Below are 937,237 nucleotides of genomic sequence, written 5' to 3' on the forward strand. Positions count from 1 at the left end.
AAATTTGCCAAAAATTTAAAAATCCTAGAATTCCCAAACTTGAATGCAAATCGATTGGGACTTAAATAACGAACTCAACGAGGTATGACATTCCGTATTTGGGTCATTATTTTGAATGTTTTGATCAAAATACTGAATATTTTCTTCACAAAAAATCTGTAAAACTATTTTTGGCAAAAAACTCAAATTTCAAGTTGCCCTTTTTGGCTATAACTTGACTAAAAATGGTCAGACAGCAAAAAGAATTAGCATTTTATGCTCCTAATAACCAATACTAACCACACATTTCGCTTTTAAACGGATTTGGTAAAGTTAATTTTTGGCCAAATTTTCGCATTTTTTGTAAGGGGTACCATCATCAAAATTTGCCAAAAATTTAAAAATCCTAGAATTCCCAAACTTGAATGCAAATCGATTGGGACTTAAATAACGAACTCAATGAGGTATGACATTCCGTATTTGGGTCATTATTTTCAATGTTTTGATCAAAATACTGATTATTTTATTGACAAAAAATCTGGAAAACTATTTTTGGCAAAAAACTCAATTTTCAAGTTGCCCTTTTTGGCTATAACTTGACTAAAAATGGTCAGACAGCAAAAAGAATTACCATTTTATGCTCCTAATAACCAATACTAACCACACATTTCGCTTTTAAACGGATTTGGTAAAGTTAATTTTTGGCCAAATTTTCGCATTTTTTGTAAGGGGTACCATCATCAAAATTTGCCAAAAATTGAAAAATCCTAGAATTCCCAAACTTGAATGCAAATCGATTGGGACTTAAATAACGAACTCAACGAGGTATGACATTCCGTATTTGGGTCATTATTTTCAATGTTTTGATCAAAATACTGATTATTTTATTGACAAAAAATCTGGAAAACTATTTTTGGCAAAAAACTCAATTTTCAAGTTGCCCTTTTTGGCTATAACTTGACTAAAAATGGTCAGACAACAAAAAGAATTACCATTTTATGCTCCTAATAACCAATACTAACCACACATTTCGCTTTTAAACGGATTTGGTAAAGTTAATTTTTGGCCAAATTTTCGCATTTTTTGTAAGGGGTACCATCATCAAAATTTGCCAAAAATTGAAAAATCCTAGAATTCCCAAACTTGAATGCAAATCGATTGGGACTTAAATAACGAACTCAACGAGGTATGACATTCCGTATTTGGGTCATTATTTTCAATGTTTTGATCAAAATACTGATTATTTTATTGACAAAAAATCTGGAAAACTATTTTTGGCAAAAAACTCAATTTTCAAGTTGCCCTTTTTGGCTATAACTTGACTAAAAATGGTCAGACAACAAAAAGAATTACCATTTTATGCTCCTAATAACCAATACTAACCACACATTTCGCTTTTAAACGGATTTGGTAAAGTTAATTTTTGGCCAAATTTTCGCATTTTTTGTAAGGGGTACCATCATCAAAATTTGCCAAAAATTGAAAAATCCTAGAATTCCCAAACTTGAATGCAAATCGATTGGGACTTAAATAACGAACTCAACGAGGTATGACATTCCGTATTTGGGTCATTATTTTCAATGTTTTGATCAAAATACTGATTATTTTATTGACAAAAAATCTGGAAAACTATTTTTGGCAAAAAACTCAATTTTCAAGTTGCCCTTTTTGGCTATAACTTGACTAAAAATGGTCAGACAACAAAAAGAATTACCATTTTATGCTCCTAATAACCAATACTAACCACACATTTCGCTTTTAAACGGATTTGGTAAAGTTAATTTTTGGCCAAATTTTCGCATTTTTTGTAAGGGGTACCATCATCAAAATTTGCCAAAAATTTAAAAATCCTAGAATTCCCAAACTTGAATGCAAATCGATTGGGACTTAAATAACGAACTCAATGAGGTATGACATTCCGTATTTGGGTCATTATTTTCAATGTTTTGATCAAAATACTGATTATTTTATTGACAAAAAATCTGGAAAACTATTTTTGGCAAAAAACTCAATTTTCAAGTTGCCCTTTTTGGCTATAACTTGACTAAAAATGGTCAGACAGCAATAAGAATTAGCATTTTATGCTCCTAATAACCAATACTAACCACACATTTCGCTTTTAAACGGATTTGGTAAAGTTAATTTTTGGCCAAATTTTCGCATTTTTTGTAAGGGGTACCATCATCAAAATTTGCCAAAAATTGAAAAATCCTAGAATTCCCAAACTTGAATGCAAATCGATTGGGACTTAAATAACGAACTCAACGAGGTATGACATTCCGTATTTGGGTCATTATTTTCAATGTTTTGATCAAAATACTGATTATTTTATTGACAAAAAATCTGGAAAACTATTTTTGGCAAAAAACTCAATTTTCAAGTTGCCCTTTTTGGCTATAACTTGACTAAAAATGGTCAGACAACAAAAAGAATTACCATTTTATGCTCCTAATAACCAATACTAACCACACATTTCGCTTTTAAACGGATTTGGTAAAGTTAATTTTTGGCCAAATTTTCGCATTTTTTGTAAGGGGTACCATCATCAAAATTTGCCAAAAATTGAAAAATCCTAGAATTCCCAAACTTGAATGCAAATCGATTGGGACTTAAATAACGAACTCAACGAGGTATGACATTCCGTATTTGGGTCATTATTTTCAATGTTTTGATCAAAATACTGATTATTTTATTGACAAAAAATCTGGAAAACTATTTTTGGCAAAAAACTCAATTTTCAAGTTGCCCTTTTTGGCTATAACTTGACTAAAAATGGTCAGACAACAAAAAGAATTACCATTTTATGCTCCTAATAACCAATACTAACCACACATTTCGCTTTTAAACGGATTTGGTAAAGTTAATTTTTGGCCAAATTTTCGCATTTTTTGTAAGGGGTACCATCATCAAAATTTGCCAAAAATTGAAAAATCCTAGAATTCCCAAACTTGAATGCAAATCGATTGGGACTTAAATAACGAACTCAACGAGGTATGACATTCCGTATTTGGGTCATTATTTTCAATGTTTTGATCAAAATACTGATTATTTTATTGATAAAAAATCTGGAAAACTATTTTTGGCAAAAAACTCAATTTTCAAGTTGCCCTTTTTGGCTATAACTTGACTAAAAATGGTCAGACAACAAAAAGAATTACCATTTTATGCTCCTAATAACCAATACTAACCACACATTTCGCTTTTAAACGGATTTGGTAAAGTTAATTTTTGGCCAAATTTTCGCATTTTTTGTAAGGGGTACCATCATCAAAATTTGCCAAAAATTGAAAAATCCTAGAATTCCCAAACTTGAATGCAAATCGATTGGGACTTAAATAACGAACTCAACGAGGTATGACATTCCGTATTTGGGTCATTATTTTCAATGTTTTGATCAAAATACTGATTATTTTATTGACAAAAAATCTGGAAAACTATTTTTGGCAAAAAACTCAATTTTCAAGTTGCCCTTTTTGGCTATAACTTGACTAAAAATGGTCAGACAGCAAAAAGAATTACCATTTTATGCTCCTAATAACCAATACTAACCACACATTTCGCTTTTAAACGGATTTGGTAAAGTTAATTTTTGGCCAAATTTTCGCATTTTTTGTAAGGGGTACCATCATCAAAATTTGCCAAAAATTGAAAAATCCTAGAATTCCCAAACTTGAATGCAAATCGATTGGGACTTAAATAACGAACTTAACGAGGTATGACATTCCGTATTTGGGTCATTATTTTCAATGTTTTGATCAAAATACTGATTATTTTATTGACAAAAAATCTGGAAAACTATTTTTGGCAAAAAACTCAATTTTCAAGTTGCCCTTTTTGGCTATAACTTGACTAAAAATGGTCAGACAGCAAAAAGAATTAGCATTTTATGCTCCTAATAACCAATACTAACCACACATTTCGCTTTTAAACGGATTTGGTAAAGTTAATTTTTGGCCAAATTTTCGCATTTTTTGTAAGGGGTACCATCATCAAAATTTGCCAAAAATTGAAAAATCCTAGAATTCCCAAACTTGAATGCAAATCGATTGGGACTTAAATAACGAACTCAACGAGGTATGACATTCCGTATTTGGGTCATTATTTTCAATGTTTTGATCAAAATACTGATTATTTTATTGACAAAAAATCTGGAAAACTATTTTTGGCAAAAAACTCAATTTTCAAGTTGCCCTTTTTGGCTATAACTTGACTAAAAATGGTCAGACAGCAAAAAGAATTACCATTTTATGCTCCTAATAACCAATACTAACCACACATTTCGCTTTTAAACGGATTTGGTAAAGTTAATTTTTGGCCAAATTTTCGCATTTTTTGTAAGGGGTACCATCATCAAAATTTGCCAAAAATTGAAAAATCCTAGAATTCCCAAACTTGAATGCAAATCGATTGGGACTTAAATAACGAACTCAACGAGGTATGACATTCCGTATTTGGGTCATTATTTTCAATGTTTTGATCAAAATACTGATTATTTTATTGACAAAAAATCTGGAAAACTATTTTTGGCAAAAAACTCAATTTTCAAGTTGCCCTTTTTGGCTATAACTTGACTAAAAATGGTCAGACAGCAAAAAGAATTAGCATTTTATGCTCCTAATAACCAATACTAACCACACATTTCGCTTTTAAACGGATTTGGTAAAGTTAATTTTTGGCCAAATTTTCGCATTTTTTGTAAGGGGTACCATCATCAAAATTTGCCAAAAATTGAAAAATCCTAGAATTCCCAAACTTGAATGCAAATCGATTGGGACTTAAATAACGAACTCAACGAGGTATGACATTCCGTATTTGGGTCATTATTTTCAATGTTTTGATCAAAATACTGATTATTTTATTGACAAAAAATCTGGAAAACTATTTTTGGCAAAAAACTCAATTTTCAAGTTGCCCTCTTTGGCTATAACTTGACTAAAAATGGTCAGACAGCAAAAAGAATTAGCATTTTATGCTCCTAATAACCAATACTAACCACACATTTCGCTTTTAAACGGATTTGGTAAAGTTAATTTTTGGCCAAATTTTCGCATTTTTTGTAAGGGGTACCATCATCAAAATTTGCCAAAAATTGAAAAATCCTAGAATTCCCAAACTTGAATGCAAATCGATTGGGACTTAAATAACGAAGTCAACGAGGTATGACATTCCGTATTTGGGTCATTATTTTCAATGTTTTGATCAAAATACTGATTATTTTATTGACAAAAAATCTGGAAAACTATTTTTGGCAAAAAACTCAATTTTCAAGTTGCCCTTTTTGGCTATAACTTGACTAAAAATGGTCAGACAACAAAAAGAATTACCATTTTATGCTCCTAATAACCAATACTAACCACACATTTCGCTTTTAAACGGATTTGGTAAAGTTAATTTTTGGCCAAATTTTCGCATTTTTTGTAAGGGGTACCATCATCAAAATTTGCCAAAAATTGAAAAATCCTAGAATTCCCAAACTTGAATGCAAATCGATTGGGACTTAAATAACGAACTCAACGAGGTATGACATTCCGTATTTGGGTCATTATTTTCAATGTTTTGATCAAAATACTGATTATTTTATTGACAAAAAATCTGGAAAACTATTTTTGGCAAAAAACTCAATTTTCAAGTTGCCCTTTTTGGCTATAACTTGACTAAAAATAGTCAGACAACAAAAAGAATTACCATTTTATGCTCCTAATAACCAATACTAACCACACATTTCGCTTTTAAACGGATTTGGTAAAGTTAATTTTTGGCCAAATTTTCGCATTTTTTGTAAGGGGTACCATCATCAAAATTTGCCAAAAATTGAAAAATCCTAGAATTCCCAAACTTGAATGCAAATCGATTGGGACTTAAATAACGAACTTAACGAGGTATGACATTCCGTATTTGGGTCATTATTTTCAATGTTTTGATCAAAATACTGATTATTTTATTGACAAAAAATCTGGAAAACTATTTTTGGCAAAAAACTCAATTTTCAAGTTGCCCTTTTTGGCTATAACTTGACTAAAAATGGTCAGACAGCAAAAAGAATTAGCATTTTATGCTCCTAATAACCAATACTAACCACACATTTCGCTTTTAAACGGATTTGGTAAAGTTAATTTTTGGCCAAATTTTCGCATTTTTTGTAAGGGGTACCATCATCAAAATTTGCCAAAAATTGAAAAATCCTAGAATTCCCAAACTTGAATGCAAATCGATTGGGACTTAAATAACGAACTCAACGAGGTATGACATTCCGTATTTGGGTCATTATTTTCAATGTTTTGATCAAAATACTGATTATTTTATTGACAAAAAATCTGGAAAACTATTTTTGGCAAAAAACTCAATTTTCAAGTTGCCCTTTTTGGCTATAACTTGACTAAAAATGGTCAGACAGCAAAAAGAATTACCATTTTATGCTCCTAATAACCAATACTAACCACACATTTCGCTTTTAAACGGATTTGGTAAAGTTAATTTTTGGCCAAATTTTCGCATTTTTTGTAAGGGGTACCATCATCAAAATTTGCCAAAAATTGAAAAATCCTAGAATTCCCAAACTTGAATGCAAATCGATTGGGACTTAAATAACGAACTCAACGAGGTATGACATTCCGTATTTGGGTCATTATTTTCAATGTTTTGATCAAAATACTGATTATTTTATTGACAAAAAATCTGGAAAACTATTTTTGGCAAAAAACTCAATTTTCAAGTTGCCCTTTTTGGCTATAACTTGACTAAAAATGGTCAGACAGCAAAAAGAATTAGCATTTTATGCTCCTAATAACCAATACTAACCACACATTTCGCTTTTAAACGGATTTGGTAAAGTTAATTTTTGGCCAAATTTTCGCATTTTTTGTAAGGGGTACCATCATCAAAATTTGCCAAAAATTGAAAAATCCTAGAATTCCCAAACTTGAATGCAAATCGATTGGGACTTAAATAACGAACTCAACGAGGTATGACATTCCGTATTTGGGTCATTATTTTCAATGTTTTGATCAAAATACTGATTATTTTATTGACAAAAAATCTGGAAAACTATTTTTGGCAAAAAACTCAATTTTCAAGTTGCCCTCTTTGGCTATAACTTGACTAAAAATGGTCAGACAGCAAAAAGAATTAGCATTTTATGCTCCTAATAACCAATACTAACCACACATTTCGCTTTTAAACGGATTTGGTAAAGTTAATTTTTGGCCAAATTTTCGCATTTTTTGTAAGGGGTACCATCATCAAAATTTGCCAAAAATTGAAAAATCCTAGAATTCCCAAACTTGAATGCAAATCGATTGGGACTTAAATAACGAAGTCAACGAGGTATGACATTCCGTATTTGGGTCATTATTTTCAATGTTTTGATCAAAATACTGATTATTTTATTGACAAAAAATCTGGAAAACTATTTTTGGCAAAAAACTCAATTTTCAAGTTGCCCTTTTTGGCTATAACTTGACTAAAAATGGTCAGACAACAAAAAGAATTACCATTTTATGCTCCTAATAACCAATACTAACCACACATTTCGCTTTTAAACGGATTTGGTAAAGTTAATTTTTGGCCAAATTTTCGCATTTTTTGTAAGGGGTACCATCATCAAAATTTGCCAAAAATTGAAAAATCCTAGAATTCCCAAACTTGAATGCAAATCGATTGGGACTTAAATAACGAACTCAACGAGGTATGACATTCCGTATTTGGGTCATTATTTTCAATGTTTTGATCAAAATACTGATTATTTTATTGACAAAAAATCTGGAAAACTATTTTTGGCAAAAAACTCAATTTTCAAGTTGCCCTTTTTGGCTATAACTTGACTAAAAATGGTCAGACAACAAAAAGAATTACCATTTTATGCTCCTAATAACCAATACTAACCACACATTTCGCTTTTAAACGGATTTGGTAAAGTTAATTTTTGGCCAAATTTTCGCATTTTTTGTAAGGGGTACCATCATCAAAATTTGCCAAAAATTGAAAAATCCTAGAATTCCCAAACTTGAATGCAAATCGATTGGGACTTAAATAACGAACTCAACGAGGTATGACATTCCGTATTTGGGTCATTATTTTCAATGTTTTGATCAAAATACTGATTATTTTATTGACAAAAAATCTGGAAAACTATTTTTGGCAAAAAACTCAATTTTCAAGTTGCCCTTTTTGGCTATAACTTGACTAAAAATGGTCAGACAACAAAAAGAATTACCATTTTATGCTCCTAATAACCAATACTAACCACACATTTCGCTTTTAAACGGATTTGGTAAAGTTAATTTTTGGCCAAATTTTCGCATTTTTTGTAAGGGGTACCATCATCAAAATTTGCCAAAAATTGAAAAATCCTAGAATTCCCAAACTTGAATGCAAATCGATTGGGACTTAAATAACGAACTCAACGAGGTATGACATTCCGTATTTGGGTCATTATTTTCAATGTTTTGATCAAAATACTGATTATTTTATTGACAAAAAATCTGGAAAACTATTTTTGGCAAAAAACTCAATTTTCAAGTTGCCCTTTTGGCTATAACTTGACTAAAAATGGTCAGACAGCAAAAAGAATTAGCATTTTATGCTCCTAATAACCAATACTAACCACACATTTCGCTTTTAAACGGATTTGGTAAAGTTAATTTTTGGCCAAATTTTCGCATTTTTTGTAAGGGGTACCATCATCAAAATTTGCCAAAAATTGAAAAATCCTAGAATTCCCAAACTTGAATGCAAATCGATTGGGACTTAAATAACGAACTCAACGAGGTATGACATTCCGTATTTGGGTCATTATTTTCAATGTTTTGATCAAAATACTGATTATTTTATTGACAAAAAATCTGGAAAACTATTTTTGGCAAAAAACTCAATTTTCAAGTTGCCCTTTTTGGCTATAACTTGACTAAAAATGGTCAGACAGCAAAAAGAATTAGCATTTTATGCTCCTAATAACCAATACTAACCACACATTTCGCTTTTAAACGGATTTGGTAAAGTTAATTTTTGGCCAAATTTTCGCATTTTTTGTAAGGGGTACCATCATCAAAATTTGCCAAAAATTGAAAAATCCTAGAATTCCCAAACTTGAATGCAAATCGATTGGGACTTAAATAACGAACTCAACGAGGTATGACATTCCGTATTTGGGTCATTATTTTCAATGTTTTGATCAAAATACTGATTATTTTATTGACAAAAAATCTGGAAAACTATTTTTGGCAAAAAACTCAATTTTCAAGTTGCCCTTTTGGCTATAACTTGACTAAAAATGGTCAGACAGCAAAAAGAATTAGCATTTTATGCTCCTAATAACCAATACTAACCACACATTTCGCTTTTAAACGGATTTGGTAAAGTTAATTTTTGGCCAAATTTTCGCATTTTTTGTAAGGGGTACCATCATCAAAATTTGCCAAAAATTGAAAAATCCTAGAATTCCCAAACTTGAATGCAAATCGATTGGGACTTAAATAACGAAGTCAACGAGGTATGACATTCCGTATTTGGGTCATTATTTTCAATGTTTTGATCAAAATACTGATTATTTTATTGACAAAAAATCTGGAAAACTATTTTTGGCAAAAAACTCAATTTTCAAGTTGCCCTTTTGGCTATAACTTGACTAAAAATGGTCAGACAACAAAAAGAATTACCATTTTATGCTCCTAATAACCAATACTAACCACACATTTCGCTTTTAAACGGATTTGGTAAAGTTAATTTTTGGCCAAATTTTCGCATTTTTTGTAAGGGGTACCATCATCAAAATTTGCCAAAAATTGAAAAATCCTAGAATTCCCAAACTTGAATGCAAATCGATTGGGACTTAAATAACGAACTCAACGAGGTATGACATTCCGTATTTGGGTCATTATTTTCAATGTTTTGATCAAAATACTGATTATTTTATTGACAAAAAATCTGGAAAACTATTTTTGGCAAAAAACTCAATTTTCAAGTTGCCCTTTTTGGCTATAACTTGACTAAAAATGGTCAGACAACAAAAAGAATTACCATTTTATGCTCCTAATAACCAATACTAACCACACATTTCGCTTTTAAACGGATTTGGTAAAGTTAATTTTTGGCCAAATTTTCGCATTTTTTGTAAGGGGTACCATCATCAAAATTTGCCAAAAATTGAAAAATCCTAGAATTCCCAAACTTGAATGCAAATCGATTGGGACTTAAATAACGAACTCAACGAGGTATGACATTCCGTATTTGGGTCATTATTTTCAATGTTTTGATCAAAATACTGATTATTTTATTGACAAAAAATCTGGAAAACTATTTTTGGCAAAAAACTCAATTTTCAAGTTGCCCTTTTTGGCTATAACTTGACTAAAAATGGTCAGACAACAAAAAGAATTACCATTTTATGCTCCTAATAACCAATACTAACCACACATTTCGCTTTTAAACGGATTTGGTAAAGTTAATTTTTGGCCAAATTTTCGCATTTTTTGTAAGGGGTACCATCATCAAAATTTGCCAAAAATTGAAAAATCCTAGAATTCCCAAACTTGAATGCAAATCGATTGGGACTTAAATAACGAACTCAACGAGGTATGACATTCCGTATTTGGGTCATTATTTTCAATGTTTTGATCAAAATACTGATTATTTTATTGACAAAAAATCTGGAAAACTATTTTTGGCAAAAAACTCAATTTTCAAGTTGCCCTCTTTGGCTATAACTTGACTAAAAATGGTCAGACAGCAAAAAGAATTAGCATTTTATGCTCCTAATAACCAATACTAACCACACATTTCGCTTTTAAACGGATTTGGTAAAGTTAATTTTTGGCCAAATTTTCGCATTTTTTGTAAGGGGTACCATCATCAAAATTTGCCAAAAATTGAAAAATCCTAGAATTCCCAAACTTGAATGCAAATCGATTGGGACTTAAATAACGAAGTCAACGAGGTATGACATTCCGTATTTGGGTCATTATTTTCAATGTTTTGATCAAAATACTGATTATTTTATTGACAAAAAATCTGGAAAACTATTTTTGGCAAAAAACTCAATTTTCAAGTTGCCCTTTTTGGCTATAACTTGACTAAAAATGGTCAGACAACAAAAAGAATTACCATTTTATGCTCCTAATAACCAATACTAACCACACATTTCGCTTTTAAACGGATTTGGTAAAGTTAATTTTTGGCCAAATTTTCGCATTTTTTGTAAGGGGTACCATCATCAAAATTTGCCAAAAATTGAAAAATCCTAGAATTCCCAAACTTGAATGCAAATCGATTGGGACTTAAATAACGAACTCAACGAGGTATGACATTCCGTATTTGGGTCATTATTTTCAATGTTTTGATCAAAATACTGATTATTTTATTGACAAAAAATCTGGAAAACTATTTTTGGCAAAAAACTCAATTTTCAAGTTGCCCTCTTTGGCTATAACTTGACTAAAAATGGTCAGACAGCAAAAAGAATTAGCATTTTATGCTCCTAATAACCAATACTAACCACACATTTCGCTTTTAAACGGATTTGGTAAAGTTAATTTTTGGCCAAATTTTCGCATTTTTTGTAAGGGGTACCATCATCAAAATTTGCCAAAAATTGAAAAATCCTAGAATTCCCAAACTTGAATGCAAATCGATTGGGACTTAAATAACGAAGTCAACGAGGTATGACATTCCGTATTTGGGTCATTATTTTCAATGTTTTGATCAAAATACTGATTATTTTATTGACAAAAAATCTGGAAAACTATTTTTGGCAAAAAACTCAATTTTCAAGTTGCCCTTTTTGGCTATAACTTGACTAAAAATGGTCAGACAACAAAAAGAATTACCATTTTATGCTCCTAATAACCAATACTAACCACACATTTCGCTTTTAAACGGATTTGGTAAAGTTAATTTTTGGCCAAATTTTCGCATTTTTTGTAAGGGGTACCATCATCAAAATTTGCCAAAAATTGAAAAATCCTAGAATTCCCAAACTTGAATGCAAATCGATTGGGACTTAAATAACGAACTCAACGAGGTATGACATTCCGTATTTGGGTCATTATTTTCAATGTTTTGATCAAAATACTGATTATTTTATTGACAAAAAATCTGGAAAACTATTTTTGGCAAAAAACTCAATTTTCAAGTTGCCCTTTTTGGCTATAACTTGACTAAAAATGGTCAGACAACAAAAAGAATTACCATTTTATGCTCCTAATAACCAATACTAACCACACATTTCGCTTTTAAACGGATTTGGTAAAGTTAATTTTTGGCCAAATTTTCGCATTTTTTGTAAGGGGTACCATCATCAAAATTTGCCAAAAATTGAAAAATCCTAGAATTCCCAAACTTGAATGCAAATCGATTGGGACTTAAATAACGAACTCAACGAGGTATGACATTCCGTATTTGGGTCATTATTTTCAATGTTTTGATCAAAATACTGATTATTTTATTGACAAAAAATCTGGAAAACTATTTTTGGCAAAAAACTCAATTTTCAAGTTGCCCTTTTTGGCTATAACTTGACTAAAAATGGTCAGACAACAAAAAGAATTACCATTTTATGCTCCTAATAACCAATACTAACCACACATTTCGCTTTTAAACGGATTTGGTAAAGTTAATTTTTGGCCAAATTTTCGCATTTTTTGTAAGGGGTACCATCATCAAAATTTGCCAAAAATTGAAAAATCCTAGAATTTCCAAACTTGAATGCAAATCGATTGGGACTTAAATAACGAACTCAACGAGGTATGACATTCCGTATTTGGGTTATTATTTTCAATGTTTTGATCAAAATACTGATTATTTTATTGACAAAAAATCTGGAAAACTATTTTTGGCAAAAAACTCAATTTTCAAGTTGCCCTTTTTGGCTATAACTTGACTAAAAATGGTCAGACAACAAAAAGAATTAGCATTTTATGCTCCTAATAACCAATACTAACCACACATTTCGCTTTTAAACGGATTTGGTAAAGTTAATTTTTGGCCAAATTTTCGCATTTTTTGTAAGGGGTACCATCATCAAAATTTGCCAAAAATTGAAAAATCCTAGAATTCCCAAACTTGAATGCAAATCGATTGGGACTTAAATAACGAACTCAACGAGGTATGACATTCCGTATTTGGGTCATTATTTTCAATGTTTTGATCAAAATACTGATTATTTTATTGACAAAAAATCTGGAAAACTATTTTTGGCAAAAAACTCAATTTTCAAGTTGCCCTCTTTGGCTATAACTTGACTAAAAATGGTCAGACAGCAAAAAGAATTAGCTTTTTATGCTCCTAATAACCAATACTAACCACACATTTCGCTTTTAAACGGATTTGGTAAAGTTAATTTTTGGCCAAATTTTCGCATTTTTTGTAAGGGGTACCATCATCAAAATTTGCCAAAAATTGAAAAATCCTAGAATTCCCAAACTTGAATGCAAATCGATTGGGACTTAAATAACGAAGTCAACGAGGTATGACATTCCGTATTTGGGTCATTATTTTCAATGTTTTGATCAAAATACTGATTATTTTATTGACAAAAAATCTGGAAAACTATTTTTGGCAAAAAACTCAATTTTCAAGTTGCCCTTTTTGGCTATAACTTGACTAAAAATGGTCAGACAACAAAAAGAATTACCATTTTATGCTCCTAATAACCAATACTAACCACACATTTCGCTTTTAAACGGATTTGGTAAAGTTAATTTTTGGCCAAATTTTCGCATTTTTTGTAAGGGGTACCATCATCAAAATTTGCCAAAAATTGAAAAATCCTAGAATTCCCAAACTTGAATGCAAATCGATTGGGACTTAAATAACGAACTCAACGAGGTATGACATTCCGTATTTGGGTCATTATTTTCAATGTTTTGATCAAAATACTGATTATTTTATTGACAAAAAATCTGGAAAACTATTTTTGGCAAAAAACTCAATTTTCAAGTTGCCCTTTTTGGCTATAACTTGACTAAAAATGGTCAGACAACAAAAAGAATTACCATTTTATGCTCCTAATAACCAATACTAACCACACATTTCGCTTTTAAACGGATTTGGTAAAGTTAATTTTTGGCCAAATTTTCGCATTTTTTGTAAGGGGTACCATCATCAAAATTTGCCAAAAATTGAAAAATCCTAGAATTCCCAAACTTGAATGCAAATCGATTGGGACTTAAATAACGAACTCAACGAGGTATGACATTCCGTATTTGGGTCATTATTTTCAATGTTTTGATCAAAATACTGATTATTTTATTGACAAAAAATCTGGAAAACTATTTTTGGCAAAAAACTCAATTTTCAAGTTGCCCTTTTTGGCTATAACTTGACTAAAAATGGTCAGACAACAAAAAGAATTACCATTTTATGCTCCTAATAACCAATACTAACCACACATTTCGCTTTTAAACGGATTTGGTAAAGTTAATTTTTGGCCAAATTTTCGCATTTTTTGTAAGGGGTACCATCATCAAAATTTGCCAAAAATTGAAAAATCCTAGAATTCCCAAACTTGAATGCAAATCGATTGGGACTTAAATAACGAACTCAACGAGGTATGACATTCCGTATTTGGGTCATTATTTTCAATGTTTTGATCAAAATACTGATTATTTTATTGACAAAAAATCTGGAAAACTATTTTTGGCAAAAAACTCAATTTTCAAGTTGCCCTTTTTGGCTATAACTTGACTAAAAATGGTCAGACAGCAAAAAGAATTAGCATTTTATGCTCCTAATAACCAATACTAAGCACACATTTCGCTTTTAAACGGATTTGGTAAAGTTAATTTTTGGCCAAATTTTCGCATTTTTTGTAAGGGGTACCATCATCAAAATTTGCCAAAAATTGAAAAATCCTAGAATTCCCAAACTTGAATGCAAATCGATTGGGACTTAAATAACGAACTCAACGAGGTATGACATTCCGTATTTGGGTCATTATTTTCAATGTTTTGATCAAAATACTGATTATTTTATTGACAAAAAATCTGGAAAACTATTTTTGACAAAAAACTCAATACTAATAATTTTTGCCCCTTTTTGATGATTTGATTTTTTTTCAAAATTTGCCAAAAATTGAAAAATCCTAGAATTTCCAAACTTGAATGCAAATCGATTGGGACTTAAATAACGAACTCAACGAGGTATGACATTCCGTATTTGGGTTATTATTTTCAATGTTTTGATCAAAATACTGATTATTTTATTGACAAAAAATCTGGAAAACTATTTTTGGCAAAAAACTCAATTTTCAAGTTGCCCTTTTTGGCTATAACTTGACTAAAAATGGTCAGACAACAAAAAGAATTAGCATTTTATGCTCCTAATAACCAATACTAACCACACATTTCGCTTTTAAACGGATTTGGTAAAGTTAATTTTTGGCCAAATTTTCGCATTTTTTGTAAGGGGTACCATCATCAAAATTTGCCAAAAATTGAAAAATCCTAGAATTCCCAAACTTGAATGCAAATCGATTGGGACTTAAATAACGAACTCAACGAGGTATGACATTCCGTATTTGGGTCATTATTTTCAATGTTTTGATCAAAATACTGATTATTTTATTGACAAAAAATCTGGAAAACTATTTTTGGCAAAAAACTCAATTTTCAAGTTGCCCTCTTTGGCTATAACTTGACTAAAAATGGTCAGACAGCAAAAAGAATTAGCTTTTTATGCTCCTAATAACCAATACTAACCACACATTTCGCTTTTAAACGGATTTGGTAAAGTTAATTTTTGGCCAAATTTTCGCATTTTTTGTAAGGGGTACCATCATCAAAATTTGCCAAAAATTGAAAAATCCTAGAATTCCCAAACTTGAATGCAAATCGATTGGGACTTAAATAACGAAGTCAACGAGGTATGACATTCCGTATTTGGGTCATTATTTTCAATGTTTTGATCAAAATACTGATTATTTTATTGACAAAAAATCTGGAAAACTATTTTTGGCAAAAAACTCAATTTTCAAGTTGCCCTTTTTGGCTATAACTTGACTAAAAATGGTCAGACAACAAAAAGAATTACCATTTTATGCTCCTAATAACCAATACTAACCACACATTTCGCTTTTAAACGGATTTGGTAAAGTTAATTTTTGGCCAAATTTTCGCATTTTTTGTAAGGGGTACCATCATCAAAATTTGCCAAAAATTGAAAAATCCTAGAATTCCCAAACTTGAATGCAAATCGATTGGGACTTAAATAACGAACTCAACGAGGTATGACATTCCGTATTTGGGTCATTATTTTCAATGTTTTGATCAAAATACTGATTATTTTATTGACAAAAAATCTGGAAAACTATTTTTGGCAAAAAACTCAATTTTCAAGTTGCCCTTTTTGGCTATAACTTGACTAAAAATGGTCAGACAACAAAAAGAATTACCATTTTATGCTCCTAATAACCAATACTAACCACACATTTCGCTTTTAAACGGATTTGGTAAAGTTAATTTTTGGCCAAATTTTCGCATTTTTTGTAAGGGGTACCATCATCAAAATTTGCCAAAAATTGAAAAATCCTAGAATTCCCAAACTTGAATGCAAATCGATTGGGACTTAAATAACGAACTCAACGAGGTATGACATTCCGTATTTGGGTCATTATTTTCAATGTTTTGATCAAAATACTGATTATTTTATTGACAAAAAATCTGGAAAACTATTTTTGGCAAAAAACTCAATTTTCAAGTTGCCCTTTTTGGCTATAACTTGACTAAAAATGGTCAGACAACAAAAAGAATTACCATTTTATGCTCCTAATAACCAATACTAACCACACATTTCGCTTTTAAACGGATTTGGTAAAGTTAATTTTTGGCCAAATTTTCGCATTTTTTGTAAGGGGTACCATCATCAAAATTTGCCAAAAATTGAAAAATCCTAGAATTCCCAAACTTGAATGCAAATCGATTGGGACTTAAATAACGAACTCAACGAGGTATGACATTCCGTATTTGGGTCATTATTTTCAATGTTTTGATCAAAATACTGATTATTTTATTGACAAAAAATCTGGAAAACTATTTTTGGCAAAAAACTCAATTTTCAAGTTGCCCTTTTTGGCTATAACTTGACTAAAAATGGTCAGACAGCAAAAAGAATTAGCATTTTATGCTCCTAATAACCAATACTAAGCACACATTTCGCTTTTAAACGGATTTGGTAAAGTTAATTTTTGGCCAAATTTTCGCATTTTTTGTAAGGGGTACCATCATCAAAATTTGCCAAAAATTGAAAAATCCTAGAATTCCCAAACTTGAATGCAAATCGATTGGGACTTAAATAACGAACTCAACGAGGTATGACATTCCGTATTTGGGTCATTATTTTCAATGTTTTGATCAAAATACTGATTATTTTATTGACAAAAAATCTGGAAAACTATTTTTGACAAAAAACTCAATACTAATAATTTTTGCCCCTTTTTGATGACTTTTTTAAATTAATGTTTGCAATTTTTTTAACGGCATAGTATGCATTAAGTTTGTAATTTTGTATTTTTTCTATGAGAAAACTTGTTGATGCTTTCGGTGCGTTTTTGCACACGTTGCGAAATTAAAAGTTCAGTCCGTGTCCGTCCGCGGATCGTCTTTCGTGCGAGCGTGTAGACCTTATCGCACCGAATTCGAATTTCCATCAAAACAAAGGAGCAGAGTGGCGTTGATAGTTCTACTATACAACAGATTCCAGATTGATTTGCGCCATTTGATTCGGCTATTTTCGCTGGGAGAGTCCATGAAGAGAGCATCGATTCTTGGCAACAATAAGCCCGCATATATTGACAATTTAATTTCGAGACCTCAGACGACAATCGCATTTGCAAATCTATCACCGGACATAACGTTATCTGTCCAGACGACACTGCTTCGATTCGAGATTTGAATAGCCTGTGGGGCCAATTAAGTCCCCAGATGGCTCTCGACTTTTTCTTTGGCTAGTCAATAAAGCATGAACCCGGGCGATAGCCCCCACCTCTCTAATTCCTAAAAAACCAAAAACAATCCGGGAGTCGTGGGGATCAGTGTCTGTATGTGTGTTTTCCGGACATCTGTTTTTTTTTTTGCAAATACAATCCAAATGAAGCTTTATTTTGAAGTCATAGCCCCAAAGTATGTTGCATGATACAATGGGAGTGTAGAGGCCTATTTTGAGGAACCAGTGTCCACACTGCCACTCCAATCACTAATAATACATTAAAAGACCGTTATTTTATTTTGGTTATTTATTTGCTTGCTATTTGGATTACGTGTCACATATTTTACAAAGTATACAAAAAATATTTATGTATTTATGTATATCTCAAGGGTTGATAGCAGTGTTTAGTTGAACATAAATATTAAAATTTAATGGTTTATACTTCAATATAATATGGTTTTGCTTCTTAATAAAAAAAACACGAAACCCATTCACACCTAAATGCCTTTTTGATGATGATGATGCACGCATAATCGTTTAAATGTTTGATTGAATGAATGATTGATTGTTGCTGTGATTGTTGAACTGTGCTTTTGGTCTCCAGGGTGGCACACACGATCCACACCAAATGGAATATGCACCCAGATGGCATGCTCGTGTTTGCATATATGTTTAGAGTGTAGATTCGTTTAGATGACTCCATCGCTTTCTTTGTGCAGTAATTGCAACTCTACTTGCTAAAAGTTTATATATCGTATATATGTGTATATGTATTCGCATAGTACATTTATTAGCAAAAAAAAGGGGGCTTGACCCGTGGGTCAGGAAAAAAAACACACTTAACTCAATACTGATGTTTAGTACACATTAGATGTTTTCTAATTAGCATTAATTAGCTTTACTTACAGGCTACTAAGTATATTTTAATGTAATAATAATAAATTATTAATCAAATATGCTTGGTTAGTGAGCAAGAAGGGCAGAGCGGGCGGGGCGGTATGTCGTATGTGTGCATCGGGCGCATCCCCGAGCTGATGATTCAGTGTCCTGCCAGCTGGGCAGTCGGCCAGGCGATTTTGGCATCGATCCGCTTGTAGGCCAGCATGCAATGCTTTCCCTTGGCCGCCAATCGGGCATCCTGCGGACACTCTGCGTCCGTCAGCAGCGTCTCCTCGCCATCGACCAGCTTAAAGAGCGCGTAGTCCTGCGGATTTGTGATGCGCGCCTTGTGCGCAATGATGCGGCACACCTCACGGGTGGTGGTGTGTGGTCGCACCGGAAGTGTCCTCGTCTGTAGGGATCCGTTGCACTCGTCCGGTATGATCACGCGCAGCACGCTGGAGCAGGCGGGTAGGCAGCTGGAGCGCCACTAAAAGCAGAAGTATATGGTTAGTCAATGCACAACTATTGGGGTTTTAGAGCGTGAGCTAAGTTTTCCATATTTTCATACCACAAGCTAATCAAATCTAACTTTTCCTTTTTGAGTATAATATTGTTGATGTACTGATGTACGATAATTATATTTATTGTTTTAATATGTACTATTAATTAAATACAAAATCTAATAGTCAATGTGTATTTTACGTGGCTTATTAGCATCCAATGGTTATCTATTATCCTATGTATGAAGTCTAGATTCAAGCGTCAACTTTGATAGTTTGTCTTTCCTTGTTGCTTTCCTCAAGTAAGGTACTTAGTAAGGAAACTCAGCTCATTTGCGATTGCTACTTACGTCCAGGGATCCGCTGCCGCTTTCCCCCTCGGACGCCATGAAGGTCTTGAGCACCTGGACAGCGCTGCAGAGGGCGGTCAGGTAGTAGCCCGGCTCCCCGTTAAGCAGCGTCGGCTGGAGGAGGCCCCACATGAACTCCGCCTCGATCTCGGCGCCCACAAATCCGCACTTGGCCACCACATAGACCAGTACGGGCAGGAAGTCGTCGGCGCCCAGCTGCTGGCCACGCGGACAGCCGGTGGCGTCAAATACCGTCGAGATGACGCACAGGAAGAGCTCCAACTTGTCGAGCGGCAACTCGGCCTCCTGGAGACGCCACAGCAGATTAGCGATGAGCCGCAGGGCAGCCTGTGATGGCGGCGTTACCGTGGGCCTGATGCCAAAGTCGGCAGCCTCCCGTTCGCAGGCGTAGCGCACATTCTGCGCCAGCAATTGGATATCCTCGCTGCGCTGATAGTGATCGACGAAAATGCCATAGAGGTGCTCCCGCAACGGCAGCACCACCAACTGGTGCATTACCGTCTCCAGCATGGCGTCCAGGTTGAGAAACTCATCCGACTTGAGTCGCGCCCTCGCCGTCTCCAGTTCCGCATGGAACTTGCCCTCGCCATGCTTCACCAGATAGTTCTTCATGCCGCTCATAAACTGGCGCATATTTCGCATCACGACCTGGGGCGCCGCCTCCCGGGACTCCTTGGTGCAGCAAATGAAGTTCTCAATGTTGCGGGCAAACGTCGAGCTGGGATCCTGGGCCAATTGAAGGGTGTATGCCCTCAAAGAATCGCCGGGTCCGCAGCTCTGAATGCTCATCTTGTTGCGGGGGTGACCTGCAAGAATGAAAGAGATAGAGATTTGTTAGTTAACAGATATATAGTAAGGGTAAATATTTGTAGAAACTATCTAGATAACATGGGTTCACGTAGAGAAGATTATCAGTGAGACTCCCTAGTATCAAAGATCCTAAAGTTTCTTTAGCAACTGAAGAACCCTCCCCTTACCAGCTATTATTTTACACAGCAGTCGGAGCAAACGACGCAGGATGCGACAGCAACCACGACTCTGGCAAAAGTCCTCGTCGGCACATTCACAGCCACGTCGATAGCGTCGATAGAGACGACGACTCTGGGATTGAAGGCACAGGCCCAGTGCTTGGCATTCGACAATGTGCGCCATGTTCAGCAGGATGTTGCCCTGTTCGTCCAGGTGAAAGAACTGTTTGATGTCGTAGTGGTCACAGGTGTTCTGCTCACCAGGATGGCACTGATCCGGCTCGTTGATAGCTGGCCCCGGCATGGAATCCTCCCCGGCGGGACATTTCCCGATGGCACCCATAATCGAGCTGGCCAGGGCTTCAGTCTTAAGTTGTTTCCGATTGATGCGGCAGTCTTTGAGCACCTGTTGCGGACATGTAGGCACAACGGTGGATGGGACGGCAATACTGTTGGTACTACTGGACTTTCTGGACTTTTTGCACAGCACCGCTGTTGGCGAAGATGGAGCCCGCTGTGGGCTTTCATTCTCGTCCTGGGGCAGGGCAATTCCAGTCTGAATGTTGTCCACGAATAGCAGTTCCAGGAATTTTCGTTTGCGTTTAGGTTTCGATTTGGCTTCAGCCTTTGACTCTTTATCCTTAACCAGATCCGTATCCCTGTGATTGATATCCTCTAGTGAACTGATTGGCAGCTGTGTTCGTTGCTGCAGTAGCTCCTCTTCAAAGTCCGCCGAAAAGTAATTGGACTGCGGCGGATGCTCGATGATCTCCCATTCGGACATGATGCTCAGGAACTGTGCTTCCTCCTTGTAGTGTCGCACATGGTCGGGATCGTGAAAGAACTCCTCCGGCTCCTGCCGTTCAATGCATCGCTCATCCAGCCAGCTTAGCGACTTGGACATATCGCGCTGATGCTGCTGATCGGACGGATTCTGCTGCGGCTGGTTGAGTGATGCGGGTGAATGCGGGCGGCTCACGGACGGTGCACGCGACGATCTTCTGAACCAACTCATGGTATATCCGGTAGCGATTCTTGCCAGCTAAAACGAATTGGCGGAAACGCAGGTTTCTCATCGGCACACGCTGCGGCTAATTGATAAGCGATGGCGGTCGCGTCCAACTCTCACTCTCCTCCGACGATCGCTGGATCTTCGTCTCGAGAATTTTTGCTCAACGAAATATGTTTCGATTCGATGCTCGCTCTCGCAGGCTGCTGCTCTAAACGCGGCCAATGCAAAACTAATTCTGAACTTCATACGCATTAGTTTATAAGACGGCGACGGCATCTCCGCCGTCGACGTCGCAGTCCGCAAAAACAAAGATAGCGACGGCGGCGCCGCTAAATGTGTCAACTCGCCCAGTGGCGGCCTCATTTGCATGACCTTTTCCGCCCAAAGCAGGTCAGCTTCGGGCGCAGGTAGTGCGCATCCTTTTTGGGTGGTGTACACCCACAGGAGTCCCGGGAATTTCCGGCTTCTTCCTCGCCTACCAGGTACAGTTGCGCAAGCCAATGACTCAATCGCTGGCTTGGATTGGTATTCCACCCACTCCCAGGTAGCCCAATCCCAGCGTAATGTTTTGGACATTGGTCCATCCAAGCCACTACCTGTAGGAATCGCTCGCAAGCTATCGCCTTCGCGAGCTGATTCATTGTGGGCCCTTTGTGTATCGCTGAACGAGTCGGAAACCCCATTGCAAAACAAAACCCAGATGTTCGCATTTGAGTGCCATGCGAAAAGCATTTTTAGAGCCCCCCTCACATTACTCATATAAACAATCAGGTCTGTAAACCCTGTGGCTTCGATATATCACAGTAATTTACCCATAATATTATGCGTTCTATTTGAGTAGTATATGTTTTTCGAACATTTCGATTAAGAACTTCTTGTTTAGCTATATCCATTCGAAATGTATGTTCTTTTTTGTTCATTCCTTATTGCCTGGGGCCTCGATTGACTAAAAGCATCACATTGACAATATAACGTCAACAGCAATTTGACCTTTTAGTTTTCTAGCTGAAACCTGAACATGTCCTTGAAGGAATTGCTTGATGTGCTCTTCTATTCTAGTCCTCTATCTCCCAACGGTCTTATCAATAGACACGCTGGCTAGCTCGAAACTGGAACCGCGACTCCGTCCGGGTTCTAACGCAATGGATTGCCTGGATTGCATCAGCATTAGCCTGCGACTTGGGTCTGATGCGCAATTCGGAAAAACCTCCGGGCGGTAAATGGAGGTTTTCAGGTTGCGGTTGAGGGTTTTTCGCCATTCGATCTTCCTCGTCCAAAGTTCAGATCGCTAGAACTCAACCTTGGCAGAAAGGGAGCACTGAACCCAACTCTACCTGTTTAGCTACCACGCGAATCTCTCGTCTCCAAGCGCATTGAGTTTGGGATAAAGATTTCCCTCGAGAGATTTGGCTAGCTTATCAATCCGTGCAGTCTAGAATACACCCAGCCACCCCCCATTAACTTTTACAATGCCCGCGGGGACAAACAAATCCGTTGGCAGGCGGCAAGGCGGCGAAAAATGAGCACGTGTGAATTGGGCTGGACCAAATTCGAGTTCAAATCGAAATGTAAATTCGAATCCAAAAACATATCTCATCGACTGCGTTTTAGCATCGATTGCATTCGGGTGCGTTTTTAAAATAGCAACGCGTTTGTTTGCCTTTCATCAGCATCAGATGGTCTTTGTTGTCTGGCTGACTGGACTGGTCGTTGGTGTCATGTTTGTCTTTGCTTACACTGACCCAAAAATAGACTGTCTAGGTCGAGATATAGAATCCGATTCCAATCTGCAAACATACACCATAGTGTTTGTGCTCGGCGTTCATCATGTTTGCTCATCATCTATTAATTACGCATCCCATTCAGAGTCTCCTTAACTCTGCGCGGTGAAATTTGCGCTCGCTGATAAAAACGCTGCCGGCGTCGCTACGTCGGTTTACATTCCAAAGTCTTTCTCTGGAACACCAACACCCACCCGCCCCCGGCAATCAAGTCGGAAAAAACGATGATCAGTGCTATACACTTGCGATGTGGGCATTTTGGTTATAACCTCAGCTTTGTAACGCTGTTCAGGGTTTATATTCAGCACAAGTAGTATATCTCTTGTATTATTAATATTTTTGAATATTATAATTTCTTCAAAGAATTAGTAACTATTTCCCAAGTAAATCACTCTCACTCTCGGCTGCCTTGCGAACATACATATCTAAAATGGTATTTAGTTGTCAACTGCGACGCAGAAATCACTGGACAGCGGATAAGGAAAGGGGCGGGATTAGCTGGGATCGGAATTGGGTTCGACTGGAAGGCTGTTGTGCAGCAGATAAGTTTCGGCAAGGCTTTGTAGTCATCAGGCGGAGGCAGCGGAGCTGTGTTCCTTTTTTCCAGATAGGCTATAGGCTATACGCCGCTTGCAGTCGATGTCGCTGCAATCCAGTTTGAACCGCCCGCAGACGACATCGTATGTCAGACCTAAGCCATTTGAAGCACAGATCTGCACAGTTAGAAGCGATTATGCTCTGGTTCCTATATTACATACAGTTTTATCAGCACTATTAAAGTCAACCTCAAAAGCTTACACATTCTCACTGATAAAAATACAAATATAGTTCCCAATAGGATTAATATAATACTATTATTTTTTGATGATTTCTGCAAACAAACTAAAGACGCTTTCATTTGGAATTGACTTTTACAAATCGTGCGTTTATAGTAAGAACGTAGTTGTTATTACTCATAATATTCAAAGTAATCTTATTTGTAAACTACTTTTTAAGCAAAACAAATCAAAATCATTTTCAGTAATAACAAAGTCATTCGAGTTCGATTCTGATTGATTCATTGCCTTTGGTTCCAGATCTTTAAGTTCCGTGCACTCAATCGCTCCGTCAATCGATGACGATGTGCTGCCGCTGATAACCATATGACCATGGGGCACATGAACGCGTATGATGCAACAATAATAATAACAGATTGCAATTGAGCGTGATCCCCATCATCATCATCATCATCACCATTACTCCACTTCCCAAGCACACGAGACGACTTCTGAAGGCGATGTGCTGGCAGGTGCTGGCGACCAATTGACACGATTTCGATGCTCTATAAGTTGTATTCGTTCTTAGAGAATTTCGATTTATGACTGATAACCAGATTACACTTATAGTTGCTTATATACTTATTATTTTCCTGCTTGATTATAACCCAAAAGAATGCCTTAACTACTCACATAAGACTTCACGATCCCGCATGCTGGGGTTCCGCAGAATTGTGGCCACTTTGGGTCGACTATTGGCCTTGCCATTGCCGGTGTTGTTGGGCTTGTGGTGTCCAGCACCATTCCTGTTCGCCTTGAGTGTGTCCTGGTTGCAGCTGCCATTGCTGCCGTCTTTGGTGCTTTGTAGTTCCTCGATAATAGTGTCGTCCTCTGAGAGAGCGGGTCGGCACTTGGATAGATGGATGGTGTCCGAATTGATGGTGGCGTCTAGAGGAGAATCAATATAAATAATTGCGAATATAACTGGTATGTATATGGCTTACCATCGTGGGGCAGGAAGGTGTCCCATTGGGAAGAGTCCCAGGGCTCCGAGAAAATGGTGCCATCGTCGGACTGCGCCGAATCGATGCCTCCGAACGAGTTCTGGCTGAAGACGTTGTCGTAGGAGGAGAGCCGGCAACCGATCTGGCTCTGGAATGACTTATGGCTGCCATCGCATCCGAGTCCGACCTTATCCTGTCCCAGGACATGCGGCTGCAGGGCGGCCGTTTGCGGGGGCGTTGAGCAACGTACCAGCTCTGGCAGATTGAGGTCGGGCAATCGATTGGCAATGATCTGATGAATGGTCAGCGTCCGCTTCTTTCCCTGCCCATCTGCACGGCTATCCCGGCCCAGCGAATTCTCCTTCTCCTGCCAATCGATGGCTGCCGTATCGTAATCCCCGCCAGCATGACTGCCCGTATCCTGCTTGGCCATAAACTCCCAACTGCTGTCCAATTGCCAGTGATCGATGCGATTGCGTGCCCGCTTGGTGGGCTGCTGTTGCTGTTGCGACTGCTGTTGCTGCTGGGAAACCTTCGGTTTGGGCTTCAGTTCGTCCAGGCTGCCAGCTAGCTTCTCCAGATCGCTGGGCTGCAGCATTGCACCATTGCCGGATCCTCCGAAGCCCGCTTTAAGTGGTTCCGAGTGTCTTTGGCTGGCGTGTAACATTTGACTGCGATGCTGGCGACGCAAGATGGCCGTGGCTGCGCTGGTCAGGCCCGCCTGACGCAGTGCATCCGCTGGTTCCGCATAAAACGGACTGCCCTGCTTGCTGCGACTGGCTCCGTTGGCTTGTCCTTCGGCCGTGGGCGTCGTATCGCCACCATCGTCCTCAGCCGCCGTCATGGATTGGGTCATGGCCACAGGGGGCACCTGTCCCGAAAGATTTGGCAAGAGCAGGCCTGCTCGAGAGCGAGCTGGCACATCGCCGGAGAACTGAAGCAGAGATTGGCTGGAGGATTCGTTGGCTGTGGCAGTGGTTTCCTCCTCGCAGGGCGTTAGGTGAGATTGCTGCGTCGGTGTGGGAGTGCTCGCTGAATAGGGGACAGAACAAATTAATATTTGGACAAGATATCACTCGAGGCGAATAAAAACTTACGAGTCTCGGCCAGCAGATCTGGTCGTCGGTTCATCACGCCGCCCGCCGTGTCCAATGCCGGGCGGAAACTGGTCAGCAGACTGGCGCGATCGCTGGGATCGTGCGACCAGACGTCCTCGTAGTCGCTGATCTTGTCGCTTAGCGCACTGGCGCAGTACTGCATCGGCGGGCTCTCGAGGATGTCCGACTCCTTGTAGTGCTGCGACTCCTTGCCCGCTCGCGACTTTCGGGATTTGCCGCCGCTGCTGCTGCTGCCGCCACTGGGCGTCAGCGGGGTCATGGGTGAGGTGAGCAACTTGCGGGCCGGCGGCGGCCAGCGACCATCGTTGGAGGAGGATCCCTGCGAGGACAGCGTGTCCTTGCACTCGCCCTCCGGCGACAATCGCTTGGCGAATGTCTGAAAAGTGCTAGCCTGGCCGTTGAGTAGGGCATTAAAGGGATTACTGGCCGCCGGCGTAGTAACCTCCACGAATTTACCATTACCATTACCAACCGTCGGTCCATTGCCGCCGCCACCTCCGTTCTCCATCGAGAAGGTAACCGTGGTTGTTACCGTAAAATTGCCATTGGCACTTCCATTCTGGTCAGGAGAATGGGGCTTTGACCAACGCAGTGGTGGTGCCGGCGGCTTGAGATTCAGCGTATTTGGTGGCTTCGGTCGCTGTGGACGCACTTGATCCACTTCCGGCGCAGTTTGGGCCACTTTAAAGGTGCTCAGCTGTTGGTCCACAACCGATGGGCATAAAGGTGCCATGGGAGCACCCGTCGAACCGGGCAAATAATGCCCCGGATTGTCCACTGGCGACATGGTGAGTATTACCGAATCTACAGAATTCGGACTCAGCAGCTGCATGTGCTGACCTCCGCTGGTGGTGAAGGAGCTAAGGCTCGAGTTCGTCGTATCGGATGGAGTGCCCGCCTGGCTAAAGAAGCCCAGCAATTGACCACTTCCGGTGGGACTGAAGAGACCACCACCCGGCAGTGGCGGTGCCCCTGTGGGCGGTGGCTTGGACAGGGCATCGCTAAAGAAGGTGGCAGTGCCAAGACCACTGGTTTCCGTTAGTGAGAGCGGCGATTTGGCATCCAGCAAGTGCTGATCCTTTGACGGAGCCACCGATGGCGTTGTTGGACCCAAGAGAGCCGGACTACTCACATAGCTCCAGAACTCCTGACCCAACAGGGCCAGCGAACTCAGCTTCTTTCGATTGTTCGCCTCACGGAGGACACGTGGCAACATCAACTGCACCGGCAGCTCATCGCAACATTGGGCATAGTGGGCAATTAGCGAGGGTATCGATCCAAACGTGAATCTCGAGCTCTCCAAGCTCAGGACATTATCGTGCGACTGGATGAGATAATGCTCGATGTACGGCCCCGTATCCTGGGGCAATCTCACTGAAACGGCCATTGTATTCGGCTGGCTGGAACCGCGCACTATGAAGGTCTGCAATTAAAAATAAAATTCACAGATTAGTAATCAGTCTAAGAGGTTTAACTGTTTTATAAATCATTTATTAATTTAAAACAACGGCAATGTTTCTTTGCATTCGAGGATTACAGTTTCCATTTTAAGGCAAAGTTTTGAACAAAACTTTGGTTGCACATTGCTTGAAAGCACATATATCAACCTTAAGATTTCACTGCCATCCCACAGGCTATAGATCAAAAATATTCAGTGTTATCTTTCCATATCTTTCGAGGTGGTTTAAGTCCTTAAGTGAGTCTTTTTCCTGTGACTGCGCGTTAAATGTTGCGTTCACAATTCGCCCATGAATTCCCACTTATGGATGATAAATCGTACCCTACTCCGCCCTCCCGCCATTCTTTCCATTCTTGCAACAATGCTTTTCCTCCTCTGGTTCTGGTTATTTTTCCCATGCCTTGCCACTTCTTGTTGTCGGGAAAAACTTTGCAGACGCTGCGACAAATCGCGTTGAATGGGAAATGGGTAATGCCTCTTTAGTCGCCAAAACCTGGTCAAGTATGGCCAAGACCTGGGCCAAAATTCTGCTCTGCTAATCGCCATTGAAAACTTTCATAATGAGCGTTTAACTTCCACGCATACATTCCATAGAATCGAAGTATTAAAGAACTCGTCCTTTCAGAACTAACAAATGCCTACATCATGTATTTCTTCAAAAAGTCTATCAGAATCCTAAAATAAAAATCTGCCATCTTAAACAAAAATATTATATTACTCAACTGCTCATGCTCATGCTGCTTGCGTGGCACTGCAATTTAAAATTGCTCCCTTTTTTATAATTCCTTCAAAACGCAATTTTATTATAATTTCCATTCATAATCTTTCTCCAATCAATTCTGTAAAGTTCTGAGCTCCATCTCCACCTGACTACCAGAAATTCAAGAGGAATTAAAAAGCGACAACAAATTCGAGAAGGGAGAGGGGTGGGTGTATGTTCTTAAGTGTTTTCACTCAGTCTACAAAGATTCACTTTCTGCGATTTACAGATTCTCCCCGTCTGTCTTCTTCGCTGGCATTGTTGTATTTGCTTTTCAATTTCATCGCAGCAACCCTAAAAGCATGCAATTATATATGTACACACAACGACGCATACTATATATGTACATATGTATGTACATATATAGTTATATAATTTTTCTTCTTCAGATTTCAATAAATGCCAACTGCGTGGGGGATGGGGGGAGGTTAAATTCGGAGGGGATTTGTGCACCCTGTGGCGTTGTTTATGATTTCTGTGCGAGTTGCGCACAATTTTTCAATAAGCAGTTGAAAGAAGATGATAAAAACCCATGAATCGGGTGGTTTTCATTCGTTTGGGGGTGAGGTTGCATCATTTTAAAGCATACTTTTCAGCTACTACATCAGCTTTTGATGCTATCACCCAAGGAGAGAAGAAACGAGAAAGGTATACGGAGCGAGGGTCAAAGATATTATACTGATTTAATAAGGCGGTCGCACAATGGGGGCGTGGCCATCGCGCTTGACCATCAAGGAAATGCAATTTATAGGAAACACAGACGACACAAACGAGCGTAAAAAAAGTTCCCTAACAGGCTGAAAGCCAACCAAAAGTGGACAAAAGGAAAACTTAATAAAAATCCAAGACGGCAAAGAAAAAAAAAAAGGAAAGCCAATGCAAGGAGAGTTGGGAGATAATGCACAAAGGTTGCCAAGGATGCGGGCTGTAAAAGATGAATACGTTGCGTTTCAGAGTTTTAAGAACTTTGAAATAATAACACAATAGGCATTTTAATTAAAAGTCATAAGAAATGAGTTTAGCTTTTCAGTTTCAAGCTTTGAAAACTGCAAAACAAGGACATTTTTTTAATAAAAAAATGTACATTCCAAAAAGGCACACACTTTCGTACCGCACTGTACCCCATCGTGTGTGTCTCGGCAGTGCCTGCATTTTATTGGCTTGAATTGACAAATTTCATTTGGCTGGCGAACAATAAAAGGGCGTAACGGCATTTGCAATTGACGACAGATCAGTTATATATGAGCGTATGTAAAATGTTAAATTATACGCTGAATATATATATAGACATATAGTGGACTTTAAAGTGATGCATTAGTTGAAGGTGCTAACCAGACAGGTGGATGTGCTCGTAAGTAGTCGTACATATACGCATTCACCTGTGTGCTGTACACCTGTCACAATGGCTCTTCGTCGGCCATTTCCAGTTCCATTTCCTCGCTGCACTTGCATTTCCCCATTTCCCCATTTCCAACAACATTTACATTTCGCTAGCTGGCCATGGCTCTTTGCAGGCTTTTAGCCATCGTCTGGCGACAACAAGGAAGGCCTACAAATGCACACTCCAGTTCATTGACTCACAAAAAAATGTGGCAGCAAAGTGTTGGCGAAATGGGCAACTGCAAGTGTATGGTATCAAAAGTAAAAAAAAAAAAAAAAAAAACAATGCAATGTCCTTAAAAGGATGCTGATACTCCTAGATAAACTTGCATATTGCTAGCAGAACTACCATATTTTTAAAAATCAAATTCACCACTTTATTCACCAGCCTCTATTTTGTCCAAGTGTAATTCCCCAAAGGATCTTAGGAAAGGGTGTGATTATTTTTGGTCTGGATACGGTGGATGCTTCAACTCTTCCCTCGCAAATTGCATTTCACTTGCACTTTTCCACTCGCCAACAGACTGATGGATGCGGTTTTGGTTTGCTTTTCGATTTGTTCTGCTCGCCAACCGCAAAAGACAGTTAACAGTTTCATTTCCGTGTTTGCAGCCACTGCATTTTCAATTACACAAGGATGTATGTGGGTGTCCTTGTGGTTTGGGCCAGAAATGTCGTAAATTTAAACGTTTTTATTGACCATTAAGTACGTGATATCAAATTGTGTGTTTAAGGAAGAGAATTCAATAGCCCACAAAGTCGATGTGCATTGTTTCCGCCCTTATATAACGTTTGGTAATTTCTATTGCAATTAATTGACAGTTCAATAGTTGCATAACCGATTCAAGTTACATCTGCTATTTTATGTTGTTTATGTCATCAATTAAATCAAATCCATTTATAATTCCCTCGATTCCCTAACCAATTTCACTTTCCATTTGCAGTACGTGGTGTCCTCTCACCAAATCCCAGCTGTTATCCCATTCTGTCCGTAATCATTTATCTCTTTGCATTTATTTTGCATTTAATTGCATGTAAATTATTGTGCATTGGGCAGCACATGGCCCCGAATGTTCGCACCTCCTGCCACGGATTTGAGGCAACTCTGGCCTCCCCACCCACGCTTTAAAAAACTCCAAAGCCCATTCCAATAGCGTTTCCCTGGATTCCCTGCGGCGTTGCAAATCAGACACAACACAGTACGCACACACACACACACACACTCTCGCTCTCTCTCTCGAAAATAACGATTCGTCGCATTTGCACCCATTTCCGGTATACGATGCCCAATGCCCCTTCCTCCTGGGAGGTAACAACATTTCCGGTTTCCATTTCTCGCCGCGTGCCTTCGGGGCTGCATTTCTCCTCTCGAAATGTCCGCAGTGCCCTGGCCACTCCGCCTCCAATTTCGTTGGGCTCAATCACCATCTTCATCCTTGGCCAAGTCACCCCTTTTTTGGCCAGATCACAATGCGCAACGTGTCGCAGCTGCTGCCTGTCTGCCCTCCATCCCAATCTTTCGATTTCGCCCCGCCTGTTTGTGGTTTTGGCCATCGGAATCGAAAGTGCAGCCGTTGCCAAGTGCCAAAACACGGAGAAATATACTCAGCACGTTGCCAAATAACATGCTTTATATTAACTCTGAATAAAGCGATGAAATCAACTCGTAGTTGGTCCCAAATATGTTCATTATGCTTAGCAAAATAAAACTGATCAAAAAATTTGCCTTTTTACTACATTTAGTTAGTATTTTTGAAAAAATATAAATATTTTTTATAAACTAATGGGCTTTTTTAGTAAAGATTTGCTCAGTGCCATCGCAGGATGTCTGCTTTCTGGTCGGCGTAATCAAGTTTTGGCCCGCAAATAGACTCGTCGTCGAGTCGTTGGACTCGTTCAAGCGCCAAGTCTAGTCTATAATCATGAAATCATGCCACAAATGTTATGCCCAGCAGCAACTACATTGCACTGCCCACATCCCCTGTCCCTTCCAGTTTCCCCTCCTGCCCAGCTGTCTATCAATCATGACGCCATCAAAATGCTTGACAACAAATCTTGACTGCTTAATGGTCATGGACAACGACGAAATGGATTGGAAAGGCTGCCAAGCCAACTGCAGCCGAGTGGAATGGAGTGCAGCTACGGGGGAATTGGGATCTGAATCCGTATCTGGACCCGAGATCCCTGGCATGACTTGGTGCCAGATGGCCAATGAGCTCATCTAAAAGGGGCAGCACTTAAAGGACGAAGGAATGGTAATGGAAGTGCAATTTCCCCCTGAATGCAATGTGCATTGGCCGGATTAGATGTGCTACTTGAGCGGCGGATTAGGCTGCTTCAAAGGTACCGGATGACCGGAGCAATTTATTCAATTAAAGTAGAAAGCATCGGCGGAAGGCAGACAGTGACTTAAGTTGCTAGGGTAGTTAACTGTTTCGAACTCGAGGATTTCAGCCTACTCAAATCCACATGTGCTGCAATTCATAATTAATAATAGAAAATGAATAAAAAAAAGTTTCGACCCTACTCACTCCATGCAGTACAATTTTAATTCATAAATTGTTAACGCGGCGTATACTTAATATGCCCCGAATGTAAAAAAAATGTTGCCTACTTTGCGGGGTCCTATGCAAATTACCAGCCAAAAAAAAAAGCGAGGCCAGTGAAACTGTATACGCATTGGCATAATGATACCCATACCCATACCCATCCATACCCATGGCCACTCCCCCTGCTTCCACGCCCCCTACCATAACATTCGACCCCCGTTTTGAAGCCCCAGGGGCGCCGTCTAATGAGTGTCGGCGGTTTCTGTGGTTCGAGCAAACAGTTCAGCCGGCGGGGACAAGGAAAAAACTTGCATAAAATAACCAAATTATGCCAAGGCGGACAGCAGAACTGGACCTGCCATTATCCTGCCATTCGCTGCTCATTAGACGGAATTCCCCAGCAATAGAATGGTGGCTTAGAAGGCGGCAGAGTGAGCAGCAGCAGCACATAATAAAAATCTCATATTTTATTGAAATTGGTAATGCGAGAGCAGGGCATGGAAATGCAAAGTGAAACCATCGCAACGCAGCGCGATGTGTGCGAAAGAGAGGGCCACAGGAGTGGAGAAAGAGAGAGAGCTTTCATTTTGGTCCTTTCAACACATTTTACATTTGCATATCTCGTTGATATTCATTTTGCTGCTGCGACTGTCATTTCGGGAAATGTATTTTAAGATTTTCTGAGCAGCCATAAGTACATTTGAATTGATTTAGAATTTATGATGCCAAAGAGTAGATTTCAAATCAGTTACAAGTATTAACAAAAGAAAGATCTTAAGTTTAGTTGGCGTGCGGTACGTTATTAAATATTGTACTTAACTTAGTTTCACGGCACAACTAGTTGGACTTTCTTTCTACTAGTAAAAACTTCACCAGTCTAATTTGCATAGAAAATTGAATTTGCTTGTAAGAGAGACCAAGTCGTGTCGACTTGGAGCCCAGTGTTTTGCTCTTTCTGCTGGTGGAGCCACCCTAGACCACCGACATAAGCCCACCCTAATCTGCTGGCATTTTGTGCCGCCTTATTTATGCGTTTTCGCCCCACCCCACCATCACTTTCACCTGCCAATGGCCTCAGTAAGCGGATTCCCTTTTTGCAGTTCAAGAGTCGAGGCTTTTCCCTTCGAAATCCACTGTACTCCTGCCCTTTGTGCCGCCTTAAGCTGATTTCCCTTTACTTCCGTTCGAGTCATGAGAACCCCAGTCTCTTCATCACTGGCCGGACAAGAAACCTCCGCTGGCTTCCAACCATCCATCCAACAGGACAAAGTGCATTAAACTCATTTGCCAGCCAAACGGCTTTCAATTATAATTTTTGTTAATAATTCATTAGCCCAATGTGTTGCCCAAAATGCAGTCAGACACACCAGGATGCTAATGTTGCACTCGATCCTGTGGCTTTTCCGCCGACTGATGGATGCTGGTTATCCATTTTGTACTCCCCAAGGGGAGGGGAATGCACCATGTGCGTTAGAAAAAGCCACGCAAAAGTGGAGGAGTAATTTGGCAGCTGCGAAAAAGTTTTCACTTTTCACAAGTTTTATGCGCTAGAAATAATTTACCATAAGTACTAAAGTTTCACACGAAATATTAATATTAATATTAATATAAATTTAAAGCTAAAAACCATTATGTTTTTTAATGAGCCCAAGAATGTCAAACTAAATTTATATGGTTTGGACCAAATGGCTAGTTTTAAAGTGACTCCCGTGTATAAACACGTCAATAAATGCGACATAGTGAGGCTCCAACTTCCTGTTCCATCTTCTCAACTGGTTGGTGACTCCCACTTGGCTTGCCATGTGGTTGCTAATATAATTTTGGACACACTCGCATCGATGGAAGGAGAACGAATCGAACTGGACAGACTGGACTGGACACATGTCTCGTCGTCCTGGCTGGGCATCTTCCCATCCCACGACTGTCTGCTTTCCCTTATCGCCTCATCAGCTGGCTAACTGACTGACTCTCGCTGTGCCTGCTGTTGATGGCCATTTGCCACCCAATCCAATCCTGGATCCTGGACCACCTGCCCATTCCATGCGGCGATGTGCGCCTGGGTGATAAATAAAAACTGTCTGCGCCTATGTGGCTACTGTCTGAATGTATGTATGTTTTTTAACATTTTTCTTCTCTTTTTTTCTTTTGGGACATTGTCTGACTTTTTGCCATGTAAGCTGAGACCAAAAAATAAACAGCACCCCAACCATTTTGATGGCATTGTCATTGAAACACATGCCAAACAAAGGATGCAGCCGAAAAAATTCAATTTCACTGTGTTCCGCATTTGCACCCATCCAATTCATCCATCCCTGGTGCCGAGAAACATTTGGCCATTTAAGGATGTCAAAGTGGATTGGCCAAAAGCGAGTGGGCGTGGCACTGCAACATCGGCAGTAGCAGCAGCAGCTTAACATGTTCATTTTGGCCCGCTCAGCCATGAATTCATAAATCAAAAGCAAGGCGTCAATAAAGCAGCCAAAAAATAGTTCAAGAGCATGGCAAAACAAATAAATGCAGGATTCGTTGCGGGGATCAAAGGATGTTTGCTTTGCCCAAATCAAACTCATATTGGCGGAATGCAAAGTCCAACAAACAGATAGCAAAAAACCAAAATGAATGAATGAATCGATTGCCATGAATGCAGAGGGAATTTCACTTTTTTTTTTTGGAATTAAGATTCCAGCTGTCAGCAGGGAAAGCTTAGTTTTGTGCGAAATGGATTTTCCATTAAAAACACGCTTCATTTCGGCGGAAAAACAATAACATGGGGAATTAACAATATATTGGAAAAAAACAAACATGGCTGATACAAATTTAAATAAATAAATAGTAATAAAAACCCCAATGATAGGATATTTTAATATTTCTCTTTTAGAAGCCCATAAAATATGCTCTGAAAAATTGCTAGGCTTTTTTAAGTATAATTTTATTTGATCTACCGGCTTTTGAGCATTTTTAGCTAATGAAGTAATTCAATCTGCTGGAGGGTCATCAAATATCCATTGCTCACTGTACAGGTGACGAGCGCTAATGATGTCGCAACTGACCTCCCAATCCCCCAAGCGAACTCCCTCTTCGGCCGATTACCCAGACATTAAATGGTTGCCCCAGCTGTTGGCCAATCGTCCAACGCCCACACCCAACCCCATGGTCCATGGTTTGGTCCATAAAGCATCGACATTTGCTGCTAATTACATTCTGTGGTCGGCATAACAAATCCCGTGGCCAAAGGCAGCGAAAAAAATATATATGTATGTATGTATATTTGAACTGGGGCGGAAATGGAAATGCGAGGCATACGCACATGTGACCACGCCTCCTGCTCCACGCATATTTATGATTGATGACGAAGGGCAGTCGGATGTGAAAGGTATCCGGAACAGGAAAAAAATATCAGCAGAGATGTGCCAACAAAGCAGGGGGAAAATCTGTTAAACTCTGGTCCTTCGAGCCGGATTCGATTCGATTCGATTGGGAGGCCAGCCTGGCCAAACAACAAGTAATTAAAATACCAGGCAGGCAAATGGATCGCACTTCTTTCACTGACCATATGACGCCACAATGCACTGTGTCCAGTTCGAACATATTGATTGATTTTTAATTACAAACTACACGTATGTACAGATATAGCGAACCCGGAGCTGCTGCTAACGGGGTAGGATGGCACTCCGATTGCAAGTCAGGTGGCCGGGGATGGGGGACTACTTCAATTTCAATTAAATGGCTTTTTATTAAACGCATAAACAATGGCAAAGGAGGAGCACTGCGTAGTCGTCCTGCATCCTAATGGGGATTTAAGGACTTTTCCAAAGCGTTCACCGTATAATTGAGGCAGCATCGCTCGCTACCGTTGACGCATGCAATTAGCAATCGATGGAAAAAAAAGGGAGCATCCAATCGAGGATAAAAAGGGGCAACAGTGGCGAAAGGGGGCGTGGCCGGTGGCAGTTTGAAAGTGCAGACAATTTCCGAGGCACGACGCACTGAAACAGCAGCAAAAAGCAAGAAGGAAGAAGCAAAATGCAAAAGTTGGGGCAAAAAAACTTCTGCACAACTTCCCACGAAATCGAAATGTACTGCGAAAAACAAAAAATAATTAACTAGATTATTATACAAGTCTAAATGTTTCAACAATATTCCGATAAGTTAAAAATATTAAACAAATGAAGGGTTTAATGTTTTATCTCAATACTGCATAAGCATGAGGGTTTTTGAATCATTTTAGTAAAACCAGGAGATCTAAGAATCTAAAGAAGTTTAAGTGGAGTTGTCTACGTTTTCTTGCAGTGTAGAGAGGGAAGAAATAAAAACTGGAGTGGGCTTTTGCAAGAGGCAAACGGACGTTGCAATCAATGAGCCATTGTTACGGCGCGTTCAACGATTGAAAATTGCTAAGCTGGCAGGAAAATGGAGGCAACCAGAGAAAAGATATTCATTCAAATAAGGAGGATGCGCGCCCTTCTCGATTTTGCAGTGCATCTCAAAAACATATATATTGCTTTCCAAAATATTTCATTATTAAGATTACAACAATGTAAGATCAAATGTTGGCCCATTGCTTTAATTATCTACATTAAAATTTAATGTAAGCACTTTAACAAAAATCAAGTGCAAGCTCACAAAGTTGGTACTTAAAAAAAACATTTTTTTGTTTACATACGCTGATTAAAAATTGTGATTGAAAAAAAGGGGTGAACACTTTGCGACTTTAATGAGTTTCCTGAGCAATCGGCGAACACGTGATAATTGCTGGCTGAGAACACAAGTTGAAGTTGGTAAGAGACTTTGCCTTATTGAATCTGTACAATTTGTTGGACATTCCACTATATAGCCCTTGTATTCCTTATCCTGGCTTTCAGCCATTACCTGTTCTTTTCTATTCTATCTGCCAGTTCCACCCAGGTTCCCGTAATTTCAATTGTCTATGCAAAAGGCTTTGAATCACAAAATGGTCAGTACCATTCCTTGCGCACTGGGAAAAATTATGACTTGGCTTGCGAATAATATAATAAAAATATGATTTAATTTATAATATTGGTCTTGCTATATGCACTCAGACTTCCTTGTAAGTTGTGAAATGAATGAAAAACTATTTAACGATGCCAAGTTGTTCCAATTTTTTTGTCAGTGCAGATTCCAGGACGTGCACCATCTATAGTCCGGCTCCAGCTCCTTTTTATCAAACCCTGCCTGCTGACCATTGCTGGCTTGGCCTTTGTTTTTCCCGCCTTTTGTGAACTGGTGCCCGTTGCTCATCCTACATGGTTCTTCTCCTGTCCAAATCCCATTCTTTGCACCCATTGTCTACCATTTGCTGCTCGAGTCAGATAAATTTCAATGAATTTGCGAACGCAGCAGAGAGTCCCGATTCTAGTCCTGATTTTCGTCCTGGTCCTGGTCCTGTTCCTGGTTACATTTCTTTGTTTATCTTTATACATTTACAATTAAAAGGGCTTGGCATTGTTGTCCTGTCGTAATATTAATGAATCTTCCCCTGCCACCTATGTGTGTTTGTGTTTCTGCTGGATACGCAGGACATCAGAGGACATTTCACAGGACCCGCTGCTCGTTAATTGATTGCAATTTGTATATGCAAATTTTGCAGCGTATGAATGAGCCCCCATTCATTTATTTTCTTTTTCGTATTTTTGTTTTTCTGCCCTCATTGTTGTGCAAATTTGTGTGGTCACATGTGTTTGTTAATTTACCGCACACACCCGCCGCCATCGTTTTGCGATTCACCAAATTGCGTTATTAAGCTAAATCAATAAATTAATAATTATCGCCAGCAGGACGCACTCACCCCTTCCTCCTTGCCCTGGAGCAGATGAACGGCCCCGGAACGCTGGATGCCCGGCAGGAACCACATCGGATGGGTGACCAGGAGGCGCTCCATGAGTCCCAGATCGCATGGCGGCGAATTGTCGCTGGAATCGCGGCTGCTCTCCTCGCCCTCGTCCTCCGCCTCCACGGGCTCCTCCTCGTCGTCCTCGCTGGATGTCTCGCCCTCCGCCAGGATGCCGCCCTCCGAACTGGACACCAGAGATGTGCGTGACTGCAAAGGGCAACAGAATGGGTAAAAATTACAAAATATACTAATGGATTGCAATTGACAGCTACGTTTTTAGTATTTTCTATAAATAAAAATAGTGCTTTCAGCATTGGAAGAATAACTATACAAAGGATGACCATTTTTGGTCAAGTTACACCCAAAAATCGCATCCCAGTTATAGAAACCGTTAGTACTGGTCATTGGGAGTATAAAAGTGAAATTTTTCAGATTTAAGCCAAGCTATGAAGACAAGGACCTTGGAAAATACCGAGTTTTTGCCATTTTGATGGATTCCAATTTGACAAACCCCTTTTTAGGCTAATGTACCACATTATGGCCATCGAAAGAGAACCGAGTGGGGTAAAAACTTCCTGAGCAGCTGCTGGAACGCACACTTGACCAAGTTTGGGCACACCAGTTCGTCGCGAATGGAAAACCAGGCCTGGCAGACGAATCTGCGACACTTGACACATTGCCTCTGGCCACATTACTCGGTAATCTCCATCCAGTTGCGAGTGCAATTCCATGTCGTGATATTTTCTAGAATGGCTCCAAGCAGCTCAGCATTAAAGCTGCGTGCGAAGAGCGGCCCATCTAGAAATTTCCAGCAAAGTTTTCCGGTGGAAAATTTTGCCGCAGGCAGGGTTTGCAGGGCAAACAAAGCGAAACAAAAACACAACAATTCTATGGCAGCAGCAGCAGCAGCAGTCGCGTCGTTCGTTGTAGGCGTTTTTAATTGAAAATTGCCAAGGGCTGGCTTTGAAGTTTCCCATCTCTTTATTTTTGCGATGTAGCATACTTTTCAGCAGTGGGCGGAGGTTATTTGGGGGTTTATACGTTAAGTGGGAGTGTGTGTAGGTGTGTGTGTGTCATCCCTCTCTCTGTCAAAGATGATGATGTTTGCCAACAGCCAGCGATGTCGAAATTGAAGCCACAGCTAATGCTTATGCATTAGAAAATTTATTAGAGAGTGGAAAAGATGGCTGCATGTGAAAATAACTTGCAACAAGTAAAATATTTCAACAATTTGTTGCATTCTACCTCTAAAATTCCAATTTTGAAAATAGTTACTGACTGTATTTAAGATTTTAAATATTAGCAGCTATTTTATTGATTCAAACGAACTGATTTTTGTTTAGTTAAATGCATATTTACATAATTAGAAATTCCTTTAAAATACCCTGATTTCGCACGGCTGTACCCGTTTAATTTAAAATGCTTAATAATCCCTTCATTAGAGGACGGAACCATCGGAGCGTTTTGTTTTGGCTTTTGAAAAAAAGAAGTCTAGTGGTTGTCACCCCTTTAAACTTGACTCGTTGCCACTAACAACTCCACGGATCCATGTTGCCTCTTCGTGTTTCCCTCCGTTGGTAAACCTTTTATTTATTTATTTATTATTTTTTTTCGGTCCTTATAGATGCTAAAGTGGTGGCAAGTGTCAAATTAGGTTGGTTGGCTCACCTTTTTTGAAATACATCAGCCAAAGATTCATATCTCTCTCTATTGCTTTAGTAAATTTGAATTTGAATAACGCTCCGGCGTTGAATTTTAATTTTTGATGTCATTTATTAAACGGGTTGGCCGTGGGCGTGATGGGTTGGGATTGGGTTTGGGTGGTGGTGGTTGGGGCCAAAGTGGAGAGATCAAGTTTCAGGGTGTCATTTCAGGTTGCTCAGTGCAGTCCCTTCTCGTTGACGCATTAATCATACGCCGCGTTGACAATGGCAGCAGGAAATAAGAGCGAAAGAAGCTGCCACAGACATTCAGAGACGAGGTCTTAAGACAAACGCAATGAAATGGAAATGCAAAATGTTCGTCTGTTTATTTGCCAACCATTTAAATGCGAGTAATATAGAGGGGGAGCACAGAAAAAAAAAGGAAAGCCCCAGCAGACAGATGATGGCTGGGCCAAAAGTGGAAGCAAAGGCAAAAAAAAAAATGGAAAATTGCGCAAATCCCTTGAAGAAATGTTTGAAATTTTTCAGAGCTCACAGCGGGCAGTCCCCCACAAAGAACCCGGCAAAATTGTTGCAAAATTATGCTTAAATCAAAAATCACAGCAGCGGCAACAGAAAAACGCGCACTGCAGGCGACCGTTTTCAGCGGATGGCAAAAAGGAGTTCGCCGCAAAAAAGGACGACTTCGGCCGGGCAACCCTTGTGTCCCGGGTGTCCTGGCTGTCCTGGGTATCCCTGAATATCCTGGCTACTCGAATGCGAAGGCGGAGCGAGGTGACTGCGAATGCTGCGCATATTTTATACCCTGCATTAGGTCTTAAGTATTGCTTATTACGCCAGCAATGGGGTCCTTTTTTCGTTTCGCCTTTTGATTCGCTCGCCCGGGTGGCCAAACTATTTCCAAAGTGGTCAAATTAAGGAGGGGTTTAATGTTTGGGCCAAATGCTACCCAAATTCAGATACCTAATGATGTTCATTTAGAAGCGAGACTAAAAATAAGCACTGAAAGTCAAGGTAGAAACCCTTCTCTACTTGCAATTTACCTTATATTTAATACAAAGGATCTTGCCACTTAACTATAAACTATGGATGTTTTCTAATAATACATTATCGAACTTAAATGAATGCCCAATAATGGAAATGAAGCCATAAAAACATTTCTTCTCCAACGCTAGGACAACGTAAATGGAACGCATCAAGGATAAACACAAGGATCTACTCTATCAAACAAGCAAGTTCCCATTTCCTCGCTCTAATGCGATACTTATTAAGTTAGCCTAGAGCTTCCCCCAGTTCGAATATTATAGCTATCTGCCCAGATCCCACTCATTTGTTTACAGAATTACCAAAACACATAAAAAACACACACACACGCACACACACAGGCATGGACTTGCAAGGATATCTAATAGCTTTATGTTGAATGAAGCTGGAGGGGATTCCTTGCAGCAACCCCGAATAAAAAACCATAACCGTGCCCAGAATCGACTTCTGAGTAGCCTGGCTGCATTTTTGAGTGGCGAAAAGTGGATGTGGCTGTGTTGGAAATCTAAGTAGAGGGTTGATGCCGCCAATCCTCCCAGTCCCCAGACTCTCGACTTTCCTTTTTCAAGGAAATACACTCTGACTTACGCATCGCATGCTAAAATAATAGGAAAGCCATTGAAATCGTTCATAAATAAAAAATAAAACGTAAAGCTATGGCTATCAGCTACTTTCTAATCAGCTAAATTGTTGTATCTTATTTTATTTCATTTGACAATAGATGTTATGCATATTTTGTGTTTCTCCCAGTGCAACTTTAGATTTGTTCCAGTGGCACTGAGCTTCTGTATGGGCTTGTTTGATTTTGGCTTCCTAAAGGGATCTCGTTATGCTGGGCAAACAGTCGCGACTTTAAGCCCATTCTTTATGTGTATATGTATGTATATGTGGCTTCTTGGGAATATGTGCGAGTGTATCTGACAATGCAACAATGGCCAGCCAGCCAAGCCAACCAAAGTGAGCGAACCAAGTTGGGCCAAAAGCCGACTTTTGTGCCATGGCCAACACTTTCACGGTCATGAGAAAGAAGCGGAAGTTGAGAGTTGGAAGTTGGGTGTTGGGTGTTGGAAGTTCGAGAGCCAGACTGCGACGACAGACGAAGAAAGTATTCTGGGTTCCGTTCTGGCAGATGTCGAAAACGAACATCATTCTCAGGTCTTGGAAAACCCCGCTCCTCTCACCACATATTTGGGCTAAAATATTGGCAAACAATTGTCTGCGTCTGAGGCTTGGTCTGGATTTTGGTCCTGTATCTCTATCCTGCCAATATTGGTGAAATACTTTTGGCCAAAACTCGATGGCAATATAAAAATTCCCAGCCATTGGCACAATGCGCTGTGTAACTTTACAAGGGCGTTTGCCATTTAATAAATTACACAACAACAAGCAGCAGTGGGTAAAGTGAAATAAAAATAAAAAGCAAAAATGAAAACGGGCAAGGGGGGAAACTATTTATTTAACGCCTCCCGAAAACGGGCAATGAAAATTGTTCAAATGCGACAAATGAAGGGGATCTTCCAAACGAAAAGGAAAAAAAAAGGAAAAAACTGCATGAACGGAAGTTGCATTGCAGACTGGCGGAAATGAAATCAGGCAATGGAGTTGAAAGAAGTTAAAGGACTCGCCATGGAAAATAATAAATTAAGGTTTTAAACGTGCAAAGAAAAATTAGAAAATGCCTTGGAGTAACATAATTGAAATATTTTTAATGCAAAATCTTAATGCAAGATGTTGTTTTAATTGATTAAAGTGATTTGTTTTTGAAAGTAGTTATTGAAGAATACGATTTGTATGCCTATTTTATGTTCTACAAATTGTGGGGTTTATAAAAGCCTGCACTATATATAAATTCCCACAAAGGGTTATCTCGTTTTGAGGTTGGAGAATTGGCCTGGGGTTAATTCGAAACGATTTCACACCCCCCCATTCACTTTCCCTTCCGTTGGCTGCTCCACCGTCCGATCAAGATAATGGACTCACATGTGAGGATTTTGGGAAGTGTGAGTGCGAAATCCCCGCATAAAGCTTCTCTTATCGGAATTGCAGGTCCCAGCGTGAAATTAATTTCATAAAAATCATACACATAGAACGACTGAGTGATTTTACCGCCATTGTTCGCACAAAGCTGATTAACAGTCCCACTGTGCACGGTGGCGTTTTGAACCCAATCCCTGGCCAAAATGGGCAAAAAAAAAAAAAAAGAGGAGAAAAATCCCCTTTCAACTAATAGTTTGACAAAAGGTGAGAGCGATAAGCTGCCGTGCACGTGTCTCAATGGTGCTGTCTCTCTCACACCCGCTGTTGCTGTTTCTGTCTCGTGCAGCAAATTGCACTCGAGACTGAATTATTGCCTGACGCAGCGCAGGAACCAATGCACAGCGAGAAAAACTGTCCACCAAAGTGGAGAGCACACAGTTTATACCATACATTATTCAAATACTAACGCAATAGTGTTTCTATTTCGCTGCAAATTATATTGTTTTGATTGGTAGAATAACTTTAAATATTTGTATACAACTATTCTCTCAGTGTATCAACTGAAAACTAGCAACAACACGGCAACATAAAACGTGCACAGCACATGATAGCATAGTTCGCGCAGCGGGAGAAAGAGACAAAGCGAGTTGGGGTGAGTGAGAGGGCAAGAGTGCAGCAGCAGCCGTGGAAATAAAAGATAAATAGCAGCCACGTAAAATGTTGTTGAATGTTTTAAAAAACCATAAAAACCACAGAGAATTACATTTAATGGCAGCAACAGCAGCAGGATGCCGGTGTCCCGAAAAAATGGGTAGGGATAACCGCAATGGGAACAACAGCAGCTAGACATCACACAGACTGACTGATGTACATATGTATGTACATATGTATGTACATATGTGTCTGGTGTGCATCCTCACAGGTCACATATCTGGTCGTCCTTTGAGCATACAGACCACTCGGAAAATATACATGCACATATATCCATAAAGAGTTTCAGAGATACGCTAACATGCCATTGGACTTAGAATTAGCTTTAAAGTACTTACTAAGTACTAAGAACTAATTACTAAGTAGTACTTAGTATGCAATTCTTTGCCAAAAATGCAATAAGTTTTATATTAATTAAGGCTGCAAAAATAATCTCCCTAATGAACTTAAAAAAAAGACGCTTCGTGTTTAAATCTATTTGTAGACTGTCGCACCATGAATGCATAATTAACAAAGCGGAAATTCGGCAACACTGCAAAATTTCGCAAAATGCAAACCAGTAAGAGTCTGCATAATTAACAAACAAGCCGGCTGGGAAAATGTGGAAATTGCCGGCGGCGTTGAGGAGTAAGCTTACGTATTCTAAATACCAAATGGACGAAATGGTCTAAAATGTTTGAAATGGGAAATGCAATAAACATTCAGCTCAAGTAATAAGCCAACACATAAAATACGCCATTAAATGGCCGATGGCCAAAACGAAGACGAGACGTTCAAATGGCCAGTCTGCGGAGTGAAAGCAAGCCAAGTCTTTTGAGGGGCAGGGCAAAAAGTCTGGGCAGGATTGGATGCTGTCAAGAAGTCAAAGCCATTAGGCACACACCAAAGAAGATGCGTCCAGCAGCGACAAAATTGAAACGAGATATGGCAATGGGGAGGAAGAAGTGGAGGAGTGGAGGAGTCCCAAGTCCTTACCACTTTCGACACCAAAAACTAACGCAAATGAACAACGAAATTTAAGCACCAAGCACTTCATTAGATGGACTTTAAAAGGGCCACAAGCTGGCGAGTTTGGGGATCAAAGTGGAGCTCGGGTGACCGCAGGACATGCTACGTACAGACGCCTCATTGGCTTTGACAGGACACAACAGAACTGGCAGGGCACATCCCTTCGAGCCTCGTCCTTTTCGTCCTGCCCACCTGACAATATCAGCAAACATCTCTCGCCCGACAAGCGCCGCAAGAGGCGAACAAAAAATGCCACCGTGCTTTGGCATACCCTATGCATCAAAGGGTATTAACCTTTTAGATGTCCTTACAAAGTTAACACTCTGTATTTTACAGCACTACATATTTAGCTGTGATGTCAAAACATGAAATACGGATTGAGTTTTTCAACCTATAACGTTTTTCAACTCAATATCCCACTAATGTCAAAATACCCCTTCTCAGGGCATCGCGCAACAAGAAAAGCCCCGGCAGAACATCCTTTTCAAGGAAAAACAGGCCTCAGTGGTGGGAGTCGGATGCTTTAAGCCGCTGACAAAGCTCCTCTAATACCGCTGCAATTAGCAAACCTGTGCACCTGAGCAAACAGATGGCCCCAAAAAGGTTGGGGATTCACAGGCGCGGAGGAGGAGGACAAAAACGAGGACGATGTCCACTCGACATGGCCGGCAGCCAGCAGATTAGAGCCAAAGTTGTTTATGGCCAAGGGAGGAATCGGTGGTGGTCACCACCGCCGGCAGGGATAAAGCATAATGAAAGTAATAAAGTTCCACACAGTTTCAGACTCAAACTCAGCCCGTTTGGCCCCAAAACTCGAACTCAAACTTACATTTGATCGGCGCCTGGCGATAAAAACTTGTGTATGCCAGACAAGCGTAGCATGTCCTGGCGAATATCCTTCGACCAGCCTTCCATCCATGTGTTGCATGTGTTTTTTGCATCGCTCTGCGGTCGTGGCAACAATCCTGCACCGGAAAATATTGGCCAGCGGACAGAAGGACCCGTGGTCACAAGGACACAAGGACAACCACTTTGCAACCGGGGCAGACACTTTTATCGCCATCGTTGATGTGTGTTCGGCTTGCTGTTGTTTTTATTGAATATTCATAAATGGCCAAAAAAGACCAGAAGAATCGAATCGGCAACTAAAATGGTCGCTTGTCGGCGGCCTCAGCTGTTTGGGAGGCCCGGCTGTCTGGCAAAGGAATCAATATTTTATGCCCAGCTGCTGGTCGAAGTGGAAGATTCTAGCAGCCAGAGGAGCAAGGCAGGATAAACCGGGAGAAAAAGCAACTGTTCTAAGGATTTCAAATTGCTTATGGATTTATGCTTAAAACACAATGTTATTTATGTTGGGTTTTGAAACGAGGAGACTCTGTTTTAACAAGCATCTATTTTTGTCATAAAATATACGTAATTTTGTTCAGTGCAACACGGGCAGCCTGCAAGTGCAACAGGATGTGCAGGCCACAAATTAAAATGTGAGTACACACATACATGTCTGCTGATAGTGCCACGCCCCAGACGAGTTTGTGGTTGCCACGCCCCATTTGCAACATTTTGAATTCCGTTGCCAACGATTTTATTGCCTAATTCTGGGAGCTAAAATCGAATTTTTGGCAACGAGATGTACTTGAAATGGCCCTTTTGTATGCTGTTCGTAAATTATTATGCAATTAGAAGGCATGACTGACTTTCTGGCATTTTCGAATGCTTCCCCGAATTGATGTGGCATAGCAACGCATATCAAATTAACTAACAAATTGACTTGTCAAACTCTTTTCTGCCCCACGGCAACGCCCACTGCCTTGGAAAAGGAAATTACAAGCCATTTGGCAGACAGGACGAGACTGCGGGCATACAACACACACACACAAAGCGTTCTCAGTTATTAATGAAGAAATCGCAGGGAAAAGCACGCACGACCAGCTCACAATAATGAGGAAAATGCAATGGGGGGAAATTGGAAATGACGGAAAATGGAGCGCGGAGTGCGAAAAGCGACGTGTATTGTAATTTTTATATTTGTATATATGGGGGTTGATTTCATCATTTAATGGACTCCCGACACAAAATTATCATTGCCATTGTAAGGACCTAAGACCCATTTCCGTTTTAGCCCATCAACGAGGCAACACGTAGCAAATTATGAATGAAAGCCCGGCACAGTGGTAATTGCCACTTGGCTGCCGCACATGTGGCAAGTCCTCCGAATGGAGGCGACAAATTTCAGTTGGTTCTCCAAGGGATTGCAAACTGAGTAAACTGCGCAATGAACGGTGGCAAATTACATATGAGCAGCCCGAGATGGAAGCCCCAGGAGTCTGCATTAAATATGGCTGATATAAAATGAGATGACTTGTTGGTTTCGAGTTTGCCTTGTATCTTTATAATAACAACTATATGTATCACATTCATTCATGAATGTGCTCTAATTTAAAATAAACAGTTAACTCACCTGACTAAGCTCATCCCGGGAGCGACGCGAGCACTTGGGCAGCAGGGCCTGCATGTCGTCCTCGAAGGCGCCACCATGCGCCGCGTCCACGACATCATCCACATCCGCATCCGGATCGACGCTGCTGCTCCGCCGGCTATCTGCATTCAGATTTTGCTTCTGATTTTGATTCGAGTCCAGGCCCGTTCGATTTGTGGCTGGTGTCATGGATCCTGGCTGACTGGTCGTGTTATTGTTGTTGAGATTGGACTGCGCCAGGACATTCAGCTTGGCGGCGAGACCCGCCTGTTGCTGAGATTTTTGTGACTGTTGGCCATTGTGATTGTTGTTTATATTGTTATTGTTGCCCGTGTGGGATTTACCGCCATCCACAGAGGCGGCATCCAGGGAAGAGGGCGTGGCTACGCCAGAGGGAATGGGTTCACTTGTTCTGCAAATAAAAAATAAAAATGAAAATCAGTCTGGAGTATTGATATTGCAAACAGTAAAGAAAAATGGCTAAGTACATATATTTGTATATTTGTCTTATAAACATAAAAGATCATGAACAAAAGTTTCTTAAATTATTCATGTTGCTTTTATTAAAAAGGCAAGGCTTTCTGAAAAGTGAAAGCTTTAGTTAAATGGACTTCCATCCTTCGATTTTGGGGTGTCTTAAAGTCCTGTGAAGTAAAAAAAACCCCATCCCACTACGCTCAAACCCATTTGTCAGTGGTCTACCCTCAGTCAGCTGTCAAAAGGTTAATTTGCGACACATTTTTTTTCGTTGCCTTCAATGCCGTCGCCAAAGTGGCTGAATTCACGACAAGGACGAAGGACGCAGGACTCGCATCGTCATGACGCCTCAAAGCGGGCAATTTTACGCCATTTTAACAATATTTCTACGATAGGGCACAACAAATGTTATTAATGAATGGCTAGAGAAATGGCTAAAGAAAGCGAAACAGAAAGGAAAGAAAAAAAAACAAATTGAGAGCCAGCATGTGCTTCCGCCTTCAACTTCAAGGACTTCCCAACCACAGGACAGCCTGGCTGTTGATGGATCAGCGCCCTTCCACACACAAAAGGACCTCTTGTCATAAACAAGAAGGAGATGGCGAAAAATGCCCTACTTCGCCGTCGACTACATATGAAAAGTTGTCAAACACTCTGACATAATCATGTCAAATTAACGCGGAACAAACAGGATGTCAACCTTTCTACCGACTTCGTTGGTTCCTCGTTTGGCTGGTTGCTTGGTTGGTTGGTTGGGTGGATAATAAAACACTCGCAAAGAATTAGGCGGCTTTGGGAAAACTTGGGGCAGGCTCAAAGACACGCCAAGCCGCAAAGGAAAAACACGCTAAAATTTATGGGGATTTACAAAACAAACAAACGGCGAGCGATAAACAAAACAGGAAAATGACAGCCGGGTAGGAGAATCGAAAGTAGGCATCGGTTCCATAGCGCCCACTCATGGCAATTAAGATTAAGTGGCGACTATGTGTATAAACGGTCGAGGTTGAGGTGTCCTGTGGCCAAAAACCTTGAGACTCCGAACAGAAGGTCAACACAGGCCATAAAACAAATGCAAACAACTTGATTGGCGAATGGCCAATAGTGGAAAAGCTTAACAACTACTAGATTACAAAACCAACTTTAAGTGAATAACTTTAAGACATTTTGTACATATATCGTAGTGATTTAAAAATACAAGAAAATACACATATTTTTCCTTTGCAACTCAGCTAGACAGTTTATAAAACTGCACTGTATTTGAAAATGTTATTCACAATCAGGAGTTGCAAGTGCCAGAGCTAACTCAATTATTGGTCTGTAGAAATTTGAAAAGTTTAGCTCGCAAATAGCCAACCGTGGTGTTCCTTGAATCGGAAGTTTCGTTCGTACTGAAATCCGTAGTGCTGCCCTTTTTTTTTCAGTTCCATCACCCAGTGCAATCACAGTTGGCCTGAAAATTGTCAAAAGTTTGCCCTCCATCCAATGCTCGTATGAATATTTACTCTTTGTGCTCCAGAGCCCAGATGAAATCAAAGTGTGGAAAATAAAACAAAAAGTAAGCATATGTACGGCAGCAGAGGTGCAGGATATATGGTGTCTCGAATCGCAGGATGCGGGTCTAGCTTCAGCTGGATGCGGTTGGATTGGATTGGATTGGATTCGAGTTGGTCAGGAGCGAAGGCTTGCGCAGATGAGAGGGCGCGGGGAAATGCAAATTAGTTGTGACAGCTTTCAAAAAGTTCAACATAGTTGTCGATGGTTGCCCCGAGTACTGGGTTTCGTCCTCCTCACCTGGCAGCTGACACATCGAGCTGGAGGAGATGGGTGGAAATGCACAGGAGTTCACAACGTTCAAAGTTCATATGTGCACTCCAAACTTTGCATTTAAGTTGTAAGTTGTGCCATATCAGTATCAGTTTATTTCTTTAAAAATCAACATTCAGTTGATAAAATGACCATAAAATATGGTTTACATTAATGAAGTGTTATTAGCTATTGGTTCTATTTTATGGATTATGGCTTAGCATATTCCAACCGATTTAAACATATTTTCCTCTCAGTGTAGCTGCACTGCATTTGCGATCCAGCCGAAACAGACACAGAAAAGAAGTCGTAGGCAAGGAGGCAAGGAGTTTAACCCCCTGTCTGTGCCCCAAAGGCAACTCGGAAAACTCAACCGTTTTTGATATGGTAATGTGGCAATGGCAGTGCGTGTGTGGAATGCTCCATTATTAGATTTTTACCCAGTCTAAGCTCCAAGTTGAAAGAAGGAGTTGCGGGGCAAGCAGCGTCGAGAGTGCCATAAAGTAGTAATACTAATTAAGTTGTGTATTATGCATGTGCAGCTAGATGAGAAATGGGATTCGCAGTGGGGCTTGGATTTGGGTTTGGGAGTTCAACTCCCTGACAGCTCGATGGGACGCCAGTGGGATGTGGTGGATGGGCACTCGACTCTCGAGCAGCCAGTTGACATCGTTTAGTTGAGCACTCGCCGAACAATGCAGTGTTTCCAGATGCACTACTCGAGGAGCGACTGGCAAGTGTGTGTGGTTAGATAACCTGGAGGATGTCATCGAAGTGAGTGCCGGTGGCGGCCGGAGACTAGGTCACTTTTTGTTGCACCCCCAGCGATATTGAATGAATAAATATGGGTTTGGGTTACAGGCATTAAACAGGAAGTGAAAATGAAAATCATTTAAGGTGAAACAGGTAAATTGGTTCAAAATTTTACATTTTGCATTGCTTTTCAAGAAATAAGAGCTGAATATAAGATAAAAAATAGTTAATACATTTATTTTCGTTCTTTACCCTAAAGAAGACTTCGGGGGAATCACTCAAATGGAATCACTTGACTCACCTTGCTTTTGAATGACCTTTGAACTGCGCCACCTCGGCGTAGCGCCGTCCCAATGGAACCTCCTGTGGACTGAGTAGCGAATCGCAGAGGGCGGGAGCCACCGACTGGACCGACTGATCGCCCACCGGAAGACTCATGGCCTTGATCAGGCGGGCAGTGGAATCAACGGTGCCACCGCCCTCGGAGTTCCTATTGGCGAAATTCTTGAGCTGCTCTCTTAATGAGTAATCCGCTGAGCTGGAGCATGAAGTGGACTCCGAGACGGAGGATGTCGAGCTGGATGAATGGCATCTGGGCACCGGCGATGGCGAGTGCAAATCCTGGCCAGCATTGCCATTCTGCAAGTCCTGATAGGCGGCATGGGCGTCCTCGGAGCCACTGCTACTGCCACTGCTGCTGGTCGTCGAGGAGGAGGAGCCACTCGACTGATTGCTCTGACTGGTCGTATTGGAGACGCAGCTATCCATGCTGGCCGTCGAGTTACGATTCGGATTCTCCCTGGCCTTTGTCTGGTCCACCTTCTTGGTGTCCTCATCCTCCACTGCGATGTCGTGCACCTGCTGCGGCACTATGATCAAGGAAGTACGCTTCCTAAGCGTATCATCCTTGGCATTCATATTCTGTTTGAGCGTCTTATCCGACTTGGTGGTGTACACGATGACCTCCACCTTCGAGGCATTCTCCGCACAGGACACTATCGAGCCCGCCGATGCTCCTGCTCCTCCTGGCACTGCTGCTGCTGTTTCGTGCGACATCCTGCTGCAAAGTCGCTTCATTTTAGATACTGTGCTGCCAAATCGAACTGACAGGACATGGGGGTAAAATGGAAAATTGATGCTACCAACAACATGCAACTCATAAATGAAGACTACACCCCCACATGTGTCAATCTTTTTTATTGATTCCGACATTAAATACCCAAGGCGAGGCACCGCCTCCATAAATGCCATATCGAATATCGTGCATATATATACATATATCCCACACATCCGATGAACCACTCAGAACATGAATTTTAATACCACCCGGCCACGTTGTGGCTTTCAAAATGTTATTACTAATAAAAAGTGCCAAGACAAACACATTCGCAGTCTGCGGTGGTATTATGTAACTGCAGTAAAAAAAAGGGCAACACCTGCCAACCGAATTGAAGTCGGGGACAATTTTGGACTGCCCAGCTTGATGGAATTATAGGTTTAGTCAAACGACTTGACGTCGCAAAAATAAGGATCTTTAATACCCTATACAGTCAAATAAATTGCAAGTTCTCTGAAGACTTTAATATAGTTTTAACCCTATTTGTTTCATTAATGCACATTTTATCTTCTTAGATGGAAATTACATTTGCTGTAACTTTTTATTTATAAATTTCTAGAATTTTTTGTCATTTTTAGCTACTCCAAATGAACTCAAAACACCCATGTCCATTAAGAGCATTTAACATTCGACCGATTGACATGCAGACTTTTATGGTTTTCATGAACTTTTAACAATAATTCCTCTGTCAGAACGCAAGTGTCTGTCGCTTTTTTTTAGACCTGCATTGCCGACTTCCGTGTGCGCGTATCCATTACATTTTGTTGAAAGAAATTATTAAACATTGCTTGGCATAAGTGGCGTTTTCTTCTTGGGGGAAGAACCAAAGGTGACCGCTGCCTGAATGGAATGGCCCATATTTGTGGCCATGGACTCCCATTTGAATGCTGGCTTGTGTAAACAACATTTTGTGGCGATAAGCAATTACAAACATTTGCTGGCTTTGTTTTGACATCAAAAGAAATCGAAACAAGCCCCCGCAAAAGTAATATTAATAAGAAAAACAAAAACAAAAATAAATATAAAAATAAAGGAAACGAGACGATCCAGATCAGAGCGACCAAAAACCAAAGTGGGTTTCGTTTTTCGTCGTTGTGGTCGAGCAAATTCTTAATTTATTTATTTGTGGTTCGGCCTCAGTTCACATCACCAACATCCCCATCATCATCACCACAATCATCATGTATGGAGTATGTTTGTGGAATCGTATGCTATACATATATGTACATATGCCCTCATGTCTCTGAATCTGTCGTCATTCGGTTAACTAAATATTGTCAAAGTCTTGAAGATTTGTCGCAATTTCCGTTTTATCGCGAAAGACCCACTCCAAAAGGCAAACATATACGGATTTTGCGTGTCTCAAAATATTTCTGCCGAGATTCATCTTCAAACGAATCATTTATCAAGGATATATATACACTCGTCTAGGTATAATATTTTGTGGTTTCTTGGGAAAATATTTAGTCATATACAGTTTCTAAGTTAAGTGGCTTGAGCTTAAAAAAGTATCTTCCATTTGCGGATAGTTTATGTTTATGATATCTTTATATTTCTGTATTATTATTCTATTGCTTGCGTATTTTATCTTTAAGTAACCTCTTTGGCTACCTACTATGGTACTTTAATAGCAAATATTAATAATAGCTATTTGCCGACACACACCCACTTTTCCCACGTAGTTTGCTTTATAAACATCGCTCTTTGAATGCTAAGTGTTTCGGAATATTGCCATCAATGTTTTTCACTTTATGTCTGGCACCGTTTCCCTTGGCTGCACCTCTCCGAATTCCAATTCCAATTTCAATTCCAATTCAGTAGTAGTACTCTGTTATTTTTCCCTGCACTTTTCCGCATATATATGTATGTACTATTCCCGTGATTGTTGGAACTTTCACGATTTCGCCGATTCAGTCGTGCTCTGGTTGGATTTCGAATGCAGAATGCATTGGACAACGAATACACATGAAATAAATAAACATTTCGCAATTAACTGAATCACTTGACGAACAACAATGACAACAATTATTGAAGTAGATACATTATTATATGTACACAAAGACAATCGTGTTCGACATACTCGTAGCTCTAGCTATTCGATTACATTTGATCGTTTGTGTACTGTAGCATTTAATTCGCTTGCCGTACATTATTCCTGTGATTGCGATGAATCCAATGATTCTGATTCTGATTCTGATTCATTTCGCTGGTTGCGAATTTCCTTGTAAATATATTACCATAAATTGTCTCGCCTTCAAATGGTTTCGTGTTCGAGTTCGAGTTTTTGGGAGTGGGAATGTGGCTACTTCATTCGCAAACATTGCTTTTTATTATGAACTATGCAAACTTTATTTCTCTCGGTTGCCATTTCTGATTATTATGCAAAGTGTGAAACGCAATTGTCAACAAATTGTCAGCCAAACTTGGGCTAGTTGAGCAGTTTTTCTTCGTATTTTCATTCTAATAAGGAGGAGGGCACGACGGTACCCAACTTGGAATCATTCGGATCATTTTGGATTGGCTGCCAGGCGAAGCTCGACACGATTGAATGAATGTCGCGTGCAATGGAGCTCGCCGTTTGTTTTTGCAATTTGCCAAGTTATTTTTATTGCCATTGTATGAATAGTGGGGATAGTGATTGATTTCAAGGCCAAAAGGCGACATATTTGGAACGACCAAGCCACCGTCCCAAAACTATTGAATATTTACCATTCTTTTATGTGGTGAGATTATTTTAAATAAATTCTAATACATCCATGTACCCATAATCCTCATACTTGTTTTTACATTGTACATACAACATTCTAAGTAAATGCGTATACATAGACAATTATTAAGCAATACTCTAAGTGCATCTATCAACCAGAATGCAATTAAAACCAACCCATGAATGTGATTCATATGCGAGTGTACGAGTGAGTGAGTGAATAATGAATGAGTGCTTATCGCTTATTGCTCCCGAACTCTAGGGGTTCCGTAAGTGGAATGCAATAAACTTGGAGCTTTACCCACTCCACTCATTTTTCGATTGGGGCTTCCCAAACTTAAAAGTCGAAATTATTATTTTTTATATTTATTTCCCATATGTGGGTGTTTTCTTTTTTTTTCTTCTGCTTTTGGGTGGCCACGTTCCGCGCTTTTGTGTTTAGTAATTTTTCAATTCTTTCCCGCCGTGGGTTGGGGTTATATGTATGTGGTTCTTTTGGGGGTGGTGAGATCTTTGCCCCGGTGGTTGCTTTTTGTCTGCCTTGTTACTACAAATTATCGGCAGTACGCTGGGCACGTGCGCGACGTGTTTCCACAGCGGGGGTTGGGAAATGGGCAAAGGGTGTGGGGGGGTTGGGAAATGGGAAATGGGGGTTTCCTTCACACAGCCCTATTTCCCCATCCATGGTTTTAGTGTAATTGATTTCGCATTGCAATGAATGCGTTTGCTGCGTGCCAGGCTCAACGATTTTGAGGTCTTTGATGGCTTGACTTTTGTTATCGGTGCTTTGTGCGTTCCGGGATTTCAATTTTTTAGGATTTGCTCAAGAGCGCATTATTAATTCGGAAATTTATGGCAACTTCACCTTTCTGATTGCCTATCATTGCAATTAATTTCATAATTTCAGGTGTAGTGCAAACCAAAAGAAAATTCCCATAATATGTAACTGATATTTAAGACAGCCAACATAAAAACAACCACGTTGATCAATTCGATAACTATAATCATTTGTGCAGGGAAATCATTATATTAATCACTGATTTCGTATCGAACTGAAATCGACGAAAAGTGAATGAAAATGGGAACGGGGTCGTAGGTATATGTTTTCCCGTCACTCCATGGCGACAACATTAGCCAAATTGATTTCGACAGCATTCGCTGGTCATTGAGGTTTCCTTCTTGGCATCCCGCTCTACAAGCCCCACTCCACTCCTCTATATATATATATCCCCCCCCCCCCCCCCCCCCTATAGAGCTCAAGGCCTTAGCAATCCACCTACAAGAAATCCACGCCCACGTTGTGTCCCCCAAAATGCGATGTGGAATGCCAGACGTTGTGGCATTTAGAGCTCAAGAATCAACAACAAAAAAAGCGATACATACGAGCGACAAAAACAAAAACAAACAGAATAACACAAACAACTTTGAAATGTTATCTAAATAAATATATATAACCTGCGACACGAGTCTATAAATTATGTAAATGTAAGTTCCGTTTATTTCAATGTTTCCCCATGTCCCCTACTTCATTTCTTTATAATTTGTTTGGTGTTTGGAAATTTTCGTAAATTTTATTTTCGTTTTTCATTCGAGGCTTTTATGAATTTTTAATTTGTTCGCTGGGATTTGGTTGAATGAAAATTTCACACTTTTGCCCAAGAGCAATTTGTGTGATTTGTGAACTACAAACACAGCCAGTATCTTTCAGATGAATGAATTTTCATTCGGGATGTCGTTGAAAATATCTGATAAATGCATTCGATTTGGGATGCATTCGATATGGTGGGCGGATCGATCTTTAAGTGTGTAGGTCGGTGTAACGTTATAATGCAAATGAGAAGCGTATCTCTGAGATACTTTCGTGGGTGATCGTGGTAACGCAGTTAATGTCTCCACATGAACAGAATATTTATACTGTGAATGAATTAGGAGCGTTTTAAAGCGGTCATTCGTTTTCAATTAAAAGCCCATATGTGGGCCATTAAAAACCTTTATTATGTGAACTTTAAACTAAAGTAGAAACTAGATATGTGGGCGGCCCTGCCTTAAAATGGACTTGCTTCTAAGTTGAACAATCAACAATAACCTAACAAATTGTAAGAAGCATATCTAAAACTATAACAACACAGTTTAATTTATCTATCAGTACGAATAGTAAACATATTTTCGATGGTGCCGTTGTTTGGTAACCCACTACAGCCATCGCACACTCATAACACATTGAACTCTCATTTATCTCTGGGATACTTTTTTGTTTTATGTTATTTATTTTTGTGTGAAAAAAACGCTGGCCCAGTAGTGACTAATGGGTTGCCTCACGCAGTCGAAAGGAAACGAAATTCGCCGCTTACACAATTTGTATCTATCAGATACCCCGGCAAACTCAATTCGCTTGGTAGCCAAAGATGCTGTCGGTTTGCTCGGTGAAAGGCGCCGCTAAAAAATATCGCCAGAGAAGCAAAACGAAAAAAAAAAACCAAAAACTAGAGGCGTTGAAATATTTATGATATGGGGCAGCTAAGATATGCACACAGAAATGCAGTTCGATATCAATTGAAAATGCACTGATAAAAATAAAACATAAAATTAAAGGGAAAAGTAATCAATTTAACATGCATATATGTTTTTGTTGTTCTGTAAAAAATCAAAATGTAATGCTCGATGTATGTTCCAATTATTCATTATTCCAATCAAGCTATCTTTAACTAATGTGTAACCATTAATGCAATTTGTAGTAATATTTGGAGCATAGCTGATATGATTTATTAATCTAATTTAATCTAATTTTCCACGGTGCAACTAAACTACTTTTGGGGATGCCATTTCCCGCCACCGTTGGATGTTAACCGATGTTGCTCCATTTGTATCTTACGGTTCGTAGTTGCAAAACTTGACCATACAATAGACACAACAACAGCAACACGAACTGCACACCAAAATATGAAAGTGCAACGCTGCAGCAACAAAAAAACAAAATAAAAAACAGAAGCATGAAAAAGAAGCCGTTTTGTATAGCAAAAAAAAACACGAATAAAAAACCTGCTCAGCAACTTTTACGTTGCGCCCTCGTGGAACGCAAGTGTATGCCATTGGCAGTCTGAAAGATAAAAATAAAAATAAAAGATACACACAACCAGCAGCAGCGAAAAATACGACGATAAAACAACGGTAACTTCACAGTGGGCTCAGCAAAAATGCTAATACCTAAAATTAAAAGAAAAATCTATAGATATACACTAGTATCTACATTGAACTATAAAAACTATAAAAAATCAGACACAAACACACAATAAAAACAGCGAAGTTTGTTGGGGAAATTAACATGTGGCCAAGTAAAAGGGGTCGAACTATTTTCTTTTTTTTTTTTTGCCCCATCGAAGATCGCCGCGCATGACGTCACTAGTTGTATAGTTCTAATTGAAGAGACGAGAGGCTTAACTGCCCTACGATTTTGTAGAATGCAAGGGGAGGCACCAAGGGACCTCGACGCGTTGAGAAAGGCAAAACGAATTTCAACTGGGCGTGTGGGGCTCTAATTAAAGAGAAATATGCGCACAACCGTCCATCGGTCATAATCCATCCATAAAGATCACTTAACGAAACGAAATGTCGAATGGTTAACGATTCGTTTCCATGGAGTTGTAAACATCTTGGAAATCAATTGGGTGCGCTTAATTCTTATTACGAAAGTCCATAGCCCCAAATGGGGCTTTCATTTGAGGTTTTTTATCTTACTTACAACTTAAAAGCTACAGCTAATATTAAGAATGAACTATTATGTCGAAACGATTTTTGTAAACATTTAAAACTTAATTATTATAGTAGTAATTCGCCAATTAAATTGTTAAAACTTCACCAGAGATCCATAGATACATATAATCAATCTCAACTCGTTAGCCAATAATCATGCCAAATATGTATGCTTAGCACGCACATCTTTCAAATTAGTTCTCCAAAAGTTCTCCAAATCATGCTCAAAAACGATAGATCGATCGATCGATCGATCGTTCTTTCAGCCCACGTATGTATGTATCTTATGTATGTTTCTTTGGAACTGAAATGCGGAAATTTCAAATGAAACCGCATGGCAAAATGTGTCACATTTTGAAGTCGTGTGTGCTTCCCAAAGATCGATGAATGGCCCAACCGAGCATTTGGCAATCGACGTTGTCACTGAATTCACAATTCACATGGAAACGAAATGACGATGATTTATGACGAGACGAGATACGCAAATTGACACTTTCGCATTTCCATTCGAATAGGAACGCGATCTATTTGCATAAAGAAGCACTAGAGAGTAAAGTCAAATGAAATGGAAGTTGGAAATTAGCATAAACGATCGATCGAGCGATCTCGAATTCATTGATCTCATATTATGGCGTTCTTGTCTTCTATATACACATGTATCTATCTCTATAATATCGTTTTGTTGTCTCTGGGTCAAGAAAGCGGTACCGTTACAATCTGCTCTAAAAAGATATTCAATTTATCTGTACATATCCCCACATTTTCTCCATTTCGTATTCTCTTTTCTGTCGACTTTTTTCCTCTTCTTGGTTTTAGCTCCCGCTCTCTATCTTGGGGTTTATAAAAATATTTTTTATTACAATATTTTGATATCCGTTCGCGTGGTGTTTTGTGTTTCCTAAGTGTTTTACATCAAATTAAGTTGATTTTCGTTTTGTTTTTACGAGATGTTATTTTTACACCGTCGACTTGACTTGTTGAATCCATTTGACAGGTGAGCATAAAACCTCAATCCGAATGAAATACGATCAGCACACAGAAAAAAGCGTATATAACCTAAGAATTTAAACACCAATTCTTTCAGTGCAAAACGAGCAGCATGTGAGAAGACAGAAAGATAGATTCTTTGTGAAAAAGAGCGAAAGAGTGGCACGATCGCTGCTCATTGCCACGAGCTGTAGAATGCAGAAGTGCAAAAAGGGTGTCGTTGGGTCAATCTCAATTGCTTTCGGGGGCGGGGCAGTTTGAGGAATCAACAGATGATTTCGCTGTTGCAGTTCCGGATTACAATTGAAATCGTTTACATATTTACATATGTATCTGTGGCAGTCAGTAGACGATGTTGGCCTGAGGGCAAGTTCAACGTATTTCCAACGATAGTCTCTATTGAAGAAATATCTCTTTTTCTTAACTTCTATTAACAGCTCAAAGAATAAATAGAAATTAAGCTTAAAATCAATTTAAAGTTTGTTGATCGAAGTAGTTTCTTTCTATTTTTTTTCACTTAGCAGTCGCTTGATTTTGAACTAGTTTTCCAATGGACTGCAATCGCCCGCATGTCTGAGATACCTTTTATTTATGCAGCTATCCTCTATCGATCGCCAGTTAATCCCTCACCCACACTCAACTGAAAAGCCAAACTAAACTATAAGAAAAAAAAGAAAAAAGCAGACCTGTGCAACCTGCTCTGCTGGAATGCACCCGTCCCACTCAAGAAAAAAAAAATACTACAAAAATCGAGGGAAAAGGGGTTGGTGGCAGGGCTAGTATCTGATTACAGTTTGAATGGTTGCAATGAACCAGAAAATTTGCTTTTGTATGCTCTGGATACTGCGCCCTGGTGTTCGTGAGCGTTCTTCTCCCAGATACTGGCACTTTTTTCAGCCGCAGGTGATGGCGAAAAGAAGGAAACCATCTAACAAAGAAACAGGTGCAGTTGATGCACAGTACAAAAAACTATGATGCAAAGAACTAATTAAATCACAAAATGATTCGTTTAATGTAGTAATAACTTAAGATATTCAAGCTCGTATATTTGAATGAACGTGATACTAAGTTGTTGTTTAAGAACCCCTGGCTGACTTTCGCATATTTTTTGCACTGGGTGTTACTGGGCAGTGAGCGTTGAGCTTCGGCTGACTGCATCACACCCCTTTGGCCCCAGCTCCTTGGACATTATTTTTTGTCCGAGGTGAAACGGACACAAAACGTGACTGGCAACAAGTTGAGGCCGAAACTGAGGCGAAAACTCTGGCTCTCGAGTGGCCGAGTGAAGTGCGGCAACGTCGTTTGTTACCGAGATGCTACGACAATTACAGTTATTTTATGAGTTTGCAGAGCATAACCAACAGCATCAGCCAGGAACTTGGGCATCCAGCAACATTCAACATCCAACATCCAACATCCACATCGTTGGCCACTTCATTTTGCAAAGAGAGCGGAAATTTAATGAGCAACACGCCCTCGCAGTTGCAATTGCAAAATCTGCTGCCACCATTTGTGCATCCACATCCACAGCTACAACCACAGCCGCATGCACATCCATCGGATACTTTATATTTCTCCCGGGGCACAGCTTCCACAGTAATGATGCGTTTAGCAGATTATGAGCTCGCCTTCTGGGGTCCAAATTGGAGCAGCCGAAGAAGAGGAGCACAAACCGAGTTGGAAAATTGCAAAAATTGCAAACTCTGTTCAGCATTTTGTGGTCATTTAGAAAATGCGAGAAACTGCATCTATCCCGTGGCGATATTCATTTTAGTGAATGCGATTTGGTGGTACGTGCTGCGGGATATGGTAAGTTGAAAACAACAGATCTGGGCTGTGACAATCTGTTGACTTGGTGCCCCAGACGTCTGGCAATTAGATACTTTTCCAGTGTTTTAAAGGAACGCAAAAAAAAAACACTAAATAGAATTGTTACAAATACTTAGGCACACTAGTTAACTTATTTGAACCCCTAAATATACCACACTTCTTATGCCTAGTTTCCATGCTATACCTGAGCACTCGATACTGGTTAAGTGGGGCAGCTACGAATCGCTTCATTAGCGGTGCACAACAACATGCCACTTTCACATAAAGTGGCCAAAACAAAGCAACGAAGTGTTGGCCAAAAAACCCCAACTGTTGTCAGGCAACTAACTTGCAGGTAAATCAATCGTTGAGTTAGGCTAAGCTTTGTTAACCTGGCCTAGTGTGTTTTGGGGGTATAGTTTATGGCCGCATAATACACTCCCCCAAAAAATATAACTAAAGAGAAGTGGAAAATATCGGGGTGCCAGAGAAGGCGAAGTGCGGCAACGCCGCACTCCCAAACTTCAACTTGGCCATGTGGCATGTCAATTTTTCCACCATTTGCGGCAATTTCTTTTCGTTTTTCGTGGCTCTTTTATTTGTGTTTATTGTGAGAAGATGAAAAAAAAAGCAAAAGGTTATGCTCCGCTCCTTTAATTCCGCCGGTTTCGTTGCCGTTCGTTTAATTTTATTGCCTAATTTTCAACTTTGATTGCTGCCACACCCCTCAAGCGAATGATAAAAAAAAACGAGCCAACACTCCACCCTCTTTCTCCTGTCACTTTCACGCCCGTTGACATTTCTAAGGCAGAGATTTTGGGTTTTCCCGCCACTTTCTTCCTCCAGTTTATCTTTCAATTTTCTTCTGTCGAAGAGTGCCAGCGATAATCCATTTTTATATTTTATTTAGCATTTACGCTTGCATATTAAACGCTTCATTTAGCTCGCGCGAAAATATCATAAAGAAATTAACATTTTCCGCCTCCTTTGGCGGGCGGGAAAATTCGCAGCGGCGATGAGGAAAGCTCATTATCCCATTACCTGAGGGAAATCCGCAAAAGGATCATTAACTACAATTTACTGCCGCTTTTGTGGCATAGAAAGTTGCTCTGGGCGCAGCGACAACCACATCTGTCTTGGGAAACTCCTAAATCTCAACCGGTATAAATAAATTGAGATATACTGCTATATATATTTGGACAACGATAGATAATTCAAGTCGAATGCGCCTGGTTAAGTAAATTGTAAAATGTAGCTAGCAGCTGTTTCAATATTATTAAACGATAGCTGGAAAGCTAGTGGATTGTCAAACGCAGCTTCACAATTTGATTGCAATCACCATAAAAGTAAATAAAACAGCTTTTTTATATCGTTCACATCGTGCTGTCCTCTGTGCATTTGAGCCACTGCGGTTTTGATAATCCATAAAAAAAGGCCACTAAAAGCTTAACGATTCACGACTTTATCATTTGAGTGACATCTACTTTATTGAAAATGCTTCAAAAAGAAACAAAAAAGCAAAAGGCAATATTAATAACACTTAACAGTTAAGAAACATACTTTGAAAAACTGTAATAATATTTTGATAAATAAGTATTAAAATGGATTACAAACACTTCGATGTTTGGTTTTCAATGAGTAATACTTTACGGATTATAAAAGTATCTTAAAGAACCACCTCTGCAACATATCTAGATATTAATTTAACCACAACTCATGTGGTCACCTGTTTTGTACGTGGGGTGCCAAGCTGTCGCAATGGATATACATGTATATTTCGAGGGTTTGGGTTTGGGTTTGAGTTCGGGTTTGGTCCGACAGCCACCCACGCGCACAGATTGCAAGTTTATCTGCGTATCTTACAGACAGACGAGCTCACTCTTGGCGAACTATCAATAGCAGCATCATCGGCAACAAGAAGTTGGCTTTGTCTTTCGCTGATTTTCATTCTGGTTTTTGTTTTCGATTTTGATTTTGAGTTGGTTGTTGCTTCATTGTTGGTGTTTCACCCTGTAGGCGGTGCTTCCAGTTGGCTTCTTGGCTTGATTAAATATTGCCAACGACAACGCGGGGCCCAGTCTCGAGTTCAAGATGGGAAATGAACGTCGCGACTTCGTCATCGTCTGATGCCGCCTTTCAGCTCCAATCTCGCATCTCTGGATCGCCCATTCCACTGGGTTTTTAGGTTTTAGCCCCCTTAGCCCCGCAAAACACCCGAAAACCCCCTGACAACCCACAATTTGCAGTGCGTCGTCAACGTCTGAAGTATCTTGAACAAAACGCAAAGAAGATGCCAAGGCAGAAGAAGTACAAAGAGCACGCGGAAGTGAGTCGAAAAAAAAACAGAAGAAGACCAAAAAACTACAGCAAAACATAAAAAACTGAATTGAGCCCCGCCTCTTTGCCTCTTGCAACAAGTTTCAATTGAGAGATACTAAAAGATCGCAATTATTTGAGTTGGAGACCCTGAAAATAAAGTTTAACGCGGCTTACAAGGGGTTCATGGATTTTCGGTGGCCACAGCGATTTTAATTTGCCCAAATGCGTTTTTAAATGATTTAATCTCTTTAATGAATTTTTAATGTTTTATTTACAACTCAAGTTCTTCGAGTCATAAGGTAAGTATGCATCAAATTCATTCAACTGAACTCTTAGGAAATCTGTCAATCAAAATTGTGAGCCACTATTTAAAAACAATTTAAGCTGAACAAATCCTCTTATGCTTCCCCATCAAATTCTTAAACAATTAAATGAACGCCGATTGCTACAATTGCGATACGCATTGAAATCCCATTATTTCTCTGGGGAATTACGCAATGTACTATGTATGTACAACTTATTGAGATACCAGCGAGAAGTTTCGTAATCGCTTATTGGATGTAAGACTCATAATGGGCACTACTGTTTCCTACAAAATGGGTTATGAATTGGAATTGAAGGGGAGACACGGTTGATAAGACAGGTGGCTGCCCCCTTGCTCTTGGGAAAGCAAATGAAAGAACGAGAACGAAAGTTCAAATTGGCCCGCAGCTGATAACAAAATCGGGGGAAAAAATCAAAAAGGAAATGGGGAAACGTACTACGTATTCACTTCCAAAGACTGCAATTTGTTGCTGTTGACTTTTCAGTTGGCCTGCGGTTAAATTCATTATTTATCATCAGTTTGCTTTTCAAAATCTATTTGAATGTTTGTCCAGCAAATGCACAGTGGAAAAAAATATACAAATCTGATGATATAAATAAGGGAACTTGGGAAGCCTGAAACTATTCTTTTTATACTCTGTAGAACATAGTCAACTCTAAAGTTATTAACAGATTCAATTGATAATTGATTCTTCTTTTCTATGTGCCTTCTGATTCGATATCTGCCTTTTTGTCAGTGTAGATAAAGTTGTGATAGTGAAAAGGGGGAAAACCACAACTTTGGGAAGCAGACAAACAAATTACAAAGAAATTGTCATTGTCGCTTTTTTTTTTTTTTTGGAGACATCATCGATTGACCGTTGATATCGACGGCGCCTTCCTCCCCGCCTCATCGCAGAACTTTTCCAACAAATGCTTTCCCCTTATCGCTTTCAGGTGGCAACTTTGATTGGGTGGATGATGTCGGAAAATGTGGGAGGGGGGGTCATTTGTTCTAAGTGCCTTAAATGTTCCGTCATGTTTTGTCCAACTATCTGACCAAGACTGCGACCCCATCCCATCGGTTTGTTTGTGTTTTGCGCAGTGCAAGACAGTTGATAAGGAAAAGCCGGCGTATTTGTTGCACATGTGGAGTTTTACTTGTTTCGACTTTGAAACGGGGGTGGGGGGGTTCAAATAGTCAATAAGTCAACAGCCCAGGCACTTTGAACTCTCTTCATCTATTAGATACGAATTGCCATGGGAGGGGGTCATTGTATCTTTGATATTTTACATTCCAGTTAACAGAATAAATACAGCCCAAAAATATTTAACATAACATACAACCCCGCGTTCTTTAAGCAATTCTTTTCAAGTGATTCTTCTTCAGTAACTTTCGTACCATAAAAACCATAAAAGAATCCTGTTATCTTCATTATTGAGTGCAGTTTTTGTGTTGGTAGCGAAACAATTTTTCATTTTGTATTTTTTTCTGTTCTTTTTTTTTGCATTTTTGCATTACTTACATGCTGGTGCTTGCTGTGTCGTGTTTCTCTATGCAAATTTTCAGAGGCGGAGAAGAGACGCTGTCCCTCTCTTTCTCTCTGTGGTTTTCCGTCTCTTTCTGCGATGACAAGTTCGTTGACTGTTGAAAGAGTTTCGTATTAAAATTGTTTAAAATGCAACTTCTTGCACTATTTTCCAATGCTTCGATGACATTTTCACGGTTTGCACTTTTTGTTATTCGTTCGTTGAATTGAAACAGATAAAATCGAGAATATTAAAGAATTAATTATGGTTTTTTCTGCCGCAGAATCGTTTACCCCACAGTCATTCTCTCAATTCATTCGAGTGGTTGTCATGACAATAAAACTCAACCAAAAAAAAAAAGAAAAAATGATGAAAAAATATTCCCCATTGCTGACCATCCGCTTGATATGTAAATAAAATGGAAAATTCACTCAGGCGTACAATGCACGTTAATGAAACTCCACACTCAAAAACGAAAAAAAAGCGATGGAAAACCTGGACAATTTTCATGCTGGAAAACTAAAAGAGCGAAAATGGCAATCCTGATAAAGCGTGGAAAACAGTTTATGTTTAAAGCTATGTACATTGAACAATAAAAATGGTTATGGCTAATAAAATATATTAATTTGAAGGCTTCTTTGGCTTTTATCAGGCTTTAATTGATTGAACGGGAGTAATAATGTTCGGGAATAAAAAAAAAAATATATAAAAAGAGAGTTTATATCAATGAAAAACGATGTACTGCAAAATAGAATATCAGTATAATATCCAGATATTTTAAGCGGTTCATTAGAAAACTCTACGTCGATTTTCCCTGCGGCTTTTCTCGCCCAACTGCAATCTGCATTTCGTTTTTAGGTTTCGGTGAGTGCTTTTCTTCATTTACAGTTAATAAACGTTAACCGCAAGTGGCCTAGTCTTAGCCCATTAAGCATTAAACACATACGTATGTATGTATTGGAATGCGGCTGCGAAGAATCGCTGCAGCACATGCTAGCAATTCTTCTGCCCATTCTTTTGCGCAGCCCTTCTTTCTTTCATGTTCCTTTGGGGAAAACTCAAGTGTCATCACATTTGTTGTTAAATTGATTGTCGATCGTCTCGAATGACATTAATGACGAAGAAGAGCTAAAAAGGATTGGGGAAAAGCGAGTGGGGAAAACTAAAGTGCAGCCAGAGGAAATTATGATTTCCACAAGCTATTTTCGGACCCCACACTCCGCATATGAATATGAAGATAGGGTATTTTTAGTTCGAACAAAATAACTCAGAAAACTTGGGAGTTATCGAGGAATATGGATGAAAGCACTCTTCCTTAAACAATAAATGTAAACAGGTGTTAAGCTACTTACAAGTCAAAGGGTTTACAATAATCATATACCATATTTCTTGAAAGATAAGCAAATACAATCTATGCACATGAATTACTATATCTACAATTTACATTGATAAATGGTAGAACTTGGTTTTTATGGATTTTTTTTAATAGATTTAAGAGCTTGGGGCTATAACCAATCCCCAAAGTCATAAACTATAATCGTAATATACCGGACTTTTTTTTGGTTAATGCAAAATACCATATTAGGCAATACCAAAAACATAAATTGCGAATACTTGGGTTCATTTTTTTTTTTTGCTTATTTTTGTTAGCTCTGCAGGTGATAAACACGATTATTCCGAAGAATCTGGGACTGACTCAGAAAGAGACGGCAAAAAATGTGGCGAGAACGAGAGGGCAACATGAGTCACCCACGAAGATCAATGTGCGACATAGATTTAAATTTAACTGCAGGCCTTGCAAAATCAAAACCGAACTCAAAATGCGATGAAAACTCGTTCCAAACTGTAAAAATTTTTAGCTTTATTTGCATTTATAGCGAATAGCGAACCCATGTGCAAAAGCTAAAAGTAAGGAAAAACAATAATCGAGACCGAGACAAAAACAAACAAAAGTGCCTGTAAAAATACAAAGAAGAAGAAGCAGAAAAAAAGCGGCAGCAATATTTTTTGTTTTCGGTTTTCCTCTTTGTTTTCTTGTTCTCTGTTATTCTTTGATTATTTGGGTTTGCATTGCGAAGAATTAAAATAAATAAATGAGACACACGCACACAAGCACACGCACGCACACGAACAAAAAAAACGGTAAGGCATACAAAATAATCGCAAATGTTTTAATGCTTTTTTTATATCAATTTATTTGGCACTCGAATGTTGGTTAATTACACGCACACACACAATTAGCATTGAGAAAAAAAATGCCGCGCACTTACAAAACAAAATTCGCAATTCGAAATTATTCGCGTGTGAAAATGGCAAACAACATTGTCGGCGTTTCTTATTCGATTTTCGAGCAGCCGCGACTACGAACCATGCTCATCGGGCATTCCAACCAGAATGAGTAGACAACAGTAGTTTGCCACCGGGCGCACGAAGAGCGCCGAAAGAGCCGACGAGAGCGAACGAAGAGCGCCAGTGAGAGAGATTGTTTTTGCTGCCCACTCACACACACACATACGCGGGTTTATGCTCCGCTCACGCACACGCACACGAATACAAAGGCCGCTGGTAAGTTGCGCAAATCGCAAATGTTTTGTTTTTCTTTTCGCTCTCTCCCCCTCTTTTACGTCTTCCTCTTCTGTTGTTGCCGCTGCGATCGAAATCACGAAAAACCGCCATAAAAGCGTTTGCATTGTTTTTGGTCAACTGCATTGCAGACCGCGGCATCCACACAGCCACAAAAATTAACAACATCCACTATGCACTGCACAGAGAAAAAAACGGAGCCAGTCGTCTGCACTTCCGAAGAACATGAAATATTTTACAACAAATTAATGCATTCCAAACTCGTACTACAACAAAAGCACGATTCATGCTCATAAATAAACGATAGTTTAATATGGCTCAAACTAGCGTTATGTATATGTTCTAAAATAAGTACACATAATTTCTTCCAGTGCAACACATCAAATACCGAAAATGAACGCAGGCGACCGACTATTTAAAGACGCCTTATAAACGCATCTAGCAAATCGAGAAGGCCAAGAAACGGAGGCGTTTGCGTGCGGAGGCGTGGCAGTGGGCGGTGGAGGAAATCTGGGCGAGGTCTCGAATGCGGTAACTTTACCATTTCCCTCCGCATTTTATTAAAATCGCAATTGCAAACTCGACTTTCATTCGAATATAAGCATATAAGTGAAGAGTAATAACATGAAACATTTATGCAAAGGTTTATCTACCAATTGAATGGTCATGAATTAAATAGTTAAAAAATAACTTCATAATGATAAGCACTTTTTACCCACTGTAATATAAGAGATTGTGAGAGGGGAGAGAGCGGCGATCGTGTACATGAACACACACACACACACACACACACACACTTATCTTGAACGTGGGAGAGCCCTTCGCTCAAATCGTCAAAACTGCGCCAAAGTTTTGTATTATTTTTATTGCTTTTGTTGCCCTCTTATTTTCAGTTGTGTTATGCGCCTTGTTTTCTTTGTTGTTTGGGCTGTTCTTTTACATTTCTTACATTCATACTCGTGGCAAGAAGCAGAGCGGATGATGATCGACCAGCTGTTGCGGCCAAAGCTTTTCGTTTTGTTTTTCTTTTCCCAACTGAAGCAGAAACCGGCTCCAATAAGACAAAACTGGGAGGGGCATTCCAGAAGGAATGCTGCTTTTACTTCCCATTTCCATTTCCATTTGACCAAGCTGACAAATTGGCTACGACATTCCAGAGTGACAGAGACAGGGAGCGGGTGACAGAGACAGACAAAGCGACAAATAAATCAAAATTAATGCCATACAATTATTAATTAATGTAATGAATGTGCTATTTGCTTAGACAGATGTTGCGAACAGCCGAAAAAGTGGGGGAATGGTCAGAGAGGGGGGAGAGTGGGGGAATGGGCAGAGGGTCGCACAATGGGTCCTACTTAAATTATGATTTCTTGACCATTTCGCCTTAATTACACATGCAAAGCCAGTCTCCATCGAAATTGCAGCAGTGCGAATGAGACAGCATATGGCGCTCAAATTGCAGTTACCGTTACAGTTAACAGGGCTTAAGAGAGAAGCACAGTCGACACTCGAAAATCGAAGGAAATCCATAAGAGATGTACTTAGGGCCAACAGTTAAGTAAAAAAAAATAAATAAAATATTTTTTTGACTCTTGTAAATGATGACGATGATACCTAACAACATGTGAAAATATGTATTCACTTAAAAAATAAACTCCGCTTTCGAAAGAAAACTGCACACTTGTTGTACACCTTATAAGCCAAAATAATATTATTTTCTAAAGTTGTCTTTAACCAATTAAGAACACATAAAGCATAACTACTGTGCCCTTTATTGGGCGACTCCTGTAGATGATTTCGCCCATTCCAAGAACACCGACCATTTACAACATAAATTGAAAAACTATTGTCAGCCCCACGCGGTTCACGCGACCCAAGGCCGGCATTATCACATGCGATAAATATTTATATGGAAATGTAATGACTGTCGACCCCCCCAAATTCACCCCCCCCACCCGCTTTCCCCCTTCGGAAAAACCCCTCCTCCACCCACAAAATGGCTCGGCCTTCGTCGCGCAATTAATGTCACCACATCCTTTGGGCCTTATTAATGTCCTTGGACGGCCGCTCAGACTGTGTGCGTGGTTTTAGGGGTTGGCCATTAATGCCCCCCCCCTCCCCCCCTTCAGTCCCCTCCACCCCACACATCCCCGCCCCTGCGGCCGGTGAAAACAATTAATTTGCCTATAATGCAATTTATATCGGTTCGCTCTCCGTTTTCAGATTGCGATACACAGGAAAAAATGTCAACCTTGTTAAGAAAACTAAAACTTTCAAAGCCTCAATAATAAAACAATAATTATAACACGAGAAACGAAAATGTTTAATGGGAAAATTTTTGCATAATTATAATTATGCTTACCAAATGAACTGCCATATTTTTTTCACTGAACTTTCACTACTATTTTGCACTGTGTAGGCCACTATCCATCGCCTTTTATCCCTTATGGCCATCCAGAACTCCAGCAAACACCATTCTTTGGACTTTAGCCACATAATGTGCATATTTTTGGGTTGTCTGCGTTTTTGGTATTCCTGGCAAAATGATTAATTATTTAAAACAACAACGAGCAGCGTTGTTTAAGAACAATTCGCGCGGCACAAAGATATTCTAATGGCCCACAAAATAGTTACAATGGATGAAGGATTAGTGGAAGGGGATGATTGTGGTTTTAGAATTTTTGAGATTCCAAAGCACAAGATTCACAATTTCCATCTGATTTACTAGTTTTAAATTTTAAAAAAGGTATCCAAAAGTATGCTATATTGTACATCAATTACAATAAGTCCATAGAAGCATAGATGTCTTATTTTCAATTGCATTTTTGAACCTTTTAGACTTTAGGTTTAGACTTTAGATTTCCAAAGCACCACAATACATAGGAATAAATCATCTTTCCAAGAACCAATTATAGCTCGCTGTAACCAGATAAGATATTAATGATTTGAAATCAAATTAAATGCGGATGCAGCTGGCTGGGCAAAGTTCACATCTGCACTTGCCTCTGCACTGCTTTTTCTGACATAATTGGGCAGTTCACCGATGATGACATGAGCCACCAAGCTGGAAAAGCGGGAAAAGCCCGCATGGAGCTGCCAGACACAGAGGAGACCACCTCGCCCCGAGGAAACATATTGTAAACAAACTGTCAAATCGGAGACACGAAACGAGAAATGTTTGGAAAGCGACGAAGGGAGCACAATGAAACAGATATATATATGTATATATGTACATATATATAGATATATATCGCGGGGTCGGAGAAAATCTTGTGGAAAATCTCGAAGCAAATCCAAAAATCCGACTGCAGTTGTCGTGCAAGTTGATGTGTGCAACATGGTGTGTTTCGAAACTGCAAGACATTTGCCAAGCGGATTTTGATGCAACAAGGGAAGGGGCATGGAAGTACATATCTCGCCTTGTTGCACACCGATGAAGTATTATGGGCCACACAATCCACTTATAATTTAAGTTCTCAACTAATAAGATATTTAGATAGATGCCTGAATAACTTGCTTTAAATTTAAATAAGTATTTTATTTGTTAATTTGTTACCTTTGTTTAAACTTAGATTCACATACTAGATGTACTCATTTAAACGCCAAATGGACAACTTACCTGTAAAAAAAAGAAGAAAGAGGGCATAAATAAAATAATCATGAATAAATGTTATTTAATATGAATACTTAAGCTACTTTTGAGTCGTAGGAGAAATTCAATATAAAATGGCAAAGAAGTGGGGTAATTATATTACAAATTTGCTGTTTCAATTGAAAACATCTATTGAAACAAAAGTATCTAAAGAGTGAACGAGCAACAAGAATTTGCAAATTAATTAAAAACTGCTTGCTGTTTCCTATTTTTTTTTTTTGGCTGGAAAATGTCCAAAAATTGTTTTGAGGAGATCCCGGAGACCATTGATGGGGTCAAGTTATTGGCCAGCTTGCTGCTGCCACGCCCCCAATGCCATCTGACCCCGATGACCGCCCACTTTACGGCATGAAAAACACAAACAGAAAGTATCTTAACAGCATTTGAAGTTGAAGGAGCCGAGGTCCTGCGGTGGACAGAAGTTATATCCGTGTTTACTGTCTGCTGACCCCCAGGAGAAAATTCGTGGAGTTGGCAGTAACGGGGGTCAGGGGTCAGGGGTCGGAGGTTAGCAGAGCACACTGGCACACGCATCGAACTATTGCTCCCCTAGGATAAATTAATAAATTTCGCAGTGAAAGTTGCCACAAAAACAAGGGGAGCAAATGAAATACCGCACAAAAGTACTTCATTCATTTGTGACGATTTTTTTTATATTCAACCGTTTTTTTTTTTCCAAAATATTAAATATATTGGTAAAATTACGCAAGCTATATAAATCCGTTTAAGTGCTGATCGAAACAGTCGTCGTTTTGGCTATATAACTATTTTTATGTAGGATATGGCTAAAAGAAACCATTGGTATATATCGACTTTTGGCCAAAAAGTAGTTTTGCGGATTTTCCTTTCAAATAAAATCCGTTTTTTGGCCATAACATTGGAAATAATGATCGAAATCTTGAATGCCATATCTCGTTGAGTTTGTAAGAAAATTTCGGAACGATTGGCATTTACACCAAAAAATCGAAATTTTTCTAATTTTTTTGCCATTTTTAATGATGTTACCCCTTATAAAAAATACGAAAATGTGACCCAAAAAAATTTTTTTTAATTCCATCAAAAAGGGACATGAATCGTTAGATGTGATAAAAAGCTGTTTAAAACAACTATACTTTTTGTTATAGGTTGATTTTTAGCCAAGTTATGATGAGCGAACTCATAAAATATATCATATTTTTGGTCCCATACCGAAACAATTTAAAATATTATTTCCACTAGAATTTAAGATGACGATGAAGTGGCCTTTGCCGATGATGAAGACAAGATTATATGGCATCTGGCCATATGCAACATTGTAAAATTTATGTGAACTGGTATGTACGCGCGGTCCATAAATGGCAAATGTATCTTACAGATTGCAAATGGAAAATAAAATCGCACACATCGTAAAAAAAACTGAAAACTTTCTCTTTATTCGGAAGAATTTGCAGATGTCAGCGATGAATGGAGTTCAAGAGGATATATGTACATAACTTCAAATTACTTCAAATCTATAAGTTTAAAAAAAAGTGTGGGTTCTATTTAGATTTTTAAGCATCTTTTCCTTTGCCGCTCATTTTTTGTAGTCATCAGTAGTTAACCCTTTCATTAGCAAGTTCATATCCTTTTATGGCCAAGTTCATCATCCCCTTTTCATCGCAATAAACACGCATGGCAAAAACATTTGAATGATGCCACTTTCAGACTCCTTAAAACCGCCAACCATCCCCACGTTTTGGCCTTTTTTTAGGAACTTGAGACGCACCCTTTCCCCACAACAAAAAATTCCCACAACATGAAAACGAAAGCAATAAAATTAGGGCCAATACCATTTTTGGCTCTTCACACCATGCAAAATGCAAAAGAAAAAAATAATAAAAAAAATAAACGCTTGGCGAAAACTTTTAGAGAGAGTGAGAAAATGGAAAAGTGAGCAAAAGTTTTCCCCCTTTTTTTTTGATGGCTTGATATTTCAGATATGGCAAATTAGCAGGGCACTCCCCTCCGCTCCCCTCACCACCACTTCACGCGACTTCACTTCACTTCACTCTTCTTCTGCGCCATTTAATCAACAAAAACACTTTTTATTGTGAAAAATTATGACATTGTTGTTGCCTTAATGTTGGCCATTCCATTTTCCGCTGGTTGTTGCTAATGTCAAAAGTGTTATTGTTATGCAGACAATTATAGCATGCGATAAAAATGCTTAGGAAAAGCGGTCTGGCTAAAGGATGAAAATGAAAGGGGGTGGTGGAAATAATGAGAGTTTTGCAAATGAGAAAATATGTTTATTAGGGTTGCCACCACTCGGTCAGGATAAAAGCGCGGCACTTTTGGGGTCGCAGTGGATGGGGGAAAACTGCGAAAAATTGTGGAAAACTTAACAGCCAGCAGCTGGGATCGTTCTGGTCATCAGCATTGTTTATTTATTACGGCCCCTTCAAAAAAAAAAAAAAAAAAAAAAACAGCTGCCAACCTCGAGTAAACAAACTTCGGGCGGAGAAAGTGAGATCACTTGAGACAAATCATGGATGTCCGATGCATGGCATCCATCTCTGACATTGATTGCCCATGACAAATGTGAAAACTTGGGGGCAACTCTTTGATGATCGTTTTGGGTAAACAATTGCTATTTTACTCGCAAGTTAAAGCTATTAATGCTTAAAATTATAAGCAGTTATAATTAAATAATTATTGCAATTAACGGGTATCTTTTCATGCGTATAAAGATGACCATTTTCCATTGAATTATTGCATTAAATCATTAATATTAGATACTTATAGTTTTAAGAAACGAAAGCTCTATTTAACAGCAATTTACTAGTTAACTAGTACTAACTAGTTACTATAACCTTAAGAAGTTTATATATATATCCTTAGAGTTACGTTTTAGGGGCTTGTATTGTATGGGGTCATATCTCTGTTGTTAAGGAACAGCAATTTGCCAAAAGTTGGAGGGGAATGTGCTTATGAGGATGGGGCGTGAGTGGGGGTGCATCATTGTCAGACTTATGAGCATGGCGGTTCCCCCATCGCCGTCGTCGCCTGACCCATATTTATTTTTGGCACTTTGGTATTTCACATTTGATATGGGCGGCTGCCCGCCAAAATAGAAGTGCATATGAGTGCATGCTACACTTACCGAAATGGAAAGAACTTTTCCAGTATTTGTCTGCCCAGGCTGGTCGTTGTCATGTTTTCCCGACTTTTCCGCTTTAGTTTGCTTTTCTTTTTGATTTTTTTGGTTTTTTTTTGTTTTTTGGTGCAGCAGGAAATGTGGTGCAACAAAGACGGCTACGGCAACGGCGACGACGGCATTAACAACAACTGCGCACTGGGCAATTGAAATACGCTTTAATTAAACTAATCAGAAGATATATACACCATATATAGACGCGCGATACTGAGCAGACGCCCACACACACAGGGAGTAGTCGTTCGTTTAAAAGATCTTGCGGTTGGGCTGCCTCGAAAAAAAAGAAAACAAACCGAATATACAAGTCGGCAAACTGATCGCTATATGTATATTTTTATATATATTATATTTTCATGGGATCGTTTCACTTTAGGGCCGCGGCAACAGCGCACATTCACAAATTATTATTGCAAAACTGAACAGAAACAAAAAGATGCAACTTAGTTTAGCACTTTTCGATACGCGACGCGGTCTTTGTCACGCTTTTATTCATTTTGATTCATCGGAGATTGATGCTTACTATATCATTTATTTTACTTGTCTTAATGAAATGCATAAACTGTGACTAAGTTTGCTCTTATCAGGAACTGGAATTCAGCCGGCAAACCTCAAGAAAGTCTTAGACTTTAGTAAACCTTAAAGCATATGATGAAACTCTCGTATCGCTTTGTTATAAAAATGAAATATATGATCTAGGGTTATAATCCTTGTTCGAAACTATCGGCTACTATCGGCTACTCTACTATCGACTACTCTACTACTTATTCTATATATATTCTATATTCTATACTTATGCCCTAAAATCAAACTCAGCTTTAAACGTGAATCATTTCCACTGCACTGATTTGAAGTAAGGTTTTCCAGTCACTTTGTTTGATGATGAACTTTTTTAAAGATATATCCATTTGGAGCAATCCAGAAGCCAAGATCTGTCATTTGTCAGTGGCTGGTTAAAGTCTGCCGATCGTTTGGCGTGTGATTAATGAAGAATCCGAACCGATTCTGCAGAATTGCCCCGTCTAAAGAGCCACAATTTAGTCTTCATATCTGCATGGCGATCAGAAATTTCTCTTTTCTTTTTTTTTCTTCTCTCAATTTGATCTTGTACTTAGGGGGCTAAGATGCCAATGACCCAGCCACAATGGCAATAAAGAAATTGTACAAAAAAGGCGGAGAAGAAAATTACATAAATTGCAATTTAATTTGCCTCGTTTGTTACCATTGCTGTTTTTGTTTTCATTTGTTTTGTTTCTTTTACGCTTCGCTGTGTCGCTTGTCAAAAAATAAAAGTGTTTTTTGTTTTGCTTTTTGTTATTACAGTCATTATGGTTTTTTTCTTTACTTTGTTTTTCCTTTTTTTTTGTTTGTTAGTCAGCTCAGTTTACCGTTAACCGTTAGCCAGATTACAGCACACAGTCACAATCGCAATATCGCACTCATAAGAGCGTAAAACAATCACACGCGGAGAAAAGGTGACCCCGAATGGGGTGACTTCAAGATCCATTTGGCTAACACGTCCTTGCCGCACTGTTACTCGATCCAACTGGATATAACTTATAATTTTTGCACCTTTTGGGTAACTAACTTTCGCAAACTATCACCCCTAGCAACAATAAACAAAAATGAGTTCTGAGAGGGGTTGTAAGTATTGATTTTAACATACATATATAGATAATGCAGAACAAAGTTTATAATGAGTATTTTAAACAAAGTTAGGCTATTATATACACTCATCATATTGATATGAACATTGTGAGCTACTTGAATGTGAAATTCCAGTCCCTCATTGATATTGGCTTGCATCCAAATGATCCTAGTATGAATTTTATTTATGAATATTTTAAAGGATTGAGAGCGCACTTCAATGAAACATGAATTAGTTAAATCAAACACTCGTATCTTTCTATTAAAAAAAGTCAAAGAAGATGACATTTTTCCTTCAGTGTATTCTTATTATTTTTGCATTTCAAAAAATCAGCAAGCGATTTGGAGAATTTCAAGCGAATCGCGTCGTGAGTCACATGGGATCTGCGCTTGTTTGTGGATTAGGCTTCCCAGGGGCAATGGTCACACCTCTGCGGATTGATCGCGATCGGAGATTTTGGGGCACTCCAACAACTCCGACGACTCTCTTCTGCCCCCTCCGAGGAGCAGGAGAAACTGAGAAGAAAGAGCGCAGACGACGCTAACGTAGACCGTGCAGATGCGGCGCGCGTTCGCATCGAAAGTTTTCTTGTGACTGACTGACTGTTTCGGTTTGGGGCTACTGCGGTGCGGCTACAGCGACTTGGGGCATCGGCTGCGGGCCGCATGAGGCACTGTGGTGTCAAATCGCCCCGCAGCGCGCACAACTGGCGACTGATATAAATAGAAGTGCCGTCGGGAGATCCACAGGCAATACGATCGAGATGAGGCTTCACGGACAGAGGAACACTCCAAAGACTCCAAAAAATACATTGTTTCGATATTTATGTATTCATAAAAAATTGGAAATTTCATGAAAACTTTAAACACATTTACCGAACCGAACCCACTGTGCATATTTAAAAGTTTTAAAGAAATGATCAACATTTTGGCCTGCTATCTTGCAATTGCTTGCAACCACTGTGCGATTTTTCCAGAAAAAAGAGAGCGCAGTTGGCCAGGAAATGGAAATGGGAAAGAAGAATTGAGAAATGAGAGAGCGCTAAGGACCACGCTTTCTTCGGTCTCAAATTACAGCGGCTCTCCCGCCGATCGAGACGCTCTCTTGCTTTCTGGCTTTCTTTCTCTTCTGCTCTCCTGGAACTCTCAGTTCAATCAACTTCAATTAAATCGATGAGCGACAATCATCGGCGAATGCAAATTAATTAGACAACTTGGTTGCCGCCTGCCACTTTCTTCCTCTTCTCGGCTGACTGATTTGCGGCTGGAAAAAATCCAATCCAATTGAGCTAAACTATTTCAGAGCTTTCAGCCAGCTTGACCGGCTTTTCTTGATGTCGCTGGCGATTTTCCCTGGATTCGCGTTTTTTTTCCTCTTCTACTCCGGTGCGTCTGGTTTTTCCACTGTCCATTGGCCTTTTCTCAGTGGTTTCTTTTCCTTATTTTTTTTTCCTGTGGCATATGCGGAAGTGTGTGAAAGAGAAAGCGCATAATCCAATAAAAGAGTGGAAAATAGATGAGCGGCGGGTGGGGAAAAGTGGGTGGTGGTGGGCCACAAGTAACAAGTGCAACCGCAAATGTTTCAATGTAAAATTGTGGCAAGTGTAAAACATAGTTGCGGTGTGTAAAAGGTGTAAAAAGAAAGGATTGAATATAATTGTAAATATTTAAAACCAGATTGAATTCATTTCATGCGGTTGTATTATGTAGTCTTCAATTCTGCGAAGAATTCATCACTTCACTTTCGTGTTTCTCCCTTTTCCGGCGACTTGCACAATCCACCGTTTATGGAAAAACCTTTGCGAGTTTTCGCTAGTTTTTTCCATTTCAAGTGATGTGTTGTTAGTAGCGTCAACTGGCCATATAAAAGTGATAGACATATTAACCCACTAGTCCACATTGCTGCCAAATTCAGACAGCGTCAGACAAAGTAGCAATTTTCAGCTCAGTTGCGTGCCGCTTGTTGTTGTTGTCTGTGTGGGTGGAAAAGTGGGTGGAAAATTGGGTGGAAGTGGGCGGAAATGGGCGGGGTGCTGGGCGGTGGGCGGGTCGGTAGTGAAGCATGCATGCCAGACACGCGAATGCGATAAAAATTAACGGCGACGCCGCAAATTTAGTGGATCCATTTCAATCTATCCCATGGACCTTTCTTAAAATTTGCTATCTGCATTTTACTATGTACACTTCGCTAATGGAATGAAAATTATGTCTAGTGTTTTTTTTTTCATGAATTCAAGTTTATAAAGTTAAAAAACAACTCATACTAGCTTAACTATGTTAGATTGATTAGAAATAAAATGTTTAGTCCTACATTAAAATAATCTAGTAGCTTAGTTACCCAAACAAATTTCCCTGAATTAAAGTGAAAGTTATAGGAAGTGCGACTCCAACGACACCTTCGAATTTTCCTTTTTTCCACTCCTGTTTATTTACGATTTTCCGCACTCGACAGTGTAAACCGCAAACGAAGGAAAAAAATGATAACAAATTGAGTTGGCGGCGGCAAAAACGAGATGAAGGAAAAGAGCGCTTTATGACTTTGGCTAACTTTGGCTACGTGCATTGGAAAACCAAACTGAAAAGTCGAGAAAGGCGGAAAAACTGTTGCATGCTTTTAGGCCGGAAATTATATGCACGATGTGACCATTAGTCAAGATGTCGGTGTGGAATGGGATATATCCCACTATATACATATATGTACGTGTTCGAAGATCTGAACTTTATAGTTTGCGTTTTTTTCTGGGTTTTTGGTGTTTGAATTTTGCGTTCGAATTGCAAAGAAAATTTAAGAATAAAGTAAGTTGCCAATGATTATAAAATTATAATAAAATTGATAAAATAATAACAATATTTGTCTGATTGTAATCAACTGATACTGTGGTGCGCTTATATAATAGCCAAACGTTTCCCATCTCTATTTTATGTTTTCTATCCTAATATTTTTATGTGTTTCAAATTCGTGCACCTGTATTTCCAGGGCATTCATTTGCCTTGCCTTCTTAATTTTTGATGGGCGTATAGTGTGCATGCGTGATAAATGGCTTTTCCAGCGACAAAAATGGCAATGATGAAAATGGGAAAAATTGTGCGTGCCAAAGGAATAAAATATATCCAATGTTGGTGTTTTTTTGCGCTCTTGTTGTTTTCAGCGGGGCAGCATCTGGCGTCTGCTTGCCTCGCATCCTTTTCCTCGACCTTGCCATCCGACCCCCTCCCCCCAAAGTCCCCCCTTCTTCCGCCCAATCACACCCCATTTTGGCCGCGACGAGATGACGTCCTTTGTTGCCGCGTTATGAGCAAGTTAATTATGGTGTCTGATATTTTACCCGACGCTCTTTTCTTTGCGATTTTCCTTGCTGTTAGCCATCAGTTTCAGGATTTCAGTTTCTATAAACTTATTTAGTCCTTATATGTCGGAAATTCTGTTTAAGCAATAGAATATCTAGAAAAATAACAGAAGCACAAATATTCAAATATATAAATAAATTCTAATTATTCTATTCCTAGAGTAACAGCATTCTACATATTGTATCACAAGAAAATCCAGCAAGAATTTGCTTATTTATTCGCTTTCATACTGATTTAGACGTTTTTCATGAAGAGTTTGGGTAAGTGAGTTTAAAAATTAGGCTGCTGGTGCAGGACATTTATATATTAAAAAAAGTTTAGCAGGTTTTGCTGCGGAAATCGTGGCAGGACTAAATTTATTAGTATAGGTTGTGAATATGTGAACTGCTACAAAATCGATATCTTAGTTTGGTTTGCCATCTACAGCAGGTGTAGCCAATATATGTGGCTAGCAAACTGAAACTATTCGCCCCCCGATTTCCCATTTTCCCAGACGCCAAAAGCCATGAGTCACACACACAAGTTGAATGAAGCTGTGGAAAACTTTTGCCAGCCCGTTCGCTTATGAAAGGACTTACAGTCGGTCGAATTTCCTGTAGTTTTTCGGTGGTGCCACCGTTCGCTTGCTTTCGTCATTAATATTTAAGTATCGTCGATTCAATCGATCCACATAAAATGAGCTAAATAGCAAAAGTTGGGGCAAAATGTGTGAGCTTGACGGACAGAGAGTCACGGCCGAAGAGACGGCATCAAGTCAAATTGAAGTTGAATTTCCCCACCGCTCTTTCGTTTAATTAGCGAAAAGTAATTACTTAATTAGCTTGTGTGTGTCTCCATTTAAGCAGCTTAACTTTGATGGTCCAAAAAGCGCATTTAAGGTTGATTAGTTTAACGGCAAAAGATTCGTTGCCCCGCATCGCATCTAATCTCTGATAGAATTGGTGTGGGAAAAATCGTGCCAACCGCAGGCAAATCAAAACTTCCATCAGCAATTTAATTGACCAGTAGCCCCACCCCTTCCACCGCTTTCAGTTCGATTTTTCCCCACCTATTCATTTTCCACCCCACTCGCTCACACACACATACATATGTAGATGGATGTATAAAACATTATGGGCGAATAAAAATATTGTGTTGCCTACTTTCAGGCCATGTTTTTTATGCCCCTTGTGGTGCGATTCAAATACATGCAGATACATTTGCAGATACATGTACTACCTTTCAGAAAAATACACTTGCCATGAAATATGAACTTCGAAAAGCTAGATACCCTAAAAAAATACCATATGTAACAATTCAATAATAAATGGATCACAAATGGATCTTGAAACTTTTTTAAAATAAGTTATAAGTGAAAGTCTATTGATCGTGCTAAACAGTATCTTTTATTAGATAATTTCGAATTCGGTATAAAGTATTTGAACTTCCAGATGCTATTGCAAATACCCTCTAGCTAGAGTATCGAAATTTATGCAGGGGTATAAATATATTTTTGCATACTTTCGGTTGCTGGCATAAAACTCAACTTTGTGTCATAAACACCACTGAAATGGAGCGCCGCAACACCTGCGACTGCTAAAACGCCGGCGGGCCACAACAAATCAAAAACACGACTACCCAAAGTGGGCAAAAGTGGGTGAAGGTGGGTGTTTGGAGTTATGTCTAGTGAATAAATAAAAGCAATAAGCAGACAGCAGGCGACTGAAAACAGGAGACAGCAGTCAGACGACAGCAGACGGCATCGTAAGTAGGTAAGCAGCGCTACTAAAAAACAGTTACCCCCTCAGATTTATCTGGTTTAGTGTTAAAATTTGACGCATAGATGGGGAAAAAGTCCAAGCGGAAAGAAGCAACCAAATGCTCTTTAGAAATATATGATATTAGCATAAGAACTTGGTAAAATGGATATGGAGCATAGTTTAGAAAACAATCATTTTGTTAAATCTAGTTGTGAAAATATTAATATCTTTTGAATTTATTTTATTTTTATATAGTTTTAAATCGCAAGAAAAGAATGTTAAAAAGAAAGAACATTAATACCTAACATCGAATTTAATCATTAGCTTAAGGCTGTATTTATTTATATTTAATATTAACTATTTCTATTTAACAGCATAATTAAGTTTGTTCCTTCAAGCACCACACATTTAAAACATGTAGCGGGGGGGTAAAAAGAAAATGGGCTGAGTGGATTACAAGTTTGCAACAAGCTAAAGAAGCTTTTCCCCGTGAAAAGTACGGACGTAGATCTATGTACTTTTTATGTCCTGGGTCTCCGTGGGTGGAAAATTTGAGCATTGGGGAGCCGGTCAGGTGGGAAATGCTAAAAAACAACAGTTGAAATTCCCATGGTGCAAACTTTATTCTATTACGACTGGCAAAGAACAAGAGTTTGGGAAAACTGCTGGCGTGGGGCTTTCGCCCCCCTCCACGCGAAAAACCGAAACAAGAACAGCGAAAGCGAATAATTGAAAGTGAGGACCGGAGATCCAAAAGCCTCGGGTTTGCAGCCAGAAGACTGCGGCTTTCATTGTCTGTCGTGGAAGTCTGTCTTCTTTCTCCGGCGACTTTTTCCAGCCAGCTGAGACTATTGGTTTTCCGCCGTCCCAACCTATTTCCCTCGCATTTTCCCGACCACGCTAATCCAGCGCCACATTTATGGCACTGGGATTTGGACGGACTTAGGAGTTGTACAAGAATTAGCTGCGTTGCCTTCACTTCTGGGCCATTAAAATGATTTAAATTGGAAATCGGGAATGGGAGGCTTGTATGTAAATAAAGTCTTAACTGTGGCTAAGACCCAATGCCACCGAAGTAAGTTAAACAGCAGCTGGCGAATTCCCCAGGGGTTTCGGGGGGAAATGCTCGATTTACTTTTGGATGTGGCAAAGTTAACTTATTTCTAATTAAATCTTTATTATTGTCTAAATTATCAAATTAAATTTGCAAAAAGTAGTCAGAGTTTGTCATATGCTAACAGTGATAATAAGTAAATTTGTTACAATTTTGATGTATCTCTTTGCTAGCATATCTTTATCAATGTTGTATGAAAATTATACCTTTAAGCATTTACGCATACCTTACTTTTAATGGTGTTATTAAGTTAAATAGGAGTATCATCATAATTGCCATTAGACTTGAACATCAACTTGTCTGAGCCCCCATTGCACATTGTTTTCAGTTAATTCTGGCCATTAACTGGATTAGATCCCTTTGAGTCTGTAACTCTACCAAAATTCCCCCACTTTGCAGCCAGGTCACTGCGAAGTGGCAAGCCGGAAAATAATAATTGCCAGAACAATGAACAGCGGAAACTTTGGCTAATAGAAAATGCAAACAACATATTAAACAATTAAACGGAAATTAGCACAAAATATTCACGTCGGCCAAGGGGGATGGAGGATGAAACTGAAGTGTAGCAGATCCGGGAAAAAGGATCCGGCATCAAGTCGGTTCATTAATAAACGACTTCAGACGGACGCAATTGAAGGTGAACGGAAATGAATGCAGTGGCCAAATGAATATATGGAAAATGTGGCAAGAGGAGGCGGACTCCTCCAGCGCGACTGCTAATGAACCTGGTTTTACGATGCCATTCAGGTGAAGCGGGGAAGACAGCCAAACGGAAACATCGGACTAACCGGACGTGGGTGGGGATGCCCCCCCCCCCCCCCCCCCCCCCCTCCTCAAAAGACAAAGGGGCTGGTCGGCCAACTTAAATATGCAAGACAGCGCTCGGCTGGGCGCCAAATGTGCCACCCCAGCTCCGCCCACGTCGGCTTTTGCGCCCCCCATGACCCCAGAAGCCCCCAAACACCAAACACCAAGCCCCAACCCCTAAAATCCCCAGGAACTTCAACGCCAGCTGTGCCGACAACAGCGCCAAGTACCGACTAACATTCACACTCTGCAGAAACACTGAGAGAAAATATCTTTTAATATATATACTGAGTGTTTGCAATCCAAGAAATAAACATTTTCCCACTGTAAAACTAGCACTTAGCTCATAATTATTTATAAGTAGCTCTGAGGTATCCCCACATATGATTCATATTAATAACTCGTAATATTTTTTTTTTTTGCTCAGTGCACCGCTGCACAGCCCACGCTTTCGAGCAGCATAAACTTACAACACTTTTACCTCATCATCAAGGACTTGAACTTAAGGAAATTGATTTTATGCAACGTTTAGAGAAGAGCAGCAGGGAAATAGAATGTGGCAGCATAAAAGGGATACGACCAGAAAACGAGGACCAGACGTTTTGTATGCTAAACCGCAAAGAAAAATGGTGCCAGCGGCGAGGATGAGTGTAAAGTGACATAAATAAAATCCGTGACTATAAATCTAAGGCATAAGCGGTTAAAGAGTCAGCCAAAAGACGCGGCACGTAGCCCTCATCCCATCCTTACTCATCCCTACTCATCCGCCCTATCCGCGGTATCCTTTCTTACCAGCTCCACAACCTTTTTGGCATCCTCCGTCAGGAGTCGCAGCAATGAATCCAGCAAAACGCAGATAAATATGTAAATAGATACAACGCGGTTTATGCTTTGGACAACAATGCAATGGATATACCTTAAATACTGGTTGCTGGGGCGAGAATTCAGCGATTTTGAATTTAAGACTTTAGGTGGGAGCTAAAAATGGCTAATATCTGGGAAATTTGAAGTGCGTACCCAGATAAGAACTTAGCGAACTTCTAATTAAATGCATTTAAATAGGCTAGAACTAATTAAAATGTAAGCTAGTTTCTCAATCAACCGCTCGTTTCTAGACATTTTCAAAGTGCCAAATTTCCTAGGACTGTGCATAAAGTTTAAGAAGGGATTTACTACCCCTCCAACACCTGTGATCCCCGTTTTTATGACCCACCCACCTGTTTACAATTCAACAATAAAGAGGGAAAATCAATCGAAGTTAGAAAAAGGCGATAGTTTTTTATTTCAAAATAATTTCAAAATTATTCCAAAAAAATGCCGAATTATTGAAATATGTATGCAAAAAAATACTTTACATCTAAGATTTTGTCTCTTAATTTAATTGTAGATGTAACAAGAAAAAACAATTTAATGCGACAAGTAACAGGTATCCAAACAATAAAGAAAATTCCAGAGAAAATGGATTTTCATAGGTAAAAAAAAAACTCGATTTTTATGGACCCGCAAGGGTCACATTAAAACGCATGTTAAGCAACACGCAAAACAACTGGATAAAGGAAATGGGAAAAAGGGTTGGATTGATTCGGTTTGGTTCGCTTGGCTTCAGCTTTTCCTTTTCCCGGGAAAGGGGTTGGAAAATCCTTTTTCGCACGACTTGACTTCGGTTGGCAATGCGGCTCGACTGGCATTTTAATAGACTGTTGACAATTCTCACTGTTTACCGAGTGTCTGGGCGAAGAAACAGTGGAGGAAAAAATCAAGAAAATTGCGATAAGTACGATTATTGCTGCTCTACACCTACCTAATCCCAATTGGATTAGTAATTATTATAGTTTAATATTTTCCAACAAATTGTTTGGTTAGAGTAAGGATTCGAAACGCGAATTCTTTGGCAATCCTTTTATTGGACTTTTGCAGGGCATTGGGGATTCTAGCATGATACATGGACCTTACTCAAGGATTTAACAATAAGATTTTGGAGAGAGTAAGGTTAATTTTTCTTGTTTATAGAGCAATGCTTAAACCCTCTGTTCAAGAGCCCCATTTCCTCCTTCCCCCGCAAAGTTGTCAACGGATTTTGGTTTCTCAAAAGGGACTAAGTCCTCGGAAGATCCATCGCCAGCTCCAGAATCTGGTGAATCAAAATTCAGTTGCTCCTTATTGGCGGAAGTATTCCACCATGTTGAATACTCTTTGTGGCGCAATTCCTTGGCCTTTTCCACCAAATCCAGACATGTGACCTTGGCTCCGTCGGCCAGATCCTCAGAATAGTTGGGTATGTTTCGAATGATACGGAAGGTGCTCTTCACTCCTTCATTGTAGTATTTCCGGGATAGCTCACCCACGCTCAGATCACTCTCCTCAAGCTTCAGCGTTCGTCGCAGAAGTCCAAATACTGGTTGTAGGCCATTAGTGATCTGTTGGAGTAGGTGGTCCGTCTCCTCCGTCTTGCCCCACACTCCAACTCGATTGGTTATGTAGACGGTCATCGAGACCGCTGCAGTGCGATACATCAGTGTGGTAAACATTATCGCAGAACTATTCCAAATTACGCTTGTTAACTATTAAACTACCAAGATATCGATTTGGATTTTGTTACTCACAAGAAACACGATTTAAAATGATGGGCCTACTAGGAGGACAAGAGAATTTTACATCAAAAAATAAAGGCAAGTCTTCCATTCTTGCTAAAGCATTTGGAAATCACTATTGCACACTTTAAGAATCTTTCGTATTTTTTTCTCCTTTTTTCAAAGCCATCAACTAAAGTTCTTAGGTGAGACAAGAGTTGTAAGTTCTTTTAAGTTTCCCACTAGCATCCCTTCATCAACGACGGTGTTATCCTTTTTTTGGGGGGCGTTGTGCTATAAAAAAAGAATACACTATCCAACCAATAGCGGTAGCACGGAAACCCAAAACAAGTGAGTAAAAATCTAATCCATTACTCAAACCAGCAAACTGAAAAAGTAATGGTATTGCCCACAAGCAGAAAGAAGGAGGCGTCGATTGCGGATGCGGAGATGGCGTTGAGGTTTTGGATGGTGTAAATCTTTTGTAACATTTTGGTGTCCCCTTTTTTTACGAATCCTTTGCAGCCCTTCTTTTGTGGAGCATATTGGTATATGTTATACGTGTAGTTATGCCACACAATCAAAATTATATTACTGCTCATTCGCTAATTACACAATTGTGTTTGTTATTTGTTTGTAAAAGCCCTACACACAAAGAAAGCGCCCTAGTTTTGTAGTGCGTTAATGGGTAGTAGTTAGTCGACATCTATTCTTAACTTTTTTGTTATTTTGGGAAAGGACCACATTCCGTGTGTGGAGCTACGTGAATGGAAATAAAACTGCAATTCGGTTCAGCACTTGAAACCAGTTGAATGTCGCTCAGGCGAGTCAAAGGCGAGACGAATCTTTCGGTCCTGTTTGAAGGAACTTTGACATCCGCCAAAGGACCAAGCTTCTCTCTTCGGTTTTTTTTTTTGTTTTTTTTTTTAATTTGCACAACTTCTGACCCAAATTCATTTGTCACAGAATGGAGGCGGCCAAGCAGCAAGGGACCAAATTCTTATCCCCTTTGGCGTGAGTCTGCCAACATTCTATAAATAAATAATAGAGTGGCCGTCAAAGGTGGGGTCAAAAGGGTCCTTGGCCAGGACACATCCTGTGCCCGTGTGTCCATTCATTGGCAGAGTCATAAAGCCGGGAATAAATGGGTCCTGCGTGGCCGAGGTGCAAGGCGTGGAATTAAAGCCTCTGAAAACATGAATTTCCTTGTGCCATTATTGCACTGAAGACACTACATAGTGAAAAGCCTGCTAGATAAGGATTATCTTATTTCAAATAGATGTGGTCTTAACTAAAATATATAAAATAACACAATTCATTAAAATTACCATTAAATTTCTTTAGCATCCTAGAAAAAAGAGGAACAAACCAGACCGAATACGTGACTCTTTTGTGATCCTAATGAGCTGGCTCCACTACTTTCCCGTTTCTGCCCGCAACTATGCGCCTGCCCAGAATTTTCCATTCCAGCTTAATAGCCGGAAATTAAATCAAGATTTGCGGGCTCAACTTTTGGGTATGCCAGCAAAAGATAAAACACAAAAATAAGAAGCGTAAAGGAAACGAATACGGGAGACAGCAGCTTTCATTTGCATATTTTGCACGGGTCCTAACTCGCATTTACAATTTTTCATTCATTTGTCCATTCCCTTGGTCTGGTTTAGCCAACCAAAAAAAAAAAAAACCCATTCAACTGACATTTTGACCATGAAAATGAAAATATGTTGGAGTTTTTTGCGGGCCGGCTAAGAAAAATGTGGTAGTCATGTGAGCAGAGTTTATGTGTGTGGATCTGTGAAAAGCGCAAGTGTAATTAGTGAGAGGCTTAACGGGGCTAAGCCAACAAACATTTTGTGGGCTGGGTTTTTCTTTTTTTTTTAAACAGACTGCACCAAAAAAATAATCCTAAGCCCTTTCTGGAGTCTGTTTTTATCATTTTATCTGTGGAGATTTTCTAAAAACTCCAGAAACAATTGAAGTTTAAGCAGAAAATAGGCATTCATATATACTAATTACCAAAGAAATATAGTTTTAAAGTTCTTTCAGCCCACGTATACTTTTGGTTCGTTCTTTCGCTTGTTTTTTTCTTGATTTTTTTGTTGTGCAACTCTGACTTTAGCACCATTACGAAATGGCATTTGGCTTGGGTTTTTTTTTCCCACCAACTCGAGAGTCCGATGAATGCAACTGAAACTGAAACTGGAACTGGAACTGAAACTGAAACTGTCTCTTCTGGCTGATAAATCGCCGGTGCATTATTTACGGTCCGCTCTGCTTTTTCAGCTCCATGCATGGTTACTTTTTATGGTCGGCACCTATGACGTATACGCGATATTAGGTATGCGGCATGCGGTATGCGGTATGCGGCATGCGGCATGGGACACCGACACTTTGTTTATTCTCTAATTTACTGGGTAGGCCAACAGAAACCGCACATAACAAACAGCAATCAGAGAAGCCAAGTGCAAATGGCCTTGCCAAGTGCCAAGAGTCTCGGGAATTATGATCCGGATAAAAATTTTTCTAGCTTATAGGAGCGACGAATGAACGGTTTTAATGGTCACTAAAAACAAAATTCAAAAACGTCAAATATATGAAAGTGGCTTTCCCCATAAATTGGACAAAGAATTCGACACAGCGAAAATAAAGATTTTTTTGTACTGCCAATAAGCGTACCTAAATAATCCTATCACTGAGTTTCGAAAAACAAATTTTAAACTAATTTTTTTATTTTCGACAAAATTGCGAAAAATGGCAAAAAAAATGAATTTCCAATTTTGAACACAGGTCGATAGGGAATTTTGCTACGAATTTAAAAAGGTATGGCATTCCTCTTTTGGACAATTATTATTCTTTCTATCGAAGAAATAGTGATTATTTTTTACCAAAAAACCACAAAATACAAATATGGCCAAAAATTGGATATTTGCAAACGGGGTTTTCTCCATAACTTGGCTAAAAACGTCATCACCGCTATCATGAAGACTGTTTTGTGCTGCTAATAAGCATAGCTAACTATCCCTATCACTACTTTTATGATTTCAAAAAATAAAAATTTTACCAAATTTTTGCATTTTCGATAAGGGGTACCATCATCAAAATTTGCGAAAATTGGCAAAAAAAATGAATTTCCAATTTTGAACACAGGTCGATAGGGAATTTTGCTACGAATTTAAAAAGGTATGGCATTCCTCTTTTGGACAATTATTATTCTTTCTATCGAAGAAATAGTGATTATTTTTTACCAAAAAACCACAAAATACAAATATGGCCAAAAATTGGATATTTGCAAACGGGGTTTTCTCCATAACTTGGCTAAAAACGTCATCACCGCTATCATGAAGACTGTTTTGTGCTGCTAATAAGCATAGCTAACTATCCCTATCACTACTTTTATGATTTCAAAAAATAAAAATTTTCCAAATTTTTGCATTTTCGATAAGGGGTACCATCATCAAAATTTGCGAAAATTGGCAAAAAAAATTGAATTTCCAATTTCGAACACAGGTCGATAGGGAATTTTGCTACGAATTCAACGAGGTATGACATTCTACTTTTGGACAACTATTTTTATTGCTATTGAGAAAATACTAATTATTTTTTAGCAAAAAAAAACCAAATAATAATATTGCAAAAATTCGAATATTTACAAACGGGGTTTTCTCCATAACTTGGCTAAAAACGTTATCACCGCTATCATGAAGACTGTTTTGTGCTGCTAATAAGCATAGCTAACTATCCCTATCACTACTTTTATGATTTCAAAATATACAAATTTTACCAAATTTTTGCATTTTGGATAAGGGGTACCATCATCAAAATTTGCGAAAATTGGCAAAAAAAATGAATTTCCAATTTTGAACACAGGTCGATAGGGAATTTTACTACGAATTCAACGAGGTATGACATTCCACTTTTGGACAACTATTTTTATTGCTATTGAGAAAATACTACTCTCCCAGAAAAAAAAGATCAGAACAAGCCAAGCTAAAATTGCCACTTCCTTCAGTCGAAACTTATACATATTAAACCGAACCGTAAGCCAAGCTAAAATTGCCACTTCCTTCAGTCGAAATTTATACATATTAAACCGAATCGAATTGACGATGAGCCAGTACCTGTTTAAGGTTATCATCGTGGGTGACACCGGCGTGGGCAAATCCTCCCTGATGATGCGTTTCACGGAGAACAAATTCCTCGAGAACTACGTGTGCACGGTGAGCATGGATATCAGGGCGAGCTACGTGGAGCTGCTCGAGGGCAAGATGATGCTGGAGGTCTGGGACACCACCGGCGACGAGCGCTTGAAGTCGGCGATGCCGTCCTTTTATCATGGTGCCCATGGCGTACTGCTCGTTTACGACATAACGTCGTCCAAAAGTTTCGAAAACATCGGTGGCTGGCTGAAGGAGATCATGCGCATGTGTCCGGATAAGCTGAACGTCGTGCTGGTGGGGAACAAGTGTGATGATCCGGACCATCGCCAGGTGGACCCTGAGCAGGCCTTCCAATATGCCCGTCGTCGGGGATTCCACTCTGATGTGGTTTCCGCCAAGAGTGGCGAGAATGTATATAACTTATTCCGTTCGTTGACATTTGACATGCACGATCGTATTGTGCGTCACGGGAGGTTCGAGGACATTAGAGAGCTACCGGATGAACCAATTAATCCAGCTGACACAGATCGCCAGGGGGGCAATGACCCCAATACCTGCTGTTAAGCAGCGCGACTTCATTTGACATTTTTATCGTTAATACATTTTTTAATTTCTATAACACAATAGCACAACAAGCTCCGTAAACTTCTTGCCTGATGAAAAAATCAAATATTTGTAATGTGAAACGGGAAGTTTGCGAACAATTAACATAAATAAAAGTTTCCCAGTTTGAATGCAGGTGGATAGCGCATTTTGTTACAAATTCAACGATTTGCACAAGTATTTTTTCTAGTTAAATTCTAGTTATATTTTGTCAAATCGGGGTAATGACTTTTCTGGAAATGCATATATCATTCCTTGGCATCGAACTATTGGCTATTGGTTTCTAAAAATCATCCATCTTGTTATAACAACATGCTTAAGCATTAATTGATGAGTTATTAGCGGTCAATGTATGATGTGAACTTTATCAGTGCTGTTTGTGGAATTGCGGCACGAATGCATTGAAATGTGCGATATATTGATATATTGTCGCAATTCGCATCAGTCAATCGGTAAATGAAGACTCGAGAAGCTTGACAGTCATAAAAAACACATCAATCAGGCGTTTTTAAACGATTGCCATTAACAACGCTGATGATGTTGCCGGCAAATCGAGGGGGTGGATCTTTGGGACTATAACTTATTTTTTTATGCTTCTGTCATGGTCTCTAGCGCGATTTTATGGCAAAACTTCCGGTAATCAAGGCGATGAGAGCAGCTGTTGTTGTCTTTTGCATTTCGTTGTTTTCCGTTGCGTTTCCATTGAAACACCTTCGCCTTCGAAGGAGGGGCGTGGCTGGGTGGATGGATGGATGGGTGGCGATGGTGCATTGGACCCCATCCAAAAGTGGCCTTGATGCCATCACCGAACCAGCAGATCCTCAAAACAATGAGCCTTTAAATTGCATCTTCTGATATAGGTACACACATATCGCATCTTGCCATAATAAGAGTGCTGATGGAAATCAGAAATAGTAACAAGTGACCATGGAGCGCCAATGCCAGACCGAAAGAAGGAGGTGGGGGGAGAGGAGGCGTAAAAGTGGGAGGGTTGTGGAGGTAGAAAAATACGGGAGCAAAGTCTTTTGATTTATGCGCAGCAATTAATTTTTTGCACATTTTTACTGCTGCTGCTGCTGCTCGTGGCATGGATGTTACCATGGGGAAGCTGGTGTTGCTGCTGTGCGGATGATTTCGGTGCTGCTGTTGCTGCTGTTGCTGCTGCTGACGACACGGACACTGAACTATGTAACAGGCGACAAAGCATGAGAGGCACACTGACCCAAAGACCATTAAATCTGTGAGAATCATAGATACATTTGAAGTGAAACTCCAAGCCATTCAAAGCTATATCACGTTTTGTTATCTCATTTGCTGCCACTACCATTCCTTCCTACCCAATGTAAAATCTTTTATTGGTTTCTTGTGCACTTATCCACGATGCTGGCACCACTGTGCGACTGAGCACGCAGACACACACTGTGGCACATTGGAGCACAGTGCTTGCAAAAGGTGCGTTCACGCGTAGCAATGCATGGGCTCCCCATTGGTTCCCTCCCCAAAAAAAATATATATGGGAGCCCCCCCTCCGTCCGTTTTTGTCATTCTCCAAACGGGAGGAACACTGTAGTCTCTACCACGGTGCGGAATTCTCCGCTCCATTCTGTTCCGTCCGCATTGCCTGGAAGTTTTTGCGGCCGAAAATGGGCAACGTTTTGGAATTTTAGTTTCGCTTTGTTGGCCTGCCCTCCTGCGCAAGGCCTCATGCCTCATGCCTCATGCCTCATGCCTCATGCCACATGCCCCATGCCACACGTCTCCGTTCTTGTGGTTGTTGTCAGGCTAAGTGTTTGTTATGATTTATATTGGTTTTATTAAATGTTTCAACAACCTTTCTGCCAAAAATTATTTACTGCAGCCCCATGGTAACTCGCACCAACCCAGCCAACGCACATACGCATCCAAATCGAGGGGGTGTGTTGGGTGGGGGGCAAAAGTGACCAGACACACAACCACCGAGGCTCCTGGATGAAGTGGCATTAAAGTTCGTGGGCGAGCAGCAACAATGTGACAAATTTTTGCACAGCTAATGAGCTTTAAAGGTGCATCTTTATGGCGGCAAGTAAAGATGGAGCAGCTGTCCCGGAACGGATGCTAATGGAAAAAGGAGGAACTTAAGTTTTAACATCAAGATGACGTAAAATGACAGGGCGTGTAACACAGAAAGGGGTGTGGGAAAAAGGTATTTAAAATAATGCTATCAAGCCACTTTTATGCTCTACCCACATTTAAGTACTTTAAGTTAGCACACTTGTTAAACAAAGTAGTGCGCTAACTTAAAAAAAATGTACTTGTTTGTGACCAACTGAAATTTCTTAGCTTTATTTTTAACTATGGATTATTCAGCAGTAATTCTTATGCCGCACGCTTGAGCAAATCGGTTGAGAGTGCCCCGGATTGTCGTCGATACTGCGTGCCACTTGAAGCAACTTGTCATTGCAGTTCAGATGACAACGTTGACGTTGTGGCACAAATTGCAGAACGCAAGGAGCAGGTGGACCAAGGCAGCCAAGGAGCCACGAGCTCGAAAGGAGATCCGAGGACCAGAAAGTCTCCTTGTAGACGATGCACGTTTTTGACGGCTTTATTGTTTAGCCAGAGCTCCGCAGCCCCGGCCAAAAGTCCACGACATTTCCGTGGGGGGAAAATGAGCGGAAAGTGCTCGAAAGTCGCCAAGTCGTTGATTCGTCTGGGGAAAATGGGTAGCTGGGCTGAACTTGAATGACTTTTCATAACTTTATAAAACTTTGCACAACGACAATGAAGAAGAAGCCGCCTGACAATGGCCAAATGAGTGGCTGTGGGTGGTTCCATTTTGGGGGTGCTGGAGCACCAGGTTCGGGGTCACCTTTCCTTGCTCTAGCACGTTTCCGCTTCCGTTTAGTCTGCGTCGCTTACACTCGAGCATAATGAATATTTTCCCAAATTGAAATGTTGTTTGTCCTTGCCCGAGGGCGGTGGCTCCTCCCCCAACTCCACCTCCGCCACCACCTCTACTTCCACTGACCCCACTGTACTTAGGTGCCCAACCCAGCGTACCCACCCTTCGAGTCACTTTCACTTTACGACTGCCTCGGCAAAGCTGCATAAATATGAAAAATGTAAAATTTAATATGCAATTTACGTCACTCGAAAGTTGTTTCCCTCATGGTCCTGACTGCCTTTTTGTTTGTAGGTCCTTTCAATTTGCATATTTCTCACTCTCCGCCATTTCTTTGTTGTTCTTCTTAATGTTTTACACTTTTGTTTAGTGAACTCTAATTTTTTTTTTTTTGTAGGGGGGTTTCATTTTCGTTTTTGTTTTTTATGTCTTTGGTCATTGTATTGTCTGGGGAAATTTAGTGAGAGAGTCGTCTGTGGCAAATGTGCGATAAATATGTGTGCTGAATACTTGGGGCTTTAGAATGCGGAGCCATATAATTTCATAATTGCGAAATCGCAGATTTCAATTGACGTCCATCTAAATGGCATTGAAGTGCGAACCTCGAAATCGAATTTCATGGCTCAACCAGTCGCTCAATATTCATTCGCTCAATGATGGACAGGCAGTTGTATGCTAAATATGATTGATATCCACACAAAGAGAGATCTCTCGAAAGCAGGTCGTGATTTCTATGCCCAGAGATCATACAAAAATGTTTATGGAATTATCTGCAAAAAAATGATCGATCATTCCAATCCCATCACATCGATTCGTTCGCTCGACTTCCAAGATGACAAAACATACATTGATCTAGATACTATCCGTGAGATACTTTTCTCCGCGGTATCCACAGTGATATCTCACACATTTCATCGCTTTGTGCTTGGCTTAAACTAATTTCAACAGCTTAAATAAGTTAATTTTGCTCTCTACGACAAAAACCTCAATTAGTTTGATCAATTGCGGTGGAAAAATGTGATACATTCACATTAAAACCTAAAATACCCTTAAATTAAATGCCAGCTTAACACAAATATAAAATATATCATAATAATATATCAAAATTAAAAACCAAATAGGATTGTACATAAGAACTAAAATGTGCTCCATATTTTAGAGTGCTGCAAGACCCCTTGGAAAGTGTATAATATTTTGTGGATTAGACGATGACAGCGGTGAGCAAGAAGCAAATAAATTAATTATGTTAATCTGTTTACATGTCAGCCGCATTAGAGCCTTTTCCTAACGACGCTTTTGCCGGGATGCGACAGACATCCTAGGAGTATCCGAGTTGTTTTTAGTTAATAAAGCAAACACCTGTCGCATTTGAAGCCGTTCTGTCTCCTGCGGACACGCATACGCACCGTTGACAGCGACAAACTTAAAACGCTCAAATTGCACAAACTTTTGACAATCATCAAGCCCATCATGACGATGCTGATGATGGTGATGGCGATGATGGCGATGGCCATGGTGGAGGGCAAGACATATAAGAGAATATATAGACGGTCCTAGACATCATCAATTCTCGGTGCCAAAATGCTGGGGGTTGGGCATAAAGACCACAAAACACTTGGGGAGCACAACAGAAAGTTTCTGCGGTTCAGCGAGGTACAGTGGTACGAGCTGTTTGAAATCTATAAAATTATGTACACAATTTTGTTTCTTGATTTCTAAATTCTTGTATTACTTAATGTGCTTTTCAACTCTATTGCTCCCGATCTTCCTATATTAATAGTACAATACATTTTTGATCACAAACAGTACGAGTTAGTGCCACGGTCCATTGAAACTGATGTTGATGGGGCATCGTGCACTTTAAGCAAATTAGTTACGCAGCTCATGTTCGTGTGGGTCCTTATGGGCTCACCCTTGGATAAAAACACTCACACCACCACATTGTGTGTTGGCAAACAAATTTAATAAATAGCTAAACACACAAAAGTCACAACCCTTTGTAACCAGCAGGATAAAAGGGGAACGGCGAAGGGCTGGAATGAAATGATTCTTCCGCCTTGGTTCGCAACCCTCTCCCCCCAAAAAATAAGGTCCTTTCGCCCACTCAACAACCACGCAACCCGCCAACCAACCCACCAACCACCCAGTTAGACATATTCATATTTACTCAAGTTTATGGAGCCTTGTATTTGTCTTTGGTTTTTGTCATCGCCGACATTGCGGATTGCCACATAAGATATAACACTTCATTTACAGACCCTCGGTTTGTCGTTTGCCCTCGGTTTTTCTTTTTTCTCAGGCGGAATTTCTTCAACTACTGCCAGCCTACCACATCTCGACCATTCGAGAATGGGGCTCTTTTTGGTTGGACAGGCCTCATAATTTATATGCTAAGCATATTGCGCTTACAAGGATTACCAAAATATCGATATACATGGCTCGCATATTCACATGTTACACATATTAGTTGGCTTTTGGGCCCGTTACAACCGCAACTGTCAGCAGCAGCAGTAGACGACATCTCGTTGGGCTGGAGGAGTGGCTAATGAAAAGGTTAAGGCTGAGGTTTCCATGGCTTACCATGTGGCTGGTGTCAAGCGGAGTGGTGACCCCGATGTGCACCCTCGTCAAGTTGTCACCAAGCACGGAAAAGCGAAAAGTCTGATGCACTATCCTTAATTCGCTTGCGATTAAGCACAAGATATACTAGCTACTTGATCAGTTGACATTTGTGCAGTCAATAAATTATACTAGAGAATCCATATTTTAGTTAACTTGCAAGTTTGTTTCACCTAGTACTTTGACTATTTGAATAGTAAAACAATGTTATTAAAGCGCATGCACCATCACGATTTTAAAATGCAACCCCTTTTGACGAAGACTTTCTTGAAGAAAAGACCTCGAAGTGATCCTTACTTCTTCGCCTGCCCCCGTTCAACTGGTGACCGTGACGTTGATGATTCAGCCGTCAAACCCACCCGCCGGTTAAACTGACCTGGCTTAACCCATTACGGAGCTCTTTTCGATGCCACCGAAGCATGCCACCGATTCCCATGAAGCGCTCAGCGGAGCATAAACATTTCACAGCCCATTGCCAACATGGCTAACCCCTTCAGGGGCCCAAGGTCCAAGGCCTTCGACTTCGTCTTCAACTTCCTCTGGTCAGCAGTTGGCTTCATTCCCCGAACACAAAACTCCCTTTATTATGGCCAAGAACAACAGCGAGACAGATACGGTTGAAACTTGAATTATTGTTTTGACCAACCACTTTCGCTTAAATGGGGCAGCAGATCTCTGAGATCTCTTTGTCCATTTCCCTGATTCCAATGTTGAGTAGATTCCTGCTTATAAAGCAGCGCACTTCTTAATACATAACTTTATCAATATCTTAAGGATATTCGAGAATGAAGGCAGATTTTCATTTAGACTTACCCATGATGAAGTCGCTGGTGATGAAATCGCTGGTTTAGAATTCGCTGCTGATGACTTTGGATGGGCAGACGGCGTTGCACAGAGACGCCGGTTGGGTGGCAATGGGTGTTGGTACTTCCGTTTCCGTTTCGCGCATTCCACAGCGGCAACCGCTGGACTTTCTTCACTTCCGGCGAGAGGCCATTGATTCGAGTGGCCGCTGCACTGGCGCTCAGCGGTGACGTCATATTGGCCAGGTCACTGGCATCGGTGTCCCCATCCTCTTCAGACGGCCCCACCTCCTTTTGTCCCGTTGGGCGGGTACGTCGCGGTGGGCGTGGCAGCGGCTTGGGTGCCACACGGCGCCGTTGTTGTTGCTGCAGCTGATTGGAGGTTGTTGTATGGGTTATTGTGGTTGCTGCCGATCGGCTTGACTTCAGCTTAATATCGATCAGGCAAGGTGGGTGTGCCAAGTGATTATTATTATTATTATTGTTATTAATGTTATTATTGTTATTATTAATACTATTATTGTTGTTGTTACTAATGTTGTTATTCTTATTGTTGTTAATGCTCTGCCATTGATGTGCCTGCAATTGCCTTGATTGCATTTGCTGTTGTTGTTGCTGCTGCCGGTTGGCCGTTGTTGTTGCTGCTGCAGTCGCAGTTGCAACTGTTGCCGTTGTTGTTGCTGTTGCAGCATGACTCGGCGCCGATCGAAGATCGTTTAGCATTATGTCCAAATCGCTGGCCAGCGAGCTGAGCAGCTGCAATGATATGGCAAACAATTTCGGGTTAACGGAAAGTTCGACAAGCCTCGAAAATTAAAAAATGACTTCATGGATTCCCCAATAACACAATCATTGAAGTTGACCAACAGCTTAAGATCATTACGAAGCCCATTCATTAGAAAACATCATCGAAGCACTTGAAAAACGTTATAATCTTCAAAACTTGGTTAACATGTTTATAACAAGAATTTACAGTGAAATTTGAAAATTAACTTGTTAGATTGCCTAGAAAAAGAGTTTTTAGTTTCCATTTTAGCCTAGTACGTACTGCTTTTGGAAAAATAATCATTTTGAAAGCACTTCCTCTTTAGCTTTTTATGCACAATCAATCGATCATAATTGTAATGCCATTAAAGTGCACAAAAAAACGACCGACCAGTTTTTACTGTCTTAATTAATGAATTTACCATGCAAATATGACCATTTATAATTCGTTACTATATCTCGAGCTATAAAATCGATTGGCCAAGCAGTCAATTGAGATCAGGCTGCAATAACTTATCGTATAGCTCATTCAGCTCGTATAGTTTCTGTCTTTTTAGTTGACAGAGGTTGTACCATAATATTTCTTTGAGTGCGAGAATCGGTGGCACTTGGACTTAGCCTTCGGAACTGGGTTCGTGAGGAATTCTCATAACACAAACAGTGGGTTGGGCTGGGCTTGGGAACTGAAGTCGCAGTTGGAGGTGAAGTTGGGCCGCCGGAGTTGGAGGTTTCTGTCGGATCGAAGGCGAAGTTGGGTGCCCCTTGGAGTTGGTGTGGCATGGCTACCTGTCCAACTGGTCCTAACTTCCGGCGGTCTGCGGCGAGGCCGTACTTCTGTGTTCGATCTCCAATAATTACGCGCCACTGTCTCGGCTAATGCAATCATAACGGGTTTTTCGCCGGTTCACCCCAGAGAAACCAACCGCCTCCTACCCGTGGAAACCCCCTGTGTTTGCCTGCCACCCATGTCTGCGGTGCCCCATGTGCAACATCATGGTTAACGTTAACCATGTCCCGAGTGCCAAAAAAGCAGCAAGGCAACGTCAACCGAAAAGCAAACCGGCTCCCACGCTCTGTGCTAATTTGATCTCCACTTCTGTTTCTTTTGCAGTTTTTGTTTTTTAATTTTTTCTTCTGCCCGGTATTTATAAATATTTTTATGGTTTTTCTGAATTTTTTGTTATTTTTCTGAGGCTTTTTGTTATGGCCCGAAAGGCAGCAGAAGTTGTATGCAAATGTTGGCCAAAGAGTGAAATGGAAAAAATCGAGGAATGAATTGTTGATGTGAACCGAGCGAAGATCGCTGCAAAATAATTGCAAACCTGGGTGTCAGCGCAGATATTGCCACATAAGGTAATAACAATATTTTGAAACATATATATAAAATCTGAATTTACAATTCTACGTTGGTTTAAATGGTTTATTCAACCATTAAAGCATTCAGAATTGCTTAGCTGATAAGATATAATTTCTAAAAATGAATTTTATAGTTTCAAAGAGCCGCTTTTGCCGATCTGTAAGTGCTGATAGATTTAACACCCATTTTTTCCATCCAAGGATTTGTTTTCCTTGTTATTGCGTATACGCCCCGTAACACTTCTCATTATTTTGCAGGCGGCAAGAGAGCGAAACGCGAAATCAACTTAAACATATGGATTAGCATGTAATATGCCACATTCGCACACAGGCACACTGCCAGACACACACACACACACACACAGAAACACATACACACACACGCACAACACAGGGATTGAGACAAAGACATAGACAAGCCAGCCAATTGAGCAATTGCCACAGCCAACAAATTCAAATTGAAAATGTGAGCAAAGCAAGCAAAAAACCAAAAAAGAAAAAAAGAAAAAAAAATGCAGAAAAAAAGGAAATAAAACGAAACTCAACCGCAGAGTGTCTTGTTTGAAGTACAAACAAAACTTCAATTGGCTGGCGGGGATTGCAAAAGGGGAATGGAAAAGGGGGCTCCATTCAGTCAGTCGGCAATTTCAATTTAGGCATCATAAAAAACGAAACGGAGAATCGCAAATTATTCAGTATAATATTGCAAATTAAATTAAGCAGGCTCCCAGTGATCAATCTGTATTTAAAGCCCCTTTCACTTCACTCACCGCTATGGCATCCATCACCGCATTAACCATTTTCCTTGATTTGTATCTTTTGGTTCTGAGATTTGTTTCTCTTTTAACTTCCAGATGTCTCCTCCTGCTCCTCCTGCTCCTCCTCCTCCTGAACTTTTATTGTTTCTTATGTTCCTTATGATTTATTTGACAGACGGTCAAACATTTTGCACAATTTCGTTGGGCTGCTCGTTTGGTCCCAGTTCCGATTCCGATTCCAATTCATTTGGCTCCTCGGACTCGTCTGAATCTTCCTTCTCCCCGCCTTTCAAATCTGTTGACATTTAATTAACGACAGGTGGTGGTCACCGATCCGCGGGGAGGTGGGTTCCTCGACTTGTACGTGCTCCTTTGCCTGTGGGCAGAGAATATATGGAAAATGAGTTATGGATTTTAGTGGGTACACTATAAGTGGGATCTGGCGGTGGGATGGATCGCATCGATTTCAGATTTAATAACATGGCGAATCGAAATGCAAAAAATAATGAGATCGAAATGAAAGAGTAATAATTTGGTGGGAGTACGATCTATGGTAAGTAGTTGATTGGCAAAGCCGAGTTGTGACTTTAACCTTTTTTCTGCAAACGAGAAAAGATACGTCGGCAGATGTGTATTTGCTAGATACTTTAGGGAACTATGACTCAGATAGCTGCCAACTTTGCCGACCCTCAGACTGAATAATGGAGTATTATTTACTATAAACAAAAAAAAAAAAAACCTTTACTACGCGACTGTCTGAAAGTGAATGTACATATCTGCAAGATACATTCATACGTTTTTTAATTAAAACCCGTGGACGACGACTGGCTGTCCAAACATTGGCTCCAAGTTTGTTTGACAATGTCCGTGCCCCAAAACCCCAATGCCCTAACCCCGCTACGCATTTCATGGCGATAATTCCGATGTACATGTTGGAAAAAAAGAAACAGAAACAGAAACTCAAGCTGAAGCCGAAGTCGAAATGAAAGTGAAAACCGAAATAAAATGAAAAACTCGTTTCACGTATTTTTCCACAATTTTCCGCATTTTATGCTCATTAATTACATTTTCATTTCAATTTCTGCATTTACATAACCATTTCATTTCAGTTCATTCCATCTGTCCGCTTAACTTGTCCCTCGTGCTTATTTATTTATTTTTTTTTGTCCACATTTTATAGCTTAAATGCTGAACTGGCTCAAAAAGCCACGAAATTCCTCGGCCAGTTGACGGAAGTTGAATTGCAAATGAAATTTCAGATACAAGATACGCGTGTATATATACCATATATATAAGAGCATATCTGACGAATAGCAACCAGAAGTCAGTTGACTCCATCTGAAATGCATTCGAACTCAAACTCGAAATCGCTGGCAATCAAACGAGAAGCGTGAAAAAAATACAAGTCAACGATCCACTCCACCTGCCCAACCCCCCACATTTCCATTGCTTTTTTTTTATGGGGTATACCCCATCTCCAAATCACAATAGCTTTAAGTGCATACAAAATGAGCGTGTCGTCTTCAAGCTGTTTATTTGTATTTATTTGCTGCATAAATTGCCGATCAGAAATATACCGATGAGACGATGGATAATGCCGTACTTCAAATGGAATGGTACGCAAAATAAGCGAAGTTCAAGGTGGCATATAGAATTTCTTCTCGCGAAAAATGATATACAACTCCGAGGATTATGCACTTTATATTATATGCGCTTTAATTTAAACAAATAACTTTTAGCACTTGACCAACAAGGATTGGGGTAATTAATTCACTTTTAAAGGTGTTAAATTATTGTCTTTGCATACGTGTTGTTGCTTCTTAATTGTTTAAACAATTTTGTAATTAATAGACCACTTCTTTTGAGATTACACTCGACCATCTACTGCCCATCTAAACTGGTCTTTGCCTTTGTTGACCACTTATTTTTGTGAGCTCATTAGCCAAATGTGTTGGAAGAGTCGACGGAGATATTTGAAGCATGAAATATCAATAACGAAATCAATATGATACCTAACGAGTCTGTCGATCGGATCGATCTCATGGGTTAACATGATGTTCGATTCGGTGTTATGAATATTTCGATTTCGTCTCGGTTATTTATTGAATTTGTGTTAAGGTTAAATATCAGCATGAAATTGAAATGAATTGTGTTGTGTGATATTAAAGCGTTGGGCCCATTCTCAGATACGATTAAGCGAGAATCACGCAACGCTCGAAGATTTCGGCGGGCATATACGTCTAATCTTCTCGGAAGAGTAGAATCTTTATCGCTCCGTTCTTCTGGCCTTTGTCCCCGTTTCTTCGATAAACCAGCGTTCAAGTGTAAATTGAATGATAAGCCCGTTTACTGGGTTTCCAGACTCAGAAGAGAGAGAGAGAGTGAGAGAGACACTTAGCTCCCTCTCCTTCTATGATGATGATTATTTTAATGATGTTGATGATGGGCTGGATGGATTGGATGGATGGGGATGGATGGCCTTTCAATCTCAATTGGTCCGAAGGTGATTTTGTCGCCAAGGCGAAATCGATCGCATTTTGTGGCCTCTCAATTGATTTCTGAAGTAAATATATGGTTGCACTGGGAAAACTAAGTCAACAACTTCCCTTTTCCTCGACTATTTTATGCAATCAATTCAGAAAGAAGCGCTTGCTGCTTTCAATTAACAAGTTTATTTACAATTCCAATAGAATTATTAGTTTCCGACGATTCACCTTCAGTTTCTAGCAGTGTGTTTTTCAGAGTGCCACTTGCCAATTGAAATGCATGTGGGTCAGCCATCAGCCAATGGTTCCAATCAGCGAACAACAAGTGTCCCTTTAATCAATCTGCACAATTGCATTGGCGTCACTGCAATCGACATGCGATATGCAGCAAAGTATCGTTTATCTGTACATTCATACAATACGCTGCGGCGTATCTATATCTGTAGATACGGGCAATGCAGATCGCGTTGACCAAGGTCAGTTAGCGAGTGGTTAGACCAGCTCGTCGCATAAGTTCGGGTTTTTTGTAGTACCTAACTGAAAGGTGCCATAGCTTTTCGATCGGAGGAAAGAGGCGGCTTTTACTTTCCTCTAGACACAGTGAAAACCCACCGAGCAGTCAAGAAACCAGCAAACCAACAAACCAAACTGACGGAGAGACAATAAAACGACGACAGTTTGCACGGACAACAGACGCAACCAGGACAGCCAACCCAGCCAACAACCAGCCATACATATCATATCATATCAGCAGCCGTGGGCAAACAGAACGCACCAAAAAAAAACAAGCCAGAATGGTTGGGGTAGAGGGCACCGACCAGTTGATACCCCTTACCATTTAGTCACTGCATGTCCACACATGCTCTAAGCAATATAAATCCAGAAATAGTGAGAAAACTGAGTTCCTAAAACTGCAATCTCTACATCCAATAATTTGTATTTCATTCGGCCAGATCTTTGCCCAAAAGCCTTCTCTACACACAATGGCATGTTGCCCCAAGAGCCGGCTATCACATTTACGCATGGATCACTGGGTATGAAGGAAACATTTTGTTTGAAGCAGCGCATGGCAACCGAGAAGTGGCACCAACTTGCTGAAATCTTGAGGCGTCCAACGAAGAAGGAGGCGAACTAGATGAGGGACAGTAGGCGGACGAATTGGAATACGACTACGAATGCGAAGGCCTTGTTTATGAATACGCGGGCATTGTCTGAATGCGAGATGTGAGGCATGGCACAACCAGGAAGAGGTGGATATGGATGTGGATGTGGATGTGGATGCGAAGGAGAATTGGCTGGCCAAAAAGATACACAGCAAATATAGATACTTCTGCGGTCACAAACACACATACAGATACAGATACAGATACATTTACAGAAACAGAAACAGAAACCGATGCAGATACGGATCCAACACGGCCGTGTGTGTCTGTCTGTGTTTGGAAACTAAACAAGAAAATATGGACATATAGATTAAGACTTATTAAGGGAGCTCGAGCTTGGTAGTCGACATCAGATCGTTGGGAATGCCGACGGGAAAAATGAAAAGAAGCGAAGAACTCCGATGGAGAACTGTGGCATGTTGCATGTAGCATGTGTAGTATGTAGTATGTAGTATTTAGTATGTGGCATGTCGCGTGGGGTGACATGTTGCCCGATCTGCCGTCTGCCACAAAAACACGTGCACTCACTCGCAAATACTCATATATATATATATGTATCTGTAAGTATAAAGATACGGGAGCCCAGCTACAGATACTGTGCCACTTGAATTGAGGCAGGTTCAGCCCGCCGCACACTCATGGCCAATATTTGCCAGCAAATATGGTCGAAATCTATATTTAGACACCTACGATCCGCGAATCAACTGATCGATTCCCATCCACCGATCTCAATCTCCCTTCCCCCAAAAAAAAAAACAGAGAGAAGACAGAAAACCGGAGCGGATCGCTGTTAACTGGCTTTCTATTGGAACAGTTGGGCACAGCGGTTAGCGTTGATAGCCGAAAGCAAAACAAAGTCGAAACAAAAACAAGAGTGCGACTTTCAGACCTCGAGACTCTTGGCCAACTATTTTGGCTGCTGCTGCGCCCACATGGTAGTTCAACTGGTGCTAAAAAGTGATCGCCAAAAACTGATCGCACCGCCAATGCAGCGCATTAGTCAAAGCTGACTTTTTTGGCAATTTTTTTCGTATTTTGTATTTTGTATTTTGTTATTTGATTTCTTTTTTTTCATGCCATCGAATAATTTTAACTCGACATTGCGGCATTTCGTGTGTGGGTGAGAAAAGTTCGGTGGGGAATTTGACTGAGATCATTCAGCAGGGCTAAGGACTTATATAAGCACAGTCAATAACCATCGGAAATTATACCGATTTTATTAGAGTGTGCTCATCTAGCAGTCAATGAATTTGGTATTCACAGAGATCACTTGAGAATCATGAGTTGTATCCATTAAATGGACAAATTAGTTAGTTAGCTCGATCGCACATTTCAGCTCTATTAATTTATTCTTGGAACTAGTAAAAATATATTAACTGAAAAGAAAATATCCCAAAAATATCTGGGATCGCAACGATTCCTACGTGTATTTAAATGACCATCGCGATAAGCCAAAAAGCCAAAATATACGACTGGATTAGTGGGCATATACAGATGCGATGTTCCCATGCCGAGCGACGAGGATCATTAGCGAGGTGAGGTAAGCCACTGACGATCGCTATCATAATGCTGGCATGGCAAACATACATAAATACATACGTAGATATGCCTGCCAGACTGACTGACCAGCGAAAGCAACCCATTGATAAGACCGCAGACTATCTAAAGCTAATAGCTGTGACAACCGCAAATTGCATGAGGAATACCATAACGAACGGTGGGATGGTAGGGGAAGGTACAGGTAGTGGGACACAGGTAATGACAGTAAACATTCTCCAGTTATCAGCAATCCGCTGATGCACGCACACAGAGAGAAAATTAGGGCATGTTTCACGCACACCACGGTTATGGATATTATGTTAGATAATATAGATTATAATTGTTGTACCATTTTGCTCCATTTATATTTGTGTATCTTAAGAATGCCCAACAGCACAGTACAAATCTGATTAATTAATCAATAGTAATAGTTGGCCTTGTTTTCTCTGTGTACTTGTGGTTGAGCTAATATTGAGCTGATGTTGCGGTTTTGGTTTAGACTTGGAGCTCAGACTTAAGTTTTGGGTTTTTTCTTATTTTTTTTGTATTTTTGGCATGCGATAAGACTCGAGACAAAGCCAATTTCCGCCGACGATTTCATTGGGAAGATATGGAGCATAGGGGGTTATACATACATATGTGCTAACAACAGCTGATTAGCCATTTGAGCAATTTGCAGCACAATCAACACATTATCAAAATTTGAGCCGTTTCTCATCAGGTGCGTGATAGCAAGAGGGCGGTGCCCGATGAGGTGAGGAAATGACAACGGCGGCAGGAATGCGAATGCGAATCCGAATGCGAATGGGGTATATGTACATATGTATGTAGATGTACGATGGTACATACATATGGTAGGTGCTATAAGGTGGCCTGCGAATACCTGGCCGATTAGCAATCCACTGTCAAAATGCATTGAAAGCGAAAGACGACACTAAAGGAAACAGGGACCAAAGGTGCAATGTACCGGAGTGTGTAAGCCGAAGAGAACCAGGCACAATGTAAAGAAATCCAACGCACTTTTGGCGAGAGAGTCAAAAGAGCTTTTCACTCGGAAAAAAAAATAGTTACTATTTAGTTAAAGTGAAGTTTTACTCTTGTTCCAAAGACGTTTTACACAGATTTAGCATAATGACTCCAACTGGGAGCAATTGATGGCCAAACCAAATTCACCATCTTGAGTATGCACTGTATTTTCTTCGAGTGAAAGAAGGGCAAGCGATCAAGAGAGGGAGGGTGAGAGAGAGAGAGTGAGAGAGCGGGGGGAAGAGCGAAGAAAGGAGTCCGCGTGGTCGGTGAACTTGAACTTGTGAGAGGATGGGAACTACCGGTAAGTGGCTTCATGGATGGGCTCATCCTTTTCAATTATCACTTTCAATTAAATTACCAGGGCAACGCCAACGCCGCCAAAGTCGCAACCCGGGAGCCTACGAACTGCGAATCTCTAGTTCTCAAGATCTCTGGAACCTGCTCCAATTTTTGTGCGCACTCGCACTCATTCACTCGCCGACAAACTCCACTTCACTTTTCGCACTTAACTCGGCTGCTGTTGTTGTTGTTGTTACAAAACAATTAAATATAAATAACAACGTTGTGGCGCAAAAAAAAAAAATTAAAAAATAAATAAAAAAAGATGTGTATTTAATTGAGCGCGACACGCAGTGATCTTGTGCGACACAATATTTTTGTACTTCAGCTGCAGCACACAAGTTTAATTCTCGCGATCGCCTTACGAGTACGGGACTACACGGCTTTACGGATTCCGAAGATTACGGGTTCTATTTCCACAATTCTCCTTCGACGAACCCAATCGACCGACCAACCGACCGACCGACCGTTTGTGGCCGAGTGCGAACTCGAACTGAACTGAACTGAAGCCGCCGACAAAACGAAGATCGTCGCCGGCAGCAACAACTCGCTGCGATAATAGTAGCAGCAACAACAACAGCAGCAACAACAACAACAGCAACAACAACAACAGCAACAACAACAACAGCAACAACAACAGCAGAAGCAAAATTACGAGATGCGAAACGATGGCGCACAGTGGTCACAGGGCTACCGAAAACTCTCCATTAAGTTTATGGAAAATGTCAAAAGTACTTCACCCACAAGGTAAATGGAGCAAAACTATTCATCAATAATAAAACTATATTAAGAGGAATATTTAACTCAACAGGGTTAACACAGGGTTAAGGAAAGCTGTATCATATGTTTACAGAACATGTTAATAGGAATTTACTCCACAAGAACTGAAGTATTCATCAATAATAGTTTAGTAGTTAAACTATATTAAGAAAGAACTTAAACTTAATTGCATTGTGGTCACATGTCGGTCATAAGATCGTACATTTTGCAACATATTAATCACAACCATTTACCGAAAACATAACAATATACTAATACTTATGAAAGTATAATATCAATATAATATCTTAACATTTTTATCGTAGATCATCTTGGTCACTGTGGTTAACATCGGTTGTATGAAAGACAGCAAAGTTTTTAGCTTTGTTAAAGAAATATTTGATATTAAAGTTTATTCTTTGTTTTATTCATCTGGTTAAGATATTGGTTTTACCAGTCAACTTAATGTATAAAAAGTTCTATAAAATGTTCATTCCGTAAATTAACAATGTTTTAAAATGGAAATTACTATGGATGGATCGTTATATTGGTGTTTTAAGTTTACGAGATTTTCTTTTAAGAACCGCGGAGTTGGTAAAAATTAAATATTGCTCACCAAAGTAAATTATTAAGTGGCAGGTGCTGATTTACTTTCGATTTTGGAAAAGGTGCTTGTAATTATCAAAAATGTATGCTGTCCCACTTAAATTTATCGTGTAATGCAAAATAAGCTTATATTATTTTATGAGTTATAGCTGGAAACCGAAGCTAAGGCACATGGAAATCAAGAACGGTTATTTTGTAATATCAGTAATATTTTTTCACATGGTTCTGCTGACCAAATCAATATTTCTCGCTGTAAAATGAGACTTTTAATTGTCGGAAAATTATGACACCCATAAATTTTAATTAGCAATCTGTTCTTTTTACAGACTTTGGTTCACAATCTAAGAAATCTTAACAGATTCTCTTGATTCTTTTATCAATTTTACTATGGGATATGAATACATATTCATATCTAAAGATATATTATTGTGCTCAACAAGGTTATATCAAAGACACTAGAAGATTCTTCTAGTGTCTTTGGTTATATCTTGTTAAGAGTGCGACGTGTTTGTTTCGCTTGATTAGCGGCTTTGTTTGCTATGTGATCGCATTTTCTGATCGTACTTTTTTATTTTTTTTTTTACAATTTACCTTATATTGTCAGCCACAAACAATTTGAAAACGCTAAAACTGTCGATGACCGATAAGCACTTGTCGATTACCGATTAGCGAACGTACACTGCGTTTTGACTTCTCGAATTGGAAAGAAGCTTCTGATTTTGCACCTTCTTTTTAGCCCTTCCATTTCGAAATTCAGGTTTTCTTGACATACCCCCATACCCGCCCCATTTGTCATGTTGTTCTTGTTGTTGTTGTAAAGTGCCATTGTGTCGTGTCGTCGATCTCATTCGCAAATTATCTTTGTTTGCGAAATTGTAATTGTTTTTGCCGTGCACAATTCAGCAAGAAACCGAAGAAAAGGGCTGCTCTCGAAGTGGTATTACCCTCTGATAGTTATTATTTCTTCAACTGCGATCTTGACCATCCCAAAAATATGAAAGAAACAAAATCACTCGAAAGAACTGTAAATAAATAGATGAAAATACACAGCTAATTAAATAATAACATTTTCAGGTCGGGAAATAGATTATCATAGTCGACCTCAAAAGATCGATGCGTACCATCGATGATTATTTTATAAATGCCCTCAAGAGATCGATGATTTTTTTCTCAGTGCATGTGGAGTGCTCAACAGCGGCAGCTTCACTATTGTTGTACTCGATAATGGCTTTTCTGTTCATTTTTTTACTCGTCCCCAAAAGCGGGGCGTGTTCGTTGCTTTGTGCTTTTGTTTTGCTCTGTTGGTGCTGCCTTAGCTATTATTTTTGTTTTATTATTTTATAATACCTTCACATAGGGTATTTAAATATTAGGCAGAACTTCAAATGACCTATCCGCAAGGTAGAAGGTACATGCACTATTTCTGTTCTTGATAACTTTTCAACACCTTTCCGGTGATTACTGAGATTTTCAGTGCTTGTAAGGTAAGTTTAAAAAATGCAATTTTTTTGGGTAAAGAACCTACGGATCTCGACAACCTATGGACCTACAAATACACTACCTGTAAACTTATTTCTGGACCGTGTCCCAGTAGCAACACATTGAAGTATGCTCTGAGTCTGAGTTTCAGATTGCGATTCCTATTCCGATTCTGGGTTTTGTGTGGGTTGCGGATTGCCGCCGCGGCGACTGTCATTAAATAGTTTGTTTTTATGTTTTCTTTTATGCATTTGTTTTGCATATAAACAATAAACGATGGGTGAACAACAAATGAAACACATGAAAGCGAAAATAGCAACTAAAACAGCAGTTCAATTAACTGTTTTTGTGAGAAATGAAAGCAATCAGATTTCGATTATAGACCAAAGTGTAGGGCATAACTTGATAGCTAACTCTCGACTGGCATTACATACATTTTTTTTTTAGTTCTGTGACAGAACAGAAGTCTCCTACTTACGCTATGAATCTTTTGAATTCGCTTGACAATAGCTTTCAAATGGTGAGTGCTATTTTCCTATTCACTTTCGACGGAGAATGAATGACCGACCGCACAATCGTCCGATTAAGTGGCTCATTAGGCGCCGAGGAGGTCATGTGAGCCATTTAGGCAAATTGCATAAGCGATCCGATCCACTCAAGTGCCTTGCTGTCCCAGCACAATTACACGCCGTACAATGGGCGTTCGTAAACGAAGATATTGTGGCAGAGCACACCTGTGATGGAAACACCACCATCCGCCCCGGTAGACTAATGGAATTTTAACGTTACGAAAAAGGTGGTTACCAAAACCACCCACTGGAATCCAGCATCCAAGGACCAGGATTAATGCGAACGTGGGGCGCATGTTGCTAATGTATCTCTTATTAGCGGACATACGCATTCCCATCCCTCATTCTCGTTCCCGTTCCCCGGCTCATCCTGCCCATCCTGCTCATCCCCCTGTGTCCTGCATCCTGTGTCCTCGGCTAATCCAGTGGAAACATCATTTTGAGCACCTGTTTAATTGCGTTAATCACCAGGAGCAAACATTATTGCCCGCGCCATCAGATGGCGGAATGATTATGACTGGGGTCCTCGGACCCTGATTTCCACGCTTTTTTTCGCCCTCAGCACTTTGACCTTTATCCTGGATCCTTGGGGTCGGGGTAATGCTAATTTTTATGTACTTTTTCTGGCACGCAGCTGGATGGAAGTGTCGTTGTTTTGCCTTGGGACCTTAATATTCCTATCTTTAGTCACATAAAAACATTATCACAAAAAGGCGACTAAGTCCAATATATGGGACATAGAAGTTCTTTGTTGCGTACCGATTTCAAAATAAGTTCAAATCCCAATTGATGGGATTTTAGATTTTGTTAAACATTTAACATTTTGTTAAAACATCCTCTCCCAGAAAAAAAAGACCAGAACAAGCCAAGCTAAAATTGCCACTCCCTTCAGTCGAAATTTATACATATTAAATCGAATCGAATTGACGATGAGCCAGTACCTGTTTAAGGTTCTCATCGTGGGTGACACCGGCGTGGGCAAATCCTCCCTGATGATGCGTTTCACGGAGAACAAATTCCTCGAGAACTACGTGTGCACGGTGAGCATGGATATCAGGGCGAGCTACGTGGAGCTGCTCGAGGGCAAGATGATGCTGGAGGTCTGGGACACCACCGGCGACGAGCGCTTGAAGTCGGCGATGCCGTCCTTTTATAATGGTGCCCATGGAGTACTGCTCGTTTACGACATAACGTCGTCCAAAAGTTTCGAAAACATCGGTGGCTGGCTGAAGGAGATCATGCGCATGTGTCCGGATAAGCTGAACGTCGTGCTGGTGGGGAACAAGTGTGATGATCTGGACCATCGCCAGGTGGACCCTGAGCAGGCCCTCCAATATGCCCGTCGTCGGGGATTCTACTCTGATGAGGTTTCCGCCAAGAGTGGCGAGAATGTATATAACTTATTCCGTTCGTTGACATTTGACATGCACGATCGTATTGTGCGTCACGGGAGGTTCGAGGACATTAGAGAGCTACCGGATGAACCAATTAATCCAGCTGACACAGATCGCCAGAGGGGCAATGACCCCAATACCTGCTGTTAAGCAGCGCGACTTCATTTGACATTTTTATCGTTAATACATTTTATAATTTCTATAACACAATAGCACAACAAGCTCCGTAAACTTCTTGCCTAATGAAAAAATCAAATATTTGTAATGTGAAACGGGAAGTTTGCGAACAATTAACATAAATAAAAGTTTCCCAGTTTGAATGCAGGTGGATAGCGCATTTTGTTACAAATTCAACGATATATGATGATGTTCCACTTTTGCACAAGTATTTTTATTCCCATCGAAGAAATACTGATTATTTATTACCAAACGAACAAAATAAATATGTTGTCTAAATCTGATATTATCCAACGGGAATTTACCCTATAACTTGACCAAAAAAGGTGGCACAGCTAAACTAAAGATAAACATAGCTAACTATCCCTATCACTATTTTTATGATTCCCAAAAATAAAAATTCTAACAAATTTTCGCATTTTCGATAAGGGGTACTAGGGAATTCCACTTTTGGACAACTATTTTTATTGCTATTGAGAAAATACTAATTATTTTTTAGCAAAAAAAAACCAAATAATAATATTGCAAAAATTCGAATATTTACAAACGGGGTTTTCTCCATAACTTGGCTAAAAACGTTATCACCGCTATCATGAAGACTGTTTTGTGCTGCTAATAAGCATAGCTAACTATGCCTATCACTACTTTTATGATTTCAAAAAGAAAAAATTTTACCAAATTTTTGCATTTTTGATAAGGGGTACCATCATCAAAATTTGCGAAAATTGGCAAACAAAATGAATTTCCAATTTTGAACACAGGTCGATAGGCAATTTTGCTACGAATTCAACGAAGTATGACATTCCACTTTTGGACAACTATTTTTATTGCTATTGAGAAAATACTAATTATTTTTTAGCAAAAAAAAACCAAATAATAATATTGCAAAAATTCGAATATTTACAAACGGGGTTTTCTCCATAACTTGGCTAAAAACGTTATCACCGCTATCATGAAGACTGTTTTGCGCTGCTAATAAGCATAGCTAACTATGCCTATCACTACTTTTATGATTTCAAAAAGAAAAAATTTTACCAAATTTTTGCATTTTTGATAAGGGGTACCATCATCAAAATTTGCGAAAATTGGCAAACAAAATGAATTTCCAATTTTGAACACAGGTCGATAGGCAATTTTGCTACGAATTCAACGAAGTATGACATTCCACTTTTGGACAACTATTTTTATTGCTATTGAGAATTATACTAATTATTTTTTAGCAAAAAAAAACCAAATAATAATATTGCAAAAATTCGAATATTTACAAACGGGGTTTTCTCCATAACTTGGCTAAAAACGTTATCACCGCTATCATGAAGACTGTTTTGTGCTGCTAATAAGCATAGCTAACTATGCCTATCACTACTTTTATGATTTCAAAAAGAAAAAATTTTACCAAATTTTTGCATTTTTGATAAGGGGTACCATCATCAAAATTTGCGAAAATTGGCAAACAAAATGAATTTTCAATTTTGAACACAGGTCGATAGGCAATTTTGCTACGAATTCAACGAAGTATGACATTCCACTTTTGGACAACTATTTTTATTGCTATTGAGAAAATACTAATTATTTTTTAGCAAAAAAAAACCAAATAATAATATTGCAAAAATTCGAATATTTACAAACGGGGTTTTCTCCATAACTTGGCTAAAAACGTTATCACCGCTATCATGAAGACTGTTTTGTGCTGCTAATAAGCATAGCTAACTATGCCTATCACTACTTTTATGATTTCAAAAAGAAAAAATTTTACCAAATTTTTGCATTTTTGATAAGGGGTACCATCATCAAAATTTGCGAAAATTGGCAAACAAAATTATTTTCCAATTTTGAACACAGGTCGATAGGGAATTTTGCTACGAATTCAACGAGGTATGACATTCCACTTTTGGACAACTATTTTTATTGCTATTGAGAAAATACTAATTATTTTTTAGCAAAAAAAAACCAAATAATAATATTGCAAAAATTCGAATATTTACAAACGGGGTTTTCTCCATAACTTGGCTAAAAACGTTATCACCGCTATCATGAAGACTGTTTTGTGCTGCTAATAAGCATAGCTAACTATCCCTATCACTACTTTTATGATTTCAAAAAATAAAAATTTTACCAAATTTTAGCATTTTTGATAAGGGGTAACATCATCAAAATTTGCAAAAAAAATGAATTTCCAATTTTGAACACAGGTCGATAGGGAATTTTACTACGAATTTAACGAGGTATGACATTCCACTTTTGGACAACTATTTTTATTGCTATTGAGAAAATACCAATTATTTTTTAGCAAAAAAAAAACAAATAATAATATTGCAAAAATTCGAATATTTACAAACGGGGTTTTCTCCATAACTTGGCTAAAAACGTCATCACCGCTATCATGAAGACTGTTTTGTGCTGCTAATAAGCATAGCTAACTATCCCTATCACTACTTTTATGATTTCAAAAAAAAAATTTTTACCAAATTTTTGCATTTTTGATAAGGGGTACCATCATCAAAATTTGCAAAAATTTGCAAAAAAAATTAATTTCCAATTTTGAACACAGGTCGATAGGGAATTTTGCTACGAATTCAACGAGGTATGACATTCCACTTTTGGACAACTATTTTTATTGCTATTGAGAAAATACTAATTATTTTTTAGCAAAAAAAAACCAAATAATAATATTGCAAAAATTCGAATATTTACAAACGGGGTTTTCTCCATAACTTGGCTAAAAACGTTATCACCGCTATCATGAAGACTGTTTTGTGCTGTTAATAAGCATAGCTAACTATGCCTATCACTACTTTTATGATTTCAAAAAGAAAAAATTTTACCAAATTTTTGCATTTTTGATAAGGGGTACCATCATCAAAATTTGCGAAAATTGGCAAACAAAATTAATTTCCAATTTTGAACACAGGTCGATAGGGAATTTTGCTACGAATTCAACGAGGTATGGCATTCCAATTTTGGACCTGTTTTTTTGTTGCTATCGAAAAAATAGTCATTATTTTTATCAAAAAATTGCAAAAAGAAAAAATCTGATATTTTCCTTAAAACTTGGCCAAGAAAAGTGGTATATTTAAAAATGTAACCTTTGTGTGTTTGTCATTTCGAAAGAAATGTTGGAGGATGTGTAACTGCGTTTTACGAAAATCCTTCAATTATTATATCGTCAAATAGTTTGCCCATTCCTTTGTCCTGGACAATCAACCCCCGTGTTTTACGTGCGCCTTATTATCTAGCCCCTCCTCCAGGAACTTGGCAATCAAATCTTTTCGCAATTGCACGCCCCAATTTACTCGGGCTTACTTTCATGTCTTGGGAGAGGCCATATAAGTGGGCGGGGCCTGCTGGCCGACAAATGGGTCCAAAAAATCGAAGGACCTTGCCCTCATCGTTATCGTCCTACGACTTTAAGTGGGATAGAGCGTCTAACATTATATACTGCTTATGATTGCGTATTCCTCTTTTCTTATGCTCTCTGCTCTGTGTATGCGTTTGTGAGTGAGCTTATAAGTAAGAGCGAGATAATAATATTCTTATTCCTAACGGGGATATGATCGTATGCTTCTCTCTGCCACTATGGGCTTCATACCTAAGACTATGCTCTACATGGTACAGTGGGCCTTATGAGTGTTCATCCTACCCACAAACATCATATGTAAGTTGACTCTTGCCATTTATTCAAGTTATTCTAAAGGGCTCTTAACAAAAAAAAAAAAAAAACGTCATTTCAATGTTATGCACATAATAATAAATAAGATGTTTTCTGTGGCAATGAAGTGTGTCAATGGAACGGCGACAGTTCTTACAGAGAATATGTATGCTTAAGCTACGTGTGCCAATGATTCGAGAGCTAAGGCGGTGGCGGATTGACCTTCTTGGCGTATTTAGAGAACAGCTGCGTCATCTTGCCAAGCAGTGCATCCTGACTGGCCGTCGACAAGTTACCGACGGCGTAGGCCCAGTTCTTCACCACGAGATCCGGACTGCAGGTGGACAAATTGATCTCAGGCAGGAACTCCTGCGGCTTAACTTCCTGAGTGTTCTTCGCAAGCGATTTGTTTAACTGGTTGAGCTGCTGTGGCGTGCGGACTGTTAACTGGGCGTTCGGCTTCACCTGCTTATAGATCTCCGACATGTGGTGCAAGTACTTGTGGCCCATTGTACATTGATTGTTTGGATCGGCGATCTTCAGATTGCGCATCTCGCGCAGAGCGTACTGCAGACCAAGGCGGCAGTCGGTCACTGCAAAATATTTAGTTTTAATCAAATGTCTAAAGTGACTTATTTGAAAACGATTACCTGTGGCATTCAACTCCTTTGATACGCGAACCCAGGCGGTTCGCTTGTCCAGAGTGCTCGCCCGCTCGTAGGTGTTTGGTTGGCTACGTAGTTGCTTACACAACTCAAACGCCTCAATGGGGGATAGATTGTGACAGGTGACATTTCTCGCTGGGGTCGAACGCTTTCGGGCGGTCGAGATATTCTTGTCTTTATGAGACTTGACGGTGGCGTTTGACGCTGGCTTGCTTTCGCTTGTCTCTTTGGGCACGGAAACGCCATCAGGTACAGGAATAGGTTGGGCATCGGGTGCCGAAGCCGGAGCCGGAGCTGGAGTAATTTGAGTGAGCGTAGCAACACTTCTCACGCTATTCAACTTGCCGGTAAGCAAGCGCTTGGCCTCCTCCGTCTCCCATGGCATGGGTTCTTTGGTAAGGCCCGTTAAAAGGCTGGTCGGTGCGGATTTGGTCTTATCGGTAGGATCGGAGGACGTTAGAGCCTCGTACATGCTGCAGCGCTTCACCTCCTCTGACATCTTGTTGTGCACTATATAGTAGTAGGGCTCGAGCGGATGGTAGCGCACATTGACCAGAAACCTGAGTTGCTCCAGTGCCTGCCACCAGTTATGTGGCCAGGGATTTTCGATGCCGCGCTCTAGATCATCCAGGTATGTGCGGAAGGCGAACTTAAACATTGACCAAATATCCCGATGATTGACTGCAAAAGAACAGACAATTACTAATAAATTATTGGCTTATAACATTGATTAAACATACGATTTGGGAATTTAAGGCGGGCCTCCCGCCACACCTCCTGCTTCTCCAGATTCGTTAACTGGGGCGGAGCTTGAGCATCTTCGCCAGGTCGCGGCTTGCGCAAATCGCAGTAGAGATGCTCGTGCTTCGCGAAGAAGCGTATTACTGCCGGCAACACGTCCTTGTGCTTCAACCACTGGTACTTTAGCGCTATCTCGTCAAATTTGCCAAACAAGCGATTTGATTTTTCCCACACTTTTACGCTGGCCTTAAACGGGCGCATCAGTTCCGACATCGGCGCAATCATGGGGAACACACTCATGTTGCTCGCCAAAAATTTCCAGCATGCGCGCACAGCTTCCTCTGCAGGAGAAAAGAAGATTAGTAACGTACGAGCCAAAGCTTCCAATATTTATAGTTACTCCTACCTGGCATGTGAAACTTCTTGGCGATAGCCTGCCAGAACTCAACGCACTTGGCCGCCAACTGTGGATTATCGTTGTGCAGCTGCGGCACAGCCATCACCTCGCGGATCAACGTCGCCGTCCTAACCATATTAAGATTATACCGAGTATCCTGGTTGCAGCACCAAATTTGCAATACATTCCCAGTGGTGGGATTCTCGTGCAGACACACGGTTATGTCGCCGAGCGGCAATTTCTCCGGCTGACTGCCGAGAGATGCGGATCCGGCTGCAGTTGCTTCCTTAGCTGACTGCGATGCTGTTGTTGCCTTGGCTACAGTCGGCAATTTGGCTGGTGTCGCCACTGGTGCTGATATGTTATCCATGTCCAATGTTTCTAGTGCTGCTCCCACAGATTTAGCCTGGCTTGCTAATGTGCCCCGTATTGTGGCATATTTGTCAGATGCAGCTTGTGTTGCAGATTTAGGAAATAATGGTGTTTTACGTATGACTCGAGTTGTTTGTCCAGTGGCGATTGGTGGCGTAGGTACAGGTAGCTCAGTTGCTGGTTCTGCTGCAGGTTTAGCCATCCTGGTTGCTGTAGGTACTGCTGCCGGTACGATTGGTTGATATTTTTTGGGGTTTCCTAGTGTTGTTGCTGGCAATTTGGACTTTGTTGGTATTGTCTTTGCTCTCGCTGGTTCCCCAGTTGGTGCAATAGGAGCAGCTGCAGGCGAAGATGTGCTTGGCAGTGATCCCATTGACTTGCTGAACGGAACGCTATTGCTCTTGCCATCCCAAGCGCATTTCAGTCCCGGCTGGTGTATTTGTACCATAGGAGCTGCAGTGGGTGTTGGCAGATTGCTTTTAGCAGTAATATTCGATGGTGCTGTTATTGGTACAACATTGGGCAGTGTATGTTGCGGAGCTGGTGAACGTATTGACGATGGATTTTGTGGCCTAAGCGTTCCGCTGAGCAGTTCTCCCAGTGTCGATACTGGCCCTCCGTATACCCTGTCTTGAGTTTGAGCTGGATTGGTTGGATTCGTCGTTCGAATTACAGTGCGGGGGACTACTGGTGCCATTTGAGGGATACTGGGCATTTGAGTCTTCGTATGGAGCTTAACCTGTAAGCCAGGAATCTGCGGGATCTGTGGACGCACTTCAGGCGGCTTTGCGTTTAAGCCCGCCATCTGATTGGTGGTGACAATGGGGGACACGCCCGTTCCCATAGCTCCCGCCGCCTTGGACGAAATTCGTACGTTGGGCGAAAGCTTTAGGGGTATCTTATATGCCGAGCTCACACTGATGGCGGACGTGATCTTGGGAATCACAAACGTGGGATGAACTTGATCGGTCGATACACTCGAACTTACGCTGTTGGTTGCGGCGGCGGATGTGTTGTTAATGGCTGGCCCAGAGGACCTCCTGACATTGGGGAAGGTGGGGCCAATGCTTGTGGCAGTGCTTGCACTGTTAGAAATGCTTGTGCTGCTGCCTTTTGTGGTGGGCGGATAGACAATAGCCAATGGCATACGTGCCAGCGCCTGTGTTTTGGCCGGAGGCTCCCCCGCCAATGTTATGGCGCCGTTGGCAGTGCGCTTTAGTGCGGGACGGGCCGTGGAATGAGAGGCAACGTGCGTGAGGGCTTGACTTATGGAGCCCTCAAAGAACCACTTGTCTTGCAGCTGATAGCCGGATAAGCGCATGGCCTGCAATTCGTGGTAAAAGGCGCGCAGCACCAGCCAGGTGACCTCGCAGCGCTCGTGACCGCTCATCACTTCCATGCCGACCTTCTGCCAGAACTCGTCGTAGCGCGGGGGTTTCACCTTTTTGTACAGTGAGTCCTCCGTCAGCTGAACTAGTTCTGGCATGTTGCGCATCGTGTTGATCAGCGCCACCACGCTGTGGAAGTGCTCGATGGGCTCGTGCCAACCGTTTTGCAGGTACTTGGAAGCCTTGCATACGGTGCCGCGCATGCGCTGTATGTGCGGTTCCATAAAGTCCATCAACCGGCACAGCTCCGAAGTGCCCATATGACGTGGGCGATGGATTAACTCCCATTCGTAGCGAGTCTGCAGCTTTAGCCAGTACTTCATCAGCTTGGTGGCTTTGTCATGGACTTCGTTGGAAATGGCACTCCAGATTAGGCCGCGATGTCGTGTGTTCTGATAGCCCGTATATGTGGTATCGTACAGAAGGGGATAGGCATTGACTGCCTCTATGAGGCGACGCTGTAACTTGCTGCAACGGTAGTTATAGGTGGGGTCCTCCTCGAGATCGACATCTATGATGTCAACTGGCGGATCCTCCACCAACTCCACATCGGGCAGGGTTTCACTCTCAACCACCTGCTCTGTTTCAATAATCTCTGTCGGCTGGACCTTGTCGACAATCAGTGGGTATCTGGACACATGGGGATACAGGAAGCGCATCTCCTCCTCGTATTGCATGCAAGGACGCCAAGGACGCAGGGCCCCCCGATCGCTTTGGATGGCACTGCGATGAAAGGCCCTTAGACGACGAACATGGCGCTGATATTTATAGCGCAGCTCTGACCAGGCTGTCATGCAGTTGTCCATATTAGTTGCCAGGTGGTGGGCGATTTTTTTCCATTTTTTCTCCCTTTGAGCGACGTTGTGGAATTTCGGATGCCGGGCGTCATACAATAGCGGCTGGTAGCTTACCAAAGCGATGAGCCGCCTCTCAGCCATATAGCTTTGCAGGATGCCGCCATCCCTAGATTCCGGATAAGTGCTTCTGCTGAACGGATTTGGGGCCTTATCGTCATCCACGCCATTCGTCTTTTGACCAATTGTGTCAGCTTTGAGGAAACAAAAACGGAAGTTAGTTGAACGGAAGACCACGTGACCAACTGTCGGACTTACAGACAATGATCTGGAAACCATTTTCGTTGGCAACAGGCTCCTCCTCCATGTCCTGGACACCTGATAGCGCTCCAATCTTGGGTTAAGCGCGCTCTTTCCCCACACAAACCGTCGAGAATTCTCGAAACGGAGAAACCGGTGGCCAATCCGCTGGAACCACTGCTATATCTTCACTCTTTTGTAGCAAAAAACCACTTGGAGATGGTTTGGGAACAACTTGCAACTACTGGATTATTAATTGCAAGCGTAGATTTCTACGCAAATAAGGTTTCTTGCGACGCCAGAAAGTCGGCGGTTGCAAACGCGAATTGCTCGAGAGTGTTATCGACCATCGATGCCGTTATCGAAACATTCGATAAGTATTTGGATTTGAATTTGTATTGCTAACCATTTTTGTTTTGTGTTTTCCATTACATTTAGGTGTAATAACCTGCATAACCTTATTAAGTTCAAAATTTGTAAAGCCACAGTTTAATTGCGACCCATATGGATATCAGTGGACTTATCGATAGCAGTCAAGCGCTGAGAGCAGAGTTCTTCGTTAAGTTCTCCCACTTGCGAGCACTACAATCTTTTCGTTCTGGCAACGCCGCTACCAGTCAGCTGTTTAGCCGGCCCGTTTCTCAACGAATGTTTTCATAACGCGTTTTTCATTCAAATTCAATTGAATTGAATTAATTTACAACCAAAAATCGCTTCGAAACATGTGGGCAAGAACAAACTGCCTCTGGCGCAGTGTGGGCCGCCTGGGTCGTCTGGGCCGCCAAGTATGCACGACGAGCGTTTCACAAGCGCGAATTTTCGCGGACCGAGAGAATCAGTTCGCCCATGGAATCCTTATGGATTCTCTCAAACCGTATGCAATACTGCGTCCTCGGGACTCCGCCTGGCAGGAGTTGCCCGCCTCTGAAGGCTTCATGCGACCACAGCCAGACGCCAGTGCTGCCGAGCTCTATGCGGACTTTTTGGGCCTGGTGAGGCACTGTAACCGCATGAAACTACAGATCAGCGATAGCCTATACGAAGCATTCACCCGTTGCTTCTGTGAGCAACTGCATCGCCTTACGGATGAACAGCTTCTTGGTTCGCTTAGTGCCTTGGCCGAGCTGCCCGTACCGGAATCGCCCAAAGCCAAGAACTACATGGAGATATGGAATACCCTGGACATCGAGTGCTGTCGCCGCATCGAGCGTTGGTCCAGTGAACAATTGCTACTCGTGAGCGATGCCTGGTATCGTCTTGGTCTGGTCAGGATCGGCGAGTACGTGTGGCTGGCGCTGAAGAAGCTGGGCCGCAAGCTGAGAAAGCTGCCGCCTGAGCAGCTCGTTCACTCCATGTTCCTGTGCAATCTGCTGCGCCGACCCGTCTTCGAGATGTTCGATTTCGAGTTGAATCTGGCCCGCTGCGTGGATCAAATGACGCTGCCCGAACTGGGCGTAATGGCAATGGGCTTCTTTAAGACACAGACGCCTATCAGAAATCCGGAGCTGCTGACGCAACTCTATCAGCGATTAGACAGCGAGCTGGACACCGTGGAAGACATTGTCCTGGTAGCGCTGCTCAAGGTGCTGCGGTACAGCAGCAAGCTGCCACAAGTGGAGCCGCTAAAGCAGATGCTAAGCGCTCTGGAGTCGCAAGTGGATCGCGTTTCCCTGCTCACGTGCCTCCACATGGCTCTTCTGGGCTGCGAACTGCAAACGTGCAATGATGCACTGGTGGAGCGCATACTGCTGAGATTCGAGCGTGAGTTAGAGACTGCCCGCCTAAAGGATATGGAGCGCATTTGTCTGGTAATGGCCCTTTTCAATATTACTACTAAGTCGGGTGTGGAACGCCGGTTGGCAGAAAGACTGCCCGATTTACTGCGCCAGCGAATGGAGGAGATACTGCGCCATCCTCGCTGTTTCTCCAACTGCCTTCAGTTTCTCACAATGCGTGGTGTTTACGATCTTGAGCTTTTGGGCGTGGCGCTGGAGCCGCGTTTCCTGAAGCACGCGTACCCAAGCGGATTGCCCGGGCGTGAGTACTTCCATTTGGACGGGTTCGCACGCCTCCTGGGGCAGGAATACCAGGGAGCACTGGTTACCGAGAAGCAACGCCTGCAGATGGGCCGCATGTACACGCAGTACATCCCCGATCGGGACGGGCGCTTCAAGCTGAACAGTACCGATCGCATTCTAGTGGAAATACGGGATGCGATCGCCATGATCCACCGTCCCGTGACCTTCAAGCACATCCTGCCGCAATACGATCGATGCGATGTAGTGTTCTGCTACGACCGCCGGCAACGGAAGGCGGTGTCCATAAGCGGTGAGGCCTGTCAGGATTACAGCGGTGAGATTCTCACCCGGAGGCACTTACTGGGTGAGAGGAGGGCTGCGGATGACCAGCTGGTCACCGTGATTATCGTTGTTGCCGGCTGGAACAACGTAATCCGCGATAAGGAGCGGTTCACCGGCCAAATGGATATGAAGCTAAGGCAACTGCGGCAATTGGGACATCAGCCACTGGTGGTAAGCTTTTCATTATTCTATCTTACTTATATTAAAATGAAAACATCCTCATACTTCGAACAGTACGGTCAAGCAAGTGAATGTCTCTGTCTCTTTCATTTTGAATTCAATTTATATCCTTTTTATTCACAAGCTCTCTCTTTATCTTTTTATACGAAACGAACCTATTTAAATGTACCAAATTTATATATCTCCTTAGACTGCGTGTTGTATTATTATAATTATTTAATTGTCTAATATTTTCCTGCCTTTTCCGCAGATCTATTGGCACGAGTGGCGGGAACTGGAGAACTCAGCTGACCGCCAGGACTTTCTGAGACGCCGCCTTAGCCAAATGGCAAAAATTTAGCAGGAAATAAAAACGGCAATAGAATTGATATTAGTCAGTCATTAGCATTATCTGAACATTGTACAGGCACAACACTACGATCTAGTAATTATCTAGAAAAAAAAAGGAATAATTATCGAATATTTAATAATGACCGCCCGCGGCCGACAACTACTAGCACAGCGTCTTGCTCCCGGATCCCCGCAATCGGATCGAATCGGACCGCAGCGGACCGTTCGTCGCGATCCATTGGATGGCGGTTGATGGCGTCGTCAGAGGGTGGCGCTCAACGCTCGCTTGGTGTACTCATAGACCACGAACAGGGTGGCCGTGGCTGGAATGGTGCGCAGGACAGATGGCAGCAGGCCGCGGTAGAGGGCCAGGACACCTTCGCGACGGACTATGTCCGCTCCCACGGCGAACATGCTCTCGTTGAGGTTCTTCACCTGTATGCGGCTCTTAATTACGTCTGCAGGAAACGTCGACGTCCAGAGGCAGACGCCTCCAATGGCGCCTGCGATCATCGTACGTAGCGGTCCAATATCATCTTTGGATTGATCATCCCTGCAAAGGAAAATAATAATTATGCCAAAGTACATAACAATTTAACTTCCATTTGAATAGACTAACGAAGATCAAGTTATGTATGTTCCTAAACCAATGCCATTGTGATTAAGTTTGCTGTCTAGCTAGGGATTTTGTAAATGACTAAATTTAACTATACTGCCAATTTGTATGATAACTGAAGAAGAACGTTTGTTGTTCACTCGTAAACATTAATCTCATTAATCACTATCTACGGAATTTATTTGTACTCACCTGCGGAGTATTTCACGAGTTCCCTCGTAGCTGCCGAAGAAAAAGAAGTATCCGGGCATCTCGCGCAGGAAAGTCGAGCTCAATCCTCGATAGAAGCCCTTGATGCCTGCGGAGAAGAGATTAATCAACGGGTTAGGCCATTGGTGGTGAAGAAAATAACGGAAATTGACACGTGAGGATGGGGCTATCTATTGAATTGGCTTGAACATCAATCAAAGGCGAAACGGAAACGTGCTCATGATCTGCCGACTTGAGGCCGTCAATCAATTGTGGGGCACACATAGGAAAATTTCCACGACTGATAGTGGCCCAACCATGTGCATTGGCTGCAACTGCACGTTCCGCTTCCCGTTTTCCGATGCTTTCCAGCTATACTCGTAGTAGTAGAACCCCAGTATACCCTAGATGTGTACAGATCTATCTCGCACTACGTCACTGCTGTGCGTGGCATGTTTCGAGCTGCTGTTCGATGTGGCTAAGAATAGTCTTATCAGCTTCCATAGAAATCCCTATTTCGCTTTTCGCAATCTGCGTAGTAAATACTCAATATTTATGTTTTGGAATATAACGCGAGGAATGCCAGCCTTCCTCGTGCTCGATTAGATTGGATTGACTGGCTTTTTATAGCCTTAGCTGCTTTTCATTGGCTTATGCTTCCTGTTTATTGCTAAAGCAATTTGGAAAATATTCCAAAAATGCCTTAAAAAGCACTATTTTCAAAATAATTAATGACCCGCAGATTAAGTTTGAGACAAATTAGATCATAAAAAGTTTATAGTTTCGTATGTCAGACGAACAGTAGACCTATTAAACATTTTTGTTACAATTTCCAGGGTATTTAATGAAAGGTGATCTGCAGAGATTATGGTTCTTAAAAATAGCCAACATTGCAACGTTTTCAAGATCGCATTACCCTGGCATTCACTGGCGTAATTTAAGTCCCTGTGTATTGCATGCAAAATGAGTGCTGAAGTTTTGTAATTGAATGAGCGATAAGAAGTTTTTGCCAAGCGATAAGGTCGGCCAAATCGAGTCACTTCTAATCGCCATTGAAGTTATGTTCGTAAGATCATAAGTACAATTATGTATCTGAATTGAAAGTTAAATTAAACCGCCATCGGAACGTCGGTGGATCCGGCCACACCAAGTGGATCCGATCCCCAACCATGTGGAGTGCTTCATTTGTGTGGGTGCGATGCGTATCTGTGTTTATATCGCGCACTGCGATGCGATAATTGTGAATTATTAGGAGGAACAGATCGCCGAAAGCCACGCGGAGATAATCTAATCGGACCGCTCGAGGCACGAGAACAACAACAGTGGGTTTCCCGGTTGCCCAAGGCTACGCCCCCCACAAAAGATTCCGGGATACGTGCGATCGTTGTGAATCATTGTGTGTCAATATATCCATCCATTTAATTTGGGCATTTAATAGTGCCCTAGTACAGTGAAGACACGTAACAGTGAACTGCAAATAGCTTCTGAGTGGACAAGAAACTAATTTTAGATTTATGGGTTTTCTGGTTCCTATGTTCCTTATTAACTTTTTAGACTCAATTTTGGTTCAGTTAAGTTTATATATGATGTGCACTGTACTTTCAATTCACTCAGATATGCTGACCATTATTAAACTCAAACGATGATCAGAATCATGATAAATTCAATATGTTTGAAAGGTTATATACGAATGCTTACTCGGACGTTATATGCTCTTTAATTTAAGGAATATAAGTTTCATATAGTTTTTAGTGGTGTAGTGATCAAGAAAATGGGCAATCACTTGCTTGTTTCAGTTCGAAGATACAAAAGTATCTAGATACAAACGTAATTTAATAGATACAAAGCCAGGACACTCACCCTCGGTCCGCCAAATGTAGCGCGTCAGTGTCCAGGGTGTTCGTATGTCCTGCGGATGAGCCGGTTCAACGAAGTGCTTCATCTCGCGCAGCGCCTGCAGCTTGCACTTGATCAGCTCCGTGGGGCAGAGGGTCAGTGTGGAGAAGCAAGCGGCCAGGGAACCGGCGCAGGCGTTCTGCACGGTGGTTAAATCGCCAGCCGTCTCCTTGCCCACGCAGAAGGCAACGAATTTCTGGCATCCACCGTAGGCGGCGAACAGCACCGAGTTCTCGGCCACATTGGCGAATACGGCCGGAACGGAACCGGCGTACAAGCCGCGCAGGACGCCATCCTTGCGGTATGTGCTCAAAAAGCAATCCAACATGCCGCGATATGCCTCCGGAAAGGTCTGCAGCTTGACCTTGACCGTGTCGAGGGGCTGGGACACATACACCTGGGCTGCTCCGCCCAGGGATCCCGCCAGAAAGTCGATCAGACCCTCGACGAAGTTGATGTTGTTGCCCGTACCGCCACCGTGCATGTCTAGACGTCGTACGAATCGCAGGAAACCGCCGACCACGAACAACAGGCCGTCGCGTACCGCTCTCAGCGTCGATTTCACACTGATCGGCCTGTTCAGCCAGCCGCTTTTCTTTTTCTCTCCATCGGTTTCTCCATCTTCCTCTTGTCCCTCCTGTGGGTGGGGATGAGTGGTGGGGTATATGAGCGAGCGGTCCAATAGGGTTGTCAGCTTTCGTTTACACATCGCATGAGGGGAGTGTTCCCAATTCCACGCCAAAAGTGTGGTGGAATTGAAATCACTCATAGATTGTCGCAATATAATTTATTCTATTGTGGGTATTGTGTGTAATTCGATCAACCAAGGCAGCAGAATAATATTATTTTAATGATCAAATTAATATTCTAAACGAATATCACAATTATATATATGTATACAGATTCCGATGGTCTAATAGATTAACACATAATATTATAAAAACTAACGTCATTTTATATAAGATTTCCATCTGTTAGTCGATATAAATATTTCCATGATCGATAATTTCGATAGGGTCGATTAGCATAGGCTGTCATAATCATTATATAAAGTGAATATTTCTTTTGTGTGCGTGATAGTGTTATACTACAGGTGATCAGTTGATCGATCAGCTAACTATGCTGCCAAATTGATTGCGATAACTTGATCGAAGTGAATGTATCGATAGCTTGTTCGATCGCTTTCGACAACTCTACCTGCAGGGCGCGTTCGTAGGCCTCGATGATTTCGTCGGGCGTCATTATCAGCACGCTGCTACCCGCCTGACTGCTCCCAATTCGGGGGGGCGGCGGGGTCATCTCTTCATCGTTGGGTGGCGGTTCGGGTGGCGCCTCGTCGGTCGGCTCGCTCTTCGGGTGGCGCTGTTTGATCGGTTCCGGTTCGAGGGGGGCCGGCAGCGGTACGAATTCTGTCGCTTCGCTGCCGGCCTCTTCGTTATCTCCATCTTCATTATGGTTGCTGCTTGGCGCTGCGGCGCTGGCGGTGTCCCGCTCGCACTCGCTCATGGGCACGGGCGCGAGAAAGGGATGGGGCGCTGGGTCCGATGGTCGTGCTGTCCCTTTCTGTCCCTGCTCGAGCGATTTCCGGGAGAAAACGGCAAATTTTTGGTGTATGTTAAAATTTGTTATATTATTTTCTGGGTTTCTGAGATTGTTAATGAAAAGCCGGTGGGTTTGTGGTTTCCTTTCAAATAATTGTTCGATTTACGGTTTATTAATAATCGATAATTTGATTACGCCATATGCATATATAGGTGTATATATATCATGTGGATCAGATCAGCGATCTCTCTCCCCTTCTCTCTTTGTGTCTGAGTGTGTTTGTTTATAGTTATTATCATGGTTTTTGGTTTTTTGTTTTTTATTTATTATTTTTTTATTTTCATTTGTTGTATGTGGTGTATATCTCGTTTCATTATGCTGTATTTCCTCTCCTTTATCGCCATCTACGCTCTTATATAAATTTAATAATTTACATTAAATCATAACTTAGTTGTACAAATACCATTTAGTACAGTTATGGGTAGTTTATATCGATATATAGCCCCTATGCCATACTGGATACGTATTATTTATAATTAAAAAGTACAAAAAAAAGACTTCGAATACTCGAATACTCATTCCGTTAAGTGTTAAGATGCTTGAGCTAAGTTCCTGATCGGTCGCGTATTGTATCTATGCATATTCTGCTTTACTTATATAGTGTGCATCTTCTTGTGCCGCTTTTTTTTATACTCGTATTCTTTGGATCGCTGAGTTTGCAGTTTTGGGATGGGAAAAGCTGAAGATGGGGATTGGAAAGCCGAATTTTGGGGATCTTGGAGTTTCCGCCCACTTGTAACACTTTGTACTCGTTTATATGCATTTACTTTCACTTGGTGTAAAAATATTATTATCAACATCGTTTCTTATATCATTTATACCTTTTTTTTTCTATCCAAACTCAGCGGCGAATTTGCGTTTAAAAAAATGTTCTCATCAGGCTTATGTTTTTTATCGTTATTTATGTTTTCTGTCGCATTCATATCTGGGTTATATTTATATATATATATATATATATTTATAGTAATTATGCTTCCTATACAACTATACATATTTCTTTTCTTATTATTGTGTACAAATACAAAATCGACTTGCCAGCCGTCGAATGCCAGAGAAGCAAAACATAAAACACACTTAGACGTATTGGCACACATTTCGAAATGAACATTCGAAACTTTATAATTTCGTTTCAGATGATTCAGTAAATCGCTTAAAATGCACATACTTTTTGACTAGACAGAAATTGTAAAATAAATAATCGCAGTTGCAGCTTGAAGGTACATTAAAATGAATTCTTAAACTATTTTTAAAAAATCAGTAAAAAGAATATGGGGTCTCGTAACATCGTCTTATCTTTTCATTTATTTAAATTTGTGTTTGCGAACCCTTTATTGAGAACTATTATGCATTATAATACATATTATCAAGTATAGGTTCTTTGAAATCTGCAAAAAACAAAAGGACTATTCGGAAAAAAAAAACAAACTATGAATTAAACTACTGCATTTCGCTGGCGCGGTTCAGGATGTCCTCCACTTGGAGCCCACAAAGTGCACTTTAATCCGAACGTCCCTGTTCCCGATACGCAATTTCCGTTTTCCGATTAGTAGTAGGCGGGGAAGGGATGGTAGTTCGACGGATTGGAGGCGTGATGGTTGGCGGATGGCAGAACGGGCGGTGGCCTAACGCCCGGATGGTAATTACTAGACGCCACCTGATGGTAGGCTCCAAAGCTCCTGGCCATGTGGCGATTTTGGGCCGCTGCCGCCGCCGATTCGCCCAGGAGGCGTGACTGATCCGCCGTGCCCAGCAATCGATTGTTTTGCTCCATCAGCAGATGGGCCGTGGGATCCACCAGCAGGCGGTGCTGATCGGCCGCATTCGAGGCGGCCAGTATGCGATGCTGCTCCACCGTCGACAGCAGTCGATGGTGCTCCAAGCTCTCGCGACTCTGGTGCTGCATCTGCGAGGAGAGGAATGAGCGATTGTTGCCCACCGCCATGTTGGCCGTATTCGGTGTCAGATCCAGCGAGGCCATGCGCAGCATATCGTGATGCGTGGGATGGTTGTAGGGTAGTTGCGGTGGCGACGACACGACATAGTTGGCCGTGCGGCTCAGATCCACCGATGTGGTCTGGTCGTGCTCCTGCTCGCCCAGCTGCTCGCTGAGCATGTTGTGCATGGCGGCCGCCGACTGCTGGTGCTGCTGCATCGCATGGTGCTGGCCATGACCGTGCTCCTGTTGGTGCACAACCGAAGCGGCACCGGCACCACCACCGCCACCGCCGCCCACCACCGCACCGCCCGCCTGCTGAGCCTGCTGGCTCTGCTGCTCGCGATCGGAGAGTATGTCGTAGATGTGGTGATGGTAACGACTGCTCGGCAACTGGAAGTTGTGATGGTAATTGCTGCTCGCCGCATTCGATCTGGAGCTCATGTCCAGTCCCTGGAGATCGGATAGATCGTTGGCGGCACTGGCCGCCGCTGCCGCAGCAGCTGCTGCGCTGGCCGCCGCATTGCCACCGTTGCCGGCGCCACCCTGGCGGTACTCCGCCGGCGAGTCCAAGTCCTGGCTGTTGTACTTTAGGTTGCTGGCCATGCTCTCGTACTTCGAGTACATCAGGTCGATCTGCGATTGCGGGAACTTCATGCGCATATCCTGGCCAGCGCTGCTGTTAATAAACATTATAAAATAAAATATGAATTTAATTTAATAATAGAGCATGAAAAATAGGACGAGCATCTGCACCTGTTCTGTGGCATTATGCTGTTCTCTTCGTCGCTGGACATCTGGTTGTGCCGCGAGATGTTCTGCCGCTGGCGCTCCTGGTGCTCCTGCTCTTGGACCGCCCGCTTGTGGCGCATCATGTCGCCGTTGAAGTTGTAGCGCGGTATGCTCGGCGATGAGGCGGGCGAGATGAGCTCGTGTTCCGGATAGGTGCTGCCCACGCTGGAGGCGTTCCTCCTCTGCGGTTGGAGGGCGGGTAGTGGCGATGAGGCGGACATGCTGTTGGCCCCGCCTCCACCGGCACCACCGCCTCCTCCTCCGCCGCCGCCGCTTGAGCTGCCCGCCGGAGTGCTGTTCGATCCGGGACCACCGCCGCCATTGCCAGCGCCAAACATACCGCCGTAATCTCGACCCGGTGATATCGGCGGTGGCGATGGCGGTGTGCGGTGGTGCGACGAGGAGAAGCCATCTGAGTCCGGGTGCTGCGGACGGGGCGTGCTGCCCGCATCCACGTCCACATCGTTCTGATTCTGGTTACTCTGCGGATTCGTCGGCGTCGAGGCGCTGGGCGATATATTGCAGGCACCCTGGAACATTGGCAGCGGTGGTATCTGCATCGGAAAGCTGCCCAGATTCTTCATCATCTTTAGCTCGTTCTCCAGGTTGTCCATGCCGCCACCGATGCCACTTCCATTCGCCCCGCCCGAAGATCCCCCGCTGCTTCCTCCTCCGCCGCCACCACCGCCTCCTCCACCCGTTCCACCGGCACTGCCCGCTCCAAAGCGCTGCGACTCGGGATCCACGTGGGCACTCATGGGACTGTCGCTGTTTATGTGGTTGTCGGTGGGAACCTGTGGGATATGTACAAGTGTTATATATCAAAAGTCCTTCTATGATAATTAAAATCATCATCAAAATTTGCGAAAAATGGCAAAAAAATTATTTTTTTAGCAAAAAAAAAAACAAATAATAATATTTCAAAAATTCGAATATGTACAAACGGGGTTTTCTCCATAACTTGGCTAAAAACGTCATCACCGCTAAAATGACGACTGTTTTATGCTGCTAATAAGCATAGCTAACTATCCCTATCACTACTTTTATGATTTCAAAAAATACAAATTTTACCAAATTTTTGCATTTTTGATAAGGGGTACCATCATCAAAATTTGCGAAAAATGGCAAAAAAAATGAATTTCCAATTTTGAACACAGTTCGATAGGGAATATTCCTACGAATTCAACGAGGTATGACATTCCACTTTTGGACAACTATTTTTATTGCTATTGAGAAAATACTAATTATTTTTTAGCAAAAAAAACCAAATAATAATATTGCAAAAGTTCGAATATTTACAAACGGGGTTTTCTCCATAACTTGACTAAAAACGTCATCACCGCTATCATGAAGACATTTTTGTGCTGCTAATAAGCATAACTAACTATCCCTATCACTACTTTTATGATTTCAAAAAATAAAAATTTTACCAAATTTTTGCATTTTTGATAAGGGGTACCATCATCAAAATTTGCGAAAAATGGCAAAAAAAATATTTTTTCAAGTTTAACCACAGGTATGTAGGGAATTTAAATACGAGTCCAACGAGGTATGCCATTCCAATCTTGGACAAATATTTGTTTAGTTATGTCAAAAAAACCTATTTTGGTTTAAAAAAAATCAGGTAATTATGGTAAATAAGGCCGATCATTAAATTACTAAGTTTTTGTATAGACTTCTTCAGGTGACACATGGCATATGGGCACTCACCTTGAGGTCGCTGCTCTCGCTGTCAATCATATTGCCAACGGAGTTGAGGGCTGCCTCCACGAGCATGCTGGCCGACGAGGAGCCACCGCCGACGCCCACGCCCACGCCGCCGCCAACTCCGCCCACGCGGGCATTGGCGTTGTTGTAGAAGGAGCTCATGAAGGACTGCGAGTGGGCCAGGGAGTTCATCTGCATCTGGGGCTCATCGCCGCCGGCAACGGAACCGCCGCCGGTCGCAGGACCCGTTGGCGTTTGTCCGCCGCTGCCACCGCCCGCGCTCCCGCTGCCTGCTCCGCCGCCGTAGTGCGACATGGCCGCTGCTGCGGCGGCGGCGGCTGCAGCATTGTTGTTCGACTCGACGACGTCCAGGAAGGAGCTGTTCTCGTCCTCCTCGCGGCTGTGGGCGCTGTGCTGGTGCTGCTGGTGCGGCTGATGCGGCTGGTGGGCGTGGGCATGGGCATGGGCGTGAGCATGGGCGTGGCTGGCGCTGGCACTGCTCATCAGGCGGGCGAGGAAGTCACGGTTCTGGCCTAGCAGTTTGCTATGCTCATCGACGGCGCTCGGCGGCACAGCGAATCCCAGATCCGGACCTGGACCGGAACCACCGGCCAACTGGCCACAGGCACCACCACCACCAGGGCCACCGCTGTCGCCCGGGCCACCGCCTCCACCGCCCGCTCCCTCGCCACCGACATCGCTGGAGTCCTGCACCTCCTGGATCCACTTCTTGCTGCCCTTGCTGACGACCAGATTTTGGCCGAGAGCGGCGTTCATGGCGGCCGCATGGCGGTAGTCCTGCTGGCCCGCGCTCTGGCCGGCGGGATGCTGGTGCGGGTGTGCGTGCGAGTGCGAGTGGGCGTGGTGCGGGTGGGCGTGCGCATGAACGTGCGAGTGGTGCGCTTGGTGGGCGTGAACGTGCGGATGGTGTTGCACAGCCGAGCCGCCGCCACCGCCACCACCGCCGCCACCATCGTCGTCGTCCTCGTCGTCGTCCTCCTCCTCGTCCATGCCCACGCCCACACCGACGCCCATGTGGCCCATCATGTGGCCCAGTTTGGCGGGATCCTCGCCGGCTCCGGCCATCGCTGAGACCGCTGCCGCAGCCGCCACCACCTGTTGCACCTGCTGCTGGGCACTCAATCGCTGGGCGGTGGTGGTGAGGAAGGACTCGACCAGGCTCAGCTGGGCGTTCTGCTTGCGACGCACCTGCTCCAGCCGTGCGTTCTCCACCTCCTCGTCGTCGGGATCGCCGTGCAGCTGCTGCTGCTGTTGTTGCTGCTGTTGCTGCTGCTGCTGGTGCGGCAGGGCATGGGCGTGCAGCTGGTGCGGATGGTACTGCGGATGCTGCTGCTGCGGATCGTGATGCAGCTGCTGGTGCTGCTGGTGGAGATGGTGCTGCTGCTGCTGATGCTGCTGGGCGTGTTGCTGTTGCAGCTGTTGGTGCTGCAGTTGCTGGGCGTGCTGCTGTTGGTGCTGTTGCTGGTGCTGCGACTGCTGCTGCTGCTGTTGCTGTTGCTGCTGCTGCTGGTGGAGATGAAGTTGCTGCTGGGCCGGCACGACCGGCTCCTTCTTGCGCTTCCGCTTGCGAGCGCCCGAGGAGGCGACGGCCGAAACGGAAGCGGAAAGGGAGGCCGTGGCCGATGGCACCTTGTCGCCGAATATGCTGGAGATCTTCGAGCTGAGCAGCGAGAGATTGGGCTCGTTGCGACACAGGTCCTTGATCGACTTGCCGCTCTTCTTGATCGCCTCGAATAGGTTGTCATCGCTGAACTCCGCGTCGCTCTGCAGCGATCCGCTTAGCATGGAGCTCTGGTCCTCGAGGCTCTTGCGCCGCCGGCGCGGTGCTTGCTCTGTGAACGAGGAGGGGGAGACGACGGCCGCATTAGGGCGTGGCTGCGCCTGCGCCGATGCCGCTGAAGCCGGCGTAGCCGTCGCCGTCTGCTTACCCAGAAAATCGACCTTCATGCCGCCGGAATAGGCATCGAAGGTGTAGGCCACGCTCCGCTCGATCTTGGGCATCTGCTCCTGGGTGTAGTTGTGCACCTTCTTATAGTGGAACTGCAGGCACTGCTTGGTGGTGAACGCCGCATTGCACTCCGGCTCGGCGCATCTAAAACGGATATATCAGTTGATTAGTATAGCCACAAGATCGGGATGAGAATGCAGTAAAAGTGCACCCACTTGAACGGCCTGACGCCCGAGTGGGTCAGCATATGGATCTTGAGATTGCTGCGGTTCTGGAAGAGTTTCTGGCACCGCGGACAGCTCACCACCGTCGAGTTGCGGCTGTGCACCTCCTTCGAGTGGCGCTGCAGTGCCGCTCGCGATCCTAGAAGTTTTGAACATAATTTACACTGAAAATCTCGTAAAACTTCAGCCATATCTAAAATGAAATTGTATGAAGAAAATGAAATTTCGGATTGTGGTGATTTTGAAAGAACAACTTAGTGATAATCCATAACCAGAAACCAACCCAACAACGAACGAACCAACGAACGTACAACGAACATAAAACAAAAGCCGAATCACATAAGGCACGAATCACAAGACTATAGTTACTTTTGGAGGATCTGGTTGGGTTGGGCTATAGCAATCATAAGTTCGGATTGGGACCATACTCTATTAAAAAACAAATGGCAAAAGAAACGAAACTCCAACCAAGGCAAATCATTCACTAAAAGCGTTTACACAATGCAGGCTACGATCTGGATTGGTACTCAGTATGCACTATGACTGAAGGACTGATATTTTGGAATATTATAATATATAAATATATTTTTTTATTTTCTACTAAAAACTTTTATCTCGAACTGATGAATTCAAATTTTAGAGAGAGTTGGATTTAACAGAAGTTCTTTGATTTTTTGTATTGAATTCTTATAAACTTTAGTATTAGTGTTAGCAACTCATTTTTAGTAAATAAAACAATTCCTCTCTTCATTAACTATCCATTATAACTTCCTTATAATTTTTGAAACGCTAATATCGAATCAAATAAGTTCAGTCGCTTCAGTGCGGATCTAGGATGTGAATGCAATATACGATATTTCAATTATGATTTATAGCATATACATAACTTAAAACAAACCAACCGATAAAGGTTAAGTAAATAGATATAATAAACCAATTTAGCGGATGTACAACCAAAAAATTAGCAACCAAAGAGATGAGCGATCGCAGATGCTTTTAGTGTTACACATATCGCGGTGTTGCGGTGGTGGTGACTTTGAGGTGTTGTATCTTTGTTAGTACAGCTAGTTTTACAGCTAAGCGACTTTATACGATATTAGTTCATTTGACATTATTGTGTGGTTCTATAGTTTTTGTGGGTGTGTTCATATGAGCAAATCAAGGTCACGGTTACCACTTAAAATTTATACAAATTTCCATTAAAATAGATCAAATTCTAAGCCCCATATTGTTCAAGGACTTAAAATAATATTAAATCAAATACGACTTTTAAAGGTTATAGTAAACCTTACATTACATTTTTAAAAAGAAAATAAATGGGGTATTACTTTTTAATAATTATATACTAAAAATCATTGTGGAAACTGTGAACTCGATTCGCTGTTGTTGGTACAATCAAATACAAGTAGGTTGATTTATGCAAAAGCAGTTGGACGGCATTCGCCGGTATACATACGACATACGCTATTTATGCTATTTATGATATATATGCTATACAATCGATACGACATACTATACACTAGACACGAGCTTACGACATACGATATGGCAGTCAGTTGGCCTACGATGCGGCTACGTTATATGGGGTTACGTTACGCATACGCAATGGTGTACGATCACAGTTACGGTCTAGATAATTTGGGATCCTGCGAGCGTTCCGCTGGCAACTTACCGCTGTGCATGCGCTTAATGTGCGCCTTCAGTTTCTGCGGCTGGCAGAACTTGCGACCGCAAAAATCGCACACCGGTCGCGAACGATTCGGATTCGAGGCGCATCCGTAGGTGCGATGCATCTCCAGGTAGTTGAGCCGCAGGAAGAACTTGCTGCAGAATTGGCACTGGTACGCCCCCTTGCCGTCGTGCTTCTCCGCCGCATGCTTCATGATGTTATCCTTGCCCAGCACCGGTTCGCCGCACACCTTGCAATGGTACTTGCGGATGGTCAGGCTCATCGAGGGATCGTGGAAGACGGAGCAGTGGGTGCGATAGTACAGGGGGTGCTCGAACTTCAGATTGCAGCCGCCGCAATCTGTGTGGGTGGAAGCAAAACTTTGGTTAGTCCATGTCTCTAGTAGACGGAGAAACCTATTTGCTAGCATTGGTAGCATTCTCTAAACAGATGCAACATTTAAACGGGCATTTCATGGGATACATACTCGTCTTTTCCGTGTGCTTTTTGCGCCACATGGTGTTGCAGTCGTCGCTCCAGTAGAGCAGCTCCATTCCATTTCGCAGATCGCGACAGCTGACGAAATACGCCTGCCGATCGATGGACACCAGGTTGACGTTGCGCTCCTCGTAGCTGGGAGCCGGTCGCACGAATCGCAGCCAATTGGAGGCGTTGGGATTGTCGCAGCACAGCAGATACGACTTGTCCGCGCCGGCCTCGCACATCTCGAAGATCCACTTCATGTCGCTGCCCTCGCGCACCTCGCCGGTCTGCACTGGCTGTCCGATCAGTGGGCCCAGTTTGGTGAATGCCCTCACCTCGGTGCGCGCGAACACGCCGGTCACATTGGGCTCCACGTTGTGCAGCTCGAATTCCGCCGGCACGGAGGCCTCGGCGAAGGTGATCAGCGGCTTGGTCTCCAGCTCCGACAGCTGCGACGACTCGTCCATGTCCATGTCCATGTCCTCCATATCCTCCATGTCGTCGTCCTCGTGCCGCTGTCGCCCGCTGGCCCGCTTCGCCTGCCGCTGCGCATCGGCCTTCAGCTTGGCCAGTGCCTCCAGATTCCGACGCTCTATCCACTCGCCCAGATCCACTGCATCGGTCACATTGCCGCAGGCATTCCGCAGCGGGCACAGCTTGTGATCGTGGGCAATGGAGCACTCGCGGCAGGATTGATGCGACCGGAAGGCAATGTCGTGCTCGTCCTCCTCTTCGACGAAATTCTGCTCCATTTTCATTTCGCGGGCCAGCGCCTCCTCGTCCAGCTCCTCGTCATCGTCGTCGTCCTCGTCGTTTCCGCCCAATCCGGCGCCCGGTTCGTCGTCGTGCTCATCGTACGAATTGGGTGGCATCATGGCCGCCGCTTTGGCCGCCTGAGATTTCTTCGAGCCCTGCGACTTGGAGCGCACATGGAAGTTGCCCGCCTGACCATTGCTGGCGGTGATGCCATCAACGGCATCGGCGGGCGGCAAAACTGGCAGTAGGTGGGGGTGCGGCGGCTGGTCTTCGTCCTCGTCCTCCTCTTCGCTTCCATTGGCCGCTGCAGCGACTGCTGCTGCTGCGGCCGCTGCTGCCGCCGCTGCAGCGGCTGCTTTTTTGAGGCACAGGGCATTCGGCAGGGACTCCTTGCTGTTCGCCTCCAGTTCGCTCTTGATCTTCTCGGCGATGCGACAGTCGAGGACCTCGGGCAGGGCGGAGGATGCGGCTGCCGCCGCAGCCGCTGCGGCGCTGGCCTTAAGTGCCGCCGTCGCCGCCTTGGCCTCCTGCTTCTTGGACTTGGCGTAGCTGAATCCGGCTCCTGCTCCGCCGGATCCCGATCCTTTGTTCTTGCCCGCAAATCCGTTCAGCGCCTCCGAGGTGAATTGCACGCGCTTCTTGTAGCGCTTGCGTTGTGGCGGGGTGGGCGTGGCCATGGGAATGGAGGCCGCCGAGGCGGAGTCACCATTTCCGTTTCCGCTCGTGTTCCCATTTCCGCTGCCGTTGCCATTGATCGAGGATTCGGCTGGGGCGGCAAAGTCCTTGGCGCTGAGATTCGGCTCCAGCTTGAAGTTGCCATCGAAGCCTTTTGTGGGCGTGTTCGCGGGGGAGGGCGGGGGCAGGCTGAAATAGAAAGGGATGCAAAGAAAGTGTATAAGTGAGTTGTCTCTACATATTAGTTTATTCGATACCTAAAACCCCATTTGAAATGTATGAGCTCTATGCTTAAGCTCTTTAAAAACTAATTTCGAAAGCCAAACGCTACGATAATTGAGCAACTAAACATTTTAACATATTATATGTTATCTAAAAAATAACTATAAAGTGGATTAGTTTTGAAAAACGTGCGGTGGCAGGATTAAAGGTTTAGCTCAATAGTTGGCGGGGTATCTGAAAGTGGGTCGTTGGGACTTATTTATTTCTGGTCTAGGAGCCAGGAGCAGAACTTATCCTCCTCCTCTCCTCCTCTTTGCCCTTCTCTACATTTCGCACTGTTCTTACACGTTGTTGTCGCCTTTGCGTTTAATTAATTTTGCTTACGCTTTGCCGGCTGTTTCGCGTCCCTTTGGGGGGTCAAAAGTTGGGTGGAAGACGGAATCGGCGGAATCGCCATAAGGGAAGTCTGGACCACTGTCAGGACAAAAGAATATGGTGGCAGAGTCCAGACAGCCCAGGAATGTCATTATAGTTGGGACTTATTTGTGTAAATTAATGGTGCAATAGTGCTCTAACAAAAAAGTTATATGCAGATGCGACCTATATCTATAACATTTACGTAGAGTCGGTGGTATACATATAGATAGATGTATGTATGTTGGATTTATATATTTTTCAAGCACACTTTTTTATGCACTTGTCAGCAACTAGTAGTTGCAGGGTAATTGCAGCGTACAAATCACCCAATCTACGGAAATCTTTTTCCTTTTCTGGTCACCTGCATGGGGCAACTTTCGAGTTTCGCTCGTTTTGAATTCATGCGGAGGAAATTCATCAGCGGCCGCATTGAACTCTAGTTAATGCTGCACATGCCACATGGTTTCCTTGCCATACGATTTCAGTCACCACACCGCCCCCACCCCCCCTGCTGCTCCTAATCACCTCCCCTGGCGTTTGGACGCCCCCGCCTTTCAGTTCCTCTCTCTCTGTCGTTGTACGTCCCTGTGTTATCGTTCATTAAATCCTCCACCTTAGAACCATAACAACAATATCGAAAACAGCGGCAACAGCAAACGATACCGTTCTATCCAGCCATCCCCTGCCATCAACATCTCTGCCATCGTAGCCTTCCCCTCGGTATCCACTTACCCTGCTCCACTTTGTCTCAACCTTCCACTGCCAGTGCCACCCCGCCACCCCGGCACCCCCATCGCGCTACTTTGACCGCAGAGAGAGCGAGCATGCTCCTGGTTCCAGTTCCATCATCTGACGATGGGGGTTCGGCACTTGGATCCCTGGGCTGGGGTTCCTATTCTGGTGAATGCGAGTGTCTCTACCATTAATGTGCTGCTCGAAGGCCTAGCGGGGGGAGGTGATTCGTTGGCCGGTGGGTGGTTGCTGTGTGGGTGGTGCTGGGCGGTGGTGGGGTGTGTGTGTGTGTGTGGCGGCTTGGCTCAATGGGGTTTTGGGGAGTTTTGGGATTCTGTTTCGTGTGCGATGCTCGTTGGCGCATTAAGCACACAGCCAACGACACAAACGAGACCCACACAGATACACACACACACAAGCACACGGCACACACCATTACTAATACACGCGCACTGCTACAAAGACAATCGCACAGCAATTTTGTGCTTTTTGGCGAAAATTCGCAGAAATTGGCGACATGGCGTATACGAAATGCGAATTGGCAAAAGGCAACGAAGGAAATAGCGGCACGATGAGTTGGGCGGACTCCTGGGGGGTGGTGGGCGCAAGGTTGATGGGCGGTCTGTTATCTATTGTGTGTATGTGTGTGCTGTGGGAATCGCACTCGCACAAGGAGATGCGAAAAAGAGCCTGCTGATTAGTGGGCAAAAGTCTACGCGTGTGCGGATGCCGAAAGAAGAAGAATCATCGAGCAGTCGAATTCCACAGATTTCCTGGCAAAGTGCGGTAAAATGATCTGTAGGGCTCTCAATTCGGAATCAGAGATGATATAAAGTGGCAGGAGACATTTAAAAGTGTCCCTGATGAATATTAATTCCCGATTTATAGCAGTTTAAGGATATCCAGGATATATCATAAATAAGATACAACACATTGAATCATTTATTGCAAAACAAAGTCTGAACTATTGTAGATTTTAGTTTTGGGGCATTCAAGGACCTCTTTCAGGACTTTCTGTGTTCGATTTTGGAGATACATAGACAGACACCTTATGTTGCCGCATGTGGTGCATCGTGTTCTGCAGTGATGATCGAATCGAGAGAGGCTCCATTGTGCCAAAAAGGACTCGCTTGTGTGTGTTATCCTGCCAACGGCCTCCTTCGTGTGGCATTCGCTTCGTATGCCAGCCAATGCCAAAGGAAAAGGCCGATAAAGAGCCGGAGAAGCAGAAGCAGAAGGAGGAGGCGGACTTGGAGGGAGAAGCACACAACTGAGATTCAGACATTTCTGCATTGGCATTTTGCATTCGGTTGATGAGGTCGATGGGCAGGGAGAAGCGGGGAGAAGCGGTGCCCATATTCAAAGCGCCAAATGGCGCGCTCGACTGCAATGCAACAGCAGCAACAAAAAGTGTGTGGCATGGCCAGCGGGCGGAGTGGGGTAGGGGCGGCAATGTGGGGCAAGGGAGGAAAATTCGCGACGCATTCACGTTGCAAGGATACGAAGGAAACTCCCAAGCACTTGTGTGTGCGTGCAACCCACTCTCCGCCTGCTTTATACACTGATCGAAATTGGATTATAGATTGGTTCTCCACCAGACATGGATTGGATTACACACGTTCACGATAAATCAATAATGAAAATAGTCTTAAGTATAAGTTAGACAACAAATAGCTTCAAGGATTATGGATGCCTTCTCCAATATGAAACATTATTTCATTTCACTACCAGTTAACATATTATTGTTGGCGAAGGATTTCCTTTATTTTTTGTTTGCTACCAATATGAAAGTCAGAAAAGGCGATTTGCCTGTCCAAACAATGTAGCATTGTTCTTAAATTCTTGCCATTGTTTAAGCTCAATATTTTTGTATCCGTGTATTTGCATGTGTGTGTGTTTGTGTAACTGGGCGATTGGCAACATGGCATGCAAATGCTGGCAGCAACAAAAACAACACTGCCGCCCATGTTGCTTGAGTTTGCGCCTGTGTGCGCCTGTGAGTGTGTTGCTTTTTCCGCTTCCGCTGACATGGCGGCAGCGACTGCGAGTCGAGTTGAGCACAGCGGGCTACGGTTCCGACTACGGTTCCGACAACGTACGGATAGCACGGAGTACGGAAAGTACGGAATATGAGGAATATGAGGAATATGGTCGGATATATACGGAATACGGCAGCGGCGCCCACGGAGGCGGCAGCAACATGAAAGCTCCGTTGCATGCAACCGCATGAGTACCGCATTTGTGCCTTTGTATCACGCGGCCAAAAAGGGGTTGATGATGGAGCCTGATGTTGGGTGGTAAGTGGGTGGTGCTGCTGGCGCTGGCTAGGATGCATTCGGGCATGAATCGCTTTTACATGGATCGCTTTTGTACCGCTCCCCACCGAGCTTCTTCTTCATCTTCGCCTCCGTCGCCGCCTCCTGTGCCACTTGAGCCACCACCGCCAAAAAAAAGGGGGGACTTCCCGCCCCCTTCATGTGCAACTTGTGTGTGTGTGTGTGTGTGTGTGAGGTGCCCAAAAAGCTTTCCTACAACATGTGTGCGAGTGTGTGGGCTCATATCTGCGAACAACTATCAACAATGATGGCCAGCGAAGCGTTGCCATACCTCTCACTTCCAGCCGATTCCACTCTTTTGTCTCCTCCTTTCGAGAGCAGGTTAATTAACAGAACAAGATGGAAACACGAAAAAAGGCTCTAGAAGCATCCTTGACTCCTAGATACTCGCTGGCTATCAAAAATTCTCTTTGATGCATGAGTTTTGATACCATAGTACCACATTGCCACTAAAACTTTTACAAATTGGCATATGTTCATTGTTGGTATCATCTAATGGAGTCCTAATGTGAATCGAATGTTTATCAATATCTTTATGCATTTACACTAGAATTTTCTATTTAAAAGTGAGAGAAAAGATATAAGATTGATTTTAAGCTCCCACTTTCCGAGCCCCTATGATCATGATTATAATATGTTAACTAAATGCAATCACTAAAAGAACTTTTCAATTCTAAGTTGTTAGTTACTAAACAAACTTCTAAATACCTGTTGCATATGCCAATCATTATTTACAAACTTATTTCAAGAATTTTAAAGGGGGCGCATTAACCTGACTAAAACTTGTACAGATCGCACATCTCAATTAATTGAAATGGATATACATATTTAAAGCAAATCAATACTCACTTGTTCAGTCGATCCGTATCGTTATCCGCCAGGTTCAAAAGGTAGGCAACGAACTCCACATCGTTCTTGAACTGCAGCCGCGTGCGCATGTGCTCCCACTTCTCCGCGTTCTTGGTGCCTATGTAGATGTTTTTACTGTAGTTCTGATGGCGGTACTTTCTCCTTTCGCTGGCCGCACTGCTGCCCCCGCTGCCGCCACCATGTTGCTGCTGTTGCTGTTGCTGCTGCTGCTGTTGGTGCTGGTGCTGCAACGCCGCCGCACTGGAGGAGTTGATGCCCAGGCTGAGGGAGGAACCGCCGCGGGAGTTGCCGCCACCGGTGGCCATCAGATCGTTGCTGCAATTGGTGCCCTGACCGCCCGGGCCCAAGCTGCCGTGCGTCGAGCTGAGCGCGTGGTTGCTGTTGTTGTTCGTGGAGAAGCTCGTGTTGCTGTTACCGCCCAGCAAACTACTGGGCGGTGGCGGCGCAATGGTCGTGGCACTGCTCCCGCTGGCCATGTCCAAGGCATTGGCACTCTGCTGCTGCTCCAGCTGGGCGTTCAGCTTGGCTGCGGAGACGGCTGCTGCCGCCGCTGCTGCTGCAGCTGCCGCTGCTGCAACGCTCATGTGCAGGCCGCTGCTTTCGGCGGCGGCCGCACTGCTCAGATGGGCGGAGGAGAGGGTGGCGCGGCTGTCCAGATGACTGCTGGCCACCTCGTCCTCGTCGTCATCATCTTCGTCCTCCTCCTCACCCTCATCGTCGTAGGCAGCCGGCTCCTGTTGCTGCTGCGTATGCTGTTGCTGCATATTGTTGCTCGCCGGCATCAGATGTCGCAGGTCCGTGGGCGTGAGATCATGCCCATTGCCCTGATGCTGCTGCTGCTGCTGCTCCTGGTGCTGCTCCTCGTCATCCTCATCCTCTTCCTCCTCGCCATCCTCCTCGTCGTCATCCTCATCATCGTCGTGCTCCTGCTGCTGCGACTGCAGATGGTGATCGGCGCGATCACGTGACTTGGTGTTACCGTTATTGTTGTTGTTATTATTGTTGTTGTAGTGCTGCTGCTTGTTGCCGTTGTGCAGCGCACTAACTGCTGCTGCAACTACAGCTGCCGCTGCTGCAGCCCGTTGCTGCTGCTCCGCCGCCAATTGTTGTTGCTGCTGCTGTTGCTGCTGTTGCTGCGACACATCCTGCTCCTCCTCTTCGTCCTCCTCCTCGTCGTCCTCCTCCTCTTCGTCCATGCTGCTCTGCGAGCTGCTGCTACTGTGGCCATAGTTGTTGTTGTTGGCGTTGCTGTTAACGGAGTTAGCCCCATTGTTGTTGTTGTTATTGTTGTTGCTGCTGCTGCTCGTGCTGTGCGGCAGCTGACCCGCTGATCCCGCCGAATTGTTGCTGTTGTTGCTGATGCTGAGCGCTGCTGCTGCAGCTGCTGCTGCGGCGGCCGTTGCAGCGGCGCGACTCAGGAACGGTGGGCGTGGCACGAGGGGCGTGTCGGAGTTATCGGAACTATCGTTAAAATCGAAAGCACTGAAATCAGCGGCATTCGCGGCATTTGTTGCACCTGCTGCTGCTGGATTACCGCTGCTTGTTTTGGACATGCTGCTGCCGACGCTAGCGTTGCTGCTGCTGCTGCTGCTGCTGCTACTGCAGCTGCTGCTGCTGCTGCTGCGACTGCTGCTGCTGCGACTGCAGCGTTTGCTGTTGTTTTTGTGATTGCTGGTGTTCTTGTTGCTGCTGCTGACTTGCCGCCGCTTGGCTGTTGTTGTTGTTGATGCTGCTGCTGCTGCTGCTGCTGCTGGTGCTGCAGTTGCAATTGGTGTAGCTGCTGTTAGTTTTAGTGTTGCCTTTGTTGCTGTTGCTGCGCTTTGCCGAACGCTGCTTAGTTTTTGCTATTTGTTGTTGTTGCTGCCGGCGCTGCTGCGACGCGAATGCTTGTTGTTGCTGGTGCTGCTGCTGTTGCTGCCGGGGCGGTCTGCCTCCGATTCCGCTTCAGATGGCGCCTTGCTCTGCCTCTGCTGCTGCTGTTGTTGTTGCTTCTGCTTCTGCTTCTTCTTCATTATTCACACACACAAGTCGCGCGTGCGACCCACTACACTTTTTGTTGTTGTTGCTGCTGCTGTTGTTGTTGTCGTTGTTGTTGCATCGCTTTTACAGAGCTTCTTGCTTTTCAGTTGTATACTGCAGTTTTCTGTATTTTGTTATTTTTCGAGAAAAACGAGAAATAAAAAGCATACGTGTGAAGCAAAAAGGAAAAACTGAAAACTGGCGGAGCTGTCACTGTCCACGTCGACGCAGACGCCGACTGCGACTGCGACAGCGACAGCGAGGAGCAAGGCGAGATATGTAGCAGTAAAAAAAAAAATACCGTTAACCGAAAGCCACTCGCTGAAGCTCCTGTCCTTTCGCCGGGTGGCAACTCTACCACTGGGATTTTCTTGTTTTTAATATTTTTATTTTTTTTAGTATGCTATCACCAATTTTTTTTATATGTATTCATTCTATTGGGAATGTTTACTTTAGCGGCATTTTTTCGCCAGCCCGGTGGAATTTCTTTATTGGTAGTTATTGAACATTTTTAACATTAGTCAAACAACGTGGGATCTATCACTCGAAAAGGTCGTTTAGAATTTGCTTACTTTCGTGGCATATTCTTGGCTTGCGGTTGGGTTTTTGTGGCCAAGAGTGCTACTTGTTATGAAAACTCATGCTCCAAACGCACACACACAGACACGCACACACAACGTTAGTTTGCGAATTTTTGAGAATTGTATTTCCACTATAGTCACTTGCGAAAAAAAAAACAAAAACAGAATATAATTCGTTGAACAGTTGTTCTTAGATTTTGACAAGTGACTTGCAAGCTGCTGGGATTTTTTGTTGTTATTGTTGTGTTCGCTGTTTCAATAATTTCGTTACTATTTCTTTTTTTGGAGGACGAGGGTGTGCGTGCAAGTGTATTGGTTTGACACCCAACGAAAGGACTAAAAAGAGAGTGGGAGAAAAGAGGGCGATAGAGAGAGAGAGCGCACGCGAGGCGGTGGCGGTTTTCGCCTTGTGCCAATACACGGTGAGTGGCGAGGGGGAACGGGGAGCTGTTGGTGGGTGGTTTGGGTGGTGGGGGTTCGGCTGTGCTAGACGCCTCGCCTTATTCTGCTCCTTGAGCCTTCTTGCTGGTAGCCTTTCTTACACACAGATTTCCACAGCTTTTCACTCGAAAATAACTTGTCAAAAAAAAGGGTTGCACACTGTTGTTTTGCGATCTGGCACTTCTTTAATTATTTAACTGCTGCTACTGTTGGCAATTCTTTTTCATTTTTTGCTTTCTTTTTTTCCCCTATGCCTGTTCTTCTTGGGCTTGTGTCGTCCGCCGTTCGTGATTAGCGATTTCTCTGCGAGCGCTCATATGCCGTTACTCGCTGGTCGCGACGGAATGAAGGACTTTTTATTTATGTGTATGTCCTCGCCGCAGTCGCAACGGATGGCAGCGACGCCGACAGCGACGGCGGCGCCGGCAGCGCCACTTCCTCCTCGGCTCTCCGTTGCGAAAAAGTCCTGCGAAGCCGCTAAAGCCCCCCCAAACCCCAAAAATCACTCACACACACACAATCAAGCGCCTGGCTTACGGAGAGCCTTTCTCCCTCTTTCTCACATACGTGCTTACTCGCTCTCTCTCTCGCTCAGTCTCTCTCGGTCGCTCTCTCTTCCCTTCTCTCTCGCGCTCGCACTGTCGAAAAAGCTCCTCGCTGAAGTCGCGACTTCGGCGTCGTGTCCTGTCGCTGTTTTTGATGTCGCGATTCCTTATCGGTGTGCGTGTATGCGTGTGTGGGGGTGTTCCTGCCAGCCCGCGTTTGCAAGTGTGCGTGCACTCGCGAATTGAGATGACGACGACAGCAACAACAACGATAACCAGAACTCTGCTGGTTGGATATTAGTCGCGATTGCACTGTTAGAAAATATTTGAAAAAAAAGAGTGAGAGAGAGGTGAAGCGGCAACATAGTTATCACTTTAATCTCTTTAATTTTCATTAAAAAAAAAACTAGCACTTTCGGATTCAGGGTCCAAATTCTTCTATGGTCTAGTTTTATAGTTGGTTACGTATAAGGATTATACACTTAAATCTTACATAACCACGTAGTTTTTTGCAGTGTGACAGGATTCAGAAGCGAGTGGCAGGAGCAAAGCGAATTGGCGCCACCCCCAAAAATCCATGCGAAGCCAGCCCGTGCGCGCCCGTGCCACTCCCACAGTGGTCATAAATCGAATTTTTGTTTATGTGGTGGTAAGGCTGCTGCGAAGCAGTCGTTCGGCCGCCACCCTCCCCATACACCCCCTCCCTCATCAGCCATGGGCCACCCATCCGCCCACAATCGCACCCCGCTGAGTCTGCAGCCAACATCCTGTCATTCCAGCAGTCGCGAACGCCGACGCAGCGTCGCTGCCAGCGCCAATGGTTTACGGTTTGTTGTGTTTCGGTGCCACCAGCAGCAGTAGCAGCAGCAGCGGCAGCAAGGGGTGGTGGGTGGTGATGGGTGGCGATGGGCGGACGGATGGATGCAGCTCCTTGTTTCCGTGCGGGTGGTGGTGGTTCTGCCAACTGCGACGTCGATGCCACGGCCGGCGTCGCTGCTTTGGCGGCCAGGCGCCTGCGTCGCTCTCGAATCTCCATCGAGAGCGCTCCCCGGCTCTCTCGAGCGCTCTCCTTGCGCCTGCTCCGCTCTCATCTCGCTGCTCCCCCGCCGTCGCGCCCACGCTCCCCCGCACTCTATTATCACCACTACTAGTCCCCCCCAAAGAGGACACGCTCCGCCTAAACGTATGCAACGATTTTTTCCGTGCTGGGTTGTTGTTATTCTTCTCGCTGGGGGTTGAAATTCCTTGTGTGCCTGTCCTCCTTCTTTGTCGTGGTGTATGTGTGCTTGTGTGTGCCAACAACGCGTGTGTGTGTGCGAGTGGACAAACAAAGTGTGCGACTGTGACGTCACTTGCGTCGTGAGCAGGGCTGCAGTGCAAAGATAACAGAGCCAGGGCTACACTTTGGCCAACCTATGAAGAGAGACCACTGTTATCAACAATCGAATTTTATACAAAAGTTCTTATTAGGATTTTTTAGTACAAAATAATCACTATTTCTTTGATAGCAATAAAAATAATTGCCCAAAAGTGGAATGTCATACCTCTGTGAATTCGTAGCAAAATTCTCTATCGACCCGTATTCAATTGGAACATCAAAATTTTTGCCATTATTCGCAAAATTTTATCGAAAATGCGAAAAATGGTCAAAAAATTGCTTTTAAAAAATTTTTTTTTTCATAAAAGTAGTGATAGGGATAGTTAGCTATGCTTATTAGCAGCACAAAACAGTCTTCATGATAGCGGTGATGACGTTTTTAGCCAAGTTATGGAGAAAACCCCGTTTGTAAAAATTCGAATTTTTGCAATATTATTATTTTTTTTTTTTTTTTTGCTAAAAAATAATTAGTATTTTCTCAATAGCAATAAAAATAGTTGTCCAAAAGTGGAATGTCATACCTCGTTGAATTCGTAGCAAAATTCCCTATCGACCTGTGTTCAAAATTGGAAATTTATTTTTTTTGCCAATTTTCGCAAATTTTGATGATGGTACCCCTTATCAAAAATGCAAAAATATGGTAACATTTTTTTTTCTTGAAATCATAAAAGTAGTGATAGGGATAGTTAGCTATGCTTATTAGCAGCACAAAACAGTCTTCATGGTAGCGGTGATGACGTTTTTTGCCAAGTTATGGAGAAAACCCCGTTTGTAAAAATTCGAATTTTTGCAATATTATTATTTGTTTTTTTTTTTTGCTAAAAAATAATTAGTATTTTCTCAATAGCAATAAAAATAGTTGTCCAAAAGTGGAATGTCATACCTCGTCGAATTCGTAGCAAAATTCCCTATCGACCTGTATTCAAAATTGTAAATTAATTTTTTTTGCCAATTTTCGCAAATTTTGATGATGGTACCCCTTATCAAAAATGCAAAAATTTGGTAAAATTTTTATTTTTTGAAATCATAAAAGTAGTGATAGGGATAGTTAGCTATGCTTATTAGCAGCACAAAACCGTCTTCATGATAGCGGTGATGACGTTTTTAGCCAAGTTATGGAGAAAACCCCGTTTGTAAATATTCGAATTTTTGCAATATTATTATTTGTTTTTTTTTTTTTTGTGAAAAATAATCCGTATTTTCGCAATACCAAGAAAAATAGTTGTCCAAAAGAGGAATGTCATACCTCGTTTAATTCGTAACAAAATTCCCTATCAAATTTGTAGTCTTCCTAGTAGATGCACTGCGGCTCTATGGACCCAGTTATATTGCAAACGGCGGCCAGCAGATTATGGTATTGTCGGGTATGCCAGGCTATGTTGTCTTCGCCCAGTTCCAGGATTCGACGAAAGGCTGTTTCGAAGCCCGGAAGATTCTGGAGATCGGTTCTCATGAACATTCGTAAAGCGTTTAGCTCTTCTTCCGTGGTGACCTCTTTCATGAGAACGGTAACTAGCTGTGCTAGTTCATTGGTATTACTTCCATATCTAAAAGTGCAGAGGTGATATTATTGAACGGTTTAAGCTTGTACAACCTCGTACAATTTAATGATTGCCTTGATGTTGTCCACCAGGTATTTCTTGGCTAGGTTATAGCCCAAAGGATTCTGCGCCACGGCACTGAAAATCAGCAGGACATCGTTCTTGGGCATGTATCGACCGGCAAAGGCCAGGTTGAGCAGCTTTTCCAGCGCCCAGTTTTCTCGACTGCAAGCCATGGCACTCAGAAGGATCCTTCGCTCTTCGCTCACATTTGACCGCGTGTATAGCCTCCTCAGCAGCGTCCAATCAGCTTCCGTTCCAAACTGAATGGCAGTGCAATAGATGGTTTCGCTTAGATCAACAGGAATGCGATTGGTCTCCAAGGTAAGGCTAGCGAATTCCTTGAGGGCGAATTCCGCACAGGATTCCAGATCAGTTCGGCAGGACAACTGCAGGACGATCACCATCAGTTCGGTAATGTTTCCATTTTTAGCCGCAGGGTCATCTCTCTTAAAAAGCTCATCAAACTTGGTCTGCATTAGGTCTTTCATGAAGCCCTGAAAAAAGGGATAAGTTCTACACTAGCAGTTTTTCCAGAGCTTAGTCAATCGTTCGGAGCTTTCTAAAAACCAATTCTTTTAAAAGCTAAGCATAAAGAAGCTGAGCAAATCGTAATACCCTTGCTATCGATAGGCTCCACCTACATCACAAATTTGAGTCACCCTGTATTCGCAAAAGCTTTTTGGTGTCAAAAAGGGCTTGCAATAAAGCTTTCATATCCTTTCACAGACTATGAAGAACTTACCTTGAATGTAGAGATTATGGTGGTTTGCCGCAGGGTGCGATGGAGCCACTCCAGATACTTGTCCGCCGCCTGCCACACGATGAACTCGTCCTCGTTTCGCAGATGTCTCAGAAAGTTCAGGGCCAGATCGTAGGTGACAACCCCGGCGCCGGCCAGGTTGAGGACATCGCTGATCAGCTGCGCCCGGGTGAAGCGGTCGATGCTGTTGGCATTTGTTCCGGAAAGAGCATTTCCAATCAGCTGCCAGTTGCGCTCGTCATAGGTAACGCGACAGGGCGTGGCCAGCCGGAGATTGAAGACCACCCACTTGTCTGGTTGGGCCACCTCGTTAAGGATAAGCGGACTGGCGGACTGTCTGCCCTGGCAGGTCAGCCATTCGCTGGGCAGCGTCGATACAAAGCTATCGATGCCGGCTGTTGCGAAGGTCAGTGGCACCCACCAGCATTGTTGGCGTTTCTGCATAAGCTTGCCGGGATTGCGCAGAAAGCGCTCTTGCGATACGGTCACCTCGTTGGTATCATAATTGCGCACCACTCGGATAAGCGGATAACCCGGTTGCATTGTCCACGAGTCCATCAGCTGGCTCACTTTGATATCCTGACGCAAGCTCATCTGGTTGTCCGACTCCTCCTGCAATGTGTGCCACAGGAATGCCTGGTGGAAGGAGGATCCCTTGTGGGAGCGCTGCAGGTACAGGCGCAACGCGTCTACAAAGGCCTGGGTGCATGAAGATTAAATAATAATATAATAATTATCGAAATAAATGTACCTGGGTGCCAATGAGTGAGTGCAGCATGCGGAATAGAAGGGCTGACTTCTGATTCGCCTGGGTATCTGAGGACATCGAGGCGTAAGCAAGACTCATGGGATGAGCACTGCCTTTGGAGTCCTCAACTAGTACACCCAATGCTTGTCGGACCATGGATAGCTCATGGAACCGCCAGGCGGGCTCCACATTGTCCACGGCAAATCCGGACACATAGTCGGAGAGGCCATTGTGCAGCCAGTAGAGGGCGGCATTCTCCAGATCGGAGAGCCAGTGGTGGGCAAACTCGTGGGCCACGTGACTGGCCACCTGCTGCTTGGCCCTAGTCGACGAGCGCTGCGCGCTGTAGAGGAATGCTGCCTCCGGGTAGCTCACCAATCCCAAATGCTCGTGACTCTTGAAACGAAAATAGGTTATCTATGTTGCAGTTGTCTTCAATACTCCACCCTTACCTGATAGGCCGTGTCGGGCAGAACCAGTTGGTCAATCTTCATCGCAGGGTACGGCTTTCCAAAGAGGCTAATAAAGAAGACAATAATCTGCGATGTAATGCTGATGGCGTAGTCTCCCTGATCGGCGATCTTCGGTCGCAGCCAGGTGGTCAGCGCGGGGCCTTTAGGGATCTCCGCGGACGTTCGATTGGTGAACCGATTGATGGAGAAGGCCAATTTCTGTACTGACATCGCTGGTGTCTGCTGAAAGGTAGTCCATATGTAGTCATCCTTTTCATGGCTGCCAAAGGAAATGAAGTAATGCGAATATAGTACAAGAATGTATATACGAACTCGGAGGTTTTGAGTACTCGCATGTTGCTCACGGCATTGGTGCCCCTGGGATGCGCTAAATTAAGGATGAAGGGAGCGAGGAAGGTGCGATTCTCGAAACAGGGAAAGACGGTGTTGGCCAGATTGGGAGCCAACTGCGTGACCGCTATCCACTGCGGATGATGTCTGGAATCCATGTAGCCGCCCACAAAGTAGCCACTGGCGCGGGACAACTGGCCACTAAACTGGACCACCAGCGTGTACTCCTCGCCCAACCAGAGCATACTATTGAACACGATGCCAAGTTGGTGGACGCTGCTAGCTTGCCACATTTTGCGCACCGTCACCCGACCACCGGTGTTCCTCCGGACTAGAAACACGTTTTCCCCCACTTGCAGGCCATTATTACTGAGGATAATCGTGCGAGTTTCGCGCCACACGCGCAGCCGGATGATAACCTCGCCGCTGAAGTTTCCACTCAGTTTCAACGGTTCCACCTCGGTCAGCAGGCTGAGATTGTAGTGCAGAGGGCGAAGGTTAGACGCAGCTGCTCCAGTTCCACCTATAGGCAGGCATAGGTGCAAAACAATCAAGTACCAGGGCAGCATTATCATTTCTGACGGGCAGATTTAGAATGATCAGAATTTGATGGTCAGAATTCGACACACTTAATCGCTTTGAACGGCATGACGACTGCCCTCCCGAAATACACTCGGAAACGAATATTATTTTAAATTAAATATAAATGACTTGTAATGGCTCGGCAGCAATGATTCAATGCGGGGATTCCAGTGAAGTAGAAAAAGAAACTAAAGCGAATGATAAAGGATTTGCGCGATTACAACATTCTCTCGATCACAGAGAAATTTACGCGCTACAGGAACAGGTCTTTATAGAAAGCCAGAACTATTCTATTATAACCACTAAGTAGGAATTATCTAGCACTTCCAAGGAAAATAATCGTCTATAACAAAACTCGTAACAAATTCCCTAATTTCGCAAATTTTGATGTATGTACATACACATATTAAAAATGCTGAAATATATTTTTAAAATGTACCGTATGATAAATAGTTAACTGTGCTTAAGGATGCACAATCTTAGCTTAATTTAAAGCTTTACCATAAAGATTTTGAAAGCTGTCGTAGCGCCACCTGTCTGCCACAAATGAAGACCCACTGCACCCTTGCAACCAGCTGAGCGGTAAGTTAGTTGCAGGGTGGATTTCGATTACGATGACAGCGCCTGCGCAAGGGTGCCTTTCTTTTGTCTTGCTCTCCGGCTCTCTCGTGTACTGTTATTCTCCCGCCTGCGAGGTTAACACGTTTGCAAATGTCAAAGCCATGACTTCAGAGTGAGTTGCTCGGCCGTTTTAGTTTCAGTGTGTTCTCAGCATTTGGAGTACTTCGTTAAACCAATACGGTGCGCACATAAACACGCCAAAAACGACAATTAAACAGATATACGATAATAAACAATATTATTTAATACCTGCACGAATTTGTGTAAAAATCGTGGATATTAAGCGCGTTTGCGGTAAATCTAAACGATTTAATTTCAATATGTTCTTCTGAATTTTTCTTCGATAATTAAAGACTTAAATTAAATTTCCCCCGAAAATTCTGCGGCCCATAAACGCGCGCGTGTTCGCCTGATTTGCCAATGTGTTCGTGCGTGTTCCTTTTATGTGTGTGTGTCTCTGTATGTTGTCTATGTGGGTTGTTGTGCGAGTGTGTGACTGGGAGAGTACTTATTATGTAAAGTGCTCATCTTATTGACAGTTGACAGTGGCTAGTTGCGCTGATTTCCGTGCCGATTGCCTTTGACCAACTGCCAAAGTCGGATGGCTTCAATTTGCTAATTAATCGAGTGCGAACCCACTTAAGTATGCTCCAGCGTTTAGCGCACGCATACACATGTACAAGCATATTGTGTGTGTCTATTTTAGTAGCAACATGTCTTTGGCAATCGTACCATTTCCAAGCAAGAGAGGAAAGAGAGAATGAGAAAGTTTGGGAAGAGCCCTCACAATTTACAAATTTTTATTATTTTGACTTTCCCCTTCACCCTTGTCATCTAGCAAGCGTTCTTTTGCCCTTCGTAATGTCAAAATATTGCAGACAAAAGACTGTGCTCCACACAACATTGCCAGTCTGAAATACTTCTTCCGTTAGTCACATGTTTCCAACAAGCTGTAAAGAAAATTTGATTGTATTGCTTGGTTTCCTTGTCAACATATCTTAATGTATTAAATAAAAATAGCAGGCGAGATTTTAAATCTTAATTATTTAATTAATTGTGTACATTTTTATTTGCTTCTTGCTTTGAATTGACATTGCCAGGCTAAAATTGAATGTCAATTCAAATTGACCGCCACTTGTCGCGTTCCCCACATGCGCCACTCTCGCTCTCTTTAATTTTTTCCCTCCCTATCTTGTTCTCTCTGTTGACTATGGGAAGCAGGTTAACATACATAAATTCTGTTAACTTTGGTAGCTTAACACTTTGCGTATTATTAACCCATAAGTAATTCAAACATATAATGTATATGTTTTCAAACCAGGCTTTAGATTTGAGGAAAGACGTTTCATTTGTATTCTTAAAGTTTTGCTAATTTTTTTTTACGTAATTAATGATTGTAACTATTTCATGGAAATTTATCTTTGTCTTAAGGAAAACGAAGAACTATTTTTTTTAAATGAAGTTGTTTCTTCGTTTTGGACTAAAATATAAACAGCTGAATCAGAGATGTGAGTGTAGCAGATGTCACGCATGTAGTGCAGTTAAGGGTTAACCTTAACATCATCCCGCTGTTGTGTTAACAGCGCTAACGGGACTGCCGCTCTCTTTGTCAATCCCCCCTCACCAATCAACACACTCATTGACAGCACTCGGTTGCTGGTCTTGTTTGGCTTGGTTTAGTTTTAGTCCTTCTTTGAACGTGCTGCCGACGAGTCACGAATTCGCAAGGCGTACGCATGGGATACCGACTCCCCACTCTCCCAGTCACATACTTTTTTTTCCAGTGTTTGTGCGCCCAGTGTGCGTGTGCGAGTGTGCGTGCGCGTAGATGTGTGTATTTTGATGAGCGTGCAAACAGCAGGAGGAAGCGAAATAAGAAATAACACAAACCCACGCTTAATATGTATTATTGTACTCAGCTAGCTACTGGCCATTTGCATGTGATGCGAAGCTACGTGCTTACAGCTGTTCAATTGTTTGATTCCCCGATTGCAACTCTTCGCGATCTCCGCTTTCGGTTTTGAGTTGTCCCGTTGAACCGCTAACTGTTTACCGTTAACCGATTTGCCGTCCTGTGTGCTTGTCGCTCTGTCAGCGTGTGTGTGTGTGCGTTTATTTTGTCTTCTTTTGGTTAATTTCTCGTGTAGTTTCTCGTTTTTTTTTTTGCTGTTTCGCCTGACAAGTGATATTGCTCTCTCGCTCTGAGTCAGCAGCGCCTGTCAAGCGGAGGGTTGTTTTTTTTTTCCTGCCCTGCCGCTCCCCCACAATCACCACACCCTCCCCCTTCGCCCAACTTCTGCGCCACGTTGCCTTCAAAACTTGATTTCCAACCACTTGCCGTCGCCGTCGACGTCATCGCAGCCATACAACGAACCACCGAGACACCACCCCCACCAGCACCCCCCCTCATCTGTTCCCACTCCAACCTTCAGTGTCATTGGCACTCGCTTACAGTTTGTTCAGTTTGCCTTTAAGTTGTGCGTTGTCTGCGAAATGAAAAGAATATATATAAATAAGAATAAAATAATAAAGACCAAGGGGCATGGCAAATCAGTTTACGATAATTTTGTTTTCGTACTGCCCAAATAGAAAGCAAACTAATGCAAATACAAGACAATAAGTGAACTGAGAACCGTTAAACGCTAAAGAAAAAAAAAAACAAAAATCCAAAGAAAAAAGATAAACGTTGCACCCACCACCGCCTCACGCTCACCGCCTCACCGCTCGCCCGCTAGTTTAAAGCTAATGCCACCGCCCACCACCACTAGAACTACTACTTCCACCACAACCACTAGTACCACCACCACCAAGAACCAAGAACCACAACCACCAAGTACCAGCCTCGATTTGAATCACTTCGCAATCAAATAACAAGAAAAGAGTTAAATGTAAAAGAAAGAAAGAAAGAAAGGCAGAGTCCAGATTCCGAGTCCACTTGTCCAAAATGTCGTCAAATGTTGAAAAATGTGAGCTCCACCAAAAAAATGCATTACTAGATGTGTTCGTTCCCGTAATATGTGCATTTAGCATCCCCATAGAACCTCTAGCGTAGCTCTATCTATTTCCTTGATAAAAAATCAAAAGACGTAGCGCCCATTCTCTTTTCAAAAATAAATAACTTACTAAGCAACCATAGAATCATTACCCGATTTGTCTTGCCATGTTTACCACTTTAGATCTAGACTCTTGACAACAACTAAAAATAAGCCACACTCATTTTTGTTTTATATTAGCAAATAAGAACTATAACTATACTTTATATCAGTCTGCCTCTCTCTTTCTCGCTCTATCTCTGTCTCTGTCTGTCGCTCCATTTCTGTCTGTCTTTCTTGTTCTGTCTAGTTAACATGCCTTGAATCGAACTTTTACCCACTCTGTTAACTTCTCCTGCCTAAGAAAACAAACTTTCCCACTCGAGTCCTTGAAAATTTGGAAGACTGACTGAGAATAGCATCTGAAAATGTGAAGTTCTCAAGATGGTTCCTGTGCGTTGGCACTCGTTAAAACTTCCACTGATTGGCTGGAGTCCCGATTGTAAATAGAAGCCCCATTTCTACAAAATCCCTGAGTTTCTATTAGATGTTCAACCATTGCCTGCTTCTTAACCAACCTGCATGCTCGAGAAATCATCAAAGAACTACAGATTATCGATTTATAATTTGAGAATGCTAAGCACACACAGACACACACACACATAATGATTGGGTCGATCGGTGGATCAAAATTACACACTCTATTGTACGTAAAGTTACATAATATCCGTTTCATTCCGTTTCGTTTCGTTTCTCGTTCCTCGTTCGTTTCTCGTAGTTCCCAAGTTCGTTTGATGCGTTCGTTCCATCGTTCCTTCGTTGTGTTTGCCAAGTTAAATTTTGTTGTACTCGAATTCCCAACTGGCCAACTAAACCATAGTTGGAATTCGCAATTGGCAAGCCAGAAGCCAAAACTGAACATAAAACAAAACAGCAGCTGCCAGACAAAGAAACAAACAACAAAATAAATTAAACCTTAACCCAATCTAAATATATATATATATGCATATATATGTATATTCATCCAAACCTAAAGTGTGTCTAATCACCAATTCTTAACGTCAAATTCTCTTTAAACTAAATAATCCACACACGAATCACACAAACCAAAAACCGAAATCAAAACCAAATAATCGAATCGAAATCGAAATCGCAGACCCAGGCAAAATTCGCATTGACCACCAAGCATATGAGCTTGTGGCTAAAGGTAAGCTATGAATAGTCAATATTTCAATGTTTATTTGTGAAAGGAAATCCGTTAAATGGAGAGATTATTACTATCAGTTCGGCTGCAGTACAGTGTACATATTCAATTACGTTTTGAAACATTCAAATTAAATTATTAGCTTTAATGATTTCCACGCCTAAAGCTTAAGGTCTACGAGCTTATAATATTTTACTGTTGTATAAATCGAATATTTTTCAAAGATCTTTTCATAGAACATCAGCTATTGAACTCGCTAAACTCATTTACTCTGCGGTTTAAAGAATATCCACGGCATCTATAGTTTTTATTGACTTTCCATAATGAACTGAACTCGTCTGAATAAGCCATGAATAATTTCCATTGCTGAACTTATTAAGAAACCCTTTAAAGCCTCGTGCAGCAGTCGCTAGTCTGGGAAATCCCCCGATTGGCTCAAGGGAAATTCCCTCTAAATTATTATCTACGGTCCCTTCCTGGTTCCGCATTGATTTGTCGCATGTCCGGATGTTGTACGTTCCTGCCCCTCACACATCTTGCCGCATGCAACTATTCATTTTCAATTATCCTGTTAAATTAATGCCTTGTACTACTACTACTCGTCTGGCCCATCCTCGACTTCCTTTCCCAGCTGCCAGCGCATCATACCCAAATATCCTTTGTCTGCGGCATGATTCAGCTCAGCTCAGCTCAGCTATCTGTGAAAAGTTTGTTTTTTTTTTTTGCCCGTTGCTTTTGTTGCTGCTGGCCTGGCGACAATTTCAACGGCAGACGGCGGCTTGGCTCTAAAATATTGGTTATTAGCATAGCCCGGGGGTGTTTGAGGTATAAACAGGGGGGCTTGGGTTTATAAGGGAAGCTGACAAAGCAGCCAACGCTTTTTGTTGCCTACTTTTTGGGGTCAGGGACTTGTTTTGTCAGCTTTCAGTTGGGCGAGCGCAGAGCAGAGGGGCGAGCGCCTAGCAAATTGCCAGACACACAGAATCATGTGGGGTATGATGGAGGGGCACTCTGTATAGATAGAACCCGCTTATACATCTATTTATCCGCTACCCACAAGTTTTATTCAGCCCCCTGCTGCCGCCGCTGCATCTTTTGTATTGTGAATCATAGCCAAATGCATTCGACGCCATGCCAGCCCATGGCCAATGGGGCTGACAATGCACAAAGAGCCACAAGAAAGATGAGTGGGTGGGTGGCTGATTGTCGTGGCTCCACTCGCTTAAGCCACCCATTAGCCACCAGCCTGGTTGCTGTCGTCATCGCTCTCCCTCCCATCATCATCATCGGCGTCATCATCCTGCCATCCCAGCTATCCTTTTCATCCTTGTCCAGCTCTCCTGGCCTGCCCAGCCATCCCGTCATTGGCCACTGACAATTCCGGCTTTTGTTCAATCGGTTCAGTTCAGCGCGAGCTAATTTAGCGTTAATCGAAGTGTATTTACACTGGCCACCCACCCCCACCATCATCACCATGAACACAAAACAGCCCAGTCTCTCTCAACCCTTCCTCTACTCTGATTGCATTAGCTTGATGGCTGCATTGGCTCGTCACTAATTAGTTTTGAATCCTTCAACTTCTTTGCCAATTCTCCGATACCCAGTCAAAAAACCAATGATATTAAATGACTTATTGGGGTTACAACCAGCAAGGAGCTAATGCCCCATAAAATAGAAATTAAAACTCGTGCTTAAAATCTTTGTAAGTAACAAAATCAGCATCAACTAAAGGATGTACTTTAAGTACTGTAATATTTAAATGTGTCACCTGACAACTGCATCTGTGATTGCAACTGTTCACGTAATCCTTTGAAATGCAAAAAAGTTTGGCCAAGGAAATGCTTTCCTAGAAACATGCACAGACTTACATGAGTAATCGCATTGTTTTAATAAAATAATATTCCACTTTGTCAGCACTTTGAACATTGTGAATGTAACAAAAGTTGTGGTCACTTGAAAAGTCCCTAAAAAATTGTCATAAACTTCCAATCCGATTGTGTTCTCAATGCGCAAATCGTTTTGTGACTTTGAGTTGTTTAACAAAACAGCACTGCAACTGAGGAGGAATACTAATGCTGCGGAATATATTCCAGGCTCTTTGAGTCAGTCAGTCAGTCAGACAGTCAATCAAGAACTGCAATTCCCTCAATTATCTAAGGCTATTGCAACTTTCAAGTGTCGCAATTGGCTTATACACTGTCCGAAAATGACGATTGTTTAGCAACAAACCGATGGCCCCAAGCAATCCAAAGTGACTGAGCCAGTTTTGGGGAACTCTGATGCGCTCAAAGCGTCTCCATTTCAACGGTCGCAATCCTCATTAATTGGCCACAATAGCTGGCGAGTTGAACTTGAGTTTCCTTGGTAATTGGACCACTACTTCGGCTGCAGTTTCCATTTCCCACTGCTTACCCAACTTGGGAAAGCCTGCGTTGAAACATCACAATCATGGCTGGCAGGGAAAAACGCTCCATTTTCTGGGGCCTTTGTTTTTAAGTCGGTGCACTAAGAAAAATACTTTCAACATTACTTTATATATATTTTTTACTTCACATATTACTTTATTTTAGTTTATTTTTGCAATATATTTTAAATATATCCGTCAAGTTGGTATCATAAAAGAATCCTTTCCCTTTGATGATAAATTCTTGTGCCCTTTTTGTTGCCGTGCTCTTTTTTTGCCATTCTGTATAAGTGTGCGTGCGAAATCCGGATGTTGGCATATGGCTCGACGCATCTGTGAGTGGAAAAACGTTGCGCATACGGCCCGTGTGCCCAGGATGCCGATATGCATTCGTGTGTGTGCTTAACTAATATGCTATGAACGTCGCTTCGACACGTTGCAATTGCCGCCCGTTGCCGTTGTCATTGTTGTTTCTGTTGTTGTTTCTGTTCTTTGGGTCCTGTTCCTGCCATTGTTGTCCTTATTGTTCGCCACATTTGTATGGCGATTTCCACAGCTTGCACTCCAGAACGCTAAAGCTGGAGCAATAAATGTTTGCTGTGGCCAAATATTGGGCTAGATGCTGGGCCGATGGCCTTGGTGCTCGGCGCAATGGCGCAAAAACAACAGTGGACGAAATGGGACATCCTGTGCTCCGGAAGCTCCGAAGTGCTACATACACTCAAGGAGCCATCAACTGAAGGATGCGAGGAGAGCTGGGAATTGCACTTGAATGGGGGGCTCTATTTTGAGCTGGGCTAAGCTGCTGCTACAGAAAATATTCGAAGATAAAGTATAGTTCAACATCTGGAAATGTGTTGATTTTAAATGGATCATACAATTCCAAAAGCCCCATTAATATATTTTTTGTTGCTATATATCCTGATGGTTCGTAAACTTCAATATGTAATCCGCACTCAAAACATTTTTTTCGAATATGTTACAAAAAAGTGACGCAGCTATATTGCTGCATTTGTGATCGCCGTGGCATTCAACCCGTTTGCGAGGATATAAAACCTGCTTAATTTCCATAAACCAGGCAACGGTTACGAGGCTGCCACACGAGTCCTGTGCCTTTTAGCTGTGTGTGTGCGACAGGTAAGTGAATTTATGTTGCACACGCTATGCGAAACATGCCACTGCAACTGCCCATAAAAACGTGACAGAAACAACAACAAAGCAAATAAGGAGCCGTGGCCCAGGGCTACGAACATTCTCGCACATCCTGGAACATCCTGGCAGCAATGTCGCCTCATGCTCTGGTCATACAAAACTTTCAACGTTCTTGCAACCGAACCGAGCCAGAAATATTATTTATTGAGGCGATCCCTCTGCCTACCCGTTTGTGTGTGTGATTGTGTGTTCACCTGGCTGCATTATCCCCATTTCCACTGCACTTTGGTCATTTGGCTTGCCATTTTGCTTGCCCGGTTTCACACTTGGAGAAAAACGTAGTTCATTTACAAAAAAACGGCATTATTCCCGGTTTCACTGTTTTTGATTCAGTATTCATAAGCACACAACAAACTTTATTAGAGTATAAAACTACTAACAGTCAGTTTGTAGTCATATTTAAGAGCTGTGTGTTTTGCTCAGTGTATTAGCTCACTCCAAGTGTGTCTGTTTCGCTTGCAACGCGCCACGCATATAAATCGTTCAAATTGAGCGGGGGGTGCTCCGTGCACCGAGCACCGTGCCCCATAACAATGGCCACATGCAACCGAAGAGGGAATAAAAGTTTATGCGACTTTGCAAGTTGTGGAATTAGATAGAAATTGCGAGTTATCCCCGCCACCCCTTAAATCAATTTGAGAACAATTTCGGTGGGGAAGGCGCTGGTCTGGAACGAATCCCAAGAACCTTTGGCCAGAGTCTTTAAATCAAGTTCTGCAGTCCGGCCTTTCATTTATGATTTCCAATCAGTTCTGGGTGAGAGCTCTCTCTGTCCAAGTTTGGAGCTGAAATTATATTACATAGTCGAGAGTAAAGTTTTTGCCCCAACCCACCGGCATACATGTATAGAAGATAGTGTGTCTGTACATATGTATATCTTTCCCTGACCCACACAAGTCATTGATTTTTTGGGCGGCTCTCAATTGACTTGCTTGTCGTCCTTCAAGTTCTTTGGCATTACGCTCAAATTACATTTTATTTTAGATTCCCTACGCTGTGTGCCGCCCGAAAACCATTGGTAGTATTGGGTATTGTTTTTCCTTAGCCGTTCAAGGATATCAAATTTTTAACCACGCGTCACACATGACAGCGCCGGCAAACAGGACAAAGGATCCTGGCGAGGGGTTAAAAATGCTGAAAGTTAGTGGATACAGTGGACGGGGATTTTGGGAATGGTAATGAAACACGCAGGATCTGAAACCAAAACCAAAACCAATACGAAATGCTGCTATTGCACCACCAGCTGAACCACCAAATATAGCGACCACCTGCCAGGATGTGCCACGATTTTAGTTTGCAGGATATGCATTGAATTGCTGTCTGCCGAAAGTTTCCTTCACCAATTACTACTTTAAAAAAAGGCTTAGGTTTCATAGTTTTTATAAGCCTTAAACATCATTTATTTATTAAATTGCTTTTAAAAACGGTTGACAGCAACTTCAACAAGATATAAGTTTGAAAAGTTCTAAGTATTTATTTGTTTTCAATTTTCGAAGAGTACATCTGATTCTCGCACCTGCCTTTTTAACTTTGAGACTTCGATCTTGGTATCGCAAATTGGCCCTTACTTTTCATATTTACCATATTTTCCTCCTTACTGCCTGTAAACCAAATCGGCTTATCGAATGGAATGGAAAAACTACCCAACCAACTTAAAAGTTGCGTTTATCCTTCCAGGAATTCAGTGACTTCGCTTCACTTGCCATTCGGCCGGGTCCCAACACTTTGCACCTTTTTTTCCAGCTGGTCTTCACCTCACATTGTTTTGCATATGACAAACACGTGGATGGGTTTTTGTTTTTGTTTGCGCCCCCCAAAAAGAGATGACCCTTTTTGCCTTTATTTCTTTTTGTTTATTGTGCATCTCCCTGGTTTTGAATGGCTCTGTGTGTGGAGAGAGTTGTTGGCTTATTGTTTGCCTAATGTTTAGTTTTTACTTTCACGCAATGTTTTCATTAGAATGCCTCTGAACAAGAAAAAAAAGAAGCAGAAAAACCCCAAGAACAGGCTGACAGAGTTGGGTACAAAAAAGTAAACAGAAAGGCCTGGAAACCTGGGGTGGATTTTCGGGGGAGCTAAGGTATCGGGTTGACTTTGGGGACCGCTGATGTTTTCATTTCGCCCTTGGACCAACAAGGTTGTAGGCCAACTTTTTATGGTGAACACATGCCGAATCCAGCAGACGCCCAGGATGAATCCGACTCAATCCCCCAGTACCACCCACTCGGCGGCAGCCAGCGCCCACTTTTTTGTAGGAATCCCCGTGCTCGGAATCGCTTCCTTTGAGCATCTGTCTTTGGCGGCTCTTTTGTTTATTTTGCTTTAGCACATTTTAGAAACAATAAAGCAAAACTTTGAGCTCTTTGTGTCCTGCCAATGCTGCTCGTCCCAGGCTGTATCCTGTATCCAGTATCCTGAATCCTGTAACCCTGCTCCCCTCCCCGTGATCCTTTCGCCCGCCAATTCTCTTATTATCTCCATGCTCGGCAAGGTGGCCATAAAAAGCGAAAAAGCGGCGTCAAAAACAAAAGGCAAAGTTGCCTCACAAGTCCTTCGTCCTTTGCCGCTTTCCTCCGCCAAAGTGCTCGAATTATGAAATGAAAGAGACGACTACATATATATATACTGACTCAAGGGTAAGGCGAGCGGAAGGAGGAGGAGGAGGAGGAGCCCTTTTATGATATTTATGCGTCTCCTTTTTATTTTCAGCAATTTTCGTTTATTGATTTTTCCCCCACCAAAAATGTTGGCCGAACTTTAGTTACCGAAACCGAACAAGTAGGGTATGGGATAGGCCAGATTCCGGGAAAATAAGTTTTCTTCGGTTATCAAATTTACTCGGTATTGAATTTCGCACCAATGATCGTTTCGGTCGTTAAAGAGGTTTAAATACATTGCTTCTCTAACCAAGAGCGAAATTTATTTGTTTATTTATTTAATATTTATTGCATATACTCGAAGAAATATAATTCTTATGTCAACGAGAAGCCTGCTTATCTACATTGCGCTATTTATGTTAAATAGTATATATTTAATGAGCACTGCAATTTAAGTAAGCTCCTGTAATATTGTCTGCATATAACGATGATCTGAAGTACGGGGATACCTTATTTGTTGTGGCAGTAAAATATGTAGGTTAAAAGTGGAATGTTTCGCCTACATTTTATTATATCCATTCATTGTCATGGTCGTCCCTCTTTTCTGGCATTTAGCTGCATTCGGTAACGGTTCCTTTGGAGGCACTTCCTCATCGCGCCATTCCATCATCAGGCCAAGTTGCCACTTGGCCACAGACTCGGCTTTGCCTCTGACATTGTGGCTTTTAAATTGCTTATTTGGCTTAGTCCTCGTCGTCGTCGTCGTTGTTGTCAGCGCTGTTCTGTTGGCTAACCGCAACGTGCCGAGCAGTTTAATAACCAAGGCAACGTCGTCGACCGGTGAAAATCCGCATACCCTACCTACCGCCCCACTTTCATCCTCATCGACATCCTTTGAGGAGCCACAATTCAGGGGAGCTGGTTTTCTGGGAAAACCAATGCAAGACTCCAAGCTGATCAAAGCTGATGAACGCCTGAACTTGCGTTGAAAGGGCGTCGGCTTAAGGACCAACTTTATTTCTCAGTGCATCCCTTCTGGTTACTTGGCTAATTATCTTTCTTAACGCAAAAGAACAACGAGGAAATGGTTCAGTACGAATAGAGGCTATGCCTAAACTGGGGCTTAGTTTAATTCATAAATAAGTATTATTCTTTGCTAAATCGAACCAGAAAAAGCAAATGGACTGGAAATGTATGCCAATTATAGAAGCCTATCCATAAATAGCACTCAAAGGTAGTCAAAGAAAGTGAAATGAAAATCGTTTCATCTGAACATTAGGTATTCCATGCCATAATATTCGATGTCCGGCAATCAAACGGCAACCGAAATCAAAAATTGCCAAATCAAAACTGAATTGCTTTCGTGCCAGCAAAAGTGTGTGTCCATGTGGTCCAATAAATCATTCACTGGATTGTATTCCCAGCAGAAATGCCATTACATGATTGGTCCGGATTCAGATGCAGATGGTGATGCAGATGGCAAATGCAGATACAGCCTCTGAATCCAAATCGGTATCTGCATCTGCATCTGCATCCGTATCTGTATCCGTATCTCTATCTGTTCCTATCTGTATCTCTGTCATTTAACAGGACGTGGTCGAGGCCGAAACTTAATTGCATTGTCCTGGCAAAATTTTTGGCATAGTTTCGGAGATTTTGCGACAGCTGCAAGTGGCCAAATATTGAAAGGTGGCAAATGTGATTGAGTTTCCACCTCGGCACAGTGGGCAAAGCCAGTAGCTTTCGATTTAAATTTAACGCTTGAAAACAAACCGTAAGTGCCCGGATTTCGTGCAAATTAACCAGTATGCCAGTCCGAGAAGAAATAAGGAAAAAATGCGATATAGTTTTGGAAATTTGAGCGGTGGCGGTATACTGGCTCATCAAATGCGCAAAGTGCAAACAGTTGCTACTCGCACCACCCACCCCGCAAAAAAAAAGTGAATCGGGCTTTTGGGTCAGCGAAAAGGAAGAGTTATCAAGGCGAATACGCTGGGGGGAAGGTAGGTCATCATTCGGGGCATTTCATTTTCGTTATGGAAATTGCAGAGGAAATTCAGGCATTTTTGCAATGGCAGTTGGTATGGGTATGGGTATGGGTGTGGGTGTGGGTGTGGGTATTGGATTGGGATCGGCTGGAGGGTATTGAGGGTGTTCGTGGATATGGGAAATATATGACGGTTTAATCGATTTATTCCGCAAACGCGGGTAAAATTCGCATTCGAGAGCAGAGATGCGGTTTGGCGTTCGCTTTTCACATCGATCATCTCATATGTGGGCACTTTTGTGCTTAGAGGGATTAGTGCTATCGCCTCCCTTTCCCGGATTATTGAGTAAAGCTCGAGTGATTGCAGCACTATTCGGCCATTGCACTGAGCGAAAAGCAGAGCTCTATCCTAAATCAATAGAATTTGATCCTTAAAGCAATCGTATTCGAAATAGTTATAGCATCTGGACTTACATATTTGACAGCAGAGTTTTTTATATATTTTTAATGAAATCGTTTCCTTAATTAGCTAATTTTTCTCGGTGCATCATTGTGTTTGAGTTGTGAGCAAAAAGGGATAAAAGGAACTTGGGTAACTTTCTCTATCTCTATTTCCCTCTGTTTATTCTCCCGCCCATTTTTACTCGTTTTCTGTGTGAGTGTTTTGTGTTTAATTTTGTGAAATGTTTGCCTGGTTTTCGAACTCTCGACGTTTGCCTAATTTTACCGCCCATTTCAACCTACAGTCAACCGTCGTACCATTTCACTGACATACCCCGAAATTCTGGTCCCCTCTCCAATTTCAAACTCGCATTTCCTTTTATTTCTGCCCTCGCTTAGAAGTTGATGAGATGTTTATTATGTATATATATATATGTAGTTGTGGGCCAAGAGGGGTAAATCCCCGGGACCTTTCCAGCCTGTTTTATATGTAAATTTTCCGATATCAAACAGGTGAGAGATGTGTTCGCGTGGGGGGAGGGGGTGTATGGTAAACGCCCGAGGCCGTGCGGGGTCACCATAAATTAGAATAAGTTATTCTCGGCTTGCGTATATCAATTGCAAGGAATTGGAGAGGAAAGGCAATAATAAACTAATTTAAAAGTCTTTTTCAGAGCTTCGAAAGGGATAGTTATGATAAACTTTGTGATTTAAACTTTTCTCGAAAGAGATAAATGACATTTAAATTGTGAAATTAATAAATTCATTGAAAAAGTAATGGAGATTTTGCGTGGTGAGCGCGTTTGCATTTATGTAGGGCCAAATGAAATTTGTTGTGTTTTAAATAATTCTTCGTTGCACTGGATTCCCAGGAAGTGATTAACTTACCTGGGGAAACTTTGTTCTTTGGTTCAAATAGGTGGATCCTGGCTAATCATGGCAGGGACCTACAAACGTTGCCATTTGTCCCGCTGGCAGTTAATTCATTCGCAGGTCGCTTCGTGGACCGTGTCCAGTTTATTTCGGCGATCCTGCGAAGGTCCTTTCGTTCCGCAACACGCGCTGCCAGTTTAAATAGCTTAGTTTGCGTCAAAGGGAATGGGAGCAGGAGCTGGAGCGGGAACGGGAGCGGGAGCAGTGTAAATTTAATTCTATTCCACATAAATTTCAGTGCGGGATTGGGCACACACAAAGCAAAGCAAGAAGAGAGATGCCTCGCGAGAGGCGCGAACCTGAACCAGAGCGAAACCTGAACTGGGACGCTCAGCGGATGGAGCACTCCTCCAGCGGATGGATGATGATGATGATGATGAGGCGGCCAAGGACGGGAATGCAGATTGGGGATGGAGATGGGAATGAGGATGGGGGGAATAGAGAATGGAGAATGGGGTTGCTAGCCAGCGAGAAAGGACGACGCAAATTTATTTAACCTGCGGGCGCAGAGCGCATATTTGAATTTATTTGCATGGGGGATGCGCGAAGGCAGCGGGGGCGTGTCCTGAGTGTGTCCTGGCCGCTGTGGCACTGAAGTAATGCCAAAAAGTGCGCAAGCAACACACACATACAAAAAAATGAAGGAAAATCCAAATTGTGCGGACGACGAGAGAAGAGACGGGAAAACTTTTGCACAAAGTTGTTGCAAGTTGTTTGTATGCGCCTCGCACCGCGCCGCACCGCAGCGCACCACCCCTGACCCATGACCCCCCAGACCGTACCCAATCCCTGGACACGCCCACACAATTTCCCCCGAAATGAGCCGCGCGTCGTTTGACACATGCAGCGCCACCTGGCGGCCGTCGCCATGAATTTGAATGTTTCAAACAGCCGAAAGAAACACAGTTGCAGAGCATAAAAGAGTGGCGCAAGAGGCGCAGGGGGAGTAAAGGAGGTGCGGAGAAGGAAAGAGAGGGGCCTGCGAGAAATGGTAACTGTAAACTTTGCCCTCGGCCAACAGGGCGGATGGGTAATGCCTGTGGAACGGGGCGAATACGTAATGTCATTTCGGTGTAGCATACTTTCGTGCGACATTTAAATTCATTATACCCTGCAGGAACTTCGAGCCAATGCCAATGGCTGGAAGTGGATGACCACTTTTGGAGATCAAAGTCTGACTTGAAAACAATTTGTATCCAAATATTCACAGAATATGATATTCTGCTTACGTAAATTATTTATACTCAAAATTGGCATTTAAAAAAGATATATCAATTAAAAAGTTACTTAAAAGGGAATTCCTATCAAAATTAAAAGAAAGCTTATTTTTTGACATATATCCTAATATATACTTAACAACTTCTTAGGTCACAGCTGGATATATCATATTAATGATATTTTAGTCAAATATTTCTTCCCATTTCAATTCCGATTGTCACCGGCCTTCAAAAGGTGCAACTGGCCATTCACCTTGAAGTGGCTTCCACTTTGGAGCTTAACTTGAAGTTCACTTGAAACTTTTCCCCCGGCATAATTTTTTCCGTGCATTTAAATTCATTTTAGCTAGCAGTGAGACAAAAAATATGCCAAATTAGCTGAAATCTCTTTGGTGGAGTGCAGGAAATTGGAGGAGGGAAATGGGCGGAGGGCGTGGTCCAGGCCTAATTAGCCCTACTGATTCGCCTGTGTCTGCGTGCTAGTGTGCTGTGTGCTAGCATTCATTAGAATGCAACTGTTTGCCAGGCTCTTCACGGCAATCTACAGTAAGCTACTGCAGTAGGCTCTCATCCTAGGAAATATCCTGAGCGTCATCACCCTGCGCTTGTGTCTGTGACCCATTTCTCTGCCAGCTGTCGGCTTATTAATGAGTTTTTGTTGGCCAACTTTGCCGGCTTTGCCTTTGATTTCTTCTCTCCATCTCCGAGCTGCTGTCTTCACAATTAGCTAAGCTCTGTCTTAGCAAAGTCGACAACATGACAACAACTGCCTCCTTTCTTGTAATTTGGCTTGTGCTCTCGTACTAGGCACTGTGCCCTGGGTTCTCCATCGACGTGTTCGCGCATAAATCAGAGCTGCAAAAGTCGGCAGTGGCACTATTCACTATTCAGTGAGCCACTACAAACTGCAGTTACCCACTGCGCGGCTGCATAATGAATGCCATACGGCCCAGAAGCCCCTTTGTATCCCAGCTCATCTCATCCAGGCTCACTCTCTTGCTGAATGGCTAAAATTCCATCCCAACGGGGTGGATTATGTTGGTATTGAGGTGCATTTTGATTGATTGAAGTAAAGCGCCGGCCCGGACACACACTTATCTCTCGCAAGACGGGATCGAAGCCTGACGCACAGATTACTTATTAAGAGCTCATGAGGTTGGGCTCAATAATTGATGGATTCCTTGTTGGTAGAGACGCATCGGGAAGTTGATGTTTACCAAGGCCATTCTTAACCTGCTAACTATAATACTCATTGATTTGATTAATTACGAATTATAATGCCTTAAGTGCTAAGGAAACTTAGGAACTGTAGTCCGATTTCTAAAACTGACTTTCGTAAACTTTAACACAAACACATATGTTCACACTATGTTAGCTTCAAATGCAGTTGGATTTCAAGGGTTATTTCTGAAGCGTTTAGACCACAATGACCTCAAATGGTAGGGAAATTGTAATCAAGTCGGAGCTAACCAAGAAGTTATGAAATTTTGTAAATACCACAAAAATATCCAGAGCAACAAATGTGAACTTTGGTCTTTTCCTATTTTCATGTTTGCTGCTTACTTATATGTGCATCCACTTGTTTGTCTGACCATTTTCTATGGCCATGATCTTTTTGAATTTGCCGTGTGTGTGTGTGTTTGTGTGCAGATTTAGATGAATTTTTGCGAAAAGTTTTCTACTCTGCAAGTGACCCTCCATCTTCCTATATATCCCTTTCGCTTGCGGTTGGGCCCGGGGCATAAATCCCTTGCCTACATTTCAGCGCATACAGAGTTGTCAACAAGCATTGACATTAATTAAAGCCCAGCGTTGCATGCGAAGGCAACTTGCAACTCTGCTCATTTGAGATTGTGTGTGTTTGTGGGGCGCGTGTGTGAGTGCCTGCGGCGGCTTCAGTTAACCATTAGACTTTAATTCCTATGCTAAAATTCACGCTCGTCTGCCGCACCACAAAGCACCAACAACGACGGCAACACAAACTAGAAAAAATAGAAAGAAAAAAATGGAAAAAACTAGTAGTAGTTACACAAGTGTATGCGAGTATTCTCTTCTGCTCGTTGCCCCCAAAGTATGCTTTAAAATTGCATTTCACATGTACTAGGAACCCCCCATCCGACAGCTTAACCCTCGTCTTCCTGCAACTGTCGGGCATTCTTAACCCTCTGCAATGTCCCTGTGCCATTTTCGCATCACATTTACATTCAGTGCTATATCTTAATTGAGCGTTTCTTTTCACGGCTTATAATTGTATTATTTTCATTTATTTAAGCACAACTGAGCAATTGCGGACACTCATACCACTTTGAATTAATTCCAATGCGAAATTTAATTTTGTTATTTATCTGATTGATTGACGGAAACGGGGTCGGACACGGATTTATGAAAATAATTGTTAACTATTCGGATCGATAAATCATAATGAAGGGATGAATTTCAACTCGAGCTTTTAGCCGACTTTAATCGAAAATACGATATTTTTAAATTGTTTTTTTTTTTTTTTTTGCATAGTTTGGACAAAAATAATGGAAGAGCTAAAATTAAAACTGTTTTGTACTGCCAATAAGCATAGCTAATTATCCCTATCACTATTTTTATGATTCATAAAAAAAAAATTTTTACCAAATTTTTGCATTTTTGATAAGGGGTACCATCATCAAAATTTGCGAAAATTGGCAAAAAAAATTAATTTCCAATTTTGAACACAGATCGATAGGGAATTTTGCTACGAATTTAACGAGGTATGACATTCCACTTTTGGACAATTATGTATGTTGCTATCGAAGAAATAGTGATTATTTTTTACCGAAAAATAACATAATAAAAATATTGCCAAAAATCGGATATTTACAAACGGGGTTTTCTCCATAACTTGGCTAAAAACGTTATCACCGCTATCATGAAGACTGTTTTGTGCTGCTAATAAGCATAGCTAACTATCCCTATTACTACTTTTATGATTTCAAAAAATAAAAATTTTACCAAATTTTTGCATTTTTGATAAGGGGTACCATCATCAAAATTTGCGAAAATTGGCAAAAAAAATGAATTTCCAATTTTGAACACAGGTCGATAGGGAATTTTGCTACGAATTCAACGAGGTATGACATTCCACTTTTGGACAACTATTTTTATTGCTATCGAAAAAAAAGGAACAATTCAGGATAAAAACATTAGTCAAAAATCAGATTTTTCTAGTGGGGGTGTTGTCAACGTAAGTTGACATATAATTGTCGCGCGACCGAATGAATGGTTGTTTTACACGCCTAAGGACCAATGCAACTTTCGAATATACGTGAACATATTTGATGAAAAAACAATTGATTATTTGTATAAATCGATGTCTGATGCTCCGCCATATGGCTGCGATCGATGTATCCCGGTTCTCAACTTTTCCTAGGCTGCCAGATTCTGCTACGTCTAATTCGCTCTTGATTATCATAATTAAACAATTTAGTTTCAAGTGTTGGACTCCCATTTGTTGCACTTTGCTCTGTTTCCCCAGTGGCGGCAACAGCAGCAGCAACAACATCAAATGCATTGTTCGTGTTAGTTGGCAGTTGTTGTTGCTTCCTGTTCTTTTTGCAGCAGTTCTTAAATGTAAATTACGCGCTTTGTTGACTTTGCCCCTGCAGCAGCAACAGCAGCAGGCAGTAAAAAAGGGTGGCACACATACATATGCATGTATGGGGTATAGGTTAGATGTTGTATAGGGTATGGGTTAGGGCGCTGAATGAGGTAAGCAGTGCACACATTATAGTTGCCATTACCTCGCCGCTACCCCTCCACCACCCCCTCCGCCCAAGCACTGCACACGCTGTAATTGTGGCCAGCTTTGAGCTGAGAATTTTCCCTGAGCTTGTGTGCGTGCTTGCGAGATTGCTGTCAAAATGTTGTAGGCACCCCCAAAAGCCCCCGTTTTTCGCCGCCCCTTTCCTGCCGCCACCTTTGATTGTCAGTTTTGGACAACGTCTCTGTTTGTCTGGCAAGTGAAATTTTGTTTGACGTTGCTCGATTATGCATGGGAAGTGGATGTGGATTTGGATGTAGATGTAGATGTGAGTGTGGATGTGGAATTGGAAGTGGACTCTGTGTTTTGGGTGTGACCCTGTCGGGGCCTTTGCCTATGGTTAGTTTATGCGATTGATTTTTGGTTTTACTTGTACTTGTTCTTTGTGTTGGTGCCACGTGCAAGACAACGCCAAACGTGGCGTGTGTGCTACAAAATTGTGTATTTGTATGCGTGTGATTGGGCCCCTACGTATACGTAATATCCGTTAGGGAATAGCAGTTATGTAAATTTCGTGTTTAGATTTCCTTCTGGGCAACAATTAAGTAGTTCTTAACTAATTGGAAAAATACTTGCCCCGAGTTGTTGCTTCTTCGCTTGGTTGATTTTTGCGTTCGTTTTCTTCGTTTCTAATTAAATAACTTCCTTTTACTTCGCTGCAGTTGTTAAAAAATGAAATGCATTTAAAACCAATTAGAGGAGTCTTATTTAAAGACATTTCATTTCTGTTGCACGGTTTCTTATTCCCACTTAGACATTTTTCTGCCCCTCTTTGTTTATCTTTGTTTTTCTTTTCGCCATGATGAATTATTTCCGCTTTTCCTCTTATAAAATCATTACGAATTTAAAATACTGTTCATTTCAAAGTAATTGAACATTTCTCTCCCGCTGCTGTTGTAGTTTGTGCATATTTCACTGCTCAGTTCGCATTGCACATCTTCGAGTGCAGTTTTACCTAATTGAGAAAGTGTTGCTGCAAGGAATTTTATGCGCCTTCATTACATTTCACACTTTCCCAGCTTCCATTGCCCCTTCGTTTCACTTTGACGCTATCTTTTTCGCATTTCCGTCTTCAGTTTTATTAGAAACTCACCTTAAAGTTTGCCCATTTCGGCTCCTGTTTCTGATACTTAATGTCGAGTCACACCATTCCGGGTAACCTCCTGACACATTGGCCTTCAAGGCTGACTTTTCTACTTACCCGTCTTGTGGTGACCCCCTGTTCCTTCGTTTTTAGTGCCCCTCTGACCGCAGCATCAGCCATTTCTTCGCCATTATCATTTGACACGCTACCAAGTTGCCTCTGGTGACCCCGCGCCCCTTGCGTGGTGACCCCACTATTGCCTAGTTTCCGGCACGTTTGCCCCGAGAATTTTCCCATTTTTGCCTTTTGCTCTCTTGCTTTTTAATTTGTTTTAATGAACTTTCAAGCCAACGTATTCCATTCGAGTAGGAAAAGGGGGGATTCAGTTGCAATATGCTAGCTCACTTGTATAATTACAGGCGCCATTGCATGTGCATCTCCAGCAGCCTCCGCCCGTGAAAAGCCCCCTGAAATCACCCCTGGAATATCCCCCCCTTCACATTTCATATGCCCCCCTTTTGCGCCGCCTCTTGTTTCTGGGCCTGGGCCTGGGCCTGAAGTGCGTGGCTTTCATTAATTTTAATGAGTTTTAAAAGTTGTTGCCATTTTTTTGCCACACTGCACGCGCAATGCTTTTTGCCCTCCTTGAAACGTCGCTGGTTTTTGCCCTTTTTTACCGCAGACTTTTTGTTGATTTTATTTTATTTCATTTATGTTGATTCTTCCTTACTGTAAGTTTTCTGTGTGGGCTTGTTTCCCCCACATCCCCGTCATTTTTTCTCTTTTTTTTTTTTTTTGCCACTCAACGTGTAGTTTCTGTGCACTTGTTGTCATTTGTTCGGCGGCAACAGCAAGAACAAAACTGACAATACCAGACTTTTATCCATTGAATGCATACACACGCACTCTGAAACAGATCTAAAGATATATAGATACAGATTGTATATGTATTTATGTATTTATACATACGTATGGACAATGACATTTATTTCTATTTGCAGCTGCATTTGCGGAAAGGCAATGGAAATGGGAAGGAAGTCAGGAAACCACAGGGGGAAACTAGGGAAAGTGGTGAAAGGCTGGGGGTGGTGTCATCGCCACCTGCTGTGTGTATAGTTTACGCTTAAATAACTCACAGCTGTGCATAATTCAGACTGAAGACTTAGCACAAGCCCCCTTTTTCTGGACATGGACATGGAAATCCGAAATCGGAAATCGTAGGGTGGGAAGCGTCGCAGGGACTAGGATGCAGGAGTGGGAGTAGAGGAGCTCCATTAGACGAGACTGCTGCAAAACTGAAAAGCCATCATCATACGTTCTTGGGTGAAAGGGGATTGCTAGAGTGGAAGTGCTGGATTTAACCGGGTTAAGTGGAAGTTCCTGCAAATGGAGACAGCCAAGATTTGGGAAATTATGGTATATGCGAAGTCTCGAGAGCTTCGCTGCCATTGAATAATCCCATGAACTCCACAAAGATCGTTGAGATCGCTTTCATTCGCAGAGCAAACTAAACTGACAGCTTTATTAAAGGCAAGACTCTGTGCTATTCCTTTAGTCAGTCAGATTGTTGTGTATTCCGTTTTTTGTGCCTTGGGGTTGGGGCTTGGAGTTTTCGGGGCAAAAGATGAGTGACCATAATGGAAATCAAACCAGAAAGCCAAACATTTGCCAAGCTGTCGTGTTACTAAGTGCGTTAAAGCAGCTCAAAGAGAAGTGAAAATAGAGCTGGCAGAAAGATGGGATCCTTTTATGATTTTGCATTCCCCAACGCGGCCATTAGTACCAAGTATTTTCCCTGGCTTGCCTCGTTTTCGTAGGCTCCTCTGAGAGAAAGAGAGAGTGAGATATAGAGTGTCTTTTGTCCTTTTGTCCAACTGCTTGTGGCGCTTTCGCAATTTGATTTATGTGTTGCCCCCAAAACATTCATTAAGATATAATCATAACGCATAGAAAGCGCACACAAACAGGATGAGTATGGCTATGGGTGTATAAATATAGATATACGTTCGTCGGATATGTACGTATGTATATGTGTACGTTCATCTATCTCATATATCAAAATGTCCTTGTTTTATATGCGTCTGTGTGTATGTGTGTGTTTTCACTTCTTTTCAGTCGCTTACTGTTTTTGTGGCATCATCAGTGGCGCAAACAGCGTTGCAAATTTGTAGGCACATTTTTTGGCCATAAGATTTCATTAGATTCACATGACCAGAAGATATAATGAGGTTTGGGCCCCATCTGTTTTGCCTGCAGTGCAAAACTGGCTGCAATGAGTGCCAAATCAGGCTAATGGCCCACATCGTTCGGACATTTGTTCCTATTGTCGCTTTGATTAAAGAACGGAGGTTCTTTAGAAGTTCTCGAGAATTTCAATTTAATTTCTTTGACAACAAGAAATATGTCAACCTAAACGGTTATTAAACTATAAATGCAAAAATATTTAATTTAATAAACATTTTGCAGCTTACTTTAGTGGTAAAAAAAGTATTCAATATAATTTTCCATTGGGTCGCTGAAAATCCTATAAATGCAGCAGAAAACTTAATAAATTTATAAACTTCAGGCGAACATAAACTTTTACTCTATTAAATCGTGCCCGTTGTTGATTATTTCTGTTGCTCATTCTAATTTTAATTTCCTGTCTGCAGTTTTCCCCTACCTCCGCCTTTTTCCCCCGACACCATCAGGCTGCAAAAATGCAAAATAATTAGAAATGTCCCCACCCACATGAAAGTTGAGTCAAAAGTTCAGTTTGTTGTGCGTGCCTCAGACGGAGACTCATTTGCATGGCTACCAAATAAATAAACAAATCATACACAAACACAATTTAATTCTACATATATTTATACATATACATATACGCTGTTTACGCTCCGAGTTTCCTGTATTTTGAAATAGGTATCACCAAATGATTTACTAAAGTCGGGAAAGGTGAAAAATTACTTGTTTATAGTAGATTAATAATAGTAATTGTGAAAGTAGTAAATACATATTTAATTTTTTAATTGCATGACATGTATATTGCATAAATGCAGTAAACATATGTAGTAAATTCTGAATTTGTCACTATTTTCCAGTTGTGACTAATTTTCTTTTATTTTTACCATTTCTGTGTATTTCAATCAAATTACTCTATAACTCAAAGCCTGATTTCGCTTCAATCGCAATGACATTTCCTATCTTTTCTCCCTTTGACTTTCTTTTGTATTATTTCGAATAAATAAACTTTTACCAATGTTGACTAATCGAAATCCATTTCCATTTGTTTATTTTCAGGTAAGTTCAGCCCTTTTGTGCAATTTATGCGAGTGAATTATATTGCAAATACGGTTTAGGCTAAGATATGGTAAGGAATCTGTTATCTATGACTTCTTTCGGGAATTTCCCTGTTGTTTTTCAAGGGGTTGTGTTTGAGAAGAAAAAAGGGTTGAAGATATTCCGCATTTCGTTGTAGTTTTTTCCGTCCTCTTGAGAATTGATGTACTCCACCGTCTTGGGGAAAACCCCTTCTGGCAGCTTTTCCCACCACGTTGTAACTGCAGAAGCTAAACCAATATTATTTCTGCCTTCTATCTATCCTTCTTCGTCACCCCTTTCCCCGAAATTTTCTCGGCTGCACTTTGTCTTTGGCTTCTCTTTACTTGATTTTTCGGTCAGTGGCAATTGGCCGTCCGACGGAAGTAGTTCCCCACCGCCCCTTTCTCTGCCCCTCTGCCGACGTCCTTTTTCGTATAATTTTCCGGCTGTTTTCACGTTGCAGGAAACCCGTGAATTTCGCGTTGAATTGGCCGGTCGAGTGGGAGAGCGGGTGCTGAAAATTTGGGGGAGGTCGTGAAAATGAATGTCGTATTTGTTAAGCCCCACCCACTCATTTCCAAGCTTCGCTTTTCTGTGCTAATTTCTGCTCCAGTTACGCGGCGGGCAAATTGGTGAGCATTTTGCGGATGGGATGGAGTGAATGGCTGGGCCCCAACTCTCCAGCTTATTAAATATAATTCACATGGCATGGCCAGAAAGTCGTCAAACAACAATGAATGCTGAAAGAGAAACCGCAACGAGTTAATTAGGTGGCTTAAACAATCGAAACTTAAATTGTGCGAGAAGGGCAGGGTCAAAGGTTAATGGGAAAACGAAGGCATAAGCAGTGCAACTGTTGAGTGGTCCAAAGTTTTCCATCTCATTCTCAATTTGCAATGAAGCAAAACCACCAGCAAGAAGCTGTCACGGCCAAAAACTGCATTTGCACAAAGTGCGAACCGAGAAAATCGCATGCGTGCTCTCCCTTCTTACACTAACAAAAATAAAAGACAACTTTCCATAGCATTTCAAGTTTTGTTATTAATTCGAAGATAAGTTTTAACTATAAATCCAATTATAAATGTTTAAAATGTACAATTAAGTATGTTTATATGCCATGAAATAATAACAAGTTTTTAGAACTATCGATTTTCTGAAAAAAACTTGAAACTAACTTTGGTTGCGTGTGGTTCATTCGATGCTCCAAATATCTAGTATATCATGGCTTCCTCTTCTAAAGAGTTTTAAATCGTGCAAAAATATGTAAAATATTTTCCACCAGCCTTAACCAGGTCTTAATCAATAAACGAAGTTTAATGTGACTTTTTCAGAAATCATGCTATAAATCATCGTTTAAACAATCAATTAAATGAACGGCAAGTAGACATGCAATTTTTTGTATCACGTCGAATCAAATAAATTATGTGGAATGGAAATGCCGATGATTGTGATTGCATAAATATTTGCACTTGAATTAAGATGGAACGATAGATTATGTTAAATTGTTCATATAAATGGGCGAATAAAAAACCATATTTCGAACTTTAAATTCCCGCAGTCCGCTTTTACGTCCGACATGATTTATTCTCAAATTGTTTTTTCTTTTTTATTTCGAGTGGCCAATCGTTCTTTTTTTTTTCCTCTCAGTGAGCTGCCGCCATATCTGTATTTTTTTTAATGCATGTTGAAAAGGGCTTGCAGGCGTATTGCGGGCCAAGGGGGCGTGGCAATGCAGGGTACATGGCAAGCGCAGTCATTGCGGCTAAAGCGGTTTCTGCGGTTTCCGGCAGCCGCAAGGCAGCTTCCTCTGCCCCTCTCGCTCTGGCGCTGATGCTCCATCTCCGTCCCACTTGGCCGCAAACTGCTTTTGGTCGTCGCCTTTGGCGTCGCCTGGCGCTGCATTGATAAAACTGACCTGGGGGGATAGGGGTGTACTATGGTTGAAGGGGAAACGGGACAGAAATGGGTTAAAAGTTAAGGGGCGTTGCATGCCCCAGCCGCAGTAAAACAGTTGCAGCTACTGATACAGAAAACCAAAAAGGGGGGTGAGGGGCCCACTCACCGATGCGAAATTTTAACAAGATTTCCACAGTTTTGTTAAGGGACAACAAATTTGATTAAATTTGTCTTGGGGCCAAGGGGAAAATTTGGTGTGCTGCCATTTCCCTGGACACTTAAGCTCTCTCTAAATTGTAACACTTTTTATTGGGAAAACAAAAACCCTGGCAAAACATTGTATTTTGTTATAGTTATCCATATAGTCTGGATCAATATGCTTTAAACGTACTTCCTGCAAGACTTCAACAAAACATCAATCTGTAAATCAAATGTAAAATGCACCGAAGTAGTGAATTGAGTACCTTGTGTTGTTTTCTACTTGAATTGTATTCTGCAATTGCAATTCCCCCTTCCGTTGATTTTTCATCCTATTTTCCTATTGTAGTTGTGCTTTTCCTTTCCTCTCCTCCTTTAGTGGATTCCCCACTTCTTTTGCTCGTTCTCAACCCATTTCATATCCCTTACTTTTCTGTTCACTCCACACACACACAAAGATATGAAAAGAGTTTTCCTTGGGTTTTCCTGCCACTCAGCCACGCCCACCATTTACCCGGTCCCTCGCCCACTTTCGTGTGGTGTTTTTATGTGTCTTTGTTGTTGCTCATTCCGTTGTTGTTTCATTAGATCATTTGAAATTGTATGCCAAGGCGTTGTTGTTGCTTATTTGCATAAATATACATACATGTCAGCATATTAAAGCAGTTGGTTGCTGAGTGTATATAGCCATTAGCCACGTGTGTGTGTGTGTGTGTGGTTGTGTGTGTAAAAGGAAGCCCGAGTTTTGCATGGGGAAATTGAAACAAATCTTGAACAATTCAGCTAACTTTTTTGTTGTTACCTTTTACCACTGAGGCGTAAGTTATTAGGACCCCGAAAATGACTGCCCCGAAAAGTAGGCAATCCAAAATGCAGAAACTCCGAATGTGGCTAATGTGGCACACATACCAACACAAAAATCCCACCCATACATACACACTTTGCCTGCACTTTGCAACCCCCATCCCCATCAACCGGGAATGCCCGACATTTAGAGAATGCAATTCGAATTTAAAGGCTTTAAAGCCCCCACTAAACTAAAAGTGGGTGGGCGTGTTTTGTTGCCTCCTGGTTTATGATGCGGCCCGAACGGCACGTTTAAGCAATTGCAAAACTTTTTATGGAGTTTTTTTCCTCCATGTCGTAGCCTCAACATGGCCACATAGTCGTAGTGCGACTGCTGTTCGTGTTTGGGTCAGTTTTTCGGCTCTTGGCAGTGGATCAAAAATAAATATATATAGAGCAACTCTGAGCTAACAAAATGAACCAGTGCAACGAGGAAATATGTTATTAATACAGACTAACAATCGATTTACATGCATATACAGAAAGTTACATTTGAAAATTGGTAACTAATAAGCAAGATTTTATACATCTATGCTTATAATGCTTATTATCCATGGCAATAAGGTTTAATTTTGCATAAAATGATGGTGTATCCAATAACGGTTTATCTCAACTTTTTCATTCATTTTGCTAAATTTAAGTAGCTCTTTTGTCTCCAAATTGTTAATCCCATTAGTAATTAATTGACCGCTTAGATTGGCAATGCAATCGAAATTTGCCATTTAATTGTTATAATTTTTCGTTCAATTCCATAAATTATAAATCATTAGGCGCCCAACAACACCCCGCCCCGCCGAAACCGACCCCCCGCACCGTTGGCAATTATTTCAGTTTCACTCCGCCATTAATTATTTCATTTTTGTGGCTTCCATCTAATGAAATTGCAATAATAACGATTGCCGCAGTTTGCGAGCCACTGCAATGGCCTCACAACTGTTATCGCTCCGGATGGAGCGGTGGGTCTACGGTATTAATCTTTATGGTTACCGGAGGTTTGGGTTCGGGGGGGGTCGAAGGTCCGTGCTCCGGGGTGTCCGGGTGTCGTTGGTCAGCAGCGTTACGAGTCGTAAAAACCAACTAACGATGGTCCACGGCAGAGCTGTAAACTTTGACCTCAAGTTACATTCTCTGGTGTTTTGTACACCCTATAACTATGGAAATATTGCTACACAATAGAAATTGGATATTGAGCATATTGTTTTTGATTTGAATGGAAATAGCTCATTGAACCTTAAGTCAATAAAGGATTTGATGTTTTACCTTCATCTTTAAAAGAATATTTCGTATTTATAGGGTATCCATGGTTTGCACCAATTTGATACGCGTTTCGGCCATTTGCCTTCTAGCCAAGCTAAACAACAAAAAGACAAATAAAAATTGTTGGGCTTTGCTGCTCGCTTTGCGTTTGGCATCTGTCAAAATGGCAGCCAACTTGGTGGGTGGGTTGGTTGGTTGGTGAAATTATGGCCGGTTAGTGGGTGGTTCGAGGCATTTGTAGTGGGTGGTGCTGTCACGCAAACGTTTGAGCAGAAAATGACGGTGTCGTTTGCCCTTCCCGCTGAATATGGACCTTCCTCCTTCTCCATCTCCATTTTTTCTCTCTCTCTTTCGCTTCGTTTTGCCGGTTTTGTGTTTATAAACGAGTTTTGCATTAAATTTTACAACAGCAGCAACAATGGCATCGCACGCACACAAAATGGAGACATCAACGTGGCTATATCTCGGTGTGTGTTTGAGACAGGTGAACGAACGTACCCATTGCCATCTTGGCCATGACAGCTCCCAGTTGCCTTCTCTGCGTTTCAACTTTTCCTTCCCTCGTTGCGCTGATTTGTCAGGGTATAAAACGGGGATATACATATAAATGTTATGACTTAATAGCGGCTGCAGAACGAAATCATCATTTTCTCGGCTCCCAGTTTCCTTGAGCTTCCCTTCTGGATTTGGCTAAGTGTGCCATGTCAAGTGGCCAAATCAACAGATTGCCATCCCTCACATATGCATACGGTACGTATACGTAACATGTGAGTTGACGGGTATGGAAAACTGAATGGCACCTTGGCAACAATCTTCCATCAGTTCTATCAATCGATAGCAAATTAGACATCTAGTGCAGGAGTAAAGTTTCCCCCATCAAAAGTAACAAAATCTGTGAGCAATACTGTAATGGGTATAAATATAGACGAAAGGCAAGCAGCGGATAACTTACAAGTTGCTATATCTAAAACCATACACTCATGATCCAAATTGACTTGACTGGAAAATAAGGGCACTATCAGCATCGAAAGTAGAGTGGAGCCTATTGAGCGGCGAAAGGAAATCGAGGGAAATTCTACTTGGCTGACAATTGAACTGACTTAATTCACTGACTGCAGTTTCGAACAATTGGCCAGTGGAAATCGACTTTATGAACCCTCGGCCATGCATCAAAAAAGCAGCCCCACCATCTCAGTCAGCACCTTCGACCTTCTGCTGGGCATTTGGCTCTCAGTTTTTCTGGCTTTCAAGCCTCGTCCTGTGTTTCCTTTCCCTTTCTTTTTGTCCCTCCCTGGGTTTCTTTTTGTTTTTTTTGTTTTGTATGGTTTATGGGCAGCAACTGAGGGACTACGGCAGTTTTGCATTTGCCAGCAGTCCACACGCACACACACACGCACACACACACGCACACACACACACGCAGACGACAGCTGTGTGTGTCATGTCCAGAGCCATAAATCATTTATTTGAAAATTGCTATTGTATTGCGGTTTAATAGCATGTGATCATCATCATCAGCAGCAGCCACACGAGCGCCACCTTGTGGACAGTGGCACACACTACGTGTCGTATTCATAGCCAACTTGCATCGTTACATTTAATATCCCAGAAATCGGAGAAGGGTCTGTGAGGTACACGAAAGGTCGGTAGTATGAAAATGCGGGCTCGCATGGCCCATCATGCCCATTAATTATAATGCCGCAGCGGCGACTGTCGGAGGGGTCTCAGCCGACTTCCGTTAGGCCCAGGAACACGCCCCCTACGCCCAGTGCCCCAAAAAGCAATGCCACTACCACCCACTCACTCAGAGAAACATATGCCGCACGTTCGGTGCCTTTGTCGCCTTTTTGTGTCGTGTTGTGGCAGTGATTTTCCTGCCTCGATTTTCCCGCCGGGGTAACGAGGTCATTTGGCAATATACCAACACAAACAAAAATTATGTTATTGGTCAATGTATTTATGAGTACGCCAGGCTCTGGCCCCTAAAAACACAACTCTCCGTTATACGGACAACAGACAACAGACAACGGACACCGAACACCGGACTCCAAAGGTACATATACATATGTACGTATGTATGCATGCCGCTCTGCGAAAATTGCACGAAAATTGGAAATTTATTGCCAAGCCCACACAAACACACACACAAATACAGACAAACACACACACGCAAGATAACGAGTGAAAGAGGAGAGCAACCAACATGCGCTAATGACATTGTGCTGTGGTTTGTCGCCCCTTTCTTCTGAGCCCCGCCCCCAATCCGCCCCTCATTTTGCTCCATGAGTGCGATTTCGATTGGATTTCCTTTGCGTTCCATCTACAACACTGATGAAAACCACAAATTCTGATCCAGATTCCATCAGTGGAACGAGCCGTCCACATCCCGAATTATTGCGTCTTGCCTCAAAACGAACGAAAGTTTCGTTATAATTTGCATTCATATTTCTGTTACTGTATACGAGAAATAGGTTATTGCTCCTCAATTAAATCTACTTCCTTTGAGAATTGCTTTTGTAATCGAATAACTTCAGCTCCAGGAATTTCCTAACATGTTTAATTTGACTTTGCTTGCCGACGAAATATGAAAACCGGATAATAGAATATTGTCATAGGAAATATACGTATTCATTGAGCATATGCTAGGTATCAGAATGGTCGAGTACTTTGTGTTCCTGTTGCGTGGCCTGACGAATTTCCGATTAGACACACACCTGACTTGATTGAAAAACATGAACAAAGTAAATCAGTCATTGAAATCATGCACTTAAGCTACCTGACAATACTCACCGCCCTGTTTTTCCACCTAGAGGCTAACAAAACCGCTGTCGGTCGCCTTCCAAAGTGGTTGGTACCGCTTAGCTATCGCGTGGACATCGTGACGCGGATCAACCAACCCTATCAGCCCTTCGGCGGTACGGTGGTTATTGATCTGAGATCGGAGAGATCTACAAAGAAAATAGTGCTTAATTCCCACGATTTGGCGATCGGCAAGCGAAGGGCGGTGACATTGTCTGCCAAGAATGGCAACTCAGTGCCGGTTAGCAGTATAGAGATGGACATTAAACTAAGTCGACTGACTGTGTCCTTAAAGAGACCACTCAAGGTCAACGTCACATACTCCATGCGGGTGGCATTTACTAGTGTTTTGAGAAGTGACCACACTGGATTCTATAGCAGCAATTATGTGGATCATAATACTACTTTAACCCAATGGCTGGCGGCCACCCAATTTGAACCGAACCACGCCCGCGAGGCTTTTCCCTGCTTCGACGATCCCATTTTTAGGACACCCTTCAAGATCAATCTGGCACATCCGTATCTGTACCGCGCTCTTTCCAACATGCCCGTCCAGCGGACCATTCGCCAGTGAGTAGAGGTGTTCCGCAATGAAACTCAAATGTACTGTATTCCTATCGTCTTAATACCTGAAGTGCCAGCCTGAAGGACTACGTGTGGACGCAGTTCGTCGAGAGCCATCCGATGCAAACGTACCTGGTGGCCTTCGTGATCAGCAAGTTCGATAGGCCTGGTTTCACGTCCAGCGAGCGATCGGATTGTCCAATTAGGACGTGGGCACGTCCGGATGCACTGTCGCAGACTGAGTTCGCCAACATGGTGGTGGCACCGCTGCTATCCTTCTACGAAGATCTCTTTAACAGTACCTACCGGCAGAAGAAGATCGATTTGGTGGCTCTTCCAGATTTCACCTTTAAGTCGAAAGAGAACTGGGGCTTGCCAGCCTTCGCGGAGGAATCCCTTTTGTACGATAGCCAACGGAGTTCCATTGACGATCAACAGGGCGTGGCGCGTGCGGTGGCTATGATGGTGGTGAACCAGTGGTTCGGCAATCTGGTCTCCGTCGCCTGGTGGCATGAGATCTGGCTGAAGAACGTCTTTGCCCTGTATCTCTCGCGTTTTGGTGTGCACTCACTGCGTCCGGAGTGGGATTACCAGGAGCGCCACGCCCTCCAGCTCTACCTCTCGGTCCTCGACTACGATGCCCATGTTAATACTGATCTGGTGACAGCATCGGTGCCCGATGAGAGCCACATTTGGGCGGCGTACAATGAGATTGGGGAGCGCAAGGCAGCCGTGCTCTTCGAGATGCTACACCGCGTCATGGGCGAAGAGGCATGGCTGACGGCACTGCGTCGCTATCTGGTTGTCTATGCCAATCGCACTGCCACATCCTCTGACTTTTGGGATCTCTTGCAACTGCAGGTAGACCGCAATGGACGTTTGGGCAAGGGTCTGAACATCACTGGGATCATGAAATGCTGGCTAGGGCAACCGGGATATCCCTTGGTCACCGTTACCCGGAACTACGAGGATCGTACGGCTATCGTAAGTCAACAGCGCTTCTTCATCACTCCCCAGTTCCGAAACCGCTGGGCCAGGAGTCCTTGCTGGTGGGTTCCGCTCAGCTATACCTGCCCCAGTTGCCAACATTCGGAAATCATCTCCTTCAGCCGCTGGCTTACATGTCCGATTTCTAAGCCTTCGAGTAAATCTAATACCGTTATATTGGGGAAACTGGAGGCGGAGCCTGAGGACTGGATACTGTTCAATGTCCAACATACGGCTCCATTCCGCGTGAACTATGACCTCCGCAACTGGCAGCTGCTCAACAAAACGCTCGCTGATCCCAATAAGTTTCGTCTCATACATCGTGTAAACCGCGCCCAGTTGGTCGACGATCTCTTCAGCCTCGCCTGGAGTGGCGATATCGAATATGACATGGCCCTGGGCATTCTCGGCTATCTGGAGCACGAGGACGAATTCGTGGTCTGGGCAGCAACCGAGATAAACTTCGAGCGTATCAATAACGTAGCGAAGAGGAACTCAAACTACCTGATCTTTAAGGTGGGTTTATGGGGCTTATAAGGTGGATCTTTAAAAGGCATAAATCAGTGTGCTTGCATTGTCTCAGACCTTTATGCGCCTCCTGCTGGAGCGGCAGTTCAAGCGGGTGCTATCCTCGGACTTGACCAGTTCCTCGGGCAACATGACCCACCGCCCCGTCATCATCAGACTGGCCTGTGAGTACGAGCTGCCCGCCTGTGTGAGTCTCGCCCGTCGGGAATTCAAAAAGGGAACGCCGGAGAAGGGCGGATGGATGACCATCCAAGAGCGAGAAACGGTCGTCTGCACGGCGGTCAAGTTCGGCACTGAAGGGGACCGGGATACGGTGGAGTCGATGTACAAACGCTCGAACTTTGCCGCCGAAAAGGAATCACTGCTGACCGCCTTGGCCTGTTCGCGGAATGTCTTCGCCCTGCAGAGAGTCCTTATATGGACTTTTGAGAGCTCGGGAGTGCGAAAGCAAAACGCCAGGCGAACCTTCAAGGCTGTTGTCTCTAACTCCATGGGCTATCGATTGGCCAAGAAGTACGTGTCCGTCAATATGCAGAACATTCGCAATTAGTAAGTGCCGGACAAGTCGATGAAATATTATTCTTCTGATCGCCCAAAGTTGCAGCAACTCAACCGACAAGGTTGTAAATCTAATGACACCCCTAATTGAATGTCTATCCACTCCGAAAGAACTGCTCTACTTTAGCAAATTCTTTAAGGAGATCCTGCGCGACATGAACGGCAGTGAGCGGCTCATCAAGATCCTGCTGGAACGGGGCAACGATAACATCCACTGGCAGCGCACCAAGTTTCGCCCCATGTTGCAGGCCATTCGGGACATAATTCTGTGGCGGAGTCGGACGAAGCGGATACTCAAATAAAAGATTGTTATCCCAATCCAAATCTTAAATGTTAAAGTCAATGGTCACACAATCAAAGCTACTTTTGGATTCTTCAGATCGGTTAATAAGCCGTACAAAACAGTCTTTATTTTATCTGTGCCACATTTTTGGCCAAGATATTGGGTTAAATCCTGTGGATAATATCAGATTTAGACTTCAAGCGCTCGTCGCCGGTGGTGTCCCAGACCTCCAGCATCATCTTGCCCTCGAGCAGCTCCACGTAGCTCGCCCTGATATTCATGCCCACCGTGCACATGTAGTTCTCGAGGAATTTGTTCTCCGTGAAACGCATCATCAGGGAGGATTTGCCCACGCCGGTGTCACCCACGATGAGAACCTTAAATTCATCGTCAATTCGGTTCGGTTTAATATGTATAAGTTTCGACTGAAGGAAGTGGCAATTTTAGCTTGGTTTGTTCTGGTCTTTTTTTTCTGGGAGAGTAGTATTTTCACAATAGCAATAAAAATAGTTGTACAAAAGTGGAATGTCATACCTCGTTGAATTCGTAGCAAAATTCCCTATCGACCTGTGTTCAAAATTGGAAATTCATTTTTTTTGCCAATTTTCGCAAATTTTGATGATGGTACCCCTTATCAAAAATGCAAAAATTTGGTAAAATTTTTATTTTTTGAAATCATAAAAGTAGTGATAGGGATAGTTAGCTATGCTTATTAGCAGCACAAAAATGTCTTCATGATAGCGGTGATAACGTTTTTAGCCAAGTTATGGAGAAAACCCCGTTTGTAAATATTCGAATTTTTGCAATATTATTATTTGGTTTTTTTTGCTAAAAAATAATTAGTATTTTCTCAATAGCAATAAAAATAGTTGTCCAAAAGTGGAATGTCATACCTCGTTGAATTCGTAGCAAAATTCCCTATCGACCTGTGTTCAAAATTGGAAATTCATTTTTTTTGCCAATTTTCGCAAATTTTGATGATGGTACCCCTTATCAAAAATGCAAAAATTTGGTAAAATTTTTATTTTTTGAAATCATAAAAGTAGTGATAGGGATAGTTAGCTATGCTTATTAGCAGCACAAAAATGTCTTCATGATAGCGGTGATAACGTTTTTAGCCAAGTTATGGAGAAAACCCCGTTTGTAAATATTCGAATTTTTGCAATATTCTTATTTGTTCTTTTTTTGCTAAAAAATAATTAGTATTTTCTCAATAGCAATAAAAATAGTTGTCCAAAAGTGGAATGTCATACCTCGTTGAATTCGTAGCAAAATTCCCTATCGACCTGTGTTCAAAATTGGAAATTCATTTTTTTTTTGCCAATTTTCGCAAATTTTGATGATGGTACCCCTATCAAAAATGCAAAAATTTGGTAAAATTTTTTCTTTTTGAAATCATAAAAGTAGTGATAGGGATAGTTAGCTATGCTTATTAGCAGCACAAAACAGTCTTCATGATAGCGGTGATGACGTTTTTAGCCAAGTTATGGAGAAAACCCCGTTTGTAAGTATCCGATTTTAGTGATAGTGTTTGTTAGCTGTGTCTATTAGATTTTTAAAGCAGTTTTCTCTAGGCTGTTTGCTATTTTTAAGCTAAGCTATTAAAAATACCCTTAAAAATGTTTCTCTTCTGATCCGTCAACTGAAATGTATTTAACTAAATAAGGCCAATGCACATTTATTTGCTTATATTCATTCATTCCGTTCCATGAGCACCTTTCGTGGTATGCAAAATTCCATTTGTGCGTTTTCAGCATTTCGATTAAAGACTCTCGGTAAGCATAGATTTTCCCAAAGGTTCCAAACTCTTAGTTCCTCGCTACGCATCTACATACCCAGATACCCGGCGAAAGTCGAGCCAGCCTAACAACATAACTAACGCGATCTCATGGGTGGCGTCGCCCGCTCTCTTCTGCCTCCTTCCGTTTGGTGGCAATTAGTGAGCTGCCTATCTGGTCCTGCCAGTTTGCCAGCTATCCGGCATGCCAGTTGATGCTACACACAAAGTTGCCATTTGCAGCCAGCGATTTTCAGTTGCTGCATCATTCAGATGCGCGTCGCATTGCAACGCATCGCATTAGCAGGCCACACGAGGCAGCCAAGTGACAACTGACAATTGACAACTGGCAGCTGATGAATGGAGGAGATGCCACATCAGTAGCGGGAGGATTTGCTGTGGGAGGAGGAAGAGGAAGAGGCAGCTGCCTTAAGGCGCTTAGCTGCCCCCTGTGATGGTTTGCTGCCCCCTCGAAGGCATCTGGTTATGGTTATGCAATTCGCCTTTGACAGCGCTTGGCTATCTTTTTGGGACATTTCAGTTTCGGGTTTTGTATATCCATTAGCCAAGAGGCCAACATTCATTCATTACCATATTGTGTGGCTGTTGGCCATGAAGAGGCATCAATCAGCGCCTCATTAGCTTCTTATTTGCATCGCTATTGGTGTTTCGTGGTGTGATGCCGCTTATTACGCAAACGCCGCGTGGCCGACGCAAACAAGGTGCTAATGAGGTGAGTCTCAAGTTTCAGCCAGTTCATACAATCCATATATGTATACATATACATGTATACATATCTGCACATACAGATATACGAATATGCGGCACATCTGATGACAGAGTGGGAGCTGAGTTGAGCTATCATTTATTCAGGAATCCATCCCTAAGAAGAATGTTTCGCAATAAATGAATTGCAACTGAAATTTACAATTCTCTTATTTGAAGCGGATTTCGGTCAGGGATCTGAGGTATGTTTGTAGGTGGTGGTCAGAGGTCAGGGGTCAGCAGTTGTGGACAGTGGCTAGCCAAGCGTCAAACATCGGCCTGTTTGTATTTACATGTTCTTGATTTGAGCCAAGCTACTTCCTTCCTTCTTCCTTCCATTCAACCTTCGTTTGTTTCCTTCCTCTTCAGCTTTTGTTGGACATTTGGCTGCAGTTTGCCTTTGTTTGACCGGCCTTTTGTTTCAGGCTTTTTCATTATTTAAATGCAATTTTATATGCCAGATGCCAACCACCCGCTCAGTCTTAGTTTTTCCTTCTTTTATTGCCATTTTCCCTGGCCTTGTATTTGTCACGTGAGCAACTAATTGTCTGCTCCTCGGACATTCAATACTCGTATGCCTGGCTCGGCCTCATCCTGTCCACTGCATAATCCCTTCGCCATAGATCCATGAAGCCATCCAATCTCTGGAATGCCAGGCCACACCCCACCCATCGCCGTGTATTAATTACACCGAGCGGGGGGATAGTTAGCATATTATGCTGTCTATGTGCCTCAAATCCGCACCCGTGTCCAGTCCAGTCGTTCTCCTGGTTGGTTGCCACTGGCCAGACTAATTGAAAATATTGCATACTGAAAATTGCATAAAATTAATTGCCATGCATAATCAATGAGCTTGCAGAAATAAATTGAAATTTAATTGAAATGTTGCATGTAAATAAATAAATAAATAGTGAAGTGGTAAGCGAGAAGTTGGTAAATAATACAGGTCAAGGAAATAAATGCGCGGCATCAGCCAATTTGATTCGCATTTTTTTTTATTCTACAACCAGTAATTATAAGTAGAAACGGATCGTTTATATTTACAGGTAATTGCCGTGAGTCACTAATTCAGCAATTTAGCTGTTTCAAGGACCCACTTGACCTGTTGCCCATTGCAGTAGCTCATTGTAAGCCAAAAAGCCAGCCAGACCATTAGCACAATTGTCATTGGCCTTTAAAATGCAGCTAAATAATGCGGTTGAGCTTGGCCTGGCCAATTAATCCATCACAATTAGCGCTACCCACACACATGGTGGTGCAGTTGCTCGCTGGTTCACTGGTGGTTCGGTGGTTCAGTGGTTCAGTGGTTGGGTGGGCGCATTGATTGACCGGCAAACAGGAGCGGCAGCTGCGGAATCAGAAACATCAGCAACCAATGGAAAAACCAATAGCATTTCTCCCCCTGATGTTGACGTTGATGGGATGTGGATGGTGATGTGGATGGTGATGTGGATGTGGATGTGGATGTGGATGTGGATGTGGATGTGGATGTGGATGTGGATGTGGATGTGGATGTGGATGTGGATGTGGGGACGGTGATGCGGATGCAAATGCTGATCCTGATGGCCCTCATGAACTGAGGAGTGAGTCGCCACTTTCTGTTTGCATTTCTGATTATCATTGCATATTTCTGGGCACACCATCCACCGACCACCGACCACCACCCCCATTGGTGATTCCCCGTGGTGCTCCCGCTGTCCGTCTGTGGTTGGACTTGATTTTTTTGCACTTTTTCCATCGCCATCGTTAGAGAGTTTTCACTTCCGTCTGCTCGCTGGATAAACCTTTTGGCAACATGAAATGTAAAAATATTATTGCAATGTGAGTGTTTGAGTGTGTTTTCTGTATTTGAATTGTTGTTTATATATTGTTTCGCCTGGTTTCCTCACACACACACACACACACGCACATCATGCACAGAAAGTTGGGTATTTCAGCACCACCCAAAGCGGAAATGTCCAAGGAAGTGCGAAACTCTCAAAGGGTATAACTAGTGCCGTACGATCACGATTTGCACCATTTTTGCTGCGCTGTTAACGCCATTTTGTTGTGTAATGGCTCAGAAGTTTGTTTGCTCTATCTCCCATCCCATTTTCGGACTGAGTGTTTTGTGCTTTTTATCGCTTTGTTCATTTTCAAGTGCCAGATGAGTAAGTCAGCACACAGGGAGAGGAAACAGGACGAGCTTGGAGAGTTCCAGGACATGGCTGGACATTTTAATATTTATTAATTTACGCCGTGTTTGCCCAGCCCTCCACTGAAGCGCACCAATTTCGGTCAATGATTTACTGGCCATCAGGACAAAGCAGCGAGGATACAATGTATAAAATACATAGTAGTATATAGCCACATGCCTCCTACATACATACATATGTATATGGCGTATACATTGCAGATTTCTCGCGTATGTAGCGTCAAAATTGCATTGTAAATGAGTAATTTTGTCATCGGAAATCGGTTTGTTTGCCTTTTCGGTCTTGTAAACACGTTTGTCCGACATTCATTATGCACGATTCCAATTAATTGATTTTTTGTTTTTTTCAATTACCGGAGATTTTCCGGGTAAATGGTCGTACTAAGTGCTAAGCTGATGGGGCTTAAATTTTTACGCTTTTTTGCACATTTAAATTGCATACAAAGCTCGATTTATTTTGGCCAACACAATATGCTCTCATTTTCGGCCATTTTAAAGTTCGGCCAGGCTCATTAAGCTGTTTATCTTTGGCATACAGCATTTCCCACCTCCCAGCTATCAATGAATATCCGTGTCTGTTTGACCCATCTTGCAACACAAGTGTATTAATTTACACAGTTTCTCGGCAGATTGTGGTTTCTGCCATTTCATTGGCTGTGGGCCATCAAAAGCCATCTTTATAATTGGACAAACATATTTTCAAATTTTCTGCTTTCATTTGTCATTGACCAATTAGTCAATCAACATAACATTCCCGTCATTTTCAGTTAACTGATACCCTTATGCGTGCAAAGCGAAATTGCACTTGTTTATGGCAAAGCCAACATTTGAATTCTCCATTGACAAGTAAATTAATCATCGTTACATTTTGTCCAATTAAAATCAAATTTCGATGGCGTTGTATCTCTGAAGTCAATGTTGGGAAACGCTTTGAAAGAAACAACTTCTGCACAACTTCCCATAATCGTAAGCAAGCAAGTCAACAGTGCGTATGAGTAATAGATGGAAGCTTGATTAGACAACATGTCGTATGAGTAATATAATTTTCATTGAAGTTTTTTGCCTAAGACATGTGTTTCATTTAATTACTATACATTTTGCCTGCTCAAATCGTTTTTACTTTACTTATTTTGCAAACCATGAGTGACTTGCTTTCATGCATTTTTCCACCTGCAAACACCAAACATTTTCCACCCTCCACAATTTTTTAAAGAGGATGGTACTTTGCATTTTGTTGCCATTGCCAGTTAACGGTTTGTCGCATTTATGAATGTTTTGTGTGTGTGTGTGTGTGTGTCTGCATATATGTATGTGCTATAGATATAAGCTGCTGTGGGCGGGAAAACTGCAAATGGCAAAGAGGGTGTGGCAAGCGCAGTGTAATGAGCATCGGAATCGCCTGGTTAAGCACTTGTAATTATTTATCATTCGATATTAATGCGCCCGAAAGCATGCTGCACTTTTCCAACCCACCGGCGTTTAGCCCACCAAGCATATTTTTTGTTCGCATTTTCCGCACATCCCCCACCTCCTCGCTCCGATTTTCCCGCTCCGGTTTTCCCGCTCTCCGATTCGCTTTTGTTCCGAGCGAGCATTTAATTGAGGTTTATGCGCGCGCTAAGTGCGGCCTCCAAAACTTTTCAAGAGTGGGCAGGCGGAGGCGGGTGGGCGAAAAAAGGCAAAAAAACAAAAAAAAAACGTCCTGGCAAGTGGAAAGTGGCTTAAAGTAATTTAATTATGACAAATTGGATTAGCAAAGGGGGTTGGGAGTGGTAAAGTCGACCTCCCAGCTCTTTGTGCTTATTTTTTTAAATTTATTTTTTTAATGCATGCATTCGAGCCCGTGTATGTGTGTGACCTTTATCCGGTGTGGCTTACATATATGTGTGTGTGTGCTTGTGCGTCTATGCAGCTGACATTAAAAACAATTTTAATGCATTTTAATAGTGGAAACTGCAATGGCCTTAACCCCTCTCTCTCTATCTCGGCATCGGCGCCATCGTCAGTTGTTGTCTCTTAATTTATGGCATTTTAAATGCAATTTACTGCCTCTGCAGGCAGTACTCAGTACTCAGAACGGAAAACTGGAGTGCTCAAGGCTGCTGGTTTGGAGATCCAAAAGTGTTCGGCGTGTTGTGCCGGAATCCCAGTAACTATTATGGCCTTCCCGCCGCAGCAACAAACACGAGACACCGAAAACTTCAGCAATCAGTGCTACGAAAGTTCTACTGCTATATAGTCCATAGCATTTCCATTCCCATTCCCGAAACCCCGAACATGTATATTGTATCTTGGTCCTTTTGTTTGTTTTGGCCTGCCACTCACGCCGGTTTATCTACTCCCAGTTCCGAGTTACCATTTCCCTTTTCGCAGCTACAAGCTCCCAGCTCCCAGCTTGTTTGTCCTGTCTCTTTGGACTCACTGGTCTCTGGTCCATGGTCGCACTGGCCTGGCTTACTTTAATTGTTAATTTGGCTTATGGCTTCTTCGTTTTCGTCGCCCGCCTTGACCACAAATCATATTTTGCCCCAGGGGATCGGACTCGCCGACAGGGGAGAACTCACTTAAGGTGTCTTCGCCTTCAGCTGCGCAGTTGTTTTGCGGCATTGTGACGATGGCAAATGGGAATGGGAACGGGATGTGGGGAATGGGCCAAGTGTAATCAAAACCAAATTGCTGAAATTATTATTTAATTAATATAGGGGCCAGCTGTGATTTGCCATCCAATGATAGACTGCGGCGCCATATGGTTGGTTCTCGTCCTGGTCCGGGGAATTTGGTTTTTGGCCCGGAGATTAAAGCATTATGCACACGTACAACAGTTTTCAGCACTAATTGCACCGGGTTTAAATGGGCAAAAGTGTGTTTAGTCAAATAAATTTACAAAGTGCTTGAATTAATATGCTTAATTAATAGGTTCCTTCAACGATTGGACAATGTGCAATTTACTGCACAGCGCAATTATTACATGACGCAAATTAAGAGGGTTCTCATTAAATAGTTCATAAAAAATATGAAATTATAATAGGGTTGTTATTTTCTTTTCCTGCTTATCGCAAATAAAGTAAAACAAATTTTCAGTGGCTTTCAAGAATAACAAAATAACTTGATCCAAAAATTATGAAACCATTTCAGGCAGGCCTTTTCTCACTGCTTGACATTATTTGTTTAGGATATCGCAGGATTTGCCAGGGTCTTCGCAGCTACCTCAGTCGCCCTTGAAGTGGGCGTGGTTTCAGGCGTGGGCGGAAGCGGAAGTGGATGTGGAATAGCAATGGCCGCCCCAAGGCGAGGGCTGCCAACTCGGCAATAACTCAATGGCTAAATCAATTGACGCTCGTCGAGAGTGCAGCTTATACACCGTCATGGCCAAGACCCCTCCTCCTCCTCGATTTCTTATTTAACCGCTCCTCGAAAAGTTTCTCGGCCAGCTGGCGTTGTTCTTGCCAATCCTCGAGAGCTGCAGCATCCCAAACCCAGTCCTCCACTTCATCCTCCATTCCCTTGTGTCCCATGCCACTCGACAGCTTCAAAACAAAAAGTCAAATTGAATTACTTTTGCAACATGGCAGCGACGCCGAGGCAGCCACTCATTGTTGTTCGGATGCAGTTGTTGTTGCCGCTGCCATTATCCTTGTAGTGTTTCCGTACAACAGTGGCAACAGCCACCTGGCCGGTGGCATGGGAAAGTTCCCATCTTCCATTTCCCTTCGCCCACCTGCCTACCCACCGATTCTCCATCCTGCGAAAGTCCATCCAAGTGAAAGGCTATTGAAAGAAGAGTCCTTGGAAGGAGAGGGTGGGGTCCTCCATGCTGGATTGGCCAACACTCGGCCAGATATCTCCCGCAGGCTGCACTGCATCGGAGCTTCATTCTCCAAAATTTATATTAGCATTTGACTTAAAGAAATTGTAGGTGTTAGCTCTCCGTAAAACAACAAAATGTAGGTTTTTTCGAATTTACAACTTCCATTTTCAACAAAAAATGAAATGGGCAACAATAACTCGAAATTCTTTGCGGTGCAGGCCATGTAGAAGCGAATTTTGTGTGCTTTGTAAGCAGAAGTGTGCGAACTTCCGAGATGCACTGCAATATGTGGGTGGCCGGAAAGAAGGGGCGTGGCCGGGTCGTCGGAAAGTTGGAAAGGTGTCGGCGGAAGGCGCTGGGTGGAAAGAGGAGAGAGGGAAGTGGGCAGTGGTAGGACTTTTAAACGCCGTCGCACAATGGCAAACATTTCGCTGCATAAGTTACTCCCATTCACTATGTATATTCCAGTGTCGCTCCTTCAAGTTTTGCGCCATCGTCCAGGGGCTTTTGTCTGTCCTTATACAATGCAAGTTAATTCAGCACCAACTCGGGCAACAGCTGCTCCTCCTGCCACGCCCCCATCCGCCGAGCGCCGCCCCTCTTTATGTGGCAGTGCCGTCAACAACTTGTTGGCGTTGTTTCCTGTCAATCAGCACCATGGCCCCGCGCCTGCACCGACCCCGCTCCATTTAAGCTGCATTGTTTGTGGCAAGAACAGAACAGAACAGAACGGAACAGGACAGGCCAACAAAGGCGGCGGGAGGGGATATAAAAAACGAAAACGAAAACATAATCTAAATTTTGTAATTGTCCCAGGAAGGACCTCGTTGCCCCGGGCGGCGGATCACAAAGAGCGGGAAGGATGGATGAATTCTGTTGGATTTGTTGCCAGTCACTCATTCTCATTCCGCTCACTTCTGACTTCTTCAGCTGTCCTCAACTATCCCTGACTTCCTGAAGCACTCCAGTCCTCCTCCTCATCCTCATCCTCTTGCTCCCTTTGTAATCAGCCGAAGACTTATCTTCTGACATGTCCCGTTGATCTATCTGTTATCCTGCCTAATACAATATCTTCCACTCAATTTGACGCTGTTCTGTAGCTCCAATCCAATTTTCATTCCTTTCTTCTCACTTTATTATCGCTGAATATCTTTTTACAGCACTTGGTTTAGAGCACTAGCTGTTAAACTCCTTTATCAGGATTACCATTCCCACAACATTACTCTGACTCATTTATTCGGCTAAAAGAATAACTGCTACGTACTTCTTATTAACAGTGCTTACTATCCACATCCATTTCCATATCATCTAAACTTGCGATAAATGGCAAAAAATTTGAATTTCCAATTTTGAATACATGTCGATAGGGAATTTTGCTACGAATTTAACAAGGTATGACATTCCACTTTTGGACAACTATTTTTGTTGCTATCGAAGAAATAGTGATTATTTTTTACCGAAAAATAACATAATAAAAATATTGCCAAAAATCGGATATTTACAAACGGGGTTTTCTCCATAACTTGGCTAAAAACGTCATCACCGCTATCATGAAGACATTTTTGTGCTGCTAATAAGCATAGCTAACTATCCCTATCACTACTTTTATGATTTCAAAAAATAAAAATTTTACCAAATTTTTGCATTTTTGATAAGGGGTACCATCATCAAAATTTGCGAAAATTGGCAAAAAAAATGAATTTCCAATTTTGAACACAGGTCGATAGGGAATTTTGCTACGAATTCAACGAGGTATGACTTTCCACTTTTGGACAACTATTTTTATTGCTATTGAGAAAATACTAATTATTTTTTAGCAAAAAAAGACAAATAATAATATTGCAAAAATTCGAATATTTACAAACGGGGTTTTTTCCATAACTTGGCTAAAAACGTCATCACCGCTATCATGAAGACATTTTTGTGCTGCTAATAAGCATAGCTAACTATCCCTATCACTACTTTTATGATTTCAAAAAATAAAAATTTTACCAAATTTTTGCCTTTTTGATAAGGGGTACCATCATCAAAATTTGCGAAAATTGGCAAAAAAAATGAATTTCCAATTTTGAACACAGGTCGATAGGGAATTTTGCTACGAATTCAACGAGGTATGACTTTCCAGTTTTGGACAACTATTTTTATTGCTATTGAGAAAATACTAATTATTTTTTAGCAAAAAAAAACAAATAATAATATTGCAAAAATTCGAATATTTACAAACGGGGTTTTCTCCATAACTTGGCTAAAAACGTCATCACCGCTATCATGAAGACATTTTTGTGCTGCTAATAAGCATAGCTAACTATCCCTATCACTACTTTTATGATTTCAAAAAATTAAAATTTTACCAAATTTTTGCATATTTGATATTATCAAATTTTGCGAAAAATTTAACATAGATGGATAGGGAATTTGGTAAAAAACTTATTGTGGTATGACATTTAACTTTTGATCACTTAATTTTTAAAAGATATAACATTTTCGAGTTGCATAGAATTGATCCCAATGATGATAAGTGGGACTCTCTGTTTGATAGTATGAACCATCCGCCCCTTTTCCATTGACAATTTGGCCAGCTGGAACTCAAACTGGAACTGGGAAATTGGGTCAGGACATGGACCAGCCGCGGCACTGGGTTAACTGGGTCAGTGAAATAAATAATGAATATCGTTGCCAGCAGCAGGGCGAACAATAACAATAGCAACAACAATAACAATAACAATGGGCAGCAACAATTCAACTCTCGAGTTGCAACTTGCAACACGCTCGCTAAGCGGCTGCATTAAAAGGCCACTCAAACACACAGTGAGGCGTCTAAAAAAGGGTGGTGAAAATATAAAAACAATGGGCCAGGACTGCACCGCCACCTTGCCCCTGCTACGCAAAACCACTCGCTTTTCTCTCGGTGTAGGCTCACAAAATCGAAATGTTGAAAAAAAAAATATAAATGCAAAGAGCGAGAAAAGGGGAGCAAATTTTGTAGTTGGTAGGCAAAAAGCTGGCAACAAATGATGAAATGCTAGAATGCATATAGCGGCAAGGGAGTGGTGGTGGGTGGCTGGAAAAGGACTGGGAAGGACTCCTGAAGTGAGCGCTTGATTACACTGAAATGCACTCAAAAGTGGCGAACGAAGCGATGCCGCCGGCGAAAGCAATCGAATGGGCAACAACAGCCGTGCATATAAGAACATGCATACATATTTACAAACATACATGCATACGTTAACCCAACGCCCCCGCGAATATGCCACGCCCACACACACACATAGCAAGCCGAAAGGCTGAGCCAAAAAGTTCCACAAATTACATTTAAGTGACGCAAAAGTTAAGTGAAACTCATTGCGAAAATCGCGGATAGATGCAATGTGGCCTGTGTGAATGAGGTGGCGGATAGTGGGTGGCAAAAGGGAGGCGGTGGGTGTGGCATGTGGGCGGTGGTGCAACACGACTAAGTGCTTTGGCTTGCCGAATGTAGGCACTTGAACTATTTTTGTTCCCTCGCCCACTTACATACGCGTCGCCAGTTGTTTATGGCTTTGGGATGTTTCTGAAGGAACCAATGGCGGATTTACGTGTGCCTCATAAAGTGCATGGAACGGATACGGATATGATTTATATACTCGTACTGCTTTTAGGCAGTAATATGCAGCAGCTATGAGATATAAATAATCAGCATGCTTCGAAAATCCCAATTGCGTGAACAAAATATTGCGATACTTGTATAAAATTGAAAGCATCAAGGATCTGATATGAAAATTAAAAAAACCTTTAAAAATTTATTCTTATGCCAAGAGTAAAATTGTATGTTATGTAACCTATTTGCGCACTGTGCTAATTTAATTTCAATATGAGCGTGTGGTAACAATCGACATTGGAATTTGGCGAGGATTTCTCATCTCGTTTTTTGACATCTTTCACACGCCGCTGCTCTTCCTTTGCGGACTTTTTATCCGATCCCGCCGATGCCCGGACTGGTGGCTCGCCGAGTATTATAGCCGGATACACGATAGCCCGATGCTTGCCGCCATGGAGAATCACCTCGAAATGATGGTACTGGGCCAGCACCACGTGCGGCTTTCCGGCGTCGAGAAAGCTCTTGATGGGAGTCAGTGATATTCCGTGGCAGTTGATATACACTACTGAGATATCCAATTGCAAAGCCGCCTCATAAACGGTGGCCATATGGCTTCCCCAAACGGCGACACTTACAAATGGCACACGTTCGGTGGCCAAAAGACGGGGTAATTCGGTGGCATTGCGAAATGTGTGCAAAGTCACCACCGAACTGGGTCGCGATCCTCCAAAGAAACTATGATCGAATTCGCATACAATAACCGGCGAAGCATCAGACATTCTGAACTGGAAGCGAATGTCGTCTGGCGTCAGCATGCTGACCACTTCCGCCTGGAGACAATTAATCATTTCCACTGCCTTCACATAGGTGGAGTGAGAGGCCGCCTGGTGGTGCATTCGTTCCATGGAGTTGCGCACTTGATCACAAAACGAATCCCTCATCGTCTCGTGGACAAAGACACTGACCACCAGGCCAGGAGCAAAAGGCTGCTTCAGGGCGTGTATGAGCGGCTGCATCGCCTTGGCCACATCGGCATTCTGGCAGATGACCAGCAGGGTGGGATCCTTCCAGGCCACGTCGCTTTCATCACCGGGAAAGTCCGGTTGGCGCCATGTGTATGGAGTGTGTTTCGGCATATTTATATACAACAAATTTAAGCAAGGAAAATACGTATAATTTTGGGCTTCGTTTAGATCCTTTCGGAATGAAGCTAAACTGTTATGTTTTCAGCTAAAGCACAAAGTCATAATTCCTAAGGCTACTATTGAATTCGTCTATAAAATCAGTGTGGTGACTAATTGTCGATAAACATGCTAAAAATACATGCTACTAAATTTCAAATAGCTAACCTGTTTATTTTACCACTTGATTAAAACAACATCTACTTTTTAGCCTAACTAAATGGTTAGGCAATTGTGGATTACAACATGCAACAAGCTCAAGTAAGCGTTAGTTTCAGAGCCCTGTGTATAATGCCCTGTGCTATGTCCTGTCCTAAAAAATCCAATTGATAACTCAATACGCTTGGACGAACGAATTCTGTCAACTGTAGAGAATCCGGAATGTATATCTTTTTCGTCATCCTGCTTGGATATTAGTTTCCCGGCCAGGAAATGAACGTTGACTGCTGTCCTATACCATCTACATCCATCCATCAGCGTCACTTGGCAACGGAGACAGAAACTGAAATACAGGCAGAGAAGAATCGGAGAGGAGGATGTCTTCTCTGGTCTTGCCTGGATTCACTTGTGTTTTAGCCTCATTTGCCACATGGTTTCGTTTCGCCTCCCTCGAGAGTGGTATACTCCGTACTTCCCAGTGGGTTATTGCAGTTTTCCGCCAGCAACACGTGGCTTTTCCTGCACTAATGACGCATTCTCACTTGCAACATTGCCACATTGCAGCAGCAGCAACACATTCACATGCAGCATCCTCTTGTCTGTTATCCTGCGCCCCAGTTTACTTGAGTAAAATGCAATCTCCCAGCTCAGAGCACTGAGCTCTTAGCTTTCTGGATCCCAACTCCCTGCTCCCAACATTCCGCACTCATGGGAGCAGACAACCAACCACGTCACCAAGTCATCCAGGCATTCAACCATATGCCATGTGCCATATGCCATCTGCTATCTGCCAACTGCCTCAATGTGTGCAGCATCCATTCCCCAATTCAATTCAAATCCCCATCTACCACTGACAAAATCCTGCCCAACTTAACCGGATTTTTGGTGCATTTTGGGATAACCAAAATATTGTTAAGCACTGTGTATGAAGCTTAGTTAATACACTTCCAACACTTTCCCAAAGAAACATCCCACTATTTTTACGATTGGAAAAAAGCTAGGTAAATGCTCACAAAACGATAGTAAGCGATAGTAGTAAGTAAATGTGTTTAACCTGTTCAAAATCCATATTAATGGGCTACAAAATGTAGTCTGCAGGCAGGAATGTTGACTTTTCACCGAAAGAGGCTCAGTGAGATGGAATTTCAGCTGTCGAAAATCCTCTTTTGGCTCCACCTAATGGATCCGCCCTGTATGTAGGGACATTGTCCTGCGTCGTCCTGCATTTTACCTTCTCTCATTTGTCTTCTCAGCCTTTTTTTATTTTTTTGGACCTTACCTCCTCGAAAGGACCAACCAACTGGCACTTTGTGTGGCAATGTTGTGAAAGACGCTCGATAAACACGTTGCGCAAAGAAATCGTTGCATAAATTAAGGCTTAATATCCTGACCTCATCGATGTGACTGTGCCTGTGCCAACGGCGATATCGGGTCAATACACAAAGGATCCGAGGCGTTGCCACGCCCACTCAGCGAGTACTTTTATCCGTCAGCAGATTGCAATTTTAAGCTCACACCGAAAATGAAGGAACCGACAAGAACAACAAGTTCTCGAATCCAAATCGAGAATCGTTCAATTTTTCAACTTCGACAAATGAATGTTTAAGGCCACAAAAGTGTGAGGAAGCCAGTGCTGGTCAGTGCCAAGTGAAAAGTGCCAAGATTTACGAGCTGTTCTCTGTTAACGATTCGTTCGCCTTTCTTTTGCCAAAGTCAGACAACCTTGGGAAATTGACTTTTGCCTTTGGAATGGATTTTACTGCGTAAATTTCTAACGAAAATATTCCCCTAAGCCAGAATTACGGAAAATGCAATGGGCTTTGCCGGAAAAAATAAAACCATTAAAATAATGACCCAAAAAAAGGTTAAATATATATAGATTCCTATTTTTTACGCGTTCTTTTGTTCTTTGTTTTAACGCAAAATAATGACTCATAAACTATTAAACATAGTTAATTCTATTGTTAGGCAACAAAATAAACGCTTTTAAATTGGACAGTAAACTTTTGAGATCTTTAAATTTGTATGCGATTCTGGCAGTTCACTGCATTTGAACACGTATTTCTGCCATTCAATTCCAAGTTTCAATTGCAATTGTTGCTGCTGGTTTCTTTACTCATTTTTTTTTTTAGCTCTGTGAAATCAATGTGTAGGTTTATTTTTACTGCACAACTGGCAAGTAGGAGGGCCAAATCAATAACCAATACAACACATTGCTGGCAAGGCCAAGTTAACTTAACCGTTGCCCTGCGAACAGTTGCCAAGCTGAAAATGGACAGGTGGCGCGGGCAGGGGATTCCCCGGGGGCAATAAATTAACAGCCCGATGGCGAGAGCAAAGAAAATGCCAGGGAAAATGTCGGCAAAATCTCAATTCTCCCCGACACTGCTGGCCGCAGCAAAGAAAAGCCGAGAAAAAAGCCAAACCAAACTGAATTAAAATTTTTTGCAAGGGCCCGCAGGAAAGTGAACTGTTGTTCGCTTTTTATAAGTGCTCACAAAAAAAAGCAACAACAAAAAAAAAATGAAACACAAGATGACACAAAAAATTTATCAAATATCAGCTTCCGGTGAAATGGCGATGACAACAAGCGTCGCAGCCAATTTGCAGCCAGGAAAATAAGGGGGCGAAAAAAAAAAAGAGAAACCAGAGGACACCAAGGGCAGGACTGGAAAAGATGACAGGGAAGCGCCAGGCAAATTGTTTATTGTTTCATAATTGAGAGCCAAGAGAAGCCAGGACCTCACCTAATACGCCCACTATTCGCTTACTTACCTCACGCTTTCCACTTTCCACCCACTATCCGCCCCATTTTCCATGTCGGAGACATCGTGTCCGATTGCCGGGAGGGGGGCTGTATTGTCCACCAGTTTTTCCATCAGCACTCCTTTTTACTTAGCCCATAATGCCATAGATGTCACTAAGCTTAAGTGTCTAACGGATATTTCACTGAACGCTTGTGCAAGTAGATAAAATTAAGTTTCGGTTTAAGTTGATTTTCCAAACAGAATTCTGATGTTACCATAGAATTCTTTATATCCCTACTTCCTACATCCCTACTTTGGCAACATTGTTAATTGCCTTAAATCGCATAAATTCCAAACGAAAATTGGAGCTGCATGAAGCGTTTTATCATGACCATTTTAAATGGTTTTCAAGAGCTCAGGTGGCTCATGAAATCCTGACTGCCCATCAATTGCTGTCTAAGCAGCTGTTCTGATCCTGGGAGCAGGTACATAAAAGGCAAAAACAAAAAAAAAACTTCATTAAGCATTGTACAACAATAAACATACACACACTCGCACGCAGTCCGTAGATTTATAAGCATTTTACACCTGTGGCGTCTTTTTAGGCCTGCCACCTCCAAGCTCCTCCACCCACTGCTACACACTACCACCCACTTACACCCACTACCGCCCACCATGCATCAAATGGTTGAATGAAACTGCTGAGCTACCCATTTCGGCATGTGTATGTGTGTGTGTGTGCGTGCAAACAAGCTGAAAATTCATTAAACTGAAGCAATAAATTCTTTTAATTGTTTTCTTTGCCAAGCGCCCTTTCTCCCGCTCTGCTATTTATTTAATTCATTCCCCTCTCCCCCTTTTCCATACTTATTTTTCTCCTCTTTATTTTCTTTAGCAACATTTCCATTTGGCAACAGCAAACATTGTTTGGCCATCTCATTTTGGCAAGCTCTCCAGCATTTTAATGTTTTACGTGATATGTTTGGCATGTCTTTGACGTGGTCTCCTCCATTTCGCCCCACCTGAGTCCTGTCATTAATTCCTTTCAATTTACCAAAAAGAGAAAAGCACAAAAAAAAGAAAGAAAAAAATAAAGAGAAGAGATAAGGGGCGCCCCGCAAGTGAAGAATCTGGCGAGCGGGGGAGTGCTGCCTCATTAGCAGGTACAGTCGCGGCCCGAAAACTTTGACAGTTGCATCATTAATACAATACTTTTTTTGAAGCAGGAGGAGGGGTAGGTCGGGTGGGTGTTCCAGGGGTGTAATGAACTGGCAGACTTGTCGGGAACTTAACTAATGGATTTCTTCTTTGCTCTGCTCTTATTTCACTTACAGGTGTCTCCGGCATCGACTTCTTTCATGTTGTAACTCGAGGACTTTCGGTAAGTAACTACCCTTGCCGCACCGAAAACATGGACAACAAATGACAAACAGTTCGAAATGGTAGAGGTGGGGCTGGGGGAATACTGTGATCTGAAAAGTATTTGGTTTTCTATTCGAATTGTTGCATTCGAGCCGCACAAACTTCGACCAGAGGAAGAGGAACAACGGCGGAAGGATAACGCCGAGATTGTCCTGCCACTGCAAGTTTCGATTTAGTTTTGAGGTCAGAGATGGACTGTGGGGGAATGGCTGCATAGGTCGGGATAGAATGCACTGGCACTAAGGCTACAGTTCGAGCTGAGCCACACAAATCCTCCTTCCGCTTCGTCCTGCGAAAAAGATAAGCGGACAATGTTTTCCGATAAAGCGGACCAAGTTGCGCAAGTCCCACTGAAGGGGAATTAAAGCTAGCATTTGGAAAAGTCAGGTGGGAACTTAAGACCACTTGGTTTGCAGAACGAACAACGTTTTGCGATGGCTAATGGGCAGAAACCGAGGGACTTTAAATGCAATTTGAAAGTTGCGGCAAGCGTTGAAATGTAAAAGTACAGCAGTACATGTCAAAAATGCGAAGAATCTATCAGCTATCATTATATAATCATTAATGCCTTGATGAAGTAGATGACAATCGAGTTTGCTCTTACATTTTAGCCCTATTTTGTGTAATAAAGATCGTCACAAATAATGTTTGACTTAAATTAACATAACACATCACACCGCAGTCCACTTTCCCTTTGACCTTTCGACATTTCGGTCCCTGTCCAGACAAATTAAAGTGCACTCAGTGTCGTGTACCAGGTGCAAAAGAATTAGCCAGAATGTCTTAATCAGTCTGAATCAGTTGCCATGGCCTGACAGGCATCAGAGTCCCCACCGCTCGTCCTGAATGCTCACTCCTGTGTCCTGTAACTGGAGTCCAGGACACTGGACATATGCTGGCCGTCTTATGCTGCTGCAGCTGTACAAAAAAAAAAAAAAAAGGAAAATACGGATCGGAATGGTCCTTCAGCTGCAGTGGAGAGCAGCACCTGGACGGGCTTAAGTCCATGCCAATATATTAAACTTATTGTGCCTGGCAGGTGACCTCCTGGTAAACCTGCCACCTGCCCCCTGCACCGTGGCCCTACCCGCCTTGCCCCTTGAGTGTTGCCCGGTGGCCGTTGTGCACTTCCGGTCGCCGTCCTTGCGGCAACGTTTGACATTGCGCAAAGCCAGTGGAGTCCTTCTGTGCCGGGCACATCCTGCATGGTCCAACATCCAGCCTGCAATTTCCAATCCCCTGTACTCCGCGTCTCCATCTCCGGCTTGCTCGCTGTTCATTTCAGGAAATGCATTTCGTCAGCGTTAAATGAAAACGAAATTGCCAATTTCGATGGGGATAAGGAGGAGGGCGGGCGAATGAAGATTGGCGGATCCAGGACCAGGGCGAGAAGGGAGGAAGGGCTAAGGAAAATGGAGTAACGTGGTCCCAACACACATCTGCGATATTCAGGCTCAATCAGCCTTGCACTGGTCTCTGATTTTTTGCGAGGATTCACGCCGACTAATGTGATTTGCACGAATGTGAAACTAAGACTGCGACGCTGACGTAAGAAGGGAAATATTCGGAAAATTTTGGGGAAAGTTGGGGCGAAAGATAACAAGATAGGATTGGGAGATAGACAGAGAGAAAGCGCACGGTTGAAAAGACAGCATAAATCAATGGGTGAAGGATAAACCTACTGGTGACCCATTTCTTCACTAGTCAAGCCATAGAAATCATTACTAAGATTTAGGATTGCACAGCAAAGGCAACCAAAATAATATAACAATAAAGACACACCTAATCACATATATATATACATTTTCAAATAACTAATTATTGCAATAAATCCAACTTCTGCGTGCAACTACTCATGATTCAAAGAAAACTGAGAAACCATTCGTTAACCCAAGAAATTCGGAAATAAGCCAAAGCACTTGAAAGGTATAATGGTGCCACGCCCCTTTCGCAGGAGAAGGGCGGAACTGCAGTTGAAAGTCAATTGCAGTGAAACCTTAGCCCAGTTATGAGAGCAACTGCGTAAATCAACTCGAGCTCAAGCGAATGAAAGCCAAACAAAGAAAGAAAGCGCCGTTTGCCTTTACTTAACCACCCGAGGCACTTGGTTAGTTGCCCCACCATCAGTTTTTCCACTTCGCCACACCACCGGGTAGACCCACCGTTTCAATTGGCTCCTTTTTTCTATTGGCAGTACAAACAAAAACGGTGCAAAATTATGTCAATGGCATCGTTGTCATGGTCGCTGTTCTGTAAGTTGCTCCACCTCCAGCTCCGCCACTTCCTGGCCCCACTTTCCATTTTCATCTTCTGCCGGAAAACTTCTCAGCTGATATTCCTTGGTCGAATAAAATCCAGACCCCACCCTTTTAAGGCAACTGAAAGTTGCGCTAAAGCCCCCCCAGCTGAATCAACCTGAAGCACCCTAGAGCCCCCTGAAACTCCCTAGGACCGCCCACCCCCTCTCCATCCTATGGAAAACTACCTGAAAGCACACCCTTCGCGCGATGCGTTCCTCGTTACCTATCAAAACCAAAATTGAATACAAAAATCTCATCAAAAATCGATTAGAGCTGGCAACGAGCACGGGGGGTTGATTGCAAGTGTGGGTGGGTTGGAGCATAACCATGGATCAGTACCTGGAGTATTCAAGTGCCACCCAGACAAGTATATATATTTATTTTTTTGTGGTTACAAGCCGCGCGCACCAAGAATCGTGTTAATAATCGAGTTCCACTGCCACAGGATGTGACAATCCGGGTGGCGAAGGCACTTGTTGTGCACCTGTTCCTGGTTTCTGGTTCCTCATTCCTCGTTCCTTGTTTTTTGTTTTCTGCTCCTTAAAAAGCAACAGCAGCAAGTGGATTGAATAAATAACATTGGCAAATGCAATTTGCGAAATTAAAACCGAAAGTAGTAGTGAAAACTTTTCACCGACCACCAACGCCAAACCAAACTCCTTTCGACCATTGTCAGTCGTCTTATCGGTGACAGCAATCATTTCTGCGGCTTGGGCAAAACTTTCTCCTAACGACGCCAAACGATGAAGAAGATGATGATGATGATGATGTTGGTTATGGACATAGTAGTAGGGAGCAGATGAGGACGAAGGACCTTAGGAGCTGGATTCTAGGCTTATTGCGGTCCATCCCAGGGCCACATCGAATTGGAAAGCAAAGCGTTCATTTGTAAAATTAATAAAAATAGTTTTTCATTCGCCTTCGAGCTGGCCGAAAAGCCCCCCAGGAGTAACTGTTGCCAGTCGTGGGCAACTTTCTCCCCTTTTTTTGGGGGCTTAATGAATATGGATGAAAGTCGACACAAGTTCGGCCGGCATTTAATGATACCACCACGGCTGAGAAAGCCGCCAGGCCGGAATGAGTTTTCATCGATCAAAGGACATCCGACTTTTCTATGGGCCGTAGCCAAGTTTAACTTAACTTTCCTTAACTTTTGTTTAATTTTGCGGTGTGCTGCTACACTTTGTTGTTTCCATATAATGCATTATAGTCTGGCATTGTTCTAACGCTTCATATATGTATATTGGTATATGTATCTATGTTATGTATCTATGTCGTATGACCTTAAATCCCTTTTGCTTTTGTTCACGTGTGCCTGCGCAAATCCCATAAGCAATTGTTTTAAAATTGAATCAAATTATTAACATTGAAAGCAAATAATTGCATTGAAGGAATAAAGTAAATGGATTTTGATACTTTGGAAAACGGGGATATATTCGATTTGTTTTTATTTCCCTGCTTACATACAACAGTATTAATATCTTTGTAAATTAAAAGCACTTTGCTTGCGGATCATTTTAATGTGAGGATTATAGTGTTTTTGCTTTACTTTGTTTTCTTAATTTACTTAATTGACACTGCTCTTCCCCTCTATTTTGTAATCAGAAATAAAGCTATAAGAACAGCAGAGGAGGGCGACTTTTTCATTTATATAAACTCATTCAATGATTAGAGTACTGAAAAACCGATTCCTTAAGAATGCCTCGAGGATAATAGAATGCTTTCACCCCCAGAATGCACCCCCGTTGGTAGGGTTTTCATATTTCATATTAATATAGCCGTTCAGTTCCAAGAACATCCCCTGGATTTCTCCAGATTAGATGTCATCTTGGTCCTCTTATTTGCCGGCCAGTCGGGCTTTGCAAACAGTCCACCTTTAATCCTTTTTAACGAAACCCCCAACGATGTTGTTCCATGTCTCGCATGTCCTGTGTGCATGCTGTATGGTGTATGGTGTATCCTTTATCCTGCATGCAGTATGCAGTGGCCCATCCAGAATTTAGCTATGTACACAAAAGGCGATGGCAAATTGTGTTTTGTCAGTGACATGGAAATCAACTGAAGCGATATGCGCGATTTACGGGCCGAGGACATTTTGCAGGGCTAAATCAACAGAGATGGGTGGGTTGCTTTCGTACGGGTGGATTTTGGGGAGATTTGGGTAGTAGGGTTTCCTTTATTTTTTTTTTCGGTGCAGTTTTCCACGATAAACTGTTTGAAGCACACATGTGACCACGCCTCCATCATCGAAGGCGCCAGAACAGGATACGCAAAAAAAAAAAATATATATATATGGAAGAAAAAAAAAGAAAAAATATATGGAAGAAAAGAAAAAAAAAAGAAAAAATATATGGAAGAAAAGAAAAAAAAAGAAAGAAAAGCCCAGCGGACGGGGACAACTCAATTAAGCATGCACAATGCACACGATTTTAAACCGGCTATCTTTTTCTCTTCTGGGAATATTTCCAATGCATTCGCGTAGTACGTACATATATACTCGTATATGGACATACCCCTAGAAGAGCTGAGATCCAAAATAAATGTACAAAAAGTGCAAAATATCGCAATGTATACTGCGGCAGACGGTTGGACATGGGAAATAAAATTGTTTGATATTTGAGTCACATAAATTTCCATTGATTTTCCTCGTTTTCCCGCTCCAGCATTTCGTACGTGTCTTTGGGCGACTCTTTAAATCGCTGGCTCACTAAAAATAAAAAAAAAAAAACAAAACAAAATAAAAGGAAAAGGAAAACCGCCATCGGCATTCTGAAAGCCACTGGGAACGTTGAAGTGATGTACCCGTTAAATTGATGTCTAGCGAAAAATATGACATTTGAAATATATGTATACACTGAGAGTTCTTCCTGGACAGTGATTCCCTTATTTTACATTTTTAATAATTTGATACGCTGTTTATCTCTGAAATATGTATATATGGTATATATGGTGCTATCTATGACATTATTACAACATTCCACGTACTCAGGTCCATCCCCACTTAACCCCACCATTTTGGATACCTTTATTGTCACACTGGGATTTGTTTTGAAAACCTTTGGGACGCAAGCATCTCAAGATAATGTAAACTCTTTGCAACCATTCACTTTGCTTCACACTTTGCACCCGTTGCCCGATTTAATTGGGAGTGGTGGTGGTGGATACATTTGCCCGACAAATGACACAGCATTGGAATTGGAAATAAATAAGGGGCCCGACCTTTGACGCCTGTCGCTAGCCGAAACCCGGCCACACGCCTACCACCCACCACCCACCACCCACTTGCCGGGCGACCTTCTGCCCGCCTTTTTCCTTTTTCCACCCCGCTGTCTGCTTGGGTGAAAGACCACCGCCCGCCACTCCCCCCCGTTTGTTTGCTTAATAAATGAATGTGGAAAGTGCTCTGAATATTTGTACAATGTTTTTCTTTGGCTCCCACTTCTCGAATTCTCCATTTCCCCCCCTGGATTTACCAGAGTGTTGCGTATCTTTTATCAGAATTCCAATTGCGGACTACGCGTGGCATTTTATTTGTCATTTTGTTTATAATATTGATTTATCAGTATTGCGCATTGTTCGCCGAGTTGAACGCAGTTTTTGACCTTATCCCTAGGTATTTAATGAGTCCCAGTTACATTTATTCGAATCGTGGGCTATTTATCGAAGATAAAGCATCGCATATGTTACGTAAGTCCCAAAACAGGCAAAGCAAATGGATTTGAATTTCAACTTTAGGTAAAAAAAAGCGAGCAATTTCGGGTGACTTCGAAACCACTGAAAATAAGTCTAATGGTATGCAATGTCATTGGGAAAATCCTTTACACATTAAATGCTTTTCTTTCATTCGGAGCATACCGTTTTTCTTCTTATTCAGCTGCCTTGGTAGCTTTATCAATCAATGGAAATCGATTTGTTGGGCTCAATCAGCGATGGCGACGGAACCAGGCACCCCTCAGGAAAATGGGAAAGTTCTGGGCGGCAGACAGGCAGATAGAGGGAGAACGCGAAAGAGAGACAAAGATGGGGACAGAGACAGAGAGAAAGGGAAAGAGAAAGAGAAAGAGAAAGCCAAGCAGAGACACTCACTTGGGCATGCCAGCCCAACCCTCTTAACACTTAAATAGGCAGCCATCTCCTCGTTGTCGTGTCATTGAACTCGCCCTCAGCCCCTTTGGGGGGGTGTCTTTGTCAGATAATTTTTGGGGTGGCCATGTCACTTTGTTGTGGGTGGCACATGGCATCGGAAATGAGAATCGGAGAGTGGGTGGTGGGTCTAAAAATAAAACTTTCCCCCGAAACTAATTTGGCAAACGAGCGACGTGAAAAACAAGAACAAGCCAAAACTAAAACTACAACTACAACTACAACTGAAACTGAACCCGAAACAGAACCCTTAACTGGAAGTCAACCTTCAACCCGGCTCCAAACAAGCTGTGACTCATCGATGACGTTTCCCAGATTTTTGCCCCTTGAGAGGAGCAAGGATAAGCCCACTTGACTCTCAGTTCGGGGCTCCAAAAGCATAATTGAGCCCCAACCCAACGTTTTTGCCGGCTTAACGCTAAACGTTTTGTGGCCCGAAACACCAAAAAAAAACCCGCAACCAAAAGTGCAACTCCCATCCAACCCGAAATTCGGGCGAAACTCACACGAAATGAGCGCCAACTGTTGCTGGCCATATGTGAGTTGGCCGGCTGCTGGCACCTTAATGACCATAATCCCTGCTCATAAAGTATGCAATGGGTATGCCCAACGCAGTAGGAGTTTCCAGAAGGGGCGAAAGTCCAAAACACGGACTGGGTCTTAAGTTATTAAGCGCATTTAGTGGTAGATTGGAAAATACTTGGCCAGATTGAGTCGAGTTGAGTTGAGTCGAGTCAAATGGACTTATTTGACTGCCAAACCCTCAATAGGGAAATCGTAAAAGTCAAGCTGTGGGTGGACTAATGGAGCTACCCCGGATTTCACATTCTTTAGCCATCGCTCTTTCCGTTTATCCCTGCTGTTGGCACTATTTGTGCAATTTGTCTTCGGTTGCATAAATCTCAGCTATTGCAAGAAATTATCTGGAAATCTTTAGCTGTGACCAAAAATTGAGTCTGCTGCTGCACTGAGAAGAAGATTTCATATAAAATGCCAAATTAAAATGATTAATGAGCTCAAATATATAACTTAGCAACTTAGTTTAGTCAAATATGTCATTTTGAAGAGGATCCATTCGCTATCTGCAGTTGCCACACGATTTTGAATTTATACTCCATATCCTTCCGCTTGCTAATCCCAATGGCAAACGACTGAGATCCGCAAAGTGAATCATTCCTCCTCCACGCCAGACACATTTTTCCAAGTGTGTCAACTTGGGGATTTCGCAAGAACTTTGGCTGCTGCCTCATGCAACACTCATATATCTTGCCGCCGCCTCCGTCAACGTCTTCATTCCCGATGTAATATAAAAATGCGTGCCACGGGATTGGCTTGCAACTACTGGTATATAGAAACATACCACATACATGTACATACATACATTTATGTAGGGTGTGTGGGCGAATTCAGACTTCTGGCGAGATGGAGCGCAGCCATCATTATTGTGCATATACAATGTCCTGGCCCCGTTTGTCCCGTTTCCTTTCTGCTCCTCAGTTGGCGGTGACGTTGACATTTTGAGTGTCATTTTGTTGGCTTGGCGTGGCTGCCCCAGCCACAGCCACAGCCACTTGCAACATCCAAACTCCTGACTTACATCGCCTTTCTGGCGCTTTTTATACCCTAGTCTCGTACGGATCAGAAGTAGTTAAGTTATATATCGCTTTAGTACGGATAAACGTGCTGGCCCCGACAACTTTTATGATCGGATGCAAATTGCGGAGCATGGCACTTTTATTGACTGAACGTCTGTAGTTTCAGTACTAAAACTTAAGACTTTAGAAACCTTATGGTATTTTCAGCTATTGTGTTTATGAAGATAAACCTTTCGTGGAGTTCCGATCTGGATAAATTTAATGAAATGTTACTTATGCTCAAACATATGATTGCATATTATTGAAGATGATTTTATGCCCTTTAAAACGGAAATTCATAGCTGGTAATCCAAACCATCCAGCATTCTTAGACTGTCTGTGATATTTTCACAGTTTCTGGAGCCTGACTCCGCTCCAGAATTCTGGAATTGAAATTGGAATTGTGCTGGAGCTGGAGCTGCTTGGCACGCACTTGCTGCCACAGTTTGTGGCTAGCGGAAACGCATTACATACTCGGCAGCTTGGCTAGAACAACATTGGAGCAGCACGGAGTGGGTGGTCGGATGGATGGGTTGGGGTTTGGGTTCGGATAGTCTTGAGCCTGGCGACAACAGTCGGAAACGGAAATAGAATAAAGTGGCTTTCTGGCTGATGAGTCGCTGGCTCTCATGCCACACGCCACATGCTCCCGCTCCCGCTCCACCACCCACTCGTAAGTCGCCTGTGGCTTTTCCTTGATTCCCGAGCCTTTCCAAGGCAAACCAGCAATTTATTCCAATTGTCGTCGACGTCGCCAGCATTTCATTAGCTCGGACTGGACGTCCATCGCCGGTCTGTCAGCACTTTCTCCGCTTTCACTCGTGTTAATTGTCCTGCCAACTGGGTATTATTTTATTTTTATTTTTTTCTATTTTTTTTTTTTTTTGTGGCGAAAGGAGCATTAGAGCGCCATCCATCAGCGACTTGGGATGAAGTGGGTAGCTGCTAATGAAGACGAGAAGAGTTAATGATAAGATGATTCATCGGTATTCGACATAAAGTCAATTTATTGCAGCACAAGTTTCCTTCTTAGATATGGGTTTTTATTAAAAATAACTTAAATAGATGGGCTGTGTATATTTTTCTACAGAAAATACATATTTCACTTGTAAAGGTACACAATACATGTCTTTTGTACACACGCTGTGCATGGAGTGCATATATATAATATACAAATATAGATTCCTTTAACAAAGTGTTGGCAATGTGAAGAAGGAACGGAGTCCTTTGAAGCAGGATTGTAATTCGCTGACCAAACTCACACTTTAATAAAGTTTATCCGGCTAATAAAGAATTCTCAAGGCTCCCATTGTGCCAAACCCGCACGTCGATCCCTTTGTGTCCCAATTGTCTAGCAACAAAACGTTAATTCGAAACGTTTTATTACCCTCGAAAAACAACCAGAAATGTTGTTGCAAAACTGAAACTGGAACTACAGTTCAAATGGGGGCGTATTACGGTGTGGGGTGGTAACTCTGAAAATTTCCCACAAATTGCAATGGGGCCATGAGAGAGTAAAAGGGGTGTGTTCGTTGGGGGCGTGCGATTGTTGTAAATTTTGCCAGCTATTTTTGGTATTTTTTTTTTTTTTTGTTTTATATTTGGCCTGGGCTGTGCAGAAAAATCGTTACGAAAAGTTATAGAAGGAACGAGGCCATATAGCCATATAGCAACAATCGGAGAGCAAAAGGAAAACAGGGCAGACACGAACGCAGCGACGTGACTGGAATAGTATTCCAATAATTGAAGGCAGCGACGACAGCCGTAGACGTCGAATTAAAGCCCAACATGAAGTATGGCAGCAATATAGTGAATAGTATATAGTATATAGTATAGTACCCCCCTCATAGCCAACCAACTGTATCTATGTACATACGTATGTGTGTCAGGGGGGGGTTGGGTGTTGCTTCGATGATGGGCACCTTAAAAACACATTAGTCGAAGCCCCGCAATCCTCCGCCCGAAACTGAAGAACTTTATGGATTGCATGTGCTTCAGCTGAAGCTGAGTTCTCGTTTCTGCAGCTGCAGCACCACTGATAATGGACTGACAGCGAAAGCAAAACCAACCACCCACTCAACCAAACCAAAGCAGCCACCCACCACCCACCCACACAGCCCTCAATGCAACCAGGCAGAAAAAAACCCAATACCCCCACTCCACCATAACAGAGAGAAAAAATGTAGTTATGGCTTAAAGCAATACAAGCCATATTTACATTTTATTGACCACGTTTTTTGCCAGTCTGCCTTGTATGTCAATACACAATGCGGTTGGAAATAAGTAATCAAACTGATGTGATAAATTAAAAATAAACAAACGAGCACAAATGTACGAAACTATATAAAAACTTAATACACACATAAAGGGAACGAAAATCATTTGAAAAGGTGTCTAAAAGCAGGCGTTTGATGTATTTCAAGCTGTCAGCTTGTAACGCATTAACACGTGTTTAATATATTATTTAAAAATAATAATAAAAAAATGTGTGGAAATCAGTTAGCAGTTTTTTTTTTTTTTTGCCAGTGCAGTTCCACTCTCGCACATTGTGCTAAAACTTTCATCGCTATCAGTTTAAATACTGCAAGCTCAAAGCGGCATTATGCTGGCTTGAAATGGAGGGAATTTTCGGGATATATGTACGTACGTAGGAATATGTTGGAGAAACGATTCGGCCAGGTTTGAATGTATCCAATTTTAAATATGCATTAGGCCAATGAAAACTTGTGCCATAAAACCCGCTCAGCACGCACCGAGATATGTCAAAGAGTCACTCCGGAATTGGCAGGAAAATGGGTAGCCAGGTGACTCTGTGCAGTTCAGGTGATAGCCAAAACACTTTATCGTCAGGCAAACAGACCGACACACACACACACACACACATACACAGTCGAACAGAGACGAAAAATTGGCTAAATAATATTAGCATTAAGATGAGAGCTAAATTTTACGATCCATTTAGAAGGACGTGGCGTATAAATCGGATGATGGGTCTTCGTAAGCCGCTTAAAGGTGTGTTTGGCTTGTAGCAAGGAGATTCACCATGGAGGAGTATTCACTTTTCAATCGATTAGGAGCCCCTCGAAATGTCCGCCCAGGATGCCAGTTGAAATTTATGCCCAACTCATTTTATTAATGGATCCTTTAGGCTCGTAAGCAACACATTTGCCAACGGCGACAATGACACCCATTCAACACGCTGCACCACCCCCACCCGAAATGTCCCACTTCTCACCCACACACATGTATACATACTCACCTTTTCGAGGCATGAGTCAGTCAGTCATTTAGTCAGTTAGTCGAAAACATATCAGGCAGTCAGTCAACCCTCGAGTGTTGCGAGCCTTACAACAAATTTGATTTGTGTGTGTTTTTTTTTCCAGGGTGGGTGGTATGAGAAGTTCTGGCTTTTTGAGAACAGGTCCTTGACCCGTTTGTGCGCGGATTTAGGCAATTTCCTCTTAAGTATTTTCTCAGTAAATAAAAGCAGTTGGGAATAAATACCTTTGGCACATTGAAGCTACCATAAGAGGCAGTGAAACGATTAAGTAGAATTTTTTAAACTACTCTTTTTTCTTTGCCTAAATAATAAATTCATTGTTTGAAAGATAATCCCATTTATTGCTTGCGCCTGTCTCTCTCTCTTTCTCTATATCTCTCTCTCTCTCTCTCTATATCTCTCTCTCTCTCTATTTTATACTTGTAATTATTTTTCTCGTGGTTTTCCGATATTTTCTGCAAAAGTCTTTGAGGATTTGGGATCCGCTTTTCCATTTCATTTCCCTGGAGACTACTTTGGTGGCAACCCGCCTGGTTTTTTATTGTTTGCCACCGCCTGTTGTTCTGTTCGTCATGTTTGTTTTCGCCTTGTTCGCCGTCTTCGTCATCGTTTTCCTCTGCGCTTCCCCTTTATTTTTTTGGCATTTTCCAACTTTCCTCGGCTGTTCCGCCTCGCGTCCTAAATGTCAGTTCCTCGCCATTTTCGCGTGCTGCCATTTTCATTTGGGGGGAAAACGTTACAAATCCGCCATTATTGCTGTTGTTGGCTTTGTGAACATTACTACTGCTCGCCCACGTCATCAAGAGCTCGGGAAAAACATCTTAGTCACTTTCACTTTTCATTACACTTCTCTCCTTTCGCTTTCGCGTTTCCCGTGCCTTTGTCATGCGGCATTTGATCACCAACCCCTCGGTTTTCCATCCCCCTCTTTGTTTTTTTTTTTTTTTGTTTTTTTCGTTTCTTGGCCCAAATGGTTTTTAACCCAAATTGCAGCAGTTTTCATGCAGTGCACTCCAATCCGCTTAGCGACAATTTAACCAACACGAAAGCTAGCCATAATTGAATTAATCCTTGAGCACCGCTTACGAAAGTCGGGCTTAATTGCACATCTAGGCGAAAATCTGCAAAATATTAACTAAACTACGCGGACGCCCAAAACAGTGTGCTACAGAAAATTTGCCCATGTTTTAAGCACAGAAAAGAACGATTTTCTCTTTTAGAAGGGGTTTGGGTATGCGTGAGCTGAGCATTCAATCGCCAGACAAAGCCGTACTTATCGCCCCAAAGGGAATATGCCAAGCAGTAATTGCATAACGGGCTACAGAAAAACAGGCAACGATTTGGGTTAAAATAAATTGCATGTTTCATTTACGGCCAGCCCTGCTCTACTGCACATGCAATCGCCAGGAAGTCGGCGAAAGTCTTTCCTTTGCAATCCACACACACACTCACTCACACTGGGATTTCCGTGCTCGGGGAACACCCACTGGCACCCAGTGCCACCCACTAGCCCGTGGCTCCGGCAGCGTTAGTTGTTTTGCATAATTAATGCCATCATAGGCAGAGGTAATTGCATCTAACCCGTTGCCCACGTCGTTGCCTGCCTGGTGTCCTGCCGCAATGTGGCCGTAATGACGGTATCAGGCCCCAGGACCGCATTAGACCAGCAACCTGGAGCAGCAGGAAACACCCTTACCTGTCTGCAGCACGACGTCAACATCAGTGGCAAACTGTGGGCACCGGCAATTGATTTTGATTTTGATTCATTGCGCCACCGGTCGAGGGAATGGGCTTGAATTAATTTTAAATATTTAAAGAGCGGCAAGCGACGCATCGTTTAAGCAGACATTAAGTTAATAAAACTCCAAGGACGCACCGCCCAACTTCCCACCACCACCACCACCAACTCCTCCACCTTCACACCTCGTTCTCGCCCACGTCCACGTTCACGTCCTCGTATTCGTATTCGTCCTGGCAACTTAATTATGCAGCTGTGCCAGGTCTAGGACAAGGATGAGGGATAAAGTCACGCCGTGGGTGCGAGGATGAGGACGAGGATGCGCATGAGGATGTGCATGCCTGTGTATGCTGAGCCAGCTGAAGAATTTATGAAATTTTTAGGGCTCGCACTTAACATCACCTGAAGGCAGGGACGAGGGCACACGAAAGCAGGGAAACCATAGAATATCGAGTATACACCAATTTGTAGCATAATTATGCATTCAGAATTACCATATAATAGGCAGTAGTTGCTTAAGAGTTAATTATATATGCTTTAAAACAAATAGCACAGTGGTATGTTCTTGAATTTTGGGATGCAAATTTGTGTGTCATTTTTGTTGCGTTCTTGTGCAGAAGATCCTGAAACGTTGGGTCAGCTCCTCTGATCCTGCTGACAGCCAAAGGACAAAGGGCGCAGTAAATCAAAGGAGTGCCAGTCGCAATCGCTTCACAGGCTGTCATAGTTTGCCTAAGCACATCCAATGCATCAAATTTCAGGGCCTGAACCGAAAAAGTACCAAGCATGACATGGACATGAGAAAGGTGCTCAGGATGAGGCTCCAGGACATCTGGTGCAAGGATTTCAATAGAATAGGAAAACAGGGCACATGGATTGGAGGCAACTTACAGTGGAACTTTCAGTTGTTTAGCCTAGATTTAGTTTATATCTGCACAATTTCAATATTTTTTCTAACGTAACTACCCTTGTACCTTAAACATTGAAAAATTTTATAAATTTTAAATGCCATAAAAATAATCTTTGAAACTTTGACCCACTGTGCGACTTATTAGTGTTGATGTTAAAAGCAACAAAGATAGTAAAAGGTAAAGATAGATGACTGTTACCATCACTTTGCATGATCTAAAATAGTTTTATCAATTTATTTAGTGGAAAAATTCTTTTAAATACATATTCCCAAACAACGATCTGGTATAAAATGTATATTTCTATGGCTAGCTGGATCTGCAAATAAATCCTTCAAGAGCGAACAATTCATCTGATTGTTCAAAGGCAACTCACGTGGTGTGTCCATGTTTTATTGTCGCCAATTCCTCTGACAACAGACTATCTCGAATCCACTGCTTGCCACTGGGAGGCAATGAAAATGTTTACCCATCTAGCCGTGTGCGTGTCATGTGAAGCCCCAAAGAAAATGTTGCTCTGGCCCGCATCCTGTGAATTTCGGGATGGGAAATGGAGAATATGGTTATGGTTCTCGTCATCCGGATGCGACTCTTGCTGTCGCTGCTGCTGTTAGACCATGTTAGCTGTTGTGTAGATTTCGGTTATGAAGGACCCCCGTTTCGTCTTGGGCGGCATGCTAACTCAGAGTCCTGCTGCCGCAGTGGTCCTTTCTTCCCCGACTCCTTGCCTCCTTGCCCTCCCCTCCTACACACCATTTTGCCAGCTCTCCGGTTGTGTGTGTGTGGGATTCCAGAAAACGAAAGCATATTTTCCATGCGAGTGCACAAAGCGATGCGAGGCGACGCACAGAAGCAGCAGCAGCAGCAGCAGCAGCAACAGCAGAAGAAACAGCAGCAGCAAGAGCAACGGCAGCAGGACCAACAGGATCCGGCTCACATATCTCGCTGCTCGCTTCGGTTATCCCCACTTGTACGTGAGATTGCTACACAGAGAGAAAAAAAATAGAAAAAAAATCTAGTTCTGAAAATATACCTGTGAAATCGAAGCAGGAAGGCATTCGATTTTATTATCACAAGTAAAACTTTGAGATCTTCAACTGCATCCCCTTTTTTTCTGTGCATATTTCTACGCTTCTCTGACTTTTTTCCCCGTTTCGCTTGTGGCTCCTGCTGCTTCTGCTGTTGTTGTTAATCCTTTTCAAAAATTTTTAGTTTGATTGTTGGGAAAATATTTTAGGCCCCGGGCACAAACACACACACACACACACACACACACACACACACACACACACACACACACACACACATCCCACACACACACACACACACATCCCACACACCGCACGCATTAGCATAACTTGTGGGTGGAGATTTGTGTGGCCATGGAATGCGAAAATGGAGTGGTTGGGATCCCAAAAAGGGATATATGTGCTCTGCAGCTTAAAGCGATTTAAGAGGCAACTCTTTGGGGCAGGCAACCCAAGGTTATACACAATCGGTAGAAACAGTAGGACAAATATATGTTATTAATTAATCAAAAGTAATTTATAATACTTTCAATTTCAATTGAAAACCCGATTTTCAGCTACTTTTGAGAGCTTCCAAAAAAAAAAAAAAAAGCCAAATAAATCAGATTAAAAACTCCTATTCAATTGATTTTTCCACTCGTCGCCGGACTTTTAGTTATTTGCATATAACCTATGTGAAAAAAATGGCAAAGTTAAACATATTACTGACGCTTTTCTTTTTTTTTTTTTTGCCCAAGTTGCACATGCTGTCCAGTACCGAAAAAGGCAGCAGTGCGGCTCATTTGCATGCCACATGACAAAAAGCTCGTAGCAAATGCAAATTGAATCCAACTTAAATGCCCGGCCGTCGCGGGCGGGTATTTTAAATTTTAAATTTTAATTTCAACAAACCGACGGCAATCGTTCAATGACATTGATTGGCTGCTGTACGAGTGCTTCGCATTTTGCATTTCGAATTTCGCTTTCGGGTGAGTCGGTGGACAATTAAATATTTGCCCGTCTTATGGCGGCCATTTGTTTTTTGTGCCTTCCCCACAACCAGTCCAGTTGCCATGCCGCCATGCCATGAAACGTGACCCGGACGGATCGAGGAGCAACTGCGACGGCGACAGAACTCGTTACTGTCACGCCCTGTTGCCACTTGGACATGACAAAGGTTGACATTGTGCCTGCATTTATTAAAACAACTGCCAGCAGGACGTGAACCATGGTGGACATAGTACGACTATACTTGTGGACTATGTGCTTCTATGTGTTTAAGTGGCCTATTCCATGTTTATTCGCAGCGCTTTTATTACACTAATGTTACTCTTACTGCTTACTTGCAGTTTATTGGCAACAATAATGGTCAGCACAACATTGACAACACTGGCTGCTGGACAAACAACTAGTAGCAGTAATCACCATCACCACCACCATCACAGCCACCAGCAGCAGCAGCAGCAGCAGCAGGACCAGTCGCAGCAGCAGCCGCATCAGCAGTTGCCCTACCAGCAACGCGGCTACTACGCACTGAACGGCAGCTTGGAGCTAGATTGCGACACCAGCAACACGAACAGCAGCAGCAGCGGCAACAACATTGGCTACCAACAACACCAGCAGCAGCAGCAACAGCAACCGCCGTTGATCCTGTCGCAGGCTCTGCTGTCGCCATCTCCGCCGCTCAACGATCAGATCAGCTTGCTATTCCCCAAGTGCCGACCCAAACAGCAGCAACAGCAGCAACAGCAGCAGCAGCAGCAGCAGCAGCAGCAACAGCAGCAGCAGCAACAACTGCAACAGCAACAACTGCAACAGCAGCAACTTCAACCAGCACAACAGCAGCAGCAGCAGCATGTCCTTCCCACAGACGTGAATTCCAGCTGCAACAGCAACCGGAGCAGCAGCCCCACGTCAGCGGGAGTGGTTGGGGAGCCGTTGGCCAGCATCAGTGTTAGTCCGCCGCCGCCCAAGGCCACGCCCACCAGCAGCACGCCCAGCTATTACAAGAGCGTTAACATTATAACGCAATCGCCGCCGCCGCACTCAGCATCCTCGCACTCCTCCGAATCGCTGTCCTCGGTGACGCCACGCATTTCCACGAATCCCTTTCTGTGTGCACCACTCACGCCGCCCACACCACCGCACCACCACCAACAGCAGCAGAAGCAGCAGCAGCAGAAGCAGGAGCAACAGGAGGAGGACACCACGAGCGAGTCAATTGTGGAGCACAGCAGAAGCAGGAGCGGAGCGGCTGGCGAGGTGCTAGAGTATCCCGCCTCGTTCTACTACCACACGGTGGGCGATAGTAGGCGTGGGCCCGGCAGCTACACGGAGATGCCGCGAAAGCGCAACAGTGCGTTGCCCGCCAGCAACAGGCAGCAGCAACAGTTGCACAACGGCAACGGGAGCCAGAATCCTTTCATTAAGGAGAACTACTGGGAGGCACCGCCGACAAGAGCCAGTTTGCTGCTCCACTCGCCCACGGAGTATTCCGAGGAACCACAACAACAGCAGCTTCAACAACAACAGCAGCAGCAGCAGCAGCAGCAACAACAGCAGCAACATATGCACGCCTCAGCCAGACGAGCTTACCACCAGCAGCGGGAGCAGGTTTACGGAATCAATCAGCGTCCCCAACAACAGCAGCAACAAAACATACTGCGGGTTGGTCGGAGTCCAGTCAATCGCAGCTTTCCACCGCAGCAGCAACATCAGCAGCAGCAGCAGCAGCAGCAACAACAGCAGCAACAACAACCACATCAACAGATACCAACTGCCAGGAGCAATCCCTGTGCCGACGGGTTGACTCCGCTGGCCAGCCACTATCTATATGGCAGCAAGTCATCCTTGGATCAGCATCCCAGCGATTGGGAGCCGCGGGAGCAGCGCAAATTGAGGCTGCGCGAGGAGCGGGAAAGAGAGCGTGAAAGGGAGCGAGAAAGGGAACGAGAGCGGGAAAGAGAACACCTGTTGCTGGAGCAACAGCAGCAGTTGCAACTGCAGGAAGTGCAGGCAGCCAGGGACAACCACCTCAGCCATTTGGCGGGTCAGCAGCAGCAACAACAGCAGCGGAAGCGACACGTTTACGGCGAGGAGCGGGACGTGGAGCGGGATCATCGCCTGGTCAATGGAAGTGCAGATCCCAACGAAAGCTGGCAGCGTAAGTAGAAACCATATCTTAAGTACCTATGCATATAAGTTCAAATTGAATTGAGTGCTTGAGAAAAACTGGTAGCAGGTTATTTTTATAGGCAGACACTAACAAACCTATTTTGTATTATTGAATTTCATTTTGGGGGCACAGTAATCTCTAACAACACGATCTCGAAACACGATTTGAAGCGTTGCTTCTTTCGTAGAAGCAGCAACCTGTGCGGTTGCACGTGCCTGCAGCAATTTGCGGCTCGAAGGACCACCGCCTGGCTCTTCGCTCGGTAGAGCCTTTTGGGGCAGAGCCTGCGAAACCAATTTCCGACTGGCTGAATGCCGGACTGATGGACATGGGCCGGGTAATTGAATTGCAAATCATGCGTAATGAAGTGTACTGCAAATATGTATGAAACGGACCAAAACACCAGAGTGGGTGAATTCCGGAAGGGGAATACCCATTGCTAGGAACATGGGGTAAAGGGTGAAACGTGGAGGTTGGTTTGGGGCGGCGAACAAAGCGTAGGAAGCGCGCCAAAGTGGAATTTAATTGATTGCAATTAATTGGCATGCCAAGCAGTTGTTCAGTGAGCAATCCCCCGAAACCCTGATACGCCAACCCCTGTCATTGCCACTGCCCCTCATCCGTGCTCTGTTTCTCCCCATCTCTCATCATTCAGATCTGCGCGTTACGACCGAAACTTTGGCGGAGGAGGGCGGCAAACCCGGCAAGCCGGCGGAGAAGGCCCAGCACCAGATGCACAATGCGAACCAAAGTCAGAATTCGGAGGTCAATGTCTACAGGGAGCACAAGCTGGACGCCTGGAAGCTGGAGCGCAGCTACACGCTGGCCGTGGAGTCGCGTCACGGCATCATTGGTACATTGCCTTACATTATTACTATATTTACTAAAAACAAAATCCCCAAAATTATTAGCAATGCATAGGGTCTCGCCATAAATATTTTATTCACTTTTGATAGCAATATCCGCTACTTGAATTATTTGAAAATGGTTTGAAGTCTGTCTGTCAGTTAACAAAGGTAGCTGAATCAAAACTGAAGCCACTTCATCGCTACGGAAAAAGTGTTTCAAATTTTTTTGCTGACCTCTCCTACCTGAAAAAAAAGGATTAAAATTGAAAAATTCTGTGCCATCATCCACTTGTTTGAGAGTAAATCCTTTTTTTTAAATCTACCCGTGTAGATATTGAAAGCTGTGCAAGTACCTGTGGGTGGGAAATATATATTTGACCGGGCATTTGTATAGTCCATCGTTTTTTGTTAGTCTGATTCCGAATAACTGGATCCACTTGAACTCGTATTTTAATCGCTTTTATCCGCAGAGTACGAGGGCTCGCCCAGACGCATTGGAGTAACCAGCACCAGCAATTTGGGAGCAACTGGAGCGGCGGCGGCATCAGCAGCAGCGGACGAAAGCGAACCACCAGCAGCGGCAGAAGCTGCAGTTGTAGCAACAACAACACCGCAACCACAACAGCAGGTGCCCATGGCCACCGTACCACCGCTGAGCTCCACGGCCACCTCGCTCCAAAAGACGGCCGCCCGCGCAGCACTGGCTGCTCTGGCCCAGAGCCATCCGCACAGCTCCCACAACATACTCAGCTCCCTGCTCCCGCACTCTCCCAATCCAGTGAATCCCGGCCAGATGCATGCGGCGCAGCAGTCCATCCAGAACTATCCAGTGCGTCCTGGATTTCCGCAGGTGCGTGTCATCAATCATTTTTCATTTTTCTTTTATCTATAAATAAATGATTAATTGCAGCGCATCATCTCGCCGCCCAGTCGTGACCCAAGGAGCAGCTCCCCTCCCCTGCAGCAGCAGCAATATCAGCAGCAGCAGCAACAACAGCAGCAGCTGCAACATCAGCAGCAGCACTTTGCCAGTCTGATGAGCAGTCACAGTAACAACAACTCCAACACCAACAAACAGCCGCTGAGCAGCGACAACAATGCGGAGGACACCAGCAACGATGTGTCCGAGATTGGCACCATATCCGACCTGACCACTCCGGAGGCAGTGGGTCTGTCTATTGGAATCGCCGGAGGCGAGATGGCCAGCCGGGCGGGCACTCCACAGCAAACGGCGCAAGCACCACCGACAGCAGTGGCGGGCAGCACTGTCAACGGAACCGGAAGCGGAAACGGAACAGCAACCGGAAATGCAACAGCAGCCGGCAGCGGATTGGGTCCCTTGAGCCTACACACGAAATCCTCGACCTTCGATTATCTCTACGAGTTCTCGGAGACGCGCAAGGTGCTGGAGGAGTTCTTCAAGTGCCCCTCCACCGACGAGCAGCCCATCATGGAAAATGGTAGCGATGTGGACAGCATTGTGAGTAGGATAGAGATGATAGTTATTTTTTATGACACACAATTTTTATGAAACTTCACAAAATTATTTTTCTGAATTTTTTATAATCTATATATATTTTTTTAAAGGATATCCAGTACGAGTTCCACAGCAACTTTGAGCGCGACGAGGAGGATTTGGCCGAGGAGGAAGAAGCCGAAGACGACGAGGAGGTCGACGACGATGCCGACGAAGAGAACGATGAGGCCGAGGATGAGGACGAGCCGTTGGAACAGGATCGTGACCAGAACTACCGCGCACAGGGGGCGCCCCAATCCGGCCACATCGATTCCGAGCGCCTCGTTTTCAGTGGTTATGGACAGCAGCCGCAATTGCAGGCGCAGCTCACCGCTCAGCCGATGGGCGGGGCGAGACGACACTATAGCGGCAGTCCGCTAATGCGGGACTTTGACTTCTTCCTGGACTCCACCAGTCGGAGCAGCGGCGAGCGGGATGCCGACCAGGATGGGCTTAATCACAACCAGCTGCTGAGCACGAGCAGCGGACATGGCGGAGGCGTGGGAGTGGGCGGTGGAATAGGCGTGGGCCCGGGTGGAGGCCACAATTACCGCTATTCTCCGGAAACCACCGACTACGATTCCAACTGCGGCGATCTGGACAGTAAGTGCGGCCATTTCAAATACCCGAAAGTTTACCAAATCCCTCTCGATTCTCCAGGTCTCTCGGGAGAGATGAATGGCGGGGTGTCGACCTCCTGCTCAAACTACGCAAAGTTCTATGCCTCGGCCATGCCCGTCCTGGAGGATGGCCTCTCCTCCGGTCACACCAGTGACACCGAGAACAACAACAACAACCAGAAGAACCTGCAGCAGTCGACGGCCAACCAGGGTGGCCAGTGCCCCACCAGCTTGAGCGGTAGCACTAGCATTGGTGGCAGTGGAGGGATCTCCATGCTGATGGACATGAAGCGCATCTCGACGAACCACAGCCTGAACAGCATGAATAACCAGACCACCACCGCCTCCACGACAACGGATAGCAATGGCGGCGTCGGCGTGGTGGGTCACCACCTGGTGGCCACACTGGTGGCCAGTCCCAACAATGAGCAGGCGAAGTCACAGGGTCAAACGCAGCTGCAATCCCATCCGCCAAAGACATTGTCACTAGATCAGAGTCCCAGCAACCACAGTAAAGTGTTCAAGAACATTGATCCGGAGTTGGATTCGCTCTACTCGATCGGTAAGTGATTTGTTCACATCAGTGTCACATTTGTAGTCCCTCTCACATATAATATATTTATTCCCTTATTTACTTCTAGGAGTCTTCCACCGTCCAGACACGGTGCAGATGACGCCACCTCCTCCCGCTCCGGCGCCACATCGAAAGCCCAATAACAATGGCTGCTCCAGTGGCGTTGTGAACACTAATGGCAGCCTAGCCGGTGGCAGCAACGACGTGGACCTGCTGCAGCCGAGCAGCAAGCACACTCCATTGGCGGCGGCCATCAGTTCCACGCTGCAGCGCAGTTCGCCCACTTCGACATTAACCGGCAATGGAATTGGAACCGGAAGTGGAAAGACCAGAAGCGCCGGCAGCAATTGCAGCAGCAGCGCCAACGGCGGCATGCCACCGCCCATTCCGGAGCGCACCAACCTGGTATCCGCAGTGCAAAGATCTCCATCGCCTGGCGCCAACTCACCCGTATGGCTATCGCGCCACTTGGACGGCGGTGCTGGAAAGGATCTGCTGGAATCCGGCTCGGATAACCACTCAAAGAACCACAGTGCCGACGAGGAAGACGTGGACACCGATCTGGAGACGGACCGCCTGCTGGGCCACCAGAGGCTGGACGACCAGGGCTATTACGATGAGAACAAGAGCTGGGATCGCAAGCCGCGCTCGCTGCTCTCGAAGATCTCGCCCAAGCAGCAGATACCGAGCACCAAGACGCGCAACGGCTACAATGCCCTGCTCAGCTCCACGCCGGAGCTACCGCCACCGATTCCGCCAAAGGGTCAGTCTGGATTGGGATTGGGTCTCACTCTGAGTGCCGGTAATGGCGGCAAGCTGCTTGACTTGGTTGGCGGCATGGTGCAGCGCAGTTTATCGCGGAGCTCGTCGGAGCACAGTGAGAAATCGCTCAGTAAAATGCCAATTTCTGGCGGGGATCTGTGTGCCGGCGGCGTGGATGTGGTAGCCTCAACTGTGGCGGCCACCTCGACAACGGTGGTGGCCAGTACGCCGGCGTTGGGAAGTCCCGGCAACGGGGGTGGCTCGGAGAGATCAGCTGCAGAAATGGGCAATCCGGGAGGAGCCGTTAAGCTGAGCGAGCAGGAGATTGGAACCATTAATGGTGGCAGCGTCATGCCATTGGGAGCAGGATCGGGCACTGGATCTGGAGCAGGATCGGGAGCGGGATCTGGAACGGGAGCCAATGCAGCTGTGGTGGCCAATAGCAACGCCAACAACAACAACGTCGGCGGCGGCGGCGGAAACAACAGCAGCGGCAGTGGCGCCGGCAGCAACAGCAACAGCGGCGAGAAAAAAGTGAAAAAGAGTAAGAGCAAAGAAGGTAAATGCGTTGGGTTTATCCTTCGTTTGATTGTTCCTATATATAACCAAATAACCGTATATCCGTATATCCATATGCATATATATACTATATATCTATATATCTATATATCTATATATATATACTCTTGTGGCCTGCCATGTTGTCGGTGTGCATTTGATGTTGTCGTTGTCGTTGTCAATTGTCGCAAACAACGAAACGCTAATTTTCGAAAGCGTAGCAGAGCAAATTCAAAATTCAATCGTGGCTGCGTAAATACGAAATTGTATTGTATAATGTGTAATTTAATAATCCTATTATCTGCAATCCAATTTTTGATCAAGATAATCCGTATTAATCGTATATATATTTTTTACCTATCATTTCTCTGTATTCTTTCGCATATTTATTTGCGTATTTTTGCATGCGTCGTTCGTTCGTTCAACCAAATCAATAAACCAAACTCTACTCTTCATTTTACTGTGTCTGTGTGTGTGTACAATACTTTGTAAGATAAAGTTCCATTATGTAATAGTATCTAAGATACAACACTAACAATATCACACGAAACAAGGAATAAATCCGTTTCTTGGGTACTTTTTTTCTATGAGCCATTTAGGTGATATAACTAAACTATTTAAATACCTTATCCGAGAGTCCTGCATATTGTGGTTGTTTTTAAAGGTATTGATATTAAAAAGGGACTGAAAATACAAAAAACTTTTGTTAAACTATTTCATTTACAGTACTGAGTATGGATTAATCGATATCTATTATAAACGCAATAAATTAGGCTTAGAAAAAGTATTCCAAATCATAAAGGCAAACTTGTATTATACAAAGATCAGTTTTTATACAAAGTTGCTAGCCCACACATGCACGTACACTAATCAACTAACACTGGACATGTACTCTATGACTATCGACTCCTGTCCAACTGAGTTTCTAACTATGCCATTCATCTTCTCATCCGTCTCACCAACTGCAGGCGGTGCAGTGCTCATCGAGGGCGTTCTCTTCAGGGCCAAGTACTTGGGCTCCACGCAGCTGGTCTGCGAAGGTCAGCCCACGAAATCAACGCGAATGATGCAGGCGGAGGAAGCCGTCTCCAGGATAAAGGTAGAGTATCCTCCGACATTTCCTACCAATAGATAATGCTCGCCCGACTCGATCGATTGCTTCGATCAGCTAGCGTTTCATTTGTGCCGTGATCTGTGATTCTGTGTTTGTAGTGGGTAGAAATCCTGTGTTCCCAAAAGAAAATCCAGATCAGAGGTTGCCACAGATCTTAAAAGTATTGCTCTCCTTATTTTTTATAACATATTTCTTTAACTCCTTAATATGGAAAATCTCTGGCATGGCAATTTCAAAATATTATTTAATATTCAACATTCTTAACATTAGTAATTGATATTTTTGTGATTTTTTGTTGTTGTTAATTTTCAAGAATATTAGATTGTGACAATCGCCTGAATTGCTCCTCTAGTTGGCCCCTGCACTAATAAAGCAAAATTATCAGCTATTTTTGATCCCTTTGATCTCAGATTTTTGATTTGTCCGAAACACCACCACCTCCCGCCACCCACTAGCCCACCCAGCAAGCGACCTTGTCTAAGCTGATTGAAGGACCGAACTTGAGACCAATAATAAGAGAAAAAAAAAAGAAACTCATTAACTGTTTACTGTTATATTTTCATGCATCACCTCCTCCACATCAAATGCTCCGCATCCGCGATGACCAACCACGCTAACGAAACCACGTATCGCCATATCAAATAAAAACAAAACCGAATCTATATAAAATAAAAATCCGAACAATTCGCATTTTAGGCGCTGGTAAGTAATGGAAACACTAGAGCAAATACCTTCCTAGAACCCCCCACCCAAAACAACCAACCACCCCACCCACCTCTGGTTTGCCTGATTTGCCTTGAATTAAATTGGATTCAACACATTTGGCCCGCTGCAATTCTTGTGTTATCCAAAATCAAAGCTTGTCTCCCGGAGATCCCGCCAATTCTCTAGTTCCACAACCCATAAAGTATTGTAATTAGTTAATATAAACAAAATAAATAATTTTCCAGGCACCCGATGGCGATGTGCAGCCCAGCACAGAGGTGGATCTGTTTATATCGACGGAGAAGATCATGGTTCTTAACACGGACCTCAAGGAGATCATGATGGATCACGCCCTGCGCACCATCTCCTATATCGCGGACATCGGGGATCTGGTGGTTCTGATGGCCCGTCGCCGCTTCGTTCCCCAGGACATCGATGATGCTCCCAAACCGAATCGCACGCCCAAGATGATCTGTCACGTGTTTGAGAGCGATGAGGCGCAATTTATTGCCCAATCGATTGGCCAGGCCTTTCAGGTGGCCTACATGGAGTTCCTCAAGGCGAATGGCATTGAGGATCATCGGTTTGTCAAGGAGATGGACTACCAGGAGGTGCTCAACAGCCAGGAGATCTTCGGCGACGAACTGGAGATCTTTGCCAAGAAAGAGCTACAAAAGGAGGTGGTCGTTCCAAAGGCCAAGGGCGAGATTCTGGGCGTGGTGATCGTGGAAAGCGGCTGGGGCTCCATGCTGCCCACCGTGGTAATTGCAAATCTGATGAGCTCGGGAGCTGCTGCCCGATGCGGGCAGCTCAACATCGGCGACCAGTTGATCGCCATCAATGGACTGAGCCTCGTGGGTCTGCCGCTCTCCACCTGCCAGACGTACATCAAGAACACCAAGAACCAGACGGTGGTCAAGTTCACGGTGGTGCCATGTGCCCCAGTCGTCGAGGTGAAGATCAAGCGGCCGGAGACCAAGTACCAGCTGGGATTCAGCGTCCAAAACGGAGTGGTGAGTTAAAACGAGAGATACACGCTGTATCTGCTAGTGCTCCCAAACTTATTCATATATCTATCTCGATATCTATTAATTTTCTTGTAGATCTGCAGTCTGCTGCGAGGTGGCATTGCGGAAAGGGGTGGGGTTCGTGTGGGTCATCGCATCATCGAGATAAACAACCAGAGCGTGGTGGCTGTGCCCCACGAGAAGATCGTAAACTTGCTGGCCACTTCAGTGGGAGAGGTATAAGGAATCGAATTTCTCTATTTGTATGTATAAATGGTTATTAATTCATACATTTCAGATACTCATGAAAACGATGCCCACGTCCATGTTCCGCCTGCTCACTGGCCAGGAAAATCCCATATATATTTAAGCCTGCGGGAGAGTAATAAACGGCGATTATTGTTAACTATAAAAAAAAACACAACCTTACAAGGGTATTACGATATTTAGTATATATACCTATACATATAGAGAAGGAAAGTGAAAGAAAGAGTAAATATATGTATGTATATGCGTGTGTACCTATATATATATGCTAAACATATACTACACACAGGTGTATCGATTTTTTTTGTGAGGTAATACTAGACAAAGTTCGATCGGAGGCAAGTTAAGATCAGCTACTACGACAAATAAGAGGAAGCGATAACTAACATACACATGGCACGCCTTTTTGCAAAGCTTAGTAATAATAGTTAATAATGTGTGTGAGTTGGGCCATCGGCCAGGACATGCATATATACATACATAAATATATATGAACAGAATGACCTTTTTGCGAAAACGTCCTTAGCTTAGTGGAACGGCGACATCAGTCAGAGAGTACAGCAGCTATAGTAACAGAATCCCCATATATGCTTACCCCATACTTATTGTAAAAAACCAAAAAAAAAAAAAGAAATCCACAAAAACCATGGCAACTCAAACCAACCCAAATAAGATTTGAATTCAGATAGGAGGCAGGCAGCTCTTTTGATATAGCATATATAATCCACACACTATATAGCACCATCCCGAATATATTTATATAAACAAACAAAAAAACAGAGGGGGGGAGAATGTGGAAAAGCCTAGGACAGATGGGATTTGGATAGAGAAATGGAAATGAAAATGGATATTGTAACTGCAGCGTTTCGTTTTCTACTCGCACCCATAGCCGAGAATTTTGATAGTTATTTAACGGATATAGCCAGATCGTAATGTATGCCATGTGTAAATTAAGGAGCGCTTTACACACCCACAAATACGAACATATACCCCCCATAGAGGATTTAGTTTAGCAAACACTTACACTCACACTCACTTAGACGCTTCGATTTCAACCATCTTCGTCCAAAAATTGTGCTACTACTCGTTAAACAAGTTGATAGATATAAAAGGGAATAAAAAAGGATAACAGCAGGAGTAGGGAGATTGACATAGAGACCCCCGTTATAAGCCATAAGAAATAGAAAGAGACGGACTAGCTTGAAATAACGTATATCTGGGCCCGCATTTTAGAGCTACTCGAACAGAAAGAGACGGCAACAGGAACAGAGATAGAGACAGCTATAGAGACAAGCAGACAGCCAGACAGAAAGGGAGAATTGCATTTCTTTGTGTGTATATGTATGTGTAAAATACTCGCTATTTGGCCCCTAATCGCAATCCACAAGCAACCGGCAGCAGAAGTCACTAAGAGAACTATTATTAACTATGATTTAATTATAATAACGGCACCGGGGCATTTGCTTGATGTTTGTGAATTGAATGACTATTTGGCCTCATTTCCGCTGCTTGGCAAGGGCCACGCCCACGCCCACGCCCACCAAAAACGAAAAAAAAAAAGATAAACAAAATTATTATACATAAAAAGTATAAAACACATAAAAAATGCTTCAGCAAACCAAAGAGATGAAGGGAAACCAAAATGCATTCAACAACTAATATTTAATAAATTGTTTTTTTTTTTTTGGTGTACATTATTTATATGGAATGTGAAACCGCATTACAAACTTAATGAATATATTAAATATTTATTAAAAACGGGCTAATTGCATAGAAATTATATAAGATCGATCATAGCGATGATTATTTGTAAAGGCGAACTAAACCCAAAAAAACAACCGAAAACAAAATGGATAAATAAAAAAATATATAATCACATGCGTAACAAAAATATAAAACCAAAAATTGAGCATAATAAACAGAAAATGAAAAAAAAAACCAGAGTTTTTATTTTTTTGTTTGAATTTCGAGAAAGGTTTGGACATTATACGCACCCCTCTTGTGCGCTTCGTCACTACGTGGAATACCATCCACGCAGATCCACTTACTCACGGCGGCATTTACTTTACCAAGTTGTAAACTTACTCTCCACATGTAATCCAAAACTATATGAGTCCCATTAATAGGCTTATTACCACCTTTCGGTTACTGTGTTTGGAAATAATGTTTATTGACGAATACTTTTACTTGCATTGTTTCATTTGCTTTGTATCATTTTATACATGCAATTTTTAGAAATTGATTCCCAACTTCTTCAAGTTCGTTCTTCCGGCTTTTGGCTATGGCAAAGTGTGTATGTCTATATGTATATGCATCTATATATATATATATATATATATATTCGTGTATATAAGTATTATTTTCACGATCAGTTAATCATTACACACAACAATAAAAATTAGATTTTATATGGCAAACAAGTTTCCCATTAAATTTGCATCTTATTCGTACGTTCTTTTTCAATTGCGTGTGTGTTAATGTGCACATTCCAAAAAAAATGTCGACGGCATTTCCGCTGCATTCATTTCCGCCATCGAAATTTATTCCATACAACTCTGCTTGATTTCAAACTTTTGATGACGCTTATGTATCGGTTTTTAAAGTTCCAATTTCTGGAGTTAGAGACATTTATCTTTTGGTTGCCTTAAAGTTCTGAAGAAGCTTGCATTAAAATTGATCTAAGTTCGTTCGATCCGAACCCACTTAAGTCCTATTGGTTATTATATGAAATTTTCCCCAATACTCAGGATCGTCTGCATCGTTTTTATACATTTTTCACTTAGTTTTTTTGTTAATTTTGTGGGGAACGTGACTGGAGAAACATTTTATTTTTTTCAGCTAGATGTTTTCAACTGTTACTTAGCTCAAGGGCCTGTAATAATTTAGCTAATTTCATTAATTTTGCTTTGATAATAATCTCTTTAAAGATTAAGAAGATGTCAACAAAAAAGATGCAAAATGTCGATTCCAAAATATATGTGTATATATGTCTTTATATTATTGTGAGTATATCTACGATTTTTTTTTTTTGGGCTTGGGGCTTTTTTTGGATAAATTTGAACTATTCAAAATAAATGCGACAAAAATTTAATTTAGTTTACAATTTAAAATTTGTTTTTCACATAGATCTTATAATTGTTTGTGTGTTTTTCGTTTTCAGCAAATGTTGCGCATATGTTTTCGGTTCAATTTCTTATCGAGTGAATTGGGGGCGTGTAAATATTTGAACTATATTATATATGTAAAAAATCTCATCGTTTGTGTTTTTGTACTTGTTAGAAAATCACGCAGATATGCTGAAATTATCCAACCGAGTCCGAATCAATCTAACCGAAATCCCATCTGAACCAAATTAATGCCCATACAAAGCCACCCAATACCATCATCCGTGTCCTTTCTCAGAGTTCCTCCGTCATTTCACTTCCACATTCCAATGATCCTTCATTTCTCCATCCTTATCCATATATATCCTGCCTCTGGTGCCCTTCGCCTAAGCCTAAACCTATATTTGTTATCGTACATCGAGCTTATGTGTCTCCTAATGCTATTATAACTACTGAATTCATTATGTAGATATAGATGGAAAGCTTTATGAATAGATATATACGGTGTTAGAGGGAAAACTATAGAAACATAAACGAAACTTTGTATAAATTGCACATAATTCGACTTATCACTAAATAGCTACGACTTGCAAACACATGCTAAATGTGTGCCAAGTTCGGATTTTCTTAGATAAAATGTTTTATTAGTTGGATACTCCTCGCGTGTCGAGTGTGTGTGTGTGAGACAGAGGAGGATATATTTATATATAGATATATATATATCTATTTATATAATTTACAATTCTTACTAGGGTTCCACATATATACGCACATGTATTTGTATTTGCAATTGGCACATCATTTCTAAAAAGAGTCGATCAAATCAAAATTCTTGATGTTCACTTGCTCATTCGTTTACGAGTGTTTTTTGTCTTTATATGTATGTTGTTGTATTGCACAAGACGCAGCCCGACAAAAAGCTAACCAAAAAGGTAACCAAAAATCCGACAAAATAATAAGCAAACAAAATTAGTTAACTAAACCATTTACTAAACATTTATTGAAATCAAGTAGTTGTGGTGCACACGAGGCAAAGACAAATGAAACCAACTCAGAAGTTGAAAAGTTAAACTCGCCTAGATCTAATTGCATTTGTTGAATTGGATAATAATAGTAAGTGTAGGACAAAAAAAGTAATTGCGTGGGCTTAAATTAAAACTATACAACTAAGTTAGCGTTACTTTCTGCTTCTCAGACGCTTCAATTGCGCAACTTAACTAATCCAATTGGTAATTATAAGTGTAATGATAATTGCAAAATGAATAGAAAACATAGTCTTACTAACTAATTCAATAGTATAGGTGTAGGTGAACAAAATACAATTCGTCGCTCGTCTTTACCGGCGCGTTTCGAAACACATTCTTGGTGATAAAGTATATATAAAAAAAATAGGTGAAAAACGATTTTCTATTAAGGCAAATTAGGTTAAAGCGCCACATCGCAGTCGCAGGTGCAGATTTTCATTCAGCCCGCCGTCGGTTGTTAAAGTTAAACATAACGTAAAGCTGCCAAAGCCAGGTGTGTGTGTGTGTGATCGTGATCGTGTGTGTTGTATCAGATTTGATTTGGTGTGTCTAAAACTAAATCTAAATTCCATTTTAGTTTACCAAAATTTGCCACCGCTTTGGCTTACAAATCATTCAGCATAGTCTGTGTGTGTTTTACATTGAGTTCTATATTAATCATTTCCATTATAAGAATTTCTTTCCTTTTTTCATACAATTCTATTTCCGTTCTGCTCACGCTGTAGGTGAACGATTCAAATTGTGAATTGCACGACATAGCGCGCGCCTGGGATGTACACAAAAAATTTCACTAAATTTAATTTACAAAACATTAAAGGATTTCGCCTCCAGAAGCTGGTTCTCATTCACTTCATTTGCTCCCAACGAAATATTGGCTTGCACCGAAGTGTGTGTGTTTTAGGGACTTAAAATTAATTTAACAGCTTATCGAATTTCCGGGCGCTCCCATTTTCATTTTACCCCATCGTGGAGGTGGGAAACCCAAACGAGCGGGTGTTCGAACAGAAGAATTGGTGTTGTTATGCACTAACTCTAGATTAATTTAAGCTTTAGTTGTGGTTCTAGTTTCTTTTGTTTGCCCATCATCTGCTTCTACTGATCCTGCGCATCATCATCATCTTCATCTTTTGTTTGCTCTTCGTTCTTTGTTGCTGCTGCGTAAACTAGTAAATGCTACAAAATAGGATAAGGTCAGCGGGGCTGGTGGTGGCTCTAGCTGATGGTTGTGCTGCCTTTAGGCCGCCGTATCCACCTCCTCCACAATGTGGTTCGGGGACACTTCGCTGGGTGGCGCTGCTGTTGGTGCTGCTGCTGCTGCCGTTGCTGCTGTTGCAGGTGCCGTTGAAGTATTGCCGTTGGCATTGGCGTTGCTGCTGTTCGCGGGTGCAGCTTTCCCCGTCTGGACGGGCACAGCGGCTGCTTGCAGGGGCGTAGCCACCAGGGCGCTCACGGCGCTGTACTGTGCGGCCGCGCCCATCGGAACAGCGGCTGTTCCACCCGCGGCGATGGAGGAGAGACTATCGGCCGCTGATGCGGAAGCGGCTGTGGCATAGGGACCACTTTTCAGTTTACGCGCCTCCCGCTTTTGTTTGTGCTGCTGCATCACCAAGCGCAGTTGGTCCATTTTTGAGCGGGTCTTCATGTTGGCCAGCTCCACGGTGCACTTCTGGCACGTGTGCTCCCGCTCCCGTTCGCCCTGTCCATCATCGCGGCGGTAGCGACATGTGCATCCATTGGATTGACTGGTCATAGAGCTGGGTGCCTCGGCAACCTGGCAGCAACTATGCGACGATGACTTGGAGCTGGTGGAAGCCTTGGTGGCAGCGGAGGAGGACTGGTAGCTCGGGCAGTCGCGGAAAGAGCAGCTACCTCCGCTGCCAGAGGCCAGAGTCGCCGACTGCTGCTGTTGCTGCTGGGCGCGGCTGTTGCACTTGGCGCAGTTGTGGTGCTTGGAGGAGTACTGCAAGCAAAACAAGTGGATAATGAGCATCACCAAATAGTTCATACTAGATTCGCTTACCATTTTGCTACGCGATCCGTGATGCAGCCCGCTGCCAGAGGAAGTAGTCGAGGAAGATCCGCTGCTGCCGGATCCCGAACCAGATCCAGAAACCGATCCAGTGGTCGGGGCCTCGAAGCTAATGCGGGCACCGCGTCCGTACTGCGGTGTGGCACTCAACAGATCGTTGAGAATATGGATCACCGTTGAGATGTCGCGTTTGGGTCGTCCAAAGCGATCCTGTAGTGCCGGATTGAGTGTGCCCGAGAAGGTGCCAGAGTAGATGCCCTTCCCATGGTTCTTCATAGACTCGATCACGGCTCCCGATCCGCTCTTGCGCGGTGCTTCCTCACCACTGGCTGCTCCGCTCGAGGTGGCACCGCTGCTTGAGCTACGACCGCTGCTCACCACGCCGGCGCCCGATAAATCGATCTTGTTGGTAAACACCTCCTTGGAGAGTTTGCGCAATGTCTGGGTGAGATTTCGCGATGCCTCAGCGAGAGTCCTAGTATCAGACACACCCAGCAGCGAGTCCTCGGGCTCTGCCGTTGTGGTGCTGGTACTGGCTGGCAGTGCCACTGTTGCCGCTGCTGTTGCGGTTGTGGCCGTTGCTCCTACCGCTCCTGCTCCCATTCCCTGCTCCAGCTTGCGACGCTTCGAGGGGGAAGAAGAGGAAGATGACGGTGACGAGGAAGACGATGATGAGCTTGTAGCAAAGGCGGCTGCGTTAACCGATGGTTGGTTGCCGGCGCAGGCGTGATTAAAAAAGTGACTGCTGCTGCTGCTACTGCTGTGACCATTTCCATGTCCATGACCGTGACCCTGCCCGTGGTAGTGACGATGCTTGGTCCTAGTGATGCGATTGTTGCCCGTCTTGTGCAGCATCGAATTGCCAGAGAAGGTGACTCTTGTGCCCGCAAGAGTCGAACGAGCGGCAAATCCGGCATTCGCTCCACTGCAACTCGATTCGGGACACTTGCTAGGTGAGCTGGTAGATCCGGATCTGGCCACTGGAGCAGGCGCCACCAAAGAGGCCACCGGAGGAGCCACTGACGGTGTGGGTAGTCGCGTGCACAAGCACGAGGTCAGCTTGGCAGCTATCGGATCCTGCTGGCAGCCACCGGTTGCGCAGGCTCCACTGGAAGAGGACGAGGATGAGCTGGAGGCGGCAGAGCTGCAGATGCAGCTTGAACTGGAACTTGTGGCAGCCGTCGTGGGCAGGGGAATGTTTTTGATAGTTGTCATCTTGATGGGACTGGACACGAGATTCGACAGCGACTTGATGGGCGACTGCTCTAGCACAGGCTTCCCTGGATTCGAGCTAGGTCCACCATTGGCCACAGGACGAGCATTGGCGCCCGCATCCTTCAGCGCGAAGCTGTTCACGATATTCTGAATGCCGCCCTTAATTAGCAGTTTGGTGAGATCGGGTCCGTTTAGCGTTGACGAGCTCTGGGACTGACCAGTGCCAGTTGCTGGAGCAGAGCCAGATGCTCCAGAGGAGCTGGGCAAATCGCCGTACATCTTGCGCAGCGAGGACATCCCACCACCGCTGCCCGCAGCCACTGCCGAAGCGTTGTGATGATGATGGTGATGGTGGTGGTGGTGGTGGTGATGATGATGATGACCATGCCCGTTTCCGTGGCTGTGACCATGTCCATGTCCGTGACTAATGCCATGCCAGTTCGCAGCATGCAGACTCGGATGCTGGTGGCTGTGCACGTGGCCATGTCCGATTCTTCCACTCGATCGCTGGCCAGAAGAGCGGGTTCTCGACGAAGACGAAGAGGATGACGATGACGTTGAGGATGAGGATGAGGAAGTGGCAGAGCCACTGGTTCCAGTGCTGCCGCTAACTCCGGCCGCCGCCGCCAGCACCGCCGACGAAGACAAGGATGTGGAGTTGGCGCCGGAACAGCCAGTGCCAGCTGGCATTACAGGCACCGTTGATGTTGTGCTTGCCGCTGCGCTTGAACCACTCGCACCGCCGGCGAGTGGGGCCACTGTGGCGGCACCGCCGCCCGCCGGATTAACCGTGCTCAGCTGCAGCTGGATGAGCATCATGTGGTCGCCGAGGCGCATGCTCAAGTTGAGCGGTGTCTTGCCGCTGAGAAAATCATTAACCTGTGCGTCGTTAAGCGATTCCAGCGCTTGCATAACCGTGTTCTCCGGACGTTGAGCCTGCATAGATGGATAGATTGTAGATAGATCAGTGGATGAGTAAAGGTTCTATTCAGAATCTAATGTAGATCGTAAAAGAGAAAATTGAAAAACTCGAAGCTAATAGCCTGCTGCTTAATTCTCGATAAGAGATTTCTAATTTATTTATTATATGTGTAACTATATTTAAGTGGCACAAAGAAATACCACATTCCAATCAGATGAGAGTCAGTTCCCTTTCCTTTATCGACCTAGACCAACAGCTATTCACAAACCCCCTTTTTTTCAGAACGTAGCATTTCTAGCTTCGATTGCAATTCTACGTGATTCAATGCGACGCCTTTGTGCTCCGCTCAAATATTTGCAAAAAGTACAAATAACCAGGCGGTTGAAGTCAACGCCTTAAGTTGCGTTACGAAATGAAAATGTAGGGTTTGAAAAAAGGTTTTTCCAAGAATAAGCTACTAAAGCGTTTTGAAAAACGGGAACGCGAAACGAAAGGTAATTGTGGAAAATTAAGAGCAGCTAACAGAAGGCAGTATGTATGTGTGGGCATATGTATACTATAAGACTCGGTTCCAAGTTTGATTTTTATTTTTAGAGGTCTGGGTCTGGGTTAATTAATCATTTCCATTGCATATGTACGTACAACTGCGGTCAAGCTACTAGTTCGTGGAAATATTTTTCACGGTATAAAGCACACGCTTTTTCAACTTAATTACCAATTAGTAGTGTTTGAAAGGAACAAGAAATGCAGTTTTCCATTGTCACTGTGCATTTGGGATAAGTGTAAAATCGTTTTCTCTATTTTGCTGGCCACAGCTGTCTTTTGTTTGTGGCCAGCAAGTGAGTAACCACATGTGCGAATGGGACGGGTGATGGGGCGGTGCAGGGGGTCATGCTTTAATTTTTATTGACTCTGCGCTGCTCTGACACAGTGACCCAATAATATTCAAATGAAGTCAGCGACAAAAGCTCGCTTCAGTTTCAGTTTTTAGTCGTAAGTTAAATGAACTGAACTGTGAATGGATGGACACCATCGAGCTGATCATGATGATGGTGATGATGATGATGGCGCTGCCTACTTTCCCTTTGCCATTTGACGCAGCATGAACCTTATGCAACCTCACCAAGTTTCCCTCCAAAAAAAAAAATAAATAAATAAAAAAAAATATTAAAAAAAAAAAGAAAAAACCCCAGCCTAGCAACCAAGCCAAAAAATGTGTAAAAGAAATGGAGGCAAACGAATGCTTGGAGTCGAGCCTATTTGTTGACGTGGTTGGTTTGTTACTCATGGCTCATGATGTTGCTGCTTTTGAGTCGAGTTAAGTGTACCAAGGTCAACTGACGTCGCAGCACGCAGCTTACGTCACCAGTCGCAGCGAAATCGAAATTTTCAAAAAATTTAACCCAAGAGCAACACCAAAAAGCGCAACAAAGGCAGTCAATGCTGTAATTTATTAACTTTGTGCAAATTGACTCTTTTTTTTTTTTGTTGTTGTTGAATTTTTTTCTTTTGCTGTCGGGGAAAACGTTTTTTGGTCAACCGGTTTTCGGTGGCTTGCAGCCCAAAGTAACTAATACATCATAATCGAAGCTCTAGATTTGGATCGCACACCAAATGCAAATGGCTAGGGTTTTCAAAACACAACTGATTTATTGTAGAAACCATGCGACTTTTTATGCATTCCTAATGAAATCGTGTATCATGTAATCTCATATGAACTTGATTGGTTTCTTTGGTTCTTGTCATCTTTTATTATATAAAGTGTTATAACTAACTATTAGAAGAGGTTTCCTTCAACTTGACAAATTAATTTAAACGTTTATGTAGCTAAGAATCCCATCGTGAAATTTTTCACAGCGACCTTTTCATCTTTTTTTTTTTTTTACAAGCGGGAGCAATGCGCACTTGAAAAAAACCAAGTACTTACTATACAAAGAAAACAACAAAATATTTGTACATTTTTGGGACAAAGCAATTTTTTGCGTTAGTTTTGCGCTGGCTATCTTTGCATGAGTGTGTGTGTGTGTGTGTGAGTGTGCTTGTTTGCTGACCATGAAATTATTTTTATTGCGTAGCGTTTTCAATGGAAGTTTCGCATGTGAGTGGACCGCTCCCCGCCGCTCCCACCGCCCCCACCACTCCCCCGCACCAGCCGCCACCCGCACTCATCGTGGCGGGAAAACACTTGACAATGTGTAACAAATTAAATTGGCCAAACTGCGCGCCGCTTGGCGCTTTGATAAGAGCAAACCCCTTGCAGGCAGATAGCCACATATGTACATATGTATGTATGAACCGACGCAAGGGTACTAGTTTTTATTGCAGTGTAGTGCCGGGCCGGGAACAAAGACAAAGAAAGAGACCGGCGCCAGGCTATGACGCCCTATTTGCCTCCATTATCTGGCGGCGACAGTATTCCAAGCACTGGACCTGACCACGTAACCCGTTTTATGACTCTTACCAATTGGTTTGGCTTCAAAATTGAGCTATCGAACGGCAGATACACAATGGCCAATTGTCGCGCTTTTGTTTCAGCGCTGCAAAATGTGTATGCAAAAAACACGAATCCCACATAGTTCCTCCTTTGTTTGGCGAAAGGGCTTCCCCTCAATCAGCTCATTATTGATAAATATTTCAGAGTGAACTGCATTTTGCTCCACTGTACAATAGTTGTAATCATCAAAGTTTCACTGTAAACAACTTAAGGGGCGCCAAGTGCAAATATGCCTTCAGTTCGATTAGAGCTGATTGCAATAAAGAAATCCGCTGAACGAACACAACGGCAGGTGATTTCCTTAGCCAATTATTACTCATGCCCAATGGCAATTAAAGCGAAACTAATAATACCCATTTGTAAATGGCAAAAAAAAAAAGCAGCTGTGGAATTGCCAATCGATTCACAGAAATGATAAATATAAATGAGTATGCACATAGAAATAAATATTATATATGGCTGTGCAATGTGGGGAAAAGTTAAATCACTTTCGGAATGTTATCAATGGAATTTTTCACTTTTATTCGCGTTCGGAATCCGATCTCAATGCACAGATTTCTTTTTTTTTTTTTTTTCAAGATACATATATATCAGTTACTTCCGTTTCACTTTTAACAGCTCTGTTAACCGTTCTGTTATCCGCAAAAGAAGATAAACCGGATTCACGGAAATCAAGTGACTAAACTGAAGTTCTTGTATTTCCGTTCACTCCGTTGAGTTATGAACAAGAATGCCATGCACCACTTGTTGACACATCAGCGCGATCTTCAAGTAGACGGTAACTGGGATCGGGAAGGGCGGTGAGTAAGGTAAGGTAATGCAATCTTAATGCTGGACGGGATGAAGATGTTGCGGATTGAAGATGTCGGGCCCGATGATAAAGATGTTTGGCACCGGTATTGATGATATCGCACGAAGCACACAGGTTGCTTGCTGCGATGACAACGGCAATTAATGAAGATATTTTTTAAAATTCAGATAAAGAACATTGTGCTCTCGGTACTTAATAATAAACGTATATGTTGGCAGTATCCTTTCGTTGAATGCTGTGATTTATTTACTTTGCACTAAGACCTTTTGCCAAAAGAGGTTCTGATCTTGCCGCTCTATAACGAGTTGTGCGCCATGACGCCACTCTTAATGATGATCATCGGTATGAGAACACCGATAAATGGTAACGTCTCCGACAATGAGGCGTCATCCAACATTCCCGATAGCACTGCACATTCCACAGAGTCAAGTGAAGTGTGTTCCGAGATAAGTTCTCCGAATTCATTGAAGAAAGGCACATAGACTGAGATAGGATTGGGCTGGTTGGGCCAAGTTCCGCAGACAAAGACGAATAGAACTGGTTAATAACCTGCGCACACACCATGGCTTCTTCGGCATCTGTTGCTCATTCTTGAGCACTTCCATTGCCGTTTTCCGTTTCTTTCTCTTCTGGCCATATTCTGCTCCTTTCTTTTTTGGCATATTGGTTTTGTTTTTCTTTTTTTTTTTCTTATTTTTTTTTCTTTTTTTTTTTTTTTTTGGTGTCCAAACATACAAAGGACGCATAAATTCGAGTGGTCACACCCAATGCACTGGGCAACCAAAAAGCACCAGCAGTTCACATTGTTGTCATCATTTTCGCTGGCCGTTCTTCTTCTCATATATAACCATATCATTTTTTGGCTTTTTATGAGCTTTCGCATCTTTGTTACTTTGTCTGCTGCATCTGCTTCTTCTACTTGTCATACCCCATTACCATCATCACCATCACCATCATCATCGGCATTGGCATCATCATTACCATCCTCGATCCACCACATACCATCCCCCAGCCTCCACAACCCGTCGTCGTGTTATCATCGCTCGCCCTTTGTTTGCCGCTCGCTTTTGTCTTTTGGCTCGTTGTTATGCGACGACTTGCAATTAAAATCATTTTCATAAATCTATGCAGCCTTCACTACCACCACCCCCCTCCATTTTCCCCACTGGAGCTGACCATCACGGCTGAGAATTGCCAAAAAGAAGTCTCGAGTCCGAAAAAAAGCAAATGCAATTAATTTGACAGGAAAACGCCAGCGCATCATTTAAGCGACATAAATAATAATAAAACGTATCGAATCGAAACGAAACCACTCGGGATGAGTCTGGTGGTGGGTGTTTCTGTTTTTCTGGGGGATGGGGGAATCCCCTCTGATTTCTCCTTCCCTGTCACAGTCGGTCATGGTGCACGGTGGAACTGACAACGCCCACCCACTTGATTGTCACTGCTGCCAGCTGTGCATTCCATACAGTATACACTCAATACGACGGACAGCAAGTGACATGTTTTTAATCAAATCTAGTATGTTCTAGTCATAAGGCTAGCAAATATGTTTTATTTATAATTAGCATTAGCATTAAATAAACTATAGATCAGAGTAGAACATATTTTAATAGATGTTTATTTCTTTTTTTTTTTTAACACCAATACTTGCTCGTGATTTTTCCACTGTGCATTTTCTGCAGATGACTTTTGTTTGTTGTTGATTTCAACGATTTCTCTTGGCAACGAAATCGAAAATAATGACAAAAACCACAAAAGGTGGCCCCCAGGGTGCAGAAAACATACGAAGAATAAAGGAATGACACAAATCTGCGGGGATTATGATTGAGCTGTCGAAAAAACAGTTCGCAAGGTGCTCCATTCCATTCCATTCCATTCCACTGGGACACCATTAAAGAATGACTGAAAATCGATGTGATGTTTTCCAAACTATTACTGCGTATTTTTAGACACTAATAAAGTTTATGTGCAAATTGTGAAAACATTTGAGTATCATTCGGAGCCAACTATGAAAATCGAAAGTGTCGCCGATGCCACTCATCTCTCCATATAAATATATCTTATATATTCCCGAGTATATAATATGCCTTCTTTTTGCCCATTTGCTATAATAAACTTTACAGAATATTATTACTGCTAAAAGCAGCTGAATTTTTTGGCTGTCTACGATGTGTCAAGATAAAATTGGAGCAATATGCAAATGTCGCGCAGACAAATGGCTATAAAAATATATATATATATATGTATATAGGCTGTGTGCAGTGTTGATCCCAGATAATTGGCAAATAACTTTGCATTATTCTTGCTTAGATGGGGATCGAGGGGAATTGAGATCTAGAGAGTTATATACATATATACTCGGATGACTTTGGTGACCCACAAGAGCGGTCACCTTGCCGGCTTACTCACTCGGCCATTCAGTCAGTGGTGTCAGTAAATCGAGAGATGTCTCCATCAAATCAACCTGTCACTTGTTAACACACATTTAACCCAGCGAGCGGGCGAACGGGGGCAGGAGGAGGGAGCGGGCGGTAGGATCCAAGGGGGCCAGGAGGTACAACAACACCTGTCCCAGGTTGACAAGCAATCGCCACCGAATTGCAATGTTTCGGTTCACTTTGCCTCTTGCTTTCGGCTACTCTGCGCTGCTAATTAGGAGGCAATGGCATGAGGTGGCAAAAATAAAAAATAAGTGAAATAAAATACAATACTCAAGCATCGTGAGTCAGGGGACAGTGAGATATAGATTCTGGACAGCGAACGGCGGCAGAGGGGCATAGAATGGGAATACAATGCTCCTTCAGGCACTCCTTTCACATAAAAAAAAAACACAACATTCTTTGGCAGAGAAAAGAAAAAATCCTTGAAGTTTGGGGAAACCAAAAAAGGATTTACTAAGTGAAAAACTGTTTTCAGAGAGTATAATATAGAACTTAGAGCTTAATAGTTAAGTGAGGAAGAATTAAGAAGAACTATTTGTGTCCAAAGATTGGCTCTAGGTCTTTTCTCTCAGTGTTGGCGTATCACACCTTTCTGGAGTTTTGGCAATTGGCAGACCGACCCCCTCTAATTGCAGTTCCTTCATCCCTCGCCGTGTTATTTATTTCGTAAATTTGCACGACAAACAACAAAAGCCATTGCCAAAAACAAAAATAAAATTAACAAAACAGCAGAAAAAAAGTTGAAATGCAAAAGAGACGCAAATTGTTAAGTGGCTATTTAAACATTTATTTTTTTTTACTTCGTACATTGCAATTTCATTTTGTTTTGTAAATAAATTTTAATCAGCACTTTTTATTGACTTTTTTCACCAACTGAGAGACAAAGAAAGACTCGAGTTTTAATTTCGGCTTTCTTCGAAGAATTCTCGTCTAGTTGATTTTACTGTTTCCAGAAAATGTGCAGCATTATTAGGGCCATAAAATGTATTTACTTGCATAATTTTATGGCAAGAGAACAGCCCAACTCAGCTCAAGTTTTTCAATATTAAAGTGTTTTGGCTATAAATCTTTTAAACCATTAATAATGTTATGTACGCATTGCTGTAGCCGGATGATGTAAATGTGTTATGTATCACCATCCAATTGTACAAATGCGTATATGTATATACATACATATATAAGAATGTTCGAATATAAGCATATGTAAATTTAGGCTTTGCAATCGTCTCTTTGGAATTTTTATGGATTTCTCGAGCACGCCAAAATATTTCTTTGTTCACATCACAAAAAATTGCATGAACTTTTATATAGCGCGTGTGTTTTGAATGCAATACGAAATGCAATAAATATATGGCTAACAAATGTCCGTCAAAGTTACGTATAATAAAAAGAAAAAAAAATGAACAATGTTATTCCAAAAAATAAAGGGAAGAAGCCATTTTGTAATCCACATCTGTTTTTTTTAAATCTATATTTTGCGGCAACATGTCAGTTTTCAAACTCTTGTAAATTCAAGTAACTTTTTCTCGCAACCAAGTGACAAAATTTGAGTCTAGATTTTAACTAGTTTACAAGCTATCTCTGTCGTCATCTGCCTTTTGCCTTTTTCCTCATGCGCAACTTGAACCAATTCCATGTGAAAAGCCATTGAGACAATGGAAAAGGTGGGGAAAATCAGCAATATGACACAAAATGCACAAATGTTATTAAATAGGCAAAAATAATAGAGAGAGAGAGAGAAAGAGAGAGAGAGAGAGAGAGAGAGAGAGAGAGAGACAGAGAGAGAGAGAAGGAATGAAATGGAGCAGCTACGCTAATATTGATATAAACGTTATGTGGCACTGTTGGCCAGTTTCAGGTGAGACAGCTGATTGCCTCACCAGGCGAATTGGTGTCGCCCCAAAGCGGCAAGGGAGACTAACTAAATAAAAATGGAAATAATTTAAGAGAAACAGCAACGTTTTGTGTGTTTCAAATATCATTCTAATCAATGAATATACATTGCACACAGTGAGATCTTAAAATAATTTCCTATTATGTAATTTGGTCAATTTAAAAATCTTTCGACTGAAACAAAAACCCGATGCATCGTGTCCATGTGAAGCATTCAATTTAATAGCGCATTTGCCGAATGAGCGCATTGACAATGTTGCAAATGTTGGACCAGCAACCTGTTGCTGCGCCAGCATGTTGCAATGCCCACAGCGGTGTCACGCGCGGGATTTGCAAACAAAGAGATTGGTAATACGGTGTGCAGAGCGCGAGTTACCCGAACCAGGTTAAAAGAAAAAAAGTAATCCCGGCTCATAACTCAAACGGTAAACAGTAAATCAAACGGAGGAAACGCCGCAAAAAGAGCACGACAGAAAAAGTAAAAAAAAAAAAAAAAAAAAAAAATTGCATAAAAAGCTAAGAGACAAGTACTAATGCTCAGCATAAAACTGAATGAGACAACAAACTCTTTATGCAACGAATTACTTATATTAAAAAACTTCTAATATGATACAAAAAGTGCGAGTGTCAAATTAAATTGCGTTAGCAACTATTTTTCTACCCCGCGGTGTAGACGATTATTCCAATCCCTTTGTTCATACCAACTCAGCCGCGCATACAAATGCAAACTTGACCTTTAGATTGTGCTGGCGTTTAAATTAAAATTGGCTAAAACTTTCTCATTGAAAACACGCACTGTACATTGACCGACGAAAAAAAAAATAAAACAAAAAACGAAAAAATTGAAACCAAAACCTTCAAAACTCGAACACAATGACCAAAAACCAGGATGAGGAGGAGGAGGAGGAGGAGAAGGGAGAGAGCTGAAAAGCTGAGCAAATTTGGTGAAAGATACAAAATGATTGTCATGCCGATCGTCAAGCGATCGTCAACTTCAACTTCAATCGACTGAAAAGGTTTCGCCGGCATTCGAGGCATAAATTGAAGGTAAAATGAAGCAAAAAATCAGGGGCGATACGCTTTTCAATAATACGAGTTGAAAATTCAAATGTGTATCCTTTTAGGAATATGTCTTTTATGGCTAAAATAAAAGTACAGTGAACACTCCCGTGAAAGGCCATCGAATTAGGCTAAACCAGTTGGACGGCGAGCCAAACGAAAAGTGTGTGCGTGTGTGTGTAATAAAAACGAATATGTAAATAAATTTAAATTCATTAATGTCAAACAACTTTGGCAACGACAAATGACGATCGGTGGAAGCAACAAGAAAACGATGAACAATAATCAACAGAATGCGAATGAGAAACGGAATTAGTCGAATTAGTCACAGTCACTTTGGCTGGGGGCGAAAATGATTAAAATTCCTCAGGTAAATAATATCTAATCTTCCCATATTGATTACTCATTTCGAATTGAATAAGATTGCGGTTAGAAAAGAGAGTGTATCGCAAAGCGGACTTGATTCGGGCTTTAAATTGGGGTCAGGGTTACGCGCTTGACACTTAAATGACACTTCGATTAACTTGATTCCGAATCGCGTTTAAGCTGTACTTTCTCCATAACTCAGGGAATTTCAAAAAATATTTATTGAAATATGCCTTTACATATTTGAAATATATAGACAGTCATTGGAGGAGTGTTCATAAAATTGCATTTATATCCAGCAAAATTTAATTCAATCGCCTCGTTGTTCGATTTTCACTTATTTAGTAGTTGCTTTATTGGATGCGGTCGACTTACCAATAAACCAGTTTCCACATTTGGTATCAAAATTATCTTGGACCCGTCCATTAAGTTGTGATCTCTGAGCGTGCCATCCTGCAGTTCTCTGCAAAAAATAAAAGAAAAACAATCATGTTCATTAGAAGGGTTCTGTCAAATATTATCATTAAATCAAGAAACGGTTTTTGGGGATATACGAAGATAATCTAAACAGTCGAAAACGATAACAATCAAAACAACCGATTTAAAAAGCCAAACAATTTGAAAATAAAGAAGTTGAGCAGAAGATAAACGATTGACGATTCAAGTTTATTCAAATAACAAGAGGCGTGCGCCTTCCTTTTTTTTCATTATTAATTTTGGTTTTAACTTTTCTCGATTCATCGCTTTACACTGCAGTCACACATACAATAACACACTCACAATTGGGATAATGTTGCCGTATTAATGGATAATATAATTCATTTGGCATTTGGTTTGTTTGCTTTTTATCAGCTCAGTTCTCAGTTCTCCCTTTCTTTTCGCACAACGAAAGCGCTTTTTCGATAAAAAAAAAAATGAAAAAAAAATAAATAAATAAAAGTGCATTTTTTAAGGCGTTGATTTGCTGCTGTCAGCACTTTTGCGTGCGTAATTACGCTTTTTTGCGACATTCAAGTCAATTTTTTCGGAGAATCAACAAACGATTTCAAATAAGCACAGACAATTCAATATGATCTCCGCCAATTCAACACGATACCATCTTTATTTTGATTATATTATGATAAGCTACCGATATAGCTGCTATACCCCTCATTACTATATCAGAATCAGAATGCCATAGTCGTTTTTCTTCCTTCGTTTTACCCCAGTTTCTTATACAATGTACACTTTTGCAAATGCGAATTTAAAGTTAAAGGCGCACAGGTAAGAAATTAAAAGTTCAAGCACTTTACAGGTTTGCTGCCTTTTCTCCGCTGCTTTTGGATCAAAAAGCATTGGGGCCAGCCAGTTGATTTCCATTCCATTTTTCGTTCTGTTTTCTGCTCGCTTTTGTTTTATTTCATTTTTGTTTCACTTTTGCACTGTAATGGCTGATTTTTTGTCGTTGTTGTCTGTCTGTCTGTCTGTCTGTCTGTCTGTCTGTTTGTCTGTCCGTCTGTCGCTGGAGTGAAACAAAGTCAAAAGTTAAATGCTGTTGACACTTTTCAGTTGCTGAATTTCAATTGTTTTCTTTTCTTTCCTTTTTTTTAAATTTTTTTTTTTTTTTTTTTTTTTTGATTTTTGGGCAGGTGTTAAGAGAGACAAAAACATCGGTAGCAATTGCAGCAGCAGCGGCTATAACAAAACGCCAACAGGCAGACAACAAATAAACAATAAACCAACATTCAGCCGCATCTTTGTTTAATTCCGTTTATTTGGATTTTAATGCAAATATGAGAAACCGAAATCGAGAGGGTCTTGAGAATTAACTGCAATAAGAATTGTATTTCCATTATTTGCATTCTCATATGTATGAATGTGCAATGCACGCTGAATTTCTAAAGGGCAAAGGCGGGATCGTAGATTACGGATTGCGTCTTTAAGAATTGCACAATACATACATTCTTTTCCCGTTGAATAACTATTTTCTGTCCTACTACTTATAATTTCCACATACGTATATTGTGTTGAAGATTTAATTGAATTAAATAGAAATTTGATCTGTATCTCTGTGATTTCTATTACAATTTTGGTCTTGCCTTCACCGCAAAGTACAGTTGCCACCGTAGTTTTTTCGGCACCGAAGCAAGTCTGTCGGCATATGGCAACCCAATATATACGTACATTTTACACGTGTGTCTACACAACACATTCAGTTACAATCAATGTCGGGCCTATATATAGATGGCGATGCATTTGTTTTGGCTAGCAACGCAAAGTGGTAAAGCCACAACAGAAACGAATAAAACGCTGATCCGAAAACATAAATCGAGCAGTGGGCGGTGGGTGGGCAGTGGGTGGCGGGGCGATGGGAGGTACATACATACAAACATATGTAAAAAAGTAAAGTGTACACTCATTGGGTGGGGGAAAAACCTTGCCGACCGCCAGGGGCCACACAAAGGCTGGAGAAGAAGAAAGGGGATCGGTTGTTTAAAATTACTTAATTGTATGCTTCATCACAGGCAAACGAAGAGATATCTTTCGTCATGAGAGAGTTGGTCAAAACACACAAAGAGATGCCAAGCAGACAGATCTACGAAGTAGCTAACAACAATGACTATATTTTATCTGCTGAACTACAGTTGCTTTCAACACAGTTATTGTTAAGCGCTTGAACTAAAAACGGATTATGATAATATCATTAGCATAGGCAAGAAGAGGAAAGTGCTATATCTAATGTTGCTACAATATTCATCACTTTCAATTGATATTATTGATTCGCTGCTAAAAAGGGCTCCAAACTAAAGAGCAATTTATGTTTTTTTAAGGTATTTATATGTAAGCATTATTATATACGTTCATGAAAATAAATATTGAATATAAACAAATAAATCGAATTTATTTTATTGATACAATTTTCACCACAGCTGCATGTTGTGCGGCAAAGAGAGAGAGAGCGAAAGGCGATCAAGCGAGTTGCGGCGAATTTGGTGGCGATGCGGTAACCCGGCAACAACGACAACAACGACCATTAAACGAGGCGAGCGTTTAATGACTGCATGCATGATTGATGAATTGATAAGATTTGGTTAGTTGGCTGGCACGAAAAGCGAATTTGGGTCAGCGAAAGGGGCGTGGCACGTCGGCAACGGCAACAGCAGCAACAACAGCAAACGCTCCGGTTGCACGCAACGCTCAACTTTCAACACTCACGCACACACGTTCGCATGGATACCGAATAAGAAAAAGAAACTAAAAACAAGCATAACCGAGAGACAAACCCCCCTCACCAAAAAACAACCACTGAATTTATTGCATATTTAACAAAAATTAATGTTTCTCCATTTTGGGGCTTCTTCTAACGCATAAAATAATAATACATTTAAAAGAAAAAGCATCGACAAAAGTATTTGTTTTTTAATGAATTTAAAGAAACATTTGGAAGTTAAAATTATCTTAGAGATAGTATTTGAAATTGTTTAACCAACATTGCCTATAGCGTTACGTAACGTAAGGAGCATAGCGTAACGTGTCTGTGATTTCTCACCTCCGACAGCAGCAACATGTTGCAGCGGCTGCAGGTGCCAGAGCAAGAGAAACTCACCACAGCGGCAAGTAACGTAACGTATTAAGAGAGAGAGAGAGAGAGAGAGCGCGCACCGAAAGGCAAAATGGGAGATATCCCATTAAAGAGGCTTTTTACTTATTTATATATTTAACAAGGAAAAAATATTGAAATTGAATGGCTTGCGAATACTAGTTGAAAATACAAAACAATGTATTGGGCATTGTCGGGTTTTTATTTAATATTATTTGTTTATGCAAATTATAGACAAAATAAGAGCAAATATTATTAAATTGAACTTTTTCTTTTCGATTTATAAAAGCCACGAAAAGGGTGTGTGTGTGTGTGTGTGTGTGTGCTGAGGTGTGGCTGTGTTTGGCGGAGTGTGTGCGTGTGTGTTTCTGTTTAGGCTTTTCGTCTGCGGGGGTGTCTGTGCTTCGGTGTTGCTGTGTGTGTTTAGTCTGCATGTGTGTGTGTGTGTATGTGACTTTACGCAATAGGCAGCAGATGACGCCGACGACAAAAGCGACGCAATATGACGCGACGATGGCCAACAGCAACAACAACAGAAACGGCAATAGCAACAGCAACGGCGAAGGCCAAACGAGTTGGCTCGGTTGTTGGGTGGTTGGGCGACTTGGAAAAGGGGGTAGTGGGGGTCGGACGGGGGGCCTGACCCAGACAGACAGGCTGGAAAACTGAGGCGAGGAAAACGCAGACATCAAACTGTACAACCAGTGTTCAAAGTTGAACGCTCTACACCATAAAGCAATTAGAATAAACAAGTATTTATTAGGGAAATTCAGATATTTCTATTATAATTCCCATTTCACCAGACAGTTTTTCAGTCAGAAATTTTGTAATTAAAAGTGAATCTTACCCAATCTTAAGTTTTCAAAAATAATTGCATACATATTGGCGATTAGAGAAGATTTCTTACAGAAAACTATGTGTTATTTTATGTGTTAAGAACTCTTAATATATATTTAAAGATTTACTCTTCTTCGTTTTTCCTAATTGTTCAAAAAATGCATTGCGCCTCGTTCCATTTGAAAGAGCAGATCTCTACCATGAGCCAGCTTCCTTTCTCTCTTGAAAAACCTGAAATACCCCTATAGTAACTGAAGCGTGGCCGATAAGAAGGTGGAAGCGTGACACCCGCAGAGATCAGGGGTAATATGGTAGGCTATGGCATGCTACCTCCACGCTCTTCACACGATCTCTTCCCTCGTTCTTCCCCTTTAATTCTGAAACCTTCCTTCCCCCTCCCCCACCAACCATCGACGGAATATAGGGATATATACTTTAATAGGCCTTTGGTGGGGGCATCGGCGTTCGGCATTTTCCAGCTATGTAATTTCAAACCGGGAACCAAGTGAATTGCCCTTTGTTGTCATAAAATTCCACCACCTTGCTGTATTGCAAACGCTGTGTGCTGGTGTGTGTGTGTGTGTGTCTATGTGTGTATTGGGCATGCTGCGTAAATTATCATGTTTACTGCCTTCAAAGGAGGACGGGAAAAGGAAGAAAAAGAAGGTACAGGGATTGAAGAGAGAGCATCACACACACACACACACACACACGCAAACAGGCGACGCAAGGACTCTCTGGCCATCTCTCTCACTCCTTGGCATCCTCTCACTTGCTCCTTTACACATGATGGTTTCGTAGTCAGTGCACAAGGGTAAAAGCCTAAGCAAGAAATCAACGAAATAAACTGAAAGCAAGCTTACTCCCGAAGCATTTATACCCATTTCTAACTTTTTACCCCTATATATCGATTAAATCTAAAGTAACTATAGAATTAACTGACTATATAGAAAAACCGCTAAGTGAAATGCTTAGAGGTTATGGTTGTTCAATATTTTATCCTTCAAAAATAATCTCTATGAGCCACAAAACTGGATACCTTATTGAAATACCCTTCGCAAGGGTATAAAAAAGTAGTAGAGGGGGTGTGGAAAAAGAAGAAGAAAACCTCACATGGCAAAGAGGAAAGAAGCAAGAGAAAACGAGAGAGCGTCGCATTGAAAACTGCACCGAGCATTGAAAATGAGCACGAGATTTTCCGCCAAGCTGAGAAAAACCCAAGGGAAAACGAGTGGCCAAAAAAAAAAAAGGAATTAGAGTCTGTCTTGGTGTGTGTGTATCTAAAAAAAAAAAATTCCACCTAAATGTCTGGTCAACATTTTTGGGGCTAACAAAGGGAAGTAAACGGGGGCTGGCGTTGACTGACTAACTGACTGATGGGCAGACTCCCCATCGCCGAGTCAAGGGCAACTGTACACGAGCCCAACAGCCAAGCGACCAACCCACCCACCCACCGCCACTTTAACCGAAAAGGAACGGAGAATAGAGAAATTCAAGAAAAAGCCTCTTGCACGAAAGGTTCAAGATGAATTGCCAAAAGAAACTATAGGGTTTTAACGAAATGTACCTAACTCACATTTATATGGATACCTATGTATGTACGCACCAAACTTCATATAGAAATCCAAGAAAGCAACGCTCTAAAGATATCAAAAAGATAACCACCAAGACGAATATATAGCATATCATCGTATCAGAGGGTTGGTATCTATGCGGTCAAAGTGCTGCTGCTCCCCCATAAATTCCGGCATTATTCCCACCCTTTTTACGGAAAAGAAGTCCAGCGGAAACCGAAACTCTCTCAACCATTAAACGATTGCATAACCTATTCAGTATTCCTTATTCCTGCTTGGTCACTTGTTTCCAGTTCCATTTCCATTTCCATTTCAAGTTCAATTTCAACTTCGATTTCACACGGAAATGTCAGCCCAGGCTGAATAGATATAAATTTGATTCGTTCTCTAATCTAGTTTCAAATAGAGACAAAATTTGATATATTTTACTTTATTTCTTCTCGTTCGCTGGCTATGCTGATAGAGTTTTTTATGTTATCAGCTTCTCATTCGAATTTTTATTGAATTTCATTTCATTTACTCGACTCGCTATCGGAAAAGTAGAAACGCGTTTAACGAGAATCGGTTGAACAACAGCGGAATCTGAGAGCCCGAATAATTTTCGAAGCTGACGAATTATTTGCCAAAGATATGAGGAAGTATTTCGTATTTCTCATATTTGCTCGACTACGTCTAGTGTGTACTCATGTGGCAACAGATACAGATACAGACTGCACAGCTGCAGATAGAAACGTGTTAATTAATAGAATTTTAGAGGCTTCTTTGCCGCTCCAGCTGTAGATATACACTTTTCGGTGGTTTTTCGGCAACAACATGTGATTGAAAGTGGGCCGTCAACTTTTTCACAGATACAAATGACATGTGTGCCGGGGAATGAAGATACAATATACATATGTACTGCAAAGTGACACTTGGATGATCCATTGGATACAGTAGTGTTACGAAAAAGGTAACAAATAAAGGGGAAACACAAATCCAATCTCTTAATTGCATTTTACATTACACATTTCTTTTTAAAGCGACTATTGTATGAATAGTATTTTACCCTTAGCAAAACATTTAAAGGCTTCCCTTCTGGTTATTCAAATTTTCGGTATGGATACCATAGAGAAACGAAAACATTTAGATCCCTATCCTCTTTTTCGACCTGCACCACCGACTGACTGGGGCTCTTTTTGTGGGGTTGAATGCAACGATTGCTACCCCTAAAGGCCACTTTAAAGTCAACTAATCCTAACTTTGATTACTGTTGGGCGGCACAAGCACATATTCATTCATCTATCTATGTATGTATGTAGTAGGCAAAATTGGGCACACCCACATGGCCATAAAAAAGCGACCGCCACAGCCTGGTGCACCATCATCAACACCAGCAACCACAGCAGCCACCACTTTGGCCAAATAGAGGCAAGACCAAAAGAGGGCGGTGGGCGGTGGGCCATGGGCGATGGGCGATGGGAGGGGCAACGGGAAACGGGAAACAAAAAAACACAAATTTCCAGACCAGCTTTCACTTGAGCGAAGCTTTTCCTCCTTCAGCCGAACCGAACCACCCACAAAGAAACTTGGGGTTGCAACCACCGACCGACCGACCGAACGTCGCTGTTGCTGATGAGTTTCATTAATTTCCGGACGAAAAGCTGCACCACCATCACACCACAAGGGAGCAAGGGCCAACGGCAGAAGGGCCAGGATGTGGGCCTGGAACGCCCCTGCGACCGAAGCTGGTGCTGACCATATGCTCTAGACCCGAATACGTAAGACCCTTGCCCCAAATTAGGGTATACTATTTAGGGTATATTTAGTAAATGTTTAGCCAAACGGGGATTCCTAGTTAGGTGTGATTATCTAACAATCAATCGTGATATGAATATAGGTTTATAGATTTGGATGTTAATCAAGATAGACAAATATATAAGTCTCGATTCTCGACTTATCCACAGTTTTTGTTGATTAAAATGCCCGCATAATCATCAGCGGTATCTATGTGATCTGATCCACCCAACGGTGGGAGGTGAGCATCATCAAGGCTGTCAGCTGCAGTTTCACCAGCATTAAACCAACCCTCCTCCCAAAACGCCCCTTTTAGCGATTTGGTTGTGGAGCCCAGCCAAAGACTGTGAGGGAAAAGTCCGTGGCAAAGGGTTGAGCCAGGAGTGTGGGCTATTTATTATGAGAGAGAGGCCTGAAAAATCGATGGCAACAGCTGAATCGCAGCTTTGTAGAGTCAACACTTCGCATTTGCATGCGCCAAAAGGGGGGCGTGGCAGTGCTGGAAGAGCGGGGGCGGAGGGGTGGAGGGGACTACAGGCAGCATCCATAACAAAGACAAATTAAACAAAGGAATCGACGAGAAAGGGGGGGTGGCAGCAATATGGGGGGATAGACGGAGGATCGACGGCGGCAACAAACAACAATGAGAAATCACAGCAAGCGACTAAAAATAGCAAAAAAGCAGCAAAGCAGCAAAGCAGCTAAAGCAAAAATAACATCACGCCCCCGCACATTGAAAATTCAACGCGCCCCCTTTTCCGCCCACTCTCCGCAATCGTGAATCGTCTTCTAGCAGCACAGAAATCAGCAAATGCTTTTCTAATTTCGAACTATTGATTCAGAAGTTTCTATCTACACTACATCTGAACTAACTATACTATGTTGAATGCGGCGCAATTCAGCGGAAGGCATTTGCGAAAGGGCAAATAATGAAAGTGCTTCAAAATCACAGAGATAGCTCGAAGAAAAAGAATTCGAATGTTCATTAGATTCTTTATTTATAATGATCTAAGCTCGAGGAACGGAAAGATCTCTGTATTTAGGCAGCTAAATCAATCTAAAGAATGGGAGACTGTTAGTCATAGAGAAATCGTATCATCTAATATTATATTTTATTTATAGATACATCTTATCCTATAAAAAAAAACCCATAGCTCATAATTTTACATACAAAAATACACCATTTTAAGATACTTTTGCAGTGATCACTGTAGCCGTGTGATAGATAAATGTTAGTATCTGAAAGGGGAGACGCATTCATTGGATCTCTGCAACAACAATAACGATGGCAACAACTGCAATAACAGAACATCAACGAAAACAGCTTTTTTTTTGCTTTTGCGTGTGTGTGTGTTTGTGGGGGGCTGCGCGCGCACACAAGCAAACAAAACCCACACACACACACACACACACAGAGAAGCTTAGCAACAAAGAGCAAAGAGAACAATTGCCGGCCGGCCGAGCAAAACTGTTGATGGGAAAAAAACGGAGCGAAGGGGAGGGGGGGGGGAGCGGTAGCGGCGGAGGCAGCAAGTGGGTGGTGGGAGATGGCGGGCGGTCGCGTGAGAGGGAAACACTTCTCTCCGATGACGTTATTGATGCCATAAGTTGTTGTTGTTTTTTCACTCAGCGTTTTTTAATGATCATTTTGCACTGAAACCAAATGCAATTGGATGACGCCGACTGCGAAGTGCAGCTGAGCTTAGGGTGCTCTAACTTTCCTTTGTTTTGTTTTCATCATATGTATATAATTATATGTATATTTTCTTTCAGATCGATGTGGCTACCAAATTTGTCTTTCCGATTGTGGTTGCTACTCTAATGTAAAGAAACTATTTTCGAGAATTTTATTTCAAATTGCAAATTTCATTAACATCGGATCATTTGTTTTCTGTGCATCGAATTCACAGTTTGAACGAAAATTAGAATGAGTGTGTTGTTGCGGTGTGTGTGGGAAGCTGCTGATGATGATGTTATTTAGATTCCCCCTCAATTTGAAATCAAATGCATATGTGAATGAAAAAACCAGAATCAAAGAATCAAGCGAATGCTGAATGAAATCGTTTTGAAGGGGAGAAAACAAACGGGTAGATAATAAAGAGGAAGTCGTCAAAGAAAATCAATCTGCAAGTAATTAGCGAAAAAATCGAGCAATTCTAATGGATGGAAGAATCGGAGTTTTATCTCCCCAAAAAGCATAACTGCGTAGATATATCCGCTTTGAATATCAATTCCCTTGACTCATATAAAGAAACACTACATATTTCCAACTATACAGTTTCAGAACTTCCTGTTTTCCCATTTCAACCGCTTTCTTGCCCTTTCTGCATTTTTGTTCCTAAAATATTCTATTCACTTTGCAGGCAAACACCGTTTCTTTGTCTTTTTGCACTTTGTGCACTCTTTTTAATGGCTGAAAATTTCGTTGAAACTGCAGCTAAAGGTGTTGAAAACAACCGAAAGAGTGAAAGAATCGAAAATGGAGAAGAAGAAGAAAAAGGGATATTTTAAAGCCTCTCGGTTAATCACCGGCAATCTCGATTTGCATTTTTTATGGGCATAAACAATGATTTTTTGATGCGTTCGTTACTACCTCGGCACTTTGGTGGTTGGTGGCTTTCTGGCTTCTTGTGGCTCGACGGTGGTGCATTGACACATCACCCAGCCAACCAGTGAAGAAACAGCAGGAAGAAAGAGTCATTGGTCTGGGCCATAAATAGACGGCGAATATGTTTCGGGTATTTCGTGGATCTTCTACCTTCTCTTGCATGCAATTTGGCACAATTAAGGCGAGTATCTGCCAGATACAAGATATAAAACGCAAACACCCCGCACAACAACCAGCAAACATGCAAACGTGCCGTTAGCTCAGATTTGGCCACTATTTAATTTTGTTTCTTGCAGATACACACAGACACACACCAGTACACGCACACTTGCTCACCCAACTAGGCATAGGCATTAGATACACACAACCGCAGCACCTTAAATAAACTTAAAAGACGGCGACCAACCACCCAAAACAGCGGAGCAAAGCCAACCACCCACCCGCCCACTAAAATCGAGACCAACCCATCAAATGCACCACAAGAAAGCACAGCAGCATTAATGCTGCAAATATTAAGGATTCTTAAATGGGTTTGCATATTCTTGCGAGCAAAAAAAAAATCGAATTCTGAAGGATTCATGTCTTCATGCCTTTCAGTGTGCTCAAGTCTAGTAATAACCTTTGAGAGTGCAATTTTCTCGCAGTGTATGGCACCAGACCATCCCATTCATTCACCATTTAAACCGAAGCGAACTGAACCGAAGCAGAGCAAAATGCGAACGAACTAGCAAGCGAACGAACAAGCGCACACATCCTCCCGATTCTGCGATGCTTTCTATTTTTAATGGCCGGCAACTTTGTTGCACCGAGAGTTTTCAGTTTATTCTAATAATTCAGTGGGTGGCAAAACGCCAGGCTGCAGTGATGGGAAAATTTATTGAATGCGCCAGCAGCAACGCTGAAAAACGCTGATGAACAAGCAGCAGAAGAGCAAGAGCAAGAGCACGAGGCATGCGGCATGCGGCAAGGGGCAGGAGCGGCGAAGAAAAAGAAGCATTGAGGCGTGGCGCCATCTAGCGCCGAACAAAGCCAAGGCTAAGGCCTGAGGCCATAAACAAATGGGGAGTAAAATGGGGGGTGAGGGGTTGGGCACTGGGATTGAGCAAATAACGAAGGGTACAAAATGGCAGCCAAGGGCCATTTGGAAAAAGGGGGCGGCACTTGTGGGGCTTGGAAATTGGCCAAAGGTGAAGGCGGGGGGAGTGGTGCGGGCGGGTTGAGGTCAGCAGGGTAAGGGAAATGAAAGGGTGGAGCAGAGATGAAGCAAGAGGAAATGCGAAAGCAGGTGATGTGAGCCGGTGGTGCTGATGGTGGTGGACTGACTCTGACTCTCTGCATATGTATATGTATCCATATCTGTATCTGTAACTGTGTGACGTTACTTTCCCAGCAACGAAACGAGTTTTCACACGCACACCACCGATGTAGAAAGGATGTTGCGTTTAGGCCGGGCCGGGCCCAAAAAACGTTGCCAAAAGACATCATACCAACATGATTTTAAATTCCAAAGAATGAGTGCACATTATGACAATCTCGAAGAAAGAATCCATATTCATCGAATGTATTGAATTAATATTAATTTTAAGAAAGTAATTTCGCTTATGTTGGTTGTTTAAGCGTATTACTTTTTAAATCCTGTGCATTTACATTAATTAAAGTTTCAACCAGGAATGCTACTTGATGTTGTTTTCTTCTTTCCAAAGTTTCGACTAGCTTTGATCCATTTCGGTTCTAAATTTGGCAATCTGCTGATCAATTTTGGATAGTTTTGCGTCGGAAAAGGCCTTAAAAGTGCGGAAGACTCGATTGAAGTGGGGAACCGAAGCGACCAAGTTGGCGGCGCGGGAAAGAGCAAGGAAGTGGGGGGTGGGGAGCAGAGCAAGTCTTGTGTAACCTAATCTCCGTGGAGAGAAGGAGAGGGAGAGAGAGCGCGAGCGGCGAACAAACACAGGCAAACAGAGAGCAGACAAATAGACAGGGGAGACAGAGAGACAAGCAGACAGACAGAAAGAGACGGCAAGAGGCAAACAATGAGCGAAACAGCAAAGCAGCAGAGCGAACAAAGCACGCTTGTCCATATTCCAAACAAGATCTCCTCTTCTCGCCGCCTAATCAACAACGTAAAAAAAAATAAATAAAAATGGAAATAAAAATAAAAATAAGCAACGAAGAACTGCGCAGCACAGGCCAACAAAGAAAACTGCCTCGTTTTTTTTTTCACCCTTAACCCATGACGACAAAACAAACCCAACCCAGTGAAGTTTGATCAAACATGTCAGATAACAAAGATCATTTCGGCTTGCCGTGAATTTAAGAACCTTTCGTAACTGAAACCATAAAAGCAGTACCACCAAAGCGAGACGGATGTAGGCAGAGAGACAGAGGCAGATAGATAGAGAGAGCCACTAAGGCAAGCCCCAAAAAACGCGGCCAAAATCCACCACTTGGCCCAAGAAACTCAACTCAACACGCGTCAAGAGGCCAAAACTCAACATGTGACAAATAAAAACATTACCAAATTTCTTTTAAAATATTATATTATAATAATATTTCATTTAATAAAGCGAACCGTAGCCATAGGCTAGCAGCTATTTGGCTTAATGAGTGCCAGCTTGATTCCGAGCTGTGGGCCAACTGTTGATAACGGATTTTCTGGGTATCTGGGTATCTGGGTATCTGCATGCCCGGCCAATTCCACGGATTTCGCTGTTAAACGAACTTCGAGCCCCTTTTCCCAGCACTTATTGTGGATTATCTTCACTTTTTGGGCCTTACTCCCACTTAAGTTAATTGATATTATCTTGGATTTTATCGCTGCTTGCTCAGCAGCACGTTTCTATTCAGCTGGAAAAAAGTAACACTTGGGTGACTATGGATGATTCTCCATATAAACTTTAGTGTCTTTAAGTTGTTTTTATATACCATACTTTATAGCTATACCAACTATGTTCCAGTTAGACAAGTTGGAATGTAACAAAAAAAAAAAAGCACACGCGCCGCTAGTTGATGACGTCGCCACGGTCAAAGAGGCCCCGATTTTTTGCGTACTCCCCGATGCCCCCACCTATTCGCTCTTGCCTTAAAGTTAAAATCGTAAATAGAGACAAGGAAAAGGCGCATACTAAAATTAAAACTGTTGATAATACACAAGCCCCAGGGCCATCGAAATCATAGGTGGTGCTTGCGTGTGCGTTGCGGTTCATATTCAATTACGTAGCTCTATCTGAAGAACCCTAAGGTGACATATGTATGTATGTATGTATGTATGTATGTACATATGTAGTATATAGAGGCCGGGAGGTTGCGTGGGGAGCGCAACTTGGGCTTATGTCATGCCACATACATAGAGCACACACCTTGATAGTGCGCTACTACTAATCGGGAATGAAATGATGGGTTCGAGGGGGGAACGTTGGGTACGGGAGTACAGCCTGATAGGAATGGGGACATCTAATCTGTTTGCATTATTCTGATACGACATCATGTCTCCTCTATGCGCAACCGGCGGCACTCGGTACAAATTTCATATTATATCGTACTCCACTAACAGGTATTACCTATTTGAAAACTTTGCTTCTGATAAATAGAAATCTCATTGTTTAATCTGAGAGCATCTATATAATTAGCTTTCCGTTTGTGTTACTAGCAGCACATCAGTGTTATGTTACATTTGTGTTGGTTGGACTTGAAATCCGGTTTCTTGTTTATATAGAAACAGTTCAGTTCGGTTGCGTTCAGTTCAATTCAGGTTTCTTTCACCACCACGTGTTAAAAAGGGTTGATATTGCCAAAGACAAAGGAACATAACTTTGGTTTAAAATGTCATATGTTATCTCTTCCAATTTAATATTAACTATTATTTAAACTATTCAAAACAGAGAAATGCTTTAAGAATATGTTTGAAATCAGATATTTTACGTTTTCATCACAAACCACGTGGTTTCGTAGGGTTGAGAGTTGGCCCTTCCAATGGATACTCTCCTGCTTTTCCATCGTTTTTAGCATTTGGTCAGTTTCTCTGTGGTCGGCGACCACCTTTTTTCCATGCCAGTGCTATTGGATAGTGGATTTGGTGACCCGGAGATTCGCGTTTGGGTTTGGTGGTGTTTGGACGGACGCCTCTCGTCATTCATTTAACATCCAGCTCGGATGGTGGTGACTTTGCATGCAGCACGATATTCTCATTCCCATTCACTGATGTGTGCAACATTTTTGCCCTTTCGCTGCCCAGACACGGCAAGAAAAACCGATGCGACAGAGTCAAGCGTTTTAATTCAATTTTAAAATATTGAATGGCAAAAAAGATAGAAAACAATTTTAGTAAAGAGAGGAAGTCAAACCTAAATGTATCTATAGCCATTTACGGAAAATTGCTAAATTACATTTGGCTTGAAGAATATAAATGGATTTTACAGGTGGATGTTGCTTTCTTTTTGCGATTCAATATAAAGCCACATTTTTTTTTCTGTGTACGCTTCATCTTTTGCCTTGGCTGATGCTGCTTCTTCTTACTCTTCTAGCTGGTGGTGGCTTCTTCTTTCTCCACTTCTGTTTCGGCTTTTTCTGCGGGTGTTTTTTTCCTTCTTTCTTTTGGGATTGGAATTGGTGGTGTGAATAAGCTTTTACCGAAAGGCTTTTTTGCTTAGGCTTAGGTGGTAGGTTTTTCCGCATCACTCCGTATATACATATATGTATATATATACATATTTATATTATTTGGCGGGGGTGGCATCTATGGCTTCTTCTTCTTCTTCCTGTGCTTTTTGTCATTCTTCTGCTTTTTGCTGTTGTAGTAGTTGCATTTAGGGTTATAAGCCAACATATGACATTCAGACGAATAAGCGCATGTAGAAGGGGCGAGGAGGAGAGTCCATTTTCGAAATGTCCGATAAGCGCAGCCTGCCAACATCATCATCGAAGAAGAAGAACAAGGGAGATGGAGAGGTGGAAGAGGAAGAAGAAGCAGCAATTTGATTGCAGAACAAAGAGAAGCAGGCACAAAAATCTCTGCCACACACACACACATGCGCGTGTAAAACACAGAGGAAGATGAAAAAGAACTTCAAGTGGAGGCAACAGCACCAGCAACAACAAAAAACGAGCGGCAAGAGATGAGCGTTGAAAAAAAAACCGTGACGCCATTGCCCATTTGCTTTTGTTGCCCTGCTGCAAAGTGGCATAAAACAGATGCAACAACACGGCGAAAGAGGAGGCAGAGGGAAGAACAAGAAGCGAGTGAAATTCTTATCAGTCAAGTATTTTTTTTTCGATTTTTTGTTGTTGTTAGTAAAGCCCAGACAAAGGCGAAGCAGGCAGAAAATGAAAAGAAGAAAAAGAAAAAGGGGAAGGGCAGTCACTCCTCTCAATTAGAAATCTATTTGCAGAAATAAACGCAGCCGAGCAGAGAGCGGGATGCAAGAGAGAAAAAGCGAAGGAGACAAGAAGGAGAGAGAAGCCCGCATGGTTGCGAAGCCTCTGTAATGCACCAACACACAGCTGCACTCAGTGCATGTACAAAAACCAAGCCAAAGGAATGCAGGCCCTTCAAAAAATCACTTTTGACTTTTCAAAATCCTATTTTGCCGGATTTACCAGTCTGAAGTTAAAGAAGTTTTCGAAACTAATTTCTGACACTAATATGCAATAGATTAATCCACACGATAATGATAGTATTTTTATAACGCATATAAAAAGTCAACATAAAAGATTAAAACCAGACTGGTAACAACAATCGTTGCAGTAACAGTAACACTGCACTAACATTAACAGTTGCAGCTAACATTTGACTTTTAACAGCACAATGCAACTAGTTGGAACAATGACGTAGACGCTGGCTGCGCTGCCTCCCTCTCTTTTTCTTTTCTTCTTTTGACTTTTCGATTTCTGACTCGCCTCGCCACTTTTTCTGTTTTTGTTTGTATTTTTTGTTGTACCGTTTTTTTTTTTTTTTTGCCGGTTTTGTGTTATGCGCACATTTGCTACTTTTATTTTGCCTTTTTTGCGTTGTTTTGTATAAATAACAAATAGATTATGAAATCGCATTCAGACTATGTGTACATGTGTGTATGTGTGCGATTAGATCAATTGGCACACCCCGCCCCCCTTCACCAATCAAACTCCACCACACTCGAGCTCTTTGTGCTTAACCCTTCAAACATGCCATTATTTTGGAGGTTATATCAATAATAATCATAATAATAACGAGAACAGCAAGCAAATCAACTAAACAATGGCAACTTAGCGACTAAAAAACAAGCTCACACACAGTCACGCACACCTCTCTCGCTCTCTCTTTCTATATCTCTCCCTCTAACAAAGCTCAACAAAGGGGTTAGAGAAGGGGCTCTGCGGAGGGGAGGTGGAGCGGAGAAAGAAGATAATCAAAAGCATATTAACCAAACAAAGCTCGAAAAAGAGTCCAATAAATATAAAAAAAAAAAAGAAAACTCTTAATATACTTGGCTTTTCACCTGGACCATACGATTTCTTAACGCAAGGGTTAATTGGATCTGGGCTTATTCATTCCTCAAGAATTTTGCCATAAAAGTTATCACACTGAACTTTTCACCTGACTCTCAAGATAATACTGTTTTCGAAACATTATCAGTTATTTCTGGTGTATTGATATTACCTCATTGGCACAATCATAAGATATTCTGGGTTATATACAAATGACACACTTGTCCAAACACAGGCTTATTCAACATTAACAATCCTTTTCATGTAGCAAATATAATGCATAGATTAATAAAGTAATATTTCAACATTCAACATTCAACATACGTCCCATCAATTTCAATTTGAAAAAACCATTAAGTTCCTTTAAGTATTAAACAAAAATGAAATGTTCAGATAGTTAACATAAAAAATGGCGATCAAAGCCCCATAAACTGTTATTAATTTTTGAATTAATAATAAACAACAACTTGACTGCCAAAAAATCACAGTTCAGACCAAGTTTCTTATAAATGTAACTTAAATTTTAAAATCATACTAAAGGGGTACTCACTTTTCTCGGTGCAGCAGACAGATGCGATCCTTGGCCACCTTCAGCTTCTTGGCGATGATCTTCTTCAGACTCTCGACGCTGATGTGCGGCTCGACGCTGACGCCAAAGTTGCCGCCGGTGGTGGTGCTGATGTTCAGGTTGATCGTCATCGGGGATGGCACAACGGCACTTGTAGTTGTTGCCAAACGCTGCAGTGCATTGTTGCTGTTTGCAGTGTTGTTGCTGCTGCTGCTGCTGTTGTTGCTGCCACACCCAGCTGCTGCTGCTGCGGCGGCGGCTGCTGCTGCCTCGTTTTGGCCATCGGCAGTGGCCGAGTTCGTGGCCGCTGATTTATCCATGTCCGGTGTTTTCTTTTCCTTTTTATTTTCTGCAGAGGTTTTAGAGAGCTCACTCTCGCTCTCTCTCTTTCGCACTCACTTAGGAGGACTCACAGGCAAAAAAAATAAAAGCAATATTACTGCGCGGCTGCTGTTGAAAATCGCGTAACGGCACACACGCGGCGACTGCGGCGACGATAGCGCTCTTCGGTTCAAATTGCCAATCGATTTTCTATACACACCACACCTTGCTCACACAGCAACACACACACGCGGGCGACGTAACGGTAACCGTAACGTAACGCAAGGCAACGCACACACGAATGCCGAAGATGTTGAAGAGGAAGAGAGGCCGCTAATCGATTTTCGGTCTATCAGTCAGTTTGTGGGCCGGTTGACCGACGGGCGAGGTGGTGCGGGGGCGGATTACGTGAGAGCGAAGGCGGAACGACAGCAACAACAACAGCACTGTAGATGGCGATGATGAAGTAGTGGGTGGAGGAGGCGATAAATCTAAATCTCTGCCCAGGTACGGAAGAGTAGACGAAATAAAAAAAACCCGTATTGCGGAGTCCCGGTGTGTTGTATGCTTGCCTTTCCGAAGTTGTATCTCTATTATTTTGTGTAAATATTTTTTGTTCACTTTAGTTCAATTTAGCTGCTGCTCGCCGCACACGCGTCTATCTTGTGTTTTCCCAGTTAGTTTCTGCAACAGCTCTGCTAGCACAACCACTACACACACACACACTCGGCCTGGAGAGTCTGGCAAGTCAAGCGGTGCCAACCGCCAAAGAGCATCTAAAGGCCAGTCGATTTCAATCTTGCTGCGCCGATGGGAAAGTTCCTAAATAATGCCATAGCGTACGGTACCGGTATTAGGTGTATTACGACTTCGGTGTGCAGCCACACTGCTGCGATATTTATCGATAGTTTTGATGAGCTGTGCACGAAGCCAGCCATGAAACAGTTAACTGTGACACTACTATCGTTCCTATCGATAGCTAAAATAGTAAGCGATAGTATCGAAGTGCAGCAATAGCTTTAAGAGGAAAGAAGTTACTTGGCTATTTTAAAGACTAAATAGAGAAGAAATGAATATTGCTGGAGATTCAGGTTATTCAGGCAAATACCAAATGATTATTGTTCAAAATGCTTAATTAATTGCATAGTCGATATTGAAAGCGCCTTAGTGTGGCTGCCTTGGAAAGCGCGATTAAGGCCATAGCGTATCGTGGTAATATTTAGTGGGTTTCCCAGTGGTCCAGCGAGTATATTTAAGCGGCCGCACGGCGGCCACACCACTTCACGAATTCGATTCGCGCAGCACACTCGGCACTTGGACTCCAGCGGACTGGTAAGATGGCCCAACCATGTGCTCGCTGGCATGCCAGCCAATCGGGCCGATTCCCATTGCGAATCACCCATCGATCGAAGCAATTAACCTATTCCTTTTGATCCCAATTGTCTGGCTGCGCCGTGTGCCGTGCATCTGCTTCACTGCCGCATTTGTGTATGTGCCCCCTGCTAATTGCGTCTCAAAAGCTCGAGAGGAATCTGTATCCACATAAAGAAATCTGCAACAGGAGAAGATCCCAAAACAGGCGGTGTTTATCTCTATACGGCTTGTTATTGTCAGCTCCCCGTTGTTTGTTGACTGTTTGTTTGGGTTGAACGCACGCGGAAAATGGAGAGCAAGACAAAGGTGAACGGCTTTGTGGAATCGACGTCGTCCTCAGCGGCGCCGGCAATCCAGACAAAGAGTACCGCCGGATTCGATGCCGAGCTGCAGGATGGGCTGAGTTGTAAGGAACTGTTCCAGAACGGTGAGGGACTCACCTACAAGTGAGTAGTGATCAAGCCTCTGAAAAAGTCGTTATCCAAATCTCATGTCATTGCCCCCATCCGAAATTCCCGACAATCCCGAAAAACAGCGACTTTCTCATACTGCCCGGCTACATAGACTTCACCGCCGAGGAGGTCGATCTCAGTTCGCCACTGACCAAGTCACTGACACTGCGAGCACCGCTGGTTAGTTCGCCCATGGACACGGTAACCGAATCGGAGATGGCCATCGCCATGGCGGTAAGTATCGGATTTTAATGAATCCCTAGACATAAAATATATACGGCCCAGAACCGCTGGCGGGTTCGCCTGAGCTGTGCTAGCCTGTGGTTGTAACTCAACACTCTTATGCGCCTCTCTAACCGCCAATATTTCTACCCACTGCTCACACACCATCCAAATCCATTCGAATCCCGCGCGCAGCTGTGTGGTGGCATTGGCATCATCCATCACAACTGCACGCCGGAATACCAGGCGTTGGAGGTGCACAAGGTTAAGAAGTACAAGCACGGCTTCATGCGCGACCCCTCGGTGATGTCGCCCACGAATACGGTGGGGGATGTGTTGGAGGCGCGGCGGAAGAACGGATTCACCGGCTATCCGGTCACCGAGAACGGCAAACTGGGCGGCAAGCTGCTGGGCATGGTCACGTCGCGAGACATCGACTTCCGCGAGAACCAGCCGGAGGTCCTGCTGGCCGACATCATGACAACGGAACTGGTCACCGCTCCCAATGGCATCAATCTGCCCACGGCGAACGCTATTCTCGAGAAGAGCAAGAAGGGAAAACTGCCGATTGTTAATCAGGCCGGCGAACTGGTGGCCATGATTGCCCGCACGGATTTAAAGAAGGCCCGCTCCTACCCGAATGCCTCCAAGGACTCCAATAAGCAGCTTCTTGTCGGCGCAGCCATCGGAACGCGGTCGGAGGATAAGGCGCGCCTGGCTCTGCTGGTGGCCAACGGCGTGGACGTCATCATTCTCGATTCATCGCAGGGCAACTCCGTTTACCAGGTGGAGATGATCAAGTTCATTAAGGAGACCTATCCCGAACTACAGGTGATTGGTGGCAATGGTAAGTACCAGAACACTACATAAAATAAAACTTGCTAAGAGTCAATAGTCTAGATAGTTCATTCGCTTTCTCCGTATGAATTTGAAATGATTTTTACTATTACTATACTATTTTTACTCTTCGATGAAGAGCTCTAATTTAGTTTTTAGACAATTATCAACCATTATCTATAGTTAATTATGTCGCGATGAAGTACTTATTATTATAGCAGTCATGATTTGGAGACAACATATTGTAATTTTTAGTATCGCGAAATGGCAATGGGTTGACATAAAGATAGGGTGAAAGTTAATTAACAGTTAATTGACAAGCTTAATATCAAGGATTTTAATTTATTGTTACTTGTGAGTTTTCCACTAATTTAAATTATTTATTTGATTCATTAAACAGTGGTAACACGTGCCCAGGCCAAAAATCTCATTGATGCCGGCGTCGATGGACTGCGTGTGGGCATGGGCTCCGGTTCCATCTGCATCACACAGGAGGTGATGGCCTGCGGATGTCCTCAGGCCACTGCTGTCTACCAGGTGTCGACATACGCTCGCCAATTTGGAGTGCCAGTGATTGCGGACGGAGGCATCCAGTCCATTGGACACATTGTGAAGGCTATTGCATTGGGAGCCAGCGCTGTAATGATGGGCTCCCTGCTGGCCGGAACATCGGAGGCACCGGGCGAGTACTTCTTCTCCGACGGAGTGCGCCTCAAGAAGTACCGCGGCATGGGCTCCCTGGAGGCCATGGAGCGCGGTGATGCCAAGGGCGCTGCCATGTCGCGCTACTACCACAACGAGATGGACAAAATGAAGGTGGCACAGGGCGTCAGTGGCAGCATCGTGGACAAGGGCAGTGTGCTGCGCTATCTGCCCTATTTGGAGTGCGGACTGCAGCACAGTTGTCAGGACATCGGTGCCAACTCCATTAATAAACTGAGGTAGGCTAGCATGGTCCTAATTCCAAGGAAGCATGGAACTAATCATAATCTCCGCATGTTAACTTTCCCCAGGGATATGATCTATAACGGCCAACTGCGCTTCATGAAGCGCACTCATTCCGCTCAGCTGGAAGGCAATGTCCATGGCCTCTTCAGCTACGAGAAGCGTCTCTTCTAACATACGACGATGGCTGCGACGGAAACGGGCAGTGGAGGAGTGCCTGCCCCTGTCCAGCAGCAGCAGCAGCAGCAACACCATCAGCAGCAACAGCATCGCCACCGATCTGCAGCAGGCCCTCTGCTCGACTACACCCGCCTATTCGATCGCAAGTGAGAGAAGAAAAGTGAATCGAGCGCTCGAATAGCGCATCCTTTTTCCCTGGAATTTTACCAGTGTTAGGTTAAGTTTCATGGGAATCGCTGACGTTAAAGATTACGATTCCAACGTAGATTCCCCTTTTTGATGGCGGTGGAGGTTACCTCGAATCGCCCGAATACATGTGTATACCCAATCCATCTGTCTGGTAGACAGAATCCTAATTATAAGTGTTTGCAGGTTACTTAATCTGCATAGAAAGTATGTAATCTTCAACTATTTGCTATATATATATATCCCAAGCGCAACGCGTTGGTTGGCCGCTTACTTATTTTGCACGCTATATGTATATAGATGTTAATCTCTATTTGTATAGTGTTGGATGTTTACTATTATACTGAAGCTAGCTTCAAGTTTTAAAACTCTGCCAAACTTATTAAATGTGAACTGAAACTAATTGAAAAGTATCTCCAAGCGGCTTTTAATTTAATACCTAGGAGGTCAGCCTTATCTGCACTAAATGAAAGGGGTATGGACCTTATCAGCTTGCCTAATAATGTAATATGTTTCCGGTCGTTGTTATCAGATGTGGACACTGGGATTCTGGCTATTGGCCGATTTAGTGTGCGCAAGTTAGGGGTGGCCAAAAGCTTTGCTAAAGGAGCAAAAAGCTCTGGTCAATAGGATAGTATGCAGTTAAGGGAGCATTTAATAAAATTAAATCAGATGTTAGTTATCTTTTGAGAATATAGATGTATATATTTCGATATATTGAAGTACATAAGTATACGTTGGATTAAAGATTGAATTTAGCAATGAATCGAAAAGATTTTGATGTTGGTTAACCCTTGGTAAGGACACTTAAACAAGCTATATACAGTGTACAAAAATGCCGATAAGAGCCAAAGTATAGACATAGAAAATTGGGGTTACGTACGAGATTTTTGGAAAGCAGTCACTCAACACACACAATATTTGTCGCTCTCTTTAGCTTCTTCTTGCTTGCTCACACCCATTCAGGCTTATCAAAAATATATGTATATAATATATATGTATATGTTAGTATATGTATATATGTGTATATTTGGAACTAAAGCCTCATTTTCACGACCTCATTTCTCAGCGTAGTCATATGCAAATCGTCCTTTGAGCTACCTATTAATATTGATTCGATCTAGCAAAGCATGCAGTTTATATCTTTAAAAATTACAAAGTATTCAATTATTAACTGTTTAAAGTTAAAAAAGCTGTAGAAATGAAAGAAAAGCTAGCATTAATATGTTCCTGAACTACTTAACGTAAAAGATATGGTTCGTATTTCCATGACTGGGCTGAGAAATCAGTTCGTTCAAATGTGTTCTACAGGAAAAAGATCCACATCGGTACAGATAAGATCGAATCGATTGGACTGGGGATCGGTTGGCGTTGGGATCGGATAGGGCTACTCAGTGGGCGGGATTGTCGGGGGCGAGGCAATGCCATTTTTCGTGGAAGTGATCGGGCAATCGGATGCAGTCGAGCCACTGCTGCAGGCGTTCGCCCTTGCTTTGGGCGCCCAATTGCAGGCTGCCCAGGAAGTCGTTGCTCTTGCCGAGATCCTTGTCCCACACGGTCAGGATGAGCATCTCCTTGTTGAGGTCGTGCGGACTCGCCTCAAAGTAGAACTCCTCGTTGTAGATGGGATTGAGCGTGCGCCACTTGACGCTGGTCTTGTGCTTCTTGTTCTTGTGCGCATCCGGCTTGAGTTGGCTAACGGAAAGAGATATTCTCTGTAATCATGAGGGAATTGCCTGGATAACCCAGAACTCACATCTTGACGAAGGGATCGGAGCTGCCGTTGTTGTCCATGGCCATCAGGTTGATGCACTGCTTCACATTCACCACCAGCGCCCTTCGTTTGGTGTTGTAGCAGAGCGAGAGAAGCATCTTGCCGTTGGGCCAGTTCTGGGCCATCTCCGCCGCGTTGCTATACTGGTCCTCCACGCCGAGTGGCACCGAAATCCGGTACTGCGACGTACTGTGCACCTGGAAAGGAATCGCATTTAATAATAGGATTGTGTCTGGATATTTACCAAATGGTTAAACCCTTTAAAAACAGTCATTTTCATAACCCCATTTTCAGCATTAAAGACTTTCGTCCTTAGTTGTTAGTTCAAATATTTTGAAATCCAATTAGTAGTTGCTTTAGCCAAAAAGTTAAAAGCCAACGAAAAGCAGCCAACTGTAGAATCTACTTAGCTTTACTAAATTAACCGACTTCCTTTGTGCCAAAACGTTTGTGCATAAATTCATTGGTTAGCAGAATTCGCAGGAAGGCCTTATAAGCAATTGCGCTTCCAAACGGATGTCGAGTTGTACACGGAAAAAAACTAGTATGTGCTAGACGTGCGCGTTCAATTTATATGCAGATTGGGCTCATGGGATTATGCTTAATATAGAAATTGTTTTAATAGCTCTTCAGGGCTCTTAAAGTAGGTAAGTTTAGAATTGTAGTTCTTTTTGTGGAGACAGAAATATATTTTATCTGCAGTGCAGGTAAACTCACCGTGGAAAGGCAGACCTTGGCCGCGCCGAGGAAGTCGTGGCCGTACTTGTCGTCGTCGAAAAGAGCCACGTAAATCAGCGAGTTACCCAGCTCCTCGGGCTCCACGCCGACGAACTGCAGCGTTTCGTTGAACTCCGGATTGCGGGTCTTGTGCACCGTCTTTGTGCGCTGCCATCGCGTGTACTTGGTGTGCGCCTCCGGCGTAATGATGTTGAGCTTGCAGTACGGGTCCGCCAAGCCGGCCGCATCCATGGCGGGCAGATCTCGGGCACGCACCATGGTGCAGTCGAGGCTGTGGAAGGCCTCACGATAGCTAATGGCTATCTCCAGCCAGCCGAGCAGGGGATCCCGACAGTGCTGCTGGAGCTGTTGCTGGTGCTGCTGGTACTGCGACTGCGTTTGTGAGTTGCCGGAGTTGTTCGATCCAGAGCCGGAACTGTCGCTAATCGACCAGGAGGAGCTGACGGAGCCGCGCCGCAGGAAGCTGCTCTCCCGCCTCAGTTTCGACATGCTGACGCTGTCGTATTCCGGGCACTCCGATGGCCGTTGACTTTGCTGGCGGCTGAAGAAGAAGGAGTTAGACAACTTCCGTTCGCCGCCGTCGATAAAGCTGCGTATGGAGCCGTAGGCCCTCAGCCGGAAGCTATCCTCCCGCTGCAAACGAGTGGAGGCAATGCCCTTGGCCATGCCACTACCGACTACGCCGACGCCTACTCCTACTCCAGTGTCCACCTCGTCCTCCGGCTCCGAGTGCCCGCTGCTGCTGGAGCTGCTGTCGTTCACCCGTATCGTTAGCTTCTTCACCCGCGCCGGTCGTGTTGGCGTCGCATGACAACTTTGAACAGCCCGCGTGTCGCCTGCGATAACAGATACAAAATGAGCGATTAGCGATAGACGTCAATCGATGGCTTGTCGATTTTCTCGATAACACAAGTGCTCTAACTCGTTTTGAATTTGGATTTGAATGAGGCAATACCTTTACAATAGGCCGATGTGCAATCCCGATAATCTGTTTTGTGCAATAATAGCGATAGTCGTACGGTGATTTGATTGCCGATTATGACTGCGCTGTATCGGTATCGATAGCAATCGAAATGCACCTAAAACTGATCATCAAACATTAGGGAAACCACCTGACAGACTGTGGCTATCAGATTCCGATTGACAGACTGCGATCTTTTCGATAAGCGATAGACTAGATAGAAGACCGATTATTGCGATGGGCGGACGATGATAATAGCGATAGTCGTTGATAACTCGAAGGTAATTAGTGGTGTTGCTCTAAATAAAAGATTATATCTAGCGACGACTGATGAATTTGAGCTGGAATTGGAGAAACATCAGTGGAACTCGAGAAGAATTCTTGTGTCTTGATTAATTTCATTGTCATTTATGGCGCACCGATTTGGAGTAGAATTTAAATTGGTTAATGACTCTGAACGAACTACACTTATTGGCTTTTTATATTAACCCATCCGGCTGAAGCTCTGATTATGGTTACCATAAAGAAGCGTCTATAACGATTTATTGGGAATTGGACTATGGAAATGGAAACGTTTCATGATGTTCCTGAAACGAAATTCGAAAACAATTGTTTAGCTGTTTTTTAAAGCCATTTATGGGTTCCGTGGGTGTTCAAAATTCAATATTTCACTTGTTTGGTATTCAAGAACATTTGTGTTTTTCTTTCATGTGTGTTAAGAGAAATTTAAATAATCTATGCTGCACCTCCTTTGTTCATTTTCGGCTTAAAATTTCATTCGGAAATATTGTTCTTAATCAAATTCCCTTTGGACTTTAATGCCATTCGAGGGATTAAAATATAAAATGGGTAATAAAAACTGTTGCATATATGTATGTTGTATGTACATATATACTTCAACTGGCCTTGAAAGCTGCTCTCTGAATGTATCCAATTAAATATTTCACCTTGACTGCGGGCAACATAAAAAGTAGGTAGTTAAAAAAACATTGCCTTCAATTTACTAAAAAAGCAGTGGTGTTAAAATGAGACCAAGCTGTCCAAGTGACTTTAAATGTAGTATTCATGCGGCATTTAATATCTGAGTCATTTGCATGATTCTATTTGGCAAACTAATGTTATTATCCCTACATAGCTGAAGGTTTCGGTGAGATTCCAGCTGAAGTTTGAGGAATGGTTACAAATTGTTTAAATTCCTAGCACGTCCCCAACTGGCGGTGCCCGATATCTTTCGTTCCCATTCGCAGGGAAAACCCCCTTCCAGAACTGGAGCCACCCACCTGCCATGGATCCGGGTCCTGGGTTGGGAATGGGCGTGGCACTGGCGCTGCGCGGCATATCGTACTTGGGCAGACCCTTGAAGAACCACGCTCCGGACTTCTTCCACATCTCGCGCGTCTCGGAGCAGATGCGACACAGCCAGATCTCGCGGGACCGCTCGCTGGTGTGGTAGCGGATGTTAATGTCCACGCTGCACTTGGCGCACACCGACTGGCGGCAGTCCTCGCACAGGATGCGCTGCGGCCGCAGGATACCGAAGGTGTCGCCGCACAGGCGACAGCAATTGGGTCCCCGCTCCACGGCATGCTGTTTGATCTTCTCGACGCGCTCCACCAGGCGGCCAACCCGTTGCCGCTCGGCCACCTCGATCTCCTCGTTGCGCCGGATCACCGATATGATGGCCTCCTGCTCCTCGGGACGCAGCGGCTCACTGGTCTTGGAACTGCTCCAGCCAGCTTTTAATCTGCACGCAAAACAAGTGGATACATTAAATAATAATTGCAAAAGTATGCCTGAACGATCAAGGATAATTTAAGCTCCCGCTTATACGAGAACATACTATGCACTATGTTTATGAAGCACTAAACATAATCACCTAGTTTTAATTAATTCTAATTTCAAAGGACAATACATTTTCAGTTTAACTGTGATGCATGTGATTTTTTGGTTTTCAAGAGCCAAGGTGTGGAATTATTTAAGCCAATGCTTCCATGAAAATTCGTAAAAGGCGTCGAAAGTGGTTGGTCTGGGGACGAGTGGGCACCTAATCCTAATGAGCATCGTTAGTTGCGGTTCGCCTAATGCGGTTTCCATGTTGCCCAACCACTCGGCCAAAAATTTCAGGTTCAAAGTTAATTAACTCGTTCGTGCTGTTAAGTCCCGAGTGCTCGGTTCATTTCACCCATTACTCATAGAGCGCCGGAGTCTGTGGAGTCCGAAATTGGGTTTGCCAGAGCCACAACTGATAAATGTCCTTTTTTTAACAAGCAAATTGAATACGGAAATAATAAAATGTTCAACAAGCTCTAATTTAGTTTGAAGTCCAAACCAATTAAACAAAATCTTCCTACAACTGTGATGTAGCTTACCTTTCGACACCTTTCCAGGTGACTTAAGGAGTATAGTGTACACTTTCGGACTTAATTGAAATCATAATTGCTATAGTAACTGGCAAAAACGAAAGCTCTAAGCTGGCTCATTTGCATAGTTCCTGATTGTTTCCATCGGCATGTTATGATTCGGCTTCGTTTTCGAGAAACTGTGGGTGCGAGTTGCCTTCACGCCGGGTTTATTGACTTCCCGTGTACGTGGAGCATATATGAGAACATACATACATTCATCTGATTGTGTGGCCATGTGCGTTTACTCGCCCAGTTCGTGTGTGGGTTGAGTTCGTTTTTCCTTTTCTTTTTTTTTGGGGCGTTGGCTTAAATGCCCTTGCCGGTTCCTTAACATAATAATTAAATTACAAATTCGGTTAGTGCTCTATCAACATTTGCCTCTGCGGCACAAGGTTTTCTCCGAGTAAGCAAATAAACAGGGAGCCGCACTCCAGGCACTCAAAGTTTCGCCCGATCGAGCCACTTGAGTGACATTAACCCATGTCCTGCGGACAGCAACAGGGATGATGTGCCGTCCTGTCCTGTCCTGCGACTTGAGTTAAGGCGCCCAGATGGATGGATGGATGGTCAGGCCGGAGTTTATTGTTTCAGCAATCAGATTGCTTCATACTCAGCTCCAACTCGCTTTCATCCGAGATTCGACCATGAACTCGGCTGCAGAGGAACGACAAGGATGGAAAAGAACTTTACTCACACATGACTGCATGACAAAGTCAATTGTTCGGCTAACGTGAAATGTAATCGCTCAAAGGATAAACAGGGATTCACCGTGAAATACGTTAAGTCGGGCATTTGAACACGAAGTATATTACATTGCAATACCAATAAGCGGGAATGATAAGCAGTGTTTGTACTTTCACGTTTCCAGCGAATTTCCGAACACCTCAAAACGCCATGCAATATGTTTAATTGAAAAGTTTTCTTGCTGAAGAACAAATATGAAAGAAGCCTCAATTTACCTTCAATTCACAAATGTGTTCAAAAGTGAAATTGAAGTAGAGAGGAGAACGAGGAAAGCAAAAGGAAAACATAATGTGAAGCTCAATTTCCCTTTGAAATGGAAAAAGAGCGCTTTCCATGCGCTCCGTTTCTGTAGCATTATTATGTTTCTGGGTAAAAGGAAAACTTTTCTTCGAACTCGCCTTGCCACTCCAGTCGTCCTGACCTTGTGCATGCAGTATGTATTTCGAGATGCGAGTCTCTTAGTCTCCCAGTTGTTCTAAGCACCGCCTCTGCTTAAGGATGATTTCCAAATAAGTGCCGCCTGTGTGACTTTGCGGCTTCGAATGAATTTAATAAGAGTCAAAGTGCTTGTCGTCAGATTTGGTGGCCTGGCAAAGATCGTCTCATTTGCATAGTTAAGCATGGAGTGGAGCAGCGTCTGGCATTTGGACGCGCTTTCAGTTTGCCGTTAATCCGACTTCTCGACTTGCCTCTTAGCTTCTTCGCACTCACTTCATCTGCTAGCTTCGTGGTTGGGTGCGTGTGGCAGCTCCCTTGAGCTGTAATTTGAATTTCAAGTACGGAGCCAATGCCACGAGCAGCAGCAGCCGCCCAGTGCCTCGCTGTGCGCCCTTCGCCCGCAATTCAGGTCCACCCTGAACTCGCTGTAACCCCACTAACTGGCTGGCAAAGTCGAAAGCTCTTTGTTTCTATGCTGCTGTGCGTTAGGGTGGTCCCTCGTTCCACGTTGAGTTGTAATCTGCTTAAACGTGACTCTTTTAGGGCCTTGAAAACAAAACAAAAATATGGTCTCAAATATGCATATCACTTATACGCAGTGTTGTACTTGCACATTTGTTATTTATAAAGCTGTTGTGAAACTGCAAACTATTTTATCTTAATCCTTGCCAGTTCAGATTGATTAAAACTAAAACCATGAAGCTCTTTGCTTTTTTAATGCACCGCTTCAAATCATTTGTTCATCATAAATAACTCATACGCAGTGTGGCTCCTGTTAGTAGCTTGCATAAATTATTTTGTTACCAGTGTTATGTCATTATTGAAATGCACTTAAAATATATAATTTGCAACATTATCCTTTGAATGATTTAAATTACATTGAACGTTAGTTAACAAGGAAGCGATTAACTAAGGTCCACCCTAATGTGTCTGTCTGTGTGCGAGAGCGTGAGTACTTACAATGTAGCGGGCGAGCGGAAGTGTAAATTGCACACTTGAAACCTGCCAACCTTCAACTCCGCACCGCACCCCACCGCACTTAAGAGCCACCCACTCACTAAATAAAAAAAAGCGCCCGCTATGCGTGTCTGTGTGCGGCTTTTTGTATTTTTAATGCGCCCAAGTCGCATTTACAGTCAGCTGGGATTGATTTGAGTCGAGTTGGTTGGCCCCAAACAGTATGCTACACGGAGCATATGTTGGGGATATAGTCGTTGGTTCTGGAACTGGACGATTTTTGGGTGTTTCACCGAATCATGTAAATGCTCCGCGCCTTTTTTGTTGCTGCTTTTTATTTCGTTTTTGTGTGTGCTTGTGTTTCTTTTTTTCGCAAGTGCAATAAATAAATGAGAGGCTCAGCGTGGGGTCATAAAACTGGCTGCGAAAGTCGTAAAAAATTGAGCGCTATTAAAATTTAATTAGTCTCTCAGCGTGCAACAATTATGATTAGAGTTGGCGCAAAAACAACACATGGTGGTCACATGCGGCTTTCCTTGAATCTACTTGACAGCTCAGGGACACTCTATGTACACACACACACACACACACATCTACATCTCGGTGGCTTTCGCTGTGTGAGTGCGCACATGTATTTGATTTGATTAGGCTTTCGGCTAATCAGCCGCAACCACACGCACACACGCAGTCAGAGTTAATTAAATTATGACTAAAGCTTTTGTCATGTTTGTCACTGCTTTTATTTTTTGTTGCAATAACACACACGGGCACACACACAGGCACACACAAAAAAAATGGAAAGAATAAAAACTCTTATCGCTGCAGCTGTTGTGACGCACTCAGCCAATTGTTGCATTTCAATGCCACCTTCGAGGATAACGCACCGTTCCCACTGCACGCGCGAAAATGCACCGTACTTACTTGGCACGCAGGGCCAGTTGCCTGTCGCTGGGGCAGACAAACTTGTTGGCCGTATTGTTGCGATTCTGGAAGTCCATCTTGTCGTCCTGTCACATTATATTTGGATATGGAGACTCCGGCCCGCCGAAACTCCAGTCCGCTGGCCACTTGTTTGTGTTATTCGCTTTGGGGCCCAACTGTTGTTGGCGGCACCGAGCTGCGGAGCGTTTGCGAATCGGTTGCGAAAACGGATGCGAAAACACGTCCGAATGCGTGAGCAGCTGGTGTGCGACTGACGCAACGCGTTTCGAAGGCGAACGGCCAAACAGGCTGGCGTTTACCGTTATCGCAGCCGGTAGGGATGGCACTTTCGCGTAACGGGAAGTGCTAGTGACTGCCATTATTAATCGCCAGCTTTTTTTGCCTACTTATTGGGTGTACAACGATTACACTAGAACTATCTTCATTTGCTACTTGTTTAAGTGCTTATTAGCATTAAAAAAGCAATCAAATTTAAAATAATGTCAATATGACTGTAGAACATAAACTTTTTTTTGGGCGTATATGGAAGTATATTTGCAATTTAGTCGTTGGGTTGACCATCTCTGGAAACTATCGCCCTGCCCTGGCCGCCCCCACAGCCCCCTTCGCCTGTTGCACTGTGTGGTTGGCCATATGGCCACGCGCAGGAAGATAGCAAAGTGCCGAGGAGCGAGGCGCAGGAGGAGGAAGCGCTGTGCGTGATCTGGAGCTTTGTCATATTTGCACGCGCACAGGCCGAAAGCAAAGCTCGCGGCCCCACGCCTTTTCCAACGCACAAATGGTGCAGACTTTTTTTTTGCATTTTAATATACATATGTACATATATATAGCTAGAAAAAATAAAAGTTCTTTTTCTTGTTCTAAATTACAGAAAAAATTAACATTTACATATAAGTTTTGTTTTTAATATATATATAGTATTTGAAGGGAGCAGTTAACAATATAGCTACCATTAAATAGCCATGTGTTCAGCACTGTAGAAAGGCTCGGTCTATCCCCCTCTCGCTCGCTCTCTCAGGATTTGGCATAGCCCTCTCTTGCTCTCAAGAAAGCCTCTCGCAACATAACTGTATTGCATACTTTCCCGGTGGAGCGTTTTGTTGAAGGAGCAACCAAAAGAAAAAATAAACATGGCACCTCTTCAATGCGAATTCGGCGACAAAGAGTGCAAAATTGCATGCAGCCAAGGATTCAGAAAAACGCTGAGTTTTAGCTTACAAAAATGCCATTCCCGCTGGAGCCTAGAATTCTTCATAGATTCTGTTTACCTCGGGGCTCAGGGTCCGGTACGAGTGGAAATGCCTGCTCGTGAATGTGATGCTGAAGCGGTGCGATGGCGGGAGAAAGGTGAGAGTTTTACGACCCAAAAACGGAGGCATTGCCTCGCGCCTTGCCTCGGAGAGGTGTATCAACTAATGTCAAAGGCGACAGGCCATTGCCGTGCCACTCACGTACATGTCCTGCGGCCCCCGTGCGTGTGGGGGGGGGGGGGTCTGTCTGCCTGTCTGTGTATGTGTGTGTGTGTGTGTGTGGTCGAGTGGTGCCACGCCCACCCATGCAGCCAACTGGAATTCATGCAGCATTAGTTGCCATACTATCCCCAATGATGGTTCTCTGGTTGTCCACTGTTCGTGCAGGAGGAGCATCACCCCTTTTCTCCCACTGTGTGTCCATTTTAAATAAATGCTGACAGCTAAATGAAAATATTTAACGTACGTGCAAAGTCCTGGACGACTGCTGACATTTCGCACGTCTCGTCCTTTTCGTCCAGTCCCACTGCCAGTTTGTCCATCCAAACAAGAGTGTTGTGTTGTGTAGTGTAGTGTTGACACTGTGTGACGCGGGCTTTCGCCGTTTTCTTTTTTTTTTCTTTGCCTCTGGCAAGTTGTCATCGCTGTTTGCCTTCCTGCCAGTTGTTGTTGTTGTTGGTTTTGTTAGCTGTAACTGTTGACAGGATTAGGCATTCGAAGCGCGTCCGCATCATCACCCCGCAGCACACACCTCATCCCACCGAACTCATCATCCGTGCCAGCAGCGGCAATTGTCCTTCGAGCCGGATACTGAGAGTGAGGAGTGCGAGGGGATGAGAGGATGGGGCAAACAATAGAACCGTAGCCATAGGCTAGCAGCTATTTGGCTTAATGAGTGCCAGCTTGATTCCGAGCTGTGGGCCAACTGTTGATAACGGATTTTCTGGGTATCTGGGTATCTGGGTATCTGCATGCCCGGCCAATTCCACGGATTTCGCTGTTAAACGAACTTCGAGCCCCTTTTCCCAGCACTTTTTGTGGATTATCTTCACTTTTTGGGCCTTACCCCCACATAAGTTAATTGATATTATCTTGGATTTTATCACTGCTTGCTCAGCAGCACGTTTCTATTCAGCTGGAAAAAAGTAACACTTGGGTGACTATGGATGATTCTCCATATAAACTTTAGTGTCTGTAAGTTGTTTTTATATATAATTCATTTATGATCAGTGTATTTGATTTTTAATTTTGAGTTTTCCCGCCAAAAGCATTGAATTTACATCAAGTCTTAATTTTTATATCCATATTCATTTATATTTCAGCACTTGTCTACATGTTTCCTTTTATAATTATTAAAATAATTATTTATTCTTGTTTTTCAGCGCTCTCTGCTTGCTCTGGCTGGTTTGTCTTTTGCACAATTTGCTTTTCATTAGTCGCGACTAGCTGCGTCTCCCTCACTTTCGTTACTTTAGTTAAACGCGATACTCACACGGAAAATTGCTAAGGTATTGTTTGTTGTACATTCTAAAATAGGATGCTGCTACTCGCGTTAAATATTCATTTATGTTTTTTTTTCCTAGTCTAGTCTACATGGTAAATTCTTCATCTTCTTTTCTCTCGCATACATCATTTGACTAAGAGCGAAAGCCGCAATATACAAAATAATTTAAACCGAGGGGTGGGAGAAAAGATCAACAGAAGACTGATCCACTGATTTTCTAGTCCCGTAAAGCTTTCTGCTTGCCCGCCTTCTTGCTCGCCCCCGTCGACTGGCGAGTGGGCGTGGTCGCAGCCACTGGGCTCGCCGGCTTTTTGTGAAGCCTCTTGTGGTAGCTCTGGGCCAAGGAGTTAACGATGGACACCACAAAGTAGCACACCATGCCGATCACGAATGTCTCGAAGCAGCGCGACAACAAATTGCCCGAATCTCCAGCTCCGGCTGTCGCACCGGCAGCTCCTCGCTGCTGGCGATGCAGACGCTGCTTCTGGTTGTTCAGGAAGGACTTGAACGGCTCCTGCAGCTTGTGGCCAAGCACTGGCAGCGTGGCCAACAGATCGACAGCCCGCTCGATTAGCGTTTCGTTGAACGCGATGATCACGAAGATCTTCTGGATGTGCATCTTGATCACCGCCTTGCCGATCAGCGTGGCGCCGAAGAAAGTCCAGAATGGCACCAGAAAGTGACCGCAGGTGATACCTGCCAGGTCGAACAGGGGATTGGGAATCTGTGGGGGAATGAAACCAAATGTTATTAAGACCGTCGCATCAACAAACTAAACTAAAAACGAATTACTTTAAAGCAAAGCGCATTTGAAGCTTACTAAAAATAATATCTAGATGTACATTCGTTACTTTACAAGCGAAATCGAAAGTGAAATTCGTTTCTGTGACTTATAATCTAGTAAGCCCGCTGGTCAGCGATTTTCACCACTCACGCTTGCACAGGCCAGGATGCCAAAGAATCCGACGCGCTCCACCACGCGCTCCATGAACAGCTTGCCCTTGTCCATCATACTGAGGTTCTTTTGGTGACGCTTCGCGTTTAGGGCTTCGAACTCGGCCAGCTCTTCGGCGTCCTCTGGATCGTAGCCGGATAGCCTAGCCGCCTTGGCCATAAAGTACGGCGGCAGTTCGCCCAGCGCTGTGCCCGCTCCCCAGAGGAAGGCCTCCAGGCGCACCTTGGACATGATGGACCAGATATTCGGCACATGCTTGTCGTACGGCTCCTCGGGACAGATAATACTGTAGGAGTAAGCAAGAACAGGGAGTTAGTTATTAAGCAATGAGTACGAGAATCTGGGTGTACTCACTCATCGGGATACGGTGGCTGTGGGAATCGCAGGGAATTGCACTCGTAGGCGGCCAGCGTGACACTGGCTATGTGCGGCCCCAGATAGAGCAGGAACGTGTGCAGTCCGGTGCCCAAGCCCACCGAGGAGAGCACGCCCAGCCCCAACCAGTAGACAAAGAACCAGGTGTTCCGGCGCACAAACTCGATGGCGAACTGATGGGGACCGTCTATCTTGTAAATTACGCTAAATACGATGCTTAATACTATCAGAGTGGCCAGCAGGAACCGCTGTTGCACCAATCTGCAAGGAAAGCGTTGGATAAATGGGTTGAACATGGGGCTTCTTTCCAGCCTACCTGGTGCTCCACGTGCGCAGCAAGGTGAACAGCTCGAGGCCGCAGTACTTGGTGGTCTGCAGGGGACGACGCCAGAGGACTAGCTGGCCGCGCTCCAAGCGCTCCCGCTCGCGCTGCTTGTCTTTTTGGTTCTTCTTCGCCTTGCCCCCAGCGGCCAGCAAGGATGTGGCGGAGGAGCCGGTCTCCTGCATGCTGCTCCCGCTTATGCTGCTGCTGGTCTGCTTGACTTTGCTGCCGGGCGATTTTTGGCTGTGGGGGTGGATGTTGGTGAGTGTCTGGGGTGGCGCCTTCAGATTGCCGTTGGCCGCCTGCCGCTTGTGGCTCTTGTTGTTGCTGCTACCGTTGATGCTGTTGCTATTGCCGTTTCCGCCGCTGACGCTGTTGTTGTGACGATTGCTCTGGGCCGCATGGCTACCGCTGCTGCTGGTGGCTTCCTTTTTCGAATGCTGAGACATTTAAGCGGCTGGCTTGTAAGCGGCTGTGTTTCGCACGGTGTTTGCAATGAAATTACAAAATTTAAGTGATGTAAATGAAGGCGATTCGACAGCGGTGTAGGTGGAAATGAAACAGAAATTTCAAATTAACTGACAAGCTTCAACTGACTGATGGTGCAAAGTGTAGAAGCTCTCTCTCTACTTTTCACCCTCAGGTTGCTTCGTCGGGCGTGCCACAACGGGTAATGACAATTTGGAGATCGCTTGGGTAGCCGGTTTTCACTGGCACTGATAAGGGGATAAGTCCCCAACTGATACCACTTTCGCAGGGCAACGATCTTCTAAGAGAAGTGTGTCACAATTTGGAAAAATATGAAAACTATAGTTGTGACAAGAACTAGCAGATATTGCTGATAAGCATATACACCGAATTATTCAAGAAATGTAGGAACTCATCATGATAATCTGAAATAATATAACATGAGAACTGTATTTTTTACTGATTTACTTTCTTTAACAGGAAGTGTATAAAATCGTCGGCTGTTTCTATGATGTTTTTGTTCTCACTTTTATGCGGGTTAGTTGATAGTTTCCCTCAATTGAATTTGATTTGCGGCGAGAATGGCTTCAATTTTTCGGCAAGTGTGCCTGTGTGTGCGTGTGTTAGTGTGTGTGTGAGGCGGAAAAGTACAACAACAATAACAACAAAGGCACTCTGCTGACAGAACGACAGCGATTACAACAACAATTACGAGGGACGTAGCGTGAGATTATCATGCGATACTTGAGCACCAATAAAATGAATCCACATGCGCGTAAAAAAGAGAGACGGCGGACAGAAAGAGCGGGAGGGAGGTATGGTGGGAGGAAGGGAGGCGGCACAAGAAGCAGGCGACTTCAGAATCAGAAGCGCAAAACAGGGCCACAAAACGAACAACAAAAACAAGCTGAGTGGACAATAACACGACTGCTGTCGTTGCTGTTGTTGTTATTGTTTCACTTTCTGGCACATTTGTTATTATGGCACTTTTTTTTGTTCTTTCGATTTGGTCTAGTCAGCGTGTTTAGCCATAATTCAATAAGCGCTAAGTTCACTTCTTTCGCTTTTCTCACTTTAACATTTGAATTCGTGTGTGGCAATCGTTGCAGCTGTTTTTCATAAGCTGGAGTTCAAAAACCCGGTGGGTGGTGGGTTGCTTTTCCGTTGCAACCACCCCCTGACAGCATCGACAACAAGAACAACAAACCAGACGACAAAGCGCAAAAATCAATCGCACCCACACAACAGTTATTTCGAGGTTCTCTTTTTTATTTAACTCTCAATTTTCACTTTGTTACTAATTTCCGTCGTCACGAGTTACAACAGCAACACCACCACCAACAACAACAAGAACAATCATATGCACAACAACAAAAACACGAATGGCACAGCAAAAACAAACAATTCGCAACAGCTATTAGATTTTCCTTTCTGCACCTTTCCGAGCTGTTTGGTAACGTGTCCGTTGTTTGTTTAATCCGGCTTTTCATCGGCCAATCCGCCCAGGTGGACTTTAGTTTACCTGCTTCTCTGACAGTTTGGCACGGTGTTTTTTACAAAACCTTTTCGGTGAAAAACTGCGAGGCCAACGAGCAGTGTTGCCAGATGGTGAAATGGGCTAAAAAATCCACGAAATTCAAACGTGCACCGCCGTGCGCCAAATGCGTCAAAAATACTAAATACCTAAAATATATCGCAATTTAATCGTATTGCCTGCACTTAATGTGTGGAGATGTCCCTTTCTAGCACATGCTTTCCTTATGGCTGACTTACGATATTGCTTTGCAGAACTTGAAAGTGTGACCAGCAATGTTTCGATGGCAGTGCTGCCCATAAAAACGTTTGTGGGCGGCAATTTTGAATTGGCTAGCAAAGTGTCTTTGTTGCGATAAGATAAACAAACAATAAACAAAGTGAATTCTTTTCAATTTAATTTGCACCCTTAAACTTTTGCGTTGCGAAAGGTATCATAAGTAGCACCTTTTACGTCTTCAATTTAAAATAAATAAATGTTTTTGTTACGAATAGCAAATAATAAAAAGCACCTACTCATTGCTAGAGCTATTTCATTTTTAAAAGATAAGGACTTATTGTTCGTTGAACAAAAGAAAACGCAGTATAAAATAACTTCTTCCTGTCACTTATCGCTGAATCATCTAATCGTGATATACGTGATTGCAAACTGAAAACGAAGAAGAATCCAAATAAACAAACACACTTTGCATGTGTATTTTTGTGTTTTTTTGTTTATTTAATAATAGATTAATTACCGTACACTTAACCGAGAGAGTCCTATTCGTAACCATACACACTAAATATGCACAGAATTTTGTTGTATCGTGAATAAAAAAAAAAATAGTGAAATCATTGAAATATTAGCGAACAAAGGTAAAGTACAAAGCATTCGCACGGATCAAGTACAGCAATGGAAATTAAATGGCCCAGAAAGGGTGTGAATAGATCTGTTTTTTGGGGGTAAAGTCGGTTGGTTGGTTGTTTGGTTAATGGGTAGGACACAAAGCAGAGTTTAATTGAAATACTAACGCGTTTAGAAAATGTATATATATAAAATAATTTTCACATAACAATTCTTTTTGTAGTTTTCGGTTTTTGTGGATTTTTTTTTGTTGCCCTGCGTATCAGATCAATTTCAAGTTCTTTTCATGTGGCATTTCCTGCGGTTTTCCTCAATTCGTTTAGCTAACTCGCCGTCCATATTGTAAGCTTGCATGCTAAACACAAAATATATTTTATTTATATATAGATTTCTGTATAGGGGTGGCTCCTTTCCGATGCATTCCGACCGGAGCAAAGTTAGTTGACCCTGGCCATGCCGTAAACATTCTCATCGGAGTAGGCAATGTACAGGAAATAGTCCTCCTCGTGGTGTTCCTATAAAAATACATCGGGCGTATGGGATTCGATTGCAAGACAAATAATGGGCATCGTAATAATTACCTGGTACAGGGAGCCCATGGTAGCCGATGTTGGTGGAATGACGTTGTTCACAAAGAAGAAGAGGGCATCCTCGGGACGCAGGTGGATGCGCTTGCGAATGAGGAAGTAGAACTGACCGACGGTCAGGTCGGAAGGCACCAGGTACTTCTTCTTGTCCAAATCACCGATGCGCGCCTTGGGAGCCTTCTCGACGATGACCTTTGGGTTTGAATATATAAGAAGAAGAAATACAGGAGGTGAGTTGATGTAGTGCATGTTAATGTGCGCACATTTCGCACCTGATTACGTGCCGAAGAAGGCTCACATATTTGGCTACAAATGGCATTTGCATTGCTGGAAGCAAGTGTGCTCGAATACGTGCTACCTTGGATTATGATAATGCCGAAAACACAAGCTATAGTCTTATGAATTCTGGTGTTTGCTATCTAGTGTACAAAATACCTTAATTTTAATTGAAATCTAATTTGTTTACGGACAACTATACCTGATCTTGGCCTGACTCACATTATATTAAGGCACGAAAATGAGTAATTTCGTAATTGCATTCGGTAATTTCGTAATGCATTTTGGAATTTCGTAAGTCGGAATGTGTAATTACACACACGTGTGTTCACGTATTATTTTTAAACCAAATTCAGTGCATTTTTCGAGGGTATATGTTTTGTAATATAATTAAGATTTCTAGCACCTATTTCGTGTTCCCCTGTATCATCGGTTTTTTCTTTTTTTGTTTATTATACACAACACATGACAGTATTTTAGCCAAATTGATCACCAAGTACGACTAATCTACTGCATTTCCTTGGCTCTGGAATAATTGCTAGCTAGCCTAGACTAGACTAGGCGATCCGTTCTAGCCAGGGGCTCATTAGTTAGCCTTAGCCAAATTATTGACAAACTGGTTTGTTCGATTTTTTTTTTTTTTTGGAACAGGAAGCGGGTGCCAACATAGTGAATACGAAATAGGCAAAAACTGCTTATCGCGAATGCCACCCCTCTATACACTAGCGTTCTATCGAAATTCGTTGGCGTCATTGGCCGAACTCAAGGCACAAGTATGAGATGTGCTTAGTACGTACTAAGTATATTCTATAGAATTCGGATATATATGGGATATGCTGGTGGTCCGAACGACCAGCTGGCCTTGCCCCTCGCTCAGCTGTTATGTGATTTGGGATTGCTGCACTTGCCAAAAACACACGAAAATAACACTGGCAATAATATTTCGGGGGTGCATATATAGCGTATATGCATATACATACATATATGTATATTTACATGCATATGTAGTCCAAATTAAAATCGAAAACAAGAACTGCACTTTTCGCTGCGATTGGGGCACCTTCAGCAGTTTTGTTTTGGTTTTTGTGAAAGGAGTTTTCGCTGATAACGTGGTGAAATGCATACACACATAGCAGAAAAACAACAAAGAAGAAGCAGAAGATGTTTTTGTTTTTTCAACCTTTCTGTTTTTCTTTTTTTTTTTTTGATTATTGTTATTTTTGTTTTGTGTTCAGCAGCACATCTATGACTAATTCCAGTCGCACTTTGTGTATTTGCGAAAAACAAAACAAGCAGCGCTAGTATTGGTGTGTATAAGTGAGTATTAGCGACTTTTTTTATGCGCAGTACTCGCTCGTTTTGCCAACAAACAAACGAAATTAAAATCGAAAACAACTGGTTGGTGCCCACACAGAAAAAAAAACAAGGTGGTCAAAACTTGCTTGTAACCAAATGATGATGGCAGATAGATATATGTTCTTTTCTTGCTGTGTAGCCAGAGGGTGGGAGAGGGGCAGTGAAGAGGGGAAGAGGTGGCACAGATGAAATCTAGCACTGAAAACAACAACATCTCAACAGCTGAGCAAGTGAAACGGCTGCTTTGTTCTCTCCTTTTTTTCCTTTTGTTTTTTCCTCTCTACATCTGTGTGCGCGTGTATGCGTGCGTATGTGTGTATGCAGGGGGCAGAATTTTCGTTTGAATTTCATTTGAGAGCTTGTCGCCAATGTTTTTTTTTCCCCACCACCAGTAATGCAAAATGCACTTTATGCAATACCCATCGCACGAATTTCCCCAGCCACCTGATGTGCAATAATATTGTAATAACAATCGAAATACCCAATATGCGCAGTATTGATTTTCTTCGGTGCAAACGCAAAAAAAAGAGAGCGAGAAAAAAAACGACGCAAAACAAACGCATACACAGAAGCTCGCCATACACACACACAAACACATAGCTTTATACATATATGAATTTATATATATTTTTTTTGAGTACTTACGGGCACACGGTCTGGATATTTGCGACGGATCTTGTCGCCCTCGGCGCGACGCTTCTCGAAGGCGTGCTCCTCCTTGTATTGGAACTTCATGATTGCAATGAACAGGTAATTGGCTAAGAAACGCAGCTTCTGTCACTTCGTTTTGCTCTTGCGACTGTGCCGAATATCGATGCGTTGCTGAGCTTGTGTTTTTCTCTTCTCTATGTTTTCTCGTCCAAACGGTACGAAATACTTATGCAGAGTGACCGTGCGCAGCAGTTGGCAGAGCGCTTCGGTCTAAAATCGATGACTTGCTGGTTTTATCGATAAGCACTAGCACTGTGGTGACTGCACTCGCTAACTTCTGTGGCTAGACTGACCGTGTGTGACCAGTGAGCGCGCAGTGCTGCCAACCCTAGACGCGTTAATAGTGGTGGGCATATTACATAGACCCAATGTGGTTGGTGTATTCGCTAAATGTTATCGGGGGCAACCATGTGGTTCGTGTACTCGCTATCTGACGGCAGCCGTTATGGTTGTTGTACGCGTTAACTGGTAGGCACATCTACGGTTACACTGCACATATAACAGTTTTTCGCCGCCGTAGAAGAATCTCGGTTGTGCCATCGATATTATCGATATCACGAACTTTCATCGATGGATTGACGCTGCTCACACACATAAATATATATTGCACGGAAGGAAAACAAACAAAAAAGAGAAAAGAAGGATGAGCAGCCAGGGACATCACAAGATGTCCGGCGGCGGCAAGAACGGCACCATGAAGCAGGAGTACACCGACGTGGTCGATCTGGGCGATCGCTTCTCGGCGGACATGGCGCGCCTCTGCATGAACGAACAGTACGCGGACATGGAGTTCATCGTCGAGGAGGAGCGCCTACCCGCCCACCGCGTCATACTCGCGGCACGCAGCGAATACTTCCGAGCGTTGCTGTACGGCGGCCTGGCGGAGAGCACACAGCACCAAATACCGCTTGAGGTGCCGTTAGATGCGTTCAAGGTGCTGCTGCGCTACATTTACTCGGGCACACTGCTGCTGTCCACACTGGACGAGGATTCCATCATCGATGTGCTGGGCATGGCCAATCAGTATGGATTCCAGGATCTGAAGATGGCCATCTCGAATTATTTGCGCCAGTATCTGGCCTTGGACAATGTCTGCATGATTCTTGATGCGGCGCGTCTCTACAATCTGGAGAAGCTCACCGAAGTGTGCCTAATGTTCATGGATCGCAATGCCGAAGAGGTGCTGCTGCACGACACCTTCGATACGCTATCTAAGGTAGGTTTAAAACCAATTGGTAAAGTTGGCACTAAGAGTATGTAATGCTTGCAGGAATCGCTGGAGGAGGTACTACGACGTGACTGCTTCTTCGCCCCCGAGGTGCAGATCTTCTCGGCCGTGTGGAAGTGGATCCGCTTCAATAGCAACGTGGACTTCAAGTCCGTGGTCAGTTATGTCCGCCTGCCGCTGATGACCCTCGAGCATCTTCTGCAGGTGGTGCGTCCCTCGGGCATCCTGGATCCCGACAAGATTCTCGATGCAATCAACGAGCGCAGCACTTCGACGGCGCTACCCTACAGGGCGGCGCTCTGGCCGGAGGAGAACGTGGCCGCAGAGACGTTTCTGTCGCGCTGCATCCAGGGAGAGTGTCGCGACGCGCTGCTGGATGGAGATGTAACCTCCTATGACATGGAGAATGGGTATACGCGTCACTGCATCACGGACTGCAAAGATGTGGGCATTGTGGTCGAATTGGGCACGTTCTGCATGATCAATCACATCCGCATGCTGCTCTGGGACAGAGACAGCCGGGCGTACTCCTACTACGTTGAGGTGTCCGGCGACCAGCAGCATTGGGAGCGCGTAGTCGACTACAGCGACTACCACTGCCGCTCCTGGCAGTACTTGTACTTCGCACCACGACCCGTCAAATTCATTCGACTGGTGGGCACCCACAACACCGTGAACCGGGTAAGTCAGCAGTGATCTCTTCGAACTTTCCCCATTCTTTACCTTTTTCCCTTTCCATTAATATATAGGTGTTCCATGTGGTGTGTCTGGAAGCCAAGCACACGGCCAAGGTGCAGCGTTTAGTTGGACATTTTGTGGCGCCCAAGACGAACGTGGCCACCGTCGAGATGAGCGCCATTGTGACGGAAGGCGTGAGTCGCACCCGCCACGCGCTAATCAACGGCGATTACCTGCAATACGACTGGGACTCGGGGTATACTTGCCACCAATTGCGCAGCGGCGAGATCGTCGTCCGTTTGGGCCAACCCTACTATTTGGGTTCAATGAGGCTGTTGCTTTGGGACCTCGATGATCGCACCTACAGCTTCTACATCGAAATTTCGACGAACCGCAAGGATTGGGAGATGATCGTGGACCGCCGCAACGACAGCATCCGCTCCTGGCAGAACTTCCTCTTCACTCCGCGTCCAGTGGTCTATATCCGCATTGTGGGCACACGCAACACAGCGAATGAGGTACGTAGCAGTGCAGCAGCAACAAAACATGTGCGTTAAGCTAATGCTCTCCTTGCTCTCAGATCTTCCACTGCGTCCACCTCGAATGTCCCACCCAGGACAAAAACTACTTAAAGAAGATAGCCGTCATGGAGGAGGAGCGCGAGAAGAAGGAGAAGGAGAAGAAGACGGCAAGGACTGACGATGACAATATTGCCTCTACCTCGGGATCCTCGTTGCCGTCAGGCCACGCTGAAAGTCCCTCCACTTCCACCAGCAGCAGCCAAAGCGTTCTAAGGTCCATCCACTGGCCGCAACAGACAGCGGCCGTTGTCCCACTCACTCCGCCAGCACTCTCCCCGTCCGACACGCCGGCACTTCCGGCTCCTCTGATCCCGGCACACTCGTCGTCCCATAACTATGAACAAAATCAGCCATGGAATTTAAGTGCAGACGCAAGCCCCCACACAAGTCCAAGTTCAAGAAACAACCCCAGTCCCAACCTAAGTCGAAGCAGAAGCCAGAGTGCGGAGTGGGAGCCAGTGCCGCCATTGGTGGAGCTGGACACCAGGGAGACGCTCTGAGCTGAGCGCCGCTTCGGCCCATGATGATGTTTTGTACTTGAAATACTCCTGCGGTCTGTTAGCTGTTAATCCCCGCCCTTAGTTATATCTTGCAGACCGTGCTGCTCTTGTTATCTAGTCCTTCCCAGTGCCCCAATGCTTGCTGGTTCCAAAACCTGTGCATCGTCTATTGGTTTTGCGTTATTACCTTGATTCGTTATATACTTATATACTATATATATATATGTATATACACACATATATATATATATTTTATTTTATTGTGATCCAGAAAGAATTCCTTATGTTTGCAAGGCAGCAGAATTATTTATATAAGCAATATAACTTAATTCTATGCACACACATACACACCAGACAAACACACACACCACCCACACCACATCTGTAGTTTCCAAAGTTATGTCCTTATCCAAATCAATCCATTTGAACCGCAACTCGTAGTCTTTAGGCTCATCGAGCGGCCCAAAAATTAGGCTCTATTTATTAGGCAAATTTTGTCATAGTTTGTATTGCACGCAAATAAAAGCTAACCAAAAAAATGAACACACCGCTTATTGTTTCATTTCTTTTAAGTCACTCACACATTTCATCCACGAATTGCGCCGTCTGTGACCACTGTGCACCGCACATGCCACCCACTGCTGCCCCAACATCCACAACACGCTCCACTGTTTTGAAATTCCAATCAGAACGTTAAACCAGTTGCGCCGCACAGTGGGCGTTGGTAAGACAGAGAGGGGCGCCGATCCAGTGAGCGAATCAAAAAGAGATGGCGAAATGCAGTGTGCTAGCCAAACGGGAATTTGTGGGTTCTTGAAGAAAACAAAAGAAGTAAACAAATTTATCAATAAATTTATAAGTTAACGCATAAATCGTTTTTAATCGCAAGATAAATCGCATAATAATAATGGATTGAAAATATTACTCATACGCCGCGTTGTCTACATGATTTAATAATATATATTGCATATCTTGTACGGATGGTTTTAATAAAATGTACACGTTTTAATGAGAAATCTAGACAACTTTATTTATTCATAAGTTTTACATTTATTTTAGAGTGAATACAAACACTTTGCCCCACTGTGCCGTGTATAATAGTCAGCGGCGCAGGCGCAACAAACTAGTTTGTTTGCACCACGAGCAGCGGGAAGTGACACCGAAAAGGGGGGTGGGGGGGGGTTTTTGGGGCGTTGCAGGGGCGTCGTCGAAGGGCGCGCGCAACTAACTAGCCAACTGACTAACTAACTAACTGCGAGAGCGAGTGTGAGTGCAAGTCCGAGTGGGAGTGGGAGAGCGAGCGTGAGTGCGCGAGTGTGGAGCGGAGCGGTTAACCGTTAGCCTGCAGCGGCGGCAAGTTCAGCTCGCAGTTGAGTTCAGTCGACCAGCGGCCGCCGTGGACAAAGCAACGTAACGCCAGCAGTCGCAGCGCAGCGCACGGATATATAGCTACAGCTAACTAGCAGATACTAAACTACACACACCTCACCACATAGCCACCACACGCGGCATATAGCTCTATACATATTTGAGAATCGGAGAATCGCGCTCATATACATCAGATATAGATATATAGATCGACCAGCGAACATATAGAAAGCGGTGCTTATTTTTCTCATCTTATTTTATTGTGACAAAAACCGCGACAAGTGTTTAAAAATAGTTGTTGTGCGCCCAGCTAATAAAGTAAACTTGCCCGCCAAACTGAAACTGAAACTGAAACTGAAACTAAGCCAAGCTAAACTATAAACAGCAACAATATGGTCGAGACCGTTGTCAATATCGAGCGCACAACAACAACAACGACGAACGGACCGCCAGGTGGGGCGAACCCGGCCGTTGGCAGCGATGGCGGCTTCTGGAGCGCCATTCGGCTCAACATCGACTATTTCCGCACCATACCGGGCATCATAAAAATTGTGGAGTTTGTGAGTACTAGCTAAGATGTATCAATATATATATCCATTATCCATTATCAAACAAATTAAGCTTCAAAATCTAATAGTTAATATTCCAACATATAGTTCGAAACAATTAAATACAATCCAGTCTTTTAAAAGCTGGAACTTGGCCAAATTTCCAAACATATCAAAATGATGTGCATCACATGTTTCTAAACTTTTAGATTTCAAATCATAATTGTCATAAATGTCGATTTAAATAGAACTTAGGAATGGGATTATGTTGAAAATGTACCATAATGTACATAAATTACCTCGCATTTAATGTTCAAAAGTGGAAGTTTCGGAATTTGGCTGTTATCGTATTTCCTCGAAACTAATAGAGCCTTCAAAACATAAAGCTTTCGAGGGAAGTATTGAAATATATGTTGGGTAATGGTTGGATTGCTAGTTGTTGTATAGCAAAGTTTGAATTCCCCATAGAACTCTTATCGTCATAAATTGAACGGTTTTATCTAGAGTTTGCCTTGCGCGCCACCATTCTTTATCGAGATATCTTGAGACTTAGGAAACCCTAGAGCCTCGATGTGTACTCAATTACACAAACATGTATACAATATGCCCGCGAACAAGAGTGTGCACTTGCCCCTTGTACATACATATGTTCATATGTCAGGATCTCATTAGACTTAGGGCGGATAAGATAGGGGTAGACAAGTTGTAGGAACTGCAAGCATGTGAGCTCCATGGCCATGTGGTCAACGCATAGCCCGCTATGCCCCAGCAGAAATCCACTTTGCTTTTGGCCTGGCATTCAAAGCTGTGATCTATCTTTTCCCACAGCCGAAGCAAAATGAAGTTAAAGTGTGGGCGATGCAATCGGTATGCGACGCCGCCAACACAAGATACTCGCAATTACATGAGTGGGCAACTGGGGTAACCCAACTACCGCTCGAACGGATCTCACCTGGAAAGTTTTCAGGCAAAACTTCTCAACGCTTGGTGCTCACCAGGTCACAAGGTCACAAGGGATAACGACAGGTGCTCGGGACCCACATGAAAAATGCATTATTAAGCGCTCGTCAGTTGTCGCGGGAAAATCAATAGCGGATAAATAGCGGGGAGTGCGGGGTGCCACGATGGATATGATTACCGTCGGTCGCCATAAGCTGTCGTTTATTAACTTATATATATTGATTTTCTGCTCGGACAACCGGCGATTATCAAGGAGACTAAGCTAGTTTAGCTGACGGAGTACTTCGCGGATAGTCTGTTAGGATTTTCTTCAAACTCACACTGATCTGGCGAAAAGGAAAGCAGAAATGCTTCGATATCGCCAATGGCCAGTTACTTTGCTTTCTTACTTTACTTTTTTGGGATATTTTTGTGGCAACTAATCTTATCGGTGGTCCCCTCAAGCGATAGTCTGCTGATAGTCTCGGCGCAGTGTGAAATATGTAAAAGTGCTCCACTTGAGCGTTGGCACAAAAAAACAGGGCCATAATTGCAGCTGCTCGGTTCCCGAATGCCAATTGATGGGTATTAAGCACGTTGAATAAATAATTCCAATTGGTCTAAATGGCGGAAACTTGACCACTTTCATGGCTATCTATTTTAAGACATTATAATTGTTTCTTGAGCTTAACTATATTGTATTCGATAACTGGAACGAATGGTTCGAATTTGACCGTTAACCGATTGTGACTCATTTCGATCGATTCTGCGAATATATTTAGTGCTATAGCTAATCGCTCGTTACTCATACGCCCCGTTATCCGAAAAAAACTGGGCGATAATGTGGCGACCACCTGTTTGCCAGCGAAGAGGAGCAGAGCAGCGCCATTTTCGGTAGCCATGCTCCTGCTGATAAGCCAATCGATTCCTGACACCTGACCGCCGATCGCCATTACTCATACTCATCATACTCATCCGCCCTGTGGTCCCAAATCAAACCAGCAACGACAACAAATAAATCCCCCGAAATATAACGCCTCTAGGACTTTCGTATCTTATCGTTGGCAATTAGCATTTTGGACCCAGTATTGCCTCAATTTACTTACCATACATATGGACGCGATGCCCCCCGAGCATATATGCATTCCATGGCCAAGTGTGCTCTATATATATACGTACACATCGGAATATGTTCGAGTATATGCAAATTCGGAAAGAGAACGATTTATTATTAAGTTTTGTTGGTCGCGGTCCCTGCCGTTCGAGAATTTTGTTTTTTTATTTTTTTTATAATAGCCTAATTACGTAAGACATGTATTTTGGAAGCTGCCGACGGCATTCTTATTGTTTGGCAATGTTTAGCATTGTCGTGGATTTAAAATTTTAATAGGAATGTTCTCGCCAAAAGCGGAAATTATGACACAAATTCAAGACATTTTTTAACCACAACAAATGCGGGGGAGGCGAAGAGATCTGGGGAATTCGAGCCGAGAGTCACTTTAGACAGATGCTGGCGTTTGTTGGCGGTTTGCTGGGAATGCGATCGATCGTTGTGGCATCATGTACAGTGCGTGCCATAGGCGTAGGCTGTTTGGCTTGCAGTTTATGAATTAATATAAATTTTATATTGCTACCATTTACGGGCTACTATCTTATGCCTTTAATCAGATAAGTTTCAGTTAGCGTCTTGCCTTACAGCTGTGAAACGCACTGTACTAAGTGCACATGGCTATGCAAATACGTGTGTTTGCAAATTGTTGTGTGCTTGGATACATTTTAGGTAATTGACGCTGACTTAGTGTGCGGCGCCCTGGAAAGTGAGCTCATCTTTGAAGCTCCGTCTTGGCCCTGTTAACAGATTGTTAGCCAACAAAGGGAAGGGGCATACATAAGTACATATACCTATATTATTGGATCTATAGATATGATTTTAATAACCCCATCGCACGTACGTTTATCTGCCAGTTGGCCACTGAACTGCGCTTATCTATCTTCAAAACAATCATAGCTATCTTTATTGTTCATCCTATGCATATAATACTCGATGAGATAATATTTAAGGTCAACATCCAAGTTATACAATTCAAGGGCATTGACCCTTCTATTGGATAATCAAGTTAAGGTTGTCCCTTAACTTCGAACTATATTTATTGGAAATTTTCCACTACAGTTTGAATATTTGTTAAACATTGAGAAGCTATTGCCTTTCTTCTGCGAAGAAAGAACTTTATTTATAAAGAGGTGGAAGAGTTTGTAATTCCACGTCCACATGGATCTTGTTGTTTATGCGCAACCACTAGAATTTCTGTGGCTTCCATTGAACTTCAGACGAGGCAGACGCGGCCAGGAACCGTAGACCGTATAATCGGAGGCCAAGAACTAGATCCATTTCAGTGGCGTTTCGCGTCATTGAATTTCGCTGGATAAGTAAATAATTATGTTCGATATGGTCGATATACCTAGATGCACCCAACTCTCTACGCAGTTTTTCATGCTCCACAAGGCAATTTGTTGCCAATCGTTGCCATGGAACTATAGACTATGTTTATATATATGAACATAAGAACTGTCAACACATACAAATGTGTATATATATGATCTTGTCGTTATATATACATATGTATACGCAGAAGTAAAAATAAAAATAAAAAGCCAGCCATAAATAATGTTTAGAAAAGATAAAATTCGTATAATTCCCAGACGATTTTCTCTCTCTGGCTCTTTTATTTTTGAAAAGTGACGCACAACATTTGTGGATCACAAGAGCGAGGCTAAAAAAAAGAAAATAAGGCAAATTAAGAATACGAACACCATTTGGAAAATGCATGAATCCAAGATCCAAGATCAACAAATCTCAACAAATCGCTGATGGTTCAATCAACCTATGACATGCTGCTGCTGACAGTTAATGGTTTACCAGATAGCAAATAAGAAAAAAAAAACAAGATGTTGCTATCAACAGGTCGCTTTTGGCCTGGGCTACAACTTTCAGCTTTCACTTTTCGTGTACCTTTTGTTTTAGCCAAAAACACAATGACGCTCAAGTCGACGGACTGCGCACACCTGTTTGATTTCGTATTTTGTCGCTGTGTCGCCAAAAGCTTATTGCCATTTAATTGCCTAAAACAACCACGTCGCCGGAGAATGTGTGTCATCATCGGCACCTGTCATCCAGCTTTATGATCTTAGGGTTCCCAACTAGCGAATTAGCTTGAAACGCGATAAGGTTCTCGAAAGTGACTTACAGATAGTTCAGTATACATATATTAGCAAGTTATTACCAATATACATTGAGTCATTCATAGATACGGGATACTGCTGTTAGCTCAGTTTGTTTGAAATATGACATAAACTTAAGTTAAGTTGAGTAAAATGGAGTACCTAATTGTTTGTGAGCTATGTTACTACAAGCACATTTCCAAATAATCCGAGGTACATATGTATCTTTGTAGATATGTAATATGTATCTATGTATCTATGCATTGGCATTCTTTGAATTCACCGCTTAATTAGCTGGAGAACAAGCCGCGATTCTGAGCACTGCCTTTCATTTTCTTGGCGTGCATTCAATTGAAGGTGACATCATGACATGCTCACTCCAGATTCGAAATCACGACCTTGAAGAGGCGCCTCTCAATTGGGTGACTATACATATATCACAACGAATAATATAAGTTGCATAGACATCTGAAATATGCATTCAACTTTACCCTAAAAAGACATTGAATTAAACTTACGATTTAATGCGACAGATGGCGCTTGAATCTTTAAACTATTCGCATGATTGCCTCCATTGCGACCTTGTACTTACACATTTACCCATCATTTTATACTCACCAGGTGCTGGGCATCATCTGCATGGCCCTGGCAGCTCCTCCACTGGCCTCGGCCACCTCGTTCTTCATGTTCGTGATCGTCATCTCGTTCATCATCAACATTCTGCTGATCGCCGCCTATTTCCTGGGCATTCGTGAGGCTCTCAACGTGGCCGTCAACTGGATATTCTCGGTGAGTGGCAAAAATGGCAATTAACTGCTCTGGATCATCATCGCTTTGTTTCGCCCAACAGGAGCTGATCACCACCGCTGTGCTGACGCTGCTGTACTTCATCGGATTCATTGTCCAGCTGGCCAGATGGTCGGATGCCACGGGCATGGGTTCCGGTTCGAATACCGCCGCCGGTGTCTTTGGACTCTTCAATTTCCTGGCCTATGCGGCGGGCACGTACTTCCTGTTCCTGGCCCACAGGTCCGGGGCCACCCACTAAGTGCAGCCAACTCAGTGACTGGATCTTAGTCTAGAGTTATTTCTAATTGTTAACAGAATAAGTGCAGATCGAGTACTTGTAATTTTGCCTCTTTTTTTTGTGTATTGCCAACGTATTTTTGTTTTTTGTTGTTAATTTATGCGAGAACGACGTATACAGCAAATCGACAATGGAAAGCGACATGGCTTTCTGTTCTTAATGTTATTTTATTTAAATGGCTAACTAACGTTTAAGTCTTAAATCCACCCGCACAAGACCATATCTACGACAAAAGAGTAGGGTGGGCAGCCCATATAATACATTAACTTTTATCATTTCATGACTTATATATAATGATTTTGTATTTTTTTCGAGACGAAATAATATACGTAAATGAAATAATTTTTTGTGTCTTTCACATACAGTTACATGTAACGACTAGCTTGTTGAGAGGATAATTAGATCCTAGTTAGATGTGGCCCACCCTAATCCATACACACACACATATACGCACCAAAAAGCAAAACACGCGATGATGAAAACAAACAAAGATTTGAGTTCAATATATTATTTGTATTTTCTCAACCACTGCGAAAGTGAACACTATCTGAAATGAGGGACCCCCATGTGGGGCCACCTATCAAATCAAATTATTAATTTACCACTGGGCTCGTGGGAGCAAGTCCTCCTCGACGAAGTGGTGGACAGTGGGTTCGGTTGGTGCTACGCCATCGTGGTGTGACATTTGCTGGGGCTGGGGCTGCTGCTGCTGCTGCTGCTGGCGATCGAATGGGCCCACCACAAACGGCGGCACATTGGGGCTAAAAGTACTTCTTCATCTCGTCGTAAAGGGCGAGAACCAGAGCTCCGCCCGTGCCGCGAATTATGTTCGATAGGGCGCCCTTGAAAAAGGCTCCAATGCCCTCCTGCTTGGCAATCACCAGCCAGCAATGGGCTGTGTTCTTGTACACCATCTCGGACTTCTTCAGGCCAGACTGCATCATCATGCGGCGACGCACAGTATCGAAAGGATAGGATGCAATGCCGGCAACGGTGGTGACCACCTGGGCAATCGCCCAGCTCACGTAGAACGGTGTGCTCTTCGGGTTCGGCAAAAAGTCGCGGCAAGTGTCATAGAATCCGAAATATGCTGCTCGATAGATGACGATGCCCTGCACCGACACGATGAATCCACGGTACAGACCGATGGGTCCGTCACTCTTGATCACCTTCATCAGACAATCGATGAGGCCGTTGAACTCCCGATTGCCGCCCTTGCCCACATCGGCGGCCAAACTGTCGGCGGAAGATAGGAATAGGAATAGTAATGAATGGTTAATAACATATCGAATCCAATGCAAGTAAATCAAATTCAAATCAAATGGGAAAAGAGTTCATGTGGGTGAATAATGCAGTTGCAGAAGAAGCATATTAATCTATAAACTTGTTTGGACTAGTAAGTATGTAAGGTTCGAATTGTATTCCTCAATTGCTCAAATCATCCAATTCTAATGATTTATGCATTTGAAAAAGTATATGTGCATATGTGTATAAATGACGAGAGCTATTAAAAACCATTTAAATCGAATATAGTTGTCTAACCCAAAATCAATTGAATGAGTATATAATGGGAGGTAATTTGGAATCCTATTAGTATTATCAAAGCAAATGATAACAGGGAAGCTCAACTTACCGGGTTCTGGCAAAGTCCAGTGGATAAACGAAGCACAGAGATGTGGCACCTGCCGCACCGCCAGAGGCCAAGTTTCCTGCAAAGTGGCGCCAGAACTGCTTGTGCTTGTCGACGCCACCGAGGAATACCTGTAGTATGATATGTTGTTTATATGAAATGATTATTATAAGGACTCTCCATATAACTAACCGATTTGTACACATCCTTGAAGGCAAAGTTAAGAGCTTGGGTTGGAAAGTATCGGATGACGTTGGCCAAGTTGCCGCGCCAGAACGACGAGAATCCCTGCTCCTTGGGAATGCGAACGAAGCAATCGACTATGCCCTTGTAGCGCTGATCAGCCGCTATCTGCTTGGAAACCTCCTGCACCTGCAGGATGAGCTTCACGCGCTCGATGGGAGCCACTGCCGTCTTGGCTATGGCAGCGGAAACGCCGCCCATCATGAAGTCCATGAGGAAGGACTTAAGGTCCCCCTTGCCATGACCACCGCCACCGCCTTCATCGCCCATGTTGGTTTACTGTTTGTTGATTTTAAAACGATTTAGTTTAGCTTCAAAGTTGGTTGGTAAAAAAGGATAAAAACGGAGCTTCACTCTTTAGAATTTTTAATTTTGATGTTACAACGTTGAGATCTGGACTGAGATTGGCTAACGAGATTGTGAGCCAGTCGGTCGAAATGACATTCGATGTATTTGTCGTGGCCAACTTTGATCGACAGTTTAAGAAGCGATGAACGTACGTTTTTTTCCTCTTTTAAGAACATAAATCAAAATGATAATTTAGCTTCGAACTGCCGAAGATGAAATTGAGTCGACCAATTGGTTGACTGCACACAAATGGTCTGGGTAAGTATGCTAATATATTTTCTGAATTCCAAATACATATGCATTGGGGTTCAAGTCGAACTATGAAAGATATACACAAATACGTGCGCAGAAAGAAAAACACAACATTGTACTCTTTTTATCAATTTTTATATATTTTTAAACCAACCGAAGTTGAGTTTGTTAGTTTGTCGTTTCGGAGGCGAAAGAATCTACAGGTCTTCGGTTCGATTCTCTGCATCCGATCGATAACACTGATTTGGCTGGGGAGATGTGGGGCGACCCAGAAACATGACGGGATCTATAGTATATAGCCTAACCCAAACTTAACAAATACTAATCAATATTGGCGCTATGTTCGTTCGTATTTCAGTGTAGTGGGTCTAGTCTCATGAGCTGAGTCGCATCCCCTCTCTGCCCCGAGCATTGTTGTTTGCTGTAGTATTGTTGTTCTATTGACGCTGGCCATCGTTCCGTAAATTAGTTCCCAGTTTTTATAAATAATATAATTTCACAATTATATCAGGGGGAGGGAGGAAGGGTTCTTGCTGTTATTGCTTGCCGTTGTTCGTGGTAAGAGGTGTTGGTTGCAGATCAAACTTAGCTTTTGCTGTTGCTGTTGCTATTGCTGTTGTTTTAGCCGTTCTCATTCAGTTATCTAATATAATTAGCTGGTAGTGTTTAGATTTACTTCTTTTGTTTTGTTTTGTTGTTGTATGTTGTTGTATTTTGCTTGTTTTGAATAATTTAATAATTTAATTTACAAGACCTTCTTGATCTCATCGTACAACACAAGCACGAAAGCGCCACCAGTTCCTCTGAGAATGTTGGAGAAGGCGCCCTTGAAGAAGGCACCGGTGCCCTCCTGCTTGGCGATGGTGGCCCAGCAGTGCAGTGTGTTCTTGTAGATGACCTCGGTGGCCTTGCGACCAGACTGCATCATCATGCGACGACGCACGGTATCGAAGGGATAGGACACGATGCCAGCGACGGTTGTCACAACCTGGGCGATGGCCCAGCTGATGTAGATGGGTGTGTTCTTGGGGTCGGGCAGCATGCCGCGAGCGGTATCGTAGAAGCCGAAGTAGGCGGCACGGTAGATGATGATGCCCTGCACGGACACTCCGAAACCACGGTACAATCCAACGATGCCGTCGCTCTTGAAGATCTTGGTCAAGCAGTTGCCCAGACCGGTGAATTCACGCTGACCACCCTTGCCAGTATCAGCAGCCAAGCTGTAAATGCGTTGCGAAAGTATTACGTTAGTTCATTGGACATTTCTTATATGTTATATACCAACATACCGAGTACGGGCAAAGTCCAAGGGGTAGACAAAGCACAGAGAGGTAGCACCAGCGGCACCACCGGAGGCCAAGTTGCCGGCGAAGTAGCGCCAGAACTGGGTGTTCTTGTCTACACCACCCAGGAAGACCTAAGTTACACACATAATAGCAACCGGGGCGTTAGTGATTTCCGCTCGCATTGCAGACATGCAGCCTGCGAAGTCTCACCTGCTTGTACTTGTCCTTGAAGGCGAAGTTCAGAGCCTGGGTTGGGAAGTATCTGATGACGTTGGCCAAGTTGCCGCGCCAGAAGGACGAGAATCCCTGCTCCTTTGGAATGCGGATAAAGCAATCAACCATGCCCTTGTACTGCTTGTCGGGGCTGATTTGTTTCGAGATGTGCTGAACCTGCAGGAGCAGTTTCACACGCTCAATGGGGGCGACGGCAGTCTTGGAGACGGCTGCGGAGATGCCTCCGGCAGCGAAATCCTTGACGAATCCAACAGCATCGAAATCCTTGCCCATTTTGCTGTAAACACATCGTGCAATTGGCCAAAACTCTGATTAATCTCGACAGTTCCGTCATCGCTGATGGTGATACTTGATGCTACCGATGATGATATACCTTTTGTGATGTTATGGATGCTGATATATTCCCCATGGCATGCGGGTGATGGTGCGTTGCATAATAGTTACGATATACGTTTACGGTATTTTTGTATGGTGGATGTACGATTCACTTTGTTTACACAGGTGCAGAAGGCACAATAGAAGAATAGCCCAAAGCCAAATGAAAATGTGAAAATTGTCAATGTTCCAAATTATAAACCGAAACCGAAAAACATGCACTTTTTTTTTTTCTTTTTTGAACAGCACTACAAATGGTTACAAAACAGTTTTGCGGGTGAAGTAAAAAGGTTTTAGCGACAAATGAAACTTAAAGTTAAACGCGAAAATGATAAAACATGCAGAGTTAGTATAAATGGCAACATAAACTTAAGATTAAGGGGGGTTAATATTGAATGGTGTATGGAAACATCAGCGTTTTTGTTACAAGTATTGGTTGTTTGTGTTAGTATGCGTGTTGGCAGTTGCCGGTAAAACTGGTTTTGTGCAAAAAAGGTGAAAAGTTTTATTGGCCGGCTGGTTTGCCACGTGGTTTGAATCGAGCTACACGAAATAACTACTGTTGGAAAATTGAAACCAGTTAGCAGTTGAAAACTAAGTAAAATACATGGCATTACGTGGCATACATAAGTACTTATCCAATTTATTTTATCTAGAGAATATGACATAAATCAAATGCAGTTCTAGTTGGATAGAGCGGCAGTCTACTGGTTTTAATTCAGTAAAGTTTGGATTTGGGATTACATAATTGCCACACCACACAAAAAAAAAAAAGAGAATAGAATTGAATTGAAAAAGTTCAATGGAAAAAGCCAATATACAGAGGTGGTCAAAAGTATTTACACAACGAGCTTTTTTTTCAATTGTCAACTAATTGAAAAAAAAGCTCGTTGTGTAAATACTTTTGACCACCTCTGTATATGGGCATTTGAGTGGGTGTGAGCAAGATGGCTATAGAGGCCACGGTTCTTTTTTTTTTTTTTTTTGGCAGCTGGCATTCGCCATTGAAGCGCGTTTTGTTAATTTTAGACTTTCAAGAGCAGCTGCCGCTCTGCGTTAACCGTGTGGTTTAAATTATATTTTAGCGAAATTAAATCAGCATTTCATTGACAAGGGTTTTATGTAACACACTTGGCAAAGAGAACTGTGCTTTGGCATTGTTTCTCTTCTGTTCTCTTTCCTTGAAATAACAACCGTTATCTAATCGTGTTAGACTTTTGATTGGCTGGAAAGAGAGTGAAGCTTTTTCTTCGGCCATAGCCACAGAGAGCCGAGAGCTAAAAGGCTCGTGATGTAATAGCCTCAGCTGGAAAAATTCTACAGTTGCACGTGGAAAGCTTCCACCGAAGGCTGAGCAGTTGTAGTAGTATCCACAATCCAGGGTTAAGTTTATTCTTAATTCATTGTTATTGATTGCATAAGACCACCACCACACACCAGAAAAAAATTGTTCAATGAATGATTCAAGTTCAACTCTTTTGTTGTTTTACATAACCAGGCAGATTTTCTTTCAATGCTCAGGTTGGATTTGATTTAAAAAAAATAAAATAAAAGCATTAGGAATCACACGCGTATTTTGTAAATGGGCTATGGCTCAATTCGATTCGATAATTGATTTCCAATTTGTATGCCATACGTACAATTTGTATTTGTGTTTCTATATCACAGCACAAAACCGAAAAAAATTTATCCCTATTCCTTGGAAGTCAGAAGTCTGAACCGGACGGCAACTGAATTGCTTGTGAAAGTTCCGTTCGCCGAAATCTGCCAGCTAGCCTGCTCTGCCTGCGTCGGCGTCGCAGTCGCCGTCATCGTCAAGTTCAGCAACAGATGAGCGCGAGCGAGAGGGGGAGAGCGTTCTCTCTCTCTATATGCATATGCAGAGTATGCGAAATTCGAAGAGAGCCGAAAGAAAACTAGCGGTTGGCAACAGCACGTGTGCGAGCGAGAGAGGGCGAGAGATCGCCGCTTATCAGTGCTGAGAATTCAAGAATTCAATGCCGTCGTTCGTTGCATAAGAGGAAGTCTTGTACCACACACTTGTACTCATTAGAAAACACTTTTTATTTCGTTTTGGCCATGGCCAAAAATGCATATATGGCCAATTGTTTTTCATTTACCCCTTTCGAGGTTTTCGACGGCGCTTTCTAAACGATTGCCAAAAAGAATGTACGCACAACATTCACATTTGGCAAAAAGCCGACAAGTCAGCTGCGAAGCAGACTGGGCTACCAGTTCAGCTAGTTGTTAGCTAGATTTCTAAATACACATAGCAACTACAAGACTGAATAAAGTGTATAATTCTGTTACATCCAAATATATGTCTTCCTAATTTAACATAATATAGTTATCTTTGATATTCAGCTTTAATAACTAACTACTGAACTACTAACTACTAACCACTGACTTTGAAAACTTTAATATACACCATAAAACAATTTATTCAAATACAAAAACAAAAACTTATCAATTTTTATAAAAATAAAAGTAGAAAAGATTTGAAAGGTTTTATTAATTGTTTGTAGCTATTTAATTGCTAAGCTATTAATAACATTTGGCTTTATTTCTAAAGATAGGGTTGGCAGCACTGCTAGCATGTGACTTTGCTTTCTGACGTCCACCTGCCGCTCTCTCCCTCTCTCTCACGCTTCGTCTCTTTCGCGCAGGCGGAAGAAGGGCGGCGTTCGAAAAAATGCGTGAAGCGATTAGATAAACACTTCTGCTAATACAGTTATTTATATAACTGTCTACGACACTTTTTCAAGGTCGTAAAAAGTGCAGTTGCGAAGTTACTGCAAAAATGATTAAATGCCAAAATTAAACGGAAGCCACGTTATAATTGTTTATGGCTCAGTGTGCGATGAATCGGGTTTCCAAGACAGGGCGTGGATCGGCTTGAAAATCACACTGAAAATTTCCGCCGACTGGGCGAGAAATGGAAATGTGATTCGCCAGGGATATGTAATAATAAACACTAATCTCGAGCCAGTGCTAAATCGCACTAAAAGGCCACACAAAGGGCTACAATAAGCATTAAATCACATGAATACTAGACGCACATTAACGATTGACGTCACAAGGGGTTAAAACGGGTATGGGAATGGAATAATAATAATAGAAGAAATGAGAACACTGGGGAAACCCGTTTTTCGCAAAAATGTTTGATTTTTATAAAAGAAAGCAGGTCAGAAGAGAAAGGGAGGGCAACCAAAGAGAAATGGTTACATTACTCTTAAGAAATAGAAGCAACTGTCTCTCTCTCTTCCTCACACACACACACCCGCTAAGTACTTGCACGCGCAGCTGGTGTCTGGCATGGGAGTGAGCGAGAGGGCGCTAGTGGCACATGGAATTTATTCGCAACTGTGTGTATGAGTGTGACTGGGCGGTAGAACAATCAATTGCCACGCTTTTTACTATAGAATAGCCCGCATTTAGTGTATATAATAGTATATCTGTGCAAATGCAGGCCAATTTGATTCTAGAGCAGTGCAATTCTCTTTCAAATATAATCGCAATTCATGTGCAACATTTTTCGTACAGATGAGCCGGCCTGCCAACTCGTTGCTAATTGCATAAGTTGGCAGTTCCAGCGTGGTTGCAAAAAAAAAATTGGAAGGAAAAAGATGGGGAAAAGATCCAGCGTGGCTTCTTCCATTTTCTTTTCGGGTATTCTAAATGAACTTTGGATTGGAGGGACACAATACCAAAAAGTTAGCTGATACGCCCAATTTATTACGTGTTTAATTGAAGGCGAACACAATTTCGGCACAACTATTTTTTGCAAGGGTTATGTAAGCACGTTTCGGCTATTTTCATGTCCCATTCGGGAGTTCTTTTCGCTGCAGTTAAAGAAGAGCTTTTTGCCGAACATACAAAAAAAAAAACGTTAGTTTTAACCAACACCGACACAATAAAAAAATTAGCACATTACATAACTATAGAATCTAGCGCAAGGTGACGTGAATTAATGGGTAAAAAAATCAATGGCAGGTACGGGGCACACCGTCTCTTTTCTTGTCAAGCAAAAGAGCCTCGCAAATGTGATATATATAGAAAATAGCACAATACCTTCAGTTGATAACTTCTCACAAAAGTCACAGAATAAAAACTTCTTTTGCAGAATCAGACGAAGCCGCGTGCTCACTTGGCGAATGAAATTCGTAAAGTGGTGGGGCCCAGTGACTTGGGGATGAAAGCTGCAAAAATACCGCATATCGATAGTTGCTTAGAAAAATAAATATATTTTTCAAGCTGGTATTTATTCGGCGATCTATCGATATTCAGCTAGATTTCGGTTTTCATTCGTGGTATTTTTGGTGTTAACTTTTACTATTATAAATAGATATGGCTATTTTTGATGTATTAATTCTGATGTTTTATTATAAAATTAAGGCGAACGGAGATTTAACCACTTCTGGTATTGTAAAGCGTACAATATATGCTCCCGATATTTTTTGACAAAAACAATATTTTTACCGCGACTTTCCCATTATGTATTGCGAGTTCCGGGTCACACCAAAGTTAAAGCCTATTTTATGTTTTAATAACGGATCCAATACTATCTGCATATTTCTTTGGGTAATTAACAACGACCTGTACGACCTTTTTTGGCCAAGTTTTGGCCAAAAAACTGTATTCAAGCCTGGCAACCTTAATGGGTGGCTATTTGTTGAAAACTTGGTTATCAAAAATAAGAAAATTGGTAAAAAAAAATGTAGTTCTGAAAATCGACAGAAAAGTGACTAGGATAGCTTACAATGTTAATAAGAAAAACAAAATAGTAATAATTTTAGCTGTGCGACCGGAAAATATCATATTTTTGGCGACATTTTTAGTTTTGTGTTTCTTTTTGTAAAAAATAATCTTTTTTTCTCGATAGAACTAACAATAATAGTCCGAAAGTGGAATATCATACCTTGTTGAAATCGTGACAAAATTCCCAATCGAACTATGTGCAACCATGGCAACTTTATTTTTTGGCCAAATTTGGCGAATTTTGATGATGGTACCCCTTATGAAAAATGCGAAAATTGGTCAAAAATTTTATTCCTGAAACTCCGTATGAAAGTGTTAGGGATTGTTAGCAATGTTAATGAGCAACACAAAACAGTCATGGCTTAGCTGTGTCACCTTTTTTGACCAAGTTATTCTGAAAAATCTTGTTCGAAAATATCATATTTTTAATTATTAAACCTGAAAAAGATAATCGCAAAACTTGATTCAAAATGCACTTCTTATATACGAAAAATCATTTATTGAGTAAATTTCTTTTCGATTCGTTTTTCACATGTTCACAAAATTGTATTTGAGTTAGTTGTATATCTGGTTTTCTAATATTTTCCTTGGCCTTGGGATACAATTTAGTAAGCTTTTGTGTCTTTTTATTTGCTGTATGTGGGTCTTGTATACGGTAATTTCGTATTGAGCGCTAGCAATATTAACATTTAGTTACACCGAAATGGGGAAAACATCTTACGCAGATTAGTATGTTATGTATACACCTATGTATATCTAGTTTTTGAATCAGCACCCTGGGACAGGCCAGAATACTAGGAGTTTTGGGCGTGCTGAGGGGTATGGTAATCAAATAAAGAACGCTTTCTTTTGAATTTGGTAGGTTGGATAGGGGTAAAGATAAAGGTAAAGGCAAACAAATGCAAAGTACTGGCTAGTAAATACTGGGGCCTCTAAACTATGATGACACATCTAGACATCGAGTCCTATGTCCTTTACGTGGTTATCTAGCTTACTTTCGGGTACATATTCCATGGCAGATACAAAACATACACAGAGTGGATATTTGATATATGTGTAGTATATTGGTTATCGTGTACCGATTGTGATAGCGTTTTGCTTGTGGTTAAAAGACAGTTATACATTGTAATTGGGAATATAGTTTCGTTTTCATCCTATTTGTGTGATTTATTTGTTCGATTTTTTTTTTTGGTTTGTTTTTGTTTTTATTTAATTTTTTCTTGTATAGGAAACAACAAAAATGGACGCAAAATTATTGTTATAGTAGTATTCATGTTTACCCATCTTGCTTTTACGTTTAGTTAACTATATAGGAATATGCAAAACGTACACTTAATATATTTTTTTTGGTTTTGTTTTTCGATTTTGTTACTATGTTCCTTATCGATCTGATACTATATAAATGCAGCTCTAAAACTTGTATTCTTTGACATTGATCTGTTCCATCTGTCTTTCTTTTTATTAACTATCTTTCGATCTGGCGGCATCTTGCATTTGTATATCTCTTACGCTTTTCAAATACATTTAATAACATTTCTATAGAAATATTCAAAGCTGAGGTAGTTAATTCATTCATTTATTCTTTATTTTAGTTTACGTTAGGTTATGTTAGTTTAGTGTACTCCATATATATGATCGGTGTTGTTAGTTAGGTATACATCTATTTGAATTTATCTGACGACTTTAGCTCTTCTCAAATTCACATTAAATTAATAATTTAGACGACTGTTTGAATAGGGGGTTACGGATCGTTAATATATGTATGTCTGGTACAGGGACAACATCGAAAGCCTCTCGAAACGATCGGGATATAGGATTTCGGAATCGAAGACGATTTGGAAAAGAGAGAGGAAAACCAGTTACTGAAAATCAAAAATACTGAACTACAACGAAAATAAAAACAACCAAAGAACGAATTATTTTTGTTTTTTTTTTTGTGTTTTTAATAATATTTTACTCTTTTTTTGTTATATTTATAATATTTATAGATATTTTAGCTCTGTAATGTAGATACAATGTACAGTGTAGATACATCTGGTGTCGTTACATCATCCTCATGTAGATTATGTGTAGATTAAATGAACTTAACAGTAAAATGTAGACGACGCAAAAAAAAGCTCTAAACTAATTTAGGTAAAGATAAGGATAAATTTAAAAATAATTAATGTAAGAATAGTGGTATTTTTTTGTAAGTTTTCATCATTAATTTTATGTTTTTTTTTTGTTTTAAGCTTTAGTTTATTATGTGTAAAGTGGTTTCTATATAGTTTGCTCGCCGTTCAAAAATTGAAAAAATGATGTGTGCGGGTTTGGGGTCAGGTGAAAGGGTGGAGGGGGAGGGGCTGCTTAAGGTCCCATGAGGAGGGTTGGGTGCCCAGCGGATGGTTTTAATTATAAACTACTATCACACAGGCAAACCAGGCGCTGGATGTACGAGAAGAAGGGGGAAGGGGGCTGATTAAATGGAATTGATTTGGTGGCTGGATGTGGGTTTTGGATTTGAAGGGGCTATGGGGACATAGGAATATGGAAGTGGAGTGTTTGGTTGGTTGGTTGGCGAGGGCGGCAAAATGATATACACAACAACAAAATTATAAAATAATCAAAGTAAATAAGCGGGAATCGTGAATTGATTCCCATATGGGTAGTAAGATATCAATCGGAAATCATTTTTCAATATGCCAAATAAAATGCAATAAACTGACTACGCAACGCCAGGTTTATCGATTTATAATTTATATAGCGTTATGCATGCTTATTTTTTATAGATTAAGGTTTTTAGTTAGATTTTGGTTATAGAATATAGTTTGATGTTGCATGTGGGTGGTGGTGAATGGGTTGTTTTTTTTTGCATGTAGGGTGTTGGGGGGTGGTGTTAGTGTATGTATGTGTGTGTCTTTGCAATAAATATAACGGTAACTAAATATATGTTGTAGCTCAGTCTCCAGTTGATTACCGTATATAATCTATTACAAATTGAAACAATAAAAAAATATATATGTATAGTATATATATAGGTATATATACGAGTAATATTAAATAAGGTCTATTAAATATATATGCATATATATATTCAAAATGCTTGAAATGTACAAAAACAAACAAACAAAGCTCAGTGGTTCGGGGGTAAAGAGACTCTTTGAACTAGTTTTACTTTCGCTTTTCTCTCATTCTTTTTCGTTTCGTTTGCTCTCCTTATCCTCTCCGTTCTATCCTCTTTTCTTGTTTCGTTTCGTTTCGTTCCAATGCGTTGTCTACATCGTACAACATTTTAATGCATTTTGATGTTGCGTTGTTGCTATTGTACATTTACAATACGAATAGGGATTTCCATATCGAATTTTACATAAAGAATTTAGTGTTTCTTGGGGTGTGTGTTTTTTTCAAAACTTTGGGGTCATTTTCCCTTCGGTTGTTGGGTGTTTTTAGTTAATGCTTATCGCTTTTTTTGGGTTTCATTTTGTTAGATTTTTGTGTTTTTTTTTAAATGTGTGTTTTGTATGTGTAAACTTTTTAGTACATTTTCTTACTGCTGACACAATAGGTTTTTTTTATTATTTTCCACTTCTGGATCTTAAATGCTAAAAATATATAGTAAATGTTGAAAGTTTTATTTCATGTTTTCTCTTCTCAAAAATGTTTTATTTTCAGTTTCGGTTTAGTTTAGTTTTCAGTTTACGATTTTTGTTTTACTCGCTTTCTGCTGATTTCTTGTACATTTAGTTGTTGCAAATCGCATGCGTTTTCCACGCGTTCCGCTGTTTCATTCCATGCGTTCTGCGTTTGATTTCAAATTTTAGTTGGTGGTTTTTAGTGTCGTATTTCAGGGTGAGTTGGTTTCTAGTTTCCTTTTAGATCTTTTCTGTCTGCTTTTCTGACTAACTTTTCCGTCTGCTCTGGATTTTAGCTGATTTTGCGTCCAATTTTCTTTTCGAAACTAAAAAAAAATAAGGAACCCCCAATTTGAATTGATTAAACTTGTGCTGTTTTATCATCCCGAGGATTGCTTAATCCTCTTCGTTTAGTTTAAGTTCATATTACTTGCGACTTTCAATTATTTGTTATATTCTTTTTTTTTTACTGTGTGAGTGGCGGCTTGGCTTTTTGGGCTATTTGCTCTGCTTTCTTCTTGCTTTCTCTGCGCGGCTTACGGTTCTCTGCCTGTTCTTCTGATTCCTTCTGATCTATGTTTGCTGTTCCTGCTCCTGGTTTTTCGGTTGTCCAGCTTGACTTATGGTTAAACTCGCTTTATATCGTTATCCCTATCGATACTCCTTATCTTCGCTTTAATAGAATGTCTCATTGATCAACTGTTCCTCTCTCTGTCTGGCTACCTAACTTGGTTGCTGTTGTCTCGTTCTTTAATTTTTACGCGCCTAACAATTGAAGAAAAAACAACTTCGCTTCATTTTATGTATATGCCTAAAGAAATCTCCTTCCGATAGGTAAAAACTCCCCTTTCATAATAGACAAAAAAAATAATGTATTCGAAAATAATAAAACTTGATTTGTACTCATGTTTGTACCGCTAAAAACGTTTTTCCTTTTCATTCTTTCATTTAGTTTTCATTTGTAAATATTTATATATATGTACATATATAAAAAAATATTCCTTTTTAAAAAAGTATTCTTCCCTTAATCCGTGTTTCATAACATTTTTTATGTTTGTAAAAAGAGTTTATCATTTTTTTTTTTCATCGTCATCGATTACCTCTTCTTTCATTCATATCATATCATTTCACTGCATTTTTAAAGAGTACAAACTTGCTTGTTTTTTTTATGTTAAATTATAGTTACAAATCAAAACTAAATTATACCATCTGAATTCCTGTAGCAAAGCAAATTGTTGTTCATATTATCATCGGTGATTATTCAAATTCTGGTGTTTTTCCTAGGGTTTTTATTCCTGTTTTCCTAATCCAAAGAAATCGGCTGTCAAAGTACTTTTGTGGGTTGGTGTGTGTTTTTGTAATGTTGGTTCTTGCGCGTGTGTGTTTGTGTATAAAATGTACATCAAAAGCATTTTTTAAAATAAGTTTTTTTTTTTAATTTAAATTTTTTGTTTTGTTTTAGTAAGTAGTTTTTATAGTTTAAATAGTTGTTAAATTTAAAAACGAGTTTATCACACCTTAAACGTTATCAGTACTTGGCACAACTTACAACACAAAAAAGTACTTTTCTCATTATTCTTTTTCATTTTTCCAATTTTTTTTTGCTCAACGGGGCAATGCTCTTCAAAGTTCTCGGAGAAGAAAAACTGCACAAAATTGGCATTAGGGTGGGAAAATGGTTGGAAAACTGAAACTGTATTATACGAAAATGCAATATTTGGAAATGGTGGCAACCTTGTAAGCAGATTGTACTAAAAAACTTTGTACACTTGGTATCAACTGTACTCCGGGATTTATAAAATGCTACCCTAATGCCAGTTATGTAGTTTCTTAAAGTTTTGCACAGTTTTTGCGTTTTCCGATTTCGATTTCCCGTTGTGTTAAAATTTAACTTGCTCTTGCTCAACTGCCTTTCATTTTTCCGCATTCACTGCTGGTATTTTAACCTCCTCCTAACCGTTGCCTCACTTTCCTACCTGCTTTAATAACGATATAAAATAGCCTCTAAATACTAAAAAATAATTTCGTTTCTGCTTTTCACACAACTCACAATAGCCTTTCTTTCTTCGTTCTTCAACTGAGTTCTCTTTCTACATCATTATCTTATTATTCTTATCTTCGTTTTTAACGCGCACGCGAACTCACAAGTTTTTTATAGTTGTTTCCTCGATCTTTATCCTCATTTATTTTATGTTTATCGTGTTAAACCCCCTGTCAAAATAAACCAGAGCTATAGCTAAATTATTAACTCGTCCCTTTCATCGATCTGACTTTTCTTTGATTCAGCATTTGGAATAATAATTTTCAATTCTTTGTTCTTTCCTTTTTGGAATCTTTTAGAAAAATTCCGTTTGTTCTTTATAAATATCGTATTTAAGCATATTTCCACATATCTATATATAGATATATATGTATATGTATAGGTATTTATATTGACAACTTTGGACATTTTTTCCTTTGAAAAAATTTAAAAAAGGTATTATTAATTTGAATTATTATTCGTTAAAAACAAGTGGCGAAATTGATTACATTTATATACATATATATAAATATACATATATAGATTCTCAAGTATAACAAAACATAATGTCACGCATTTTCAACATACACATATATATCGCATATATACACATATATAGCGGCTTGATACTCGTATATAAAGATCAATGGTAAATGCCCAGCAACATTCTTATATACACCTCCCATCCCATCCTAATCACTTCCTGCTCCTGTATCTCCTATATCCCTCTGTTCTAGGTTGGTCTGCTTCAGTTGGTATGGTACATATGGTCTGGGTGGGGAGTTCGAGTTCGACCCAAAACTATTTCGCGTAGGGCTTTGGTGGGTGAGTGATTGTTTGATTGGTTGCTGTTCGGGTTCGGATTCGGATTCGTTTTGGTTTTGATTTTGGCTCTGGGTAACTTTTGAAAAAAGTTCCTTTCGCCTGTTTTTGTCTTTTTGAAGATGTGTTTATTTCCGGTGCTTCGCCAAAGCTTGTTTATTCTGTTTCCGGTTCTGGTTAGATTCTTATGGTTTGTTTCTCTCAACATTATGCTTTGTTATTTGGTTGCTTATAATATACATTTAATTTTTAGGAGTGGTTCTTCTTGATTTGTTTTTACCCATTAGGATGTTTTAGCATTTGTATCCATTTTTACGCTCCGTAAGTTTGTTTTCATTTTTTTTTATTTATTTATCGTTTTTTTGTTTTTTTTTTTTTTTTTGTAGAAGATAATGCACTTACATTGAGGTATTTTAATTACTTTTTCAATCTTCTTCAAATTTCTTCATCTTTTCTGCTTCTGTTTGTTTTCTTTTGTTTCTTCTTAAAAAAGAACAAAGAAAATGTGATATTTCATAAAATTGGGCTGTCCTAAAGCTTGTATACGCTTCTTGTTGGCTTTGAGTTTTTGTCCATAAATTTTGTCAATGTCATTTGTTCCAAAATAATGTGCCGCTCAAAAGGTTTTCGTTTTGTTGTTACTTGTTTGACCGAAATGTTGTGTGTTTTAGATTTTCTTTTTGCCGAAATGTTGAATTTGCCTTAATTTTCTTCATTTGGTGTGTGTGTTTTCTTTTTTTTAGAACTGTCTGCCTCCGAAGCAAGTGTTATACAAACAAAAGGGTTGGATCGTTAGGAATTTTAGGGCTTTGATTTGATTTGATTTGGTTGACTGTCCGTCTAACTATTTCGTAATGCTAACTCTATGGAATATCAATTAGTTTAATATTTACGTTACAAAAAAACCTGTATAGTTAAAAATTAGATAATAGCTATCTCAAAACAACACAAAATTGGGCTATTGCTATTGTTGCTTGTTTTGGCTGGTGTAAATTGTAGTTTGATTGTTGTTGCTCCGATTCAGTTACTTGGGTTGCGGTCTCTAACTATGGGGTTTGGTCAATACGGTTACGGGAATGGTTATATATTGTCTGTTTACGCTACGATTACGATCTCTACGAAATGCATCCTTCGGTTTTGATTGCTTGGTTGTGGCTATGAGTTAAGACTTTGATTTGGATTCGGATTGGCTGGTTTATGTTCTTGCATGTAGTATGTAGTGCAGTGTCCCATCCATGTATAACAGCTTGTCTCTCATACACGCTCAAACGTTATAACGTAACACTTAACGTTAACGATCGATTAAAAAAAATTAACATTTCAGCACCGTCATTTCATTTCTAGTTAGTTTTGTTTTCATTTCAAGGCAAACACATTACAATAGTTCCTTTAACACTATCTCTCGCTCTTTGCATTTGCTGTAGCGTTCCTATCCTCTCCGTCATTTGCTTTCTTCTCCGTCGGCTTCTTCTGCACTAAGTATAATTCAACAATTCTTCATGTAACTCCTTCCATCGCATAATAAGGGACTGGTTTTCGTATCCATTCATTTATACAAACAACGTTTCAGGCATCGCAAAAAACTATTTTACAACTGTACAGTACAGTAAACATTGCTCTCTCGCTGGCGTCTCTTGTTCCATCCACATCCCTTCCTATCAATATATAGTCCCAATATACACACTGATCCATCAGTATAGCTCTTAACGATATTGTATACATAGATAGTTGTTTCTTTTTGGTGGTTTGGGTTTTCGGTTGAGGTCTGTTATACTATGTATAACGCTAGCGGGGCGCCAACAGTTGCATCAACTGTTGCACATTGTACACATAACTTTATCAACTGTTATACACATTCTCATGGCCCAAAGATGAGAGCTTCTTTCTTCACCTTTGATGTTGTGTGTGGATGTGGGCTCAAAATAGGTGTTTTTGTGTTTTTTGACGCTTTTGTTGTTTTCCATGTTTGTATTGTTCTTGTTTTTCATTTTTTTTTTGATATTTCTTGGTTATAATTTTTGCTTGTGTACATTTCTCGGTAGTTTTGGGATCAACGAAATGGTTGTCCTTACTTATTTTTTTTAATTGATTCTCAATCTCATTCTCTTGCGCTTTGCTCACTACTCTTCTATTCATTCCACTTAAATGTAAGCTTACTAAATCTTTGTTAAAAAAAAATAATTAAAAATAAACGTTTTATAGTTAAATATATTTAAAAAAAATATAACGCATACACTACTAAACTGTCCTTCATTATCCATTATTTCCCCTTCTTGCAATCAAATTTAGTGTTAGTTTTAGGGGTTTTCTCTTTAGTTACTTTGACTCTTTGTGTTGTTGTTGAATATATGGTTTACTTGTACAAATTATGAATATTTAAGGTTTTACTGATACTGCCTTGAAAACGTTCGCAACAGTTTGGGCGGTACCGAATTCTCAGCTGACGCAAAAGTTAACAACTAGCAGAACAACAACACAAAGTTTTGATTTTAGGGCGGGGTTTTGTTTTTAGTGGTTTCTGTGAACGATAGCGCTGCTTTCTATTAACGTTTTCTCTTTATTTCTTAGTATGCAAATGAAAAATGTTGTTATGGTTATTCTTTCTGTGTGACTGCTGTTTTTCTGTTGATCTTGTTAAAGTCGAAATACACTGCTATGAACTAGTAGAGCTTCTTCACGCAGCTCACTTTATGATGTGGTGGTTCCCCTACAGTTCTATATGCGTACAATTTTGCTTATGTTACTGCTCCAGGTTGCTTGCTTACTTTTGCCGTCGCCTGTGCCAGCACAAAGGTGGCGCCTACGGTTAGCTTGTTGTTATAGGGTTGTAAATTGTTAAATTGTGGTGGGTGCTTTTGGGTCTTGGGGTATTGAAACTTATGGGTGTGCTGTGGAGGTAGTATCAACAGTAGAAAACCCTGCCTTGGCTATTGTTGGCGCTTTCGTTGCTGCTGCTGCTGATGATGTTGCTGCTGCTTTTGCTGCTGCTGCTGCTACTGCGGCGCCGGCTCTCCTTTAACGGTGATTCCTCCTTACTGTTGTGAGCTCGCCAGCTGCTGCTGCTGAGCTGCGGCCGCAGTTGCATTGCCAGGTGGCGGCGGCGATGGCTGCTGCTGCAGCTGGTGTGAGGTCGCTGCCGTCGACGCCTGCTGCTGATGGTGTGCAGGCGGCGTCGACGATGACGACGCCGACGACACAGGCTGATGATGCAATTGCGGCGGCAGTGCCTGTTGTTGAGATGGCGACTGTGGCTGTTGCTGCTGGGAACCGCTGGACGCGGCTCCGGCTAGGCTCTGTTGCTGTTGTTGCAATTGTTCTTTGGCAGCTTTCTGTTTTTTGGTTATTGGCGGCGGATTTGTCGAAAGCATCATGGCTCGGATGCGTCGCTGGGCAGACTGTAATGAGCGTGTAATCGTGGCGTTAGCTTGCTTGTGGGAACATGCAAGTCGTACACATTTGGACACTTACCTGTACACTATAAAATAGTCCGATGATGTGCACTGGAGTCTCCTCATCTCCGCCGGACGGCGGAGCAAGGGCATGTTCGGGCAACTTGATCACACTGCCCGTCACGCGCTGCAATTCCCGCACATTTTGGCCACCCTTGCCAATGATACGGCCCACCTAGATTGACAATTATAAAAGTTAGCATTAATCAAGACATTCTGATGGTTCAAAGATCTCTTTAACCATCCGTTGTAAACTAAATAACCATGTAAGTGAAACTATTTTGAAATAATATTAAACGCAAGAAGGAGCTATCTCATTGAAAGTGCAAAAATTTACCTGAGAGCTGGCCACAAGCAACTCAACCGTCAGGCGCACATCGTCCGTGCCACACATGAAGCCTTCTTCGCGCATCTTCTCGAAGATCATGTACTGCGCCTTCCACTGACCCTCCGGTGTGCCAACAATCGTCACCTTGCGCTCCGTTTGTTGGTCCAGCGGCTTGTCGGCGTCGAGAGGGGCTATTTTAAGGGATGCGTTCGAGAAGCGCATTATGCTTCGGATATGAGAGCCCTTGGTGCCGATAATGGCGCCGACAGCGTTGTTGGGTATGTAGAGATAGGTCGTCTCCTGCAGGTCATTGGGGAAGACCGGTGGCACCACACTAGCCGGGGTCTTGGACATGGCAAAGCTTTGACACGAGGGGAACGGCATGCTCGTATTGAAGACCATGCCGTTGCCCGGTGTCGACATCATTGCCATCGGATGGAGACCGGGGAACATGAGGCTCTGCGGCGCCATTGCCTGCAGATCGTTCTCGTAGCTCTGGCGCAGCTTGGTGCTAATTTGGTTCTCAGCACGCGACATGTTCTCAATCAATCCCTTGACCGTGATGATTCGCTCCAAGTTGAAGCTGTTGATGTCGTTGATAGAGCTGACAGTGATCTTCGTATCGGTGTCCTGCATGATCCGTTTAATGGTATTGCCCGACTTGCCAATGATTCGTCCAATCAGATTGTTGTGGGCGAGTATTTTGAGGCAAATTTCACTGCATTCCGGTGAGAGTTCACTATTAGTTATTTTAATATTTGATGATATCGTTTACTACAGCTACAGCAACTTACCCCTTGTTCGTGGAGATGGCCTCCTGCTGCATCACTTCCAGAATGCGCTTGCAGGCGTTGGTGCAGTTCTCCGGATTGCCATAGATCGTAATCGATTTCTCCAGCGATCCAACATTCTCCTTGCGATGGACGTCGACGCGAGCACGGCTCTGTTGTGTGATCGTCCTGATGGTGCTGCCCTGTCGACCAATAATGGCACCCACCATTTCGCTCTGCACAAGAATGCGCAGCGGAAAGTCCGCCTGGCGTCCGGGACCGGGCATACCCGGATACGGATTGCGCTGGTTACGCTGGCTACGCCGCTGGTTCTTGTCCAGCTGCTCGGCATGCAGCTTGCTGCCCTCGAACTCGACACCGTTCAGACCAACAGCAGCTCTGTGTGGGCGAAGGAATGGTTGGGAGAATTATTGATTAGTCATGTGTTTTTGCCACCAATTCAGCTGCAATGACAGTTCTATGGAAAATTTCAGCTAATATCCTATCTAGATTTGCCATGTCTCACACTCCAATCAAGTACACATATTGGTGAAGGCATGCAGCAATTCGGTTAAAATTCAGTTTACAGAAATATGCATATCTGCACCTTTAAACACTTGGCTGCTAGCGATCCAATTCAAAAGACATTCATGGAAATGGAATTAAATTGTATTTACATGAATTTATCCGAGTGTATCATGTTGCTTCACATTTAATTTAATTTGAGAACCGACTGCAAACATCATTTCACATAATAATGGTTTTTGGCAAAATCTTGATCAAAATTTGGAATAACCATGGCCAATTTAGATGATGAAAGAAACACTAAATATGGGAATATAGGTAGGTAGGTACATAGGTAGGTAAGCCACACACAACGCATCCATCCTGCACAGATCCAAATAAATAAATAAAGCCCCCAAATCTTCGCATCCCCGCCCAATGCAACAATATGCAACTACCTATGTATATCTAAGCCCAACAACACAAGACTCCCATGGAAAACCTCATAGAAATCAATGGTTTTTCATGAGAGATCTGCAAATCCCCTTAAAAGAGATTGAATTTAGATGAATAGTAGTAGTTTTAGATGAGTAGTTTTGAGTATATACCTTTGCGCCTGCTCAGGATTTTCGAATGTTATATGTACTGTTTGAGTATTTTGATCCTTACTAGAAATAGCCTCACACTGTTTGACGATGCCATAGGGCTTCAGTAGCGGTTCGATGTCTTCGAAACGTGTTTGCATCGGTATGCCGCTTATTAAGATTTTTGATGTCGTAACACTGTGAAGAAAATAGCGTAAAAACACACAAGAACAAGAAAAACAAACAAACACAAAAGAAACAAAAATAGTAGTAGTTGTAGTAAGTAGAAGTAAGTGGCAGTGGCAGTGGTAGTGATGATAGTAGAAGTCCAAAAACAAGAGAGGGGACGCAAGTGGGTGAGAGTTGGAAGGAAAATGGGAAAATGAATTTGATAAGAAAATATATGCGCGAATAAAGAAAAGTTGTAAGTAGTTGTTGTGGTGGCAGTAGTAGTAGTAGCAGTAGTTAGGAGAAAGCAGTCGGTTAAAGAGAGTGATGTCGAGTAGCTAAACAAGTGGTGCCAGAATTGAAGCGAAAATGGTTCGAAAATTCTCTAATATCAGTTCAAAACTCTCGCAGAACAAAACCCCGTCTAGAACTATGAAGACAGTTTGTATAGCTTGAATAATATTTCTTTATAATTTTTAGATTCTTCACCCGTATTCTGGCAGCACTGAGAGAATACAGATAAAGATGAACGCAAAGACAGAGCGAGATCAAGCAGCGAACTAGCATTTAAGGAGTTTTTTTTTAGCGAGCGAGATTACAAATTATTTGGGTTCGGATTTACATATGTATGAATATCATTGGGATGGCAGTGGGTATTTGGGATTGGAAGTTAGGCCAACAGATGCAAAACCAAAGTAGAGAATGCGTTTTTGCGAGTGTATGTGAGCTGTGCAATAATGTTACATTCAAATCCGAAACAGGGCACAAGGCTCATAATTGTGATGGAGTGCATAAAATTAAGAGAAATACCATTCATTTCATCTGTCAATATGATACTCCTACCCCCAGAGAATTCAATAGTTTCCCTTAAAAAAATTGCATCGATATGCGGTGTTGTAATTGTAATAATAATGGGAAAGAGCAAAAGCAAAGACACTAGAATAACAAGATGCGTAACGGCCATACAAATTTTTGGCACACGATTTTTTGGCCGTGGCTCTAGAGGTGGCTCCAGGCTCTCTTGAGTTTTTGTTCGAGAGAGAAAGAGCGGAGAGCGCTACAGCAAACAGCTCTTTTCTACGCATACAGTGATAACAAACAACTGTATGTGTGCACACGTATGCTCATGTATTGTAAATTTGACAAAATATGCCCTTCACCTTAGAAGTTCGTTGACTTTAAATCTATATTATTTTTTATCAATTGGCACCATGCGAAAAATTCTTGTTTTGCATTGCCTCAACGTTATTATTATTTAAATGAAGCTTAGAAATAGTAATAGACGAATCTATGTACATCACAAAATAAATTTCGAAAATGACTTTATATTAGAATACTTGTCATTAGGGTATTCAGCTTGCGGCGTGAGAAAAATTAATAAGGCAATGATTGTTGAGTGCTTGTGTCCGCACTTCGTGCCTGACGATATGACTTTTGCAACGAACTGTTTTCATATTTTTATTTATTTTATTAATTTTTATTTTCTACTACGTATTATTATTTTTTATGAAATATTATTATGAAATAATTTTATTTTTATTATTTATTAATAAAATTATTATTTTTATTATTTATTAATAAAATTATTATTTTTTTATGAAATTAAAAAATAATTATTATTTTTATGAAATATTTATTTCTCAATGTTATGTCTTCTTTTTGGAAAATTTATGTTTCAAATTACAGTAGTTATAATAATTTCCTTTGTATTTGCTTTAATTATTATTATAATAATTATTATAATAGTCAGGGAATTTTTATTTTATTTCATCATATTGCTACGAAATTGGCCACAACTACAAATATGTAAATTCGTTTCTTCGATCAGAATTGATTTCGGCCCAAAAATCGTCTTCTAGAACAAGTACGCACACATATACGTGTTCTCGTCTATTGTTTTTACTCACACAAGCAAGCAAATTCTATTTTTACATTTCTTACGCTCTCAGCGTGAGCGAGCGAAAAGAGAGCAAATTTGGCCTTCAACAAAAAAGTGGCTGCATAGTGCCAAACGAATGTATGGCCGTTACGCATCTTGTTATTCTAGTGTCTTTGGCAAAAGCAAAGAAAGAAGAGGGTTTCAGATATTATTACAATTATCAATTTAACTTTGTTGTTGTTTAAAGACTAGACTGTACGTAACATAAATAACTTAAAGATTATTGAAAATTTTCGACTTCGATTTTAGATTATAACATTGTCTCCCGTTGTTGTTCTTGATCTCCAAAGAGTACAAAAAAAGAAGAGCAAAATGAAAATAAGAACGAAAGAGGCAGACGACGGCGAGGGCAAACGCCAACGACGCCTGGAATGTTGCACATTTAATATCGTGTTTATTTTTCTTGGAAGTGATTTCTCTCCCGTCGCCAACAAGATAACAAAAAAAAAACACACACACAGAAACAACAACAACGGGGCAAGAAAGTCCACAAATGGGAAAAGGAGAATAAGACGGGATAGACGCGAGGAGAGGCACAACAAGACGAGACGAGAACAAATGAAAAAAAGAAGAGAAAACGCGTGGAGCTGGCTCATTTCGTTTCTCGTTCTTCGCCCTGCGTAAAATCGTTTGCTTTAGTGAGTCTGGCACTTTTCTTAATTAACAGTTTACATTTTTTCGATTCTCACTCACTTTGCTCGTGGTTTTAACTCCCTTTTCATGAATGATCCCTAATTAGCTGTCAAACCGCATGCAAGAATGTCAAACTATGTACAGCTGTGTTCAAAAAAATAGTGTGACAAACAAAATGACGCCCAAAAATCAATAAAAAATGTAAGTTTGTTGCCTATAAGTTGCTTGTTCTTTAGTTTGGCGGTATATAAATTAACATAGCGATCATCTGCTCCCAGTAACTGTAAATTACGACTTGAGCAGAGTGAAGAGAGAGCACGCGAGAGAGCGTAGGTGAAAGATGCATTCGCATTCCGACATTCCAGCATTCCAATCCCGTTTGCCATTCACAACAGGCCGCCCTCCGGTTTTTGTTGTTGCTGCGGCTTTTATTTGCTATTTTCTCCACACTGCACTCCCGCTTAGCTTTGACCGGTTTTTTCATTTTTGTTTTTATTCGTTTTTGCCAGCACATTTCTCAGGCGATTTCTCGACTCGGGGCTGTTGCGCTTTTCCAGGAAGCGCATGCGAAACGTGTACAACATTTTGCCACCGTTTGCTATTTCTTCTCGTCGTCTTCTTCTTCGTTTTCATATTACTGAACTGAAAATATTGCACTTCGATATTTCTATTCCTTCCATCCAGTGGCTGACAAACTGTGTCGGCTAACTGTAATTGCTGAGCATGCGTCACAACATCTGCCTGTGTGGTTTGTTGTTATTTTTGTTGCTCTTTTCAATGCAAATGACAAGTTGCAGTTCGTTGACGTTGCGTTATGTTGTTGTTGTTTTTCTGCGTCTAGTACACCGGCTGCATCCAATAAGAGAGGAGAGCGCATCGTTTTCTCCCGCTCCCTCTCCCGCTTATCACTCTTCACCACGGCGCCCTACCTCTGTCCCACTCACACTCATTAGCCACAAGTCTGTGCAACAATTTTACATTTTTGTTTTTGTTTTGTGCCGTGGTTGTTTTCATATAACCAGGTGTGCACACATGTGCATGTGTGAATGTTGTTTCTTTTACCTGACATGTGACCGATTCTAAGCAAATGACCTCTGGCGCAATCACACAAACACACGCGCACACCTGGTAAGGCTTTCTTGCCGTTTTTTTGTAGTTTTGTTATCAATGAGCGACCTTAATGCGAAACAGTTGCGTGCGGAAATATAGTTATTTTGCAAATATCGCTAGCACTTTAATGGAAAATTAATTAATACTAATAATTAATTTAATAAATTTATATCTATATACTTTTTTTTGTTCGATAAAAAGTTCAAAGGTTTATCTAAAAAAGTTATATGAACCTATTGTTTAATGCAATCATAAGCAACCGATAAGGCTTTAGTTGTCACTATTTTTTTGAGCACGACTGTGGCACATACACACAACAGATGTATACACCGCCAAATCCAATCAATATACTTTGTATGTATGGTTGTGTACGCCATGCGGCGCCCTCTCGTATTTATTTTTGGTGTGTTTTCTTTTCTTCTTTTAGCTTTTATCTCTCTCGTATAAAAAGGCGGTGCACTGTGCACTCCCACTAACACACACACAGATGCTGCTTTATCAATACACACATTGCATTGCGTGGACATGTGTGTGTGTGTGTAATGCGTTGTGTGGTTGCCTTCATCCCATTCTCTTTGTTTTTCTTTCATTCTTTTTTTGTATAATTTTTATGAATGAAAAAATCGGAAATCTGCTGGCTGATTTTGTTCCGTTCTTTTTGATTGCAACTTTATTTTTGTCTCATGAATAAATGAATGCTTGGTATTTACATTGCACTGAATGACGCATATGCCACACACAAATGTATGTATGTATGTATACATGAGTGTGATGTACGTTTTGTAGCATATGCATTTATGTGAGTAGTTGTTCTATTTTCATGACACATTCCACAAGTTGCTGCAGCGGGAAAAACAAACACACACATTTGCAATCGCATAGACTAAGGTTAGTTTTCTTGCATTTTCATTTGCCAAGCTTATCTATGCATTTCCCCCTCCATCATTTCTTTGCAACGCCCATGGTGAAAATAGGAAAAAATAAAGTGCCAAAGGAGTTCGTTTTGTCAACATGTGGAAAAGAAAAACTTGTTTTCAGCTTACAGCTGCACAGAAAGAAAAACATACATATATTAATATGATGAATTGGGGAATATTACACACATCGCTTCAAAACGGATATTAGTCATTTCAATAGCATATAAATATATAAACAATTTATTTGATATGCTTGAAATGTAGTCGGACTTAAGCTACCAAATAAACATGCTCCAAATATCATATAGTTTTTAGTGTGAGTGGTATTTCCGTCAAAGGAGGGAACAAATAGGAAATGCAGTGAAAGAGGGGAGGCAAACCCAAGTGGTGCAACGAATATGGCAGCGAAAAGCACAACGATTGCATTGTTGCTGCCTGGTTTGACCTAAATTGGTGAACAGTGGTGTGGGGACCACCCCCCAACATCTACCCCTTGTCCAACGCTTCTCCACCAAGTGGCAAATGCAACACCCACAGTGAAGCCCATCACTTGACAAACAGAACGCGAATCTGTCACCATCAGTTTGGCATGGCGATTTAACACAATGCAACACATGGGAATACAGATTCGGTCACAAAATTAGCATCCCCTATTAAAAACTGCACCACAGTATGAACGACATTTACACTCAAAATGTTTTAGTTCAGATTGAAGATTATTTAAATCAAACTCATAGCATATGTATTTTTTTTATGACTTTCAGAGCGCTTTCGTGACTCATTAACAATAAAAACTTTAGAAATCACGTATTTCGACATTTTTGTGCTATTACTTTAGCCGTAATTGTATAATAAAACATTCGTATCCATGACAAATTTGCTCCACTTCCTACTGCATGGGTACAAGTGCCATTTATTTCGTTGTTTGTTGGTTTATTTGTGCTTTGACGATTACCATCATCATATGCAAACATAAACAAAACGACAAAGGGTGGTCAACAAATAAACAAGATGAAGGGGCGCGGAGGCTGGTTGGTCGAGCGCCGAATGAGAAGGTGGGCGTGGCACAGCCATATACATTGTAGCCAGCCAATAAGAGGAAATAAACAAACAAAGCGAAAATGAAGTCGTATTATGTTACATACCCATTTGAAATTGAAGAAAAAGAAAACCACCGTATCAGCATATTTTTTCAAAAGAAAAAATTCGACATGAAAATAAAGTTAACAAAGTTAAGTTGCACTTCCCACTTTGTCATTTAAACACCTAAATAAATAAATTAGGCCATATCTTATCAATCGCGAGAGACTTACAGTTGAGCTTTCATAGCTGAAACCATCTGCCACAAAAAAAAAAAAAAAATAAAAAACCTCTTGCAAATATACAAATTTACTACATACGCGATTGAACTAACTGTATACCACCCCAATAATCAAAATGTTTGCGTAAATTAAGGTTGAACGACGAAATGCAGACAACTTTCTTCCAGTTTAACTTAATGAAGAAAGAGTGATGATCAATAAATCTTATGTGTGTGCCAGATAAATCCAGATCTGCAGATTGTGTGTGGCGAAAGGGGGGGTTGGGGGAGAGGGGGGGTTCGTGTTTGGGAGTCTTATAAATGTGATCTAGATACGCAACATATGACTTTGATGGATTCGCACCTTTTGCTGGGCATGATTGAAATTGAAGTACACATGTGCGCACAGTGGTTCAAAAGTGTGGTATTTGAACCGCTTAAAGTATTTAGTGTTTACCATGGAAATGTGGGGATTTTATTTTTTTTTTTGGTATGAAATGGTTTGCACGCTGTTAAACTCACCGATCCAAATAGCGTATAAGCGATTGTTTTTGTTGATAATAATTGTTGTTTATGTTGTTGTTGAGTCTGCTGCTATTATTGTTGCTCTGCATTTTGTGTTTGATTGTTTGCGCTGACCGACTGTTGAGTTTCTTTCTTACTGTCGTTGTTTTTTGTGTTTGCAGTGCAAAAGCAAAACTTATCTCTAAAAAGGCGAACTATTCTCTCTATTTTATTATTTTTGCGATTTTCCCACCTCCCGCTGTTTTTTTAACCGTTCACACAATTTGGCATTGGCTTTTTCTGGTTGTTTTTTTTCTTTTGCCTTCCTATGTATGAACTTTTTCGATTTTGTCTATTCGCACAATTCGCAAAATAAAACTAAGCCAAAAAAAAAGAGGAAGAGATGGAGGAGCACGTTTATGACAAATATAACACGCACACACACGCACCGAATGCGGCGGAGGGGAGATTGTCGCCCCCTCTCACTCTCACTCTCTTCCTACTCCTCATGCTACGCCTCCCACCATCTTCCGTCTCACTTTCCCGATCCACGCGCTCACTTGTTAATCACACACAAAAAACTGTGTGGAAGTAGGGGCAAAAAAAAAAGCTGCTGCTGCTGCTGTTGCTGATATGATTTTGGTTTATTCTTTCCGTTCTTCTTTTTTTCCTTCTCCTCGTTTCTTTTTTTTTAATGTTTTCTGGATGCGCGGCGTGTTCTCTTTTTTTTTTTGGTGTTTTATATTTTTCCCTTTTCCGCCTCCTTTTCAAATGACTCACTCACATAGATAGAATGCAGCGCAATCGATCTCGCGGACAGACTATCGATACATATCGGTGAACCGTTATGTTTCTTTTTTTTTTTACTGGAAAAAACGTGTTTGACTAATTAGCGGCAAGCATAGCAGGGTTGCCAACTGTTGCGTTTAGCGAGTTTAGTGGGAAGTAGGTCAGTTTATCTAAATTGATTTTTATTGTTGACTCTCGCGCACACTCACACTCAAGCACATGCACGTTTTCCAGGGCGAAGGAGAAGGAATGATAGGAGAAGAAAAGCCGGCCCAAGATTTTCGTTTTTCTCTTTTCGCGAAATTCAACAGTGTGTGCGTATAATAAACCGTTTTATGACAAAAAAAAAAGAACTGCACGAAAAAAGTACGAAACAGAAAAAACGGCAAGGCGAGGAAAAAAATTGAGACACCTATTTTCGTTTCTTCTTCACACTCACTGTAGTTGTTGCTGTTGGTCTTTAAATGCCAAATGCGTATGAGCAACAAAAAAAGCGCAGCGAAACGCAAGGCGCTATTTTTTTTTGCAATTTTTCAATACTTTTTGAATTTTATTAGCACAGAAGAACAAGGTGTACAGCAGAAAATAAAAAAAATTATAACTGAAACAACGCACACTCACAAACACTCACGCGCACTTATAATATTTTATAATTTTTGCCGTTTCAGTTTTTGATTTGTGAAATTAGCCGTGTGTTGTTGTAGTTATTGCTTTAGTTGTTGCTCTTTTCCGTCACTGTTGTTCCTGTTGTTTTTGTGCAACTACGCCGCGCGTATTTCCGAATAAGATGACCGCCAAATGCAAAGAGTATTTAAATACTGAGCTCACCCAGCGAACGGCAGTGCGAAAATGTGAATGTGGACAAATAAGAATTTAAACGAGAGTGAGAGAGCCGAGAGTCAGTAGCCGAGTTCCAACTTCGGGTTTTCGCCCATGTGTGCGGTGTTGTTGTTCGCGAAAAGAAGACGGCAGCAGTAGGAGAAGGAGAAATGACCACGTTAGGTGGTTACGTTAAATGGCGTTGCCAGATAGAAGCGATTCGGAGGGAGTATGTTTGAATATGGTGTCTAACAGTTTTTTAAAGTCAAGTGATCTTGTTAGAAAAAAACTAGAGGAAATGTTCACATTTTTTCTTAAAGAAAATATGAGACAACATAGTGCTTATCTTGTAATTAGCTATAATTGAATCTAAATTAAGTGAAGAAGGCAAGTTCATTGACATATGCAAAAAATATTTATTTTTGGCTAGATATGGTTTTATATGAGAATGCTCCAAGCGGTTAGACTACAATTTAATAACTTTTATATTAAAGATCGGGTCAATACCAAATACTAGTTCTAATTTTTAGTTCGAGTGTAGCGTTTCCTCTCTGCCGCAATCTCTCTCTGCAGTAAAAATCTTTTTTGAAAAATGTATTTTGACATGTGTTGACCGCAAAAATGCCGGAATCAAGCGAAAGCAACGGTAAAAACAGTTGTAAACAGGCGGGCAACAACCAGCTTAAAGTTAATACAGAATTAAGAGGAGAGAAAAGTGAAGCGAATCGCTGATAGTGCGCAAACCCCTAGGTCAATTGCACGGTGCCCCATTTGGGGCACAATAAAAAATTAACTTCTGCAATGTTATTCATGGGTGTAAGAGGCTACTAAACTAAAAAATGTTGCACTAAAAACATTGTTTGGAAATTATACATATGTACAATGTATATACCAGTGCAGAAAAATGTTGGTAAAACGGGGTAGCACTTAAAAGTAAGAATACTTTTTAGGCAAAAAACTTTGAACCAATTTTATATTACTATTATTTTATACATAATTAATAATATCGCACGCATATGAAGATCGCGAAAGCTTTCGCCAAGCTTTGCATCTTGCCAAAGAAACCGAGCAAAGCTTTTTAAGCAGCTGTCGACTTGAACGCGAATCGAATTGAAACGAATCGAATCAAATGGAAATAAAGGGAAAGAAAAGGTAATGGGGGTATCCGCAACCCTTAAGCCATCGGTGAAATGCTTTCTTCACGAACGGTGGCGCACAAATAAAACAAACAATGGGCTAGACAGGAAGAGGACAGGATCGGATCGGGATCGAGATCGGGAACAGGACCCTATCAGCTAATTTCGAGGTCCTACCTGCGTGTCGAAGAACACGCCACGATCACGGGGATCTCGAAGATCAGCGGGAAGACTCGAAGACACGAAAAGGGTTGGTTTCTTATTCTTGCTGCCCTGCCGGCCGATCGCAACTGGCAGCTGGTGCCAAAACGAAAAGAAAGTCCTGGTCCTGGTCCTAACGGAGGAAGAAAGTCCTGGAAATGTGTCCTCGTCCGTCTCCACCCCCGCCGCCTGCCACGTGTACCGGAACAACAGTTGCTATCCCCTAGTGCGGTACCCGCAGGTCGATGGCAATATCCCAGGACAATAGGATAGCAAAGCACATAAAGTCGGCAAACCTACTTGGTATGTATAAATATACATATAGTTCTAAGTTATTATTGGTGCGTTCAAAGTATGTAGTTTTCGTTGATTTGTCTATTGATTATGTATTTTGAAAAAAGAGGATATTTATGATTACTATTTGCTTCCTCTCTAATATATTATATAAATATAAAAACTATTGTTACCTATCGGGGCTCTACCAATACCATTTTTCAAGTTCAATACGGGTGCAATAAAACGTAAGAGTGAGAAGTTTTCGCGCCATTTCTGTCGCTCCAATGTTGCCACTCTCTCTCTCGCCATGTACCAAACGTAAGAGGAACGCGTGTTTGTGGCTCCTTCTTATTTTTCGTTTTCGTTTTTTCTTGATTTTGGTTGGAAAACTAAGCCAGCAGTAACACGACTCTTCAGATTTGCCATACCTCGCTATTCTCTTTTTTAGTCTCAACGCTGCGCATGTGTGCGTTGTCGTTCGAATTCTTGGAAATTTCTAATGAACACGAACACAAAAAGGAGCACACAAAAATGTGGTAGAAAATAAGAAGAACAAGAAGACGAAAAGAACAGCAAGAATTTGCCGCAAGAGAGTAAGAAGGAGACGGACTGAGGAAGATGGGGGAAGGAGGATAATTCGATATTAGATGAAACATAATCGATTTTCGATTAACAATAGCGTGCAATGCAAAGGAGGAAGAACTATTTTATTTGTAATAAAAAAGTGTCAAGTGTCAAGTTTAGCACATCCTACTATTTTCTTAAAGGATGCTTCGAATGCAGGGTCTTTTTAATGTTTTAATGTTTATACAAATCACAATATCGATTTGAAGTGAAGCCCTTCCAAATGGAATCAAGAAGTTGTCATTGAAGGTCTCTTAAATACTTAACCCGGTTACAGCATCACCTTGAAATTAGGGCAGGCCAAGACTGTTCTTGTTTTGTACCTGAACTCCCACGTACACACAGAACCACAAATTCTGGACTACCTGTCCTCCTACCTGGCGTAGGAGTTCAGCAAAAAATATGTGCATCCTGTTTGCTGTCCGAAGCGATTTGCCAAAGTCGGTGTCCTTCTGCTCTTCCGCTGTGCAAGAACTTCAACTTCCAGCAATCGCAGTTCGCAGTTCGCAATTCGCAATTCGTAATTCGCAGCAGCGGAAATTTGGCGGGCCACGCCTTACCCATCCTCCCCCCCCTCGCACAACTTTTCAACTAACCCAACAAACCCAATATGGGCCACAGCAGATTTTGTTGTTTTTGGACAAATGTAGGTAAAGTGTACCCGCCTCCCCCGCAAATGCCATAGTACTTGATTTCATTCATTTGATTCTATACAACGTAGGTACACTGAGGACAACAATGCGTGACTTTAATTCAGACATACAGCATTTTAATGGGAACATCCTTTTTGAAATACATATACATGAGTATTATGCAAAACTGGAAAAAGGAAAGCTGGATATCTGTCAATTTTGGAAAAATTTATGTAACTAGACTAGTTTTCCACGAAATATTGAAAGATCTAACCATGGTTCTTTTAACTTCAATAGGATTGGTGGCTATCTTGGTTTGGTTCAGTGCATGATCATCTCTATATATGAGCACACGAGCGTGGTCTCATGTGAATCGGGTTTTTGGCTCGATTTTGGCTGGCTTTGTGGACTGGCGACAAAGGCGGGGGCGATCGGAATGAATGGAGAGCGATAAACCAAGGTCAGGCCTCGATTCTTTGAGAAGGAGCAGCTGTTGCTCTAAGCTTGGCTAGAACGCATCCAATGCTACCCCCAAACTGAATGGAATGGCACAAACACACGGGCGGCCTCCTGTGCCCACGGAGCTCTACTAATTTGACTGTCAATCAAAAAAGGCGAGCAGCAGCAGGATCAGCAGGATCGCAGAGCACGAAGGACTCCCAGCGAGTTGATAATCGATGGGAATCAAATTTGCTGCTAGCTTCCAGAGAAGCTCCCTACACTACGGCTAAGTGGCAGAGGCGCAGATACAGATACGCAGCTACAGATACAGATGGCGATGTTGAACAGCAAAGGGTTGCGATTAGAAGCTGAGACAGCCAAAAAAAAAGACAGCAAAGTGGCAAAGGACAAATTGGCAAGCAGCCTCCCCATCCCGGCCCTCCTCATCCGCAAGTGAACAAACATTAGAAGCAGGGAAGCCTCTTGTATAGTTATAAATGTTTGAGCCCGCACTCGCAGCAAAAAGAGAGCGAGTTGGAAATATGAGAAACGTGTTTTGCGTTTCGCTACTAGAAAATGAACAAACACGAGGGGCAAAATCATATAAATATATATATATAGATATACACATATATAGATATATAAGAAGAAAGAAAAAAAACAATGAAGCGGGCAGGAAAGCCCCTAAACTCAGCCAAAATCATATTTCCAACCGCCAACTCTCCTGAGAAACCTGATCATGAGATCACCAACACACAAGCAACGAACCAACCAACAGATTCCAGAGATGAGATCTCATCTCTCGATCGCTGGCGTTCTGGGTCAACCCTTCGTTTCTAAGCAAAATCCCAAGCCAAAGACCACGACCACGACCACGACCAAGTCCGCGTCCAAATTAGAGCCAAAGGCAGTGCCAAAGCAAAGCAAAAGCAACGAAAAAGCAAATCAAAGCTGGCGAAAGATATACCTCCTGTGGCAGCGGCATGTTTCCTTTGGCGGATTAAACCAATTGCTACAGAAAAAGATTTCGTTGTCTTTCGTTGCCTTTGATGCTGCTGCTGTTCTGTGAGATTCTTTTTGGCCCCGGAGATTCATATTATTTCGTATATTTGCCACCACTCTACTGCTGCTGCTGTTTTGTTTACTTTGCATTCCTGCAGGAAATTAGTTGGGATTTCTTCCTTTCCTTTCCCTTCCTTTCATTTCATTTCATTTATTTCGCTTTTTTTGCCTACCGGCTTAGCAGTTGTTGCAACAAGCGGCTTAACACGCAACAAGCTGTGCCGCTGAAGCATCGCAATCCGCATATTAAGAGCCATCTTAGGTTTGTGGGCGAACCGGTAGCGTAAATCAGAAAAATGCATCATCCTAAGGTGATTTCTTCTCACAACGTTTACTACAGGTACGTCAGATAGTCATCATATAATCTAAAATGCTATTATTCATTATAATCTCATATTGATTATACCATTACATTAGTCACTGAAGAAAGTCAATCCTAGTACGTTTGAAGATCAATTGTAAAGAAATCATATATGCAACTGTATATCTAAATTCTAAACATTTAAACATAGGACTTATCATGGATTCAAGCAGCCATTTCTATGGAAAAAGTTATAACTTTGAAATACTGTAGCTTTCCAAGTTCCTAGTCCCGTGTACCCCATTTTAATCCTTTTTGGGCTTCCCTTTTATTATCAGCACAACGAAGATAAGGGGAAGAAAATATAATCTGTTTAGGAGGTGCAACACAAACATTATCTTTTGGCCCCCTAAGCTAGGTCGAACTTCGATCTGTCCTTCATTGATCTTGCTGCACCTCCTCCTCCTCCTTCTCCTGGAAGGAGCGATCCTGCCCAGAAGGATGCTAAGTGAGTTCCTCCTAACCCTTCCTTTTGCTGTTTTTTTCTGCTTCTGTTCGAGCAGCGTGCGGCAAGTATATCAATTCTGTCAGATCGGGGGTTGGCCGGCAATCCTAAGGATCAGAGGATCGAAGGTTGGGAGGATCGTAGGATCGTAGGATCGGGGGAACATAGAGGCTGGCTTGAACAGTGAGGGGCGAGACAGGTAGTGGCTACTGCGCTTTCCGGGGCTTTTTTATGTGACAATGATGATGGTTTTGCCTACCCCAGCTTGTTCCATGCCGCTCAGTGTTTACTTACACCACTTGAGCTTGGCTCGAGGGGGGAACTTGACGAGGGTCGGAGGATCCTCAGCATCCTAAGGTCCTCCCTGAGAGCCATTTTTTTTTGCTTCTGCATAGTTTCATAGTTTTTTATTCCCTTCTTTTTTTTTTTTGCATCCTGTCTCCCGGTGATATGCCCAATTTATCACAGGAAATTAGCTGCTATTTAGCAGCGTTGTATGTCCAAAAGGGGGGTGTTAGGGTGGCGAAAAAGTAGGAGGGCCATCGCATGAGGGGCAAACTTCATGTTATTTGGCGTGATAATTTGTGCAATTGTGGATTGCCTGTGTGCAGGGCAGATTGCAGATCACAGATCGCAGTATCTCAGATTCAGATTCAGATTCAAATTCAGATTTAGATTCAGTTTCCCCGCCCGAGGATCGTAGCTCATTTATTTGCCTTCCGGGTTTCCCATTACTCCTGAGAGCCTCAAATATTCTTAAGTTCTTCCACTTTTTTTTTATTTTTTATTTTTTTTGATGCCCAAAGCCTTGGAGGGGCGCATCGAATCGCGGCCAAGGCGTATATAAAGAGCATTGGGCGCCATTTTCGACCAACTTGGATAAATAGTAGCTACCCAACTAACTGATCTAAACTGGTCTGGATTTATTTGATTCGATTTGATGCGGGGGTAAGAGTATCGGATTTCTAAGTGGTTGCTAGGGTAGGTGGTACATCATGTATGAATGGTGGGTGGGTTGTGGTTCGAAACCCGCACTAAAAAGCTAAAAAAGCATCATACAACAAACTACAAAAAGCTACAACAAGATCAATGAAAGATGGAGGAATATATGTATTTTGGGGTGATGGGGGAGAATGTTTTCAAAAGGTTTTCTGGGGTGGGAGGGGTGTTGGGGTTTTGGATAGAGAAAGGCCTTGTGTGATCTGTTATTCGATCTGTTCTAAACAGGAATGATAGTATAATGGCATTGGGGTACATACCTTGAGGTGCCAGCACCTTCCAACTGCTGTCGATCCAGTGGCGGATCGAAGATCTGTTCACGATCCTCCTTTGAGAGTTCCAGGTCGGCGAATTGATCCAGTTCGGATGCCATTTTCAGTAGCTCTTTTTTGCTTTTTGGTTTTTGGTGTGCGTGCGTTGTTTCTTGTTGGTTTACCTTAGACGTTGGTGAGTCGATCGATCGGATATATATGCACTTTAGATATATGTAACTATATATCCCTGTATGCCTGACTGAAACCGAAGTTGTGCAAAAATCGCTGGTCGAACACTTTAGAATTTGATTGGGTCGCGGCGAATCGGAGCTTTTGAAATATTTCAATATTTTTGTATTTTTAAGCTTGTCTTCGTTTAACTCCTGCCTTTAACTCTTGTTCGTTTCGGATGTAACGTGTGGAATGATAACTTTTTAAATTTAGCGCGCTCAATTACTTGATTTACTCATATCCTTGACGGATTTTACGATTTGTAATTCGGTGTTTTGTATCTTTTTTAATATTTTTGGTAATTTTATTTTATTTTTGCCGAGTCGAAACTTTCGCTGACCTTTGCTGAACCGGTGTGAAAGAAGCGTTTGTCAGTGGTTTTGGGTTTAAAGTCGCGTTTGCATTTCTTTTTTTAAACTTTTTCACGGGTCTTCGCAACTGTCTTTTACGATTTGAATTTAAACTTTTTGTTTTTTTTGCTCGAAACTTGGTTGTGCGTTGCGATTTAATTTTTTTTGCTTTACTCGTCCTTTTTGGTGGGCTTCAAAAAAATTGTTACATTAGTGGTATGTGGTTTTTGTTTGTTTTTGGTGTCAATTGGGCCAAAAAAAAGAGTTATCTGTGAAAGAGACGGGGAAAATGCAATTAGTTCTGTGGGGTCATTTTCGAGTAAGAGAGTCGCTAAGGGTTTAAGCACGCCCACATAAGGGCTAACATTAACAGCTGTTGCGATCGCCGGCCGGCATAACGCGACAGCTTTCTTTTTCGGCTATTTGCTTTCGTCATCAGCGAGAGAGAGTGTGTTATTAAATGTGAAAGAGAAAGAGTGCGCGGGCGCGGGTGCGGGGCATTAGAAGTAAGTAGAAGAGATTTATGCGGGAGAGAGCGGCCAACCAAAAAAAAAAAAGAAAAAAGAGCGAGCTTTTTTCGTCATGTTGACTTTGATCTTGGCTCTCGTGTCTGTGTGTGTGCGCGAGTGTTGCTGTTGGCATTTTTTTGGTTTTGGATTTGTTTTATTTTATTTCGTTTTTTTTTTTGGTGGTGAATAAGTACATAGGCGAAAGAAAATTAACTATTTCGCATACGGCCCCAAAATTGCGGAAATTTTCTGACTGTCGTTTGCTTTCTTTCTTGCTGTCTGTTGGCTTACTTTTCATTGTTTGCTGTCGACTGTGTTGTTCTTTTCTGCTGTTGAAGTTTAACAATTGTTGTTGGCTTTATTTTTAATTTAATAAGTTATTTTTTGGTGTATCTTTTTTCGCGCAGTGGAAAGTGGAGCTTTGCAGATGATGTCAGAGTGCCTTAAAAAAAACAAAAATTTCTCTTGTTGTTGGTGTAATTTTGCGTTTGTTTGGTTTGAAATGTGGGAAAACACTTTGTTTTGTTCGTTCGGAAAATTGAAAATGTTATCAAGAAAAATAGGAAAAAAAAGAGACAATCTTGCTTGTTGTTGTTGCCAACACACGCACAGACACGCACTCACACACAAACACACACTCAGACAGAACGAAGAGCGCGGAGGGGCAGAGGGAAAAAGCAAAGGCAAACGAATTAAAGTCAAAGTCAAAAAATATGCCACGAAAAAAGTAGCAGCAGCAGCAACAAAAAATACACATAGAACCCCCCCCACAAGCCCCCGTTATTCACCATCCCATTCCTTTTTCTTCATTCTTCTTCTTTCTCTTCTAGTTTTCTTTTCTATTTTCCTTTTTTGGGTTGTATGGGGAGGGAGGGGGTTTTTTTTTCTCAGTGGAGATGATGATAGTTTATACGGCGGACTCGTTTGTTGCTTCGTTTCGTTTCCGTTTTCCGACGGATAATACCCGTGTATCCAAGTATCCGTGGCGCGCAAAACGTGAAATGGCAAAAAAAAAAAATGGTACGGCGGTCACAAAATATTAAAGTAAAGTGTAGCACAGAGAAAAAATTGATTCAAGGCTGCTGGTTTTGGTTTTGCTTTAGCTGCTGCTGCTGCTTCTTCTCTTCTGGTTTAATTTTTTTGGGCTTTTCGTTTGGCTATTTTTTTCTCTTGTTTTTCATTATTTGTTGGCTTTGTACAATTTCTTTCTGGCTGCTTTTTATTTGATTTTAATTCTTTTTCTCTTTTGATTATTTGGGGCAGCCCGCGAGTCGCGACGCTACGTTGCTTACAGTTAGGAGCGTTTTCAGACACTAAACTACCGACCGAGCGCACGGACGCTGTTTTACTCGAAAATTACATTTTTTCTCCGCTGCCGAAATTCCTAAACACAGATACAAAACACACGCACACACCAATGCGAAACTCACACACACAAGCACACACGCACACACAATGGCATGGCAATGGAGAGGAGAAGCAAAAGCAAAAGGCAAAGGCAAAACACCAAGAAACCGCGTGCACTGTATGTGTGTGTGCGTTACGGATTGCCGAAAATTTTCGGCGAGTGTTTTCTGAGTCGAGTGACTGTGGGTAAGTGAGTAGGTGAGCGAGTGAGTGCGAGTGCGAGCGAGGTGGCGTGTTGAGTGGCTCCAATGTCTTCTTCTTGCTGCCATCGCTCTTCGGAAATTGATAAAAGCGGTAATTAAAGCTAACAATGAGCCAGATGAAATCTAAAATGGTGGTTTAGTTCACTTGGGTTATCAGAAAAGCTCCGCCATTCGCAGATCCTAAGATATTATAGCTCAGTTATAGTATCTATGCATTAACCCTTGATAGCATTTTTTCACGGTTACGATAATAAAGCAGTTAATTCTTTAGTTACGTACTTGTAAGGACCCTACATGCCTATTTTACATTATTATTTAAAATACTAGTTACTAGTTCGATTTATCATACAAATAGTTGGCACTTGTGAAATTGTATGTAAGTACAATAAAATATTATTCAATTCTAGAAAAGTTAGGATCTACTGAAACATTAATTAAGCAAGATGCAAGTCTGTGTTGAATGCCAAATGTACATAGGGATTGTTTCCACAAAGGTACTTTAGCTCAGATACTTTTAATAGTAACTTCTTCATTTGAAACTTCGTTGAATTGGAATTATTATATTTTAGAGACAGAACTCTAATAACGGTTAATAGCCTTGTGGTAATATTAGATCACAGTATTTTGACATTTAAATTTAGAAAAACAGGACCAAACAGGAATTCGCGGAGTCTATACCTTAAAGGCTCTTTAAGTGATTTCGAAAACAAGCTTTTGATTTTGTTTGTTCTAAGGATTTCTTTGTCGTGAGAACATTAAAACAGGTTTTAGTATTTGCTTAAATATTAATAATATCAAATAATCTGCATAAATGTAGGATTTCGCTGAAGTTTCTTTTAAGAAAAGAAGATAATACTTGCGAAAGTAGTCTAGATTTTCTATAGGAATATCCGAGTGAAAGATGCTTTGCCTGGATCCTGGATTCTGGATTCTGGATGTTCCAGCTATGGAAGTTGGACTGTATGAGGAATTCCTGTCGGCACACTCTGCTCTCGAAGAAAAACTCACTCGAAAAAGCGGCTCAGAAAAGACGCGCGTGTGTTGCCCTCGCTCCATTCCCCCCTGCCCGCCCTTCCTTCCACGCTCCGCCGCCCAAAAGTAACTGAACTTAAAGGAGCGCGTGCGAGAGAGATGCACAACGTACTGCTCTCGCTCGCTCTTTTTTAAACCGCTGCCGGCGTCGACGTCAACGCGGACTGCGCCGCTGGCGTTGCCAAAAAACGAGGCACACATGAATACACACACACACACACACGTATAAACTTGCGAGGTGTCCAAGTGTGCGTGTGTGTGCGCGCGTGTGTGTGTGAGTGTGGCGATGACGACGGCGCTTAAGCTCTGGAAACTGAAAACCGAAAAGGAAGAAGGAAGCGGCAAAAGGAAGTGAACTGCGAGCACACAATAGCTGCTCTGTATACCGGCGTTCTTGTTGCTGCTGCTGCTTTTTTCCTTTTTTTCTTTTCTTTTCTAAGTAAAAAAAAAGCAACGCAAAAAGCAGCCGAAAAATTGAAAAACGAAATGCGAGCGTTAACCAAAGGGGACGGGGGGCGGGGGGAAAGAGGTGGTTAGGATAGGGGAATGGGGGGATTGTGTTAGATGTGGAAGGACACCAAAAGCGAGTTTCACATTGAATCCTAGTTGAGGGGAGAGGGAGTTGGCCTAGGGGCAAGGCTAGTACAATGTCCTTGATCCACAAGTTCAAGTCCAAAGCTGCGATTAGCGGTGAAAAGTTTAGACCAAGCGGCAAAACTTTGTAGCCAAGAACCTTCTAAACAGTCACGTTCTCTACTTTCAGCCCTAACAACATTTAAGCTAAAAAGGTGTTCCATTTATCACTGTTTCAATCTGTAAAACAATTGGCTTACAATTCGTTTCAAATCCATTCAGTAACCTTACACATTACATATTCTGAACTAAGTAAAACTTAATCTGTTTACTGAGCTGAAAAGAAATATAGCAATAATATCTACTACTTAAGTCTGATTCATCACATACATTTCATATATCCAATACATTATATAATATAGTATATTATCTTCATATATTTCAATGAGAAAACCCTTTGACTTATCATATTAATTACATATAACCATCTTTACATATACATATATAAAATCTTCCATCTATAAGGCTATTAAGGCACTTAATATACCACCCAACATAGTGGCTGACTCCACCTAACATCCTTGTTATATAATCATCACACGTAAAGTGTTGAAATGCCTTTAAAATGCTGCATGCAGCCAGCTTAAATCTCGTTCCGCACCGCCTTTATAGATGCAGTTCAAATGGGCGGGTTGGTCGACGTCGTCTGGTTCTGTCGGCTCACTTGTTGCATGCAACACTGCACTCTGACCTTCTTTAGTTGAACGCCAGCCAGCAAACCCCTTCCCCACCAGCCACCGCTGCCATCTTAAAGGTTCCTGCACGCGTCGCAATCAAAACAGAAAAGCAGAATCGCAATCAGAATCGGGAGGGTAGAGGCCGGGTAGGTGGAAAGGGTCCAGGGTTAAAGGAGCAAAAGGATGCAGGATGCAGCGGCGGCAATTGCAGTTGTTGAAGGTGACATTAATTGACGTTTAATAGGCCTCATCTCGCGCCAGAGGGATGCAAGGGTGGTCAAGGATGCAAGGATGCAAGGGTGCGCTGGGTAGGCTGCTTGGGTTGGTACATGGTTTAAATTAGTTCTACCCCTCGCCAGCCACTTGAATCCGATTGAATCCTTACCGAGCACTGAACAACACTTCCTGGCGGCATCCTCCTCCTTTTCCCTTTCCTTTCCATTCCTTTTTTTCCTTCAGCCGCGACAAGCCAATTAGAGGTGGCGAGGCTTGTAAAGCTTTTGTGTCCTTTGCCAGCAATTTGCAACAAAAGTGCAACGGCGTCAAGGGTATCGACACAACTCACAACACAACCACCACCGCCGCCAGCAGCAAGCTCTCTCGAGGGGTGGCGACTCCTGCGGTTGCAACATCATCCCGCCAAAGGTTATAACCCCCGTGGTGGGCGGGCTTGACCTCCACCTCTGGACCCTCCTACCCCCCGCATAACCCTTCTTTGCAACCGGCGGCAAATGGCGAACGCCTGTTGCAGTTGCACTTTTTGCTGCTCCATTTTACGCTGAACGAATGGAAAATGGCGCGCGCGCAGCAAAGTGCAGCACAGCAACCCCTCGAAAGTATGCAACGCCAGAAGGCCTAACCACCCACTTTCCCACAACCCATCGCCGCCCCCCTTCTTCCCACACATGCATGCTAAATGAGTGCAAGAGAGAGAGAGAGTGAGAGAGAGAAAGAGGGGGGGAGAAACTTTAGTCCTGCGAATAAAATCGTCGAGAGCTATGTGAATGCGTCCGTTTGAGTCCGTCCTCTTGGCCTCTGGGTGGGTGTTTGGGGTTTTGGGTGGTGCTCGGTGGTTCAGTGGCTCAGTGGTTGATTACACTTCTACCGACTGCAATGGCGAACGCAGTCAAATGTGATTGAGATGCACACGAACCGGAAGGATGCATGCAAAAAAGGGTTCGTGTGCAGGATTCTTGGGAAAGTGATTTCATTTCCTTGCGGCTTCCGTTCCATGGGATAGCACTAGTAGTGACTCTTAGATAAGAACTTATATGAAAAGTTAACCTAAGTTAATGGTAACCATCATTCTTAATCATAGTGGATAGCTTCGATATTGAAAATTACTAGTGAAAATGAAAAGAAAACTTTAATCAATGGCAAACCATATGAGTATGTACCATAATAGATTTAAATCTTTTCACATTAAACCACTATTTATGCGGCAATATCCTGACTCTGCCGCACACAGTCGACTGCCACCGACGAACAGGACATAAAACAATCGAATGAGGAATGCCGGCGAAGGGGGATGGGGTTCGAGGAGCTCGTTTGGCTACAGGACACCTTTAAGGACTAGATAAGGAGTGCCCAAGGAAGGAGCAGACGGATGAGCGGCAGCCAGGCAGCGAGGAGCAGGCAACAGCTGCGAAAGCTGCCTGTCTGCCTACCTAAGCTTTCTTAGAGAGCTGCCTCAAGGACAACCCGCGTCACAGGAGCGCGCTAACGAGGTACAGTTGCCTCAAATAGAACGAGATAGACGATCGACGGATACTGAGCGCGAGTGCAGATTGATGGCTATCTGAGAATACTCCAACTTTCCAACTTACGCTGCTAGTGAAGGACTAACATCCCCAAAAGTAAGATGCATGTAGCCCTTACATAAGACTGAAGTGAGCAAGCACCCTTTTTTTTCAATAATGGGGGTGGTTGGTATCTTAAGATAAAGGGCAGCTTTCTAAGGAATGAAATCTATTCAATCCGAAGCACTAGAATTTATAAAAGCATTAAGGGTTAACTCGCGATTAAAATGAGCATTTAACTATCTAATGAACGTATAATTAAGCGGTGTAAAAGAAACGAGCTTTGGATATCCTTCAGCTACGAACCATTCCGCCTTTTACAACTTGGCATCCGAAAGATACGAACCACCCTCTCAATTGCGAAACGCTGAGGAATTTGACCAAACTGGCCCCTATTTCTTTGTCAGTCTGCTTCTAATTCTGGCCCCACCGACCTATTGCTATCTCTCTCGCTGCAATCCCCATTTCTTTGGATACATGTATATCCCACTCTGTTGCACTCTCTCTTTTTCAGCGGCTGTTGAACTTTAAAATTGATCGGATTTTATTCGCATCTTCCATGAATTTCGCCTCACTTGAGAATGTATTAAATTTAGAAGCAGACGAGCCAGATTAGAATGAGGAAGAGAAGAAGAAGACGAAGAGCAGGGGGCCAACAAAAAGGGGGGTTATGGTTGTGTGTGTGGTGTTAGTCTGAAAGGCGGGACAGACGCTTCATTCATGCCACGCGCATCTTGCGCTGTCGACATTTAAAATAGACGCCAAACACGCAACCTCGGCGTTCAACTACAGAGGAGCCTCTTCAATCGATGCCGCTTACATTCTGAACAACTTATAATCGCACTTGGGGAGCATTCGCTGTACTTTGTACAATGTTGCAATGGAGTTGGGCATAAAGAATTTATCATCGGATATATGAATGAAAGGCAGACACAGGAACTGTGGCCAAGTGCTAGCTAAGTTATTGGTTTTTAATTGATCTTAGAAGAATATGGATTATTTAAAGGAAGATATCTTAAACAGGAATAGTATAGGAATAATATGCTATATACGCATATTAAGTTCTTTTTAGCCGATTTTGTGGGGCATTTAATGTCATTACACGGAATAATAGCAAGGACACATTTCGAGGACGTGTTTAAATATCCTGGCAGAAAAGGATACTTACACTTTCAATGGGACGCAAGTGCACTGCTTGCTCTCGAAAACTGTTGAAACTGCTTGAGATTAAGCTGCTTGCTAGTTGCTCCAGAGATCTCTGTTCTTTGCAGGCTCTTCGATTCAATTAAGTTGGCCTTAGAATTGGAAATTGAGGTCGCCGAATTCTTCTCGAGAGGATCGATATTCTCTGGGCTACAATATTCCAATGGTTTGGAATTCTCCAGATTATAAATATATCTACCTAGTACGTAGGCTGGTCTTTCTCGCCTTTCCTTTGGCCTATCTTAGATTCCTTTTTTGGCTTTTATATGGGTGTGTTGCTTGTTGTTCTCCGGTATCTTGTCTTGTTGTGGACTGTGTGAGTGTATATTTTTGATTTTGGGTAAATTTTTGATTTTTTTATATTGAGCGAGAAAAAATTTGAAACTGAATAGTGGGAAAAGTGAAATTTGTATGGGCCTTTTAGACAGTTGCAATTGACAGCAATGCCAATGGTGTGTGTGATTACGAATATCTAATAATGGGATATATTTGCAATGCTACTTTCCACATAACCTACCAATACAAACTAAAGCATTAAAAGAAATTATAGTTAATCCCTAAAATATCTAGCTTCTAAGCAATCTATACTCAGGGATACTTCGAATGAAAATCTAGCATCCTTAATGAGTTCGCAATTGATTTTTCCATTGATTGATTTAGGCAGGAAGTAACATTTTTTTGGGCTTGTTTTCGCTGTCGTTGGGGATTTTATTTTATTGGGTTTCGTTATTGATTTTTGCGTAGGTGACAACTCTGTGTGTGGGTTGCCTTGGGTGGGCGTTGGATTGTGTGGGTGCGAGCGAGACGGCAGCAGATGCGTGAGTGCGTACAAAGCAAGGCTGGAAAAACACTCCCTCCTGTTCCCACTCCCTCACTCTTTCTCTCTCCCTCTCCCTCTACGGTTGGGTATCTCCTTTCCCTTTCTTACACTTACACTTTGGTGTATTTATTAAACCTCAAGAATTCTCGTCGAATTTTTGTTTGTTATTTTATGATTTTTCACTTTTCTTATGGCTTTTCACTGGTTTTTATCTTTTCTTTTTTGTGCCTTGTCACTTTTTGCTCATACAAGAAAAAACAACAAAAATCGCAAATGGCGGCGCCGTTTGCATCCGTATCCGTATCTGAATCTGAATCCAAAACACTTATATCTCGATAGCTGTTCGGCGTGAGCTATTGACTATTAACTATTTAACTGCGAACTGTGAGCTGAGAGTCGAGAGTCGAACGAACTGACGCAACGGCGACGAGTGAACTGCCTGCCTGCCGGATATACGGATCCCAATTTCCAAGGTGTCTGCTCAGTGCCCGATGAAAATGCGAGGAAAACTCTGTTCAGCTCTGCTCTGCTCTCAGGACCTCTGCCGCGGCGCTGTAGCAGCGGCGTTGGCGTTGGCGTCGCATTTTCCCACCCATCCAAAACAGTGAAAGTTGTAAACCAAAATGGCTGACCCTGGCTCCTTGGCATATTTGTATCTGTATCTGTGCCTGTACTTGTATCTGTATGCGTGTGTGTGTGCAAGCGTCTATCCACATTATCCGCTTTAAAGGGCAGCAGCCGGCTTACACCACACTCACTCTTAAAAGTCGGCGACCATTATAAATGATCTAAGGTTAAGAAATCTAATAAGCTAACTATTGATTTATGCCATAGGTATTATTAAGTTACTACAGGCAATCAAAATATAGTTAACATACATTTTAGGCCTTGTTTAGATACATTGCATATTCATAGAACTAACTGCGTCCGCATCTTATATAATGTTAATTTATATTCCGATTTAACGATCGACTTTCAGTTGATCTGTTCTTCTTTTTTATTTGGTGATCACTGTGCCAGCTGTTGGACCTGTACTTTGCACTGCTGTCGCCTCTGCAAAAGGTTTTCCCGACCGAAAAGGAAAAACATCGAAAAACGCAACGGATAAACGAATATTTTCCATCTGATTGGCTTGGACCGGCTAGCTGTTGGCAGCGCAGTCGACGCTGGCGCTGCCGTTGACGTCGACGCAGCTGCGACGGGGGTGAGTGTGAAATGTGAAAAGCGAAAACTCATAGTACCAAGCGGAAAACTCGGGGAAAAACTCTGAAAACAAGGGTGGCCCGAGCAGAGACGCCAGCGTTTTTCCCGCTCTCTCTTCGCTCATCGCTCTTCTCTCCGCATTTCTCTCTTCTCCGCTCCTCTTCGCTCTCGCCTTTGCGCCCTTTTATCGCCCTGTCTGTTTTGTCTACTGGCTCGTGAAAATGTCAGGAAAATTCAAACTGCCACAGCTGCTTGACAAAAGGCAAGACAACAATTTTAAGACATGGGAAAAACAAGAGAACGGAAAATGTCTTTCGGGAAATTGTGAATTCGACTCCACTCACGATTGCCACTTGTGAGGCAAGTTATTGGCATTTGTAAAATGCGATTATGCATAGACAGTAATAAAGCTTTAATTTTGGTTTATAATGAAATTAGATAAATTATTTTGTTTTCCCAATCCCATTGTTCAGATTGCAAGTTTCAATATGTTAGCCTATAAAATGTGACACATTTAGACTCCAGAAAGTATGCAATGATTTTACGACTTGCGTTGCGGCTTCTTTATAATCATAACTTTGTAGCAAACACAGTTTTATATATAGGGATATGGTATAATAAAGATACAAAGATACAAAGTTTCGCAACGATGAGTTATGGGTAATGATCTGAATCCATACTCATCAAAATGGTTGATTGAGTCTAGTATCTTTTTTTCGAATGATTATGATAGAGATATAAAAGATACATTTTTATAAACAGTACTTGATACATCAACGGGATTTTCCAACTAGATTTTCCAACTATCAATGAAGTTAACACGAGGGAAGTGAGCTGATAGCGATTCCGGCGACTTGGAAAAGTCTGCATCTCAAAAATCGTGTTTCGATCTAAGACTGTGCCTTCTCCATCTCTTTTCCTTCACTCCTGCCATCTCCCTCTCTCGCTGACCTTGCTGCCATCGAAATTACTACTTCCTGCTCTCCTACATTTTCCCGTTCCTCTTTGTCGCTGCTTCCTTCCTCGTTCGGCTAAATCTGATGCGCACCCCAGAGCAGCAACAAACATAAAATATATATAAGTATGTATGTACATACATATATATACGACTGTTACCAACCCAACTCAGCCCACACACACACACACACACAGGGAGTCTACACCCATACCCTATCGCACACACACACACACACACACACTAACTGATTGCGTCCCGTTTTCGAATTTCGAGCGAAACTTGCGTAGTTTTTCAACCCCAAAATACGGGACAAGGACAAGGTCGAGGATGTGGCCCTACGCCCCTGGACATGGGTGCACAATGGAAGTGGTCCTAAGCCCATGCCCGTGCACTTTCCATCCAGGATCTCACTGCTTCGCTGCAACTTTAAGCTTAAACTAGGGAACACTGAGTGCAGAAGTAAGGCGAACTGTGAAGTTCTTTAATATTTGTTAGGATACAACAATCTTATAGATAGGTCTTTCAGGAATATATATATGTATGTACATCCTTCTACCTCTGACTATCTATATTAGCATATCCTTAAGTTCTATTTTGAAGTACCATTGTATAGATATATCTCTGATGGCAGACTTGAAGAATTCTTTCAATGCGTTGATGGAATACTTTAGTAGTCCCGTACATTTCTAGGAGGCTGTTGAACCCCTGAAAATCCCGTAATTTGCTTGCCACCACCACCGCTATTGCCGAATGTGCTGTGTGGTTGAGATGCGTTGCTGCGTTCCTGCGTTCCTGCGTCTGCCAGGAATGTTTACAGCCGGCTGGCTGTGAGTTCTGAACTCTCAGTCTGGGCTCTAGCCCTAGCCTAGTCCAAAAAGGGACGAGGGTACGAGCTGGGAGGGGTTAACGCTAATGGTAAAGGGAAAGGCAAAGGGAATGGGAATGGGAATGGAAATGGGAAAGGGAAAGCCACCACCCACCCCTGCGGCAACTGCGACGCATTTTTGTGCGTTGCCATGCTGCGATTTTCCATTTCGATTTGGGATGGTTGGGATCGCATTTGGCTTGGATTCTATGGTATTTAGTGCACAGTAAAGGAACAAGGAAGTGCGCCATGGTTGCGACTATTAGATACCTTCTAATCAGGGAATGTAGCGTGCGAGATAAACAAGCAGATCATCATCTATCTTAATACTTTCGCATGTTTCTACGAAACGCCATTTTCATTTGTATACAATCATACATATAAATCATTTGAAATTACATTCAATTATTTTCGCGAGTGCGTTGGCACGGGAATGGTTCGCAATGGAAGGGGTTGCGGGGAGAACGTTCCAGTCGGCTGTCTTCCAGCTTTTGGGTGGTGGTGTCCCGTTACGCGCTTGCCACTCTTGCCGTCTCTGTTGCACCCACGCCATCCGTCGAGGATCGAATTTGGCTGCGTTCCGTTGACTTCGCCCCTTGCTTTATTTACTTTTTTATTATTATTATTTCATTAGATTGCAACCCTCGTGTGTCTCTCTATTCTGGCATCTCCCCCCCCCCACCCCCTCTGCCATCAGCCAGTTGTTGCTGTAATCGTCCCGTCGTGGAACAAGGACGAACGCTGGGTGCTGGGTGGTGGGTGGGGGGTTGGAAGTTGGAAGTCACTGCGTACTTTGAAATCTTAACGGAACTTTCTAGTTTATTGCGTCCATCGCAGATTTTGGTTGGCGCTGACGTCATCCCAATTGAAGTGAATAAACTTATGGATGCAACTTATTCTTCAACTAGTCTTCAGAGTTTTTGGCAATCTGAGAACTTAAGTTTCTCGCTAGTTTTGCGAATCTAGTTAGCAAAGCACGCAAATGCTATTTGTATACTTATAGTGTCATAAACTGTAAGTTCTCACTGTACCTGGGTACAGTTCATAAACTGTAAGTTCTCACTGTACCTGGGTACAGTTGCGGTATGTGCCGGAATCACTCTTTTTTTGGGACCCCTTCGTATCGACGGGCTTTCTTCGGGCATTCTTCTGCAGTTTCTCCCTCTGCTGTTACTGTTACTCGCGATTCTTCGTATGCTTCTTCTGCTGGTGCGATGACCTCAATGCGTTTTTAATAAGTTCTGCCTGACGCGAAGACACGGAGACACGGAGCATTCGGGACGCGGCTGATTTGATGATGGCAATCTCACGGCAGGAGCCCGTACCACCGCCGCCGCACTCCTTGCACCGATGCGGCAAAGAAAGCGCGTGCGGCATGCAACGTGCATCCTGCGAGCGAAAGTGCTTGTCTGCCCGCGTTGGCACACTCTCCCTTGGGGATTTTTCGGGACCAAGGATCGCGGACTGAGGACACAGGACTCGGGACCCAGGACATTTCGTACATATGTGTATATATCTATATATATCTATGTGTATATATAGTATCTACGTATGAGCTTATTCGGGGGTCAGGCAACGCGAGATCGGCAAACAGAAGACCCTATCATCGGCAATCGGCGATCCTTGATCTCGTCGCCAGCTGCACCTGCAGCAGATCGCTGCTTGTGCTTGTTGGTTTTTCGGCTCACTCCACAGTTGCGAGACTGGCCATTTCTCACTCGCTTGTTGGCCAACTCGACTAACGGTTCCCGGTTCCCGGTTCCCCGTTTAACGGTATTGCACCTGGGAGAGGTACCAAAAAATAAACAAACAAGCAAAAAAAAAGAAGAATTAAAAACCAAGTGTTGCCACACATAGATGCTGTCCTGCGTCCCCCCTTCCCGTTGCAACACGATCCGCGTAATCTTGACTCGACTCTCGCTCATAATTATCATATCAAGGAGAAAACACAGCGATAAAGGAAGCACGCGGGCAACGGGCACAAAGGATTGCATTTCAAGGGGCAGCGAGAAGTTCGGTCGCGTGGCAAAGGCAACCCCTGCAGCCATGCAACTTCCACGTTGCATCGCTGCAGCTCTGCCCTGTTGCAGCCTCCTCTTGTCTTGCCCCATCCGTGTGCCTCTGCATCTTGATCGCGATGAGGAATTAGCATAGTCATAACTGGAACAAAAAGGGGTTTCTTTAATTATTATGCTAAGCAGCAAGACAAAATATTTTATATGTATTTGATTTTACTGGCAAATAATAACAATAGTAGTCTTAACATATTATAAAAGCGGATACAATCATATGTATAAATATCATATATAAATCATAGATCTGTGTTTTAAGAAGTTTAGCTGTTAGTTAGTATGGACTGAAGAATTCGCGCTTTCTTTCTTGCGTTGTCTTCTCTCTTAAGACTTTAATTAGCCATTAGCCATTTAGGTTAATTGATAGTTATTTCTCTGAGTGTGCATCTCTGCACACTTGCTGCAGGATCTGCTGTGCAATCCGATCTGTGTCGGTGTCTCCCAGCTCGCCAGCTTGCCATTTAACCAGTCTTTTGGTCTTTCTTTGGCATCCTCGCTCCTTTTTGCATACGAGTGAGTGGCACCCAAGTGTCTTAATCAGCGCTTAATGTGTTGTGATTGCGTAATCGAGAGGAGAGGGCAGCTGGCCCGGCAGCTTCGTTTTACCTGTGGCAAGGGCACGCGTCATTGGCTCGCTGGCTCACCTGCCACCTGAGAAGCAAACAAAACCGGGACTCGCCCCAAAAAATGAAGCAATTATGCACGCGTTTTTTTCCTTTTTTTTGGGTGGGGAAGAAAGGGGGGGCAAGACTGAGACTGAGACTGCACTTTATTGAAATTGTGGCAAGGGGGGGATAAAAGGCGTAGTTCGATAATGTTGTCAGCTCAATTACAAGCCATTGATGGAACCGCTGTGCACAGAGAGCAGCGGAAAGCGGCACGAAGAAATTAATACATAAAATTTCAATATGCAGCAGTGCACCCAAAGAATGAGTGAATACTGACCAAGTTGGGGTATTAAATTGCCAATGATGGTGGTGAATCCATGGGCAGAAGAAACGAAAATGGGGCATGGCCCGGAGGCGATACCTTTGCTACCTTGGGGCATCCCGTTGGGCGATAATGCTCCGCACTGAAGTGGCAAGCTGGAACTAAGCCAACAGAGCATTAAGGAGCGACTTGATAATGTTCCAATTAATGTGGATACACCGGACGTGAGCCGGGAGCCAGAAACCAGAAACTTGGCCAACTGCACCTTGGATGTTCCAAATTAAGAGCGAATGCGTTAATTATTTCCCCCATTTCCCCATAATCCATTAGCTTGGGAATTGTCGAATTTGTGGCTACTTTGCAACATTGTAAACTAAAAATGCTAGTTCACTTATTGTTCAACTTATTTGGTAAAAAAAGAAAGCTTACCTTTTAAAGATTATTACTAACGATTAATCTGTTCATTATATCTTGAAGCTCATTGTCCTAAAGCATATGCAAAGTCATTAAGCAATGCTCGCATGTCCCTATCCCTTCACTCTCCCCACTATCTTGCACCGTCAATCTTGGGCAGGACGATCGGGATCGCCCGATCCTGGAGATGGAAGGTGTCAGCGGCGGATTGCATACGCTGGCTGGTTATTATCGTTTATAAAATAAATAGGGCCCCGCAATAACCATAATAAGCAGTCGAAAATGAAATAGCTAAGGGAGACTAGGGGACATCTGCATTCGGGATCCAGGAGCCAGGAGCCAGGATCCAGGCCACCCAGGACATGGAACCAGGACTCGTTGGCGACGCTTGGCCTCATTAACGCCGCGAATTAACGGGCATTTAGTCGGCGAACAAAATGCTACGAAACGCGAACACCCAGGAAGCCTGGCTGGTTGAAAAGGGGGAGGCAGGATCACGAGGAATTAATAAGGATAAGGGGCGCTGGGCTCCTGGTTGCATGTCTGGCGGCCATAAAAATTCATATTTAAAATGCATAACAATGAGTGCCGCACGCGAAGCTTTAACGGCGCACAGGATCGTTAGGATCGGATCGGATGGGATATACATTTGCAGGGGAAGATCAGGGGATCCGGGATCAAGGATCGCGTGCCGGGACTGGCACCCACATATGTATATGGCGAAACGGGGTTGCTGGCTGCACTGCACCACCACCTTTAGTTAACATTTATTTTCTCCGCTTTTTACTTCTTTTATTACTTTATTTTTTATGTGTTCTTTGTATTTTTGGCCACACAACAAAAGACGAAGGATGGCGGCGAAATTAAGCTGGAATTTTGAGTGGCACGAGCCACGTCGATCCGCGCGATCCTTGCGATCCTTGCGATCCTGCACTGCACTGCTTATCCTTAATTTCGCTGGCCCGGCTGTCGTCCTGCGGCTCCTCCTGCCCCTCTTTCTCCTCCCCCCGCTCGTCCTTCCTTTTGGGACAGGTGCAAACACCGCGTTTTTTTTCGGCTGTGTTGGTTTTTCGGCTTGGCTCTGTACCCCAAAAAAAAAAGTCGCTGCCGAGTGTCCTGAGAGTGTCCTTACCCCTTGATCCTTGAGCACACAAAGCACACGCACACACACACACACACACACGGGCGCTGCATTAATTCGCTTCTTTATTTTTCGGTAATTGCCGAAAATGTTCCGAGTGAACGAGCGAATCCTCGTGCCCACACACCCTATCCTGCGAATGTCCTGTCGTGTCCTGATCCAGCGTCAGCCGGATTAGGCGGCCCCCTCCTCCTGCCAGCCAGATCCCTTTGCGCTCGATTGCGATTTCACGTTCCTCTCATTTTTCAACTGTTTCAGCAGCCGTGCGATCATTGACTTTTGTCAGGCAATGAAAATATGTATGTATGTGCATGCACATGCACCGCGTGTCCTGCGGCAGAATCCTTAATACCCATTTTGCTGGCTAAAGAGGTAACCAGTCTCGGAATTGATTTTACCAACGATTTGTATTATATTCCTATGCAAAGCACCTAATTGATCATCATCATCAAAATTTGCAAAAAATTAAAAATCCCAGAATTCCCAAACTTGAATGCAAATCGATTGGAATTTAAAAAACAAACTCAACGAGGTATGACATTCCATATTTCGGCTATTATTTTCAATGTTTTGATCAAAATACCAAATATTTTATTTACAAAAAATCTGGAAAACTATTTTTGGCAAAAAACTGAAATTTTAAATTGGCTTTTTTGGCTATAACTTGACTAAAAATGGTCACAGAGTAAAAAGGAGTACCATTTTGTATTCCTTACAACCAATACTAACAACCCCTTTCACTTTTAAACTGATTTTGTAAAATTATTTTTTTGCCAAATTTTCGAATTTTTTGTAAGGGGTACCATCATCAAAATTTGCGAAAAATTTCAAAATCCTAGAATTCCCAAACTTGAATGCAAATCGATTGGGATTTAAAAAACAAACTCAACGAGGTATGACATTCCATATTTGGGTTATTATTTCCAAAGTTTTGATCAAAATACCAAATATTTTATTTACAAAAAATCTGGGAAATTATTTTTGGCAAAAAACTGAAATTTTAAATTGGCTTTTTTGGCTATAACTTGACTAAAAATGGTCACAGAGTAAAAAGGAGTACCATTTTGTATTCCTTACAACCAATACTAACAACCCCTTTCACTTTTAAACTGATTTTGTAAAATTATTTTTTTGCCAAATTTTCGAATTTTTTGTAAGGGGTACCATCATCAAAATTTGCGAAAAATTTAAAAATCCTAGAATTCACAAACTTGAACGCAAATCGATTGGGATTTAAAAAACAAACTCAACGAGGTATGACATTCCATATTTGGGTTATTATTTCAAATGTTTTGATCAAAATACCAAATATTTTATTTACAAAAAATCTGGGAAACTATTTTTGGCGAAAAACTGAAATTTTAAATTGGCTTTTTTGGCTATAACTTGACTAAAAATGGTCACAGAGCAAAAAGGAGTACCATTTTGTATTCCTTACAACCAATACTAACAACGCCTTTCACTTTTAAAATAATTTTGTCAAATTAATTTTTGGCCCAATTTTCGCATTTTTTGTAATGCATTTTTTGTCATCAAAATTTGCGAAAAATTTAAAAATCTTAGAATTACCAAACTTGAATGCAAATCGATTGGGATTTAAAAAACAAACTCAACGAGGTATGACATTCCATATTTGGGTTATTATTCCCAATGTTTTGATTAAAATACCGAATATTTTTTTCTCAAAAAATTAGGGAAATGATTTTAGGCAAAAAAATGAATATTTAAGTTGGGTTTTTTGAGTATAACTTGGCCAAAAATGGTCACACACCTAAAAGAAGTACCGTTTTTTACTCCTAATTACCAATTCTAACAATCCCAATCACTTTTAGACGGACACCGTTAAAATAATTTTTAGTCAAATTTTCGCATTTTTTGTAATCATAAAAATTTGCCAAAAATGTGAAAAAATTAAAATCTCCAATTTTGAATGCCCTCTCTTGTATTATTATTTACAAAGATTTGCCCAAAAAGTGATTGGTTTTTGAAAGAAAATCAGGAAATCGTGTTATTGCAAGGAATGGTTTTTTAAGAGAGGGCTTTTTTTTAATAGAAAACAGTAACAAAGGTATGCTAAACCCCATTACCATTTTTATCTATTATTGAAATTGTGCAAAAGGCAGCTGAAGATTAGAACTAGCTGAACTTGATTGACCATTTTGGGCGCCATTCGAGATCTCCGACAGATGCTGGGCATCCTGGACAGCTCCTGGTTTCCTGGTCCATTTACCACCTCATGTTTTGGGCTAATCTTGAATAACAAAAGGGGTCCGGTTGTGGCTCGATTCCCGTGTCCATTGTGTGGACCACAAGAGTGGGCCAGCTGGCCATGGGTTTTCACTTGGGATGCTGGACGCCCGCCGCTTCTCACGCTGCCCACTGACCAGTGGTCGCCGCCAATGGCAACCAGTTGCTGACCAATTGTTCAGTCCCACCCAATTGCCGGACAGCTGTGGCCCAAAGACCGAGGAGCCGACACCGCAGACAAAGCAAATCCGGCTCCGTGTGTGGAAAGCTGTGAAACTAGAAAAGCTTTTTGTTATTCGACTCCTTTATTGTCCCTGCCCCGGCAGTCGCTCTTAAAGGCATTCGCACAATGGGCCTAGGTCCTGGTCCTCGTCCTTGTCCGGGTCCTGGTACCTATGGGCCCTATTTCCAGACACTTTCGACATTTGGGCGCTGTCTCGTCTGAGCGGGAAGGATGACAATGAGCCCAAGGAGTTGCTCCCAGGCGCCCCGAACTGGTTACCATTAATGAAGTAGGCTAGATAAAAGAATCTCGACTTCCCAGATTATGGCCATTGAAATATACTTTGACCCTCAAAGTCTATTTATTATTTAAATATTATCAAAGCGCAAGAAAAAGTCATTTAAACACGAATTTCAAGCCATTAATTGTATATCAACTTTAGGTTAATTGAAGTTAAATAATAAGAATATTAAACTTTATTTATAATAGTTACTCTATATTATTTCTTACTCACTATTTGCGAGAAAGTTTTAAAGTATCAGCTTTTAGTATTTGAAAATACTTTGACTAGTTAAAAAAAATAAAAAATATTCTTAAATGGCTAATTTTATATTAAACCATAATACTGTAATCTTAATATATAATATCTTAATCTATATATATATATCTTAATATATATATATAATATGTATATTTGTGTAAAAACGTAATACCAGAGCGCCATCTAGCGCCTGTATATATTTGACACGTTACTTACATAGATTATTAGCGCCACCTAGCTGCGATTTCAGGTTCAGTTTTCTGTTGGCGACACCTAGCGTTAAAAACTTCATTGTCGGTCATTCTTACGTTACGTTTAAACTCTCTTTATTCTTTAGAAAAAATTCAAATATGTGATTCACATTTGTGAACTCCAATTGACTTCATTATTTGTAGAACAACAAATGGTAAAATAAAACACAGGTATCACATTCTATTCTGAAAAATGTATTTATGATTCTACACTTTTGCTTTAATGTATATAATTTTTATATATCGCACACTTAAATTCAATCCAACTTACGGCTAAATCGAATCATTTTTTCTATTAAGAAATAAAGGTAATGTTTGTTTCCGAGTCGTTACAAAATTTATACAGTGGTCAAAATGTTTATTTTTATTCTATGGTCCTTGTATACAAAATGTAAGGCGAGTCGAGGACCTGGGAAAGCGGGAAATATAGGATTAATGGCGCGATCCGCGCTTTTCGACTATCGCCTTGATTTGGGTATCGTCGTATATATTTAAATAATAATTGGGTTTCTTTCGTTTCGACAACATTGTTGCATTACGTTTAATGGTGTTGTCGTGTTGTGTGTGTTTGAACGTGCTTAGGAATCTAAAACAACTTTAAACTCTAAAGGGACTACCGTTCGCAGACTCGTCCTGGCTTCAATGTAAACCAGCGGATCTGCGGGCGGAACTTAAAGAGAGTTAAACTAATCTACCGAAGAACTGTGACCGTTGGGGCACATTGCCCGCAGTGCTGGGATAACCATTGCTACTGCCCGCATGTGCACACAACTTCGCAGCTTAATATTATTATATAGAGGTTTCTCTAATAATTAAATAAACAAAAAATTTAATTACAAGACCAAAAAAAAAACAACATTCGATTATGTGGATGTGGCACGCGGCTCTGTCCTACGGGAACTCCTTTGCGTTTTACTTGATAAAAGCCTCAGGCGGTATTTGGTTCTCCTTGAATAGTTGCTCGAACACAAAGGCGGCATGGTTATAGTCCCAATTCGTCTCCTCCAGGCATCTGTTAAATGAAGAAATGGGTTAACTACTTCATCTAGCTATTGATAGATTGTCATTTGGATCTTACTTCCGACTCCAGATCACATTCATTTGGCTTTGGGCGCTCATGGCCTGAATCATTTGCATTTTAGTGTTCTCATCCTGGGCGCCAGGTGCCACTGCTGTTGCCGATATGGCGGCACTGCCGCTGTTCACCGGTGCGGTGGCCGCCAGCGGATCTCCTGGTAGTATAGCCACCGGCCCAGTGGCCACGTTCAACGCATTCAGACGACCCTGCAGACCCGCCACTGCCCCGGCTTGAGGACTGGTCACCGCACTGGAAGTGGAGGGCATAGCTCCGGGAGCAGGCTGGTGCTGCGATCGCTTGAACTCTCGCACCTGCTCGTGCGAGGCGTTTGTGATGAAGATCGTCTCGTTGCGGATACAAAAACCATTATTCTGTGGCACCACCACGTAGGTGCGGGCAAAGTGGCGAACGTCATACAATTCCATGGAGGCGGGATTGCTGGGCTCAGCGTTCAGCTCCTTGAATAATCCCGTCACGGTGAAAACCATCATTGAAGTCTGGATGGGAAGAGATAAGATATTTAGTTTAAGCTAATAGAATTTGAAATCTTTACTTACATTGTAGATGGTCAGGTCGACGGTGAAGGTGCGTCGGTCGTGCTGCGTTTTTGGCCATTCATCCAATGTGGAAACACAGGCCAGGCGTCCGTACTTCAAGTTCCGTATGCAATTCTCTTCGCCGTTTAACAAGCGCCGGAGATTGCGATTGAATTTCCAGAAACTGTTCAATCTGAAGGACATGAATGCGATTAATGAATGGGTGGTATTCGCTTATTATCGAGCACTATATGCTCACCTGCCCGCCTGACTGGCCGAAGGCATCGATATGGACAGCATCGCTTTCTCATGGTAGGCATCTAGCAGAGCTTGCCGATTGTCCGAGTCAAATATGCGGAAGTACTGGTCCAGGAACTGGCGCACCACCTCGGCGCCAGCGACGTCGCACAGATAGGATGCCTTCGTTTCGAGAAGACGTTCCTGCTCGGATAGATCAAATGTGATCTGCGGCTCCAGGGTCTCTCCGTCCTATATGGGATTTAATTTGGTTATGGTCGTGTGATTGCCTAGCTGTGATGGGAATTGATGAGCCAAATGATCGGTAAGGATATTCCAAACCTTAGATCCATCCATATGTGTGCATAACAACAATGGAAGCTGTGTACGATTTTTAGGGAATTCCCACCGATTTGGTAAAGGACGGGGCACTTACAAATAGAACTTACCAATTTAACCAGTTTGGGAAACTTGCGACGTACTTCGCTGTAAATAGTGGACATTCGGCCGTATTTTTGTTGGCATTAGCACAGGTAGGCAATGAAGGATATGCGAGTTAAATAGCGAGAAATAATAATTGAATGGGTGTTTATTTTTTACATGTGGGGGGTTGGGATGTATGCGCTGCAGGAGTTGCAGATTAGTCAGTGGCCAGATGTGACTCCTTCTCCTCCTCACGCGGAGTATATATCTTTGATATAGCTTCACCGTTACTCGACCGGCTCACACACAAATTGGCGGAGCTTTGATCAGCTGAAGAGGCAGAGGCACTAGGAGCTTGGCCATTGTTGTGCCTTCAATGGTTTGATGTGAAAAGTACAGCGGAAAAGTACAATTGAGCAGTGCATTGTGCCGGGGCATCTTTTTTGTGTTTTTTTCTCTTTTGTATTTTTAGTTTTTTTTTTTAACACTTTTTTCTTTTCCTTTTTTTCGTTTTTTTTTTTTTACATTTCTATTTTTTCAGTGGCCACAAGCAAAAAGTGGCTTTCAAAGCTGACTGCTGTGTAACTTCTGTTCGTCGCGTCATGTTCAAGCACGTCGCATCCGCAGGCGGCTCATGCGCCCAACAAAGCCGAAAAAACTAATTGTAAATTGTAATCGACTGGCAAAAGAACGCGGCGGCCGCTGGCGCCAGCAGAATGTCCGTGATCACGTGAGTCAGTCAGTGTTGTGTTGTGTCCTCCGTCTTGGTAGTCGTTTTTGCTCCTGCTGGACGCTGCGCACCCGAATGGTGAGCCTATGCCCTCCACTCTGCCTCCACTTCTTGGCAACCACCGCAAAATCAACAAGCGGCGACACGACAATGCAAGGCGCAACGGCGCGCACAGAGCACGCAGCTTTGGATGTGGCACGAACACAACTGCATATGCGCATGCGCATGCGTGCGTGCGCTGGCGTGGAGTGGCTACATGCGTGCGCCCGTGTGTGTTGTAGCGGGGTGCGTGGTGGGTGGGTTCGGTGGATTACTTGTTATACGTAAAATAATTGATCTTTGTCGATGTTAATGCGTTAATGTGATTCGCTTTGGGACTGCTGCACGTCCGCCTGCTCAAGTGGAAGTACGAACGGTGCCGGTGTATGTCAAAAGTACAGTTGCGTCCTTAGTTCAGCGTTGCCATATCATCGAAAGCTTAGTGCAATTGGCTTGGGCTTCACTGTACATTTTTTTCATCTTGTTTTTCTTGTTTTTTTTTTTGTTAACTTGAAATCTTTTTTATCTTTCCTTTTTTTCTTGCTCTGCCCAAAATCCATTCCGCTGCACACGATCTGTCCTGGCTTTAAGACAACTGGTACGGAAAATATTTCCAAAATGCATTTGCCTTCTCAGCTGCTTTAAACTTTGGACGCAGGCAACACCTGACATTGGTCCCCAATTCTGCAGCGCATTTGCATCAAAGAAACGGAATGGAGACAACAGAACAATGGAAATGTGGTAATCCTAATTCCTCTGTAACTCCTGACGCGACAGATCCCACGTCGAATATGCGGCAGCATCCACTAGAAAAGTTAGAAGATCAACGAATCACACCATAGTATACCTGATAAACTGCTGGGAATCCTTGTAGCGGGAACGGCAGGGATTGTTCTTTAAAACGAGTTCCACGATGGCCAGATTGCGAAGCACGACAAGGTGGGCCAAAGATGGTATCTGGAAAAGGCAATGGTCGTCGGTCAGTTATTGAAAAAGTGACTATCTATAATCAACACTAACCTTGTTATCCCCCAAATAGAGAATCTTGAGGTTCGGTATGCGTTTCTCCACACCCTTGAACGCCTCCATGCTGGTAATGGAGTTGTCATTCAGATTAAGGGCCTCCAAGTCGGGTATATTGTCGCAGATAATGTCAAGGGCAGCGCCCATCACATTCTGACGGAAAAGTGGGCAGAAAATATGCTTGAGATCCGGATCGGCATGGAACCGGGAAAGATCCAGCGCCTTGGTTTGTATATTGTAACGCTTTGCCATTGTGACCTTCATCTTCTCCTTGAAGGCATCGTCGATGGCCACCAGTGGTATACCGCTTCGCACGCGTGGCATTAGACGATAGCCATCTGGAAGATGGCCGTGCCTGCCCAGATGTTGAATCCGTTCGGCCGCCTCATAGTCGTCCGTAAAGAAGACCACGCAGTTTCGCTCTACCCGCCAATATTGAGGAATGAAGACATGTGGCGACATCGCTGCCAATAGGGCACGCAAGAGTGTTTCCTTCTCGTATATCTGGGCGTTTTGTAACTGCAAAAACAAATATGCGGAAAAGGGGAAACCATTAGACGTCGTCTGTTGATTATTATATAAACTCATATGGTGCACAGATAGCAGCGACCGGAATTATCTCATCGGCCAACTCATGCCAGCAGTGCTCCATATTTCGTGTTGGTTCTGCGATAGATCGCCCAAAACGGAGAGATAGCTTCAAAAGTCTAAAAATCACGTACACGTCTGTGAAAGCAAGCCGTAATATTTGACATTATTCAGTTGGCTTACTGGGATATTCTCAACCTAAGCCACTTTCTACTATATATTATATAATATGTATAATATTGTTATTCTACCTATGTGTACACTGATTGGCATGCCATTCATTACCATTGAGCAGAGCTAATTACATCGTTTTTTTGTGGGCGGAGCAGTCTTATATTCGGATATAGTGAGTGTGGTGGATGCAATACGAAGAGGGAGTGGAACCGAGTTACCACTTCCTCTGACACCGATGACCGAAGGTCAGCGATACGCAATATCGGTCACTTGGCTATTATTGTTATTATTATTATTATTGGTCGATGGCTATCTAATCGCACTGACTGCATCGCATCCAGGCGTACATATGTACGTACACATGTGCGCCATATATGGCAATGGTGCTATGTGCTCCAGAGATTCACTGGAATCAGTGGTAGGTAATTCAATTTATAGGATCACTTCGGTTACACTCGGACACAGCAATGGGGGGGTCGTATGCGCATAATGATCGTGTGAATGATCGCCATGCTGACCAGCTGCCAGCTGCCTGCTCCCAGCTACCAGCTACCAGCTCATAGGTCCCAGCACCCACTCCCTCCCATCCATCCCGATGCCTCCAAAACAAGCCAATCCACTCGACCCTATTCATATCAACAGTATCAAGCAGATAAGTCCGCGAACAGTCACAGCACATCTAGCCCACTCATTCATTGCGCATTAATGCGATAAATTTATTTATTACGGGCATTAGCTGTATACGATTATATGTATATTTTGGCTCTCTGGCGTCCATTGGTTGCCCCGATATGGTTAACCCTAACTTTCCATTGACTAAAGCAAACGAACAACATAAACCCCCTCGCGATATCGCATTCAAAACTGACAAATTGTTGTGCTTTATTAATTTACAACCATTGTCTTTTTGAATTTTCCCGCAAAATTGGTGTGTCATAGGATCTTTAAATATAGTTTGGTCTGAACTACAAAGCTATCCATTCTTTTTGGAACAAACTCTGCTAATTAGTTGAAAGTTAATCTTAATGTTGGTTTATGGCCAATTTGGTTTATTTTTTATTTATGACGCTGATTTATCAATGTGCAGCAGGAAGAAGGAAGGACTTCAACATTAGTTGCAAGGTTGCAACTTCGAATAGTGCCACAAAATAGGACACAGACAACAATGGCAGCCTTGAGTTGACACGCTGCACCTGCTCGATGGGCAAATGGAACCGTTAAGGCGACAAGGCCAGTGGTTCCCATTTGAAAATAAAGATGATGACTGTGTTTTTCAAAGACGGAATCAGATCGGATTTGACATTCTCGGGAACATAGAGTTGCGCCCGAGGGCGCTGAGGTGGGTGGGTGGTTGTGTGCTTGGTTGTTTGGAATGTGAATGGTTTGTTTGTACAGCTCACAGGCGTACATGGAGCTATACATATACTTATTGTATTCAACACAATACAATATACACCGAATGCGAGTACTGGCTGGCTGGCTGGCTGGCTGAGACATATTTCTAGAATTGATATGGAGCTATATAGCTATGACAACCCAACTCCGGCGTCGCAGTCGCAGTCACAGCTGGCGGCGCAGCTTGGGTTGGGTTGGGTTGGGCTTTCGGTTCGTTCGTTTGGCTAACAAGTGAACACCACATCGAACACCGGCATTCGTTGACAGACGTGCGCCGATGAAGCAGCAACAAGTTACTGGCCCCCAATATACACCAGTTTAGACCGCTAAAGGCATCCCAAACCAACCCAATTATACCATATATATATATAACCAAAGAATGGGAGGCTGTTGCTCGAAGGATTTGGATGACAAACGCTCCTGGAGTCCCGAGGAGACCAAGAATGGCGTACGACATCCGAACACCCCTCAACAATATATATATAGCATCTAATGTCTAACACCTCGTTTCCAGAGCACCACATCGACCATCATTGCCCAGCCGCTGGATGAGGTGGGCTCCACCGGTGTCTTCACATTGACACGCACCACCACTAGCACCACGCGGCAGGAGAAGACGGTGACCACCACCAGCGAGGAGCAGGAGCAGGATTAGCTGCCATGAAAACAACCAAAACCTTTTTTTTTTAACACCTTTTTGCGTGAGTGTGTGCGTGAGTCTGTTGTGAGTGTGTGAATACTACTAAAGTAATAAATAATAAAAAGGAAAATGTACATACGAACAATGTGAATATGAATATGAATCAAGTTAAGCTGTTAACGAGTAATTATTAATTGTTATGCGCCTGAATTTCAATATCGTAATAAATTGTTGAATCGCTAAATATTGCACGTTGCTTTAAATTATAAAAAGGCAAACAAACTTGCGTTCTCACTCAAATCAAATGCAGTCAATAAAGTGGCTTCGATTCAGGAAATCATCAATCACTTTTTCTTTCTTTTGCATTCAATGGGATAATTTCATATAGAACTAGCTGAAAGCTGTGCATCTATAACTTTTTAACTATCTACAGATAGCATTAAACAAGTGCTGCTCTTGATTTGATTATATTAACGCTGTTCAGTGCAATTTCTATGAATAATGTTTAACGATTGATGCATCAAACATGCATTTGTTTCAAAATATGTACTGACAATCGCAATCATAGTTAGAAATAGAAGTTCCTAACGTTTCTGTGATCAGTGATAGTTCTCAGTAGAAACTGGTACACATTTTTTTGCTTTAGCAGCACTCAACAAGATCCACTCAACCGATATCTACTGTACAAATGTGGGATAACAGATTGGCAAGGTGGGAACCCGCAGGAGAGCGCAGGTTGGAATCGGCGGTATATGCCAGTTCAACTGGCCAGCGATAAGCAGGGGAAACGATCCAACGCATTATTGGTCGATGACATCAGGAGGAGATGCACACAGAAGAGCGTCAAGTGGACTGGTTGCTGCTTTTGGTTGCCCTTCGATAGTGTACCCCCCATAGCTGGCGGAGCTATCCTAGCCAGTGAGTCAGTTCGGTTTGGCCCACAACACGGTTATCAACGCTGCTCACAGTTCTGTTTCTTTCTTTTCATTCTCGGCCAAAAATGACTAACTAACCAAAAGGGGGTTGGCACGTGTTTGCAGTCTAATAAAAGCTAACAACGATCAGTCAGTGGAATGTTTTGGCCATTCCATATATATATATATATATACGTTTTGTATACCTATGTACATATGTAGATATAGCATAGCATATGTCGGTTGCTCGCATGCCAGATGTGAATCCATTAGGAAAATGCAAATAAGGCTGGCTATTGCCATTTTCCATTTAGAATTCACATTTATCAATACACTTCGTCGTCGGTCGTCTGTCGTCGCACGTTACATGCAACTTGACAATCTCGACTTGTTTTCAGTTTCCATTGTCGCTCAAGAACGTCGTTACGTGTATTTGTCAAATCGTTATAATTCAACGCATAATAGCGCAATATATTTAACAATAATTCCTTTGTTGACACCGATTCGTCGCGCACTACAAGTTAGACTATGCTATGCAATTTGTTTATGAAAAAGCTTTTTAGCAACGCCTGAAGGCAGGCAAAGTAATTGTAGCAGTGAGTAATTAAATAAGCCCAATTACCATTAAGCATTTAGAACTCTAGACGGCGGTATTTAGTTGCTTTTCAACTTGGTGTTATGTTCTAAGAATTGTATGCTTTGCAAATAGAGCAATAATTGCATATTTTGACTAAGTTAGTATAAGCAGACATTGCGACTGATTAACGCGTTGCGACGTCCATTAACCCATATCTATCAGAATTATTAAAAACTCTCGACCATTACAACTCGTTCAATTGGCTATGAATAAGAGCTGATAAGATTAGGCCAAACCAGCATGCAGAAAATAGAAGACGGCGAGCGAGTGAGCACCAACTGCGCAGATAAATTGAATTGGAGGCGGACAGAAAAATACACAATAAAAAACGACAAAATGCGAGGACTACTACATACAGAATACAAGAGGCACAGACAATTAAAGAACATATGTACCACACCGAACGAGGGGTCGATGTTGTATAGTGTATAGTATAGTGTATGTGCTGCATATGCAGATAAAATAATTTAATCGACCCTACACACTGACTTTTCAATCAAAAGCAGCCCCCCAAACGACAGTGCTGCGCTTCGTTTCTAGCGAATTGAATTAAATGGAACATTTTTTGAATAGTTTACAAATAACATTACAAATTTATATAGTTTCAGACGTAAGGGAATACATATACCCGCCTTATTTGCAGTTTAAAGGCACATTGTATGCCAAAATCCATGGCATTCGAATGTATCAAAACAAACAAAAAAAGTAGCCAACTGCTGGAAGAAGAAAGCCAATGTCTTCGCCGGTCAGCACTGCCACACGGGGCGTTCGAGTGAGCGATAGGGAGCCGAGCGAGCGAACGAGCGAACGAGCGGGCTGGAAGGCAGATAGAAATTGGAGCGCACCCCGAGAGTCGAGTCCAGGCCACGATCGATCGACATGCGAGGCGGGCAGCAGTGCCACAGCAAAGCTACTAGCAGTCGGACGTAAACATGAAACCCATTGGGTGCAAGAGCATTCCGGTCATCTTCCTGGTGATCCTCGGCCTGGTCAGCCTGGCCAGCCTGGCCAGTTCGCTGCCCATGACTCCCGAACAGGAGCTGAAAGATGTCGACGAGCCGTTGGGTCAGCAACGTCAGCATAAGCAGCAGCAGGTGCATCAGCGCATGGTGAAGAGCGAAGCGGTGCCAGAGTCGGAGTTCGTCGGTAGAATTGCGCCACGCGATGAGCAGAATCCGGAGGATGAATACGATGCCGTCACATTGGTGGAGGAGCTGGAGGCCGCCGGAGTGAAGCTGGCCGATCGACGTGATCTGCGCAAGCTAACCTACACGGAGCTGGCCCGCCTACTGGCCCTCTGGCATCTGTCCCAGAATCGCAACGTTTACAATGCCAAAGGACCGGAGGAGCAGCCCAATCAGGCCATCGATGAGCGTTAATTTAGTTGCTTAATGAGTAAGCTCGTTTATTTAAAGCCAAAGTTCGCTTAATATATATGTATTTTGTGTGACAAGAGAAAAAGGCTAGTAGTACGCTCCTCGGAGAAGCAAGTGGGATGACCCATGCAGATATACATACTATGGCAACTATATGATATTCTCCGACCTGACTTTCGTTAGAACATTATCAGGAACATTGTAGCTCCAGCAGCAATTCTTTCAAATGATAGTGTGCCTCATTTTTAGACTCGTATAGAAATGCAAATAAACTAAACCGTATTATTGTACAGCAAAGTAGTTGTTTTTTGCAGTGATATGGTCTTATAAGCAACATTTCATTCAGCTAATGGTAGTAACTAAGGTCAAAACGGCGCTACAAAAGAAAAAAAGAAGAAACTACAAAAGTGATGTTCAGCTACGCCACTGCCTTGTGTTTCTCCCACTCGATCTCGTCCAGCCGCGGCGGCGCCATAGCACTCTCTGTCGTGATGCCGCCAATCTCAGAACTGGTGCCGGTTACCACCAGGAGCGGCATTTGTCGCCGTTGCAAGCGTTTGGCTATCGGCGGCACGAAGAGATCGTGCTTGATTAGCGTGCAGTCTGCATCCTGGTAGATGCGTCGATTGTTGTCCCATTTGAGCAGGGCAAACAGCCAGGACAGCAGCCATCCGCCAAAGAAGGTTATCAGGAAGCCCAGGGCAGCGTACCACATGTAGCTGATCCTGTACAGGTAAAAGAAATGCTCTTCCTCGGCCACCGCTGTCGCAGTCTTGAGGAAAATGTCGCGGGCAAAGCTCCTGTCCACCGGACATCCAGCCGTGGACATATCCAAGCTGACCAGCGGTGGCTTCGGTTGCCCGAAGCCGATCCAAAAGCAGAACGCCAGCGATATGAGCAGCCCACCAATGGCTCCCTTTTCATTCGCCTTGGTCACATACATGCCCAGCGTGAAGAGGCCCAGCAGAGGGCCTCCAATGATGCCGAAGATTGACAGTGCCGCCTGCAGTAGTCCGCCAATTGATCCCGCCATGAAGGCCATGCCAATGCAGAGGGCTCCGAAGAACAGGGACAACAGCTTGGAGTACCACAAGGTCTGGCGGTCGGTGAGCGTGCGTTTGGCGCAGCAGCTGACCAAGGGCTTGAGGTAATCCTCCAGGGTGACGGCCGCCAGCGAGCTGATTATCGAACTAATCGTGGAGAGGCTGGCGCAAAAGATTCCCGAAACGAAGAGGCCGGCCAAGCCGGTGTACTCGCCCATCGTGTCCACGACAAAGAGCGGCATCACTTGATCGCGCGAGTTGACTCTGCCCTCCAGCAGCGGATCACAGTCGCGGTAGTACCAGTAGATGCACAGACCGGAGAAGCAGGTGCTCAGGCTAAGCAGGCACAGAATGGGCAGGCACCACCACAGGGCCGCTCGAGCAGCACTCAAACTCTTCACCGCCATCAGGCGCTGGACCTGCGTTTGATTCACACCATAGATGGCCAGATAGGTGGCACTTCCGCCCAGAATCTGGGTGAACCAAGTGTGACGTTCCGTGGGATCTACACTAAAGTTGGTCAGATTGATGCGTCCATTTTCCTGCGCTACGCGCCATATCACTTCCAAGCTGCCTGCTTTCACCCAGGCACAGATGATTACGCTGAAGACAGCGGCGAACATGAGGAGCGACTGATAGATGTCCGTGATGAGTACGGCCTTCATTCCGCCGAGCGTCGCATAGAAGGTGCACACGACTCCAACAATTACGATGGAGAAGACCTGGTTCAGTCCAGTGACAGCTTCCAGGGCCAGAGCCGGCGCATAGACCACAATGCCCATGTATAGGACCATCTGGAGCGAGAAACTCAGCGAGGCGGCCAATCGGGTGGCATAGCCAAACCGCAGTTCCAGATACTCGTACACACTGGCCGTCTTTAGGCGATAGAAGACCGGAATGATGAGGTAGGCGGCCACCGGTGTGGACAACACATACGACAGGTTGATCAGAACGAACATGGTGCCGTACTGGTAGTTCTCCATGGATACGCCCAATATTGTGACGGCCGACATGAAACTGGCCATCAGGCTAAAGGCCACGGGCGCCACGTTCATGGAGCGATCCGCCAGAAGGTATTCGGTGGTGGTGCTCTGCTTGCCGCCCACGAAACGGTAGTAGATGCCAATCGCCACGGAGATGACCAGCACCACCGCCAGGATCGTGTAATCCCAGGCGCCCAAAGTAGCCATTGCAGATGACGGGTTAAAGGGGGCACGTGTTAGACTGGTTTCCCCGACGGAACCCTAATCGCACATCTAATCACTCCAAACTGATAAGTTGCCACTAATCGGGACTCTTGAGATTCAAGCGATATATTCTATGGGGCGTCGGACGTTGGAACACGTCTTCACCGTCTGCCGGCCGTCGATGAAATAAAGGCCCAAACGGAATGAAACCGCAAGCTTTTGTTGGTGGAGAGCCAGCATTGGGCATTTTACTATGGCATTTACGACCCCGTCGAGAGATAGCGACCTGTTGTGTTGCACCACGTGCGGCTGGATAAGGTGGCAAGCAGGCGAAGGATAACCCAACCGCAGGCCCGCAAACCCTTAAAATGGGAACCCATTTAGGTGAGGGTCATGGCAACTGTCAAACCACCAAAGGCTCGACTCCATTGCACTTTCAGCTCGTGGGGACAAACACTTGTGGCTGGCACTGTGGGCGACTGTGTTTAGCCATCCATAAATATTTATTTGCCCGCTCGTCGGATTGCAATTGTAATTGTAGTGCCCGATTGTCGTTAGCCGTGTAGAGCAGGTACCCCCCGGCACAACTTTGGCTTGTTTGGTTTACGATTTTTACGAGTGAAATTAATTAATAAACACAAAGAGCCCAGCCGGGAAGTCGGCATTGGAGCTCTGAAGCAGTGTACAAATAAACAAATAAGTCTCAACATTTCGCTGTAACTTATGCGATTCTTGCCGGATATTTTGCTCCCTCAACGCGATCTTTGGTCAATAACAAAACAAAAAACCAACAGACGAATCACATGATGTTCTTGGAGACCAAAAATAGTTCTATGGCTGCTGTCGTAAATCTGGTATCTATATGGACCAGTCTGGGGTTTGTAGTTCTATGTAGGGGCGGGAAATTAGTGAAGCACTGGATCAGTGTACAAATATACCAAAACATTATATGTTTGGACGCCTACTACGTCTGGAATCTAATCTAAATACTTAAAACTACATTTAACATATATGTACTTCGCATAAAAAGAGCCATCAAGTAGAACAGTCGATTAATTTGTATAATGACGGGCATTATAAATCTGGCATTTCTATGGATCTTTAGTGTTTTCTAACAGGTGCTGGAGGACTGAACGCTTTCGCTCCTTTAGCTTAGTAACAAAACTACTATCAAATCACATGATTTTGGTCTAGGCCATTGCTGCTATGATATCTATATGACATGGTAGTCCAAACTCACCGTGACTTGGTACCAGCCAAAGCTGTTGGGCATCAGTTTGCCGAACTTGCCGCGCGGAATGGGCGATCCCCGACGTCGGGAGGTGGGTCTATCCTGTTGAAATTAATTACGCATTAGATTAGAAAATTGCATAGGAATAAATTGTGGGGGTGGTGGGTACCTTAGTGGACGTGGTCATTTCGCTCATGTCATCATCCTCGTCCCATCGACGCAAATCTTCGGGTCGCAGCTTGATGTCCTTCTTGTTATGTAGGGCTTGGGAGGGCTTAAAGCTGACGCGCCGCTTGTTGCGATCCTTGCGTCGCTGGCGATCCTCCACATCTATAGGAATACGAATATATTAGTTACTGGAGGGGTATTTCATTTTCTTGCACACCCGTGTACTGACCAAAATCATCGAAATCCTCTGGAGCGGTATAACGTCCGCCGCCATTGCCGACGTTGTTGTTGTACCGCTGGCTGCTGCCACCGCCGCGTTTTGGCATCATACTAATATTCACTTAAAAATTTATGCAACAAAAAGGAATGCGAACTTTAACACGTTTTTAGCTGAGTGTGCTGTGTGTTTGTGTGAGTGGTGTTGTTGTTACTGCGAAAACTGTCTTGCGGGCAAAAAACTATGTGCGATATTTAATTCACTAGCGATCTTTTTTCGATAGCCAATGGCCGATGGTTGGCAGAAACTGGACGGATGTTAGCAACCTTTGTGCGAGCTGTTGCTCGAGGAAAAGTAATTTAATTGCCTCTAAAGGGGAAACGCAAAGGAAACTAACTAGAAATATGCAGCGAACTAAGTAGCTTGGTGTTGATATTGTTTTCTTAATTTCTGACAGGTCTATCGATGATGGCGGGCCAACTATCGCACAGGTCGTAATCAGTGATGACAATCTAGCGCAGAACAATCGGGATATATCGATAGATTATTGGCTATTTTTTGTTTGGCTTAAGTTAAACATTAAAATTCAATATTATTTTATTGGACTGTTTTGAAAAGAGTTACCTCATTCCTACTTAAAATATTATATTTTTGTAGCACACAAGTACGCACTCATTTTTTGCTCAATATCAAGTTAGTTTTTATTTTATAAATAGGTAGTGATATGTTTCCATATAAGATTTACTTTACTTTAATTTTGTCGGAAACGGTCCAATGTATTTGGTAAATTGGTAAATTGGTAATCGATAGTTGAGAGAGGGAATGGTGATTACTGACAAATCGAAGTCGAGTCGGGTTTTATTATCAGATCAAGCAATATGTCGGAGAGAAAGAGTCCGCTAAAAGTAATCCCGTCCGCTTCGGAGGAGCAACTAGTTCAGGCCCTGGGTGATCTTCTCCAGCGCTGCTCCCAGGAGGCGTTGGCCAAACATGATAAGTTCAGCGTGGGACTTTCAGGTGAGGATAAACGCACAGGTCATGCAGGTCAATTGGGTTGGCTTGTGATAAGCCCAACTTGAGGGGTGACCTTGCCAGGTGCGATCTAAAAACTTGTGCTCCCAAAGTCAAGTGTCTTGTATCGCTGACAGGTGGTTCCCTCGTCCAGTTGCTAACGAAAGCCCTGAAATCGTGCAACTTGAAAACGACCAACTGGGTGTTCTTCTTCTGCGACGAGCGGTACGTTCGCCTGGATGACAGCGATTCCACCTACGGTGCCTACAGGGCCGAGTGGCTGACCCAATTGCCCTGCATTCAGGAATCCCAGTTCGTCCGCGCCGATACCAGCCAACCGCTGGACGCCTGCGCCGCCGATTACGAGGCGAAGGTCAAGAGTCAAGTCGATCGCTTCGATCTGCTGCTGCTGGGCATGGGCCCTGATGGCCATACCTGCTCCCTTTTCCCCGAGCAGCCAACCACGCTGCAGGAGACAAAGCGCCTGGTTATCCCCATCCGGAACTCGCCCAAGCCGCCGCCCGAGCGGATCACTTTCACCCTGCCGCTGATCAATAAGGCCCGGAATGTCGCCTTCGTGGTTACGGGCGCCGCAAAAGCTAGTGTCGTCAAGGTGAGGTCTTTAGCTTAATATGATGAAATAGAATATAAGCGAGAAATCTGATAATTTTCACCTCAGTTCAAAAATTTCATTTGTAAGGTTTATTTTGGTTCTTATATTTTTAGAGTGTGTTTGTCGATCTGGACAAGAAGTTTCCCGCTGCGTGGGTTAATCCGACTAAAGGGCAGTTGACGTTGATTGTGGACGCGGGCGCTGGAAAAGAAATTGAAACGTTAAAATGACATTCCTTAGTTAACTATCGAATCTTGTAAATAATAATATTTTTGATACTCTTTTCGAGAGCGTTTAATTTTTGGAGGCATTACGGCTGGAGACAATAAACGATCTTTCCAAATATTGTGATTTTACAATTATTTTTAAATTTCTGTATATATTTATTTAATTTTTTGAAAATGTTTTTAAAATGCAAATCTGGTTTGAAAAAGCTATCGGCAACATGAAAATATCGATATTTGCGCAGTGTGCCCGCAGTCGGTAACACAACAAATGGCGCACCCAGTATGACGGCACTTGCGAGCACAACAAACGCATCGTATTGCTAAAATAAAAGAAAATTAAGAAAATGCAGCAGCAATTGTGCTAATTGTCGATGCAATAGCAAGGATCGAAGGACGCGCAACAGCCATGGCAACGCCACAGCCGCACCCGCAGCCGCAGCTGGAGCCGGGTTCGTGTCAGGAGGCGCAAACTGAGCCGGCGGTCAGCAAGTTGGTGTCCCAGTTGGAGCCCATGACCACAATGGACACCGTGGACCCGGAGCGCGTCTGCCGAGTTTGCCTGAAGGATGCAACGCTGGAGGGGGAGCTACACTTCATCTTCAACGAAGCGGCCGTCGAGCAGGACGCCAATCTGGCCCGGATCCTGGACGAGTGCACCCTGCACCAGTGCGAGCGGTTCGACGGGATGCCCCCACATATGTGCAGCTCCTGCGTGGAGGCGGCCCGCAACGCCTACCGCTTCAAGCGGCAAGCGGAGCGCTCCTACTGCTCGCTGGTCGCATTGCTGGGCCGGTCACCTCAGTTGAAGGCGCGAGGAGCCGAGGCGGCCAGTCAGACGGATCAGGTGTCCTTGCTGCCATGCGAAATGTGCCACGATCAGTTCCTCAACAGCCTGGAGCTCCGGCTGCACCGCAACCAGGTGCACAGAACGACCAAGGAGGGCACGTCGGCTGGCACAGATGGCCTGCCATCCGAGGAATTTAAGTGCAAATTTTGTCCGCAGCATTTCCCGCATCTCCGACAGCTGCGCAGCCATTTGGCGCGCAGCCACGAGCAGACCGCACGTCTACAGTGCGCCCATTGCCAACGCACCTTTAGCCGGCGGGATCATTTGCTGCGCCACATACGCAATCAGCACCGGGATGTGGAGGAGGATCTTCTGCGCACCTGGCCGCCGGCGGACGAGAATACCATGAACAGCGATGACGGAGATGAGCTGGTCTCTGCGGAGGTGCTGTTAAACGAGGAGGATAACGAAGATGTAGGAGTTGGGGAAGCCTTTCAGTGCAGTACGAATCCCATTTCCAGTAACGAAGATGATGGCGAAGAAGTCAGTGGGGCCAACCAAACGCTGTGGCTGCACATCAAGCCGGAGCCCTGCCTGGAGGCGGAGGAAGTCGACCTGGCCATGCAGCTAAAGCTCGAGAAGAAACGTCGACGGCGGGAAAAGGAGGAAGCTCAAGCGGAAACTTCCATTGATCGGACTGTGAAGAGTAAGTGTCCTATGCTTAGATAAACAGAGAAATCTTGAATCCATTCATCATTCTTTAGACGAACACATCGGCGACTCTCAGTTCAGCATCAAGGAAGAGAGTCAACATGTGGGCAGCGATGACGAGGCGCCAATGGGAGTGGAAGACTTTATGAAGCTCCATGTTAGCGGAGAGCTGCCGCTCAGCGATGAGGAGCGGTTCGATGGTTTTGCAGACGATGACAGTGACCTTGACGATGATGACGACGACGACGACGAGGAGGATGCTGGGGAGGATGATGACGGAGAATTCCGGTTGAAACAGGAGCCGCTGGATGGCGAAAAGCCGCTGAAGAAGGCCAAGTCCGGTAGGCGGCGGCGGCGGCGCAACAAGGACGAGCCCAATCCCGATAACCGCTGCGAGGTGTGCCAGCGCACCTTCTCGCGCCACTGCCACCTGCTGCGCCACAAGCTGTCGCACCTGGAGAAGAAGCCCCACAACTGCCCGCACTGCCCCAAGGCGTTCGCGCGCAGCGACCACCTCAAGGCGCATGTGCAGAGCCTGCACAGCAACAAGGAGCACAAGTGTTCGCTCTGTGAGGCCGCCTTCTCGCGCCTGGACGCCTTGGAGCGTCACAAGGTCAGCAAGCACAACGGTGAGGGCCTGGAGCCCGGCAGCGAACTAAAGCTGCAGCTGGCGGAGCACACTTGCGAGTACTGCTCCAAGCGCTTCTCCAGTAAGACCTATCTGCGCAAGCACACTCTGCTGCACACCGACTTCCTTTACGCCTGCAAGACCTGCGAGGAGACATTCCGCGAGCGAGCGCAGCTGAGGGAGCACGAAAAGACCCACACCGGACAGCGCAACTTCCTCTGCTGCATCTGCGGCGACAGCTTTGCCCGCAACGACTACCTCCGCGTGCATATGCGACGCCACAACGGCGAGAAGCCCTACAAGTGCCGCTTCTGTGTCAAAGCCTTTCCCCGTGCCACCGATCTCAAGGTCCACGAGCGGTAAGTGATGAATCAATTCACTATCCACTGACTTATTTTTTTTTTTGTTGTTTCCTAAACGATTTTTGCCTGGACTTGCAGTTACCACACGGGCACCAAACCTAATCTGTGCAATACCTGCGGCAAGAGCTTCCACCGCGCGTACAATCTAACGATCCACATGCGCACGCACACCGGCGAGCGGCCGTACAAATGCGACCAGTGTCCCAAGAGCTTCACGCAAAGCAACGACCTGAAGGCGCACATCCGGCGGCATACGGGCGAGCGGTACAAGTGTCCGCACTGCGATGCCTACTTCCTGCAGCTGTACAATATGCGCAATCACTGCTTGAGCGCCCACAACAAGCACATCGAGACGAAGACGGGTCGACTGCAGCGCACGGGTCTGCTGGACGATGGCGGTCAGTCGCATTTGACCACCGTTGTTATGCCGCCGGCACGGTATCCAAATGAACTGGATCCCCAGCTGGCGGCGACGGCGGCGGCGACTGCAGCTGGCGGTGCTGAGAGCACATCGTCGACCACCGTCATTCACTCGCCGGGTACATACAATGCGACAGCTGCAGCTCCAGCTAATACGTTCGATGGAGCCAACTTTACACCCACCGCAGTGAATACGCCTGCTCCGTTTGGCGCCTTCAACTTTCCGCCGGCCGTTATGGGTATGTAGGGAATAGCACCATCCTTGTCGTAACCATACTCCATCTCTGTCGTTTTCGCTACAGCGCATCTCATGTACAACCAAGGAGGAAGCAGCCAGCACAGCCAGAGCGGAAGCGATGCGGGCAAATAGCTATCGATGGTGAAGTGCGTGATCCTGCTACTGCTACTGCTGCTGTTCCTGCTCCGGCTGGGCTTCACACGGCTCCAACTCATCCCGAACATCAAACTATTCCAGTGTAGACTTAAGATTCCCTCTGTACATAACCGGTATCCGAATTGGGAGGAGCTGTTGCTCCGCACCGGGCTCTGGCCAATTGAAGGGTTCACCACTGGCGCAGGCGTGGTGCCTGCTGGCCATTTTAATGTGTTAATATGTATTTAATAGTCAAATAAGAACTGCTCCACTACTTAGTGTGCAGTGTTAGCGGTTGGAATCTTTTTATAAAGCTTGCATCAGTGCATCAGATTGTATATTGGTATATTAAAATTAAAGTCCTAATAGTTCCCTCTCCCTAAAACAATTAATAAATTTAATTGTATATTAGTATATTAAAATTAAAGTCCAAATAGCTCCCCATCCCTCTAACAATTAACAAATTTAGTTGATGATCAAATAAATGAAAACATAGTAAAACATCGAAATCTACAGCGATTTCTTTTCGGTGGAAAACTGGCAAACATTATTAACAAATTCACAACCAATTCCTGAGCTCCAGACTGCAAATAGAAATGTGAAATGCACTCGAGTCTTGTGGTCAAGCGAAAAAACACACATTAATTTTATTCTGAAAACGTAAAACAGAAAATAAAAAATGAAAATACATCAAGAAACTCCAACTGTTATGAAATAGTGTAGTAGGTACGCGTTAAGCTGGTCAATCTCCAGTGGAACTAGAACTGTCTGCGCGGCTGCACGATCATCAGGCTCTCCCGCGGCACCGGCAGATTGGCATTCATCTCCGCACGACGAGTTCGCGGCACGGCCAATTGGTGACGCTGGCGCGGCAGCATCGAGGAGCGACTGGTCGGCTGGAATTCGTCATAGCTGACACCCTGCTCGGGATTCTCGTCCGTTGTGTAGTCACTGCTGTCGGGTGGGGCGTTCTGATCGTTGGACTTGGTGCGCGCCTTCTTGCTGGACCGCGTTCCAATGCTGCGCCTGCCCATACCGCCGCTGCGTCGCAGTGTGTTGTCCAGTACGCGCACGCGCTTCAGCGGCGACTTGGTGCTCTTCAGTTGGTTATGCTGCTGGCTGGGCGCGAGCAGGTGCCTGGCTGGCGACGCCTTCATCGAGTTGAGCGTGTTCATAAGGCTGCGCTTGGCGTTGGGCGTCTTGGGGCCCGTCTGCAGGCCGGACGGATTCAGGCGCTTGTGCAGATTGCCCGTGCTCTTGGTGATGTTCAGTGGACGGAGGTGCTGCTGCGACGGCGTCTTGCGCAGCGACATGGTGGAGCTCGAAAGGGTCGACATGTTGCGCAGTGTGCGCGGCGTGCGTGGAGCCGTCGAACCCGCTGCCGGCGGTGGCATTATCTTGCTGGCCGATGGTGGGGCCTTCTTGCGCGCCGAGCTCTGCTGTTTGGCCTGGCGATGACGCTCCCAGTCGGCGGCCATCAGCTCCAGGATGTTCTCGCCGTGCACCAGGAAGGGTGTGTTCTCCTTCGCCTCGTATGCCTGCACCAGTTCCGTGATCTGCTGCTCAATCTTGGGCAGCTTGGAGGTGATGGCCTTGCGCTCCTTCTCCTCCTTGAGCAACTGGCCGCCGCGATTGTTGAAGCGATTCGGCTCGCTCGCCTTGGCCTCCAGTGCCTCCATGCGCGCCCAGAGTTCGGCACGGCTTTCGTACAGATCGAAGATCTCCTTGTTCTTGTTGTAGAAGGTCTTGAGGTCGTCCAACTCAAGTTCGTGCAGCTCCAGCAGATCTTCGTTGTACCAGTCGTTGTAGTAGTTCGAGAAGCGCTTGCGCTCCTGCTGGCTCTTAAGTGTGAGATCCCACATCTCCTTGATCTCGATGCGCAGCTGCTCGATGAAGGTCTTCAGATTCTGGCGTCGCAGGGCCTGGCAGCGCTGCAGTTCCTCCCGCAGGATATCGTAGGTGCGTTGGGTGTAGGTCGTGGCCTCGCGCACGCGTCGCATGGCATACTCGTCCGTCTCCTGGAGTCTGTCCCACAGCACATGGATCTTTTCGCGCATATCATCGATGCGCTCCCTCAGCTCCTTCACCTGGTCGGCGAAGTTGTTTTGCATGTTGCGCAGGAGCTCGAAGGTCTCCGGCGTTAGGCAGTGATCCACCTGGTTGAGCAGACGCTCCTCGGTGTCCGTCTGTGGCAGGCACTCCAGCAGCTTCATGTCGTGCTTGATGGCCTGGCGCAGCTGGTCCATCTCCTTGAGGCGCAGCACTCGCTGATCGCGTAGCTGGCCCAGGCGATTCCGGAAGGCGTCCATCTCCTCGGGCAGCGGCAGTGGATCGGCCAACAGTGGCTGAGGCAGCTCGCCCAGTTCCTCGCACAGCTGCTCCTGCTGCAGCAGCAGCTCACAGATCTCCGCTCGCCGCCTGGCCAGCTCCTCGCGCAAATGCTCGATGCTCTTGTCCAGCTTCAGCTCCCAAACGACCAGCGGCATGGACTCCGGCCGCTCGCCAAAGTCCAGCGGCTCGTGGAGTAGGCGCGTCAAGTCGGTGGCCTCCGCCCGCAAGGCGGCTATATCGTTGAGGATCGCCTGCTGCTTCTCCCGCGACTCATTGAGCAGATCCGTGAAGAAGCTGTTCGCATGGTCCTTCAGCCGGTGGAGGAACTCGCCGCAGGTCTTGGCCTCGAACAACTGCGACCACATCGCGTGCAGTTGGTCCACGTGCTCGCCCGTCATCTCCAGGATCTGGGCCTTCACCGCAATGGCGCTCGGTGAGTTCATTTTCCCTGTTTTCGTTGAGCAATTTGTGTTTTTTTTTTTGTTCAATTTTCTTTTTTGCTCACTGGCTTTGTTTTTTCGTTGTGTTCACTTGGAGACTATTTAACCAGCATGTCTGAGTTAACTTGACAGTTGTGTCGCAGACCCACGACGCTGGACAGGATTGGGTCGGGAATGTGCGGACTGTGGTTTATTTAGAGTGCATAACTGCACGAAATTTCGAACTGAATGAATCGCGATGACGCTAGACTGAAATTTCGGTAAATTCAAATTGAAATGGCGGCCAAGCGTGTTGCCACGGCGTTGTGGGCGAGCGTTGCCACGCGGCGGTAACTTCTGGCAAGACCAGGGCTGGAGCATACGAAACATTTTTGAATATTTAAAATTCGTTATTTAGTTTATTAGCGAATTAAATGATCTATTTATTGTCTTGCTCCTTAAAAACTTGTTATATTCTCTTATACGCGCTTAATAAACATCCCACAGACCTTAGAAAACCCATTGCACACATGTAAAGTGGTAAAATTGAAGTCAAGTCAGTGTAATGTAAACAAGCGTTTTTATTTGACTAAAATTTAAAATGTGGACAATTGCTCTTTACTTTACTTTTTACTTTTATTTACTTCTTGCAGTCACAGCTAGTGCAAAATAGTTAAAATCATTTTAAAATTGTAAATTTAGATAGTCTTTGCGCTAGGAAAAGCCCTAACACTATACATATATGCATGCATATATACTTAAGTACAGGTAGATATAGAACACAGATCAGTTGCACAAACGATTGCCATTGGTTGTGATTAGAGTCTAGCTCCATTATATGGCCACGACCGCCTCCAAGTCGCCGACCTCCTCGTCGGGACTCTCGTTCTCCTCGCCGGACGGCGGACGCACATGGATTTGTGGTATGGGACGCATCTTCTGGGGATTCCTGCTCCCTGTGCTCGGCCTGCCGGATCCCTTGCCCCGGCGCACCGAGTATTCCAGCACGCGCACCTTCCTCTGCGGCGACTTGAGCAGCTTCTGCCCATTCACACCGATCTTGCGACCTGCATTGTTGCACTCCAGCGATGTGATTAGATTTCGCTTGGCCGCAGCCGCCGGTTGTGGACTATTGGTGTTGTGGTGCTGTGGATGCCGTCTCTTGTGCAGATTCCCTGTGCTCTTCGCCGTGGTGCTGGCATTCACCTTGGTCGGCGTCTTCTTCAACGAGGATGTGGATCCATGGATGCCCCGGTTGCTCTTCTGCGCATTGGGCGTAAGAGGCACCATTGGCGGCTTCATTTGGCCGCTCGTATTGCTGACATCCTTCTTCTGGGCGGATGGCTGCTTTTTGGACTGGTGATGGCGCTCCCAGTCCGCCGACATGCGCTCCAGTATATCGTCGCCGTGCACCAGAAACGGCGTGTTCGTTTGACTCATGTAGACCTGAACCAGCTCGGTGATTTGTTGATCGATCTTGGGCAGACGGGACATGATAGTCTTGCGCTCCTTCTCCTCCTTGAGCAGCTGTCCACCGCGATTGTTGAACCGATTTGGATCATTGGCCTTGGCCTCCAGGGCCTCCATGCGCGCCCATAGCTCGCCCCGATTCGCGTATAGCTCAAATATCTTCCTGTTACTGTTGTAGAACTCCTTAAGGTTGTCCAGCTCCTTCTCGAACTGCTCGAGGACATCTTCGGTCTGCGTATCACAGTAGTAGGTGGTGAAGCGCCTGCGCTCCTTGGTGCTTTTCAGTGAAAGATCCCACCACTCGTTGATCTCGATGCGCAGCTGCTCGACGAAGGCAATCAGATTCTGCTGCCGCAGCGCCTGGCAGCGCTCCAGCTCCTCGCGCAATATGTCGTAGGTGCACTGGTTATAGGACGTGGATTCGCGCACACGACGCATGGCGTATTCGTCGGTCATTCTGAGCCGCTGCCAGAGGCTTTCAATCTTGCCGCGCATCTCGTCGATGCAGTCGATTAGATCCTGCAACTGGTCGGCGAACTCTCTGTCCATTTCCTGCAGCCGCACGTAGGAGTTGGGAGTAAGCTTCTGGTTATCCGCATTGAGTAATTGCTTCTCCGAGTCCGTTCGCAATTGAAGTTCGAGTAGTTTTATGTTTTTATTGATATTCTGGCGCAGCTCGTCCATATCCCTGAGGCGCTGCACTCGCAGACCGCGCAGCTGGGCGAGGTGCTCCCGAAAGGTGTCCATCTCCTCGGGCAGTGGCAATGGATCAGCTGGAAGTGAAAGCGGCCGTTCGCCCAGCTCATCGCAGAGCTGCTGCTGTTGCTGGAGTAGCTCCCTGATCTCTGCCCGTCGGCTGTTCAGCTCCTCGCGCAGTTGTTCGATGTATTTCTCCAGCTTACTGTACCAGATGTCCAGCGGCACATCGTCCGGCCGCTCGCCAATGTCCACCGCTTTGTGGAGCAGCCGCATTAGCCCGCTGGCCTCGTTGCGCAGACCGGCTGTGTCGCTGAGGATGCCCTGCTCCTTGTCGCTCGTCTCCTTGCGGAGATCCGTGTAGAATGTGTGTACGTGATCCTCAAGACGGGCGAGGCAATCCTCGCAGGCTTGCGGCTCGAACATTCGCGACCACATTGCGTGCAGCTCGTCGAAGTGCTCGCCCGTCAGCGCAAGGATCCTTGCTTTGTGTTTGCTAGTTAGCATTGTGTTCATTTTGTTTGTTTTTATGTTGTGTTCTCGTGTGTGGGTGGATGTAAGTGAACATTAAATTCGATTCGAATCAGAAAGTATGGACGCAAAGTTGCTGTTTAAATCGGTAAATTTCAAACTGTACATCAAACTCGTGCGCTCTACAACACTGGCCAATTGATGCTGTTAAGCGACAGCGTTGCCACATCGTTAGGCACTGGAACTCAAATATAAGGGATATTCCTGCTACTCACTTTCTATTGCGCAAAACGCGTTATAAGAAAATAATTGGTAATTTGGTATGGCAACTAGTATACATCGATATCGATATATACCGATAGCAACGCATACCTATCGCCGTACTTGCCAGCACTAATACCAATTGCATCCCTCAAAAAAATACTGCGTGTGAAAAAGACCCGAACTTTTCGCATACCTTTCGGTTGCCTACTTATCGAGTGGAAAAGCGCGCGTTACTGATCAGATCGATTCGATCGCAAGACGGCTGTTCAAAATGTTATAAAACACCGCGCCGCGTCCGTAGACAGTCGCTGTTCTACTTTAAAACACACACCCACACACGCGCGCGCCGCCGAGTGTCAACAGCTGCCCTGGCGAAAAAATGTCGGACATTAAGTAAGTGGTGGATGCGAAAAAGTGGGTGACCCGGCGATGGAGGATGGCCACCAAAGATTGGGCAACGATCCTGGCCAGCGTTCGGTTGGTGGGACTGAGAAAATCGCATGCAAAAAGCATTGTCGTGGGCGGGGGGGTTGGCGATGCATGTGTATAACATTTTCAAGCTGCGTAGGTGTGTGCGTATGTGTGCGAATGTATGTGAATGCCCCCCGGCTGTGCTTGTGTATGTGTGTGAGTGCGTGTGGTTATTTTTTATTTTTTTCAATGGAACCTCGAAGGAGAGAAAAGTCTCACCTTGGTTTTCTCCTTTGCCATTAATGATTTCTCAACTCGCATTTCTCAACTGCATCTCATCCGCAGCGATGACCTGCTCAACTACGAGCTGGGCGATGACATCGATGACCAGGCTCTTCTCGGCGCCGACGAGGATGAGTTGCTACTCTCGGACGAAGGTGAGTGCTAGCAATGGAATAGTTAAATCGATCTCCGATGGCTACAGTTCATACCCTTGTTCCTTGCACAGAGCTCGAAAAGGATGTCACCAGCGAGGTGAAGTTGCAGATGCGCGCCGAGGCCGAGGAGTGGGCCCAGGAGCAGATCAGACAGCACGAGCGCAAGCACAAGGAGCAATTGCAGGCGGATGCGACTGCAGCGACTGAAGCGACTGTTGCAGCCACGGCCACGGCAGAGGTGGCGCAACCAGAGCTCGCTTCAACTCCTGCTCCGGCTCCAGTTCCTGCTAAACCTCTAGTCGCTCAGGTGGAGAAACAAATTGACGCAGCCCACGCGGCTGTGGAATCTGAGCCAGCGAATGAACTGGTGGCAGCCAGTCGCTCGGAATCCCCACAACAGCAAGCTAAGGAGGAAGCGCCCCCAGCTGATTGCGCCGAAAAGGAGGCGACTCAGAATAATGGCAACAGCGAGGAGCCAGCTGAGAACGCTGGCAGTCAGAGTGAGGGAGAACGAGGACTGGGCTTGTGCTCGCTGCTGGCCTCATCGCAGGAGAGCCTGCCCAGCGCCAGCTCAGCCTCTGTGATTTCAGAGCTACCCGATCCGCGCGAGGACGACGAAGAGCGCGAGGAGCGCACCAACTACAAGACGGCCAGCGAGCGATCCGACAACAGTCTGCGGCAGCATCAAGAACACGCACACATGTCGCCCTACCAGCACCAGCAGCGGCGACACCATGGCCATGGAGGTGCGTTCGGCGGGAGGGGTAGTCATCTTTGCCAAATCCTTACCTAATGAGTGTATTCATTGTTAATTGCAGATAAACCCCGCGTTGGCGGAGGTGGACGCTTCATGCATGGCCAGCAGCAGCAGCAACAGAGCCAGATGGGCAAGCCGCCGCGTGGAATCGGAACGCGCCACCATCTGCTACGCAATCCGTCGCCAATTTCGGCAATTTTCGGCATACAGCAGCAGCGCATGGGCATGGCCGGGATGCAGCCGCCGCCACAGCGATATGGCATGCCGGGTAATGCTCCACCACCGCAGCACCTGGCTCTGATGAGCACGCCAGTGGGTGCTGCTCCCACCACCGCCTGCCTTCTCCCACTAACCGTTCCCGTATCCCCGCTCACCCTGTCCATACCGCAAGCCCATCCCAGCCATCAAGTTCATCAACAACAACAGCAAACACTGAGCAATCCGACATTCATTCCAATTCCAGGCCAGTACCCGGCAACTCAGCCACCCAACCAGTCACCACAACAAGCACCGACCAACACACAACAGCCACACAGCGCTCCTGCCTCTCCCCTCCACACTCCCACGCATTCGCACATGATGCACCACAGTCACAATCCGAACGGAGGCGTGCTGCCCCACCTGCTGCCGCATCCGCACGAGCAGGTGCGTGTGGGTCTGCTGCAACCACCGCCGCTGGCATATGCGCCCAATCCGGGTGGCTATCGCAATGGAGCACTTCTGGGTCCGGGACCGGGACCTGGGCTACATCAGCAACACCAGTCGCCGCACCAGCAGCAGTCGGGCATGCGTCCGCCGCTGTATCGGAACGCCCCGCCATCGTACGGCTACGACCAGGGACATCCACCCCAGCATCCGCCGCAGTTCATGCGGCCGCACAACGGCTGGCGACCGCAGGGCGACAATGCGCGCATGCAGCGACCCCCACTGCAAACGCTGCCACCGCACATGATGCCCGGCGCACCGCCGAACTATGCCAATGGCATGGGGATGCGAGGACCGCCGCCCCAGCAGCAGCAGTCGCAGCAGCCGCCACAGCAGCAGCCAGCACCGCAACAGGCGGGCAATCCCCTACAGCAGGCCGTCAATCCTGGCCAGCCGCCGCAACAGCCGAATGGACCGCCGCAGCAGCAGGGCTCGTCATCGGTGCCCCGGGTCAGCAAGGTGCTCATCAATCCGAATTTCAAGGGCGGCGTTGAAGCGGCTACCAACAAGTTCATCAAGGAGACGCACTTTATGCCCGCCATTAACAGCGAGGCCGAGTTGCTGCGCCAGCAGGAGGAGTTCATCAACAAGAATCGGCAGTACTTTGAGAAGCGACGCATGGAACGCTCTCCGCCGTCGTCGGGCTCCTCCACCGGAGCCGCCACCTCCGGCCAGGCAGGCGAACGGAGGCGAACACGTAGCCGCAGTCGCTCTCGTGGTCGCAGTTACTCACCCGTTAAGCGCGTGGAGAGGGAACGCGAGCGGGAGCGGGAGCGCGAGAGGGATCGTGAAAGGGAGCGGGATCGGGAGCGAGATCGTGAGCGATATGGCGCCAATCGGGCGGCAGGAAACCGAGGTTTCCGACGGGCATCCAGTCGGGATAGAGACGAGAATCGAGGTGCAGCAAGCACCGCCAGTGTCCAAGGAGCGGGCGGAGCAGCATCCTGCGGAGCTGCGCCCCCCAAGCGGCGAAGGAGTGGCTCGGCCGGAGGAGGCACTGCCCGCAATCCATTCTCTGGCGAGCCGCGCGGCCGACCCTCCGAAACAGGCAACCGCAGTATGGTAAGTGGAATTAATGAAGCATTCCAGTTATGACTCTGGATTAATTTCACATTTTGAATGCAGCCCAGCGACGAGGACGAGGAGACCCGCAACTATCGCCTGGAGATCGAGAAGCAGAAGCAGCTGCGCGAGAAGATCATGCGAGACAAGGAGCTGAAGCGTCGGCGCGCAGCCGAGGAGAAGCTACACGAGGTAAGTCCTTGTTCTCTTACTTACTTAGTTTATAGTTGTGCGGGTTATACCACAATATTTTGATGCCCTTGCAGGAGATGGGTTGGCTTAGAATATGACCAGAATATACATACGTAGTTTTGGCAAAAAATCAATGTGTTTGAAGGAATTTTTAATCAGAACTTGGCCAAACAAGATCGCAATGCTAAAAAAATTACTGATTTTTACAGCTAATAAACAAAGCTTAGTGTTTAAGTAACTTTCCTCCAAATTTTCGGAAATACATTTTTTGACATATTTTTTCATTTTCAACTATAATCATAATTTTTTGCGAAAATTGGTCAAAAATTAAAGTTTCTAAGTTGGAATGCAGATCGATTGGAATTTTGATTGCAAATTCAACGCGGTATGACATTCCACTTTTGAACCATTATTTCCAATGTTACAGCGAAAATATTGATTATTTTTGATCAAAAATTGAGGTAAAATTACTTAAAATTCATCGGTTTTTACCATATTTTAGCCCAACAAGGTCGCAAGGCTAAATAAATATTATGAACAGCTAATAAAAAAGACTTAACAACAATTTGTAATAAATGTTTAAAGATTTTTATAAAGCATTTGTGGGTAATCTTGTAAAATATATAGTGTATGCAAGGGCATTTCATCCTTCGGCCGCCGAAGCTAGCCTTACAATAATGTAGCTTACTGTAGCCATCCGAAAGCAAGAGAAATCCACAAACGAACTAAACTTTCTAGGAGAAACGCGCCGAGCAGCACAACACTTCGCCAGCCCGCGACGACCAGGAGGTGGCTGCCGGACAAGGATCTGCAGCGCCCACAGCAGCAGCGTCAAAGCATCGGCCAGCCGCGTCAGTTGGCGAGCGCAAGGTGATCTCGCTGAAGCGTCGCGACGACCTGGATGCGGGCAGCGTACGCAGCAGGCAGGCACAGGGATCGCAGTCCAATGCTCAGGCAGGCCAAGGCCAGCAGCAGCAGCAGCAGCCGGCGCGCAAGCAACTAACGGCGGCGAAGATAGCGCCAGAGGCAAAGCGCAGTATAACCGATCACCTGGCGCCATCCTCCAAGCAGCATCATCATCATCATCAGCAGCATCAGACTGCAGCGGCGCCGTCGAGAACGGTGGTACTGGGATCGGGAGCTGTGGCCGGCGGCACACCGCCGAAGCCGCGCGATATGCTGCGCCTGGGCACGCCCAGCGACGATGAAGTGGAGCTGGACTATGATGACGATGACCTGCTGCTGGACGAGGAGGATCGTTTGTTGGCCACGCCATCGCCGCCGCCGCAGAAGGCGAGCAGCAAGAGATCGGCCACGCCGGAGCGGAACCACAAGGCGATGCGCGGCGGCAGCTCGACATCAGCGCCCAGCTTTAGCTCCAACCAGCGGCGAGTGGTGCTCAAGCCGACCAGCAATGGCAGCAGCAGCGGCGGTGGAGATCAGCAGCAGTTGTCGCACGGCGGCAGGCAGCGGGATCGGAGGCGAGGTGGAGAGGATAGCGCACTGCAGCGGAAAGGTGGAGCAGGCAGCGTTGGCGGAGGCGGCAGCAGCAGCTCGGGATCTGGCGGAGGGATCTTCGATCGGCTGAAGAAGCGTGTGGCCGTCTCAGGAGGAGGGAGCAGCGGTGGAGGCGGCGGGAGCAGCCACAAACAGCGATCCAAGGCGCCCGCCCGCATCGTACTCAAGCACGATTGATAAGAAGATTTAGTTTAAGAATATATAGTTTTCTATATCTATTATCGATTATCTCTGTAGTAGATAGGAGATGTACGACGATGGCATGTAGTGCAGTAAGCGAAACTTTAGCCTTAAGTTAAAAAATTATAAATAGTTGAGCTGTCTATATAAATAGCGGATAATACATATATGTAGCTGTCATGCAATTGGTGGGTATGCGCGAGGGTCTCTACCCCGTGCTACATGCGGTATGCGAATTCATTTAGCTTTAAGTGTACAAATCTTATCAATGACTAAAACGTGCTTCGTTTTCTTAATCGCTATTTGTATTTAAACGTAGGATTAATTGGAATGCTTAAAGCTTGACCTGGACAACAAAACAATTACCGTAGATAACGTTAGCAACACAAACTAGGACCCAAATGTGCATACTATATGCATGCTCATAGTTCTTAGCCTATGTAATCAAGTGAACAATATTTACACCTCTACATACATTTATATAAACATATACATATGTTGTATATATTTATTTATAAATACTTCAATTTAGTTTTAAGCACTGAGCGCCTATTTTTTATGATGACAATTCTACAAGATTTTATTGAAAGAAAGAGAAGTTGAGAAGTGCAAATGCTTCTTAGGAATTTACTTTAAATTTACCTTTAGTTATTTGAATTATTTTATACATTGTGCCCCGTTGATTGTAAATGAAATTTATTGTCTGTTCGTTTGTGTTCTCTGTAACTACTATAAACCACATACGAAACTATGTTTGTTTGTGAACTAGTTTAACTAATAAACTTGAAATATTGCAGCATATAACGTAATTGTACACACAAAGCAATACCTTAATGGCCTGGAAAAACGCAGACACATAGAGTGCTACCGATTAATTGGTAGTGCAGAATGATCAAACCATAAAATACAATAGCATAGCACATAGAATACCACATACCACTCACTTAACAAACTGGCCAGTTAAAGAGTAATCAGCGGAATAAAGTCTTCGTTGGTTAACCGCAGAATTGATGATGAGCAATGATGGATACCCTAGTAATACTAAGTAATTGTACATAAAACAATCGCACTATTCGGCTAGCCACATTTATGTAAACACACCACACACACTTTCCTACGAAAGCTGAGAACATATTGTCCGATCTTGAAGAACAGCCATAAACTTCACTTAGATTACTTGCGTCTAAGATAATGCGAAATGCCTAGACTAAAGAGATTGTTAAATTATTGCCACTCCCGCTCCCCAGAATTATAAATATATATATGTATACTTAAATCCTAGAGAGATCTGCAACGACCATTGTAATTGGACAGCAAGCATTGTACTTTGCAACTATTGCAACTCTAGAAACCCCAATCGATAAGCTAATGAATGAATACGTTAATATGAGTCATTTTTATTGTAACTAAGCTAACTAGATAATGAAAAGGTAGAGGTATATCGCAAATGCAGATGACATGAAATGTACTAAAATCAATCTATTAAAAACGCATCCGAATCCCAATGCGGTACAAGCTTGACTTTTGCATTGATGTAATTGGCACATTTGTTCATGTGACAACAACGCAAAGAGACACAAATGTAACTATCTAACTATCTATATGTGTGGCGAAGGTAATTGTTGATGCGGAGAAGGGGTCGCAACGCTAGAAAATGATAAGATTTAATGGGAAGCGCATAAAGAAGTCGTATATGCCTAGGCATATACATACGTATAACTCTAGTAATCGTAATGCTACACACAATATGATATAATATATGGACTAATAAAAACCAATTATACCACGTGCACACATAAAAGCGTGCGGCAGCATAACTGTATAAACATCTAAAAATTATTCCAAGTGATTTTAGCTTTTTAAGAACCAAGTCGAAACAAACTGAACACTCGTACTCGTAGTGGAAAACACGAAATAGCGCAAGCAAATGACAAAACAAAAATTGAAATGATTCCAATTTGCAAATCCGAGTCTGTGATTATTTTTATATTATTCTTATTATTATGCATATACATATATTACGATATATAACAACTATCCATTACGGCCCCACCCCCACAGATCCCCAACATACTCGTAATAATTTTGTTTATCCACCCCAGCGTTTTCCCAAAACTTTTCTTATTTTGTACACCTCAAACAACTACAAGCCTATAACTCTAAAATCAAATACTAGAATTAAGTGCTAGTTAAATCGGTTTGCGATCAGGCTCCAACGCTCCATTCTCAGTCAGATAGATTAGATTACTAGGGATTCGTCATTTATGTGTGATATACTATATATAAATTTGTATAGTGCTATAATGCTTTTTTGCGGGATGGGGAGAGTGGAGTGGAGTGGAGTGTTTGGAGCGATGTGATCAACGCCTATTTAGTGTATAAGTGCATTATATTTTCGGGGCACTAGTTTCGATACTGGGCCCCACACACAAGACAACACCACCTTCCTAATATTCCTCGCATTTTCCCAGCTTTAGATTTTCAGTTCGAATCGCCAATACATTTTACCTGTGTATAGTGTATAGTTAAGAACCGACTAGCAGAAATGCAAACACTATTCGATGTTAGTTATCTATATATGTACCTAGAAAGTTACTCTCTATGTGTGCACGAAACCTATCCGTAAATTTATTTATTATAATTTTAAGCATTTTGAACGATGATATCTCTGTTTCTACACGCCCAAAGTTTTTTGATTTGTTAGCCCTAGACAAATAGTTTGATTTTGTTATAGTTTGTAACTTAACGTTTCTACTCCCCTTATTGTTTATGCCGTTGTTATCACCCCAAACTGTTCCTAACCCAATCCCATGCCACACCAAATCAATTACGTGTAATATCCACCATTTAAAACTAACCTAAAAATGTCAATTCGAACTTTTTTCGATGGCAAACGCAACTGTACCCCCAATGCTCCTTATTCCATCACATTCCTTATCCCCCTCTCTCTCTCGCTCTCTGACAACTATCTCTCTCTCTCTCTCTGACACCTATATCTATCTCTTACCATCGCAATAGCTGTGTCTCTGTCTCGCGCGTGCACATGCATTAGAGCAGAGCAGAGATACCCAGATATTAACCTAATTGTAATCATATATAAAACCTATACCTAATTTTCTTTCAGCACTATTCTTTGTACAAATCGAAAGAAAAAATTGACAAAAAAGAACGTACAAAAAATCAAATCAAATGAAACGAAAAGAATGACAACAACTTAAAAACCAAAAAAAAAAAACAAAAAAAATGAGAAAAAAGGAATGAATAAATTACAGAAAGTAGTTAGATTGTGGGCGAGGTGCCACTTGACGAGGGAAGCTCCGCGGGCAGCTCGCCAAAGAACTTTTGAAGAAGACTAAATAAACTGATATATACATGAGAATACATGATATATATAGAGACCCAGTCCTGTATATATTTGTATATGTATATTTTTTACAGCATTCAAACCGAAAGTGTCTTTTGAATGGGTTTTTTCTGGGTGGAATAGGTTGATAATACAGCTTTGCCCCTGGCATTGTCTCTCCAGCTGCGATTTATGTGTGCCTCGTCTGGAGATTTATGGATATGTCATGCATCTTCAAACTATTCATTGTATTTTCGCATTCAATCGAAGTGAATGAGAACTGGAACTCATCGCTGGCGACATCGAATCTAGTTATTCACGAGACGCGTCTAATCAATTGCAGATGATTCATTTCGAGTGCCGAACCCCATTCATCTCACCAACCTTGATATACACATGTAACTCAATTGGTGCTAATTTCATGGACTGCGCTGTAGAGTAGGCAATAGTAATTTAATGGCGGAATCCACTCTTAAAACAAACTCAAAGTATCCTGATAAAGAGTTGCATTATCTTGAGTAGAACAATAATAGACAAGGTGTTATATACCATTATTCAGTAGTGAGTGGCTCATAGATAATGGAAGATAAATGTTTATAAATATAAAAACTATATTTTATGGGAACTTAGCTACTTATGCATATACAGCTCATGTGGTATAATGATCTTATTACAATCTAATCTTAATACAATATATCTAAGCTAATGATATGTGGTGTAGATCCCCAAAGTTCCGAGGTCCATCCTCCATCCATCCATATATGTTTGTAGCTACATATGTAACAGCCAAGTTCCTTGTGGGCAAGTACTTGGGTCAAGGTCGCTTGGAGCTTGGGGATACGACCCATTATGGGGGTGGTGGTCACCGCTTGAGCGAGGGATTTGGCTGTGTCGTTGGCCAGTCGCACAATGCACATGGATAATCGTGTGAAGTATTCTTGGTCTTGGCTGATGGTAATATGCAATTATGCAAAGTGCAAGTTCAGCGGAAAGGCCATGGTTTTGTTTTGTTGTGGATTTGTTGTCGCCACACCATTGTCTCCAGGTCTGTGATTAGCCTACCTGCAGCCCACTTCGATCCACTGCCACCCCAAAGTTCCCATCGTCATCATAGTCAGCATCATCATAATTTTCAGCTTCATTTGCTCGGTGTACCTTGCTTGCGGTTTTTTTTAGCTGCATTTGGATCGCTTTAGTTTTTAGTTTGTTTTTTTTTTTTTTTGCTTTCAGCTAACCAAAGCGCTCTGTTCAATTATAATTAAATCTGTTTGTAAATATAATTGGTGGGCGTGCGACTGGCATGAATGATGCAAGATTGCTGCCGCCGTCGAGCGTGATTTGCTTTTGCAAATTAGAACAGCGAATCATGGCAACGCCCCGGGAAAATGTTACCTGTCGAATCTGGGATTTGGTTCTTCCCTTCGAATGCACTGCGAAAAACAGGCGTATATTTCAATGGAAAAGATACAACATGAACTAAGTGATATAAGATAGAAAAACGCTTGAATATAATAATGCATTAGAATGCTCTTGGAATTGTGAAAGGAAATATGCAACCAAAATGATTGAAAATATTTGGAGAAAACACCATACAAGTTATGCTCTAAATTTTTAGAATGTTTCTAACTGAACTGACCAAGTTGTGCATCAGATTTTTGCGCCGTGCTTGCTTTTCCTTGATTACTCATACGCCCCGTGTGCGCGGGTTGGCCAAGAAATGGAGGCTACCACTTACCGCGCGATTCACGGACTGCCCGTGTAATGGGCTTTTAGGCCTCGGCATTAAAGAACCATTGTCTCAGTGGGGTGAGAGCACGAGAAAAGAAAAAAGCGAGAAACTCCCAGGCCATCGCCGAAGTGCACCCATGGCCAAGTCAACTCATAGCAGTCGGCAGTAGTTTCGGTCGCCTCAGAGCCTCCCTCCATCCATCTACCCATCCATGCCATCCAGTCAGTAAGTCAGTCAGTCGAAGTCAGTTAACACTTTTCACATGCCCGCCGGGTCGAACAATGTGAACCCACTCATATGGGTGGGCGGTATGACAAGCGTATATACTATGTGGCTATCCACGGGCATCGACAACTATTTTGACATATTTCGTAGATATCCGTGGATACTGCACAGATACAAGCCACAGTTGGCAGTTTTGGAAAATGGCAAACGCATATAGATCGTTTTTTTTAGGTTATTTTTTAAATTTTTTAAGTTATTTGAGATATTTGAGTACTTTTTAGTTTCTTTTACTAAGTTCTATAGATTAAATACAACATATATGTACTTAACGTAGCAAAAGCCGAATTTATGCTTAAAGTATCTTTAAGATTCGTAGAACCTCATTCAGTCCATTCAACCCAATCAAAGTTACGACTTCAATCCGTTAGGTTTTCTAGAAAATGTGTCAGCAATCGTGGTTGGAATGGGGATACTTGGCTTAGGCACTTGGCCAAAAAGCCTCCAAGAAATTAACAATTGCCACCTTTGTTGGCGAAATTCAAGCATTCAGATCCGCCTGGCTCTTCTTCGCTCCGATGTTTTGTTAACAATTTTTAGTTGGCTTAAATAAACGCTGGAAAGTGAAAACCCAATACGATACTGAGTTCATGAAATGAGTCACGTACTAGCCGCAATATTTATCTATCTAACTAAATCGTTTCAACTGGACTCGCATGATTGCTGTTACGTTTTTTGTTTTTTTGTAACTTTGTTTTCAAAGTTGCAATCCGCGTTTTATGTTGACCAATTAGCTGTTTCAGGGTCAAGTTAATGATTCAATTAGCATTTGTCATCATTGTTATTGCTTCTCCTGTGCGGCGGCGGTATAATTGATCCCCCAGATCGTGGGAATATTCATAATGATGTGTGGATCACACATGATCACGCCCAACCAGCATCATAAGTAGATCATGAATATGAATAAATACTGTACATTTACGAAAAGAGTTAAGATCATAAATATATATTCACAAAATTTAGCAATCTAAGTTGATCCAGAGTTGCTCCACAAATGGGTTAAATAATCCAGATTATATACCATCTAACTAGCATCTAGCATCTATATGTTAGATGTTCAAGTCGAGACCCTTCACCATACAAGTTGACCAGTGGCATGCGTCATACATAGGTGGCAAGCAAGGCGACATGAATGGATGCAGCAGTGGCGTCCAACTTCGCGGTTCGAGCTCGCTGGGATTGGAAGTGGTCTCGGCGGGTATAAAAGCGACTGCCGCGCCGGTGTGGAATCATTAGACAAGTGTCGAACGGCGCGTGCGCATCATAGTCTTGGAGGAGCAGTTAGCCACCAGAGAGCAGTGAACACCACAAACAGGCAGCCACAACATGAAGTGCTTTGTAAGGATTCGCCAGAGGATCTCTCGTGGATTACAATTTCGCAAAAACTAGAAAATTAGTTAAAAAAGTGAATCTCAGTTTTCAAAGCAATATATTCCAAATGCTTGTTGTTCATTGTTAAATTATAAAGTGTATTCACATTTTAGTTTAAAGTTGAAACATAAAATCTTTGGTAAATGTTGTTAAATATTTGATTTTAACATATAAATATTGTTTTTCTTCTTTTTTTGAAATTGTTGAATATATTTTAGGTTGCTTTTGAGAATTTGTTAAACAAAATACTGCTGTTAAAAACTACTTTTCACTTTATTGAATTATGTGATTTAAATATTTTTGAAGTGGTAACCTTTTGATTATGATGCATTTTGGTGACCCTTTATTCTCGCGCAGTTTATCCTGATAGCGACCAGTCTGGTGCTGAGTGCATGTGCCCAGGACGCGGCGGATTCTGACCTGGAGCAGGTGGCATCCGCATCGGCACCGGATGCGGTGGCCGTGGAGGATCAGGTGAGCGCCGCCAGCAGCTATGCGCCGCTGCAGGATAAGAAGCAGGAGAAGCGCTATGTTGGTGGATACGGTGGCTACGGAGCGGGCTACGGCGCTGGATACGGCGGCTATGGCGCCGGATATGGCGCAGGATACGGCGGCTATGGCTCTGGCCTGGGAGCCGGCTACGGAGGAGCGTACGGCAGTGGCGTCGGTGTTGGCGTGGACAGCTACTACAATCCGTACAGCTCGCGAGCTCTGGGTGGATTAGGTGAGGGTGAGCTTGAGAGGAGACTGCCAGTTTCTTGCCAAAGACTCGTAGTATACCAACGCTGTTTCTCAATCCCCAGATGGTGCTGCAGTGGCCGGATACGGAGGCTATGGATCCACTCTGGGCGGCTATGGATCCGCTCTGGGCGGCTATGGATCGGGACTGAGCGGCTATGGTGGCTCCTACAACTCGAATCCCTACGCCCTGTCCTACTACAACAGCAGGCTGGGCGCTGGAGCCGGCACTGGGTATCCGTACTACAACACCCGGTTCGGAGCCGGTGGCTATCCATCCAGTTACTATACGAGCAACTACGGCAACAGCGTGGTGGGCGGCGGCTTGGGCGCATTGGGCGGAGTGCCGCCCATCGGATCGGGCTATAACTACGGTTCCGGAATCTCGGGAACCGTCTACTAGACGCCGCACGGCCCAACGTTCAAGATCTAAGCTAGTGGAATTTATTTTTTTTCATCGATATATTTTTTTCTAACTTTATTTTTATTAAAAGATGCTATAAAAGAAAAACAATATTATAATCGTCATTTAGCTAGTTAGTTTATAAGTATATATGTAATGTAATCTCATTGGGGAGATGGATATGCGCCATGCTTGTCCTTGATCACCCAGAAGGAGTCGACAATGGCGCCGTTCTGGTCATCGGACACCTGCTCGAAGTGAAGATGCGTGCCATTGTGTGCCTTCAAGCGCGTGTATCCGTAATCCTAATGAGATTATAGAATTATAAATTTAAGTATTCCGTTTCGTCATTAAGCAGGTGATTCACTTACATTGCTATGGTAGGCGTTCCAGATGGGCAAATCGTTGGAGAAGGGCTCGCGCTCCTCCTTGCAGCCGGCGGAACCCGTGATGATCTGGATGGGCGCCTTGGGATTGGTGTATGGCGCCTCGGCACTGCCATTGTACACCTTGTAGTCGTAGATTGGCCACAGGCGCGTGTAGAAGTGCTCGTGCGCAAAGATCTCCACGTCGACGCCGTGCTTGTAGAACAGATCCTCCAGGCCGAACCACTTGAGCATGGGCAGACCCTGGCGAATGTACGTCTCCAGCTGGCTATTGCAATCGTACTCCTTGTCGTCGCTGCAGTACATCGGTCGGTGGCCGTAGGTGATGATCCACGGACGTTTGGCCCGATTCTCGGGCAAATTGGCCTCGGCCAGGTCGCGTTCCAGCCACTCGAATTGCTTGGTCAGCAACTTGAAGCCATAGCTGAGGAAGTAGTAGACCTCCGTGGAGAAGGAGACAAAGTGCACGGGTCCCAAGTTGAAGCTATACCACAAGCTGTCCGTTTCGCCGGGCATATTGAAGCGGGCGCGATAGTTGGAGAAGTTGCTGTGGTGGGCCAAAGTTAGTTAGGTTGGAAAAGTGAACACACCGGCATCACCTAATACTTACTACTTCTCCTCATGATTGCCCGGACAAACCATGTAGGGCACATAGGCAGCCACTGACTCGATCTGGCGCATGAATGCATCACCCACGGCGGCGTTCGAGGTGTCCATGTCGTAGGCAAAGTCACCCACATGGATGATGGCATCGTACATGCCTCGCTCCGTGTCCTGCTGCAGTCGGCCCATCGACTGGGCATTCTCGTTGCCCATGTCCCCGAAAATGGCCAACGAGGGCGACCACTTCTCACCCGCCGGTGGCGTCTTGAAGTTGAACACCGCCGACCAACCGAGCGGACTGCCGCAGCTGTACTCGTACCGTGTGTCCGGCTCCAGATCCTTCAGCTCCACATTGTGTATGTACTGAGTGCGAGCCTTCTTGCCGCCATCCACGAATCGCTGCCAGGTGCCGTTTACCACTATTGGCTCGTCTTTTAGATAGTTTCGCGAGAATTTAACCACCGAGGCGTTGGGGGAACTCCGAGTCGACCATGTCACCACAATATCACGCAGATTGTCTACAACAAAGATCATTAGCTGGGATTATTTTCACTTTTAAAGATCACCTATCCTTAAACCAATTTAAAACTCCCTTGAATTTGAAAAGACTTCCTCCTTGCATTTCAGACTTAAGACTAAAGAATCAGTAGGCCATAATCATTGCCACTCATACATAGGTGTTTTTATTTAAGCGTATACTGCAATTACATTTCATTAAAAATATATAGTTAGTCAAAAGATATATAGGTTTCCCGAAGGAGGATAGTTTCTTGGTCCGATTGCTGCGAATATAAATCATTCGAATTTGTGCCCGAATTTAAAATACTTCAGTAAAATATCACAAAGTTTTTCAGTTGAGATCAGACTGGTACGGTCCATGCTTGTCCTTGACCACCCAGAAGCTATCGATGACCTCGCCCTTCTTGTCATCGGACACCTGCTCGAAATGCAGATGGGTGCGGTTGTGGGCCTTCAGTCGAAGATACCCAAAGTCCTGGCTGTGGAAGGCACTCCACGGAGGCATGCGCTTGAAGAATGGCTCCCTGCCCTCGTGGTTGCCGGCAGCTCCCGAAATGATGTGTATTGGTGCACCGGGATTCACATACGGCTCGGCCAGCGATCCATTGAAGACGGTGTAGTTGTACATGGGCCACATGCGCTCGTAGCAGTGCTCGTGTGCCCACAATTCCACATCAACGCCATATAGATAGAATAGCGGTTCCAACCCAAAGAAATCCAGCATGGGCAGACCCTTTCGCACGAGGGTCTCATGATTGGCGCAGTCATCTCCGTTGTCATTGCTGCAGTACATGGGTCGATGGCCGTAGGTGATAATCCAGGGACGCTTCTTTCGGTTTTCCGGCTTATTGGCCTCAATCAAATCCCGCTCCAGCCAGTCGTACTGCATAACGATCTGCTTGATCCCGAACTTGGTGAAGTAGTAGACTTCTGTGCTGAAACCGATGAAGTGCACCGGTCCAAGGTCAAAGCTGTAGAACATGTTATCCGATCCACCCGGCATGCTGAAGCGATTGATGTAGTGCGAAAAGTTGCTGTGGGTTGAAAGGGAAAAATCCTCATATCAGTCATCATCATCATCATCGGAATTGGCTTGTGGTGTAGCACTTACTACTTCTCCTCATGGTTGCCCACGCACACCATATACGGCAAGTAGGCGGCAATGGTCTCCACCTGGCGCATAAACTCGTCGCCGACCTCTCCGTTTTCCCAGTCCATGTCATAGGCGAAGTCTCCCACATGGATGATGGCGTCGTACTGGCCGCTCTGCGTTTCACGCTGCAGCGCTGGAAGGGAAGCCGCATTCACCACGCCCATATCGCCGTAGATCGCCAACGAGGGCGACCAGTCGGCGTGATCGAATCGCGTCCGGAACCAATAGGTGGCGGACCAGCCCAACTCACTGCCGCAGTGGTAGAGATAGGTGCTATTCGGTTTCAGGTGGGACAGCGTCACCTGCGTTCGGATGGGTTTCATGGATTAGATGCCTTCGATTGTCGCTCTTGCTGCGTCGTCGTTACTCACACGATGTATGTACTGGGTGGCCTTTTTGGCGCCGCCGTCCACGAATTTTGTGGGCATCTGCGCCGCCTTCACTCGCTGATGCATTCCATCGATGCCGAACTCACAAATGGATTCGTTGGTGTTGTCGCGCGTGTTCCAGGTGACGACAATGTCGAGCACGGTTTCTGCAGGAGCACACTGATTAACTAGGAGCTTAACACTGAGCATGTCACATATTTACAAAAGTTGTCTATAAGATGAAGTCAACTTTCAACGGATTCAAAAAACCATTTGATTGATCGTTGAATTCTCAATTGAGTTCTTCACATTCTTATGATACTGAATCATTTTATCCCAAAACAATAAGTACAATGAAAAGTTCCAGATATTTATTGTAAAGATACTAGGCATTTAAACAACAATCAGTGTACAGTCGGATTGCCGTGACTATAATACACCCGGTACTCGGATTTCATGTACTTATTGATAGTAAAAACCGATCGGGTACATAGAGCCCTTAGTCCCTAAACATTGATCCTAATAAGTATATCAAGTACATCCCATACACATTATAAACAATTACTTAAAACAGCAGAGCCCGAGTACCAGTTATTGAACATCAAGTAGCATGCGACAGAGATAAGAAACTAAGTTCATTTACGTTCTTATCAGCTTATGTTAAATGCACACTTAAAAGCGCTTGCATATGTGTAAATGCTGCGTTTGTAAAATTGGCTAAGTATAAAACTGTAGTTTGTTTCGGGCTGGGTTGAGATATTTGGATAAGGAATGCTATATATATAATGCTATAGTTTGTGATCGAATCAGGTCGAGGCGAATGTGCGCTACTAATACTGCCTGTTGCTATTGATGCGTGTTATGCCTCGAGAGACTCCTTTAGCTTGAATTGATTCGGTTCTGGTTCAGTTTCGGTAGCTTCCGTGCTTGGATTTCACCAACCAAAAGTCATCGATGATGGCGCCGTCCTTGTCGTCGGACACCTGCTCGAAGTGGATATGTGTGCGATTGTGGGCCTTGAGCCGTGTGTAGCCATAGTCCTGGCTGTGAAAAGCGCTCCACTCGGGTATTTTGCCCTTGAACGGTTCTCTTCCCTCCTTGCAGCCGGCGGATCCTGTGACGATGTGCACAGGAGCACCAGGATCCTCGTACGGCGAATCCTTCAGCGTTCCATTGCGCACAACGTAATCGTAAATGGGCCAGAGTCTCTCGTAGGAGTGCTCGTGCGCCCAGATGGCCACGTCCACGCCGAACTCGTACAGCAGCGGCTCCAATCCGAACGTGTGTACGAAGGGCCAGCCCACCCGCGTGAGAGTCTCTGAGTGGGTGCAGTCGTTGTCGTTCTCATTGCTGCAGTACATGGGTCGATGACCGTACAAGATGATCCACGGGCGCTTGCTCCGATTCTCTGGCAGATTGGCCTTGGCCAGATCCTCACGCAACCATTCGAACTGGAATACCAGCGACTTTAAACCGTAGTTGAGAAAGTAGTAGACCTCCGTGCTAATGCCCACAAAGTGCACGGGTCCCAGATCAAAGCTGTAGAACAGGTTCTCCGTACCTCCCGGCATGCTGAAGCGGGCACGATAGTTGGAGAAGTTGCTGCAACACCAACAATTAGATCCTGCTCCTACCAAAAAAACATTCTACTCTCTGCTCTACTAGCTACTCACAACTTCTCCTCGTGATTGCCGGGAACCACCATGTATGGCAGGTAGGCAGCCACCGTTTCGATCTGCCGCATGAACTCATCCCCCACGCGCGCATTCTTCGTGTTCATGTCGTAGGCGAAGTCACCCACATGGATGATGGCATCGTACATGCCGCGCTGCGTCTCCTGCTGCAATCGGGCCAGGGATTGGGCATTCTCATTGCCCATATCCCCGTAGATAGCTAGCGATGGCGACCAGTCAACGGATGCCGAGGGCACTGTGCGAAACTGGAAGATGGCCGACCAGCCGAAATCGCTACCGCAATGGTAAGAGTATGTGGCATTTGGCTCCAGGTCCCTAAGCGTCACCTAAGCAAAGTAAGCAATAAGTTTCTCTCTCTCTCTGGTGCATCAACAGCGATGTCAAGGTGGATCGATTGTTTGTTAAGAGATGGAGTGCAAGCAATCCTGGCTCATTGGTTCTTAAATTGGTCCTTAGAGCCGGATCATAGATTGCATTCCTCTTACATTCTCACAAATCGATCTACTTGAATCGTTTGATCGGTTGCTTTCTCTGTGCATACCCTGTGGATGAACTGCGTGGCCTGCTTGTGACCGCCGTCCACGAATTTAGTGGCCGTTCCCCGGGCCTGTTGGGTGAGCCTGACCTGTCCGTCTACCAGTTGACCGTACTCCACCACGCTGACCGCACCCACTTCCTGATCCGGCGGCAGGCTGCGCGTGGACCAAGTGACGACTATCTCGCTATCGGTGCGTTCTGCTCCAGACGACAAGCGGATATCGAGAAACGGGGAAGAGTAAAAGAAAAACAAACTTGAGCAATTTCGTTGGTCCAAAGTTGGTGCGTTTCAAATGAAAGAAAAACAAACAATTAGCCCCCATCCGGCATCTAATATCATTTAGATTTGGCATTAATACTGATTACTCAACATGAAAATGTATGGATTTGTGGTATATAAACAATCAACTCGAATTCCAGATTTGCCACGATAATGATTCGCTTAATTAAAGTTGATTGAAACAACTGCTACTTGGTTACTTTAATGAATAACTTCAATCCCATTAGCATCGCTTGTGCCAAATTGAATTGGAATCTGTAATGGGTGCAGGGTCGTCCAGTCATTCATGACCAAATGTTACTGTCCAATAAAACCCTGATATTTTTGCTTTGCAGCGACGTTCCATTGTTTGCTCCATCCTTATCGCCAACCCAATAGTAACTAGAAACTAGAACACAAAGCCAAATGGCCGGTGGGATGACGATCGACCTTATCGGCAAATAAGAGGCCCCACAGGGAGCCAAAGTCTATCACTCTTTGGGTTGCATTTGAGGGTTTTGAAGTTTGCAATGCCCGCGTTATCGTAGACAACAGTGGGGCCCCAATAAAGCGGATTAATGATATTTTTTTGGGGGGGGAATCACCTCATTACAAAAAAGGCTGGCCGAGCGGCTCACGTTCTAATCTTGTTCAGTTTTTCGCCAATCGCACTGCACAGCGATTAAGTTTATCATTGTGCACGAGCACATTCACAGTGGCATACTTTAATTGTTTATTAATTTTTTTGTTTGACCTGCCACCCCATCAGGCCCTAAATAATAAGTGCTTGAATTTATTGCTGCTTCCAAACATTCGGAATTAGATGTTATTACTTTTGGAGCAAAAAACAGATTGTAGTAAGCCTCAAGCAGATAAGCCGGTTTTCTGGCACTTTCGATTATAAATAGAAAGCTATATTTATACAATATTTGAGAAAACCTTATTGTTGTAACTAACGATCGTATAGATATTAACTACAATTAAAAATTACTACGATCTGATGGGCGATTTGCAATTGTTCATCCCATTTATAGCCGCGACGACACTGAGAATCATTTTATGTAGCAAACGATTCTGGGCGGGATTGGAAAACAAATATTGATATCACTCGATAAGTGCCGCGGGAATTGCGTACTATACGATCAATGTGTTTTTCAAAACCATATGTGATAATACACATAAAGGAAAATGTAAGTATAATTTAATTATTTATAAGTCTAATTAACATGTTGCAGCTGGTAATGTGAATAAAATTGAATACGTAGCAAGTTTGCTTTCCTACGCGATAGATTTGTAATATTAGAAACATATATGCCAAGCTATCAATTTTCTCCCAGTGTATTCTAACACTAATGCAACGCTGCAGGTGAGCAATTTACATAATGCGAAAAGTAAAGAAGCTCGCACTCACCTCCAAAGGCCAGATGCACTTGCTCCGGCTGATAGTGGACGATGTCGACCTCCTGGTCGGTGGGAGTGCTCCTAATCCCCGGAAGAAGCAGCACCAGCAGGAGCAGCGACGCCAGCAGAGCGAATTGCAGTCGCTGCATTTTTACCGTTTCGTAGTTACTTGTTGTTGTTATTGCACTGTAACACAGTCAGCAAAAACATTGCCAAATCACAATTGCGTCGTTGTCAAAGTGGGGACACTCGGCTCGGGGAGTCGCTGGAGTTAAACGGGGGAATCGACAAATTCGCTTGCGGGAACAACAAAAAATGAGCACTAATATGGAAATATCCAGCAATTTATAAGCGCAGCCACAACAAAAACAATCCGGGTGCAGTGTGACCTTGGCCACCGAACGGCAAATACCAGTGGTCACGATTGCTCGCTGGCTACAACTATCGATAGAAAGCGATAAGTGAGCGCGTGATTTGAACTTGATACGTAAATAAATTACGTGAAAATGACAAAGCTGTTTGAGTAAAAATGAAATGGCGTTTCAAATTCAAAACAGCTCACTTGGTTATTCTATTATAATTACCTTCTGACCAATTAATCAACGATGAGTAATATGCTATTTCAATTAAATCAACCAATTAGAAATGTACGCATTATTGCAGAATATCTTTATTATATAACAGCATATGGAATGTTTTGGGGAATGAAATCACTCTAAAAGGTAAATGAAACTACATACAATTCGAGATCCTTTGTCGGACCCAATTGAATGATTGAAAACATGCGGATCGTTTTGTTCATATAAGCGCCTTCTTAGCAATAAACGTAGAAGAATATATATATTTATATAGATATATAGATTAGGGAATAGATAATATGGGTATAAATACAGGATAACAGTAGAGAGAGATAGTTTTAACAATACATACAACTAGGATAACTGGATATACGTATGTAAATAGGTTTAAGGATAACATTAGCATAACAACTAAGGACTTTTGGCAGCCTTATCGACTATGTGGCATACATGCTGTGAAATTGGCAAAGCAATTCCGCTGGACGTGGACATATACGAGTTGGTAATACATCTTACGGACAAGGAAAACTAACTACTTCTCGCCGGGGGCACCACTCGATCCCGTGCCCGCTGCACTGGGCATGCTGCTCTTGCGTTGCGCCTGCGAAATCTGCACGATCCTCGAGAGCGGCGAGTGAGTGCTGCTGGTGCTGGGTCTGGTTCCGGCGGGCAAGGGTAGCAGCCGTTGGGCGGACGTTCCGCCGGACTCGTCGATGGCCCCCGCTGGCAAGGCGCTTCCACTTCCGCCGGGCGGCGACGTGGGCGACAGTTCGCGGGCCAATGGCGAGGGTCGCAGCGAGAGGCGTCGCTGGAGCGCCGTCTGCGAGGACTGCTCCATCAAACTGGCACCTGGTGGCGGCGCCTGTCCCGGTGGAATCTGCAGAGCAGTCGGTCGCACGCTGAAGCGACGACGGAACTTGCTTTGAACAGTTGGCGCATTCGATGGACCGGCTGTTATTTGGCTTTGATTTGCGGCTCTCTCTGTGTAACTGGGTGGCGGTTCCAGCAGGGATCTGGCTGCCGGTGCGGTGGCTGCTCCTCCAGTAGGCGATATGCCCACAATAGTGGAGCGACGCGCATACAGCCGATTGGCAGCCGCCGCCTGCAGTGTCCTCGTTTGATCGCCAGCAAAGAGCGACAGGATCGGCGGCAGCTGCGGTGGCTCCAGTCCAGCATTGCCCATCTTGCGCTGCTTGCGGCTACCCCTCGATACTCCGCCTCCGCCGGCAGCTCCTCCAGCCGCTGCCGCCTGTTGCTGTTCATCAAGCACGGCATGGGTGTGCACCACCTCGAGCGCACGAATCAGATCCGCAATGGTCGTCTGTTCCAGCACATTCATATCCTTCTCGGAGGTAACCGAGAATATGCTGCTACGACGCGGAGCAGAGGCCAGCGACGATGCCGACGCTGTGGCTGGGAAGAGGCTGCCGCGACGCGCGGCCACTGCCGCCATGGCCGCCGATCCAGAGCCACTGGTGGCCAAGCTGCCGCGTCGCATCTGCATCTGGGCCAAGGCGTGCGCGGTGGGCGGATACATGCTGCCCCGGCGAGCGGATGGGGCTTGATTCTGGGTATAGATGCTCTCGCGTCGGCGCTTGCCAGCAGCCGCCTTGCGTTGATAGGCTCCACCGCTCAATGCCGATGGCGGGGTTGCTCCATCCTCCATCTGGAAGCCCATGTTCGTTAGCCCGCCGCCGCCGCTGGCCAAGCTGCCATTCGATTCGAAGGGCGGTGGAGGACCGCGTCCGTTGCGCAAATAGAATTGACTGGAGGCTGCCGTGACGGTGTTGCTGTAGTATTCCAGCGGGGATCTGGCTTGCTGCGAGATGACACCCTCGGGTACCGAGACCACGGACAACTTGCGTTCCAAATCCTGCGAGGGGCGCTTCTTCTGGAAGGGAAACAAGCGACGCAAGCCATCCGGCATGGAGAACTTCTTGACGCGACCGGCACCCGGTGATTGTTTCTTCAGCTGCTCCTCCAAAGCATCCGGCTCCAGATGGACCATGTTCGAGTTGGCTGCTCCGTTGGCACGCTGTTGTCCCTTGTAGCGCTGGTTGAATGCCTCCTGGATCTGCTGGTTGTCGCCGCTCCAAGTCCATTCGTTGTGGCTCGAACGCAGTGGCCTCTCGCTCTGCCAGCGAGGTGCCTCCAGATTGAAATCGGAGCAGGCACGTGCTCTTGGACGTCGCGGAGATGTGAACTCGTTGACCGTCGAGAACGACCATTCGCTGGCCAGGATCTGGGAGTCGGAGAATCCATGATAGCCACCATAGAGCGCCGCATCCTCCTGCTCCGCCGGCGGTGGCTTCACCGTGGCCAGTGCGCTGACCACCTTGGCCAGCAAATCGGTGGTCTGGCGGTAAGCCTCCGCCGTCTCGAACGTCTTCTCGCGATCCAGTTTGCTCAGCTCTGTATCGGAATTGGCGTGCACCATGCCCACCTCCCTTTGGGCGGCCACCATGTCGGCGCACACGGAGAATGCCCTCTTCCGGCTGGGAATGGGAGCCGGCTCTACGCGGTACATGCTCAGATCCGGACACGAATTGGAACGTGGCAGTGTGTAGGCAATATCTACATCGGTGTACACAGGCTGATAGGATTAATACGATATAACAAATTCGGGTTCATATAAGTATAGTCAATAGTAAGAGTTTAGATTTCCAGTCCAAGTGTGTTGAAGTTTGGGAGTCATATTTGGAGTTCCAAAGAGTGTCGAATGTGGAGTTGGTGTTGTACATGTAAAGAGAATAGTTTGGATTAGTGTTCGACCTTTGTATCGTGGGCAGTAGTTAATCATCCAATTGTCGGACTGATTTGGGCTAGCACTGTCTATATAAACTCGCTGTGGGTCCATTGGAAATCTCTGGCTATATTACTTACATCGGCTGCTCTTCTTTTTCTGCTCAGTCTTAGCCTTATTCTTCGGCTTCTTTCTATTTCCCTTTCGACAAAACTAGAACGGAGAACAGCGGCTATTTAAGATTTTGGATTACGTCTAAGAATACTGGCTAATTGCAACGTGGATACGAGGATACCGCTTAGTCGGACACGAAACATTGAAGGTACTCCCAGCGAAAATCTCTCTGCAAGATCAATGGTTAGTTAGCCCCTTTTGGAGGTGCACAATTGGACACGAGTGCATAATCATATCAAGGAATATTTTATATAGTTAATAATAGTATAGTTAATGTCGTTGCCCAGTTATATTGTAATCATCCTTAATCTTTATATTAAATTTCCCGTTTATATATTTAGCTTGTTAGCAATGTTTTTTAGCTAATGGTTATTAATTCGTTAGTTGCGAAAACTTGTCAAATTTTTAGGTATAAGAATTTGGTTATATTACCCTGGATAACTAATATAAAGTATGAAATGAATTAATACTTAATTAAACTACTAATATTATTTTAAAATTCCCAAGTTAAAGTGCAATCCCATTTTGGAACTGAGTGCTAGCCCATTTGTGAGATGTCCATGGATGACGGGAATCGTTTACCTTCACTTTGAGGATGTACAGCTCGTTGAGCATTCGCCGGAGGTAGCCCACATCCTTGGTGACACCAGACCAGATGCGATTCTGGGTGGCCTTCAGGTTGGAGGACAACTGCTGCTCCAGGTACGCCAGCTTCTTGCTCTGGAGGCCCCTGTTTTCATGCCGAATGCGCGAATGTTAAATGATGTTGATTATTGTTCGATGGTTAGATCATGCAAAAGACACGAAACGTAGGACATGCAATGGATATTGATGCAGCCCAACACTTACCGAGTGATAAATGTCATGATCATCACCAGGTATCCCAGGGAGAAGATGAACCAAACGATCACAAAGATCTGATAGACCACGAACCAGCCGCCGAACTCCTTGGGCTATTGGTAAATTTAAGACTATAGTTATATGGAGTCTCGAAGTTATGCTTTAGGGCAACTCACCTGGTTGGATCCAAATGTGGGCACATAGTCACCAAATCCTATCGTTGTGGTGGTCACATAGCTGTAGTACAGCGAAATGGAATAGGGCCAGTTCTCGAAGTAGGTGAACACCCACGAGGGCAGCAGCAGGAAGAGAGCTATTCCCGGAATCAGGGCAATCACCACCGTGGTGATCAATCCCAGCTGCGGCGGAACATAGTGCATGTCCGTGGACATCTTGTACTTTTTGTAGCGTCTGTAGATCGCTTCAAACTGGTGAGGAAACCAATATATATATATATGATTTATGGTGACATCTTGAATTTTATTTCCCCACTCACCGTACGTCCAAAGTATTCGCCCAGGCCGGCAAAGAGGATTCCATTGACGGGGATGCCAATCACCGAGTACGCAATCATGATCATCCGTCCGGCAAAGGTGGTGGGCGATATGTTGCCATATCCCACCGTGGAGCACACGGTGAAGGCAAAGAAGAAGGCATGGTAGAAGGTCCACGTGAAGGGCGTATCATCATATGTCGGCGGCAATGTAACCGGTTTGTCACAGTAATCCGAGATCCGTTGAAGAATCTCATCCTGGGTGGTTGTATTCTTGTCGCCCAGCTCCTCCAGCAGATACTCTGCAGCGAAAATGAATAGGGGGATAGCATGGAATTAGTGCACTTTCATGCCCGATTGAGCGTGAAATCAAATCAATTTTAATTGCCCTCCGCCATTGTGGTTCACGTGTCTAGCCGAATCCGATCCGGAAGTGAATGTGCCACCGAGCGCTGACCTTCCGCTTCCCGATGCCAAAAACAATGGGCACAAAAGAAACCCGTTACGAATCCGGCGATCGCCGATTGTTACTGAGTGGCTAACCCTAAAAAAGATTCCCCCATCGTGATATTTATTACACTTGAAAAAATTGCCGCTCGGATTTGATTGAATGGTGATTGAATTGAATAAATCTGCTGAAAACTATGCTATAGACATCGCTTATTATATGAATATTGTATCTATGCAGCGTTTTAAAACATTCCAAATTGGAAAACCTTGCTTCGCATTGTTTTTCTCGCAGTGTTCGGATCGCCATAGGCGATCACCACGTTCATGACCTGACCCGGACGATGTGGCTCCGGGTAATTGAAATGCGCTGGATGAACGACACCAGTCGGTTTCATTGAAAGATATTCATCGGGCACATAAATTGAGATCGTTTAGCGAATCTTGCTGTAGGTCAGTTGTAAGAAGTGGAGCTTTTTCGATCGGATTTGACTTCTGGGAATTAATTAAGCGACGAGACATTGAACGATATCAGATTACGCAATGATTCCGAAGTGATTGTATTAACTATGGGAAGTAATCAATTGAAATTGAGTCAATAAACCCCCTAGTTTGCGTTCAAGACCCACCAATATACAATCTTCAAGTATTCGCGATTATCAAACAGCTCTGATATAACTGAATCAAAAACGATTACACAATCTATGAATAGATAGAGATTATCAAGTTTGGCTTGCAATCTATCACTTGTTTTCGCTCTTTGAATGATTCAACTATTGAATGAGACCGGTCATTGAATGGCCATTATGCTAATTGATTAATTCCCAGATTGATTGATGTCTAGAACCGTTCCAACCGGAACGGATGCTCCCTAATCACTGCTGATCCTTCATCGTTTTTCCTTATCAGCGTGTCAGTTGAGATTTTCATGATCGGCTGTCTAACCTTTATGGCCAAGTTTATCGGACTCGAGTCTAGAGGGAGCATTCTACTATTCGGCAGATTGCCCGAATGCAAGTGCAATCATTCAATAAAACCCTGAGCCTCGTGCAAATGCAAGCAATTTTTGAGTTACCCCTCGTAATCTTTTAACGAATTGCATAATTCAATAAATGCGTCCGCGGACTCTGAAGGCAAGTGGGCACCAACAAAGGGACTTGCAGTCATCTGGGTGTCATTCCATCTCATCTCGCATCTGGCATCTCTCATCGCTGATCTCTGATCACAGCGGGACACAATTGGGGGCAATTCAGAGATTAACAGCTACAACAACCAACTATATATCCGCCATATAGTGGGTATATGCCACAGACGAACGGTCACAATTTAATCGCCTTTGTGGATCTTGATTGCGGGCAATTTGTTCATAGAAGTCGATCATTATCTCGAATTCTTGCAGGTCCTCTCGACTCGCCTCTCTGGCTTACGCTGATTATCTTGATGATTGAGTGCGGCCCGGAAAAGTTTGTGGCAAACAAATTGATAAATTAATTCAATTAAAGCTCTCCCAAGCGACGCAGTGCATCAAACCGTCTGAGGTCGAGGTCAGTGGATGCAGATGCAGCTAGGTCCCCCCTCTTTTCGAGATCGAAACATTCTCCAATACAAAAATCATCTGAAGAGGTACTGCTACCTATTTTTTAATACTTTTTTTATAATACCTAATGAAAGCCCCACTAATTAATATGCCACTCTAAATATTTAATGTCCATAATTCGCACTTCCTGTCTTTAAGTTAACTCATCGCTTTAAAATAGACCTTGCATTATATATTTGCGACAAGTCTTTGCGAATATAAAGCCTAAGCTATTTAAATCAATTATTCATTTTAATACCCCTCATATTAAGCTGTGGTATAACGGGTTTCAATGCAGGGTGCATCAAGTTATTAATTTAGTTAATGCTAACTAAAAAGCAGTGATCAATGCCTAGAGATTCTAGCCTTTTTTCAAAATGAAGAAAATCATTTATATCTTCTAAGCGAATTATTGAAGTAATATACCCCACATTCCGAATCACTAATGATCACTCACATTCCTGGGAATTCTGTTCGTGGAAGATCCCTTGACCGTGTCACTTGGCCCGGTCACCTTATCAGGTGTCAACAGCTCAAAACCTAATCTCACCGTGTTTGTGGACACTTGAAAGTCATCGGCACACGGTTGTGGTCATCGCCCATAGCCCATAGCCAATTGAAGTGCTAGGGAGTGATTATGGTGACTTTGTCCACTGGCTTTGCCTGCATAGCAAACGGAGGGAATCTAGGGAATTAACCGGGCCTAACTAACTAACATAACCCATCGATTGACCATCGAGCGACATGACTCATTCAACCGGAGTGACCTAGGTTGACCAGAGTTGAGCGTTGAGCACGACGATCGGATTCAATCCGTTACGATCCACACACGTCTTGGGTCGATGGTTACTAATTAGAGCGTTTATGGGTTATTTATTTGCATAATTAGCACATTTTATGTGCTATTTAAATCCGGATTTATTGCAATTGAAGAGGCATTAAAATAAATACATCCGAGAATGCCGATTTAGCTTGATTTAGCGTAGATATAATCGCTCTCACACCTCGATACATACTCTATATATCCACACAGATCGAATATAGAGGACGCGTTGTCTAGAGGGCAAACAGACCCTGTGATTGCCCCAGACTTGTCGAGTCGTAAACCTCACACTTTGCTCCCACATTTACGCACGTTTTGCCAAAAATAAAATACGTATCCAGATATATATATTTGTATATATATAAGATATGTATATCTTTAATAGGGGGATTTTTTTGCGCTACATACTCCAGATTAGTTTCGAGTTTATGCCTAAAGAACCCATTTGGAACTTTCTCTATTCCAATATCCTAGAACTCCTACCTAGAATTCTGGCTACAACCCATCGGAATATTCCTGTTTAGGCTCTGTAAGATAATACCTCTTAGCTATGCTGAAAGTGAACCACGCGTCGAGTAAACCTCAACATGTGGGTGTCAAAGCTTGAAAAGATTCGGACATGGCTCTAGACTTTCTATCAAAGTCGTGGGCGACTATTTAGTTGGGTTCGACGGCGTCGGGATCACATGCTCATGGATCGTCTGGTGCGGATCACGCGGCTAATTATGACTTTATGGACTAGTGGATGTGGGAGTAGTGTTATGCTGTTTGGTTTCTTTGGTAGCTCACCCACCGTTGATTGCAATTTGCGCCTTGCGCTGCTCGCCGCGCGATATCTTCTCCTCGCCGTGCTCAATATGGTAATAGATTGCCGCCCCGAACATCAGGTAGGATATGTAGAAGATGAGCAGCAGGATCCATCGATTCGGCGACATGCTCGACGGATTGTCGCACTACCTGAAAGGACAGCGAATGCAGCTAAAGATTCCAGTTTGGCACCGAAGGAATCGCAGTCGGATCGGATCGGAATGGTAAGTGGTTTTAAAATCGGTATATCAGTGGATCAGTGTTTTTTTTTAAATTTTATTTTATTCTTGTGTTGTCTGTCGTTATTTATGGTTGTATCGCCGCTAATCGAAGCTTGATTGCGATTGTCCAAGTGCTGGCCAGTCGCTCTAGTTGTTGTCTATATGTGCACGATAGGAGAGAGCAGAGATACCGGGACTATGCGGTTCCATGCCCTCCGCCCAAGCTTGTGGGTCTTATGCCTTATCCCCAAGACAATCCATCTAACACACAAATGTATCTATGTGTGTTAGCCATCTCCAGAAAGTGCCATCATAAAACCCCATCTAAGCTATTATTCTAGGACAGCTTAACCCTATGGTGGAGTACAGTACCGCCGTGTTCGTTGCAGTTGATCGATTCCCCCTGGCCGCATTCCTTGGCCAAAACCACGCGCAGCTCGTATCAAGAGTGGCCTCCTTAGCCGAATGATCGTCATCGCTGGATCGTTTCGGGAGTTGCCATCGCCAGGTTGGCGACGTCATCGAGCCTCCGAGGCTTACACCTATTGACACTTCTAATCATATCGCTCGGGGCAGAACAGGGCATTACCGCTAATTTTCCACGATTTCTAGCGGTGCAAAGTAGTCCGCCAACGATTAGCGACCGTCGCAGACGTTGCCCTCCCAGCAGTTCAGGTCCCCATCTTGGTGTGGCTCTTATCTACGAAAATATAGTGTGTGCGAATGTCTGGGGATCACAAAGGGGGCCAGGGCTATTGGGGAGGAGGGGGGGCTGCTGCTGTGGGTGTTTGGGTGTTGTGTCAACCTAAAAACTCGCCATGTGAATCGACCGACCGCACTTGGCGGCCAATTAGCGATCGCGAATGCAAAACACAGAGCGAAGTTGACAAGCCCGAATACCCAAATGCAAACTCAAAATCATCAGGTGTCAAAAGTTTTACTCATTAGAGTTGCAATGATTCGAATTTCTTGGAGAAACGGACGGACGGACAGGCCATAAAGATAAATGCTGCGGAGTTTTAGTCACCCAAAGAGCCCGTCATACTCGTTGTGAAAGTACCTGTTGTATCACCTGATAAATACTATTTATGTCCATGGATTGCAAGTCTTAAGCCATCATAAAGATATGGTGATGGTGATTGCTGGCTAATTGGCAATTGATGGTGAAAGTTCTTAGTTAATATCATAAAGATAAACGCCTTGGCGGCCGCTCAAGTCATCATCATCAATGGGGCGGGTGCAGATTTGTGGCTCCTTACAATATCATAAAGATAAAGATGGTATTGCCAGCGTGTTCGCCCTAATGAGTTCATGTTGGGGTAGTTCCTGTGGACTTTACGCGCGTGGAATCCCCCGCCAATCCACGTGAATCAACTAATCGAGCTACTTGCTCTTCTGCAGTTGCTTTGCTTTTTCGATACCTTAGTGGGTTGGTTCTATGGGTTCTATGGGTTCTATGAGTACTATGGGTTCTATTTTGAACGCTGATCTACTATCGCCGCGTATCGGTAAAGTCTTCTCATTACACGCTTGATTACATTGGGACAATTCGAATTGTTTATTCCCGTTGTTCAAGTCAAGTGATCGCTGATAACGATTCTACGATTCTACGCTACGCTCGCTGCCTTTTGTTCTGCAACGGTTTTAATTATTATTATCGCTTCTTACTGTATAATTTCTATTAAATTATCTATGGAGTAGTCTTGTTTTTTCTTTTTTTTTTAATTTTTTTTTGTTTTGTTTCGCGGCATGATGGCTATTTGGCTATTTGTCCCGCTGGCAACTAAAAAGCAACTACGGCGACTACAATAATTTGTTAACAATAAAATAAAAAATCGTCTTTTGGCTGGCGATGACGCCGTTCAATGGAAGTCTTTTCATTTATTGTGTTTCCTTTTTTTTATGTATTTATTTATTCCGAACAAACATTTCGATGACGCTGTGTGTTCCCAAACGCGATCTTTTTAACGCTTTTTTTTTCTTCCCTTTTTTTTTTCGTTTTTTTGGGCTTGTCCCCTTGGAATTCTTTTGGAGTGGAAAATTCTGCCAAAAAGTTGGCGGAAATTACTGACAATCGAATCGGTTTAATTGTAAATTAGGATCGTTATTTCAAAAAATACCAAATATGGAGGGAAGTTAATATTAATATTAATATTAACTTTCACGAGACCTGTGGAAATTTCGCAGACAAACACCCACCCACCCACAGACAACCGTCGTAAAGCCATAAAATGGAGCCACTCTTTATCGAACCGAACCCAAGTCGAACCCAAATAAAACCCTGATAAACATTCGATGATCATGTAAATGAATTAAGTCAATGTTTGACGTCAAGTGGTGTAGACAACAGAACATTTAATATGACAATAAAAGCATTTACTAATTGATAGCCCACATACTCCAGTTCATGGTGATCGTTGGGTATTTTTTGGAGAGATCGTCGAAGGATCGCTAAATCACCAAACGATCCAGGGGCACGATCCGTTGATCAGTTGATCCTCACGTGCATCCCCAAAGAATTGAAAATTCAGAATCGAGAACGGAGAATTGAGAACCGAGAAGCCCGTGTTACGTGCAGAATTGGCGGGGAAGTCGTACGGACTACGGTCGTATATTATGTGAAACAAAATTAATAAATAACAAAATATTTACATATACCGACGCTAAATAGTCGTATAATCAATAATAAATAGCAGCAACTGCAAAATGAACACGTTTAGTAAATAATCGCAAAAGTCGTCAAGCGTCAAAAGCCGTGCTGTGCTTTTCTTTCGTTTTTATTTTTTCTTTTCCAATTTTCCATTCTCAATACTCAATACTCAATTCTCCCCGGAGAAAGATGAGAGAAAATCTGGGGCGAGGGGTGGCGAAAAAGTCGCAAGAATCGCAAGCATTGTGTCCGGAGTCTGAAAAATCTGGGTGGAAATACCAGGCGGGCCTGATGAGCCTATTGGGTGCTAATGATGACATTGTTTTACAAGCCGGCGCGGCAAGATGATTAATTGAATTGCGATCTATCAATGTCTCGTTTCCTCTGTCAGTCTCGTCATCGTCTTGGTTGGTGCTTCTGGTTTTCCTTCCTGTGATAAGACTACGTCAGAGCCCCGGGCTAAACACGGCAATTAAAGACGACAGTCATGTGTCCATAGCTGGATAAAAGATTGGATAGAATTCTCAATTTTCAGCTTGCAAATCTTGAAACTATAATAATGACTTTCTTTGATTCTAAACATTTGATTTTAAACATTACATTTAAGCTTGGTAATATTTGACTAAGAAAAGCCTAATATGGATTCAGTATTTAATACCATTCCTAATCGTTTTTCCATTATGGAAGATCGACTGTAAGTCTGTACGTCACACGTATTGCCGATTGGCCTTTATCCAGCAAACGCGTTAACTGAGTTACCAACTAAACTGAACTGTTTGACGAACCGAGCGGATCTATAGTTTGGGCCATATTTGCTTATAACCAAATGCCCCATGATGGATGATGTTGGCCTAAGTGCAATCGCAAGACTTATTCGACTTCTTGAGCCCTCTGCCAATCGACTGATCGATAACAGACACATAACTGGTTGCCGTTATTTGCGCTGACTACTGCTAACGGTACATTCGTAGCGGGCGTACGTAAACGTTTTTGCATATGGTAACAACAGTTAAGCAAACACTTTTGCACTGTGAAACAATTTCGTTAATTAAATGCATTCATACTACAGATACCGTTTCGGAGGTGCGGCACTGATTGATTTACCGGATTTTGACAAAGCACTCTAAAAAACAAAACCTATCCGAGTTAAACAGAATGTTTAAGATTAATGTCATTAAAGGTTCTTGTGTGATAGTATCATGGAGTTTTGCTAAGTTATATTATATGTGAGAAAAGACTATTTGTATAAATGTGAAAACGAACTTAATTTTTTAAGAGATGCACATGGACTATTTCCGCGAGTGTAGACAGCGCGTCTGAAGTGGAGCGCACATGCGAATCCGATCGTTTAGATTGGGCCCAGAAGAACTCTAACCTGTGCACTATATGTAATCGTTTCGATTCCGGGCGTGCAATGGATCGCGCTCTTGCTCCTCTCTTCGTGGCCCACTCAGATAACGCCGTGCAAGGTGACCACGGGAACAACACCAAAAAATAATGACAGTCACACGGATGGGAGAGATTTTTAGGTTGGCGGGGTTCGGCGATAATGTGTGTTGTTTACAAGTGCACTGATTTCAAATTGAATTCCTTCTGGTATTCCTTGTTTTTCATTTATTTGCAATTTTTCCGTTTTCCGTTCCGATCCTCTTATGTTGTATGCTTCACTTTCACGATACCCACGTTTAAAAATTGTTGAACAAAAAATAAACACTCGCAGGAACCGTTGGCTTTCGCCTTTCGCTGTGTTGTGTGTAGGTTTAACTTATTACTTTTTTTTTCTTTTGGAACAAAATAGGTTGAAGAGAATCGCGAAACACTGGAAGACTGAGCGAAAAAAAAAAATAAACACTCTCGTCGATCGCGTCGCAGGACCGTTACCGTTACCGGTGCACGCTGAATTTGATGTGAAAAATGGAAGGTTGACACTTTTTGTTAACGGTGACGATCGCTCCGTCGCTTCTCGATTCCCGTAACCGTTCTGATTTAAATGGAACGCTCTGCTCCAAGCTCACGTCGGTTTCCAGTCTCTGCCGGCGTAGGCGTAGGCGTCGACGTCGCTGCCCGCTAACCGCTATTTCGGTTTCTTTTTCGCTTTTCCGTTTCGTTTTCGACAATTTCCAGCCGAGCTTTAAATTTAAAGTCGCCTTCTCTCTCCGCCCGTTTCCCGTAAGGAGCTTCACCGTTACGTTGCTACCAATTGGTTTTCAAAACGAGCTCTCCGAGTGCGGTACGTAAAATATGAAAAGAAATCAGAGCGAAGAGCTCAAAACCGCACTGCGAGCGTACAAACGGTATTAATACAATTCAACCAGCTCCTTTAACTGCCGATCGGTGAGTTAGTTCACTTATAGATGTGTAAGTATGCGGTTGTGTGCACTGTACGTGTGATCTCTAATCCAGTGCTCACTCACTTTGAGCTCTTCGCTCATGAAAACAAGAACAAGAAGACAGTTCGGAATCACTCAAAGAGGTGTGTGAGTGGCTTTTTTTTCGAGTGTGCGGGTGGGGGAGCCCCACCCCCAGCCCTGAACTAACTAAACGGAACTGAACTAAACTAAATCAAGTTGAAATGCCGATCGACGAACGGCAACTACGAATTTTGCCAGCAGTGCTCAGCCCACTAACTGCCTGCCCCCAACCTCCCCCTCCCCCTCCACCCAACACCCCCACCCCCCGCCAACCAACCAAAATCGATCGTCGCAAAAAAGAGATACTGTGTAGTAACCAACGGAATATGGGGTTAGTACAGTGGATCAAATTGTCGCCAGGATTGAACCACACATCTCAAGATCTTAATGAAAATGATATCATATTAAACTTGATATAATAATAAAAAATAATAAAATTATTATATATTTCTATAAAACTTTCTGAGCTCCCTATTCCACCCTATGAATCATTGAATATTACAATAAAAATATCCAATCCAAGTGATAACATTTCAACAACATTTCCTATAAGCCATAAAATTCGGCCCTGACATGCCCATTTAATTAACGTCAAAAACTCGATTTTATACAACCCAATTTAGTAAAAGATATCTACGCTTAAGAAAATGTGCACTCATTGGGTATTTCTTGTTACAGTAATCTTTATTGCAAATAAGTTATGGTTTGATTTTAAGGAAAACGTTTATTGTTTATATATGGTTAGAGCTAAGGTTAAATAGGACAGATACTTAGATAGGAAGGATATTTATATATTGAAAACTAACTAAATCGCTTCCATGAAAGCTAGATGTCTAGTTCAAAGACACTCTATTTCTTGTCGCTATTGTGCGGTTCGGATGCGAGCATCACTTATCACGACCCACTGTGTGCTCTGTTTTTGCGGATCAGCTTGGCCAGCGACCTTTTTTAGAATCTACGGAGCATGGGCCAGATTCCCCACCCAAGGTGGGCGCATAAAAACCTTACCCACGGCGCCACCGCCACGCCCACCGACGAACCGTCAAGCCCAAAAAAAACACACCTAAACGTGCGTTGTCAAAAAAAAAAAAAAAAAAAGAAAACCGAAGCGACCACAATCACAATCGCAACCAACGTAAATAATTTGTCTACGGATTTTAGTGCTTTACGACGGGCACTAGCCGAGCGCAAACTTAAATCGTCAAACGGCAGACGAGCCACCCCAATAGACCGATCCACACCCACCCGCTGAACCAGCGAGCCACCAAAACAATCACCTGGTAGCACGTTACTACCCACCATCATCCCACCTTGATCTTGGGGGCTCAAACCACCTGATTCTGACATCGTGGAAAGTATTCACTGTCAATGCCATTGTCAATAAAGAAGAACCCCCGTCGATCGGCATTGATGGTTAAAGGGAATTTGATTTCTAGGTACCCATAGATATGTTCCGTAATACCATGTTCAAGATCACTTGAGTGGTAAACATAGGGTTTTGGGGTGTTCTTTGAGTTCAAGGTGCTTACGAAAGAGATCGAAGATCTTATAAGCAATATGATTATCCTTCTATGAACTCATAGTTAACAGACAATTAGTTTTAATAATGGCTTAATTATATATATAAGCTGTTCCGTATATAAAAAAAAGAGTGCAGAAAGGATCTTGTGGCCCACTGTGCACGTGGAATACCTGGGGAGTCGAATCGAAGGGAACTCAAGATGTGAGAGCCATCCATGTAAGTGCAACTCAAACCGCTTGACACTTGACGATCAGAATTGAGTTATCGCCTCGTTTTTTTCGCCCCCTTTTTTTTTGCTCACGCTCCACATTTTTTTTTTTGCAGTCTCCCCCAGATCGATTCGGATTTGGCGACTGCGAAAGAGCGGAGAAAGCTCAAGAGAGCGCGGAGATGGAGATGGCCGGTGCCCGGGGGGCTACGGATAGTCGGGGACAATGATAGTGTTGATAACAAGTGCTTTGCACTGGATATGAGAATGGGAATCTTCCCAAAAACCCGAAAGCCCTGCACTGCAAGAAATTCTATTTGCAAGTTTTCAAATCTCAAAAAATCCACGTTTTTAATACCTTTTCGTTTGGAGAACTCAGTGTTATACAATCAAGAGTGTTAAAAAATATCTGCTTCAAATATTATTTCTCTTCCAGTTATGTTTTTAGGCCCACTGCGAGCCGGCGCAGCCCACTGTGCTCGTAAAAATCACAACTCACGATCATCGGTGATCTACGGTTTTCAGATTAAAATGTAGAACAATGCGGGGACCATGACTCCTAGGATTTTGTCTTGTGAAATGACGAGTAAATGAATTAATAAATAAGCTCAAAAGGTTTAATGAACCAATAAAAAATCGTTGTTATTTGTGATATAAAATAAGATATCTATATGATTACAAATATAATTCATATAAAGATTGTTATCATTTAATAGGAAACGATAAGCAGCGTGATGATACCATTCCACGAAATAATTAGTCAATAATACGTATTTGTGCATTTCTTCGAGTGTTCTTCTTCATCACACGCAATCCCCGGAAGACATGCGTATATATTTTCTATATTGGGCTATTTCTCGTCTTTCCCACGTCATCGATCGTATTTGACCAGCTCCACATCCACTCCCTGCGATGGGAGATACCCCCACCCCAAAAAAGCAGCCCGGTTTGCTCCTCAAATCAGATCGGGCAAATATAACTCAACGAGGTGCTAAAAGATCCCATTTGTGCTCGATCGCTGGAGCCTTTAATTGAAAAGACAAGCTGCCTCAGCGCGAAAAGTGCGAGTTTTCGCTACAGAAGCCCAGAGATTCCACACAGTGGGCCAAAGTCGAAAGAGAGAAATAACTCAAGGTTGAGTCGGAATCGGAATCGGAATCGTAAGCCCTATTTAAATTGGCAACTGATTCATACGTACGAGCTGCATTAGCCAATGTTGATAAGCATAATTAATTAATTACGCTGCAGCCACGAAATGCTAACCAGCTTTGATGTATCGACGGAACCGCCCCGGTATTTCACCTGTCGTCTTCCCAAAGTGGCCGCCACAAATCCGAGTGTATTTAAATAAATTCAAACGAATTGTAATTGATGGGGCACCAGGCAGGCCCCCGGTTCTCCAAAAATTATCGTCTTGGATGCCGCCGTTTTATGGCGTGGACAACCCAAAAGTAATGATCGATTTGCGTTTGACACCTGGTGATGATTTGGGCGCCCTTCCGGTTGAATCAATCAATCATGTGCATGATTGATGGATGGTATTGAGAAACTCCTTCGAGAGCTGCGGTGTATCTATCAACTTGCTTCTTCGGAATCCTTTTACTTGAGTCATTATTGGAATATATAGTATACTTATCAATCAATTAATGATAAGACTGCCAAATTGATTGAGAGCAAATAATATGAAGGCTTTATATGTTACATGTTATAAATAATGATCGTTTATTGAGGCGTGAGGGAATACATACAAGTAATTTCGATGCATTGCAGAGCATTTGCGTTTTCTAACTACACAAAACAACAATATCTATACTCAATGAATATCTTTATAGATGGGAAACCTATTGTAAAATCCATTCCTCCATGTTTAAAGCCATCGTTGCGGTGATTCGTTATTTGTCTCGTTTGGCGTTTATATATTACAGGATTTTTGTTTTTGAAATATTTGCTATAACAGCTATAACACAAAAGTTACAAAAGATTTGGATGCTTGTGAAATAAGTGGCTTCTCAGCTGTTTTTACTAATCAAGTGAACGATGTTGGCGATCATACGGCAGCCGTTTTTATGGTGCAGCAGATTAAGGCACGGATCGCGAATCTTCTCCTCGAGCAGCTTGATCATCTCCGCCCGCAGGCACTGCACCATCTCAGCAGTCTCCAGATCGTGGGCCTTCAATATAATCCAACCGCTCTCCAGCAGAAAGAGGAAGTCCCCATCGTGTAGCTCCACCTTAAAATCGCTGCCGGCAAACAGGACCATGGCGATGAGCGGCAGCATCGAACAGTCGCGGATGTAGATGGCGCTGGTGCGCACCTTCTCCTGGAAGACGAGGAACGGCGCCTGAAAGACGGACACCTGCGAGTTAACCGACGACGGATGAATCTTCACGTAGCCATCGCCGCGCGTCTTGAAACGCAAATCGTGGTGGCTCGGCTCGCGCGGCACAGCACCGCCAGCTGTTTGGATGTAGACGCGATCCGGCGTCATAATCTTCACGATGTTTGGGTAGAGCGCGGCGCAGAGGAGCGAGGTCAGCAGCCTGTTGTTATCACCGTTGTGGTTCTGCTCCACACCTGCAAAGGATGCCAATGCATTGATCTTAAACCATTCCATTTCGTTTTATTTGCCACCACATGCATACCAGTTAGTGTCAGTATATTGTCGCAGGCATTCTTGCGCCTACGCGGCACATTGATCGGCACAAAGCCAATGGAAACGAGTAGCTCCAGGTATTGGTACTTGAGGTCAGCTATCGTCTCAAGTGTGTTCAGCGACAGAAAGTGCTCACTGGCGTAGTTTCTGCTGGCTGCATAGTTTCCCCTGCGCGCAACATCCAGCCATTTCTGTTCAATGTTAAGTATACATAATTGCATGTCCCATATTATTGTGAGAGGTTAACTTACCCTATATGCATTCAGGACGGTCAGGTGATCGCTGTTGCCAAGTGCGAACATCCGTTTGCACTTGTCCGCCTCCGTGCGTTTGTTGAGCGGACTTACGAAGGGCGACTTGTTGCTCAGGCAGGCGGCGATGGTCAGCACGCTGTCCAGACACTGGAAGATCGCTCCATACAGCATCAGCTTGCCGATGCGCACGTCCACGGGTAGGGCTGCCAAATGATGACCCAGCGGGGTCAATTGATCCTCTGCATCGAGCGCGCCCACATCCCTCAATCGTGTCAATGCACCTAGTACACTGTCCTCTGTTGGTGCCTCCAGTGTCTCCAGGAGAACAGAGAGCGTGTTGCGTGAGGCGAACGTTTGCAGCGTCTTGATGCGCAGCACAATTTGCTCGAGTGGCACTCGCTGGATCTCTGGCACCGGTTGGGCCAGAATGTGGTATTGATAGCGGTAGCTGGTGTACAGATGGATGCACACACCCGGCATCACACGACCGGCACGACCCTTACGCTGCTTTGCATTGGCACGAGACACCCAGACCAGGTCCAGTGACTCCATGTTGCGGTTTGAGTCGAAACACTTCTCCTTCATCAGGCCGCAGTCCACCACGAACACACAGTCGTCGATGGTCACCGAGGTCTCAGCTATGTTTGTGCTCAACACGATCTTTCGCTTACCGGGCGGGGCCTTTTTAAAGACTAGCGCCTGATCCTCGCCAGAAAGGGCCGAGTGCAATGGCACCAGGATGAATTTGCCGGCGCGTGGGGAAAAGAGTGCATTGTCCAGCAAGGAATCGTGCACGGATTGAATTTCCCCGAAACCAGGCAGGAAGATGAGGATGGTTCCTTCGCGCGGCCAATCGTGAGAACCTTCGACAATGTATTTCAGTACGGATTCGATCAGTTCTGGATTGATAGTCATGGGCTCCATCAGGTAAATACTCTTGCACGTGGGCTTGCTATATTCTAAGGGGAATATCACAGAGAAACGATAAGCACATGAATTCATGTGGTCGTATGCAGTCACTTACCCGTGTATCGCTGATAAGTCTCGGCCAGAGTTAGCTTTTCGTCCTTGACCTTTTTGCCTGGCGCTTCTCCCGAAGCCTGCACATCAGCGTACTCCAGCTCACGCTCCAGTATTTCCTGCTCCTGCTTCTTAAGCTTGCGGCAGTACTTAGTGTCGTATTCCATGACGAAGTCGCTCATCTCCAGGATATCCTCCAAAAAGAGCTGCTGGACTGGAAACGTTCGACCAGGAATATCTAGCACGGGAGCTCCGCCAAAATAATCCGAAAAGAGGGCGGCATTGAGCGTGGCAGACATGAGAATAACTTTCAGATCCTTGCGCTCTCGCAGCAGATTCTTGAGAATTAGCAGTAGGAAATCGGACTCCTCAGATCGCTCGTGTACTTCGTCCACTATGACGTGGGTAACGCTTCCTAGTAGCGGATCCGAGGCCAGTCGCCGCAACAAGATGCCCGTGGTGCAGAAACTGAGTCGCGTGCTTTGCGACACCTTGTTTTCCAGTCGGATCTGGTAGCCCACCAGCTGACCAATGCGATCCAGACGCTCGGCAGCCACTCGCTCCGCCACTCCGATGGCTGAGAGTCGTCGCGGTTGCGTGCAGATGATTTCCACGTGGGGCAAGTTATCCTTTGCTGGCAGTTGAAGTGCACGGAAGAACCAATTGTCCAAAATGAACTGCGGCACTTGGGTACTCTTGCCGCAGCCCGTTTCACCAGATATTACCACCACCGGCGAACTTTCTATTAGCGCCAGAATACGTTCAATTTCGGCGAAGGCGGGCAGCTGTTTTCGGCCATCAATGATCTTCTGGTAGCGTTCTTCCTTTCGTCGCTCCACAAACTGTTGCAAGAGGCGGCGGTTCTCTCTCGTCTGCGCTTCCACGTTTCGCTGGTGGCCTCCATCATTTCGCGACGTTTGACCACGTGCGTAGTGCGATGGCTTCGGTGCCTTATGATGCTCGGCATCCGAATTCACTCCACCGCCTTCCGGCTCATCGTAGAAGAGTGATCGCTTGGGCGAGGGAAAAGCAGACGTGTCCAGTCGTCCGGCCAGCTGTTCATTGGACTGCAGCAGGTCGCATATGCTGTACACACAGGGAATGCCATCCCGGCATATCTCTCTGGCCTCCTTGTACAGATGGCGGGCATACCGGAGGCGCAGCTCGTGCGGTATGTCGTGGCAGGTGGTTTTCAGATAGATGAAGGGCGCCTCATATGGATAGCGACTGCCTGGCGGAAAGCGCACTTCCACGTGAAACCACAGCTCGTTATCGTTCTCGTCAACGCTATCTAAAGGAATATACATAGAATACGTATACTATGAGCTATTCAGTGAGGTAAAGTTAATAATAAGCCTAACCACAGCACTTACCCTTTTTGGTCGCGTCCGATTCCGTGGGTTGTTGCGGCAAGTGAGCGAACCGGCATTTGGGACCGTACTTACAGGTGCCGTCACGATCGAAATTGCGACAACGTAGCGGAGGCTTTTTCTTCTTGTCGAGCGCCGCCTGGGCAGCAGCAGCAGCTGCTGCCAGGACCGCCTCCCTGGCCTTTCGCACCTCCGACGGACTGTGGGCCAACAGATGGTCGATGCGAAACTTGAGGTTCCACACGCGATTCGCCTCGCGCTCCTCGTACGCCTTATCGTAAATGGACTCCAGGGCCTCCTTCTCGTCGGCGCGCATGTCCAGTATTTCTTGCTCGCTAGGTGGCTCGAGAGTCAGTTTCTCCTCATCGGGAATTCTCATATAGCGACGGTAGAGAAGCAGTAGAGCGGCTTCCGTGTCGCCGGAGCAGTGCTCATAAGCCTCCAGGCAGTGGACAGCCTGAAAGCCGTAGTTCTCCAGTTTGGCCAAGGCATATCGGCGCAGGCGATCACCATCACTGTCGTTGCCACGCGTTGAGCTCACGCCCTGGACACTCTGCACCACCAGGGTGCCGCGATCCTGCCAGTAGGAGTGCTTCACGCCGTGACCTCCGCGTCCACGATCCTTATACTTGCTGATGTCGTCCAACTGGAATTCCGGTCCGTGGATTTGGCGAAGCGTGTCCATGGTCATCTGGCGGGACTCATCGTTGAGCCGAAGGACGTGAAGCTCCGTTTTCCGGGACTTGTTGTCAGCCGCCTGCGATTTCGGCACCGCGGGCACGTTGCTTTTGGCCAGGGAATGGGAAAGTAAGTTAAGATGACCTTCCCTGGTAGACTAGCGGCGTACTCACGTGGTGCGGATGTCGCTGGAACTGCGTAGGAAACAGTCCTCCATGTGCTGTCTCGAGGATTCGTCCATGGCCACTAGCAAGCGACAATGTAAGTCAGGTAAGTAAATTTCACAACAAACGCCCGGCAGTGCTGTGCAGTCTAGCTTTTGAAATGTAGCTAGGTCACATGTTTGAAATAGCTAATGTTTATTTTCTAGTATATAGCTAATATATATTAACGGCATTGAAGAACATAGATTCCTAGTAGAAACAAACCTTATTTGTAACATATATAACTGTAATATATAACTCATATCAGCACTTGATGTCAATGCAAGACAGCTGCTATAGATAGCATCTGGCGACACAATAGCTAAATTTGCACCTCCGATACCAAATGGCGCGAAAGTGTGACCAGTAAATGAATCGAGCTCGATATATTATCGGTATCATCAACTGAAGAAATTTATTGATAGACCGTAAGATTCAATGTTATTTTGAATATTAGCTGCCAGTATAAATAGACCAAACCCATTCGAACCCATTTACTGCTTGTTAACGCCTTTAATTTGATGAATTATGTTGCAATTAGCCGAAATCGACCGGCACCAATGAGTGTAGAAGAACGCAAGAGCTCACGAAAGGATTTGGAAAGGGGCAGAAATTAATTAAAGTTCATTGGTTCTCCTAGATTTAGACGTCAGTCTTCAGGGGTTTGGTTTCCATATTCTCCTGCTTATACGTATACACTTGCACCCCGATATTCCTTACGAGGGGTTCAAGCTCATCGGGATTCTGGACATCAGTTCCTTGGGAGACATAGGTGGGTGGTTCCATGGAGAACTTTTGGTATTTACGGGCGGCCAGTGGGTTGTAGTTCTCCACCCGTTGCTGGCGGATGGCTATCAAATCCTTAAATGCACCGTAAAAGCATGCGGCGAAATATAGATTGACTTCGAAGTCACGCTTAATGAGTTCTTCGATGGGCACCAGCAGCGGAATTTGTAGTTCATCAAGACATTTCCTTAGTATTTCAAAGTTCCTCCTAAAATCGACCATTCGGTTAGTCGCGAAGACGACCTTCTCAAGTGGCATCACTCCCTCGAAGACCATGTCGATAAGCTGACAGTAGACGGCTCCGGATGCCAATTCCTCGATGAGCTGGATGTTCGTCTTCAGAGATTCATTCACCCACTTGCGAATAACCCTGGAGCATATCATGGATGCTCTTAGCAAAGACGTCAACTCGACGTTTGGAATATTCATGTTCGGACAATTCAATACGAATCTCTACATAAACATAAAATGATTTAGTTTTTTTTTTGTTTTGAGTAATCTTTTGTAGATCTTACTGAAAATTTGATACAAGTTTTTTGGATGTGTACTTTCTGCCCGCAGCGAACCGAGTTTGTGTTTGTAACGAGGAAATATTAGTACACGCCGCTTGATTTCGATTTGTACGAGAATAGCTTTTTGAAAATGTTACAAATTCTTCTAAGATATGTAAATATTGAAAAATGAAAATGCCAGTGCATTAGTATCAGTCCGTACTAAACCGAGTGCTTCGAACGAATGAGAAAATGAGAAATATTCTTGGCCAAGTAGAGAATCTTAAGTCTACGCCTACTTATGATTTGAAGAGAAATTTGTTTTTTTTTTAATGAAAAGTATCCCTTGCAAAATGTGTCATCCTTATTTGAAGGCAAGGGTCTACACACATCGTCAGTACGCTCCATACTCTGTTCACGAGAACATCGGAACTCGCCCTGATTTTGTACAGTATATTTTAATGGAAATTTTTCTATACAAATTTTAACACTACTCATACTCATAGCTCGATGAAAATGGAGAAGAAACTAACGGAGCACATGGTGGAAAACATGGCCAGGTGCAGGGACTATGCAAATTATCAATTTATCTGGCTGCGACATCACTCTTTGCCTCAAGATGCCGTACATAGAGGTCCTTGCGCTCAGCATGAACAAGATCACTACTTTGAAAAGCCTGGTGAATTGCACTCGACTGAAGGAGCTGTACTTGCGCGAGAACGAGATAGCAAGCTTTGATGAGCTGAAATACCTGGCCAATGCCAAATCCCTGACATCCCTCTGGCTGCTGGACAATCCGTGCTCTAATGCCGCTGGCTCCAAGTATCGGGCATCTGTGCTACGAATACTGCCGAATCTGAAGAAGCTGAACGACGTAGATGTTGACGAAGAGGAGCTGGAAGCCGCTTTGCGGGACGAGTGCCTTTCGGAGGTACGGAGTGCGATCCTTGATCCTGTTTTGAATTCGCGCAATTGCAGTCCCAAAAACATGACATATCGCGATATGATCAAACAGGCCGATCGGATTACAACTAGGATTGCCAAAAACCTTTTCGAGATGCTCAATTCGCGACGTCAAGATGCGATGGCCCCACCCGGCTATCTGATGCCCAATGTATTCTCTGATAGAGATCATAAATAAGTCATTCTAATTTACCGATCTACTACATTCGCATTATGTGTAGTTAGTTGGCATATTTCGATTTTAAAGCAATACTCAACCTTTGATTGATTAATTTCAATATTTAAAGTAGGAAGTCCGTGGAATGCACTCGTCATTTGGCGTCTTTGGCCAGATGAGTTTGGGTTTGCAGCTACCAGGAAATTTCAGGCCGTGATCATGATAGCGATCATGATGGCCATCAGGTAAACACAGCGACTTTTCCGGCTTACAACAAAGGGCGACTCTTGCCAGTCGTAAATAGAGTTACATGCCACATCGGAATGGCAAATCCTAGGTTTGTTTCTTGCTTTCTTAGCTGCTTTGTTTGTTGGTTTTTTGTCACCGACACCAGGAGACATGTGAGACCTGGAAAAGATAGGGAAACAGACGCCACTCCTCCTCCTCCTCCACCTCCTGTCCATCGTCTCGAACAATTAAAAGCCAGTTAGGTGAATTTGATGCGGGACGGGCCAAAAAAAAAGAAGTTGTTGAATAATTAATACATTCCAAGGAATTATGATGAGTAATGATATTAATCATTGGTTTTCAACCAATTAGAAAGTTAAGTGATGGGAAAATAAATAATGACTTCAATATATACTTGATAATATTGGCAATTTATTAAAAGCACACAAATTTGCTGGCATTGCACTTTCAATTTCCCGCCAATTTCTTTCAGTGTTCATTTAGGCCTGAAGACGAGATCTAAGCCAAGACATTGTAAGCGATTTCCGTCTAATGACAATTCTTACATCTACATTTTTCGGTTCTGCCGACAACATTTTTATGGCCTCCATTTAAGGGGAACTCACTTAATGATCTCGTTTCACGTTTTCACTTAGTCGCTTTGAAGTGCGCCAAAAGTGAGCGAGTTCAGCGAATTTTGTTGGCCATGTTTCGGAAATGGTTGGGTTTTTATGTATTCAATTTAATTGGGTATTCAGCTGCAAACTATTCCAATTGCAATTGTTCTTAACTTTTGTAACTTCGAAATCTGTTAAAATCATAGAACACTCCTAGACTTGTTAATTTCTATAAGTGGCTCTCCCATCGATTTAAAATGGCAAAGTATCTTGTGCACTGCAACTGCATATATAATTGCCCAGTCAGTGGCATTAAAGCCATGATCTTCCCGCCAGTTGACCCCCAACCAAAAGTGCCGAGTCACGCACATGGAGACATGGAAATGCGGAGACATTGAACCGCGCGACCCATCGTCAAATCGCTTGGCATCGCCTTGAAAACATGAAAATCGCGGGTCGACGGGGAAAATTCATGCATACATACATATGTATGTATGTACATCAGTTCACTTGAAATCGCATTCGAATTATGCGCATATCTGAAGGGCTTCGCCTATGAAAATGTCAGATGGCAAGTGGAAAATGCAGCGGCCCAAAATGAAAATTAGTCAACTTAAAGACGGCAATTTGGCATAAGATCTGCGCAACTTCCATGGAATCCGCGAGGCTAGTACATATAGTAAATACATATGGATAGATGGCGTTGCTGGCCTGGGAGTTTTCCGAGTCTCGGAAACACCGGCGACCTTTTATGGCGGCATTGTGTGCTAAACAGCCATGGAGCTTCCAGTTCCATACTTCATGATCTCTGGGCTTAAAGCACCACCAGCACCACTAGCACCACTGGCACCACCCCCGGAGAAGATGATGAAGAAGAAGCAGCAGCAGCAGCCACCACTGACGCGTCGGCGGTGGCGATTTCTCACGCTCGGCAAACGTTCCATTGTTCCCACAATTTTCCATTCATTCAGTTTGCTCGCGATCTGCTCCTACTTAGTAATAAGTTTTGCCCGGAATAAAAACACACGATCTGAACACCTTCCACTTCCCCTACCCCTCCCACCTCACTCTACATCGACATAAAAAATCCGAAGAAGCCCCTGTCATCATCATCCTCATCATCATCATCGGAGCCATGAACATCATCACATCACCGTCCTATTCGCCGGGGTAATGAGTCTGTTTTATCCGGGGATGAGGTTAGTACAGCAAGTACGTGGAACTCTTTCCTATATACACCATATACTTATGCATGTACAGCGAGCACTCTCGAGGGCACTTGCAACGCGATCCCATGGAAAAGATCCAAATCGGATCACTTGATGGTCGATTGTCTTGCTAACACCCCATGTAATGACCCTTTTTAAGCAGCCTATAGAAATTTAATTAAGATTCGGGAACTTCCAAATGGGCAATAGGGTCTTACATCATTATGAACATTATGAACAAAAACAGTTTAGATATTGTTTACGATACGTAAAAACTAAAAGCACATAATAAAATTTCAAAATATCATAATAAATATCTTACAACATGCTGGCAAATCCTTTCAAGCTAATAATTTTCCTAGTAAGCAAATAATCTTTCGGCTTCCATTCGTGCGGAGATATGTATCTTTCAATTGGAACTCGATAAAGATAGTTAACCCAGATCATATCACATTATCGTGACTGAGTTCTGTTAACACCAAGAAAACGAGTCTATCTCACGGTAATCACGATGACACATTTACATATGGTATATGTATGATTCGGTATCATTATCGTCACACGAGCATGCAGGAACGAATTTGTCTAATCACTTTCATTACGATCACGATCGTCTGCGCTCCCCATCCCCACTTCTCACTTCCCAAGCTTATGACATGAGCACGTCCGAGCAATCGCTAGTAACCGCCAAGAAGTGTTGTGCGACTTACGGCCATTAAAAAGAAATCCCAGTAATCCGTAATGCTCACTCCCTTCTAAGCCGGGCCAACGAACATGCGATCTCTGTACCCGCACCATCGTAATAAAAAAAGGTTGTGTCTCCCCATTGCCACTCGCACTCTAACCCCCTCACGCCCATCAGCGATGTCAACTGAAAAGTAGCCAAATGTGCAAAGAACAGGTATATGATCTTTCCTATTCTTTACAGTTCTTTCCATTCTATTTCAATTCGAAGAAGAAATGTCAGCTGAATCTCTTTCAAAGTAGTTTTAAATTCAGCTTATTTTAATTGCATCAGTATCAGTATGTTCAGTATCAGTTACGGGTAGCATTTTGTGAGTTGATCGGAAAAGTAGCTAGGCTGGCATCACTGGACACCCGTTTCCGTTGCTCGACTTACATGCAGCAACCACCTTTGCTTCTGTTTCTGCTTCTTCCGCTACCTTTCTTCGTCATTCTGCTCGGTTTTTTGCGCATGCGCCACCGAGACAGCGAAACAGCACAGTGGTATGCATATCAAAAAGTCTCAAAAAAAAAAAAATTTTTTAAATAGGTATAAAGTATACGCAGTTCGATTTTGAAGAGAAGGCCGCTTTCTTATTGTTTTATATTTTTTGATAGCATATCTCTTCTGCCTTAAAGTGGAAGAACTGATTTACAGCAACTGCGTAAAAGAATTATACTCTCTTACTTGAAACTGTATAAGATTTGAATATCTTAATTATCTCTTGAGCTTCGATAAGTGCACCCACCAATTATCCTGCTCGTTAATATCCTTCATTTGAACATACCCCACCCAATTTACTAAGTGCTTTGTAGAACTTTAACCCACTGTGCTTCGCTCGGCAGAGAAAAAGGCCGAGATCGCGACGAAGACGGCTTAATTTTCCGTCGTCGAGTCGCTCTGCGTTTGCTCAGTCGACTTCCGTCACGATTCGCGTTCGGACGTGCGTCGCGCGTTTAACAAGAAAGAAAGAAAAAAACCAACCCATTTTTTACCGAGAAACCGAAAACCGAAAACCGGGAAGAAAATTAAATAAATAGCTTGATAATTTTGTTCGTATTTTGTTTATGTTCCGTTTTTTTTTTGTGCCGGTGGTGTTTTGCTGGCTTTTTGTTTGGCTGCAGTGGCGCGTAACGTTCAACACACCGCACACCACAGTCAACCCCCAAAACAAAAACAGCAAAACAAAAAAAAAGATAATAACGACTACTATCTGGTCCTGGGACAAACAGGATGCGCTCGAGTGACCCTGCGCACCTGTTCGCCAACGACAAGTGCCACGGACAATAATGAAATTTCCCGGGCCCACGTTTGCGATTGTGTGTGTGTGTGTGTGTGTTTGTGTGAAATTTTCTTGTAATTTATGCAAAGCATAAGCGAAGGCGGAAAATTCAACTGGTGTCTCTTTGGGCGGCTTTGTTCCTGTGCTGGTGGGAACTGGCCATAGTGAAAACTCCCAGCCATAAGCTGGAATAACTGATAGCCCACATTTACGTCCATGGTTTGTGCCACACGATCATGCTGATTGTGGACATGTTGACGCTGGCATTGGCAAATGAGCCGATATGCGGCGGTGGCAAAATCAGATCCAGTGGCAAGGATAATCAGGCGGTTGGAGCAGCAGCATCATCTATGGCCAATACAACTGGTGGTGGACTAGGCCCAAGCTGCGGGCTCTCGGGCCACTTGGCATGCGAGGCACGCAACTCACGCGACAATGTTGCTGCCGTCCATGACGAGCTGCGTCAGCAGTGCCACTCGGCGATAGTTGCGGTGGAGGCGCGTGCGCGTGCTGAATACACTGGCAACAACAAGGGCGACAGCAACAACAATAGAAGCAGCAGCAGCAGCAACAACGCTAGCTGCAACAACAGTAGGAGCAGCAACAACAGCGACACTAGAAGCAACACTAGCTGCAACAACAGCAGCAACAATACCAACAATAGCTGCAACAACAGCAGCAACACTAGCTGCAACAGCGACAACACTGGCGACAACTCAGCAACGGAAGTGGCCACGAAATGTGAGTACGCGCAACTCGAGCATGAGAGGCAGAGCGTGAGCGCAGGCGCATACCTGCAACCACCCAATGTGACAGTTAGCAGCAGCAACACCAGTGGCAACAACAACAACGGCAAGAGGGGGAGCAGCGCCTGCTCAATACCTACAATTGGCAGTGAGCTTTTCAAAGCCAACCTTGTGGCAGCAGCAGCAGCAGCAGCAGTCGTCGCAGCTGAGCAGCAGAGGCAGCAGCTACACAAGTCAGCAAGCAGCAGCAGCAGCCAACCGTCAACGAATTCTGGCCAAAAGCTGTGCAAATTGATTGAGTCCAGTGAAAAATCGGTGGAAATCAATTGCCCCAGTCCTTGTGGCATACGCAACGTGCCAGAAAGTGGCCAAAAGTCCAACGAAAAGTCGTCGCAAAGCGTTGGCCAAACTGGCGACGAAATTGGCAGTCACAACGACGACAACGAAACCAACAACGACAACAACCACGACGACGACGACGACGACGCGCGACGTACAGAAAAATTTGTGCAAAAAATCAGGCAAAGCGCGTTGCCTGCTCGCGGGCCACATCATTTTTTTTATCCCAGTGAAAGTGTTGAGATAGATGCAGCAGCAGCAGCAGCAGCAGCAGCAGCATCAACAGTAGAAACAGCAACAGCAGTAGCAGCAGCAACCTTAAGCTTCAAAAAGGAGCAGCAGGAGGAGCAGCAGGAGGCGGGGCAGGCGCCATTGTCATTGCCATATTCTCAGTACCCTCCCTGCTCCCACGATAACCAGCGACCCCACGAGCCACCAGCCAGCAGCAACTCATCCTTGACTGGATGTGGTGGCGTTGATAATGTCGCTGGCATTGCTGCTGTCCGCCCACAAAAAAGTTCCTGGCCTCTGGATTACGTGAGGAGCAGCATCCCAGATACAGCAGCAACATGCAATGACAACGGCAACCAGTCAAAGCCCAGCGATTTAAGTGCAACATCCGAGGAGAAGCTCATCGATTGCGAGTCCTTGGTGGGCGATACAGTACCAACAGTAGCAGCAGGAGCAACTGCAGCAGCAGTAGCAACAAGCTGTATTGAGCAGGATCTCATCGATTTTGAGCACGATTTGGGCGAGGATTTTGTGGCCAGTCAGCGCTTAAAGCGACTGCAATACAATTTTCAGGGACGCGTGGCCAGTTGTAGTAGCATTGATTGTGTAAAGGCATCCTTGAGACCACAACAACAAAAGCAGAAGGAGCAAGAGCAGGAGCAGGAGCAGGAGCAGGAGCAACAAACAATAAGCATAACAAAGAAACTACCCCCAGATACCGATAGCGATACCAGCCAACAACCCCAACTCCAGTGCCCCAGCCAAACGCAGCTAGCCCAAACCCAAACCCAAGCCCAAGCCCAAGCCCAAGCCCAAACCCAATCCACTCAAGGCGTAGACAATAAGGCGATTGCAGCAATTATCGCGGACCCAAGTGCAATTCAATTAAATGTGGATGCTATACTCGCAGCGCCATTGCCAAATGAAAGCGAAACAACAGACAGCGACAGACAAACAGCTGAAAATCCCAAGGAGCAACATTTCGTGCTGAATACGCACTCCGAGTGCCCAGTGCGCAGGATCGAGAAGGCGGAGAAGGAGGCAGAGGCGGAGGCGGAGAGCCATAACCAGAACGAGAACCAGACCCACAACCAAAACCAGAACCAGGACCAAGTGGTGATTGAAATCGAAACGGATAGCGAGGAGCACGTCGCTTCCACGGAGGATTGCTTGAGGCGCTCTGCCTTTGTGCCAGCTCAGCCGAGTTGCAAGGAGGCCGGTGATTTTGGCACATCGCTCAGCGAGTTCGATGTGCAGCGATTTAGCGAGTATCTAAAGGTCGCCCGCCAATTGCAGTGGCAGCATTTGAATAGCAATAACCGGAACCGGAAACAGCAGGATATCGCTGGCACCAGTAGTTTCCAGTGCTACGACGAACTGCTGGCCGAGTTCGTTAGCGAGCAACAGGAGTACTTGTTATTCGAAAGCTATTCCGATTGCGATACGAATTCGAATTCGAATTCGGATAGCCAGGAGGAGTTTGATTGTGGAAGAGCCTGCCAGTGCCATGAGTGCCTAGCCAGTCGGGATCAGAACACGTCCACTTGCGCCGCCAGAGGCATCGTTAGCGCTACAGCAGCCCATCTAGAACGCCCGGATCATCGAATCATCCCACATCCCACCCACCTGACCAACGGCAACAAGATGCGCGAGGTGAATGGTCAGTTGCGCGGCCTGCTCAAGAAGCCAAATCGACCGCCGCCGGCACGCAAGAATCGCGTCGTCTTCGATGAGACGCGCAACGAGTTCTTTGAAGCGGACTACATAATCCTGATACGCGAGGATTGCGCCTACGACGAGGAGGACGAGGAGCCATGCACCTGCGGCGAGCACGAGCTGGTGCGTCTGTGCTGCGAGGAGGGTTGCCAGTGCAACTATGCCGTCAATCCTGCCGAGGCGGGTGAGGGCAGGACGCCACAGGTGAGTGCGCACAATGGATCTTGGGCGGAACGGGATCTCCAAGGATCTCAGTGGTTTTCACATCATAAAGGGATTCATTTGGCTTAGTTATATTTGTTATTCGTCGTGCTCAGGGGAGTTGATTGTAGCCTAGGATTATTCGATTGCTGTAACTTATCTTTTAACTAGATTATTAATGTGTTTCTGACTTAATAATAGGCCACAGAGCAATATGAGTATTAGCTGCAATTTTACCGATTTTATCCTTCAAGAAGCCCATTGCATTTCCTTTCCAGTCCGGACAAGCAGTTCGATTCCAAGTATAAGCCGATTAGCTGTCTCCCACCTCGTCGAGTTCGAGTTGCTTAGCTGGGCTTGGACTTGGAATGGGTTTGGACTTCGATCTGGTGCCGTAGCTAGTGGTGGTGGTCTGGGCCACCGTTTTGCCTTGGCTAATGAGGGCAACCTGAAACGGACCTCGGTCTTTTCACTATCCCATTTCACTGGGGGTCGCCAACTTAAATTGGTTTATTACTTACTCACTTCGTGTGCAACTGCCAGTTGGCTGTGGAGCAGTGCTCTTCGCCGGCCGATGACGTGCTTTTGTCAATTTGAACTTCGAAACCGGGTTGATTTTTATATATTCACGTAGTATTTCCCTTGCAACTGCATTATTCTTACTGCGAAGTCGTCTCGTCTTGGAATTCTCGGAAAGCCAATCAAAGCCATTTTTAATAGGTTGCAAATTGTAAGTAAGTACGCACTATTTCCACTTAAATCGATTTGTATTCCTGCCATTATGATTTGCTATTTAAATTAGTTCAGCTTCGTGTTTGATGTGCTATGCGTTCTGGGGAAAATCATAAAAATAATGAACTTAAGACCGAGAACTTTAACTGGCTTATCTCTTGCCTTTGAGCACACTCGAAAAACTCTGAGATTTACATCCTCGTCGCACAATATTCGCAATTAGGAGGAGCCCGAAGTTTATTTTCCTTTTCAATTCAGCGATTTGTTCGTTATCTCCCAGCCAGCAGTGTGACATGGTGGATGTGGAAATGGGCCTTCGTCTTAGCCAAGCCGCTTTTCATGTTAATTACGCCAAAAACGCTGTCCAACTTTTGTGTGTTATCACAGTGTATGTGTGTGTGTGTGGGCGGTTGTGGGGATGTAGAATTTGAGGAAAACAAAAGGACAGCAGAGCAGCCACAGTGTCCTCGTTTCACCCGCCCAAGTGGCAGTCAAGTAGGAGTCAAGCCGCAGGACTCCCCGTCCACGCCCACATTTCCACATCACATCATCCATTGAGATACACATCCTAGTCGTCAGGATGTATGGGTGTACGTACGTACATAATAGCTGCGCGTTTGTCCTCGCATTCTCTATTGGCAAGTGTGTATAAATCACTTAAGAACTTTTATACAAAATGCTTTTCTTGTGCCAGTAACTCGAAACTGCAGTAACAACCAGTGACATTGTTGTCGAGCCCCACACCCCCCCTTTATGGAATATAGGAAAACGCCCAGCCAAGCCACCCATGCAAAGACTGTGTGATAGATTGTTTTATGAATTGCGTCCTATCGTGATGAACATGGGGCGTTCGTTATATGTGTTAAGGACGTGGTGGAAAGTTGCCGCCAATATTCGGACATTCCTTCCTTCCTAGCAGCCCAGCAATCATTATATCCATGGATGCATCCACATGACCCGACACCCCTTCCCCTTATCACACCCCTTATCACACCATACCGCACTATGCCATCATTGCCACTCTCACCTCGACACTCGTATCGATCCTGAGCGGCCCTCGAGTTGCGTTTAAATTTCAATTTGCTGCCACATAAGCGACACTTGAGTGCGCCGCTTTTTTGCTTATCTACTTCGGCCCGCCTCTGATGTCCCGATGTCCTGATGTCCTGGCACAGGGTCCTGTCTGAGAGCCTCGGCCGAGAGTGCATCGCGAAAAAAGAAAGATTCATTTTCGAGTCCAGAACACTCATTCATTTATATGGCGGGGCATTTATGGAGTCCCATGGGTTTCCAATGAAGCTGACCCTTCCCTTTTAGGAATGCGAATAAAAGACTTAAAAAGTTATCAAGGATCTCATTTTTAGGATACCCCAAAAATCTCTTGAAGTTCTAATGGAATTATATATGTGTGATCGGTTTTTAAGCAAGGTCGTTTGAAAATATTCTAGTGTATTTAGAATGGCTATAAAAAGTTGTAAAGCTTCACAATCTGAAAGGTGTCTAAAAAGTATATTGTATTCTTTGTTATTTTTGAATCTTCAAGTGTTTTGCAGCTCACTTTTTGCTCGCTTTGCCTAGGTAAACTTTGGCCACTTTCTTGTTGTGCTTATTTTTCTCAGTGTGGGCGCCCAATGTACTTGACTTGGCGCTTCTTGAGCATGTCCCCTCCTCGATGTGTCGGTGTGTGTGTGCGGGTGTGAGTCTGTGGGCTCTCTGAAGAGTTTAATATGCATTTAGTGTGTGTAACAAGTTTGCCGAGCACGTTGCATAACACACAGACAGTTAGCTAGCCACATCCTTGACCGGAGAAAGAATACGCCGTATTTATGCAAAAGTTTTCGCCTCTCAAGGCAGAGTTATGACAGGACTACCGACCCCCCCCCCTGCCACAAATACGAAAAAAATTGAAAATGCATAGAGGAAGAACAGTGAGATCCTTGTCTAGACATTGCAGCCAGCTGCAGTTGCAAATAAACAGGATTTTGGCCGTTCCCGGGGGAATTCCGGCAGAATGGAGTTCGAAATCGCTGGCAACTTTTACATGTGCAGCACAACTCTTTTCCAGCTTTTTCCCCTTTTTCCTCCCTGAGAATTAAGTTTCTGGTCTTTTGTTGCTGCCCCTGACTCTTCAGATGGAAAAGTGCACAGATTACAGGGAAATATGTGCATTACTTGCTGGTGTCATATAAAATGATATATTATGGAAAGGTAAAAGATTACTCGTGGAGTGTATGAGGTTTTCATAAAATAAAGTATCTACTGCAAATGAAAATGGGTAATTTCCCATATCGTAAAGTGTGTCCAATCGCCTTTAGTTGCACTCCACTCGCCTTGTAGGCTTCGCCATATCAGCAGTTGAAATATATCCATCAGATATGTGGCTAACTAACTATGCCATTAGGGGCATGGTTATATTTCACAGTGGCAGGAGCAGAAAGCACGGGCTTAACGCTGATTTATGGCGCCCACTTCGTCATCCCAGTGCTTAGATCCTGTCCATGCACAAGCACTTGCATATAGGATGTACATACGGATGTACGTGCATAAATGTGCGCAAGGACACGATGCTGCTGACGACCAAACAACTCAATTAGCTTAATTTGCGGTGATGCAACACGGCTTACGAGCATTATTCACTTAGCCTGTCCACCTCCGACTAATTTGGTTATGCTTTCCATCCTTTTTTTGTTTGTTTTAGAGTCCCAAATACCAGCCGCCAATTGAGTTCGTCGACGATGCGGCACTCAGTCCGCCCGATGGCTACAAGGACAGCAGTCTGAAGAACACGCTCGGCGGCGCCCTGAGCGGTCACATCTTTGGGGCGCAGCACCTGCAGCAGCTGCAGGTCATCCAGCGGCTGCAGCAGCAGCGAGCCGCAATGCTGGCCGCCCGCAACACCACAAGCGGTCAGATACCGCCCCCACCCCCGCCCGTTGGCACTGCTCAGCAACAGCAGCAGCAACAGCAGCAGCAGCAGCAGCAACAGCAGCAACAACAGCAGCAGCAGCAACAGTCGCATCAGCAGCCGCATCATGGAGCCATGCAGCAGCAGCAGTCGGAGGAGGACCTCCAGGGCGTTTGCACAGAGTGTGCCGAGTGCGCCGAATGTGCGGCCAAACAGCTCCAGGAAGCAGGTGAGTGGCTGCACTGCGAGAAAACGGTGCCTCATGGGTAGTTCCATCTAAATTGTGAAACTTGTCATGTGACAGCTGTTGGTTGGTTTGAAATATGGCTCAAAATCAAGGGATACGACCGCGTTTGTGCTCTGATATACATGACTAGATGCCGTATTTTATGGGGGTCATGACACCATCGACATCCACATCCACATCCAACTAGAACTCCAACTCCGAGTCCAACTCCATGCCGCAATGCAATTAGTGGGAATCCCGCGGGAACGAGGACGAGTTGCGTTCTTTTCATTCACAAACGCTTTCGTTTGCCTTTGTGTAATCTAATTATGAATTATTTATGCAAACATTCGTTGCTCGTCGTTGCCCGTTGACATCCTGCCCAGCTTGGCTGGGAGTACAGCTCCTCGTCCTGCGACCAACGGCCTCGGGGTCCTTTAAATTGGACGCCATTTTTAATGCTTCCTGCTACGCCGCTGCTGGTTCGCTGCACTTGCTCTTGTAATTTTCTAGTTAATTTAATTCGGTAAAGTTGGAGATGGCCAATGGGGTGTGGGTAGTGGGCTGTGTTGGCTGGGCAGTCGGGTTCACAGACGTTCAGACAGGCCGGACAGTGGAGTGTCAATAAAGAGAGCACACAACAGATATACACAACTCCAAGGTCCTTAGCATATATGTATATGTATACATCATCAGAGTTATTGGACTCAAAATGGTTGCATGGAGGAATGGTTAGCTGAGCGCCTAAGGCACTATTTACTCAAATATTTCTCACAACTTGGCAATTAATCAAAGAAAGTAAAAGGCACCTTTCGGCATAACCGATATGCCCCTCAATGGCTAACGATTGCCACTTTGGCCATATAATAATGCCATAACTATGGGTATAATTCCATGGTGACGCCGTGTATCGGCAACGAAAGCATTTAGTCAACCAAATGAAATCGCTAAAGTTTCGGGTTTGCGCCATAAATAATTCGGATGGCATTTTCGGGGTTTGTTTGCCCAAGTCGCCCGCATTTTCATCGAGTCGGTTCTATTGATTGATTTACGGCAACTTGACTTCGGTTCGAATCGAATCGAATCGGATAGCTAACTCCCTAAAAGGATGTTTCGAATGGCAGGCATTTGCATTAATGTCGGTGGTCACGCTTTATTGGCTGCCAAAGAGACAAACGGGAAGCGGTGGAAAATAGGGGGAAATAGGGGAGAGTTTTGTTTATTTTATATTCGTATTCTTGTTTTTTATTTATTTTTTTGCCGGGCAGGGCATTTGCCGGGGTTTTCCTCTCTAGGGAGCACTACTCATTAATTGTTGCGCGTAACGAACCGCGAATGCGACAAGCCCCCAGCGACAAGCCCACAGATCGCCCCCTATACAAATGCCCAAAACATGTTCGGATGTGGCCATCGAACTTCGAGAACTGAGAGCTGGCCACTCAAACGCTATGCCCATACCGATCCTTCAAGCGCACTTCCGCTCCAGAAGCAACAGGCGGAAGTTCCCCGAATCTGAACGCCAATTTATCATCGGTGTATCTATTTGATGTGATATAGTCACTTGAGGTGGCCATGCATAGGTGTCCACACTTTAAGCCCTATCTGTGTATTAATTAATCAATTAAAAGCTAATTTAACCCATGCCAATGATATAATAACTAATAACTATAATAACTATTTTATGAACATATGACTTTTATCACTCTTTAACTCGCTGTATCTAATTAATTCATTTCACATTACAGAATGCAGCTCCCCGCAGTGTCCGGAGGAGATGACCCCACTGGGTGTGCCCGCCGTGGCCATTCTGCCGCTGCACACCAGTTCCCCGGAGCGCCGGATCACCCAGAAGGAGATCATCGCCGGCGAGGAGCGGCCCAAATACGTCCTGCAATCGCAGTACAAGCCATCGCCCACTGGAGGTAAGATATCAGCCAATAGACAGCCCCGAACCTATCCAAATCCATATCCATATCCAAATCCGAATCCAAGTCTTCATATTGGCTTTATCATGCATTTATGCACAGCTAGCAAGCGCCACATGGCCATTTTGCACATTTCATATTCGATCTCCGATTTCGATTGGAATGCCATCAAGGTCTATTAAAAATTTCCCATCCGAGCATTGGCCATTTAGCATTGGACATTGAGTTTTTCCATTTTAAAGCAAAGCAATGTAAAAATCAACGATTCATATCTATTTTAACGGCTTTGAAATGGCCAAAATGCTTGAAACATATCTCAACTTTAACATAATATTAGCTTATTTAGCTATAATTATTTAATAAATATGTTGATCGAGAAAGTTAAGAAAGACAACCTATAGAAGCTATAAACTTGCAGCTTAAGCTTTTGAATTCAGTTTCCCAATTAAAATGCTATTAATGTGTGCATATTTCTCATAAATAAAAATAAAATTCCATCCAAGATATAATATTTGAGTATCAGCCAAACGACCCATAAATCGCTTCTCCAATTATTCGATTATCGTGTACATATCAAGCATTCCTTATTCACGATCTCCATATCGACATCGATCGATCTCAATGTTCCAATAAAAATTCTAAAATAAAAAACAAAAAAAAATACTATGCCTTCCAATGGTTTTGCGTAATGCTAACTGCTCGTACGTGTAGTGGTGAAAGCTAGAAAGGATTCGGGCAGTAGCAAGGCCAGTTCCGGATCCATCTCCGGCTCAGGCTCCAGTTCCGCCCATGGAACAGCCACCCAAGTCCCGGTTCCCGTTCAAGCTCAAGTTCCAGCTACGGCCATCAGTAGCCATCAGTCCTCGAAAAATAAGCGATTTGTTGTTGAAACCATTACCACTATGACCACAGTGACCGAGCGTCGGATCATCCGCGAGGCGCACGAGGATGTGGCAACCGCTGGATCCGCCCCTGCACCTGGCACCGCCGCGCCAACGGTTGGAGCTGCGTCCGCCACTGGAGCTGATGCCTTACCGCCCGCCTTGCCGGCCAAGGCGAGTGCAACAGCAGCAGCTGCAGCAGCAGCCGCCGCCGCAGCAGCAGCGGCAACCGCATCCACATCCACATCCGCATCAATATCCGCAACGGAACAGCAACAGTTCGAGGCACAGAAACCGCCACCCATACCGCCCAAGGAGACATCACCCACGCAGATCAGCGGCATCCTCAAGGGCGGCAAACTATGGAAGCAGGACTCGATCTCACAGGTCAGTTACCCAGTGGGCTTAGCTATCGATGGATATCTACTAATACTCCATGTTTTCCATTTCAAGCAGCAGTCGGATGACCAGAACAATACCACATCGGAGGACGAGAGCGGTGGCACCAAGCGTTCGGTGCGGTTTGTGACCGAGGATCAGGCGAATGCCGGCACCGATAGCGATGCTCAGTCCCTGGCCGGTGACCTGGACGACAGCGAGAACCAGATCAACGAGCTAATCCCGATCAAGAAGCACTCGACGCTCTTCAACAACGCCCTGCGTCCCAATTCGGCGGTGCGCCAACTCTTCCCGAGCGTCTCGGCTCATCAGGCACCTGTGCTCACCTCGGAGGCACTACGGGCCTTCGATGAGTCCAAGCGGGCTGGCTGCCTGGTCACCCACTTGCCTGGAAGCTGTGGTGACTCCGACACCTTGCGAAGGAGCATGGAGCGCAATATACTGCGACGATCGCTGATTAAGTAAGTGATAGATACTCATATGGTAACTAAGTAATCTTATTGAACATAATTCCCTTTAGAAAAAAGGCTGTCAAATCGGACATTTCGCTGGAGGAGCGCATCAAGCAGCTGACCTGCGACATCGACGAGGATCTGGCCGAGGAACTGCAGCGGGCTGTGGACGAGGATGCTGAGTCTGTGGCCGAACGTGCCGATGAGTTGGCCCAGCGCAACAGTCCCGCCGGCGAGGAGAATCCCAATCCGGTGCCTGGCTCTGGACAAGCTCACAAGTTCGTCAATGGCGAGAAGAGCTTCTCGCCGAGCAGCTCCGTGTCGAGCTCCTCGAGCGGATCCTCGGCCTACAAGAAGATCGCTGACATCTTCAACCGCGACAAGAAGCAGGAGAAGATCATGGAAATGGAGGAGAATCCCATAGTCATCATACCACAGGTGAGTGCTCTTCCCTTCTAGCTCATACAAAGTTCTTAAGTTATATTCCTTGCAGGAGTGCCGTTGTCCCGCTGCTCCGGACTTGGGCATGGGCATCCAGGTGCCGGTGGTGCACACGCAGATCCACCGCACTCCGCCCCGCCAAACGGAGCCGAAGCGCCAGTTCCTCTCCTCCACTTTGGCTCCCCTGACCGCCTGTGTGGCTGGGAACAAGGACGACCTATCCTCCTACTACACATTGGCCGCTGCAGCTGCTGCTCATCCGCATGCCCATGGCCACGCCCACACGCATGCGCATGCCGCCCACTATGCCGCCGCCGCTGCGGCGGCTGACTTTAATATGGGACAGCTACTGGGTGCGGCTGCAGCCGCTGCCGCCTCTGGAGATCCCGCTGCCCAGCATGCGGCTGCCATGGCGGCGCAGGGATTGGCCCAAGGATTGGCTGCCGCCGGAGGTGGTGGGGGAGCAGGAGGACTTGGTGCCGGAGAGGATGCTCGCAAGGTGGCACCCGATGTGATTGCCGGAACACCGGGTCAGGAGGCCGCCGGGCGGCAGGAGCAGGACGAACTGGCCGCCTTTGCCCAGGCAGACGCCAAGCGGACCGAGCAGCTCAAGAAGCGGTACACGGGAGCGGGCTCCGAGCCCAGTCAATCGCAGGCCAGCAGCGACGATGACGAGCAGAACGACTATGGGTTCAACAAGCGTCCCTCGGTGCGGGGCATCAAGCCCAAGTTCAGTTCGACCAACGAGATCCTAGCCCAGATGCAGGAGCAGCTGAGCGCGGCGATACCCACGGTGGTCAATAGCCAGCCCGTGCAGCATGCGGTCAAGGGTTATGCCATGCCCAATACGCTCAAGCAGAATCCCTCGCCGCAGAATGTGCCACAGAACTTGCAGCAGCAGCAGCAGCAACAGCAGCAGCAGCAACAGCAGCAACAGCAACATCAGCAGCAGGCGGTGCATCAGCAACATCAGCAGCAGTTGCAGCAACAAATGGCCGCCGCGCTGCAGAAAACGGAGCAGCGAACGTGGAGCTTCTACAGCGAGACCGGGGAACAGCAGCGCTTCCCCATGGATGCGGCTGCCATACAGCAGACCTACTACCAGACCCTGCCCGCCGGCACCATGTTCCGCCAGACGATGATCCAGCAGGGCGCCACTTCCGCCGGCGGTGCCGATGATGCATCACTGCTGTACGCCGCCGCTGCAGCCGCCCAAAATTGTCAGAGTGTCACGGCGACGGCAACGGCCACCGCCACCGCCACGGCCATCGAGCAGAGCAAGCACAGCAGCTACAGCAGCCACTTCGCCAGGAGCCCCACCCGGCGGCCAGAGTCGCCTCCCCCGCTGCGCAACTACCATCAGACCATGGTCCTCATCCCGTACAACGCGGAGACCTACTCCCAGTTCGCCGCCAGCAGCAGCGGCGATCCCAAGCTGGCGCACATCCAGCGCCAAAACATCCTCGAGTACCAGCAGGTGAGTGAAGTTGGTATAAATATGGTACAAATAAGGTGTATCTATAGTACAAATGAGCAATGTTTTGATCAAAATACCTAATATTTTATTTACAAAAAATCTGGGAAACTATTTTTAGCAAAAAACTTAAATTTTAAATTGGCTTTTTTGGCTATAACTTGACTAAAAATGGTCACAGAGCAAAAAGGAGTACCATTTTGTATTCCTTACAACCAATACTAACAACCCCTTTCACTTTTAAACTGATTTTGTAAAATTAATTTTTGGTCAAATTTTTGCATTTTTTGTAAGGGGTACCATCATCAAAATTTGCGAAAAATTTAAAAATCCTAGAATTACCAAACTTGAATGCAAATCGATTGGGATTTAAAAAACAAACTCAACGAGGTATGACATTCCATATTTGGGTTATTATTTCCAAAGTTTTGATCAAAATACCAAATATTTTATTTACAAAAAATCTGGGAAACTATTTTTAGCAAAAAACTTAAATTTTAAATTGGCTTTTTTGGCTATAACTTGACTAAAAATGGTCACAGAGCAAAAAGGAGTACCATTTTGTATTCCTTACAACCAATACTAACAACCCCTTTCACTTTTAAACTGATTTTGTAAAATTAATTTTTGGTCAAATTTTTGCATTTTTTGTAAGGGGTACCATCATCAAAATTTGCGAAAAATTTAAAAATCCTAGAATTACCAAACTTGAATGCAAATCGATTGGGATTTAAAAAACAAACTCAACGAGGTATGACATTCCATATTTGGGTTACTAATCCCAATGTTTTGATCAAAATACCGAATATTTTTTTCTCAAAAAATTAGGGAAATGATTTTAGGCAAAAAAAAGAATTTTTAAGTTGAGTTTTTTGAGTATAACTTGGCCAAAAGTGGTCACACACCTTAAAGAAGTACCGTTTTTTGCTCCTAATTACAAATTCTAACCATCCCTATCACTTTTGAACAGACTCCGTTAAAATAGTTTTTGGCAAAATTTTCGCATTTTTTGTAAGGGGTACCATCATAAAAATTTGCAAAAAATGTGAAAAATTTTAAATCACCAAATTGGAATGCCAATCGATTTCGTATTAAATTATGACTTCAAAGAGGCCTATGGTATTCCATATCCACAATTTTGACGAGAATTTTGATTATTTTTGATAATATTTGACCTAATAGGTTAAAATTATCTAATTTGTTACAATGTAAGACTCAAAAGCAGACCCAATTAACACTATTTACTTTCTACCCGGTAACAGGTAACCCAGCAGACGATTCGTGTGCCCATTGGCTATGCCCTGCCCGGCATGCAGTTGCATGTGGTGAGTGGGCGGGGCCATGCCGCCCACTATGCCCAGCACCAACAGCAGCACCAGCAACATCAGCAGCAGCAGCAACAGCAGCAGCGCCTGATGCAGGGACACTATCAATTTGGACCGGATGGCGGAATGCCAGGATTCAGCGAGCGCGGAGTGCCCGAAGGAGCGGCCGCCGTATCGCACAGCGATTGCAATGCCATGGTGTCGCCAACTTCGGCGGCAGCAGCGGTACAACAACAGCAGCAGCAGCAGCAACAGCAGCAGCAGCAGCAGCAGATACAGCAGCAGCAACAACAGCAGCAGCAACAGCAACAGGTCGCCGGAGGAGTTGGTGTGGGCGCCCAGGCCCAGGGATCCGTGTACTATGCGATGAACGTATGACCCGCGCTCGAATAGTCGATGCCAGCGGCGGTCATTGTCGAGCGCCGCCAGTGTCAACTTGTCGAAATGTCAGCGACTTCAGTGCATTTGGGTAGCGGCGGCATGGGCGGCAGATGAGCGCCCGCCCCGCGGTATTGCAAATCCGAAACGGAGTCCGTGATTGAGTCCTCGAGTTCCCATCAGGTCCCATCCGCTGATTTCAGTTGCCCCTCAGTTGACCCTAGCGAGCGCTTTTGAATCAGTTTGATCTTCCGTTTAGGCAGTGTATCTGTATCTTTATCTGTATCTGTAAGCGTAACCGTATCTGTTTTCGCTTCAGTATGATTATCATTATCTGTATCCGTAACCGTGTTGTCAGTATCTTTGTGTCGCTGGACGTGTGTGTCACAAATACTCCAGTACGGCCTGTCGCTACGAACCTTCAAAGCTTTCAAATCACTTAAGTTTCTTTGATAGATGCAAGAAGAATTCGTTCTGAAGTGTATAGCACACTTTAAAGCGTTTTTGAGGTGGTTTCGAAGCTCTTGAGGTTTTTAACACGCCCATTAAAATAGAATTAACAAAATAAACATCTAAAGTTGGTGGTAAACGATGCAGCGGCATCAAAATAATTTTGATACTATGTGCATCATGGAAACGAAACGGCGGTTGCACCGTTTACAACCAGCTCCATCAACGAGATCCAAAGTGAATCACTCCACGTTATGCAATGCTCCAAAAAGTAATGTTTAAGTTCAGCCTTGTCGTCGAGGATTTAATTTAATAGGTATTAATCTTTAGTCGAGTGTAGTGAAGAAAGGATGAAAATCTAAACCAAAACACAACCAAATCACATGAATTTATTTCGAGCATGTACATGCTGGGTGCTAGTAATGCAAAAACAAAAACAACAACAACCGCAACAAAAACACAACAAAACCAAGAAAGAGTTAATTAAGCTATAATGATTATATTTAACAAAGTTAAACCCAAAACAAAGATATGTCATAACATTATTTTTAATTCCATTTTTTTTTTGCTGTTAGCCAAGGAAACCGAGTTTTGCTCAATAAGAAGTGCATTTGATTTTAAACACATCTATTTAATAACTAACATACATTATTATATATCGACATATGCGAATGCTTAACTAAATTATACATAATTAATTATATTTCATTGAATTGATATTATAAGGTATTTTCAATGTAGTGCAATTTGTTGCTAACTCCAAAAGTTCTCTTAGCAGAGAGTATTATATAAAAACATAAATATATATATATTTTATGAGTATCGAAATTATAGGACTATTTTTAGGCTTAGGCTTTATTTGTATACAATTTAGTTTTAATTATTTTTTTTCCTTATGTATAATAAATTAAAAGAAATTTTCAACAATTTTTGGTTTCCTACGCTTAAGAAAAGTACCGCCATGTTTTAGCATGGTACATGTAAAATCTATAGGCGAACACATCTATGTGTACTTATGCTTTGTGAGCTACAGTTTGTTTGGGTTTCATTTGTAGATCGATCAGCCGGCATCGCATTCCACATCTTCCACATTCCACAGACCCTAAGAGATGTACATATGTTGAAACCCTGGAAGATTTCATCACGATTGTGCCTAAAAGTATGCAAGAAACTGAGATCATCACAACTTAAAGCATACTTTGAAGCACCTAACAAGTTGTATTGAAATCTGCGGGTGAAACCACGCATCTCCGATCGCCTTTCTCCCAAAGTGAGAGCATCAGTGCCAAAAGCTTGCATCCCAGACCTCTCTCAATCATCCCATACCACCCAATCATCTCACCTAGTTGATAGAGTTACCATTTAAATCGTGCAATCATACGAAAAATGTTAGAAGATACCACACAAAGTCACGATGAACCGAGGAAAATATCGTATCTCTTTAAAAAAAACATAGGTCTACATACAAAAACATACACATAGATGTAAGTGCATTTGTGCATGCATCCCGCATACAAAACATTAAGATGATATACAGACATACATATATAAAATATGCATAATGTATTTCGATTCAGATATTGTGTTAATGTCTATAACGAACATATTGAAAACTATTGAAAGCAAACACGAATTAAGAGTGCAATAATGTTAAAGTGAAATTACCGCTGACAGGAAACGGAAGCCGAAAATGATGAAGAAGGACAACGCAATTCCGTGAGAGCGCGCGAGCGAGTTAGATAGTTGGTCGGCCAGTTAGACAGGGATGGCGAGAGCCGAAAGAGACAGAGATAGCGCGCATAACGAAACAGTTTAGTCATAGATTTAAATACACAGACATTTACAGAGCGATTAACGATTAACTATAATGGATAACTAAAGCGTGGTCTTAGGTGTTCGATACTCAAGTTTTTTTTTAGTTTATTCTTCGGTTAAATATTTTCGTTGCACTTTTTCGCGGTTCCACTGAGAGATTCCGACACTAGAAATTGACTAGAAAACGCAGCGCGATTTGCATATTATATAAATACAGTTAGAGCCAGATAGCGAGCGAGAGTAAAGCGATAAATTATAAATAAATATATATGTATATATATACATACAGGCATACATATATATATATACATGGATATATACTAGATGTTTATGTAATACATAAATGGCATTGAACGAATTCCAAGCACATTGCAAGAATCCCAAATCAAAAAATCGCATGAAATTGCCCCGTACCTTTTGCGTTTTACTCCCAGATGTAACTCAATTTTTTCTATGCAAAAGTAGTTGAAAATTATATAATGAAAACCGATAAGAAGAACAAAACATACATATATATATATATATATAGAGAGACAAACATCGACAGTATCCTATTCGAATGATTTCTTTGAGAACTTGATTTGCGATTTTGGATATGCAGCAAGATAAGTAAAACCAACAACAGAAAATGTGTAAGAAATAGTATAAATAAGGTCGGATATTAAGGCCCCGACATTACGCTATATGTATATGCTCGGGGCAAACAACAACAAATCCAATAAAACAAAGTAATTAACAACAAATAAAACGGATGAAACAACCAAGATTATGTAAGCGATGGATCGAAGTAAGAATTGATGCGAACGGCACAAGTATATAACAAATTTCAACAAGTATATGACTGAGCCAATGACTCAAAGATACATTTTAAATAAAATGGAAAACCAGAAATATATGAAAAATATAAAAACGATAAGCAAGTGAATGACAGCTTCTTTTTCAATGGGTTTTGGGAACTGCCAGTTATTGTGATCAGAAATCAAACAAGTTGATTTGTATGCTTCTGATTGTATGGACATGTTTGTTTACCTATTTTTGCGTATGGTGCGATTGTATAAAAACAAGTTTTGAATTATCAAAATATGTTCCATTTATTTTAATACAACCTTGACCTATTTTCAAGGACCAATAAGATTGGACCCCACATAAACACAGAAAACAACAATTCGTATTCCAAATGCAGAGTTCTAATATTAAGTTACATTTTTTCAAAATTGAGAGATGGTCTACTGAGTTGACTATACCCTAGGTAAAGTTAGTTGTTACTGTGATTTGGCATTTCTCACTGAACTGTACTGTAGACTCCCTTCCATTCAGGGAAATATTTGTGTGCGCCGCACTTTCACCTCCAGTGATTGATAATTCCCAGCCTATCTGGCAGTGCCCATCGTCCAGATCGCCGACTGTGCAATCAGTCGGAACTGGAGCTCTCACTTCGCTTTGTTATCGGTTCGCTGGGGTCTCATCTCCGGTCCGCTGGCGGAGATCAGTTTGCCAGCATCCGCCGCTCGAGGAGTCACGATCTGATCTGAGCTGAGCACCATGAGCTGTCCCTATGCAGGAAACGGGTGAGCACCAGCACGTGCTGTCCAGGAATGCCAATCGATCTTCAGCTCTGCGATTCAATTCAAACCCATACAGAAACGATCACGATGATTCGGCGGTGCCATTAACCACGGAAGTGGGCAAAATCTATGGAGAGTACCTGATGCTGGACAAGCTGCTCGATGCGCAGTGTATGCTCTCCGAGGAGGACAAGCGACCCGTGCACGATGAGCATCTGTTCATCATCACGCACCAGGGTGAGTAGGCTTGCAACTAGATGAAGTTACTCAGTGGTATTTAAGTACGTTCTCCACAGCCTACGAGCTTTGGTTCAAGCAGATCATCTTTGAGTTCGACTCCATACGGGACATGTTGGATGCAGAGGTCATCGATGAAACCAAGACGCTGGAGATTGTCAAGCGACTGAACCGAGTGGTTCTGATCCTGAAAGTGGGTGCTTTCTGAATCTCTTACCAAAATCCGTTTATAGATTCATTTTCACAGCTCCTGGTGGACCAAGTGCCCATTCTGGAGACCATGACCCCGCTTGACTTCATGGACTTCCGCAAGTACCTGGCACCCGCATCCGGTTTCCAGTCGCTGCAGTTCCGTTTGATCGAGAATAAGCTGGGAGTGCTGACAGAGCAGCGGGTGCGGTACAACCAGAAGTATTCGGATGTCTTTAGCGACGAGGAGGCGCGGAATTCGATTCGCAACTCGGAGAAAGATCCCTCACTACTGGAGCTAGTGCAGCGCTGGCTGGAGAGGACGCCCGGGCTGGAGGAGACTGGCTTCAACTTCTGGGCCAAGTTCCAGGAGAGTGTCGACCGATTCCTGGAGGCGCAGGTACAGAGCGCCATGGAGGAGCCCGTGGAGAAGGCCAAAAACTACCGCCTCATGGACATCGAGAAGCGACGCGAGGTTTACCGCTCCATCTTTGATCCGGCGGTGCACGATGCACTGGTGCGACGTGGGGATCGCCGGTTTAGCCATCGAGCCCTCCAGGGAGCCATCATGATCACCTTCTATAGGGATGAACCCAGATTCAGCCAGCCACACCAGTTGCTCACCCTGCTCATGGACATCGACTCGTTGATAACCAAGTGGAGATGTAAGCATTGCATTCTTTGATACTCTTTTATAAATATATGTTATGTTTAGGACTGGTTTCCCTAACCAACTACTTTCTATTCCCTCCGCAGATAATCACGTGATCATGGTGCAACGCATGATTGGATCCCAACAGTTGGGCACTGGTGGCTCGTCCGGATATCAATATCTGCGCTCCACTCTCAGGTGATCATCGCAGATGTGAATATATCGGGGATCAATGAACTCCAACTGTTCTCCCTTTGTTTTTTTGGTTTCAGTGATCGCTACAAGGTGTTTCTCGATCTGTTCAACCTGTCCACTTTCCTGATTCCCCGCGAGGCGATTCCACCGCTGGACGAGACCATTCGCAAGAAACTGATCAACAAAAGTGTCTGACAATCGGCAGGGTATTCAATTGGTCATCATTTGGCTATGCGTTGTTTGTTCTACCTACTGTTTCTCGTTTTGGTGTAATAAAATTACTTGTTTAGTCTTTGTTATTACATTTGCTGTGTTCCTTTTCTTTAAGTCTGACTTGGAAATGTTTTCTATCTCTAGAATCATATTTTATGGGTATATGTGAGTCAGCAGCCTAAAAGTAGACCACAGATATTTTGATTATCTTTCTCGCTCTTTTCTATTAGTTCGTTAGCAAATTAAATTCCATAAAATTTGAGTGCCAATACTTGTCAAAATAATGGTATATCAGAATTTCAATTACAAAATAACGCTTTAAACGAAAAGACAAAATACGATTATTGTATATTTTTAGAGCAAGGTAGATACGACTCATAATGAAATACAATTTAGAGAAACTATAATTAATTTCCCAGATTTTTTTATATTACCAAATTCGCAAAATTAATTTCAACATAGAAGGTAAAATCAAGAGTTACGTAGTTAAGATAAAAAGATGCAAAAAATATTTGGAGATCAGAACCCAAAATGCTTTGTCATTTCGAACACTTATTTTGTACCCGACTTCAAAACCTCATTAATCATACAAAATACAAAATTAATAATCGAATGGCTAGAAATTTAAATAGATCATATGTAGGTTGCTTATCGTCTTCTCAACGTTCAAGTTTTGCAATTGGAACTTGGAGAGCTTTCCAAATCGACTATCGCTGTTTGCTCAAATGGAGCACACAAAAACATAACCTTTGCCAGTGGCCTTTTCCTCGGGCGATAAGCCCCAGATTTAAGTACTTAGTTTTCAGTTTCATTATTATTTATTAGAACGGGACGGCGAGCTAGTCCACTCCGCTCACTCCTTCGCGAACAGTGCAATTAATTAGTTTTGTTGAATGGGTAGGGGAATGGAATCGGCATCCATATAGAGTCGTCTTCCAGGGGGGATGGCCAGGGAAGGGAACCAGAACAGAACAATACTGAATTCCAAGGCATTATGTAAGCTTAATTCGCTTTAATCGCTTACGTGAGCCATTTCCGAAGGCAAATACAATTTCGGACTACCCCCCATTTGCTCGGATGCCTGCGACTATTTTTGTCCGGTCAGGTCGGATCTGTTTTGTTTGACAATTAGAGCTCTGTCCAGGTAATTATGGACCATAACCCTCGATGCTGCCCCTGCAGCAAGTCCCTTCAGAACTCAGCCTCTGAACTTGCCGGCGATTTTTGGTTTGATTCAGCTCTGACGACTTCAATGTGTATCTAATGATTGCAGTCAATATATTTCTGAATATTATCTCTAAAATTAATATAGGTATCAATATGAAATGAATGTATATTCATAATATAAAGTTATAGCAATGACACAGTTCACGTAACTAATCTTAGACTATATAGATTCTATATGATTATATTTTACATTAAGCAATGCATTTTTAGTGCATTTCACTTTCATTTCCTTTTAAATATTCATATTTTACAAAGTCTTAATAGCTATATTTAGGATTTGGATCTTATAAATATCTTTTTATGGGTTATATTTATAATATTCCAAATTTTTTCAAAATTAACATAGCCTATGGAAGTGGCTGTAGAGTACCTGTATAGAGGCAAAACCCACGCCGCCGACGATCGCGTCGTAAGCTCATTAATAAAACCACAAACAACAACAGCGGCTCATACGACAGCAGCAGCAGCAGCAGCAACAACAGCAGCAGCTACAACAGCAACACCGGCGACAGCAGCAACATCAGCTGCGATCGCGAAGATCAAGCGGATGGCGAACTGGAGTCTCTCGTCAGTCGCTTGCCGAGTCTCCGTTCAGCTGGTCGAGCAGTCTTCGAATCTTGAAAAAACCGATATTTAAAGAAAACATCGTTGTACGCCAAGGCAAAGTGCTAATAAATCGAGCAAAATGCGCTGCCTGGCATTGAGCGCAGTGTTTTTGTGCCTGGCTCTGGCCGGGCACTTTCATTTGTCAGGTAGGCGAAATGGCGAAACCCATGCGGGCAACAACAGGTAGTCATAACTTTGTATTCCGACCCATAATCCCCGCTAGATGCCTACAAGAACGAGGTACAGATCACCCCGGATCCGCTAGACACGGTGGAGACGACGACCAAGAAGTCCAGCTGGTTTGGTGGATTCAAGAAGTTCTTTGGCAGTGATGGCACTACCACTACCACCAGCACGATTGCCCCACCGGTGGTCACCAGTCCGAAATCGGTGGTGGTTACACCCACGGCAGCCAACAAGCCACCGCCACTGGTCATCTCGCATGCGCCACTGATGCCGTTGGGACCGCGACCCGATACGCCGGGATCCTCACCTTTTGGTGGCTCCCAAAATCCGCAGACGCCACCTCAGTGGCCATCGAGCACCAGAGCAACGCCATCGCATCCATCGCAACCCTCGCAGCCAGCTCAGCAGCCACCGCTGCCTGGTTTCGCCTCCTATCGGCCACAGAAGCCGCAGCCGAATAGCTACGATCTTAGCTACGGTGGCGGTCCACAACCAGCACCAGGAACAGGACGTCCTGGTTTTGGACTGGGCATTAGCAGCACTACGAGCACTACGACCACCGCGAAGCCCATCACCAGCACCACAGGTAAGACACCGCAGCAGAAGGAGGATTTCCCGGCGCTGCCAGGACCTCGGAGGCCATCCCAAAAAGAGGACTTCCCAGCTCTGCCGGCGCCCAAAACTCCACCAGGCTCGCCAACGCCCACACCGGGATCTCCTTCGGCTTGGCAATCGCCGTTGCCAACGCCCCAGCATCCTGTGCATCCGCCCACGAAGGCTACATCGGCGGCCACGCCTACCCCGTCACCAACGCCATCCTTCTCTTCCTCGGTAACGCCCACTCCCGCCCACGGAGCGTCTGTGGGACCACACAAGGTCGGAGGTGGAGGTGGCGGCACAACTACTGTGCGACCCGGCTTCCAGTCGTCGGGCAACTCGGTGGCCACTGATGACGAGATCCGCCAGCTGACGGAGCAACTGTACACCAAGGAGAGCAACAGCCAGATCGGTAACATCCAAGTGAATCTGCAGGGACGCACGCGTTCCATCGACAGCGCCGATGAGGCACCCAATCCGTAAGTAGATCATAGATACGTATTTAAATACTAAAATATCCCTTAAATCCTCACGTTAAATTGTTCTCCAAAGACTTTTGAGTGTGGACTCGAAAGCCCTCGAATCCCCGACGATCGTCAAGATGAGACTGCTGTTTAACAACTACGAGCACGACACCCATGTCAACGAGCATGTGACTCCCAACGAGCGCAAGGAGGAGAACGACTTCCTGGACGCAGTGATGGCCACGCCGGTGATGCGACAGGCCATGCTCTTCCTGCAGCAAAAGGGAGTGGTTAGTCCCGATCCGAAGACCCACCGCGATCTGGTCAAGGAGCTGTGGTTCACGCAGTACTCGCGCGGTCAGGGCAAGATCGGCAGTTCCGGCTTCGAGCACGTCTTTGTCCACGAGGTCAAGGACGGCACCATTATCGGATTCCACAACTGGGTCTATATTGGCGATGAGGAAAAGGACGGTCGCTTTGACTACAAGGGATATATGAAGGAGCAGGACATTGGCACGGTAAGTGGTCCTACTGGGCGGATGTTATTAAAATCTTAATATAAGTAATAAATAATAATATTATAATCCTTTGCAGAAGGGCAAAATCGTGAAGATCCGTTTCTCGCATCAGGGACTCAATAAGCCAGTAAACACTGTGTTTGTGGGCACCTCTCCGGAACTGGAGCTCGCCCTGTACACCGTCTGCTTCCAACTACGACCGGATCGCACCTGTCCCGTATCCTTGGGCAATAGCAAGTTCGGCATCGTCACCTACTCGTGGCGCTACCGGGGAAAGAACCTCATTGGCAGCGCCTATCCGGAGATTTGAGGCAGCGATCAACGTTCGTGCCTCTCGTAGTCATCGTAGAATTTTTTTTCTGTCGCTTTAATGAATAAAGTTAATGTGTGAAACTATAATTTATTAATTTTCAATTTAAATATGCGAGCCTTTTCATCAGTTCGCGGCACAACTATCGATATCGACATGGCTATCGAATCTTTTTGAGTATCATAGCAGTCAGCTTCGCTTTTAATAACAAATTGTTAGAAAAAATGTAGTGGTTTTGTTAATATTATCAAATTGGCCACACTGCTGGCAAATGAAAAATGAACTTGCGTGAGATGGAAAACCTGTTTTCAGCCACAAACGCGGCTTTTTCCCTCTCTCGCTTAGAGTTGTCAAACTTTTTTTAAATATCGTACCCAGCGTAGTTTTCTCTTCAGAAGAATGTTGATTTTTGGTTACTGCAAAAATGTCTTATTTTTGAACCATTGCATTACTTAAAATGCTCACAAACAAAAAATAGCACAAAATTTTGAGTTCCAACTTGGAATACAGGTCGATAGGGAATTTTGTTACGAATTCAAAGAGGTATGACATTCCACTTTTGGACAACTATTTTTATTGCTATTGAGAAAATACTGATTATTTTTTAGCTAATAAAACAAAATAATAATATTGCCAAAATTAGAATTTTTACAAACGGGGTTTTCTCCATAACTTGGCTTAAAAAGGTGGCACAGCTAAAATAAAGACTGTTTTGTGCTGCTAATAAACATAGCTAACTATCCCTATCACTGTTTTTATGATTCCCAAAAATAAAAATTTTAACAAATTTTCGCATTTTTGATAAGGGGTACCATCATTAAAATTTGCAAAAAATGGTAAAAAATAAAAGTTTTAAGGTGAGAATACAGTTCGATGGGGAATTTTGTTACGAATTTAACGAGGTATGACATTCCACTTTTTGACAACTATTTTTATTGCTATTGAGAAAATACTGATTATTTTTTAGCTAATAAAACAAAATAATAATATTGCCAAAATTAGAATTTTTACAAACGGGGTTTTCTCCATAACTTGGCTTAAAAAGGTGGCACAGCTAAAATAAAGACTGTTTTGTGCTGCTAATAAACATAGCTAACTATCCCTATCACTGTTTTTATGATTCCCAAAAATAAAAATTTTAACAAATTTTCGCATTTTTGATAAGGGGTACCATCATTAAAATTTGCAAAAAATGGTAAAAAATAAAAGTTTTAAGGTGAGAATACAGTTCGATGGGGAATTTTGTTACGAATTTAACGAGGTATGACATTCCACTTTTTGACAACTATTTTTATTGCTATTGAGAAAATACTGATTATTTTTTAGCTAATAAAACAAAATAATAATATTGCCAAAATTAGAATTTTTACAAACGGGGTTTTCTCCATAACTTGGCTTAAAAAGGTGGCACAGCTAAAATAAAGACTGTTTTGTGCTGCTAATAAACATAGCTAACTATCCCTATCACTGTTTTTATGATTCCCAAAAATACAATTTTTAAAAATTTTCACATTTTTGATAAGGGGTACCATCATCAAAATTTGCAAAAAATGGTAAAAAATAAAAGTTTCAAGGTGAGAATACAGTTCGATGGGGAATTTTGTTACGAATTCAACGAGGTATGACATTCCACTTTTGGACAACTATTTTTATTGCTATTGAGAAAATACTGATTATTTTTTAGCTAATAAAACAAAATAATAATATTGCCAAAATTAGAATTTTTACAAACGGGGTTTTCTCCATAACTTGGCTTAAAAAGGTGGCACAGCTAAAATAAAGACTGTTTTGTGCTGCTAATAAACATAGCTAACTATCCCTTTCACTGTTTTTATGATTCCCAAAAATAAAAATTTTAACAAATTTTCGCATTTTTGATAAGGGGTACCATCATCAAAATTTGCAAAAAATGACACAAAATGTTTATTTCCAACTTGGAATACAGCTCGATAGGGAATTTTGTTACGAATTCAACGAGGTATGACATTCCACTTTTGGACAACTATTTTTATTGCTATTGAGAAAATACTGATTATTTTTTAGCTAATAAAACAAAATAATAATATTGCCAAAATTAGAATTTTTACAAACGGGGTTTTCTCCATAACTTGGCTTAAAAAGGTGGCACAGCTAAAATAAAGACTGTTTTGTGCTGCTAATAAACATAGCTAACTATCCCCATCCCATCAGGGAATTTTGTTACGAATTCAACGAGGTATGACATTCCACTTTTGGACAACTATTTTTATTGCTATTGAGAAAATACTGATTATTTTTTAGCTAATAAAACAAAATAATAATATTGCCAAAATTAGAATTTTTACAAACGGGGTTTTCTCCATAACTTGGCTTAAAAAGGTGGCACAGCTAAAATAAAGACTGTTTTGTGCTGCTAATAAACATAGCTAACTATCCCTTTCACTGTTTTTATGATTCCCAAAAATAAAAATTTTAACAAATTTTCGCATTTTTGATAAGGGGTACCATCATCAAAATTTGCAAAAAATGGTAAAAAATAAAAGTTTCAAGGTGAGAATACAGTTCGATGGGGAATTTTGTTACGAATTCAACGAGGTATGACATTCCACTTTTGGACAACTATTTTTATTGCTATTGAGAAAATACTGATTATTTTTTAGCTAATAAAACAAAATAATAATATTGCCAAAATTAGAATTTTTACAAACGGGGTTTTCTCCATAACTTGGCTTAAAAATGTGGCACAGCTAAAATAAAGACTGTTTTGTGCTGCTAATAAACATAGCTAACTATCCCTATCACTGTTTTTATGATTCCCAAAAATAAAATTTTTAAAAATTTTCACATTTTTGATAAGGGGTACCATCATCAAAATTTGCAAAAAATAACAAAAAATTTTAATTTCCAACTTGGAATACAGGTCGACAGGGAATTTTGTTACGAACTCAACGGGCTAAGAAAATCTTAATTTGGACAACGATTTCTGTTTTTTTAAATAAAATTCCGATAATTTTTGGTGGAGAAATCGAGAACACGACTTTTTAAAAAAATCGATAATCCCAATTAGTTTCATAATAACGTGGCTTTGAAGATTGCAGAGGCAAGTAACTGCCTGCGTATCTTTGACAGCGATTCCACCTCTAAATACCAATAGGCGATTGCCTTTGACAACCCTGCAGTTGCACTCTTCGCTTTCTCGTTCTCTCGCGCTCTTGTCGTGCTCTCTCTGTCGGCAACAAGTGATCTGAGTTGACCGTAGTTCCATTGGACTTCCAGTGGTTTCGGCCATTTCAGTTGCTGTTTGACTGTCGGAGGAGTTTGTTGAGCATTTTTTTTGGTGCGCGGCGTGCCACGGATTACAACCACAACTATACAAATACCTATGTACATACTGAGCGGTCAAATTAAGTTTTGTTTTTTTTTTCGTTACCCAACTCGCAAGTGCCGTGCAATTATTTGTTCTAATTTTGTTAACCGAAATTTAAAAGCGTCGACACTTTTTTGACAAACAACGCAACAAGCAAATCGGCGTTAAACAGAAAAAAATATTAAGAATCACAAACAACGAAGCAGCGAGAAAGAGGGAAGAAAAGAGAAGAGAGTATCAGAAGACACTACGGATGAAATGTAGCAGAATTCTTCCTCTTCTAATGTTCTGTGTGCGGTGACGAAGTGACGCCAAAAGAAACCGAGAGAAGACAGAAGGGGGCAAGGAGAAAGACAGCAGCAGAAAGAGCTCAAAAAACATAAAACACAAACTCACACGCTGGCAGAACAGAACGGTTATCTGAAACGCAAGGCAACAACAAAGCAAGTAAGTCACGCTCAAAAGAGAGAGCGAGAGAGAGCGAAAATAGCAGTAACCTTTTTCTCACTCTCTCGGAATTCAAATCAGAATCTGAATCTTGGTCTACAACAACAACAATAATAGCAGAAGAATGTCAATAAGACCAGGATTGTCAGGCGCCATTAAAAGATCGTTTTTTATTGAACTATTTCGACTGTTATTGACGATATAAAGGGCTTTCAGAAACGTCATGCTACTGAAAAGCACAATTTTCTAAATTATTTTGTTTGGAAATTGTTTATTAGCTGTGCAGCATCAGCATTTTGTAAGTTCTTTAATTAGCTTCTAGGAATGTAGGGTTTTCATATACCAAGGAATTCAAAGAAGTTGTGTTCTTATTAACCGGATTTGTTCTTTTATTGTTTTTCATACACTCCCCTGTAATGATCGTTTATAATCTGTTCCGTGTTATAAACTCAGTAAGAATGAAAGGATTTATTACTTTTATAATGTTAAAAACTCCCCATTGAAATCGTCCAAAAAAATAATCACAATTGATCAATCAATCAATCGGACTGCCCAATGTCAGTGCCAATAGCAACAATGAGCTCTCTGAGTCTGAGCCACCCCCATCATGGCTAATTATAGAGGTAATAAAGGTTCGGTATTGCGATGAGCTCATCGAAGATGCATTCGATTTCTGGCCAATTGCACGTGTGCAACTATGAACTTCATGGATTCGTATTTGGATTCTTTCGGGCTCACCTGAGGTCCAGATGCCAATAGATATCAAGACCTGTTCTCGTCTCCAAAGGCGATCGATTTCAATTTGTGTAACGGCACCTGGGCAGCCCCATCCTCCGGTTTTCCGATTCTCGATCCGATGCAGTTGCATAAGCTCGTCCTAACGGTTCTCGAGTGGTTCTCGATGCTATAATTCGGTTTCTTTTTTTACCGATCCCTACGATTGGTTCGCCTCGTTTCGTTTTGTATCGCTTTTTGGATTTGGCTTTCGTTTGGTTTCGATCGGCGACGTTTTGGCAAATCATGGCTAGCCAAAAGAAGCCAAGAACGCTGCGCTGCCAACGGTATACGATCGCAAACAGTTAGGCGTGCAAAAAGCCAGAAAAAAAAGAAAAAATCGACGCAAATGCTATAAAACAAAAAAAAATTGGTGGTGGAGCAAAAGAAAACTGGTTCCGGCCATCGAAGAATGCCGCAGCAGTGGCCACTTGGCCAGGTCCGAATGTCTCTGTGTGTTGGAGTATATCCGTGTGTGTGTGTTTGTGTTTGTGTTGGTGTATGCGTGCCACTTCCGTACAACAACGCCCTGAGCCCCCCACCTCCCCCATATTATTCCCCTTCTTAGTTGGCCTCTCTCCCGAGTTCGCGTTCGTTGCCTGAGTCTTTTGTTTTCCCAGCTCTTTGCCGTGTTTTCTTATCGCTGGTATAGTTCCATACCCTGGCGGAGGGTGATTTTATTAGGGTTCCACTTTTGTTGCATCGCCAAGAGGGTCAGCGTTAGGAATTTATCAAGGTCTTTTTGGGCAAAGGCCATAGTTCAGTGATTTTATGGGAGAACGCTTTTTGAACGGGTTTTATATCAAGCATTTCCCTATTTTAAACGATTCAATGAAAGATTCTTACTATTTATAAAGCTCTAAGAAATCTGTATTTAATACCTTTGACTTGCGATGGGTTGACAAGAGTATCTGGCATTCCTAGAGCAAACTTTTCCCACTTTGCTATCGATAATTTTTTTTGCTTTTCGCTTTCGTGCTCATTTTCATGCTGGGGACGCTGGCAAAGAAAAAATAGAGCCACAAATGCTAAAAATGCATAACAAAAGCCAAAGCAAACACCACCACCGATGCCAGCTCACACAATCACTCACATTCATGCTAATGCGACAAAGATGTTAATTGACTTTTACTTTATTTAAACAAAATAGTCACAGCCAGCATAGGCAACAACAAAACCGATCTCCGCTCTCCATTGAGTGAAATTTTTAATTTACGTTTTTTATTAATTTATTTTCGTGCGGTTTTCGCGGCAAATTCCCGCATATTCGTCATCATCTTGGACAGATACTTCTTTTGTTGTCGTCATCGATTTCGTTTTTCGGTTGAAACCCAACACACTGTTATTAAGTTTTAATCGATTTGGATGATGCGATAATTGGAGGCATCAAAAATCAATTTCGCCTGGGAAGTTTTGTTTGGCTTAAGCTTAATGAAATCGAAAAGGCTATATTTAATTTTTGTGGGCTAAGTTTTGAGTTCGGATTGAGAAAGTCTCGCAATGGAAGTAAAGCAAATGAACTGTATTTGTAGAAAATATGTAAGGTTGGCTGAATGGAATTGTGTGTGTAGGCAAGTTGTCTTTAGATTTTCGTAGAGCTTTAAAAATGTAATTGACTACCAAAGCAATATCTTCTAACCTACATACACACATGCCGCCCCTGGAGTCAAAGTCCCATCTTTGGCGGCGGCACCTTCGTCAGATTTCCGTTTGAAGTATTGCAGTACCTTTTTGGCCACGAACCGCCTTGCCTCACATTCCGCAACGCCCCCAAGTCGCAGCTGTTTCCCAGCTCCAGGGCGCCCACTTCCAATTCGCCTTCGTAGTGGTACACTAAAAAAAATCTCTAAAAAACCAAAATCAATCTACAGATGCAGTAGTTTTGAAGTTTAAGTAGAGTTATCGTTTGAGAACAGGCATTGTAGTTTGAGGATGTCAGTATTTCGATATGGTTATGATTAAATGAGATTCTTTGGAATTAATTTATATTTTTCCTCAGTGCATCTGGCGTCCCTTGTTGCAACAACCAATGTTGCGGGTGTGGCAGCAACGCATAGACGCAAAACGATTGCAAAAAACAAATCGAGCGGCACTCCTTCGGCTGACACCAACGATTTGATTCGATTTTAGTTGAGTTGAGTCGGGTTGATTGTTAGAATACTTGATGCACCGCCACTTTCAATTGTCTCCGGCATAGACTTTTGAAAATTTCCCTTTTTGTTTTCTGCATGCATAAAGTTATCTGCCGTATTGTGGGCTTGTCTCTCTGTGTGTATGTGTGTGCTGTTTGTGATCGATGAGCAAAAGCTGGCAACATGGCGCGCATATTTTTTTTTTTCATTTTTTACCAAAGGTTTATTGGCCTTTTGGCTTACTCTCTGCACGCGCCTGTGTGTGTGTCGCCATTTTAGCTCGAACTTGGCTTATACCACTTGGCTTGACTCTGGTTTTGGTTTTGGTTTTGGCCCTGGTGCTAGTGAAATCGTGCGCCGACTTCAACTTCTTGCTAAATATTTCTTCTTTCTACATGAAATTTTCTATTTGTCCAACCCGAAAAAAACGAACGAATGAACGACGAGTGAGCAGCAGCAGCAGCAGCAGGGCAATTAAGCCGCTTACTGCAACAACAGCAAAATAATATATGACTAGTCACTCCCTAGACAAGCCTAGTCAAGAGCGGTGAGTGCGTGCTGTTGTTGACTGTTTTTGGCCAACGCTTTTAGCCAATAAGTCAAACTGTCAGTCAGCCAGTCGCAGCCAGACGTTGTTGACGTCGCCGTTGGGTTTAATTGAAATGGCTGGGCTCGAGGGGGGAGAATGGGAGATTTTTTCGATCCCCGGACTGCAGTCCAAATTGAATTAGCCAGGTATTTTTAGCGAAGCCACAGGCCAGCGGATTGCAGATTATCGCGCGTATGTTCCCCCTCGATTTTAAGCCAGATACGGAGAGGTAATTTTCTGTAAGCCAGATTGGTATGCCAGATCCACTTTGGGAATCTGTGTGATACCAGAAACCGAAAGCTTGCCGGCCATTAAATTGGATATGGCCTTTTGAGACCATATCGTTCATCAGCTCCATTTGTAGGTATAAATTATTCTTGATTAAACATTTTTAATTATTTAATGTAGATCTTGTGAACCCATTCCAATCCAAACGCATGTGGATTTAGCAATAATTAAGTTTTCATTATCATTATCTATCAATCAACAATACACGCACCTAAAACGAAAGCAACTTGCATATCGAATAGCAATAGACTCAAATCAAATAAAAACAGTAAGCAATAAATAATAAATAATGCATAATTGCTGCGGCGAGCAAATGGCGAATGTGTTAAGTGGGTAACAAAAACGCAACTTGAAAGTAAACTGAAGTAAACCGAAATTAATTGCAGCTCGAATTGCAAATTGCAGTTCGTCAAACCGAATCAATTAAAACAAAATCGAAATCGTAAACGAAAACGTAAACGTAAAATTAAACAGCCAGAGCAACATAATTAAAGATCGTATTTGGCTGTGCGTGTGCGAGATGTTGAGGTGTTGTTAAGATAAAAAAAAAAACAAAAGCCAAAACACTCTATCGAGTTTCACTTCGTGGCAGCCAAAAGCCGCACCTCCTGCCCCCGCTCCTTGTGTTTCATCTAGCCACATGTTTTATAGGGCCATTCCGACTTCTCAGCTATGCCAAGAATGTATCAATACCCTCGAAACTACGAGAAACTAGCTGTCGAGACGAAAGAAACACATTTCTTAAGCCACGCATACACAAGCACAGCAACACCTGACTTCAACTTATGCATAACTTAACATTTAAGCATTTAAGCAGGTGCGGTCTGGTATTTATATGTGTGTGTGTGTGTGTCATAGCTGATAACAAATCATTTTAGAAATCGAACAAAAACATCGTCTCAAGAATCCGATTTTGTCTCATGGGAACGCAGTTCCTATAGAAATATTTTCCTTGTCGAGATGAAAATAAGAAAAGAGTCTGTTATCCAACCTTAGAAGTTATTATTAATTTTGAATTCTTTGGCGCTTGTAGTTGTCACCGAAAATCGAAAGACTTAGGCAACGAACTTGTTTTTTTTTTTGGATACTTACTATACCATATATATGTTCCTTCGGGCTGGAGTGCAGTTCTTGGCAAAGCACAACAAAAGACTTAGGCGACAAACTTGTGTGATTTCCAAGTCCAAGTCTATTTGTTATGCTAGGATTAAGCATTTGAATAGGGTTGCCTTTGATAAATCAATTATTTCAGTGAACAATATTAACTAAGAGATGAATCTCAATTCAAGTGCCTTCCATTGCGCAACTTCCGTTGCCAACCTGAAGTGCCCAACCCATGCCGCAAAAACCTGGCTTCACTTATCCAACACTTAGTTGCAAATGAAATTCTTATGATTGTTATTCCACATTGTTGGATATTTGTTCATTGATTACGAACACACACACACACACAGACACAAACACTATGTCGCACAATCATGATGTTAATGCCGAGGCTGTTGTTGCTATTTTGGTTTGCTGCCGTTTTGGTTTTGTTGCTACCTTAGCATTAAACATGGACTGCAGGCAGCGACGTCTTAGCATTGGAATGCGGTCGAACCCGTAGCTAGCCAAGATTTTTGCTGGCTGCCTTAGTCATTGTTTTTGTTATTATTACACAGTGGAAAATCTTAATTTTAGAATCAATAGCATGGCAATTAAATCGTGACAAAAGAGAAGAGATAGTCCCAATAAAATAGTCGGTTCTTTGTGATAGGGATTACTTTATTGTTTTCATATCATTGCTAGTCGGTATTTCGCTCAGTGTATGGCATGTTGCCCCAAAAGCTCGACGGAACGAGAGGGCTGGTGCGTACGTGTTGGCCTTATGAAGCGGCAAGCTGAATGAAAATGTCTGACGGAGTGTCAGCCTCCCTCCAGCCATTTCGTCTCGAAAAACAAGTTCCTCTATTGACTCTGTTAATTCGTGAGCACTTGCCGGGCCAGTTGGCATCGCACAGATACGTTACTGGGCCAGGCCCAAACTTCATTTCCAACTCCAACTCCAACTCCAAATCCACTTCCAGTTAACAAATCCAAATCCGATTGACTCACTTAAGCCACAACTGCATGAATCAATTGGAATCGAATCAAATCAAATCAAATTGCGACAACTTCTCTCTCTTTCTGCCGTCGTTGTTTTATTTTCATGTGATGTTTCTGTTGTTTTGGGCATAAATATTTATGTCTGTGTGTGTGCTAAAGGCATTTGCCGCAAATCAGGTGAAAGTTTTACCTGAGAAAAGGCAAAGACAAAACAAAAACAACAACAACAGCATAACATTTTTTCCCACTTTTCTGTTTCGGTCTTGCCGCATCTGCTTAATATTCTTTTGGCCAACCTATATACTTCGGGGCTTTTTGGGCGTTCGCATTTCATATTTTACGATATTGCTTTTTTTGGAAATTTCTTAATGAACTTGAATGTTTGATGCTTCTTTCGCTGCCGTTCCCTGTTTTCTTATTTTTATTTTTTGGAAACGATCATAATTTTAAACGCATTCTGGCATATTAATTGCTTTTAATAGGATCTTGTTGGGGTTGGTTTCGATTGTCTAATTGTGAATGCGCGTCATGTTTGAGCATTTGGATTTGATTTAATATTGAACGGCTTCTGGTTTAGATTTTTATCATAAGTACGAAAGAACCAAATACTTTTAGCTGCGTGAACTCATAAAATATAATAAATAAATCACTGCATACTAGCTGACCTTGCTCTCACTGCCTTAAGTTGGTTTTGAGAATTTTCCATTCCAATTCATATTTATTTATTTTGAAGCCTCTAAACTTTATCTCACTGCATTGATGATTATTGAAATCTGTGGTTAATTCCATTTGGGATGTCCCTTCACTGCAGCTTCCAATTCGTGAATTTCTGACGAGTTTTATTTAATAAGTTTGCTTCCCTCGGATCTTTTGCAACGATGCAAACGTTGCTACTGTCATTGTTACCGCTTCACGATTTAGTTGCTTTTTCCTTCGCCGTTGCATTTCATTGCACCCCGGTTTCGGTTGGCAAACATTTCCACAGAGACAAAAAATATATATATATGTATATATATATATGCACATAGATGCGAAGAAGCGAAAAATCTGTACTTTCATTAATAAAGCGGCCTTCGCGTCATTGACTGCAAACAGTCACCATTGCTCACGATCAAAATCCCCATCAAAATCACACCCATGGGCTTTGGATTTAAGTCTGATAAGCAACAATTTTATAATGCAAAAGAGTGAGGAATTTTTATAGAAAGGCGCCGTAATTAAACGAATTTTTTCCCCAGCGCCTTAATTTTCTGTTGTGTGTTGACAGAGAAAAATTGTAAATTGTAGTTAACAAATTCCCATTTCGTATATTTATTGCAGCAATGAATCAACCGGTTTGAAGACCACATCCATTCCGCACCACTCCCATCAGTGAGTTCCAAAGATTGTCAGCACTATAGAGGAAGCGCCGGAGAGGAAGATCGGGAAAGTATCGTTGCCACACTGACCTGACCGCAGGATAGTGAGTCCAGAGCAGAGAACGCTAACTCAGCGGAGCCATGGACTGGGCCGAGGGTGATCTGGTCTGGTTCGATCCGGGCATGGGACATCCCATTCCCGGCGAGATCCAGGAGGTGCACCGCGCTGCCCAGGTGATCGTTGTGCAGGCGCTCATCAAAGGCAAGGTGAGTACACAAAACTAGCAGCTATAAATTAAAATGCTATCAATTAGTTGTTGCTACTTAAACCATAGAAGCATTTCTCCCAGTGCATTTTCGCACCCTTCGTAAAAAAGGTGCGAGTTTGCACCAACGTCTCGTTTTTGGTTCGGTTTCCGTAGCTTACTATTTGAATTTTCAATTTGTTTTCGGTTTCGCCGTGGCCCATGAATGCTTTTCACTATTTTCACCCGACATGAACTGTTTGCCCGACTGTTTATATTTATTTATTTCGGTTTTCACGAGCTGCCCTCGAGTGTTTAGCAGGTTGGGCTGCCTTTTGGGGTCTCGGAATTTATGGAATGTGCTCGCTTGGATTTATGTGCTGATTTGCTGGGCATGGGCAACCATGGAGCAAACAAAATACAAACGGTGTGCTGGCCAACGATGCCCAGTTGGATTTCTTTTTCGGCCATCGGCACGCGTGCCTACTGTACAGTGTACACTGTACCGCCACCTGTGCAATGCACCTAATTGCACCTGCCAGCGGCAGCGTTTCCTTTTTCCTTCCTGCCACTCGCTGCAATTATGAGATGTGGACCGTGTGCTGAGCTGCTGAGCTGCTGAGCTGGCGGTATCAAGATTGAGAACTCACGGCAATTAGTCTCGAGTCGTCGACTGACAGCACAGTGGAGCAAAATTTAGAATTACATTGCTTTAAAATATAAAATCAAACTGAGATACTGAGATACATACTGTTATACTGCATAGCAACACAATTTCTTTAAAGGGTGTGCCAATGTGCTCGACTATTGGGTTTCTTCGCGTTAAAAGTGAAAATCAAAACTTGATGTTAACATTTGTGGGCACTCTTTATTCGTAGATAAACATTTGGCAAATGTCCGATTTCACTGCATAAAAATGCGCTTATTTTGCAGCACCCAAATGTTTATTTTGTAATTTTAAATACATTTTAGGTATAAAGAAAGCAAATGGGCACTCAAAGAGCATTCCGCGTGTTTTATTTTGCAAATATCAGGTGCACCTTACAAAAATAGCTTTACGGAAACCAAGCTTCCTCTGTGGTTATACCCGTTACTCGCAGATTAAAAGGGTATACTTGATTCGTTGAAAAGTATGTAACAGGCAGAAGGAAGCGTTTCTGACTATACAAAGTATATATAATCTTGATAAGGATCAATAGACGAGTCGATCTGGCCATGAACGTCGAGATCTCAGGAACTATAAAAGCTATAAGGTACATTCACACTAGCTGAGTAACGGGTATCTGATAGTCGGGGAACTCGACTATAGCATTCTCTCTTGTTTTGCTATCCTCTTTCTTAGCAAATATAATAATTTTTTGCGCTTTGCACAGTGCTTGTAATTTTTGGTCTAGCGGTATCAGAATCAGAAAAACCTGCCACATGTGATTCGTATCCTGTTGCACAAGAGAACCAGTTGGTTGCACATGTGTTGCACTGGGATCGGTCTTTGGGACCATGAGAATCCGCTTCTGGAGGCGTAATCGTGGATGTAGATCAATTATCGGCTATTTTGTTGCCTGAAACAATACAAAATGCTATTCCTTCTACAGTTTCTTGGATCTGTGAGATTTTTTTCTCAGATTGCAGTTAAGCGAGTTCTAAAATAAATTAAATTCTGATTAAATGCTTGCATTTGAGTAGACGTCTTATTCAGTATCATGTAATATTCCTTTTTCATTGGTTAAGTCATCATAATAGTTGTGCTAATGTTCGGCTATAAAGTTACCATTAACTTTAGTCTGAAAGCTGTAGAGATAGGAACCCACTTATTATATTATGTGTTAAATGATAAAGTCCCAAGCATGAATTCTTCTTAGGAATGAACAGCTAAGCTTGTGTATGTTTTTTAAAGCATACTTTTAGTTATCATTTGAAAAACAATTGCGCGCCATTCCCACAATCAATTGACACACATAATTTGGTGCTGTCATTGATACGGATACCCATTGATATGAATGGGGAAGTTGCCGAGGCGAATGCATTCTCAGCGATCCAAAAAAGATATTTCACGGCATTGTTTTGACCAACTATCAGATGACAACATCCCCTGCCCCACACGAAGCTGCTAAAGACTGAAGCTCGAAGACTGAAGATTCGAAGACTGAAGATTCGATGACTCGAAGACTGAAGACGTGCCCAAGAACCCATCAAGCCATCGAACTTGAACTGGTTGGGCCGCTCTTCGCTTTGGGGAGAAAGTCCCCCACACACTGGCCGCCTAATTGAATGGCGATCGAAAGACTGCATCAATATCAATGCGATCGGGTGTCTTCTTTCTTTCTTTCTCTCCTTCTTTGCTTTTCTTCTCCTCCATCTCCTCCTCTCGCCACTTGCGTATTATTATTTTTTTGTGGCGTTCTGGTGGCCCACACTACTAAGTAGTCGGTAGCTAACAGGAGTGTCATCTGGTCTGGCCGGGTTCGAAGTGATCCGGTCTACTATAGCCATACTACAACCCATACCCATACCCATACCCATACCGAAACCCCCATCTTCCATCGTTTTGAAAGAACGTGTTTGGATGCAGCGAAAACCGTTTTAGAAACGTTTGGGGAAATTGTGGCAATGAAGCCGCCAGATTCCGATTCCTTTCAGTTGCATTCGAGACCTCGGCCACAAACGTCTTTTGTGATACTAGTTCTTGATCTCTTGATCTCGCTGCGGATTCGGGTTTGGGCCCATTATTTGGCCCAGAAACGTTGTCGCTTTGGGATTAGTGGGAGTTGAGACTTATAGCGGGGCTCGTCAATAGATGCGCATCGTACGGTTCCATTTGGAGCCGTGGCAACGCGGCGGCGGAGGATCGGTGACTCCCAGTCCTGCCCAGTCGCCCTCTCTGGCACTCCTCTCGCCGCACGTCCTGCGTCGTCAGCGTCCCGCCAGTCTCGAGGATTTCGAGGATCTTCCAAATCTGTCTGCCAAACATCCGGCTCTGCCCGCCAGTCGCCTGCGACGCCTTAAGTGTCGATATCCGCAAGTGGTCAAGCGACTGTCCACGCTCTGCAGCGATGTGATAGCACGCCATGTGAGAGATGTGTTCCATAGAGTTCCTTTAGAAGATTTCCCCTAAGATCCCCGCTAATATAAGGCTTATTGTGCTTGACCTCCTTCTAAATTCATTTCATTTATTACAGCCACAAACATTCGCCCTGCAACCAGGAGAGGGCAGCCTGCGCGCTCGCCAGGATCTGGGCAGCAGCGGCGTGGAGGACATGACCCTGCTGGACGATCTGCACGAGGCGTCGCTGCTGTGGAATCTTCGTCTGCGTTACGACAAGGGTCTGATCTACACATTCGCCGGCAGTATCCTGATCGCGGTGAATCCGTACAAGATGTTCCCAGATGCCTATGGCTTGGAGGTGGCCAAGCAGTATGCCGGCCGCCCACTGGGATCCCTGCCGCCGCATCTGTTTGCCATCGGAGCGGCAGCACATGCGGCATTACCATCGCCCCAGGTGGTGGTCATCTCCGGTGAGAGTGGCTCCGGCAAAACGGAGTCCACCAAATTGGTGATGCAGTACCTGGCGGCCGTGGTGCCCGGCGGTGGATCCGCCTCAGCAGTCATCACCGAGCAGATCCTGGAGGCTGCTCCGCTGCTTGAGGCCTTTGGCAATGCCCGCACCGCCCGCAACGACAATAGTTCCCGGTTTGGAAAGTATCTGGAGGTGTACTTCAAGAGTGGCGCCATCGTGGGCGCCAAGATTACGCAGTACCTGCTGGAGAAGTCGCGTATCGTGACACAGGCGCCGGGCGAACGGAACTACCATGTGTTCTACGAACTCCTTGGCGGACTATCCGAAACGGAGCGATCCAAGTACGGTCTGCTGGAGGCGGACAAGTACTTCTATCTGAACCAGGGCGCCACCGACTGCGCCAGTGGTCGAGTGGACTGGGAGTCACTTCAAGGAGCCATGCAGGTTCTTGGAGTCTCCGAGGGCGAACGAGAGGGCATCGTCCGTGTCCTGGCGGCAGTTCTTCATCTGGGAAACGTCTACTTCCATCGCCGGCAATTGAGACACGGCCAGGAAGGCGTGGAGGTCGGTTCCGATGCAGAGATCAAGTGGGCCGCCCACCTGCTGCACATTAGCGCGGACGGACTGCATCGGGCATTGACCAGTCGCACCACCGAAGCTCGAGCGGAACGACTGCACACGCCACTTGGCATTGACCAGGCATTGGATGCTCGAGATGCCTTTGCTAAGGCTCTCTATGCGGGACTCTTCAATTGGCTGGTCTCGCGGATCAATTCGATTGTACAGAAGGGCGGAACTCATGATGCCCATCGCATCAGCATCCTGGACATCTTTGGGTTCGAGGATTTGGCGGAGAACAGCTTCGAGCAGCTGTGCATCAACTATGCGAACGAGAACCTGCAGCTGTACTTCAATAAGCATGTCTTCAAGCTGGAGCAGGCGGAGTATGCCCGCGAGCGTCTGGAGTGGACTCCGCTGGCCTGGGACGACAATCTGCCGGTGATCCATCTACTGGCCAAGAAGCCGGTGGGCATTTGCCATCTGCTGGACGACGAGTCCAATTTCCCGCGTGCCACTGATCTGAGTTTCCTGGAGAAGTGCCACTACAATCATGCGCTGAGCGAGCTATACGCTCGTCCGCGGATCGGTGCCCAGGAGTTTGGAGTGACCCACTATGCGGGTCAGGTGTGGTACTGCGTGGACGGCTTCTTGGACAAGAATCGCGATGCGCTGAGGGGTGATGTCCTGGAGCTATTGGCCTCCAGCCGGCTGCCCTTGGTGGGTGAGTTGACCAAGCAGCTTCGTGCTCAGAGAGACGCCGGAAAAACTCTGCCAAAGGGCAGCAATGGAAGATTTGTCACGATGAAGCCGCGTACACCAACGGTAGCAGCCAGATTTGCGGACTCACTGCAGCAGTTGCTCCAATCGATGGGCAGGTGTCATCCATGGTTCGTGCGTTGCATCAAGCCGAATCAGGAGAAGCACGCCCTCCGCATGGATATGCCGTGTGTGCTGCAACAACTTCGATACTTGGGCATGCTGGACACCATCCAGATCCGGCAGCGAGGCTATCCGGTGCGCTTGCGCTTTCAGCACTTTGTGGAGCGTTATCGTCACCTGCTGCCATCGCCTCTGGCCAGAGGTACACCCTACCGCGAACTGTGCCGAGCTCTGCTGGAGGCCATGCCGCGAACTGGTGTGGAAGGTCCGGATTATCAATTGGGAGCTACGCGGGTTTTCCTGCGCGAGGCACTGCATCGGGCTCTGGAAAGTGGACGAACCGAGCGTCTGCGCCGAGCGGCTGTCAGTGTCCAGCGGCATGTGCGTGGTATGCTTGTCCGCCGGCAACTGGCGCGTCGTCAGGCGGCCGCCACCCGTCTCCAAGCCCGTTGGCGCGGTCAGAGGGCACAGCAACGCTACGAGCGTCTCCGCAAGGGAGCCCTCACTGCCCAGCGATTGTGGCGCGGACGCCAGGCTAGGAGGAGGGTCCAACAACTGCGATCCGATCACCGACGCAGGCAGGAGGCCAGGGAGGCAGCTCAGAGAGCTCGCGAGGCACGGGAGGCCAAGCAGGCCGTGCTGGAGAGAAGTCAACTCAGCTACCTGGACATACCAGCCGAATTGGCATTTATCTACTCCAAACTGCAGGGCTGGTCACCGCCGCACGGTGATCGCCATCTGGTCAAGGTACTGGGCACAGTTCCCGGTCCACCATCGTCGGCAGTTCAGCTACCCGAGGACCTTGGTCAGTTCTCGTTTGGAAAATTCAGCAGCGTGTACTGCAATGGCTTAAGATTGCAGCCGCGGAGGGAACCCATCACTGCTCCCTTGCTAACCAGAGCTGCTTCGAGGGATCAGGACTTCCAGGATGCATTGGCCGTGTTCAAGCTTATCCTTCGCTGGAGTAACGATAAAGCACTGGAAGGTGCCAAGGAAAAGCTATTGGCCGACTATATTGTGCACAAGGCTTTGAGCTCCAGAGGATTGCGGGATGAGATTCTCGTGCAGTTGTGCAACCAAGTTCATGGCCTGCCGCCCAATTCCGGAGAGGCAACTCGACTGTGGCAACTTCTGGGACAGTGTCTGTGCTGCTTCCAGCCCAGTGCTGCCTTCAGCAAGTATCTGATGAGATTTGTGGACGATGAGGCTCCAGAGTCGCTGCGTCCACTTCTGCTGCGACAGCTGCTCCGCCAGCAGGGCGGTGGAACGTCGAGCGGCGCAGTGGGCGCTGGCGCCTGTCGGAGCTTCGTGCCCGCCTGGCTGGAGTGGCGTGCCTGGACCAGAGGATGTGACATGGCACTACCGCTTACTCTGCCGGACGAGGCCAGTCAAACGGTGGCCGTCGATTCGTGGACCAGTTGCGAGGAGGCCGCAGCTTTAGCTGTTTCATCTTTGGGCGTGGCCAGTCGTGGATGGACCCTGGTGCTGGACGACGGGCAACAGCTCACCGATAGCTGTGGACTGGACTACGTGATGGATTTGATTGCGGAGAAAGAGCTGTGCCCCGCATTTCCTGCTCCCAGAAGCGATCTATTGCGTTCTGGCGCCAAGTTTGCAAGAACCACTCTGCCGGATGCTGTTAAACGTCCAGCGGTTCCGCCACCAGCTCCACCCACTTCCAGTGGCAAAGAGGATGTGCCGCGGGAGCGAAGAAGCAGCCGGGAGCTGCTCTCCAGAAGTTCGGCGCTCAATGAACGCTATTTCGAACGTGAACCGAGTCCAGGACCGGGTCAGGGATCGAGTCCGGGTCAGGCGAAGTCGCGTTCCAAGTCACTGGATGATCTGCTTGCCGGGGATATTGTTCCCGTGCCAACGGATTGCGATTCCCAGGAGCCGTTGCACACACTGGGTCTCTCGGAGAGTCGCCTGAACGATCGCTATCACTCGGCGGAGCGGCTGGCTCCAGTCGGCAAGGACACGGGTCCTCGTTACCAAAAGTCCCAGCATGCAGGACGCCGATCCCATGCTGCCTCCCATGGCTCGCACTCCAGTAAATATGCGGACAAGGCCGAGTACGCCACCAGGTCCTCGGCCATGTCCGATACGAGTGAGGCACCATCCTTGGCTTCCCATGTGAGGAGGGTAAGGGTCCCATCGCAGGCATCAGATGTGGATCAGTTCCTGGACGATCTGTTTAGTCCAGTGCTGGATGGTTCCTTGGATGAGCTGTCTGATGCCAGATCCCTGGCAGCGAGTATCCGAGGAGGCAGCTATGAGCTAGAAAATGAAGCGGAATCGGAGATCGATGACTTGGATGACTACATCAACGATATATTCCAACCGATACCACTGGTCCAGAACTTGGAGAAGCTGGCCAGCAAGGATCAGTTGGCGGCTATCATCAAGGGTGGAGGAGCGGCCAGTAAACCCGAGGAGAGGGATGAGGAATCGGAAATCGAGGATCTAGATGACTACATTAATGAGCTCTTTGAACCTATTCCAGTGGCCGACGGAATAGACAAACTGACCAGCAAGGAGCACTTAGCTGTTAGCATCCGTGGAGGCGGCAGCACGGACAGTAATGGAGCCGATCCGCTGCTCCACCAGCTGATGCAGCTGCCCGGCGAGACGGAGTCAGGTCCAGCACTGTATCAGCAGCAGGTGCAGCGCGCTTTCCTGCAGTCTGCAATGGCCCAGAACCTGCAGATCCAGCAGCAACTTCTCGCCCAGAATCAAGCTCTGCAGACGCTGCTTAGTCAGCAGGCGGCAGCGGCGGCGGCCAATAACTCTACCTCGCCGCCACCAGCTCCTCCTATCCTGAGTAGCCTTTCCATCTCGCCACCGCCACCGCAATCCCCAATGCGCATGAAGGCCACCCGGAGTAGTTTGGTGGTGATGGAGTCATTGCAACCACCGCCACCACCTCCACCGCCGCCAATGCCGCCGCCGCTGGAGTGCAAGGATCCCTCGGAGACGCGCCACTTCCTGGATCCCTACGGCAGGGCCAAGACCGTGCGGATCGGCAAGTGGCGCTGGCCACCGCCCCAGGATGAGCCGCAGTTCCAAACCGAGGAAGATTTCTTTGCTTTCAAGATGCGCCAGCACCAGCGAAAGACTACGCCACAGGCTCAGCATCATCAGATGACCAGCAATGGAGGTATGATGGAGTCGGGCCCTGGAGCACGTGGTGCCTCGGCCACGGCCATCGAGTGGGAGGAGTTCGAGATCGAGAGTCCCACACCGCCGCCCATGAGTGGTCAGCTAATGAGGAGCAGCATCCGACTGGAGACGACCACGACGACAACCACATCGGCGGTGAATAACAGGGACAGAGACCGCGAAACCCAGGATGCGGGACAACCGATGCAGAGTGTGGTCACCACCAAGCTGGCCAAGAAGAGCTTCGAGATCGGAGCGGATCGTCCGCCGCCGGGCAGTGTGGGTAAGCTCAAGCTTAGTTCCGAGATGCGTCAGCGGTTGGAGCAAGTAACTGCTGGCCATTCGGTGAGATCAACCGTTTCCACCAAGTCGGAGCAAAGAGCTCCGGCGAAACTGGAGGACACACGGAAGCTTATGTTGCAGCAACAGCTGGGTGGACTCTTTGCCAGCGTGTCTGGTGGAAATTCCGGCCCTGGTGGAGTAGTCGATTCTCATGCAACGGTGCGCACACAGATCGAGAGGATGGAGGGCAAACTATCGCCACCACCAGCTCCGCCTTCAGGCGGCTGGCCTGGAGTGCTGCTGCCACCGGCTCCAAGTGTGCCGGCTCCGCCGCCACCCATCAGACCGCCCAGCATGGCGCCGCCTGCTCCGCCGCCAGCTCCGCAAAGTCCGCCGACGGCTAGGAGTCCGGAACCGGAGCCCGACTATCGCACCTCGAATAGTCAGGTGGTTAAAGAGCATGTGCCCGCCTTTATTCAGCGCCAGGAGCGCGACACATTCGGTGCAGTGCGTCAGCAGCAGATGATCAGCAGTCACCACCTGCATCTGGAGGACCACTCAGCCTCCTCCTCGCCGGCGGTGGCCGCCTGGGAGCAGGCGGAACGGGAAAGATCCCGCAGCCGAAGCAGGAGTCGCGATCGTGAGGATTACTCGGAGTCGGTGTGGGATCGGGCGGAAGTGGAGGGACCCGCCTCCGGAAGTGGTAGTGAAAAGGAACGAGAGAAACGGGAGCGTGAACGCGAGCGTCTCTATGAGATTCGCCAAGTGGAAAGGGAGCGGGAAAGCCATAAGGTCTACCAGCCGGCGCCGCCGCGTGTGATCCAGGCTAGCATGGACACCACCGGTGGACATCGCAGGGAGGACCGCACCGGCGGATTGGCCACCTTCCGCACCCATATGGCCCAGAAGTACGAGCACGAGCGGAAGCGCAAGAGCTCGGCCAGCTCCGGAATGCGCGAGGAGCTGGACTCGATGCACATGACCACGCCGCCGCCCGTTATTGTGCCGGCTCCGGTGCCACCGCCTTCGTCGACCAGCCCGGGATTGGGTGTGGTCTCTGGCGTTCTGATGGGATCGGGATCCGGGGGCAGCACAGCATGCCTGACCTACAACCGGGTGCCGTGGAAGTTGCGCGTGCGCAAGGAGGTCTTCCAGCCCCACGAACCCATCGGTCCACCGGTGGCGCTGGACTTGCTCTTTGCCCAGGTGCTGGGCGACGTTTTCGGGGTGACTCCCTGCCTGCGGATTACGCCGCAGGAGAAGAGCTCCGCCCTGAACATGCTGCACGGGCATGGCGTGAGTGTGGACACGCTCTCCAATCGAAACGGATCGGGAGCCGGCGGCGGAGGAAATGGAGGACAGGTGCGTGCCCTGGTCAAGCGGCATCTGGTGGACATGGCTCGCGATTGGCCGCTGTATTTCGCTCGACTGTTCGCCGTACAAGGAGCGCCGCTCTATCCGGATGTTAGCATCATGGGCGTCTCGCACAGTGGACTCTACCTGGCTCGTCGGGATGCCGACTACCTGATCGTGGTGCAGGCCATCTCCTTTGGCGAAATCCAGAGTGCAGTCACCCTGCCGCGTCCTGCTGCACTGCAGCTAAATCTGAGGAATGGAAAGCACCTGGCACTCCATGCAGCCCGCGCCGCCGCCATCCAGTCGATGGTCACCACTTTTGTCCAGGAGTTCCGCAAGGTGAGTGCGATTTATTTGACAAATGTTTTAGGAAATATTTTATTACTGATAATTATTTAATCTTATACATCTGTAAGTTTATTTTTAGTTTATATTATTATTATTTTTTTTGCCAACCAAAAGTATGCTATAAATATTTCTTAAGCATTCAAAGCTCACCAGACAAGCTTGTATTTTTGAAAGTTAAATAGCAGGAATTATATTTGCTGATATAATTGCCTTTTAAATCGGAGGTATCTGAAATATGTTTCAATATCACATAAATATATATTTTACACATATTTAAGTTCTATTTTATTTGCTAATTAATTTCAAAAAAATGTTGACATTGATATTTATTTATAAATCACAAAAATAACGTCTTGCACCAATTGCAATTTTTGGCATAGCAATTATTTTGTATACCAATCGTTTTGCTTGCCACTTTACTTCACGTAAATACAAAAATAATTGCATTAATTGCGTGAATAATTGCTGGCATCGGTCATTATAACGTGGACTTAATGAAACTGCTAATGTTTTTACGGCCACAAGATAATAATATGGCAGCTGGGCAATTTCAAAGTGTTATTTTCATATCGCGCAGACAAAAGCTGTAATATCACCTCAAGCATAAAATCGATTGACTTTGCTGATCAGTATCAGTATGATATTTTACCTTTAAATGTTATAGTTTATTGGGTATCCACATCAAATAGTGATAAGGATTGTTAGCTACAATTATTGGTGGTGATATCGTTTTTAGCCAAGTTATGAAGAAAACCCCTTTTGTAAATATCAGATTTTTGGCAATGTTTTTATTTTGATTTTTTTGGTAAAAATGATTCACTATTTCTTCAATTGCAACAAAAATAGTTGTCCAAAAGAGGAATGTCATTACTTGTTGAATTCGTAACAAAATTCCCCATCGAACAGTATTCTCACCTTGAAACTTTTATTTTTGACCATTTTTTGCAAATTTTAATGATGGTACCCCTTATCAAAAATGCGAAAATTTGTTAAAATTTTTATTTTTGGGAACCATAAAAATAGTGATAGGGATAGTTAGCTATGTTTATTAGCAGCACAGAACAGTCTTTATTTTAGCTGTACCACCTTTTTAAGCCAAGTTATGGAGAAAACCCCGTTTGTAAATATTCACATTTTGGCAATATTATTTGGTTTTTTTTTTGCTAAAAAATAATCAGTATTTTCTCAATAGCAATAAAAATAGTTGTTCAAAAGTGGAATGTCATACCTCGTTGAATTCGTAACAAAATTCCCCATCGAACTGTATTCTCACCTTGAAACTTTTATTTTTTACCATTTTTTGCAAATTTTGATGATGGTACCCCTTATCAAAAATGCGAAAATTTGTCAAAATTTTTATTTTTGGGAATCATAAAAACAGTGATAGGGATAGTTAGCTATGTTTATTAGCAGCACAAAACAGTCTTTATTTTAGCTGTGCCACTTTTTTAAGCCAAGTTATGGAGAAAACCCCGTTTGTAAAAATTCGAATTTTGGCAATATTATTATTTTGTTTTTTTTGGGTAAAAAATAATCAGTATTTTCTCAATAGCAATAAAAATAGTTGTCCAAAAGTGGAATGTCATACCCTGTTGAATTCGTAACAAAATTCCCTATCGATCTGTATTCCAAGTTGGAAATCAAAATTTTGTGCTATTTTTTGCAAATTTTGATGATGGTACCCCTTATCAAAAATGCGAAAATATGTCAAAATTTTTATTTTTGGGAATCATAAAAACAGTGATAGGGATAGTTAGCTATGTTTATTAGCAGCACAAAACAGTCTTTATTTTAGCTGTGCCACTTTTTTAAGCCAAGTTATGGAGAAAACCCCGTTTGTAAAAATTCGAATTTTGGCAATATTATTATTTTGTTTTTTTGGGTAAAAAATAATCAGTATTTTCTCAATAGCAATAAAAATAGTTGTTCAAAAGTGGAATGTCATACCTCGTTGAATTCGTAACAAAATTCCCCATCGAACTGTATTCTCACCTTGAAACTTTTATTTTTTACCATTTTTTGCAAATTTTGATGATGGTACCCCTTATCAAAAATGCGAAAATTTGTTAAAATTTTTATTTTTGGGAACCATAAAAATAGTGATAGGGATAGTTAGCTATGTTTATTAGCAGCACAGATCAGTCTTTATTTTAGCTGTACCACCTTTTTAAGCCAAGTTATGGAGAAAACCCCGTTTGTAAATATTCAAATTTTGGCAATATTATTTGGTTTTTTTTTTGCTAAAAAATAATCAGTATTTTCTCAATAGCAATAAAAATAGTTGTTCAAAAGTGGAATGTCATACCTCGTTGAATTCGTAACAAAATTCCCCATCGAACTGTATTCTCACCTTGAAACTTTTATTTTTTACCATTTTTTGCAAATTTTGATGATGGTACCCCTTATCAAAAATGCGAAAATTTGTCAAAATTTTTATTTTTGGGAATCATAAAAACAGTGATAGGGATAGTTAGCTATGTTTATTAGCAGCACAAAACAGTCTTTATTTTAGCTGTGCCACCTTTTTAAGCCAAGTTGTGGAGAAAACCCCGTTTGTAAAAATTCGAATTTTGGCAATATTATTTTGTTTTATTAGCTAAAATAATAATTAAATAATAATAATTAAATAATCAGTATTTTCTCAATATCAATAAAAATACTTGTGCAAATGTTGAACATCATAATACATCTTTGAAATCGTAACAAAATTCGCAATCCACCTGTATTCAAACTGGGAAACATTTAATTATCTTAGTTTTCGCAAATCTCCCGTTTCACATTACAAATATTTTGTTTTTTCATTTGGCAAGCAGTTTACGAAGCTTGTTGTGCAAGTAGATATTGTAGAAATTTCAAAATATTATAATATATTATTATAATATATTATATTATAATAACGTCTAATGAAGTCTAGATGCTTAACAGCAGGTATTGTTGTCATTGGTCCCCTGCCGATCTTTGCCAGCTAATTTGATTGGTTCATCTGGTGGGTCTTCAGTGTCCTCCTCCGCTTCCTGCCCAGCTGGCAACCGATTTGGGGTGCAAAGCACAAGACGATTGTATATGCCAACTGACAACGTGCTGAATACGTCATTTACATTCGCGCCACTCTTGGCGGAAACCTCATGAAAGCCGATTGCCCGAAGATTGGCATAGTTGAACCCCTGCTCCAAGCGCACCTGGCGATTATCCAGATCATCACATTTGTTGCCCACCAGCAGGACGTTCACCGTCTTCGGACACATGCGGTGTATCTCCTCCAGCCAGCCATCGATGCTTCGGAAACTTTTGGACGACGTTATGTCGTAGACGAGCAATATGCCAGTGGCACCGCGATAATAGGACGGCAGCAGCGACTTGAAGCGCTCGTCGCCGGCGGTGTCCCAGATCTGCAGCATCACCATCCGACCGGTCACCTCCACGCTGCGCACCCTGAAATCTATGCCCACCGTGCACACGTATTTTTCGGTGAATCGGTCATCCGAGAAACGCATCAGCAGGCAGGACTTGCCCACGCCGCAGTCACCCAGGACGAGTATCTTGAACAAATAGTCGTAGTTTCTCATCGTCAATTCGGTTTGGTTTAATATGTACAACGATTCGACTGAAGTGACAATTGTAGCTTAGCTTGTTCTGGGCTTCTGATATTTTTTCTGGGAAAGAATGTTTCAACAAAATGTTTTAAAGTAAAAAAAACTTTAGGGGTAGTTAGCTATGTTTATTAGCACCCAAAAACAGTCTTCATTTTGGCGGTGATATAATTTTAAGCCAAGTTATGGAGAAAACCCCGTTTGTAAATATTCAAATTTTAGCAATATTATTATTTTGTTTTTTTGGGTAAAAAATAATCAGTATTTTCTCAATAGCAATAAAAATAGTTGTCCAAAAGTGGAATGTTATACCTCGTTGAATTCGTAACAAAATTCCCCATCGAACTGTATTCCAAGTTGGAAATCAACATTTTTTGCTATTTTTTGCAAATTTTAATGATGGTACCCCTTATCAAAATTGCAAAAATTTGTAAAAATTTTATTTTTGTGAATCATAAAAATAAGGATAGGGATAGTTAGCTCTATTGATTAGCTGCTCAAAATAGTCTTCCATTTTGCTCTGCGACGTTTTTTAGTCAAGCTGTGATGAAAACTCCGCTCGTAAATGTCGCATTTTGGCAATACCCTTTATTTTCCGTCCAAAAATATTCAGTCTTAGTCGGTTTAGTCAGTGTATCCTTGGTCTTGTGTCTTTGCTATAGAAACATTGATATATTAGAGGCCTGTTTCTTGGAAGCTACCTGTCTTGATTTTCTTTTCGGCGCCTTGAAGCTCAGTGGGTCTCAGTGGCTCCAGCGAGATTCCAGCGCCATATAAGCACCATCTGCGCATGGTTGATATTCATAGTTGGCGCACGTCCATCACTCGAATGGAGCTTCAGGTGTAGTGCTTACTTTTCTTTTCTCTTTTTGCTTGACACTTGCAACGGGTATGCACTTTTCGCCAATCAAAGTTGAAGGAGTTGTTGGTAAAGAGTTTTCCAATTTCATTATAAATATTTGATGAAATCATTAATTACGCTTATCAGCGAAACGTTTATTCAAAGTGAAATTTGTGTACATTTTTATTATTTAAAAAACAAGTATATAAATTAAAAGCCCATTTAGTTATTCTAAAATGCAAAAAATGGTAAGTTAGTTTGCATAGTTAGGAACTAAACTTTCTTTAATCATACTTCCCCAGGGTATTTCCGCTACGCGTTGTGCATTCAGATTTTGTTTGATCAACAAAATGTTTTCCATTTTCCCCCACATTTCTCCCCTTTTTCCTCTTCAGCTCTTTGCCGTTTGAAGTTGTTTCTTAATTCAATTCATTTTATGCGTGAAAACTCGTTAAACGCCAAAGCTGCCCAGTCAGACTGACCCATCTGACCAACCGGAGTGGCAGATGTGGAGAGGAGTTTGGAGTGGCCAAAGAGCAGTCGGAACAGTTAGCTCAGCAGGGGGAATGGGAATCGCAGCCGGAGAAAGACTTTCCCGCTCTTTCTCCGGAGGGGCTTTACGCTCGGCTTGGCCAAGAGTCGCGAGAGCCAAGAGATTTCGGTTTTCACTCCGCTCAGTTGGTCTTCTTGGTCTTGGTTTTAACTTGGCTTAAAGCCGCTCTGCGGCTCTGCCACTCTGCTCTGCTCTCTGTTCTGCTCGGCTGCGAGTGAAATGGCCAGTTGGCTCTTTTCCATTTTGACCAGATTGCGTTGGCCAGTTTCAGCCAAGACAGTTTTCAGTTTTTAGCTTTTAGTTTTCAGTCGTTAGTTGTTACGAATGTGCGGTAACGGCACCACGCAGCGCGCTCTCGTATCGAATTCTCTTGGCCTTTTTGCCGCCTTCGAATTGACCAAGTTTAAGCTTCGATAGCTTCATCTTTTTGTGTTTTTTATTATTTTTATTTGTGCTCTGTTGTGCTAAAATGCTTTTCCCATGGGCCAATACAAAACAAAGCTGGCCCGGACTGACCCAGAAAATAGCGTAAACAAATGTATGATGACAAATCAAGTGGTTTCGATTGAATGGCCATAACCGGACTACAGATAAGCCACCACTGAACTTTTGTGGGAGCAGTTCGAAAAAGTCTCAAAAAGATAACAGCCAATCCGTTTGGAGAAAAGCACTTTCCATTACCATTTTCCAAGAAGTTTGTTTTCTAACAGTTAGCGAACTGTTGCTAAAAAGTCAGTGAAATCGGATGAGTAAAGCAGGCTCATTGATTGCTGATAATTATTTGTGATATACAATAACAAAGCATCTGCTTTGTTTTAACCATAATAAAAACACTTTCAATTTGGCGAATATATTATTAAATCCATTTCTAATCACCATTCGATTTAATTAGTTGCCAAATCATATCATACACATGCAATTTATACTGAGGCAGTGTAGTAATATCAAAATATTGGATGACTGGATCGAAATGCACTCCCATTGTCCATCCCATGGCTTGTTATTATAATGGTTACTTCATTCCGATCGTAGATTGGCAAACAATTTGCCCAACCATCCGTGCTGGCTGAAAAACGCGCAACTCATCATTGATTCCAATTAAATGGCCATATTTTCGAACTGCTCTTACAGAGATAACTCATTTATATATATATATATATATATATAAACAAAAAAAACAGAGGCGACGATCGGCGGATTTTCGCCAGTCCATCAAGTGGAAAGACAAACTGCAAATGGCAAATTAAAATAAATTGAGGCAGAAAAGCGTAAAAAAATAACAAGAAAAAGTAACAAATACGGCACGCATTTAACTGCATTGCCAATTTCCACGCATCGAATAAGAAAATACAAATAGAAATAAATAAAAATTAAATAAAAACTACAACAATAGCTGGAAAAATCGCGTATACGTATGGCTTGATGTGTGTGTCCGACCATCGAATCCAATCCATTCAACACTCATTGTGCGGGAAACGCTGGCCGCTGCGGTTCGCTTTTCATTTTTCGCCGTTCGACGTCCGCGTTTTCCTCGACTTTTTGTTGCTGTTTCTGTTTTTCTTGTTTTTTTTTTTGTTTGTTTGCACGAACCGAACCGCTGTGCAAACAATATATTCGAGCATTCGCCATGGTGCAATATAGAGCCTGCAGGCCGTCCATCACAATGCATTAACTTTCACTGAGACGGCGGCCTTATGGCAATGGTCGTGACTGTAGTCGCCACCTGATCCTGAACCTCGGAGCTCGGAGTTTGAAGCCAAGCGCTTGCCAAGGATGTCGCAGAGCGTGCGGGCCAGCAAGTCCTCCTCCTGCCAGGCGGTGCAACTGACCTCCGGCGGCGGGAGTGTGCCCCACAAGTTCAGCAGCATTGTCAACAAGGTGGAGTCGCTGATTAGCAAAATGCACCACGACAAGGTCAACAACTTTAAGTTGCTGCAGCAGCAGGGTCAGCAGCAGGATCAGGATCCGAACCGAGAGAGGGATAGGGATGGGGATCGAGGAGCTCAAGATGATGGCGAACAGGAGTGCAAATGCGCCTCCTTGGACTCCCTGAACAACCTGACGGATGAGGAGCACGAGATGCTCTATACGGACTCGGATGATGCGGAAATAGCCCACATCACGGGCACCACTGCGGCCCAGGTGCACCATGCCCAAATTCAGATGCAGTCGCTCCACCAGCAGCAGCAGCAACAGCAGCACATCCGACGCAGTGATCTCGACCAGCTGACCAATGAGAGTATTCGGGAGCTGAATGAACAGTGCTGCGTCTCGATGGGAATGCACGAGGCTGGCGGGGATCTGTGTGGATCCGGCTCAGGCGGGGATCTCGGAATGGCCAACGACAATGCCTGGAGCGTTGAGGAGGACATCGTGTACAAGTGCTGCACCACCGCCACACTCACATCCAACTCCTCCGCCGGCAGTTTGTGCGAGCAGTGCTGTTTGGAGGAGCAGCTCAACTTCAAGATGCAAATGAGCCAAAGAGATGACAATAACAACAACGAGGAGCAGGATATGCCACACATGGAGTCACATCCCACCTCCAGTTCCAGCTGCTCTCCAGCTCCGGCTTCTGTACCAGCCTCTGCTCCAGCTCCTGGTCCGGCTCCTGCTCCTTCTCCCATCACCACCTCCAATTTGATTGCCTTTCAAGGCGGAAACAATCCGTTGGCATCTACGGCCCTGCTAATCCCGGGTGGAAACAAGACGCGGCGGGTCAGCAATGCCAGTAGCGGATCCGTCAGTCGCATGGAGACCATTCTTGAGGAGCCAACGGAGTCGAAGATCTCTGTCAAGGAGATCCTGGCGCGATTCGAGACCATGAACTTCAATGAGGTAACAATTTTAGGGATTTATTGTATCTGCATCGAATCCTTCTGGTACTTTTATTACTTAAAGCCAGTGAAATGAAATCTATTTCATCTATTTATATTTATCAAACCGTTTAAACTGTATCGATTATACACAATTTTTCCACCAATTTCGGAGGTAAAAACAAATGAGAAGTTAATCAAATATGAACGCTTTTCAGCGGCCCACCAAAAAGCCAAAAAAAAGACCACAAATCATGGGCCCGTTTTCAAAGCTTCGGTTATGGAGGTAATCGGGGTGTGAGATGAATGATCGTGGTGCTCAAGTCTAACGGTGTTATTAAGTCGACACATAATCGCATTATTAGCGTGGCCAGACACTCCGTCTTGGCCCGTCTGTCTGTTCGTCCAAACAAAACCGTCGAAAGCCCACCAACCCATCAGCCCACTGAGCAGTCTCTTACATCACGAACCTCATTGCTGGGCAACCTGGTTGGTGGTTGGTGGGCTAATTAGCGGGTAAAGTGGTGATCTCGGGTCTTGATTATATAAGACTGAGTGATACAGTGAAGTCGGGGTCTCCACTATGTCAACATTGTTAGTGGGCAACAAAGGAGTAGGGAAATCATCTTTTTCGGGCACTCATTGAATTTCCCAATGGATCAGCAGTCTTATCTTTCCTTTCCACTGGTTTCAGTTCTTCCAAATGATATTGAAGTTAGATCTGGAAGGGATCTTAACTGAAGCTTTATGTACTCACTGGAAGTTCAAAGATAGAAGATACTTTGTTAGATTTAGATACTGAATTATGGTTAATCTTAAGTATAGAGAATGTTCCGAAGTCTCCTATTCACTGAACAGTGGTTTTAATGAATCCCCTGATTGTGTTTAATCGATCTTGTCCAGTTGGAAGAGGTTGAATTGAGTTGAGCACGGGGAATGGGTTGGGTTGTGCGTATTGCACGTTCTAAATTCCCTGGCGAACTTTCTTGCCCCCGGAAAATGAGGAGCGTGCTGGATCAAAAAGATGCCATCACGTTTATAGTTCGGGTTCGATGACCACTCGGTGTGCGATCCATAAAAACACAAGATTAAAGACAATGAGAACTGCTGAATGGGATGGGTTGCTCGCTTGCTTGGATGGATGGATGGATGGATGGTGACCCACAAAGATGCAGGCTGTACGATAGTACAATATGGGTTATTACACTTCTATACGAGCGCCATGAAAAAAACCGCATTATAATCTAACCGTAATTTGATTTCAATAATTTAATTACACTCTTTTCGTGTGTGTGTTGTGTTTTTTTTGTTGTTTCGTATTGTGCGTCTTTATTGCTTTCGAGCTGCGCCAATAGTAAATTACTTTAATTTCTTTCGACCATCCGCTGCAGTTTGGTCCGCCGTAAATCCATCCAAAACGGACGGACAACTGGCATTAATTTCGAATTTTTAATTAACCGAAGCTCAGGCAAAACAAAGAAATACCGCGGCACACACGATGAAATTCGTATGAAATAACACAAAGCCAGCCAGTCAGCTAGCTAGCCAAAAAGAAAGTTTTAGCGGTCACTTAGAAATTACAGTCCAAATTTAACTCTTGTTTTTGCCCACCATCACATGCGTGCGTGTGTGCGAGTGCTTTTTGCTGTGACTGTGCGAGAATTATCGCGCTGCAAGTCGAGTGCCACTGGTAACTGGAGCATCTAGAGTCCACCGATTCAGGCCATCTGACCCAGTTGGTCGCCGCCCGGTTCCAGTTCTAGTATGCTGCGATATAGTACCATACCCACATACCCATTTCTGCTGTTAACATAAGACTTGGCCCCGTTTGTTTTTGTTTTTGGCTGACAGCTAACAGCTTCTCGATTGCATCCAGACAGCCAGACGAGTCCCCAAAAGCTTCTGGCCGGGATTAGGCACTTGGACGTGGGTGATCCGCGCCCCAAGGCGATCTCGATTGGCTGTCTGGCACTTAACGATGATTCCTGCTGAGCATGTTGGTGCACCCACGCCATTCTTCTTGGTGAAGAAATTGTGTGACTTGTAGATAGTTGATTTTGGTTAAATATGGTAAATAGTAATAGCATTCTTGGGTATATTAAGCAACATTAATTGCCCAAAGGATTGCACATGAAATTAACCACCAACGAAAAACAGAGATGCGTGAAAATGTATGGTAACTCAACTTGCTTTCGTTACATTACTTTTTGTGGCTTCTAGCCGCAGTTAAGAAATCTGAAAACAGAGACTGGGAAATGTCCGAAAATCATGCATAATTTATGAACTAAAAACCGCTGTTATGTTTAGAAACCTGTTGGTTTGCTATGAAATATTGATACCCATACGAAAATGAAGAAATGGAAATACTTACTGATTGTTGATTGACTTAAGCGAGTCGCCAGATTGATTTTGGTAGCTCTGGAAATGATATCACCATTTAATCCACTTTTCTTTGGTGCATTTCAGTTTGATTAAAAAATAGTTGCAATACCAAAAACAATCTTCATCTACAACCAGTTGGGTGTAATGATGAGTTCGCATTGATTTTATGTTTTTTATTTATTTTTTTTTATTTTCCTGCAGTGGTTTTTCACGTTGCTGGCCAAAATTTGAACAATGCGCATAATTTTTCACATATGGCAAGTTGATTGATTGGTGAAAGATTTCCGCTTTCATAAACAACAACTTTTACTAATCTTTTCTCGCATGAGCGTGCAAAATGCAATTGTGGGGTAGTTGGGAGTATATATACTTTCGTACTTATCTATATAGCCAAATATTATGGCTGCGTGCCTGTGGGGGCGTGCAGGAAAGAAGAAGACAAAAAAAGCGAAAAAAAAGAAAGCAATTGCAACAAATTGCACCAAATAATTGAATGCAAGCAATAAAAGTGAAAAATCACCAATGCCAGCAAACACTTTCGTTGCCAAAATCGCTCGTATCGCCGCCGATCGCCAATATCCAATCCCCGCCAGCTGTCACCGGGCAATATGGGAGCATAAATCATCGGCCACGCCCCCTTCCCGCACTGCAACGGGATGGGCGTCAATGCGAGCAAATGGCAGTCGAACGGCGGCAACTGGTTGCTGGTCGTCGAGTTGGCCAAAAAGGCGCCCAGCAACTTTCACATGCCATTGACATGGCCAGCAAAACTGAAAAGAAAAAAATATATATGCAATTGGCGGGCTGCAAGTTGCAAGTTGCACGCTGCAAGTCAATTAACAAATTGCTGCCCCTCTCAACTCTGCACGGTAAAAAAATAATTGTAATCGCCAGAAAAGTCGACTTTCGAAACTAATTTGTAATCCTTAAGTCGCATCTCAACTACAACCAATTATAAGTCATTTTTAATTTGTGTATTTAAATATTTTAATTGAGCTGCATTGATTTGAATATTCTGGCAATCAAAATTATGAAATGCTTTGATTTTAAATTCACTAAAAAAGAAATGTTTATTTCTTTTTTGCTTTATTTTTTATCAGTGTTCTAGCTAAAATATATGAACATGCCATCTTGCAATTGAGTTTGAAAGTTATTTCTGTGTAAAACATTGGCGGTCATCTTTTTTGCAAAATGATTAATCAGCTATTAAAAAGCGCAGCGTTAACATTAATTAAACACTTATCCTGGCCTAAAACACCTTGATGATCTAATCGTAACATTGATTTTGTAATAAATGTTCGACCATCATATTTTGTTATTGTTAAAATAGACATATTATACTAGTTAGTCTTAGGATACTTATTTAAAATCTTAAAGATTGAATTGTAAGGTTCTTTAAGTAATAAATTATTTTATCCTTTCTCCCCCTGCAGTCACAATCGAAGGCCTCCACTTTGTCGTCGGGCGCCCGAGCCGCCGCCCAGACATTGAATGTGCCGCTGGAGCGCCTGGAATCCCGCCAGGCGCACGCCCAGCGCAACGAGCACGGCGTGGATGGCGGATCACGGCAGAATGAGCAGCTGCAGCAGTCGGAACTGCATCACCACCTGCAGCAACAGCAGCAACAGCAACAGCACCATCAGCAGCAGCAACAACAGCAGCAGTTGGAGGACGCTCTGGAGGAGCACCAGATGGCCGCCGATCACCAGCAGCAGCAGCAGCAGTTGGGTCAGCAGCAGGGTCAGCAGCAGCGCTTCCTCAAGCAGCAGAGCTACCTGCACTCCGCCCGGAAATCGAATGCTGGTCAACAGCCCTCGTCGCTGACCAACGGACAGGTGCATCACCAGGAGCAGATGCTGCAGCAGCAACAGCAGCAGTCGCAGTCCCTGCCGCATCACGACCTGGATGCCAATTATCTGCAGGACGAGAGCAATGGTGGCACTCCACCCTCGGTCACCAAGTACTCGCTGCTCCAGTTCGCCATGCAGCACTTCCGCAATGAGTGAGTTTCTATTTCAAGTGGGATGGGGCATGGGTTGGGTTTGGCCAAGGGACATGATTCTAATGGGTATATCTGTGATTCCTTTGCAGCCAACTGAGGGACGCTGACCGCCACCACGAGCGGCACCAGTCCGCCGCGAACCGCTCCTATGCGGAACTGGTCAAGTGGCAGGGCCACGCCATACGCCTGCCGCTCCTCCGACTTCCAAATGACCTGGCGCCACTGGCGCTCGAGTGCTTCGACTGCATCCTGCGCTACTGCGGCGATATACCGCTGGATCCCGACCTCACCGAGGTCAAGTGCGTCTACACTGTGCTCATGGTGAGTGTTGTGCCCGTCTTCTTGGTTCATAGTTCTGGGTTTTGTATTCTGGATTCTGGGTTAACCAAACCGGTTGGAATCGGTGACTTTGAGGTGGTCCCACAAATATGTTCAACTGGTTTCGGGCGACAACTGAATCGCAGGCCGTTCTGCTGCCCTAGAAATTCGACTTAAGCACTCGAACCGGAAATAGTTTGGATGTGGACACCTTAAAGTCAGAAAGGAAAGGAAAATGAAGATCGTTTTACAAGTCAGTGGATCACGAGAGTACCTTATCACATATAGTTATTATATAGCATAAAGGAGCAATATTGATAAAGGAGCTTTTAGCTTTTGGGTAAAATGTGACCACTTGACATATTCCAGTTTTGCAAAACTTGATTTGAGTTGCAAACAGGAAGAGTTGTTATATAAAGTCAGCAATCGGAAGTCTTTTAAGTTGTATCTTGAACAAACCAAACTGTCAGTTTCCGTATTGAACATGTATGATTTGAGTTATGGTTATCAAGGAAGAAGACTTTCATGTCGGATATTTATATTGGAATAATAATATTCAACCTATTTGACTAATTTGTTCCAAATGTTTCCTTTTTAACCAACAGCATTGTCACAAATACTTGGCACTGCGCGACGAGGTCTACTGCCAGCTGATGAAGCAGACGACGGCCAACCGGTCACCATGTCCGGATAGCTCGCAGCGTGCCTGGCGCCTGCTCAGCATCCTGGCGGCATACTTTGGCTGCTCGGACGCACTGCGTCCCTACCTGATGGAGCACCTGACCTCGGCGGCATCCGATCGTCGCCGTTCTTGTCACGGCACAGCGGCCGTTTGTCTGACCAATCTCCGGAAGACAGCCCGCTGCGGCGGCCGCAAGAATGTTCCCAGTGTGGAGGAAGTGACGGCCGTGTCCGCTGGACGTTCAGCCAGGCGACAGATCTACCGCCTGCCCGGCGGAGCGGAGCGTGTGGTCAACACCCGTTGCTCCACCGTGGTGGCTGATGTCATTGCCGAACTGTGCGCCCTCCTGGGCGTGGAATCCGAGGCGGAGCAGCAGGAGTTCTCGCTGTACTGCATCGTCCAGGGTGATGCGTTCACCATGCCGCTGGCCGCCGATGAGTATATCCTCGATGTGACCACGGAGCTGCTCAAGTCCGGACAGCCCTTCTACCTGATCTTCTGCCGATCCGTTTGGCACTTCGCCTTGAAACGAGAACCGGCTCCCATGCCGCTCTACGTGGAGGTGCTCTTCAACCAGGTGGCGCCTGATTACCTAGAGGGTCTGCTGCTGGAACTGCCCGGCAATGGAGTGCCCGTGCCGGAAATGGTCAGGGATATGGCGAGAATCGCTGCCCTGCTCCATCGGGCCGCCGATCTGAGTCACGTGCCCGCGATGAAGGAGATCAAGTTCTTGCTGCCCAAGCCGGCGCTGGGTATCCGTGAGATCCGACCTGCCCAGTGGGTGGGTCTCGTTCAGTCAGCGTGGCCGCAGGTGGCCAACCTGAGTCCCGGCCAGGTGAAGGCGCAGTTCCTCAACGTGCTGGCCACCTGGCCGCTCTTCGGCAGCAGCTTCTTCGCAGTGAAGCGCATTTGGGCGGAGGAGGGTCCGCATGTGGAGGATAACCATAGTCCCATGTGGCGGGATCTCATCCTGGCGCTCAATCGACGTGGCGTCCTCTTCCTGGATCCCAATACACACGAGACCCTGCAGCACTGGAGCTTCATGGAGGTCATTTCCACGCGAAAGGTGAGGAGTTGGTGAGGAATTGAAATCTGTATTGCTTACTGAATTTATATTATTGCAGGTTCGCTCGGAGGATGGCGCCCTCTTCCTGGACATGAAGGTGGGCAATCTGATGCAGCAGCGCGTGATCCGCGTCCAAACGGAGCAGGCCCACGAGATCTCGCGCCTGGTGCGCCAGTACATCACCATGGCGCAGATCAGTCAGCGCGACAAGCGGGAGCTCAACTAAGGCAACCAGGATTGCTCTTGCAATACCCATTATTATTATTATAATTATTATTATTATTCGTATCGATATTGTATTGAGTTATTATTCTCTCTCCCATATTTCCACATATTTTTTTGTCGATTCGTAAGTCCCCCCTACCAGTTACATATATTTATTAACACCCATATGCAGGAGTCATATGTATGTTTAGATGTCTATGTTGTGCTGGCTTCCATAATATCCCAACTTTCGATACCCAATCCAATCGTACTACCCCCAACTCGGTGGCGCTAAGATGGCCATATAGATCCCCCTTCAAACCCGAACTCGTAGTCCCCCATTTGTCTTAAGTTTAAGCGAACCAAGTGCAATCCGAGTGCAGGAATTGAACTCCCACAGGCTCTGAGTCCAATCCTCTAATCCCCTATCCCTATTTCGATTCAACGACTTCTTGTAGAACTTAAGATTAGCAAACTTTAATATCATTTTTTTTTTGACATTTGTTAAATCGAAAATTGCTTAGCTTAATCCCTAAATTTATCATAAATAAATACAATTTATATATGTATATCTATCGCAATGGATGGAGTTTTTTAATTGGATGTTTCATTCGTTAGTTTATAATAAATATTCGAAAAAAAAAAATAGCTTTGAGATGCTGGATAAGTGGCCCTTAACTGAACAATGTGTATATAAAAGAGGGATTACTTGTCATTTGTCAGTTTCTTAACTATATAATATTTGGTATGAGTTGATCGCTGTCATCCTCCTCGTCGTCCTCGTCCTCATCCTCCTCCTCATCGTACTCGCCATCCTCATCCTCCTCATCATCCTCGTCATCTTCGTCCTCTTCCTCGTCAGCCACATTTGGCTTATCCTTGTGGCTGGTCACGGATGTTGCTGCTGTTGTAGCTGTTGGTGCTGCTGTTGCTGTTCCTGTTCCAGCTGGCGCCAAATTTGCTATTGTTTGCTCCTGGCTAGCAACGATGGGCGGCGGGGGGCGTGGCTGAGGTCCTGTCGCTGCCGTCACACTTGTTGCATTACCCTTTACGGCTTTTTCGCCGGATGTGAGGGGAATCGGGGTGGCACGCCTCGTTGTAACGGCGCTTAACGCTTCATTAGTCGCATTGTGGCTGCCAGTTCCAGTTGCCACCACCAATGTCGTCCTTGTGGCGTTGCTGTTGCCGGGTAGTGGATTCATGAGTCCTGCTTCAGCTCCTGCTCCTGCGGCTGCCACGTTGGCTGCGGTGTCATTTTTCCGCCGCTCCGGCTCGTTACCCGCCGGCAACTTTTCCCCAACCAGCCCGTCTCCTGGCGCGCTGTCATCGGGCACACCTGTGCCGATGTGCTGCTGCCCGTTCTGGTCCAGTTCGCCATCTAGTTCCAGTTCGAGTTCGGCGGGTGTGGGCGGTGTGATTCGCGGTGGCGCCTCTGAGGTCAGCAGAAAGTCATCGCGTATCTCGCAGTTCTTGCCCAGAAATCCCTGCCGGCACTGGCACTGGTAGCTCCCATCCTCGCGACTCAGCGAAGTGCACTTGCCCCCGTTTTCGCACGTGTCCGGATGCTCCACGCAGTAGGTGAGCTCTGTGGGTCAACTCGGTCAATTCCCCGTGGGCATGGTCGCATATACGGATATACTCACTCTCGTCGCACAGCATTCCGCCCCAGCCGGGATGGCAGTTGCACTCCCACGGCGCCTCGCAATCCCCATTGGCACATCCCGGATACGGGAAGCACTTGTCGCACTGGCTACCCGTCCAGCCCACCTTGCAGCTGGAGAAGAAGGGGATGTCCGTGAAAATTGATGGCAAATATGGGTTAGTTTTGCTGTTAGTGCTAAGCTAACTGAGCCATAATGCTTGGGAATGTTAAATTAATGATTAAAACAGTTGATTTAGCCCAAAAGGGGCACTCCAGTTTGCCGAACACATCTTGTGCATTTCCTTCATTGAAATGCTGCTCCTACTTACCGGCACTCGCCAGGTTTGCGGCAATATCCGTGCTGCTTGCTGCAATCTGGGTCACAGATTGCTGGAATGGCGGAATGGAGTTTGGGATTAGTAGGGTGGATGGTGGATCCCTTTGGTGGTTGCAGGACTTACGCGTCTGGCAAAGTAGTCCGGTATAGCCGGGCAGGCAGAGGCATTCCAGTGGCTTGTTGCAAGTGCCGTGCTGACAGCCCGGCATCGTGGCGCACTCGGAGCAGGTGCGTCCGGCATAACCAATCCGGCAGCGGCACTCCCCAGGCGCTTCGCAATATCCACGGGTGCTGTGGCATCCGGTACGGCAACTTGCTATGGTTGCGCGCGGATTGGAGGAAACAAGCAATTGAGTAATCGGATTGGACAGAAATAGGAATGTTTGATCTGTTGTAAATGCATTATAGCAAGTACAACCCACAAAACGATATTAGTTCCCTATGTTTTAACTTAAGACCAATCTTGTAGTGGTTATCATTTGCCGGTAACTACTTACGTTCCGTGCAGAAGAGTCCCGCCCAGCCAGGCTTACAGATGCACTCGAATGGCTTGGTGCAACCGCCATGTTGGCAGCCAGGAAGCGGGATGCACTTGTCGCAGAGTTCGCCGCTGTATCCGATGCGACATCTGCATTCCCCGGGTCGCTGGCAGTAACCTGTGTGATAGTGAGTTCAGGGGCCACAAGATAGGGAATCAGCTGAAGGAGTAAACATACCATTCATCGGGTCACAGCCCCTTCGACACATGGGCACCTGGCAAAGATCACCCTGCCACCCAGGAAGGCACTTAAAGTCACCTTTTTCATCGCAAACATAGTGTGCATTTTGTCGCTGTTTCTGTGATTTCTCACAGGCCTTGGGTAATCGGATACTTTCGGGATTAGTTCGAGAAAATTATGAACTTCAGGTTCTCCAACTTACTCGCTGTTTCCAGAGTGGAATATTCGAATTACTACTTTGCCGCGCATCGAAGTTGCGTCTGTAGGCATTCATTTCCTCCAATTTGAGGGCGGTGATCGCGGTCACCAGCAGGAGAGCCGCCCTTTTGTCTGACAACATATCTAAGACCGATTTAATATATTTATTTTGTAATTATTGTTGTTTCTTTTAATAAAAATTAAGTTATCTTATACGTTTGACTACTCCGTTAAAATTCCCTTCAAATAATGGCTTTTATGTGTACATTAAAAGCAAGATCATCTAAGTTGGATCTATCGACCTCTTCACAACAAGTTTCTTTGACTTTAAACCAACTTAATGTGCTGAACTTTATGCCTGAATAAAGAAAACCTAAGTGTAGGCCTTGTCAAATGTCTAGATGTTTTCGTTTATCGGCTTAAACGAAAAGTGTTTTCGTTTGGCCAAACTTAGACCGTTAAAAGAAATCGACGGCCCACGGCCCCTCGTCGCAATTAACATGTTCGAAGACAACTTTCTTCCGAACCAAAAAGAACGGGAATCACACCGCCGACAGAGAACCGACAACCAAACAACCGATTTCTTGATGAATCACCACTGGCCAGAAGAAATGTAACTTGAAGAATGCAAATGAAAAGAATTACTCTTAACGGTGAAGACTGCAGCTTCTTGTCGGCGGTCCGTCTCGGTCTACGATCGCTTTGGGACTAATCAAGTAGCCGCCTAGTCGGACCAGCTGCCTCTGGCCGATTCTCGACTCTTTCTTCAAGTCAAGTCAAGTCTCCGCTCTTCTCTCTGTCATTCTTCTGGCCTTCACCGTGAACTCGAAGCCTCGAAGCCGAGAGGCAAAGCCAGAGAAAGAGCGCTGAAAGGCACCTGACCATTGGTGGTAATTGGGTCAACCGGTAAACCCAAAACAGCTGAGTACTCAGCACAGTGGGTCCAGATATGGTTTTTATGGCCCTCTCTACTTTGGAAAAGAAGAAAACTATTACCACAAAATAAGAGAAGGAAATAATTCTGAATTTAGGTTGAATAACTCATATTTAAAATAAATCCCCTAATTATAAAAGAGATTAAACGCTTTAAAAGCTCTTCTTTTAAAATGCCTAAAAACTATTTATTTTATTTCAAAACTACTTTCAACCCACTGTGCAGCTCTCACGATCGAGTCACCAAACAAGTTGTAGATAAACCAGGATGGCTCAAGACTCTAGATTGGTAAATGTTCAAAGACAAGATTGGTTTACTTTAAAATTATACTCGTTCTTTATTGAATGATCTCATTATTGGTTTAATTATAATTTTAATAATTACTTCGACATTCGTGTGTACCTAAAATCCAGATTAATGCTAAGATCCAAACGTTAATTCCGACTCCAGAGGGTTGTCTGCCAGTTGGGTAACCAAAATTTTGTGGGCCTCAATCTTTTGCTTTTGACAAATGTATCATATATGTTATGTATGTGTAGAACGTGTGTGTGCTATATGCTTGCGAGTCGGGGGAACTAACGATTAGACAGATACACTCGTGCACATCCACATACATGTATATATAGGTTCTTTCACTACGCAGCTCGACTCCATTTTCACTGTAGATGTTATGCGGTATTTGATGACTTAGTCTCTAGTTTCTAGTATTATCCGATCCGAGATCCGAGCGTCTTCACAGACCCCCAGCATTTATATTGAGTTGTTGGTTGGGTCCTGAGCCCAAATGCTTACACGCGAGGATTTCCTTAACTAATTAGAGAAATGCTCCCCGAAGGAAGTCCACAGCAGCCGTGATGTCAATATGGTTATACGATGAATATCATGTGTGTGGGTTAGATCATAAGTCTTTGAAGGTTTGTTAAATTTATAAAGTATTTAAGATAGCAGAAGTAAGTGTGGTCGTATGTCTTCTGAAACCCACAATTATTAAGAGGAATCAGAATTGTAGAACCCCTCGAAAACTTTAGAAATGTCTGATATTCCTCCATATATAACCTATATTTCACTGGCAGTGTGTCCTTTATTTCCGGTTCTCTTCTCTAGCGAGACAAAAAAAAACCTGACCTCACCACACATACATATGGTACATATGCTATGATCTTCTTAATCCACTGGCTTAATGTTTAAACGCTTACATACGATGGGGTACTTTATTGATTTTGGGCCGGAAGTGAGGGGGCGTGGCAGGGGCGCGGGTGATATGATATGATATGATGAGTGGGGGGAGACCGTACACCATAACCTACACGGAGAAAAAAAAATGATCACCGCAACTTGAGTGGGCGGCATGACCACGTCGCCTTAGACGAAGATGAACTGGGCGTGGCCGCACTTCTTGGGCGGACCGACGGTCAGACGGAGCCACTTGCCGCGGCACGACGGCGCCGGCAGCGCACTCCAGCGTGTCGTGCGCCCGGCCAGCCCCTCCCCCCGGCAATGGTAGGTGGGCGGCAGCGTGGGCGAGGGCGTGGCCGGCACGGCGCTGCGCTTTCCCGCTGTCCGGCGGCTGTGGGACATTTGCGACATCTGCGACTGCCGCTGGTGACGGTAGTCGGTACTCTCGTTGCTGTCCGAGTCCAGGGCATTCTGCAGGTCATCCTGCTCATCCTGCTCCGGCTCCTCATCCTCCTCCTCCGCCTCGCCATCCTGGTTGGTCGCCTCCTCGTCGCTGCTGGTCTCACGCTGCAGTCGCTCCTCCTCAAGGTCATTCGTCCGCTGGCCATAGGCGAAAGCTGCGGATGAAACTGTGGTCGTGGACGGCGTAGTGGGTCCTTGGGGTGTCCTGGCGGTGGTGGAGCTGCCGGCTGAGTCTTGGATCAATGCCTCAAGGTCACAGCGCACCGTGATGCGATCGCCTGGAAAATAACGTTTTACATATTTAATTGCATAAATTATTTAATATTTATTTTTCTTACCTTCTGTCATCAGATTATATGGCGGCAGCTTGTGGCAGGCTTTCGATGATTTGATTACCTCGAACTCCACGCAGTATCTACAAAGAAAGTTTAGGAATAAAGCAAATTATTAATAATAATACAAGGAAAAGATGAGATTATCTTCATAATTTGCAAAACATTCAAATAGAATTCAAGATAAAATCAGTTGCACAGACTAAATATTGCTTAATTAATTAATCCGTGCTCATAATTTGCATCCTACTCCTTCGACACGCTCACTTATTCGTTCATTCAGTCGCTCATTGAGCGATTCATTCGTCCGTTTGGTCCTTCATTGATTATGCATGTCCTTCGGCGACGCCTCATTAGAGGGGCAAAGGATCTGGCTGGCCATTGAGATGTTAAATATTATAATTATTGTGATTCAGATCCAGATTCCATCAACGGACGCAAAGGAGACAGAAACAGCAGCAGGAGCACTGATTTGTGCAATTGTGCGGACTGAAGCGGGCGGCTGAATACAGGACTTCAAAGGAACAGGAAATGCGAATTGTCTATTAAGCCTAACAATTTCCGTTTCCGTTGGGCAAAAAAGAGCAAAAACAAACATGGCAGGCGAAAAATCGAACTGACAAGTGCCTATGAGTGTGTGGTGTACGGGTGTGCGTGTGTAAGTGTGTAAGAGTGTCGAGAGTGTCTGTGTGTGCGTCTGACAGCTGTCAAGGTGTTGACAACGGAAATTGCGTAGGAAATTTCAAAAGTGCCTGACATTTTGGGGCATTTTTGATTTTACCTACCACTTTCCCAGCCACCACCGCCCACCGGAAAGCCGGGCCACTTAACCCGAGGGCGAAGAAAAGAGGGGAAACTCGTGGATATAGCCATCCATATATAGCTAATATACGCTGGCTGCTGCTGCTCCAATGATGAAGGCAGATTAGCCAGGATGCAGCGGAAATGGAAATTGACGTCGCACTCAGACCGCAGAAAACAAGACTCCCCCCAAATGCCGAGTCATAAATAAAGGGAATTTGTATTAAAATTGGAGTCGCCATTGGAGATTGTGTGAGGCGCAGGGGAAACAGCTGAAAGCTTAATTAAGTCCCGGCATAAAGCGAACCGAAGGACCCTCTGCGCCCGGGCAATAAAGGTAAATTGAAAAAATTAATGTAAATAAACAGGCGCCGACGCCGCGCCGAGTAATAAAAATAAACAAGGCAATGCACAAAACTCGAGGACCAAAACATAATTAAAGACAAGCAATGCTCTTTGGGCCGGGGGTATTTGTCTGGCCAGGAAATGGGGGGCAAAATCAGCAGCAGGACGAGGTCCTTCAGCCACGGCAATCATAAAATAAAAAGCAATTGTTATGCTTGGCTTGCGGTGAGCGAAGGAATAGCCCCTTATTATTAGCCAGTTCCAGGAAGGCGGTCTTGGCTAAAAATTCGCGCTAAAAGCGCACTGATTTATCAAAAAATGTGACGAGTTGTCTGCGATAAACGGATAATGAAGGGATAAAATGTAAAATGAACCACAAAGCTCAGAATTTTCAATTTACTAACTGATAAACCTTTTAAAGTGCACACAAATCAAAAAATGAAAAGCACAGTAATTTAATTACAAATAATTGAAACATAATCATTTTATAGTCACACATCAAAGAAAATATTTGATTGAGCCGTAATGGAGCTAAGTAAAAACGAATTATTCTGCCAGTCTCATCAAAAATTTACCACATTCAGTTGAATTTCATCCGAGGACTGTTTATAAAACAATTCATGATTATATCCGTCTTGAATTAACAAGTTTTTAAATTTTGTGTTTTGTCTTTGCATTTGCTGTAATTTCTCAATAGCAATAAAAATAGTTGTCCAAAAGTAGAATGTCATACCTCGTTGAATTCGTAACAAAATTCCCCATCGAACTGTATTCTCACCTTGAAACTTTTATTTTTTACCATTTTTTGCAAATTTTAATGATGGTACCCCTTATCAAAAATGCGAAAATTTGCTAAAATTTTTATTTTTGGGAATCATAAAAACAGTGATAGGGATAGTTAGCTATGTTTATTAGCAGCACAAAACAGTCTTTATTTTAGCTGTACCACCTTTTTAAGCCAAGTTATGGAGAAAACCCCGTTTGTAAAAATTCAAATTTTAGCAATATTATTATTTTGTTTTTTTGGGTAAAAAATAATCAGTATTTAGTATTTTCTCAATAGCAATAAAAATAGTTGTCCAAAAGTGGAATGTCATACCTCGTTGAATTCGTAACAAAATTCCCTATCGATCTGTATTCCAAGTTGGAAATCAACATTTTTTGCTATTTTTTGCAAATTTTAATGATGGTACCCCTTATCAAAAATGCAAAAATTTGGTTAAATTTTAATTTTTGGGAACCATAAAAACAGTGATAGGGATAGTTAGCTATGTTTATTAGCAGCACAAAACAGTCTTTATTTTAGCTGTGCCACCTTTTTAAGCCAAGTTATGGAGAAAACCCCGTTTGTAAAAATTCAAATTTTAGCAATATTATTATTTTGTTTTTTTGGGTAAAAAATAATCAGTATTTTCTCAATAGCAATAAAAATAGTTGTCCAAAAGTGGAATGTCATACCTCGTTGAATTCGTAGCAAAATTCCCTGATGGGATGGGGATAGTTAGCTATGTTTATTAGCAGCACAAAACAGTCTTTATTTTAGCTGTGCCACTTTTTTAAGCCAAGTTATGGAGAAAACCCCGTTTGTAAAAATTCGAATTTTGGCAATATTATTATTTTGTTTTTTTGGGTAAAAAATAATCAGTATTTTCTCAATAGCAATAAAAATAGTTGTCCAAAAGTGGAATGTCATACCTCGTTGAATTCGTAACAAAATTCCCTATCGATCTGTATTCCAAGTTGGAAATCAACATTTTTTGCTATTTTTTGCAAATTTTAATGATGGTACCCCTTATCAAAAATGCGAAAATATGTCAAAATTTTTATTTTTGGGAACCATAAAAACAGTGATAGGGATAGTTAGCTATGTTTATTAGCAGCACAAAACAGTCTTTATTTTAGCTGTGCCACCTTTTTAAGCCAAGTTATGGAGAAAACCCCGTTTGTAAAAATTCAAATTTTAGCAATATTATTATTTTGTTTTTTTGGGTAAAAAATAATCAGTATTTAGTATTTTCTCAATAGCAATAAAAATAGTTGTCCAAAAGTGGAATGTCATACCTCGTTGAATTCGTAACAAAATTCCCTATCGATCTGTATTCCAAGTTGGAAATCAACATTTTTTGCTATTTTTTGCAAATTTTAATGATGGTACCCCTTATCAAAAATGCGAAAATATGTCAAAATTTTTATTTTTGGGAACCATAAAAACAGTGATAGGGATAGTTAGCTATGTTTATTAGCAGCACAAAACAGTCTTTATTTTAGCTGTGCCACCTTTTTAAGCCAAGTTATGGAGAAAACCCCGTTTGTAAAAATTCAAATTTTAGCAATATTATTATTTTGTTTTTTTGGGTAAAAAATAATCAGTATTTTCTCAATAGCAATAAAAATAGTTGTCCAAAAGTGGAATGTCATACCTCGTTGAATTCGTAGCAAAATTCCCTATCGACCTGTATTCCAAGTTGGAAATCAACATTTTTTGCTATTTTTTGCAAATTTTAATGATGGTACCCCTTATCAAAAATGCGAAAATTTGTTAAAATTCTTATTTTTGGGAATCATAAAAACAGTGATAGGGATAGTTAGCTATGTTTATTAGCAGCACAAAACAGTCTTTATTTTAGCTGTGCCACTTTTTTAAGCCAAGTTATGGAGAAAACCCCGTTTGTAAAAATTCGAATTTTGGCAATATTATTATTTTGTTTTTTTGGGTAAAAAATAATCAGTATTTTCTCAATAGCAATAAAAATAGTTGTCCAAAAGTGGAATGTCATACCTCGTTGAATTCGTAGCAAAATTCCCTGATGGGATGGGGATAGTTAGCTATGTTTATTAGCATCACAAAACAGTCTTTATTTTAGCTGTACCACCTTTTTAAGCCAAGTTATGGAGAAAACCCCGTTTGTAAAAATTCAAATTTTAGCAATATTATTATTTTGTTTTTTTGGGTAAAAAATAATCAGTATTTTCTCAATAGCAATAAAAATAGTTGTCCAAAAGTGGAATGTCATACCTCGTTGAATTCGTAGCAAAATTCCCTATCGACCTGTATTCCAAGTTGGAAATCAACATTTTTTGCTATTTTTTGCAAATTTTAATGATGGTACCCCATATCAAAAATGCGAAAATTTGTTAAAATTTTTTTTTTGGGAACCATAAAAACAGTGATAGGGATAGTTAGCTATGTTTATTAGCAGCACAAAAAAGTCTTTATTTTAGCTGTGCCACTTTTTTAAGCCAAGTTATGGAGAAAACCCCGTTTGTAAAAATTCAATTTTGCAATATTATTTTTTTTTTTTTTTTTTTTTTTTTTTTTTTTTTTTTTTTTTTTTTTTTTTTTTTTTTTTTTTTTTTTTTTTTTTTTTTTTTTTTTTTTTTTTTTTTTTTTTTTTTTTTTTTTTTTTTTTTTTTTTTTTTTATTTTTTTTTTTTTGGGTAAAAAATAATCAGTATTTTCTCAATAGCAATAAAAATAGTTGTCCAAAAGTGGAATGTCATACCTCGTTGAATTCGTAGCAAAATTCCCTGATGGGATGGGGATAGTTAGCTATGTTTATTAGCAGCACAAAAAAGTCTTTATTTTAGCTGTGCCACTTTTTTAAGCCAAGTTATGGAGAAAACCCCGTTTGTAAAAATTCAAATTTTAGCAATATTAATATTTTGTTTTTTTGGGTAAAAAATAATCAATATTTTCTCAATAGCAATAAAAATAGTTGTCCAAAAGTGGAATGTCATACCTCGTTGAATTCGTAGCAAAATTCCCTATCGACCTGTATTCCAAGTTGGAAATCAACATTTTTTGCTATTTTTTGCAAATTTTAATGATGGAACCCCTTATCAAAAATGCGAAAATTTGTTAAAATTCTTATTTTTGGGAATCATAAAAACAGTGATAGGGATAGTTAGCTATGTTTATTAGCAGCACAAAACAGTCTTTATTTTAGCTGTGCCACTTTTTTAAGCCAAGTTATGGAGAAAACCCCGTTTGTAAAAATTCGAATTTTGGCAATATTATTATTTTGTTTTTTTGGGTAAAAAATAATCAGTATTTTCTCAATAGCAATAAAAATAGTTGTCCAAAAGTGGAATGTCATACCTCGTTGAATTCGTAACAAAATTCCCTATCGATCTGTATTCCAAGTTGGAAATCAAAATTTTGTGCTATTTTTTGCAAATTTTAATGATGGTACCCCATATCAAAAATGCGAAAATTTGTTAAAATTTTTTTTTTGGGAACCATAAAAACAGTGATAGGGATAGTTAGCTATGTTTATTAGCAGCACAAAAAAGTCTTTATTTTAGCTGTGCCACTTTTTTAAGCCAAGTTATGGAGAAAACCCCGTTTGTAAAAATTCAAATTTTAGCAATATTATTATTTTGTTTTTTTGGGTAAAAAATAATCAGTATTTTCTCAATAGCAATAAAAATAGTTGTCCAAAAGTGGAATGTCATACCTCGTTGAATTCGTAGCAAAATTCCCTGATGGGATGGGGATAGTTAGCTATGTTTATTAGCATCACAAAACAGTCTTTATTCTAGCTGTACCACCTTTTTAAGCCAAGTTATGGAGAAAACCCCGTTTGTAAAAATTCAAATTTTAGCAATATTATTATTGTGTTTTTTTGGGTAAAAAATAATCAGTATTTTCTCAATAGCAATAAAAATAGTTTTCCAAAAGTGGAATGTCATACCTCGTTGAATTCGTAGCAAAATTCCCTATCGACCTTTTTTAAGCCAAGTTATGGAGAAAACCCCGTTTGTAAAAATTCGAATTTTGGCAATATTATTATTTTGTTTTTTTGGGTAAAAAATAATCAGTATTTTCTCAATAGCAATAAAAATAGTTGTCCAAAAGTGGAATGTCATACCTCGTTGAATTCGTAGCAAAATTCCCTGATGGGATGGGGATAGTTAGCTATGTTTATTAGCATCACAAAACAGTCTTTATTTTAGCTGTACCACCTTTTTAAGCCAAGTTATGGAGAAAACCCCGTTTGTAAAAATTCAAATTTTAGCAATATTATTATTGTGTTTTTTTGGGTAAAAAATAATCAGTATTTTCTCAATAGCAATAAAAATAGTTGTCCAAAAGTGGAATGTCATACCTCGTTGAATTCGTAACAAAATTCCCTATCGATCTGTATTCCAAGTTGGAAATCAAAATTTTGTGCTATTTTTTGCAAATTTTAATGATGGTACCCCTTATCAAAAATGCGAAAATTTGTTAAAATTTTTATTTTTGGGAACCATAAAAACAGTGATAGGGATAGTTAGCTATGTTTATTAGCAGCACAAAACAGTCTTTATTTTAGCTGTGCCACTTTTTTAAGCCAAGTTATGGAGAAAACCCCGTTTGTAAAAATTCGAATTTTGGCAATATTATTATTTTGTTTTTTTGGGTAAAAAATAATCAGTATTTTCTCAATAGCAATAAAAATAGTTGTCCAAAAGTGGAATGTCATACCTCGTTGAATTCGTAGCAAAATTCCCTGATGGGATGGGGATAGTTAGCTATGTTTATTAGCATCACAAAACAGTCTTTATTTTAGCTGTACCACCTTTTTAAGCCAAGTTATGGAGAAAACCCCGTTTGTAAAAATTCAAATTTTAGCAATATTATTATTGTGTTTTTTTGGGTAAAAAATAATCAGTATTTTCTCAATAGCAATAAAAATAGTTGTCCAAAAGTGGAATGTCATACCTCGTTGAATTCGTAGCAAAATTCCCTATCGACCTGTATTCCAAGTTGGAAATCAACATTTTTTGCTATTTTTTGCAAATTTTAATGATGGTACCCCTTATCAAAAATGCGAAAATTTGTTAAAATTTTTATTTTTGGGAACCATAAAAACTGTGATAGGGATAGTTAGCTATGTTTATTAGCAGCACAAAACAGTCTTTATTTTAGCTGTGCCACTTTTTTAAGCCAAGTTATGGAGAAAACCCCGTTTGTAAAAATTCGAATTTTGGCAATATTATTATTTTGTTTTTTTGGGTAAAAAATAATCAGTATTTTCTCAATAGCAATAAAAATAGTTGTCCAAAAGTGGAATGTCATACCTCGTTGAATTCGTAACAAAATTCCCTATCGATCTGTATTCCAAGTTGGAAATCAAAATTTTGTGCTATTTTTTGCAAATTTTAATGATGGTACCCCTTATCAAAAATGCGAAAATATGTCAAAATTTTTATTTTTGGGAACCATAAAAACAGTGATAGGGATAGTTAGCTATGTTTATTAGCAGCACAAAACAGTCTTTATTTTAGCTGTGCCACCTTTTTAAGCCAAGTTATGGAGAAAACCCCGTTTGTAAAAATTCAAATTTTAGCAATATTATTATTTTGTTTTTTTGGGTAAAAAATAATCAGTATTTTCTCAATAGCAATAAAAATAGTTGTCCAAAAGTGGAATGTCATACCTCGTTGAATTCGTAGCAAAATTCCCTATCGACCTGTATTCCAAGTTGGAAATCAACATTTTTTGCTATTTTTTGCAAATTTTAATGATGGTACCCCTTATCAAAAATGCGAAAATTTGTTAAAATTTTTATTTTTGGGAACCATAAAAACAGTGATAGGGATAGTTAGCTATGTTTATTAGCAGCACAAAACAGTCTTTATTTTAGCTGTGCCACTTTTTTAAGCCAAGTTATGGAGAAAACCCCGTTTGTAAAAATTCAAATTTTAGCAATATTATTATTTTGTTTTTTTGGGTAAAAAATAATCAGTATTTTCTCAATAGCAATAAAAATAGTTGTCCAAAAGTGGAATGTCATACCTCGTTGAATTCGTAACAAAATTCCCTATCGATCTGTATTCCAAGTTGGAAATCAAAATTTTGTGCTATTTTTTGCAAATTTTAATGATGGTACCCCTTATCAAAAATGCGAAAATATGTCAAAATTTTTATTTTTGGGAACCATAAAAACAGTGATAGGGATAGTTAGCTATGTTTATTAGCAGCACAAAACAGTCTTTATTTTAGCTGTGCCACCTTTTTAGGCCAAGTTATGGAGAAAACCCCGTTTGTAAAAATTCAAATTTTAGCAATATTATTATTTTGTTTTTTTGGGTAAAAAATAATCAGTATTTTCTCAATAGCAATAAAAATAGTTGCTCAAAAGTGGAATGTCATACCTCGTTGAATTCGTAACAAAATTCCCCATCGAACTGTATTCTCACCTTGAAACTTTTATTTTTTACCATTTTTTGCAAATTTTGATGATCAACATTTTTTGCTATTTTTTGCAAATTTTAATGATGGTACCCCTTATCAAAAATGCGAAAATTTGATAAAATTTGTATTTTTGTGAATCATAAAAATAGTGACTGGGATAGTTAGTTATGCTTATTAGAAGCACAAAACAGTCTTCATTTTAGATGTGCCACCTTTTTTGACCAAGTTATGGCGAAAACGCGTTTGAAAACATGTGACTTAATTGGCCATAATAATGACTAAACACGAATTCGGGATAATAAATAAAACAAATGCAAACTTAAATTCAATTACTTTTAATGTGCAATATTAATGTCTTTCACGAGTGGCCAATAATGGTTAATAAACAATTCGTTCAATTGAAAAACATTGTTAACAGCCAATTATTGAAAATGTTGTTTAGCTCATAGTATTGTAAAAAAACAGAAATAACACAAAAATTCACTTGGAATGGGGCACGTGGTGTTCTCTCAATCTAAAAGTTACGCCAGCTATTTATCATCCTTGAAATGGCAGCATAGAAAGTGACCCTCCAACGAATTTAGACCACCGGCAATGTTGCCTGACCACAATGGATCAACTTTTGCGGCTTGGCCAGCAAATTTGCGGTGAAAACATTAACATATACATGGAACGACAATTGGTCCTCCCTTTCTGGTCGCCCTGCCCTCTGTGCCGGAAAGTCATTTTCTTGTCAAATATTTTGCCACTTCAAAGGACGACAACTGTCAACAGCAACAACAACAACAGCAACAACATCGGTCGGCGGCATACAGTCACTTAAAAAAGTATTTGCACTCGTTTATATGAAAGGCAAACAAGAGCTGGTAGCAAGATGAAGTAAGCGCCGTTTCAGCTGCGCTAAAAATAATTGCTCCACAAAGTTGGCTCACAGCTGGATGGCCACACGATGTCCCGCTGCCACGCCCCTTTCCCCTCACGGCGACCACTTGGCACAACGCCCACTTTCCATTTGCCTACCGCCAATGCCGGAAACGAAAACGATGGCGACGACAAAAGGGGCCAGGCGACATTGCAATTTAGACTTGGATAAACACTGGGCAAAATTCCATTCTCTTAGATTATTTTAAATATTGTTTCACAATTTATGCTAATATTTAATAGAAAGTCTATTCTAATTATTGTGCTGTTAATTTAGGAATTGGGCAACTGACTTTGAACAATACTCAATCAGATACTTTTGTTTTTCAACAGTTCCTGCTATGCCTTTTCTTTCAGTGCACGCCTTAAGCAACAGGCAGCAGGCCAGGAGGGACTCCTTGGACTCGGACTTGGTCTTAGTCGTGGTCTTGGTTTTTTGCCCGGCCAAAAAGAGAGAGAGGAAGCACTTTGCAGCGCTTGAGTGAGTCGCCTCCAAAGGGAAATGTTAAAGGGATTCCACTGGACGCTGGTTGTCTTTGTTGTCGTCCCGATCCATCTTCGTCCATCCACTGGCCCACCCAGCCGAATCCAGCCCAATCCCGGCCAGCCACCCGGTCTTTCTTGCGTTTTAATGATGATTGAGAGCGGCGGTGCTGGGAAGAGGGAAGTCAGATTTGGCCGCAGCTCGGAAAACCTTGTTGCATGCTTAGTCAATGCAAAAGCTGATTTGGTGGCGCCACAGTGGGGTGGTTGGGCGCCAACTTGGGGCGCGGCTGGTGGGATTACTGCGACAGTTGCGCATCGCTGGCCACCGCGAGGCAAAAGCAAAAAGCTTTGTGCAAATAAAGCTGTCGGCATGTAGATTAGACTGAAACATTCTAGTTTCCTCGTTGCTTTTGCCCTGTTCCCTGTTTTCTTCTCTTCGACCAAATAATTGATATGGAAGGAAAGTGTCGGAGGTGCAGAGGTGATTGTTTCCTCTGCCATTCGCTTTTCCGATTAAAAATAGAAAAAATGGCATAAAAACGAAGGGAAAATGTGCGCGATAATAGTAAGGATGGTGCTCTAGTGAAATGGAAAGTGGATCAAAGTGCATAAATGTTTTTTAGCTTGGCCAACAGAATTATTTTGTAAAAATATATTACTCTAAATTCAATATCTATAAGAATAGCATGGAAAACTGGCAGTGAGTGGTCCTTGAAAATGGCAAACGTACTGTCCTAGTTCGGAAAAAAAACTCGTTTAAATAGCTCCGCCCGCTCAATGGGAATTTTTCCATTTAACCATTTCATTTGGCCCCTTTTTGAGATGCTTAGCCTTGTCCTGGAATCTTCAGTTAACCCACCTTTGGCCAGCCCACATTTTGCCGCATTTTGCTAGGCAGCTGGCCGCCATTAAGTGCATAATTCAATTTGTAAAGCCGCCGACTTTGAGTGCCCCTAAAAGTATGCAAAGCAGCCGCAGACGGACAAACAGAAAAATCCGCAAACTCCTTTCTCAGTAAAAAGCCGCCTGCAAAGATCAACGGGCACAAAGAGGGTGTATATACATATATATATATATATATATATATAAGTAAGTATAAGTATAAGTATAAGTATATAAGTATGTATATATGTGTATGTAAGAGGTTCTGTTGTAATGAAAATAAAGTAGCAGCTTTAACGCATTTTTATGGCTCTTATTCCGTTGTCAACCGTATGCAACAAACAACAACAGCAGAATGCGCGATAAATGCGAATGTGTTGGGGCTGCCAAGGAAATGGAACGAGGATATTAGGTGGGGGATTGGACAATAAGGACGACCCCGACGCACCTGCTCTATGCAAATGAGGAAGGTGAAAATGGAGAGGGGCATGGGGATGAAATCGTAAAATCTGTCAATTCGCAGACGCATTGTCTTTAATTTCCAGGAGCGAGCAATCAAGCTGGCATCTTTCCTCCTTTTTTTTTTGGGAGCGCATTGCGGGTACAGTGGGGCCTCTAATTACCAAACTTGCATTTAACAAAATTAATTTGGTATTAATACGCAACTAGATATACAAAAACATGATTGCAATCAATCAGAAAAATCCATAATTCATTCATCATTTTGACCATTCAGTCGAAATGTACATTTCGTACATGGCCATTAGAGTGCCACATATCGATCCTTGTGGTCCTCACACTTTAAGCTTCCTTGTTGCCTCACTTTTCTGGAGGGAAAAATCAGCGACGTGCTGGTGGAAAGTCCGTCCCTGGCTAGTTGGCGTTTTCCTCGGCCGCTTTGTTTGCTCGCGTCTGCCGGCAAATTTATGCGGTCCAGGCTAATCCTCGTGGGGATTTGGGCTTAAAACGGTTTATTGTTGCCCCACGTAGGCGCAGACAGTGGGCGTGGTCGGCGACGAGTCGGGAGTTGGGGGCGTGGCGCACACACGGCTGTCGACTGCAGATTTCCCAGTTGCCTTGTAAATTTATCGCATTAAAAAAGTGTGAATTTTCAACAACGCTGTTGTTGGGCGACGGCCCACTCTCCTTTGTCCTCTTTGTCTTTGCTGCCACAACCTGCTCCATCTTCGCCTTTTTAATTTCTTTCTTTCTGGCCCTCTTGAGCTGCCTTTGATACGCCCAGCCAACCAGCCACCCAACCACCCACTTCACCTTACAGACGCCGCCACTTGACACTGTCATTATGTAAATTAAATTGTGGCGAATTATTGTTTTTATTTTTATTTTCGGTTTGGGCCATATTCGTTTGTTTTTTGTTTTCCTGTTTGCCTACCCACCACACCCCGCTCCCCCACCGCATTTTGGCTGTAATTTATGTATATGTTTATTTATTTCCCCACCACTTTCATCTGCCGCCTGTCGCAGCTTTTGTTGTTCAAGTGTATAATTCATAATTTGCGGTTCTCTTCCTGTTGCCGCCTCTCAAATCGCTGACAAAGCAATAAAAGTTTTCCCAGCAAGTTAACAAATCACCAGGGAGGCTGTTCCAGGGGGCGTGGCAGTTGCCAAGGGGGCGGGTAAAAGGAGTCGACTTAATCTGGGTAACTATATTTACGACGGCATCATACAAATTAGCTGCTTAATAGCCTTATTTAACTTGAAGTCTGGGATATAAATAATAAAAGAATACCTTGTTTTACAGGCTAAGTAAAAGTTAGTTTCCAATTTAAGCATCTGGTCATCCCAAAGCCTCTTCAACTCATTCAGTTCTTAAATTGACCATAACTCCTTGCTGGCCATTCGTCATTTTGCCATGTTTACCGATTTACTTATGGATTTCGAGTTAGTGCCAGTGCAAACTGATATATGATAAGCCACAATCGATTCGTTTCAATGAGCAAACTCCTTTCGACTTCGACTTCCTTTTCGTCCTTGGTCCTGACCACCCATCAAACGCCCCATCTGTTAATTAAAGCAGGATATACTCGTGCAAACATACACAGAAATGAGAAAATTTAAATTGTCGGCTTGGGCTAAGTTTACTGCTAAATCCCATTCAAGAAGGTTTCAACGCCACCTAATTAAATGTTTGTATCGAAAATCAGTTCCTCTTGGTAATAGAAAAAGAAACCCAAATGAAACCTAAAATCCAAACAAAATTTAAGGATATTTAAAACAGAGAAAAAAAACCAAAGCACGAAATGAAAAATCGTAAAATAATAAAATGCGGATTTGATTTAATTTTGCTTTTGGACGGCGGCGAATAACACAAACAACAAAAGCGAATCGTATCACAATAAACGGCTTTTGATGGGCCAAAAGCACACTTGGCTGGAGAGTGGGAACATCAAAAAAAAGGACCTCTCAGGAGGTTCTTGAAGAAATAAAAACGCTTCTGTCCGAATTCGGCACGTGATTGATGTGCTCTTATTGTGGCATCCATAATGGGCGAGCAAAAGATGTTGGACAGATTTTTCAGCTACCTCTTAGAAGGTAACAGCATAGGGTATATCTGGCCATGGAAAAAACACGATACATATAAAAAGTGAATGGCTATCAACAAGTCAAATCCTTAGTTATGGCCCACAAAAAAGCGCAAAGAAGGCAATTCACAAGCCACAAAGAAATTGGCTGGAAACTAGTAAGAGATGGCGTCAAGTAAAATATGGAATTTATAAAATAAGGAGGACATTTGAGAGGCAGAAGAGTAAGGACTCTGCCTTTGTACCGCTTTGTTTGCTTTGTCTGCTCGTGTTTGCCTTGGCCACGCCACAAATACGATATCAAGGACACTTAAGGACATGTAGGCAGGCACTTGGATCAAACGCATATACCACCAACAAAACACAAGCTGGCCAACCTGGCCAAGCAAATCATAAAAAATCAAAGGAGGCAAACAAATGGCACAAAAAAAACGCCAAGCAATAACGAAAGAAGTCGAAAGAATTAACAACGCGTCAAATCAGGGCCAGCTTAGAACAGTTTAATGGGAAAATTCCCCCATACTTTCTGGTTTTTTATGATGGACTTTTATTGCCAGCGTTTATGTTTGCCATCCTTTTCCACCGCCTTGCCATGTTTTCCTTCGGGACATGAAATTATTTTGCATGTCGCGCGTCATAAAAACTGAACGGCTAGCAAATTTGGGATAAACCCACCCAAGCCGCCCAGGTCGTAATGTCCAGGCTGAATCACATGGGATGAGCTATAAGTTTTCCCATAAACGACAAGCCAGAGCCATCTGTACGCGAAATTGGGAGACTTGCCAGCTAAGTTTTGTTATATCGATTGATATTTAAAATTAAGCGATGCAAAATACAATTCTATTGAATATTCTTGAGTGTTCTGTACAATATCATATATTAGGAAAATTCATATATTTAATTGGTTTCATTTACTTACTAAAAAATATACTATCTAAAATATGTCTAAAAATTCCGTACAACGGTGCGTATACTTACTCCTGATCATGGTTGTGTTTGTAGGCATCGCGGTAGCGCGTGCGCAGATTGCGTCGCAAATCTCCACTCTCGTTGACATGATGATTGTGCGAGAGTGCAGCTGGCAGAAGCAGGGCCATTTCTGAAAGAAAATAACGCGGAGAATGCTGTGTTATTTTTGGGCAAATCTTCAGCTATTCGCGGGAAATCAATTTCAATGCTCGGAATCCCAAGAGCTCAAGGTTGTGGCTGTTTCGTAACGCACGCATACCTGCCATAATTCAATCGCTGCTCACTCCCGCCGAAAAACACATAGTATATATATACACTTGTATGTAAGCCGGAAGTATGCGTGCCGGAGCGCCTGGGAGTATGCTACGTTTTCCGTGTCCCCCATTTTGTTGTTTGCCCTGTCGTTTGCTCTTTTTCTTTTCTCGCTTGTTGTTTATTTTTTTTTTTTGTTTTTGCTTCCTCCAGCGCGGAATCAAAACATGCCATTAACAGGCGACCAAATAAAAAAGCCACGCAAACAGCATGAGCTGGATCCGCGCTGCTGCTCCTCCTCCTACTCCTCCTCCTCCTCCTCCTCCTCCTGGTTGCGCCCCTTCAACCGACCGCAGATTGCATAGAAATGCGAACCGCACTGCCATTCCAACCAGCCCCAACCGCCCCGAGTCCCTTTCTGTCACGGAGCCAGCGACAACAGCAGCACCAACACCTTGGATGACCCGACGTGCCGCGGGTGCAGAACGATGCCACATGCCACACACACTCGAAGAAATAAGTGGCACAGAAAGTAGTCAAGAAGTAAATTCTGCCAATTGCATATTTCAAATAAATAATATAGTAGATTCCAGATCATAAGCAAACTTTAAAGTTATTCGTTTTAAAATCATATAAATATAAATATAAATATCCCTTTTCTCGCAGTGCACTGCGCTCCTTTGATTCGCTACTGTGTTTACCCGATATAATTTACGTGTGCGATTTGTTTACTGTTTGCGCAGTGAATCCGTAGCACTCAAAGGATCCTCCGCCGCACCGAGGAAGGGGTGCTCCTGGGCGATGTCCCAGCGAAACCATTGCCATGTCAGTCGGAGACGGATGCCAGCAAGGATTGCGGGGAAGCCGTGCTCATTTTAGACGTTTGTAATGAATGTTACCAATCCTGAAATTCCTATTCCACATTATTGCATTGACTGCTGCACAAGTGCAGAGAAATCGCCCACTGCACTATCCTATTAGCTACCAAAGATCAGGAGCTGTGAAAGGGGCAAGTTCAGTGGTGGTTGAGCGGAAAGGATTATGAGTGGAACAGGATCGCAGAATAGCTCCTGGAACAAACGGCATGCCAAGGATGATCCATAAGATTGAACAGTAGCATTATGGCCCACTGGTGTACAAGATGCTAGATGGAGACAAAATTGCCTTGGACTAGGTTTCGATTGCAGATGGAATTTTGGTACAAACACAGCGAGTTCCTCTGTGCAAATTGTGCGAGTTGCAGGACGAGGGAGGGTGTCTGTTATTTCAGGGCTGGTCCATATGCGTTGCATAATTTTAGGCGCCGCAGCAACTTATGCAAATTTAACGAGCCAAGTGCTAAACGCTAAGGGGTGTGGGGGTGGATGGTAACGGGAATGGGAATTTGCATAATCAAATGCCATATTGTTGCCCCTCATCCCGCTTCCGACGCCCATCCCTTTCAAGGTCCTTCCGCTTTGCCTTCGCCTTGGGCATATTCACTTCAAGGAGAACTTTGCCATGCAAAAAATGAAAAAGTTATCCATTTGAAGCGAGTGTCTCCAAGCCGAACAGCAGGTGCAGATCAGAAATCTTACTTTCAGTCCATTAGAGATGCATAATTGGATTAAAATATGTTGTAACCGGGTATTAGCATTTTATGAACAATGCAAAGTAGATAGTCTTGAGTGCAGATACCAAATAGAGTATTCCAATCTGCGTAAAGGGTACTCCACATTCCGCGGCTGATTGGCTACTGCCCAAAATTGTGCCGCTGGCACTTCATCGTTCATCCCGGACGATTACCAACTTGGTGGCCAAGAAGCAGCCGAGTTGACATTCACACTCGCACACACACCAACGCCAGTTAATTGGAATTTAGCACATGGAAACTGTGGATGTGAGTGCTGAGCAATTATTTTTATAACGTTAATGAGCACGGCGCATTTTTGTGGTCCTTGAGCTTTTGGGGGGCCAGCAAGGCCACAGTGAGAGCCAAAAGTACGCGCACGTGTGGCAAATGTCGCACGATAAAAGAGGGACAAAATTGAAGTAGAATTCAAGCCAAAACTCCCGAAAATAGTGTGCAACTTGAGCTCGAGAGCTTGTGAATTATGTAGATGGCAATTAGCGCATCATTTTTTTTCGGTTTTTCTACAGGCATTCTGATCATACATCTTTTATGGTTTTCAGGAAGTTCTTGTGAGTCCCATTGCTTTACCTTCACCTGTTTGTCCTTCAGGCCACGCCCTGTTTACCTTTATTATTGCCCTTAAATACACACACACACACACACAGCTTGTTTGTTAGCAATTAAGTTGGAATTAGACAATTTTTAATGGGAAACCCCAGGACGCACAGCTCTGACTTCCCTGTGAACCCGCGGCAAATTGAATTTGTCTTGAGTTGAGCTATACATACTCATATACAAGTTAGGGGTTTATGAAAATCTCAGTTACTTGCAAAAGTTACTTACTTTTTGCATTATTAAATAAAGTGGGTAATAACAAACGCACAGAGAGACTTTACCAATCGGTTGGTTCATTTTTCTAACACAACTAAAAAGCACAGATGCGCAGTTCTTTGATTTTTGCCGCAACATTTGGCTTAAGCGACGCTTTTAATGCCCTGTAATTAGTGGGGGAAACACAAGACGATTTTCCAACTGTGTCTGTGTGTGTGTGTGTATGCATATATGTATGTGTGTACATATATATCCGTATCCGCATCCGTATCTGTTTCTCTTTCGCTAGTCCTGCGGCGATTGTCTGTTGGCTATTTGCAGCACAAACACAACCGCACTTCCGCCCACACGAAGGCGGGGGCGTGGCTGGCGGGGGCCGGGGGAAGTGCTAAAAACAATAAACAGCTTAAGCGCATTATGAGCGTTAAGCACACGCGTCGTTGTATGTGTATGCATATATATATATATATATATATATATATACATACTTGCGAGGATATGCCCACAGCCGGACAGACACACTCACACACATGCACACACACTCACACTAAGGAAGCGGAGCAAACGCCTTAATTAACATTTCCTTCCAGAAACCCTGAGCACCGCAAATGTATGTGTTGCCAGGAAATACGTAATTGCGGACCAATTATGAAACAGGTTGGAATGTGATATTTATCTTGTCGTCTACGATTTTGTGTTTCAGCCAAAACTTAGCTTGTTTGTGGGGGACATTAGCTTGAATATATCTGCATTTTTATGACCCTTTTTAAAACATATAATAGTTTAGATTAGATATTTTCCAAACAAGGCGGGCATTCATTTTGCCTCTCTTTGCAACAAACAAATCAACATAATTATACACATTTACGTTTTATATTTGTCATTCCATTTGAAACGAGATACTATGTTGTGAACAACTAATAGCAGCATTCAATTGCGACTAAAAACTTTCGATTGCACGCGAAGTTTTTATCAAACTCTTTAATTAATTCAAAATAAGCATGAGCCCACTTTCTGATTATAAATTTAATTAAATATGTGATTATATGAAAGCGGTTTTAGATTAAAAACAACATTGAATTTAACGAACAGCTAAATTTCCGTGATTCGATGGCCGCATTTTTTTTGTGGCAGTTTTTCATCCCATTCCCCATTTAATTTGTCGATTTAAGGTGATGTTAATATATTTTGGGCAAGTCATTAAGGGTTTGATTTTATTTCGCATATATATAGTTTCGGCAAAACATTATAAGTGCATAAATTATAGGGGACATTGCGCTAATCACATCCCTTTAGAATTTTGGATTTGTAAATATTTTTAATTGATTGCAGTCCATAATAACCTTACATAATTAAATGCGCTGCTATTGGGTGGGTAAAATTCTAAATTAGTTATTAAAAAATAATATAAAATGCAGTTTGAATGTAAAATATTAATATAATATATTAATATATAATATAATATAGGTAATAATACCTGTATGTCCTCATACAGGTACATGCAACAATTAATTGTGTTAGAAATGCCACTCAGCTTATAATTTCATGTTTCCAGCTTGGCACGTTCGCCACATTCAATTTCCTCCCATTTAATGGCTTTCAGCTATTCGAATGGCCAACTTTAAAGTGCCCAAGTACCGGTTTTCCACATATTATATTGTTTAACAACAATGTTGTTCCTTGCTCCAATTAATAATGCCCTTTTTTTGCTCCGCTTTCTTGCTCCAATCAGACGCATTCATCTATGCAGTTGGCAGCTCCATTCTTCTCGTTCTGCACGCGGTTAAATAATATTTTAATGGCAGCAATCAAAGTTTTAATTAAACGCTTAAAGAGTTGTGCGGTGCACACATGTGCCAACAGGAAAAAAAAAACGGAGAACAAAAATAACAAAAATTTCAAACCAGAAGGCAAAACTAAATCCAAACCAGAGTTGGGTGGCCAAGTGGGTGGCCAAGTGGGTGGCCAAGTGGGTGGGCACGTCCAAGGCTAATGGAGCGCAGGCGACCCAAAACATAAACAAAAACTTTCGCAGCGATATTTTAATAGTTTTCTCCAACCCACTCCCCCTTTGTCTGTGTTTTTAAGCCGGCGGTGACACTTAGCCAAATATAATATGGCTTTTATGTCAGCCACTTGCAGAAAATTGCTTTGGATTGAGGGGGGTGAAGCTGGTGGGGTTGGCTATATGACATTTTTTCCACTGCCAGTTTTCCCACAACCCAACTTTCTACGCCCTTTCTCCTGCAGAGAAAGCAGCTTCTGCTTCTGCTTCTTCTGCTTTCTTTCACGTACTCCGGCTTTCTTGTTTGGAGTTTGGCAGATCCGTTTTTGCCTTGGCTTTTGGATGAGCGGAAGGCAGTGCACTGAGCGAAATAATCAGGTAGCCTTCAAATAATGCTGTCAAATAATATAAGAACATCTAGCTGCTCTAGTTCTAACTGGGATCTTTCGGTTATTTAATTCCTAATATTGAATAGCTTTAAACTTGATCTAAGTTATGCTAGCTAGTCGATACATTTTTGTGCAATCTCAGTAAGAAATTATATGTGTGCTGCTAATTAAAAACAATTAGTTTCCCTACGCAATGTGCCGCTTCTTGCTTAAATAATTATAAGGTTCCCTATGCAGTGGATTACTGTGGTTAAATATGTAGCAAATTGCATAGTCGACACAGAACTGATATGCATTGTGCTTCCCGCCTGTGTGCATGCAAAAGGCAATTTGAAAGGGTTTCAACTTTCTGCAATCGCCCCCCTCAAATCTACCCAACCACCCACCATCGCAAAAAACAATGAATGGCGGGAGTGCATCAGAGGTCCTTGATGCCGCTGTCAGTCTACTTAGTCTGGTTTAGGTGCAGAAGCTTTTTGCCCCAAATCTTCGTTTGCCCTTGCAATGCGGCGTCCTCACAAAAGGTATCCTGTATCCCGAATATCCTGGGAGGTGGGGGGTCAAGGGTTGTGCGATGATCAAATCAGCGTGTTTATGACGTCCAAAGTTTGAAGGATAAACGGAGAGGCAAGCCTGGCAACGTGGCTTATCGTTTTGGACAAACTGTTGCCTTGATAAATTGAAACTCAAAATGAAAATTAATTATATGCTAACAGAAAATATTAAGCAGAAACCGAAGCAGTTCTTGCGTTCGTATAATATATATTAGTCGTTTTAATTCCTGAATATTCACTTTGTTGCTGGCCGACAAAGGATTTCCACTCACCTCGCAGTATCTTCTTGTCGTGGTGTCCATGGCATCGGTATCCCTGGCAACTTCTTTTTTGCTGCAACGTGGGGCAGTGCTTGCCACCATTTTGAGCCGCCTGCAGGATCTGCCTGTTCCGCGTCATCATGCCCGTGCCGCAACTCCGGTCGCATTCACTCCAGGCGCCCCAGTCGCCCACCTGGCAGTCCAGCACTGAAATGGAAACAAAGGACATTTGTGAATTGAGTTAGCATATATGCATCCTAATAACTCAAATACATGAAGAACCAGCTCTATTTCAAAGGTTATGGCATCCAAATATCCTTGAAGTATGTAAGCCTAAGCCTACAATAGACAAGGATGCTGGCAAATTGCATTTGACATGCCCGGCCACGCTCAAGTTTTTTAATTAAAAATGCAGCAGCAGGGAAAATTAATTAAAATCCATACGCCTTGATTGCGCTTTTTCGCATCTCGCTTCGCGCTGCCCAAAGCTTTGGCTTTGTGCCTTCTGCATTTGCCCCTCGGCTAGCTGGCATTATTGTTAATCAAACACCCGAGTCTCATGCCCATGCCCATGCCCATTTCCATTCCCAATCCGCTGACCCTTGAGCCCCAACCCACTGACCCACTGAGACGCCAGCAAGGCGCTAATGAAGCCACAAAAAGCTTTCCGCAAACGAATTGAAGTTTAGCTGTTGCATTGGGCGAAAAAATCGTTATGGTAAATAATTCAAGTCATTTCGTAATACTCTTCCTGCACACTCAGCCATCGAATGTTAGTTGATTATATATAAATTGATTCATGACTGGAATGCAAACATATAACCATTTATTTACATTCCAAGGGAAGAAATTTGTGGAGAAATTAGTCCATGTATTTACCACTTAATATTTAATGAGAATATGCAATGTAAGCTTCGTTTATTTTGCCATGAATTACAAGACAACAATACCATATTTGCTTAGCCAAATAAGGCGTTTGCTATTTCAATTTGAGCCATAATTTCAGCTTTTACTGTGGCTTTTAATGCGAGTTCTCTTTTAATTGAATGCTGGTTGCAAAATTGTTTATTCATCGCCTGTCACCGAATTATCCTTGCTGGCAATTAATCTTCCCGATAGCCAGGCTGCCCATTTTCTAGGGGGGTCATTTTGTGCAGTGCACAAAGGCAATTTATATTTTCATTTTCATTTTCACATCGACTCCCGGCTGTCGTTGGCACCCCATGCCATTCGGTTTTTATTGTGGCCGCGCGAAATTAGGAAAAAGAAACTCGGGCGGAAAGGACGAAGGCGCCATTCGCGAACAAAGCGCCAGGATAATAGAACTAAGTGCAGAAGGAGCTGCCGCTGCTGGCTGGCTGGCTGACTGGCTGGCTGGGGGTGGAATAAAACTAAAGTAGTTAAAATTATGATTGCATTGGCTCCAGCAACGGCTCCTTAGCACTTCCACTTCCACCTCCCGAGAATTTCCCACCGGTTTCTCCCGATCCACGATGGCTGCGCGTTTAGCATATTGTGGAGGAGCCCATGAATGCGAATGCGGAAAGTTTCGCCAAGGAAAACGGAGCTTGGACCAAATAGACAGTGCAGCCAGATCCGCGCTTACACTGGAAATGTTCTTTTAGTGTTTGCTGGATAATAAATAGGCTTTAATAGGGGCATGTTTAATTAAAACATGTTTTCTTCTTCTCTAAGGGTAAGAACATAGATTTTTTGCTTACATTTGTTGTGTTTGCAAAAGGTTCGTTTAAATTAAAAGCTTTGCCTTCTGTTGGTCTGAACTTCTGACAAATATTTGCAATATGGCTAAATTAATTTTGAGCATGCAGCTTGCACATATCGAAAGTAAATATATTACTTCAACTTTATTACCGTTTCAACTAAAATTTAGTGTGTCATTTGATGTTTAATGAGCTTAAATATTAGTCGTATGGTTCAATCAGAGTCAATCATGCGGACTGTTTTCCGGTCCCGCCAAAGAGCATTTGCTCGATGCCAGTGCAGCACTGATTCAACGGCACTGTGCAGCTTGTTGTGGCAATAAATGGCATTATGCTGCTTAGCAATCATGCCACTTGATTGTTGTGGTGCGGCGACAAGGAGCTGAAAATTAGATGGCCACCAGCTGGAGAATGAGAAGGAGGAGGAGGAGGACCAGCCGGAGGAGCTGTTGCAGCAGCAGGTCCATTGCTTTCAGCCGTCGGGTTGCAGCCAGTTTAGTTCAGCGCGTAATGCCTTCGTCCTGTTTGTCCTGTTCGTCCTGCCACTTGGCACTTGGCTGGCATTTGGCTGCCCAGGCTGGCAAATTTGCCTGCCACGCTGACCGGACTGAAAATGGTAATGAATATGGCCATGACAGTGGAAACGGAAATGGAAATGGGACTCAGAGTGCGAATGATGATGGCAGCTACGTTGCCTGGTGGTTGATGGTCTTAATAGTGACACACTTTGATTTAATTCACCGTCAGCTGTAATTTAAGCCAACACTTTTGCTGGCAGATCATAAAATTAAATTTAGAGATCTTAAAAATGTGAGTTCCTAGTTGTTTGAAAACCTAATTGAATTTTGAACTAGTACTTCGGTGAGACAATGTTAGTAACATATTGTATGCTGGGCTAATCGTTATTTCCTTTTGAAGATCTAAGCATCTTGCTAAAGCAAAGTGCCGAATTTAAACGAGAATTCAGAATTCTACGGCAAGGACACAAATTTCCTCGAGTCGCAGCAGCTGCACCCAACTTGAGTACTTGTCACTGCGATGTCGCCGATGCCATTACTGCTGCATGCCTCTTGCTGACTGCTGATGTTGCTGCTGGTGCTGCTGGTGCTGCTACTGCATCTGATGTTGCTGCATGTTGCCGTGCTGCAGGCGTTGCTGCTGCTGGGGCTGTATTTCCTTGGGGCTCATATGTACAACATAACTCACTGTCGACGGTGGGCGGGTGATGGGACTGCTAGATGCGGCTGGGAATGGGACTCCAACTGACCGGCAACTCCGGAGGGAACCAAACGCCACTCTCTCGGTGGCCAAAGGGCAAACAACGAACGGTTAGCGACGCGACGCGTTGGCAACTGCAAAATGTTTGGACCACGAAATGCTGCTGCAAGCTGGCCAAAACAGCACAGCATCGGGCCATGGTTATTTGTGGTCAGCGAAGTAAAACAAATGGCGTCAAATGCGGCTGTTGTGGCTCACAGTGCACTCGAAAAAATGGCTTATCATTTTGACACCTATAATCAGGTACAAAAATAAATAAGAACACATAATGGCCATTCATGGAAAGCTAATTCCACTTCTTAATATTTGTAAGTATACTAAAGTCTAATTTAGCATATTCAAAGCTCTTGTAAATCTTATTATAAGCAGCTCCTTAGTTATATTTTGTTTATTTATGTGTGTTGATGCTGAAGCTCTTTGTTCCGGTTTTTTGGCCACGCCATTGTTCTATACTACATCTATAGATATATATATATATATATATATATATAGGAAAGTGTGTGTGTGTGGGCTTTGGGCCCGGTCAAGACTAGTCAAACAATTGTTTTTGACAAACTCAAGAGCCGCAGATAAGCAAAGAATGGACAGTGAAATGCGGCAACAGCTGGAACTCTGCCTTCAGCCCGACTCTAATTACGTAACAAAGGCACTCACTTCTGGCCCTTTACCCCTGTAATCGGCTTCCGCTGCATTATCGTTATTGCCCAGAATTCTGCATAAGTCGGGCCAATTCGCACGACATCGCCTGACAGCTAATCCCGTAGAACAAAGCAGCCGGCAGTAACAGTTACTGCCAAAAGTTTCGGCCCACAAAAGACAGAAACGCAGTTGCTCGGTATACTGGAAAAGTTTTCGCCTAACATATTTCAATAACCGATATTGCCATGTAAACGAAGTGGGAATAAGGATTGTAGTTTGCGATAGTGAACTGAATTTTAAGAATTCATGCGTATAAGAATTTAATTTTTATTTTTAATCTAAGATACAAATATGGCGTGACAAAGTTTGATCATATTTTATATGGAATTCAAAGAATAAATAACAAAATACATTTTAAATGTTTTAATCACAGGTGCAGGGAGTCCTTAAAAACCAACTTCCATGAATGTTTCGCAACTTGTAGGTACATTTGCCATCACTAATGCAGCCGCAAGAACATCGACTGTTGTCATAACAATAACCGAAACTTGCCCCAAACACTTTGGCTTTGCGAAGTTCATTGGCAGCAAGTTGAGGAGTTCCAGTAACTGTCCTTGTGGCAATTCTGCTGCCTCGTAACCCGCCCCTTCCCCATAGAATTTTGTGGCACGTGCCTGGTTGCCAAACTTCACTCGAACCAAAAGAACTTAACCAAAATATTTGGCAACGCCCAGGGGCCATTCTTCATCGGTCATCAAATTGTTTTTTAATTGTAGTGCAATAAATTCACGCAGCTAAATTCAATTACGAATTACAATTGCCATCCAGCGATTTGGCATTCAAGATTACAATTATACGCACTTCTGCACACATTTTCCCCAAAAACTCCCCGTCCACTGCCACGTCCGAAAAATATGGCAATTAATATATGTACGTACATATATGTATATACTTTATATGCGACTGAGTTGGGCAATTGCCAATATGCCGAAAATTGGCCTCGTGTGCCAGCCGTTTAGCCATTCACGCAACAAATGGTAATATATTTGAAGCTATATTGGTTTATTGGTGTATGGGTTTTGTGGAGTTGGCCGCCGTGGCAGTCGTATTTCATTTGCTCGTTTTCAGTGTGCAGTACGGTTTTTAACAATGTGGCAAATATTGGCGTGCCACCTCAATGAATTGCCACTTTGCCAACTAACCAATTGGCAGAGCCCCAAAATATGAAAAGTCCGACATTACAATGGCTTACAAAATAAAGCGAAATACATATACATTGTGCATTAATATAATAGGCTAATGACTTCTCAATTCCTTTAAAGAAGGTCAAATCCTTTTAAATTCAAGGAAATGTATTAGAGCTAAAACGGAAAAATAGCAAAAGCCAAATTTATTTTAGGTTTGTTCTTGTTCATATTTAATTAAATAAATAAAAAATATATATGTAGGTATTTATGTATTTTTTTAAATAAATGCAATTAGTCAACACACAGACAAATTCATTTATGTATATGTGTCCGTTTTAAAGGACCCACAATTTATTCGCTCAGTGAATAGAAAGAAAGACGATCCACCTGAACAATGGGCCAAATTCGGCAATGTGGCGTTGAGAAATATGAAATTAAATTTGCGGAAATTGCAGCTGCATTTTTCTAGCACTTAATATTTATGGCATAGCTGCACTTAATTAAATCCCTGACAAGCAACTAAAATAAAACTCTTTGATATGCTGCCAGCTCAGCCCCTTTAGCCTGCGCTGAACTTTGTTTTCTGGACACTCCATGTGCTAAAGTATATTACTTTGGCTTGGCTTCTGGCTTCCAGCACGACAAAGTTATAATAGCCCTTTGCAGCAGCCAGAATTTCAGGGGGGTGCGGGGTTCTGGGGGCTGTGGTGTGCTAAAAGCGACTCAAACACACAAAAAGCCAGCATGTAAGTGGGGTGGAAAACAGTTGCAAGCCGTCGACGACAACATGGCGGATACGTAACGGCTGTTCCAATTGCAAATGCGTGAGGATGGCAATGGGTTTCTTCTTTGTGGGGGGTTTTGGCTGGGAGTGTGCCAGCACTTAATGCAAATTACAATTTGCTAGCCACAGCAGCGGGAACCACGGAGGGCAGTCCACCTGGCAGTCCAATTATCTCGACACAACCTTCTCCCAATGAATTTGGCAAAAAAATAACCGAGCAAAGAATAAATAGAATTCAAACGAATTTTCAATGCTGCGGAAATAGGTTGCTAGAAAAAAACAAGTATTTTATTAATTAAAATGATCTGTTGTTCGCGTATAAGCTAATTAAATATAATACAAACATTATTCATTATTCTTTTTTATCATTTCCTTATTATTACCTTAGGTAATAATACTTTCAATACTTTGGCAGACTTTTTGGTTATAACTTAATTGAGTTATTTTTTAGTATTACCAATTCAAAAAACAAACTCAACAAGGTATGATATTCCATATTTGGGTTATTATTTCCAAATTTTTGATCAAAATACCAAATATTTTATTTAAAAAAAATCTGGGAAAATCTGGGAAAAAACTTAAATTTTAAATTGGCTTTTTTGGCTATAACTTGACTAAAAATGGTCACAGAGCAAAAAGGAGTACCATTTTGTATTCCTTACAACCAATACTAACAACCCCTTTCACTTTTAAACTGATTTTGTGAAATTATTTTTTTGCCAAATTTTCGAATTTTTTGTAAGGGGTACCATCATCAAAATTTGCGAAAAATTTCAAAATCCTAGAATTCCCAAACTTGAATGCAAATCGATTGGGATTTAAAAAACAAACTCAACGAGGTATGACATTCCATATTTGGGTTATTATTTCCAAAGTTTTGATCAAAATACCAAATATTTTATTTACAAAAAATCTGGGAAACTATTTTTAGCAAAAAACTTAAATTTTAAATTGGCTTTTTTGGCTATAACTTGACTAAAAATGGTCACAGAGCAAAAAGGAGTACCATTTTGTATTCCTTACAACCAATACTAACAACCCCTTTCACTTTTAAACTGATTTTGTAAAATTAATTTTTGGCCGAATTTTCGAATTTTTTGTAAGGGGTACCATCATCAAAATTTGCGAAAAATTTCAAAATCCTAGAATTCCCAAACTTGAATGCAAATCGATTGGGATTTAAAAAACAAACTCAACGAGGTATGACATTCCATATTTGGGTTATTATTTCCAAAGTTTTGATCAAAATACCAAATATTTTATTTACAAAAAATCTGGGAAACTATTTTTAGCAAAAAACTTAAATTTTAAATTGGCTTTTTTGGCTATAACTTGACTAAAAATGGTCACAGAGCAAAAAGGAGTACCATTTTGTATTCCTTACAACCAATACTAACAACCCCTTTCACTTTTAAACTGATTTTGTGAAATTATTTTTTTGCCAAATTTTCGAATTTTTTGTAAGGGGTACCATCATCAAAATTTGCGAAAAATTTCAAAATCCTAGAATTCCCAAACTTGAATGCAAATCGATTGGGATTTAAAAAACAAACTCAACGAGGTATGACATTCCATATTTGGGTTATTATTTCCAATGTTTTGAATAAAATACTAAATATTTATTTCTCAAAAAAATTAGGGAAATGATTTTTGGCAAAAACATAAATTTTTAAGTTGGGTTTTTTGAGTATAGCTTTGCCAAAAATAGCCACACACCTGAAAAAAGTACCGTTTTTTACTCCCAATTACCAAATTTAACCATCCCTATCACTTTTGGATACCGAATATTTGTTTACAAAAAATAAGGGAAATGATTTTTGGCAACAAATGAAATTTATTTACGAACTCAACGATTTATTACATTCTTTATTTGGACAGATATATATAAATTTCAAGATTACATTTAATCGTAAGAATATAAATCATAGTAGGATCTCATACTTTGGATCGATAGATATTTGCTTACATGGTCAGATAGTAAACAAAAACAGGAGGTGAAGCATTGGTGAAAATGGAATCGAAGGCTGCTGGGATGTAGGATGTGGGTTGGTCTGCTTCTGGCCAGATATCCAAGGCCGGTGGTCAGTGGTCGGAAGTAGGCAAATGCATTTGCACGATAATGAAACCTGAGCAAACATGTGCCAAACATCGATATTCGACGTTGGTGGTTCGACATTTGGTAGGTTGGGACGAGTGGAATCTCTGGATTAGGTCAGCAATTACTATTTGCCTAATAGACTTGTTGGCCATGCACAAAGGCCCAAAAAACTTTAACTTTGTGCTCGAGCTTGCGAGTGCAAGTGTGCAACTAATTTGACCAACTATTGCCGCAACACGGACCAACTACTTGGGGCTTTTGGCTTTGGCTATGACTTTGGCCCTCAATGAGCTCAGTCCGGCTCAGACCAGCTCACAATCCGCATTCGCATCCGCATCCGCACCCAGATGGTCCATTTGCCGCACAAATTGTGGGAAATCTACCCCCATATACTCACTGAAAATTTTGGATTCGGGACTCGAGTGTGTGGCGAGCTGAAGTTCGCAGTTGAATGCATTGCAATGAGTTTGGACATCAAAGACTAAATCAAGTCCAGTCCAGGGTCAGGCCATTCCCCATTCAAAACCGTACCTAAATCGATACCAAGCATGAAAAATTCAAAATCGCTTTTTGTGCTCCCACCGAGTGTTGGCCACCAAGCCGAAGGTGTCCAAATCCCATGCCCTTCCGCGCCAACCTTTCAACCCAACGGACCAACGCGTCCCGATAAATGGGAGTCCCCCAATGTAGATAGTTCGTATCCCTTTTGGGCGCCACCAGTTTGCAATCCATTAACAGGCGGAATTTGATCAACAACTTGGGAGAATCCTACATGCAATGGCTTTCACGGGGCTATATTGAATCACACGACCGCGAACCAGTTTAATTGTAGAAGGTAACAAGTGAACTTCAAGTCAATTATTAAACATGGTTTCAGCACGGTTAGTACACGTGTTGTACATTTGCTTAAATAAATGTTTTATTTAAACTTTCCTATGCCACTTTACATAAACATTTAACAATTTATATATACAGTTTATTGTGTCACCTGTGTAAAAGTAGCCATCTGAAGGACGTGGAAGCCCCATAAGTAACCATAACTGGATCAAAAGTGTAACAACGACAATGTAACGTCATCGATGTCCCTCCTCGGAAAATTCGAATGAAAAACCTCTGGCCGTCAGCTTCTGTTTCAGTTTCATATTCAGTACCACATACAACACCGTCTCCATCCAAAAATCTCCATTTCCATTTACATCCGACGAGTGCAGCTTAATGTATTGAACCCGAGTGGGAGCTGCTACAAAAATGTTCAATTTGTTGCAGACAATTGACTTTTATGTTCCCTGGCTTCTGGTTTCTGGGATCCTGAGTTCTGGACCCTGGATGCGGATATGGATGTGAAGCTGGCTCCTTTGCGTTGGCTCTCTCCCCTGGCCGGTCGTCAAATTGAGCAGTAAAATCGACAAAAGCCGAAAGGGTTGTGCAAATTATTATTGCTATTATTACGACTATTACAAGTTGGCTGAGCTCCTGCTTCCACTTAAATTCGAGCAATGAGTGCACGGCGAAAAAAGTTATACATCAACTTAACGTCAATTGCATAAAGAAATGTAGGTCCTTTGATTTCACTAAGTAAATCCTCTGATCTAGATGTTTATCTAAACGGAAAAGCGCCTTGATTTGCCGGATATATGTGCTATTTTTTCTCAGTGCCTAATGGCATATAAATCATTGAGGGGCAGATTACACTCTGAGCTCGCATAAATTTCGCTGGACTTTTAGGTGTCCGTACGAACTCCGTACGTTCATGGGACCCATACTCGGATCCAGATTTGGATTGGGATCTGCTACTGCTGGGGGCATAAATAGGTTATTAATACACACACTTTCGTTACGAGTATGCAAAGTAGCCAGAAAAGTGTGCAAATAAGCGGAGCTCAGATTGGCATCGTCCACTTTATGCAGCAACATGCGTTGGGGTAACCGGGTGCGTATTCACAAACGGGTTCGAAATGCCCAGGCTCCAAGGATACAGAAATTCCTCCGCCTCTTGTTTACTGGGCTCAGTTTATTTGCCTCGATGCGGTTACGGCAAATTGATTTTTATGCGCTCAATTTATGTTTTTTCCCCAGCATATTTCTCCACGACGAGCATATTCAAAACTGTCCGCAGCAACACACTTTTGGGAGACACTGTGCGCCAGTGCGACAGTGGCAGTCAAATGTAATCGACTGGCCAAATGGACTGGCAGAACTACAAGGACGACTCGTCCAATCAATTGACTGTAAAATGTTTCAAAATTAGTGAGTGGTGGGGGAATTCCCCTCAGTGGGGTTGCGTAAATATCTAGGGGATAGTACAGATGTTGGGGAGAAAATTACTTTATAATTATTTCCTCTCCGATTCAGTTGGTTGCGCCCAACTAATGACAAAGATGTTTTCCACCACTTGATTGCACAGTTTTGTAGTGCCCCGGATTGCTACCTTAAATTACCCAAATTGATGGCCGAAAGTGTGCGTTTGTGTATTTATTTTCGGGCAAACTGAAATCCCAGCCTCTGAGCTGCTATAAACATACTGTAATATCGGTCGGCCCCTAAATTCTTAATGGAGGGTCAGGCCCAAGTCAATAACCACTGTGCCAACTAGCCACTGGGTCTGGGTTTCCTGTGCTGACAGGCGGTGCAAGACAAACGATTTGCATAGAACGAACGCCGAAATGGGGTATGCTGCACTGCAAGAAATTTTGGAATGAAAAGATGCTTAAGCACACCTAACAAAACTTATAAATTGTGCTTGCCTTCTTAGAGGCATTATCGGGAGTTAGTTCTATGCTTCAAAATAATTTACTATAATGAATCCTTGGTTATTTAGGGACCCCTTACATTTTTCAGTGCAGCCCACAAGGGTTTCGTAAGCAGTGTGTGTTTGTGGGCCGCCGGCCAAGTGTTCCCCAATAATTTCTCGATGGCCAGCAGCCGTCGCGCCCCCCAAAAACAAAAAAAAAAACCCACAGTTATGAAACATTTATGCCAGGACTCGTTGGACAGCCCCCACATCTCATCCTCTCCATCCATTGTCCTAATAAAAAGCACAACAAATTGTCGACGGTCGACGGGCATAAACAAAAAACAAAAGGATGGAAAAAAGGCTGGCGGTGAAGGATCTAAAGGAGAAAAGGATCCACTCTCAGTCGGTGCTGCAATTTGTTGCTCTTTGTGTGCGATGTGCGATGGACACTAACAAGCCGCAGAAGGTCGGAGGGCCAAAAGGGTCGGGGTTTTGCATGTCAGTTGAATCATTTCTCTGCTAATGAAGAGCCCAACAACATGTGCCCAAACCTCATGGAGCCCCATGGCAGCCCAAGCCCACAAACATCTCCACCAGCAGCCCCACCATCGCATTATAAAAGGAGAAAAAATGTTTGTACAATTGCCAATTGACAGTGGAGAGTGCGGAATGAGGGGCTGTTGGAACGGAACTTTGACATATTTGCCAAAAGGATGGTCGCATATGAAAAGGCACTGTGGGAAATGCGAAGTGGTTCTTCAGATACAAGTACGCCAGTGCGGAGGGGTCCAACTGGAGTTCTATTTGGTTAAAGTTCTTTCCCCGATGGATATTTCTTAAGTTTAAAATGTGTTGCGAAGCCTAATGTCTTGTTAAAAGTTTAAGAACATGTCTTAAATCTATATATTTTTAAAAATTATTCATTAAGTATTATTGTGTTACTATCTTTCTATTGCCAATTGAAACTTCGCTTTTATTGACAGTGCATGCGGGTTAGTTCCCCCTGCAGCTTTTCACCACTTCACTATCCTTTTTCCGGCAGTTTTGATTATGAATTTTGGTTGCTTGTTAGTTGGAAAATTGTTGAGCAATTTAAATTTGCTAAGCTGAAAGGATGCATTGGGGGAAGAGTGGGCGGCTGGGTGGCTGCTTTGCTTACGTACCTGGCCATTGATGACTTAACCAGGTGACCGACAAAGCCAACACAAAGATGAGCGGAGCCAAGGGGCGTTGGCGTTGACTTTATTGATTTTTATGCCTCACTGGACTTTTGCCCACTTGCAAACCGAACACCACATACAGCCCACCACCCACTTCCCACCACCCGCCAACCTCTACTCTAATGTCCCACCCCCGGGGAGACATTTTCCCGTGGGTCTTGTGGAGTCAACCCTTTGTTGAACATTTCATTTTATGCTACCGCTGGCCATTGCTGTGTATCTGCCACCATTTTGTGTCGGCCGGCTGGCAAAATGTCATGCTATTTCTGACCCAACATGCCACATTTTTATTTATGCATGCTTCGGCACCCAGGAACCCCTAAACATAAAAATCCCCAAAACCACCACGCCGTTCCCCCCTAGAAGCAGTACCATTTGTGTGGCCACAAGTGTACCCCTATCGGAAATCGCAATGAGAGTCGATAAATATCGACAGCGATCGAGCGTTGCGACCGAGGTTAATGTATCGCAATAATCGAGCAATCAATCAATCAGGCCAGTCCTTGCCAGTCCTACTTGCTGGGTATTCGGCAAGTCGACTCGTTGCTCGAAAAAGGTCAAATCCTTTGGCCGGTCCGGCTGTGATTTATTAAACTTTTCAACACTTTTACGTGTATTACCAACTGGCGGGCATAGAAAGTGCAGTTGGTTGAATGGAGCTGAAAGTTGGGTGAGCAGTTGTGGATGTGGGTGGATGGGTGTGTGGTCTAGCCAGGACTTCGGGACTGGCTTGCGACTCATTCATATTCATTTGCTGTAAACATTTTTCTCGCTTCTAGCAATCGCTTGAGACCAGTTGACAAAAGTGCCGAGGGACGTGGAACGCCACACTGAGGGAAATAAAAGGGCAGAAACTACAAAGTCAACTAATTCCAGTTTTGAACTTTTCAAAGAACTTCAACCAACTTTAGGAAAACGGTACTTGTACCTTGAGTAGAGGGTTAAACTTAAACAGTTGTACTAATCCACTTGAATATCTAGTTCGTTGCATGCAATATAGTTTTATTGCATTGTATTTAACTTAATTTGTAACTTTCTAGCTAATACTTTCACTTATTGGCAGTGCAAGCTATAAACATCCAGTGGCTTAATAAGCTACAGATTTAGCTTGAGGGTAGCCGAAAAATCACAAGTCAAATGCCGGCAGCCAAATGTTTTCTTTTTTCATTTCGGCCGGCAATTTGTTTTTATTACAACATGGCAACGGCTGCCCTGCTTTTGGCCAACTATTCCAATTTCCCATTCGCACCCCCGGCTGTACTGGAATTTTTGGTCATTACAATCGTAAATTATTTTATTTGCTGCTAATTGCAGTTCACCAAATGCCAAACTGACCAACCGACCAAGCTCGAGGATCGAAGGATGGGGGGTAGTCGGACTTGGTGTTTGGGGCACAGCGGCTGCGGCTTCTATTGCAGCTCATAAAGCAATTAATCCGAAAGGGAGTAGCCCCCGGAACGGAACACTCCCCCAATTCGCACCCAACGACGAATCGCCAGTGGATTGGAGCGATGGAAAATGGCCAAAAGCCAATGCCAATGCCAAAACTAAAGCCAAAGCTAGAGCTAAAGCCCTGCTAACTAGCCCGTTTGCCACTCGCTAATAGTTGGCGTTGGCCATTTCCCGGGGATTAGCGGCCATGTCGAACCACCATAACGTCCCAACCACCAGCGAGCCCAATTGCCAATCCCCCCCAAAAAAAAGTGGACGTTGGTGCCCATGGGTGGATAATTGTCAGCACTTGCCATAGACCAATAACGAGGAATCCAATTGAAAGCAGTTGACCCAGACAGTTTCAGCTGGATCGTTGTGCTAACCACATGTCCACAAATGGTATCGTTTGGATGTGCACTGCCACAAAAAAACGACCAAATCTGCTTTACCAACTAATTGTTTCAATATGATTTGTATTAGCCAATTACATTTCAATAGAATAACTTATTTCTACGGCGGGATAAGTCGTAATCAAACCAAAAAAAAAACACGGAAACAAGCATTTTTAATCCATTAAGGAACTCTTTGTGGACAGCATATATTTCAGATATGTGATGGTTAGTCACAGATTGATTTTATTTACCTTCAGTTATCCCTTTTTAATTACAATTTCCGTTATTGTAACGCGATTCGAATTTTAATTTCGCTAATTGAGATATTCGGACAAAAAAGTTGCGTATTTTTTCATGGAATTAAATGGGCTTAAGTATACGCAAGACCGAGGGGAATTTTCTTTGGCGTTTTTGCCACCGATTGTAATGACTGCAAACATTTCAATTTTAATTCAAGTTTTAATTGCTTGTAAAATTGCGTTATTGTATTTTTGTTGTGTTTTTATTCATTATTTTTGTTGTGCCCACCCCACAGCTATTGCTTTTAGATATTTTGTCTTTTTCCCCATTTTTGAGCTCTCCTTTGTGTTTGGCTGCTTTTCCGCTGCTAGCTGGCCAACCAACAAATACAAACCTTTGGCCCAAATGAAACCAATTTCCGGAATGTCCATGTGCACATGTAGTGCCTGTGTCTGTGTGTGTCACTGTGTGTGTGTGCGTGTTTATCTAGCTTGTTTGTTGGTGGCATTCAAATGTTCACTTTACATTATGCAAGCAAATTTGTTCAAAATTAGTTGGAATTGCTTTTCCACCAACGGTTTGTTGTGGGCCAAAAAATGGCAGAAGGGCATGGGCACATCGGATTAGGTCTAGTGTTGATGAGCAATCAGTGTTCTGGATCAATGCCGGTTGAGCCTGTTTGGAACACCACTTCAGTTTAACATTGAATCCGCATCCGTCGAGTTTATAAAGGTTTCACTTTCAGTATACTCCCCAATCAATTTTGATATTTGGCCAGCAGCATGCACAAAGTGAAAAATAATCACCATTTTTTTCGATTGCACCAAAAATAGTTGTCCAAAAGTGGAATGTCATAGCTGGTTGAATTTGTAACAGAATTCTTTTTCCACCATTGTTCAAACTATAATTTTTGTTCAATTTTCGTAAATTTTGAGCATAGGTAATTGGACTCCTAGAACCAAAAGGAAGCTGTTGACAATGTTAACAATTTTAATTAGCAACACACAACAGTTATTGCCTTACTTGAGCTTTCGAGCTATTTTGAAGCTACTAGCTATAATTTGCCTTCTTCAAAAGTGCATAAGAAACGTTCTTGCTCGAAAGATATCAAAATGGTTGATATGTTTTTGTTGCGTGCTTAAATCACCTATAGATGCCTATGCGCCCCCAAGTTGCGTTATCAATTGTGCGAGGGACACGTTGTTTATGGCGCTTACATTGCTGGTATCACTCACACGTTGCGGCTAACACAGACTGACTCAACAAGCCCACAGCGCCGCACGTCCACGCAGACAGCGGAACATTTGGGAGTGTTTACATTCTCACTTTGACATTTGATTTCGCTTATCGGGGGACGCATGTTGGCCCACCATGAGGACCATAAAAAATGTCGCCTATGGAATACGGAAAGCGCAGAGTGTAAACAAAGCGGGCCAGGACGACTGAAAGGACTGCAAAACGCTAAAAAGAAGCATCAACAAGCGACCGACCGACCGACCGATTTGTTGATGTCAAGTCTGTTTCGGTTTGGTTTTGTTTGGTCCTTCGAGCCGAATATTTCAGCACACGTCGTTACCTCTTCCGTGCATCCCAGTCTCTCCGTCGTTTTAAGGTTTTGTTTCCTTTTTTTTTTTTTGTTTTTTAGGCCCAAACATGCTTCAATAGCTTTTAGCATTAAATTTAGACTTTTATGTGTTTATTTGCTTTGCACGTTTCATTTTGCCGGCACTTTGTCTTTACATTGCTTTTGACCTCCTTCTTGCCCGTCTTTTGGCCCGGCTCTTCCGCCCCTTTTCCCCCAATTTCCGCTGTCCATTCCGTTCGTGTCCCTTTTTTCCGGCCGCATTTTCGTATATGTCCGTATAAGTTTTATTTAATACGACAAATGGCCTGTAACTGGGATTTAAATAAATGTAGCCAACATCCAAGTCATGTCCCCACAAGCAAATACGAGCATACATATATACATATCTGTATATCTGTAGACATATATGCACTTGATTACACTTGATACACTTAGTGTGACAGGCATATCTGCCATCGATCGGTGGTACAGCCTACGGAGCGAATAAAATTTTCATTTTTATGTTGCTGCAAAGCATAAGAAACAAATTTTCCAGCTGCGTTGCCGGCAAAAGGTCCTTTGGGGAAAATCGGAGGAAGAAGTGGAACTGAACGGATGCCCTGACCCGAGACATCATACGAACGAGTGCATAATACGACTTTAATATATAACTTTTTCATGGATAAAATGTGTAAAGGGACACAAGTTATGCGGAGCATGAAGAGAACGGTTTGCATTTCGTCCTTAACGTAACACTTTTAGTAAGTAAAACGTCCTGAGTACTTGCACTCAAAGCATACGTTAATTAAAATCCATTAACTTGGCGAATCAGGGTGAAACTGATGCTTGATATCGAAGTGGGTATCAAAGCAGTCTCTACGGCACTTATCTGCCAACTTAGCCCACTTATCGAGCAATTCCTAACGCATAATAGTCAGAGGCATTGCTTCCGCTCCACCGAACAGCATCAGACAAACTCAGACAACTCGATGACACCTTCACTAACAAGCTGCATTCAAATGCAAAATACTCCAGCTCGAAGTTTCCTCTGTAGTCTAAGGCGGCAAACTGGAAATGTGAGATACGGATAGGAATGGAACATCATGGCCATGGGCACATTGTAGCTCCGACCTATGTTTGGCTCTAATTGCGCTTGCAGCCGGAGGAACTGTCTCCAGGAAAGTGTCCGTTTTCGGCGGCTTCTTTTAATTCAAGCCAGCATGACTCAAACTCTTGAGCAAGTAGGAAGCAGACACCGAAAGTACACTCGAATAATTAGTGATGTTAAAAGGAAAGAATAATATTTGCTTTTTAAAAATAATAATGATAAGTGATTTAAAATTAAGTATAAATATATGTCAACTGAAATATTCAACCTTCCACAATCGATCTTATAATCAAATGGTTACATCCTATCAACTCATTAGCATTAATTTAGCTAGTTTCTTGCAGTGCCGAATGGCTAAAAGCGTCAGTTTTTGGGTCTTAACAAGAAAACTTTTAGCGCGGTTTTTCGGCTTCATTCGTTTTCATTCATTTCGCACTGTCCCAACCGCATTCCCTTTTTCCATTTTCCTCTTCTCGTTTTCCCCCCTCGCAGTCGCCAGCTTTTCCAGCTTTCCCCTGTTTTTCCACTCGATCTGTGCGGTCTGTTTGTTTGCTGGCCTCTCACGCTGCAAACGAAATGAATTTTATATTGAAATAGTTTTAGACGGCTATTGGCGCATCCCTTTTTTTTTTGGGCCGCAGAAGTGGGAGTGGTCCTGCCAGTGGGCGGAGTGGGCATGGCCAGGGAGCATTTAGCACATTAAGGCCGCGAAAGGATTCCCTCTGTGCACAACGGCAAATTCGAATAGTTTCCTTCATTCGGATGGAATTGGGCGCTACGATTTTTGGGAGTTGGCCCCGGGGCCACTAAGTCCATTACGGTGCGGTTTTAATTACGTGTCCATTCCGCTTTCGTGTCATATTTCTGGCTCGTGGCGCGTATGGCGCTGCTTAAAGAGATTAAAAGCGGTTTTGATTTGCATAAAAATGGCCTGCATGCTTTTAGACGTGGCTAACAAAGAACAAAAAATGGGTGAAATAAGGACATGGGATAAAGGACAGAGATAAAGGGACGGCAGAAAAGCGTGGGAAACGCCGAAACAGAAGCGGAATCGGAATCTGAATCCGAATGAGCAACACAGAAACTTTTCGCCCGATAAAAGTTTTAGCCGCTGGAAATCTGCAACGCAACTTGACAGCTGTATCTGAATCTGAATTTGAGTCCGTATCCGCATCTGTGTTTGTGTCTGTATCTACGTTCGCAATCGGCTCTATGTCCTGCATCTGTCATTTTCAGCGCGTGCGAGTAAGCCGGCCTAATTCTGAGCCAACTCATGCTAATTCGATGGGGCAAATGCAAATTCAGGCGCCGCACAAGAAATGAGCTGCAATCCAGCGATCTAATGTCCACATTCTGTTGCTAAAAACTGCTGGCACTTGGTCAAGAATATAGTAAATGAAAGCCCCTTATCAGACATTCACGTATTCGGGTAACAAAGTATATAATATTTAAACCCTTTTATTCTTATTTTTATTTCTGATATATTTGTTTTAGACCCTTTGCGATATTTTTGACCTACTGCTGTTGGCAAGCGGATAGGCAACTTTGGAACTGAGTACTGAAGTTGAGCATGTTTCGGGTGACAAGAATACAAAAGCAAAAAAATAAAAACCGGCGCTCCCGTTTCCGTTTCCGCTGCCGCCTCCGTTTCCGCTTCTTCTTCTTCTCGGCTTTCCGCTCGTGCTCATCACTCACACTTTTCGGATAGCCCGCATTTGGCTCATTATTTATTTTCAACTAATTAGCGGTTTTTTGCCGCTCTTGCTGCTCCTGTCATATTCATTTGCTGCAGCCCAGCGCCAAGTAAGCATTTTCTCATCGCAGACAAAAGCGTTTCGCGGGTTATCAACTGAGCACACACACTCGCACACCGGAGCTCACACACGCACAGAAGCAAACACACTCACACACAGAGACACATTCACACACAGAGACGGTGTAGTGAGTGTAGTCCCAGGTGAGTCATGTTGCTAATTAGTTACGGATATGTGCGACATGCTCACATGGATACGAACACACTGGAGCAAGGATAAACAGGACAGGGCAGGCAGGACGAACTTTCCGGCGCCCTGGGGAGCTAAGCGTGACTCAAGGCTGGCCCTTCTGCCTCTCCTCCTTCCCACCTGTATCTGAATATCAAATAATATTTGCAGCAGCCATAAACTAAACGCAAAACTTTGCTAAAACCGACATTGCGCATACGCCCCATTGTCTGGTCGCCGCCCAAAAGTGGAACTTGCTTCGCTCCCACAGCCATTCGCTTTCAATTTGCGGCCCAAAATTTGTATCACTTTATAATGCGATATTAAATACTAATCAAATCAATGCGGGATCCGCAAAATGATAAAAGCACTTTGTTGTCGCTATATGCTAGATGCTAGTGTTACTTTCGATACTTTCGAAATGCTGTCGTTCTTGGTTACCGTTCCCTTGTCAAAATTATGTTTTAATAGGCAGTCTATTACGTTGAAAAGTTTGCCGCACCGCAAGCTGAGCCCGGTCATTGCCATCGACCATTCGCCAACGCCTTGTGTGAACTGAATTTCTCCTCCTCTCCCACAGGAAACACAGGAAACACCAAAAAAAGAAAGTGGCATCCCGAAATCGATTTGTGCTGATTGCTGGAGGGGGGCGAACGCAAGTGATACATCACAAATATATTTCCAGGAACTGTTTTTGTTTCGCCGCCAAGTGGCACTCAATGATTTCGCAAAAGTTCAATGAATTTCGAAGGTCTAGTGTGAAGGAAGCCTCGCTTAAATTGCATTAAATTGATGAAAATTTAATATGGATATATATTTGAATATTCTGACTTTAAAAGTGGGAATTCCATTTTCAAATAAGGATACGATACGTGCAGCTTTCACGTAGATCGTAAATTAAATAGATTATGGCATTATCCGATATCAGTGATTTTTGTGCCAGTGCATCCATATCGCTGCTGATAAACAAATGCATTGCACTTGCATGTTTTTAGCGGCCGCCGTTGGCGTTGCTTAATTTTAATTAAAAGCCAGCATGCGCGAACCACGCCCCCATGCCGACCCCTTTTCGCCATTTTCCGGTTTTCCCCTCATTGTGTGGGCGATGTGGCCATCGTGTCTGGGTTAGACCGCAAATGCAGACGGTTCGCCGGAGCGCGGAACAAGTTGTAATTGTAGTTGGGAACGAACTAGGATGGCAAGCCCTGACCCATCTCTCCACCTTTTCCCACCGCCCCTGAACACGTCAATTGGCACCCTGACCTGGGCAGAAAAAAACAAAAAACCAAAAAAATGAAAAAAAAGAGGAGCGAACGAAAGAGCAATGTAATCGCTATTCGTTTCGTGGTGCCCATTTCCGTTTCCGCCGGCGCTTATGATATTAAGCTGTAAAGTCCTGTGAAAACCGTGAAGCAAGGAATGGGCGACAGGACGTGAGGCTACAATTCAGTTGGGAAATCAATTCAAAATGCCCCCGCTCGTTGGTGCTGCCTTTGTGTGCGTTTTCTATGCCATTAAAAAATTATTTCACTTTATATCTTAATTAAATTTCGCGTCGTTTTGCGGCGCATCGTGTCGGTGGCCCGAAAATTGCCAGCCACGACCAACTCAGCTCAGCTCAGTGCAAAGTAAAGTGAATTAAATTAATGTTTTGTAATCTGATAAAGCCGAAAAACAACTATAACAAAGCAGAGCCAAAACGAGAATGAAGCCATTAAATGGCCAACAAATGAAGCCGAGTCCGGCGAGCAAAAAAAAAAAAAAACGAGAATAGATAAATAAGCTCGCTGGTGTTTCGGCCAAGTTTTTCCCTCATCCGGGTCCTGACGAATGTCCGACATTAGCCAAAAACTACGGGGGCATACATGTTAAAACATACAACTGAGTTTGGAAGCCGCGTCGGGATCTAATCAATGCCACATGCACATGAGGTTGCCTCATTTAAATAGCTGGGAATATTAAAAGAGCCAACGAGCCACATAGTTCACATAGATTGCAAGTAATTAATTTATGCATAGCCCAGGATTAGCTTTCCATTTTATATTCTAGTTAAAGCTAAGCCCTCTGTGCTGATTCCACTGACCATTTTTCAATGTCTGGGATTGCTGCTCAAGATTTGCGAAATTTCTGTGCCGATGGAACCACAAAGCTGCCCGGCGCCTTGTCAGAAATCCACTTGGACTCCTTGGGCAGCCGACAAATGACCGAATGACCAGCTAATGCCCAAGTAAGCCGCATAGTTTAGCCGGGCTTAGTGCGACCCACTTATATAGACCATCCGCGGCCCAAAGGGAACTATGCAAATTAAGGGCAATGCAATAAATAAGAACAAGGACCCAGCCTGGCATAGTTTTGTACGATTTCAAATGGAACCTATCATAATCTTGAGTAATGAACTGAAATGTGATCTAAAATATGAGGTGATTATTTATATAGTTTTGATACTCCACTCTGCGTGCTTTCTATAACATAAGATCCACAGTTTTAATTGCATGTTTTAAAAAATACATAGCTAGTATCTGTTGTATCTTATAGCTAGGTATCTTTCCTGACCCAAGAATTCATTCACAAACAGATCCCTGGGATATGTTATCCGTTTGTAGTTGTCATGTTGTATGTTTGCCAATGGGGTGTTATTTTATCGGGAGGGGTTGGTTTGTCGGGGAATTCATTTGGTAATTAAACAAGCGGGCCTCTTGATTATAGAATGAAATTGACGCCATTTGCCACAGTCGTCGAGTCTCCGGGTGAGTGGAGCAGGTGCTAACAGGGGGCGTTGGCAGACAGGTGGCCACAAGCTTGGCTCCAAATGCAGAGCACTTGGGGCACGCTGCTTGTTAAGGCCACTCAACTCCATTAGCACACGGTGGCTGCACTGGAAAGAAATTCGCTACCTGCGAACGCCTGGACTTTCATAGCCTGGACATAGATCACCGCATTTAGTTCTCAGTGCAGTCATTCAACGCCGATGAAAGGGAAATGTTTGTTTGCCGCCAGAGTGCCACCACTACTATCAGCTGGTGGGCGGACCACCTCGTTGGCAGGCAATTTTAGGCATTATTCTCAGTTTCAACTGCTGCCCCTTGAGCTCCATTTCCATTGTTGCGCTCCGTTTTATTAAAGTGCAAAAAAGTTTTTCGCCATCTCGGAGTGCAGATTAAATATGCAGGGCCATCCAAGCTCTCCAGCATCCTCGCGATGGATGATAATAATGATAGTCGCCATGGCAATGATTATGAAAAGTATGGGGGTGGTGCCACCGAAAAGTTTTTTGCATTATGAAGTTGAGACGGTTGTGCTTTAACTTTCCCGCAGCCTAAGCTCTATAATACTTTTGATTAAATTAATCGAGTGCCTGTGCCCGCGGTGGCCGACTGTTTTCCGGTTTATTTTCCAGTGTAGAATATAGTTTTCAGACATTTGCCGCATGTCTCGCATTAAATGGCTTACCTGAAAGAGAAGAGATAAGCCAGATGTCAGAATTATTTGAAATATTTGCTTAATGGTTAGAGTTTGAACATTAAAGAAAACTGAGCATTAATTGCCTTTCATTAAAATCTTATGGAAATGAAGAAATGCTTTAGTTAAACGTTTGAATGCATTTTAAAGCTTTAACCAATTCGAATTTAGCCTGCAGCCGCTGCTGCTTATGAGTTATGCAATCGATAACCAATCAATGGCGGAACTCCTGAATCTGAAACTTAACCAATTTGGGCGCACATCTAATGAAGACATCGCGAATCTCGTGCAATTTGCCAAATGAATCGCTGCCAGTTTTGTGGCGAGCCAAATCACACGCTTCGCACTAGCAAGGCCAACCAACCACCCACTTTCCACCCACTTTGCACCCACTGCCACACACACACACATGCACAGATATTTTCACTCTGGCAAAACGACTGCTCCAACTGCTAAAGTGAAGTTACTTTTTGAAACAGGGAAAAACAAACCAATTTAAAACTCTGTCTGAGATATACATTTATAAAGAAATGCAATGCAATACACTAAGATATAATTTTTGATCCCTAGAATATTTCCTACATAAGACATTGAATTTGTAATTAAAAATTTAGAAAGTAAATATAACACTTAATATTAGTTTGCTCCTTCTTTTGCGTACTCAAGATAAGTGTGTTATTACGATTTCTTCCGGTGCTTCAGCCACCTGCTCCTGCCAATTTGTAGCATCGCTTCCACTGCCGCACGCACTGCCACGCCCCCTACGACCCTCACTGCCACTGGGACGCCCACTTTTTGTTACCGCCACATCCACTTGGCTTCTCGGAGCTGCGGTTTCCTTGGTTTGATGGATTTTTGCGGTTTGTTTGTTGCACGTTGGCAACTTCGTCGCAGCGACATTGTGACTCTGCGCTTGGATTCAGACCCGGAATTCGTATCCGTATCTGTATCTGTATCTGTATCTGTATCTGTATCTGAATCTGAATCCGAATCCGAATCGGAATCCGAATCAGAATCTGCAACTGAAAATGAAACTGAATGTTGCTCTTCAAATTTCATGGCAGCAGAATGCGGCTTCATTTGTCAATGTTGGATGGCGGGCTGGCGGGGATTGGGGGCTTCCTTTTGACAAATGTCAGCGCGCCTGACAGAGATGGATGCAAAAATCTATCTGCGAAAATAAAAATGTCGCCGGGCCAAATAAATACAAATAAAGTGCAATTCGCTATCAAATAAGGAAAGTCAACTGCCAGTCAGGCTGTCAAAACGAAAGCTTTCCACTTTGTGTACCATCTAAAATGCGGCGACTTCATTTCCCGCGGGCCAACAACAACAACATTCTGAGCAAAAACAATGGGCCAATTCGCAAATTCGTATGTGTAAAACTTACTAATATTTTCCCCAACCACCCGCACCGCCCAACGCAGTTATAGATTATTTGTTTGTCGAACCAAAATGGTGAGATTTTTGTTTGCCAATGGCAAAACGCAAATATAGCAATTTGAACAGCCATGGTTTTTGTTGAGTCTTGGCCACAATTGAGATCTCAGATTGATTTTTCCATTAGCATTATCGGCAAGTCGTAGCGTAGAAACAGTTGAAATGGGTTTTCAAAGTCCAGGATTCGATTATGCTGACCTAAAAGCTTTCAACTGCATAGTTCTATGTTCGCTGCTCTCAAATCTTCAATCTGCTTTAATGTGGAAAAAATAGGAAAAATGCAGTCAAAGGTAGGTGATTCTACACTTTTCAAAATGCAGAAAGTTAGCTTGAAAGTTAGTAAGTTATCTTTTTCGGTTGAAGCCGCTTATATTTTCTACCTTAAATAGGTGTTAAGTATTTATTCTATATTTTCAGATAAAGATTTATAGCCTGTTATGTTTTTTTAAAGGCACATTTGTCGCAGTGTTTGCCAGACTCTTTGTGGTCCGCCCTGAAAATACTCGACTCCCAGCAGTCCTTTAGTTTTCCGCTCCGCTACCCCAATGTGTTATGCCAAAAGCTAAAAACTTATGCTTTTGCCAGTTTATTGTCTTGTTTTGCTTTGTCTGTGCGACAGGCAGGCAGCAAAACAAAGTGGAAAACTCTTTTTCCAGCACCCAAAAAAAAAATATTCCATGAGCGCAGATTTAAATACACTCAGTCCCAGAGTTTGTGATTGAATTTTCAGTAGCAATTGATGTTGGCAAAACTTGCATGTCATGTGCAAGCAATTAAATGTACCAATGTAATGGGAAAAACTCAATTTCCCACCCGTTTTTCAAGACTTTCTAATACCTCTCGAGCAAAGGTGGTACTTATTCAGAAAACTTGTCTTACCGCTAATAAAGTGGCTCAGCTTCAGCTGAGGGTTGTGTTTTGTATGCGAAACAGAGGAATTTGCCTGTTACCCAAACCGTTTGCCACTTACCATTTACCAACTAGAAAACTTCTGGCCCCAAAACTTTGTGATGTTACTTTCAATCTGGCTGAAAAGTGTGTACATACTATACCATACTATACTTAGCCACCATATATATATATATATTTGAATAGTTCGGCGTTTGTTGTCCTTCATGCATTGGTTTATTTCGTTCTGCCCTTGCTAGTTTCTTCCGCCATATGAAGATAATAACTTTTCATATTTTGCAAACAACAGAGCGAGCGGAAGAGGTGGTTGTGAAAAGTTTGCTTACATAAACAAATTGGAGGGACGGGGCGGAGATTGCCTTTAAGTGCCATCCAAAACACAGACTATGTATATTGACCGCTCTCAACGGGAACTTGAACAGGAAAGTAGCTTATTGATTTATTCTCTAAGTAAACCATTCTTTTTAAAGGGGTTTTATACACCTTTTTTATTAGCTGCCCATTTATGTCAAATGGATTGATGACTAATTTATTGATTTTCAGGGGTTTGGGCATATTCATTCCTTCATTACTTATTTATTAATTCGATTTTCGTCGAGTCTCTAAACTTTCCGTGGGCCGCTGCCCTTTTAAAGGGATTATTTAGTGGCTGATTTCCCCACCTAATCAGATTAATATATATATATTTTTATTTTCCTGACCACAATATTAAAGCGCTTGGAGTGCAGACATTCACATTCACATTCAAAGAGCATTCACTGTTTCGACTTTTGGAAGGATAATCTCACTTTTCTGACCTGGCCTTGCAGGATTTGTGCCGAAAGTTTGGGCCGCAGCTGAATTTTTGTGTGGGAGTGGGATTTTTGTGGTTGTGGAGGGCTCGAAAGGGCGTCATTAAAAATCATTAAAAATCAGTGAAGCATCGCAAATGCGACCGCTGTCCCTTTTGGCCAACCGTTTGAAAGGTTCAGCATTTTTACGCCACTTGCCGAAGGACCTGCGGCTGAATTTTATCCGTATTCCTGCCCAGCTCTTCGTCACTTTTCTGCTCCAGGGACACTTATTATATAAAAACGTGATATACGCACTCGAATCAAACTAATTCCGGTGAATGAGATAAGTGTAACTTTACTGAGAAATGGAATTCCCTTCCTCGTACTTTGAAGTTATGGTATTTAGTAATTTTATTAATTGCTTACTATTTTAAGTAGTGTATGCTTGCTGTTTTATAATATTACTCTAATTGGCAATCCTCTCTGCTATTCTCAGTACAATCTCAGATTTTAATTTATTCAAAAAAAGTTTAGTTTTATTTTATATTTCAATTGATATTTTATCTCGACCCAATCAAGCAGGACACTCCGATTAAAAGGGCATTTTTGCACTCCCCATTTCGGATCGAATTTATTACAAATATTTTTGGGCCCGGCCAAATATGGTTTTTAAAGCACACTTTTGTGTGCTGTTGGCGGTTATTTGTTACAGTTGGCTGTTCTTTGATTGGCCTGGGCCTGGCTTTTCAGTGCCAGGACATCCCATCCTGCGAGTCCTTGTGCGTGACTCCACCATTGTTCTCGGCACGAGAATTTAATGTTTGCCAACGATTGCGCCTCAGAGATTTGAAAAGCAGATTCGCTCTAAAATTTATTTACGTTATTATTTAGAGGGTGTGTGCGTGTGTGGGAATGATGGTTTTAATGGCCTTACAAATTAAAGTCCATGCTGCTTTAAGCGCTTAACATCGCCGCATGAATGCCTGATGATATCCCTGCCCGAAAAGGACATTGTCCACTTACAATAATCACACAATTTACACGCATTCTGTGTCATCGCAACAAGCAGTGTGGCGAAATATCTTTATATAAATGCCGGGCACATACAGCACCAACTGGGTGGAGATGGCAGTAAATAAACTAATGCGGCTGCTTGTTAAGCAAAGTGCCGTCATCTATTAGACAATGTCCCCAGAACGGAGCCAGTTCATCCGGAGATCCGGAGATGGCCATCCGCATCCTCATACTCCACGGCAAATGAACTGAACTCGACTGAATGACGAACTCGACGGAGTCGAGTCCAAAAATGATGGGATGGGGCTACAAATGGGATTGGACCAAGGCAATTTTTCTTGGCTCTGGCTGGACACAAATATTCGCCATGTTTCCACACGACGACATTGCACTGCGCGAAAAAATGTATATCTCTTCACAAATCTTGTTCTTTAAACAACCCGAAAAGTTGTATAATAAATAAGCCTTTGTTATTTTTATTTAGCTTGGAGCTATAAAAATAACACGAATGTTACTAAGATAAACAGAGCTCTGATTTCTCGCAGTGCAGCAACGAATGCAGCTGCGAATGCGTAGCATGTGTGACAAATGTCTGGAATTCTCTTCCTCTGGAGGAAACACCACGCCACTCGCAATTCCCAGCGCTAGACTCCCTGGTTTTTTGGGTTTTTTGCACATGTTCCTGCTCCATTTTTGCGGCTTTTTGTCTTGCTCCTCATGCATGGGGACTCATTAAGGAACATCAAGTAACGAGTCAACAGGAAGGACTTCCTCTGTTCAAACAGATACATATGATTCCAGATCCAAAGTGACATTTACTTTGTTGCTACTATATTGAACAGTTTATGTATTGAATAATACTTTGGAGCTATATTTTTTTGTTAAGTACCTACTCTTAAATGCTGTAATGTATAAAAATATCATCATACATCATTATTTAATTATGTGAACATTTTTCCTTGTGCATTTACACTCGCCGCCAAGCGAATTCCTTCGACTGGAAGCAAGACAAAGGCAACTGTGGGCCCTTTTCTTTACTTTGCGCGTGCGACTGTCACTCGTACGTATACGTAATATGGCCAACGGAGTTGGGACAAAAAGCGCTGGGAAAAGCGGAAAAGCGTCGAACAGATGAACTGTCAATGCATGAATGCTGACAAGCGAAATGCGGATTGAAATGTCACTGAAGAAAGTCAGTAGTCACATTTATCGGTAAGCTGATTAAAAATAAACAGAACGTTTACCATTAGGTGTACGAAGTAATGGTGAACATTTCAATTAAAAAAAAAGTCATTTAATATATTAATAATATTATAAATGTGCAAAAAATCATTCAGCTACCTATCCAGTTTAAAGTTTGGAATAACAGAATTTATATCTCATGAAACTCGATAAACAGTCATCGAGGGAAATCAGGCGATTAGCAGCTCCAAAAAATATGAAGCATACATAGTGCCAAAGTTCTCCAACGATACATTAGCCATTGAGGAAAAGTTGGTAGAACGAGGCGAAATAAATAAGAAATAAACGAAGCTACTTAAACGCTTCAGTGCCACCGGGCACAGCAGGTGCTCCTCGGTCCTGGCTCCTTCGTCCTGGCTCCATGCCCCTGGCTCCTGGTTCGCAGATCTTGAAACGCTTTAATGAGCACCAGCTTCCTACAGGGCACTCAGACCCCTCTGGCTGCCTCTCGTCACTATCTCCGCCGCCTTTGTTGATTCTATTTCTGGTTCGGACCCGGCAACGTGCTGTCCATACATACGAGCCATTGGCCAGGGCATTCTCCTTCTGAATCCCATCCCTCACCCGCGATGCCCGGGAGAATTTTTCTATTTGCTTTCTATTTGCTTGGACTATTTGCTAAGCTGCTGCCAATTGTGTGTGTTATCGTCGGTCCTCATAAGGCGAGTGAAGCTCAGTTGCTTCTTCCCATGGTCGCTGACCCCTGACCTCTGACGGTTCTATGGATCCACTTTGATCTAATGACATATGCCGACCTGCAGCGGAATCATTAATAATCGACTATCGAGGTGCCGATGATGGTCCAAGTCCAACTCTCTGTCCCGACTATCAATTACCCAATTGCTGCCATAATTCACAAACGTATTTCTCGTTCGAGCCGTTTTATTTATGCTAATTTCGAGGGTCCTTTGAGTTTAGCTCCCCGTTGGAGCGAAACCGACCGAACTGAAACCGGTTTTAGCTGGCTTTTCACGTGCGTAAAATAAATTTAAAACGCCCGCAAACGGCAATTGCTATTTTTGGCATGTTTTATGGCCACTCGAAGGAGCCAAATACAGAGGCTTGGGCGAAAAGGTTAATAGCTAACTTTTTCCCCATAGCCATAGCCGTATCCGCATCCGTATTTGTATCCGTATCCGTTCGCTTCACGAAAGCAAAAGCGTTTTATCAAACCGCCAAGAACGCGTAAGCAAAACAGGGCAACCCACAGCCGAGCGTAAAGTTTGGCAACTCTGGTAAAAGTTCGTTAAGTAAGTGAAAGAGCTGTGAATGATTTATTGCATTTTAAAAATGTAAACTGAGCAGCTGAAGAGCTGAGAACAAAAACCGGAACCAGGACAAGGACAAGCCTTTTCCCTCTTCCCCCTACATTTATTTTCCTCTTTTTTTTTTTTTGAGAACAAAAAATAAATAAAAAGGGGGGAAAAAATAAAACCCCTAAGAACCATCACAAATGCATTGCTGCTGACAAATTGCCACCCGAAACCTGTCTTTGCCCTTGAAGCGCTCGCCAACTTGCTTGTCCACGCTGCGTATACGTAACGTGCGTATACGTAATATGGCAACTCCTTCGCTGGCCAGTCCTTCAGAGCAAGAGAAGCGACAACAAGCAGAGCGAAATGGAGGAGGAAAACAGAGTCGGAGACAAAATCCCCCAGGAGGGCCAGACAGGCGGGTGGAAAAGCTGTCAAAGATTGATTTTCCTGCCTCACGTGAGAGCGTCCGAGGCGAGCTTAAATTGAGCCCTCTGTCAAAACTGGACATAGAAAGAGGGAAAACTATTCAGAGACCGTTCCAACAAATATTTAACTTGCAACACTCAGAGCTCGGAGTGATGCACTGCAAATAAATGGGCAAATTTATTCGCATCCCCAGGCGATGCTTCTGAGCATTTAGCAATTTTATGCTCATAGAAAAATGAATGACAAAATGTGTGAATAAAAAATGTACTTTAATAAATCCTGTTTTTGTTTGTAATGCAATAACAATACTTTAAGTGTATTTGTTTGGTTTAATAAGCCTCCTTTTAAGGTATTTTGTTACAGCATTTCATTTCTTTCAGTGCCTAAAATAAAGGTAAACAAAATGGGCAATGCACATCGGATGTTTTTCAGCTGTTCACATTGAAAATTGCTTTCGAAAAGTTTGTCCCATTGTGGCTAAGAGCAGGGAAAATGCACAGACATGGCGATTAAAGCCAAACTCAATGCGAAATGGCCAGTGGCAAGCGTTTTGGGCTATCTGGCGATCGGAAATCGGATGGGAATAATGCACAATTTGTATATTCATCGCTTCCGGCTAACGCCATCTTTGATTTATGCCGCCCCGCTACGACCAAAAATCCAAATACACATACACTCACACACGTATATAGAGCTCACCCGCCAAGAGGGGGGCGTGGCGGGGTGGAGGAAGAGGAGGAACAGAGACAGTGGGATAAATTCAATTGAAATACAATTGGCTTATAAATGAAAGCCTATTTGGCAGACGACGACAGCGTGGATGGTAAGACGGTAAGGCCAAAGATTTGGGCCCCAGATCGATTGGCCATTCAATATGTGCCCGATATGGCGGGGGCGTGGCCATGGGCGGAGAACCCCGAAGACGCTCGACAATGAGTAGTCAATTGGTTTTTGGGCCCAGGATGGCTATGATTACGCCAGCGAATTGAGTGATTGATTGATTGGCTGATTACACACTCACCGAAAGCTAATACATTTCCGACGCCAAGGTCGTATCAAAATTTATGAAAGTAGCTAAGACTTCGCTTAATCCGATTGCAAACTGTAAACAGTCATTTAATTTTATAGAAATCTTGTGCCCAAAAATTTAAGATAGAAAATCTCCTAGTGCTGGCTCATCATCACTATGCTGTTAAATACGCTGTTTAAAATATTTCCAGACATTGTAGACCAAAAACTTTTTTAATCACGTCTCTAGCTACTTGGCTTAATCCAAATGGAAACTTCAATAATTGAAACTCCATGCGAAGCGAAGCGCTTAACTAGCCCCGCCAGATATTCAATATCGATGGGCTTAACGCTACTTAACTGTGATTACTTTAGCCGACTTTCCCCGTACCGGTTTTCCCTTAAAACTTAAAGTCGCTGGGTGGGATTTACATAGATATGGGGGTGGCTGGGGAATAGATGGAGCTGGAGATGGGGAATTTCCCCAGCGCACAAGACATAATTACAGAAGCGTCAACATCCCACGCCGCTGAGCAAAAGCTGAGGCAAAGGAGGCGGCTGCAAGGTGTTGGGCGTGCGAAAATTCCAGCAGTTTGCCTATTAGTAATTCATAATCCTGTGCCACAGTTGGCGCACCCCACACACCCACACACACACACACGCATAGAGGAAAAATCCTTCTACCCCCAGCCAATGTGCCAGTTTTCATGAATGGCTCCTTTAATTGAGTGTCCTTACATTTGCCTTTCGTCTTTTGTCGTCCTCACATAGCTGGCATATTTGCCCGACTTTGATTTTGTATTCATCTTTTGGCATCAGGGTTTCACTCGAGATCTGGAGTTTTTCTGTGTTTAACCGGAGGAATTTAAGGCCAATTAAATGTTCGACCACTTGCCGCTGGATCGCCATCGTCATAAATCAATTAATCTCCGAAACGCAATTAGCCAAGTCAAAGCCGATGAGGTGTGGTTATGGTTATGGTGTGTGGAATTGGCGGGCGGTTTTTGGCTGATTTGGGCTCACGGCTTGGTGGCTTGGGGGGTTTTGAGGGGCTGTTGTGGGGATTCTCGGTTTTCGGTTTGGTTGGGCGTTTATCATATGGATTAAGGTGCGTGCGAGTAATCGATGTTCAAGGCGAACCAATTAAGTGGCATTAATGTAATGGCTGCAAATGCAAGCTTAACCACAGCCAAGAGTTCCTGCCCAAACTTCCGCATAAATACGATTTGTTTTGGGCGGTTGGTTGGGTTAGGTGTATTATGTGAAAATTAACGAGCAGCAGCCCAGCAGCATAATACATAATATGTATACAATTGCCTGCCCTCCACCCACCGATAGCTTTTCTCTCTCGGAAAACCCAATTACACTTATGACATTTGCAGTGTCAGGTTGCGTGTGTGTGTGAGTGTGAGTGGGTGTGCGTGAGAGTCTATAAGTGTATTAGCACCCACACAACCCCAAATGTGGAGGTCGAGTAATGAAATTTGCAGTTGGCCAAACAAAAGCACGGACACCCGATTGCCGCAACTGGGAAATTCGGACAGTTGAGATGAGAAAAATCATATAAATCCATTTTCCACCTAGCTGCATTTAAATTTGAATAGCTCTGCAAATGACTTAGTACACTTGATATTACTACGTATTATTTGGTGTTGAGTGCGGTAACTTTCGATGAAAAATCATCAGTCATATTAGCCGCTCGAATATTGCAGCTCCATAGATGCACTTTCTGAACCACATGAAGTGCTTGTTAAGATACTTTTAATTTCTCCATTAACTCGTTAATTATTTTCATCCATAATGCGATTGCTCATAGGTATTTTCAAGCACTCAAAGTGTATTTAAACCGCCGATATTAATACCTCTTGACTCAGTGCCATTCAGCCGTAACGCCCATTAATCACCCAGTGTTCAAAGTGGCGAACCACGAACTTTTGGGCGCCATGTACTAAAGTTTATAATTTTTCCACCATTTCTGCCAGCGAGGATGCTACTTTCAACTGCCGGCGCGAGGTCTATAAAATATTTAAGTCGGTTTTTTGCACATTTCCCTTATTTATTTTATTCCGCTGTGCTTCTTTTTGCCCAAAAACCGCAAAATCGACTCAATAATGCGCCAGTACACATGTGTGAGTGTGTGGGTGGGTGGGTGTTTTGGTTGTGTGAGTGGAATGAACAAAACTGGGAGAGGGGCTGCACAAAACCAATACAAACACAAACAAAAACACACACACACACAAATAGTAGCAGCATGAAAAGTCGGCGAACAGCGAACATATATAGTGTATATGTATAGCTTGCATGTACAGTAGGCACCCACTACAGCTAAAGAGCCCCAAAAAGTAGGCATTCACCTCGATTATTCAGCGAACGCTTCGAGCGGTTAACGGATTACCCGTAAATGAGTGTGAGTGTTCCGAAAATGGATTAAGCCGTAAAACTTTCGAATGCCAAAAACTCCGGTGATTAATTGGCCCCATCGCGTGCGGGGTAAACTGATTAATTAATTATATTCATTCATATCAATGGATGCCGAAGCGATATTTATCAGAGTCGTTGGCAGCATTTATTTAATGCAATTTATATGGCACACACTTCACGTTCTTTCAGCCCGAAATGCCATTGCTATGATATTTTAATTAATCCTTGGCCAAGTGAAAATAAAGTAAATCGTTAATTTGCTGAGAATAATTTTGATTTATTTGTTGCCAGTGCCTAATTTATAATGATCGTTATGGATTTCTGGAATGGCATTTTTTGGGGGGTGGGGTTTTCAAAATGAATTGAACTTTGTTACCAAGACAATATGCCCTTGTTAAATCAGCTGGCATTGGGCAAAAGCCAGTGGAACGAACACAATCAGACAAATACACATACATGTTTCCCCTGTGGATGGAAAACTCTAAGTCTGTTACATATGCAAAATGGAGCATGGCGAATATGCCAAAATATACAAAATTGATCAGTCAAAAGTCAATTCGTTGATGGACAGTTGGCCGAAAAACGTAGGCATGCACATAGGAAAATACAAAAATACAATATTGAAAACTACTATATATGGTATTTTCGAATATAGGTGAAAATGTTGGTTGGTGCGCAGGGCGAAGTCAAACCAATTGGCAAAAGTAAATTTCATGAATTCCCGGGCCAACGGAATAAAATGAGAATAATACAAAAAAAAAAGAAAAAGAAGTGGGAAAATCGGGAAAATCTGGCAAAGAGCGTGAGCGAGTGGGAGAGGGACGGGGATATAGAGCGGCTGGCAACACGAATATCGCATGCAAATTTCAGCGTCCGCACACTTAATATAATTTCACTTAAAAACACTCAAACCAAAAGCGAATGAAAGAAAGAAAAGGCAGGGCTATTTGAGTGGCGAAAGAGAGAGAGAAGGCCAGCGGCTTGGCGAGAAAGAGAGGCGGCTAGGCGAGCAGAAAGAGACGGGGCAAGTGCTGGCCATTTCGACTTTCGTGTGGCCTTTCTTTGCTCTCCTGGCGCTAACGTGACTTTGGCGCGTTAACCTCAATTTATCGCTGCCATTTATGTCCTTTTTTCGATTACAGCATAAATTGTGGTAGCTAACGTGTTGGCCCACACACACACACAGACACCATCGCACACCATCGCACACACTTGCATATATGTTGGTGTAGCTCACCTGATAAATGGTAAACTGCATGCATTGTGTAATCGATAAAAAAATAAAGTAAAATACAAGAGGGCAAAGGCAGCTGCAAATCCTTCTGGCACTGGCATGTCCTTCCATTTCTTGCTCCTTGTTCTGATTTCACTCCTTATACCACCTCTGACCCGCCTGAGTGGCATTGAAGGACGACTGCCTTAATGTACATTTGTCTGCATGTCCCACATATCCTTGCTAGTATGCACGTTCATGTCTCCGAGTGTAAATAAGTAACAATTACCCGTTGACGCGCTGTAAATTTTAAGCCAAGCTCCTGCCATTCGAAGGACATTCGAAGATTTGTGCCGCAACAAAGGCATCTAATTCCAAACGAAATTCGCAAGGAATGATAGTTGGATGAAAATTGAAAAGGATAAGATATTTGTGCTCCTTTCTTGGGAATAATATATTCTTCAGAAAGAACTTTATTTCGTTTTTCAAAAATTTCAACGACATATCACTGAAATATCTATTATATTCCTAAGCCGATTTCACAGCTAATCTATTTGCATTATTCGGCAAAAACTGACACCGAAATGTCGCGCTGTCACTAACATTTAAAACCATTTGAATTTTGCCGCCAAGTCTTTAATAAAAGTGCATGGCGCTTTTATGTGCATATATGAGGAATCCGATATGTGACACATAGAAAAAGTGAAGGCTTTGCCGTTGAGGATTATCTTAGCTAGATTGACACGCGGATATTTAGCTTGACAGTAACTTTTTTTCGCATCCATATGCGCTAATCTTTGTATGGAAAGACCTGCAATCGCGTTTCCGCTGCGGATTGACATATTTTATTAAAGCGCATGCCAAATTTGATTAAATTAAGCGCTTTCCGTATTGTCCGATGTGAACTCAAATGTTATATTTTTTCATTTTTTTGCCTGGCTTATTTATTTTTGAGCCACACATTCGACAGTTGTTCCGGCGAAGAATATTTGCAAAATGTTCGCCGCATTTGGAACATGTTTTTTCCGCATTTCTTTCTCTTTCGCTCATTCACCGGTTGTTTATTTGTATTTTTCTATTTTTTGATATTTCTTTTATTCCGATATTGACTTTTTGGCTTAAGCGGAAATTCAATTTAAATGTTCAACATTTTTTTATGCTTGCGCAAATGTTGTTGTTTAAGCCTTTTCGTTATTTTGCTCATTCTATTTGAAACAGCTAGAGAGCTTCATGTTTTTATCGGATCGACCAGCCAGAGGATTTGGTTCCTCAACAAGCTCTTAAATACATTTCCGAATTTCATTTGAGGCATTCAAAATGGTTCAGGTTGCATCCACAATTACCAGCAATTGAGAGCGGGACTTAAAATATGCACAAGACAAGCTCACTACGGTGAAGTCAAACAAAACGAAAGGGAAAATGTTCCCCCCCACCCCTCACCTCTTTTCACTTAACATTACAAGGAAAACAGGGAAAACTGGGAAAACAGGACGCAAACCCAAAGCAGACACGTCCAGAAACATAAGCGCAAAAAACTACAGAGGAAATGAAGAAGAAGTGGGGCTTGCAGGATGAGCAGTGGGATTGCGATGGAAATAAGGATGAGAAGGAGGAGGAGGTTAAGGTTGAGGAGGTAGTGGAGCTCCTCGAATGAGACATTGGCGCAATAATCATAAAAAGTCAGTGCGAGGCGACACAATAAACTGCCGCCGCCGGCAGAGCGATGATTATGGCACTCTCTGGGTTACGTCGCGTTCATTTTCGGGGTGGCACTAGATGGTATAGCCACCACCACAGCCCACTGAAACCGGCGAAGATGAGCAACGTTTGCTTGCAAAGCAGCGGAAACGGATGCAGAACGGATGTGGAAGTGGGCCAGGTGGTTGCAGGAGGCTGCGAGTGCCGAAATCAAGGGGTGAAGAAAGGGCATTGTCAACCACCTTGGGCGCATTTGTCAGCTTCTGTCGCCCTCCACGAAAACCCTTCATCAGAATCCGACTGGCACTTGAATTGCAGCTGTAAACAGAAGGTATGCTTAAGTTCAGGAATGCGAAGTATCGGATTTGAAGTTATGGCGCGGATAATTTGGGGTTAATTAACCTTATTTTCCGCTGAAGTCTCAGCTTTAAGTTGCACGAAAGCTGCTTGTCATTAATCAGTACTCACATAGAATAAACATCAATGTCTTTCAGTATTATCTTTTAGATACACACTCGTGCAATAATATAAGTTATCTTTTAAACTAAGTTCTATGAAATACCAATTATTATATAGTGCAGGCGATTTATATTGGTTTCTCTGCATAACAAATATAACTAGCGCTCAACCCTTTAAGCTCGAAAGACTTGTGTTTAAACAAGTACTTAACCGTAGTTAAGAACTTACATCATCTCTAAGCAAATCTAATTTTTTATAGCGATAGAAAGCACTGCTGTTACAGCAAGATAAATCACCAATCCGTTTGCTTCGGCCAAAGAAGGGGTAAGTATTTCCAGGGAGTTGCTCAAATATTTCTTCAGTTTACGACGATGTGCGCCGGAGGAGAAAGTTTCTCAGCTTTTGTCACTGGATCTGGGCTGCATTCCCCCACGACGAGTGGCCAATTGAGATGAGCGCAATAAATAAGCCAGTTTGTGCGCTGCACGTCCCCCCATACGAGTCCCTTATACCCCATTCCATTCCATTCCAGTCCACTTTGCTCCACTCCATTCCATACCATCGGGCTTCCGCCCAAACGCAAACCCAATCCCAATCCCGATCCCGACTTCCGGCCACTTTATTGTAAATATATCTCTATGAAATATGCCGCATTGGGGGAATGGTTATAATTCTGGGCGGGCCGAAGGACAAGTGGGCGGAAAAGAGCCGTCAACACCTTGTCCTTCAATGCAGTCTGCTCCTCTGTCTGAGTCCTTTTTCCTCTCTGTCTGTCTGTCTGTCTGTGTGAATTTGCCCTGTCCGTCCGTCTGTCTGTCTGTCCGAATGCCTGCCTTTCTGTGGATGCCTGTTCTTTGGCGCAAATTTCATTTCAACTTTGTCTCCTCTCCGTTGGAAAACACATAAATTTTGATGAAGCTCTTTCAAAAACAGTTTATAGTTTCATTCTTCCTCTCATCGCCAGTCATCTCTCCATTTCTCTGCCCGACTGTCTGTCGTCTGTCTGTCGGTCTGTCTGTCTGTCTGTCTGTCTGTCTGTCTGACCACTTGACACTTGTTTTGGCAATGGGCAGTGAAAAGTTTTCGCTTTTTTCTTGGCCCAGACTTTAGCCTCAATTTGCAAGTTCAAGTTAGTTAAATAGTTGCCATTTATGGCGCTCTTTTTAGCCGCACATTAAAGTGAAATCCGCATTCAATTCGCTGCAAAAACCAACGCATACGTAACAGGGCGCACGGGGCGTATGCGTAATAATATTCATGAGGTTTGCCACGTCTCTCGTCCCAGCAGCTTGCACAGCTTCCGTCGCTCCTGCTGCTCCACTAACTTATCCCCACATGCTCGTGGTACATTCCGGCAGTGACAAACCCAGGCTTAGGAGGAGCTGGATATCCTGGCAACAGATTCCACTGGCGGATACATGCGGATCCACTTTATTATGCGGATTTTTCGTTGCCTTTGGATTACGATTTGTATCTGTGTCCCTTTCAACATGCGAACATAAATACATACGTACTATTCCATAAAGTAGTACAGCATTACTGCACATCCGACTGAGATTTCCCCTTGCCTTTTTGGCTGAAAATCGTGTGCTCAGCTTTTGATAAATTCATAATTTTCACTTACGGTTTGAATTCGGCTTGCCACGAGGAATGGAAGACAAAGCTTAAGTCGAGAGTGCAATCATGGAAAGGATTTAAAATGAACAGATTTAGCCATGTGCTAAGTGCATAGAAATTGTAATCAAAAATGCAGACAGTGCAGTGAAAACCAACGATTATGTTGTATGCGATAATTATTTGACCAAAATTCGTTTAAGAATTTCAAAGTGATTTTTAGCAAATGAAATATGAAAGTAATTATTTGAAATATTATTTTGCTAATGCTCTTTGCTCGTACAATTCAATCAATGGCTTGCAGTTTTCTCAATTCATTTGAATTTCAGCATTTGAATATATTAATTTTTTAATGACCCAATCGTAAGAGTCTTATTGAATAAAATGAAAAAGGTTTTGCGCAGTGCAGGCGGGGGATTTTTAGAATAGAATGTAAGAACTGGCGTTGCCTGGCAATTCAATCTGCTAACTCCATTTAGCAACCAATCTGCTAGCCCAGGATTCACCCTTAATCAGGCTTTGGACTGAATTTTCCGGCCACATATAAAAGCACTTTTCATTAGCCATAGACATTTTAGTGCATCTTTAATTTGCATGCCAGCCACAAGCCAGAAACCACTCGCAAACAACCCGCTGAAATGCAATCAAATTGACAAAGCTATGTCCAAAACTTTTCCATAATTCCCCCCATTTTGTCGGCTTTTTTTTGAAGGTTTTTCTTGGATTTTCTTCGTTTTTTTTTTTTGTTACCCTTTTTGGGGGCTATCTGGTTGCAGTTTTTGCGCAGCTCGAGGGGTGTGGCAATAGTAAACATATTTTTGCAGCACCGGCTTTGTTTTATGTCTCCCAACTTTGACTACAGCAACTTTCTGTGTCTCATCTTTGTTTGTTTTGTTTTTGTTTTTAATTCGGCGAAAAACTTTTGCTGAAATGGGGAAAATGGGAAAACGGAGGCAACCGAAGCAGTTCCTTACATTCGCATCAAATTTTTCCTTGTTATTTTCTCGAGCACTTTGATTATGTTTATCAAATGCCTTCCCGCTTTGCGTTTCGTTTCGGTTTCGTCCGGAAAAAGAGGAAAAACTGCCAGTGCAGATGGCAAAAATATAAACACAAATTATGTAAATTTGTATATAATGATAACAGCAACGCAGATGATAACATCCGTGGGGTAAGGGGAGGAATCGGTTGAGTTGAGCGTATCATGATTTATGCATTCAACTTTCCGTCCGACTGTTTGGCTTTGCAATCTCCCAGTTGCTCAACTAAGACGGATTAACTGGCGAGAGGTAAGTTTTTTTAAGCTTATTTTTTGGATCATAAACGCATTGGCATTCTTTCTGTTCTGTCCCTCGAGCATTTTATGTTAACTAAAATCGAGTTATTTCCATAATTGTTTCGATTTCCTCTTGACCAAAACATTCATTCAAATACCAGAAGATCGGGAAAAGTTATAAGAAAAATGCGATTACCAATTACGTGTTTTAAATTAGTGTTTTTTCCATAGCAACCAATATAATTATTCAAATGTAGAATGTTATACATCGTTGAATTCGTAACAAAATTCCCCATCGAACTGTATTCTCACCTTGAAACTTTTATTTTTGACCATTTTTTGCTAATTTTAATGATGGTACCCCTTATCAAAAATGCGAAAATTTGTCAAAATTTTTATTTTTGGGAATCATAAAAACAGTGATAGGGATAGTTAGCTATGTTTATTAGCAGCACAAAACAGTCTTTATTTTAGCTGTGCCACCTTTTTAAGCCAAGTTATGGAGAAAACCCCGTTTGTAAAAATTCTAATTTTGGCAATATTATTATTTTGTTTTATTGGCTAAAAATATTCAGTATTTTCTCAATAGCAATAAAAATAGTTGTCCAAAAGTGGAATGTCATACCTCGTTGAATTCGTAACAAAATTCCCCATCGAACTGTATTCTCACCTTGAAACTTTTATTTTTTACCATTTTTTGCAAATTTTGATGATGGGTACCCCTTATCAAATATGCGAAATTTTGTTGAAATTTTTATTTTTGGGAATCATAAAAACAGTGATAGGGATACTTAGCTATGTTTATTAGCAGCAGAAAACAGTCTTTATTTTAGCTGTGCAACCTTTTTAAGCCAAGTTATGGAGAAAAACCCGTTTGTAAATATTCAAATTTTAGCAATATTATTATTTTGTTTTTTTTTTGGGTAAAAAATAATCAGTATTTTCTCAATAGCAATAAAAATAATTGCCCGAAAAGGGAATGTCATACCTCTTTGAATTCGTAACAAAATTCCCTATCGATCTGTATTCCAAGTTGGAAATCAAAATTTTGTACTATTTTTTGCAAATTTTGATGATGGTACCCCTTATCAAAAATGCGAAAATTTGTTAAAATTTTTATTTTTGTGAATCATAAAAATAGTGATAGGGATAGTTAGCTATGTTTATTAGCAACACAAAACAGTCTTTATTTTAGCTGTGCCACCTTTTTAAGCCAAGTTATGTAGAAAACCCCGTTTGTAAAAATTCGAATTATGGCAATATTATTATTTTGTTTTCTTTTTGCTTAAAAATAATCAGTATTTTCTCAATAGCAATAAAAATAGTTGTCCAAAAGTGGAATGTCATACCTCGTTGAATTCGTAAGAAAATTCCCTATCGATCTGTATTCCAAGTTGGAAATCAAAATTTTGTGCTATTTTTTGCAAATTTTGATGATGGTACCCCTTATCAAAAATGCGAAAATTTGTTAAAATTTTTATTTTTGTGAATCATAAAAATAGTGATAGGGATAGTTAGCTATGTTTATTAGCAACACAAAACAGTCTTTATTTTAGCTGTGCCACCTTTTTAAGCCAAGTTATGTAGAAAACCCCGTTTGTAAAAATTCGAATTATGGCAATATTATTATTTTGTTTTTTTTTGCTTAAAAATAATCAGTATTTTCTCAATAGCAATAAAAATAGTTGTTCAAAAGTGGAATGTCATACCTCGTTGAATTCGTAACAAAATTCCCTATCGAGCTGTATTCCAAGTTGGAAATCAAAATTTTGTGCTATTTTTTGCAAATTTTGATGATGGTACCCCTTATCAAAAATGCGAAAATTTGTTAAAATTTTTATTTTTGTGAATCATAAAAATAGTGATAGGGATAGTTAGCTATGTTTATTAGCAACACAAAATAGTGATAGGGATAGTTAGCTATGTTTATTAGCAACACAAAACAGTCTTTATTTTAGCTGTGCCACCTTTTTAAGCCAAGTTATGTAGAAAACCCCGTTTGTAAAAATTCGAATTATGGCAATATTATTATTTTGTTTTTTTTTTGCTTAAAAATAATCAGTATTTTCTCAATAGCAATAAAAATAGTTGTTCAAAAGTGGAATGTCATACCTCGTTGAATTCGTAACAAAATTCCCTATCGAGCTGTATTCCAAGTTGGAAATCAAAATTTTGTGCTATTTTTTGCAAATTTTGATGATGGTACCCCTTATCAAAAATGCGAAAATTTGTTAAAATTTTTATTTTTGTGAATCATAAAAATAGTGATAGGGATAGTTAGCTATGTTTATTAGCAACACAAAACAGTCTTTATTTTAGCTGTGCCACCTTTTTAAGCCAAGTTATGTAGAAAACCCCGTTTGTAAAAATTCGAATTATGGCAATATTATTATTTTGTTTTCTTTTTGCTTAAAAATAATCAGTATTTTCTCAATAGCAATAAAAATAGTTGTCCAAAAGTGGAATGTCATACCTCGTTGAATTCGTAACAAAATTCCCTATCGAGCTGTATTCCAAGTTGGAAATCAAAATTTTGTACTATTTTTTGCAAATTTTGATGATGTACCCCTTATCAAAAATGCAAAAATTTGTAAAAATTTTATTTTTGGGAATCATAAAAATAGTGATGGGGATAGTTAGCTATGCTTATTAGCAGCACAGAAAAGTTCATCTGTTAGGCTTGGAACAACTTTAAGCGGAATTATGAGGAAAACCCCTTTAAAGTCGTTGAATATGGTCAAAAGTCGGTCCCTTGACTTTTCATCCATCGGGGAGACTGCCTTTAATTATATGATGTATCCCATGCCAAGAAATGGTGTTAATAGCTAGTGATTATGCCGCTCGTATCTGCCGCAAATAGCAGTAGGGTGCCATTTGGGTATTTTAAACCACAAATTGTCAGTATTTCGAACTGAATTTCAATTGGAATCGAGCTGAGGGCGCTGGGAGTCGGTGAGTTGTGGCTGCCACTCGTTTTGCTGCACGATAATGACAGACGGACCCGGATCGGACGGACCCTTTCGATATCTTATCGGCTTGACACACTGTCCGGCAATCGGCAGCTCCTTTTCCGACCCACTCCACAGACATTTTCGCACATCCCTTTTCCGGACGGAAAGGAACATTAAATGGACACCACAGAAAGCAATCAGAGTGCGATTCCTGTCCGATATCCTGGTACATCACCAATACACAGACAGCTCGGCATGCGTACGTGTGTGTGTGTGTACAAATTATAGAGATGTTTGTCGGTTGCGCAATAAAAAAGTGCATTTTATTTTTAATCCGTTTTATGTGGCTGTTGATTTTGCGATCAAACAGCTTAATCTTCCCACCGCAAATTTATAGCAGACACACACACTCTGGCGTTTATTTAACTGTCAAATTTACACATGTTCGCCATGGCGCCCTTTGCCAAACCGTAAATTCTTGTAAAAATAAAAGAAAAATAAAAATAAAGGGTGAAGAGAAAAAATTAAAAAGCAAAAGAAAGTTTTGGCCACAGACCGCAAAAGCGAAACCAAAACGGAATCAAATGAAGAGTGCTGCACAACCACAGATACAAATGTTGCGATACAGATACAGATGCACAGACTCATTCAGATACAGATACAGATACTAAGATGCCGCTGGAATGCCCCAGGATGTGTGCAGATGTTTATCGCAATTGCTGGCAGCTTTGTGGCCGTCTGGTTGCCATTCAGCAGATTTTGGACTTTCGACTATCAGCTTTCAGACTTGGTACTTTGGACATCGCCCATGCGGGCACTAATTGAAATTGGAAGCGGAACCTGGTAGAACTCAGAAGTGGATTTCATAAGCGGGCAGCGTTCCAAAAACAAATGGGTTAAGATGCAGCTAAGTATGGATAAGGCACGGGGGAGTCATCTTTTTGCCAACTGGCTTCTGTTTTAATTTTTATGCAACATAAGCCTTCAGCTTACGAACACAACTGTGATTACAGGTCATTCCAATATCATGACACTCTTTAAATTTGCCCAATCCCATGGGCGACTTTGCAGTCATCTATCTCAAAACGCATTCCCCATGCCAGGGACTTTCAGCAAATCTCTCCACCATAAGCCGATGTCTCAATTCTGATCTGGTGATGGATGGCCTTGTGGCTCTGGATTTTCCAATACGAGACGGAACAGAGTCGGGGCCAAGAGTCATTTATGACCATTACAAGACCGAATGAAAACAAAATGCGAGAGCCATCGAAACAAATACGATTTTCCCACTCGTGACGTGGGTTTTGGATGCTGGGTGTATGTGCGGAAAAGTCGAGAAGGGACGACGAGGACAAGTGACGACTGACTGACAAGGGTAAACAATTAATTGGGAACAAAATGCGAGCTTTCTCTGCGTATCGCCGAGTGCTTGTGACAATGAAGATGAAGATTGCTCTTGGATTTCCACGCTTTTCATCCCTCCCGAAAAAGAAAACCCCGCACAAACCGAGTTTAAAGCGCTAAAACTTTTATCATTAACGTTGAAAATCAGCTTAAGACCGTGTGATTCGCAGGGCGGGAGGTCGCGATAAATGTCAGAAGGTGTTCTTCGTTTCGCCTCTGTGTGTGTGTATTGTTGTTTGTTGCTGTGTGTGTCAGAGAACTGCAAGGGTGGCATTTTTTGCCACTCCGACTTACACACAATATTTTGGAGTACGGGTGCCACTCACCACTCAAACACCCAGTCAAAATCTGTATGCCTAAAAGGGGATGAGTGGCAAAACACTCATGGGTTTCCCGTTAAACACCCGGGTGCCTAAACACTTAGAGTGCCAGTGTTGTGTGTCGCAAACCGTAGCATACTTTTCTCAGACGAGCACACAAAAAGAAATGTGGGGGAAAACTCCAAGCCAAGCAAATTGATTAGACTCACAAAAACACACACATGTGAGGGTTGGGACAACATTTGCTTTGGCCATGAACCCAATGGCTAAGACCCCCGCCGCCCACTGCCACGCCCGCTCTTGTCAAACGCCCACCACTTGAGCCATTTGCCTTTGACGTTGGCCGCGTTTTTACCAGCAATGTACAACGTACAACGCTGCGTATGCGCATTATTTGAAACGAGCACAGTGGAAACATTTCTGCACAGCAACTGTGTGTGTGTGTGTGTGAGTGTTCGTGTTTTTGTATTTTGTGTGTGTTCTTATGTTTTTATGCGCTTTGTGTGTACTTTGCTTTGGCAGCGCTTAAAATAATTTAATTGTTAGCATAAGCTCTTTAATGTGCAGCCCCCACTTCCCTACTTCCGCTCTTAATGGCCCGTCTGCGTTGGCTTACATTTCAGCCAATTACGATGGCTTAAACGCATTGGAGAGGCCAAAAGGCGCCGACGAGCAGACCGGATCGACAATTTCCCAACTATTCACTGGAAATGGATTAGTTTCCTTTCAATATGGTTTGCTCCGTGAAAGGAGGAATTATACCTTAGGCTCATTAATGCTCAGTTTAATTTATCAATAGGAAATGATTATGGTAACCTGGACGACTACTTAGCATATATCCCAAAAGCCTAAATCCTAATTTTTGCTTTAAAATATTTGCATTTTGTCTACCACAATTAACACAATACACCAAAAATGCAGTGCCATGCCATCTCGCAATAACATTCACCAGTGTTCAATTCTGGTGGCAAAAATTATTAAAATTTAAAAAATCAAAGAATTAGTGGTAGGGATAGTTCGTTTTGCTCATTAACTTACAAAACATTCACTCTCTTGTGCCCTGTGGCACATATTTACTATCCAATGATGAAGGACACCTTGTAACGCTCTATTGAATTTGCAGAGGCAGTTTTGAATTAATTTGTCTATAGCAACATTGTGTGACCAATAGGTATATACATATAATATTCTTATTGTTACATAACAAGTTACATAACTTGTTGACTAACATACATGAGGTGATGGCAAGTGCATCTCATTGTTTCTGAACAGATATTTATTTTCGAAGGACCTTTCGGCGTTTGGCAGGACATGCCAGAGTAATTGCTACAAGTCCGTATACCTGATACTTCTGACGGGCCAAACTGTAGTATTTAATGAGATATTTGCTGGCCAAAACCCCCAAATGAACTGCAGGTGAAGAGTGCACAAAGTGGCGGGGAATGGACGACAGGGGACGGCAGGGGATTCCAAATGCAAACAATAATACACAATAATGATAATCCGTATAACTTCATTCGAATGTTGACTAAACTAAGCATTGCACATTATGCAAATGTCCATTCATGCGACATGCGATAATATTTGCATTTGACGAACGGCAAACTGCACAAACGCACTGATAATCAGGGGCGTGGAAAGTGCGGTGTTTTTGGGGCGTGGGGGTAGGGGCGTGGCACTGCTAGACCAGGCCCACAAACAAATAAGCCAAATTAATGTTAAAAGGCAACATTGGGAAATTAATTACAATCATGTTACATGTGCAACTGGCCCCAGCTCGTATTTTACTCGCACAATTTTCCCCGACTCTTTGATCCCCTGCCCCAATTTTCCGCCCGCTTTTCGTAGAATTTCCCCCCGGTTGCGGCATTCGAAAATAGCCAAAATGATGAAATGAAATGAAATATTTGCAAATCCTTCGATTGTGCATGTAAATGACAGTTGAAAGCCAGTTTTGGCCCAATAAAAGGCGCTTTCGCATGGGCGAATTATCAAAAGGAAACATTAATGTCTGATTCTAGCAATTATTCAAAAGGTATAAATATTTGGAGCCTATGCAAGAAATTTTTTTTCTAAATAAAAATTGCAAATAATTGCAAAATATTGAAAATTGGGCAGTTTTGTATAGAAAATGGTTTGATTCTCTTTGTTAAAATCAAAGTATTCGATTGTATTGCCAAAAAATGTAACACTTCAGTTGTGTAGATTTCTAACATTGGGATCATTATGGATGAGAAATTATGAATAACAAGAATGTTTCCTAATGAATTTCCAAATATTTTTGCCAAAAGAATGCACGCTCTTTAAATTGGCCACATTAAAGAGTGTGAATCTGGGCAAAAGTTGGCATTGTTGTCGGCGTTGGCCAATTCAGTTGTTGGCCCGAAGCCACCCCCTTTTGGAATGCCGCCCCCCTGGAAAGACCCCCGTGGAAACCCCCTTTTTTTCAACTGCTGACGACGCCCGCTGTGCTGCTGACAGCAAACAGTTGTTTTGCATAAAAATGCCGTTGCAGATGCAAGAATGGCACTGCGGAAAAGGATGGTCGAAAAGTATTGGTAGCGTGTGTGTATTTCCCCATGTAAGTGTATGTATCTATATACGAGAATATCGGGGTGTTTATTCCTTTTTTGTTGCTATGTAAACATACAATAAATATGTAGGAAGCCATTCGCTCACACACGCACACCCTCCCATGGCCACCGCGATGTCCATCGGTTGTGCCATGCGGTTGGACTTCGAAGCTCCCAAAGCCGGAATTATGTTATGCTAATTGGATATGCGTATGATATAAAGGCTCGTCCTAAAGGTCACTCTTTTTTTTTTGCCGCACCCATTTCCTCGATTTTTCGGTCAGCACAAAGCAACTTTTTGTGGTCAAAGGGATGTGGCATTGAGTATGCTTCAAAGGCAAGGCAAGTTAGTTTGCACTTTCGGGAACTTCAACTTTTCTCAGATATATATCTCTATGTAGGTAAGGAATATATCTAACCGTATTTATTAGCAACAATGCTAATTCAATTCATACAATTATTTGGCATTTAATGCTCCGACTTCCCATCATTTTGTTGCATCCAAGTTATAAGTTGTAAATCTTGAATATTTGTAGGGTAATCTGGTTGTCCTTGGCCAGGACTCCTTGCTTCCACTTGTTTATCGGTAGCTTGGCTCGTTTTCTGGCCCCACTTTTTGTGTCTCCTCGCTGAACGTTATTTTGCATTTTGATGTTTTTAATATATGGAAAATGCTGGGCAGCCGGAGCAAAGGGATGCGAACGGAGGCAAAAGATGTCCATGTCTTCGATGGATGTGGGGGGGAGTTGGGTCATCTTGGCCAGCCACGTCACGCAGCTGGTGAAAATTTGCTGGCCAGTTGGCCATCGGGACAACCGAGCATCAGATGGCTGACTGGGCATATTTTTTTTTCGCCCAACAGCAACGCCTCATTTCAATATTCCCCATTCAACCTTCGACGGTGACCCGTGGAGCGGAGTGGTCTCCGTGATTTTCCACAACTCATCGGCGGGATTGGCCATTAAAAGTGCGAGAATCGGGGCAGATGGCCAGATCGGCTCTCATGATTCCCGGCTACCAACAATTTGGTTCGATTCATGGGCAAAAGGTCTTTGGGGACACTCCATTCTCGCTGGACTCGCTCTAATTGTAAACCTTTCACTTTGGGCAGTCACTTTGCTGAATTAGCTCGATATCGGTTTAGATGCTCCAGCCGATTAATCAGCTAAGACTTACCCGAGTTGACCTTTTCCCTTTGGCATCCTGGGAAAATTGCTTATTTATAGCATTTCCCCCATTAACGAGTCATGCTCGCTGGTTATCCTTTCGTTCTCTTTGCCGCGCATTAAGGAGCAGGATAAAGTTATGTTAAGAGCATGGCAACTTTTCACGAATTGAAAACTTTGCAGCAAGAGTGTCACATGAGCAAATGGAATATGGTGGTAGTTTAAAATTAGTATAGGTACTATAAGAGTAATGAAATAATAAATATATTTTTAGCTCTTTGGAATTATATCTGATTTTGTTTTATATCCTGCAGATATATGAGTACGGTGAGTAGACGAAGGGGCTGACTTTTGAGGAAAGGTCAAGTCAAACGTGGATAACCTTATGAACTTTGAATTGGCAGTTGGCAACGATGACTCGTTTGATCTCGTCCTGGTACTTGTGCTTGTCTTGAGATGCCACCTTGCCACTTTCCCACAGACAGCCATCATTTATTTCGCCTCCTGGTTTCTCGAATCTCGAGTCCCGATGCCCCAGCTCCCCATCATTCGCATCTCTCTATCCATCATTGGATGAGCCGAGTTGCTGTTCGCAGGTTGGGCAAACATAATCCGAGCATGTTTTCAATTAATTTAATGCCGCATCCCAATTTGCCGGCTGAAGTGTGTGTGTGTGTGTGTGAGTGTGTGAGTTTGTTTGTCCCGCTTGCCGCAGAAAGTGTGCCACACATGCGAATGATTAATGCGACTTCGTCGAGTCGGCAACTTTATTGCTATCCATCGGCATGGAGGATGTGAATGTTGTGGATGCGAGTGTGAATGTGAACGTGAATGTGGGTGGAATAGGCACTTCAATTATTCATCCAGACGATTGCGTCGCCAAATACGAGTGTTTCGCCTAATGAGATCTGTACAGTTGTTTGGCTGCAACACTCCCAATCAGGACTCGAGATTCCACCAACTGAATGCCCTGCATCCTGCAGGATGCATCCATTTCTTTTCGCACTCCGGTGTCTGGGGCGACACTTTTCGGTTATTTTTATCACGGCAACCACGCATCGTTGCTCTCGAACAACAGGAATCAGTGCAAAAGGGCAAAGACACGGCGTCCCTCGAAAGAGACGGAACTAGGCTGTCGAGAAAGAGACGGCCACACCGGAGTCAGAACGAGACGGAGCACTGTGCACTCAAACGTGGCGATGACAGAGCCTGATGGGCTGCCAAGGCTAAGAAGTGCGAACCAAATGCCACTTGCACCTCATTAGAATGGGGCAGTTGGGAAATGCGATGGTGAAAAGAACTTTGAATAGTTATCTAGTTTGATGGCAGGAGGAATGTGGTCTTGGATCGAAAAAAGCATTGAAATCTAAAGTAGAGAGCCAGAAAACCAAAGGAGCAAGCGGTAAAACTTTAGACTACTACTACTACTACTACTACTTTTACGTTTAAATATTTTAAGGGAAATATGCGTTGAACGAAATAACCATCTCGACAAAGTCCTTATTAAGTTGCAGGACATTTTAATGATAGATCGAAGTCCATATTAATTATTCACCAGCATTTATGCATTTTAAGTTTCAATCAACGAAAATGACTTATTTGCACATGAGCAATGTTTTTCATAATAGCACTACTATTTCGCAGACCGCAGAGCACTTGCTTATAATTAATAACTTGCTGAGTGAGTTTACTTTCACCTGCGTCCCAGTCGAACTGCTGGCTCGAATCGATTCCGAGCCGCATGGAAACGAATCGAATCCATTTGATTCGAATCGATTCGAATCGAATAGCGAATGTTTGCCCAATTGTTCGGGATGTGCAAATGAAACGTGGCATTTCCGCTGGCAGGCGCCATAGTGTTTGCCCAATTGCGATTGAGTAACAATTATTCGTGTGTTTTTGCTGGCACTCGTCGTTATCATCGTTATCTCGCCCCGCCACTCAACCGCACTCTCACACTCATACACTCAAAGCCATCCACTCATACACTCATGGACTCATGGACTCATGGACTCATGCACTCATACATTCATACTCATCCCGCTCTGTTTGCGTTCGCCATTGCGGTGTGGATTTTTAATTTTGTAGGTTGTGCATGTTATTACAAGTGCGATGCAAATAAGTAATATTCGCATGTGGCACAGAATCGGGATTCAGGGAGCGCAATCAGGAGCAGGGCACACGACGCAGGACGCAGGACGCAGGATCTGGAACATAAAAATACCATTAGCCAGAGTGGCTGGCTGCCTGATTGCTTGGCGCAACGAGTTTCCCGAAAGAATACACAATAAATACTTTGTTCGCTAATTGAGAGTAGTACGCACACGCAAGCTAACTTTGCCATAAAAGTCCATCGAAAAATAAAAAGGTGTTATTTAAAAAAAATCTAATAAAATCTATACTTTAATGCTCTGCAAACTCTTCTCCCAATACTTTAGTCACTTCAGTATTGGTCAGTGATTTGGTGGGCACATGTGCTTTGCCTAATTAACTTTGGCCCAGTTCCGTGGCAGGATAACGTGCTCTCGAGGACCTGCTCCCGGGCATCCTGGCCGAGTGCCAACGCGAGGCTGGGCCAAAACGGAAACGGAAATGGAGCCGAAATAACCGAATAAAGAAATAAGTAAGAAGCGGGAAGCCAGAATAACGAAACTAATGAAAATAATGCTCAAAACTACATGGTCCCCAGAGGGGGGCAGAGTGTGGATTTTTCCCGGAAGTGGGTCACTTAATGGGGATGCTGCAAGTGGGGACCAGATGTCGAAAAGGGGAGGAGGAGCGGTGGGAAAACCTAGAACTGGCACGCCATCAAAATAATTAATATCCTTTCAAATGTAACATGGACTAATTACAAGTACAACTGCGCCAACAACAATATGTGGGGCAACAGAGTAGAGCAAGTTGGCTCCAAAAAGGACAACAACATCCACAGATTTGTGTCCGTGTGTGTCTGTGTGTGTGCCTAGTCAAGGTCGTTCGTGTGCTTACATATGTGTGCCTTCGCTTTGTACACGTGTGTGTGTGTGTGTGTTTGTGCATTTACCGGCCGACTTTTATTTCCAAAAGGGCGGGAAACACTGCTCCGCTTTTCTTTTTGGCCAGCTCAATCCCTGCTTACCATTGTCATTGCTTTTCTTTTTCTCTCCATCTCTCTGTTTCACTCTCACTCTCTGCTTTGCCCATGCCCATGCCCTTTCCCATTCCCATTTCCTTTGTCTTGCCCACTTGCTCAAAAACTCATTAGTCAAAGCATTTGCTAAGGAAAATTCCCAATTAAGCGTCTGCCGAGCCAAACAATGTGAAACGGGCTGTAGAGGTCGTTTCGATTTATTGATACCGTGCTTTTTTCCAATCGAAGATGATAAATAGTTTGTAATGTTAAGATAAACAATTAATCATATGTTTTAGTTAAGTATTTAGGAAATAACCTCATAAATAACTATCAAATTCGTATTTACCAATAACAAAGTGCGGATTTACCCAACTAAAACTAGCAAATAAAAAGCGTAGCATACCTTTTGGGGCCAAGTGGCCGGGGAACATGGCTTATCGGAATGGTCTACTCCGCCCACAGCCGCTTAGATCGTGTGTGCCGGATAACCTTTTCGCTTTTCACTGTTCGCTTTAATTAAATCCATATAAAATTTGCTTTTAATCAGAGTCGCGCTCATATCCGACTTCAAGTGCAATTGAGACACTTTTGAATAAGCGGCACAGAGGACAAGGATGTGGATACAGGGGGCAGAGGATGCGCCAGCTCTGCCCGGCAATCCCATCAAACAAACATGCATCTTCCTTTGCAGTCAGCGACTGTCGCCGATTTAATTAATCTGACATTATTTATTATGCCAAAAAAGGAGAAAGGTTGCTGCAAGTGCCACTGGATGTGGATGTGGAAATGGATGTGGATGCGGATGCGGATGTGGGTCTGCATGTCGATGGGTGGTGGCAATAATGCGCCAGGCTCCACCACCACCACCAGCACCATCATCATCCTCTCACACGAGCCAAGAAATTGCTTTTTAACGCACACTCACTCAGCGGCGAAGGGATGTGCGTGAAGGGGTCGCCAGGGCGGCCAAGGACCAGGGATCGGACCAAAAGTGATGCAGTTCGCCGGCTTAAGTGTCGTGTCCTGGCGTCCCGGTGTCCCGATGTCCCAGGGTCCTGCTGTACCCGTGTCCTTGCGCCCCCGCCCTCGAATGCGAAGCAGTCAGCCCGAGTTTCAATTTACATTCACGTTGATTTTTTGTTAAATTGGGTTTGACTTTGGCTGTCGTTGCCAACGATGGCAGCGCAAGTTGCAAAAAATCAACATTGACACAGACGCAAAAGGTGAGTAAGCGACCCGGCGGCCCAGGTGAACAAAATATAAAAGAAAAGGAAGAAAGAAAAAAAACATTAAAAAGAGGCCAGTCATCGCTGTATAGTTGGTAGTATTGGGTATAAGTCCCAGAGGCCAGGACTCCATTCACCAGGTCAAGAGTGCTCCATCACCGCTCTATTACCGTCGCAATAGTTTCAGCTTATTAGTTATGGGAGCTGGCTAAGAGGATCGGATATCGCAGAACTGAATCCTGATCCAAGGTCCCCCCGGAAAATTAGGGCCACTCTGAAGGTGACTCAACGATAAATAGAATAAATGGAAGTTGAAGTTAATTACGTATGCACTGTTATGAAATATAGCTTGAGATTCAAGTTATAAACATTGTACACCAAACTCAGGCAGTAAACGCTTGTGTTCTATTCAACAAAAACTAATTTAACATAGTTTCTTAAAGCATTTGACAACTTCTTAATTTAGTGACAAGCAAGTTTTGCTAGAGTCCTGCGTAAGAAAAAAAATTGCACACAGGAAACGAAATTAATTTGCGCAGCATGTTTAAACTTCAGACAAAACTTTCCCAATGGCATGCCCCCCCAAATAAAAACACACACCTCCCATGAGATTCGAAATTTATGTAAGCTGGATGTCAAAGCGTTTGTTAACTACGACAATAACATGCGAAAACGAGTCTATAATGTATGAATGTGTATAATCTCTATAATGGCAATTAACCCAGAACGAGGCACTTCGGCCTGACTGACATGCCACATAAATTGATGGGTATCGAGTGCGATTAATCGACGCTAAATGAAATTAATAAGCTGCTCAAAGTTTGTCGTGGCCCAAAAGGACTTGGCCAAGTATTATATTTAGTTCAGGGCCATCCGCTTATCGCTAGTCGCGTGTATGGCATTTTGCGAACATTTCAATTATACATAATTACAATATTAACACTAAGCCGCGCACAAGCGCCATCCCTGCCACTCCTCCATCCTCGAAAATCTATGCCAAATCGACCCAGCATAGACCCTCCCATTGTTTGCACGTCGTCACGAGTGGTGGCAGTTTGATTATAATTAATACTTAAATCCCGATTTTGAAAGCCATTCATTCCATCCATTACGCCCAGCTGGCTGTCAATTTTGTTTCAGCCGACGGGCCGATGGGCTTGTCGAAAGTTTTGATCACTGTCATCGCTCATGCGATGGTGATCCCTAATCCTACTTAATAACAAACTGAAAACCCAAAACCGAAATACGAAAAACGAAGATTGAGCACCCACTTGCTTGCAAGGATAATGAAAATATTCTCGCTATTTGATTTAATTTCAATTATAATAAAATTAACTAACGTTCAATAGTTCTAAGCGATTACTGAAAGTGCAAAAAAGCCTTGTCAGTGCTTTATTTAAAAATAGTTTTTAACATATTTTTATTCAAAATCAAATTAATTTTATTATCTGTAGCTAAGGTTCTGCTAATGACATTTTATAATTAATGCTTTGCCTTTTTCGGTCTTCTAAATATACCAATTAAATTCCCATATGCCACGTACGCTCCAACTGCCCAAAACTGTTGAAATCCGTTGAAACTCAAATGCTCTTGTTAGTTTTTACAACTTTTTTATGCGGTCAACTGCCGTCAGAAGGTCGCACAAACGGAGGCCGAGACGGAAAAGCAGACGGACAGACACATTCAAATGGTTGTCATCAATTACGCGTGAAAGGCGAAAATAAAAAACCAAGGGCTGCGAATGGGAATGGGGAAAAAAACTAACATAGAACATAGAAGTGCAGGATATGCTCGACGCAGGACACAGGACACAGGACACCAGCACTTCGCCTCTTGCCTTTCGTCGAACTAATTAGCGTGAATTATGTGAGTTTGATGGGTTGGCCCTGCTTGCCAGGCCCTAATGAATGGCTGGTCGACAGTTTTGTTGACCATTTGTTGAACGCCACCACCAATAGCACCAACAGCACCACTCCCACATTGCTGAATTAATGGCCGATTGAGGGATATATATGTACGTACATATTCGAGGACGATTCGAAATCAATAGACGCAACGCGAATGTTATCTGCCATAGTTACATTCATTTATTCCCACACACAAAGACGACTTTGATTGATTGAGCCGCCGGCGGAGTGGAGCATATGTAACTGCCAGCCAGCGGCTGGATGCTCATCCATGGACCATTATCAGGATCTGTGAATCCGGAGGCCGGGCCTCGAGTCCCTGGACCCTTTGCTCGGGATCTTTACGACCCCGCTCCTCTTTAACTTGACATTTATAGCATCATACGCATTCGCCTTACTTTCTTCGTCTGTCTGCCTGTCTGCGCTTCACATGTTTATTATACTATATGTTTACCAACTTAATTGGTAGTTATAGACATTCAACTTTAATCCTTGAGCCGGGCAGACCATGAGGCCATAAAATAAAAACAAAGAGGCTGTCTGGAAGGAATTCCGGGGGGCGAGACTTAAAGAGAACTTATTCAAAAACCTTTTATATCCGATTAAGGGCTTATTGAATAAACCCCACTTAAATTGCTAAACACTTGCTTAAATTCACATGCTAGAGCCTTAGGCATGTTGTCTAAGTTAATTGCAATTAATTGTTTTAAGCAGGTTATTAAATTTGTAAGATATGATTTTTAACTTTTCGTTTTAGTTCATATAATATATGCCACTTTGTAGCTTGTTATTTATATATTATTATAATATATTATTTATCAACTTTCCATCGCGTATCCCTGAGAATGCAACTTATTTAGCTTCTGGCACTTGTGTGAGTTGTCTGGAGTTTCTCGCGAGTCAGTCGCATGTTTCTGGGAAGGATGTCGAGGTGGTATCCTTTCTCAAAGTTATCCTAGCAACCATCACCATCCTACGGACAAATCAAATCATTGCCATTGCAGCTGCATTCTTAACGGATCCGTGTTTATGGCAGTTTCCGGCTGCCAGATGGATGGACTTTTGTTTTCGGCCTTGACGACTCCTAATTGGAGAATGGGAAACGGGGGATCGGAGGAGCAGTAGTGAAGTCAAATTTAATGCAAAATTAAGTAAACTTTCGGTGGCGCCTTCTGCGGCGGAACCAGCTCCGGATTTGGAATTGGAGATTCCCTCTCCGACCGCCAGAGTCGCACTTTTACTGGGGACTTTCATTTTTTGTTTGGCTAGGAGTTTTGTGTTCTTTTTTTTTTGGCATCTTTCAACTTGTAGCCGCAGCTGGCACGAAAAATTCCAACTTCAGACCGAGTGCCTATCTCTCGTGTCTGCGTCTTATTTAATTTGGGAAAGGCCGCCGCATGTTCGTTGACTTTATTTGCCGTATGTAATAAAATTAAAGCCCTTTAGCTATTGTACTTTCCAAAAAGAAAAGACCAACAGAAAAAAAAAATAGAAAGAAACCAAAAGCAGGGCAAAAGAACAAATTGTATCTGTATACATGGGCAGAGGAGCAGGCAGGCAGGCCATGTGGACCCAACGAGCCATGAATGCAGACTCTTAGCCCGGGATATGGCCATTAAGTTGGCCTTTTTACGACCACAGTAGTCCTAGATGGTGCGTATGTCTGTCGGCCAGGACATGCCCACTATGCCCACTATATGTGCATCCCAAGCACCGCAGTCGGTCGGGGATTTTGCCTACAATCTGACCCCATCACATTGTATATTTAGTTTGGCCATCACTTAAGTCTACACTTTTATAATGAACTATCTAAAAAAAAAAGAAGAGAATAGCTGCATATTTTAATACTTGCCCATAATTACCATCATAATTACGCTGTTCAATCCAATTCGAGATCTACGAGCGAGTTTATTGGTTTTGCAATTTGCGAAATTGGTTTTCAGCCCTTCAATTGCAACTTTATTTCGGGAAAATGGGCCGAAATGCAAAAGAGTGGGCGAGATAAACATTGTCCAATCAATAAAAACTTTGCACATAATGGGAAATAAATCATCAAATCAAATTCGTTACTAAGTATTAGCCACACGGATTTAACAAACAGTTGGTTTGCTGTTGTGCAACTTCCAGTATGCAATATTGTTGCCTCTGAATTCCCATATCATAAAAGATAATATATCTTTACAGTTTCTATACTATAACCCTTTCGTTTTGCAGAAGCTGTGGAATTATTTTGAGGATTTGAGTTCTACAGTTGTTGTCCTTGAATTAGTTGTTCTATACTTTGTTCTTCTCAACCGAATCCCTTCAATACATTCAACATATAGTACCACTTACCTCCACAATGATCCTTGAAGTCGTCGCAACAATCGCCGAGCTTGAGGCAGGCGTGGTCGCAGTAGCAGGGCTTGTCGCTGAGGTCCTCGATGATGGCGTTGATGGGCGCCTTCTGGACGACGCAGGACGAGTCGCGGCCGTTGCAGCAGAGCTGCGCCTCCCGGCAGGACCCTCCGGATACGAAGGGCAGGAGCTGCCGCTGCGGCAGGACGACGGCCAAAAGGAGCAGCAGCAACGACATCGTCTCACCGAATCGGATCGAAATGCGGTCTATGTGCGGATTTAACCCTGCGTATTTGATTTGTTGAATTTGAGTCCGTGCTGTGCAACACACACACACACACACTCAAACGCACACACACACACACATGTATTCAGATACCCAAAACTCAAATACCCACTCAGTGATGCATTAGTATGCAAATGCAATTTACGCCCAAGAGCGGAAATTAAAACTAAAATTGAATTATGGGCAGCAATTCGAATGGAGCGAAATTTCTGGGGGCCAAATCAAAGCCAACAAAAGGCAAACAAAAGGCAAAAAAAAAAAACAAATAAACAACACGAAAGACATTACACACAAAAATCGACAACGCACAAATATGAACTCAACTCGTATCGTATCGACTCGACTCTAAAATCGTGGGAAAGTAGGTCGGTTATTCGTAGGGGGGGTGACCTGTAATTCTATAGCCAGCTACCTTTTGCCTGTAAATCAATGCCGCCAAAAGTGTGGGGCGTTGTGGGTGCTGCCCTGCTGCTTTGCATAAAATATTGAGCAAATGGCAACAAAGGAGGACGTGCCTCCAACTCCACTTCCGACTCAAATTCATACTCCAACTCCAGCTAAAACTCCAACTCCGAATCGGAATCCGAATCCATCTCCGCCTCCATTTGGTTGCCATTGCCGTGTCCGGGATAATAAAACAAAGACTTCAATTTTCATAAATCGTTGCCAAAGCGAATCGCAACAGACAGCGAGAATTTATATTAACAGCTGTGTCAGCACCCAAGTGGGGCGTTCAAGTCCAATCCAATCCCACTTCCAGTCCCAAATCCTACACTTAAAGAAATTACACATAAAACTGCATTCTGTGCATTTTAAAGCCGCAAACACTTGAATCTTTCTATCTATCTCCGTTTAATCCTAAAGATATGCAAAAGTTATTACATTATACGTAAATCAGAATCTAGGACTTTTTCTCCGTGCTGTCCTGGTTCCTTTTGTGCCGCCGGAGGAACTCGCGATGCCCATAAGTCCTTCACGTCTCTATGTGACCCGGATGATTCAATCCACTCGTAAAGTGGCGCTCCACTTGCACTGTGCGCCGTGTGATTTAAACAGTCGCACTCAATCTGGCGGGGATTCGGATTCGATCGGAGTGATTCCGGGTCTGTTTATAGCCGAGAAAGTGGGGATAACAGCGCGTGAATTCGATGGGTGCAAAGTGAATTGAAAATCGCGTGGAGCACGGAGGATTCAGACTGACCCAATCGAAATTCGAATCAATTTCCCTTTGATACAAATCTCAAGAGTTAACTTTTTTCTCTGAGCAAGTTGTGAGTGATTGCTAGACAATTGCAATAAAAAAATAATAATGCTGGGCAAGTATTTGGAATATTTGTCTAATTTTTAAATATTTGCAAAATACAAAACGCCCGCAGTAGTTTGTAACCTGTTTCCTTAGGATATCGCTTGGAGATCTTAAAAAATGCACAACAAGGCAGGGCACTTCTCACTGCACTCGGCCATTCATTCATTCATTCACAGTCACTTGTTCATCACTTGTCCACTCATTCACAAAACATCCACTTGCCGCGTTGTTTTAAATTTGGCGCAGGACTTTGATGAGTTTTTTTCTATGGCCTTTCGGACGGGTCGAGGGTATAAAAATAAATATTATGCGGCGCTGCTTGTCTGCATGAGGGCAAATAAATTATTTCGTAAGCGTCGGCGACCCGTAGCCCCAAAACAAAAGAGAAGGATAGAAAACCGCAAGGCAAACTAAATTTGCGGCAAATATTTTCCCTTGTGTGCGTGTGTGTGTGTGTGTGTGTGACAGCACGCGACATAAATGTCCTTAAATGATTAATAACTTTTCACTCCTTTTTCGCGCGCACAAGCGTTTCAAGTTTCACACAACAAAAAAAGAAATACAAAACATCGGCGGTCTTATCCCACATCCTGTTCCATATCAAAATCCAATAAGCCGCCCACGAGCAACAACAACTGGCGATCCTTGTCACGTAAACAAAAAGAGAAGTCCTCACACGTGTTGACAGCGTTTGGCTTACGTTCGTTGGTTGTGTTTGGTCGGTTGGTAAACTTTCGGCTAAGATACACTGAGCAAAAAACTGCCGGTCACGAGATGCGCACGCTGCGAAAGCCGGTCGACGACTGTGCCTTCTTCTCGTCGCGTGGTGAATTATAAAGCCTTTAAGGCAGCGACGTCGCTGCTTCGGCAACGCTCGGCATTATCCTTCGGCCCCGCTCGGCATTATCCTTGCAGTTGCGCCGCAGCTGACGCCGCAGCCGCCGCCGCTGCGCCGTTTGTTGCTAGCGGTACTTGTTAGCCTAGCCGCCTAGCCCCTCCGCGCCGTGCTACCCACATCCTTTCGGTTGCAAGGACCTCTATGCTCAGTGGTGAGTTCCTTTCGGAGCTGCAGGCCATCGCCATATGGCCGTAATATCAGGCGACAACCTGCCGCGATAACCCACAACAAATGGTGATGACGACAGCGATAATGCGTCCGAATAAAACCAGCTACAATGAGGCAGGCCAAAGGACCACGGAAATTATGCAACAACATTTTGAATACGGTCGTCCTTGCTTACGATGCATACCCTATAGCACCGTTACAGGTGATTTCATATTAAAAGCAAAGGGTAAGGTATAGCATTAAAAGCAAGTGTAACTAAAAACAAGATATGCATTACCTTGATGTAATAGTAAATTTAACTTTGCCACTTTTTTGGCCGTCATGAAAAATATAAGTTATCAGACAATTTTTTATTTTTTACTTTCTGGTAAAAAATATTCGGTATTTTGATCAAAACATTGGAAACAATAACCCAAATATGGAATGTCATACCTCGTTGAGTTTGTTTTTAAAATCCCAATCGATTTGCATTCAAGTTTGGGAATTCTAGGATTTTGAAATTTTTCGCAAATTTTGATGATGGTACCCCTTACAAAAAATTCGAAAATTCGGTCAAAAATTAATTTTACAAAATCAGTTTAAAAGTGAAAGGGGTTGTTAGTATTGGTTGTAAGGAATACAAAATGGTACTCCTTTTTGCTCTGTGACCATTTTTAGTCAAGTTATAGCCAAAAAAGCCAATTTAAAATTTTAGTTTTTTGCCAAAAATAGTTTCCCAGATTTTTTGTATGGTAAATAAAATTTTTGGTATTTTGATAAAAACTTTGGAAATAATAACCCAAATATGGAATGTCATACGTCGTTGAGCTTGTTTTTTAAATCCCAATCGATTTGCATTCAAGTTTGGGAATTCTAGGATTTTTAATTTTTTCCCAAATTTTGATGACAAAAAATTCGAAAATTTGGCCAAAAATTATTTTAACGGAGTCCGTCAAAAAGTGATAGGGATGGTTAGAATTGTTAATCAGGAGTAAAAAACGATACTTCTTTTAGGTTTGTGGCCATTTTTGGCCAAGTTATACTCAAAAAACCCATCCTAAGTATTGAACTTTTTGCCAAGAATTTGTTATAATGAGCCAACCCTTCCTAAAATCGTACTTTATTGTTTGTATTATTCAGAGTTTCATCTCGATTACAGCGTTGCTACGTGCCGCAGTTATGGTATGCAGTATACATTTCCGTGCACTACACATTGCATCCTTCTGTCATTACAGGAAATGATTAGAATCCTTGAGATCGTAATCATCTATTCAGTGGTGAGTCAGCGTTGCCATTGCACCGAAATGTGTCAGATTAATCCAAATGAAGAGCTGGCGAGCCATGTGAAATTTGGAAACCGAAGACGAATGCGTATGCGAATGCGATTGCGACTGCATTTACCTGCGTCAATTACAGCCAACTTAATGTTAGACTTGGCACTCTGGTCCTTCCGTTTGAGTGTGTGTGAAATTGGGGAGTGCAGTTAACTGGGCCCGACCCAGACAACCCAGGATTCGGGTCGACATACTTGCATAGATTTGGAGGAGCTGAATTGGTGGGTGGGCAGGACAAGAAGGCAGGACGAAGGCCCAACGGGCGGGATTGGAGTCACGCTTATGCTGACACTGAAAGTCATCAACAACAATACACAGTTTCGCTCGTTGTGCACAGAAAGAAATTGAGATAACTTTTGCAGTACATAATAAATAAATACACTGCACTTTGAGTAGCAAATATCAGAAATCACTTATCACTTAATTAAAGATTTGCATTTAATAGCTATCTTCGTGCACCCAGTTTCTCTCAGTCTATCAAAGGCTTGAACCCCCTGCCCCAGCAGAGTGGCAAATATTTGCCGCATAGGCAAACTTGTGCCACTGCCCCAGGACATCGCATCCTAACCCATCCCAACCCGCTCCAACCCTATCCATCCACTTGCACGTCCACATCCACGTGGGCCTCCGATTCGGCCGCTTTCGTCGAAGGGTTCACTTTGTTTTTGGGTGTCGCGCATTTGGCGCGCCTCCGGGGGGCAAGCGAGGCAAGTGTTTCCTGGGCGTCGCAGGGGCGTGGCAGGGGTAGGTAGTCGAAGCGAGTCCTCCCATGGATGTTGCATGCGTCTCGTTTCCGCTCCAGATCATAAACAAAGCGGACGCGTGCGAGGTTATGTACATAAATACATGCAAATTTAATGTCATTCCGTACGGCATAGTCACCAATACTAGTGCACGACCAAGGAAGATGGCGCCCACACACATGCTTACACTCTCTCACCCACACAATTATGATGCATCACCTGCGGCCATTTAGTATTGCATACTTTTCGGCTGCCCTTCGCCATCTCAAAAGCATCGAAGTATTCCCTCAAATAGTTTAAGGACCTAATACGAAAATAAACATCCTTTAATTTATGCAAATATCACAGTGAATTGGTCATCAATTCCAAATAAATTACGCAAAATGTTTGCAAAAATTTCGCTATGCAAACTAATAATGCATAATAGGTTCGGTAATTATCTAACCGTTGACCTTTCGCTTTTCAATCAGTTTTGTTTGATTAATTGTGGCTCTTAATTAATATTCATAGAGCAAAGCTAATAATGCTAAACAAAAAAAACTTATAGCTAAACATAATTTGGCAAAGGCAATATTAAAAAATATAATTACAATGTAGTTTGCCTACATTTTTTCAGAAAGCTGCTCGAATTGAACGCGACTCTTTTTATACCTCACTTACTATAATTAAAAAGCTGCCATGAAATAGGCAGTTAGTATCTAGTCATGTCTAGTTTAGTTAGAACTTAAACAAATTGTATATGTTTCTAATACCCTTTAATTTGTTGGATTTTATAACGCAATCTATAATAGTACCATTTTTTTTTTGTACCGACGGCAGGGTATGCCCAGTTCCAGCTGACATTCGAATCTATATCATTTTCGATGCTGTTCTCGATTTTTTCCATTCTGCCCGCAGGCAAAAGCAATAAAAACAATTAAAATCCGCAGCAGCAAAAAGAAGCATCATCAACTGCAACTAAAAAGCTGGCCGGCGGCAACGTTTCAAAACTAATTGAAATGCCCTCGCACATAAAGATGAACAACAAAGGCGATGGTAAGGGGGTTGGGAGGTAGGTGCGGGATATATGGATATAACGATGACGACTCTATGAACACTTTTGACACACCATGAAAACAAAACTGCATAAATCGCCAGCATTTTTGGGGGAATATCAACAGGAAACAGACCGGGACTTTGTTAAGTCGGCTTAAGTTGCCACTGACAGCCAGAATTTCGGGCCATACCGAGTTGGTCGAAAAGCAATTTTATTTATCATTGCGCTCCGCACTCCGAAACACTTCATGGCCAAATAGAATCGAAACTTAGCCCCGCAGATACAACACAGATTTCTAGCTGGTTTAGTGGGTGGTTTTGGGGTGTGTGCATTGGCTACCCAGTAGTGGGTGGTGTGGCTTAGAAAGGCCTTGAAATCGGTGCAGGTGATGGCACTTGGCCTGCACATCAGCAAATATTCTATATGCATGTGTTTTGGGCCACATCTGACGGCTTTCGGGCTTAAGTAAATTATTAAATAGCCAGACATGTGAGCAAACTCAAACCACTGCTAAAATACAGCTTGTTCAGGTGTGTTAACCAAGGCTTTTCGATCACAACAAATTAAAGGTCATATCCATGTGTTTCCATTCATCATGCTGGCTTTTAATGCTAATTGCAAGATACGACCTTAATGCCTGAAATCAAATACTTCTGCAATTATTTTTCATGGGGTTTCATGTGGAAGCACTTGATTAGTTGCACATATTCGGTTGGAATAATTGGACTAACTAGAAAGTGAATAAAACTATCTGAAAATCTTAGTTTGTTTGGACTGACATTCTCTATTTTTTGTAGAACGCATTAACCGCATAATATATGTATACATATGCAGCTGCACTAAAAAATGAGCTATATTTAAATCATATTCCGAATAATTTAGACATCTAGAATTTATAAGAAACTCTTGCGATCAGATATACATATTTTTGAGAAAATTAAAATAAATCAAAATATGTGCATGCATACTATCTCAATTTTTCAGCCAATGCAATGTGCAATATTCTTCCGATTTAATAGTACTGTTTAATGTGTGTGCTTCGTCGAATCGAAATCAAATTGATTTATTTCTGGGCTGCCTGAGGACCCAAACAAATTCGAAATGTTTCCGAAATATATATATCTATATAAATGAGTATATATGTATCTGAGCTGTTTAACTCATCTTGACAGTGGCATTGAAGTGCCGCGAACTTTTAATCAGATGGCGGGGCTCTCGTTGGACTTGTGGCCAAAATGTTTTCAATATCATAAATTTTTAAAAATATATATACCAGCTGTCAGTGTGTGTGAGACAATGTGCGTGTGTGTGTGTGTGCGTGAGGGGTGGCCGGGTCTGTTAATTTTGAATTTGAATGTGTGCCAACAAGTTGGGCGTAGCGCCGTCTCCCGATTTTCGACGTCCGACGTTCGACGACAACTCGACAGTTGCAATTTGTGCCTCGCGGTTCGAACAACGCGTGGCCAGAGTTTTTATTTATATACAAATATATATACATATATGTATATATATGATATATATTCATTTGTTGTTATCTTCGATTTTTGAATTCCATTTCCCATTTGGTTGTTTGTTTGGTTCTCCCAGTGCAATCTGCTGACACATTTATCCGACGCGATTTACACGGCGCAATTAATTGACGAGTTGTTAAACATATCTATTAAACGCGAGCGGCCTTTTAAATAACTCGTGTGCGCCGCGTTAAAATTATCAATTAAAATCAATTAACAAGCTGTGCCGCGGAAATAAAATAAAATCAAATTTAAATACAAATAAAAGAGATGCCGGGAAGAAAAAAAGTAAACACCGCAGGTAGCGCTATGGGCGGAGCGGGGGTGGGCGTGGCAGTTGGTGGGCGAATGCATAATTAAAAATTAATTTACCACAGAGACAACTGCAAATAGTCACAGTGAAATGAAAAGCACATTACATACACACAAAGAAACGAAAGTGGTCTATGTTACTTATGCCTCTTGCAATCTATGGATATTTAAAGAAATATATTTTTTTATGTGCTCCATACTATGTTATATGCTAAATGCCTATTTCGAAAGACTTTCTGGAAATTCTAGAATTTGTTCTTCCTGTACGGATTATTTATACGGAGTGACATTTATTGACCTGGCTAGTGAGATGCGATCCCAAGCTCTTCTCGTTCGAATTGTGCACTATAATCGGAGACCAAGTCGCATGAGAATTCCTAAAAGACCACAACCACCAGACAAAACAAGAGAAATCTATTTTGGATATTCTGTATTCGCTGTTTTCCCGACATTTTTCCTTCAGTTTTTTCCTCTTTTTGTGGTGATGAAAAGGAAATCGGAGAGTGAACCACTGTGCCGGGTGGTTCAGTGGTTTGGTGGCTTGCTGGCGGGGTGCTGAAGTGGTGGGGCGATTGGGGCGATTGGGGTGGTGTGATGCCACATTGTTATGTTTTGTTTTATTTATAACGAAACGCAATGTGTGCTCGGCGATTTTCAAAAGAGTCGCCACCTATAAATAAGTCGGATATGAATGAATCCGATATGCAGGCGTTGAGAGAAGCCAGAAGTATGGAAATTGATTTTCCACACACAGACACACACAAACACAGTTCACACACACACACACCCACAAGAGGTGGTCATGAATCATTATCCGATCGGTTAGAGGAGCTCACAATATGAACGACGATACATCATTGGATTTCCCGGTAGCCAGTTTGCATTCGCATCCATTATGGCCAAGGAAATAGTCCACCAATTACCGAAGACATTCCATTAAACCAAATATCGGTGAAGTAATCAGATTCAATTGCATACGAGAGCTTTGTAAGCCTTTTAATGTCGAAATGGCATTTTAAATGTTAAACAAGAAAGGAAATCAACTATGCCAAGCAGATTTCTATATACCCTATATAACAATATATACCTATAAGCATAAATCAAAGTTGTTTGCGTATACTTTTGAAAAAGAGAGATCAATTATATAGATAACTGTAGGTAGCAAATAATATTAAAATAGCCGCGGAAAGCGTATTCAAATTAAGTTAATCAATTTATAGTGAATTAACCAGTGCTTTTAATTGTCCGATAAATTTGTACAGATTTATTTGTGTAAGTCCTGAGTCCATTAACAGCATGATTAAAAGATAGACTGTTTGTTTGTTTTACGAAATACTTTAAACAAACCAGAGCACTATGAAATTATATTACATATTCATTTTCTCGTAAATTCTCAATGTAATGGAATAATTAAATGTCTAGAAGCACGCATTGAGATCTGTTCTGCACCAGAAATATCAATAAAGATATACATTGCGAAAAATTGGCAACAATCCAGTGTTTATTATATGGAATAAGCTAATTTGCATATGCATCGAATGCAATTGTCGAGCTAAAAGTAGAATTTGGCAGCGTTTCACAATAAACAATAAAATCTTGAGAGAAATGTAGCATTCCAAAGAAATATAAGAATATAGAGTTACATTTATTAGCCAAGAACGTAGAAAAGGTTAATAGGCATTTTCAGTTCGTGGTTTAAGCAGGTGGCTAATAAGCCTGCCAAAAAATGAAATGTTCGAACATGTCGACCCGATGCAAGTCCGTTTGGGCCAAATCGATTGGGACACCTCGATGTGTGGGCGTGCAAAACAGGCAAAACAGGCACCTGTTGCGGCCAACTGAGTGGCATTTAATTGCCAGCTGTTGACAACGGCCGAAACTGGGCGTGTGCTGGTGGGCGTGGGAAGGTGGAACTTTGGGACAGTGGAACAATTGGACAACTGGGCTGGCAGATAGGCAGATGGGAAGCTGGTCAGCGGGACATTTTTGGGGGGTGACAGTGGGCCGAACTGGTGATTAATGAGCGTGAGCAGGGGACAGCAATTAGAATACAATTAGCAACGGAAGCCGCCACTAATGAGTGCTCTCATCTCTTGTGCTTGTGCTCCCCGCAGAACCACCACAAAAACAACAACAACAGCAGAGCCAGACACCAGCGGGGTGGTCAGCAGTCGAAGGATAAGCAGGAGCAGCAGGAAAAGGAGCACAGTACCTCGCCGACGGAGGAGAAGGAGCTGCCATATCGCGTAGAACACTCCCATATATATGGCCGATATTTGGTGGCCAATCGCCAGCTGGAAGCGGGCGAGACGCTGATCCGCGAGGAGCCACTGGCCATTGGGCCGTGTGTGAGCGGTGATCCCGTGTGCCTGGGCTGCTATCAGCCGGTGTTCCTTAAGCCGGATCAATACCGTTGTCCTGGCTGCGCCTGGCCACTCTGCGGCAGCAAGTGTGCGGGCCTCAAACATCGGCATGGTCACACGGAAACGGAGTGCCAACTGTACGGGGAACGACGGGCGGTCGCCGGCGAACTGCTGACGGAACGCGCCGGTCCGGCGGAAGTGCGTGACCTTTACGAACTGGTGATGATCGTTCGCATACTCCTCCTGCGCCAGCACGATCCGGAGCAGTTCGCTCTGATCGCCCGCATGGAATCGCATACGGAGGAGCGACGCCAGAACGCGGTGCTGTGGCGCCACTACGAGGAGAAGGTGGTGCAGCGGCTGCGCGTCACCTGGCAGCTGGAGGACCTCGAGGCGGAGCAGGTGCACGAGGTGTGCGGCATACTGGACGTCAATTGCTTCGAGATCGGCCAGAATGGCGCCAAGGCGCGGACGCTATATCCGAGCGCCTTCCTGCTCGCGCACGACTGCACACCGAACACGGCGCACACGGACGACCCGAGGTCCTTCGAGATCCTGCTGCGCACCTCGCGGCGCGTGCGCGAGCGGGAAGCGCTGACGCTCAGCTATGCGTACACGTTGCAGGGCACACTCAAGCGGCGCGCCTTCATGCACGAGGGCAAACTCTTCTGGTGCTGCTGCCGGCGCTGCTCCGATCCCCGCGAGCTGGGCACCGACTGCAGCGCCCTCGTGTGCGCCACCTGTCGGACGGGATCGATGCGGGCGGTGGATCCACTGCAGCAGAGCGGCGACTGGGCGTGAGTACTGTAGCGGGCTGTCGCGATGGTGGGCAGTGATGGGCGGGCCATAATCCGAATTATCCTTTCACAAAATTTGACCCAACCCCACCCATCACTGAGCGACATCCTTGGGCCAATTGGGCTGTACAGTAACCCTATGCTTATCTTATTCCAATTAGCTGCGACCGTTGCGCCCACAAAATGGGAGCCACGGAAGTGGAGCGCCAGTTGGACCGCATCAACAACGACCTGGAGGACATTGATGTCCACGATATTCCAGGACTGGAGAACTTTCTCCTTAGGTGCGTCTGCATTCACGGGTCACATGGCATATTTCTAATATACATACATATATTAAAAAATATCTTCACATACATATCTAAATGCTTTAACTAATTTGAAGAATCATTTTAGCCCAATTCGGTCGATCGATCAGTAACAAAATGGAAAAAAATATGGCTACCTAATGCGAGTGCGACAATTTTAATATTTTGCATTATAATTCTGAACTATTCTTTACTTTCATTTTATTATTATTTATTCATTGGTTTATGAACAAGACTTAGAGCAGAAGAATAATAATATATTTTACCACTTTCCTCTGCTTCGTGACATCCAATCGATCATTATCCTGCAGATATCGGGATGTCCTGCGACCGAATCACTACCTCCTGCTCTCGGCCAAATATTCCTTGTGCCAGATTTACGGTCGGACTGAAGGATACCTACTGCCACAGATGTCCCCAGAGGACATTGCCCGCAAGGAGAGCTACTGCCGCGAGTTCCTGGAAATCGTAGACGTACTCGATCCGGGTCTGACCCGTCTGCGAGGTGGGTGTTCCTTCTACAGTTCCAGGAATATTTATGGAACTTTTTTCCATCGCAGGACTCATCATGTACGAGCTGCATGCCCCCGTAATGGTGTTGGCCCAGTCTGCTTTCCAAAGTGGACAGATCTCACGACAGGAGTTCCAGCGGCGACTCAAGGAGGTCGTGAAGCTGCTCCAAGTCAGCCGGGATATCCTGCTAATGGAACCCGAAGGATCTACGGAAAATGCAATGGGACAGGCTGCAGCCGATGCGCTAAGCAAAATGGGTTGCTAGTCAAAGGGGCTCTATAGACTATTTGTAAATCAACTGAGTTTACTGTAACAGAAAATGTATCTCAAAATTAAAATACCAGATAGTCCGGTATGGTTTATTAGAAAATATATATGATTTTCAATGGAAAAACGTGGAACATGGACTTTCCTTAGCCCCATATAGGGGGTTGAATATTTTCTTTTTGATATATTCATTAAAGATTTTATCGTATTTCCATTTCATACATCCCCCACCGAACCAAGTTAAACCATTCACAGCAAATCTGTCTCGTCATTATTGATTCCAAACTTCCGCTTCAACTTCAAGCTAAAGTTATTTAGTGCCCTCTTCCACTCCATCTTTCGCCATCTTTTCATCCGCCTTGGCCATTTTTTGTTGAAGAATGTCAATAAGGGAAAACTCGAAGTGCTCCCGACAACTCAACAGTTTTGAGTTCAGGCCAGAAAAGCCCGCGCCGCCTAATTGTACGCTCAAAAAAAAAATCGAGGGAAAAACGAGACAAAGAAAACTGAAGTCCTGTGTTGAGAAAATCTGCGATTAGTTGCCATTGAATGGAAATGAATCTCTTTCTTCTATTCCACTGTTAATTAATGGACATTTTGGCATTTCACTCGATTCATCGCAGGTCACCATGGCGCTCAGACATTTAAATTATTGCAAAACAGCAAATCGAAGGACCAAAGTCGAGAATTTAAGATGGTAACTTGCTACTTGCAATCCTTTGTCTTGAAGAAAAACGCTGAACTGGGATGGCTGCTGTCAGGAGCAACAACACTATTATGAATGCATTGAATTTTTATAATCATCCACAATGTGGCCACATGCAGATAAAGTAGATACGCCCAACTGCACTATTCTGCAGGTATGACGACAAAAGGGGCTGTGACACGCCCCACAAATCACAAGGCTCATACATGCATGTACAAAAGTATATGTGAGCACCGAAGCATGTATGTGTATGACATCACCAAGGACATAAATGAAACAAAAACATCAAAGCGGGCAGCGCGGCATGAAGATTGGATACCCTTCGAAATCGAAATGATTATTTCAGAATTATTGGAATATATCTTACTTAAAGACCAAATATATTTCATTCTTTGAGAAAAAAAACTATGTAGACACAATAAAATATAATTATTAAACACAAATATTTGATATTCCTAAATGTACAGTGAAGCTTATAAACTTAGCATGCCCTAAACATTTAGGCGGGTCATTTGGTGTCATTAGCAAACATTTCTTCTTGATTCTCCAAGGACTCGGTTCAAATCTGGTGCACCAATGCATATGCCCTGTTGCAACGCAAGAATCTAGGCAAAAAGCGGCTAGAACTAAAAGCGTACGATAAATATAAATTGCATTGTGCAATAATCTTCAAAGTGCAACAAAGTAAGAAAAACAACAACATCATCTGCAGTTGCAACAACAATGGCAGCAAGAAGGACGACAAGGCGCCACACACACACACACAGGCACACACGCGTGTGGGGCACAATGAGATGTTGCCGCATAAAGCCACATAAAAAATAAGACGATGGCCGGGAAAGGAGGCAGCAGGAGCATACATATACATACGTATATATCCCAGGATATAGTCGCACAAAGTAAACGAGACGGTGGGTGGCCAACATGGTCCAGGGGGATTATCAGGACCCAGGACTCTGGATGCTGGATGCTGGATTCTGGATGCCAGATTTGGGTCTTGGTCTGGGTCTGGACTGGATCTGGGATAATGTTTTGCCACAAAGCCAAGGACATTGACGTGGCATCCAGAAAGACCGACCAAAAGGATCCAGTCAAATGACTGGCAATTGTTTGCAATGTTCCATTCACTTTGCATTCATGTTGTTCGTTTACCTGTTTTTCTATTCAAACAAAAGGCCGACAAGGTACAGTTGTGCTCGATAGGCAGCGGCAATCAGTTTATCGGTCGGAAAGGGAAACCTTATCATTAACAACATTTTATTTATAATAAGGGATATTGTGGCTACGAAGGTTGTGAATATATTTCATTTAATCTTGTCCTTAGATTTCAATTGGATTCAATTTCTTTGGCTCTTATCTTATGATGGGAAATTTTTCTAAGCTAATGTAATAAAAATTATAATTCTTGTTCGGAATACCTTTTTGCACAACTTACTTACTTAGTTCTTATCCCCATTACTGGACGCCTCTGCCTTGGACAGCAACATTATGGCAGCTAACCGTGAGCCGATGATGCCAAGTATCCTTTGTATTTACTGCTGCGCCACAGCAAGAATACAGCCAGGATGGCAGCGACTGCCAGGACAAGGACAAGCCACAGAACAAGTGCAGAAACAGGAAGGGAAGAGAAGGAAAGGGGTGTAGAAGGGAAGGAGCGGCCGGAGGAGAAGGAACTTTCAGCTCGACACTGGCTATCAAAAGTGTTGCTTATTAAAATAAAATTTATTGCTTGTTTGCAGATAAAAATGAAGACAAAGGCACCAGCACGAAGCTCCGAAGCTCTGCAGCTGCATCTGCTCCATAAAAGTGTTAAAACGATAAGCGGAAACAGGAAGCACTGCTGCAGGATATATCGCCACACCACACCGCCCACTGTGCCCAAAAAAAAAGAAATCGCAGTTTGGGCAGAGCACAGCTCTTGAGACTCCGAAAAAGCCCTAATGAAGGAAACCTGGGAAAAAAGGGCTGCAGCTACTTGGTCACGGCCTCAAAATAGCAATAGAAAAAAGTCCATCAACTTGGACTTTCGAGAGCCTGTCTAGACGAATTCCAAACGAGTGACAGTTTCAATTGGATATTGGAGAGATTCCACTGAGAAAAAGTTCGTAGTGGGAACCTTAAACTCCAGAACACAATAAATCCGATTGCTTACTTCCACAAGTTCAAACTTAATGGCATAATGATGGCAGCTAGTTACTTGAAACATGATGTAAATAATATATTATTATATGTTCTTAAAAACTTTTGATTGTGTTTCTTTTTTGTGCTCAGTTTGATGAATAACATCTTATATATGTTACAATCTAAGTTATAGCCTACATATTGAGATTAACACAATCCAAATAACTCGATTTTGGATCCATTTCCGCTCAGTGTTGCGGTGACGCGACTCCCTTTTTTGTGCAGTTTTACAAGTTGACCGGTTGGTTCACAAATCGCAGAATAATTTGATTTGCTGGATTGTCCTCGTCGCGTCGTCCTAGTTGGCCATCCTGCCGAGCAAAACCATCCTGTCACCCTAGTAGTTGTTGTAGACAAACTCGCTGAGGAGCGAGTTATTGGGACCGTCGCCACCAGCGGATCCACCGCCAGCGGATCCCGCTGAGCCGTCCTGTTTGTTGCGCAGCAGGCGGTGCCGGAAGTGCATGGTGCGCAGGCGCTGCATCCGACGCTTCAGGTTGCAATAAACCGGACAGCAATCGGGGAAGGGCTTGTACATCAGCTCCTCCTCATCGCCCTGCTCGCATTGCTCGGGCAGGATGTCCAGGCAGCTGGAGGAGACACAGAACAGCGGGAGAGACAGGGCATTAGTTCAGGTTCTTGGGATATTTCGTGCGGGTAGAGGGTGGATTTCTAGGGCATGCTAGGTTGGGTGTGTATGGGTGCACATGCTTAGCTATATAGAATTGCATTGGTCAACTACTCATTCGGCCTAGACATTTTTTCCACTACGAAAATAGACCTGGAGCGGGGCATTATGTGATTGTTCTCGCAGAAGAGATTCGAGCACAGGCTCAAAAGGACGAGGCGGCGGGGCAGAAACTTCGACTGCTCCCACATGCAGCGACGAAAGGTTCCTGCATGGAAAAAGTAAACGTATCAATTTTCAGAAATCTCAAAAACTGCTAGAACTCCATTTAAAGTAACCATATTTGCTAGTTACCAACTTTTTTCCTCACTGTATCGAGTGGAATCTAAGAAGATGAAAACTCACGCAGCACACTATTGTCATTCTCGCCGGAATCCTCCTGCGTATTGTAGTTGCGCTGCAGCTGATAGTGCTTCATGTGGAACTGGCCGAAGCCAAGGACACCGACAAGGGCCAGGCACAGCAGGACCCAGATCTTCTCAAGCTGGTACATCTCGGTGACTCGGCTGGCTGGTGCAAACTACGCGCTAAGCTCACACCATCCCATAATGCTACACAAACCAAAAGCATTACGTATACGCAACGTCTGACGGCATTCTCATTGCCCTGCGGATGTGTGGGTGTGTGTGAGCGTGTCTGTGTGCGTGTGTGTGTGTATGGGTAGTTAAATTGGCGTTTGTGCCACGGCACTTGATTAAATCAAGAATAAAATTGCAATGCAAATTTTGCGTTTTGCCCAGGCCGATGTCCATGTCCATGCCCCAAGCTCTCGCCCATGATTAATGCCCCCGATCCAAGCCAATCCCATTCCATGCCATCACATCCAAACCGTTCCCATCCAAGCACATGCGAGGCGATGCTGTGCGACGAGAAAAACAAACCCAGATTGGACCCAAACAGTTTGTCATAATAATCGTTTGTTTTCCAGCAAACGCAATAATGTCAAGTGCAAGTTGTGTGACCCACTGGAACAGCAATAGCCCATGGAAATGGCGATCTGTTTGTTTTAGGCTGTGATTGTTTTGGAAAGTGATCATAAAATGCCTGAAATCATTGAGAAAGCTATAAATTATAAAATTTGTACCGATAAATAAGCAATATACCTTAAAAATGGCATGTTGTTTATCAACAAAATAGCTTGGAGACTAAAATCTGGTGTTATTTTGCCAAAACAACATGTTTATGTTTATTTCAATCTGCTTTTGTAGAATTAATTTTAATAAACAAGTCCTTTGCTGATTTATTTCGGAGTTGACCGCACTTCCCCGTTGCATTCTAGAAAATGCGAGTACTCGGGGCCCATCTGTTCCATGTCCTTTGCCCTCTGACCCCAGTCATTTCCGTTGCCCGTTTTCCCCTTTTTGCGACTGTGTTTTGCGGGGCGTGGTCTGTCAACTCATTAGCTGGGTCTTTATCCCCAACTCGCTTCTTGTGGCAACATCGTCCTGCCAACAACCTTAAGTAGCTTAAAAGCTTTTTTCCTGAGCTGTCCCATGCAAGACACAAGAACTGCACAAGTGCAAAAAGGAAAACGTCAACGATGCATTAGAAAATAATGTCTTGGTTGCGTCTGCTTTTTGTTTGTCACTGCTAGGGAAAACTATTGAAAGTATTGTGTTCGGTAATGAAAATAGCTAGCAAAATACCTACGCAATTATCAATATCAATATGGTTTGCATTTAAAGGAAATAATAAAAGTTGGCATGTTATGATAACTGTTATTGACCATGAGTTATATTCCCAGATCTGACTGTAAGAAACCTGCTGCCCTTTCCTCAATTTGTTCCACTTACTTGGACCACATGTGCTCGCGGCACATTCCGGAAATTATCGACGGGGACTGTGACTTGGGATTAGCCCAAAGTTTTTTTTGGTGGCAGCTGCTTTCAGCAGTTGGCCCGCGGCATCTGGGAACCGGTAACTGGATAACTGGATAACTGGAGCTGCATCTGAGCTGAGCTGCAGGAAACGACCACAAACTGCAGCGGGATGGAAAGTAAAAGTTGCAACTGGGCCGCCTCGAATCGCTGCACGCACTAATACTCCAAAACTTTGGCGCAGATCCACAAGTTAAAATGGAAGGAAAAAAAAAAGTAAAATGCGAGTAAACGCGGGAGAAGTGGAAAACAACATTTTCGAAAACTTCGACTGGCAGTTGAAGAAAACTGGCGTTTTACCCGGCTCTAGCTGCTTGGTACTTCGTATTCCACTCCGGATTGAAAGGGATGGAGGGCAAGGGAACGGGCAGCAGGGCTTTATTTATACTCGGTCGTACACTTTCAACTGTCTGAAAATCGTATAAATAATTTCATGGCGTCTTTTCTCTTGCCATTTTTGAAGCATGCACTAACGAAAATGATTACAAACTTTCCCCAAATGACATCGTAAAAAGTTAAATAAGTTTTCAGCAGTGCGGCAGAGTGCGAGTGCAAAAAAAAGCAGCAAGTGGGCAAAACGACACGCTAAGTGCTAGCAAATTCCATGCGTAATTGCATTCTGAATATTTATTTGACGTAGTAGTAGAGTTGCAACAACTTCAGTTTCGAATTCACCCAGCATTATTCAAAGCTGACGCTTTTTGCGGAAGATTCCCATTCTCCGGAATGCGAAAGTCGTGGCCCATGTCACGTATACGCCGGGTTGTACGGCAAAACGCCAGAATTAGCTGCGCTGTGAAGTGCGCAGGTGAAGCTGGCATTCAGAAATCACCAGGGAGACGCTTTAATTTAATTTATTAGGACTTCTCTCCTCCATGCACTTTGTGTGGAGGATACTTGCGGCGGTTTTTTGAAATTAATCATATTTCGGGTTTGTTCGCGAAGTTACGTTCTTAATATTACGCATACGCCGTGGTGAACATGCTTGGGCCAAATTGGGTTGTGCGTATTCCAATGAAACGCTCTGATTTAATTTATTTGTTTTGATCAAATCTGTAAAATTGCATTTTGTTTAGGTTCGTCATTTCGCTCACAAGCATAAGTTTTAGGTTTTGGCCTAAATTGGTTGCTCCTAATTTAATTGAAGAAACTTGAAGCTCTCGCCCATAAAATATTCTTATTAATTATGCCTTTGTTAAAGTATTAAACATAACTTTAAGCGGGCAGAGTGCCATAAATTCAGGAACGCCAGTTTACAAAGGCGATTTCCACCCACCAAAGTGCCTGGCCCCATCCACCGCCCACCAAAGCTGGTAGATCCTGCTGTGTTATATATTTAGAGCAGGCAACAATTAAGTTTGTAAAAGTTAAAAGTTTTCCAGCGACAACATTGTCTGCGACGACCTTTTGTTTGCACGTGGCTGTTATCCACTCGCTCCGCCTCCATCTCCTGGCCAATCTCACTCCTTTTCCATTCCCCCTGCCATCCCATTCCAGTCCCATTCCGCTTGGCCAATTCCACTAAGCCACATCGCTGCTAGGCCACCAGAAGAGTTTTCGAACCTCCCGGGGAGCAGTGGTTTCACTTCCTTGGTTGGTGCGTTGGTACGGGGGCCACCTGTACGTGTTGTTGTGGAAGGCGTAAACTGTATTTTTATGACACTAAGCAAACAATTAACTCGAGCGGCTAAGCAAAGGAGGGAGGGCTACTCAATATACACCGGGAATAATGTATTATTTTACAGAAATAACAATAGAATTATTAAATATTTAATAATTGTAACCAATAAAACATATGAAATAAAAATCTAAAATAATAAAAATAACCATTCAATTTAAAACTGCAAACGTTTTAAAGAATTAGGCCTAAAATAGATTAATTTTGGTAAAAATAGAAAGTTCACAAGCCGTGTAAAGGTAACCATGGAATCATGGGACCATGGACGATGAAAACCAAGACAATGGACAACAGATATCGCTGCTCCCACGCCTTCATTTCCGTTTCCCCCCCTCTACGCGGACACTTTAAGCAATCACACGGTCCGCCCCCGTCAGGCCACGCCCCCAAGGCCCAGTTGGTTACTTTATTTTTGGGCCCGAGTCAATTAGAATGCTAATTTGTATGCAAATATTTGTGAATTGAATGAGGTTGTGTGTGTGTGTTTGTGGGGGCGGGTGCGACTCCAGTATTCCCCGTATTCGGTATTCAGTGTTTAGCATCCAGTATCTGTAGCTGGTCCTTTGTCCCATGCCCTTTGTTTATTTGTTTGTTTGTCCTTTATTACGAAACCGGAAATAAACTAAAAGCCAGCCGAAAAGGAAAGTGGTGGAAATTGCCTGCAGCTGGCGCCAAGGCGATGAACACCTCTCGCAGGATCTCGAGTCCTTTGAGGGGGAAAACGAGGACCATTCATCATCAGCATCCAGGAGATGTGCGATTTTAAAGCAATCAGTCCCAATGATTGCCCGACTAGAGGGCATTGTTTAACTGGAATTCATATAATTTATATACATACCAACCAATCTATAAGCAAAGCGACTATAACTCTTTCCAAACCAAAACGTTAAGTGCTCTTTATATTCACACTTTCGAGCAAGGCAAACAAATGCATTGTTTTATGCAGTAACCCATATTTATTGAAGCATACAATTCTTAGTCACAGATAGTACTCAAAAAAAAAAACCAAAAAAAACAAGAAGAAGTGCTGGGAAGTTGAGGGGAAAGGGGCTGTGGAATGTCAGTTGTTCACACGCTGAGCAACTGACCCTCCAGGTGGTGGAGGTCAGTAATGGGGCTCCTTGCCGAAAAAGGAGAAGGTCTCGTTGCAGCGAATCTCGTAGCAGTCCGGAAATGATGTGAAGTGCCTCGATAAGCGCAGATCGAATATGAATTCACAGTACGGATAACTGAAAGTCGAACAGAAGGCAAACAAACAATGAATGCCGGCAAACGAGCCATTTTGGATGCAATGGGGTGCCAGAATGCCAGGATGCCGGGATGCCGGGATGCCATGAAGCCAGGATGAAAATGGTGAGGTGATGCATTGCACGGTGTGGTTTGCAAGAAATCGCCGATAAAATATTTATTCCGATTGCGATGGCGATGGCGATGGCGATGGCGAAGGCAGCTCAGCATGAAAAGGAGCCAAAACGAATCGAAACAATGCTGCCAGCTATTTTAATTGTTATGCAATTCAAATGCCACACATATATATCTAGTATATATGTATGTATGTAGTACGTGCATGAAGGCCCCAAGCTCAAGTCCGAAAAGCAAACCCCAAGCAAAAGCCAAACAAGTTTATTTTAAAATGCAATTCACACTACAAAATAACAGAGGCATGCATAAATTGCAAATTGCAAGTGCTGGCTGGGCATTTCAATGGCAAATGTGTGATGGTGTTTGGTGCTGTTTTTATGGCTGGCAACTGGGTGGGTTGACTGATTGCATAACTTACATTGGCGGAAACCAGAGAAAGCAGCGATATGTGCAGAGTATGCCAAAGGGTCGCTTAAATTCTCCGTCTGGCGTTTGGATCGAGCCGGAATTGTGCTTCTTCCAGCATTGCGATGCCCAGCCTGAAAATGGGTAACACTTGAATCAGAACTTATCCTTTACCAGTATCAATTGCATTGGGTTGTATATGTATGTGTGTTTGGTAGTGACTAATCTGTGGGTGCCTTTGGGTCCTTGTTGCGTAAGGACATCGACTGCCAATTAAGCCTAAAACATTCCCCAACTCATTTGTTCGACTTCACTTTTCTGGTTCTGTGGGGATACTCGGCAAATTCGATTCGAGATAAAATGCTTGTTTTCGAAGCAGTGGGGTGCAAGTACTTCTTTGATATGGTATTCAAAAACCGGAGCTCAGCTGGATTACTTTTGATTGACTATAGTAAATATTGAATCACCAAAGCACTCTCTTCGTTGATAAAAATTCCATTAAGTACATCGGTTGTAGTTTGGAAAGGAGTCTAAACTTTCATCAAAAACGAATTTATATCTTACAATAAAATGTAAGTTAATTACTCTGTAACATTAACAAGTATTAATTATACTCGAAGTACTTTGCATTTGCATCGATTTTTTTTTGAAGTTAAACTCTTGTTTAAATTGGTTTTCACTTTGATAAAAAACATAAACGAAGCATAGCACAGTTTATGCTTTGTGTTGTTGTGTTTATTTGCTCTGTTGTATTTAGAGCTTAATAAAGTAGATAAGTCAGTTTATTTATTATGTATTATTGTTTGGCCACATGGCGTATAAGCAATATGAACTACCATCGAATTTTCACCACAAACACCCACTCAAAAAAAAAAAAGAACGTGAACAAAACCAAAAAAAAGGAATATGGAGGTGGTGGTTGGGACTACATACTTCCATGGTTGTAATCACATAAACAGCAGAGGATTAACAGCAGAACAAATGCGATTGTTGTGGTGCTTTTGCGAGTGTGTATTGCAGTTATGGTTGCCGCCGTAGAATTTGTGGTTCTCGTTTCTGTTATCGATTTGGCCATTGCACAACAATCGTAAACACACCCGCCGCCGCCAAAATCAGAATCGAATTCTGGGCCAGAATCTGTAGATAAATTCGATTCGGAACCTGAGCCTGCCATGTATCTAGTGGCTATTGGACGCCTTCGGATGCCTCGAATGCGATACGTGGCTGACTCGGCGCGGTTTTAACCGCCGCCAGCGATGGATGTCGCGAGTGTGCCGAAAATCGCCACCCAGGCCAGCGAATCAGATTGGGACGAAAAAAGGTGTATATATACATATATATATATAAATGTATATGTATGGAATGATACAGATAAACAAACGGCAAAGAAATGCCACGAGTTTGAGCTGTTGTGCGCCTAAATTGATGCCAATTGATAAATTATCGCATGCGGTTGTGTGGGTATGCGACCCCATCTGCCGCCTTCTTCTTCTACATTTTCTGCACCTCTTGCTCTGTATGTGATTACCACACGGTGAAAAAAGTATAGCTTATTAGATTTTACCTTGTACCATATAAATACCACAATAGCTAGAGCAGAGGTGCCCCACGTTGGGCGCCACTTATGTATCTTAAGGAATAATTAGACTAAATGTGATTTGAATTCGACCAACCCAAGAAAGTTTTTATAAACCTGTTTATTTAGCCCCTGTTTTTCTCAGTATATGCTCAAAGCAATAGGGAGAGTCAGTCACACTTTGCCTTCCCCGTTTACCGTTTCGTTTTCGGTTTCCATTTCGGTTTCAGTTTCGGATCTCATGGGATTGTAGTTGCGGCGGTTGGCACCTTTTGTGTGGCAAATCAGGTGAAGGGGCTGTCTGCGAAATGGGACGGGGCGCTATGAGTGCATAAACCCAAAGAATGCAACATGGCCAATGTATTCGCCAGGTCACTTAAGCTCGGAGTAATCAGTTAATCAGTCAATGGTTTAATCAATCGATGTCAAATTCAAAATGAAATTTTAAATCACATTACAAGTGCACTTCTACATAAATTGATTTTATCTCACTCCCGATTATATAAATACTTTTCTCAGAATTTTACGTTATTATCTATAATGCAATATGTTAGCTAAGAAGTTATGTTGGTCCACTAGCGTAGAAATATTTAAGTACGCATATTTCAGATTTTCCATAATTGATTATAATCTGTTTACATGGGCACTACGCAATGCCCGTTTACAGTTTGCCCCAAGAGATGGTTGCACAATTTACTCGTAATGCGCAATTAATTTGTTTATAACTATTTAAAAATAATCTAATTCGCAGCCCCCAGAAATTGCCGTAATTTGCCAATCAACATTGAAATAGAAGCCACCGCCACCGCCAACGCACCCAATGCAATAAAGCAAACTACGCACTACGCGTAGTTTCCCCAAGTGATCCAATCCCATCCATATGTATCTATATTGTGATATAAACGCACAACGCACAACGACCACGACCCAAATCCCAGTTACGAATACTCGGACAATACGCGGTCTGACTGACAGATCCAAACCAAGCCGAATCGAGTTGATCTTCTGAATTCTGCGGGTTCGGGTCCGTTGGCCTTCAGCGATCAATGCCATTTCGTTTGATTCCATTAAAGTGCGGCCCCATCTGCTCCGGACCAAAATTGAGGCGTGTGAGTTGGTGGCTCTCATCCCCTCCTCACGCCCCCTCCCATTCGCCCACTCTTCCCCTCTTCAATTTCGAAAAACCCACTCAATGATTCTGCTGGAGCAGTTAGTTGGTCAAAGGGTTGGGCGGAATGGGAAATGCTGAATGGTGAGAGTGCGAACCCTTTTGGCCTCCGGCGCAGGTGCGCGAGTTAACAGCTCCATTGACTACAGCCACATAATTTATCTTATTTTTAGCCAGCACCTGACAACCCCCTGCCCATCCATTCCTTTGAGAACTCACAGAAACTCGCTGGATAGGTAGGTACACAAATTTTCAGGAAACGCTTTGGCATAACTTTGACTGGCTTATAAATGTCGAACGATTTATTTGCGGCTGTTTGGCGGAGGCGAGAAGTTTTGGTTCAGGTACATCGCCATTGCCATGGACTAACCAAGTTTGGTTAACTTCATCCACCCCACCGCCGCCTTCCCCTTTTAAGCCACGTTTTTAGCCATCAAGTTAAGCGGATATATCGCTTTGAACCGGGCTGAAAGCTGGTGGAAAAAAATGACGTCGGTAACAAAGTGTTTCAAATTTGTTTACTACAAAAAGTGGATTGCTTTTTGGCCATCTAACAGGTATGTGGCCAGGTAATTGGGCGTGGCCCGCCTCCTCCAAAAAGGGGGCGTGGCAAGTTTGGCTGGCACGGATGAGTCCATTGATAGCTTTTGTGGCTTCTCAACTTCTCCATCAAATGGAGTGCGAACAACACTGTTGACTCTTTGGCCTTACGCCAACATTAAGTGAGATAAACTTTGACACCGAATATGTAAGCAGCATCAAATGAATCCGATTCGATATGGAATTGGATGACTAGACAGACAATGGTTAGTCGATTTATCTGAGTTTCGCCACACAAGTCAATCCTTCGCATCTCAAGAAGGTACAAATCATTCTAGAATTCGTACTGAAATAAACAACTTCGTTCGTTCTCATAAATTAGGTCTTTTGATTTAATAATACTTTCTTTCTAACTCGCACTACATGTCCATATAAAATCTAGTATTAATCAGACTTAGGCTATCCAAAAAAAAGATACTTAAATAGATGCACTAACATAGTTAATCGAAGTAATTCATAAGCGTACACTGGACGCTGGTACAGTCGGGCAGTGAAGTGAACAGCACGCAGGATAACTTGTAATCGTAGATGAACTCGCAAGTGGGGAAGCTGCAACAATTCGCGTTAGAAATGATTCATAAACAATTGGATAACGAGTTCGCCGAACTCACCTGACGGTGAAGAACCAGGTGCACTTGAAGTTGCACAAGATGCCATAGGGCTTCTTCAGCTGCTCCTTTTTATTGACCACAGTGTTCTGCAGATTGTAGCCATCGTAGCGGCGCCAGCAGTGATTAATGTTACCTTAAACATTAAAAATCATAATAAAAAATACTTTTTAAGGACTTGGTCGTATGATCGCTTAGATACTTTTTTAGTAAATGAGTTTATAGCTAAGCAAAAGGTTCTTGAATGTTTACGATCAAATTTATGAGAATGCACTTTCCTGCCAACTTTTGACTTCCGGTGGGTTTTCCCCTCAGTGTACTTACGGCGAATGTGATGGCTGCCGCCATGGTGATGAAAGTCCCGTCCCTCCAGCTGACCCCCATGCCCGTTGGTGGCCTCCACGCCCCTGACGCCCCTGCCGCCGAAGAGCAGCAGGTACCAGAGGACCAGGGAGCTGACGATGAAGACGTAAGTCACTAATTTGGCCATTTCCGGCGTGCATTCACAACACACAAACACACACACACACACACCGCCTTTTTAGCTTTCCTTCTTGACCACTTTCTTGAATACGCTCTCCCGCACTCTCTCTTTCTTTCAGTGTCTGCGTCTGTGTTGGTGATCTGCGTTTGTGTGGGTGCCAGGTGCCAGGTGACAAGGTGCAAGTGTATAGGTGGATGGATGGGTATGCTATGGCTGTCGCTTTCGTTGCCGCTGCGAATGTCGCCCCTGCACTGAATACATTTTCTAAAAATGCGAAATCTGAATTCGCTGGCTTTGCTGGTCTCGCAGTTCGGCGGTCTAACAAAGCACTGCCGATTTGCTCGATGGTCCGATTTGCTCCAGGTCGCTCCACATCAGTATATGTATGTATATCTATCTGTATCTGTGTCTGTATGCCCATATACCATTTATTTTTGGATCTTTTCGGACATCGGCCGCACAAACTATTCAATTTGAGCGCGTGTTTCCTCCCGCACTCGCTGCCTCTGCCTGTCACTCATTTCGCTAATTTAAATAATCAAATGCGAATTAGCTGATGGTGAAGCTCATGCTGTGCTGCAAGTCCAGTCCAAAAAAATGGGGAAAACAGCCAAAATAGGGGGGCTACGAACCCGCACTTTGTGGTCAATTGGTCATCCAACGCCTGCAGTTGCGACTTTGCTGACCAGCGAGCAGACCGAAATAAAGGTGGGTAATTCTCGGTTTTCGAAAATGCCTTGGTCAATCGATAACTATCAAAGATACAGTTCAAGGATGTATTTAATAAAGTTTCCTTTAATTGAAATTCGAAAAATAATACATTATTGCTTGTAATTTTACAGCCTACAATATTGAAGACCTGTCAGTTTACGCTCAATTTTAAATAATTTTGCAATACCATATGCATTGGCACACACATTGTTTTATTTGTTGCTTAAGACGTCGTTTACAACTTTCGAAAAATCCCAGAGTTCAATAAATATTTACGGCATTCAAATGACAAAGGAAATCTTTCTTCCGTTTCAATTACTTAGATGGTTTTTCAGCAGCATTTACCTTTCTTGGGGCAGAATTTCCCTCGCTAGTTCCGCCCCCTTTTCCCGCCCGTTTTCCAGCCTTTGTACAATGGAAAGCTAGTCAAACCCCGTTATAAATTAAAATTTTATTTAGCTGCAGTTGACAATTTATTTGCATTTCATTTACCACAAAGGCGAACAGGAAAGGCATAGTACTCACGATATTTTCGGGTTCGAATATCCGATACCGTGCGCGATCAGTTCCTGTTTCCTATTTGATTAATGTTAAAAGCTGTGAATATAAAAGTTAAGCCAGGTTATTTATACTTCGATATACAGCTTGAAAGAATAATTAACTCACATGGACTGACTTGAATGTGGACCCATTATACCCAACCCATTAAGCGGTAGCATGCACAAAAAGAAACCGGCAAAGAAAGCCTTACATCATAAAAAGGAAGTCCACGAGCAAGTGTCCACAGGGATTGGCGGCAGCCAAAGGAAGCGATAGTGGGTGAAGTGGTTCCTACAATGCGGTTATGCCGCTGTGGCTTACAGTGGGCGGTTTTTTGGGTTGCCAGGAGGGGGTGGGTGGTGGTTGGTGGGTGGCGGTGGTGCGGCATATGCCAGTGCAAAGTTGTAAGAAAATGCAATGAAACGAAATGAATGTCGCTGAATGAACGAATGAATGCATGCATAACTAACACGACACCAAATGAACGGAAAAAGAAGGTCGTCGGGGAGTGGTAGGTGGTTTTCGTGGAGAGGGGGGTGGGTGGCGTGTTACGAGCGGCAAGTTACATGTTCCCATATCACCACATACCACATATATCTGATATCCCTGGGTCGTGTCTGCCTGCTGTTTCTGACTGCCGCCAAAAATGGGAACTCCGAGTTGAACAGTTGAATGAAACGAACTGGCTGAATGAAGTGTTTGACAACACTTTAACTTGATTAAAAATTTAATAGCCAGCAGGGCAAACATTGTGCGAATGGATGGATAAGGGGTTAGTTAAGGGGCAAGGACTCGTCTCAATTGGATTGCACAAGTTGCCACAACATTTGTCTGCTCTTGTGTGCGGGTTAAGCTAACGAATGCATTTCATTAAGATTTGCCACCGAACTAGTTCTTTAAATGCGCAAATTAAGTCTGGCCAATACATTCGTCGACTTTGTCCTTCCCTAATTGAATGGTGGCGAAAACCAGATATATCCTTGTTTGGTTCACGGACTATAATGGTTTCTAGTCAGACTAGACTAAGTCGAAATAATTACTAATTCACGATAACCTTACTAATAGCTTGGCTAAAAATGGAAAAATTCTCAAAAAATAACATTTTAAGCCGTGAATGCCAATCGATAGAATATTTTATAACGAGTTCAACGAAGTTTGGCATTCCATATTTGGAACATTGACTGTTTTGCTGTGACAAAAACCACTGAAATTTGTTCTTAAAAAGTTGGGAAATATTTAGGCAAAATTATGGTATTTTCGAAGAATTAAATTTGTTTTAACTTGGCCAAAAATGGTCCCACATTCTAAAAAATTACTGTTTTATACATCTAATGATCCAAATAAACTATTTCTATAATTATTTTCTTAATTAAAAAAAATTATTTTTTTTCAAATTTTTTAATTTTTTATAAGGGGTAACATCATCATTTTTTGTGAAAAACTGACAAAAATTTACATTTTAAACTGTGAATGCCATTAGATAGAAAATTTAATGACGAGTTCAACGAGGTATGGCATTCCATATTTGGATTAATAACTTCATTGCTATTAACTACAAAAGCATTATTTTTCGTTGAAAAATGGGGAATTAATTTTGACAAAATTTTGATTATTCAAAGAATTTAATTTGCTATAACTTGGCCAAAAATGGTCACACATTCTAAAAAATTACTGTTTTATACAACTAATGATCCAAATATACTATTTCTATAATTATTTTGTAAAATAAAAAATATTTTTTTTTTTCAATTTTTTTAATTTTTTATAAGGGGTAACATCGTTATTTTTTTTACGAAAAACTGACAAAATTTTACATTTTTAACTGTGAATGCCATTCGATACGAAATTTAATGACGAGTTCAACGAGGTATGGCATTCCATATTTGGATTCATAACTTCATTGCTATGAACTAAAACAGCATTATTTTTTGTTGAAAAATTGTGGATTAATTTTGGCAAAATTTGGATTTTTCGAAGAATTTAATTTGCTATAACTTGCCCAAAAATGGCCACCGATTCAAAGAAATGACTGTTTTATACAGCTAATAATCCAAATAAACGATGCCTATAACCATTTTGGTTATTTAAAAAAAATGATTTTTTTCAAATTTTTTGATTTTTCATAAGGGGTAACATCATAATTTTTTGCGAAAAACGGGCAAAAAATTAAATTTTTAGCTGTAAATGCCAGTAAATAGGAATTTTTTTGACGATTTCAACGAGGTACGACATTCCGTATTTGGATAACTATTTCCATTGTTATTGAAAAAACTAGGTCAATTTTCCCGGAAAAATTACTTTAGACCGTACAGTTTGAGGAAAAGCTGAAGTTGCAGTGTATTTCGCCATCCCTAGATTAGCAATTTGAGATTCCCTGGCCATCAGCGCGTCGGCACTCCATCTCTATTCCTTTCTCAATTTCTATCTTCAAGTGCGGCGCTCGATTTCGCCGCTCTCTGTCCCGCTTTTGCCATTAATTGTGCAAACATTCTAGAACAATTTAAGCTAGTAAAGTGCTGTAATAAAAAGCCGGCACCGCCCCAAAAGCCGATTTGATAAACCGCCTGACCCCGCCACGCTCGCCAGCGAATGGAATCAAGAGATGAGTTGCCGCGCGGAGTGGCGTCTTCAATTAAATAGTAATACACAATAATCAACAGACCCGAAAAAAAAGAATAGCAAACAAGCGCCTCTGACTCGACCGCGGGATACCCTATGATTTTAGATTATACCTAATACCGAAATTTGATAATTTTGAACTTGCGTCCATGAAGTAACTTTCCTTACTGCCAGACCTTAATCTTAATTGATTGAGCACTCCCCCATTCATTATTGAATCGACACAATTGATGAATCTCACTGCCATTTCAGTGGAAACGGAGAGGCGACGACTCAGTCCGGCAATCTCTATAAGTATGCCCTGTGTAGACAACGCCGGTCGGAGTCCGGTACCAATTCAGTCCAGTTTCGAACACCAAGGCGGTCGCAATGCATCCGGAACGCTACGCCAGTCCAAATCCATCGATACCATTGGTAATCGCAGGCGCCCTGCTCATCTCGATGCTCTCGCAGGTGAGCGGCTACTCGGGTCGGATTCCACCGGATGCAGGTGAGCGGATATATGTTTCCCATATACACTTTATACTTCTATATATTTATATATATTAATATATATGCTATGTTCATATTATGATCAGATAATCCCGGTAAGTGCATGTATCGCGGCGACGTCCTGGAGCTGGGTGTCAACAATGGCATCGCGCCCTGCCAGCGACTGACGTGCAACAAGGATGGCTCAATACTTATCGAGGGGTGAGTTCCAGAGTACCTTGACCCGGTCACGGGACCATCTAACACATGGACTGGAAAAAATCATGAGTGCACATATTGTGGAAAAATTGTTTGCAAGCAGCTAGAAGGTCTTTTAAACAATGTTGAAGAAGTAGGCAGCTGGAGCTTTAATTACTACAAAATCATAAGAATTTTAACGAAATAATAGTTTTTTCGAGTGTATTTTATGGCACACCCCAGTCGCTGATAAGTCGCACACCCAACAGCGAAGATGACGCTATGTCAACCACTTGCGACTTCTCGCCGAGTTTCTAGTTAGTTTCAGTTTGAGTTTCGAGTTCGCCAAGTGGCGCAAAAGATGAGGCTGTAATTTCTAGGTCAAGCTAAAGAGTTGAAAGCTAAATTAATGCTGTGGGCGAGGGGTGACTTCACATCCTTTGGGTGGAGGTTGTTAGACAAAAAACCAAATTGAGGGAAACTAAAAGTTTTGCCCCAGATTTGAAATGGCTTTAGCTCTTGAGGTGTTAAGTGTTTTCTTTTTTTTTTTTTGGATTTTTTGGTAACACTTCTAAGCAATGACAAAGTTAACAAGACGTTGAGTTTTTTTCTTGAGCAAGCCTTTCGCAATCTTTGAATTTCAGAGACCTCATTCCTTACAATGTGGCCCATTTGCCTGAATCATAATCAGTTGGCGGGATTTATTCTAATCTCAAGGTTTAGTCGGTCAAATTTGGAACGTGAATCATACGCAAGACTTATAAAATTCCACAGCGAAATAGTATACATTTTGAATAAAAATCTTGTATTGTGAAATTGTAAATTACATTTGTAATATATACTATTAATTTAAATTTGTTTACAGATGCGGCAAACTGCGCATCGAAAACTGCAACCGAGGCGAGCGAATCTCTCCGGGTGAACCCTTTCCGGAATGCTGCAAGCTGAGATACAAGTGCAAGCAGATCGGAGCGGCACCCTACTACATCGAGCGGAATACGGCGGAGAAGGTCTAGTGGGATTAGCTGGAATTATGCAGGATTAGCCACCGGGAGTAGAGGACCACCGAAGCCAAGGATGCCTTGAATCTTTCTTAGATGCAACGTACATATAATCAACAATTTGCTAATTTATTTGTCATCTTGTACTTCTCAATAAGCACCATGTTTTGTTTTTTTTTTTAATCGATGTGTTTTCGTGGGTGGCTTTCGTGTTTCTTGTGCTGCAGCCAAGTTCTGGCCAACACAAAAACCACTTGGCGCCGTTAGTGAAACTGTTTTCGCCGGGCCAAAAGAAATTGTTTAATTACTGGGCCAACCCGCTCATAAACAGCAATTAAGGCGAAGCCCGCCCCCTCGAGTGTTCCTCAAGTGGCAGCAATACTCGCAGCAGCAGCAGTACACTGGAAAAAATCGCATACGCTTAATATTAATATAATCTTTTACCAACCTACTGATATAGGTAATAATCGCATGTATTGATTCTTATTTATTCAACTAACAAAGTTGTGTATAATTTATAAAGTTCACTTAAGGAACTACGATTTGTGAGCATTAGTATATTACAAGCCTAAATACCATTTATAATGTTTGCTATCTGATTCTCTTGGCAGCTTTTCTCTCAGTGCAGCAACTGTTGCAGCCGAGAAGCAGCAGTAAAGCGCAGTTGCAGTTGTAAAAATAAAGCGCCACCTTTTGTCGCGAAACGTTAATTAGTGCGAAATAATGAACGAGCAAATGGCGGCGCAAGCATGTGTGTGTGTGTGTGCAAGTGTGAGGTGCGCTGTATGTGTGTGTGTGTGCCAGGTAGGATGCAGGATGTGTGTGTGTGTGTGCCGAGTGTCCTGACAACTACACATACACATACAACTAGCCTAGAAAGCAATCAAGGTGAGCAAATTACTCAATTAGTTCGAAAGCTTCTAATGACCTTCTTCCAGGACAATTCTTTAGATTGGGGAGAGAGTGAAAGAGAGGGGTGCACTCCTTATGTTCTCTTTTCTATAATGGTCTAATTGAAATGTTCACCTTTTTTCATTTCCTGATAATGACCTTATCAGCGAGAGCTATTTCTACTAATTTAATCAAGCTGAGGCTGCGCTTCACTTCCAAGTCGATGAATTTAACAGCTCTTAAGCTAACAATAACAGCTGTTAACTAAAATCTCTTACTGCGACTGTACCTTGAAACATAATTGCTAAATCATATGTAATTATACTTCCGTTAAGTAATTCCTAATATTTTTATCCTTCCGACCACCATTCATCTGGTAACTTTAGAAATTATTCTCAAAGTCATTGATAGCCAAAAGCTGCCATAAAATACAATACCACTGCAATTAAGGCAAACACATTGTCGTAATACTGGGGAATACTTACGCTCGCCGAATGCCCTCAAGAAATATCGGAAAGCAGTTGCAACACATCCTGATGGCCCTCGAAGTTGCCCTCTTTTATTATTATTATTATTTTCGAACTGCTTGTGCGAGGGAATTCCTTGCGCTGTTGCCTCTCAATTTATTTCTGCCTCGCACTAGTTGACTCTTTTAATAACCAATTTGGCACAAGTCGGTGGTGGTAACTTGAGGGATATTAGCGTGGCCCGTAGTCCTGAGTCAGGAGTATGGCGTATGGAGCCAGGACTGGAGTACACGACTTGGGCAAACTTTTACCTGGTAGTTGTGGACATCGGGTTGTGGGAAAAGCGGGTCTAACTTAATGGAAAACGCACGCACACACACACACACACACATCCGAGTAGATGGCTGCCAGGGGAAAACTGCGGCTTAGGTCTTGTATTATGAAAAGCTCATCTAATTTCAATCAATTTTGCCAGTCGTGCACTGGGCTGGGGTGGAAATTTTAAATGGTGTACTAAACTTCGAGTTGTATGGCTCAAATCATATGAAATCGAATCCAAGCGAAATTTAAAGAGTCACCATTTTTATGGCCGGATGAGTCCGAAACTTTTTGACAAGCTACACAAGCAGCCAACTCGCATGCATCATCGACTGGCAAAGGGAACGAAAAGGACGCCGGGATTCCAGGGCCAATCTCCTCGGATCCTGCACTTGTCATAAAGCCGGAGTCAGCGGCTCGGAACCAGCGAACCACTTAATCATATCAGCACAATAAGTCAACGGGGCGACGCTCCCGGGGGCCATAAAATTAAATCCTTGCCGCGCTCCAGAGCTCAAAGCTCAAAGAGCAAGGAACGTGGAGCATGGCGCACCTTGCCATTCAAAAAAAAAAAAAAAACATCCATAATAATAAACGAAATCAATGGCAAGTCACCTTGAAGGCAGCTCCCGTTTCACTGGCCCCCACCCACCGAATCAAAATTCCGGGCCAAAGGTAAAAGCACGCAAATGGCAATAACTGGGGGTAAAAAATATGAACTGTATTGTTGGCATATAAAAGGCGACTTTAAACGCAATTTAAACGCAATTTAAATACGCTCTCAAATGTAGTGAGTTATATTTTGGTTGGCAACCTTTCTTAAATGTTAACATTTTCTATCGAAACATAGTAACTGCTAGCAGCGGATTGAGGAATTTCCAATAAAAACATGGCCAATCCTTTGACGAATTGCTGTCGCCCAAAAGTCAGGGTATTGCACAAAGTTAAGCTGCTTATTCGCATATTAAAAATGGTTTATTTATGTTCCGTTCTTCGTGGGTTAACGAGAGCCCCACAAGGTAATCGATTTATGTGCTGCTATTTACAATTTTTGATTTATCCCCATCGCCGAAAAAAAAACCCACTTTCTCCAAGCCTTTTGTGTAATGCGATGCGGGGAGAAAAAGTTTGCCAAAGCATTTGACAAATCTGCATGTTTGTAAATGGATGGCCATGGGTGTGGGTAAGTGGGTGGTGCGTGAGTGGGTGGTGGTTGAATGGGTGGTGCGTGTGCATGTGGGTGTGCGTGCGTGCGTGCAAGGAAGAAACTTGGGTCAGGTGTTTTCCCTTCACCTCGCTTTGCCCGCTCAGAGTTCCTTCAACTGCGGTGATTAGTTAAAAGGACGACCTTCACGAACATTACCTTAACTCAACTCTATTTATAGGCCTTCCAAAACCCCAGTCATTACAACCTGGCCAAAGTATCGCCAAACTTTTCCACCGACGCTCACATTTAATTTGATTGTATTTTCGCGGGGAAAAGCCGTGCCAAAACAAGAAAACACAGGGGAAAATGATGAAAATAAAAGAGAAAAACTTTGTCTGGCCAACACGCATTAAAAACTGGGCAAATTCAATAAAATTAAGCATAGTCGTGAGTGGCATTAGATTCGGAATTACAATGAAAATGAGTTTCGAAAGAAGTTTCGCCGTCCCAAGTCGCTGTTATAAGAATATAATTTAATAAAACTGCAAAGTAAATAAATAAAGATGTGGTGAGAAAATATGGATATTAAACACTTGCATGTCAGCTAAAAATGTACATTAAAAAACATTAGCTAGTACCAAAAATATAATAATATATTTAAGTCTATCCATTCATTGAAATATTACAAAGAAATAAATAAATAGCTGTGCAAATAAAACTTATAGGCAATTCACTTGCCCATAATTCCTGTATCTGAGATGAAAAAAAAGTATCTTAATCCGAAATAGAATACAAACTTGCCTTCCTCATCGACCATTTTATATTCTCGTACAAATTAAACTTAGAGCTTAGATTAAATGGAAAGCTAATCGTTTTGAGACGACCTTTGTGAAGGACACGGGAGCAACTTTTCTAAAGTCGGGAGACTCCCTCGTTGGCATACAATTGTTTATCCTTGAGCGGCGCTTCCCTCAGCGTCAGGCTCTCATCCTCCGGCTGCTCCTTGTGCTCCCTTTGCTCCTCCGTGGGCTGGCCATCGAATCGCACCTTGAACTCCGGCCTGGAGCAGCTAAGCACCGTATCCGCCGTTGCCGAGGCCATTTGGCTGCGCCGCAGATCGGTGCTGATGGCATGGAGTGTGTTGTAGCAGCGTCGGAAACTGGGCCGCTCCCACGGATCCGTTCGCCAGCAAAGCAGGAGCAGGGAGTAACTGGTGGACAAGATTAAACAAGGAACACCTATCGGTAAAGGATAAACTGAAAGCAACGATAGACTTACAGCTTCTCCGTGCACATGGGCGGCTGCTGCAGCCGTCCGCCCTCCTTGACATGGGCCAGCACCTCGAAGTTGTTCCGCGCCGCATACGGCTGCTGGCCCAGGGTGAGGATCTCCCAGCAGAGCACTCCAAAGGCCCACACATCCGACTGTGTGGTGAAGAGCCCGTCGACGAGACTCTCCGGCGACATCCAGCGCACCGGGAGCAGGCCCTCGCCCTCCTTTCGGTAGTAGTCGCTCTTGTAGATGTCCCTTGCCAATCCGAAGTCGCCAATCTTCACGGTGCGTCGACGATCCGTGCTGCCCGTCGATTCCGTGACCAAACAGTTCCGGCAGGCCAGGTCGCGATGCACGAAGTGCATGTCCTCCAGGTAACTGCAGCCGTTGGCCACATCAATGCACATGGCCAGGAGCTCGGAGAGCGAGAGTCCAGTAGTGGGTTGTGGCTCCTAGATGACATCATCTTTAGTAAATTTATAATTATTACATCTAAAACTTAGCCCACCTGGGTGCTGGTAGCCCTGGCGGCACGTAGGTAGCTAAGCAAATCGCCCGCCTCCATGTGCTCCATGATCAGCGAGATGGACTCGGTGTCGAAGCAGATCCCCACCAGACACACGATGTTCTCGTGCTTGAAGTTGCTCATCAGCTGAGCTTCCTGGAGCAGCTCGGCAAATTCACTGGCTCCCTTGCGGAGGCTCTGGAGGATCGAAACCAGGTCAATAGTTGCCCCTTTTCCGGCTACCGCAGACTACTCACCTTGATGGCCACTCGTTGCGGCTCCTCGGAGTCCTCCGTCTTCAACTGACCCTCGTACACCTCACCAAAAGCACCGCTGCCCAGAAATCGGAGCAACTTCAGTTGACTCCAATTGATTTGGGGCAGCAGGGCGATGTCCGCATCACTCAGCGTGGTGGAGAAGGCGCGATTCCTGACGGCCATCAGCTGCTGTTGCGTCTGCAAGGTGGACAGGTTGCTCCAGATGCTGGGACGACTCTGCTGGAGCAGTTTCTTGGCACGCAGGCGTCGCTTTTGAACTGAACGGATATAATCAATACAATATGTTGCCTTTCAAGTCCCAAACTCCTGACCTACCTTTTCGGACGAGCACCAATGCCAGAACGCAGCTGGAAACGATGGCAGCCGGCGCAATTATGGCCAGGACCAGGGATCCTCTCTTCTCCGGCGAAACGAAGGGCTCCGCTACCCGTTCGCTCTCCTCGCTGTAAGGTCCCCATCCGTGCTCCAAGCTCCGCGCACGCACCCGGAAGAGGAGCAACCTGCTCGAATGCAGACTCTTCACAATGCAGCTCAGCTCGGTGGTGTTGCAGAAGTCCAGCCACTGATCCTCCACGACCACCGGCTCCTCTGCCCACGGCAGCTGTTCCAGTGACCCACCGCTATTGCGCCTTCTTCTACGCCTCCGGCGAATGTCGCTTCTCGCCTGGAGTGCCTCCAGATTGTAGAGGGCAATAGGTGCTCCATTACCGCGGGCCGCCGTCCAGGTGACACGGAACACCTCCTCGGCGATGTGCTCCAATTGCGGCTTGCCCGGCTGACTGGGGGCGTCTCCCAGAGTCTCGTACACCTCTGCTGTGCCATGGTACAGTGGAGCTCCCGGCGTCGCCGCATAGCCCAGGAGCAGGCGACACTGATAGCGGGTTCGTGGCTGCAGTGGCTCCACCACCATCTTAGTGTGATTTCCGGCCACATTGCGACGCAGTTGCTCAGCCGACGATCGGCATTCGAGCTGCAGGGATCCCAGAGGATCCGGTGTTCCCGCCCAGGTGAGACTCAGAGAATAGGGTCCCAGCTCCAAGAGCTGCAACTCCGGTAATTCGGCGAAACTACGCACATGCAGCCGCTCGCTGCTGTTGCTCTTGGTGGGCGTGGCATGGGCCTGAACCCACAGGCTATACCCAGATCCCGGCTTGATTCCGGTCAATCGATGAGTGCCCGCCGTCTCCAGTCGCCGCTCATGTGCCTCCCATTCCCGCCGATCCTGGACATTCTCACCATCCAGTTCCTGTTGCCAGTGGAGCGTGTAGTAGACACTTTCGCTACGCAGCTGCTCCGGCGGCAACCAGCTGACCTCCAGTTCCCTGGGACTCAATACACGAACACTGAAGTTTCTTGGAGGCGAGGGCGTGGCAGAGGCGGTAAGGAGCTCCAGTGGTGCTAACGCCAAGGTGGTTAATGCCAACTTCTTTTGGTAATAGCTGCTCAGAATTCCTGATACGCGATAGCGGGTGAAGGGCAGCAAGTCTGTAAGATTCAACGATTCCCCAGCACTGAGCAGCCATTGTCCCAGGGGCTCCTCCCCATGCTGGTGCTCCTCGGATCCCTGCTCCTTGACCAACGTAAGATTCAGTTGGTATCTAATGCCAGGAACTGGCAGTGGACAATCTTCAGAGGCTGTGATCATCGGTAAGTGTAATTGGCATCTCTGCTCCTCACAATCGGTAGCTTTCAGGAAGGATCCGCCGGACGATGGAAGGAGCAGACAGTTCTTGGGCGGATAGGCCTGATAGTTGTGTGCCTGGAGCAGACGCACCTCCTCCGGCTCCAGTTCCACCGTATACTCCAGCTGCTGGCGCCGGCGACCATAAGCACGAAGGCTCCAGTTTTTCACGGCATAAAGGTATCCCGAATCCTGGGCCAACTGACTAGCAATAGAATCCTCGCCCAGCAAATTCAGCTGTGCCCGCAAAGCGCTTGCCGTGCACAGCTGGCGGGCCACATCGTAGACACACAGCTTGCCCTGGTTGTCCACCAGGTTCAAGGTCTCAGATCCCGGCTCTAAGCTTCCAGCATGCAGACGGATTAGCGGCTGAACCGTTGCCCATTCCAGCTCCGAACCATCGGTTAGATTTCTGCCCCGGAGCGAACCATTTCTCGGAAATCCCTGCTCGTACTCCAACCAGATCAGGGATTGTGCCTGTGGCAGAGCCACCAGATCCTTCAGCAGCCGCCCCCTGGGAGTGCTCCACACCCGATCGCCCTGCAGGATCTTGCCTTCGAAGTTGCACAGATCCAGGCGATAGATTATCGCCGCTTGCGGTGCAGTGGCATCCAGTTCCGCCCAGTAAACGATCCGCTGTATCCAGTCCACGGCCAGTGCCAAGACCTCGGCCCTCATCCTGGCCAGCTTTGCTGGAGCTGATCCCGGGACATGGGTGAGGAGCTCCACGTGCTCGTTGACCCACAGCAATCGCTGCTCGCCCTCGATGCCCACCAGATGCTCCACCGGACTGGCCGTGTGCACCAGTCGCCTGCGATTGCGCGTGTCCAGGTCCAGTTCGCCAATGAACTCCGCATTGGCGTAGAGTACGCGGGGCACCGCCTGCACCTCTGGTGCAACATGAAGGGCATGGCTAGCTGCGCCCGCTGCTGCTCCCGTGGCAGCCACACGTGCCTCCACCTGAAAGTGGTACGTCTGATCCGGTTGCAGGTGCTCCACGCGGGCCTCCAGGGCACTCTGATTGAGGCGCAGCTCCTCGTGCAGCTCAGAGCCCAGCCAGCAGCTGATGTGGTACTCCAGCGCCTGCATCGGCGCCTCCTGACCCTGTTCCGGCGCATCCCAGCGGAGCACAGCACTCACATTGGCCTCCTGCAGGGCGGTGGCCAAGCGCTCCACGAACACGCGCAGACGACGAGGCTGACTAGGAGCCACCGGCGGGGTGGTGAGCTGCACCCGAGTGGTGTCTCCACTTCGCCACGCGGTTCGCGGTGTTATGCTGATCTTCAGCTGCAATTGCGCCTGAGGCAATTGGGTCAGCCGAGCAAATGGTGTGCTCAAATCCAAGGTTTGGAGTCTTTGGCCGAACTCGAGGAGCAGACGATAGGAGACGCTGTGATTGCCAGCGGAAGTGGATGGCTGCCAGCGCACATGGAAGTCGTCCCAGTGGCCATCGTCCAGACGCACGCTATCCGGGACCACGGTCATGGGAATAACCCCCTCATCCGGCGGAGGCAATGGTTGTGGGTCCAATAACTGCAATGCGGAGGCAGGAGAGGCCTGGTCCGGAGTCGGTAGCTCCATGACATCCTGAGGAGCAGCCAGGCGGACCAAGCGAGCTCTCTTGCCACTCCGCTCCAGCCAAAGAAGTGCGCCCAAAGGCCGCAGGAGTTGCAAACTATCCGGGACAGCCGGGAAGACGCCCTTAATCTGGTGGATCATCTGCAGCGCATCCCCGCCGGCGGTCAAGGGCGCACGATACAGACGCAGTGCTCCAGAGCCTTTAACAAGCCAGAAGAGCTGATCCTGCTGGGTGTCCAGCACAAAGGAGGCGATGCTGCCCTCCAGTCCATTGACACGATAATAGGTGACCGCTTCATCGGGCGTGGATCCATGTCGCGAAAGCTGGGAGCTGGTGGCATAGTACAGGTGGCCCTGACGCGAATCCAATGCCAGGAAGTTGGCCTCGAAGATGGGCAACAGTTCCCGACTACCCGACCATGGATCCATGCGCACTACGCAATTTCTGGCCAGATCCGTCCAGTAAACTCTTCCGCCCCGCCAGTCGTAAGTCACCGAACCCACGTGCTGCAGTGGCTCCGATATGGGGCATCCCCACTGGCTGTGCACCATATTGATGCAGTGCAGCAAGCCCTCGCCAGTGACGTAGTAGCCTACGCTTTCATTCACCATGGTCATGGGTCCGGGTAGTCGCTCCAACTGTTCCTGCTGCACTTCCAAGCCCTCGCCCAGCTCGTTGGTATGAATGACGCTTCCCTGCCGGCTGGCCCATCTCAAGCGATGTGGACCTAGGGGCCAGGTGCGGGCAGCCAGCGGTTCAGTCCACTCGCCCGGCTCTCCATCCACGTTTATTGCCCTCACCCGCAGTTGGTAGAGATTATCCGGCTGCAGGCGCTGCAATCCAAAGATGGGTCCACGAATATTCCGAATGCTAAAGGCACTTTGGCTGGCCACATCGAGCACTTCCAGTTCGTAGCTCCAGCTGCGTGCAGCATCCGCCGATTGGTAGGGATTGCGTTCCGGCTCCTTCCACGAGATCTTCGCCGCCTGGGCTCCCAGCAATGCCTTCAAGCTGTGCGGTTTTCCTCCTGCGCTGGTCAGTGGTTGACTTTCCGACACCAGGAGTATAACGGCCCAGCAGTCGGGCAAATTCTTTAGAGGCCATGAGGCACTGGGACTGGCTGCCTGACCCTGCTGCTCAACCAGGATCAGCTGCCCAGCATCGGGAAGGAGCAGGGAGCGACCCAGCAGGGCAAAGCTTTGCCAATGGCTGGATGCAGGTCCATTTCCAGCTCCATTCGCAGGCGGAGGAAGCGGCAGTGAAAGCTTGAACCCACCATCGTAGCTAATCTCTAGGAATTTGCCCTCCTGCGGAAGCATTAGATGGATGAGGAAGTGTTGCGGCTGCACCAGGAACCAACCGGGTTGCCTGATCCTCACCAGGCGATGGCTCATGCGACCATGCAGATCCTGACGCCACAGCGACTCCTCGTTCCTCCAGAAGATCCAGCCATTCAGGGCATCCACTTCCAGCTGCTCAACGGGCAGATCGAAAGACTCGCCCACTTTCTGTGCTGCTTCGCCCAGCAAATCCGTGCTGATAATCTGGAAACTGGATTGATTTCGCTCTGGCGACTCCATGGCGAAGTACAGTCGGTGACGCAGCCAATCGAAGCTCAATCTGCGAGGAACCCATCTTCCACTGGAAATGTTTCCCAGATCCAGCTTGAGCTGCTGGGCCGGACTCACCATCTGGCCGGATTCAAATTTTAAGCTGCAAGGATTTCATCGGGCTTAGCCATATAATTTGTATATATATCTAATCCTTCCCACCTGCGCAACTCTCCATGGACGTTCAGCAGCCACAGTTGTTGCTCCCGCTTTGACCAGGCGATATCCGCCAGTTCCTCCTGAGATTGATAGATCATGGAATTCTCGCCAGCCGGTTCCAGCGATTGCCACATCACAGCCCTTCGTCCGGCGAGCAGGACACTTTCTGTCAGATCCTTGACAGGCTTTTCGTTTCTGGCGGAGTGAGTCCGCACAAATCCCTTGGCCACCGGACCCTCACCCTGTTTGTTGATCATGCTCAGCGCCAGGGTATAGTTGGTGCCAGCTTGCAGCTGGGAAAAGATGTAGCTACCTCGTCCGGCCGGAACCAGCTAAAAAGGTGAAAGATATGGATACTACGGATAATTGGAATGATTGGATGACCATCTCTCACCTGTTCAATTGTGGCGTTTACCTCCGAGGAACTCAAACGCAGGCGATAACCCTCGATGGGTCCATTGGTGAAGCGTCCGGGATGCCAGTGGACAGCCAGGTGGCTGTCGTCCAGACCCAACAGATGCTCGATGACCGGAGCCGAGATGGGCGCGCCCTCGGGGGGCGTTTGGTAGGCGGGCGTGGCCGGGGAGTAGAGCACTTCGTCTCTACTCTCGCCGAAAGGCAACTCAAATCGGAACTGAAGAAATGCATACGAATATATATATTAAAAATGAAAAGGATGCAACTCAAACGTACCCTGTATTGTGTGTAGGGTATCAGAGCTTCCAGTATCTCGCACACATAATACTCGTCACAGTCGTAATCGGCTAAGTTAAACCAGGCACTGGAACCCGCCTCTCCGGATGCATCCTGGTCTGCCTGCTCGAGTTCCAGCTCCTCGCCGTGGTGATCCACAAACTGGTACTGTATGTTGAAGGGTCTGCTGGCCAGGTAGTGCTCCGGAAAGTGCATCGCCCAGCGGATGGTCAGTGGCGTGGCCTGTCCGTCCGCCCGTGGAGCTCGCTCCAGCTGCGGCTGCGTCCGCTCCACCAGGTGGCTGATGGCCAGCCGCTGGAGGTGCCAGTAGTCCCGCTGCGCCATCTCGCAGGCGCCGATGCAGGGCATGTCGTACGGGTAGAACTGGAGAGACAGCTGCGGACGGGCCAAAAGGGGAGACAACAACGAACGGGGTCAGACTGGATCTGGATATGGATTGGGTAGTGGGTACTGGGATCTGGGTGGGATGATTGGTGATGGGCTGCCACTTACGCAAGCCTCCTGGCAGGACTCCAGCTCCTTGAGGGCGCGATACCACTGGGCACAGCCCTTGGTGCACTGCAAAAAAAGGATGTAAAATGTTTAAGGAAACCCGGAGGAACATATCAAAATAGAGTATCTGTCAATTTGGCAGCATTTAAATATATTTTTGTATCTTTAAAACACACGCTGCGCAAAAATTCCCGTTCTTAGTCACTTTACAGGCAAAACCGCCCATTGATGATCAAGTGTAAATTACCAGCGAAGGAAAGGAAGGGGAAAGGAATGGGAAAGGAGCCCAGGAGCACGAGGGAGCTCATGAAGATCCTCTTCGATGGCTTCCTCAGTTGCTTGGAGAAGGAGAACGACTGGCAGAGGATCATGCATTTCGAGTTCGTGTCCAATTGATCCGGTAACTGGAGTGGTTAACCCAGAGCGCGAACAATGGTATCGGATTACCCGACTGCTCGATCCTATCCCATTTCAATACCGGCTCCCCAAAGTCTTCGACTTACTCGTGTTTTGTAGCACTTCTCGCCATTGTCCGCCTTCTCGCATTGTATTCCAAACTCGTCCAGAAACAGATCCTCCTGGAAAGGGGGAAATAATTACAATGAAAATGTGAAAGCAATTAGTATTTCATTTTGGTCACTTGGGAACGGAAGTTGCGGTGAGTTTGTATGGGAAAAAGCTGAAGTGCGCACATATATATCAGTTATATAACCATATATTATAGCAATAAATGCGATTTCTGTGCCAATGCCGATGGTTCAATTATTTCGATCAATTATCATTGGGGAGCAGGGAGAGAGACCTCGAGCATCTCGCTAATAAAATGAACACAAATATATGTTATATACACTCTCGATTAAGTTCGCTTCACACACATAATGTATTCCTTCGTTTTATTTTTGCATTGAATTTAGATTTCCGAAAACCAACAATGATGCTGCATAAATTTGGCCGAAACTCGTTTTGGCCACGTGAGCCATGAAGATCTACCAAGTTTTGAAGCCATTTGCATAGACTTTTTGAGCCAGCCAAGGGTTCCACATACCGGCTTAAAACGGGGTCATCCATGCAAAACTGGATGTTTGTGGCTTAAATACAAAACGAACCCATTCGCCAGATATTAATAAAAAGTAATTTTAAAGTCATAAAAAGTTATGTTTAGATATAAACAAACTGTAACTAAGATCTGATTGTAAACTTAACAAAACTTTAACCTTTTTTACGAGTAAATCTTAAAGTTCAATATAAATTTAAATTCCTTGGCTCATTAAATATTTCTTTAAGCTTCACATGAGCTCAAGTCACATCTCTACTGCCGTTTGTATCTCGCAAATCCGCAATCCTTTGAGTTTCTTTACCCCAAAAAAAACAAAATGGAAAGCCAGTACTTAAAATCCAATTTGGCACACTTTGAGTTGCCCCCTGCGCCATTTGGAAACTCCTTAAAGTGGCCAACTTTGTTAATTGTGTTGCTCCAGCTTGCTAAATGGACAAGTAATTACCAGGGGATTTCCCGCCGTGGATTTGGATTTCCTCACGAGTGTGTGTACTCTTTTTCTGGTGCTTGCACTTTCCATTTTATTTTATTTTTATTTTGTTTTGTTTTTTTTTTTTTGTGATTCGCACACGCGTCAATTTAATTTAGAGTTCTACGTAATATTTTATTAATTTAGCTTGATTGGCTTTTTCACAAACAGAAATAGCTCTTCACACAGCGAAAGAGAGCTCCTCCCTTCGCCAAGCGGAAAAACGAGGGAAAAAAGACGCCATGGAGCTGGCGAAGAACCCCCCGGGAGACGAGAGACGAAAGATTGAGCCTGGGGCCCGAGACTAATTGGCATTGGGGGTTTTCATGTCGTCATTGCTCATCTTTTGTTGTACAATTTCTATTACATTAACTCGGAAACCGACCCACACACACACGCGTACACACACACACAGGCACACACACATTAGAAAGGGGGCGGGGCCGGAGGGAAGGCCGCCAGACTGGGTTGGTGTGTTATTGACACCATTATTGTCCCATTGTTGTTGCTGCCGTCAGGCTCTGGAAAAGCAAGCCAAAGAAAATACACTTGTGTGCTTACGAACGCACAGCAGCGCCCAAATTAATAGTAACTCAATTGCAAATACAAGAAATTAAAAAAAATAATATTGAATTTTGAAGTTTTGGTGCTCTATTCCAGCGCAAATTGTTGGGCTTTATATATCTTAATCTTTTAAGCTAACTTTAATCATGAGCGAAAGAAGGTACTTATTTGTTAATATATATATATTTTTTTTAACAGCACTCCTATTAACTGCGCCGCAATTATAACACTACCTACACGTACCCGTACACTTAAATTGACTAAACATTTTGCTCACTCTCGATTCCAACAAGACAAAACATCTTAATAAAATTTCTTTTGTTCGCCTCGCCTTTCTAGGCTATGCGAAATCCAGTTACTGGTTGAAAATGGAGGTTTGGTTTGGTCTAGTTTATTCCTGGATCTAAATCATCACCAGCTCAAGCGATTAAAAACGAGTCATAGGAAGAACTTAAGTGCGTAATCAAGGTTTCGATTAAAATGGCAATTTGTACAGCATGAGAACTGAACTAAATAGTTAAATCACACACATTACATATATTAATTGCTTAACTTAAGAGTGATTATATAATTTAACAACTGATTCTTGGATTCATCAATGCTCTTCGGTCTTTAAATTGAATTCACTCGCATTCTCAACGCCAGATGGCGCTCGCTTATCATTAATTTTAATTGGCGCGATGGGGCTTGGTGTGTAAGTGGAGTGTCGAATTGTGGATTACTGAATTGGCGCTTTCCTAATGAATGAAGTGCCCGCCAAGTCACTGATTTACATGCGGCTACTAACTCCGATAACACACTCTGCGATAATACAGTAATTAGTGTTTGCAAATTTGCACTGCAAAAGATGTATATATGTACATGTGTATGATGTACTTGAGCATTTTAGCAAGTAATGGCATTGTTGAGGGGAAATACTGGGCATCTTGGAGTAATTAACTCCATAAGAACCATTAATCTCATTAATTGCATTAATATTTAATACTTAATATGCATTAACATTGCCCTGATTGTTGCACTTGCAAACCAATATGTTTAGCACTTTCCAATGCTTTGACACCATATCTCATATGTATATGCCCTTATCTATATTTTATAATTAATTAAAGGCACACTTTTTCATCACCCCTTTGACGCATTTCACAGCTCGCATTACAAAAACCTCTGCACTCACTTAGCCGCAATTAAAGCATAAACAAAGTGCATCAATAAAACAAGTCAATCGGTTGCCTAATTAAAAGCCTTTTTAATTAAGCTCACCAGGACATGCAACTAAGTAGTGTGGGGAAATTAATGAAAAATATACGTGGGTAAAAAAGAAATATATGAAATATACACGTATACAACACTATGGGTGCCATGATGATGATTTTCTGTGCATGTGACATGTGACATGTGACATGAGACTCTATATGGCACAAAAGCCAGATAAAACACACACCCACTCAGTATGCAAATTGCAATAAAGCCGAGCCGAGTGAGTCGAGGAGGTAACCCAAATAATGAGCCAGATTCTAATCCCGATCTGTTCTGTTTCAGCTAATTGAAATGTCACTTCATCCAGCCCACATATGTATATATGTAGCGTACATATGTTTAATCACCGACTTAACTCGACGATCTTCAATTACACATATCATTTAATTAGCCGAGTGCGAGTGAGCGATTAATGGCCACTGGAATGGTCGGAAAATTCATTCAACTCAACTTTAGCTAGTCAGCTAAATGTCTGAGAAATAAAAAAAAATTGTTGAACTATATAACTTGGTCTACGTGATGAGTTAGCCAGCTCGAGTTGCACTTGTTTAGATTGTTTTTTGATTATATCGTTGACACAAGCAAAACTGGAAAAAGAAACATTTCGCACCCGAATGTCGCTTTTCTTTATTTATTTACTTTTTCTTTGCTTTGATGGATGTTGCACAGCCCTGGGGAAATTCATGTTTTATGCATGTTTTATGCATGTTTTATGCATGTTTTATGCTCTTTTGACACAATGTGCATTATCACAATGTATGTAAATACAATATAAAACATAGAACTCACCTCAACAATGCAGCGCTGCACACAATCCCTGGTCACGCGTTCCAGGACCATTCGCTCGTCGACGCCGTGCTGTTCCTCCGCCGGATCCCGATCCCGATCCCGATCGCGATCCTCTGGCGAATGCTCCATTGTTGACTGTGGCCTGCTGCTGATGGCGATGCCCTCGACAATGCTTGGCGGAGCTGCGGCGGCGTGCTTGTGCCAGATGGCCACCTTCTCGACCACATCGCTGTCCAGTTTGGGACGCAGCAGACGCATTTGGTCCTTGGAGACGGGTTCGGGACTCTGGTGCACCGTATAGTTGTGCGATCGGCAGACATCGCAGCAGATCGAGAGTAGAATGAGCAGCAGAAGATTGATGATCAGTATGGTGGATATGCCGCCATGACCATCCTGACCACTGGCCAACTGGCGGCCCAAGCGAGCCAATTGCTGGCGTAGATCGAAGGAGCTGCTCTGCTGGCGGACCACAATCTTGCTGGGTGAGGCATTCTGGGAGTTCGACGAGGCGGAGGCGGAGGAGGAGGATGAGGTGCCAGGTGCCTGCTGGTTGATATGGGTGGTGGTCATCTTGGTGTTCACATTCACCGCGATCTTCACATTGAAGCTGATGTTCAATCTCTTCGTGGGCGCCGTAGCCTTGGCCTGTTTGTCCTGCTCATCCGACTGGTGGTCTACATTTTGGTGCCAAAACATAGTCATCGAGGCACTCGATCTTCACCCCGAGTTCACCGATTTGTGGCGTTCGATTCCTATTTCACTCGATAATCGTTGTTTTCTTCGGCTGAATTTACATTTTAGTGCCGCATTTGACTGAAAACGAAACTGAAAAACAGTGAAATACAAAAGAGAAATGGAAAAACGCACAAATAAAAATCAGATTTCAAATAGCAGAGTCAAAAAACCAATTCAATTGGAAATTTTAAGTACACAAACTAATTTCCATTTTATGCAAATTCGAGAAGCAGCAAACGAGGCAGTTACAAAATATGAAATGCAAGTCATATTTTACGGATACCCTTTACTCAACATTATGTCATATAATGTTAAAATATATGAATATATTTTATTTATTTGGAATGAGTCCTGCTAATTTTCCATTAAAGAGAATGATTTATTTTTTGTACTTCAAGTCATTGCAGTTGCAATTTAAAGGCATAAAAAAACTGCTAAAAGGTCCGAACCTAGTAATTTGCAAATATTGTATATCATCAAGCCAACTTATATCTAATTAATGGAAACTCAATCACTGTATTTGAAAAGTGGCAGTTCTGCCCTTGCCAAATGCAATTTTACTATCATTTTTGTCAAACCGTCAATTATCATGAGTTTTCCGGATTATTACTCAATTTATTGTAACAATTTACGTGTATATTTGATTAATAGTTGTACCAATAGCATAAAATGCAAATATGTGAAATATTATTAATAAAATTGTGTAGGCAAGTGAATATACCCCACGAAAAAGCTTAGATACATCGCATTCCACTTATTTCAGATGCAGCTCAAAGGTTCAACGCACAATTGCCGGCGAGATAAAACGGGTAAACACAAACACACAATCTGAGTCCGGATCGATAAGCCAAAATCGCGATGATCTCCATAACTGGCTTGGCCAGCTTCCACCGCCCAACTCATACAAATTTCGCCGGGATTTCGTTTAGAGGACATGGGGATGGGGTCCATGGTCTCATGGTCCATGGTCTAATTAATATGGCGTCTGCATAATCAGCTAGCCAAGCGACAAGTTTCAATTAACATGGCGTAATGCATGGCCAATAAGTCACGCCCCCTTCGACCGCCCACAGCAAAAACAACAACAACAATAGCGAACGGGAAGTGGGAAGTGGCCATAACAAATTTATCCTCATTAAGATGCAAACACATTCGACGGACGGAGAATAATCGAGCGGAGTCGCACTTTCAAAAACGGAAATCCCTTCAGCGAAACCATAGAAAAGTGTATACATGTACATATAATAGTTAATTGCACTTTAATTTCATATTTACCAGCAACAACAACAGCACAGCAGCACGGAAAATGTTAATTAAATCGCCCGATGAGCAGACTAGACCGAACAAATATATATATACATATATATAAACAAAATGAAACAGAAAAATCGAAAATAAATTGAAATTCAAATTGAATAAACCGCGCGAAATAGTGAAAACACGAAAGATCACAGCGGATTAATTGCATTAAAGTTATTCAGAGAATATTATGCAAATGCTGCCGGCCAGCGTTTTGCATTAATTAGTCGAAGGTATGCTATAGTACATATATATACACAGACACATATATATATTTGTACAATCAGAAAGTCAAAACCGATGGAGCCTTAAACTCTCACCCACATTTCGCTCGAATCGCCGCTGTTGAAGTTGTTAAGCGCTGTTCACGCGCTTTAATTCAATTTATTGTTGATTTGAGCGGCTTAATTGCATTTTATTGTTGCAGTTGCGGCCCCAACTGAAAAGCAACTCCTCACAGATACACACACACACACACACACACACATAGGAACACTCAGTGCACGCGAAAAAAAAGGGCATTAAAAGTGACGAAATTCATGCAAACACACACACACGCACGGATGTATCTTGTATCTTTGAGTGCGCGAAGTACAGAGCACCACTCACTCGACAAAATGTCGCAGATATCTGGATGTGAATCGGAATCTGGATCTGGATGTGGAATTCCCGAAGCGTTACGTAGTGCGCAGTGGCGCGATCGCAGCAGAACTGATTTGCCGGCGAGCGGCGGCTTTTTAACCAAGCCCCAAGCTCCAAGTCCAAGTCCAACCCCCCAGCTGGAGAACTTGAGCACGGAACTGAAACCGAACCGAAGCGATGCGATGCGATACGATACCATGCGATACCATACGATACCCTACGATGCGATGAACGATGAGTGACGAAGCGCACCGCAACCGAACCGAACTGAACCGAACCGATCTGAAAAGCCCATTGATCTTCTTTTTCGTGACGCAGCAACTGTGACGTCACTGGCAGGGCAACCCCTAAACTGGATATCATGGGTAGATGATAGCCCACTGAGCTTCTCTTTCCATGGGTCAAAGCTCAACTCAATCGGTTGATCGGGTAAGCAGGTCTTAGGTACAGATAGATAGATATTTTCCATCTTAAGAAACGAATGTATCTTTTGCAAAATAAAATCTTAATAAGAACATGATCTTAAGATTGTGCTTCTAATTGATGTGATGATTTTAGTTTTAAATAAACTTCGGACTTACATAGCAACATCTTTTTATCACTAAAATTGAAGTAATATGAAGTGGACTATGTAAATGTATATAATTTTATTATATTAATTGAATTATAGTACTAATTTTTAGTCTAGATTTATTAAGACTAAATATATTCAAAGTTTACAAGATGTTTAAATTTCAACTTCTTTCAATAGAAAAAACTTTATTTGTTTACAAAAGCTTACAAAAATAATTATAAATAAAACTCAATTTACTGTAAACAAATCGTCACATGAATAGCGCAAATCAACGCGATTTTTCGCCAACAAATAAACGTGGCAGAAAATTTGTTTAAATCGTTTAGCCGACTCACTCTGAGCACATTTAACTAAGCATTAACAGTACACCTAAATTGATTATTAAACTAATTGATCGCAAGCAGCAGTAAACGCTCGAAAATAATTGAATTCAATAGGGAACAAGCCCACACAATCAGAAAATAAAGTCATCAATTGCGGGGTATAGAATTGTATTTTTATGAAAAGTTAACGAGATGTGGAAAGTCATAGAAATACATTGAAAATCTTCTAGCAGCAATATCAAACTCCAAAATATCATATTTCCATAACTTTTTAACCGAGAAATTTGAAACGAATTTCTCAGGGGTGTAAACATGTTGCGAATAGTAATCGCCATTTATTTCATTCATTTACACAAACATTTAGGTATTTTATTACTCTGTAGAATCGAAAGCTGGCAAGCTAAGAAATATGCAATATATTAAAGCATTTTCCGAGCATTTGAAGCACACAAGAGTAGGCAATTTTCCGGCCACACATGACTCGTGACTCACTCAACTGACACTGCGGGATGAAAAATTGAGCGGCGAGTGAAAGGCTTGCGTGACAGCTTCCGTTTCCGGTTCCGCCATCAAGTCCAAGTATTCCTTTCGCTTATGGATTTTTTGGCCAACGGAAAGGATGTGCCGCAGACATCCAAACTGCACTCGTGCGCACAATTTCTTGGCCCGAATAATCAGTGGAAATCCAATCTCCCGTCTGGGATCATCGAATTCGCACTAATCGTTTGAAATATTCTGGAATTGATTAGACGGCACACTGATTACACACACTTGATGGAAGATGCAGCTTATCAGCCGGAGCGATTATCAATGGATTCGCCAGTGGACTGGGTGTTACATACTTATTTCACAGACTGTCACGTGAAAATCAGATTCCCAGCATTTTTTCGAAATAAGGGACAACCCCGGAAATTCACCTTCTGATTGACGTATTGTGCACATTTAGCATGCAAACTCTTTTCCATGTTGAACCTATGTGAAATTGGCAATTTGGTAACAATACAAAATGGTCTTGCATACAAATATATATTTCTTCCTTTCAGTTTAGTCATTGATGTTCTAGTTCTTTTTCAGTTTGTTGAGTAAAAGGCAAAAGATTTATTCGACAATTGAAGAGAAACCAGAGTTAGTTCATACGTTTTAAAGCCGTTCAAAATGTAACATAAAAATATATTATATCAAATGGTTTATTGAGTCGATTTGGGAACTGTTTTTGGATGATTCACCCATCGATGCCCCAGTGCCCGACTGTCTGCATAATGGACTTGGTGGCATTGGATGATCATGATCGTCCGGCGCGAACCAAAACATCGAAACATAAACAATTCTTTGCATCTCAACTATATGTTTATACAATTTTATACAGCAACGGTCAAGAGAATAGGTACAACCAATTCAAAATCAAAAGTAAACTATTACTGAGATTACTGAGATAGCCGACTTGAATACAATTCTTAATAAAATCTGCAATTTCTAGTAGTAAATCGGTATATTCTATTAGTTTCTGCATAAATTTTGCTATTAGTGATATTAATAATAATTGAATTATCCCACTGAAAGTACTTTCTATATTTGTGGATTCAATCATGCGAATATATGTATATATTATTATGCTGATTAGGCAGGTCAGACGGACTTATATACACACAATATGGATCGATATTTGTTTCTTTTTGCATATTGCTATAAATCGTTTTCCTTCCACTTGCTTTAATTTTGTGGCGCGATAAGCAGAGCATTGTAAGGTGCGTTTCGCAACTGTCAATCCAATAATTTACAGAAATTAAATTAAATAAAATACAAATATAAACTGAAAGTTAAGTTAAAGTCTGAAGGTGTAAATGATGTTGCTCTTCAACTGAAAATATAGCTAAATTTGTATGATTGAATCTATTTTTGGCAAAGCAAGGGAATTTTTCAACGGTATTGAGATCTATTTCAATATCATAAGCATTTGTTTAAACACCTATGAAACGCACTGTTGGCGGGCCCGTACGCATAAACATTGAGCAGATCAGAGTAAAATTTATTGTAGAGAAAGCGCGCAAATGTCGTAAGTGTATGATTCCATACAAATAAACAATGTACTCTAGGTTTTTTAATATAAAAATGAACGAAGATTAACCGAACGGACTTCAGTTGTGCGCTAAACTTTGCAAACGTCGGGCCAAATTCTGTCCGCCGATCTGAGTTCTTTCGAAAAGGAAATTTTTTCAAATGGAGTCAATTAGCATCGTGATTTATTTAGTGGCCATGATGTCATTGACCATCGGTGGCAGCCAAGCGATTCCCTATCGATGTACGATTTTCCAAATAACACATATATTTTTCCGTAAAATACGTTGATTTCCCCATTCACCCTATAGCCTCGGCGTATCTGTACACTCAGCAGTTCTGCATGGATACATTGACGGGTCGGCAGCTGTATATTGGCGAAGTCTTCACGCGAGAGGATCAGTGCGTCCGCATTCAATGCCTGGAATCGCAGCAACTCTGGGAGGATAGGTAAGCGGACAGCTCTAGTATGCCATAGCATCGGGTAACAGATCGTCGTACTCATCCATGGTCCAGCTGCCAGGTGCCGAAACTGACGCAGGGCAATTGCAAGCCCATTCCATCGACGGAACCGCATGCCGAATATCCCCGATGCTGCCCACTGTACGAGTGCAAGAGCTACGAGTCGAATTCGGGGGGAACTCTGGAGCAGACCAACACATACAACCACTATGGTACCCTGCGATCATCCCAACTCACCGAGATGATAGTGATCGACAGGCGGACACTCCCTCGTGGCGAGATTCCCACGGCGTCGGCGAGGAAGTATCAGGTGTGAAAAGTGACCTGGTGCTCTGTTCCTAGGACTAGTTAGTCTATAGTGCAGCTATAATAAATACATGAATATATTAAGTAACTTGAAATGTAAAATTTTTGTCTAAAGAAATGTATTTTTCCACTGTGCACGCGTTTCAAACTTGGCGCCCCATCGATAGCATTGCTTAACTTATCAAATAAATTATCTCAGACAACGGGCTACGATTTGAATTCCTTACTTCAGGATCGTTCGTTTATACTTCTATTTATTTTCTCGGGATTTTCAATATTATATATTAGCGAAATATCGATATTAGTGGTATTTGTGGCGTTCTGCGATAGGCATTTAGTTATCACGTAGCCAGACATCGAATAGCGATTGCACCACATATCGATAACAAAGCACAAGAGACAGTAAAATAATTAACAATTTCAACGAATCAACAAGATATAAAACTGCAGTGAGCAATCAAAATCAGTTGGAGAAAACGATAGCGCCCCACATAGGAATCCGAATCAAGCAGCACATACCGAAGGAAAACCAATTGCCCTCCATCCGAATTTCACCACAACAACACAATGTTGCTGCGTCTAGCACTTTCTGCCGCCCGTCCAGCCGGGGGTATAAAGATCCTGGCCCAGTCTCCGGCCCAGCTGTTCCGGGCCAATGCCAATCCCAATCTCAATCTCTCCACGGTGCGCACCTACGCCCGCAGGGTGGTTCGCACCCGTGAGCCCGTCGAAGAGATGCGTGCTCCCTCGCTGAAGGAGAAACTGATGGGTCCGCCGAGTGCCAATGGTAAGTCTCTTGTGTAATCCCCATCTATGTATATCTGTCGTCTAACTATACTCTTCTGGCGTGCAGCCTACTCCATGGGAAAGGGCGCTGCAGCCGGAGCAGCCGCCGTTGGATTGGGCGCCCTGTGCTACTACGGCGTGGGATTGGGAAAACAAACCAGCATCGCGGATAACGCCATGTGAGTGATAACACGAGTCTCTACCTTGCGAAATATAGGCATTGTAATAACTGAGATTATACCTTACCTTCCGTTTAGCATGTGGCCCCAGTTTGTGCGTGATCGTATCCAGAGCACCTATGCCTTTTTCGGTGGCTCTTGCGTTCTCACCGCGGCCGCAGCAGCAGCCACCTTCCGTTCGCACCGTCTCCTGGAGCTGGCCTCGCGTGGTGGCATCTTGGTGAGTCCTCTTGCACAATTCGCAGTTGTTGCCACCTACCTGCCCAACAGACACAACAGAACATAACACTTCCTCTTCATTTGCCTTCAATCGCTTAGGCGACCGTTGCTTCGCTGGCGCTGGTTATCGGTAGCGGAGCAGTTGCCCGCTCCATTGAGTACCAGCCGGGTCTGGGAGCCAAGCATCTGGCCTGGGCGGTGCACTGCGCCATTCTGGGCGCCGTGATCGCACCCATTTGCTTCATGGGCGGACCGATTCTGACGCGCGCCGCTCTCTACACGGGCGGCGTTGTTGGTGGCTTGTCCACGATTGCCGCGTGTGCCCCCAGCGATAAGTTCCTCTACATGGGAGGTCCACTGGCCATTGGCTTGGGCGTGGTGTTCGCCTCCTCCCTGGCATCCATGTGGCTGCCGCCCACCACGGCGTTGGGCGCGGGTAAGTTTCCAGCCAGTTCCACTGGGGCTAGCACCACTTTTCATTATATTTTATGAATTGCCAAGCAGAGTTAACCCATTTAACTGTTTATTCGCAGGTCTGGCCTCCATGTCCCTGTATGGCGGCCTCGTCCTCTTCAGTGGCTTCCTGCTCTATGACACCCAGCGCATGGTGCGTCGCGCTGAGGTCTATCCCCAGTACAGCTACACTCCATACGATCCAATCAACGCGTAAGTCCACTTCTCATCCATGCCGTGCTGAAACTCTATCCTATTTGTTTCTATCTTTTAGCTCAATGTCGATCTACATGGACGTGCTGAACATTTTCATCCGCATCGTCACCATTCTGAGTGGTGGTCAGCGCAGGAAGTGAGCACTGGAGACGAAAATGTGATGCGAGGATGATACCCTCTGAAATATATTTATACTGTTACTAAAATAAACCGGTCGAGTTAGGAAGCAAAATGTACGAACTTTGTGTTTTGCTTTGGCTAATTACAATTAGTGTCAGCTGTAAAGTTGGTACTTTTAACAACCTTCAAGCCTAGAAATTAAATAATATATTGTCCATATCCATATGTCCATATCTTATATACAATCTCTAAAAAGAAATCGTTTTTGAAGACAATTTAAGATGTTAGTACATTTTAAGCTTGATAGCGATAAATGTAGCTAGCTTTTAACCGATATTTATAGCAGTTGGATTCGTTGTTATCGATAGCTTAAGTACTTTAATTACTGAGCGTTTGCCGTATTACCTAATTAGTTAGATAATTACGCCATAGCAAAGTTGTTCCTCTTAGAAGAAGCTCTGTTTTCTTTTTTTAATTTAAATTCAAAAACCGATGGCAGAGTGAAATTGGGCTAAAGGGACTTATCGATATGGTATCGATGTTTCATTCAGCTCTTTTCGGCAGGACCTAAGCATTCCTGTCAGGAATTGTTTAAATATTTCGAGTCGAGCCGGTCGACAGTTCGGAAATAAGTTCTCCCGCAAAAGCGCCAAGTTTTCCCGATTTTAGGTGGCTGTGAGAAGAACATCCACGCCGACTTTCCACACTTGACAAAAATACTCGTCCCTGCAAACAAACACATCTCGTATTCTGGTGATAATACAACAAAAGTTAGCCAAATACTGCATATATTAAGTTTGCTGGTCAATCCGCAGCTACGTCCCATTGCCAGAAGGTGCTCGACGAAGTCACGACTGCCGTTTCCACCTGAGACAGGTGAGTGTATGAGGAGGAAGAGGTGGTGGCTGCCAGACGCCCGGCCGCGCCCTTAAAGCCGGCAAATCGATTTCCTAACTTGCACTTACCACATACCGCATGTATGTACGATTTCAGCTGGTGCCATTGCAAGTCGTCCAGTGGAAGAGGCAGACGTCAAGCAGACCGGCCAACTGACCACCGATCCTGGCCAGGAGTTTGCCATGGAACGCCGCTACCTGAAGAATCCCTTTGTCGATTTCACCGGCGGGGAGAATACACCTTTCGCCAGCGACGAGGAGCACATCAAGAATCTGATCTGCACCTATGTGGACGCCATACTGGAGCACTGTCATCCGAACAGCGATGATGAGGACAATCGCGGGGATCTGTATGTGGGCAATGCCGGCATAGCCTTTATGTTCTGGAAGCTCAACAGCTGCGAGCAGACACGCGATCTCTATCCGGCACTGGATCACGCGGCCTCCTTCATCCGCAATGCCAAGGTGAATGCCAATCGCTACAAGAAGCGCTCCGCCGAGCGCTACTCCTTTCTGTGCGGCAATGCTGGGATCTATGCCGTCTCGGCAGCCATCTCGCAGGAGCTGAAGGACACCGAGGAGCTGTCCGATGACTTGGCCAACTTCAAGTCGGGCATCCCGTGCAGCAAGGAGTTCATGCACACCAAATACGGCTGCGATGAGGTGCTGGTTGGACGTGCCGGTTATCTATCCGGCTGCTATTGGCTAAACGATGTGCTGCCGGAGAAGAAGATAACCGACGACGACCTGGTATCCATTTGCCAGCTAATCGTGACCAGCGGCCGCGAGTACAGCAAGCAGAACAACTCGCCGTGTCCGCTGATGTACCAATACCATGGCACGGAGTACCTGGGTGCGGCCCATGGCCTGTGCGCCATTCTGCACATGCTGTTGGACAGCCCGTGGTTCCGCACGCTTCCCATTTCGGCGCCGGCCGCCGAGTTGCGCGACATCAAGCGCTCGATTGACTTCTTTCTGGAGCTGCAGGAAAGCGATGGCAACTTTCCGGTGGCCCTGGAGGATCTGCGCTCGGGCAGGGACAAGCGTCTGGTGCACTGGTGCCATGGAGCACCCGGCGCCGTCTATTTGCTGGCCAAGGCCTATCTGATCTTCAAGGAGGAGAAGTACTTGACCTCGCTGCGTCGCTGTGCGGATATGGTGTGGAAGAAGGGCTTCCTGCGCAAGGGACCGGGCATCTGCCATGGCGTTGCCGGCAATGGCTATGTCTTCCTGCTGCTGTTCCGCCTGACCAACGAGATGAGGTACCTGTACAGGGCGCACAAGTTCATGGAGCTGCTGACCAATGCCGAGTTCAAACTGCGCGCCCGCACACCGGATCGTCCGCATAGCTTGTACGAGGGTGTTGCCGGCACAGTTTGCTACCTCGTGGATCTGCTCGAGCCGGAGCAGGCCTACTTTCCGTTCATGGACGTCTTTCACTAAACTGGGCAGCGACCCACTCCCACTATCCAGCCCGACCAATGCTCAACACAACATACTTTCGAATCAGGAAGAGTTATCATCATTTCTAGTCACTTGTTTGCCGATTTTTTGCTCATTGTTGCCTTTGCGTTCACCCAGCGAACTGGGACGTTGGAGTGAAAGATGGAGGAGGATGCCAGGTGCTGCATAGATCCCAGGTCCCGATGGAGCCCGTATCCGATCTCTGAGCGCACCGCATGCTGGAATGTTCTCAGTCATTCTCATATCAAAATTCTCTGTGCTTTACGCTAAGCAATTAACTTAATACATTGATACTTATACACAGACATATTACATATACATTATATTTATATACAATTTATAGTATATGTATATATATATATATAGACACTCCTTATATATATATGTATATATATATATACAGACTTGCGCTGACATCTTATATACAGACAAACATAATACTTACATGCATAGTGTGCTTTATACCTACGAGTAATCCACGACGAGCTCTCAATCTATTTGTCAATGAGAATGAAATAAATCATTGTACTATTTTATACGGATATGTACAATCCCGTGGCCAGTTTCGATCCATCCCACCACGGCAATCGAACCCATGGTCATACGGCTGAATACCCCAAAAAGAGTGACTCTTATTCCAAACAATTGTCAGGGTTAAGATAAAGGTAATCTATAATTTATATATTTACCAATAGAAAACTATAGTTTACTGATTCCTTGTACGGATTATTGCCAAGTACTTTGGCTGATGTAAAGCGCGCTTATCGGGTAGGAATTGATTGAAATCTGGTTTATCAACGCCTTATAAACCTGATACGATTGCCTTGTGGCAATAAGGTAAGTTCCAATCATATGCGAATATTTTCAGGATAACGTATGTAATCTAAACTTAACCTTGTGGTTCGCAAAAGAGGGAAATTATCATCCGTTGAGATCGAAGTTCCGTCTATTTGTAATATAACCAATTCGCTCTTGGCGCTATAAACCAAATTGATTGCCTGTTTATTACATGCCTGTGCGGTGGCTGTCCGAATCCCACGCCCATATATATATATATTTTATTTTGGCCCAGAACGTAATAAACAATCGCTTGTAGGAGGAGGGCCACTCCACTCCACTCCACTCCATGCCATACATCAAGTGCCGTGCATGTGTAACATGTGTCAGCGCAGTCGAGTATTACCGGAATAGCGACCGTCGTATCCGTTTGGCCATATCTCGGCCATACTGGCTTATCGGGGATCTATAGGTGCATATCATTAAGTGTTTTGATACCCAGCAAGTGTGAGCACTAAGGGTATATTTGCAGGCTATTCAGTTTGCTGGCCACTTGACAAAGAAAACGGACAACACGGCGTATGAGTAATGTGCATAGAACCTATTCTTCTTCTTTTTTTTGGTTCGTTGAAAAGAAAATCTATTTAACTGAAAATTCTAGTTATCCTTAGTGTTAAAAAATATAATGAAATGCTTAAAATTCAATTTTTTGTCTGTTTGCGGGACTAAGCAATATGCCGCAGTTTTTCGCCGTGTACAGGTCATGCATAACGCACATACTTGGCTTATCAGCGGAGGAAGGGTACCCACAATCCAGCCCAGATCGGATCGGGTGCGAGGCCCATTCAGATTTCGCTTTTTTGGCCATTCAGTTGCCTTATCGACGGCCATCGCGTTGGGTGTGCTTACACTTGAATTTAATTCGTTACCAATTTTTTTTCTGGTGAGGTGAAGTGCAGGTGCTGGTTCAGGTGCGTCGGAGTGAAATGGCAACCGCTTGCAATCGACTGACATGGTCGCTGTTAGTGGTGGTGGCGGTGATCGCGGTCATGTGCTCATCCGCGGAGGCTGCCGACAAGGAGGGCTTTCCCGTGGCCATAATCCACATAAATGACTTGCACGCCAGGTAAGGCACGATCGGATTGGATCGGTTTATGGCCAGCACATGCTCGTAAACCATGGCATACTATCAGGTCCACGTACTGATTTCGTTGCGTATGCCGATTTGACTGATTTCCCGATCCCGATAACGATACGGACGATGGGCCATGGCCATGGCGTATCGTTGAGCACGAGTCCACTCGAGATCTAATCCCCGCTTCGATTGCGATCCGTTCCATTTGCAGGTTCGAGGCCACGGACACCTCCGGTGGCACCTGCGACGAGGGCGAGGAGTGCATCGGTGGCTATCCGCGCACCGTCTACACCGTGAGGCGTCTGCTCCGGGAGCAGGCGGAGCTCAATCCCATCTACATCAATGCCGGCGACAGTTTCCAGGGCACGTTGTGGTACAACATCGGTCGATGGAACGTTACCCAGCAGCTGCTGAACCTTCTGCCCGCCGATGTGATGGTAAGTGATGGTATACATATGCGTTGCTTGATCTCCACAATTGACCAACCCTTGCAGACCCTCGGCAATCACGAGTTCGATCACGGAGTGGAGGGCGTGGTGCCATTCCTGGAGACGGTGGACACCAACATGCTGGTGGCCAACATGGACTGCGCCCACGAGCCCACCATGGAGGGCAAGTACAACAAGTCGATGATTATCGAGCGATCGGGCCGCAAGATTGGCGTGATTGGTGTTATCCTGGAGACAACCTACGTGAGTTTGGGTGATTCCACCATGCAGATGCCATATGAATTGAGTGGATATTATTGTGCTACAGGATCTGGCCAATACCGGCAAGGTGATCTTCCGCAACGAGAGCGACACCATTCGCGAGGAGGCGCAGCTGCTGAAGGCCCAGGGTGCCAACATCATCATCGTCGTCTCCCACTGCGGCTACGATGTGGATCAGCAGATCGCTGCGAATGCCGGCGACTGGATCGACGTCATCGTTGGCTCCCACTCGCACACCTTCCTCTACACGGGCGATCCGCCTGGGCCACACAACCCAGCCGGTGATTATCCCACCGAGGTGATCCACAGCTCTGGCCACCGCGTGCTCATTGTCCAGGCATCGGCCTATGCCCGCTACGTGGGCAACCTGATCGTCTACTTCGATGACAATGGCGATGTGCTGGACTACGAGGGTGACCCGCTCTACATGGACCAATCCGTGCCAGAAGGTCAGTACGATTGAGTCAGTAGGGTATCGTAACTTCTTAAGATCAATTCGTAACTGTACCTCTACTGCTCGAACGGCCTTATAATTCCCAAGTTGTTTTTCTATAAGAACTAATCCCTCGATTATTTGCTTGTTTTTATGTTATCATTTGAGTGCTTAATTTTTACTTGTTATTTTGTGTGAACTGCAAGTGATTTGTTTTCAGTGTACCTATAAGTTATGTTGTGTTGTTGTGTGCCATGTGAAAGTCCGCGATTGCAGGAGGATTGTATATCTGATGTGTTCTTGTGCATTGTGCTCCCCGTAGATGAGGAAGTTCTGGTGGCCATGCAGCCGTGGAAGGAGGTGATCGACGAGACGGGCAAGGTAGTGGTGGGCAACACCAAGGTGGATCTCACCAAGGACGATTGTGCCGCCGGAGAGTGCAACCTGGGCAACTTCTTTTGCGACGCCATGGTCCATTCTGTAAGTGGGAAGGCCTATTGTGGATCAAGTATATGCAATCTCTTCGCTTGCAGTTCGTCGGAATGGCTTCATATGAAGAAAAGGTCTGGACGAATGTATCCGCCGGACTCATGAACATCGGAGGACTCCGTGTGCCGCTCAACAGGGGCAGTGAGTATTGGAATTTAATAGAACATTCGACTTACAGATTTCGTATTAAGTATAATTAGAGTTCTTTTAAAAATAACAAAAATATAGGTATACGAAATTCGTTAGTTATATTTGCTATGCGATTATTTTTATTTTAAAGTAGAAATACTTCTAAAAAAAATGTAACATATTTCAAAAGATGGTATGCCGATTTTATGCCAAAATGGATCAGTTTTTAACCCATAGCGATAGAGATGTTTGTCCAAATATAGAATGCTATACCTCGTTGAACTCGTCACTAAATTCCCTTTCGAATGGCATACACAGTTTAAAATGGAATTTTTTGTCAATTTTTCGCAAAAAATTATGATTGCAAAAAATTAGAAAATTTGAAAAAAAATTAAATTTTTTAAATAAAAAAAAAGGGTTTAGAAATCGTTTATTTGGATAATTAGCCGTATAAAACAGTACTTTTTTTTAATATGTGACCATTTTTGGCCAAGTTATGGAATATTAAAATCTTCGGAAATATCATAATTTTGCCAAAATTAATCCCCAATTTTTCAACAAAAATTAATACTATTTTTGTTCATAGGATTGAAGTTGTTAATCCTACTATGGAATGCTATACCTCGTTGAACTCGTCACAAAATTCCCTTTCGAATGGCATTCACAGTTTAAAATGTAAATTTTTGTCAATTTTTCGCGAAAAAATGATTTTAAAAAATCAGAAAATTCGAAAAAAAAATATTTCCCGAAATCAATGCACGAGCTACAGGGATAGTTTATGTGGATCATAGGCTGCACAAAAAAGTCAATTTCTTGGTTCTGTGATCGATTTTGGCCAAGTTATAGCAAAAAAGTCCTCTGAAAATCTTAATTTGAATGTGTTCCTCAGATCTTACGTACGCCCATATAGTCAGCATGTCGCCCTTCGAGAACACGCTGGTTTCCTACAATCTGCCGGGCAGCAAGATAGTGGAGGCCATGGAGTGGGCCCTGAGCAAGGTGGATCTCGAGAACGGCGTGACCGGATCGTACATCAATCTGCAGTTCTCGGGCATCCGGGCGAAGTACGACTACACGAAGCCGGTGGGATCGCGTGTCATATCCGTAACGATTCGTTGTGCGGACTGCGAGGTGCCCAAGTACGAGCCTCTGGTATCCGACAAGCTCTATCGCCTCACATCGCCCAACTTCCTGCAGGCTGGTGGCGATGGCTACACCATGCTCGCCGAGGGCACTGACCTCCAGTACGTACATACAGGCCGCTCATCTTGCGTCCCATGTTGTAATACCATTTGATTTCAGGTGGGGAGTCACGGACTTGGATGCCCTAATCTCGTACAGCAATCACATCAATCCCATTTACCAGGGCCTCGAGGGACGCATCACAGTGCTCAACTGATTATATGTATTATATCCATAATGTGCAATTCTTGCAGTCACAATAAAGTTATCAGAGAAAGTACACAACCATATCTTTTCTCTGGAAGATTATTGATGCTGGGGAATAAGTTTGGAAGCAATAAATAGCATAATATAACCATATACCATTTGACCATCCCCTAAAGATGACATCGTTCTGGAGGCCATGGTGCCTTGGCAACTCGAGATGGAACCCATTGCCGAGCGGACAGTGGGCCAAAGTCGCGTGAATCTCCAGCAGAGTCGGTGCAGCAGTGGGGAATGCAATCTGGGTAACTTCTTCACCGATGCCATGCTTTATGCGGTAAGTATTGGTGGCTTCAACCCACTTGCAACTGACCTAGTCCAATGAGAATCTTCAGTTTGTCAAGGATGCTTCATCGTCGTCTGAGGAGAGTTGGAGTAACGTAACCATTGCCTTGACATCCACGGGAACTTTTCGAGTGCCTATTCCAGCTGGCAGTGAGTCCTGAAAACTACATGTATCCTTAATCGAACAATAAGACTAAGTATATCACCCCACAGACATCACCTACAAGCAATTGTTTGCCATGTGCCCATGGCAGAATAGACTGGTGGCCCTCAGTCTGCGTGGTAGGCACATTGTGGAGCTGCTGGAGCACGTGGTGGCGCCCATGAATGCCAGTTCGCCCACGCCGCGTTCCTCCCGATTCCTTCAGGTTTCCGGTCTCCGTATCCGTTACGATTTGAACGCCGATCAGCGAGTATTCAGTGTGCGAGTAAGGTGCTCCATGTGCCAGGTGCCCAGGTATATTCCACTCGATTTGGAACACAAGTACCGCGTGGTGGTCATGGAGTACCTGGCGAACGGCAAGAACGGATTCAGCGTAATCAGCGAAAATGCAGAAGATCCAGAGTAAGAGTGTTAAACAATGTTAATCATAAAATATAGTATTAAAAACCTTATTTTGCCAGGTTTGGTCCTTTCGACTTGGACGCCTTGATGGACTACATGAACTCCACCGGGCCAATAACGACTGCAATCGAGCAAAGGATTCAGTTTGTAAATACTTAGACTTATGGTATTGTCGAAACATTCAATAAACCTAAATAATAAAATATACATATGTATGGTATCATTTTGGAAAAAACTTACCTAGGCGCGAAACTATCGCTTTGCGTACTTAACACATCTCTAGCAGAACGACATAAAGCTTGCTACGATAGTTATTTATAATTATATAATTGGATTATTAATAGTTGCGTTGTACTTACATCTTTGTTTTAATATATTACATTTATTTTTACTTACTATGGAAACAAGATAACTTATTTATCGGTAAAATATCAAGTTATTCCAAAGTTAACGTGCCATGCGAGTCCCCCAAATGGCTGCCGATAATATTCGATTGCCCTACGCAGGCAATCGATATTCGCCGGCTATTTTCGATGGCCGACGAACGGCCACACCGATACACATTAAGGTTAGGAAGTTCGGACCGCCTGTGCGCACATTTCGAAGCGAGTAAACTGTGGTGAAGTGGGCTTGTTGTTTCACATCAAATAGAATCGGAAGCGTTCGCTTAACTGTCTCGTCAATAATTCGCAGTACCAGTTTAATTCACAGTAAGTTCTAAATTTCTATTTCCAGCGCCATTCCCATTTGCCCAATTGCATTTCAAGTTTAGGTGCAAGTGTGTGTGTGTGTGTGTCCCATTAGCGATTATATAAGAGCGAACAATCTGGCCGATAGCCGGCAAATCGTGTTTCCAGAATGTTCTGCTCATTGATAACTGGAAAGTAAACGATGTCTGCATTGTAGTTAATGATTACATCCTAATAATAATTTATTAAATCCACCTCAGCACACACAAACACGCATACGGGCGCGCACATTGGAAAGCTGGTGGAAACTCAGTTGCACATGTTTTCCCACTGCTTGCCGGCAATTTCACATTTATAAGAAGTCATTGCATGTGCTGCTACTGCTTGCCCTGCTTTCTTTCTTTCCACTCTCGTTTGCGGAAATTTTAGATTCATTGAATAACATCCCCTCCGATTTCGGGAGCAACATATTCGTCTTTCGCCCAAGTGCTGGGTTACATAAATCGTTTCTTCTGGAATGCTCGGTGGCAAGATGTTATTGTTGTTCGTTCCGCGGGGGGTGGGGGTGGGCACTGGAAGGAGGGGGCCTGGCCGGTACAGTGGAGCCTCGCTGCTGTAACGATTTGGTTTACATAATACCATCAGTACTACCTAAACTCATTGATTTGGTTTTATTTTTCCATTCAAAACATTTCCTTATAAATATCTCGTGTTGCGTGTTTTTAAAACTATTTCATCATTCTATATGATAAATAGATGATTATTGTTTAAATTCTTCTTATATTTCATTGTATTGTATTCACATTAATAACAAACTGAAAAAACGTATTCTTTCTGAGCAAATAGCTTATGCAATTCGTATAGAGATATTAATTAGTTTATGTAATTTTCGAAAATTGTGATTTTTATAAACAGAAACTAGATGTATGTACATCTGTATTTATCTTACCCACGTGTTATATGATATACATTAGCTATCTGATTATGCTGATAAAGAGTTCTATACATTGAGTTTTATTACACAAATGTATAATTTTCCTTTATAACTCTTCAATAATTCCCAATTTTGTGCGTTTATGTAATTTCCATACATATCCTCGTAAATATTTTTCCATTGGCTTTGCTGTCAGTAATCTGGGAAGCCTACATCAGTGATTGTCGAAAATCTCAAACGATCTGTGCTCACGTTATTTTCCCAATTTCACATTCAAAAACGAAGATTTCTGACCTTTGACCCGCTGGAAACACTCGCTTATCAACTAAGAAACTACGGGGTAAACAACGCAAAGAAACCGCATCTTAGTGAAACTCTTGGGCAGAACACGTGCTTTGGTTCATCTCTTGCTACCAGCCAGTAATCATCATCTCAAACCTTTTCTACTCTTCCACAGATGTTCCGTTTGCCAGTTTCGCTTGCTCGCTCCTCCATTAGCCGCCAGTTGGCCATGCGCGGCTATGCCAAGGATGTGCGTTTCGGTCCCGAGGTGCGCGCCATGATGCTCCAGGGCGTCGATGTGCTGGCCGATGCTGTGGCAGTGACCATGGGCCCCAAGGGTCGCAATGTGATCATTGAGCAGTCGTGGGGCTCGCCCAAGATCACCAAGGACGGCGTCACGGTGGCCAAGTCCATTGAGCTGAAGGACAAATTCCAGAACATTGGTGCCAAGCTGGTCCAGGATGTGGCCAACAATACCAACGAGGAGGCCGGTGATGGTACCACCACGGCCACCGTTCTGGCTCGCGCCATCGCCAAGGAGGGCTTCGAGAAGATCTCCAAGGGCGCCAATCCCGTCGAGATTCGTCGCGGTGTCATGCTGGCCGTTGAGACCGTCAAGGACAACCTGAAGTCCATGTCGCGCCCCGTGAGCACCCCCGAGGAGATCGCCCAGGTGGCCACCATCTCGGCCAACGGCGATCAGGCCATCGGCAATCTCATCAGCGAGGCCATGAAGAAGGTGGGACGCGATGGCGTCATCACCGTCAAGGATGGCAAGACCCTCACCGATGAGCTGGAGGTTATCGAGGGCATGAAGTTCGATCGCGGATACATCTCGCCGTACTTCATCAACTCGTCTAAGGGCGCCAAGGTGGAGTTCCAAGATGCCCTGCTCCTGCTGTCCGAGAAGAAGATCTCATCGGTGCAGAGCATCATTCCCGCTCTGGAGCTGGCCAACGCGCAGCGCAAGCCGCTGGTCATCATTGCCGAGGATATCGATGGTGAGGCCCTGAGCACCCTGGTGGTGAACCGCCTCAAGATCGGCCTGCAGGTGGCTGCCGTCAAGGCACCCGGTTTCGGCGACAACCGCAAGAGCACCCTCACCGACATGGCCATCGCCTCCGGCGGCATTGTCTTTGGCGATGATGCTGATCTCGTCAAGCTGGAGGATGTCAAGGTTAGCGATTTGGGTCAGGTCGGCGAGGTGGTGATCACCAAGGACGACACCCTGCTGCTGAAGGGCAAGGGCCAGAAGGACGATGTGCTCCGTCGCGCCAATCAGATCAAGGACCAGATCGAGGACACCACCTCCGAGTACGAGAAGGAGAAGCTGCAGGAGCGTCTGGCCCGCTTGGCCTCCGGCGTTGCCCTCCTGCGCGTTGGCGGCTCCAGCGAGGTGGAGGTCAACGAGAAGAAGGATCGCGTCCACGATGCCCTGAACGCCACCCGTGCTGCCGTCGAAGAGGGAATCGTTCCCGGAGGCGGCACCGCTCTGCTGCGTTGCATTGAGAAGCTCGAGGGAGTTGAGACCACCAACGAGGATCAGGTACGATAATCTATCTCTATCTGTTCTCTTATCCGTGTATTAATGTGTATGAAATCCCATAACAGAAACTCGGCGTGGAGATTGTGCGTCGTGCCCTGCGCATGCCATGCATGACGATTGCCAAGAACGCCGGAGTTGATGGCGCCATGGTGGTGGCCAAGGTGGAGACCCAGACCGGTGACTACGGCTACGATGCGCTGAAGGGCGAGTACGGCAACCTGATCGAGAAGGGCATCATCGATCCCACCAAGGTGGTGCGCACCGCCATCACAGACGCCTCCGGTGTGGCCTCGCTGTTGACCACCGCCGAGGCTGTGGTCACCGAGATCCCCAAGGAGGATGGTGCTCCTGCCATGCCCGGCATGGGTGGTATGGGCGGCATGGGAGGCATGGGCGGCATGGGTGGCATGATGTAAGCGACTGCCACTGACTGGTCGACAGCCGCAGAGGGGGAGGGAGATGTGATGAGAACCGAAACAAGCATACTGTTTAAGTCACGATGTGGAACGATGCCGCCGTGTGGCCGACGGCGAACGCAGCTCATCAGTTAACAGTCATCAGCAGTCGGAGCGAGACCCACCAATATCTCTTACATCGGTGCATCCAGCCGGAGACACATCACCCACCATTTGACACACATTCTAATCCTTGATGGAACCTTGTTTTGCTTCGCATTTATCCTTTGGCAAGAGCAGCGCAACATCAGCACACAAATCCAATCCAACCCAACCGGCTGGGTGTGCGCTCGCCCAGACTGCAGCGTTCGCTCCGCCACACGCCGTCGCCTCCATTGTGCTCCACGTTTTTTTAACTATTCCTTAACTCTATTTTTTTTTACATGTTATATATGTAAAGATACCGCTAGTTGTAAAATATATTAAATAAATCCGAAGTTAAATTGAGGAAACCTGCACGTCTTGTATCTCTGGCGGTTCGCTACTGGGTGGTTACTGGCGTCCCAAATGAGAAGATCGGTCGTCCGCTTTGAATTGTTGTGCTCAAATTTATATTTGTTGCTCTTTCGCTTTTTTGTTTGTTTTGTTTATTAATTATAAATACATTTAATAAAAAAAAACCTAAATAATGTAACGCTTAGATGTTTAAAAGAAAGAAAAATATGTTGCATATACTCCGCATACGGTTAATGGGTGCGGGGCCAGGAGGTGGCCTCTGCCAAGTGGATGCTCCCGCTGCCGCTCCTACTCCAGCTGATCCCGATCCAGATCCTGATCCCCTCCTGGCGCCGGCGTTAACGATTAACGATGACACAATGGCAGTACGTATGTGATCGATGGCGGCGATGGGTCGTCGGCTGCCCGCGCCGACTCCGCCCCTCGAGGCCTATGGCTATGACTTGTCTGGCGGCAGGAGGCTGTGCCCCGTTGTGCTGTGCTCCTACGCCAGCTGTTGCTACGTCTGGTGGCGCTGCTCCACCTTCACGTCCACCACGACCGCGCTTTTTACCCACTCCTAGCACTTGCGCTTGGGCGTGCGCCGCTTGACACCGCAGTTGTCCACCTTCTTGCTGCCCTTGGCGATGGCCAGCAGCTTCACGAGCTTCTTGTGCGAATCGCCCACGATCCAGCCGTGCTTCTGGTACGGCTCGTTCTCCTCGAAGTGTTTGCCCGGCGACGGTGACGCCTCCTCCGGCTCCAGTTCCGTTCGTTCGCCATCCCGCTGCTCGCTGCCAGCTCCAGCGCCGCGGGATTCACCGTCTGCGGCCTCCGTCTCGTCGTCCAGGCGTCCGAACTCATCGTCGCTGGAGCTGCTCCAGTAGTACAGCTGCTTCTCGCTGGCTGGCCGCTTTCTGCGCGCCGGCGACTGGCGGCTGGTCTGCGATTTTCGCTTGGCCTTCAGATTCTTATTGCTGCTGCTGCTGTTGTTGTTGTTATTGGTGGTGCTACTGGTGGTGGCGACGGAGCTGCTCCGCGGATGCGGTGCCGGCGGCGGTGGCTGCTGCTGATTGCCGCGCTGCCGCACCTTGCTCCACTCCCTTTGCGCTTCCGGTGCAGCTGCGGGCAGTGATGGTTGTGCTGGTGGCGGTGGTGTTGGCGCTATTGGTTCCTTCTCCGGCTCAGTGGCCTTCACCTTGGGCTGCTGCCTGGAGCTGCGAGTCCTTGCTGGTGGCTCAACTTGCACCTCCGCCTGCTCCTCCTCCTCTTCCTCATCCTCCCTACTTTCCTGCACCCTTGACTTCTCATTGGATCGCTTTTTGCGATTGTTTGTCGTCTTGGTTGCTGGAGCTTTGCTCTTGGCCGCTGCTTTGGACTTTCCCCTGGCAGGCGGAGTTAGCACTTCTGGCGCAGGCGCTGGCGGTGCCTGGACAACAGGAGGCACATGTGCTGGTGCTGGCGGCGGTGGCTGGTTTCGTTGCCTGGCACGTGGTTTTGGTTGCTCCGGCTCGGCAGGTGCTGGCTTCTTTTCGCTGGCGCGATTCTTTCGTTTACCTGCAGTCGCCTGTGGCGCTTGGGCTTTCTTGCTGGCCACTGGCGGAGCAACTGGCTCCGGCTGGGTGTTCGCCTCGCTGGTCTTGCGCTTGCGCTTCTGTTCCTGCTGCTCCTTCTGCTCGATCAGGGCTATGATGTCCTTGGTGGACAAGAACTCCTCGTACTCATCGGAGCTCCAAGTCTCCACCAGTTTCTTGGGTCGATTGGTGGCACAGCGACGCTTGGACTTGCGCTGTCCCTCGTCGATCAGCTGCTCGATCTCTTCGTGACTCATGCCCAGTTCGGACTGCAGCTTGCTCAAATCCTTGCGTGGCTTTCGATTGGACGAGGAAGAAGCAGAGGCAACGGCTTCCACCTTGGATTTCCCCTTTGTCTTGGTCGGTGCGGATTTGTTGGCTGCCTTCTTGGCCGTGTTGGCCGTGGAGTTCTTCGGCTTCCTGCCCGGTGGTAATGCACTGGGTGCTGGCATGGCCGCCGGCGCTGCCGGTGCTGCTGGCGCCGCCATGGGCTCCACTTGATGATGGTGGTGGTGGTGGTGATGATGGTGCTGATGATGCTGCTGCTGCTGCGGCTGATGATGCTGCTGCTGATGATGGTGGTGGTGGTGTGGCTGCATCTGCTGCTGTTGCTGCTGCTGCGGATGATGCCGATCCCAGCCCTCTTGCACCATCGTGGGTGGAGCCTCCATTTCCGTTGACTTGCCCGCTGCGCTACCGCCACGCAGCTCATCGAAGATCTGGTCGAGATTCGCTTGGTTCTTGGGCAACGCCTTAATCTTCGCCATTCCGGGCACCACACTGGGACCCGGAAGCAGTGCCGCCGATGGAGCCATCACTGGCGCCGCCTTGGCACTGCTGGCATGCTTGAATATCCGTCCCATGATCAGTGACTTGTTCTCGAAAGTTTTGGCCGTGGCGCGACTGGAACTGCTGCTGCTGCTCCGACTGCCCGTCCGGCTGTTATCCGCCGACGAGGATGAGGAGGACGATGAACTGGACGTGGAAACGGCACGTCCTCCTGCCTGCGGTTGAGTCACTCGCCCGGCGGCTACGACTCCACCTCTGACCTCCGGTTCTGGCTCCGGATCCACATCGCCATCGCAGCTCAGGGTTCCGAAGTCGTAGTCATCACGATCCGAGTAGCTGGCCGTCGAGACGCTGTTGTTGTCCTGCTCCTGCAGCAGATTCACGCACGTCTTGGGCTTCTGGAACGTTATGGGCGCCTTCTCCTCCAGTCCAATGTTCTTGAACGGCCGGTCGGGTATGATAATCCTACCGGATGCCGGTGGCAGCGTGGCCGAGCTGGCCACACCCGCCGCCGCCTTGATAATGGACGCATGCATGATGGTCTTTGAGGATGTGGAACTCTGTTGCTGCTCCATCGGTCCCGTTGGCGTCACTGTGGGCGTGCCCGTGGGCGTGGGTGTTGGCGTCGGCGTCTGTTGGTTCGCTGGCGGCAGTGAAGTCACCGTTGGAGCCACCGGTGCAGGCGGCAAATGGGGCAGAAATTCGCCACCAGGCTTCTCACTACCCAGCGCAATGTCCGCCAATTCCGTTAGCTTGCAGACGCCACGACCCGACTTAGCCAGCTCCAGCATGTCCATCTGCAGATTCACGTTCTCATAGCCCTTCATCGCGGCCTTCGTCTTAAAGCGGGACGTCGTGGTGGCCGAAAACTGCGACACAGCCGAGTAGCTGGGCGAGAGCCGATTGTGGTTGCTGCATGGAGGGGGATTCAAGGATGAATGATATGTGCTATGCAACTATGCTATATGCAACTATGGTAACTCACGTGGGCGTGGTGGTGGGGGTGACTGCTGGCGGGTTCCGGAACAGCTGCTGAATGACCGGCTGGTGGCACACGTTAGCAGCTGGCTGAGCAGGAGCAGGAACTGGCGCGGCAGCAGTTGCCTCGGCGGGTGGCGGCGGCGAGGGTGATGGCGATGGCGATGCCGGCGGTGGCAGGGAAAGCGATGGAGATGCGGGCGGAGGAAGCGATGGCGATGGTGAGGCCGGTGGCGGCAGCGAGGACGAGCGAGATGGCGATGGCGATGCTGGAGGAGGCGGTGGTTGCTTTCTGCCTGCCGTCACGATCACCGATGTGGTGGCTGGACCGGCGCCACCGCCGGGATGCGGACGTGGCGTTTCCGCGCTTTTCAGTATATTGCAGCACTCGTAGAAGAGACGCTCGTCGGGATTGAGATTGAGACGAGAGGCGGTCGGAGCTGTGGGACTGTGCTGGTTGTCGTGCAGCCGCAGACTTGCCTCCGTGATGACATGATGCACTTGCTCTTGCTGCTGCTGCTGCTGCAGCTGCTGTTGCTGATGGCGATGCTCCTGCTCCCTTTGCAGCTGGATCCTCTCCTGCTCCTGGACCCTCTGCAGCTCGCGCTCGCGCTCCCGCTCCCTCTCCTGATGGGCCATCTGAGCGGGCACCATGAGCACCGAGGCTCGCATCTGCTGCTGAGCTGCCGCCGGCTGCTCCTCCTGCTGCTGCTGCAGCATCGTCTCCGCTTGGCGTTCCCTCTTGTTTTCCAGATCGTGCGCATCCTGCGGACTAGACGGCGCCGTCTGCGACTGCAAGTACTCCTGCGCGGACACCTTGGACACGTGGGCCAGGGTCATGTTATGCTTGGACAGCGAGGTGGCGGTGAAGAAGCTTTTGCCGCACAGCTTGCAACCGAACTTCTCGGCATCCAGTTCGCTGCGCTGCGTCCGTTTCTTGGGACGCCGCGTGAGTAGGACACTCCTACGCCTCCTTCTTCGGCGGCCGCGTCCGCCACGTCCCAGATCCTGCGAGTAGCTCGTGTACACGCTCATCTCATCGTCCAGATCCATGTCCATCACCTCGGTGTTTGTGTTGTCGTCGCACATGGAACCAAAGTTCGAGTGCTCATCGTTCAAATTCGGAGCACTGCGCACACTCATCGACGTGGGCGGGCGATAGTATTTGTCCTGGTCCTGATCCTGATCCTGGTCGGGATCACCTTCGCCATCAAACTCGTCGTGGGCAAACTCAAAGTCCTCGTTGGTGGTGGCCGACATGATCTTCTCGTTGACGTTCTTCGCAATCTCCGTAAGGTAGTTGTCATCCTCCTCGGGATTCTCGTTTGTTGTCGGCGTCGCTGACTGGTCCTTGGGCGCCGCCTTGTGCTCCGCCTGCTCCTTGTGTATGTTCTTGTTGAGCCGCGGATCCCGACTGAAGGTGGCCGCCGGTGGCAACTGCTCCTGTTTATCCAGTTTACTTTGCTGCTGCCTCGTCAGTTGTTGCTCCCTGGCGACGGCGCTGCTCAGGATGCTGGGCCGCAGGATGGAACTAACGGGCAGCTGGGCCTGATTGTTTCCGCCCGCCGGCTGCGCCTCCTTGGCCTCCCGGGCCTCCTTGGCCAGCAGTTGCTTCTCGATGCCAATGGAGAAGGACTCTAGCGAGGATTTGAGCAGACTGATATTCTCATTGGTGGCCTTGCCAACGCCACCAACACCACCAGCCTTTCCCCTTCGATAGTAGCAACTCTGGCGACGCTTCGGCCTGCCGCGCACGGGCGGATTGGCTGGTGACTCCGTCACGGTGTCGGCCGCCTCCTTCTTCGCCAGCTTCGCGGCAGCCGCGGATGATGGTCCTAGGGCTGCATTCCGCTTGGTGCTGGGCATCAGCAGCATTCCGGTGAGCAGCAAATCCTCGCTCTTCTCGTACGCCAGATTCTCCAGCTTCTTGAGGTTATCCCTGCGTGCATTGTCGATCTTAAAGCTTTCCAGCAATTGATCGGCCACAATGGCGGCCAGTTCGTTCTTTCGCCGACGACGTTGCTTCTTTTTGGCGGGCAGCTCCTCGTCCTCCTTGACCGGCGGCGCTTCCTCAGCTGGCGTCGCTGCCGTTGGTATCGGCTGCTCCGATTGGGCGAGACTGTGGAAGCCCGACGACGTGTTGTTGTTCAGATTGCTGCTGTGCTCCTCCATCAGGGAGCTGCAGTTCGTCTCGGCCATGGTGGTGGGCGGTGGAGTCGCTGTGCGGGTTGGTAGTGGCAGCACGGCGGGCGCCACCGAGATGACGGACACGGGCACTGGTGCCGGAACAGACGTCTCCGGCAGCGGCAGGCTCACGGGCACAGGATCCGGCGATTCCGGAGACTCCGATGACGGAGTACCTGCCGGAATGGTCGTTGAATTGGTGGCCGGCATTACAGTTTCCGCCTTCTTATCCCTGAGACTCGTTATTGGACCTTGAACCCGAACGGAAAGCTGGGGCTCGACGACAGCGGGCGTGGGAGCTGGGGTTGGATCTGGCAGCGATGGCATCTCTTCCTTCGCATCGCCATTCACCGGCAGCGGGATGCACTGCTGCAAGGACGCCGCCGGCAGAGTTTCCTCCAAGGCTAGCAGGGCGGAGCGACAGTCGATGGTTCGCGAGCGCATGGAACGCTTCTTGGGCGTTAGATTCTTGACAGGCACAGGCTGCGGAGCAGGTGTCACTGGCACCAGAGCAACAGGAGGAGCAACAATAGCTGGAATAGCATTGACAGTTTGGGATTTGTCCAGGGCAGCGGAGGGAAGCACTTCCGCGCAGGCTTGCAACGGCATGATGCAGTTGCTCGACTTGGGAGGCGTTTCCTCCAGCTTTTCCTTCTCCCTCTCCCTTTCGCGTTCCCTCTCTCTTTCCTTTTCCTTTTTGGCCTGCTGCTCCTCCTCATCGTCGTCCGGAAAACTCGCCTGGACAGCCATGATGACCGAGTTGATGGCATCGTCGATATGATTGTTGACCACCTCATCCATGCGAGGACACGCCTTGGCCTGTCCCTTTCCGTGTTCCTTTTTGGAGTTGCCCGTTCCCTCGGTGGAGCGCTTCTTGCCACCCGAACTCTTCACGGGATGAACGGGCGCTGCAACCGTTGCGGAAACCGACACTGCTGGTGGACCACTGGAGGGCACCACCACGCCAGTGCCGGGATTGCGCACCTGTGGAATCTTGAGCAGATCCAGGTTGGAGTAATAGTGCGAGGCCAGCGGTGCCGGCACTCCTGGCACTCCCGGCATGGGCAGCTGGCAGCTCACTGGAGCACCACCAACTGGTGTAGGAAGTGGTGCACCAACTGGCTGCGGTTGCGGCGCTAGCGCATTTGCATTCGTCACCAAGGGCAGTGGCACCAGTGGCATTGGCAACTCCTGCTGCATCCTTGGCGGCGGCACCGGTGACGGTTTCCTGCTCGACTTCTTCGACAGATCCAGCGGCTCCATTTCCATGTCCAAGCCGATCAGATTCCGTGCCTCGAAACCACAGATCGTCTGCCGCCTGGCGGGCATACCGCCAGCACGATGATGCGGCAGTCCGACGAGTCCCGGGTCACCCGTGGTGCCGGATATCAATGGCTTGTGGAGCACTCCGCGCTGACTGGTCAGATTGAGGGGCTGATGATCCGCCATCACGAACATTGCTGTGGGCGCGGGATTGGGATTGGAATTCGCTGGCGCTTGCAGTTGGGGCATATACAGCTTGGGCAGCATGTTAACATTCACAGGCACTGGCATTCCCTGCATGCCCAACGGCATTGCCACGGGCACGGGCACAGGCACGAGAGGAACTGCGACGGGAACGGGCGGCGCTGGATTCGTAGGCGGCACTGGCAGCGTCGCTTCCAGTGGGGGATACTGTTTGAGGGCGGCCAACGAAGCTGGTGGCTTCGGTGGTGGGGCAACAATCTGTTTAGCCGCCGCCTTGGTGGGCGTTCGTCTCGTCGGTGGATGAACCAAAGCGGTGGCAACTGGCGGCGGAGCAGGTGCAGCGACGGGCAGAGGAACAAGTCCAGCGACTGGCAGAGGAGCTGCTGTCGCAACTGGTGGTGGAGGAACTGGCGCAGACACTACTGGCACTGCCACTGGCATGCTGGCAAATATGGGAGGCTGCAGCGCTGGAGGAACAGGAGCGGCATTGAAAGTGGATTGAGCAAGGGCAGGCGGTGGAAGTGCAGGTGGTATGGCAACTGCTTCCGGCAGCTCCACTGCTGGTGCTTTCCGCACCTGGCTCGACTCCGCCACGGTCTCTGGTGTGGTATCCACCTTGATTATGCGCCGTGACACCGCCTTGCGTTTGGGCGTCTTTGGCTGCACTCGCTCCTTTTCGGCGACCACAGAGGCAGCAGGTGACTGGTGGTCCACTGGTTTCGGTGTCTTGTCGTGCTTCTCAGCCGGCCTATCCTGCTGGAGTTTCTCCTTTTCCTTTTGCAACGGCGCAGGCGGAGGCACTTGCTCCGTTTTGAGCTTCTCCTCCAGTTTGCCGGTGAGCATGGCTATGCAATCGCTAATCCTCTTGCTGCGCTTAACAGTCGAATTCGGCGTCGCCTGTCGATTGGCGGCGCAGAAGGGTGGAGCCACGGCTGCAGCAGCTGGCGGGGATTTGGTGGCCGGCGCTGGGGTAGTGGGCGGTGTGGGCATTAGCTGCTTACTAGGCGTGGGCGACGCGGGCTCTGATTCATGAGCGGAGGCGTTTGGAGCGGCTGCCTCCGGAAGAGTTTGAGGCAGCTCCAGACGCAGGGATGGCTTTTCCTCAGCGGGAGATCGTGACTTGGCAGTGACTGTCGGTGCGGGCGCTTTGGCCTCCGCCTTGGCTGGCATTTTATCCGATTCGACTGATGCCGGCGGTTCTGGTGGGGATTTGACCTTCTCCAGCTTGGCCTTTTGCTGCTGCTGCTGTTCCTGCTTTTTCTGCTGCTGCTTTTGTTGTTGCTGCTTCTGTTTGCGGCGACTGCGCTGCTGCTGGGCGGCGACAGCAGCGGCCGAGGAGCCGGTGGCCACCACAGATGAACGCGAACGGGATCTGGTGGTGCGCAGCAGGTGTTGATTGTAGATTCTCTTGGTGCTGCTGCGCTGCTGCTTGGATTTGGATTTCGACTTGACCAGCGACTTGGCCATGGACTTGGCCTTCGCCTTGTTCTTGGCCTTGCGCTTGGCCTTATTGTCTACCGGAAAGATCTTCTTGCAGATGCGCTTGGCGGGCAGGTTCTCCAGCATTTTCCGAATGGATTCAGCTGCAAATTGGATAATATTGAAATGTGTGCAAGGGAACTCGAAGACTCACAGCATACTCACCATCGCTGGGCCTTTGGCGTGGCGAGTTCTTCAACTTGGATGAACTGGACACGCTCTCCTCGCCCTCCGCCTCGCCATCGCCATCTACCTCGGCATCGCCATCGCCATCGCCCGTTCCCTCCTCCACTTCCACCTCCAGCTTTTCCTTCTTGCGCGCGGAGAGCTGCTTGAGCGGCTTCTTGGAGAAGGCACGTCGCTTCTTGGTGCCGCAGTAGTAGCGGTACTTGCGCTTCTTGGCCAGCGACCACACATAGTCGCCAGAGCAGTCCAGCATGTGGCGATAGAGATCCATGAGGCCGCTGCACTTGCGACCGCACTTGGTGCAGCTGGAAGGAGCGGACGAGGTGGACGACAGCGTCGTGGTGGCAGCGGAGGAGGTGCAGGTGGAGTTGGACATCGAGGTGCGGGTGGCGGTGGACAGCAGCGTGGAGGCGGACGATGAGCTGGGCGAGCAGGACGACGATGAAGACGCATTGCCCGATCCCGAAGCCGGTGATGGTTGTTGCTGCTCCAGTGCCGATAGCGGAGTGGGTGTGGACACCTCGTATGATGAGCGCGACGAGGCCGACGATCTGGTCTCCTCCTCCGGTTGCACCTGCTCCTGCTTGGGCTGCTGCACTGTGGCGGCCGGCGCAATCTGCGGCCATCGGATGCAGTTGCTCTCGGCGGCAAATCGCCCCAGCGCCCGTTTCGGGATGAAGAGGTGGCGCAGCAGATTGCCGGCCAGCAGCTCGCGTCCCACGACCTCGTAGTGCGTGGCGTAGATGTGCGAGTGGCGGAAGGTCTTGTGCTCCTCCAGCGACTTGCGCTGGTCGAACTTGGCGCCGCAACAGATGCACAAGTAGAGACGCGGCCGTGCCCACTCGCCGCTGAGCACGACGGCCTTTTGGTTCCTGCTACGCTCCCGCTGGTCCCGCTCCCGCTGTCGTTCCTGTTCGCTGCTGCCGCCTCTCGGCTGGAGCTGCAGCAGGGAGAGAAAACTCTCGTCGGCGAACGTTTGCGGCAGCAGATCGTCACCGGGATGCGAGTCCAGGCCCTCGTCCTCCTCCTCGTTCTCGCACTTGATGACCGCCTGCTCGTTCTGCTCGAGAATGATGTGCGGCAACAGGCGGTGGTCCAGGATGAGATTTAGCTGATCCAGGAGGCGGCGCTGCTCCTGGTTCTGCTCCTCCGTCAATGAGAGCGAGAGATCGTGCTTCTGACGCATCGTCAGCTGCGTCCACATGTCCAATTTGGAGAGATCGCGCAGTCCCAGGTAGTTTGGCTGCTTCAGCTTCTTGACCAGCCGACCGCCTTCGTTGATCAGCGTGAACTTCTTTACGTAGTCCCATTTCCACTTCCAGCTGTGCTTCGTGTGCGGTCTCCGGCGGAATTTGGCCAGCGGTAGGAGTTCCCCCGTGCCGCCAAATTGATCCGCGGTCAGCAGCGTGGGATAGGAGGCGCCGCCAGGTCCCAGCTGGCTGGGTCCGTGCAGCATAATGAGGTCTGACTTTTGGGATGCGGACGACGATGTGGATGACGTTGTGGACGTCGAAGACGAGGTGAACAACCGTCCGTCGAGGTGATTCTGCAGGTTGTGCCGCACATTAGAGATCACATCCTTGTAGAACTTGTCATCGAACACTGAGTTGGCGACGGAGGCGGAGGATGAGACGCAGGCCATGCTGGCTGGCAGCCGGAAGACTGCATCCGGATTGACAGACTCCTGCAGAGCCATGTTACCCGCTGCAGCGGTCTGCTGATGCGACTGCGACTGTTGATGCTGATTCTGTTGCTGTCGCTGCGCCGCCGCCCGACTGCTGCTCCGGGATTTGCTGCTGGGCGTGGCCAGGGGCGGCGGCTCCTCCTCCTTGCGCTGGTTTCGATTCCGATGACTGGGCAGACGGTTCTGGGTAAGACCAAGGCGAAAGAGCACCGGCTCGTCGGCGCCCATCAGGCCCGGCTTGGGGGCATGGCCATCCTCCGGATGATGGAGCGAATGCTGCTGGCGCTGGTGTCCCAACAGGTGATCCGCGTCCTGGAACCGCAGGCGACACGGCTGGCAGCCGAAATACTTGTCCGCATGCTGCTCGCTGAGGTGCTGGAACAGTTGCTCCAGATGCTTGGCCGGCAGGCAGATCTGCGGGGGCGTGGCCTGGCGGCGATTGCCCTGCTGGCCACACCACTGGCAGCCGGGGAAGCCGCCGGCGGGATGGGAATTGGAGCTGGTGGAACGACCGCTGCAGCGTCTCTCCTGCCGCTCGGTGTGGAACTTGTCCACATGCTTGGCCTGCAGCTTGCCGGAGGCGAACTTCCTATCACAGTACAGACACAGAACCTTCGAGTGCGCGGCTCCACCCAGGTTTGCGGCCTCTTCCCGCTCGCGCTCGCGCTCCTTCTCCCGTTCTCGTTCCCGTTCCTCCGTCATCTGATGCAGCTTCTCCACCAAACGGGGCAGCCGCTCCAGCGGCAGGCTGCAGATCAGCGAGAGCGGCTCCTGTTCCGCCTCCGGCTGATCCTCGTGCGGTTCCACCTCTTCCTGTTCCGCGTCCACATCCTCCTCCTGCCGGGTCTGCCGTTTCTTGCGCGGATTGGATGCGGCAGCGGCCGTGGCTGGTGCCGTTGCCGGTCCAATTGGATTCTTGCCGTTGACCTGCTCCTCCGAGAACTTGAAGCCACGGCGCAGGCCGAAGCGCGACATGGTCTTCATGTGGAGGCCACTGGGTCGTCCGTGGTTGCGTTGCACAAGTTAACTGCTTCGCCACTCCTGCAAGCAGTGCGGGGTGTGCGAACAACAATTTACTGCTGCACACACACTGCTTCGTTCTTCCTTCTTCTTTTTGTTGACAAATAAACCGCAAGAAGAAGCAGCGAAAAACAAAAACTACTCACACACACACGTACGCACACACACTCGCACGCACACCTGCTCAATTGGAAATTATACAATAAACATTTTCAACTCCTCGAATTGATCTCGCTCTGCTATCGGACTCTATTGTTTTGGCCAACAGCTATATATAGCATCACTCCACTGCACAAGACCACACTGTCCACTTTGGATATCCCGACTTGGTCTCGACTTGGTCTCTCCTGCGTATCGAAAATACGTTCCGTTTTGTTTCGTTCTCTTCGTTTTGTTCTATGTTTCGTTTCGTTGTATTGCACTTGTATTCCGGGATTTCACGGGATTGCTTTCCGTTTTGTTGTTTTGTTTCTTGTTTTTTTTTTCTTGTATTTTTTGTTCTTTTCGCTTGGATGCGGACCAGACCAGGAGCGCCAACGGATCCGTATCAGTGCATTGCATTTAAATTTAAGCACGGCATTGCAGCAGCTCGCCCACCAGTGTAGCGCATTCAATTTTCCCTGGCCGTTCTTTCCACCCTAACAACTGCGTTAGGAGGTATCTAACGTTTAGCCCAAATCGATGCGTGCGTACGGCGCAGAGGGGGCGGCGGCGCGGGCGAAGGGGGCGGGGCACGGCAGCAGGACAACGACGACAACGACAACGATACTTTGTGGGAAACGTACTCGGAATCGGAATCGGAATCGTACTCGTACTCGTTCTCTTTCCCGTTCTGATGCTAGCGATATTGGGTAAACGATTTTTCGGCGACGGCGGCGGCATTATCAGCCATCGAATTGTGCTATATAAACAGCAAATTCGATTTCACTGTCCTACCAGCGCTCGTGTGTGTATATATTTGGTTCGTTCGCACACGCACACATAGCACACACAGCAGCAGCAGGAGCGACCGAAATGTTAAATGTGTGTGTTTTTCTACTCTTTTTTTTTCTTATGGGAAATCGAAATCGCGTCAAAATGGTCGGGCTTGCCAGTGTGTACACACTTGTACCCACTGGCGAGGAAGGTACTCGAACTATCGATAGTTGCGTCTCTAGCAGCGATACTTTGCACATTGTTCTACGTGAATTGCTTAGAAAAACTTGTGATTTTATCAATTACTTATGGGCGGTCTGCATTCCAAATAGTTTTTGTTAGCAATAAATCTGTTAGCAGCTTTGGTTCCAATCAGAGCTGGTATATATCGCACAATTAACAGACAGCTGATGTTTCCCATCACTAGGTTCTTTGAAAACCTATTTACAAAAAAATACTTTCCGGATATTAATTGAAAAACATGACATGTGATTTTAGATTTATTTTTATATACAATTTTAGCTTTACGGGCTAATTGGCATAGGATATTGTCCAATAAAGATTAGTTGCTTTCTTATCAGAAAGAGTATATATTGAAATAAAAAACCGATTGTAAGAGCAGCACAATTTGACTACTCGATAGGTAAATGGCCCCATCGATAGATCACATTCGATTGCGGACAGGGTTGCCAACACAACTCACCGCTGGCTTGTTTTTGACGAGTCATTTTGGTCGCCTCGCAGAAAACGCAAACTAATAAAACGAAACTCACTGCTGAACGAAAAGAATGCCGTACAACATGGACGTACTGATGCCGGAGAAGGTGCGTAGTTGCCTGGCTGCGCCGCCTGGCCAGCGTACTAATCGTCTCATTTCCATTCCTCTTTCTCCACCAGGACGAGCTCTCCGACTTGAAGCCGAAAGATGCGCACAGTTCCCTGGACGAACTGGACATGGAGGATCTCTACGTGCGCTACAAGGTAAGTCGTCCACTGGCCTTCCATTTGATCACCCAACTAAGCGGCCATTGCGTTGTAGAAACTGCAAAAGACACTGGAGTTCATTGAGGTGCAGGAGGAGTACATCAAGGACGAGCAACGGAACCTGAAGAAGGAGTATCTGCACGCCCAGGAGGAGGTGAAGCGCATTCAGTCGGTGCCGCTGGTGATTGGCCAGTTCCTGGAGGCCGTCGATCAGAACACGGGCATTGTGGGCTCCACAACCGGCTCCAATTACTATGTGCGCATCCTGTCCACCATCGATCGCGAGCTGCTGAAGCCCTCCGCCTCGGTGGCCCTGCACAAGCACAGCAACGCGCTGGTGGACGTGCTGCCGCCAGAGGCGGATAGCTCCATTTCTATGCTCCAGCCGGATGAGAAGCCCGACGTTAGCTATGCGGACATTGGTGGCATGGACATGCAGAAGCAGGAGATCCGCGAGGCAGTCGAACTGCCGTTGACCCACTTCGAGCTGTACAAGCAGATTGGCATCGATCCGCCGCGCGGCGTGCTTATGTACGGTCCGCCCGGTTGCGGCAAGACCATGTTGGCCAAGGCGGTTGCCCATCATACGACGGCGTCGTTCATACGTGTCGTCGGCTCGGAGTTCGTGCAGAAGTACCTCGGCGAGGGACCGCGCATGGTGCGCGACGTTTTCAGGCTGGCCAAGGAGAACGCGCCGGCCATCATTTTCATTGACGAGATCGATGCGATTGCCACGAAGCGTTTCGATGCGCAGACTGGCGCCGATCGCGAGGTGCAGCGCATTCTGCTCGAGCTGCTCAACCAGATGGACGGGTTTGATCAGACCACGAACGTTAAGGTGATCATGGCCACCAACAGGGCGGACACACTCGATCCGGCATTGCTGCGACCTGGTCGATTGGATCGTAAGATTGAGTTCCCGCTGCCCGATCGCCGGCAGAAGCGACTCGTCTTCTCCACCATCACCTCGAAGATGAACCTCAGCGAGGACGTCGATTTGGAGGAGTTTGTGGCCAGGCCGGACAAGATCTCCGGTGCCGATATCAACGCCATTTGCCAGGAGGCGGGCATGCACGCGGTGCGTGAGAATCGCTACATCGTTTTGGCCAAGGACTTCGAGAAGGGCTACAAGAACAACATCAAGAAGGACGAGCAGGAGCACGAGTTCTACAAATAGATTATATTAAGTCACACACACAACTCCCGCCCCATTTTTTCCCCGCACACTAAACTCTTCTTTGTACGCATAGAGTTATATCATTAATAAAAAACAATTATCAAAGTTGCAAGCGATCCCAAATCCCAAACGAACAGTGGACAAAGCATTCCGTGTACGGCAACAACAAACTAGACAAAATATATATATATTTGATTCGTTCAAAAGAGTGGATGCAAACAAGGAGCATTGGAAGGATAGCCGGGGATAGGCGGCTGGCTTACTTCATCAGGGAATTGACCACGGCGTTCACATTGATGGCCTTCAGGTCGGCATACGTCTGACCCGTGCCCACGAACACAATTGGCTGGCCGGTGATGTAGGTCATGGAGATGGCGGCGCCCACCTTGTCGTCGATGGTATCGAATTTGGTCAACACTATGCCGTCGATGATGTGCGGGTTCTCGTTGGATGAGTAGTCGGCCAGCGACTGATTGAACTTGACCAGCTGGTCGACGGCTTCGTTGCCCACCAGTGCCTCGCCCACGAATAGCACCAGATCCGGATTGTTCACCTTGATCAGCTTGGACAGCGAACGCATCAGCGGCTCGTTGTCCTGCATGCGTCCGGCGGTGTCCACCAGCACCACATCCACTCGCGTATCGTGGGCAAACTTGATGGCCTCCATGGCAATGCCGGCGGCATCCTTGCCATAACCCTTCTCGTACAGCTGCACCATGCTGCGTCCATCGTGCTTGGCCGCCGGATGCAGTGCGTTCAGATGGCGTGTGTGCGTGCGCAACTGCTCGACGGCACCGGCGCGGAACGTATCGCAGGCGGCGATCAGAACGTTGAAATCGTTCTCGATCAGCCAGAAGCAGATCTTGGCCAGATTGGTGGACTTGCCGACGCCATTGACGCCGCAGAAGATGATCGTGTACGGGCGGCCGTTGCGCTTCGATTCGAGCGCATCGCGTATGATGTCGATGCGCCGTTTGGGCGAGAGAATCCTCACCAGCGATTCCGTGAGCGCCTCCTTCACCTGGTTGGCGATGCTGTCGAATGTGCCCATTTGCTTGCCATCCAAACTGGCGGCCACCGAGTCGCACAGCTTGGCCGCTATCTCAGAGGCCACGTTCTTCGATATCAGATGGTCGCGCATCTTCTCCAGCGCCGGCTGCAGATCCGCCAGCGACATGGTCTTGGCGCCCACGATGCCCTTGAAGTAGGATAGCAGGCCACCGCGTTTGCCCTTCTTCGACTGCACCTGCTCCTCGGCCTCCCCCTCAGAGGATGCGTCCTCGTTGTCATCCTCGTCCGCGCTCTCCACATCCAAGTCCGGGATGACGCCCTGCATTGTGCCCACCAGCTGCGAGTGTGGAAAATAATAATGCGTTCGTGATTTCACTTCGTGGAAAGTGAAAGTTACTACTCACCTCGCTGTTGATGTTCTGGTACTGCACATCATCGGGCGAATCCTTGGAGCGATCGAGCATGACGGCATCCTTGGAATTGTCGCTCAGATCCCAGACGCGTGGCTTCTTGCCGGCCTTCTCGGGCTTGCTAGACTTGGAATCATTGGGCGAGGTCTTCTTGGTGGGCTGGAGCTTCTCGCGCAGCTTGCGCCGTTTCTCCATGATGATCTTGTCCATGGAGGAGGCCGTCGCTGGCGACGACGGCTGTGATTTGGACGGCGGCGGGGTCTCCTGGATGTTCACCCGCTTCTCCACCGGCTTCTTGTCGTCCTGTATCATAGAGGCGACGGTCTTCTTCGATTTCTGTGACTCGTTGTAGGAGCGCATGGTTTTGGGAGCTTTCACTTGCTTGGCGGACGCCTCCTCCGCGGCGCTGAGCACGCGTCGATACTCGCGATCGAAGTCGTAGTCATCGCCCAGACGTATGTCGCCGTACTTCTCCTTGAAGGCCGCCTGCATGTCGGCCAGGAATCCATCTAGGTAGTTCAGTTTGATCACCTTCTGGAAAATGGCCGCATAGACCAGGTCCAGTTCGTTGTCCAGCTTAAACTGCACGGCCAGGTGGTCCTCCTCGTAGTACTTGGCCTCTGTGTTGCGCTCCTGCAGCCGCACAAAACCACATTAGTGTCCATTGGTGCAGTCACAACCAAATCCATCCATTCACTTACCTCAAGAATGACGCCACGTATCAGGTTGTTGATGCAGGAGGCGAAGTTGCTACCGGACACGTTCGAGTGCCACAGCACCACGCCGCCCTTGGTGAATATCACCACAAAGTCCAACATTTTAGCTACGCTTCCGATCCGTCACTTTCAACAACGACGCAGTCTAATCGCATTGCATTTGCATCAAATCAAAAGTTGCCACACGTTCCACGTCACTTGCCTAGCGATGGCAGCGCGCTCGATAGATACGCGCGTTATCGATATCGAAAGCTGTCACTTTTGAAAGTCGAAAAACCGTTAAATACAAATAATTCAATTTGAAAAATTAAATGAGCAAAATTAATTGCACTAGAAGTGCAATTCATATGAAATGCAAATATAGTAGTTCCAAGGTTACTTATACATTTTTAATGTATATCAGCAGTTAGGGGATTCCCTGTTTTTTTCCCATTCGAAAGAAAATTAAAAAAGTCGTTTGTTTTTGCTTTACACATCTTTAATGTTAAATTTAGTTGTGTATGTTCACGCTTCATTACAATATAATTTATTATTTATATTTAATAATACATTATTAGAGTCCAAGTCCTAACACTTTCATTATTTATACCGCATAATATCGAAGCACTCATTCAGTTGGTTTTGCCATATTAACATTGTTTTAAAAACTCGCATTTGGTGGATTAAAAAATGGGTTATCATCATTCGCCTGCCTTGGGTTTTGTTTAGTATTTTCATTTTTAAAGTGCTCTGAGGAAATGCCATAACAAAATGATTAAACGTCTTGATTGGATAAATACTTTAGGAGAAGCACGTGAGTATGTCTCGTTCACATTTTCGATTTAGTTTTATTTTAGTGTGTTTATATTCTCTTTTTTTCTTTTCTTTTTAAGGCTAAGATACTAAGTTCTCCGCTATTTGGAACAGATTTGTGTGTGTGTGTTTTTTCTCAGTGTATTTTGCTTTGTTGTATCGTTTTTATCGCAGCACAAGCAGCAGTGTGTGGAAATCCATGATTTGGTTAAGTTTCGTTTGATTTGCTTTCGATAGTTTAGTTTTTAGTCGTGTAAACATAATTAAATATATGCAATAAATATTAGTACAAAATGAAATGCAAATCATCTCTAAATCATAATAATCGTATAGCAAAGACAGTTTGCATTTTAAATTCTTCACCGAAGTCGCTTAAAATGACAAAAAAAATATAATGTAAATTATTTATATATAGATATATAAAGATATAAAGAAGGGGGATATAGTTTCACAAAAAAAAACACTTGCTGTCTAAAATTGCATGTGAAAATCATTAATAGTTACTGGGTATGGGAATACGTATGTAAATCGGATTTGGTGCAGTAGTACTTTAATAAATTAATACAAATTAAATACAGTTTTGTGGCCTTTAAATAAATACAATGCGCGATTAGTTCGTCATTTAAGAACTAGTAGATTTGTGCCGTGGCATGAACAAACAACTCTGGTCGAGCAATTCTGCAAAATGGACAAAATGAGGAAAACAAATCGCATCGAATCGAATCGAATCGCATAAGGTTATTTGTTAAAAATTAAATGGAATCTCATATCATTTTAGAGTAGAACGTATGTTTGTAAGTAGTAAATATATATATATTGTATAGTAAATGTCTTTTTCTTTTACACAATTAGAATATCGACTGCGCTGAAATTACAATAATATTCATATAATCATAGTTCACGGCGAATCCAAATAAAGTCGTGGCCAGCCTAGCCTAGCCTGTCTTCAGTTTTTCAGTTGGGAAGCCAGAGGGAATTCGTTATATAAAATGTACGGCTGGGTGAGGTGGATGAGTCTGGGGGGTTGTGAATGATCGGGTCGGATGCGGGAATCAACTAACGCTTGCCATTCGGCGAATTGAAGCTGCACGACAGCATCTCCTCCTTGGCCAACTTGGCGCGATATTCGGCCATCATGTCGCGGCACTGGATGGCAATGTCCAGCAGCTGCGAGAACATCGACTCGCCCCGCTTGCAGTACGAGTCCTGGTCGTAGTCCACATAGTTGGTCAGATTGTACAGCGCCTTCGACTCGGCGAGGAAGGTCTCCAGGGTGGCGTTCACGGTGCGATGATACTCCACCACCATTTCCTCCGTTTGCTGCAGGTCGTCGATTGCCTGGTGCTGCACAATCAGCTCGTCTGACATCTCGTGTTCCTGCAAATGGCAATGTACAGTGTGTATAAGTGAACAGTATAGGTTGTATGTTTCATTAGGGATCTGTCTAAGGGGAAGAAGCCCTACTTATTTCCATACGAGTATGCATTTTACTGGAATTCAACGAGAACAAGTAATAAAATATATAAGATCATTGATGGCTAGTTGGGTATGGTGCACGAATTCCCCTCAATTGAGCTCCTTTCCGCCACACGGCGTTCGCACGGCAATCGTTTCATCTTTGGCCGCACGACATCTGGCTGCAATGGATTGCGCACAAAGGGCAGATGGCACGCGTACTTGTACAGCAACTCATCGCAACCCAAAGTCGAGAAGCACAAGACCGTTTGGGAGCGAAGCAGGGCGAAACGCTGCCCGGAATCGATCGGATCCTCGGCAAACTGCGGCGGCGGCGGCAGCAATGGCCACTTCTTCGCGGCCTTCGCCACACCGTCGTCATCCGGATGCGACTTGACCTTCTCAATGAGGCTGGCCATTTTGGTGATATTTAGCGCATAACGTTCGCCCGCCGTCGGCAAGCGCTGAAACGATCGGCTACGTGGCTGCGCTGCCTGCTCCTTTGTCTCGGTCGAGGGATTGCCTTTCACTACTATCGCATCCTCTTGCTCGTAGGGCACATAGAAGGATTCGTAGTTGCGAGAGCCGACGCGCTTCCTGCGCTCACGATGGACGGGATACGGGGGATGGAGCCACTGTCGAATGCCCAGCTTGGATTGATCTTCGCCGCTTAACTTGTCGGCTTTCTTGGAGTAGACGTTATAGGTTTTACATGCCATCTTCTTGGGCTTGTTGCTGTTCCAAACGCGTGACGGTTTCCCGTGATCGTTGACTTGCGCCGTGGGAATCGAGCTTGCAGCAGCAGCAGCAGTAGCAGCAGCTCTCCTGCCTGCCGCCTGGCTGACCATGCTGTACACGGATCGCAGGGTCCGCGCATTGGTGTAAACCGCCACATTTGGCGTGTGGCTATCGCGTGCTCTCGCCTTTCCCTTGCCTTTGCCTAGCTGGAGCATTGTGTTGGATGGTATCGACATGTATTTATAACGTATAACTTGTAACCCGAACTAAAGGGAGCTGCAAACTGAGTTGAGACCCGTTGCTGACTGACGAAAACCGGAGTGACAATGCCAAATGCCCTAACTAAGCCTACTAAGCTATATAACATATATTATAGAATATATATTATTAGTTCAATGGCATAGGTCGGTCATAGGTTCTCCATTTCAGCATCTTATCTCATTTCAATTCACTTAATTCCTAGCTTAAAATCGATACCTTGTGACTTCGTGGAACTTCTAGGTGACAAATATGCAAGTACTTACGCTCAGCGAACTCAGCATGGCCAGGTCCATGTTGCCGGCGTTTCCGTTCTTGTTGTTGTTATTATTATTGTTGTGAATTACCGCACCCGAGTGATGAGAGGCCGGAGCACGTTTATTATTCGACTGGGTGGCCGGCGCATGCGAATTGGGATGCAGCTGATGCGAATGCGGATGCACCATGTTGAGCTCCTCCTCCTCGTCGTCCGTGATCTCGATGGGCTCGCTGTCGCCGCCAGGGCAAACTTCGGCGATATCCTTGACCACCAGCTCCTTGACACGATCCGCATAGCGCAGCGTGTTGAGCGTGTGCTCGCAGGAGCTAAGTCCCGGCGAGATCATGGCTATCATGCAGGTCTTGCTCTTCTCGCCAATGAACGAGTCGCGCAGCACCTGGGTGAGTTTGGAGACACGGAAGGGCAAGTGGGCCGACTGTTTGCCCAACGCACGAATGCACTCCTTGAGGGCCAGCAGCGATTTGTTGATCTCGGCGCCCTCCATGCGTGTCTGCCGGTCGGCCGAGGAGGTGTCCACGCCGCGCTCATTGCCCGCCAGATCGATGAACGAGAACTTGCCATGGATCTTCGTCGAGCCCTGCGGCCGCAGCACAATCTGGAAGACGGCGTGCGAACGCGACGAATTGGAGTTGGCCGACGTCTGGCCGGATGTGCGGGCAGCATTGCCGTGCTGGATGAGTTTCAGTACCTCCTCGACGCCATCGACCACCTTCTCGGTGAGGCCCACCACCTGCACTTGCTGTTTGCCATCCTCCAGGACGCGCAGTTTCTGCTTGTCGGACAGAAGATCGAAGACCTAAGGCAATAACACAACGTTCGGATTAATAGAGTTCAGTATGCCAAGTTGTATGTCTCACTCACCTTGCCACTGTAAATCTCAAAGAAACTGGCCGAGACGACTAGATTCATGGCGCGATATCGCGGCATATTCAGGGTCACAAAGACATCCTTGGCCGCCATGGCGTAGATGCCGTTCTTGCAGTCCTGCACCTTACCATTGAACTCGCCGCCCATGGTGTGCGTCTTGCCAGATCCCGTCTGGCCGTAGGCGAAGCACGTCGCCATTCCGCCCTCGAAAATGGTTTTCACCAACGGCTTGGCTGTGTATCTGCGGATGGAGTGCAAGATTAAAGATTAGCATGGGTACTTATGTGTATATAACACATATAGCAAGCATCTAGCACTAAATGGACTGCTATCATGGAAACATATAGCATTAATCCTTGATAAATACAGCTTTTTGCATTCAAAGTTAGCATCTGCCCAGTAAAAATGATTATCGATAAGAATTATACATACGACTAATTAAGGAACCCATATTAAAATGCAATAAATAAATGTGTAAGTCGCATTGTTTTCTGAGGATTGATAACGCACGATGTCAGCAGTTGATTCACCCATTGGGATTTGTCAACACGAGCGTGCGTTATCATCGGCGCAGTTTTGGGCATTAATGCCGGTCTATATTACTCATGGGGTATGCTTTTTGGGCTATACTTAAGCGATTGCCGTGACGCAACTAATGGCGTTACCAATTCCCGACAGCCACACAATACACACGAGTGCGAAAACCGGAAAGAGAAGCTAAGCAAGAAGTTGGCGGAGAAAGGAAAGAGGGGGCAGCAGCAGCAGCAGCAGCCGTAGCAGCTTTAATTCAATTGAAGCCAAACAATTGCTAATGGACAAATGCCGGGCCACAAGGCAGTTACTTTTCGAAATCTCTTCCGCTGGAGAATTGGGTTTAGAGAGCTCGGTGTGCAGATCGGCGGACGGAGTGGCACGGCGGGGGCAGGTGAAGCGTCTGGTGCTTCCAAGTTAGTCATTCAACGAACTTGGCTATTTCGGGAGCAACCGCTTTCGGATGCATGTGTGTGGCTCTGTTGCCGTCTCTGTCGGCATGACTCAATGGGTCGCTCCACCAGAGATGCGCCAACGAAACGAGCTCGAAAAGTGATTGGCACTTTTGGTTACTCGATGGAAAACTGATAAATGGGGTATGCTATAGACTATATATCATTCCACTGCATCAACAAATTGTGTTCAGGATTGAATGTTAGCTTTAGAGGGTCATCTATAACTAAATAAGATTTTCAAGATGTCTTCTATAGTTCTGTTCAATTGAAAGAAAGTCGTTTGCTAGCAAGGATACCCATTAGCAGTTGAAGAAGCCTCCCCAAGACATTGGAATGTGTGGTCACCATATCGAGCGTTTGTTTAGAATCACTACTAGTAATTTAAACAGACCATATATGGCGTTGTTTTGGAGCTAGTTATTTGGTTTGGATACTCACTTGTATACCATGGCATTGTCGCACGTGTCGTTGAAGGCGTAGTCGAAGCGAAACTTGTGGTTCTCCAGGAACTTGGTGAGGTCGACCTTGCTGCGCGGCTCGTGCACGATGAGCATGTCCTTGCGCGGCACCGAGATGACATCGATCTCCTTGCGATTGACCTCCTTACGGCTAATGGGACGCTTGCGCACGCACACTGTGATCTGATGGTCATCGACGGCCTGACCATCGAGCAGCGGGACAAATTCTAGCGTGCTCTGATATTCGCGTATCATCTGCGCCGTCTCCCAGTTGGGATTGCCCGGATCCTGGTTCATCAGCGCCACCTTCTCCTCCTTCATCTCGGCCTGGCGGGCGCGTCGCTTCTCGCGATTCTCCTTCAGTCGCTCCACCTCTTTCAATGCGTGCGATCGCCGGGTACTAGCACCGCCAGCTCCCTGGGTTGTGGCCGCAGTGGCGACTCCCTGTGCCGCCGGACCAGCACTGGCTGCCGCGCTGGGATTGGGCAATGTGTTATTAGGCACCGCCGAGGCGATCCTTGTCTGCTGCTGGCCGGTGGCCGCTTGCGAGTACCGTGGACGCTGTAATCCAGTGGTCGCCGTCGAGGCGGTAGTGGCCGTGGTGTTGGAGTTGCTGTTTGTATTCACGCTATTGCTGTTGACAATCGGATGGGGAATCGACTGGCTCTCCTGGATCTTGTTCAGCATGTTGCCGGCCATGGTCATACGGCTGGTGAGATTGCCACCGATAGCCGATTGTGTGGGATTACGCGAGAGATTCATCGGCGCTGTGGCCTGTTTCTTGGGCTCCGGGGCGGCGTGCTGCTCGACGGTATCTTGTAATAGCTCCGGATTGAGCGTGAGTATGGCGTCCAGTTCTACCTCCTTGCCCTTCGTTTCGCCGCGCTCGTACCATTCGACTGTGATGCACTTGCCTGACTGGTTGATCACCGCCACCACGGCCATGTGAACGCGTCCATCCGTCCGCTTGATCTTGACGCTTTGCCCCACCGTAATCATGTCCATGATACTTATTGTATATCTTTCTTCTTCACCGATCTCTTCCTCTTTCTCCCGGCTTATCCTGCGTTAACTCCGTGTACTGCTTGATGGACAGCAACTGTCACTGCTTGCAGAAGGAGTTCCGTTAGTGTAGTAACTACGTTGTGGCGTGAAAAATGTGTCTAAACGGATACATAAAAAAAAACCCAATTTAGTCAAATTTTTTAGATCGAAAATAATTTTGTTCCGTTGGATGTTAACTGTTGACGAACTCTGGGGAAACTGGGGGAAACTAAGCCCCGAACCGAACTCAAGGCATTGACAACTAAATCGCAGCCAACTGCTTGTCGAGGTCGCCGACAGCGTCTGTTTTTTTTCGAGTGTCCCTGTGTGTGTGTGCTGCTTGCGGGGCTGCGTTAGTATGTGTGTTTGAGCTAAATTCAAATGCCAACTGTCGTTTTCGTTGCGTCTGGCAACGGATAACAAAAAGGAAAAACGGTAGCCCGCTGGCTGGGAATTGGAAATAGGAAAAGGGGAGCTCCGAGCCAGCGTAGGATCGCGAAAATCCCAATCGCGTTGCTGCTTTTGTTGTTGTGCGCCCATTTTGTGGGCACTGGCGGCACTGTGCAACACTGACACACACATAGCGACACATATGCAGCTGCGGCAAGCCTTTTGGCCGAAATGCATCGAAAAAAAACAACAAACCGCGGCGTTTGGCAGCCAATCAATGCTTTCCGCTCCTAATTAGATGCAAAACTGATGAGAGAAAAACACAACACTCGCACACACACACATATGCATGGAGTGGGGGGGAAATGCGTTTGCTTTATCGCTTTACGTCATACACAGAGCACCCACACACACTCGCGCGCACGCAAACACACACACCGATGCAGAAAACAGACGGTCGCGGAAATTTAATTGAATTTTTCGCAATCTGCTGCCTTTCGCTCACCTTTCCTGCTATCTTCCCAACCGCTACAATGTGCTAGCACTTTCCATTAAAAAAAAACTGGCGGATTTAACGACCGATCACAACGAAATATCACAAAATCTGCTAGAAATAGTTTTGCAAGCGACCAGATGTCAGCAACAAAATTTTTTAGTTTCGCCTCGCCATTGTTTTTTGTACCCGCCGCGTTGCGCAGCACTGGACTGCAGCGCAAACAGTGCTGGCAATCAGCCGTTGTGTTTGAAAAGTGACTCAATTGGCGTGTTAATATGTGAATAAAATCCATTTTAAGCGGGGTTCCTATTGGCTAAGAAGTTTTTGGGCATATTTATGACTTTTTAGTAACAATGACAAGAAGAATCCTGCGAACTTGAAAGATTATTATTAACTTTCATGACTTGGCCAACACTAGACAAAGTAACCGTTTAAAACGTCAGCTGTTTGGTAATTTATATCAATAAGTAATAAAAAGAAGCGACCGCTTTTGTTGGCATAAGCATAAGCGTATCAAAATGAACCTAATATAATGAAAGGATCGACGTTTCGGCAATATTATGTGTATTTGTGTGCAATTATGCTTTTCAGCCCCCGAAACTAGGCAACACTACTCAAGCATAAATTTCGTTATTTTTAAGCCCTAGCAAAATTCGCTGTTTAATTAGACAAATTATCAGGAGAACAATATTGAAGGTTGATAAGTGCCTTATCAAGGTGAACTGAATATTATTTGACGTGGATGGTTATTCATTTGCTTGGTTTTACCGTTTTATCATTCTCGTATATGTACTTCTTTTAATTTGATTGTGCTTAATGGCTGTAAATTATCTATTTTTCAAAAACATTTAGCCATTTATCAATTTGGACATAGAGCTGTCCATATATATAAAAATTGCTTGTACGGTGGATACATCCACATTCGAGACGCGAACAGGTGGGCACTTCGCATCGCGCTTGTCTATCGATACTATCATCCCAACCATCGACTTTTGTTGGTGGGGGTGTATTTGTTTGCGCGTTGAAGGGAAAGCGTAATAACGCCTCCTGATATCGATATCGATATCATATCACAAAAAACAATAAACCCTAAAATAAACGCTAAAAACTAGTAGTTTTGTGTGCCAGAAAAACGAAATTAGCAGCTGGACGTAGCCAAGTTGCCACGTCAACCGAACGACATCAACACCAGACACCACAACGCCCAGCGCCACCATGGACATCATGGATATCCAGGCCGTAGAGTCCAAGCTGAGTGACGTCACGGTGACACCGATACCGCGCAGCCAAGTGCAGAATTTCTACAATTACCAGCAGCAGCGGGAGCAGCGCGAGCAGCAGCCCCAAATCCAGATATCTGCCATCCACCACTCGCGTGGATCCGGTGGCGGAGGAGGCGGATCCAACTCATCTAACGCGGCCACCGACTACTCCACGAGCAGCGGTGGCAAGCGGGAGCGGGACCGCTCCTCCGCCAGCGACTACAGCAGCTCGTCCAGCAAGCAGAGCTCCGCTGCAGCGGCCAATGCAGCAGCAGCTGCCGCCGCCGTCGCTGCCCTCCAATACTCCCCGCAGTTCCTCCAGGCCCAGTTGGCGCTACTCCAGCAGCAGTCGAACACGACAGCCACGCCGGCAGCCGCCGCAGCTGCGGCCCTCTCCCTGGCCAACATGTGCTCCAGCAATGGTGGTCAGCGGAATTCCGGTGCCGGCGTCTCCTCCACCTCCTCCGGCAGCAATGGGCAGAGCATGGGCCTGAATTTGAGCTCTTCGCAGCTAAAGTACCCGCCACCCTCCACCTCGCCCGTGGTGGTGACCACCCAAACTTCGGCCAATATCACCACGCCGCTGACCTCCACGGCCAGCCTGCCCTCAGTGGGCCCGGGCAATGGGCTGACCAAGTACGCCCAGCTGCTGGCCGTCATCGAGGAGATGGGCCGCGACATACGGCCCACGTACACGGGCTCGCGCAGCTCCACGGAGCGGCTCAAGCGGGGCATTGTCCATGCCCGCATCCTGGTGCGCGAATGCCTCATGGAGACGGAGCGTGCGGCGCGCCAATGAGAGGAGGAGACGCTGGCGCCGCAGCTGGCGACGCCGGAGTAAAACGGACCAGGAGGCGAGGATGAGCCTCACCTAGGTTAATTCCCCCCAAACAAACAAAAAAAAAAAACACGGACAAAATGGGTCAGAAATTCGTAATCTTTGCACAGTTGTGAGTTCATTTCGCTGGAATATCATAGGATCAAAACGCTCCAGAGATTGCCTATAGCTAACGCAAAGATCCATTTTGTCCCAATTTAAGCATTAAACTGTAGCAATTTGTACTAACTTGTAAGCCCCCATCAACTTAATGGCCCTCGGGCCGCCGGACCATAGTTAAAGAATGTTTAGACTAGCTCAGGTTACAATCGGTTAAATCGACAATGCTACGAGTACAGCTGCAGCCCAAGTTATTGGACTTTGTGTATCTCAACCGTATACCCATTAATCTGTATCCGTAAACGCAAGACCCAGTTGCTCCTGTGTGTCTGCGTTAGTGAATGCGATTAATTACGAGTATCTGGCGTCGAGGAGATGCAGATACAAATGCAGATGCAGGGCAGGATGAGTGCGAGTTTGTCACTGCCGGATTATAGAGCTGCTCCTCGTTATTTTAGAGAACTATACAAATGCAGATATGTAGATGTAGTTAAGCAGAGATATATGTATACATATATACTTGTTATGCAAGCGAACAGTGTGCATGTCCAAGTGGAATGGTGAATTAGTGGCAATTGACACGAGAATATTTATATATGTATACACATTATTTACTATATGTATGAGAGCAAATACGACTAAGTTCAAGCATGTATACCAAACCGAAGCCGAAATCGAAATCGAAATAAATGCGCAATTTTGGTTTTTGTAAACGCAGCTCTGGCTAACTTGATTCTAATTATGTATGAGCCCCCATGACCATCCATCCAACTGCATCTCCCATTTGAGGTATGTATGTTTCTATAGTTATATATTCAGTTTTCATAGTTCATTTCACAATTGCAGTTCGACGTGCGAGGCGTTGTCAGCAGTTGAACTTGGGACAGCAGCCGGGATAGGGTTTGCTCAGATCCTCTTCCATTTTGCAGGGCTTCAGGGAGGCGATGGCCGGGCATCTGGATGGCACAAGTGGCGAGGTGGTGGGTGAGTCAAGGAGTCATCAATCCATGTACAAGCTACTCACCCCAAGGCAGACACTTGTTTGGGTCCCTGGCAGGTGTACTGCAGGCAGCGACCTTCCGGCGTGTACTTCTCTCCGGTCTTGAACTGATGCCCACCGATCTCGCAATCCACTGCGAATGAACAAGAGGAACATGCGGGCTAGAATTGTTTGGGGCATCGATGCACTGCATCCACTTACCGGCGAACACCAGCAGCGAGTGGGCGCCCAGAACGAGCAGGCAGAGTACGAACGTGACCGACTTCATATTTTGTAGCTAACTGATCAAGGGATCGCTCGGCTGGGCGACTATATAGTTCCACTTGTTTCGGGGTGCGCCAGCGATTAGACGAAGGGTCAAGATCCATGTGCTCCCGCGCGATTGCGTCTCCCAGGGGTCCTCGGGTTTATCAAATAGGTGGAAAATTCTCGTTACGTACAGATTCGTTCCGGAGGCTGGCGAAACAGCTGCAGTTCCAGTGATAACATCATTAGTTTCTTAAGCTATGTACGTTTTTATTTAACTAAAGATTATATGTTTACTAGTACGTTGGCTAACTTTGCCACAAGATCAATGGATTACAGTTTAAATAGGGATAGTATCGATGATTTTGGACCTAGTATCTAGTCTCTACTATTCGTCGGAGCACTCGAGTTGCGGACAGCACTCGGGAAACTTGAAATCATAGTCGTTGGGTGAGAGGTGGCAGCCAGGTCGCGGCCAGGGCTGTTTGTCGCAGCTGGAAGGGATTGGGGGGAATGTGGGATATAGTTGAGGGCATGCGGTCAAATCACGAGACTTACTGGCGTATCAGCAGCAGATAGTCATCGGTGCACTCCAGGCGAATGCAGTAGCCCTGCTGACCGGAGGGCAGAGCGTAGCCATTGAGTGGAACGGCCAGGTCCAGCTCCTCGTAGAGGCAGTGCTCCGCCAGGCTGGGGTGCTGCGTGTGACCACGATACTGGGTGCTGAACCCATTGCCGTCCACCGATGCGGCCAGCAGACAGGCCACAAAAGCCAGGCACATCCAAGGTGCTCCGGACATGGTTGCTCTCGTTGTGGAATAGCATTGGGACGTCGCCGGAGCCATCTCTTATAGTCGGCGGCCCAACCAGCTTATCAGCTGGCTATCAACGCTCTCGTGATTCCGATTTCGGCTGCGTTTGCCTTGCTCTCGTCATCTGGAAACGGAGGAAGTGGCGCGCCACGTTATCGCACTAGCTGGCACTCGAGGATGTTGGCCTAGACCAGGAAAGCATGCCCCAAGCAAATGCTATCAGGTATTCGCCATTCCACTCACGGGATAGTTGCAAAACAAGTTAGTTTCTCAATCAACAAATATTGGTTAAACCATTTGGGAGCTGGGTAACTAATTATTAGTTGGGTAAACTATTTCAGGAAATACTAGTAGGATTAATAGAAGTTTTTAACAAAAATTAATAACTATCACAATAACTTAATACGATAATCCTACCATTTTGCATACTAAGTAATGTATCTATCATAGTTAGTAAGTCAATCTATACTGTATCAATCTATCTATCTATCTATCTATACTATATCTATCTATCTAAACTGAATCTATCTATCTATCTATACTGTACATATCTATGTAAACTGAATCTATCTATCTATCTTTACTATATCTATCTATCTAAACTGAATCTATCTATCTATCTATAATATATCTATCTATCAAAACTGAATCTATCTATCTATCTGTACTATATCTATCTATCTAAACTGAATCTATCTATCTATCTATACTATATCTATCTATACTGTATCTTTCTATCTATACAGTATCTATTCATCTGGACTGTATATATCTATCTATACTCTATTTATCTATCTAAACTAAATATATCTATCTATCTCTACTGTATCATCTATCTATACTCTATCTCTATCTACATATATTATATCTATCTACATATATTAAATCTATCTACATATACTGCATCTATCAATCTACATATACTGTATATATCTATCTATCTAAACTAAATCTGTCTATCTATATTGTGTCTATCTATTGATATTGTATCTACCTTAATTAGCTACTTAATCTGCAATCTGTTTTAGAAGATCCACGCTTAGAAGATCTTAACTTACGAGTTCTGGTGGGAATCGTGGACTTGACTCCATTCCATTCAATCCCAATCGAATCACGGAGGAATTAACTAATGCAAATACAGTCCAGACGAAATCACAAAGCACTTGCACTCGTGAGTGCCATTAAATTTGCATAAATGTATCTAGGTACGTATTACGTACCCGGGAATCAAGTGTTGTGTGCTCAACGTACACTGCGAGAAATAAATGGGCTACATACATACATACCTCTCAAATTTGACATAGGATTGAGGATCAAGCAGGCATTCTGGGTGTATAATTATATTTTTTAGACTATAGAATACCATAGCTTCGACAGTCCGCTTTCTCCAAGTGTAGCTGGCCGAAATTCGGTGGCACAAAAGAGTTATTTGCGTGCCGTGATTACCGCGCAACCTTGCCACCGTTTCTCGAACCGTGTCACTTGGCTGTCGGGGATTCCGCCTGCCCGCTTCACTCCGCCGCTGCTGGCCGATCCCCGCCAGAACTCACTCTCGCTTTCAGGGCTGGCTTAATTAATTTAAATTCTTAATTTAAACTAGAGCTGGTGGCGGGCGGCGCGGAGCGGAGAACGCCTTAAGTCGGTCGGCAAACAAAAGCCGCAGATGCTATCGCTATCTGGTTGTGCACACACATGTGTGCCACATACTCGTGGTAGTGCCGCACATGGTTCATTATTAATTTTATATAAAAGCAACAACAATTAATTGTAATTGACTCAGTCGCACGGGCAGCGCTCAACAGCCAAGTCGGATTTGGATTTCAAGCAATCGTACTCTTAGTTCATCCAGCCAAAGAAGAAACCACCCTCACATCCTCCTTCTCCTCCTAATCCTCCTCGGCGACTATGCGAGCCGGAGTCGCCTGTCTCCTGGTGCTCCTGGGCATCTGCGGAGCCGCTCGGGCGGATCTCACCTACCGCGGAAATGCAGTGCATCCAGGTCGTTAAGAAATGGATACTATATTCATACTAGATAGTAGCTAGATACTGTAGTGAAAACTAGATACTAGATACAATAGTGTAAACTAGATACTAGATACTTTGTGGTACTTGAAAGTGATATCATATGAACAAATTCATATGAATTAAAGGAATATATTATAGTTTCTAGATATCCAGATACTATAGTATCTATAATGACTTCTAGATACTATAGTATCTATAATGACTTCTAGATACTATAGTATCTATAATGACTTCTAGATACTATAGCAATATCATATGATATCAAAGGGATATAGTACTATAGTTCCAACCAGATAATGATCGTTGTGTGCTTTATGTTTCCAGACTATCCTGGCCAGTGCTACTACGAGGAGCTCAACCAGGCCATACCCAAGAAGCAGTCCTACAAGCCCATCAATCGCGAGGGCTACTGCCAGTCCATCTACTGCAGGCCAGACTATGTCCTCGAAATTGGCTAGTAAGTTAAGAGCACTTATTAGGAATATATATATCTAATGCATAATTACTTACTTTTACTTCAGTTGCGGTCGCCACAATCTGGTGCCCACGGAGCAGTGCAGGATCGCCTCGGATATGCGACGCACCTTTCCGGAATGCTGTCCCAAGCTGGTGTGCCAGGAGTCCGAGAGCAACTACATCTAGCTGGGATCCCCTGGCTGCTTAGTATTATTATATAAACATACTTGCGAGTATTGTACATTTTCTATTTTGGCACATGTTTGTTAAATATTACTTGTAAGTTTAATTGCGTATTTATGTTGATAGGTTTATTGTTCTATGTTTTTTTGTTTTCTCACCGGAAATATATATATATATCTATTTCTACAAAAACCGAAAAATGGAAATCATTGTATATATTTCAAGCCAAAAACGAAGTTCGATTTAATTCAAGTAGTTAATCCACAAAATTTGTTCATTTAAAATCAGCCTAAAATCGTACAAAAAAAAGTAAAGCCAATATAAATATAAAACATAAATAATTTATGATAAATATAATGATCTTGCTTTAAACTAAACCATGTTCTTGGATTTTATGCGGATATTTTCTGGATTTATGCTCGAAATTCAATGGTTAACCATTCGATTCAATGCATCTTCTTCTCTTTCGGACCATGATCCACTTGGACACCTTTGTACGATCTGGAACAGCACACACTCTCTGTGGAAACTACGCATCTGACCAGTCCGCCTCCCTGGCAATTAAGCAATTAGCAAGTGCCAGCGGAGGAATCCCACTCAATCAAGCAGCTGAAAATGCAAATCACGACGGCTGGCTGATTCGCAAACGAGCCGCGCTCCAAGTGGCTCTTTTGGGCAACCTATAAATAGGCAACGGCCTGGGCCAGCTCTCGGCTCAGTATCGTCTCCGCGCTCCAAAGATGCACAACCGATGCGGATCCATTTGGCTGCTGGCTGCCGTCCTGCTGCTGCTGGCGCTCCTGCTACCGCAGGCACTGCTGCCCACCGCCGATGCGGGTGAGCTGGCCATGGAATCTCCTGCCACTGTCCCACATGTCATATATACATATGTTTCTTGTACGTAGCCAGCGAACCCGTGTGCTCATACCGCAACTCGGAGGATGAGACCATATTCCTGAAGTATCTGCCGCTGCTGAGACGCGGACAGGACTACGTGGACTTCGGCAAGGATGGCAAGTGCCTCAAGCGGGCCATCTGCACGGACACCTTCAAGACCATTGTGGAGGAGTAAGTGCATCATGGCAGGGGATCTTAATCAGCAGCTCAATTCGCATCTAAAAACGATGAAGAAAACTAAATATTTCCCAGCTGAACTTTGACCTGATCTTCAGAAGATTCTCATCTACAATATCTTTTTGCAGCTGTGGACAGCAGAAGGTCACCTGCGGCAACAAGGATCGCTTCACCGGAGTTTTCCCTGCCTGCTGCCTCAAGTGTCCCTAAATCCGAGGAGTTTCATTGAGAGAAGTGTATTCAAATGTAGAAATGTAAACAGTAGACGCTTAGCTTGCGCAATATATGTGCTACCATTCAATTACAGGGTATGCGATAACTATATTTAATGCAAATACAGCTGCGTTCGTTTAGTTTTTTTTCTTCGACGTTTATTTTTTATTTCTTCAGTCCTTAGATTAATAACATGTGGATGTGAATTCGGCGGCCTGTCTATAGGTTATTTTCTCATAGTTTCCAGTGTTTTCCTTTCTTTTTTTTTCAATAGTATTATTTTTCCTTTGGGGACTCAGTTCATTGGCCAGCTATTGCGCTCTCGCTCGCTCCCGTGCGCCGCTCCGAGCATGCCGTCTCGCTCGTTTCTAACATTCACACTTTTTTTTTTTCTTTTTTTGTTGGGTGGAAAAGAACATCGTTTTATAGTTTTAAAAAAATACGTGCCGTGACTATTTATTTCTCTCTTGGTTTTCGACTAAGTTACTGTTGCCTGCCTGCTTTACCTTTTAATTTACTTACTTTTTTTTATTCTTTGCCAAGAGCCAACGTATAAGGAAACAAACAAAAAAAAAAATCAATTATAACCGACTTATTAATGGATTGGAAACCTAAAATTTAAATACAATCGACGTCATTAGAGTTACTTGTTTCCCATTGATCGATTGAAGCACATAAACTGACTGGTAAACTCGATGGTGTAACCAGTAGAACACAACTGCTAATGATACATTCTGCCCCGTACCGGTTCCTTCATCTCCTCTTGATGCAGTTTGTTGTGTGTTGTGTGTTCGGTGTGGTTTGGTGTTGTGTTCTGAGTGTGTGTATGTGTGTGGTGTTCGTGCAAGCCGGATTTCGCTCTAAGTTAACTACAAATAGGCTTATAGCTCCTCGTCCTCGTCGGGCAGTGCGGTCGCCTGGGCCTCCTGCAAGTCGCGCTCGATCTGCGCCTGCCAATCCTTATCCATCTTGACCTCGGGCGGCAGCAGGGCTGGCATGGCGACAAACTCCAGGTTGGGATCACCAACCAGCTTGCGCGCCAGCCAGAGGAATGGTTTCTCGAAGTTGTAGTTCGATTTGGCAGAAATATCGTAATACTGTTCGATGAAAAAGAGACACAAACACAATGGCGTTAACAACTTAAAATGAACGTCCAATATTTTGCTAATTTACCTGCAAGTTCTTCTTTCGGTGGAAGACGATGCTCTTCGCTTTCACCTTGCGGTCCTTGATATCGACTTTGTTGCCACAGAGGACGATTGGTATGTTCTCGCAGACGCGGACCAGATCGCGGTGCCAGTTGGGCACGTTCTTGTACGTGACACGCGACGTAACATCGAACATGATGACGGCACACTGGCCCTGAATGTAGTAGCCATCGCGCAGGCCGCCGAACTTCTCCTGGCCAGCGGTGTCCCACACGTTAAAACGGATGGCGCCACGATTGGTATGGAAGATCAACGGATGCACCTCCACGCCCAGGGTGGCCACGTACTTCTTCTCGAACTCACCGGTCATGTGGCGCTTGACGAAGGTGGTCTTGCCGGTGCCGCCATCGCCGACTAGCACGCACTTGAATGTGGGTATATCCTGACCTTCCTGAGCCATCCTACTAAGTACTCGGAGTCTTCGTTTATGCTATATTTCTGGACTTTAACGATGGAACCGTGAGCTGCAGATGGAACGATAGCGTTTGGCTGGTTAGCAACTTGCAACTACTATGCTACTTTATATATTTCTATATAGATATAAATATATATATATATATATAAGTGTAGCGGAGCTTGAGCAGGAACAGGAGCGGAATGTGTGGGCTAGGATGTTGTTGGTTCGGCGAGCGCCAGGCGACTGACTGCCCGTCCTGCGAGCCGTCCAAAATGTGACGTGCACAATGGATGCGTCAAAGCCCGCCAAGGACGGCGACCAGCTGTTCGGCGAGGAGCGAGCAGGATAACGACAAAGGACACTGCAGCTGCCGCTCCCGCTGAGCCCGCAAGGATAAGAAGGCCGAGATGCCGAGCCAGAGCGAGATGGCCACAGGGTCTGGCTGCGTGTGCAGGTAAGCAGAAATGCCAGGCGCACCAAACAACAACAACAAGAAGGCGGCGGCAAATGTCAGGGAGGCGGAAGGATATACTCTGCATCCTCGCACACATTCCCACCACGTTTATGCGCAGCCCAAAACAGTTTGCCACACAAAAGGAGCAGACCCGGAAAACCCACGGCGGCTCTGACCCACAATTGACCTGGGCAATTCTAATTTAAACCCGAGCATAGGAAATCAAAGTAAATAACAAGGAAGTAATATATGCTGACATTTCTGTTCGCAAATAATTAGCGCGCATAAACGCATGGCATAAGTTTCGGAATATTTGCTGTAGCATTAGAGACATTCAAAACATTCGAAGAAAAGCGCAGTGTAAACAACATTTTCGAGCTAAAGAAACTTGAACTGTATAAAACATAACATTTACTGCGAACTGTAATCAACGATAAATACAAATTGGTTTTGAATGAAATGGCCATATATATTTTACAATTTATTTACTAACATAAAATAGCAAAAGGAAGTACTTTCTGAAGGAACTAAAGCAAACTAACAAATTCATCAATAAAGATGACCATATTTTCAGCAGGAATAATGATCAATTTCATCAATTCGAAATGAGGTGTACAATTTGAATGGAAATGTTTCGTAAAACGCTGAAAATGGCCTTTGCTGACTCATTCCTTTTGGAGACAGCAGTGAGTCAATTTTGTAAGGATTGCAAGATTGCGAAATTCCTGCGCATCACACCACCAGTACTGTTCATAAAAGCAGGAAATTCCTTATTTCGAGTGCCGCCTGTAACGCCGGCAAATTACAAGAACACACACGCGCACACACACACACACACACGCATGCACTCGTATTGGTGAGAACCTGTGGACGCTGCGAAGCGCGCCAAAAAAAATAAAAATGCCGACATACAAACAGTGCAGCGTTTTCTTAACTCATTTGCTGGCTGGCAAACAGCAGAAGTCGCGATTCACGTGAAAATCGCCAATCGCATTTATATATTCTAAATAACAAATCAAATTCTAACACACATACGCACCCACACACGCACACAGAGTCAAACAGACGCAGACGGACGACGACGGCGACGTCGCCGCCGCCAGAAGAAACATGAAGCAAATTCATTGCCGTTTTTTTTTTTTTTTTTTTGCGATTCATGCTTAACCTCACAAAATGCGTATGGCATGGCAATCGGCGAGAATCTTTCGATGGCCAAAAGACAAGGACATTTGTCCTGCTTCAGTGTGGAGTATGAAGGAGCTGACAGTCCTAACTGGACGGCGCTTTTCCACTGCATAGCTTGCCACGAGCCGGAAAAGCAGGGAAAACAGCACGAGGCGGCACCATGTCGTTTTCGTTTTTTTTGGTCAGCGAAATCTCTGGAAGCTCTACACGCAACTTATTTTCTGCAACTCTAACCGGCAACTGGGCTTGTTGACCGGCTGGACTTGGTGGCCAGAAGCCGGGTGGGCGGTGCCCGTTAGGAAAGGCAGCAGAAACCGCCGGGCCGGGAATAAAGCACACAATTCCAGGCGAAGGGACGCCGTCGTCCATATTGCATGCGGGTTTGAGGCGTCACTGGCGTCATGCCGCACATGAACGAGCACTCATTCACATCACGATGGCGAATTGGCCAGGCTGGCAGCGAATTTGCACACAACTTAACGCACATTTTGTAGTTCTACTTACATATTGCTCCTAATTCCTCGGAAACTACAAATTTCGAAACACAAAGCAGCCAGACTTGAGTGATAAATGAAGTGTAGCTGTTGCCTCGATGTTTTCGTTATCGGCCAGTGTGACAGTGCAATTGTCCAAATTCTGAAGCCTACTTATGAACCATTCACACCATTTGTTATTATTGTTGGTTGTTATATATGAGATATATGGTATAATAAATACGCGTAAACGCGTAGTAACAGAAAAACGAAATCTCCTCGAAAACTGTCGATCAAACGGTAATAGAACTATTTGCATAAATAATTAATAAAATTACGAAACTTTTCAGATACAGTAAGACGTGGAGCACGCTCTGTGAGCTGAGTTAAATAATAAATTTAAATAATGGTATAATAAAATAAATAATAATAAATAAATATTAAAAGTTAGGGCAGAACTCTTATTGTTAATAAAGCGGTTCATGATATTTATTGGCTGCGGTATTTGTACTAGAGAAGGTGGCATTTTCAAATGCCTTTAAGCTCCTCCCACTTGTAGGCGATTTTCTGAAAAACCGTAAATAACTTCTTGATGAATTTTTCCAGGATCATTACTTATATAGGCCTACATAAGCCTATAAGCACGGCATTCGAACAACAACAAACATAAATGAATTTCATTTTTCAGAATTCATTTACAAATAACGAAAAAATAAATAAATAAGGACTTCTCCATGTTCAAATATTCCACCATTCCGCCATTGACGCTAATTTGTGGGACATCAGATTGTCCTTAAATGTTCTTTAAGATGGTCTAGCGTGCATTTTGGAACACGCTCTGCGAGTAAAGATATTCGCCAAGGAGTGGGTAGCCAATATTTTATTAATATATTTTATATACGTACTATAACTAAAATAGTTAGATTTTTCTTTTCTTAAAATTTTTTGCAATTTTTAGAACTCAGCTATAAATAACAAAAAAATAAATTAATAAAAACTTTCCCATGTTCATAAATTCCATCGTTCCGCCATCGATACGAACTTATCGACGTTAAACTGACGCACATCGTCTTTAATTTTCCAAATGCACATAATTAACAGTTAGCTTCAAAATTCGCACATTGTTCTGTAGTTGCCGATCTGGCAACGCTACCAGTTGATGCAACACATATTTTTTTGTCTTAAATTGTTGTTAATTGTTAAGTTAAGAATATAGTGACCAATCTACCATATACCATATACCATACCATACCATACTCCCTTATGAAAATTCGCCCAGAATTCCCACAAGTGAATTAAATGCAACGCATCCGAAATCAGTCGCGTGCGTGATATCCGTGATTCGTACGATATCCGTCGTTTAATATATAACGTCCATATAATCGGACCAAGATGAGCAAGTTCCAAAAGCAGCGCAAGGACGCAAAGTTCAGGTACTACATGGAGAAGTACTTCGTGCTGCCGCTGGAGCTGAAGAACGACATCATCTACTGCCAGCGTTCGCTGCGCGATTTCCTCAAGGTCCACGCGGTAAGTGCAGCAAGTGCTCCTTGGCGAACAGCAGCTAATATTCGTTTCCTTTGTCTCTGTTCTCCACTTACGCAGTTGGTCTCGGAGGTCTTCGATGAGCAGGCGGATGCGGTGGGTTTAACGCCAAAAGACTGCATGTCTTTGTCCTTTGTTCCCAACGCCACATGAATCCCCGATCCCCCCGGGTGAAGGTGGACGCCCGTAGAACACCCCCCCTGTCCCTATAAAAAGAAACTCAACTCAATAAACTGTATGTAGATGAAGCTATGAAACGTAGTACTTAGTTTAGTGTTCCATTTCCAAGAAACTGATGTATACGCGAGAATTTTGTAGAGTTGAAAGTGGCAACTGCGTTTTACGCAAAACTAATAATGCACTAAAATTGGGTCAAATGTATTCATTTCCAAAGGAACCACGTTCACAACTCTGAATTTTGTCGCAATTACTTTCACTTTTTTACCTTAAACTTTTTTTGGTTTTTTTCTTGCAAAGAAGACATATGAGCAATATGTATGTGAGGAATTCCATCAGATAATACATTCTATATGAGCAAATATTGCTGATTTCTTAACAGCATTAATGCGCATTAACTCCGCTTTATTTCAATATTTTCCCAACGTGCGTCCTTATCCATTCATACCAACCTCAATTGTAATTGAAATGTATTCCCTGTTTTGCTCAGTGCTAATGGTCATTATCGTTTTGATGGCCATTAGCACCTGTGCTGATTCCACCTAACAATCCAAGCCACGCCTAATGTGACACTCACGCTCTTGCCATCATTAGGATCCAGTGCAAATGCGTCGCATCTTGGACGAACTGGAGGAGGAGGTGTACGAGATCAATGCCGAGCAGAAGTTCCTGCTGCTACGCCTCAAGGATAGCCTAATGGAATTCTCCTTGAAGCTGAAGGAGAACAACATCGTGTTCCTGTCGGAAATCGCCAATGAGCACGTTTCCGCCCAGGTAGTGCCTTTGATCAGCGATCTCAGCTACAAGATCACGCCGCAGTCGGTGATGGCTCGTGATACCGAGGAGATGCTCATTCGCAAGCACTTCCTGCTGAGCCAGGACGATGAGGCCGGCATGCCGCCGCTGAAGCTCAGCGAATTGGATGAGAATATACCATTAATGCTGGCTGCGCCGGTTAAGGGATTGGGTCAGCAGATCGCCGCCGTTCAGCCGGAGCCAGAGTGGCTCCAAGCCGATGAGTCAACAGTGCCAGTGCCACCGCCGCCGCCACAATCGAAGTCGAAGCTAAGGAAAGGGTCGCTGGATTCGACCACTGTCAAGCGGGAAAAAATCACCCGCAGCTCACCGCCGCCCTTGGCGCCCATAACCCAAACCGCGGTGGCTGAGGTGCCACCAGAACCTTCATCACCACAACCTGAATCTGCACCAGGGAACTTTCAGGTCGTGGCCCAGAGTCGCAAGAACTTGCAGCAGGCATTGAGAAGGGCCAGAAAGACGAAGCAGCAGCCACGCTTGTTCGACGACGAGGAGGACCTGGAGATCACCAGTTTGCAGAACGGTCGCAACAAGAACAAGACGAGCGATGGCAAGGGAACACCGCCATCGCTGGAGCCAACGAATGCTGCCGCCAATCAGGCAGCCAAGAAGACCAGCCCACAAATGCCTAGTCAGGGGACGGCGAAGAACAATACCGCGAAGACGAAAAACACGCGCAGGAAATCCTCGCCAACGCCCTCATCCAGTGGACAGCCGCAGCCAGCGGCATCGTCATCCGGCAGTTCCGATGATTCCAGTGCCGAGCTGCAGCAGGAGCAGCAAAGACGCGTCGCATCCGCCGCCCAGTGGCGCGATGAGCCGCGCGAGAGCCGCACCCAGCCGGAGGAGTACGGCCAGGAGACGTTCCTCGGCCTCTTTGAGCTCTACTCGCCGGAGGTGCTCAAGAAGCTCAGTCAGCGCCACTCGAAGCGCAAGCGTCGCACCGTTCAGAATGCCAGCGGTGTGGATTTCCACTATGGCCAGCAGTTGAATGCCGTGGACGCATTGGTCATGGGCGTTCGTGGTCAGAAGAAGAACAAGGAGAAGTCCGAATTCCTTCTCTCGCCGACGGAGAAGCGTCTGCAGGCCAACTCGAAGAGGACGTACACACGCAAGAGCAAGTCGCCGGACGAGGTTACCGAGAAGAGCAGCACAGGAGGAGGATCTGGTGCATCGGGAACTGCGTCTTCATCAGCCTGTCAGCATAAAGACGGCGGTGCCTCTAAGTGCCGCAAATGCCGCGAGTGCCGCGAATGCAAACGTCGTGTGGGTGAGTCACCAAGCAACTTGATTATTTTTTTGAGCCAGCTGCTCCGATGAGTTGGTTCTCTGGAATTCGTATTACCCATTTAATGCTTGTTTTTTTCGCAGAGACCGAAGCGATCTACTGCCACTTGTGCAGCGGATTATACCACATGGACTGCCACGAGTTCACCAAAAATCGCCAGCTGATGCAGCTGCAGAACTCTCGCTGCCCCCCATGCTTGCGCGAGAAAGATAAGTTGGAGAAGTAGCGTGTTGCCACGTGAACCAATGATGTTCAATACCCAATTTTTGTTTCTGATTCCTTCACAAAGGAATGTGTATTTTTGAATCAACCCTAGTTGCCTCCTCAGTCCAATGGACATAGGCATTTGTAAGACGCCTCCCTCTGTTCCTTGTTGTGGCCCTCCAACGCCAATTTGCAGTCCACGCTCGTCTTTCATACATTTTTGTCTTTCTTTTTTTCAGCAAGGACGAGGGATAGTATTTAGGTTTAAGTGAAGTTAAGTTTTTTCCTACACTCTCGTAATTAAGAAAAAAGTTTGTATCTACTCGAAGGAGTGATTTAATTAAATATATGCATATAATATTGTTTTTTTGCGAATAATCGCGCATGTGTCGTTTCTTTGTCTGTTCCACTGATAGCTGATTGACCCGAAGTCGGGATCTATGCCATATGTAGCCATAATCATGGTTACATATTGAATGTACCTTACTTGCGATTGGAGTGCTCCTTGCCTGCCTGAATGAATCTACACGCTACGAAAGAATTCCCAGTAAACTGCAATAAAATCTTGAGCGGAGCAAGAACATTCGACTTTAAGTATTAACCAAAAATAGTTTGTATTTATCAAACTGTGGATATTGCATTAAATGTTGCTGAGTATTGGAAGATATATATATACACATTGTTGGCTAAGAGCGCAGAAAGCAAACAGAGTCTAGTTTCGCATCCGCTGGAGCAGCCAGGAGGCGATCAGCGGCACCACGGGAATGAGGATCATCGCAGGTGCACTGGACCAGCTCCTCGCGCCGTTGCACAGGTCGCCCTGGCAGAAGCACATGTACACCTTCTTGTAGTTGTAGATGGTGTCCGCACAGCGGTCCATGTTGTCGTCCGGACCGCGCTGCACGCACATCCGCTGGATGGCCAGGTCGTAGTCGTCGATGGCATAGGTGCCGCCGCCCTCGATCACCTTGCCGCACCAGCCGCTGGCGCACGGGATGGCCGCCACTCCCGGCTCCTGCTCCACGTCCGTTGCATTGAAGGTGAAGGGGTCCTTGCAGCTGCCCAGTTCGCCGCGGGATCGGCACTGATAGCAGCGGCGCAGGAGGCCTACAATTGAAAGTTCAAATATTTAAAATTTAAAACATGGGTTTAAAATCCAAAAGTAGATTAAAAATGAAAATTATAAAATTTTTTAAAAATTGAATGAAATGATTAAGCAAATGGGAAAACGATGCATCGGAAAAAGTTAGTTTTTGATTGATTTTCGCCGTTTTTCCCATGGGAAAATCGAATTATATCTCTCATATCTCTCATACACACAACACATACGCAACCTAAACAAAAGACTTCAACGAGAACACGAACTCACCATCGATTGAGACCAAACTTATGAGAAGAATCACAGCCAGTAAATGGCTCGTAAATTGCATGGTCCCGTTTTCTTATTTCGCCTACTAACTAGTCAATAATGAATAATATAAGTGATAAATATATGTAAATGTCAAAATCAAGGAAGATTAATCGTGAATTAGTGTTACCAGGCGCAGAAATTGCACCGACACCAAAGGTAAAAAGCTTTTGCAAAACTAAATTAATATTTTATTTAATATATATATATAAAACATACATCAGTTTATCAACGTTTAATTATTTCAAAAATAATCATACTAAATAATTATCGATGGGAGATTTCAAAAATAAAGCTTGCAGATTTTAAGTAATTTATCGATAGTATTGCAAACTTGAATAAGTGTTTGGCAGCATTTCAGTAGATACCAGAAATAGTAACTTTGCCACAACGCCATCTGTTGGAAATGTGAACAAAGTTCACAATGAGATCAAAGCGACACCTATGAGCAGCGTCAAATCGTTATTGAAATATTTACTTTTTATTTATTTGTTACTCGTGAAAATACTCGAAGTAAATTACCGGGTATCTGATAGTCAGTACCTCGACTAAAGCGTTCCATCTTGCCATATAAAGAAACAAAAGCTGGGAGAAAAGTTCTAATAAAAATAGGAAATTGTTATAAAAGTGATTGTTATGGGAACGTTATTTCCCGCACCTGCTAGTGCCGAGTGTGACCATACCCGGCTGGCCTTTTGGTATCAGTATTTTTTGCAGTATTTCTACACGAATAATTGGTGCGAAAGAAAAAGCAAAGCAAAGCAGAAGTGAAGAAGAAGAGCAGTGAAGAGGAGAGGCAGTCAGATTCGACGACGCAACGGCGCTGAAAAAACTCCAGTGGAAACGCACACGAACGCGGCTCTTCTCCACATAAATACACATTATATTATTTAAGTTTGCCTTGTCCAATTGGAACGATCGAAAGGCTGTCCAGCGGAGAGGACGTGCGTGCAAATCCAGGGCGCGAGTTTTCATCGGAGAGGAGAGCGAAGAGCGTGAGAAACTGCGTACGTAGGAAACGGAATAAAAAAAAGTGGGCAATCAGAAAGGAGGAAAGAAAGAAAATAGAGTGAGAGAGAGAGAGAGTGAGTAGAAGAGGAAATTTTGCGAATTTGTCAGCAGCTGTGCGTCGTAACTAAAGCAACAGAATTCCAAGTGAGAGTGGGTGGGAGAGAGAGCGCGGTGACAAATGCATAGAGAATTAAACAAAAATAATACAAGTGCGCAGCCTTGCAGTAAAATTATTTAAATAGACTGCTAAATCATATGCAGCCGACACCTGGCAGCCGTCTCGCTCTGTCGCGCATGTGTTTGTTTTTGTTTGCCAACTGTTTCTCATCTTGCCTCTCTCCCCCTCTCTTCCAATCTCCCTCTCTCTCTCTTTAGCACTCTCTGTTGCAGCGCCAGCACATCCCGTTTCCCAATTGGATCCAGCCAGGAGTGGAGAGCGTTCCAATAGGAGCACCGCAGCTGCAGCACCAACAACAACAACAACAACATGGCGATGAACAGTGGGACGCAAACGAATGCGCTGACATCATCCTTTACCACGAAGAAAAAGGATGCGGCCGCGGAAAAGGAGAACCTATGGTGAGTGCAATTGCAGCAGTAGCGACTAATTCAGCAAGTAACCCCCCAAAAAAGGCAACACAGCCCCAATTGAAACCCCAAAATCAATCAACTAAAAGTGATATATGCGTAATCCCCCAAAATGCAAGCAACAAGATAACTCAAGAGATCAGTTACCAAAAAACAGAAACTATAGAACAAATGATTAGGTAGTTCGAGGTGGAAAAATATGTTCTTTGAACCATTATTGTAATAATACTTAACTTTCAGAGCGTGTAACTCGGTACATTACAATATGATATCGACAAATAACTACTACTAATATGCGAAGTGCAATAAAATTTAATCTCAAACGAGAGAATCTGAGAAGATAAACAAAAAAAAAGTTCGGAGAGGGCGCTCTATATTTCTCTTCAATTTGTTGATAACTTTCTTTTAAAATGACGTTCGCTAGTTGCTTTCTGCCACCACTACCACTACTATTACTATCTTAAACTTCTGCCCGTTGGTAACTAATACTACTTAATTTTTCTTCTTGCACTTTGTAGTTTGCTTTCCGATAGCCGGCAATTCCCGGTTTTTTTTTCCTTTTTTCTGGAGCCGCAAACCAGCTGATTTCATTGGCATGTTGTCATTTCTTTTTCTACCAATATTCCTCTACTTAACCTCAAATGTTGCACAAAGATTTGCCAGCTTTTTAGCGATTATAAATTAATAAACAAAATGCGCGAATAAATAGTATTACAAAAATACGGCAAAGACAGCGGTAGGCGAGATAAAGAGGCTCACAAAGAAAAACAGAGAGCAAAATGATAGGGGAGAGAGGCCGAAAAGAGCAACAATGTGCGGGGATGATTCATAAATTCACTAAACAACAAGAAAAAGCAACAAATCGAGGGCAGCGTTTACCATTTTTTTTTCGCTTTATCAGTTTTTCTACACTCATACCTATAAATGAAACCCAGCTTAATGGGCCGTCCGCCAATAAGACCGATTCCAATTGGAATCCAAACTTGGCTCTAAGATGTGCGTGTATTGGCTTCCGCTGGTGTGTGCGTGTGTGTGTGTGTGAGTGCAAACGATGTTGTCATCACCTGAATATGTCGTTTGGCTTAAACTACACTAGTTAACATAATTTACCAGTAAAATACGGAATAGCAGTTGTCCAAAAAATGGATGGGAATCGAGATTTTTTAGAAATCATTTGATATTTAGGTTTCAAATTACATTGTGCTTCTAATAAAAGCTAACTACTGTCTTAAAAATATGAGTAGAAGTATGGATTTCGACCCATTTCGAATACATTAGGTTTCTATTGAACAGCCAGAGTTTGTAGCATAGTGTCTCGAAACACTAAGAACTTGAGATAGTCATCATTGTTTATGTTTTGGGGCATATAATCAATGTTTTACTTGGTAATGATGCTACAAAGGGCATATCATTATCCCAGTTAAATCTCGAATGCAGACAACTATTTCGAAACATTTTTTATTGGCTTTGATAATTTGTTTAATGATATTTATCCAATAATGATGCTGGTTTGCATAGAAACACTAAAAACTATCAAACGAACTGATACTACATTTCCTCGATAAATACATCGTTATCATCTTCGTTATCGGCATTTTGGGGTAGCGATGCCTGCGATTGCTGCTGCCTATCGAAGTTGTTTTGGATGCGTTCCAGCAAATCAGTGGCGACCAGTGCGAAATCCTCCCACAAGGCATCGTGCGCTTCCGGATCCGTATCCGTTGCATCCAAATCTTCAGATTCCCGCTCCGGATCATCCTCGTCGTTATCGTTATCCTCATCGCCGGGCGATAATCGATCCTCATCGAGATAATCGGCCAGCAGATCACTTACTTCATCGAGTATGTTACCATTCTGGCAAAGATTGGCCGCACAATGGCCGTCGATGAGAAGATTCCAGAGGGCCTGGCAAACAATGTTGGCCAGAAACCAATCCTCCTGCTCCAGGGATCCACGCAGCAGTAGCGACAGCAGTTCCGCTCCGCGCAGTTGCAGAAAAGGACCTCTCTGTTCGCCATCGCCCAAGAGGTTCACTAGGACACCAATGGCACAGGTGCGGAGCTCATAATCCTGGCCAGCTGCCTGCTTCGTCAGTTGCTGCACCATCAGTGGCAATCCACCGGCGGCACAGAAACAACGACGTGCTTGCTCGTTCCTCGTCAGGTTACCCAGCACACGGGCCAGCTCCACTTTGGTCACCGACGTCTGACAGTTGCCCAACACCTTGGCCAACGAGGCGGACAGGTCGTCGATCAAACTCTGCAGGGATCCCTCGGCCAACGGCTGCACAGCTGCCTGTTTGTCTTGGTAGAAGCACAGATTGTGCAGGGCTCCCAAGGTGGCATGCAGAAGCTCCTGCTGTTCCGGCGACTAAACCATAGATAAGCAAGCAAAGCTATTAGCTTCTGGCCAGGATTATGCACCGCAAACTCACCTTCTTCTTGGTCAACTCCTCACTGGTCTTGCTCAAAAGCTGCAGCAGCACGGCGCCCAAAGAACGGACATTGCCCAAGCCTGCGCCCACCTCCGGATTCACACTCATATTGGCCACCACTCGTATCAACTTGATTTGAGCATCCAAATGGGCCACACTGCTGGGTGAGCGTTCGTTCAGCTGTTCCAGGACATTTAGAAGATACTCCATGGCCACATCGTTGTGAAAGTACTAAAAGGGAATAGTAAATGGAACTCATTCCAACTTAAAGTGGTTAAAAACCCACCTGTATGCGCGCCGATTCGTGTTTGGCCAGTATATTGCCCAGCATGTAGCCCAAACGACTTAGAACCGCCAAGAGACGTTCACTGCACTGCCCACCGCCGGCACACGAAGGACCCAGGAGCAGCCCAATCCTGGCAGCATAGTTGTGCAGCGTTTCACAGCAATCAGAGTCCTCCGAGAGCACACTAAAAATTGGAATAATCACAGCTCAGTTAAATCTTGCCCCAGAAGGATGAGATGGAAACCCACCTGAGTGTGCGCACCACATTGGCCTGGACCTCCAGTTCGCCCATGGATACCTCGGCCGCTCGAATGAGATGTGGACATGCCAATTGCAGTTGGAGCTGCAGACGCTGCTGTTGCTGGGAAACATCTGCCAGAGCCCTCATGGCCGCCGACAGTTGATAGAGAGTGTGTAGCGGTGGACCCTGTAGGCGTTTGGTGGCTCCCGCCTCATTCAACATCTGCAGGTGCAGTATCATCAGCTCCACGGCGCCATGGCGAGCCAGGCGGGACACCAACGTTTGCTGACCCGTCAATTTCCTGGGACACAGCGAACTCGATATGGCCGATAGAGCGGGTGGCATTAGAGCAGGAATGGGCAGCGAATGACTCTCGCCGGAGGTCTCCAAACCAATCCAATTGCGGTTGAGGGCATCATCCCGCTCCTGGGCACTGCTGGCGGTCAGGAAGCGTATGCAACCATAGGCATAAATGCAAGCCTCTGGCTCATCCAGTGGCGATGCGTGTCCCAAACCATCGATGAGCAGCTCCAGAACGTCGTGTTCGTGGAAAAGGGCGTCATGCTGCTCGTGCCTGGCCACCTTGAAGATCAGCTTGCAGGCACCCGTGAGATTGCTGCCCGTCACACGAAGCTAAAGCGATTTGAAAGTATTCAAATAGAATGGGGGAAATCCCGAGTGGAATGTCCAAATGGATGATGACTCACAGCCAAAACCACGCGAGCCACGGCCAAAAGGACTCGTGGTGAAGTACATTCCACCAAACCGTAGAGTCCTCCTAGGATGAAGCCACGCTTGTAGTTGCGCTCCTGCTTTCTCACGCGTGTATAAAGCTCCTGGAGGATCTGTGAGCAATATAATTAATAGTCGAACCACTTGCTCTATTGAAGAAAATGATGAAATACTTATTGGAAACTGACCGCATTAATGTGCTGCACTGTCTCGTCGCTGCAATCCTTCAAACCACTGTGCTGCTTGAGCAGTTCGATCAGCGTTTCCGTGCTGGATTGACAGAGCAGAGCTCCATTCCGGGTGGGCATGGGTGTGGCAGATACGGAACCCGATAGAGCCGGCAACTGGCGGGGCGTCGATGGTTTCTCGTTCTGCAGATAACGCATGCTATGTGAGGCCAGAAGAAATGGAAACGGATGAATGCCTGTGCCATGGAGTCTAGCAATGGGTAACCTACGAAAAGGCACTTGGTGGCCGCCCAGCCAGGGCAACTTTGCCATACAAAACTCGTCCGGATTCGCGGGGCGTAATGGGTCGTCGAGTGCTGACCAAACGAGCACCACCGGTGGCCAAGAGTGGAACGGCGTTCACCGATTCGCCCAGGAACATCTTGGCCTCGCTTATGAGTTCCGCGGATGTCTTGCGCCTGCCCATTCCACTGGTGCCACTGGACACCAGGCCCAGTTTGTTCAGACTCTGTTCACTGGCATGCGGCTGGTGGTGGCGCATCTGGTGGTGCTTCGCCAGCTGCTGCTGCCTGTCCGATTTGTCTGAGTCCGCCGGCTGCTTGGCCATCTCCGCCGGATTCGCCTGAGGACGTGTCTCGCTGCGCGAACGTCGCCGCAATAGCAAACTCATCCTGGATCGCAATACTCCAATTTGTTAATATTGAGAAAACAGTGCAACACTCGACCAGCACGACGAACAGTTCTCGATGGACTCCTCGCAGGCAGCGAGGAGGTTTGCCTGGAAATTTTACGTTTCGTTTGGCTTTTTCGCGTGCACCATGCCAACGGGCTAGCACTCCACCCCAGCCAACACCTCTGCCCCAGCGAAGGAGTCCACCGAGCACTAGCCACCACCAAATGGAGAACGTTCAAGCGTTCACTTACCACTGCCTGTACAGTGGGACGCAGGTGGTCTGTTGCCCCAAAGTGGGTCAACGCAATGGGAAAGAATAAGGGAAATTGCAGAGAAGGCAGTGGGTTTTAATTGCTTCTCGAAAATGATCGAAAGTTTCGAAAGGCAATGGTAGAAACTAATAAGATTTAATGGAATCCATGTATTAACAAGAATAGAGTGAACTTAACCCACTCTATATATCTTTGCATATGTATGTGAAATAATAAATCCCGAGCCACTGTGCCATATTCGTACGTAAATGAGAAAGCGCCGCTTTCAATAAAGGAACCGACCAAAACAAAACAATCGCCACGAACTCGAAAAGTGCTGCTCGGTTGGGCAATCGATATTCCCCATAGTATAGTCATAGTCATCGTAGTCTTGTGGAGAAAGCGGGAGATACGGCGGCAACGTGCGGAGCAGCAGAGCAGGTACCTGTGGTCGATTTGCATGTCCTGGCTGGGACAGGACCGGACATTGTGTTGGAGCAGAAAAGTATTCCCAACCATCACATTCACAACAATTGAAAAATTATTTAATTGGTCTAATTCAATTGCCAGACAGCGTCTAGCGACGTTTCGAAAATCGCATGCAAAACTATATATCAAATATTGAAACACTAAAATCGAGCACGAATCGTGGGCTTTCGGGTGGTAAATTTGAGAGGCGTGGCTGAAGCATATAATAAAGGTGCTGGGGGGCTCCATTTGGGGGTCCGCCAATTAACTTGATGGCCGGAATGTTGCGAAAAGGGAAATGCGAATGAGTGACGGAGCTCTGACCTGGATACGATTACGTGTGTCAGCGGAAAAGCTACGAAAATGAGTGTACTTCTGGATATATGGAAGTCTAGGAACATAGCTTTGTATTTCAACTGCTTAGATTTAAAGACTTTTCTGTGGGGGATTACTTTGCTGAACAACCCACTCATTAAATTTGAACAAACTAAGCAAGTTGCATTGATAAATTCCGAATTTATCTCTTTCAGGTCAGCGATATTGAATGAAGTACAAACACAGGGCAGCACAAAACTTCCATCAAACAAATCTGTACTAGTATTAGGCGACAATGCCACCGGAAAGACGACACTCATTGCCAAACTGCAGGGCGTCGAGGATCCGAAGAAGGGTTCCGGCCTGGAGTATGCCTACATTGATGTCAAGGATGAGTACAGAGACGGTGAGTGATCCGATATCTGTTGAAGTTTTGCAATTAGTAATTGATCTTATGTTGCTTCTATTGCAGACATGACGCGCTTGGGCGTTTGGGTCCTGGACGGCGATCCAGGACACACAAACCTGCTACACTATGCGCTCAACGAAACGAACTATGCACACACACTCGTCATCCTCACCGTTTCGATGACGCAGCCGTGGGGCTGGCTGGAGCAGCTGAACCATTGGATCAAGGTCCTGGGCCAGCACATCGATAGCCTGCAGCTGGACGCCAAAGAGAAGGAGGCGGCCCGCCAGCGACTGACCACCACGTGGCAGAGCTACTGTGAGGTGGGCGACGATCTGGATCCGGGCTCCCCCGTCAAGCGGACGATGCGCAACAACTCGATCGACGAGGATGACCTGCTGCCGCTGACGGAGGATGCACTAATTACAAATCTGGGCCTCGACATCGTTGTTGTGGTCACAAAGGTGAGTGCGGCATGGAAATATTGAAAACTATTATGGATCTCTAATCCATGGATTTGCCATTACAGACGGACTACATGACCACGCTAGAGAAGGAGTACGAGTATCGTGACGAGCACTTTGACTTCATCCAGCAGTGGATACGTAACTTCTGCCTGCGGCATGGCACTTCGCTCTTCTACACGAGCGTCAAGGAAGACAAGAACTGTGATGTCCTCTACAAGTATCTGACGCATCGAATTTATGGTCTACCATTCCGTACGCCAGCGCTAGTCGTTGAGAAGGATGCGGTACTCATGTGGGTGTCCCTTTTCTCTATTTTGCACTAGTTGCCATAATTAGCATTTTACTTATCTTTGTATCCCAACAGTCCGGCTGGCTGGGATAGCCTGAAGAAGATTAGTATTTTATACGAGAATATGCATGGAGTCAAGGCCGAGAATCCCTACACAGACATTATCAAATCGCCACCAACTAGAAAGGTATGTCACTCCATTCATTCATTTGCTAAAATGCTATGAGGCATTGCTTACATATTTCACCACTCTTCCAGGCGGTTTCCAATCGCGAGGCGGAAGTGCAGACGGAAGATGAGCAGGCGTTCCTGGCACGCCAGCAGGAGATCCTCAAGCAGGGCGACCAGGTGCGCGGTGAGTCGCCACTGCGATCGCAGGGCGTAGGCAGCAATAAGAGCGGACCCCGAACGCCCGGCACCACGGGACAGAGTTCGCCCAAAAAGGTATGTACGCCCAATGCACACCAAAAGTACATATTAAGCTCATTCGTTAACCCATTTTCAGATTGATCCCAAGCTGACGCCAGCAACGCCCGGTGCCGAAGGTGTTCTGGCCAACTTCTTTAACTCGCTGCTGCACAAAAAGTCGGGCAGTCCGGGTGGCGGCGGTTCCGGCGCAGCGGGTAATCCGGCGGGTCCGGGTCGCACTGCCAACGGTACGGATGCAGTAATGACGCCCGAGAAGCTGGCCGTGCGCACAGATGCGGCCGCCGAGCTGGATCGATTATCGCGCAGCGTGAAAAAGGAGATCGACATGTCGCAGAGTGAGTGTTGAGCCGTAGTCAACCAGGAGCAGCAACACACACACCACAGCAGAACAGCAGAAAAGCAGAACAGCAGCGGCAGCAGCAATGAGAGAACCACAACAGCATGAGAACGTTATTTAAGCATCAAGTGAAGGGCAGAGACTCGCTGAGACTCGTCGAGAGTCGCAGGATAGCTGGGCAGCCGCGAAAGGGATCATAATTGGAAACAGCTGCCCTGGATCATTCAATGGTCCGCTAGTTGGTGTACGGTCTTTTTATCAGTTTCGCGGGGGCTAGCTTTTAAGTTGTTTGGATTCCACGGAACGTGATCAATGCCCAGAGATTGTTCTGCATAACCACTTTAAAACTTTCAAGGTACTCATTTGATGGGTTCCCTAGCCACTAGTGATTATTTTTGCGAGCCTTCTGCTTTATACTCAAACACTTTCGCTAAGAAATTAAACAAAAAAACAAAAGGAAAACTAGGAATGAGAAACATAACGCTGAACAAGAGTTGAGACATTCGCCACTTAATGGATAAGCTTAGGAAAAATGTTTTCTATTTGAAGAAGGGAAATTGTCTGCGAGGCATCTTGTTGTACTCCTCCCAGCGCAGCTGGCCCCGCTCTGCATGTGTTTAAAGGGCCTTGGCGAGATGACAGACAGAGAGATATAGAGAGGATAATGATAATGGTAACGATAATGATAACGCTAAGGATAAGGATAAAGTGAAGTAGGTTTTTTTTCGTTCGCGGGTCCACACACACATTTGTATAATAAATTATTTAATGAGCTGTAAAATGTAATTAACAAACGGCAGACAAACGAGAGATTCGAACACGATTCAAGATCCCTGCGATGATGAGTATGGCTTGCTCCCTAGCCTGTATGTACTTTTTAATTATATTAATTATTTACACACACACCCACTCACACTTGTGTCGATTCGGTAGGCGAGACGTTTACATTAGTATTTATACCAGGAGACTTCGAGGCGCTCCTCCATTGACATGTGTACATTTTAAGTTTGCTTTTGTTCCAAATCCAAATCCCAGCACAATCCAAACCTATTCCAATCGATCCAACAAACACACCAACCAACGAAGCCCATTGTAATTAATTTTATGCCTCCTCAATCCCTTCGATTTTAATGTAGAACTCTTTCGTTATCCGCTCCAGAAGAGCCACCGCAGTCCGTCTTCATTTTAAAGCCAGTTTTTATTTAAGCCATTTTAAACGAGCGTGGATCACGGAGGGTACGCATGCATGTGTCCTGATCGAGGAGACCAAGTTAGACCAAGGCTGGATCGCATCTCGCCAGGCAAAGATTACTCTATTTTACTCTATGATTCGAATCGAGAAGTAGCTTTCCCTTTGCCATATGTATTCCACCAAATGTATGTATGCTCTTCTCGTCGGGAGATATAGTTTCCATAATATTCCACAATTTTTCATGTCCTCTCCACTGCTCTTCCTCCCGCATTCAACTCTTTGCCTCTCGCTCTATGCCGTGTGTCGTCAGAAGCAACCACAAAAAGAAAATATATATAATTAACAATAAATAAAAACGAAAAATTAACTGAATGATTTGTGCTACAGAAACTATTTTTATGTATAAATACAAAATAATTATATTAAATATATTGTATAACATTATATATAAATATATAAAACGAAAACCCAGAGCAAATTAAAACCCTTGTGCAAGCGAATTATTTAAACAAATTGATCGGTATTCGAAAACTCCCAAACAAAGAACAAAGCTAAAACACACACACACAAAACTAACTTAATGTAAATTAAACACACACAAAATATAGACAACAAATCAGCGTCGAAAATTGCAACAAAAAAGTAAAATAATTTAAATAAATTTTCCAAAAACACAAAAAAATAAATCGAACAAAAGGTTGTTTTTAATTGTGAACTGAATAAATTCTGAGATGCAATAAATTGCATAGTGACGAAAGAGACCTAATAAGCTAGGTATTTTCATTTTAAAAGTGATTTCTACAATCATTTTTGTACACTTTGCAAAATTGTGTACTATATCTACCATATGCTGACAACTATGAAAAGGAAGTTATTTAAAATAAGTAGTATAGTTTAACTGATCAGCATTTGGGCTATGGGTAAATAGGTCTTTTAGTAAGGTATTCAACATGTGAAAGGTGAGCGATTCTGGATAGTGATGATGAGTCAGTGGCTCCACCTGTTTGTCAATTACCCAAAGCTCCCAGTGCACGCGTCTATCCAAAGAAACCAAGGACCGCGAGGAACAGCTGGCAGCTGGCTTGGCTTCCCTGCCCTTCCCTGCCAGCATTGCCTTGATGGCTCCAAGGATAACACTTTGCTTGACCTTCTCCCAGTGTGTGTGTGTGTGTTTGTGTGTGTGTGTGTGTGTGTGTGTGTGTGTGTGTGTGTTGGAGAGAGCGCGTGATAAATGATGACGCCAGTCTACCTCAATCTCTGCGCCCTTTTGGGTCCTTTGGCTTACTTATTGTTTCAGCCCGCATCCTTTGTGCCCGGCGACAGTTTTGCCAAGTTCCATCCCTTACCCCCTTCCCCCGCCGCTGGATTTTCCCTCGCACGTGCTCATTTTCCTTATTGCCCAGCCTGACTTAGCGCCTTTTCTGCCAGCCTCGATTTGGCTCAAAAAAATATTGACATTGATTTTGATTTCCTTTTTGCGATTTGATGGCTTGCCTCCTGCACGTAGCATAGACCATATACTATATACTACATGCCATATGCCATACCATCTACCATTTACCATCATCTACTTTCCACAGTAACAAAGGATTCTGCTGCACCAGCTGCCAAATGCCGCGAGCTGGTTGCAAACTCGTATCAAAGATACTTTTCATATTAAAATTATATGAGTTTCAATACTTACGCCAATTTTGGGCACTTTAAATTGATATAACTGCAAGTTAAGTCCGCCAATTTTAAGTAAATATATTAAATACAGATGGAGGCTAGAATGTATCTTTGGTAATTTGTTGATTAAATATGATTGAATTAAAATGTACTTTCCACTTTTGTAACTTTCAGTATGCATAATGGATTAATGTGGTCCACTATATAAATAGATCTACCATGTAAACATTGAAAAAGTTAATAAACATCTAATGCATTCTGACATGTTATTTGATAAAAATTCAGCAGCTTTTTAAATTTGCCATTCATTAAATTTGATTGCACTTTTTTCTTCGATTTGCGCTGGCTTTTTGTTTTTTGTGATGGACAGCGAATAAATTGGCAAATAATTTATGCATACACAGACGGCGCTGCAGCGAATAAAATGCAAATCAAATTTTACACAATGTAATTAAGTTGCATTTTGCATTTTTTTGTCGTTGTTGTTGTTTTCGTTTGGTTCGATACAAATCTAATAATAATTAAGCATGCCAGAGATGTGTGTTGGTTAATCGAACAAAATGCATTTACATAAAAATTCTTGTGCAAAATCTTAAATAGATTGCATTGTTTAGGTGCGAAGCCATTTCTTTTCGCTTGAATCGTTAAACCAATTAATCAATTTGCGTTTGATAAGCGTGCGATAATCCCACAACTAATTATAATAATATCCAACCAAGCTGTTTTCTGTTTTTTTTTCCTTTTCCAACGCGAACGCCGCGTCTTTCTAGCTGAGTTTCCATAATGACAGCTTAATTGGAATTGGATTCGGATGCGGAATCGCTCGGGATGTGTAGATTGGAGACCCTGGAAGGGGGTAGTATGTATGTAAAACTTTTGACAGCTGTCGAGGCCATCAAAACAAGTTTGATAAAAGAGCGGCGAAAGACGGACGGACGGACAAACAACGGAGGAGGCAAACAAATAACAAATAAATGCGCGGAGGATGAAAATTTATCAATCTCAAGTTTCGCAAAACAAAAACAAATGGCTGAATAATTGGGGGCAGGGGCAGGGGGGAGGGAAGGAAAGTCCACGAAGGAGCCAATAAATTATTTGCATGCCATTTGCATGGCTAGAAATATTTGATTTTTAGCCAAATAGAAACGTCAGTATTATTTAAAAAATTATTTAAAATTAAATGAAGAATGCTGGCTTTTTTCTCATTTTATTATTAATCATTAACGTTGAAAAATAACTACAATTAATAGTGCTACATTTTCTTACTTTAGCAATTCGAAACACATTCATTTTGGTTTTCCAAGGACATTTTCAGCTGGCGAAAAGGCCGAGAAAATCGTTTTATTTAATTATTTGGTGCGGTCATCTTTTGATTGCAGTCAATTGGAATTTTCGCAGCTGCAAATTCATTGAGAGCAGTGTTTACTTGGCTTTAATAGACTTGGCCCAGGATGCTCCATTGTCCTTGAAGCGACTGAGGTCCTGTTTTATGCTCTCCTGCTGCAGCTAGCTCCATCGCATTTGTCTGACAAATTGAGTTTCCGGACGGACACCAAACTCGGAAAAAGCGCAAATAAAATCAAGTGTGTGGCCAGCAGCAAGAAATACACTGTAACATAAACGGTCTAAATAATCATTGGACATTAAAGGCAATTTCTTAAAATTTATTCGAATTTGCTGTGACCATTTTCAGATTGGTTTTCTTTGGAGAAAATCGCAGAGCGGTTAGTAATTTTTCGCAGTGCACAGGAAGCTGGAAGAAGCGGAACGCTCTAATGACTCGGTTTCCTCCTCGAATGAAGCTATTGCTCGAAGATGCCCAATTGCACATGACACTCTTTGACCACAGAGCATTCCATTTGTGCAGGATGGCTTGGCTTGCCTTATTTTCCCATTTATTGCTCGCCTTTTCTGTGTCAATTTTCAATTGTCCTCCTTTTTGGCCAGCAGAAAAAGGCCAACAAAAATTGTCAATTAAAGCCATTAGGGCCATTGGCAATTAGTTGCCAGCCCCATTATGCGGAAAGTCATTTGCCATTTACTATATACTACATATATATGTTTACCATACTGAATTTTCAATTTTCCGTTTTCCCATGGAAATGCTCTCCCATTTATTTATCGCATTCATTTCATGTGTTGTTACTGCTCAAGACAGGGAATTTCCATTTCAAATTTAAGTAAATTAAACCAGCGTACCAGCTTAAATTTAAATAGTTTTTATTGCAACGTGTATAGTTAAATTATGAATATTTAAGTGTATAAGAAAATTGTATGTGAATATGAAAACAGAGCTCCTGGAGCTCCGTCTACATGGTCTCGCCAAGTGGCTTGATGATCAGCTCGTGCACCTGGACATGTGGTGGTGTGGCAATGGCGTACAGCACTCCCTGTGCGATGTCCTCGGAGTGGAGCATTCGATCCTTGATGGCCTCCCTAATGCTGTCCGGCAGGATCTCCGTGTCCACCACGCCCGGACTGACGCTCTACGATGGCGGGAAAAGCCAAAAAAAAGGGTTAGGAAAATGTTCAATCCGAAGAAAGTGGAAAGTGGAGACGGAACCCACCGTTATCTTTATGCGGGTGCCCAGGCCAAAGAACTCCTGGCGATATCCTTCGGCCAGCGCGGTAACTGCATGCTTGCTGGGCGGATAGACATTGACATCGGGCGCCACGCCCTCCGTGGCCGTCATGGTCTTGTGTCCCAGGATGCTATTGATGAGCACCACATGGCCGTCGAACTTGCGCTCCCGCATGGAACGCACCGCTCGCTGGGTGCACAGCACAATGCCCATGATGTTCGTCTGCAGTACCTGCTGCATGACGGACGGATTCATGTCCACCAGGTAGCCGGATTGCAGGGTGCCGGCATTGTTGACCAGCACATCGATGGCGCCCAACTTTTGGATGATCCAATCGAAGGCCTCGTTCACGGAACTCTCGTTGCCCACGTCGCAGTAGAGGGCAAAGAGTTTGCCGCGCTTCTCCGCCGGCAGCTCCTTCTGCAGCTCCTTGACGCGATCGACGCGTCGGGCCAGACCCACCACCGTCATTCCGGCGAGGACCAGATCCTTGGCGATGGCCGATCCGATGCCCGAACTGGCGCCAGTGACTACGGCAACGCGATTCTGCCAGCGTTCCATGATTTTCGCTTGCGATTTGAACGATGATTACTCGGATCTCGGCCAGAAGATCCACTTTTTATATCGCTGCGATGGTTGCGTGCGCTCTCCGAACGAGTTCTAGCCTAGTACACTGAGAGAAAAGTTGGAGCAAAACAATAGAATGAATATATAATATATATAATGACTTGGTGGCATTAAGATTATGCTGAATCTAAGAAATTTTTGTGTTAACCACCGTTTATTTTTTAAATAATAATTTCCGAATGGGTATACCCATTTTTTTTGAGTGCATCTTGTTAGCGTGTTGAGAAATTGCCCTCTCATCACTGTGACAACCAGCCACGCCCCTTGATACGACAAAAGGGGCGGCGGGCGTTGTATTTGCTTAGTTAGAAACGATGAAACTTTTGTTTTTTTTTGTAAGTTACAATGCGAATCTCAAGAACATATATTTATACGGAGTACTCAAGATAATCATACGGTGGAAGATTGGGTCTATTAATCTTATAAATGGTTTGCACCTAGTTATTTAAATGTTATTTTACACAGCTTATTAAATATATTAAAGTGCTGATATAGAAGAATCAAAATAAATAGAATGTAAGCTTGATTTGTGCTTTGAATATTTATATAAAAAACAAAACTAAAATATTAAATAGTAAAATAACAATAGTACTCTTTGCCTCACATGACATTTTGCTTATTTAGTAATTAGCATGTAAAATATATGTGATTTGCGTTTACAACGCGCTTCTCACATTCAATTTGCCGCACGTTAACTCATCTCCGTATTTATTATTGCAATTAACCCTTTTATACACACCCACCGATTTGTGCCAAATGATCAATTTTATATCTTACGGATATTTATTTTTAACATTTTCGCCAAGTACAAGTCGTTTGGTTCGAACACTAAATTATGTATATGGCTGTGTAAAGTTAAGAGTGGTCTAGATGCGATTCCCTTCGTGCAGTGCAGTGCAGATGCTCGTGCTGGCATTGTTCGTGTAATTGGTCCTACCAGTAGCCACCTTTGGATGCACCGCTTCCGCCGTAGTTCATGCTCATGTCCATGCCGTTGTAGGCGCAGAAGGCCTCGCCATTGTCCATGCACGGTTCATTTCGTCCGGGAATATCTCCAAATATCGAGCGATCCACAGAGGGCACGGGTGGCGGCACTAAATGCTGTGCTGTCATGGACATGCCACCCGGCATGGCGCCCGGCATGGCACCTGGCATGGCACCTGGCATGGCACCCGGCATGGCGCCGGCTCCTCCGGCATATGGCAGCATGGAGTGTGCCTGAGCTGCGCCCTGGCCGGGCCAACCTCCTAGTCCGCCGGCTGCTCCTAATCCTGGTGCTGCTGTTGCTAGTGGTGGTGGAGCGGCTGCTCCAGCGGCCGAGTGCTGCATGAAGTCACCCATCTGCGGATAGACGGGAGCATTCACCGGCTGGCCATTCCAGTAGGAAAATGTGTTCGACATGTTGTGAGTTGTTGCGGACTAAATCCAAAATACAAATAATTTGTGAAACTGGTAAAAAAGAAACAGTTTTTTTTTCGATTTTTTTTTGACCAAATAAAATTTGTACAAAATTTTGCTCCGCTGAACGGTGTGTACTGTTTGGGATCTAAAATAAAACTGATAATCTGGAGCTCCGGCTGGGGTACCTCGATTTTTCGGCTTGACATTTAATGTCATGGATATGTTGATCGGAAATTTTGGTAACTTACCTCGACCGAATGCAGTTGGCCATGAAAACATATAGGATATAAAATTTTGATTTATTTTTGGCTTAGCTCTTCCATAAAATGCCTAAGAGTAAATGTCTTTTTGAAATATTTCCAATAGTAAATGATAAGATACCATAGTATATTTGAAATATTTGATTTATTAACCTGACATAAGAACGTATATAAAGGGCATCAAGTTTTTGTGCTTCTAATTCAGGTCATTCCGTGTTATTTAGCATACAATTTTATATTGTGATAAATGACATTTCTTTTCATTTTCATTTCATCTTTTTGCTCTCGTGTCTGGATTCCTATTTCTATGATTTTCTTTTTTGGTTTAGCCTTGTCGGAAAATGGGGGCGGTGGGCGGCCGGGGGGCGTGGCGTGGCCAGCGTTGTGTTAATTTTTGAAAAAGGACGCCAACTGTCGTGATGCAGCACAGATGATAATGACGAAGACGCGGCAACAAACGTTTGTCCAAACGATGGGTATTAAATGGGTATTAAAGACTTGGTACCATTAAATAGAAATAAGAAATCATATTAATTGTATTACTTTGCTAGCTATAAAACAATTATAGTACAATCTTTTAAAGTAATTAAACATTTTGGCAAATATAAGCAATTATATGCTATTTCGTGTTTGGCTTTCAACTTGATCTTATAGCCCATTTTGCTCCACACATGATTGGCATTTAAATACGGTATTTTTAGGTTCTCACTCTTTTGTCCATTCACATTCCACTTGATTCTTGTGCCAAGCATAAAATGCAAAACACTTGAACTGAGTGGAAACGAAGGCGAAAGCAAAATAAGCAACAACAAAATGTCTCATAAACCAAACCAAGGTGCAGTGAGAGAAAATGCATACTAAAAGTATATTTATCAGTATGAATTATCACTTTCCAATACTGATTGACAATCAGAAATGAAATGTTTCAACACTGCGTATGCTTCATATTCAATGCAGATATTGCGTATACGCAACGTTGACCGTATATTATTTTTAACTGTGCCTGCGAATAAGAAGAATAAGCAGTAAGCTGCAAAAAAAAAAAGAAAAAGAACGCAACATGGCAGGGTGTTGATAATGATAGCAAAGACAAAGGCCCACGCCTAATGGGACACGGAATGACGACTGAGGGCGATGATGAGGCGCTGGCCGGATGGCAGGAAGGCCAGATGGCAGGATAGCTGGATGGTTGGATGGTTGGATGCTTGGATGACTGTAAGGCCGGGTGACCATCCGACTGTCATGCCCACGTCCTTGACGCGCTGCAGTGGCGACATCGTAGTTAAATTGCCTGTCCTCGGCCGGCGTCAACATTGTGTCATTGCTAGTATTAAATCAGAGCCAAACAAATGATGATACATAAGTGCGACACAAGTGCGCAGAAAAAGAAAAAAAAAAAGCGAAGATTAACCGAATTGCTGGGTGGGAAAATTAAAATTACAGCACATAGCTTTGGTGCACTGAGCGAAAATTGCAATGGAAAGGCACACATTTTAATATTTCAGGTGCTTACTTTAACTATATACTAGTTGCAGTGCAATGAAATTGAAGTTAATTTAACCGTTACTATTATTTCAAAAATTATTTATAAATTATGCTGGAATTCCTCTGGTTTTTTTTGTGTCTTAAGCGCTGTGAGTGATCAACTGAGTTCATATTTCACCGCCTGACCTTGGGTCATTCCGAATTATGTGATGCCAACTATGCCGGATGGGAGACTGATGGGCCAGGGCAGCTGGGTTCTGGGCGAAAAGCGGGAAGACAAAGAAGCTAGTGCATAACATAGTTCATCAAGTTTGCAAACAAACGCATACCACAGTCGGACTTCAAGGAGCGTAACGAGGGGGAGGGGGGGATGGGACTTCGACTTGGGTCAAATATGTTAGCAGTTGCATTCTGTTTTGGCTCGGAACAGCAAACATTCAAGTAGCTGGCAAAGGACAAAGGACCAGCACAGTGGGGCAAAATGATAAAGTAAATATAGTAATGAAACAAATGTGACTTGCAGATTAATTAGTAAGTTAGTAGGCAGTATTGAACTTAAAGAGAGCTTTATAAATTATAGATTCAGATGACTCCCTCTTAGTGAATCTTCACCACTGTGCAGTGCAGTGTACTTTTATCGCATTACTACAGCCGGTGGACCACTTTTTGCCTCTCTTTCCAACCACATCTACCTATTTCTTTCGCCGGCTCTGTCTGTTCGCCATGGGTTTCCTCCCATGCCATTAGCAAAAATGGGTAAATAAGCTTAGTTCAACTCTACTTCGAGTGGCGACCTCAGTGGGTGGGAGCGGGATGGCAAATGGCCACTGGTGGGAGCGGGACGGGGAGAGTTGCAGGCGGGCGAAAGTGGTGAAAGCACTTGAAAAAGTGGCAAAATAATTACCGATAACACAAATGCCCAGGCACCGATTCCGAACGGTTGAACTTTTTTCCGTGCGCCCGCCGTTTTTCCCGCCCCCCTCATCGCAATTTTCCCCCGCCGCTTCACGTGGCTTTTCCTGCTTTTCACCCGCACCCCCAACTCTCTCCTCCGATTTCCTTCTTTTCTGTGTTTCGCTTGTAGAACTCTGGCTTACATAAATTCAATTGTGCGCCTCTGCGAGTGTGTTTGTGTTTGGCTGTCAGTGCAGTTAGGCTAAACCGATTTGTCTCATCCCCCCCTCCCCCCTCCGCCCGGCGCACTTTTCCATTTTCCGCTCACGATCCTGAATTTCCCTGCAGGATATGCGCTGTTTTCAAGAAGTTTTCGATCCAGGCTACAATATTGAATGCCTTGTGTTTTATATTTTATTTGCATTTAAAAGAATTGAAAAGTATCTTCGGCTTTGTTTCTAATGCTACTCTAAGGTACATTTACGTAGAATATTTAATTTACCTGTTGTATAAAAATGCCTAATGAATCTATAAACTAATTGAATAGTTATTTTCGTGATATGCAAGCATAATACTTTGATTTCCTAGCCCAGAGTATTCACTCCATCGGCGTTGCGATTTTGAGGACAGGCTTTCCACCAGTTTTTCCCAACCTTTTTTTTTTTTGTTTGCACTGACCAGTTGACTTTGCTGCTCTCTGCGTCAATTGATGGCCCTCGAATGGACTGAAGTCGAGCGGACTGTGGGGTCTTCAAGCTCTAGTCCTCCAAAAAAAAAAAAAACCGAAAAAAAAAATATATCAAGTGTCGTTTGTCAAGTCAAAGCCAACATTCGATAATGTTAATTTGCAGTGGTGAAATCCAGTGAATCCGAATATTGGGTTAGTAGTTTGGACCAGTTGCGGTGAACCCCTTAATGACTGCCGTCTAATCACTCCGCTTCGGTGGAACTTTCTTGTCCGGATTTCTGGGCGCTCCTTGGTGCCTTGGAGCGGGGATTCTTACCGCATCACATAGCCATGCCAATTTATTTAATATGCCGTACGTGAGCTTCCGCTTGCTGTGCTCTTCAGCCCACGTTTATGGCCACTGACTCTGATTCTCGTCCTTTTTTATTTTTTTGTATCCTGGCCAGCCTGCCCGAATGGCCTTGTGTGTTTTTACTTTCTCGCATTTCATTTCATTTCATTTTACTGGACGTTTTCAAATTTTTCACTTGAGTGAGCTTTAGCAGGCGGTTTCACATCTTTAACGATGTGCAGGCGAAAAAAAAGCGAAAGCGAAAATTTACTGCAGGAACAGGAAGAGAGGACTCCGAACTGGCTGTCCGACCATTTGTAATAACCAAAGCCTCTGGGGAGACTAGCATGTGAGAGGTCCTTCGCTGGCCAAAGCCTCTGCACTAACAGTTGGGCACGAAAACGTATGCGCGTGCTATTGTTGGCAGTTCAAAGGACATATAACTTTAAAAAGCACTTTAAAAAGTTTAGTTTAGTAAGTAAGTGAAACAAGTTGCAAAACCATTCAACAAGTACAAGCGTATTTGGTGTATGGTATAATGATATATGTTTGGTATGTATTCGGTTATTGGTCACTTTAAGCAAGAAGTGTGCATGATTTTCTCAGCGTGTATGCTCATGTATAATCAGCTGTTTGTGCTATCCTGGTCTTCCGGCCAGCTTACAGCTAAAGAGGATTCCGTCAAGGACACCACGGCCACGACCACGACCACGACGGCGAATTGTGTTCGAGTCACAGCTCATTCGTTCTCATCGCCATCAGTCTTCTTGGTCCTGCTCAAAAAGTGAACCCAACTTTGTCCAAAATCCAAAATCCAAGTCCGACCTCGCCTCATATGCGAGTCTTTGTGTTTGCGCATTCAAGTGGCGTGGTGCGGCAGCTGTGCCGTATGCCCATCCCCATCTCCATCCGCATCCGCATTCGCATCCGTGTCCTCTTTATCCAGTCCTCCCTGTTGGCCGGCAATCCGCGCCGGACTTAGATCCACAGAGAAAGAAAATGTGTGAGCACTGAAAAGCATTTACTGAGGGGAACTCAAAAGTGAAAATGTATTATTTTTAATGCATTTAATGCATTTTAAGTGCTATTAAAAACTGAGCTATAGCTGCATAGATGATTGATCAGTTTTTGTTGGCCAGTGTATATGTACATATCTTTCTCGCAACGCTTTTCTGCTCTTTTTGCCTGGCATTGCGGCACCAAAGTGAGTATTTCCATATTTATAGTTTCTGAAATAGCTTCTAACTAGCTTAGCCGGCTGGCTTTTCCGAGAGGGGAAAAGGTTTCCCGGGCGTCCGAGGAGTGCCTGGATATTCTCGGCCACTCCTCGGCAAATTGAATATCTCTGGTCATTTTGCATAGAAATTACTCGATTTCCATGGCGGCCGGCAAACAATGAAATTGAGTGTCCTCCATTCGCCAGCTTTTTGTCAAGTGATTTTTTCCTCAGCTTTTCCATTGCTGTAAATATGTTTTCGATCGACTTCGAAACGTTGTTTTTTTTGGGAATTTTATATAATATAATTGTTTGTATAATTTGTAGTAAGAATTATTTATTTATATTCAAGAGTCATTCCCCCAAGATCCCACATAGTTTCCCATTCATGGATGAACTTATTTGGGGCCAAAGGCATCGCTGGTTTGGGGATTTGGGGGAGTGTTCATTTGGTGGGGGATCCCGACACTCAACTACAGTTCTTCGTAGTTTAGGTCTGCCAGTTTACTGACATTTATAAATTTTTATAAGGTTCAGGGGTTCAATAACGCAGCATGACAAAATTTATCGCCACAACGTGTTCATAACACACGCACATACACACACACACACACGCAGACTGGACAGCGGCACTCACACAATCAACGCGTAAATATATGCCGGGTTCAAGGGGTTACGGGTTTTCAAGGGGGGCGGGGTATAAAGGGCAAGAAGGGGGCGGTGGGCGGAGGGCGGAATATTGATGGCAAAACTTCATGAAGCATAGCCAACTTTTTTCTCATCGCCTCCGCTTTTATTTTTTTGCAATGCGTAAATGTCAGATAAGCCTGTTCACACACACACATGCATTATCTAGAATATAATGAATCAACTAACTAATACCCTGTAAAAATATAACATAAAATATATGATCAATATATTAGATATAAGTAAGCATTTCTTCGTGTTGTAACAATATCTGTGTGTAATATATTAATTTATTTATTATATTTCCATGGCCACAATGCAATCAATTATTTGTTATGCTATTATAGTAATGTTACAGTAATTATAGTAATGTAATAGTTATACCTAAATTACTTCATGTCGAAATTACCCTTGCTGAGAACTCAACACTTGGTATTTCCGCTGGTGCGTGCAATTTTTAGCTTACAGCTGTCAGCTGACTACATTTACAGAGGGAAAACTAAACGAACCAAACAATTTGGTGGACTGCAAACGAATCGAATCAGAAAGGGGAAATCGGAGCCAAGAGGAAAATCAAAGGAGGAAAAATGGCAAACAAAATAAAGGTGCACCGAAATTCAAAGAATATTTAATAATTCCCTGAAAGTTTGACTTTAATGTAGTGAAAAAATATACATTTTAACATAATTAGAAGTTTCATTTGGAGACTAATATTTCAGAAAAAAACATGAAAATTCGTATTAATTTAATATTCAATAAATCTATTGAAAATTGTGTATTTGAACATGAAGTATAGTTCCATTTCTAGTGGTATTTGAAAATATATATTTAGGAAAGGAACACCACATAAATTCCAATTAATTCCACATTTTCTTGCAGTGTGATGCGAAGAATGTCGATGTGGCGGAGTACTGCGGAAAAGGACTAGCAGCATTCGCTTGTTGACTATGCATGAGGCGGAGACACCGCAACTCAGTTGGAGAAAATCCGGGAAACTCCGGAAAACCCTAGCCCCACGGAAAAGCCACCCACGAAAAACTCGGACCTGCCTCGCTGCCGATTGCCAAATGAATTTTGTCAGGCAGCGAAGGTTGAAATTGGCTTTTGCCTTTTGGCGAACGTATTTTGAATTTTAATGCGGCCCATAAGAAGAAGACATGGCTAAGAAGCAGAGTAACCCTTTTTTCGCCTGCCGCTTTTGTTTGTCGGGTCTGAAAAACAAACACACACGAACATACGAACAAAACAAGGGACTATTTCATTAGCAAGAGCCCAAAGCAAAGATTCGCTTAACCCGTTGACCACATTTCCAAAAATGATTACACAGGCAAAATATAACGACTGTTTTGTACAGCTTATGATAAAAAAAAGAGCACTATCATTCGTTTATTGATTTCCAGAAAAAATGTTGCCAAAAATGTGATATTTTTTAAGCGTTCGATTTGCTCTAACTTGGCCAAAAGTGGTCCTACATACAAAATAATGACTGTTTTATACAGCTAATGTTCCAAATAAACGATCCCTATCACAATTTTTTTCATTTAAAAAAATTAATTTTTTTTTCAATTTTTTGCATTTTTGTAAGGGGTAACATCATCATTTTTTGCGAAAAACTGACAAAAATTTACATTTTTAACTGTGAATACCATTAGATAGGAAATTTAATGACGATTTCAGTGAGGTATGGCATTCAGTATTTGGAATAAAAACTTTATTGCTATGAACTAAGAAAGCATTATTTTTTGTTGAAAAATTGGGGATTTATTTTGGCAAAATTTAGATTTTTCAAAGAATTTAATTTGCTATAACTTGGCAAAAAATGGTCACAAATTAAAATAAAATATCTTTTTATACAGCTAATGATCCAAATAAACTATTTCTATAATCATTTTGTTAATTTGAAAAAATGATTTTTTTTCAATTTTTCTGATTTTTTATAAGGGGTAACATCATCATTTTTTGCGAAAAACTGACAAAAATTTACATTTTTAACTGTGAATACCATTAGATAGGAAATTTAATGACGATTTCAGTGAGGTATGGCATTCAGTATTTGGAATAATAACTTTATTGCTATGAACTAAAAAAGCATTATTTTTTGTTGAAAAATTGGGGATTTATTTTGGCAAAATTTTGATTTTTCGACGAATTTAATTTGCTATAACTTGGCCACTTGTGCTCACACATTCAAAAAAATTACTGTTTTATACAGCTAATGATCCAAATAAAAGATTCATATGACTATTTTGTTAATTTGAAAAAATTAATTTTTTTCAAATTTTCAGATTTTTTGTAAGGGGTAACATCACCATTTTTTGCGAAAAACTGACAAAAATTTACATTTTTAACTGTGAATGCCATTTAAAAGACAATTTTACGACGAGTTCAGCAAGGTATGGCATTCCGTATTCGCACAATTATTTCCATTGTTATGAAAAAAAACTGTTATTTCAATCTGTAAAATAGGAAGAGATTAAAATTCGGTTTTGATCGGTTTCTTTAGCTGTTCTTGCAATTGGTTTATATCAACACCGACTTCCTTTTTTTAGGTCCTGTGATTGCTAAAAACAATATTTGTATTGTATTAAAACAATTTAGCCCATGAGCATATAGTTGAAAACGTGGGCATTCGAGGGTTAAGCCGTGCATGGCTTTGGATTTTGTTTAGCTTAAATCAACACATCCCGACACCGAAACGCCCAACTCTCCGAAGATACTACAAAGCAACCGCATTGGGATTGGATTAACATTCTGCCAGGATCTATGGCACACTTGTGCGGGGACAGAAGGAAAGTCGGCGAGGATGCGGTCGAGACGTCTAAGAACTGAGTGCCATCTTAGTTGCGGTTGAACACTTGCCTGGCTTGGCGGAAAAACTGGGTGGCGGAAAAGCCAAGTGGGGAAAATGGCAGCATATTTGAATACTTGATTTCTTTTATTAGGTGTCCTTGCGCCCGTTCGTCTGTGTGTGCGTGTGTGTGCTCTTAATTTTCAGCCTCAATCACAAATCAGTCAAAGAGGAATTTATTCAAGCTTCGTTCGCAACTCGATTGTATTGCATTCAATTGAAAATTCCTTTGCCAGTTTGCTGTGATTAATTAACCAATTCAATTTATCGCACATAAATGCTCGTATATTATCGAAAGTTAAAGCTAATAATTCAATTTTAATGGCACATCAATTTTATTAAATTATTTGCAATTTTTATGTGGCTCAAGCAAAATATGCAGGAAATTGTTGGGCTTAAACAAAAATGCATTTCAATTTATTTGATTTAGCTTAAAGCAAAGGCTAGCTATTTCAGTTAGTGCAGAAATGTTGTATAAAATTTTTTTCTTAGCCGCTAGCTTATTGCTTTTTCCTTTGAACCTTTATAAAAATATATCATTTCCTCTGGTTTTCTATTTTATTTTTGTTGGCTGGCTTAATTCAACGTTTAAGTCTCGTTTTGGGCGGCGTTTCATCGCCACGGCAGTTGTCATCGCCCGTTTGTGCGTAAGGTCGTGACACACATTTGACAAAGAGGACCGACCTGTCCTTTGGCCACCACCCACTCCGGACTCCCACCTTCCGCCGCCGTCCTCCCTCCTTCCAGGGACCAGTGTCCAGTCCAGGGCCTTTGTTGTTTAGGTTTTGGGCTTGATTAGACTCCAAGTGTGCCTAAGCCCATGCGTGGTGGCCATGTGGTGGCATGTGGGTGCTGGTCGCTGTGGGTGGTGGGTGGTGGGTGGTTCGGTTTGGGTGACCTTGCTGTTGGCCCGGTCTTGGAGCGGGGCCAAGTCAAGTCAAGCAAAAGAGCGCGACCATAAAAGTGACTCTCGGAAATGGAAACAGACATGGAAACGAGCAGATAAAACAATAATGCGGAGTGGGTAAGAGCCAGGAAATTACGGAGCTCCAAGTGGCCCAGGTGCATTAGCTTCGTAATGTTGCCACCAGAAAATCAAACTTTCAAGTTGGCAAAAACAGAAATTCAATTACCAATTGGCTATAAATTAAAAAAACTAAATTGATTAAAATAAAATATAAATATAATAACAAAGTGGAAAGCTAATTAATTAGCTACAGTTTTTTTATTTATTTAATGTAGGATATTTAATATTTTGTGAACATAAGAATTGTTACTCATACGCCTCGTTGGCCAGGGATTTTTACCAGTCAAATGGGAACGAAAGACAACATGAGGCGGCGATGAAGGGGGTTGGGGTGGGGGCTGAAAGGCAAGGCTAGCATAATAATAATAAGAAACAGAACCAACAACAGCAATTAAAACGGCGGCAACAACAAATAGGAATGTGATGAAAATAAAAACAGAAGTGAAAAGCCGTCATCCATTCTCTAAACTTACCTCTCTTGGGCCTTACACTGCAAGAAATTGCGGGCCTGTAGTCAGTATTTTTATTTCAAAATAAAAAAGTTTGAAAATAGGTTTTTATCCTATTAATATGGTATTTTTAAGTATTTTTATTGGTATAGTATTTTTTTTTTAAATACCAATTGGTAATGAAAACTGTGGCTTTTTCCAGTGATCCTGCCACCATTTCCCGCTTTTAATGACGCAGTGGCAAACACTCGGAAGGCGTCGACCCACTTGGCACAAAGGGGGCGTGGTGAGTGCTGATATGTATGGGTGCACACATGTGTGTGTGTGTGGGTGTGTGAGTGTGAGCGCTGAGCAGCTGTTAAATATTTGCTCAGTTCTTTTTTCGTTCTCGCTGCAACCATTTGAAATGTATTAATAATTGTCAAATGTTTAATTAGCCAAGCGAACACAAGCTCAACTCGTTCGTTCGTTCGCTCGCCAAGGAAGCCATTCCAGAGCCCCAAAAGAGACAGCTTTGTCACGACGAAATACACAGCAAGAAAAAGTAGGAACTAAGAGTCAATTTCCCAATTTATATGTGTTGCATATTAAACCATTTTAAGCTATGCCAAAGTAAATCTTTGTTTCAAACGTTTGAAAAGGTCTTAAATTATGGAAATTTATATTTCCCAAAGTTCGCTTCAAAATATGTTAGGAATTTTAATTGGAGGATATGAACAAAAGTAACTGGGGAAATATTTAATATTTTTCTGGGTGCACAAGGAGACAGCGGAACAGTTTACCGGCGCCAAAAATATGCGTAAAATGCTGGAACAGCTTCAACGCAGCAGCAGTATCAGCATTTGCCCCCCGTTTGCCACCCACTTAAGTCACCCGCCGCCCCCTCACCACCCCTCACCAAGCAGCTTCTCTAGGCACCGCATTAGGAAAGCCAAAAGGAAATATCCTGCGCCTGGGACTTTTCCTCGTCGTCAGCGGAAATATGCGATAGAGAGAATTTCCCAGAGTGCGATAAAGTCTGAACTTCTCGCATGCGAGAAATTTTGTCATCAATTTGGCTGGAAAAGTATTTAAATGATATTCAGTGAAAATTTATCAACTGTTATATTCAAACGACTTAGATAAATATAAACTAATTTTTGATCAAGGTTCTATTTGCTTTAAGAACCCAAAATTGCCATTAAAAATGTAATTTATTCTTCATTCTATGCAAATAAATTCACTCGAGATTTTATCACCATACGAGTATAACCTTATCTGTCAGCCTTTATTAAAGTCCAACAAAGATACTTTCTATAAATTTGTTTTGGTTAGTGCTCATATTTATTTGCGGAGCTAATTAAACAGGATTAGTTGGGGCAAAGCAGATTAAATGGAAGAAAATGTGCATGTTCATTAAAAGGATTAAAGGTGTGCGTTCTGCTTTTATGAAGAATTTAATACAGCTTTAATAGGGAATTTCTTGCGTATATATACTTAGCGATAAGCATAAAGTTTCCAATTGTTGTTTTACTTTAAAATTATGACTCCGCAGATATTATACAAATATCCATGTGTGTGGTTAAGTTTTATGGCATTTAAAGCGCATTAAAATGAAATTAAATATTCATTCGGAAATTTAACTGGCAAACACGAAGAGGAAGAGCGAAGCGATGATGATAATAATAATAATAATAATAATATTGACAACAATGACAGCGCAACTGACACGATTTCACTTAAATGACAGATGCAAAAAGAAAGAGGGAAAATTATGGCCGCGAAATGAGAGAAAAGGCAAATGGCGTTCGTGGAACTTTTTATGTGCTACTAATTATTCATTAAAGAACAGATTTCGCAGCATTACGAAGACGCCGCCGAATGAAAAAGACAATCAGAAAATAGGATTAAAACTATCAGTATGCCATTATTTCTGCCACTTTAATCTGGTTTTAATGTTGAGCATTTGCCGTGTAAAGTGCATAATAAAATTGTAGAAAATTTAATTATGCGCAATTAATGCGCATTAAATGCACGCAACAGCGGGCGGCGAATGATCCTGGGCGTAAAGTGGGCGTGCTCCTGTCCAGAGGGGCGTGTCCATTGATGTCGGCTAATTGACTGCCATCGAACTGGGTGGCGTGGGCCATTGGGGGTGGCATAACCAAATGCTCGGTCAGCTGCTAATTAACATTCTCAGTGGGCGCCAGCGATTGATGGAGGCGGAAAAAAGGCGCGGATTCCATGCCATCTAATCCGGAGTGCGAAGGCTGCCATGTCCTGTCCAAATGCCAGGAATCGACAGAAAGCGCGACCTTAACTGTCAATTAAAATCGCCCCCAAAAGTAGGCAATTCATTTTTCACAGCAAAAGAAGCGAGAAAAAGTTACCCAAAAAGAAGAAAAACTCAATTAAATCCTAGAAAAATTCGAAAAAAAAACTAATGTTCCTTAGTAGGCGTATTTACTTTGAAATTTACAAAAATTGTATAGACATCAAGCTATCCATGAGAATATATTTCAGATCCTTCAAAGTCAATGCTGGGAAATTTTCAGTAACGTACAGGTCACCAAACCGAGCACATCAAAAATCAACTTTCGGCAGCATTTTAAAAAAGTTTACAAATTTCGAATTACCAAATTTCGAGACAAAATTCATCGACGAATTTATTCAAGACACAACAGCACAGCGATGTCGAGCGAGTTGTCCCTCTGGAACGGCCAGCCAGTCAATGCGCCCATCTTTCCCCAGATGGGTGATGCCATGAACGCCGGCCACGTCGGTGGCCAGTGGTCGCCCAGTGCGGCGGCACCAGCATCCAGCGGTCCAAGGACTCAACCGATGCCGCAGGGCATGGGCGACTTCCAGCCGATGAGATGCCCACCAATGCCACCCAACTTCTTTGGCCAGCCGCAGGGCATGGGATCTGGATTCGGAGATGATCAGGGACCCTGCGAACCGTGCATCGATAATGGAGAAGCCTTCTGCGCCTACAACGACTTGGATATGAACTGTGGCGGCAGAATTAAGGGCGATTTCTGGTAGGAAATCCGTTGTCCCATCCAAGACCTTCTTGTTCACAAAGTCGTTGGAATAAATATCGCATTGTGATCTTTTTGCTAGCTCAAATATTGGCTTTCTTATTTTTGAAAAGGGTTTACGAAATACTGTCTTGTTTAAAACCGGGGTTTTATACGAAGTATTGAAGGATATTAATGCTAGATTATATATACAGGAATGCATTTAGCTAGGGATTTTGCATTTGGTGCTTCGCTGCAATTTCGCACAGCTGTCGTTTGACAAACGACTGCAGTCAAAATAATAGCGACCATAAATCTAAAAAAAAATAATAGTAAATGGCTTTCAAAAGTATCAATTCTGCGGAGGAGCTTCTAGCCTTTGAACTCATCTCCTCTCAGAAAATCAAAAATCAAATGGGAGGAGAAAATATGTGTAATAAGATTGTAAAGCTTTTTTAACAATATCCAATCAATTTTCAATTCTAATAAAACCCAGAATTTTGCATAGTGAAATGCATTTAAGCGGAGGTCCTGCAATGTCCTCTGGGGGATGCATTATCCTTGCTCTGCTCCGTGGCTACAAATTTATGGCGAGCCCTCGGCTCCGTTTGATTGCGAATATTATCTTATTTTATGTCAACTCCTTGCCACTTCCCGCCCCTTTTGAAGGCCATCAAATGCAAATGTTTATGGCGGAACACGCCCCCTTTTCGAACCCACCATGCATTTGCCATGCATTTTGCATGCCGATGGCGTTGGCTTTTTATGGGTGTGTGCCGTATTTATGGCCCAACTATGGCACCTGCCCCCCGCCACCAAAGGCAACCATTTCATTCTTATTTTTAAAAAAATTTATATATTTCATGAAATTCCTCTCTCAGCGAGTTGACTATTTAACTTCTGGCGCGAATGATACAGAATAAATGCACCACGGGTGATCAATTCGATATGAATTCGATATAATTGTAATCGATTTCGATTGTTAAGAAAGATATTGTAATAAGCGATGGAATATGCCAACCAACTTCCTTTAATGTCCTGCAATCGCAGCTAATCCGAAATTTGTACTGCAATTTGTTTGGCATTCCCGGCAAATTTCGCATTCGTTTTGCATTCGAGTAAATTTCATTTTGAACAAGAAGTTTTCCAAAACAAAACTTTGCCCATTGCACACACACACACACACATGTTTTGGTGATAGGGGGGAGGGAGCGGTGGCATAAGGGGGCGTGGCCGTGTGGTGACCCCATAAAACTTTGAGCGTTCGACCGGCAGAAGCCAAAACAATGGCATAAGTCATTTTTAATTGCCTTTTATCGAGCGCATGAATGGGGATATTTCTTTGGTAATTGGAAAATATTTTGCGACCCAACTGGCTTCTGTTCACTTGAAAAATAGGCATATACTACTCTTTTGAAACGTATAATGGATGGTAGTAGCAAATAGGTTTAAATTGAAAAAGTTAAATTGTTGGGCAAAAGATAACACGGCTCATTTGTTCAGCAATTTAAATCGCTTTATATAAAATACAGCTTCTTTAATCTAAGAATATTGTATTTACAATGTATTAGAATGGGTAAAATAGTTTTCAGTGTACAGCAAGTACCTTTTTTCCCGCCGTATTTTGGCCAACTCCCGCTGCTTGGCCACGCTCAACTTATTAGTGTCATTTGTTTTTTCTTTTTTTGTTTTCGGTTGGCGGGCAAAGTCTGAAAAATGACAGGCGCCGCAGCGCCACTGACATGACAGACATCCTGTTTCCCTGGGAAACGGAAACCGGACAGCCTCCCCCACCGAATTTTCCCATTTTTTGCGCTTTTCCGCCGCGCCGCACAGCACTTTCCTCTCATTAGCGTGCGGCCATAACAAGTAGCCGACCCGTTGACCGTTGGCCGTGCGGCTAACTTATGCAAGTTACTTACCTGTGCCTTCACCTGCCTCTAACCACCGCCTACCCCCTCCCGCTGCCATCGGATTTATGGGCCTGGCTATTAATCAAAGCCAACAGCAGGTCCTGGTTTAGAGCCTGTTTTGATTGCCGGAGGAGCCGCAAATTTATGCCCACTGAACAGGCCCGCTTGAACATTCAATTTTTGAAATTGCCTGCGAAAATGTTGAGATTGCAGATGGCTGAAATATGAGTTTCGGTGCGGAGCAAGATGCTTGTCGATAATTATTGCTGGCAGTGCGGATGAGGGAGGATTCCCTCGTTGTTTCCCTTGGGGAAATGGGCCCAGCTTTGCCGCAGGCAGTTGTGGATCGCTGAGGTTGTCCCAGAATGGGAGTTGGAATGTGAATCCTTTTTATTTTACCAGCTGCATTCGGTTCTTGGCATATTGACAGGGCACATGTTTGCCCACATCCCGGCCAGATTGCGACGCTTCTTCGGTGCGTGAACAGTGGGCCAATGGATAAAAAATGGTTGGATGGTAACTATTAAGAGCAGTGTTAAAATTTGATTCAATTATGTACTACAAATGGTAAATATTTTTTTAGTTTTACCAAATATTTAAATCATTTAAACCTTGAGTTTTGCTTTCATTTTCCAACGACTCGATCACCACGATGGCCTGCATTTGCATATGTTTCTCATGCGTGTGGTGAAAAGTGTGGGCTGGAAAAGTGGGCGGGGCTGGAAAGGCGGGTGGGAAGTAGAGGCATTTGTGCGAGAAGTGCAGCTTGTTTGTCTTGCACTTGCGACTGTCGCAGGATTGTCAGGACATTGTCGCATTGATGGAGCGTCTTTTTCGGTGCGCAGGGAATGGCGATGGCGATGGCGATGGCGATGGGGGACCTGTCAAAGGATAAATCGCATCAATCACACGGCACCATGTGTCGCCTGTTGGCTGAAACAATAACACACAGGATGGGGGCAAAATAAAGCCAGCGAAGCAGAAGTTCTCGCACAAATCTTAACACTTTCGCCACTTCGGCATTTTCATTAGCCAGTTTTCCTGGCGAATCGGCAAAACGAGACTGTTCCAATTATCCTTCGGCTGCGCTTCTACCGTTTTTCTATTTTTCCACCCTTTTTTATATTTGTTTTGTTTTATTTTTTATGATTGGGCACGGGACACGTGGCTGCTCGGCTGGTTTACCCGGCGCGCTAGAGGCACATAAATCTTCCTGTTCCGACGACGTTTGACAGCGGCACTCATATGTCATACCGGCGTGGTTGTTGTCCTATATCCTTTATCCTATATCATATATCCTTGTTGTTGTGGGCTTGTTTTGGATTTCATGTTTAACATTTTACAGCAACGACAGCAGTTTGACAGTTTCTGGTATTTATTGTGGATGGCAAAGGGAGTACAATTTTTGGGGCCAAGCAAAACATAAATGAAGGCAGAAGAAATATGATCTCTACTTACACATTATTCGCAATAAGTTTAAATCTATTTCAAAATTAATTCAATTCTATTATGATTTCTTTTGCCAAAGCAACATGGCGTATGCGCAATAATTTGGTATTGATCACTTATACGCCACGTTGCCATTATTTAATATTTAATATTTTTGCTTATTGCTACTTATGACAGCGTTAGCCAAATCAAAGTTTCCTAAATGCTCCTAATTTGTGGCCTATCAATTCCAGCTAAAATGCCCACCTGTTCGTTTAGTGGCGGCTCAAATTGATAACTTTGATATATTGTTTGGCAAGTGAAAATGTGGCATCAATTAAAATGCTGTGCAGACGTGGCAGGGTTAAGCCGCATGCAACATTGGCAAATTGCAGTTCAAGTGCTTAACTCGGCTCATTTCGATGCAGGCCGAAAGGCAGCACTTATTGTTAGTAACGGACACTGCCAACAGCAACAGCAAAAGCAAAAGCAAGAATGGCAGCAGCAACAATTAGGCTATGTAATTACGGTCAAAAGGGGTAGTGGTAGGGGGGGGGGATAGAGGGGGTGGAGCATAAAGCAGCACCAAAAGGAAAACAGAGAAAATAGCCCCAATAGCCAAGCACTGTGAAAATGGCCAAAACGTTTGGCAGAAACTAAGGGAAATATTATATAGTGGGCTTGACTTACTAAAAAATTAAAACAGCTTACAAAATTATAAAAAAAACTAAATTTGTTGAATGCCTTAAAATGTCTAGTACATTTTTATAAATCGCAATACTGTCAATATATAGTGAACTAGTTATTCATCCAAAAGTAAATGTGTAATTTTCACTATTATTATTATTATTATTTTTTACTATTTATTAATTATTTTGTGCAATTAGGAGCTGAACAAATGTTTCGCTAAGTGAAGCGGCAGTGAAGTTCTGAAGTGACATGTAGCCACGAAAATAAAAATAAAAGCCAACGGAGAAAACAAAGGGCAGACATATGACAGAACAAAGAGCAGAAACACTGCGAGATATCCAGAGACATGTCCAGTGCATTTGCATTTAAATGGTGGGAAATGGTGGGCGGGGTCAAGGGGCTGGAAAAGTAAGTGCGTGCATGCTAACGATACACGGAAAAAAATTAGGTGACTAAATGAAAATTTTACAATTTAAAGTGAATAAAAACTTTTACATAAAATATCTTCTAATCAAAGTGGCTTTTATATTCTACTTAATTCCCAAAAAAAAAAAATATATTTTATTCATTTGAAAAAAATTAAATGCGTATGTTTCAGTGTGCGCCAGGCGACATTGAGAACAGCAAAATGCAATACAATAAACATGGAATGCATTTTGGTCCTGCCTTGTCTGCCAGCGTGTGTGAGTGCGTGATTGCAGAATACACCACATCATCAGCCGCTTCGCCCACTATCGCAGTCACCCAACCACCTAACCACCACCCACCATGCAGACCACCCACCCACCTGCTACTCAAACCATTCACAAACCATTGAACAAAATGCCCAATTTGGTCAACGTCAACGTTTTGAAGCGACTACTGGCCAAAGGCAACAGCACATCAAAAAAAATTGAATAATTCAAAAACAAGCCACAAATATGAATACTAATATTTATTAAAAAATATATATAAGCCATGTTATATATATAAACATGCAAACTTTGTTAACAAACTGCAAGAAGTGCTAAAAGTTGTGATAAACTAAAGGATATTATGGTTTAAAGATACATTTAAGATTGCTCACACAACATTAAATAATACTACATATTTTGTAAAAAATTGTAAATTGTGTGTGTATCTTTTTCTGGGTGCATTTCCCGTTAGTTGACCCCCAGTGAATGTACCACACGTAGCACGCATTTCCAATTTAAACTTGAATACGCATAAATTAGTGGGTATTGCCAACTTGGTAACAACAAAAGCCGCCTCCGGGTGCAGCAACAACAATGGCAGCCATGATGACAGGAGCAGGACGTGGATGGTGGCCACCTTCTAAAAAAGGTCAAAAGGGAATGGCAAGGGGGGAGGGCGGTCGAAAGTGGTCGACAGTGGTCCGCAAATTGCTGCAACAGATATAGTCATAAAAGGGGCGGCACTAATGCATGTGTAACTAAAAAAGGCGTGAAATGCGCGAAACTTAGTTCAGCTGTTTAAATTCGATGGAAATGCAGTGGAAAGTGCACATGGATCCACTGAAACTAACTAATTTCAATTAATTGTAGTTTAATTGCTTAATCAATCTTTAAACTTTTGGCAATGTTATAAGATAAGATGGGGCAAGAAAAAATGAGCCCGAAGTACATGGACATTCCCAGGAGTGTCCTGACCCACTCCACTGTGCCGAAAAATGACGGGCTGACGTTTTCTGGGTGGGATGCGCTTCATTAGGCATGTGTTTGTTTGTGGCCTGCGGCCGGAGCTGGACCGGAGCTGACACTAGAAAAGTTTGACCAGGCAGCGGATTGCTATTGCTCCCCTGGGCGGAGTCCTGCTGCCCAAGTCCTGCCTCCTCCTCCTGCTCCTGCTCCTGCTCCTCTTTCTCCACGAAGGGTCGAAAGATGTGGCGCTGGCAGTTGCGAAACGGAACTGGAAATGCGTGTGGGACACGGATTAGGGATTGGGTTTTGGGAACTGGGAACTGGGATTCGGCGGCCCCTTTACAATGCCACTTTGCTTAATGGCCCGATACTGAGCTTAATCGTTTTGTTTCAAGTTGCCATAAAAGGCCATAAAGGAAATGCATACATCATAAAATGTTTCGCCGCTTCCTGCGAATTTTAATGCGAATCTCTTTATGACCACCAGCCACAAATTAGCCATCGAGCATGAAAAAAAAGGGAGGAATATTCCCCCTTTGAGTTTTATTTCCAAGCATTCTAAGATTGAGGTAACTAAAATGTGGGAATTTGCAGCACAAGTAGCCCTTGTGATCGCTGTCATCTCGATTTGGCCAGTTTCCGAGAGAGCTGGGGTCAGTTGAAATCCATTCTCGATACCATTCAGATCGTAGTCCCACAAAAAAAAGTACCAAATTCAAAACACAATTTTTTTTACAAAAAGAAAAAAAAAACAGTTCGCAAATATTTCCAATTCCGTACAAATTTGAGCAACATGGTGTGGAATACGCTTTCATTCTGGGACGGTCAACCAGTCACTTCCCCGGTGTATCCCCAGATGGGGGATGCGTGGAATCCCAATACCTCCGGCTACCAGAATTACCAGCACCCTCAGACCCATTCGCATAACAATTACTATCAGCGGATGGGCATGGGTGACATTCGCCAGATGAGCTGTCCCATGCCGAACTACTGTCCTCATTTCCGGGAGCCCGGATTGGACGATGTGGATGCCTTCTACGCCTACAACGGCATGGATGTGAGTCAGGCCTACGGCGTTGGATCTCAAGCTGGTCAGGGAGAAGGATCTGGAGCGCGGGGCGATTTCTGGTAGTAACCCAACAACCACTATTTGGCGTATGCTCTTTCATTTTCTGTGCGTTTGATCTATGGAACTATTAAAATGTTTTATTGAATAGTAATACCTTCAATCTGTCAATTTCGGGGGTCAAATCCATTTTGTAAGTACATTTGACATGTGATACATGGCTTGCATGTGTCGCATTCGCAAATGAAAAGTTAAGAGGTGCAATTGCAATTTGCCAAAATGAAAGTCATAAAACAATCGTTGCAATTCGTTTCGTTTCGTTTCGATTCGAATCGATGGCCTTCCTTGGGCATCTCATATTTCTGCAATTCCCATTTTACGGACAGCCTGCAGCCTGCGGCCTGTCATGGCTCGTCCTTAATTGATATGGCTGCGCAAATATTTTGCTATAATTAAACAGTTGTCCGGCTCCAGGATGCCGGGATCTCTGGCTGCACTGCAGCACTTAATGGCCTGGCCACAAACATTTGTCCAGACGCTTGCTGCCACTGCCTTTCACCAGCCTTTCACCTGACTGAGTCCAATGCCTGAGGGCGGTACGGTACGGTATGGTACGAGGGGCGTGGCCGGGCATGCCAGTCGGCGGTTTGTTTCCTTTACGGATCGAAGAGCAGGACTCCGGGCGAGCAAATTGCAGGCGGGCTGCCGTTTCGGCAATTCCGGACCAAGTAAAACTTGATTAATGTCCGCTATTCAATTTCGTCTTTATCATACCCTGGAGCAAAACGATCTGGCAAGGGGTATCACGAGTCTATCTTCATTCAGCTCAATTGAAGATTAACGATGTGCAGTTCCCTAGAATTAAGAATTAGAACAAAGTTGGCTGTTCTACTTAGAATGTGTTACTAACTTCCCTTTAATATTTCAAGGTATTTTAAATTAGAAATTATTGGATACAGCATACATAACTATTTTAATAGATTAACATATGCTAAGCCACGATTTCATCAGCCAAATATACAGGAAGTATAGAACGTTTTAATTTCATTTGTTTCTCAAAATAACGCAGACATTAAGGGGTACATAATGGGCTTAATCCTTTGTTGTTCTTCTATGCAATTAAGCCCGAAAGTATTTAACAACAATTCCAGTCGAGTTTTCAGCCGTTTGGCTGGAAAATGTAAATGGAAATGGGAAAAGCGGCGAGTCGAAAGGAAATGGCCAAACGCAAAAGGCGTTCAACTTGAAACACATACACTAACATATATATAAACTTATAAATATATATATATAGAACGCTTCGGGGGAATTCCGTCCGCTTTCACCGCCTTTCTCCATCCATTGTCCATCGCTTTGCTGACTGTGTCAAAAATGTGTTGAAAAGTAACAGCAAAACAGAAAGTGACAGCCGTAAAAAGCGTTAGACTTGCCATCTAGCAGCCATTTTGCGCGCTGACAAATATGGCGGCAACTGGGGCGGGGGCGTGGCAAATCGGGGGCTGCTGGCAGATGGAAGAGATTTTCGCATTTCGTATCATAAATCCCGGACGCTCAGCGGCGAGGAGGCGGATCCGACGGGCAAAAACGATTTACGACCACACGAATGCAGATATCAGACAGGAGTTACAGTCAGTCGCATCTGTACTGTGTATGATACAGCGGTACAGTGAAGACTCGCAATAAAGCAGCACGCTAGTCAGCTAAGTTAGTCTATTCATCTTTTATATTTCATAGATTTTTTAAGCCTCTTTGCCAGTTAGTACAGCTACTTGCTAAGTAGTAACAGTATAGAATGCTTGTATCTTAAAGATACTTTCTTGCTTGTTACAAAGATACTTGCATAATGAGCTACAGTACAGAAAAGTTTTCAACTTAAAGTGCCAAACTTAATCACTTTTCCATTCACTATTCTAATGCCCAACTATTTCCATTTCATTAGTTCGCTCAAAGAGTTTTCCCTGTGCAAACAATACGTATCTGTATGTAAATAAATAGCGCTACAATTGCTGCGTTTTCATTATCGCTTCCAATTCGATTGCTTTTGGTCTTTTGATATATGAAATTGGCAAAAGTTTTTTGTTTATTTGGCGCTCAATGTTAGGGGGCTGAAATGAATTTAGGATGAAAATGGCTGTCAGCCGAGCAGATAACTTAAATGCCAAACAGCCATGAAATGTCGGTCTCAAAAGTTTTTTTGTTTAATTTCGCATGTAGGTTCTGTTGCCTGTTTGTTTCAATTAGATCACGTGACCTTAAATTGTGCGAAATTCTCGACACTTCTGCAAAAACATTAACTCTGTCTGTGGTTTGACTTTCAAAGGCCTTCGGTCCGCCAGTCGACTCATTTCTTATTATATTCCGCCGGCAATTTCACTGATTAATTGCTGGGGTAGCATTACCTCCTTTGCCAACTTTTGTTTTTATTTTTTCGGTAATTTTATGTGTTTTCAGATACAATTCGTAGGCATTTTGGGTAGCTTAGGCTATCAGCTGGCATGAGCATGATTAGATATTAACTATTGGAACTGCAAAAATTTATACAAATATCAAAAATAGAGTATATCATACTTAACACAATTTAATTGCACAGAAATCCCTGGTAATTTTCGCCTTTCCTATTTCCCTGAATACTTCCGTTCGCCGATTGCTTTGCTGACCTTCCAAATGGGACTGGACAAACAGTTGGGAAGCGGGGTCAGGGGTCGTTGCGGTACCGTGATTTCGCCTGCAGGGTAACATTTAATCGAACCCTGGAGGCAGGACATTCCCGCCAACTTGTTAACCCGCCTCCACCCGCCAAAAGCTGTTTACTTTGGTCGTTTCCCTTTTGGCCAACTTTTGTGGCAGCGACGGCAACAGCTCATCTGTTTTTATTTATGTATTTCATTTATTTAATTCAAACGTCTGACTGAGTTGTGCGCTCTGCGGCCACGCCCCCTTTTCGGCGCCGCCCCCCCGTCGTCCTTCGTTCTGCGAGCGGTCTTTGCTTCGTTGTTTAGTTTTGGCCGGAATTTGCATTTGGTCGAGTCCTTTTCCTTGCACACTGAACGAAAATTGTGATTAAATTGTTAGGGTTTTAATGAAATTACTGAAAATATCCCTATTTGAATATAATATTTTTGAATATATTTCAATATAATATACTTTGAATATTTTTGGCTTAAGAAATAAACATATTGGCAATATTTCTCGCAGTGTTCTTTCGCGGCCTTCTGTTTGCTTTGGTGTTTTTCTTCATTAAATGCGTTTGAATTAATTTATAATTTGCTGACGCTTATTTATGCCGCCTTATTCTCGCCAGCGATTCTTCATTTTCTCGTTTTCCTGGCCATTTTCACGCCTCGCCTCGTAACTGTAATTAATTGTCATCGAATTTTCAACGAATCAGCCCATTTTTTCTAGCGCATTTTCATTTTTATTCCTTCGCTGGTAATCGCTTTTTCTTTTCGCCGCCATGCCCAAAAGAATTAGAAATCTCAGTTTGAGTTATGATGTTGATGTTGTGGTGGCTGCTTCATGCCTCTTGAATTTTGATATATGAGCTGTGGGGGTTCCAGTTCTCAGTTTTTGGCCATCACTTGGTTTTGGCCACTTGCACATCAACTTAGATTAGCCTGACTTATTGAGCAGGCTTATATGGCTAACATAATTTGTTCATATTCCATTTCAGCTTAATTTGTCTAACTAAAAACTAGAGAGTAAGTTGCAACTTATCTTTTTTCTGCAGTTTTGCAATTCTTTCGTTCTGGCCAATAATAAATGACGAAAGTCCTTGAAAGCCTTGAAGATCTGTCATTGCTGCGTATTTTCGTTTTAATTTTCTGTGCCTGTTCCCACTCTGAGTTTTCCAATTTTCCTTTGTGCGTCGAGCACCACAGATTCTTGCTTATGATTGAGCCCAGGACCAGGCCAAAAAAAGAAAATGGAAGGAACGAAACAAAGGCAGGACGACTGGAGTACAGGGAAAAGGCTTCAAGTTGAAATGGTAACAGATATTTCGAGTGACACACCAAAAGTGTGGCAATTACAGAACACAAATTGTCAATTGATTGCCACTTAACACGTGCGCTCACTTCAGACGCAAAAATAGACAAAGGACGATGAATCGCAGGTCCGCAGAGAGATCCCTTCTGTCATCTGTCAATTGAGCCGCTCAAAACCCTTTCCGCATTTTCCGCATTTCCGTTGGCCAAAAAAAACAGAAATCTAGCCAAATCGAACTGATTCGAACTTATGCTAACTGAGCTGCGATAAACTCGACTAAGCCGAAAGTTCGCCTGATTTATCCTATGCAAAAGTCATTCGGCTTCAATCGGTCGTGAAATTGTTTAGTGCATTAAGACGTTGCTGATTTCCCGGTTTCCCTCAGTCGTGTATTACATATCTTCATCAAATATTGACAGATGGTAATAAGTCAAAATCAATTGCAAGCCATTAGGTCGGAATATTTTTTTAATAAATGCTTTTTGGGGGGTTGGGAGCCGACCAATGTTTATTTTCGCATTTAGGGCTTACTTCTTAACCACCTTTAAGTTGACTTTGCTTGGCTTTGAAGTCGTTTAGATCAATAAAAACATATATTGGCGGGAGTACAGAAAATCAAACATTTTACCCACATTAAATAGTCTTGAATTTTTAGATTTAAATTATTCAAAAAGTCGGCACATTTGTCTAATTTCCCGCTTACCATCTTGAACCTATATTCCTGATTCTTTTGTGCGGCAACATTAGTCATTTGGACACTTATTCCCATTTTTTGTTTTTTTTTGTTCTACCATTTCTTTGACACTTCTTTGGCCATTAAGTGGGTGGCACAAAAAAGAGGCCACTCCATTGTGGACTGTAGCGAACATCAATCAAGAGCTTTTCGTCCTGTTTCAATTTCAATTTCAAATTCGAACACAAATCCAATTTGCAGCGCCGGCATTTAAATGAATGTTTCATTTATATCTATAAATACGCGGCGCGCAGTTAATTAAACATAAATGAATCAACATAATTATATTGTGCACACAGACGACACGCACACATGTCCAATTGTCTCTGTCTGTGTGTGTGTGTGCCGGGTCCTGTTGATTTTATGCAATTTGCTTATGCAAATTTTATTCGCGTAATTTCGCGTATTTTGCCAAGTAAATTTTTCATTTTCCCTTTTTTGTTTTAGCCTCCTCATTTTTTTTGCCACCGAATTTGAGGTGAGCTCTATGCACAGTCTGCGTGTTTTATATTTTGAATATATGTATGAATGTGTCCTCAAATTATGAAGCCGCTTGTGCTTTGCATTAAAATTCGCAAATTTTATGGTCTAGCGTTGGTCTGTAGTTTCACTTTAGTTTAAATTCACATTATAATATATGTATTTATAAAATATAATTTATTTGTTAACACAAATTGGTATATTTGTTGCAAGAAAAACACACATTAATATATTTTCCCCAAAGATTTCATATCCCAAACATATGAAACAACTTGCATCCCAGTGGACAAACCAAATCTGAAAGCAAACAAACAATTTTTATACTTTAAGTCAGTGATGGTTTAAAACACTAAGCTGTAATTGGGGAATTGGCTTGGCCAAAAGCATGGACATGGCCAAAAGTTAACGCACACAATTGCGCAATTCCCTTGTTGGCCAAAAGGTCAACGAATAATAAGTTGTGTAGAAAAGCGAAACGGCGAATGGCTAATACTCTTTGATATACTATTTTATTGGTGTATTTTTTTCTATAGTCGTCCAAATATGGAATGCCATACCTCGTTGAGCTCGTCATAAAATTTCCTATCCATTGGCATACCCCGTTTAAAATGTAAATTTTTGTCCGTTTTTCGCAAAAAATGATGATGTTACCCCTTACAAAAAATTAGAAAAATTGAAAAAAAAATTATTTTTCTAAATTAACAAAATGGTTATATGAATCGTTTATTTGGATCATTAGCTGTATAAAACAGTAATTTTTTAGAATGTGTGACCATTTTTGGCCAAGTTATAGCAAATTAAATTCTTCGAGAAAATCAAAATTTGGCAAAATTAATCCCCAATTTTTCAACAAAAAATAATGCTTTCTTAGTTCATAGCAATAAAGTTATTTATCCAAATACTGAATGCCATACCTCGTTGAACTCGTAATTAAATTTCCTATCTAATGGTATTCACAGTTAAAAATGTAAATTTTTGTCCGTTTTTCGCAAAAAATGGTGATGTTACCCCTTAAAAAAAATTAGAAAAATTGAAAAAAATTGTTTTTCTCTAAATTAACAAAATGGTTATATGAATCGTTTATTTGGATCATTAGCTGTATAAAACAGCAATTTTTTAGAATGTGTGACCATTTTTGGCCAAGTTATAGCAAATTAAATTCTTCGAAAAAATCAAAATTTGGCAAAATTAATCTCCAATTTTTCAGCAAAAAATATTCATTTTTTTGTTCATAGCAATGAAGTTATTAATCCAAATACTGAATGCCATACCTCGCTGGAATCGTCATTAAATTTCCTGTCTAATGGTATTCACAGTTAAAAATGTAAATTTTGTCCGTTTTTCGCAAAAAATGATGATGTTACCCCTTACAAAAAATTAAAAAATTTGAAAAAAATTTAAATTTAAAAAATGGTTACATAAATCGCTTATTTGAATTATTACTTGTAGAAAATAGTATTTTTTTAATAAGTGACCGCTTTTGACCGTACTAAAACAACTTTTAGAAGTTATCGAATTTTTACGAAGTCGAAATTATCAAAAAATGGTATTTAATTAAAATAAGTTGGGTCATCCGTTAATAAAATTAAGTTATACACACAAAAATGCTTAATACGTTTTCTAAATTTAAAGATTTTGGCAAGGTGGCCGAAATAAACGAGAATGCAAAAGGGAAATGGGAAAGTGTAAGAGTTCTCAATTCCCCGAGAGGAAAACCCAACCGTACATGCTGCCATTTTCCAAAACTGTAACTCAGTTTTCATATGGGCATAGCCAAGTCCTCATGAAGTGGCAAATTATATCATTAAAACTTTAGCCAGAACAACAGAAAGTTGAACTAACGCTGAAAAATGTTGGCCATTTCCCATTTCCCCCCCAAAAAAAGAAACAAAAATAACAAATTAGAGGGGCGCCTCGAGGTTGCCAACTCATTGAGCCATTCATTTGTGAATTCATTCATAAAAACAAAGTTGCACTTAAAGCGAACTTGCACTTGCAAATCCGAGAAGGTGAAAGTGGGATTCGAGTTTGCCGGAAAATGGGCTTAGACACCCGAAACCAGAAGCCATAATACATACGTCTGTTGGTTTGGCCAACTTTGTTGCGAGAAGCAAAACTTTGGCGAAATGTTTGAGTTCTACATTACAGTGCGTTTCATGATTGTAGTATATAGGAATTCTTTATTTATTCCACGGAATATAATGATTTTTGATGGCAAGTAAACCATATAAATGTGGAAATAGAATTCAAGGATTTGGATTACTATTTTTAAGCAAGTATCCTCAACTCAAAAGATTTCGTACATATAAATACATATTTATGAACCACACTGTACGACACCCTTGAGGGCGTCAGACCGCGATGTACAGATGGAGATACAGATACATCCGTATTTGTATCAAAGAGACTCACAGAGATACACCCAAATGTGGGTCCACAGACATTTGCATGGAGTGTGGGCAGGATTCAGGGTCAGGGACACTCGAAAATGGCGTCAAGTAGGTCCGTATGCAATCTGATGTACACTGGCCTTAAATCAACTTCCAGGAACATGTCGAGCAAAGCGAAGAGTTTTCCGGGAAATGAACTTAGCCACCCAGCCAGGCGTCGACACAAAGATATGGCCAAGATGCCAGTACGTTTTGAATGGACTTCGCAGGAAGATATTTCCCAGAAGAGATATGCTAGGTGAATACACAGGACAAAGTGGAATTCAATGGAAATTGGCTTTGAAAAAGAAAAATATGTCAATCTGTATGCAAGGAAAATATTTAATATTGGCCTTTGAAAAGTTAATATACATAGCTGTATCCTTTCATTGGAGTATGCATATTATTGGTTATTAAATAAAGTCAAGTAGCAACTATTTGTGATTATCCTTAGCCCAGGACTATAACTTCTGCCCTTAACCAGGCCCAAATCAATCAATTGTAATTGATAGCCAAACTGTTTACGAGGCGCAACAATCGCCTTAAAGCAGTTTTCGGCACTTGTGTGCGTGTATGCGTGAGTGTGTTGGTGACGAGGTGTGTATGTGTGAATATTATTGAAATTATTTAATAACATAAACACGCAAACTTTGGCGACAAGGAAAGGGATGAGGGGGTGGCCGAAAAAAGCTGGCACTTCGGCACTCGGTGGGCTACAAAAACAAGTCCCGAAAACGTGACAAAGCCCGACACACCTATAAGAGCAACACCAACACATATGAATATTTCATATGCCATCCGGAAGGGTGTTGTCATATACATATACGACACACACACACACATACACGTGTATCATGCATACATATGTACACGAAAAACAGGGGCAAAAGCAAACAATTTCACTTAGTTGGGGCTAATAAATGTCAACGATAATGTTGAACATTATTTTTTCTTCTCCTTTTTTTCACGGCCCGCATTCTCTATCTTTGTGTATCTGCTTCTGCTTTGGGTCACACACACGTATGCAAAAGGTGTACGCCTGGAATTACAGGGTATTACGAACAACATGCACTTAGATAAATGAGGCAGAGATAGCAAAAGCAGAGGTGGTATCAAAATATTTGAAAATTATTTTTGGGCTTACTAATTATGTTATTACGTTTGATTATAAAATTTTCCCTCCGAGAAGATAGGCAGTAGTATTCGACTAATAATGTACCAATCAATTTACAGGGTATCCTAGAACAGAATCATCCCTGATGAGCAGCAGTGACCTTGTCATAGTTTCGGTTCTTGTTGCGTCCTGTCAACATTTCCGCCTGGCAAATGAATTTCTCTCCAAGATTACCCCTCCCCACGCACTGCTCCCTGCTCCCAACCTAATCCTTATCGGCGAGCGGAAGGGGTGGTAAAGGGTGTAAGGGATTCTGGGGGACATCTCTAATTAAATTAATTACAGTTGTCAGAGGCAGGCGCAGATAACACATATGGAACATGGCGGGTCGCAATAAACTTATGCTGGCACATCGTCAAAATCCAAGGAGTCCTGCACAGGATCCATGTGGAGTATCCTCGCCGCCTAGTTTATGACAGGCGGGTGGTCTTTTTTGGCAAGCCAGTTGGCTTAGCTGGGAAAACTCATCAATCTAATCCCCAGTTATTTCCGTGACATTTTCTTTGTCAACGCCAGGCGGAGGACAACTACGACTGCCGGGCGGATGAGTACGAAGGACATGACTCTTAAAGGCGCAAAATGGCCTGCTGGAATAGACGACAATTTCATTTACATTTTAGTTTACGTCTTCGTCCTGCCCGGTCCTTTTCCGGGTTTATGTTACCACCTTGTAAGGCCATAAAAAAGATGTCCTTCTTTCGGCCAAACTCGAAATACCCTTGCCTTTGCGCGAGCCAGCCAGCCGACGAGGAGGTGGGCAGGACATTGATTCCACTTGCTCTGCCAGTTGTTTGGTGGGCGTGTGCCTGGACTTTAAGTCAATCTCCTCGATGGTTTTGGCCCAGTTAAAGGCAGTTGGCCCTGCAGTCTGGAGACTGCTAGTATTTCGGCCAGAACTGAGTGAGACATTCACAAAACAAGGCTTTCTGGCTACATTTCAGCAACTTTAGATAGTTTGCTAATGACTAGAGACCGGAAATTCCTTTGGAATGTTAAGATACATTCCATATTTGGCTAACAGTTCTCACACTTTTGAACTCTCGCCGCAAAGCGATTGCAATCAATCGAAGTTTGCCTCACAAATGAATCGAAGTGGTTAATTAACATGCCTGATTGGTTTATGCAAATCGCTATGTGATTGGTTTAGGCCCGATTTGAGAGCAAACAAATAATACGCCACGATTTGCATGTTCAGCAGTTCGCACTCCATTTCCGGGTAATTTTTATTCCGTTTTTGGGTTCGTTTCGAGACGGGGATTTGTTCTTTTTTTTTGTATTTTCTTTTTCTATTTTTTTCTTGGGTTTTCTTGTTTTTTGTTGTTGTTTTTTTTTTTTTTGCCAACCGCAGCCGCAGTGTTCATTTATTTATCGATATCGATGGGGAAAATGGTCTCTATGCCGGCACGTGATGGTGTTTCCCTCCATTTTCCAACCCAAAAGCCCCCACCTCCTGGCGCTCCATGCCTCACCCCATCGCTTTGTTCCTGACCCGACACTAAATTATCGTTTTCAATGCTTTGCTTGAGCTGCCATTTGCTGATTGCCACCGGTCCACAAAAATGGAGAGACCCCTACATACAGATGTCCCTATAATACACACAGTCGCGGTCAAAATAAGTGGTTTTTAATAAAGAACTATCTAAAAACCCATTGCGATCTACTTTACTTTCAAATGAATTGAGTTTCAAGTGATTCGTTTTTTTTTAATATTGAACAAAATATTTTGAAAGAGCTCACTAATTTCTTGACCTCATCTGTGTTTATATGTGTGCATGTTTCGCATTTGGGGTCGTGGCATATAAATTGCCGCTCTTTTAACTTCGGCTCAGATTTGGATTTCAATTCAATTGCATCGAGTGTCGTTGGAGTCCGTGTGGCATGTGTTTGTAATCCTGTCGAGGATTAGGCCTAAGCCTTAACCAAGCCAGCCAGCCACCTACCGACCGCCCCGCCTACTTTGCCACGCCCCTCGATGACCATTTGCCGTCAGTCGTTGACTTTTTACTGTCTACATGTGGGCACCTAATTGATGCAATGCATTTGAGCCGCCAGTCCTGACATAACTTTGCTTTTAAGCCCCACTCAGTCCCGCCAAAATGGGGTGGGGGTGGCGAAAAAAGGACCCTGGAAAAGAAAGTGGAAAATGGCAAAGAAAAACCCATCTAAAAGCACATAGGATCAACTTCAGCAGGGAGCCACTCAGGTCTATTAGATGAACTGAAAATGAAAATACCAATTGAATATCTTGGCTAAAAGTAGAGGGAGAGCCTTAAAGTGTAAGTGAATCTAATTTGTTGTAGTTTTAAACAATTAGGAACGTGCTTGGCTAAATAATATTGCACTTTTTCCAAGTTATTCCAGACCAGTTGGCACATGTCGCATTGTGGAATTCCTGTTGATAAATTTGGCTCTCGAAACTCAATGGCCTTCATTGCCCTGCTAACTGGAAATTGTTTAGAGCAGCTGCATCTTTTTTTATATGCAGCCGGCACTTAATCTTGATTTACGTGGCCACTGGAGCGGACAACGAATCTATTACGCATACGCCCCATTTGCCCGCGCAAAGCCGCAATAAATGAGCGAAATCAGCAGAATTGGCCAAGTGCAACCGCTGAAACTGCAGCTGTTTATGGACTCATCAGCCGCAGAATGCACACGGGAGATCCAAGCGAGCAAAAGTTAAGGTCAGGTCAGTCAGCTAAATCCAAACTGATAATGCCTCGGGCTTATTTAGCTCCACCATCCATTATTCGATCTGCAGTGGGCGAAATGAGTGTGGTGATAAATCTGCGTGTGAAGTTTACCTCTTTCTATAAATTATATATTTTATTGCATATAGTTTTAGGTGAACTATGCTGTTAAATCGAAGAGGTAACTTTGGCCCACAGTTGATCCAAAATCGGAGCGCACTAGTAACCGAAAACTAAACATTCACCTCAGCGTAGTAACTACATCCGATACATCGACTAATTGGGCATGCCATTGTCCTCGAAATCCTCTATTTGGATTACTGAAATTGCAATAGCAAAATGCCAAATTGTGCGAAATTATTATGCTTAATAACCAGCGTTACTTTGCAGCGGCATAATGACAATGGTGGACGAGTTCCGCTTTTTGCATGGCAGTGTGTGCTGTTTCCGGTTAACGGTTGTGTTCAGCATGAATGGCAAATGCCACGGCAGTTAAGCAGTGCTGAGCGTTTTCTAAAAATCAAAACAAAAAACGAGATATATTCTTTTTACAAGTGTGGTCTATACAATTTGAATGGAAATTTCAAATACGTATATAGAGCGCTAAATAGACGAATGTCATGAAATCCGTGACGATTGAGGGCCACTGCGGTGGGTGGACTGTTCCAATGTGGCTCGTTCTCAATTGGAACAGAAAGTGTCACGCACTGTTATCGTCCTTAATCGTCCTCGGGGACCGGGAACGTTATTTTGCCAGCTGCACCTCTAATTACGCCACATTATCCTCGAAGCCAGGACCGGCGAACAATGTCCATTCTTGGCCAGCACAAATACGTATGTATATACACCTTTATTTCGGCATTTTCGTTTCGTTTCGTTTCGGCCTGGCCGTTGGGTGTGTAATTTATGCGCATATGTTAAATGTTAGAGCCACACTCATAACTCAGACAAAAATATGTAATCAAAAACATTAGGGTCGCATAATGGCTTCAAGAGACCAAGTTGGAGAAATGCTTTGGCATAGATGGTATGCGATAAGTGAAAGCTTAGAATAAAAATGCCAGAATATTATTAAAGGGCTTGGACTATGATCAAATACAACCGGATGGTATCTGACTTAACAACTCTCTTTTTTTGGGTTTAGGTTACATTCATCATTAGTTACTAAGCTCATACTTGGCTGTGCTTTTCCAGTCAAGGTCACGATTTGGCATGTGGATGCAGTGACCTTGGCAGTGGCAGCACTTTGAGTGCACTTCCAAGCCATTGCACATGTCAAACGATTCGAGGATGATGATGTCAGCGAAAACTCGCTCCCCAAAACACTCGCACATAAACTAATTTGCAATAAATATGAAATTTAGAAGCCAGTAGTCGAGCAACATTGTGGTACTTTCTTCTCCAAAACCCCACCTCCCCGTGGATTTTATGGCATTTGCCTTTTGGGCGATAAAAACCAAATAAGCAGCGACTGGCTAACAACTTAGTCCACCCACATATCATCCACTTACACACACACACACACGCATGTAAGTTTTAATAATCATAAAAAGCAGAAACGCGCAAAAAACATGTAAAGAACAAAAGAAAAGTAAATTAGAAGGGGGAGGAAATAAAGGAACAAAATAAATAAGAAAGGAAATGAAAGCAAGAGGTGGCAACATTCCAGCAGCAGACAATAGACAAAGTTGAAATGCAATTGAAAAGTTGGCAAAAAGAAAAAGGAAAATCCACTGGGAGGGACTTGGATGAATTCGTGTCCCGGGGCAGCCACAAGAAATGTCATAAATGTTGACTCAGTGTCCTGCGTGACTGCCAATGTGGCCAACTGCACAAGGAAAAATCCATTCGAGTCTTCCAATGCCAAAATATGCGCTTAATTCAAAAGGATATATCCTGAATCGGAATTTTAAAGCATTTTGTACTAAAAGTTTCTTGTTTTAGATATGAATACCCTATAAAAACCGCTATTATTAAAAATATGAAACCCATTGACTTCATATATCCACTCTATACTTTAACTTATTTTCTAATACTATATTCATTTCCTCTATGTGTGTGGATAAGGACTCGCCAAATCCACATGTAAAACTTTATTGAGGGCAAGTCGAAAGGGGTGGGGGTCGAGGGGGCGGGGCTTGTCTGAAACTGTAAAGCTAACAAATTAGCAGCCAGGATAAGGGCGGGGGCGTGGCTGGTGGGGGGGTGGAGGGTGTGTGGAAAGTTTCCTGCAACCGGACAAGTTTAACAAAAGTCTTAACATATTTTCGTAATCCAAAAGTTTACTACAAATGCGACTTAATTGTTGGTGAGCGTTGCCATCTTCCGCCAAAGCTTTTCCCACCTCCTTTGTGCCGCTTTTCCCGCTTTTCCTGGCTTTTCCCGGCACTCACCCCCCGCAAACAAAAGCCCGTAGAATGCCAAGGAGAAAACCCAAAAGGAATTCGCCGTTGATGATGTTTTGCGCGCTTTTTATTAAGTGATTAAAACAGAAAGCAAAATAAGGAGAGGCAACTCAAAAAAACAAAGTTACCACTAAGCTGCGAAAAAGAAAAGCGAGGAATGAAAGAAAAAGCGAAAGTTGTCAACTTGATGAGAGATTCCTCGGAGATTTGAAACTCCCGGGCGTTAAGTAGAAAAATTAATACTCGTTTGCGAGAGTAACAACATTTTGCTGGTTGCATTTGCTGATTATCCGTAGTCGCATAATTGGATCAAATATATATAAATATATCGCTTGACAACAAAACTAAGTTTGTGATTATGTTGTTCAAATTTCATTTAAATGACATTCATTGATTTTAATAAAGCCCGAATGGCCTCGAAAACGTAATTAAAAGTTAATGGGGTGTATTCAATTGAGAAATTCACATGATGAGGTATTATGAACTTGAAATATTTTTTTAGTTTTTAACTATTTCAAGGGGTTAGCTTTTAAGTTTGATCTTCTAACTTAAAACAACATATTATTTGCTCTGACTGTGTGTGGTAAACTATGATTAGAGCTCACAATTAAAATTAAATGTCAGTTGGTCGCCTGGCAATCAAGTTCGAGTATCGAGTACTTGCCGAGTAGCAATTAAAGGACCTGCCTTCAAAGGATGCGCACACATTTTCCGATTCCTGGACACCACGAACAATGTGTTCTTGCGGTCTAAGTCGTATCCCTTTCCCGCCCTTTCACCACTTTCCACTTTCTCCAGCCGCTGGCCGAAATCTGAGAGTGTTCGATTACAGCTTTGGTTTTTCGGTTTTCGGTTACGGCCTTTCAATTTGGGCTCCGACTTGGTCTTAAGCCGACTCGAGATGTAAGTGGTTTGCTCAACTTCATCACGGCTCCTTGGCCCGACGGCATCAATAAGTGTGTGTGACATTTGTGTCACATTTATGTCCAGTTTGCAGCTCTCGCTGCTCGCAGTTCTCTCAGTTTGGGAGGCATTAATGTGTCCTGGTTTACGGCCCGGTCATAGTTCGTGTCCGTGTCCTTGCCCCTGCCGTTATGTCCGTATTTATTACGCCAACTCAACTGATGTCCAAAAAGGGGCACTGCCACACTGAGAGAAACTAGAATTAGTAAATTACTTTTATGGAATACTTGCTGGCAAATGCTCGTGATGGTTACTTCTTTTCCATGTGACTTTATTACACTTTTCTATTCGAACTAGTCATAAACTGTGATGATGGCTATAACCAGTAATCCTAATTAATTGTTACGATTTTTTCTCTGTGTGTCCACGCCGATGGTGGGACACTTTCATCTGTCTCCGGCACAGATTCTGATTTTCCGACCCACCCGGAGCACACAAAATAAAGACATAAAAACTTATGAAATCTTTTCCTGGCAACTGTCACCGAATGTGATTATCCCGAATGATATAGGGGTTGTTGATGGTGGTTTGTTAATAAATAGTTGGACAGGAAACAGGATTTAATGCGAGTCCTTGATGGCTTTTATCGATTGCCAAAATGGCAAGCAAAAAAGGCAGAAAAAAAAACGTGAATACCGAATGCATTTATGGCCAAATGGTTTTATTGCACTCTTGGCCCCTCAAGGCATGCAGATGAGGCACCTGGTCTCCGTATCCGATGCCGATTCCGAATCGGATCGAGGTCCTTCGATTGGCTTAGTCAACTTGGACCGGCAATCCACTTTAATCGCCGTCAATGTCTGTGCCAACAGTTTGGATAATCCCGTAAATATTTATGCGCAACTTGGCCCAAAAGCGGATGGCCAAAGAAGAGCAGCAGAGCAGCAGCTGATGACAACAATGGCATAAATGGTTTTACTGTTAACTCAACTCGAAAGCACATCGACCATGTATGGTATGTCGACAATCGATAATATAGGATTTCTCCATTCAAAGGAGCAGCAGTAGGTGGCCCGAACTTAATGCCAATGTTGTGCTAACTTCCTTGTAAGCTGCCGAGAATGTGAGCCAGTTGCCAAACTCACATGAATGCCTGGTGAGGAGGGGGATTAAAGTGGCACATATGCATGGGAAATGGCATAAGTTTCGGGATTTTCACTAGAAATAAAAGTGAAGAGACTAATTGTAATCAAGCGATGATCAAGCAGCTTATGTAGCTATTGAGATATATATATATATATTTTTATAAGAGCAAACACATAATCTCTCTAGCAAGCCAAATAGAAGAAGGCCGACATTGCTGTTGCCGTCACGATTCCGGCCAACTCCGTTTTGGCCAGCATGGAGCACCAGCTCAGTTCGGACCGGGCCAACGTGCATGGACATTGGTCAAATGTGGCTAGGAGCGCGTACGTGTGCGGCTGGCCATTTGGTATTTGTGGGCCAAAGGAGTGGAGTGGAGCTGCGTCGACCGTTTTGGCATTGAAACAAATTGAAAAGTTGCGTTTGTCCATGAAATTGCGCACACCGTTGTGTCCCTAATGGAACATGAAGGCGATACTCCGGGCCAGGGCAATTACACCTCGTCCCACACTTGGCCCTGTCAATAACTTCATTTCCGGTACAACGTGATTTAATTAACGATTACCATGCTGACCGCTACCCCGTCGCCCCCTCCACTCCCGTTGGCCCCTTGGCCAATTTTTTATGTAACAATTAAGTGGGTTTCCTTGTGTGCGTGCCCGTAGCCCGACCGCATTATAATTGCAGGACGTGGCCGGTCGAGAGGAGCTTCGATCTGGATTGAGTGGGGGCGAATCATGCGGGCATAACCAGCTAATTCCGTATTAATTTCCCGCTCTGATCGGCATACAAATGCGCCCACTGCGATTCCATTAGCCGCTCGGCTGCATTCCGCATGCATCGGCTAACTTTTCCACTTCAACTTGGCCAGTTGGACCACTTTGGCCAACCGGAAACCTACAAAAGTTGGCTGCTTCCGCAGGTCAAGAAATTTTCTACTGCAAAGGAAAGAGTTCTGTTGTTTTTTTGGGATTTTTTCATATAAATACGTTTTTTTTTTTTGCTATATAAATGAAAATACCGCCGCTGCATTTGTTTTTATATTTCATCTGGTTTTTTATTTTTCTTTATATCTTTTATTTTTATACATATTTTAACTTCACAAAAAAAATATTTGTTCTTTTTTTTTAATTAAGTGTTTTCATGCTCATATTTTTTGGTTTTTCGTTTTCATTACTTTTTGGTTCATGCAGTTTTGCATTTAAACGACACTTCTTTGTAGTTTTGAAACAATGTGTTTTGTTTTTTGTTTTTTATTGCATGGAAAGTTTGTTCGCTTGGTATTATCGTTTAAAATTTACACCAAAAAAGATCAGCTATTTTTTACGACTAGTACATTAGTATATTTGTGTATATACTCGTAAGTTTATCAATTTGTAATTGTGTTTATAACGTGGCTCAATCGCATTTTGGCCCAGAAGACGTACATACATCGATCGATTGATAACACTGGAAATTCTCTTAGTGGCTTTAAAACGTCGTTCGGCCGATAACAATTCGGTTTTTGATATATATGCATGTATATATAGTACTTCCGTTTGCCTTCTGGAGTCCCCCAATAAATGTCGCACTTAGGCCTATGCTATGACATGTATTTTCTGCTCTTTGTATTTGGTTTTAGTTCTTGTTAGTTTTTTGGTTTTTAACACACAGTATATCGCTCACAAATAAATGGCTAATACAGTTTTTACATTAACAACTGAAAAATTCAAGTGATTCTCTAAAACGAGAGTTTCTCTGCGTCAATACTTGTTTAATACTTACTTTCATTGGTAAAATTTGATTTCAACAGCTTATAAATTAGGAAAAAACACACACTTCATATGCATATATTTCTTTGTGTTTACAATTATTTGCATTTGTCTAATCGTTAAGGCTTAGGCCTGGAAAATACTTGCAACTAGGTTGGCAATCCTCCAATTTATCAATTTTTTCTGCTTTTCTGCTTTTCTCTATCTGTTTGTCTCTGTCAATTTGCCAAGTTTTTCTTTGAGGTTTTCTCTATGTTTTTATGTTTTCTTGAAAATTTGACACTTAGTTTTTGAAAAAGATTTTGCATTAGTATTTGATTGCTAATTCACACACACAGACAAGTAGAGAGATATAGAGAGGGAGACAGTGATAGTTAGAGAGAAAGAGAGGGGAGTACTATGTGTGTGTGTTAGTCTGGGGTGGGAGGGTATTATATATGTCGTTTAGTACTTCTGTGGCTCCTTTTCGATATTGTCGTGCCCTTGATCAGACCGATCATATGTAAATACTACATATATGCAGTGGGAAACCAATAGTTCGAAGGATCTAACATTGAATAACCTTGAAAGTGGGCAGAAAATCGATAACATTTATCCAAAAATAATACAGTTCTTCTTCAACTACGACAGCAACAGTTTTGTATATATGGGCTTTATTTATTGGACTCGGTTTCGGTTTTTGTTTCGTCTATTAAGAAGAGAGTTTTATTGTTTTTGAAAGCTTTTTGTGGGTGTTTCGGCTAAGGTACAAATTTGCTACAGGTTCAATCTAAGTGGAATAGAGTTATCATCAGCATCTCGGTTCGATTTTTTTTTGTTCGATTACTTCTGGAAGACTACAGCTAAGTACACAGCTATGTATTTAAAGGGTTTAAAAATGCAACAATTACTTTGAGTTTAGAGTTAATATAGAGAAAGATTTGTAGTTGGTTTAACGGCGAAAACAAACCACTCACTAACTATGTACAACAAGATGTCCAATTAACCATTTTCCAATTATCTATTAGCTAATAGTTCTCCATTTATTTTCTGTGTGTCCCTTAGTTCTAGCTACAAAAAATTACAATTACACACCTATGCACTTGTTAAATACTGTATGCCTGGTACATATCTATACATATATATATGCTTTGTGTGCATATATATTTATGTATATATATATATGTATATGTAAATATAATATGCATATACAGCGGATATCGTTTTATGCTACTTCTTTGTTTGCTGTGGTCCAATTTCTGATTCAAACTTTTGTTTTTATTTGATTTAGCTTGCACACTCGCACACACAACAGGCACACACACCAGATGTATATAGTACATATCGCCGGCCGACTTGATGACATTTCATCATTGTCACTAATTTGCTAATGGAGAATATATGCGCAGAAACAATACACTCAACATTACGCATACGCCTCGGGGAGCATTTCTCCATTTCTCCAATTCTCGATTCTCCTTCACGTGGCTTTTGTATTTGCGGCTATTATTTTGATTTACACATATATTTACCCACAGGCTTTTGCTTGTGCATGTGTGTGTGTCGTGTGTTTACATATATTTCAAATAGAAAGTCAAACTGGTTCCAATTTAATGTAATTAGTATTTTTCTTCTTGCTATTTTCTTTTCGTATAAATATAGTTTCTGTGTAGTTTAAATTTCTCTCTATATATGTTTCATTAAATCGTTAAGAGTAAGTTTTTAGGTTTAGTTTTAGTTTCATTGTGTAAAGCTTTCGTTTCGTACATTTTCAATTTTCAATGGGTTCCGTGTAAGTTGCGTGCACTTACACAGTGTCAATTTTCATATATCTGTGTTTTCTGAAGGCAAGCAGTGGCACTTCCGGTGCGACAATGTACTTACAGTTGAGAACTGCACTGCACTGCTTGCAGCCCTTTAAATGCGACCCAGACAATTATGCCGATGAAATCGTGTTTTCGTTGGCCTCTCCAATTTTTCCGCACACTTTCATTATTTTTACAGTTGCACAAACACATCCATAATTGCATATTAATGGACGTGCGGTACCTAGATTTTTATTTTGGCAGATTCGCGTTGTCTTTCTTGCTACGCATTTCATTTAGTTTCTATGCAAATTTCTGCACATGTGTGTGTGTGTGTTTATTTAAGAGAGTGTGTGTGAGTTATGTATGTGCGGGCCAGAATGAGAGAGAAAGAGAGAGAGAAAGAGAAAAGAGAGAGAGAGAGAAAGAGAGAGAGAAAGGGAGAGAAAGAAAGCAGATATTTTAATTGCCATACACGAATTTCAATTCCCATGCGTTTGCATCCTCGTTGATTTTGCCTTGCATATGTGTGCGGTGTCGGTGTGTTGGTGTTCTGGTGTGTCTGTGTGCAAGTGTGCGTGTGTCTCCTTGGTGTGTCCAATGTGGCATAATGAAAACAACAACAAAAGCATGACAAGCAATAACAGTTAGCAAAAAAGTTAACGCTCAGCAAACTTCACAACAGTTTGAAGAACACGAATTTCTATGTGAAATAATGCAAATCGAATGGAATTCAAACTGGCAGCCTTTTGCATTTATCCAATAAAGTAGAAAGCTGCTTTCAATTAAAACAATTTGGTTATTTGACTCATTTTTCGCCAAAGACCAATTCAATATTCAATTTGCATTTGAATGACAACAGCGTTTTTGTTAAAGCCAAGCGATGGCCTGAAATTGGTCTGTTCATTAATCTGCATATAGATTTTATTTAATATGATTTCTGGGTATTTTACAGAATTTAATTAACGGAACGACAGCATTTCAATTTTCGCTTTTAGTCGGAACTATTGCAAGAAAAAACCTTCAAGTGAGGCATTCAAATGTTGAAAATTATTCTGTCAAAAAAGTTTTTCTCTCTAGCTCTCCCAATGCACACACACACATTCAAAACACACCCACACACTCTAAGCTTCATATATAGCAACAATTTTCGTTTGAGCAATTTTTTCCCACAAGTTTTGATAGAATCATCCATTTTTTTTTACAATTAATATTAAAGTTTTTTTTTTTGTGGTTTAATATACTTTGTTTTTCCATCACAGCTAACGTCAATTTATGTAACTCTAGGACATCTATCAACATTTCTAAGAAGACTTTTCTGGGCACAAATGATAGAACTCAAGGGAACATAAAGTAAACATTTGAATGCTTTTCATATATTTTCGTTTTTGGTTCACTTTCACTTACATTTTCTATAGATTTTTATACGTATTTAAGACTATAACACATTTGACAGTTTGCAACATCAATCGATACACACAGAGAACGTTTTAAATTTCTTGTAAACTTCATTTGGCTAATTACAGTACAAATTATAGGATAAATCGGAAACATAATGCACAATCGGGCGGATCTCAGCTTTAACATCCAATTATATTTTAGAAAATATCTATAGCTTTGTATTTACAATTTTGTATCCTTTTTTTTAACAATTTTCTATTTTTTTGTAAGTTTGTAAACAAACAGTTAAAAAACTTAAATTTATGTTGTATCCCTTTAAGAATTAAAGATAAATTTGAGTTTAATTATTAAAGACAATCGATATATTATTTTGAATAATAATAAACCTTAGTTATTGCCGATTTAGACTTTTCAGAGATCCACCCTGAAACACACATATATAATTTATTTAAGCACAAAATATACATATTGTATACATATATTCAAACACCGAAACGGGAAAGCGTTTTACTGGGGCATGCCACACAGATCTCTAGGGGCTTAAAATAATTCAAAGTCTCCGTTTGGGTCCAAAATTGAATTCTATGGTTAAATACCGATAGTCTATTCATTCTTGCATAATTTAAAAATGATTTTAAGCATCTAGAGATATCAGTGCCATCCTTTCAAGGGGATTTTGACTGGGGTGCAAAGTGGCTTCTTGTTTGGTTGGTTGGGTGGTGCTGGCAAGGATACTCACTGCTCACCGCGATTAGCAGGAGACACCCTGCTTGGCCACCGTGTACCAGGTGCTCACGGTGACCAGCGACGGCGAGTCGGGGGTGGTGGGCGGCTGTGGCTGCTGCGGATCGACCTCGACCTCGTCCCCGCCCACAACCACGTTGAGGGGTGCAAGGGGGTGCAGTTCGGAGGGCGGTAGCTGTGACGGATCTGCTGGTGGCGCAGGTGGTGCAGGTGGACCAGGTGCTGCTGCAGATGCTGCTGCTCCAGCTTTCGATAGCGGAGCAGGTGGGCATGCCCGGTGCTTCCGCGGCCGGGACTTGCTCTTGGCCTTCTGGCTCTGCGACTGGGGATGATGGAAGTGCATGGGCTGGGGTGTGTGGAGGTCGCGACCCACCTGCGGCCCCACCTGCGGACACCGGAAGCGAATAGCCTGCTCGTTGGCAACATTGATTTCCGGCCACCGGGTCAGCTGCTGACCGCGGTGACCCTGATGGCCCTGCTGGCCCTGATGGTGACCCTGTTTGCTCTGGTGGCGCTTCCTGCTCTTGCTGCGCTTGCGCGACTTGGACTGCGATTGCGATCGACGATTGGATCTGGGCTGCTGCACCACCGACTGCGACCTTTGGCAGTGGCGGCAGACAAAGGATCTGTACTCCTCATCGGAGTCCTCATCATCCTCGTCCTGGTCGTTGTCATCCTCCTCCTCCGCTCCGTAATCATATAGGACATTGCAATTGAGTGTTGTTCCAGTGGCCGCCGAGGCGGTGGTGGTGCTGGTGGTGCTATCGCCATCCATGTCGATTATGTGACAACAGTTTTGATGTCTAGTGCTATGTGGTTGCTGCTGTTTTTGCTGTTGCTTGTTCTTCGTCTTGTGGTTGGACTTACGTTTCTCTGGCTCCTGCTGCTGATGCTTCTGATGCTGCAGATGCTGCTGCTGTGCCGACAGCTGATGTCGCCGCCGCCGGGGCACCGTGTACTCATCGCCCTTGTCCGTCGGATATGGTCAGAACGCTGTGTCGAACACGGACATCGACCGGGAGATGGCGTCGTCATTGCGACAGGCCTCCAGAAACTCCTCCAGCGTGACCACGCCATCGCGATTGGTATCCATTTTCTGTAGGTAAGAAGACGAGCAATTACATGTTATACATCTTAATGGGTGTTTTCTTTATTTCTAATTTCAATCCATATTTCTGTTGCATATTAAAGGAAGCAACAGCTTGCACAGACCGCTGAGTGCTGACTGCTTGCCAACGGCACTGCTTTGACAAACTGCTTCCGTTTCCGGCCCCCAAACGCGTGCTATGGAATTTTGATTTAGAGCGTCGGACAGGACAACTTTCGGAATGCGCCATGAATGATCCTGGCCATCTATCATCAATTTCACTCTCGCATGCCGCTGTTTAAGAGCTTTCGCCGGTCGCATTTGATGCGCTCAATTTATTCGGAATGCCAACGACCGCTAATGACAACGCGTGACTGGCAAGCCAAACAGGACGATGTCCTGCGGATGAAGCCAACCTACCCTGCCCATCCATTCTGGCCAGCCTGAGTTTGCTGGCCGGCAAATTGAAATAGACAATTTGAATTTGCATAATGCAAAGTAAATAAGTTTCATGTTCGCGAGTCAAATTCAAATTGTACGCGCGTAATTAGCATAAATAATGGCCGCGAATTTGGAATTCGAAGATTTCGAGTTTTTAGCGGTGGCGGCATCGCCGGCGACGACGACTCACCTGGAAGATCTGCTCCACCTTGCCCTTGATCTTCTCCTCCTCGGGACACTCGTCCGGCAGGCGGCCCATCAGCTCGTATATGGCAGTTACAATGTCAGTCATTTCCTCCCTCGTAATGAAGCCGTCGCCATTGATGTCGTACAGCGAGAAGGTCCAGCGCAGCTTCTCCTCCACGGAGCCGCGCGACAGTATCGAAAGTCCTTGAACAAAGTCCTGTGACAGGAAGAGAAATAAGTTGGCATAAATACGGCTGGTGGTGGTGGTTGAGGCGAATTACAGGTATAAAAGAAATTGAAAATATGTTTTAAGAAATTGCTCGTAAACCGCAGTGAAGTACACCTGCGTTCAGCATTCTAGTTCTAGGCAATACTCCATGAATTTCTACAGTAAAGGATTAACTATTATAACCAACTATTATCTTTTCCGTACTATCCTACTAATATTTCTGGTTGATTTTCACGTAATTACCAAACAAAATAGGTTATTTGAATCAATAGCTTTATTAGCTGCGCCTCGACTGTACTTCTTCCTCTTCTTCTCATTTCCGGCTGCTGTTACTGCCGCTGCTGAAGTGGACATTTATTTCTATGCTTTGTATGACAAATGTACCTAGATAAGAACTTGCAAGGAGAATGGGGAAAAGTTTTTACGACCCCCCAGCACACTTTTCGGTGCCTCAGGAGGTGTTGAGGCATTTTTGGGAAGGCCACAGCTGACGGTGAACTGAATCTTGCTTTTGCATACCGAATGGGCGAAGTCTGGGGGCGAAATGAAGACAAAAAACCAAAAAGAAAAAATACGAAAAAAGGAGCAGGAATACGAACTCGGACAGGAGCATCATTTGTGTCTTGTTCTCTGGCCATTTGGGCAATTGCAGCGTCCGACTAATTTATCAAACCGAAATAGAATGGCACACAAAAAAAAGAATTGTACGAAATTCACCGGAAACGAGGCAAGAAACTTTCACTATTCGACGTGGACAAATTGCCAAGTGGCAAGCTGGCAAAACAAGCTGAAAATTGAAAATTCGAAGTGAAGTTTGCACTCTGGCCGAGTGATTAAGCGGATTTATGATAGTTTTTCCATGCTGTGCCCAATGCTTTGCACTGCTTAATGGGAGTGAATTGGACCATGGAGTGGATGGCTAACAAGGCAATCGAGTGACTTTTTTTTTTTTTTTTTTTTTTTTTTTTCGCACGGGTCCCACGGCCACACCTCCCGCCCAACCGACCGAGGGGCGCTGCCGTGTATCGTACGGCTCGATTCGCGAGAAGATATAGACGCGATATAAAAAATAGAATAGGAACGAGGAAATGAATATAATGAGGAATAATTATGTTAAATATTAGTGTTAGTAGGATCTAATTATGTAATAGAAAAGATAAAATCGATTGTTTTAATAGCGGCAGAGAGTCAAGATTACAGATAATAGGATAAAGTCTATTATAGTCAGAACATAAAACTCTGTAAGGGTCATGCAACTCATAATTAGATCTACAATGATTTAAGATAAGGGGTATATAGTTTCTAGTGAATCTACTTGGAACCGAGAAGTTAAGCCGACTAATCAAGTCGGGACTCTCAACATCCCCACGAATAAGTTTACAAATAAAAACTGTTCCAAGCATAGTTCTACGGTTAGCTAGGGATGGTAAATTAATTAAAAGTAGTCTACTGGAATAAGGGGGTAATATATGGTTTGAGCCCCTCTTTGTTATCCCCATCGTTTTAAGCAAAAATGGCAACGATACTCGCACAGAACGGAGAAATAATCCTTCAATTAGAGAGAGAAATTCCGTTCAAATTTCTTGACCATATTGGTATGTGAATGCATGCTTAATGACCAGTATTTAGTTATGCAGAAAATAATCCGTAACATATTTCTAAGGAATATTGGCTTCATTGTCGAACTAACATTGTTCGATATTTAGATAGCCATTCATCTCGAATTAAGGCCTTAATTTGTTCGAGGGGAATCAAAAGTTTACCATTTCCATTCGAATGTGAGAATTGACCAGCAGTTTTAGTTTTCAGTCGTTTATTTCAGGGTTTGTTTAAGTGATCAAAACAAACTGCTGGCTGCACCACTCAAGTGTCATGTTAACCTGGTTGCTTTACTTCACTGCTTGCCAAAGGCGTCCACTTTCAATCCTTTCTACGCAGTTGCCATGCACTCCTGCTGGATGCCATCTCTATGTGTAAGTGTATGTGTATGTGTCTGTGTATGCATGCATATGTGTGTGTCTATGTGTTTTTTATATTTATTTCCCCCCCTTTGGGCAACGCCACTCGATTGCTTTTATCTCGCACACTTGAGCAATTTATCTTTTCTGCCAGCGTAAACAGGTCACACACTCTTTTGCCATTTTACCCCTGGCATATTGGCCCTGCCCACAATTTCACAATTTCACAATTTCAATATGGCCGTGACAGGTTTGCTGTTATCCTGTTTTGTGCTTTTCGCTTTTTTGCTTTTTTTTTTATATTGCCCTAGCCTGGGCCATTTACTTCTGCCACCACTCTGGTTGGCAGTTTAATAAACGCGACTGTCATGCAAATCGCGCATAAAACACCTTGCAACAATATGTGGAACTTAATTGAAAAGCGGAAGTCTACTTAGTCAGAGCGTCACACACAAAACTACGGAATTACTGCCGTGCGAGTGGGATGCGTATAGGTTGGTCCTTGGGGGGCGGGTTAAGGGTGTGGGGGCAACATGGGTTAAGGGCGCTTCTTTGTACATGCTTTATATCGAGTACGTGCCTCGTAGTCATTACAATTTTGAGGTCATTATTCAACAACGAAAATGGCGAGCAGGCAAAAAGGCAAGAGCTCGCAAGAGATAAGCTGTCGAGGGGAAAGCGGAGAGAGCAGAGAAAGCGGAGAAAGCGGGAAAAGCCAGTGGAATGTGGGTAACTGTGGGCCAAATAGGGAGCGAACGCTCAGAGATGGACGGCTGACGTGATTGCGATTATTTCCAGCCAGACACTCGAGGATGTAACGCTGACTGCAATGCACTATTGATTTCTAAATTGCACTCGACTGTTCATAAATGCGAGCGAAGGCCTGCAAATTATCCAATAAAATATTTATGAACTACTATGTTCAGTGGGCTGAGCCCTTCAATTGCAAGAAGCCATTAAATATGACGTTTTTGCTATAAGAAATGATATTATTGCTATTAAATATAAAAAATCTTAATTCTGTGTAATAAATTATTGGTTTCAGTTGAAAGTTGGTAGCTTATACCACCTTTTTTTATATTTAGTTGTAAAGGACCTGGCATTTTATCCGTGTCACGATCTCTTCTCTTTGCCTCTGGAGTTTATCCTTTTCTCCCAGAACTGTCCCATTGTTTGACTTGGGTTTTGCGTTTCTGTTTAGCTGCCATGCCCGGCATTTCCTTTCCTTTCCTGCACTTCTGTCTTCTGTCGGAATGTCTTGGACTCGCCTACTCCCATTTTTCCGCCCCTGCCCATGTTTTTCATTGTTTTTCCCCTCCGACATTCCCTGTTCCCTGCCCATTAAGTCACAGTGCCTGACAAAGTTGGCGTTAAAATCGCCATAATTCATCGTTTCAATGGCACTGTGTGTGTGTGTGCGTGTGTGTGTTGGTGTCTATGTGTTCATGTGTCTGTGAGCTTCCTGTGCCCCCAACTGCTTGCTTCTCTGACAACCGGAAGTGGAGTTCATGCTCGGACATTGCAGGGGCAGTCGCAAGTCTCTGAATAAAGCGAAAAAACAAGAGGCACGCCAAAAAAAAAGAAAAATAGACAAAATCATTCGCAATTTGCATGCGCCACGGGGGGCGGTGGTTGCTCCTCCTCCCGATTCACGAAAATTTATTCGGTTTTTTCCTCATTTTTCCGCTTCTGCTCCTGCTTTTGTTTTGTTTTTTTGTTTTTTTTGCCAGCTTTTTTTTTGCATTCCAGTGGCTGCAATAGAAACGTTGACAATGACAGGCGACAGCAGAGAAACACGCGAATGCGCTGCAAACTATAGATTTTCCCCCCTGGCCGCCAGCATTTTTATTTCAATTTCGAGACATTTCACTTTGATTTCCGAATTTCGAGCATTATATTTTTCGGTATCTTGGCACTTTTCCCCCCTCCAGCCAAAGCGGGCGAAAATGCTGTGAAAATGCATTTTGCATTTTCCATGGACGCTTCAAGCTTTTCCCATTTTTGATGAGCAATAATTTTGCCTAATTCGCAAAATATGCTAATGTCACAGCCGGAAATTATGCCGCTTTGAATATTTTAAAGCTAGATGGCTTTTAAATTTAATTGTTAATTGATTTGCTAAGGAAAGTATGCTGCTTAAATTAATGTGGACTTAGAGAAACTGTTACAGTCTAAATTTTAAGCTCCAACTGATGGCAACTTTAAGGAGCTTGTGTTTTTAATGGAAATTATTATTACTAAAGCATGCTGAAACCTTTTAAACTCAGCCTTTGTTTTCTGCGAATATACTTAGTACTCGACCCAATTCACTTGCCTCCCCCAAATGACCAAACACTTTTCGGTACCCAAAAACTTGAATGTCCTTTAAGACGGATGGGTTGTGGTGGGGCAGCGGACGGTGGTGTTCTTTTAATGCGGGGCGTCTGTCGTCTGAGTGTGTACTTTGCGTATTACAACTTTTATGCTGAGCCAGTTAATAGAGCGCTTAAACATCTATCTGGCGATACTCTTTGTTCCCCCGACTTTCTGTTCCCTGGTCGCTGTCACTAATAAACCGTAACTAAAGGCGCTTACCAGGCCAAGAAGATGTGGCCTCATTGACCTCAGCCCGTCCTTCTTCTTGTTGTTATTGTTGCTCTTGTTCTCGGGGGCGTTTTGCAGCGTCATTTGGCGCCATCCCCCTTTCATAGCCCCCATTTTACCGCCCCTCTGAGCCAAATCAGCTTCATTTAGAAACTCACGATGCCACACAACTTTTGCTTCTAAGCTGCACTAGAAAAAATCGTTTGGCAGTTAAACTCAGAGAAAAAATAGTTTCCCAGATTTTTTGTGAAAAAAATATTTGGTATTTTGATCAAAACTTTCGAAATAATTACCCAAATATGGAATATCATACCTCGTTGAGTTTGTTTTTTAAATCCCAATCGATTTGCATTCAAGTTTGGGAATTCTAGGATTTTGAAATTTTTCGCAAATTTTGATGATGGTACCCCTTACAAAAAATGCAAAAATTCGGCCAAAATTTTATTTTACAAAATCAGTCTAACAGTGAAAGGGGTTGTTAGTATTGGTTATAAGGAGTATAAAATGGTACTACTTTTTGCTGTGAGACCATTTTTAGTCAAGTTATAGCCAAAAAAGCCAACTTGAAAATTGAGTTTTTTATTAAAAATATTTTTCTAGATTTTTTGTGAAAAAAAAAATCGGTATTTTGATCAAAACATTGGAAATAATGCTCCCAATAAGGTGTCATACCTCGTTGAGTTTGTTTTTTAAATTCCAATCGATTTGCATTCAAGTTTGGGAATTCTAAGATTTTTTAATTTTTCGCAAATTTTGATGATGGTACCCCTTACAAAAAATGCAAAAATTTGGCCAAAATTTTATTTTACAAAATCAGTCTAACTGTGAAAGGGGTTGTTAGTATTGGTTATAAGGAGTATAAAATGGTACTACTTTTTGCTGTGAGACCATTTTTAGTCAAGTTATAGCCAAAAAAGCCAACTTGAAAATTCAGTTTTTTATTAAAAATATTTTTCTAAATTTTTTGTGAAAAAAATAATCGGTATTTTGATCAAAACATTGGAAATAATGCTCCCAATAAGGAATGTCATACCTCGTTGAGTTTGTTTTTTAAATCCCAATCGATTTGCATTCAAGTTTGGGAATTCTAGGATTTTGAAATTTTTCGCAAATTTTGATGATGGTACCCCTTACAAAAAAAGCGAAAATTCGGCCAAAAATTAATTTTACAAAATCAGCTTAAAAGTGAAAGGGGTTGTTAGTATTGGTAATAAGGAGTATAAAATGGTAATTCTTTTTGCTGTGTGACCATTTTTAGTCCAATTATAGCCAAAAAAGCCAACTTGAAAATTGAATTTCTGACCAAAAATGTTTTTCAAAGAAATAATCTATATTTTTTGCCGTGTAGCTGCCTCAAACCAAGCCAAAGCAAACTGTACTCAACTCGACTCGGCTGTCAGCCATATTTTATACTTAAAATGTCTAAAGTAATTTCATTGTACTTAAGTCGGCAGAGTCTGCTTCTGTTCCTCCCCAGAATCGTGAGGCTCCACCTACCACCCATCATACAGCACCCACACGCACAACTCCCACCCACCGGGTGACCTCAACAATTTCACTTTGCGCCGCATCATCGTCCGGACATTAAGAAGAGGCGCAGCGAGTAAATTAAATTGAATTGCTAGAGCCTCTGGATGTCCGTCCGTGTACTCGAGTCGAGTCCTACGCATTTGCCTGGCCATTCAATTGGCAAGATTAATTATCGATAACGATAGCCGGCGATGTGCGGCAAGGATGCGATTCAATCACAACTATGGGCACACTCCTCTCTGCTCAATTATGTAGTTGGTCATAAATTTGAGCAATGCTGTATTATCTGACGGAAACTGAGTGCAGATACGCTGCGAAAAAAGTAATTCTTACTCGCACATATTAAAACTGATTATGAGTTGGAATCATTGATGCTATTGCATTATCTACCATTCTGATATTCTATATTTTCTGCCAGTGTAAGCACCCACAAACGGCTAGCTATTAGGGTATATGTTAGCCCACTCGCATGACAGTGTGTTGCCTTGTGCTCGCTTTAATTGCAAATGGCACCGACAGAAAGAAGTGGGCGCCACAAATTGTTGTACGAAAGTTGATTTCTAAGACAATTTCTCAATTTCCTCCCGATGGTCCAATCTAAATCGCAATTTAGCCCGAGGACCGAGGACACACGGCCGAACTCCATTAGTTGCTCTTCATTTGAAGCGAGATTGAGATTGCGATGGGGAGACCTGGTCAGGATCCAAAACACACACATATCGCACACGGAAATGAGCTGCTCAAATGCTTCCCATTGCATTTCTCATACTTGTCTCTGGCCGCAGGCCACACTTTGATGTCTCACGAAGGGCAAAGGGCCTGCGAAATTTCCACAGCAATGAAAAGCTGTGCTGGCGACAGGGCACTTTTCACATAGAATTTGTGGATATCATTAGGGCCAAGGCCAAGTTTCGTTAATCAATATGGAAATATTTCACACAATTTGAAAATTTAGCCAGTCACAAAGCAATAAAAATATTAATATTAACAAATATTAACAAATGAGTACCTCAACTTTAAGGCATATCACTGCTGTTAAACTATGGCTAAGTAAGATATGTTTAAGCATTTTAAAGTTAATAGAAATAAATTGTATGGTACTGAAAGTCAAAAGTACTAACTTACCTCGAAGCTGACAATGCCGCTGTGATCCTGATCCAGTGTATTAAATACATAGTGGGCGTATAAGGTTGGATTGGCTGTTTATGTTGGTTGTGGCGCATTTTCGACGTTGGTTGGTTGAATGAAAACAAGAAAAGAAGGGCGTTAAATAAGGACATTCCGCGGGTTGGCTGGCAAAAGTCGACCAATTAGGTCTCAACTCAAGCGGTTAAAGTTTTGGTAACATTATCAAATGAACGCTACACATACAAATACACAGACACAGACACACACATATAGGTGAACAAATATAATACGAAATACACTTGAATGAAATAAACAAGAAAAATCTAATAAAACAAAATAAATGAAAGCATTGATATTAAAAATGTAAGTAAATAAACATTTTTGTTACTTTTAAACCTTAGTTATGGTTTTCTTTTCTGAATAAAACTAAGTCCTGTTTTTTCCCAGTGCTAGGGAGCGATAGCGGTTCAATAGTTCGATGGAGCCCGTTCTTGCTTTGCACAACTTCTATGTGGGTCGTCTTCACTGTGAAAACTTTAGCTTTTCCTTTCAGTTTTGTCAACCGCAAAAGTTTTTCCATGTTTTCGTTCCACTTGCTGTTATTATATGTTAGTATTTGTGCTTTTTGTCTTTGCTGTTTATCAGTGGAAAATTCAACATTTTTTGGGACTCTGGGTAGCCGAAACTTTTCACCGGATGGGGTCAAAGGGGAATGGGAAACTGTTTGCAGCTAATTATGCGAGTGTCTCCTGTGTCTACTGATAAGAACTGCTTGCGCACACTGCTTGTGGCTGATGTTGAAAAAGTGTTGCCTACTTATGAGGGCATTGCCAGTTCAGGGGACTTTTCCCCTTCCGCTAGCTTCTTCAGCCTTGTTATCGCCGACTTTCAACAGAGCACTTAGCGCACTTAGTGTCCCCGCCGCGTTTTTCGCTGTCAGAAAAATTTCTTTATCTGGCCATCACATAACATTTTGATTATTGCGCTTGCTCTCGCTTGTTCAGCTACTTTTTTACGATTCGCGTTTATGTTTACGGCTTGATGCCAAAGTTTTTTTCTTATGTCTTTATACGCTCACAACGTTTACACCTTTTTGGCGGGAAGTCAGTTCATAAAGCCCCATCAAATGACATTCGGGGCCACAGAGGTCTTTCTTGAAACGCGAACTCATAAAGCTAAAGTTCAGACCATTGACGAATTTTGTTGCGTTTACAGTTTTGCAGTCGATAACTCCATTTGGGAGCAAGTCTACTAGCTTGCTAAGTGGAAAAAGTTTCTGGTAAATGAGCACTCCATTCAATTAAATGGTATCTTTGACCTATTGCGATTACAAGTTGTAAACTGAACTTTTTCAACACATTTTAGAACACATTGAAATCAAGATCTTCTTGTTAAAAATTCCCAGCACTTCGCCTACTCAAAAGTCCCAACACAAACTGGGGCTTGAACTTTAAACTTTGCAGCGCCTTAAAGCCGTGAAACGCACTGTTTTCACGTAACGCGCGGGTGTATAAAAGTATTTGTCCAAATTTATTGTCGCTATTTGATGCTTAATGTGCTTTTATGACGCATGACGCAGGGAGCCACGCCCACAAGGTCACAGCTCAATGGCAAGGATGGCATCTGCTCCTTTGCTTTTTTTGTGCGTCGTGCCAAATCAAAAATGACTGCAAATGTGCCATGTAAAAATTGTTATAAAATTTGCGCAGAAATTTGCCAAAAGAAGCCGCGCGAAAAACAAAGCAAAAGGAGAAAAAAGCGAGGAGAACAGCCCAAGTGATAAATCACCAACTTTGATGATGATTTTTTTTCTTCCCGTCTCGTGCGTGTGTGTGGTGTGTGTGTGTGGGTGTATGTGGGTGGGTGGCTGGTTGTGTGTGTGGCAAAGCAGCTTATCAAAATAAAAAATGATTTCATTATTTATTTTTCATCAGATAACGGCCGACATGATGAAGAATAAGAGGCGTGCTCGGGATTGGGAGCAAATACATAAGCCCCCTGTTTACTGCGAATTTCTTGTTTCCGTTTCCGTCTGTCAATGGGCGTTGGTGTTGGCCACCATTGTAGCTAGTCAAAATAGGTTTATTATAATAATTCAGTGTCGCAACATGTGTAGCAATAACTTTTCCCGAACTGGATTCAAGCGGCCTTAACGAAATTTATGGCCCATGTCTGGCTGAAAGACGAGGTGCGCAGGAATTCTCCAATTTGTGCGAATCGAAGGAACTCAACTTGTTTAGCTGATAGGCCAATGCAAACCCTTCAGTTATTTACTATATATATAATCAGTCAGCTATTTAAATTGCTCTGCTTAAAATAAGTCCTAACAATTTGTCACGTCTAATCTAATATAGAGATTTGTCACGTTTAATCTAATAGAAAGAAGTCAAAAAAGTGTAATTTTGCTTTTAAGAAAATTAGCTACAAACTCAACCCTTTCCCCAACTTTTCTTTACATTTCATTTCTTTGACATTCTTGTTCTCCCATTTCCCCTTTTTATTTTTTTTTTTTGGCAACAAACCCTTATCCCAAACCGAATTCCCAGCCCGCAGCAGACCCTTGCCCGCAGTAATCTATCAGAAATTCAGTTAGTTACCGGCCACTGAAAGAATCCATCCCCTTTTCATCCTCGGTCTCATCTTCAGTTTCAGCTTTTGCAAATGTAAATGTAAATTGTGCACAGGCAGAGAGCCCGGCAAAACCGAAAGGGAAAAAAATATATAAAAGTAAAAAATGCAGAACAAAATTTCACTTGTTGTTCAAACGAGGTCAAGTGGGTGGCTTGGCTGCCACGCCCCCTCTGAGACCGCGACTTGTGAAACATGATTTTGCTTTTTATGCTTTTTTGCTAATTTGCTTTCTGCATTTCATATTTCCAGAAGCCAAGGGCCAGCTCGGCCCGGCCAAACAAAGAGTCGCCTTTTGGCCAGTCCGAATATAGCCGAGCATCGTCATTAGCATCATCCTCGGGTTCCCAATCCTCCCCTGGCCAACCGGTCTTCCAGCCCATCCTCTTCCCTATCATCCTCATGATGATGAACTGGCTTTCCCCGATGATCATCCGCAACTCTTTGGTTGCCCCGCTCATGGGTCATACAGTTTTATCAATGGCTTTTGGCTTGGGTTCACTTCTCCTGGTCACGAAGGTTGGAGGTTGGGGGGCTAAGTGCTTGGGTCGGTGGGAAATCTCCAGTCAATTGCCATTTGTTTTGTGGTCCTTTGCTAATCGTAACTCTCATTTTCATTTCCATTTCCATTCGAATTCCGCTTTTCCGTTTCCGCTTTCGCCCCGTTTAGCCCAAATCAATTGGTGTTAAGTGTTGGAAACGAATGGCAGTTTTGGGTTGGGCTTAATTTGTTACTTTAAAAGTGAATTGTATGTTGGCAAGCAACAGATATAAAACAAATTGAAGAAATATAAAGTACACAAAATTCAACTTAAGAGCGTTGAAAATAATGTGACTCTCACACACACTCTCTCACGCAAAACACATCAACACAAACGACAAACACTAAAACAAACACAGCAAAGAACTAATTTGCAAAGTCAACATTTAATTCTAGATTATAGTAAGGCACGGAACTGGAACACACACATCTAGATCGATAACAAAATCGATATCGTTATCGAGATCGAGATCGGGATGTTGCAAGTCGAACTACACGATGTTTTGGTGGTGACTGTACTGTTTGGCTAGCGTGTGCGACCGATAAGTGCTATCGGCTAATCGCTATCGCAATTTAAATGGCGCTAATGCAGATATGTAAGAGCAACAATACAGTAAGGCAGGCGTTAGTAATCACTAGTTCAAGTCAGAAGGGTTAACGAAACAAAGTATACTGTACCGCACGAACCTCCCTGTGGAAAGAACTGCGAGTAGATCACTTTGAAGGTGTCCTCCTTGACGACGCCCGTCGGGCACTCAGCCTTAAATCCCCGGTAAATTCGTTTGATCTCGTCTTCCGTGAAGCGTGTGGCACGGCTCAGCGCACTTAGCGAGTCGGGCCTGTACCTTGCCGGCGTTTCGAACTCCTCCAGTTCCGAATCTGCAAGTTTTAACGGACAGTTCATACATTAAATGGATTGCAAAGCTTATGTTGGTGCATAAAAAGTATTTTTTCAGTTATTTTTGTAGAATTTAATAGTTTTTTAAGTAAATTTAAGAAGAAAGCAATCAAATTAATGTCATTAAAAAGTTGTTGGCCGGAATCTTGCGCACTTTTTTGTTGACAATGATTTGCAGTATTTTTTTACGAGCTTACAAACTGAAAGTCACGAAGCAATGACGCTGTTCAACTTTTAAAGTATCTTAAATCTATCTTAAAGGAATCTCCTTTGATTCGAGTGGTTCAGTGCAACGAAATATTTTATATTCAACAAAGTCCAATTTGAAAGCTCTCCTTCTTAGAAATGTATCGTCTTTTAACTTTGGGAACATGCCTCCTAAAGCCTTCAATTGTTGTTCTCTTGGTTATTTTGCCTGAGCTGTCTAAAGGCAGAACTGCGAGAATACAAATTCTTTTAAATTTTCTGGAGCAGTTGTCTGATGTACGACAAATCCGCAGCATGAATACGTTCGTTGCCTTTGGGGCACGTTCTAGTCCCAGCTTGCTATTGCCACAAGTTGCCCGCAAGAAGGCCCCTAGAAAACCCCTCGAAAGTCCTTTCTGCCTCCTACCAACCACCTCCTTTGCCCAAAAAAGCGACACACGCGATTTTGATCTGTTGAGTCGCTCGAAGTGTTTGAATTGACTTGCCAGTTGCCTTAAGTATCTTGTACTTTGCCTGTCGAAAGTTTTTCGCTACTTTCCCAGCTGCCTTCATGGGCGGCGTGGCAGGTGTCAAAGGGGGGTGTGGTTATCAGTGGCAGTTGGGCGGTTGGGCGGTTGGGTTGCCTACCAAAAAGGTAAAAGCCGCTTGAGTTTTTTTTTGTGCCTCGGTCTGACTTTGACTTAGGCGTCGGCGTGGTTCCTTTTCAATGGTGAGCGGCAAAAAAAAAACCATGCTCTTTGTGGCTGAGGCGCCTCAATTTTAGTTAATTAAAAGTTTTAACCTCACACACGCACACAGCGACTACTTTTAACTGCACTGCAAACAATTTGGGGCATACTCTGTATATAGTCTTGGAAATCAGAGGAATAGTGAAGCCAAGAGTACTGTTTGGCCTAAATTAGATATAAATTTAATAAACAAATACTTCTATTATATATTGTTTCAAATATTTCTCAAGTTTAGAAATGTGCCTATATTTTTTATATTTATTTATTCATTTATTTATATATATTTATTTATATACATATTTATTGCTTTTATATATTTATAGCTTCCATATTTATTATTATTTGGCTCTGGTATGAAACCTTTTCTTTTAGTGTTCATACAGTTAGTTGCACACACAGAGAAAATTTGGTGAGTTGAGCTCACGCGCTTGACAAATGGCTGCTTAAAAATGCATGAGACCAGGCGGTAGGGAAAACGGAGGGGGGAGGGGGGGAACGGGAAGAGAGTGGGAAATTCTAGGCAAGGGCGTTGAATTGTTGGCCATGCTAAGCGTCCGAAAAGCAGGTTTCCACCTGGTAACAAAAGGCGGGGCGGAGGGGAAAAGGGAAGGCTAAGGCTAAAAAATGCATGGGGTAAGGGGGGTGGAAAATGTGGGAGGTGGGTAGTGGGTGGTCTGCAGACGACGGCCTGCAGTTGTCGTTGCCTTTGGCGTTAGTTTTTAATTTGCTAGCTGGCTTACGCCACACACACGTGTGCAAATGCATTTTCATTTTGGCCAAAATTGGAGAGTTAAAGTCGAGCGCTTATATATTTCGTTTTACTTTCCACAGGGAATTTAATCAAAAACTGAAAAATCTTAAGGCAAACAAAGTAGCTTATGGCAAATTAAAAAATGTTAGAATACGTTTTTATGTATATATGTATATTACAGGGTTTTCGCATAAAATTGCTCTTCGTTAAACTAATTTACTTCAATCGGTTTTCCTTTTGGTTTTTCTTCGGGCATTTCTTTTCGTCTTCTCACTGACACTCACTTTGTCTGTTTTTATGGCTTCCTTTTTATTTCTTGTTCCCATTTCCATTGCCATCTTTTCTGTCGTTACACTCGAGTGGATTTGCATTCGCATTCTTTTGGGTTTCTGCGTTTTATGTCTCTGGCATCGTTTGCATCTTTCTCACATTGTGAGCAAATTGTTGACGAAATGCATTAAGTCTAATATATATTCATGTGCAGCTGGCATCTGGCGTTTTGTTTGCCTTTAATATACCAAAGAAAGTTTTCCCTCAATTCTTTCTGTCCTCTGGCCTCATTTTTTATTTGGGTCCCACTTTATTATCAGCTGCTGGCGCTAAATTCTCACCTAAATGTCTAAATTATTTGTGCGACAAACAAAACGGTTTGCGTTGATGATGCGACAGCTGTTGGGCGAAAAACAAACGAATTTCTAACAAAATAAATCGCAAACAGCGCCCAAATGCAGGCAACGTTTCTTTCGGCAAACTGCTTGCCAAACAGGGTAAGCAGTGCATGCTAGGCCACTTGACAGATAGTCTACATTTATATTTAACCAATTGATGTAATTTTTTATTTTATGCAATTTTATGTTTCATAAGTGCTTATATGCTGACAAAGCTGGAATATTAAGAAAATATATGGAAAGGAAAGGGTGGCTTTCATTTCGAACTACTGAGTACTAGTCTCTTCGAGCGTTGCGCTTAATCGGCTTTTGTGGTTTTTGTTTTGGTTTTTATTTCGATGCCACCTGCTGGGGTCAAGGTGTGAAAACACATGCCTCATTTGGTGTGGGTTGCTGGGCGTAAGGCGGTGGCCTGGGGTAGGGGGGCGTGGCAGCTGTGGTCTGGCAATTGGCAAACATAACAATAAACAAGAGGATGACAGTGGCAGGGCATTTGCGGGCAGTTGGTGCATGGATTGCCATTGTTCAGATAGAGCACAAAACAACCGAACCCAACTGCAATGGCAGTGCCACCACGCGGTGCCACGCCCACTTATTTGCCGCCCACCGCCCACTCACCTCATCTTGCATGAGTTCGCATAATAAGTTCCTGTTTATCTCGACTCGGTTTGCGCTTGTTTGCCCAACGTTGTCTGCATTCGCCCCCGCTTAGCCCTTGCCCTCCCTTCGCCCCATCCTTTTCCCCTATGCGTGTGTGTGTGTGCATGCGAGCGTGTGTGTGTGTGTGTGTGGCTGCGCAGGTGTCATGTTTCCGTTTCCGCTGCAACAGCGGCAGCAGCATCAGCAGCCGCCAGTCAAGTGCAAATATTTTTGCATGCTGCACCACACACACTCACAAACAGCAGGGGCCAAAATAATAGTGGTCAATTAAGAAAAATATATATATAAAGTATTTATTTAGGTCGTCTTCTATTCAAATTAAAATATGAAGAAATTTATTTTATTTTATTGTAAGAAATAGAATCTATTGCATTTTGTTTTAATATATTCTACTATTTTGACTGCCATTGTATTTGCAGAAAGTGAAAAACCGCAGCAGGCACAGCCCCCTTTTTGGGTTTTTGGGGGTGTGGCATCGCTTGGGTTTTTATTAGGTATGCGCTGCAGTTCTTGTTTCTGTTTTGTTGTGCAGTAAAAATATTTGCTTTCGTTCAATTTCAAGTGTGCGGCATGTCGATAAGTGCCAGCGACTGCAGTTTTTCCAAATGTTTACCTCGCCAACAGCCACGCCCCCCACCTTTGTCAACTATGAAAGTGCAAATTAATACAAAATATATATATATGTATATGTATTTTTATATTTTCGGGAGTGGCGGAAGATGAGCGGTTTCTCTGGCCGGTGGAATGCCTTTGAAGATGCGCACTCAATCGAAGTACTCACAGATGCTCAGGCACGCACACATGCACACAGAAAGAAAGAGAGAGAGCTGGAGTGAGAGAGGGGGAGGGAGAGCATCTTCAAATGCCTTTGGCTGATTTTACTGCTTTCATTTTTATCTCTGCGTTTCCGCTTTCTTTCTGCTTTTTCGATCGGCAAACCGAACAAATAAAAGAAATGTTGGAATATAAACGCTCTTCGCGTGCAAAAGGAAAATCATTTTATGCTGGCTATTGAATAATTTTTTTGGTATTTCGAAAGCTGAACTTCTTTATGTTCCTTAAAAATTAAAATTACTTGAGAGTGGGAGAAACTCCTTAATTGGCCAGCTGCAGTAACTGAATTTTAGTGCGTAAGTGCTTATTAGCAAGTTAAGCTTGTTATTCCATTGCAGCAAATTAGCAATTCGCACAGTTTTACAAAAATGTTGTTTTTGATATGAAAATCTTTTGAATTATAAATTATATTGCCAAGCTTTAAATTTATCCGCTACTGTTTTAATATTTAAGAGTCTAAATAGCTGGGATAAAAATTACTTGCGTATGTATTTTTCGATACAACTAAGCTCTTAGCTCTCACATTTTAAAGCCTCACTTCAAGCCAGAGGATTTTCATTTCCTGGTCTTATCTGGGAAAATAGTTTATTGTATAAAGAAATGTGTACTTTAGCCGCATTTTCCCTTTCCCACTGTTTTCTTTTTTTTTTCGTCAAGACGAAAATCCCACTAAAAACAGATTTATCCACACATGGACAGCACATAGGAATATAGAAAGGAAAAAAAACGGAGGGGATAAAAACTGGCAAAGAAGACGAGTAAAAAGTTGGACTGCAAGTTTGCCGCACAGACAATGCTCCGACACTTATCTCATTTAATTTCGTATAATTTTTTCCTCCTCAGGCGGCACACACACACATGAAATGCAAGCAGTGCAACTTTGTGCCATGTTTCCCATCACATTGTTGCAGCGTTTGGGCGGCTTCGGCGCGGTGTGGGGGGGTTAATGAAAAAACTTTTTCGGCTTCTGCTTTGTTTTATTGCGCATTTTTGCGGTCGCGATTGTTGGATCCAAGTTGCAGTCGCTGCCTCAGACAATGGCCAAAACAAATTGCTGGCCCGCAAAGGGGGCGTGTCCAAATCCCTGCACGCCCCCTGATAAAAACTCACACACCAACGCACACATATGTATGCATGCATGTACGTAGGTGTGCGAGGGGCCAGATAATGTGAGAGCCGAAATGCACTTAACTCATTTACGGCCGCGCCGAATGTGCTTAAATAAATTAAAATGTGGCAGGCCCTGACACTTAAATGCATATGCACACGAAAGGCGAGGCAAGGCGAAGCAGTCGGGCATCTGCCTCGAAGTCTTGGTGCCCTGGAATATTTGTAAACTTAAAATTTATAAAAATTCGGTTTAAAAGTACTCAGCTATTTTGATTACTTCTATAGAACTAGCCAAGATGGCCTTCTAAAATCTAAAGCAGTCAATTCTGAGCACTGCTTTATCAACACACTTCCGGTGCACTGCTTTCTGATCATTGCGAATGTGTTGCCTATTTAGAGGTATAAACATTTTATAAAGTAGCTGCTGCTGTTGTAATTTCTCGCATCCGAAGGCGACCACCTGAGCCGCATTTACAGGGTATGAAAGCCAAGTTGCGACACAGTTACCGCCGCCGACAGGCGACATCCTTGCCACCTCCGCTTTCGCTTGGCTGACGGTGAAAGGCGAGAAAGTGTGCCAAGAAGCGAGTAACAAGAGACAGTCAAACAAAACTGTGACACAGGGAGCTGGCAGAGCTATGGAGCTGGCTAGTGGAGGAGAGTGCTTCCCGACAGTGCGGCATTGGGGTAAGCGGGTCTCAAAGGACTCGCTGCACTTAAAACATCGCGGTGGCCATTAAAAATTATATGCAATAAGCAGCAGCGACGGCGAACAAACAGCAAATAATGAAATCATAATTAAAGCCAGAGCCGGGCGAAATAAGACCATCAAGTGCACAAAATGAAGCGACCACAAAATGCAGACAACGGATTCAATTACCTTCCAGGCTCTGGATTCCGGCATCGCAAAGTGTAGACATCGGTGTGGTGGGCGTGGCATAATGAAGAAATTATGAAGTGCATTAAAGCGCAGAAGGGCAAAGGGACGCCGGAAGATGAATACACTGATTGAGCTGCCCCGAGGATAAAGCAGCAGAAAAACGGGAGCAAATAAAAGGCAGCAGGCGATGGCAAAGGACAGGACAATAAAATGCAGCCAGCGGCACTGGCAGCGAAAAAACAGAAGCGAATGGAAAAGCAGCAAAACATCCAGCGAACACGAAGGGAAATCCGGAGGACGCAGCCAAACCGACGGACAAGTGGAGTAAGCCAATTACCAAAGCCAAAACGAGCAGCGGCTTCAATTTATTTTCAACCTACGCACACACACGCGCCATAATTGTTTCTGTCTTAATTTCATACACTTCCCGAAGAAATAATCTAGTAAAGAAATAATAATGTATATAGAAATTGATACCAGCATGTATGAAATATTGTTTTCTAATTATTAACATTTTATTATAATATAAATAAAAATTCGTATGATAATATTTATGCCGTGCACCTAAGTCAGAAGCGCCCTTTTCAGTAATTTATATTTTTTGCTCGATTGCAACTTTGCTCGCTTTCATTTGAGTCAGTATATTTTTAGCCTTGCCAGGACACTCAGCTCTGCTCCCCCTTTGGGACCTCCTGATCTCCCTCGTGGCCCCCGGGCCATGGAAGCCTCCATCTGCTCCACCCTTCTTGTAATTAATTGAAATGCCTGTCGCGGCCAAGGCTGACGAAGGATTCTCAATGTCCTTGACTTTGGGGCTCGAATGTGGAGCCATGGAATGGGCGAGAACTAAATTGGACAACTTAAAAAAGCGCAAGATCAATTAGAGATGTAAGTATAGAACAAAAGAAAAATAAAAATAAATAATATTGTTAATGCCTATAGAAATATATGTATATTAAGTATACGTTTGATTTTATAACCATAAGCCTTTAATTTAATTTGTAACAATTTTGTGCACAATTTGCCGCCAAATGACCACCACAAATGCTCGTTATTTCGCCGCCAACAAGTTTGCCCACTAAAACAAATTTAAATTCAATTTGCGCGCGCTTTAAACTCAATTAAAGTTTCTGGCCTTAAATAACATTTAAATGCCATGTCATTTGATAACATAAGCCAGCGATTTGTCACTTGGGTGTGGAGCCGTGGAGCCGAGGTATGAGAAATGGAGTGCCGAAAGTTGGGTGGACTTTTTGGGTGGTTGATTTGGGTCTGCTGGCGCAATGGAGTCGCTGCTTTTCGCAGGAAGCCAACTTGTCATTCATCAAACTTTTTCAATAAAACTTTTGCGCCGCTTCTCATCGCTGGCCAAGCTGCAAATCCGTCGCCCATTGCAAATGCCGAAAATACTTTCTCCGAAAGTGGTGAAAGTCAAGTGTGGGCGACTGAGATGCAAAGTTCCCGTGCTCCGCCAGTTCAATTTCAGTCGAGAGTTTCGATTTCTTGTCTACGGCCATTGTCAACAGTTACCCATGGCCAGCTACCCTGATCCACTGCCACAATTTCCATCGGAATCAAATCAAGATACAATTTAATAGTATAACATATAAGAAACCCTATCCCTATCCCTATCCCCAAAGCTAATAAATAACATTATATAAATAATTCCATTACTAAAATCGAGAAATCTTAATTGCTAATCAGTAAATAAATGTAAGACCTTTTTTAAAATAATTCTGGAATATTTTTTAACCCATTTAAATAGTTATATTTAAATAAATTAATTAATATAGAATATAGGATATTCCCTTGAAAATGTCAACAAGATTTACTGATTATTTTGTTTACCTTTGACGACATATTTGATACTCTGGCATCAAACTAACCCCATATTCATCTCAGTGTAAAACATTCGAATACGCAGCTCTGACAAACAAATATTATATTGTTTTCCATATCGATTTCCTCTCCAGCCGTTCCTGCATTCAATTTTCAGGATGAGCCATGCAACTTTTATGTTGAGCTCATCATTTTGCCAACTGCTCTTGAACGCTGGCAAAGGAGGGGGAGGAGGGGAGTTGGGTGATGGAAATTGGGCGGGAAAATCGAATAGGGAAAATACTGAATGGCAGGGAACTAAGCGGAACAGACAAAAAACAAGGATGAGCAAGAATGGAGCCGGAGAGCTCTGGGCGGGCAAATTGACAAAAGAAGCTGCTCGAAGGACTCGATGGCTGAGTGAACTTCCAAGGAGCCAAAGCAGCAATGGGGATCCCGCTCATAGTTGAGCCGTAAACAATCAATGCAATCTCAACTTGGGGAGCACGAGCAGCCGGAGCTCCATCAATTTCCATAATTAATCATGCAAGACACAGCAGACACAAAAGGGTTAAGCGAAGGATTTCGTTGCTCTTCAGATTAAATCAAATCAAATCAAATCGAATTGGAAAGTAACAATGCCAAAGTTTTCCTCGACAATCCGTTGAGGGTTTCCAATAAAATAAAAGAACTTATACAAATTTGATTGATTGTGCCCTCGCCACAGGCAAACAGATTTGGGCTTCAAATTCGTAAATCTACTTAACAATATTTAGGAAATTTAATATGTTATGCGAATGCCAACACTGCGCATGAGTTATATGTTATAAATCATACGCCGTGTTGGCAGCGCACATTTTTTATAACAATAAAAGCATTCTAAAACGAAATTCAATTTAATCTTTAAAAATTATTTTTGGCCTACGGCAATCACCTCAGATCTAAAATACTCGTAAATAAAATTTCAAATACAATAGAGAGGCCAAGCAATTTCCAGCTTCAACAACAAAAAACGCCTAATAGATTTTCAATAGAAAATCCATTCAAGGCCGCTGTGATGATTTTTCGTTCGCAAAAAAAAAAAGTTCGCCATGCATAAATTTCGGCCAGGCGACAAAAACAGCCGCGGAACCGCAGGCGCGTTTTACGAGCGTTTTTTCCCGCCTGCCAACCTCAAGATGCGCAACAAAAAAACTATGTATATCTGCAACGCGGCCAGGCCAACGGCTGTGGATTCATGGCCATGAATTGACCCAAACTGAAAATGGTTAGCACGTTTTTGGCAGGGGTTAGTCATGGCCAAAGGCGAAACAATCGGGTTAAAGGCGGCGCGGTTAGGGTAAGGGTTAAGGGGTTCAACGGGTGAAGAACAGACATTGCCGCTTACGCTTTGCGATGCAGCCCCAGGCAACCAGCAGAGTTCTCACAGCTACACAGAAAGAAAAAAACAGAAATCAAAAAGAAAAAATCAAATATGTAAAGTACACTCTGAAAAGGAATAAAAACAGAGGATGCAGCGATGGCAGGTGAAAGTCGAAGAGTGCTCTTGAAAAACTAAGACTTTACAGTAAAAAAAAGTGCTCTCTAAAAACAGAAATCATTAAAGGTAATATTTAAATATTCTGCTGCAAGAATGGTTAAATTTAACTAATTTTGTAAAGTTATAAGTAGATACCAATAAGTGTCACAAATTAAAATAGTAGAATTCAAAACAACTTCTTAAGAACTGACAAATGTTGGAAAACCTTTTCATAATATCAAGAGTTTTGTATTTCCCTCTTTCCTCACAAGAAATCTGCATAAATCATATCTAGCTCAACCCTAGAACCCTAGGAAAATGCATGAAATGCCCAAGTGGATGCAGTTGCTCCTCATACAGAAGCTGCCTTACCATTCTGTGTGGTGCTGCCTTGGAAGAGATTCCGCAGATAGGTGATTAGCCGCCGGTGGAGCGGTCGATGCCGATGGCGCGATGATTTCCTATGCGAGGAGGAGGACTCCTGACCGCCGCCGCCCTGCTCCACATCCTCCACGTCCAGGGTGGAGACAATAGCTGCGCCCGAGCCCGCTGCACCCGATCCCGGACCACTGGCCACCAGCTCCTTGCCGCACTGACTGGCGTCCACAATGATCTCGATGCTGCGCTGCGTGCTGGACTTTTTAATGCCCAATGCCGCCGTGGAGCAACTGCTGCCGGAGGGACCACCACCGCCGGAGTTAATGGTGCTGATGAGGGCATCTGTGACACTGGATCCGGTGCCAGCGATGCTGCTCACCGTCTGGTGATGCACCTGCTGCTGCTGGTGCTGGTGCTGCTGGACCGCTCGACCTGTGAGCAGGTGATGCTGGGCGCTCGAGGGCAGCTCGTTGACGGTGCCATTGCTGTGGCTTCCACGGTAGATGAGCTCCGTTTCGTTGCTCACCTGGCGCAGGGCATGCAGTCCGGTGTGCGATGCACTGCTTGACATTCCGGCCGAGGATCCACCACCTCCGCCGCCGCCTCCAGCTCCTCCTCCTCCTCCGCCGCCACCGGAGCCACCATTTAGACCCGTGTAGTAGGCGCTATTCGGTCGCTGGCTGTGCTGCACCTGCGGCCCGGCCATGATGTTTTACTCTCAGTGTTTGTTTTGTACTGCTGGAGCGGCTAGAGTTCCACCTCCTTCTGCTGCTCCTGTTCCTGCTCCCGATCCTCTCTAGCGGCTGGCTTTAATTGTCGCTGGCTGGTTTTAGTGGTTTTAGTAGCATGTTGGACAGTTACATGGTTACGGCGGTGACTTTGTTAGGCAGATTGGGGTTAAGCGGCGCGGCATCTGCGAGAAGCGAGTAAAATCGAGCAGAATATATATTAGTTCCGATGCCAAGGCATTAGTTTCTAAACCGATCAATATTGCATTTTCTTTAACTTAATTAAATTTAGAAATTAAGAACACAAACTGTACCGAATGTTTTCGAAGCTGGTAACTTTATTGTGTTCCCATATTATTTTCTAATTATCTTAATTTGATCGGAATAGAGTAAATAACAAAGAAAACTATTTCCAGGAATTTTCATTTATTCCATTTGCCAGCAGCGTTGCATTTGTGTGTGTGTGTGTGTGTTAGTGTGCGTGCATGCGTGTGTGTGAATTATAAAGCTGTTGTAAGCGCACTTGTTAGCCCATTTTAATCCTATTTACTAAATGATACACTAAACTAGACAATTGCCTTCTCAGTAAATTGCGGCTAACTTAGTTGCCATGTATGTACATGCTAAGGAATATTGTAAGCTAATAAATTTATGCAAAATACTACAACTAAATGAAACACTTATAATTCCAAGTAGGTAGGCCTTGCAATGAAACTCGCATAGATATATCGGCATGGGGGACTTTTGATCAGTATTGGGGCAAACCTTACACCGAACAGTTCGGAAAACGAGCCGAAAAAAATTCAAAATTTTTCCGTGTGAATAACTCCGTGTTTTCCACATTTTCTACCGTTGCCGTTTAATCGCTGCTGCGCCCACCATCACCATGAAAACCCTCGAGTCCGACGACAAACCCTTCAATCCCTTCTACATTGGCCCACATCCCAGCAAGGCGTGCGCCATTCCCGAGATTCCCGGCCAGCAATGCTCGCCCAACTGTCAGCCAGCTCCTACGAACGCCAATGGTTCTCCAATGGATGCCACGGATGCCAACACCTTGCCAAGCGGAGCTGCGGGCGGCATGCTAATCGTGGCCAACATATATAGCACCGTCGAGGTCCTGGCCGCCGCCGCTCGTATGGGCGGAGCAGCGGGCGCTGGAGCGGACCAGGGTGCGTCGTCTTCCAACAACACCACATGCAAGCCGTATCCCTGCATGGAGGGCGCTCGCAGCGATGGTCCTGGCTGTGGTTAGACCAGAGGAAGTTCACATAGGATCAGGAAGCTAACCCGCAACACCAAGTTGCCCCAAATACAATAATAAAGCCCCACAAAACCAATCCATTCGTATTTTTTCTTTTTCCTACAAGGTAAATAGTTTGCCAAATATGGAATGCCATACCTCGCTGAACTTGTCAGAAAATTGTCTTTCAAATGGCATTCACAGTTAAAAATTTATTTTTTTATACTTTTTTGGCAAAAAATGATGATGTTACCCCTTACAAAAAATCAGAAAATTTAAAAAAAAATAATTTTTTCAAACTAACAAAATGGTCATATGAATCTTTTATTTGGATCATTAGCTGTATAAAACAGTAATTTTTTGAATGTGCGACCATTTTTGGCCATGTTATGGGATATTAAATTCTTCGAAAAAATCATAATTTTGCCAAAATTAATTCCCAATTTTTCAACAAGAAATAATGCTTTTTTAGTTCATAGCAATGAAGTTATTAATCCAAATACTGAATGCCATACCTCGTTGACCTCGTCATAAAATTTCCTATCCATTGGCATACCCCGTTTAAAATGTAAATTTTTGTCCGTTTTTCGCAAAAAATGATGATGTTACCCCTTACAAAAAATCAGAAAATTTGGAAAAAATACATTTTTTTAAATGAACAAAATTGTGATAGGAATAGTTTATTTGGATCATTAGCTGTATAAAACAGTAATTTTTTTGAATGAGTGAATATTTTTGGCCAAGTTATAGCATATTGAATTCTTCGAAAAAATCGTAATTTTTCCAAAATGTATTCCCAATTTTTCAACAAAAAATTATGCGTTTTTAGTTCATAGCAATGAAGTTATTAATCCAAATACTGAATGCCATACCTCATTGAACTCGTCATTAAATTTCCTATCGAATGGTATTCCCCGTTTAAAATGTAAATTTTTGTCCGTTTTTCGCAAAAAATGATGATGTTACCCCTTACAAAAAATCAGAAAATTTGAAAAAAAATAAATTTTTTTAAATGAAAAAAATTGTGATAGAAATAGTTTATTTGGATCATTAGCTATAAAAAACAGTAATTTTTATGAATGTGTGAACATTTTTGGCCAAGTTATAGCAAATTAAACTCTTCGAAAAATCAAAATTTTGACAAAATAAATTCCCAATTTTTCAACATAAAATAATCGTTGTTTTGCTCATAACAATGAAGTTATGAATCCAAATATGGAATGCCATACCTCGTTGAACTCGTCATTAATTTTCCTATCTTTTGGCATTCACAGTTAAAAATGTAAATTTTTGTCCGTTTTTCGCAAAAAATGATGATGTTACCCCTTACAAAAATCAGAAAAATTGAAAAAAAAACATTTTTTTAAATTAACAAAATGGTTAAAGGAATCTTTTATTTGGATAATTAGCTGTATAAAAAGGTATTTTTTTTTAATGTGTGACCATTTTTTGCCAAGTTATAGCAAATTGAATTCATTGAAAGTATGAATTTTTTAGCTAAATGATGTGTTTTCAGAAATCCTTTCGTTAGTTATATCAATTGATCTTTGGCTGAACGCCCTTTTTTTAAAGAAAGCCAGATGGCTACTTCAATTTTCGGTGGCTAAAGAGTTTTCCCGTTAACCGTTCAACAATAAACGATTCGAGTGGAATCCCATTTGGGGAGCATTATTTTTGGAAAGAAATTCGTTCGCACATTTGCAAGCCGTTGCGATGGATTTCATCTGGAGCTGCAGCTGCATCATTTATGGTTCGCTGGCAACTGGCAAATGGATCAGGAGCAGCAGCATCCACATTCGCATGCACATCATCCTTTGGCCCAGTCGTTTGGGGCGCTGCAGGAGTGCGGTGCGTTCGGCCTGGAGTCTATCGAACGTATTGCTTTTGCAAATTCAATGAAGTAAAAATTTATTATTTATTGATAGACTTATGCAACTGCACAACAGCAGCACCAGCAGCACCAGCAGCAGCAGCAGGAACAGCAACAAGGAGCTGAACACTTTATGCCGCCAACCTTGCACCACGAACAGTGTTGCAAAGTTGGCCACATTCGAACCAGTTAACCATTTACTTTTAGACCAATATTTTGGCATTTTTCCGAACTAGATTCTATACTTTGTAGGAGCAAAAAAAAAAAAAAACGTAAGAATATATGTAATTTAATAAATTTGGAATACCCGTTTAATGATTTATTATTTTTATTAATTTATTATTAACGTTAAAGTTTTTAGACCAATATTTTGGCATTTATCCAAACTAGATTCTATAATTTGTAGGAGGAAAAAAACACATAAGAATATATGGAATTTTATAAATTTGTAATACATTCGGAATATCCGTTAATTGATTTTATATTTTTATTTATGTATAATTAACCTTTAAAGATCCTAAGCAAAAACTTACTCCTTTCGGTATTGAACTAAATCTTAGTTGAATTGTGTGAAAGCATTCATCAGCTTTGCTGTGATTTGTTTGGTTTTATTTTGGCATCCCTGTCGAGGACACCAGGTATGTATGTGTGTGTGTGTGCCTTTGTGTGTGGGTGCGTGCATGTGTGTGTGTGCACTCGTCCTGGTACTTGGCAAAATTGCAGTCGATGCTGCTGCCAGTGCTTTTGCTTTTGCTTTCTTTGCCAGCACCTGTTTGCCAAATGATTTATGCATTTCACCCATTTTGCCGTCGACGATGCCACGTGCAACAAAACTAGCAAACAACGGCAAAAACTGCAACAAATGCAAGTGCAACCCGCCGGCAATAACAACAACATTTAATGTGATTTTCTTGTTAAATGCGAGTTGAGTCGAGTCGCGTGGAGTCGCTCTGTTCGCGAAGAAAAATGGAGCACTTTGCTGCCAGTTTTTATTCGTCGTTGTCGAACCCCTTAATAGTCGTTAGTTTGTTAAGCTTTTAAGCTACCTCTTATATTTTTTGAGTGCTTGTCGTTAACGGCAAGTCGTTGCACCATTTTACAATTGCCGCTCTAAAATGAAAAATGATAATGGGCGCGACTTGTTTAGATTATTCTAAGAGATCGCGAGGGAAATTCGTACAAAGAAAAGCATTTTTAACCGTTTATCGGAATTAGCTGAAAATAATGCCATTGAATGTAGATTTTAAACTTGATTTACCCAAATATCGAGCATACGCACCGTGTGCTGGCAAAGAGACAGCCCGAAGACAAGCTGAAATCCATGACGCCCATTTCAGCAATTCCATTTCCAGCTGTCAACAAATCGAGTGCAGAAAAGAAAGAAGCGGGGGGCAACTTAATTTATTGAAATGTCCGGAAATGTAAGCATTAAATGCGCCGCACGACGACGAATGGAAAACAAAGCATAAATATCTATTAAAATGAGATTGAAATAAATTACAATTTACAGGGAAAGTCAGGGCAATGGGAAATGGCCAAACGACACGCCTTCCCAGGCCATTTAATGCCGGGCATCTCGAGCGTCGCCGGCGTCACCCACATTCCCCATAACCATTATCCCACTCCCATTCGCATTCGATTTCGAAGGTCAGGTGGCAGTCTCCTCGGGGTCTTGAGCAAAAACTGGAGTGCAGGGCAAACACTTCTCCGCTGGCGAGATGGTCGACATGGTCGAGGAGCAGCCATGTGAACATGGGGGGGGGGGAAATTAAGTGCAAGGATCCATGGATCCATGGCCATGGACATCGGCGAGAGAGAGGTGAGAGAGGACAACAAAAGGACTCGCATACTTAGACGCACTTGAGCGTGAGGCAAAAGATGGCTTGCGATGGAATGGGGCATGAAAAATGGAGGCACCACCGCCGAGCGGCAGAGGAAATGAAGCTGAACTTTATTATAACAATACACAATAATCGTGTGCCAGCAACGTCTCGAGTTTCCTCCGCCTGATTTTCCGTTCGCCATGATGATGGAGTGCGGCGGAAAACGGAAAGCGGATATGCCGCTCGAAAGGTAAACTGCAACGGAAGCCAAACCGCACAAAATTATGATGAAAACAAATACAAATCTCCTGCCTGCTGGTTGATCGACTGCAGCAATGCCCCTTAATATAACTGAATATAATACGTTGTGATGCAATGAATACCATATTATTTACCTTAGAATTCTATTTGAAATACTGCATAGTTACAACATTGTTGAGTTAACTGATAGGTAAATTGAGCTTTCACATTTTTCCCACCCGCAATAAAACGCTTTTTTTTATGACTCCAAACAAGTCACGCTCAACAAGTTGAATGGCATGCAATCGCAGAATAAATTAAAACCACCCGGCAATTTCTCACTTTCCACAAAGGACAAACACGCTCGAATGCTAATCGATGGCGGGGCGAGGGATTTTCTCGCAGTGCATTCACGTACACCGCACGCCGAGGCGCTTAACTAAACAAGCAGCAAAACGTGCAGTCAGGCGGGAAATGCATTCCAGTGCAGCTCTCGCTCCTGCGGTTGCATATCGCTGGCTCCACCATCACGAAATCCCAGTAAAATGTCAAGTGCACTTCGGTAGAGCCCAAACCCCATCCCCTTCCGGCCGCAGCCACGCCCTTTTGCATCCTGCCGCCCTAATACCCAGGGGCTAAGGGACTCGACTCGCGACTTCCTGGACTCGCAGATTCCTGGAGTCCTTGCATGCCAATAAGTATGCGCAATATTCAAACGGGAAGGTAAAAGGAAATTGGATTTTTGTTGACATTATTTTATAACAAGAAAAAAAATCATAAAATATCCGGGTACCGCCTTAACCAGCCAACTAACAACAATGGACTTTTTGGCGGCGTCATGTCAGTTTGGTCCGAGAAATTCTCAACTCATCGAAAGTTCCTGCCCTTTGACAACAAACGAAAAAAGAAAAACAGCCAACATTTTTCCTCCTGGCATCTGCTCTGGTTTTTACTCAGCTTTTCCCTTTTGCATGTGTGTGAGTTGTTGGCAAACATATTTTGATTTTGCATAATAAATTGCGTTCTGTGTGCGAACGGCCAAGACAAAGTGGCAGAATATGGGGTATGATGGGGCTATAGGTAGCTGTTAGATAATAAATCGACACAAGGGATACCCTCTTAAAGTCGCACTTTACTGCTTCACATTGTTTTGTTAAGCATACAGTAATATGCTACGCTGTACGCTAGAATATTGCGGTTTAAGCACCAATGGGTAGCCGTTAGTCGTTACAGCTATTTGCATTCGTGCATTTTTAGGCAACTTGGGTGTTTCACTCTCGCCAATGAGAAATTGCAGCTCAAAAGCACTTTGTATGCTGGTGCATCTGTTGAGAGCAGAAACCAATCAAATTTCCATGTTTGATATATTCCATGAAATATTGTGTTGCATATGCTTTACTTATTTATATTTTTTTTCTCTCTTATTTGTGAACGAATGGGGTAACTGCCATTTTTTTGTGAACTGCAAACGAACTGACAAACAAACACAAACGAAACGCAACGCCCGAAAAGTAGGTGGTGCGCATAAGTGGATGGGTGATCTGGGTGGTGCAGTGGGTGGGGCTAAGTGGTTGAGTGGGTCAGGGGGTTGGCTGGATTTTTTGGTCTCGAGAGGCAACAGAATGTAAAACAAATCGCCGCCGGCATTGGGAACTGATGAGGTTGGTTATCGCAGTGGCGCAGAGGTAATGACACGCCCACTAGCGCAACACCATGGTGATCTAGGCAAATATGTGTTTAGAACTAAACAGTGGTGGTTAAAAGTATGTGTACCTCACTAAAATGTTGATCTATTATTTTAAAAAATACTAATAATAATATAAAGTTTTGACAAAACCTTTTGTTATATATTACTATTTCTTCATACCTATTGCAATAGATTGAGTTTGAGTTAAATAAATATAAATACTATGGCCTTTATTATGCAAACAAACCCATATCTCCCTGTAAATGGATACCCTAAGCCAACTTAAGCCCCAAAGTTCATGGGCTTTAGATGAGCGGCAGGCAAATTTCATTTTAAGCCCCTGAAAAATCATTTCTTTTCCGTGTCATTTTTTGTGGTCTTACTTTTGGCACTCACTGTGGGTGAGCTGGCTGGCTGGTTGGCTGGCTATGCGTTCGTGTTGGCTTGGCAGCCGTCAAAGTGCAAAATATGGGGCTCAAGCGTCATCTGGATGCCTTCACCTCTGCTCTGGCCACACAAACACATGGTTGTAAAGTTGCTCGGGATGCACGTGAGCTGCTGCAATCTGTGGCACACTTTTCGCAAAACGCCAGCGAGTGCTTTTCCCTTCCCACGCCACCAACTGAATTTTCTCGGCTTTTCCGCAGCGGAGGGGGGAAAATGGTGGGTAAGGTGGAAAGGTGGGACTGAAATAACAGCAGCTGGAATGCAAGCAACCAACCAAGTCAGCTAACTGTTTTCATAACCCCAACTGGATAACATAAGTGCACTTGAAGAAATATTCGAGTGACAATTAACGAATTATTAACTGAAATCTAGTAGGCTTAAGTTCTAAAAAAAATCAGAAATTGAACGTTTTTAAAGATAGTATTGATTGTTAAAACATAGGCCCAGTTATGTATTCATTTTTTTCCGAATTTTTGTGTGGTTATATTTTTATTTCCCAGTTATATTTGGCAGGACATATTACTCTCTGCCAGCGTATCTATAGGGTCCTTTCCAGCTGTCTAATTTTTCTATTTCGCTGCGTTTTTCGCACGTTTATTTGCGAAAGCGAGAGAGTGGAAAACCCAAAACCCCGATACACCGAACTTATGTACCTTTCGCTCATAGCCTTTACCACTTTCGAGGGAGACGAGTCCCTGCCTCGCTTTTCACCTGGCCTTTTCCTATCTGGTCCCTGTATTTATGGGTTTGCACGTGTTTCCTGCCAGTCTGCCAGTGTTGCCATCATCGTCATCATCATGCTCAACGCGCCAGTTCGCCAGTCGCCATTGTGGCAACTTGAGCATCTTTTGGAAAATACAGAAAAACACACGGAAAATTTCTGCCGAGTGGGGTTTCATTTTCAAGTGTTTGTCTTCCTTCACGTGGCCCCATGTGGGTGTGCGTGTGCGATTTGTGTGTGCCAGTTGTAGAAGAGAACGTTTATTTTTCAGCTGTTGCCGCCGTGACATGGACACCCGCAAAATGGTTGGCCTGTCAGCGACAAGGATGCCCCCAGTCAGTTACTCGCAGGATGCTCGGCAGGATCAGCGGCAGGAGGAGGAGGGGGAAAGGCACTTCACTTGGCCACGAAAAAATGCTTTCAATTGTTTCGCTCAGGAGATTCACATTGATTTGAATCCGATTTGGCATGGGTAAACAAGTGGCAAGATGCCATACAGTGAGCGAAAAAAGCAGTTCAATAGTTTGCACAAATTCTGTTCGCAATTAAAAAGTTAAATTCTGAACTCGTATTCGTTTGCAGTTGATTGCTGGCTATTCTTTCGTTATAACTGGCTAAAATACAGCAAATTTTATGTGCTGATTGCCCTTTCTGCAATTTTCACCTACATTATTTCGTGTGGCCACCCCCCTTCATTCGGGTCACAAGGTAACCAAATCCCCATGGGTGCCCGCTCTAAAACTTATCTACAGGTATATCCGTGACAGGTGTATATGCATTACATTCCAAACACAAACACACAAAACATAATACACACGTGGCGCAACTTGAACTCGAGTGGGGGAAAGGAAATGCGATTCGCGTGCAAAGCTCGTAAATTAATTTTTATATCCCTTTCAATTACTTTTCGATGCCCCTGCCCCCGCACCAACTATCAATGCATACTAATGAGTAACTGGTTTGGGGGGGGGGGGGGGGGGGGGGGGGGGGGGGAAAATCCGTAGATCCAGATAGAGCTTATCGGTCCGATTTCATGACCACAACACTCGCTCCTCTCGATTCTCTCGATGCTCTGGCCCTCGGTCAATGTAATTGCCCTTGTTTCTTGTTCCTGCTCCTGTGTTTTTGGTTTTGTTGCTGCTGCTGTTCCCATTCCAGCCTGGCCATTAAAATCCAAGGAGTGCTCCCACCAGCCATCTCCTTCCAGGCCCAATCCCATTGCCATGGCCAATCCCAGCCAGGAAAACTCCCCGGGAGCCACACGCAGCTTAACAACTTTTGTGTGTAAGCTTTCATCACGATTATGGCCATGGTAAGGCGGTAAATGGTATGTGGGCTGAAATCGGGCTAAAGTTTCACAGAGGCAGACAGTTTTGTACAAGGAAAGGCATATTCCATGCATCGTTCCGAATTATTGGCTTCTTTATTAAATATTTAAATATAATCTCTACGATATTTAATCTTATTAAATCAGCTTTAAGATTATGGTTCTTAGAACTTAAACTTGGCTTTAACTACACCTTTTTAAGGCGAAATTCAATTGGCTTGTAAACTATTTAATGGATTGTTCATACAATTTTATAGCAAGGGTTCTATTTTTCCAGTGCATTTGATTATAAGTTTTCACATCGACACAGAAAAAATTACGAAAGAAAAATAGGAAGAAAAATGTGTTAATAAAGACAAACTCTACCGGATATACACACACATACACACGCAGGCACGCACACCAACTCACCTGCGAAAAAAATGGTAGCTACGTCTATTTTGCATAAATGCCACAGCTGCTTCCGTTTCCCCGCCCCTCCCCCTGCAGCTACCTTTATGGAAAGCATTTGAATTAATTATACTAAAAGTTGTGAAAATAGAAACTCTTTTGCACCTGATGTCTGACACAAAGCCTTGAGGAAGGAGCGCCAGAATCCTTGTAGTTTTATCCGCCTTTTGTCTGCGTATGGTGTGGAGAGCCCCCAACTTGCAACCCCAAAAAGGCCCCAACCATCAGCACAACCACCCCCCATTTAACCCACAAAGCCAACTTAATTTGCAGTGAAATTAAGTGTAGACACACAACTCAGCTGAGGATGCCAAAGGAATTACTCATCTCCAGGCGAGGACAGTGCGTTTCACGGCTTTAAGGCGTTCGAAGCTGCAGGAATTTCAATACCAATGATTTGCGAATTTCTTATCTGGCTATAAAGAGTATATTTTCCATTTAATAACTAAGGAATTTGAATACATTTTATTTAGAGAGGTAGCTGGTTTGCAATGTTTTCGCTTCCAATTGGTTTACCACTTGCAAGTTGTACATTGCACAAGTGTTTTATCATGGCTAAACTATTTTAATTTAGCTGAGTTCCTAGCCGCTTTGATTAAAATTAGTTTACCACTTTAAATAACTTGTGAATTGCAAGGGATTGCGGTCGAGTCACAATGGTAATGGAATTAAGTGCGGAATAAAATCGGAGACAGCGGCCAGAGGTCTCGACTATCCGGGCTTAAAGAGGGAAACCCAATGCCGGACACCCGGACACCCGGACACCGGACTCCGGATTGTGGACCACAACAACAAGCACAAGTTATCCGGACAATGGACACCATGCCGCTGACAGGCGTCTCACAAAAAGATGAGGGCATCCGATGACGAGCTGAGTTGGGATGAGATGAGAGGCGGGATCCTGCTGCTGCGGCTGATGATGATGATGATGTGGCCTCCGAATGGAACTATACCCCGCATTGATGTTGCTGTTGAGTTTTATGGCCAGCGGGCAAATGGCGCCTCAAATGGAAAACATGAAACCGAATTAACAGCCAAACGGCCCAAGAAGACGACTGCGGCGGAATGGTGAACGACTTCCGGAAACGTATGCCGAAGTGGTCCGCTCCTCCTCCAACTCTTGGGCCACTCGGGTAATTATCGCCTGGCCGACCGACCGCCTGCCTGGCCAACTCCAATCTTCTTCATTCGCCAATCTCCTACCAGCGGCCAGACCCGGAAAATGCCCCGTCATGTGGTCGGGTTGGGCCCCGGAGTCACGAGTCCGTCGCCTCCACTGATGTCATTGCGTGGCTTGATGGATTTGTGTAATTTCTTTATGGCAACAACCCGCCCCAACCGCCCGATTTGGGTCCACCCTAGAAGGCTGTGGCAGGCTGGGCCACCCCAGAACCCATCATAAATTGAAGCTGGATTTAATTACAGCCTTTGGCCCTGCCCAAGTTTTTCACACGCCTTTGCGGCGACAGCTGCGTTTTTGCAATGCGAATTTGAATTTGAAAGCTCCGGACGACAGTGGGGCAATTGGGAGTGATGTCGAACACAAATTGCCAAATGATATCATAGAAAATAAACTTATTAACCAAATGTTAAGCACAACAATTATAATAACAATTGCATAGAAACTTACTTAACTTAAAAATATGAAAAGTCAGGGAAAATATCTAATCTAAGCGATTTCAAAACGATTGAAACCAGCGCATTTTTGAGCAAATCTGTCAACTCAGCACTTCTTCTGCCACCTTTCTTCCGCCCCTTTCTGCTGGAAAAAAAGTGGGCGTGGTGACATAAGGAATGCGGAAAGCAATGCATGTCATTTCAAATTTCGGAAGGAACAACAGAACCAGTGCACAGCATTTCCACCAATTCTCGTTTGATTCTTGAAAATGCACAGAAAATAAATATTCAAAATGCTAGTTAACTAAAATATAATTAAGTTATTTTTCTTATATCTCAACTAAGATTTTTATAGATTTTGAAATATTTTTAAATTTTGAATTCATAGTACCTATTAATAGTTGTACTCTATTGTTTGTTAACTTTTTGTCGCCGTGTGCTGATTTGCGGCATTTATTAAAATCACATTTTCACGAATTTCTTTTCGCACTTTGCCGCTGTTGCTGGATTTTTTGTGCAATTCATTTCCTTAATGCTCCGCTGGGTAATTTGGGTCAAAACTAATTAGACGGCAGACGTGACTTTAATTACCCACAGACCAAGGAGCCAAGGACGTCGGCCAGACGAACGGCGAAGGACGAAGGACGATGGGTCTCTCTCCCTCTCTCTCTCTCTCTCATTTTTCGCAGCGATTTTCCCTGCATTTACCTCGCTAATCGATGGCCAACTCATAAATTCAGCGACAAAACGATTTCGAGCGTCAAACACTTTTGCCTAACCTTCAATTTACACTTGTCACGTGCGCCGACTGCCACGCCCCCCGGCGCCCAACACTTAATTACTTAATTGGCTATTAGCTAAATGGTCACAGCACGTTTATTTCCATTTTTTCAGTTTTTTCCTTATATTTTTGCTGCCATTTTGACGGGTGCAACAAAGAGCCCGCATCTGAAATGTATTTTCTTCATGCTTTTTTACGCTGCACTTTTTTTTCAATTTTTTGTTTTTTTTTTTGTTTTGTTGAGCTCAAATTGCCGCAATTTGCATATGGCCAATTTTAAGTGGGTGTGTTTGATGGGCGGGAGGGGGTTAAGAGCTGCCGCACAGCGATTCATTAACCCATGAAACTCAGCTGACCACGACTACAACCAACCACAGACCACAGAACGGCAGGCGGGCATTAAAGCAACCGAAATGAGTCCATCTGTTCGAGGATATTTGCAGGACATTCGACGGCGGACAGATGTCGCCAAAATATGAGGGTGCTCAAAGGATGCAGCTATGTAGTGTTGGGTATTGACGCAACTCACACATTCTTATTACAAACAGTCAATGGGAGTGTTGTATAAACATTGAAATGCATGAAGGATTTACTAGATGGATATCCTTAAAAAGTGATAAATGTATATAAGCTTGATTCTTAGTTAACTTTTCTATATATTTTACTTAATACTTGGAGTTATAGTGGTGCACCCATTTTTTTTAGCTTATCCCGAAACGTAGCCACCCAGGACATCCGCAGGACCTCCGGGTAAGCCACAACGAGTCGAAGAACAAGGACACTCTGTCTGAGGCACATGTTTGCAGTTGATTTAGCGATTAACCAAAAACGACAAACAGCAACCGCAACAGCGGCCACATGCATATGGCGAGTGCGAGTGGGTATAAGGATATGGATATGTGCATATGTATATTCCCTCTGCCCCAGCCATTATCTTAACCCCCTGAAGCCCCCCTCCCCCGCCAGCCTTCTTACCACGTAAGATCCAGCAACATCTGCTGCCAAAATGCTTAAGGCAATTCAATTTAATTAATATTATAATTAAGCGCAGATAGCAAAATGAACCGACTTGCTGCGCAGCTGGATTTAGTGTGGGCGGTGGCTGGAAAATGGGAAATGGGGGCGTGGCTAGTAAGAGAGAGAGAGAGAGAGGAGTGGGTAAATGCATTCCATCACCGCTGCGTGTGCTGAATTATGTGAGCAATTTTCCAAGTGAGGATTTCGGTTTCGCATTGTTGCGGTGCATATGCGAAAGTCTTTGCACAGGAAACACTTTACATCTGTTGTACATATAAAATCCTTGAGATTCCTACGACATATGCAGGATTTAAGATTGCATGTGTGCAAAAAGCTGGCATTTGTCATAAATGAGAAAAGTTTAAAGGAAGCCAAACTAAAAGAGAACTCACGAAGGACGCTTTCAAGCTATTTACCTTAGCCGGTTCTCCAGCTTTGTTTTCTACATATAATTTAATAATTTAAAACATAATACCAAGATAACAATATTTAACTATAGATTAAATGATCCTGAGCAAAGGGAAACCCATTTTTGGAATGGAAATCATTAGATTGAAATAATTTATTCGGTATTTGGGCTGTGGCCGCCGACTTACTGCAATTAATCTCAAATGAAGTGAGCTGATTCAGCTGGAATCAGCCAGAGAGAGAGAGAGAGGGAAGACGGGCGAGTGAGCGGGACGGAGCATGGGAATCAGAGGAGCTTTCACGCCTCGCCGCTTCAGATTTTGGAAGGATAATTCAGGTCCTTGGCTCTCAGATGTTTAGGCATTTGATTAATGCCAAAAGAGAAACAAATAGCTTAAGTCGACTGCGGGCGAAAGAGACGCAAATAGGCAGAAAAAAAGAGAGGCCAATAGCGGGGCCAAAGCTGCGATTAATTCGAACAAATCAGACAAACTCGAAGGCGTTGGAGCGGAGTGTAACATGGATTGCATCAAAGGATATGACTGGAGCGAATTAATAAAGCCCGGCACCTAATACACTAAATATCCATATACCCAAGGCCATTTAATCGCACAATTATTTATTATTGAGCACCCAAATGGCAGGCAATAAATTAATTTATCGTAATTGATGCCTGGCAAAGTTTGGACTTAAAAACAAAAAGATAAAACAAAATGAATAGCTAAACAATTATAAGAGATGACTTGGCAATCGAGTATCTTCCTAAGATTAAGCTATGAAAATCGAGAGCATTTTTAATTGGCATAACAAGGTCATTAGACTTATGTTTTAATATTTAAGATAATTTAGGTAAATAGATACTTTTGCTGCTATTTACATTTTTCCTCTGTTCATTCAATCCGCGAATTGCTGGAAAAGCAAGCACTGACACCCCAGAAAAACAAGACGTTGCCGCTTAATTGAGTTGCAGGACGAAAAAGAAAAGCAAGGAAATAAGAGGGAAAACGCTGAAGGACACGACACACGGACCATGAACTTTAACTCGCGGCGACTTTTGGGTGGAATTTTAAACAAATTCCGCCGGCTAATGGATCGCATTCAATTAGCCAGACAGGATGCGGAGAAATTGGAGAAGTCGTGGTACGGGGGGGCATGCATCAATCTTCGGGAGGGGCACAACCATTCCTTGGCTCCTTTGATTTTCGGCTAATTAAGTTCGTTGAGATGCGTGAATTTCGAGTTAATCAAATGCCAATTAACTGACATTTTCATCAGGCAACCCAGATCAACTCATAATGAGCTCTTTTGCCCGTTAATGAAGACATGACCAACATGTGGATGCCTTTGTTCTGCCCGAAATGAATCTCTTTTTCTTACCATTTCTTGTTCAATATTTTCTTGGCTACCCGCTTTCAGCTGGCACATATAGTATATATATATTATATATATATATATATTCTACAAAGACGGAAACATTTCCGGCTCATTGATTGCACTACCATCGAACAAAAGCCAGCAAAGTGTCAGCTTTTCGAATTGATAGCCAAAAAGATAGCAGGACATGAATGCCAACGAGTTGGGGGGAAATATTATAGACTTTGCCAGATAATAGCGCGCTATATAGAAGGGAAAACAAGAACGAAATCGAAAACCAATGCAACTATATATTGCGGGGGAAATACATATCAGTTACAAAACGAAACAAATTTGGCAAAAATGGTGGAGAAATGTGAGCATAAATAGGAACACAAATGGAGCACAAAAGTGGCACACATGGTGTCCTTTTATTTTGACAAATTTCTGTGGAAACTGGAAAAAAACAGCGAAAATGTTTCAAGTTTCTTCTACAGCTGAGTAAATACAATGTATACACACTTCTTATATTTATATTCATTACATTTTGGTAGTATATCATTTTACCTTACATTGAAAATGAACAATGAGTTCTTGAACGGGGTCGAGTCTAAAACATTAAATGTTGCGCCGCCGGCTAATCCCAGTTCGCCATCCTGGTAATCCCAACCGGGGGATTTATTACCGATTGGCAAAGCCATGTGCCCATGAGGGATTTTCAGTTTTGGTCAATTTGAGGGCCTTAGCGATATAATATCGATGCCGGATCTGAGGGCTTAGGGTCGCCAAAGCAATTAAATTGGCTTGCGAGTGGAAAGGGGAAACTTTAAATGCTTAACTCCGTGGGGACTTTCAGATAGATATGCAACAAATATATATATATGTTTGTTTTTTTCTTCTAGCTGCTTTGGAATTTCCTTTCTGCCATTCTGCAATGTAAATTATTCAAACTTGGAAATTGTGACAGTGGTATATGTATCTATACATATATATACATATATCTATATCTATGTAAGAGCGAGATCCGAGAAACGTGCAACTCATGCTCGACATCAACAAACGTGTTTACGAGCCCCAATGAACGAGGCAAGCACTCGCCCCGTCTCTTTCCAGCGCTCCGCCGATTTTTTGTCTCTTTCGAGGGCTTTGGACCCAGCGGCAACAACAACATGAATATGCATAAAGCGCTAGGTGGGATCCCCATGAATTAGTTATGAGGTTATAAGGCATATTGCCAACTGCTTCATAGAGGCCACCTGAAAGCAGTCCTAATAAAATTACGTCAAGCCTTGCAAAAAAAAAAAAAGGAAAAAATACGGAAGGAAGGAAGTAAGAAGAACACAAAATAGTACGGCAAAAGAAAAATAGTGTGGTGAAAAAAAGAGAAATAGGGTAGGAATAGGAAAATGGCAACGGAAATGGAAAGCCACAAACCAACAGAAGGTAAGCCTGCTATTTTCCCACTACTGAAAAGGAAGGATACTTTGAGACTCCTGGGAAAAGCGGGACAAATTGATAAGTTCCAGTCTGCACTTAGAGATTATTATCGATGGGAAATTATTATGGTACTAGATGCAACCTATACTTAATTATCTCCATATGTCTTGATTAAGTAGCGCAAATATTTAGCTATTTTCCTTCTTTTTTTTCTTTCTTGAACCCAACATCCATGTGACCCCAAAACATGTCTTGCAGCAACTATGACTGAAGTAATCAAATTATTAGTAAAATATACCAGCACTTTAATGGCCACTAATCGCAAACGTTTGTGCTTAACAATTTATGCAGACATTTATGTGCACAAATATTTATATGGGTTAACTTGCTATCTGTCCGACTTCCGTCTGCTCGTCTGCGTTTGTGTGTCACTTGCCAGACTTTTGCGTTGTGATATGCAAAATGTTGTCATAAATACGGCGCACAAAAAACAAGAGCATTTTCCCCTGAAATGAAAGCAGAGCAGCTAGCACAATTCTGGAAAATAAAAATAAATAGCTGGGTCAGGTGGTGGACATTATTCAGGGTATTTCCATCCAAAACTTCGACTCTCGCTCTGCAATGCAAATCGCAGTTTAAGAACGGTGTTGGTTTGTTTTTCTATGCAGAAATAAAAGAATTCCTTCCAAACTTTACATACTAAAATTGGCATTGCACTGCATTCTTAAATTGTTCAAAAACTTACAAGTTTTGCTCTTCAATTTTAGTTTAAGCCCTTGCCATCGCTTTAATAATTTTGGAATATTATTTTCCGCTCTGGTGGGCAATTAATTTGCTGCTGACTGCACCCAAAACTGCATTTGATTGATTAGTGTAATTAAGTGGAAGGCCAGAGGGCACAATTCTCGTTTTTTTTGCTTTCTTTGTTCGCCGCATCAAGTATACGCCACGTGCACAGTGCTCAGCTGGATGTCCAGCGATAAATTGACATGAAAAATCCATTTCGCTTGACTCACTTCACAGGCAATTGTCTTTAAGAGGTCTTAAGCACTACACATACATATAGCGGGGCAAGTTTTCATGGCCTTGCGAATGCCGGGCGGCGACATAAGCTTATTAAATTCCATAAGGATTTCACATAATACAGGCAGCTACTTATGGCAAGGATTAAACAAACATGCCGACTTTACAAACTTGGCACAAGCTCGACGAAGGGCCCCCATTGCGCCCAAGACGAGAGACTGCGCCAAAGCCTTTAACTGTTGACCAAGTCGTTGACACACATGCACACGCCAGCCACTTTGCCCACATCCTCCACGTTTCCCACGCTGCCCACTTCCACCACTTGCCCCACCAACTGGGCCACTCGACGGGCGGTCTCCGGAAGGCTGCAGTGCCATCTGCTGCAGCTCATATCTTTCCGATTTTCCCCACTAAGCAAAGACAATCGAGATTGGCGGGAACTTGTTAACTCCATTAGGGCTACAACAGCGTTCGCAAAACTAGTGGCGAACCTAAAATAATTAATAGCAAATTTCCAATTTAAACATATTTAAATTATTTTTAAACTAATATTCTTAGCCCGCCCGAGAGAGTCTAATATTAGGTTAATTAGCCTGCTGCGAATGTGGAAACAAAATCCCTTTGACTTGGCACTTGAAGGGCAATATTTTGTGGCATATACATGGCAGAGCTACGTGCCCAGGTTCCCAGACTAATTACTTTAAGGACTCGCGGTCCTTGGCGTGAGATTCAACAGCCACAGCATCAACAGTCGCCGACAACAAAGGCAAACGAAAAGTGTAAACTTTTTAGCATTTAATTAAAAGAAAAATTTGCGCAAACCTCAAAGGGCTCAAGTGTGCAGAGGAGGCTGGGCCCACAATCCTTTTAACATATTCCAACCAAGCTTATTCCCTTAAATTCAGACATATTTTCCCCTTTTGGACTCGTCGTCGCGAATGGGTTAAAAAGTCAGCCCTCTGATTCCCGCTGATGATTTGTCAGATCTGTCGCAATGCGTGTCACGCGCTTGTCACGCGCCTGTCACGCGCACAGAATAAAGCGGGTGGATATAAAATATATATATATCTATCTATATACACAGAAGGACAGAGAGACAGACAGACAGTCAGACAGACAGACAGACGCAGAATAATGACAGAGAATCGGAGAATCCACTTGATTGCGGTCCTCGCCGGGCAATCAACGTGGCGTATGAGTGATAATTTGTAACACTTTCCGTGAAGATTGCAATGAAAAGATAATGATTCACTCAGGCGTGCGCTTTTGAGAAAGTGTGAGAAATACTATTGTTAAAACACTATTTTATTTGCCAACCAAATAAGTGTTGACTGTAACACTTCCTCTCAAGATTGAATTGAATGCATGATTACTCATGCATATGCTTTCGATAAATTAAGCCAAGCACTGCAATCGATATACGTCCAGTGATTATTCAAGTTTAAATTTCGTTTAAATTGAAACTTGTAAAGTTTGTGCCCAATTTGACCTCCTTAGCATTAAATCAATACTTCGCTTAATTCGTTGTCCTTCAATTATTTAATGTGCCGCCATCTGTCTCGGGCGCCCAGCATTTGGGATTCTGACAATCCTTGACGCACTGCGTCCACCCATCTGCCAGTTGGGCAAGCAAAAGTTTGCAAAATGGGGTTAAGTCGAACCAGGAGACAGGGTAAATTGTTTAGCCCTTGCACAACACAGAAACTTTTCTTATTTTCGCGGCTTTTACATAGTTGCCCCCCCCCTCCCCTACCCACATCCCAGTCCCCAGTCTCTCACCCACTTTCTCCGACTTTCACCGGCATTCTCCCTTACCCAAGGGTGCTTTATTACAATTTAACTTTTCTTTTATTGCAACATTTTTGTTGCCCCTTGCGTTGGGCTCTGCGGCTAACCGGGCAAGGACTTTTCCACCCAAAAAATACACCAAAAAAAAAAAAAGAAAAATATAAGAAACCCAAAGGCAAATCCAAAAACCCGAAAACCCAAAAACCAAAAACCAAAAACCCAAAGCCAAAAAGGGTGGAGGACATTAGCTGCTGGTCGACGGAGGAGGCGAAGTAGTCGTTTGGTATCCAAAGGAGCCTGATTATGTGTCATATGGCACATGCGAAGAAGTTGCCTTTGGGTCTTCTTCCATCTTCCATTTGGAGGAGAAGTTCCACCATCAGCTCATTATATTCAATAGCCAGGAATCTTGAATGCAGAGGGTATAAACGACAGACGACGGCAATAAAAATATAATAAACTTATAATAAAACATATAATAAAACATAAAGTAAACACTTAACTATATCATAAATACATTTATAGTTGCATCAAAGAACCAAGGTCTTTAAGAAATGCTTGCTAATAAGCTGATTTTAGTAATTGGTCATATAAATTACAAGATATTTATGAGCTGGGGATTGGATTTGAGATTCAACTATTTGATAACATGACTGGAAGTACGAAATGCACTTGATCGCTTCAATTCACCTTTTCCTCGGTAGACAGTATCCTTCAGTCGTAACCTATCTATCTGGCAACCATTTCCATTTTCTTTTCCTTTTTCCTTGCCACCAAGATTTCCATTTGGCATGTGTGTGAGTGTGAGTGCCGGCATCTGTGTTGTGCATTGTGTGTGTGTGTATGTGTATGTGTGTGTTATGGGTTTCCTTTTATTTTATACGTATTTCACTTCATTTTGCCACCGTATTGTTGTGTGTCCTGCCAGCTTCCTCGTTTCCTCTCTCTGTTCCTCTCTCTTCCCCCTCTTCTTTTGGGCCATCTTCGCCCCTCTTTCACTTATTTTTTTCCTGTTTTCCGGCCCTTCTTGCCGAAGTTCCTCCGCCTTTTTCTTTGGCTCATGCATATTTGAAATTCCCTTAAAGGCACTTCTGTTGTTCACTTCATTCTGCTGTTGCTCTTGTTATTGTTGTTGTTTCGTGCTGCGCTTCAGACAGCAGAGGTACAAATAATAGCGATGATTGAAATAAAACGAAGCATTGGCAAAATCATAACATCGCCAATATCCTTATTTTTCCATCGTATCACTACTAGTTTATTGACCCACACTGTGTGTGCTGCTGTTTAGTGTGTGTGAGGAGAGTGTGTGGTCTAACCATCTCTGTCTGACTCACTGGGTCGCCCTTTATCATTCTTATCATCATCAAGCGTTGACGGGCCGTGCCATTGTGGCGACCTTAATGGTCAAATTTAGGTGTGTGCCTGTGTGCGTTGATATCCGTGTGTGCGAGTGTGTGTGATTGTGATTGTGTGGTATCCTTAAACTGCAATTCATGCCTGCTCCAGCTTTTTCCTGCTTCTGCAATTGTGATGATGGCGCATTTTTATGGCCAACGAAATTTAATCGAGTTTATCGTATAATTTTGTGTTTTTTTTTTCCGTATTTCCTCTGTGTTTGTTTGTGTGCGTGTGTGTGGGTGAAGGGCACTTAAGACGTGCTTATTAGCCCTATTAGTAATAATTGCACTACCGAGCAAATTTAGTTGTCTTGTGCATCATCATCTCACGCTCTCAGCATTCCAGCATCCACATTTTGGCTTATTTTGTGGCGGGCACTTAACTTCTGAAGCAGCCTTGTTGTCCTTGCCACTGGAAATCGGGTTTCTGCGGCTTTTGTGTGTTGCTTCAACTCCGTCTAGCGTCGACCAACCCACGAACTTAACTTTCAGCTGCCTCCAAGGACCTGCATTTACTTAGCTATTTAGATATTTATCTTTATGGAGCCTTGTCCAACTGACTTTTATATGCGAATTAATATTTGAATAGCCTGCCAAGCCAACTGTGGCTCGGAAAGAGATGGATATATGGCCACTGGAGAGGGGGACGGACATAGATTAAGGCCAGGATAAGTGGGATTTCCCGATGAGCTGGCATATCAAACGTTAATTTGTTCCATTTATTTATTGGCGGCTCTTAATGAAGTCATAAGTAATAAATATCAAGTCTGAACCGGGTTTGAACATTATCGGGGGAAGCCATTTATTTTATTGCCTCTACCGGGTCATATATTACTATTTATTAGTGCCCCGGGGGGTTTATATATACACATATTTAAATGCACAAATACTTATTTGTATTTGTAGTTTGGTTGAACTACGATGACACCGGCTCAGTAATTATCACTTAGCTTGAAAAGAATTTAGCCATGACCTTCCAATTTATTTTGCATTTCATAGGATAGTTTCTGCGCTTAAATTCCAACGACCAACATCAGTGGAATTTTTCCGATTTTTTGGAACTCCCGTTTGGCCTTCTCACATGCCGGCAGTCAGCAGCTATTTCCTAAACAAAACCCAATGAAGGGCCAGCAAATATTTGGCTAAACAAATTGACAAACAAGCGGGAAAGTTAAAGAAGTGGTTGGGAACGGAAAAAGATAAACAGAAGGACATGGAAATAAAAATTGAATAAAGAGCACCAAAATAACTTACGAACTATTTTAAGGGCTTTCGAGCAATAACTTGGCCAAAAATGGTCACACATTCAAAAAAAATACTGTTTTATACAGCTAATGATCCAAAAAAAACTATTCCCATAATCATTTTGTTAATTTAGAAAAACATTTTTTTTTTCAATTTTTCTGATTTTTTGTAAGGGGTAACATCATCATTTTTTGCGAAAAACGGCCAAAAATTAAATTTTTAACTGTGAATGCCATTCGATAGGAAATTTAATGACGAGTTCAACGAGGTATGGCATTCAGTATTTGGATTAATGACTTCATTGCTATGAACAAAAAAATGATTATTTTTTGTTGAAAAATGGGGAATTCATTTTGGCAAAATTATGATTTTTCAAAGAATTTAATTAGCTATAACTTAGCCAAAAATTGTCACACATTCAAAAAAAATACTGTTTTGTACAGCTAATGATCCAAATAAACTATTCCTATAACCATTTTGTTAATTTAAAAAAAATAATTTTTTTTCAAATTTTTTAATTTTTTGTAAGGGGTAACATCACCATTTTTTGCGAAAAACTGTCAAAAATTTACATTTTTAACTGTGAATGCCATTTAAAAGAAAATTTTACAACGAGTTCAGTGAGGTATGGCATTCAGTGTTTGGAATAATAACTTTTTTGCTATGAACTAAGAAAGCATTATTTTTTGTTGAAAAATTGGGGATTTATTTTGGCAAAATTTAGATTTTTCAAAGAATTTAGTTAGCTATAACTTGGCCAAAAATTGTCACACATTCAAAAAAAAAATACTGTTTTATACAGCTAATGATCCAAATAAACTATTTCTATAATCATTTTGTTAATTTGAAAAAATGATTTTTTTTCAATTTTTCTGATTTTTTATAAGGGGTAACATCATAATTTTTTGCGAAAAACGGTCAAAATTTTACATTTTTAACTGTGAATGCCATCCGAAGTGAAATTTTGATACGAACTCATTCATATACAGCATTCCATATTTGGGCAACTATTTAAATTTCTGTTAAACAAAAACGCAGTTATTTTGATAAAAAAAATTGGGAAAAATTACATATTCTTACCAGTTTTTTCACCGTAACTGATTAATGTCGTAATTTGCGCATATTATTTATTTTATTTTTAAGAGACTTTAGGCTGCGGAAGAATAAGAGTGGGTCAAAATGTCTGGCGGGCGAAAGCGTTTTTGATAATGGCGTCAAGGACGCGACTGTTGAAATGTTTGGTGGGCGGCGAGGCGGTCGGCGAGATCAAAGCCGATGATGAACTTCGCAGCAAAGTGACCCCAAGGAAAAGTTGAGGGTGGAGCATATAAACCAACCAAACATTCGAGTAGCCCATATTTAAACAGGCTTCTCACCATTTTGTCTTCATTTTGCTCACTTAGCGTTTTTCCATTCTTTTATTTTATTTTTTTTTTTTTGCCCTTCAGACAGCCGACGGGCATTTAATTGTTTGTCTTTCTGTTCGCTTTGTATCTGGCTTTATCTGGGCACTTTGGCATTGTTTTATGGCCAACGCCCCGCTCTTCGCAATTTTCCCCGGTTTTTTTTGCACTTTTCCAGCTTTTATTGCATTAAGCGCCTTATTAGATGGCTCAGCAATTTGCATTTTACCTTTTGTCAAATGTTTTCACAACGCGCAAACAATGAGCACATTTTTATTTTATTTTTTTTTTTGGCGAGAATGGGCTGGCAAATGGGCGGTGTTCTTGGCACTTTCGCAATTGAAACTGCCAGCCTGGTAATTGGCTTTTTTTCGCCACTAAAACAAGTTGTCTTTTAATGGAGCGGCAAAACAAACTATTTGCATTTGTATTTAGTGATTAATTGAATGGAACTGGGTGAATGACAAAGAGACAACAACATAAACGAGGCAATGGAATCACTTGAGTAAATGAAAACAACTTCCTTTGCATTTAATTTGCTTCAACTTGGAGTGCAATTTAAAAATCGAAGAGTCTCTAAAACTAAATTTAATAATAAATTAACTAAAGCCGTGAAACTTAATGAAAACTGCTAAAAAATTGCATTAAGCAAAAGCAAACACTTGAAGTGTTGCTCTTTATTTAAATTTCGCATGCACTAAATAATGCAATAAATAATAATTTTAAGTGGTGTTTAAAATTAGATTAAGTGATATTAATTCAAAGTTCTTCTTTGTATAACTTTTAAAGGGTATCTGCGATGCGACTACGTCCACACAAATTATATATTGACTCTGCCTCTCATTAAATTCCTTTTGATTTTCGCATTGTTTTCGCATGCAATTAATGTTGTTGGCCATTTTGCAATTGACCAACGGCAATCGGCAATTGTTTGCTGGCCATTTCATAATTTGCCAATCATTATTTATGGACGCTGCATTATGTGCGCTTGATCCTTTTGCGGAAATTAAAAACATTTTTTGCTTGTTTTTAATAATATTTGTATTATTTATTTCGCACTGACATTGCGGTCCACTCCGGACAGGTGGCCATAAATATGCTTAATGAATCGCACAAATTGAAAAACCGAGCACTGTTGACAAGAATCTGGGGTGTGTTTATTGTTTTTTGTTTTTTTCACCGAAATGAAATAGACAAACAAATAAATTAACAAAAAAAAGTGCACTCCTTGCAATCGAAACTAAATCATTGAATGCATAGATTGTCGGCCATGAGTCGTGCAATTAAATTTATTAAACTTCGATCAATAATTCAATATCAGCTCTGACCGCAACTCAACTGAAATTTGTACACGGCGCAAAAAAAAGGTGAAATTAAATATTAGAGAAAGTGATATAAAGGGTAATTTATCAGCAGAATTTGGCAAGGAAAAGTTGGCTGCCTGACTCTTATTGAAAGTTATTTTATATAAAGTTATTTAATATAAATTGCTAAAGTGCAAAAACATAAAATTGAGCAAATTCTTAAATAGAAACTTGTTTTTTTTAGAACCCGTAATTTTTTCTTGCACAACCAGCTACTCCATCTTCGTGTCCTTTATTTGTGTGACTTCTAACCAATTTTGGCTAGAGAACGTATCATATTTTCGAGAATTAACACTTGGCCGACATGTTGAGGCTTAATTAAATTTCTGTCTCACTGGTAGTTTATTTTTTCTCTGTCTCTATTTTTGCAAAAAACTCATCGAAGGAAGAGAAAAGTATGCGCTTTAAAATGCATTTTATAATTTATAAAAAAAATACAAAGGACTCTTGAATAAATGAAACACTTTTCTGTGCTGAAGGATGGCACAGAAACATTATATCACTCACAACTATGCTATCATAACAATTTGCTAACATAGCCTAGATTTTGTTATTAAATATGGGAATATTGCAGAACACATCGCGTTGAAGTTCAAAAGCAAGGATATTCTCTTCTTAACATATGTGTGAGAGCCTGACCAGCTTGGCCCAGTTAAATGGCCAGCCAACACATGACCATTAATTGCCAGCAAACTGACCGCAGACCCGATGCCACGCCCCCTTTGCAGTGCATATACGTATCCGTAAGATACTTTCAACCGTTGGCGTTGACTTGATTGAGTTGCAAGGCAACCAGACGGCCTAGACAATATTTTATGGTGAGATAAAGCCGGAGAAAGGGCTAAAATGGGTAGCAGTACTCAAACGAAGCTATGCAAGTGCTACTGGTTTCTTCTTTTTTTTTGCCAGCAAATGGAAATGAGAGACTGTCCAGCTGGTTGGCTTTTTTGGGACTCGAAAAAAAAACTTGCAATGGTGCGGTTTTTTTTTTATTTCATATGCCCGCCCATAAAATATATGTAGCAAGGTCAATGCTTGTGGGCGGCTGGGTGACCTAGTTGGTGGGCGTGGCCGGGTCTTTCAATGCAGCCATAAAAAATAGTTGCGTCCACTTTGAATTATTCACCAGCAGGTGGGCCAAATCAATTTGAAAATACGTTTTTATCCATGCCTTTTGCTCCCTTAAGGGGCCAAATGCCAGGGTAGCCACACTCACCAAAAGCGTTAATTGATGGGGATAAACGGCCTGGCGTTGCGAACACTTGATACCCTTTGCAAGTGGCTATGGTATAGGAATTTAACCATAGTGTAAGAGTTATTTCTATTTACTATACTTTTCTTCAAAGGAACATGTTTTTGAACTTCCTGCAGTCCTTAAATTTCTTCCTTGATACCCCGTAGTAAAAGGAGAAAATATGAAATCAAATTGAAACCCCATTGGCGTGGAAGTAATTTCGCTTGGCTTTCTGTTTTATTTTTTTTTTAATTTGCTCCCATTTGGCACTCACATCCCGCACACACACACACATACATATATGTGCAGCTCTTAACCCTCGTTCGCCATTAACCCATTGGCTCTTTGTTAAAAACTTTGCTGCATTTTTGCCCCCCTATAATTGACCCAGTCAATTAATAAATGCTTTCACTTGGCCCAACCCTGATTCCTTTCTTTAGCAGCTTTACGCCCCACTGCTTTCGCTGCAGTTGCATTAAAAAAAAACGGATAAATATGGCAGAAGGCAGCAAGTAGAATATCTTAATTACAGCATAATTAAAAGTAAATTTTTATTATATTTTAATTTACTCTCTCCCTCTCCTTTCCATCCTGCCCACTCCACAAAGTTATTTCACTCATTAAGTTAATGCGAAAAAAGGAGCGGAAAAAAATGGGAAAAGGTGGAAAAGGCCAGATGAAGGTGATTTCGGAGCACCCCACGAATTTTCCGAGTATTGGGGAAAAATGTGCTCGAAAACGGCAAGGAAGCGTTGGGTAAAAGCATACTCTAATTAAAGCCGATGGCTTTCTAAAAGTTATGACAATTAGCAACACTTTGCTTTAAGTAAAGATGGTGTTTTATAATAGTGTAGTGTTGTGTAAGGGTTTAAAGATACTTCTTATTACAGATACTTTTATCATGGCAAGGATTTACTTTTCATAGAGCATCTGCGCATCGTTATGCTCGACTTGCCGCCTAGAAATTAGATTACGTATACGTATGTGGCATTAACTCCACGAAATAATAATTGATGAGGGTGGACGCTGGTGACCCAGTGCCTTGTCGGTGGATGGATCCAAATTTTGGGGATGGCTGGGGGCTGCTGACGCACACGCAACATCGCCAAAAGTTTTATTTATAGCAGCTTCCCCTTCAGGAACAAAAACCAAACCGAACCGAACCGAAAAATAGAAATAAAGCGAAAAAGTTGCCATGGATCTGTCGAGGACAATGGAAATGTTAGCGGTGGCCATACAAAAGGAAAATATAAAAAAAAAACACAGGATACACAGAAAGTGATATATATCTAGTTATGTATGTGAAAGCAAACAAAATCAAACTTTGCAGCCGGAATTTATTGAATTATTGAACAGCGAGCAGGTCCCTAAATTTGTTTTCTATTTTTTGTTTTTTTTTTTTTCGATTTTTATCAAATCGAAATATGTGAATTTAAAGGACCACCTGGCATAATTAGGTATCTATTCGCAGTGCTGGCGAAAGTGAATTTTAGATCAACCCTTTTGGCCCTTAACGAAGCACTCGCCCCGTGGCCGAAACCCAATTAAAATGCAGTTAACTGAGATTGCCTGCCTTGATTTGGCCTGATTATGTTTCTGGCCACTGGCTAAAATGAGAGGGCGATTTAATTGGAGGAAACTGAATTTGCTCTAATTATAGAGGAGTTCATTATAAGCCAAATGTGGGGTATCTATATTTTCGACTTTTGAGTTCTTTTCATTTTCATGTTGGCCTTTCACTTTACAACAAGTTTGATTCAAACTTTTACGACTTCAATAACTTGGCATTGGATTTATTCACTTTTTTACCATCGCGGTGAATTAGCTTGGTGGAAAAGTACAATATTTCACAAGTACGTCTTTAATAGAACCCTGTTAAGTCGTAGTTCAACACTGGTTTATATTGGTTTATGAAGTTCCCACTTTAGATTCATGGAAATGTCCGACATTCAAGCACTTTCAATTCTTTCCAGCTGTTGACGCCGAGAGCTAAACTTTTTCTGGGAAATCCAAGCATTTGCTGAATAATTTACTGACTTATTAACTGGAATACGAACAATAGGCAGTAGTATCTTGCTTCAGTTTTATTGGCCCTAACGATGACTCCAGTCGCAGTCGCTGCAGTTGATCTTCCTGCAAATCCTGCGAGCCAAGGACAACAGTCAGCAGCTTAAGCCCGAAGATTGGACAATGCGATGGTGAAATGAATAAGGCACTGGGTGCCAAATGAATTGCTGCGAAAGCTGGTAAAAGGATACGAAGGGACTAGTGTACAGGAAGCCAGGAAGCAGCCAGCCAAAGCTGGCCACTGAGAAGCTTTGATAATGACTACAAAGTTCAACCTCTGCAACCATGGACGACTGGCAGAGGACAAAGGACATTAGTTTATGGCTACGGCGAATGTATCTGTATCTGCGAGATACGCGTCATGCAACATATTGCGTACTTTAACAGCTTTCTCTGTTGGGGAAGCAAAAAACAAAGCATATGTGAAGATAAGTATATATTTCCCATGAATCATTTTCTCCAAACACTTTAGAGTAATTTAAAATTGTATATATGCCCTTAATACAGATAAATGTAAATAAAATCCATTTTCATATTAAATTTGGACGTGCAAAGTATAGGCTTTCCTTCTCTGCACTGAGTACATCAAAGTATCTCAAAGTCGCAGTCCTTTTGCTCGACATCTCCTCAAATGTATCTTTTTAGCTGGTGTATCTTTTTGTGAGCCCTCAACTTTGACGACAGATTGACGCCTTTTTGTGCGTGTGTGCGTCTGTTAGCCGAACTGAATTTCCCCCTAGAGCTATTTCCTATTTTTAGAATTGACTTCATTTGCCATTCCTGCTTTTTGGCCATACATTTTTTGTTGGTTTTATTTTTTTTTGCCCAAACAATGCCCGGGAAAGGATCTCAGACGTAACCTAAATTTTTAATTTAACTGCCCAGTTTTTATTTGCGTATGTGGGCCATAAAAAGGTCCCTTGAACGACAAAAAGAAAAAGCTGGAACTTCCACAAGCAGTTTAAAGCTTTAAAAACCTTACTTGACTGCAATTAACTTAAATTTGTAGTTAATTCTTTGAGTTGCCCAGCTGCAGGATAAACTAATTTTAGTGCAAAGGGATTTCGCCAGATTCATCTCAAATTTGGGGCACTCAATGTCAGATTTTCCGCATGCACAGCTACAAATGCAGCTCGTATCTGAAGCGCTGTCTGCATATTAAAACGCTGTCAAAATTGCACGGCTAAGTGTCATTTCATTTGACGCTTCCCTCTCTTTCACTTTAGCTCGTGCCGTCTCTTTCCACGTTTCTAGCCATCAACTGCAGCAAGCACTCACACATATTACCCCTAATTACCAGGGCCTAAAGCCCACAGTTCCTGAAACCGAAAATTTCGATAGCTCTCGCTTTGATCGCCTGACAATTTTGCGGCTGGGAAAACTGACAGTTTCTGGTTTCTAATTTTCCCACCGAGTTCAGGCATTTAGCCATCAAAACGTAACTATTAGAAATCACACGAAACAATTTACCCAAATATGTCGGCATTTCGAATGCATCCACTAATTGTCGACTCTAATTACGCATTTAATGACGAAATTATGCGTTTTGTAGACGTATTAAGTGTACAAATTAAACGACTATTTCAGGTTTTTGGGAGAGATACGTTCACGTTCACGAGAATTGGTATGCAATTGTTTAAACTCATACGCTGGTTTAATTAAAAAATATTTTCCATCAACCTTGCTGTCTCCGAACTAGATTTTTTGGCAAAGAAAGAGGTCAAAGTGGAGCTCATAAAACATTTTTATGAAATTTTTTCAGCTTGGCCCCCTGGCGCAATGGCTGTTTTCGTTGAGCTGAAAAATTAAAATTTTATTAAAATTTCTCCCCAGATCGCTTTCATTTTGTGCCGCAGAAAGTGGCAAATAATCTTGAAGTTGTGTGTATGAAAAGTGTGCAAGGACTGTCTCCCAGGAATTGGCCAAGATGATGGAGGCAATGAGAATGGCCAAGAGGAAAAGGCAGCGGCAGACGAAGAGGAAAACTGGGCTGAATGTTCGCAATCGATTTGGTGAGCTTTTTTCGGGTTCGGAGCGTGGAGACAGTGCGAATTCCTTTACCTTAATTAAAAAAGTTTACAATTTCTCCTGGCACTGTGACAGCCCCGCCCATCCTCCACCGCCCCCTTTTGTGTGTGTGTGTGCTTCTGCTTTTGCTTCTGCATTTGTATTTGTGTGTCACATAATAAGCCGGGAAAGTGCGTCAAAAAATCAACTGCTAAACAATGAGCAGCAACTTTGCCTCGCTTGCCGCCATTTTGCTCCTTGAAAGCCTGCGGGAATCAGCTGCCAACTTATTTATTCCTTATTCTCCTGCCCCCCGCACAGCAAAACCAAAACCCCAGTGTTTTATTTTATTTTGTTTGCTGTTTCTGGCGTCGGCTGGCAGAAAGTTTTAAAATAAACTTGCGTCATAAAAATTTCAAAAGTTTTGCCAAAGCACGAAAAACAAAAACAGAAATTTGCGTTAATTTTGAAGCCAACGAGGAACGAAATGGGGCGAAACGAACCGGAATGGAACGGAAGGCGCTGGCAAGAGGAAGAGCCGAACAAAATTTCGCAACATTTGCTATTTATGCTCATGTTTCGTCGCGCTCAAAAAGTTGTTCTAATAAATGCTTATGCACATGAAAATAATTACAAAATGGGCGCAAGAAAAACAATTCAATTTTCAGCTGAAAGGAGGAGAAACACTTTGTCCCTAAATCTATTAGTAATTTTATGCAAGTTTAATAGTCTCGGCGAACATTTCACACAACAAATACTTGCTATTAACCTTCCGAATTAATCACCCAACACATTTACGGAAAAATGTATAATAATCTTAATTTCAAACTTGAGCAAATGTGATTCTTGTCATAATTTTAAGATGCTCGCAAGCTGTTTCAATCTCCATTTTTTATGGTCATTGCTGCCTGGCATCTTCATCATCGTTATGGACATTTCAACTCGTTTTCATTTTATGATCCGATTTGAAGGTCATAAAGCCAACAAATTTTTTTTCGACAACAAATCCGTTAAGACTTTTTCGCCCCTCAGCGCACCAAAACCAGTAGCTTTTGCCCTTTCCCAAGCGACTTGCGGGCTTTGTCTTGGCCAGAAAAGCGGCGCGAATGACGAAGAAACGCATTAAAACTGATTTATTGCTGCAGATAAGTTTGGATTTATATGCCAGTGGCGGAACGCACACAATTTTCCCCCGCGATTTTCGACAAAAATGTTGCCAGCGCCTTGCGTGCCCTAATCTGTTGGAATTTACCCCGCAGTCAAATACAAAAACCTTTGGCACATTTAATTAAGATTTAACCTTTAATTACGATTTAAAAAGATTACAATGTCAAATTCACGCTATCATCTAACCCAACCACCGCCCACTTCCCACTTCCTTTCATCCACTGGTTCCACTTGGCGTCGCACTTCCACATCGTCAGCTACTTTCGCCGAGAGCGATTCTCGATATGCGACCACGGGAAGGATGTGATTACATTCGGGGGCTAGCAGACCAGCTACGAGTATTGCATATCATTTTCTATTCGCAACACTGCGAGAAAATATGGCAAAATGTCACGACACAATGTGTGGTAAGTCTGGATAATTCAGGACTACTGTTCTCATATCAATTGAGTAACTATAGCTAAGTATAAAAGTATAGCATATTGTGTAGATATTTGAATTTGAATAATATTTATAGTTTCTATAAGTGCATGGTAATTTCTCGCAGTGCAAGGTTCTCGAAACTCCTTGCGAATTGCGAATTTTTCGCCCTTTCATGCCCCTCCACTCAATGGCTCGCTAATTATGCAAGCAATGGGCGTAGCAAACTCAATGATGCTATGGCATTATCGTTATCGTTATCGCAATCGTAATCGACCCTGTAATTGTTCTCCCCCCCAGCAAAATGGAGATATTCATGCAAATGCCAACAAAAGATGAAAAAAAGAAAGGGGATTGGCTGAAGGGGATTGCCTTTTGAAATCGGTGACCCCGACGTGATGCGAATCAAGTGTAATTTATTTTGCTCAACACTCTCGAATTCATGTCACTTGTGCATTATTTGTAAGCAACCATCAATTGGCTTCATGTAATTTATAAGAATCTATGGATCAACAATAAGAAGAACGGGGACACAGAGTCTTACATTTTATTTGTTTGATTAATGGTATTTAACGCAATAAGTATATTAAATTTGATTAGCTTATAACACAGCAGCGAATTGTTGACTTTGGCTTTTAATTATGAAATTTAATTTCATCGGCTTCGGATAAAACTTCGCTGATAAATATTAGATAGCGTTGTGTAAAACTTTTCAACGTTCTGTGTAAACAAAACTGAGTTTGTTCTTCCTACAGAGACTTCCTCTTCTTATTTTTCATTAAGTTTTCCTTTTTCACTTTTGCGAACCTTTTGTGAATTGGTGTGTGTATGTGTGTGTGTGTGTGTGTGGCTGGTCTTGTTCTCGTTGTTTTTGGCGTCATTGTTTCGCTTAGCGATATTAAGAGCTTTTGTTGGGTCCGCTAGTTTGAACGAGCTTGCTTGTCTAACACCTCTCTTTTTTATGCACTGAAAACTATTTTTAGGAATAGTAAAAAACATGGTAATATTACACGAAATAAAATACAACTATAGCTAGATCTAAGCGATTAATGAAGCAGTTTAAATAGTATTCAAACATTTGGCTGACAGTTTCTTTTGAGCTTTTGCTCTCAGTGTAGAGTCCACTCAGCCACGCCCCCTTCTCACTGGCACCAAGTGTGTGGGCGTTAATATTCATTACAATGTCAAACGCAATATCTTGGGACAAACGCAGGGACATGTTCTTGTTCTTGTCGTCCTTTATCTGGGCTTTATCCCTCCTTTCCCCACATCCACCCCCTCCGAAACATGCTGCTTTCACTCGGCCTTTGTTGGCATTGCTTTCTGCTTTCTCCTATTTTATTTTACTTTATTTATGCCCATGCCTACCCATAAGTTTATTATTTATAATCTCACTCAAGTGCGACACTTTTCTACGAGTGTGCTTACATTTGATCCCCCTGCCCCACTCCGCACACTCGCGCCCAACTTTTTATGTTCGCCCTTTGGCAATCGGTTTATATTTTGTATGGTATTTGTATGGTGTATTAACAATTTGCGCTGCACAACAAAGCAAAGTGTATGTGTATGTTGTATGGACGCACACTTACATAGTAGAAACCGCCCAGTGGGCCTACTTTAATGACCGCCGCTGTGGCGCACAAAAATATTGTCGCCTCAGCGTAAAGTACAAGGCAAAAAGAAATGTTTTTTATTGCATTTTATTGTTAAAGACATTTCCACTTTTATGCTCGCATAAAACCCAGACAAATGCGCCATTTTGTGCCTCCACCTCCAGGCTCCAAATTGAATTACACAAATACCATATTTGTGAAAATAAAAGGGCAAACGAAAAACCTTAAAGTTAATATGCTTTAAATGCCATCTCGCATAACGGACTTTTCCTACTTTAAAGCGCTGTTTGATTCGTTTTCAACATTTTAAGCCTGCATTAAAATGTCTACCGATTTATTCAAATTTCTATTCACCACAAATGGCAAAGTGAAATAATAATCATTTTTCCCATGGCAAAATGTAATGAATGCCCTTTGCTGCACTTTGTTCCTTATTTTTGCCGTTTTCATTTTCAAACTGCAATTTGTACTAAGCTGATTGCGAATTACAAAATTTATCATCATGGTATGGAAATAAGTTATGTAAACATATAAAAGGGACGCAAATGTGTGCGGCTTTGAATGTTTATTTGCCAGAAATTAGTAAAGCTTTTCGAACTCAATCTCGTCATAAGCTCTGAAAATTCTTTTGGCAAATGCTAACATAATTTAAATGAAAGATATCTGCAAATTACTGGAAAGTATCTTTCAAATAGAAATGCGATTTTATTTTTACATTTTTAAGGTACTTCAATGAATCTGATGGAATTAATCGAATAATTACGTTTTACATCGACTTAATCCCTCCGATAATTTAAAGGTGATAACATATCGTGCTTAATTGTATAACAATCGCTAATCGAAGCTAAAGAAAACGATTTATCGTCGCGAACGTTTAATTATTCCTTATAGATAAATGCAGCAATTAACCGTGAAAGCCTTTGCATTGGATGTTTTTCCCGACATATGTTCTATTATTTCCACATGCATTCACTGCTATCGATTAATATCTATGGGTCATTGTGTTGTCTGGATAACAAAGGACTGCAAAATTATCGATTTTCGATTTGTGCGTGCGTGTGTGTGTGTGTGCGTCCTATGTGTGTATGTGTGTGTTCGGCAGGCATTCAAATAGCGGGCAACAAATGTCGTTTATTGTACACATACAAAAGTGGGAAAGAATAAAGCGGAGAGAGCGGCAGGGAGTTGAAAGGACAAATGTCAAAGAGCAACCGACGCCTGCTTGATTACCAAAAAAAAAAAAGGAAGGAAAAGACAGGCGGGTGGAGGTTAACGGGAGGAACGTACAAGCTGAAAGCAGAACGAAGAGGAGCACGGATAGTAGACAAAAGGAGGAGAGGAGAGGACGAATGCGAGGAGACGACGGAGCAGGAGGATAACAAAGGGCAATGCGCTCAGCCGCCTGTTGAATGTCAAAAGTAACGGTATACAGACCCCTTATTCTGCCTGCAAATGACAATGGAAGCCATAAGAATGTCGCTGTGTGCGTGAGCGACTAACTGAGTGTGCGAGTGAGTAAGTGAGTGCGTGAGTGTGTGCTAGTGAACTCAACGGAGTGTCGGCATTTGTGGCTGTGTGTGTTGGTGAGCGGCGGGCGATGTGAGAGCATTCCATTTGCCTGTGTAATGCAATTTGCTAGGAAACCTCCTTCAGCTATTTTTCCCCTTTACTCCCCTTCGTTTTTCCATGCCGCCAAAAAGACATTTTCGTATTTCATGCGAATTCTATAGATTTCTTATAAAGCATAATGAACATTTTATTTTTTCTACAAAATATATTTAAATTCAGCAAATAATTTATCGAGAAGTAATGCTTCTTATTGAAATAGATTAGTGTTCATTATTCTATATCTACGAATGTAAGTGGTATATCCATTTTCAACACCAACAGCTGTTTTTGTTGCATGTTCGCCGCCCCTTGTGTGTGTATTTTTTTTCGCCCGCCACAACAACTAATTGACTTTCAATGGAAGCTGCGCCCTCTCAATTACGCCACGTAACTTAGTTAGGCTTGTGATGTATGGCACTATGTAGTACAACGCGCACACATTACCCCCGACACCTAAGCAAAAAAAAAGTTCATTTTGATTATGGGCCGCAAAAAGCCTGCAAAGTAGAATGTCTTTATTCAAAAAGCCAAACTACATGACAACAACGTTGGCAGGATAACGAATCAACAACAACAACAACGGCAGGAACGATGACAGCAACAACGCCTGTAAATCCTCTAAGCCACAATATTTACTGTGATGGCACAGTGGGCGATGTGGGCATGCAACGGGGCAAAAAAAGGGGCGCCAGCAGTGGTAATACGAAAATGGGGTGCGAAAAAACCAGAAAATCCACCAATCCCATTTTGCGGTCAAGGGCTCGACGAGATGCTACATTTCATTATTAAGAACCAAATTTTATGGTGCCATAAGTTATATACATTGGTTATTGGTAAAATATAACCTACAACTACAAATAATAATAATTATAACCTTGACAACAGTGCGTATGAGTAACATCTTAGCTCACAAATTGCTCATACGCACCGTTGTTTTTCCCTTCAGAGTCATTTAAAGTGCTTCAAACTTTAAAAAAGCGGAATATAGCCCAGGATTCTCATCTGACCTGCTCTCTAAAACACCTCGCCGTTTTCACACGGATTGCTTGTGGAAAAAAGGCGGGAAAGCAGAGCAGGAAAAACAAATGATGATGGGGGGGGAGGCGGTGAAGAGAAGGGAAAGGTAAGAGATGGAAAAAGGCAGCTCTGGCAACAAAGCAACAACTAAAATTGAAAGGCAGACAAATAAAAAGTGACGAGCACGAAAACACACACATACATAAGGAGGGGAAAAAGGGATGCTGAGCAACATGATAAAGGCACGAAAATCAATTTCTGTGTCAATTTTTTCCTTTTTTTCTCTTTTTTTAGGCGCCGCGTGTGAAGCAAGACGAGAAATACAAAAAATGCGTGCGGTTTCGTAAAAAAAAGAAGAACAACAAAAAATTGAGAACTTGGGGCGAGAAAAGTGGGTGGGAAAAGCCGAGGCCCCGAACCGCACAAAATGCCGCTCATATTTCAAAACAGTTTCGGGAATGTCCTTGGATTTGTCAGTGCTTTTTTTGCGCCGGAGCGAAACAGGAAACAGGAATGGCGGAAAAAAGGGGGAAAACACAATTAAGTGCAGCCAACGCATAAATCTTTCGAACAAAATAAGTCGCCAGACGGGGAATTTTGGCCAAAATTGTTGCCATTGTTATTGATAAACCCCGAGCGCAGGGCCAAAATAACTTCAGGGAACTGCAAGGTCAGTAAGAAGTTTGAAATGGCATTCAGTTTTGATAGTTGATGATAATTAAAAATGCTAAGAATGGCATAAATCTAATTATAGCAGTGAACACGAAAATTAAGTTCCTCATAATTATTTGTAAGCCACCTCTACCATTTATAATACCCGCAGTATTTTGAATTTAATGCGATTTTTTGCGTAATAAAATAGCAGACTAAATATTCACCGCAAAAATAAGGATTTTATACATATTCCCAATCCAAATGAAGACATAAAATCCCCCAGATTAGGTAGCAAACTCCCCGGAAAATGCAAAAATCCCGCCTACAGAGGTAAAATGCGAACGAGCAAATGTGGGCGCACGCTGGGCGTGGGCGTGGCGCTCTGGGCGAGGGAAAATATTGCTGACAAGCGAAAAGCACCAGAAAATTTACGAACGAGTGAATTTTGTGCGGTGGTAGTATCATATATTTTATAGTGAGTATTTCGCATTTTGTAGTTTTTGATGTTGTGTAGTTTTATATTTATTGCATTGTTTACCGAGCGGGGCGAAAGGCAATGACAAGTCGGCCTGCTGCCCCGCCCCCTTTTCCATTTTCAAAGGGGGCGTTGCTTTGCCGTTAGCAACAAAGTCGCAAGTTATTTATGTGAAAGTCTCGTTTCGTCGTTGCGTGTCTTCGCATTGGATTCGATTTGACGCGAGTGCTTTGATTATTTTACAGCCTTTTTCTGCTTTGATTTTTCGCCCGAATTTCCCGCACCGAATCCCAAAGCCCCCGATTTTCCCGGGCGTGCGTTTTTCTGCAGTCTAGCCGGGGGAAAATTTATGCCGACATCGCCTATATTTATAGACACCTTCACCTGACTTGCCAAAAGTCACTTACGAAATTAAATTTGTTGCCGCCACTCGTGCCCTCTCTGTCGCCCCATCCTTGTGCCATCTCTTTCTAGCCGGATCCATTGCAATGGTAAGAATATACAAATTTTCGTTGATTTTTTGTTTGTCTTAGATTGTCAACAGATCTTTGCTCACATTTTTCGCTGCCATCGATTGGTGGTAGTGTTGGGAAATGGAAAGCGGGGGCAAATGTTTCGTGGAAATGGCGCAATATGGGTAACGGTTATGTGAATGGCGCGAAAATTACGGTAATAGACGGGAAAAGAGTTTCGCCTGGAAATGGTTATTATTTATAACCAATTTTATTTTATGACAAACAAAAATATTATAATCTATTAATTTATTTATGACCCTGTTTTGCAACAAAATGTATGTTCATATATTTAGATGAATAATAAAAATATTTATTGGCATCGTATGTAAATAAACTTTTAATGCATTTTAAAGTGCCTTAAACAGTCTTAATAGCCAATAATATTTGGGTTTACTAAACTAGCTTGATCAAGTAAATAAAGAGTGAAAGTGAAGTAAACAAGTTGTAAACGTAATGAACTAAAAAATGACTGTAACTCGTAGGGAAAAAGTTTTAACTTTTCCTTCATCTCGTCTAAATTGTTGAAGTTTTTAAAGGTGAGTGGAAAGTAATTGAAACGCGGGCTTAAAAACTTTTTAATGCAACCGGGTTTCGCTTTGTTTTATTCAACAAAATTCCTCGTTTCGTTTATTCACTTGTTTGTCTTCTGTGGCAACATTACGATTTTTTGGTTTTCCGTGGAAAAACAACGTTCTCAAATTGAGCGTAAGTAGGGAAAATGCCAAACAAAGTAGGAGTAAAAGTAAAGTAAACCATTCCAGTGACATGTCTTTGGCATATTAATAAATAATACATCAGGAATCTCTTGGGCATATTAGCATCATACACTCCCTCACTTTTGACTCGTTTATTATTTATATTATTTTATTGTGCACTGCGTCGTTGACAAAGTGTTGTTTTCGCCCAATTTCTAATATATGGCAAGAGTTTTCCATAAGCAAAACATTGAAATCAGTTTATGAGCTATATCATATATATTTGTTATATATTTTTTTTTCCAAATGTTCGATGATTAAAACTTATACGCAAATTGGTCCCAATAAATACTCGTTAAAAATTCCATTAATTTTACGTGTGTATTCCATATTAGATTGCGTATGCCGAAATGGAATAATTTAAACTTAATTTAATGATAAACGCATGAATAAATGCGTTTGTTTTTGTCGCATAGTAACAAATTAATTTAGCTTAAGCTTTTGCAGCCGGCTTTATTATTTGTAAATTCCATTTAAATTGCCACAAAGGCGAACGCAATGAATTTAAATGAATTTCGAGCTTGGTTTTAAATCGTTTTCCGATCGCATTTTCCGCATTTCCCAGCAAAATTGTTGCGGGGCTGCCGCTCATCGTTCCAAAGCAAATATTTGCCATGTCACAATGTTGCAAATACTTTTGCAGCCAGTTACAAAAAACAAAAACAAAAAAACGGGCAAATAATAGGTAGTAACAAAAAATAGATAAATAAATCACTGCGAAGGACGACAACATTGCTGTTGTTGTTGTTGTTGTTGTTGATTGTTGATTTTTTAGTGGTGATTAATGCAATGTTAGTGTGTGTGTGTGTGTGTGCTGAGCATTTTTATGCACTTGCTGCTGGAATTTTCCTTCGTGGCTTTTCCACTTGCTTTTTTCTGTTGGTTGTTTGTTTTCTTTGTTGTTTGTGCAGCGCACGGTTTCATTAATTATTTATTTATTTGGCTACTCACCCGCAATTGTTGTTGTTGTAGTTGCTGTTGTCCTTGTTGTTTTTGCTGACTTGCTGTTGCTTTTTTGTTTTTTGTTTTTCTTTTTGGTTTGTTGTTTGATAGTTGCCACAAATCAATCAAACGCCCGACTCGAATATATATAAATCGGTTTGTTTATGGATCTGTATATATTTAAGTATTTTTCTATGGAATTTCTCTGCTTACTTTTTCGCTCTTCACATTGTTTCTCTCAGTGCATCTATGATTTATGCCACAGAAATACATTACTTTTGCTACTCGTGTCATGGGTAAAATAATAAATTTATTTCATAATTTATATCCTTAAACATTTATTCATTGCATCGGTCAGTTTGTTTAATCCGCCATTCATGATTTATTTAGCAAGCGAAAAGTGCGAAAGTGGGAAAGAACCGAGAAAATATTGTGAAAAGATACCATAATTCGATCCAGCCGTTAAATACAAGTGTAAACATAAGTTTAACATTGTACTCGATTAGAGTAAACAACTTGTAAACTAACAAATAACTGGGCTGCGGTAAAAACTACAATTTTTTCCCGCTTAGCTTATAATGTTTTTAAAAACTATATATAAAGCAATTCCATGAATAATACCTGACTGCTTAAGAGCTGTCATTGCCTGCATAGATCTAAACTCGAAACTATAATAATAATAACAATAAGCACCAACGAGTGAAGGTGCCAAATATTTATGCACATAAATCGACGCCAAATGTTGGTGGCCAATAGTGAATTACACGCAAATTACAAGCGCTAAGAATAATCAAAGCAATTTTAATTCAAATTCAGCCGCGCAATGCATTTTTCAAACGAAAAAGCCTTTTGTTTATGCCATAAAAACGATGAAAAACGGCCCAAAATGCTAAACAAAAATGGTTTCTGAATGAAAAATCAACGGCCAGCGAAGTGAATGAGTGTCGCTCTCTCTATGACCATATATTTCCTGGCTGATTTCTGATTTTGTATGACGCTTTAAACACATTACGAAAATCAACAAATAATGTTTATCGATTACATGAGAACAGTGAGCCGCGTATTTGGTTCACTCACATTTTGTGACGAGTTTCCATTCGATTTTTTCGTTCATGTCTTCCGTTTGCCAAACTTGACACTAAGCCCTTTGATTCAGCTGGGAATCTGGCTCCTTTGAGCCAATCAGATTTGCATTAGCTTCAGTCGAAAGTTGAGCGACACTCAATGGCGAAGGGAAAATGGAAAAATCAAAGGAAAAGGCGACAGTTGGAAAGGCAAAGCCAAGTGGACAGTATCTGCAAAAACCAGCCGCTGGTCGCAAAGTAGTTTGGCCAAAAGGCCCACTCGCAAGTTGGCCCAAAAATGTGTCAACTCACTAAGGGCAGCCTGATGGAAGGCTGCTTAACGAACTTGAAATATCATTATGGTTATGCAATTTTCAGCTTGAGCACTTTAAGCTGCACTAATATTATTATCAAGTTAAAATAATGCCAAACTAAGCCAACATACCCGCTGGCAAATATCACCAATTAAGCTGGGCTTTATCGCGTAATATCTCGCATTCCTTGCCACTGACTTTAAATGCAGCAATTTTCATAAATATTTGCAGCTGCGGCCCAAGCGGCGTATGTGTAATATTTCTAATGCCCAAAAAAGGTTTCATTCCCCCAGCGCTGCAGTTGGCCAAATGAAATGCGCTCAAAATGCTCCAGCGCACACAGGGCGTATGCGCAACATTTTTATAATTATGCGTCGGCAGCTGCAAGTTAAACACGCCAAATGCAATTAAATGCTTCAAACGGTGTTTTCTTTTTGCCCAACATCTTTTCACTGTTTTTTCCCCTTTTTTTTTTGGCAAATTTCTGGCGACTTTCTACTATATTTTTTTGATTTCCTTTACTTTTTTCATTCCCAGCTTTGTTTTGTTTTTTAATTAAAAATTGAAACTAAAGCGCCCAAGCAGCTTAAATATTTAACAAGTGAACAGGAATGGTGTGTGTGTGTGGGTTAAGGAATGGGGGCAGCAGAGGGTTAAGGGACGACCCATGCGGAGACAATTAGAAATGCTTTTCGCAGGCGGCAAAGGGGGCGTGGCTGGCGCGTGTGGCAGCCAGTTTTTATGGGAGAAGAAATTCCGTTTTATGCGAATGCCATTGCATACTTTCGGGAGTTGGCGAGTGCCAGGCGAATATTACGTTTACAGGGTGCGAGATTGGTCTAAAGATATTTGCTAGATTGCTCTTTACATTCTGCTCTGTACTGTGGACTTTAAAGCCAAAATGGTATGCATTTAAATCACATAATTTCTGACCAGAAGTAGTCAATTGGCAGGGTTTCTGAACTTGACCCCATTCCACGCTCAATTACAGGGTATATTGCGCCCTAATCCATTGTATGCCGTAATGGCATCGTGCCCGGCAAGCATTTGTAATTAATTTGGCACAGAGACACACGGGCTTAGTTTTTTGTTGGTCGAACAAAGCAAATCGCCGGGGAGCACACACACACACACATGCAACAGGGAAATGGGTTGGGAAAGTCAGTGGGAAAACTCTGAGGTGCGACTCAAACATTCGGGGACTGAACACTTTAAGCCCAAATGGTTCCATTCCAAAGGGCAAACAGCTTGCGAATTGAGCCATGGTCCATTCCCACAGCCGATGCTGTCTGATTGCGGCGAGGTGCTAAGCCGATTTGGCTGCTGAATAGGCTTACACTATTTAATTTGCCATCAGACTGCTTTCAGAGTGTTGGTTTTTGTGTAGCGTATTTAAGCTAATTTTAAGTACAATAGAGAGCAGTTTAACGCAGGCAAAAATGCCTTTAAGCTAAAAAATAAGTTAAACTTTCTTTGGGTAAATAAATATTTGAATCCTAGTTTAACGAACTCATTTGCTAATCTATTTTTCAAATATCTACTTAAATAGGTGCTTGAATTGTGTTTTTTCCGCTTCACTATAAATTATAAGCTTTGCCAGAACTTTAAAGTAAATTACTTTTTTGGAAAATCGTTTAAAATAATCTTCCCAGAAATTACAAAAAGCTACTTCCGACATTTAAATGTTTCAAGTCAATATTGAAATAAATCTAAAAAATTTCCACAGACACTTGCGAGCAATTTCAAAAATGTTTCGGGAAATTCTCATGGTCATTATATTAAAATTTTAGAGCATTTTTACTGCTTTCGAAAACGACTTTTTTATAGGGTATTTGATGAATTATGCATTCATTTCATGTTGTTTAGGATAAATGTTTTTGAGCACATAAAAAAAATACAGCCGAACAACTGGGGAATATGGACTTTTCCAATCGTATTTCGTTTTACATTTGATCACAGAAAAAAAAGGTTTAACCAAAACTCACAACAGGAATTGTTCTATATTTCGTTTTTCGATAACAACTTTAAAATGTTTTTTTTTTTTAATTTTTAAGTTAGCTTTTTTTTTGGCCCGCGCCAATTGACAAGACGACGAGTAATTTTCCCAGATTTTCCCCAGTTTTTCTAGTTTCTTTCTTTTCGCTAGTAAAGCACGTCGTGCCGTCGGCAAAGCTGAACGAGAACTGAAATCAGATTCAGAAAATGCGATGGACGATGCCGAAAAGCGAGAAGCGAAACGAAGTGAGTCGAAGCGCGGCGAAAGGAGAGCAGGCAGCGATTTTCCCGCTTTTCCGACCATCTCGCATGCGAGATTTTCTATCGCAGCGATGGGAAATTCTCTGGGCGCACCGAATTTCCCTTGTGACGCAGCAAACGAAAGCGAAACTGAAGGTTCGGCTGGCTGGCTGACTGCTTTTCATCTGGGCCGATTTTCTATTTGGCCAAAGAGAGAGCATCACTCGGTCTCGTTTTTTCTTTGGCCAAATTGTGGGCCTACCTGTTGCTTAGCAACTCGGCTAAAAGCGAGGAACTGGAAACTGGGAGCTGCGAGCTGGGAACTGGCAATTCGCGGATTGGCTTGGGGTAGGTAGTGAAGCACTCATTATTTCATTGTCGGGTGCCAAAAAAAGTTAGAATTTCGTTTTACTGCCAGCTGTTGCCAATAAAACAATTGAATCGTGTAAAATATGATAATATTTGAATAATACAAGAGCGCATTGTTTCTCACACATTGTTTACCCTATAACAACAGAAAATTAATAAAAATCAAGTTTAACCATTTTTAATAATGTATTATTATTGTTTCTAAAAATACACTACGATTGTTATTCCATTCTTCGCTGGTTATGGTTTTCAGATCCCATCTGCACAATATGCATGTATGAATTATAATTTACAGTATAAATAATCAATTGCCGATACCAAATATACAAAATAAATACTCAAAACAACCCACATAAATAATACAGAATACATTCAGAATTACCTGCCCTCCTCTGCGCTTCTCATTCGAGTCACTTAAACAGCTTCGCCGGCCACTTTCTCTAGTCTTTCTCGTCAGTTAATTTATAATTTACAGTATAAATAATCGATTACCGATACCAAATATACAAAATAAATACTCAAAACAACCCACATAAATAATACAGAATAAATTCAGAATAACCTGCCCTCCTCTGCGCTTCTCATTCGAGTCACTTAAACAGCTTCGCCGGCCACTTTCTCTAGTCTTTCTCGTCAGTGTTACTCATCAAATTACTTGACACAATTGATTCGTGTGCGGAAAAGACGAGACTGGGAGCACTTGAATGGCTTATAATTCCCCAGCCCCCAGCTGGTATCCGAATTACTGACTGCAATTGATTCGACTACCGGCGCAATGCCCACACTCGAATGCTATCATCGGTAGCTCATTTACATGTGAATTTGCCGAATGTCATTTGGATATTTTGACAGTCGAAGGCAACTCAAGTGGGCATACGAAAACAAGGAGCCATATGTTTGCACAGGCGGAGCATTTTCCATTCCCATGTCTTGACCTGACCCTCTTCAAGTGCCAGGGAAAGTCTGTCCTTAAGTGACGATATTTACAACGAGGATATTTCTTGGCTTAAATCCCGTTAATATTATATTATCAGAAAATGAATTTACTTATAAAATGTATTCCATATGTTTATCCACATTTATCACATGTTTAATTACTTAATTTTGGAAACTTAAGAAATTTTTAAATAATAATAATAATAATAGATTTCTATTGTTTTTATCGCTCAGCTGGCACTTTTTGTTTCCATTCAGCAGTGGCAAAGGCAAAACTACCAAGGAAAGCCAGAATGAGACCAAGAATGGCAAATGCCACTCAACACTCAACATGCCAAATACAAACAGAGAACTGAAACAAGAGCAAGGTGGTAAAAGGGGGTCGGCGAAGGGGCGTGGCTGCTTTGGGGGCTGTTGGGAAAGGGGAATCCCAGGGCATATTGAAGGCAGCAGAAGTGTAAACAGGAAACGTGATATTTGACAGATGAGTGTAGATATTTAGATACGAACATAAATACTACTTATGCCCTGGGAAACCACCCCGTGCAGCCATTCGCTGTGCCCGCCCCCTAGATGCCACCCTATCCCTAATATCTAGCGCCCCTTTCCCCACACTGACGAAAATTATTTGGCTGAGTGAATAATTGGGTGCTTTCTTGTAAATCTTAATAATTACATTTTATCTATAATATAGTTTTCATTCTTAGTAAGTTTATTAATATTACTTTTAAACATGCATAAATATCCTACTTCCTTTCCACTTTCATATTTTCAATTAAATAAAATGAATAATATGTCAAAATTTCTCGCAGTGTGCCGAATTCTCCAGTGTTTGCCGACTCCTCCGCAGTCAGTGTCTCTGGTGTCTTATTGATTTTCTCCTATAGCTTTCACTTGCCGCAATTTGAAGTGCTACACTCACACACCCACAGATACTCACGCACACAGGCGCAGGCACGCATAAAAGCGAAAATGAGATGAAAAAGGAGCCACCAAGAAGGCAACGAGAGGAATAAACCACAAAGAGAGACATGAGGCGAAAAGAATCGAAAATAAGTAAATATTTTGATGGATAACTGCTTTTCTCCTGCTTGGAAATGCTGATTTTCATCACTTTTCAAAAAAAAAATGAAAAAACTAACAAAATATGAGTGAATTATTAATGAACAGTTTAATTGTAATGTGGATATTCGTATGGAATAGGGCATTGTCAAGAAGTGAGTGCAAATAAATTCTATTTTAGCTAACAAAGAATCTTTAAAAAAGTGCAGAGATGCCAGTTGTATTGTATATTTGAAGCATCGAAACATTTTCGACTGTATATTTTTGATTGTTTTACCACTTTATCCGCGCATACAAAACCAATTTGGTTCCCTTTGCCACTCGGGCGTATGCTCGATAAAATCCATGGAGCGCTGAAACCGCACCGATGGCAAACCACAGTGAAAGCTCACCACAGACGAACGGGGATTTTCCAAGCCACTCGGCGAACTCTTGAATCTATTGCATACTTTTGCGGGCTGTGACAAATGTCGAAGAGGTCGTTTAACCAGAAATTAATCAATAAAACCGCTTTGATTGTGGCTGAGAAAGTCATACATCCTAAGACTGTGATATTCGACAGATACGGATACGGATGTGGTTTAGTGTGGCAAAGTGTTAAATCGAATCGAAGTAAACTAATTAGTTCACAATTAATTATTTGGTGGGAAATGTGAATTTAAGACCTATGGAATTTATGACCATAAAAGGTTTTGACAGCTTAAGATTTGATGATAATTCGATTATAAACTTTAATCGTGAATTTTAAACATGAGATACTTTTGTATACTTATATTATAGCTACCAAGTTAATGCAAAAATCCCACTGATAATATTAAAGATTAATTAAAAAATAATTAATCAGTTCAATTCACAATAAATAACGATAATTAATCACTGACTCGCATTTACTCGTATTTATTGTCCATTTCTGCAGTTTCAGACAAAAGTGCATTCCCCGAATAGTTAATTATAAATTCCGTATAACCGCTTAAAAAATATAAATATTTAATTCAGCATGGACACAAACTGAGTAAATATCGTACATAGAAGAAGTATTCATTTATCTACCCGTCAATTGCGCACTTGATGTTTAATGACTGACAGATTTCCACCCGCCCTTTCGATTTTATATTTCACAGCGAAACAAAGAAAATGCTTGAAATGTATAAATATATATATATGTATATAAGTGCGATAACGAGCGAAAAAAGGAGAAGTAGGTAAGAAAAATATGATATGGAAATGAGTTTGCATTTTACTCACAGTCATAATAGTCGTATCGATCCGCTTCGCTGGGATTATTGCTGCCCATGATTTTGCCAAAAACTGTGGAGAAAAAATACAACAAGCGGATGGTTGAAAAAACAAGAAAACGATTTAAGAGCTGCCACCAAAGGGTTAACAACAACGTGGACAATACAAACACAACGATGGGAAATCGCAGCAATTCAATTAAAATCGCTGACACAGACTCAAAGCGCTTGGCAGGGGTGAGGAAAAGCGTGAAAATCGAAGTAAAGCTGCCGGAGATTGAGGCGAATGAAAATAGACGCTAAAAGGGTTAAATGGAAATGCAGTTTTGGGCAACAAAAAGACATGCTTCTTTTGCCCGCTCGAATGGGCAAAAGTCAGATTAATACTGTGAGAAAAACTGCAAAACTGATATAACAGCAATATTGTTAGTTAATAATTATATATATATGTTTTATATTTCCAGCAGCTACTCACGTTTGATGAAGGTCCTGCGAATGCGCAGGAAGCAGGATCGCGAGCGGGACAGGCGGACGAGCTCCTCCGGATGCGATCCGTTCTGGATGCAGATGATCGGCGCCAAGGGGGCGATGCGGCAGTGACTGCGACTGTGGCTGCGACTGCGACGCCGTCGTTCCAACAATGGAATGGCAACGAAATTCGACGCCGGCTGAAGATGCAGCTGTTGTTGTTGTTGTTGCTGCTGCTGTTGCAGCTGCACTGCACCGATTTCCGTTTCCGGTTCACCGCTGTTGTGGTGGTTATTATTGGTTGTACTATTGCTATTATTATTATTATTTATACTGCTGGCATCGATGATGGTTATCACGTTGACAGCTGTCTCCTGCGCCGCTGAAATTTCAATTTTAAACACTTATTATAAAAAATACATGCCAAAGAATTTTCCCTTAATCGATAAAAAGTAACTTCAGTTTAGCTAAATGTCTTCGTTATATAATCTAAGATAATATATTATTTATTTAACTACAGCCGCGGAGAACATGTTCGCAATAAAAATGCATTTTACGTCAATGGGATATGTGTGTTTGACAAATTCGTTTCTTTCCGCTCGCACATCATCTCGTAAATCATTTCGATGAATGCGAAAGCGAGGGTAAAAACATCCAAGAATGGGGTGAGTGTGTGGGTGGCTGGGGAATTTCAATTTTCCCCAACGCTGTCATGTACCTGTCAATGGAATCGAGTTGGTGTTGCTGCTTAAAATGCATTTGAGTGCTGGTAAATGTGAAGCAAAGTGCACTTTTCACACGGGGCGTTTTCTCAGCCAGTGTTGTACAAATTAAGAAAAAAAACACACATCTGAAAAGTGTTAACTTCTGCAACAGAGCGTCCTTCCAATCGTTAATAATATTCCCATTCTGATGATTGCGAAAACAATCAATCAAAGTGCTGCCAGCTAATTAAGTGTTGAAAAGCACACAAGCAAAAGTGCTCAACAAATACGAATACCAAACGAATGCCAACGAATACCAAAACGAATCTCAGCTCACTCACTTATCATCTCAACAGCTTGGACAGCCCTTTTCCATTTGACTCAAATGCAATTCATTTGATTTATTTGCCCTGCCAGCTGCTTAGCTATTTTCAAGTTGCAAAGAAGCTGCACTGCAAATGAAGGGGCCAACTTGAATTGGCGAATTTTTGGGGAGTTACCGTGACTTTGGGCTGGCAAGTGAGAAAAACACACACATTCGCTGGCAGCTTTTCTTTGGGGATGTTCAGAAAAGTGTCAGTGTCGCTGGGAAGGGGGGCCAAATAAATCAGTTCAAATGTAACTAACTATACTTAGATTAAACATTAGTTAATAAGACAAGCTTACTTGTCTTTGTCTTGTCTTACATACTTTGTAAGTAGAATAACCGTATTTTTCAGCACTTATTAAAACCATCTACTTTTTGAACCCCTTTGAACCACAGCCATGTTTCAGCGACTCGGCTGACTGGCTAATTTCTGGCTGATGGCCAACTGCAACTGGGTCTTTGGTTTGGCGATTGGCTGCTCCTCCGATCTTGGTGTCGTTGGTCGTGTTTATTTGTTGCATATTTCAAACTGCTATCCAAGTGCCAACAAATGTCGCCAACAAATGGCCATTCAACAGGCTGGGCGTGGAAAAAAAAAACGAAGAATAGAATAAAACATTTACCCTGGAATATGAAGCACAAATGCGATTCGCAGAAATCATAAATAATATCGGTTTATTTGCCATGAAGCCCACTCAATTAATTGCATTTCTGTGGCACTTTTAATGCACTATTTCGAGTGTCGTTAATTGTGCATCCAGAGCCGGCCGCATGCCAATTGCAATTAGAATAATTGTTATTATGATTATTGGCACGTAGCACTGGCAATCGTAAATTTGCGCCTCGTTAAAACTTGGACAGAAAACCATAAACAAGCTAACAGTTTGAATATTGTCAATATCTCAAATAGCTTCAAGCTAATTTTCAATCTTACAAAAGTATTGGCATAAAATCAAACTGTAAAATGATTTGAAAAATTCTGTAAAAGTTAATACTTTAAAATGTATATGACTTTAAAATTAAATGAATATTTAAAACGTATTTAATTTAAATTTAACACATATTTAATATTTATTTAATTCACATTTAAACTAATAAAAATGACTTTACATATTTATTTAGTCAGCTAAACCCCAAAAGTATAGTATGAAAGCTTTAGAAGCCATTAAAAAAAGTTTGCAAAAAAATATTTGAAACGTTTCTGAAAATAAATATGGAGTTTTTTTTTTTATTTAGCCAAGGGAAAAACATTTTCCAGGCGGCCTGCGTAAAATCTGTAAATAGTGCGATTTGTGTATATAAATATGTGTGTTGTGCATGGGCAAAGAAATTATTATTGTTATAATTTAGCTTGAAAAACAAGTAATTTTATAACCAAACATTTAAAAACAATCCTTACAGAAGCTCATAAAATCGCATACGAGAAGCCAGAGCCAAAATATTTATATTAATGATATGCATAAATACCCAATCCGCCGCCTTGTAAAAACTGAACTTTGCAGATCGCCGGGCGGCGGAATATGTTTATGACGCGAAAACGAGACGCAATCTAAACAAAATCGCCGTTTGCAATGGAAACATATTCCAGACATTGTTTAGATCGCTGGCTTTTCTGGTCGACGGCTTTCAAGTTTTCAGCCTTCTGGCCGAATTGCAGTTTGATGGATAAACTACACCGATCAGCCGTAAATTGTCCCGATCGAAGGCCATTCCGTTTGCGGATATAATTCTGGCCAAGATTTATGACCCCAGCAGTCCGATTGGTTATCAATCCAAAATGCTATTCACATTGAGGGCAATCAATTGCAATGCTTGCGAAGGGTATTTTATCGGTGTGTTCTGCGAAAGTTTTGCTCAATTTATATCATAGCTTTTCCGAAGTCATAAAGTTTTTCACGGCTTCTGTGGGCAAAAAATATTGATCAGCAATATTTTAAGACATTCCAAAGAAAATCAAAGAAATACACATAACTTTTAAACGTCTTTATAGTAAAGTATGTTCATATGACTCATTTTATAATTTAAAACATAACATAAGAGGTATACATTTTCACTAACCACCAAAGAATTAAATGCGTGTCCTTAGAATGTTTTATTTGCAGATGTAGTAGTAATATATATAATTATTTAAGCACATCTATTTACTTAGTGGAAAATCCCAGTGAGCTCATGTTTTTCACGCTTTTTCCGGGAAACAATTTCCCTGCAGCACAGTGTTTGTTTTTGCATCTGTCATTGGCCCCATTTCCACCTTCTGCAGCATTGCAAATCGATCAAACAGCAGTCGGCTGAGATTGAGATTCAAATTTTTTGGGCAACGCAGTCTGACAGTTAAATGAACACATTTCACATATCACATTTTCCTCCCTTTTGCGCGAGTATCAGACAATAAACAATAATAAACACGGATACGCAATGCGAAAAACTTGGCAAATTGTTTTTCCAAAAACACAGTTTTCTTTTTTCTTTTCCTCAAGCCGATTTCCGTTTTCGATCGAGCAAATCTGGTTCCGTTCGAATGAAACGAAGAGGAGTCATTAAATGTTCAAACATCAAAGATTTTCGAAAGCGGTTCTTGATCATTTTTTCGCATTTCCTACGGCAAAATGGTGAATGGTAAATATCTATTAATATTTATAATTTATTTTAATTAATTAAATTGAGAGAAGTGAGTGCGATTGCCAAACAACTAAATATCGAAGGCGAACTTGTGGGTGGTACTGTGACTTTTCTTTTGAATTTATATCCCTAGCGAACTGTTTCCCTTTGCTGTTCGCCTTTTTGCTCGGCACAAATAAAATATTTGGTTAGCTTTTTAAGACCAGAACACATGTTGCTCTGGGCCAATTAATGGTCGGAAAAGTTTCGCTGAGGTGTTTTAGATGATATTAACTTGAAACTTATATTTATTTATTCAGTTTTGATAATCGCGCCATATAGCAGCGATTATGTTTGGTATGGGGCCATGTGATGCCCGTATTCCTGGGGCCACCAAATCTATTTCCAAATGCGAATCGCAGGCCATTCGAGGCGCCATGGGTGGTCATACTCCTCATGGTTTCGAGGAAAACTCTTTTCCCTTTTTGGCTTTCGTTATAAATTTTCTTTCTTTCGTTTGTGAAAAGCCGCTTTGATGTTGGCAGGCAGCATCGATAGTATAAAGTATGGATGGCAGTGCATTTGGATTGCGAAAGTGAAATTAAACGAATTCCTCATCCAATTCCGGTCTGTGGAAATTGCTGGACAAACAAACCGAAATTAGCCCGGAGAATTTGCGCCCCCTCCCTCTGAATTTTGTGGGCAAACAACACACAACATTTCGTATGCAAACTCAAAATCAAACAAATACGAAAAACAATTGGTCAAAATCAAATTAAATTCGCTGACGGCGAGAGTTCTCATCCAAAATGTTGTTTATCTCTCGATTTTTGTTGTTTTGCATTTGGTAAATCAAGTAAATGAATGAAAATAGACGATTATGAAGGGTGAAACCCATCGATTGGCAGAGCAATTGAAGGTCCTTTTATGTAAAATACTTTTATTTCAAATACAAAATCTGAGAATAACTTACAGATGTCCACAACATCGGATGGCGCCTCCATTTCCATGGCATCCAGTACTTCCGGCATTTCGACTCTGCACTTTTTGAATTTTCTGTTTATATACGATTATTTTTATGTGCCGACCGAAACTCCCTTTTCGAATCCAACACCAAAAAAAAAACAAATTATTCACTGCGCGCACACTGCAGGTGTTGCCTCTTCTATTTTTTGGCCCGCAGGCGACTGCATTCGGAAAAGGCTAAAATTAATTTTAGAACAAGACCAAAACAAATCCAAAATACAAAACAGAAAATAAATTGTAAAAAAAAAAACAAAATTGTAGCGTAAATATTACACACACCGAGCACGGAGCCAAAAACTATCCGCAAAACTTTGTGACAAAAGGGAAAATTTGATGGGCTAGAAGAATTGCACTCAGTATCTTCTGGAATTCTGCTTTTAGTCTATATTTTCTTTCTTCTTTACTAATATCAATTTTCACTCTAAGCTGCACTTAGTTTTTAATTAATAGCTTGAAAGGCAGCAAAATGCACGGATATTTTGGATTTCCCGGACTTTCGATCACGTCTGTTTGCGCTGACGGCTGTCCGGTTAATGTTTTCTTTTACTTTCCATTTCGTGATTTAGCTTTGGCCTCAGCCCCGCATTCAATTGCTCTCAAACTGGAATTTTCGCGTGGGAGAGCGTCTAAGGAAAATGCGGAAAACTGATGAGAGGAAAAGTGCTGGGAGCAGTGTGCGATCGGTCGGTTTCACATTCGGATGCGCTCGGCTGATTGCCGATTTGGAAAATGGAAAATGAGAGTGGAAAAGTGGTGAGGAAAAAGGAAACTGCAGGAATGTAACTTACTCCAAATAAGCAGATCATTTGTACAAAAAATAGAGCAAATATGATCGATACAGTAGCTATTCGATATATACAAAAATAAAATAACTTAATAAAACATTGATAATATCTGTTAATACCTTATAATAATTTAAACAATTCTATTTTGTAAAGTATTTTTATTTTACATGTGCAATATCTTAAGCTCTTCTCTCAACAATCATAAATCCATGCTTTCATTCAATTCCCTTCAGACTGACAGCATTTTTCTTGATTTTCCAACCTCCCCAGTTTAATATGAAAAATCGCAATCAATTCACATTTGCAGTTGACAAGGCTGTGACAACGCCAACATTAAATGGAAAATTGAAAAACTACGAAATTCGCCAATAGAAATACACACATACTCGGAAAACAGAGAGAGAGATAGAGAGAGAGAGAGCGGAGCGGAGCGGAAAATGTTCTGAGAGTGCCGTGAGTTTTCCGAGCTTTTCCATGGATTTCCATTCGCAGGTGCATCAGTCGATCGCCAGCTGTTTGTGTTGTTGTCTGTTGGTTTTTCTACGGAACTTCAATAATGAACAAATTCCCAAAACTTGTTGACCTGTCATATCATTTCATGTGTCCGCTTTAAAATGGTGAATAGTTTGCAGGAAGTTTGTCCAGCTGAAAATTGACAATGCATTTCAGCAACACTCAAAGAAAAGTGTGCCCAGATTTAGCTTTAAAGCAACTTTAAAGGAATATTTGGTGTATTGTATTCTCAATTTTTTTTAATTTCTTGTTTTAATTTTCTTAATAAGTGTATTGTTACTAAAGAACATTATTATATTAAAGCCATTTATATTATAAGAATAAATGACTATTTTATGTGGTCAATCAATTAATTGTACATAATAATTCCATTTACTTAATATGACTTCCGCAATAAATAGCATATGGTATGTTAAATCGCATTCCATATAGCCCATAGTGTTTGAAATGTTTATAGCATCGAACGTATATCGTTTTGTCAGATCCCCATGCCGAATCGACCATTTTGTATCTCATTTCCCAATATAATTTCGACGCAAATAATTGCCGCATTAATTATTATGATTGGCAATTAAGTTTAACGCCAGTTGGCGTAACCACGCCCCCACTCAGGCGAGGTGTCAAAATGCCTTCGCATTCGGCCAGCAGGGCAAATTCAATAATTTCCTTAAACACAATAGTGGCTGTTGATATTTAAAAATGGCAACGAAATGGCCAAGAAAAAAAATGGGCAAAAAACAAATCAAATAAACAAGGACAGGCAAATTTTCGTATCGAAATCTCTGACGCCACAGAAGCAAGTTAAACCAATAACACAAAAACATGATCGACTCAATATAAACTAATTGAAAAATTGTGCTCTCCTGGCGGCGTCACTATAATTGGGATACCCTGGAAACTAGGAGTGGTTAAGGCTAGCTGCAAATAGCGTAAAAAATTTATACAAATTTAAATTTATCGTAAAAAGAAGTGCACAATTATTTAGAACAAAGATAACATAAACAGTTTGCAAAAAATATTTAAAAAAAATTATCTTTGTTTGCTTTTAAGGTATCAAATATTCGCTCACATCACTGGAATCCTTTTAAAATGCATGCGAAATAAATGGCCATAATTTTTCACTATCGGGCGTAATAAAATTGTACGTTTTGTATAAAAACACGAAACAAATAATGTATGAAAACCGAACTGAAAAATAGACAGAAAGCCAACGGGAAGAAAAGCTACTCACCGCAAAAAAACAATAATAACAAAAATTTGTGGGTAAATGCGTTGAAATTTATGACTCTTTAAGGTTTACAATATATGTACATTTTATATTATTTACACACAAAATGCAAATCACAAAGGAAAAACCATAGAAAGTAAAATACACTTTATGCCTGCTATGCAGTATTTGTTTGTTTGCCAGTTTTGAGTGCTTTGTTGTTGTTTTTTTTTTGTTTTGTTTGTATTGTAAAATAGGAAATAGTTTACTCGAAAGCAAGTTAGTTAAGATTTATCACTTGGCCGGCAAACCAGAAATACATGATTTATATCGCGGATTTTCCAGATTTTCAGAGACTTATCTGGGATTTTTTTTTGGAACCGAACGCGGCAGCGGACAAAAACAAAATGCAGGGCAGCGAGAGAGAAAAGCAAGAAACATATTAGGAAGAAGCGGCAGCAGATCCAAAAAAGCAACCAAAGATAAACAAAAGTTATGAGTTGGAAATAAACCAAAAATTTTGGATCTTACTCAATGAGCGCGCGTGCCTGAATTTTTATTCCTATTTTTTTTCTCGTTCTGTTTTAAATAGTTTTCATTGCGTTTCCTTATGGACCCCATTTTTTGTTCAATTTCTTTTTTTTTTAGTCTGTGGCTTTATTTTTAGCTGGAATTTGAATAATTTTTTCAGCAGCAGACACTACTCCAGTTTTCGTGGGTGGCCGCTCTCTGGAATTTCATCTTCACTCGTTTTTCCCAAGTTGCATTATTCGTGAAAATAAAGCAAACGAATGTGAGGAAAGTCCATACAGTCCATATCCATATCACACACTTAAAAAAAAATTATTGCTTATCTAAGAAAAATTAAAAAGTGCACAATTATCATAAAAAGTTGAGCAGCTGAGCAACTTTTAAACACAATAAAGCACAAGTCCATCAAAAGGAATTAACACTGTTGGCAAAAAGTGGCCCGCAAGTGCAAAGAAAAATTCCGTGGAATTCGCTTTTCGGTTTTACTTTTATTTATTTTTTTTTTTTTTTGGTAATAAAAATTGATGGTCTCTGGTTTTTGCGCTTTTGGTCATAAATATTGCTGCTTTGTGTTGAAAAACATTTATGGAAATGTATAAAACATCTGGGCACAAAGCTGAAAGCCAATCAAAGCCATTAATTAACCATAAATGACCACTAAGCGAAACTACGGAGCGGCAAAAACTACGTGCTTTTCAATTTCCCATTAACGAGATCATCAAATTCGACTTTTCTCCAGTGGAAAAGTGCTGCTGCTCTCCTCACTGCCGATATTTAAATCGAGAACCGGTCAATGAAGTGCGATTGGCATAATCGTCACGTGTTTACGGCAATGTCCTGCTTAGTCCCTTCCCTCTCTTTCTGCTTCACGCTACCCATCTCTCTCTATCTCTTGAATTGGGACTCATCAAAAAATTGACTTTACAAAAGTGCTGAGAAATCAGCTTGTTTTTTAGCAATGTTCGCATTTTCTCAGGATTCTTTGCAACCCCTTCGAATTTATCACGCATACGACATGTGCGCCACATTGAAAAGTTTTTAGTTAAAAATTACATTTGATTACAGGAAATTAGGTGTAAAATATTATTTATCAGTTGCATCATTATTCTGCAGTTTTTCTATACAAAATTTTAATTTCTGAATATTTATTTTGCACAACACTGCTCTGAAATGTGGCAAAAATAAGTGGAAGAAAGTGAATAAAGCGACGATGTCCTGTCAACTGGCAATATGGGCTCGCAAGGAGGAAGTGTCAGAAGGTGGGGGAAATTGCAGGACATCTGAGCATCATTAGATCAGCGAAGATAAGGGGGAAAGGAAAGCAGCACTCAAAATTGCGTTCGCCATACTTTATGGAAAAATTTGTCAACTTGTCACTTTCCTTCAATTTCCAAACAAATGGAAAAACTAGCAAACTGGCGACATATTTGACAGACTTGCATTATTTGCTTATCAATAAGGTAACATTGTTGTGAATTTTTATTTATGTTATGCTAGTAATGCTAGTGCTCTATGAAAATTCCACAATATTATATTATTGTATTGCTGCGAAGACCTAAGTAGCTTGAAATCCCTATTCTATCAATGGCACATTCGGCGCATCCTGCAGCTAGAGTGTCCTTGTTGTTACAACGTTGTTGTAAGCGTTGTTGTACACGTTGTTGTTGAACGCTGCTGTTCCTGTCACGATAAGATGACTTGAGCTCGCGCATATTTCATGTGACTGCTGCTTTTCGGCGAATTTGATGTGTTGTTGTGCCGTTGTAATTGTTGTTGTCACTCGCATTGCGGCTGTTTAATTGTCATTTCGTGTGCAGCAACCGAAATGCCAAATAAACACAAATTTACGCAGGCGACCGATTGACGTGTACAGGAGTGTTTGTGAGTGAGATGAGCACAGTGGTTGATAGGGTCTTTAAATTATAATAAATTCATAATATATACATATATTTATTTAATTAGGGTATGTGTGTACTTGTCTTATTAATAATTTAAATACAAAGCATGGCTTAAAACTACAAAATTTAGATGTTGGAATTAAGAATGATCCTTGAAGCTCCAAAAAAATTCACTTATAACATTACTTGTTTTGTTATTTGAAACAGACAGAATGAACAACCAATATTTTTTATTTAAAACAAATGTTTTTAATAGATTTATGGTATTTAAATCGCGTAACTCCAATTGCGACTGTCGCTTTGCATTGCAAATGACAACCTTGAACCGCCAATTGCATTTTGGAGGCTGCCAATTCGATTTGAACCGTGACTGGTCTCGGCCAGAATTGCAATCGCCGCTGGAGCGTATCATTGTTAACTTGGCCAAATTATATCAGCGATGTGTTGGCCGTTTTGGCCCTTTTTGTGCCGCATGTTGTATGTGTGCTGAAATTGCTGCCTCAATTTCGCCGCTGGCCTATCGAAAATGAAATTTGCAAACGGTGCAAGCGAAAATGAAATGTTAGCTGAATTTTCCTTTTTTTTTCTTTTGGCAAATATCGAAAGAATAAATGACACACAAAATATGTGAAATTGTTGATTTTATTGTCCTTTGATTGGGCTTACTTTGAAAACAGTTTAATATTGATTTAAGATACATTTCAAATACATTTTATGAACAAAATGCTTATCTATACCCCTTTCTTTTGCAGTTTTCGCCTGAAATGCTCGACGAGAAAGCCGAGGAAAGCCAACAAATTACCCCCGATGACCACGTAGAAGGCCAACTGCAGATCCCCAATAGTTAGGACCCTCACAAGCTCGGATTCGGCATCGGCTTGCAGGATGCTCGACCTCATTTTGATGTCCACCCAGGACTTCTCGTCCTGGATCCATTTGACAATCAGTCCAGCATTCAGGAATCTCAAAAGCAAAGCATTTACAGCATCTTCCCAGGGCGAATCCCTCGGCATCACATACGAGATGGTATAGTACTTGGGACACTCGGGTACCACCCAAATCTTATTGAGCAGCGTGAACCGCGAGGATTCCAATATCAAGGAGGTATATCTGGAGACTCCAGCCTTGTTTCTAAATCTGGCCACCTCATCGATGACATCCGCACGTAGATCTCGATTCCAGGTGAGTTTATTATTGAGACTCGCGAATAATGGCGATGTTTCGCTGAAGAACAAATCATCCGCCATGGATGAGTATTTGTAGACCACCTTCAAGCCGCTTTCATCCAACTCCTGCATGGTATTTATATCCCTATAGTACAATGGATGTATATACACCGTGGCCAAGCTGGACTCGAAAATCGCGCCGAATATCACGCTCACCAGACACAGCGTTCCAATGAACATCCTTTCGGCATAGCTCGCTGGCAGGTGACTCAAGTTGAGTCGCACCCAAACCACCCAAGTATCCACCACAATGCCCAATGCCTGTCCCAAAATATGCTGATTGCCCAGACTCACTATCCTCAGCTTCAGATTAATCACCCGCAATGTTAGCCAAATGAGAGCACAAGCAAAGGCGGTCAGCACGAATCCCAGCCAAATATCATAGCCAACTGCAAATATGGGCAATATCGATTGCGGTATACGACTGGCTTTCGGCACATATATGCACAACTCATCGTCGTACACGGCCACAGTGAAGTCCATGTACTGCTGCACCAGGTAATCCTTGACGAAGAATCCCGTGAGGCAAATGTCCAGGCCATCGTTGATGATCGAACCGATGGCGCCATTGTAGCTCCCATTCGCATAGCGTTCTCTGTTGCGAAGTAAGTGGATTGCATATAATATCATTAGTATCAAATGAATTAAACTAATATTATATCCATTGATGCAGCATAATATGCTTGTGCAGAATGATATATCTTTGAATAATAGGTTTTTGCCAAAATCCTTTATTTGTGTTTTACGCCTAAAATAATCAGATTTTTGTACACAGCAATGGAAATTTTTGTCCAAATATGGAATGCCATACCTCGCTGAACTCGTCATAAAATTACCTTTCGAATGGCATTCACAGTTAAATATGTAATTTTTTGCCTATTTTTCGCAAAAAATGATGATGTTACCCCTTATGAAAAATGAAAAAATTTGAAAAAAAATTAATTTTTATAATTGAAAAAAATTGTGAAAGGAATAGTTTATTTGGATCATTAGCTGTATAAAACAGTAATTTTTTGAATGTGTGACCATTTTTGGCCAAGCTATAGCATATTGAATTCTTCGAAAAAATCATTATTATTCCAAAATGAATTCCCCATTTTTCAACAAAAAATAATGCTTTTTTAGTTCATAGCAATGAAGTTATTAATCCAAATACTGAATGCCATATCTCGCTAAAATGGTCATAAAATTGTCTTTAAAATGGCATTCACAGTTTAAAACGTAATTTTTTGCCAATTTTTCGCAAAAAATGATGATGTTACCCCTTATGAAAAATGAAAAAATTTGAAAAAATTAATTTTTGTAATTGAAAAAAATTGTGATAGGAATAGTTTATTTGGATCATTAGCTGTATAAAACAGTAATTTTTTTATTGTGTGAACATTTTTGGCCAAGTTATAGCAAATTAAATTCTTCGAAAAATCAAAATTTTGCCAAAATAAATCCCCAATTTTTCAACAAAAAATAATATTTTTTTTGTTCATAGCAATGAAGTAATTAATCCAAATACTGAATGCCATACCTCGTTGAACTCGTCATTAAATTTCCTATCGAATGGCATTCACAGTTAAAAATGTAAAATTTTGTCAGTTTTTCGCAAAAAATGATGATGTTACCCCTTACAAAAATTCAAAAAAATTGAAAAAAAATTAATTTTTAAAATTAACAAAATGGTGATATGAATCGTTTATTTGGATAATTAGCTGTGCAAAACAGTCATTCATTTGGATATGTGATCATTTTTGGCCAAGTTATAGCGAAATGAACTAAATGGTATTCCGAATTTTTCTACAAAAAATGAAAAATAAAAGATTGCTTACCCAAGTAATCTTTTTCCGGCTGCTGCAGTAGCATGGTGAAATTCAATCGCTCCTGAGCATTTGGGCACAGAAAGTCACGCCAGTGATCTGGTCAGCAGACCGGAATCCTTATCGAATTCCGGACGAGTGTAGACGGACCTAAACATCTGGATGCGCAGTGGATAGCAGCCATGTCGGGAAGAGCAGCTTATCCAGGGTCTCCGAGCCGTAATATGCACAATCGTCAAAGGCGAATCGCGACGCTTGAAGGGATCATAGATCCACACCATCTCTGGTCAGGAAAAGCGATTGTAGACTTGTGCTGCGTCCACAACTGTGACAGCTGCCCTCCAAACGGAGTTGTTCATCCGCGGACAGGTTTTGTCTTGATCTGCCAGGATGTAGAAGAAGGTATCAGCTTTCTGAATCGGTGCAGCCGCTCCACGATTGGTCAAAAGTTGATCCAAACTCATGACCAGGACTAGATTTCTTCGGCCAAACGGATCGTCCATCAATAGCGATTTCCTGATACTAACGATGCTCAGCGGAATTTCCGTTCGTTGCAGAACACCACTGGACTAGGGATTCTCCTCGTCCGAGATTCCTGAGCAAAGTTCCAATGTTCCCTTAAAAAATGAAAAAATTTGAAAAAAATTATTTTTATAATGAAAAAAATTGTTTGGACAAGGAATAGTTTATTTTGGATCATTAGCTGTATAAAACAGTAATTTTTTGAATGTGTGACCATTTTTGGGCCAAGCCTTATAGGCATATTGAATTCTTCGAAAAAATCATTATTATTCCAAAATGAATTCCCCAATTTTTCAACAAAAAATAATGCTTTTTAGCATGAAGATTTCAATACTAATGCCATACCTCGTTGAACTCGTCATTAAATTTCCTATCGAATGGCATTCACAGTTAAAAATGTAAAATTTTGTCAGTTTTTCGCAAAAAATGATGATGTTACCCCTTACAAAAATTCAAAAAAATTGAAAAAAAATTAATTTTTTAAAATTAACAAAATGGTGATATGAATCGTTTATTTGGATAATTAGCTGTGCAAAACAGTCATTCATTTGGATATGTGATCATTTTTGGCCAAGTTATAGCGAAATGAACTAAATGGTATTCCGAATTTTTCTACAAAAAAATGAAAAAATAAAAAGATTGCTTACCCAAAGTAATCTTTTTCCGGCTGCTGCAGTAGCATGGTGAAATTCAATCGCTCCCTGAGCATTTGGGCCACCAGAAAGTCCACGCCAGTGACTCTGGTCAGCAGACCGGAATCCTTATCGAATTCCGGACGAGTGTAGACGGACCTAAACATCTGGATGCGCAGTGGATAGCCAGCCATGTCGCGGAAGAGCAGCTTATCCAGGGTCTCCGAGCCGTAATATCGCACCAATCGTCCAAAGGCGGAATCGCGACGCTTGAAGGGATCATAGATCCACACACCATCTCTGGTCAGGAAAAAGCGATTGTAGACCTTGTGCTGCGTCCACAACTGTCGACAGCTGCCCTCCAAACGGAGTTGTTCATCCGCGGACAGGTCTTTGTCTTGATCTGCCAGGATGTAGAAGAAGGTATCAGCTTTCTGAATCGGTGCAGCCGCTCCACGATTGGTCAAAAGTTGATCCAAACTCATGACCAGGACTAGATTTCTTCGGCCAAACGGATCGTCCATCCAATAGCGATTCTCCTGATAGCTAACGATGCTCAGCGGAATTTCCGTTCGTTGCAGAAACCACTGGACATAGGGATTCTCCTCGTCCCGATGATCTGAACCCGCTTGCAGCCAAAGTTCCAGCTGTGCCAAATCCCTGGTGGGTTCCACCAGCAGTCCATCCAGCCGGGTCAAGTTCAGCGTTTTCATGTCCAGCATGGAAAGCAGGAAAAGCGATCCAAGCACCGCCATTCGTATGGGGTTTGTTAGCACAAATGACTGGAGAACTTGGCCAGTATCCAACCCAATCCAATTCAATCCACTCGAATCCTGTTCACAACTTACTCCGGCCAATTCCTGTTTTGACACCTGCAATTTTGTTTGTTTGCTCGCGCACAATTAGAGACTCGTTATGTCAGGTGTTTTGGGTTGTCCAGCTCCTAAGCAAACATAATTATTATACCCTGCAATTTGAGTGGTTGGCTACCAGGGGGTCCCTTCCCCGGAGTCACCATTTAGGGCGATTTAAGAACTCTATAGTAATATTAGCTATACTTTAACAACTCACTTAATTTAAGTTAAATTTTATATAAATGAGAGATAGTTGTGGGATATTTCACTGTAACTCTTCATTATTATTTTTTTATTTCGTATCGAAACACCTTTGTTCCCTCTATTCCCATTGTGCTTTTTCATTCATGGCCAAATCAAGTAGACTCACCTGAACGCGGAAATCAAAGAAGAAGCCGAGGGGAAACTCGATGACGATTTTTCCCCCAGCGAGATTTTCCGGTGGTCAAGCTAAGCGACGCGACAGTAGCACGGTGGTATTGAATGTCATTAAAAGTTGCATTTTTAAACAGCTTTTTATTTATTGATAATAATAATAATTGATAAATAATTCACTAGATAAATGCATGTTTATATTTTAGATTAACATTATAGACTAAATGATTTCATCAAATGGACCACTGTTCTGCTTTTTTCAGCTTCCACTAAAAAGTTGCGGGTTCAACTCGCCGTTTCCTTGTTCAGGACCCCAATCGGCCGTATATATATTGATATTCATGCAGTGGCACTTGTATATGGACACCGAGTGCCCGCTGTCCGATAACCGCTGGCTGGCGGAGCAACAAAGAGCATCAATAAACTTCGTCTTGTGTAGTTTTCAAAATGAAAAATAAATTGGAAAATTGAAAAAGCAATTCATCGCATTAGGAACGTGCAGTGAATGGAGGTGGCTGCTGTTGTGATACCACTCGCCCCTCGAAGCGTCGCCGATGCCCATTGACAATGCCGAAGCTTTTTATCGTCTTTGTGCCAGGTGCGTCCACCAGACAATGGACGAGAGGGCGGTGGGGCGCATCCTTGACCAGGACCTCCTCAGTGCTGTTCGCCAGCTGCTAGTTTCGTGGGAATATCTCTGATGTGTGAAAGGAAGTCTGGAAAAAGGATTCAGATATTAGGTACTTTTTCACCAAGCAGCTGAAAAGAAGGCAGCAATTTTGTAACTATTTGTAAAGCTATTTGATGTGTGAGTGCATGATGAAGATACTTTCCATCAGATACCTTCCTTTAAATATTTCCTATAGATACTTTCCATCAGATACGTTCCTTCAGATGCTTTCCTTCAGGTACTTTCCTTTAGATACTTTCCTTCAGATACTTTTCTACAGATACTTTCCTTCAGATACTTTCCTTCAGATACTTTCCTACAGATACTTTCCTTTAAATACTTTCCCACAGATACCTTCCTTCAGATACTCACCTTTAGATACTTTCCTTCAGATACTTTCTTACAGATACTTTCCTTCAGATACTTTCCGTCAGATACTTTCCTACAGAAACTTTCCTTCAGATACTTTCCTTCAGATACGTTCCTTCAGATACTTTCCTTCAGATACTTTCCTTCAGATACTTTCCTACAGAAACTTTCCTTCAGATACTTTCAAATACTTTCATTCAGATACGTTCCTTCAGATACTTTCCTTCAGATACGTTCCTTCAGATACGTTCCTTCAGATACTTTCCTTTAGATACTTTCCTTCAGATACTTTCAAATACTTTCCTTAGATACGTTCCTTCAGATACTTTCTTACAGATACTTTCCTTCAGATACTTTCCTCCAGATACTTTCCTTCAGATACTTTCCTTTAGATACTTTCTTCAGATACTTTCCTTCAGATACGTTCCTTCAAATACTTTTGATATTTTCCAGCAGATACTTTCTTCAGATACTTTCCTCCAGATACTTTTCCTCAGATACTTTCCTTTAGATACGTTCCTTCAGATACGTTCGTTAAGATACTTTCCTTCAGATACTTTCTTCCAGATACTTTCTTCAGATACTTTCCTCCAGATACTTTCCTTCAGATACGTTCCTTCAGATACTTTCCTTCATATACTTTCAAATACTTTCCTTCAGATACGTTCCTTCAGATACTTTCCTTCAGATACTTCCTTTAGATCCTTTTTTCAGATACTTTCCTTTAGATACTTTCCTTCAGATACTTTTCTACAGATACTTTCCTTCAGATACTTTCCTTTAGATACTTTCCTTTAGATACTTTTCTACAGATACTTTCCTTCAGATACTTTCCTTCAGATACTTTCCCTCAGATACTTTCCTACAGATACTTTCCTTTAAATACTTTCCCACAGATACCTTCCTTCAGATACTTACCTTTAGATACTTCCCTTCAGATACTTTCTTACAGATACTTTCCTTCAGATACTTTCCGTCAGATACTTTCCTACAGAAACTTTCCTTCAGGTACTTTCCTTCAGATACGTTCCTTCAGATACTTTCCTTCAGTTACTTTCCTTCAGATACTTTCCTTCAGATACGTTCCTTCAGATACTTTCCTCTAGATACAAATACTTTCATTCAGATACGTTCCTTCAGATACTTTACTTCAGATACGTTCCTTCAGATAATTTCCTTTAGATACTTTCCTTCAGATACTTTCAAATACTTTCCTTCAGATACGTTCCTTCAGATACTTTCCTTCAGATACGTTCCTTCAGATACGTTCTTACAGATACTTTCCTTCAGATACTTTCCTTTAGATACTTTCTTCAGATACTTTCCTTCAGATACGTTCCTTCAAATACTTTTGATATTTTCCAGCAGATACTTTCTTCAGATACTTTCCTCCAGATACTTTTCCTCAGATACTTTTCCTCAGATACTTTCCTTTAGATACGTTCGTTAAGATACTTTCCTTCAGATACTTTCTTCAGATACTTTCCTCCAGATACTTTCCTTCAGATACGTTCCATCAGATACTTTCCTTCATATACTTTCAAATACTTTCCTTCAGATACGTTCCTTCAGATACGTTCCTTCAGATACTTTCCTTCAGATACTTTCTTCAGATACTTTCCTTTAGATACGTTCCTTCATATACTTTCCTTTAGATACTTTCCTTTAGATACTTTCCTTCAGTTACTTCCGTTAGATACCTTCCTTCAGATACGTTCCTTCAGATACGTTCCTTCAGATACGTTCTTACAGATACTTTCCTTCAGATACTTTCCTTTAGATACTTTCTTCAGATACTTTCCTTCAGATACGTTCCTTCAAATACTTTTGATATTTTCCAGCAGATACTTTCTTCAGATACTTTCCTCCAGATACTTTTCCTCAGATACTTTTCCTCAGATACTTTCCTTTAGATACGTTCGTTAAGATACTTTCCTTCAGATACTTTCCTCCAGATACTTTCCTTCAGATACGTTCCATCAGATACTTTCCTTCATATACTTTCAAATACTTTCCTTCAGATACGTTCCTTCAGATACGTTCCTTCAGATACTTTCCTTCAGATACTTTCTTCAGATACTTTCCTTTAGATACTTTCCTTTAGATACTTTCCTTCAGTTACTTCCGTTAGATACCTTCCTTCAGATACTTTCCTTCAGATACTTCCTTTAGATACTTTTTTCAGATACTTTCCTTTAGATACGTTCCTTCATATACTTTCCTTTAGATACGTTCCTTCATATATGGTACTTGCCTTCAGATACGTTCCTTCAGATACGTTCCTTCAAATGCATTCCTTCAGGTACTTTCCTTCAGATACATTCCTTTAGATTCTTTCCATTCTATACATTCCTTCAGATACTTTCCTTTAGATACTTTCCTTTTGATACTTTCCTTCAGATACTTTCCTTCAAATACTTTCCTTCAGATACTTTCCTTTAGATACTTTCAAATACTTTCCTTCAGATACTTTCCTTCAAATGCATTCCTTCAAATACTTTCCTTTAGATACTTTCCTTCAGATACTTTCCTACAGAAAACGAGATATACTGATCTGTTTTGCAGCGCCATCTACTTCTAGTAATACCATAAGCTGCAGTTACCCATTTTCTCCATAGCATCTGAATGGCCTTCATCACTCCCGGTTTCCTTTTCATTTCTGAAATTCTTCGACTGCATTCAACACAAACGAGCTGAGCTTTTATGGCCGAGCGATAAAATCAAATTGAAGTTCTTTTCCGGCACTTCACAAGAGGGCGTGAAAGAGAGAGCGTTGTGCGGCAAGAATGAGATGGGTGAAGTGGGTGCAAAGTTTCACCCATTTAGTATTATTACAAACAGTGGTGGACAGCGCATTAGTAACTCTACCCTAATATTATAAATATATATACTATATATATACACCAAATAGATGCTTTCAAAGTTAGTTGTAACTCCTTTGCTATCATTATATCTTCTTTAGGTACCAAAATTAATGTTGTACCACAGTCAGGTACACGAGGTACCTTTCCCTGCACTGATGACGTTGAATCGCTGAATTGTGTGCACTTGAGTGAGCGAATAAGAGTGAGACGTGCGTAGGTAAGAAGCAGCAGCAGAGAGTTGGAAAATCCAGGGAAATGGGGGGTAGTGGGGGTTAAATCCGAGGAAAACTGCAGCGATGAAATCATTTGTAACCTGGCACGTGAAAATGAAATTTTTGAGCGAGCATCAGCTTGAAATTCGATTGGCCATTGTGGCGAAATGCGTTTTATACTCTCGTCTTTACATTCCTATTATTTGCTCCTGCATTAATTCTTAATGTTGTACTATTAAAAAATATTTGTGAACAGTAGTAACGACTAACAGATACCCAACTAGTTGAAAAGATATGAAGTGAAATAGAATAACTTTTTGGGTTAAAAAACAAACCGAAGTATCTATAATTATGCTTTTCATTACGCAGACATCAAGATATGTATTATGAAAAATGACTTTTAAGATATATGTAGTATTCAAAATTGTATTGTATATATATGTATATAGATAGTTATATACCCTTGGCAAGCATTTAGTTAAGCTTCCAAGTGACTGTGCAGTTCGCAGTTCTTAAATGAAAACACCAACCAGAAAGTGGGTTGCTATTTGCAGTAGTAGCCCCACTAAATTTAGCCACAATCTCTTACAGAAACCTGCTCTTAAGGCCATTACTTCCATTGCATTTGCTGCTTTTGGCAACGCAAATTGTTCGCAAGCCAAAAAAAAAAGAAGAAAATAAAAGAATGGAAAGGGGGAAAACGTGAAACGGGGAAAGCGAAGTGCAATCATGTCGGATCAAATGAACTGAACTTAACCAAGTCGAAATGGGTGCATTGCATTGGCCCAATTCCGATGGGATTACCTTCGGCCAGGCGAAGGAATCCCCAAGACTGCCGAAGCGTTAAATGCAGAATAAGTGCATCCAAAGAATGGGAAATTCATGTAAAGTGAAATTAACAAGTTTTCCGGGACACATCCTTGACTCTATAGGATATATTATATATGTATATTCAAACAAATAAAAAAGCATTCGTTTTCAATATGATTCTTAATTTTATTTAAAAATTTAATAATATGCTTAGACTAGATACTAGATATAGTCAACAAGAAAAAAAAGTGGTATGGCTAATGCTGGACTAGTCAGGGATCCGTTCCTACAGGACATGTAACTAAACTACGATATCACTGCTCCATTTCCAGGCCGAAGGTGGCCCGCATCCGCTCGAGGGTGGCGGCGGGGAATCCCCGCTCGAGCAGCTGCCTCTCCGCCTGGGCAATCACATCCCGCATCGTGTCCAACATGACGGCGCTCTTCTTCAGCTGCCCGCTGACGAATTTGTGCCGGAAGCGCAGCTTGGCCTTCTTGATCTTGTTGTTGTAGCGGGATTTGCGGCACGACTCGGCTCTCTGGCGCTGGGCATCCTTGACATCCGAACCAGAACCGGAACCTGATCCGGAACCCGATCCGCGGCAATCCATGGCCAGCTCCGTTTTCAGCGGCGGCGGTGCACGGCGCTCCACAACAATGGGATTCTCGAGGAGCATCTGGTCCACGTAGCGTTGCTCCTCGTCGGCGTAGTGCATCTTAAGATGATGCAGCTGCTGGGACACCAGCTCTTCGATCTGCTCCGGCTTCGATGATGTTGACGATGCTGTTGATAGTGCAGGTGAGCTGCTTCCGTGATACGGTGCGTATACGTGACCCATGGCCGCGTAGCTCAGGGTGGGCAAATAAAGATGACTCCGTTCCATGGCGATTTATTCGGTGTGTGACGTGGTCTGGTGACTGCTCTCGTCGAGATTTCGTGTGCTAATGCTGCCATAGGCGACATGTCAGCCCCGTTTTATACCATTTCCGCAGGTAGCTTGCCATTGGACGCTGGATGGGTTATTCGCGGGTTCTACTACCTTCATGAATGGCGGTCACTGGGATTTATGATCTTGTTTTCGTCAATCTCGCCGCCTGGCTGGACACCGCCTACCTGCATCCGGATTGGCCGACGAATCGCAGATATGTAAACAAAGGGATTAGGGTAGCAGACGTACTAAGTCTACCTGATAATTGGTCGAATTTAAAAACAAAAGGATCAGGTGCTAACCAATATATGTGGGTTTATTCTGTGGCTACCTACATACATATATCGGTATGCAAATACACCCCATAATATAAAAGATATTTCAAAGCCAAGAGATACGATTCATACGATTTAACTGATAAGGGCGTCATTAAGTCCACAATAATCCCAAGGTCAAGCTGGGCTGCTCGTTTGCCGATTCGCGCCTTATCTAGCCGAAATGAGTCAACAAATGTTGGGCATGGTGGAAAATCAACCTGCTTGGGCAAACACGAGTATGTCAAGCGGGGGGATCAGGCGGCGTTATGCGATAAGAGGCACCAATATCGATTGCCATTGCTACCTGCTAAAGTTGCTATTTGTCCACGCCGGATCAACCCATCTGGAAGTGGGTTTCCCGCATCAGGTAGCCATTTCAAGGAGCCACTTTCGACGTGGTGGCAAACAAGTTGCGGCTTGTTGTAGTGGGATTAACCCGTGGAACCCACCGCATTTAGTCTATTAATTAATTTAACAGCCCTCGAAATGAGGAGGGGTTCAGCGACCTGCAGAGCAGGCCTCAAAGGGTTAAACCAGAAATCTCTTTGGCTGAGAATAATATCCCATCCCAATAACCCATCCATAAATAGTTGCTATCTCTAGCTGATGTAATGTAATATTTGATATGTATTAAACTAGCCAATAAGCAAGCAACTTATGCTAATTAAATAATCAGTTAATTGTTGAACAAAGGGCAGTACAAAAATACCCAAAATATAGTTTCCACTTGCTCCACTTTCATGGATTTCAATTTACAACGCCGCACATGTGTGCCCACTCGAATTACATAACTGGCATAAATAACTCCGCTGGGTAATTGGCAAAACAATTGAGTATTTTTAGTGACCGAAAGCAGTTTTAATTCGAAATCCCCCATTTTAGCCAGATGGGGGCAAGCTGTCAGCGGCAGACGGGCAATAATTTTTCCATTTTTCGCATTTTCCATTTTCCATTGCGGCATTAAACATTTGCCATGTGAACAATAAAATCGACAGCGCCGCGTTTGGTTGGCAAATGAGAAAATATGCAGACAAGTATAATTAAAAAACCATTTATAATCATTTTCGACCAAATCCCAATTGGCCACCCAAACGAAAGCAAAGCCAAGCTCCGCAGGAGCACTTGAAGCCTGACAGTTTTCCAGCTCCGGAATCAGTTGGGAATGCCGATGCACGGAATACTCTAGCTGAATTGAATGACTCAAGGAAATATATACGCTTGTTTCTATATACTACAACATATCTAAGAAACTGCCTTTAGTTGAACTAACTAGGGCTTTCATTTTCGGACATTAAAAATGCATTATACCCGTAGAGAGAGTACTGAAAATCGAGGAGCAAGGCGACAATAAATAGACGCACATGAAGGAGTCTCCGCCACATCCCCGAAAGCGACATTGAGTTTGAATTATGTCAGCGCAGCAATAAATTGTCCAAGGCATTAAATTAAAATATATGTATGTATAGTAGATATCGTTTAAAGGAAAGCTGTGAAATCATTAGAAGGACGTACTTAAATTGCTTATTTCACTGCAGAAATTGTCACAATTCACATATTGTGATGGCTACAATATAACAAATGAATATGTTTGAACTAATATTCAAAACTTCGCTGGCTTTAAATGTAAATACACCGACATATGTAGGAAATTCAATTTATTAAATGCATTTAATGTTCTTAAACTAAAATCGTTATTTATTTCATTAAACTACAATTAGTTTCTCATAATTTCTACTTTTTCTATGCATTCTAATACAAAAAATTTCTGCTTGCATGGTATTGCGGATATCTTTCATTTCTACATTTTGTTAACAAATCGGTACGCATTTTCTAACGTTGCCTTGTCGTTTACATAATCGTTTTATTGCAGCATCTTTTCAGATGTTTAGCATGCAATTAAACATATTTGTGGCTTGTATTTAAATGTATTTACATACTATGAAGAAACCAGGCGAAATCTAAAATGGAACCTACTGAACTATGTATTATAAGAATTATTTGTGTCAAATAAAGATGCCAATGATGCGTCCACATGGAATCTAACCGGAGCAGCCGCGACAACCGCAGTGGACACACTCGACGATGCGACCCTCCTCCAGTTTGCATTTGGGCACCCGGCATATGCAGTTCGTGCCGAAATTGGTGTCCCTCGTTTGAATGCAACGCAGACAGCAGAGGTTCTCGTATCCGGACTTCTTCCACTTGGCAATCAGATTGCCATCGGCGATCTTCTCCTTCAGACAGTAGTCGTACAATTCCCGGCTGATGGCTTTCCGACGATAGAATAGATCGTAGATGTAGCGTGTCTTCTGGTGGTGGATCTTAAAGATGGGCCAAAGGGATTCCGTGATGCGTTTGCCCTCGTGCGGTTCCGTTTCGGCTGTTTAAGAAGGATAATAGTATACGTATAGGATTATAGCAGTTTTCATTTTCGGAGAAGCCGCCGCCACGCTTGTCTTACCTTCGCGCATTTTTTGCTCCAGTTCTTCGAGAGTTGGTTCGATCAGCTCCCAACCGTCCGGCGGTGGTTTGCGACTGCGTCGAACCTTGGGCATCTTAAATGTTCAATTTAATAACTGTAGAACTGTTTAATTTCTTTAAAAAATGCTTGATTTCGCTTGAAAAAAAAATGAACATTTAACAAACAGCTGGCTACTAGCGATGACACTTTTCCACAGCATCAAACGGTTATCGAGCACTCACTATCGATAGTCCGTGTCTAAGCCGATTGGCGATAGCACTTCATTGTTTTTGTTGTTTTCCTTTTGGGAGACGCGTGTGTGTGTTTTGCGTGTGATAATTTATTTATTTTCCCGTTCCGTTTGTTTATGCACAGTAATTTAAGTTCAGTTTTTAACACAAGCGCAGGAGTAAGTAAAAATTACCAAAAAAAATAACAACAACAAAGCGAGTAATAATTTGTCGAAGTGAGTGCGCAAAAGTGCTGTGATTGTGTGCGCGCGTGTGTGAGTGTAACACTTAAAAAATGGTCTAAAAAAGCTAGAGATTCATTCATAAAAAAAGCAACAACAAAGGGGGTCGCCAAAAGAAGTGGAGCGCATAAAGATGTGCTGACGAGAGGGGGAGACATGCAGAGAAGAAGGATCAGTGACAACAGCAATAACATCAATAACAGTTTGGCCTTCTCCTATTGCTAGCGCCCTCTCGCTCCCACACGTACACCCGTGCAATCAGCGCCCACATAACGGACCTACGTTTTGGTGTTACTTTTCATTTTTGTGCTACTTGTTGTTGATTTTTTTTTTGCGTGTGTGTTTATGTGCAATTCTCGCCCAAATTCTTTGTATTATTTAGTGCTTGGCACAACAAATAACCAAATAAACTGAACTATTAAACAACCCACACAATTGCAATTGCATATCCACCCCCCAATTCGCACTGAACGCGCTCGTGTGTGTGTTTGTGTGTAATGAGCGCAACAAATCAGTTTTGTTTTGTTTTCTCGTATTACAAATTCCCCGTTTTTTGTGCGCTATAAAAGTATGTACATATGTGCAATGAAACAACAGTCACCGCCAATATACAATATTCCCACGTATGACCCATTGTTTATCTTAAGAAAAGCCAAAGACTTTCACACACTTATCGATAAGATAAAATTTAAGCCAAATACAAAGGCTAGTAGATAGTTCTTTCTCACTCGCCGTATGCGACAGTTGCGGCCAACATAATATAGCCAGCTAGCTATTATTAAGCGGACCTACTATTTTCGTCACAGGCAACTTCATACTATCAAATAAGTATGCTTAAAAAAAATTAGCTTTTACAATGTGAATCACATATCAGATATGCGTATAAACAAATAAAATAGTTGTCGTACAAGTCATTTTCTGAAGTTCTCGCTGTTTTACATACTGATATTTGCTTACGTTTAACGGTGAGTCAATGCCAAGCTGCTATTACAGTGCCCACCGCTGTAACCTGCATAACAACAGCCGTTAATTGAGGCGCAAATATTTGTAGTTGTCTCCCCCTCTTTCTGGTGCTTCGTCCGCGGAGGGGTGGAGTGGTTGGTGGTGCGCCGAGTGACAGGGCATTGGCTTTCGTAATTGACGTCTGCCCTTGACCAAGGCCTAAAAACAACAGCGAAATCGGCGGCACTGGAATGGAAACCGCGATCACAAGCTGAGCCATTGTTCGTGCAAGACTTAAGCCATTTCAAACGGCTGAAAACCAATATCTAACTATATTTTTAAAGTCTTTGCAATGCTTCTTGCCACAGAGAAACAGTGCGGGGCGTTTGAATAGCACCACTATGTAGCAAAATATAAAATATACGAAAATACAGCCCATATTAATGTAGAGTTTGATATGAAACTAGACTGAATCAAGATTTAATTTATTTTATTTTATAATATAATATAGTAATATATTATAAAAAGAAGCTCTTCTAGTCTTAGTACTGTTATATTTCTGATAATATGAGATTTTTTACGCAGTTTCCACGCACCCAATCATATTTTTCTGCTCCGACTATAATTCGTAATCAGTTTCCACTTAGTTTCACTAGTTATTCAGTTAGCTTGGGCCTACATTATTCGAGAGATGCCAATTAGACCGCGTGATACGCTTTCCCATGCGATTTTAGACGTCACAGGTGCAAACAATGGGAATTAAGGTCAGGTTGTAGGGACTTTTAGCGTATCTGAGCACAAAGATCCCCCGTCGCATCGAAATAAACTGATCACGATCTGGCACACCCAACTTAATGTATTTATCCGTTTGTAATGGAGATTTTGAAAAGGTACAATGTATATAAACTCATGTAGGAAGCATATAATAAACAAAGAAGGAAATATAGTTAATGTAAAGCGACATTATCTAAGCAATGGCTTTGGTACTTGAATATTTTGACAGTCTATTTAAAAATCGATTCGTTTTTAAATCCCCAATTGTCATCCATCAAATGTTTAAAATTCATGTATGTTCATCAATTAAGTGGCGCTCAGCCATTAAACTGGATGACAGGCCTGGTTCTATTTGAGTCGCGAGTAACAAACTGATATCAAATGGCACACATTTCCATAAATAATGCAAAGCAATTTAAATTGCGCCAATGCGCAGTTTTTAAGGCAAGGAAAATTGGAAAAGCGAATGGGAATGGGGAAAACGATTGTGGCTTAGAATGAAAATTAAGCTGAATTCACAGAGATTACTGACGGAAGACAAAATTCAACTATTCCTGATTTCAAATCTCTTTCGAACATAACAAATGTGTAAAAAGTTACGGAAATCGCTGGAATTATAAGTAAACATATATTCGCGGAAATGGATAAACAATGGACGTACTCTTCCGTACGGAAATGAATGCAAAAAATAGATAATTCTATTTAATTTAAAGCACATTTATATGTAAATTAGAGTACGTATAATTCAATTCATATTAATTAATATTTTACTCTTTTTTCCAGCCAGCGAAGGCTGCACCTAGCCATGGAGCCCCCAGCTGCTGGCAATCTGCTGGAGATCATGGACCTGGCCCGCACTCTCCGCCAGGAGCAGCTCTTCATCCAGCAGGAGCAGGCGGCCTTTGCCCAGCTCACTGGAGCCTTTGAGACCAATGCAGGGACCATAACCAAGGTGGGTTTTTCTATTTCCCACAATAACTACTCCTAACACTTTGGCTCGTTCGCAGTTGGCCTTTGTGTGTGCCCAGCAGCGGCAGATACTCAATGAGCTGCTCCTGGCGCGCACAGATCAGGATCCGCTGCTCTTCTGCCGCCGAGCGAGTGCCTACGATAGTGCCCAGTTCGTGGACGCCAAGCAGTTGCTGCCCTATGAGGTGAGGATTAGGAAAGAAGTACCATTATCTGTCTACTAATAATTTGCTTGGTTCATTTCCAGCACGCCTTGGCCTACGAAGATCTGTTCAACTACTTGTACAATACACCCTATTTGTTGGCCCTGTCCCTGGCCACCGCAGATCGCTTATCCCTGCTCTCGGCCAGCCAGCTTGGCCAAATTATTAATACCATAGCGACGGGCCTGTATGGCAATGCCATCAATACCAAGGATGTGGAACTGCTGCTTAAATTGCTGCGGGAACTGATTGAAATTCAATTGCTGACCAGCGAACAGCCCAGGCGTTTGCTGAGAACCAATAGCAGCTCCTTTGCCCGACTTTATCAGCGATTGGTTGAGAGTCTGTTCTCGGCGAGAATTTTCCTAACCGCCGCGCTCCATGCGCCGCTCATGAGTGTGCTGAGTGAGCACGAGATTTGGCTGGATCTGGATCCGCACAAGCTAATGCAGACCTTCACGCCCAAGGAGCGGGAGAAGCGCTTTGGTTGCGAGGGTGATGAGGAATACCAGCGAAATGTGGCTCGCTTTCATGCGGAAACTTTGGGCAAGCTGCACTCCCATGTCCAGGAGTTTGTGAAGAGTTTGCAGCAGAGCTGGGCGCTATTTCCCAGTTCTCTTAGATGGCTACTCCAAACACTGAGCCAACAGCTCCGGCAGTCGTTGCGCCACGAGGAGCAGGAGATCCGCCAGCTGCTCACCGACCTGGTGTTTACACACTTTATTTCACCAGCCATTGCCAGTGCTGATCTCCTGGGCATCATCGATGTTAATGTGAGTGAACGAATGCGGCACAATCTCAATCAGATTGTTAAATTGCTTCAGCGACTGGCACTGAACGATGAGGACAGCGAACTGGTGCAGCTGATGGACCTCTTAATGCTGGGACAGACTGGCGAAGATGTGGTGGCCATATTGCCGCAACAAAGCGACTTCGAGCGTTCCCAATTGGCGATCAATCAAAGGGAGCTAGCGCAGCTCGTGGAGTTCTTTCGTTTACTAACTGCCAGAGACGAATATGACATATCCGTCGAGGAGAGGCAGCGGCTGCAGAGGATTCTCGGCAGGATACCCAAGCAGCAGGTGCAGCAGCAGCAAACACCCAAGGATGCGCCAGATTCCCGAGAAAGTCCGGAGAAGAGCAAGAAAAGCAACAAGAGTCTGATGAGCCTAGGCAAAGCCAAAAAGAAACTGGCCAAAGGCATGAGTTTCAGCAGTGGCAGTAGTAACCACAATCCGCTTCCAGTCTCAGAGCCATTGACCAATGGCCAGGCCAACACCTCGAATGGCAGCGGAGGACTGGGTGCTGATCTCGAGCACTGTTCCTCGCACAGCGGCAGCAACACCAGCTTGAGTTCCTGCGGAGCTAACATGCCAACTACAAATGATCCCCTGGACATGTCCGCCTCGTCGGATCCCGTGTTGGTATTCAGCCTCTATAATGCGGGAGCAAAAAGCAAACTGAAACCGCTGACAGAGGAGGAGGTCTTGAAGATGAACAGCATCGGTCAGGATGGCAGTAATCTGCTGCCAGCGGTGGTCACCACTGCTCCCTTGGCGCCATCTTCGAACAACGACGATGTGAGTAGTCTGGAGGCCATGCGACGGCCGCAGGATGATGCATCGATAGGAAATTCGGATAATCTGGAGGCTATCAGTGAGGCGGCACATTCAGTTGCCAGTTCGCTGGACTTGGAGGAGCAGCAGGAGCGAGATGTTCACGAAAACGAGGACAATCTCTCCGATATGGTTTCGGCCAATGTGTCGGGCAGGGGAACACCGAACATCAGTGGTCGGGATACACCCTCATCGCAAGTGACTGATGGTGATGGTGCTGGCGGGGATTTGGGCCATCATCATGGTGTTCACGCCCGGGCAGCTGCCAATCCCCAAATGCAAAAGATGCTGCTATCCAAGGCCAGATCTGACATCGAGGATAAGTTCTGCAAATTCGAGCTGAAGAAATTCGAGGGCGACGAAAATGTGAGCATCATATCCGATACTTGGTCCACGGATGTGCTGGCCTCCGATTCGGAGAACACATTGGATGCCACGGTGAGCGAACGCGGAGATAGGGATAGAAATTTCTCCACACCCCTGATACCCTCCGCAGTCGTCCTGCCCGGCGATAACAATTTCGTTGTCGAGGCTTTGGCCCGAGCTGGTCGCGTCTCGGGCGTCCATGGACCACAGTTGGATGCATCCGATCAGCGATCGGAGAGCAATTGGAGCACTGATGTCTTGGCCAGCGATTCGGAGAAGCTGGCTGAAATAGACACCGATGACAATGTTTCCATTACGACCAAATCGGATACGACGGCGCCACAGGCAGCGGTCCTCGACGACGACGATGAGGATGAGCAGACGCCCGGCAGCAGTGGTGATGGTGAACCCGATCCGGATCGGGGAAACGGCAGCGAGCGTAGCCAGGAGGATTCGGCCTTCTTCGATGCCGTCAACTCCTATGAGGATGCCAATCTGTATCATGGCGCCTCTTCGCTGGCCAGAAGCTCGGTGCGGACCAGCTATCATGTTCTGGGCGGCGAGAGCAGTTTCCAGCAGCAGTACAAGTGCAGCGGAGCAGATTCCAGTGGTCGCAAGACCACCCCGCTGATGGGTACATCCTGCATGCGTCGCCAAACGTCCGCGGAGAGCAGCATTAGTAATCAGAGCCTGAACTTGGAGGAACCGCCACCGCCGATGGGCAAGCATCATCACCACCACAGAGAGCACCATCATCGCGACTACCATCATCATCACCGGGAGAGGGAGAGGGAGCGGGAGCGGTCGGCACTTAAGAAGAAGAAACACCAGCAGCAGGAGAAGGAGCATCGCGATCTCATCGATTTCAGCGACTGCAGCGAGGACAAAGAAGAGCTGGCGAGGAATAGGGATGAGGAGCAGCCACCTGGGTTGGTGCAACAACTGCTTGATATGATTAACCAGGATGAACAGACCGGCGCAGTTTCAAGTTCCTCGCCCAATGTGGAACATCGTCGCATCTCCATCGAACAACGCTCGGCCATCATAGATGGTCGGCGAAATGGCATTCTGGCGGGTAGTATGCGACGCCATCAGAGCTTAAACTACGAGAATCATGAGATTATGCTGAACTCCATGTTGCCCAAAACCGACGATGACAAGCAGGAGATGCTACTTTGTGTGCAGACGCAGCAATTGCAGCTGGAGGAGCGAAGAGGATCAGCCGGCTTAGGGCCAGAGGTGGATGGAGCTAGCGGAATGGCAGCGGCTGGAGGATCGGGCCTGAAGCCACCCACCAAGGCGACCGGAGCCATACCAAAGAGCATTAGTTTCGACGCCAGTGCGGACAAGGACAAGCAGACGTATCATCGGGACGGGGAACGGGATCGCGAAAGGGACAGGGAACGGGAACGTGATCGAGAAAGAGATCGGGTGCGAGACCGCGAACGGGATCGGGAGCGAGACCACCACGGTGCTGGCATATTCAACAAGCTTAGGCAGGGCATCTTCAAGAATCGCCGTGGAGCCAGCGCCAAGAATGCAAGCAACTCCATTAATCAATCGAATCCTACGGCCAGCTCTTCTAGTGTCCAAGCGGATATTCGCAGCGTTAGCTTCGATCCCAGTGCCGGATGCGATAACTTCGGCACCCACTACTGTGATACGAGCGAGGACATCCTGGCCAAGTACCGGCGCAAGGTGAGCAGCTCCAGCGAGGCAACCAACTCCGATTCCACGGGCAATGGCCATGGCGGAGGGCCGACGGGATCCGGAGCTGCCCATCTGCATAAGCACATGAATGGAGGGTGAGTGAATAATGCTCTCAATGTTGTCCCATCTTCTATAGCATTTCGGTGTACCACCTTTCAGGCAAATTCCTGGCGTGGTCTTTGGCTGTGTGAAGCAGAAGCTGCGCACGGTGCTCTCCCGGACGGATCTGCATAGTGGCGATTTCCGCCAAACATCGACCACATCGACAACGATGGCCACACCGCTACAGATCTACCTGCAGATCCAGCTGGCGCAGTGCATCAGCCTGCAGCGATTACCACAGATCTCGCACGTGGCCGAGGCCCTGCGCTGTTTGGCCCAATTGGAGCGACCGCAGCATGGCCAGCTGCTGGCCGAACTGCAGCGGGATCTGGAGCGACGACAAAGCTACCTGCAGTACCTAATGCGACACAGGCAGCAGCTCCTGCTGCGATCGGAGCAACTGGAGCAGCTGGAGGCGCGATTGCGCGGCGAGGCGCGCAGCAGCCAGAGATGTCTGCTGCAGGCACTGGTCCGGATGTATCTGGCTTGGGCCCGCCAGCAGGAGAAGCTGGAGCAGTTCCAAGCGGAGTTCGCCCAGCTGCGGGCCAGCGATGAACGCGTCGAGCTCATCGAGGAGTTTGTGGAGTCCCTGCTGCAGGAGCTGCGCTCCAGTGCCGATCTGCAGGACGAGTGGCAGGTGGACGCTGCACGCGTGGCCATCGAGCGAATGCTGCTGGAGCAGATGTACGAGCAGGTGATGTTCCCCAACGAGGATGCCGATGTGTCGCGGGACGAGGTGCTCTCGGCGCACATTGGCAAACTGCAGCGCTTTGTGCATCCCGCCCATCCGTCGCTGTGCATCGCCCAGGAGTATTTGGGCGAGGCTCCGTGGACGTTTGCCCAGCAACAACTGTGCCACATGGCCGCCTACAAGACGCCGCGCGAGAAGCTGCAGTGCATCATCAAGTGAGTCATGTGTGAAGTTCCCATTTGGTATATCATTGCTTTACATGCCATCGTATCGCACAAAACTTTAGCTGCATCTCGAGCATCATGAGCCTGCTGCGCATGTCCAGTGGTCGGGTGCCCGCTGCGGATGATCTGCTGCCCGTGCTCATATACGTAGTGATAATGGTGAGTCATTAATAGTGAACCATTCGGCGGTTGCTATTAACTAACTAATCCTTTTCCATGTCTGCGCAGGCCAATCCCCCGTATCTGCTGTCCACCGTGGAGTATATCAGCTGTTTTCTGGGCAAAAAGCTGGAGGGCGAGGACGAGTTCTATTGGACGCTCTTCGGATCCGTGGTCAAGTTCATCAAGACCATGGACTATCTAGACTAGCGATATTTGTTAGGGGCCTAGGTGGATGTATTTGTAGATTTGTTTATCGCTTTGTTGTAGCCATTACACCAATCTCCCATCCCACTCTCTCCTCCAGTCGATATTTTCCATATTTATATATGTATATGTATATGTATGTCTGTGTCTGATATTTGTGTAAAAATTTGTTAAAAACCATAGTCTAAGTGCAAAAACTGCGGCAGATGTGCGAAGCGATCCAAGTCGAATCGAAGTGGAAACGGAACACCAATCAGTGTGAGATGCCGATGCTGAAGAGGAGATGTCTAGGTTAAGCTTAGCATTGAACGCTAGAAGGCCTTGCCTTACGGATATCCACGATATATATGTATACATATATATATAGCGAACTAGAGAGCATATTCTTCTATTTATATATACACGTACCATACATACATACATAGATATATGCATGTTTATCGGATCGGTCTAGCCACTGTCATAAGTATGTTTCGGAAACGAACTGCAACTTAATATTCCTTATTGTGTAACACAAAATTAAAAGCCAATATTATTTCAAATTGCTGCATTTTAATGGGGAAAAGAACTCATCCCCTTTTTTGAACCAAAGAAAACCACACGAACTTGGTGAACATTTACATTAGCTTTGTATAAGTTATTGCCCTGCAATTGATTCTCCGCTGATAGTCTCCGCTGCCATCAACGCCAACGAACGGTTAAGCGCGACAGCAATACTCCGCTGCGCCGCGGCCGACGCAACTGCGCCGCTGCCGACTTGATTGCTAGGGAATTAGGGAAACATTTTGTACACTAGCTTTAGTTTCAAATGATAAATTGCAATAAACGGTCGCTTGCGATCTTCAAAATTAAATCAAATTAACTGTAATTATTAACTGGCGCCCGAACAGGGACCAGCGAATAAACGCGAACGACAGACAAAATTCTAAGTCGCGGAGCAAAATCAAAATTTTGCTAAAAAATATTCGTTGGTTAAATTGTGCCGAAGAAACTCCCGCGAGTTATTAACAAACAAAATTCACGGTCGGCTATGAAATAAAATTATTTGAAAAAAAATAGATTTTCCGGAAGAGGAAAATACTCATCGGCATAGCATTGCCCATTTGTGGATCTCATTTTCTGTCAGGCCAGCCCGCAGAAAACCTTCTTTGGAGTGCTGACGTGGATTCCCCAGTAGCCCAGGCAAAAAGGACAACATTCACCCAGCCAGGAGGAGTGACCGCAACAATCCTATTTAAATTAAATGCAAAACGAAGAACATCAATTTCATCGAAAAGGAGAAGGAAAAGTAGAAGTAGAACGCCGAGAACTAACGGAACTACAGAAGAGCAACACGGATAACAGTTAACAGTTCAACCCAAAACGTAACGGCAGAGGTAAAGACGACGAACGGCAGAGAACGGCTGCGTGAACCAAAGCGCAGACAACAAGGAAAAAAAAAGAACAACAACAGCACAGCCGTAGCAGCAGCAGCAGCCCGCCAAAAAGAACAGGAATAAGAACACGCTGTCGACGAAGAATCTGAAGCTGAAACAACCGAAGAGGAGGCAGAGAGACTACAAGAACTTGGAAAGTACACTGGAAAAAACATCAGCAACTTAAAATTCAGGCATCCACCCATAATAAAACATAAGTATAACAAAAAAAAATAAAGTATATTATTATTATTATATTATTATTATTATATTATTATTATAATATTATTATTATTATTATATTATTACTATTATATTATTATTATTATATTATTATTATTATATTATTATTATTATATTATTATTATTATATTATCATTATTATATTATTATTATTATATTATTATTATTATATTATTATTATTATTATTATTGATATTATTATTAATACTATATTTTCAACCCAGTTCCTAGAGATCTTCTGAAAGGAAAATTTTCCATTTACTGTTCCTTTCTGGTACACTGTTCTCAAAGCAAAATAACCGCGGTGAGCTAAAATTTTATTGCATGCAAAAATAAAAAAAAAAATAAATAAATAAAAATAAAAACAAAACAAAAGATAAATAAGCAAACACATACACACGCATTCCATATTTTCTGCCCACAACTTTTGTTAAGTTCAAATTGGTTTAGGCTTGTTTTGTGCAGGTGTTGTCCGAATTAAAAACCAGTATGGCAAACCCTAATAATATAATAAGACCATCAGCATTTAGTTCAAATGAAAGACCGGTGCCCTCAGAAAGACACGACCTGCCTGAACAGCATCGCGTAGACATGAGTGTCGAACAGTTGACAGCATTAATTGGCCAAACGGTGGCCCAAGTTTTACCTGGACTGATAAAACAAATGAATAACAATACTCTTGACTTTACTGACGTGAGCGACCAGGTCGTCGAGCCCGAATACAGAAATAATTTAGCGGACTTTGACAGGGTGCCTGATATCGTAAAATCGATCAGGGAATTCTCTGGAAATCCAGCAGAATTTGGGTCTTGGAAAAAGAGCGTTGATAGAATCATGGAGACTTATACCCCATTTGTGGGTACTCCAAAATATTATGGTATACTTCATACCATAAGAAATAAAATTGTTGGAAGTGCTGATGTGGCACTCGAGTCCTACAGCATTCCGCTGGACTGGAAGGCCATGTCGAGATGTCTCACTCTGCATTACGCAGATAAACGGGACATAACTACCTTGGAATACCAAATGTCAACTTTGGTTCAAGGCCACCAGCAGTCGGTGGAAGACTTCCACCAGGACGTCTACAAAAATCTGTCGCTTATTCTAAATAAAGTCGGCTGCATGCAAATGAGCCGAGAATCCGAGCACTTTGTTACAAAAATGTACAGAGAAAAAGCTCTGGATACTTTTATCAGAGGCCTTCGAGGAGATTTACCTCGCCTTTTGGCAATAAAAGAGCCAGCTGATCTCCCCTCAGCTTTACATTATTGCCTTAAACTTGAAAATCAAACTTTCAGGTCAAACCATGCGGCAAATAAGGGTCAACAGTCGAGTTTCAGAGGAAATGAAAAACCCATACCGGCACCCCGCAATTTTCAGCCGTCGAATGCCTTTGGCCATCGACAGCCTCCACCGGTCCCTCCACGACATCCCATTAGGAGACCTTCACAATATTTTGGCCAGCCATTCCCGGCGCCAAGGCAACATGTGTCTAACTTCGGTAATGCACCGTTCATTCCACCCCGACAAAACTATCAACAGCAATGGCAACAATATAATGCCCCACCCCGTCCATTTGCGACCAAACCACAACCAAGACCAGAACCAATGGACGTGGACGGCAGTGTACAGACGCGAAACATTAATTATATGAATAGACCACACTCGGACATAAACAAACGACAAAAGAACTACAACATCCAAACAGTAAACATGAGACAGCCAAGTATTGAAGTATCTGGGTCCAGTTCAAGCATGACAGGCTATCAACGGTCGATGCAAGATTATGAAACCCAGAACAATATAAACGGCACACTAAATGAATACTGTGATGGGCAAATAGACAATTTGGACAGCGAACAACGAGACCACGTGTTGCATTTTTTAGAGTAGAAGACTCCTCATTACCATACTTCGAATGTAGAGTGGGGAGTGGAAAGGTTTTAAGGGTGTTGATTGACACAGGCTCTAATAAAAATTACATCCAGCCCAATTTGGTGACGAACGCGATACCAAATAATAAGCCTTACATAGCTGATACTCCAGGCGGTGATGTAAAAATATCGCATTACAAAAGAGCAAATCTTTTCGATTTCGAAATAAAATTTTTTTTATTACCAACGCTGAAGACTTTTGACGCCATACTTGGCAAAGACACAATGAAGGGAATGGGAGCGCAAATTGATTTGAAGAACCTAACCATGACACTGGAAAACGGGAAAAGAGTTGTTCTCAAAGAAAAACAGTTCGAGGCTGTTAGCACGATTAGTCCGAGAATAAAACACTTAGAGGTAGAACAGAGAATGAAATTAAATAAAATAATTGATTCGTATCCAGGTCTCTTCGCAGACCCCAACCAAAAACTAACCTACACAACAAGTGTAAGGGCAGCAATCCGAACTATATCGGATACGCCAATATACTCAAAATTCTATCAGTACCCAATGTCTCTTAAAGACGAGGTACACAAACAAATTTCCGAACTTTTACACGATGGAATCATTCGACCCTCAAGGTCACCTTACAATTCACCAGTGTGGATTGTACCAAAAAAACTCGACTCCTCTGGCAAGAAAAAATACAGGGTGGTAATTGACTATCGGAAACTTAACATGGTAACGGTAGCGGACAGATACCCTATCCCTGACATTAATGAAGTATTGGCCCAATTGGGAGAAAACAAGATTTTCTCAGTGCTCGATCTGAAAAGTGGGTTTCATCAGATTCTTTTAAAGGAATCTGATATTGAAAAGACCGCCTTCTCCATCAATAATGGAAAATACGAGTTTACACGACTCCCATTCGGTCTGAAAAATGCACCGTCAATTTTCCAGCGGGCACTGGACGATATCCTTCACGAACATATCGGTAAGATATGTTTCATTTATATTGACGACATCATCATCTTTAGTAAAGATGATGAAACACATTACCAGAACCTTGACACTATTTTCAGAACTCTTCAGCAAGCCAACATGAAATGTCAGTTGGATAAATGCGAGTTTATGAAGAGAAAAGTGGAGTTCCTAGGCTTCGTCGTGTCCGACAAGGGCATTGAAACCAGCCCAACCAAGGTACAGGCAATCTCAGACTTTCCAATTCCAAGGACACTCAAAGAACTGAGATCATTCTTGGGATTATCCGGATATTACAGGAGATTTATTCCTAACTACGCTAAGTTAGCAAAACCACTTAGCTCGCTTTTGAGAGGGGAGGATGGTCGAATTTCCAAGACATTATCGTCAAAAAAATCCGTCTCCCTTAATCGCGAAGCAATAGAAGCCTTCAAGAAATTGAAGAGCAGCTTGGTTTCTCCAGACGTAATACTCCACTACCCGGACTTTAAAAAAGAATTTCACCTAACAACGGATGCTTCCAATTTCGCAGTAGGCGCCGTTCTTTCACAAGAGAACAGACCCATCTCATTTTTATCGAGAACACTCTCGAAGGCGGAAGAAAATTATGCCACGAATGAGAAGGAAATGTTAGCCATTATCTGGGCTCTAAAAAAGCTAAAAATTTACCTTTACGGTAAAGCAAAGGTGAAAATCTTTACTGACCATCAGCCCTTGACCCATTCTCTCAGTAGTTGGAATGGAAATGCGAGGATTAAGAGATGGAAAGCATACCTTGAGGAATATGACTACGAAATTTTCTACAAGCCAGGCAGAGAAAATACTGTAGCCGACGCTCTGTCCAGAGGACCGACAGTCGAACAGATTAACACAGTAGCCTCAACAATGCACAGCTCTGACAGTTCGAGCCATGGGCTGATACCAAGCGTTGAAGCCCCGATAAATGCATTCAAGAATCAAATTTTCTTCAGGGAGTCCGAGTCAGAGAACTACTCATTTAGCATTCCATTCCCGACATTTCAAAGGCATTTAGTAGATCGCAAATTGTTCACACCCGACAGTCTCTTGTCAGATTTGAAAGAATATCTCAACCCATCCGTGATTAATGGAATTTTCACATCTGAGGATGTAATGGGAAAAATACAAATTCTCTACCCCATCCATTTTCAGGGTTTCAAGATTAGATTCTGTCAAACCAAAGTCAAAGACCTTGTTAACGAAGCCGAACAAGAGGAAGAAATACTTAGGACACATAACAGAGCACACAGAAATGCTGTGGAAAATAAAGCTCAGTTGTCCGAAAGAGTATACTTTCCTAAAATGAGGAAAAAAGTTTCGGCTATCGTGAATCAGTGTTTGGTGTGTAAGACTGCTAAATATGACAGACATCCCACGCATCCAGAAATAAGACAAACTCCCTTGCCAGAATACCCCGGACAAATTATTCATATTGACATCTACTCGACAGAACGACATCTGGTGCTCACGGCGATTGATAAATTTTCCAAACTGGCCATGGGAAGAGTTATCAAATCCAAAGCTGTAGAAGACATTAGGAAAGCTCTAAGAGATATCGTGTTTTATTATGGAGTGCCTAAATTAATAGTAATGGACAATGAAAAGTCCCTCAACTCAGCCTCTATCAAATTCATGTTGACAGACCAGCTGGGTATTGAGCTCTATAAAGCACCTCCGTATAAAAGTACAGTAAATGGACAGATAGAAAGATTTCACTCCACACTCTCTGAAATAATGAGATGTTTGAAAGGAGATGGAACACATAGGGGCTTCGAGGAACTTCTCGATAGGGCCATCTATGAATATAACTACACTGTCCATTCTGTCACAAAAAAACGACCTCTAGAGGTGTTCTTCGGCAGGATAGCTACCGTAGCTCCAGAAAAATATGAACAAGCTAGACTGGACAATATAGACCGACTTAGGCAAAAACAGGAAACTGACATGGAATACCACAACCGGACAAGAAAGCCCATAAAGACCTATATCAAAGGGCAAGAAATTTTCGTTAGGGTTAATACAAGATTAGGTTCTAAGTTATCAAGTAGATTTAGGAAGGAACTAGTTAAGGAAGACCGAAGTACCACAATATTAACAGAATCAGGGAAATTAGTACATAAAAGTAACATAAGATCATGATTGCTTTCAGAATAATTACTGTGGCCACATCGATAGACAAGTAGAACATAGAAACATTAAACATACTGATTAACGTAACCACGAGAACACAGAATTAAATTTGAAACGATTCGACTTTGACAGATGAGTTGGCCATAGGTTTGCAGAATTAGATTGGGCTCGTGAAATAAGAGATTGCGTTGTGAATGCGTTTCTGCGGAGCGAGTTTAAATTGAATGAGATCAGTAGCCTACCTGAAAACAATATACCGATTTCTGCCTTGACGGTCAAATAAATGTTAAAACTTTCACACGTTCTCGCTTTACACAACGGAACTAAAATTTGTATGTCATTAAAATCTCCATATTGAATCAGTTAATTCCTTATTTCTTATATTTTAAAACATGATCAGTAAAGGAAACTAATAATAATAAATAAATAATAATTTAATTTGAATAATAATAAAATTTACCAATTAAAGACGAAATGTACGGAATCAATGCCTTCTGCAAAGGTTCCAATGGTCTAAAAATATGTAGATATAAATTCATTAGTAATCTAGTAAAACCAGCATTTTAATAGAAAGCAATCAAGTTGTCAATGCAGAACACATCCGAGTTGCACAAACCTCGAACGCACGCAACAATAAACACCTGGCATTCAAACCATTAATGCGGTGCCCAAACCACCACGAATCACCCCACCAAAGATGCGACTCAACAACGTCCCGTCCTTATGATGACCGCTCGAGGACAAGCGTCAATTAAGAGGGGAGGAGTTATTGCCCTGCAATTGATTCTCCGCTGATAGTCTCCGCTGCCATCAACGCCAACGAACGGTTAAGCGCGACAGCAATACTCCGCTGCGCCGCGGCCGACGCAACTGCGCCGCTGCCGACTTGATTGCTAGGGAATTAGGGAAACATTTTGTACACTAGCTTTAGTTTCAAATGATAAATTGCAATAAACGGTCGCTTGCGATCTTCAAAATTAAATCAAATTAACTGTAATTATTAACTTATATATTCTTCGGCGTTTCATTATCTGTTCATTTGTCGCCCACTGTTTAATATTACAATTTGACTTTTGTTCGTAAAGATATTCGAAACAACGAAAAGTTTGGGTTCGGTAAACTAAAACAAGTACTAAACTAAAAACGTTCGACGTAATACTTTAAGTGAGATATTATTGCACAGTAATTGCGTAGCGAGCAACCAAAGGGTAAGCTAAGCGATAAATCGCACTTAAATAAATTAAATATGAATAAATAACAAATAAAAAAATACCATACCAATAAGTAAGTAAGTAACCAAACTTAAACTAACCAGTGTCTGTGCGCCGTTGCTCGATTTGAATGTCTTGAGTACAAAGTTGCCGCGTCGCTAAAATCATTTAACGTCTTTGACTAACAAGCGTGAAAGGTGTCGTCTATATATATATATATATATATATATATCCAATAAATCCAAGCAGAAGGTAGTTAATAGGCAGAGTGACTAAACATGTACACGGGGTGGCGGGCAATCGGCAGAAGCATCTTAATTCAAATTTAATCGTTTCGGGTTAGCCTGCTCCTCCCTTAAGCCATCAGCAGCTCCTCGTGCAGGCCATCGGCGTCCAGGGATTTGTTCGACTTGAATATGAAGTTGTTGTCGCTGGAGCCCTGCGACTTGGAACTGGAGGTCATGTTGTACAAATCATCGAGATCCTGGCTGCGGCGATAGCTGTACCATGGGATTAATCACTTAAAGGCTCAAATCGAAGTGGAAACTGGGGCGAAACTCACGTGCTCAGTGGCCTGCTGTAGGTGGACATGGCCGGGCTGGCCGGATTGTTGTTGCTATGGTTGCTGTTGCTATTGCTGTCATTGTCCGCATTGTCGTTGTAGAGATCGCAGTTGTCCAAGTACTCGGAGCGCAGATACGTGTCCAGATCGTTGTCGCACTCGTCCTCCTGGTCGGCGTAGTCCTGCTCATTGTCCTGGTCCTGCTGCGACTCCACCATGCACAGCCACTGCGAATTGTGGTTGCGGAACTTCTCCAGCTGCCATGTAACAACAAGAAGAAACAAACCAGTTTGTACTGAGACATGCCATATTTGGGCTGGCAAGCAACTCACCTTGATGCGCTTGGCCCACTCGCTGTCGCTTATGGCGATTATGTCCAAGCAATAGTCGCACACCTTGCGGATCTCCTCGTTCTTGTCGTGCATCAGATCGATGAGATAGGCAGGCGATTCCGTCTCCTTGATCATGTACTCCCTGGTGCTTTCGTGCCGCAGGATTTGCTGAAACACAAAGATGATTTGCAGCACAATCTCGTCATCCTCCTGCTTGGCTTTGAGCAGCTCGATCAGGGATATAACCACTTTGGCGCGGCAGAAGAGCAGGGCACACAACTCGTCACAGGCACAGGTGCCCAAGTAAACAATCGTGTCCAGCACCAGGTCGTCCATTCTGGAGCACGGCAGCAGTATCTGTCTAATCCATGGAATCAACTGGAAGTTCTGCAAGATCTGCGAGTAATCCAAATCGGTGAGGGCCAGGTTACCCAAAATGCCGAGGCACTCGACTATAAAGGCCTCGTCATCGCAGATGGTCAAAATGCGCGCCAGATCTCCCACATAGTCGATGAACTGCAGCTGCAGGGACTCGTGCTGCGACAAGTTGCGCAGCAACTTCATCAGCAAGGCATCCTGGTACTTGAAGGCCCGATCCATGAGGCTATGCAATCTCTGGCCCTCCACCATAATCTGGGCATTACGACGATTTAGAGAGAGATTAATGCACAAGGCAATGAGATCCAGATCGACTTTAACATTGAGGTTTAGGATTATGGCATCCGTGGCCATTTGCACGCACTCCGTTTGCGTGAACATGCCCTTCACTTTGTCATCCAAGCTCATGTGGTAGAGTATCTTCACAGCAATGCCGTGATGCTTCTCATCGTTGATGAACATCACCAGCATGGGCAGATAGCCGGCGGCGATCATCTTGCGACGCAGTCCGCCGTCAAAGGAGAGATTGAAGACCAGCTTCAAGGTGACCTGCACCAGATCCGTGTGCGTGCTCTGGAACAATCGTGGCAGCTTGGCCACAATGTTCAAAGCGCCCATCTCGTCCTTGTTGTCGCCCACAATCGATAGCTTCTTGAGGAACGTGCTGACGAGCATGAGTAGATCGATATTCTGCCTATCCAGCGCCTTGACCAGCATCTTAACGATATGCTTGCGGCGCATCTTCTCCTCCAGCTTAACATTCTCGGCCATGTTCAGCAGCAGGTAGAAGGCCACGCGCAACAGCTGCTCCTGCTTTTTGGCAAAGATCTTGAGCTGCTTGTTCAGCCGATCGATCTCCTCCTTCTTCACCTTGGGATCATTCCTGTCCAGCGACTCGTTGCTTTGGGCCTTCAGTTCAGCGGGCACAGTCGGAGTATCGCCGCCAGGTGAACCGCCGGCGCAGAGGGACTCGTGATAGCTGCTATTCAGGATCTGACTCTTGATCAGCGACGACGACATGGAGCCGTGAAAGCTGCTCCAATTGCCCGACTTGGGACGCTGTTTTAGCTCCGGAATGCGACGACGCGGCGGCTCCATCTGAGAGTGATTTATTGATTATTTTATAGATAGATTCTCAATAACTTAAAAGGATAAGTTACCTCCTTGGGCTTCTCCTCGTTCATGATGTCCAGGAAGTCGTCGGTGCTGCGGTTCAGCTTCTCCTTGCTGGCCTTCGCCGAGTGTGGAGTGGAGGATCCATTGGGCTGCTTGCGCACGTCCAGCTCATTCCTCATTGTCTCGTAGCGACGCAGCTCGTAGTCAATCACATCCATGCACAGCGATCCAATCTGACAGAAAATAACAACGATTAAATCAGTGCTTACAACTGAATTAAGAAACTCTGTTCCCACCTTATATTGCACAATGAGCGGATGAAACTTGGTGTATGTGGAAAAGCAGAAGAATATGTAGATTATGTTGGTGGAGAGATCCAGGGATTTGCGCCAATCCTCGCGCAGAACACGTGACAAGGCGCTGAGGCAGGCTTCTAAAATGATGAAATAGTACATTGGGTTTTGGTTCATAACTACAGAACTGCAAACTTGTCCTTACCATTCTTTTCTAGCTCCTCAAGATTATCGGGATTCCTCGCCATCTGTAGGATCATGGCCGAGCCACGGATGCGTTCGCCCAGCTCCTCGTACAACAGCTCCACATACTCATCGATATTGTTGATGGACACATCTGCTGTGGGTGTGGCGGCACTCAGGGCATTCGAGACGCCATTGCTAGCTCCAGTGGATCCTCCGCCGCTGCCGGTGCTGCTGGTCATGGCCGCCACACTGCTGTGCGATCGGGCAGAGGAGCGGGTGTGCGAGGTGTGCAGCGCCGCCGATCGCCGGCTGTGAGTGTTGTTATCCGGAATATCTAATGGGTACCGAGAGTTAGTATGGATTTCTGCTCACAATCGAACTGCTTACCATTGCTGGCATTATCCTTGCGATTCTTCAGATAGAAGATTATCTGCTCGACGTCATTCAGCTGGGACTTGTGGATGAGATCGCACTTCTCCACCACTTCTCGTGCCAAGGCAGCCGGATCCGTTTTGGCGTTCAGCGAACGGAGTCGTATGATTTTTTGACAGTGCTGAGCGATTAAATAAAATACATGCATTAGTAATGAATGAAATAATGTACTATTAGGCTAATTGTTTTTGCTGTTATTTTGCTATTTATAAACATTGAGTAATTACCAAGATTGTTTTAAGATTGAGGAACTAGTTTAGGACCACTTCAGTGGGCAATTAACCACTTCGCATGTGAACCGAACTGAAAACTTTTATGGTCGCCAATATTTCTGGCCAAGAGCGACAAAAAAACAAGAGACTTACTATGTATTTATGGTCGTGAACAGTCGGCGAAAAATGAGCTTGTCGCTCGGCCAAAAAACGTGAATTGAGGTTAAAGACCCGGCCAACCAACCGCTTTTGGGTATCTTTTTTTTGTTGTTTTACATTTTTCACTCACTACTTGGAGCGCAGGCCGTCATCGACCCCGTTGTTGTTGCGTTATCGATTGGGCCGCTCAATGTCAGCTTCTGCCCCCCGCCCCTTAACCCTTTTCGTGGCACACCGGAAGAAACAGAAGTAGCTTTTATAAGCACTCATTCGGATGTTTTTGTAGAACAATGACTGCTAGTATTTAAACTAATAAGCAATGTATGTACACATCTAGATAGATTTTTCAAACTATTAGATTAAGGATCAAGTTTGTTTCCGTTTTTTATAGTTTTATGAACCTAACATAGTTAAAAACTAAGCTACAGATTGTTGTTATCATACTCTATCTCATTCAACATCTTTGAAATACTAACAATGCTGGTTCAACTTCAATTTTCTAACATTTACTAGCATTTTCTCCCAGTGCAGCGATGTGAAACCGTGCGTTCTTACCTTCTTTTCCTCGATCATCGGATTGTTGGGCTCCCCGAAGACGGTGGCCTCCAGTTGGTAGTTGACAATCAGCGCCTTATCCGTGGGATGCGGTTCAATGGATCCGCCTTTCCACCTCCTTCGTTTTTTGTTTGTTTGTTGTTGTTGTTGCATTCGTTTTGGATTGAGAGCGAGACAAATTGTTGGATCAATCATAAATTATGCGGTTCAATGCGTAATGAGGTAATAGATTTTTCAATCCAATGGAGAATGTTCTACTCTTGAGCCTGACTTAACGTGTGCTATTGTTTTATTAAAACGAACAACAACGTTGAGAACCCAACGAATAACTAATAACGGTTGCAAATAACAAAAAACAAAAGGAGGAAGCGTGAACGCAAAGTGGAAAATCAATAGAGAGCGCCAGGTGATTGTGGCTCTCTTTCTGACGCATGACGAGTATTTTAGCTATTTCTTTTGTTCTTCGGCCACTTGTACACCCACACATGAAAACAAATAAGCACACACGCACGCACGATCTAATCCCATACATACGCACTTTTTAATAAACTTGGCGTCATCGTTTGTTTGCATTGCAGTTGTTGTTACTGCTGCTGGCGGAGAGCGACTAGAATTTGTCAAATTGTTTATGGAAAGCACAGGCTCCTCTTCGGTGGGCGGCGGATGCGAGGGGTGGCGATTTTGGTGGCGCGGAGTGGGGCTCCTTTGCAGCTGCTGCTCTCTTTGCGCTCTCTTCTGCTCGCACAGATCGCCGGCAATCGCATTTATTATGTAATAGACGTAGTGTATCACAATTGGCAGCAGCACCAGGCCCGAGATTATTTGGAAAATTAATAACAAAACAAATTGCATGCGATTGCAATGCGACTTCCGATTTAATGTCGATAAGTGCTAGTGCTGGCACAACTGTCTGCGCTCGGGCGCTACAATCGATGGTGCCACGGAACCCGGCAATTATCGATAGAACTCAATCGATAACAACCCAATAAGCGAATGTTCAAACTCAAGTTGGCAGTTATATTCCAATTGGGAATTTTCTATTCATAACATGTTATAAACCTTGTTGTTCATCGAACTTCCTTGTCCGGCTAGAAAAAGCTGTGATTAGCCAAGAGAGCATCACTGTTCTGTTCTGGCTGCCAAGAACCAAAGTCCGGCAACGACTGCAGCCAGAACAGCTGGGCCGGCGTTGCCAGGTGCAAATAACGTAGATGAGCAACAGAAAAGCAAACGAAATGAAATAAAATGCAGGAACAACAATAAAAGAATCGCTACTTTGTAGTATTATTAACCAAAAAAAAAGCGCGGCGCGATCACAATGTTTCTGACTGCGAACGGCGTCGGTTGTCTCTACTGCGTGTGAGCCGAGCGGAGCGCAGCGCCGCGAATTGTTTACATTCTGCTAGGAAAATCACAACAAACAAACCAGCAAACAGTCGCGACTGACAATAACAATAACAATAGCAAATAACATGCAAATTAAATGCATTTCAAGCGGCGCAAATACTAAATACTGATTCAAATGAAACGCACGATACGATGACCATTTAAAAGAATCGCCAAGCAGGAAGAAGCGAAAAGAATTCGAGAAGCGCACAGCGAACCGAAGAAAGTGTAGAAAATCAGGCCAAACCGATTTGATTTTTTTTTTTGTTTTTGTTGTTTTTTTTTTGTTCTCCGTTCTGTCGTATTTTGCCTTCTTTTTTCTGTCACTTTTTTGTTCTGTGTTTTTGTTGTGGTGGGTCGCTTCTCTTCTCGCGCAAGAACAACAAATGCGGTGGAGCAGCGCCTGAAAATGGAATTTCTGGAGAATTTGTACAAAACGCTGCACTCCCTGCTGTGTGAGTAATATCGAATATTTGGCGCCTGATAAGGCGCACCACCCACCTATGTACATATGTACATACATATCAAATGGGCCTCCCAACAACTGCATACCCTGTGATTCTAGCCTCCTACATCGATCTGGACTACTCGCTATGGCTATATCGCTTCCTCACCCCCCTGATTGTCACCTTTCTGCTGCCGTTGGTCTTCGTGGCCCTCATCTACATTTCGTTCCTGGTGCTATTTATCTACAAGCTGCACAGGTAAGCGAAATGGAAATGTTGGAAAGCTGCGTATAAGTTGGGTGGGAAATTGGAATTACAACAATTACAGTGTGCTTCGCGGGCTCAATTGCAACTGTTAATGAACTCTCTCATGCTGATCGCGCACTTTTGGAGCGAAGTTTCCCCCACTCACTCCAACCACCCATCCCCTCTATTAGCCGGCGTCTTCCATCCCGCTCTGCACCTGTAATTAAAAGGGCTCACAAAGAGAGAGGGTGATGGGAGGAGGGGCGTTGAGTGGGAGAGAGTGGGGCAGCCAGTGTTGCCAACAAAAAAAGCTAGATAAAACAAAGCACGGGAATACAGTGCACACTCCATAAGGCAAACAACAAACTTAATTTGGTGCATTAAGCTTAGTTTTCACTGTTTTTAAATAAACTTCTGATATTCACATGCATTTCAACTCTATGCAGTTGTTTCACAAAATGCTGAAATTCGCATTTTGACAAACTGCGATTATGTGTTGAATCATCGAAATAATAATAAAAAAAAGTGCTCAGCAGTAATTGATCGTTTTCTGCAAATTAAGTAAATTTACTTAAATACGATAAGCACTTATAATAATAATCTACATGTGTTAATCAATAATGCTGTTTCTAGCTCGAAAAGGTTTTTGAAACTAAAGCAATTTTTTGAGTTCTTAGATTTCAGTTGTAAAAACTGCTGTTTTCGATCTAAAAAAGGCTTCTTTCGAAATTCCAGCTATGCTGTGATATTTGCTGGATTGATTGATGCACTAGATACGAATAAATTTGAATTATTTCCATCTAGATGGTATATATATAGTTGGAATATAGCCAGGTTGGGCTGCACTGACTACACTGACCCCTGAAGAACATTACACCCTCGACCATTGCACCGATACTGAAAATGAAAAGCCAAGTCGAACGGCAGGTGATCGACTCGGCCAACTTTTACTCGGCTTATGAATATATATGTATGTACATATATACTCATATATATACTTGAAGTGGCCTGTGTTGGCGTGCTTCTATTTATTCTACATTTCCAACTCTCTAATGCCCAACCGGTTGGCCATGCTAATTAGCCGCGAAGCCCTAATGGCTAGAACTAAATTGGCCAGCGAATTCTGCAGCTCACGGGCTAACTGCACACGGAGAAAAGTCGGTGCATTAGCCCGATTTCGATATCAGTTCCAAGTTCAAGAGGGCTAAGTAAATACAATACATTCGACTTCTGTTTGTTTAGGAATTTAGTACATGATTTAACGACGCTAATACGTTGCTCAAACAAGATTATATTTTATGGCGGACTTGGGCTTGAAAAATGCATTACAAGCATATAATATATAAATATATATACATTTCTATATTATTCCATGCAAAACATTGCGTTTTTAATGCATATATTTTGCAAGATAAATATTTGTATGATAATTTGCTTATTTAAACATGCCTGCATGAAAAGGAAGTATTTATTATTTTTATTAAAAGCTTAAATAGTGCATAGTTACCAATTTTAGTGCCCAATTTTACATTAAGAAACGAGCAAAACTATAGCTGTGTTTTTCTCAGTGAAAACTGCCCTTTATTTTCATTACGATTCGATTAGAAACAAGCCAGTTTCTTTTTGGCTGTCTGGCATTGTATTGCGTTGTTCAACCGACAGGCTTTACTGTGCCGGTGGCTATCAGTTGACCCCTACCCCCCTCCCCCCGCTTCCTGGGTATATGGGGCGTAATCACGGGAATTATGGAGCCACATTGAATCGAATGCAATTAGCTGTTGGAGCTCTTTGCCGCTGGTTTAATCGCTCCACTTGGACAAGTTCCGAGATAAAAACTTGACGATGCATAAACGATGTTCTCTCTTTTTTTTTATGTGCCACGATAATTATACCATCGTTTTAAGAGTTACGAAATTGCCCAGCGCGACCTTGATATCCGTAGAAAGTAATGACATCCAGAGATTATCGCGTTAAATCACTAAAGTAATGCAATATCTTTATATATATAATATATATATGTACATTAATTGGCTGATATGACTGGGGCATTCTTGGCGATTCCCCAGCGACTTTGTTTTGGTCGCCAAGGGGCCAAAAGATTCGTGAATGAACCCTGTTATCAGCGGCCCACTAAACGCAGTTCTTTTTGCCAAGGTGAGGCGAACTCTGTTTATATATATATTGATTTATAAGTTATTTGATATGGAGAGACACGACCATCTTGTGCTGATAACACCTGCGGACAGGCAAACTAAATTTAAACATAATTATCAGTGCCCGCTTGTTCCGACAACGAATGCCAAATTAATTAAGAGAGCTGGCCGAAACTGGAATGACCTTCCCGAACTTTAGTTTTCACCCTCGATCGGCTGCAGAATATGGAAATATATATATATATACATATTCCTGATATATCAGGCATATGATGCGATATCACTCAGTTAACCAAGGGTTTATACCGGAGCTTAAGTTCAGATACTTTCCAAAAACCAAAGATTTATATACTTTATTTATAAACTATAATAATAATTTATATACTATAATTTATATGTAATTGTTTATGCCAGTTAGTATAGTTGATCTTGCATCTTCCTTCCAGGCAGGTGATAATGCGCGCCGTGCAGGGCGATCGCAATTTCTGGCGAGTGGGCCGCAAGATCGTGGCCGCCATTTGGGATGCACATGCTCGGATCTATCATGGCTACGAGGTGATCGGACTGGAGAACGTGCCGCAGGAGGGACCGGCGCTGATTGTCTACTACCATGGCGCCATACCCATCGACATGTACTACCTGAATTCGCGAATGTTGCTGCAGCGCGAGCGTCTGATCTACACGATCGGCGATCGCTTCCTGTTCAAGCTGCCCGGCTGGGGCACCATCTCGGAGGCATTTCACGTCAGTCCCGGCACGGTGCAGTCGTGCGTGAGCATACTGCGGGACGGCAATCTGCTGGCCATCTCGCCGGGCGGCGTCTATGAGGCACAGTTCGGCGATCACTACTACGAGCTGTTGTGGCGCAATCGTGTCGGTTTCGCCAAGGTGGCCATCGAGGCGAAGGCGCCGATCATTCCCTGCTTCACGCAGAATCTGCGCGAGGGCTTCCGCCAGGTGGGCATCTTTCGTACGTTCTTCATGCGACTGTACAACAAGGTGCGCATACCGGTGTATCCCATCTACGGCGGCTTTCCCGTCAAGTTTCGCACGTATCTGGGCAAGCCCATACCCTACGATGAGAACCTAACGCCGCAGGATCTGCAAATCAAGGTGACATTCGATAGATATACACTTATTGCCTGGCTAATGCGCTGCTCGTTTCCATTCCCCGCAGGTGGCCACGGCCATCGAGGATCTGATCAATCAGCACCAGCGCCTGCCAGGCAGCATCCTGCTGGCCCTGCTGGATCGACTGCCCACGTTCAGGCGACGCGTCCGGCGGAAGGAGGAGTGATCCATGGTCGTTTAGCGCATAGAGAGATTAACAGATTGAGCTTGGTCCTGGCCATACAAAAGACTTTGTTCCATGTACTTCATGCTATGGGTGTGTGGGCAGCGCCATATATGCATATATCTCACTTTGTAAATGCCTCCCCAGAACTTTGCCTTCGAGTTCAATGCGATCCGGACGAGCTGTGTGGCTCGAGTATGAGTGATTCGATTAGTCGAGCAGCGAACAAAGAGGAACTGCATCCTCCAGCTAAATGTTTTTTGTATATGCATGCGGAGTGTCTCCTCGACGGAGACACGTGCCACTTGACCACTTTCCCTACCTACCTTTGCTTTCCTTTTAGCATAAATGTAGACTTCTTCACACTAAGCAATTATGTCGCTAGTTTTCCATTAGGTATATCATTTTTTGTACCTTTTTTAATGCAACAGTAGAAAGAAAGACGATTTACATGTGTGTATGTATCATCAGCCTGTGAGTGTGTGTGTGTGTGTACTATATAGTTAAGGAAATCTTGTATAATATAGCTATAACACCGGAGTATTCCCAGCGACAGGAATTTTCATTAGATCTATGGAATAAAAGTGGAATCAACTGAATCAACTTGCATTGCAAATGGTTTAGTAGTAGTTACTTAAATAAAACTCCACACTGGTTGTCATTTTAAAATTCGTCTATTTAACGCTAGGAGAAATGATTACTTTGCATTCCCAGTATCTTAAGTATCGTACAGCAAACTGGAGCGTGGAATTGCTAACTGGGAATAGATGGGTTGTTTTTCAAGCTTACAATCAAATATCTTATAGCACACTAACATTGAAACAAACTACTTAGGACCACAGCGAGCCATAAATCTTTGGGATAACAAAAGAATCTCCACAGATGATCTTCCATAGTTTAGCTACAATTTAAGTAAATTTATTTGGTACTCCAAATGTTTGTGGTTGAAGCACCCAACTATTCCAAACGCATTGATCTTCGCAAGGAATCCGGGACAGGATCGTTCGTTGAGGAACTCACAGCAGTTTTTGGCAGGCTGATAACCGGTTAAGCGGGATCTAGAACTGCTCGGCCATCAGGAGGACGACGGTGGCCGTCCAGCCGGTGAACGGATTGCAGCCCTTGCCCTCGCCGCTGGTGTCATCGTACTGCTCCCACAAGTAGCCGCTGCGCTTGTACTGCCGCAGGATGTTGCCCACCAGATTGTCGCGCAGTTCGGCGTAAATCTGACGCGCCAGCGCCGCATTCGGTCCATCGATCTTGCCGTAGTGATGCAGCGCCTTGGCCGCCAAGTAGTTGATATTAATCCAGATGGGCCCGCGCCAATACGGCGGATCGTGCTCCGTATTGCGTTGCATATACAATGGCGATCTCTTCGACAGCGAACGCAGACCGTAGTTGGTCCACAGCTGTTCCGGATCGCGCAGATCGTTTAGCAACTTGGTCAGATACGGCGAATCGTGATCCAGTTGCTCCAGCAGCAGCGGAAACAGGCTAACATAGCCAAAGGCGCTGTCCACGAACTGATAGGTCGGCGCCTCGCCGGTCACACGTCGCATCTCGGGCAGCTGGTAGTGCTGGTGATGATGCCGCTGCTGCTGCTGCGGCGCCATGGACGGCGGACGCTTCAGCTTCACCTGGTCCGTGTGCAGGCCCCAGTCGGCGTACTGTTCGCTGTACGGCGCCAAGTGGAGCCGATTCAGACGCACATTGTCCGTTAAGTACGATGCCGTCTCGTAGTACTTGGCATCGTCCTTGCCCAGCAGCGTGGACAGCTCGGCCATCAAACCGGCGGCCAGGGCAATCCAGCAGCGCAGGTCCAGGTGACGCTCCTTGTCCGTGGGATGCGAGGCGCGCGGATAGTCGTCCAGGCCGGAGGACAGGCTCTTGGGATTCAGCTCGCGCATGGTGGTCGCGTTCCTGCCGCGCCACAAATATGTGCCCATCACCTCACCTGGAATGGAGCAGTAGTTAGCAGACGCCACATAGAAAGCGATGGCAGGTGGCTTGGTGACTTACCCTTCTGCGTGGTGTTGAACCAATTGAACCAGGCCTGGACACGCGGATACAGCCGCTCCAGCGTGGCCAATCTTCCGTTTTGCGACAACTCCGCCCGGTGGCTGGTCAGCAGTTTCTTGAGCGTAAGGAAGAACGTCGGCGGATTGGCGTTGCTATTCCGTTGCGTTACGAACTCCTCGGGCACCTTGGCCAGCGCCTCAACGCCCAGGATCTGCTCCCTGGGTATCCAGCCCTCCACGTTGAGCAAATCGAACCAATGGCATATGATGTCCAGCTCGATGTCGACGTCCCACGCACTGATCAGCAGGCCGTGGAAGCCCTCGTCCCAGAGGAAGCCCCTGGGAAAGAAGCTACGCGACGGCACGGCCGTGTACAGTGGAGCCTTCCAGTAGGGCACCGGATTCTTCGTGTACACCGATTGCACGCGACTGGAGCCGTAGAAGTAACCAATGCCGCCCAGCAGATTGCTGAATGCGTTGCGCGCGAATCGCACCTCCTCCGGCGAGTGACCCTTCTGCTTCAGCTGGAATCGATCCTCGAAACGCTGCTCAAACTGGGCTATTTTCGCCTGCAGAGAATCCTGATAGGCTCGGCCCGTCGGCGGCTTGGGTATGGACTCGCCCAGCGAGAAGCCCGACGTCGACTGGTACGTGATGTCCAGGGTGAAGTCCACCTCCGCCGTTATCTGTATGGCTATGAAATTGGGCTCCGGATTGGAGGAGGGCAGGCCATTCTGCGAGACTATCTCGCCGGGCAGGCCGATGAAGCGATTGCCCCGCTTGTCGGCGAAGGCGCGGAAGTGCGAGAAGAGCGTATCCTTGAGCTTGGCCAGCGACGGTGCCACCGTGCTGAGATAGGATTTGTGCAGGATCTTGCCCTTGACGGCATGGAAACGCACTTGGAACTCGCCCAGGCCCTGCGCTTCGCCATAGACGCCCGGCTCCGGACTCTTGTCGTCCGACACGTACTTAATGTGCCCATTGGTGCGCTCATCCAATGCCACGTACCAGATCAGCGAGATGCTCTTGTCCCACGCCCTTGTCGTATTCCTCACCGATATCCTCGCAGTCCAATCGCCGCCGTACTGCTTGCCCTCCGGATACTTAACGAACGAGGTCTTCAGCTCGAAGGGCAGATCCTGGATCTCTTGGACGCCGAAACTGCGGCCATCGTGATGCGTCCAGCCGTACGAGTCCAGTTTATCGCCCTGCTCGCACCAGTGCCGAATGCCCTGGCCACCGGGGCCCAGATTACTGGGCGTATACCACATCAGGCCCATGACCAGGGAGTGCGGATCCCTCGTTTTCATACCGAAGTACGTCAACGGACGGTAGGAGCCCCAGTAGCGATCCGGTTGCTCCAGGCCGGCATGCACCACCATCTTCTGGTGATCGAAGGGCGTGTTCACGCGCGTCTCCAGGTAGCCCAGATAGCCGAAGTACGAGGCTATCGCCAGGCAAACGCAGCCGATCATCGTTTTCCATTTGTCCAGGATCAAATTCGAGGATAAACTGAAACGCGGGCTGCGCTGCTTCTGTTTGGCATTGGATGCCGCTGCTGCTGCCGCTGCCACCGCCGCCGCTGCTGCTGCGCTCGATCCGGATGAGGATGCAGCGGGCGTGGAGCCCGAGGAGCTGCCCGTGTTCCTGGCCATTGTGCGCTTGTCCCTTGGCTCTGCTTTATCGGCTTTTTGTTGTTGCTTCAATTTTCTTGCCAGCGCATTGTTTTCTTTTTTATTTCGATCTGCGCTGCGTTGCCGGATCGTCGCAAACTGGTTTCAACTATTCTCTATGTGGAATGACAAGGGTTTGTGTCCCAGCTATATAGTAATTTTTGAAAATCATAAATTAATAATTTGCTAAATTTGTTCTCCAAATTTTGTAACAAATCATTTTTCCGTCACATTTCACGATCGTAACAAGTCAAATCGAAGCTTATGCGTCGCTTGCATTCATTTTAAATTCTAAGTAACCTTTTTTTGGGAAAATGCTTAAATATTTGGCTGGAATCTTCGTCAGTCCGCGCAATGATTACGCGAATGGTCGCTTCAAGATTCCGCATCCCAAGAAGCTGGCCGCCAGGAGGAAGTCGCCCCCGGTGAAGATATCCACGAGGAGCGTCATCAATGGCGGCAGGTCGGCAAACGGGAGGCTGAAGACGGAAAATAGAGCCGTATGGCGACATCGAGAGGGCAATCCCCACCTGCCGCGTCCACACAGCCGATCCTCCCAGAAAGCCATAGGGATCCGCCTGGACCCCATCAGCTACATCGTAAATGTGCCCAATTCCACTTCATCGCCCGACGACGACGAGGAGGAGGAGCCTGTGTCGCAAGTGCCCAACGCAGAAAACAATCTGAAGGTTCGGAGGTATCGGAAAAAGGATTTCGAATGTCTGATTCCACCGCCAGTTAGTCGCGTCCCGAGTTGGACGGGTCCTTTGAATGCCAGTCCCTTCAACCAACTGGATGAGCAGGATTCCATCGCTGGGGATGCGGACGCCATGGGCTGGAATGCGATTTGTTTGCCAGATGATTTTTGGTCGGAGGATTCGGACTCAGAAATCAATAGAAAGTTGAGTAAAATCAATGTCTTTTAATATACTCAAAATTTAGTTTTAATATTCAGTTGACCATTCAGTAAGATCTTATTATGCTTTTAATAAGTACGACATTTTACAAATTAATGAGAGCATGTAAAGAAATTGTATACTTAGTAAATAGCAATACCCTCCAAATTAAGCAGTTTTTTTTTAAACGTATTTTCGAATAAATTGATTTTGTGACGTAACAAACATATTAAACGCGCCACCTTACAAACAACAAGCATGACAATCGGCGCTGCCAGATAGACCGAGGCGCTAAGTGAGAATTAGTACATTTTTGGCACTGTACATGTGCATTCAATATTTTGATTTTACTTTTCACTATTATTGCTAAAAAATAATCAGAGAACTGACTGCATAATGAACGTCAGCGCTGATTTCAAGCCGGTGCCCACGCGAGCAGCGTTGGCACTGCAGCAGAAGCAGGAGAACAGCGAATTCCAGGCACACGTCTTCCACGAACCGCAGTTTTCATCGAAAAGTGGAGCAAAAAAGCAGGACGACGGCGCCCAAAAGTCGCACAAAACCAAGGAGGGCGGCATCGAACTGAATCCCGAATTCGACATTAAGAAGGCGCGCCACGAGGTGCTCAATTTTGCGATCAAAAACCAGCGTGTGATCAAAAACAAGACCAAAATGGAAATGTTTCAGCTGGTCAAGCTGGGCGCCAAGCCGCTGAAGAAGGCCTCGAAGAACTACAAGGAGCTGAAGGACGAACGCCAGCGGCTGAAGAATATTCGCGAGGAGCGCAAGAAGTTCCATCAGTTGGGCAAAAATCAAACGGGCGCCGCCAGCGTCAAATGCCGCACAAAATCGCAAAAGGAGCGCAACGACAAGAAGCGCGCGCCCGTTTCGCACATCGATCAGCACTACGGCAAGGCGCAGCCCAAGTTTAAGACGAGAAAATAGTTGTTTACCTAGCTCTTAGTTTAATACTAAAACTAGCTTAGTCAAAGGATGGCATTGCTTAAAAATCTATTCCTTTTCTAGCCCTAACGTCAGGCTTAAGTTAGGCAATAAATAACTATACCAGCAGTGCCAGCATCTTTAACTGTATAAATAACAATTTAAATATTTAAACCAATTTAAAATATGACCACTTAATTTAGTGCATATTTTTGCGGCCAGGTGGCAGCTTTTCGCTTGCAAGTTGCGTTGCCATATTTCTCGCCAATAAGCGCACTTTCCGCGTTACCCAACACGTCCTCTTTGTTGATACGTGATTACGTGAATTATTTTTGCGAATTAAAAGCTGCAAGCTAGCCAGCAGCCATCCAGTGCAACATGTTCTCGCCCTCACGTGCCCTGCGCCCAGCCCTCAGCCGCTGCTACAGCCAAATCAAGGGCGGACCCGTTTCCGGCGGCGGCAGACCCAGCGCTCCAGGATCGCCAGCTGGATCCTCGTCATCGGGCGGCGCATCCTCGCCATCGGTTGTGGGACTGACCAGCAACTGCGTGAAGCCGAGCAGCGGACCCGTCGGACCAGGTGCCTCCGCCACCGGTGGCTACAAGGTGCCCGAATACTACAGCTTCAATCGCTTCAGCTACGCCGAGGCGGAGGTGGAGATGGCCAAGTACCGCTGCCCACAGCCCTCGGCCCTCAAGTAGATATAGACCAATTGTTGATGTTAAATAAAAGAAATGCCAATTAAAGAGGAAAGCTGAGAATTAGGAAATCGGTGGTTAACCAATCTGTGGCCGTCGGTCCAGCTGGGCTGTCAGACATTCTGCAGCACTGGCCGACCGACCGACCGACGCTTTACAACACCGAAGCGCAGCAACCCTCCCCTCTCTTTCCAGTTCCATTTTTCCATCGACAGCAAATCATTTCGAGCGCGCGAATCGTAATCGTGATAATCGTGTCAGAAAGCAAATACAATTTGGTGCGCACATTCAGCTGTTGCAGTTGCAGTCGAGCCAAACGATTTGTGTCGTCGATCGCGTGGAATTTCGCGTGCAAAACGCCGAAAAAGGCCCTCGAGAAAAGTAAAAACACACAGGGCCGCCGTGCATGTGTGTGTGTGGTACAGTTGGGTAGAAAAACATCGCCATCGCGCGTTGCCACCTGGTTGCGTTGCTCCTCTCACTCTTTCTCGTTTCCTCGCATTTATAATTTTTTTTCTTGTTCCGCCACCATTGCCACCACTTTTTCTGTTCTGCTTTCTGTGCAGCAGCTCAGTTGTTCGGTTCGGTTGTTGTTATTGTGTTGTGCATTCTGGCGTTTTGAAAACAACCGAAATAGCAATAGGCAATCTCTTGCCCAAAAAGGAAGAAAATAAAAAAACAGTTGCCCATTAAGAGTGGCCATCCGCAGCAGCAGCAGCAGCAGAGTTGCAGTGAGAGAACAATAAGCGAAAGAGAGAGCGCGGGCTTGTGAAAGTGCCAGCGAAAAGTGCGATTAAATTGAAGGCAATCTAAACGCCCGAGAAAATGTTAAGCGATTTTCGAAGGTAAGTTGCTGAATTTCAATCAAACGATATTCTCATCGCTCCATATTCCTACGTATGTGTGTGTGTGTGTGCATGTAGCTCTATGTATGTCGTGTGTGTGCCTGCGTGTGCATGTGTGTGTGCAACGACTGGCGCGCGAAAAAGTGACGAAAATAGGCGCTAGAGTTGCCAGAGTACATTACACACATATCAGTGGAATACAGTGGGCCCTGGCTAGGCGATACGTGTGCAATGTTGTAACATTCCAATAATGCCGCGTACTTGAATTTCCAATTTCCATTGCATCATTTGGAAAAAATTACTAATTGCATATGGGTGAATCACACGATCCCGCTAGCCACGATCCACTGTACTCATCCTATATGGTCACAATGTAGCTAATAATCCATTCCGCCTCTTACCCACGATTCCAGCTACCCATGAAAGATGCGAGCTGGAAAAAAAGAGGCAGCTGAAAGCGTCAAGACACGTAATTGCATTGTCTACGTGAGGAATCTGCACGAGGAGCCGTCTTTGCGTAAAGGCACGCCAGCCGGCCAACTGAAAAGGAGGGATACCCAAGGGGAGGTGCAGCAGGAGCTGCGAGGGACCCGCACAAGACGTCAATCCGTCGTCCAGGAGAAGCTCACTCCGCGGACCAGGCACGCTGTGAAGCCAGCAGCGTTATCGCCATCATCATCGCCGCCATCGGCGCGTTCCAAGCTCATCAGGGAGTCGGCCGTCAAGGAGCAGCAATCCAGCAATCTGGCCAAGCGACGCGGCAATGTGCTGCTGGGAGGCAGCAGTCATCACCTGTCCATTAGTAGCCACAAGCTGGGTCTGGTCAAGCCACAGCGACGGCGATCGATTCAAGCGGAGACGCCCAAGATGTTCAAAATGGTGTCCAGCAAGCGTATATCGGCGAGTCCGCCGCCCACCATTGCGGCCACTCGTTCGCGCCGATCGATCAAACCGAATCCAAAGTATCTCAGCGAGGATATAGTGACGCCAAAGTACGTGACCGCCCTGTCCGATGGCGGTGGCCAGTCCATCGGCAGTCGCGGCAGGCGGACCAAGCGTCTGTTTTCGAACGACGATGAAATCAGCGATATGATGGAACTCGATGAGGACGATGATGACGAAGTGGCGGACGCCGCCTTCAATCCGCAGCTGCACAAGTCCGACGAGGACGACGACGACGATATAAGCGAGGCCGAGTACGAGCAGGAGCTGCGACGCAAGCAGCCGCCCGTCAAGCGTGGACGTGGACGTCCACCGAAGGCGAAAAATGTCAATGCCAATGCCAGCGCGACCAGCGCCGGCAATCTGACTTCCAACAGCGGCGCCACACCGAAGATATCCATAAATTCGAGCAGCGGCCGCACTGCGTCCACTAGCCTGCACCAGATGCGTCGCACAATGGCCACGAATATGGCCAAAAGCAATGCCAGCATGACAGACGGATCGGGCACGGACAAGCGCACTGCGTCCGCCACGGCCAAACGCAAAATGGACACTAGCGAAAACGAGAGTCCTGTGCCACGCAAGCGCATAATCATCTCGGGCGGCTCCCAGCAGCGCAGCGGACCCGCCGTGGTGAATGGCGCCACCAGCAAGATGAGCGCGCAAAGTGCGAGCACGGCGCGACCCAAGGTGGGCCAGGCGGGCAGTGTGTCAGCCAGGATGCTGCCACAGCGACGCGGCAGCAGTAATAAGATTAACTCATTGGCGAACTCCAATTCGAATTCGATCAGATCCACGTCCGCAACGCGCTCAACTGGCGGTGGTGGTGGCAAGGGCGGCAATAGCAATGATGCGAAGAACGATTCCGAATCGGAGGATATGCCCACATTCACCATTGTGAACATCGATGACATTATCAATCAGGACGATGTGCTCATTTCCAGATCAAACACTGCTATGGCCTCCGCAGCCGGCGTTAATCCAATCAAAAAGGTCGCTTTGGGCAGGCCCCGTACCAAGAATATCGGCACCGGCCATTCGGGTGCCGGCGATAAGAAATCCATCACTGTCAACAACACACAGAAATCCCTGCCCGCTGCTGTGAATCAAAACAACACGACGGCGGGCAATCAGGCCAAGCGCATCAAGATCCTGGCCAGCAACAGTAGTGTCAATACCAAAATGGGACCCGTGCATATCCAGAGTCAACTGTCCAAGCCCCGGCCCAGGATACTCAACGCGGAAATGGGCAAGAAGACGCAGTCGATGAAGCCGCTGATGAGCATGGGCAAGGAGCTCTGTCCCACGGACATCGACACCGAAGAGGACGATCCGGATCCAGATCTCGATTTCGATATCGATAATATACCGGTATCTATTGTGACCCGTAAGAATGCCAATGCCAATGCCAAGCCCAAGCAGGTGACGACGACGACAACGGTGGCGTCGTCGGCGGCGGCCGCTCCAGCAGCATCCGCGGTCAACAAGTTGAACAACAATCGGCGCAATGTGCTGTCCACGACAGCGTCGTCGGTGAATGCGCGGATTGCGAACCGGAGGCTGAGCAATCTGCTGGCCGATAACGATGTCCAGACGGTGTTCAAGAAGCCGAGCGTGCTTCCCCAGCGTCGCAGCAAGGAGAACCATTTGCTGCTGCAGCAGGAGCAGCAGCGCGACAAGGAGCAGACAACGCTGCGCGAAATATTGCCCACCGGCGGTGGCGACGATTCCAACAGTCCGAAATACTTTCCGCCCGAGACCACAACGTTTCACGAGGAGGATGGCCGTGTGGTGAAGAAGATCACCTGCTACGAGACGTGGAATGTGGTTAGCACGGACAGGGAAACGTCGCCGAAGGTGACGCGCCAGCAGAGCACCTGCCTGGAGCTGGCGCTGGTCAAGCTGGCCAATGTGGCGTCACGGATTAGGGTGCCATCGGGCAAATGGACCAGCAAGGTGACGCTGTACAAGGTTGCGCCGTCGGTGATGCCCCGCCAGACAATGACCATCTTTACGGGCGATCTCAAGGCGTACAACATACCCGAGGAGGACCGCCACAAGTACCAGCCGTCGTGCGTGCTCTTCCGGCGCGCCGTCGCCGACAAGAACAAGTGTCGGGTGCCCTACGATCGGGCCGTCATCTTCAAGAACAAGTGCTTCTATGCGAACATCGATGGCAAGCATGTAAATCTGTTGGGCGCACCCGAGACGGTTGCCACCATCAAGGATGTGGAGATCCTGCTGGACGTCGTCGATCGCCTATCGATCAGCAGCAATATTGTCGAGCTGGTCAACGCCAAGTGAGCGTGGAGTCCTGGTCCACGGTGGCCACATGAAGAGCACGTATCACATTGTAAAAATAATTCACACACAGCACTCCCCTGCCCATCCCCCTCCCCCTACACACACACACCCACACCCACAAACACAAACAAACAAAGCGGACACTCGATAATTCGTTTTATGCAGTAGTTGTATTAAAACGGATGCAAGTTTTTTTTTTGTAAAACCATTAACTTAGTTTTAATAGCTAGTGTAGCGTAAATTTATATATATTTATATATATGTATATAAATATATATTTATACACGTATATATAAATATATATTTATATGTATGTATATACATATATGCATATATATATCTCGTATATTCTAAACAGCGGACGGACATACATAAATACAGAAAGCAGATGTATCTATGTAATATAAACTAAACTAAAGAAAACAATTAATCGTAAAATGCTCGCCCAACTCTCGAAGTGATTGCGAACTTCCGGGTGGTCGAGGTATATCAATTATGATTTTAATTTTAAGTGCGTTGGATTACATAGCCCCCCTTCGCCTCCTTTTTTTTTAAATTGCTATTATCGTGGTCGATTTAATAATATAAAACCGGGCGTACATGTGCCTACGCCCGCGTGGAGGACTAGCCAGTAAGTTAGTCGAGTGTATATCTAAGTGATCCCAATTCAGAGCATACAAATAAAAGCGAAAACTGATTTAAATAACGAGCGCCATAGCGTGATAAATGGCGGGCGGGGTTATCTGGAAATCGGGCAGCTATAAATAAACGGCGGCCAACGCTGGAGATTTCCGTGGGAAAAGCGATAGAAGGAATAAAAGGAACGCAGGCTTCAAGTGGATGGATGGATGAGTTTCCTTGGTCAAGTTTCCAGGAAAAGGATAAAGACTCTACTATTAAACAGGAAGCTCTTCAATTATGATACACAATTATATGGTAAATTAATAGAATAAAGAGTTAAATATAGCTGTAGTTTTCGATTCTACATGTTTTATGTAATGGAAATGCTATTTTTGTTAAACTACAATAAATATTTGGTTTTGAATAAGTATTCAAATTAAACGATATTTATCGATAACTTTGGTATTTAATTCCAAAAGTGCTTGAATTACATTCAAATTGTAAAGCAAATATCGTTAGAGAGAGCATTTTCACTAGAAATGAAATAGATTGCAGTAAAGTAGTTTTCCATGCGCTTTTTCGGAAAATTCGTTTGAGAAAATGTTAAGAATGATCGAAATCGAATCGGTCTGGCAGCGCCGGCAGTGTGACCAGCTGCCCGGCGCTTTGGCATTCCGTGCGTGACGAGCGGCTAACACACTGTTTTTTTTTAGTCTCAAAATTCTAACAAATTTATTGATAAACTAGCAATATGCTCGTTTCGCCCCGCCCCCGCTGCGTGCACCGACATTAAAGCGCACCAAATCGTGCTAATGGAGCAATATCGACGCCGTGCAAATCGACAAATTAACAGCCGCCGCTTCCATTGAATCGAAATACCCAGCCCAAAAAAAAGAGAAAGAAAAAGTAAAAGAAACGCGTGCGAGAGCGAGAGGGCTAGAGCGACCAGGGGGAGAAAAGCAAAATCGAGTGAATTTTGTTTGTTGTATCGGCTTTTCCCTGGATTAATACCGTTTTCCCTGTGATTTTCCCCCACCAACTTTCCACGCCACCTCCCCCCCGCATCCATCGCATTTCGTTTTGATCGCGTTTTATATCGTCGAGGAGTTTTCCCGTGGATTTCCGCAGTCGGCGCAGCTAAAATGGACGCGGACAGGGGCGGCGGGCAGGAGACGAAGGTGATATACCACATCGACGATGAGACGACGCCGTATCTGGTGAAGATCCCCATTCCATCCGCCCAGGTGACGCTGCGCGATTTCAAGCTGGTGCTGAACAAGCAGAACAACAACTACAAGTACTTCTTCAAGTCAATGGACGCCGATTTCGGTGTGGTCAAAGAGGAGATAGCCGACGACTCCACCATACTGCCCTGCTTCAATGGGCGAGTGGTGTCCTGGCTGGTCTCCGCCGACGGTACCAATCAGTCTGATAACTGCTCCGAGCTGCCAACCAGTGAGTGCGAACTGGGCATGGGTCTGACCAACAGGAAGCTACAGCAGCAACAGCAGCAGCATCAGCAGCAACAGCAGCAACAACAGCAACAGCACCAGCAGCAGGTCCAACAGCAGCAGCAGCAGGTGCAGCCTGTCCAGCTGGCGCAGCAGCAACAGCAGCAGGTGCTCCATCACCAGAAGATGATGGGCAATCCGCTGCTGCAGCCGCCACCGCTCACATATCAATCGGCATCCGTGCTCTCCAGCGATCTGGACTCGACCAGTCTCTTTGGCACCGAATCCGAATTGACGCTGGACCGCGACATGACCGACTATAGCAGCGTGCAGCGATTGCAGGTGCGCAAGAAGCCGCAGAGGCGCAAAAAACGGGCGCCCAGCATGTCGCGCACCTCCTCGTACAGCTCCATAACCGACTCGACCATGTCCCTAAATATCATTACCGTCTCCATCAACATGGAGGCGGTCAACTTTCTGGGCATATCCATTGTCGGCCAATCGAATCGCGGCGGCGACGGCGGCATCTACGTGGGCAGCATCATGAAGGGCGGCGCAGTGGCACTCGATGGACGCATCGAGCCGGGCGACATGATCCTGCAGGTGAACGATGTCAACTTCGAGAACATGACCAACGACGAGGCGGTCCGTGTGCTAAGAGAAGTGGTCCAGAAGCCGGGACCCATCAAGCTGGTGGTGGCCAAGTGCTGGGATCCGAATCCCAAGGGCTACTTCACCATTCCGCGCACGGAGCCGGTGCGACCCATCGATCCCGGTGCCTGGGTGGCGCACACCCAGGCCCTCACATCGCACGACAGTATTATTGCCGACATTGCGGAGCCGATCAAGGAGCGACTGGACCAGAATAACCTCGAGGAGATCGTTAAGGCGATGACGAAGCCGGACAGCGGCCTGGAGATCAGGGATCGCATGTGGCTAAAGATAACGATTCCCAATGCATTTATCGGCGCCGATGCGGTCAATTGGGTGCTAGAGAATGTGGAGGATGTGCAGGATAGGCGGGAGGCGCGAAGGATCGTCTCGGCGATGCTGCGCAGCAATTACATCAAGCATACGGTCAATAAGCTGACCTTCTCGGAGCAGTGCTACTACGTGGTGAACGAGGAGCGCAATCCCAATCTGCTGGGCCGAGGACATCTGCATCCGCACCAGCTGCCGCACGGGCATGGCGGCCATGCGCTCAGCCATGCGGACACCGAGAGCATCACCAGCGACATCGGGCCGCTGCCGAACCCGCCCATCTACATGCCATACTCGGCCACGTACAATCCAAGTCACGGCTATCAGCCGATCCAGTACGGCATCGCCGAGCGACACATCTCGTCGGGATCGAGTAGCAGCGATGTGCTGACCAGCAAGGATATCTCGGCGTCGCAGAGCGACATCACCTCGGTGATCCATCAGGCCAATCAGCTGACCATCGCCGCCCATGGCTCCAACAAATCCTCCGGCTCCTCCAATCGCGGCGGCGGCGGAGGAGGCGGCGGTGGCGGCAACAATACCAACGATCAGGACGTATCCGTATTTAATTACGTATTGTAGAAACCTTTCTTTTTGCAATCAAATTGTGTTTTTAATTAATTAAATTAAATATGTACGATTATTCTTTTTTATATACGAGTATACAAAGCAAGCAAACAGCAAACCACAATATAATAATTATAATTATAATAATAATAATAATAATAATACTTATGTATATGTATGGTATGTGTAAGTCATAGAAAAGAACGCTAAACACCCAGCCGCAACGAGTCAAGGATCAGCGAGGGCTCGTGAGGCAGCAGGAGAAGCAGCACAGGGATATCCGTGTCCGGCAGCAATCGGTTGTGGACCCGATCAGATCAGATCAACTGAGATATATGATATATGATATATATATATATATATATATATATATATATAGGAACGGATGATGCGCAGCGGAGCGGAGCAGCAGGAACGGCAGCACGACGGGCGAGAATGATTTTGAATAAAGTTCTAAGAATTTAGTAATCACAAAGTAAATAAATACAAATAAAATGAATAATCGATGGCTTTTCCATTATGCATGAGGTCGGCTTCATTATCGCATTTCAGTTGTTTTCAAGTGCAAATCTAATTGCCAAGAAGATTTTAAAAATATTCCTAAGACATATTAAGGTTTGTTCGAGCGTTGAGGAATATTCATTAAAAAAGAAAGCTAAGCTGTGTTAGTTATTATTTCTTTGTATAGATTAACAATATTTAAACACATATTAAAGCCGACCAACTTTGATTAGCCCAACTTTCCATCCTAAAAAGTAGAAGTCTCAACAAGATAATATTGTTCTTCCCCCAAAACCAAACAATGCGCCATCGAGAACAATCCTCGAAGTTGTGTGCACTCGCAGCGGGAACATTCCGGGCATGGGTGTGCACTTCATAAAGAAAATAATAATGGAACCTATAAATAGAAAATCCATTTCGAGCAGCAAATGCATTCAAATCAACCGCCCAGCTCGGCCACTTTGCAACACTTAACCCGAAAATCGATAGCAACGAACGTGCGTGCTGTTCGATAAGCACGCCAAAGCAATTTATCGCTTTCTTTCCAGAAAGTTCGCCAAGCCAATAAGTTCTACTGTGGAGAGAAACGCAAATTTCCAGTTAATTTGGATTGTTTAAATCCGAGAAAACGATGGCAACGGATGTGGAGCCGGCGGCGAATACGGCGGACAAGTTCTCCGCCAACGCTGAGGAGCTGGAGGGCTACTATCTGATGCTGGAGGCGGGAAATATTCCGGAACTGCAGTGGCAATTTCCGGGACGCAGGGCTCCATCGCCGGAGGCGGGATCTGGCGGCAATAGCAAGGAACTCGAGCAGGCCACCGACGCCATTGAGCAGGAGTAAGAACAACTGCAGCATCATCCGAAGGTTAACATAACTTATGATTGATTTTCGTGGCTCTGCAGACCGCAGAAGGCCAACGATTTTGATTTCAGCGACGATGTGGCCCCCACCCAGATGCGCGTCCGCAGCCAGACGTCCACGCCAAAGTCGGCCAAAAAGAAGACGGCCAACTTCGCCGGCGTCATGGAGACGCTGAAGAAGAAGAACGCAGAGAGCTCATAGCACACGCCGAAATTCTGATGCTGATCCGGCCCAGGCAACCGGCTGCATATCGTACTCTATCGCCATGCGGACTAGCCTACAAGCATCAGTCGTCTTACAGCCATCGAGAGTAGGCGCTGTGAAGCTCTACTGCAAATCGGATCAATGTAAGGATTTAGAAAGAGTTTGAACTTTTGAACTCACTTAAGATTTAAATTACCATATTTATAGTTAGCATTTAGAGAGGAAGTTTCAACTTCAAAAAATGGACACACTATGACCTCTATTAGTTAGTATCTAAAGACGAAGTTTATACTTCAAATCAAAGGCGTGTAATGACTTAAATCACCATATGACTAGCTTGTAGCTGAGAACTTTGCCAACCAACTAGTTGCAACTCAGACCATATATGTAACTAGCTTTTAAGGTTGTTAACTGCCATTGCATTGGTCAGTTCTTCATTTTAGACTAAGAACTTGTAATTGAGAAGATAGCCTAGAACTAATCAACTTATGTTTAAGCAGAGGGATGTGTATCTGATCCTTAATTAGCACTTAGGAAATTTACGTTCTAAATGATAATTATCCTTATTTGATCTATTATGACAATATTCTTGATAGTATTGTCTGAAACCGACGTTTGAAGACTAGAATATAGGAAAGAACGGATTTAAATGTACATCCAAGTCGGGTAAAGCGGAAACCTAGATAGGCAACTGGAAATCAGTCAACTTCTGTACATACAAGAACTGAATTTCACAAATAGCTGTTAAAACTAGAATATAGAATATAGTATAAAACGGATGTAAATTTAAATTTAAGACGAGTAAAGCAACTAGATAGGCAACTGGAGATCAGTAAACTTCTGTACATAACAAGAACTGAATATAGAATAGAATTAGAATATAGAATAGAATTAGAATATAGAATATAGTATAGAACGGATGTAAATTTAAATCCAAGTCGGGTAAAGCGAAAACATAGATAGGCAACTGAAAATCAGTCAACTTCTGTACATACAAGAACTGAATATAGAATAGAATTAGAATATAGAATATAGTATAGAACGGATGTAAATTTAAATCCAAGTCGGGTAAAGCGGAAACATAGATAGGCAACTGGAGATCAGTAAACTTCTGTACATACAAGAACTGAATATAGAATAGAATTAGAATATAGAATAGAATTAGAATATAGAATAGAATTAGAATATAGAATAGAATTAGAATATAGAATAGAATTAGAATATAGAATATAGTATAGAACGGATGTAAATTTAAATCCAAGTCGGGTAAAGCGGAAACATAGATAGGCAACTGGAAATCAGTCAACTTCTGTACATACAAGAACTGAATATAGAATAGAATTAGAATATAGAATATAGTATAGAACGGATGTAAATTTAAATCCAAGGCGTGTAGAGCAGATTAGTTAGTTATTAGGCAAGTGGAGATCACTCAACTTCTTCAAACAGCTTTTAGCTGTGCTGATTAGTTGCTCTACTAAACTATCTTAAACAATATCTACTTCTCCTTATGAGCTAAAAATAGACTAAGAATTATGACAAGCAAAGGTTGTTTCGGAAAACGTAACTCTATCCCTTTCTTTTTCGTAGGAAAACCTTATATATAATAATATGATATGATAATATGATATATGATGTTATGTATAGATTGGAATTCCCATATGGAAATGATAAAATAAATGCATATGCTGCGAACTTAATGGTTTGCAGTTAATAAAAGTTCGCATTTAAACACGTAAGAAAATTGATTTATTTCGGAAATATCCTTTCTCGTTAACAGCAATAATAAGTTATTGTGCCTGCGGGTGTGTGCATATACCGGCTTGTATAGTGGCTTGTATAGCTTGTAAATATATAATTCGTTTCTGTTTCGAAGTATTGTAGGTTAAAATGGCATTTGATCAACATTAATTGACATACCTTACGACTATATGTGCACATGTTACATTTTTTTTTTATTTATTTTTTTTTTTCGTAGATTAGGCGGTTCGACTAAGTCGCCGAACAGAACAACAGATCGCAGCATCCTTTCGATCCTGTCGACGTCCATCCATTTTGTAAATTACCGTGTGTTGCCGTTTCGCGATTAAACCCGTAACTAATTTAATTATTATTTACACGTTATATTTAATTTAGTTTTGTTTAGTTTAGTTCAGTGTTTACGCGTGTGTGGGCATTACAAAAAAATTGAAGCTCAAGCTTAACAATATTTAACAAAGTTGTCTAAAATGTATAACACAAAGTAGGGTTGAGAATTTGTTTATACATATACATATATCATATAAAGTGTGGACTTTCGCTTAGTCAAGATTGGGGGCGTAAGGACAGTGGAGGTAGGGGGCGTGGCCAGTGGTAAGCACAATCAAATAAAACTAAGATCTGGCGAGAATCCAAAAAGGCTTGCGATGGCGTGAGTGTTCCGGATTTGGTATGGTGGATAATGGATGGATGGATGAGTGGTTGGTTGGTTGGTTGGTTGGGGTCAATGTGATTCTTCCGATAGCGCTTTAAGCCAAGGATTGCGTCAAGTGGTTTTTGGGATCTGGCTTGTGTTGTTTTAAAAACGTACAGTTTAAATGCTAACATCTTAAAAGACCTTATGCCTAAGCGTGTGTGTATATCATTTCATTCAGTTGTCAGCAGTCACTCGGCATCCGCCGGCTGATTCGTCGACGACTGGTGTCCATCCGTCGGGTGCGTCACCTTGGTGGCCACCTCCTTTGTGATGATGTCCACGATGGCCGCGAAACTGGGCCGCGAACGGGGCGTGGCATGCCAGCACAGCTGCATTAGGTCGTAAATGAAATCGGGACAACTGGCCGGACGATTTAAGCTGTAAACAAATGAACAGACATTAGGCATTGGTTTTCATATCGAATTACTGAAGGAGTTAATGGCCTCAATCTCACGATAACTCACCGTTCGCCGCTCTGAAGGCGATTGAGGAAATCCTCCTGCGATGTCTGGAGCGGCACCAGGTTGGGCTCCTCGCCGCGCGAGAACATTTCGAAGAGCGTCACGCCGTAGCTCCAAACATCCGAATACGATGAGAATCTGCAGGTGGAGATGGCCTCCGGAGAGTACCTGTCCAATGGAAAACAGAGATATTCAGTTGCGAAAGTGGCCCACATCAATCCAGCTTCATATTCCTTACCATCTAATGGGAATATCCCGCTTGCTTTTCGCATAGTAATATCCATCGGAATTGGCGAACTGCGCCAGGCCGAAGTCTGAGATTTTGACGCAGTCGCCATCGCCGTTGTGGTCCACCAAAATGTTGCGGGCGGCCAGGTCGCGATGGATTAGTCCCATGTCGGACAAGTATTTCATGCCCTGCGGTGAAAGTATCTGGATTAAGTACTGGATCAAAGGGAATATCACTGCTAAAGTCATAAACATTAATTTTTTATACCAAAGCTGTTGTTTTTTTTCTTTTTGTCCAAAATGGTCAGTTTTTTGGCCACATCTTGGGTTGTTGTAGCCCAAATATGGATTGCCATACCTCGTTAAGCTCGTAATTTGATTCCCAATCGATTGGGGTTCAAAATGGAAACTTTTAATTTTTTGAGATTTTTTGCAAATTTTGATGATGTTACCCCTTACAAAAAATTCAAAAATAAGCAAAAATTATGAATTTACCAAATTCAAAAAAAAGTAATAGGATTTGTTAATTGGCATCATAAGCTCTAAAAAACAGGCATTCCCTTCGACATTTGACCATTTTTGGCCAAGTTATGATGAAAAAACCCTCGAAATAATTGTAGTTTTTCCTTGGAGTTTCCCCCCTTTTTCCCCGGAAAACTAGTTCCGTTCCAAAGCTGAAGCCATAAATGTCAGCAAGCCATATTCGAACCCGCATCCACTCACATTTGCAATGTCTAAGGCGAAGCTGACGAGGCGTGGATTATTGAGATTGGGTGCCGTGAAACGCAGGTAGATGTCGAAGGAGCCGGATTGCAGGTACTCCATGATGATGCAGTGCGACTTCTCTGCCCAATACTTGAACTTGACTATGTTCGGATGACTGAGGGTGCGCATGATGCCGATCTCGCGATGAAAGTCGGTCGACACCTGCATGGTGTTCAGCATCTTGATGGCCACCTGCTCGCGCGGCTGATCCTTGTCGTTGAACTCCAGATGACCCTTGTAGACAGTGCCATAGTGACCGCGCCCGATCATGTTCTCCATGTTGTAGATCACTCGACATTCGCTGGTCAGCGGTATGACCATCAACATATTCGAACGCGGAAAGGGTAGGAAGGCTAGGTCGCTTCTATCGAACACGGCCTCGTCTCCAGTTCCGTCTGGATCGAAAAAAAAAGGAATGTATGCCAATCTCTGGACGCTTTCGCCTGCTCAACTTACTCGTTGCGATCTCGGGTGGTGGCATATAATTGGGCAGAATTTCATCCTTGATCGTGTTGAGGCGCGAGAAAATGTCGTGGTGACTGAAGCGCTTGGTCTCATCATCGGACCAGCCATCCATGATTGTCTCGAATATCGGCGCCGGACAGATGTCCTGATCGAGCATCTTGAGTATGTTGCCATCGAGATTTTTCTGCCTGAGTAGCTGCTCCTGGCGCAGTGTGCTCAGATCTTCCTTGCAGCGCGAGAAGATCTCGTATATGGTGGTAGCGAAGGCCCACAGCTGGGCAAACTGATCCGTTTTGGCCGCCTGCAAATTCCGATAATACTTAACAGGTATCCATGGCGAGCTGAAAGTGGAGAACGAATGATGTTATAAAGTTCTTTAAAGTTTGAATTTTGCTATTCTTATCAAAGAGTATGACCAAACGAGAAGATGATTAGGCGGAATTTGTCGGCTACTCACTCGGATTCTCGGAAGGGACGCGGATAGCCGGGATCGCTGATTTTCGCGTCTAGCACGTTCGTATTCGGATCGTACTTGGTCACGTACAGATTACTGCATCGTATGTAGTTGTGGATAATCTTGTTGTCCTCCAAATAGTGCATGCCGCGCACCAATCCGTGCATCAGGTCCAGTAGACTATGCAGCGTGACATTTGGCGTCGAGTGCAGGAACTTGTTGAGCGGACCATACCGCGAATACTCCATGACCATCGTGTACGGATCGGCGAGCGTTAGGCCGTATAGCTTGAGGAACTGCGGCGACTGGATGAGGCTCCAGGTCTGCGCCAATCGAAAGAACTCCATGAAATTGCCGTCGCTCTTCAGCATCTTCATCGTCACGGACACATCCTTGACGGGACTCTGTTGGATCCAATCGCCGCGCATCGTAAACATCATGCCATCGTCGCTAAGCGAAATCGAATCTGCAAAAGGCGAGCGATTAGAACGAAGCAAGCCAATTGGATATATACAGTATGACCCACCTGGATACCACTGCAGATCCGTTCTGGGATTGAAGATCTGCGGATTGCGGCGCTGCAGCTCCACCTCGCTCAGCTGCAGGTCAGTCTTTTTGGCCTTTAGGTTCTTTGGCAGCAGCAGTAGCAGCAGAGGCGGCTTGTCGTACGTGGATGCGGGTATGCGATAGCGATCGGGACTGTCCGCTTGGATGATGTGCGCCACTTCGTGCAGCGAGTTCAGTACGTGCTCGCCGTTGTTGTAGCTCAGCTTCCACTGCGAGTCCTTGCGCACGATCCTAAATGTCTCCGTCTTGCAGCGCTCCTGATCGGTTTTCTTGGCCATGCTGCAAAGGTAGAGGATTTTCGCATGAGATAAAACCGAGCACATTTCATTTGGGCATCATGAATCACGACAGGCAATCAGTAAGCGAAACAATTGGCCACATAGCGCACACAGCATTGTTGTGTATCATGTGGCATTGCATACAGAAATGTTTGTAAGCCTGATAACCGGCGTGGAAGTAACTGATAGTGTGAACGCGCGCGTGTACTCACATTTTGGTGTTGATATCAATGTAGTATATGTTGTATTCTCGATCGCATTCGCGCACAATATAGCTGCCGCACTTGTCCCCTTTCTCGTGCAGCTTCATCAGCGAGTAGGCACCGCCGATCGGACCATGGCAGTGGAGGGAGCTCAGCTCCTCCAGGGAGGGCGTGCGGTACGAGTGGCACAGATCCTGCATCCATTTGCTCGACAATCTGCAAGGGAAACGGATGGGAAATAGGAGTATAAGTTGCGCGCATTTGTTGCATTGCTATTATTATTATTATGTTTGCATTTGCAAAGTGATTCATAGCTGGGAATCAATTGTTTCAATTTATGCGCGCTATTTATGAGCCCTAAAAATGAGCATGCAAATAATCAACTTTATTGAGAAGTACTTAAGTATATTGGACTGCAGATTGACGCAGTGCATTCTTTTCAATTCCCCATGCGATATAAATAGTAGTGTAACATTTAAATCCGATTAGTGCGGAATTGTTTAATCAATTTAACTGGAGAAATCTCCTGCAAGCATTTAGTTTCAAATTTCTTGCTTGTTTTTTTTAGCCTGATAACAAAACTCGACACAATGACTTGGTTTAAACAAACTTTTGGGCTGTAGATTTAAACAAAAAAAGGAAGCACTGTATTTAATCGCGTTATCAAATGTCATATTTATGTGGGAATCATCAACTGTGTAATGGCTTTTAAGTGGAATTATTTAGCGTTTGCCATTGTATAATGTTATGAAATGAGTTCGTGGAACTGATGGCTTGTTGGTTTTTTTTAAATCAATGCATGTTTAAAAAAAAAAAAAACAATTGAGCAATTTGATTAGGAACATTGGGCACTGATTATTTACTACTTTCTGGGAAAAAAGAACAGATTAATAGCTGAAATTTAGGTGGAAGCAGTCTGAAGCTCACCCAGTACAAGTGGACCACTCACCTGATGTAGATGCCCAGGTAGGAGATGAAGGACTTCATCTCCTTCTCCGTCTGGAACTGCATCTCGTAGCCCTTGGGCAGGCCAACGATTTCCAGTCGCACAGAGGTGTCGTTGATTTTGGAGATCATAAAAATTCCCTCCACGGCTCCAACCAGGATCCACTAAGGAAACAAGGATTATCAATGGGCTGCTAGTGCAATTACATGTGTATGTATGTATGAACATTTCAAGATTCTTTGCCACCGATAAGCAACTTGATTACATTCGCTACGAACCAAGACAATCGCGTTAATTAAACTGAGAAGTCTACGAAAATGTTTTTAAAATAATATCAATGGTATTTCCATATTTAAAATGGCCAGCTAAATGAGTGAACTGCATTAAAACGCGCTTATCGATGGGAAACCAAATACGATTTCAGCAGGAAACAGCAGATTAGGTGACCATATAGTCACAATTACCTTGAGTGTGGCCTCGGAGGTGACCCTGGCCACCTTGAGTCCCGGCTCCAGGGAGTCGTGGGGAAAGACTCGCACATAGACATCGATTCCACCGCTGGTGGAACGTCGTTTGGCCTTCTTGCCACTGCCGCCGAGTCCAACGGAATTTGTGTTGGTGGTGAGCGTGGACAGAGTGTTGGTGGAACCGGAACTGGACAGCGACGACGTGGAGTGGGCTGGACTGGTGCCGATGGATCCGCTGCCGCGGGCCACCTCCTCGTTGGGCAGATACTGAACGGTGCAGGTAAACTGTTCGGTCATATAGGTGGGCGCCAGGTGGGAGACCTGATGCACATAGTGCCACTTCAAACGCTCCACACTCAGCGAATTCGCCTTCAGATTGCGGAAAACCTCGCGTATCTTGGAGCCCACAAAGAAGCTGTGGGCGCGCCACAGGCTGGGTGGCAAATACAGTTTGTAAAGCTTCTCGATGGAGCGCATCGCCTGCTGATCCTCCGACTGTTCCTGATCGTCGATCAGCATGTCCATCACGGCTAGTCCCGTTGACTTGTCCTTGTGCTCCGGATAGCGAATCTCCGGGATTTGCTCGGTGCGCATATCGTAGCGCATCTGGCGGTAGAGGAACTTGTGGCTCCGCCCATCGATCAGCTCCAGCTGGCTATCCAATTCAGGCACACGGAACCGCATCCGAAAGCAGTAGACCAGCTGACAGTTGAGTCGCTCGCCGGGCAGGCACCACGTCAGATCCAAACGCACCAGCGGCGAGGGACGTCGCGATGTCGAGTGCTCCCGTATCCCGTAAAGCAGCTGGGCAATTGGTGCAATGCCCAGCTGGCGGCACATCGTATTGCAGATCTCCTCGCACAGCATATTGGGATGGAAGCGCTCAAACTCGCTGGTGGTGAAGTTGAACACACGGATTGTGCCATCGTTGGTGTGGATGCTCTGCGAGGAGGTGCCGCTGCGCAGCGAGGAGTTCGTCAGGCTGGCGCTGTCCGCCAGCGAAGTGCGTCCGCTGCTGCTGTCGTCCATTCTATCCTCTCCCCCGTTGGCCAGGGCCATGAGAGGATTGTCGGTGAGTGGTCCCTTGTGGGCTGGGTGCTTTGTGCTGCTCCTGCAAGCCCAGTTTCTTGGCTGGAGCAGTTTCCTCACGCGACCTCACTTGAACTAGACCATGGGAGCTTTTCTAGGAATATGCCGCGTTCTATTCGCTTCTTAATCTTCTTCTTGTTGTTGTCAATAACAATGACCACCGCGACTGACTTGAGTTGCTACTTTTGGGCTTACTGCGAGTACTCCAGGAATCGGCGATGCTCTTAGCCTTGCAGTTGCAAGGATGCCCCGAACTCTAGCGCGAGTTCCATGGATGCCGCTGGCGGAGAACAACCTGGACTGCTTCTCCACCTCCTGCACCTTAAAAATCGCCAACGTTCCGAGCCAGAACCACTTCGCCACTTGCGCGATCCGTCAGCAAAGCACTGGAAATCGGAAATCACAGTGCACTGGTCCGAAATTAGACACCCGAAACGCCAGCAAGATCCCGAAATTTTCGGGGCGTTTTGGAAACAGGGCCACGGGACTGGACGACGATATGGTCGCACCTTGTTTATAGACGCCTTCGATCTGATAGTGGGCCTGCAGCTGAAACGAAGCTGCAATTGCGAAGCTACAATACAAGCCACGAATATCAGTGAAATTTATCGGATAATTTGCACCTCCCGATATCGATTGGCCGACGGCCGAGCCACTTTGTCATCGATTGTCCAATGACCTGTACTATCGCACCAGGTGAACCAATGGTTGGCAACGCGAGGTTCTAGTTCTTTTTCGATAGCTTGTACTAAATATAAATATATATTGAAAATTGTATACCCTCATTGCCATACATTCGCTTGACTGCAGCTTTTGGAAATAAGAAAATTCGGATGCTTAAGAAGAAGCATACTATTATTTGCCCTCTAAATACTAGCCATTTAAATACGACAACAGTGCAATATGTATATATGTTCCAGTATCGAATAACTTTGCTATCGAATACACATCGATTTTTGTAACTCCACAGTTCACAGCTGTCACTGCCGTTTATATAACCTCAAACCTTAAAATATATGAAATTCCGGACAAGCCCGGTCAATTTGTAGATTGCTCACTGAAAATCACACGATGTCCGATTTCGAGAACCTTTCCGGCAATGACAAGGAGCTGCAGGAGTTCCTTTTGATCGAGAAACAGAAGGCACAGGTCAATGCGCAGGTGAGCCGAGTCCCCATACAGATAATAACCATTCGTAATCATAACAATATGCCCACACTTTATATCGTCGCCAGATACACGAGTTCAACGAGATCTGCTGGGAGAAGTGCATCGGCAAGCCGAGCACCAAACTGGACCACGCCACCGAGACGTGTCTGAGCAACTGCGTCGACCGATTCATCGACACCTCGCTGCTTATCACCCAGCGCTTCGCTCAGATGCTCCAAAAGCGCGGTGGCGGCGACCTGTAGAGTTGTTCACATCATCGACATTGACACCGGGATCTGGGTATCAGAGTCCATAGGCGCTTCCGTCACTGTCCTACTGTTAAATCTATTTTTAAACAAAAAATTATCATGTAAGAACATTTTTTTCCGCGCTGCGTTTAGCCGCCGGCATCCAAAGTATGTGGCCCGTAGTCCGCACCCAGCCCGAAATTGGAATCCGTGATTCGAGTTCCGGAATTAATCTTTAATTCGGTAGCGCAACTCAATTGTTTGGTCGGACCTACGTTAGCGTACCAAAAATAAATACATCTTTCGTTTCGTATGTTTAAAATGCATTGTGTTGTAATGGTGTGCTTGGATATTCTTAATCCCTTCTTAAATAATGATGAAATATTGTAGATAAGATGGCTAAATATTATGCTGAATTGAAATTGGATTACATTGTTTTCTGAAAACATTTACTAAGGTTACATTTAAAAGTAACCCCTTTAATAAATTAAAATTTTATTGGACGGAAAAGGAGCTAAGAATGAAATAGTAAAAGGTATTCCTTAATTGTTTATTAAAATAAATAAAGTTATTCCATATCGATAGCTATAGTGCTTCTACTCGATAGTATTTATCGGCAACTTTCCAATTGAATTTCCTATTTACGCAATTTGAACACACAAATGTAGCTGCCATTTCCTGTATAAAATTTAATACTAAATGTAATATTTATGCATTTCTGCTAAGACCAAAGGTAAATACAGTAATACTTGCGGAGTTATTTCCCGCGCTCGCTTTGAACGTTTGCCCAGGACTTCTGATTGGGCAGCACACGCAACGCGGCTCTGGTCACACTGATCCCAACTAGAACTAGTGTTCCCGTGAGCAGAGCAGAAAACCGTAATATATATTCTCCAACGTGCTGCCGCTACTTATTTATATTAAACATAAAATGCCCGAAGGCTGTGCCAAACGCATGTCCTTTTTGCCAGTGAGTGTGTGTAGCATAATATACAGTCGGTGTCGGTTTCTGTGAAGTGCAGAAGTTCAGAAGGAGAAGCGAAAAGCGTGAAAAAGGATCAAGTGAAGAAGCATGAAAAGTTACCTTGATTTGCCTGCAGGACTAAAAAAGGGACATTACACTTTTTTAATGGTGCAACTTTTAGTTTTTTTTTGTGCCTCTCCTATCTGTGTATGTGTGTGTGGTGGTTGTCCTCCTGCTTGCACTTGTATGTGTGTGAAAGGGATGTTGTTGTAAATACAGATGATGATATAAAGCAAGTACAGGAAAAGTCAAATAATTGCCGAAAGGGCACGTGTGTGTATGTGTGTGTGTGCGTAACGGTACAGCAGCCAGCTGATTTTTTTTCCGTGCGAAAACACTGCAGTTGCAATAAGTGTGTATGTGTGTGTGTGGAGCATACATAATTCGCAGCATCCATTTTTTTTTTATTTTTTGTGTGGGGGGGGGGGGGTTAATTTGCAATAACGGGGATTTCGTTGCGGATGTGTGGTACTGGTATTAATAAGTTTACAATGCTCTCTCGCTCTTTCGTCCTCTCTCTTTTGCTCTCCCTCGCCGTCGCTCCGTCTCGCTTCCGCCTTTGTGCATACATTATGTGTGTATTATTTTATTGTAGTATCTCAGTTTTTCGTTATGTTTTTTTTTGTATTTGTTCGTTTTGGCTAGTCTATAAATAACACGCACACCAGAACGGTCGAATAATTATGCTGTGACTGAATAATTAATGACCACCTCTATCTGCGACCCAGTTTTCCACCCGCCTCCCCGCCCCACACGCCGTTCGATTTTCTCCGATTTTCCTCCAGTTTTTGACATGCTCGCCACTCCGGTCCACCGAAAACAACTACAATTACAACCACGGGCGACATGTCAAGGTCAAAAATCCGCCAGGCGAACGTCAATCCGTAACGGTTAATATCTCGCTGCAAGTGTGTGTCTCGAATGCGTGTGTGTGTGTGTGGAATTGAGTGTTTATTGCATATGCTCTCCTTTTTGCTGCATACTTTTCTGGGTTCGCGCCTGCAGCAGGTGAATGCGTGTGTGAGTCCGTTGAAGTGCTTATGTGGGCTACAGTGAACGCTCACTAACAGGGAAACTCCTACATGCATAAAGTATAATAATTTCAAATGATTAGACACATTTTATTTTGATCTTAATTCGATCATTTTTCGACTTTGTTCAATTATTTAACATAATGTTCTTTTTCTATATTTGTACCATAAGATCCGCTCGGTCAGTGTTCACTGTACCACGCACACATGCCCGCTAAATAGGACTCGCGGACCATAAAAATAGGCAATACAATCGTACACACACGCTCGTGTGTGTGAGAAAGTATGCATATCAATTATACGACGTGTGTGCGCCTGAAAAAGAAAAAAAATAAAAAAAACAGTACTTCAAGCGGCCGAAAGACATTAAAAATAGGAAACAAATGACGCACATAAATTAAACGTATAGAAATCCAACTCACTCACTAAATCAAACAGAGCGTAGGTACACCGCAAGAAAATGGTGCGTCAATTCAAAAATAACCTTGACATTAGGATAAAAATGTAGCGAAATAATAAAAGAATTCGAAAACCATAGATGCAGAACTTAAGTGTAGTATTATATTATTCCTTTTCATATAATATATGCACATATCCTTTTGATTATCAACGCGAAGTATCCATTTCATTTGTGTGTAGGCCAAAGTACGATTGCGGCAAACTGCGGGCAGGATAATAATAATAATAACCATAATAACCGGTACGTAATTCCCAAAGGTGATTGAACCCCACAGCCATCGTGGTTGTTGCTGCTGTTGCTGTTATTATTATTATTATTATTCTCGTTGTTGTTGCTGTCTTTGCCGATGCGCGTTTCCTAGTTTCCAGTCGTTAGCTCAGCTCTTCCGCCTCCCCCGCTGCCACTTCCTTCCACGCCCACTCCCCCGCACCGCCACCACTTCGTCTGACCTGCCGGGTTCGCTGTGTATTGACCCGTCTAGTTGTTCAATTGTTTTTTAAGTAATTCGCGTCACTGACGTCCACCGCATTAATCAAAGTGCCTTTGCCCGATGGCTTTCCCTCTGGTAGAGAACCAAGAAGCCCGAGGATCCCGACTTGCCTGTCAAAATAATGGACTTCCCGGCAGTTAGAATTGTCGGCTCGGACATTTCCCTGATATTTATGGCAATTTATTTAATAATTTCCAACAGTCAGTCATTTGTTGTCGAAGGAAATTGCATAGTTACGCACATTTCAACTGTTTTGAACTTTCAGAGCTTCGTTTTCTTGAGAATTTACCCCTTTTTATGACCAAGTTTCCAATACTGCAAGGTTTCAGATCATTGAAATGTTTATTTTATCGCTCATCGCTCACATAAACTTTATTATGATTTGGTTTCTTGTTAATTTCCAATGTCGGGGGACTACCCTAAGCGAATCTGAATTGTGTGTTTGGCTTATTTATGATATCTATAAACAAATTGGACAGAGAGCTTGTTGATATCGCTTGGTAGGGCAGTAGAGCGAAGTATTGCACATATTTGTTTGCAAATTATGGAAATATAAACATTTTCCCTTAAAGCAAATTCTTCTTATAGCACACCAAAGGCAATATAATAAATTTGAACGAATATATACAATAACCCATTTCTTTGGCCATATATTGACCAAAAAATGCTAAAGAGTCTGTAGTTATTCTTCTGAAAGGAGTAAGGGAAGCGTTTCAAGATAAATAGATAGATGGGTAGATAGATAGAAAGATGGAAAGATAGAATGATAGAAAGATAGATAGACAAATAGGAAGATTGAAAGATAGAAAGTAGAATGGAAGAAAAATAGAAAGTAGAATGATAGACAGATAGAAAGTTTCTACCTTTCTATAGATAGAAACATAGAATGATTGAAAGATAGAATGTAGATTAATAGAAAGATAGAAAGGTAGAAAGATAGAAACATAGAAACATAGAATGATAGAAAGGTAGACAGATAGAAACATAGAGAGATAGATAGTTAGAAAGATAGAAAAATATAAAGATAGAAATATAGAAAGTTGGAATGGAAAAATTATAGAAGGATAGAAAGATAGAAATATAGAAAGATATAAAGATAGATAGTTAGAAATATAGATAGTTAGAAAGTTAGAAAGATAGAAAGATACGTGCCCATATAGCCCATCTGGTATCTGGCATGGCATCCGGTGTACGAGTATATGTGCTGGCACTAATTGTTGGTCCTGCGAGCGGCGCTCGAGAATCGCTCGGGATTCTCGGTCGGAACGAGAGAGAGAGAGATGGTGGCCAGCTGAGAGGATGGGTGAGAGGTGGAGAGGCAGGCGATTGAGGGCCAAAAGCAGAGCACCGTTATTGCCTCAGTTGGACGTGTGTCTGTGTGCGGTGCGGGTGTGCGGAATTTCGGTCTTTCGACCTGGCCAATGTAACAAGTTATCAAGCCAAAGGCACTGCGATATTCGCAAAAGAAAAATCGCCTGAACTTTGACCGCCAACTATCAGCATTCACTGTATTCGATTCCCTTGTTTATGCGTTCTTTTTTGTTAATTTTTTGTTTTTGTTTCGAGTGAAACTAGATCAACTGCACGGCAGAAATAAAAAACCATTTAGCTGAAATAGCAAAAAGCAGCCAGCCACTCACACAGACTGGCGAAAATATGTGAATAAAATCGGAATCAGCTTGACAATGGCGATCGCGAAACAAGCGGGCAGACGAGAATTTCGACATCGCCGCGACGCTTTTCAATTTTTCTTATTTCCCAAATATGAGTGTCTGAAAAAAAAGTCAGCAACAGTGGTCACTCGATAAGGGAAATCGGTGTTTTATAATATTATAGGAATATTCTCAGTGCGGCATCATAAATTAAATGATTCTGAAACCTTGAATACACTTTGGAAATTTAGAATTCTCATAAAAATATGTGCATATTGAAGAATAATTCCAAAGCTCTTAATATTTGATCAAAAGAAGTTAGATGCGAGTTACCACTGTACCCATTTTGTTGCAATCGGAAGCGCATTCAACTGCGCCCGTGTGTGTCTGCAATTTTCGTAATTTTTTTGGTTTTTATGATTATACAACAAAATGGGTTCCGTTGAGCAAAATCCAAAGGAGCCGTGTTTCTCAAACCTTCTCCACTTGTTTTCTTTCGACTTTCAGATGGTGAACGCAATATAGAATCAAATCAAGTGAACGAAAAGTAAGCAAATAAACGATCTGAGTTTTTTTTTGTGTTGGTGTTGTTGTGTTGTGACGAGGAGAGTACGACATTTCGATGATAGTCGCATTGCAATATAAAGTGCAATATAAATGCTATAGAACCGATTGTGAACGAGGAGCCATTGAGATGTGAAATGTGAAAATCGCAAAGAAATCGAGAGAAAACGCACACGTCAATGTAACCACAAAGCTGCCCCAAGAAAAAGAAAAGTAACATACATATATATAAAAAAAAAAGAATTAAAAAATAAACTAACAAACTGAAAGCGCAAAATTAAAAAAAGAACAAATCTCGAACTCTGTTCGAAAGCCAAAGTATCTAACAAAATAATATTTGTACATAATACACCATCGAATAGTACGGATAGTATATATATATACAGATGTGCTGGCAGAACTAAAAGGAGGAGGACTCAAGGAAAAGCCAAAGCGATTTTCCCGCACATTTCCACTCGAAAGCGACTCCAGTAAATTATCAAAATTGCGACCCACGCTTTTCCCAGTTCGGCGGCGTTGAACCACACTCAAAGCTGCTGCACCACCGCCATTTCCGCTGCCATTTCCACCAGCACCACCATAAATAGTAGCAGAAACACCGCTCACAGAATGCCAGTGAAAAAGCAAGGTAAGCGAAAAATTGCACTTTTATTCCACTTTTATTCTTTTTTTTTTATTTTTTTTATTTTTTGTTCAACATATCTGTCTTTGGCATTACGTGGAAATCCATTCAATTGACCGCCTTATGAATGGTGGTCAGTGAAAACTGCTGTCAGTTTTTAGCAATTGAAAAAGTAGTTTACAACTTTATACATAAAAACAAAATGGTTTAAGACCACCTTCTAAGATCTCATTTTACGTAATTCTATGCATAACAAATTTACAAAAATAACCTTAATTATTCTAAAATAAAGTTAAACCCTAGTAAAAGCTATGCTAAACTGCATTGATTTGCTGGTGAAAGTTTTAGTCACCACATAGTATATAGAAAGTTGGCATTAGTTTTTCAATTGTAATTTTAGTAGATCATTTAACTTGCTCGGGCTGCGCAAAGTTTGCCTGCAAAGCTGTTTCCAATTACACACGAGATGGCACTTTTGGCCAAACAAACAATGTAGCCAACTGTGCCTTGAAAGCTCTAAAAAAATATAATAAAAAACCAGCTAAATTAATGCAGACAAAGAATTTTATTTGATTATGTCACATACAAATCATATTTGGGCAACTCAAATGGCCAACAGAAAAGATGAAATGAAATGGGGCGGGTTGGTAGAGGGGGCGGGGCTGAAAGAGGAGCAGACGGAAAATGGGAAAACCGGGGAAAAGCGCTGCCAGCAGCCTCGCAAATGGTCAGTGAAGGTCAACGTCGACGTTTGACGCGTGCTGAGGACATCAAACTGCGGCCACAGATACAATGTTCATTTAGATACGAGTGTGTATAGTTTGGGTTGTGTGTTGGGACCATAATGCGACTCGATTATAATAATAAATTATGTGTTTAATTTTTTGGCAAACGCAGCCCGAATGACAAGCCAGCGACGGTATGGCACTTGACCCCTGACCTCTCCGCAAGGGGACATCAAACTATGCGCAGCACACAACTTTTCACAGCTTGCATATTTTTCAACGTAGTTTCGTTGGAAAATTTTTGAAAAAATGTATATGCATGTGTTTTAACACCAAGGACTTCTGACACCTTGCGGGTTACAAACGGAATGAGTTATTCAGATTTTCAAGTTTAAGCATTTAGGATGGGGAATGTGAGGCACACACCTTTCATGGAAATAATGGGTTAATAACTGGCGTCCGACAAGCGGTGAAAAATGTTTAAAAAGCGTCAATCTTTATTGATTTATCGGCGGTAGCAGCCACCAAACTATGACCATATAGAGCTCAAAAGTCTGGCCAGTTGAGTGCGGCACTTGGGCGCGAAGAGAGGTGTCTTCTTGGCTGGACCTGGCAATGGATTCGGATACGGATTCGGAGCGGGAGAAGAGCAGCGATCCCAACGAGGGACTGCTCAGTAGCGATGATAAGACATTCCACGACGATGATGAGCCGGCGGAGGACTCCTCCCCGGCGGACGATGAGGAGGAGCCCGAGGAGGAGGAGTGCCTGCTGCCGCAGAAGAAGGCACAGATTCGTTGCGACCAAGACCAGCCACCTTTGGTGGTCTTGGTGCAACCGTCGGCGGAAGCCATAGAAGTGCCCGAAAAAATCGATGATACCAATCCGGTGGCAGTAGCCACCAAAGCTAGCGATATGGATGGGGACTCGCAACTGGAGGTGGAACACCAAATGGAGACCGTAACCGAACCGGATCCCGAGCCTCCGAAGTGTCCAACATCCCTGCGCGATAGTGTCCGCGAGTCCGTTGAATGCTTCTATTCCGCCCAGGATCTCCTGGAGTACGGACACATGCTGTCCTCCACTTCGATGGTCCGAACACCGGATGTGGAGTCTGGCTACTTCGAGAAGTCCGAGAGCGATGCCTCGCGCGACGAGTGGGAGGGTCCGTCGTCGTCCTCCTCGGGCGCAGCCCGTTGTCGCCTCCTGTCCGGCATTTCCGGACTTTCCGTCTCTTCGTCGAGTCGCCACAGTGCCGAGGGTTTGCGCATGGAACTGAGCCGATTTCGCACCATGATCGAGACTCTCGAGCGGGAAAGTCTCGAGAAATCGCAGTCGGAGCTGCAGTTGAAGGCCAAGAGCAAGCCGAAGCCAAAGCCCAAGCAGAGATCCCATGTTCAGGATGCGGCTGGGGAAAGTGGTTCGGAACAGGGTTCCGAGAGGGGCTTCTGGTCAACGATCTTCGGCCAGGCGGGTCTGGGGATCAGCCAAGATGAGGAGGAGCGCATTGCGGACATACAGAGTAGGCACTAATCAGTGGGGAAAATGGGCATAATCCCTTGGGTTTTTGGGTTGATTTCATAATAAAACATTCGAAGTTCAACCAGGCTATGATCATTTGTATTAACCATATTCTTTTCTGTATATTTCAGAAGCTCATCGGGCTCTCGAGCTGCTCGAGGACTACCACGCGAGACTTTCTGAGCCGCAGGATCGGGCGCTGCGTATTGCAATCGAACGCGTTATACGCATATTTAAATCTCGCTTGTTTCAAGCGCTGTTAGGTGAGTAATCGATAATGTATCGATAAGATCGATGAAAATGTCATATATAACTAACTTAGACGCTCAGAAGTGTTTGCCTTTAAAAATATATAAATAATTGGCGCTAGATGAGTGCATTTTTGTGAAATACTTTTATATATATGTAGGTCACTGTGCTAAATAAGTTTTCCACAAGTTGGTTATGAGCAAGAGCCTTAACCAAGCTCATCATCATCGTCTATTGATTCTGAAACTTTAAACGCAAACAAAGTTGCGAACTTTGTGCCAAGATTGTTAGAAAGTAGTTGATGAGCCGGAAAGGAAGATCCTTGAAAAGTAGTTCTTATCTGTGCAGTTGCCTATCGCCTATCGCCAATCGATTTTCTTGTCCCTCCCCTCGCGCGGCAAATTATTTTCACTTGACAAGCAGTGAGCACAAAGCAGCAACAAAGGGAATTGCAGCAACAGCGACAGCAAAACGATAATATTGCATAGGATTTGGGTCAAACGGCCCAAGCAGCGCAGCAATGGAAACAGCAGGCGTCCCATAGTAATGCGGCTAATTCAGCTTGTTTTTTCTTTACCGACTCTGCTTACTCAAAAGGGTCGATAGACGGCCTGATTAGTGCTCCAGTTGCATTATGGAGTGCATTTTGGTTGCAACTGGCGATGGAGCCATTGATTTTCACTAGCAACTTGTTGGTTTTCCTCATATTCTACCTATAGTCTGAACCTATTATCACTATAACTAAATACTTTCGAATTAAGAAAAGTTAATTTCCCTGCCATTGTTGCCGAATCCATTCAATATTCAAGCAGTTTTTTAAGCCGTTCCCATTTATTGACACCTATTTGCCCAAGATTTGACAGCTTGTTTTCCTCACTTGACAGTTTTGTCTGGATTAGCTCTTAGCTACTTTTGGATTTTTGGCAGCACTGTTTGCTGTACACTTTTTTTTGCTCGCCCATCTCTTTTTAGTAACGTATCCGCCTCTCATCTCTCCCTGTCCATATGTCCACCCATTTCGAGACGGGCGGTTGGTCTGCAGTTGTCTGTTTTGTGGGGCTTGCCTGTTGTATAATTTGCAAAAGTTCTGCTCTACCGCCGCGCTCCATCTCTTTCTAGTCCCCGATGGCTCTCTCCCGCTCGCTGCCCCTCTCGCTCTGTGACCCCGTCCCTTTCTATTGGACCCCTGGGTGCAAATTGTGTTGCCCGCTGTCAGTGGCAGTTGCATAATCCTTTTCGTTTCGTTTCGCTTGGGTCCTCTCCCTCTACCTCTTTCTACTCTTCCCATTGTTTTGGTTCTCCTTGTCCCTATTCCTCTTGTTCGGCGTATCCCGCTGGTGCTTTCTCTTCTCCCGTTACCGTTACAGTTTCAGTGGCTGCGCTTGGCGTGTCAGAAATGTTAAACGGCTAACAAGCACACACAAACTCAAATGCAAACAAGCCAAACACGTGACACGTTAGAAAACAGGAGCTTTTGTATGGCCAAACACAAGGGTGGACCTTAATTCAAACACTCGCAGGGTCACACTTCGACAGAACATGATCAGTCACGCCGTTTTGCTGGTTAAAAAGGAAAGCTAAACAAAATCAAGAAGATAGTTTCTCAATGCGATGTCCTTACTTGATTTTTCTTATGATAGATATGGTAACATGTATTACAATAAAAAGAGTTCACAGCCTTGAAATCAGACCACAGTTAAGGTCCACCCAAGGGAATTTGAGGTGTGTGTGCATGTGTGTGCGTGTGAAATAATTAACAAGGTATTAGCCGCATCCCAAACACCCGAAACGTATGAGTGTGTGTGTGTTCTGGGTATAGTATCAAACTTGAGGTTAGGTTCCAGTCTCTTTCCGTCTCTTTCACGCTTTTGTTCAACGTATTTGCATTGAATCTGTTATGCTGTAATGACACTGAAAACATTTCAACTGCGTTTGAAGGCACTACTACTTAAAAATTGTTTGCTACTGTGCACCTGATAACACTGCGTATGAGTAATATCGTTTGAAACACTATGTTTGGGCATCCGAGCTTGGTTTTTCCATAGTTTTTGCTTTGGTTTTCAGTGTTGCACAGGCACCACAATTGACACTCAAGTTGAAGCGAAGGATAGAGATAAGGATGCGCCAGGGGTTGTGTGGGAGGGGGAGAGGTGGGCAAAAGGTCATGAAGAGCCATGTGCGGGCGAAATCCCAATTTAATTGGCCTAGAATTGGAATCATCTGCAGCACACTTACATTTACATACATACACGTGTGTATGTATATGTAAACGAGTGAGATACAATTGCGGTTAAGCCAATAGAACCATCATACGTGAAATAAAATGTAACAAGCATTCGATATTCATTTTTAAATCTATACGCAGCGAACTATAAGTCAATTAGTTTTTAACTTTAAGTTATATTTATTAATTGTGATTGAAATCGCTGCTATTATTATACCCAACTATTGTAGATGATATATACATATGTATGCAAATATATTGTGGATACTTTTGAGGGGTCTTATCGATTTCCTGGAATTCCCCACAGCGAGATAAAGATAGAGAGAGATGGCGTAACCTGAAGTTTAGCATCTCTTTTTCATCGGCATTGGCATTCAGCTGAGGCCAGCTAAAAAATGTAGCCGCAATAAAAATAAAACAAACACAAATACCGAGGAAAACCATGCAGAACACAAATTGAAGGCGCACAAATAATGGAGGAAAAAATAACAATGCTTAAAAGGGCATTTTCGGGAAGCATTCCAAAGCATTCGATAATTCATTTTGAGTTCAAGTGGCCGAATCCATTGCATAACGTGTACAGTGGTCTCTCGATAAAATGCAGGCAATTCTTATTTGAAGATTTAAAATTTTAAGCAACTTCTTCTATATATGCTAAACTCCTTGATTAATCGCGGGGATTAGGTATCTGAAGCTTGTAAGAATGTTCGAAAACGTTTTCGAAAGTTTCGTAAGCTTGGTTAATATTAGTTGGATGTTATATTCAATATTCAGCTGTGTGAATTTGAAATATGTAGTTTCGAATTGCCTTGCCCAGCTCCCCAGGGAAACCTTTAGTTTCCCACTGAGCTGTACTTTATGTACACACATTTCAATGACTGCGCGTACTTTTCCATGCAATATTGGTGGCCCAGCAATGCCCCATGGAATTCCGTGCTTTCTCTCTCTCGTTCTATCCGACCAGCTGTCTCGCTCGCTCCTTTTGGGGCTGTCCTGTTTTGGGGCGCAGGAAATTAAATGGGCGCCATGGATTTCGTTTCAATTTTGCTTTTTTCTCTCTTTTTTTGCCCTGAAAAGTCGGATTTTAGTTTTCCCCCATTTGGGCCACTTGACTGCTGCTGAAGCGAAACATATTGGCAGCAGCATGTGGGTATATTGTGCCACGCCCCCAACGCCCGTTCCCTTCCGCTGTCAGTGGCGGCGTCAGTTTGCATTGAAATGTATGCATTCGAGATGCATTCTGACAGTTTCTGATTTCCGCTTCCCGGGCAAAAGCTGCTCAATGCCTCAATGACACTGCACTAAGCCAACAATTAAAGCCCATTTCACACCGACGAACTATGGGAATTTAAAGCTGGCTGTTTGGAGGATTAAATAATGCAAGATCTAAAAATATGATTTAAAAAATTAATTTATTTATGCATTGAAAAATGATTGAAAATATCTACCGATTTGTTTTTAAAGAGTGATAACTACAAAATGTTATTTAACTTATGCATCAAGTTAAACCATTTTTCCGGTTGGTTGTTGCATTTTTCTCAGTGTACTTTCGCACTACAAGTTAACTGCAGAATGCCAACAAAGTTTTCGATCCGTTTGTTTATTCGTTCGACTGCACTTCAGTTGCTTGTTGTCGTTATTCAATGTGTTCAACATTATTAACCGCAGTGGCCCCTATTTTCTTTATTTATTCCCTGTTTGTTTTCACAATCCAAGAATCCGTTCTGGTGTGAAGGAGTTAATTACTCAGCTCTCGTTCTCGGTTTTTTCCCTATCCGCTGAGTAGGCAAATTAAAGCAGTTCGATTCGGAAATATCGGAAATAACACACACAACAGCTTTAAAAACGAGCGACTGAAAAAATAAACTGCCCATTTGAGTCGAGTTTCTTCTCGGAAGGAAATCATGTGTGAGGTAAGCAAATTTGTATTCCGATTAAATGACCAAAATTTCTAACTTGTTTTTTTTTCTTTCAGAATTGGACGCGAAAGATTTTAAGTAAAGGCATATATTGGAAAAAACCTTTTTATCTACACGCCAAAATTGCAGGATTTGAAAAAACGCATCATCACGAACGAAAAATTAATTAATATTTATCAAGTAGATAGAAAGAGAAGAGCTAAAGTATTTGTATATTACAGTACAAGGCTATTAATATAATATGTTAAATTTATATATTTTTGATTGTAAAAATGTATGATATTCTCATGTCATTCTAAAACGATAGATGTTTTTAAACAAAAATAAAAAAATATTATATATTATATACTAAAATATTATAAAAATGTATAATAGAAACAAGAATTGATTGTATTTCAAATGTAGAATGGTGAACCTCTTGTCTGGTGTCTCACAGAAGTATACAATATGATATAAATATATTTATACATTTAAAAGTGAACAGTTTTTCTGAAAGTTTAATTAACATTGCTGTTTAACCATGATTGCTCCTAAAGCTAGAACAAAACTGCAAACAATATAAGAAAATAGTTTTAAGAATTATAATTATTACACTGTTATTAATTATGTATTTCCTTCAATTGCAGATATACAAGAATTCTATGAATTGACATTATTGGATGACTCGAAGAGCATACAACAAAAGACAGCGGAGACCTTGCAAATTGCAACCAAATGGGAAAAGGATGGCCAGGCAGTCAAAATAGCCGATGTGAGTAGGATCTGTAGGATCGAGGACTTTAAATTGCTTTATATATAGTATTTACAAATCCTGTGTTTGGGCTGAAAGTTAGTGCTGGGTAATACGTATACCCAACTAGTGAACTTATTTCCTGTTTACACCTTAGATCTCAGATCTTAGATTTTCATTTCAACATCATTAACTGGCATTTCGTAAAACATACTTGTGCTTCTGCCAAATTCATAGTTATGATTAATCATCCATTCATTCATATATTCTGTTTCTATTTTTTCATGATTAGTTTTTTATTCTGACATATGTTGGTATTTTACATATCTCCTTCAATAGTGTTTATATTAATCTGTATTCTGACCTGTTCTTGAATCTAGATGGTTTTGTCGCTCCTTAAAATGTATTCCTTTTCTGTTTTGATCCCAAATTCAATTCCTTAGGAGTGCATTTTGTTTGATATATATATATATATATATTGACCTGTTTCTCTTCAAGTTTGATATACCCTTTATTAATCAGTTCAATCTATTTAAACGAGTTTTTAGATACTCTGGTTCCTAAATTGTGCCACATAGTATGCAATGATATATGTTACCTTCTTCTTAGAGTTTTCTTTTTAATTATTAGAGTTTCCTTTGAAACCCCTGATTATTTCTATATCCGCGCTCAAGTTCCGAGAGCATTTACTTCCGTTTCCGCCGTTGTTCGCATCTCACTCGATCTGCTCTACTCTATACTGTTCTCTGTTCTTCTCTTCTTCCACTCCACGCCTACAACAAATACAACAACTTATACTACTACTACTACTCTACTACTATACTACTATACTGCTACTACTACTACTACTACTACTACTACTACTACTACTATTACTATCCCCGAAAATCGCACAGTTTATCAAATCTTCAAACCTCAATCGCAATTGCGCCTATGAGTTTAACAACGACGCCTCATCCAATCAAACCAACCAATCAGCACTCAATCAGAATCAGATCGCGAATAATGTGAGTGCCCAAGCGCAGGCCGAGGCCCTCAGCAGAACATTTAAGAGTGAATTGGAAGAGATCTTGGTAAGAAACGCACAGCATACATCCCATTAAGATCATAAACATAAGCCTAATATCCATCTGCCATTGTCACAAACTCTGGGAATCTAAGCAAACATAACCTATATAATTACCAAGTATAATTAACTGCTTATTAGCTCACTGCTAGATGGGTATGAACTCTTATTGTTCTAAAAATCTCAGTTATGCGCAAAGACAGGCTAATATCCTTCGTCCCATTTAAGTGGCGCCCCACTTGGCCCCGTGCATGCAGTTAATGCAAAAAAAAAAAAAAAAAGAATCGAGAGCACAGGCATTAGGTGCCCCCATGGCTAATTGAAATCTCTTGAACATGTCCCGGGATCCGAGCACGTGGTGAGTGCTTGGAAATGGTCGGGAGTGGTGCTCAATCCTCGAGAGCGAGGCGGTTGAATGTCCTTACGCCCAGATGTCCCCTCGAATTGCTGCGGCTTAAGTGGCGGTGACAACCTGGTGGGGCACTTGGAAATTAAATAGATATGTATGTACATACATGTGCGGGGACGCAATACCCCTTCAAGTGATACCCCTCTATAGGGTATCAGTTAAAAAGGCATTCCAAATAAACCAAGAACAACTATACAAGTTTGAGTTTCTTCAACCAAACATCATATGATTATAGTTATAAATCAGCGAAATAGGCAAACTTTGGAAGGTAATCGCTAGTCGTATCCTTTTCGCTTCCGTTGGAGGTGATTGATGTCGCTATACTATACCTACACATTAAAAAAAAAATATTAACGAAAAAGGAAAGAAAAACTAGGAGCAGACACAAAGGCTCAGATTTCCGACCTTTCGCTTTCGCCTGCCGTCCCGCTCGCACCGCCTGCTGCCGTCCCACTTGCACCCACGGCCCGCTCGGCAATTTACTTTGTTTGTTGTCCTTTCGCGCCCGCATTGTTGTTGCCTTTTTGTTGTTTGTCGCCTGGGACATGCGTACTAAAAAGCGGAGGGTCGTCAAGTCGTCGAGTCGTGAAATTCAGAAATCGTGAAATCGGAACGGCGAAATAGCGAAACGGCACTGGTACACGTCACAAATCGGGCAACGGTAAACGATAGGCGCTAGACGAACGGTAAACTGTTGACGGCTACAGTGGGCACTCGCATATGGTACAACTTTTGTTTCATTATATATTTATATTCGTTATATATTTCAAAACATGAACTTTTGTTACTTTTTCTTATTAGCTTATATATATTATTTTGTGCAACTTTTCGTTTAGCGAGGCTTTACTGCATCGCTTCGGTAAATCTGTCTTGGGTTTGAAGGATGCTGCCGGCAAATGTTTGTTATCAGTGCTAACCAATGAATGATTGCCCAAGGTTCTCATTACTTAGTTCTTTTGCCGCTCTCTCTGTTTTGTTGCCAAATTGTTGTATTTTTTTTTATTTTTTTCATTTTTTCACTTTTTTTCTTGCTTTTTTATTTTATTTTTTTTTTGTTTGGCCGGGCCGAGGCAGCGCCGCTGGCAGCGACGTCGACGGAGGCGGTAACACACGAACACACTCGGTTTTTGGCGAACGGACATGGACCCGTGGGTCTGGTGTGGTCTGGTGTGCGGTGGTATTCCTCTCGGGGGGTGGTGCTGGGTGCTGGGCCATTCCGGGGGGTGGAGGGCACGCCGGTGGGTGGCGTATGGCGCAAAGGAAAAACGGCAGCGGCAAACGGAACGGCAAAGGCGGTAGTAACAGTCGTGCCGTTGACGCGTCGAGTCGCACAACAATTTTGCATAGCGGCGCGTGTCTGTCTGTCTGCCATCTCCAAGTGTGTGCGTGTGTGTGTGTGTGTGTGTAGGTGGTGTGCGTGTGTGGGTGCGGGGAATACCCTTTAACCCTCCAGACGCTGTTTAACCCTCGTTAAACGTGGGCAGGCACAAAAAAAAAAAAAAACAAAATATAAACGTATTCGCATGGTTTTTGTTTGGCTTTTTTTTTGAACAAAAACTTCAAATATTAATTAAAGATGTGTAAAATTTGTAGATTAGAGCATAATAAGGCTATTTAATGCGCAAATTTTATACATCAATTATAAATATTATACAATAAAAACGAAAGCAACATATCTTAAGAACATAAATTAAAGTAGTTTATTTCTATTTTCATTTTGTTTGGGCTGTATCGTGATCAAGTCAATATTTCTGTTTTCCCTTTGGCGTTGTTATCAGTCGCTGGCCGGCTAATATTTTTTCCCCAGTTTTCTTCGCGTTTCCCTGCCACATGCGTGTCCATCACTCATCGACTTTGGCGCCAAAAAACAAACATTTTACATAATTGTAAGACGGAATGTACACATCGAATGGGGAAGGAGAAAAAAAAAAAACGAACAAGATACCCAGAGACCCAGTTTAGGGGCATTGTTAGGTGGCAGGTGAACAACGGGGCGGATGAGCAACATCAGGCATGATTCCAAATATTACGTATACGCCCCACGTGCCCAACAGCAATCGCTCACCAATTAAAAGCACCACCAGGTGGCGCAAATTAAAAGTGATTAAACCCGCACAGCAGTTAATTGAGCCATTACTTTAATTAATCGCTGGAATTCGTAATAAATTCACAGCCATACGGTTGACACGTTTATGTTTAGTGCGAAATTCCGTACAAAATTAATACGAATTTTCGATATTTAGTTTGCAGACCATAGTCTTGATGAACAAGCTGAAAATATTTGCTTGAATATTTGCTCACTCAGCCCTTTCGGTTTCCTTGCTATTTTCCGACTTTCTCGGTTTCTTTCACTGCCACTCGTCGAGTTTTTCATTCATGGCCGTCTGGCATTGGAAAACATCGTTAGAGCAACAAGAAAAACAACATAAATGAGACGAGCAATATATCAATCTATTTATTTTGGCAGCTCGCATCGCTGGCCGTTTCTTGCGTTTCTTTCAGGCCAAAAAGCGCTTTGGATTTTGATTTTCTGCTGCTAGTTTCGAGAGCATTTTCCCACAGCAGCTACTACAGAATCTTTCGAATTTAGAACATCCGCACATGAGAACACATGTTTCTTCGCTCCGACTGTAAACAAAAAGTGTTCGTCATTCGCTTTTTGGACCTTGGCATACGCTCTATAAAAATCTGAAAATCTCTCCAAAACAATGAAAATCTCTCTAGAAACTCAAAATAAATTGTGAAAAATCATCTAGAGTTGCTGTTTTACATCTCAAAATTGAGAATATCAAAACTAATGCAAACATAAATCATAAATAATACATTTTAAATGTAAATATTGATTCTGGCCAAGTGATCACAAATCAAATTTCCCTCAATGAAAACCAAACAAACAAGTTTCGCAGAAAATAAATGATTGTGATTAATGACTCATTTCAGTCTTTGAAAATATTTAGCATTATCAAGCGGAATCAGTTAATTCCGGTTAATAAATTGTGTGTATTATTCTTTCAAATATTCACCTACCAAAAAGTTTTGCTGTGAAAAAGCAATCTTTTTATGTGCTTTTCTTCCATTTGCGAGTGGCAAATATGGAAATCGCAAACAGATTTTTATCTGTCGCTGTGTGTGTGTGTGTGTGTGTAGCCGGTGGAAAACAAACAAAGACAACGAGGGTGCCGATTTCAATTCCAGTCGTTCCAGCTTTTCCGCTTTTCCGGCTGCTTGCACCCAACTTGTTGCTATCGCAACTCTTCAGTGGCAAAGTGGGCATCCCATCGTACTGTTGTTGTTAAGCACTTTACATGATTTCTTTCAATAAATTACAACACAAGATGATATAAATGAATAAATTAGGAACAGAAAACCAAACAAGACGAATTGTGAATCCATACCAACATTTTTCAATTCTCAGAAATTTACTTTTTAAGATAAAATGAAACGCACAAAGTGAAAAACTAAAAACCAACCAAATCCCACCGATTAAAAAAAAAACAAGAGCTTTAAACTAAGACATATCGCTGGGGAAATTTGGACACTAATACACTGTGAAAAATGATCGACTGGGTGTCGATAGTGCGACATTCGAGGCGCCGCTTTTCGAATTATGTTGGTTCGCGGTCGCCGGTGCGAATGCGTCGACGTCGACGTCAATTGACGGCGCCGCCTCCCCAACAACAACAGCAGCAACACTACCATCAACAACAACAACAGGATCAACATCAATCCAGGGAGCGCCAGAAAAAGGATAAGGAAAAAGAAAAGGAGAAGGAAAGCGATAAGGACAATGAATCGGGGGGTGGTATCGGTTCGCGATATGCCTGCTGTTGTGCCAACGTAAGTGGGGGAAGGTAGCGGCGAATGCTATCGATATATAAAAAGCGATTTACGATATGTACATATATCGATTGTTATGAACAGCCAATGTGCAAATGTAAGACTTTGTAATATAAACATAAGTTGGCGGAATGGTCTTATCATGAGAAAAGGCTAGGAATATGGCAATTAAGAATAACATCGATATCGAACGCTTGTTCGATAAACTGAACAATTACTTTGATATTCTTACTGATCGCTCTTCATTTGGGTTTCTTTCGCAGAATCAGCGCATGCGCATCGAATCGGACACGGAAAATGCCAAGGAGCCAATTGCCGAGCAGCAGCAAAAGCAGCAGCAGGCGCAGCAGCGCAGTTCCCGCTCCCCGCAGCAGCAGAATCCGCAGCAGCAGGGATCCAAATCCAGGAGCGGGTCCCAGACTGTAAGTTCCTGCAATTTAATGATATGCGCCAACAGCCTCAGCTGAAAATTAGCCACAGATACAGATACAGTCACTCACACAGACATACCCAAACGCACACCAGCGCAAGCGAGTCCTCGTGAGCCTCCATCCACATCAGCACCAACATCCACATCAACATCAAAGCCAAATTCAACACCAACACCATTACCAACTTCGCCATAACAACGGCATTCAAGCCAAAATGCTTAAGCGCGCCTTTGAGTCCACCTAGTTTTCCCCGCCATTTTCCCGGCGTGGAAAAGTCCTCGAGGGCAGAGCAACCAGCTCGCGGAAAAGCCAAGGAGGTGGAAAACAGCTGGCTTTGTAATTAGCCCCCCTGCTCAAAGAATTCATTAGTTCGCAGTTTCGAGGCTGCTCCCATTTGCACTTCATTTGGGGTCTTCACAAATGAATCAAACAAATTAATTAATTTTCCGGATGCTTTGATTAAATTGCTCAACATTTTACTCAGTTAACTCATAAGGTTGAAAATTTCGTTATTGCTACATTTTGTTTGTGAACATTGATTAGTTAAAATGCGATGCAACGACAGTTTATCTCTTAAAGTTTATCGCTAAGTTAAGCTAAATTGAAACCGTCTTATTCATATTGTTTAATATATGAGGAGACCAAAATGAGGACAAAGATAGCCACCTTCCACTAACATTCCGTATGATAAATACATTGCTCTAGTTTTTTGTTTGGAATCGAGTCAAAGACCGGATTAAGTGCCATATTCAGACAACAGATGGAATTTGAATTCGATTTTTCAAGTTGCATGTTACACTGCAACCGCATTTTCAGCTTAATTATTCATGTGGCACGGAACGTGGGCGGCAACGCCCACAATTTTAAATCGCCAATGGTGAGGCCAGTGTAATTGGGAGCACGCCAGTGTATTTATCCGCCTTTTTGCCCATTTTCCTGCCTTTATAACGAATCGTTACTTACTTAAGACGCTTAAAGCGCTCGGCCTTCTCGCTTTTGTGGGCCAAGCGTCGCCCATTTCCGTTTCCGGTGCGCTGTTGTTGTTGCTCGTTGTAGCTAAACTGGCCAGAAGGGAAATGTACATATAGCAACGAGAACGGGAAAACTGCCAACGGGCGTAACACATTTTCTTTATATTAAAGCTAACGATGTTTATACTAAGTTTTTAGTGCACGATTTTGTTTGATTAGTGTTTACCAGCGAATAAGGTACTTTGTAAAAGACATTAAATCAAGCTTATATATATAATTTTAGCTTAAGTTTCGTGCATGTTTTGGTTATGATTAATGTTTTAAGTTGCCAAATTAAATTTGATTTTGATTTAAGAAACATACCATGTGAACCCCATTTAAAAAATATACATACATTTTGCGCTTCTAATTTGATTTGTTTGTTCGTTTTTATTGCCTTGATGATTTATGGTTTGTATTGATTTTTATTTTATGTTTTGAATATGATTATTTCTGCAGGCTGAAAATGCAATATTTTAAAAACTGTTATATTTTCGGAATGCTTAGCGTTGACACAAACCATTTCTACAAAACAAAAATCGGAATGCCATTATCGCTTCTGCTTTTTTAATAATGATTACAAAATTGATTCGATTGAAATGCGCCAGAATGCGCACCATAAAAACAGTTGATCATATTTTAAAAACAACCTTAAACATTTATAATTAAGTGTATAGATAACTAGTATTTTTTGGTATAACTTAACGATCACTATGTGGTCACTCTGTTGACAATCGATAGGCCGAGCTAGCTGCAAAAATCGATTCTAATAGTTGGGTGTGTTGTTTTCGTCGCGTTCGGTTGCTCGCTTTATTTTTTGTTTGTTTATTTTGTTTTGTGCAATGGAAATGTGAATACAAGTAATTAAAAACGAGTGAATTGTTTATGAGTCATTGGCATTGCAATACAGTCGGCGGTGACATATTACCGGAGTGTGGGAAAGGGAGCGAGCATTGCCAGCGCAAGCGATAACGATAGCCCGCCGCCTATCGATCGGCACGGAGGGGGAAAAATGCCAGCAAAACAAGGAGACAGAGAGAGAGAGTGTGAGAGAATTTAAGTCGGTATACCGAAAAAAAAACTCGCTCTCCCTCTCTCGCACACTCTGTGTGCGTACGTACGTGCGTGTGTGTGTGTGCGTGCTCCGTGTGTTGTGTTTGTTGTTTCGGTGGCGGCGGTGGCAGCGGCCTCTTTTCAGTTTCCCGATCGCTAAAACACAAACAACACGCTCGTGCGTGCGATTTAAATATATAGATGTTTCAAAAGTCAACCTCTCTGTTCGCAATTGTGTGCATTTTCGTTTGTCTAGTGCAAAAAGTTGGATAATCACAGGCGGCAAATAAAATAGTAACGAATCGAGTTCAAGAAGAAGAAGAAGAGAAGAGGAAGCAGAGGCAGCAGCGCCGGCATTTGTCCGTGTGTTGTTGTTGTTGTTTGTGCGCGGCTGTAACTTTAACCCTCGAACGCCATAAGAATAAAAAACCAAGTATAACAATAAGTTATAAAATCAATTAAACAAAAGCCGCTGCGATATGACAACGAGGAAAAAGAAGCGCGACGGCGGCGGTAGCGGCGGCGGATTCATCAAGAAAGTTTCGTCGCTTTTCAATCTGGATTCGGTAAAAATCGGTCTTACTATATCCATTATCATTTCTACACACATATACAAATAGTATGTATGTATATAGATATATAGCCAGCAAGCAAAATATCTGTTGGATATATGTAGAAAAAGCTGGGCATCTGCGTTCTATACATATAGTGCGCGATGATTCCATGGTTTATGGTACCCTTTACGCGTCGTGGGGTATTCTGAATTCGTTGAGGGGTATGTAACAGGTGGAAGAATATATATATATTTTTGATCAGGATCACTAGCCAAGTAAATCTGACCAAAAAGCTGTTTTACATTCAATCTATCTAGAGCTTCACTATCTGAGTTAAAGGTATCTAATAGTCGTGAGACTATATAGGGACTATAGTGTTCATTCTTGTTTTCAAATCAAATTCGCAGTCGGACTGAAAGCTAGCCGATTTTCCTCCATTCAATAGTGATACACAAGTGTTCGGACAGCTGTGGGCACGCTTTTAGTGGCAAATTTACTTCAATTACTTCCGTTTGGATTTGTTTACGCCTCGTGCATTTTAGTATTTGTTTACGCAGCTTCTAGGATTTGTTTACCTTTTAAGAATGGTTTTAATTTATGTGCAAATTGTACAAAAGTTGTAAATTCAATTGTGCAAAAAGTTCTTTATAACGACTATATTATTCCTATTGGTTGGTATTTACATTTTTGTACGCAACTTTGAATAAGTTCTATATTTTTGCCCACCACTGTGCGCACACTCACACAGTTAGGTGCGTTGTCAACATTTTAGCGTCTTTGCATTGCCATCGCAGAAAAAAAAGTACAAGAAAGAAAAAAGACTTTCCTTCGTCTCTTTCTAATGCTCCGATCAACGGTTCTTCTCTTGTTGGATTTGTTATTGTTCTCACCACTCTTGTAGTTGCTGCCCTTAATATTCCGCACAGGCGTACTTGTTGTTGTTGTCCCCAATTCGATGTTCCATCTCGTTCGCTCTTCTAATTTTTGACAGAAACCGTTTTATTTTCGTAAATTCTACCACCCACAAAAACAAAGGAATTTACAGTGGAAACTGGCTAAATAAGAAGGCTGCATATGTTGGAAAAATAAATTCCAGAGTAGAGCAAGTTTAATAGCAGATCAATTGATCACTTCCAACTGTTATTACAAAAAAGACTATTTTCCCGAATGTGCACTTTTAAATCAAAGGTGGTTTTCCCTGTGCATCCAGTATATATATATCTCACCCGATTTTTCCGCAAAAACTTATAAACACATCACGCGTCTGTCGGCAATAACAACAGCAACAACAACAAATGGACGCGAAGGACAAGTTTACATATTGAACCATAATTTTAGTACCACCCACCGCTCCCCGTGTGGCCGGAATAATACAATATTGTAATATGGCTTTGGATTTCCGTTTATATTTCGTTTCGCTCGCAGGTGTTTTGACCACGATCCGTTGTCACGTCCGATCGCATACAGTAAACCCCTGGGCATTTTGCCAACATTTCTATACTCGATTTGATCAATGAAGTGCAACGCAGCTTGACGCATTCAAATTTCTCACTGGCCGTGGATTATTTGCGGATTATTAATCAGCTATGTATGTACATATACATACATATATGGTTATGCTATAATATTTGCTTTTATGTGACATAGGTATCACTAGTCTATACTATTTTATGGCCATAACCATATATAGATTTGACTTCTTTCCACGGATTTCTCACGCATTTCTCCTGTGACTCATATTTGTTTATCGTTAGTAATTGGGTCTCTGGTTTTTCTGTCTTTATGATCTGTTTGCTGCTAACTAAAAATACTGCAAATTATGAGCTATACATTTTTTTGATCACATACATATTTGAAATGTGTTCTTATTTTTTGGCATTGCAGTAATCTGCCCTGAACATGACTAGGTACTATTAACTATTATTCCCATTATTCCGTTTAGGCCTTGAAAAGCTCGTTTAGAATTTTCCATTGCATTGCCTATTAGATTTCATTTTACCACTTTGCATGCAACGCGTGTAATCGAATAGGCACTTAAATAGACTATAATTTAATGATTCATTTGATTTAAGCGTTTGTGCTTACGACACTATGGCATCTCTATTCCTTAAGTAACGAAATTCCATGTGCAGTTGGAATTCTTCTTCGGTTTTCTTACAATGGCTTAAGAATTTTATCGTCTGCGGTTCGGTTTTCCGCATTTTCAGTGTGCTTGTGGTCCCAAGCATATGTTTATCATAGATAAGATAAGCGCTCCATATAGTATGTGATATGATTTGGCTTTAGTGCCAGCTACTAATTTCAAGGGTGTGCAACTTTACAAAAAAACAAGGCCTACGAAAAAAAAGTGTAGAAGTAGGAGAAAAAAAACCGATTGTAGCTCGTTGGCCCCGTTAATATAGCGTGCTGTTGTTGAGGTTTTTTTCTTTGGGTTTTTTGTTGATTTTTTTTTTGTTTTTTGCTTGGAGCTTAGTTGGCTCAAAGTCTTGTATGTGTGTTTGTCCCAACACGCCCATGGCGCCCCCTCCCCGCCGCATTCCTACCCCACCGAATTAAGTGAGTTCCGATTGTTAACTTTATGATGTAATTTTTCTTCTTTTATAATTCTTTTTGGGTTGGAAAAAGTGTAACCAGAGTTGTCAGCGGAAGCAGAAGCGGCACGAACCTGTTAGCCCAAGTGGCCGCGTACAGTGTTTGCCCGCTAATGGGTTTCTCGCAGATGTAACACGTCTTTAGCTGTAATTACAGACATTAAGCTACATGAAATGTGAATGGGTTAGCGTTAATCTGTTGGCATTTTATGTTCCCTTCAGTTACACTATGAGTTCTAAAGAGATTTTTCAACTATTTTACATATGCTTAATCTTATCATAATCGTTAATTGTAATCAGAAGCGAAAGAAATCGCCTGTAGCGACGCACCACTGTAGCTGCAGCACGAAGTATCCTCCAGCGATTAACCCAAAGAGCATATATTAATATTTTTAGCCCGCCTGCTTAGGCTCCCTAGGCGTATACTTGACTTGACCCACTCCCAGGGTTAATTGGCAATTTTTCGCTAGACAAGAGCGTCCGATATGGGAATTTATGGGTGGGGCTGCGGCGGGTTAAGTGGGTGGAGGAGGCTTGGAGCGACTCCCACTTTTGCAGTGCATAATGTACAGCTTCTTGGGGTTAATGTTGCTGTCGTCGCCGCTTGATGAATTCATTTACACTGGCCTGCTAATCAATTGAACTCGTTTAACGATGCCGCAACCCCCTCCCCCCGCCCCTTAACCCACTAAGATCGCTGCGGGTTGTGCAAGCTGTGGTTTTTCTTGCCATTTTTAGCGCACAGTTGTTGCTTTTCATCCATTTGTTGTTTGTTTTTTTTATTTTTTTTGGTCGCCTGTTAATTGCAACGAGAGTTTTGGCTGCACGGCCCAGTTAATTCAAGATATTTCGAGACTCCAATGCCATTGACACCGATTCGCCATCTCCGGCGGGGGTGCGGCCGTGGGGGCTTTGTAGGGTTAATACCGTATGCTAATGAGTCACCGAACCAATTGGGCATCCTCTCTAAACGTTTCTCTTTCACTTTCATCACCTTCTACAGCTCCACAAGGCATCGTCCACAAAGGTAAGCCACACAACAGACGGATCCAAAACGAGATTAGAACCTTAACCCACCTGTTGCCATTGTCGAATTCAACTTCATATTGCAAAAATATAAAGATAGTTTAAACTTGTTATTGGTTTTTTTTGTAAATGTATATAAGATTTAATTTAAAAGATCCCATGTTTATAAATAGCTAATCATCATATATGTATTTCCACCCAACTTCATGCAATATGTAGTAAAATCGAAAATGGAAACGGGCCAAAAAATCAACGTTGTTTGTCGTCGTCTTAACTGCATTTGCATTCAATTGTGTGATCGTCGTGTGTTTCGTCTCCGTTCATGTTGTTTTATGTATTCGCCGCCTAACTGAATTATCCATGCAATGACATCACAAGTCGCTGAAAAGCTGAGAAGCGCATATTCTTGAAATTAGCTCGAAATAATGTTTTTCGGGTCGTATTTCTAGATATTTCAAGCAATAGCCAAGCAATTTACAACTGAAACAAGTAAATCGCTTGCTGCATTTGTTTTAAAGAAAGTGACTTAACGAAGCACCCATGTAAATATGTAATTAACAATTTGTGTATTTAACTTGGGTGCAATGGGTACTCAAAAAATGCATACCTATTACCCACCCAACTATGTAAGATCATATGTATATAGTCTTGGAAAAAGTTCGATACGATCAAGATTTTATTATGAAATAACTTAAACAATGGTTTACATTCATAAATTCCATAAATGTTTGGAGCGTAAATCAACTTTCATATGATTATTTTATGCATAAACATAAAACATTTTTGATATTTGTGTTATTCATGTATGTACTCGCATAATAAAAACAGCTTTCATTACATTTCATCATTACCACAAAAAACACTCACTCACCCCGCATTTTTCAAACTATGTATTCCTTGTGTAATGATTTCCAAGCAACTAATCTCTTTATGAACCATTTTAATGACCCTCGATCTCCTCCAGGTGAATGGCGATGATAGCTGGTTATACGAGGACATTCAGCTGGAGCGCGGCAACTCCGGATTGGGCTTCTCCATTGCCGGCGGTACGGATAATCCGCACATCGGCACCGACACCTCCATCTACATCACCAAGCTCATTTCCGGCGGAGCAGCTGCCGCCGATGGACGGCTGAGCATCAACGACATCATCGTATCGGTGAACGATGTGTCCGTGGTGGATGTGCCACATGCCTCCGCCGTGGATGCCCTCAAGAAGGCGGGCAATGTCGTGAAGCTGCATGTGAAGCGAAAACGTGGAACGGCCACCACCCCGGCAGCGGGATCGGCGGCAGGAGATGCCCGGGATAGTGCGGCCAGCGGACCGAAGGTCATCGAAATCGATCTGGTCAAGGGCGGCAAGGGGCTGGGCTTCTCCATTGCCGGCGGCATTGGTAACCAGCACATCCCCGGCGACAATGGCATCTATGTGACCAAGTTGATGGACGGCGGAGCAGCGCAGGTGGACGGACGTCTGTCCATCGGAGATAAGCTGATTGCAGTGCGCACCAACGGGGTAGGTTCATTCCCTTTTGATTGCTAGCAACCAATTTGATAATTGTATATCCTTCCGACAGAGCGAGAAGAACCTGGAGAACGTAACGCACGAACTGGCGGTGGCCACGTTGAAGTCGATCACCGACAAGGTGACGCTAATCATTGGAAAGACACAGCACCTGACCACCAGTGCGTCCGGCGGCGGAGGAGGAGGCCTTTCATCCGGACAACAATTGTCGCAGTCCCAATCGCAGTTGGCCACCAGCCAGAGCCAGAGTCAGGTGCATCAGCAGCAGCATGCGACGCCGATGGTCAATTCGCAGTCGACAGGTGCGCTAAATAGTATGGGACAGACGGTTGTCGATTCACCACAAGCAGCCGCAGCAGCAGCAGCAAATGCATCTGCATCTGCATCAGTCATTGCAAGCAACAACACAATCAGCAACACCACAGTCACCACAGTCACGGCCACGGCCACAGCCAGCAACAGTAGCAGCAAGTTGCCGCCGTCGCTTGGCGCTAACAGCAGCATTAGCATTAGCAATAGCAATAGCAATAGCAACAGCAATAATATCAACAACATTAATAGCATCAACAACAACAACAGTAGCAGCAGCAGCAGCACGACGGCAACTGTTGCAGCAGCAACACCAACAGCAGCAGCAGCAGCAGCATCATCTCCACCCGCCAACTCCTTCTATAACAATGCTTCCATGCCCGCCCTGCCTGTCGAATCCAATCAAACAAACAACCGATCCCAATCACCCCAGCCGCGCCGTAAGCGATTCATTTGTTTATTATTTAACCGATATTCTGTTGTAACTAATTTATGCTCATCAATGTCCCGGTCGAGTGTGTTTATCGGAGGTCCTGCGATCTCCTTGCATAAATGCACTTGTGCTGGGCCCTCATCTCTGGTCTTTGTTTCCTTTCTTTTTCTTCTTTAACATTTTATTTGGTATGATTTATGATTTATGATTGCTATTGTTTGACTATCTAATTTGAACAGTTGCTCTCACCTTGCATTTGTGCATCTTTTCCTATTAATACTTTTTGAATTCATGCCCTGAGAAATTGTATCTTTATTTATCTGTGTTTAATTGCCAATTCGTTTTTGCATCTGAATTGTTAAACTATTTGGTGCATTTGTTTTGGAACCGCTCGAGTGCATTTATGGAATCTATGGTCTAATAAAGGCACTTGAAGCGAGTCCAATTCCTTACTCTCCAATCATCCCAATCCTTGCTCCTTCGTATATATGCTCCAATACCAATATTTCCCTCCTCTTCCGGCCAAAAATATCTACTGCTATTGCTGCTGTGCCACGTTAATTTGAGGCTCTAGAAAAGATGGCTTTCATTTTCACACGCTGGAAGCTGCTCTCCCGCCTTCCCCTGTAGTCTCCTCCACCGCCATGCTGTTGATTTGAACATCCCGCCCTCCAAAGTTGCGCCTAGTGTTCTAGAGTTGTGTTCTGGATCAGACCATTATAGTCTGATCAAGCGATCTTTGTGTTGATTTGTTGTGCTGTATATTAAGGTGATATTAAGCGGTATTGGTGTGCCTGGGATCTCGTGTATGCCTGTGTATAGTGTGTGTTTGTGTTGTGGCGGGGATAACAAGTGCAATCTTCAGTTTCCGTTCTGTTGTCTTCCGTTTCTGTTTCCGTTGGCCTCAGTTTTTGTCGCAGTCTTTTACTTTAAACAGTTTCTTTCTCTTTCTCGTCGGTGCCAGCTGTCTCTGTCCCTTTTGCGTTTGTCTCTCTCTATCTGGACAATTCTGGACGCGCTGAAACCGCAAGAAAGCATTCTATTTCTCAAGGCATTATTAACCGCTCTATATCTATCTCTCTCTATCTCTGTCTCTGTCTCCCTCTTTATCTATCTGTCTGTCTCTGTCATTTCTTAATAATAATAATAATAATAACAATAACTCCCATTCAATGTGCAACAAAAACGACCGATAAACCTAAACCAAAATCAAAAATTTCTGATAACAACCTAGAGCCCGGCTCGCGATACGCCTCTACAAATGTCCTAGCCGCCGTTCCACCAGGAACTCCACGCGCAGTCAGCACCGAGGATATAACCAGGTGAGTGGCTCGATCACTTTTCTGTAAACAAATATATTTAATAACTCGATTTCACAGAGAACCGCGCACCATCACCATCCAGAAGGGACCGCAGGGCCTGGGCTTCAACATTGTTGGCGGCGAGGATGGCCAGGGTATCTATGTGTCCTTCATCCTGGCCGGCGGTCCAGCGGATCTCGGCTCGGAGCTGAAGCGTGGCGACCAGCTGCTCAGCGTGAACAATGTCAACCTCACGCACGCCACCCACGAAGAGGCAGCCCAGGCGCTCAAGGTGAGTCAAAGTGAAATTTCACCTGAATTCAATCGAAATCGAACAATTAATGAAATATTATTATTATTATATCAGACTTCTGGCGGTGTGGTGACCCTGTTGGCGCAGTACCGCCCAGAGGAGTACAACCGCTTCGAGGCACGCATCCAAGAGTTGAAACAACAGGCTGCCCTCGGTGCCGGCGGATCGGGAACGCTGCTGCGCACCACGCAGAAGCGATCGCTATATGTGCGCGCCCTGTTCGACTACGATCCGAATCGGGATGATGGATTGCCCTCGCGAGGATTGCCCTTCAAGCACGGCGATATCCTGCACGTGACCAATGCCTCCGACGACGAATGGTGGCAGGCACGACGAGTTCTCGGCGACAACGAGGACGAACAAATCGGTATTGTACCATCGAAAAGGCGTTGGGAGCGCAAAATGCGAGCTAGGGACCGCAGCGTTAAGTTCCAGGGACATGCGGCAGCTAATAATAATCTGGATAAGGTGAGTGGTGTCATATTTACAATGTTATCTTATTAACCATTCGTATTTGCCATCTCACAGCAATCGACATTGGATCGAAAGAAAAAGAATTTCACATTCTCGCGCAAATTTCCGTTTATGAAGAGTCGCGATGAGAAGAATGAAGATGGCAGCGACCAAGAGCGTAAGTAGACCAAGTCAAGGGAAGCCAGCAGTCCGACTCTGTCTCACAGTCTCAATCGTTCGCTCTTTCTTCGGAGATGGCCAATAATGGGAGAACATCAAGCAACTCAAACTCAAGGCGATTTTTGGTTTAGTCCTAGGCTTAAGGCTCAAAGACTTTCTCTACTGAATTTCTGTCTGAATGAGAGTGTGTGCTTTTGGGCGGGTGTTTGATTGACTTGTGTTTGTGTCTGTTCTGCTTACGGAGATAAGGAGATTATAAATGTCGTTGAAACATCTATCGCGAGGTCACCTAAAACTCACTGTCAAAGTCCTTATCCTGTTCTTTTTTTCTATCCAATGGTGATTTCTCATAGTTAAGTCTTTCATGCCGTAATATACATATGTTTATAAGTTAATCATCCTACGTGTACGTATCATAAGATTCAGAAAACTCGTTAAGTACTTTGTAACTTGTGGGCATGAAAAGATGCAAATTTTCTTTACACACAGGAAACATTTGATAAGAATAGTCATCAAAAGCTTAAAGTTCTTCCTGTCCCATTTCGTTCTGTTTTTTCTCCTGAGTTGAAGTTTTTAATTTATTAAAATAAATTGGATAAATGTTTCGTTTGATGTTTCTGGTTGAAAAGACTTACCCATTGACCCAACCGATTTTTTATTGTTTTGTTTTATGCATTTTATATGATTTACATTACTGTTTATTTTCATATGTTTTCCCAACCGAAATCCGTGATGTCCAAACACTCATTCTACCCACATTTACCAAATTCTGGATGAACCGATCGGATCCATCGACGAACCGACGAATCAACCACACTGAAACATAAACATACTCACACATTTCCTGTCCCATTCGATATGCTTGGATGTTGGATGTTGTATTATTTTGTGTGTGCCCCGATCCCGAACTATATGTTTAGCCAATGGAGTTGTGAGCAGCACCAGCGAGATTGACATCAATAATGTCAACAACAACCAGTCGAATGAACCGCAACGTAAGTGCCAACCATGTCATGTGAAAAGGTTTCCAAACAGAGCCGAAGCTGGCGGTATAAATGTCGAGATGTATCCGCTTGTAAATGTATTCAGGTGTCAGGGCTTCTCAGATGGTCTAATCTTGGTTAACAATCACACACACACACATAAACAACACCTTGTATACGAACACACCCATACACATATTAGACAGTAAGCTATAGTCACACGATCTTACTAACAGTTAGTCCTCGCGGGGAGTTATATAGCACATGGCCATCTATCGTGTATATAGTCTTGGATTAAGCTAAAGATAATCGTAACTGTATCTGTATCCGAAGAGTGTTCTTCAGCGGCAGGGTTGCACGTTTTACATCAATGTACATCTTACGATACATCATCCACAGCCCATCGAGATGAAACCAAGTTGATTTCGTTCTTTAGTTCATTTAAAAAGCTTTTCCTCCCGCAACTCTCTACTGACAGTACATTTATCTTCTTATCGCTCTTCTCTCTATCAAAAAAATATCCAACCTTAAATTTCTGAGTCCAGCTGCTTTCATCAAATATCTACATCACTACGACTTTAAACAGTTTTTGAAAAACCAGCAACAACCTTAAACTTCTTGCCATCCTGTTCCTATTATAATACATACAGAAGAAGAAGGAACATTTTGATGGTTGTTAAAACTTACAAACATCTTGAATGGTTCTTACATACTTTTTTTATTTGCATATAAAACATAAAGCTTACACTTCTAAGCTAATCAATTAATGGTATTCGATGCAATAAGTTCCATTCAAGATCACATTTTTAACCAATTATAATAATATATAATGTTGTGTCTACTCAAATGAACCGATTTCAACCGCTGTTCTGTTTTAAACTGACCAAACATATCTCTTTCGATTTCTTCTCTTCTGTTTTCTCTCTTTTCTCTTCCCTTTCGGTTTCTCGTTTGTTTTCTCTTCGTTTTCTAGCCTTTATGCTTTGCTACACACAAGACGATGCCAATGCTGAAGGAGGTATGTACTCGATCAGATCAATTTACCAACATATCTACTTATACATAACAATCTATCTATATATCTGAGTAAATCCACTGAACATAAAAAAAGACGTAACATACATTTAACCATGCTAACTTTCGATTTTCATACATAGAAATGCTGTACGAACTAACACAGTTTCAGCAGAAACACATGCGAATAACCACTTACCTGCATATATACATACATAACATACCTATTTACATACATGCATACATCAAGACATCACACGTGATTACTGTTCCTTGATTTTTCGTTGGTTCCGTTAGAGATTTTGGTTTTCAGCGCTTTTTATTTGCATATATACATCTGTACATCACATGTACCTGGCGATCTCTACTCGTACATCACTCTCTATCGCTATAAATACATGCCATGATTCTCTAAATATATATAGCTCATTATCTTCCATATATATAACCGCTCCGCAAGACTATTGCGGAATAACTGAATCGCCAAAATGTATCTTTCGAAAGAACTCTATCATATGCATGTAAATGTCCATTAAATGTACACTAAATGTATAAAGGAATTAAAAAAAGGAAGTACATATGTTAAATCGGAAGTACGTCTGATTTGCATAGGATATCTGAATCTGAATCTGGCCCTCGACACAAAAGGAAGACCAAACATCGAACCTTCTTACAATACCACGATGATCTTCCAGGGAAAAGATCTCTGTTTTGTAGGGGTTTTTGTTCGTCTTTTAAGTTAATACTTTGGATCCCCCTGGTTGTTCACATTGCATAGTGTGTACATACATATACGGACATGCAGACAGAAATCAAACTATATAGCATTTCGATCTCAACTTGCTGTTCTATTATTATGCGCTTGTATCAATCACACGTCGTGTTTCAATGTTGCCACACTCGATGCGATATATACTGTACATATAAATGTAACTGGAATGGCGTACTTGATGTGAATACAGAACAGATCATCATACAGATACACCACCCAGATACAGACAACCGAAGTAAAGATTTCCTTGGACAATTCTCAGTTCGGAATGCACACGAATTAACCACACTCGTACACAGGAGAGGAACTAGCAACTAAGAACCCAAACTCAAATATCTCATTTAACTTTTCGAGTTCCATTTTTTTTTGTTTATTTCTTAGTCAGTCACAGACAGACAGTACAAGACATGAGTAAATGGTGATTTCGATTTCGATTTGTTGTTAATCCTTTGGTATTTTTGTTCTTCTTTTACATTTAACCCCTGTGTCTGTGAACTACTTTGAATTCTTGTGTTGTTTGCCTACTACTCAACTACTACCAACCAACCAACCAACCAACCAACAACTACAACTACTTCAACAACAACGACAACAACATCTACTACCGTTCGAATCTACTACTATTCTACTACTATATCTACTACCGATTTATAACTGTGCGTAAAACGCAAACGCAACGTCACTCCATCTCTCTCGCTCTCTGTTTCTCTGTTTCTAAATATATATCGAACTATATATTTTGATGGAACTACACCGAAACTACACACAAATCCTTAATTGTAAACCTCTGTTTAACTCACAATATTTTCTCTTGTTCTAAATACACACAATTCCATACCACACATATCAATATCGCTCTATATATAAATATTTAACTTCTCAAATCAATCAAACTAAACGAACAACAAAAAATTGAAACCAACAATATGACCACCGATATATATATCTCTGTATACATATATATTTGTTATAACCATGCGCTCACGAACTGCGACAACAACCAACTACTAAATTCTTCTAAAACTACGCTATCATCGCTATCGACTAATCACTGCTCAGGCGAGATTATCTACAGGGTGGAGTTACCCGATATGGAGCAGATAACTCTGATCTACTTGGAGAATAATGATGCTGACTATCGTAAGTCGAGCATCTGAACAACCAACAATCACAAAAAATAAAAATCAAAACAACCACAAGAATCAACAGCAAAAAAAAAAAAAAAAAGCAACAAGTCTCTTCTCTTTTTGTAATACTAGTGAAAAATACAACAAAGCTTATGTTTTCTTCTACTTAAAAAGAAACGAAAGAATGAAAGTTAAATATTTAGTTATGAATACAAAGAAACCAAATTTTTGCAAAATCTATTCCTCTTGTTTATATTTTTCGTTCTTTCTTTGATTTCTGCCTATCTCTTGCTTTGTCTCTCACTCAAGCTGTCTCACTCCATCACTGTCTATCTGTTTCTTTCTCTGCTACATATCTATCCATCTCTATGGCGCTTTGTTCCAAGAGAATCTATTTGAATAATAACATTCTGCAAAGGCTTTTAGTAGATTTGGTTTTTCTTCCTTTCATTAAATTCATTTCGTGTATCGGAGTATTAACCTTTAAGCCAAAAACTCCATTCTTGCTAGTTGAACAATTGTTTTTATATTATTTAAAACCATATGCAAATGCTGCATACAAACTGTCTTCGAGATTTAAGTGAATTTTCAAGCCCATCCATAAAACTTCCTCGGACACATCGTGTTTTGTTTATAATAGACCTTATAGTTTGTTTATAAGTTCTTCAACTGTTGTGAATTGTTGATAGTTGCGTAGAATCGAATGATGATAGCAAATTATGTGAACCCACCAGAATCACACAACTGACACTTCCACACCCCCTATCGTTTGCCTATTTCTCTTGTTATTTTTTTCCTTGGTTGCCACATTGCGTAGCATCACCCGAGCAGTAACAGAAGTTAACCCATGGATGTGGAAAATATCCGATCCCCACCCGAATGAGCTGAGCCTAGAGTACACTTTCTCCTTCTGCCTGGATAGTTGTTTGTCCCAGTCCTTTTCTTAGTTAGCCCAAAAACACACCCACTCACCCTCGTCGACACACGTCTCTCTATATATGCAGGTATATAGAGTTCTAGACCGATTCAAATTCAGTTGGTTTGTTGATGTTTTCATGTAATGCTTGTATAGTGTGTCGTGTCTTCTGCATGTGCCACCCCAACCGAATCACCGCAAAATCAGAGTTTTTGTTTGAAAGAATTCAATCAGATTTAAAACCGCTCCCCCGAAAACCTTTCGTCTTAGAGTTCAGAGATAATTGTGAATTTTAATTGCGGGTTAAGATGAAACCCAAACACAAACCCAACCAGAAGTGAAACTGAAATAAAGGAATTGTACAAATCGAGGGAGTTTTATTTGGCTTAATCGATCAGTTGTTAATCCAACCCGTAGCGCTCAACGTTCGTGTCTCTGTAAATGAGTCCCAAAGTGTGTTGATCTGTGAGTTTTGCAAGGCGTCAAGTGAGTAAATCCCATAACCCACCACCTGGTAAAGGAGAAGTGCGACTGCGTTCCCAAAAACCCCTCAGCAGCCAAAAGATATGTGAAAACCCATACCTCCTGGGTTCAACCAAAGACAAGTTAATCACCTAAGCTAGTTCTAATGATCTAAACATAATTATACCACTCTCACTCGCAACAATCGACACACAGATTTTGATTTCATGTTGTCCAATGTTTTTGTGTGCCATGTATGTAACATCATGATGTCATGTATGTAGTATGTAACCATGCAAGACAAGTCTGTAAACTGTTTGCTCGTAGATCGCCTGCTCTATGTACTACTATTTATCATGATTATCATTTCTATATCCTATATATGTATACGACCCAAGACATACATAAGTGTAGTAGCTTTGATTACCATTCCACATTTTGCATTTACATTTGGATTTGTTTTCGATTGATTTCGACACTACGTTTCACATCATTTTAGTGTACCTTTAAGTTTTAAGTGACTCCTTCTTAGGAAACCCGATTGAACATTGAGCATTATTTCCTTCGAATGTTTCCTCTGCTCGATTTTTAAGTTATCCACCAAGCACAGTGAATGCTTGATAAGTAAAAAAGTATAACTTGACAAGTATTGACTGATTTTGTACTCTCTTATTTTGCCAATTCATTCCGGAAAATATTATCAATTGAAATTTTGTTGTACATTTTTGTGTGCGAGAGCTTTATTTTTAACGAACCTAATTTAGAGATACAAATCTTTCCAATAAACCCTTAAATTTCGTAGAAAGCAACTGCCAACTAGCTGAAATTAACCATAGTATACACATTTAATTCTAATCCTAACTGACATGCCTTGATCTTTACGGATCTCTTTAAATATTAACTTCCAATTGCAATATAGACCGATTTAGAAGTTTGTTTGTAGACTCCCCGATACCCAAGATATATTTGTCCCACAGAAATTCCCACCTTCCATTCCCCCCTCCGATTCCCGTTCATTTAGAACACTTTGCGATGATGTAGAGCACCTGCACGTCAAGGTCCTAATCCAAATGCTTACCCTACTTTCCAGCTTCCGAGGAGAACGTGTTGTCCTACGAGGCCGTACAGCGTTTGTCCATCAACTACACGCGTCCGGTGATTATTCTGGGACCCCTGAAGGATCGCATCAACGATGACCTTATATCAGAGTATCCCGACAAGTTCGGCTCCTGTGTGCCACGTAAGTAGTGCATTATGTGCATTATGACTTTTCATGATGCCCCCAAATACTTCGATATTTTAACCAAGTGCAACATATGCTTCTTTCCATTTAGACACCACCCGACCCAAGCGGGAGTACGAGGTGGATGGTAGGGACTACCACTTTGTATCGTCTCGCGAGCAAATGGAGCGGGATATCCAGAACCATCTGTTCATCGAGGCGGGACAGTATAACGACAATCTGTATGGCACATCGGTGGCCAGCGTGCGCGAAGTGGCAGAGAAGGGCAAACACTGCATCCTGGACGTGTCCGGGAACGCCATCAAGCGACTCCAAGTGGCCCAGCTGTATCCCGTCGCCGTGTTCATCAAGCCCAAGTCGGTGGATTCAGTGATGTAGGTTATCCGCTGGTTCAGCGACTAAAGATTTCCCATGTTAATGGTTTTGTTTTCACAGGGAAATGAATCGTCGCATGACGGAGGAGCAGGCCAAGAAGACTTACGAGCGGGCGATTAAAATGGAGCAGGAATTCGGCGAATACTTTACGGGTATGGTCGTGATAATATAGAAACATCTTATAGATATGATATCTTATGATTATTCTTTTTTTTGCCACCGAACTACAGGCGTTGTCCAGGGCGATACCATCGAGGAGATCTACAGCAAAGTGAAATCGATGATTTGGTCCCAGTCGGGACCAACCATTTGGGTACCTTCCAAGGAATCTCTATGACCAACAGCCACCACAACTTGGACACTGCCGCCTCGAGTTCGATGTCGACCGGTCTCGAGAACAACAATAGGAGCAACAGCAGCAGCAACAAATCAGCAGCCGCAGCAGAAGACGCCGCACTGATGATGCATCACAGTAACAACAGATACTAATACAACTACAACAACAAGAACAACAACAACAACAACAGCAACCACAGCAGCAGCCACACCGACAACAACACTGACAACGACAGGAAACGGAAATGAAAACGGATACGGAAACGTAACCACGGACCTGAACTAACCAACTTGACCACAGACAGAACAAATTTATAACGACGCAGCCGCAGCAGCCAACTTAATGTAGCAAATTGTCCAAAGCAATTTTTTTTGGATGCACTCATTGGTGTACGATTAGTAGATTAGGTGAACGTACATCCACCAGCTAGACGATGATGAAAATGAGCGAACATCAGAGCAAAGCATTTGGCATTTGGCATATGGCATATGGCATATGAGATGAGATATGGGTGTTCAAACTGTAGCGGACAAAGGTGTATAGTTTTTAGTTAGAACAAAGTTGGATATAAACAAAAGAAGAAATATAATATAAAATATATATATATATATATATATATATATATCAATATATATATGTATGTATACACCACTTATATAGACTAAGATCCGATTATAAAAGCATAGAGACGAGCGAAGATGAGGGCTTTCAGGAGTTCGTTAAGCGCTAGAGTGTTGTTTGTTTATGTTGATGTTTATATACGAGAGCCAAGAGTTATAGCGAGTTAGTTATGTTGACGATAATGTGTTTTTTTGATATATATTGACCTATATGAATATGTAAACATGCAGGCGCAGGCACAGGCACCCCACCCATGCACACCGATGTTTTGCCGGTGATAGTGATGTTGAGGCACAAGTGCATTGCATTGCATGGTGGTTAACTTTAAGTACGACAATGTTTAGTAGCTGACTACGAATAATGACGACGATGACGGGACGCAGATGCAGATGCGGATGTGAATGCGAATGCGAATGCGAACGGTTGCGGATCTAGTGGAAAGTCAGACAATGACGATAACGATTTACGATTACGATCTAATGATAATGATAAATATATATATTGATGAATATTGACGCTAATAACGATGGAGATGATGAAAAACGTTGGTGCATTTGTTGTTAGATGTATGTAATTTTTCCCACTCGCCTTTGCCTAAAAGCAACACAAAATTTAAACAAACAAGAACGATATATAAAACGGATAAAAATTAAATCAATAAACATGCGTATGATTAACACTAGTAACTAGCGGAAAAGTTGCATCTAGAACCACGGACATTCATTCACACATCCACTTACTATACTATATCTGTACCATTTAGCCCATAGTCCGCAGAAGATCGTCGACACAAAGTCATTTTACTATATAAAAAGAAAACATCCGCATAATAATGTAAACTACGACAGCAATCGATTGGAAAAGGAGAAATTGAATTTGTTGTCGCGTTGATTTAAACCTATATAATGAGTAAAATATTGTATATTTAACAATCTATAAAACAAATATAGTATGTAGATAATACACACATACACACAAACCCATAAATAACACACACACACACACATGGACTACCGTTGCGGTCTAATTTTATACACAACAGACAAATCGAATTGCAAAAGCAAATAAATAAATAATTAAGGAAGTGACGATGGAGAAGCAGAGCTGGAGATGAGATCAACTCAAACTAGATAACTATACATATATTTGCTGATTAATTTATGTAAACCAATATACGATTTATAGCCAACGCACAGAAAATGAAAAACAAAAAAACCAACATACGAAATTTGTTCGAAAAAAATTTAGCTAAATTCAAGTTGAGTGTTAACATTATAATTCATACGAATATGCATATATTTTATATTTTTTTTTAACTCTTCATCTCTAGTGCTCGCTATCTTACGAACTACTTAAAACATTTTTTTTTTAATTACATTTTTTGTATATTGCAAAAACGTCGACGACGCCACAGCAGCAGCAGCTATGGATATTATTTCAAAAATATATACATATAACTATTATACGAATAAAGAGAAAACAAATTCATTATAATTTTCACAATGTATGCGCCGAGAGCATTGTTATATTTAATAAACAACCTAAAACAAAAAGGACAAACAATGGAAAACAAAATAAAAACTATGCGAATAATTTCCACTCTAAACAAAGCAAAAGAAAACAAAACAAGCAAAAAAAAAACGAAGAAGCTGAGGAACTCTAAGTGTAATAAACTAATTAAAAATCGAACTTCTTAATCAATTTGATACATCCAACTAGCATACGGAAAGCATTGCATTAACTAACATTAAACGATGTGCAGAGGAGTTAACTATAGATAACCGCTTAAACAGGGTGACTATTCGTAGCAAGTGATTTTTTTTCGCTCAAACAAAAATATTTAAATCACTGGTTAAGGCCCATTTTCCATGCGGTTCTTCCGACAGCGAGGCCCCCAGTGAACGAAAAACCTATACCAAATTCAAATCACTTTTCCAACTAGCCTTAGATTTTACTACCAAACATGAAACCCTCGAGAACTAACTATCAAGCAATTATCAACTAGATAAAGAAAATATATATTTAAATTAGAGGCCCAGGAGCGGCTGAGAAGGGCGACTTTCTTTTCTCAAAAAACAAAAAAAAAAGAAAAACCCAAAAATAAGTACGATACAAAATGTATAACCTTTTCGTCCCAGATGATATATATATATATGTATATATATATATATATGTATGTATATCCTATCCACCACACACACGCGCGCGCATACAAAGCATGGGAAAGCGTTTCATCAAAATTGTGCCTTTTCTTTTTGTTGTTGTTGTTGTCGAATCGAATCGAATTTCGATGAAAATATACACACACATAGACACATGTACGGGCAGCTTTCGTATGGTTTCCGCTCACACTTATGTACATCCCGTTTACATCACATTTACATCCTGACCCACTGCCACCCCGCATGGAAACAAAAAACAAGGAAATCGTTTTTTGCTAGTCATACCAACCATGAAAAACTAGGAAAAGGAGAAAAAGAAGAAGGAATCTTTAGCCTTAGCGATCAGTAAAGAAAGTAAATCAAATTCAATTTCGTTGAAGTTCGCGAACAGATCGGCAGTAGAGCTATATATGCTATACATATATATATACGATAGTGCTAAAACCAAAACGGAAATCGATGGATAGTAATGAGTTTAAGAATTGGGTTGATACAAAAGAATATATGGGCAAAAACACACAAGTACACCCAACATATGTACAATACTCTCATGTTCATGTGCGAGATACAAAATAAGAGACCCCATTCGGCCTCAAATGCGTTTTCATTATGTGTTATGTCAAATGTAATTTGTTCATCAGCGGATGAAACACTCGCCCACACCCCAAAAACACACTCGAAATAAACCGTAATAAAAATACGTAATCATATGCCTGGCATTTTCATTATTTAGTTATCATGAATTTGATTTTAGATATTAGCAAATTGACGAGGAGTGTATTCACTTTTTTGTAGCATACTTTTCAGGTTGCTGCTGAATCTCATTGTGTTTGGCTATTATTTTCATTGTATTATGAAAGTATATAATAAAATCGATCAAGAAATATTTAACATTTGTTTACAGTTTATCTGGGCAGGCGTCATATCTAATGTCGTTTTCTTTGGGCTTGCCTTCCAAATTATATAATGGACTCGACTCGAAAGCCATCGTGAAATTCGGTCTCAAAATTCGCCTTCTGTTCTCCTTTTTAATCCTTTTGCATTTCAGTTACAGTTGGCAATGGCCTATACCATCAAGTTGGACTGGATAAGGTGGATCTTGAAGCTTTGCGGCTCCCGACAATGTCGTCTTATGCGTAGGGTTCATTAGGTTGTTAATCCTGTAGAATATTTCACAAAAGTTGTACCTAATCCTCACCAGATGATGATGCCAAGACGCGGATCTGCGCGCAGAGTCCCTGGAGACGCCTGATGCAATTGACCAGGAATAACTCGAGCAGTACTTCCGGTGGCAATGAACCCCGCAGACAGGACCCAAATAAGCCGAAGCCCAATAGCAAGCGAATCTCATACACCGAAGGACAAACACCTTTTAGGATCAACACACATCCAAATGGTAGGGCTTCTAAAGATCTAAACTGATTGAAATTGGTAATAATATAGCTTAAACATATGGTAGCTAACCTAGTAAGATTGCATCCTTTGGTGAGAGACCAGGACAAAAGGACGAAGAGGCATAAGCGACGCCTTCCGTTTGAAAAATCAGCAACATTGCGGTTACACAATGCGCAGCGAAGAGAGGAGCAGCTGGCCAGGACCATGCTATCCCAGGATTGCAGTGGCTCTCACTCATCGAGCTCCGCCATACCGCTTAAGATTCTTCAGATGACGCAAAGGGATCGTATGATGTCCTCGCAGCTGGTAATTGATGCGATGAGGACCAGGAATATGGAGAGAATGGTGCGAAAATCGGAGGCCAGGATGTTGAACGAGCGGGTCAAAAAGCTACTGGAGAAACAGAAAGAAGCAAAAGTGGAAGTGAAGAGGCAGCAGTCGGACGATGACTTCACTGTTTCCGATCCAAAGATCATGGTGCCGGAACATCGGCCACTGGAGGTCCAGGCGGTGGTGCAATTGCTAAAGAAGGCCATTTCCCTGGTCCATTTCGGTCACGAGGAGCCCTGCAAGGTGAAGGATGTAAGGATCTCCAGGATGCAGACCAAGCTGGACGTAGATGGCCTGCATCCTTGCGGCAGCTCCATTGATTCCTTCGCCAGCACTGACAACCCGCAGTCCTCCAAAGCCTACCACATGCGCATTCGCTGCACCAAGAAATCGGAAATCCAAATCAAATCCAACTCTCAGCATATAGCCGCCAGTCTCATGAAGGAGGAGCAGAGGCGCCTGGATCGATTGAGGGCGGAAAAGGTGCAGTTAATCGGGTGTAAGGATAACACACAATTTGGTTTCATAAACCAATCCACAAATCCTGCCACATCCTCCAAGCCAACAGATCTGAGCATGAACTCCTTGATTGTCGATCCCAAATCTTTTCTCACAAAAGTGCTCGATAAGAAGGAGGTTCTGTCGGTTGAGCAGATTAATAATTTCGTCGAAAATCCGGATATCTTCTCAAAGGCACCGAAAAGAAAACCAGCGACCAAGTCCAATGGAGGACCTGCTAAACATTTGCCACAATGAAATCACATGCTTCAAACTATTTTATATATCAAAAAAAGAACCTGTTAGAAATTCCACAAATTTATAACGTTTGTTGTGCTTTATGCCTAAATTAATTTGAAAACTCAACCCATTGGTTTGCAATAAAATTAAAACATAAATCATAGCAACGTTGGACTTTGTGCCACAATTTATATTTATTTCTTACGTTTATGCTTAGCTTAATACCTTTTGGTTTCACGGTCTTTCGTACAATGAATCTATTAGCTCCGAGTTTTGTTTTCATACCACCAGAGATCCAATCCTCTAGATTATCCTGGTAATTAGCTTAAGTGAAGCCAACTGCTGATTGAGTGGTTGGATTGATTGGAATGGTTAAATTAGCCTGGTATATATCCAATCTGAATGATTATGATGCCATAGGACAAACTGCAGCTGATCAAAGCGAATGCACATCGCATATCCATTCGAAACATGCCCAAAACCTTGTTTTCTGGCGATGATCGTCTAATAGCTCGTCTCAAAGCGCACATTTCCCACTAGAAAATTAATAAGTATTAATTAATATAACTTATCCGAATTATATAATTTTCTCACCTGTCTGTATGTTGTCCTGGAAGAAGCCACATCCTTTGGACTGGCGCAGATTTGGTTCTCCTCGGCCAGAAGCTTTTCACAAACGACCTGGAGGAGCACGACGTCCCAAAGGATGACCAAAAAGGAGACGACCGTGAGCAGCATCTTCAAGCCCCTGCCACGCAGGCCCAAGGCGTCGTGCTTCTGGATGAACATGGTGTAGCCCAGGTAAATGGTGGCCGTGTTGAAGAACACCAGGTGAATCAAGGCTATGGCCACCGGCCAGGCGAACATGCGATGCACCCGCCTTCCAATCCTCAGCAGTCGCTCCCGTGTGCGCAGCTGCTTCATGAGGTCGCTGTAGGAGCCGTGCTCCTGCTGGCCATTCAGACGCAGTGCCTCCGACAGATTGAGCAGCAGCAGAACATAGGCCACCTGAATGGCATCCCTGGCCAGTGAGTTGTAGACGAAGTACAGATTGGCCAGTAAATCGTAAACATTGAAGGGTCGCAGGCCCCAATGCATGATGGCACTTAGGGCAAAGTTGAAGTTGTGCAAAAAAGTGTAGACCTTGGCCAGAAAAGCCAGGCAATAGAAGCGACTGTGCTCCTTGAGCTGCAGGTCCTGCTCCAAAATAGTGGACACCTCGTTGTACGTCTGGCACACCTGCCGTTCAAATAGAAGGTGCAATAAGGTGCTGGTCACTGTCATCAGTAGCTGCTGGAATACGTTGCAAGTGGACAGCTGCAATTTGTTTGCAATTGATATGATAAGTATGTTATAGTCTCAGATTTATTCTTACCTGATTCACGAATCCCTGCCGCCTAAACATGCCCTCCAGGAAATACGTCATGGCGTATCTATAGTAGGCGTAAAACGCCACCAAGTTGATGACCATCAAAAGCCAGTCGTATGTCTGCAGAATTCTCGAGTGAACCAGACGCCGTCGAGTGGGACTGTAGTAGTGGCTGGAGAATCCCAGGACCAGTACCAATCCCAGCCAGAAGCGCAAAGCCAGGCGGCACAACTTGCCCACTCGCATGGTGGCCGGCAACTAATTGGCTGGCTCGATGCCATCGTCCATCGTCCCGAAAGTGGCACAACGACCACCCATTGATGTCCTTATCTGAGCATATGTACAATTGGACTGCTATCTTCAAAGGACACACCTCATTCAAGAGAAGAAACTTCAACGCCATTAGTTAAACGCGTTTATTCAGCTGCATTAGGAACAAGTATTTGTGGTTCTATAACTATTAAACATTTTCTAGACTTAAAAAAATCAAAGCTAAGCATTTTAAATTCGGCTTGTTGTGATTATTGTTGATTGAGAACTAACTAGGACTTCTTGCGCAGATAGAGATCGAACTGCACCAGAGTTATGAAGTAGGAAAAGGCGGTGACAGCAATCAGGTACACCAATCGGCGATCCAGGTGCAAAAGTCCACACAGCATGGGCGGTTGGTAGTTGAGCAGCTCCAGCGAAAGGTGTTCTATCTGAACGAGATGTAAACAATTCATTAAATTAGTAAATACTTCTGAAGATTCAATAAAAGCCGGCTGTCTATGATAAAATAAAGCGTAGTGGAAAAAAGGAGCTTCAACTCTACAACTCAAAGGTTTAAATGCTATAAGTAATCTAAAAATGGTCAAAAAAGTACAAGAATGACTGTTTTGTGCAGCTAATTACCTCTACTAACTATCCCTATTACTTTTTGACGGATTTTGAAAAATTAATTTTTGGGTCGATTTTCGCATTTTCGGTAAGGGGTAACATCATCAAAATTTGCGAAAAATGGCAAAAAAATAGAAATTCAAATTTTAAATACAGTTTTATTAGAATTTTAAATACGAGCTCAACGAGGTATAGCAATCCATATTTGGATTATTATTTCCGAAATGTTAGCCAAAAAACCAAATATTTTCTTCCTTTAAATCTGGAAAACGACATTTGGCCAAAAATACGATTTATACAAAAGGTGTTTTTATCATAACTTGTCTAAAAATGGTCATAAAATCACAAGAATGACTATTTTGTGCAGCTAATTACCAGTACTAACTATCCCTATTACTTTTTGACGGATTTTGGAAAATTAATTTTTGGGTCGATTTTCGCATTTTCGGTAAGGGGTAACATCATCAAAATTTGCGAAAAATGGCAAAAAATTAAAATTTCCAATTTCGAACGCCAATCGATTGGGAATTAAATTACGAGCTCAAAAAGGTGTGGCAATCCATATTTGGATTATTATTTCCGAAATGTTAGCCAAAAAACCAAATATTTTATTCCTTTAAATCTGGAAAACGACTTTTGGGCAAATATACGATTTATACAAAGTGTGTTTTTATCATAACTTGTCTAAAAATGGTCATAAAATCACAAGAATAACTGTTTTGTGCAGCTAATTACCACTACTAACTATCCCTATCACTTTTTGAAGGATGTTGAAAAATTAATTTTTGGGTCGATTTTCGCATTTTCGGTAAGGGGTAACATCATCAAAATTTGCGAAAAATGGCAAAAAATTAAAATTCCAAATTTTGAACCCCAATCGATTGGGAATTAAATTACGAGCTCAACGAGGTATGGCAATCCGTATTTGGATCATTACTTCCAATATTTTGGTCAAAATCCGTACTCTTGTATGTAGATTAACTTTTTCCTTTATATACATTTTTTTATTTTTTTAGTGGCTCACCTCCCTGGTCAGTCGCTCATCCATTTCCCGCGGCTCTGCGAATCTCCGCATGGTCAGAGCCACCGCCTCCAGCTCCAGCTTGATGTGCTCATTGATCAACGTAACAATATAGGTGTCTATGTAGAAGCCCGTGGCGTAGACCGAACCCACAACCACCGGATAGCTGACCTCCTCCAGCGACTGTTTGGCCAGCATGTGGAACAGGGTGTAGAAGTTGGTCAAGTTGTTGATGAGCGTGCTCAGCATGAGTCCGATCAGCTGGAACTGATGCATCCGAAAGCTCTCGCGCTGCAGATCGTGGATCTCCCGGCACCGCCGTCTCAGCTCCTCCAGGCGATCGCTCAGCTCACAGCAGTGATGGAGCAGCATGCCACCGGGTCTCAGACCATCCATCTCATCCCTAAGCGATCCCAACTGGAGATTGAACTGCCTGTAGTACTTGAGCACCGATCCATTGATCCAGTAGCAGTAGTCCGCCATGTTCTCCGTGTAGTTCCACAGCACAAAGGCGTAGATCGCAAAGTGGACTCGCACCTGGCTAACGGAACCCTTGCCACCTTCGCCGTACTGGGCAAATATGCCACACACCTGGATCATCATCATCAGATTGATCAGGCAGAACTTGAAGTACATGAAGTACTCAAATGGTCGCTTGGGCTCCTGTGGAGCGTTCTGGAACTCGAACTCCAGATGCGTTCTCTGCATGGTGCACCCCTGGTTGATGGCCTCAAAGTGCACGGTATTGGCCACATAGGTCACAATTACGGTGGCATATTTGATGGCCGTATTGGCGAAACTCACATAGAACAGCAACTGCAAACGCAGATCCAGGGTATCAGTTAGGGTGCGAAAGTGGTAGCAGAAATATCCGGGCAATACCACAATCAACAGCATGCTGAATAGGTGACCATATGCAATCAGGAGCACCTTAACGCCACGTTTCAGCGCCCTTTGGGGCACATAGTCGATCACCACTTGTCCATAGATCAGGGCGTACACATGTCCATACCGATAGAACTTGAACTCATGTCGCTCCCAGAAACTCTTGCGCTCATCCGGCGATGTCATTCCGGGTCCGCTTCACCCAGCAAACTGAGCAACTCCTTTTTAGTTGCGTGATGTGGGGTATAGTGTAGTTGGGAAGTGGGTTGAAAGTGGGTACAGTGGACATGGAGTGGTGCAGTCAGCGCCTGATTATTGGAGATGGCCGATATGGTAGGCTCGGAAAAGTATAGATAATCTCCTGCTAAGTTTCTATTGCATAGGAAATATGGTTATATGGAAATGAATAGAACTTAGCTATTCCCTTAAAATTAAGTAACTTAATTTAAATTAGAAAAATACCAGCACTTTATATTTATTACCAATTTACTGAAAGGACTTAACCAGCGCAATTATGGAACCCGAAGTTTGAAGAATCTGCAAGAGAGTGGGTTTAAATTGATTAATATGAACTTAATAAATTCTTCTTCCTCTTTGTTATTATTTTTACCATTCTTCTGAAGAAACTTACCGCAGCAAAGGTAGCCAACGATGGCGAGAAGAATGGCACCGCCATGGAAACAGGACGCTGGGATCTGAGGATCAAAAGCTGAACGAGTCGACGTTGTTGGGGCTTAAAAAGCTGCCACGGACAGGCGAACATGATGCGGCACAGACCAGTGCTCTATGGGCAAACGATTTTGAAATCTATAGCATAGAATCTATCGCCGAACTCACACTTTCGGCCACCAGAGTTCCGCCGTAGCAATAGACCAGCAGTTGGCTCAAAGCGGCAACCGTGTAGGCCACATAGAGCAGGGCGCCCAGACCATTATTGCCCAGTGTCAGGAGATTGACCATGCTGAATCCAATCACCATGGCGGCGGACACGAAATGGGCCAGGGTGATAATGGTATAGCGATCCCGAAAAAATGTGGTCAAATCGATGATGGCATTGTGCCTGATGATCACTGATCGCATCTTCTGCTCCAAAGTGTAAAGCTGCACTGGCGACAGCTCCAAGTGATCTTCAAGAATAAATGGAATAGTTTAAATATTTTCTTGGAACTTTTGCATACCCACTCACCGGTGTAGGGCCTAAACATTGATTCTATCTCCGCCTGGAGCACTTCGAAGAGTGCTGATAAGTGGGCACAGAACTCGAAATAAAAACCATCACAGCCGCCGAACATAAAGATGGTCACATAGCCCGTATAGGCAATGAATACGTAGGTCAGGGGAAAAAACGGATAGCTCAGCAGAACTTTGGGCATACTATTGCCATTAAATGATATAATTGCATAGGATATAGTAAGTCAAGTTAGTCAGCATATCATACTAGATGCATCTGAGATCATCTTACGTCATATTGAAGGGTGTAAACCAGACGAAGTCCTCGTAACGATTCTGGAGGTACAATATCATTGCGATCAGGATCGGCTTCAGGTTGTAGGTGGTGCAGGTGAAGAATCCGGCCGACAGGGGCCAGAAATTGATGCGGGCCGCCATGGCCGAGTGCCTCAGCCGGATGTCCCGCTGCTCGGGTCGCTCCCATTTGGGATCGAAGAGCAGGCCCCTCAGGCGGCTCCACATGATGGAGAGATCCCGACGAAAGCGCAGCATGAGGAACATCTTGAGCAGCGTGACCGCCGATGTGCCAGCTGGACAGAGGGTCTCCAGTGCCAAGGTAATCTGCTGTCCGTCCAGAAAACGCATGCCAGCATGCAGTTCGGTGGCCACGCCAATGGCCAGGATTGCGAAGTGAATCAGTGATCTCCAGGGCCACGTATCACCAGTTTTTCCCGGCCAATAGCCCATTATGTCTAAACTCAAGCGGGGCACGGCAAAAAAGTACACATCCAGCTCTTGATCGCGTTTCAGAAAGCGAAACCACTCGGACATGGTGGACATAACTTTGTGAGCGACATCCTGCCAAGGAATACTCCTTATATAGCCAGTAGTTGTAACCCTCTTCCATAACAAGTCTTGCATCCAAGCTAATTGACTTGTTATTCGGTGAAAGTTTGTCCAAAGTTAGAACAGTAACTTTTGCATAAGTGGTGCATACGGTCGGGGTCACCTTCTTGATTTCCCTTTGATTCGTGAGCTCCACTTGGACGACAGGCACAAGTAGCCGGGAACGAGTCGCAATCAGAGCTAATGCATCAATTAGCGCTAGCCGCTAATTTCAGTAATCAAAATACAAACAAATCAAGATTAAGACACTCGGACATCGGACTCGACGAATTCGTGCGTTTTTAACTAATCTCTAGCCCACTCACGCACAGCATGAGGTTTCAGGAGCGGATTCGGTTAGGCTAGCTCTGGATACCATCCATTGGAAATTATCAACAGAACGGAGTATGGAGTTTGCTTACATCAAATGCGGGTCAAATATTATAGCTGAGTCATCTGCTTGGAGTTTCCAATGATTGCAGTCTATCATCTTATCTATTTTCTTGTTTGTTGTTTTGTTTGCTGCTTGCATCTTATGTATGTACATATGTAATGTACATGTTTTTATCATCGAGATACTAATCAGTTGGAAGTTGAAGGGATGACCTTGATGATTCACATTGATAAGGGCGGTGAATATCTTCGTAATAGTGGGGCTTATCGAAAGCAGAAATCTGGTGCCAAGCAGGTTGGATATAAAACATGTTCCTGTTTTGCCTGTGTCACGTGATTTAAGTGCGAGCAATGATATATTTGGAATCTGCTTTTGGAATAACATTATCAGTAATACCCTGGAAGATACCAGTTGCACTAGAAGGGGTTACTTAGTTTTCTAGATCATGGGTCCAAAGTTCAAGTCCGAAACTGGATTGTGTTGAAGTTGGAGCTTGGGAAGACCTTAGCCCCTCTACCCCTTGGAATCCGCACCTGTTCGCCCCGATGCCCATCACCTGCGGAGTCATAAATCATGCAAACCTGTCCGCCGGTGTGTGTTCGAGTTCGAGTGCGACCATTGATGTATTGAAGTTTTTTTTTAAGTTTTATTTTTGTCAACGCCACAGACGAGTCTAAGTTATTTTTTCTCTTTATGCCACTTTTTTATGTAGTATATAAGTTATTGCCCTGCAATTGATTCTCCGCTGATAGTCTCCGCTGCCATCAACGCCAACGAACGGTTAAGCGCGACAGCAATACTCCGCTGCGCCGCGGCCGACGCAACTGCGCCGCTGCCGACTTGATTGCTAGGGAATTAGGGAAACATTTTGTACACTAGCTTTAGTTTCAAATGATAAATTGCAATAAACGGTCGCTTGCGATCTTCAAAATTAAATCAAATTAACTGTAATTATTAACTGGCGCCCGAACAGGGACCAGCGAATAAACGCGAACGACAGACAAAATTCTAAGTCGCGGAGCAAAATCAAAATTTTGCTAAAAAATATTCGTTGGTTAAATTGTGCCGAAGAAACTCCCGCGAGTTATTAACAAACAAAATTCACGGTCGGCTATGAAATAAAATTATTTGAAAAAAAATAGATTTTCCGGAAGAGGAAAATACTCATCGGCATAGCATTGCCCATTTGTGGATCTCATTTTCTGTCAGGCCAGCCCGCAGAAAACCTTCTTTGGAGTGCTGACGTGGATTCCCCAGTAGCCCAGGCAAAAAGGACAACATTCACCCAGCCAGGAGGAGTGACCGCAACAATCCTATTTAAATTAAATGCAAAACGAAGAACATCAATTTCATCGAAAAGGAGAAGGAAAAGTAGAAGTAGAACGCCGAGAACTAACGGAACTACAGAAGAGCAACACGGATAACAGTTAACAGTTCAACCCAAAACGTAACGGCAGAGGTAAAGACGACGAACGGCAGAGAACGGCTGCGTGAACCAAAGCGCAGACAACAAGGAAAAAAAAAAGAACAACAACAGCACAGCCGTAGCAGCAGCAGCAGCCCGCCAAAAAGAACAGGAATAAGAACACGCTGTCGACGAAGAATCTGAAGCTGAAACAACCGAAGAGGAGGCAGAGAGACTACAAGAACTTGGAAAGTACACTGGAAAAAACATCAGCAACTTAAAATTCAGGCATCCACCCATAATAAAACATAAGTATAACAAAAAAAAATAAAGTATATTATTATTATTATATTATTATTATTATATTATTATTATAATATTATTATTATTATTATATTATTACTATTATATTATTATTATTATATTATTATTATTATATTATTATTATTATATTATTATTATTATATTATCATTATTATATTATTATTATTATATTATTATTATTATATTATTATTATTATTATTATTGATATTATTATTAATACTATATTTTCAACCCAGTTCCTAGAGATCTTCTGAAAGGAAAATTTTCCATTTACTGTTCCTTTCTGGTACACTGTTCTCAAAGCAAAATAACCGCGGTGAGCTAAAATTTTATTGCATGCAAAAATAAAAAAAAAAATAAATAAATAAAAATAAAAACAAAACAAAAGATAAATAAGCAAACACATACACACGCATTCCATATTTTCTGCCCACAACTTTTGTTAAGTTCAAATTGGTTTAGGCTTGTTTTGTGCAGGTGTTGTCCGAATTAAAAACCAGTATGGCAAACCCTAATAATATAATAAGACCATCAGCATTTAGTTCAAATGAAAGACCGGTGCCCTCAGAAAGACACGACCTGCCTGAACAGCATCGCGTAGACATGAGTGTCGAACAGTTGACAGCATTAATTGGCCAAACGGTGGCCCAAGTTTTACCTGGACTGATAAAACAAATGAATAACAATACTCTTGACTTTACTGACGTGAGCGACCAGGTCGTCGAGCCCGAATACAGAAATAATTTAGCGGACTTTGACAGGGTGCCTGATATCGTAAAATCGATCAGGGAATTCTCTGGAAATCCAGCAGAATTTGGGTCTTGGAAAAAGAGCGTTGATAGAATCATGGAGACTTATACCCCATTTGTGGGTACTCCAAAATATTATGGTATACTTCATACCATAAGAAATAAAATTGTTGGAAGTGCTGATGTGGCACTCGAGTCCTACAGCATTCCGCTGGACTGGAAGGCCATGTCGAGATGTCTCACTCTGCATTACGCAGATAAACGGGACATAACTACCTTGGAATACCAAATGTCAACTTTGGTTCAAGGCCACCAGCAGTCGGTGGAAGACTTCCACCAGGACGTCTACAAAAATCTGTCGCTTATTCTAAATAAAGTCGGCTGCATGCAAATGAGCCGAGAATCCGAGCACTTTGTTACAAAAATGTACAGAGAAAAAGCTCTGGATACTTTTATCAGAGGCCTTCGAGGAGATTTACCTCGCCTTTTGGCAATAAAAGAGCCAGCTGATCTCCCCTCAGCTTTACATTATTGCCTTAAACTTGAAAATCAAACTTTCAGGTCAAACCATGCGGCAAATAAGGGTCAACAGTCGAGTTTCAGAGGAAATGAAAAACCCATACCGGCACCCCGCAATTTTCAGCCGTCGAATGCCTTTGGCCATCGACAGCCTCCACCGGTCCCTCCACGACATCCCATTAGGAGACCTTCACAATATTTTGGCCAGCCATTCCCGGCGCCAAGGCAACATGTGTCTAACTTCGGTAATGCACCGTTCATTCCACCCCGACAAAACTATCAACAGCAATGGCAACAATATAATGCCCCACCCCGTCCATTTGCGACCAAACCACAACCAAGACCAGAACCAATGGACGTGGACGGCAGTGTACAGACGCGAAACATTAATTATATGAATAGACCACACTCGGACATAAACAAACGACAAAAGAACTACAACATCCAAACAGTAAACATGAGACAGCCAAGTATTGAAGTATCTGGGTCCAGTTCAAGCATGACAGGCTATCAACGGTCGATGCAAGATTATGAAACCCAGAACAATATAAACGGCACACTAAATGAATACTGTGATGGGCAAATAGACAATTTGGACAGCGAACAACGAGACCACGTGTTGCATTTTTTAGAGTAGAAGACTCCTCATTACCATACTTCGAATGTAGAGTGGGGAGTGGAAAGGTTTTAAGGGTGTTGATTGACACAGGCTCTAATAAAAATTACATCCAGCCCAATTTGGTGACGAACGCGATACCAAATAATAAGCCTTACATAGCTGATACTCCAGGCGGTGATGTAAAAATATCGCATTACAAAAGAGCAAATCTTTTCGATTTCGAAATAAAATTTTTTTTATTACCAACGCTGAAGACTTTTGACGCCATACTTGGCAAAGACACAATGAAGGGAATGGGAGCGCAAATTGATTTGAAGAACCTAACCATGACACTGGAAAACGGGAAAAGAGTTGTTCTCAAAGAAAAACAGTTCGAGGCTGTTAGCACGATTAGTCCGAGAATAAAACACTTAGAGGTAGAACAGAGAATGAAATTAAATAAAATAATTGATTCGTATCCAGGTCTCTTCGCAGACCCCAACCAAAAACTAACCTACACAACAAGTGTAAGGGCAGCAATCCGAACTATATCGGATACGCCAATATACTCAAAATTCTATCAGTACCCAATGTCTCTTAAAGACGAGGTACACAAACAAATTTCCGAACTTTTACACGATGGAATCATTCGACCCTCAAGGTCACCTTACAATTCACCAGTGTGGATTGTACCAAAAAAACTCGACTCCTCTGGCAAGAAAAAATACAGGGTGGTAATTGACTATCGGAAACTTAACATGGTAACGGTAGCGGACAGATACCCTATCCCTGACATTAATGAAGTATTGGCCCAATTGGGAGAAAACAAGATTTTCTCAGTGCTCGATCTGAAAAGTGGGTTTCATCAGATTCTTTTAAAGGAATCTGATATTGAAAAGACCGCCTTCTCCATCAATAATGGAAAATACGAGTTTACACGACTCCCATTCGGTCTGAAAAATGCACCGTCAATTTTCCAGCGGGCACTGGACGATATCCTTCACGAACATATCGGTAAGATATGTTTCATTTATATTGACGACATCATCATCTTTAGTAAAGATGATGAAACACATTACCAGAACCTTGACACTATTTTCAGAACTCTTCAGCAAGCCAACATGAAATGTCAGTTGGATAAATGCGAGTTTATGAAGAGAAAAGTGGAGTTCCTAGGCTTCGTCGTGTCCGACAAGGGCATTGAAACCAGCCCAACCAAGGTACAGGCAATCTCAGACTTTCCAATTCCAAGGACACTCAAAGAACTGAGATCATTCTTGGGATTATCCGGATATTACAGGAGATTTATTCCTAACTACGCTAAGTTAGCAAAACCACTTAGCTCGCTTTTGAGAGGGGAGGATGGTCGAATTTCCAAGACATTATCGTCAAAAAAATCCGTCTCCCTTAATCGCGAAGCAATAGAAGCCTTCAAGAAATTGAAGAGCAGCTTGGTTTCTCCAGACGTAATACTCCACTACCCGGACTTTAAAAAAGAATTTCACCTAACAACGGATGCTTCCAATTTCGCAGTAGGCGCCGTTCTTTCACAAGAGAACAGACCCATCTCATTTTTATCGAGAACACTCTCGAAGGCGGAAGAAAATTATGCCACGAATGAGAAGGAAATGTTAGCCATTATCTGGGCTCTAAAAAAGCTAAAAATTTACCTTTACGGTAAAGCAAAGGTGAAAATCTTTACTGACCATCAGCCCTTGACCCATTCTCTCAGTAGTTGGAATGGAAATGCGAGGATTAAGAGATGGAAAGCATACCTTGAGGAATATGACTACGAAATTTTCTACAAGCCAGGCAGAGAAAATACTGTAGCCGACGCTCTGTCCAGAGGACCGACAGTCGAACAGATTAACACAGTAGCCTCAACAATGCACAGCTCTGACAGTTCGAGCCATGGGCTGATACCAAGCGTTGAAGCCCCGATAAATGCATTCAAGAATCAAATTTTCTTCAGGGAGTCCGAGTCAGAGAACTACTCATTTAGCATTCCATTCCCGACATTTCAAAGGCATTTAGTAGATCGCAAATTGTTCACACCCGACAGTCTCTTGTCAGATTTGAAAGAATATCTCAACCCATCCGTGATTAATGGAATTTTCACATCTGAGGATGTAATGGGAAAAATACAAATTCTCTACCCCATCCATTTTCAGGGTTTCAAGATTAGATTCTGTCAAACCAAAGTCAAAGACCTTGTTAACGAAGCCGAACAAGAGGAAGAAATACTTAGGACACATAACAGAGCACACAGAAATGCTGTGGAAAATAAAGCTCAGTTGTCCGAAAGAGTATACTTTCCTAAAATGAGGAAAAAAGTTTCGGCTATCGTGAATCAGTGTTTGGTGTGTAAGACTGCTAAATATGACAGACATCCCACGCATCCAGAAATAAGACAAACTCCCTTGCCAGAATACCCCGGACAAATTATTCATATTGACATCTACTCGACAGAACGACATCTGGTGCTCACGGCGATTGATAAATTTTCCAAACTGGCCATGGGAAGAGTTATCAAATCCAAAGCTGTAGAAGACATTAGGAAAGCTCTAAGAGATATCGTGTTTTATTATGGAGTGCCTAAATTAATAGTAATGGACAATGAAAAGTCCCTCAACTCAGCCTCTATCAAATTCATGTTGACAGACCAGCTGGGTATTGAGCTCTATAAAGCACCTCCGTATAAAAGTACAGTAAATGGACAGATAGAAAGATTTCACTCCACACTCTCTGAAATAATGAGATGTTTGAAAGGAGATGGAACACATAGGGGCTTCGAGGAACTTCTCGATAGGGCCATCTATGAATATAACTACACTGTCCATTCTGTCACAAAAAAACGACCTCTAGAGGTGTTCTTCGGCAGGATAGCTACCGTAGCTCCAGAAAAATATGAACAAGCTAGACTGGACAATATAGACCGACTTAGGCAAAAACAGGAAACTGACATGGAATACCACAACCGGACAAGAAAGCCCATAAAGACCTATATCAAAGGGCAAGAAATTTTCGTTAGGGTTAATACAAGATTAGGTTCTAAGTTATCAAGTAGATTTAGGAAGGAACTAGTTAAGGAAGACCGAAGTACCACAATATTAACAGAATCAGGGAAATTAGTACATAAAAGTAACATAAGATCATGATTGCTTTCAGAATAATTACTGTGGCCACATCGATAGACAAGTAGAACATAGAAACATTAAACATACTGATTAACGTAACCACGAGAACACAGAATTAAATTTGAAACGATTCGACTTTGACAGATGAGTTGGCCATAGGTTTGCAGAATTAGATTGGGCTCGTGAAATAAGAGATTGCGTTGTGAATGCGTTTCTGCGGAGCGAGTTTAAATTGAATGAGATCAGTAGCCTACCTGAAAACAATATACCGATTTCTGCCTTGACGGTCAAATAAATGTTAAAACTTTCACACGTTCTCGCTTTACACAACGGAACTAAAATTTGTATGTCATTAAAATCTCCATATTGAATCAGTTAATTCCTTATTTCTTATATTTTAAAACATGATCAGTAAAGGAAACTAATAATAATAAATAAATAATAATTTAATTTGAATAATAATAAAATTTACCAATTAAAGACGAAATGTACGGAATCAATGCCTTCTGCAAAGGTTCCAATGGTCTAAAAATATGTAGATATAAATTCATTAGTAATCTAGTAAAACCAGCATTTTAATAGAAAGCAATCAAGTTGTCAATGCAGAACACATCCGAGTTGCACAAACCTCGAACGCACGCAACAATAAACACCTGGCATTCAAACCATTAATGCGGTGCCCAAACCACCACGAATCACCCCACCAAAGATGCGACTCAACAACGTCCCGTCCTTATGATGACCGCTCGAGGACAAGCGTCAATTAAGAGGGGAGGAGTTATTGCCCTGCAATTGATTCTCCGCTGATAGTCTCCGCTGCCATCAACGCCAACGAACGGTTAAGCGCGACAGCAATACTCCGCTGCGCCGCGGCCGACGCAACTGCGCCGCTGCCGACTTGATTGCTAGGGAATTAGGGAAACATTTTGTACACTAGCTTTAGTTTCAAATGATAAATTGCAATAAACGGTCGCTTGCGATCTTCAAAATTAAATCAAATTAACTGTAATTATTAACTTATATACTTAGATTGGCAGCGCACGTTCCTCGGCGCGGTGACGTCAGCGGTGGCACGCACACAACTGTAGGTATCGGATTGGTTTGATAGCTTTTATTTTTGTGCGTTTGATCGGGTTTGAAAAAAGCCGCGACGCCGTCGAAGGTCGATCTAGAGCAGCGATAAGGTCACTGCACAAGTTCAGGCCCCAAAAAGGTTCTTCTCAAAGTTTAAATCAAAACAGGGAAATGTATACTAAGGTAGTTAGAATAAACTCCCAGAAGTGCAATAAAAAGGATACACTATCTTAATATGTTTAATAATATAAAATAGCCGGATTTAATGGCCAATTTGGAGCTTTCTTGTCCACCGCCCCCTCGTAAATGCAAGGGCATCAAATTGATTTAAAACACTGGATGATCATAGTAATGATGATGGGTAAATTGCTTGATTCGCGGGATTGGGATAGATTTGATGGGCATAATTGCACCGGCAGTGCCGAGCACCGAGCACCCAGCACCGAATGGCTAGCAAATTGAATCAACGCCAATTGCCCAGTGGTTGCCCCTTTTCCATTTTTCTAGTTTTCACTTGGCTTAGCATCAGCAAATCGCAACTTTCTAGCAACTGAGCTACCCCAGCCCGCTAAGCACGCACACCCACTGCTTAACACGCAACACAGATACAGTAAAGCTTCGAAAATGAGAAACAGGATTTCGGACTTTGTAGTTCCAGTAGTCCATACCTACAGTTATTGTAATATTTTCAATGTTATATCAATAAATAAATCATTTATATTAGAGTTTTACTCGCAAAGCTGAGACAATAATATCGATATCAAGGATCTAACATGCCCGGTGTCCACTGTACTGGCACGGATAGAGAAAAGGGAAGCATTCCCAGCACTCAGCTCAATTGAGATGGCCTGACATTGTTTTTGAAGAGTCACCCGGAATCACCAGAATCCATCGAGGGAGCCGAGCCGCCATAATTTCGGATGAGGAGGGGCTTGGGCACGGGATTTGGGGGTACGAGAATATCCGATTACGCCGGTCTGTTTCATGACAAGCCGATCTAAAGCAAACCCAACTCAGCTGGCCCGGCACCCCAAATATCCCCAGAACCGTGCACATGACTGTTAGATAAGTTTATTAAGCGTGCGGGCCCGAAACTCAAACTGAAACCGAATGCGAATGCGAGTGCCATAAAGAAGTTAAGCAATTCAGACAGTTTAGAGCATAAATTGTTTAATAGAGTTTATACGCCAATTGGGGGCATAAAGAGTGTCGCATTTTATAATTCGGTTTTTTATTCGTTCTTCTTTTCACTCCCAACTGCAGACGGCCATCCCCACACAGCAGACTATCCAGATAAGCGGCTAGAAATACGTAACACTGGTAAAGTTCAGGGTTCCCGGCGGGCTATAGAAGCACTAGAGCTGGTGGCACTTCCAATCTTTGACTGGCGGCGGCTATCGTCCATCGGGCGATGAGTTATGCAACTTTATGACGGTCCTCAAGTGGCCAAAACCCAAACAGAAGAAACTTAATGCGAAAAAGAACGAAATCCACTCGATCAAGCGATCAAGATAATCATTTGTCGAAAATGGCGCCTAATATTTCGATGACCCCCATTAGGGTGCTGATAACGATTCCAGAACATGACGTGGAGTTCACTGGAACTCAGTCTAAAAATCTGCAAGCAAGATGTGAAAGCCAGTTAATTATTACAATTAAAATGGCACGTTTTCTAACTATAAACAAAGCTGCTTCTGGTAATTATCCTATTGAATGAAACCATAAAAAACGTAACAATAACTAATTATACGGTAAGGTACAAAGATAAATAATTGTAAATATAAATACCAGTTAAATAAAGATAACAAAACAATACTAAATGTGACACCAACTATTAGCACCCATTTCAGTGTATTCTCTCAATTTCCCACCGCCGGGATCTAGTCCAGAATCGGATCCAACCGGTGATCCAACTGGTGACCCCGATGAACTGACGCTGCTCGATCGGAAAACTGGCGCCCAACGCGGGGCCTAAAAATAGACCAAATGCCCGATGATGATGGGCCTCGATGATAAATTGTGCCGCTTGATGATCGCCAATTAAAGTGGCGAAATTAATGCGAAATATGAGAAGTGGTAATGCCAATTCAAATTCCCCATTTACCACAGTCTGCGCCAATCAATTAGTCATATATATGTGTATAAATGGGGACCATATAGTTTCCGCTGCCTTCACCTACTTACCGCTAAGTCGGTTATCGATGCCACGCGTCGCCGGCTCTTCCTCTAGCCGGGTATTTATGGTGGGCCACCTCCTGGGCTCCTAATCTTGACCAGCTAGCCAAGTTCGAGGCGCTATCGCAGATCAAAGTTTTTCGCGTACCTTTTTTTTTTTTGTTTCTCAGCTTTACGGGCTTTATGGTCCTGCGATTGCCTGGCCGTCGCCTAAGCCAATTTGAATGCAGCCGGCGAGAGAGAGGCTCGCGAAAAAGCCTCGTTAAATACGAGCAAACACCAGAAGACGGACGACGACGATCGACGGATGGATTACGGAGGCGGTGGACAGGGGCGGGGGGCAGTGGACGGAGTGGGGTGATGACCGCAGCGGAAAACGCATGCGCAGTTCACGTGATAGCCAGATAGCCAGATAGCCAGAGTTGGCAAATTAGCCGATTTTTGGCAAAATATTAATATGTTAGGTATTATTAAAAATTAAAATAAATGATATTTATGATATCATATATTAATACATTAATATTTCAGCTAATATCACTAAGTTATTCAGTAGGTAAAAAGCTGTAAACAAAGCTTGAGTAAAGAAAACTTACTAATATCACGCATACGCCATGTTGTCTGCGTTGATTCACGGAAATTGCTTTATACAATATATATATAAGCTACAAAATTATTAAATGCATTTCCTAAATGACGGAATGAGAAATGTTGATTCATTTACTTACTAATTGTGAGAAACTCAAAATGACGTATCACTCATACGCAGTGTGGGCCATCTTTATATAGGCACACGTGATGTATGATTAATTTAATGGCACTTTGCTGAAATTACGCATTTAGATTTAAAAACTGTAGTACCCAAGGAATTTCAAGCCAAATTTGTTATATTTTCTTAGCCATCTCTGAGCGGAATCGAAGACGCAGCCGACGATTAATAGAAAATTATTTCACGTTTGCCTGTTTGTTGAATTTTATGTGTGTCTGTGCGTTTTCGACTGGCCGGCACATATGTTAATTGTGCATTTAAAATTGAAATAAAATGTAGCTTGTCGCA

The 937,237-nt window shown here is 43.1% G+C and overlaps 97 protein-coding genes across 177 annotated transcripts; 46 read left to right on the forward strand and 51 right to left on the reverse strand.

Annotated features, from left to right (window-relative positions):
- Window positions 1-18,655: 18,655 nt before the first annotated feature.
- On the reverse strand, window positions 18,656-106,128 carry LOC117148588 (protein sprint). Of its 6 annotated transcripts, XM_033316063.1 has the most exons (11): window positions 105,870-106,128; window positions 99,307-99,670; window positions 97,093-97,171; window positions 96,426-97,059; window positions 47,145-47,574; window positions 38,238-38,489; window positions 26,263-27,706; window positions 25,166-26,197; window positions 24,855-25,109; window positions 19,625-20,451; window positions 18,656-19,261 (listed from the first exon to the last, which is right to left on the reverse strand). In XM_033316063.1, the coding sequence occupies exons 2-11, from the start codon at window positions 99,334-99,336 to the stop codon at window positions 18,932-18,934; spliced, it is 5,313 nt and encodes a 1,770-aa protein (XP_033171954.1). In that variant the 5' UTR covers window positions 99,337-99,670; window positions 105,870-106,128; the 3' UTR covers window positions 18,656-18,931. The 6 variants fall into 6 exon arrangements, with proteins under 6 accessions (XP_033171954.1, XP_033171951.1, XP_033171952.1 ...); XM_033316060.1 differs by having other exon boundaries at window positions 96,426-97,171; XM_033316061.1 differs by lacking the exons at window positions 96,426-97,059; window positions 97,093-97,171; window positions 99,307-99,670; window positions 105,870-106,128 and adding exons at window positions 50,500-51,255; window positions 64,717-64,923; window positions 66,991-67,112.
- On the reverse strand, window positions 84,676-85,398 carry LOC117148589 (MICOS complex subunit MIC13 homolog QIL1). The gene is made up of 2 exons (XM_033316067.1): window positions 85,386-85,398; window positions 84,676-85,320 (listed from the first exon to the last, which is right to left on the reverse strand). The coding sequence occupies exon 2, from the start codon at window positions 85,308-85,310 to the stop codon at window positions 84,801-84,803; it is 510 nt and encodes a 169-aa protein (XP_033171958.1). The 5' UTR covers window positions 85,311-85,320; window positions 85,386-85,398; the 3' UTR covers window positions 84,676-84,800.
- On the forward strand, window positions 89,363-90,253 carry LOC117148590 (ras-related protein Rab-35-like). Its single transcript, XM_033316068.1, has one exon. It carries the CDS (start codon window positions 89,459-89,461, stop codon window positions 90,071-90,073), a length of 615 nt encoding a protein of 204 aa, XP_033171959.1. The 5' UTR covers window positions 89,363-89,458; the 3' UTR covers window positions 90,074-90,253.
- Window positions 106,129-110,135: 4,007 nt separating the features above from the next.
- On the forward strand, window positions 110,136-111,022 carry LOC117147658 (ras-related protein Rab-13-like). Its single transcript, XM_033314634.1, has one exon. It carries the CDS (start codon window positions 110,193-110,195, stop codon window positions 110,805-110,807), a length of 615 nt encoding a protein of 204 aa, XP_033170525.1. The 5' UTR covers window positions 110,136-110,192; the 3' UTR covers window positions 110,808-111,022.
- Window positions 111,023-114,486: 3,464 nt separating this feature from the next.
- Window positions 114,487-119,483, reverse strand: LOC117148578. The gene is made up of 5 exons (XM_033316045.1): window positions 119,159-119,483; window positions 116,296-119,094; window positions 115,889-116,230; window positions 115,134-115,829; window positions 114,487-115,076 (listed from the first exon to the last, which is right to left on the reverse strand). The coding sequence occupies exons 1-5, from the start codon at window positions 119,205-119,207 to the stop codon at window positions 114,685-114,687; spliced, it is 4,278 nt and encodes a 1,425-aa protein (XP_033171936.1). The 5' UTR covers window positions 119,208-119,483; the 3' UTR covers window positions 114,487-114,684.
- Window positions 119,484-119,751: 268 nt separating this feature from the next.
- LOC117148579 (FAST kinase domain-containing protein 5, mitochondrial) lies at window positions 119,752-122,048 on the forward strand. The gene is made up of 2 exons (XM_033316046.1): window positions 119,752-121,671; window positions 121,931-122,048. Exons 1-2 carry the CDS (start codon window positions 119,863-119,865, stop codon window positions 122,018-122,020), a joined length of 1,899 nt encoding a protein of 632 aa, XP_033171937.1. The 5' UTR covers window positions 119,752-119,862; the 3' UTR covers window positions 122,021-122,048.
- A 103-nt stretch (window positions 122,049-122,151) lies between these two features.
- Window positions 122,152-126,363, reverse strand: LOC117148580 (mitochondrial ornithine transporter 1). Its single transcript, XM_033316047.1, has 4 exons — window positions 125,909-126,363; window positions 124,676-125,348; window positions 122,819-122,924; window positions 122,152-122,563 (listed from the first exon to the last, which is right to left on the reverse strand). The coding sequence occupies exons 1-4, from the start codon at window positions 126,215-126,217 to the stop codon at window positions 122,272-122,274; spliced, it is 1,380 nt and encodes a 459-aa protein (XP_033171938.1). The 5' UTR covers window positions 126,218-126,363; the 3' UTR covers window positions 122,152-122,271.
- Window positions 126,364-126,449: 86 nt separating this feature from the next.
- LOC117148581 lies at window positions 126,450-144,492 on the reverse strand. Its single transcript, XM_033316048.1, has 9 exons — window positions 144,241-144,492; window positions 142,978-143,241; window positions 141,078-142,836; window positions 135,095-136,710; window positions 134,611-134,967; window positions 132,930-133,077; window positions 130,749-132,858; window positions 129,003-129,832; window positions 126,450-128,922 (listed from the first exon to the last, which is right to left on the reverse strand). The coding sequence occupies exons 2-9, from the start codon at window positions 143,108-143,110 to the stop codon at window positions 127,857-127,859; spliced, it is 8,019 nt and encodes a 2,672-aa protein (XP_033171939.1). The 5' UTR covers window positions 143,111-143,241; window positions 144,241-144,492; the 3' UTR covers window positions 126,450-127,856.
- Window positions 144,493-147,123: 2,631 nt separating this feature from the next.
- LOC117146586 (aminopeptidase N) lies at window positions 147,124-150,552 on the reverse strand. The gene is made up of 6 exons (XM_033312907.1): window positions 149,960-150,552; window positions 149,627-149,906; window positions 149,178-149,570; window positions 148,409-149,125; window positions 147,664-148,160; window positions 147,124-147,609 (listed from the first exon to the last, which is right to left on the reverse strand). The coding sequence occupies exons 1-6, from the start codon at window positions 150,550-150,552 to the stop codon at window positions 147,354-147,356; spliced, it is 2,736 nt and encodes a 911-aa protein (XP_033168798.1). The 3' UTR covers window positions 147,124-147,353.
- Window positions 150,553-151,379: 827 nt separating this feature from the next.
- Window positions 151,380-229,618, forward strand: LOC117146585. Of its 8 annotated transcripts, none has more exons than XM_033312899.1 (15): window positions 151,380-151,474; window positions 154,991-155,419; window positions 201,840-201,886; window positions 218,287-220,100; window positions 220,768-220,965; window positions 221,431-221,810; window positions 221,871-222,440; window positions 222,548-223,079; window positions 223,137-223,658; window positions 223,738-224,991; window positions 225,959-226,089; window positions 226,801-226,806; window positions 227,055-227,822; window positions 227,913-228,053; window positions 228,115-228,186. In XM_033312899.1, the coding sequence occupies exons 4-15, from the start codon at window positions 218,303-218,305 to the stop codon at window positions 228,184-228,186; spliced, it is 6,372 nt and encodes a 2,123-aa protein (XP_033168790.1). In that variant the 5' UTR covers window positions 151,380-151,474; window positions 154,991-155,419; window positions 201,840-201,886; window positions 218,287-218,302. The 8 variants fall into 8 exon arrangements, with proteins under 8 accessions (XP_033168790.1, XP_033168789.1, XP_033168793.1 ...); XM_033312898.1 differs by lacking the exon at window positions 151,380-151,474 and adding an exon at window positions 152,865-152,910; XM_033312902.1 differs by lacking the exon at window positions 151,380-151,474 and adding an exon at window positions 152,865-152,910 and having other exon boundaries at window positions 225,968-226,089.
- Window positions 181,340-184,410, forward strand: LOC117146588 (aminopeptidase N). Its single transcript, XM_033312909.1, has 4 exons — window positions 181,340-181,947; window positions 182,013-183,444; window positions 183,512-184,005; window positions 184,055-184,410. The coding sequence occupies exons 1-4, from the start codon at window positions 181,340-181,342 to the stop codon at window positions 184,314-184,316; spliced, it is 2,796 nt and encodes a 931-aa protein (XP_033168800.1). The 3' UTR covers window positions 184,317-184,410.
- LOC117147126 (ras-related protein Rab-1C) lies at window positions 184,462-192,548 on the reverse strand. The gene is made up of 3 exons (XM_033313892.1): window positions 192,439-192,548; window positions 188,085-188,187; window positions 184,462-184,674 (listed from the first exon to the last, which is right to left on the reverse strand). The coding sequence occupies exons 1-3, from the start codon at window positions 192,546-192,548 to the stop codon at window positions 184,462-184,464; spliced, it is 426 nt and encodes a 141-aa protein (XP_033169783.1).
- On the reverse strand, window positions 196,609-197,641 carry LOC117146587. The gene has a single exon (XM_033312908.1). The coding sequence runs from the start codon at window positions 197,552-197,554 to the stop codon at window positions 196,676-196,678; it is 879 nt and encodes a 292-aa protein (XP_033168799.1). The 5' UTR covers window positions 197,555-197,641; the 3' UTR covers window positions 196,609-196,675.
- A 2,538-nt stretch (window positions 229,619-232,156) lies between the features above and the next one.
- On the reverse strand, window positions 232,157-263,948 carry LOC117147904 (midnolin homolog). The gene is made up of 4 exons (XM_033315010.1): window positions 262,827-263,948; window positions 245,821-245,908; window positions 234,233-236,392; window positions 232,157-234,172 (listed from the first exon to the last, which is right to left on the reverse strand). Exons 1-4 carry the CDS (start codon window positions 263,162-263,164, stop codon window positions 233,447-233,449), a joined length of 3,312 nt encoding a protein of 1,103 aa, XP_033170901.1. The 5' UTR covers window positions 263,165-263,948; the 3' UTR covers window positions 232,157-233,446.
- Window positions 263,949-264,387: 439 nt separating this feature from the next.
- Window positions 264,388-267,774, forward strand: LOC117147906 (inosine-5'-monophosphate dehydrogenase). Its single transcript, XM_033315015.1, has 6 exons — window positions 264,388-264,497; window positions 264,686-264,985; window positions 265,075-265,225; window positions 265,409-266,060; window positions 266,451-266,991; window positions 267,064-267,774. The coding sequence occupies exons 2-6, from the start codon at window positions 264,828-264,830 to the stop codon at window positions 267,167-267,169; spliced, it is 1,608 nt and encodes a 535-aa protein (XP_033170906.1). The 5' UTR covers window positions 264,388-264,497; window positions 264,686-264,827; the 3' UTR covers window positions 267,170-267,774.
- A 276-nt stretch (window positions 267,775-268,050) lies between these two features.
- Window positions 268,051-276,577, reverse strand: LOC117147905 (rabphilin-3A). 3 transcript variants are annotated; one of them, XM_033315013.1, is made up of 5 exons: window positions 276,297-276,577; window positions 272,115-272,578; window positions 269,853-270,709; window positions 269,118-269,332; window positions 268,051-269,056 (listed from the first exon to the last, which is right to left on the reverse strand). In XM_033315013.1, exons 1-5 carry the CDS (start codon window positions 276,371-276,373, stop codon window positions 268,753-268,755), a joined length of 1,917 nt encoding a protein of 638 aa, XP_033170904.1. In that variant the 5' UTR covers window positions 276,374-276,577; the 3' UTR covers window positions 268,051-268,752. The 3 variants fall into 3 exon arrangements, with proteins under 3 accessions (XP_033170904.1, XP_033170902.1, XP_033170905.1); XM_033315011.1 differs by lacking the exon at window positions 276,297-276,577 and adding an exon at window positions 275,379-275,402 and having other exon boundaries at window positions 268,052-269,056; XM_033315014.1 differs by lacking the exons at window positions 272,115-272,578; window positions 276,297-276,577 and adding an exon at window positions 270,829-270,946 and having other exon boundaries at window positions 268,052-269,056.
- Window positions 276,578-278,855: 2,278 nt separating this feature from the next.
- Window positions 278,856-282,811, reverse strand: LOC117147667 (vacuole membrane protein 1). 2 transcript variants are annotated; one of them, XM_033314641.1, is made up of 5 exons: window positions 282,714-282,811; window positions 280,718-281,195; window positions 280,381-280,662; window positions 280,006-280,312; window positions 278,856-279,795 (listed from the first exon to the last, which is right to left on the reverse strand). In XM_033314641.1, the coding sequence occupies exons 2-5, from the start codon at window positions 281,170-281,172 to the stop codon at window positions 279,289-279,291; spliced, it is 1,551 nt and encodes a 516-aa protein (XP_033170532.1). In that variant the 5' UTR covers window positions 281,173-281,195; window positions 282,714-282,811; the 3' UTR covers window positions 278,856-279,288. The 2 variants fall into 2 exon arrangements, with proteins under 2 accessions (XP_033170532.1, XP_033170533.1); XM_033314642.1 differs by having other exon boundaries at window positions 282,629-282,789.
- An 851-nt stretch (window positions 282,812-283,662) lies between these two features.
- LOC117147747 (gamma-aminobutyric acid receptor-associated protein) lies at window positions 283,663-286,743 on the reverse strand. Its single transcript, XM_033314753.1, has 3 exons — window positions 286,433-286,743; window positions 284,150-284,347; window positions 283,663-284,083 (listed from the first exon to the last, which is right to left on the reverse strand). The coding sequence occupies exons 1-3, from the start codon at window positions 286,520-286,522 to the stop codon at window positions 284,006-284,008; spliced, it is 366 nt and encodes a 121-aa protein (XP_033170644.1). The 5' UTR covers window positions 286,523-286,743; the 3' UTR covers window positions 283,663-284,005.
- Window positions 286,744-287,016: 273 nt separating this feature from the next.
- On the forward strand, window positions 287,017-290,028 carry LOC117146406 (BTB/POZ domain-containing protein 9). Its single transcript, XM_033312590.1, has 4 exons — window positions 287,017-287,714; window positions 287,769-288,407; window positions 288,476-288,922; window positions 288,985-290,028. Exons 1-4 carry the CDS (start codon window positions 287,142-287,144, stop codon window positions 289,483-289,485), a joined length of 2,160 nt encoding a protein of 719 aa, XP_033168481.1. The 5' UTR covers window positions 287,017-287,141; the 3' UTR covers window positions 289,486-290,028.
- Window positions 290,029-290,850: 822 nt separating this feature from the next.
- LOC117146410 lies at window positions 290,851-296,988 on the forward strand. The gene is made up of 3 exons (XM_033312609.1): window positions 290,851-291,413; window positions 296,181-296,348; window positions 296,410-296,988. The coding sequence occupies exons 1-3, from the start codon at window positions 291,246-291,248 to the stop codon at window positions 296,605-296,607; spliced, it is 534 nt and encodes a 177-aa protein (XP_033168500.1). The 5' UTR covers window positions 290,851-291,245; the 3' UTR covers window positions 296,608-296,988.
- Window positions 296,989-297,138: 150 nt separating this feature from the next.
- On the reverse strand, window positions 297,139-299,163 carry LOC117146408 (ADP,ATP carrier protein). The gene is made up of 3 exons (XM_033312605.1): window positions 298,469-299,163; window positions 298,280-298,407; window positions 297,139-297,882 (listed from the first exon to the last, which is right to left on the reverse strand). The coding sequence occupies exons 1-3, from the start codon at window positions 298,787-298,789 to the stop codon at window positions 297,408-297,410; spliced, it is 924 nt and encodes a 307-aa protein (XP_033168496.1). The 5' UTR covers window positions 298,790-299,163; the 3' UTR covers window positions 297,139-297,407.
- Window positions 299,164-299,250: 87 nt separating this feature from the next.
- Window positions 299,251-305,191, reverse strand: LOC117146409 (ADP,ATP carrier protein). Of its 2 annotated transcripts, none has more exons than XM_033312606.1 (4): window positions 305,086-305,191; window positions 300,616-300,916; window positions 300,409-300,536; window positions 299,251-300,339 (listed from the first exon to the last, which is right to left on the reverse strand). In XM_033312606.1, exons 2-4 carry the CDS (start codon window positions 300,910-300,912, stop codon window positions 299,865-299,867), a joined length of 900 nt encoding a protein of 299 aa, XP_033168497.1. In that variant the 5' UTR covers window positions 300,913-300,916; window positions 305,086-305,191; the 3' UTR covers window positions 299,251-299,864. The 2 variants fall into 2 exon arrangements, with proteins under 2 accessions (XP_033168497.1, XP_033168499.1); XM_033312608.1 differs by lacking the exon at window positions 305,086-305,191 and adding an exon at window positions 302,655-302,748.
- A 7,315-nt stretch (window positions 305,192-312,506) lies between these two features.
- Window positions 312,507-340,909, reverse strand: LOC117146407 (insulin-like growth factor 2 mRNA-binding protein 1). 13 transcript variants are annotated; one of them, XM_033312596.1, is made up of 8 exons: window positions 340,714-340,909; window positions 340,480-340,606; window positions 332,477-333,320; window positions 317,885-318,058; window positions 316,797-317,171; window positions 316,012-316,741; window positions 315,694-315,849; window positions 312,507-315,620 (listed from the first exon to the last, which is right to left on the reverse strand). In XM_033312596.1, the coding sequence occupies exons 3-8, from the start codon at window positions 332,587-332,589 to the stop codon at window positions 315,258-315,260; spliced, it is 1,911 nt and encodes a 636-aa protein (XP_033168487.1). In that variant the 5' UTR covers window positions 332,590-333,320; window positions 340,480-340,606; window positions 340,714-340,909; the 3' UTR covers window positions 312,507-315,257. The 13 variants fall into 13 exon arrangements, with proteins under 13 accessions (XP_033168487.1, XP_033168486.1, XP_033168485.1 ...); XM_033312595.1 differs by having other exon boundaries at window positions 340,480-340,664; XM_033312594.1 differs by having other exon boundaries at window positions 340,480-340,909.
- Window positions 340,910-352,690: 11,781 nt separating this feature from the next.
- Window positions 352,691-366,279, reverse strand: LOC117146671 (nuclear RNA export factor 1). Its single transcript, XM_033313019.1, has 10 exons — window positions 365,828-366,279; window positions 365,600-365,760; window positions 365,440-365,532; window positions 356,243-356,764; window positions 356,070-356,179; window positions 354,480-354,516; window positions 354,053-354,282; window positions 353,815-353,986; window positions 353,258-353,754; window positions 352,691-353,191 (listed from the first exon to the last, which is right to left on the reverse strand). The coding sequence occupies exons 1-10, from the start codon at window positions 365,925-365,927 to the stop codon at window positions 353,092-353,094; spliced, it is 2,022 nt and encodes a 673-aa protein (XP_033168910.1). The 5' UTR covers window positions 365,928-366,279; the 3' UTR covers window positions 352,691-353,091.
- LOC117146674 lies at window positions 358,626-359,286 on the forward strand. Its single transcript, XM_033313022.1, has 2 exons — window positions 358,626-358,850; window positions 358,917-359,286. The coding sequence occupies exons 1-2, from the start codon at window positions 358,782-358,784 to the stop codon at window positions 359,055-359,057; spliced, it is 210 nt and encodes a 69-aa protein (XP_033168913.1). The 5' UTR covers window positions 358,626-358,781; the 3' UTR covers window positions 359,058-359,286.
- Window positions 361,222-362,259, forward strand: LOC117146673. Its single transcript, XM_033313021.1, has one exon. The coding sequence runs from the start codon at window positions 361,526-361,528 to the stop codon at window positions 361,970-361,972; it is 447 nt and encodes a 148-aa protein (XP_033168912.1). The 5' UTR covers window positions 361,222-361,525; the 3' UTR covers window positions 361,973-362,259.
- Window positions 362,340-364,382, reverse strand: LOC117146672 (putative sodium-dependent multivitamin transporter). The gene has a single exon (XM_033313020.1). The coding sequence runs from the start codon at window positions 364,200-364,202 to the stop codon at window positions 362,388-362,390; it is 1,815 nt and encodes a 604-aa protein (XP_033168911.1). The 5' UTR covers window positions 364,203-364,382; the 3' UTR covers window positions 362,340-362,387.
- Window positions 366,280-366,606: 327 nt separating the features above from the next.
- LOC117148347 (probable 6-phosphogluconolactonase) lies at window positions 366,607-367,724 on the forward strand. Its single transcript, XM_033315683.1, has 3 exons — window positions 366,607-366,832; window positions 366,964-367,439; window positions 367,553-367,724. Exons 1-3 carry the CDS (start codon window positions 366,694-366,696, stop codon window positions 367,667-367,669), a joined length of 732 nt encoding a protein of 243 aa, XP_033171574.1. The 5' UTR covers window positions 366,607-366,693; the 3' UTR covers window positions 367,670-367,724.
- Window positions 367,725-367,936: 212 nt separating this feature from the next.
- LOC117146912 (zinc finger protein 845) lies at window positions 367,937-371,456 on the forward strand. The gene is made up of 4 exons (XM_033313536.1): window positions 367,937-369,159; window positions 369,218-370,151; window positions 370,233-370,813; window positions 370,877-371,456. The coding sequence occupies exons 1-4, from the start codon at window positions 368,073-368,075 to the stop codon at window positions 370,942-370,944; spliced, it is 2,670 nt and encodes an 889-aa protein (XP_033169427.1). The 5' UTR covers window positions 367,937-368,072; the 3' UTR covers window positions 370,945-371,456.
- A 105-nt stretch (window positions 371,457-371,561) lies between these two features.
- LOC117146913 (protein regulator of cytokinesis 1) lies at window positions 371,562-373,996 on the reverse strand. Its single transcript, XM_033313538.1, has one exon. The coding sequence runs from the start codon at window positions 373,719-373,721 to the stop codon at window positions 371,706-371,708; it is 2,016 nt and encodes a 671-aa protein (XP_033169429.1). The 5' UTR covers window positions 373,722-373,996; the 3' UTR covers window positions 371,562-371,705.
- A 264-nt stretch (window positions 373,997-374,260) lies between these two features.
- On the reverse strand, window positions 374,261-376,532 carry LOC117147989 (protein regulator of cytokinesis 1). The gene has a single exon (XM_033315139.1). The coding sequence runs from the start codon at window positions 376,377-376,379 to the stop codon at window positions 374,532-374,534; it is 1,848 nt and encodes a 615-aa protein (XP_033171030.1). The 5' UTR covers window positions 376,380-376,532; the 3' UTR covers window positions 374,261-374,531.
- Window positions 376,533-376,717: 185 nt separating this feature from the next.
- Window positions 376,718-383,677, forward strand: LOC117146768 (serine/arginine repetitive matrix protein 1). Its single transcript, XM_033313282.1, has 7 exons — window positions 376,718-376,991; window positions 377,355-377,446; window positions 377,518-378,192; window positions 378,265-378,471; window positions 378,667-379,970; window positions 380,034-380,162; window positions 380,901-383,677. The coding sequence occupies exons 1-7, from the start codon at window positions 376,978-376,980 to the stop codon at window positions 381,855-381,857; spliced, it is 3,378 nt and encodes a 1,125-aa protein (XP_033169173.1). The 5' UTR covers window positions 376,718-376,977; the 3' UTR covers window positions 381,858-383,677.
- Window positions 383,678-388,461: 4,784 nt separating this feature from the next.
- On the forward strand, window positions 388,462-389,832 carry LOC117146929 (keratin-associated protein 6-2). 2 transcript variants are annotated; one of them, XM_033313571.1, is made up of 3 exons: window positions 388,462-388,552; window positions 388,943-389,315; window positions 389,389-389,832. In XM_033313571.1, the coding sequence occupies exons 1-3, from the start codon at window positions 388,541-388,543 to the stop codon at window positions 389,724-389,726; spliced, it is 723 nt and encodes a 240-aa protein (XP_033169462.1). In that variant the 5' UTR covers window positions 388,462-388,540; the 3' UTR covers window positions 389,727-389,832. The 2 variants fall into 2 exon arrangements, with proteins under 2 accessions (XP_033169462.1, XP_033169463.1); XM_033313572.1 differs by having other exon boundaries at window positions 388,943-389,309; window positions 389,389-389,824.
- On the reverse strand, window positions 389,802-397,060 carry LOC117146928 (acid phosphatase type 7). 4 transcript variants are annotated; one of them, XM_033313569.1, is made up of 5 exons: window positions 396,657-397,057; window positions 392,759-392,922; window positions 392,346-392,689; window positions 390,098-390,659; window positions 389,802-390,031 (listed from the first exon to the last, which is right to left on the reverse strand). In XM_033313569.1, exons 1-5 carry the CDS (start codon window positions 396,793-396,795, stop codon window positions 389,891-389,893), a joined length of 1,350 nt encoding a protein of 449 aa, XP_033169460.1. In that variant the 5' UTR covers window positions 396,796-397,057; the 3' UTR covers window positions 389,802-389,890. The 4 variants fall into 4 exon arrangements, with proteins under 4 accessions (XP_033169460.1, XP_033169459.1, XP_033169461.1 ...); XM_033313568.1 differs by lacking the exons at window positions 392,346-392,689; window positions 392,759-392,922 and adding an exon at window positions 390,723-391,233 and having other exon boundaries at window positions 396,657-397,053; XM_033313570.1 differs by lacking the exons at window positions 389,802-390,031; window positions 390,098-390,659 and adding an exon at window positions 391,376-392,268 and having other exon boundaries at window positions 396,657-397,060.
- A 378-nt stretch (window positions 397,061-397,438) lies between these two features.
- LOC117147922 (open rectifier potassium channel protein 1) lies at window positions 397,439-409,988 on the reverse strand. 5 transcript variants are annotated; one of them, XM_033315045.1, is made up of 8 exons: window positions 409,682-409,988; window positions 405,114-405,277; window positions 401,478-401,776; window positions 401,158-401,409; window positions 400,991-401,094; window positions 400,724-400,871; window positions 400,108-400,180; window positions 397,439-399,798 (listed from the first exon to the last, which is right to left on the reverse strand). In XM_033315045.1, the coding sequence occupies exons 2-8, from the start codon at window positions 405,253-405,255 to the stop codon at window positions 397,757-397,759; spliced, it is 3,060 nt and encodes a 1,019-aa protein (XP_033170936.1). In that variant the 5' UTR covers window positions 405,256-405,277; window positions 409,682-409,988; the 3' UTR covers window positions 397,439-397,756. The 5 variants fall into 5 exon arrangements, with proteins under 5 accessions (XP_033170936.1, XP_033170932.1, XP_033170933.1 ...); XM_033315041.1 differs by lacking the exon at window positions 400,108-400,180 and having other exon boundaries at window positions 397,439-399,817; window positions 409,682-409,986; XM_033315042.1 differs by lacking the exons at window positions 400,108-400,180; window positions 409,682-409,988 and adding an exon at window positions 409,374-409,586 and having other exon boundaries at window positions 397,439-399,817.
- A 3,849-nt stretch (window positions 409,989-413,837) lies between these two features.
- LOC117147471 (putative ATP-dependent RNA helicase DHX57) lies at window positions 413,838-418,426 on the reverse strand. Its single transcript, XM_033314364.1, has 6 exons — window positions 418,289-418,426; window positions 417,441-418,222; window positions 416,072-417,358; window positions 415,045-416,006; window positions 414,783-414,984; window positions 413,838-414,714 (listed from the first exon to the last, which is right to left on the reverse strand). Exons 1-6 carry the CDS (start codon window positions 418,354-418,356, stop codon window positions 414,149-414,151), a joined length of 3,867 nt encoding a protein of 1,288 aa, XP_033170255.1. The 5' UTR covers window positions 418,357-418,426; the 3' UTR covers window positions 413,838-414,148.
- A 280-nt stretch (window positions 418,427-418,706) lies between these two features.
- LOC117148441 (microtubule-associated protein RP/EB family member 1-like) lies at window positions 418,707-419,824 on the reverse strand. The gene is made up of 2 exons (XM_033315814.1): window positions 419,620-419,824; window positions 418,707-419,557 (listed from the first exon to the last, which is right to left on the reverse strand). The coding sequence occupies exon 2, from the start codon at window positions 419,531-419,533 to the stop codon at window positions 418,961-418,963; it is 573 nt and encodes a 190-aa protein (XP_033171705.1). The 5' UTR covers window positions 419,534-419,557; window positions 419,620-419,824; the 3' UTR covers window positions 418,707-418,960.
- A 95-nt stretch (window positions 419,825-419,919) lies between these two features.
- On the forward strand, window positions 419,920-421,258 carry LOC117148442 (cilia- and flagella-associated protein 410). Its single transcript, XM_033315815.1, has 2 exons — window positions 419,920-420,041; window positions 420,102-421,258. The coding sequence occupies exon 2, from the start codon at window positions 420,167-420,169 to the stop codon at window positions 420,734-420,736; it is 570 nt and encodes a 189-aa protein (XP_033171706.1). The 5' UTR covers window positions 419,920-420,041; window positions 420,102-420,166; the 3' UTR covers window positions 420,737-421,258.
- Window positions 421,259-424,421: 3,163 nt separating this feature from the next.
- On the forward strand, window positions 424,422-440,548 carry LOC117147260. Its single transcript, XM_033314081.1, has 8 exons — window positions 424,422-428,010; window positions 431,438-431,873; window positions 433,616-433,792; window positions 434,708-435,063; window positions 435,133-435,536; window positions 435,596-435,965; window positions 436,021-437,445; window positions 438,705-440,548. Exons 1-8 carry the CDS (start codon window positions 425,011-425,013, stop codon window positions 439,143-439,145), a joined length of 6,609 nt encoding a protein of 2,202 aa, XP_033169972.1. The 5' UTR covers window positions 424,422-425,010; the 3' UTR covers window positions 439,146-440,548.
- A 2,319-nt stretch (window positions 440,549-442,867) lies between these two features.
- On the forward strand, window positions 442,868-444,552 carry LOC117147181 (tryptophan 2,3-dioxygenase). Its single transcript, XM_033313982.1, has 6 exons — window positions 442,868-442,978; window positions 443,052-443,212; window positions 443,272-443,405; window positions 443,460-444,066; window positions 444,158-444,251; window positions 444,326-444,552. The coding sequence occupies exons 1-6, from the start codon at window positions 442,953-442,955 to the stop codon at window positions 444,441-444,443; spliced, it is 1,140 nt and encodes a 379-aa protein (XP_033169873.1). The 5' UTR covers window positions 442,868-442,952; the 3' UTR covers window positions 444,444-444,552.
- Window positions 444,553-446,247: 1,695 nt separating this feature from the next.
- Window positions 446,248-448,458, forward strand: LOC117148028 (poly(U)-specific endoribonuclease homolog). The gene is made up of 4 exons (XM_033315199.1): window positions 446,248-446,440; window positions 446,518-447,556; window positions 447,630-448,059; window positions 448,136-448,458. Exons 1-4 carry the CDS (start codon window positions 446,374-446,376, stop codon window positions 448,367-448,369), a joined length of 1,770 nt encoding a protein of 589 aa, XP_033171090.1. The 5' UTR covers window positions 446,248-446,373; the 3' UTR covers window positions 448,370-448,458.
- A 3,178-nt stretch (window positions 448,459-451,636) lies between these two features.
- Window positions 451,637-484,768, forward strand: LOC117148790 (unconventional myosin-XV). Of its 2 annotated transcripts, XM_033316400.1 has the most exons (7): window positions 451,637-452,162; window positions 459,351-459,655; window positions 462,810-469,724; window positions 481,349-481,917; window positions 482,007-482,238; window positions 482,841-483,983; window positions 484,042-484,768. In XM_033316400.1, exons 2-7 carry the CDS (start codon window positions 459,530-459,532, stop codon window positions 484,207-484,209), a joined length of 9,153 nt encoding a protein of 3,050 aa, XP_033172291.1. In that variant the 5' UTR covers window positions 451,637-452,162; window positions 459,351-459,529; the 3' UTR covers window positions 484,210-484,768. The 2 variants fall into 2 exon arrangements, with proteins under 2 accessions (XP_033172291.1, XP_033172293.1); XM_033316402.1 differs by lacking the exons at window positions 451,637-452,162; window positions 459,351-459,655; window positions 462,810-469,724 and adding an exon at window positions 476,299-477,555.
- LOC117148792 (ras-related protein RIC1-like) lies at window positions 472,568-473,368 on the reverse strand. Its single transcript, XM_033316404.1, has one exon. The coding sequence runs from the start codon at window positions 473,297-473,299 to the stop codon at window positions 472,652-472,654; it is 648 nt and encodes a 215-aa protein (XP_033172295.1). The 5' UTR covers window positions 473,300-473,368; the 3' UTR covers window positions 472,568-472,651.
- Window positions 484,769-484,785: 17 nt separating the features above from the next.
- Window positions 484,786-487,812, reverse strand: LOC117148791 (neurogenic locus notch homolog protein 4). Its single transcript, XM_033316403.1, has 8 exons — window positions 487,729-487,812; window positions 487,088-487,227; window positions 486,883-487,021; window positions 486,664-486,822; window positions 486,291-486,482; window positions 486,159-486,219; window positions 485,831-485,961; window positions 484,786-485,772 (listed from the first exon to the last, which is right to left on the reverse strand). The coding sequence occupies exons 2-8, from the start codon at window positions 487,223-487,225 to the stop codon at window positions 484,919-484,921; spliced, it is 1,674 nt and encodes a 557-aa protein (XP_033172294.1). The 5' UTR covers window positions 487,226-487,227; window positions 487,729-487,812; the 3' UTR covers window positions 484,786-484,918.
- A 531-nt stretch (window positions 487,813-488,343) lies between these two features.
- On the reverse strand, window positions 488,344-567,984 carry LOC117148233. Its single transcript, XM_033315526.1, has 6 exons — window positions 567,894-567,984; window positions 565,599-565,886; window positions 510,029-510,223; window positions 504,123-504,243; window positions 489,994-490,070; window positions 488,344-489,933 (listed from the first exon to the last, which is right to left on the reverse strand). The coding sequence occupies exons 2-6, from the start codon at window positions 565,837-565,839 to the stop codon at window positions 489,380-489,382; spliced, it is 1,188 nt and encodes a 395-aa protein (XP_033171417.1). The 5' UTR covers window positions 565,840-565,886; window positions 567,894-567,984; the 3' UTR covers window positions 488,344-489,379.
- Window positions 567,985-572,796: 4,812 nt separating this feature from the next.
- Window positions 572,797-577,536, forward strand: LOC117148246 (SET domain-containing protein SmydA-8). Its single transcript, XM_033315549.1, has 5 exons — window positions 572,797-573,150; window positions 575,289-576,334; window positions 576,496-576,618; window positions 576,954-577,147; window positions 577,203-577,536. The coding sequence occupies exons 1-5, from the start codon at window positions 573,133-573,135 to the stop codon at window positions 577,418-577,420; spliced, it is 1,599 nt and encodes a 532-aa protein (XP_033171440.1). The 5' UTR covers window positions 572,797-573,132; the 3' UTR covers window positions 577,421-577,536.
- A 2,826-nt stretch (window positions 577,537-580,362) lies between these two features.
- Window positions 580,363-581,499, reverse strand: LOC117147437 (uncharacterized protein CG1552). 2 transcript variants are annotated; one of them, XM_033314319.1, is made up of 3 exons: window positions 581,343-581,499; window positions 581,091-581,205; window positions 580,363-580,899 (listed from the first exon to the last, which is right to left on the reverse strand). In XM_033314319.1, exons 1-3 carry the CDS (start codon window positions 581,488-581,490, stop codon window positions 580,647-580,649), a joined length of 516 nt encoding a protein of 171 aa, XP_033170210.1. In that variant the 5' UTR covers window positions 581,491-581,499; the 3' UTR covers window positions 580,363-580,646. The 2 variants fall into 2 exon arrangements, with proteins under 2 accessions (XP_033170210.1, XP_033170209.1); XM_033314318.1 differs by having other exon boundaries at window positions 581,052-581,205; window positions 581,343-581,490.
- Window positions 581,500-585,485: 3,986 nt separating this feature from the next.
- Window positions 585,486-587,573, reverse strand: LOC117147605. Its single transcript, XM_033314554.1, has 3 exons — window positions 587,253-587,573; window positions 586,333-586,453; window positions 585,486-585,781 (listed from the first exon to the last, which is right to left on the reverse strand). Exons 1-3 carry the CDS (start codon window positions 587,491-587,493, stop codon window positions 585,658-585,660), a joined length of 486 nt encoding a protein of 161 aa, XP_033170445.1. The 5' UTR covers window positions 587,494-587,573; the 3' UTR covers window positions 585,486-585,657.
- A 2,398-nt stretch (window positions 587,574-589,971) lies between these two features.
- On the reverse strand, window positions 589,972-591,069 carry LOC117147516. Its single transcript, XM_033314433.1, has 3 exons — window positions 590,596-591,069; window positions 590,275-590,407; window positions 589,972-590,212 (listed from the first exon to the last, which is right to left on the reverse strand). Exons 1-3 carry the CDS (start codon window positions 590,759-590,761, stop codon window positions 590,104-590,106), a joined length of 408 nt encoding a protein of 135 aa, XP_033170324.1. The 5' UTR covers window positions 590,762-591,069; the 3' UTR covers window positions 589,972-590,103.
- Window positions 591,070-594,945: 3,876 nt separating this feature from the next.
- On the forward strand, window positions 594,946-596,478 carry LOC117147268. Its single transcript, XM_033314093.1, has 3 exons — window positions 594,946-595,115; window positions 595,204-595,318; window positions 596,160-596,478. Exons 1-3 carry the CDS (start codon window positions 594,995-594,997, stop codon window positions 596,308-596,310), a joined length of 387 nt encoding a protein of 128 aa, XP_033169984.1. The 5' UTR covers window positions 594,946-594,994; the 3' UTR covers window positions 596,311-596,478.
- A 3,442-nt stretch (window positions 596,479-599,920) lies between these two features.
- LOC117147059 (protein sevenless) lies at window positions 599,921-614,300 on the reverse strand. Of its 3 annotated transcripts, XM_033313815.1 has the most exons (13): window positions 614,188-614,300; window positions 613,555-613,613; window positions 611,545-612,369; window positions 607,912-607,986; window positions 607,409-607,474; window positions 606,896-607,291; window positions 606,597-606,836; window positions 606,206-606,534; window positions 601,489-606,146; window positions 601,153-601,430; window positions 600,899-601,093; window positions 600,397-600,842; window positions 599,921-600,328 (listed from the first exon to the last, which is right to left on the reverse strand). In XM_033313815.1, exons 3-13 carry the CDS (start codon window positions 612,244-612,246, stop codon window positions 600,031-600,033), a joined length of 7,683 nt encoding a protein of 2,560 aa, XP_033169706.1. In that variant the 5' UTR covers window positions 612,247-612,369; window positions 613,555-613,613; window positions 614,188-614,300; the 3' UTR covers window positions 599,921-600,030. The 3 variants fall into 3 exon arrangements, with proteins under 3 accessions (XP_033169706.1, XP_033169707.1, XP_033169705.1); XM_033313816.1 differs by lacking the exon at window positions 613,555-613,613 and having other exon boundaries at window positions 611,545-612,357; XM_033313814.1 differs by lacking the exon at window positions 613,555-613,613.
- Window positions 614,301-617,244: 2,944 nt separating this feature from the next.
- On the forward strand, window positions 617,245-618,150 carry LOC117148008. The gene is made up of 3 exons (XM_033315168.1): window positions 617,245-617,416; window positions 617,484-617,622; window positions 617,689-618,150. Exons 1-3 carry the CDS (start codon window positions 617,335-617,337, stop codon window positions 617,948-617,950), a joined length of 483 nt encoding a protein of 160 aa, XP_033171059.1. The 5' UTR covers window positions 617,245-617,334; the 3' UTR covers window positions 617,951-618,150.
- Window positions 618,151-618,294: 144 nt separating this feature from the next.
- Window positions 618,295-620,029, forward strand: LOC117148007 (growth hormone-inducible transmembrane protein). The gene is made up of 6 exons (XM_033315167.1): window positions 618,295-618,727; window positions 618,794-618,905; window positions 618,984-619,125; window positions 619,224-619,560; window positions 619,658-619,790; window positions 619,852-620,029. Exons 1-6 carry the CDS (start codon window positions 618,508-618,510, stop codon window positions 619,931-619,933), a joined length of 1,026 nt encoding a protein of 341 aa, XP_033171058.1. The 5' UTR covers window positions 618,295-618,507; the 3' UTR covers window positions 619,934-620,029.
- A 421-nt stretch (window positions 620,030-620,450) lies between these two features.
- On the forward strand, window positions 620,451-622,896 carry LOC117147913 (lanC-like protein 3 homolog). 2 transcript variants are annotated; one of them, XM_033315026.1, is made up of 3 exons: window positions 620,451-620,666; window positions 620,729-620,789; window positions 620,907-622,896. In XM_033315026.1, exon 3 carries the CDS (start codon window positions 620,993-620,995, stop codon window positions 622,250-622,252), a length of 1,260 nt encoding a protein of 419 aa, XP_033170917.1. In that variant the 5' UTR covers window positions 620,451-620,666; window positions 620,729-620,789; window positions 620,907-620,992; the 3' UTR covers window positions 622,253-622,896. The 2 variants fall into 2 exon arrangements, with proteins under 2 accessions (XP_033170917.1, XP_033170918.1); XM_033315027.1 differs by having other exon boundaries at window positions 620,451-620,789.
- Window positions 622,897-623,866: 970 nt separating this feature from the next.
- LOC117147170 (apyrase) lies at window positions 623,867-628,401 on the forward strand. Of its 2 annotated transcripts, none has more exons than XM_033313954.1 (8): window positions 623,867-624,176; window positions 624,397-624,622; window positions 624,680-624,877; window positions 624,942-625,344; window positions 625,651-625,808; window positions 625,862-625,958; window positions 626,836-627,190; window positions 627,249-627,399. In XM_033313954.1, the coding sequence occupies exons 1-8, from the start codon at window positions 624,037-624,039 to the stop codon at window positions 627,343-627,345; spliced, it is 1,674 nt and encodes a 557-aa protein (XP_033169845.1). In that variant the 5' UTR covers window positions 623,867-624,036; the 3' UTR covers window positions 627,346-627,399. The 2 variants fall into 2 exon arrangements, with proteins under 2 accessions (XP_033169845.1, XP_033169847.1); XM_033313956.1 differs by lacking the exons at window positions 625,651-625,808; window positions 625,862-625,958; window positions 626,836-627,190; window positions 627,249-627,399 and adding exons at window positions 627,512-627,669; window positions 627,728-627,827; window positions 627,891-628,242; window positions 628,302-628,401 and having other exon boundaries at window positions 624,005-624,176.
- A 395-nt stretch (window positions 628,402-628,796) lies between these two features.
- Window positions 628,797-632,600, forward strand: LOC117148440 (heat shock protein 60A). Its single transcript, XM_033315813.1, has 3 exons — window positions 628,797-628,952; window positions 630,323-631,693; window positions 631,759-632,600. The coding sequence occupies exons 2-3, from the start codon at window positions 630,323-630,325 to the stop codon at window positions 632,107-632,109; spliced, it is 1,722 nt and encodes a 573-aa protein (XP_033171704.1). The 5' UTR covers window positions 628,797-628,952; the 3' UTR covers window positions 632,110-632,600.
- Window positions 632,601-632,697: 97 nt separating this feature from the next.
- On the reverse strand, window positions 632,698-645,021 carry LOC117148439. Its single transcript, XM_033315812.1, has 3 exons — window positions 641,220-645,021; window positions 635,932-641,158; window positions 632,698-635,858 (listed from the first exon to the last, which is right to left on the reverse strand). Exons 1-3 carry the CDS (start codon window positions 643,906-643,908, stop codon window positions 633,164-633,166), a joined length of 10,611 nt encoding a protein of 3,536 aa, XP_033171703.1. The 5' UTR covers window positions 643,909-645,021; the 3' UTR covers window positions 632,698-633,163.
- Window positions 645,022-645,537: 516 nt separating this feature from the next.
- LOC117147308 (26S proteasome regulatory subunit 6B) lies at window positions 645,538-647,125 on the forward strand. Its single transcript, XM_033314156.1, has 3 exons — window positions 645,538-645,683; window positions 645,757-645,840; window positions 645,899-647,125. Exons 1-3 carry the CDS (start codon window positions 645,648-645,650, stop codon window positions 647,018-647,020), a joined length of 1,242 nt encoding a protein of 413 aa, XP_033170047.1. The 5' UTR covers window positions 645,538-645,647; the 3' UTR covers window positions 647,021-647,125.
- A 66-nt stretch (window positions 647,126-647,191) lies between these two features.
- On the reverse strand, window positions 647,192-649,362 carry LOC117147307 (signal recognition particle receptor subunit alpha homolog). Its single transcript, XM_033314155.1, has 3 exons — window positions 649,143-649,362; window positions 648,436-649,074; window positions 647,192-648,368 (listed from the first exon to the last, which is right to left on the reverse strand). Exons 1-3 carry the CDS (start codon window positions 649,257-649,259, stop codon window positions 647,280-647,282), a joined length of 1,845 nt encoding a protein of 614 aa, XP_033170046.1. The 5' UTR covers window positions 649,260-649,362; the 3' UTR covers window positions 647,192-647,279.
- A 659-nt stretch (window positions 649,363-650,021) lies between these two features.
- On the reverse strand, window positions 650,022-657,110 carry LOC117146961 (kinesin-like protein Klp10A). The gene is made up of 5 exons (XM_033313624.1): window positions 656,931-657,110; window positions 654,972-656,154; window positions 653,542-653,788; window positions 652,667-653,476; window positions 650,022-651,326 (listed from the first exon to the last, which is right to left on the reverse strand). The coding sequence occupies exons 2-5, from the start codon at window positions 655,994-655,996 to the stop codon at window positions 651,006-651,008; spliced, it is 2,403 nt and encodes an 800-aa protein (XP_033169515.1). The 5' UTR covers window positions 655,997-656,154; window positions 656,931-657,110; the 3' UTR covers window positions 650,022-651,005.
- LOC117146962 lies at window positions 651,334-652,654 on the reverse strand. Its single transcript, XM_033313625.1, has one exon. The coding sequence runs from the start codon at window positions 652,376-652,378 to the stop codon at window positions 651,488-651,490; it is 891 nt and encodes a 296-aa protein (XP_033169516.1). The 5' UTR covers window positions 652,379-652,654; the 3' UTR covers window positions 651,334-651,487.
- An 821-nt stretch (window positions 657,111-657,931) lies between the features above and the next one.
- On the forward strand, window positions 657,932-659,837 carry LOC117146632 (sex determination protein fruitless). Its single transcript, XM_033312964.1, has one exon. The coding sequence runs from the start codon at window positions 658,137-658,139 to the stop codon at window positions 658,980-658,982; it is 846 nt and encodes a 281-aa protein (XP_033168855.1). The 5' UTR covers window positions 657,932-658,136; the 3' UTR covers window positions 658,983-659,837.
- Window positions 659,838-659,914: 77 nt separating this feature from the next.
- Window positions 659,915-660,412, reverse strand: LOC117146638 (la1-like protein 13). The gene is made up of 3 exons (XM_033312970.1): window positions 660,322-660,412; window positions 660,145-660,253; window positions 659,915-660,076 (listed from the first exon to the last, which is right to left on the reverse strand). Exons 1-3 carry the CDS (start codon window positions 660,386-660,388, stop codon window positions 659,986-659,988), a joined length of 267 nt encoding a protein of 88 aa, XP_033168861.1. The 5' UTR covers window positions 660,389-660,412; the 3' UTR covers window positions 659,915-659,985.
- A 326-nt stretch (window positions 660,413-660,738) lies between these two features.
- LOC117146634 lies at window positions 660,739-661,511 on the reverse strand. The gene is made up of 2 exons (XM_033312966.1): window positions 660,925-661,511; window positions 660,739-660,860 (listed from the first exon to the last, which is right to left on the reverse strand). The coding sequence occupies exons 1-2, from the start codon at window positions 661,209-661,211 to the stop codon at window positions 660,755-660,757; spliced, it is 393 nt and encodes a 130-aa protein (XP_033168857.1). The 5' UTR covers window positions 661,212-661,511; the 3' UTR covers window positions 660,739-660,754.
- A 613-nt stretch (window positions 661,512-662,124) lies between these two features.
- On the forward strand, window positions 662,125-664,168 carry LOC117146635. 2 transcript variants are annotated; one of them, XM_033312968.1, is made up of 3 exons: window positions 662,125-662,383; window positions 663,528-663,660; window positions 663,725-664,168. In XM_033312968.1, exons 1-3 carry the CDS (start codon window positions 662,374-662,376, stop codon window positions 663,843-663,845), a joined length of 264 nt encoding a protein of 87 aa, XP_033168859.1. In that variant the 5' UTR covers window positions 662,125-662,373; the 3' UTR covers window positions 663,846-664,168. The 2 variants fall into 2 exon arrangements, with proteins under 2 accessions (XP_033168859.1, XP_033168858.1); XM_033312967.1 differs by lacking the exon at window positions 662,125-662,383 and adding an exon at window positions 662,412-663,177 and having other exon boundaries at window positions 663,725-664,164.
- Window positions 664,169-664,546: 378 nt separating this feature from the next.
- On the forward strand, window positions 664,547-665,240 carry LOC117146636. Its single transcript, XM_033312969.1, has 3 exons — window positions 664,547-664,679; window positions 664,748-664,910; window positions 665,045-665,240. The coding sequence occupies exons 1-3, from the start codon at window positions 664,583-664,585 to the stop codon at window positions 665,124-665,126; spliced, it is 342 nt and encodes a 113-aa protein (XP_033168860.1). The 5' UTR covers window positions 664,547-664,582; the 3' UTR covers window positions 665,127-665,240.
- Window positions 665,241-665,271: 31 nt separating this feature from the next.
- On the reverse strand, window positions 665,272-668,984 carry LOC117146633 (GTP-binding nuclear protein Ran). The gene is made up of 3 exons (XM_033312965.1): window positions 668,878-668,984; window positions 666,303-666,801; window positions 665,272-666,226 (listed from the first exon to the last, which is right to left on the reverse strand). Exons 2-3 carry the CDS (start codon window positions 666,735-666,737, stop codon window positions 666,011-666,013), a joined length of 651 nt encoding a protein of 216 aa, XP_033168856.1. The 5' UTR covers window positions 666,738-666,801; window positions 668,878-668,984; the 3' UTR covers window positions 665,272-666,010.
- Window positions 668,985-669,961: 977 nt separating this feature from the next.
- LOC117147387 (serine/threonine-protein kinase Warts) lies at window positions 669,962-673,255 on the forward strand. The gene is made up of 4 exons (XM_033314257.1): window positions 669,962-670,376; window positions 670,452-670,487; window positions 671,163-672,654; window positions 672,756-673,255. Exons 1-4 carry the CDS (start codon window positions 670,239-670,241, stop codon window positions 672,896-672,898), a joined length of 1,809 nt encoding a protein of 602 aa, XP_033170148.1. The 5' UTR covers window positions 669,962-670,238; the 3' UTR covers window positions 672,899-673,255.
- A 210-nt stretch (window positions 673,256-673,465) lies between these two features.
- Window positions 673,466-674,416, reverse strand: LOC117147388 (protein quiver). The gene is made up of 2 exons (XM_033314258.1): window positions 674,246-674,416; window positions 673,466-673,983 (listed from the first exon to the last, which is right to left on the reverse strand). Exons 1-2 carry the CDS (start codon window positions 674,304-674,306, stop codon window positions 673,589-673,591), a joined length of 456 nt encoding a protein of 151 aa, XP_033170149.1. The 5' UTR covers window positions 674,307-674,416; the 3' UTR covers window positions 673,466-673,588.
- Window positions 674,417-675,063: 647 nt separating this feature from the next.
- On the forward strand, window positions 675,064-684,961 carry LOC117146949 (cytoplasmic dynein 1 light intermediate chain 1). 2 transcript variants are annotated; one of them, XM_033313604.1, is made up of 8 exons: window positions 675,064-675,291; window positions 675,671-675,874; window positions 681,687-681,877; window positions 681,944-682,344; window positions 682,410-682,639; window positions 682,712-682,823; window positions 682,895-683,080; window positions 683,142-684,961. In XM_033313604.1, the coding sequence occupies exons 2-8, from the start codon at window positions 675,783-675,785 to the stop codon at window positions 683,409-683,411; spliced, it is 1,482 nt and encodes a 493-aa protein (XP_033169495.1). In that variant the 5' UTR covers window positions 675,064-675,291; window positions 675,671-675,782; the 3' UTR covers window positions 683,412-684,961. The 2 variants fall into 2 exon arrangements, with proteins under 2 accessions (XP_033169495.1, XP_033169496.1); XM_033313605.1 differs by having other exon boundaries at window positions 675,686-675,874.
- LOC117146948 (armadillo repeat-containing protein 2) lies at window positions 677,360-680,510 on the reverse strand. The gene is made up of 7 exons (XM_033313603.1): window positions 680,034-680,510; window positions 679,765-679,963; window positions 679,552-679,689; window positions 678,852-679,477; window positions 678,604-678,787; window positions 678,318-678,548; window positions 677,360-678,253 (listed from the first exon to the last, which is right to left on the reverse strand). The coding sequence occupies exons 1-7, from the start codon at window positions 680,432-680,434 to the stop codon at window positions 677,432-677,434; spliced, it is 2,601 nt and encodes an 866-aa protein (XP_033169494.1). The 5' UTR covers window positions 680,435-680,510; the 3' UTR covers window positions 677,360-677,431.
- A 3,504-nt stretch (window positions 684,962-688,465) lies between the features above and the next one.
- LOC117148470 (farnesol dehydrogenase) lies at window positions 688,466-689,440 on the reverse strand. The gene is made up of 2 exons (XM_033315844.1): window positions 688,830-689,440; window positions 688,466-688,748 (listed from the first exon to the last, which is right to left on the reverse strand). Exons 1-2 carry the CDS (start codon window positions 689,403-689,405, stop codon window positions 688,572-688,574), a joined length of 753 nt encoding a protein of 250 aa, XP_033171735.1. The 5' UTR covers window positions 689,406-689,440; the 3' UTR covers window positions 688,466-688,571.
- A 791-nt stretch (window positions 689,441-690,231) lies between these two features.
- Window positions 690,232-691,026, reverse strand: LOC117148471 (elastin). Its single transcript, XM_033315845.1, has one exon. It carries the CDS (start codon window positions 690,870-690,872, stop codon window positions 690,405-690,407), a length of 468 nt encoding a protein of 155 aa, XP_033171736.1. The 5' UTR covers window positions 690,873-691,026; the 3' UTR covers window positions 690,232-690,404.
- Window positions 691,027-703,287: 12,261 nt separating this feature from the next.
- LOC117147687 lies at window positions 703,288-703,859 on the forward strand. Its single transcript, XM_033314671.1, has one exon. It carries the CDS (start codon window positions 703,428-703,430, stop codon window positions 703,779-703,781), a length of 354 nt encoding a protein of 117 aa, XP_033170562.1. The 5' UTR covers window positions 703,288-703,427; the 3' UTR covers window positions 703,782-703,859.
- Window positions 703,860-710,096: 6,237 nt separating this feature from the next.
- On the forward strand, window positions 710,097-710,617 carry LOC117147770. The gene has a single exon (XM_033314805.1). It carries the CDS (start codon window positions 710,221-710,223, stop codon window positions 710,557-710,559), a length of 339 nt encoding a protein of 112 aa, XP_033170696.1. The 5' UTR covers window positions 710,097-710,220; the 3' UTR covers window positions 710,560-710,617.
- A 16,946-nt stretch (window positions 710,618-727,563) lies between these two features.
- On the reverse strand, window positions 727,564-807,205 carry LOC117148016 (Kv channel-interacting protein 1). 5 transcript variants are annotated; one of them, XM_033315182.1, is made up of 8 exons: window positions 807,045-807,203; window positions 802,410-802,784; window positions 801,945-802,007; window positions 745,113-745,304; window positions 741,254-741,327; window positions 733,833-734,045; window positions 733,121-733,210; window positions 727,564-733,072 (listed from the first exon to the last, which is right to left on the reverse strand). In XM_033315182.1, exons 1-8 carry the CDS (start codon window positions 807,100-807,102, stop codon window positions 732,122-732,124), a joined length of 2,016 nt encoding a protein of 671 aa, XP_033171073.1. In that variant the 5' UTR covers window positions 807,103-807,203; the 3' UTR covers window positions 727,564-732,121. The 5 variants fall into 5 exon arrangements, with proteins under 5 accessions (XP_033171073.1, XP_033171072.1, XP_033171071.1 ...); XM_033315180.1 differs by having other exon boundaries at window positions 732,998-733,210; window positions 807,045-807,205; XM_033315181.1 differs by lacking the exons at window positions 801,945-802,007; window positions 802,410-802,784; window positions 807,045-807,203 and adding an exon at window positions 754,871-755,730.
- LOC117148018 lies at window positions 756,367-756,948 on the forward strand. Its single transcript, XM_033315183.1, has one exon. It carries the CDS (start codon window positions 756,491-756,493, stop codon window positions 756,857-756,859), a length of 369 nt encoding a protein of 122 aa, XP_033171074.1. The 5' UTR covers window positions 756,367-756,490; the 3' UTR covers window positions 756,860-756,948.
- A 5,557-nt stretch (window positions 807,206-812,762) lies between the features above and the next one.
- LOC117148005 lies at window positions 812,763-817,011 on the reverse strand. Its single transcript, XM_033315164.1, has 2 exons — window positions 816,235-817,011; window positions 812,763-813,852 (listed from the first exon to the last, which is right to left on the reverse strand). Exons 1-2 carry the CDS (start codon window positions 816,972-816,974, stop codon window positions 812,763-812,765), a joined length of 1,830 nt encoding a protein of 609 aa, XP_033171055.1. The 5' UTR covers window positions 816,975-817,011.
- Window positions 817,012-822,565: 5,554 nt separating this feature from the next.
- Window positions 822,566-823,273, reverse strand: LOC117147472 (protein sisterless A). Its single transcript, XM_033314365.1, has one exon. The coding sequence runs from the start codon at window positions 823,255-823,257 to the stop codon at window positions 822,688-822,690; it is 570 nt and encodes a 189-aa protein (XP_033170256.1). The 5' UTR covers window positions 823,258-823,273; the 3' UTR covers window positions 822,566-822,687.
- Window positions 823,274-825,604: 2,331 nt separating this feature from the next.
- On the reverse strand, window positions 825,605-826,282 carry LOC117147360 (protein BUD31 homolog). The gene is made up of 2 exons (XM_033314224.1): window positions 826,081-826,282; window positions 825,605-825,999 (listed from the first exon to the last, which is right to left on the reverse strand). Exons 1-2 carry the CDS (start codon window positions 826,172-826,174, stop codon window positions 825,659-825,661), a joined length of 435 nt encoding a protein of 144 aa, XP_033170115.1. The 5' UTR covers window positions 826,175-826,282; the 3' UTR covers window positions 825,605-825,658.
- Window positions 826,283-826,370: 88 nt separating this feature from the next.
- Window positions 826,371-835,320, forward strand: LOC117147356 (receptor-mediated endocytosis protein 6 homolog). The gene is made up of 7 exons (XM_033314219.1): window positions 826,371-826,489; window positions 829,052-829,220; window positions 829,276-829,422; window positions 829,485-833,227; window positions 833,292-834,140; window positions 834,212-834,308; window positions 834,378-835,320. The coding sequence occupies exons 2-7, from the start codon at window positions 829,074-829,076 to the stop codon at window positions 834,516-834,518; spliced, it is 5,124 nt and encodes a 1,707-aa protein (XP_033170110.1). The 5' UTR covers window positions 826,371-826,489; window positions 829,052-829,073; the 3' UTR covers window positions 834,519-835,320.
- Window positions 835,321-842,146: 6,826 nt separating this feature from the next.
- Window positions 842,147-847,515, reverse strand: LOC117147357 (kinesin-associated protein 3). The gene is made up of 9 exons (XM_033314221.1): window positions 847,151-847,515; window positions 846,613-846,730; window positions 845,642-845,807; window positions 845,274-845,588; window positions 845,072-845,208; window positions 844,820-845,008; window positions 843,282-844,757; window positions 842,950-843,206; window positions 842,147-842,887 (listed from the first exon to the last, which is right to left on the reverse strand). Exons 1-9 carry the CDS (start codon window positions 847,462-847,464, stop codon window positions 842,743-842,745), a joined length of 3,117 nt encoding a protein of 1,038 aa, XP_033170112.1. The 5' UTR covers window positions 847,465-847,515; the 3' UTR covers window positions 842,147-842,742.
- Window positions 847,516-847,784: 269 nt separating this feature from the next.
- LOC117147359 (transmembrane protein 68) lies at window positions 847,785-852,737 on the forward strand. The gene is made up of 4 exons (XM_033314223.1): window positions 847,785-848,453; window positions 848,564-848,702; window positions 851,290-851,956; window positions 852,021-852,737. The coding sequence occupies exons 1-4, from the start codon at window positions 848,408-848,410 to the stop codon at window positions 852,138-852,140; spliced, it is 972 nt and encodes a 323-aa protein (XP_033170114.1). The 5' UTR covers window positions 847,785-848,407; the 3' UTR covers window positions 852,141-852,737.
- Window positions 852,738-852,792: 55 nt separating this feature from the next.
- Window positions 852,793-855,927, reverse strand: LOC117147358 (mannosyl-oligosaccharide glucosidase). The gene is made up of 2 exons (XM_033314222.1): window positions 854,157-855,927; window positions 852,793-854,091 (listed from the first exon to the last, which is right to left on the reverse strand). Exons 1-2 carry the CDS (start codon window positions 855,808-855,810, stop codon window positions 853,196-853,198), a joined length of 2,550 nt encoding a protein of 849 aa, XP_033170113.1. The 5' UTR covers window positions 855,811-855,927; the 3' UTR covers window positions 852,793-853,195.
- A 138-nt stretch (window positions 855,928-856,065) lies between these two features.
- On the forward strand, window positions 856,066-856,960 carry LOC117146820. The gene has a single exon (XM_033313374.1). The coding sequence runs from the start codon at window positions 856,143-856,145 to the stop codon at window positions 856,752-856,754; it is 612 nt and encodes a 203-aa protein (XP_033169265.1). The 5' UTR covers window positions 856,066-856,142; the 3' UTR covers window positions 856,755-856,960.
- Window positions 856,961-857,019: 59 nt separating this feature from the next.
- LOC117146821 (uncharacterized protein C1orf131) lies at window positions 857,020-857,795 on the forward strand. The gene has a single exon (XM_033313375.1). The coding sequence runs from the start codon at window positions 857,121-857,123 to the stop codon at window positions 857,667-857,669; it is 549 nt and encodes a 182-aa protein (XP_033169266.1). The 5' UTR covers window positions 857,020-857,120; the 3' UTR covers window positions 857,670-857,795.
- A 135-nt stretch (window positions 857,796-857,930) lies between these two features.
- On the forward strand, window positions 857,931-858,436 carry LOC117146822. The gene has a single exon (XM_033313376.1). It carries the CDS (start codon window positions 858,045-858,047, stop codon window positions 858,366-858,368), a length of 324 nt encoding a protein of 107 aa, XP_033169267.1. The 5' UTR covers window positions 857,931-858,044; the 3' UTR covers window positions 858,369-858,436.
- A 107-nt stretch (window positions 858,437-858,543) lies between these two features.
- Window positions 858,544-863,166, forward strand: LOC117146819. Its single transcript, XM_033313373.1, has 2 exons — window positions 858,544-859,210; window positions 859,624-863,166. The coding sequence occupies exon 2, from the start codon at window positions 859,637-859,639 to the stop codon at window positions 862,454-862,456; it is 2,820 nt and encodes a 939-aa protein (XP_033169264.1). The 5' UTR covers window positions 858,544-859,210; window positions 859,624-859,636; the 3' UTR covers window positions 862,457-863,166.
- Window positions 863,167-863,742: 576 nt separating this feature from the next.
- LOC117147651 (segment polarity protein dishevelled) lies at window positions 863,743-866,162 on the forward strand. The gene has a single exon (XM_033314625.1). It carries the CDS (start codon window positions 864,220-864,222, stop codon window positions 866,089-866,091), a length of 1,872 nt encoding a protein of 623 aa, XP_033170516.1. The 5' UTR covers window positions 863,743-864,219; the 3' UTR covers window positions 866,092-866,162.
- Window positions 866,163-867,111: 949 nt separating this feature from the next.
- On the forward strand, window positions 867,112-869,378 carry LOC117146608. The gene is made up of 2 exons (XM_033312934.1): window positions 867,112-867,417; window positions 867,484-869,378. Exons 1-2 carry the CDS (start codon window positions 867,209-867,211, stop codon window positions 867,641-867,643), a joined length of 369 nt encoding a protein of 122 aa, XP_033168825.1. The 5' UTR covers window positions 867,112-867,208; the 3' UTR covers window positions 867,644-869,378.
- On the reverse strand, window positions 869,373-876,650 carry LOC117146607 (tyrosine-protein kinase hopscotch). The gene is made up of 10 exons (XM_033312933.1): window positions 874,933-876,650; window positions 874,472-874,632; window positions 873,532-873,738; window positions 873,001-873,320; window positions 872,478-872,940; window positions 872,012-872,361; window positions 871,514-871,950; window positions 870,801-870,979; window positions 870,566-870,730; window positions 869,373-870,479 (listed from the first exon to the last, which is right to left on the reverse strand). Exons 1-10 carry the CDS (start codon window positions 875,992-875,994, stop codon window positions 870,290-870,292), a joined length of 3,534 nt encoding a protein of 1,177 aa, XP_033168824.1. The 5' UTR covers window positions 875,995-876,650; the 3' UTR covers window positions 869,373-870,289.
- Window positions 876,651-876,975: 325 nt separating this feature from the next.
- Window positions 876,976-877,743, forward strand: LOC117148322 (mitochondrial import inner membrane translocase subunit Tim8). The gene is made up of 2 exons (XM_033315654.1): window positions 876,976-877,185; window positions 877,260-877,743. The coding sequence occupies exons 1-2, from the start codon at window positions 877,096-877,098 to the stop codon at window positions 877,434-877,436; spliced, it is 267 nt and encodes an 88-aa protein (XP_033171545.1). The 5' UTR covers window positions 876,976-877,095; the 3' UTR covers window positions 877,437-877,743.
- Window positions 877,744-878,253: 510 nt separating this feature from the next.
- Window positions 878,254-917,433, forward strand: LOC117148162 (disks large 1 tumor suppressor protein). Of its 32 annotated transcripts, XM_033315405.1 has the most exons (20): window positions 878,274-878,391; window positions 882,586-883,270; window positions 885,642-885,773; window positions 890,529-890,653; window positions 891,529-891,705; window positions 896,208-896,366; window positions 902,587-902,610; window positions 903,574-904,125; window positions 904,187-904,883; window positions 906,111-906,198; window positions 906,256-906,469; window positions 906,545-906,958; window positions 907,019-907,121; window positions 908,044-908,118; window positions 909,080-909,124; window positions 910,952-911,032; window positions 913,488-913,637; window positions 913,732-914,014; window positions 914,076-914,167; window positions 914,246-917,433. In XM_033315405.1, exons 2-20 carry the CDS (start codon window positions 883,252-883,254, stop codon window positions 914,350-914,352), a joined length of 3,537 nt encoding a protein of 1,178 aa, XP_033171296.1. In that variant the 5' UTR covers window positions 878,274-878,391; window positions 882,586-883,251; the 3' UTR covers window positions 914,353-917,433. The 32 variants fall into 32 exon arrangements, with proteins under 32 accessions (XP_033171319.1, XP_033171320.1, XP_033171321.1 ...); XM_033315397.1 differs by lacking the exons at window positions 878,274-878,391; window positions 882,586-883,270 and adding an exon at window positions 884,568-885,511; XM_033315404.1 differs by lacking the exons at window positions 878,274-878,391; window positions 882,586-883,270 and adding an exon at window positions 884,568-885,511 and having other exon boundaries at window positions 904,187-904,436.
- Window positions 917,434-918,050: 617 nt separating this feature from the next.
- LOC117148165 lies at window positions 918,051-919,645 on the forward strand. The gene is made up of 3 exons (XM_033315431.1): window positions 918,051-918,271; window positions 918,337-918,531; window positions 918,595-919,645. Exons 1-3 carry the CDS (start codon window positions 918,196-918,198, stop codon window positions 919,614-919,616), a joined length of 1,293 nt encoding a protein of 430 aa, XP_033171322.1. The 5' UTR covers window positions 918,051-918,195; the 3' UTR covers window positions 919,617-919,645.
- Window positions 919,646-919,874: 229 nt separating this feature from the next.
- LOC117147494 (putative gustatory receptor 10b) lies at window positions 919,875-921,213 on the reverse strand. Its single transcript, XM_033314396.1, has 3 exons — window positions 920,974-921,213; window positions 920,193-920,915; window positions 919,875-920,134 (listed from the first exon to the last, which is right to left on the reverse strand). Exons 1-3 carry the CDS (start codon window positions 921,211-921,213, stop codon window positions 919,976-919,978), a joined length of 1,122 nt encoding a protein of 373 aa, XP_033170287.1. The 3' UTR covers window positions 919,875-919,975.
- Window positions 921,214-921,416: 203 nt separating this feature from the next.
- LOC117147493 (gustatory receptor 10a) lies at window positions 921,417-924,099 on the reverse strand. Its single transcript, XM_033314395.1, has 2 exons — window positions 922,871-924,099; window positions 921,417-921,668 (listed from the first exon to the last, which is right to left on the reverse strand). Exons 1-2 carry the CDS (start codon window positions 923,936-923,938, stop codon window positions 921,510-921,512), a joined length of 1,227 nt encoding a protein of 408 aa, XP_033170286.1. The 5' UTR covers window positions 923,939-924,099; the 3' UTR covers window positions 921,417-921,509.
- A 114-nt stretch (window positions 924,100-924,213) lies between these two features.
- Window positions 924,214-926,081, reverse strand: LOC117147492 (odorant receptor 10a). 2 transcript variants are annotated; one of them, XM_033314393.1, is made up of 5 exons: window positions 925,215-926,081; window positions 924,939-925,126; window positions 924,590-924,879; window positions 924,384-924,536; window positions 924,214-924,289 (listed from the first exon to the last, which is right to left on the reverse strand). In XM_033314393.1, exons 1-5 carry the CDS (start codon window positions 925,841-925,843, stop codon window positions 924,239-924,241), a joined length of 1,311 nt encoding a protein of 436 aa, XP_033170284.1. In that variant the 5' UTR covers window positions 925,844-926,081; the 3' UTR covers window positions 924,214-924,238. The 2 variants fall into 2 exon arrangements, with proteins under 2 accessions (XP_033170284.1, XP_033170285.1); XM_033314394.1 differs by lacking the exon at window positions 924,214-924,289 and having other exon boundaries at window positions 924,425-924,536; window positions 924,592-924,879.
- Between the last annotated feature and the right edge of the window lie 11,156 nt (window positions 926,082-937,237).

Source organism: Drosophila mauritiana, chromosome X (assembly GCF_004382145.1).
Source record: "Drosophila mauritiana strain mau12 chromosome X, ASM438214v1, whole genome shotgun sequence".
In the NCBI taxonomy this organism is placed as follows: Eukaryota; Metazoa; Arthropoda; class Insecta; order Diptera; family Drosophilidae; genus Drosophila; species Drosophila mauritiana.

Bases quoted from the DNA above. Each gene is read 5' to 3' on its own strand.
- LOC117148589 (XM_033316067.1), bottom strand. From the start codon at position 85,310: ATGTTTACCACACTGATGTATCGCACTGCAGCGGTCTCGATGACCGTC.
- LOC117148590 (XM_033316068.1), top strand. From the start codon at position 89,459: ATGAGCCAGTACCTGTTTAAGGTTATCATCGTGGGTGACACCGGCGTG.
- LOC117148588 (XM_033316060.1), bottom strand. From the start codon at position 99,336: ATGGTTAATGCGGTGATGGATGCCATAGCG. The intron at 97,172-99,306 runs GTGAGTGAAGTG...ATATCATTGCAG, and splicing joins CGGTGATGGATGCCATAGCG to CTGCTCAGCTCGCTGGCCAG. The intron at 47,575-96,425 runs GTAAGTCTAAAT...TTTTATTTGCAG, and splicing joins CACCAGCGACTTCATCATGG to AACAAGTGAACCCATTCCCT.
- LOC117147658 (XM_033314634.1), top strand. From the start codon at position 110,193: ATGAGCCAGTACCTGTTTAAGGTTCTCATCGTGGGTGACACCGGCGTG.
- LOC117148578 (XM_033316045.1), bottom strand. From the start codon at position 119,207: ATGGAGGAGGAGCCTGTTGCCAACGAAAATGGTTTCCAGATCATTGTC. The intron at 119,095-119,158 runs GTAAGTCCGACA...GTTTCCTCAAAG, and splicing joins TGGTTTCCAGATCATTGTCT to CTGACACAATTGGTCAAAAG. The intron at 115,077-115,133 runs GTAATCGTTTTC...AATATTTTGCAG, and splicing joins AAAGGAGTTGAATGCCACAG to TGACCGACTGCCGCCTTGGT.
- LOC117148579 (XM_033316046.1), top strand. From the start codon at position 119,863: ATGTGGGCAAGAACAAACTGCCTCTGGCGCAGTGTGGGCCGCCTGGGT. The intron at 121,672-121,930 runs GTAAGCTTTTCA...CCTTTTCCGCAG, and splicing joins TGGGACATCAGCCACTGGTG to ATCTATTGGCACGAGTGGCG.
- LOC117148580 (XM_033316047.1), bottom strand. From the start codon at position 126,217: ATGAGCGAGTGCGAGCGGGACACCGCCAGCGCCGCAGCGCCAAGCAGC. The intron at 125,349-125,908 runs GTAGAGTTGTCG...CCCCACCCACAG, and splicing joins CCTACGAACGCGCCCTGCAG to GAGGGACAAGAGGAAGATGG. The intron at 122,564-122,818 runs GTGAGTACAAAT...TTTCCTTTGCAG, and splicing joins ACTCGTGAAATACTCCGCAG to GGATGATCAATCCAAAGATG.
- LOC117148581 (XM_033316048.1), bottom strand. From the start codon at position 143,110: ATGAAGAAGAAGCAGAAGCAGAAGCAACAACAACAGCAGCAGCAGAGG. The intron at 132,859-132,929 runs GTGGGTGCACTT...TATCCGTTTTAG, and splicing joins TCGGGCGTCAGGCCGTTCAA to ATGCGCCGAGCCGGAGTGCA. The intron at 129,833-130,748 runs GTGAGTGCCCAT...CATATCCCACAG, and splicing joins GCGAGAGCAGCGACCTCAAG to GTTCCCACCGACAACCACAT.
- LOC117146586 (XM_033312907.1), bottom strand. From the start codon at position 150,552: ATGATAATGCTGCCCTGGTACTTGATTGTTTTGCACCTATGCCTGCCT. The intron at 149,571-149,626 runs GTAAGGGTGGAG...TTTCGTTTCAAG, and splicing joins TGCCCGACACGGCCTATCAG to AGTCACGAGCATTTGGGATT. The intron at 147,610-147,663 runs GTACGAGGTTGT...CTGCACTTTTAG, and splicing joins ATCAAGGCAATCATTAAATT to ATATGGAAGTAATACCAATG.
- LOC117146588 (XM_033312909.1), top strand. From the start codon at position 181,340: ATGCACTTAAGCTACCTGACAATACTCACCGCCCTGTTTTTCCACCTA. The intron at 181,948-182,012 runs GTGAGTAGAGGT...TAATACCTGAAG, and splicing joins GTCCAGCGGACCATTCGCCA to TGCCAGCCTGAAGGACTACG. The intron at 183,445-183,511 runs GTGGGTTTATGG...GCATTGTCTCAG, and splicing joins CAAACTACCTGATCTTTAAG to ACCTTTATGCGCCTCCTGCT.
- LOC117147126 (XM_033313892.1), bottom strand. From the start codon at position 192,548: ATGGGACACAAGGGAATGGAGGATGAAGTGGAGGACTGGGTTTGGGAT. The intron at 188,188-192,438 runs GTTAAATAAGAA...CTGATTCCGCAG, and splicing joins GAGAAACTTTTCGAGGAGCG to CTGCCGCTCCTGTTTGCCGG. The intron at 184,675-188,084 runs GTGGGTAGCGCT...GATGAATTTAAG, and splicing joins GCAACTGCACCACCATGTGT to GTTCTCATCGTGGGTGACAC.
- LOC117146587 (XM_033312908.1), bottom strand. From the start codon at position 197,554: ATGCCGAAACACACTCCATACACATGGCGCCAACCGGACTTTCCCGGT.
- LOC117146585 (XM_033312899.1), top strand. From the start codon at position 218,303: ATGGTCAGCACAACATTGACAACACTGGCTGCTGGACAAACAACTAGT. The intron at 223,080-223,136 runs GTAAGTGCGGCC...TCGATTCTCCAG, and splicing joins CAACTGCGGCGATCTGGACA to GTCTCTCGGGAGAGATGAAT. The intron at 223,659-223,737 runs GTAAGTGATTTG...ATTTACTTCTAG, and splicing joins GGATTCGCTCTACTCGATCG to GAGTCTTCCACCGTCCAGAC.
- LOC117147904 (XM_033315010.1), bottom strand. From the start codon at position 263,164: ATGGATAAATCAGCGGCCACGAACTCGGCCACTGCCGATGGCCAAAAC. The intron at 245,909-262,826 runs GTGAGTACCCCT...TATTTTTTGCAG, and splicing joins TGTCTGCTGCACCGAGAAAA to AGAACTGCAGGATGGCACGC. The intron at 236,393-245,820 runs GTAAGTCGACCG...CCATCTATGCAG, and splicing joins ATGTGGAAACTGGTTTATTG to GCTCAACGTCCGGAGAACAC.
- LOC117147906 (XM_033315015.1), top strand. From the start codon at position 264,828: ATGGAGAGCAAGACAAAGGTGAACGGCTTTGTGGAATCGACGTCGTCC. The intron at 264,986-265,074 runs GTGAGTAGTGAT...CCCGAAAAACAG, and splicing joins GGTGAGGGACTCACCTACAA to CGACTTTCTCATACTGCCCG. The intron at 266,992-267,063 runs GTAGGCTAGCAT...AACTTTCCCCAG, and splicing joins AACTCCATTAATAAACTGAG to GGATATGATCTATAACGGCC.
- LOC117147905 (XM_033315013.1), bottom strand. From the start codon at position 276,373: ATGGACTTCCAGAATCGCAACAATACGGCCAACAAGTTTGTCTGCCCC. The intron at 272,579-276,296 runs GTAAGTACGGTG...TTTTGCGTGCAG, and splicing joins CAACTGGCCCTGCGTGCCAA to ATTAAAAGCTGGCTGGAGCA. The intron at 269,057-269,117 runs GTGAGTTCTGGG...TCTTTCCGTTAG, and splicing joins TCCGATCCCTTCGTCAAGAT to CCAACTCAAGCCGGATGCGC.
- LOC117147667 (XM_033314641.1), bottom strand. From the start codon at position 281,172: ATGTCTCAGCATTCGAAAAAGGAAGCCACCAGCAGCAGCGGTAGCCAT. The intron at 280,663-280,717 runs GTAGGCTGGAAA...CTTTCCTTGCAG, and splicing joins CTGCGCACGTGGAGCACCAG to ATTGGTGCAACAGCGGTTCC. The intron at 279,796-280,005 runs GTGAGTGGTGAA...ATTCCCCCACAG, and splicing joins GCATCCTGGCCTGTGCAAGC to ATTCCCAATCCCCTGTTCGA.
- LOC117147747 (XM_033314753.1), bottom strand. From the start codon at position 286,522: ATGAAGTTCCAATACAAGGAGGAGCACGCCTTCGAGAAGCGTCGCGCC. The intron at 284,348-286,432 runs GTAAGTACTCAA...TCAAACCCAAAG, and splicing joins AATATCCAGACCGTGTGCCC to GTCATCGTCGAGAAGGCTCC. The intron at 284,084-284,149 runs GTAATTATTACG...GTATTTTTATAG, and splicing joins CCATGGGCTCCCTGTACCAG to GAACACCACGAGGAGGACTA.
- LOC117146406 (XM_033312590.1), top strand. From the start codon at position 287,142: ATGAGCAGCCAGGGACATCACAAGATGTCCGGCGGCGGCAAGAACGGC. The intron at 287,715-287,768 runs GTAGGTTTAAAA...TAATGCTTGCAG, and splicing joins CCTTCGATACGCTATCTAAG to GAATCGCTGGAGGAGGTACT. The intron at 288,408-288,475 runs GTAAGTCAGCAG...ATTAATATATAG, and splicing joins CCCACAACACCGTGAACCGG to GTGTTCCATGTGGTGTGTCT.
- LOC117146410 (XM_033312609.1), top strand. From the start codon at position 291,246: ATGGTCGAGACCGTTGTCAATATCGAGCGCACAACAACAACAACGACG. The intron at 291,414-296,180 runs GTGAGTACTAGC...TATACTCACCAG, and splicing joins TCATAAAAATTGTGGAGTTT to GTGCTGGGCATCATCTGCAT. The intron at 296,349-296,409 runs GTGAGTGGCAAA...TTCGCCCAACAG, and splicing joins CCGTCAACTGGATATTCTCG to GAGCTGATCACCACCGCTGT.
- LOC117146408 (XM_033312605.1), bottom strand. From the start codon at position 298,789: ATGGGCGATGAAGGCGGTGGCGGTGGTCATGGCAAGGGGGACCTTAAG. The intron at 298,408-298,468 runs GTTAGTTATATG...ATCATACTACAG, and splicing joins TCAAGGATGTGTACAAATCG to GTATTCCTCGGTGGCGTCGA. The intron at 297,883-298,279 runs GTAAGTTGAGCT...TTCCGCCGACAG, and splicing joins CTGGACTTTGCCAGAACCCG to TTTGGCCGCCGATGTGGGCA.
- LOC117146409 (XM_033312606.1), bottom strand. From the start codon at position 300,912: ATGGGCAAGGATTTCGATGCTGTTGGATTCGTCAAGGATTTCGCTGCC. The intron at 300,537-300,615 runs GTGAGACTTCGC...TGTGTAACTTAG, and splicing joins TCAAGGACAAGTACAAGCAG to GTCTTCCTGGGTGGTGTAGA. The intron at 300,340-300,408 runs GTATGTTGGTAT...ACGCATTTACAG, and splicing joins TTGGACTTTGCCCGTACTCG to CTTGGCTGCTGATACTGGCA.
- LOC117146407 (XM_033312591.1), bottom strand. The intron at 316,742-316,796 runs GTAAGTTGCTGT...AATAACTAATAG, and splicing joins GCCATCTCCACGAACAAGGG to TGAACTCTCACCGGAATGCA. The intron at 315,621-315,693 runs GTAAGTGTCCAA...CGCTCATTACAG, and splicing joins GACTATTTTATAGTGTACAG to TCTGCCCAGCGACGCATCCG.
- LOC117146674 (XM_033313022.1), top strand. From the start codon at position 358,782: ATGGGAGGCTGTTGCTCGAAGGATTTGGATGACAAACGCTCCTGGAGT. The intron at 358,851-358,916 runs GTACGACATCCG...CCTCGTTTCCAG, and splicing joins CCGAGGAGACCAAGAATGGC to AGCACCACATCGACCATCAT.
- LOC117146673 (XM_033313021.1), top strand. From the start codon at position 361,526: ATGAAACCCATTGGGTGCAAGAGCATTCCGGTCATCTTCCTGGTGATC.
- LOC117146672 (XM_033313020.1), bottom strand. From the start codon at position 364,202: ATGGCTACTTTGGGCGCCTGGGATTACACGATCCTGGCGGTGGTGCTG.
- LOC117146671 (XM_033313019.1), bottom strand. From the start codon at position 365,927: ATGATGCCAAAACGCGGCGGTGGCAGCAGCCAGCGGTACAACAACAAC. The intron at 365,761-365,827 runs GTCAGTACACGG...GTATTCCTATAG, and splicing joins AGAGGATTTCGATGATTTTG to ATGTGGAGGATCGCCAGCGA. The intron at 356,180-356,242 runs GTTAGTGTTGAT...TGCCTTTTCCAG, and splicing joins TCTATTTGGGGGATAACAAG to ATACCATCTTTGGCCCACCT.
- LOC117148347 (XM_033315683.1), top strand. From the start codon at position 366,694: ATGTCGGAGAGAAAGAGTCCGCTAAAAGTAATCCCGTCCGCTTCGGAG. The intron at 366,833-366,963 runs GTGAGGATAAAC...TATCGCTGACAG, and splicing joins GTTCAGCGTGGGACTTTCAG to GTGGTTCCCTCGTCCAGTTG. The intron at 367,440-367,552 runs GTGAGGTCTTTA...TTATATTTTTAG, and splicing joins CAAAAGCTAGTGTCGTCAAG to AGTGTGTTTGTCGATCTGGA.
- LOC117146912 (XM_033313536.1), top strand. From the start codon at position 368,073: ATGGCAACGCCACAGCCGCACCCGCAGCCGCAGCTGGAGCCGGGTTCG. The intron at 369,160-369,217 runs GTAAGTGTCCTA...ATCATTCTTTAG, and splicing joins CATTGATCGGACTGTGAAGA to ACGAACACATCGGCGACTCT. The intron at 370,814-370,876 runs GTATGTAGGGAA...TTTTCGCTACAG, and splicing joins CTTTCCGCCGGCCGTTATGG to CGCATCTCATGTACAACCAA.
- LOC117146913 (XM_033313538.1), bottom strand. From the start codon at position 373,721: ATGAACTCACCGAGCGCCATTGCGGTGAAGGCCCAGATCCTGGAGATG.
- LOC117147989 (XM_033315139.1), bottom strand. From the start codon at position 376,379: ATGAACACAATGCTAACTAGCAAACACAAAGCAAGGATCCTTGCGCTG.
- LOC117146768 (XM_033313282.1), top strand. The intron at 378,472-378,666 runs GTAATGCTCCAC...TTCCAATTCCAG, and splicing joins ACAGCGATATGGCATGCCGG to GCCAGTACCCGGCAACTCAG. The intron at 380,163-380,900 runs GTAAGTCCTTGT...TAAACTTTCTAG, and splicing joins CCGAGGAGAAGCTACACGAG to GAGAAACGCGCCGAGCAGCA.
- LOC117146929 (XM_033313571.1), top strand. The intron at 389,316-389,388 runs GTGAGCTTGAGA...CTCAATCCCCAG, and splicing joins TCTGGGTGGATTAGGTGAGG to ATGGTGCTGCAGTGGCCGGA.
- LOC117146928 (XM_033313567.1), bottom strand. From the start codon at position 396,795: ATGCAGCGACTGCAATTCGCTCTGCTGGCGTCGCTGCTCCTGCTGGTG. The intron at 395,185-396,656 runs GTGAGTGCGAGC...CGTCTGGAGCAG, and splicing joins AGTGCATCTGGCCTTTGGAG to AACGCACCGATAGCGAGATA. The intron at 394,358-394,428 runs GTGAGTAGCTAG...TTGGTGTTGCAG, and splicing joins GGCAATCACGAGGAGAAGTT to CAACTTCTCCAACTATCGTG.
- LOC117147922 (XM_033315045.1), bottom strand. From the start codon at position 405,255: ATGTCGCCGAATCGATGGATCCTGCTGCTCATCTTCTACATATCCTAC. The intron at 401,777-405,113 runs GTGGGTGAGCTA...TTTTCGCTGCAG, and splicing joins GGCGCAAATTGCAATCAACG to AGTATCTGCTGGAGGAGCTG. The intron at 400,872-400,990 runs GTAAGTGTTGGG...GCATGAAAACAG, and splicing joins ATCATGACATTTATCACTCG to GGGCCTCCAGAGCAAGAAGC.
- LOC117147471 (XM_033314364.1), bottom strand. From the start codon at position 418,356: ATGGACGAATCCTCGAGACAGCACATGGAGGACTGTTTCCTACGCAGT. The intron at 417,359-417,440 runs GTAAGTGCTGTG...ATATTCCTTTAG, and splicing joins ATCGGACGCGACCAAAAAGG to ATAGCGTTGACGAGAACGAT. The intron at 414,715-414,782 runs GTATGCATGTGG...CATCCTTTGCAG, and splicing joins CAATATACTGACACTAACTG to GTGTGGAGCAGAACCACAAC.
- LOC117148441 (XM_033315814.1), bottom strand. From the start codon at position 419,533: ATGAATATTCCAAACGTCGAGTTGACGTCTTTGCTAAGAGCATCCATG.
- LOC117148442 (XM_033315815.1), top strand. From the start codon at position 420,167: ATGCAAATTATCAATTTATCTGGCTGCGACATCACTCTTTGCCTCAAG.
- LOC117147260 (XM_033314081.1), top strand. From the start codon at position 425,011: ATGCTGATTGTGGACATGTTGACGCTGGCATTGGCAAATGAGCCGATA. The intron at 433,793-434,707 runs GTAAGATATCAG...CTATGACCACAG, and splicing joins CAAGCCATCGCCCACTGGAG to TGACCGAGCGTCGGATCATC. The intron at 435,537-435,595 runs GTAAGTGATAGA...AATTCCCTTTAG, and splicing joins CTGCGACGATCGCTGATTAA to AAAAAAGGCTGTCAAATCGG.
- LOC117147181 (XM_033313982.1), top strand. From the start codon at position 442,953: ATGAGCTGTCCCTATGCAGGAAACGG. The intron at 443,213-443,271 runs GTGAGTAGGCTT...CGTTCTCCACAG, and splicing joins GTTCATCATCACGCACCAGG to CCTACGAGCTTTGGTTCAAG. The intron at 444,252-444,325 runs GTGATCATCGCA...TTTTGGTTTCAG, and splicing joins TATCTGCGCTCCACTCTCAG to TGATCGCTACAAGGTGTTTC.
- LOC117148028 (XM_033315199.1), top strand. From the start codon at position 446,374: ATGCGCTGCCTGGCATTGAGCGCAGTGTTTTTGTGCCTGGCTCTGGCC. The intron at 447,557-447,629 runs GTAAGTAGATCA...TGTTCTCCAAAG, and splicing joins GCCGATGAGGCACCCAATCC to ACTTTTGAGTGTGGACTCGA. The intron at 448,060-448,135 runs GTAAGTGGTCCT...AATCCTTTGCAG, and splicing joins AGGAGCAGGACATTGGCACG to AAGGGCAAAATCGTGAAGAT.
- LOC117148790 (XM_033316400.1), top strand. From the start codon at position 459,530: ATGGACTGGGCCGAGGGTGATCTGGTCTGGTTCGATCCGGGCATGGGA. The intron at 459,656-462,809 runs GTGAGTACACAA...CATTTATTACAG, and splicing joins AGGCGCTCATCAAAGGCAAG to CCACAAACATTCGCCCTGCA. The intron at 469,725-481,348 runs GTGAGTGCGATT...CTCCCCCTGCAG, and splicing joins TTGTCCAGGAGTTCCGCAAG to TCACAATCGAAGGCCTCCAC.
- LOC117148792 (XM_033316404.1), bottom strand. From the start codon at position 473,299: ATGAGAAACTACGACTATTTGTTCAAGATACTCGTCCTGGGTGACTGC.
- LOC117148791 (XM_033316403.1), bottom strand. From the start codon at position 487,225: ATGTTGTCAGACAAAAGGGCGGCTCTCCTGCTGGTGACCGCGATCACC. The intron at 486,483-486,663 runs GTAAGTAGTTAC...GCGCAACCATAG, and splicing joins GGGACTCTTCTGCACGGAAC to CAAGTTGCCGTACCGGATGC. The intron at 486,220-486,290 runs GTAAGTCCTGCA...CCGCCATTCCAG, and splicing joins CGGACTACTTTGCCAGACGC to CAATCTGTGACCCAGATTGC.
- LOC117148233 (XM_033315526.1), bottom strand. From the start codon at position 565,839: ATGTCGTTGCTGCTGCTCCTTTTGGCCGTCGTCCTGCCGCAGCGGCAG. The intron at 510,224-565,598 runs GTAAGTGGTACT...TTTCCATTTCAG, and splicing joins CTTCAAGGATCATTGTGGAG to TGCTGGACTGCCAGGTGGGC. The intron at 504,244-510,028 runs GTGAGTGGAAAT...ATTTTCTTTCAG, and splicing joins CGACAAGAAGATACTGCGAG to AAATGGCCCTGCTTCTGCCA.
- LOC117148246 (XM_033315549.1), top strand. The intron at 576,335-576,495 runs GTGAGTACTGTA...TATTCCAATTAG, and splicing joins CAGCAGAGCGGCGACTGGGC to CTGCGACCGTTGCGCCCACA. The intron at 576,619-576,953 runs GTGCGTCTGCAT...ATTATCCTGCAG, and splicing joins CTGGAGAACTTTCTCCTTAG to ATATCGGGATGTCCTGCGAC.
- LOC117147437 (XM_033314318.1), bottom strand. From the start codon at position 581,490: ATGTACCAGCTTGAGAAGATCTGGGTCCTGCTGTGCCTGGCCCTTGTC. The intron at 581,206-581,342 runs GTGAGTTTTCAT...TTTTCCATGCAG, and splicing joins GAATGACAATAGTGTGCTGC to GAACCTTTCGTCGCTGCATG. The intron at 580,900-581,051 runs GTAGTTGACCAA...TGTCTCCTCCAG, and splicing joins AAAATGTCTAGGCCGAATGA to CTGCCTGGACATCCTGCCCG.
- LOC117147605 (XM_033314554.1), bottom strand. From the start codon at position 587,493: ATGGCAGGCTCAGGTTCCGAATCGAATTTATCTACAGATTCTGGCCCA. The intron at 586,454-587,252 runs GTATGTAGTCCC...ACCCATTTTCAG, and splicing joins ATGTGATTACAACCATGGAA to GCTGGGCATCGCAATGCTGG. The intron at 585,782-586,332 runs GTAAGTTATGCA...TTCGACTTTCAG, and splicing joins TTTCTCTGGTTTCCGCCAAT to TTATCCGTACTGTGAATTCA.
- LOC117147516 (XM_033314433.1), bottom strand. From the start codon at position 590,761: ATGGCCAAATTAGTGACTTACGTCTTCATCGTCAGCTCCCTGGTCCTC. The intron at 590,408-590,595 runs GTAAGTACACTG...TTAATGTTTAAG, and splicing joins CGGCAGCCATCACATTCGCC to GTAACATTAATCACTGCTGG. The intron at 590,213-590,274 runs GTGAGTTCGGCG...GAATTGTTGCAG, and splicing joins ACCTGGTTCTTCACCGTCAG to CTTCCCCACTTGCGAGTTCA.
- LOC117147268 (XM_033314093.1), top strand. From the start codon at position 594,995: ATGCATCCGGAACGCTACGCCAGTCCAAATCCATCGATACCATTGGTA. The intron at 595,116-595,203 runs GTGAGCGGATAT...TATTATGATCAG, and splicing joins TCGGATTCCACCGGATGCAG to ATAATCCCGGTAAGTGCATG. The intron at 595,319-596,159 runs GTGAGTTCCAGA...ATTTGTTTACAG, and splicing joins GGCTCAATACTTATCGAGGG to ATGCGGCAAACTGCGCATCG.
- LOC117147059 (XM_033313816.1), bottom strand. From the start codon at position 612,246: ATGACTATGTTTTGGCACCAAAATGTAGACCACCAGTCGGATGAGCAG. The intron at 606,147-606,205 runs GTGGGAAGGATT...AAATCCTTGCAG, and splicing joins GTCCATGGAGAGTTGCGCAG to CTTAAAATTTGAATCCGGCC. The intron at 600,329-600,396 runs GTAAGTCTATCG...CTTGTCCACCAG, and splicing joins CCCATGTGCACGGAGAAGCT to TTACTCCCTGCTCCTGCTTT.
- LOC117148008 (XM_033315168.1), top strand. From the start codon at position 617,335: ATGGAGTCAATTAGCATCGTGATTTATTTAGTGGCCATGATGTCATTG. The intron at 617,417-617,483 runs GTACGATTTTCC...TTCACCCTATAG, and splicing joins CCAAGCGATTCCCTATCGAT to CCTCGGCGTATCTGTACACT. The intron at 617,623-617,688 runs GTAAGCGGACAG...TCCATGGTCCAG, and splicing joins CAGCAACTCTGGGAGGATAG to CTGCCAGGTGCCGAAACTGA.
- LOC117148007 (XM_033315167.1), top strand. From the start codon at position 618,508: ATGTTGCTGCGTCTAGCACTTTCTGCCGCCCGTCCAGCCGGGGGTATA. The intron at 619,126-619,223 runs GTGAGTCCTCTT...TCAATCGCTTAG, and splicing joins CCTCGCGTGGTGGCATCTTG to GCGACCGTTGCTTCGCTGGC. The intron at 619,791-619,851 runs GTAAGTCCACTT...TCTATCTTTTAG, and splicing joins CCATACGATCCAATCAACGC to CTCAATGTCGATCTACATGG.
- LOC117147913 (XM_033315027.1), top strand. From the start codon at position 620,993: ATGGAACGCCGCTACCTGAAGAATCCCTTTGTCGATTTCACCGGCGGG.
- LOC117147170 (XM_033313956.1), top strand. From the start codon at position 624,037: ATGGCAACCGCTTGCAATCGACTGACATGGTCGCTGTTAGTGGTGGTG. The intron at 624,177-624,396 runs GTAAGGCACGAT...TTCCATTTGCAG, and splicing joins ATAAATGACTTGCACGCCAG to GTTCGAGGCCACGGACACCT. The intron at 628,243-628,301 runs GTAAGAGTGTTA...TTATTTTGCCAG, and splicing joins GAAAATGCAGAAGATCCAGA to GTTTGGTCCTTTCGACTTGG.
- LOC117148440 (XM_033315813.1), top strand. From the start codon at position 630,323: ATGTTCCGTTTGCCAGTTTCGCTTGCTCGCTCCTCCATTAGCCGCCAG. The intron at 631,694-631,758 runs GTACGATAATCT...ATCCCATAACAG, and splicing joins AGACCACCAACGAGGATCAG to AAACTCGGCGTGGAGATTGT.
- LOC117148439 (XM_033315812.1), bottom strand. From the start codon at position 643,908: ATGAAGACCATGTCGCGCTTCGGCCTGCGCCGTGGCTTCAAGTTCTCG. The intron at 641,159-641,219 runs GTGAGTATGCTG...TCCAATTTGCAG, and splicing joins ACGCCAAAGGCCCAGCGATG to CTGAATCCATTCGGAAAATG. The intron at 635,859-635,931 runs GTGAGTTACCAT...CCCTCCATGCAG, and splicing joins ACCCCCACCACCACGCCCAC to CAACCACAATCGGCTCTCGC.
- LOC117147308 (XM_033314156.1), top strand. From the start codon at position 645,648: ATGCCGTACAACATGGACGTACTGATGCCGGAGAAG. The intron at 645,684-645,756 runs GTGCGTAGTTGC...TTTCTCCACCAG, and splicing joins ACGTACTGATGCCGGAGAAG to GACGAGCTCTCCGACTTGAA. The intron at 645,841-645,898 runs GTAAGTCGTCCA...ATTGCGTTGTAG, and splicing joins ATCTCTACGTGCGCTACAAG to AAACTGCAAAAGACACTGGA.
- LOC117147307 (XM_033314155.1), bottom strand. From the start codon at position 649,259: ATGTTGGACTTTGTGGTGATATTCACCAAGGGCGGCGTGGTGCTGTGG. The intron at 649,075-649,142 runs GTAAGTGAATGG...GTGCGGCTGCAG, and splicing joins TACGTGGCGTCATTCTTGAG to GAGCGCAACACAGAGGCCAA. The intron at 648,369-648,435 runs GTGAGTAGTAAC...CCACACTCGCAG, and splicing joins ACCAGAACATCAACAGCGAG to CTGGTGGGCACAATGCAGGG.
- LOC117146962 (XM_033313625.1), bottom strand. From the start codon at position 652,378: ATGTCGATACCATCCAACACAATGCTCCAGCTAGGCAAAGGCAAGGGA.
- LOC117146961 (XM_033313624.1), bottom strand. From the start codon at position 655,996: ATGGACATGATTACGGTGGGGCAAAGCGTCAAGATCAAGCGGACGGAT. The intron at 653,477-653,541 runs GTGAGTGAGACA...TTATTGCCTTAG, and splicing joins TTGAGATTTACAGTGGCAAG to GTCTTCGATCTTCTGTCCGA. The intron at 651,327-652,666 runs GTAAGTACTTGC...TGCCATTTGCAG, and splicing joins CCATGCTGAGTTCGCTGAGC to GAACACGAGATGTCAGACGA.
- LOC117146632 (XM_033312964.1), top strand. From the start codon at position 658,137: ATGGACATCATGGATATCCAGGCCGTAGAGTCCAAGCTGAGTGACGTC.
- LOC117146638 (XM_033312970.1), bottom strand. From the start codon at position 660,388: ATGAAGTCGGTCACGTTCGTACTCTGCCTGCTCGTTCTGGGCGCCCAC. The intron at 660,254-660,321 runs GTAAGTGGATGC...GTTCATTCGCAG, and splicing joins CTCGCTGCTGGTGTTCGCCG to TGGATTGCGAGATCGGTGGG. The intron at 660,077-660,144 runs GTGAGTAGCTTG...TGTGCCATCCAG, and splicing joins AAACAAGTGTCTGCCTTGGG to ATGCCCGGCCATCGCCTCCC.
- LOC117146634 (XM_033312966.1), bottom strand. From the start codon at position 661,211: ATGGCTCCGGCGACGTCCCAATGCTATTCCACAACGAGAGCAACCATG. The intron at 660,861-660,924 runs GTAAGTCTCGTG...AATCCCTTCCAG, and splicing joins TATCTGCTGCTGATACGCCA to CTGCGACAAACAGCCCTGGC.
- LOC117146635 (XM_033312967.1), top strand. From the start codon at position 663,084: ATGCGAGCCGGAGTCGCCTGTCTCCTGGTGCTCCTGGGCATCTGCGGA. The intron at 663,178-663,527 runs GTCGTTAAGAAA...TTATGTTTCCAG, and splicing joins CGGAAATGCAGTGCATCCAG to ACTATCCTGGCCAGTGCTAC. The intron at 663,661-663,724 runs GTAAGTTAAGAG...CTTTTACTTCAG, and splicing joins TATGTCCTCGAAATTGGCTA to TTGCGGTCGCCACAATCTGG.
- LOC117146636 (XM_033312969.1), top strand. From the start codon at position 664,583: ATGCACAACCGATGCGGATCCATTTGGCTGCTGGCTGCCGTCCTGCTG. The intron at 664,680-664,747 runs GTGAGCTGGCCA...TCTTGTACGTAG, and splicing joins GCTGCCCACCGCCGATGCGG to CCAGCGAACCCGTGTGCTCA. The intron at 664,911-665,044 runs GTAAGTGCATCA...ATCTTTTTGCAG, and splicing joins TTCAAGACCATTGTGGAGGA to CTGTGGACAGCAGAAGGTCA.
- LOC117146633 (XM_033312965.1), bottom strand. From the start codon at position 666,737: ATGGCTCAGGAAGGTCAGGATATACCCACATTCAAGTGCGTGCTAGTC. The intron at 666,227-666,302 runs GTAAATTAGCAA...TTCATCGAACAG, and splicing joins ACCGAAAGAAGAACTTGCAG to TATTACGATATTTCTGCCAA.
- LOC117147387 (XM_033314257.1), top strand. From the start codon at position 670,239: ATGAGCAAGTTCCAAAAGCAGCGCAAGGACGCAAAGTTCAGGTACTAC. The intron at 670,488-671,162 runs GTGGGTTTAACG...TGCCATCATTAG, and splicing joins TCGATGAGCAGGCGGATGCG to GATCCAGTGCAAATGCGTCG. The intron at 672,655-672,755 runs GTGAGTCACCAA...TTTTTTTCGCAG, and splicing joins CGAATGCAAACGTCGTGTGG to AGACCGAAGCGATCTACTGC.
- LOC117147388 (XM_033314258.1), bottom strand. From the start codon at position 674,306: ATGCAATTTACGAGCCATTTACTGGCTGTGATTCTTCTCATAAGTTTG. The intron at 673,984-674,245 runs GTGAGTTCGTGT...TTTCAATTGTAG, and splicing joins AAGTTTGGTCTCAATCGATG to GCCTCCTGCGCCGCTGCTAT.
- LOC117146949 (XM_033313604.1), top strand. From the start codon at position 675,783: ATGGCGATGAACAGTGGGACGCAAACGAATGCGCTGACATCATCCTTT. The intron at 682,640-682,711 runs GTGGGTGTCCCT...GTATCCCAACAG, and splicing joins GAGAAGGATGCGGTACTCAT to TCCGGCTGGCTGGGATAGCC. The intron at 683,081-683,141 runs GTATGTACGCCC...ACCCATTTTCAG, and splicing joins GACAGAGTTCGCCCAAAAAG to ATTGATCCCAAGCTGACGCC.
- LOC117146948 (XM_033313603.1), bottom strand. From the start codon at position 680,434: ATGAGTTTGCTATTGCGGCGACGTTCGCGCAGCGAGACACGTCCTCAG. The intron at 679,478-679,551 runs GTGAGTCATCAT...AAATCGCTTTAG, and splicing joins TGGCTCGCGTGGTTTTGGCT to CTTCGTGTGACGGGCAGCAA. The intron at 678,549-678,603 runs GTGGGTTTTTAA...ATTCCCTTTTAG, and splicing joins ACGAATCGGCGCGCATACAG to TACTTTCACAACGATGTGGC.
- LOC117148470 (XM_033315844.1), bottom strand. From the start codon at position 689,405: ATGGAACGCTGGCAGAATCGCGTTGCCGTAGTCACTGGCGCCAGTTCG. The intron at 688,749-688,829 runs GTGGGTTCCGTC...CCGCCATCGTAG, and splicing joins GCACCCGCATAAAGATAACG to AGCGTCAGTCCGGGCGTGGT.
- LOC117148471 (XM_033315845.1), bottom strand. From the start codon at position 690,872: ATGTCGAACACATTTTCCTACTGGAATGGCCAGCCGGTGAATGCTCCC.
- LOC117147687 (XM_033314671.1), top strand. From the start codon at position 703,428: ATGTCGAGCGAGTTGTCCCTCTGGAACGGCCAGCCAGTCAATGCGCCC.
- LOC117147770 (XM_033314805.1), top strand. From the start codon at position 710,221: ATGGTGTGGAATACGCTTTCATTCTGGGACGGTCAACCAGTCACTTCC.
- LOC117148016 (XM_033315181.1), bottom strand. From the start codon at position 755,582: ATGGCCGGGCCGCAGGTGCAGCACAGCCAGCGACCGAATAGCGCCTAC. The intron at 741,328-745,112 runs GTTCGTGCGGTA...CAACATAAACAG, and splicing joins GCAGTTCTTTCCACAGGGAG to CCAATCCAACCTTATACGCC. The intron at 733,073-733,120 runs GTGTTCGACACA...AAGGGCGATGAG, and splicing joins CCATCTCCCGGTCGATGTCC to TACACGGTGCCCCGGCGGCG.
- LOC117148018 (XM_033315183.1), top strand. From the start codon at position 756,491: ATGAAAACCCTCGAGTCCGACGACAAACCCTTCAATCCCTTCTACATT.
- LOC117148005 (XM_033315164.1), bottom strand. From the start codon at position 816,974: ATGGCGGTGCTTGGATCGCTTTTCCTGCTTTCCATGCTGGACATGAAA. The intron at 813,853-816,234 runs GTAAGCAATCTT...ACTTCGCAACAG, and splicing joins CCGGAAAAAGATTACTTTGG to AGAACGCTATGCGAATGGGA.
- LOC117147472 (XM_033314365.1), bottom strand. From the start codon at position 823,257: ATGGAACGGAGTCATCTTTATTTGCCCACCCTGAGCTACGCGGCCATG.
- LOC117147360 (XM_033314224.1), bottom strand. From the start codon at position 826,174: ATGCCCAAGGTTCGACGCAGTCGCAAACCACCGCCGGACGGTTGGGAG. The intron at 826,000-826,080 runs GTAAGACAAGCG...CTTCTTAAACAG, and splicing joins GGAGCAAAAAATGCGCGAAG to CCGAAACGGAACCGCACGAG.
- LOC117147356 (XM_033314219.1), top strand. From the start codon at position 829,074: ATGGAGCCCCCAGCTGCTGGCAATCTGCTGGAGATCATGGACCTGGCC. The intron at 829,221-829,275 runs GTGGGTTTTTCT...GCTCGTTCGCAG, and splicing joins ATGCAGGGACCATAACCAAG to TTGGCCTTTGTGTGTGCCCA. The intron at 833,228-833,291 runs GTGAGTGAATAA...ACCACCTTTCAG, and splicing joins CATAAGCACATGAATGGAGG to GCAAATTCCTGGCGTGGTCT.
- LOC117147357 (XM_033314221.1), bottom strand. From the start codon at position 847,464: ATGCAATTTGTTTTGTTATTAATTTTCCAAATAATCTCGGGCCTGGTG. The intron at 846,731-847,150 runs GTGCGTATGTAT...CAAAAAACGAAG, and splicing joins GACGCCAAGTTTATTAAAAA to GAGGTGGAAAGGCGGATCCA. The intron at 842,888-842,949 runs GTGAGTTTCGCC...CCCATGGTACAG, and splicing joins TACAGCAGGCCACTGAGCAC to CTATCGCCGCAGCCAGGATC.
- LOC117147359 (XM_033314223.1), top strand. From the start codon at position 848,408: ATGGAATTTCTGGAGAATTTGTACAAAACGCTGCACTCCCTGCTGT. The intron at 848,703-851,289 runs GTAAGCGAAATG...TCTTCCTTCCAG, and splicing joins TTTATCTACAAGCTGCACAG to GCAGGTGATAATGCGCGCCG. The intron at 851,957-852,020 runs GTGACATTCGAT...CATTCCCCGCAG, and splicing joins CGCAGGATCTGCAAATCAAG to GTGGCCACGGCCATCGAGGA.
- LOC117147358 (XM_033314222.1), bottom strand. From the start codon at position 855,810: ATGGCCAGGAACACGGGCAGCTCCTCGGGCTCCACGCCCGCTGCATCC. The intron at 854,092-854,156 runs GTAAGTCACCAA...GCTCCATTCCAG, and splicing joins GTTCAACACCACGCAGAAGG to GTGAGGTGATGGGCACATAT.
- LOC117146820 (XM_033313374.1), top strand. From the start codon at position 856,143: ATGCTTAAATATTTGGCTGGAATCTTCGTCAGTCCGCGCAATGATTAC.
- LOC117146821 (XM_033313375.1), top strand. From the start codon at position 857,121: ATGAACGTCAGCGCTGATTTCAAGCCGGTGCCCACGCGAGCAGCGTTG.
- LOC117146822 (XM_033313376.1), top strand. From the start codon at position 858,045: ATGTTCTCGCCCTCACGTGCCCTGCGCCCAGCCCTCAGCCGCTGCTAC.
- LOC117146819 (XM_033313373.1), top strand. From the start codon at position 859,637: ATGCGAGCTGGAAAAAAAGAGGCAGCTGAAAGCGTCAAGACACGTAAT.
- LOC117147651 (XM_033314625.1), top strand. From the start codon at position 864,220: ATGGACGCGGACAGGGGCGGCGGGCAGGAGACGAAGGTGATATACCAC.
- LOC117146608 (XM_033312934.1), top strand. From the start codon at position 867,209: ATGGCAACGGATGTGGAGCCGGCGGCGAATACGGCGGACAAGTTCTCC. The intron at 867,418-867,483 runs GTAAGAACAACT...GTGGCTCTGCAG, and splicing joins ACCGACGCCATTGAGCAGGA to ACCGCAGAAGGCCAACGATT.
- LOC117146607 (XM_033312933.1), bottom strand. From the start codon at position 875,994: ATGGCCCTGGCCAACGGGGGAGAGGATAGAATGGACGACAGCAGCAGC. The intron at 873,739-874,471 runs GTGAGTGGTCCA...TTTCCCTTGCAG, and splicing joins TACCTGGGCATCTACATCAG to ATTGTCGAGCAAATGGATGC. The intron at 870,731-870,800 runs GTAAGGAATATG...TCCATTGGACAG, and splicing joins CGGGATATTCCCATTAGATG to GTACTCTCCGGAGGCCATCT.
- LOC117148322 (XM_033315654.1), top strand. From the start codon at position 877,096: ATGTCCGATTTCGAGAACCTTTCCGGCAATGACAAGGAGCTGCAGGAG. The intron at 877,186-877,259 runs GTGAGCCGAGTC...TATCGTCGCCAG, and splicing joins AGGCACAGGTCAATGCGCAG to ATACACGAGTTCAACGAGAT.
- LOC117148162 (XM_033315397.1), top strand. From the start codon at position 884,605: ATGGATTCGGATACGGATTCGGAGCGGGAGAAGAGCAGCGATCCCAAC. The intron at 904,884-906,110 runs GTAAGCGATTCA...ATAACAACCTAG, and splicing joins CCAATCACCCCAGCCGCGCC to AGCCCGGCTCGCGATACGCC. The intron at 909,125-910,951 runs GTATGTACTCGA...ATCACTGCTCAG, and splicing joins CGATGCCAATGCTGAAGGAG to GCGAGATTATCTACAGGGTG.
- LOC117148165 (XM_033315431.1), top strand. From the start codon at position 918,196: ATGGCCTATACCATCAAGTTGGACTGGATAAGGTGGATCTTGAAGCTT. The intron at 918,272-918,336 runs GTAGGGTTCATT...AATCCTCACCAG, and splicing joins CCGACAATGTCGTCTTATGC to ATGATGATGCCAAGACGCGG. The intron at 918,532-918,594 runs GTAGGGCTTCTA...AACATATGGTAG, and splicing joins GATCAACACACATCCAAATG to CTAACCTAGTAAGATTGCAT.
- LOC117147494 (XM_033314396.1), bottom strand. From the start codon at position 921,213: ATGCGAGTGGGCAAGTTGTGCCGCCTGGCTTTGCGCTTCTGGCTGGGA. The intron at 920,916-920,973 runs GTAAGAATAAAT...AACAAATTGCAG, and splicing joins GGCAGGGATTCGTGAATCAG to CTGTCCACTTGCAACGTATT. The intron at 920,135-920,192 runs GTGAGAAAATTA...TTAATTTTCTAG, and splicing joins CCAGGACAACATACAGACAG to TGGGAAATGTGCGCTTTGAG.
- LOC117147493 (XM_033314395.1), bottom strand. From the start codon at position 923,938: ATGACATCGCCGGATGAGCGCAAGAGTTTCTGGGAGCGACATGAGTTC. The intron at 921,669-922,870 runs GTGAGCCACTAA...CATCTCGTTCAG, and splicing joins ATGAGCGACTGACCAGGGAG to ATAGAACACCTTTCGCTGGA.
- LOC117147492 (XM_033314393.1), bottom strand. From the start codon at position 925,843: ATGCAAGACTTGTTATGGAAGAGGGTTACAACTACTGGCTATATAAGG. The intron at 924,880-924,938 runs GTGAGTGGGTAT...TTATTCTTGAAG, and splicing joins AATGTTTAGGCCCTACACCG to ATCACTTGGAGCTGTCGCCA. The intron at 924,290-924,383 runs GTAAGTTTCTTC...ACTCTCTTGCAG, and splicing joins CGTTGGCTACCTTTGCTGCG to ATTCTTCAAACTTCGGGTTC.